Raw genomic sequence first — 1153433 nt, forward strand, 5'->3', positions numbered from 1 at the left:
TAAGGAGAAAACTGAGCGCGCGGCGGTGTGTGCCGGTCCCCTGAGGGGCTCGGGAGGCCCGCCAGGCGACGCTCTGTGAGCACGGGCGGCGGGCGCATCGGCCGGGGTGGAGGCGCACCCGGGTGGGCGGCGGCCGCGCGGGGCCCCTCACGCTGCCTGGCCTGCGCGGCGAGCCCGGAGGGCGGCGGGAGCGGCAGCCGGGGGCGTCGCCGGGACCCCGCGAAGGGCGGGGCGGGGCGAAGCAGGGGCGAGCAAAGTCCAGGCCCGGTGGCCGTAGAGCGCGGCGCCCCGCGGCTCGGACCCGGAGCGCGAGGTCCGAGGTGGACGGCCGGGCGCGCAGGGCTGCGCGGAACCCCCAGGCGGTGGGCGCGGGACTCGACAGCCGGCCTTCCCCCGGCGGCCCTGGGCCCCGCGGCCCCTGCGAGGAGGCGGCTGTCCCCCCCGAGCTGGCCGGGCGCCCCGGGACCTGAGGCTGGGCTTTCTCCGCAAGCTGCAATGGACCAAGAGGCGGGAAGGAACGGAGAGGTCCGGCGCCCCGGGAGAGCAGAGGGCGACTTGGAGCTGGGCTGCAGCAGGTACCTGATCCGCGCCACCGCTTTCCCGCTACCCTCCACTCGGCGGGGCCAGGACTCGATCTTGGAAAGGAGAAAAATCTGTTGATGCCTTTGGAGGGTCTTGTATGAGGTTCTGACCTTCCTCGGGAAATGTCATCGAGTCTCCTTTTCAAACAGGCTCGGAAAGAAGAGGCTGACTGTAAAAGGGCCCCTTCTCTTTGTGCAGGGGGCTTCGATGAATATTTGTGTTGTGTGGCATTTCTTGCCTTAGATAGCTCAAAACTTTTACAAATAACCTTCATAAACATCATCTGGTTTTCTATGTTTCTAGAGCATCAGACATCTGCTGTTGATGGGCACGCTTTTGAGCAAGGGGAGTGAAGCAAAGAACTGTCACCTCCCTCTGATAATTCCTCTTCCTCCTTGTCTTCCCCCCACCCTCCCTATCTTCCCAGCGCCAGGCAGGTTCCTTGCTAACTTCTGGGTAATGAGGTGGCGGGGGGGTGGTGGGGGGGAGGGCGACCGCGAGCAGCCTCTTTTCCTCCATAACCTTCACGTCCCAGTCAGTTTGTGTTAAAATTCAAGGGGAAAACGTCAGCATTTCCTTTGCTTGCGCGGGTTTCTTCCTGAGCTGGCTTCTTGGTTCCCAGGGGACCTCGTTAAGCGCACTTCACCGGCCTCAGTGGGGCAGAAGCCACCAGTCAACGGTGTGTTGTCGTTGTTTCCTCTTTTGCTGTGGGAACAGTGAATCATTTTCGCCTTTAGCTTCAAATAGATGATGAGGCTGTTAACGGTCTCTGAGTTCATGTCGGACCACCCAGAACTAACTGACCTGTGTTATCAAGTCAGTCACGCAGAGTCAAATTTATGTTCTGTAGTGTGCCCTCAGGCTGCCAGGGGCCTGATTGGCCAACTGGAAATATGACTATCTGATGATGTTTAAACTGAAGAATTATTTTAGTTGGTTAACTTCTGTATACGGCGATATTGCTCTATTTTTTATAACAATAGTAGTCATTCATAGAAAATAGAATTTGCTATCCAGAATTAGAAAACCAGTAGGCAGCATTATTTCTGCTAGAAAAGTATGGTTTTCATCAGCTGGCAATTTAGGCTACGATTCACTGTGCATCTATAAATAGATGGCATTTTCAGAAGAAGGCTATTTATGTATTGCACTAGCTGTACATTTGATGCATGCACAAAGGAGCTATCCTTGTGAAAGAAACAGTAGCACTCCTGAACCCAGGGAAGTGCTCAGAAGTTGGGCTCACAGGCTTGTGTTGGAAAGAAGAAAACAGTTCACAAGAGAAACAGAGAGTTGAGAATAAGTTGAGACTCTAAGATTATGAAATTAAATGCAATGAGACTCATTTTTATAAAAAACAGACCAAAACGTATACATTCACAGTAAGTTAAGCTCACTTCACCTATCTAGGGCAAACTGGGAGATAGTTATATGCTTGTTCCAATCATGATGTTATTGCCTGGGGACATTTTTACATTTAGAGGCAGATGTCCTTTGATTTTAGCAAATGTTCTAAGTAACTTAGGATCAAGTCTTATTAGTAAAACGTTATCACCTGCCTGGATATTTAAGCTAAATAAATGCACTTCGGGTAAAAAATAAAAATAAAAGCCCTGTGGTAGGAACACATTTGGTGTTTGCATGGAACAGCAACAGCAGAGAGGCCAGGGTGGCTAGCAGAGCGAGCAGGGTGGAGTGCGAAGTGTGGTCAGAGAGCACAAGAAAACAGATCACGTAGGGGCCTTGAGGCCAATGTGAGAATTTTGACTTTTACTTTCACCAAAATAGGAGTCAATGTAGGCTTTTGAGTGGAGGAATAGCATGATATGGCTTGAGTTTTTAAATGATCACTCTGGCTGCTGTGTTGAGGACAGACTAAAGTGAGCACAAGTGGAAGAGGAGAGACTAGGTGGTTCTCCTGGGCTGTTGGGATAGCAGTGCAAGTGGTGAGCAGTGGTTGAATTCTAGATGTATTTTGAATGTACAGCCAACAAGATTTACTCCCACTATTCCCTGCAATCCTTCAGAAGAGTAGCCTTTACTATTTTTAAGTTAATATATATTTTATTTTAGCAAAAGAAGGGTATAATTGTTTGGCAGACATTGTTAATACACTCATCCTCCCTGTGTGTGGGCTCCACAAGGCAGGCAACCATGTCTCATTTACCTGGGTTTCCTTGTAGTACCTTGGACAGTTACCTATGTACTTGGTGATTACCTTGCAGTGTTTGCTAAGCTGGATAATTTTGACAGTTCGTGGACATCACTGCTTTGTATTTGAAGATATTATAATAGTTGAATATAATAACTACTCATATTTATGTTTGATTGCCTGAAACATTTTATAATGGTTTTAAATTCAAACAGTTATATTCTTTTACAGCATTCAAGACAGGAAAAAAACAAAGAAAGTGAATTTGATTGGACTATTAACATTGGTAAGATGTGAAATATTAAATGTGAATAATTCTTGCCTTCATTCAACTTTGGTGTCTTGAATAAACAGCTGTAGGGCCAGTACTTTAAGATCATTGACAGGCAGTGACAGATTTTCCCTGCTGTACTTGTCCTGTCTTAGGTTAACTCATTTTAGTCAGTGGCTTGAATTCTCAAGATGGATGATAAAAGAGGTGGGGACAGGCTGCCTTTGAAACAGGAGAGAAAACTGGTTTATGGGAAAATTGAAAATAAGACATGCTTGTAGCACCATACAGACTAAACAATTTCAGGGAAGTGCATCTCTGCATTTATTCCACCAACCCCACCCCACCCCCAGCCCAAATTTAGCTTAAAATAAGCTTGCATATGAAGAAAATGATTGTTAATTACATAAATTTTAAAATAATTAAGAAATATGTGTTCATATTTGGCTTCCAAGAAAACTGATTAAATATGGAGTAACGATTAGGGATTCAGATTATGTTTAACACCAGTCTCCATGGCTTTCTGTGGTCACAAGGCAAGCCAGCATATTTTGGGAAGATATCTAATCAGTTTTTCCTTTGTAATGTGTCTCAGGGAAGTGCCTACTTTTGGTTAATATGATATGCTCCAAACTATGATAGCCATTATTCATTAACAGAGAAGTTGGTATTAAGAGGCATGTCAGTGAAATCCCCAGCTTAGTAAGGAAATTGGTGAAAAGACACCAAAATATCCTCAGTCTCCAACATTATGCACATTTCTTATTTCACCATAAAGCCCCTATTCATTCTTTTCTCCCTTATTCTTATTTTTGTGAAAGTCTCAGTAAGAGCTTTTCAAAATTTAGTGCCTTAGAAAATAATTGTGTATAAAACCTAAGTATGGTTTCAATGTACACATCCTTAATTTACCTGCTACAGAAAATAATATGCTACAAACCTTAACATAGAAACACAGGAATTTCATTTGAATTTTAAAGTTAAATTTAAATTAAATTTAAATGTAATCTTTTCAGCCTCTGTATAGATATTTTTTTGTCCTGAAAGAGGTTCAGGATAAAACTGTGCTCTAACAGGAGTTAGAAATGCCCTGTTTTTTTGAAAATTGTTGAAAACAAATCTAGGTTTATGTCGGATGTTGCTGTGAAATTCACATAATTTTATATTTAAGCTTAGAGATAATAAAATTTCATTTAAGTAATATGAAAAGCACTTAAAATGTACCTCAATTTCATGTAAGTGTTCAGTAAAGAGAACATAACATGAGGACCTGATGCTGTACTTGTAACTGTGGCTGATGGACCCATGTGCTCTCTCCCCTTTCCCTTGTGCACTTGACTTTACCTGCTTTCTTGTTCTGTTCCAAGCTCCCCCTGGCTTCTGACCCTTTGTCTCTTTCAGCCTCTGGCTTGTCCTGCGTGTTTGATGATGGAATTTGGCCTGCCCATACTGAAATTCTGGAACTCTATCTGAGAACAGTTTGCACACACACCCTTTCCCCACATGTGCAGCTGACCTCAGGCTGCCCTGGCATATTGACCCTATGTGACTCAACTTCAGCTCACAAGCACCACCCCCCCTGCCAAGTCTGACGCATCTCACCCATTCTCCCCAGACTGGTCCTTGGAAATGGGTGGAAGAAAAAGGTTAAAAGGAGAGGAGAGATGCAAGTGACAGAGGGGAAGGTACAGAATTGGGAAAATAAGAGAAGGGAGATGTAGTCTGGAAGGCAGAGGAGGAAAGAACAAATAGAGTGCCCCAGAGCGGTCAACCAAAAATGGGGAGAGAAAGTGAGAAATTGGAGAAGACTGAAGACAGTGAGGGACAAAATCTTTGGGGTATTGTAACACTGATCAGCTGGATAGTTATTCGGTGTTGCACACTTCACTGTGACAACTGCTGTCACCCCTCCAAGTGACAGTACTAAATACATTGTACTTTAATAGTACTAAATCCAAGATCCTTGATGTGACCCACCAGGGCCTTTATTCCTCTTTTTCATGTGCTCTTCCACCCTTTGTACTGTACACTTCAGAAATTCCACTGCTGGCAAGGACAGGAGTTACCTGAGCACTCTGTGCCATTGCTAGTCACCTTACTGTTCTCAGCCGAAATTGCCCCTGCTTCCTCTGTGCTCCCCAATTTGTCTTCAGCTAATTGTCCCTCATCTTTCAAGATGCTGCAATGAGCATCAGTATACACAAGCAGGACTTCCCTAAAGTTCACATTCAGGCATTCCCTTATATTTGCTGCACTTCACTGCTGAGCTGACTTTAAAAGCTAACCTAAACCTCTTACAGGGACCTCATCCTCAAAACTTGGAGGTTCTGTTTCCCCTCATCTGTAATTCTCCCTCTGAAATATGCTGAATGTTGTATTAAAGGATGTGGTGTGTGTGTGTGTGTGTGTGTGTGTGTGTGTGTGTGTGTGTGTGTGTACTTCATGTCTATGCCTAGCTATTTCTAACTCACTATCTCGGTAGCTCTGGAAGATCAAACAATATTTCTTAATGGAACCAAGCCTTTATCCCTTCTTCTTATATTGCAGTCTTTGAACTAAATAAGATACCAATTAAACAGACTCAGACTGATTTCTTCACAGGATACAAAATAAGTAGAATCATGAAGTTAATCTGTCAATGATTTGTATCAAAATTCTTCTTTAATACCCTTATTTGCAACTATTACAAAAGTACTGACCTTAAATAAAAATCCAAAGAACATAGAATTGTAAAGTATTATTTCTTTCTTTTTCTTCCCTTAGTTTCGATACTCTGACTGGCAGGATAAATTATTTATGTCCCTGGGCACGCTCATGGCCATAGCTCACGGAGCAGGTCTCCCCCTCATGATGATAGTATTTGGACAAATGACTGACAGATTTATTATAACAGCAGGAAACTTCTCCTTTCCTGGTAAGCATTTCTTTACCTTTTTTAAGATGCACAGTACAACTTTAAATGGAAGATTAGAAATTGGTTTTGCTATCTGCTATCCATTTGTTTAATGATTTAGACATCTGGGTGACTCCAGTTATCACAGAAGGTGTTATAAAATTCCCAGAAAATTCCTCCCTCATTTAAATTTCAACAAATAGGTGTATCTTGCTTGATTTTTAGTGCAGGATGAGGAAATATACAGACAGCTTTGCATCTAAATAAACTAGGGAAGTCACTCCACTTGAGGCTGGTGGGACTGTAACCACGTCTCTCTGCGTCCTGCCCCTGATCACTGGTGGGTCTCAGAACGTGGCATTTAGTGCCGCAGCACTTCCTGCTGGGCTCAGCTTGGTTCTGGCTTTCTGTTTTTTTCAGTAATAGTACTCTTTCACCGTATTGTTATTTGCTAGGTCCTATTTCACTTAACCCTCTCAAGAGCAATCCTACATCATAGGTAGTATTATCCTCTGTGACATAGGAAGAAGCTGAGGCTTGGAGAGGATAAATAACTTGTACAAAGTTACATAGCTGGTGAGTGTTAGGGCAGAGTGCAACCTAGGTCTTTCTGCCATCCACTGAGGCTCATGACCATGTACATTAATTATGCTGCCAATCTACATAATTGTACTTTCTCTTGAAAACAAAACTGTTTTGGGGGAAGTTTTAAATGGATTATCTATGTTTCATCAGTGACCAAAATTCTAATGGGAACACCATAAAGATAAAATTGGAGTAAGATAGGAGAGTTTAAACAGTCTCTAAGGAAATGAAGGGTAGGAATTTTCAATTTGTTTTCCTTTTACTTCTTAGATCTATAGATCTTTTCACATTAATATTTTATATATATATATATATATATATATATATATATATATATATATATATATATATATATATATAGCTGGATGATGCCCCTATTTAGGCACATCAATCAAAAACTGGTTTGAACTCAGGGTTAAAAAAAATTCAGATAAATGGGTGAAGTGATAAACAAAATGTGGTCTAGACATACAATGAAATATTATTCAGCCTTAAAAAGAGGGAAATTCTGACAGTGCTACAGCATGGATGAACCATGAGAACATTAGGCTACATGATAAAAGTCAGTCAGAAAAAGACAAATTGTGTACAATTCCACTTGTAAGTGGTATTTAGAGTAGTCAAATTCATAGAAACAGAAAGTAGACCATGTTGCTGGGGGCTGTTGGGATAATGAAAGGGGGAGTTGTCGTTCAATGGGCATAGAGTTTCAGTTTTGCAAGATGAAAAAGTTCTGGAGGTTGGTCGTATAACAGTGCGAATATATTTAATACTGCTGCACTGTACACTTAAAATGGTTAAGATGATAAATCTTGTTAGGTGTATTTCATCACCAAAATCTGAAAAAACAGATTGAAACAATACAACACACTTATCACAGATGAGTTAGCATTTGGTCCAATTTTACTGACCCAATTTTTTGTTTTACTAACACTAGAATAATTCCACAACTTCCTTATTTGGTGTGCTTATTTTTTTACTTGTTTTTAATTATGCAGCCAAACAGCTTTGAAGCTGGACATGGCAGGCAGGTGCCATGTGCTGTGCCCAGGGCCAAATTCAAGGTCTCTCTGGGGGAATGACACAAGCAAGCACTTATAGACCTGTGGGTGCTGGAGTGATAAACTCACCAGAGTTGCCAACTGAGTTTCAGTAGCTGCCAAATTATATGACCCTTGGTCTTCTACAGCCACGTCTGTCACTTTGCATATAGGCTGTCTTGGAAGATTTGAAATGAGATGGCCCTCAAATGTTATTAATCTCCAATGTCCACTTTTTGGTAGTTTGTCAAAGTAATATTCTCATACTTCTTTATAGGAAATGAAGTCTTCATATTTCATACTTCCTGTAAATCCAGAGAGCTCATTGATATGTTTCAAGTTGTAGAATTTAACAAAAATCATGGAGGTTGAGTGAAGATAGAGTACTCAGCTGAGCTCACTAGCTCACCTCATAGAGATGATGCTTATTTAGAGTCTGTTCTTCAGACTTGTTGGATTCTTGGACAGCTAACCTTATGTGAGCCAAGTGAGAAGGAAATGTTAGAAGAAAAAAAGGTTTGAATTACAAAAATGCCTGTCAATGACTGATTTTGCAAACAGAACCCGTCCTTGTCAACAGAATAAAGCTATCTGTGACAAGGTCGTCCCCTTCACACTGGGACGTCAGTTGTGCAGAAACTATACATAAAACATTCACATCCAAAACCTTAAGGACAGAGTCACAGGAAACAGTTTTCCACAGAGTATCAGGAACTTGGTATATTTATGCCAAGTGTATGTCACTGTAATAATCTAGGAAGTTCTGTGGAGATATCAGTATACCGTGCATGTCTTTGCATTGCCTTGTGGTTGAGAAGAAAAGCCATTTTTGAGCTCCCAGTTACCTTCATTAACTGTCCATACTGCCAAAGTTTCTTGGACAAACACCAACTCTTTGGTTCTGAATATTTCTATATGATAAGAGAAGTTCTAGGAAAAATTGAGGGAGGCAGGCATTGATTTTCTTTGAGACTCTGAAATGACAGTCAGGACTCCCTGTGTAGTCCTTAAGGTAAACAGTCATTATTTATGCCTTTCTCTGACCAGATGTATGACCTTGGGCAAGTTATATAACCTTCGCGTTCTTATTCTCCTCTTTGAAAGGTGATCATAGACTTCCTGATAGAATGAAATAAGATAATTTGTGGGACACTAGCTGTGAGAACTTGGAAATGAAGCTAACACTCTAAAATCATGTTTCTTTTTCTATAAAATGGATGGATCCTATGGAAGCTCTCTAAATTGTATAGGCAGCTTCGAGAATTCTCCATTACCTTGTTATGGAAGGCATTCAGGTGGGCTAGAGTAGGAGTTTCCCATCCTGGAACATTAGAATCAAGTAGGGGTGCTTTTTAGAAATAGGATGCTCTCGATTTGGCCAGAGGTTCTGATTTAACAGTCTTGGGTGGAGCCTGGGCATCTGTATTTTTTCAAACTCCCCACGCGGTCCTAAGAAGCAGATAACATTGAGAACCCCCAACCCTTCCAACTACTTAGAAATTGTTTTTGAGACTGAAGCATAATAGATAGCATCTGAGAAGACTTTTCCAGATCTAGAATCCCATGATTCTGCTGGGAACACATCAACACACATCTGTCTCACCTTTGTCTCCAGGCAGCAGAAACTCTTGGTTTCCCGGGCACTTTGGGGTCCTAGGGTTACTAACCCAGAACTAGATCACCACTATTGCCCTGGGTTCTGAGAAAGGAGCAGATCAAACTTGGAATGCTTATAAGATTCTTATTTCCTAGAAGGGAGAATCAACCTGAGTTATAATAACCTCACTGAGAGAATTTAAAGTTTGAAGTAGGTGTTGGAGGAGAGTAAAACTCATTTACAATTGCACCTGATCTGTAAGTTCAGGGTAAAACTAGCCCTGTACACATACATCTGGAGGTTTCCCAAGGTTATGAACAATGATTTCTATAAATACTACAGCTTTAGGATAGCTTGTGTGCCTCCAATTCCAAACACAGTTCCAATTTGGCCTATTAGAGGTGCCAAATTTAAGAACTCGGAAGGAAATGAGCACACAGGACTAAATTGATAAGAACAGAAGTAAAATAGGGTGTGACTCCTTAGGGATCTGAGAGCTGATAAAGAGCTAGATTAATAAGCAGACACACTTTACTGTGAAGGTCAATAGAAGTTACAGTCATGAGGGAAAAATTATGCCACTATCAGGGCCAATACCTAGTAATTGATCCTGATAGTAGCTTAAGTTTTAAATAAATGTCAACCTTACCTCCCTTTGGAATAAGATAAGAAGGATGCTCAGCACCCAGAAAATATGGGTTATTTACATGTGATAAAGGAACAAAGACTAGTTTCTCTCCTAGTAGCATGGTAAATGGGAGACACCTACTGTGGTATGTTTCTCAACAGTGCTGTAGTGATATTTTATCCTATCTATGTTTTGAATGCAGTAGTTATGGGCTGTTTCCTTTTTATTTTCTTCACCTTGTGTTTTAAGAAATGTGAAAATAAGTCATTACTACATGAATCAATTTGCACAGTATGGTGTTAGGAACTGTATTTTATAGTATTGGGCTTCTCATCCTACTTGCTAGCTGTATGACTTTGGGTAAGTTACTTTATCTCATCTACCCCAATTTCCTCATCTGTAAAATGGGGATTTATAAAACAGTCCTGCCTCTTAAGGTTATGCTGAAAATTGAAATAATTAATACATGCATAGTGTTCAGAATACAGCCTCACATATAGTGAATGATAGCTGTTAGTAAGATATGAAAACCAGGAAAGGCACATTGCTATTTTTATCAAATTAGCTCAAATTATTGGACAAATTAATATAGCTTTAACAATACCAGAATACCATTTTGCTGGTAAACTAGGCATTGAATGCAGGACAATAACTTAATTGCCAGTGATCCACTGATTTGTCTTTGAGCAACTCAGCTATCTTCCTTGTTTTTAATTTTTCCTCCTTTACAATGGATGTAATTTAGTCTTTCTATTATTCATGTTATAAGGAAGCATGTTAAGAGAAAACACATGTATGTAAAAGTGAAATGTACAGAAGCAAGTATCTGTACAGTGCTTTGAGCCACTAAGAAAAAAAGTACCTCTTAAATCCTGTATTTCCTATCCGGGCCACTGCTCTCTCCCTCCTCTGCCCAGGCATGCTCTGTGGCCCCTCCTGCGGTCCGCTCCTCTCTGCTGCCTAGGAAGCTGCTCGGCTAAAGGCTTGAGACCCAGGGTTGGGGAGAAGTTGGGAGGGTGTATCTTCCCCCTGTGGACCCTAGCTGTCCTGCACCTGAAACCTTGGGCTCTTTACTTGGGGAAAGTGAGAAGAGTGCACTACAGAGTGAAAAGAGAAAAATTATAAAACTTGCCAATGCCTGTATTTCAACCTTTACAAAATGTCTTATGTTTGTTTTGTTTTGTTTTTATTTAGCGAATTTTTCATTATCAATGTTAAATCCAGGCAGAATTCTGGAAGAAGAAATGACTAGGTAATTGGCTAATATAAAGAAATAAATATACATATATATATATATTTCTGGTGTATTTAAAAAAATGTTTTATTTGAAAACAATTTCAAATTTATAGGGAATTATAAGAATATACAAAGAGTGCCTTATATTCTTTACCTTTTATACTCTGTAACCTATTGTTATCATTCATACCTCCGACCCCCACCACAACCCCCCATTTAAAGTAACATACATCATGGTCATGTACTCATAAATACTTAGGTGTGGTTCCTAAGAATAGCATATTCAATTTGTAACCTCAGGACATTTATCGCCTTCAGTAAATTTAATATTGAACACAGTATTTTGTGTGAATATTAAAATACATTACAAATACTAAATATTAAACGCAGCACTTTGAATCTACCATCTCTATTCTACTTTTGTCAGTTGATCCAATAATGTCATTTACAACATCTTTTTCCCTTTCCTTCAGCCTTCTTAATAGAAATCTCAAAAGCCTGTAATATAATATTTGTATGTTTACTTATTAGTGTTGGTGATTTAAATGAAAATGATCTGTGTGTGGTAGCAGGTATCTATCTGAAACAGTTTGTAAAATTATGTTAAAAATATATCTGAAAATACTGAAGTTGAATTTATTATTTTTAAAGGTACTAACCTTCCTCTAATTTAGTTAAGACTTCATTCCAAATTACTTTGAATTCATGACAGTTGAGCATACTATTTAAAATTTTCTTTTCAAATTCTGCCAAATAGTTTCTTTTCATTCTTTGTCTAAACAATATGAGCAAACTTATACTAAGAACCATTTCACATGCTCAGGCTGTTTATATCTATATTTGTAATATGTGAATAACAGTGAGCTTTATCAGCACAGTAAGAAATGTAAGTCTAGAAAGTTAATTATGAAAGAATCAAATTGTATCTATACATTGTTGATTATCAATTTTTAAATGATTCATTAACACCTTTATTTTTTGTAGTTAACCACAAAAAATTATCTGTTTTCTTTGGCTGATAATTCAAGTAAATAGGTTGGCCATAATCCTCTTATAATTTAAGGAAAGAAAAAATTTTTTAATTAATGTTTGTTATAACGTCCTAACAGTCTTTGTGATTAGTTCAGTAAACTATTAATACCCAGTTCTGAAAATTTCTCCTGAAAGAGATGAATAAAAGACAGTATTTAAAATAAACTTTCTAATTATCTTTCAGATATGCATACTATTACTCAGGATTAGGTGCTGGAGTTCTCATTGCTGCCTACATACAAGTTTCATTTTGGACTTTGGCAGCCGGCCGACAGATTAGAAAAATTAGGCAAGAGTTTTTTCATGCTATTCTACGACAAGAAATAGGCTGGTTTGACATCAATGACACCACCGAACTAAATACACGGCTAACAGAGTAAGTGTATTGTAAATGTCACATTTTCATAAAAAAGTTAACTACTAACCATGTGAAAATTTTTCATGGGAAGATTTTAAATGAAAAAAATCAATTTGATATGTATTGGGAATAGGTCATCTGACAGCCATTTCTAGCATTTACAGCCTGTGCCATGATGTATTTTCCTTATCTGTTAGTTTTCTCCTCAGTTACATAGTAGATTTATTTGAAGACTGAGCTCACATCTTTTATTTGTTTAAGACAAACCAATATATTATATTTGTGGTAAAGGTCTGTCGCAGGTCCTGACACATGTTGTACACTCAGTTAAGATTGTTGAATGAATGAGTAAATGTGTGAATGAATTCACAAAGAGACTTGTCTCAGTAATTGTTGACTCTTCACTTATTCAGCAAATATTTGAGGGCCTTTTATGTGCTGAGAGCCCTTCTATGTATCTGTGATATAGCAGTGAACATGACAAAGATCTCTGTCCTCTCATTGCTTCCATTCCAGCATGGAGAGATAGATGATAAACGTTTTCTTATTGGAGGTCCTGGCAAGATAGTAGTGAGTAAATGAAGTAAAAAAAGAAGGAAGGTTAAGGCATTTAGAACCTGGTTGGCCTTGGTGAGGACTTCAGCTTTCACTCTGAGTGACATGGGCAGCCACTGGAAGTTTCTGATCTGAGGAGTAACACATCCAGACTTCCATTTTGAAAGGATGACGCTGGCTGCTGTGTTGAGAATGAAGTGGGCTGGGAATAGAGCCAAGAGCAGAAGCCAGGAGCCCTTCCCCATTACTGTTGCAATCAATGTCCCTTCTAACTCCTGCTTAAAACGTATGGACTCATGTTCAAAATGTTAATGATGCTCTAACAGGATTAACTAATTTAATAGTGTGACTAATGACATTGACTTCTTAGAGCGTGAACGAATCCAGAATCACTCCCTTTGTGCAGTCTTTAGGTAGGGAAAAATGTCATTCAAGAGACTAAGACTCTGCCAGAGGCTTATAGGAGTATGAACAAGTTTTAGCTGTCTGTGTGTTTGTCAGATGTCTATTTCACCTTGCCAACTGAAGACCTCCTGCCTGTAACCACTTAGGTGTCATCTTTTTTAGTGACATCTCCAAAATCAGTGAAGGAATTGGTGACAAGGTTGGAATGTTCTTTCAAGCAGTAGCCACGTTTTTTGCAGGATTCATAGTGGGGTTCATCAGAGGATGGAAGCTCACCCTTGTGATAATGGCGATCAGCCCTATCCTGGGACTCTCTGCAGCTGTTTGGGCCAAGGTATGTGACACTTGGGCATTTTGGTGTGTGTTACCCCCACACATACAGAGTTACTTTTAATATGCAGGATTCTGGTACTTGTAGTTGTGCTGATCTGTGGTAAATATCAGTTGAAACCACATTTAGAAGCATGTTGTTAATATGGTGCTTTAATAAGAAGACTATTTTTAATGTGATACAAAATGTCACAGTTATTACTTCCATTACAGGTTGTTTTGCACTGCTGTTTCTTTGGGTTAATCTTCTGGTGTAGTAGTTTAAATAACATATATGGTTGTGTCCTTATTTAAGGAAACACAATTTTAAAACACAAAATTCCTCTAATGTCTTGCAGGAATATAAAAAGTTTAAATAAAGTTTGGGTTTGTTCTATTTATTTTGAATTGTTACCTGTGACAGTTAAGTGGCACTCTGCCAATTTTGTCTTGTAATAAAATACACATAACCTGTTCAACTTTAGCCAACACTGCAGGGTTGAGAAATTGTACTAGATACTTTTGCTCATTCTGGGGTTAATGATTTACCTAGTAACCTATTTGTATCTCTTTTGTTTCAATGCTTCCCTTACCTTTCTCTTAAACATCTTGTTTAGCCATCTCACTATTCAGTAAAAGGCCCATGACCAGATCTGGAAGTATTGTTTTCACAGTAATTCAAAATTGTGATACGATAAAGGAAAGGGTGGTGAATCCTTTCAAAGCAGTAAGGTTTTGTTTTAGTTTAATTTGTAATTAACAGAGAAACAGTGTTTGTGGAACTTGTCATTATTCCCTAAAAATGCTATTCAGAGAATTGTGTGCGGATTTCCTTTTCCTGACTACTCCTGGGGTGCATTATCACCAGGGTGGATCAGATGTAGCCTTTGAGGGGGCGCAAGGAGCCATTGGATGTGGTGCACTGAATGTTGCCTGCGTCATGACTTCAGTGTTTGGTAAAGGATAGGGTTTGGGAAGAAAAAGCAAGTTAAAGTTGAACAGACTGCCTTAAACTTTTCTCTCCATACAAAAGTCATGATGTTTGTCTTCTGTCCAGATACTCTCGGCATTTAGTGACAAAGAACTAGCTGCATATGCGAAAGCAGGTGCTGTGGCAGAAGAGGCTCTGGGAGCCATCAGGACGGTGATAGCTTTTGGTGGCCAGAACAAAGAGCTGGAAAGGTCAGGAAGGTTCTTTGTCCACCAGTTCAAAGAACCCACTCTTACATTTTGTTGCTCGTTCTTTTGTTGATAAGTGTTACTACTCTCCCCTTTCTTGATATTAACCCTTCCCCCCCACAAAATAGAGGCACTCTTTACTGATGTGTTTAATGTCAGACTCTGAAGCAGGGTTCTTAGCCTTTTATGTTCCATGTACTCCTTTGGCAGTCTGATGAAGCTATAGACTTCCTTCTTAGAATAATGCTTTTAAATGCATAAGACAAAATATATAGGATTACAAAGGAAGACAATTATATTGATGTAGAGTTATCAAAATATTTTTTAATTGTGATATAGTGAATATGTACTTCTATTATTAACGTAGTAAATAATAAGAGCAAACTATGGCTCTAATAACTACTGTAATTCTCAAGGAAGGATGCGAGTAAAAGATATTTCAAGGTTTTTGTATAAAATGTAACAGGATATGAAAATGACCTGGGATTTATATTGGCAACAATGTCACAGTTACTGCTAATGCTACAGTGGTTTGTTACCTGCATAGATAATTAAAGGAAATGCTAAATTTCAGTGATAGGATAGTGAAGATAAATATATAAGTTTTCCCCATTCAAGCTCCTTGACCATGAACCTCTTGTCTAGTCCCTGCTCTAAAGGACCTTGATGTGCAAAAGCCTAAATGCCAGAACTAAGCCCTCTGATAAAGGCTACTCTGCTTTTGTTAAGTGTTCCCAACCAGCTTTCTTTAAATAATATCATTCCCTAGTACAGTTGCAATATAATTTTATGTAAAGTATTTTCTTCTGCCATTCTATGGGACTCCTGATACCCCAGCTCTTTGAAAGAGATTCTCTGGAAATTGTCCAGCATTAGAAGCAGAGTTTCCCTGATACCTACCCTCCATTTCATTTTCTATTTTTCTATTTCCTAACCCTCTTCAAAACCACCATGTTGCTGGTTATCTAACCTCTTCCTTTTTCTCTCTCACCGCTGCTTCCTGTACACAATAGTCCACACAGACCACACTAGCCCTCAGTCGGACCTCAGGATGTGGGTGTAATCAGTATCGCTCCATTAGCTGCTGTAAACAAGCCGCCTAAGTGAAGGTAATTACAGCATGTCCACCACTGTCACCAGAGCCTTGGGTCACACTGGGGCCAACGTAGCCTCCACGCACAGGCCTGGAGCCCAGCCACACAGGACTAACCACTGTCCTGGATATGGCATGCTGGCTGCCTCCCAGGCGTTTGGCTCTGCTAAATGAATGCAGTGCTCAACCCTGAGGAAAGTTCACTGACCAGCTGGGTGCTTTAGGTAATTAAAAAGACAAACTTCTTGGTGGCAGCATACATTTTTAAGAACGAATAAATTTTGAACATCTCACTTGGTTAAACTAAAAAAATATGATGCTGTTTCTTTTTGTGTTAGAAACAGAAACACCCTATTTTATATGATATTTTCCCCCAAGTCTCATTGTGTACCCATTGGATTTTTTTCTGATTTTAGGCAGCCAAAATGTAATTGTATACACTCTCTGTGTCTAGGATGGAAAGCTAGATTTAATTTAAGTTGATGTGAAAAACATTGTAATTTAACTGTACCATTCTGGAAACTTGTACCTTTGTATCAAAATCCTAGGAACCAGTAATATGAATTTTAATTACTCTTCAAAAATATGATAATAATAGAATGAACAATATTCAGGAAGAGGTTAAATTCTAAAACAATGGTAGTAATAGGAATTATCAGGTTTTGCCAACTAGGTGCCAGCACTGTACTAACTCCTTTCTATAATTATCTGTCCACCTCACAATTATCTTGCAAGGTAGGCTTTATACCTCCATTTTTCATCTGCAACTTTATACCTTCAGTTTCAGATAAAACAATCTAGAAAAAGTTGAGTAAGAACCTGCATCCCATAAATAGTGGCCATTTTATAACCTTGTATTCTGGTCTGACAATTGAACATCAGCCTGATCAGAAAACAAAAACAAAGGCCTAAGTTAAAAACAAAAATATATAAAATTCCTGTCAATCACCAGAGGCAACATAGGAGGGATTTTCTGTTCTCTAGAGAAGAGAGACTGAGCTGTGTTAAGAATCTGACTATTTTAAGAGTCCTGAATCGAATTTACGTTTGGTTCCATTCTGGGTTGGCTTAGGTTTCTCTCATGGATTTCTCTCCTACCTTCACCTTGATTTACGGTGATGGTGAAGCTCTTCCATATCCTGGGGTGAGAGTTCTGAAACAGCTATGGGAACAGAGGGGAGAAGGAAGACAGGGCCAGGCCGGGAAAGACAAGGCTAGGTTAGGTTCTAGTCCTGGTTGATCTTAAATTGGGGGGTTAGTTCCCAGGAAGCTGAGTCTCACCAGGGGTTTCTTACTTAAATGGTTTTGTTCCCTAAACCTCTAACTACACAGGGGGTGAATATAGCCCAGAGTAGGGGTTGTTTTCTTATTATGTTTTTCCCTCATTTTCTGGTAGGTATCAGAAACATCTAGAAAAAGCCAAAAAGATTGGAATTAAAAAGGCTATTTCAGCCAACATTTCCATGGGCATTGCCTTCCTCTTAATATATGCATCATATGCGCTGGCCTTCTGGTATGGATCCACTCTAGTTATTTCAAAAGAATACACTATTGGAAATGCAATGACAGTGAGTAGTTTTTTTAGTATTTATTAAGAATCTAAAAATACTATTTATCAATCTACCTTTTCTTTTCTTCCATGTGGCTCCTTGTCAAAGGTTAGCAATGATTATAGGCTTCTTTCTTTAATGAGTCTTTGCTTGGTGCTCTGGGCAGAGCTGGCCTTCTGGAAAACAAGGTGTAATTACAAGTAGAGGCATGAAAATAGCATTTGATTAGACCAGTTGAGAAATATACATAATATCTGAAAGGAAGAAAAAAGTGAATGAATTTATGAATGAACAAATATGGGTTGGAACCATCCTCATTCTGTTTTTCAGTTTTGATATATAAAAAGGTGAACATTGTATTATCAGTCACAGTGTGAGAGAATGTTAAGTTTACATATTATAACACCAGCTATTCCAAAATACAAGATGAAAAGTTATTTACATTTGTTTTGTTTTTCCCTTCATTTTGTGATTCTAAAAATTATATATATACTAATTATACAAAAGATTAGAATAAAAAATTTAAATATTAGAAATTATTTAGAATTACTTACAATTTAATAATCCAAGTACACTTAAAAACTTTCACTGTAGATCTTCCAGATCATTTTCTATGTATTTGCATGTCTTTTTTCTTTCAAAACTGGAATTTTATTGTGCATACCATTTTGTAACTTTTTCTATAAATAGCAGTATTCTGTGACAGTAACAATCAGAACATTCAAATAGCATCTTTTATAACCTGCACTTCCATATCTTTCTAAACAGAGGATACAGAACACAGTTTGGCCCTTTGATGATGACTCATGTCCATTATGAAAATTAATCCTTTCAAATATTTCCTAGAGTGGCATCTTCAAATCCCATTGAGATCTTGAGGCCTGTTTGGATGGACAACCTTTTGTAATTGTGGAGCCTATTTTTTCTTGTTTTGGTTTCCTCTCTGGGGGCCAGTCTCTCTGGAAGCCTTCCACCTTGTTCATGTCCTCATTTGATGAATTTTATGAAGAGGGGGGATGGAATCCTGACTTGCCGTTCACCTTTTGTGACAAGTGTGTCCTCTGCAGGGCTGGAGAGGCATAGCCAGGTGGCAGGGAGCCCAGCAAAGCCCTCTGGGTAAAGGGCATGACCTCCAGTGCATTGGCTTTATAACGTCTACTTTGGTATAGAGACATTTTCTCTTTCTTACTGGCCCTTCTGTGTATTGCAGGTAGTGAATAGATATCTAGGGGGTATTTGAGTTCTGGGTATGTGAAGTGTTATTGTTATTGTCCTCTGAGGAAAGTCCAATTACATGTACAAGTTTCACCATGCCCAGAGGTAAAGGAGTAATTTCTCTTCATTTACATTTTCCTTAGTTAAATTATGCTAATAATCTGGATTCCCAAATCTATATTATTGGTTTTTCTATGTCTATTTATTTTCTCAGTGAAAAATATGTGAAGGGAAATGTGTTTTGTGTGCTATTGTACACAATAATTGTGTGGAGGAGTGAGTAATCAGTGCACCTAGGTGTGATATAGTGTTTTATAATGTGTGAATAGTTAATTTCTATGTTAAAAATCTTACTAAAATATATATTCAAAATGGTCCATTTTAAGGAAAATTCCATTGGAGCCAAAATCAACCATGTTTCATTTTCAGCATTCTGTGTAATTCAATGCAGAGTTAGAAAAAATCTTATGGGACTGAATTATAATATTGGTGGAAATGTTTCCCTCTGGTGGCATTAGCTTCAGAGTCAAAGAAAGAGGTTTGAAAATCTTTCTGACTCTCTGAGTTCAGGAGAAGAGCAACAGATAGTTTGGCAAACTAAACTAAAAAATTATATTTTATATATTTGAGGCTTAAGAAATCCATTCATGCACTGAAGCACTATATTAACCTTGTAAAGTTTGCTCTTTCGCTACAAGGAATTTTAAAAGGATAAATGTAAACTCAATCCTTTGTGTAGTGTGTGTATCAAATGCGTATTTGAGAGAAAAATGGATACCAACGTGGGGCTTATAACTTTTCCTCGTGTTCTTCTGCTCAGGTCTTTTTTTCAATCCTGATTGGAGCTTTCAGTGTTGGACAGGCTGCTCCATGTATTGATGCTTTTGCCAATGCAAGAGGAGCAGCGTATGTGATCTTTGACATTATTGATAACGTGAGTTATTTATCACTTGAATGTAGAAAATCCTTTGAGGCTTGGATAGTTAAATGTGGCCTTAGGTTAAATATCATGTGAAAGTCAGTTATGGAGATCAACAACCTCTTCTTAGTAATGAATGAAACAAAATGCCTCATTAATATTTCTAAAAGCTGATCTTTAAACCTTGTAACACTGATCTCCTTCTGGAAAAGTAAATGCACTAGTGTCTTGTTACTAGAGTTCAGAGCAAAGAAATTTGTCTATTTGATTTTCCTCCTTTTCTGTTTTCATTCTCTACCAGACTGAGAATATTATGGTTTGTATACAGGATGAGTGGGTAGAAATATTTTGGTGGGACCAAAATCAACATGTTTTCCCATGGGCTGCCCCGTTCAAAAAAGAATGATCATCACATGTTCAACATGCTTTTGCATAAACTATACTGAGTAAGTTGCACTAACTGCAGTGAAATGAAAACAATAGTTTTGACATATTAAAGTATATCCCTGCATTTACACACCTAAAATGCAAAGTAGGTCATTGAAAGTTGATTGTTTAATCTAAGCAATTTCTCCTGTTTCATTGATCTAAATCATGGGAATATTGCTCAGCTTCTGAGCATTTTGGAAGTTTACTTGTTCCTAAATAACTTGGCTCCAATCAGTTGTTCAGTTGGTCTTTTCAACCCAATTCATTGCATTTACTCTTTAGGAATAAGCTAATTTTCATTAAATGCTGAAATACCTGGTGATATCAATTGTAGTTTGTTTTTGTTATCATAGTTGTATAATCATACAGATCCACCCACATAGAAAATGTATGAGGATATGCAATAAACTTAAAGTGAAATACTGTGTGCAATGAAATGAATGTTATGGATGTTTCAGGAAAAGCCTGATTTCTGAGAAGGAATATTTCCCAAGCAACACACATGCACACAGTCTTCACCTTGGGCTCTGTCTCATGTGAGGGAGATTGGGCCATTCCAGGTCCTACTTTTGGAATTCGCTGAATCCTACTCCTTTAAAATGCAATTGTTTGTCCTATGGTGGAATAGTCATTGAATTTTGTTTTATTTAGAATCCTAAAATTGACAGTTTTTCAGAAAGAGGACACAAACCACACAACATCAAAGGGAATTTGGAGTTCAATGATGTTCATTTTTCTTACCCAGCTCGAGCTAATGTCAAGGTATTGTAAAGAATATGTATAGGAATTCCCAACTCAGATTGTTTGTTTAATCATCTTAAATAATTTGAAGTCTCTATTTTTTTATATTTATGTACTTTTCCCATTTGGGTTATATTCCCTTAATACTTTTTTCAAGTTTAAAATGGAATCAAATTCCTCCATTACTATCATTTTGTTAAGATATGTGTTCTTTCTCTCTCTTTTCCCTTAAGATCCTGAAGGGCCTCAGCCTGAAGGTTCAGAGTGGGCAGACGGTGGCCCTAGTTGGGAGCAGCGGCTGTGGGAAAAGCACAACCATCCAGCTAATGCAGAGGCTCTATGACCCTGATGAGGGTATGGTAAGTGGGAAGAACCAAGTTCTTCAGAGTGGGAAGCTACCAATTAACCCTTTGAAACTGTTTTTTTAGTAACAAATTTGCCTGTGAATCCAGTTTTCATAAAGGACTTCTGGAATTGCAGTGCATCTGGATAATGCATTCAACCCCCGCGGCTGGTTTAACAAAAGGATTCAAAGATGATGAAAGCCAAAGTAGCTAGACAACACTCTCTTCTGTTCCAACTAAGCTTTTCATGACCACTAAATCACTGGGAAACAGTCATCCAAACCACCGAGGGGATTATTTTCAATGAGCTATTGGGTTTGGTCAAAAATATTCTCTATAGCAGTTGTGGACAACCTGATGATCAAGGTCACAAGAAATATTAGGGTAATAATTAAACTAATCCAACAGTTGGGTCTTCAAAAATAATCTTTGAATCTTTTTATTTATTTTAAATTTTTTATGTTTTAATTGAACTATCATTGATATACAATGTTATATTGGTTTCAGATGTACAACGTAGGGTTTCAAAAATTATATAGATTACTAAATGCTCATCACAGTGTGGCTGCCATCTGTCAACATACAAAGATATTACAATATTATTGACTTTATTTCCTATGCTATATTTTCATCCCCATGAGTAATTTATTTTATAATTAGATGTTTGTGCCTCTTAATCCTATTCACCTATTTTGCCCATCCGCCCACCTGCCTCCCCTATGGTAGCCATCAGTCAGTTCTCTGCTTATGAGCTTATTTCTGTTTTGTTTGTTCATTCATTTGGTTTATTTTTTAGAGTTAACATATAAGTGAAATCATATGGTATTTGTCTTATTTCACTTGGCATAATACCTTCTAGGTCCACCCATGTGGTTGCAAATGGCAAGATTTCATTCTTTTTTATGGCTGAGTAATATTCCATTGTGTATATGTCCCCTCACATCTTTATATGTTCATCTGTCAATGGACACTTTGATTGCTTCAATATCTTGGCTATGTAAATAATGCTGCGATAAACATAGGAGTGCATATCTTTTTGAATTAGTGATTTTGCTTTGAGCATATTCCCAGAAGTGGAACTGCTGTATCATATGGTAATTCTATTTTCATTTTTTTGAGAAACCTCCATTCTGCTTTCCATAGTGGCTGCACCAATTCGCAACCCCACCAGCAGTGAGCAAGGGTCCGGTTTTCTCCATGTCCTCTCCAGCACACATGTCTTGTCTTGTTGATGGCAGCCCTCTGATGGTGTGAGGTGTGGTTTCATTGTGGTTCTTAGCTGCATTTCCCTGATGATTAGTGATCATGTGAAAGACAACTGAGTTTTCTTAAGTGTTGGAATATCTGAAGGGAAATTGATGTAGCCTCTTAAACTTCTGGAGACATGGGAGACAGTAATACCTAGGGTGTATTTTTTGCCTTTACAAAATTTTGTTATAAATTCAAACTTACAGGAAAGTTTTGAGCAATGAGCTCACATATACCCTTTACCCAGATTTACCAATTGATTATATCTTGAACCACTTGATTTATTGTTTTCACTTTCTCTTTCTGCATGCATGTGTATATAACACACACACACACACATTTTTCCCTGAATCTTTGAGAGTAAGTTCAGGACATGATGCCCCTTGAACTCTACATACATGAGTATGTATTTTCTAATAAGAAGGACAATCTCTTATATAACCACAAAACATTTATCAAAATTAGTAAATTTAACATTAATACTAATTCACATTTATATTCAAATTTCCTTAGTTATATGAATTTTAGGGCATTGAGTTTACCTGAAATTAAAATATACTTCAGAAATTAAAAAACTGAAAATTAGAAGTTATAAAGAAAAACAAAAGACATAAGGCATTGAGATAAAACAGATTGCAGAAATGAATACAAAGTTTTCTAGGATACGTGCATTATTAATTTATCTAATTTAATGAAATTAATAAACATTCTTGGAAAAATCTAATATTACTACGGAGGAACATAGGCCCATCCTCATTTACTAAAGCAAACTCTAGGTTGGTTCTAGTGTAGACATTTTTCTTTATTTAAAAAAAAACTTAGTAAAATACTAACAATTGAGGAAAAGCATTTGAAAATACCTTATTCTATATATTATTATATACATAATTTTTTACAAAATACACATGCAAGCAGGGGAAAAGTCTTCAGAAATTCTATAACTCAGAGATATTCACTGTTCATATGTTTAAAAAAATTTTTTTTAAGGTATTATTGATATGCCCTCTAATGAAGGTTTCACATGAAAAAGCAATGTGGTTACTACTACCATTTACCCATATTATCAAGTCCCCCCCAATACCCAATAGCAGTCACTGTCCCTCAGTGTAGTAAGATGCTGCAGAGTCAGTACTTCTCTTCTCTGTGCTACACTGTCTTCCCCATGATCTCCCCCATACCATGTGTACCAATCATAATACCCCTTAATTCCCTTCTCTCTCCCTCCCCACCCACCCTCCCCCACCTCTCCCCTTTGGTAACTGCTAGACCCATTTTGGAGTCTGTGAGTGTGTTGCTGTTTTGGTCCTTCAGTTTTGCTTTGCTGTTATACTCCACAAATGAGGGAAATCATTTGGTACTTGTCTTTCTCCACCTAGCTTATTTCACTGAGCATAATACCATCTAGCTCCATCCATGCCATTGCAAATGGTAGGATTTATTTCCTTCTCATGGATGATAAGTATTGTGTATATGTACCACATCTTCTTTATCCATTCATCTACTGATGGATACTTAGGTTGCTTCCATATTTTGGCTATTGTAAATAGTGCTGCAATAAACATAGGGGTACATGTCTTTTTAAATCAGGGATCTTGCTTTCTTTGGGTAAATTCCCAGGAGTGGAATTCCCATGTCAAATGGTATTTCTATTTTTAGTTTTTTGAGGAACCTCCATATTGCTTTCCACAATGGATGAACTAACTTACATTCCCACCAGCAGTGTAGGGGGGTTCCCCTTTCTCTGCATCCTTACCAGCATTTGTTGTTCTTAGTCTTTTTGACACTGGCCATCCTAACTGGTGTGAGGTGATATCTCATTGTGGTTTTTATTTGCATTTTCCTCATAATTAGTGATGTGGAGCATCTTTTCATGTGCCTGTTGGCCATCTGAATTTCTTCTTTACAGTAATGTCTGTTCATATCCTCCACCCATTTTTTAATCAGGTTATTTGCTTTTTGGTTGTTGAGGCATCTAAGTTCTTTATATATTTTGGAGGTTAACCCCTTGTCAGATATGTCATTTACAAATATATTCTCCCACACTGTAGGATGCCTTTTTTTGTTGCTGATGGTGTCCTTTGCTGTGCAGAAGCTTTTTAGTTTGATGTAATCCCATTTGTTCATTTTTGCTTTTGTTTCCCTTGCTCAAGGAGATGCATTCAGGAAAAAGTTGATCATGTTTATATTCAGGAGATTTTTTTCCTATGTTGTCTTCTAAGAGTTTTATGGTTTCATGACTTATATTCATGTCTGAGATCCATTTCAACTTCACTTTTGTGTATGGGGTTAGACAATAATCCAGTTTCATTCTCTTGCATTTTGCTGTCCAGTTTTGCCAACACCAGTTGTTGAAGAATCCATGGCTCTTTTATCATGTATTAATTGACCATATATGGTTGGGTTTATATCTGGGCTCTCTAGTCGGTTCCATTGGTCTATGGGTCTGTTCTTGTGCCAATACCAAATTGTCTTGATTACTATGGCTTTGTAGTAGAGCTTGAAGTCAGGGAGTGTAATTTCCCCCCACTTTATTCTTCCTTCTCAGGATTTGTTTGGCTATACAGGGTCTTTTGTGCTTCCATATGAATTTTAGAACTATTTGCTCTAGTTCGTTGAAGAGTGTTGTTAGTATTTGATAGGGACTGCATTGAATCTGTAGATTGCTTTAGGCAGGATGGCCATTTTAACAATATTAATTCTTCTTATCCATGTGCATGGATGTGTTTCCATTTATTGGTGTCTACTTTAATTTCTCTCATGAGTGTCTTGTAGTTTTCAGAGTATAGGCCTTTCACTTCCTTGGTTAGGTTTATTCCTAGTTATTTTATTCTTTTTGATGCAATTGTGAATGAAATTGTTTTCCTGATTTCTCTCTCTGCTAGTTCATTAGTGTATAGAAATGCCACAGATCTCTGTGTATTAATTTTGTATCCTGCAAGTTTGCTGAATTCAGATATTAGATCTAATAGTTTTGGAGTGGATTCTCTAGGGTTTTTTATGTACAATATCATGTCATCTGCAAACAGTGGCAGTTTGACTTCTTCCTTACCAATCTGGAGGCCTTTTTTTCTTTGTTTTGTCTGATTGCTGTGGTGAGGACCTCCAGAACTATGTTAAATAAAAGTGGAGAGCGTGGGCATCCTTGTCTTGTTCCCGATCTTAAAGGAAAGGCTTTCAGCTTCTTGATGTTAAGTATAATGTTGGCTATGGGTTTGTCATGTGTGACCTTTATTATGTTGAGGTACTTTCCCTCTATACCCATTTTGTTGAGAGTTTTTACCACGAATGGATGTTGAATTTTGTTGAGTGCGTTTTCAGTGTCTATGGAGATGATCTTGTGGTTATTGTCCTTCTTTTTGTTGATGTGGGGGGTGATGTTGATGAATTTTTTAATGTTGTACCATCCTTGCATCCCTGGCATAAACCCTACTTGATCATGATGGATGATCTTTTTGATGTATTTTTGAATTCATTTTGCTAATATTTTGTTGAGTATTTTTGCATCCTTGTTCATTAGGGATATTGGTCTGTAATTTTCTTTTTTTGTGGTGTCATTGCCTGGTTTTGGTATTAGAGTGATGCTGGCCTCATAGAATGAGTTTGGAAGTATTCCTTATTCTTCTACATTTTGGAAAACTTTAAGGAGGATGGGTATTAGGTCTTCACTAAATGTTTGATAAAATTCAGCATTGAAGCCATCTGGCCTATAGCTTTGTTCTTAGGTAGTTTTTTAATTACCAATTCAATTTCATTGCTGGAAATTGGTCAGTTCAGATTTTCTGTTTCTTTCTGGGTCAGACTTGGAAGGTTTTGTTTTTCCAGAAAGTTGTCCATTTCTTCTAGGTTATCCAGTTTGTTAGCATATAATTTTTCATAGTATTCTCTAATAATTCTTTGTATTTCTATTGTGTCCATATTGATTTTTCCTTTCTCATTTCTGGTTCTGTTTATGTGTGTAGACTCTCTTTTTCTCTTTATAAGTCTGGCTAGTAGTTTATCCATTTTTGTTTACTTTCTCAGAGAACCAGCTCCTGCTTTCATTGATTCTTTCTATTGTTTTATTCTTCTCAATTTTATTTATTTCTGCTCTAAAGTTTATTATGTCCTTCCTTCTACTGACTTTGGGCCTCATATGTTCTCCTTTTTCTAGTTTCATTTATTGTGATTTTTAGACTGTTCATATGGGATTGTTCTTCTTTCCTGAGGTAGGCCTGTATTGCAATATACTTTCCTCTTAGCACAGCCTTGGCTGCATCCACAGATTTTGTGGTGTTAAATTATTGTTGTCATTTGTCTCCATATATTGCTTGATCTCTGTTTTTATTTGGTCATTGACCCATTGGTTATTTAGGAGCATGTTGTGAAGCCTTCATGTGTTTGTGGGCTTTTTCATTTTTTTGTGTAATTTATTTCTAGTTTCATACCTTTGTGGTGGTCTGAGAACCTGGTTAGTACAATTTCAGTGTTTCTGATTTACTGTGGTTCTTTTTGTGGCCTAGTATATGATCTATTCTCAAAAATCTTCTGTGTGCACTTGAGAAGAATGTGTATTCCACTGCTTTTGGGTGTAGAGTTCTATAGATGTCTGTTTGGTCCATCTGTTCTAATGTGTTGTTCAATGTCTGTCTCCTTACTTATTTTCTGTTTGGTTGATCTGTCCTTTGGAGTGAGCGGAGTGTTGAAATATGTTAGAATGAATGCATTGTATTATATTTCCCCTTTTAATTCTGTTAGTATTTGTTTCACATATGTAGGTGCTCCTGTGTTGGGTGCATAGATATTTATAATGATTATATCCTCTTGTTGGACTGACCCCTTTATCATTATGTAATGTCCTTCTTTGTCTCTTGTGACTTTCTTTGTTTTGAAGTCTATTTTGTCTGATACAAGTAGTGCAACTCCTGCTTTTACTTCCTATTAGTTACATGAAATGTCTTTTTCTATCCTTTAACTTTTATTCTGTGTATGTCTTTGGGGTTGAAGTGAGTCTCTTGTAGGCAGCTTATAGATGGTTTTATTTTGTTATCCATTCAGTGACTCATTGTCTTTTGATTGGTGCATTCAGACTATTTACATTTAGGGTGGTTATTGATTGGTATGTACTTAATGCCATTGCAGGCTTTAGATTCTTGGTTACCAAAGGTTCAAGGGTAACTTCCTTACTATCTAAGAGTCTAACTTAACTCACTTGGCATGTTATTATAAACACAATCTAAAGGTTGTCTTTTTTTTTTCTCCTTCTTTTTCTTCCTCCTCCATTCTTTATATATTAGGTATCATATTCTGTACTCCTTGTCTATCCCTTGACTGACTTTGGGTGCATTTGATTTAATTTTGGATTTGCTTAATAATTAACTGTTCTACTTTTTTTTACTGTGGTTTTATTACCTCTGGCAAATAAAACAGCTACTTAGCCTTAGGAACACTTCTATCTATAGCAGTCCCTCCCAAATACACTGTAGAGACAGTTTGTGGGAGATAAATTCTCTCATCTTTTGCTTATCTGGAAATTGTTTAATCCCTCCTTCAAATTTAAATGATAGTCTTGCTGGATAGAATATTCTTGATTTGAAGCCCTTTTACATCATTGCATTAAGTATATTATGCCACTCCCTTCTGGCCTGTAAGGTTTCCACTGAGAAGTCTGATGATAGCCTGATGTGTTTTCCTTTGAATGTGATCTTTTTTCTCTCTCTGGCTGCTTTTAATGGTCTGCCCTTATCCTTTATCTTTACCATTTTAATTATTGTATGTCTTGCTGTTGTCTTCACTGGGTCCCTTGTGTTGGGAGATCTGTGCACCTCTATGGCCTGTGAGACTATCTCCTTCTCCAGATTGGGGAAGTTTTCAGCAATTACCTCCTCCAAGACACTTTCTATCCCCTTTTTTCTCTCTTCTTTCTCTGATACCCCTATAATATGAATATTGTTCCATTTGAATTGGTCACACAGTTCTCAATATTCTTTCATTCCTAGAGATCCTATTTTCTCTCTGTGCCTCAGCTTCTTTGTATTCTTCTCTAATTTCTTTATAATTTATCATCTCCTCCACCATATCTAATCTGCTTTTAAAACCTTCCATTGTATTCTGTAATGATTGGATTTCTGACTGGAATTCCTCCCTGAGTTCTTGAATATTTTTCTGTACCTCCATGAGCATGTTTATGATTTTTATTTTGAAATCTCTTTCAGGAAGATTGACAAGGTATGTTTCACTTGATCCTTTCTCAGGTGTTTGAAGGATTTTTGTTTGAACCAGGTTCTTTAACATTTCATGGTTGCATGTGGCACCCTAGTGCCCAGAAGCTCTACTTTCTGGAGCTGCTTGGCCCCTGGAGTAATGTCAGGGGTCGCAGGGGATTGGTGCTGGTACCTGGGGGATGAAGGAGCTGTTTCCTGCTTCCCAGCTCTATGCCTGTCTCCACTGCCAGAACCAGTAGGTCGAACACACAGGTGTAAGCCTTTATGCTTTGCATTTGTAGCTGCTGTAGGTGGGGCTTCCCTTTGGCTGGCCTGATGCCAGGGCAGGGTTTGCTGGTTTGTGAGCCAGGTACGGGCTGGCTAGAAGGAAGGTGCAGCAGGTTGCATATCATGGTGGGGGGCCTTTGAACTGCATAGCCAGCCAAGGGGATGGAGCGCCAGAAGATCCAGAAAGTTCCCAACCTGCTAGGCAGAGTGCGCCCAGAGAATTTTGTCTACCTGACCTTTCTCCTGAGCATTAAGCTCTGTGCAATCCTTGCCCCTTTAGCAGCCCTGTTGCTGTTAGGAAGTCTCTCAGACTGCCCACCTTTCTTTTGTCCCGGAGCAGCCAGTTTTGGGTCCCTGTTTTCCACAAGCAGCTGGAATTCCAATCTCTCCAGGTATTCTGCCTGCCTTAGCTTTCCAACCTCACTAATCAAGAGAGCACCATGCAATGTAGGTTCATGCTCCCAGAGCGGATCTCCAGGGCTAGGTGTTCAGCTGTTCCAGGCCTCTACTCCCACTCCTTCCCCGCTCCATTTCTCTTCCTCCCGCTGGTGAGCTAGGGTGGGGAAAGGGCTTGGATCCCACTGGATCACAGCTTTGGTATGTTACCCTGTTCCGTGAAGTCTGCTCTTTTCTCCAGGTGTATGCAGTCTGGTGCAGCCTTCTTTCCTGTTGCTCTTTCAGGATTAGTTGTATTAATTATATTTTCATATTATATGTGGTTTTAGGAGGAAGCCTCTGTTTCATCTCTCATGCTGCCATCTTTAATCCAATCTCACTGTTCATATTTAACAGTTTTGGTGCTACTGAAATAATAGGAGAAATACCCAATGATATAGTAGATTAATTCAATTTTCCTTAAACTTTTCTCCAGCAAAACTCAGTAGAACTATCAAATGGAAAGCAATGAATTGGAACAAATTATTTATGATATATATGAGAAAACTATTATATTTAATGTTTGAAAAATTAATGTGAATCTATAATAGGAAATGAACATGTAAATCTTTCCAGATTAAATATAGATTGATTAAAAATTTCAAGGAATGTTCAATCTCACTTATAAATATATACAAATTAAAGCAGATACAAGCTAGCAACTCTATTAGTTAAAAATCTGATAAAACCCAGAGCTAGTAAATTACAATGCAGCAGATATATTTACTTATTCCTGTTGACATTGTAAATTACTAAAATCTTTTTAGATGGTTGTTTATTCAACCTTTATTCAGCAAGTAATAAATGTGCAATATACACTTGCCATTATAGAGGTAAGCAATCATTATCAGAAAAGAAAAAATAAATCATACCGTTCAGCCTGGCAGTTCTCTACTTTTACAGTGATTGTCTTTCAATGTTCCTTGAAAGAAACCAAATGTCCAGTAAGTGGAAAATGCTAACATAAATTATAGTACGTTACATATAGTGAAAATCATAATGCCATCAAAATAATATGTAGACTAGGTAGGTAAGTGGGCATTTTCTTCAACTGTAACAATAGTAAACAAAAATAGTAGTGTGCCAAGACTGTATAACCCAATATTGCTACGGAGAACAACCCATCCATGAAAAAATGTAAGGTAATAAATATGAAAAGAGAGCATATATTTTTAATTATTATTCTTGCACACTGTTATTTCCAATTCTCATTTCTAACCAGTAAAATAAGTTTAATTTCACTAAGCCTTTGTAAAAAAAGGTTTTGATGCTTTAGATTTCAGGTGGTTTAAAATATTTCATGGAACAGTTTTTTTTCTTTCAGATTAACATTGATGGGCAGGATATTAGAACCTTTAATGTCCGGTATCTGAGGGAAATCATTGGAGTGGTGAGCCAGGAGCCAGTGCTATTTTCTACCACAATTGGTGAAAATATTCGTTATGGACGTAGTAATGTAACCATGGATGAGATGAAGAAAGCTGTCAAAGAAGCCAATGCCTATGAGTTTATCATGAAATTACCTCAGGTAAAAGCTCTATCAGTGTAGTTGTCCTCAAAATTAGAATTTCATATCATGCCATGGAGTTCTTTTTTCAAAGGTTAAGCTAATAATGTTTGAAATGAAGCATTGTCCAACTTTTCCAGGTAAGTCTCTTGAATGATTCAGTGGGAGGTTTAAGGAGTATAGCCTGGTGCATGAATCATAAAATTTTATACACGGTATGTGTTGGCAGTTTTTTTAGAATTCAGTACTCACATATTTCATCATTTATGACCTATGGCAATAGTCAAAATGAAGCTCCATGTTGTCTTCATGAATTTCTAGACTCCATAGGTTTTCTTATTTAAAATACCTCAAGACCTCCTCCACATTTTCTGTTGTAGAAATTTGACACCCTGGTGGGAGAGAGGGGGGCCCAGCTGAGTGGGGGACAGAAACAAAGAATCGCCATCGCTCGGGCCCTGGTTCGCAACCCCAAGATCCTCCTGCTGGATGAGGCCACATCAGCCTTGGACACTGAAAGTGAGGCTGAGGTACAAGCAGCTCTGGATAAGGTCAGTAGGCCCTAAACACCTGCAAGACCACCAAGAAGCTTCACTGAAAATTCCTGCTACTGCTTTTCAAGTCTACAATGAAAAAACATAAACATAACAGCAAATGGAGCTTTCTCATGGGGCTTCACTGATTCCTCCTTTCTCAGGTTGGATTGCAGAGAGAGGTGGCTGGCCCGTCACCTGGCATGCTGTGAGATGCAATGAGCCCAAATCCAAGGCTATGCAATGAGCCACCTGGCTTTATTTATTTCTTGCACATAGGCTATTGTTTTGATCAAAAGGGGCTGTGTTAAAAGGTACAAAGAAAAATCTGCTTACTTAGATACTGGTCCCCTGTATCTAAGCAGTTCAAAATAGTTGCCTTTTGGGCAGTAAGTAACATCGTCTTTATCTGTTCATGAAGGTAACTGGATGCTCTTCTGGAAATAAAAATTCAACTTGTGTGTTTATCTAAAAATAAACATATAATAAGCAATATGTTTTAAATGCTGAGCTCATGTGCCTTGCTCAGATGTTTCTAAATCTCTTACTATCATCTTGCTAAGCTGAAGCTTCACAGGAGGAACCTTATCTTAGGACACCGTCAGGATGAGTGCTAATGTTATCTGTGCAAACAACACAATATAAAAACCAGAATCAGATGACACCATATAAGTGAGTTTCAAACACATAAATATCATAAATATATTTGATTTGATAAACTTTAGTAATAAAATGTGCAAGCTACTTAACAGATTCTATCTAAACTACCTCTCAGTTTTAGAGATGAGCTGTATGAAACTTATTTTCTCAGGAAAATTTATCCCTGAATCCTGAGTAAATACAACTGGCTTATGTGCTATAAACTATAGTTAATTAATGGTTCCTTCATCAGACTAATAACTTAATGATTCATAAGATGATGATAATTGTTCCTCACAAATTCTTACACTGGATTATATTGCTTTCATGTACATTGTCTCAATATTAAGGAACCAAAAATACTACACAGGAAACTGTTATCTGGTTAGTTAATTAGAAGTGACTTGAAGTAAGAAAGATATCATTTAGAAAACACACACATAAATTAATTTTAATTTGAAACATATAAGTGGGCATTTATATGACTTTTTACTTTTTTTAGTAAAATAGACTTTTTACTTTTTAGTAAAATCAAGTAAGATAAGAAAGATTCATGGGGGGAAAAAGTCCCATTTAGCCCTAAGGCCCCCACCCAATGTTTTCTAGGGTACAGAAATTAAATATATTAGCCTATGCCATGCTAAAAGAACAGAATTATTAGAAATATTGTTGTTTTTTGTGATATTGATCTCAGAGAAACTATAGTCTTGGAAGTTTTAATTCATATTCAGACAAGTTACTTCGCTCAATTTTAGCAATTAGTGTTCTTTAGGATTTTGGCCCACTCATGAGTTGATAATGTTTTATGTATTGACTTTAAAAATAACTGATGAATTACTCATAATTTTCTTAAATCCTCAAGAAAAGTCATTAGTAGCTTGGAATAAGGTTAAGAGCACAGGCTTTGGTGCTAGACAGGCTGAGGTTGGAATCCTGGCTCTATCCCTTTCCAGCTGTGTGACCTTGGGCAAATGAATGAACCTCCCTAAGCCTGAGATACACAGGCATAATTGGGGAGTGGGGGATAAATAATGTCATAAGATGATTGAAAAAATTAAATGAGACACTGCCTGGAAGGTTATTAGCACATACATTGTACATAGGAAACACTTGAGTATGTTATCTGCTGCTATTTTTATGGTGACTACTAATGATAGTCATGACTGTTAATTTTATTGATTGCTGAATTAGTTACCTTTTGCTGCATAACAATTTATCCCAAATTCAGACTTAAAACAATAATTATGTGGAGTAGATGGGTAAATTTTATGCTATTTTCCCCTGAGCATTTAATGAAAATACTGGAGGGATGACTTTGCAAAAATGGGTGAGATGGCCTCACTCATGCTCTGGCTGTTGGCTGATCATCTCATGAGCTCTTCATACTTACAGTTGCACAACAGGCTTAACTGGCTTCCGTACACAGAAGTTTCAGGCCATTGTACCCCAAGGCTGGAGCTCTAAGACCTGTAGGGACATAGACTCCGGAATTCACACAATGTCACTTTTACCACAAAGCTAACCCAGATTGAAGGAGTGAGGAAATAGAACGTGCATTTTCATGGATGAGCTGTAAAAATTCTGTGACCATATTTAATCTTCCACAGCACACCCTCTGCCACACCTATTTACATTTCTCCTATGTGAAAAATAAATTCATCTCTTCCTAAGACTCTCAATATTTTCATACAGTTATGACATCAGGCCCAAAGTCCAGTATCTAATGATCTACATGTGGTTCATATACAGATGAGGTTCTTCATGTTAAACTCATCTTGATCCAGAGACCTATGAGCTAAAGAGACAAATTCACTCCCACACATACATGCAACATGTAATGGTGATACAGGAATAGTATAAGCATAATAGATACTACTGTTCAAAAAAGAGAACAGGAAGTACATAGCAGCTACTGATCCATGGCAATTCTGAAATGCAGTCTGGTGCAGGTTGCCAGTTACCCTGTTGCTCCAGGGAAAAGAAATGATCCTTGATTAAGACCCAATTCTGCCCCGTGCTAGTAAATTCCCTAGTCCATTGATTTGGGGCTCCACCCACTGGCTATTGGATCCTCTCTCTGAGAGGTGCTTCCTTTTCAATAACAGATGGCCAGTACCTGCAGCTGAGTAGCTTTCTTAACAGGCATTCCCCCATAGAAACTGGGGACATTTTTTGGATGACCCTGGATGACATTTTGAATTTTCTCAATCTCCATTGTTTTTTTATTAAGATATCATTGATATACACTCCTATGAAGGTTTGACATTAAAAAGATTGTGGTTACTACATTCACCCATACTATCAAGTCCCCCCAAACCCCATTGCAGTCACTGTCCATCAGTGTAGTAAGATGCCACAGAGTCACTACTTGTCTTCTCTGCGTTAAACTGTTTTCCCTGTGACCCCACACACATACCGTGTGTACCAATCATAATATACCTAAACCCCTTCTCCCTCCCTCCCCATGTACCCTCCCCCACCTCTCCCATTTGGTAACCCCTAGTCCCTCCTAGGAGTCTGAGTCTGCTGCTGTTTTGTTTCAACACTTTTGCTTTGTTATTATACCCCGCAAATGAGGGAAATCATTTGGTACTTGTCTTTCTCTGCCTGGCTTATTCACTGAGCATAATACCTTCTAGCTCCATCCATGCTATTGCAAATGGTAGGATCTGTTTCCTTCTCATGGCAGATAAGTATTCCATTCTGTATATGTACCACATCTTTTTTATCTATTCGTCTACTGATGGACACTTAGGTTGCTTCCATATCTTGGCTATTGTAAATAGTACTGTGATAAACATAGGGGTGCGTATGTCTTTTTGAATTTGAGATCTTGCTTTCTTTGGATAAATTCCTAGGAGTGGAATTCCCATGTCAAATGGTATTTCTATTTTTAGTTTTTTGAGGAACCTCCGTATTGATTTCCACAATGGTTGAACTAATTTACATTTGCACCATCAGTGTAGGAAAGTTCCCCTTTCTCTGCATCCTCTCCAGCATTTCTTGTTCCTAGTCTTTTCGATGTTGGACATCCTGACTGGTGTGAGGTGATATCTCATTGTGGTTTTAATTGGCATTACCCTGACAATTAAAAGTGTGGAGCATCTTTTCATTTGCCTGTTGGCCATGTGAATTTCTTCTTTGGAGAAGTGTCTGTTCATATCCTCTGCCCATTTTTTAAATTGGGTTATTTGCTTTTTGGTTGTTGAGGCATGTGAGTTCTTTATACATTTTGGATGTTAACCCCTTGTCAGATATGTCATTTATAAATATATTCTCCCATACTGTAGGATGCCTTTTTTTGTTGTTGATGGTGTCCTTTGCTGTACAGAAGGTTTTTAGTTTGATGTAATCCCATTTGTTCATTTTTGCTCTTGTTTCCCTTGCCTGAAGAGATGTGTTCAGGAAAAAGTTGCTCATGTTTATGTTCAAGAGATTTTTGCCTATGTTTTCTTCTAAGAGTTTTATGGTTTCATGGCTAACATTCAGGTCTTTGATCCATTTTGAGTTTACTTCTGTGTATGGAGCTGTACAATAATCCAGTTTCATTCTCTTACATTTTGCTGTCTAGTTTTGCCAACACCAGTTGTTGAAGAGGCTGTAATTTCCCCATTTTATATCCATGGCTCCTTTATCATATATGAATTGACCATATATAGTTGGGTTTATATCTGGGCTCTCTAGTCAGTTCCATTTGACTGTGGGTCTGTTCTTGGGCTGGTATCAAATTGTCTTGATTACTGTGGCTTTGTAGTAGAGCTTGAAGTTGGGGAGTGTAATGCCCCCAGCTTTATTCTTCTTTCTCAGGATTGCTTTGGCTATTTGGGGTCTTTTGTGCTTCCATATTAATTTTAGAACTATTTGCTTTAGTTTGTTGAAGAGTGCTGTTGGTATTTTGATAGGGATTGCATTGAATCTGTAGATTGCTTTAGGCAGGAAGGCCATTTTGACTATATTAATTCTTCCTATCCATGAGCACGGGATGTATTTCCATTTATTGGTATCTTCCTTAATTTCTCTCATGAGTGTCTTGTAGTTTTCAGGGTAAAAGTTTTTTACTTCTTTGGTTAGGTTTATTCCCAGATATTTTATTCTTTTTGATGCAATTGTGAATGGAATTGTTTTCCTGATTTTCTCTTTCTGCTAGTTCATTGTTAGTGTATAGGAATGCAACAGATTTCTGTGTATTAATTTTGTATCCTGCAAGCTTGCTGAATTCAGATTTTATACCTAGTCATTTTGGAGTGGATTCTTTAGAGTTTTTATGTACAATATCATGTCATCTGAAAACAGGGACAGTTTAACTTCTTCCTTGCCAATCTGGATGCCTTTTATTTCTTTGTGTTGTCTGATTACCGTGGTTGTGACCTCCAGAACTATGTTGAATAAAAGTAGAGAGAGTGGGCATCCTTGTCTTGTTCTTGATCTTAAAGGAAAAAGCTTTCAGCTTCTCGCTGTTAAGTATGATGTTGACTGTGGGTTTGTCATATATGGCCTTTATTATGTTGAGGTACTTGCCCTCTATACCCATTTTGTTGAGAGTTTTTATCATGAATGGATGTTGAATTTTGTTGAATGCTTTTTCTGTATCAATGGAGATGATCATGTGGTTTTTGTCCTTCTTTTTGTTGATGTGGCAGATGATGTTGATGAATTTTTGAATATTATACCATCCTTGCATCCCTGGAATAAATCCTACTTGATTTTTTTTATGCATTTTTAAATTCAGTTTGTTGAGTACTTTTGCATCTTTGTTCATCAGGGATATTGATCTGTAATTTTCTTTTTTTGTGGTGTCTTTGCCTGCTTTTTGTATTAGGGTGATGCTGGCCTCATGGAATGAGTTTGGAAGTATTCCCTTGTCTTTTAATTTTTGGAAAACTTTAAGGAGAATGGGTTTTAGGTTTGATATCAAATGTTTGATAAAATTCAGCAGTGATGCCATCTGGTCCATGGGTTTTGTTCTTAGGTAGTTTTTTTATTACCATTTCAATTTCATTAATGGTAGTTGGTTTGTTCAGATTTTCTCTTTCTACCTGGGTCATCCTTGGAAGGTTGTATTTTTATAGAAGGTTGTCCATTTCTTTTAGGTTATCCAGTTTGTTAGCATATAATTTTTCATAGTATTCTCCAGTAATTCTTTGTATTTCTGTGGTGTCTGTAGTGATTTTCCTTTCTTATTTCTGATTTTGTTTATGTGTGTAGACTCTTTTTTTTCTTGGTAATTCTGGCTAGGAGTTTATCTATTTTGTTTATTTTCTCAAAGAACCAGCTCCTGCTTTCATTGATCCTTTCTACTGTTTTGTTCTCTATTTTATTCATTTCTGCTCTAATCTTTATTATGTCCCTCCTTCTACTGACTTTGGGCCTCATTTCTTTTTCTTTTTCTAGTTTTGTTAATTGTGACTTTAGACTGTTCACATGGGATTGTTCTTTCCTGAGGTAAGCCTTTATTGTAATATATTCCCTTTTAGCATGGCCTTAGCTGCATCCCATAGGTTTTGTGGTGTTGAGTTATTGTCATTTGTCTCCATATAATGTTTGATCTCTGCTTTTATTTGGTCATTGATCCATTGATTATTTAGGTGCTTGTTGTTAAGCCTCCATGTGTTTGTGGGCTTTTTGTTTCCTTTGCATAATTTTTTTTAATGTGCAATAATTTAATTACAAAGTAGCACATAGATCACATAGGAAGTAATGAAACTATATATGATAACTAAAACTATGACAGCTTATATCTGAGAAAGAGTAAGTGCCAGTAATTAACATAGGCAATAACAATATGTGTATAGAGCTCTAAAATTCACAAAGCCATTCACACACCTTATCTCCTTTTATCCTCTAGTATCCATACCTGTTATTTCCCACATTTTACAGGCAAAAAAAATGAGCATTGGATAGGTTAAAAGGACTTGGTCAAAAGTCACACTTAGTTAGCCAAAAGAGGAGCTGACCAAGATCCAAAGTTTAATCCTATGTTCTTCCAGAGATACCACAGAGCTGTGGGTCTAGGAGAGCAAGGATGATGGTGGTGGTTGGCTTAACCTCTGGCACTGCAACAGACTTGAGGTTCTTATGGTTAAATCCACCTTGTTTAAACCCCATTGTCCATCCTGCTCAGAGCTGGAGGCCTGCCTGTAGGTGTCTAAATTCTCAGAGGCAAACCCTTGGCTGTAAGCATCTCTTCTCCAAATTTCCTCACATGCAAGGAGCCTGTTTTTCTCCTTGACTCACACATGTATTATTCTTTCATGCCTCAGGACCTTTCCTTTGCATAATTTATTTCTAGTTTCATACCTTTTTTGTCTGAGAAGCTGTTTGGTATAATTTCATGATTTCAATGATTTTGAATTTACTTAGGCTCTTTTTGTGGCCTAGTATATGATCTATTTTTGAAAATGTTCCATGTGGTTGAGAAGAATGTGTATCCTGCTGCTTTTGGGTGGAGTGTTCTGTAGATGTCTGTTAGGTCCATCTGTTCTAATGTGTTGTTCAGTGCATCTGTCTCCTTACTTATCTCCTTTCTCATTGATCTGTCCTTTGGAATGAGTGATGTGTTGAAGTCTCCTTGAATGAATGCATTGCATTTCATTTCCCCCTTTAAGTCTGTTAGTATTTGTTTCACATATGTAGGTTCTGCTTTGTTGGGTGCATAGGTATTTACAATGGTTATAGCCTCTTGCTGGACTGAGCCCTTTATCATTATGTAATGTGCTTCTTTATCTCTTGTTACTTTCTTTGTTTTGAAGTCTGTTTTGTTTGATTCAAGTACTGCAACACCTGCTTTTTTTCTCCCTGTTGTTTGCATGAAATATCTTTTCTCTGTCCCTTCACTTTTAGTCTGTGTATGTCTTTGGGTTTGACATGAGTCTCTTATAGGCAGCATATAGATGGGTCTTGTTTTTTTCTTTCCATTCAGTGACTCTATGTCTTTCAATTGGTGCATTCAGATCATTTACATTTAGAGTGATTATTGATAGGTATGTACTTATTGAAATTGGAGGTTTTAGATTCATGGTTACCAAAGGTTCAAGGGTAACTTCCTTACTATCTAACAGCCTAACTTAGCTCACTTAGTATGTTATTACAAATACAACCTAAAGGTTCTTTTTTCTTTTTTCCTCTTTTTCTTCCTCCTCCATTTTTTATACATTAGGTATCATATTCTGCACTTTGTCTATCCCTTGACTGACTTTGGGGATTTGATTTTGCATCTGCTTATTAATTAACTGTTCTGCTTTCTTTACTGTGTTTTTATTTCCTCTGGTGACAGCTATTTCACCTTTGGAACACTTCCATCTATAGCGGTCCCTCAAAAATAGACTGTAGAGATGGTTTGTGGGAGGTAAATTCTCTCAGCTTTTGCTTATCTGGAAATTGTTTAATCCCCCCTTCAAATTTAAATAATAAACTTGCTGGGTAGAGTTTTCTTGGTTCCAGGCCCTCCTGCCTCATTGCATTAAATGTATCATGCCACTCCCTTCTGGCCTGTAAGGTTTCTGTTGAGAAGTCTGATGATAGCCTGATGGGTTTTTGTTTGTATGTGGTCTTTTTTCTCTCTCTAGCTGCTTTTAGTAGTCTGTCCTTATCCTTGATCTTTGCCATTTTAATTATTATATGTCTTTCTGTTGTCTTCCTTGTGTCCCTTGTGTTTCGAGATCTGAATACCTCCATGGCCTGAGAGACTATCTTCTTCCCCAGATTGGGGACATTTTCAACAATTACCTCCTCAAAGACACTTTCTATCCCTTTTTCTCTCTCTCCTTCTTCTGGTGCCCCTATAATACAAATATTGTTCCGTTTGGATTGTTCACACATTTCTCTCAGTATTCTTTCATTCTTAGAGATCCTTTTTTCTCTCTGTGTCTCAGCTTCTTTGTATTCCTGTTATCTAATTTCTATTTCATTTACTGTCTCCTCTACTTCATCTAATCTGCTTTTAAATCCTTCCATTGTGTGTTTCATTTCAAACACTGAATTCTTCAACATTTGTAACTCATTCCTGAATTCCTCCCTGAGTTCTTGAGTGTTTTTCTGTAGTTCCATGAAGATGTTTATGATTTTTATTTTGAAATCTCTTTCAGGAGAATTGATGAGTTCAGTTTCACTTGGTTCTCTTTCTAGTGTTTGTGGGTTTTGCATTTGAACTAGATTCCTTTGACATTTCTTATTTGTAGGTGGCATCCTCTAGTGCCCAGAAGCTCTACTCTCTAGGGATGTTCAGCCCCTGGAGTGATGGTGGGTGTTGCAGGGGAGCAGCGCTGGTGCCTGAGAGGAGGAAACATGTCTTTTCTGCTTCCCGGCTGCAGTGCCTGCCTCTCCACTGCCAGGGCCAGTAGTCAGAGCATGCAGGGAGAAGCCTCTTTGCACTTGTTGTTGCCTAGGTAGGGCTGCCCTCTGGCTGGCCTGGTGCAATGGCAGGGGCTGCCAGTTTGCAAGCTGGTGCCAGCCGGGAGGAAGGTGCAGTATGCTGCGCATCACATTGGGGTCCTTGAAGCTGTGTAGCCAGCCAGGGGGATAAAGTTCCTGAAAGTTCCCAACCTGCTGGGCACAGTGTGTGTGCCCAGACAATTTTGTCCACCTGTCCTTTCTCCTGAGCAGCAAGCTCTATCCGATCATTGACCCTTTAGCAACCCTCTCACTGTTAGAAGTCTCTCAGACTGCCTGCCTTTCTTTTGCCCTAGAGCAGCTGGTTTGGGATATGTGTTTTCCACAAGCAGCTGGAATTTCAGTCTCTCCAAGTATTCTGCCTGTCTTAATTTTCCAACCCTACTAATCTCCAGAGCACAATGTAATATAGGTTTGTGCTCCTAGAGCAGATTTCCAGATCTGGGTGTTCAGCAGTCCTATGCCTCCACCCCCTCCCTACTTCATTTCTCTTCTTTCCTCCAGTGAGCTGGGTTGGGAGAAGGGCTTGGGTCCCTCCAGATAATGGCTTTGGTACTTTACCCTTTTCCTTGAGGTCTGCTGTTTTCCCCAGGTGTAGGCAGTCTGCTGCAGCCTTCTTTCCTGTTGCTCTTTCAGGATTAGATGTATTTGCTATACTTCCTTATTTTATTTGGTTTTGGAAGGAGGTTTCTTTCTCACCTCTCACACCACCATCTTTTTCTTCTCAATCTCTTTTGGTGCAAGCTTGTGGACTTTTATAAAGACTTTATGAGTTTGCTCAGAATCTGACTGTGGTTCACTCAAGCTCCAACTACTCTATAATTTTTATATTCTCAGTTAACTTATTCAAGCTGCCTTTGTAACTTTTTCAATGCAAACCTCTCCATTCTTTGGGCTGCCTATGAAGCTGCCATGAGAAAATCCTTATTTAAGAATTATAGGAGCCCTTTTTAAAAAAGATCTTAGTCCCAGAGAACATGTCACATGTTTTAGGCTTTTCTTACAGCAGCATCCCAATCTGATTACTAATTTCCATATCAGTCGCTTTAAGCCAAAACTTACTGGGTTGGCTGCTTTTTCCTGGTCTCACTCAGGCAGCTACTTCCAGCTCAGGGTCAGCGGGGCTGGAACATCCAAGATGGCCTCACTCATGTGCCTGGAGTTGGTGATGGCTATTGCCCGAGGCAGCTTGGTTTCTTCTTCATGAGGCTTCTCATCCTCCATTAGTCTAGATGAACTTCCTTTCACTGTGATTTTGAGGTAGCATTCGACGATGGAAAATGCATAGCTGGAAGGCCCCTTGAAGACTAGGCTCCGGAAATTGCACAGACATCAATTCTTCCATATTCTTTTGGTCAAAACAAGTAAGTCACAAGGTCCCCAATTTGAGGAGGTGGAGAAATAGACTCCGTCTCTGAATGGGAGTAGATGTAAAGAGTTTGTGACCATGTTTTATCTACCATAGTTGTTATGAATCATTTATAATGTACCTAATTGAGCTCCATAATTTCCAAGATAACTAAAGTGATATTTTGCAGACAGTAAACCACATCATTAAAAGGGAAATCATCCCTTACTGCATGACCTTCAATATTATTCAGCTGATTGGCCATTCTTAATTTTGAACCAACTTTCTCTTAACAATGACAAGTTGAATTTTGCAGTTTATTATCTTTCCTTTGAGGAGCATAAGGATATACCACCATTATATCTATTGTTATTGCTCCCTGATTAGCTATCCTGGAAGAATAATATTTTCCTTTTGTGAATCCTTAATACAATTATCAGTGCCTCTTGTGTGGCACCAACTTATTGCAGTTAGCTATTTATTTATATATCTTCCCTCTCATAGAAAGAATAAATCCTCTAAGAGGCATAATTAATAAATGCTTCATGTTCATATTTCTTTAACACTTAGTCCAGTGCCTTGCACAAAGTAGAGCCTAAATAAATATTTATTGAATTGAGTACCGTGGTCCAGTTCATGAAGATAATACATGTCTACATTAAAAAATTTTTTTAATGACCATATCAGCTTTTGACACAATAGATAGCAACTATTTGTCAAAATAAATAGTAGGTTTTCGAGTATAGGATATTAAGGAAGAATACAAGAGCAGATTGGATATTTTAATTTTTTAAGGGAAATCAGTAATCACAAAGTTTCATACCCACATGCACTCTCGTATTCATACTGTTGCCGTACTGGAGGGGCAAATGAAGAACCAAAAGATAGTCTCCATGGTGATGTATGAAATGATTCCAAAAGGCTTTATTATATGTTTTTTTCCCCCAGAAGTTCCAGAAATACTAAAGGATTAGATTTCCCTTTGTTTGGGCCTTTCATTCCTGCACATCCAAAATTAGAAAAAGGTCCATATTTCTTAATAGTGTCCTATAATATAGGATATTTATTTGCCAGTGTCTTGTCATCACTAGCGATCTGAGAGCTTTGAAAAATATCTTTGTTGTCAAATTTTTCCTCTGGCCAAAACTTTCTTGTCAATGGTGGCAGTTGTTAACTTTTAAATTCACACATATGTTCTTTATTTCTCCCACACACCAATTATTCACTCAGAAGTCTGATTGAATTTCTTTGTCTTTTTATATTGACATAGTATCAACTGATTATTATAATGATAATACAGTCACTGTCAGCAAATGACTCATCACTATTACTATCCTAAATATAATTAGATAAATCAAATTATTTTTTATATGCCTTATTATACATGGACCAAGTTATGCAACTTCCACATCAGTTACTATTTATGAATGCTTCTTTGGGACCTGTATACTAAAAATCAAAGAACAGTCTCAAATGTTGTCCAATAGAGCTAATCTCTAATCTCCCTCTCTTTTACGGTTTAGCCCCTTCATATTTATTCAAACACAATGTTGTTATCTGGCAATTTAGTGCAAGGACTGAAGTAGAAAGACCACGCTGTTTTTTCCTAGTTGGCTACACAGTCAGTTCAATACCATTTATGTATAATCCATCTTTTCCCTACTGATGGACAAGGCCGTATTTGTCATATACTAGTTCTTCAATGTTTTATGTCTATTTCTGGACTCTATTTTGCTCTGTTGATGAAATTGCATATTCATGTGATATCTTCCTTTATATTTTACTGTTTTAATTGCTATAGCTTTTTATGTTTCAGTATCGGCTGGAGATAGTCACCTCTCATTAACTTTCCTAGAATTTAAGAAAAGGCTGCTCTTTTTAAAAAAAGATGAGATATAATTCATGTACCATAAAGTTCACCTTTTCAAAATGTACAGTTCATTGGTTTTTAGTATATTCACAAGATTTTGCAAAAATCACCACTATCTAATTGCAGATACTTTTCGTCATCTCAAAAGGAAGCCTTGTATCCATTAGCAGGCACCTTGGAAACCACTAATCTACTTTCTGTTTCTATGGATTTGCCTATTCTAGACATTTCATATACATGGAATCATACAATACATAGTCTTTAGTGACTGGCTTCTTTCATTTAACAAGTTTTCCAGATTCATTCATATTAAAATATGCATAAGAATGCCATTCCTTTTTATGGCCCACTAATATTTCATTGTATGGATATACCACCTTTTGTTTATCCTTCGATCAACTAATGAACATTTGGATTGTTTCTACTTTTTGGCTATTATGTATCTAGTCTCTCATTTTAACTCTAGTTTTTAACCTCTTAGGTGGATTAGGCTACACTCTAATAACCATCCTGGTGATGTGGTTTTATTGCCTTGGAGTAGAAGTGGTCGTAAGAAGGTATTAGCCTATAAAGCTAATGAGAATCAAAAAGAGTAACCATTATTTATGACATAGCATGAATAATTTCATGAGCATTTTCCACAGTTTAGATGCCCTACCAAGCCAACATATAAATTCATTGAACTTCTCACAGGGGTGATTTGTAGATTTTAGCATGCATAAAAATCACTGGGGGTGCTTATTAAAAATCAAAGCTATTGCCCTCCTCCCAGAGATTGTGATTCAGATGGTCTCTGACTGTCCTGATCTTGAGGTACATTATTACCTAAACCGACTGAATGCAGTCCATCTGAATTACAGTTAAAATTAGGTTCTTCAAAAGAAACCCTATGGAAGTGTTCTGGAAAAGGCTGCATTGCCAAGTTTTCTGCTCAAGTCTCTGGCATACCACACAGCTCAGAACTCAGGCTCTTCAGGCAAATATGAAAACCCTTGAGAAGTCAAGCTGTTTCTTGTTTTTGTTGAGTAAACACTGACTCTAATGTAGTCTTCCAGAGTTACCCATTCTATATTGAGTGGGTTGGCTTCCTGTCTGGTCCAGATCTCAAGTCTCACTTTAATCTTTCACAAATGGGTGGCCTTTGTGCCCTAATCACACAGGGACAGTAAGCTAGTCTCTCATCAACCAACTGCAAACACATCTAACCAAGAACTTAATCATGCATGTTAATTCACAGTGCATTGACCATAGTAACCCTGCTGCATCACATGTGTGTCCTTTCCCCATTCAGGCCAGGGAAGGCCGGACCACCATCGTGATAGCACACCGGCTGTCCACCGTCCGAAATGCAGATGTCATTGCCGGGTTGGAGGATGGAGTCATTGTGGAGCAAGGAAGCCACCAGGAACTGATGAAGAAGGAAGGGGTGTACTTCAAGCTTGTTAACATGCAGGTATCTGCTCCCCAGGCATTTTTTCTGCTTCTTGATATAGTATTCTTTACATTATCAAAATATCACACAGCTAATGCTATACTGAGAATTAAGAAACTTCAGGAAGTTGCCTAAAAGCCTGATCTGAAACTTTAATTCAGAATCAGTGAAAGAACCCTGAAAGAGAGAAAGCTGAGGGAGGAGCAGAATGCCAAAAATATTTTGAATTTGTTTCTTAGGACAGAGATTCTTAATTGCCTAGGGAGTGTGTTCAAACTAAGAGGTCCTTTCCACCACGAGACGGGATGATCAGAGTGGTGGAAAGACTAAGAGGGAAATGCCCAGCATCTGTAGCACTTCAGGGAAGTTCTGTGAAAACTACTGACACTAGTTCCTAAAACTGGTGATAGTGATAATAATTAGCTTGTCTTATTATTGAACAAGACATCAAACTTACTTGAACACTTTTGCAAAATAAATGATGTAAAAATATTTTCTTCTACAAATATTCTCGTCTTTATAATATATACATTTGATTTGATGTAATGAGTATGTACATACATATTTTTGGGGTTTTTTTCTTAACATTCAGGTATATATTGTCCAGATACTATCATTTTAGAGGGTACTCACTCAGCAGTCAGTTATGTTACTGTGTAATAAATTGTTTAGTCATTTCTCTAAAGCTGGATACTTGGTTTGTTTCCAGTATTTCTCTATTGTAAATGGTGTCCCTTGGGAACACATGTGAGTCAAAACAAAGTTCAAGTCAAAAATTCATCTTCTTTTCCCACAAGTAACTCAGTTTCCACATTTGAAATACTAAACCTACCATTCAAGCTTTCTCTAAGGTCTATAAATAAGCATGTGAATATATGGAAAAGCCACTTTAAGGGTGAATTTTATGGGATGTGAATTAAGTCTCAATAAAGCTTTTACATAATTTTAAAAGAGAAGCACGTGACACAAAATAGATGCATAATAAATGACAGTTATTGAATTAATGACGTCTCCAAAGTGAAAATATCAAATGAAATGATAGGAAGTTTTATAACTCTTGCTTCAATAGAGAATGTTCTCCAGCAGGAGGGAATTAATCATAGTGTCTGTTAGCCATCACAGGGTCTCAACTAAAAATATATATATAATCTTCCTGCAATTCAATTTTCATTTTCATTTCGTTCATGATTACTAAGGCTGTGCAGTTTTGCCTGTGACGACATGCTAGGTCTCCAAAGGATAACCCCTTTCCCCCTCTGGCCTATTTCTCTGACCCTGAAAGAATGACCTTTCACTCACTCCCATTAGGACTTAGGCTGGGAGACCGCCAAGCATATAAGGAGAGCTCTGACCTTTCTATATCATCTTCTCTAACCTTTCTTTCCTACAATTAAAGTACAATTAAAGACTGAGCAGCAACCTGGTGTGATAGAAAAGGCCTGTTGGCAACCAAGTACGGCTTTGGGCAAGTCATTTAACCAGACTGGGTTTGGTGCCCTCACCTGGTAAATGAGCGGGTCCTGCACTACAATGACCACTGCTGTTCCTTCCTCTCCGGCATTCTATGATTCTTAGACCCCGAAATTCTCCACCTTGATACCCCTACCTCTGCCACTGCCAATTAGGGTTTTGCCTTGCCATTTACTCATTGGTCTGTTGGAGAGATGGAGGAAAGTCTAATTGCCTCCCTTGGGGAGAAACCAGCTTTTCCTCATTTGTAGCTTTATAAAGGAGCCCTTGATGCTGTTTCCATTCCTTATTCCCATTTGCTGATGACATGACTTGTTCTCTGGATTCTTGTATCATGAGGAAAGTCCTGCATACCTGCTGGATGATGAAAAATTTGCCCTTTAATTTCTACAGATTTCACATGCAAAACTTTCATATTGTTCAAATTGAATTTAACCTCTCTGTCCTCTGTAACCTTCTTTATTTCCATGTGTTAATGCTCTCCTTTACAGTTTTCCACCTAACCTGGACTGAGAAGCTGTTATGGAATCTGAAGGACTTGACACATGTAATACTCAAAGTGGCTTTATAGTTCTAAACCTGGAGGTTATATCTAGCTGGACACACACACACCCAATTTAATGTTTTCTTCTTTCAGACATCAGGAAATCTGATCCAATCAGAAGGATTTGGAATTGAACCAAATGACGAAAATGCTGCCAAGGGTATGGCCCCAAATGGCTGGAAATCTCAGATATTTAGGAATTCTTCTCAGAAAAGCCTTAGGAATTCACGAAAGTATCAGAATGGCCTTGATGTGGAAATCAGTGAACTTGTAAGTTGTTTTTTACTTAAATCCTTTACTGTATAGTTTTTCTTTTCAGATTCCTAGTCTTGCAAGTATATTATAGGCCCACTTGATTAGTACTGTGAACCATATTCTTCTTACTCTTCTTGATCAAAGGAAATTTCAAATTCTAAATGTATTTGACAATGAAGTAAAATCAATTCCAATTAAAAATGGATTTCCAATGGAAAAAAATAGATTAAAAAATGTAATATTTGTGCTTAGATGCTCAAAATTATAATTAGATACTCCATTTGTCTTTGAGAGTCAGAGATAAATAAGGCTAGTCTAAAGTAAAAGGCCCTGATATTTGCATACTCTATCGGATTGGAGTACATTTGATTGCCTGTACTAGGAAACCCAGAAAAACAGCAGTTTAGACAGAATATGTGTTTTTATTTCTCTTTCACATTAAAAAAAGTTTTAGATGCAAGAAACCCAGGGCTAGAATGGTAGCTCTGGATTCAGGCTCCTGTCATCTTTATCATCACTATCCTGGCATGTGGCATCTGTCCTCAACAATCTAAAATGGCTCCTGAGGGTCCAGCCTTCACACCCATGTTTCAAGCAGCCAGAAGAAACAGAGTGATTTCCCAGAATTCCCAAACAATACTTTTACTTATATATCCTTGGCCATCGTTTAATCACATGGTCATATTTAGCTACAAGGGAGGGTAGAAAATTGAACTTCTTTCTGTGTGCATTGCCACTTTGAGTTAGATTGGGATTCTCTTACTAAGAAAAAGGGGAGAATGGCCAGAAATTGCATAGTGGTACATTCTTGAACATTTCTTACCTGAAGACTTGGGATATTATTAATTCAAGTTAACAGAAACTTTTATAATAGAGAGGGAATCCATTTCAAGAAGAGACATTTTCTTATTTCAAGAAATATGTTTTGAGAATCCATTTTGATGTTATTGATAAAGGCTGAATTTATTTTGACTCTTGTGTTGGCCTCAAGAAGCTAATCCTGCAGAGAGTTCATTGCATCTGTTTCTCTCTTCCCACAATATCATTTACTGCAGAAATTACAGGGGCTCTCTTAGAGGTCTGGATTTGGTATATTAATGGAAAAAAGAGTAACAATTGTACTATTGTGCAGCTGCGTTATGATGTGTAATATAAACAGTCTCTCCCTTTTTGGCTATGAAAGTATCCACTTTTCATTTCTTTATCTTGAGATTTATGCTGCTAAGTCTTTAGAGCCTCGTATTTTAGAGGAGCACTTTTTTCTTGAAGCCACACACAGAGGAGAGGGGCACACTCAACAAGACTGTCAGGGTACCATCACATAAGGAGAGGGGGCAAGGAAGTCTGACTGCGGGGACCTGGGAAGACTTGTTTGTTGTGTTAAAGAACTGCCCAAGGAAAAGACACACTTATCAGACTGGAAATCAGGACATCAAGACAGTGTTAACTGGGGAGGAAAAAAAAAAACCTAAAAATACAGAGAAAATGAGTGATTTGAAAGAAAAGAGTGGAGTAGAACCTACTACTACGTTCCCTATTTCATGGTGACTCAAACATGACCTTTTAAAACAACCATAAGGCTTTCAGATTCCACAGGCACCTTTTGTGACTAGCTAAATTGTTACACTGCCACTATAGTCAGAATATTCTCCTTTATGTGATCTGAATCCTTCATGCTTATCAGACATTGAGTTCACCATTTGCTGAGAATCTGATATGTGCCAGGCATTGGGCTAGTTTCTAGGGATGTAAAGACATAGTCTTCACCTTTAAAAAATTCCCATATTAGGAAAGGAGAAATGTAGACACACAGGGAAGAAAAAAAATCACAAAACAAGGTAAGCTATGAAATAAGAGACATCTGCACAGGCAATAGTGGTAAAGGAAAAAAGCCATAATTAATTTGGTTTATGAGCTGGGAACGTGTGGCAGAAAAGGCAGCGCTGGGCAGAGTGCTGGGCGAGGAGGCCAGGCCCATGTTCTCCAGTGAATAACGGTGTCCTACATTGTAAGGACTGTCACCCATCGGTTCACAGGTGTTGTCTCATTTGATCCCAACATGCCTGAGCTGAGTTGGGACTTGAACTCTAGGGCATTTTGTGCCCACATCCTGCCTCTGCTCGCCCTGCCGAGGCTGCAGTAGAGATGGAAAGATTGCTTCTTGGGTGAACTTGTACTCAGCCTATGCTGCGTAGCCAATGGCACTGTTAATATTTGTAAATATACTGTCCTACTCCCTCGTAGTCTGCTGTGGACTGCTCATTCTCTGTCCCTCGTCTGCACGTTCCTCGAGGGCAACGTCATGCCTCTTCTATGTCTGCAAACTCTGGTAACTGTTGTGTCATCACCAGTTTGTCCTGATCATGTTTTGTTCTAGGATGAAAATGTGCCGTCGGTGTCTTTTCTGAAGGTCCTGAAACTGAATAAAGCAGAATGGCCCTACTTTGTGGTGGGGACAATGTGTGCCGTTGCCAATGGGGCACTTCAGCCGACATTTTCAGTCTTATTCTCAGAGATGATACAAGTAAGTTTGAAAACATCACTGAACAGCTTGAGTTAAACCAGTTCATCACTAATTCAGTTCTCATGCCACCCTTACCACTGGGTCCCTTCTGGAGTAAAGCAGCCTCAAATTAAACCAAGCCAGTTTTAAGTTCTCCTTTGAGGAAAACAGTGAGACAAAAGAAAAAGTAGCCTTCGAACCATTCCAAGTTAAGACATAAATGAAGTTATAAACTGTAAAAGGATGGAAGGAGGCATTCTAATTAGCTCTTTTCATATGGGTGAAACTGGTGTCAGGCAATGACCCCCATCCTGCTTATAGAGATGCACGTCTCACAGGATGGCTGGGGCGCCAGAGAGAGTTTAGGAGGCTAGGTTGTGGGCAGACCAGCCTCACCACTTAACAGCTGTGCACACTTGGGCCAGATGCTTTCCCTTGCTGTGCCTCCATTTCTTCATCTATAAAATATACCTGCCTTATTCAGTGACTGAAGATGAAAAGAGGTTGTATAGATAACTACATGGAAAGCATTTAAGAGTGTCTGCCTCCCAGTAAGTATTCAAAAAGTGATAGCCACTACATCATTGTTACAGCGATCCTTCCAAGGCTTGGGGAGACTGAGATTAAGACAGGAAACATACTGTCTAATTGTTGAAGTCACTGAGGTATATTTACAGGAAGTTACCAGAACTAGCTAAGGCTCCTTAAAACCCAACATTCATATTGTATAATCTTAGTCAACCCTTCACATTATTGGACAGTCTTCTTTGCTAGAGATGAATTATTCTCCATCATGCTGAGAATTTATTATGCTTGTGATGTAAGACATTGGTCTACAATTAGGACTACAGGCCAAAAGAAAAAAACACAAATAAATTACAAAGGACTCTCCCAATGTTTTTAAATTAAAAAATAAGGAAATCTCTGGCTCTCTTGCAATTCAAGAGCTGTGTGGACTGTATTTATGTTTGGGAGCATCTCCTTTGCACCAAATGCTGCTCTGCTGCTGAGGGGGATACAGCAGGAAACAAAGTAAACCAGGTCCTACCCTCAAACAGTTTACTTCCTGTTGGGACAGACACACCATACACAAGCAAACAAAGTGTATACAATGTGTCGGGGAGAGCAAGTGTTTTGAAGGCAGTATTGGGCTATAGAGGGGTTGGAGATGGGGGTGCTGTTTCATGTTGATGGTGAGGGGAGGCCTTTCCTGGAAGCTGCCCTGCAGATTGAGGGGTGGGGGGCTGGCCCTGGGGAAGGGGGAGTTCCAGCAGCACAGAGGAAGAGGAACAGACACAGAAATGTGCGACCACCCACAATCCACAGGCAGGGTCTCAGTCCCCGTGAGTAACCTCGTATCCTCAACTTCATGGGGACAGGAAGTAGAACAGTGGGTCACGGAGGGCAGGGGGAGCAAGTGATGGGGAGTTACTGTACAACGGCTGCAGAACGTCAGCTTGGGAAGATGAAAAAGTTGTGGACATGGATGGTGGTAATGGTCACACTCCATGAATGTGCTTAATGCCATGAACTGTACCCTTGGTGAGGTGAAAGTCGTTTTACAGTATGTATATCTTACCCACAATAAGAAAACCCCACATATTTGAAGCCTAGTTTTTAAAAATGTGATATTCAAGCCACTATTTATGGAAAGAATGAACAGAATCATGTAATCCAAGTGGGTAATTTAAATGTTCTTTTGCAGATTTTCGGACCAGGGGACGATGAAGTGAAGCAGCAGAAGTGCAACATGTTCTCATTGCTGTTTTTAGGTCTGGGAATTATTTCTTTTTTTACTTTCTTCCTTCAGGTAGGTCCCTTTGGTTCTCTCATTGCATCTATTTCCAATTAGAGAATATAAATGAATAATCATTAATTAGGTTTTATTGAATATTAGTATAGGTTGGTTAATTGTTAATCAAAACCCAACGAAGCTTCCAAATCTCAGGCTGAAATGAATTGCAAACACAATTGGCCCAAGGCTTTTTCAGAGGTGGAATCCTTAGCAGGAGGAATTGTGATTTCTCTGTGGGTTAAACTGTGTTACATTACAGCTTTGCTTTCAGTAAACATTCCTTCCCAAGGAAAAAAATAACTGAATTCACAGGAGAATGTAAGTGCCAGTTAAACTCAACTACTTCTAAATTGGAAAATACCAGTACAATAGTATTCTACTCTGTTGTTGTCACTCTTTATACAATATCAAATAACTTCTCTGATCATCATTTTCCCCCATAACTAACTGCTGAGCTCTTTGAAAGAACATGCATTATATTGAATTTATTTATTGTAGAGCTGGCCAAAATGAACTAGTAAACCTTGCTTTGTTCTGCTTGACTTATACTAAAGCTAGACTTATACTAAATTTATTTTGTCTCTTTAACTCAGCACCACACAGGCTTTTTAGTACAATCCTTTTTTTATTTATTTTATTTATTTTTATTTTTGCTATCATTAATCCACAATTACATGAAGAACACTATGTTTACCAGGCTCTCCCCCTCACCAAGTCCCCCACACATACCCCACTACAGTCACTGTCCATCAGTGTAGTAATATGCTGTATAATCACCACCTGTCTTCTGTGTGTTGTACAGCCCTCCCCATACCCCCCCACAACACTATACATGCTAATCGTAAGGCCCCCTTTCTTTTTCCCCACCCTTATCCCTCTCTTCCCACCCATCCTCCTCAGTCCCTTTCCCTTTGGTAACTGTTAGTCCATTCTTGGGTTCTGTGATTCTGCTGCCGTTTTGTTCCTTCAGTTTTTTCTTTGTTCTTATACTCCACATATGAGTGAAATCATCTGGTACTTGTCTTTCTCTGCCTGGCTTATTTCACTGAGCGTAATAACCTCTAGCTCCATCCATGTTGCTACAAATGGTAGGATTTGTTTTCTTCTTATGGCTGAATAATATTCCATTGTGTATATGTACCACATCTTCTTTATCCATTCATCTACTTATGGACACTTACGTTGCTTCCATTTCTTGGCTATTGTAAATAGTGCTGCGATAAACATAGGGTTTAGTACAATCCTTTAAGTCAGCACAATGAGGTTTCCCAGAATGCTTCTCTTTTTATCATTGTTGAACAAACAGTTCAAAAGTAAGCAAGCTGTAATTTAGAAATCATTGCCTTGCTAGTAGCAGCCCAGCGATCTGATCTGTCTCCAAGTCCTGGCGTGTTAGGGAGTGGGCTTGCTTATATAAATGTGTTTTAGAGGCTGCATGGACAGCGGGCTGGTGCAGAGAACTGTGGTGCCATCGTGGACCTGAGCTATCTGCTGCAGAGGAAGGAGGGGCCCACAGCAGTCTATTCCTGGGCACCTGGGGCACCTTCACCCCTTTGCATCTCCATCCTCCTGGCTCAATGAAGACATCTGACATGTCACTCTTGGGGAGCACCTGACATGCCCGGCACTCAGCCTGCCTGCAGGCACTCACCCTCCCCAGATGTCCCAGAAGGAAACCCAGCTGGGGACAACTGTTACTAAATATTACTAAAAAGAGGGAAACTGTCTGGCAATGATGCTTGAGGAGAAAAAGTAGCCTAATCGTTGCTCAGTCTGAGAGCAGGTGGCACTGGGACAGGGAACCAACAAGCTCATTCAGAGCTTGATACTATACACATCCTCTCTTCCTCTACACTACATGACCCAAAATGTATTCCTGCAGAGGTATATACAAGGAATGTAAAAATCAATGTGAGTATCCCCACTTGTGTCAGAATACTAGTGATGACCAAAAAGGACAACAGCTTTCTTTCTCAACCAGGGCTTCACTTTTGGGAAAGCTGGAGAAATCCTCACCACAAGGCTTCGGTCCATGGCTTTCAAAGCAATGCTAAGACAGGTGCGTGTTTGCACTACAGAGTGCCTTCCGTTCCACCTTCTCTCATGGTGAGCTTCTCCCTGTTCTGGCTGGTGCGCTGCCAGGCCCTCGCCCCGACCCCACCCCTCGACCAGTTCATGGGATTCTGGTCTGGGCCCTGCAAATTGTCCAGGTCCTTTGATATCCAAAGACCCTTTAGGGATTTTTACAGGAATAGGCTTGATAGCTTTGTGGCTTATTTTGCATCTCTATCCACGTGGATATAATCATTTCAAGGAACTGTATCTCTTCTCTGGATTCAACATAGGTTCTGGTGAGTCACTTGAGATTCCAGGATGCCTTTAAACAAAGGAAAAGGTGGTTGATGGTATCCATGTACCACAATTGACCATACTAACTGTAGGTTTTACCAAATGTTGGTAATTGAGTTTTATTTGTCTTATTTGAGCTCTGTTTTCACATTAATTCACTCACTCATTACTCACCATATATCAGAAAATATGCTGGTAGCTGGGACTACCTATTATCGGCCCTCTTGGGAAGTTCACTCTAGTACAAGACATGTGGAAAAGTATGTACACATGAATTCTGTATTTTTATAGAGCAGGCTTAAGAGAGGGCCAGAATATCATTTATCCAACTGGCAGACATTGATTACATGCCTGTTCACATAGGAGCTCATTGAGCAAGGCTAAAGTTACAATTTTTCCAATTCTTTTAAACTATTCTGTGTAGGGAAAATTATTTTATATGAAACTAAAAGATGCTATAGATGAGTAGCTTATAATTAAAATCATATCTAAGATAGACTATTTTCATCCTTGTTTAAAAAAAAGCAAAACCAAGGTGAGAAAGCAGGGCAGAAGTTCTCAGGCCCCGCATTCACCAGAAGAGCACATCAGCTCGGCTTCGCTGGCCTGTATGGGAGACCCCGCCGGATCAGGGAGGCGGTGCCCACAGGGCAAGCTATGAGCTTTGGGTGGTGGGCTGTGCCCAGGCAACCACAGCCTCAGGCAAAGCTGGCAGGGGGCACAGCGGGCAGGAAGCCCAGGTGCCGGCTGGATGCACCCTCCCGGCCCCCATCAGTGGTGCGCCTGTCACAGCCCAGCAGCCTGGGTGCCCGAGTCCCCTGAAGGCCCTGAGGGCATGTGCTCAGGGGCAGGGCCCAGGCTCCCATGTGCACAAGTTAAGTGTGGATATTTTGGAGGTTCCATTGGACTTTGTTTGCTTGTTTTAGTTTTGAACTAATTTAAAGGTGTATCTTGTGCCATAGGACATGAGCTGGTTTGATGATTATAAAAACAATACTGGTGCACTTTCTACAAGACTTGCAACTGATGCCTCCCAAGTACAAGGGGTATGTAGGCTGCGCTTGCCTGTTACTGTTCTTTAACATGGTTTTGAATAAACGTACAGCATGGCTGCCTGTTAAGCTGCTTTTGGCTGGAAATAATAGATGCTCGACACAAACTGGCCGAAATACTAAAGAGGAAGGCTAGACTTCAGGGTCCCTCTGTGTGGCTCTGAGTGGCTTTCAGTCCTCAGCGGGGACTGCAATATAAGGCTCATTCCCTCGTGGCCACCAAACTATAAGATTCTTCATTTCCCATCCAGTGGACGAGAGTGCACACCTGTGTCTCAACCAGCAAACACCGTTCCCTTAAGTCTGATTTAGACTAACAGGGGTCAGAGGCCCAGCCCTGAACAAATAACTCTCTGGGGATAGCCTCTCTCCCTGGCAGAGGTCCCGCTCCTGGAGCTGAGGTCCCGCTCCTGGAAGTGAGGTTACCCGGAAGCCCGCTGCTTCCACACAATGCGGAGGGTGGTGAGAGTCAACGGTAGTGACCACACAATGGCCCCGTTCTTCTGAGTGTCCGAACAGTAATTCATCCTTATGTCTGTTCCCATCTCTTAGCATGTGTACACCTTGTAGCAGGTGCTCTCTGGGAGAGTGTAATTTCCCTCTTACACATTTGAAGCAAATGGTCCTTAAAAATGACCAGAGTACCTTGGGGTTAATTTCTTCTTTACATGTTGCCTCATGAAAAAGTGTATCCGCCCTACACCTGTCCCAGTGCAGAGCAGCTCATTACTTGGTCCTGTGAGGCTGAGTTCCTATGGGCAGGAGAGGAACAGGTAATGAAAGGCATGAACAAAGAAACCCCTGCAGAGCATCAGGAGCTAGTTTATTGTAATGAAAGGGGCGACTGTTTGCACAGGCCTCAAAACCTCACATCATTCTGACTAGGACGCCTAAGGCTGCAGCTCATGGCTTTGCAACTCAAAACACAGTTGCCTCTCTTCTTTTGCTCTTCCAGGCCACTGGGACAAGGTTGGCTTTAATTGCCCAGAATACAGCTAACCTTGGAACGGGTATTATCATATCATTTGTCTACGGTTGGCAGCTAACTCTTTTGCTATTATCGGTTGTTCCAATTATTGCTGTATCAGGAATTGTTGAAATGAAACTGTTGGCTGGAAATGCCAAAAGAGATAAGAAAGAACTGGAAACTGCTGGAAAGGTAGGTCAAATAAGGCTTCAGTTAGTTTAAGTATTGTTTTTATACATGTATTTTATTTATTACAACATGCATGTTTAATAACTGTACTCACTACAACTAATAATTATCAACACTGTGCATGAATATTATACTTTACTGTAATAATTCCTATAATGTGAAATGGGAAAATTACTGTAAAACATACATCCAGTAAAAAGCACTTAATGCGTGGTTAGTATAACATCCAAATTCCCAAAGTTCATTTCACCTTTTCCTTAATGACCCAATGCCATTGTTAAGACAAAGGTCACCCCTGTTTTATAGATGAGGAGTTCTTAGGACAGAGAATATAAGTGAATTGTTCAAGACAGGACTATTCTGGCACAAAGACAAGTTCTTTCTTCCTGGCTGTGATTTCTGAAATTAAGGTGTGAAGACACCAGGTGGCAGTAATGCTTCTATTTGTGGTTCTGGCTGTACTAGAAATTGGCCAAACATTGACTTGGCCTTACTATGCGCCAATTATTGTGCTAAGTATTTACATACACCAACTCATTACATCCTCACAATAATCCTCTGAGGCAGGTACTAATGTTATCCCAGTTTCACAAATGAGAAAACTGAGAATTAGACAAAATTAACTCATGACTTGGATTCAAGTGCAGGTTTAATTTCAAAGCTCTTTACTATACACCCCTTTTATATGTATTTAAATGTGTCTAAATCTCCATAAAACATTTTATATAAGTATTAGCTTTTATTGACACCTCAAGAGGTGAGGCAGATAATGAATATAAATTGTGATACAGTTTCTACAGCACCACACTTTACAAAGCCCCTTCACAAACACTGCTGCAGCTGGCCTCCCTGCGTGAGGTGGGGCCGATCATATCTCCACCTCACAGGATGAAAGCATTCAGGGGCTGAGTGACTTGCTCAGATATATAGCAAGGAGGGGATGAGATCAGAATTACAAAGTATGTTTCCACTGAACCAATTATGTCCAATGAAGAAAGGCTTTCACCACCTCTCTTAGCCCACATTAGCTACAGTTGGATGCAGTGCTAGGCTTCTCTCCGGTTTCCATCAGAGTGGTTCCTTCTCCCGGTCACCCTGCAGCCTCTCCAGGACTCAGATCTGTAGAACAGTTCATGGCTCTGGGATCTGAGAAGCCCTAGGTGTCCAGTTTGTGAAGATCCTCTTAGCTGCTTGGCTGTGAATACACCTGGGCATCGTTTCCTTGAATTCTTTTTTCACAACTAACTGCTGAGAAAATATACCCTGTAGATTTGATTTCCCTTCTCCTCTGAACCCTGCTTCTTTCCACATTTCAGAAGGGAAAATTGTCAAGATAGAATGAAGATAAAATTTTCTTAGACTAACTAACATGAAAAAAAAATCTTGAATCCAATTAAAAGAAGACATCTTGAACCCAGTTAAGAGTCTTAACTCCATTAAAAATGCCTAATAACACTGGAAGTTGTCAGAACTTAGGCAGGAATAGGGCAACCGGAATTGGCAAATAAACACAACACCTTGGTTATTAGTCTTGGCTTGGTACTCACAGTGGAGATACTGGAGAATTCCAACTTTTCTAAACATCACTTTCCACATATATGAAGTGAGAAATTGTACCAGATAATGTGAATATGTCCCATGTTCCCTACAGCTGATACTCTCATACTGGGGATTAAAGAGTGAAGAACTCAGATAAGTCAGAAATTATTTTTAATAGCTACTTTAACCTAATGACTTTTTTTTTAAATAGAAGAGATTGGACATTTTAAATGTTAATTATCAGCAATTCAATAATAACTTTGATTAACACAGAATGATGGTTAGATAGAAGGTTCTGGAACCCCCCCCAAACCACTGTTTTTTCAAAAAGAAAGGGTCTCATTGACATGGGTGCAGATTACAGTACAGCAGGATTTGGGGTCTGTTACCATTTTCATTTTCCAAAAAGAGCTTGGTAATAAAGAGGTTGATTGCTTGGTCAGGAAGCAGGTAGAGGGGGGCTGCATCTAACCCTCCTGACTCAGGCCCTAACTACTGAGAGTAGAGGCCTGCAGAACCTGGATTCACTCTCAAAGCAGTTAATCCATACCCAGAAAACCAAGAGCTGAGTGTAGAGGCATTACAAGTAGTTTCTCCTTGTGTAAATCATAAAGCTGGGGAAGCAGAACAGCATCATGAGTTAACAATATGGACTTGGCATCACATGGCCTGATAAGGAATCCTTGCACACATACCAATTTCAGAGCTGTAGGAGTGTCATTTAACTTTTCTGTGCCTCAATTCCCTCATCTTTGGAAACAGGAGCAATACTGACCTCACAGGATTGTTGTGAGGCTAAGTGAGATCATGTCAGTTAAATGAGGTCCTACGTGACACATACGAAAAGCTCAGTATGTATCTTCTATTCTGGCTATTATTACTGTTAGATTTCTCATCTGTAATATAGATATATGGCTAATCAGCCTAAAATATCAACTATCTTGCTTTCATCTGGTTATAGAAGATGAAAACTAGAGAAAAGTCTTAAAGCTGATAAAAGAAAAACAACTAAAATCGTATGTTCTTTAATCGTTTCGACGACTCACTTGCAGAATTTTGGCTTAGACTAAATAGCTACGTCACAGACAATTAACATTAGTCGATTGTTAATAGTCAAAATGTAGGTTTTTACATTTCTTATACAAATAATAAATTGGGTTTCCCAAGAGCTGGGGACACCAAGGACTGCACTGTTCACCAGAGTGGCCAACACAACCAACCTGTGCAGGATTCAGCAGAATCACTGTTTTGGGAATAGCTCAAACTTTATTTTCTTTGGATTGTGTAGATTGAACCAAAGCTAAGACTTGTTATTTGGTTAATTAAGGTATTCTATTTAATCTGTGGGTGAGGACCAGATCCAAACTACCCTGAAATTGGTGGCTTGGCTGTAAGAGTCACAAAACTGCTCTGGCCGGTTTGGGTGAAAAGGGATTTGAGGCACAGACACACAAGGAGGGGGGGGACACATGGTTTAGGTTACTGGAACGTCACCTGGAGTTTCTCTCTTAAAGTACAAGCTCTGTTGTTACTGAGTCTCTCTACACATTTGTTCCCTTCCTCAACTGCTGTATATTCAGACTAGCTTCCTACACATACCCGGTGGGGCCACCATTTGGGGGCCTGTGAGTCCATCTATTCCAAACAGTTGCCTCCAAGTCCAGGGAACTGAATTTGACTGGCCTAGATCTATCAGCTGTTTTTCCCCTTCATCAGGATAAAGACAAAGTTATGTTATTTATAAAGGAAGTACATGTCTTCTCAATTGTGGGTGAATAGTTTCTGTAAGTAGAAATATGCTCTTGGAGGAAATGGTACTTCCAATGGGTCTTAGAAATCATATACCAATTCAATTCTCTCTTCTAGGACCTTGCCCTCTGAAGAAGGCAAGCCACAAAGGGGTGTGACTAAAACCAGTCAAGGAACCGCCTGGAGGCAGGGCTGAGAACAGAGACAGGCTGCAGGTGCCCAGCCTGGTTGGTCTTGCCGTAGGCTGGTCAGTCCCCCTGGGCCTACCAAGACTTGCCCATCATACTTGACACAACCAGAAGTGCTCTAAAGATTGCTGGTTTCACCATAGAGCTCATCTCCAGGACATATTTATTATGCCTTGGCTTTCAAAATTGAAGGAATTAAAACCCCATCAATATAATCCCTCCGGATTCTTCTGACAGAGCCCTAAAGTTCATATTTTCATTATTTCAGAAGTAACAGCCCCACTTCTAATCAAGATGTGTTCTACATTACAGATTGCAACAGAGGCCATAGAAAATATTAGGACAGTTGTGTCCTTGACCCAGGAAAGAAGATTTGAATCGATGTATGCAGAAAAATTGTATGGAGCTTACAGGTAATGACCACGTGATTGTAACTAAGAACACAGTGCTTTCCTGAGGCTGAATTAATTGTCCCCAAAAGATAATATAAATTCTGCTCCAAATAGTGATATGACTATACAGGGAAGATACTTTCTCAATAATTATCTCACTAAAAATAGTTTTCTGATGTGACTGGCCCATAGGATCAGATTTTTACATTTCTTATAAAAATAATAAATTGGGTTTCCCAAGATAACGAGGACTGCACTGTTCACCAGTGCGGCCAACACAACCAACCTTTGGGGGATTCTGCAGAATCACTGTTTCAGGAATAGCTCAAACTTTATTTTCTTCGGATTGTGTAGACTGAACCAAAGCTAAGACTTGTTATTTGGTTTATTAAGGTATTCTATTTAATCTGTGGGTGAGGACCAGACCCAAACTACTCTGAAAACAAAGACACATAGCCTCTATCATTGGCTTATATTTGAGCAGCTCAAGAAATTCCAGTACCTCTACTCGTTGTTTGTTTTCAGCCAGGGCCTGTTTTCATAAATGAGTATATTTTAACACAAAATTGAATACAACTTAAACTTTGTAGATGAGAAGAATAGTTAGAACATTTAAAATCTGAAAGGGGATAGTTGAAATCTCAATTTATTCCATCTTCTTAGTTACGTATACTTCATATAGCTATATTTTTCTGTCCATTTGATATCTGATATATAAATGAATGGATAAATGAATGCCATTACCTATGTATGAACTTATGGTTTATTTTGATCCTCAAGATAATTAAGGAATAAAAAGCTGAAGCTAATTTTTAATTTTATTATAATTTAAAAATTCAGTAGCATTGTAAATTGTTCAGTAATAACACCCTGCTCATAGCACCTAAGTTACACCATCCAAATCGGTAATACTTTGAATTTTCCCTCTTGCAAATATCTGCCTTCTAATCTATGAGTAACTATTTGTTTTGGTGAAGGATTTGGAATAATAAAGTATAATAAAGTAGCTATACTAATAAGCATGAGATTTAATTAGAAATGGTGCAAAACAAATTGTAGTTGGTGCAAAACAAATTGTAGTGGGGCTGATGGGATCTAGCTGAGAGAACTTCTGGTGTATTTCTGTATAAACCTCAATGACCCTGGCTTTCTGAATTTGGAACATGAATTTTGACAGACGAGACTATAACCAGTCACAGAAGCCAAGATACCATAACAGAAATCACAGTCTGACAATTCCTAACTTTGACATCCTTGATATTTTTGAACCAACCATCATGTTTACATCAAAGGAGTTTAATATCTGAGTCATCAGATTTTAACGTGTAATATTCACAGCATCTATTACTTGAGCAACCACCATGAAGTAGGTACTGTGTTAGGCATTTGTATTATTTAATTCTCAAAACAATTCTGCATCATATTGGTTATCCCCATTGTATACTTGGAAAACTGATGTGTAGAGAGGTTAAGTCACTTACTCAAGCTAACATACAACACATAAGAATTTAAACCCAGCTCCTCTAGACTTAGAGGCTGGGCTCTTTTGACAACATATTGCTAACTAAGAGAGGCTGAAGACATGGTATATTAGTAAATATACTAATCTGCTTTTCAGGAATTCTGTGCGGAAGGCACACGTCTATGGAATTACTTTTAGTATTTCACAAGCATTTATGTATTTTTCCTATGCTGCTTGTTTTCGATTTGGTGCCTATCTCATTGTGAATGGACATATGCGATTCAGAGATGTTATTCTGTAAGTATCTTTAACAACACTGAGATTATTCTTTAATAGGGTTTCAATAGTTCTATGTTGGCAGTAGGAAAAAACTCTCTTGTTCTAAGATGAGGTCAGAGTTGAACCACCAGAGAAATCTGATCTTGTCAATACTCCAAGTGCAGCTGAATCATCTGAGTACACGAAAATTAACCAAGCTCATGAAAATTATCATAAACCAGAATTTTATTAATACTGCAGTCAGAACAGCAAATTTTCTCATTGAAGAATGCAGGCAAAAATGAATCATAGTTAGAAAGTTGCTTGTGATCATGGACTCAAAACAGTTTGCTATTTATCTGCAACAAAAGATGGCCTTGGCAATGGGATGGGAATGCTTGACTGAGGTCTGGCAAAGGGTCTCTTCTAACCAGGCCTGGAATGACCCTGCCAACATTTGCCCCTTAGCCTCTCCTTTGTTCTTGGTTTCCAAGGCTAAGTAATGGTCTTTCTAATTGATGCATTCCTCTTTTCAAAATATACTAAGTATATTCAATTAGGTTGGGTCTAGTCTTGCCAAAGGGAAGCTATTCTTTTTAAAATCACTTGGCATATTTCTGCTCTGATCGGAGGGTTTTTTAAAAATTGAGGTACATACAATAAAATGCACAAATTTTATCGTACAGCTTGAATTTTGACATATGTATACACTCATATAGCCACCACCCAGAAGGGGTCATTCTAATTTTTTCTGCACCTATTTTTACCCATTCCCCTCAACCTCCTTTACCTATGACAACCACCAGTCTGTTCTCTGTATGAGTCTATCTTTGTTTTTGTTTTCCACATATAAGTGGATTCATATGGTATCTTTCTCTGACTTACATTACTTAGTATAACACCCTCAAGGGCCATTCATATTGTCACAAATGGCAGGATTTCATTCTTTTGTATTGCCAAGCAGTAGTCCATTGTATAAATGTACCACATCTTCTTTATCGATTCATCTATTGTTGAACATAGGTTGTTTCCATATCTTGGCTATTGCAAGTAATGCTGCGATAAACAGAGCATGTATGTTCTTGAATTAGTGATTTTGTTTTCTTTGGGCAGATTCTCAGAAGTAGAATTGTTGGATCATATGGTATTTCTAGCTTTAGTTGAGAAGTTCTTCTACTCCCCTATTTCTAGGTGTCAGAAGTAAATAGCTTTCTGGAAATATAGATCTCAGAATCTTTAGCCCTTCCTAAAAGTTGTTCTAATCTATATCCATTCTTTGAAGAGCATATGATTGGAAAACTGACCTTTAGCTTAGGACAACTGTTTTTTTCAGGGTAGTGTCAGTAGTTATTTTAATTGTAAGAGAAAGTGATGTCTAATAAAAGCTTGTTTTTCCTAATTAAAAATATCTGTAACTACAGTGGTAACGATTGTTTGTGGGGGAGTACAGAAGAAACTACAAACTGGAAGTTGGGTCACAGGTTCAAAAGGAAACATTACTCCTTCACTGGTACTGATCCAGCCCAGTAAGCACTCCATGTGCTTCAGTTCCCTCAACTCTGAAAGGAGTTTAGTTATTAAATTACTTGATCGCAAACCAGATGCAGTGACAAGCCACTTCCTGAAAGAGAAGAACTTCAGAAAGTTACATTAACTCTAGAAAATGAGAGGCTCCTAGTGAAGCCAGGAGGCAGTGGAGAGAAAGGAACCCTTCAGGCAGTGGATCTTGCCTCTCCTCTAGGTTCCTTTGTTAGTGGAATTTTACGATAATGTGTGTGGTAGTTGGGGAATGACTAGTGGAATAAAAAATCAGTACTGGTAAACAGTGTCTTTGGACTTTCAAGCATGATGGAGCTAATTTTATAAGCTATTTTTGGAATTGTGCTTCTGCCCAGGGTGTTTTCAGCAATTGTGTTTGGCGCTGTGGCTCTGGGACATGCCAGCTCCTTTGCTCCGGACTATGCTAAAGCTAAGCTGTCTGCAGCCCACTTATTCATGCTGTTTGAAAGACAACCTCTGATTGACAGCTACAGTGAAGAAGGCCTGAGGCCTGTGAGTTCTCTGCTCCTAATGAGTGCTCGGTTAATTTTCTCCTAAAGGTTTGCTGTCTGCTAGATTATAACTATAGGATAAATTTGTAGTGATCACACATTTATTTAGCTTACTCTGTGATATTTACAGGGCTAATATTTTGCCAACTTCCCTGGCATTTTAAAAATTCCATAGGGGGTTTCCAGGATTCTGAAATTTAGCACATCAAAAGTAAAAAATCAAAAACAAAAAACAAAAAAAAGCTCCCAACAAATCCAAATGTACTAGAACTGAGTAATTTACATGAAATATGTCATTTCTGCATGAAAGTATATGCATAAAATTCCATATGTAAATGCGATTAGCAATTTGGCTTTAATCACATTTTACAACTCATAAGGCCCCTTTATTCAGAGCAAAAGTAATAATCCTATACTATCTCCGATGATTACTCAGGCTTAGGTCTTAGGGTTTTTTTGTGTTCTATGCGCAACACAAGCTGCTGCACATTTTCACAGTGAGGGTGGAGATGGGAACTTGCACAACCTTCCTGGTACTTTACCAGGTATTTGATGTGAGAAAGTGGCTGTGCCCAGTGAGAGAGGCTGCCGGGGCTTCAGAGCACAGCTGTCCCTGAGAGTTCAGGTGCAACTGCTCTCAATCTCCAAGCCTTTGAGCCTTAGGACACTGGCAAGGTTTCAGCCTCTGAATTATTAGTTGGGAAAGCTAAATATTTGTCTTAAGTGAGCCAGAAATCAAGTTTAGAAGACAAGTCTTTGTAATATGACTCCCTCTATAGCCTGTACCCGTGTTTCACGTCACAGCTGGCAACCAGTACTAACTGGTTTCAGCACTTGTATTGTTTATGTTCCTTTCCTAGGGTCTTTGGTAAAGTTTCTTTGAAATAATACTTTTTATTCCAGTAATTATCAGACCATTCAAAAGAATTTTAACTTTTTTAGGATAAGTTTGAAGGAAATGTGAAATTTAATGAAGTCGTGTTCAACTATCCCAGCCGGCCAAATGTGCCTGTGCTCCAGGGGCTGAGCCTGGAGGTGAAGAAGGGCCAGACGCTGGCCCTGGTGGGCAGCAGCGGCTGTGGGAAGAGCACGATGGTCCAGCTCCTTGCGCGGTTCTACGACCCCTTGGCAGGAGCAGTGGTGAGCACATTTTCTTAAAATAATAGTTTGATTTAGACTTTAAGTGGCTAACCCAGTATTCCTGTAATGGAAAAAACTGGGACAAGACATGTAATCCTATTTGATACAATGACTACATTCTACAGACCCCAAACTGGCACCCATAGTCAGACTAATATATGGGGACAGTAAGGCAGAAACGTCTGGAGTTCCGTGTAGCTCAGAAAGTACTGAGTATCAAGTTAACCTCCGCTTTGGGTCTTTTGAGCCAGCCTAATCCTCCTGACAAACACGTCCAGGTTTATATACACCACAGACTCCAGTTAGAGCTCTAAATAGAATCCCAGGGTGGGCCAGTACCCATGTATTCCCTCCCACCTACTCCAGCTTCACGTCATCTTTGTAACCCTGAAGTCTAGGCCTTTGACCCTCACCTTGACCCTTTCATACTCGGCTTTCATCACTGATTTTCTGGTGTCTGGCCTCTGACTCCCTTCCATGAGTGAAACTTGGCTTACTGATAATGCCTCCATCTCCCATTACCTTGGGATGGTGGCGCACTGACCCAGCCCTGGAAGTCCATCCCCATTTAGACAGTTGCCAAGGTGTTAAACCTTGTTGCTTCTTTTTGGGAAATAGTATGCTTCCACTGTTACAATTACCCTGTGGGTATGAATTCAGGCAAACCGTCTCGACAGCTCTCCATACATATGCTGTGCCAACACTAGGGGCGTAATTCCTTTATTAAGAAGTCGAAACTATTTGGGCTTGTGTCTGTGACCTTTGCCTTGTGGGAAGCTGCATTCTCAGAGATGACATCACATGGCTCTTCTAGAAGCATTATGCCACCTGCCCACAGCGAACAAAAAAGAAAAACACTACCAACAAAACCATTCTCCCAAAGACACTGCCGTTTGAGCTTGTTCAACTGAACTCTTGTCCTTAGTGCTGTCAAAAGAAATGGGAGAAGTTTAAGGCTGATAGTTCTCAGAGAAAAGAGAGGTAGAGGTAGGACAGGAAGTAGCCAACTTTCAGAATCCGGGGCCATACTACTGATGTTATTTTTTTTTTCCTTTTATGCCTGAGGATGGGGATAAAACAGAAAGTTGGAATCATTCAGGGGACAGCACATCAGAGTACAATCCCTAATTACAGACTTAAAGGCAGGATGGTATACTTGCCTGGAGGAGGGCAGATAAGGACAAAGAGAAGAATGTGGCAAGACAGGGCCAAAGGTGCTAACATTTTGCCAGTTAGCCCAAGAAAGGGGTGACCACATCACCACAAACACCATCGTTGTTGGCTAGACTGGCCCCCAGTAGTATAAGTACCTGACTATTTCATAAACTGCTGATGCCCACACACAACAGTCCTCTATATGGTTTATCTAGTAACTTACTATTTAGTTTTTTGGTTTTGAGTTTTCTTTTTTCTTTGTAAGCTGCTCTTACAGTTTGTGAACTTTGGTTTTCAGGTCCTAGATGGTCAAGAAGCAAAGAAACTCAATGTGCAGTGGCTCCGAGCGCACCTGGGCATTGTGTCCCAGGAGCCCATCCTCTTTGACTGCAGCATCGCTGAGAACATCGCCTATGGAGACAATAGCCGGGTCGTGTCACAAGAAGAGATCGTGTGTGCAGCCAAAGCAGCCAATATCCACCTTTTCATTGAGACCTTACCCCATGTAAGTTAACTGGTAACTTCTTAGGATGACTGTAGCCAAACTGCGGTGAAATCAATATGGGTTTGAAATATATCTAAGGTAAGGAGTTCAATGACAATTTTCTTCAGCAACTGGTAAATGGGAGTGATCCTGGAAAGATGACTTGAGATACCAAAAAGTGATAGCAGGGGATCGTTCATCTGGTGGTAATCATCAGTCATCCAAGATTCAATTGAAGCAGAGCTTAACTATTTTTACTGTTATATTCTGCTATAATTAGAATCACACTCACTCATAAAATTTAAAACCCTCCATGTTGGTTAGCCTTCATCAACCCTTAACATAGTCATTGACTTTAATCAGCAATGGATTTGAATGAACAGAAAAACTTTAAAGCTTCAGCTTTTACCTGACATTTCACTTTATTTAGAACATTAATTTACATGATGTACATTACTGAATAAGCTGTGCAAACTGAACCAACTCAATCTATACCTTTATTCACTCTATGCTTTTTCATCCTAGAATGTTCTCTCAAAATCCAGCTTCCCAACTTCTGTACAAAAGTATCTTTCCTTTGTGGAGATAAGATGGGGGAGAAGGAGAAGGGGAGAAAAAGAGTTTCTATTTTCTTCTGGTCTTTCATAGCATGTTGCAAATACTACTACTAATTTGGTATTTGCTTGACCTTATATTGAATGCCAGTAAATATTTAAGTGAATGAATGAGTTTTAAAGAACTAGGCTCCATGGGAGGGGTCATATATTTCAAATTTAAAGAATTTTTTAACATTAGAATTTAACCTTTTTAGGACTCTAGTGATATCAGATTAATTGGCAGTATGATAATGGTAGGAATTTGAGAATTTACTCAAATTTCTGTTGCAGAGTACCATTGAGAACTAAAGTCACTGGTTTTCTAGTTTGATTTTGAAAATGAACATTGTTAAATAGGAAAAATATTAAATAGATAACTATGTAGTTGTTACAGAAATTTTTATTGATTCTAAATATTTTTGCCTTGTAAGTACAACTGTCAAATGTTAAAAGTTTATTCAATATACCACTAGTAATTTTTCTGGGTTAGAGCTCTATTAATTTTATTAATGGCTAACTTGCAGAAATATGAAACAAGAGTGGGAGATAAGGGGACTCAGCTCTCAGGAGGTCAAAAACAGAGGATTGCGATTGCTCGAGCCCTCCTCAGACAGCCTCAGATCCTACTGCTGGATGAAGCTACGTCTGCTCTGGACACAGAAAGTGAAAAGGTAGGACCTCTCATCTCATGTCCACACAATTTGTATAATAAAAGTTTCTTGTCCATGAAAAAAATTAAGCAAAGAGGAAAAGAAAAGTTAACAGAAACTTAGTAGTTAACTATTTTGAGAAAGAATATTTTCCTATCTTACTCCTTCCAGTATTTTCCATATTTTCTAAATGATCTTTACATTATCTTTACAAACACAAAGTAGTCAAAAGAAAACTGCATAAATAATTTTCAGCAAATTAACTTTAATAGTGAAAAACTAGATAAAATACTCAATACAAGGGAACTAGTTAAGTGAAACATACTGTGACTAGTTAGAAAATTGAAGTACTTATGAAGATTTACAGTGTGGGAATCCAATTTTTGGCAATAAAACATGTTGCTTTTTTTTATAATCTCACTTATGCTTAGCTCTAACACATGTCCAAAGATCTTTTTAACCATAAAATTCCACTTTTTAATTGAATTATAGTCAATATCATGTTGATTTCAGGTGTACCACAGTGATTCAGCAATTGTATACATTATAAAATGTTCATAATAAGTGTAGTTACCATCTGTCACAATAAGTGTAGTTACCAGTTATTACAAGATATTACAATATTTCTATTATTTTTGTAATTGTTATAATTTAAAAACATAATTACATATAGATTATGTCAATTATGTACATTCAGATGCATAAAACCATGTGTAAAGTTTTAAATTCTCCTTCAATGTTAAAATTTACTTACAGTATTTTTAAGTTAAGGCTTCTGTTCTGATTTATGATTAGATTGTCCAAGAAGCCCTGGACAAAGCCAGAGAAGGCCGCACCTGCATAGTGATCGCTCACCGCCTGTCCACCATCCAGAACGCAGACTTAATAGTGGTGTTTCAGAATGGCAAAGTCAAGGAGCATGGCACACATCAACAGCTGCTGGCACAGAAAGGCATCTATTTTTCCATGGTCAGTGTCCAGGCTGGGACACAGAACTTATGAACTCTTGCTATAGTGTATCTTAAAAATAAATTCAAATCATCTTATAAGTTTTTCTGATTTGTGAAAGAAGTTTCTAGTTTGCCATCATAAAATATAGGTATGTCTTATTCCAGATCAATTCAGCACTTCCAATTTGGTGTTTGATATGACACTTGAAATTTAGGAGTCACAAGTCACACCTGTCCTGAAGTATGAAAACAGCAACCTAACAATTCCTGAGTTACCAGAAACATGCAGAGAAAGAAGGGGAAAATTCAGGTACATAAAGCTGTAGAATTAACAGATGTCACAGGCTTAGGAAAAACGCTTATCATCCTGAATAACTGGGTAGATGACAGGGTGGTTTGGGAACAATTTCAGAAGAACAAAGGAAAAATACATCTTTCAATAGCCCTTCCCCTCTCCTTTGGTAAGTTTCCAAATTATTCTACTGGGGAATGAGGTGTTTCTAAAAGAATACATTCCCGGCTTATCACCCAAGTCCAAGAGAAAATGAAATTACCCTCAACAAGCTAACTTTGCAGGCACACATTTGTTCTATGAAGCAAGAAAGAGGCATAATACTGAGTATTTTAAAAAATGTTTAAAACTCATTATTCCTTAGTGTAATTGGAAACATTAGAAAAATCAATAATGCTGAGTTTCTATAGCAACTGAATTACTTTTTACCAATATTTCTAATTTTCCCAGAATATTAATCCACTTCTCCCATAAGAAGGAAATACACTTAGAGAACAAAAGAAATTTTCTAGACAACTCTTAGAAGCTACTAATCACACTGAAAGTTTTCCGTTTGTTTTCTCCATAATTTACTCCAGCACTATCAATACTCTTGGTTGTAACAAGTTGTTTAGGTCAGTAAATGATCCAAACTAAGTTCTTCTATCTGTAATAAAAAAGATCATATCAAATAATTTTTCAAATGTGACCATGTGTACCAGTGGATTAAATTTCAGATCAACCCACAGAAGAGTGGAACAAGGGGTAATTACCTCAGTGACTCAAAGTGAGCAGAATTCTACCTACTCTTCTTGTGTATTTCCAAACTTGCCTGCTAAGGATCATGCAGCATCTGCCCCTAGAAATTCTAACTCAGTAGGTCTGGGTTGAGGACTGGTTGAGGCTCTATAAAAAACATTCCTGGTGATTATTAACTTCAGACAGGTTAGGGAAACATATTAAAGAATGAGTAAGAAGAGATTCTCTGCAAGAGGTATCAGTTTCTAAAATACCAAAGTCCTTAGACATTATTTAAAAACAACCAACCAAATGATTCTAAATGCCATGGCAATCTAGTCTATAAAATTGTACTAGTTGAGGGAAAAAGGTACATAGTTCAGATTTCACCTTCCTATTCTATAGCAACTGCTAAGGATGTATCAAGTGCCATGGAAGCCAACTCATTATTTTCACAAAGAAATAATGATAATAAATCAGTCTTATCAAATTTAGAATATGTGAACAGGTTAAAAAAAGATGCATAACCAGTACACCAAATTAACTGTAATCTTTCATGGTATATTGCTATAACAATGGCCCTCGATAAATCATGCCCTCTATTATGCCCATTTACATTTACAAAATGACTGTGCTGTTCTTATCAAGAGATGAGACTTTTCCCCGACTCCTTAAATCTAAACTGCCCTTGTAACTTGTTTTAACCAATAAAATTCAAAAGTGACATCATGTGACTTTAGAGCCTAAGCCTCAAGAGGCCTTGCAATCTCCACCTTTCCCTTTTGGAACACTCCAAGTTTGGAAGTCCAGCTAGAATGCTGAATGACCAGAGACCACAGGGAGAGACAGCGTCCCAGCCACCAAGGCCCCAGGCAGTGGGCGAGATCACGTCAGACTTTCCAGCCTCAGTCAAACAGCCTGGTGATCTGCATAAACAAAGACCAGCAGAAGAGCCACCCAGCTGTGCACAGTCAACCGAAACAATCATGAGAACTAATAAATTGTTTTATGGCTGTAAGTTTTGAGTGGTTTTGACAAAATATACAACTAAGATCAGAAATTATAAGCTCAAACAGGAAAGAATCACTTATTCAAACACAAAACAAGAAACTAGCATTTTGAGAGTTTTATTTTCTGGGAGTAGAAAGTATAAAATTTAACAGTGGAAAGAAAACCAAGCTGTAAAATCCTGAGAATTTCATTCAACATTTAATCCTTTTAAAGTCACTAACTCTCACAACTAATTTGAAATATAAGTACTTTAACTTTTTATTCACAAAACTAATTATGCTATAATAAATTTTGTTAGGGTTTTGTGTGTCAGAAGGTGTAAACCTCCCTTCCACAACTTTATTCTACTATTCAGCAGAGACCCTCTATTAAAAAAAAATCATTCAGTTGTAGTGGTCTTTCCCATCAAACATATAGGCTTATATGCTTGTAGTGAGTGTGGAAGTCTTTGATTTTAGGAAAATTACCGTCTAATCATATATTTCATATCCTTTGGCAACTAGGAAAGCTTAAAGTGCTTGAAAGACAAATTCTACAATGATGTTCAAAGGCAGGATTTATAACCTATTCAGGGACCAACAAAAATATATAAAAGAGTAAGATTTGCATTGTTACAATTTGTAGATTTGCATTGTTGAGGCTTATCTTAAACTTTGCATAGTTTGACCGATATTCACTATATCATAATTTGCATTGCTGCTGCATCAGAGGAAACTTAAAAATAATATCTCTACCTCTGTCAGAGTAAATTTAGAAAGCATGATTGTACTCATTTCTACACTTACCAAGTTTCCTTCAAGTCAACATTCCCTCCTATCTCAAATCACCAACCCACTCCCAGCACCCACCTTAATGACATATTTTGGTAAGTGCTTAATAACAAGTTTAGTCTCTAAAGATGAGCAGTGTTCATCAGTTGCATCATATCATGGAAAGCACTAAAAATCAGCTGAACTAGCTTTTCTGCATCAGTGTCTGGACATGATTTCCAGGCTGTACAGGCCACAACAAACCTGTGAAGCACAAATAATAAACGGTTAGGTAATATGTAAAATTCACAACATAAAAAGGCTCCAAATGGTGATGAATACAGCCCCTACCTTTATTTCATATGGCTGTTCATATATGAAATGTGAGTCCTTGCTGAATCAGGTAAATGTAACCTGACACAACTGAAGGTAAAGCCGTATTTATACATAATACTAAGAATACCTACTTTACTATGTGAGAAGAGACTAAGGACGAAAGGCAACAAAAAATTACTGAGAGCCAAGAATGCTCTGGAGGAAGGCCTTATACTCTGTTAGACAAACTGAGCCGCTGGCTTCCTGAAAAAGACTTTCCTAATGTCCCTTAAGTGGAATTAGCTGGAACATGAATTTGTGTCACTGTTTGCAATGAAAATTGAACTATTTTTAAAGAATAATACAGTATTTGATAGAGTAAAAAGAAAAATGAAGGGTAAGATGAGAGAAATGGAGCAGGGAGAGGAGAGAAAAGCTGTTTCTAGAAAAGCCAGAGAGAAACTCTCTTGGGACCATGCCATGCCTTCCACCTCCTTCTAGATCCTCCTGATGAACAAATCCCCCATCTGGCAGATGATAAAAGTGGCCCCAGGAAGCTGAAGAAAACAGGACAAACTTGGCTTTTGGTAGACTCAGAGCAGAAACAGGGCTACTAACTCTCTTGGCACTAGCCTTCCTCCCCTTTTCAGACACTCAATTTTTATAGCAAAACATGCATTAGCTCAAATTCCAATAAAAATATTGAACAATGTAAACCTTGCAGACAACCATACAATTTTTATATCATTAAAAAAGACAGGAAATCAAAACCTCAACGTGTACTTTAGATTAAGCAGAATGAAAAACATGCTCTGGCCCTATTTTTAGTGGTGAAACCAATGTTTGCATGGATTACATTTGTTGAAAGATAAACAGGAACTTACAGAGAGTCTTACTTTGTTTTCACCTAGTGATTCATGATTACTAGTCATTTTCTAATTTCCATTTAGCAATATCTAATTATTTCTTTGCAAAGATTAATGATTCCTATAAAAGTATTAACATATTTAAAGGTTCAGTTATCTTTCTAAATTATAGAAAGAACCTTTCCTATCTGCACAATTCACAAAGAATGTACAGATGCCAATGAAAAAGAGAAAATATTTTGCTTCATAAGAATTCAAGTTATTTTCATCTATCAAATTATTAATGAATAATTTATAATGCCTAAAGTTGGTAATGATGTGATTAAATATGGAAGGATATATAACAGTATACACTGTTTCATCATTTGTAATGATGAAAAACTGGAAATAGGGAAGTGGTTAAATTATGGGAATTTGTAAGACTAGACATTATTCAACAATTAAAAATATCTTGAAGCATATTTAATGGCAGTGGAAATAATGGCTTGAAAAAGAATGAAATTCACAAAAAAGATACTAAAATATTTATAATATAATCTACATTTGTAGAAATTCTACATATAATCTATATACATTATAGATTAAAAACAGTAAGTCTTGTGTCTTATAATGGAAATATAAATAACTTGTTCTTACATTTTTTCCATATTTAAAAAAATTTTTATAATGAGCATGTAGAACAGTTAAAATAAAATGCTATTTCAAAAATGAACCAATTTCTTTTTTAAGTCACACAATTTCTAAGTTTAACAATGAAAAAAATCTCTTCTGTATAATTTCCATGTATTTCATTTGAAAAGTATTTTAAGTATATTCATAGTAATAACACACGAATAACCACAAGCCCTGATTTCTTTTCTGAGTTCCACACTCAGACCTCCAACCTACCACTGACATATGCCCTTGTGGACAAGTACGGAAACATATGAACTCCAACTGACCAGTCCAACCAAATCGGTTTCTCCAGGAGCATTTACTTTAAAGCCTCCAGGTGACTCTAATGTATACTCAGGGTTGTGAACACGGTCCTGCAGCTCCTCTCTACCTCTCTTAAACCTCCTCTTCCACCACCTTCCGACTCAACTGATGATTTATCCATACTGCCTTTTTTGTTTCTTATAATGTTAAGCTCTTTCTTAACCCAGGACCTGTATATTTAGGTTCAACAACAAAGTCATTGTAAAAACATTTACTGAGAGAGGATTAAAGATAGCAGTGTGAGAGGTGAGACAAAGGCTTCCTCCTAAAACCGCATATAATATGAAAATATAATTAATACAACTAATCCTGAGAGAGCAACAGGAAAGAGGACTGCACCAGACTGCATACAACTGGAGAAAAGAGCAGACCCCAAGGAACAGGGTAATGTACCAAACCTGTGTCCTGGCGGAACCCAAGCCCTTCCCCCACCCCAGCTAACCAGCGGGAAGAAGAGAAATGGAGCAGGGAGGGAGTGGATGCCTGGGACTGCTGAGTATCTAACTCCAGAAATCTGCTCTGGGAGCACCAACCTACATTTCATGGTGCTTTCATGATTCTCTCATGATTATGGGGTTGGAAAGCTAAGACGGGCAGAATTCCTGGAGAGACTGAGATTCCAGCCACTTGTGGAAAGCAGGATCCATATCCAGCTGCTCTGGGACAAAAGCTTATACCTGTGTGCTCGGCCCACTGGTTCAGGCAGGGGAGACAGGCACAGCAGCCAGGAGACAGGGAACAGCTCTTTCCTCCCCCCACGCACCAATCCCACTTCCCTGTGACCCCCGACATTGCTTCAGGGGCTGAGCAGCTCCAGAGAGTAGAGCTTCTGGACACTAGAGGGCATCATACACAAATATGAAACACCAAAGGAACCTTGTCCAGAGTAAAATTAATATAACCCCTGAGAAAGATGACATGGACCTCATGACTCTTCCTGAAAGGGAGTTCAAAATAAAAATCATTAACATGCTAATTGAGGTACAGAAAGATATTCAAGAACTCAGGAATGAATTCCAGTCAGAGATCCAGTCGTTGAAGAACACAATGGAGGGTTATTAAAAGCAGAATGGATACAGTGGAGGAAACAATAAATGAAATAGAAGCTGGAGAAGAGGAATATAAAGAAGCTGAGGCACAGAGAGAAAAAAGGATCTCTAAGAATAAAAGAATATTGAGAGAACTATGTGACCAATTCAAACGGAACAATATTCACATTACAGGGATACCAGAAGAAGAGAGAGAGAAAGGGATAGAAAGTGTCTTTGAGGAGGTAATTGCTGAAAACTTTCCCAATCTGGGGAAGGAGATAGTCTCTCAGGCCATGGAGATCCACAGATCACCCAACACAAGGGACCCAAGGAAGACAACACCAAGACATATAGTAATTAAAATGGCAAAGATCAAGGATAAGGACAGACTGTTAAAAGCAGCCAGAGAGAGAAATAAGATCACATACAAAGGAAAGCCCATCAGGCTGACATCAGACTTCTCAGCAGAAACCTTACAGACCAGAAGGGAGTGGCATGACGTATTTAAGACAATGAAGCAGAAGGGCCTGGAACCAAGATTACTTTATCCGGCAAGATTATCATTTAAATTTGAACGAGGGATTAAACAATTTCCAGATAAGCAAGAGCTGAGAGAATTGATCTCCCACAAACCATCTCTACAGTCTATTTTGGAGGGACTGCCATAGATGGAAGTGTTCCTAAGGTGTAATAGCTGTCACCAGAGGTAATAAAACCACTAACTATCCCCAAAGTCAATCAAGGGATAGATAAACAGTACAGAATATGATACCTAATATATAAAGAATGGAGGAGGAAGAAAAAGGAGGAGAAAAATGAACCCTTAGATTGTGTTTGTAATAGCATATGAAATGAGTTAAGTTAGACAATTAGATAGTAAGGAAGTTAACCTTGAACCTTTGGTAACCACGAATCTAAAGTCTGCAATGGCAATAAGTACATACCTATCAATAATCACCCTAAATGTAAATGGACTGAATGCACCAATCAAAAGACATAGAATCACTGAATGGATAAAAAAACAAGACCCATCTGTATGCTACCTACAAGAGACTCACTTTAAACCCAAAGACATACACAGACTAAAAGTGAAGGGATGGAAAAAGATATTTCATGCAATTAATAGGGAGAAAATAGCAGGAATTACAGTACTTGTATCAGACAAAATAGACTTCAAAACAAAGAAAGTCACAAGAGACAAAGAAGGACATTACATAATGATAAAGGGGTCAACCCAACAAGAAGATATAACCATTATAAATATCTATGCTCCCAACACAGGAGCACCTACATATGTGAAACAAATACCAGCAGAATTAAAGGGGGAAATAGAAGGCAATGCATTCATTCTAGGAGACTTCAACACTCCACTCACTCTGAAGGACAGATCAACCAGACAGATAATAAGAAAGGACATAGAGGCACTGAACAACACATTATAATAGATGGACCTAATAGACATCTACAGAACTCTACACCCAAAAGCAGCAGAATACACATTCTTCTCAAGTGCACATGAAGCATTTTTATGAATAGATCATATACTAGGCCACAAAAAGAGCCTCAGTAAATTAAAAAACATTGAAATTGTACCAACCAGTTTCTCAGACCACAAAGGTATGAAACTAGAAATAAATTACACAAAGAAAATGAAAAATCCCACAAACACATGGAGGCTACACAACAATATGCTCCTAAATAACCAATGGATCAATGACCAAAGAAAAAGAGAGATCAAGCAACATGGAGACGGCACTGCAAAATCTGTGGGATGCAGCCAAGGCCGTGCTAAGAGGAAAGTATATTGCAATACAGGCCTATCTCAGGAAAGCAGAACAATCCCATATGAGTAGTCTAAACTCACAATTAATGAAACTAGAAAAAGAAGAACAAATGAGGCCCAAAGTCAGTAGAAGGAGGGACATAATAAAGATTAGAGCACAAACAAATAAAATCGAGAAGAATAAAACAATGGAAAGAATCAATGAAAGCAGGAGCTGGTTCTTTGAGAAAATAAACAAAATAGATAAACCCCGAGCCAGACTTATCAAGAAAAAAAGAGAGTCTACACATATAAACAGAATCAGAAATGAGAAAGAAAAAATCCCTATGGATACCACAGAAATACAAAGAATTATTAGAGAATACTATGAAAAATTATATGCTAACAAACTGGATAACCTAGAAGAAGTGGAAAACTTTCTAGAAAAATACAACCTTCCAAGGCTGACCAAGGAAGAAATAGAAAATCTGAACAAACCAATTACCAGCAACAAAATTGAGCTGGTAATCAAAAAACTACCTAAGAACAAAATCCCTGGACAAGATGGCTTCACTGCTGAATTTTATCAAACATTTAGTGAAGACCTAATACCCATCCTCCTTAAAGTTTTCCAAGAGTAGAAGAGGGAATACTTCCAAACTCATTCTATGAGGCCAGCATCACTCTAATACCAAAACCAGGCAAAGAAAGCACAAAAAAAGAAAATTACAGACCAATATCCTTTATGAACATAGATGCAAAAATACTCAACAAAATATTAGCAAACCGAATTCAAAATTACATCAAAAAGATCATCCATCATAATCAAGTGGGATTCATCCCAGGGATGCAAGGATGGTACAATATTCAAAAATTCATCAACATCACCCACCACATCAACAAAAAAAAGGACAAAAACCACATGATCATCTGCATAGATGCTGAAAAGCATTTGACAAAATTCAACATCCATTCATGATAAAAATTCTCAACAAAATGGGTAGAGAGGGCAAGGACCTCAACATAATAAAGGCCATATATGACAAACCCACAGTCAACATCATACTTAACAGTGAGAAGCTGAAAGCTTTTCCTTTAAGATCGGGAACAAGACAAGGATGCCCACTTTCCCCACTTCTATTCAACATACGACTGGAGGTCCTAGCCACAGCAATCAGACAACACAAAGAAATAAAAGGCATCCAGACTGGCAAGGAAGAAGTTAAACTGTCCCTGTTTTCAGATGACATGATATTGCACACAAAAAACCCTAAAGAATCCACTCCAATACTACGAGATCTAACATCTGAATTCAGCAAAGTTCCAGGATATAAAATTAATATACAGAAATCTGCAGCCTTCCTATACACTAACAATGAAGTAGCAGAGAGAGAAATGAGGAAAACAATTCCATTCACAGTTGCATCAGAAAGAATAAAATACCTAGGAATAAACCTAACCAAGGAAGTGAAAGACCTATACCCTGAAAACTATAAGACACTCTTAAGAGAAATTAAAGAAGATACCAATAAATGGAAACACATTCCATGCTCATGGATAGGAAGAATTAATATTGTCAAAATGGGCATCCTGCGTAAAGCAATCTATAGATTCAATGCAATTCCTTTCAAAATACCAACAGCATTCTAAAATCATTCTAAAATTCATATGGAACCACAAAAGACCTCGAATAGCCAAAGCAATCCTGAGAAGGAAGAGTAAATCTGGAGGCATTACGCTCCCCAACTTAAAGCTCTACTACAAAGCCACAGTAATCAAGACAATTTGGTACTGGCACAAGAAGAGATCCACAGACCAATCGAACAGACTAGAGAGCTCTGATATAAACCCACATATATGGTAAATTAATATAGAATAAAGGAGCCATGGACATACAATGAGGAAATGACAGCCTCTTCAACAGCTGGTATTGGCAAAACTGGACAGCTACATGCCACATAATGAAATTGGATTATTGTTTAATCCCATAGATAAAAGTCAACTCGAAATGGATTAAATACTTGAATGTCAGTCATGAAATCATAAAACCCTTAGAAGACAACATAGGCAAACATGTTGAATATAAGCATGAGCAACTTCTTCTTGAACGCATCTCCTTGAGCAAGGGAAACAAAAGCAAAAATGAACAAATAGGACTACATCAAACTAAAAAGTTTCTGTATGGCAAAGGACACCATCAACAGAACAAAAAGGCATCCTACAATATGGGAGAATATATTTGTAAATGACATATTCAACAAGGGGTTAACACCCAAAATGTATAAAGAACTTACATGCCTCAACACCCAAAAGCAAATAACCTGATTAAAAAAATGGGCAGAGGATATGAAGAGACAGTTCTCCAAAGAAGAAATTCAGATGGCCAACAGACACATGAAAAGATGTTCCACATTACTAATCATCAGCAAAATGCAAATTAAAACCACAATGAGATAGCACCTCACACCAGTAAGGATGGCCAGCATCGAAAAGACTAAGAACAAGTGCTGGTGAGGATGCGGAGAAAGGGGAACCCTCCTACATTGCTGGGGGAATGTAAGCTAGTTCAACCATTGTGGAAAGTTCCTCAAAAAACTAAAAATAGAAATACCATTTGACTCAGTAATCCCACTCCTTGGAATTTACCCAAAGAATACAACTTCTCAGATTCAAAAAAACATATGCACCCCTATGTTTATAGCAGCACTTTTTACAATAGCCAAGATACGGAAGCAACCTAAGTGTCCGTCAGTAGATGAATGGATAAAGAAGATGTGGTACATATACACAATGGAATACTATTCAGCCATAAGAAAGAAACAAATCCTACCATTTGCAACAACATGGATGGAGGTGGAGGACATTATGCTCAGTGAAATAAGCCAGGCGGAGAAAGACAAATGCCAAATGATTTCCCTCATTCGTGGAGTATAACAATGAAGCAAAACTGAAGGAACAAAATAGCAGCAGATTCAGAGACTCCAAGAATGAACTAGTGGTTACCAAAGGGGAGGAGTATGGGAGGGTGGGTGGGGAAGGAGGGAGATGGGGATGGAGGGGTATCATGTTTAGTACACATGGTGTGGGGGACCCCGGGGAGAACAGTATAGCAGAGAAGGCACATAGTGGATCTGTGGCATCATGCTGCACTAATAGACAGTGACTGTATTCAGGTATGGGTGGGATCTTGATAATATGGGTAAATATAGTAACCACATTGTTTTTTCATGTGAAACCTTCATAAGAGTGTATATCAATAATACCTTAATAAATAAAAGACAAAGACATAAAAAAAACCATTTACTGAATGTAACATATTTATGAGGCATTGTTAAAGAGCTGGGGATACAACAACGAACAAATCAAAGACCCTGTTCTTTATCCTAGGAAGAGAGGATAGATCACATACAAATAACTGTACATATTGGATGGCTCTAAATACTATAAAGAAAATGCAGCAGGTGTACAGGGAGAAAGAGAAAGTGTTCTTTTATACAGAGAAGGCCTCTGGATGAGAACAAATATTGTCTGAGAAAGGGGAGTGATCCTTACATATGCTTCAAGGAAGAGAACACTAGGCAGAGGAGATCATAACTGTGAATGCCATGAGGCAGGAGCTTGCTCCATGTGTTCACAGTACAAGAAAGCCCGTGTGGCTGGAGTCGAGAGAAATAGCAGCAGAGTTGTAGGAAATAAGGTCAGAGAGGTAACTGAGTGGTAGACCACATAGGGTGTCACAGGACAACTTTGGATTTTACTGGGAGTGAAATGAGAAGCCTGTGGAGGATTCTGAGTAGAAGAATGACAGGACTTATGTTACATTATTAAAGCGGTCATCAGGACTGCTGTGTAGAGAATGGTCTCCAGGGAAGGAAAGAGAAAAGCTCGGTACCTGTTTCAACAACCTAATGAGAAAAGACGGTGTCTCAGTTTGGTATAGCACTGGACAGTCAGCAGTGATCCGACTGCAGACGGCTGCTTCCTTGGCTATTCAGATGGTTAATTCCCTCTCATCCTGAACACCTGAGCTGCGCAGTCACTCCGCGGGGGCCTTCCCTGGTCACCTATATAAAGCAGTGCCCCATCCTCCCACTAGTTTGTCTCTATTCCCACATCAGCTTGCTTACTTCCTCCAAGCATTCATCACTATTTGAAGTTACTGTTTGCTTTAGTCTCTCTTTCCCAAGCAGAAAATAAAATCTGTAAGTGGGGGAATCTTGTCTGTCTTGTGTCCCTTGCACCTAAAACAACCCCTGGCACACTCTAAGTTCTCACTAAATACTTCCTGAATGAGTAAATCAGAGTTCTGCCCCAGGATCATTAAAAATACATTTTATAAAGTTAGAGAGCTGAGGTATTCCTGGCATGAACTCTTACAATTGCATGTGATACAGGATCCACTACTTGTCAGGAAGTATGTTAAAATGCTTACTTAGTCTCTGTGTGATATGATTTTAAACTTCTGACCCTTTATCATGAAAAACGATAATGAGATCCCTTTTTAACCTTTGTTTTTCAACCTTTAATTTTCATATTAGTGTATACAAACTGAATACTATGGAAATACAGAATCTAAGGACTCAGATGTCAATAAACATAAGACCACTGGTATAAGAGACTATGTACAAATCACACTCAAAATGGAGGCAGATGATAAAATTTTGAAAAATTAACACTGACTGCAAACTTTTTTAAAAAGCAGAAATACAGCTCTCTTTTGCGTTCCAGGTTTTAATATCTCACTGTTTCTTTAAATTAGACCTCATGCAACTGAAATGAAATGTATCTGAATTGGTAAAAAAAAAAAGTTCTTTTTTTGAATATAAATTAATTTAGTCTTTTATCTTGGCCTCATTAGTATGTTCTATGACTATTAACTGCCATGTACTTACAGGGAGTCAAATTTTATCTGAACTTAACCATAAAATATCTTGGGTAGAACAAACATGTTACTGTGTATGCTGATTTTTGAGGATGATGATGATATGATCAGGGAGTCAAACTTAAATGATGCTCTGCACAAAATGCCTAAAGGACTGATTTGATAAGAGTCCCAAAAGTGAGATAGAGAAACAAAATACACATTAAATGTCCAAGTGGAAAAAACAATTACCTATGGGTAGCAAGTGACAGACAGTGGCACAATCAGAATCAGTGTAAGAAAGACATTCAAACAACCGGTGAGAGCTTTCTTACTCTACAGCACAGTGAGAACAAATAGAGCAGCCTCACCTGTCATCTCGGATATGGTAGAAAAACCCATAGCCATTGTGCACCATGGGGACCACCGCACCCTGGATTCTTGAATAGCCAACCAGACTTGTGGAGAGAACAAAGTTTCCACCTCCTCCACTGTGTGGCATAAAGAAAGGATATTTTACTAGTCTTACAGAAGCTTATGTTGCTTCTGAAGAGCTTTTAACATTGAGGAAAAAGAAAATGATTGATAAAGTTATAGAACACTACATTATATTACCTTTTGGAGAAAAGTGGGTCTGTAAAGAGCTCGGGAACAGGGAGACCTTCCTCTTTTGCTATGAGTAAAAGACCTAAAAGATGACGGTCAAATCCTGCAATGAAACCCCAAATCTAAAGTTAGAAAATAACTGTTAATATGAAAGTTTTTTTTAAAGTCCAAAAAATACCAAGGTAAGTACCTTTGCCAGTTGAACAATCTTTCATCATTTTATCATGTTTTGCAAAAGCTTGTAACATCTTTTGCTGCTGCTCAAGATGCTGTATTAAAAATCAAGAGACACTTCAGTAACAACTGCATTAGAAACCAAACAAATAAAAAAAAACCCTGAGCTCAATGTAATTAAGATTTATGTAATTTGGGAAAAAAAGATTTCTAAGAAGAATTAAGACAGATGTTTCTATGTCTTCTCCTTACTTCTTACTGCCTCTTTCCCATTTGCCTTATATCTTGATTCTTTCTTTCCTGGAACAGGAAAATAGTAATTTGTGGGCATTGCTGAGGTGATATCAACAAGTGTAAAGACAGAAGCAACTGGAATTTCAAAACTAAGGCATAATTGTACAAAAATGATGATGAAGCAGTTCTATGAAATTATAATAAATTCACATATACATAACGATGTCTACCAAAACTAAGGAAACAAATACACACACAGTACCAAAATAGTGGTGGGAAGGACTATCCTGTTGTCTAAATGCTTCAAAAAAAAAAGCTTCAAAAAAAACATAAAATTATTCTAATTCTAATATATGAACACACGATTTGTGATATCAAAAATATTTGACCCAATCAACAAAAGCCTCCTTTTAGCAGAATTTTGGGGAAGTCTGCACTTCACTGGTATTACTCTAAAGGTAGATCAAAAGTAGTAAAATATTCATGGTTTTAAAAATACTTTGCCTAGAAAGTGACACAAATGGGCTTCTTCTCAGGACTTCCCCATTTCTTATTCTTTCCAGGTATATACTTCACTGGTAAATGAACAAATGCTTTGAAAACTTAGAAAAAAATAGCTGAGAGTATTTTTCTGACCCAAGGGAACTGAGGTAAAGACAAGAGCCAAGGTTCCTTTAGAACATGTAAACAAATCCTGTAAATTTTTCTGTCCAAATACTTACGCTGTTACGAGGATCCTGCATGGACTGGCACCATCTGGTTGCCTCTACTGTACATGATCGCATAGTCTCTGTACGGCCATGATAAAAATATCTTGTCATAGCTGTTTCATAGCAGCAACCAGGGCTACAGGAAAAAATGAAGATAAGAGAATGTAGCATAAGAAAGAAAATGCTCTATTGTTACTACAACGAGAGTATACCCAATTAAGCTGACTGGTCAGAGATTAGGCTCTACAATACAGACTACAGTTGAGATTTTCAATAACAAAGAGACCATTCTCACTTTCAAAGAGCAAAAATTATTCTGGTTCACAGGGCCTGGTGATTGGTCATTACTAGTGATTGGTCTCTTCAAACTTTCTACTTTTTCCTGGTTTACTCTAGGGAACTTCCTAAATAATACTTTTACTTAATTCTGTAGTCAATCATGGTCTATATGAAGAAACTAAAGGCTAAGGACTCTATATTACAATCTATCATTGTATAACAAATTACCCTAAAACTTAGTGGTGCTTCAAAGGCTTGGCTGTATCAGGTTATATACACTGGAATCTGTGGTAGGTATCCTCTAAGAGGCTCCCCAGTGATCCCTGCCTCCTGCCAGTTATGCCCTGGAATAACTGCTCACACCGAGTATGGGAGGGACCTCATGACTTGCTTCCAATGAAAAGAGGAGAAAGTAATGGTGTCACTACCAAAATTAGATGATAAAAAGGCTTTGTCTTGCTCTCTTTGTTACGCTGAGGGAAGTCAGCTACCATCTGGAAGCTGCCTTTTATAAAGGCCCAGGAAGGAAGAAACTGAGGGAGGCTTCTGGACAACTTAGAAGGAACTGAACAACTGGCTGAGGAGGACATCCTCTTGGAGGAGTGCCTTTAAATGAGAACACACCCTGACGTCCTGATGACAACCTCACCTCAAGAGAGACATGAAGTTGGAGGCACCCCATTAAGCTGTATTTGGATACCTGACAAACAGAAAATGTGAGATTATATATGTTTTTTGTTTTGAGCCACTAAATTTTGGGTAATTTGTTATACAATGATAGATTGTAATATAGAGTCCTTAGCTTTTAGTTTCTTCATATAGACCATGCTTGACTACAGAATTAAGTAAAAGTATAATTTAAGAAGTTCCCTAGAGTAAACCAGGAAAAAGTAGAAAGTTTGAAGGGACCAATCACTAGTAATGACATTGAAATGGGAATCAAAAATTCACAACAAACAAAATTCCAATACCAGATGGCTTCATGCATGAATTTTACCAAACATTTAAAGAAGAGTTAATAGCTTTCCCACTCAAACTTTTCCAAAAACATGAAGAGAAAGGAAAGCTTGCAAATTTATTTTACAAGGTTAGCATCACCCTGGTACTAAAACCAGACAAGGGCACTAAAGAAAAAGAAAATTACAGATCAATATTCCTGATGAACATACATTCAAAAATCCTCAGCAAAAGATTAGCAAATAGAATTCAAAAGTACAAAGGATCATTCATCATGACCAAGTGGTATTTATTCCAGGGATGCAAGGATAGTTCAATATCCATAAATTAATCAATGTGATACACCACATAAAAGGAAGGATAAAAACCATATAATCCTTACAATAGTTGATGAAAAAGCAGCTGACAAAATCCAACATCCATTTATGATAAAAACTCTTAACAAAGTGAAAACAGAGGGAATGTACCTCAACATAATAAAGGCCGTATTATAACAACAGTTAATATCATACTCAATGGTGAAAAGCTAGAAGCTTTTCTTTTAAGATCAGGAACGAGACAAGATCAGGAACGAGACAAGGATGCCCACTCCCATCACTTTCAATCAATATAGTATTTGAAGTCCTAGCACAGCAATCAGACAAGAAAGAGATACAAAATGCATCCAAATTGGTTAGGAAGAAGTAAAACTGTAACTATTTGCAGATGACTTGATACTACATACAGAAGACCCTAAACAACTCCACCAAGGAACTATTAAAACTAATAAATGAATTCAGTAAAGTAACAGGATACAAAATCAATGTATAGAAATCTACTACATTTCTATACATCAATAATGTACTACCAGAAAAGAAAAACTGAGAAAACAATCCCATTTATAGTTGTATCAAAGAGAATAAAATACCTAGGAATAAATCTAACCAAGGAGGTAAAAGACCTGTACTCTGTAAACTATAAAATATTGTTGAAAGAAACTGAAGATGACACAAATAAATGGAAAGTTATTCCATGCTCATGGATAGGAAGAATTAGTATTATAAAATGGCCATATTGCCCAAAGCAATCTACAGATTCAGTGCAATCACTATCAAAATTCCAATGGCATTTTTCATTACATCAGAGCAAATAATTCTAAAATTTGTATGAAACCACAAAAAATTCTGAATAGCCACAGCAATTGTGAGAAAGAAGAAAGCTAGAGGCATCATGCTCCTCAATTTCAAACTGTACTACTAAGCTACAGTAATCAAAACAGTATGGTACTTACATAAAAACAGACACATATATCAATGGAACAGAACAGAGAGCCCAGAAATAAACCCACACCTATATGGTCAATTAATATATGACAAAGGAGGCAAGAATATACAGTGGAGAAAAGAGAGTCTCTTTAAAAAATGATGTTGGGAGAACTGGACAGCTATGTGCAAAAGAATGAAAGTGGATCACTCTCTTACACCATACACAAAAATAAATTCAAATGGATTAAAGACCTAAATATAAGAACTGAAACCATCAAACTCCTAAAAGAAACATATGCAGTGTTCACTGAAATGAATGGATAATAAAGATGTGGTATGTGTTTATGTATATGCATACATACACACACACACACACTTGAATATTATTCAGCCATAAAAAAGAATGAAATCTTGACATTTGGGACAACATGGTATTATGCTAAGTGAAATAAGTCAGTCAGAGAAAGAGAAATACCATATGATTTCACATATACACGGAATGTGAAAAATAAAACAAACAAGCAAAACATAAACAGACTCACAAACATAGAGAACTGACAGTTGGTTACCATGGGAGTGGGAACAGGTGGAGTAGATGAAGGGAATAAAGAGGTACAAACGTCAAATTATGAAGTAATTTAGTCACAGGGATGCAAGTATAGCATAAGGAAGACAGCTCATAATATTGTAATATCTTTGTATGGTGACCAATGTAACTACACTTACCATGGTGATCATTTAATAATGTTTATATCATGAATCACTAAGTTCATCTCAAACAAAAATAATATTGTATATAAACTATATTCCAATAAAAAACATGATTAAAAAAGATGCTGCTACCCTACAACCTCTAATGAAATAAAAGATCTTGGTAATGGTCATGAATGGCTACTAAAACTGTTAGGTAGAAAAATCAGAAAGGAAACTTTATAATGGATGTTGGCTAACAAATGAACCCACTCTCAAGCTGAACAGGATGAAATGGAAAACAAGGAACATTAACTATTTGACTTACCAGTGTAAAAAATAATAAAAATTACTGATTCTTATTCTCAAGTCTCTAGATCTAACTCCCAGTTTAATAGGAGATGTGGAAGACAGAGCAACATGTTTAAATGGTATTTTTCTTTGAATTAAAAGACTAATGCACAAAAAGTAACAAATTTATGTTAATAGGCACACAATGTATAAAGATGTAATCTGTGATAGTAACAAAATAAAGAAGGTGGTACAGAGATATTTAGAAGCAATACCTGTATATTGAGACTAGGTTGGTATTGTTCAAAATAGGTTGTTATAAATTTAAGATGTTAATTGTAAAAAAAAAAAAAAAGGCTAAAAAATGTAGAGAAAAATAAAGAAGGGAGTCAAAGTATCCTACAAAATTTCAACTAAATACAAAAAAGACAGTAGCAGAGGAGTTGAAGAACAAAAGCCATATAAGACCTACAGAAAACATAGCTAAATGGCAGAAGTAAATACCTCTTATCAGTAATTGTTTCAAATGTAAAGAGACTAAACTTTCCAATCAAAGGCAGACATTGGCAGAATGGGATAAAAAACAGTCTATCTGCTGTCTACAAGAAATTCACTTTAGATACAAAAATATTAAGTAAAAAATAAAAGGATGAGAAAAGATATTAACCAGAAGTTAATAGTAACCAAGAGTTGAAGTGACCATATTATAAAAATCATTTTAAATAAAAAAGGTTAAAAGAGGAAAACAGAATATTATATACTGATAAAAGGTTTAATTAATTCATTACGAAGATATATAACAATTATAAAAATATATGCACTGTGACATAATGAGTCATAAGAAATACATATTTGGTCATTCATATGACCAAATATATATTTCCCAGGTATATTTGGTCTTCATCCACAGTTTCTGAAAACACTGCAGAGTCTTAAAAGGTGAAATAGGTGTTTTGTCACGTTAATGAATGACTTTTGGATGTCTACCCAAGGGCAGAAGACAGAGGCTGAAATCAGCCAATGGCTAATAATTTAGTCAATTGTGACTATGCAATGAAGCCCTCACAAGAACCCCTGAGAAGGGCTTATTGCTCCCTGCTGTTGGATCCTGCTCCTCAGTCAGAGAGAGCTTCTGTGCTTGGAGAACCGGACCACCTCCACATGCCACCCAGCCAGGCCCCAAGCTCCACAGGGATAGAAGCTCCTTCATTGGGACCCTGCCCTATGTCTCTCTTCATTTGGCTGTTAACTTGTATTCTTTACAGTATCCTTTATTAAACTGGTAAATGTAAATGTTTTCCTGAGTTCTGTGAGCCATTCTAGCAAGTTAATCAAACCTAAGGGTGAGGTTGTGGGAACCTCCAATCTGTAGACGGTAGGTCAGAAGCACAGGGAACGGCCTGGGGCTTGCGACTAGCGTCAGCAGCGGGGATTGCAGGGCAGTCTTGCAGGATGGAGCCCTTAACCTGGGGAATCTGGTGCTGTCTCCAGGCAGGGAGCATAAGAATTGAGCTCTCCAACAACCAGCTGGTGTTCGAGAAACCCCCTCCTACATACTTACACATTGGATTTGGGTCTGGGAACCTGAATGAAGCTATACTACTATTACTTCTGTGTATAATATTGTTACTGTTACATATATATATGTAGGAAAAGAACACCCCCGTGTATGCACTAAACCACACAGCTCTAAAATATATAAAGCAAATATTGACAGAATTGAAGAAAAAATTAAAACATAAAAGAATGTAAATTCTTCTCAAGTGTACATACAACATTCTCCAGGATAGACCACATATATGCCATAAAAGAAATACCAATAAATTTTAAAAGATTGAAATCATACAAAATATCTTCTTCACTGACAACAGAATGAAGCTAGAAATCAGTAACAGAAGAAAACTGAAAAATTCATAATGTAGCTGACTGTTGAAAAACATGGGTTTGAACTGTGCAGGTCCACTTACACATGTATTTTTTTCAATATATATATTAGACAAGTTTTTAGAGATTTGTGTTGTGACAATCTGAAAAAATGATTTCTTTTCTCTAGTGTACTTTACTGTGGGAATACAGTATATAATACATATAGCAGAAATGTGTTAATTGTTGATGTTATCAGTCAGGTTCTAATCTTAGTAGGCTACTAGTAGTTAAGTTTTTGGAGAGTCAGAAGTTATATGTGGGTTTTGCCTGCACAAAGGGTTGGGGCACCAACCAACACCAACCAACACCTACGTTATAGAAGAAGAATCTCAAATCAATAAACTAACACACACCTTAAGGAACTAAAGAAAAAAACAACAAACTAGACTCAAAACTATCCAAGGAAGAAAATAATTAAGATTAGAGGTAAACAAAATACAAAAATTAAAAACAGAGTTAACCAAACTAAAACGTTTGAAACGATCAACAAAACTGACAAACCTTTAGCTACACGAACTAAGAAAAAAAGGGAGAAGACTCAAATTTACTAAAATTAACTATTAAAGATAGGACATTACAGCCAACTTTATAGAAATAAAAAGGATTGTAAAAGAATATCGTAAGAAACCTTATGTAAGATGGATAAGCTAGATGAAATGTATGCATTCTGAGACACATACAAACTACTAAATCTGACTCAAGAAAAAAAATCTGACTGAACCTATAACAAGAAATCAATCAATAATCAAAAACCTTCCAACAAACAAAAGTCCTCAGATAATTTTATTGACAAATTCTAACACTTAAAGAATTAAGACAAATCCTTCTCAAACTCTTCCAAAAAACTGAAGAGGAGGGAATACTTCCTAACTCATAACAAAACTAGCACTACACTGATACCAAAACCAGACAAAGACACTGTAAGACACTACAGACCAACATCCTTTATGAACACAGATGCAAAAATCCTCATATACTAGCAAATTGAATTTAGCAGCATATTAAACGGATGATACACTATGACCAGTGGGACTTATCCCAGGAATGCAAAGGTGATTCAACACAGGAAAATCAATGTAATATATCATATTAATAGAATGAAGGGAAAGTCCTACATGCGAATCTCAGTTGATACAGAAAAAGCATTTAACAAAATCAATTGCTCTTCCATTTACACTCAGTAAACTAGGAATAGAAGGGAACTTCCTCAAAATGATAAAGGGCACTTACAAAAACACACAGCTAACATCATACCCAATGGTGAAGGACTTAAAACTTTCTACTTCAGATGAGCAGGAAGATAAGGAAGCCTGCTTTTGCCAATTCTATATAACATAATATTGGTTGTTCCAGCCAAAGGAAAATAAGTAAAAGTCATCCAAACTGGAAAGGAAAAAGGAAACTTATCTCTATTCACAGATGACCTAATGTTATATTTAGAAAACCCAAAAGAATTCACAAAAAACTGTTAGAACTCATTCAGCAGTTTCAAGATACAAAATTATACAGAAAAATCAGTTGCATTTCTATAATTCAATGTAATCTGTATCAAAATCCCAATAGTGTTTCTGCAAACCTATCTTAAAATTCATATGGAATTTCAAGGGACCCAGAATAGCCAAAACAATCTTGAAAAGGAGAACAAAGGTGAAGGACTCAAATGCTTGCAGATTATTTTTTTATTGAAGTGTCATTGATATACAATCTTATGATGGTGTCACATAAACACAGTGTTTTCAACATTCACCCATATTGTCAAGTCCTCACCCCCTCTACTGTGGTTACTGTCTATCAGGCACGCTTGCAGATTTTTAAACTTACTACTACTACAAAGCTACAATAATTAAAATAATATGGTACTAACACAAGAAGAGACATATAAACCAATGGGATAGAACTGACACCCCCAAAATAAACCCTCACATCTATAGTCAACTTATTTTGGACAAGAATGTCAAGACCATCCTATGGGGAAAGAATGGTTCTCTTCAACAAATATGCTGAGAAAAACTAGTTACCCACATGCAAAAGAATGATGTTGGACCGTTACCATACACCATACAGAAATATTAACTCAGAACATATCAAACACCTAAAGTAAGAGCTAAAACTATACAACTCCCAGAAGAAAATACAGGGGAAAACCTTCATGACACTGTATTTAGCAATGACTTTTTGGATATGACACCAATAACAAAGGCAATGAATTAAAAAAACTGTACTTCAAAATTAAAAACCATGCATCAAAGGATGCTATCAAGAGAGCGAAAAACCCACAGAATGGGAGAAAATATTTGCAAATCACATATCTGATATTCAGAATATATAAAGAATTCAGACAAAATGAAACCCAATTACCAAATGCACAAAGGACTTGAACAGACATTTTGCCAAAGAAGATAAACAAATGGCGGATAGACACATGAAAAGATATATAACTTCCTTTGCCATTAGGGAAATGTAAATAAAAAACAAAATGAGATACCACCTCACAGCTACCAACTACTGTGGGTAGGTATAATTTTTTTTAAATGGAGAAAATAAGTATTGGCAAATTCAAAGAGAAAGACAATAGAATAGAGGCTACCAGAGGCTGGGGCAGGAGGAGGAAATGGATTAATAATGGGTTTTGCTTAATGGATAGAGTTTCTGTTTGTGGTGATGAAAAAATTCTGGAAACAGACAGTGATGATTGTTGTGCAATACTGTTAAAAGTAATTAATGCCACTGGACTGTACACTTAAAAACTGTTAAAATGTCAGGCTTTATTTTGCATATATTTTACCACAATAAGAAAAGATAGTCAACTGCTTACGGCAGAATGGTAGCAGTATATTTTGAAACTGGTAACGTAAGTAGAAGTATAATTCATGACAACAAGAACACAAAGAAGAGAAGCAAAAGAAAAGTATTGTTTTAAGGTTCTTATACTTGAAGTAGGAAATATTATTTGAAGCTAGACTGCAGTAAGTTAAAGATGTACTTTGTAAACCACAGTGCAACTACTTAAAAAAAATAACAGCTGACAATGGAGATAAGTGGAGAATTTTAAAAAAACACTAAATTAAAAAAAATAAGGAACAAAATCAAATGAGATAAAAAAATGAACAGCAAGATGGTAGATTTAAGCACAAACTTATTGATAATTATATTTATTGAAAGTGATCTAAATATCCCATTTAAAGACAGATATTCTCTGAATACAAAACAAACAACATCAGAAAGCTTCCACTACTACTTAAGAAGGAAGTCACAACATACCATCTCTCCTATCCTAAAAAGGAGTAAAAAAAAAAAACAGATTATCTACAAAATCTTATCTTTCCATGAAACCATCAGGAAACTGAGGCTACAAGAAAACCATGTGACCTAAACTCCCACAATTGACAAAACCCTTTTTAGAAGAGAACAGACACTTCAAAAGTACCAAGGTCATTGAAAACAAATAAAGACTGTGAAAGTGCTACAGCTCAAAACAAATACACTGTTGATAAAAGTACAAATTAGGACACGGTGCTAACTGGGAAAGTCAGAAAAAAACAATGGGGAGTTAGGACAAAGTACCTGTGGTAAAGATAGACCCCTTGGACCTCAAGAGTCTGATAATGAAAAATGAATGGTCCTCACCGTCCGTGAAGTCTGTAATAGGCCAGCTGAAGTGCAAGCTGAATAAAGGTATCAGGGTGAAGCATCAACTTCTTGGTTAGCTTTTTGCCAAAAGATGTAAAGGCATATGCTACAATTTGCAGATCAGATGCCTAATAAAAAGAATGAAATGCAAACAACGAAAAATCATGTCAGGTGAATACTCCCAAGATAACCAAATTATCATACTCATTAAAGCAATCATTATATATACTTAAAAGTATTAAAGCTATAACTTAAAAACATTTTATGTTGTCATGCTTAGATGATAGCCCAATTTTTATATTTGGTAGTTTAAAGAGAAAGTATTACTAAGGGAAAAGTAAAAAATCTACCTGCTTGAGATACTGTGCTTTAGCTTGGCTGATGTCATTCAATATTTTCTCATCCACAGTGAAAACAAGCTCCTCTGGAAGTGGTATATCCCGTACTTTTTCTGAACCCTGAAAGTAGGAAATACTTCAAAATACCATATCAATAAATATATGAGGAGAAAAATGATGAAATATTTGTTCTAACATACCTTCCATCTTCCTTCATTCTCAAAAACCTTCTCATCAACATAATAGCTGACATTCACCATAACCATTGCATCATAAGGAGCATGCTACAAGGAAAAAACGCATTTTTTGAATACTTTATGTGAACCTAAAAATATGACCCAATACATTATTTTCACTTTCCCTGCATTCTTAACACATAATAAGGAATTTTCAAATGCCTACATGATGACAAAGATTTGAATATCCTACAGTATAGTAAGTAGCTGCTCTATTTTATTTTCTGAGAAAGCACAAATATTCAAAGTTTGGAAGCACTTAATTAGGGATTTTGAGGTAATGGAGAGTGGTGTAAACATGAACAATCTAGAGAAAATAACTGCTATTCGTATAGAAATAAAAGCAGGTCTACGTAGGCAATGCTAACATGCTCTGAACTTGTAAAGGCAACGTGGAAAAGGCAGATGGGGATGGCAGACTATCGGAAGGCTAAACTGAGGATGGGTATGAATTCCCTTAGGAGAAAACATAGGCCACTAGGCATTAGAAAACACAACATTTTGTATTTATGTCCACAAGAGTGTTCAGAAGTGGTAGAAATAATTCTCAGTGTTTAAGGAATGTGGGAAAGCTGTGCTGACTTAAGGGGTATTACAGGTTTGACAGCAATATTTAGAGAAAGGAATTGCAACTAGTGAACTTTTCCATCATTTATCGTGGAGGACAAATGTTTTGCCTTATTTTCTCCATGTTCCTTTGATGACAAATTACATCGGATGTTTTTTCCTCTGTGATACTGCTACCACTTTATGTTGAACATAGTTACCATAATTTATGAACTCAGTGTAACACTGTTAGCCTTGGAGAGAAAGAAGGGAGGCTTTATGATGTGGACCTGCCACTTGGGCCCAGTTTCTGTGGGAGTAACTAAGTGTTGTAAGTATCCCCATAACATCACACAGCTCTGGCTGCCCTGTATGACGGCCCTGGGGAACCTGGAAGCACAGTATATGCACTGTTACCAAGTAGCAGCCACAACATCAGGTAAGGAGGCTCTTGGAGGCGGGGGTGGTCAGTACAAGATGCACGAGCAACGCCATCCCACTTGTCAGCAACAGCTTGCACAGTAAAACTCACAAGTCAATGACAAACCCCTTTTCTAACAGCATCTCAAAACTGTGCAGTGCATTATGGCTTTACAAAGAATTTTCACAGATGACACATACACTGTTTCACATAAAACAACAGTATTAATTTCTCACTTTTTTAAATTAAGGTATCATTTATATATAATCTTACGAAGAAGGTTTCACATGAGCAACATTCTGGTTACAACATTCACCCATATTATCAAGTCCCCTCACCCCAACACCCCATTGCAGTCATTGGCCATCAGCATACTAAGATGCTATAGAGTCACTACTTGTCCTCTCCATGCTTTATGGGCCTTCCCCGTGACCTACTTATACTGTGATTGCTGATTTTAAAGTGCCCTTTAACCCCTTCTCCCTCCCTCCCCACCCACCCTCCCCAACCTCTTACCTTTGGTAACTGCTAGTGCCTTCTTGGAGTCTGTGAGTTTCCTGCTGTTTTTTACCTTCAGTTTTGCTTTGTTGTTATACTCCACAAATGAGTGAAATCATTTGGTACTTGTTTTTCTCTGCCTGAATTATTTCACTCAGAATAATACCTTCTATCTCTACCCATGATGTTACAAATGATAGAATTTGTTTTCATTTTTTGGCTGAAAAATATTCCATTGTGAATATGTACCACTTCTTCTTTATCCATTCATCTACTGATGGACACTTAGGTTGCTTCTACATTTTAGCTATTGTAAATAATACTGCAATAAACACAGGGATGCATATGTTTTTTTTGAATCAGGGATCTTGTTTTCTTCAGGTAAATTCCTAGGAGTAGAATTGCTCAGTCAAATGGTATTTATTTCCATTTTTAGTTTTTTAAGGAACGTCCATATTGATTTCCACAATGGTTGAACTAATTTACATTCACACCAGCAGTGTAGGAGGGTTCCCCTTTCTCCACCTCCTCATTAGCATTTGTTGTTCCTAGTCTTTTGGATGTTGGCCATCAACCTGTGTGAAGTGGTAACTCATTGTGATTTTAATTTACATTTCCCTGATAATTAGAGATGTGGAGCATCTTTTCATGTGTCTGTTGGCCATGTGAATTTCTTCTTTGGAGAAGTGTCTGTTCACACCCTCCACCCATTTTTTAATCAGGTTATTTGCTTTTTGGGTGTTAAGGCATGCGAACTCTTTATATACTTTGGATGTTAACGCCTTATCAGATATGTGATTTATGAATATATTCTTCCATACTGTAGGATGCCTTTTTGTTCTGCTGATGGTATCCTTTTCTGTACAGAAGCTATTTAGTTTGATGTAGTCCCATTTTCTCATTTTTGCTAATTCCCTTGCCTGAGGAAATGTGTTCAGGAAAAACTTTCTCATGTTTATACTAAAGAGATTTTGCTGGTTTTCTTCCAATAGTTTTATGGTTTCATGACTTGCGTTCAGGTCTTTTCATCCATTTCAAGTTTACTTTTGTGTATGGAGTTAGCCAATAAGCCAATTTTATTCTCTTGCATGTAGCTGTCCAGTTCTGCCAACAACAGTTGTTGAAGAGGCTGTCATTGCCTCATTGTATATCCATGGCTCCTTTATCGTACATTAATTGGCCATATATGTGTGAGTTTATATCTAGGCTCTCTATTCTGTTTCTCTAATCTATGGTTCTGTTCTTGTGCCAGTACCAAATTCTTTTGATTACTGTGGCTTTGTAGTAGAGCTTGAAGTTGGGGAGCATAATCCTCCCAGCTTTATTCTTCATTCTCAGGATGTCTTTGCTATTCAGGATCTTCTGTGGATCCGTACGAATTTTAGAACTGTTTGTTCTAGTTCACTGAAGAATGCTGTTGGTATTTTCATAGGCATTGCATTGAATCTGTAGATTGCTTTAGGCAATTTTGACATTGGCAAATTAGGCAGTGGGCAGTAGCCATTTTGACAATATTAATTCTTCCTACTCATGAGCACAGGATGTATTTCCATTTATTGTTGTCTTTTAATTTCTCTTATGAATGTCTTGTAGTTTTCAGAGTATAGGTCTTTTACTAATTTATGTTAATTTTGAGAAATTTTATTCTTTTTGATGTAATTGTAAATGGAATTATTTTCTGATATCTCTTTCTGCTAGTTCATCATTAGTATATTGGAATGCCACACATTTCTGCATATTAATTTTGTACCCTGCAACTTTGCTGAATTCAGTTATTAGTTCTAGTAGTTTTAGAATGGATTCTTTATGGAGTTTTTTATGTACAATATCATGTCATGTGCAAACAGGGACATTTTAGTTCTTCCTTATCAATCTAGATGGCTTTTATTTCTTTGTGTTGTCTGATTGCCATGGCTAGGAACTCCAGTACTATGTTGAATAAAAGTGGGGAAAGTGGGCATCCTTGTCTTGTTCCCGATCTTAGAGGAAAAGCTTTAAGCTTTTCACTGTTAAGTATGATGTTGGCTGTGGGTTTGTCTTATATAGCCTTTATTATGTTGAGCTACTAGCCCTCCATACCCATTTTGTTGAGAGTTTTTATCATGAATGGATGTTGAATTCTGTCGAATGCTTTTTCAGCATCTATGGAGATGATCATGTGGTTTTTGTCCTTCTTTTTGTTGATGTGGTGGATGATGTTGATGGATTTTTGAATATTGTATCATCCTTGCATCCCTGGAATAAATCCTACTCAATCATGATGGACGATCTTTTTGATGTATTTTTAAATTTGTTTTGCTAGTATTTGTTGAGTATTTTTGCATCTATGTTCATCAAGGATATTGATCTGTAATTCTCTTTTTTTGTGGTGTCTTTGTTTTGGTATTAGAGTGATGCTGGCCTCATAGAATGAGTTTGAAGGTATTCCCTCTTCTACTTTTTTGGAAAACTTTAAGGAGGATAGTTATTAGGTCTTCTGGTCTAGGGGTTCTGTTCTGAGGTAATTTTCTGATTACCAATTCAATGTCATTGCTGATAATTGGTCTATTCAGATTTTTTGTTCCTTCCTGGATCAGCCTTGGAAGGTTGTATTTTTCTAGAAAGTTGTCCATTTCTTCTAGGTTATTCAATTAGTTAGTATATAATTTTTCATAATATTCTCTAAAAATACTTTGTATATCTTTGATGTCCATAGTGATTTTTCCTTTCTCATTTCTGATTCTGTTAATGTGTGTAGACTCTCTTTTTTTCTTGACAAGTCTGGCTAGGGGTTTATCTATTTTTTTTTCTCAAAGAACCAGTTCCTGGTTTTATTGATTCTTCCTATTGTTTTATTCTCCTCAATTTTATTTATGTCTGTTCTGATCTTTATTATGTCCCTCATTCTACTGACATGGGTCTCCTTTATTCTTCTTTTTCCATTAATTGTGAGTTTAGACTGTTCATTTGGCATTTTTCTTCTTTCTCGAGATAAGCCTGTATTACAATATTCTTCCCTCTTAGAACTGCCTTCACTGCATCTCACAGGTTTTGGGGTGTTGAGTTGTTGTTTTCATTTGTTTCCATATATTGCTTGATCTATTTGGTCATTGATTCATTGATTATTTTGGAGTATGTTAAGCCTCTATGTGTTTGTGGGCATTTTTGTTTTCTTTACATTTTTTATTTCTAGTTTCATACCTTTGTGGTCTGAGAAGCTGGTTGGCACAATTTCAGTACTTCTGAATTTACTGAGGCTGTTTTTGTGGTCTTCTATATGATCTATTATGGAAAGTGTTCCAGGTACACTTGAGAAGAATGTGTATCCTGCTGCTTTTGGGTGGAGTGTCCTACAGATATGTGTTAGGTCCATCCGTTCTAATGTGTTTTCAAGTGCCTCTGTCTCCTTACTTATTTCCTTTCTGGTTGATCTATCCTTTGGAGTGAGAGGTGTGTTGAAGTCTCCTAAAATGAATGCATTGCATTCTATTTCCCCCTTTAATTCTGTTAGTATTTATTTCACATATGTAGGTGCTCCTCTGTTGGGTGCATATTATAATGGTTATATCCTCTCATTGGACTGATCCCTTTATCATTATGTAATGTCCTTCTTTGTCTCTTGTTACTTCCTTTGTTTTGAAGTCTATTTTGTTTGATACAAGTACTGCAACTCCTGCTTTTTTCTCCCTATTAGCTGCATTTCCATCCCTTCACTTTTAGTGTGTGTATGTGTTTGGGTTTGAAGTGAGTCTCTTGTAGGCAGCATACAGATGGGTCTTTTTTTTTTTATCCATTCAGTAACTCTATGTCCTTTGATTGGTGCATATCATCTTTTTACATTTATGGTACTATCCATTATCAATATGTTTTTATTGCCATTTCAGCCTTTAGATTCTGAAGCCTTTAGTGGTTACTGAAGGTTCAAGGGCAGCTTCGTTACTATCTAACAGTCTGAATAACTCAGTATACCATGTCAAACAAATCTAAAGGTTTTTTTGTTTCCTCTCCATTCTTCTTCCCCCTTCACTCTTTATATATTAGTTGTCATAGTCTGTACTCTTTGTGAATCTCTTGACTGACTTTGTGGGTAATTGATTTAATTTTGCATTTGCTAGTAATTAATTGGTCTACTTCCTTTACTGTGGCTTTATTTTCTCTTGTGACAGCCACTTAGTCTTAGGAGCACTTCCATCTAGAGTAGTACCTTTAACACACACTGTAGAGATGGTCTGTGGGAGGCAAATTCCCTCAACTTTTGATTATCTGGAAATTGTTTAATCCCTGCTTCAAATTTAAATGATAATCTTTCTGGGTAGAGTATTCATGGTTCGAGGCCCTTCTGCTTCAGTGTATTAAATATATCATGGCACTCCCTTCTAGCCTGTTAGGTTTTAGCTGAGAAGTCTGATGATAGCGTGATGAGTTTTCCTTTGTATGTGATCTTTTTTCTCTCTCTGACTGCTTTAAATACTCTGTCCTTGTCCTTGATATTGCCATTTTAATTATTATATGTCTTGATGTTGTCTTCTTAGGGTCCCTTGTGTTGGTAGATCTCTGCACTTGCATTACCTGAGAGACTATTTCCTTCCCCAGGTTGGGGAAGTTTTCAGTAATTATATCCTCAAAGAGACTTTCTATTGCCTTTTCTCTCTTCTCCTCATGCCATTATGAAGCAAATATTTTTCCATTTGGATTGGTCACACAGTTCTCTTATTATTCTTTCAGTCCTAGAGATCCTTTTTATTCTCTGTGCCTCAGCTTCTTTGTTTTCCTATTGTCTAATTTCTATTTCATTTACCGTCTCCTCTACCTCATCTAATCTACTTTTAAATCCCTCCATTGTATGTTTCATTTCAGATACTGTATTATTCAAATTTCTATCTCTTTCTTGTACTCCTACCTGAGATTGTGACTATTTTTCTATAGCTCTGTAAGCATGTTTATGATTTTTATTTTGAAATCTTTTTCAAGAAGATTGGTGATTTCAGTTTAACTGATCCCTCTTTCTGGCATTTTTTTCTTGTAATTTTGTTTGGACTGAATTCCTTTTCTGTTTCATATTTCTAGTGGTGACTATGGAATAAGAACTTTGTGTGGGCAACAGCCTCTAGTACCCAGAAAATCTAGTTTCTGGGGCTGCCCAGCTCCTTGAGTGATGGCACAGGTTGCAGGCACACAGCACCGGCACCTGCTGGGAGGAAAAAGCTCTTTTCCATTTCCCAGCCACAATACCTGCTTCCACTACCAAGGTCAGTGGGCCAAGCACACAGGGAGGAGCCTCTGCATTACAACCCTGTATCTGGTGTAGGCAGGGCTGCTGCCCTCAGTCTGGCCTGGTGCAATGGTGGGGGCAGGTGCGCAGACAAGTGCCTGCCAGGTGGAAGGTGCAGCAGGCTGCGTACTGCAGTGGTGGGCCTCTGTGCTGCCTTGCCAGCCAGGGGGATTGACTGTCTGAGGTTCCTGGAAGTTCCCAACCTGCTGGGTTGAGTATGTCAGGATGATTTTGTCCAACTGTCCTTTCTCCTGAGTAGCAAACTCTGTGCAATCCTTGCCCCTTTAGCAGCCCTCTCACTATAGTGATGTCTTTCAAATTACCCACCTGTCTTCTGTCCCAAAGCACCCAGCTGAGGGTACCTGTTCTCCACAAGTGGCTGGAAAATCAGTCTTTCCAAGTATTCTGCCTGTCTTTACTGTTTGCTTCTTTTTTTTTTTTTGAGAGGGCATCTCTCATATTTATTGATCAAATGGTTGTTAACAAAAATAAAATTCTGTATAGGGAACTCATTGCTCAATGTACAATCATTAATCCACCCCAACCCTAATTCTCATCAGTCTCCAATCTTCTGAAGCATAATGAACAAGTTCTTACATGGTGAACAAGTTCTTACATAGTGAACAGTACAAGGGAAGTCATCACAGAAACTTTCAGTTTTGATCACACATTATGAACTATAAACAATCAGGTCAACTATGAATATTCGTTAGATTTTCATACTTGATTTATATGTGAATCCCACATTTCTCCCTTATTATTATTATTATTATTATCATTATTTTTAATAAAATGCTGAAGTCATAGGTAGATGCAAGATAAAGGTAGAAAACATAGTTTAGTGCTGTAAGAGAGCAAATTTAGATGATCAGGTGTGTGCCTGTAGACTAAGTGTTAATCCAAGCTAGATAAGGGCAATAAAACATCCACGGATGCAGAAGATTTCTCTCAAAACAGTGGGGGGTGAGGATCTAAGCCTCACCTCTGTTGATTCCCAATTTCTCACCTGATGGGCCCCCCTGCGACTGTGCCTGTCTTAGGTTGTTCCTCCCTTGAGGAATCTTACCCATCTCTGGCTAACCAGTTATCTTCCGGGGCCATACAGGGAAATGTAAAGTTGGTAAGTGAGAGAGAAGCAATATTGTTTGAAAAGGTTAGCTTTTTACTTCTTTGCAGATTTATGCCCTGTGGCTTTTATGCCCAGTATTTGTCTTGAGATATCTTTACCACTTGGAAGAATTATGATACTCGGTAAATTCGATATGAGGAATGAATTCTATTTAAGGGTTGTATTTAGGAAGGAAGAAGAAAAGCTATACGAGTAGCAGACGGAAGAAAACTTGGGAAGATTGATTATTTCTTTGACATATCTTCTTGTAGAGTAACTTAAGCATGTATAGGTTTTAAACTACTAATTAAATTGTGTACACACATTAACATAATAGGAATACAGTTACATAACCAAAGCACACCTATAATTACCAGCCATCTCCAGTGAAGCCAAGAAAACCAGTTAGGCACCCTAGGCATTTGTGAAAACTTATCTATGATATGGTGGATATTGTTCAACTGAACTTGAATGCTCTGAGAGAAATCAGACAAATTAAAACAACCCATTCCTGGGGACTGTTCACATCCCATATGTTCTTTTAACAGTAGATAGTCTGTACCCATAAGATTTTGGAGTGCTACAACTTGCACTTCTCCTAATTCTTGGTTGAGTTCCAACAGTATAGATCCAGTCAAATTTGTTGTTTTACTGTATGCACAGGCCAGCTTAGATAACTCCTTCTTCATTCCAATGGCAAGTCCAGAAACAGGTGGGATGAATGCAGCTACAACTGCAGCATTGCCTGGATCTTTGTTGAGGTTTTTTTGATGATCATCTTCTGGTATGACTCTTCCAGAGAGTGCTGATGATGGAAGTTCTTCTTCATATCGTATCTTAGTTCATTTTCTGGGTATCCAAATTAGGCTTTGATCCTCTGTATAAACACAAACAGACCCTTTATACCATTGTGTAGAACTCACTGGAGGTCACCACACAGGAACTGCCTTTTTTTTTTTTAAGAGAAAGGAATATTATCAGAAAAATGTACCTCCATAGCAGATCATCTGACGCCCTTTAAGTGATCAAAATAAGGATATTTAAAGCATGCATTAATCGTTGATTTACAGTTAGTTTTATCCTATCAGGGAGTAATCCCCCTTCTCTTTCTATCTTTCTTTTTTTTGTTATCTTTAATCTACACTTACATGAAGGATATTATGTTTACTAGGCTCTCCCTTATACCAGTTCCCCCTTATAAACCACTTTACAGTCACTGTCCATCAGCATAGCAAAATGTTGTAGAATCACTACTTGTCTTCTGTGTTGTACAGCCCTCCCCTTTCTCCCACCCCCCCATGCATGCTATTCTTAATACCCCCTTTCTTCTTCCCCCCCTTATCCCTCCCTACCCACCCATCCTCCCCAGTCCCTTTCCCTTTGGTACCTGTTAGTCCATTCTTGGGTTCTGTGATTCCGCTGCTGTTTTGTTTCTTCGGTTTTTCCTTTGTTCTTATACTCCACAGATGAGTGAAATCATTTGGTATTTCTCTGTCTCTGCTTGGCTTATTTCACTGAGCATAATACCCTCAAGCTCCATCCATGTTGCTGCAAATGGTAGGATTTGCCCTCTTTTTATGGCTGAGTAGTATTCCATTGTGTATAGGTACCACATCTTCTTTATCTATTCATCTATCGAAGGACATTTAGGTTGCTTCCAATTCTTGGCTATTGTAAATAGTGCTGCGATAAACATGGGGGTGCATCTATCTTTCTCAAATTTGATTGCTGCGTTCTTAGGGTAAATTCCTAGGAGTGGAATTCCTGGGTCAAATGGTAAGTCTGTTTTGAGCATTTTGAGGAACCTCCATACTGCTTTCCACAATGGTTGAACTAATTTACATTCCCACCAGCAGTGTAGGAGGGTTCCCCTTTCTCCACAGCCTCGCCAACATTTGTTGTTGTTTGTCTTTTGGATGGCAGCCATCCTTACTGGTGTGAGGTGATACCTCATTGTAGTTTTAATTTGCATTTCTCTGATAATTAGCGATGTAGAGCATCTTTTCATGTGTCTATTGGCCATCTGTATTTCTTTTTTGGAGAACTGTCTGTTCAGTTCCTCTGCCCATTTTTTAATTGGATTATTTGTTTTTTGTTTGTTGAGGTGTGTGAGCTCGTTATATATTTTGGACATCAAGCCTTTATCAGATCTGTCATTTACAAATATATTCTCCCATACTGTAGGGTTCCTTTTTGTTCTATTGATGGTGTCTTTTGCTGTACAGAAGCTTTTCAGCTTAATATAGTCCCACTTGTTCATTTTTTGCTGTTGTTTTCCTTGCCCAGGGAGATATGTTCAAGAAGAGGTCACTCATGTTTATGTCTAAAAGGTTTTTGCCTATGTTTTTTTCTAAGAGTTTTATAGTTTCATGACGTACATTCAGGTCTTTGATCCACTTTGAATTTACTTTTGAGTATGGGGTTAGACAATGGTCCAGTTTCATTCTCCTACATGCAGCTGTCCAGTTTTACCAGCACCATCTGTTGAAGACACTGTCATTTCGCCATTGTATGTCCATGGCTCCTTTATCAAATATTAATTGACCATATCTGTTTGGGTTAATGTCTGGAGTCTCTAATCTGTTCCACAGGTCTGTGACTCTGTTCTTGTGCCAGTACCATATTGTCTTGATTACTATAGCTTTGTAGTAGAGCTTGAAGTTGAGGAGTGAGATACCCCCCCCCCCCACTTTATTCTTCTTTCTCAGGATTGCGTTGGCTATTCAGGGTCTTTGGTGTTTCCACATTAATTTTTGAATTATTTGTTCCAGTTCATTGAAGAATATTGCTGGTAATTTGATAGGGATTGCATCAAATCTGTATATTGCTGTGGGCAGGATGGCCATTTTGACGATATTAATTCTTCCTAGCCATGAGCATGGGATGAGTTTCCATTTGTTAGTGTCCCCTTTAATTTCTCTTAAGAGTGACTTGTAGTTTTCAGGGTACCGGTCTTTCACTTCTTTGGTTAGGTTTATTCCTAGGTATTTTATTCTTTTTGATGCAACTGTGAATGGAATTATTTTCCTGATTTCTCTTTCTATTAATTCATTGTTAGTGTATAGGAAAGCTACAGATTTCTGTGTGTTAATTTTGTATCCTGCAACTTTGCTGTATTCCAATATCAGTTCTAGTAGATTTGGAGTGGAGTCTTTAGGGTTTCTTATGTACAATATCATGTCATCTGCAAATAGTGACAGTTTAACTTCTTCTTTACCAATCTGGATTCCTTGTATTTCTTTGTTTTGTCTGATTGCCGTGGCTAGGACCTCCAGTACTATGTTAAATAACAGTGGGGAGAGTGGGCATCCCTGTCTAGTTCCCGATCTCAGAGGAAAAGCTTTCAGCTTCTCACTGTTCAGTATAATGTTGGCTGTGGATTTATCATATATGGCCTTTGTTATGTTGAGGTACTTGCCCTCTATTCCCATTTTGCTGAGAGTTTTTATCATGAATGGATGTTGAATTTTGTCAAATGCTTCTTCAGCATCTATGGAGATGATCATGTGGTTTTTGTCTTTCTTTTTGTTGATGTGGTGGATGATGTTGATGGATTTTCAAATGTTGTGCCATCCTTGCAACCCTGGGATGAATCCCACTTGGTCATGGTGTATGATCCTTTTGATATATTTTTGAATCCAGTTTGCTAATATTTTGTTGAGTATTTTTGCATCTACATTCATCAGTCTGTAGTTTTCTTTTTTGGTGGGGTCTTTGCCTGGTTTTGGTATTAGGGTGATGTTGGCTTCATAGAATGAGTTTGGGAGTATTCCCTCCTCTTCTATTTTTTGGAAAACTTTAAGGAGAATGGGTATTATGTCTTCTCTGTGTGTCTCATAAAATTCAGAGGTAAATCCGTCTGGCCCAGGGGTCTTGTTCCTGGGTAGTTTTTTGATTACCATTTCAATTTCTTTGCTTGTAATTGGTTTGTTTAACTTTTGTGTTTCTTCCTTGGCCAGTCTTGGAAGGTTGTATTTTTCTAGGAAGTTGTCCATTTCTGCTAGGTTCTGCAGCTTGCTGGCATACACGTTTTCATAGCAGTCTTTAATAATTTTTTGTATTTCTGCGGAGTCCGTTGTGATTTTTCCATTCTCATTTCTGATTCTGTTGATTTGTGTTGATTCTCTTTTTCTCTTAATAAGTTTGGCTAGAGGCTTATCTATTTTGTTTATTTTCTCAAAGAACCAGCTCTTGGTTTCGTTGATTTTTGCTATTGTTTTATTCTTCTCAATTTGTTTATTTCTTCTCTGATCTTTATTATGTCTCTCCTTCTGCTGACGTTAGGCCTCGTTTGTTCTTCTTTTTCCAGTTTCGATAATTGTGGTGTTCGATTATTCATTTGGGATTGTTCTTCCTTCTTCATGTGTGCCTGGATTGCTATATACTTTCCTCTTTAGACTGCTTTCGCTGCATCCCTCAGAAGTTGGGGCTTTTTGTTGTTGTTGTCCTTGATCTCTATTTTGATTTGTTCGTTGATCCATTGATTATTTAGAAGCATGTTGTTAAGCCCCCAATGTGTTTGTGAGCCTTTTTGTTTTCTTTGTAGAATTTATTTCTAGTTTTATACCTTTGTGGTCTGAAAAATTGGTTGATAGAATTTCAATATTTTGGAATTTACTGAGGCTCTTTTTGTGGGCTAGTATGTGGTCTATTCTGGAGAATGTTCCATGTGCACTTGAGAAGAATGTATATCCTGTTGCCTTTGGATGTAGAGTTCTATAGATGTCTATAAGGTCCATCTGTTCTAGTGTGTTGTTCAGTGCCTCGGTGTCCTTACTTATTTTCTTCCCTGTGGATCTTTCCTTTGGGGTGAGTGGTGTGTTGAAGTCTCCTAAAATGAATGCATTGCAGTCTATTTCCCCCTTTAGCTCTGTATTTGTTTCACATATGCTGGTGCTCCTGTGTTGGGTGCATATATATTTAGAATGGTTATGTCCTCTTGTTGGACTGAGCCCTTTATCATTATGTAATGTCCTTCTTTATCTCTTGTTACTTTCTTTGTTTTGAAGTCTATTTTGTCTGATATTAGTAGTGCAACCCCTGCTCTCTTCTTGCTGTTGTTTGCCTGAAATATGTTTTTCCATCCCTTGACTTTTAGTCTGTGCATGTCTTTGGGTTTGAGGTGAGTTTCTTGTAAGCAGCATATAGAAGGGTCTTGCTTTTTTTATCCATTCTGTTACTCTGTGTGTTTTGATTGGTGCATTAAGTCCATTTATATTTAGGGTGACTATTGAGAGATATGTACTTATTGCCATTGCAGGCTTTAAATTTGTGGTTACCAAAGGTTCAAGGTTAGCCTCTTTAGTATCTTACTGCCTAACTTAGCTCACTTATTGAGCTGTTATATACACTGTCTGGAAATTCATTTCTTCTGCCCCTTCTTATTCCTCCTCCTCCTTTCTTCATATGTTGGGTGTTTTGTTCTGTGCTCTTTTTAGGAGTGCTCCCATCTAGAGCAGTCCCTGTAAGATGCCCTGTAGAGGTGGTTTGTGGGAAGCAAATTCCCTCAGCTTTTGCTTGTCTGGGAGTTGTTTAATCCGCCATGATATTTAAATGATAGTCGTGCTGGATACAGTATCCTTGGTTCAAGGTCCTTCTGTTTCATTGTATTAAATATATCATGCCATTCTCTTCTGGCCTGTAGGGTTTGTGTTGAGAAGTCTGATGATAGCCTGACAGGTTTTCCTTTATAGGTGACCTTTTTCTCTCTAGCTGCCTTTAAAACTCTTTCCTTGTCCTTGATCCATTTTAATTATTATGTGTCTTAGTGTTGTCCTCCTTGGATCTTTTCTGTTGGGGGTTCTGTGTATTTCCGTGGTCTGTTTGATGATTTCCTCCCCCAGTTTGGGGAAGTTTTCAGCAATTATTTCTTCAAAGAGACTTTCTATCCATTTTCCTCTCTCTTCTTCTTCTGGTACCCCTATAATACAGATATTGTTCCTTTCAGATTGGTCACACAGTTCTCTTAGTATTGTTTCGTTCCTGAAGATCCTTTTATCTCTCTCTATGTCAGCTTCTATACGTTCCTGTTCTCTGGTTTCTATTCCTTCAATGGCCTCTTGCATCTTATCCATTCTGCTTATAAATCCTTCCAGCGTTTGTTTCACTTCTGTAATCTTCCTGCATCTGTGATCTCCCTCCGGACTTCATCCCATTGCTCTTGCTTTTTCTCTGCATCTCTGTCAGCATGTTCATGATTTTATTTTGCATTTTTTCAGGATTGGTTAGGTCTGTCTCCTTCTCAGGTGTTGTCTCTGTGATCTTTGTCTGCCTGTAGTTTTTGCCTTTTCATGGTGACAGAGATAGTTTGCAGAGCTGGTACGAGTGACGGCTGGAAGAGCTTTCCTTCTTGTTGGTTTGTGGCCTTCCTCTCCTGGGAGAACAGCGACCTCTAGTGGCTTGTTATGGGCAGCTGCCTGCAGACAGGGTCATGCAGACAGGGCTTCTGCTTCCTGCCCGGCTGCTATGGAGTTTATCTCCGCTGTTGCTGTGGGCATAGCCTGCTTTGGGCTGCTGCTCCAAAATGGTGGAGCCCCATTGGAGCAGGAGCGGCTGGGAGGCTATTTATCTCCATAAGGGGCCTCCGTGCTCCCTGCTTCCCAGGGGGATAGAGTGCCCAGAGATCCCCAGATTCCCTGTCTCTGGACTAAGTGTACCACCCTGCCCCTTTAAGACTTCCAAAGTGTACTCGCCAAACCAAAACAACAACAACAACAACAAAATTAAATAGATAATTAAAAAAAGATAAACACATGATTTTCTTTGTCCTCAGGCGCCAGCTTCAGGCACCTGCTCACCAGTCTTGCTGCCTTGTTTCCCTAGTATTGGGGTCCCTGTCCCTTTAAGACTTCCAAAAAGCACTCGCCAAAAAAAAAAGAGGAAGAAAAATGACCGCTTCCGTTTCTTTGTTCTCCAGGGTTGGCCTCAGGCACCTGCTCACCGGTCCTGCTGCCCTGTTTCCCTAGTATCTAGCACCCCACACATGCACTGTGTCTGCGCTCTCGTCTGGATGGGTGCGGCTGGGTATTCAGCAGTCCTGGGCTCCCTCTCCTTCCCCATTCCAACTCCTCTCCTCCCACCGGGAGTTGGGGGGAGGGGCACTCAGGTCCCGCTGGGCCGGGGCTTGTATCTTACCCCCTTTGCGAGGCACTGGGTTCTCGCAGGTGTGGATGTGGTCTGGATGTTGTCCTGTGTCCTCTGGTCTCTATTTTAGGAAGAGTTGTCTTTGTTATATTTTCATAGATATATGTGGTTTGGGGAGGAGATTTCTGCTGCTCTACTCTTGCAGCCATCTTGTCTCCTGTCTTTGCTTTTTAACCCCTGGAGATCATGCTCCTGAAGCAGATCTCCAGGGGTTGGTGTTTAGCAATCCTGGGTTTCTACTGCCTCCCCACTCCATTTCTCTTCCTCCTGTCTGTGAGCTGTTGCTGGGGGAAGGCTTGGGTACCACCAGATTGTGGCTTTGCTACTTTACCCTCTTCTGTGAGGTCTTCTCTTTCCCAAGATGTAAGCAGTCTTTTTTGGTCTTCAGGTTGCTCTTTCAGGATTGGTTGTATTTGCTGTATTTTCATGTTACATGCGGTTTTGGGAGGAGGTTTCTGCCACACTTCTCATGCCACGATATTTTTCTCCTAATCTTTCACTCCTTTATTGTAATCAGTAAGACAGAGCAAGACTGAAAGATTTAAGTCTCTTTGACTTATAATTCTACCTACAAATATCCTGGTAGAAAGCTAATACTCAATTTCATTGAAAAAAAGTTAGGAAATATGGAAAATTCAGATGTTTTCCTGGTGAGATGTTCACAAAATTTTACTTTTCTTTTTGAATTTATATGGAGGCAATATATGTAACATACTGTTTTAGAAGGTGGATTTTGGTTCCAAGTCCCAAGCTCTACCACTTCCCAACTGTGCAACTGTGACAAAGTTAGTAAATTCTTTAAAGTACCTCATCTCTTGGGATAATTCCTATTCTTATACAACTGCTGTGCAAAATGATTTTAACAATGCTTTTAAAGCACTTACTACAGAACTTGGCTCATAGCAATAATAAGTAACTGCTATTATTATTAACTAATGTTTATTAAGGCTTCCTATATGCCCTTCACAAAGCCGCATGATATAGCCTATATAGAGAAGACAAAATAGTTGACCCCAGGATTTTAAATCCCAATAGGGAAATGTGATTAATTAGTATATTCACAAAAGTACATATCCAAGCAACAATGAAGAAAGCAGTAATGTGGCTTTCGATTAAGAACAGCTTTACTTTACACTATATATACTTACTAACAATGTTTTACATAGGTTAAGTTGCATTTATGTAATAATCTTACATTAAACAGGAAATCTACATGGAATCTTAACAGCAGATTATCAGGTGGAAATAATCAGATCAATTCTGTAAATATGTAGTGTTAATGCATACACATGAAACATGTCCATACACTTAGTACAGGAAAGCATCTCAGTTGTGCTGAGCTGCATGCCCATTATGGAACCAATATTCTTTATTCAGAAATAGAAAAAATTATTAAAGTTATTTTCATCCTGAATTTATATGAACAGCAGGATGTTGGTGCTATTAGTAAAAATTAAAGTGCAAGTTTTTTGTGGAGGTTGGGAGTGAGGGAGGAAAGCAAGATGTGTTCTTGATGAGAGCAATTTATGTAACAAAATAACATCCAGCTTGAACAATTTAAAATATGGTGAAACAAACTCTCATAATGAGAAAATAGATTAGAAACTAGAAAAGTGTAACTGAGAGCTGCCTATATAAAATGGCCAATGAAACTATTAAACCAGGAAAGAGAGCAGGCACAGGGGAAAAGAGTGTGACTAACATTAAGGTTTGTTTTAGAATCAATAGATAGGAAAACAGTGTTGAGAGATGGAGGCAGAGTCAGAATATATATGAAGAAGACAGTAAGCAGTCCCAGCAGACAGGCCAAAGACAAATGGAGGGATGAAGCCAGGAGGCAGTTAGCTACTTTACAAAGGATAGTTTCAGGGAACAGTAAGGGTATAAACCAGACTGAAGAGGTCGAGAACAATCAAACAAGGAGTTGAAGAGAAAACTTAGGCAATTAATGAGAAATATTTTGTCAACAGTAGACTCCAAGAAGAGGAAAGACAATGCATCTTTAAAATGACTCAGGGCAACATTTCACTCTGATGAGCTACTATAAAGACAACTAGTTTTATTACCTATTCATCAAGCACTCTACCTTCTGGGATAAAGCTACTCTCTTTTCCTTCAGGAAAACACCACACGTAAGACCACCTGATTTCCTGGAACGGGTACAGTTCACACAGGCCAATCATAACCAATGACCATTATTTCCAAGACTTTTGATGGAATTACTGAAGAAAAACAAGCTGGCTATTTCCATGGGGAGCACTAATCTATTAAGAATGCTATGAAACCATAACATTGGGTATACAACAATCACATGGAGTAGTCTACCTAAAAATGAAGCCAAACACAGGAAAAGCAAAAAATGGAGAGAGGAATTCCTAATGAAAGCTTTGGAAACTGAAGTCAGCCTTACCCAAATTTAGCTATACCACTATGCTAACAAGTATCTTTAGCTAATGCCAGTTTGATTGAGGTCACTAATACCTAAAAGTGAATAAACATTAATCAATCCAACTATTGAACACAGATCAATGTAACAGGTCTTCTTAGTATTTTAGTTACTGATGCTTTGGAAGGCCACCAAACACAAACAAAAGTCTACCTCATACCACTTTATACCAAATTTTGTACTGTATGAAGGTGTTACAGTGAGATTATAAGTGCTTATTGCAACATGATTTAGGCCATTTAAAAATTTTTTTGGTTCACAGACTTCCTGAACGTCCATCATAAAATGGCAAAGCAGAGCTAATAAAGACAACCATGGGGGAAGAGAAGAAAAACAAGTTTTCTTTTTTAATGAAGGTAAAAAATGGTATTAAGTACCACACATTTTTATGTCCACAGTGTAAATTAATAATGTTTCAAAGATCATGTGTCATTTTTAGGAACAGTCAAAAAATTACTACGTAGACCTAGAAATATATTCACATACATTTCTCAGAGTATACATAATGCTATATAATATATCTTTTAAAATAGGATGTAATTCTCAAACAGGTAACAAACAGTGGATTTTAAAGAGCTTATATTACAGAAAAATATATACAAGTTCTACTTTTCAGATACACATCAAACTGTTAGCCTTACTACAGACGAAAATAACTTGTCCTTGAGCTTTCAAAACTAAACAGTTTACTCTAATGTCATAAAACTGAAAAAATGTTTACTTATACTACCATAGCACAAGAATTGTAGTTTATTGCCATTAAATTAACCTAAAAAATTAAAAGGAAAAAATTTCAGTAGTTCACTTACATCACAATTACAGCCAAATACTCCATTAGAAAAGCAAATCAAGTTATAGGATTTGTCACCCCAGCGTACTGTTGGATCTCCAGTAAGGACCATTACAGTTACCTAAAATAAATGTAATATTTCCAAATTAAAAAGACCTTAACATTGGTTTGTAAGTATTTATATCTTAAATATATATATATAAAAGTAAAAATTGGTAATAAGTACCATACATTTTAATATCCATAGTGTAAATTAATAATGTTTCAAAAATTACATGTCATTTTAGAAAGTTACAAAGTCATTTGGTAAATCTAGAAATATATCTGTGTATAGAACATATGCATAATACATTCTATATATATGTACATATGTATGTGTGTGTGTGTATATATATATATATATATATATATATATATAATTTTTCATCTTCAGGTAAACCAAATTTAATAAAATGATAGTAGTTACATTCAAGAGATTCAAGAGATGATTATAATTCTAGCCCTAACTTTAGATATTTCTCAAAATCTCAAGAAATCCTACCAGAAAAAAGACAACTAGTACAATATTCATGGATGTTCAGAGGACACACAATTGAAAGGACAATGCTTTTGCAACTTGAATAGTGTAAAAGGCCTTGATAAGTTCAGTCATTAAAGTCTAGTTATATGCGGAGGCACAGAGAAGTCGTTTTCCCAGGGCTTTCAAGTCAGTAAGTGGCGGGGCCCAGAGGGAGCCTGGCGGTCTGGCCCCTGAGCCAGCAGCACGTTCAGCCACCATCCATGTGTTATGAGCAGAGGGAAAGGTTTCGACCTGGAAGGAGAAGGCAGGTCCATTCTCCACCCGCTTCATCCACTTTTGCGTTGTTTGGGTTTGTTACAATGAGCATGTAATTGAAAAATAAAAATTTTATAAAAGCGCTCAAAAAAAAAAAATCTAGTTATATGGAAAATATTTTAAGAATTCATATCCAAGTAAGCATGTTTCTCAAATAGTAGGTTCTGGCCCATTAGTGAGTCATGAAATCAACTTAGTGCAACACAGTAAACATTATTTACTTTTAAAAAGATACAATAAAAGAGAACAGAAGTATCAGAGTACATCACAGATAGCAAAAGTAATTACTATTTTGTGAAACTTCTATTATATGTGTGTACATGCACACATGTGTGTACAATGGGCTGTAAAGTAAATGTATGCCTAGCTATAGAGTGCAGTAAAAAAAAGTTTAAGCAACAATGATTAAAATGTATTTTTCCTAAAGTTTGATGATTCTCCTATTAAAAAAAAACACTTCTAAACATTTCTAATTACAAGGTTTTTTAGTGCTGTTATTATTTTATTACTACTATTTAACATTGATGAATGCATTATGAAATAACTATTTTCAAAAGACTATGAGACTTCTACAAATATGACTACTATCTTTTATTATTTCCTAGGAAATGATATTATCCCAGTGGCGGGGTTGGGGGGTTGGAGTAAAAAGTAAGGCCACATTTACCCTTAAATCAGTAAAGTCAGTGTATTCTAAAAACAAATGATAAATTACTTATAAGAGTGATAAAATTCTTAGGACAGATCTCACCAACTAAAGCACACTGGTATGGGTTACAGGTAGGTTCTCATGTCATCTTTGACATGAGAAGCTCATTTAGGGCAGTGTCCTATGCCAATTTTCTGTATATGCAAATAATTGAAAAGGTTGGGAAACAAATGTGATTTGCAAACAATAGTCATACTTCTTTAAACAACATACAAGATATTTCTAAACAGAACTAACAATGTGGCAAGAATTTACAAAGCCTTACAGATTTATGTGTAGGCTTGAATTTGGTACATGTATATATTATAGCTAAGAAAATCTTTCAAGAGCCTGCATATAACAAACTTCCCATATTCAATATACACAAAAGTCCTCCAGAAAAATTTGTGGGAAGAAATACGGAACAAGATAGTTAAGTACCTGAGAATAATCTTCTGGTGTTACATGTGGACTGCCATCCTCTAAGGAATATACCAGTAAACTGCTCTGAATTTTTTCTAACATAGTCAAGTTCTCTGAGTCAAGACTAATCAAATATTCTCGTGCCTGCAGCAAAAGAAGATAATGATTAAATACTACAAATTAAATATAATATATCCAGAAAAATCTCAAAATAGCTTGTAGGGAAAAAGGTTCATTAAGAAAGATCAAATTATGGTTTTCTCTCACTATCTGAAAGTAAAGTATTCTATAATCTTTCAAAAGCCAAAATGGCATTAAAGTGAAAAAGGAATCACCATTAATTTATATGGAAAATTTTGTAGTACTCCCAGACCCCCCAAAAAAATCTCTCTTCATTCTTTCCTGATGCCTTAGGACACATCTTGCTAATGGTTGCATAAAATAAATCAAGATAAACACAGATGCTCACATAAATGATTCAAAACTATGGCAGCTTGATGTTGGAGCATTGAGCATAGTTTCCAGGGAAGGAGGTTGGTGGAGCTCCTCTCCCTGCTCGGGGTGCACACTGCCTCTATAGTGACTTGCTGCAAAATGCTGAATGCGCTATTTTCACTTCTTGCCTTTTTTTGTGTAAGCGAAAAATCCTCTTTGGATTTCTTTCAGGGAAAACAGATACGAATGTAGGCCTTTTTGTAAAAGTGAGATGGCAAAACGTGAACTTCTGAAAAGTGGGGTGTACCAATATAGTTAATACTATACAGCATATTTGAAAGTTGCTAAGAGTAGATCTTAAAAGTTCTCATCACAAGAAAAAAAAATCTTGTAACTACGTACGGTGACAGATATTAACCACTTATTGTGGTGATATATGTGGTGACCATTTCACAATATATACAAATATTGAATCATGTACATCTGAGAATAATATGATATTATATGTCAGTTATACCTCAGTAAAGAAAAAAAAAAAGAAGCATTAATTATAACCTTAGCCCATTGAGTTCGCTCCTCACTAGTTAATGCTGGTACCCCAGGCCCATCAGGTTCACTATGGCACTTCCTGTGGATGTATGTCAATTGCCTTAAGGAAAATTAAAGAAAGAGGAATTAGAAAGAGCACAGGCAAGATCAACAGCTACTTTGGCCTTTAACAGGTCATAATGTTTATTGGTATTTAAATGTTCTGATAAAGGGATTACAATCTCAACAGTAATGGATCTCCTATACTGCATCTTTTTTTATTTTTTTATTTTTTTATTTTTGCTATCATTAATCTACAATTACATGAAGAACACTATGTTTACCAGGCTCCCTCCCTCACCAAGTCCCACACACCACCCCCACTACAGTCACTGTCCATCAGCATAGCAAGATACTGCATCTTTTTTAAAAAAGTGACTATGTGGCCTATTAACACCAAAAGTATATTTGATCATAAATCAGTAAATTTGGTGTTTGGATAATATAATTTATACTTTTAAAATGAATATACTTTCAGGGTCCATGTAAATACCTCTTACATAGAGAACCTGAAAAACTATTCTGTTAAATAATCTCACAAATATCATGTACATCTTTATGTTACTAAAAAACTATGGCATACAAATTTAACAGAGGACTTACTTAGTATTTGTGTGTAACACCAAAACAGAAGTACTATGTAGTCAGTTTTAAATGTTTTCACAAGTGCTGTTAATTGTAACCATTATATCTTAAAGACTATTAGCTAAGGATAAATTATTTCTTCCCACAGCATTCTACAGCCCCAGTCTTATGAGTTTCATGTATCTTAAAATATATGGTAGGTAAATAACAGGGTTATTCCATAAAAAATTAATTTTCATCATTCCGTAAAGAAATTTTCATCAGTCAAAAATCCAGAGGTTTAGTTTCAGCCCTACTTCCTCATGGCACATGCTAAGAAATTACCTCAATATAAAAGCTTCCAAAAGTTTCTCAGAAAGTGAACTAATATAGCTTAATAATGGCCAAAAAGCACCTCTAGTAGCCATCCTTTACTTGTGGCTTTATCATTTAAAACTGGGGGAAAAAATACAATTATTGATTTGCATAATTTCCTCTGTTTCTTAATTATTTCTCTAACCCTGATGAAGAAGTAAGTTCCTTGCCACAAATTCTCTCCCTCTTTTGAACACTGATGGTGTCCTGGGGAGCAGAAGAGGGCTGCTTCACCAAATAATCTGTCTCTATGGTGGGAACAACTTGCCTTGCCTCTTCCTGTGTGGCTTTGCCAATTCTGATTTTGCTTCAATTACAAATAATAAAACCTACCTCACTGTTTTTCTCCATAGGGTACTGGATGCTGCCCTTCCCTTACCACCTCAAAGCACCAGTTCTGACTATGAAACTTGTTCCTGCTCCCTCATATGGCCGTTTTCATAATTAGTAGGAAATGACCACCTCATAAAAGGAGGTCATTATCAGAAATTACCAGGGAAATGTGTTAAACCTGAAATGACATTTTAAGTTTGATAATAAGAGGTCAGATAATAATTGCCCAAAACTCAACAATAAGAAGTACACACTACTCAAAGCAATCTACAGATTCAATGCAATCTCCCAAATTCAAATGGCATTTATTTCACAGAAATACAAAAAAAAAAAACCTAAAATTCATATGGACCCTCAAAAAAACTCCAAATAGCCAAAGCAATTTGGAGCAAGAGGAATGAAACTGGAGGCATCACAGTTCCTGGTTTCAGAATTTGTTACAAAGCTACAGAATTCAAAACAGTATGGTTATTTGCATAAAAACATATATTTTATACACACACACACACACACACACACACACACACACACACACACACACACAATGGAACAGAATAGAGAGCCCAGAAATAAATCCACCAATATACAGCTCAACTGAAACTGCCAAGAGTGCCAAGGGTGCCAAGAATACAAATGGGAAATGGATAGTCTCTTAAATAAATGGTGTTGGGAATGGGAAAAGTCTCTTAAATAAATGGTGTTGGGAAAAGGTGGTTGCCACACAAGAAAGAATAAAACTGAAGCTTTATTTTATGCTATACATAAAAACCAACTCAAAATAAACAAAGGCTTAGATGTAAGACCGTATTTCTAATCCAGTGATTATCCTGAAACTGCATTTCTGAAAGTTACCAGTAATGTTCCATAAAACAAATCTAGTAGTTTTTATCTTCATCCTATTTTCCTCATCATAGTGTTTAACACCCAGGAGTGAATCTTTAATTATCTTGTCTTGGCTTTTGTAGCACTGTTCCTTGGTGATCTCCCTACCTCACTGACTGCTCAGTCTTCATCGACTGTTCTCCTTCTACTGCCAAATGTGCATTTCCCCAAATTTCTATGACTGGCCTCCTCCAACCTCTTCTACAAGTTTCTCCATTGGTAATTTCATTCACTTCTTTAATACCTTCAACTATCACCTTTACATAAGAGGCAACCAAATCTCTAACTTCACCCCATTTTCTAAATTTCTGGTACCAAATTTCCAAATGCTTGCTGGATAGCTCTACATCAATTTCTGCCAACATTTCAAACTAGATGTACATTTAAAAATTATCTCCCTGTTCCCTTTACACCAAGAAAAAACATATATATCTTTGAAGAAATATATATCTGGAATGAAGAAGTAAAGAAGTCTTATAATTCAATAATAAAAAGACAACCCAATGAAAAATTGACAAAGGACTTAACAGACATTTATCCAACGATGACATATAAATGGCTAATAAGCATATCAAAAGAGTCAACATCATTGTCATTATGGAAATACAAATATAAACCACAATGAGATACCACTTCACACTCACTAGGACAGCTACAAGCAAAAAGACAGACCATAACAAGTATTGTTGAGGATGTGGAGAAATGGAGCCCTCATATACTACTCATGTGAATGCAAAATGGTGCAGTCACTTTGGAAAATAGTCTGGCAATTCCTCAAATGGTTAAACATAGAGTTCTGACCCAGCAATTCCACTCCTAGGAGAAATGAAAATATATGTCCATACAAAAAGCTGTACACAGATGTTCATGGCAGCATTATTCACAGCAGTCAAAAAGTAGAAACAATGCAAAATCAACTGATGAATGATTAAATAAAATAATTAAATAAAATGTATATCACAGAATATTATTCAGCCACAAAAAGGAAGAAATGCATGCCACAACATGGATGGCCCTTGAAAACATGCTAAGTGAAAGAAACCAGACACAAAAGGTCATACATTATAATATTCCATTTATATGCAATGTCCAGCAGAGGCAAGTCTACAGAGATAGAAAGTCAACTGGTGGTTGCTTAGGGCTGATGGGGTGGGAGTGTTTGGGAGATAGGGTAAGTGTCTGCCAATGGATGAGGGAAGAGTTGGGGAGCAATGGAGAGTTACTAGTTATTCAGGGTTATTGGTAACAAAAATGTTCCAAAATTGATCATGGAGAGGGTTACACGATTCTGTGAATATTCTAAAAAAATGCAACATTGTAAACTTTAAATGGGTGAAAAGTATGCTTTGTGATATCTCAATAAAGCTGTTATAAAAAACAAGAAAAAAAGAATTGAAATGATTCCTTCTCTGCTGTTACCTCCTCCTGTTATGATACCATCTGCCTACTCAACTAAGCTGAAAAACTTCAGTCATATTTAATACCTTCCCATTTTCTAAATAGTCACCAATTCTTATTAATTTTATCTCCAAAGTATTTTCTGCATCTGTCCCTTCTTTTAAAGTCCCAATCTCTTACTTCTTTCCTGGATTACTGCAGATTTTACCACATTCCTTTTGAGAACCCACTAAGAACTCCAACTCACTAAGATTCCGAATTTTATCACTCTTATACCTATGAGTCTTACATTTCTAGATAAAATTTCCTAATGCACAGAACTGACCTGATCACTTGTTCATACACACATGCTCTTTTGTAGTAAGCAAAGGGAAATAAAAAAAAAAAAGACCTGATTACTATTCTCTCAGAGCTCTATCTGCATATGAAAACAGAAATAAGTTATTTCAATACAACCTTATAATCAATGTAATAAAGACAAATACAAGGCACACAAAGAGACTAATGAAGGCTAACTAACTCTTTGGGGCTTAGGGAGAGGAAAGGGAATAGGAAATTAGGAAACAGTTGACCTTGTGGGGACACATGAACAGACATAAAAAGCACAAGTAAGAATGTTTACTCTAAAGGTGGAAAAGGCGGGAGAGAACATTCCAAAGAGAAAACATGAGTAAATGCAAAAAGCACAGGTAATCTGATGCGTTACAAGAATTGCAAGCAGAGAAACAGGTAGGCGTACAGGATGCACAAGAGGGAAGAGCAGGACACAAAGCTAAAGAGGTAAGCAAAGGTCAGATCTAGAACACTGCTGAGAAACTGGGACTTTATTCTAGACCACAAGGAACCATGTAAGAATGTTAAGCCAAGGTGAAATCCAATCAGACTTGAATTTTAATGCTGTAAGACTGATGACTATATAAAATATATGGAGACAAGAAAACCACCATGGAGGCTGAATTAATAGAGAATTAAATATCTGAAGAAAATTTTGATATTTTTTAAAAAGAAACCAGAAAATCATACTTTTATGTGAATTTTCCCAATTTTGAAATAGTGATTTAAATTCTGTTATCCAAGTAAAACAAGGCATAGGCTGAATTTGGCCCATAGGTCAAATGTATGCAATTTCTGGAAGAGTGGCTTTGAATAATCCTGATCTAGAATTGTATGTCAAATTTGTATCCAACATATTAAAAAATATAACTGAAACATACAGAAATATTATCAAAGATACACATGCAAAATACCTAAAAGAAAAGATGTCTTTATTCTTTTATCAAAGATGATACATTTGCCTGCATCAAAATTAATGATGTGTGCATAATTACCAAAAAAAATGTAACTGTAAGAAAATGTTTGCAACACACATAATCAATGAAGAATTAGTGTCCAGACATACACATAACTGCTACAAATCAGTGAGAATTTTAAAAATAGCCAATAAAAAAATAGAGAAACTCAAAGAAGTAAAAGTACAAATGGTGAATATTTAACCTCCCTAATGAGAAATGTGCCAATTCAAGCAACAATGATCATTTTTTACCTCTCAGCTCATTATATGTTTTAAGTTTAATTATATCATGTCAGCAATTATGTGGAGAAGTGGATATCCTCTTGAAATACTGGCAGGGAACATAATGCCCCTCTGGATGACTATTTGACTTAAATATTTTAAATGTACGTATCTTATGATCCAGAAATTTCACTTCTAATATCAAACTATTAATACATTCTCCCAAATACACAAATAGTCATCCTTCAAAATGTTCATTATTTGTTATGGCAGCAAGTGGAAACTACCTTATGTACTATAGGAGGAATGATCCAACTATAGTATGTCCATTTGATGAAATTCTATGCAAGAGTTAAAAGAATAAGGTAGATGTATATTTTCCCATATAAAAATATCACTTTGTTATTGACTAAAAAAAGTGAACTGAAGAAAAATACCTAACATATCTTCCTCACGCCACATGGAAAAACCAATTTCTAGGCAGACTGTTAATGTAAATGTGAAAGACAAAACAATACAAGTCTAGAATACAATGAAGGAAAATATCCTCTTGACACTGGGTGAGGGAAAATTTTTTTAAAACAGGACAAAAAAATTATAATCTATATGGTAAAGGATTGATAAATTGAACTATATTCAAATTAAGAACATATCAATCTAAAAGACACCTTTAATAGAAAGAAAAGGCAGTTATATAAACATCTACTTTGTAGATTTCAACAAAAAACCAATGAGAAGCTCATGTCCAGAATAAAGAACTCCTACACTACCCATACACTAATGGAAGTGCTTATTAGCACAACTATTTGAGAAAATTGACATCATCTACTGAAGCTGAATGAATACTACTCTATGATTCAGCAACTCCTTTCATGCATGAGCAGATAGAAATGCATGCACATGTAATCAAAAAACTTGTACAAGAATTTTCACAGCAGCACTTTTTGTACTAATAAAAACTATAAGCAACCTAAACGATTGTCCTTAGGAAGGAGGGAAAGCATAGTAACTGGGAAGTGGTACCAGGGGGGTTTCTGGAGTACTAGAAATGTTTTATGTCTTAACCTAGGTGATAGTCACATGACAGCTGTATACTTCTGTGTATACTTTTATATGTTTGCAACACTTACTAAAAAAGTATTAAAATATATATTGATATATACAACTCAACATTTATAAGACAATCTAGACAATTTGAATGATTATACATTAATTATATTAAAGAAGTCTTAATTTTTTAGAAGAAGCATATTCATTAGGTGAGACAGTATAGTACATGTATGTTTTAAAGAGTCCTATTTAATACATACTATGTACACATATATTCTTTTTTAAACTCTGTATGTGCATCTAAATTCACTGCAATAGATCTGCAAGGATAGAATACACCAAATTAATAACAATGATTAATTTTGGGGTAAGTAAAGTGATTGGTAATATTGTAATGTTTTCCTTTTCTCCAAGTAGAATATTTTTAGATACATCTAGTAAAATAAAAAATCTTAATTAAAAATAATTTTTAAAAAATCAGCATATATAAAATTCTTATTTTTAAGTTAACTGGCATCACTTTATAAAAAGACAATTATGACATGCATTTAACTCAAGCAAATGCTTAAGACCTAACAAGACTCAAGAAAGCAGTTTGAAAACCTGAGAATCTCTGGTGGGGTGATCAAACATCCTTCGTGTAATACATCAAAGACAAAAACTCGGCCTCGACACAGCACTGCCACGTGACTTGGGGAATGCCCCTCACTCTCTGGAATAAGAAAACACAAGACTCAAACATTGTTAAACAAGATAAACAAGAGTAAAATAAAGCTGGATATTTACATCCAACAGGAAAAAAATTTTTCTTCTAATATTTTTTCTATCATATTCATCAAATAAGTCACATGAACAAAAACACTTTAATAAGGTGATAGAATTTCAGGTATTATAAATACATGCTCTTGAAACCTGCTGCCATGAAACACCAATTAGTCCATGGGAGTTTCAAATACTTGTACACCTTGTGACTCATTTAAGTCCCAAACTGCTGCAGGGATTTCTAGTTTTATTTATGGATAGGAATGGGAAGGGAAAAAGGTAGCAGAGGAACCCTGAAGGAAAGCTATCTGAATTAATAAGTTTCTCTCTGGTATTATTGTCATGCTGACTATCCATCAGATAATTTAACTGCAGTAATATCCAGCTCTGATTTCTCAATAAAATCGTTTTCTAGAATAAGGGCGTTATATGCCTGAGTGGCAATGAGGAAGAATTTTGCCCAATCTGTAGTTTTACTTAAGGCTCTGATAATACCTGGTAAACCACGGATCACTGATTCTATGATTCCTTTGGCACACCTTAACTCCCCAAGAACTATTTGTTTGTTGTAAACTTCAGACTATTCTGATTTAACCAAATTTTTCAAGTACTAGTCCCTTTGACAAGGGTCTTCTTCTATGATCTCTGCTCCTTCTAAGAAATGAAAAAAAGAAAAAGAGGTAGAAGTTAAAGAAGACATATACTGCTAATGGAAGGAAATTTACTGGTTGATATTATGCACGAAGAACTGTGCTAAATGCTTTATGCACATTATCTCATGAAATCTATTCATTGACTCTGATGAGGGACCTTTTTCTGACAGCTCTACTACTGTCTTCTCATACCGTATGTCATCAAGTCCTAGGAGGTGCAGTATGTACTTCCCTTGTCCCTTATGGTTACTTCCAAGCCATTCTTCTCTCTTCCCCTTTAAAAACCTCTACATCCTTTAATATTTGCCACCACTACCTTAATTTCTGTCATCTACTGACCACACCATACTCAAAATTTAGGGCTGAAAAGAAAAAAGGAAAAGGAGCATACTGCCAAATTAATGAACAAATGTTGGAAGGATGGTGACCTGACAGGAAGGTGCTGTCTCAGGATGGGCATTAAGAGGAGTGACTGGAGCAGAGACCTAAATGAAGGAGTCAACCATGGAAGTATCTGCAAAAGAGTTCTAGGCAGAGGAAACAGCAAGGACAAAAATGAGCTGGTTTGCTTAAAGGAAAACAGGTCAGTACAGCTGCAGCAAAAAGAGAAAAGGTAAGAATGGCAGATAGGGTTGAGGCCAGATCCTGGTCTCAGGAAGGGCTTTGAATCTGAAGTATGATAGGAAGGGAACCAATGGAAGGTTTTAGGCAGGAGAGCAATAACGCAATCCAATTAGTACTTTACAAAGGTCACTCCAGCTACTAGATGAAGAAGAGATTATAAGAGAAAAAGAATATACAGCAAAATCAGTCAGGAGACAAATGAAGTGGGTCCCGTGAGAACTACCTAAGTGAAAGGGGATGGTGGCTTCCACAGCAGTATGACACTTGAAGGAGACAAGAGGTTGTATTTTCCCATTTTAAAATGGGAGAGATTACAGATTGGAACAATCCAGTAAAAAGGGAAAACTGATAATGCAGCAGAGAGAGAGAGGAAAATCCAGAAGCAAGGTCCTTGATTAGGAAAGAGGAGGTGGGGCCCAGTGCACCATATAGAAAGGGTGTCCTCAGGAGTCATAAGTTCATCCACTTTTAAAAAGGGAAGGCAAAGTATATGAGTGTGCAATAGTATATTGCAGAGGGGTTGCAGGATGGACAAACATTTGCATGAATATATTTTCTATGACTGTTGTAACAATCACCACCAAATTTAATTTAGTGGCAAATTACCACTAACAACACAGATTTATCTCATAGGTCTAGGGACCAGAAGCCTAAAATGTGTCTCACTGTGCTAAACGGAAGGTGTAAGCAGGTCTGTGTTCCTTCTGCAGGCTCCAGGGAAGAACCATTTCCTCCACTTTTCCAGCTTTTAGAGGCTGCCTGCACTCCTGTTCTCACGTTTCCCTTCCTCCATCTTCAAAGCTATCAGGGGTGTACAAGGCCCATGCTGCCATCTCTTTGGTTCCCTTTTGCCTCTTTCTTCCACTTGTAAGAACTCTTGTGACTACTTTGGGCCCAGACGAATAAACCAGGATAATCTCCCCATCTCAAGATCAGTTGGTCAGCAGTCCTAATTTCACCACAACCTTAATTCCCCTTTACCATGTGACCTACCTCATCAACAGGTTCCAAGGGTTAGGAAGTGGACATCTCTGGGGGGCCATTATTCTGCCTACCAGATAGGCCAGTAAATTTGGTGATGGAAAGACTACTTTACACTTATTAACAGAAAAGGATTATTAACTGAGAATAAGGAAGGAGAAAGTATGAAAATCTCTGAAAGTGAGGGAATAACCTGACAAAAGGTTTTGGCAAAGTAGTGCTATGGCTGATTTGAGGTTTAACTGAGAAGTGAGGTTTTGTGGTTTTCCTTGACCAAGGAAATTGCTAAGGTAGGCATCTTTGATATGTAGAAGTAAGACAGAAGACTGAAATGTAAGCAATGTTAAGGTGGGAATGGGGTGGGGAGGGTATGCACAGGTGGGAAACGATTTGCACATATGTGCCAAGGAGTGATCACAGTGAAGAACCACAGGCAGAAGTGAAGACTGGGGGCAGGGAGGGGGGAACGCAACTGTGAGGACCTGTAGGGTAATCAAACTGTAGATCACAACGTGGTCCAAGAGACAGCTGACGTAGACTCCTAGAGGAGTTGTGAAGAGAAGGTGGAGATCGGATTGAGATGCTCATGATTACATTAGAAGTGAGAACATTTTTTGTACTAACAAGGTCTAGGGCATTACCAAGGGAGTGGATGGCTGCTTGAAAAGCAGTGGAGGCACAGATTCCTAGAGGAAGAAAGTGAAGGAAAGGAAACGCCTTGGATCATTAACTGGAAGCTAAAGTAACCAAGAATGTGGATGAGGCAGTAATGTATCATAGGACAGTGACACTGGTGCTAAAGCAATCAGTGAACGACAATGCCACTGCAACAACAACGAGTAGTAGTGATACAGCCTGATCGCACTTTTTTCCCCCAAGCTCCAATTGTAAGGAAGAAGGGAACATGGAAAGGGCAATGGGAAGTAAAGCTGATACCACCATTTCCTACATGCCCTCTCATAACAAAGAACAGTACAAGAAAAAATATTCACTTGAGACTTTTATAGGGAAAGTGATAAGCTCAAAGAATAACCCAGTTTCAGTAACTATACATTTCAGAAGGAAACAGGAGCTTTCAGAGAAAAGGTTGAGGACGATGCATTTGCCACCCTGAGATCCAGAAAGTACAGGAAAGGGGTTTAGAGAGGGATGGAGGGTGGGGAACTTGGATCAAATTAGGCTTGAACAAATCCATGAATCCAGATGACAAGACATGACACGGGAAGCCTGAACTTCTTGGGAAAAATAAGGTAAACAGGATAGAAGGCCTGACTGAAACAGTCTTAATGGTCTCTTAAGTGTTAAGTAACAAAAACTGGTCATAAGTGTTGCCAACTTATTGAGATTAGCCTCTAAGCCACAGCAGCTTACATGCTGCCCTCACCCCCCACCTCACCCCAAACATGTAATTTCTTTAATTTTCTCCTTATCCAGCATAGAGTTCATGGCTCAACATTACAATTTCTCCCTTGCAAAAACCCTTAAATCCATGACTCCCTCTTCCTCTATACCTACCCCTGAGTGTTGGTGAAGAAAACAAAAAAGCACACCATTTAGTCTAACTTTAAATTCACAAAAACACATCTCAAATGGACACTCCATACTGTTTAGCTACATCTCCAAAGCATGTTGGCTTTTCCCACGTTCCAAAATGACTATTTCCAACCTTCTCCTTTCCCCTCATGCCTTCCACCCTAGCTGATCACCTCTGTCGTTATTTCACCAAGGAAACCACAGGCGACACAGAGGGCCTACTCATCTTCCTCCAACAATATTGGATAATCTGTCAGCATCTAGATGCACACTTGCCACAGTCCCTCACCCTCCCTCCTGTCAAAGACCAAACCCTCCACCACTTCTGCTCTTGTCTCTCTCAGCCTTACCTTCCTCATGACTTCATCCTCTTATCCTTTCCCCTGTGAGATTACTTTTTCTTCTATGTCATTCCTATAACATCACCCATTAAAAAAATGAAAACAAAAAATCTCCCACTGCACATCAACACTTTTTCTGCAGCATTATTTCCAAACGTTGTGACCACGTCTTCAGTTTGCTTTCATTTCCAGCTGAGCTCCCTTCGCCAACTTCTACTGAGACTATTTTGGTCAAGGGCAGCTTCTGTCCACATCATGTTGACAAATTCAAAGGTGACAATTTTTTAACTCATTTGACTTCTCAGGAGCAATAAATGAAACACTTCCTTCCATTGGCCTCTGGGAGACTACTGTCTTTGTTTCTGCCTACCTTAGTCTCTTGTTGGCTCTTCCACCAATACCGTGTTTGATTGTGTTTGATTGTGATAAGAATCAGTACTGGATCCCCTGGTCATCTTCACCTACACATGTTCTAAAGTAATTCTAACTACCCTATGATTTTAAAATCAATTTCTATGCCTGCTGCTGATGACTCCTAAATCTGTATCTGCAGTATGAATTCTCCCTAGAACTGCAAACTTTGTATCCAACTGCCTACTTACATTTCCACTTAAATGTCTAAAAGGCATCTTAAACTCAACATATTCTAAAGGACTTTCTGTTTTCCTCCCAATTTTTCCCACCTCATGAACCAACACACCTATCTACCCTGTTTGTTACTCAAGCCAATTATCTCGATGTCATCTGATTCCTCTTACATCTCACAACCAAGCTATGAATAATTCTGCTAACCCCAAATCCAAAATATATCCAGACTCTAATAACTTTTCACCACCTCCATACTGCCACCCTAGTACAAGTCATCATTATGGCTCACTTGGACTACTGAAACAACTTTCCAACTGATCTCTCTGCTTTTACACTTGTCTCTTTACTAAAAAATCTATTCTTCAGGCAGCAAGTAGAATAATCTTCTCAAAACATAAGCCTGATCACATCACTCTTTTTCAAAATCTACTGTGTAGATACAGTATCTACATATTCACATTTTAAATAAAAGCCAAAAACCTTGGTTGGCTTACAAAACATTGTGTTCTAGCTTCCAGTCCCCTTTCCAATCTGCCCCTCTGCCTCCTGTCTACTCTGCGCCATCCACGAAGTGTCCTTCAAATCTGCCAAGTTTATTCATGCTCAGAGAAATTCCCCTCTACCCCAGAACACAAAACCAAAAACAAACAAAATACAACCCAACAAACTGAAATAAACAAAATAAAAAAACAGAAAAACTGTGCTGTATCACCTTATCATCAGATCCTCACAGAGGCCTTCTCTGACTACCTAAAACAGCCACTCAGTTACTCATGTTATTTGAATTCTCTGTATAGTATTTGTCACTGGCTACCTTACCTAGGAGCACCCCTACAAACTGAGAAAGAATGAATTCAAAACCAGGTCTACTGATATTAGTTCTTAACTGAGAATGCATATTGTCTCTCTTTCCTACTGCTATTCTCATACCAATTTTCTCCTGTTCACCTTCTCCATTCATATTTAGGCATGAAACTTCATGAATAAATAACCCTGGTTCTTTAATTCTTTCTTTTAATTCTTTCACTTAGAACATCAAGGTAAATGTGTGTGAGCTTGAAGACATTAAATATCTCAAGCCCCTAAAGAGGTTTACAAAGAGGAATTGTGTTCTACATGAAACTTAACTCATATCCCTCACACTACAAGCAAAATTGGCTATAGAAATTTTGTCTTTAAATAAATTTTATGTAAGAAAAATATTCATTAATAATTATGTTCTGCAGTAATTCTAAACTATGTTATTAAATTTATAAAATAAAAAAATTCCTTAAGTAACAGGAAACCAGCAGTTCCTATAAAAGTATTTTCCATTTCAAGATATGCTAGGATGCAAAGCAGAAATTGCCATTAAACTGACAGTAAAAACAAAAACTTTGTTGAGTCAATCTGAACTCATATGCCTTCAAGAAACCTAACACCAGGCTATCACCTAAGGGGAACATATATTTGCAGGCGGCATACTCACAAAGAGAAATGGGCATGATGAGCAGAAAGAAGCAAATACTCAAAAGAGAATTCAGATTAAGAAGGAATGAGGTTAGAAAGACAAGAGTCCAGATCATATGCTGATTTCCTAAAATTCTGATTTATAATTCTACTCTTTAAAATTTAAACTCTCAAACAATGCAACCTAAGTATCAGGTTTGTACAGAATCATATAAAACAGTTTAGAAAATCCATTCCTGTAGATTATTTCCAACTAGTCAAAATGACTAAAAGGTTCTCAGGAAGCCTTTGATTAGTTAAAATCCAATAAGAAATATTCTTCAAAATATTTGTTCCCCAGTGCCATAGTGGAAACTATAGCAAAACTACCCAAATCCCAACAGCTATACCAAAAAAAGTACTGGTGTTTTGTACTTACCAGTCCTAAAATAACTCATAACTGAATCCCTAGTGATTCCTGGAACCTTGCAAGTGGAAAATAGCATTCGGAATTGATTCATATCTAGAGGAGTGTTTCCAACTTTATGAACAGGCACTTTTTCTCTATTAAAAAAGAAAAAGCATTTTGATCAAGAAATCATTGTTAAACTTATAAACCAAATAGTCACAACAGTAGTATTCATCTCCAAATAAGTAAATTAAGCTTCTGAACATTTACTTTAAGTAAATATGTTACTAAATTCACATAACTATCCTTACCTTCTTAACAGCTGCCAGTAGTTCAAATTATGCCAAAGACTTATACTTCCTCTTTCCAACTGAGTGCCTTCTTTTGGAGGCCAGTAGTGTTCAAAATGCGATGCAGGACCCGCAAAGTTCACATTCAATTGTGATGGTATACGAACATCCAGGTAGGCAACATTCAGCCACCACTCCTCCAGCTAAAAGAAATTAAGAACAACAGCCTAATGCTATTGATAATACTTAAATATGTAACTACTGAGGAGAAAAAAAAGCAGCTACATTTGTTCTTCTTAATTACTCTTCAACACTTTAAAACACATTTTTTTGTTTTAAATCATCATAGATATTGAAAAATGTTATTGTGATCATTTTTTTCTTTTGGAACTATAGAATCTTAAATACTATTCAGTTTAACTAAATTATCAAAAACCAGAAACAAGAAAGCACTGAAAAGGCACTTTCTGACAGACCACATTGAAGTCACAAAGACCTAATGAAGTACTTAGATGTTTTCTCAGAGTACCCAGGGTACTACAGATACTCAACAAATTTCTAATTAAAAAAATTAATAAGGTACTTAACAATTTTCCTTTTCCAAGTAAATACTGAAACACTAAATCAAAATTTTTTAACTTTTCAGAAGGCTTAAAGCTAATTCAGATTTTTCACAGACATGGCTTTCTATATGTTCCTCTTTCACAATATGCAATTGAATTTCATGCATAAGCAGATCTCATTAATAACCTGGAGTTATTTTTGAGGAAATTGATATTATAAACAATAATCAGTCATTCAAAAAAAGACATAAGTGAAAAGGATATGAAGAGAACAACTTCACCTTTACCTAATTTAACTGAGATCACTCAAGGTTGAAGATTGAAAATAAAAGAAGCTGGAAGTATAAAGTTTTATTGTTCCATCACAGGTACCAATGGATGAAGAAAAGATGACTTGCTTTTTATTTATTTATTTATTTTTATTTTTATTTTTATTTTTATTTTTATTTTTATTTTTATTTTTATTTTTTTTGAGAGGGCATCTCTCATATTTATTGATCAAATGGTTGTTAACAACAATAAAATTCAGTATAGGGGGGTCAACGCTCAATGTACAATCGTTAATCCATCTCAAGCCTAATTCTCGTCAGTCTCCAATCTTCTGAAGCATAACGAACAAGTTCTTACATGGTGAACGAATTCTTACATAGTGAATAAATTCTTACATGGTGAACAGTACAAGGGCATTCATCACAGAAACTTTCGGTTTTGATCATGCATTATGACCTATAAACAATCAGGTCAAATATGAATATTCGTTTGATTTTTGTACTTGATTTATATGTTGATCCCACATTTCTCCTATTATTATTATTATTTTTATTTTTAATAAAATGCTGAAGTGGTAGGTAGATGCAAGATAAAGGTAGAAAACATAGTTCAGTGCTGTAAGAAGGCAAATGTAGATGATCAGATGATCAGGTGTGTGCCTATGGACTAAGTATTAATCCAGGATAGACAAGGGCAGCAAGACATCCACGGATGCAGAAGATTTCTCTCCAAGCAGGGGGGGTGAGGTTCTGAGCCTCACCTCTGTTGATCCCCAAATTCTCACCTGATGGCCCCCCTGCGACTGTGCCTGTCTTAGGTTGTTCCTCCCTTGAGGAATCTTACCCAAGATGACTTGCTTTTTACTTCTAAAACTAAGAGATAGTTACAATCACTATTTCTAGACTAAGGCAATGTTTTTTTAATATGAGAAAACAGCCTCTGGTTCATCCTACAGAAGTAGAGTAGTTAGGCTGAAGAAGTCAAAGAAGATTCCTTGTGGAAAATTGAGACCCTAGGTAATTATTATACCAAGGTCTCCTCAATCTATCTAACCAAAATATAGGATACTCATAACCATTTTTAACACCAATTTTGTAATTGCTCTTTTTCTCCTGTGCACTGATTAAATATTTCTATGCCACTTATGTGACATGTCTATTTTGGTATTTCAGGTTTTCTTTAGGCTATGATTACCTGGACAAAATATTCTCTCAAGCATGTTCTACAGACCACCTGCATCAGAACCACATGGAGCAGCTGTTAAAATAAGGATTTCTGGGCCCCCATTCCAGAGATGCTAAATCAGAATCACTGGTTGCAGGAAATCTGCACTGTAATAAGTTTCCTATATGATGAGAGGAACATACACCCCACATACACCCCTCAAAACACTTAAGAGTTAAGCAAGTCATTCGTTCTTTGGAATGATGATAATGATAACAATGACTGCAAAGATTTTTACAGTAATTATTTTAAAATGAAAGCTATGTACGTTTTTATTTTTCATTCTCTAACCATCAATTTCTAGTTATAAATGCAATAAGATAAATACCCAATTTCTTTTTCCTTTTGCTCTTTCAAGTAATTTCTGGTGCAATGTTTTTCCAATACCACTTTGAAATTTTTGGGCAATTTCTTCAGTTTTCTTGTATTCTTCTTCATTTGCAAATGGCTTTACTGTAAAGAGAAATATGCATAAAGCATCACATTACCTACTACACACTCACCTCTATTATTACTTACACAAATCTTGAGAATCAGTTATATAATTATATATTATCATAGCAGTCCAATAAATTATAAGAGTTTACAACATCAAAATTGCTGAAAAGCAACAATGCAAAATACTGTAAAAAATAAAACAGGAACTACTATGTAATCTGGTAACTGTTTTCTGAAAAATTACTTTAAAATCATTCTGGATGATAATAATTAAAATGACAAAGATTGGACTATCATCTAGCTATTAGTCCAATAAGAAAGTCAATCCTGTTCAGCCACAAATAAGAGAAAATAAATCTTTCCCCAGTGTTTAAGCAGAGCCTTGAACATGTTATATACATAAATGCAGTATGTGTGTAAATTTAAGTGTAAAGCCAGCCTGGAGAAGTTTAAGGTCCTTGTGGCCAATAATGGTTTCCCTCCAAAAAACAAAGGTATAGGGGTCCTAGCACACAAAACCAACTGTACTAAAAATTAAGTTATAGGCTATAGATGAAAGTAAATTAGTAACCAAGGGACATCAGTATCTTCTTTTTGGTTTTTTGACCTCTTCAAAGTCTTAAAGTCAATTTAAGTAACCGTATTCAGAATAATCAAAAACAGTGACTAATCAGTGAACTTTTTTAAAAAGGAACTAGAATTCCAAGATTAAAATGAAAGAGAAAAAAGGAGAAAAGGAAGAAATGTTACCATTGTATCAAAAACCTTATGATTAAGCCAAGTGAACTAATGTTTGTCTCCATTCCTTCCAGAAATATGCTAAGATGACACTAAGGTAAAAATTAGGCATAAATCCATAAGGAAAAAGAAAATAGAAAAAAAGAGAGGACAGAAGGCAAGTTACACTAACATTTGGAAATTAGAAAGCACATGGAACAATGGTGACTGACTTTGTAAAATGAAGGAAATTAATATATAAAGCCTGGAGAGTAGAAGGCAGTCAGAGACAGCAGAGTCAGGTGCAAACCAAGAAGGAAGCCAACTCCTACAATCCTGGAAAAGTTCAGGAATTCCAGACACATGGGCTTCCAAAGGCAAAGGGCAGAGTAAGGCTCTGAACAAGAAAACTGCTCAGAAGTCTTTAGGAGCAGAAGTCAACCATGCCTTACACACCTGGAGATCTCCTCCACTCTAGAAAGCCAGGCAACTCCTTCCAGTGCCAGTAGAAATGTGGAGATCTGCTCTCAAGAGAAGCTGACCCAGAGAAGCGGAGCACATGGATTGTGTTCCATACTGAAAAGCGAGGGAATATAATGGAAGAAATTGCACCAGAAATTACTTGAAAGGGCAAAAGGAAAACGCCTGAAACAATAGGTCCTCCAGACCGTTTCCCTACTCAGTTCCCAGAGCACTAGAGGTGAGCTTGTGCCTTCTAAACAAGAAGATCCTTTTATGGGGAAACTGATCAATACAAGAGAGAGGAGTATAGGAATTTGGATATACTCTAAGAGAACTGCTACATCTCTACCCTGTTAACCTATACCGCTCAGTATAAGGCCCACTAGTCACCAAGCCCTAACTATGCACACAGAGCTCCCAGGCAGCTTGTTACAGTCTGACTCTTAAATAACTAAGGACTGTCAGATATTTGAGGAAAGCCTATCACGCAACAGTCAGAGAGCAGAACAAACAAAAATGGCTTTACAAAAAAGGATCAGTGAACAAAACTGGACAGCTACATGTAAGAGAATGAAACTGGATTACTGTCTAACTCCATACACAAAAGTAAACTCGAAATGGATCAAAGACCTGAATATAAGTCATGAAACCATAAAGCTCTTAAAGAAAACACAGGCAAAACTCTTGAATATAAACATAAACAACTTCTTCATGAACATTATCTCCACAGGCAAGGGAAACAAAAGCAAAAATGAACAAGTGGGACTATATCAAATTAAAGAGCTTCTGTACAGTTAATGACACCATCAGTAGAACAAAAAGGCATCCTACAGTATGGGAGAATATATTCATAAATAACATATCTGATAAGGGGTTGACATCCAAAATATACAAAGAGCTCACGCACCTCAATAAACAAAAAGCAAATAACCCAATTAAAAAATGGGCAGAGGATATGAACAGACATTTCTCCAAAGAAGAAATTCAGATGACCAACAGGCACTTGAAAAGATGCTCCACATCGTTAATCATGAGAGAAATGCAAATTAAAACCACAATGAGATATCACCTCACACCAGTTAGGACAGCCACCATCCAAAAGACAAACAACAAATGTTGGCGAGGATGTGGAGAAAGGGGAACCCTCCTACACTGCTGGTGCAAATGTAAATTAGTTGAACCATTGTGTAAAGCAGTATGGAGGTTCCTCAAAAAAACAAAAATAAAAATACCATTTAACCCAGGAACTCCACTCCTAGGAATTTACCCTAAAAATGCAGGAACCCATTTACCCATTTTGAAAAAGACATATGCATGCCTATGTTTATTGCAGTACTATTTGCAATAGCCAAGAAATGGAAGCAACCTAAGTGTCCATCAGTAGATGAATGGATAAAGAATATGTGGTACATATACACAATGGAATATTATTCAGCCATAAGAAGAAAACAAATCCTACCATTTGCAACAACATGGATGGAGCTAGAGGATTATGCTCAGAGAAGTAAACCAGGCGGAGAAAGACAAGTATGTTCTTATACTCAACTGTGGAGTATAAGAACAAAGCAAAACTGAAGGAACAAACAGCAGCAGACTCACAGAACCCAAGATGAACTAACACTTACCAAAGGGAAAGGGACTGGGGAGGATGGGTGGAAAGGGAGGAATAAGGGGTATAAGGGGCATTACGATTAGCACACATAATGTAGAGGGGGCACAGGGAAGGCAGTATAGCACAGAGAAGAAAAGTAGTGATTCTATAGCATCTTACTATGCTGATGGACAGTGATTGTAATGGGGTATGTGGTGGGGACTTGATAAGGGGGGAATCTAGTAACCACAATGTTGCTCATGTAAGCCTAAATAAATAAATAAATAAATAAAAAGGATCAGTGATATCAAACAGTAAATGGACCAAAAACCATTTTTTTAACTGAACAGTTATCCCAGGAGGACCCAGACCCAAGAAACAGGAGCTGCAAAGAGAGCAAAGATGGGAAGAGAAAACTATTAAAGACACAATATTTTTAAATGTTTCTAGAACTAAAAAAGATGACTTCTTAAACTAAAAGAACCCGAGTATTCAGAGAAATAAATGAAAAAACCTACACACTAAGGGACATCGCTGACAAATTCAAAATGTTAAGGATAAAGAAAACCGTTTCCAGGTGCATCCAGAGTCAAAAACAACAGGTCACAAATAAAGGATCAAACATTCGAATGGCTTGCTTCTTAAGATGAACAGTACCTTCAAAACTCAAGAAAATAATTTCCAACCCAGAATCCTATACTCAGCCAAACAATCAAGAATGAGGGCAGACTAAATACATGTTTAGTACTTACATCCTTTTCCATCCAGATACCCTTTCTCGAGTAGCTTCTGAAGATATACTTCACCAAAACAAGAGAAGAGGAAGAGGAAGAAGAGGAAGGCAGAATCCAGGAAATCCAACCCAGAGGAAACTGCTGGGATGATGGCTGAAGGAAAGCTCCAGGATAACAGCTGTCCAGCCAGCTCCAGAAAAGTGAACACCGACTGGAGCAAGAGGGTAGAGGTCCCAGGAGGGGTGCCCAAAAAAGAAATAGAACTGAGAGGAGATTTTATGCATTTACATGTATTCAGGGATCTTCAGTGTAGTGAAGTGTTTGGGAGTGCATTAGTTATGCACGCAAAGCAAACTGAGCCAATGAAAAGTGAGAAAAACAAAACAAAATGCAGCAAAAAGGTAATAATCAAAGTACACTGAAGGGTTGCATTAACTATAAACCCTCAATGGTCAATGAAATTAATTCAGGTAAAACCCTGAATTAAATCAGGTGAATACTAATTTAATCACAAATGGTGACTGTGTACAACTAGATTAAGAGAATGAAAGAGAAAATGAGGATATGTTGAACTGCATGTATCTTGGGGCAGGGAGGTTAGAGGGTTTAAGAGAGCTAAATCCACATCTTTTTAGGAACTAATTATGATATCTACAATGATAAAAACCCAAGAAATGGTAGTATGAGCATGTTAGTTTAAATTTGGAGATAAACAACAGAAGAAACAGATAAAATATTTGAAAATGTTTGCCTTAGGAAGTAGGATTAGAAGGGGGGCGAATGAAGCAGAGGACTACTAAATTTTATTGTAAGCCTAATAGTACTATCTGGCTTTTCAAACTGTTGAAAAGTTAACATGAGAAAGACAGAAAGTTTTAGACATTTTAAGGGTACTTTAATTATCACAAGCCTAGAGTAAAAAGCAATTAGGCCCTCATTAACTTGAAACAATTTCATAGTTTTCTAAGTTGTCAATGATATTAACATATACTAAAAGATTACAAACATACCTGACTCAAGGTATTTTTTTAATGATTCTTCAAGTGAAGGAACAGGCAGTGATGGAAGTGAATCCTGGTACTGGAATGTTCGTTCTTCATTTGATTTAGACAATTGATTTTCCATGATTCAATCACACTAGGAAATCTCAAGAGAAAAAACCCCTTACAACTTCAATCTCATAAATACTCTTATGCATGCTAGTTCCAATTCACTAAAGCAATATTCAGGGACATTATATCCAAGACTTAATCCTATACTTTAAGGAATTCATAATCTTGTCAGAGAGAGAAAACCAATTTAAAAAAATGAATGTAGACTCTAAGTGCTAGAAGTCATGGAGCAGAGTGATCATTGGGATCAGTATAATTAACATTTACTGAGCACCTACTATTTGCAAAATACTGCAGTAGGTATTATAGAAAAAGTGTTATCTCCCTAATCTTCATGTTATTTCTGAAAGGTGGCATGTTCACTGATGTTTCACATATGGGGAAACTAAAACTCAGAGGAATTTAGTAACTTGCCTTAGGTCAAACCAACAACTCAAACCCAGATCTGTTTGACCACAATCTCCCTACACAAAGGCTACAAGATAGTAGGTTAGGGAACCTGAGGTAGGTCCAGTGGTGTGAGGCCTACACAGAATGGTATCGAGTATCCCAAAGCAATCTTGAACATTTCCCACAAATATATTAGAGAATTACCCAGAAAAATCAAGCCCAAAATATGAGGTATACAAGTGTTAAATGATAAATGAGATTTTCAAAGATGCCTTTAAAAATTAAATGTTAAAACAGCAATTGAGAAATCAAGGAATATTAATATTGAATAAGAAATTGCTGTCCTTTCAAACACTACTTCTTAAAACTAATAGCAAAGCCAAATTATTTGACTCAGAGAAGGTTGCAGAATAAAACATTACCAAAAACAAGGGTACGGCAGATCGCTTGGAGCCAATATAATTTTTTCCCTTCTTTCTTAACAGAATCCTAAGTTTTAACTGGGTGTAAAGCCACATAGCTATATCTTTCCTACTCCCCCTTGGAGCTCAGTATAGCTTTATGATATGTCACCTCCAGGTGACGCCCCTATAAAGGACTCTACGTACTCTCCCTGTGCTTTCTCTCCTTCCCACTGTGCCAACTGTTAACATCACCTTGGCCCCATTTATATAGAACAAGTATTGAAGTTGTCAGAATCTTCCCACTAGTCCTAGCTTCCTTCTAGATGTAGGAAAAAAAAAAAACTTTTATGTTATGCATGCTCTTCTATTTCGTCTTTCTTAGGGTAGAAAAGCTTAACCTGCACCACTAAAATAAAGAGATAATTCAAAAACAAAGTACAGAATGATCTTAATTACTCAGCTTTCTCCTACCTAATACTTTCGGCATTTTTCTCTGACCATCCATAAACATGGCTTTAGACCTAATGGAAATGTAGATCTGAGTCCAAATACTAACTCCACCACTTACTAGCTATGTAGACCTAGGCAACTAACATTAACTGAATTTCCTTACATATAAAGATAATAATCATATAACCAGAGAGTTTTTAGGATTATTGTTTTAATGCCCGCAAAAGCACATCATAAAAATAAAGTACTCTAATGAGACAACCGTAGTATGTTTGGCAGAATTCTAGAAATGGCCCTTATGATTCCACCCCCTTGATTCCCCAGAAAGTGTGAATATAAGATTATCATTTCCATGACTGTGACGGTATTACCTTACACAACACAATTGACCTTAAAATAGGGAGATTACGTAGGTGTGCCTGATCTACTCACTTGATCTAATCACTAACCTGTAGGAGCAGAAAGCTCTCTCCATTCGGCAGAAAATGAGTCAGAGAGATTAGAGACACGAAAAGGACGGGAGGTGCTCTCTGGCTTTGAAGATACAGGGGGGTCTTAATGGAAGTAAGAGAGACCCTGGCTGACAGCCCGAAAAGACATGGGGATGTAGATCCTACAACTGCACTAAAATGAATTCTGCCAACAACCTCAATGAGCCTGGAGGTGGATTCATCCCCAGAGCCTCCAGAAACCCTTATTTCAGCTTTATGACCCTAAGCAGACTACCTAGCTAAACCTATCTAGACTTCAGAACTGTAGAAGCTGTGAGATAATAAATTTGTATTGTTTAAACTGTTAAGTTTGTGTATACCTCCCTGCCATTTAAGAGTCTAGGAAACGGATACCAAGACTATCAATTCCATACCCACTGCAGTCTTACCTCACCAAGAGGCACACATTAAAAATATGAATTACCAGATTCTTTCATGAAGGATGTTTTGAATTCTCAACCTCAAAGATTAAATAATTCCAAAAGAACTTTCATATGCATTATGAATATGATGACGCTGGCTTTAATGACAGTGGACTTACTGAGGGGAGTAAGATGTAAACTCAGTGGAAAAGAATTAGGAACAGTAAGATTTAAAAAACAAATTTGTTTTCTCATACCAGTACACACGATGAATTGTTTAGTTCTGCCAGGAGCCTATTGCAACAATTCTGGTTTGAGGTCACAGGGGTTTGGACTAGGCTGATGACGGTGGAAGGGAGAAACACGCTGAACAATTTGCAGGGGGAAAACAAGCAACAGAAACTGTTAAAAGGAGGTGGCAGACAGACAATCTTGGGTTGTGAGGCCCCAGGACTCAAACTTTTGGGAATCACAGCAGACTAGAAAAAGTCCATCTGCTAGAGAGCTGCATTAACAATTCCTATGGGATTGACCAGGTTTACGACAACCGCACTCCCATCACACACGTCCATGGGATACAAGTACATGTCTGCGCACGGGTACATGGCGCCGGCGTCCTGTCACAGGGCGACCAGTTCAAAACTCGGCTCCAGAAACTAGAGGAGCGGAGGGCGACGAGAGCCTGGAGCCTCCTCCCACCTCCAACCCAAGGGCTTCTCCAGACACTCAAGAGGCACCAAGCGAGGGAAATCCAAGCAAGCCCCACGACGGACCAGCCCAGCGGCCCCACCTCGGGGGTACCTCTCCGACCCAGGCAGACCAGATGCCAGGCGACACGACACCTCCGCCGAGTCCGGCGCCTCCGCCGTTCTGGTCTCTTTAACTCCGTTCTGCACGACTTAACTTTGCCCCGCGCCAGAAGGGTTCGGGGAGGGAGGCAGCGCTGTCCGGAGGGCCTGCGGGTCCTTCGCCTAATGCCCCGCAACCCACAGCTGCGGCGCCCGCCCACCGCAGGCCGCGGAAGAGAGGGAATTAGACGTAAGGCCGCGAGGGTCCCGCCCCGTGGCCACTGGGGAACGGGGATTGGTGGAAAGCTGCGAGGGCGCGTTCTGGAAGTCTGGGCCGGGCCTGCGCTCTAGGGAGACCCGACCGCCCCTCCCCCGGGAGGCTGCCGGCCTGGGAGAGGCTTGCCTGACGCCCGATGAACGGTCCGCACTTTGGCGGGTAGCAGTTAGCAGCTTGCTGCGGGTGGAGCACAAAAGTTCTGGCCCGGGACTGCGCAAGGTCTCCGGGCCTGGCGTACCTAATCATCCGGGTCGCTTGCGGGAACGGATGGCTCAGACCCATTTTCACCCAACTCGTGCAGATGTCTGCGCAGTTTCCCTTCCACTTATGGCTCCACTTGTGGTTTACCAGTCGCTGCTACCCTTCCCCGTGCGACGCTTTTTTCAGTCTCCAAGCAAAAATTTATACCAGCGCCATAAAAAAGAATCTTAGCGTTCACCGAGTGCCCTGGCAAGAAAACAGTCGCCGTACAGATCCCTACTTGAACTCTTCTGTCGCTTCATCCATTAAGGCTGAAGTTAGCCCCCGATAGATATGCTGCAGGACTCTGCACCATCCCCGGCCTCCCTCTCCTTCTACAGGAGTCCTTGAAGCCCTCAGGGATGCTCGCGCTGCAAGCTTGTGATTGATCTGGCGTCTTTTATTGTCCCGCCAAGAAATAGGGTTTTTAACCACAGCGGAGTTGGACACCTTATAGAAGATCATGATGTAATTAACTTAGTTTCACAGGATAACCCATTTTACATATACCTCTTGAAATAAACTATTTGTATTTCGTTTTAAGTAACACTTTGATTTCTGAGGATGAAAAGGCCAAGTTTGCAGTGCTTATAAACTAGATATCAAATATCAGGAACTGGATTCCAGATTAACGTGTCATTACAAGTCCCAATCCTTCATCTGTCTTACCTAACAGCTTTATGAGTAAAATCTGGCCTGAACGGGAACCAAGGCTTGGTGTTTCATGTCTTCTACAGAAATACTGGCGTGTTTCATTACAGTGCAGCTCCAGACTTGCTCGAGTGTTGCATAATATATAGCAGATACATCTTTCTAATAAAAGTTCTAATTTTGAAACATCAGGCCAAAATGTTTTCAGATAAGGGGTTGTAAACTTTTAGTAGTGAATGTGTGATATAGAACATTTCTTTCATAGCATATGTTAAAACTGGCTTACAAGATAGTATTCCTGAACAGAATAATAAAAAGCTACTCAAAAGCCTTCATTGTACTTTTCTCTCCTTTCTAGTGAATTTCAGCACCTCTTTAAAAATTTATGTGTGTTTTATGCCTATTGGTGGCATTTTTCATGTGTCTGTCGGCCATCTGGAAACTTTGGAAAATGTCTTTGGAAAAATGTCTATTCAGTACCTCTGCCCATTTTTAAATCAGATTATTTGTTTGGTGTTGAGTTGTATAAGTTCTTTATGTATTTTGAGTATCAACACCTTATTGGATATATCATTTGTAAATTTATTTTCCATCCAATATGGGTTTTTTAAAGCCTTTTCATTTTGTTGATGGTTTTCTTTGCTGTGGAGAAGCTTTTTAGTTTGATGTAGTCCCACTTGTTTATTTTTATTTTTCTCTTGCCTAGGAAGAGATCCAGAAAAAAAATTGCTAAGACTAATGTCCCACTGTGTTTTTTACACTGTCTTGACTGCTGACTGCTGAAGTTTTTTAGTTTTGAAATCTGGAAGTCTAAGTCTACCATCTTCTACTTTTTCAAGCTTGTTTTAGTTATTTTGGATATACTGCATTTCCAAGTAGTAGGTGTTGAGTCTATTCTCCTCAGTTCTTGTCCTCGCCCCAACAAAGAACTGAAAGGTAGAGACGCAGTACCAAAGCAGAATGAAAGTTTTATTTGAATACCATCACAGGAGGAGCAGGTCAGAGTCAAGGTAGACAAAGGCAAGAAAGGGAAGCTAATTGAACTCCTGCTCTGCATTGGGCAAATTCATTGCCAACACTTAAAGCTAGGGTCACCTGGCGTCCAGTGTCCGCTTGAATCTGCGCAGTGTGGGAACTAAGCCCTTACCACCCCAAGATTTGCAGAACCACAGAGCACTGGATGGAGTGAGATTATGTTCTGAGAACTTTCCGAAGCAAAGAAAGATGTTCAGGCAGGCTACTAAAGAGCACGATTGTACAGCACAGTCCTGTCTTGGTCACCCAGGCTAGGGGAACTTGCAAGCCCAAATCAGAGCTCTCAATAGTCCCTCCCTGTTTTCCTGGAGTAGAACAGAGAGAGTAACAGACTGAAAGAAAGATGAGTGTGGGCAACCTCAGAAAGGAGGCACACATACAGGCTTAGGGTCTGGGGTTTTTATGATGCTTTTTGGGTAGGAGTCAGCATAAAGCATGATATATACAGGTGATTTATAATTCCTTTGAAATTTTGTCTAAAGAATAGGGTTATTTAGGTGACATATCAGTGGGCTAATCAGCCAGCCATATGTTGCTAGGCAAATGTGTTGGTTCAGATCTCGGCATTCTTTATCCACATAAGTTTTTTACACTTTGTGGAGGTCTATCTCCTGTCCTGGTTATAAAATCACTTAATTAAGGGTCTGGATGAAAAGGAAGAACAGAATACAAATTAAGTTAAAGAATGAGCTGGGCCTTTTTGCAGGCTAAGTAGATTTTACAGTGGCAATGACCCTTGTCCTATTTCCCTGCTCTATGGGGTAGGGCAGAGAAGTCCTTGATTGCCTTTTCTCTGTGTCGGGAATATCTGGATATTCCAAGTCACTCTTGGCCTTTGAAACTTCAACTAATTGACTCATTAAGTCTATGAGTCTTTTCTGGCTCTCTGCTTTTATCTGGTTAACTCTTTGAGTCCCTCTTAGTGGGCCTTACTGGCTTTATTCTCTCTCCACCCTGCTCCTGTCTATTTTTCTGCCTAACATAGGGCATAACAGTTTTACAATTAGCTACAGATACCAGAGTATAGTGTTTCATTTAGGACATAAATACTGACTTTTCATATGCATCATGCTTCTGAGAAACCAATCTAATCTAGTTAGTGAACTGGAAATATCAATGTTTTTCTTTCTCCTGTATCATGTAGCTACATCTTCATTTACAGTTATGAGGAAAGAACGATTCACAAATATAAAGTTCAACATGAATATTTATAATAACACTAGCTTTATAGTCTATATAGTGCAAAATATTCATGTTGATGGGTATCTGGGGACCTTTCCAATATATAGCATCCAAGAAAATTAGAGATTATATATATATATAGCCTCAAAAAGAAATCAGTTTCATTCAGTTTAAATAACTATAGCTTGCAAAGAAAAGGCTATGGTCAGCCCTTCAGTGAAACATCAGTGGGCTAATCAGAAGGCCATATGTTCCTAAGCAAATTATATTATCAAGAATCTAACTTCGAAAAGCAACTGAGAAAATGGTCACCCTGGAATTATGGGTAATTTACCTGATTATGTTTCATCATACTGAATCTGACCTTTTTAAATTTGGGGAATAGTTATCAATATTAGTGGTATTTTTATAATTAACAATATGAAATTTACTGTTAATATAAAATGTTCAGTCTATCAGCATTAAGTGCTTAGAGAAAAATGTTACATTTGAGAGTGACTTGTAATTTGTTAACCTTGAATTACACTGAATATTTTGTCTTTTTAAAACTTGCATTCCATATTAGTTTATGTCTCATATTCAGATACATGCCCTACAATGTACTTTGCCTATTAAAAAATACATGTGTATTTTCTTTGATGTATATTGAAAGTGTTGCATTATTAAAATGCTTCTGGTTACTTAACCATCATAATGCCTTTTTTTTCTATCATTAAATTAGCAGAAAGGATATCATAAATTAAACAGAGTAAACTCCTTTATAAGTTTATACAGAAGGGAAGGTGCCATGCTATTCTGTGTTATTTCGTCATGGCACCCTTAACAATTCGCAACTCCTCTGAGCTTCAGTGTTTTGTTTTACTTGTGTGTTTTTTGACGGTAATGTTTGTGACTAAAACCCTAACACTTAAAATTACCAAGTACCTTCTGAAGTTCCTGCGTTAAGAGTTCTTATTATCTGCCATGACATAGAATATAAGAATGCAAGGAGATGAAGTCACTCTTTATCAACACATTCTTATGATTGTGGAACTTAAAAAAATGGGAAGCACAAATAATCAGAATTTACCTTTAGTATATACCAAGATAATTGATATGTATAAAAATTTGAAATGTTTCATAATCTGAAGTACCCTCTATAATGTCAAGGAGATACGAAATGATGTTACTCATAATCTTAGAGTCAAACGTCACTTCTTGTGGTTTTATTCATGACAGTCTTTGTATTATAAAGCAGGGGCACACAAAGGATGATCTGATGTTTGTGCTGCCCTCCATCATGTAAAGAAGCTGAAGGGGGATTTCCATTTCTGCTCCAAAGACCTCACTTGCCTTTTATTCCCTGTAATAGCATCCTTTTTTCACCATGTCAAGTTCGTCTACATATACAAACACGACTTGTAATACATGCTGTGCAAATATAATCTCAGTTGTAGTGAAGTTAGACATAAATTCCTCTCCTTATTCTCCTTCCAGTGACTGTTTACTTTTCTAAGGCAGCTATGCTTTTTAAAAAGGTAGTTTCATTTTGTTATAGAGCCAGGTGGAACCATCTGTTCCTTGTTGAAACTGCATGCGAACAGCCACTGAGTCCCTCTCTCCAGACAGTCCCTGCCTAGCTTTTCTTTAGTTCTATACATTCAGTATCTTTAAAATGTCCTATCTCAACTAACATATATGTGCTTTCCTTTAACTTGTCGCTTTCTCTGAATTCACAGAACCTCTAAAAACATCTCTTGTTCCTTGTTATTGTTGTTGTTTCTTCTTTTTTGTTAGGTTCATCTTTGGGCACATCAACTCATAGGAGCCTAGAGCTCAGAGGACACAGGAGTTGCATCCTGACTCCTCTAACTTGACTCAAAAACTGTTAACCTTGAATGGCCTTGAAACATTCAGTGGATACATTCAGTAAATATTTGGGTATACAGATTTGGAGCTCAAGAGAAAGTTTATATGAGGCTGCAAAGAAAATACTGTTATTCTATCAAATTTCAGGGAATCAAGAGTAGTGAGCTTAGAGAGGAGCACCTCTAGCTCTGGTAAGGGGGGAAGACAATGGGCTTTCATTCTGAAAGTGGTAATGATAGTGTGGCAAGTGTGTAGAGGACAGTGAGGAGGCCAGCTGAGAAGTTCATACTGGGCATGGAGAGATGAGAGAGAGAGGTGGTGCTAGTTGATGAAGCTCCTTCAATGCCACACAGAAAAAACACAAAAATTTAAAGCTAGAAATACAACGGTAGAGAAAATGTAAGTTCCATGGCCAGTAATCTCACCTGACCTTGCTCTGCTGGCCTACTGAGCATGTGATATGCTCGCAGGCACAGGTTTGTACGTCTGTGGGCAATGAGTAGTTACTACATAAAGAGCTTTGCCCAGGTCTCTGTAGCTGCAAGATGGCAGAGAGGTCCGGAGGCAGAGACCAGGTTGCTACATGCAGATTTCTCTGAGGTGGGCAGGATTCTAGCGCTGGACCTGCCACCACGAGAATAAAACTGGGTATAAACCCTCTTACCCCAAGAACATTCCATTGTTATTTTTCGGTCTCATCAAATCCAGAATGAACTTTTCCCAGGACTGAAATCCTCAGGCAAGACAATTTTCCCTTTTTTTTTTTTTTTTGAGAGGGCATCTCTCATATTTATTGATCAAATGGTTGTTAACAACAATAAAATTCAGTATAGGGGGGTCAATGCTCAATGTACAATCATTAATCCATCTCAAGCCTAATTCTCGTCAGTCTCCAATCTTCTGAAGCATAACGAACAAGTTCTTACATGGTGAACGAATTCTTACAGAGTGAATAAATTCTTACATGGTGAACAGTACAAGGGCATTCATCACAGAAACTTTCGGTTTTGATCATGCAATATGACCTATAAACCATCAGGTCAAATATGAATATTCATTTGATTTTTGTACTTGATTTATATGTTGATCCCACATTTCTCCTATTATTATTATTATTTTTATTTTTAATAAAATGCTGAAGTGGTAGGTAGATGCAAGATAAAGGTAGAAAACATAGTTTAGTGCTGTAAGAAGGCAAATGTAGATGATCAGATGATCAGGTGTGTGCCTATGGACTAAGAATTAATCCAGGCTAGACAAGGGCAGCAAGACATCCACGGATGCAGAAGATTTCTCTCCAAGCAGGGGGGGTGAGGTTCTGAGCCTCACCTCTGTTGATCCCCAAATTCTCACCTGATGGCCCCCCTGCGACTGTGCCTGTCTTAGGTTGTTCCTCCCTTGAGGAATCTTACCCGTCTCTGGCTAACCAGTCATCTTCCGGGGCCATACAGGGAAATGTAAAGTTGGTAAGTGAGAGAGAAGCCATATTGTTTGCAAAGGTTAGCTTTTTACTTCTTTGCAGATTTATGCCCTGTGGCTTCTATGCCCAGCACTTGTCTCGAGGTATCTTTACCACCTGGAGGAATTATGATACTCGGTAAATTCGATATGAGGCACGAATTCTATTTAAGGTTTGTAATTAGGAAGGAAGAAGAAAAGCTATAGATGTAGCATATGAAGGAAACTTGGGAGGATTGATTATTTCTTTGACATATCTTCTTGTATAGTACCTTAAGTATGTATAGGTTTTAAACTACTAACTAATTTGCACACACATATTAACATAATAGGAATACGGTGACATAAACAAAGCAAATCTATAATTACCAGCCATCTCCAGTGAAGCCAAGAAAACCATTTAGGCACCCTAGGCATTTGTGAAAATTTATCTATGATATGATGGATATTTTCCAACTGTACTTGAACCATCAGACAAATTAAAGCAGCCCATTTCTGGGATCTGTTCACATCCCATATGTTCTTTTAACCATAGATAGTCTATAGTCATGAGATTTTGGGGTGCTACAACTTGCACCCCTCCCAACTCCTGGTTGAGTTCCAACAGTACAGATCCAGTCAAATTCGTTGTCTCACTGTATGCACATGCCAGCCTAGACATCTCCCTCCTCCTTCTTATGGCAAGTCCAGGAGACGGTGGGCTGGATGCAGCCACAACCGCAGCATCGTCCGGATCCCTGTGGAGGCTTTTTGATGATCATCCCCCGGCACGAGTCCTCCAGAGAGTGCTGATGCCGGAAGCTCCTCCTCATATCGTATCTTAGTTCATTTTCTGGGTATCCAAGCTAGGCCTTGATCTTCTGCGTAGAAACAATCAGACCCTTTGCCCACACTTTGACATGCCCTCTATACCACTGTGCAGAACTCATTGGAGGTCAGCACACAGTAACTGCTTTTTTTTTTTTTTTTTTAATTAAGAGAAAGGAATATTATCAGAAAAGAGTACCTCCATAGCTGATCATCTGACACCCTTTAAGTGATCAACATTAAGGATATTTAAAGCATGCGTTGATCTTTGATTTACCAATAGTTTTATCCTGTTAAGGAGTAATCCCCCTTTTCTTTCTTTCTTTCTTTTTTTTTTTTTAATTTTTAATCTACACTTACCTGAAGAATACTATGTTTACTATGCTCTCCCCTATATCAGGTCCCCCCTAACAACCACATTACGGTTACTGTCCATCAGCTTAGCAAAATGTGGTAGAGTCACTACTTGTCCTCTCTGTGTTGTGCAGCCCACCCTCCCCTTTCTCCCTCCCCCCAATGCATGCTAATCTTAATACCCCCCTTCTTCTTCCGCCCCCCTTATCCCTCCCTGCCCACCCATCCTCCCCAGTTCCTTTCCCTTTGGTACCTGTTAGTCCATTTTTGGGTTCTGTAATTCTGCTGCTGTTTTGTTCCTTCAGTTTTTCCTTTGTTCCTATACTCCTCAGATGAGTGAAATCATTTGGTATTTCTCTTTCTCCGCTTGGCTTATTTCACTGAGCATAATACTCTCCAGCTCCATCCATGTTGCTGCAAATGGTTGGATTTTTCTACTTCTTATGGCTGAGTAGTATTCCATTGTGTATATGTACCACATCTTCTTTATCCATTCATCTACAGATGGACATTTAGGTTGCTTCCAATTCTTGGCTATTGTAAATAGTGCTGCGATAAACATAGGAGTGCATCTGTCTTTCTCAAACTTGATTGCTGCGTTCTTAGGGTAAATTCCTAGGAGTGGAATTCCTGGGTCAAATGGTAGGTCTGTTTTGAGCATTTTGATGCACCTCCATACTGCTTTCCACAATGGTTGAACTAATTTACATTCCCACCAGCAGTGTAGGAGGGTTCCCCTTTCTCCACAGCCTCGCCAACATTTGTTGTTGTTTGTCTTTTGGATGGCAGCTATCCTTACTGGTGTGAGGTGATACCTCCTTGTAGTTTTAATTTGCATTTCTCTGATAATTAGCGATGTGGAGCATCTTTTCATGTGTCTCTTGGCCATCTGTATTTCTTTTTTGGAGAACTGTCTGTTCAGTTCCTCTGCCCATTTTTTAATTGGGTTATTTGTTTTTTGTTTGTTGAGGCGTGTGAGCTCTTTATATATTCTGGACGTCAAGCCTTTATCAGATCTGTCATTTTCAAATATATTCTCCCATACTGTAGGGTTCCTTTTTGTTCTATTGATGGTATCTTTCGCTGTACTTCTGAAGCTTTTCAGCTTAATGTAGTCCCACTTGCTCATTTTTGCTGTTGTTTTCCTTGCCCTGGGAGATATGTTCAAGAAGAGATCACTCATGTTTATGTCTAAGAGGTTTTTGCCTATGTTTTTTTCCAAGAGTTTAATGGTTTCGTGACTTACATTCAGGTCTTTGATCCATTTTGAGTTTACCTTTGTATATGGGGTTAGACAATGGTCCAGTTTCATTCTCCTACATGTAGCTGTCCAGTTTTGCCAGCACCATCTGTTGAAGAGACTGTCATTTTGCCATTGTATGTCCATGGCTCCTTTATCAAATATTAATTGACCATATATGTTTGGGTTAATTTCTGGGGTCTCTAATCTGTTCCACTGGTCTGTGGCTCTGTTCTTGTGCCAGTACCAAATTGTCTTGATTACTATGGCTTTGTAGTAGAGCTTGAAGTTGGGGAGTGAGATCCCCCCTACTTTATTCTTCTTTTTCAGGATTGCTTTGGCTATTCGGGGTCTTTGGTGTTTCCATATGAATTTTTGAATTATTTGTTCCAATTCATTGAAGAATGTTGCTGGTAATTTGAGAGGGATTGCATCAAATTTGTATATTGCTTTCGGCAGGATGGCCATTTTGACGATATTAATTCTTCCTAGCCATGAGCATGGGATGAGTTTCCATTTATTAGTGTCCCCTTTAATTTCTCTTAAGAGTGACTTGTAGTTTTCAGAGTATAAGTCTTTCACTTCCTTGGTTAGGTTTATTCCTAGGTATTTTATTCTTTTTGATGCAATGGTGAATGGAATTGTTTTCCTGATTTCTCTTTCTATTGATTCGTTGTTAGTGTATAGGAAAGCTACAGATTTCTGTGTGTTGATTTTGTATCCTGCAACTTTGCTGTATTCCAATATCAGTTCTAGTAGTTTTGGAGTGGAGTCTTTAGGGTTTTTTATGTACAGTATCATATCATCTGCAAATAGTGACAGTTTAACTTCTTCTTTACCAATCTGGATTCCTTGTATTTCTTTGTTTTGTCTGATTGCCGTGGCTAGGACCTCCAGTACTATGTTAAATAACAGTGGGGAGAGTGGGCATCCCTGTCTGGTTCCCGATCTCAGTGGAAATGCTTTCAGCTTCTCGCTGTTCAGTATAATGCTGGCTGTGGGTTTATCATATATGGCCTTTATTATGTTGAGGTACTTGCCCTCTATTCCCATTTTGCTGAGAGTTTTTATCATGAATGGATGTTGAATTTTGTCAAATGCTTTTTCAGCATCTATGGAGATGATCATGTGGTTTTTGTCTTTCTTTTTGTTGATGTGGTGGATGATGTTGATGGATTTTCGAATGTTGTACCATCCTTGCATCCCTGGGATGAACCCCACTTGGTCATGGTGTATGATCCTTTTGATATACTGTTGAATTCTGTTTGCTAATATTTTATTGAGTATTTTTGCATCTACGTTCATCAGGGATATTGGTCTGTAATTTTCTTTTTTGGTGGGGTCTTTGCCTGGTTTTGGTATTAGGGTGATGTTGGCTTCATAGAATGAGTTTGGGAGTATTCCCTCTTCTTCTATTTTGTGGAACACTTTAAGGAGAATGGGTATTATGTCTTCTCTGTGTGTCTGATAAAATTCCGAGGTAAATCCGTCCGGCCCCGGGGTTTTGTTCTTGGGTAGTTTTTTGATTACTGTTTCAATTTCTTTGCTTGTAATTGGTTTGTTTAACTTTTGTGTTTCTTCCTTGGTCAGTCTTGGGAGGTTGTATTTTTCTAGGAAGTTGTCCATTTCTTCTAGGTTTTCCAGCTTGTTGGCATATAGGTTTTCATAGTAGTCTTTAATAATTCTTTGTATTTCTGTGGAGTCTGTCGTGATTTTTCCATTCTCATTTCTGATTATGTTGATTTGTGTTGACTCTCTTTTTCTCTTAATAAGTTGGGCTAGAGGCTTATGTATTTTGTTTATTTTCTCAAAGAACCAGCTCTTGGTTTCGTTGATTTTTGCTATTGTTTTATTCTTCTCAATTTTGTTTATTTCTTCTCTGATCTTTATTATGTCCCTCCTTCTGCTGACTTTAGGCCTCATTTGTTCTTCTTTTTCCAGTTTTAATAATTGTGATGTTAGACTATTCATTTGGGATTGTTCTTCCTTCTTCAAGTGTGCCTGGATTGCTATATACTTTCCTCTTAAGACTGCTTTCGCTTCATCCCACAGAAGTTGGGGCTTAGTGTTGTTGTTGTCATTTGTTTCTATATATTCCTTGATCTCTATTTTGATTTGTTCATTGATCCATTGATTATTTAGTAGCATGTTGTTAAGCCTCCATGTGTTTGTGAGCCTTTTTGTTTTCTTTGTAGAATTTATTTCTACTTTCATACCTTTGTGGTCTGAAAAATTGGTTGGTAGAATTTCAATATTGTGGAATTTACTGAGGCTCTTTTTGTGAGCTAGTATGTGGTCTATTCTGGAGAATGTTCCATGTGCACTTGAGAAGAATGTATATCCTGTTGCTTTTGGATGTAAAGTTCTATAGATGTCTATTAGGTCCATCTGTTCTAGTGTGTTGTTCAGTGCCTGTGTGTCTTTACTTATTTTCTGCCCGGTGGATCTATCCTTTGGGGTGAGTGGTGTGTTGAAGTCTCCTACAATGAATGCATTGCAGTCTATTTCCCTCTTTAGTTCTGTTAGTATTTCCTTCACATATGCTGGTGCTCCTGTATTGGGTGCATATATATTTAGAATGGTTATATCCTCTTGTTGGACTAAGCCCTTTATCATTATGTAGTGGCCTTCTTTATCTCTTGTTACTTTCTTTGTTTTGAAGTCTATTTTGTCTGATATTAGTACTGCAACCCCTGCTTTCTTCTCACTGTTGTTTGCCTGAAATATGTTTTTCCATCCCTTGACTTTTAGTCTATGCTTATCTTTGGGTTTAAGGTGAGTTTCTTGTAAGCAGCATATAGATGGGTCTTGGTTTTTTATCCATTCTATTACTCTATGTCTTTTGATTGGTGCATTAAGTCCATTTACATTTAGGGTGCCTATTGAGAGATATGTACTTATTGCCATTGCAGGCTTTAGATTCGTGGTTACCAAAGGTTCAAGGTTAGCTTCTTTAGTATCTTACTGCCTAACTTAGCTCGCTTATTGAGCTGTTATATACACTGTCTGGAGAGTCTTTTCTTCTCTCCCTTCTTATTCCTCCTCCTCCATTCTTCATATGTTGTGTGTTTTGTTCTGTGCTCTTTTTAGGGGTGCTCCCATCTAGAGCAGTCCCTGTAGGATGCCCTGTAGAGGTGGTTTGTGGGAAGCAAATTCCCTCAGCTTTTGCTTGTCTGGGAATTGTTTGATCCCACCATCATATTTAAATGATAGTCGTGCTTGATACAGTATCCTTGGTTCAAGGCCCTTCTGTTTCATTGCATTAAGTATATCATGGCATTCTCTTCTGGCCTATAGGGTTTCTGTTGAGAAGTCTGATGTTAGCCTGATTGGTTTTCCTTTATAGGTGACCTTTTTCTCTCTAGCTGCCTTTAAAACTCTTTCCTTGTCCTTGATCCTTGCCATTTTAATTATTATGTGTCTTGGTGTTGTCCTCCTTGGATCCTTTCTGTTGGGGGTTCTGTATAATTCCATGGTCTGTTCGATTATTTCCTCCCCCAGTTTGGGGAAGTTTTCAGCAATTATTTCTTCAAAGACACTTTCTATCCCTTTTCCTCTTTCTTCCTCTTCTGGTATCCCTATAATACGAATGTTTTTCCTTTTGTATTGGTCACATATTTCTCTTAGTGTTGTTTCATTCCTGGAGATCCTTTTATCTCTCTCTATGTCAGCTTCTATACGTTCCTGTTCTCTGGCTTCTATTCCTTCAATGGCCTCTTGCATCTTATCCATTCTGCTTATAAATCCTTCCAGGGATTGTTTCACTTCTGTGATCTCTTTCCTGACATCTGTGATCTCCTTCCGGACTTCATCCCACTGCTCTTGCATTTTTCTCTGCATCTCATCCCACTGCTCTTGCATTTTTCTCTGCATCTCATCCCATTGCTCTTGCATTTTTTTCTGCATCTCTGTCAGCATGTTCATGATTTTTATTTTGAATTCTTTTTCAGGAGGACTAGTTAGGTCTGTCTCCTTCTCAGGTGTTGTCTCTGTGATCTTTGTCTGCCTGTAGTTTTGCCTTTTCATGGTGATAGAGATAGTCTGCAGAGCTGGTACAAGTGACCGCTGGAAGAGCTTCCCTTCTTGTTGGTTTGTAGCCTTTTCCTGGGAGAATAGCGACCTCTAGTGGCTTGTGCTGGGCAGCTGTGCGCAGACAGGGCTTCTGCTTCCTGCCCAGTTGCTTTGGGGTTTATCTCCACTGTTGCTGTGGGCTTGGCCTGGCTGGGGCTGTTCCTCCAAAATGGTGGAGCCCCGTTGGAGGGGGAGCAGCCAGGAGACTATTTATCTCCGTAAGGGGCCTCTGTGCTCCCTGCTGCCCAGGGGGTTAGAGTGCCCAGAGATCCCCAGATTCCCTGCTTCTGGTCTAAGTGACCTGTCCTGCCCCTTTAAGATTTCCAAAAAGCACTCTCCAAACCAAAACAACAACAGCAACAATGAGAGAGGGAACAGAAAGAAAGAGAAAAAAAAAAGGAAAAAAAAGGAAAAAACAAGCGATTTTTTTTTTTTTTTTTGTCCTCAGGTGCCGGTCCCAGGCACCCGCTCACTGGTCCTGCTGCCCTATCTCCCTAGCACCAGGGTCCCTGTCCTTTCAAGGCTTCCAAAAAGCACCCACCCACCGGTCCCGCAGGGAAGGAACGCTCAATATTCTTGGTCCTCAGGCACTGGTCCCACGCACCCGCTCACCAGTCCCGCCGCCCTGCCTCCCTAGCACCGGGGTCCCTGTCCCTTCAAGGCTTCCAAAAAGCACTCGGCAAAAAGAGAGAAAAAAAAGGGGAAAAACGCGCGATTTCTTCCGTCCTCAGGTGCTGGTCTCAGGCACCCACCCACCGGTCCCACAGGGAAAAATGCGGGATATTCTTTGTCCTCAGGTGCCGGTCCCAGGCACCCGCTCACCAGTCCCGCCGCCCTGCCTCCCTAGCACCGGGGTCCCTGTCCCTTTTAGGCTTCCAAAAAGCACTCGCAGAAAAGAGAAAAGAAAAAGGGGAAAAACGCGCGATTTCCTCTGTCCTCAGGCACCGGTGTCAGGCACCCGCCCCCAGGTCTCGCAGGGAGAAACGCGGGATATTCTTTGTCCTCCGGCGCCGTTCCCAGGCACCTCCTCACCGGTCCCGCCACCCTGCCTCCCCAGCAACGGGGGCCCCTCCCTCTAAGGCTTTCAAAAAGCGCTCGCCAAAAAAAAAAAAAAAAAACTGCTCCGGTTTCTCTCCACCCTCCGGGAGCCGGGGGGAGGGGCGCTCGGGTCCCGCCGGGCTGGGGCCTGTATCTTACCCCCTTCACAAGGCGCTGGGTTCTTGCAGGTGTGGATGTGGTCTGGATGTTGTCCTGTGTCCTGTGGTCTCTATTTTAGGAAGATTTTTCTTTGTTATATTTTCATAGCTCTATGTGTTTTTGGGAGGAGATTTCCACTGCTCTACTCACGCCGCCATCTTGGCTCCCGCCTCGACAATTTTCCCTTTTATAAATAAGAGACAGACACCACCAAGGATTTAATATCCCCCCAACTGCCACTAGTCTGGAATGCAGGTTTCCTTACTCTGGGATCTTCCTGCTATACCACATTGTCTCTTACGATTTCTCTTGAGCTGTTAGGAGAATCAAAGAAGAGTTCAATTTTCAAGAAAGAATTCATTATTGAAAGGAAAAAAAGAGCTTGCTGGTTGGCAAGCATTTCCAGGGACCTTCTGCATTATTGTTATTGTCCCTGCATTGCAAAAGGCAAGATAGGAATACAAAAGTCCCTGTTTATCTAGGGAATGTTATGAATATTCCACTTGTTATATCTGTACCCTTTGAACTGTCTCACCTGGCTAGGAAGACAGCTTGTTTCCATTCCTTGATTACTTCAAATTCATCAGTCAGGCAAATTAGCTGTTAGATAATATCTATTAGATATTAGATAATGATGTGAGCATCCTTCATGGAGTTGCTTATGTCAGGTCTCCAACATGGGGTTGCTTCTGTTAGGCTTGCTTGCTTTGGCACCGACAGCCTCTGTAAACATATCCCACCCCAAAAGGCGTGCCAGTGAACGCCCAAACCAGATAACTCCTTATGTCAGGTGTGCTGGTGAACGCCTGAGCTGGAAAACACCACATGCAGATTGTCCCTCTTATCTTCTGCCCCCAAATGGATGGACTGGACTATATGAGGAATGGGACTCAGAGCCCCTGTGGCAAGCTGTCCCAGAGGTTCTGGGTTGCCTGTGCTGCTGCTCCATCGCGGATAGAACTCCACAGGAACTGTCTCCCCTGCATGGTTCCCCCTTGGGGCAGACGAGAGGCTGATTGGGACAGTCTGGACCCGAACCATCTGTCGTAACCAGTATGAGATAGATGTATTGATCCGTGATAAGTGTGATTTTTAGATATGTTTAATCCCCCCTTTGAGTGTTGTGTGAAAGGAAATTGCAAAATAAACCGTGTGATTCATGTATCCATAAGGACGTTAAGTTCATTACTCCATCGCCCTGCGGATCCATACTTCCTGACCAGCTCACGTCAGATAATAATATGGAATTACTTAAAAATAAACTAAGGGTTTTCTTAGGAGCAATGTCTACAATATATTTAATAAAGGATTCCCTTAAGTAGCAATCCTTACAGTGTATGAAACTTGTGGTTCCCTCTCATCACTACTTTTCAGGAAAATGTAAGGCACCAGGAGATGCTTTTTCCCAAATTTTGGAGCGTGAGTTTTATGCGTGAGTTCAAAATACTATTAATTTAATGCTAATGTTTATTACTTCATACAAAGTATTTTTAAGGAAACATTCCATTTTCTCAGGCACTAAAAGAAGACAGTAAAGGCTCTTCCTTCAAAATAGCTTTTCTCCTGAGAAATAGAAACTTAACCACTTGATGAAGTTTTTATGACAAAACTTCAAGTGACCTCTTAAATCAATAAAAATAAAATAGTTTTGAAACACTCAGATTAAAATATTTTAATATCTTTTGTCTTGCCAATGAGTTTCAGCCCTAGTAAGTTCAGTATGGATTCAATGAGACCAAAGAATGACAATGGAACGTTCTTGCAGTGGTAGGTTACTCACTGCAATCCTGTCCACTCAGAGCAAGTCTGCATGCAGCAAGCTGGTCTCTGCCCTGGGCCTCTCTGCCCCCGCAGCTCTCTCAGTCTCTGTTCTCAGCACTGCCACCACTCCAGCCTCTGCTCTCCTGCAGCCATGCAGCAGCCCTGCCACCATGTCACTCAGAACACTGGGCAGAGCTCTTTATAGAGTCAAGAGCAATGCATTGCCCACAGGTGCAGTGAGCTAGCTGACCAGGGCCAGGTGAGAATCCTGGCCATAGGAACCTTCACTTTATCCACACTTTTTAAAAGCTTAATGGTACCCCGCCATATTCGTGTTTACACAGTAGTGTAGCAACTTTTATTCAACATCATATCCCTGCTTTACTGAGGTACATACATTTCCTATGAAGTACTGAGGATCCCTGAGGAGCTTCCTATTTCTTCTAGGTTCTAAGACTTGCCTTGGTACACAAAACCATTCAGACTTCAGGGCTATCATTTTTCCAAGCAGAATTCTGCAGAGGGACTATAATATTCTGGAACTTTTGTAAATAGATCCCAGATTAGCCTTCGAGAGCCTTGAGAGCCCATAGCAGGGCCACGGTGATTCCCACCCTGTAGGATGAGGCAGGCTAGGACAGAGGGAGCACTCATGGGATGGTGCCCCTGCTGCTAAGATGTGTTCTTGAGTTAATCATGCAAGTCCTAAAAGGCCTGAGCATTTTGGGAAGCAAAGTGGTTGCCCTCTGAGGGCCTTCTTACTCTGTAATTCTCTGAAACTCCTAATGAGCTTTTTACAAGGTATCCCAAAGCAGCAGACATGCTACCATGTCTCTTGCTGGGCAGAAATCTCACGCAGAAGTGGAGTAGTCATGGCGTGTGTGCTTTACAGTCCACCACAGGAAACTTGTAAGATTCCTTAGAAAACAAAATGGGTTCCCCCATCTCTTGTGGCTGCTCTCTAGTCTTTCTTCGACACAAATCCGTGTAGGAAACCTTTCTTCGTGTTCCCCCGCTCGTCCTCTTCTCACCTCTTTACCAGCAGCCAGGCTAACTGCACAGTTTGTTTCCTCGCAGATCTTTTCCACCGCCCATCCTTTATGTAATCATTGTGAACCTTCCCCAGTGGCAATTGCTCCCTGAGTCCCTGTGAACTGACATGGGTTAACTGGGACAGTTAACGTGACCTGGCAATTTCATACACTTGTTAGCACGGGCTGCCCATTATTGTAGCTTTCTTGTTAGCATTGCAAGTGTTTTGGACTCTGCCTTATGTGTATATGGTTCACTTCCTTTTCTTTTTGTTTCACAGAGGCTGATACAAGTATAGACTGAGCACTGCTCCTTGCCCAGAATTATGTTAAATACAGATACTAATCAAGTCAGTTCTGTATTTTTCAGTTTTCTGTTTCATGATTATGACAGCTCACAGAAGGTGGGAGTTGGAAAGCACTCTGTTGAATTTTATAGTAAAGTTTGTATGTATATTCTGAAACACAATCATAGGCTGATAAGTGTGTAATGTCTACAGAAAGTGCATTTGACATTCTATGGGTACAAATACAAGTGCTGGGTTTGATTCTTTTCTGGACTTAATGCTACATCCCTTGCATTAATGTTTACTTTTAAATAAAAATCCATCATAGGGCACAGGTCATTTTATTAGACATATTTTGCATGTCTTAAAGTGCCAAGCCAAAGTGGGTGCTGCTTGAATTTTTATGTGTGAAAAAAGTTTCTGAATAATAGTTATTATCTCTGGGTTCTAAGAATATAGATTATTTTTATTCCTTTGCACTCTTCTGCATTTTTCAAAAGGTCAACATAATTTTATACAGACATGCATGTATATATAGTTATATATGTATACATGTGGATATAACTATCTATCTATATATCTATATATGTGTATCTATATATCCACATGGGATGTCAGAGTATCATACAGTTCTGTGTCTTATCTTCAGAAAGATTATGTCCCATTATCCTTATAAGAGATCAAGCATCATCAGAAGCCCAGAAATATTAAATGACTTATCTAGAATTATTACAAATAGGAAGTGATGGAGAGGGTCCAGATTTTTCCAGCTACTAATTTTGTATTTTTCCTGCTAAAATGAGCATGGCAGGTGGAAATGGGGAACCACCATTTCCTCCAGCTTTATACATATGTACTACCTACTTTATATTAAATGTCTGGTATTCCAGAACTTAAAGTGTTCAATCAATCCGGGTTTGTGTGTATGTGTGTGTGTGTCTACTGCCCTTAATCAACTGAAAAATTTGTCTTTTTTTGGTATATCTAACAGGGCTTTACAGAGTAAAATACATATGTTAGACTCTTGATAATAATATTTTAAAGAAAATATAACAACATTAATAGTTGCTGTGTGAGGTTGTGGATTAATGTTTTCCTTCTCATTTACATTTTCCTGTTTTTCTTATTTTCTATAAGGACTACCTATAGTTTACCATTACTCAAAACTGACTTCTTTATAAAAGGGAGATTGATATTCCTGAGTTCATGTTCTATTGTCAAATAGGGAAGAAGGTATATTTCATTCAATAAGGACAAATATATCCTCATGGTAAATATTTAACATTATAATGTATTGCTTTTACAAAAGTGATTTTTATCACAGACTCCTTTAATAATCTGTTGAAAGTTATGAAACCTCCCCTCAGGGAAATACAAATACAAATATAGAAACAAGATATTATAAACATCGTCTGGAGGTTTACAAATCCCCTGACATTCTCAGTACTGCTTAAAGCATGGGCTACAGTTTTTGTCAGATCACCTGGGATGCTTGTATGAAATGCAGATTCCCAAGCCTTGCACCAGACTTACTGAGTTAGAGGGAACAGTGGGGCCAAGGAATCTGCCTCTTTCACAATACAGTCCTTCCCCACCCTCCAGGGAAGTATGAGAATCTCAAGGCCTACTGTATATAGGTCTCATGTTAAGAATCCTAAGTAAGAATAGCAAAAATCAAAATGATCGAGGATATGTAGTGCCAGGCTTGAAATGAGGAATCTGCGGAGGAGTTCACCAAGTAGAGAAAAGGAGAAGAGGGCATCCAGCCAAGAAAAGGGCAGAGTTGCATGGATGGAAGAATGAGCACAGTAGACATTTATACTAGTAACAAGTCTGGCTGAGAACTCAAAATAAATAAATAAAGGCAGTTCAAAGGGCTCATATTAAATCACAAGCAAGGCTATAGGATTGGCATGTTGAAGTTACAAAGTAAAAATAGTGATGCCAGACTCAGGCTTGCATAGTTTGGGAAAAATAATTGATGCTGTAAGTAGCCTTGGTGACATATACTTATGTTTCTCATTGTGGTAGTGGAGGGTAACCTCATGAACAGATATGAAAATAATATTTATCTCAAGAAAAGATAGTCGCTCATGGGTACTACAAAAACTATTTTGGTATTATAAAGTGTTAGGAATTTAAGGGACATTATTAATTATCTCTTCCAACTCTCTTGTTGAAAAAAAAGCTTTAAATTTTGTCAAATATTTGCTTATTCATTATCATTTCAGGTAATACTGCTATGGGATAATGTAATAGCTTAATAAAAAGCACACTTCCTTTTTTTAATGGTTGAAACGACAACCATTAAAAAAAAAAGAGTAGTGGTGTCATTTGCCTTCAAGCTACACACTGGCAGAGTTGCGTTTGGAAACATTTCTATATCCAGACTACTTGAATTACACAATGCCTAACCCAAGTAGGCAACAGTTCGGTATTTATGCTGTCAGCAGCCTTAGCCCAAATAGCATGCTCTCTGAGGCATAAACAGTGAGAGTTAGAGTTTGAGAGCAAAAACAACAACCTGGAGCCTTGGACCTGGCACCAGCATCAGTTGATCAACATGGCAAAGAAACAGACTGCAAGAAGAGAGAGGTAGGCTGCAACAAGTTTGGAAACCCTGAAATCTGAGTAGCTGCTGGAGGGAGAGGGAGTTTTATTCTGCCAGAGCACAGGCGCTTTCAGAAAATGTGAAAACAGTGGGTTGGGTATTTGTGGTCAATGAAAAACCTAAGCTTTGGAAATTACATTCCACTACTAGGAATGCTAGCAGTCCTAGATAAATGTCCACAAACCAATAAGCAAGTGAAAGTCTGTGTCCTGGTTAAATACCCTAATAATTTGCTACATTCAGTTTTTCTTATTTGTTCATCCATCCATCTATTCAACAGTGTTTACTGTTAGTCACAGTACTAAAACAGGAAATAGAAGATAAGATTAAAATGCTCTCAAGCCTTATGGAGCTTACAGTCTAGATGAGACAATCATCAAGCAACTAAAATAAATAAATGATTGATTAAAATTTTTATTAAGTGAAACAAAACACTAGTTTGGTTTTGTAAGAATGGAAGTAGGTTAGCATAAGCATAGCCATCTTAAGGGCCTAGAAGCCATTTTCTGAGTGTGTGTGACTTAGAAAGAAAAACTGGAACTGGGTAAGGCTTTGAAAAACAAGTTAATCAATCATGAGCACCAGAATCAGGAAGCGGTGACCCTTGGTCAGCTAGCCTTGGTCAGTTAATCCTACATACCAAGCTTATTGTGCGGAACCGCCCCGACAATTGAGGAGTGGTCTTATCTTGCTCCTGCCTAACCCCAGGATGTATATCTTGCAAGAATAATGTATAGCTGTGGAAAATTACTATGAGTTAAGTGCTTTGAAAATGCTATATAAACCCTTGGCTTTGAGTGCTCGGGGTCCTTGTTGAAACCTGCTGTGCCAGGCAGACACTTGGACCCCAGCTAGCTGGAATAATAAACCTCTTGCTTGTTGCATTGATCTGCCGTGGCCTTCGTCTCCTCACTGAGGGGGAGGTGCAGACCGGAATAAGGCCATTGGGTCTTACATTTGGGGGCTCGTCTGGGATCGCATGCCCCCCCCCCTCCCGGAGGAACGACAAGCCAAGGATCAGAGGCTTGCCCTGGCCAGGTAATACTGTGTTTGTATCCGTGTGTCTCTTGTCAAACCTGTAAGAACGTTCTGTGTTTAATCAGAAAGTGCCTTGCAGGATGATGAGCACACCCAGTGTTTTTGTTTGCAAACAAACCTGAAACCTGTATAAAGCCTGTAGGAGCTCCAACCTGTATCTGGGTCGGCATTGACTTAGGCGGACGCGCTGGCAGGTCACCGGCCAAGGGTCTTGGGAGACGTCCCTTGCCCCCATCTGGAGGACGAGGTCCTCATCTGTGAGGAAAGTCGGCTGCCGCTGCAGTCCAACAGGCCCTCAACTCAGTGTCAGTTTTGCCTCCGCGGCTGCAGTAGATTCTTTTCTGTAGGCGCCTGTTTGTTAGCTATTGTGTTTATCCTAGTTTTGTTACTGACAGAAGAAATGGGACAGACACAGACGACTCCTTTAGACTTGACTTTAAGACACTGGGAGGACATAAAGAGTAGAGCAAATAATATGTCTGTTCTTGTTAAAAAGGATAAATGGAATACTCTGGCCTCAGCCAATTGGCTGGCCTTTCAGGTTGGCTGGCCTCCCGGGGGATCTTTCTCTCTACCCCTTATACAGGCAGTCAAGAAGAAAGTTTTTGATACCGGATTCTGTGCACGCCAAGACCAGACTCCTTATATTCTTGTTTGGGAAAGCTTAGTCACAGAACCCCCCTCTTGGGTTCAGCCCTTCTTACCCCACCCATCTTCACAGGTTTTTTAGCTCCACAAAGACCCAAAAGAACCTAAGAAAGTTCTGCCTTCACCCCCCGATGCAGATCTCCTCCTCCTCGATTCTCCCCCTCCATACCCTCCTACTGCTCCCCCACAACCTGCTGCCCCCCGGTCCCTATTCCTTCCCCCCCCTCTCCCGTTCCTCCTGTCCCTCCCATTCCCATCATTCCCCCACCTCCTCCAACCCCTCAGGCCAGCAGAGGGCAGAATGTTGGCCCAGCCGGAGGGCCAAGGAGCTGCTGGGCCCCCTCACCAGGAGCCGCTGTGACACTTCCCCTTCGAGCCCTCGGCCCACCCTCTGAGGATGGCCAGAAACTCCTACAGTATTGGCCTTTTTCTTCCTCAGACCTATACAACTGGAAGGCCCAAAATCCCCCTTTTTCAGAAAATCCCAGAGGGTTGATCAATCTGATTGAATCTTTACTTTTCACCCATCAGCCCACTTGGGATGACTGCAACCAGTTGTTACAGGTCCTGTTTACCACGGAAGAAAAAGACCGGATCCTCCTAGAGGCCCGGAAGAATGTACCAGGGGCCGATGGGTGACCCACTCAGAACCCAGCCATTATCGAGGAGGGGTTCCCCCTAACCAGACCTGATTGAGACTTCAACACCCCGGAAGGTAAGGAGAACCTGAAAGTCTTCTGCCAGGCTCTGATGGCAGGTCTCAGGGGAGCGGCAAGGCACCCCACCAATTTGGCTAAGGTAAGGGGAGTCCTTCAAGGACCCAATGAATCCCCCTCAGCATTTGTAGAAAGACTCATAGAGGCTTTTCGGCAGTACACTCCATATAATCCAGTCAGTGAGGAACATAAAGCCACAGTTATTGTAGCTTTTATAGATCAATCTAGTAGAGACATTAGGAGGAAATTGCAGAGGCTAGAAGGACTGCAGGACAAAACCCTGCGAGACATAGTACAGGTGACAGAGAAAGTGTATCATAATAGAGAGACTGAAGAGGAAAAACAAGGTAGGAAGCTGCAAGAGACTAAGGAAAGAGAGCTGAGGAAAGAAAGACGGCAAGAACGCAACCTCCATAAAATCCTCACCACTGTTGTGAGAGAGACCAGAGAACCTAAGCCAGGGCCAGGCGGCAGGAGACAACAGCTAGATAAAGATCAGTGCACGTACTGTAAAGAGAAGGGACATTGGGCCAGAGAATGCCCAAACAAGAGAAAGAAACCTCAGCAGTGGGAAAAACCGTTGCCTACCCTAAAATTCTGACCATGCACGAAGGCAGTGATTAGGGGGGACGGGGTTCGAAGCCCCTTCCCGAACCTAGGGTAACCCTAACTGTGGAGGGGAAACCTACTCAATTCTTAGTAGACACCAGGGCATCGCACTCAGTATTGCAACAAGCTGATGGATGGCTCTCAAATCAGAAATCATGGGTCCAGGGAGCCACGGGAAATAAATTGTACTCTTGGACCACTGCACGGATGGTAGACCTGGGAACAGGATTAGTGTCTCACACTTTCCTCGTGATCTCGGATTGCCCATATCCTTTATTGGGAAGAGACTTGCTCACAAAAATGAAAGCCCAGATCCATTTCCTGCCAGAGGGGCCACAGCTTAAAAGGCCCTCAGAGGACCCCATCCAGATACTGACTGTGATGTTAGAAGATGAGTATAGACTCTTTGAATTCAAAAAAGAGAACCCAGGCTCGGGAGATCTCAACCTGTGGCTAAGAAAGTTCCCTCAGGCATGGGCAGAGATGGCAGGAATCGGGAAGGCTAAACATAGGCTGCCCGTCTATGTCGAACTAAAACCACAAGCCACCCCTGTAGCCGTTCGCCAGTACCCTATGCCGAGAGAAGCCATAGAGGGAATCCGGCCCCATATCACCTGATTCCTCCAGTTGGGGATATTGTGCAGATGTCAATCTGCCTGGAACACCCCCCCTTCTTCCTGTCAGGAAGCCAGGCACAAATGAATACCGTCCAGTCCAAGACCTGCGAGAAGTTAACAAGCAGGTAATGGACATTCATCCCACGGTTCCTAATCCTTATAATCTTTTAAGTTCCTTGCCACCTCTCCGAGGCTGGTATACTGTTTTAGATTTAAAAGATGCCTTCTTCTGCCTCCAACTTGCACCGAAGAGTCAAGAGCTTTTCGCCTTTGAATGGAGAGACCCAGACGGAGGAGTGACAGGGCAACTCATGTGGACCCAGCTCCTGCAAGGATTAAAAAATTCCCCCACCCTCTTCGATGAACCAAGACCTGGCGCTATATCAAGAAGCTAACCCCCAGGTAACCTTGCTGCAATATGTTGATGATCTTCTGCTTGCAGCCGAAATGAGAGAAGATAGCCTGAAAGGGACAGAGAAACTTCTGGCAGAATTAGGAACTCTAGGATATCGGGCATCAGCCAAGAAAGCACAAATCTGCAAATGACAGGTAAGCTACCTGGGCTATGTGTTACGAGAAGGGAAGAGGTGGCTGTCAGACGCAAGGAAAGAGACTGTTCTCCATATCCCCCCGCCTGAGACTCCTAAGCAAGTCAGAGAATTCCTGGGGGCTGCAAGATTTTGCAGGCTATGGATCCCCGGGTTTGCAGAGATGGCAGCCCCCCCTTTACCCTCTCACCAAAGCTGGATCGTTCTCTTGGGGAGAGGAAGAACAGAAGGCATTTGATACCATTAAGCTGGCATTGATGTCCGCCCCAGCTCTGGGACTCCCCGGTGTGACAAAACCCTTCCACCTGTTCGTGGCAGAGAACGGGGGATAGCCAAAGGGGTGCTAACTCAGAAGCTCAGACCGTGGAAACGACCCAGAGCATACCTGTCTAAAAAACTAGATCCAGTAGCCGCCGGCTGGTCTGCATGCTTGAAAATAATCGTGGCAGCAGCAGTACTAGTCAAAGATGCGGACAAATTGACCCTAGGGCAAAATCTAACCATGACTGCTCTGCACGTGCTAGAAAGCATAATCCAGCAGCCCCTGCATCAGTGGCTTACAAATGCTCGGATAACTCACTACCAAGCCCTGTTGCTCAACTCCGACCGGGTGACATTCTCTCCGCCGACCAGTCTCAATCCGGCCACTTTGCTGCCAGACCCCCAGTGCATGACTGTCAGCAAGTATTAGCCAAAGCCCATGGGTGGCGTAAAGACTTGACTGACCTGCCTTTACCAGACACTGAAGCCACCTGGTTCACAGATGGAGGCAGCTACCTAGACCAAGGAAAGCGTAAGGCAGGAGTGGCTGTAGTAGATGGAGAAAAAAATAGTGTGGGCTCAGACCCTCCCCAAGGGAACCTCAGCACAGAAAGCTGAGCTCATTGCTCTTACGAGAGCGCTAGAACTGGGGTCCGGAAAGAAAATTAACATCTATACAGATAGCAGGTATGCTTTTGCGATGGCACATGTGCATGGAGCCATTTACCAACAAAGAGGACTCCTCACCTCCAAAGGAAGAGAAATAAAAAACAAGCCAGAAATCATGGCTCTTAGAAGCTCTGCACAAACCAGCCAAAGTAAGTATAATTCATTGCCCCGCTCACCAACACAGGAAGTCCTACATCACCGTAGGCAATAATATGGCTGATCAAGCTGCCCGAGAAGTGGCTGCAAAGACTGTAGAAATCTTCCTCTCTGAAACCCAGCCTGAGCCAAGCCTGCCACCCTACAAATATAGCCCAGCAGATTTAGAACTAATCTCCAAAGACCGTACTCACTATTTTGATGAACAGAAAAGAGCTTGGTGCACCCAAGATAGAAAAATAATCTTGCCCCAAGCAACTGCCAAAGCCATAATCAAACAGATGCACCAGTGGACACACTTAGGAGCGCACAAACTTACTCAGACTGTTTTAAACTCTGGGTGGTATGTGCCTAACCTGCAGCAGATAGCTGAATCTGTAGTTAAGCCGTGCGTTCCTTATCAAGAAACAAACACACCTGGGAAGAAGAAATGAACTAGAAAACAGGCAAGGGGGAACCGGCCTGGACAGTTTTGGGAAATAGACTTTACTGAAATTAAACCAGGGAAGTATAAATTTAAGTATCTCCTAGTGTTTGTAGATACCTTTTCAGGATGGGTCGAAGCCTTTCCAACAAGGCAGGAAACAGCTGCAGTAGTAATAAAGAAAATATTAGAAGAAATATTTCCTTGGTTCGGGATACCTAAGGTAATAGGATCTGACAACGGACCCGCTTTCATCGCCCGGGTAAGTCAGGGAGTTGCTAAGTATTTGGGGACCGATTGGAAATTACATTGCATGTACAGACCCCAGAGTTCAGGGCAAGTAGAAAGGATGAATCGAAACCTAAAAGAGACCTTAACTAAATTGACCATAGAGACTGGCTCAAACTGGGTGGTGCTCCTTCCCCTGGCTTTGTTCTGAGCTCTGAACACCCCTACTCATCTCAATCTAAGTCCCTTTGAAATCTTGTATGGCTCCCCCACCCCGCTTACTTGCCTGCATGACCCCCTCCCCATTACCCAGACTGACAACCGTGATTTATATAATAGGTTGAAAGCTCTCCAGGCAGTCCAAAGAGAAGTGTGGACCCAACTAAAAGCAGTCTATGAGCCCGGCACTCCAGAAGCAGCCCACCCGTTCCAAGTTGGAGACTTTGTGTTTGTAAGGCAGCACCAAGCACAGACCCTCGAGCCACGGTGGAAAGGACCCTACTTAGTGTTGCTGACCACCCCAACAGCAGTCGACAGGATTGCCGCCTGGATTCGCGCATCTCATGTGAAACCTGTTATCTCAGCCAAGACAGCTAATAACCATCTCGCGTGGAGAGCCCAGTCTACTGAGAATCCTCTCTGGCTTAAAATCACCAGAAGACCCCTAAAGTGACCAGATGCATGTCTGGAGACACCAGCGCCATTCAGCTGACCCATGCACCATTCCCAAAAACTCTATTCCAAGATGACCATGTCAGCTGGACAAAGACAATTCACAAAAGCTAAGACTGTGCCGCTCATATTATATATATTGTGCCTTTCCCCTATTGCACTCAGCGACCCTAACCCCCATGTCCCCTATCAGCTCACCTGGGAAATAGAGAACTGGGAGACTCATGAAATATACAATCGCACTTCCCACACAACCCCCTTAGGCACGTGGTTCCCTAACCTGTACTTTAACCTAGATAGAGTAGCAGACTTAGAAAAGAGAGGCGGAAAGGGCAGGAGTCAGCATTCAGGCCCCCCTCTTCCCTGCGCCCCTCAGTTCTGTCCGGATGGAATGGGAGGGGGAGACTGGCGAGAAAAGCAGCACCGAGTCTCTGTGAGTCAAAATGGGTTTCATGCGTGCCCAGGGTTTTGAACAGGGCCAGAGAAGCAGCAGTGTGGAGGGGCCGAGTCCTGATACTGTGCACGCTGGAGTTGTGTTACCACCAATGATGGGGTGTGGAAGTGGCAAGTAACTCCCCAGCTCATCACTCTCTCATTTGTTAAACCGTGCACCCGAACTAGGTACAGCCCAGACTGTAATCTGCTCAGGCTCCAGTTCACAGAACAAGGGAAAAAAGACACCCAATGGCAGACAGGGTTAACCTGGGGCCTATATCTTTATCAGACCCCTCCTTTTGGAACCCTTATCCGAGTCAAATTAAAAGTTGAGCCAATAGTCGAGATAGCCTTAGGTCCAAATAAATTATTGAAACCCAAAGCACCCAAAACCCCTAGACAGCCCCTCAAAGTGACACAGCCCCCTAAGTCCCTTCCCCAGAGCCTGAGCCCAGTTTGGACACCAGCCCCCGCTGTGGAAAGCCAGCCATCCCGGCTTCTTAGTCTAATCAGAGGTGCTTTCCAAGTTGTCAACAATTCCTGTCCTGAGCTAACTCGCTCCTGCTGGTTATGCTATGATGTTGCTCCCCCTTACTATGAAGGTATAGCATTTGTTAATGCTCTCAACCAGTCTTCTGACCCCTCCCAGTGTAGATGGCAGCAGAAAGGACCAAGACTCACTTTATCCTCTGTAAGTGGGCAAGGAACCTGCATTGGGAAAGTTCCTAAAACTTACACCTCCCTCTGCAACAAGACAGAAGTAATAAGCACCACCCCAACTTATTATATTCCCCCATCTAATGGGTGGTGGGCCTGCCAAACTGGAGTCACTCCATGTGTTCATTCCCAGAAGTTAAGCGAAACGTCTGACTTTTGTGTTCTAGTACAATTAATACCCCGCCTTATTTACCATCCTTATGACCAAGTCCTGTCCCAACTAAGCCAGTCTTCGCCCCGAGTCAAACGAGAATCCGTGAGTCTGACTATCTCCCTCTTACTAGGCCTTGGCCTAGGAGCAGCGGAGGCAGCCACAGGAGCATCCTCATTAGTTCTCCTGAACCAGCATTACCACAGTCTCAGAGAAGCCATAGATGCAAACTTAGAAGAAATAGAGAAATCCATATCCACCCTGCAAGACTCTTTAACTTCTTTATCAGAAGTAGTCTTACAAAATAGAAGAGGGTTAGACATGTTATTCCTCCAACAAGGCAGACTGTGCGCTGCCCTTAAAGAACAATGTTGCTTCTACGTAGATCATTCAGGAGTAGTAAAAGACTCCATGGCCGAAGTTAGAGAAGGGTTAGCTAAAAGGAAAAGAGAAAGAGAACAAAACCAAGGGTGGTTTGAGTACTGGTTCAACTCCTCGCCATGGTTCACTACCCTCATCTCTACTCTAGTAGGGCCACTAATAATCTTAATATTAATTCTAACTTTTGGCCCCTGCATCCTAAACCACCTAGTTACCTTTATCAAAGAACGCATTAGCACTGTGCAAATCATGGTGTTGAGACAGAACTATCAGAGTGTTGACCAAACACATGACCCCTAGTTTCATGATTGAAATCGATACAAGAAGAAGAGGCGTGTGTAAGAATGGAAATAGGTTAGCATAAGTGTAGCCATCTTAAGGGCATAGAAGCCATTTTCTGAGTGTGTGTGACTTAGAAAGAAAAACTGGAACTGGGTAAGGCTTTGAAAAACAAGTTAATCAATCATGAGCACCAGAATCAGGCAGTGGTGACCCTTGGTCAGCTAGCCTTGGTCAGTTAATCCTACATACCAAGCTTATCCTGTGGAACCGCCCTGACAATTGAGGAGTGGTCTTCTCTTGCTTCTGCCTAACCCCAGGATGTATGTCTTGCAAGAATAATGTATAGCTGTGGGAAATTACTATGAGTTAAGTGCTTTGAAAATGCTATATAAACCCTTGGCTTTGAGTGCTCGGGGTCCTTGTTGAAACCCGCTGTGCCGGGCAGACACTTGGACCCCAGCTAGCTGGAATAATAAATCTCTTGCTTGTTGCATTGATCTGCCGTGGCCTTCATCTCCTCACTGAGGGAGAAGCGCAGACCGGAATAAGGCCATTGGGTCTTACAGTTTATATTTTAATTTATACTTGGTGGTAAAAGAAGACTCTCTGAAGAGAGTACATTAAGCTTAGATCCAAATGATGAGTAAGTTACTACATATAACTTAGTAACTAGGTTGTTACTAGGTGAAGATAGAAGAGCCTTTTAGATAGAAGATCATGCTCAAAGACTCAGAGGGAACCAAGAGATGATCCATGGGACTGCAGGTCCAAGAACCAGAGAAAGTGGGTCAAGAGAAAACACGTAGCTCTGATCAGAATTTAAACATTCCAAAGCAGCATGAGGAACTTAGTCCCAGGGACTGCTTTAAATAGCCAGTCAGACCATGTGAGTGTGCTTTTGGAAGAGGGATACTTCCAATTGCCAGAGGGAAGTGCTTTCAGGGACAGACTGTCCATACTGTTTCACAGCAACTGTCCTAGAAGATTTTCAGCCAGCAAGTCACAGAGGAAAACTTGTCTTGGTTAGGCAAGTACACTAAATTCCTCTAAGCATTCAATATGTTCCAGCAGGGCAGAGTATAAAAAGGTAAGATTTTATTTAGACCTTTATTTCCAAAAGTCTGAAATTTTTGAGAAAAGGATATGTCACAGTATTTTGAGTTGGTTTTGGTATCCTATGTCTTCTACACATCATAATTCCCTGTGTCAGTGGTATATGAGACCAATTCTAACAAAGGCTGTGTCTTGCCTGAGGGTTTCAGCCCCAGGCAAGTTCACTCTGGATCCGGTGAGACAGAATAATGACAATGGAATCTTGAGGGTAAAAGGGGGCTTATATTAAGATTTATTCAAATGGCAGCAGGTAAACTGCTAAATCCCATCCACCTCTGGCTCAGCCTCTGCCCCAGGCTCTGTCTCCTCTCTAGGCTCTGCCCTCGCCTCCAGCCCCTGCTCTCCCCTCTCCTGCTCTCTTGCTCTCTTCTCTATGCTCCTTGCTCCAGGCAGAACTCCTTTTATAGCAACACAGACAATAATGGCTTATTCCCAACAGGTGTACACGTATGAGCCTGCACAGTAGGCTGAGTATTACATCCTTGCATGTACACAGTGAGTAGATTAGGATCAGGTGAGGAACTTCCATTCTCCCTACACCAGAAGCAATCTTGAGTGAGAAAAAGAATATTACTTCTCCTAACATTCATTCTCCTCTTCCTCCTGAACCTACCATCACTGTGACCTACTTACTTTCAATTCTTGAGTGTTTACACTTTTAGCTATATGTGATGTACTTTACATATATAAAGCTCACTCATCCTTTATATTCATTAACATTTTAATGAAGACCTTTAGTACACTGCACTGCCATTCTGGCTTTATGGTGTATAACTACAGTGAATGGAAAGAACAAAGAGGAGAGAAGATGAAAGAATGCAAGTTTCTGATATGTTTAAGTCTGTGAAGAACAGCCTTCTACGTTGCAAGATGAACAGATTCAAGTCTGAAATGAGTGACAGTGTGGCCAATTGCCTTAGGGAATGTCCTTGAGAATTAAATGGCAGAATACATATTTAAAGTAGTCTAGTTAGGGCAATCTTAAAGGTTACTTTGAAAAACAAACTCAGAAAGATCCTTCAGCTACCCAAGAAAAAGAAATGGTGGAAAAAGGCTGATTATATTAATACTTAACTAAAGCCCTTAAGGATACAAATGAAGCAAATAAGTTAACATTCCCTGGCTGCCTGTACTAGAGTGTAGGTCATGCTCAATCATGATCGTCTGTTTTTTTGTTATAGAATTATTGATATACACTCTTATGAAGGTTTCACATGAAAAAACAATGTGTTATTACATTCAACCATATTATCAAGTGCCCCCCATACTCCATTGCAGTCACTGCCCATCAGTGTAGTAAGATGCCACAGAGTCACTACTTCTCTTCTCTGTGCTACACTGTCTTTCCCATGATCCCCACCACACCATGCATGCCAATCATAATACCCCTCAATCCCCTTCTCCCTCCCTCTCCACCCACCCTTCCCAACCCCTCCCCTTTCATAACTTCTAGTCCCTTCTTGAAGTCTGTGAGTCTGTTGCTGTTTTATTTTGTTGGGGGATCATTGTGTATTTTCCTCGGTCCTGGTTCCCACCACAACAAAGAATTGAAGGGCAGAGACACAGTAGTGAAGCAGAGTAAAACTTTTATTTAAAGTTACTTAAAGAGAGAAAAAAATACAGGCCACCTCCACAAGGAAAGGTGCCCTGAGAGGTTTGGAAAGAGAAAGTTTAAGATTAAAAGGTTACACACTTACAAAGTGTGGGTGACCTCAGAGAGGGGAGTGCCCCGAAAAATTAGGGGTTCCCCATTTAAGGATTCTTCAGGAATGTTGAGACAGACACAGTGGGTGTAGTCAGAGTAGGGTGAGGGCTTCCAGAAAAAGCAAGGCAGGATATTTACAGTCAGAGCAATGTAACAATGTGCAAAGAAGTCCCTATCGAAGCTCTGTGCTAAGCATTATGCAAAGTCAAGGTCACACTAATTCTCTAGGGTAAAGATACCAGACTAGGAATATAGACATCTTCAGAGAGATCAGTCAAAGCTCAAAAGGCCAGGAGCAACTTGGCCTGGAATGTTTGAGTGTTCTGCAAATAAAGACAGGTATCTCAGCATAGCCCGTGACAGCCCGTGACTTCACTGTAAACAGCCCTAGCAAATAGACAACAACCCAGCCCACTTTAGGGGCAGGGAAGGTGGTACAACTCCACACCCTAAGCCCTCAGTTCCCAAAAATCCTCAACAGCCTATAAATCCCCTAGACAATGCACCACCCTGGGCTCTTTTGTCCACTCCTGGCATGAACCAGGAGCTCTGTTCTTTCACTGTATCTCTAAATAAAAGCCTCTCCCTGGCTCTCTTACCTTGGGTGTTTGCTAAGTTCATTCTTCGACTCTGCAAACAAGAAGCCTGACATCAATGTGACTAAGGCCTTGGGGTTCAGACCTGTTAAGTGGTCTTTGAATACTTAGAATTAACTTAACACAAGGAACTTCTGGCTCTGATTTCTCTAGAGCCTTGGTCCTGGAGCATGTGAAACAAGGCTGTCTGCCTAGCACCCAAGGTGGGCTGAGTTATTCTCTGTTTCCTAAAGAGTAAGTTAAGAATCTTACATTTTTAACTTCCTGGATATTAAAATACAATCTTTAAAATGGAATTCTTCCTGCCTTTTACTATGTTGTTTACACTGGGGCCGGCATGCTAGATTTGTTGCTAGGTTACAAACTACTTGATTAGGGCCAGGAGAAAAAACAGCATATAGGTAAAGTTAAAAAATAAACTGGGTATGCATGATTAACACAATAAAGACATGAGCTATGCTGAGGAACCATCCTTTATCTGAGGAATATTCAAACATTCCCGGCCAAATTGCTCCTGGCTTTTTGAGCTTTAATTGATTAACTTTGGGATTTTTAGTGGATTTAATGGCCTTTCTCTCTTTCCACCCTGCTCAAATCTATTTTCCTGCCAAACAGTTCCTTCAGTTTTGCTCATTGTTATACTCCACAAATGAGGGAAATCATTTGGTACTTGTCTTTCTCTGCCTGACTAATTTCACTGAGTATAATATCCTCTAGCTCCATCCATGTTGTTGCAAATGGTAGGATTTGTTTCTATCTTAAGGGTGAATAGTATTCCATTGTGTATTTGTGCCACATCTTCTTTACCCATTCATCTACTGATGGACACTTAGGTTGCTCCCATATCTTGGCTATTGTAAATAGGGCTGCAAAAAACATAGGGATGCATACGTCTTTTTGAATCTGAGAAATTACATTCTTTGGGTAAATTCCTAGGAGTGGAATTCCTGGGTCAAATGGTATTTCTATTTTTAGTTTTTTGACGAACCTCGATCTTGCTTTCGACAATGGTTGAACTAGTTTACATTTCCACCAGCAGTGTAGAAGGGTTTCCCTTTCCCTGCATCCTCACCAGCATTTGTTGTTCTTAGTCTTTTTGATACTGGCCATCCTAACTGGTGTAAGGTGATAGCTCATTGTGGGTTTTATTTGCATTTCCCTGATAATTAGCCATGTGGAGCATCTTTTCATGTGCCTGTTGGCCATCTGAATTTCTTCTTTGGAGAATTATCTGTTCATACCCTGTGCCCATTTTTAAATCAGGTTATTTGCTTTTTGGTTGTTGAGTTATGTGAGTCTTTATATATTTTGGATGTTGAGCCCTTGTTGGATATGTCATTTACAAATATATTCTCCCATACTGTAGGATGCTTTTTTGTTCTGTTGATTTGGTTCCTTTGCTGTACAGAAGCTTTTTAGTTTGATATACTACCATGTGTTCATTTTTATTTTGTTTCCCTTGCTCGAGGAGATGTGTTCAGGAAAAAGTTGCTCATGTTTATATTCAAGAGATTTTTGTCTATGTTGTCATCTACGAGTTTTATGGTTTCATGATTTCATTCAGGCCTTTGATCCATTTTGAGTTTACTTTTCTGTATGTAACTGCATGTAACTGACCAGTTTTGCCAACACCAGAAGTTGAAGAGGTTGTCATTTCCCCATTGTATGCCCATGGCTCCTTTATTGTATATTAATTAACCATGTATGGTTGGGTTTACATCTGGGCTCTCTAGTCTGTTGCATTGGTCTATGGGTTTGTTCTTGTTCCAGTACCAAATTGTCTTGATTACTGTGGCTTTGTAGTAGAGCTTGAAGTTGGGGAGTGCAATCCTCCCAGCTTTATTCTTCCTTCTCAGGATTTCTTTGGCTATTCAAGATCTTTGTGGTTCCATATGAATTTTAGAACTATTTGCTCTAGTTTGCTGAAGAATGCTGTTGGTATTTTGATAGGGATTGCACTGAATTTGTAGATTGCTTTTGGCAGGATGGCCATTTTGACAATATTAATCCTTCCTATCCATGAGCACATGATGCCTTTCCTTTTATGGGCATCTTCTTAAAATTCTCTTATGAGTGTCTTGTAGTTTTCAGGGTATAGGTCTTTCACTTCCTTGGTTAGGTTTATTACTAGGTATTTTATTCTTTTTGATGCAATTGTGAATGGAATTGTTTTCCTGATTTCTCTTTCTCCTAGTTCATAATTAGTATATAGGAATGCAACAGATTTCTGTGTACTAATTTTATATCCTGCAACTTTGCTGAATTCAGATATTAGATCTAGTACTTTTGGAGTGGATTCTTTAGGGTTTTTTATGTACAATATTGTGTTTTCTGCAAACATGGACAGTTTAATTTCTTCCATGCCAATCTGGATGCCTTTTATTTCTCTGTGTTTTTTTATTGCCATGGCTAGGACCTCCAGAACTATGTTGAATAAAACTGGGGAGAGTGGGCATGCTTCTTTTGTTCCCAATCTTAAAGGAAAGGTTTTCAGCTTCTTGCTGTTAAGTATGATGCTGGTTCTGGGTTTGTCATATATGGCCTTTATTATGTTGAGGTACTTGCCCTGTATACCCATTTTGTTGAGAGTTTTTATCATGAATGGATATTGAATTCTGTTGAATGCTTTTTCAGTGCCTATGGAGATGATCATGTGGTTTTTTTCCTTCTTTTTGTTGATGTGGAAGATGATGTTAATGGATTTTTGAATGTTGTACCATCCTTGTATCTCTGGCATAAATTATACTTGATCATGATGGATGATCTTTTTGATGTATTTTTGAATTCAGTTTGCTAATATTTTGTTGAGTATTTTTGCATCTATGTTCATCAGGGATATTGGTCTGTAATTTTCTTTTTTTGTGTTGTCTTTGTCTGGTTTTGGTATTAGAGTGAAGCTGGCCTAATGGAATGAGTATGGAAGTATTCCCTCCTCTTCTACTGCTTGGAAAACTTTAAGAAGAAATTTCATTGCTAGTAATTGATCTGTTCAGATTTTCCATTTATTTCTGGGTCAGCCTTGGAAGGTTTTATTTTTCTAGAAACTTGTCCATTTCTTCTAGGTTATCCAGTTTGTTGGCATATAATTTTTCATAGTATTCTCTAATAATTTTTGTATTTCTGTGGTGTCCATAGTGGTTTTTCCTTTCTCATTTTTTATTCTGTTTATATATGTATATTGTCTTTTTTTCTTGACAAGTCTGGCTAGGGTTTATTTATTTTGTTTATTTTCTTGAAGAATCAGCTCCTGCTTTCATTGATTCTTTCTATTGTTTCATTCTCAATTTTATTAATTTATGCTCTAATCTTTATTATTTCCCTCCTTCTACTGACTTTGGGCCTCGTTTGTTCTTCCTTTTCTAGTTTCATTAATTGTGAGTTTCAACTGTTCATATGGGATTGTTGTTCTTTCCTGAGGTAGCCCTGTATTGCAATATACTTCCATCTCTGCATGGCCTTCAATATATTCCACAGATTTTGCAGTATTGAATTATTGTTGTCATTTGTCTCCATATATTGCTTGATCTGTGTTTTATTTGGTCATTGATCCATTGGATATTTAGAAGCATGTTGTTAAGCCTCCATGTGTTTGTGGGCTTTTTTGTTTTCTTTACATACTTTATTTCTAGTTTTATACCTTTGTGGTCTGAGAAGCTGGTTGGTACAATTTCAATCTTTTTTAATTTACTGAAGCTCTTTTGGTGGACTAGTATATGATCTATTCTTGAAAATGTTCCATGTACGCTTGGGAAGAATATGTATCCTGTTGATTTTGGATGGGGTGCTCCTTAGATATCTGTTAGGTTCATCTGTTCTAGTGTGTGGTTCAGCACCTTTGTGTTCTTACTTATTTTCTGTCTGGTTGATCCATCCTTTGGAGTGAGTGGTGTGTTGAAGTCTCTAAAATGAATGTTTTTCATTTTATTTCCCCCTTTAATTCTGTTAGTATTTGTTTCACATATGTAGGTGCTCCTGTGTTGGGTGCATAGATATTTATATTGGTTAAATCCTCTTATTGGATTGAACCCTTTATCATTATGTAATGCCCTTCTTTGTCTCTTGACTTTCTTTGTTTTGAAGTCTATTTTGTCTGATACAAGTACTGCAATTCCTGCTTTTTTCTCCCTATTAGTTGCATGAAATATCTTTTTCCATCCCTTCACTTTTAGTCTGTGTATGTCTTTGGGTTTGAAGTGAGTCTCTTATAGGCAGCATATAGATAGATCTTGTTTTTTTTTTATCCATTCAGTGACTCTATGTCTTTTGATTGGTGCATTCTACACATTTCCATTTAGGGTGATTATAGATATGTATGTATGTATTGCTATTGCAGGCTTTAGATTCATGGTTAGCAAAGGTTCAAGGGTAACTTCCTTACTATCTTAGAGTCTAACTTAACTCACTTAACATGCTATTACAAACATAATCTAAAGGTTCTTTTCTTTTTCTCCTTTTTCTTCCTCCTCCATTCTTTATATATTAGGTATCATATTCTGTACTCCTTGTCTACCCCTTGACTGACTTTGGGTGCATTTTATTTAATTTTGGATTTGCTTAATAATTATCTGTTCTACTTTCTTTTCTTTTTTCTAGCTGTTTCATTTATTTATTTGTTTGTTTGTTTTTGCTATCATTATGTTCTACTTTCTTTACTGTGGTTTTATTACCTCTAGTAAATAAAACAGCTATTTAGCCTTAGGAACACTTCCATCTATGGCAGTCCCTCCTAAATACACTGTAGAGATGGTTTGTGGGAGATAAATTCTCTCAGCTTTTGATTATCTGGAAATTGTTTAATCCCTCCTTCAAATTTAAATGATAATCTTGCTGGATAGAGTATTCTTGATTCATGGCCCTTTTACATCATTGCATTAAGTATATCATGCCACTCCCTTCTGGCCTGTAAGGTTTCCGCTGAGAAGTCTGATGATATCCTGATGGGTTTTCCTTTGAATGTGATCTTTTTTCTCTCTCTGGCTGCTTTTAATGGTCTGTCCTTATCTTTGATCTTTACCATTTTAATTATTGTATGTCTTGCTGTTGTCTTCCTTGGGTCCCTTGTGTGGGGAAATCTATGCACCTCCAAGACCTGAAAGACTGTCTCCTTCCCCAGATTTGGGAAGTTTTCAGCAATTACCTCCTCCAAGACACTTTCTATCCCTTTTTCTCTCTCTTATTTTTCTGGTACCCCTATAATACAAATATTGTTCCATTTGGATTGGTCACACAGTTTTCTCAATATTTTTTCATTCTTAGAGATCTTTTTTTCTTTCTGTGCCTCACCTTCTTTGTATTCCTCTTCTCTAATTTCTATTTCATTTATTGTGTCCTCCACCATATCCAACCTGCTTTTAAAACCCTCCATTGTGTTCCTTAAAGATTGGATCTCTGTCCAAAGTTCGTTTGTGAGTTCTTGAATATTTATCTGTACCTCCAGGGGCATGTTTATGATTTTTATTTTGAAATCTCTTACAGGAAGATTGAGTTCAGCCTCACCTGCCCTTTTTCTGGTGTTTGGGATTTTTGTTTGAATCACATTCCTTTGATGTTTTATATTTGTATGTGGCATCTTTTAGTGCCCAGAAGCTCCACTCTCTGGAGCTGCTCAGCCCCTAGAGTGATGTCAGAGGTTGCAGGGGATTGGTGTTGGTGCCTGGTGGGAAGAAAGAGCTGTTTCCTGCTTCCCAGCTGCTATGTCTGTCTCCATTGCCAGAACCAGTGAGCTGAACACACAGGTGTAAAAGCCTCCATGCTTTGCATTTCTAGCTGCTGTAGGAAGGGCTTCCCTCTGGCTGGCCTGATGCCAGGGCTGCAGTTGCTGGTTTGTGGGCCAGGTGGGGACTTGCAGGGAAGAAGGCGCAGCAGGCTGTGTATCACAGTGGGGGACCTTGGAGCTTCATGGCCAGCCAGGAGGATGGAGCGCTTGAAGATCCTGAAAGTTCCCAACCTGCTGGGCAGAGTGCACCTAGACAATTTTGTCTACCTGTCCTTTCTCCTGAGCATTAAGCTATGTTCAATCCTTGCTCCTTTTGCAGCCTTCTCACTGGAAGGAAGTCTCCCAGCCTATCCACCAAGAGAAGCTGGATATGGATCCCTGTTTTTCATAAGCAGCTGGACTCTCAGTCTCTCCAGGTATTCTGCCTGTCTTTGCTTTCCAGAGCACCATGCAATGTAGGTTCATGCTCCCAGAGCAGAACTCCAGGGCTAGGTGTTGAGCAGTCCCAGGCTTCCACTCCCTCCCCACTCTGTTCCTCTTCCTCCCACCAGTGAGCTGGGGTGGGGAAGGGCTTGGGTCCTGCTGGGTCACAGCTTTGGTACTTTACCCTGTTCTGTGAGGTCTGTTTTTTTCTCCAGGTGTCTGCAGTCTGGTGCAGCCTTCTTTCCTATTGCTCTTTCAGGATTAGTTTATTAATTATATTTTCATATTACATATGGTTTTAGGAGGAGGTACTCTCACCTCTCATGCTGCTGTTTTTAATCTCTTACTAGTCAATCATGATCATCTTTAAAGATTGTTTATCTCCATTTTCATCTCAGTTCTAATTTTGTAACCTCCATTTTATTACTTTTATTACTCATTTCTTGAGTTGTAAATTGCTTAAGGCTGTTTTTGAAAAGAGATATAGTAGATATAAATTTAAGTTAAAATATGCAAATGTCTGAACCATCGGTTGTATAAAATCTAAAACTCTAACGAGAAATAGATTTTAAATGCAAATTATAAATGCAAACATTACCTTATAGGTCAGTTTGAAAATCATCCCTCTCATATTCATTTGCTTTCTTTATTCTGCTATCTTAATCTCTTTCCAACTAATTATAAGAATTGATTAACACATCTCCCATATGATTCTGATGGAATGCATGATCATTTATCCAGTCCTGCCTTAGGCAGTTCAGGCTGCAGTTTTGTTGAGTACCTACCTGCCTTGAGTCAGGCATTGCCAGTGGCAAGTGTGAGGGTTACCAAGATAAAAAAAAAGAAAGCCCATCACTCTGATCCAGTTTGTGCATCCATTAAATTCACACATCTATCTTCACTATGATCCATCATTAGCCCTATTTCTGTTTTGTTCACATCATAGGTTTTATCCAATTTTCTGTGAAAGCTTTCCTAATTTCTATGCTGAACACACAAAAGAAAATACATACTAACAAACTGAATAGAAATCTAGAAAGTACCCTGGTGGTGGTGTAGAAGATAGCACATGCTCTAAGCCTTAGAGGGAAAAAAGAAGGAAGAGCAGAAATGAAGAGGACCAGCTATCAATTTGTAATGCTTGGATTTTAGTCACAATGTATTACCTGACTTACATATTGCTGGTTTAGTTTGCTAATACATTATTTAGGATTTCTCCATTCATGTTTATTAATACATTGTCCCCAAACTTAATTTCCACTAATATCTTTGTGGGATTTGTTATTAACGTTTTGCTCATCTCATAACATGAGACAGACAATGTTTCTTCTTTTAATATTCTCTGTAAAAGTTTGAGTGAAATTGATATTATTTGTTCCTTGGATTTTTGCTAGAATTCACTAGAGAAGCCCTCTGGGCTTGAGGTTGTTTTTTTAATGTATTATTGCTTTAGAGGCTAAGTTATTGGTTTATATAAATTTAAAATAGAATTAAACTTTTATTGTTATGTTGTGAACTTTTAAAAAAAATCTTAGTTTGAAATAATTTATTTGAAGTTTCAAAAGTAGTATAGAGAGGTCTCATATCCTCTTCCCCTAGATTCCCCATTTAATTACATTTAACATAAACATAGTACATGTAAACACCAGGAAATTGACATTAGAATAACATGTGTATATAATTCTGTGTTTTATCACATTTGTACATTTGTATAACCACAGCTGTAATAAAGATACAGAATTATTCCATCACCACAGAGAATGCTCTGGACTACACTTTTATAAGTACACCCTCTCCTTCCCCTACCCTATCATCCCTAACCACTGGCAACTACTAATCTGTTTTCTATCTCTTTAACTTAGTCATTTCAAGAATGTTATATAAATGGAATCATATATTGTGTGACCTTTTGAGATTGCTTTACTTCAAGATACTGTTGATAACCATCCAAGTTGTTATGTAGGAAAAGTTCTTTCTTTTTTATTGCTGAGTAGTATTTCAATGTTTAGATATACCAATTTGTTTAAACCATTCACCTACTGAGAAATATTGGTTGTTTAAATTTAAGAATATTACAAATAAAACTGCTATGAACTTTCATATGCAGGTTTTGTGGGAACATAAATTTTCATTTCTCTGGGTTAAATGTCCAGGGGAACAATTGTTAGGTCATATGTTAAGTACTGCCAGGAATCTGCCAAACTATTTTCTTGGTGGCCACACCATCTTACATTATCATCAGCAATGTATGAGAAATTCAGTTTCTCCACTACTTCACCAGTACTTGGTATTATTGATTTTAATATTTTGGCTGTTCTAATAGGTGTGTATTAATATCTCATTATAGTTGTGATTCACAATTCCTCAATGGTTTAGAGATGTTGAACATATTTTTCAAGTGTTTATTTGCTATATACATATCCCCTTCGGTGAAATAGCTCTTCATGTACTTTGCTCATTTTCTAATTGTATTGCTTGGGTTTTCTTAACTGCTGAGTTTTTAGGGTTCTTTACATATTCTAAATACAGCTCATTGTCAGATATGTGATTTACTTTTTTATTTTTTACCCAGTCTATACTTTCTTTTCATTCTCTTAACAGAGTTTTATCTCAGAGCAAAAGTTTTAAATTTTGATCAAGTTCAATTTATCAAAATTTCCTTTTTTGAATCAAATTTTGGTGTGGTGTCCAGTCTAAACACTCTTCACTAAGTCTTAGGTCCTAAGGATTTTCTTCTTTTTTTACTAAAAGTTTTAATTTTATATTTTACATTTAAACATATCATTTATAATGAGTTACTTTTTTAATAAGGTGTGAGGTTTGGTTGATTTCTTTTTTTGGCTCATAGATACACAATTGCCTCAGCAAAATATATACATGTATATATTTTTATATTTTAAATGCACATTTTTTTTTCTGGATATTGAACCTTTATCAGATATATGATTTGCAAATATTTTCTCCTATTCTGTAGGATGTCTTTTCACTCTGTTTTATACTATCCTTTGATGCATGAAAATGTTTTATTTTGAAGAAGTCCAATTTACCTATTTTTAATCTTGTTGCTTGTGTTTTTGGTGTCATACCTAACAATCTATAGCCAAAGCCAAGTCATGAAAATTTAACCTTATTTTTCTTCTATGTGTTTGATGGTGTTAGCTATTATATTTAGGTTGTTGATCCATTTCTTCTTGGAGTAAAATAATATAACACATTTATCATTTTAACCATTTCAGAGTGTACAGTTCCATGGCATTAAGTATATTCACATTGTTGTTCAATCATCACCACCATCCATTTACAGAACATTTTTACCTCTCTAAACTGAAACTCCCCATTCCACCCTCCCTCAACCCCTGGCAACTACTGTTTTACTTTCTGTCTCTAAGAAGTTGACTATTCTGGGTACTTTTTATAGGTAGAATCATGAAATATGTGTCTTTTTGCGCCTGGCTTATTTAACTTAGCATAATGTCCTCAAGGCTCATCTGGATGTAGCATGTGCATAATTTTCTTCTTTTAAGGCTGAATAATATTCCATTGCATGCATATACCAGTCCATTGATAGACTCGGGGTTCTACCTTTTGACTATTGTAAATAATGCTGCTATGAACATGTTGTACGAATATCTTTTTCTTATTGCCTGTGCTTTTGGTGTCATATCCAAGAAATCACTGTCAAATCCAATGGCATAAAGATATCCCTTATGTTTCCGTCTAAGTGTTTTATAGTTTTAGCACTTACACTTAAGGTTTTTTTGATACATTTTGAGTTAATATTTGTATATGTTGTAAGGTAAAGGTCCCACTTCATTCTTTTGCATGTGGTTAGACAGTTTTCCCTGCACAATTTGAAAAGACTGTCTTTTCTACACTGAGTGAAATTGGCACCCTTGTGAAAAATCATTTGACCATATATTTGAACATTTATTTCTGGGATCTCCATTCTATTTCATTGGTCTATATGTATATCTTTATGCCAGTACCACAGTGTTTTCATTTCTGAAGCTTTGCAATAAGTTTTGAAAATTAAACTGAATCCTCCAAATTTAGTTTTCTGTTTCAAAACTGTTTTGGCTATCCAGGGTCCCTTGAGATTCCTTTTGAATTTGAGGATGGGTTTTTCTTTATCTGCAAAAATGTTGTTGGTATTTTGACAGGGATTGCTCTAAATCTGTAAATCACTCTGGGTAGTTTTGACATCTTTACAATATTAAGCCTTCTAATCCATGAACATGGAGTGCCTTCCTATTTATTTATGTTTTCTTTAAATTCTACCAGCAACGTTTTATGATTTCTTTGCACAAGTCCTTTGCCTGCTTGGCAAAGTTTGTTCTGAAGTGTCTTATTTTTTATTTTTTGATGGAAGTAATTTCTTAATTTCATTTTAGAATTGTTCATTGTTAGTTTGTAGAAATGCAACTGATTTTTGTGTGTTGACTTTATATTTTGCAACTCTTCTAAATTCTTTTGTTCTAACAATTTTTCTTCATATAAGATCATGTCATCTACAAACAAATAATTTTCCTTCTTCCTTTCCAATTTGGATATCTTTTATTTCTTTTTCTTGCCTAATTACTCTGGTTAGAATGTCCCACATCATGTTGAATAGACATGGTGAAATCAGGCACCCTTGTCTTTTTCCTGATTTTTGTGGAATGGTCTACTAAAAATTTATATTTCTTTATTAATATTCTCATTTTATTCATCTATTTTCTTTATTTTCTTTAGTTCCTTATCCATATTTTATTTTACCTCTTTGTGCATATTTATCAATTTTTTAAAGGTTCTCATCTAGGAAATCCACAGTCTGGGCTTCCTCAGAGATATTTCTGTCAATTAATTTTTTTTCCTTTGAATGGGACATATATTCAATTTTTTAAATATACCTTAGGATTTTTTGTTATTGTTTTGAATGTTGAAGACAAGATATTTGAATATGGTAATAACCCTGGAAATAAGATTCTCCCTTTTCCCAGGGTTTTCTGTTTTGTTAAAAAATTGAAGTCTGTAGTAGTCCTTTTATCTAGTGCCTTTTCCCAGCATCACACCCCCTACCCTGAGACTGGCTTCATTGTCATACGTGGTTACTCATGTCTCTGTATCTTAGTTTGTGTTCAGCTAGTGTTTTGAGAGATTTCCTTAATTGCTAGGGGTTCTAGGTAAATTCCTAATTAGGTGAAACAGACAAGTATCTTGCCTTAATCCCACACACAGTTTAGAACAGAACAGTACATTAATTGTTGCGTAAGGTCTGCTCTGCTTCTTCAGCACCAGCGACCAAGGTCTCACTGTGGGAATAGGGACTGCTCTCTTCAAGACGACCACTGGGTTGCTGAGGTGCTGGGACAGGGGCAAGTGAAATTACCACAGAGCTTTCCTACTCTTTTAAGTTGACTGTTTGCCTGATTGATGTAAACTTCTATTTTCTAGGATTCTAACAAGGTTGGCTATGATGGTTTCTGCTTGTTTTTCAACAGCATATAAGAACTTAGAGCTGCCTATTCTGCCATTTTGATGTCATTCCCTAAATGGACCTTTTCTCTCTCTCTAGTAATGCTTTTTGCCTTAAGGTATATTTATCTGATATTATAACTACACCAACTAATTATATTTTTGAAGTCCTCGTTTTCCTATTTTGTTTTTATATGTAAATTTCTATTTGTATCCTCTTTGAGCTTCATTCTTGAATCAAGATCACTGTATTTCCATATTTCTGAAAAATTATCGGCTTTTACCTTGTCAATGTTATTTCTTTCCTCTTCTCTCTCCTCTTCATCTGAATTACAACTATGTTAGACCTTCTTTCTCTATTTTCTGTTTCTTAATTTTTCTTCTTTGTTTTCCAATCTTTTCTTTCTAAGTCACATTCTGGATAATTTCTTCTGCTCTTTTGGTTCACTAATTCTCTTAGAGTCCTATATACTGTTTGTATCTATTGAATTTTTCATTGATATTATTATAGTTATTTTTAGAATTTCATTTGTTCCTTTTTCAGTTAATTTAGGTCATTTCTTATATTTGCCTATTTCCTATAGATAAGTACAGATGTTTTAATTTTTTAAAAACAACATAAACATTGTTTTCCTAATTTCTGTATTTGAAGTTATATTTATTTTCTTATAGAGTGAATTACCAACTTATTTACTTTTTTATGAGCCACTCAGTTACTTTTAGGAAAAACCTGAGATCTTGAATGAAGGTGACTTCCTCCATCCAAAAGTTACCTGCCTTCTTTCTGTTGCCTTAGATCTCTGCTAACTTGAGACCACTTTAAACTCAATTCACAGCTTCAAGCTTTTGGATGACACAATTGAAGAAAACTTGGGTTGCAAGTCTATGAAGGACTGGCTTAATTATGCACTTATTTTTTTTATTTAAAATGTAGCCTTTTAAGGTGCCAGTTTAATGTGATGAAGATATCTTTAGATTTTGCACCTTGGGCAGGATCAGGCTTTGATTGCTCCCTCCCTTGTTGAGCAATGCTTTAAATCAAGATCAAATTCTATGGGTAGGTATTTCTCTATTTTTAAGGACATTTTTTTCTATATTGCACATGGTATTTTTAATTTTCAGCAGGAGTGTTGGTCTGAATAATCTAGCCTGTCATTAGAATGATTGCATAATTTTTCATTTTTTTATGAAAATAAAACTAAACATAGTTCAGGTTGTCAAATTCCTAAGTGAGTGAAGTTTTGGAAACTTGGGTTTATTCTTAATATTTAAACTTTTTATAATTCTTTTTTTAAAGAAGCAGAAGATGAGGGATTATTTTTCAGAGTCTAGATGAGCACAAGACTCAAAAATGCTCTGTAACATATAAAATAGTTAACAAATGTAAACTAGCACAATTTTAACAATTTTGTTTCTGTACCCTTACCTGCCCCCAGCTCCGTTATTACTCTCTTGGACTCACTCCTCTCACCATTCCTGGAATCTGATGCTCCTGAGGATCCTACTTACTAGTAGTATTACTATGTAATTAACTCAGGAAGACTAAAAACAGTTAAGAACAACAACTAAAAAATGTAGACCTCTCAAAAGGAATTTGTATTAAAAGAAGACTCCTGGGAACAATTATATCTAAAACAATACTTATTCTTTGTTGCAGCCCAACCTGACCAAGTTAGTTACCATGAGATAGGTACTTCTTGAAAACTCTGCTTTCACCTTCCTGCCCATCTTTCCTAAAAGCTTCTGTAGAATCTGTGTTGGTAATTTGAAGGTCAACCTCTATGGGAATTCATGTTAGCTGCAGTTGATTTGCCAATGCAATTTATTTGCTGATCCCAAATTATTGTATAAAAATCAAAGTTACTTACTTGCATTTAGTTCCAGCTCATACAGTTCACATCAATGTCAGAAGCTATCAAATATCAAAGCTCAAAAACACAGAAATTCCAGAGGCAAAATTGTGCAATGGAACAGGAACTTTTGTTTTATTTTCCAAATCTTTTGCCAAGAAAGTAACAAATTAACACAGAAGGTCATTAACACTGAAAAGAATAAATGTGCACTTTGATTCTACCAATGCTGCAATATGTCTAAGTAAGTTGGGATACAAATCTCACCATATGTGTATTAATTTGTTAGGATTTCCATAACAAAATACCACAGACTGGGTGGCTTAAAGAATAGAAATTAATTTTCTCACAGTTCTAGAAGTTGGAAGTCCAGATCAAGGTATCAGCAGGTTTGATTTCTCCTGAGGCCTCTTTCCTTGACTTACAAATGACCACTTCTTGCTGTGTCCTCACAATGCCATTTCTCTGTGCACACCCATCTCTGATTTCTCTGTATATACCTTAATCTCTTCTTATAAGGACACCAGTCAGATTGGACTAGAGTCCATCCTGACAGCCTCATATTAACTTAATTACCTCTTTAAGTATTTTACCCCTAAACATAGTAACATCTGCGGTACTGATCTTAGTACTTGAACATGTGAATTTGGGGAAATTACAAGTCACTACATAACAATGTATTTTCAAAGATCTACAATTCCATTAAATTATTGCTAGAATAGTTGCTGGTATGGGTGAGGAAGAAGAAAGGATTCGAGTTCTTTTTTAAAAACTTTAGGTTTGGCAATGGATTATTTGATGTGACACCAAGAAAGCAAGTAATGTAATTTAAAAAACAGATACATTGGCCTTCATCAAAATTAAAACCTTTTGTGCAATAAAAATAAAGTGAGCTTGGAAATGAAGGTTCACAGTAAAAAAAAATACTATCATGAAAATATCTATAAAGCCTACACAATGGGATAAAAATATTTGCACATTGTATATCTTATAACAGTCTGGTATCCAGAATATATAAAGAATTCTTACAAATCAACGACAATAAGACCAACAACCTGATTAAAAAATGGGCAGTGGACTTGAAAAGACGTTTCTCCAAAGAAGTTATACAAGTATCCAACAAGAGCATAAAAAGATGTTCAAAATCAAGATAACCTTTTCAACAAATGGTGATGGAGCAATTGGACGTCCACAGACAACAACAACAAAAATGAACCCTGACATAATTCCCATACCTTATACAAAATTACCTCAAAATGCATCATGGACCTAAATGTAAAATATAAAATTCTTTTTTTTTATTAAGAGAAGAAAATCTTCAGGGCATGTTACTGGGTAAAAAGTTCCTAGCCTGGTCACAAACCCATGATCCTTAAAAGAAAAAATTGAACTTGCAATGAGTCAAGATTTTAAAACTTTGTTCTGCAAACGACTCTGGTAAGAGGATTAAAAGACAAATTAACACTAGGTGAAAATATTTGGAAACCTCATATTAATCAGGGAACTCACATCTAAAATACATAAAGGATTCTCAAAATTCAACAGTAAAGAACAATCCAATTAGAAGAACAAAAGACATGAATAGATATTTCACTGAAGAGGATGTACAGATCCTTTAAATAAGCACATGAAAAGATGTTAAATTTCATTAGCCACTAGTGAAACGCAAATTAAACCACTATGAGGTACCACTATACACCTCTCAGAACTGCTAACATAAAAATAGTACCAAATGCTGACGAGGTTGCAAAGAGCTGGATCACTATAGATTGCTGGTGGGAATATAAAATGGCATAGCCATCATGCAGAACAGTCTGGCAGTTTGTTTAAAGGCTGAACACGAGACTTCCATACAACCCAGCAATTATACTCCTGGGCATTTATTCTAGAGAAATAAAAAACTTATGTCTCCATGAAAACCTGTACATACATGTTTATTCATAATAGCCAAAAGCAGAAACAACCCAGATATCCTTTAGTGAGTGAATAAACTCTGGTGTATGTGGTAATAGTTGGCAACAAAAAGGAATGAACTATATATATCTATGCAACAGCCTGGGAGGTGCTGATTGTGAAAAACCCAATCTCCAAAAGGGCAGCTGGATGTTCCTATTTATGTAACATTCTAGGAATGTCAAAATGACAGAAACAGAACAGATTAATAGCTGCCAGGGATTAAGATAGGGGTGGGGTGAAGGAACTGGGTGTGGCTATACAAATAGGTAACCTGAGAGATCTCTGAGGTGATGGGAATGTTTTGTATCTTGACTGTTTCATTGTCAATATCCTGGTTGTAATATTGTATGATAATTTTTTGCAAGATGTTACTATTAGAGAAAACAGGATAAGTATAACTAGGATTATATTTGGTATTATTTCTTACAAGTAGATATGAATCTACATCTGAAAATAAAAAGTTTAATAAAAAAACCTTAATTGGGGAGGAAGTCTTTGAGTCATAATTCATAATTTCAGTCTGATAGATTGAAGTAATCCTAGAAAAATTATGGAGTTTGATAAATGTGTTATTTTTTGTTCCTTAACCTGAATTGTTATTTGTAATCTTTACTGGTAAACAGAATTCATTCAACATCTTTGTAAATTGGTGAGACATAATATGACTCACTTGCCTAATATCTTGTGCATAGTGTATCCCACATTACAGGGCTCTGCAATAAATACTGATAGAATCCGGACCTGAGTACCACCTTTCGAATAAGACCACTCACCATCTAAGAGAGACCTAGGTGTCATCTTACCTAGGCTACAAGGATTCTCCAGAGGACATGTCAGCAAACCACAAGCTCACTTTTTCCCCTGACCACTCCCCTCAAAGAGCCCGCCAAAGCCCTGGCCATAAAAAGCCTGTTGACCTGTTAGAGACCCTTGTTTCCTTTGTTCTGCTGGCCAGGACAGAGGGGTCCCTCTCAGGTTTACCAATAAACATGCTTAGACTGTTGAATTTGCATCACCTCTTTTTCTTTCATCTATCCCCTTCTCTTTCATCTATTCCCTCTACCCCTTTCAAATATCAAAATTCTTTTTTTTTTGTCAGTATTCTGGGTTTTTTAAATTTTATTTTGGTATCATTAATCTACAATTACATGAAGGACATTATGTTTACTAGGTTCCCCCCTTCACCAAGTCCCCCCCCACCTACCCTTTCACAGTCACTGTCCAACAATGTAGTAAGATGCTATAAAATCACTACTTATCTTCTCTGTGTTGCACAGCCCTCCCTGTGCCCCCCCAACACTATACATGTTAATCGTAATGCCCTTTTTTCTTTTTTCCCATCCTCATGCCTCCCTTCCCACCTGTCCTCCCCAGTCCCTTTCCTTTTGGTAACTGTTGGTCCATTCTTGGGTTCTGAGATTCTGCTGCTGTTTTGTTCCTTCAGTTTTCCTTTGTTTTTATACTCCACAGATGAGTGAAATCATTTGGTACTTGTATTTCTCTGCCTGGCTTATTTCACTGAGCATAATACCCTCTAGCTCCATCCATGTTGTTGTGAATGGTAGGATCTGTTTTTTTCTTATAGCTGAGTAATATTCCATTGTGTATATGTACCACCTTTCTTTATCCATTCATCTACTGATGGACATTAAGGTTGCTTCCATATCTTAGCTATTGTAAATAGTGCAGCAATAAACATAGGGGTGCATCTGTCTTTTTCAAACTGGAGTGCTGGATTCTTAGGGTAAATTCCTAGAAGTGGAATTCCTGGATCAAATGGTATTTCTATTTTGAGCATTTTGAGGAACCTCCATACTGCTTTCCACAATGGTTGAACTAATTTACATTCCCACAAGCAGTGTAGGAGGGTTTCCCTTTCTCCACAACCTCGCCAACATTTGTTGTTGTTTGTCTTTTGGATGGTAGCCATCCTTACTGCTGTGAGATGATATCTCATTGTGGTTTTAATTGGCATTTCTCTGATGACAAGCGATGTGGAGCATCTTTTCATGTGTCTGTTGGCCATCTGAACTTCTTCTTTAGAGAACTGTTTATTCAGCTCCTCTGCCCACTTTTTAATTGGATTATTTGCTTTTTGTTTGTTGAGGTGTGTGAGCTCTTTATATATTTTGGATGTCAACCCTCTATTGGATCTGTCATTTATGAATATATTCTCCCATACTGTAGGATGCCTTTATGTTCTATTGATGGTGTCCTTTGCTGTACAGAAGCTTTTCAGCTTGATATAGTCCCACTTGTTCATTTTTGCTTTTGTTTCCCTTGCCCGGGGAGATATATTCAAGAAGAGGTCACTGATGTTTATGTCTAAGAGATTTTTGCCTATGTTTTTTTCTAAGAATTTTATGGTTTCATGACTTACATTCAAGTCTTTGATCGATTTCGAATTTACTTTTGTGTATGGGGTTAGACAGTGATCCAGTTTCATTCTCTTACATGTAGCTGTCCAGTTTTGCCAGCACCATCTGTTGAAGAGAGTGTCATTTCCCCGTTGTATGTCTATGGCACCTTTATTGAATATTACTTGACCATATGTGTTTGGGTTAATGTTTGGAGTCTCTATTCTGTTCCATTGGTCTGTGGCTCTGTTCTTGTGCCAGTACCAAATTGTCTTGATTACTGTAGCTTTGTAGTAGAGCTTCAGTTTGGGGAGTGAGATCCCCCCCACTTTATTCTTCCTTCTCAGGATTGCTTTAGCTATTCGGGGTCTTTGGTGTTTCCATATGAATTTTTGAACTATTTGTTACAGTTCATTGAAGAATGTTGTTGGTAATTTGATAGGGATTGCATCAAATCTGTATATTGCTTTGGGCAGGACGGCCATTTTGACGATATTAATTTTTTCTAGCCAAGAGCATGGGATGAGTTTCCATTTGCTAGTGTCCTCTTTAATTTCTCTTCAGAGTGTCTTATAGTTTTCAGGGTATAGGTCTTTCACTTCCTTGGTTAGGTTTATTCCTAGGTATTTTATTCTCTTTGATGCAATTGAGAATGGAACTGTTTTACTGATTTCTCTTTCTATCAGTTCATTGTTAATGTGTAGGAAAGTCACAGATTTCTGTGTGTTAATTTTGTATCCTGCAACTTTGCTGTATTCTTATATCAGTTCTAGTAGTTTTGGGGTGGAGTCTTTAGGGTTTTTTATGTACAGTATCATGTCATCTGCAAATAGTGACAGTTTGACTTCTTCCTTACCAATTGAGATCCCTTGTATTTCTTTGTTTTGTCTAATTGCCATGGCTAGGACCTCCAGTACTATGTTAAGTAACAGTGGGGAGAGTGGGCATCCCTGTCTTGCTCCCGATCTCAGAGGAAAAGCTTTCAGCTCTCGCTGTTCAGTATGATGTTGGCTGTGGGTTTATCATATATGGCCTTTATTATGTTGAGGTACTTGCCCTCTATACCCATTTTGTTGAGAGTTTTTATCATGAATGGATGTTGAATTTTGTTGAATGCTTCTTCAGCATCTATGGAGATGATCATGTGGTTTTTGTCTTTCTTTTTGTTGATATGGTGGATGATGTTGATGGATTTTCGAATGTTGTACCATCCTTGCATCCCTGGGATGAATCCCACTTGGTCATGGTATATGATCCTTTTGATGTATTTTTGAATTTGGTTTGCTAATATTTTGTTGAGTATTTTTGCATCTATGTTCATCAGGGATATTGGTCTGTAGTTTTCTTTTTTGGTGGGGTCTTTGCCTGATTTTTGTATTAGAGTGATGTTGGCTTCATAGAATGAGTTTGGGAGTATTCCCTTCTCTTATATTTTTTGGAAAACTTTAAGGAAAATAGGTATTATGTCTTCTCTGTATGTCTGATAAAATTCCGAGGTAAATCCATCTGGCCTGGGGGTTTTTTTCTTTGGTAGTTTTTTGATTACTGCTTCAATTTTGTTGCTGGTAATTGGTCTGTTTAGATTTTCTGTTTCTTTCTGGGTCAGTCTTGAAGGTTGTATTTTTCTAGGAAGTTGTCCATTTCTCCTAGGTTTCCCAGCTTGTTAGCATATAGGTTTTCATAGTACCCTCTAATAATTCTTTGTATTTCTGTGGGGTCCGTCATGATTTTTCCTTTCTCATTTCTGATTCTGTTGATCTGTGTTGACTCTCTTTTCCTCTTAATAATTCTGGCTAGAGGCTTATCTATTTTGTTTATTTTCTCAAAGAACCAGCTCTTGGTTTCACTGATTTTTGCTATTGTTTTATTCTTCTCAATTTTATTTATTTCTTCTCTGATCTTTATTATGTCCCTCCTCTGCTGACCTTAGGCCTCTTTTGTTCCTTTTTTTCCAATTTCAGTAATTGTGACATTAGACCATCTATTTGGGATTGTTCCCCCTTCTTTAAATATGCCTGGATTGCTATATACTTTCCTCTTAAGACTGCTTTTGCTGTATCCCACAGTAGTTGGGGCTTTGTGTTGTTGTTGTCATTTGTTTCCATATAGTGCTGGATCTCCATTTTAATTTGGTCATTGATCCATTGATTATTTAGGAGCATGTTGTTAAGCCTCTATGTGTTTGTGAGCCTTTTTGCTTTCTTTGTACAATTTATTTCTAGTTTTATGCCTTTGTGGTCTGAAAAGTTGTTTAGTAGGATTTCAATCTTTTTGAATTTACTGAGGCTCTTTTTGTGGCCTAGTATGTGGTCTATTCTGGAGAATGTTCCATGTGTACTTGAGAAGAATGTGTATCCTGTTGCTTTTGAATGTATAGTTCTATAGATGTCTATTAGGTCCATCTGTTCTAGTGTGTTGTTCAGTGCCTCTGTGTCCTTACTTATTTTCTGTCTGGTGAATCTGTCCTTTGGAGTGTGTGGTGTGTTGAAGTCTCCCAAAATGAATGCATTGCATTCTATTTCCTCCTTTAATTCTGTTAGTATTTGTTTCACAAATCTTGGTGCTCCTGTATTGGTGCATGTATATTTATAATGGTTATATCCTCTTGTTGGACTGAGCCCTTTATCATTATGTAATGTCCTTCTTTATCTTTTGTTACTTTCTTTATTTTGAAGTCTATTTTGTCTGATACTAGTATTGCAACACCTGCTTTTTTCTCTCTGTTGTTTGCATGAAATATCTTTTTCCATCCCTTGACTTTTAGTCTGTGCATGTCTTTGGGTTTGAGGTGAGTCTCTTGTGAGCAGCATATGGATGGGTCTTGCTTTTTTATCCATTCTATTACTCTGTGTCTTTTGATTAGTGCATTCAGTCCATTTACATTTAGGGTGATTATTGAAAGATATGTACTTATTGCCATTGAAGGCTTTAAGTTTGTGGTTACCAAAGGTTCAATGTTAGCTTCTTTACTACCTTACTGTCTAACTTAAGTCGCTTATTGAGCTATTATAAACACGGTCTGATGATTCTTTATTTCTCTCCCTTCTTATTCCTCCTCCTCCATTTTTCATATGTTGGGTGTTTTCTTCTGTGCTCTTTTTAGGATGCTCCCATCTAGAGCAGTCCCTGTAAGATGCCCTGTAGAGTTGGTTTGTGGGAGGTAAATTCCGTCAACTTTTGCTTGTCTGGGAATTGTTTAATCCCTCCTTCATATGTAAATGATAATCGTGCTGGATACAATATTCTTGGTTTGAGGCCCTTCTGTTTCATTGCATTAAATATATCATGCCATTCTCTTCTGGCCTGTAAGGTTTCTGTTGAGAAGTCTGATGATAGCCTGATGGGTTTTCCTTTGTAGGTGACCTTTTTTTCTCTCTGGCTGCCTTTAATACTCTGTCCTTGTCTTTGATCTTTGCCATTTTAATTATTATGTGTCTTGGTGTTGCCCTCCTTGGATCCCTTGTCATGGGAGTTCTGTGTGCCTCTGTGGTCTGTGATGCCATTTCCTCCCCTAGTTTGGGGAAGTTTTCAGCAATTATTTCTTCAAAGACCTTTTCTATCCCTTTCTCTCTCTCTTCTTCTTCTGGTACCCCTATAATGCGGATATTGTTGATTGTTCACACAGTTCTCTTAATATTCTTTCATTCCTGGAGATCCTTTTATCTCTCTCTGCCTCAGCTTCTCTGCATTCCTGTTCTCTGTTTTCTAGTCCATTAATTGTGTCTTGCGTCTTGTCCATTCTGCTTTGAAGTCCTTCCAGTGATTGTTTTATTTCTGTATTCTCCCTCCTTAGTTCTTGCATATTTCTCTGCAAGTCCATCAGCATGGTTATGACTTTTGTTTTAAATTCTTTTTCAGGAAGATTGGTTAAATCTATCTCCTCAGGTTCCTTCTCAGGGGAAGATGTAGAAGATGTCGAAGCTGTCTGTGTTAGTCTTGTCTGGATGAAATTTTTTTTGCCTTTTCATGTTGATAGATGCTGTGGAATGCTATTGACTCATCTGTCAGCTGGGAGAGCCAAGACTCTTTTCACTTGCTCCTGGCCTTTCTTTACTGGGACAACTGCGACCCCTAGTGGCTTGTTTTGGGCAATTGCATGTAGACTGGGTCTCTGTATCTTGCCCGGCCAGTATAGAGGAAGCTCCCTTGCTGTGGGCATGGCCAGCCTCAGGCTGCTGCTCTGCTACGGCAGGGCCCCGGAGGCGTAATTGTCATGGGGCTGTTTGGCTGTTTACCACTGTGAAGGGTCTCAGAGCTGTTGCCCAAGGGGTTAGTGCACCCAGAGTTCCCTGGGATTTCCAGCTGCTGAGCTGTGACCCGGGATGCTTCCGTCCAGCTGTGGGGTCCCTGTCCCTTTAAGACTTTCAAAAAGCACTCACTTTTCTTTGTCCCAGGGGCGCCGGCTGCGGGGACCAGCTCACAGGTCTTACTGTCCTGTTTCCCTAGTTTCCATCACCCCATGCACACACTGTGTGTCTGCTCTCTGGGGCAGATGGCTAGGGCTGGGTGTTTAGCAGTCCTGGGCTACCTCTCCCTCCCCGCTCCAACTCCTCTCCTCCCACTGGGGGCTGGGGTGAGGGGCGCTCAGGTCCCACTGGGCAGGGGCTTGTATCTTACCCCTTTCACCAGGTGCTGGGCTCTCGCAGGTGTGGATGTAGTCTGGCTGTTGTCCTGTGTCTTCTGGTCTCCCCTTTAGGGATAGTTGTATTTGTTGTATTTTCAAAAATACATGTTTTTGGGAGGAGATTCCCACTGTCCTAGTCATGCCACCATCTTGGCTCTGCCCCCACAAAATTCTTTGATACAACTGGCCTTACACCTTTTAACCAAACATTTCTTTTTCAGTTCAGAGAAGTCCAATCTGAGGTTGTTTGAGCAACTGTGTCCAGGCCTGGGTTTAGGAGGTTCTGTCCTTATCATTAACCACCTTGGCTAGATCTAGGATTTTAGGGAACCTAGAGCTTAGGGTTCGTAAGGGAGCTCAGAGACCTCTCAGTTATACTGAGTCTTGATTAACCTCAAAACTGCCTCAATTTTCTTTTAAATTTCCTTTCATCATATCATTATCAAACTTTAATCATGAAAATGTTCTCATTGTATTTATAAAAATATAAAGTATTATTAGATTCCATACTTTAAAATTTTTTCTTCCTGTAGAAACAGGGAAACTTGTCAATACTTACTTTCACATGCCTGCAAACGTTATAAACTTTTTTTTTAGAATTCCAAGTAGTAAATTCACTTTAATCCCATTTACTTTATTTTAACTAGCTGAAATGAATGTGGTGGATCTAAGGCCTTATTTTTTATTGCTTAAATCCAACCTTTCTGCCACTCTACCATAAGAAAGGGTGGCTTTCTATGCACACATTTATGCAATTCTATAAAATTTACTCAAAAATCTTAGAAAACTGCACAGTTAAAAAATGTGTCAGCACAGTGCAAATACCATTTTCATCCACAATAAATGTTTGTAGATTCCATAATAAGAAGCGTATGCATGACATGTCTAAAATAATGTAGTTATTTCATAGGTATTAATTTAGGCAGACATTTTGAGGCAGTTTATGAGGCATCTGGAGGAGGACTTAAGGGAGCATGTCTCACCAGGTTCAGACTCTAGGAGAAGCCTTGAAAATAGATCCAGCTTATCCCAACAAGTTTTCAAAAACATCCTGCTAGATTACTACAAAATATTAAATGATAAAGTCCAGGTATATATTTTTGTGTTATGATTCAACTTACATAGAGTAGGGGAAAGGCAAAGAAATCATGGGATGAAAACATACTGAAATGTTAGTGGTGGCTGATCTCAGATGGTAGACTCAGGAAGATTTTGTTTCTTTGCTTTTACTTCTTTAAATTTTTCAGACTTTCTATTAGGGGTGGTTCTTTCATCTTAAGAAAAGAATAGGGGAAAAATCCCTGAGGAATAAAACATTTTCTTAGCATTCATGACTGTCTTAATCCCTTCTTTCCTCATGAAAACCAAGAAGTTGGTTGGGATAGAGTTAATTCCAACTCGAGGGTTGGAATTATTTTAATTTCCAAGTAATACCACCCCACCTTTTCAAATCACCAAAGTCTCACTAAAATGACAAAGCCACCAAAAGAACTGATAATCTACTGCAGAACCTCAGCATATTATGTCCTTGGCTTTGAAAAGGTTTGCAGCTCTGTCTAGGAGTAAGATGACAAATTTGCAGAGACAAAAACCAACTTGATAACCAGGGGGAACCCTGAATCTAAATAGTCCCATTTAGGTCAACCTCTCAAAACCTGCCTCCCCCATCTTTTGACCACAGTTATTGCCCATAACACTTCCTATCTGTTACTTATTTTCTTACATAGATTCGTCACTACCCACTTCAATTTTTATCCATTTCCAGGCCTCCTCCCACTGATTCTCTCCTTAAAATTTCTTATTATGTTGTCAAGACACAAATTAATCCAAGAAATATCCTTAGAAATACAGCATTTTCCTAACATGCTGCTGCCTCTTCCCTGTAACTGAAGATCTGAAGTTTGTCTCTTGATGAAGGTCTCTTTCCTGAATATCAGGAGGAATCCACTCTTTCTCCCACCAACCCCTGCACCCTCATCCCTAGACTAGGAAACAGGGTTAGTATAATTTGGGCTGTGTTTTGGCCCCTGTAAATCTATTGTTCTACAACCTTACTTTAAATTTTCTCTCATTCATTTTTTTCTTTTTCTTTTTAAATTGAAAAATAGTTGATATACAATATTATATTGGTTTCAGGTGTACAACATAATGATATGACAGTAATCCACATTGTTAAATGCTCACCCTAATAAGTGTAATTACCATATCAATATACAAAGATATTGCAATATTACTGACTATATTCCCTATGCTATATTTTCATCACCATTACTAATTAATAATTAGAATTATTCCCGTCACCTATTTCATGCCCTGCCCCACCCTGTGCCACAATGGTAACCACCAGTCTCTTCTATGTGTCTGAGTCTATTTCTGTTTTATTTATTTGTTTTGGTTTCTAGATTCCACATGTAAGGGAAATCATAATATTTGTCTTTCTCTGCCTGGCTTACTTCACTTCACACAATACCCTTTAGGTCAATCCATGTTGGGGGTGGGGAGGTTTGAATAATACCTCACTTTATATATGTACCACCTCTTTTTTATCCATTCATCTATTGATGGACATTTAAATTGCTACCACATCTTGGCTATTGTAAATAATATAGCAATAAACATAGGGATGTATATTTCTCAATTCAGTAGTTTTGTTTTCTTCAAGTGAATTACCTGAAGTAGAATTACTGGGTGTGGGGAAAATGGAATTCCTTTGGCCAGGATGCTCACCTGACCCTGACCTACTTGCCCACTTGGCACACACTATGTTGTTGCATGGCTCCTCACATTGCACGTGCATCATGTGTTCATGCGTGTCTATTGAGCATGTGCAGGCTTAGGTCGCTACTGGCAGGAGGTCGCGATTGTCTATGTTCCTGTATAAGGAGCGCCGCCCAGTGCTCTATGCGGATTGTGGGTTACAGGCTTGCTGCATGCAGATGCAGTGGGTGTAATCTTAGTGCTTGACTAGCCACTGCAGAGTAAAAGCTGGGTATAAATCCTATAGCCTTGTCATTTTTTGGTTTCACCAAATCCAGTATGAACCTGCCAGGAGCTGAGCCCCTGCACTACACTGGGTCATGAGGTATTTCTATTTTTAGTTTTTTAAAAAACCTCCATACTGCTTTCCACAGTGGCTGCACCAATTTACATCCAACCAACAGTGTACAGGGTTTCCTTTACTCCACATCCTCACCAACACTGGTTGTTTTCCCATTCTTGAATAGTACCCATTCTGACTGGTGTGAGGTGATATCTCACATGGTTTTGATTTGCATTTCCCTGATGATTAATGATGTTGAGCATCTTTTCATGTACCTATTGGTCATCTGTATGCAATCTTTGGGAAATGTCTATTCACATCCTCTGCCCATTTTTAAATTGTGTTGTATTTTTTTGTGTTGAGTTGTATCAGTTCTTTATGTGCTTTGGATATTAGCCCCTTGATTTGACATATCATTTGCAAATATATTCTCCCATAAAGTGGGTTGCCTTTTCCTTTTATTGATGGTTTCCTTTGCTGTGCAGAGCAGAAGATTTTTAGTTTGACATAGTCCACTTGTTTATTTTTGCTTTTGTTCCCTTGCCTGGGGAGACATATTCAGGAAACAATTACTAATGCTGATGTTCAAGAACTTACTACCTTTGTTTTCTTCTAGGAGTTTTATGGTTTCAGATCTTTACATTTAGGTCTTTAATCCATTTCAAACTTATTTTTGTGTATAGTGTAACAGAGTGATCCAGTTCCATTCTCTTACATGTAGCTGTCCAGTTCTCCCAACACCAATTTTTGAAGAGACTGTCTTTTCCTCACTGTATATTCTTGCCTCTTTTGTCTTGTTAATTTACCATACATGTGCGGGGTTTTTTCTGGGCTGTATATTCTGTTCCATTCATCTATATATTTGTTTTTAAGTCAATAACATGCTGCTTTGATTACTATAGCTTTGTAGTATAGTTTGAAATCAGACAGCATGATACCTCCAATTTTGTTCTACTTTCTCAAGATTGCTTAGGTGAAATTTTAGAATTGTGTTTTTCTAGCTCTGTGAAAAATATGATTGGGATTTTGATAAGGATTGAATTAAATCTAAATATTGCCTTGGCCATCATGACCATTTTAACAATATTAATTCTTCCAAACCATGAGCATGGAATATCTTTCCATTTCTTTGGGTCTTCTTCAATTCTTCCATCAATGTTTTATTGTGTTCAGAGTATAGGCCCTTCACTTCCTTGGTTAAATGTATTCCTAGGTATTTTATTGTTTTCTGATGAAGTTGTAAATGGGATTGTTTTTTTAATTTCTCCTTCTGCTAATTAATTATTAATATGTAGAAATGCAACAGATTTCTGTATATTGATTTTATTGAATTCTGTTTTTGAATTCATTTATCAGTCCTAACAGCTTTTTAGTGGAGTCTAGGATTTTCTACATATAGTATCACGTCTGGAAATAGTTATAGTTTTACTTCTTTCTTAACAGCTTGGATGCCTTTTATCTCTTTTTCTTGTCTACTTGCTATGGCTAGGTCTACCAATGCTATGTGGAATGGAAGTGGTGAGAGTGGGCATCCTTGTCTTATTCCTGATCTTAGAAGAAAAGCTTTTAGCTTTTCACCATTGAGATGATGTTAGCTGTGCGTTTGTCATATATGGCCTTTATTGTATTGAGATATGTGCTCTCTATTCCTACTTTTATCATGAATGGATGTTGTATTTTGTCAAATGCTTTCTCAGCAACTATTGAAATGATCATATGGTTTTTTTCCTTCCTCTTGCTAAGGTGGTATATCACATTGATTTATGTATATTGAACTATTCTTATAGATCCCTGGACTAAATCCCACTTGGTCATGGTGAATGATCCTTTTGATGTATTTATGAATTTGGCTTGCTGATATTTTATTGAGGACTTTTGCATTTATGTTCATCAGGGATATTGATCTGTAATTTTCTGTTTTTGTAGTGTCTTTGGTTGTAGTATTAGGGTGATGCTGGACTCATAGAATGAGTTTGGAAGCATTCCTCCCTCTTCTATTTTTTGGAATACTTTAAGAAGGACTGATATTAGCTTTTCTTTAAATGTTTGGTAGAATTCACCCATGAAGCCATCTAATCCTGGACTTTTGTTTTTTGGGAGTTTTTTTATTACCAGTTTAATTTCATTACTAGTCACTGGTCAGTTCGGATTTTCTATTTCTTTCTAGGTTAGTTTTGGAAGACTTTATGCTTCTAGAAATTTATCCATTTCCTCAAGGTTGTCCAATTTATTGGCATATAATTTTTCATAGAATTGTATAATCCTGTGAATTTCTCTGGTGTCAGTTATAACTTCTCTTTTGTTTCTTATTTTATTTGAGTCCTCTTTCTTTTTTGATAAGTCTGGCTAAAGGCTTGTCAATTTTGTTTATCTTTTCAATGAAACAGCTCTTAGTTTTATTGATTCTTTCCAATTGTTTTCTTAATCTCTATTTTATTTCTGCTCTGATCTTTATTATGTCCTTCCTTTTACTAAATTTGGATTTTGTATTTCTTTTTCTTGTTCATTTAGTTGTAAGATTAGATGGTTTATTAGTGATTATTCTTGTTTCTTGAAGTAGGCCTGTATCACTATGACCTAGCAACCTATATACATATATAATAGTCTATATGAGGTAGATGGTCACTTAAGTTTGAACACAATCCATATTTTATGTATATGATATCATAATTTACATTCTTTGATTTTGTGTATCCCTTCATTAAATTTTGTGTATAATTGGTTTTACTACTTTTGTGCTTTAAACTTTATACTTGCTGTGTAAAGTGATCGGTTTGTTACCTTTACTGCAGGTTTTTTTTCTTTTCTCTTTTATTTTTCATTTTTATTTTGATATCGTTAATGTACAATTACAATTACTTGAACAACATTATGGTTACTAGATTCCCCCCATTATCAAGTCTCCACCACATACCCTGTTACACTCACTGTCCATCAGCACAATAAGATGCTATAGAATCACTACTTGTCTTCTCTGTGCTATACTGCCATCCCTGTGCCACCTCACATTATGTGTGCTAATTGAAATGCCTCTTATACCCCTTTTCCCTCCCTTCTCTTTCCCACTCATCCTCCCCAGTCCCTTTCCCTTTGGTAACTTAGTCCATTCTTGGGTTCTGTGAGTCTGCTGCTGTTTTATTCCTTCAGTTTTTGCTTTGTTCTTATACTCTACAGATGAGTGGAATCATTTGGTACTTGTCTTTCTCCACCTGGCTTATTTCAGTGAGCATAATACCCTCTAGCTCCAACCATGTTGTTGCTTCTTATGGCTTTGATTTCTTCCTATGGCTGAACAATATTCCATTGTGTATATATACCACATCTTCTTTATCCATTTATCTACTGATGGACACTTAGGTTGCTTCCATTTCTTGGCTATTGTAAATAATGCTCGATAAACATAGGGGTGCATATGTCTTTTTCAAACTGGGCTCCTGCATTCTTAGGGTAAATTCCTAAGAGTGGAATTCCTGGGTCAAATGGTACTTCTATTTTGAGTTTTTTGAGGAACCTCCATATTGCTTTCCACAATGGTTCAACTAGTTTACATTCCCACCAGCAGTGTAGGAGAGTTCCCCTTTCTCCACATCCTTGCCTAGGATGTGGAGAAATAGCTCTAAAATTCATATGGAACCACCAAAGACCCTGAATAGCTAAAGCAATCCTGAGAAGGAAGAATAAAGCAGGAGGGATCTTGTTTCCCAACTTCAAGCTCTACTACAAAGCCATAGTAATCAAGATAATTTGGCACTGGCACAAGAACAGACCCATATACTAGTGGAACAGAGTAGAGTCCAGATATTAACCCAAACATATATGGTCAATTAATATATGATGAAGGAGTCATGGATATGCAATGGGAAAATGACAGCCTCTTCAACAGCTGGTGTTGGCAAAACTGGACAGCTACATGAAAGAGAATAAAACTAGATTACTGTCTAACTCCATGCACAAACGTACACTCAAATGGATCAAAGACCTGAATGTAAGTCATGAAACCATAAAACTCTTAGAAGAAAATATAGGCAAAACTCTCTTGAATATAAACATGAGAAAATTCTTCATGAACATATATCCACAGGCAAAGGAAACAAAAGCAAAAATGAACACGTGGGACTGTATCAAACTAAAAAGCTTCTCTACAGCAAAGGATACCATCAGTAGAACCAAAAGGTATCCTACAGTATGGGAGAATATATTCATAAATGACTTATCTGATAAGGGGTTGACATCCAAAATATACAAAGAGTTCATGCACCTCAACAATCAAAAAGCAAATAACTCAATTAAAAAATGGGCAGAGGATATGAACAGACACTTCTCCAAAGAAGATATTCAGATGGCCAACAGGCAGATGAAAAGATGCTCCACATCGCTAGTCATCAGAGAAATGCAAATTCAAACCACAATGAGATATCACCTCACACCAGTTTGGATGGCCAACATCCAAAAGACAAACAGCAACAAATGTTGGCAAGGATGTGGAGAAAGGGGAACTCTCCTACACTGCTGGTGGGAATGTAAACTAGTTGAACCATTGTGGAAAGCAATATGGAGGTTCCTCAAAAAACTCAAAATAGAAGTACCATTTGACCCAGGAATTCCACTCTTAGGAATTTACCCTAAGAATGCAGGAGCCCAGTTTGAAAAAGACATATGCACCCCTATGTTTATCACAGCATTATTTACAATAGCCAAGAAATGGAAGCAACCTAAGTGTCCATCAGTAGATAAATGGATAAAGAAGATGTGGTATATATACACAATTGTTGCTCTTCAGCAACAAGAAGGTGGGGGTACAAGCAGGACCAGCCTGTTATCCCTGGGGCTGAGCAAGAGGGCAAGTGTTGGTGGCTTGGACACCCTCCCCTGAGATCTGGGGTAAAACAAAACCACACCAAGCCGGAAGATGTGTCAGCCTCAAGGGCGCAGCAAAACTCAGCTTTATTCCATCAGAGGCTTAGTTATATAGGGGAAGATAAGGAAGTAGCAAAAGCCAATGGGAATTGATTATCTCATCTGTCACTAGGGTCTTAGGCAGGTTTCGGGTTAGGTGGGGAGGCGGAGTTAGGGCCAAGAGCACATGCGTGGGACTCAGTTGGGCCACGAATGCGGAAGTAATGAGGGAGGGTGGAATCCTCCAGTCTGCGGTTGTCACAGGCCTAAAAGAGGCAAAAGGTCCCAACACACAATGGAATATTATTCAGCCATAAGAAGAAAACAAAGCCATAAGAAGCAACAACATGGTTGGAGCTAGAGGGTGTTATGCTCAGTGAAATAAGCCAGGTGGAGAAAGACAAGTACCAAATGATTTCACTCATCTGTAGAGTATAAGAACAAAGCAAAAACTGAAGGAATAAAACGGCAGCAGACTCACAGAACCCAAGAATGGACTAAGTTACCAAAGGGAAAGGGACTGGGGAGGATGAGTGGGAAAGAGAAGGGAGGGAAAAGGGGTATAAGAGGCATTTCAATTAGCACACATAATGTGAGGTGACACAGGGATGGCAGTATAGCACAGAGAAGACAAGTAGTGATTCTATAGCATCTTACTGTGCTGATGGACTGTGAGTATAATGGGGTATGTGGTGGGGACTTGATAATGGGGTGAATCTAGTAACCACAATGTTGTTCATGTAAGTGTATATTAATTATATCAAATAAATAAATAAATAATAAATTTTAAAAAATGTGTGCTAAAAAAATCTGCTGATAGTCTTATGGAGTTTCCCTTTTAGGTAACTATCTGCCTTTTCTTGCTGCTTTTAAGATTCTCTTTTTATCTTTAATCTTTGTGTCTTGGTGTGGACCTCCTTGGGTTACAAACTCTTTTGTTAGGAATCTATGCACTTCCAGGAACTATATATCTATTTCCTTCCCCAGGCTGCAGAAGTTTTCAGCTTCTATTTCTCTAAATAGGCTTTCTGCTTCTGGGACCCCTATTCTTTTGGGACCCCTATTATGTGAGTGCTGTTTAGTTTGAAGTTATTATAATGACCTCTTAGCATCTTCTTATTTTTTTAAATTGTTTTTTGTCTCTGTTGTTCAGCTTTGTTACTTTCCACTACTTTGTCTTCAAGAACACTGGTCTATTCTGCATCTTCTAATTTGCTGTTATTTCCCTCTATTGTATTTTTTATTTCACTTATTATATTCTTCAGCTCCAACTAGTTCTTTTTTATATATTCTATCTTTTTGTTGATGTCCTCCCTGAGTTCATTTGTTCTTCACCTCAGTCCTGCTGTCATCTTCATGACCATCTCTTTGAATTATCAGGTAGACTGCTTATCTCCACTTCATTTAGCAACTTTTGTGGTGTTTTGTTCTTTTGTTTGGAACATATTTCTCTGCGTCCTCATTTTTTCTGGTTTTCTGTTTGTTTTTATATGTTAAGTAGATCAGCTATGTCTACTGTTTGTTAAAAGAAAACAGCCACTACATAGAGGTTATGTAAGAGGCATCCTGTGGTGCCCAGAAGTACAAAACCCTCAGCTCACCAAAGCCAGGTGCTGCAGGGATGTCCCCTGTATAGGCCATGCACATCCTCCTGTTGTGGTTGAGCCACAGCTGCTGTTGATAGGCTGTGGGTTAGGCCTGCCCTCAGCCTGGCTGCCAGCAAAGGCCACTGCTGCTCTGCTTTAGTATATAACCTGCTGGTGCAGCTTAACAACTGGGCTACTCTGCTGCCAGTGTACAATAGGTGGGGCTAGTGATGCTGGGGTTCTTGATAGTGGAGTCGAAGAATGAGCTTTGCAAACACTCAAGGTAGGAGGAGCAAGTGAGAGGCTTTTATTTAGAGATAAAGCAAGAGGACAGAGCTCCTGGCTCAGGCCAGGAGGGACAAGAGAGTCCTGTTGTGCTATCTAGGGGTTTTATAGGCATTTGAAAGACAGAGGGCTAGGAATGCACACCTGCTAAGTGGTCCCAAAATGTTTATATTTGAAGAGACATTAAGTTTTTTATTATCTTCTGGTTATTTACAAGAAATTTACTGCTCTGATTTCCTCTGTGGATAGCAGCTTCCCGTTCTGGGAGCATATCACTCAAGACTGCCTGCTTTGCTCCCAAGGTGGGCTGAGTTATTATCTGCTTGTTAAAAAGTATGTTAAGAAATTTACTTTTTAATTAATTGGGTTTTAAAATGCAATCTTATTTTCAAGATGGAATCCTTCTTGTTTTTACTATGTTGTTTTGGGCTTGCTTGTTAAATTACCAAGGTTGCAAATCACTTGATTAGGGCTGGGAGGAAGCAAAAAAATAAGCTGGGCCCCCCAGCAGGCCAAAGCAGATCCCACAATGGATTTTCTTGCTTTGTTTTTTCTGAAGGCCCTCGCCCTACTCTGTCTAAACCCATGGTCCCTGTCTCACTAGCATGCAGCTGGGCTGCTGGCAATAGACAATGTGACCATCGCTGGGCTGGATGTGTAAGGGGTGGGCCAGTCTTTGGGGAATGCTGGTGCTGAGAAAGCAGGGTAGACGGAGAGTTTCAGAGCTAGCTCCTGCAAGCATCTGGCCATGTAGACTGAGTAAGGGCTGGAAGAGTGGCATCCACCAGCCTTTTCTCCCTCAGAGAGAGCTCCCTCAGACCCTCCACCCCCAGCACACAATCCAAAGTTAATAAATCTCCTTTCAAACTATTGAGTCTATGTTGAGTTTCAAAGCAATCAACATGGCACACAAGTCCTCTGTGAGAAGAGGCTCTGCTTTTCAGCTCTCCCCGGCATTCAGTGTTGTTGATTTTTAAAGCCCAGTACTATGGGGATTCATCTTCCTGGGACAGAGTCTGCATGGCCAAGTGTGCCAGTTTACAGGCATTTATCTCCTCCCTTTCCCATTCCTCACTCCCTCCCACTTGTGGGCTAGGATTGAAAAGGCCTTGGTCACAGATCTGTCCCTTTATCCTTTTCAATGTGGCCTTCTCTTTTTCATTAGGTGTATAAGCTCTATTTGCCAGTTTTCAGGTCAATTTTGGACTTACTGTGTTAGATGCAGTTGCTTCCTTGGCATGTGCACAGGAGGGGTCATCACGGTGACCTCCTACTCTGCCATCTTCCCCAAACCCCATTCTCTCCTTCAGTGAGGTTCATAATTCCTCACTTCTACTTTAAGGATGTCCAATTCAGGAATTCACACACTAGTTCACAGTCCAGTATTCACCACCTTGATGTAGTCCTTTAAAAATTTTAAACCAAGAAGGTAAATTTTATGGTATGTGTATTTAATAACTTAGAAAAAAATATTTGTCATCTTAGACCAAAAAAAAGGCAAAGCTATAAAACAATTCATTGTACTTATTTGGGTTCTTAGAGATCGCAATCTGGGAACATAGATTCAGGAGGAAACCCGAATATATGCTTCAAAGAGGAGAAAGGGCTTAGGGTTTTTAAAGGCAAAAGAAGGGGAACTCTAACAGGACTTAGATGAACTGTTTTGAAAGAATTACAATTGGCTAAGGTTCTTGTAACCTAGCTGTAGCTTATTTGCTAAACCTATTCACTAGGCAAAAAGTCCACTTTGTTACAAGCAGCAGATGTTTGTATGGTATGTTTATGGTTTGGCAGAATGGAAAATACAATATTCCTCTGAAAGCAGTTGCAGAGAAGAGGAGGTGCATAGACTTTATTTCCTTAATGGTCCTTGACCCTATTTTAGTTTGCTATCACTGTCAGTGTTTCAAATCCATTTTATCCACATTCACGTCATAAATTCCCTGTCACTACCTCCTATGCTCTTCCACTGAACCTTCTTAATGATTTTATAAAAGACACCCTGCTGACTTCTACTGCCCTCAGTTCGTTTCTAGCTCCCAACAAAAATGGAGACCATAAAGTCATGAATTCCCTCAACTTCTTTTCTCTGTACCTCTGGACCTGCCATGTGTTTACTAAATCTACATTGTGCCTTTCTGTTGCAGAGGGAAAAAAGTATCCTTACCAGTTTTTGCCTGTGTTATTAATGTTCTTATCTTCCATCCTGTAATGGGCCTTACTCGTTGCTTATCTTCTTATTCTCTTTTATCCTTAATCTCTATCCTTCCCCACTAGATTCTTTGCTTCATTTATATAAACTGCTCTTTTCCTGCACATACTGAAACAAAAACCAAAAACTTTCCATTGATGATGCATCCCTCTTGGGTGATTTATCTTTCCACTTGTAAATTTATAGACTACCTTCATTTCTTTCCTACTCACCTCCCATGTGTGCCATTGTTTCTGCAACTATCTACGCAACTGCAACTAGTGTCCTCCATTCCTAATTGCCAAGGCCAGGGGAAGTGAATGACCTCTTTCCCTTCCCCATCTTCACCTATACCTCTGAAGTATATGAGACTGTTCACTATCTGCCCCCCAATCTTTCTGCCTCCACTTCTATGATGCCGCTTTCTCCCATGCTTTTCTTCTCCCTCTGAAATTCTCACTTAAGTGCAATTTTGGTGGACTCTTGACTCTTCTCTTTCCATCTTCACAGCCAACTTCCCATAAATTTCTCTTTCAACATCTGTAATGTCTCTTGAATCTATCCATTCCTCTGCATCCACTGCTATGAACTTGGTGCAAGCTCTTCACCTGTTCCACAGCCCTTCCTCATGCCTCCCCTACACCACCACGTCTGCCCAGCCCTCCACACCATTGCCAGGCCTGTCTGAAACCCAAATCTGGTCAAAGCACTCCCCTGGGAAAGGAGATGAGTGGTTCTCCAGTGGACCCAAAATAATTTTCAGGTTTTATAGTGGTTCTTAGCACATAGGCTTACTCTCCCTACTTCCAAATAGGATACTGAGCAGAAACAGCCCCCACATGCCTCGCTGCCTCTCTTCCTTTCTTTTCTAATTAATCAGATGTGCCATGACCTGAAAGGGATCTCTTTTCTAAAACCATACACCAGTTTCCAAAGCGCCCCACCCCTGGGATAGGCTCTCTGTCCTTAGTGGGGCCCAGGATGAAGATAGTCGTCTTATTTGGGTTTTTATTTAGTGAACAAAGCAAGAACAATTTACTTTTGAGCAAGTTCTGCAGCTATTGTATTTTTTTGGCAAGTAAAGTAGAAGATGAAACTGTGCTCTGTCTTGTCAAGGACTTCAGAAGGAGCCTACCTAAATCTGAGCTGAATCAGGAAATAAATTGCAAACATTGTATTAAAAGCACAAAAAGAATACCATTAGTCACCCTCTTATATAAAAAGTTGGAAACTTAGTCCTAAGAGGGCCATGGAAAGGGTAGTTGTCTTGCCAATGGGTTTCAGCCCCTGGCAAGTTTGCTGTGGATTCAGTGTGACCAAAGAAATTGACAGCAGAACGATCTTTGGAGTGAAAGGGTTATACCCAACCTTATTTCCAGGTGGCGTCAATCACTAAAATCCCATTCACTCAGAGCAAGTCTGCATGCAGCAAGCTGATCTCTGCCTCTGGGCCTCTCTGCCTCTTAGCAGCCATCTCAGTCTCTGTCCTCGGCGCTGCCACCACTCTAGCTTCTGCTCTGCTCTCCTGCAGTCTTGCAGCTGTGCCATCATGTCGCACAGAGCACTGGGTGGAGCTCTTTATATAGAGTCAATAGCAATGCATTGCCCACACATGTGTAGTGAGCTAGCTGACCAGGGCCAGGTGAGAATCCTGGCTACAGGAACCTTCATTTTATCCACAGTAGTTTTCAAAGATAATTAATGTTATTAACATAAACGACCTCACATTTGTGTATTTTGAACAATGTTTTGAGAAGAACTTTTTCAGTTTATGTACATTTGCTGTTGTTTTTTCATTTTAAAAATATCAGGGAACCCATATCAGAAAATGCTGGTCTCAACCCTTGCTACTCAAAGTGTGGTCCAGAAACTAGTGTCACTAGTGTCCCTGGTGCCACTTGGAAGCTTGTTGGACTCTCAGGCCCCTCCCCAGAACTATGGAGGCAGAATCTGCAATGTCACAGAATCTGCAATGATTTCTATGCAATATTCCAAACTGGTAAGTGGTAACAGCAGCTGTTGGGGGGGTGGGGCTTGTTCCCTGAGGGTGTGTGTGTGTGTGTGTGTGACAGTGTTGGGTGAAGCCTAAAGTGATCCTCAGGTTGGAGGGTTTGGCCTGCAAGAAGTGATTGGGTGGGCAAGGCCAGAAAATATATATATTTGTCATTTTAGTGATAGTATGAGTGGGACGAAGCTGGCAATTTGCCGTAAACTTTTCTTAAACTCAGTCTGTTATCCAGTATACAACAACCTCCTGGAAGTATTTCAACCCTAAACTTTATGCATTTTCAGAAACCAGATTGCTAAGTGATAGTTCGATATTTAAAAGAGCCTCTAAACAAAACAATGGTACTGAACTGTGGAAATTGAGGGACCTTTTACATAAATCCCTGTTCTCTTCTGTGAACCAGAGATGACAGTACTTACTTGGTGGATTGTAGTGATATACACGGTGTGTTTTCTGAGCCATTAGAATGATTATTAGAATCAGTGTTCATTTCACACCAACACAAATGCAGCAGTAGCCCCAGTGACTATCTCCACACTAAACCAGTGAGAGGACACCTTCCTGACAATCTTCACCTGGCTATTGAAAGCAGCAGGCTTGCCTCAGAACTGGAAGTTCTGGATTGTGCCTCAAAGCTTATTTGTGACCGTACACAATGAGGGGAGGTAAAAGTGAATGACCACGGGAGAACAAGCATTTGTTAGAAGGACAGTTGACCACAGTCTTACTGGGAATAATGACAAGGGAGGTTGGAAATTCTCACAATTCTCATCACTCAGTGGACCCACGACCAAACCAAGCCAGTGATGACACCAGAGTGTCTTCAAAGTGTCCTGCCTTCAAATAGGGTATCTAAAAAGAAAGTTTAGAGCAGGGTCCAGCCCAGCCCCATTTGTCTCATAATAAGTTTATACAGCTCAAGGTCTGGCTCCTCATTTCCCCACCCACTGATTTCCATACTTTCTCAATTACTTTGCCCTGCATAACAAAGCATACCTGATGCTAAGGGATTTAGTATAACAGCAGGTTATTATTTCTCACTCTCCTGTGGTTTGACGGGGCTTTGCTAGGCCTGTGTTTTTAGGAATAGAGCTGACAGGTTACTTTCACTCCTCTTTCCTAGTGCTTGTCAGCCGTTCCAATTTTAGTAGCAACGGTAATATCGCCAACATAAGGCTCTGCTCCTGTAAGTGATTTTACCGAAGAGCCATGAGGGACTAGAGCAAAATTCAATTTAGGGGAATCTTAAGATGTCAATTATAACTGTTTCCACATTATATATTTTTTAAGACATTTAAGCCCTTGTGTGGACACAACCCAATTCCCTGTCTTGGTGCCCAGTCACTTCAGAAAGAGAGAAGAAAGAGTCTCTTCAGCGCTGCACAGTACAAATCTCACCCCATCCTTGTGGAAAACCCCTTAACAAAGCTAAAGTTCAGGTCTACATCTTTTCCCCAAGAGCATCTTGAAGACCACGATTTGCCATAGATCAAGTCCCCAAATCTTCACGCAGAGTGAGAAGCGGAGCTTTGTCAGATTGGCCCCGTGTGGTCTTGACGCTCCATGTCTTCCGTTCTCCTTTGGGAATTCTCCAGGGGTGTGAGATAAGGATGCACCTCTTATTTCTTCCTCCAGGCTCGTGAAGGTTCTCTTGCCCCACTCCCACATGAGCTCCGTTCAAGGGTAAACAAGCAGAAACAATGGCGTCTAAACCCACGTGAAGAATGTGAACAGGTGCTTGAAGTGCAATCTCATGAGAAGGCTCCGTTCACTGTGACCATTTGTCCCCCAAGGGAAGAAAATACTCTGAGGCAAAATGTACCCCAAGCCTGGACAGTAGTGAAATACTCCTTTTGAGCCCGTTTCCTGTCCACCTGCTGCACTGTTGCCCTCACCACATCGGACCACCCAGCAAAGGTGGCTTGTCACACAGTATGGCTCCAAGTGTCCAAAACAGTCCTTTTGAGGCTAAGCATGGCTTTACTTTCTTAACATCTTGGCATGTATTTATTGAGACTAGCTTTCCTACAATGGCTTTATCCTGAAAGAAAGAAAAACATGAATTGAATTGTTCCCTCACTTTCAGGAATGCTCCTAGCATATGCAAATCATGTACTGAGAATCTTAAAATACCTGGCTACAAAAGAAATTAATTTTAAAATACTTCAGAAAGTCAAAAGTAATCTAAGAACCTGTAACTCTCCTCCGGATAATGACTTGCTGAAAATATGCACTTGGGCACAGCCTCGTAACTGATTATTTTGGTTGTAGATTTGAAGAAATGGATTCAAGGAGAGCAGTTCTGATCCTCCTACGAGCGCTGGCTGTGGTGGAGCGACACCTTCTGGCACATATGGAGTACTGCATGCTCGCTGGCCCCGCTTTAAGGAAGTCTTCTCTGGGGTTAGCCTTAAAACAGAGAGCGCTCCATCAACTCAACTGACCAAGTTCAGCCTCGTAAATGGGATCAAATGTCGTGTCACAGCATGTAGAGAGAATGAGCAAAGAGTTCATTTCCGCAGCTCTCTTCCTTCCACAAGGGAGAACTGGAGAAGTTATGTTTACCCACTGGCACCCAGTTTTCAATTTATATTTGAAAAATAACTAGCCGTGTCCTCTTATCTCACCTGGCAATCTAGAGCAAACTCCCTCAATCGTAAAAATTTTGTTTTGCTGTCCTGTGATTCATGTGCAAATGCTCATCACTCTCCAATTTCTGGATTCCTTTGGAAGTATGTAGCATCTTGAAATTTAGTGCGCTTCTCACCATACCCTCTTCTCACCATACCATGTGCACACGATACACATTCATAAATATATACACACACAAAACAATACCAGGGCTGTTGCTTTCAACAAAGTATCGTTTCAAAAACTGTAAGTTGGCCATGTATTGATGACTGCAGAAGCTGGGTAATGGATACATGGGTCTTTATTATGTTATTTTACTTTTGAATATATTTGGAAATTTCAGCAATAAAAATACTTTTTCAACTATTTTTTTAAAGGAAAGAAATTGGAAAGAAAATTTCTTTCCCCAAAAGGATCACAGATCCCAAGCAAGTTGGAAACCTAGCACAACAAATTCCATTACATTTTAAGGCTTGAGAATAATGCTCTTTGCATGGATGCTCTGTCCCCTGGGTCTGCTGGGGTGGCAGCGGTTCTGGAGCAAAGAAAGTGGCCCTGCCCTCTGAGGCTAGAGGAGCTGCCCCTGCAGGGATGTTCCTCTCTTTTCTTGAGTAAGAGTAGCAAATGTTCACAGCCCAAATGGCTCTGTTGTCCTGTGTCCTGCCTGTAGAATCCCAGAAATCCAACCGCTTTCCTTCACTTCTTCCCATCTTTGTGTTCTTCATTCAGGCTCACAGTGTTCCTGCAGAGATGGCTGACTGGATTTGCAAGTCACATGTTCTCTTCAGCACACTCGTGGTGTTTTCTCCCAAGTGTGCTTTCCCATTTGTTTGCAGCCCTGACAGGCTGAGAATCCTCTAGGAAGGGTACTCTATCCTTTGGTGCTATTCCTGTAGGACTCTGGCAAAGGTGTAATTAAGCAAGCACTTTGGCTTTTTCCTGTGGTGTAAATCCCTTTGGAGACATCACTAACCTTTTAAAGAAAGGAATTACACACCCTTATAGGAGAGTCTTGATGGGATGGAAGGAATCAGGGAAGGAGAGTCCTGAGTCACCCATTTTGTCTCTGGCTTCAATAGAGACAGAACACTATCCGGCTCAGTGGACTGTTTAATCAGTGGTGAGACATACAGCCAGTGATGACCAGTGGGGAGCTGGGAGCAGAGGGAAAACTGTCAGGTCCTGCAGTACGCTCAGTCTAAGACAGGCTAAATAACACTAAGACTCTGCTTACATTAGGGAGGCTGGGAAAGGAGTGGACCTCTGAGCTCCAAGGGAAGTCTGCCATGTAATAAATTCCCACCATTTCCTGGAGCCTTTATTTTGTAAATGGGTGAGGGATGGCTCTCTAAATAGGAGCTACTTTTCTTTTCTACTAATACAAGAAAATAAGGCTTCTTCTGAATATTTCTTGGAATCCCCTAAAATTAGAAAATAGTTGCAGGGGGAAAAAAGTCACTGACCTTTGGTAAAAGGTGTTGGGGTTCATCTTTGAGAAAGGACTCATCAACTTAGTACCATAGTCATGAAAGAATAACAGCCAAAAAAAAAAAAAATAGGAGTGAAAACTGTTTCTGGCACTACAGTCTTGCTTTCAAAGTGATGTTCAGTTCATAGTTGTTGGTTCCAAATGGGGAACTTAGGACAAGACCATACATTATGGCAGTTCTGGGTAATGGACAGAGAGCAATGTAGGATATATATTAGATTGAACATCTTGAAAATGTTGTCAGTAGAAGCATTATGGCTTCAACAGTTCTCTTAATACAGCCTCTGAAATCAGATGTTCTACTTCCAAATCATATCTCACACAACTGCAAAGTCTGACTGCTGAAAAGTCCTTAGCAAGTGCTTCTTGTCTCCCTATTTTACAAACAGGGAAACAGACTCAGCCAAGAGTACCTCTAATGAGTGGCTGACTATAATCAGTGCCTCTAGAGCTGAGGTTTCTAAATGTCATTGCATCAGGATCACCTGCAGGGCTTGTTAAAACAGATCACTGGGCCTCACCTCCGGAGTTTCTGGGGCAGGGCATTTTCATCCCAGGCAGTGCTAATACTGCAGGTCTGGGAGGCCCCAGTCTGAGAAGCACTGGACAAGAAATAAGAAGGAAAAGAACGTGGAAATGCAAAGAGACTAAAACTTTAGATTTTTTTATTGTGTTGATGGTCTCTTTGGGATATGGGACAGAAAATAACATAGGTTAATAGAGGCTTATTGTAAGAGTATAGAATATTGTATGAACTTAAGATATCATGAAGTTTTAGTGTGGGGGAAATGGAAGTTCCTATGGCCAGGATCCTCACTTGACCCTAACCTGCTTGATGATGTAATTGGCCTACTGCTAATCTAATGCTTCCACACCCACTGGCAATGAGCTGTTATTAACTGAGTCACTATATAAAGAGCTCCACCCAGTGCTCTGGGCAGAGGCAGAGATGGAGGAGATTACAGACCTGCACACTGTTGAATGCAGATGTGATTCTAGCAGTGAGAATAAAGAGGATATAAACCCTTTTACCCCAAGAATGTTCCATTGTCATTTCTTGGTCTCACCAAATCCATAGGGAACTTGCCCAGGGCTGAAACCCTCAGGCAAGACATATGGGTAGGCATTTTTAAGATGTAGAGGATATCAACACAAAGCCAGACCACACTAGAAAAACAGGTACTGCCACTGGGCCAGGCTTCAAGGTGATCAGAATATAGTTTAGAATTGAAAAGGCATTCAGAATCCAGTGCATAACCTGGTCAGCACCTTGCCCCCAGAAGCTGAAGAAAATTTATTTGCTCTAAGGAAATGTAAACTTTGACTGCATAATGGAATTGATAAGGAAGATTTACAAGGACAGGAACCTAGTGGGTGACTCCACTCTGTCTTGCCCCCCACCAACACAAACAACACTACAAGAACAATAATTTATGAGGTGGCTCCCCTCCATCTCACCCCCCTCCTCAACACACACACAAAAAAAACACTCCCTTGGTTTCCCGCTCTGCCAGGCACTGGTTCCCAAGTTTCACTCCCTAAACTCCCTCCCCCTTGCCTGCTCACTTGCTGTGCACATAGGAATGTTACAGATAAGGAAGCAGAAACATATATATTGCTCCCTTTGCCTTTGTTCAGGGCTCAGACTTTTTGGGAGATTACTCCCCTCTGAGCCCACTGGTGTGAAATAAAGCCTCAACACTCCAAGACCTCCGAGTGCCGCTTGGTTTTTCCGTTGGTGATCCAGTCCAGGCTTCTTTTCAGTATTTTCTGTAGCATTTGGTTCCCTGACTGGGAAACCCAACTGCATTGGCCCTTTGTTGCCACTGGTTTGGGGCAATGGCAGGGCAGTGATGGAACAGGAGGTTGCAACAGAGAAGGCGCGCCCTGCCTGACCCCTCGGCAGTCCCGTCCCCCCCACCCCACCCCACCCCACCCCACCCCACCCCTGTCGCCGTGGGCCAGCCCTGCTCAAAGAGGCTTGGCAGATGAGGACCTGGTTCCGAGGTCGAATCCAGTAAGGGCCCAGGGCACATGACCCAGCCAGTCCCACCCATTTGGGTGGAAGGGGAGCCTGATCACCTCCTGGAGACTTCTTAGAAGTCTCACAGGTAGACATTCCCAGGGGGGGGAATGTTTAAACTCCGGTCTGAGTGTGTGTGTGTAGGTAAGTGTGCAGGGCGGCTGAAGCCTTTCAGCCTGCACTGAATCTGTGATTCCACGGCCTGAGCTATGGAATCTGAGTGGGCCCTCATCCGCATTCATGGTCAGCTGTCATGACATATCAGTAATTCAGCTTTGGCTGACCTGGCCCGGGACTTATACAGGTGCACCTTAGCCAAGGCTGGCCAAAGTCTTCACGAGGAGCGTGAATGGACAGGCATCTGGCTGGTCTCCTCTCTAGAGGAGGCCCCGCTCCCTTGTCTGTTGTCACAGCACTGTCCGCAGACATGTCATGGGGTCAGGGCACAGTAAACCCACAGTCGTTGACACTATGATCACGAAATTCAGGAAGGAATTTTCAGAAAACTACAGAGTAAAATTAACTCCTGGCAGATTGAAAACCCTGTGTGAATCTGTATTGCCCACTTTAGTGTAGGGTGGCCTCCAGAAGGAACCCTAGATGTCCAACAATCTGCTGAGCCTGATGGGTCATCCCTAGAGATGCAGGTCATCCTAATCAGTTCCCATACTTTAACTCCTGGTTAGAAGTTGCCCAGACTCTTCCCCCTTGGGTGTGATTAGCTTGCAACAAGCAGGGACAAAGTAGGGTCTTAGTTGCCTCAACAAAGAGACCTGCAAAGAATCAACAGACTGAGCCTCCACAAATTTTTACTAGTGACCCAGAGGAAGAGCTAATATTGCCCCCACCTTATGTGCCTCCAAGGCCATCAGCACCAAGCTCCCCTGGTCCCTGATACCTGGCCACCGTCAGCCTCCCTGCCAACTCCAGAATCAGTGAACCCACTCTCCCCCGGACCAGCAGCCAGACTGCACCCTCAGCCGGAAGCAGGCGCCCTTCAGATGCCAGTGCAAGAGATGCGGGAGCCTGAAAGACATAATAAGTATGGGGCCATCCAGCCCAGCCAGTCCATGTTTTACTATCAGCCCTTCTCCACAACTGACACCCCATCAGAAAAGCCACAAGCCCTGGTTGATCTTATATAATCCCTCTTCCAAATCCATCAGCCAAACTAAAAAAACTGCGAATAGCTTCTCTACACCCTGCTCATAATAGAAGAGAGGAGGCAGTTGGGGTGCACAGGCTGAAATTGCTGTCCCTGAGGAGCACCCCAAGAGGGACTTCACCACCCCTGAGGGACAGCACCAGATCCACCAATATCAGGACGCCCTCCTCCAAGGGATCAAAGCTGGGTCCAAAAAGCCTATGAACATGACTAAAGTTTTTTCAGTCACTCAACAACCAGGAGAGTTTCCTGCAGACTATTATGAAAGACTGTGAAACTTACCACATCTATACCCCTTTTGACCCTGAGTCACCAGGGAGCCAGCAGATGGTAAACACCTCATTCCTAGCCCAAGCTGCCCCAGACATCAGAGGAAAGCTCCAAAAGCTTGAGGGCTTTTCTGGGATGAATATCACTCAGCTGATTGAAATTGCCAGTGAAAAGTATATCTAAACAGAGAAGTTCAGGCCGACAGAGAGGCAGAAAGAAAAATAAGGAAAAAGGCCAGTCTCCTGGCAGCTGCCCTGAAAGAGAGAGAAGGGCAGAAGGCAGAGAGAAGCCAGCCACCAAGAGGGGGGAAGCCCAGGACTCCCCTAGCCAGGGACCAGTGTGCTTACAGTGTGCTAAAGAGAAGGGGCATTAGAAGAATGAATGCCCCAACCGAGGCAAAGCCCTGAGGCCCAGTCGCTGCCGGGAAGAACCCCAGGGGGAAACGCTCATTGGCTTGGCAGGAACGGACTCAGATTGACAAGGACTGGGCTCTCTTGCACTCGGCCCCCATGAGCCCACGGTCAGAATGAAAGTGGGGGGGGGGTTGCCGAAACATGACTTTTATAGTTAACACAGAGGCAGAACACTCTGTGGTCACTCTCCCTGTAGGCCCCTTTGGTGAAAAAGACTGCAACTATTCTCGGAGCCACAAAGACAGCGGCAGTATCCCCTCTCACAAGAGGCAAGAGGAGATATCCAGGAACACCTGATCAGACGCAGAGAGGCAAGCATTCTAATCGAGTGTCAGTCACCCTAGAACACCCCGCTTGTGCCAGTCAAAAAGCCAGGAGGAGAGTACCAGCCTGTTCAAGACCTGTGAGCTATTAATAGAGTGACTGTTTCTTTACACCCGGTGGTCCCATACCTGTACACCATCCTCAGCCAGACCCCAAAGTCTGCCAAATAGTTCACTCTCACAAACATAAAAGATGCCTTTCTCCACCTGTGGCTGGCCCCACAAAGCCAGTTCTTATTTGCCTTTGAAGGGACTGAACTAGATACAGGGCAGCAGATGCAGTTAACATGGACACGGCTTCCACAAGAGTTCAAGAACTCACCCACTCTCTTTGGAGAGGCATTGGCTGCAGACCTTGCCAGCTTTCTGAGAGATGCCACATGCTGCGCCCCCTGCAGTACGTAGATGACCTCCTCTTTGCCAGTGACTCCCAGGAAAATTGTACAAAAGGCACAAAGGCCCTCCTACAACTCCTGTCAGACTCAAGATACGGAGCCTCATAAAAAAAAAAGGCACAAATCTGCCAACAGCAAGTCTGGTACTTAGGCTTCCTCCTCACCCAGGGAGAAAGGGCACTAAGGCCAGAGAGGAAAAAGGTCGTTAACTCCTTGCCCCAGCCCAGGATGATGGGGGGCATGTGAGAATTCCTAGGGGCCTCCGGGTTCTGCAAAAATCTAGATTCCTGGATTCTCACCAATGGCAAGGCCCCTCTGCAACCTCCTGGGGGTCCAGGCTGAAAGCCCCTGTCTGGAGAAAAGAGGCAAGAGCCACCTTCCTGGAAATAAAAACTGCTTCAGAACAGACACCAGCCCTAGGCCTGCCAGATATAAAAAGGCCCTTTAATCTCTTCGTACATAAAAAAGGTAGCAATTCTGCATTGCAAAGAACATCAACAGGAAAACAACCCTATAGCACAGGGGAATCCGATGGCAGATGAAGCTGCAAAAGCAGCAGCCAGTAAGGAGGTAGGGAGAGCTCCTTCCCTCACTGTGGCCCTAACACCCCCGGTAGAGGCCCCTCCACCCAGGTACACTGAAAAGGAGAAAGATTGAGCCATAACTGAAGAAGCCACTTTAACTGAAAATGGATGGTGGATGCTGCAAGACAAACGTATCTTTGTCCCAACTGCAACTGGGAGGCAACTAGTCAGCAAGTACCATGAGCTCACCCACCTGGGAAAAACTGCACTGGAAGCCCTCCTCAAAGAGCAATACTACATCAGCCAGTTGCCAGCACTATGCCAAGCAGTGAGTAGACAGTGTGTAACTAGTGCCAGAAATAATGCTTGATCTGCACCTCGACTCCCAGCTGGTGTCCAAAGAATGAGAGTTGCACCCTTTGAAGACCTTGAGATAGACTTCACGGTTGTCCAGCCAAGCAGGGACTCGGATACCTCCTAGTAATAGTGTGTACATACTCTGACTGGGTCGAAGCCTTCCCAACCAGAACAGAACAGAGCCAGGAGGTAGCCCAAGTCCTCCTGGGAGAAATTGTGCCCTGGTTTGAACTACTGTCAAATCCACAATCCACAGTGACAACGGACCTGCCTTTGTAGCAGATGTAGTGCAGATGTTAACTAAATCTCTCAATATTACCTGGAAACTTCACACTGCGTATAGGCCACAGAGTTCAGGGAAAGTAGAGTGAATGAATCCACCCTCAAAAGAACCCTAGCCAAGTTTTGCCAAGAAACTGGCCTCCTGTGGCCAGATTCACTGCCCCTGGCTCTCCTGCATGCTCGCTGCACACCTGGAACTCAAGGTTTTTTTCCCTTTTGAATTAGTATATAGACACCCTCCCCCATGTCTAGGAAGCCTCCCAGGGAACCTACATCAAATAGGAGATAAGGGAGCAAGACAACAGCTCCAAGCCTTGGGAGCCACCCTAAATAAACGACAATACACCATAGAGCCCATATCTCTGTAAGAACCCCAGTGCATTCCTTCCAGGCTGAGGACTTGTCTGGGTTAAAGATTAGAAAAAAGATCCCCTCAAACCTCAGTGGACTGGCCCCCACATTGCTGTTCTAACTACTCCTACTGCCCTCAAAGTTGCAGGCATCACTCCAGGGGTCCGTCATTCCAGAGTGAAAAGGGCCCCGTCATCCTGACAAGGAAGCACATCAGTGGGAGGCCCAGCCAGACCTTCAGATCCTCTCCACCTCAGCATCCAACGATCGCCCTCTGACTGATAGACACCTGTGTGCCATGGATCCTGGCTCTTGTTGTAGTGGTGTCTTTTATTCTGGGCATTGGATACTGTGCTGTTGCACCCCCGGACTGGACTATTCCTCAAAAAAAGTTGACCTTTCTGTTGTCTATTGGGTAATCGTTAAACTGTTTTAGTGTGCTTACCTGTCTCTCCTAGCTGCTGGACTCAAGTCTCAGCCTGCATTTCCAGCAGTTTTGCTGTGCTTACCTGTCTCTTCTAGCTGGACTCAAGTCTCAGCCTGCATTTCCAAAGTACCTCTCTGTAATGTTTAATTGTACAAAAGTTATAAAGTGGATAGTGGGCCTAGAGAAAGCTACCTCCGTTTCCCCAGTGAGGTTTCCTAGGCAGAACAGGCTGCCCCTTTACTGATCCCTGCTCTAGTCAGGCTCAGTGGAGCCGGATCAGCTGCAGTAGGCACAGCAGCTCTAATAAAAGGAGACTTAGGGCTCGCTGCCCTAACAGAGGAAGTTGATCAAGATTTAGAGCAGCTTGAAACCACCATGATTCAGCTGCAAGATCAGATTGATTCCCTGGCTGAGGTGGTATTGCAAAATTGTAGAGGACTGGACCTTCTGTTCATGTCCCAGGGAGGCTTCTGTGCAGCCCTTAAAGAAGATTGTTGTTTTTATGCAAATAAGTCTGGCATAGTTAGGAGCTATCTAGACAAAGTGAAAGAAAACATCCAGCATAAGAATTAAATGTTAGAAAATAAAATGTCTTAGTTCCAGGAATAGTTTGAATAGAATCCATAGCTAACAGCTCTTCTAACTGGCCTTGCTGGGCCAGCGATTCTGCTGTTCCTTAAACTATTAATGAGAACCTGTATATTTAACTGGTTCATTAACTGTATCGAAGAACGCATTTCCTCCATACAGCTCATATATATACAGAGCCACTATGACCCTATCATAAGCCAGGGAGATGACACCCCCTAAAATGAAGTGCTTGAAGGAGCATCAGAGGGGGAAATGATAGGGAAGATTTATAAGGACAGCAACCTAGTGGGTGACTCCACTCTGTCTTGCACCCCTCTCCTCAACACAAACACTACAAGGACAGTAATTTACGAGGTGGCCCTCCACCTCGCCCTCCTCCTCAACACAAACAAAAAAAACACTCCCTTGGTTTCCCACTCTGCTGAGCACTGGTTCCCAAGTTTCACTCCCTAAACTCCCTCCCCCTTGCCTGCTCACTTGCTGTGCACATAGGAATGTTACGGATAAGGAAGCAGAAACATATATATTGCTCCCTTTGCCTTTGTTCAGGGCTCAGACTTTTTGGGAGATTACTCCCCTCTGAGCCCACTGATGTGAAATAAAGCCTCAACACTCCAAGACCTCCAAGTGCCGCTTGGTTTTTCCGTCGGTGATCCAGTCCAGGCTTCTTTTCAGTATTTTCCATAACAGAATGAGCTGGGAGGCTTTAAAAAAGAAACAAATGAAAACAAAACAAACCTCAAGTCTGGATCTTATTGCCAGGTTGCAAATAATTAACTTGTATGAACTGGACACTGGTTATTTCTGAAAGTTCCACAGGTGAAAAAAAGACAATGTCTAATTAGTCTACTTACTTTTTATCCCTACTGGACAAAACTCACACATTAGGCCAGCCCATAGGTCACTTCTTGACCTGCTGCCTGAGACAGCTCCGCCAGGTGTGCTGATGACTGTGGGTCACAAAGGGCAAAGTCACCGAGAAACATAATCCCTTGGAAAAAGCCAGTAGGTGTGGGAGGGCCAGATTTAGCAAATAAAAATACAGGATGCCCAGCTACATTTGAATTTCAAACAAGTGATGAATAATTTAAAAAATATGAGCATACCCCATGCAGTATTTGAGACATACTTATACTAAAAAAGCACTTGGACTCAAATACTGCATGAGATAGAAGTATACAAAAAAAATTATTCATTCTCTGAAATTCAAACTTAACAGAGCATCCAATATTTTATCTGGCAACCCTAAATAGGTACGAATACCTTTGGTAGCTATGGCTTGGCCTAGCTATCAGCATCCAATGATACGCTGGTAAGTTTTTAACATCCAGCTCTCTGGGAAAACAAACAAAACACTTGAAAACATTGATTCTGAGTGTTTGCTAATTTGCAAGATGTAAATACTCCCACCGCAGCTGATTTTAATGGTCAAGGTGATGTCTCCATATGCAAAGTTGGGAAGAGATGTACAGTGTGGTACATCATCATATAGTACACAATACAACACACACAATACAACAAATGGCCTAAAGAGTACATAATAAAAGGCACTAAAATGATTCAGTAGTGATGAATTTTTAGTATTTAGTTATCTTTGTTTTAAATATAATTTAATTATAAGCTTTTAATTTTTAAAAGTGACTGGATTTAATAACTGGCTCAGGGAGTTCTTGAAGACTTAACATTTCCCTCTTGCAAGCTGGTAGGAGCTGACTCTAGTTCACCACTAAGAGTATAAGCATATTTCAGGAAGAAAAAAGTTTGCTAAACTTAAAACATTGCCTCAGAAGGCAAGGACAATTAGGGTGGATTAAAAGAGCAGTATCCTGTGTCCTTTGTAGTATTTTATGTCCTTTTCAGAACGGTCATAAATTTGGGGTGGAAAATATTCATATTAATACAGAATCCCTAAAACAATAACAAAAGGATTTCAGCATACTTTAAGCTCATAAGGATTTAAAATAAAAATGTTCTATTCTAAAGTGATTTTGCAGAAATGATTCACAGTTGAATAAGTACATTATATTCTGATATACCATAATAAACTTTCTGTGTTTTCTATCAGTAATGATTGTTTTTATTATGGAGTGTTGGGCATCCTAAACATAATTGGTACTGCCATGGATTTTCCAGAACTACTAAAATATTTTGCCACAAAAAAGTGATACAGGTTATGTAGTTTATTGTTCTGCAATTTAGATGTGTATTTTAAACAGATTTAGATGAATTATACAGCTCAAAGTGTAGCACCTGTCACGCCCACTAGAGGGTGAAGAGGGAAAGGGCCAGGCGTTCCCATCACAGTGAAGACTGTCCTTGAGGCATTTGGAACACAACTTAGTGCTAGACAAAAAATGACCAATTTTGAAGTGCCCAATATTTATTTATTATTTTTATGTAAATTTTTCTTCTATTGAGGTACATATAGTAAAATGCACAAATCTTAGTGTACAGCTCAATGAATTCTGACATGTGCATACACTCATGTAATATCACCAGATTAAGATATCTAACATTCTCACAAATTTCTTTCCCTCTTCACATATTTCACCCATCCCCACCACCCCCATCCCCTATGGCAAGCATCAGTCTGTTGTCTGTGTTTATGTCTATTTCTGTTTTGTTTGTTCATTTGTTTTATTTTTTAGATTCCACATACAAGTGAAATCACACAGTATTTGTCTTTCTCTGTCTGACAGTTTCACTTAGCCTAATGCCTTCTAGGTCCATCCATATTGTCACAAATAGCAAGATTTTGTTCTTTTGCATAGCTGAGTAATGTTCCATTGTATGTATATCACATCTCCTTCATCTATTCATCTATGAATGGACACTTACCATATCTTGGGTATTGTAAGTAATGGTGCAATAAATATAAGGATTGGTGTATGTTTTTGAATGAGTGATTTTATTTTTTCGTGTAATTCTCAAGTGGAATTACAGTATTTCTCTTTTTAGTGTTTTGAGAAACCTTCATACTGTTTTCCATAGGGGCTGCCCCAAATTACATTCCCACTAACAGTGTATATCAGGTCCCTTTTCTCCACCTCCTTTCCAACACGTACGTCTTGTCTTGCTGATATTAGTTCAAAGTGCCAGATATTTAGCACCAAGATTTGCAATTTTGGGAAGCATGATGATTTCTAACTGACCATAAACTTTTTCCTTCGTCCTTTTTAGTACTTCTTTCTGTCTTTCTATATTTTTGAAATATAGGAAATGAGTAGGGGAATCAACACCTCAGCTCACGTAATTGTTTGAGCTGACATTGGTGTCACTAAAGGAAACATACAAAGTTAAAATATATCTAGGTCTTTGTCAGTCAAATTTTCTGAAGTTCAAGGGGAACTTCTGTGTGCTGCAAGGCTTATTTAGAGTTGCTTCTATTAAACTAATACTCAATTTATTAATATCACAAATTTTTTCTTAAGATATTGAGTTCAATTTAGGGAGCTTGAGTTTCCATTAATAAATAAAACAATTTTGCATATTTTCAGAAAAATCAAGTGTTCTTTAATTAATGTTCCCCTAACAGCTTAAACTTCCCCAAACAAATAACCTATTTATAAACTTACTTAATTATATTACCTTAAACCAGTGGTTCTTCATTTCCTGGAGAGTTTATTAAAACACAAATTGCTGGCCCCATCCCATAGTTTTTGATATAGAAGACTTAGGGTGGGGCCCAATATCATGCAAATTTAGTGCATTTCCAAATGGTGCCACTGCTTACCTGGGACCACACTTTGAGAACCACTGCTTTTATCCTTTAATGCAATTAGCACAAATGTAAAGTATTTGATTTTCTTGAATGCTTCAAACATCTAATGAGGCAACCAAACAGGACACATAAGCAAGATCTTTCTTAGTATTTAAATTGTAAATCAAGTTCTCTTAAACATTCAAATTCTGTTTACAAACTTAATCAAATTCTTCTACACATGCTAAATCAAAATAGTATAATGTCAATTACACATTTCATGTAAAAATTGCATGGCTAACATATCAGGTTCTCTAATAAATTAGGTTTACAAAGGCCTTAAATACCAAGATAGGCAGGGTTTATCTCAGTGAGTACAAAATCAGTAAGCATAGTTATCATCTCTGATGGCCTGAGATTACTAGATTCAAGGTTTTGGACCATGACACAGTTCTTTCTGTGAAAGGAAGACTCAGAAACAAAAACATTAAGAAAAGAAAATGGGTTTTACTTGCACTCTTTTGTGAAGGAGTCAGATTTTAAAAGAATTGGCTCACCAAATTTAAAAAGTACAATATATTAAGATAAAAGGTATGAAGATTGGACTGTTCATTTCTGTAAACCAGGATTCCCCCTTCTTCCCCACCCCCAGTCACGTGATTGCTGTATCTGCAAAAGTGATCACCATCTATACATGTCAGCTACGTAAATTTCAGGGTCAAATCTGGTTTTGTCAAATCTAGAATCAGTTTCACATAAAGCTAGAGAGAACATCTTTTTAAAAATTACACTTTAAGATAGCATTTTATATTAGATTACATTTTAGAATTTTTTTTTTTCTAACTGTGGTATATAATGCAGGGGCAGGACAAGAAGCCAGTTGGTTTTCCTCGCTTGTTGATTAGTAACTGGATACCAGGTTGAACTGACCTGAGCTATACCTGGACCTGCCAGGCCCTTTTGTATTGTTGGAAATGGCCAACAAGGTAAATGAGGGACCCCCAACCCACATTTCAGCTGGGACTTAGTTATGCAACTACGTGGTGTGATGGATTCCCTGAGCATCTTTCAGTTTTAGTCATACTAAGAGTTTATCCTACTTTTTTTCTTCTTTTATCTTCTGATTTTGATAGATTCTGTACCCTCATTTTTTTCAGATTACTGCCTATTTCCTTCACCAAGGATTCAACTAGTCTCTTTACTGCCTGATTGGTTCTTTTCTGGCTCAGATCATTTATTGGTGGTCTTTAATAGGCAGAATCCATAATCAAAACTCCATAGCTTTACTGAAAAACTAAACCGTAAAGAAAGTGGTTCAACATAGCTACAGCAAAATAATAATGTTACTTTACCTCTTTGAAAAAAATTACATCATTTGTAACTTAAGAAGTAGTTTTAATGAATCTATATAAAAACATAAGATTAAAGTTTAAAATTTATAACTTAAGAAGTAGTCTTAATAAATGTATATAAAAATTTAAGATTAAAGTTTGAAAGTATTTCAGAAGCCTTAGATGGCAATCTGGAGTTTACGTGGCATTTTTCTTGGAAGCTTTTTATATTCTAGGAGAGTCATATTGAAAAGATTACAAGGATTACAACAGCCTTTCCAGATCTACTAGAAAAACTTGCCCAACAGTGAAGAAGGTAACTGTGATGCTGTTGTTTTGATGGTAAAGATAAAAGTGCTCTTGCTCAGCTATTAATAAGCAAAGAGAAAGGAAAACTAGAAAAGAAGTCTATTAAAACACAAATCTCCTTGTATAAAAACGAGCAGGTGCTGAAGATAAACTTGCTAGTCAAACTGATGTTGTATTTCTTCTGAAGCAATGGCTGGCTATATTAAAAAAGAAAAAGAAAACATTTGCAATAACACTAAACTCACCAGGCTTAAACTGTGAATGAAATGCACTTCATGAAACGAGGAAACAAGATACTGTTTTTTAGATGATTTACAACATAATTAACCATCGGTACTTTTCTGGGGAACTTAGAACAGAAGCAAATGCAAAGTAATTTTTCTGTTGCTGACTAAAATTAAAGAAATCAGATTGTTCGTGTCGTCTGAGAGAAAATCCCTATGTTAGGACACCAACAAATAATGATTCAAAGCCTTTGGGGCTCAAGTTCCCATAAATGTAAACACCTTTCTTTGCAAGGGCATCACCAGCAGTTACATGAATGTATGGTCTCATGAACTAACTTGGCAAGAAATAATGTGTCCCACTTACCTACACTGGGGTTGTTCCCCAGAAATGAGATGGTCTAAGCAGCTACATTCCTGAAACTGTGGAGTTGCAGGATGGATTTCAAGGAAAGATTCTCTGGCTTAAAACTTGAGGAAAATGAGTAAAGAGCTAAAAACAGAAGCTATTAAACTGTAAAGCCAAATAGGAATCTGTTGAGGAAAGAAATCAATGGTAAATATCTCTGAAATCAGTTCTCTTCATGTTCAAAAGTACCTATGTTTGTGAATTACTATTTTCCATTTTAAATAAATCTGACTTTTCCTGCCAATTAAAGAATCCATGGCAAAAGTCTGTAATAAGCATAAAATCTGAGACTGATAGCTGGGAAAAGAAGGAAAGGAACCAGGACTCCAGTTCTAAATTAAAGAAATAGTGAATTATGAGTCAGTTTAATAACTAAGATACTTTCACTTTTCACAATCACATTTAAAATATCTTCAACATAATACATGCATGGCCCATCACATCTGTACATATGTAAGCACACGTCCTGTGTGTTTGTGCTTATCGTTCCTGCTGCTCTTTTCAGTCTCTGCTTTTCCTCCTTCCTACCCTCAAAATCAATAAGCCCAACTCATTTGATTTAGAAGCACACTTGTAAAGCAAAAATGTCCTTATCCAGGAACTGGGTAACAGTCAGACTTGGGAGGATGGAGGAGTGAAAGGAGAGAAGAGGACGAGGAAGAAGAGGGGAGGGTGGAAACAGAGTCCCAGGAAGGGAGGGAAGTAGGTGGATTCGCCCATGTGCCAGGGCACCATGTGGAAGGGACTCTGGGCTGCAACCAGAGACAACCGCCGGCAGCCAGCCCACGGGACCCACCATCTGCCCAGGGTCCCTGCAATGGACTGAATGTTGTGTCCCCCACAAACTCGTAAATTGCAATCCTAATCCCCCATGTGATGGTGTTCGGAGGTGATTAGGTCCTGAAGATGGAGCCCTTATGAATGGGATTAGTGCCCTTATAAAAGGGACCCCAGATTGTTCTTCCGCCCTCTTACTGCCACGTGAGGACACAGAGAAGGCAGCTGTCTGCAACCTGGAAGAGGGCCTTCAACAGAACCCAACTGTGGTGGCACCCTATCTAGAATTTCCATCTTCCAAAACATGGGCAATAAAATTCTGTGGTTTATAAGCCACCCAGTCTATAGTGCAGATTTTTTTGGTGATGTTCATGTTAATATTTACTACCATTCATGGGTATTATGTGCCTGACACAGTGCTAAGCACATTACATACATGTGATTATGTACATTTTATGTGAACCTTTACTTCAAGGCTCTTTTTTATGTCCATTTTACAGATGATGAAAAGTAAGAAACTTGACCAAGGATCCAAAGCTGTAAGTGGTAAAACCAGGCTGTAACACTGGCTCAGAAGCCCCTTTCCCCCACATGGCTGGACACTAGGATTTGATCTGTGTAGGGTAAGCCCAGTGGATCCTGAGTCTACCTTAGAACTGCACCTTTACTCATCTTCTCTAAGAAGAGATATTTCCATGCTTTCCAAGTGGAACTTGCCCACTGAGTTCTTGACTGCATTTCTTACCACTTCCACTGGAATCTTTGTACATCAATTACATTCTGATTTCCTCTATTTTGTCATTCTCTCTTCACAGATTCCTTCCTCTTCAACTACACACACACTTAAATTTCTCCTGTCCTACAAAAACAAACATGCCACCCTCTTCCCTCTCTGCTCCACCTCCTTCATGGCCCAATTCTGCCCTTAGATTAACTCCCTCTGTAACCTGGCTTTCCCACTGCCCCATCCCGACCACCCTTTTAAATTACTTGGGCAAGAATGTAGTCTGATTCCTCTCTATTTAGTAAGCGCCCTGCACCCAACAATAACAGCAACAACTACAATGATAAACTAAGACTTATTAGACTCCAGGTGAGGTACAAGACACAGGAATTACCATTTTACAGGTCTTTGAGAAATCCTTCCCACGTTATTAGCTCTGTGCCTCTCTCCCGATGCTCAGTATCTGACAGTTTGTCCAGTGCGATTTTGCCAACTGATATGAAACTTTCTTCTGCCTCCAGGAGGTCGTCCAATAGGTGGAACAAAATGTTTTCTGGAATATATCTCTGCCACACTATAGAGACTGTATGTGCCAGCTTGCACTAGGTGACTGCAAATACCCTACTGCCTAATTGCTTCCTGAGTATTGCAAATCCCTGAATGGATATAGAAAGGACCCCATGTATCTTATACATTCATGCAAGAAATATTTATTGGGGAACATGAGTTAAGCATTATAATAGACATTTAGGAACACAAAGGTGAATAAGACAGGCACATTGCAAGGAGGGATTTTAAACAAAAGAAGATTGGTGGAGATGGCAGTAGGAAAAGTGCAAAAAGGACAGAGGGCTGCCTCCAAAAGCATTATGGAGCCAAGGTGAGCCCGTTTGCCTGCCCCTCAGAAAACCAAAAACGTAAAGACACTGTCTGTAGCAGCAAGAGGATTTTATCTTATGACAGCCAGGAAGCAGAAGCTCAGATCTGCCTGCCTCCGCGTTGTGTAAGGGGAGCTTTTACCGGCCAGGGTGCGTGTCTACTCTTCAAGGCAAGGAGTGCTTGGAGCGGCGGGGCTGTGCGTGTCAGTGCGCGGGCGCCTCACGGGATCACGCTTGTTCACACGCACGTTCAAAAAGTGGCGGCCAAGCTCCTCCGTGGGTGGGGATCTCAGCCTGCTAAGGAAGCAAAGGTTATGCCAGGGCTTTTAGGGTTAGTTCTGCATTTGCCCTGGAAACTAACTGGTTGCAGCCAGCCGTTCCCTGCGAGCCCCCTGTTTTCAGCAAGGCCCTGGCGGCTCCAGATACGCGGCCGCACAAACAGCTCGAGGAAGAAACGTGGTGTACGGCGCGCATTTGGTGGCGGTTCCAGTAGCAGTGCCGGCACATGGCCAAACTTGGTTTTTTGAAGTGGAGAGCAAGACAGTAGAGAATGAAAGACATTCCCTCTGTGAAAGCAGACTGGTTCGCCCAGCTCCTGAAGCGTGCAGCAGGCTGCGCTGCGGGTGTGCTTTGGTCGGGTTCCTGTAAACTTAGGAGGCTTCCTCCATGTTCAGGACATGGGCCTGCTTGTTGGTGAGGGGAAAAAAGGAAACTCCAGGTATTTAATAACAAACGGCTCGCTTTTCCATTCCCCTCTAACTTAGACCACTCTTTAGCCACCAGTCACAATGTTGAAAACCCTTCTACTCTCAGTCCACATAGAAACCTAAATATGTGAAAATTAAAATTACTGTTTTACCAAGAACTGGTAGTTATTGTCCTTACTCTGTCCCAGGTAAATATGCTCTCCACGGACCCAGTCAGAAGGTATTAATATCTCCATTTACAGAGAGGAAACAGAAGCTCAGCTAGACATAGTCACGTATTCCATCAGTGCTGGGGCCGCCAACTGAAACTCAGTGACTCGATCACTGCATGTCTGTCGGCTGCAAAACTCAGGCTCCTGAGCACTCCAGCACACTGCCTCCCTCGTTCTGGACTTCACTGAGCAGGAAGACAGAGACAGATGGTAACTAGGCTCAGGGGGGTGGTCATTTTATCATGTGTATAAATACGGAATCACTGTGCCGTACCCCTGAAAGTAATGTAACATACATGTCAATTTTACTTCAAATAAAGAGAGAGAAAGAGAGAAAGCAAGCAAGACAGACAAAAGCATGAACTCCTCCGTAGGAACTTTTCAGTGTCTCTTCCCCCTCCTAGCTCAGAGGAAGAAGCGTTTCTTCTGCTTTACCCTCCCCTGTCCTAGGATTCCACTGCGGTTCACTGGAACCCTTTCCCTCCCTTCTAGGTCTGAATCACCAGCTTCCCGCTGGGGATTTCCTATTGGCCCTACCTTGCAACCAGCTCTTGAAGCCATCACTTCTTCATGCCCACTGCCCATCCCAAAGTTAGGCGTGAAGTCTTCAAATTAATGGCCTCCTAACCGGTTTCCTTTTTCCAGTGTTTTTTCTCCAGGCTAAACTATACTTCACACAGGTTAGTTGCCATAAAGCATTATTTTGTGTTGACTCTGTTCAAAAACCTTCAAGTCATCCTAGGACTTTCAGCTGGGATGACAAACATGTGTCACAGAGAGCCCTTCCATGCCCACTGCCATCCCTCCCTCTTGCCTGAGCACACAGCGCTCACAGGCCACAGCGCTCTTCTCTTGTACCTGGACATCCTGGCTAGTCAGGTGCACAGGTGACACTCTTCTTGCATTGTGACCCAAAGCCCTGAGGGTAAATTGCACTGTGGGGTCAGAGTCCTTCCCCATAATGGTGTCATTCTTGGAGTGAAATCTCAGCAAGTACCTGCATGAACCCTCTGTTCTAGTCTAACTGCTTTTTTCACTGTCCCAAGGACACGCCTGGCACTTTCCCACCTTGGCTTTCGCTCTTCACTCGTGCTGTTTTCCCCAATTCATTTCCCACACCCTTTACTCTATCTTCCAAGCCCTCCTCCCCGCCAGGTCCATCTCAGATTCTAACTCCTACGCAAATTCCTCTAGATTGCCTCACCTGTACATGCCACCTGGCCCCTTTAAACCATTTGCCATCATCTGGCCTATCTCCGCCTGACAGTGACCACTTACAAGTCTTACTATGTCTCTGGTCCCATCCCTTTCTCTCCTATACCCTATAGCTATAGGAGGATGTTAGAAAAATGATCTTGTGTTCTTGACTTCCCAGGTAAAGAAACAGAAGTGCAGAGAGATGAAGGGATTTACCCAAGGTGGCATTGTGAATTAGAGCGGACCTGGATATAGAAGGCCAATTCCCTGCTGCCCATTGGGCATTATTCTCCCCACAATCTTCTACCTCCCTCCCCAACTAAAGGCTCAGGTCCTTGCAGAAAAAGAATGTATTTTGTACTTTGCGCACATCCCTGTCCCTCCCTCCCCCACACACATACCTTTCTTGTGCCTAGCACACAGTGGTTGTTTATAAATATTTGTCGATGATGAAACGGTAGTCCCGTTTAGAACTAAAGTATTTATGTAGTCTTAAATATGAAAACAGTTTTTTCTCTGAGAAAGGGAACATTTCAATAACCACCAGAGAGAAGCAGTAATAAAAAAGAAATGCATAATTATCCAATTCTCACAAGCACAAAGGAAGGATACTGCTTCCCTTTGCCCAAGGCTGTTTTGAGATAGTAGAAAGTAGATGAATCTGATGTCTTTCCCTTTCTGACTGCCAGATAATTCTATTCAAAAACTCAAGAGTATCAGGTGACCGTGATACTCAACTGACAGGTACTGCAACCAGTTGTGTGTCAGACTTGTGCTCAGCCAGAGTGGAAGAGTCAAAAGTGATCATCTCACAGGTTAAGGGGGGATAGTCACATGCAAAAGTAACTATGTATCAAGACATATTCTCAAGGTGCTGTCCTGGAGGGTGAAACATGAATGGCCAGTAAGCACTTGAAAAACTATTCTATCTCACTAGTAATCGAAGACAGGAGAATTTGCATAATAATAAATATATTCATCCCTGTTAAATTGGCAAGGATCTTTGTTTTACATAATAACATCTAGTATTGACTAGAGTTTGAGGGAATGGGTCTCCAACACTGGTGATAGAATTTCCTTTCAGGTGGATAATTTAGCAAAATTCTTAAAAACCTAAAAATGTTTTGTTTCCACAGGTAGACTTAATAAAGTCTGTTTTCCAAAGATTTTGCAACAAAGATATTCACTACATCAGTATTTTTACTTGCAATAGTGAAAGACTGGACACAATCTAACTAATGATAATAGCTAATGTTTAATGGATAATTTATTATGTCCTAGACATTTGTCTGAGCACTTATATAGGCTAATTCATTCAGACCTCACAAACAACTCCAAGGGGGAGGAGGTACTATTATTATCATCATCCCCAATTTATAGATAAAGGATTAAGGCACAGAAAAGTTAAACAACCCAGTCATACACGCAGCACATGGGAGAGGCAGGATTAGGTCCCGGCAGTGTAGCTATACAGTCCACGCTCTAGCCGGTTCACTCCAATACCTCCCCAACCTAACAGCAATAACAGAAAAATAGCTAAAATCACTAATGCTCAATGTGAGTGTGTGTGTGTGTGTGCAGAGAGAGAGAAGAAAAAGGAGACAGCAGAGGAAAGGAGGACAGACAGAGGGCAGGTGGGCAGGCAGGTGGGCAGAAGGGAATAAATGTGTGTATGGATGCAGGACAGTTGTGTCATGACAGTGTCCCCAAAATTACTAAGGGCCTCTTTTACTGGTGGGAATGTTCTCTACTCCCTGGGAGTGAACAGAAGGGGAGGAAAGGGAGAGAACCACTGGATTGCATGAATTGTAGCAGATTAGTACAAGTACTATGCAATCATTAAAAATTACCATGTATAACTATATTGAATCCTCTTCTAGGTCAGTGTCTTTCAAACTCTTTGACATGACCTGTATTAAGAAATAAACATTTTGCCTCACAACCATGTCCATTTATAACAAGTTGAGGGTAAGCAGGCTTCTACCAGTACAGCCATGCTAGTTGTTTATGGTAATGTCTTTCCCTATGTCATGCAAGTTCTTACATTTTTTTGAATATTATATACATTGTCCTACACACACACACACACCCCTGAAGTGAAAGTTTCAGGAAGCAGTAAACAAACACAATGGCACAAACAAGCATGATGCACTTTTATATTTTCTGTTCTGTTCCATTCCATTCTCAAAACTGGTTGTCAGACTGTAGTAGATTTCATCATCCTGTGTTAATGTACCCATACTGGAAAATAATTCTAGAAGAAAAATCACAGCACTTATAATAATACCTAAACCTCCCACAAGAGGGCACCACAATTCTAGCCAGACATTTTATACCAAGGCTCTCCCCTGGGGAGAAGGGAAGAGCAGGGTGGTGCCTTTTGCCGGACACAGATGGTTGGACGTGGAGGCGGCCCCTGGCCCAGGGACAGCAGATCCCTTGACCATTACAACCTATCTACAGGCGTGACACAAAAGCCCCACTCATACTGAGACTATCAGGGTTCCTCAGTCTCAGTCTTCTGGATCTGAAATGCAAACTGCAGAGATTGAAGTGGTTGGCAGAGTAAGGCTAAAGGTGAAAATCCATGAGATAAAGACTCGCAGGGTAATAATGGTTCACTATGAGCCAAAGGTTTCAATACATTGAACTAATAAGGAAGAAGAAATTTAAAACAGAAGACATAAGGAGCTAAAATAGATACATAGGGCAGGCCAGCCTGTGGTAAGAAGAGGGGAGCAGCAGGCGAGGCTGAGGGCAGGCCCGTCAATGGCGGGACCCCCACTCCTGCTGCCAGCGTCCCTGGAGCCTCGGTAAGACCTGGTCCCGCGGATTCCCTCTCTAGGGGTCTCACAGAGACCCGCACTCTTCAGTGAACTTCCTCCTTTTGCTGACCTAGCCCCTAAATCTCTGCTGTGTATTCCTACAAAGGAGTCTAAATGAAAAAAACAGAAAAGAAATATGTTTCCAGAATACTAAGTTTAAAAAAAGGATGTACTTATAGCATTTCTTTATAAGGTCATCTTTTTCTAAACTGTATAATATAAAATCTGAAAGGATATATACATCAAGATATTCCCAGTGGTTATACCTGAATGATAATATTATGAACATACTTTTCTTTTTGTTTTGAACAAATATTTTTTTCTAAAATAAACATATCCTAGTTGTTTAAAGTGCAATGTTCTTTGAAAAGAAAGAATTTTAAAAACCAAGATATTTTTAAAGATAATGGCGCAAGGTTGTTGAATGCCTTCAGAAGGATGATGTGGTTTAGGTGGGGCCCTAGGGGCTTGCAAAGCACAAGTGTCCTGGGAACTTTCCCCAAAAGGGCCACCCCAAGTGAAAGCCAAGAAGCTACTGCCTCCAGGAACTCCTGTGAAAACGGTGGAGGCTGACTGCAGCTGAGGCCGAGAGCACTCTGAGATCACAAAGGACACAACATTTTGGATGTATTTGGAGATTTTCTTTAAGGTTTCTCAAATTTACACACTATTTGTTAGATATTTTAAAAGATGTAATGTGTATGTGAATTATACAGCATAAGACTGAAACAACAAAGATGTTTCTTTTACCCAACTTAAGAAATAGAACATGAGTAATACCTTCAAGACCCTCATAGCCCTCTCTGAACCCTTCAAACTCCCTCTCTCCAAAAGTAATGACTCTTCTGAATTTGGTATTTAACATTTCCCTCGTGGCTTCATTCCAAATGTATATACATCCTTAATAATGGTAATAGCTAACATCGTTTGGGTGCTTGTTCTTTGTAAGACTATTCTAAATTCTTTACATATTTTAACCCTAATCCTCACAACAACCATAAAAAGTAAATATCCCCATTCAGCAGATGAGCAACCTGAGGCACAGAGAGGTTAAGTGAATTGCTCAGTCACCCAACTAGAAGGTAGCCGACCCTGGTTTCAAATCCAGACAATCCACTCTAGCATCTGTACCCTACTTACTCTATCTACTCATAACAATATATTTTTATTCTACTTGTTTTTGAATCACATACAAATAGAATCCTACTGTCTTAGCTTTGTTTGCCCAGAAGCCCCCTCTGAGATAAGGACTCTAATGCAACTAGTTTATTTGGGAGATGAGCCACTGTTTTAGATAGAGTTCTTCAGAGAAACAGAACCAATAGGATGTACAGATAGCTATATAAGACATGACATATTTATTATAGGAATTGGCTCACACGGTTGTGCAGGCTTATAAATCCTGTCATCTGCTGTCTGCAAGCTGGAGAACCAGGAACGCTAGCGGTAAAATTCAGTCCAGGTCAGAGTCTGAAGGCCTGAGAGCCAGCAGTGCCAGGATGTCAGAGCAGGAGAAGACAGGTGTCCTCTCAGGCAGAGAGGGGCAGTCGCGGTTTCTCCCCCTTTTTGTTCTATTCAGGTCCTCAATGACTTGGATGGCATCCACATGTGATGGTGAGGACATTCTTCTTTGCTCAGTCCACCCATACAAATGCTAATGTCTTCCAGACACACCCTCAAAAACACACCCAGCAATATTTTATGAGCAATCTAGGCAGCTTTGAGCTCAGTTACGCTGACACATAATTTTAAAAAAAATTTTATTTAGGTGTTATTGATATACACTCTTATGAAGGTTTCACTTGAAAAAACAATGTGGTCCTCTCCCGCCGCCGCGCGCTGCAACGCTGCTCTACCCCGTGGGCCGTCCCGGCCAGGGGCTTGCAGCAGTCCTGGGGCTGGCGCGCGGCGCCTGGACTCTGAATGCGTGGGGGCCTGGCCAGGCTTCAGCCGCCTTGTCCGTGGGAGCCCAGAAGGCCCCGAAGCGGCCCCAGTCCACGTTCTCTGGCCAGGAAATGGGCAGATTGACTTGAGAGCGTTTGAGTTTTCGGCCATCGGCAGTATGCCACGGAGTTTTTAATACAAGCGGGGATTTCTTTCTTGGAAAGGGAAGGCTCTCAAGTGCATTTGCGCCTAACCTGTCACAGTGACGTCAACGTAGAAGTAAAATGCCATTTAAGGTTTAAGTCTTGGTAACTGTTTCAAGGCAGAACTTGGCCGAAATCGAATGAGCATCACTAACTGAAGGTGAAAGGTGGATATCTGAAGCAGACTGCTGCTTGCCAAATATTACCTGGGAACACAAAAATGACCTAAGGATGTCCTTGGTGAGGAATTTGAAAAATTCATCTTTGCAAGGGTTGCTTGGATTATTTAAAATACCCAGGAGCCTGAAGGGTGCTAAGATTCTGGACAGTCTGTAAACGTGCATTTAAAACTGTGGGGCCATAAATAAATATTTTGATGTGCAAAAAAAAAAAAAAAAACAATGTGGTTACTACATTTACCCATATTATCAAGTGCCCCCCCATGACCCAATGCAGTCACTTTCTATCAGTGCAACAAGATGCCACAGATTCACTATTTGCCTTCTCTGTGCTACACTGTTTTCCCCATGATCCCCCACACCATGTGTACTAAACATAGTACCCCTCCATCCTCTTCTCCCCTCCCCCCCACCCTCCCACACCCCTCCCCTTTGGTAACCACTAGTTCATTCTTGGAGTCTCTGAGTCTGCTGCCATTTTGTTCCTTCATTTTTGCCTCATTGTTATACTCCACAAATGAGGGAAATCATTTGGTGCGTGTCTTTCTCCGCCTGGCTTGTTTCACTGAGGATAATGTCCTCCAGCTCCATCCATGTTGTTGCAAATGGTAGGATTTGTTTTCTTCTTATGACTGAATGATATTCCATTGTGTGTATGTACCACCTCTTCTTTACCCATTCATCTACAGATGGACACTTACGTTGCTTCCATAGCTTGGCTATTGTAAATAGTGCTGCAGTAAACATAGGGGTGCATGATGTCTTTTTGAATCTGAGAAGTTGTATTCTTTGGGTAAATTCCAAGGAGTGGGATTCCCGGGTCAAATGGTATTTCTACTTTTAGTTTTTTGAGGAACCTCCCTATTGCTTTCCACAATGGTTGAACTAGCTTACATTCCCACCAGCAGTGTAGGAGGGTTCCCCTTTCTCCACATCCTCACCAGCATTTATTGTTCTTAGTCTTTTCAATGCTGGCCATCCTTACTGGTGTGAGGTGATATCTCACTGTGGTTTTAATCTGCATTTTGCTGATGATTAATGATGTGGAGCATCTTTTCATGTGTCTGTTGGCCATCTGAATTTCTTCTTTGGAGAACTGTCTCTTCATATCCTCTGCCCATTTGTTAATTGGGTCATTTCCTTTTTGGGTGTTGAGGCGTGTAAGTTTTTTATATATTTTGGATGTTAACCCCTTGTTGGATATGTCATTTACAAATATATTCTCCCATACTGTAGGATGCCTTTTTGTTCTGTTGATGGTGTCCTTTGCCGTACAGAAACTTTTTAGTTTGATGTAGTCCCATGAGTTCATTTTTGCTTTTAGTTTCCCTTGCTTGAGGAGATGCGTTCAGGAAGAATTTGCTCATGTTTATTTTCAGGAGATTTTTGCCTATGTTATCTTCTAAGAGTTTTATGGTTTCATGACTTACATTCAGGTCTTTGATCCATTTCGAGTTTACTTTTGTGTATGGGGTTAGACAGTGATCCAGTTTCATTCTCTTGCATGTAGGTGAGCTGACACATAAATTTAACCATCACAGCTGCAAAAACCAGGTAAGGGAGTGGAGAACTGAAACCTGGAAGGAAAAGCAGCTAACAAAGGAGTTAGCACTGTGGGCAGCAGTATCTTAATTACACTGAGGGGCCAGAGTAGAATGGACACTTTAGAACTCATACCACCAAAGGGGTGAGGAGCCAGAGTATTTATATAGCAACTCCTGCTGCCCTTTGGTTGAGGGCTGGCTCCTAGAGGGCGTTAATCCCCAGGCACTAATTTATAAACATATAGTTATAAATAAATATATATATATTAATTTTAAAGTCATGTGGGTTCAAGTCAATATTGGTTTCTATCATTGTAATTTAAATTGTCTAAGAAGAAAGACTAAAGTTGTGACCATAAATAAAATCGTTTTGCTCACATAATTTGTAGGATGGTTAATTTTTTATTTATTTTTTATTTTTTTGGTATCATTAATCTATAATTACATGAGGAACATTTTGTTTACTAGACTCTCCCCATCACCAAGTCCCCCCCACAAACCCCATTATAGTCACTGTCCATCAGCATAGTAAGATGCTGTAAAATCACTACTTGTCTTCTCTGTGTTGCACAGCCCTCCCCGTGCCCCCCCATTATACATGCTAATCATAATGCCCCCTTTCTTTCCCCCCCTTATCCCTCCCTTCCCACCCATCCTCCCCAGTCACTTTCCCTTTGTTAACTTTTAGTCCATTCTTGGGTTCTGTGATTCTGCTGCTGTTTTGCTCCTTCAGTTTTTTCTTTGTTCTTATACTCCACATATGAGTGAAGTCATTTGGTACTTGTCTTTCTCGGCCTGGCTTATTTCACTGAGCATTATACCCTCTAGCTCCATCCATGTTGTTGCTTCTTATGGCTGAATAATATTCCATTGTGTATATGTACCACCTCTTCTTTATCCATTCATCTACTGAAATGGAAGCAACTTAGGTTGCTTCCATTTCTTGGCTATTGTAAATAGTGTTGTGATAAACATAGGGGTGCATATGTCTTTTTCAAACTGGGCTGCTGCATTCTTAGGGTAAATTCCTAGAAGTGGAATTCCTGGGTCAAATGGTATTTCTATTTTGAGCTTTTTGAGGAACCTCCTTACTGCTTTCCACAATGGTTGAACTAATTTACATTCCCACCAGTAGTGTAGGAGGGTTCCCCTTTCTCCACAACCTCCCCAACATTTGTTGTTGTTTGTCTTTGGATAGTGGCGATCCTTACTGGTGTGAGGTGATATCTCATTGTGGTTTTAATTTGCATTTCTCTGATGACTAGTGATGTGGAGCATCTTTTCGTGTGTCTGTTGGCCATATGATGGTTAATTTTATGTGTGTCACTTTGACTGGTACATAGGGTGCCTAGCTATTTCACTAAACATTATTTCTGGATGTGTCTGTGAAGGTACTTCCAGGTGAAATTGGTCTTGAGTTGGTTGACTCAGTAAAGTAGTTTGCCCTCTCCATTGTGGTTGGGCAATATCCAATCTGTTGAGGGCCTGATAGAACAAAATGGTGGAGGAAACAAGATTTTGGCCCTTTCTGCCAGATTACTTGAGCTGAGACATCAATATTCTTTAATGCTTGGCAATTCTGGTGCTCAGACCTTTGCATCTGGACTACAGTTTACATCATCAGCAACCCTGCTTCTCAGTTGTTCAGACTCAGACTGAATTACACCACCAGCTTTACTGGACCTCCAGCCTGTCGATGAGAGACTGTGGGACTCCTCAACCTCCATAATAGCATGAGCTCATTCTTTATAATGAATCTTCCTCCCTCCCTCTCTCCCTTCCTTCCTTCTTATCTAGTGAACCCTGGCTAAGTACAACTCGCCAACAGGTTCTAAGGTCAGTTACAAAAGAAGACTTTCAAAAATGTGAGTGAAGGCAGAAGCTTGAGTTAAGTGTAGTTCTAAGGATGTCACTGTAGGGTGACACTGAAGTTCTGTGTGTCTATTAAAAATCTAGTGTCCTTTTATAAATAGGTGTCCTTCTATACAGGTGATAGATTTCCTTCTCTCTACTCTCACTTAATGGTTTTCTTAGGACCCTTTTCACATTGGAACAAGTAGTTCTTCTAAGGGACTTATCACAGGAAGAGGCTTTGTCAACATTAATAAATTCTTGCGACATGTCTAGTGAAGGAGGAAGCAGTTTCCAGTAGAAGTTCCCAGTATTGGTTTCCTAGGGCTGCCAGAGCAAATTACCACAAACTGGGTGGCTTAAAACAACAGAAGTTTTTTTCCTCACAGTTCCAGAGGCCAGAAATGCAAAATTAATGTGTCCGCAGCGTTGTTTCCTTCTGGAGGCTCTAAGGGAGAATCCATTCCATGTCTTTCTCCTAGCTTCTGGTAGCTTCCAGCAACCCTTGGCATTCCTTGGCTGCATGAATCCGATCTCTGCCTCTGTCTTTACATGACCTTCTTCTCTGTGTGTTTCTACCTGGCCTTCTCTTCTAAGAGCCCTTGTCATTGGATTTAGGGCCACTCTAATCAAGGATGATCACATTTTGAGATTCTTACTGTTGCCAGGCAGCTGCATCTGGGGAGGTCTCTCCCTGTGCACTAGGTGAAACCTCATCCTGGACAGGGGAGGATTCTTGACTCTGAGAAAGAATTCTCAACCAGGTTGAACAAGTGTAGGTAAGGAAGGAATTCATTAAAGCAAGAATAGAAGCGAGTGTCAGCAGACGTGTAGGCAGCAGAGAGCAAGGGAGAACAGAGGGAAGAAAGGGAAGTTCATTGAATAGGGTAAGTCCCTTGTCAACTCCTGAAGCCACAATCACCTGGCATCCAGTGTCCACTTGAATCTGCATGGTGTGGGAACTATATCCCTACCACCCCAGGATTTGGGGGAGCCGCGGAGCACTGGATGGAGTGTGAGATGGAGAACTTCCACTTCCCTACTTGGCTGAAATAAAACAGGGAGAGAAAAAAGAATTGTGTTAAGACTAGAAAACTGAATGAAATAGCAAAGGGATAAAGACATTCACCACCAGTGGTGGAAGCTGGGGAGTTCTTATCTTTATCATGGAGAAGAGTTCAGACACGAGTGCAATCAGCTTATGCAACAGGAAAGTTTTTTTTGATATATGGCAGTCACACTCAGGTGACCTCAGAGAGGAGATGTGCTTAAGGGTTTGGGGTTTTATAGGGCCCTTTGGGTAGGAGTCAGGATAAGGCATGGTGTGTACAGATGATTCATAATTCCTTTGAAGTCTTAAGAGTGAGGTTATTTAGGTGACTGTGGTGATCTGGAGCTGCATGTTCTTTATCCACATGAGTTCACTTACACTTGGAAGGTCTATCTCTTGTCCTGATTACGAAGTTACTTAATTGCTTAAGGGGCTTGAAGAAGAGGAAGAACAGCATATAGATTAGGTTAAAGAATGAACTGGGCCTTTTTCATAGGCTAAATAGATTTTACAATGGCATGACCCTTGTCCCATTTCCCTGCTTAATCTCATTGCCTTAATTACATATGCAAAGATCCTTTATCCAAATTAGGTCACTGTCACAGGTTTTGGGTAAACATATCTTCCAGGAGTCCACAATTTAACGTGCAGTTTAACCCACGGGAAGTAAAAGAAGACATTGTTGGCAGGAGAAGCTAATTACATTAGATATTCAGAGGTCCTGCTCATATTCAGAGGTCTTAATAGATGGAGTGGAAAAACACTATATCAAGTGTTAGAGATGAGGTTTCTTTCTTTATGTATTCTGGGAGTTAATACCTTTTCTCCCTAAATAGAGGCTCAGTAACAGATGTCTGCTCTCACCATAGGGATTATCAAGGAACCCAGCCAAGAAGAGGTGGTGCTAATATTTTCACTGGAGAGAACATACATGACTTTCTAAGAAGGAAAATTAATGTGTGCTGTTGGATGGGAGGTTGCAAAAGAATTTCTTTATCATGGTTATTTATTTTTTCTTCTCTATCTTAATGTCTTTGTTGAAATAAAAAAAAGCTTCCCCAAAATTATTCCTTGGAAAATAAACCTATTTGATAATGTTCTATTTGTTTATTTATTTATTTATTATTTTTTTATTTTTTGAGAGGGCATCTCTCATATTTATTGATCAAATGGTTGTTAACAACAATAAAATTCTGTATAGGGGACTCAATGCACAATCATTAATCAACCCCAAGCCTAATTCTCAACAGTCTCCAATCTTCTGAAGCATAACGAACAAGTTCTTAAATGGTGAACAAATTCTTACATAGTGAGTAAGTTCTTACATGGTGAACAGTGCAAGGGCAGTCATCACAGAAACTTTCGGTTTTGATCACGCATTATGAACTATAAACAATCAGGTCGAATATGAATATTCGTTTGATTTTTATACTTGATTTATATGTGAATCCCACATTTCTCCCTTATTATTATTATTATTATTATTATTATTATTATTTTTAATAAAATGCTGAAGTGGTAGGTAGATGTAAGATAAAGGTAGAAAACAGTTTAGTACTGTAAGAGGGCAAATGTAGATGATTTCAGGTGTGTGCCTATAGACTAAGTATTAATCCAAGCTAGACAAGGGCAACAAAACATCCACGGATGCAGAAGATTTCTCTCAAAACAGAGGGGGTGAGGTTCTAAGCCTCACCTCTGTTGATCCCCAATTTCTCACCTGATGGCCCCCCTGCAACTGTGCCTGTCTTAGGTTGTCCTCCCTTGAGGAATCTTACCCGTCTCTGGCTAACCAGTCATCTTCCGGGGCCATACAGGGAAATGTAAAGTTGGTAAGTGAGAGAGAAGCAATATTGTTTGAAAAGGTTAGCTTTTTACTTCTTTGCAGATTTATGCCCTGTGGCTTCTATGCCCAGCATTTGTCTTGAGGTATCTTTACCACTTGGAAGAATTATGATACTCGGTAATTTCGATATGAGCTACTAAAGGGTTGTAATTAGGAAGGAAGAAGAAAAGCTATAGAAGTAGCAGATGGAAGAAAACATGGGAAGATTATTTCTTTGACATATCTTCTTGTAGAGTAATATAAGCATGTATAGGTTTTAAACTACTAATTAAATTGTGTACACACATTAACATAATAGGAATACAGCTACATAACCAAAGCAGACCTACAATTACCAGCCATCTCCAGTGAAACTAAAAAAACCAGTTAGGCACCCTAGGCATTTGTGAAAACTTATCAATGATATGATGGATATCGTCTAACTGAATTTGAATAGTTTGAGAAAAATCAGACACATTAAAACAACACATTCCTGGGAATGTTCTATTTATTTTATTTAAAAAGTAAGAATGACAAAATGTTAAGTAGATCATTCTGGCATTTTTTTTTCTTTTTTTTACCTTTTCTGTATTTTTATAATTAAAAAGTTAATTTGATAAATATCCCATAATTAGCACTAATTAGTGTAGTTTAGTTAAAAGTATTAATGCTGATTTCTTGGGTTTGAGAGATGTACCATAGCTGTATAACATGTAGCACTGGGGAAAGCTGAGTGATGCATATGTACTCCTGGAACACTCTATACTTTTCTACAATTTCTCTGTAAACCTAAAAGTGTTTCAAAATTTAAAAAAAAATTAAAAATAAGTCCTTTAATTCCTCTCAGAGTTCACTGGCATTTTAAGTTTGGCAGGGTAGAATATAATCTTTTGGTTTACAGAGGAGGGAGTGAGGGTCTAAGATGAGTTTCCTAAACTCAGAGCAGACCAGAGACTCCCAATCACTGAGCTGGTTCTTTCATACTTGCTAATTTGCAGGTGAGTATATAGAAATCTCATTCTCTGATGCCCCAAAATTTTATCAGCTCAAGTCCAGCAATCCTATCTATTCATGGCAGTGCATTCTCAGACTGATGTGTGCAATCTGTTGCACTGCCTAAGTTCCTTATATTTTGAATCAATTTTCCCATCATATGACTGACTGTTCAAACCATGTCCACCTGGAAAAAGGCCCCCAGCAGTTCCTTCTATCTGGCCCCGTGTTGTAGGAAGGCACATTCTCTGTTGCTTTTCTTTGGTCCTGCAGCCTTTCTTCCACCTTGACTTCCTTTTCCTCTTCTAAGCTTTTTTCTTGAGTTTGCTGAGTGAAGCTGTGAGGTTCACAGTATGAGCAGAATTTGGAAGATGTGTGCTTCTCCCTGCCCTGCCCTTTAGGGGATGTCCCAGCTCAGCACAACAGGCACAAAGTACCTGGTGTGTTCTCTCATCCTTGAGCTTTGGGAACAAGGAGAAGCACATGTCTTTGAAATTCTTCTCTGTGACCCTCCATCAGCCCAGGTACTTGATATAATTCTGTATGCCAGTAAAGGCTGCCTGTGGATAATTATTTCATTGCTTTTGTAACCTACCCCACGGCTGGCAACTAGATTCTGATTTTTTCCTTCAACTCAGTTCTCACTTCCTGGACTAACTTTAAACACCGCTTTCTCCTCTTGACCACGTGACCTGTAGTTCCGCCTTCCTGTAGTTTTGTCGGTTTCTGAAAACTATTGCCTTTGGCTATTGAAGGATCTTTTGATTCCTGTGTGCTACTGAACTTTTATTAAGGGGGGAAAAAAAAGAAAAGAAAAGCAGTACAGAAACACAATTCCATTATTGCCAGTTTTCCTGCCTGCTGCAAAGGCATGAGGCTTTAGAACTACAAAAAGAGTGAATGATTAATTAAAAGAAACCCTATTTAAATATTTTTCATGTTCCTTTCTAGTCTTGGTTCACAGGCATAGATACCTTTCACAATCAGACTATAAATATTCTACTTTACATTTAGTTTTTTGCTTTAACATTAAATCATGTGCACTTTTTCATTTTGCTGTGGTCTTCATTATGTTTATTTTAGCAGATGCATAATATGCATAATTTACAGTGTTAATTATACATCAGGTATTTAAAATACATTATTTTACTTAATTCCCACAAAGTCCTGCAGGGCAAGTATCATTTTGCTCATTGCACAAATTTAAAAACTGAGGCTTAGAGGCATTAAAAACTTGGTCAAATTCATGCACCTAGGGAGGGGGAAAGCCAGGAATCAAACCAAGATCTGTGGATTCTGATGTCCATGCTATTGGCCTGTCAGATAGTAGAGTGAGGATCCGCAGAGGAACTCCTGACCCAGATACTTAGCCCAATATTCTGTCGGTTAACCAGAAGTTCTCTGACTGCACATCAGGATCATCTGGAGAGCTTTAAAAAATACTGCCTGAGTTTCGTTTAAGGAATTCTGATGTAATTGGCCTGAGGTGTGGCTCCAGGCATCAGGGTATCCAGCCAGAATTGAGAGCCACTGCTCTCTATGATAACTTTATTATAGAGATAACAAAAAGAGGAGAAACAGTTAAATCATACCAGAGATGAATATGAGAGCTATTGAACTTAAAATATGGCTTCATAAAGAGGGTATTACGATTAGCGTGTATAATGTGGGGTGGAGGAATGGGGAGGGCTGTGCAACACAGAGAAGACAAGTAGTGATTCTACAACATCTTACTAAGCTGATGGACAGTGACTGTAATGGGGTTTGTGGGGGGACTTGGTGAAGGGGGGACCCTAGTAAACATAATGTTCTTCATGTAATTGTAGATTAATGATAACAACAAAAAAAAGAAAATAGGAACGATTTTACCAAAAATCTTATGTCTCTTGCCAAATTGTGGGTCTGTCCACATAAGTTTGGGAGTTGCTGGCGCAGAGATATAAATTGAATCCATGGATGTAGGTTGTTGTGCCCAAAGTCGCGAATCCCAGAAGACCACCAAGGAGCCAAAACCGATGCAAAAGCAAAGAGCCTTTATTCGAGCTAGCTCGAGCTCAATCCCTCATCTACACCAATGCAGTGGCAAGATGCCAGAGAAAAAGAGCGTGTTTTCCCCAGAACAAAGGTTTTATGGGTTTCCAGGGCGGTTTGGGGGGGGTGATGGCCGTGGCCCTGGCTGACTGGCTGGGCCTGGGGGTAGTTGGAGGGTGATGAGTCGTGGCTTTGGTCATTTGGCAGGATCCAGGGGTGGTGGGTGTTCTTGCTGACTGGAGGGGAGAGAGGGACTAAGCTCCGATTGGGTGAAATAGGATCCAGGTCCTGATTGGCTGAAATAGAATCTGCGAGCTTGCCCTTTCATAGGTGAGGTGGCTCTTGCAAAATGTGTAGTGAGAAGAGAAAAAGGCTAAGAGCGGAGCCTTGGGGCATAATTTTTGATAGTTGTGCGGAGGAAGAGCAGAAGAGCAGTACTAAAGGCTATTTCCAGGGTTTTTAAATGCTAAGTGCTGCTGAGAGGCTGTGTAGGAGAAGCCTGACAAGTGTCTAGTGAATTCAGAAAGAAGTCCTCATGGGAACCTCCAAGAGAAAATAACAGTAGTGCAATGCAGTGCACCAGATTTCAGCAACCACGGCAGACCACAGAGGGAAGGAAGTGGATACCATCTGCATGGGCCTTTTTACTGAGATTTTGGCTATAAAAATCTGTCAATGTATTTTCAGCTGTAAGCATGGGAATACCCAAATTCAAGTGACTTACACAATAGAGACCCTCCCATTTAACACACACATGCACATTCAACAAATAACAAGAAGCCCAGAGATGTGTGATTCACAGGTTTAGACTCAGGTTGGCTTCCCTGGGATACACTTGGTTGCCCTTCATGGTGATAGTTGGTAGAAGCATCTGCAAGTATTTTGTTCTCACCTGACAACATCTAAGCAACAGGTCTCCTCCTATGCTTCTGTCCTTTTACTAGGGAGGAAGCCTGTGTGAAGGCCTCCTGCAGTCTTGCCCTAATGACTCACTCCCCAGCTACAAGGGGGTCTCAGCCAGTGAACATCTTGTGTTTTTCCTTTTATACTGGGAGGTAGGCTCTGCTTTCTAGGACTAACGGGAAGGAGAAAGATGGCTGTACAGACAACCAAGACTTCTACAGAGGGTATGGAGAAAGAGAGTGTGGTAGCCAGAGGTAGACGTGGGTTGAATTCATGTAAGTTTTTTGCTTATTTGTTGTAATGTGGCTGAAACTGTGCATGTTCAAGTGCTTATCATAGAAAAAATACAATCATAATAGTGAGACCCCTGTGATTGTGAGATGCAATGGGATGTAACACAGGAGAATGGACAGGCATTTCTCCATTTTAATTGGAGGCAAGGCCGAATGGAAGAGGGTGGGTGTAGGTGAACGTGTCCATTTGCTGGCAAGTGGAGGGAATCCCGTCTGACGGCTTTGGTTTCTTCCCTGTGAAGGAGGCAGCTGAGTCATCTGCTGGGGCTGAGAAACAACAGCAAGTGGGAGAGAGCTGCCCAGGCAACATGGGCGTTCCAGATGGTTTTGAGGGTGCAGTTGAGGTTGGTTGCTCTGAATTTAATGTTACTCTCATTTGGGGCATTTTTAGCTTATTTTCCTCCAGCTGCACTAGACACTTGCACACAGGTGTTAAGAAGGCAGGAGGATTAATATCTCAGGGGACTTTCTGTACAGATGTAATTTAAAAAAATGGAACAAGGGAACTGAAGAAACTATCAAAAGAGCAACTGCAGTGATAGAACACAGAATCTAAGTCGGCGAAAAGTGAAAAGGGAGCAGATCCACTGGGAGAAAGTCAGACACCAAAGTATCAGAGACACTAATGGTCAAAGATTGACAGGAGTGAAGGAGTGAGTGAACTGGAAGAACCAGAAGATAAGGCTTACTAAATGGTCTGTCTGGTGCGATGTTGGGTGTTGACAAAGTCCAGAATGTTGCGTTGGAAGGAGTGGCTGAAGCACAATGAAGACTGGGAAACAAGATGCTGGGATTGGTGGGTCTTGTATATGGCCTGAGGCTGAGTTGGAAAACTAAAGGAGCGTAGAAGTGCTTTTCAAACTTCAATGTGCATATGGATCCTCTGCAGATTATGATTCAGTAGATCTAGGTGAGGACTGAAGCTCATTTCTGACACTCAGGGCTGTCAGATTGGTGGTGTTGGGGCCACACCATGAGCTGCCACACACTGGGTAACGCTCTCCTGGCACATGCTCCTCTGTATTTAAATAATCCTCTGGCCCACTCTGCTGAAGCACGTGGGCCTTAGAGGATGTATGTGCTACCTGGGCCTTAGAGGATGTATGTGCTACCTGGTCCCACCTGTTGGCTGGTTGGGGGTGGAGGATCTGATGCAACTAGAAACCAATCTGTATCTGGACTCAGCTGATCAAAATTTCTGGTGAGAATCTGAACTAGGAAAATAGAGACTGTATCTCCAAACCAGTGGTGGGCAAAAACCCAATCAGATCCATTTTCACTGAGTTTAGCACTGAAACAAGCTAAAGCCATATGCAAGGTGACATTTTTGGGAGTACTAATCATGAGGAAGCTGGCTTTTAGGATAAAAGGATGGCTCAGAGGCACAGAAAGTTGATGAGAGAAGAGAATAAGCAGCTCTGGAGTGATAGGGTTATTACCTGGGGCTCAAGCCTCCTCCTCAAATCAACCTACTCAGATATCTGGCCTCTCTGGGGTCTTTAGGAGGCTCTTGGAGGCTTTCCCTGCCTCCTGAAGCTAGTGGGGGCCCTGTGGTGTATCCCCATAGTTGCCCCTACTGTCCAGATCATAGCACTCATCACCATTTGTGACAAACACCATTTGTTTTTTAAAATTATTTTTTACTGTTATTTTTATTGAATATACAATAAAATGCACAAATCCTAGTGTATGGTGTGATGAATTTTGATGTGTATAAACTGATTGAACCATCACCCCGATCAAGATATCAAACATTCTATTTTTTTTCCTTATACCTATTTCACTCCTGCAACCTCCCCCATGGCAGCTACCAGTCTGTTCTGTGTTTGAGTATTTCTGTTTTGTTCATTTGCTTTGTTATTTAGATCCCCATATAAGTAGTAAAATCATATGGTATTTGTCTTCCTTCTCTGACTTATTTCATTTAGCATGATACCCTCTGGGTCCATCCATGTTGTCTCAAATGGCAAGATTTCATTCTTTTTTATGTCTGAGTAATATTCCATTGTGTATATGTACCACTTCTTTACCCATTCATCTATTGATGGACACTTAGATTGCTTCCCTATTTTGGCTACTGTAAATAGTGCAGCAGTAAACATAGGGAGTGTGTATCTCTTTGCATTAGTGATTTTGTCTTCTTCTGGTAAACTCCCTGAAGAAAATTGTTGGGTCATATGGTATTTCTATTTTAAGTTTTTTGAGAAACTTCCCTACTGCTTTCCATAGTGGCCGTACCAGTTTACAACCCAACCAGCATGTAGGAGGGTCCCCTTTTCTCCACATCCTCACCAACATTTGTTATTTCTTGTCTTGTTGATATTAGTCAATTTGACTGGCTAAACACCATTAGGATAATTACTTGCCAGATGTCATATGTTCTCTATGAAATATTTCTTTTTAAAGCCACTTAAGTTAGGTATTCTAGTTCTATTTGTTTTTATTATCTTTACTTTTTACATAAGGAAAGGAGCTAAAGAGAGGGTCGATAACTTGCTCAAGATAATGTAGCTTGCAGGTGGTGGCATTAGGGTTTGAGGGCAGATGTGATCACCTTCGAAGGTTGTGTGCTGTTAGCCACTGTATCTGCCTGTCTCTTAATCACTGTACCACCCTGTCTGGTGGTTGCCTTGTATACAGCTGGTTCTCAAAAGTATTTGTTCAATGAATGTGGCCAAATGTGAGTGAATAAAGTTATCTGTTGGGCTAGTTAATCTTCTAATAGAAGTGGATGCAGGGTTGTGTAGCATTGTTATAACAAAAAGTCCTGAACAAAGAGGAGATCGTCTAGAAAATATGTAACTGGTAGATCAGATATGCACCATATATGATTTAACTTAGTGTTGCAAATTCCAAATTTATAGTTACGTGGTTCTTACTCCACTTCTTGTCTTAATCCCTTGTCCTAAACTGTTGAGGGACCACTTGGAATCTTTGCTTGGACTCTAAGTGTGGCTATAACATCCCAACACGGGATCTCACTTCACAGAAACGTTGTCAGAGCTGTCTTCAGTCTAGGAGTTATAGTGTCCAGGAAACCTAGCGTGGTTGCGTTTGTTTCCTAATACATATAAAGCACCCCAAATACAGAGTGACGCTACGTTACCTATGAGACTTGTCTACTTCCAGTTCTCTGTGTTCTAAAACCCGGAGAAGCATGGAGCGTTCTTCGGGGCCGCTAACAAGCTTAGTCAGCACCACCACTAGTAGGACGAGTGGACAAGTCAAAGAAGTATTTTAGTACGTATCTCCTCTCGACTGCTTCTGCAAACGACATAGGATCCCCATTACAGGAGAAAACAAGACAAACACAGAAACAACCTTAACCAAATTTATCAGTGACCCCACCGTTCAGTCTTACTTGTGCAAAGACTGGGTGCTTAAGGTGGGCCAATTGTTTTTAAGATGCTTCTTTCCAAAGGCAAAGCTGTCTTCAGAAAAAGTTTTTTGACCATGTGGATCGCGCAGACGCTAATTTCAAGAAGCTGAGGATGTGCAGCCAGGGATTGGTTGTCCTACAGACATAAACTGGCGTAGAGAAATAAAGCTCCGCAACCAATGCAGCGCCTGGGCACGCGGGATTGGTGGCCTCGGCCGTGACGTAACCCGGGCGGGCGGAGTCGGTTTGCGACGGTGGCCTTGGGTCCGGGCCGACAGAAGAGCGAGGGGACCGGCCGCCTGCTCTTCGCCACCCGGGAAGGTTTCCTCCGGACGTGAATCGCCCGCGTCTCCGAGCCTCCGCACGGGATCCGACACCGGCAGCCCCACTCGCGGCAGGACTCCCCGGCGTGCTGGCGGCTGAGGACGCCGAGGTTTGGCCTGCGGACGCGAGGCGGGTGCGGGGCGCGGGGAGCCGGGCGGGCGCCCAATCTGTGCAGCCCAGGCGGGATCCTCTTCCGCTCACTCTGCCCCGGCGGCTGCTGCGGGCGCGACTTCCGCGGAGAGCGCGAGGAAAGCCGCGAAGCGCACGCCGGGCCGCGGTAGATGCAACAAATGGGGGGAGCCAAGTTGCTTGGCGCGGCCTGAGGACCCCGTGCTGCGGGAGGGCTCCGCGGGGCGCGCGGCTGTGCTCGGGCGTCGCTTATCCCGCTGCTCGGAAGTTGGCGGGTGGAGAGGTGGAGAAGGCTTGCACACCTGCTGGTAATATATTCAAATGTTAAAAAGTTGCCCCGCACCCCCCACCGCCCCGAGCGTGAGGGTTTCTGTGCTCACCGGAAAATTTAGAGAGCCTGGAGAATTACTGCGCAGGAAACGGGGCGGCGAGGTCTGGGAGCGACTGTCGCCCGGGGACGCTGTGGCGCGGGGCGGACGGCGGAGCGCTGAGATTTGGGGAAGCAGGGGCCGCCCAGGCGGCGGCGTCCCGCCGAAAGTCGGCCACGCGGTGTTTGTTTCCTTTCACTTATGCGGCAGCTGCTCAGGATGCGGAGGGGAGCGCGGCCGGGCCGCCGCGGCCTCGTCCCCCGGGCCTGAGCGCGCCCGCACCGCCGGAGGTCCCGGATCCCCGGCCTGCGGCCATGAGTGCTTTGTGAGTCGACGGCTTGGGAGTCGGGGCCGAGACCGCGGGAGGTAATGCTGGCTCCGTTTTGAGTGGCCTGGGGAGAGTGAAGAAACCCCAAGATGGAGGACTTTTCTACCAGGACCTACGGCACCGGGGGCCTGGACAACAGACCTCTGTTCGGGGAGACGTCGGCCAAGGTGAGTGCGCACGGGACTCTGGACCTGGGGTGTGTGGCTGTGTGTCTGTCTGCCCTGTGACCCAGAGTCCTGGCCCGCCCTTCTGCAGCATCTAAGGCACTTGGAGGAAGAAAAGGTGGTTCTTTAACCCCGCTTCCCGCTCAAGACGTTTGCCCTGATCTTCGGCTCCTTTTTGGGCCAGGGTTGCCGGAAAGCCTTTAAGAGTAGGGGTAGAAAAAAATTCTGAAAGTTCTTTGCTGCTGAGGGCCCTTTAGGGGAGTGGGGAAGCGCTTTCTGGAGGGTGTGTTTGCACACCTGCCTGTCCAGCTGAAGTGCTAACCTTCAAGAGGCTTCAGATGTACCGCTACAGCTTCGGAAAAAAGCCGAAGGAGGAAGGTGCTACTGATTGGTGTTTATTTAGAGCCGTTAAGGGTTTTCTGCTGAGGCAGCCAAGCAGAGAAACGGGTGTGAAATTGTGGGCTGCTTTGCTGGCGTTCTGTTCCAGGAAGCCACCAAAGGGTCTCTGGAGCCGGGCAAGCTATGGTACATTATTTTAGGCTTTTTAAAAGTATAGTGTCTTTTACAATCTTAATCATGTGATGTCCTGGGCCAGTAACTGAAGAGAGCTCTTCCTATCCTCAGCATTAGCTTTGAGTCTGATCTTTAATCTTGTTGGGCAAGATTTGTCTGGTTCCCCCCACCCCCCGACCTAGAAAGTGGCATTGGAGGTCTTTGACCCCTGACAAAATGCTTTCAGCTTCTTCACTCAGAATCTGGTAGCCTTGGGCTTTCAGATGTGAATGCCCCTAAAGTGGGGTTTGATAAGTAAAGAATTTGGGGCCTGGAGAGTGGAAACAGCTAGCTGCTTGAGGGATTGGACCCAGAGCATCTGGCTGTTCAGCTGTCCCATGAGCTAAGTTCAGTGTCTCCCATGTGCCCTAGTCCACTGGTTAGGGTTCTGGGTGATGCAGAATTCTGACTTCCTTTAACTCCATCTACCTCCCCACCACACACACCTTCCCAATAGCTCCTGAATACTGAGGTGTATGACTTGGTAGTGGACTTGTTGATTTATATAGGTAATTAAAAATATTTATGTTTTCTGACTGGCTTGGGCCTAAATAGTCAATGATTGTAGGTTGCCTGTTGCCTATGATCCATTTGAAACTGATCTAAGAACTTTTTATTACGAATATGTTTCTATTGATTGCATACTTAGTTCAAGAGTATATAGTCTGGGCATTACTTAGGCTACTTCAGGCACTGTAACTGAGATTCAGCTACTCAGAAAAAAAAAGATAATTCCACATCTCAAAAATACTCCATTTGATTCCCTGTGTGAGGCTGATAGAATGGTTGGACATAGAGAAATTGTACAGAACCGAGAAGAGAGGCCTCTGGTCTGAGGATGAGAGAAAGCATCATGTTTCTTACAAATCGGGATGCCAGATCTAAAGGAGGCATCTGTTTGATGACAGCACATGAGTTTCTTTGAGGACCTGAAGTAGGTAAGGCACAGGAACGGGGCCTCATCAGTGGCTAGGACACGTTGTGGAGGAGCCATCCCCAACAGAGCACAGGCACTGCCAGAGCAAGGGTTCCTGGGGGACCTGAGAGACCCAGCTTGCTCTCTCAGATGCCAGGAAACTGGACACAACAGTCACTTTACAGCCAAACCTTACTATTAATGAACTTCCACTTCTGAGGAGAAAAATCCAGATAGTGGAAAACTCACTTCCTGTCATAGTCTTACAGGTCATCTGAGCTTTCAGTAATCTTATTTGCTTTATCACACTTACAATAGTCTTTCAGTTTTTTAATCTAGAAAGGACCAGAGCTTTAGGTAAAGTGCCTAACGTCAAGGCAAAAATGACTGAAGCCCGTGGGGGTGGGTGGGTTCTGTTTCTCAGAGCCACGCGGTAGCTAGTCACTCAGCTTTACCTTGTTTGCTCAGCAGGTTCCTTTGTAAGATGGTTACTCCTGCTGTACAACTGAGGAAGCTGAACAGGAAAGCGGGCTACTTGTTTTGTCACACAACTAGCTTTCTGGTAACGTTTCACCAGCTTTCATGAATTGACTAGGATAGTAAGTAAGTAAATTTACAGTCTGCTACCTACTTCTAAAAGCACCGGAGGCGTTGTCATACCTATTGCCCCTTCACAGGAAATAGGTGAGGTGGTTTGCCCCAAATCATGGAGTGAGTGAAAGATACTGTGATCCACTAGGACAGTAAATACGTAACTCAGTGGCCCTGAGAGCATCCTTCTGGGCTGTGCCTGAGGGACTTCTGTCTTCATCTGTACTGGGTGCTCATTTTGATCTCAGTTACCAAACTCCAAACTTAATCTTTAGCATGATATTTAGGATATTTAAGAGAGCGAGCCATGGAGCAAAAGACAGTGAAACAGTTCTCTGTCGTTACAGAAGTACCTAAGGGATAACAGACAAAAAAGGAAAGATGTTCATCCTTTGTGAGAAAGTATTCCTCACTCCTTGATATCTGTGGACATAATATTGTTAGGTGGGCTAGCTTATGAATTCTGGTCAGGATGCCCAGGTGCTTTCTCGTCTGTTTTTATCCATTTCCAAGTTTTGGGATGTCGTATGTACATCTCTTTCAGGTGAAAAATGCACAGATGCCAAGACAATATGATATAGCTGAGGTTTCTAAGCCTGTGCTATAGTTCAGCACTATCCAATCGAAATATAACATGAGCCACACACATGCTTTTCCATGTCCTAGTAGCTGTATTAAAGGCAGGTAAAATTCATTTTATTGAACTCCATACATCCGAAATACTATTATTTCAATATATAATCAATATAAAAAGTAAAGATTTTTTTACATTCCTTTTCTAGTGCATTTTTCACTTAGAGCCCATCTAAGTTTGGGCTAACCGCACTACAGGTGCTCTGTAGCCATGTGGAGCTAGTTTACCATATTGGATGGTGCAGTGCTAAAGCAGGTGAATAGTTGTGGTGGTTCCGTAGTCATGTTTAGGAAACATTCCTCTATACTATAACTTTTCAGAACCTTTAATGTGCTTGTTTCTTTTGGGCCCTTAGTTGGAAAGAGTGTGTAAGAAGTACTTCTGAAGGATTTTGGTGGCACAGCCTTTCGGCAAGGGCCCAGTGCCATACCCAGTTCTTGCCTCCCCCACAGGATCCTTCGTGGGACAAGCTTAGGAAGCTCCCTCCTCTGCTCCCTGTTCCCCTCCAATTCCCTCCCTTTGTGTGAACTAGAACCTGGACATAGTCACCCCCCTAACTCTTCTTTAGGACAAGACACATTTGGGGCTGTCTGTCTATGTAATGGAAGGGCAGTAAGCTTATCCTGTAGGGCTTGTGAGTCAGGCTTGATTTGGTTTGCTTGTTGGCTGATTTACCACCTGAAATCAGTTTCGGTCTGTCTAGATTAGTGAACCTGGTAGGAGAGGGAGGGGATGGTTCCATCTGGGGGAGAAAGCAAACCAGTGTCCCACAGCTCATGCACGCGGGAGGAGGAGGCATGCTGCACTTGACTGAAAGGGGGGTAAACTGGTTTCTAAACCAGCCTTTTATACTGATTTTTCACTGATGACAAAATAAGCGATTCATCCTTTAAGAAGGATGGTGACAGTTCTTGCCCCTTTTATATCAATTGGATGTGATGTAGGAGTGGCTTTGGGGAAGGGTGCGTACACTGAGCTCAGATAATATGGGGGGGAACCACTGTGTAGAGGGTAAGTTAATGGGCCCCGAAGCTTAGATCTTTTGTTCTAAAATCTAAAGGTTCGTGTACTAAAGCATTTTTATTGCATCCTTCCTTTCCCTGTAAACAAAGCAAATAAAAGCAGTGAAACATAAGGTTTTCTAATGACCCATAGTCCAAGCAGTTCAAATTTGGAGCATTTGGCTTCTGCAAATAACAGCATAAGATTAGAGTGCTTCCTCTTCCCTGAGTTGAGGGTTAGGGGTGAGCGGGTTCCTGACTGATTAAGAACAAAGCTGTGGCTAGACTTACTAGGCCTGCCACCCCTCCCTCCGCCTAGAGCCCCAGAGGCTGTCTTCTTGACAGAGCTTCTAGGTGATCCTCTGACCACAGCTGCTGGCTCCCTGAAAGAGAGCTCATCTCCCAGCGGACTGCATCCATTGTCCCCTTGCCCGTCATGCAGCTTGCCAGACCACTTTAAGTTGCCGTTTCTTATGCTGGAGAAACTGTTTAGGATGATGGATACCATGGTCTTTTCTTTTTCCTACTGTAGTAAGTTTTCATCCCCCACTCCCAGGCCAGGCGACTGGGGGTCCCTGGGGTTTGGGACAGGCATTTGTAGTTTGGAAGGCTCCTCAGAGGATGCTGGTGCAGATGGAGGGCTGGCATCCCTGGTCACGCAAGCTCTGTGGAAGCCCATTCCAGGCTGGCGCCTCTTGGTGGACCACTTCCCTGCAGCTGCCACCCGGCTTGTGGCAGATCCCATTCTTTCAGTGGTGCCCACTCTTCTCCAGCTGCCTGGGTCCTGTGCAGTCTAATCCCCTGCCTTACAACCCAGCCTGCAGCCATGATTCTCCCCTGTGAGCCTGGTGGTCAGAGATGCCCACTGGCACTTACTCCTTGGGCTGTGAGGGATTTGTATAGATCTTACCTCCCCCACCAGAGTATAAGCCCTTGAGGATCAGGACCAGTCCCAGTATTTCTCCAGCCTTCTAGCACTAGGCAGTGTCTTCCCCAGGTTTGAGTGAGAAGTTAGCATCACCAAATAGTAAACTCTCTTCTTGGGGCATCCTGGACCAAGAGTAAAAGGTGAGGGCTGGTGTTCAGAAACCTGAAATGCAGGATTTCGAAGCAGGAAATGGTGTTGCAGGTGCTCATGCTCTCTCCTCTCCTTGCTGAGCTTCAGTAAAGAGGCCATAGTAAATGTAATACAATATTGAATAAAAAGTTAAACTGAGGTCTGTCTTCTCAGATGAGTTTTGCTCTCTGTAGACATTTTTTTTTGCTGGTCTCTGGTAATAGGCTGGTTCTATTCAATTGAGTTATTTTTTTCTTACTGTCAGTCGACAGGCCATGTTAATTAACTATAGTGATATTTTCTGATCTGACACAGGGACACGTGGACTGACGAACTTGAGTGTCCCTGTGGGAATGAGGAATGCATTTGAAATTGGAGCTGCCCTAGAAATTGGGGTCAGGGCATGGTGCCCACTCAGTTCCCACTCTTCTCTAAGGACCTAATCTCTCATTGGAAAGACACCCCATTAGATGTGGTAGAAATAGTGCTAATACCATATTAGCAATCATTTACCGAATTTCTGCTAAATGTTACTCTGTTCTAGGGGCTTTTACATGTACTGTCTCTGAATTCTTACTGCAACCCTGCGTATTTGATCATTGTATAAATATGAAAACTTAGGCTTAAAAATTGAGTGACTTCCAAGGCCACAGGCAGGGAGAATAAATCTAAATCAGATGTCCGGCTCCTAACTTCATGGTCTATGCATTATGCCTTCTGTTGAAGGCCAGAGCACATAAAAATCAGGCACTAGCTGTGGGTACCAACCAACCCTAGGGATCATTTTGCCCTTAAACATGTGGACTAGGTTTGTTTTCTGTTTTTACTGTGATCTGATTTCCATAGTGGTGCTTCAGTGAAAATAATGTATTTCAAGTGCATGAACCTATGAGGAGAAACTGGTAGAAGATTCACAACTGAAAGATGCTTTGAAATGTGAATCTGTGAAATAAGAACTTTAAAAAATGTCTATATATTTTCTCTAGATAGAAATGAGGGAAAAGTTGGTGTTCAGATTTTCATGTAGCAGTGGCAATCCTGAGGAGTTTGAAGAGTGTAAAGTGGGGGGTGAGGGGGTTGCATTCTCCAGAATCCTTTCTTATCTTCTGCTCCAAGCACCGTTCAGAGTCCGGTGTTTCTTTAGAAAGTAGCAGAACTGTTGGACCTGTGATCAGAGTTCAGTTTTCCTAGAGTTACCTAGTGAGGCAAGGTGTCTCCTAGCTTTTCACCCGGTGGAAGCTGTCTCTATGCCTCTGGCAGCAGCATGAGGGGAAGCTCCTCCTTAGAGCCCTGCAGCTCTGGAGGAACTAGTTAGACCCCATCAGGTCTTGATCCAACAGGATGCAAACCTCTTCCTGCAATTCATGTCCTCTCAGAATGTTTATTCCTAGAGGGCTGCCCCTTAGGCCTCTGGGCCATTTCCAGAGCTTTCCAGACAAGAAGTTTTCCACTGTGATTTGGAAGAAGAAAAGGGAAAATCATTCCTAAGAATTGCCTTTTATTTATGGTGTGGGAAACCTTAAGTTTGATAAGTACAAAACTTTGGATGAAGAATTGTGGGATGTGGCTCAAGGGTCTGAATCACTCAGTCCTGATTAACAATGGCAGGAAGTGGTGCCCTTTGGATGTGCTGAACAGATTGTCTTTCTCCTCTGTTCCTCACAAGAGAAGATAATTGCTGTCTTCAGTGATCTGGAGACTGTGGGCTTGGAAGGGTAAGTACTGAATTTAAAAATGGGATAGTGCTTTTTAATGAAAGGATGAGCAGAGTGCAAGGGACCATGGAGGAAGGGAATAATTCTACGGGAGACATCAGATCAGAGGGCTTTGAGTCTTAGACTAGAAGCAGAAGTTAAGATTTTTGACAGATGACTGGGAATCCCAAGCAGGGGGTCCAGCTTGTGTCAAAGGGATTGAAGCAGGAAAGTACAGGAAATGGTGAGAGAAATGTGAGCATTCCCTTGGGACTGGACTCTAGAACTTGGGAGGAAGGGTCAGTGGAAGGGCGGTGCTGGTGAAGAGCCTTGAATGCTATGCATTCAAGGAGTATGATTTTCTTCTGGAGGCTGTGGGTTGAGTGTGTATGTTTGTATTCTTCAACACATCCCAGGAAATGTGCTATGTGCCAGATGGTGTATCGTTTCTCATGGAGCATATATATGTACTTCAGGGAAGATAGAAGGGCATTAAACAAATCCTTGTTCTTCCCTCTCCCTTCCTTGTTAAGCTTCAGTCATCCTGGCCTTTTTTCTTCCAGTTCACAAGCCCACTCCTGCCGGGCCTTTGCACTTACTGCACTGGCTTGTTTGCAATACCAGATCCTTGCACGTTTCATTCCTTTTTTATATAAAGGCCCCTGCTCAAATGTCACATTCTCAGAAAGGATTCCTTAACTTCCTTTCTATAAATAGCCCTCTATCACCACCCTGGTCACTCTTCATTTACCCTGTTTTATTTTCTTCCTAATACTTAGCATGTACAGTGGCAAATGAATGCTTATTAACATTTAAGTGGGAAGCAGGGTGAATGGAAGATTCCTCTGATGTTGGAGAGAATTGAGATTTTGGGGCCAGACCAGAGATGGACTCCATGAGAGAGAGATTCAACACAGAGATGAGGACAGAGATAATCAAGCCAGGAATTAGGTGCGGGATTGGCAGAGAAGCAAGTCAACTTCCGGACCTTTCCAGGTGGGAAGGAATGGAAGTAGGGGAAAGAGGGGCTTTTCTCTTCTTCTTGGCATCTATATTTCAAAGGAGGTCAGTTGACTTACTGGTTTCAAGAGTGGAATTGGGGAGCTGAGTTGACATGGAACTTGAGATCACTTTCTGGAGAGACACACAAATAGTCACCCAAAGTAAAAGGCCATGGAAATACAGTGAAGACCCAGGGGAAACATGAATTTGTAGCACTCAGTTTATTCCTCCAACTAATATTTGATTATTTGGTATATTCTGGGCACTGTGGTTGGCAGAGGGAAATGTCCAGTGCCACCACCCACTGTACAGTGGCATCTGTGTACAATCGGAGGAGGATTCCTTCTCTCTGGGCAGTGGCAGCTCCCATACTACATGACATGGCTTTGTTTGGATTGGTCTCCTGCCTCTAGGTGGGTGCAGGCCTGTGCCAAAGTGCAGCATGGAAAGTGCCGTGGAGAGCTGGTTTCAGGCCGCCTGTGCAGTGGCCTAGAATCTGACAGTGAGCAAGGAAGACATAGTCTTTAGCCTCCCAGACCTCATGGTATAGAGGAGATGGGTGAGGAAATTGGCAGTTTGTTGGTGGGGAGTGGGGCAGGCTTAGTGCTGGAGCTTAGAGGCTGTTTGGGGGTGTCTCGGGACTGGGTTTTCAAAGCATCAGGAGCAGATGAACACATCCACCAGGGGTATTTGGTGCATTGCTGACACTGCCGGCACTGAGGTCAAAGATTGGCAGGGAGGCCCTCAAGGGGGAGCTTTGGTGCAGCAGGTGGGCAGTGACCTAGTCAGTGGATGTAGGGGGAGAGCAGATTCGGGGACAGTGAGGAGAGGGTTGGAGGAAGAAGTACCTGGCAAAGCAGGTGCTGCAGTAAGTGAAGTGCCTGAGAAGAGGAAGGAAGCAGCTGGTGGGAGACTGCTGGGGACATACATTCTAAAACTAGAGGATGTCTTTGTCCGATCAGGCATAACAAAATACCACAGCCTGGGCGATTATAAACGATAGACTTTTTTAAAAAATTAAGGTATCATTGATACACATTCTTATGAAGTTTTCACAAGAAAAACAATGTGGTTGCTACATTCACCCATATTATTGAGTCCCCCCCTTCCAATACCCCATTGCAGTCCCTGTCTATCAGTGTAGTAAGATGCCACAGAGTCACTACTTGAAAGATAGATGTTTCTTTCTCACGGGTGTGGACGCTGGAAGTCCATGATCAGGATGCCAGCATGGTTGGGTAAGGGTTGGGTAACCTCTTTCAGGCTGTAGACTTGGACTTATATCCTCACATATTGGAAAGGCTGAGGGGGCTTGCTTTGGCCCCTTCTCTGAAACACTGATCCTCTTCCTGTGGGCCTCCCAAAGGCCTCGCCTCCTAATACTGTCACATAGGGCATAGGATTTCAGCCTGAGTGTTCAGGACAACACAAACATGCAGACCAGAGCAGAGACTATACTGAGGGCCTTCTCAGTGTGGCCTGGGGAGCAGGGAATGCCCTGTCCCCTGACTCCCAGCCCAGTGAACCTGAGAGGAATAGGTGTGTGGCGTGGACTCTAGTGGGGATAGCGTTCAGACACAGAGGCAGCAAGGGATCCCCTCGGGCCTGGGGGAGCTCAGCGCAATCCAGGGAGCACTGGCCCATGTGGAGCGGCTGAACAGGACTTGGCAGCTGTAGATGTGCAGACTGACCTGGAGTGCTTCCTGGGGGGACGGATGAGGGTCAGTGGGGCTACCTGCGACAATGTCGGAGGACTACTATGGAGTTGCAGAGAAAGTCAGAAGTAACACCAAAAATGGAATTCTCAGTCTTACCCCAACCCCTTCTCCACTGTCTCCCTCCAGAGTGTGGCACGGAGTATCCTCATAGCAGCATGCATCCAGGTTTCCCTTTTCTGCAAGGCACGTTTTCTGTTCTGCTTTGCTTCTCCTCAGGAGTGCCAAGGCACCGCTGATGAGTTCCTCAGCAGAAGTTGCCGTCCTGCCTCTGAAACCAGTGCTTGTTTCTGCTCGAGCAGAACATAAGTAACTGGGCTTGTACTCAAGAGCAGGGAAAGCTGCACACTGGAGAGGCCCATGGTTTACGGCTGTTCTTTCCATGGAATCAGTAAAGCCTAGCCTGGGAGTCTTTTGGGTGTTGGCCTTGTGGCTGGCAAAACATGACTTTTGGGCACGTGGCTGTGCTGTTGTACACCCATCCTGGAGCAGGGAGGCCACCCGCTGTGCTGACTGGAGGCTGGAGATTTCTGACAAGCCAGGCCCTAGGTGACCGATGAGCGTAGCCTCTACTGGTGAGAGGCCCTCTGAAGAAAAGGCTGTCGGCCACTTCTATGATTCTCATGTGACCAAGACTGACAGAGCGCCACAGTGCGCTAGGCTCTAGGGAAGGAAAACAGGTAGGCTCTCTTGCCCACCACTAGCTAATTAACTGCTGGTCCTACTGAGGAGACAGGCGGTAGTTTTTTATTTGATGCAGTCAGCATAAAGTCTGGGTGATGTGACCTGTAAGCCCTGAAACAGGAACATCTCACATGTCCCCAGAGGGGGTGCTTACGGATGGTGTCCAGAAGGAATTTCCACAAGTTAAACTCTGAAGGATGAGCAGTCAGGCTGGGATGCTGGCCTGTCAGCCCTCCTGCCTCATACCCCGCGTCTCACTCCTTTGGGGCCATTGTGCTTTCAGCTCTTCTGTGGGTCAGTATAAGAAACGACTGTGTATGAAGTAGCTAGTTGCATTCTCTGTATTTGCACAGACTCATGCAATGAACTGTCCTTAGACCCAGGAGAAGTTTGCCTCTTGAAATAATCCAGTGTGCTTGCTTTTATTAGCAAGAACTTAAAAACCCTGTTGTACATTCCTCTTGGCTGCCAGGAGTCGTAATGTGCACATGTGAGCTTAAATCAGGAAGCTTTCTTTACTCAGTTTTTCATGTAAAGCCTTTTACTCGTTACCATTCCCCAAACCCTTTATTAACCTTGTCTTGCTCTTTTTATTTACTGTAGTAGCACAAGCCTTTAAATCCAGTAGCACAAAACATAAATTTCTGGAGAAAGGGCAGGTTGAACATCATTTTATTTGTTAGCATTCCTAACTGTCTAGAGCCAGGATGCTTCCAGGTTGCCCGCTTTTGATTATTTGGCATGCCACTTTCCTCTCAGAGCCATCCTTTAACACCTGAGTATTTGAAATCAGTTTGGGACCTGTTTTACATCAAGATGTTAATAATGACTGACCAGACCAAACAAGGTCAGGGCTCCTCTGTGTTTTGACTGCTAGGGAGTAGGCCTACTCTGGCCCAAGTGCAGTCTGAGGCTGATATTCTAGAACCATAAATTGTTAAAACAGGAAGGGACCAGATAACCATTTAGCCCAGGTCTTCTAATTTGATGACCCAAATGGGTTCAGGGATCCTTTTAAAGTCATGTAGTCAGTGAGTGGCAGAACTGAGATGAGAACCTTGGTCTCTTAACTAATTTTAGGGTCCATTTATATTAATCTAATGCTTCTCAGACCTTTTAACTGCTTGCTAGGCTTGCATTTTGCAAAGAGCATTGGATAGGAGACTTCCGCCGGTACCTGGCTGTGTGACTTTGGGGAAGTCAGTCTCGTTGAAACTAGTTAGGCGTGGATAAATGGAGGTGCTGTGTTCCTTTCTTGGTTCACAGGGTTACCTTCTGTCTCAGGTACAAACCATCTTTTTCTCCTTCCCCATTTCAAAGGAAGAGGAGACATGAGACTCCTTTGGATTCAGGCTCATCCCCGTCTTTTTCCTCTCAGCTGTCAGCTATCCCCACTTCCCTGATTGCTTTTTCGTAACAGCAGTGCTTTTGTTCTCCCTGGGGTCCCTGTGCAAGCTCCTTCTTCATAAAGCACCTTCTCTTTGCCTCTTGTTCATCTGATAGTCCTCTTTCAGGTCTGACTTTCTCTGATAGTCTCTCCCGGGCTGCCCAAGGTACCTCCTTCCTTTCTCCCTAGTGCTCTCTTGAGCTCTGAATGTGTAAACTTCTGGAGGGTAAAGAGTTTTATTCATTGTTGTATTTGCATCTGGAATATAGTAATTTTTTTCAGTTTTATTGAGGTACAGTTGAGATGATGTTTCAATGAATGAAGTAATGTATGCAGAATTCCTCTCTAAACTGGGCAAATTTATGTGCTTATATGTATATGTAAGGGTGTGTGTATGTTTATTTATGTATGTATGAGTTAAGACTATCTTTCAACCTTTTGCAGAGTATTGTCTTTGGAAAGGATTTCCTATTCCCTAGCCTGTCCTCTCCGTGGGTCAGGATCAAGGCTGATTATGATCTGTCAAGCTTCCTTGGAGAGTGAAAACAAGCAGCAGTACAGGTTTTAAACTCTGGGAAGGGAGAACAGTTTTGGTGGAAATAGGGTAATAATAAATTGGAGAGACAGAGCTAGTTTCTGTGAGAAATTATCTGAATTAAGAGAGACTAGCTAGAGAAGTAGAAATAACCTGAGTTTGTTCATTCCATCAACAGCTAAGTTTGAATGCACTGTTTCGTCACTTGTAAAATAGTCATACCATTTCATCCCAGGATTTTTTAACAGAATGTATCAGCTCTTGGCATAGTTACTGTCCCATCACCAATTTCCCCCCTGCTTTGATCCTGGGTTGGCAACTTCATGTGGTTTGGCTATTAGTGATTCTTCTTGACTGCCTCTCACCTGAACCTTTCCACTAGCAGTTGTGAGGTGCCGACCTCCGTAAACTTTTGTTGCAAATCCCGGGAGCTCATAAAGAGATGGGAGCAGACATTCCTGACTTCTCAGAATCCACCGGAGGAGCTTAGTTGAGCCTTTTTCATAAGACAAAGACAGTGAGGCACACACATCTGTCTTGTATGGCAGTAGTCATCAGTGATTTGCCCCTGGGTCTCCTCCCTAACAGATGGTTGTCATTTCAGACTCCCTTGGTGTGCAGTGTAGGCTGCCCTAGCTTCAGCTGTTGAGACCTGTTCTGTTCTGAGTCCTTCTAGTTCAGTGAAGGTGTACCTGGAGTTCAGTTTCCTTTGTCTCATGTGACATTTCAATTGCCATGGACTCCATCTGGAGAGTGGTTTGTCCCTGGTTAGATCAGGCACACCCAATAGAATACATTATGCAGCTTTCACTCTTCCCTCCCACCTTTGCCTGACTCTTTGGATTCTTGCCTCTAAATGCTGGCAACTTGGAAATGAGTGTCCAGTTGCAGCTCTGCGCTGGTTCGTGTGATCTTCCCATCTCTGAGCTTTTTATTGGCTGGTCACATCCCACATCTGGCAGTTGTGTATGCAGATGTTACCAGTCTTTAAGATTATTGAGTCATCAGTTAGCTTTGATTCCTCAGAAATAAAGCTATTGGTATTCTTATTGGCCTTAAGTGTTTCTTAATCAGGTCTTTAACCATTATTACCTTATTCTGTAAGCTCTGAAAATAACTTTTTAAGTCACTGAAGCTTTATCGAACCAATGACCTTGGTTTAGGAATCCCATTTCAGAGTTTCTTCTAACTGCCTATATGACTTCAAACACTGAATTCAACCATACTCTCAGGACCTAAATTTACTTTAACCTGTAAAATTAGGATTGGCTAAGAAGTTTTTCAAACCTGACTGTGGAGTTGGATGGGGTCAGGACAAGAATGACAAGCTCAGTGAGTAGGACCCAGGCTCCTCATTCAGGTGACTGTACTTTTATTTACTGAAGAGTTGTACTATTAAATAAGTTGTAAAAAGAATGGACTAGATGGTCTGAGACTGTCTTCAGGCTTGGCATTCCGTGATCCCTTCCAGCGTTAGCATCCACTTTAGATTACATTCAACAAGAACACCTCATGATGGCACTTGGCATCCTCTAGCTTGGTGTCTGGTCATCCCAGTGTTCCTGTCTCTTTGCTTCCACCCATGTAGTTCCCAGCAGCACATGGGTTATTTGTAAGCCTCCTTTCTCCCAATAAGTCCTTCTGAGTCTTCAGAAACACCAGTGTAAGTGTCCTGTTTCTTCAAGAAACATCTGGCAAGTTGTCCCGTCTTCCCAAAGTGGCTCAGAACACTTTGCCTTTGCAGTTGTGTATGTATGTGTAAGGCTCAGAGAGAAGCTTGGTTTCTTCTTGCTAAATCAGCCCAATGCCTGGCATTGTATTTTTCTGAAAGTGCCATGGATAGATCATATGGCTCAAAAACTCTTTTCTCTTTCAGGATCGAATCATCAATTTAGTTGTTGGCAGCTTAACATCCTTACTGATTCTAGTAAGTACCTTTTTTGTTTTGTATCTCACCTAGGCTCTTCACCAGTTTTGAAAACTTTAGTGATTCAATTCACTCTCCAAAAAACCCAGACAAACCCCACTTAAAAAGGGGTCAGTACCTGAGGATGTCAAGTATTCCAGTCATAGTTAATGCTTTGATTTTATGACCACTTAAAACTGCAGTTCGTGCCTGGACTAGCTCACCTGATGTTCACCCTCACCTCCCAGCTGAATATGTGAAGTAGTAGTACAAGTCAAATGACTTGGTTCATTATCTGTAGAGATTTCAGCCAGGTGAGTCTTAGAATCACTCCTAAGGCCTGACATAATTTCTCTTCACACAGGTAACGCTGATCAGTGCTTTTGTTTTCCCTCAACTACCTCCAAAACCACTGAATATATTTTTTGCTGTCTGCATTTCTTTGAGTAGTATTACTGCCTGCATACTTGTGAGTACTCTTTAGGACTTAAATTGAGTATCCTTGAGGGATGAAGGTTGCAGTGTTTAGAACAAGTTGTCAGCCCTGGGTCTCTATGAAAGGGTATCTCTAATTATACCTTTCTTCCCCCCAAAAGACGTCAGAATTCTCATTATTGTTAGTGTTTTGAATCTGAGTCTGCTTTTCTTCTAAATCTCAAAGTTGTAACCCTAAAGGTAAACTGCTCCCTTGATAACCAGAAAGAAAAGAACAAAAAATAGAAGACTTGGGTGGCCAAAGATTTGATGTAATTTACTTAGTTCATCTTCCTTTAAGACCTACATCCAGGGCCCATTAGGCTTTGGGAAATGCCATTACTGCTCTTACGGGAAGACATACAGCATGCTGGATTTATTTATTTTAATCACAGAATTAGTCTAGTTTAAAGCTACAGTTGTATTCTTGTCACAGGAACATTCAATTTTACTATAAAAGAAGCCTGTTAGGTAATGAAATAAAGGTGGTGGATCCTCAGTTGGGTGTTTACCAATTATTCAGTCAGTCATTATTAGTTGGCTGTTTCATTTCCTTTGAGAGGCAGAATCACAACTAAAACTGTAAAAATCATAATAGTAATGTGCTTATCTGAACTAAAATTAAACCAGGGGACATCTCGAAGTTTTGAATTCACTGCTTCTGCTCTCTGACCTGAGGGAACACTGGCTCGACCCCCTTTGGGAGCTTTTGGAGCAGGGCTGCCAGAGGAGCTCTCCTCCTACCCACAGCTGGAAGCCAGAGGCAGCTAACACTCATCTAGTCTGTAAGCCAGATGTATGCATAGTGAGCCTTACTTTGTATTGGCAGTCTGAATCAGTCATACAAATTTAAGAGTAATCCTTCCTTCTAATATCTAAAAGTTATATCTTTTATTGGATGGCTTGCCAAATGATTGGTGGACTCTATTGGTTTGAACATAGAACAAAGTTAACTGAGAAATATAACTTCAATGTGGAAAATGAGTTGGTACTACTTGAATCATAACTAAGAATTAAACACTTCTTAGGGGAAAAGGTATATACACATCAAATCGTTCATAGTGGAGAAAGAATTAGTTGTATTTAAAATTTTTAATACTCAGCCCAGTGGTAATTACTTAAGACTTTTAATTCTTCTTCTTTTAGATCTACTGGTATCGACAAGGAGACTTAGAACCGAAATTTAGAAATCTAATTTACTATATCTTATTTTCTATCATCATGTTATGTATATGTGCAAACCTGTACTTCCATGATGTGGGAAAGTGAGGCTGCCAAGGAGAAATCCTTACCAGGTCTTTTCAAAGCTGTATGTATTAGGACTGTGAAGAGAAGCTGGATAAGGGCTGGTGAAGAATTCCTGCAGACATCTGGTACATGATTTTCATGTTAACTGTAAATCTAAATCCCCTCTTGTGGGGTAAACATATAATAAACGACCTTGCTTATTCTTTAAGGAGCTGATGTTATACTTCAACATTCCAACCCTTAAAGCTCAAACAGCACAAGTAATATTCACTTTGGAAAATAAAAATTTTTATAATGTATGCATGGCGAAAGGCTATGTACCAAACAATCTTGCATTTTAAGACAAATATTCTTTTATTTCTGTTAAACTGAATATATAATTGTTCCCTAGGCAACCAACTTTTGCTTATAAGTACAATGTAATTTCACATTAACAAAACACAGATGGTGAAAAGACAACTTTGATTGTAAAGATCTAATTACAATAATAAATAAAATAATTTATACAAGTTTTTTTTTTGTGACTTTTCTATAGGGGCTATTTTCATTAAAGCCCTAGAGGCTAGTTTTGGCTTAACCTTCTCTAATATAGGAATGACTCTTGATTTGTTTCCTTCCATTACAGAAGCAAATCTTTTAACTGCCTGAGAGGGAAAAGTTGTATCACACCCCATCAGCTAATGCTCTAAGTGAACAGCAAATTCTGATAACCTCCTCAACTACTTTCTGGGTATTTCATATAGCAAAACAAAACATGTAAGAAATGGTCATGTTATAGGATAGGCAACTTTACTGCCTTTCCTATTTAGTTCTATTTTACTTCAAAGTGCTAAACTTTGTAAACTGTTGACAGTGGGTTCTGAGGGGGGAGAAAACTCAGCTTCTGGTGAGTTTTGTTACAACTCTCATCCACGATCCCTTTAAAAGTAATTTAAAAAAAACTGTAGTGAATTTTAACCTTTTTAATGCTTTCCTCTTTACCCAGCCTCAGTCAGCTCCCACTGTCAGCAATGGGTAAACCAAGAAATAACTGCTATATAGTCACCACCTACGTCTCTACTTGTATCCTGGTCAAGTCTCAAACTAACAATATTTAATTCTGTTGAAGAAAAGGTCACTGGTAAAGTCTAGACCGTGTTGATATGACCTCTGTAAATAAAAGCAGGCCTACGTGAGACTGGATAGGGGGTGGCCATGCCTGATCTTTAGAGATGACTATCACTGCTTTTAAAATAGTAAACTTCGGCAATTTTAAAGTGAATGAAACTCCCTGCTGACAAGTAACACTAGTCACAGGAATCTTGGCAGTCAAGATCCCCACACTCCCCTTAACTACACACTGTGTAAGACCAGACCTCAGATGATGTATATATATATATATACACACACACATATAAAAGAGGTAAAAAGTCATAGCAGCAACAGTGTATGTGGCTTAAGCACTGTAGCTATTTAAAAGCTAGAGGAATGGTAAAATTAAGCCTGTTGGGGGTTGCTCCCATTTCTTTGGAGATGTTATAATGAACAGTGTGGCTTCTTTGCCTGAACCACCTGTTTCTAAGAAATTACCTAATGACAATGTACCAAATCCTCAACATCCTTTGAGTCTTCTGAAACAGGACTGCCCAATGATGATCCAATAATATTTGATTCTTCTTGATGATGTTGGAGTATGGGATCTGCAATGAGTTTGAATTTCAAGTCAATTTTAAATATATATATAAATGTATATATTCTCTAATCCATGTCAAGAATTTAGACTAAGTATTCTACCAAAGTATAAATTCTAACATGACTAAAATTTTTCCTGTTGGATCAACAAAGAGTAAAACAACTGAATTAAATAGCTGCCTGATTATTCCCTTAAGACTGACCAGGCACGTGATGGAGTAGTTGTATTACAGTACCTGTTAGAGTTGTCAGAGGCAAGGTATCTATAACGTCAGATGCCTGGATAAAGCCATGTGGTGAAGGAACAATAAGTATTGTTTCATCATCAATTGTCGTTTGATCAACTTGTTCTTCTATGGTAGGTGACTCTAAATCCTAAATAATTTAAAAAATGAGATTCTGACTCATATTCCTTCTTAGTTTTAAGATCCCGAATATATTTAGGTTTGGAAAGACTTAACTTTCAAACATTATTCCATGTAAAAACTAGAATATAAAGAAATGAAAGGTCTTAAAATGGACAAAAGTAATTACCTCATACTCTACTAAGTATTAACGAAAAGCCCTAAAGAACAAATTCAGTTATAGGTCCCCTGAATATAGAAGAAACCATGTGGTTACACTGGGAGTTAAGGTTCCTAAGCTGAATCACAAGCTTCTATTATTAACCATCCTCAGGAAAATGCTTCCATCTTTTTGAGGTAGAGAGGGAAAGGCTTTCGTGAGCAACTGGGAGGAGAGCAACACTGCTGGTTCACTGGTACTTATGAGGCCACAGGCAGGGGTTCGCACTTTGTGTGTATGTGAAGAAAAATGATACCAGAGGTCATCCCCCGTAAGTTATTTCTAGATTCTTTGTAAACTGCAGGTTTGAGACTCAAGGCCCACAACCCAGAGGCTGTTCTGTGAATGAACTTACCTCAGTGACATATACACGGGCTAAAGGAGAAGGTGACTCCTCCTCTTGTTTAAGGTTGGTGTCAGAGATTTCTTCACTTCTGACCATAACACTATTCATCAGTTTTGTGCTATTTTGGTCACTGAATTTGGATACATGAGCATCATTAAATGATGGCTCTACAGTCATCTTGGGCTGATGAATTTCATCTGGGAAAGTGTCTGCTTCTAGGGCATCTGGAGGCTCAGGAAAGTCAGAAGAATGAATATCACTATCTATTGTCAGTTCTGCTTGGGATATGGAAGAAGTGATATCCTCTGTGGCAACAGTCTGAATGATGACTCTTGGTGTGTGACACTGCACTGTGACGTTGTCACTTGTGTTCAACAAATGTTCTGGCTATAAAATGTTAAAGAAAACGATCAATAGCAAAAGGGAAAAGTACCTACCAGACTTGAGTTCTAAGCACCAAATGACATAGGTGGTATCCTACCATCCCTTCCCATATGTCTCACCTCTGGAATGGCAGTATTCTTACCACTATTTTTCAAGAAGCCTGCTCTTTACCCACGGGGCCTTTGCTCTCTTAATATCAGGCCATCTCATGTTAGGAGACACGGGATGAGGGATAAACCCCAGTGAAGACAGAGGGTGGTGTAAAATACTGCTCCTGGGACATTGGTGGGAAAAATTGTGTAAATGAATGGATTGTATTATTTTGGCTCTTGTATTTTCTATCAACTAATCCTGGTCCCTAACAGGTACTCAAATACTTGAACTGAGCTTAAACAAAATCATTTTTTTTGTTGTAGAGATATTGTTACTGAAGGCAAGTGGGTTCTCCCATAGCAGTAAAAACTAGAAGACATCCTGTCATCTCTGACACTTAATGGTTAGCCAATCTTCTCTACAAAAACTGGAAAAATCAAGTAAGGTAACATACAGATAAAGCATGAACAATGATCTGTTCAGGAGAAGCAGGAGCAGCAGCTGTCAGGGTTACTGTGGGACTAGCAGTCAGAGTTAGGGGAAGGCCTTGGCTTGAGCTTGTCTGAAGTAGGTAGGTGCCTGGCGTGCCAGTGGGTTGTAAATGGAAAGACTAAAGGAAAAAGAAAAATAAGATCAACACAGGTACAACAGACTACTAAGTACACTCACTAGTACTCATTAAGTCTAGCTTTACATCCAAAACAGGGGACTTTATAATTTATTAGCACAAATGTCCTTATCAATTGTGAAGGTGCAAACAAGTAATAAAATGAAGGGTATAACATTCTTGACTAAGGTATTACTCCACCTGGGGTTTAACAAGAGAGACAAGGCCTCTATCCTGCTCTTTACTCCCCACTACCGTGGTCTGGTCTCAGCTCTTTATTTTAGGCACCAAGACATGGACGCCTAAGTCACTGCCCCCAGTGCAGTAACAGGCACACCCAGTCTTCCCCTTTACTCTTCCATGTGGCACACACAAACTGGCATTCTCCCAGTTAAAAAAATAACACAAAAACCTCACATTTTTGAAAAGGCACTACAGCAGTGTTTACTTACTTAAACTGATTTTTTCCTAGTATAATTTAAAGTAATTTTTTATATCAAGAGCAAAAATACAGAAGTACAGTGTTCTGGGAAAAAGAAAAAATATTTATCTTATGTGGTTTTTTAAAGAAAGTATAGCTATTCAACACCAATATACTTTTAATAGCCATAAGGTTCTAAATAATTGATTTTGATTTATCCTAACACCCTAAAGGAAAAAATTATTTGTACTTATAAAAGAGCTGGAGGTTGAAGTCACATGGCCTGTTCTTTAGTCTGATGTGGTCTTAATGTACGTCAGCTACAACAGTGCTCCTAGGTACTGAATCACTGAATCTATGTTTCCTTATTGTTAAATGGGGATAGTAACTACCTCTCATGGGAAGGGTTGTGAAGACTGACACAGTGGGTACTCAATTTCTTTCCTCCCTCTCTAAAAGTGAAGCTGATTGTAATTCAACCACTGTGGAAAGCAATATGGAGGTTCCTCAAAGAGCTCAAAATAGAAATACCATTTGACCCAGGAATTCCACTTCTAGGAATTTACCCTAAGAATACAGCAGCCCAGTTTGAAAAACACAGATGCACCCCTATGTTTATCGCAGCACTATTTACAATAGCCAAGACATGGAAGCAGCCTAAGTGTCCATCAGTAGATGAATGGATAAAGAGGATGTGGTACATATACACAATGGAGTATTATTCAGCCATAAGAAGAAAACAAATCCTACCATTTGCAACAACATGGATGGAGCTAGAGGGCGTTATGCTCAGTGAAATAAGCCAGGTGGAGAAAGAAATACCAAATGATTTCACTCATAGGTGGAGTATAAGAACAAACAAAAACTGAAGGAACAGAACAGCAGGAGAATCACAGAACCCAAGAATGGACTAACAGTTACCAAAGGGAAAGGGACTGGAGAGGATGGGTGGGAAGGGAGGGATAAGGGCGGAGAAAAAGAAAGGGGGCATTACGATTAGCATGTATAATGTGTGCGTGGGTGCCCGGGGAGGACTGTGCAGCACAGAGAAGACAAGTGATTCTGTGTCATCTTGCTGTGCTGATGGACGGTAACTGTAGGTTTGTGGGGGGGACTTGGTGAGGGGAGGAGCCTGGTAGACTTAGTGTTCTTCATGCAATTGTAGATTAATGATACCAAGAAAAAAAAGAAAAAAAAGTGAAGCTGATTGTTTCCTAAAAGTTGTACTTATTAATCACATATGGCAGGCAGTGGCAGTAAATACTTTATATATACATATGTTATATGTATGTACTTAGTAAATATTTAAATACATTAATGCTCATAATTTTTTGAAGTTCAGGCACTATTATCCTTTTTTATTTACCCTTAATAAATTACAACAGAAGTCTCTAAATAATGTGACCTCAAAAGTAAAAACCTGAACACATATCCCAAATATATGTGCATATATTGTTAATTTGGCCACAGCGAGGGAAGAGGCTAGGGGAAAAAAGGTTCTGTTTTCCACCTGTGAAAAATAGTTTCTTTAAACATCTCTATTTTGGAGACCACTAGACCAGGAAACAGGCTTAGGTTAAGTAAGCTGCTAGTAAAGGTTCCAAAGTTCTTCCAAAAGAACCTTTTGCTATGTTGCCTATCACTGTGAGATCTGGCTGTGGAGAGGGATTATAATAAATTCTTGCATTCATACCCTTATGTTCTTCCCAGCACATAAATAATTTAAATAAAATCTCTATCTTCTCTCCCAAGAAATGAGCTAATTCTGGGTTGACTTATTTTAGAAGGCAGGGCAAGAACTGGGACTTGTGAAGAAAAATTTCCATCACCCTCCAACAGAAACCCCATTCCAATCATGCCCCATTTCTCCCCAGAACCTCTCAGAATACATAGCTATGAATGTACTTCATGTTTTCTATGTTTGCCTATCTTGGACAGTTCATATAAATGGGAGTCACAAAATACTACATGGCACTTTATGTCTAGTTCCTTTACTCAGCATCTTTCAAGGGTCATCCTGTTGTAACAGTATCAGTACTTCACTCCTTTTTACTGCTGGATCATTGTATGGCTATAGCACATTTTAGCCGTTTATCAGTGGATGGACAAATTTGGGTTGTTTCCATTTATTATGAATGTGGACGTTCACATACAAGTTTACACTGTGGAAAGGTTTTGATTTCTCTTAGGTGTGCCTGGGATTAGTTTTGGTAGGTCATACAGTAACAACATATTTAACTTTTTCAGGGACTGCACGATTCTTTTCCAAGGTAGCTATCACCATTGAGGATTGGGACTTTTAAATTGCCTCCCCAAGGGCTAGTGCAGTGTTTATACAATCAATATTATTGAACAATTCATTCCACAACCTTTTTCTCAAATCAATGTGAACTTTTTGGTTACTTTTTTTATGACTCAATACAAATCCAAAGCGTGTACCCTACTCATTAACACTGCCCTTTTCATATATAAAAAGAGCATACTACCGGTTTATATACATATGAAGAAAAAGACTAATTATAAAACTGAAAGTATGATTTATGTCATCTTCCAACCATCTAGCCTCAAAATCATGGACATAGTTGCAGTTAGTGCCAATCATGTTAACTTTTACAGTTCATTTACTTGTATGTAACATTTCTAAAACTGATATGCATAAACACGGCCAACATCTACTTTGTGAAGTATTACTCACTGGAAGAATCTCAAATGTCTGTAGTGTTCCACTGTTTAGTGTTATTGTTTCCGGGTCAACAGTAGCAGCAGGGGAGTCTGTCGAAGCTGTTGTAAGAAGGACAACACTAAGTAAAAAAATTTGTCAATTTAAATTTCCCTAGTGTACTCAGTTATTATGATGGCAATCTCATATTGGGTTATTCGTCTGGAGACCTTAAGTCATTTAAATTTCATATGAGAGACAAGAAATCTAATGGATTTATCTGGGATGGCACACAGATGAGGGCTTAGCCAACTATGGCCCACACAGCCAAACCCAACTGACTACCAGTTTTTATGAAGTATAGGAACATAGCTCTTTAATTTATTTTATCTTCTGTGGTTACTACAAGGGCAGAGTTCAGTAGCTGTGACAGAGACAATATTTGCTAAGCCCTAGTATAGATCACAAAATATTTCCGATGTTAGGAAGAGAAATTAGTGTATGTCTCCTTTTCCTAAGCTGCAAAAAGAGATAGGAAATTAGTAAAAAAAATTTCCTGGACATTCTGGTAAGCAACACAGATACCTGGAATAGCAGTCCCAAAATACTAGGCTTTACTTCTGGCAACATCATTTCCTAACAGTGTGAACCTGGGCAAATTATTTCACTTTAACCCAAACTAATGTTCAGAGACTATCTGCCTGCCTACCTCATATAATTGTGAGGATCAAAAACATGAAGTATAACACAGTATTAATTCAGAAGACCATGTTTAGGAGACTGAACAGCACCATCATAGATGTGATATTATAACCCTAACCCACTCTTTATAATATCACATTCTAATACATGAGATAGCATAATCTATAGATGTGTCAACTGAGGTTCAGAGTTGATCTGTCACTGCTCAAGTTTATAAAGAACTAAGACTAACTAGAAAAAAATACGATCTCTCTTGGTGCTTTCAGTTGCACATATGGGTAAATCCATGTGAAAAACAAATTGGAATTGACTTTCAGTATTTAGTCTTTATTGTTAGTTTATAACGCTTCTCAGTTGGAAAGCCATGTGACATGTTTACCAAAAGAAACACACCTCATTCATATTTCCATGTGATAAAGGATTCTTAAGATTATACCTAGAATAAGCGATTTCAGACAAATCTAAATCAAGGTAAGCAAGCTATGGCTGGGGACAAATGTGGTTCAAGACCAAAATGGTTTTTATTTATTTTAAAGGATTGTTTAGAAACCAAACAAAATTCCACAGAGACCTATGTGGCCTCCAAAACCTAACATATTCGCATTTACTGTTCTGGACCTAAAGTTTGCTGATCCCTAATCCCTAACCTAAAGGCAGAAACCATCATTGAGAGTTTAGTCTGAATTCCAAGAATGGGATGCTGTAAATTATTCTAAATAGTTTAAAAAACCCATGCTATGAATATTAAAAGTCCACTTATAAAATGTTTGCTATTTTTTTCAAGTATCATTAATCCAACAGTCAAAGAAAAATTTTAACATACCCCATGCACTATCAATTTGTAACAGTAGCTCTCAAATTTATGGTGGGCTAGTAATTTCAATTGCTTTGCAATTCTCAAGACTAAAAGAAAGCAAGCAGGGCCAAAGATAAGAAATTCCTCATCCTTTATCATAATGGTAGAAAGCTAAAGCAAATAACCAAATTGAAATGAGCACTTTAAGAATGAAACAGGCATGATTACTTTAAGTATCTCTAAGGTAGTTTTGATAGTTTCGACAGTCATTGTGTACTTAGATATACACTGCTAATTAACATCAATAGGGTGCCTGGTGATTCTCAAATAGGATCAGACGGTACATTTGAAAATTTGTAGGGTATTTCTTTTTATCATAATGATTGAAAGCACTACTGGCATTTTGTTGTCAAGGTTGGGGACACTGAACATCCTGCAATGTACAAGACAGTCCTACCAACAAAGAACTATCTTACTCAAAATGCCAATAATCTCCTGGTTGACAATAACATGCAGTGACTGCTTTACTCCTGGCAATGACCTTTCCATAGGCAAACAGAACATAGGAAAAAAGGTGAGATAAAAAGTGAATAATAATAATATTCTGAGAATTTTATTTTCATCCCTTTCTGTCACTCTATAATGTAAAGAAAGGTAGAAAGACCAACTTGGCTTAGATCTTAGGACATAAATTTCCCGTCCCTTTAACAATTGCTGTGTTATCATCTCACTGAGCACAAAAAAATGTCAGAGGCAAAGGAAAAAAGAGTAAACAAAACAGTTCCTATAGGAAACTGGCTCTGCAGTCCCTGAAGAAAATCTTCTACCTCACCAAAACCCTTTTCTACGTACCACCTCCAATTCATTCTCAATTTGTCTTCTGGTGAAATACTACAAATGATGGATGCATCACCTTATGAATTCTATTTCCTTACTCAGTTGATTGTATTTTAGGTAATTTTCTATTACTCATTCTTTGGAGCATCTAGAAAGTAAAATGATTTAAAATGGTTTAAAATGACTGGGAAGTTCGTCATCAGACCTTCTTGTCCCCATATCCATCCTCCGTGCAAATATTAATTGAGCTAATAAACATAAAATGCCTTTAGATCTTAATTTGTCAATGTGGGTAAATTTCTGTCAATATTCTAGAATACTGTAAGTTTGTCAGAGCAGTTAACCAAATCACCTAGGTCAAATTGCAAGGAGTCCTGACATTCAGAGACTTACCGACATGGGTGATCTGGACTGGAATCTGCAATGCTGTCATTGGGCTTGGAGAGATGGGTGTATTGTCTTCCAAGTGAGCGACTCGGATCTGAACATGCTGTACACTGGAATTGGTACTGTTTGGAACTCCAGATGCTGATTTATTCTCCAAAAACACTGGGTTGTTTTTTTGATTCTCATGTAACTGTTTAAGACCTTTTATTAAGACTGAAGGGAGATGGGTAGACAAAAAGAACATTGATTCTCCGACAGACCACCATCTAAGCAGTAAGGCAGGTGGGGGGTAAGGAGGGAAAGTATTTGGAATAAATAACTGCATACTCAATGTGAGATCTTAACCAAATTAACAATAAAAATATTTAAAACTATAACCTGTCTGGAAAATTTTAGAAATGCTATCCATCACAACAGTTAAAATTCCTAACAATGTTCTTACAATCTAAGGTACATTAAAAAAATAGCCACAACATGAAATTAAGACATTTCTATGACCTAGGGCTTCTTGATAACATTATTATTATTTAGGAATAATATTGATAATGTTGAAGAGCTTATTTTCATTTTTAAATGGTATACTTTTCTCCCTAAGGACTCAAGGGCACTTGAATGTTTCTGCCATTGCAAGAGAATAATCAGTTGCTTGTCAGTGTAATCCAGAGCAGCTGATCTTTTCCAAAAGTAATATGGAACCACCTTGAGTTCTAGAACAGTAAAGCTGACTCGACTTGCCCTGTTCTTCTACTCATGATAAACCACATTACGTCCTATCAGTGCTCTCAGGTGATGCCACCATCTGGCTGGGTTCATGTTACATTAGTATTCACTCTTCTCATTTTAACATAGATTTATAAACTTATAATTGGGCATTTAATTTTAAAAAAGTCCTACTCCTTAGGCCAAGTTCATCAGCATTAATTTTCCTTTGGGAAAATGGAAGTTGGAGCTCTATACTAAGAGGAATAAATTTTATTAGTGCCTGAGTGCAAAGCAGGCAATCAAGTGACAAGTATACTATGCCCCACTTTTTGAGCAAATAAGATCTTTAGATTTACATAACAAATAAAATTGAAATATATAGAGCCTTGGTATTACAAAATAAGAACCATTCTTCATAGTTTGTGTGAGAATAAGAATGTATATATTTTCATCTTTAGGTGCTTTCAGAATTAGAAATCACATCAACTCTTCAAGGAAAACAAAGACATCTACTCAAAGAAATAAGTGGAGGTTTAAGTGCAAATCTATGGGTCATATCCCTTCAGTGGAGGCCAATAACTTCTAACCTCTAACTCTTGAGGAGTATATGGTTAAGACAAGGGAAGGACTTAAGCAAATAATACATTACCAGGAAATGAAACATCTTTATGGTTTGCAATTTGCCTTTTGATGGTCCACCATTTACTTCGAAGCCATTGTGGTGAACGGACACTGCTCCATCCCTCTGCCAACAGATCCCAGTTTATGTCATTTTCATCAGCTACATCAAGTTCTGCTATTCTACAGATTACAAAATAAACCTGTTAGATATTATTTTCCTTTAAGAACCCTCCTCCGACTACAAGTGATGGCACCAGCAATAAAGGGAATGGCAGTTATGTCACTGAGATGCTACTGGTAGGTTGCATGGAAAAGGATCCTGGGAGTGCAGACCTGCTACCAGAACTAAACTATGAAATATCACCAGCAACAGCCTTTGGTTAATGGTATAACCAATGGTCAGAATCAGAAATGGTCAGAACCAGATGAAGCACTGTGAAAGAAAGGGAGTAGCTAAAGGTTAGAACAGGTTAAGAACAAGTTTAGCTATACAGTGTTCTGTACTGTTTTATATTGTTATAGTCATTCATTTTTTGGATCTGAGCTTTACCATTTGTAAGACAAAAATGTTTAGAAATGAGTAATTTCTAAAGACTAGTTGAAAAAAAGTGTATTAAAAAAAACCCAAAGCAAAAATGAAAAGACAAAAATAATACAGCAGCAACCAAAAAATCAAACAAAACAATAACACAACTAAATTTGGGATTTTAAGGGCCTATTTGTTTTCTGGCTTTAACGTCATGATGATTTTGATTTTCAGTAGGGAGTAGCCACAAAGACAGCTCCTATTACCTTAGTGTCTCAAACATTTTCTCGCTGGTATTTTTGCCCATTTGAATCAGTCTTAACAGTTACATCAACTAATTTAAAAAATAAGTGTGGAATTAGTATCTTAATCTATTTGTGGATATGTATGAAATGTAAGTATCTGATTAGGCCCAGTTTGTGGGTAACTAGTCTGGGCCTCTTCTCGGTAATGTTATTACAGTAATTGAAGATTGAAGGGCATGGAGACTGAACAGCCCTCTGACCTGCAATGTAGTGCCCCTAGGCTACTGCAGTGAGGCACATGCGTGGGACAGTGGAGAGCTGCACTGCCGCTGCATGTGCCGTACCTGTTCTGTGGACATACAGAGGACTTCAGTCTCCACGACTTCAATCTGGTGCTTTACACGAGCACTAAATCCACTAAAAAGGAACAAACACAAAACAAATAGAAAGAGCTCAATATGAAATATTTAGTATCTTAAATATGATCTCTACAGAAAGGATGTGTTTCAAACATTAGGTATCTATGGAAACCAAAAAAGGAAGTCCATTAAGATACCCATAGCCTTTAAGCAACTTTTTTCATTAAATAATTTATGACACAAACCTAAGGATGAGGTTGATTTCATCTTCCTTGGTCCACTCAGTACCTCCACTCTGTTTCCAGTTCAGGTAGTTGAGCCATTTAGAACGACACTGCTTTTCTGAGCGGGTACCCACTCGTTCTGCCACAGCTGCCCAAGATACACCCTGTGTGACTATGTCACCTGGCTCAGTGCTCGTCAATTCATGAACCACCTCTGCAAGTCTTTTTTCTTCTTCTTCTGTCCACTTCCCTGAAAGAAAGAAATTCAACTATGACTGCAACCTTTGCCCTTTTCTGCAAATCAGATTCCACCCTGTATTTCCAAGGACTGATGGGAAATTCTCAAATAAAAGTATTTCCAAACAATCTTCAGGTGGGAAACTGCACACACCTACTAAGACAGTTGCATTTCACTAGCCCAGTAAGGCTCTTAATACAAAAGAAAAAACAGAATCCTAACAGAAAACACTGATTGACACTTTAAGGGAAGAAAAACCACCCGCAACGAGAAGGAATTATGTATTGTCAAGTTACACTAAGTCCTAAGTGTGAAGAGTTTCCTCGATGGCTTGACAGATACAGAAACTCACTTTTTTCTTAGTCTCACCTAAGATACCCGGCTCTGCACAAGTGGAGTACGTTCAATAGACTATTACTTATAGGAATGAAGGACAAGTGGAGTAACACCTATGGCCTCCCACCCATTTTAGTAAAGCAAAAACTAGGATTATACAATCCACTTTCCTTAGTATCCCAACTCTAAGCTACTGTGATGAAATGTAAGTATGAGACTGCTATTCATGAATATTTTTATTTCAGGTTTTCCTGAATCCATAAACCCACTAATAACATCAACTGTTCCTCTTGGTCTTTTCTTAAGGAGCTTGGGCAGAAAAACAGAAAGAAAAGAGAACTTTTACCTCTATTTGTTTCCACTTTGTCACTAGTAGTAACACATCTAGAAAATATCAAAAAGGCTATATATGCTTGCTTCAGGGATTTATTCAACAAGTATTTATTGAATACCTATTATATTCTAGGCATAGTTCTGTGTATCATGGATCTGAGACAAAGTCCTGCTCTCCAAGCATGGTAAGAAAGGAAGGGAAAACTCAGATTGTACTGTCTCATGGGGTGGTACAGAAGAGGTAACTCCCCATAAGAGACATGAAGTCAATGGGAAAGGAAGTAGGCAAATCAATTTCTCAGGCTGGCAATCAGGGAATGGCAGTTTTTCTAAATTAAGCTAACAAACAAAAGGGGTTCTGTACTCACAGTGTCTCACATGAACCTCTGGGGTCCCATTCTCAATCTAAAGCTCCATCCTTGTTTCATTCATTAAGCTATCATTTACCACAGAATGATAAATGGTGGAATTTATGTTCTCAGTGCCTTGCAGGTTATAGTGCTGGCTGAGTGGTTAAACAGGAAACATTTCTGATTCCACCTTAGCAGGGTAGGGGGTGAGGACAGCAAGTATACTCTCTAGAAGCTCAAGCAATTACTCAAAAGCTATTTTTGTTATTAAAGGACTAAGCATACATTGTGGACCCTTCAGAGAACATTAGGGCTAAAAGGGAACTGAATTCACCAATTCTAACATCTTCATTTTAGAGGAAACTGAAGCTCAAAAAGGTGAGAATTAGAGGCAAAGCCTAACTGTTATTGGTCACAAAGGTTAGGTTTAACAGTATCATCAGTACATCTCTGTACATTAAGAGTTAAACAAGCATTTGTGGTCTGCCCTGGGGACTGAAACACCATTCACAAGTTTTTCCTATGGAAAAATATCCTTCAAGTTTGAAATAAGCAAAATATGCACAACCTTTGGAATACAGCTTCTTCTTAGGCTGGGACCTGCCTGGAACTGAAGTTTTTTATAAACATGAGCTGATAAGCTGTTATTTACATAAGCTTAACAGTTATATAGGTTTAAAGTTATTTCCTGTATATATGCCTTAAAAACACTTTCTCAACTGGAGCAGTTTTGAATTGCTACAAAATGCAAACATTCTAGACCTAAAACATTTTAAACTGAGATGCTGTGTCCCTGTGGACCGTGTCACCTTACACAGAAGCACAAAAATAAAGAATTAGATGGGTCCATTAAAGCTTGAAGAAAACGGAAGACTAGGAAATAAAATCTGAACCAAAGTAAAGGACAAATTTCTCTCCAGAACAGAAGAGAAAGCAATGTCTGAAGGGGCAGGAAGCTCAAATGGTGACAAAAAAAAACACCAGCAGTAGCATGCACAGTACCTGTGTTGCAAGTATCCTTCATCAGTCGGCACCGATCTTTGACGGAAGATGCACTTCTTCCTAGCGCCGCCCCTATTGTTGCCCAGTCATTGCCATGCTTTATCCGGAGCCTAAAACAAGAGTCTGCCAATCAGCATTTGGTTCAACTGTTTTCTCCCTTTTAATTTCATCATTTATTCTTCATTCTTCTTCTTCCCATTTGACTGGTTTGGAAGTTGTGAGCAGCAATACTTTGAGAGCCAAAGTTTGAAAGTGTGGCCTTTTTTTGGGGTCCACAGTTGTCTGTGGGTGAAAAAAAAACAGGCAGCAATTGCCTTTTTCCTGGGTCAGAGAAGAAATAAGTAACTTGGATATGTGTTGAAAAAAGACCAAATTTCCCCTCAGGTTATTGACATAATCTCCCAGGCAATCCCCAGATTTTTCCCTTTTGAGTACTCTTAACAAGTTCTTCTAAGATATTTGAAAAAGTTTTACAAGTCCTTATGAACAGGATCAACCTTCGATTTTTTACATGATCCATACAATCCATTAACCCATACGTTATGGCCTGAACTCAGTGATGCAAAATTATGTTTCCCGTGAAATATCCTCTGTAAGGCTGAGTCAGCCTAGACATTAAGTGAAACCAAACATTTGCCAAGTCATCATTCTAAACTAATCCATACAGCACAACCCTGGTTTTCATCCTGGCATTTAAGTCCCCCAAATGTGGTCTTCAGGTCACCAAGAATGGCTATCCTGACCTCTTCTGTAACCCCTATTAGTGGTCTAAGGATGCATTTCATTTGATAACTGACAATAGGAGCCTAAATTTATGGGCATGGCTACTCTGTACAGGTATGGATCTGGTAAGTTCTTTTTATGGTTAATCATCGGTAACAGCAGGATTAAATCATAACAGCCTACCAAAGATCTCTTAATGTTTTCAAAGTAAAACTTTTAAAAACACAAGACATTAAAAAAATTAAAACCCAATTATCAGAATTAATGGAAAAAATATGTTAACTTACTCCTTGAGCTTTTCAATTTCTTCTGGTGTATATCTAGAAATTTAAAGAAATTTTAAAAGACCAATTAAAACAAAGAATGCTAAAAATCTTAATAAAAATCAAATTGTCCCTTAGGGAGCCAAAAGTGAAGTCACTTACATAGTGGTATTTTTAATGTAATCAATTTCAAAGTAGATTAATACAATTAAAATTAATGCTATTTATTTTCTTTAAAAAGTATTTTTAGCTATAATAAAAGTGAGCATTGTACAATTTTCTTTAGGAAAATCCAACATTTAAAACATATTTGCTCCTATGCTGCCTAACTCTTCCTTTCTTTTAAAGTTAGGTTCAAGTACTGTATCATAGCTATTCTGGAAGACATATGGATGATATTATAAACCAGAACTAAAAAGAAAATCTATGGTAAATTCTGATAATGCACTGAAAATTTAAAACTTTCTCCATTCTACTCATGCATGGATATCTGACATACTCTTGTTCCAGTATAAAGGCTCTTTTTTCTAGTGGGCAAGTACTCAATACAGCCAAGGCAATGTTCTTTTTAAAAGCAGTATCTAGTAAGCCATACTACTACCACCTAATATTCCAAAAGAGAAATAAAAAATATCAGTAACATTGCATAATCATTGCATTGACAATATACCTTCCTATAAATGCTACCTGTAACAGAAATCCATGCACTGTATCCAGAAATTCAGTTATTTTCTATTCTGGATTAAAAAAAAAAAATAGCCTAGGAAATGCTATACTATAAAAATGAGTAAGAAAAATGTTACCAATGAATCTATAGTGTTCTTTCCATACTTCCTAATCTTTAACCACTGTCATATTTTTTATGTTACTTTACTACAAAGCAGATTTTGATGTGTAAAGATAGCCAAATCTTAAATCTAACCTATAAAAGGTGACTTAGATTCTAATTTCTAATAGAGGTCTTACAATGAGATTTCACCATATTTACAACATGGACCTGGAGAAAAAATATTAACAGTAATAGTTGTCTCCAATTAAATCTTTGATCATAAACGATTTAAAAAAATGATAATTCCTTAAATATTTCCCCTAATTACATGAAAACATGCAGCATTACAAGTTTTCATACTTTCCCACGTGGTTTCTGTCATCATACATGCGAAGCACTCTTCTATAAACTGCAAACAAAGGCCGGTTCAGACCCCATGCTATAGTCCTGTAGAAATCTTTTCTTTCGTCTTTTGACATCTCAAAGATGATTTCTGTAGCATCTTTTATTCCGCGTGCCTAAATGGGTTACATTTCTTTGATTTAGGGATTTTTGATAAAATGCATATGGATAAACTGCTTTTTAAAAGTTGTTTATGTTTAAGATAATAGCATTTTAAAATAATGTAGTTAATTCATTAACAAGTCAAATGTAAACCTTAAAAAGTTTCAAGAGATGATACTTAAGTGTTCCAAAAGTAACTGCAGTGAATTCAATAAAGTCAAGTTCTATCAACCCCTTTTAAAATTATAAAAACTTAAAATCTAAAGAAAGCAAAGGAAGAAAATTTTAACAAAATTAATGGAATCAGGTAATAAAGAATAAAAAGGATAAGCAATGCTAAAAACTGGTTCTTTGAAAAGATCAATTAAGCTTAATAAAATATGAAAAGATAAATTCAAGGCAAAACTAAAAAGACAAAATAATACTGGAAGCAAAAATGACTAAAAAGACAAAAAAATACTGGAAGCCTAAGTAAAGATGTTACAGAGATTACATAGTTAACACTACAAAAATTTTATGGCATTAAATTTGACAACTTACATAAAATGCATTAATTCCTAGAAAAAGCCAACTTACCAAAACTGACTAAGGAAGAAACAGAAAATCTAATAAGTAATAAGCACAGATTATCAAGAAAATTCAATCAATTATTAATACTTTTCCCACAATGAAAACACCAGGCCCAGATGACTTTAAAGGTAAATCCTACCAATCAAGAGACACATTAATTCTGATTTTAAACTATTCCAGAGTAAAAAGAAAAGGGGACACTTCCTTATTTATTTTATTAAACAAGCACCTATAAGGCTAGTGTAACTTCAATAGCCAAACCAGACAAGGCCTTTCAGAAAAGAATTTTTAGGCCAAGCTCATTCATTAACATAGATCTCCCAAATCCTTAAAATATTTTAGCACACTGAACCCAACTTGATATAAAAAGGTTAATAATCAATGCAAAAAGTTATCTTATTTCAGGAATATAAATTTGTATTAATTTCAGAAAAAATTATTAGTGTAATTAATCCTATGAGATTAATGGAAAAAAGTATAAAATCTCAGTAGATGTGGAAAAAACACTGATAAAATTTAACATTCATATATGATAACACAGCAAGTTAGGATTGCTGATAATCCGATAAAAGAAAAATATATGAAAAATAAAGATTTGGGAAAGAATCATTTACAGATTTTATATATACAGAAACCCAAAAATCTATGAAAAAAATTAATTGATTTAAAAGAGTATCAAGGCTGCTGGTTGCAAAATCAATATATAAAGTCATTTGCATTTTTATACAAAGCTCATAAATTCTTTAGAAGTTCTCATTTACAATGGTATCAAAATGAAAAGCATTAAGACTCAATCTTAGGCAAGTCACAGAAGTCCTTTATGGAGGAAAACACAGAAGTATCAAAGGACATTAACGATGAACTAACTAAAATGGAGAGCTATACAATGATCATCAATAGGGAGGCAGAGTATTGTAAAGATGTTAATTCCCCTCAAATACATGCAAAGTTTCAATGCAGTCCCGATAAAAATTCCAACAGTTTTCCATTCTCTTCAAAGGAAGAGCAGAGGGCCAAGAACCACCAAGATATTCAAGAAACTTGCCCCATCAGATACTGGGACTTCTGCAAACAATGTTGTACTAGTATAGGTATCAACAAACAGAACCTGTGAACAAATTAGAAAACCTAGGAACAAATCTTTCGAAGTTTGATTCAGGACAGAATAGACACTACTGGAAAAAGACTGATGCTTCTATAATGGTGCTGGGACAAACTGTGATCCATACAAAACAAAAACCCCAACACTGAAACCCTATCTCACACTTGCAGGAAAAAAATCAGCATTAAAGATAAAACTAGAAAACTTTTATGCCAGTGTATGAGAGTATCTTTATGCCCTTGAGGCAGAGGAAGATTTCTTAAGCGTGCAAAACATAAAAGCAAAATGGTGATAATTTCCATATTGAAATTAAGATTCTTTTTCATTAAATGACAGCTAGAGAGAAGGAAAAGACTGGCCATTAACTTGGGACGAGACATCTGTAACACAAATAACCAAAAGACCGTTAGTATCCAGCATACATTAAGAATGTTTAGAATATGAAAAAGATAAATAACTCCACAGAAAAACTGATAATAGACACAAACAGGGATTTCAAAGATGCAGCACAAATGGCGAATAAGCATATAAAAATATGTCATAAGAAATACAAATTAAAGCCAAAATAGCATTCATACCTACCATTTTTGTACAAACTAATAGCAAAAAACTACAAATAACAAGAATGAACATGAACTGTGGAATGGGTAACTTACAGTACATATATTTGAACAATGAAATACAGCTAAACAAATCAACAGGGGATGGGTTCAAAATCATTACTGAACAAAAGCAGCCAGTTTCAGAATACCCAGGGAATTAATTTATACAAATTTGAAAAACAGGTAAAATTACACTGATATGCATTTTAAACTCTCTTTTGAATGTGTGGAACCTCATAGTAAAAAGTTGGTTAATTTCAGAATCTTCTCTAAAATTATTTTATGCAGTTTCAACTCAGCAAATGATTGAACGTAAATATTTACAAGCACGGATAAGCAAGACACTGTGTTGCAGGATGACCATAAAGTGAAATGAAAAGATAATTTTGCTCTTTTGCTTGTGGCAGTAACTTTCATTTATCCTTTTACACAACATATGGAATACGTGAAGTCTAATTAACTGTTTTAAAATGGCTCCACAATGTTCTTAGAAGAGCACTACATAATAAAAACCATGGTCAAAAATCGAAATAAAATGAGTTATCTTTTTCTAAGATCAGTGCATCTTTTTGGACATTTCTTACTTCTGCAATCCTATCATCATTCTCTCAATTATCCAAAAAAAAAGCTCTTATGTTATTCCAACTAATTTTCCTTCTTCCCCAATATCCAATCACCAGGCTCCTTTAGAGACTACTTGCTATCTGCCCTCTCCCTGTCAATTCTATTTCTAACCACTGTAGTTTACAGAATCCTTACTACTCTCAGCCGGTCAACTGAAATGGTCATCTAAAAAGCCTCAAATTTCAGTTACATTTCTGCCCTTCAATAAGTTGGAAGAGCTCTTGGAGATCATCTAATCCCCTAACAAGAAACCAGTGTCTTAATTCCCAAAGCTCAGGATTCTTACCATTCACTACTGTGTTATCTAAACCTGTAGCATTTTCTCAGTTTTAACTAAAGTGTATGTGGACCAGTGGACAATTTAATACACTTCTGGATACATCTTCACTGGTCACTGTATTTTTGTTTCTCTTAAAACAATTAGCTTCATGGGAAGGATCTTTATTTGTTAACAAACTTTTTTACTCTTAGAATTTACAAAGCTTATCTTGGGAAGAGTGCAGCTTAAAAGTAAGCTTAAGAATGTGGACATTCTAGGCAGCAATGTATTTAAAATAGTGAAAAATCATAAACAATCAAATATTGAACAACAGGAGAATGGTAAATAAATACTGTATACCTCACATTCCCAAACAATGCTAATGGTCTGTATTTCAAACATGCACTATTTGAATCTAACCCATTTACAAGGATGGTCAGCCAATTTGTAAAGATTTCCTTGAGAAGAACAGAAGAGCAAAGATCTACCCTACTGATCTCTTACTTAATTAACAGTTCTTCCTCATTTCCTATAGGAAAGAGTTCTAATTCTCTGGCCTGGACTTCAAAGCCAAGTCTCCAGAGGTAATTATCTCAGTTCAAGGGGATTAATTTAATGTGATCTGAGTCTGATCTCTAATTCCTTGGCGCTCAGCATTTACTTAAAGCTGTTCCCTCCAGCACTATTCTAGCTTAAGTTTTGACCCCCTTTGAAAATATCAAATCCTTGCTCTTCCAAATACTTCCCTAACTGCCCTAACCATGAGAATACACTCTTCCTTCTCTGCCATCTTTTGCAGACGTCACTACATGTATCATTCACTTGGTACAAAGCCTTGTCTCATTCTTTACCTGTTTTCAGCATTCCCAAATGGACTGCTGACTTCAAAAGCAAACACCATGTGTTAAGGCAATTTATATCTCCAGTGCCTCAAAAATATTGTGTTCAACAGACATTTAATGAAGAGGATGACTAAGCTAACAGGATATAAGCCTGATATGAAAAGGAACTAAATTTTTCATTTTTCTTTTAAAAGGGAAGGACTAGTATGATGTCATAAATTCATTCAAAGAGGAAGATGCACCTCTTACGCTTTAGACAATGTAAACTTAATTTCTAACTTATAGGCTGCTTGAAAAGACAGGGCTTTAAGATTCTGTCTGAGAGGCTACTAAGATTTTGTCTAAACTTTAGGGTATTAACTGAAGAACCGGATTTTTAAACTGAGAATTCAAAATCTGTTTAAAAATACACTGTAACTATATATGTTAGAATTATTAAGCTACAATCTATTAGCTAATCATGCCTTACAAACATTACTGAAAAGCTCCTAATAAATATACACAATATGCTGCTTTATTTTTGTAATTAGCAATGTAAAAAAGTAATGCAACAAAAAAATATGCTGAGGGATACCTTCAGATAGCGTTCAATATTGTTCATCAAAATATCAATTTCTTCCTTGGACCACATCCCCTGCTTCCATTTATGTCCTTTAAAAGAAAACAAGTAACGTTACAGAAAATGTTATTCTTTGAGAGGAATAAAATACAAAAGATTTGCTTTATGATTAAATAATCTGTGGGAATAAAATGTAGCAAGTTTCTCATTCATCTGAAATCTGAAAGATGCCTAGATAAAGTTGCTTTTGTAATGTCTGGTTTTTAAGAAAGAATATATTTGACCCTACTAAATAAAGACAAAAAAAATTACCTCCTCTCAGTACATCTTTTATCCTTTCAGCAGTATGGGACTGCTAAAAAGACATAAGAACTATAAAAGCCAAATCATGCTCAAAACTTCTTGAAAAACTTCTCCCATGAAAAATAGATTTTATGGGTAAAAGGACATGCACAAAGATTCTAGGACAAGGTAAATGAAACACTGGATATCATTCCTAATAAGTTTTACTATACACTGGGTGAAAACAAACAATATACTTACTTTTGCTTCATTTTCTTACTTCAGAGCAGCATATACACAACCACTTTCTTCTAGGATTTTCCTAGCAATCCTTATGGGCATGGCAGCATTATGAACACTATGTTACTTTAAGCCTCTAAACTGTTTATCAAACTCAAGTTAGTAGATCTATAAAAGGTTTAACTTCCTACTCCCATAAGCAATAACTATAATGTCTCTTAAGTATCACCACTGTGCATTTATCATCTACTTCGTATCAGAGAAATAATGATTACTGAAAAATAAATGTTGGTTTCATGATCCCATTCAGAGCCAAGTTTAATTCACTTAGAAAAGTTCAATTACTGTAACTACTCCATCATAATTATGAAGGTCCAACTCAGAATCCTACTACAACCTCTTTTTTACCCTGATTTTTTCCCCACTGGACATTAAACTTCACAGTGCATATTTACCTTTGTTAGTCAGAGAATCCTTATCTTCTTTAGTTGTAAACCACGCTTGGCTAACTGCTGAAACTTCCTCATTACCCAACGGAGATATTTCATCTAGTTGTTCATTCTGTAGAATCTTGAAAAGATAAAAGTAAAAACAAAAAGTAGCACCTTGACTTAGTATCCAACCTAACTCATATCCATTTGTAATGTGTAATGCTAAGCATTATAAAATGCTAATAAAACTTTAATAATATGGAATTCATTTAATGTTAGATATAGTAAAAGTATATTCAAGTTATAGAGATAAATACTTTCTTGCTCTTTTTATTATGGCAATATGAAAACAAAATTAGCTGCATTAATGAATTATGACTTTCATTTTAGCAAGTAACCAAACTAGTAGCCTGGATTTTATAGAATACTGGCTAAGATTCCACTCAGTATTTTAAATCAATATAGGATATCTGAAGCTATTTGTATTTTTATATATGAAAAATGAGTTCAGACATAAAATAAAAAAATGGAAATGCAAGGGTTGAGGGCTATGGTTAATGTCCTCACAGGTAGTGTACTGCTTAATTATGTAGTCATTTCTAATGTACTCTACTCTCCTGCTAAATTTCAAGGATTAACAAGATAAATCAAAAGATATTACTGTGAAAACATGGTCCTCTTGTTATTCAATGACAATTTTGTTTTAATCAATCTTTAAAGTTGATTCTTATCCTCATTAATGCACATTCTTCTCAAAGAACTTTACCTTTTCTTCATTACTACAGCTAGAGCACTCTTTATTGAGAAATGTAGTCGAAAAATAACAGCTTTATTGAGATATATTTCACACACCATAAAATTCACCCTTTACCAAATACAATTCAGTGATTTTTGGTACATTTAGGCAATTATCACCAGGTACATTTTCAATCATAGACATAACTAATCTAGCAAATACTATAGGAAAAAAGCCACTTTTAAGAGAGTTGACCCTGGGCTAAAGACAGCTACAGTGTATGTGAGAAAGATCTGGCAGAAGTGCTACCATGTCAGGCATGAGCCTACCATAAGCAAATCAGGATAAGGGGAGAGTCACATACTAGTGTCCCTCAATCCAACCTATGGATTTGATCAACCTATTAAACTATGCCATCGGCTGGAGGTTAAGTCTTAATTACTGGACTATTTCTTCAATAAGCAGAAACTGAATTTCTAATTTCAAGAGGAACTGAAACCCACCTCATTTGCAAAGAGAAAAGCTGTCAGTGAACCACCAAAGAACAATGAGAAAAGGCACACCTGTACTGTCACCTACTTTATTTTTATATCTGGTGGTGATGAGTATATTTATGAAAGTGTTTTTTTAAATTCATGGGCATAAAGCTAGAAATCACTAGAACAAGAATGAAAAGTTTTATAACCCATATTTATGTGTCATATATTTTAGATACAGAGGGCTATCAGAAATCCTTGATATGTAAAATAACCACTTGTAAGAAATGTATTAAATGTTCTCCTGAGATGATCATCTCTTATATTAATCAGTTGGTTAAAAGAATAAAACCACAATTTCCTATCAGTCTAAATATATAACAAAGCCCATTCTATGAACCTCAGGAATAAACCTTTCATGCTGATCAACTGCTATCTCTGGACAAACACTTAACATGCCTTATGGCTCAAATTTTCCTGATAAGGAATTACAATTATTACTTAAGTCATATAAACATGTAAATAAACCACCAAATGAAGCAAGTAACTACAAAATTTTAGCAGTAATATTCAACATTGCCAGTAACAAATGAGTTAAATGAGTATAGCAGGAGACGTAGATGCCTTAAAGAGTGTCTGTTTGTATTAGTATATAGATATTAATGTTTTACAGTATTTTACTCCCATTTTTCACTATTATATAAATAAATTTTTGAAATTACTCAGGCTTTATTTAGTATGCTTTTGCTTTTTAAATGAAGCTTTTGTGAACTGGTTGTGGGGTTTCATGTCTATGATATATATAGACTACGAAATCTAAGAATAAATATTTCACCCATTGACTACCTCTTGAAACCATAAAGTATTGTATATATTGAGAAATATTTTAGTGTCTAATTATTTTACCAGCTAGTCCCATCACTGGAATGAGAGTACTATGTGAAATAGCTACACCTGGTTTGATGCAAAAGGACACAGCAAAGAGCAAACTATTTCTGAATGTTTAAATATGCTGACTTTCACTCACAACCTAATGATAAATCTTATCAACAAACATTAGAAATCATTAAAAGTTTTTCATTTACTAAAGTAGTAAGAACAAACCAAGAGGTTAATGTTAATTTTAAGTCATTAACTGTTCAGAAACAACTCAAACAAAACAATCCTGCAACTGTCTAACAATGCCATTGCTCAGTCTTATAATTAACTAGGTTGTAACCGAATCACACATGTGTGTACAGTTATTTTTACTGTGCTGAAAATGGAATGGAAATGAGACTCTTAGAGAGTCTTTGAATCTGAAATGGATCTGAAAAGCCCCATTCTGAAGAAAAGATGTGCTCCACTGCTTCAGAGGACTTGCCAAAAATTCCTGTCCAAATGACCCACTGAAACCCGAGGGTAGATTATAAGAATTCCAGCCTCGCTCAAAGCTGTTTGAAGCACATCAGACTCACTCTTCTGGAAATCCTGTCATTCTGGAACCACTATGAAGTTCCGTATTGCAAAAGGTTCACAGTGCACCTACCTGAGATGTCCTTACTCCCTGATGTTACCTATTATATGTCTTAACTGAAGAAGGGTCATTGTGATGTTTCACGTAAGAAAAATAACGGTGTAATGTCTTTACTGTCTAACTTCAGAATATTTCATTAAAAGAACAGATGAAGAAAAGAACACAGTAAAAATAAAGGTGCAATCAGCCAGAGATAAACTTTTAAGTAGAACAGATTTAAGTTTTAGGTTGTACAAGAAAGCAAAAAACTGTGATAATTTTTGGAAGAAATAACTCTTCAGTGAGACAATTACAGAGGTAAACCTAAGAGGAAAAGAATAAGCGTTGATTACTATCCAACCTAGTTCTACAGGCACCAAAAACAACTACCATCACTACAAATGTTTTAATTGTCATTACTATTTGAAATGACTAGTTCCCATTCACATTAGAACACAGAACACATGCAGTCTTTCTAAATCAATCCCAGTAAAAGTTATCTTAAAAAGCTTTACATTCCAACCTATATCTTAAATAACAGATAAGATAAAATTTATAGTTATTTAACAGATTGTGAGATCATTCCATGGAGACAGAATGTACATCATCATCTGTTTCAATAGGTGTGAACTACTCTACAGGGGATGAATTTTAAAATTCTTTATTTTCTTTCTTTCTTCATTTCTTAATTCTGAGACTCCTGTATGTGGGGACTGGAAACATGAATGAACTATTAAGTCTTACCTGAATTTTGTGGTTGCTACTTTGTCAGACTAATATGTTCTCATCATTTTATTACTTTAGGTGTTATGTTAAGGATAATCCTCTTGCACCAGTGAAAAGACTCACTATACCTGGATCTGTGTCACAGTTCCCTCAGTAATCTCATCATCTGCTACCTCGGTGGTTGCAGTCATGGTCACTTCGAAGCTCTGATCATTTTCTGAAACTTCAAGAAAAAGAACAGTTCAACCCCAGAATAATAATGGCAGGTTTTAATTATTTTTTAAAAACTCACAGAAAAAATACATGACCATCTAATTTCCTACCACACTCCTTTCCATTTATCACCATATACATGGATTTATTTGCTTAACAAATATTTATTGTGCCTCTAATACATACTAGGTATTGCTCTGGGTGATGGGGAGATAGCCGTGAGCAAAAGAAACAAAAATTCTGCCTCCATGGTGCTTATATTTTAGTAAGGAAGACACAAAATTATGTTGGATGGTGATAAATAGGATGAAGAAAAAATAAAGCAGTAAAGTGTTGGGAGTGGTTGAAAGTGTTTGAAATTTTAGTTAGGAGGCCAGGAAAAGTAACCAAGGCTTGGAGCAAAGTGAGGAGAGGCGTACTTATGCAGGCACCTTGAGGAAGAGCGTTTCAGGCAGAAGGAAAGCCAATGCCAAGGCTCTGAGATGGGGGCATGCCTGGACTGTTCACAGCAATAGCAAGGAAGACAATGTGGCCAGGACACACTGAACAAGAACAGAGAGATACTGTGTGGGGATTTGTGAATACTGTAAAGACTTGGGCTTTAACTCACAGACAGGAAACCACTGAAGATTTAGCATAGAGGGAATGATATCTGAGCTTTATTTTAACAGGATCACTCTGGCTGCTACGGGGAAAATATCCAGAGGGGCAGCAAGGGCTGCAATGATATCAGTTAAGAAGCTAATTGCATAATCTAGATAAGAGAGGTCAGTGGTTTGGATCAGGGTGAAGGCAAGTGAGGGTGATGAGTAGTTCAAATTATGGATATATTCTGATGGTACAGCCAATAGGATTTTTGCAGGTAAACCAAATATGAAAGAAATTAAAAAGCCAGGGATGATATTAAAGATTGTTTTAATCTGAGCTACTGAAAGAATGTACCTGCCACTAATGAGATTGGGAAGATTGTCGAAGTAGCAAATATAAGAATTTAGGAAGTTTCATCAGAGTTTTAAAAATATTACTTTGAGATACCTATGAAAAACATCTACGGTAAAGAGAAGTCTGGACTAGAATAAATCTGGGAGTTATTACCAGAGATAGGATTTAAAACCATGAATTCTAGGGAGTAAAAATCAAACAGAAGCAGTTTAAGACTTGAATCCTGAGCACTCCAATTTTCAGAGGCTGGGAGATATGGACAAGTCAGTGTGAGAGTCTGAGAAGGAATGGACAGAAAGGTAAATAAAACTAGAGGAATGTGTTTCCTAAAAGCCAAATGACAAAATATCCCAGAGAGGGGACAGTGATAAATTGCCAAAAACTATGGACAGCTCAAGTAAGACAAAGGTAAAAAAACAAAAAAATCTTTATCAGTAAGAAGGTCTCTGGAGACCTGGGAAAATAATTTTGGTGAGTGATAGAAAGCCTGACTGGAGCAGGTTTAAGGAATAATGGAAGAAGAAATGGAAGACAAGTACAGGCAATTTTAATGTATTCTGCTCTAAAGGAAGGGAGAGAAATTGGGTGGGAGCCCAAAGTGGCTAGTGGGACTTTTCATTTTAAAGAAGTTTTAACACTGATGGAAATGATCCAGTAGAGAATGAAAAACTTTTGATTCAGTGGGGAAAGGAAAGAGTTGCTGCAACAACATTCCTAAGTAGGCAAAAGGAATGGGATTTAGTCAGTGCAAGGGCTGGCATTACTTAGGAGAAAAGATGGAATATATGGACATAGATACATGTGAGCAGGTAGCTGTGGTAGCAGAAACTTGTAGAAATTATTTTATAGCTACTTTAATTTTTTCAGTAAAGTAGGAAGCAAGTCTATCAATGTAGATAAAAAAGGTGAAGGAAATATTTAGACGTTCTGGTATGTATGAAATAGGCACCTCAGAATGGGAGACAGGATGTTAGATTATGGTGTGACTGTTAGGTAACATTATGAACCCACTTCAAGTTCATGATCATGGATTTAAATTAAAGTGAGACCAGTCAGCGTTTTCTCTGATCCCTCTCACTTAGCTGTTACCAGTATTAATAGGCAGGGTGGTGGTTTTGTCAAAGAACAATGAAGTGAGGAAAAGAAAAAAGGATTTGAGGGTAAATGCAAGACAGCCATTATAAACGATGAACCATGAAACTGAAACTGGGTAAGGAGGAAACAAAGGATACAAGTGGAGAAAAAACAATGAAAAAGTGAAAAAAATCAATGGGTCCATGTGGGGCAGGAAGGACTATCAGAGGAATTAAACTAGAAAGACAGAAGGTAGTGGTAGGAAAACAAAGTCTGAAGTAGATCACAAATGGGCTCCAGTTAATAGGTAATAGTAAGGTAATAGCAAATGGGGTAACGTGAGTAATGATGAGGCAGTGCGGAGAACAAAACGAGTAAGAGGCTAAGGCATTGCTACAATCACTTAAATGAATAATCACCAGGAGCTACTATGAATGGGGAATGGAGAATATGTGGTGGCATTCCATTGTAAAAGGAAAAAGAAGTGCTCAGTAAGTACTCTAGACTGATTAACAGGAGAGTTAAGAGGACTTTCAAGGCTCAGACAAATTTTTATCAGTTTTATAAAGCATGTAAAGATGATCTGAATATTAAAATTAAAGTTGAATCTTTAAAAATATTCACCTCCACAAGTCCAGGAAGTAATGACTTGCCTATTAAATTGGTCCCAGATGATTGTGATGGATACAGGACTTCATGAATTTATGTGACTTTAAAATGTAGCAATTTTCCTGAGAAAGTTGATTTTATCAAAATTCTTTTATAAATCCAGGAAATATGTAAATACTTCAAGTCCACTTTTTACCAATTCAGCCTTATTACAAGTATTAGGTTCCAGAATATCTTTCATATGTCATGATTCTGTGACCCAGTATCAAGCAGCTCATGTGATTTTATGTCAGCATATCCACATTATCTTAACCACATTGGGTGTGAAGGATTCAGTCTAACACCATAAAACAGAACCAACTTATTATCGTGATCAAGGAACTCTAACCAAATGAATTAAACCAGTCTGCATTTATGTCAAATAATCCCTCAAAAGTTCTGACTTAAATATTTTTTTAAATTTTATATCCTAGGGATGTATGTACAGCTTGGTGACTACATTTGAAAGCTGTTAAGAGAGTAGGTCTTAAAAGTTCTTACCACAAGAAAAAACAATTGTATCTGTGGGTGGTGATAATTTTGCACTATATACATATACTGAATCACAAGTCAATTATATCTGAATTTTAAAAATTCTAGTTTAGAAGTTGTCCATATAGGATTACATCTGTATACATAGGCCAATCAAGTTTTAAAATTGAAATACAACATGATAGTCAAATTAGGAAGGAGTTTTAAAAAATTGTATGTATTATGTTTAGGAGGAAAGATCACTTAATTAGAAATATATTACATTTGTATGCCACAACTGGAGGCATTATTAGCATTAACATTGTCTTTCAATAAATTTTTACAGTAAACCAAAAAAAAAAAAAAAAGCTGCTTTTCTGCTCAATTTAATAAGCAATTAACTCTAAATTCAGAGTAAGCATCCACTTGTGAAGACACGATTTTCCATGATGGAAACCTAGTCTTGGTTTTCTTCCCCTTGGATGAAGACGTGATTTTGTTTGATGCTGAGTACAAAACCAAAGTTCTCAGATATGGCTAGCCTCTCCTTTGTGTAGAGTGCCACTAAGAGCCTTGTGCTCCAACCCCACTTATCATGGACTAAGACATGTACGCCAGCTTTGTGGGGCCATCACATTTCAACAAGATTCCAGATCCTTTGCCAAACAAATCAGAAACAGAACCTAATGCTACAGTTGGTGTGTTGTAGTCTTTCACCAACAGGATTCAGCCCCAAATACTATACCACCTTAGAATCTAGTTTATTCTAAATGACCCTGGAATATAAACATGTTAAGAACTTTCTTAGTGAAAATAAACTAGTCAGGTTTCCATCTAACTTCCATTTAGCCACTTACCACATGAAGAGTCAGTGAAGCACTGGGCTTAAAAGTATGAACTACAAGAACCAGAAAGCCTGGGTATAACCTTAGACAAATTATTATACCTATCTGTGCCTTAGTTACCTCATTTATGAAAGAGGGAAAATAATAATTCCTACTTTAGGTATGCTTTTTCAATAAGGGTGAATATGCTGCCTGGTGGCAGGTGAAAAAATCATATTCTCTTATTTAACAAAAAAAGAATATACAAACATTGGAAAAAACCAATCTAGCTGTAGTATTAAAATTTTATGGGAGAAAAGCACAATCAGGAGAAAAATGTCAAAAAAGGATCCTAGTTTGGAGGGGGCCATTAAAAAAAAGGTTCAAAAGATTAAAACAGGCATACATGAAAATCATCTGGAGCCATGCCTAGCACATAAATAAGCACTCATTTAATGTTAAAAGAGAGATTTTTTTGACTAAATGAAGAGAGAAAGAATGGGTCCAAGTCTACCTTGAAATGCCAATTCAATCTCTCACAGGCAAAAATCTGATTTCAAAAGGGAATTCTATGTTCGTAATACACAGTGACTTACGTGGAAGTGCAACAACTGATATGCAAGGAGTAGAATCATCAGTACTCTGATCATCCTCAGAAGACAGACAAAGCCTTTTATGTGGAGGTTCGGTACTATCTTCTGAGTCTATTTCATCAGCTTCTAATGAAAACAAAACAAAACAAATCTCAAAATCTTCAAACCAGTGAGGAAAAAACAAAATTTCAAAACAATTATTAAACAATTTTCTTACCAATCTGCTCAGTTAACTAACCAAGTTGTACAAGGAGAACTCAAAACATTGCCTTCTCTGTGCCTAGTCAAGTACCTCAGAGCTCCTATTCTTGGGACAAGGAACCATGACCAAAGGCGTCACTTTTAAGCCATCACACTTTTGTCCCATCAGCAACCTAGCTTTCCCAATATTTCACATGTAAAGACTACGGCTGGTTATTTAATTCACTCACAAATATTTACTGAATACCTACTATGTGTGAAGAAGTGGGAACAAAACAATGAGAGACATCCTGACTGTCAAGGAGCTCACAGTGTAGTAGAGGAGATGACTAAACTAACAATTTCAAAATAGTGTAAGAGTTATGAAAGTAGAATAAAGAGGCTATTATACAAACAGAGAGGAGAGGCATTAAATTTAGAATGGAGGTGAAGGAAGGTTTCCTGGGGAAGAAGTCTTGAATTTGAGTAAGAAAAAGCAGCCAGGGGAAAATGATTAATTACTGGCAGTACAAGTAATATGTACCATGACACCGAGGTATGAAAATTTAAGTATTAAGAAAATAAAAATAATTGTGAACTGCTGGAACACAGATACATGAATTCAGGCAGGGAGTGAGGCTGGAAGGAAAACTGAGATGATGGGAGGCCTATGTGAATTAAAGAACCTGAATTATATTCTAAATCCAAGGGGAAGCTTTAAAAAAAAAACTACACTACTGAGTATCATAACCAATGTCATCAGCAGTTTGAAACATGAATTAAGAGGTGGGAAATTGGCTAAAAGGCTACTGGAGCAACTCAGATGAGAAATGAGAATCTGAACTAAGAAAGAGGGACTTGAGACAGAAATGGAACAGATTCAAGAAACAGAACACTATCAGGAAGTCTTCATGATGGAATGAATGTGGGAGATGAGAAGATTTATTCCTTCTCACTTATGATCTGGGATATTAAGTCATGAAATTGAGAAAGGAAAAAAGAGAATTAGGTTTGAAAATTCTGTTAAAGAACTCACTTTGGAAAAGGTGAAATTTAAGATGCCTACGAGAAACAGAATTCAGAATAAATACAGAAGTTTGAATCCTTTTAACGGGTAGGTGGTAGTTAAAACCACAAATCTGGATGAAATAACCAAGGGATTAAGCATTAAATGAAAAGAAAAGATAGAGTGTAGGTTGAACAAAGAGAACTTAGAAGCAAAATAATAAATGTTAAATAAGAAACAGAGAAGTAACAATGCTATTACAAGCCTCAGGGCTGTTGAATCTTATCACATTAAATCTTAAATAGTCATGTAAAATTCTCTAACAGAGAGATTCTAGCGAAAAAAAAGTTCATCTCTTTGCCCCAGCAAGACTACTTCTACCTTTTCTAATACAGTATATACACTGCTGGCACCAAATGGCTTCAAATAGGAAGTGTATTATAGTTAACCCATTACCATCTTTGGAGGCTCAGCAGATTCTACGTAAAAAATAGCTACAAGGTGTCATACAATTTAAAACTTATGGTAAATTGAGAAATATACAAAAGCATATTTATAAGTAAAGAAATAAAAATATAATTAATTCTACCGTCCTAGCCTAAACTGTCTATCTGGGTATCTGGGTAATAGAGATCAAAAGTGACATGAAATCCAGAAATTCAACAAGATTTATAACTATGTTAGCAAGTTCTCCTACCATTCTGAGGGCAATGAAGAATGAGGTTCCCGTCTGTGTCCCGAGTCAAAGTCACAGAGTTTATAGTTTCTACTGTTACAGTGTCAGAATCCTCTTCAGCTGTGCTCATACTCAAATCTACACAAGAACAGATTTCAGATTAGGATTGAAAAAATTTCCAAATATGAAAATGAAGTAGGCCCCTGACCTCACCCTCCCCCCACAGTTTTTATCTGCTAGTTTCTTTTGTGAAATTGCAATGACAGTTCAGACTTGAAAATTTGTTTCTCAGAAGTTTATATCCATTACTTAGATAGAACTAGATATAATAATTGCAAGAATTTGACTTCTATGATTCATTAAAAACCTATGGCACTTATTTTGTAAAAAGAGTTTTTACCACATCCAATGAAAGAGAATCTGTTCCAAGTTTTCTGTCATATCAGCAAACTCGCACCACTTTTTAGTTATTTTTTTTTATTGGCAACTTTGTGATATACTCAAATAGGTGTTTAACTTTTGATTCTTTAGCCAAAGACTCATCAAAACGTTTATTTTAATTGAAGAATTACTTCTCCAAAACACTTTTTATAGTATTTAAGCTATATTATTATCTGAAACATAGGAAGACTAATTCTTTTTGCTGTTTTACTTAACATATGAAACAATTGCATATATCCATCAAAGACCAAATTGCTTTCTAATTGATATGGTGCTAGGCCTTCTTTTGATAAAGAGAAATGTTTTTGTTTAAAGGGCCTTTACTTTCCATTTTACACATACATTATTTTCTTCCTGTATAGACAGAATGATCAGACTTGGAACATAATATTTCATGATTGATAGGGGAAATGTATGGAATTATAATCAATGGCCTGGTTGAAGCCTCAGTTTTATTTTATAAATGTTCAATGAAGTCCTTGCCTCAGTACTCAATTTTGGTCTTGTCCATATAATTTTTACCAACTAAATTAACACAGAAGACATAATAAGCCTTAATGTATATTCATCTCTTAATACTTCCTTGGCTTCCATCCACAAAATATTACTCTGTTCATATATACCATTTATGTAAATTTTTCCTTGGCAGGAAAACTTAAGATTAAAACATGGTGAAAATCCAGTGATTCATTAATTTCACTATATAAACTTTTTATATATACAAACATTAAACAAATGTTTTTATAAACATTTACTTTTACAAATGTTCTAAAATCTTCACTATTTTACAATGGTAACGATGCCATTCCCAAATTAGATGGAAATCATGAACTAGTTATGACTAAAATTTGCAAATCACAAGGTGAATTCCTTGGAACAAAGGTAGGCTTACCTAGAAAATAGATGAATCAGGTATAGCCCTTCCCACAGAACCAAGTCTCCTTCCCTTAGCCACCAGCATCACTTTCATGTTATCCAGACTGCTTTTTCCCCATGTCCCCAACTCCACAACACTCTGAAAAAGTAACAGCATTACACGATAAGGTTTTAATAGGAATGAACAGTTGTGCACTAGCAGTATGCTGATTATACTCTAGCCTCAAGCCACTAGAAGAGAAATAACAAAACCAGAATTCTTTAAGAAACCTTTTGAGAATCAGCCTGTAGAAGTACTCCCCAATGAAGGGCAGAAATGATGAGGCACTATATCTACTAAGTTTACAGGCAGTTAGTTTCTCAACTGAAGTTGTCCATCACTGGGAAGTCAAACATCAGTAAGTTCAGCGTAGACCTAGGTACATGTAACATGATCCAGGGTGTACATTAACCAATATAGTACCATAAACATTACCAGTAACTACATAATTTAACACCTCTCTTTACATATAATACCATATTTCATCTTAAAGCATTAAAAATTATGTGTCTTTGCTACAGCATCTTACTACACTGATGGACAGTGACTGTAATGGGGTGTGGGGGGGGGACTTAGTGAAGAGGGGAGCCTAGTAAACATAATGTTCTTCATGTAACTGTAGATTAATGATAAACAAACAAACAAAAATTATGTCTTTGAACAATCCTGCCTAGTGATCTGTGGAAAAACATCCTAAACCATCAGGCCAGAAAAGGTAAATTACGAGCAAGCTTTTGAATGTAACATGAAATGTAGAAAATCTGAAAGTTTTTAAAGGTTTCTTTCAATAATCTTCTCATCTCCACCCCAAAGGGGCAACCAAAGAATTAAAAAAGCACAATAGGATTTGAGATGCAAGGGGATGTTTCTGCAAAAACTAAGGATTAAAATTCCAATTTTTGCAGTATTCTAATTAGAACTTCTCTTCAGTGGTGGTATTTGAGAACTGCTATACATAAATAAGTCTGAAGTGGAAAAGTTACAGATCCTGCTAGAGAAACCATAGTCAGCTAATAAAATTCATGGTGTTCTCATTTCCTAATCCATTACATTTTTTTAAAAAGAAGCTAGTTAATAATACCTACTGCAGAAGATGCAGAATAAAATGTCAAAAAGACAAAATCAGAGTTCACTCTTTGATGGGTATGTATGCATGAGACTAGTGTATAAGCAATTTTATATCCTGCTTTTTAGAATTCATTCATATTGAAAAGTATGCAGGAAACCAAGAAAGGTATTTATCTATCTATCTATCTATCTATCTATCTATCTATCTATCTATCTATCTATCTAATCTATCTACTTTTTTATTTTGTTGTCATTAATCTACAATTACATGAAGAATATTATGTTTACTAGGGTCCCCCCTTCACCAAATCCCCCCCACAAACCCCATTACAGTACTGTCCATCAGCGTAGTAAGATGCTGTAGAATCACTACTTGTCTTCTCTGTGTTGCACAGCCCTCCCCATGCCCCCCCCATTATACATGCTAATCGTAATGCCCCCTTTCTTTTTCCCCACCCTTATCCCTCCCTTCCCTCCCTTTCTCCCCAGTCCCTTTCCCTTTGGTAACTGTTGGTCCATTCTTCCATTCTGTTATTCTGTGTCTTTTGATTGGTGCATTCAGTCCATTTACATTTAGGGTGATTATTGAAAGATATGTACTTATTGCCATTGCAGGCTTTAGATTCGTGGTTACCAAAGATTCAAGGTTAGCTTCTTTAATCTTACTAACTTGACTCACTTATTGAGCTATTTTAAACACTGTCTGGTCATTCATTATTTTTCTCCCTTCTTATTCCTCCTCCTCTGTTCTTTATATGTTGGTTGTTTTATTCTGTGCTCGTGTGCTTCCTGTAACTGCTTTTGTGGGTAGTTGATTTAATTTTTTGCCTTTAGTTAGTATTTGGTTGGTCTGCTTTCTTTGCTGTGGTTTTAATTTCTCTGGTGACATCTATTTAGTCTTAGAAGTGCTCCCATCTAGAGCAGTCCCTCTAAAATACCCTGTAGAGGTGGTTTGTGGGAGGCAAATTCCCTCAACTTTTGCTTGTCTGGGAATTGTTTAATCCCTCCTTCATATTTAAATGATAGTCGTGCTGGATACAGTATTCTTGGTTCAAGGCCCTTCTCTTTCATTGCATTAAATATATCATGCCATTCTCTTCTGGCCTGTAAGGTTTCTGTTGAGAAGTCTGATGATAGCCTGATGGGTTTTCCTTTGTAGGTGACCTTTTTCCTCTCTCTAGCTGCCCTTTAAAATTCTGTCCTTGTCCTTGATCTTTGCCATGTTAATTATTATGTGTCTTGGTGTTGTCCTCCTTGGGTCCTTTCTGTTGGGAGTTCTGAGTACTTCCATGGTCTGATCGATTATTTCCTCCCACAGTTTGGGGAAGTTTTCAGCAATTATTTCTTCAAATACACTTTCTATCCCTTTCTCTCTCTCTTCTTCTTCTGGTACCCCTATAATGCAGATATTGTTCCTTTTGGATTGGTCACACAGTTCTCTTAATATTGTTTCATTCCTGGAGATCCTTTTCTCTCTCTCTGCATCAGCTTCTATATGTTCCTGTTCTTTGGTTTCTATTCCATCAATGGCCTCTTGCATCTTATCCATTCTGTTTATAAATCCTTCCAGAGATTGTTTCATTTCTGTAATCTCCCTCCGGACGTCTGTAATCTCCCTCCGGACTTCATCCCTTAGCTCTTGCATATTTCTCTGCAGCTCCATCAGCATGGTTTTGGGCTTTATTTTTAATTCTTTTTCAGGAAGACTGGTTAGGTCTATCTCCTTCTCAGGGTTTGCCTCTGTGATCTTGGTCTGTTATCAATTTCTTCTGCCTTTTCATGGCGTTAGATATATTTGTGGGGAGCTGGCGTGTGTGTTGGGTAAGAGAAAGTCCCTTCTTGCCAGTTTATGGCCTTCCTCTCCTGGGAGAACAGCGGCCTCTAGCGGCTTGTGCTGGGCAGCTGTGTGCAGACGGGGCTTGATCTTGCTCAGCCGTGATGGAGTTTATTTAGCTCTGCAGTTCTATGGGTGTGGCCTGCCTCAGGCTGCTGCTCCAATATGGCAGAGCTACGTCAGAGGGGGAACAGAAGGGAGGCTGTTTATTGCGGTGAGGGGCCTCCGAGCTGCGCTGCGGGGGTTCGGGCACCCAGAGTTCCCCGGGATTTGCAGCTGCTGGGCTAAGTGTCCCAGGGTGCTTTCGTCCAGCTGTGAGGTCCCTGTCCCTTTAAGACTTTCAAAAAGCACTCACTTTTTTTTGTCCTGGGTGTGCCAGCTGCGGGGACCTGCTCACAGGTCTTACTGTATGTTCCCCTAGTATCCAGCACCCCACGCACACACCGTGTGTCTGCGCCCTGGTGCAGATGGCTAGGGCTGGGTGTTTAGCAGTCCTGGGCTCCGTCTCCCTCCCCACTCCGACTCCTCTCCTCCTGCCGGGAGCTGGGGTGAGGGGCGCTCGGGTCCTGTGGGGCCAGGGCTTGTATCTTACCCCTTGGGGAGGCACTGGGTTCTCGTGGGTGTGGATGTAGTCTGGCTGTTGTCCTGTGTCTTCTGGTCTCTCTTTTAGGATTAGTTGTATTCGTTGTATTTTCAAAAATATTTATGGTTTTGGGAGATTTCCACTGCTCTACTCACGCCGCCATCTCGGTTCTCTCTGAAAGGTATTTAACTGAGGTTTTCTGTATCACAACTTGCAATGAATAAAAAAATGACACTTAACAATTAACCTATCAGTGGACACTTAGTTGTTCGCAACTTTTCATTTTCTTAAAACATACAGAAAAAGATATTTATAATTCTTTCTTCAAATAATATTAGTGAAAATTATTAGATCAGATAAGACAAAATGTAAAACTCTTAAATCTTATGGCAATCTTATGTTCTAGAAAGGTTGTACAAATTTATATCCTAACCACTGAGGTAAAAACTGTCTTGGTAATCTTGCCAATACTTTTATTGAATGAGAAGCCACAAATGAAAAAAAAACAACACAGCTGCTCATCTGATAGGTGGAAAATTATTACCTGTTTAGCATTTTAATGAATGTCAATCTCAGGACCCAAATTAACCTAAAATTTTGGGAAAAAGAAAAGACCAAAGGTGGATTTGAGAAGATATGGTGAGATTAGGAAAAACGGTCTGAAATAGCTAGATGAAGTACTTGATTCTTGACAACCTAGATTGGTCAAAGGTTATCCCATGCAGTGTACTAGCTTTAAATCAGGAATCTTGGTTCATTTTTTTAAAGTTTTATGCTCCTTTGCAGATCAACAAGCATATTTGTTCAACCAACAAATGTGTATCACATGCCTACCATGTGCCAGGCATTCTCTAGGCACTGGGGATAGAGTGGCATTTTTTACCCTGTCTCCTTAGACATGCTCTCAACTCATTTCCCAGGAGTTTCCCCCTATGACCTTCATAGAGCCATAAGATCAGTGTATTTATTAATATTTAAGAAACTTAAATGGTTTCATTTTTAATAGGTAAGACATTTACATGGTTCAGAATTCAAAAGGTAAAGGTGGTTATACAGTGAGATCTACTTCCCAGTCTCTCTCCCTGAAGGAAAAGAATGTTACTACTTTTTCGTGTTTCCTTCCAGTTATTTTATGCATATATGTCAATATATTCCCTTCTGCTACATTCTTTCTACAGAAATAGTATTACACCACAAACACCAAACTTTGCCGTAATGGCTACTTTATACAGCCTCAATAGCAAGATGAGGAGACACCACTTCCACATACACCACTGCAAGCTAACCACTTGATTAAATAGCAAAGTCTCTAAAGGTAAGACCTGATTTGGCCTGTTGGAGGGTGGAAAAAAAAGGCAGCTAGTAGAGCAGACTTCCCACCTAGAGAGCAACAACTGAATTTAAGGTTATTTATAAAGACAGGGACAGATCTCACAAGGCCTTACAAAGCCTTGGAGGGTTTTAAGTTGGGGAATATAATTTACATATTTAAAAGATCACTCAAGACTGCAGTTTAGAAAATGAGTGAGAGACTAATTTATGAGGACAAACTGTTGTTGAAAAGATGACTGTAATAAGTAGAATCAAAGAAGACTGGACAGAGGATTTACTTTGGAGGCAGTGTTGACAGGATGTGCTGAATGACTGGAGATTTAACAAAGGGGAGTTATCTCAAGATTCCTAGCCTTTGGCTTGAATAGCTGATTGAATCTGGGGACACTTAACTCTACTAATACTTTTATTACTGTTAGCATTAAATTAAAGATGTAAGGCACTCAAATGAAGATGTCAAGCCAGCAGTTTAAAGCTGGAATATGCATGGATGAGACCTGTGAATTTGAGCTAGTGATGTGCAAACTGTTTTACAAGATCACCTGGAGAGGCTAGAGACCACCACCTCGATTACAGGTCTATGGCACTAACAGCCAAAAGTCAAGCAATACATAATGCAGCAAAGGAGACTGAGAAGGACCACCCAGTGATGTAGGAGGAAACTAACAGGTATTAACTAAGAAAGACAAGAGAGTTTTTCATGGATCATTAAGTAGCTGTGTTAAACAGTGCTGAGAGGATGAGATGATGAAGTGACTATTTAATCTGGCAATCCACAGAACATTGGTGGCCTTAAGAAAGAATTCCAGGAGAGTAGTAGGGGCAGAAGCCCTACTGAATGCACAGAGAATCAGAAGTAGGGAAGCCAAGACAAACAGGTTTTTTTATAAAGTTTAGCTTTCAAGGTAATGAGGAAATATTAGATACTGCAGCACTGTGAAGCCAGCTATTACTAAGACACATCTGTACTGATATGGCAGAGTATAAGAAATGTTGAATCATCAGCATTTACAAAGCTAAGTATTTTAGTGTGGTATATCCTAATTCATTATACATGTACACTATGCTTAACCAGTTCACATTTGGTTCATGAGATACATATATCAGGAAACCTCCAATTCTACCATCAACTTTCTCGTCCTCTTTGGGGCATATAAATGCATACCACCGGCCTATTTATATTTTCTTTCCCCGTAATGGTTTTACCATATACACTATTTTTACACTAACTAGAAATGAGAAGATACAAGAAGATAAATTTTAACAGCCATTTCAACTGGTGAAATGGGATTTTGGCACGTTTCCATCATTTGGTGTCTATCTTAAAGAGCAAAAATACCCTAATAAAATCAAGAAAATACCACCTGAAATGTGGTACAAACCATGTATAATGTTCAATATAATACTTATTCACATTTAAACGAGGTTTTTATTTATAGCTCCCAATGACAGTATGACACTAATGTACCACAAAAACTACTCCTCTGTTATTTAACATACTTTAATTAAAGAAATGAGTCCTTCACCCTACTCCATTCCAGTATTACTGCAAAATTTTTGTTCAATGGATCTTACTCTAGACTGGTATTTCCATTAATTTCCTCTACATAACTGTCCCGACTTTCTGGGCAATTAAATGTCAAGTATCTTCCCAAAACTAGAACCAAGGAAAGTGGCATTTCTTCCTAGTTTTGGAAATAGTTTTTTGATAAATTTTATCAGTTCCCAAGCACAGTACTAGTAAGGGTAGATTCTATTAGTTAAGATCATGAGAAAGCACAGGAGCTAACAGTTGCTGAACCCAGATGCCTGGAGTTGATTCTACATTGAAAGATGGGATGAGACTACATGGTATGGAAAACAGTATTACTCACATTCTTTTTTTACCATGACCTTCCAAACAGTCACATATATTTTACAACTTTTTTTGCACTTACATAATTAGGAGCATCTTCCTAACATTACTATTCTTCTGCAGCATTTTTAATGGAAACACAGTATCTAAATCAATCTAACCATGAACCAATTACTGAATTTTTTTTTGAGGCCATGCTACTATAAAGGACGGCCTCCATATTTGACTACCCCCATACCTACATTACATGTAAGTAAAGCTCTAAAAAATGCTTACAAGAGGATTTGCTTAGTAATGTATAATTGAAAGATGTTTTTAAGATTTTTATTTTGGAAAGAATGATAACTCTTTGCTAAATATAAAGTCTTCATGGAAGAGAATAGGTGAAGGAATTCATCAGAAAACAGACAAAGCCAGAGAATATTGATTTTATTTATGGTAAGAATGGGGACACTTCACACTTGAGATTGAGTGCTTTGTACTATGGTCTAATGGCTCCTGGGGATTATTAGCTCTTCTGTATACTTTGTGGAAAAGTTTGAGTGAATTAAGGTAACTAATGTTCATTATGGCTTGGTTTTAAGACAGTAAAATATGACTATATGCCATAAAATGTCAATAAATATGTTCATGAAGTTTATTTTAACACACTTTAATTGCCTGAGATGCTAATTCAATTACCAACTATTGAGAACATTATCATTAGAGTAAGGAGATAAACTTGGTAGTAAATACAGGTACAGCATTTCATACCTGGTTTGGCAATAAAATAGTATTGCTTATTAAAAAGATTGTTTTTCTTCAGCCAGTGCATAATCTAAGAGCTTATAATGTATATTGGGCTACATCTTAAGATTTCATCCATTCAAAATGGAACACTATGCAAGGCACCATTAGAAAATCTTTAAGGGAAATAGATCAAATTATTCTAATCCTTATTTACACTTAAATTGATTTTTGAAGCACACTTCCTCAAAAGTTACTAATAATGTACAAAACCAAAATGACAGCTTAAAAAAAAAGGGAGTAAACATTAAAAAAGAAAATTAAATCATTTATAATGAGCTCTCCAGTGTGCTTATCCCTGACAACTTCTTGTTACTCAGTAATGGAATGGGGTACCTTTCCACAAGGCTGAAACACAATAAAAAGTTTCCTTTTTTTATTCATATTATCATTTACCTTTATGTAATCAAAGCAAAAACAAAATACCTATTTGTGATTACACGAATTCTCTTTGCAAATGGGAAAAAAAGGGGGGACAAATGCTAAGAAAACAAATGCCACATACATCTGTACTTTATACATTTAACACTCCCAGCAACAGGTTCACTTTCTCAGGTCATTTTACGTCATTTGGGAATAGAAAAGGCTTTGGTACTGAAATCATGAAGTATTTAGAAGTACCAATTCCTAGGGAATCCTTTTCTATGGAAAACAAAGTGCTAAAAATAATGGTGGTAAGAGAAAACTATTAAAAAAGAAAACTCCATTCTGAGAAGACAGGTAACACCTCAGTGTTAAACAGGCAGATATTATATATATTTAAAAAGTGGTACCCTTCCTAAACAATGGGTGTTCTAAAGTTTTCATGTCTTTGCAATAGATATAAATAATACAAATGATCTAGGACCTCAATACCTGCAAAACCACTTCGCAACCCCCTCAATATTTTAACCTCTGTGTGCAAGGTTGTCAATCCCTAGAGACACTTGTTTCATATTACCTTATTTATCCTCACAGGTGCTAAATTAAGCCAACATAATGAAGCAAAACAAAAGCAACTGTTTAAATAATGGTATATTATTCTCAGGACATACAAATTTACAACAACAACAATAAAAATTAGTCTGTAGATGCTGGAGAGATAAATGAACAGAAAGACAAGCACTATGTGGGGAAAATAAGGGCTAGCTTTGTTTGCATTTCAGTACGAACTAGTAACACATCCAACTAACCTTATAATTAACTTAGCTCTCCTGATGCCTGCGAGACAAAGGACATAACCTTTCTCTATGCTCTTTAAAAAAAACAAAACAAAACTAGTAAAAAGAGAACTTAAAAAAGAGGCTATCTACTTTCTTTTGATTCTCTACGAATAACCATTCCCCAGCCATGCTCTGCTTTCGAAGCTCAAATTCTAACTCCAAAATTTTTTATTGCTTTCCCTCAAAATTCTTGTAAAACCTGAACACTCAGAGAAACCTGTTTATGTAACTGCTCAAAGTATGCACTTAAAAGTTCTAAGTAAGGATGTATTAGCCCAGTAACTGTTGATGAAGACAGGGCAATAGCATTTTGGCTCCACCATCTAGCTCAACTGAATCAATTAGAGATTCACGCAGAATATGCAGGTTCTAGATCAGTCTCAAATAATGCTTATTTTGGAGTGAGCCTATCAACTAAAATAGTAAAAAAAAAAAAATTCACTTGTTCGTGGCATGCAAAAGCAGTTAGTATATGGGAACTGAAATAATGAGATAAAATTGTCAGAAAACATGAAATGTATTTTTCTTCATAACAAGTAATGTTTTCCAGAGGTTCAACCTGTTTTCTGACCCGTGTGAATGAAGAAAAAAACTACTCACACCAAATGTTACTCAGAGAGCCTGACAATTTTTGAAACATGAAGGAATGAATTTTCAATCTTTTCCCTAAATCTTAAATTTTGAAATCCTACCCTAATAAATGAAATCTTATCAATACTACAGCACGATAGTAAAAAGCTAAGTTTTTTGGTGTATCACCACCACAGTCCAGAAACGTTCAAATGCTGATAAATAACTTGAATTACTACTAATAAAAAAAAATGCATCAATACTCAAAATGTTATTTGAAGCAGATTTAAAACTAACTCAATCTGAAGTAATGGAAATATATGAAAATCCCTAACTGAAAAAGAAATAATTTTCTATTTGTAAAACTATAACACAATGGGAAGAATATTTTCTTGCACTGGAGCTTGAAAGCTATAAATGGCTAATTGTCTTTCATGAATTAAAAATAAAGGTATAATTAGTGAATGGTAAAATTTCAAAATATTATTCTAGGCATAAAACACTGCATATCAGAAAGTAATCCAACAGATGATGCATTTCTGTCGATGTCACAAGGAGCCTCGCCTGTCAGAAATGAGGCACACGATTAATCAAGTTATGAGAAAAGCAACCACACTGTACTTGAATTTCCAGACCCAATGCGGGAAAGGGAAAGGAGCCCTGACTTACACTTCATGGAATTATCACCCTCTCCTTATCTACACTCAGTATTACTACAAAAACATGTGCTGTATCATTCAACTGCATAGAACTGCACTTGGCCCCTTCTCTCAAACCGACGCCGGAGATTGGGTTAAAACACCCTAGGTCTCTGAAGAGACTATCAAAAACAGTCTATTCAGGAGAACAAATAAGATTAAAAATTTAAAAAACTTCTTCGAAACTCGGCAAAATACATGACAATTCCTATGCTGCAGACTTGCCTTACTGTCCTCTGCGCGGCTCGGCCTCTTTCCCCGCACTCCAGCCCGGTCCCTCCACTATGAGGCTCAGGCTGACAAGAGTTTGGCCAGCAACCCCGACTCCCTCTGCCTGACCCAGGAGAGCTGAGCAAGTGAACCCGAAAAGCTGGGAGGAGAGTTTAAGACGCAAACAGGGTGAAAGAAAAAAGGCGGGGGCGAGAAAAGCCCCAACTCTCTCAATCCTACCCAAACCCGCCTCTCCTACAGTAGGCCACATGGTAAACCGAAAATGTAACAAAGAAACAAAAACGGAACACCACGAGAAAACAAATAGAGGTTCCTTAATCTCTGCATTCCCGGGCCCAATTCTCTAGCGAAGCTACCGGCCCACCCCACCCCCAGGGGTCCTGGCGCCATTTAGCTCCTCCGAAGCCGCCGCCATTTTCCGCCCCCGCCGGATCGCCGCTGTGCCTCAGTCGCTGCCCGTTAGCCTACTCTGCAGCTTAAACCACCGCCGGAGGCCCGGCCCCGAGAGGGAGGCCTGGCCTGAGCGTGCGGGGACGGCGGCTTCAGCGTCACCAAGGCCCAGCTCCGACCCCGCCCGCGGAGCCCAGGCGCCGGCTGCTTGCGCCGGCTGGCGGGAGCAGGTTGGCAGTAAGGGGGCCGGACAGGCTCCACTGGGCGGAGCGGTCCTGGCGGCGGTTGGGACCTGAAGGTTCCATAGCACTTACTTCCTGTTTTGGGTCCGGGCACTTTGGAAGAACCAGGATGGAGGCTCCAAAAAATACCAGGATGGAGGAAGCAGCCACGGGCAAGAGTGGCTGCAGCTGGAGTGAGCGAGTGCGAAGAGCCACCGGAAACGGAGCTACGGCCGCGCCCCGCCCCCAGCCCCCGCACATCCCCCTCCCGCTCGCCTCTCCCTCGGGAAGCCCTGTGCGCGGGCTGTGGCGTCACTTCCGGCTAAGTCGGAGTGTGTAAAAGGTCTCGGGTTTTTGGAGCATCGTTTCCAGTCTATGTGGCGGTTTTGTGGTCTTTCCTTCTGCTAGGAAACTTCGGTCCCGAGCAACCCTTTGCTGATGCTATAAAGGAGGACCTTCTTTCTTTGGTATAGCTTGGTCCCTCTAGCTCCGGGGACAGTTGGACCCCGCGGAACGAGTTTCATAATAATTCGGGCCTGGGAGGCGGGTGTGGATGCACGAGAGACTGAAATTTTGTGTCCGCCCCTTCACATTTGGCCTCGCTTGCAGCAGGCGCTCAAAGTGAGGTGTGATGCGGTTCTTGGTGAAATGTATCTTTTGTGAGTGTAGGAAGATGCGTCTTTGTAGTAGTGCACAGTCAGTCTTAAAGCACTGCTTTTCCACGCTGGCTGCCCTTCAGTTACCTGGGGCGCTTTTAGAGAAGATTGATAACATGTAGGTGCCTGCCATTGTATATTTATCAAAAGCCATAGACTGTATACCCCACTGATAGTGAGCCCTAATGTAAAACAATGGACTTACAGTGTTAATGACATGTCAAATTTTGTGTCATAATTTGTAACCAGCGTACTACTCTTGGGGATATTGATGATTGGGTGAGGCTATGCATGTGTGGGGCAGGAGGTATAGGGGAAATCTGTATCTTTCCCTCAGTTTTACTGTGAATCTTAAATTGCAGTCCCTAGCCTTCCCCCAAATGAAGTCTAGTTTTAAAAAGAAAGAAAGGGCTAAAATAATCCTTTGGATGTGGATAACATGAGCTAACATTTTTCGAGCACTTATGTGTCAATTCAATACTTTACATATATTACACTCATTTGCTGTTCACAAATGCCAAAAGATCAGTACTGTTAGTACAGATGAATCCCATTTTAGATAACCAAAAAGAAGTGGAATATGTCCAAGGGCACACAGTACATAAGTGGTAGGGTGACAATTGAAGCCTCAGCTCCAGAGCCTATACTTTGAACTATCCTTCTGCAGCTCATAAAATAAGTTTCGGTAACAGTCATTTTATAATGAAAACATGATTACAATCAGTTTCCAAATTCTACTGAACTGCAAGATGGACATTGCCAATTTCCAAAAATAAATGCCAGAATTGGCATTTTATTGTGTCTAACTTTATTACCAACTTGTGCTACTCTCTGCATCTTGCTGCATCTTTCAATTTTTAAATAAGAACATAAGTGATATGTAAGCAAAGCCATGAGTCAGGACTAGTGTGGTATAGATGTTAGAGTCAGACCTGAGTGTGAATTTTGGCTTTACTGTTCAGTAGTGGGTATGGTATCACACCTCTCTGAGCTTCATTTGCCTTTAAAAAATTGAAATAATGAAATCTATCTTCCAGAATAATGTAGACAACATGCTTTGCATAGAGCCTGACATATGCAGTGAGTACTTAAAATGTAAACTAATAAACCCCTGAACCAGAAAAGCAAGCTACTCAAAGAGCAGTTCTATGAAATAATTACATATGTAAAATTGTTTACATCTATGAGGAAGTGGTTCCTAATTAGCCACATTTTTCAAAAAACAATCATACAGGCTTCTTTCTCACTAAGGCATAAGAGAGTGATATCTAAATTATAGTCTGGCTGGCCATTCTCTTCTGCAAAATCTTGCTGTAATTCCCTAAAAACGTCAAGTGAATCCTTATAGTTAATTCTCCCTTTCTGGGTGAGTTTCTTTCGTAACAACCTTTCCCAAGGTCCATTGGCATTTACTTGGGGAGGACAAGTCCATTACAATATTAATTTAGTACAGTGAATTCAATATCCACTTATGATAACTCTCAACAAAGTTGGCATACAGGCAACTACCTCAATATAATAAGGGCCAAAAAATGGCAAGCCTGCATCTAACATTATGGTGAATGGTGATGCTCTAAGATCAGAAACAAGACAAGAATGTCTATTCTCACCATTTAACATAATATTGAAAGTCCTAGCCAGAGAAATTAGGCAAGAAAACTGAAAGACATCCAAATAGGGAAGGGAAATGCACGATATTTTCAATATTATCCTAGGATTTGCCTAATTAGGAATTAAATATGTTGTAGAAAAATTATGAGAAATAATTCTGTCCCAAATAGAAGTTGTTATGTTGTAAAAGTATTTACAGCACAGTAGTGGTATTAGCTGTATCTGCTGGTTATGATTAACTTCATTGAACTCCAGATTTTGTATAATACTTTCACAAACCTCATCAGTGATAGAATACAGATGGAATTGCCTTTCTTTTATGAAAGAATGGTATATTAAAGCAAAAGTGTTTCAAGTACTGAGAGATAGGCTCGTATTTCATAATTTTTTCATGTCCTAAATGGTACAATTAAGAAAAAAGATGTTTGCAAGGGCTTTTGTTCAAAGTAAATGAAAAATATAATTACTGAGTATTCCATTTTCTTCCTACACAGTGTCTGAGTCCTATTAATATGCTGATGGGTATACACTGGAAGGCCTTCCAAAAATTCCGAAGAGCTGATGGAGATTTCCTATGCTAATAGAGGAATGTACAAACTGTCTCTAGGTAGGCCCCCACATCAGGCTTTTCCAAGCCCTCTTATGTTTCAGACTACTCCTCTAGGCTTTTCTCTGGGGTGTATGGTACTCCATCTATAACGTTGTTCCTGCCCTCTGTTTGGGTCAGTATCTCATCTCCACATTACTTTAATCTTTCAACCTGGTCACTACTTCTCCATCCCCTCTTCACTTCTTTTTCTTGTGCAATAGATTTTTAATGAGACCTATTAATGGAACATTAACAAAAATTGGTTTCTCTTCCAGTTAGGGAATAGAGAACTAAGATTCAGATACTCAGAGCAAGAGAGGATAAGTTTTCATTCTGCCCTTGAAATTTCTGTGTAAAACAAAACAATTAAGTTACTTTAGTAAAATTGGGAGAATGGATGAACCTAGATTCAAAGACCTGTACCTTTATAATCTGGTGCAGAAAGGAAAGGGATGAGGTATTAGTAAATGAATAAATAATTGCCAGTTTTTATAAGTTCTAAGAAGGACACAAATTGAGTGCTCTGAAAATGAACTTAACACAGGGAGTTCAAAGCAGGGCTTTCTGAGAAGATACCTGAGCAGAGACTGGAAAGCAGAGAAAAAATCACTCTATAGGGGGTGAAGGATAGGAGGATATTTATCCAGCTAATGTGGGAAAGAGTGTGTTTGTAGAAAGCAACTGGTTTACATAATATTAATGAAATGGTCAGAGCACAGCTTTGGTAGATGGTAGGCTCAGTCTCTCTCAGACATTAATTGAGTTTAATACTACTCCTCTAAGGCTGAAGATCTACATGTCCAGAAATGGCTGGGCCATCTGCCACCTCCGTCTTGTCTTATAGCTCCTGTTTGCCAGCATATGGCACAGTACCTTAATTTAATAGACACTTAAATGTTTGTTGAGATCAAAGATAATTAAGGGTCTTAAGCCACAAGATCAGGCAACTAGTCAATTCTGTTCTTTGGCAATAGTTACTGACTACAGGAGGGCTCTGTTTCAGATAGTGTCACTACTTGGACATCTTTGGAAAAAGATAATGTTACCTTTTATTATTACTTTGGTAGAAGAAACAATGTCACATGTTTGGTGTTAACTTCAAACTTTATTGATCAAATCTTGTCCATCTAGATGCAGCATGTTAAGGCTAAAATGAAGCATTACATTTTTACCAGCAGATGTCCCTATTGTTCAGCAAGATTTTTTTTCTTTCCATAGTAGTAGCTTCAATAGTAGATGAAAATTCGATGGCTTGAATTTGTTAGTGATATGCTGTGGTAGACCAAGGACAAGCCTCAACAATAATAAAACCAAAGGGATTATGCTTTGAAATCCAAATATGAAAGGTCCTTTAGCATTTAAAGACTAGTCATTGATTTATCTCCTTTTCTTTTATTAAATGTACATCTAATTCCTTTGCACTGAATATGCAGTGACAGAAAGAAACAAGGAACCTGGGTCAACTTTATAACTTTCAGGAGTTTGCACATTTGTGATACACTTATTTCATTCACTTCATTCAGTAGACTTTCCCAAGCATGTACTTCATGCAGAACACTTTTCTAAGCATAGGGAATATGGTAGAGATCAAGAGAGACAAGGTTCCTGCCCTCTAGGAACGTATATTCCAGTGAGGGAGCTTCTTCAATGTGTCTTTGAACAAAACTTTAGGTTAAAGTACCAATTTACTGATTTATTGCAACTGCTCATAAACTTGCTCATGATAAACTTTATGAGGGATCAAGTCACTTGATATCACAGACTAATCTAAACTTCAGACATTAGGGAAGATGGACCAAGGTTCATTGGTCTTGCTTAGTCAAAGCACTTAGAACAATACTTGCAAATAGTAGGCTCTCAAAAATGTCAGATATTTGTCTTTATTATAACATCAAAGAATGAAAAGCAGAAAAAGAATTGTGTTGACTGTTAAATAGGATTTCTTAGGGCAGCAATTCTATTTCAGTGAAGAGGATTGGACTATAAAAATGTGAAGATTCATATTGAACTAACAATAGCTAACAGGTGGTCTATTTCTAGATATTTTTTTAAACTTATTTTGAACTGCCTTTCAAAATGTCAGTCTATTGTTAATAGGAGTAGAAAGGAATAAATTCTGGGTTTTTTTGTTTTTCTGAAGCTCCTTCTTAAAAATTGGTCTGCTTTCATGTTTCTGGGCAAATTGTTTTACACATCAGAGAAAGTGAAGAGGCCTCTTACATAAGGAACCCCTTTCTACTGAGGTTCACTGGATTCCCTTAATATACATGAACAAATATGTGTAAACATATGCAAACTAAGGTCTTTTTTGAACTGGAATTGCTAGTCTAAATTCAATAGAAAACACTATTTATCAAGCAAGGTATTCCTCCCAGAAAATTGCCTGAAATACCAACCCAGTCTTTTAATACCTACCTAATTAAAGAGTGTCTGTAATATATTGAACATAACCATATCAGATTAAATTTCAGAGCATACCTTTGTTATAATGACTGTATTTTAAGTGGGCCTGGTGAGAACATGTAATATTTAGTTTTACTTTAATCAAATTGGGAATAACAGGATTAGGAAATATATATATATATATACATAAAATCATATTTTATAATTACATCTTTTGCAGCAGCATTATATGCATATTAGCAAACCTAGGGGAAACCTAGGGCAAGGAAGATATGTGGCTCCAGCAGTCATAATATCACTAACGTCTTTTTTTGGGTCTTTTATGTTTCTTACCAGAAGATTACATTAATGCTAAACTGGGTCTGTGTTAGTTCAATATAGTGTAGCAAGACACAAGTCTATTATAACCATTGTCTGAAGGTAAAACTCCTTTCTCTATTTCCATTATAATGGGTAAGCTCTATTTTTGTTGAACAGGAGCCCATTTTCACATGATGCCGCGGTCTTTTCCTTTGCTCAAGAGCCATCTGCTGTGTGAAAGGGTATCTCGCGATGACCTTCCTTACCCAGGACGACTCAAGAGACATGGGCCCATGCAAGAGACTTTATTATCTGAAGGAGAGAGTGGCTGCACCAGAGGGGGGTTGGGGGAGAGAGAGAGAGAGCAGCAGAGAGAGCAGCGGGACAGAGAGCAGAGAGCAGAGAGGGAGAGCAGGGGGACAGAGAGGCAGAGACAGAGAGAGAGCAGCAGAGTGAGAGAACGACAGAGAGACAGAGACAGAGTGAGAGAGATAGAGAGGGCAGCAGAGAGAGAGCAGCAGAGTGAGAGAGACAGACAGAGAGAGAGAGAGAGCGCGACAGAGAGAGGGGGAGGGCAGCAGCGTGGTGCCTTTTATTGTGGCTGCCTTGGGGCAGGGTCGGGATGCTTAGAGATAAGGCGGGGTAAGCCCAGCAAGCCCCAGGCAAGCCCCCGCATAATTCTCACCAGCTTCTGTGCTTGGGACCATGGGGCAAATGGAGGATAAATTACTATATTCTTACATTCCTCCCTTTTCTGTTTTATAAGTGGTAGAGGATTTGGGAAGGGGTGAAAGTTAGTCTTCAGTAACTGCTTCTTGCTGATTAGGGGCAATGAAGTTCATTTTTGTATTGATGGGGGGCGGTCTTCAGATGAGCCCTTGGTCTGCAGTGGCGATGGCATTTTCCAGGTTCAATAAGGATGATTGTTTTTGGAGAGGGGTTGGTAATCCTGTAATATAAGCTGGTTAAAGGTTTGGTTAGAAATTTTTTGCATTTGGGCTGATTGCTATGTTTACATAGGGTGACTGAATAGCATTCTGGGGGGACGTATGTTTAGGCAGCAAAGCAACCTGTAGGGCAAAGGGAATCCTTGATGGTACAATCTTTTGGACAGTCTGAAAGAGAAGAAAGAGCTGGCATTGGGAAGATAGGTCTGGTGAGGGAATAAGGGTTGAGACCAGGGTTAATAATCCTGAAGCATGACGCATGGCAGTTGTAAGGGAGGTCTTAGGATTCTGTGCTGGCAGAAACTTCTTCAGTGTGGAGATGAGCAGCACAAAATGTGGAGTAAGAGGTCCCGTCAGGGTGGAGGAGTAGGAACCTGTGGGAGATTCGGTGGGAGGGGAATAACTGAGACAAACGGCTTAAGGTGGGAGTTGTGTATCTAGTGGGGAAGACCCTGGAGTTTAACTGCAGTTGGCATGGGAAGGATTACTGTGTATGATCCTTGCCATTTGGGAGTTAGGGATGGTGTCTTTGTTGTTTGGAACGGGCATGGTTTGGAGAAGTTTTTTCCTGTCTATGGTAATGGCCTTGTAGCACAGGGAGAACTGAACTCCCAGGTATGTGACCTGAGCGGCAGACAGCTGAACTTTGGAGGGAGGGTGAAACCCGATAGCTGTGTTCTGAGAGAAAGTTTAAAAGGAGAATAGTATTCTATTGTGAGGCTTGTAGGGAGGGACTGCACTGGAGGAGATCACCTACTTATTGAAGGAGGGTGGAGCTCGAGAGAGTAAGGGATTTGAGGTCTTGTGCTAGAGCCTGTCCAAAAAGGTGGGGACTATCTCTAAAGTCTTGGGGAAGGACCTAAGTGTTCTCTGAATATTAAAAATTAACTTAAAATAAGGAACTTCCTGCCTTGATTTTTCTCTGGGATACCAGCGTCTTGGTCTGGGAGCATATCAAAAGGCTGCCTGCTCAGCCCCCAAGGTGGGCTGAGGTATTGTGTATTTGCTAAAGAATCGTGCCTCTGGAACTTCCTGAGTGTTAAAATGCAATCTTATCCTTAAGATGGAATTCTTCCTGCCTTTTACTATTCCGTCTACATCTGGGTCTGCATGCTAAGTTAGTTGCTCAGTTTGCAAAATCACCTTGTCAGATCTGAAGGAGGAAAGACAGCACATAGGCCTGGGTCTTTTAGCATGCTAAAGTGAATCTTACACATGGTTATGAATGACTAGCATAATAAAACATGTGCTACTCTTCTTTGTCTGGGGAACATTAATGTCACTGAAGAATGATTCTAGAGCTCAATGTTTAACATAGAGTTTTAGTAAGGGGGTGGTTTCCTAGCATGTAGTTACATTGCTCTGATTGCAAATATCCTGCCTTGCTTTCTTCAGAGGCTCTCACTTTATTCTAAAGCCTATGGTCCCTGTCTCATTCCCCCCTCTACAGATGGAGACCTTAGCTGCTGCTAGGGAAAGGGGGCGATGACCGCTCTGGCTGCTTCATGCTGAGAGGGGGTGCAGTAAGGGGTGGAGCGCTAGGTCTCCATCAGTGGTCATTTGAGAGGGCCTTGGAAGATGGGCACTTTTATTCCAGGTTTTATCTCCATTTGCAGTTTTGTGGCTTCTAGGCAAGATAGAACAAATCATGTTATTAAGTTAAGTAGCAATATCTGGAGTTGGATTTTCCATTCTGGAAGGACAAACTTGATGAGATTAAGAATGCATGGCTGAATATGAGAACTAGAAATATTAAGAGTCTAATTGAGAATAGCCAGGTATCATGGGGAAACTAGACTGTTGGATTGAGTTTACATCTCAATGACTAGTATTAGGATTTAGTATAAAGAAGACAGCATTATTGAAACAATACTTTTCTCTAAAATCACCCTCATTTTTATTAGAAGTACCCAGATTAAGAAAATAATTAACAGTTGGCTTGATTATTTGCATAAGTGCAGCAAGAAGAGTAATTGATTATATGGGATCTTTTAAATGTGTTTTGCTGGAACTTTTTGCAAGGAATTTCAGATTGAACTTTTAAGGGCTTCTGAGGCCAGACAGCTTAGCCAGACTTACCATCAGGTTGTGCCTGCAGTACCTGTAGATTTGGATGAATTCCTCTCTTCCTGAGGTTCCTGCACCTGCCAGGAAGTGACCTTCCTTACTCACCTGGTCAGGCTGCTGGTAACTCTGTAAGCAAGGTACCAGGCCAGTTCTTCTAAGGGGCTTTGTTGGCTTTATAAAGTCAATCTTAGTTCCTTAAAGCTGTCTGTTCATATCTGAGTTTACACACGTGTCTCTCAGGTATGACGTTCCAGTCAAAGCCTTGGTAATATAACCAGTGTTTTTAATTGGTCCTCTTACAAGGAAAGCAGATTCTTATTGAACTTGTGCAAATAAACATACTGCCATGAAATATAAAAATAGTCACTGAAAGTTTTTGAATTCTGGAGGGATGAGATAGAGAGAAAGATAAAGTTTCAATTCTGCTTATAAAGGCAGTCATTTACTAAACTGTTGTCAGCTTTAGAGAAAAAGCTTAAAACACTTTATCAACAACATTTGAAACAAAAAGCCACCAAATCATCTTCCTTAGTTTACTTAATCCTATGTAACTAATACCTGTTCTGCTGAAATCTAGTTTTTTACTAGTTTAGGAGTAATAAAACAGTGAGTATAGATGACAAAAGACTTACAAATGACAGTGGTTAAAGATCTGATGAGAGCTTACTATAAGACAGTTGTCATAAGGAAATTTGGATCTTTCTGTAACACGAAACATTCAGTAACAAAGTTTAGCATCATTCCCTGTGACAGTGCCTTCTAGGCAATTAAGCAGGTAAATAAGCCAAATTAGCCAAATATTTTCTCCAATGAGAAAAAATTCCTCTGACATGTTCCAGGGGCCCTCTGGAACATATCAGAGTTAACTAGAGGTAAAAGCACCTTTTTGCATTTGATTTTGGGAAGGTGTTAAAAGTTTTAAGGCACTTGCTTAAATAGTTACTCACATTAGACAAAGCTACACTTCACTTTAAGCATTTTTCTTTGAAAGATTTAACGGAATACATCAACTTAAATGACTATAGGTAAACTTAGGCAGCTGATAACCATAAGGACATACCTATTTAGTTCAACTTAAAGTAGCATTAATGCTTAATATCTTCTATTAGAATTTTCTGGAAATTTTAGAAGGCACAATTTCTACAAGCACTTGTCTTTAAATCAATTTTTATTAATACCATTCGGAGGTAGAAAAATATTTTTCATTTACACACTTAGACACAAACATACAGATTGAGACGTAATGATACAGTGAGAGGACAGACAGAGCTCCTGGCCTGAGCCAGGAGGGGACAAGAGAGCCCGTGGTGGTGCATTGTCTAGGCGTTTTATAGGCAATTGAGGATATTTGGGATCGTGAAAAGAGCTTAGGGGTGTGGACTTTAAGGCAAGTAGTAGGTGTTTAGGATTGCAGGGGAGACAGAGAGAGAGAGCTTGGTTTGGAGGTAGGAGAAAGCCTGGATATATGGGATCTCTTTCCATTTGCCCGTACGCTCACAGAAGTTGTATAAGTCGTGGAGAATTTTAGGATCTAAAGAGCCATTTAGGGGCCATTTAGACTGATTGTCTAAGGGATATTGTGGCCAGATCTCATTACAGTAGCGAACAGGTTTGAGGTCTGGAGTGAGGTGGAGGGGCTTTAGATTATTGAGTAAGCACCCAAGCGGTGAATCTGTGGGAACGGAGGGACCAGATCCCATGGTGAGAACGAGACTGTTCAGAAGTCGCTGAGGCGTCCCTGAGCGATTGAGAAGGTCATGGAGAAGACCAGGCACAGTTAGGGGGTCGTCACCACCTCTAACTATGGGGTCGGAGGCGAAAACACCAGGGAGGCTTGGTACCTGGTACCAGGAGTTTTCGAGTCAAGTAGATACGTAGATAAAGGGAAACTGGGCCTTAGTGGATGAGGATTCTCACCATGGGGAGGCAGAGAAGGGTCGACTATGGGGATCAACCGTGACTCTGAAAGTCGTGGTTGGGGGTGCCCTTGTCCCAGAGGAGTCCTTGGGGGTGCCGGACACTCAACGGTCACTTCCCAGGTTCCAAAGGGACATTTAAGTCGACCATGAAGGGGAGACTCACCAAATCGAAGGCTGGTGTTGGGTGAGGAGACGAGTGACCAGGTAAATGGACGGTGAGCCCATGGAGGAGGATCGGGCAGCTCGGGTTCTGAGAGCAGCTCAGATTCCCGGAGGAAGAGCAAAGTCAATGGGAGAGCCTCATCCGAAGTCACGGCACCAATGAAAGGGTATCTTGCCATGACTCTCCTTACCCAGAATGACTCAGGAGACATGGGCCCATGCAAGAGACTTTATTATCTGAAGGAGAAAGTGGCTGCACCAGACGGGGGTGGGGAGAGAGAGAGAGAGAGAGAGAGAGAGAGAGAGCAGCAGAGAGAGCAGTGGGACAGAGAGCAGAGAGAGAGAGAGAGCAGGGGGACAGAGAGGCAGAGACAAAGAGAGAGAGAGAGAGCAGCAGAGACACATAGAGAGAGAGACAGAGAGAGCAGCAGAGTGAGAGAGACAGAGACAGAGTGAGAGAGACAGAGAGAGAGAGAGGGCAGCAGAGTGAGAGAGAGAATGACAGAGACAGAGTGAGAGAGAGAGAGGGCAGCAGAGAGAGCAGTAGAGTGAGAGAGACAGAGAGAGAGAGAGAGAGCGACAGAGAGACAGAGTGAGAGAGACAGAGAGAGGGGGAGGGCAGCAGCGTGGTGCCTTTTATTGTGGCAGACCCGCTGGGCCTGTTGCCTTGGGGGAGGGTTGGGATGCTTAGAGATAAGGCGGGGTAAGCCCAGCAAGCCCCAGGCAAGCCCCGGCATAATTTTCACCCGCTTCTGTGCTTGGGACCATGGGACAAATGGAGGATAAAGTACTATATTCTTACACTGTGTAATCATTGTCCACTGACAGCACTCTTGATCTTAAGCCTGTAATAACTTTTCACAAGAATCTTCTCTGAGAAGGAATCCATGCTGCTTTGTCATTGCAGAGCAACTGCCTGAAAAATACATGATACAACAATGTCTTATACATAATGTTATACATTTATAACTATGTTATTTGAAAAGGTCATAGTAAATATAGTACTTGATAAGCAGTCTGTCTCTTGCAATGGGTGAAAATGAAAATAACTGAGGCTTTTTGCGTGTAGGTCTTTTCTACCTCTCTCTATTACAAATACATTTTTGATAATGTAATACATTAAATGAAGGATTTAAAAATTAGGTTTCCCAAGGATAGGTGGCTTATAACTAATGGTAGGATGAAACAAGCAATGAGCAATGAGTTTTTCTACTATTCCCATATTTACTTGGTAGTAAAATCTGGTGTTATTAGTTGTTTTATTTTTATGAAATTTTAAATAGAGAACAAAATGGTTGATTTCACTTCTTTTATTGTTGCTTAAACAAGCAAAAGGTGAAATTCAATCCTAGTAGGATTTTTAAAGTTGTAGATCATACACTATACATTGCAAGAAATGTATTTGTTATTTCTTCAGTAACAGCTCCTCAGACCCTGATAACTGTTTGTTCTACCTTTCTCAGCAAATGACCTTTATAAAGGCTCTTAAGCATTAACTTCCTCAATATCCTCACCTCCCCGCCCCCTACTGCCATGTGCTTATCAGTGCTTATCCTAAAACATCGCTCCAGTCCTAGGATGTTCATTTCTTATTCAAGGCTAGTCCATTCTTTGTGCTTTTGATCTTATCTCTGTCGCAGGACTATTACTTATTCCCTCTTGTATGTTTTAGTTTCTGCTTCCAACATGCCGCTGAAGATCATTAATGACCTCCACATTGCTAAATCCAATGTACAATATTCTGTTATTTTTTAATTTAACTTAATTTTTCAGCAGCGTTATCTCTTGAAATGACTGCCTCTTCCTTCTTTGAGTACTTTTTTCCCCTTGATTTTGAGATACAGTACTCTGGAATTCCTCTTTCCTCTCTAAATACTTCTTTGTTGGTTGACTTTCAAATTTTGGAGTTCTCTACTGTGACCTCCTAGGACTGTATCTCTTTATCATTTTATCCTTTCTTCATAAGTGATATTATCCACTCCAATGGCTTCAGTTGCTCCCTATGCACTGATGACTCCTAAATGTTTAACTCTGCTTGTTGTGCCCAAAGTCACAAATCCCAGAAGACCACCAAGGAGCCAACACCGATGCAAAAGCAAAGAGCCTTTATTCGAGCTAGCTCGAGCTCAATCTCTCATCTACACCAACGTAGTGGCAAGATGCCAGAGAAAGAGAGCACATTTTCCCCAGAACAAAGGTTTTATGGGTTTCCAGGGTGGTTTGGGGGGGGTGATGGCCGTGGCCCTGGCTGATTGGCTGGGCCTGGGGTAGTTGGGGGGTGATGAGTTGTGGCTTTGGTCAGTTGGCAGGGTCCAGGGGTGGTGGGTGTTCTTGCTGACTGGAGGGGAGAGAGGGACTAAGCTCCGATTGGGTGAAATAGGATCCAGGTCCCGATTGGCTGAAATAGGATCCAGGAACCAATTGGCTGAAATAGAATCTGGGAGCTTGCCCTTTCATGCTAATCTATTCAAATGCCTTGTTGGATGAGGCACTTGGCTTAAATGTGAAAAGCTTGTGTTTTCCAAAGATGACTGCAACAGTATTTCCTAACTCTTCATACAGTACAGGTTTGACACTACTCCCATAAAGTGGTGGAAGGTATAACTCTTCCCATTGAAAGTGGAGGCTTTGGGGGCAATTTTAACTAATAGAGTATGCAGGAAGTGGTGCTACATGACTTCCAAAGGTAGGTCATAAAAGGCCTGTCAGCCACTCAGTAAGTACCCACTATATAAGCAGTCCAACAGCCATACTGTGAGGAAACCCCGACTAGCCTTTTTAGAAAACCCACATGGAGAGGCACTGAGACTATGTAAAAAGAGGATGATTGGAGAGCCCCTAGCTGTTCCAGCCTCCCCTCCAAAATAGTTATTTATTACTACATAACAAATTACCCCAAAAAGTAGTGGGTTAAAACAGCAAACATGTATTACCTTATAGTTTCTATGGGTCAGGAATTCAGGAGTGGCTTAGCTGAATGATTTCCTTAGGACTCTCGTGAGGTTGCAATTAAGATGCTGGCTGGGGTTGCAGTCATCTGAAGGTTTGTCTAAAACTGGATGATCTACTTCCAAGATGGCTTACTCCAGATGGCTGATGGCAAAAAGCTTTCTGTCTATCTGTTTGCTGGAGAGCTCAATTCCTCCCATATGGGCCTTCCCATCGAGCTCCTTGAGGGTCCTCAAGCACATGGCAATTGGCTTCTCTACCAGTGAGTGATCCAAGAGTAAGAGGAAGCTGCACTGCCTTTTATGACCTAGTTTCAGAGGTAACATCATGTCACTAATATTTTATTCTGTTCATTAGGAGTCACTAAAGCCAGTGCACACTCAAAGGTATAGGAATTGGGCTTCACTTTTTGAAGGGACTTGTGTTGACGCTTTCCATCCATTGCTTCAGCCGTTATCTGACTGCAATGGCATGAGAGACCTGTAGGCTGGAACTGCTTACCCCAAACTTCCCCCCAAATACTGATCCACAGCAGTATGAGCAATAGTAAAATAATTATTGTTCAAGCTACTGTGCTTTGGAGTAATTTGTTTTTCAGCATTAGCTAACCAGAACATAGGTTATTTTGGACTAAGCCCTGGAAATCCAGAAAGTACTCCTTTTTTTCTGGGATCTTCACAAACTTATCTGGGGTTTCTATTTCTTTCTGTCCCAGTGACTTAGGATTTTGACTCCAAGAAAGGAGAAGCAAATGGGGGACCCCTCCCAGGTACCTACTAGCACTTATTAGCATGTCAAAATTTTCATTTTCTTTTGGTTGGGAAAACTGCTCTTACATTATCAGCATTCTCCCTGTGCTCTGGTTCATGATATAAACTAGGCCCTTCTCTCAGTTTTTCAATGAAAGGATTTGGAATCTCCCAAACCCTTTTTGCCTCTGTAATTCCTGGCTCTTAAAGATAAAAAACTCTAGGTATAAATATTGTCTCATAAAAATTTATAAAAACCTATTAAAAAATTTAATCTACGTCTTTGTTCTAGCCTGTAAGTATGTCCTTCCTCTGAGACAGTATATAGAAAACTATCAAAGCTGCATTTATGGTAGGGAGAAGATAACAGGTGCAGGAATGTACAAGAAGGAACAGCCACCCATTAATAGCTCAAAAATATCATACTAAAGGAATAATTGACATGGCATTTATATTAAGTAGCATTTGATTTTACACAATTAATAAAAGTTTGTGCAAAGTAGGTATACATGTTATAGTTATTTTATCTTTATATAGTTATTTAGCTAATATATGGTTATATTATTCTTTTTTGTGTAGTAGACTTTGGAATTTCGGAGATATGGAATGGATATCCAGGACTGGAATTCCAATTTACAACATTATATCATAGGAAATAGAGAATATACCTGTAAAGTACCAGTTTTTAGGAGACAAGCAACTCAACAGAACACATTCTGAAGATTACAGAGATGCCTCTAGGTCCCAAAAGGCTTGAGGTGCAGTATCCACCTGAGTCTTTTCCAGCAATGGAGAGATAAGACTGGTAATAGGGCACAGAAGTGGTAGTAAGGCATAGTTCAGAGATATCGAGCCCTCTTACAGGAGATGAAGGGATTAAAAAGGTTAAGATTTTGGAAATTTTATACATTGGAAGCTGAAAAAATTTGTTACATGTTACTTTCAAAGTATTTTTAAGTTTAACTGACACAAGCACTTGCAATGCATGGTGTGTGCAGAAAAGTAATGTTGTCTGAGTGTAATAGATATTGCTGTATGTATTATATTACTCATAACATGAAATAGTCAGAAATTACCTAAATTCTATATGTCAGCAACTAGTAACATAACAGGTTATCTGAATATCTGGGCAGACAACTGAAGTGCCCATCAATAATAGCTCAAATAGGACGGAGTCATGTTCTGCATTTCCTAGTTGACCAGTCATTTTCAATTTCTGTTCTCCCACAGCTCACATAGGAGGGAAAGGGCTAACTTGGTCACCAAGGAATTTCTTCAAAGAGGGCCTTCTTGTGTTACACTTGATAAACATCAGAAAGATCACTTTCTATGAAAAATGACACATGGCGGCTCACATAGGACTTCTGGATGACTCTTAGTTTGTGTTTATTTGATTCAAATAAGCTTTTTCCATGAGAGCTTTTACTGGTGATGAGCACTATTCAACAATGAGTTATTTTGTCATGAGGCATGTTGCAGTCTGTCAGAAGTACACAGTTGTCCATCTGTTGTGTTGTTTCCATTAACATAGGGTGCATTTGAACCCTTTTGGAGACATGGAAATTGGATAGTTCATCCTGTTATCTTTACTGATGTCTCATTGTCAGTACACAAAATGTGGTTGAGAAGAAATTGAGGTGAAATTCTTAAAATCTGTGGTGGTTAGAATTAGCTTACATGTCTCTTAAGACAGTGATTCATACTTCATGTCTATTTTTAGGAGCTAAAACTAACACTGTGTGAAGCCCAGCTAAAGCACTCTCAAATTGCTAACTTTACAGTTGCTATTATAAGTAGCATAATTAAGAACTCTATGCTGATTTTTAAAAAAGAAACCATGTTTTTTCAACTATGCATAATCCTGCTCCTAGCACCCTTGTTTGTTAAAAACCTGTGGATTTTAAAAGGAGCTGTGATGGTATTCACATGTCAGGGCCTCCTATCTCCTATTTCAGGAAATCAATCTAAGATTGTTTTAAATGCCCAATATCAAAGTTCATTGTGTTCAAAGCTTTCCATAGTCTTCTGCAGGTTAAATACTATATTTTAATACGCAGGAAGTTAAAAATGTAAGATTCTTAACTTACTCTTTAGCAAACAGACAATAATTCAGCCCACCTTGAGGGCTGGGCAGGCAGTCTGATAAGCTCCCAGACCAAGACTCCGGAATCCCAGGGAGAAATCAGAGCAGGAAGTTCCTTGTGTTAAGTTAATTCTCAGTATGCAAAGACCACTTAAGAAGTCTGCACCCCCAGCCCTTAGTCACATTCCTAAAGAATCCTTAAAAAGGGGAACCCCCAACCTTTAGGGGAGCTCCTCTCTCTGAGGTTGCCCGCACTTTCTAAGTGTGTAACCTTTTAACTTTAAACGCTCTCTTTTCAGCCTTTTGGGGTGCTCCTCTGAGGCCGCCCGCACTTTCTAAGTGTGTAACGTTTTCATCTTAAACTTTCTCCAACCTTTCAGGGCTCCTCTCCTTGCTGAGGTGGCTGTACTTTTTCTCTAAGTAATTTTAAATAAAACTTCTACTCTGCTTCACTACTGTGTCTCTGCCCTTCAGTTCTTTGTTGCAGTGGGGACAAGGACTGAGGAAAATACACAACACACCCCCAACAATTATGTTCAAAGCTTTCCATAGTCTTCTGCAGGTTCTCAGGGCTTAACAGTATCGTGTCTGTCTTCCTCTAATTCTTGCACCCAGGCATATACTCAATTTTACCTTGAAGAATTGAGTCTCTTCACTACTTATCATAGGGCTTCTCATTCCAAGAATTTGGAGTCTGTATAGGAAAGTTGAAAGTTCCAGGGTGAAGTCATAGACTTCTACTATTTCCTGGCTTCTTTCTCTCCTCTCCTACTCTCTCTCTTACTACTCACTCAGGAACAAAGCCAGTTCCTCTTCTTGCCTTATAATAGCATTTTAGCAGGCTATCAATATACTTGATCTCACTTGTGGTAGAGACACTTACTGATCCCCATATTTGTTTTTACCCTCTTATGTAGTAATAGAATATTTGAATGTCAAGACTGGTAGGAAGCCAAGCCAAGAAAAGGGACAATGTTTCTTTAAGGCTTTAAGAATGCAGAAAAATACCAGGCTGCTTGATTTTAAAGCAATGTAACAATGTACCCCCCACCGGGGCCCAGTGATATGGAACAGCTAGTTAATCATAGTCATGTAGGCCCATTAGTTTACAACAGAGTATCCGTGTACCCTTTATTGAGCTAGGTTAAAACATAACTAGCATTCTGGCTGAACCTATAGTACACTAACAGCTCCCACTGCAACATTCTTGGGGGCTGATTCTCCTTTACCCTTGTTGTAGTGAATGTATAAAAGGCATGGCCCTGCTGTGCCTGGGGCCCAGCCTTTGGATAGGAATCCGCTGAGCCAGTGCTGGCTCTAATAAACTGCTTCTCACCAAACGTGTCACCAAACTACGACTCCTTGTTCATAGTTCCTGCAGTTCCTGCAACAAGACAAAAGTTACGTATAATTGTATGCCGGTTGCCACTGTGATGTAAGGAGAGCTGATGTGTACAACATCTGGGTTTCTTCCCTAAAGGAATGAGCCTGCCTTCCTTTTCACTTTTCCCTCTTTCTTCTGGATGGAATATATATGTGGTGGTAATAAGTCATCTTGAGCTATGCAGATAAGGGCAACAGGAATAGTGGAGCGACAAGATGGACTGCCGGAATGGAGTCTCTATGCCGGTCTTTGATTATGCCTTGAATTTTACATGAGAGATAGATAAACTTTTATCTAATTAATCCATTTATATGTTGGGTTTCTGTAACTGAGACCATATCCTGATCTACGCAATGCCTTTGAGGCACTCACCCTTCCCACCAAGGTGCTTTTTATTTTTTTTGGTTCATTTACTTATTTATTTATTTTTATTAAAGTGTAGTTGATATACAATATTATATTGATTGCAAGTATACAACACAGTGATTCAATAGTTATCTATGTTATTACATGATTGTCTCAACTAGTGTAGTTAACTGTCAACATAGAAAGATGTTATAGATCTATTGATATATTCTCTATGCTGTACTTTCATCCCCATGACTAATTTATATTACGATTGAGATTTTGTGACTCTTTATTCCCTTCACCTATTTCACCCACCGCTCCAGCCCCTCCCCCATGGTAACCACCAGTCACTTCCCAGATCTGTGAGTCAATTGATGTTTTGTTTGTTTTGTTTTGATTTTTAGATTCCACATGTAATTGAAATCATATGGCATTTGTCTTTCTCTTGGAGGTATTTCTTAAGAATACTATGTACTTCCTAAGAGGAACCCTGCTGAACCAAATGTTTTCCCCTTTTTATATTTACATATGAAACTTTCTATAGAAGGAGAAAATGAGTGACATTTCCCTAAGCAGAGATGTGAGAGTAAAAGTACTTAGGTGGAGGAAAATTTAATGAGGAAATATTTAGGCAAGTGCAAAGAATTTCTAGGGAATAAAAATTCTTGTAATTTGGGTGGAGTATAGGGCAATTCTGGAAAACAAAATTGGAAGTGTGACTTGGATGCAATAAGGTAATGGAGGCGGTGTATCAGTTTAGTCTTTGCAGGTTTGTGTGTAGCAAAACACCCCAATCTTTAGTGTCTTAAAACCATTGTTAGTTCACTTGGGCAATTGGGCTGGCAGCCGTTGGTCAGTTCCTCTGCCGTTTCACTGGGGTTTACTCATGCAACTGAAGTCAGTTGGAAGATCAGAGTTGGGACTAGAGGGCCTCATTCATATGTCTAGTTGAATAGACTTTCATGTCTAGTTGAATATGAAAAATGTCTAGATTGATGGCTGGTTTAGCTGGTTCTCCACATTGTCACTTCAGCTGTCTGGCTCAGGCTTGTCTGTATGGCAGCGATGTTCCAAGAGCAGCAAAGACTGCAAGCCTCAATGCTCAAGCACTTAAGTACTTAATGATTTCACATTCGGAAGTCACTGACCAAGCCTGTATAAGAGTTGGAAGAAAATACTTCACGTGTTGATAGAAAAGATTGCAGATTATCAGGGGCCAATATTTTGCAATCTTCTCTGTCCTTGGATACTAAGCTAAGAAATTTGTTCTTCTAATTGGTAAACTATTAGAAATCAATCTTAGATGTAGTCAAATACCTGTCTTAAAAAAATAGACTTTCTTTTTTTAGAGCAGCTTTGATTTATAGAAAAATGGAAAAAATGGTAGAGTCCCCAAATAGTCCACACTCAGTATCCCTTTATTAACATCTTATGTTAATATGGTATATTTGTTATAATAAGTGAGCCACTGCTGATACAGTATTATTAGCTAAGTTCCACAAACTTTATTTAGGTTTATTTTTAGTGTGTACCCAATGTCCTTTTTCTGTTCAGGTTCCCAACCAGGATACCGTATTACATTTAGTTGTCATAAGACATGACAATTTAGGATCCTCTTGGGTGTGACGTTTTCTCAGACTTTTCTTGTTTTTGATGACCTGGACTGTTTTGAGGAGTACCGGTCAGATATTTTGAAGAGTCACCCTTTACTGGAATTTGAGTTTTTCTCATGATTAGACTTGCATTATGGGTTTTTTGAGATGACAGAGGTAAATGGCCAGTTTCATCATATGAAAGGTACACACAGTCCACAAGACTTCCCAATGTTAATGTGAATCTCGATCACCTGGCTGAGGTAGTTTCTGTCAGTTTTCTTCACTGTAAAATTGCCCTCCCCACCACCCTGCTCTAGGAGGGAAGTCACTATGCTCAGCCTACACTTAAGGAGTGGGGTGTTATTCTTCCCTTCTTGAGGCTGGAGTAGTTATTTGGAATTATTCTACATGGGAGAGTTATTTCTTCTTCTCCATTTATTAATTTATTTACTTATTTATTTCTTTTAATATGAACTCTTGGGCATTTATCATATGCTTTGGGTTATAATCCAATACTACTTTTTATTTTGTTACTCAAATTGTTCCAGCTTTAGTGACTAGGAGCTATTTTAATTGGCTCCTGTGCCCCTTGACACACCTCCATCAATCATAGGCTGATGGAGCCTAGAAAGCTGGGCTGCATGAGTATAAGGAGCAGGTGGCATAAGGCATGGAAGGCAAAAGGGGAGGTTGTATGAAGACAGCTAAAGGGTGGTAAGAAGGAAGGAAAGGCTTGCCTTTTTTCATATCAATTAGGGAAAATAAGATATATTTCCTTCTAGAGATTTAAAGTCAAGTTATCAGGGAAAAGCCAAATGTTGACTATGTTGTTATAACTGAAAAAATGCTTTTAGGAAAGTTTGAAGGTACAGAGTTTTTACAGTTGAACAGGGATGCAATAGAATGTATGGAAGGAGCTAGTAAAGTGTTCAGCAGAGGTGCAGGTCTGTGGAAGAAGGAGGGAAAGGTGAAGATTTAGCTTCAAGAATCAAAAGAGCACTTACCAGATGTTAGTATGAGCCCTAGACTAGGGATTTGGTAGTTAAATAAATGAATAAATGAATAAAAATATCTGTGACAAATGGTAAATTAGTAACTAATAATTGCTTAAATAATTATTTGAAGCAAGAATGAGTGAAGAGCATACACTATTTGAACTGTCAGTACTTGGATGAGCTGTTGACAAAAATGGAAGGATACTAAATAAGAATCATGATCTCACAGAATGCATTCAGAAAGTATTGGGAACACTGGCACTTTTATTCAATGGAAAAGTCACAATGTAAATGATAGTTTTTACAATATGTGAAAAAATTATGTGTATGGACTCTACTTTCTTAGGTTGGGGAAGACATATAATGGCTCTTTCTCCCATAATATTCTACATTCTCAAAACATTTTGGTGTGGCTCTCACTTTGGGTTTTCATTTGGGGAGAAATGGAAGGTGGGAAGAATGCTCTGAAAAGCAGAGACAGAATTAAATTGGAGAAAAAGCATCCCCTCCCTTACTCCTCCTCCTCATCTCTCATCCCTCACAGCCCCTGCCTGCCACCACCAGAGAACTGGATTTGGATGACCTAAACCCAAAGAAATCAAAGAGCTCCATGTGCTTGCTTTGAGCAACACAATGAGAACAGAATCAGAAAGTGAATTTTAACTCAACTTTGAAGACAGGAATATCTAACATTTTTGAGGTTAAAAAATTGGACAATTTAAAATGACCCAAAATAATGTAACAGAATTGTCCCCTGCAGGGAAAAATCTTTATAAATCTGGGCCAGAAGCTTGCATCTGTTACTTAATGTTATCTTCTGTCATTTATTAGTTACCTGCTCTTGGGCAAGTTAGTTCACATTGCAAACTTTATTCAGAGGGTTCTGAAGACTTACATATAATCTATGTAAGGTTATTTACCTGGTTTTATTTTTTTATTCAAAATAGAATCAAGCTCAGACTTACAGAAATGTTGCAAGTACAGTATTACTAACTTTTTTCCTAGGTCATTTGATAGTAACTTGCTGACATGATGCGCTGTCACCCATGAATACTTTTGTGTGTATTTCTACAGAAACATATTCCTGTATAATCATGATCAATATAGCGCTATCAACTAATCCTCAGATCTAGTTCAAATTTTGCCAATTGTCTTAATATGTCCTCGGCAGACGTAGAATTTAGTTCAGAATCATGTGCTTCATTTAGTTGTCATCTCTTTTTAGTCTCTGACAAAATGGAAGAGTTCCTTGGTCTTTCCTTGACTTTCCTGACTTTGACATTTATGAAGATTACAGACCAGTTATTTTAGAAAATGTCCCACCATTTGTGTTTGTCTAATCTGTATCCGTGAGTAAATTTAGGTTCTGTGTCTCTGAGGAAATATTGCACACAGAATTAATGCCCAGGTTCTTCTCACTGCATCTTATCAGGTGGCACAAGATTTTGATTTAGACCATTATATTCATTTCCTGTTGCTGCCGTGACAAATTACCACATATTTAATGGATTAAGATAATAATAAATTGTGTTACACTTCTGGGTATCAGAAGCCTGACATGGCTCCACCAGGCAACATGAAGTTGTTAGGTGGGCTTTGTTCCTTCTGGAGTCTTCTAGAGGCTGCCTGCATTCTTCAGCTCATGGCTGCCTTCCATTTTCAACACCAGTAATCACATCATTCTGAACTCTGCTTTCATATCTTCCCTGATTCTTTCTCCTGCCTCTCTTTTCCAGTTTTAAGGACCCACCAGGATACTCCAGGGTACTCTCCTTATCTCAGTATCCTTAACTTCATCACACTGGCACAGTTCCCTTTCCTATCTAAGGTAACATATTCACAAGTTCTGGGAATTGGCATGTGGAGATCCGGTGTGGGTGGGACATTATTCTACCTACCACACCCATTTTTGGTAATGTTCACTGGATCACTTGATGAAGTTGCTTCCTGCCAGTTTTCTCCACTGTAAGGTTACCTTTTTTGTCACTATAATTAATAACTTTTATAGGGAAAATTCTTTGGGGCAATGTAAATGCCCCATTCCCCATGAAATTCATTCTTTGTTTCTTTTTTTTTGACTCATGGGATTTTATGGGTTACAAAATAAATTTTAAACTTGTTAATTATAAAAATTATTTATGAAATAAATAAGTAAACAAACAAACCTCTTGTCCCAGGCTCCTCTTGTACTTTCCAGCCTTACCCTTTGAATTAGTCATTTCTCCAAGAAGCTCTGGTTCCCTTTTAGTGAAGAACGGTATTTAGAAATCAAGAACTGGGCAATAGGTGTGGTCGTGACTATTGTTACATTGCTGATCCCTGGCCTTTTAGTGGACAGAAGTTATCCATGTGTCTTGCCAATGGGTTCAGCCCTGGGCAAGTTCATTGTGGATTCAATGAGACCAAGGTACAACAAGGGAACATTCTTGGGGTGGAAGGACTTAGATATCTAACTTTATTCCCATCTTGGCAGGCCAGTCGCTAGAATCCCGTCCACTCAGAGCAAGTCTGTATGCATCAAGCTGGTCTCTGCCTCTGGGCCTCTCTGCCCCTACGGCCATTTCAGTCTCTATTCACGGCACTGCCACCACTCCAGTCCCTACTCTCCTGCAGCCTTGCAGCTCGGCAGCCAGTGCACCCATGCCACTGTGTCACCAAGTACTGGGCAGAGATCTTTATATAGGTCTTATTCTCATGTCCAGGGCCTCTGTAAATACTGTGCATGTGCATGGCAACATTGTAGCAGGCACCATTCATTAAAGACAATGATATGAAAGGTGCCTGTGGAAAGTCCAGTGGGGCAGCCCTAGTTCAACTCTGACTCTTGGTTCCTGCCTGCAGCAGTTTTCTGACAGACTTAATGTTCTAGTTTGCACTATTCATGAATTGTGACTTCTGTGCACTTTTCCAGTTTCTCACTTTTCCTGGTATTTTTATCCTTACTTTCATCTTATATATGTTTTTTTACTTTATTTTGGTATCGCTAGTGTACAATTACATGAGCAACATTATGGTTACTAGGCCTCCCCATTATCAAGTCCCCACCATACCCCATTACAGTCATTGTCCATCAGCATAGTAGGATGCTATAGAATCACTACTTGTCTTCTCTGTGTTATACTGCCCCCAACCCCAATACATTATGTGTGCTAATCGTAATGCCCCCTTTTCCCCCTTATCCCTTCCCTTCCCACCCATCCTCCCCAGTCGCTTTCCGTTTGGTAACTGTTAGTCCATTCATGGGTTCTGTGAGTCTGCTGCTGTTTTGTTCCTTCAGTATTTCTTTGTTCTTATACTCCAGAGATGAGTGAAGTCATTTGGTACTTGTCTTTCTCTGCCTGGCTTATTTCACTGAGCATAATACCCTCTAGCTCCATCCATGTTGTTGCAAATGGTAGGATTTGTTTTCTTCTTATGGCTGAATAATATTCCATTGTGTATATGTACCACATCTTCTTTATCCATTTATCTACTGATGGACACTTAGGTTGTTTCCGTTTCTTGGTTATTGTAAATAGTACTGTGATAAACATAGGGGTGCATATGTCTTTTTCAAACTAGGCTCCTGCATTCTTAGGGTAAATTCCTAGATGTGGTATTTCTGGGTCAAATGGTATTTCTCTTTTGAGTTTTTTGAGGAAACTTCAAACTGCTTTCCACAATGGTTGAACTAATTTACATTCCCACCAGCAGTGTAGGAGGGTTTTCCCCTTTCTCCACATCCTAGCCAACATTTGTTGTTTGTCTTTTGGATGGTGGGGATCCTTACTGGTGTGAGGTGATATCTAATTATGGTTTTAAATTGCATTTCTCTAATGATTGGCGATGTGGAGCATCTTTTCATGTGCCTGTTGGCTATCTGAATTTCTTCTTTGGAGAAGTGTCTGTTCATATCCTGTGTCCATTCTTTAATTGGATTATTTGCTTTTTGTTTGTTGAGGTGTGTGAGCTCTTTATATATTTTGGATGTCAACCCTTTATTGGATATGTCATTTATGAATATATTCTCCCATACAGTAGGGTACCTTTTTGTTCTACTGATGGTGTCCTTTGCTGTACGGAAGCTTTTTAGCTTGTTCAATTTTGCTTTTGTTTCCCTTGCCCGGCGAGATATGGTCAAGAAGAAGCTGGTCATGTTTGTGTCTAAGAAATTTTTGCCTATTTTTTTTCCTAAGAGTTTTATGGTTTCATGACTTAGATTCAGTGTTTGATCCATTTTGAGTTTACTTTTCTGTATGGGGTTAGACAATGATACAGTTTCATTCTCTTGCATGTAGCTGTCCAGTTTTGCCAACACCAGCTGTTGAAGAGGCTATCATTTCCCTATTGTATATCCATGGCTCTTTTATCGTATATTAATTGACCATATATACTTGGATTCATCTCTGGACTCTCTATTCTGTTCCACTGGTCTATGGGTCTCTTCTTGTGCCAGTACCAAATTGTTTTGATTACTGTGTCTTCATAGTAGAGCTTGAAATTGGGAAGCAAGATCCCCCCTTCTTTATTCTTCCTTCTCATGATTGCTTTGGCTATTTGGGGTCTTTTGTGTTTCCATATGAATTTTAGAACTATTTGTTCCAGTTTGTTGAAAAATGCTGTTCGTATTTTGATAGGAATTGCATTGAATCTGTAGATTGCTTTAGGCAGGATGACCATTTTGACAATATTAATTCTTCTTAGCCAAGAGCATGGGATGAGTTTCCATTTATTAGTGTCCTCTTTAATTTCTCTCATGAGTGTCTTGTAGTTTTCTAAGTATAGGTCTTTTACTTCCTTGGTTAGGTTTATTCCTAGGAATTTTATTCTTTTCAATGCTATTGTGAATGGAATTGTTTTCCTGATTTCTCTCTCTGCTAGTTCATTGTTAGTGCATAGGAATGCAACAGATTTCTGTGTACTAATTTTGTATCTGCAACTTTGCTGAATTCAGATATTAGTTCTAATAGTTTTGGAGTGGATTCTTTAGGGTTTTTTATGTACAATATCATGTCATCTGCAAACAGTGACAGTTTGACTTCTTCCTTACCAATCTGGATGCCTTTTATTTCTTTGTGTTATCTGATTGCTGTGGCCAGGACCTCCTCCAGTACTATGCTGAATAAAAGAGGGGAGAGTGGTCATCCTTGTCTTGTTCCCGATCTTAAAGGAAAGGCTTTCAGCTTCTCGCTGTTAAGTTATAATGTTGGCTGTGGGCTTATCATATATGGCCTTTATTATGTTGAGGTACTTGCCCTCTATACCAATTTTGTTGACAGTTTTTTTTTCATGAATGGATGTTGAATTTTGTCGAATCTTTTTCACCATCTATGGAGATGATTGTGTGGTTTTTGTCCTTCTTTTTGTTGATGTGGTGGATGATGTTGATGGATTTTCGAATGTTGTAACATCCTTGCATCCCTGAGATGAATCCCCCTTGATCATGATGTATGATCCTCTTGGTGTATTTTTTAATTTGGTTTGCTAATGTTTTGTTCAGTATTTTTGCATCTATGCTCATCAGGTATATTGGTCTGTAGTTTTCTTTTCTTGTGGTGTCTTTACCTTGTTTTGATAGTAGAGTGATGCTGGCTTCATAGAATGTATTTGGAAGTATTCCCTCCTCTTCTGTTTTTTGGATAACTTTAAGGAGAATGGATATTATGTCTTCTCTAAATGTCTGATAAAAGTCAGCGGTGAATCCTTCTGGCCCAGGGGTTTTGTTCTTGGGTAGTTTTTTCATTACCAATTCAATTTTGTTGCTGGTAATTGGTCTGTTTACATTTCCTGTTTCTTCCTTGGTCAGCCTTGGAAGGCTGTATTTTTCTAGAAAGTTGTCCATTTCTTCTAGGTTATCCAGTTTGTTAGCATATAGATTTTCATAGTTCTATATGTTTTTGAGCTTCTGATGTATTGGTCTGGGAACTGACTATAGCTAAAATAGACTGGCATCACCTATCTGAGTACTAACACTTCTTGATTTCCTCCTTTCTTTTATAAATTCACTTCTGCTTAAATAAGTCTTTTTCCCAGATGACACTTGGGGACATGTGGAGGGAAGGCTAAAGAAGGAGGAATTTTTGAAATTCAAGATTACTATATGTATTACTACAAGGTGTTGAGCTCCCTTCCTTCTCAGTAAGACTTTTGATTGTTGAGAATTAAAAATTTAAAAGGGTCACAGGACAGAATAGCAAAATCTTCTTTAAAGAGGACGATTGGTTTCCCAGCAGGTGACATTGAACTGTAAACTGATTGAGTGTATTTAGTCATTAAGGAAAGAATGTCCATGTTAGTCAGATGGTATGGATGATTGGCCAGCCCTGAAATTTCAGAAAAAGAAAGATCACAGGTGCAAAGATTGACTGTGCTTAGGGACAGGAGACATTGGCTCAGATATAGCATAGAATTGACACCACTCATTCCAAGGTTATGATCACCAAGAAACCTCTTGATGATGATTTAGCTTCCCACATAGTGTTCTGTAGGTAAAGAATGTGTAGGCCAAAGCAATCAGTGGCAGTAAAGACTTTCCTTTGCAAACTAACATCCTTGAAATTGAGTTTACATGTCAGTCTTTATGAGATGGATTAGTGAGATGCTTTATGGGGTATTGATAAATAAGGTTTATGAAATTTCAGGACTGACAGCCAAGCCTATGACGAATTTACCAAGGTAATGCCAGGACCTGAATAAGTGGCCAGGCCCTCTTCCCTAGTCAGCTTTTGTCCAACCACTTCCTTGCCTGTGAGCACATTTTCTTCAGATTTCTAGTCTGCATAACTCAGATTAATCAAGTCTGTCGGTATTAATGACACACCAAAATCCATGTACTTTCACAATCTCCTACATCCCTCCATTTTAGGGTGAATGTATCAACAAGAAACAGTAGGATATTATGACCCCACATGGGAAATTGGACAAAGAATTTCCTCTCAGGTATGCTTTGAATGTTTTGTTTCTTTTTTATTTTTATTTTAATGTAATTTTATTTATTTACTTTAGGAAAAGAGTTCAGACACAAGTTTGCCTGAAATAGCTTTTTGTTTCTGTTTTCTGGAGGAAGGGACCTGGGTCTGATGATAGCACTCTCTTTTGTCTAGTGCACACACCCTAAAGTTTACTGCCCTTGAGGTTAAAAGTATTATTCTGAGCAAGGATCTCTGGCAGTTGTTATTTAGATTTGGGGGTTGCATCTTCTCTCACAAAGTTAGGTGAGAAAGTAGGAAATTTTTGTGTGTATTTACTTAATTTATGCAATGTCCCTGAGTTTTGCTAAATTTCTGATTCCATACTGATAGAAACCTATGTAATTTCCTTTTATTCCAGTCTTTTTTCATGGAACCATCTGAATCAACATGTACAACTGTTTAATCACTGTGATGTAGACTCTTACCCAATCTTCATAATCTGTCATGATCTGTACTCTTTACAGATTGTGAAAATAATTAGGTTGGCTGTGTTGCTGTACCATTCCGTAACATTTTGCGACCATAAATAAATTGTTCAGGCTTCAGTTTCCCATAATCTAAGTGCAAAATAGACTATTTGATAGATTAACTCATTGCTGATTGTATTATTATTTGGATTTTTGAATGGATCACATTCTAGCTATTATGGGAGAATACACTTATTAGGCTTACTCTCAGATACGTTAAATGAAACTCTTACACATTAACTGGAGAGAAAGAAGTCCATGTGGAATGGTTGCAAGAACAGATCTGTTTCTAATTTTGTTCATGTTGAGAAAGTTAAACTTTTCTTCTGAATAGCAAGCATTCAGTGGTAACAAATTGTCACAAATTATTTTTTTTATACTAGTATCAAGGAAGCTCACTAGGGCAGAACTGGACTAGGGCCTGCCCCCTCTCCACCGAGGCATGTGATTTTCCCTGGAAAGCTGTGTTAGCTCAGACTCCAAGATAACTGGATTCTGATTCAGAGAAAATTAGAAAAGACCAGACCATCATTCAAGTACCCAACATTAGTTGGGTAGTATTTCTAAATCCCTAGTAATTTACAAACAAATCCCTTTCAAATAAACCAGCTTCTATGAACCCCAGTGATAATCAATGTTACCATATAAATACAGTCATAAAACTAGATTTGAGCTGGTTATACATATAGATCTTGCATATTCATAACCTCAAAGTAAATTTACAAGTTAAATCCCCAAAATAAATAAAACAAATCAGGTTTAAATTAACAATACTTAATGAGAAAGATGCTATTATTCTTTTACTGAAAGTAAGATGTTTATATTTGCAACATAAATACAATACTGACCCATATAGTACAGGTTCTTTGGAATTTAGGATGTCTATCACTTGATAACTCAATTCTTCCACTACTTTTTTCTACTGGACTCATTTTGCAAACTCAGATAACATCTCTGCTGGTCTTGGTGAGCTACCTGGTGGAGTGACCCCCCCCCCCATTCCCAAGGGGTCAGAGTTCCTGGTGCTCATATCCTTCTCAGCCTAGGGTTGCTACAACTTCTCCATTCATAGTCACAATTGGTAAAAAGGAAACCAAGAGGCACCCAAGTGGATCCCCTTACTTACTTATTCCTACTTGCTGTGATTATGTTACAGAGCCCTATGTCTCCTGCTTATCATGGTCAATTACCTGTGACAAGATGATGGCCCTTTTCCATCCATGTCTTCTTGTCTTCTTGTCTCTACACACAAAGAGCTCCAAGAGCCCAGGTGGCATCTGTGGCTTTTAGTTCAGAAGGATCCTTGCTATATTGCCTCCCAAGAGTGTGATGCCTGCAGTTCCGAGAGTTGAGAAGATGGGATACATCAAAAGCCCCCAGTGGGTCATCGGGAGTGATGGAAAGCAAGGCCACTCTTGCATCCATGCTTGATTCCTAAACCCATATATTCTTACTGAGACCACAGAACCATGTAAAGGTCTCTGATTCAAAACATATGTTGGGGCCAGAAAAGCGGTACCTCTTTCTTACCGGATATTGCCTCCAAGCTTGTGTTTCAGCTGTGTCATTAGAATATCATTCCATTATTCTCTCAGACTGACAACTTCTGGGTGGTGAAATGTGAGATATGGCCAGTGTATCCCATGCTTATTAGTCCAGTCCTGTGCTTCCTTTGCTGTAAAGTGGTTTCCCTGGTCAGATGCTATGTTGTATGATATTCCATGTCTATGGATCAGGCATAGTGGTGCTGGCTGAGTCCTTAAGGCAGAAAAAGGAAATTAATACTAATTATAGGTGTTTGTTCCTATGAGAAAGAATTGCTGGCCTTCCATGGTGGATGGAGTCCAATGTAGTCAGCTTGCTACCAAGTGGCCAGTTGGTCTCCTCAAAGATTAGTGCTGTAATAGGGGTACAGCTTTGGTCTCTGTTGCTGGCAGGTAAGGTATTCAGAGGCAGCAGTGGGAGTCTATGCTATAGATACATCAGTGGCTTCAATTTCTGCTGCCTTGACTACTTCTTTGTTATACCTACTGGCCAGGACTGGAGTGGCTGCTGACAAAGCATCAGTTAATTCATTTTGTTTAAGTACTGCCTCTTCCATAGTGGATGTTCTCTGGTATGTGTTAATGTATGTTCTACAAAGAGCTTCATTCTTTGTACTCACTCTCATATGACCAGCTACACATGCTTTCTTGGCCGACTCCTGGTACAAAATACTGTGTTCTCCAGGAAGCAGATGCTAAGATGGAGTTAGGAGTTTAAAAGGTTTACTGAGAAGTAACATCTATGGGTGAAAAGTGGGAGAAGCAAGACTGGGCAGGGAGAGCCATCAGACCATGACACAGAGTTGAAGAAGTCTGTCAGTTCACTGGGTAGTCATGGAGTGTTGCCTTGTGCGGATGTGGTTAAACCTTTGCACCACTACCTTTCTCCATCATCATTGTCTTGGGGCCACCCCAAGCAGAGTAAAACTTTATCTTGAAACCCAAGATGGACCCTGATAGAGCCAACAGTCAAAGGTTGTCAGCTTGGGACATTCTTTGCCGCTGGATGATAATTTTTTGAAGAGGGTGGAGTCTTGAGCAACATTTCTCCATGTTTGTCACAACCAGGCAGTTGGATAACTGGGTCTCAGATGACTTGTCCGTACCAAGATGGACACATCTGTGATCCATCCACATAGCAAGGGCTGGTATAAGAGGACATAATCAAATCACTGTGTGTGTGTGAAATTTCCTAGGAAGAAAGTAAGAAGTGAAATGATGAGAGTATCTAGGACTGATATTGAGGTGATTCCAACATTTAATGGACAGGTAGAGGAGAACATGCCTGCAGGTAGGAGTATTACAGGAGAGTGCAGAGTCAAGAAGTTCAAGGACGAAGAATATAATTGGCCCAAATGTTGAAGGCTTTGAGAAATCAAGTAATGTATTCCAATGACTGAAAAATATCTGTTGAATTTAGTGATGTGGAGTTCATTGGTGATGATAGTGATGGGCAGAAACCAAGTTTCAGGGGTATGAGAAATATGTGTGGAAGGTGAGACAGTGGAGATAGGAAGCACAGATAAATATTTTATGAAGTATAGGTTTTAAAGATACACTTTATTGATATATTAAAAAAGTGACGTTCAAATGTGTTTATAACTCTAGATGACCAGCCAAAAGTGTGAACAGGAACAGCAATTGTACTATTACTGTTAAGGGATTGCATTTCTTTTACATTCATTCTGTATTATCTTAATTACTTTGAAAACTATCTATCCCACAACTTTACAATTTAACTCAAATATTTAACTAATGAATGTAAATCAGTTGAAAAAAGTAAATACATAAAATAGGTGGTAAAAACAAAAAAGAAAAAATTATATTTCAGCAATTTGTACATAGCAATAATTGTAGCATTATCTGTAGGTAACCTTATATTTCAGAGTAAAATAAAAATTAATTAAATGGGATCTTTCTGGAATACAGACAGATCAGTTTGTAGCTGTTTAATAGTTCAATATTAAGTGAGATAATTTATTGAAATTAGAGCATTTAGTACAATATGATAATGAGTACATTAGAAAGATTCTATCTGGGTAAGACAAATGACTAAAAATGAGTCTGAATATAAATGAAGAAGTTAATCAGTAGGGCATATTTTTGTTGGCCTTATCTTGAATCAATTTTTTTTGAAAAAGTGGTAAGGAATAATTTCTAATCCCTTAGAGTATAATATAAGGAATGATTTATCATTATAGTGATTTAGCAATATCCAGCTGCTGAAATGTCAGTCTTTAATAGAAATAATATACTTCTAGGAAAAATATTTAATAAGAATTTTGATCACCTATCATGAGAGAGACATCATTCTGGTTTTTAGGCATATAAAATAATAAAAGACAGTATGACTCCGTAAGCCATCATCATTTCCAATATAAGTTTGGATATATATTGTGATTATTCACACTTTGTTGCCACATATCATTTTAGGCCCAAGGTACTTACTGGGGACACAGGTACATTTTGCAATTTGTTTTTGAACGTTGGTGGAAACGTTCTTACCTGACACAGCTGGGCCTGGTAGTTGATTGGCTAATCAACAATGTGGCTAAAACATAGAATCTTTTCTTTTTTTCAGAGAAACTGTAAAAATTAATATATTAAGTATGTAATTCAAACTTAAAACATAAAAATGTATACTAATTTGCCAAACTTTTGGAATAGAGTCATGGCATTTTTTGTACTTGGTCTCCTGATTGGAGTTTTATATTCTCTTTCATGTACATAATAAATACTATAATAGTCATCACTTACGTCTCTCAGGTTTGTTTCCTTAAAACAGGATGGAAAGTTTAAAATACTTGTAAGATGAACTGCGAGAAAGCTCATGTTTTAAAGATTTTTTTGTCACCCATCTTTTGGAGTTCCTGGCTAACACCTATTCAAAGATAATAATTTCTTAGAGATTCACCTTTACTGAGTCACTAAAGTGAATGAGACAGTGTGATTCTATTACTTAGCATTTCTAAAACATTTAACGTAGATTTTATTGAAGCAACTTTGCTTTTTCATTTATATTTCATTGATTTTTGTGATATTTATTTGAATTACATATTTACAATAATAAGCTCAACTGGAATAAACAGGTTTAAGCAAACCTAATGACTTGATGACAACACAATTCAGCTGATGGGAATGGAAGCGTGTGAGCATAAAGGAGAAGAGCATAGGGGAGTGTGATGGGGGCATTAGTAAGTAGGTCTCATATAAGAAACGAACAACATTAGTTTTCCAGAAGGGCAGTTATGTAGATGGTGGTTGAAAGATTACAAGTGTCCATTGGGTTGATCCATCATATAGCTGTGGGACTGTGATCCTGAGACTTTGTTACCTAATGTTTTCAATGGAAAGTTGAGTGGGGATTCCAGGCATGGTTTTATCAGGGCTTTTCATTCAACAGTGACTCTCTTGACTTTTCCTTGCTCCATGTCTTGGCTTGATCCTCAGGCTGACTTCCCTTATTATAGAAAAAGACCTACAGTTCTAGGCCTCATATCTACATATCCCACTGATAGAAGGATCAAGAGTATCTCTTCAAGTAGTTTCAGTAGGGGAGCAAGGAGGCTCTCTTCCCCAAAAGCAAACATCTCTCATTTCATTGGTCTGAATTGGATCATGTGCCCTTCCCTGCATTAATCACTGTGACTAGGTGATGGGGTGTACTGTTTAGCATAAACAAATCAGTGCCATGAAACACATGGAATGAATGGGAGAGGGAGAATATTGGAATGAAAATTGTTGTACTATAAGAGGAAGAAAAGAGAAAATGTCCAATATAGGATACAAATCCATAAGTTCTGTAACATGTTGATTAACTTAAATCAGTTATCCTTGAAATCACAGGCATTATTTTTTAACTTAATTAATTTTAATTTAATTTTTAAAAATAAGTTATTTTTCAAAGTAGTGGAAACTTATCTAAGAAAGCTTTCCTTTTATTATTGTTACTGATATGAAGTAACATTTGTTGTGTAGTGGAGATAAATATGTACATTGCATTGAATAGTGGGAATTATTTCATTTAGTGTCTCAGAGATGAGTATCTTAGCCAGCTTAGTGACTAAGAACATAGGCCCCCAAGATTCTTTCTGGATTCATATCCAGAAACAGCTGTTAACATGCACTACCTCTCTGGCTGCTCTTAATGAATGTTAGTTATTATTGTCAGGGTCTGATCAGAGTGGGTTGCACTCATACCATTTCACTACCTAGAAGCTTCTGAAGCTCTGGAATCAAACTTTATACTATATTTTTGAAAGATGCTTGTATAACTTGAAAATCCATACTGTTAATTTATCCAGGGGATAAATTCAGCAGTTATTTTTCTTTCTCACTATATAAACATAAGAAGATAGGAACTATGTAACTATATAAAAAACATAGTATTGGGCAGAGAAGAATAGCTACTATGTGATTCCATTTAGATATAGTACAGGCAGAACCAGTTTATGATATCAGAAGACAAGGTTTTGATTAATCTTAGAGGACAGGGGTTAAATGACTGGAAGGGGCATGAGGGGAGACTTCTGGGCTGGTGGTCATGTTATGTATCTTGATTTGGATGCTAGTTACAAAATATGTTCACTTAATGAAATTTATTTAGTCCCTCTTCTTTCTTTCTTTGTTATACTTAACGAAGTTAGAAGTGACTTTCTTTGGATTAAGAAATATAGACCTTTGATTTTCATTCAGTGTACAGATTATACAAAGACAAGCCAATAAAAACCTCTTCCTCTATGGGAAATATGACCTTACAAGGACGGTTTCTCTAATGATTCCTTGGTATGAAGAGCTGACCACTGAGATGGGTAATACATAGAAGAGACACACCTGGGTGAGTAGAGACTGAAATACCAAACACTCGTCTTTTGAGAGCCAATCTTATTAGAACATTTTTAATGGGTTGTGTTGGTCCTAATGGATGACAGTTGTCAGAATGTCCTCAAAGTCCTCCAAAGAGTTGCTAAGCATTAGGGAGAAAGGAAATGGCCTAATAACTGAAGCCTGGAGATTCATGAATGTAGAGCTGGGTACATCACACATTTGTTGGAAAACATTTACATGTTCTTCAGGGCCATGCTGACTTTTGCCAATCTGTATATCCCGTGCTCCTGAACACAGTGGCTTGTTTTGGACATGGGTGTATAACTGGATAAGAAAAACGATGTTTGAGGTGATGTTTGCTGAGCGATCTTGTTAAAAGAAAGAAAAAGAAAAATTCAGTTGTAGAAAATGGCAGAGACATCTCTTTTGTCCTAGATATTTAGGTAGATATAACATGTAAACTTAACCAAGTTCACTGCAGCCAGCAGGGAAACCTTAAACTTTCCCAGGAAGGACAGTATATAGACCTTGAGGATAAAGCCTGTATTACACAAGGCAGAGGGAAGAGATGGAGGGAAACTGACTCTTTCATGACATAAATTCCTTTATTGTTAAAGCTAATTTGAGTTGTTTTTTCTCTCACATATAATGATTGCTATTGGAATCAAAGATCTAATTATTTTTGAGACAGCAATGTAATATAATTTTACCTAGTTTTATGTGTACATGAATGTTGGCATGGGAAGGAGCCATATAAAATGATTGGTCCAAGTTCCTTAACCCTTAGGAATAGTACCACTCTCATCTCTACTTAACTTCTACCTCTTCCTCCCATTCCCTGAGATTATTGTATCCTCATATCTAATTTATTCTTATATGGGATCTACTATACTTCCTTCATCCAGGGATCAAGGCAAAAATGTGCTCAATTAAATGTTTGTTGAATAATGATTATTTATTTTAATGTAGACCTTATATATTTTTTGTAATTACCAGAAGAGATGACATCTTGTAATTACTTCCTAAGTATATGTAACTTGGAAATCTATCATCTCTAGATTCTAAGTATATCAACAGAGACCATGAGAGATGATTTCTGCTGAGCAGTGTGGAAGTCATTAACAGTTTGGCTTGTCTCCATTTTTATTTCTATTTCTAGTATCTTCATGTTTTCCAGAATAGCTATGAAATCATGTAATTAGCCTCCAAATCAGCAATGCTGACACAGCCATTGGCATTAAGAATGGTACAGAAAAACTGATCAACTTATTTTAAAGAAAACAAATCTGAAAGATGTCTACTTCCAAACACCAAGGATAATGTTATCTATTAATACTATGTTTCTGTCATTACAACTTGAAATGGCTACTGAAAATTCTCTCCATGTTACCTCCAAGATGCCTCAGATGCAATAAACACCTCATTGGTCTAGTTTTCTGCACATATACCATGGTGTGCCCATCACTAGGCCAAAGTAGCTAGATCCGGAGGGGTCAGGAAAAGTTTAAAAACATAATCTATTTAAAGAGGAAAAATAATCAATTGTCAAGTAGATGGTATATGGCAATAGAGGGATGCCATACAAGAAATTTTATAATAAGAGAAATGGGATTTTTCTTTGATATTTATTCCATAAAATCAATATACAGTTGTTGGGGCAGACATAGAAAGTATAAGTCAGGAAGGCAAAAAGACTCACAAATAAAGGTAAGGTATTTGGTGACCTAATTGGTGATGTGTGTGTATACATTTGTGAATATTTGAATATATAAAGTACATCAATCCGATTTACTCATTTGAAAATGCAAATAATAATCGTACTTATCCCACAGTGGCATTGTGAAGATTAAATAGAATGAAGCTTGTAAAACATTTAGCACAGGGCCTGCTGCTTAAGAGCTTGGAGGGAATGGAGAAGGAAGGAGCAGGCACAAGAGAACACAATACTATTATCCATATGCCTTCTTTTCTGTACAGTCTGAGGTCTCCCCAGAATATGCTCTAAGTGTTTTATATGTTTTAACTCCCACAATCATCGCAACAGGTATTTTGAAGTACCTTTAAGGTACTTAAAGTATTTTTTATCTTAAGGTATTTTTATCTCCATTCTCAAATTAAAAATCTGGCACTGAAAAGTTACTTAAGTGTAATGTTGCCAGGATTACAAAGTTGGCAAGTGGACACTTGCTGGAGCCAGGATGGAGCCTCAGTCTGTGCTGTGGCGTCTGTGGAGTGTGAGAGAACCCAGAGCCCTCTTCAAGGTTCTACAGGTCCCTACTTTTTGCCCAGAATCTTTCTTATCTAAAATTAATCATCTCATGGTTCTTGTTTTGTAAAATTGCTTACATAATCAAATTAGTTTGCATAATTACAGATTTACAGGAGAACTTTACATTTTAATCTTTCCACTTGCTTTCAGGCATTTGGTGATTGCAGTTTCTTTTAAAAGCTGTTTAGATTTTCTTGGTTCTTTGTATGCCTAGTAATTTTGGTTTTTATCCTGAACATTTTGAATAAAAATCCTCTGGAATTATTGATTTTTATTGTTGTTTTAGCAGGCAGTTAGCTTGGTTAATGCAGACTCTATATCTTGACTGTCTCCTGTGGACAGTGGTTCAGTTTTTAAAGTCTTTACAGATATTTGATGTGTCCTACTGGGTGCCAGTCTGGGACCTGGGTGTGTGTGTGAGTCTATATTGTAGTTCATTTCTACAGCCTTCACTATACTGTTTTGTTTCTCTTTTGTTTACTTTGGAGAAGACTGGAATAAAGAAAAAGAAAGAAAGAGAAAAACCCAACAGGTTTCTATCACACTCTCAGGCATGTTGCGACCCTGTACTCTGATCAGAAAGAAAGTATTTCTCTGGAGTTTTTCATGTGCATATCCGCTGCACAGTTCCTGGATTTGGGCTGCCCTTAAGTCTAACCTGGGAAACTCAGGTTGTTCTTTGAGGTTTGGTTTCCTTCTCCAATATACCTGCTCTTATTTATTTTCAGAGTTCTCAGCTATTGCTCTGTGTATAGTCTTGCAGGAGTTTTAATTTTAATCCCTGGGAGAGTTAGGGTATAGTGGGCTTACACCATCTTAAATAGCATCAGAAACTTGTATCTTAAATTGAGATAGTGCATCTTGTGTGATCAGATAAATTCAATATGTACTGTGATATAAAGAACCTTAATCCACTAGAGTTACTTATTCACTTATTAATTTATTCAATAAATACTTGAATGCCTACTATGTTCTGTACCCTGAAAAATGTGTTGGAACACATACATAAATAAGACATGATTTCTAGCTAAGTTTCTCATAGTCTGGCACAGAAGACTGATAAACCAATAATTGCAGTACAGAATGAAGTGCTATAGTGGAACTTGTTTTTTTTTTTAAGAGAAAGGGAACTTTCTCTATCAAAGGCTAAGCTCTTTGGAATAGATCTTTCACTGGCCTTTTGTTTCCTTTGATAGCTTCGCATTTTCCTTTCTGCCCTTTTAATGTAGTCTAGACCAGTTGGTTTCAAGGTAGAACTAAATGTTTTTATTTCACACAGGAATTTCAAGGCCTATATTTTAAGCAAAATTAAAAGTAAATTCTTACTTAACTAGGTTACTTGAGAGGGATTTAGAACCTGGAAACATCTTTTCAAATCTCCTCGGCCATCATTATCTCTTGGTCTCAAGATCTTATCTCTGTCTAAGGACCAGTCTTCTGAGATGCACACTTCAAATATTTGTTCTTTTAACCATTGAGCTGATGCTAAGCTATAGCTGTGAGTTCTATTTTATCTTCTTTTTAGGACTCCAAAATATCCCTTGTTTTAGTTATCTATCACTGCTTAACAGACTGTCCCCAAAACTTAGTAGCTTAAAATTCCAAGCATTTATTATGTCACATTTTCATGAGTCAGATGCTAGATGTCTTGGTTCTAAGTCTCTCAAGAGGTTGCAGTTAAGCTGTCAGATTGGGCTGCAGTCTCATCTGAGGCTTGACCAGGTGAGAATATACTGCCAAGTTCATGTTGGCAGGACTCAGTTCATCTTGGGATGTTGAATGGAGGGTTTTTGTTCTTTGCTGGCTGTTGGTCAGTTTCTTGCTGTCTGTCTCCAGTTCCTTGCTATGCATGTCCAGTTGTCTGCTCTTAACATTATAGCTGAGTTCCCTCAGAGTGAGTGTGTGAGAGAATAAGAGAGAGCATCCAAGACAGAAACCATCGTCTTTATGTAACTTTACCTCAGATAACCCATCACTTAACCTATACTCTGTTTGTTAGAGGCAAGCCATTAATCGAGCTCACGTTCTAGGGGAAGGGATTACAAAACCTTGCCTGCCTGTATCAGCGTGTTTCTTATTTGCTGTAAACAGGACTTATCTGTCCTAAGTCATGGACAGTTATAGCCTTTTTGCTGGCTCCAAGCATCTAAAATTCCATAGATATTCAACTCTGTCCTTTTAATTTTGTTTATTCATCTTAGCTTTGAAATACTTTGGTTCTAATAGGCTGAATTCAATCAAACTAGATTCCCCCTTTAAAATGCCCTGCAGGTATTCATAATGCATAAGTATATGTTAATAAAAATAACTATCTTCCTAAAGAAATCTCTACTGTCTTTCAAAAAGTATATAAAATATTTTAGACTCCATATTTACATTTGATTAAAACACACTGTCTGCCTCTTATTTGGCTATTGCTTCTTGTTTCCCAATTACTTTTGGAGAAGGAGGACATTTTGTCATAGCGGAAAATCTTTTATAACTCAAGGTTACTTTGGTTATAATTTTTCAGGACAAGGAGAATTCTATAAATTCAAGATTATATTATTATTTATGTATTAATGCATAACTAAAGTTGTGCCCATCAAAATCAGAGTATGGGCATTGTCACCATGGAAAATATATATATTCTCTTTCTATTATGTAATCTATAGCAATAAGACTAATCTCTAATAGAACAGAATTAATAATCCTAATGTTTTAGCATAGTTTGAATTAAAATGGGACTGCCCCTTATAATCTTCTTATTAAATTTGGTTCACTTTAGCTTTTAGTTAGGTTAAGAATATCTCATATCCTGAAAGTGTATTATTTTTCTTTTTCATATGATGTAATTTTAAATTTTTCCCCAATTTTTGAAAGTTTTTGGTTTAACAAGACTAAATTTGGAGTATCCTCTTTCATCTGTTCAGGCAATAATCTACTTGTTGCTAAAGGTAATTGAACATTATTGACCATATTATTATCACACTGCTACAGGAGCACATGGTATTTATGTTGGGAGCCATGTGCAATAAGAGCATGAACATTTTGTGCTGAGGGGTTGAAGAGTCCAGAGATACATGCTAAAGACAAGAAAATTGAAATATAATCACTGTACATAATTCAGCAGTGCAAAAATCATTCTTACTTAAATCCTAAAATGAGATGTACACTTTATTATCCTTTGTCAAAAATTTTATTCATTGAGCAAAGTGTATTGAGTGGCTCTGTGTGCCAGTTCTGAGCTGAGAGCTGTCACATCCTTCAGAGCTCATAGAATGATACAGAAAATGATACAGAAAATTGAAGTAAGTGCTAGAAACTGCCATCTCCTTTTTAAAAAATGAGCTTTTTAAGAAAAATATTTTATTATGAATATATTACACATAATAAACTTTTGACCATAAAACATTCCCTACCCTTCAGTTGATGAAGAAAATAATGAGTATATAAATGGTTTAACTATGCAGCAATCCTTCAAAATCCTCTAACCAAAGGCTATTAACCAGTCACTTTAATCCTTTCAAAGCATTATGTGCAACTCTTAGCACTCTGAACCTCCCAGATCAAAGACCTTGAGTAGTTAGTTCTGTGTTCACAGAATATACCAAAAGTATGAAGGCGTGTGGCACCCCCCAAGACTTTTCCAGCCATTTTGTTACTTTACAGCCTTGACTTTCATAATGAATAGTTGTAATGCTGTATTTCAAGGAAACCATTCTCCTGCCCTGTTCTATTTGTCTTCATGCCTTTTGATGTGCTAGTCCCTTCACCTGGTTCTTTAACTGATTTTTAACTAGGGGCAACTTTGCCTTTTCCTTCCTCCCTCTACCAGGGACATTTGGCAATGTCTTTGGTTGTTACAACTGGAGGGTGCTACTGGCATCTGGTGAGTAGAGGCCAGGGATGATGTTAAACATCACACAATCCATGGGACAGCATTCCCTACCCCCTCCTCATCTACCTCTTCACCCCCTCCAGCCATGGCAAGGAATTCTCTATTCCAAAACATCCCTAAAATGAAGGTTAAGAAACCCGACCTAGACAGTCCTTTGCATTGCTCTTTGTTCAAATTCTAACCATTCTTTGTGTCCTATTTTAATGATTGCCTCCTCCATGAAAGCTGTTTTCAATTCTTCCATCCAAATAATCACTCTTCTGACTTTAAATGTTCTTCGGCAAAGTACTTTTAGTGTTTCACACTTTTACTTATTGATTTATTTAAGACAATTTTAAGAGCAATTTTATATTCACAGAAAAATTAAAAGGAAAGTAAAGAGATTTTGTATATGCCCTCTACCCCCATATATGAATAATTTTTCCCATTATCAACATCCTTCAGAGTGGTACATTTGTTATAAGTGATGAACCTCCACTGACACATAATAACTATCCAGTCTGTAGTTTACATTATGGTTCATTCTTGGTGTTGTACATTCCATGGTTTTGGACAAATGTATAGTGACATCCATCCATCATTATCATACAGAGTATTTTCACTGCCTTAAAAATCTCTCTGTCCCCCTCCGCCCCCTTTAACTCCTGATATTTAAGTGATTCTTTTATTGTCTCCCCAGTTTAGCTTCTTCCAGAATAGCTTAAATTTGGAGTTATACAGCTATAAGTAAGTAACCTTTTCAAGTTGGCTTCTCTTGCTTAGTAATATGCATTTAAGGTCTCTCTATGTCTTTCATGACTTGATAACTCATTTCTTTTTAGCACTAAATATTCCATTCTCTGCATGTACCACAGTTTGTTTACCCATCTACCTACTGAAGGACATTATGGTTGCTTCCAAACTTTGGCAATTATGAATAAAACTGCTGTAAATGTTCATTTGCAGGTTTTTATGTGGACTTGTTTCAACTTCTTTGGGTAAAAAACAAGGAGTACAATTGCTGGTAATATGGAAAGAGTATTTCTAGTTTTTGCCATCTTGTTATACCCATTTCTTTTTTTTTTTTCTGTGTACTAAGCACATTAAAAAAATTTTTTTTATTAAGGCATTATTGATATACACACTTATGAAGGTTTTGCATGAAAAAACAATGTGGTTACTACATTTACCCATGTTATCAAGTCCCCACCCACACCCCAATGCAGTCACTATCCATCAGTGGAGTAAGATGCCACAGATTCACTATTTGCCTTGTCTGTGCTACATTGTTCTCCTTGTGATCCCCCAAACCATGGGTACTAAACATAATGCCCCTCAATCCCCTTCTCTCTCCTTCCCCACCCACCCTCCCACACCCCTCCCCTTTGGTAACAACTAGTCCCTTCTGGGAGTCTATGAGTCTGCTGCTATTTTGTTCCTTCAGTTTTACTTCATTGCTATACTCCAAAAATGAAGGAAATCATTTGGCACTTGTCTTTCTCTGCCTAGATTATTTCACTGAGCATAATATCCTCCAGCTCCATCCATGTTGCTGCAAATTGTAGGATTTGTTTCTGTCTTATGGCTGAATAGTATTCCACTGTGTATATGTACCACCTCTTCTTTATCCATTCATCTGCTGATGGATATTTAGGTTGTTTCCATATCTTGGCTATTGTAAAAAGTGCTGCGATAAACATAGGAATGCATATGTCTTTTTGAATCAAAGAAGTTGTATTCTTTGGGTAAATTCCAAGGAGTGGGATTCCCAGGTCAAATTGTATATCTATTTTTAGTTTTTTGAGGAACCTCCATATTGCTTTCCACAATGGTTGAACTAGCTTACATTCCCACAAGGAGTGTAGGCGGGTTCACCCATCTCAGCATCCTTGCCAGCACTTGTTATTCTTAGTCTTTTCGATGCTGGCCATTCTTACTGGTGTGAGGTGATATCTCATTGTGGTTTTAATTTGCATTTCCTTGATAATTAGTGATGTGGAGCATCTTTTCATGTGTCTGTTGGCCATCTGAATTTCTTCTTTGGAGTACTCTCTCTTCATATCCTCTGCCCATTTGTTAATTGGGTTATTTCCTTTTTGTGTGTTGAGGCATGTAAGTTCTTTATATATTTTGGATGTTAACCCTTTGTCAGATATGTCATTTAAAAATATATTCTTCCATACTGTAGGATGCCTTTTTGTTCTGTTGATGATGTCCTTTGTGGTACAGAAACTTTTTAGTTTGATGTAGTCCCATGAGTTCATTTTTGCTTTTGTTTCCCTTTCTCAAGGAGATGCACTCAGGAACAAGTTGCTCATGCTTATATTCAGGAGATTTTTGCCTATGTTGTCTTTTAAGAGTTTTATGGTTTCATGACTTACATTCAGGTCTTTAATCCATTTTGAGTTTACTTTTGTGCATGGGGTTAAACAATAGTCCAGTTTCATTCTCTTGCATGTAGCTGTCCATTTTGCCAACATCAACAATTGAAGAGGCTGTCATTTCCCCATTGCATGTCCATGGCTCCTTTTTTATATGTTAATTGACCATATATGGTTGGGTTTATATCAGGGCTCTCTAGTCTGTTCCATTGGTCTATGGGTCTGTTCTTGTGCCAGTACCAAATTGTCGTAATTGCTGTGGCTTTGTAGTAGAACTTGAAGTTGGGGAGCATAATCCCCCCAGCTGTATTCTTCCTTATCAGGATTGCTTTGGCTATTTGGGGTCTTTTGTAGTTCCATATGAATATTAGAATGATATTCTCTAGTTTGCTAAAGAATGCTATTGGGGCGGAGCCAGGATGGCGGCGTGAGTAGAGCAGTGGAAATCTCCTCCCAAAAACACATAGAGCTATGAAAATATAACAAAGAAAAATCTTCCTAAAATAGAGACCACAGGACACAGGACAACATCCAGACCACATCCACACCTGCAAGAACCCAGCGCCTTGCGAAGGGGCTAAGATACAAGCCCCGGCCTGGCGGGAAACGAGCCCCCCTCCCCCCAGCTCCCGGTGGGTGGAAAGAAACTGGAGCGGTTTTTTTTTTGGCGAATGCTTTTTGGAAGCCTTAAAGGGATGGGCCCCCGTTGCTAGGGAGGCAAGGCGGCAGGACTGGTGAGCGGGTGCTTGGGACCGGCGCCTGAGGACAAAGAATATCCCATGTTTTTCCCTGCGGGAACGGTGGGCGGGTGCCTGAGACCGGCACTTGAGGACAGAGGAAATCGTGCGTTTTTCCCCTTTTTTTTTTCTCTTTTTTGCGAGTGCTTTTTGGGAGCCTAAAAGGGACAGGGACCCCGGTGCTAGGGAGGCAGGGTGGCGGGACTGGTGAGTGGGTGCCTGGGACCGGCACCTGAGGACAAAGAATATCCCGCGTTTTTCCCTGTGGGACCGGTGGGTGGGTGCCTGAAAACCGGAACCTGAGGACGGAGGAAATCGCGCGTTTTTCCCCTTTTTTTCTCTCTTTTAGGCGAGTGCTTTTTGGAAGCCTTAAAGGGACAGGGACCCCGGTGCTAGGGAGGCAGGGCGGCGGGACTGGTGAGCGGGTGCCTGGGACCAGTGCCTGAGGACAAAGAATATCGAGCATTCTTTCCCTGCGGGACCAGTGGGTGGGTGCTTTTTGGAAGTCTTGAAAGGACAGGGACCCTGATGCTAGGGAGACAGGGCAGCAGGACCAGTGAGTGGGTGCCTGGGACCGGCACCTGAGGACAAAAAAAAAAAGAATCGCGTGTTTTTTCCTTTTTTTTTTTCTTTCTGTCCCCTCTCTCATTGTTGCTGTTGTTGTTTTGGTTTGGAGAGTACTTTTTGGAAGTCTTAAAGGGGCAGGACAGGTCACTTAGACCAGAGGCAGGGAATCTGGGGATCTCTGCACACTCCAACCCCCTGGTCAGCAGGGAGCACAGAGGCCCCTTACAGAGATAAATAGCCTCCCGGCTGCTCCCCCTCCAATGGGGCTCCACCATTTTGGAGGAACAGCCCCAACCAGGCCAAGCCCACAGCAACAGCAGAGATAAACCGCATAGCAACTGGGCAGGAAGCAGAGCCCTGTATGAGCACAGCTGCCCAGCACAAGCCACTAGAGGTCGCTATTCTCCCAGGGGAAGGCCACAAACCAACAAGAAGGGAAGCTCTTCCAGTGGTCACTTGTACCAGCTCTGCAAACTATCTCTATCACCATGAAAAGGCAAAATTACAGGCAGACAAAGATCACAGAGACAACACCTGAGAGGGAGACAGACCTAACTAGTCCTCCTGAAAAAGAATTCAAAATAAAAATCATGAACATGCTGACAGAGATGCAGAGAAAAATGCAAGAGCAATGGGATGAGATGCAGAGAAAAATGCAAGAGCAGTGGGATGAAGTCTGGAAGGAGATCACAGATGTCAGGAAGGAGATCACAGAAGTGAAACAATCCCTGGAAGGATTTATAAGCAGAATGGATAAGATGCAAGAGGCCATTGAAGGAATAGAAGCCAGAGAAGAGGAACGTATAGAAGCTGACATAGAGAGAGATAAAAGGATCTCCAGGAATGAAACAACACTAAGAGAAATATGTGACCAAGCCAAAAGGAATAACATTCGTATTATAGGGATACCAGAAGAGGAAGAAAGAGGAAAAGGGATAGAAAGTATCTTTGAAGAAATAATTGCTGGAAACTTCCCCAAACAGGGGGAGGAAATAATCAAACAGACCATGGAATTACACAGAACTCCCAACAGAAAGGATCCAAGGAGGACAACACCAAGACACATAGTAATTAAAATGGCAAGGATCAAGGACAAGGAAAGAGTTTTAAAGGCAGCTAGAGAGAAAAAGGTCACCTATGAAGGAAAACCCATCAGGGTAACATCAGACTTCTCAACAGAAACCCTACAGGCCAGAAGAGAATGGCATGATATACTTAATGCAATGAAACAAAAGGGCCTTGAACCAAGGATACTGTATCAAGCACGACTATCATTTAAATATGATGGCGGGATTAAACAATGGACCCAGACAAGCAAAAGCTGAGGGAATTTGCTTCCCACAAACCACCTCTACAGGGCATCCTACAGGGACTGCTCTAGATGGGAGCACCCCTAAAAAGAGCACAGAACAAAACACACAACATATGAAGAATGGAGGAGGAGGAATAAGAAGGGAGAGAAGAAAAGAATCTCCAGACAGTGTATATAACAGCTCAATAAGTGAGCTAAGTTAGGCAGTAAGATACTAAAGAAGCTAACCTTGAACCTTTGGTAACCACGAATCTAAAGCCTGCAATGGCAATAAGTACATATCTCTCAATAGTCACCCTAAATGTAAATGGACTTAATGCACCAATCAAAAGACATAGAGTAATAGAATGGATAAAAAAGCAAGACCCATCTATATGCTGCTTACAAGAAACTCACCTTAAACCCAAAGATAAGCATAGACTAAAAGTCAAGGGATGGAAAAACATATTTCAGGCAAACAACAGTGAGAAGAAAGCAGGGGTTGCAGTACTAATATCAGACAAAATAGACTTCAAAACAAAGAAAGTAACAAGAGATAAAGAAGGATACTACATAATGATAAAGGGCTCAGTCCAACAAGAGGATATAACCATTCTAAATATATATGCACCCAATACAGGAGCACCAGCATATGTGAAGCAAATACTAACAGAACTAAAGAGGGAAATAGACTGCAATGCATTCATTGTAGGAGACTTCAACACACCACTCACCCCAAAGGATAGATCCACCGGGCAGAAAATAAGTAAAGACACACAGGCACTGAACAACACACTAGAACAGATGGACCTAATAGACATCTATAGAACTCTACATCCAAAAGCAACAGGATATACATTCTTCTCAAGTGCACATGGAACATTCTCCAGAATAGACCACATACTAGCTCACAAAAAGAGCCTCAGTAAGTTCCAAAATATTGAAAATGTACCAACCAATTTTTCAGACCACAAAGGTATGAAAGTAGAAATAAATTCTACAAAGAAAACAAAAAGGCTCACAAACACATGGAGGCTTAACAACATGCTACTAAATAATCAATGGATCAATGAACAAATCAAAATAGAGATCAAGGAATATATAGAAACAAATGACAACAACAACACTAAGCCCCAACTTCTGTGAGATGCAGCGAAAGCAGTCTTAAGAGGAAAGTATATAGCAATCCAGGCACACTTGAAGAAGGAAGAACAATCCCAAATGAATAGTCTTAACATCACAATTATTAAAACTGGAAAAAGAATAACAAATGAGGCCTAAAGTCATCAGAAGGAGGGACATAATAAAGATCAGAGAAGAAATAAACAAAATTGAGAAGAATAAAACAATAGCAAAAATCAACGAAACCAAGAGCTGGTTCTTTGAGAAAATAAACAAAATAGATAAGCCTCTAGCCCAACTTATTAAGAGTAAAAGAGAGTCAACACAAATCAACATAATCAGAAATGAGAATGGAAAAATCACGACAGACTCCACAGAAATACAAAGAATTATTAAAGACTACTATGAAAACCTATATGCCAACAAGCTGGAAAACCTAGAAGAAATGGACAACTTCCTAGAAAAATACAACCTCCCAAGACTGACCAAGGAAGAAACACAAAAGTTAAATAAACCAATTACGAGCAAAGAAATTGAAACAGTAATCAAAAAACTACCCAAGAACAAAACCCCGGGGCCGGACGGATTTTACCTCGGAATTTTATCAGACACACAGAGAAGACATAATACCCATTCTCCTTAAAGTGTTCCACAAAATAGAAGAAGAGGGAATACTCCCAAACTCATTCTATGAGGCCAACATCACCCTAATACCAAAACCAGGCAAAGACGCCACCAAAAAAGAAAATTACAGACCAATATCCCTGATGAATGTAGATGCAAAAATACTCAATAAAATATTAGCAAACAGAATTCAACAGTATATCAAAAGGATCATACACCATGACCAAGTGGGGTTCATCCCAGGGATGCAAGGATGGTACAACATTCGAAAATCCATCAACATCATCCACCACATCAACAAAAAGAAAGACAAAAAGCACATGATCATCTCCATAGATGCTGAAAAAGCATTTGACAAAATTCAACATCCATTCATGATAAAAACTCTCAGCAAAATGGGAATAGAGGGCAACTACCTCAACATAATAAAGGTCATATATGATAAACCCACAGCCAGCATTATACTGAACAGCAAGAAGCTGAAAGCATTTCCTCTGAGATCGGGAACCAGACAGGGATGCCCACTCTCCCCACTGTTATTTGACATAGTACTGGAGATCCTAGCCACGGCAATCAGACAAAACAAAGAAATACAAGGAATCCAGATTGGTAAAGAAGAAGTTAAACTGTCACTATTTGCAGATGATATGATACTGTATATAAAAACCCTAAAGACTCCACTCCAAAACTACTAGAACTGATATCGGAATACAGCAAAGTTACAGGATACGAAATTAACACACAGAAATCTGTAGCTTTCCTATACACTAACAACGAATCAATAGAAAGAGAAATCAGGAAAACAATTCCATTCACCATTGCATCAAAAAGAATAAAATACCTAGGAATAAACCTAACCAAAGAAGTGAAAGACTTATACTCTGAAAACTACAAGTCACTCTTAAGAGAAATTAAAGGGGACACTAATAAATGGAAACTCATCCCATGCTCATGGCTAGGAAGAATTAATATCGTCAAAATGGCCATCCTGCCCACAGCAATATACAGATTTGATGCAATCCCTCTCAAATTACCAGCAACATTCTTCAATGAATTGGAACAAATAATTCAAACATTCATATGGAAACACCAAAGACCCTGAATAGCCAAAGCAATCCTGAAAAAGAAGAATAAAGTAGGGGGGATCTCACTCCCCAACTTCAAGCTCTACTACAAAGCCATAGTAATCAAGACAATTTGATACTGGCACAAGAACAGAGCCACAGACCAGTGGAACAGATTAGAGACCCCAGAAATTAACCCAAACATATCTGGTCAATTAATATTTGATAAAGGAGCCATGGACATACAATGGCAAAATGACAGTCTCTTCAACAGATGGTGCTGGCAAAACTGGACAGCTACATGTAGGAGAATGAAACTGGACCATTGTCTAACCCCATATACAAAGGTAAACTCAAAATGGATCAAAGACCTGAATGTAAGTCATGAAACCATTAAACTCTTGGAAGAAAAACATAGGCAAAAACCTCTTAGACATAAACATGAGTGACCTCTTCTTGAACATATCTCCCTGGGCAAGGGAAACAACAGCAAAAATGAGCAAGTGGGACTACATTAAGCTGAAAAGCTTCTGTGCAGCGAAAGACACCATCAATAGAACAAAAAGAAACCCTACAGTATGGGAGAATATATTTGAAAATGACAGATCCGATAAAGGCTTGACGTCCAGAATAAAAAAAGAGCTCACATGCCTCAACAAACAAAAAACAAATAACCCAATTAAAAAATGGGCAGTGGAACTGAACAGACATGTCTCCAAAAAAGGAAATACAGATGGCCAAGAGACACATGAAAAGATGCTCCACATCGCTAATTATCAGAGAAATGCAAATTAAAACTACAAGGAGGTATCACCTCACACCAGTAAGGATAGCTGCCATCCAAAAGACAAACAACAAATGTTGGCGAGGCTGTGGAGAAAGGGGAACCCTCCTACACTGCTGGTGGGAATGTAAATTAGTTCAACCATTGTGGAAAGCAGTATGGAGGTTCCTCAAAATGCTCAAAACAGACCTACCATTTGACCCAGGAATTCCACTCCTAGGAATTTACCCTAAGAACGCAGCAATCAAGTTTGAGAAAGATAGATGCACCGCTATGTTTATCGCAGCACTATTTACAATAGCCAAGAATTGGAAGCAACCTAAATGTCCATCGGTAGATGAATGGATAAAAAAGATGTGGTACATATACACAATGGAATACTACTCAGCCATAAGAAGTAGAAAAATCCAGCCATTTGAAGCAACATGGATGGAGCTGGAGAGTATTATGCTCAGTGAAATAAGCCAAGCGGAGAAAGAGAAATACCAAATGATTTCACTCATCTGAGGAGTATAGGAACAAAGGAAAAACTGAAGGAACAAAACAGCAGCGGAATTACAGAACCCAAAAATGGACTAACAGGTACCAAAGGGAAAGGAACTGGGGAGGATGGGTTGGCAGGGAGGGATGGGGGGGAAGAAGAATGGGGGTAGTAAGATTAGCATGCATTGGGGGGGAGGGAGCAAGGGGAGGGTGGGCTGCACAACACAGAGAGGACAAGTAGTGACTCTACAACATTTTGCTAAGCTGATGGACAGTAACCGTAATGTGGTTGTTAGGGGGGACCTGATATAGGGGAGAGCATAGTAAACATAGTATTCTTCATGTAAGTGTAGATTAAAAATTAAAAAAAAAAAAAAAAGAAAGAAAAAAAGAAAAGGGGGATTACTCCTTGACAGGATAAAACTATTGGTAAATCAAAGATCAGTGCATGCTTTAAATATCCTTAATGTTGATCACGTAAAGGGTGTCAGATGATCAGCTATGGAGGTACTCTTTTCTGATAATATTCCTTTCTCTTAATTAAAAAAAACAAAAAAAGCAGTTACTGTGTGCTGACCTCCAATGAGTTCTGCACAGTGGTATAGAGGGCATGTCAAAGTGTGGGCAAAGGGTCTGTTTGTTTCTATGCAGAGGATCAAGGCCTAGCTTGGATACCCAGAAAATGAACTAAGATACGATATGAGGAGGAGCTTCCGGCATCAGCACTCTCTGGAGGACTTGTGCCGGGGGATGATCATCAAAAAGCCTCCACAGGTATCCGGACGATGCTGCGGTTGTGGCTTCATCCAGCCCACTGTCTCCTGGATTTGCCATAGGAATGAAGAGGGAGATGTCTAGGATGGCATGTACATACAGTGAGACAACGAATTTGACCGGATCTGTACTGTTGGAACTCAACCAGGAGTTGGGAGGGGTGCAAGTTGTAGCACTCCAAAATCTCATGACTATAGACTATCTATGGTTAGAAGAACATATGGGATGTGAACAGGTCCCAGAAATGGGCTGCTTTAATTTGTCTGATGTTTCAAGTGCAGTTGGACAATATCCATCATATCATAGATAAATTTTCACAAATGCCTAGGGTGCCTAAATGGTTTTCTTGGCTTCACTGGAGATGGATGGTAATTATAGATTTGCTTTGTTTATGTCACCGTATTCCTATCATGTTAATATGTGTGTGCAAATTAGTTAGTAGTTTAAAACCTATACATACCTAAGGTACTATACAAGAAGATATGTCAAAGAAATAATCAATCCTCCCATGTTTCCTTCATATGCTACATCTATAGCTTTTCTTCTTCCTTCCTAATTACAACCCTTAAATAGAATTCGTGCCTCATATCGAATTTACCGAGTATCATAATTCCTCCAGGTGGTAAAGATACCTCGAGACAAGTGCTGGGCATAGAAGCCACAGGGCATAAATCTACAAAGAAGTAAAAAGCTAACCTTTGCAAACAATATGGCTTCTCTCTCACTTACCAACTTTACATTTTCCTGTGTGGCCCCGGAAGATGACTGGTTAGCCAGAGACGGGTAAGATTCCTCAAGGGAGGAACAACCTAAGACAGGCAGAGTCGCAGGGGGGCCATCAGGTGAGAATTTGGGGATCAACAGAGGTGAGGCTCAGAACCTCACCCCCCTGCTTTGAGAGAAATCTTCTGCATCCGTGGATGTCTTGGTGCCCTTGTCTAGCCTGGATTAATACTTAGTCCATAGGCACACACCTGATCATCTGATCATCTACATTTGCCCTCTTACAGCACTAAACTATGTTTTCTACCTTTATCTTGCATCTACCTACCACTTCAGCATTTTATTAAAAATAAAAATAATAATAATAATAGGAGAAATGTGGGATCAACATATAAATCAAGTACAAAAATCAAACGAATATTCATATTTGACCTGATTGTTTATAGTTCATAATGCGTGATCAAAACGAAAGTTTCTGTGATGACTGCCCTTGCACTGTTCACCATGTAAGAACTTATTCACTATGTAAGAAATTGTTCACCATGTAAGAACTTGTTCGTTATGCTTCAGAAGATTGGAGACTGATGAGAATTAGGCTTGAGATGGATTAATGATTGTACATTGAGCGTTGACCCCCCTATACTGAATTTTATTGTTGTTAACAACCATTTGATCAATAAATATGAGAGATGCCCTCTCAAAAAAAAAAAAAAAAAAAAGAATGCTGTTGGTATTTTGATAGGGATTGCATTGAATCTGTAGATTGCTTTAGGTGGGATGGCCATTTTGACAATATTAATTCTTCCTATCCATGAGCATGGGATGTGTTTCCATTTGTTGGTATCTTCTTTAATTTCCCTCATGAGTGTCTTGTAGTTTTCAGAGTGTAAGTCTTTCACTTCTTTGATTAGGTTTATTCCTAGGTATTTTATTCTTTTTGATGCAACTGTGAATGAATTGTTTTCCTGGTTTCTCTCTCTGCTATTACATTGTTAGTGTATAGGAATGACACAGATTTCTGAGTATTAACTTTGTATCCTGCAGCTTTGCTGAATTCAGATATTAGATCTAGTAGTTTTGAAGTTCATTCTTTAGGGTTTTTTATGTACAATATCATGTGCTCTGAAAACAGGGACAGTTTAACTTCTTCCTTGCCTATCTGGATGCCTTTTGTTTCTTTATGTTGTCTGTTTGCATGTCTAGGACCTCCAGTACTATGTTGAATAGAAGTGGGGAAAGTGGGCATCCTTGTCTTGTTCCTGATCTTAAAGGAAAAGCTTTCAACTTCTCATGGTTAAGTATAATGTTGGCTGTGGCTTTGTCATATATGGCTTTTAATATGTTGAGGTACTTGCCCTCTCTGCCCATTTTGTTGAGAGTTTTTATCATGAATGGATGTTGAATTTTGTCAAATGCTTTTTCAGCATCTATGGAGATGATCATGTAGTTTTTGTCCTTTTTGTTGATGTGGTGGATGATGTTGATGAATTTTTAAATGTTGTAACATACCTGCATCCGTGGAATAAATCCTACTTGATCATGATGAATGATCTTTTTGATGTGTTTTTGAATTCAGTTTGCTAATATTTTGTCGAGTATTTTTGCATGTATGTTTATCAGGGATATTGGTCTGTAATTTTCTTTGTTTGTGGTAACTTTGCCTGGTTTTGGTATTAGAGTGATGCTAACTTCATAGAATGAGTTTGGAAGTATTCCCTCCTTTTGTACTCTTTGGAAAACTTTAAGGAGAACGGTTATTAGGTCTTCACTAAATGATTGACAGAACTCAGTGGTGAAGCTATTTGGTCCAGGTATTTTGTTTTTAGGTAGGTTTTTGATTAGCAGTTCAATTTTGTTGCTGGTAATTGGTCTGTTCAGATTTTCTGATTCTTTCTGGGTTAGCCTTGGAAGGTTGTATTTTCCTAGAAAGTTGTCCACTTCTAGGTTAACCAGTTTGTTAGCATATAATTTTTCATAGTATTCTCTAATAATTCTTTGTATTTCTGTGGTGTCTGTAGTGATTTTTCGTTCCACATTTCTGTATCTGTTTATGTGTGTAGACTCTCTTTTTCTTGATAAATCTGGCTAGGGGTTTATCTATTTTGTTTATTTTCTCAAAGAACCAGCTCTTGGTTTCATTGATTCTTTCTATTGTTTTATTCTTCTCTATTTTATTTATTTCTGCTCTAATCCTTATTATGTCCCTCTTTCTACTGACTTCGGGCCTCAGCTGTTCTTCTTTTTCTAGTTTCATTAATTGTGAGTTTAGACTGCTCATATGGGATTGTTCTTTCCTGAGGTAGGCCTGTATTGCAGTATACTTTCCTCTTAGCATGGCCTTCGCTGCATCCCACAGATTTGCAGTGTTGAATTATTGTTGTCATTTGTCTCCATATATTGTTTGATCTCTGTTTTTATTTGTTCATTGATCCATTGATTATTTAGGAGCATATTGTGAAGCCTCCATATGTTTGTAGCATTTTTCATTTTCTTTGCATAATTTATTTCTAGTTTCATACCTTTGTGGTCTAAGAAACTGGTTGGTACAATTTCAATCTTTTTGAATTTACCAAGGTTCTTTTTGTGGCCTAGTATATGATCTATTCTTGAAAATGTTCCATGTGCACTTGAGAAGAATGTGTATTCTGTTGCTTTTGGGTGTAGAGTTCTGTAGATGTCTGTTAGGTCCATCTGTTCTAATGTGTTGTTCAGTACCTCTGTGTCCTTACTTATTTTCTGTCTGGTTGATCTGTCCTTCAGAGTGAGTGAAGTGTTGAAGTCTCTTAGAATGAATGCATTGCATTCTATTTCCCCTTTTAATTCTGTTAGTATTTGTTTCACATATGTAGGTGCTGCTGTGTTGTGCATGCATGTATTTGTAATGGTTATATCTTCTTCTTGGTTTGACCCTTTTATCGTTATGTTATGTCCTTCTTTGTCTCTTGTGACTTTCTTTGTTTTGAAGTCTATTTTGTCTGATACAATTACTGCAACTCCTGCTTTTTTCTCCCCATTTGTTGCATGAAATATCTTTTTCCATCCCTTCACTTTTATTCTGTGTATGTCTTTGGGTTTAAAGTGAGTCTGTTGTAGGCAGCATACAGATGGGTCTTGTTTTTTTTATCCATTCAGTGACTCTGTGTCTTTTTATTGGTACATTCAGTTCATTAAATTTAGGGTGATTATCGATAGGTATGTACTTATTGCCATTGCAGGCTTTAGATTCGTGGTTACCAAAGGTTCAAGGTTAGCTTCCTTACTATCTTAGAATCTAACTTAACTCACTTAGTATGTTATTACAAACACAATCTGAAGGTTTTTCTTTTTTATCTTCCTTTTCTTCCTCCTCCATTCTTTATATATTAGGTATCATATTCTGTACTTTTTGTCCCTTGATTGACTTTGGGGATAGTTAATTTAATTGTGCATTTGCTTAGTAATTAGCTGTTTTTTTACCTCTGGTGGTTTTATTACCTCTGGTGGTTTTATTTTTTTTGTGGTTTTATTTTTTTTCTTTACTGTGGTTTTATTACCTCTGGTGACAGGTGTTAAACCTTAGGAACAATTCAATCTATAGTAGTCCCTCCAAAAAAACACTGTAGACATGGTTTGTGGGAGGTAAATTCTCTCAGCTTTTGCTTATCTGGAAATTGTTTAATCCCTCCTTCAAATTTAAATGATAATCTTGCTGGATAAAGTAACCTTGGTTCAAGGCCCTTCTGCTTCATTGCATTAAATACATCATGCCACTCCCTTCTGGCTTATAAGGTTTCTGCTGAGAAGTCTGATGATAGCCTGATGGCCTTTCCTTTTCATGTGATCTTATTTCTCTGTCTGGCTGCTTTTAATAGTCTGTCCCTATCCTTGATCTTTGCCATTTTAATTACTATATGTCTTGGTGTTGTCTTCCTTGGGTCCCTTGTGTTGTGAGATCTGTGGATCTCCATGGCCTGAGAGACTATCTCCTTGTCTAGATTGGGGAAGTTTTCAGCAATTAACATCATCAAAGACACTTTCTATCCCTTTTTCTCTCTTTCTTCTCCTGGTACCCCTATAATGCGAATATTTTCCATTTGGATTTGTCACACAGTTCTCTCAATATTCTTTAATTCTTAGCGATCCTTTTTTCTCTCTGTCCCTCAGCTTCTTTGTATTCCTCCTCTCTAGTTTGTATTTCGTTCATCGTCTCCTACACCATATCTAATTTGCTTTTAATACCCTCCATTGTGCTCTTCAATGATTGGATCTCCGAGGAGAATTCTTTCCTCAGTTCTTGAATATTTTTCCGTACCTACATGAGCATGTTAATGATTTTTTTTGAACTCCCTTTCAGGAAGATTCATGAGTTCAATGTCATTTAAATCTTTCTCGGAAGTTGTATTAATAATTTTACTTTAACCAGGTTCCTTTTGCATTTCATATTTGTATATGGTGCCCTCTGGTGCCCAGAAGATCTTCTCTCTGGAGCTTCTCAGCCCCTGAAGCAATGTTGGGGGTCGCAGGGGAGTGGTATTGCTGCCTGGGGGGAGGAAATAGCTGTTTCCTGCTTCCTGGTTTTTATGCCTGTCTCCACTGCCTGAACCAGTAGGCTGAACACACAGGTATACGCCTCTATGCTTTGCATTTGTAGACAGATCTTCCCTCTTGCTGGCCTAATGCCAGACTAGGGTTTGCTGGTTTGCGAACCAGGTGGGGGGCTGGCTGGAAGAAATGCTCAGTAGGCTGCGTATCACAGAGGAGGTCCTTGGAGCTGTGTAGGCAGCCAGGGAGCTGGAATACCTGAAGATCATGAAAGCTCCCAACCTGCTTGGCACAGTGCACCGAGACAATTTTGTCTCCTTTCTCCTGAGCAGTAAGCTCTTTGCAATCCTTGCCCCTTTAGCAGCCCTCTTGCTGTTAGGAAGTCTCTCAGACTGCTCACCTTTCTTATGTCCCAGAGCAGTCGGATATGGATCCCTGCTTTCCACAAGCAGCTGGAATCTCAGTCTCTCCAGGAATTCTGCCTGTCTTAGCTTTCCAACCCCCTAATCATGAGAATACCATGCAAGCACCATTAAATGTAGGTTTGTGCTCCCAGAGCAGATCTCTGGAGTTAGGTATTCAGTAGTCCCAGCCCTCCACTCCCTCCCCACTTAAGTTTCTCTTCCTCCCACTGGTGAGGTGGGGTGGGGGAAGGGCTTGGGTATCGCTGGGCCACAGCTTTGTTACATTAACCTGTTCCGTGAAGTCTGCTCTTTTCTCCAGGTGTATGCAGCCTGATGCAGTCCTCTTTCCTGTTGCTTTTTCAGGATTAGTTGTATTAATTGTATTTTCATATTATGTGCAGTTTTAGGAGGAAGCCTCTGTCTCACCTCTCACACTGCCATCTTTAATCCCTTCTCTATGCCCACTTCTATTCTCTCTATCCTCTAAAGCTCAACTTGCATTATTACATCTATAGGAAGTCTGTCAGGTATTTTCTGCTCTTGGAATTCTTTCATTCCTTTAAAAGTATTTTGTAGAGGTAGTATGAGGTGGAGCAATGATTCTCCAACTTAAGCAGGCATCAGAATTCTGTTGAGAAGGGCTTGTTAAAACCCATATTCCTGGGCCCCATTCTCAGACTTTTCCATTCTGTAGGTCTAGGTGGCACCCAAGAATCTGCATTTCTAACACATTCCTAGGTAATGCCGATGCTACTTGTTGTGGGTCTACACTTTGAGAACCACTGCTATGGAAGCATGGGAGACCATCGTTGGAGCCAGACAGATCTAGACTTGTATCCCAGTTCTCTATGTCCACACTCTGTGATGCTGAACTAGTTGTTTTACCTCTCTAAAACTCAGTTTCCTCCTCTTTAAAGAGGGAGCAATAATAATAACTACCTCATAGTTTCATTTATTAGGATTTAACAAAATAACTCATGCAAATGTTATAAAAATCTGGATTTCTTTGGTATTATTTTTGTTACTGATGGTTAATGCTAAAATACAACAATTATTATTTTTGTTTTTGGAAAACAAAAAGTTTGAAGAGATTTTCAACATTCATAGGCTAAAACCGCAAAGAATAGCCAATGCTTCCAAGACCAACATGTGAGCAAGTACATGGAGAAATGGAGCAACTGCTTCTCATGCAATGGCTGTAATGACCCACTTTTGTGTGCATATTACTTCATCTTTAACAAGAGAAACAGAGTATGTTGATATGTTACTACCTGAAACAGAGCATCCCATCTGGGCAGTTTCATCCAACCTTGTCAAAGGTTTAGCTCTTCCTAGTGTTCAGTTTACCATGTCTGCTTTTAGCATTGATAAGAATGTCTAGTCCAATCTGCTGTGGTCAAAGTGGCAGGGTTGTTTGCACTTGATATATAGGGTGTAACTCATAATAGAGGTACTAGGGAGCTACTTTTCTAACAAGAGCATGATGGAAGTGGCAAATAGGATGATCCTGATAGGTATTTTCATCCGTAATTCTTGGCTTGACTTGGCTCTACGCTCTTCCTCTAAGTTGAAGGGGCAGTGGTTGTAAAGGGAGCTCTTTCTATCTATGGCAAAGGTATAAAAGAACAAGCAGAATCAGGTAAGGTGTTTTGAGGCCTAGGCATGGAACTAGCAATTGTCAACTTTTCCCCTTCTTTTGGCCAAAGCAAGTTACATAAGGTGGGGAAAGGTAGTCTGTCTGCCCTGTGCTGCCATTAATGCAATTACTTTACCAAAAAAAAAAAAAAAATTAACAAAACAAATGAGGACTCTACATGGAGATAATTATAACATTTTCAACATAAAATCAAGGTTTGAACAAATTGAGAGGCATACCGTATTCCTGGATGAGAAGATTTAATTGTAAATGTTAGTTATTCTCAAATGTATACATTTCATAAATTCCAATTAGAATAAGAACTTGAACTTGTTTTGTGGAACTGGACACAAAAACTTTATAGTTCATTTGGGAGAAGAAACGGTCATAAAAATAGCCAAGAAATGCATCTAAAAGAATAGTGAAGGAGACTTTCCAGGTGTGAGAACATAATATAAAACCACTAAAACCCAAGTAAGATGGAACTGGCAGAGGAGTAGACCATTGTTCATCCAGACACCAGGAAACATTTAAATTTAACATATGACAGATGTTTTATCTCATGGAGAAAAGATTTATTTAACATTGGTGCTGGCACAAGTGATTATCTATCTATAAGAAAATACAAATGGATTCCTACATTCCATATATACAAAAGTAAATTCCATTGAAAGACTTGAATATATAAATAAAAAGTTAAGAATTTTAGAAAAATATCTAGGTGACATCATATATGATTTAGAGAGAGAGAAAGACCTCAATAAAAGAAAAGAATCCCAGAAGCTATGTTAAAATTTTGATATATCTGATAATATAACTATAAAAATGTTATATGCAAAATAAACTATAAGCAATGCCTGCAAACAATCATTTACAACAAAAATTTACAAAGCAGATGATAGATTTAGCAAGGATTAATACATATAACATACAGAGAGCTCTTACACATTGAAAAAAAAGACAAAAAGCTCAAGAAAAAACCAAAGGATATGAATATGCAGTTCAGAAGAGCAAATCCAAAGAGCCCATAAATACATTAAATCTAATACACCAGTACTCATTAAAATGCAAACTAAATTAACATTGACATATTGCATTATACCTTCCAGACTGACAAATACTTAAAAAATAAAACTTAGAAAAGGTCTAACAGCCATTGCAGGCAGGGATACAGGAGCCAAAAGTACAATCATCATGCTGGTAGAAGTGAATTTTCATAGTCCATTTCTTTGGAATTTTCAAAGATCAGTAGGAGAATTATTAGGGAGAAAGCATTTTTCTTTTTACTATAGCTCCAGACTCACTGTAAGTGATATTATTATATGTAGGTGCCAAATTTGTGTTTTTCTTTCCATTTATGTAACTCTCTCACTCTTTTCTCAAAGTTCAGGATCTCTGGGTGATGTTATTCCTCTCCATCAGATCTTCTTGTGTTTCCCCAGGGTCAAGTGACATGTAAACTAAAATACAAGTTATTGGTTCTCAACACAATCATATGCAGTGATTAAGAAATTGCAGGAAAAAATGCAATATAAGCTTCTGGAAAGAGGCAGAGTAAAACATCTCTTTGTTACTGGTGTCCAGTGAATATCAAACCCTGATGGGTGGGGGTGGCAAGGATTCTCTGTTGTGTCAAGGAAGTTGCTGCCAATTTAGCAGACCATGTTTCTGTTTTCTGGGAAGACTCTCTGTCCTTCCATTCCATAGCCTCTGGTACTTTCTGGGGGTGGGAGTAGGGAATCCTCCTTGCCCATTATATTTCATGATCACAGCTGAAGTCAACCGCCCAGTTTTAACAGATCAGTTCAAATTGGTGTGAGTTCAGGGGTCTGAGGATGGCTTTAGGGCAGATTGATGGGACCATCAATTCCATATGAGGATTGGGGTAAGGGAATGGGGGTCGGGACATGGATAAGGAAGAAGGGGGAGGACTCAGAAGGGCAAGATAGTTATCTGCTGGCTCCTTTTTGTGTCTGATCTCTTAGAAGATATACACTTCTCCAAACATATGAGCTGCGTTTATCTGGCCCTTCCATTGGGGGACCCAGATCTTATGTAGCTCATCTGAGCTGAGGTGGTAGGAAGAGCCAGAGCCTTAGTGGGTCCCTTCAGGTCTAGGTGGGACACGGGAACTGCAGTGGTTCCATTATGGGGAACCTGGCAGTAGCCATGCCAGCATCTGGCCCTTTCTGGGGAAGCTGAGTCAGGCAATGGTATTGAGAGATGCTGCCAATGGCATGGATAAGTCTGGAAGCATGTACATCACTGTTCCTGTTGGGGAAGCTCAGTGAGGGTGGAACAGATCTGGTACCATCAACAGCCCTTCACTGAGAAGGCTGGGACTCATACAGTTCCCATCCATCTCATACATATGCAAATTTAAAAACTGGCCGTAAAAAGAGGTTGTAATTGTAGGGCACATGATATTTAATATTTATGCACTTTTTAATTATTTATGCAGGATCTTACATTTTATCTGTTAATTTTAATTTTGTTAATTTAAGAGTTGGTGAGATGGATAATAGGAAAGAAGAGGGAAGGGTGAGGGGCAAACCATTTTTTATTAGGGTTTGCATAGCCAGGAATTGTGCTAGATTATGCAAGTATCTTAAATTGGTGGTTCTCATCCTTGGGTATGTATCAGAAGCACCTGGAAACTTTGTATAAAATGCAGATGTTCAGGTCTTATCCTACTTCAGTGAGCCTCTGTATCTTTTATTAACTTTCTGGGTGGTTCCAGTATTTACCCGTTTGAGTCCTTGCACTAACTCATTAGATATCATTTCATTATGGAAACCCAGCCTAGGGTTCAGGGAGGTTAAATAATTGGTTCAGTTTGGGCTGGAAGAGAGGGAGGAACTTAAAAACCTGAATTGGTGGGGAGGTTAGAAGCTTGGAGGTCTTAGTTAATATAAAGTTTTTGCCTAGGCTGGTGAAGATTGATGACATAAAGGTATGCTTAGGAAAAAGTATTGCACATTAAACCAAGAAATAACAAATATTCTCAGTGGTAATTTGTCACCTTACATTCTTAGTTCTTTTTTTTCATTAAAAATTTCAAATATTTTATGCACATGCTAATAAACGATCAAGAAAAGGTGTCTCCCTCAGTATTAGGAGTTTCTGATGCCTCCTGGGGACTGCTGGGGGAAGTGTTTAATCACTTTTTAAGATATGTCAGTCATTTTGGGTCACAGCCCCCCCACCCCAACCTCAGTTTCACTGCATATAGAAAAAGAAAAGTAAACTCCTTCAATCTAAAAGATTCTACATGATCTGGCCCTGACTGATGCTTCAACTTTTTGTACCATCCTCTTCAGTCGTAGATCATCTCCCTGGCTTTGTTCTGTCTGAGGGTCTTGAATTGAGTAGTTTCACTACCTGAAAGTCTCCCCAGTCTAGTCTGGCTTAGGTCTTACCTCAGCCTATCTTATGCAGTTTGTCCATTAGTCTGTGTTATTTTCTTTAGAGTGTTGATCACTAACTGAATGTATCTTATTTATCTGTTTACTTGTTTACTGTCTTTCTCCTCCATTTACAAGTAATTGAATAAGGGATAAGGACTTTGTCTTGTTCCTCTATGTTTCTATAATATCTAGAAAAGAATAGTGCCTAGCATATTACATATTTTTGAATGAATGAATATATCTTCCTGAGGACACACATACACACACACACATACACACATGCTCTATGAAATTTGCACTGGTGGGATTGTGCTATCCTTTTTAAAAAAATTAATTATGTCTTGGAGATTTTCCCAGAAAAATAGACACAGTTCTAAGTAGTCCTGTTTTTTATTGGCTTAAGCATTTTCAGGATATAAAATTCAGTTAAAAGTAAAAAGTACAGGGCAGAATATACTATTTTTGTGGATGTACTGTGATTCATTTATCTTGTCCCCCATTGTTGGATATTTTATTTGATTCCAGTAATTTGCCATTTCAAAAATGCAGCAATGAGTATAATCATACTAGTATGATCTTAGAGCACTTTTGTTTCTGTGTCACTTTAAAATTTTTACTATTTCAGATGCATACATATTTGAACCACATTTTACCAGAATCACCATATTATATGACTGCTATTATTGGTAGGGAGATATTATTAATTAACATTAATACCTGAGAATTTTCAAAGATCAGTAGGAGAATTATTAGGGAGAAAGCATTTTTCTTTTTACTATAGCTCCAGACTCACTGTAAGTGATATTATTATATGTAGGTGCCAAATTTTAAGTGGATTTCCTGGAAAAGAAAGAAGTATTTTTTTATTATTCTGACTTTTGAAATAAAATCAAGAATTGCTTAACTTCTTGAGTGTAAAATTCAGTAGGGCCCTTACCTGCTGATCCATGAAGAATATCAAAAGGCTGGCTAATGAATATGGATTGATACTTTTCTAATTGGTTCTAGTAAGTGGGTAGTCTTTGGGGTGGGGTGGAGGGGACAGGACCTGTCCCTTTCTATGCTCCACCAGTCTTGTTAATCTAGAGCTATCAGTTCATGAGCTACAGAGGCAGCCTTGGTGGAGAAAGGAGTTTTAAAGGGCTGGTTTGAGAATGGTGCAAGGAAGTAAAGAGAGGCATTTCCTCCAGCTGAGCTTTGTGGGTAAGAATAAGAGGCACTTTTATAGACTGAGTGGTCCAGACTCAATTCTTGCCTCACCTTAGGGCTGCTTTGCTGAATTACAATTCATTTCAACAGGAGGAGAGGTAAAGGGGAAGGGGAGGTGGCCTTTATCAGATCCACATATCCTAGATCAGTGTATCTAAAAGGATTACCTTTGTACCTCTGTGTACATCTGGACAAATCCATCTTAGCAGTATTTATTTTAAAAGCATTCCTGCAAGCCTAAGCAGGGCCTCCTATCTCCTGCAACAGTAATCTATATCTTGTCATGTACCCCCGCTGGGGGTTACAGTAGTGAGAAGCCATGACCAGCTCCCTAAGACCTGGCAGGACATGCCTTGTGTTGGTGGCAATTCCAGGTCTATTTATACACCCAACCCCAAGAAGAAAGAAGGCCAACAGATCATGGGTGTGTACTTCATGCACTTTAAATGCACAGTGAATTCTCACATTTGTAAGTGTAGCCAAATGAATATTGTGAGCCTTAGCAAGCTGGCTAGCGATTTTTCTTTTCATGGGGAGAAGACAGGGGTTGGCATAAGGTGGGTGGAGTGACAGTTTCCTCTTCTACAACTGATTAAGTTTAAACATATGTTTTCCAGGTAGAAATGTTAGAACTCGGTTTGAGCAACAGAAGTCTGAAGGGAGGAGCTAATTTGAACCTATGTGGGTCTGTGTGTTCTTCCCCTTTTGGCTTTCTGTATTGCTTTTATGTAATTTTGATTATTATTATATTTTTTTACTATCTTGAGAACACCACATACAGATATAAGTAACATCCCTAGTGATATGATGTCAGGAGTTTACTGACCTATCTTGGGCCTTTTTCCAGGACTAGTGGCTAGGATTCCTAGTGGCTGAGATTCTAGAACACTTCAGAAAGAAGACAAAGTCACTGGCTGAGACCTTGCACTCCCCAACCAGGACAAACTCAGAATTACAAATAAAAACCACATTGTGAGATATCCCAGTGTTTAGTATGGGAGGTTTTAATAGTAATTAAATGTAGTATTAAACTTTGAGGGTGTAATGAAATGTTGACAGGTTCTTCACTTATATATGAACCTTTGTAAGAAAGTTCCCCTTTGAACTGTCTTGAACATCTCATTACATATTTCCATGATGCCAGTAGGCTGGATTGCATAATAGTCTCAGATCTTCTACCTGCTAGATTCTCATCTATTTTCATGCTGAATTCCAGAAGACTCTCAAAGGACCTGATACATAGGGGAAAAGGGCTGGTTCTGCTAGTAGTAACTGTAGGCATTTGTTCATTTCTATTTGGGAAAATTACCGATATTTGACCAAGATATTTGTTGTAATTTTTAAAAAATGGCACTTACTCATTAAAAGATAATGTGTTTTCCCTTCAAGTAGGAAGAATGGATATACTTTTTCCTAAAGGAACCTACTATTACTGTTAATGATTTACAGGTACCTGATTACTTTGCTTGCTGTTAATGTGGCAGTGGTGGGGTCTGAAGGTCCCACACCATACTCCCATACTAATAGACATATTCCTCCTAATAACAACTGAAGAATTCTTTGTAAATGTAATTTTATTAGTAGTTGAAGCATAATTAAAGTTCTGCGGTGAATTATTTTATTTTGTATAAGTTTCCATTTTAATGTATCAAGGTTTTTGTTTTTTTTTTTAAGCCTGGTACACATGTACTTTCTTATTGAGTAGATTCCACTTTGGAAATGGAGAGCTACATCTCTTTTTTCCCTGAAGGAAGGGAGTAAATAGATAAAAATTACAGGAAATAGGAGTAGATGAGTTATATGACTCTTTTTGTAAGTAACAAGGAAAGCCTAGAGAATATAGTCTAAGAATGGATGTAATACGCCAGTAAAGAGACTATTTCTTGAGTCTGGTTGCAGATATTCCATCAGAAATAATATAATGAGCATAGATGGGCACAGAACATGGTAGACAGATGTCTTCTCAATAGGAATAAAATTTTATATCAAAGACATATTTTCGTGCTTAATTGTCAATTCCATGCTTTATTTCAAGCTACTAAGTGACTCTAAAATTGTATTTGATGAAAATGTTTAAAAGACAAACTGCATCTCTGGAAGGTTAGAGTCAAAGAGTATGTCAAGCACTGAGAAATCACTGCAGATAGTGGTAAAATGGTCTACGTCTATGTCACAGCATTCTTATGCTTTGGCTAGAACCAGACTGAAAGATGGTGGTATAATGGAAGACTTTAATTTCCTCATTGTAAAACAGGGATGATACCTGCCTTATAATATTGTGGTAAGAATAACATTAAATGAGAAAGTAACTAAATGAAGATATATATGAAAGTCCTTGGCATAATCTTAGCATTAAGGGAGTATTCAATAAATACTAGTTGAGTTAGAATTTGATTTATCTTCTGGAGCCCTGTAGACTAAAATCGTATAGGGCTAATATTATATATACTTTGCTTATATTTGACCAAGCATTTTCTTCTCTATCAAATATCTTCAATTACTTGAGTTATTTTATGATATCGTGATTTCTTATGTCATAATGTCCACTTCCCCTTCCCTCCTGGTCACTCTCTTCTCAACATAGTCCACATTTTCAGCATCCCCCTTAAAAGATGGGATGCTGAACTCTGGCAGGCATTCCCAAAGTCACCTAATCAGTATCTATAATGTTATACATCAGTTACAGTGGTTCTCAAATCTGAATGCCTTTTAGAGTCACTTGAGAAGTTCATAAAAAATACTGATGTTACCCCTAGTGTTTCTGTTTTAAAAGAGCCTGGGTGAGAACTGAGTACTGACTCTTTTAAAAGCTAATCAAATGATTCTGGTATACACAGGTCCATAAGTTCCTTGGGAACAGATTGCAGTTCCTGTTTGAAATGCTTGGAGTCAGAAGTATTTCAGAATCAGATTCTTATTTCCTCCCACTTTCTGGAAAGGCAAAATGGTGCACATGCCATTAATATGAAATATGCTTGGTGGGTCTGGAGCTTCACTTTGCCGGAATGTCCATAAATATTTTGTCAGTGACATACATAAACATTCACATTAATTGGAGACAATGAAGACCACAAATAGCTTCATGTTAGCTGAGATCCAGTTTTGCAGTCAAATGAATTTTGGCCTGAAATTTCAGAAGAAAATCACAGTTTTCAGAACTTCCAAATTGTGGAGAAGGGATTGTGGACCAGTCTTTAGTGGTATATTCTCAGTACTTAGCCAGGTGCACTGCTGAAACCTATGAACTTAACACATATTTGTTGAATGAATGAATGAGATACACTATTTTATGTAGTATCTATGGAGGTATTGGTATGTTTTCTGAAGTTGATTCTCCTCCAATAAATAGTGCCTTTGGACCTTAACACTGGAAATAAGTTAATTTGAAAGATACTGAAGGAGAATAAAAGCTACTTTCTTCTGTTATTTTGTCATCTCAGGATTTCTACACTGAAAATAAGTACATATCAAATTACTGAAAACAAATGGACAGCTTTCTTACATGGGATTTAAGCAAGTGAACCAATAAATGTCTTTTGACTCCTTCTTGTATGCAAGGAGTAACTTTTTGGGTTCTGGGACCTGATTCCAATGTGTGGGAGGGGGACTTCCCATACATGACACGAGGCAATTCTCAAACACCAGCTGGGTGTCCAAGAATTCAATTCTGATGCTGTCTGACTGGAGACAGCACCAGATTCCCCAGGGTAAAGGCTCTGTCCTCCAAAACTGCCTCCACCACCTCGTCCACATGCTAGTCACAAGCCCCAGGCAGTAACCTGTGCTTCTGACCAACTGGCTACAGACAGGAGGTTTCCATGACTGCCCCCTTACGTTGGATTAATTTGCTAGAGCAGCTCATAGAACTCAGGAAAACACTTATGTTGACCAGTTTAATAAAGGATATTGTAAAGGATACAAGTTAACAGCCAGATGAAGAAATACATAGAACAAAGTCCCAAGTAAAGGAGCTTCTATCCTGTGTAACTTGAAGTGTTCTGGTTCCCCAAGCATAGAAGGTCTTTCCAACAGAGAAGCAGGATTCAAAAGAGAGAGATATGTTCTTCTGATGGATTTTTGTGAGGGCTTCATTGCATAGTCGTGATTGACTAAATCATTGGCCACTGGCTGACTGAACCTCCAGACCTGACCCTTGGTGGGGTCCAAAAGTCTTTCATTACCATGAAAAGTCACCCATATCACCCAAGTCTTCCCAAATATACCTGGGAAGTATGTATTTGGTCATCTGAATAACCAAATATGTATTTCTTGTGACTCATTATAGCACAAAGGCATTATAACATATTCTGTACCAATTGAGAAAAGGTTTAGAGCACAGCTGGAAAAATCTAAATTTCACTGAAAATCATAATGATAAAATATAAAGAAGAATATTCTGCTTTGAATAACCAACACTGTAAGTCCAAAGTTTAATAGATATTAAGTAAGACAGAATTGCAGGAGTTTACACACATAAACAATTAAATTGTATGAATCAGCAAGCAGAAAAAAAATAAATCTCCAGATCTGTTTGTTTGCAAAGTAGAAAATCTCTGAAGAAATAAGACATTTAGTGCAGACTGGGGCACTCTCAGCCATTTAAGAGGAGGTATTTAAGAGGCATTAAGATGGTGGTATTTACTGAGTAGTCCTCTGAAACATTTTTACCAAGAGGAATCCCTTTTCTAACTTAGGTATTGTATTAATCAGGGTTCATCATAGAAACAGAACCAATAGGATATGTGTGTGTGTGTGTGTGTGTGTGTGTGTAATCTATCCTTTAGTAGTACATATGCATAACAATAGTATATAAAATATATGTCTGTCTATCTATAAGAGATTTATCGTAAGGATTTGGCTCATGAGATTAATATGGCTGACATGGCCAGTACCTGTAGAATGGGCTGGCAGGCTTGAGATGCAGGGAAGTGGATGGTGCAGATGAGGACCAAATGCATATTTGCTTGGAAAGTTGGCCATTTTGTTGTATTCAGACCTTCAATTGATTGGGCGAGGCCCATCCACATCACTCTGGAGGGCAATCTACTTTACTCAGAGTTCACTGATTTACAGTTAATCACATAAAAAAAAACTCTCCAAGTTTTAAAATTAACCCTTGCAGCTGTTAATTCAAAACAACTTTCCCCACCCCATCTCAATATTTGGCTTTAGTTGATTATAGTTAAATTTTTTTTCAGATTCCCAAATACATATTGCTTAATTTCATAGATTTGTTTTTTCAGATCTGCAAAGATCTAATAAGCTGCCAGGTGATGCCAATGTTGCTGATTTGAGGACCACACTTTGAGTACCAAGGGTCACTGTTTTATGCTCCTACCTTCAGTAGGAAAGAGTGTAAAGCAGAGACAAAGGAACTTTTTTCCTATCTTTTGAGTTTCAAACATTTACAGGGAAGAACTTAGTAATAAATTTAACGATTGGAGAGAAGTTATGATGCAAGGAAAATACCTCTTGGACTGGATCGCAAAGAATATCAAAAGAGGAATCCAGGAGAGCTTTGATGTGCTGTGTCCCCAAGAAAACCCCTTCAGTTTTAAATCCCTCCCTTAGGAGAACCAAGGCTCCAATGTGCAGAATTTGTGGTGAATTAAATCATCATGTGGGAGAGGTGCAGATTTAGAATGGAAATTAAGCAGTGTGGGGATAATGGGATTTCCCATGGCCAGGATCCTCACCTGACCCTAAACTACTTGTTGATATAATTGGCCTATTGCTAGGCTACTGCTTCCACACCTGTTGGCAATTAGCCATTATTGATTGAGTCACTATATAAAGAGCTCCACCCAGTGCTCTGGGCAGAGGCAGAGATGAGGTGGATTATGAGCTTGCAGACTGCTGGATGCAGACATGATTCTAGTGCTCAACGTACCACTGGTAATGCTTTTGATTGCACTGGCTAGCTTACTGGAAGAAAATGACAAATTCAGGCCTTTCATTTCTTAACTAAAGACACTGTTGGAGAATCAGAGAGTTTCTGTAGCAGCCGTAGAAGAATTTATTTTCTGTAGCCACTGAGCTGACTTGCCTGCAGATCTGTTCATAATTTAATTGTGAGAGTTGCAAAATTACAGTACAACATGGATTTATAACCAGTCAATCTTTACTTGAAAGTTAGGACATTGATTGGTAAGGAGTGGGACCTGAAATGGGGTATCTGTGTGAATGCAGGCAAAGCTGAGAGTCTCGAATTCTTGAGTTTTTCTGAGCCTCCGTTGCCAGCAAAATCAGCTCCTTCTGCCATATCTGAGAATAGCTGTCTCTTACTCCACAGTCCTGTAATAACCTCACCAAAGGAAACTGCCTTAAAAAGGTAAGCCTAGGTTTTTCAAGACCCACCAGCACCATCTCTGATGGCCTCTGTAACTCGAGTCAGAACAAGTGCAAGGTACGACTCAGGAGGGTATGACTATGCTAAAAAAAATTGCAAAGTGTTGCAATTATATATTGGTAGAAACTTAGCGAATGTATGTGGGCATGGATTTTCTGGTTGCTAGATTAATATAGATGGAATATAACATTAGATTAAGCTAAATGTATTCATATGAGTGCATAGAGTCTGGATTGAATGTATTAGCTCCAGCAGGTGGAAATAGCTATGCCAGTTTGCTTGGTTGATTGACTGAAATTTGGACTCAATGATTGTCTACATTCAATAAGGCTTAGTTGCCAGAATTTACAGGCATAATGTTGAGGAAGAAATTTGGAGATTGTATGCAGTCTCACATTGCCCCGCCCCCTCTTCTATAGTACCAGAGAGGGCCCAGTGATTAATGCCTTCACCAGGACATTGAAAAATACATTGGTGAGGTGCTCCAGCATCCATAAAAATAGCCGTGTGACTGTGTTGGCTGTTTTCTGGAGGCTAGGGGTGAATGGAATTTAAATGCTTCGATTCACTTTACAAAGGAAGGCACTGAGGCTCTCCAAAGTTAAGTTTGTTGAGAGGAAAGGTAGAGCCAGAACCCATGTCTCCTGACTTCCAATCTGAGACTTCTTCATTAAACCATCACATTGTTCTGGTGTGTACTTCAAGACTCAAGGCCACTTTGATTTTACATGTTCATATTCATGTCTACTTACTTTCTCTCATGTATAGACTCATGCATAGAAAATAATGAGACAATCCCTTAATATGCAAAAATAAAAATTGCAGTCCATTCCCATTACTGCTGCATGCATGTGTATGCTGTTTTCAAACTACAAGGGGCAGAGCTGAGTAGTTGTGACAGAGATCTTAGGACCTGCAAAGCCTAAAATGTCTCCTGTTTGGGTCTTTGTCAAAAAGTTTACCTACCCCTGCTGTAAAAATTAAAATATTGCAGATAAAGCTTAAGTTCCTGTGATTACCCTTCTTTTTATCCATATAGATTCAGTAATATTGTGTTTTCATGTTTGTAAATTATTTGCAGATTTTAACAGTTTATGATTTCTCTGGTTGCTAGAAAAGAGGGGACAAAAATCCCAGGACACAGAGCAGAGTGACTGTCTCCTGAAGAAGGTGGGCTACTTGGTCTCCCTTTTCACAGGCATATATATATTTTTTCTTTTATTATTTTGTATTTTCAAAAATTTGTCTCTTTTTTCTATATGCTAGAGTAAAAGCATGTTTTTTTTTGTTTTTTGTTTTGTTTTCTTTTGTTTTTTTGGTATCATTAATCTACAATTACATGAGGAACATTATGATTACTAGACTCACTCCTTCACCAAGTCCCCCCAACAAACCCCATTACAATCACTGTCCATCAGCGTAGTAAGATGCTGTAGAATCACTACTTGTCTTCTCTGTGTTGCACATCCCTCCCCATGCCCCCCCACATAATACATGCTAATTGTAATGTCCCCTTTCTTTTTCCCCCCGTTATCCATCCCTTCCCACCCATCCTCCCCAGTCCCTTTTCCTTTGGTAACTGTTAGTCCATTCTTGGGTTCTGTGAGTCTGCTGCTGTTTTGTTCCTTCAGTTTTTCTTTGTTCTTATACTCCACATATGAGTGAAATCATTTGGTACTTGTATTTCTTCACCTGGCCTATTGCACTGAGCATAATACCCTCTAGCTCCATCCATGTTGCAAATGGTAGGATTTGTTTTCCTTCTTATGGCTGAATAATATTCCATTGTGTATATGTACCACCTCTTCTTTATCCATTCATCTATTGATGGGCACTTAGATTGCTTCCATTTCTTGGCTATTGTAAATAGTGCTGTGATAAACATAAGGGTGCATCTGTCTTTTTCAAACTGGGCTGCTGCATTATTAGGGTAAATTCCTAGAAGTGGAATTCCTGGGTCAAATGGTATTTCTATTTTGAGCTTTTTGAGAAACCTCCATATTGCTTTCTACAATGGTTGAATTAATTTACATTCCCACCAGCAGTGTAAGAGGGTTCCCCTTTATCCACAAATTTGCCAACATTTGTTGTTGTTGTCTTTTGGATGGTGGCGATCCTGACTGGTGTGAGGTGATCTCATTGTGGTTTTAATTTGCATTTCTCTGATAACTAGTGATGTGGAGCATCTTTTCATGTGTCTGTTGGCCATTTAAATTTCTTCTTTGAAGAACTGTCTGTTTAGCTCCTCTGCCCATTTTTTAATGGAATTATTTGCTTTTTGTTTGTTGAGGTGTGTGAGCTCTTTATATATTTTGGATGTCAACCCTCTATTGGATCTGTCATTTATGAATATATTCTCCCATACTGTAGGATGCCTTTTTGTTCCGTTGATGGTGTCCTTTGCTGTACAGAAGCTTTTCAGCTTGATATAGTCCCACTTCTTCATTTTTGCTTTTGTTTCCCTTGCCCAGGGAGATATGTTCATGAAGAAGTCGCTCATGTTAATGTCCTAGAGATTTTTGCCTGTGCTTTTTTCTAGGAGTTTTATGGTTTCATGACTTACATTCAGGTCTTTGATCCATTTTGAATTTACTTTTGTGTATGGGGTTAGACAGTGATCCAGTTTCATTCTCTTACATGTAGCTGTCCAATTTTGCCAGCACCATCTGTTGAAGAGACTGTCATTTCCCCATTGTATGTCCATGACTCCTTTATCATATATTAATTGACCATATGTGTTTGGGTTAATGTCTGGAATCTCTTCTGATACACCGGTCTGTGGGTCTGTTCTTGTGCCAGTACCAAATTGTCTTGATTACTCTGGCTTTGTAGTAGAGCTTGAAGTTGGGGAGTGAGATCCCCCCTACTTTATTCTTCTTTCTCAGGATTGCTTTGGCTGTTCGGGGTCTTTGGTGGTTCCATATGAATTTTTGAACTATTTGTTCCAGTTCGTTGAAGAATGCTATTGGTAATTTGATAGGGGTTGCATCGAATCTTTATATTGCTTTGGGCAGGATGACCATTTTGACGATATTAATTCTTCCTAGCCAGGAGCATGGGATGAGTTTCCATTTGTTAGTGACCTCTTTAATTTCTCTTAAGAGTGTCTTGTAGTTTTCAGGGTATAGGTCTTTCACTTCCTTGGTTAGGTTTATTCCTAGGTATTTTATTCTTTTTGATGCTATTGTGAATGGAATTGTTTTCCTGATTTCTCTTTCTATTAGTTCATTGTTAGTGTATAGGAAAGCTACAGATTTCTGTGTTAATTTTGTATCCTGCAACTTTGCTGAATTCCAATATTAGATCTAGTAGTTTTGCAGTGGAATCTTTAGGGTTTTTTATGTACAATATCATGTCATCTGCAAATAGTGACAGTTTGACTTCTTCTTTACCAATCTGGATTCCTTGTGTTTTTTTGTTTTGTCTGATTGCCGTGGCTAGGACCTCCAGTACTATATTGAATAACAGTGGGGAGAGTGGGCATCCCTATCTTGTTCCTGATCTCAGAGGAAAAGCTTTCAGCCTCTCGCTGTTCAGTATAATGTTATTTGTGGATTTATCATATATGGCCTTTATTATGTTGAGGTACTTGCCCTCTATGCCCATTTTGTTGAGAGTTTTTATCACGATTGGATGTTGAATTTTGTCGAATGCTTTTTCAGCATCTATGGAGATGATCATGTGGTTTTTGTCTTTCTTTTTGTTGAGGTGGTGGATGATGTTGATGGATTTTCGAATGTTGTACCATTCTTGCATCCCTGGGATGAATCCCACTTGGTCATGGTGTATGATCCTCTTGATGTATTTTTGAATTTGGTTTACTAATATTTTGCTGAGTATTTTTGCATGTACGTTCATCAGGGATATTCTTCTGTAATTTTCTTTTTTGGTGGCGTCTTTGCCTGCTTTTGGTATTACAGTGATGTTGGCTGCATAGAATGAGTTTAGGAGTATTCCCTCCTCTTCTATTTTTTGGAAAACTTTAAGGAGAATGGGTATTATATCTTCTATGTATGTCTGATGAAATTCCGAGGTAAATCCATCTGGTCGAGGGGTTTTGTTCTTGCATAGTTTTTTGATTACCACTTCAATTTTGTTGCTGGTAATTGGTCTGTTTAGATTTTCTGTTTCTTCCTTGGTCAATCTTGGAAGGTTGTATTTTTCTAGGAAGTTGTCCATTTCTTCTAGGTTTTCCAGCTTGATAGCATATAGGTTTTCATAGTATTCTGTAATAATTCTTTGTATTTCTGTGGGGTCCATCGTGATTTTTCCTTTCTTGTTTCTGATTATGTTGATGTGTGTTGATTCTCTTTTTCTCTTAGTAAGTCTGGCTAGAGGCTTATCTATTTTGTTTATTTTCTCAAAGAACCAGCTCTTGGTTTCATTGATTTTTTCTGTTGTTTTATTCTTAATTTTATTTATTTCTTCTCTGATCTTTATTATGTCCCTCCTTCTGCTGACACGAGGCCTCATTTGCTCTTCTTTTTCCAATTTCTGTAATTGTGACATTAGACTATTCATTTGTGATTGTTCTTCTTTCTTTAAATATGCCTGGATTACTATATACTTTCCTCTTAGAACTGCTTTCACTGTGTCCCACAGAAGTTGGGGCTTTGTGTTGTTGTTGTCATTTGTTTCCATATATTGCTTGATCCCTATTTTAATTTGGTCATTGATCCATTGATTATTTAGGAGCATGTTGTTAAGCCTCCATGTGTTTGTGAGCCTTTTTCTTTGTAGAATTTATTTCTAGTTTTATACCTTTGTGATCTGACAAGTTGGTTGGTAGTATTTCAATCTTTTTGAATTTACTGAGGCTCTTTTTGTGGCCTAGTGTGTGGTCTATTCTGGAGAATGTTCCATGTGCACTTGAGAAGAATGTGTATCTTGTTGCTTTTGGATGTAGAGTTCTATAGATGTCTATTAGGTCCATCTGTTCTAGTGTGCTGTTCAGTGCCTCTGTGTCCTTACTTATTTTCTGTCTGATGTATCTATCCTTTGGAGTGAGTGGTGTGTTGAAGTCTCCTAAAATGAATGCTTTGAATTCTATTTCCTCCTTTAATTCTGTTAGTATTTGTTTCACATATGCTGGTCCTCCTCTAGGGTGCCTATATATTTATAATGGTTATATCCTCTTGTTGGATTGAGCCCTTTATCATTATATAATGCCCTTCTTTATCTCTTACTTTATTTGTTTTGAAGTCTATTTTGTCTGATACTAGTACTGCAACACCTGCTTTTTTCTCCCTGTTGTTTGCATGAAATATCTTTTTCCATCCCTTGACTTTTAGTGTGTGCATGTCTTTGGATATGAGGTGAGTCTCTTGTAAGCAGTATATAGATGGGTCTTGCTTTTTATCCATTGTATTACTCTGTGTCTTTTGATTGGTGCATTAAGTCCATTTACATTTAGGGTGATTATTGAAAGATAGGTACTTACTGCCATTGCAGGCTTTAGATTTGTGGTTACCAAAGGTACAAGGTTAGCTTCTTTACTGTCTTACTGTCTAACTTAACTTGCTTATTGAGCTATTATAAACACTGTCTGATGATTCTTTATTTCTCTCCCTTCTTATTCCTCCTCCTCCATTCTTTATATGTTGGGTGTTTTATTCTGTGCTCTTTTGTGTTTGCTTTGGCTGCTTTTCTGGGTAGTTGATTTTATTTTTTTCCTTTAGTTAGTACTTGGTTGATCTGCTTTCCTTGCTGTGATTTTATTTTCTCTGGTGATTTCTATTTAGCCTTAGGAGTGCTTCCATCTAGAGAAGTCCCTCTACAATACCCTGTGGAGGTGGTTTTTGGAAGGCAAATTCTCTCAACTTTTGCTTGTCTGGGAATTGTTTAATCCCTCCTTCATATTTAAATGATAATCGTGCTGGATACAGTATATTTGGTTCAAGGCCCTTCTGTTTCATTGCATTAAAACTATCATGCCATTCTCTTCTGGCCTGTAAGGCTTCTGTTGAGAAGTCTGATGATAGCCTGATCGGTTTTCCTTTATAGGTGACCTTTTTCCTCTCTCTCTAGCTGCCTTTAAAACTCTGTCCTTGTCCTTGATCTTTGCCATTTTAATTATTATGTGTCTTGGTGTTGTCCTCCTTGGGTTCCTTCTGTTGGGAGTTCTGTGTGCTTCCATGGTCTGAGCAACTATTTCCTCCCCAGTTTGGGGTAGTTTTTAGCAATTATTTCTTCAAATACACTTTCTATCCCTTTTTCTCTCTCTTCTTCTTCTGGTACCCTCATAATGTGGATATTGTTCCGTTTGGATTGGTCACCCAGTTCTCTTACTATTGTTTTGTTTCTGGAGATCCTTTTATCTCTCTGCATCAGCTTCTCTGCATTCCTGTTCTGTGGTTTCTATTCCATTAAAGGCCTCTTGCATATCATCCAGTCTGCTCTTAAGTCCTTTCAGAGATTGTTTTATTTCTGTATTCTCCCTCCTACCTTGACCTTTAATTCTTTCATATTTCTCTGCAGCTCCATCAGCATGGTTATGACCTTTATTTTGAGTTCTTTTTCAGGAAGATTGGTTAGTTGTATCTCCCCAAGCTCCTTCTCAGGGGTTTTCTCTGTTAGTCTGGTCTGGATCAAAGTCTTCTGCCTTCTTATGGCGATAGAGGTAGTTGTGGGGAGTTGGCGCATGTCAGCTGGGAGAACATCTCTTTTTACTGGTGTGTGTCCTTCCTCTCCTGGAGAACAGTGTTCCCTAGCGGCTTGTGCTGGGCAGCTGCGCACAGACAGGGTCTCTGAGTCTGGCCCAGATGGCTGCTGTGGGCGTGGATGGCCTCAGGCTACTCCTCTGCTATGGTGGTGCCATGCCGGAGGGGGAACAGGCGGGCAGGATGCTATTTATCGCCATGTGAGGCCTCAGAGCTGCAAGGAAATGACAAAGCAGGACTATAATGTGATGGAATGCAGCAAAGGCTCTACCAATCCTATGGAGAAACTTAGATCAATTTTGGAAGATTGCATTTTTCCAGGAAGTTGTATAGTTCTTTTAGGTTATCCAATTTATTGGCATATAATTTTTCATAGTATTCTCTGATAATTCTTTGTATTTATGTGGTGTCTTTAGTGATTTTTCTTTTCTCATTTCTGATTCTGTTTATGTGTATAGACTCTCTTTTTTTCTTGATAAGGCTGGCTAGGGGTTTATCTGTTTTGTTTATTTTCTCAAAGAACTAGCTCCTATGGAGAAACATGGAAGCCAAATGAACCATAACATTGTCCTGAATTAAGACAAGGGTGCTGGTTATGTATAACAATGTCATTGACCAGTCACTGGATGACAGGTGCTCCCCTACTCCACAAAGGGGCATTCCCTGGGCAATACACCTTTATTCAGCTGAGAGAAGTTTCCTGAGAAATATTTAGCTGTGAACTGTCAGACATCAACATTCCCACCAGCTAGGAAAATGAATGCCTTAGTCTTGAAGGAGGAGGGAGCTGGGGGCCATCCCACAGCATTCACTGTCCTGGGGAGGCATGACATTAGCCTTCCCTGACTCCCAGTTTGCCTTCTTGGTACCTTATCTATCTGGGTAATTCTAATCGGTTTCAATTCCCTATTCTGTATAGGCATTTCACCCTGTGAGGAAAGAAAGGTAATAGTTATAAGATAAATTCTAGTGTAAGATAAATTTTAACTGAAATAAGCAGGCAACGAGAGGCAACAAAGGGCCAGGCAGTTTATTTGAGCACAATTCCTGGGTGATGTTCCTCGGTCTGAAACACAGGCCGGGGAAGTCACACCTGGTCAGGGAGGTAGGGGCTTATAAGGGATTAGGAGGGGGAGGAGTGGGCAAGCTATCCTAGGGGGTATGGAGAGGTATGATTGGCTAAAGGTGACATAATAGACAACTAGAAACTTTTTGCCTTCCAAGAGGGAGAAGGCTGACATCCGGGTCTTAGTTGGCACATCAGAAGGGTGGAATTCAGGAAGAGCTGTCCCCTTTCCATATAAGGCACGGACCTTGGAGTCTGGTCTGTTCTCCTTTTATGGTTTCTCTCTGTTCTGTTTGTATGTCCTTGTTTTTCCGTCCTCCAGCCTAACAATAGTCATTTGATGTTATTTCCCTATTTCCTTGCTATTTCTCTCACCTATACTGTCTTTGAACAGTAAGGTAGGGGTTCTCTGTCCCCCTACTCTCTGGAGTGTACTTCTATGTCATGTTGTCAAGAACAGTGAATGGTCTGAGATTTTCTCCCTGTTGAATCTAACAAATTAGCTCATCATAGTTTCATGGATGCTGGCAGAAAGCTTGACACTCCTGAGTCAGAGACTAAGGGCTTCCTTACTCATGGCACATTAGGGAGCATGAGCTTCATGTTAGTGTCCATTCTTCTCTTCCCCTAAATCCATGGTCACAATTTGATGGTCCTAGATGGGTGCTATACATACTGTGGGTTTATGTCATAGCTGAGGAACTCCAAGCTTAGAAAACCCCAAACCTGTACAAACTTTGAACCAGAGGGAGACATCATTTTCATTTTACTAGACAGTAAACAGATCTACCCTGTGCTCCACAGAGATATGCTATCTCTATCATTTGAGACTGTTCTCTATATGACATCTTAGAAAAGAGTGTCCAGAATAAAAGACTGCTAGTTTTACTGCTTACAAGATGTGAAGAAACATGAAAGATTCATGGAGAATTGTCTCCCAACACACACATCCTTAACCCATAAGCATTAAGTCTCACAGCTCAGCCTTAACATTAGAAGGGGTATTCTGCATTACAACAGAGGCTATGGTGTGAGTGTTTTAGGCTTGGCTATTATTTTAAGAGCTTTGGAATGACTAGGAACTAGGGATTATTAACAATAAAAAATACTGGTTTTATATCTCCCAAATTATCTATTGATTTTACATTCTTACCTCTTTCCTATTTAAAGCTTGGGGAGATCACAACTACACAATGTTTGTATTACACAAGTATGGTCTTGACTAGGACAATCACAATTTAAGGACTGCATTTACCTGAATCATTAAGGTACTTTTAGGAATATTTCACAGCTTTGTTTTGTCTTTTATTTTGACATGTAAACTGTCAGGTAGTAAGGTAGTTCATGCCATTAGTCAAGAATAATTAACATTAGCCACTGTAATGAACAACTCCCAAGTTTCAGTGGCTTGAGTCAAGAAGTCTTATTTCTTCTTCATGTCACAGACCAAAGCAGGTCAGCTGGTTCTCCCAGGGGTTCTCTCCCCCTGTATGGAAGCAGGGGCCCAGGTTCCTTCCATCTGGTGGTTCTACTTTCCATATTCCTTTAATGCATGCCTTCCATTTGGCTGGCTGACCAGCAAAGAGTGTTGAGGACCACCTGGGATGTTTTAGGAGTCAGCCCAAAAAGTGAGGTATATTACCATTCATACTGCATTAGCCAAAACTACTTAGGCCTGACCTAGAAGTAAAAGGTGGGGAAATGTGACCTTCCTGTTGTCTCTGTTATATTCTTTAATAAGAAACTGTCAGTTAACAATACCTATTGATGGTTGGCTTGGTGTATATCACTGTATCAGACATTGTGAAAGTAGAAAAAGTCAAAAGTTCCTATGCATAGATGTAGAGAATGCATTAAGGCAAGAAGTCTTTTTGACTCATTCAGTTTAAGTATATCATCTAGTAATAGGTTGAGTCCAAAGCTCCACTGTGACTTTAGTTTTTTAGAAATTAAGGGCATATTTAACCCTTAGAAATGATGTATACATTATGGTGTATCAGATAACATGTTTTTTGGTTCAAATTTTAGGTGCCCAGATCCCTGGGTACTGGTACTGATTACAGTCCTCTGTGTGTGACAGTGAAAGGTGGTGGAGCTAAGCAGTGGAGAAATTAATATATTGGGAGTCAGGTAATTCTTTGCATAAACATAGAAAGAGATATTGCATGTTAAGCAGTTAATGGCAACCTGAAGGAAGAGGGGAATGGAATGTGGAATCTGGGTTATGAGAAAACTACACAAAAGAACCAGAAACAAAAGACAAGTGATAGGACATGATTGTCATCAAATTGGCAAGGGCTGTTATATAAAATAAGGGGGTGGGGATGATGCACTAATGTGATTACTGTATAGGTAGTGATGTGAATAGATAGAGAAATGCCGAAGTCCAGCTCCTGTGAGTCCAGGAGTCCCTGAAGGATGAACGGCATTGGCGACTGAATGAGTAAGTGAGGACACAGGCACTAGCAAAAGCTGAGCCTGGCCATTAATGAAAAGTAGCAGCTTGATTATATACTCTTTGATTACATAAAGTAAAGTACAGATATTAATAATTTAATTGATACATAGCATGGTTACATGAGTTTGGAGAATGAGATTAAGTCATTTGGCAGATCTTAGCAGTTAACTTGTTTCTAAGTAAGCTTTGTTCTTAGTTATTGTGGCCAAAAATCTTACAAAGGTTAGGTAGGTGCCAGACTCTTGGTTTCTTAACATATGACTATCTAAAGTTCACTATTCTATTATTTTTATGTAGGGCCCTCATTCTTTCATAGTTACACTCCCATTCTTCATCTCCGGTAGGAAAGAAAGAGGCTCTCTCTAAAAGGACACGATGACTTTTTGGCAGGCAGGGACAAATTTTATGAACTGTGCCTCAGACCCATTTCAGTAAGACTTACAATGGAGATTTTTCTGATCTGGAGTTAAGTAATGCCCTGTTCTTATTTGTTTTATAGTTTACCAGATTGTTCTTTGGCAGGCTAGCCAAAGAATATCATTTGTTCTATGTACCCACCTGTTGCCATTAATCATTGAATATGTCATTTGGAAGCCACATAGGGGCAGGGGAGGGAACCTCGACCCAGGTAAATTTTCCGTATCTTTTTTCCCATAAACTTGGGTCCAGTACTCATGGGGTCTCACTTTCCCATCATCGGGGGTAATCACAAGGGCAGTAGTGGTTTTTTCCAATTTCCTTTAGGGCCAGTACCCAAAATTTTCAGGGAGAATTGGATATGGCCTTTTCCCTGAAGGGGCAGCTTGAATTGAAACCGAGATAAGCAAATTTATTAGGAGGGACATTTTGAGCGGGAGGGATATCGGGGTGGCTCCTCTGGGAAGGCCACTGTGCAGTCCCTTCCATCCGACTGCCTGGACTGTGTCATCAGGCTGGCGGTTCGGACCGGCTCCCGACAAAGAAAAGAAAACGTAAGTTAGAAAAGACCTCCTTTTTGTTGCGTCAGACATAAATATATTTTCAATGTACTTGGTGACCTCTTAATTATGGAACGCAAGCCATTAAGCAGCTGCTTGCCTTCTGAGGTCTGATCTCCTACTCTCTTCTTATTTTTAAATAATTCAGATGATCCAGTAGCACAATGATGATAATAGGGAACTGGGATTTGTTGAATGCCTGTTATATGTTGGGGCCCACACAGGCACATTTAAAAAAATGTTTACTATTTTAATCCTCATAAGGTTGCTCTGAGGCAGGCTTGATTATCTCTATTTTAGCAGAAAAGAAAACTGAAGCCCCGTGAAGCATGGCTTGATGAAGGACCACTTGACTAGTTGTGAACCTGGGACTAGTAACCAAGTCTTTGGTCATGGTTTGTTGCTTTATATTGTAGTGGTGACATGAATAACTCATTATTGTATTCTCTGGTTGGTATTATGAGCATTAAAAAAAATCATGTACGGTACAGTAAAAGATTGCTTACCTGAACTCTAAAAAATAGAAAAATCAAATATTAGAATGTTGAAATGAATTTATTTTAGCATCACAGAAAAAATATGTGTACCTCTCTCACTTTCTGTTCATGCTCTTACTCTCTTTCTCTTCCTTCCGAACTTATAGCTCATCAATTTCTGGAAAAGGATTGTTGGAAGCTCTTTGGCTGATTCCCAGGAAAGTAATGTAATAAAATTATTTTCAAATTTCTAGCTAAATAGATCTCTTCCTTCCAGTTGTTAAGAACCAACAATATTAATAAATGAAAAAAAAATCCAGGTAGGTAGTACATGCTTTTATGCTTCTTTATATGAGTGGAATCATATTACATGCATTTCTATAGCCTGCATTTAAAAAAAAATTATGCTCTTGGGATTCATCCTGTTGCTTGTGTAGCTGTAGTCCTTTCATTTTTAATGTTGTATGTGAAATTCCATTGTATGTATATACCACAGTTTGCTTATTCTTTGTATTGTTAACAGACATTTAGGTTGTTTCCAGGTATTTGCTGTAACAAATACATGCTGGTATGAACAGGCTTTTACAAGTATCCTGGTGCACATATGCAAGTGTTTCTGTAGGGATTTAGTTGCTGGGTCACAGAGTAAATGCATCAACTTTATTAGATAATTCATAGTGGGTTTTTTTGTGATTTAAAAGAATTACCATTTATTTAGCAATAACTGATTTGCAATTTGGACTGGGATTAGCTGAGCAGTTCTGAGCTCATTCATGTTTATCTGTGGGGGGCTGAGAGCTGGCTTGTCTAGGATGGCATGTTAGGTGGTTCACCTCTGCTTCTGTGGTCTTTTGTCCTCTGGTAGTCCAGCTTGTTCATATGGCAGCTGGGTAGGTTTCAATGCTTTGTGAAGCTTCATTGTAGAGGCTAAAATGTTGGTTTTCTAGACTCAGTAATATTAAATTGCTTATTGGATTCAGTGGCTTCTTGCATCAGCTCCTGCAACTGTCCTATTTGTTCATTACTAAGGTCATTAAGTTTTTCTTCTGGAAGGGCAGTTCCAAAACATGCTTTTTCAGTTGAATTTTGTCTGTTTTCATTAACCTGTTGCCATAGCACTGCTGCATACACCTCCCACTTCTACAAGAAATGATGGGACTCGTCAGAACCAACGGTCTTCTCTCTCCTAAATTCACCCTTAACATACTGGTTGACAAGGGCTTTGAGGTCTGGGGGCAGAGCCTGGTGCCACAGCAGAATGTGCAGATACACGGCCAGGACATGTGCGAACATGTGCTGGTCATGGAGCATTTGGTGATGTCCGCACCACCGCGGACAGTGCCTGCAGCCACAGTGTTTTTCCAGAGTGAGGGCTATACCGGTTTATACTCCCAACAGCTATGTAAAAGTTTTATTTGTTCCACAGCCACATTTTACACTTGGTATTGTCACTTTTTAACTTTTGCCAATCTAGCAGCTCAGTGTAGCTTTAACTTATATACCCCTGTAATGAGATTAAACATTATTTCTTATTTTTTGGTCACTCATGTTTCCTCTTCCATTACTTTCTGCAACTTCTGCCCACTTTCCATTCGGTTATTTTGTCCTTTCATCATTTTTCAGACAAGTTTTTGTTTTATTTTGTTTTGTTTTACATATCTTCTGGTTCTAATCATCTGACAGTAATTTGTGATGCAAATCTTTCAGTTTATGATTAATCTTTCTGATTTTTTAAATGGATTTTTTTGGGTAAACACAACTATTAAATATTAATGTAGTCAAATTTATCATCTTACATAGTTTGTATTTATTGCATCTTAATGAACCTTTTCTACCTTGAGGTTGTAAAGATAGCCTCTTACATCCTCTTCAGAAATATTTCATTTTTCAATACGCTATTTTCTTAGTATATATGGCATGCTTTAGGAATATAATTTAAGTTTTTCCATGTGGTTAGACAGTTAGAATCCATACATTTTCTATGACTTGTATAACCAAAAGCCATTTTTGATCATATTCAACAATATTTTATTAGATATTTCTGAAAACTGTTTTTGGTGAAAGGAAAGTGTGGTTAAGATGGATTAATCTAGACCTGGTGAGCAGGAAGCAGTAAGGGTATAAAAGAGAACTTTGGGGCAGGGAGACCAGTTAAGAGTTTATCACAAGTTCAAGAAAATGAAGTTCTGAATCATGACAGTAACATGCCAGAGGAAAGAACAACAATGTGAGAAAACTTGCAGAGGAAGTACTGAGTTTATCTGGCAAGTAATTGAATATGGAAAGCAAACTGAATTAAATGATAAATATGACAAATTTTGAGCTTGGATGACTCTAGGAAAAACAAGATAATTTCAATGTTAAATTTATTAAAATTGATGTGGCTACATGACAGGTGGAGATTTAGGAAGCATTTGTATATAGTTGATATATTAAATCTGTTGGAGGGATGTTTTAAATAAACTTTGTTGGTTTCTGCATTCTTATTGTTTCATAGGAATTCTTCATATATTCTAGATATGAATCCTTTTCCCAGGAATATCTTTTTTTTTTCTGGTTTGTGTCTTTCTGTTTGTTTTCAATCTTTTTATGTTGTTTTTTGAGGAACAGAAATTCTTTTTTTATGTACTAAATTCTATTAATCATTTCCTTTATGCTTACACTTTTTATTTAAGACTATTTCTGTGCAGCGACATCATGAAAATGTTTTCCTATAATGTATTCTAATTATAGTTTTAATAGTCATTTATTGATACATAATCCAACTGAAATTAAGTATTATTGTATCCAGGGAAGGATATAATACCATTTTTTCCCTGTATGGATTCTCAATTTTCCCAGTACCATACTGAAAAGTCCATTTATCTCTCACAAATTTTAAATATCATATTTGTTATATATCAAGCGGTAGATGTGAGTCTATTTCTAATTTCTTATTTTATTTTATTATTCTAATTGTCAATTTGAATCAGTACCACCTAATGTTAATTTCTATAATTTCATTAAAAATTGTGATATCTAGTAGGGCAAGTTCTCCAAACTTTTTTTTTTCCTTCAGTATAATACCATCTTGACAATTTTTTTAACACTTGAAATTTAATATAAATTTTAGATTCAGTGTGTTAATTCACACACACACACACACACACAGATTGGATTCTTATTGCCACTGTATTGAATTTATAATAATAATTACAAGCCACCATCTTTATGATATTTGTCTTTTTAGTTTATGAACATGGTATATCTCTTGATTTATTTAGGTCATCTTTAATGTATTTCAGTATAGTTTTATATTTTTGTCCATGATGGTTTTGCATATTTATTTTTTCTTTCATTAAAATATCATTGATATACAATCTTATGTTGGTTTCAAATGAACAACACGGTGGTTCAACAGTTACCCATATTATTAAATTCTCATCCCCTCTAGCATGATTACTTCAATATAAGCTGAGCATGGGGACAGTAGAAAAGTGTTACAGAATCATTGATTATATTCTCCATGTTGTACTACTGTCCCCATGATCAGTTTATATTGTGATTGTGAATCATTGTGCCCCTTTATCCCCCTCATCCTCCCCTACAACCTGCCCCAACCCCTCCCCCTTGATAACTGCTCGTCATTTCTCAGTGTCCATGAGTCTGCTGCTGTTTTGTTCCTTCTGTTTTGCACTGTTTTTATATTCCTCAAATAAGTGAAATTATATGGTATTTGTCTTTCTCTGCCTGGCTTATTTCACTGAGCATAATACCCTCTAGGTCTATCCATGTTGTTGCAAATGGTATGCTTTCTTTTCTTTTTATAGCTGAATGGTATTCCATTGTGTTTATGTACCACATCTTCTTTATCCATTCATCTGTTGATGGACACTTACGTTGCTTCCATATCTTGGTTATGGCAAACAGGGTGGCCATAAACATAAGGGTGCATTTATCTTTTTGAGTCTCAGGGATTTTGTTTTCTTCAGGTAAATTCCTAGGAGTGGAATTACTGGATCAAATGGTATTCCTGTCTTTAGTTTCTTTGAGGAACCTCCATATTGCTTTCCACAACAGTTATACCAATTTATATTCCCACCAACTGTGTAGGAGGGTTCCTATTTCTCCACATTCTCACCAGCATTTGTTATCTTTTGTGTTTTGGATAGTGGCCATTCTAACTGGTGTGAGGTTATCTCTTATCGTAGTTTTAATTGGTTTTGCATATTTTGTATTACCTTTATTTCTGGGTATTTCATAAATTTTTGTTTTAGTTTTAGAAAATTTATTTTCTAAGTCTGTATTGTTGGTATATAAAACGCAATAGATTTTTATTCGGCAAATTTGCTCTTCCCTTATTCTATAGATTATAGCTTCTGCTGGATTTTTACTACATTTAGATTGGCATGGAAAGGATGGGAAGGAACCTTTATAAATAATAGATAGTATAACTATGAGATCATAGACTAGAAATCATTTATTCACTCTCTCATACATATTTATTGGGCACTTTGTTACATGAGATGCTGTGTTACACTGAAGAAGATACCAGTATGTATATTGAAATGTCCCTAGATTTTCAAAAATCATTCATATGATTTATAGATGTAAGTGATAAGTTAAATAAAGATGATATACACTAAATACTCATACACAATTGGGGAACTAAAGCAAATCATTGTAAAGAAAGTGATATTTTGTCTCAATGTGTAGGTTAGAAAGAGGGAGATGAGTGGAAGTTCTTTCCATGTAGTAGGACCAGAGAGCACAACAAAGGTAGAAGTGAAAAAAAGCATGGAATGGCCTTAGATAACTTTATGTCTGACTGGATTTTGAGTGGTTTTAAGGAGATGGCTAAAGGTAAGAATGAAAAGTCTGGCTGAGCCCAGAGCATGAAGGGCCATGAATTCTAGGCCAAGCAATTTAAACTTAAATTAGTAGATCACTAATAGATACACAAACCACTCAGTTTTATATAGTCTAAAGTGTGTCATTTATGGGAGGCTGATAGTAGTATCAAGACTTAGTTCAACTCACAATTATAAACAGGTAGATGAGAATGGGATGAGGTATGGGAGTGTGAAACAAGTAAAATATCAGTGTATTATTCAGGGTGTCTGATATGAACTATCTCCATTTCTGATGATGGCTTGATGTTGTTTACATAATTACATTCTTCTATTACTTAGAAAAAATTTATTTATTTTCTGAATAGCTTTGAAGTCATATTTTGGTATTTCCTTTCTGAGTAAGAATCAACTCTCAAGCATAACCCTGAGGGCATAATATCTAGGAATTAGTTTTCTCCCTCATTTTAAAGGAAAAAAATTGGGCTGCTTCTCACTCAGATAGTTTTGGTCATTTGATCTTATTTTTTAGGTTATGATATTGGTTTAACAGGCTTTCTCTATAAATTGCTTAGGTCACCTTATTTTGTTAATAAGAAAAAATTATTAAATATCAATCATGATTTGTGGTATCAAAATTCAAGGTCTATTTTATAAATGCTAAGGATCAGAAAATTATTATAGGAACACTAATAGACATACTACAAATGGCTAATGCAATTTTTATTGCTGAACTGAGATGAAAAATGAAAAAGTGTGTCTTTCTCCACTCTAGTACTGAAACCTCATTAGGATTTGGCTAGTACGTGGGGAAGTGACATAGAGAGGTTTTCTCAGACAAAATACATTAACATTACAAATGAAACTGGGTCCAAATCTATCTCAAGGAGCATTTTCTCTCAGAGGTATAGTAAGAATTACATTAGCAGTGCAGGTAGGTATTAAGCACTCTTGAATAATTCTGTGTTTTAGAAAAGGAAAGTGACCTTTTGTATCTCTCAGAGGGGTTATGGCTGTACAGATATATTTAAAAATAAAACTAACTGGGACAAAACACCAGGTATACAAAAATATGTGGGAAAATTTCATATTCAGTTAAAAATATAAAGTATCTTAAACAAAGCATTTCATAATATTCAACGTTGTCTGACCTTTATTGTGCTCTAGTCAAGTAACTTATCTTCTGTTTTAGGTTGTAGATGGGAAATGGAGGACAGAATAATATTGTTGAAAATTCTCAATTTTGTACTGCTCTGAAATATGGTCAGCATTTGCAACCTAGACTCCTTAATAATTAGGGTAACTATTGTTTTTCTTCAATTATCAGAGTTACATATTTTTCATACTTTGACATATTTGAAACCAGGGTGTTTCCTAAGAGCAATGTCAAAAGGAAGATGCCCCAATTCCTGTTTCTCAGTGGTCGTTATCTTTGTGATAATACAGTCATACATGGTAGCATTCAGCTGCTTGAATTAACTTAAGTTTGAATCTCTAATGTTGCTTTCAATGTTTTAAAAAGAGATAACTCTGTAATACAGAACTGAGAGGAAACATTATTTTATAAAGAAAGACTATTAAATGCTAAGCAATGAAATCAATGGTAGTAGAAAACTGCCAAATCTATTGAATATATTATGGCATTCCTAAGCCAGGAAAGATTATATGATAGATTCTTGGTCTTAAAGGATTATTACTCAGGTACCAGCATCTATCCAACAAAAGCTTCTGGATGACTCTCAAGAGAAGGTAATTCACTTACAGTGATGTGTAATTCAATTAAGGGAAAAGTGAAACTATCAGCTTAACCAAATAGGAAACTCGAACAAAACCCTAGAATTATACTGTTAATCTTAAGAATGCCCAAGAGGTCAAAATCACAAGCATAGATTATGAAAAGCAAATGTCACACTGCCTGACCCAAAACAACTCAGAAGACTGAGTGAGAAGACACTAATTTCCTTTTGATGCAGAAAGTGCTATCCCCAATTACTTGAATAAAAATATAGTATTATGAGGGTGAAAGCAACTTAAAATATATCTAATTTTGTTTTGTCTCTGAAGATGTAATAAATACTTAGAGAAGCAGAAATGGTAATCACTAAGAACCAAGATGGATTTACTGCCTCTGAATTACATTAGTATGAATTATGAACTCATAATTCAAAACACTATGAATTACACTAATAATCTCACACTAATATGGTATTCTTTTTGACAGGGTTGCCAAGTTTGAACTGGAAGGCCCAATATATTAATCCAGGAGGACACAACAAACTCATTTTATTCTTGTGGACAAAATGGAGACACATGGACTACATTAGGTAATGTAGTAGAGGTTGAATGACTTGAGTTGATGTGGTCTGATGAGTGATTGATGGCATCTGGAGAGAAGTTACTAGTGGCTTGCGGGTGACTAATAGCTCTTCCTTTATGCAGTGAAATTTGTTGGTAACTTGAACACATGGAAACTTTTCTTATAAGACCTGAAGTTGTAAAAAAAAAAAGCAAGGATAAAAATACTTTAATCAAATTAGTATCTCTAAAAAATTTGTTGGGGAGTAATGGACTGAATCCAGTAAGATTAATTTTATAAGGGATAAGTATAAAATTTCCGAGTGTGAGTATATAAAGTGAACTTGTTCTGATGAGCTAGCTCTTTTTTTTTTTTTTTCAAACTTTACTGATCATATTTTATTTCCTCAGCCGGCATATTGATTGCACTGGTGTTTTTTACATTTGATGTCTCACCCAGAAATTTTTTTTTTTTTTTTGAGAGGGCATCTCTCATATTTATTGATCAAATGGTTGTTAACAACAATAAAATTCTGTATAGGGGGGTCAATGCTCAATGCACAATCATTAATCTATCTCAAGCCTAGTTCTCGTCAGTCTCCAATCTTCTGAAGTATAACAAATAAGTTCTTACATGGTGAACAAATTCTTACATAGTGAATAAGTTCTTACATGGTGAACAGTACAAGGGCAGTCATCACAGAAACTTTCGGTTCTGATCATGCATTATGAACTATAAACAATCAGGTCAAATATGAATATTCGTTTGATTTTTATACTTGATTCATATGTGGATCCCACATTTCTCCCTTTATTATTATTATTTTTATTTTTAATAAACTGCTGAAGTGGTAGGTAGATGCAAGATAAAGGTAGAAAACATAGTTTAGTGTTGTAAGAGAGCAATTGTAGATGATCAGGTGTGTGCCTGTAGATTATGTGCTAATCCGAGCTAGACAAGGGCAATAAAACATCCATGGATGCAGAAGCTTTCTCTCAACACAGCGGGTGTGAGGTTCTAAGCTTCACCACTGTTGTTCCCCAATTTCTCACCTGATGGCCCCCCTGCGACTGTGCCTGTCTTAGGTTGTTCCTCCCTTGAGGAATCTTACCCGTCTCTGGTTAACCAGTCGTCTTCCGGGGCCATACAGGGAAATGTAAAGTTGGTAAGTGACAGAGAAGCCATATTGTTTGAAAAGGTTGGAGCTAGCTCTTAATTTCTAACCACTTTCTTATACCACTTTAAGTCTCAGTTTCCCTGCGTGTAAAATGGGAATAATACTACTAGCTACTTAACAGTTTGAGGTAAGGGCTCAGTGCAGTGCTGGCACATGGTAGGTTCTCAATAGGTGTCAGCTACTACTTTTTTAGGAATCCTGGGATAGAATCCAAATTCTGACACTTATGGATTATTTGACCTTGGGTAAGGTGGCCTCATTTTCCTTATTTTAAATTGCAAAAAGAGAACTATAACCACTCTACAATAGGGAAATTATACTTCTTCTACTCTATTAGACAGTAGAGTAGAAGTAGAAGTATAAATCTGTGCTAATACATCAGGTTAAATGTATACTTTCAAGAGAATTATTGGAAAATGGAGGCGATCAAATCATGTGAAAAATGATGGTGGAAAATGGGGACATTTATCCTGGAGAAGAGAAGATTATGATAGGAGGGAGCTATCTGAAGGGTCATCACTGGAAGAGGAATGAGGCTTGTTCTGTTTGGGCTGCCGAGTTAGAAATAATTCTGACAATAAGATAGATTTTTTGGTCCCTTGAAGGAAAACTTTCCTACTGTGAGAGCTGTCTCAAGGTAGGATAGCTGCCTGAGAAGGTAGTGATTTTGCAACCATTCAAGTTTTGTTTTGTTTTTCAAGTCTGAAAAGTCATTTAAGGGAGAGTTGCAGAGAGGATTCAGAGATTTGAGATGGGATTTGGCTCAGCGATCTTTAAAGGCCAACCATTTTCTGACGGTCTGTGGTTCTGCAACTGTTGATTTCTTCACAGTGTTTAACTCTTAAAACCTTTTTAAAAACCTGCATTCAGTCACCTAGTCTCTTCTTTTAAAAGACTGTTTGACTGAAGCATTTCACACTAAGTAAGAATTGCACATCCTTGACATTTAAGGGCTAAAATTTATTTCCTTCACTGCTCTTATCTGAGGTATCTGGGTAAATGGATTTCCAGAACTGTGCATGCCAATCATACTTGAATTCCTTTTAAAACATCGATGTTGATAAAATGGTTAAGAAATTGTCAGTCACAGGATTCCTGATGGCTCAGCTTTCATAGCCAGCAGTGTTTCTGTCCTACAAAATGTTAATATTAGTTAATAGACATGCAAGTATATGGTTCACAAACAAGCTTTGAACAAGGTCTTATAGGAAATCATTGTATTGACATTTACTGTTTTCTTCAGCATAATATATTCTGCTTCCAAGTGGTTTAAATTTTTTATTTTTTAGTTCATATGTCCTGGCCTTAGAATTATGTGTTGAAAAATTCAAGGACCACCTCTCTGCTTTTCCATTTATTAACAAATAAATGATGAGTGGCTCTGAAGTTCCCTTGGAGAAGGGAACTCCTCCAGTGAGTGCAACCTGATGGTGAGCTTGCCTAGAAGGTACCATGATGTCAGAGCTACACCAGTTCATGGGTAGTAGCTGGAGGTTTGGCCCTATGGTGAAGGAGTTGGAGGAAACAGAATTGCAGTTTTACTGGTAAGGAGGATTGGGGAAAAATTATGTGAATGAATCTCTTGACAAGAGCCCAACATATGGGAATATTAATATACCATGTGAATTTTCACCAATGTACAATAACTAGGTGAACCAGATGACTCACTCTGTTGATGTCATTTTCTTTACCCAGTGACTTTACTATATCAAAAATGCTAAAAAAAATGATCTAGCATAGTAGCAATGAAGATTGCACATCCCTTAATAAAAAATAGATTTTCTCTCCCCCAGGCTGAGCTGGCTGTGCTACTGTGGCTGAATGCCCAATCTGCCAGCAGCACAGAGGAATAATGAACTCTCAATATTGGATGATAGAATGAGGAGAACAGCCTACTGTTGGTTGTTTATTGGGTCCCTTCCATTAGGAAGTAAACGGTAGTTTGTCCTCACTGAAATAAGTACTTACTCTGGGTACGGTTTGTTTTCCTGAGCCACCATGCTGCTCCTGCTGACTTCATTTACATTGTGCCGTACACCATCATGTTTTCTCACACAATATTGCTTTTCATCAAGAAACTCATTTCAAGTCAAAATAATTAAGGCCAGTGCTCTTGGGGTCACTGGTTCTTGAGGTTCAAACCTTTCACGCAGAAGCACTTGGTTTATGGCATAGCAGAGTGACCTAAGGAACCGATTTACTGTGTCAGCTGGGAAACACCTTTTGACATTAGGGTGCTGTCCTTCAGGATAAAATATTTTCTTTGAACTAGTGACTAACATGTGATTCTGTTTCTCCCAGAGCCAGGACACATGGTCCAGAAACCAAGGAGTGAAATGGGTATGGTATGTCTCATTATTACACTGAGTGACCAAAACTCAAAATTTTCCTTCCCAGGTTCGTTATTTTAGACTCTGCTGGCTTGAATGTCTTAGTATTCAATGGAGAAATATTACACAAGGGGAGAGAATTGAACGGAGTTGAGGTGTTGAGACTGCCATTGGACTTTTGGGCTCCTCCTGCCAATGGACCAAGAGGAAAATGAAAAAAAAGAAAAGTTTATTGTGATGATGGTTTCCTATAATTTTCTATGGTGGACCTCAGGGATTCTTCTAGAGTGCCTCCTAGTATTGTAATATCCAGTGGTAAAATTAATGGGAGACTATAGCAACCCCACATACAGTTGGGACTGCCAGGGCTTAGAGCTCTCAGGAAGCATTGCCTGAGCACAAAGGGAACCTGGAGGAAGTTCCGATGCCAACGGGATCTCAGGAGCACTTGCAGAAAGGAAAATTGTTGTTTCTGCTCATGTTTTCTTCCTTGTTCTTCTGTATATATTATAATATATTGTTTTTCTTCTTGTTTCCCTAGTTTTAAAAAAATTAATAAATATTTTATGTTTACAAAACCTATATTGTCTACTTTAGTAGCTGATAATGTTATATTCATTGGATTACACTACTTTTATAAAAATTTAATTTTTAAATTAATGTACAGTAACACGGACTTTTTTGTGTAGGGTTTTATGTTTTTTAATGCATATGTAGACTTGTGTGACCACCATCCCAATCAAGATAAAAAACAATTTCAAAACCTCCTTAGTGTTATCCTTTTGTAATAACACTTCTCTGTACCATCACCCCTAACTGTTGACAGCCCTCTGATTTTATTTCTATCATGATAGTTTTGTCTTTTTGAGAATGTCATATAAATGGAGCCATACAGTATGTCACATACACAGCCACTTTTGAGACTGGCTGCTTTCCCTTAGCATAATGCCTATGAGATTCATCCAAGTTATGATGTGTGTCAATAGTTCATTCCTTTTTATTGCTGAATAATAATCCTCTAGTTTTTAATATGTGGTAGATTGGTGGTAGCTAACTTTATAATTTGTCTGATAAATATCAGTATATCAAGATGAGATTGCCACTGTGGCTAGAAGACAAATGGACATCACCCATAGGTGGAAGTTTAATGCAAGAATAAGAGCATTTATGGATGTTCAGTAGCTGAAGGTAGACTTCTGCCAAAATTGCAGTTTTACCCACTTATACCCAATCTGTCCCAATTTTAGCACAACTTCCTAAATCAAAGAGGTGAGACAGCTAGCTTTTTAAAACATTCCCATGTAACCAGATTCCACACTGAAACTAGGTTTTGCCAAAAAAATGTATTCACATGAAACTTGGAAGGATAAGTGGTCAACATGAGGTGGTAGCTGTATGAGTGTAAATTAAATCTTCTGGTGACCTGGCAAAGAGCATTTGGTTCTTCTGCTCTACTAGGCACAGAAGTTTGAGTGTTTAGTCCTCAGCATTGTGTGCTGAGTAATAATGTGAAGGTTTCAGTGGAGTTTCCACTACAGTAATCTTGTAGGGTGGCAGGCTATCACTCCTAGCTCTGTTTCACCAGGCTGCATAGATTCAGACTGTGTTCACTGGCCCTCCCAGAAATTCTGTAAAGCTCCCAATACCATGCAATAAAGTCCTTTTTCCTTTATCTGGATAAAGTGGATGCTATTATCTGTAACTACTCCTTTGTTTTTCAAATTGAGAATTTGGACATTTCCCCTCAACTTCAACTTTGGAGAAATTTTAGAAACAATTCAGTTAGTTGCTATGTGTCTGAAATATTTCATATTGACAATAACAAACTAATTGCTCTCATTTGTGGTAACCACATAATGCATTTATTCATACAACTCATATTTGTTGAGTGCCTTTGCATTAGCTCTGGAAATACAGTAAAAAAGCAAAATCAAAACCTTGGGTTTTCATGGAGCTTCCATATAAAGGAAGCCTTTTTCAATGAGCTTCCTTGCTGACAAGCAGACAGCAAGTAAAACAGGCAACATGCAAGGTGAGGATAGTGCTGGGAAGAAAAGCAGAGCTTGGAGGGAGATAGGAGTGTCAGGGATTTTAGAAAGGGTAGCCAGGAAGGTCCTTACAGGGAAAAGGACATTTGAGGAAAGACCTGAAGAAGGAGGAGCATTCTGGGCAGACGGAACAACAAATACAAAATCCCTGAGGTAGAAGTACATCTGGTAGGTTGAAGGAACAGCAAGGAGGTCAGTACAGCTGGCATGCAGGGAGTGGGGTGTCTCTGAGATCATAAAGTCAAGTGCAAACAAAGGTACAGCTTATGCTAAAGATTGATATACCAAGTAATTTAAAAAAATGTGTGTGTATGTGTATGTAGATACATGTATATGCATTTGTATTTTTTTCTAATTATCAATAATGCAAATACAAAAAACAAAAATTCTCAGAGAAAACTCTACTAATCTCTTAAGAATACATTGGAGGTGTCCCTCTGCCCCATGGGGTTTTTGAACGTAAGTGGAGAAATACTGGTATAAATAACAAGAAGAAAACATTTATAAGCATGGTGATGTCTTAAGTACATTAACTCATTATGTATATTAAACCATTGCACATCGACCTTACAAGGTCAGGTACTTTAAACTCTCATTTACCAATGAAAGAACTGAAGTCAAAGGAGAGTAGGTAAGTTCCCAAGATCACATAGCCAGTAAGTCATGGAGTTTCAATTTAACGCACAGTTTGTCTGACACTCTTCTTAAATATTTCCACAACCTCTCATAGTAGGCTCACCTCTATGTCCAAGTGAAAAAATGTTCTCCTTTTACTAAAAATAGTTTTGTTTTGCTCCTTGAAGGAAATGGAGAGCAAAGGAGCTATATCCTACTAGTGAAGGAAAAGCTTTCTGGATTAGAGACGAAGTCAAGATACCTTGATTTAGCTTTTCCTCATATGACATATTCTCTATCTTTTGAATCATTTTTTTCATTCCTTTTAGAATCCTCTCCTTTTACCCTCCCCACCACTTGCCTATTCTTCTTCCCCTAAGAGTTATTTAAAATATGGTGACCAAATTCATGTGTAAAATGTAGAATAAGCTGGAAGAATAGTTTAGGTATCACTCTCCTTTTTACTATACCCCAGCTTTCTTGTTTCAAAACTTGAACTAATATATCTTTTCTGTAAAAAGATTGGAAATGTGGAAAAGTATAAAAAAATAGAAAAAAATCACCCTCATCATATTATCCAGAAAACACCATTTTTAATCACTTGGTCTATCCTTTCAGTCTTTTGAATATGGATTTCTAAAAACAAAAGATCATATTCTGTGAAATGATTTCAAGTTTTAAATATTTCAAAAATATGGAAAAATTGAGAGGGTTATAAAACTAACCTCCTTAGTTGGGGAGCCCTAGAATTGGACTGCTGGTGTTTGAAACCCCACACTGCATCTTGCTGAGCAACTTGTACCTTTATTTCCTCATCTGTAAAATGGGCATCATGAGTAACTACCATGTAGGGTTAAATGAGCAGTGCTGGTACCTATTTATTCAATGCTCAGTGTTAACTATTATAATAATTGCCTCCAACACTGACAATAAAACAGTGTTACATTTTGTCATATTTCCTTGAGATACTTCTTTCCTCCCTCCCTCCTTCCCTTTCATTCTTCTTTCTTTTCAGAAATAAAGTATGAAATGCAAATGAAGTCCATTTTACATGCCTTGCCAATCCCATCCCCCTTCTTCTTCCCTAGGCAGTCATTATCCTGAAATTGGTTCATATCTTTCTGTCCATATTTTATACATTTACTTTTTATACTTTTACTATACTGAATGTGTCTATTGTGTCTAAATTTTCTATGATGATTTTTCCCATTTAACCAAAGCATTTTTCATAAAAGCTTCTCCCTCTGTCAGACACTTTCAAGTAAAAGAATTCTTTGTGTTGGAATAACAAACTATTGAATATCATTGTTTACTTAACTGTTTTCCTAGTATTAGATACTTAAGTTTCATTTACTTATTTTAGAAATGACACTAGTGAACATTTTTGTTTTCATCTTTGATGATTTCTTGAGATGGATAGATAAGCATCAAAGAACACAAACATTTACAGTAATTCATAATGATTATAAAAGTAATATATAATAAAAAATAATATATAATAATTATGGAAAAATGGAAAATATGTTTGTAAAAATGGAAATGAGAAACACCTGTATGCCACTATTAAAAGATTATCACTGCCAACAAATTTCCTTCTAGTCACTGCCTTCCCATAAAACACACTCCTCCTTTCCACATACTCTGTACTTGGGAATATACTGTTTATTAAGGTTTGTTTCCATTTTTTTTGCAAAACATAATTTTCAGTATCTATATAATCCTAACAAGTGAAGTAGCATGATTCATTGAACCATTCTCCTATTTGGGGCACTTAGGTTATTTAATTTTGATTGTATTAGACAGTAGTAAGTATTCTTGAACAGAATTTGTGCTCCTTACTTATCAGTATCTGAAATTAGAGTGCTGGAAGTAAAAATTACTGGACTAAGGCATAAACATATTAAAGGCATGGAATACATGTCAAGTTGCTCTTCAGAAATACATATTCTCCTGGGTGTATAATCTATGACATATATTCGCCAAACTATTATTTCTTTGCTAATTAGATACAGAAAATACTTGCCATTAACTTTTCATTTTGACTGTTTAAAATAGATTTTTAAAACATTTACTACTTTAATTCATTCAGATTTTATTTTAAAAAGACAGCTTTAAAAATATTGGTTATTGTACTACAACCTGCTTTAAGTTAAAAAAGAAAAAAACTGTTTAGCATCACTTGAATATAGCTATGGCTTTTGTTGATGAAAAAAGTTTGGCTCAATTTTCAGGTACACACTGCATAAAATAAAGTAGAAAATTGATGACCATCTGGTGACTTTAAGCTATTTAAACCTTCATAACTGAATGTCCAGTCCCACCCCCAAGTTCCATTAGCAATTTTCTATTATTTTTTATTAAAGTGACTTTTAAGAGTAAAGTTACTGATTGGATAATCATAAGTAATTTGAATAATCTGCTGTTAGATTCTAAAATAGCAGGTACAAAAGAACCGTAGAGTTTTCTTGGACTTCTCCTTTCTCTGTCAGCCTGTATGCTGGTTTTAATTATCTAAGGTCAACATCTTTTCTATAGGTAAGACTCCTATGAGAAAATTATTTATTGATAGTGGCAAATTGTCCCACTTGAGAAAATCTGTATTTGTTATTTGACCCAGGTACATTGACTGGGATGACCTTTGATTTTTACAACAAATTGTCAACATGCTCAGATAATATAAATATAAATACAAGTTGATTCATAAATTCTAGATGGACTAAAGAATAAGAATATCTATAAAGATAAAAATAATAACAAAATAAGAAAATACAGGTATCTACATGATCTTGCAGAGGTATACTGGTGTCTCTAAGTATAAAACAAAGGAAGATATCACAGAAGAAGAATTTGCTATGCTAAAGTACATTAAAGTGACAGTCTTCTGCAAAAAAGGCCACCCAAAACCTTTGGTGCAAACTGAGAAAAGTATTTGTGACATATATAGTAAACAAACATGCAATATACTCAAGACTTATAACGTGTGCTTACAAATCAATAAAAAAGATGGAACTTCAATAGAAAACTAGCTTGAATGCCAGTGGAAAATTCACACACAGAAGAAGGAAATGTGTAAATAGTAATTATATATGAAAAATTACTGTCACCAATTATAAAAATGCATTTAAAAATACTGTTCGGATAGTATTTTTCTTGTGTATTAAAATGGTAAATATTTAATACATTTTTCTCGTACTAAAATGTCATTTAATCTATTACAGTCTGGAATGGTGTGTCATACTCATAAACTGCTTCAAACAATTGATGTAAAATTTTTGGAAGGAACTTGTACACTATTCAAAAACTTTAAAGATACACATAGCATGTGATCCAATGATTTCAATTCTAGAAAGGCATTATAGAAAATTAAAAGATGCATGCACAGATTAGGTATCAAGAACAGTAATTCTAGAATTACTTATAATATGAAATACTTGAGAAACAAGGCCTAATACGCAACAGCATATAATGTATCTTCAAAGAGTAGATATTATAAGACTATTAAAGCTGTGTTGTCATACTTTAATGACTTGAGAAAATATTCTGTTAAGAAAAAAATGAAAGCAGTTTACAGATTATAATTCCAGTTTTGCAGTATACACACAGCTAAAAGACCGTGAAGGAAATTCTTCAAGATACTAACGCCATTAATAGTGTGATCTCTGGGTAGTGGGATCTCTACATTCTTCTGGATTCTCCAGTATTTTCCAAAATGTTTGCAATAAACATGAATATTGTTATAATCAGAACACACACACACACACACACGAGAAAGAAAGAATAAAAGTTACACATTCCATGTGGAAATGTTTATTAAAAAGATATTAGAGACACAGCCATAAATTCTGGTCAACTTATATGAGTCTGCCAGGTTGATTTCTTCAAGTACTCAATTACCAATAATTAGGGTGCGCCTTTTGAAAAACAGTATAACTCACCCAATTCACAGAATTTTAGACTAATTTGAGACCAGATCCTTGGGATTCCCAACACTGATGAAGGCATCATGTCCACCTTGTCCACCAGTGGGTGCCCACCACCCAGTTCAGAATATTTTGAAGAAAGAAAAAATGAAGACCACCCTAGTAAATTGTACATTTGGAAAAACTGCTTCCTGCAGAAACAAAAGGGCTTACTTGCCCAGGGTTACACATGTCATCCCCGTGAAATGACACCAATGGCACGAGTATTTATGGCAGCTGCTACTAACCACACAAATCTCATCTACTGCTTGCCAGGTGCCCTTCTAAGTGCTTCATATGTATCAACTTAATCCTAATAACAACCCCATAGAATAGGTATTGTTATTTTCATTAAACAAGTGAGCAATGGAGTTACAAACTGCATCTGTATTTCATTCCCCTTTCCTCCCCATTCTATGCAAACCCTAATCACCTAAAAATTTCATGGATTTTTAGGCTTGGATCCTGACAAAGGGGTGTGCCTAGGGCGCAAGTGTGTGTTTGTGTGTGTGTGTGTGTGTGTGTGAGTGATGCGGGAAGTAGGGAGATTTTAAAGACCCGCCGCCGGAAAGCAATGTCCTAACGTCCTGCATTTTACTCCGGCTTCACGCCTGGAGCGCCCCTCCTGGGGGGCCGGGGACAGCGGGGTTAGGAGAGACCACGCGGCCACGCGGCCACCCTGCCTCTTTGGGGCCGGCAGGGCCGAGCCGCAGCCCCCGCCCGCGCCACCTGCTCGCCGGCCCCCGCGTCCCGCCCCCGCGCCGCGCCCGCGCCCGCCGTCCCTCCCTCCGGCGTGACGGGAGCCCCGGCACCGCCTGCCCGGGAGGGGAGCGCGGCCGAGCTGTCAGCGGGCGGACCGGCCGGGGGCGAGCGCGCGGCCAGCCGAGCGCGCAGCCCTGCCAGCCCGGAGCGGGAGCGCGCCCACGCGGGGAGGCCGCCTGCCTGCCGCCGGCCGACCGCAGCGGGAAGGAGATGCTGCTCCTCGGCCCGGGGCTAGCACGCGGGCGGGGCCGGGGGCGGCCGACGGGCGCTCCCCGCTGCGGGCTCCCGCCGTGCTGGAGCCCCGCCTGGATTTGCTGCTGGGCGCTCGCCGGCTGCCAGGCGGCCTGGGCTGGGGACCTGCCCTCCTCCGGCCGTCCGCTGCCTCCTTGCCGGGAGGTGAGCCGCACCTGGCCCTTTAACTGGAGTTGGCGGGGACTTGGGGGGTCGGGGGCAGCGGAAGATGAAGGCGAGGGTGGTGCCTGTTGATCGCTCTCTGCCGTCGCCTTTTGCCTCCCTTGGAGGACAGGGGCTTACGTTTGTTTCCAGGGATGAAGTTGCCGGCCCGGAGAAGCTGGCCAAGAGAGGGTGTGCGGTGATGCTTTTCTGTTCGCGCTCCTGTGTTTGGAGGGCTCTGAAGGACTTTGCGGCGCCCGCTCTGGAGTGCCGAGCTTGAGGACCTGGGGCCCAGGGAGAGATTTCAGCACGGGGAGAGAGTGGTGAGCCCCGTCAGTGGGATTCGGAGACCCACCGCTTCACAGCTTTTCCAGAGAGCCGTATACTGACTGCCACAGGAGGGTCCCTCCTCCGGTTTTCTCCTCTTCCCTGTCTCTACAAATCCCCGCTTCCTCCTGCCCAGCCCTCAGCTGCCTGAGAGGGCCCTGGGGATTCGCTAAGCCAGCGTGTGGTTCACTTGGCATCTTCTGCCAAAATATGGATATGAATTAGGAAGAAAAAGAGTGTGTGTACTTAGGGAAGAGGCGAGTTGGTGATCTAGAAAATTAGAAAAGACAGAATGAATATGCTGCTTTTGGGAGGCGTTCATCACCTGGCTGAAGCATTGCAACTGTATATTTTATAGTTTGAGATTATCATTGATTTATAGTCAAGAATGATAAATATGGGTGATAGGATTTTTCTTCTGCTTTTAAGGGGAACTGGATTTAGTGCGCCAAAAATAATAGGGGGTGTCGTTGGTACTTGTATTTGGTATTTCTCTTTCCTTTTGGTGTTCCAGAGAGTGCATCCTCTTAATGATAATCAATGAGGGGAAGGAAGAAACATTTCTGACCTACTTTGAGCGATTATGTTGGGCAGGATATGAGGAGTGGATATTGTTTTTAGGAAGATTGCTAGGAATCAGGGTGTTGGGTCATTATAATTTATGTAGCAAAAATAGCCAGTAGCCCCTTTGGGAAGAAAGGCCAAACTGCATTCCTTTGTGTATGATGCTGTAACTTTTGAATTTTATGCAAGCTTGAGAGTTATAGAGTATCTGCGTTCTGGCATCATCCATCAGCCTTGGATTTTCATCTTCCTTTCCCATGGTTCAAGTCCTGGAACAGAAATGAGAAACAATCAGATCAAAGGCATGTTTTGGAGGAGCACACCGTAATGTTGTAATTGGGGAAATCAGAGCAGGCGCTCACAAACAGCTGTGTTTAATTTCAGGGCTTATTAATATAATTAGTTTAATCTGTATTCTCCATCGTTCCCTCTCACCTGGGAATAATCTATTCTTCCAGGTTTGCACAGAAAGTTGCTTTTTGGACATCCTCAGATTGAACAGTTATGACAGGACAAACTTAAGGCCTTGCCTCCAAGCCCGGGCTCAAATACGCAGACCACATTTCTTTTCCAAAGGGAAAAGTCTTAAACTTCTTACAACATTCATTCTTAGTACTGAAGAATCTACCTGAAACTGGTGAAACTCAGGGCCAGTGGGGGTGATGTTTTTTGGTCACTACAGCTAGACTGATCTTTAAGATGAGCATATGTACTACACATGTATATTGCTAAAAAGAACAAAGTAAAAGTCTGCAATCTGAGAAATACTGAAATGAGAGGTAGAGAGATAGTGGAAAGGTTCAGGAAGCCTGTGTTCAATTAATCGAGCTCCTTGTTGCCCTGACTTTAGAAAGTGCAAGTGACTCAATCCCTCAAGGTCTCAAATTTGACTTTTCCCTCCGAACATGGGAATACATAAAGTACATCTGAGGATTCTACTGAACCTGCGTGTGGCTAGCCATATTTTTAGAAATGGTAATGTGCTGATCCATTTATACTCTTCCTGATGACTGACAAACATGTAAGATGATTGACTGGGGGTTAGGTGTTCCTTTGGAAATGGGAGAGGCCACGTGGCCTCTCTTGGGGTGAATCTGCTTCTTTTGCATTTGGTCTAGCCAGCTGAAAAAATTTATAGAACTGGCACTGTTTCTCTCTGATACTGTTTTTAAAAGGAAAGCAAAGGGGGCAGGCATTTTTCAGGCTTTGAGGGTAAGGGGCTGCTTATGCTGCGGGATGGGAGGCATCCTCTGAGATACAGCTGTGAAAATGGAGGCCAAATTCATGTGAACAGAGACACAAAGACATAAGGTAACTATTTTGTGTGCACTCTTGCCCATTGATCCCTTCCACCCTTTTGTAACAGAAAAGGAGGTAAATGCCACACACAAAGGACAGAACTATGTGGTAGGGAGGAGAGAGAGTGGTTACACTCTGAGGGTCTGAGGCTGAAAACTAAGACAGATTCTTAATAAAATGAGAGAATGTTGAAGAGTATGGAAAAATCTGCAGATAATTCTTGACCTCATTTTCCCTCAGGAATTTGAGTTCCACCCTCATTTATCAGTATTTTTGTAAAAGTAGTTCTGTTTAAATAAGTTATGTAGACTCTGATTTTCCTTGCCTGGTTGTTAGAGGAAAGCAGTGCAAGGAAAAGGATGAGAAGCACAGAAAATTGGCCTGGGAGTAATCTAGTTATGATTGCCTGAGTTCAGAAAAAAGGCCCTTTAGCAAGACAACTGGGTTCTTGGTAAACTTTCCCATAGATTTTTGCAGAGGATTGGACTCCAGGGTGAAACTCATAAGATACAGTTTCCTTTGTCAGAGTCTTGGATTTTAGAGCTGAAAGGGGAGAAAAATGATTGCTTTGGAATGCTCAGCTGGTGATCAAACCAGTGGGTTGGAAGCCTAAGCACAAATAGGCCAGAGCTGGGGAGACAGAAATAAAAGTAAAGTCAGTGTGCCGGCAGATGAAGGACAGCAACAGCATGTGACTCTGGTAAATGGTGTTTAAAGAAAAAAAATATGAGGACTGGATATCACAAACTACAGAACTAATATTCCTCAGGCTTTGGTATGGGGAAACCTTTAAAGGATAACAAACCTCTGGGTTTTTTGACATCTGTCTTTCAGTTATAAAATGATAGTAATAAAAACTGTCCTGCCTATCTTTATTGTGAGGATGAGATTAATATAGGTTAACGGGGGGGGGGGGGGGGGGGGGGGGAGTGGGGGCGGGTGGCGGGTAGATCCTTATATAAATGTGCGAGTTATTGCTAGATTAGTAGATCTAGACCCTGATATTTCAGGAAGGGTCTGCAGTGCATCTTCAGAGGTTCAGAGGATAAGCTTATCCAAGAATTGAATGCAATGGAATTTTTGACTCATTGCAAATAGGACTTAATGGGGTTGCCAGAGGTAAAAAAAGATAAAGGCCAACAGATGATTCAGAGATAAAGCAAGGTATTAGAAGAGTGCATGAGAGTGAAAGGAACAGAATTAAGTGGATTATGTATGCATTATTTAAATTAGTCAAATTAAATCACAAAATAGCTTGATTCTTAGTTCACTGCTCTAAAATCCTACATAATACAATTGTAGTGGTCTCTCTGAATCTTGATTGGATGATGACTTTTTTTCCAATGGCTTTTATTCCACAAACATTTATTGAGCTTATACTATGTGCCAGGCATAGTGTCAGATGATTGTACAAGTTACAAATCAGTGAAATCACAAATCTAATAAAGAGCATTTCACTGGGTAAGGGTGACACAGATTTGTAAACAAACAGCTGCAATGAGCTGACTTGGTGCCGTGAGAGAGGAAAGGGGAAGTCATATCTCGAAAAGGCCCTGTAGAGGAGGTGAGTGAGATTTAAAAGATGAGTAGGAATTTGCCAAGCAGACAAGGGTCAGAGGCGAGTGTGGGCTAATTTGGGGGACAGATATTTCTGGGGTAGCACACAGATTGAAAAAGGGAGAAACACAAAACAGCATTAGGTTATAACGGGAAGAGCTTAAGGAGTGATGGATGAGTCTGAGAGGCAGGCAGCAGGAGCTTGATCAGAGGGGTCCTTATGTTGTGCTAAGAAGCTGGTCTTCATTTGGTAGGTGATGGGGAGCAATAGAAGAATTTGAAAGTCAGGAGTAATAAAATATGCGTTGGTTTGGCAACAATATGGAGGCCACATTGGAGGAGTGGGAGATAGAAAGGGTGAGACCTGCTAGAGCAAGTGCAGTAATCCAGGTAGAGGGCGCCAGACCTCAGTCAAGGAGGAGTAATGAAGGTGGAAAACACGTGTGAAGTTGGAAGGCAGACTTGACAGTTAGTGGATATGGCAAGTGAGGGAATGAAAGGTTCTGAAGTGATTAAAAGGTAGTGCCTCAGACCTCCATGAAGAGGGATGTGAGGAAGATCAGGCACTTGGTTCTGGAGAGGTGACTTTAAGGGGTTGACCTGTAGGTAGTTAGGTATCAGGCTGTGTTGCTCAGGGGTATGGACTGGCTGGTGTGGAGATAGGGGAATCGTATGAACGAAAGGCAAGGTTGAAACACTTGAATTGGTGACATTACCCAGTAAGAACAAAGATGAAAGAAAGGACTTGGGTTTTATCAACATTAAAGGTGCCAGAAATGGAGGAATTCACAAAGTAGGCATGTAAGTAACGGCACGTGTAAGGGAAATGTGACAGAACAGTTATGAGGAAAGGGAGCAAAGCCTTTGGAGAAGAAAGGAATAGTTGTGGTGTCAATTGCCCAAAGAAAAACATAAGTAAGATGAGGACTGAAAAGAGAAGGTTGAACTTGACAGTTAGGTCACTGGTGCTCAGTGCCAGAATGTGGGAATGGATTGAGTATTAACTGGGAGTGAGACAGTGATAGAATAGAATTTTATTGAATAGGCTGTCTAGTTTGGTAAATTGGGTCTTCAAAGTCCACATAAATCAGAAGAATTGTAAACAGCCTTATCTTCTGTTTCAGACTTTGATGGGAACAGTTGAGGAATATCCTTTCTGCAGGAGCTCTCTGAAGGTCGGTCATGAGCTATGGGTGAGGGTGTCAGAAATTCCAAAATCACACTGTCGCTGAAAGAATTAGGACTCAGCCACTGTTTTCATGCAGTTAACATAATTGATCTTGCCTGTTATGTTAGCAGAGGTGAATTTTCCATTTCAAGTTCTTATGCTCAGAACTATTTCTCATGTTTTAGGCAAATGTGAACAAGCATTCACACCATCAATATTTACAATGTAAAACCAAGAGTTGACAGTTCTGTGAAGTGTCATATTTTAGCACAAGGAATGAAAATAGCAGAGCATAGTAGAGAGTGGCACGTTTTCCTATGATAGTGAATTCTTCAGCAGTGTCTTGGATCTTAAAATAATTCTTTATTGTCAGAAATCACAGTCAAACTTATGTTGCCTCTCCCTTCCCCCTGAAGAAACCATGGATAAGTCTCATCCCTTTTTGCCTTTCTTAATCCATATGTAATATTTCAACATTAAACACATATTTATTGTGTACTTATGTACAAAGTACTAGTAGTAAAATGATGAACAAAACATATGGCCCCCGCTTTATAATCTTGTGGGGGCAGAATCAAAGCACACCCATCCATCATGTAATCACATTTACCATAAATGCTATAGTGGAAAATTCCTGTTTTCACTGGGAGTGTATAGCTATTGTATAGCTATTCTAGTCCGGGTTGGGGAGGTGACTGGGGAAAACGAGACGTGTCTGTCAGCTAAGGCCCAAAAGATCGGTGGGAGTTTGCTGGATGAAGGTTGTGGGTGGTGATAGAACATCTCAGAGGAAGCCTCTTGGCCTCGGTTAATTCCTTGTATCTTCCTTTAACCTTTCTGGACTATTAAAGATGAAGGGCCTTTTCTCTTCTCTTTGAATTCTAGTCACAGCCCATTGCTTACTCTCAGGCACACATATGTTGTTCTACAAGTGTTTTGCACACACAGGATGACCCTGTATGGAAGAGTGAGCTGTGCCCTGTAGAAGGGCCCCCAGCTATGGGGGCAAGTAAGAGCCAGACTCCATCCAGTGTGCAGTTTGATAGGCCTGTGTCTATCCAGATGAAGGAATACCTTTTTCTAGCCCATATGCCCCAAGGGGGCACCATTTTCTGTGTTACACACAGCTGCCATATGCTTTACCAGAGGCTCTGAACACACCCTAAGTATACATCATGCACACTATGGGAAGGAATTTCATCATCTTATTTAGCAAACAGTGATTCAGTATCTTTCTGTTAAGGAACTTTAGGGATTTGGGAAATATGTAATACACAGGCCTTCTTCTCTTGAAGCACTAATCACTGCTTTGATAATATAATAGAGTGGAGACTTCCACTTTTTCAATTATAAAAAGGAATTGATCTTTATGGTGCATTTAATCCTGTACAATTGACATCTTCTCTCAGTTGTATCAGATTTAAGACTCTAAAATAAAAATCCAGTGATCAGAATATATTGAAGTTTGCTCTCAACTTAGTTTACAACTCTGGAGTTCAGGATAGTACTTAGTACTTATTCAGAGCTTCACTCTTCTCTGTCACTTGTTCTCAAGTGTGATCCTAGGACTAGCAGTGTCAGAACTACCTAGAAACTTGTTAGAAATGCAAGTTCTTGGGCCCTGCACACAACCTACTAAATCTGAGTTGAGGCCCAGAAATCTGTGTTATAACCATCTCTCCAGGGGATTATGATGGTTACTGAAGTTGGAGAACCACTGTTCTGGGTATAAAGTGAGGAATACAGTTTAGTTGCTTGTTTCATGGATAAAATTTTTCAACTGCAACCCTAGCTTCCTCTTTCTGTAGGGCATCTTAGAAAATCCTAAAATAATCATCAGTGGAGCATGAGCTCCTCCTATTACCATGAAGTGTATCAGCAAGCATTTCTCAATTACTTTCCATATGCCAGGTACTAGGCAAGATGCTGCCATAATACAGGAAGCAATGTACATGGTGATTTAATTTGACAAAGAAGGCAAGAAGATGCAATGGGGAAAAGACAATCTCTTCAATAAATGGTGTTGGGAAAACGACAGCTACATGCAAAAGAATGAAACTGAATCACTGTCATATACCATACACAAAAATAAACTAAAAAATGGATTAAAGATTACACAAAAATCAATTCCAGGTAGATGGTAAAAAGCTAAGACAATAAAGCTTTGTTTTGTTCCTGATCTCAGAAGGCCAACTTAACAACAACAACAAAAAAATGGATTAAGGATCTAAATATAAGACCTGAAACCACAAAACTACTAGAAGAAAACATAGGCAGTAAACTCTTCAATGTTGGGATTAGTAATTTTTTTCTGGATGATTCCTGGACTAGGGAAACAGAGGCAAATATGAACAAGTGGCGCTACATCAGACTAAAAGAATTTGCACAGCAAAGGAAACTATCAGCAAAATGAAAAGGAAACCTACTGAATGGAAGAAGATATTTGCATGATATATCCAATAATGGACTAATATCCAAAATACATAAAGAACTCATATAATTCAACACACACACACAAATAATCCAATTAAAAATGGGCAGAGGAGCTGAATAGATGTTTTTCCAAAGAAGACAAAGAGGTGCTCAGCATCACCTATCATTGGGGAAATGCAAATCTAAACCACATTATACCTTGCACCATTCAGAATGGCTAATACCAAAATATAAGAAATAATAGGTGTTGGCAAGGATGTTGAGAACAGGGAACCCTTGTACAGTGTTTGTGGGAGTGTAAATTGGTGCAGCCAATACAGGAAACAGTTTGGAGGTTTCTCAATAAACTAGAACTACTATATGACCCTGTAATTCCACTTTTGGGAACTTCCTGAGGGAAACAAAATTATTAATTCAAAAAGATATATGTACTTCTATGTTTTTTGTAATATTACTTATAATAGCCAAGATATGGAAGCAGCCTAAGTCTCCAACAGTAGATGAATATATAAAGAAGATGTGGAACATATACATAATGGAATATTACTCAGCCACAAAAAGGAATGAAATCCTGCCATTTGCACCAACATGGATGACCTTGAGGATATTAAGCTAAGTAAAATAAGTCAGACTGAGAAAGACAAATACCATATGATTTCACTTTCTGTGCAATCTAAAAAGAAATGAACAAAGAAATAGACTCAAACACAGAACAGGCTGGTCGTTGCCATAGGGAGGAGCCTGGGAAATGGGCAAAATAGGTGAAGGGGATAAAGATGTACAATTATAAAGTAAATTAGTCATGGGGATGAAAACACAGCATAGAGAATATTGTCAATAATGTCTTTGTAGGTTGACAGATGGCAACTACACTTACAGTGAGCATATCGTAATGCATGTAATTGTCAAGTCACTGTTGTACACCTGAAACCAATATAGTAACTATACTTCCATAAAAAATAAAAATAGGGGAAAAACATACTTAAAAAAAGGAAAACATTTATACTTTATTCTGAAATAAAATACTTGAAACTCAAAAAAACATATAGAAAAGAGAATATTGTCTTCCTTCTCTAGCAGTTTATAATCTGGTAGAAGCAGCAAACATGGAGATTAATAAGTGCTTCTCCCTGAGAATAGAAACATAAGAATAGAAAAACATGGTAGTTTTAAGAGATGGTCAGTCATCTTGATAAATGTTGTCCAGTGTTTGCTGCCTATGGGGACAGGAGTATTGTTTATGTGTTGCTTGGGCTTCAAAGCGTCTTCTTGTTAGAGTAGAAGTATCAAAGGTCATCAAAGAACTTAACTCAAATCTGAGCCCTGTCATCAGGTTTTGTAACTGAGCAAATCAACTTTTGTGAGTCTTTCTTTGTCTGTAAATGGAAATAGTAACTCCTGTCTTATCCTTAGTAGAGTTCAGTGAGGATCAAGCTAATGCATTTGGAAATGACTTGTAAATTTTAATGCAGTGCCAGATATTAGTTATTATTCTTGTGTAAGTTAGAAGTATTTCCAAGAAATGGATTGAAGTGTGAAAGAACTGGAATATGGGTTGGAAATTTGTTTACTGACAAAAGTATTTTACGGGAATACTTTTTTTTTTTCTAATTATGGAAGTTGTGCATTGTGAATATTTTAGAAAATCAAGTAGAGAAGAAAATGTTGGCTCTAGTTCTTCCACTTAGGGATATCCAGTATAACATTTTAGTACATTTCTTTCCTACAAATTTCCTTTTTGAAGACTCCAGTGAGCTTATGTTGCATGTAGAAGTTGTATCTTTTCCTCTCTTGCTTCCTCTCTTGTAAGCATTTTCCAATAACACTGATACTTCCTTATAAATGTTCTTGTACTATTTATAAGGTATTTTAATATGTAGCATATTGCAAAATACAGCACATTTGAATGTCTGCCATTGTTTACTTATGAGCTGTTTACCATTTCACTGAAAGTGCTCTTTTGTAGGCGAACAATTACCTCCTCATTGTTAAATCCAGCTGTCATTCCTTATCTTTACCTGCCTTATTAAGAAACATTGAACCAACCACTTGATTCTGGTCACTGAAACTTGTACTTGGCTTCAAGCATACCATGCTCGCATAGTTTTTCTCTTACTCCACTGTGATGCTTCTCAGTCTTTACTGGTCTCTCCTCATCTCCCTGGCTTCTTTACATTGGGTCATTCCTGGCCTTAATCCTTGGCCCTCCTATCTTTTCTGTGATGTTATCCAGTCACTTGACTTTAAATACCGTGTACATATGGACAGCTCTCAAATTTACATCTCTTCGTGGACCATCTCTGCACCCCAACAAACACAGCCTTGATATCTCCACTCATAGGTACCTCAAACCTGAAATGTCTGAAACTGAGCACCTGGCATTGCCCCAAACCTATTCCTTCCCTCTGTCCTTTAATGGTAATTCTTCTCTTCCAGTTGCTCAGGCCTAAAACTCTTGAGTTTGCACTGACCTCTTTTTTCCCCACATCCTGTGTCCAGTCTATCAGCAGACCCTCTTGTCTCTGCTTCAAAATAGTTAGAGTCCATACTTCTCACCACTTGGCCTCTACCTTCTGGGTCCCCCCATCGTATCTTGCCTGATTACTGCTCCAACTTCCCATCTTGATCTACTTTAGTTTGATCTCGGCAGAGCAGTCCAGAGATCACATCAAAACATAAGCCAAAAACTTACTCTTCTGCCCAGAGCAGAACCTAAGGCTTCATTCTGAACCAAAGCTCTGATGGTGGTTTACTGGGTCTAACAAGATCCAGCCTCCACGAGGCCTCTGTCATCTCTTCTGACTGCTCTCTGCTGCAGCTTCCCCAGTCTTCTTGCTCTTTCTACAAAGTGTTATGTGAGCTCATTTTTCAGGGCCTCTTTTTGCACTGGCTCTTTTCTCTGCTTGGAACTCTTTCCTCAGATATTTGCTTGGCTTTCTCCCTCATGTCCTTTAGGTTTTTACCAAATTGCCCTCTTCTCAGTAAGGTCTTCCCTGGTCACCTACTTAAAATTGCAACCTCCTCTTCTTTATCCCAGCTTTATGCTTTAATTTTTTCTAAAGTGCTTAACATCCATTATAATATATACTTTAATTATATATTTTGTTTTTATGATCCCTCCCAATAAACTGTAAGCTCCATATAGACAAGGCAATATATATGTATTTTAAAAATAAACTCCTATATCCCTAGACCTCCAACAGTGCCTGACACATAGTAAGTGCTTAATAAATGCTTGTTGAGTGAATGAGTAAATTTAATTTTGGGCACTTAAGTTTTTAATTATTTATAATACAAAAATGGTATAATAACACAAAACATTGTCTGAATTTCTGATTATTGAAGAGTGACTACTTGCAGCAGAAATCTTAAGCCAAAGGATATAAACTAAATTCTGGCCCAACACTGAAAATTTTTATTTATTAATCATTGATAATTTGATCATTGAAAATGCTATCTCACTGTTGTAATTTATGTTTCTTTATTCACTACTGAGGGTCAATGTTTTCATGTCACTTAGCTTTTTGTATTTCACTTTTTGTGTACTTTTCTGTGTCTTCATTTACTGTTTTTCTTATGAAGATGAGCTCTTCATGTAGTAAGGATAACATACATACTTTGAAAATATATTTCTCTATATCATTTTCCTGTCTGCCTGTTTTGAAATAATATAATGCCCAGAGAGAGCAATTAATTATTTAGACCACAAATATGTATATGGAATTACTTCCTTTAACATATCAAATAGGAACAGATTTTAATTTTTACAAAACTGATCTTTTGGTGCATGTTACCTTATTAGGTTCCTACAATGTATGAAGTCTTTCATGGGTCTGATGACAAAAATTCTGAACCAACTGTGATCAAGAATTCTAGGGCTTGGATTGACAGTCTTTGTTCTAACTGTTCTTGAAATTTCAAGAAAGCCGCCTTCATTCTCTGCTAACAGGCATACCTGGGAGATAGTGTGGGTTCAGCTCCCAACCAACACAGTAAAGTGAATATTACAATAAAACAAGTCAAGTGAATATTTTGGTTTCCCAGTTCATATAAAAGTTATATTTACACTATACTGTATTGTGCTAAATGTGCAAAAGCATTATGTCTAAAAAAGTATATCCTTTAATTAAAAGATACTTTGTTGCTAAAAAATGCTAACCATCATCAGAGCTTTCAGTGAATTGGAATCACCATTCACAGATCACCATAACAACTATAATAATAATGAAAAAGTTTGAATTATTGGGAGAATTATTGAAATGTGACAGAGACATGAAGTCAGCAAATTCTGCATGTGCCAGTAAACTTGCTTGATGCCAGGTGGCTACAAAACAATTTGTAAAGAATGAAGTATCTGTCAAGTGCAATAAGGTGAAGTGTAATAAAGTAACGTATGCCTGTACTTTTTTTTCAGTAGCCATTCATGTTTTTATTTGTTCATCTAGCATTTAATGGGTTTATATTTCTGTCATAGGAAATGTCATAGGAAGCTTAATGCATAAGTCTGTGACTATAGTACAGATAGGTTAAGTGTTATGATGGAGTTATGCACATGGTTATACAGAAGCACAGAGAAATGGCAACCAAATCAGACTAGGGAGCTCTGGCTCCCAGGGGAAGTGTAGTTTGAGCTGAAAGATTTCTAGAAGTGCTTATAGGATGTGCAGAAGCCAGCATGTTGCAGTGAAGAAAATAGTGTAATAGCACAGAGGAAATAAATCATTGAACTATTTCAAGGGCAAGAGTGAAGGTATGTGGGTAGGAGTGGTAGGAGATGACTAGATTATAAAGAAGGAAGAGACTGAGAGTCTTGCGAGGAAAGCTATGGGGAGCCATTGACATGAGATTGGAGAGAAGATGTGAATGGAGGAAGACAGAAGAGGGATCCTCCTGGAGGCAGGCAGATCAGAAGACTCTTGCCTTTCCCATGGGGAAAAAAAAGTGCTAAGCAACTGACAGTGAGAATAGAGGTGGAAGGAGGAGCTGGAGATGTATTTGACAGCTGAGTGATAAATTTCAGGCTACCCTGACTTTCAGGTTTTCCACCTTGAGCTTTTGGGTAGGTGCTGGGCCTCACTGAGGCGGAGCTCTTAGGATGAGGAGGCCAGGCAGCTGGAAGAAAGAGGATGAGTTCATTATTGGCGTCCTGAGTTCCAAGCGCCCAAGGGACATACAGACAGGGTTCTCCCAGAGACAGCTGGATGTACAGGGGTGCAACCAAAAGACAGCAAGGGAGCTGCAGGAACATGGATGGTAATTGAAGCCATTGGTGTTGATTAGGTCACCCAGGCTCTGCGCACGTAAGTGCAGTTCATTGAGGAGTTCATGGAAATGCCAGCATTTAAGAAGTTCAGTAGAGCAAGAAGTGGAGAAGCCACAGCCAGTAGAAAGTGACAGCACAGAAAGCTGTTACATATCCAGTAAATCTGGAGTATGCAGACATGCTGATTCTTGATGTTCAATAAGGCATTTGAAATATATTCTTAGGGACAAGATGGAGAAGTAAATGCTGAATGATGGTGTAAGTAGGCCGTTTCTTGGCTATTAGAACAAATGTACCCTCAGGTTAGTAATTTAAGGAGCTGATGCTAAGCTGGAGGAAGGTCTCCAATGTTGTACAGTAGTCTCCTTTTACCTGCAGGGGACATGTTCCAAGACTCCTGGGGCATGTCCAAAACTTCAGAGTACCGAACCTTATATATACTATATTTTTTCCTGTACATACATAACTATGATAAAGTTTATTTATAAATTAGACACAGTAAGAGATTAATGACAATAACTAATAATAAAAGGAAATAATTATAACAATATTCTGTAATGAAAGTTATGCGAATATCTTTCTCCCTCAAAATATCTTATTGTACTTAACCTTCTTGTGATGATGTTCAATGATAAACTGCCTGTATGGTGAGATGAAGCGAGGAGAATGTCATAGGCATGTGACGTAGTGTTAGGCTGCTGTCAAACTTTTGATGATATATCAGAAGGAGCATCATGGTTTCTGGACTGAAGTTGACTGTGGAAAGTGAAATTGTGGAGAAGGAGGTGACTACTTTACCTTTGGACTTAGTATCTAATCACTGTCCTGTTACTGTTTTACTATTGTAATCAGTGTTTTGGTTTTGAGAAGGTTTAACCAAATATTGTAAAATGAAAAAACTGGGGAAGATGCCTAATGAGTTGGAAAGAATAATTGGAATTCATGATTACCTGAAAGTCTAAAATAATGGGCAATTCAAATGTTTAAGCACAGGATGAGGAGATCTTGCTTAAAAGTACTTTTGAAGCTACTGATGTCATGTGGCTGCAAAAGGCAATGATGGGGGGGTGAATGGTCATAGGCTTTATTAATACGAGCAGTGTTCTTGGCTCAGAGAAGGCAGACATTCAATTTAGGTTAGTAATTCAACTTAGGTACAATATTTGAAGAAGTTTAGTGATATAGCAAGATGTTGGCCTGAGGTGCAAAGTAAGAAGATGAAGTATTTAGAAAGTATGTCCAAATACTTCAGGACTGAACCAAGGGACTGAGGACAGTTAGCTTGGAGAAGACTTAAAAGGGGGCTCACAATGGTGGGTTTTCAATACATTAAATGCACACTCATATATAAGAGGCTTTGGTATAATGCTCATTTAGGGGGCAAGATTAGGATTGGTGGGTAGTAGGAGAATGTAGATTTAGTTCATTCAAGAAGGTGTTTTGTATCTGTAGAGCCATAAGCTGCTGCTTTTTTCTCTGAAAGTTTCCAAATTCCTGTATTCCTGTTTTGGACAGACTGATGGCTGGGGGTCACATCTGTAGGAGTGATGTGTTCTAGTTTAGCGTGCTGTGCCTATGTTGCTATGGTAGATTTAAGGGGCAGTTCAATGCTCAAGATTATAAACATTCCTCCCATAACAGGTAAGAAGATAATTTTTTTTTCTTGGTGCTTTAGTCCTAGGACACATTCTTTATCATACTTAGCACTGTCTTCTAAGATTGCTACAGTATAAACATAAAACAATGCCCTTTGGTATTTAATGTAATATAAGATTGAGAGTGGAAAGAATTGACAATCTGAAATGAAGTTTAACACCAAATTCTATTTGATAATACTTGGGCATATCAATAACACATACTAGGAAATAACTTGAACCAAAATAACAGTAGATGCTTAAATATATCTGAGCTTGATATGCTAGGGAAGTGCTTCCCTATCTAAAGAACAAATAAATATTAACATCATTTGCTGTAACTTTTTTATGGTTTCATTTTTTATATTTGACCTTTTTAAAATTAAATGCAATATATGTACATTCTAGAAAAATGAAGTAATAAAAACACTCATAATGCCACCAAATAAGCAAGCCAGTCTTAACATCTTAACATTCATTATAGGAATGATAAATAAAAAGAACAATAGCCAGGTACAATTTTAAGGCATTTCATTTATTAACTCATTCAGTCATCCTCCAAATTCTAATGAGCCCAGTCCTTACACTTGCAGCCTGGTTAAATTACTACTTCTGAGACTCGCCTCCTGCCCCAGTGCCCTCACTCCTAACCATGTGGCTGTATTGCCTCACATGTATGAAATGTCTTTGCAAATATTTCATTATGAATACACACATGTACTTACCAAATGGGAATATTCTGCACATACAGTTTGGGATTCTTCTTCTATTTCCATTTAACAATATGCTGTGAACTTATTCCCACATTTTGACTCATGTACAGTTTATTTAGTGCTTGATGGAAGGTAAGCCTCTGGCTTTATTTTCTGCATGGCCAGTTTTTACAAGTATTTTGAACAATCTGTAATTCATCCTTTCTCCATTGGTGTGTTTTTTCTACCATCTATTGTGTGAGTGTATGTATATATTCTTTATAATCTGTTTTATGTATATTATATGGTATTTTATACACATACATTTATTTGATTTCTTTGGGGCTACTTTCTGCACCATTGATGTTTTTGTACCAAGATTGCACAAACTTTTAGAATATGATTTGATACAATACTGCTTGCTTTTCTTTCATTCAAAGATGTGTCAGCTGTTCTCATTCCATTTAGTTTTCCAGTTCAACTTCAGAATAATTCTGAAAAGTTAAAGAAAGATCTCATTGGAATTTTCTCTTGGATTGTGTTAAATCTCTTCATTTATTTGGAAAAATTTGTCATCTTTGCAATATTATCTTCACTTTGAAGTCATAGTCTACACTGGTGTTTGAAGCATTCTGTAGTTCTCATGAGCACAGTGTTCATATTCTGAAGTATTTTTTCTTACTATTTTCTGTGGCAGTTTTCCCCTACCATTTTATCTTTTAATTGATTTTTTTTCCTGATATGTTGAAAAGCCATTGGTTTTTGGAAATTAATGGTATGTATAGTCTCTTCCAGAGTGGTCTTGTTAATTCTAATATTTTGCCTGTTAATTTTTTCTGATGTTTTTGATAACAAGTGCCATTTATTAATTAAATGTGTGAAACACTTTACTTATATTGACAGTAATCCTCACAGCAATTCATACCTCTGCTTTTAGAGATGAGGAAACAGAAGTTCAAAGGCAATTAGTAATTAGGAAAAGATGACAAAGCTAGCTAGTCATAAGGCTGGAATATACTGTCTATAGAGACTTCACTTTCCACTGCCCCTCACTGCCTCCCCCTCTGCCTATACATATGCTCATCTATACTTAAGGCTCTTGACAACTGCTTCTAAGAGGCTGTGTACTGAATCTTACTAAGTACACCAAACAGCTTTTTGTAATTTTTTTCTCCTTTTGTCAGTCTTTTTTAGACTATTGCTTTTTCTCCAGGTAGTAATCCTTTTTTCACGCATTTGAGATATCATCTCCTCCAAGGCAGATGTTAGCATTGCACATGATTTAACCCGCAGAGCCCGTGTACTGTTGGGTTTTACCTCCACGCAGGTGGGCAGGTGGCCATGGCCACTGGACTCCTCTTTTGAGGGTGAGGTGTCTGTGTAGAGTACTTCGGGCAGATTCTCGCTGGGCAGACATTTTTCTTATGCTGTGCTGGTTAATGCAGGGCATCTCATTCTGTCTCTACTAGATTCTAGTTCAGGAGAATTGTTTTCAGAATTTTAAAGAAACAGCTCTCTGTGTTTCTTCCCCAGTAAGCATCACTGGGCAGGCACTGGACCTTCGCATGTTCTCCTCCACCTTTACCTGTTTAGTTCTGGGAATAAAGGATGGAGACAAGAGCTAAGCGAGAATCAGGGTATGAATCTGATGACATCTTAAACCAGAATCCTGTAAAACTTCAAAAATAAAAGGCCAAGCTCTGTTGTTGACAGAAAGTATGTATTAAAGACAATTCAGAATAAAAACCGATGGACTATAGTTCTGAAATTTTACCACAACTACTTAAATGATTTTGTTCTCTTATCCCTCTTTCTTTAAAGACTTATGTCATAGGTGGATGTGCCAGGCATTGTTCTAAGTGTTGTAGACATATTAGCCCATTCAAAAAAATCATTTGTTGTTAGGCCACTCATTCCTATGTAAATGATACTACTTTAAAGATAGATATTTAATGGGAAGGTTCAATAATCGCCTCAATCTTTTTTTAAAACTTTATTTGAAGATCATGAAGTACACTAAAATATATATATATTTAAAGTATACAATCTGGTCAGTTTTGACATATGTATACACTCATTAAACAATCACTATAATCAAAATAGTCATTTCCAGTACCACCAGGACTTCTTGCTTCTCTTTTGTAATCCAGCCCTTCCTCCACCCTTCCTCAGGCAGCCATTGATCTGCTTTCTGTCACTACAGGTCATTTTCTAGAATTTTATGTAAGGGGAATCACATAGCATCAAATGACGTGTATCTATTTTCTTTTGGCCTGGCATTTCTCACTTAGCATAATGATTTCGAGATTGACTCACATTGTGATGTATTCTGTAGTTTGTTCTGTCTTGTTGCTGAGTAGAATTCCATTGTAAGGCTCTACCTCATATGCCTATCTGTTTTTAACATGCTATACTTCTAGTCATAGTAGTTGATTTTCTTAAGCTCTAGTATGATAATGTAATCTATGAATATCAAGAACTCATTAGCGAGTACTCCAAACGGGTTGTTTATGAAATTCAGCAGCAGTAGCCTAAAACTGTAAATGTAAGCACTAAAGGACTCTTGGCATTCTGAGATAATCTGGGAGGTAATTTATTTAGTGCTATTTCAGGTAAATCTTGAGTTTTGAGAGCTAATCATTCAGTCAGTCAGTTACATATGCCTCTTGGAATTGCTTCCACTTGCTCACCTGTCTGCCTATAGATCACTTCATTATCCATGAATGTCCCTCAGAGTGCCTGTGAGAGAGGTGGGCCCCCACCACCCCCGTTCAGAGGCTAAAATGAGGACGTTTTCAGTTCATGGTGATGAGCATTTGTGTACTCGTTGGATAATGAGAACAGCCTTTGTGTTCATTTGGAAGGACAGTTAAATATATTCATTATTTAATGAAATTATATTTCTATAAACAAATCCAGCAAGATAGCTAGGTTTAGTTGTATTTTCCTTTCTTTCTCCCTCCCTCCCTCCCGCCCTTCCTTCCTTACTCTAGAAAGACTAAAGGTACTGATAGGAACTATGATTGTGAGACAGGCTAATATGTCCTATTTAGGATTATTAGGATCATTTCTTCTGTAGCAATAGATGATAACTTTGACAAGACAGGAGAATGAATGTGACACACTTGACCTAAAGTGGAGACTTCTGCATTCTCTGTGATGGACGTAGATAAAGGCCGACTAGCTCTTAACCTGACTTTCTTTTCAGCTATGACTTTTTTTATGGACTTCTCTTCAAAAGCAGACCTTTTATTTCTTCAGTTTTCTACTCCCTTTTCAACTCAGTGTAATCTGGCTTTTATCCCAATAATTTTCCTAAATCTCTTGTTATGGGTAGTAATCACTTCCTAATTACTAGGGGTTTCCTTAGTGCTCATCCTATTCTCTTGCTCTGTAGCATTTAACCCTATTCGCAGGTTGCTCCTCTGGTACTTTTTGAGACACTGAAATCTTGTTATCACTCAAGCTTACATCCTTTAGCCACTCTCCTGTTACTTCTTTGTAAATGTTGGTTTTCCTAGGTTTTTGCTTTTGGTCTTCTCTTGGCATTATACATGCTCTCTCTGAATCTTAGCCATATTTTCCTTTATTAATTCTTACTTTTCTGTAAATAGAAATAATGCATACTTATAAACAGTTTGACTAATTTGAACAAGCAAAAAGATGAAAATCAGCCTGCATTCCTGGAAGAGGAAGAATCACTTTTAACATTTTTTCATTCAATTACTTGTCTTACCTTTGTTTAAATGACTCTTAAATACAACCTCCAATGCTTGATTTTCATTCAAGTTCCAAGAGCACATTTACAACTCCTTTAAGGACACCTATCGTAGGTTGTTGTAGACTACTTCAAATTATATGTTCCGAATCAAATTCATTATTTTCCCCTCCACTTCTAATTAGTTTTTCTTCTTTCATTTTTGATTGGTTAATAGTGTTGACTTGATTTCATTAGACGTCTTCCTCCTCTAAACTCTACCTCCAGTCAATCATAAAATAACTCACTTTAACACAGTATATAATGTTCTTTATCATGTGGTCTCAGGTGGCCTTGTTAGCTTTCTCTTCATGCTCTTTACTCTCTTCTATTTCACCCCTCTTCCTTACTCAGCAATCTAACCACAGTTCTCGATGTAAAGATTTGCGTGCACTTCCATCCTTACATGCTCTGCTCATAGCCACATCTAAAGCCATTTCTTCTCTCTCCTAGGTGCAGCTCATGTCTAATTATCATTCAGGACCTATACTAAATGTCCTTACTTGTGGCTGAGATACTCCCTGCCCAGGCAGAATGAATCTGGGACATACCACTTCCTACATTTACTTTGATGTGTCTGACTAGAGAATCAACCCAATGATAGGGCTCATTACTATTATTTTTAAATGTGTGAAGAGCTATCTTTAAAGCATGGACTTCACGTGTGCTTTAGACAGCAGACTTGGGACCAGTGAGTGAACAAGATCTTTCCTCAGATTAAGGAAGACTTGTAACCTTTAAAGATGTGCAGCAATGGAAAAGTCTTGCTTTATAAACTAGTTAGCTATTCATCAATAGAGTATATAAGCAAAGACTAAATGAACATTTCTCATGGATATATTCATTTAAACACCTTATTAATTACTTTGCTAACTGCTCTGCTGAAGGTACAAAGAGAAAAAGTCCTTTACTTTAAGGAGCTTATAGTCTAATATTTCTGCACACTCAAATCACAGACCAATGATTTATTTCCAATTTAGATATCTCTAAGGACAGGGTTCTGAAAACAGATTTCATGGTTAATCACTTGTCTATTGGTTATTTTTCAAAGTGTCATTTATTTAACACCTACTCTATGGCAGGTCATGTGATGTTCATTTATTCTTTCAATAAAGATTTATTCAGCTCCCTCTTTTGTGTTTGTCCCTGGTCTATGTACCAGGAATACATCATTGAACAAAACCAGAGTGCTCTTACAGAGTTTATAGAATGGTAGGATATTGACATTACACAAATACATGACAGGTGATGATAAGTCTAAGAAGACACACAAGGTTAGAAGGTATCTAAGGAGTCAGGAAAGGGCTTTCCATGCTGTGGCATTTGAGCAGTGCCTGAATGGAGAGAGAGATCATGCCTATGTAGACATATGGGGAAAGGGCTTCCAGGCACAGGGAATAGCAAGTGCTAAGGCCTTGAGATGAGCATACGCTTAGCATGTTCAAAGAAGAGGGACCCACTGTAACTGCAGCAGAGTAAGTAAAGGGGACATGACAGGAGATGGGAACACAGAGGTCACAGGTGGATGGGGTGATCACATGGTATTTTGCAGGGTATATTAAATACATTTATTCTGAACGAGATGAAAGCCATGGTGAGTTTTGAGTACAGACATAGTGTGATGTATATGTAAAAAGATCAGTCTGGATGCTGGGACTTGGGTGCAAAGAGACGAGTTAGGTTATTACAATAAACTAGGTGAGGGCTTATGGTGGCTTAGCTGAAGGTTTCAGGGATGGAGTGGTGAGAAGCAGTTGGATTCTGTATATATTTTGTATGTCAAATATACTTTTACATATTTAGAGAGAGACATAGGCTATACTAAGATTCCCAGGGACTGACTAGAGAAAGAAGAGGCCAAGACCAAGTGCTGGGGCACACCAGGAGATTTAGGAGAGCTCAGAGGTGGAGGACAGAGTCCCGGAGGCCAAATGAAGAAAGTTGAAGGAGAAGAGAGTGATGGGCCGAAGCACATGTTGTTAGATTTGGTGGGAGAGGTATTGAGAATTGATGCTTGGATTTTGTGGGGTGGAGGTCACCACTGACCTTGGAAAAGGCAGTTTTGTTTGAGTGGTAGAGGCAAAACCTGATTGGAATGGGTTCAGGAGAGAAAGAGAAGGAAGGAGGCAGACACAATGAAAACAGGCAGTCTTCCCAGGAGCTCTGCCAGCGAGGGGAGAAGTGGCAGTAGCTGGAGGGGGAAGTGCAAATCGTTGGCAAGAGAAATGATGAAATGACAGTTCTTTCAGGTTCCTTCCAAGGGCAAGATTTTCTTGTACAATCAGTGGCTCTGGTTTTATTTTTTATTTATAATACCTTGCTTAAGAATTTAAGATGAGGCACACCTGTAGTTTTCTATCCTGTTTAATCTGAGATACTGGTCATCAACTCAGCCATTTTGTTTCTACCATATGGCTGTTCCTCCTCTGTAGTTTGGGGATTTTTTGGTAGACATTTTCTCAGGCTGCCATTACAAAGTGAACTGGGTGGCTTAAAGAACAGACATTTATCAATGATACTTTAATTTAAAAAATGCCTGACATTTTTTGTAAGAAAGATCTCTTCCATAGCCATCTTCTCTCCATGTGTTCACATATTTTCCTTCTATACCTATCTCTGTGCCCAAATTTTCCCTTTTTATTAGGATACAATCATAGTGGATTTGAGTCCACTCTAATATTAGGCTTCATTTTAACTTGATCACTTCTGATAATTGTTATCACCAAATAGGTCACATTCTGAGGTATTATGGGTTAGAACTTGAATGAATGGATTTGGGGTCGGGGGTGGTGGTGGTGGTGGTGCAACATAATGCCTTTAGTTTCTCATAGGCTCATTTCTGATGTTCCAATAACATTTACATTTTTTTCCTGCTGTGTGGTATTTAGGCATAGTTACTGGCTACTTAATCTAATCATCTTGGTGACATTAGGTGTCACTTTAGAGGATTTTGGCCTGGATTTCCTGATGTAAAAATGAGTACTTGCTGAGTTGGACCTCCAGTGAACTGCCTTTTTGAAATAAAGAATGAGTTAGAAAGGTGGTTTCTTAATACTTCATGTGAACATGATGTCGTAATTTTCTTAAGTTTATATTTAAATAGTGGAACAAGACAGCTAGTAAATGTAAATCTGTCTACCTTGAGAAGAAGAGGTAAATCAAAGTGCCTTCTCCAGGAAGATGTCAACCTTAAATATATGTATCATCTCCCTGGTCTTATCAAGATGGCAGCCCAGCCTAGTCTAAAAAAAGCCTAGCATCCAAGTTCATAATACATAATCTTATCACAGAGATAAATTAAGTTGTTTATGATAAGAGGTTTTGTGGTTGCACTGAGAAAAAAATTACAGAAATTGGCTCATATTTGTTTGCCTTTGTGTATGATCCAAGGAAATGTTCCCAGCAAATTTCTGGCCAACTTGTTTTTTCTGAAGAGTTGCTTCTTTTCCACCATCAGGTTTTAGTTGGAATATAGGCTGTTAAGATGTGTCCTCCTAAGATTGTTTGTGACAGTAATGGATTTTCTTTGGAAACTCTTAAAATACAGAATGTAACTAATGATTGTAGTTGTCAACAGATTAGCTCTAACTTCTTAGGTCAACAAGGGAGAAATGTAAATATAATTGTGAAATACCATATATTTTTGGTGGGCTTATTACTCACAGTATCAAGGCAGAATATAACATTTTAAAATGAAGAAAACACCTGTGGTGAAAATTAGTGTTAAATAAAATACTTACTTGGTTATTTTTCAGGTCACTTTTTGGTTTGCAAACCTCACCTTTGGCAGTGCCCTAAAATACCACTGACTTGATCTCTTGGAGGCAGCCTTGATTTTTTTTTTTAACTTTGTATACTTGGTTTAAATAATTTTAAAAAATCTCATACTATTTAACTATAAACACAAAAAAAAAACTGAATAAAAAAGTCTGTTCTTCTTTAGTGCAAAATAGCAGCAAAGATATCCTCAGTGGGTTTTCTATAGATTAAGCCTGGCAGTAGTTCAGATACTAACCATATTAAAGCAGACAATTTGCTACGATGGATTCTTGTCCTGGCTGCATAGTCTACCTCATTAATGACCGCAGCTCAATGAAATCTGAATTCAGTATTCTTCTGCGATCATGGAATGAAAACCATTCCAATTTCTTCCTTTACTTTCTTGTGTTCAGTGACTCTGGACAGGCATCTTTTTCTTAGTGCTTTCCCAATGACTGCACACTGCTGAAATACAAAGAGCATATGGAAGCAGATATACGCGTAGGTCTTGTTTTTCATGTTTTGGTGGACTGGTTTATTTAAGCAAATACAACAGGAGAACATGTTTGTTTAAAGTTTCTCTTTCTACCAGCTGCTCTATTTTCTCTTTCCTAGGCTGGCCTGCCAGAAATATATACCTTTATTCCCATACTATTAGACAAAAATTTCCAGTTGACATTTTAGCAAAATGAATTAATTAGCTCTTTGAAAAATATATGTCCAGCATGCATATTTTAAGACTATTGAGGACTTTGGAAGAATTGTACTCAAATCTGATTTTGTTTGAAATGAAATGTTTTTAACGTATTAAAGTTATTTAATGGTAGAGACTTAATATTTCTTAAATATTCCTTACAGAATTGACCTTAGTTTACAAAAGCTTAAAAAGCACACAGTCTAATTTTAATTATTCAGGAGAAAAACTTTATTTTTGTTGTAATTTTTTTTGGGAAATGAATTGATAGATGTTCAGTTGGATACGTATCCACCAGAGTAGGGTGGGGTGCATGTTCGTCAGGGAGTCAAGAGACCCAGGTACTGGACTATTCTTGTTGATAGTTGGTGTGTTACCTTTGGTAACTTGCTTTCTTTTGGACTTGATCTTAACTGGAAAAGAAAGAGATTGGTTTAGATAATCTGTAAAGTTTCTTCCAAGCTCAACATATTTTGGCTTCTAGTTTTATGTTTTTAGGTAATGTCTTTGGTTCTTATTGAATATTTTTGACTGAATGTGGAATTTTTATGTCTAGTATGGTCATACTGGGCAGAGATATGCATCTTGATAGTTTCCGGAAAATAAGCATTCTCTACAAAAGAAGGCTTGGTGAATCTGGTCTGTGCTACTTTTGTTTGACTTGACACAGTCAAGTGTTTGCATTTTTTAATAGCTGATGACTGGTTCTGTAATTTCACTTAGTTATCTAAGTTGACTGACTTTAGACATTTAACGTGAGATATTTAATATTTCTGAAGACAAGTATTTGGGGACTTTGAAGGTCTCAGCCCTCTAGAATTCTGTCTTAGGTTGTAAGATGGTCTAAAATAAGGAGATCTCAGTCTTAGTGGTAAATTATATTCATGACAGCCTAGGATTTTTTCTCTGGAAAAGACTTACAGGTTAGTGGCATGAGGCAGGCCTAGGTAAAACCTAACTTTTCGTTTGAGTCCTTAGTTTATTCACTAACCTATAGCCTCACTTTTTTTTTTTCTTCCTCATTTTAAAATTATTGTGTCCCACAGGGATGTTTTATAAGAAGAATTATTCCTGAATAGAGATATACCGTGCCCTTAAAAAAGCTCAATATTGTAATAACATTTGTGCTCTCCAAATTGTACATTTAAAAGAATCCTTCAAAATACAAACAGTTTTCCTCCCTTGGTCATATGTGTCTGTTGGAGGGGCAGAGCAGGGAATAAAATGACCCTCAGCTTCATAAGAATAGAATGTGTTCTGAGACCAGCTCAAATTCTGAAAAAGAAGTGTGGTAAGAGGGAGGTAATCCTATAATCTACAAATGGGAGTTTAAACTGTCAAAGGTTTTGTAGAAATGTTGGGCTATATTTGTTAAGAGCTTTAAAATGTTCTTACTAAATATTCTATATCTACTTCTATAATTACCTTAATTGGTTAACTTAACAATAATTTATGTATAAGAGGGCTTATCTTCATGTTATTCATAAACAGCCCAAAATTCTAATAGATGACTGGTTAAATTGTTTTCTATATTAAATGGAACACTATGGTACCATTAAGTGTGATGACATAGCAGTCATCACAAATAAATATGTAAATATTTGTTTACATATTAATGTGCAATATGTTAAGCAGATTTTAAAGCATACTATGAAACTTTGGTGTAGATATACAGATATGTGTATTTATTTGGAAAAATGGCAGGATTATGGATGGTCTACTTCACCCCTACTTTCCACACCTACATTGTTTCTTATTTTTCTACAAAGACCTTGAATTCTTTGAGAGTTGAAATCCTTGAGAGCATAGGATTCTGCAGCCAATCTGACTGGGTTTAAATCCCAATTCTATCATTTAGCTGTGTAGTGTCAACCAAGTCACTTTGTTTATGTCTTTCTCATCTGTAAAATAGAGATGATAATAAACAACAATGGTAATAATACCTACCTCATAGAATTACTGTGAGGATTCAATATGCTTAATTTATGTGAACTCTTTAGAACAATTCACAGTAAGCACCATATTGATGGTAGCTATTACTAACTGTGTAATATCAGTGGAGAGTGAGAAGACAGAAAGACACACACAAACACCTAAAACTGGTCTTGTATAGTATCAAACAATTGAAACAATTTGGTAAACTTTGAAAAGGAATATGATGATTAGATATTTACATTTTTTAATTTTAAAAAATAAGTATTGAGATGAATATCACATAACATAAAAACCATTTTAAAGTGAACTTCTTGTCCACTGCTTTGATGACACACACAGCAACTGTCTGTCTCATGTCATGGCCCAGAGGAGGATAGTCAGAGAAGCTTTCAACATGGACTTGCTGGGAGCCATATACATAATGCCAGTGTCACCAGATGTCAAGAATTTGGGGACATCTTTGAGCTTCTTCCCCAGAATGATGATCTCGAGCCCAGCAATCTTGTAAGCAACGTGAGCTGTGTGACTACCCAGCATAGGTGCACATCCAACGTTAATTTGGCCTGGATGGTTCACGATAATCACCTGAGCTGTGAAGCCAGCTGCTGTCATTGGTGGGTTATTTTTCTTGTCACCAACCATTTTGCCATGACAAACATCTTTGACAAACTTGTTCTTCGTGGGGACATTGAAGCCCACATCGTCCCCAGCAAGAGCTTCACGTCATGGTGCATTTCAGTAGATTTCAGTTGTAACACTGACTGGAGCAGAGGTGACCACCATGCCAGGTTTGGGAACACTAGTCTCCACTTGGCCCACAGGAACTGTACTTACACCACCAATTGTGTAGACAACCTGGAGGGGCAGGCACAGGGCTCGTCTGTTGGATGTTGGTGGCAAGATGAAGCTCCAGGCAGCGTGGTTCCACTGGCATGTTAGCCCTTGGTCCCAGCCTGCTACCATCATTTTAGTCAGAAATGGATACAAATGCTGCTGTGTTGGGGCTGTGGGCCAGTTTTCTTAATATAGGTACTGACTCGTTTACCGTCATCCTTGTATTTCTTCTGGCTGTAGGGTGGCTCAGTGGAATCCATTTTAATACCAATGATTAGTTGTTTCACTTCCTGTGTGTAAGCCAGTAGGGCATGCCCACGGGTCTGTCCATTCTTGGAAATGCCTGCTTCACATTCAGCGCCAGCAGCAGCAATCAGGACAGCACAGTCAGCCCGAGATGTGCCTGTAATTGTGTTTTTGACAAAGTCTCTGTGTTCTGGGATGTCAATGGTGGTCACAAAATACTTGCTGGTCTTGAATTTCCACAGGGAGATATCAGTGGTGACAGCATGATCACGGTCAGCTTTCAGTTTATCCAAGACCCAGCCATGCCTGAAGGGACACTTTCCCATCTCAATAGCCACCTCACACTTTTTGGTGGTTCTTTTGTCACTCCCACCACATTTGTAGGTCAGATGGCCAGTTGTGGTGGACTTCACCTAATCTATGTGTCCAATGATGGCAACATTGATCTAAGTCTTTTCCTTTCGCATTTTGGCTTATATTTAGTGGTTTTTCATGATGCCTATGTTGTGGCAGCAAACCTGTTGTGAGAAAGATATATTCTGTTTTATGGCAATATTTACCACCTACCATTTTTGAATGTTTTCTGATGTTTATAAGTATTCTGGTTTTTAATGATTTTTATATGGTTTTAATAAACAGAATTCATTTTTTATTTGTTATTATTAAGGTATACAATCTTATGAAGGTTTTTACAACATTCACCCTTATTATCAAGTCTCCCTCCCACACCCCATCGCAGTCACTGTCCATCAGCATAGTAAGATGCTACAGAGTCACTACTTGTCTTCTCCTACTGTACTGTCTTCTACTGTACTGTTTTCCCTGTGATACACCCCCTACATTATGTGTGCCAATCATAATGGCCGTCAGTCCCCCTCTCCCTCCCTCTCCATTCATCCTCCCCAACCCCTCCCCTTTGGTAACCGCTAGTCCCTTTGTGGAGTCTGTGAGTCTGCTGCTGTTTTTTCCTTCAGTTTTGCTTCATTGTTTTACTCCACAGATGAATGAAATCATTTGGTACTTGTCCTTCTCCACCTGGCTTATTTCACTGAGCATAATACCCTCTAGCTCCATCCATGTTGTTGCAAATGGCAGAAATTGTTTTCATTTTATGGCTGAATAATATTCCATTGTGTATATGTACCACATCTTCTTTATCCATTCATCTACTTATGGACACTTAGGTTGCTTCCATTTCTTGGCTATTGTAAATAGTGCTGCGATAAACAGAGGAGTGCATATGACTTTTTGAATCTGAGCAGTTGTATTCTTTGGGTAAATTCCAAGGAGTGGTATTCCCGGGTCAAATGGCATTTCTATTTTTAGTTTTTTGAGGAACCTCCATATTACTTTCCACAATGGTTGAAATAGCTTAATTATTTTCAAGGATAAAGTCCTAGGAATAGAACTGTTTTATCAAAGAGCATATACTTTTAAGGCTTTTGATGACCACTACCAAATTTCCCTCCAGAAATGTCATGCTGCTTTACATTCCTCTCAGCAATATTTGAGTGTCTGTTTCCTCTTTTATTTTGCTTGTGTTCTTTTATTCATAATTGTTGTCATTTTAACAAAATAGTATCTACTTACATTGAATTTTTAATTTCTATTCTTAGAGAATGTTTTACCATATGTTTATTGTTTTATTCCCTTTGTGAATGCTGACTTCATGACCTTTAGTGAGTTTCATCTTTTTCTTAATAGCTAGAGCTAAAAATATATATAATGAAGATGTAAATCTTGACCATCTGTTACTAGTAATTTTTCCCAATTTGTTGTCTTCTTGTTTTGTCTATGGTATTTTGTCAAAGGGGACATCTAAGTCTTTATATAGTGAAATCTAGCATTCTTTGCTTTTTTCCAGTTCTGCCTTTGCTACATGTTTTTTTAAGTCTTCCTTAGGTGATTGGTGTATGTTTTTGATAATGAGCAAAATCTTATACTGTCTTGTGTGAACATGGTTTAAAACTTACATTTGTTTACAAATGCTGTTCTTCTCTGTATTTATTTGATATATAAGAACTTTGTCTAATGACTTAGAATAAACTTCAATTAACTGAGAGCTTCTTGAACTGCCAGCCTAGGATCTTTTGTGTTATACCTTAAAACAGACACAGATTGTTAGAAAACAATGGCGCATCTGGGATTTACTCAGGCAACCTGTTCCCACAGTGTGTGCTTGAGTCAGAACACATTCATTTTAGTCTTCTGTCTGTATTTTCTCTGTCCAGAGCCTTACAACTTGCACTGGCTTTTGAGGCACTCAGATCTTCATTCATAAGAGAAAAACTGAATATTGTTCATCATATGCCATTTACCTGTATGGGAACCTGAACTAGTTCATTTTGAGGGGAAGTTGTTTTTACTGTTTGAAAATAATTTAACTAGAATACCTCATTTCTTAGGCATTCCAATTCATTTGTCTTCATTATACATGGGTAAAATATTCTTACATCTGAGGGAAACACATTATATGTAAGCATCCAGAATTTTTTGTTGAATTAAATGGAAGTGACTTTTCTGGTGGAATGAAGTGGAACATCTGTTTATTTCAGGCTGAGGATGTTAATGAGAAATCAAGTCTTTATTCGCTTGTTTTGGTATTTTACTTCTACATGTTTATTGTAAAGGAAATTAGGAAATATAAGCAAGTCGAAAATGCTAAGAGAATTACTGTTAATACCTTTTTATATATCCATTCATTCATATCCCTTTCATATATATAGTCATTCATGTATTTTATAAAAAATCGAATGTTGTTATATCATAAGTATCTTCCCATGTCAGGGGTAGATGTGTATCATTTGAAACAAGGGCACAGAATTCCACTGTGTAAGTATATCAAAATATATTTCAGCTATTCCTGTTGTTGATCATTAGAATGTTTTCGACTTCTTGCTGTTATAGATACGTGAAAAATACTGTTATAGCTATACTTTTACCATATCTAGGTATTTATCCTTAGATACTTCCTTAGGATAAATTCCCCAACATGGAATGTATCTAGTTTCTGAATCTTAGAGTTTTTTTTTTTTTTTGGAGAAATGAGTCTGTCAGGAGGAATGTCTAGATTGAATGTCTTTTCAAATTTGATACATGAATTCAAACAAATTCTTTTCAGTGTAAAGGCATTGTTGATCTTTATTTCTCTCTCTGTGGCAATTCATCTTACACTCTAATATATTTTTCCAGTTGTGGAAAACAAATGTAAAAGGGTCTGTTGAATAGGAATTTGAAAAGATTTGCTTCTTATTTTTATTCTTGTTGGGAAGTTGATTTTTTTTTTTTTGCTTACTTTTTGGAATAGAATAGGTTTCCATTCTTCTGAGCATACTTGATTTGTCTCTTTTGACATTTTGAAAAGTTTTTACTGTTGGCATTCTTGTTTACTGATCATTACCCCCCTGTTCTCAACTTCTACCTTCTCCTTTACAATGGACATTAAGAGCCTACCTTGTCACTGGGCGAGAATATGGGGATAGACAGAAGATAGATCCAGTGCTTTAGGACCGTCATATAACATAGTGTGGCAAATACTCCAACAGGGTCAGTTCTCCTGTAATGGACTAGAGCAATTGAAACATTAACTGTACATTGTTTGAACATCGCTCTGTTTCCTATGATTTCTAACTTTGTGGGTTCTCTTGCTTGCAAGTCTTAAAGCTTTCTAACCTAGAACTTTATAATTTTTTTAGTGATGAAGAATCTTATTCTGAAAACAAGGATGTATAGTTTGGGACTAACATATGACTATATACTTAAAAACGAAAACAGAAAACGGTTACATTGTCAGCAAAGTCTTTGAGAAATCATGAGTGTCTCTCTCCCTTTTGAAGGTTAAGAATTTTCTCCCTATTTGCTTTCTTGTATTTACATTTGTGTGTCTTAGGCTTCAGTGTTACAGTGAGTTGTTAAGCCCAGAGAAGGGAACATCACTAATTTAGGAAACATTTGAGAGTGTGAAGGAAATCACACCTTCAGAGAGAGATTTGTTGCCCAGAAAAAGAAATTGCTGCTTTATTTCTAGCACTTTAATTAAGACTCTGGCCAACGCAGACTTGTTGGCTGACAAATACCCCACTTTAAGAAAACTGGTATAAAGAGTTCAATTTGAAAAATAAAATATAGAGATATTCATTTTCATTAGGAAAAGATTTTTTCATTTTTGAAGAATTTGAGACAGAAGGCCTTTCAAAACAGTTTCTTTAGTTTTTGTTAGAGAGGAATTGTTGAAACATTTTTTGGCAGAGAATATTTTTGGCAAAGTTCTGAGACTGAAATTCGTGTCACAGGACTTCTAAAGCAGATAACCTACTTATGTTCAGTGACCCTTAGATGTAGTGTGGCAGTTCATGACTGATTTGACAGCTTTATTTGTGGTCTCAGATTTTGATAGAGAGTGTTGATAAAGATTGTTTTGATGAAAGATTAAAGTCAAAAAGGCATTTTTTTTGCATATATTGCAAAAATATTTACAGAAATATAAAAACAGAGTTTATAATATACTACATGATTATTTCCTGGTAAAAGCAATCTTGTCATTCAGTTAACATGCAGGAACACACTCACTAGTATGGTGTTAATTTGTAGTCATTGCAGTTAACTTTATTTCCCTGTAATGCACCACTTGTTTTTCCTTTTTAACAGTTTTATTGAAGCCTAATTGATATACAGAAAATTGCACATATTTAACGTATACAATTTGATGAGTTTGAACATATGAATACATTTGTTGAATCAACACTATGATGGAGATAATAAACATATCCATCACTTCCAAAAGTTTCCTTGCATAGCAGTTACTTTCTGAAGGGAATCAAAAAATGGTAACTTATATGCAGTTTTAGTGTTTCCTTATGTAAATACAGTTTTGTATTACCTCTGGGTAAGAGAAAGTTTGCTAATTTCTTATATTAAAAGGTTGATTTGTATAAATCAATTTTAAGTTTTAAAGCCTACATTTTATGTTTTAAATATTTGCTTCACTTCATCCAGCAAAATGCTTTTTAAGTGATTTCTTTTACCTTTGCATTATTTGGGCATCTCATTATTGTGATTGTATTTTTAAATAGAGTAGGTACAGTGTGACACTGGGGTGTTTGGAATTTCGGAAATAAACCTGTGGTCAACCATCACCTTTAGCTTCTTACTATAGCTACTTTTTAACTATAATACTAGTTAATTACTAGATAATTATCTGGAAATGTCCTTTATTTAAGCCCTGAAGCTTTTGCCATTTACAGTTAATTCTTGTTATTGGCAGTAGTTTGCTCTGTGCTGTGCTACAAAGACTGAATTAGGAAATCCTGAAGCTTTGCTCCTAGTGGAAGGAAGAACCTCTGGTCACATTTTCATCAACCGATCAAAACATAACCTTGTTTGCGTTTATTTCTGTCTAAAGACTTCTTATTTAATGTATATTGTTAACTCATTAATGTAAAAGTCATGGCCAGTAACACTATAGTCACACCTGAAGGAAGCTTGTGTGATCCATGCGTTTTCTCCATAAGGCACATCATAACCTCCCAGGAACACCAGACAGCCCTTCACTCTGCGTGGGGACGATTTTAAAGGGTGAAATCACCTGTAGAAAGCATAAAAAGGAAGACAACTTGGCACAAAATAGACTGCAAAAAGGACACTTATTTACAGTGTGCTTTGCCTCAGATTTGTTGCTGTGTTGTGCTTGTCCACGACAGACGGTGAGAGCACCAGGAGTATCGATTTTGGGGTTACAAATAAATTTTTGCAAGTGGCAGAATTTGCAAATATGAAATGTGTGAATAATGAGAATTAACTATAGCTGTTTTTGGTGGGAACATTTCTAAAATGAAATGGAACTGAACATAGCTTAAATGTATGTTGATGCTGCAGGCTCATCGTTTTGAAGATGCTTTTATGAAGATAATCCAATGTGAAACTAGAGTGTGTCCTTGTTGCGTCTACACCAGTGTCCCCAGTAGCTCACCTTTATCTTCATTACCACTGCCCTTTCTCTGCTCCATCCCAGTTGGTACTTTTCAATGTGGCAACTTTTTCCAGTGTGGCACTCCTCCTTCCCTTTCTTGCTGCCTGAATCCACGTCTCCTATAACTGAGGAAAACCTTGGAGATTTTAGGAGAAAGCAGAAAACCATGCTCATTGAATGATTTAGAGTAGTTCTTAGATACTTAGTGTGAGAGTGAGGGAGGGATTTTAGTGCATTACCTTTGTGACAGCTATTTCCCTTCTGACTCAGAGGCTTTTGTTTGGTTAACATTTTGTTTTCTGTGATGTGGGAGATGGTTTAGAAGGGCAGAGTTGCTGTTAGCAGATCAGTGTCTCGAGCTTCACTCTTTTCTTTTGGGATTGTATATCAACTGCGACAGAAAGCAGAGTCTTATTGGCAGTTTTTGCAAGCATTCCAGTTTATAGGTACATTTTCTTAATCTTGTAAGATTGGATGCTGAGGTCTGGAAACACAAGCTCAATATATTAGAGTCCTAGCAGAGCTGTTGAGGAAGTATGACATACTTCTCTGTGCTGTTTGGTGGCATCATTCCCACATATGCATAATTTTGTGCTTTACTACCTTCCTTCTCAGGCCAGCTTAAAATATTTTTTGTGTGTGTGTGATCAATTTTCTAGATTTCCTAGTCATTAAATTTCTTGGATATTAGTCTAGTGACCTGTACCTCGGTCTATTCAGCAGGGGCAGCCTGTGTGAACTTTCTTCTCTTCTGTGAGTCATTGTAGATGTAAATCTGCCTTCTGCCAGAGGACCCATTCCCAACATGACTTTTGTTAGGCTCTATGCACTCTAGCTGGAGTGTTTTTTTCCAATCCCTGCCTACATTGTATTTTTGTTGCAGTTCAATGTTTGTTCAGAGTGTTATACATATTCTAAATGCAAAAATGATCACTAGTTCAGGGCAGACATAATGGAATTGAATAAAAACCTAATGATTGCACACAGAAAGTATAGATCTATCCTGCTTAATACTGTAGCAACTAGACCCGTGAAGCTATTGGTCACTTGAAATGTGGCTAGTCCAAACTGACTTGTGCTGTAAGTGTAAAATACACACTGGAGTTAGATGATTTAGTACATCTAAAAGAATGTCGTTTCCCATTAATATTTTTATATGACTCTATGTTTAAATGATAAATGCTAGGTTAAAATACATTATGGCTGATTTAACCTGTTATTTTTCCTTTTTTAAAGTGGCTACTAGAAAACTTACTACATATGTGAGTTGCATTTGTAGTTATATTTCCAGGGGATAGTATATAATAGACAACTGATATAGATGTTACTATGTTATATGTTTAAAATGTATAGACCCTGTGTCTTATTTCCTTCTCTGACATTTCCTCACATCTTTTGAATATACCTGTAATGTTGTCCTATTGGGTAGAAGGAAATATAATTTGTTTATGTGATGATCAGTTCCCTAGTGACCCACCAATCCCACTTCTCATTATGGGCAGTTGTTATGAACTTCTGCAAAAGCTCCCAAGATACCAAATTAGTAAAAGCTGGGTAATATGAGACCACATTTTTTATGTGATGAAGTTAAGCCATTTGGAAATTTTGTGAACTCATCAAAACTGAAAAAATGTTTTGAGAATTTGCTAAAAGGAATTTGAAGTAAGTATCAGCTACCTTGGCTCAAGTATGAGTTCTTTTGGAATTTTGTTACTGTCAGTCAGTGAAAACTGAATATTAACAAGAGGGGTCCGCAGTATTGTGAGTTTTAAAAAGCTGTATGCTATTTTCAAGTATACAGAGGTGGATTCAGTTTAGGCAATGTTCTGTCCTTAATTGTTTTGCTTGATATGGCATCAAGCACATTGTTTATTTGCAAATTTGTTTTGTGGCAATATTTTAAAATTTCTAAAGCCTTTATTATAAAAGTAGTATTTTACTCATATAAATTTGGACAATGCAAACTTACATATATCTAATTTTAATATGATGTCTGTCACAATTGAATCTATATCCAATACACTATATATACTATATGAATAAATAGCCTTTTAACAGACAATGATTCCACATGGATAAGGCCCTTTCCGCAGCAATGGAAATCGATCTCTAATATTTGCTGGTGAATTCAATGTTTGGTACCATGTAATGGATGAAAAAAATGTTTGTAATTAAAAAAAAGGTTCATCCACTTACTTCTGATTGTAGAGGGAACATGATATAGTCTGGCTCAGAGACAGTGTTGATATAGTGATAATTACAGCTCTCTGTGAGTTTTTCCTCAAAGAACTACTCTTAGTTTTATCATTTCTTCTGAACATTTTGCTAAGGGTGTCTTCTTTGGATTTCCATTTGTTTCTTGAGATTGGTTTTAAATTTGGCTAATTATATTAGGCAAAAAAGTGACTTGGTATAAAATAATTGATAGTTTAATTTCTTCATCCAAGTGATCAGCTCAGATGCTTGTATGTGCTGTTTTCCCTATGCCAGGTCAGTGTTTGAAATGTCACCAGGTTAGACTCAGGAAGACTCAACAAGTTAGATTCAGCACTGAGGTCTAAGTCAGTCAGTCCTTATGGGTATGTGGCAAACACAGCTATGTGTGTTGTTTTGGTCAAAGAAAGGGGAAACTTAAAAAAGTTTTGTTTTGCCAGTTTTCTTTCTTTGATTTAACAACCTGACTTTATTAGTGTTCCCTCTCTGCCACTGCTGCTTAACTTTGACTCAGGAATATCTATCCTCCCAATTTTTTTAGGCAATTACATCTGTTGAGTTAGTTTAGGTTAATTCCCTCCATTAATAAAATATTGTAGTTCTAGACCAGAAGATACTGTTGAAGATGAATGGTTTCTGAGTCCTGCCATCCTACCCATTGCTTTATGTTTAAGAATAATAGCTACTACTGAATACATTTTGGGGATCACAGCTAATCTGTATTGTGCCTTTGTGTGAATTAGAGAAGAGGAGGGGGTGGTGCCTTCTGTGTGAGCATAGCTTTCACCAGGGCACATGACTTCCTTCAGTGCAGTGAGGGCTGGAAAGTGAAAAACAGAATGGTTGTACGGGTACAGGATGTTGTCAGCGTATGAAGATGTTTCCCTGGTGATCACATGGCTTCCTGGAAGCTGTGGCTGGGTTCTGCTGCCCAGCGTCGTGAGAGAGGATCAGACTGCTTATCGCTAGCCTGGGGAAAGGTCAGAATTCAAAATTCAAAGTATGGTTTCTACCGATGACTGCATATTGCTTCCACACCATCATAAAGTCAAAAAATCTTATGTCTAACCGTTGTAAGTCAGAGACCATCTGTAGTTGCAGAATGATGATATGTAAGAAATATTAAATGTAAATTTCACTGTGAAGTTTGACAGTAGACACAGGCACAAATTTACTTCTGAATCTGGAAAAAAACATTTAGAGAAATGAAGTATTTTGAATTTGGGTATTTTCTCTCTTTAAAAATGAATTTACCTGGAAAGAAACTTCACAGGCAGTGTTTATATGGAGTTTTTGTACACTGGGATTTTAAAGGGTGTGCTTTAAAGCTTTCCTTGGTTTATTGTAGAGAAATAGAAGAGCTAATAAATCTGTACAGAATCCCTTCATTCTAGTATGGAGTGTTCACAGGCTATTTTTGAGATAAACTTTTAAAACACTTTGCAAGGGTATCTCATGCTTATTAGCTTGCTTGGCCATTGGTGGTCACCTTGAGCCTTTTTTATGGTGAGGGTGAGAAGACCAGAGAAGGGGATTAGGAGGAATACCTGTCTTTTCTATCTTCTCCTGGTGCAGACTCTTATTCCTGCTTTCCTGAGCAGTTAGATTAGCCTCTTGCCTGACTTTTTACATGAAATAGCCATTCCTTCACCATCCTTCCTTATCCCAAAGCACTGGAGCACTCCATTGACTGAAAATTAAATTCATACACCTCTGGCATTCAAAGCCCTTACATGGTCTATCCTTAAACTCCTTCTAGTCTTTTCTCCTACTGTTCCTTCTCATACTCTGTATTCCCAAGTCATACTCTCCTCCCAGTTCCTACAATAAATCCAAAGTTTGCTTCTCAGGGCATTTCTCCATAATGTTCCCTCTGTGTGGAGTTTCCTACTTCTCTTCTGTCGAAATCCTGCCCATAGATTAAGTTTACATCCTTCATGAAGCTATCCTGGGATCTCCCAGGCAGAGGTCAGTGCTACCTGTTAAACTTGTATTTTGTTGTAGTAGTGATCACAGTTCATCTCATGTGCTGATTACTTGAATTTATGTCTAACCTATCCTATAATGAAGGTAAATGCTCATGTCTTATAGTCTCTTTTTTTACCCAGAAATGTTTAACAAAAATTAGGATGCAAGTAATTTTTGATTCATGAATCAGCGAGTTCAGATTTGTTCTCCTTCCTCCTAAGTACCCTAATTTCAGTGTGCCACCACTTGTTTATTGTTTATTTTCCATTTGTTAAGTAGCTTTTTTATGGCTTACTCATGTTTCTCTGACTCCCTTTTTAGTAATCTTACCAGAAAGTTGTGCAATAATAATACAAGGAACTCCTGTATACCCTTTATCTAGACTCACTTATTTTTTTAAATTAAGGTATCATTGATATACCATCTTTTTTTTGTGTGTGGGTATGTTCCAAGAAAGCTTTATTCATGGACATTGAAATTTAAATTTTGTGTAGTTTTCATGTATCATGACATATTCTGTTTTTTTTTTCATTTTTATTTCCCAACTATTTAAAGATGTAAAAAGTATTCTTAGTTCATGAGTGGTACAAAAAGAGGGGTAGGCTGGATTGGTCTACACAATGTTCACCAACCCCTAGTCCAGTTTATAGATCTTTGCCTTGTGGTAAGAGCACCTCTGTTCTCTCTCATCCGTTCTTGGAGGCTGGGGTTCTGCTTCCACCCGACCTGCTGGGGTAAGTTCAACTGGACTGAGAAGGTAAGGAAAGTCCCAGCAAAGACAGTAACCATGAAATTGCACTTTATAGGAGAATAATTTTTTCCTGTTGTCATGAATAGCAAAGAAGATATTTTGTGGTACACAAAGCTAGAAATGATCTTTTTTTCTTCTTTTACCATCTTAATGATTTTTAGGTATACGTTTAAGTAGTATTAAGTATATTTACATCGTTGTACAGGAATTGATGACATATAATCTTAGGAAGGTTTCACGTGAGCAACAGTGTGGTTTCAACATTCACCCATATTATCAAATCCCCCCCACCCCATTACAGTCACTGTCCATCAGCGTAGTAAGATGCTGTAGAACCACTACTTACCTTCTCTGTGCTATACTGCCTTCCCTGTGACCTACCTGTATTGTGTGTAGACTCACTTATCTTTTATATTTTCCTCCAAGGATTGCTTTATTTAGTGTGTGTGTGAGTGTGTGTGTTTGATCCCTTTAAGAGTAATTTGGAGAGATTGTCCCTTTCCAGAGACCAAGATCATTCTCTGACACAACCATAGTATAGTGATCAAAATCAGGATATATTGCATTGCTACTTTACTCCTATCTAATCTCTGGTTCACATTTAAATTTCATTAGTTGTTCCAATAGTGACCTTTATGGCTGTTTTTTTTCTCCAGTCCAATACACAGTCTAGTATCCCACCTTGCATTTTGTTGTCATGTTTCTTTAATCTGGAAGAGTTCCTCAGTCTTATGTTGATTTTGACATTGCTGAAGAGTTATTTTGTAGCATGTCCCTTAAATTTGGTTTGTGGGTTCATGATTAAATTGAACTTTTAAGTTTTTGACCCTAATAACACATGCAGTATCATGTCTTTCCCAGTATATCATATCATAGATGATAATCAGTTTGTCTAGTATTGATGATAACTTTTTGTTTTCATTTTGTTAAGTCTGCCAGGACCTTCCCTATAAAATTACTCTTCCCTTTTGTAATCAATCAGTAATTTGTGGGTGATACATTCAGACTATATAAGTATCCTGGTCCCCACCAAACTTTTGCCCACTAGTCTTAGCAACAGTAATGGTTTTCCAACATCAATATTCCTCCTGTGCTTCTTAGTTGACCTTCTATTGAAAAGTCCTTTCCTTTCTTATTTTTATATGTTTATCAATATGAACTGACAGATTCTTATTTTAGTCAATCTTTTTGATTATTTTATTTGATGCACAAACTGGCCCAGATTTTAGCCAATCAAATCCCCTTCAGTCTAGCTTCTGTGTCACTTTTACCTATTTCATTTGTATTTTGAACATTTCCTTTTTTCTAGCATAGGATGTTCTGGGCTCATTATATACTTTTTTTTTTTTTTTTGCTTCAGCCCTTGAAAGGAGCCCTTATTCCTTTAATGGAGAATGGTATTTAGAAACAGATCTGTGAGCCAAAAATGTTTTTTTACTGGATATCATTGTTTTCAGATCTTAGTAGACAGAACTAGAAAATGTGTGCTTGTGTGTGTGTGTGTGAGTATGCAAAGATGTACATAATATATCTTTAGTCTGTATCTATCTGTTCATATGAAAAACTACCCGTTTATACTGGTAACTTGAATTCAAATCAAACAACACAGGGACATTCATGTCTTTCTCCTTTCTGTATGCAACTCCTTTTTCCAATAGCGAGAAACCTGGTTTCAATTATACTTAACGCATATACACATTTTCTCAAGTCTAGGATACATAGAAAGTAGTTTAAGAATTACTAACCTCTGCCACTACAAAAGCAAATCTACTAAGGAGACATTAACATTTATTTACTTTTCGTTAACATTTTGTTTACATGCAATCAAGTGCACAAATCCTAAGTGTACCATTTGAGTTTTGACAAATCACATGTCTGTATGTCACATATCTCTGTCAAGACAGCGGATATTTCCATCACTGAAAAAGCTTTTGTGTATTCCTTCCCAGTAAATCCTCTCTTCAGTCCTGCTGCCAAGAGGCAACAACTTTTCTGGCTCTAAATCATAGTTCGTTTTGCCATTTCTAGGACATTATGTAAATGGAGTTATATATTCCATATTTTTTATGTGTGTGTCTGGCTTCTTTCACTGAGCCTAGTGTTTCTGAGATTCATCCACATTGTTCTGTATATCAGTAGTTCATTTCTTTTTTATTGCTGGGCAGTATTCCCTTGTGGAACTGTACCACATTTTGTTTACCCTTCCTTCTTTTGATGGACAGTTGGATTGGTTACAGGTTTTAGCTGTTATGAATAATATAAGTGGCTATGAACATTTTTTGTATAAGTTTTCTTTGTGATCAATCTGTTTTTATATTTTCTGGGGAAAATCTTAAGAGTAGAATGGTTGGATCATTGGGTAGGTTTTTATTTAGCTTGATAAGAAAGTGCCAAGGATTTGTTCCAAAGTGGTTGTACTATTTTTCACTTCCATTTGCAAAATATGAGTGTTCGGTTGCTTCCCATCCTAGGCAACATTCTGAGTTTTCACTCTACCTAATTGTGGCTGTGTTAGCAGATGTGTAGGAGTACCTTATTGTAATTTTAATTTGCATTTCCCTGGTGGCCAATGATGAAAGCACATTTTTACATGTGTTTTGGTCATTTGTATATCTTTCTTTGTGTAGTTGCTGTTGAAGTCTTGTCCTGATTTTAAATTTGGTAGTTTTCTTTTCTTTATTGATGTGTTGTGGCTCTTTGTATATTCTGAGTGCAAATTCTTTGCCAGAGGTATGTCTTCACAGTATTTTCTCACAGTTTATGACTTGCCTACTCTTTTTCCTAATGTTGTCTTTTGTCAAGCAGGGATTTTACATTTCAATAAAGCCTTCTTCTGTAATTGCTGCATTCTGTATCCTGCCAAAGAAATCTTTACCCCTTGTCATGAAGATATTCTCTTCTTTACTTCTAAAAGTTTTATAGTTTTGACTTTAACATTTAAGTAAGTCTATGATCCATCTTGAGTTAATTGTGTGTATAGGTATGACAATAGGGGTTGAGGTTTATTTATTTTTCCATATGGATATTTTGTTGTTCCAGCACCATTTGTTGGAAGGACTTTTTTTCCCCCCATTGAATTACTTTGTTCCTATTTTGGAAAATCATTTGCCCATGTAAGTGTGAGTTCTCCGAATAATTTTAATTACACACATGGCTTTGATTTTCATTGAACTGTAACTTTATATTTTAAGCAGCATTCATAAAAATTTTCACTCAGCTTTTATACCTAGGGAGACTTTGTTATACTTTGATCATCCTCTTCATCAAATGACAGAATAAGTTGGTGTGTGTTTTACCCTAGGGTGAAATCCATCACCAGGGTCTAGCATAGTACGATTTATTTCTCTCAACTTTGTCCTTTTGCCAGTATAGTAGGCTTCCTGGGTAGTTTCTTTCTCACCCTATTTAGGAAGTAGAAACTTTCATAATGTAGTAAATCAGTCTTATATTTTTATTAAACCATTATGTGCCACGATGTTTATAGTAAATAAATAAAGGCCTTTCTTTTTTTCTCTGTTTTGTTCATGTATTCAGTGTATATATATTGGGCTTCTATTATAAGCTGCCTCGCTGTGGGCTATAGGATGAATGGCAGTTGCTTTTTTGTGATCACATTTCATAAATCTTTGCTAATATTTGAGAGCACAGACAGGGCTGAAATTTGCCATAATGGGAACCTACACTCAATCCATAAAGTATGCACACATGTGATGTACGTTCCCTCTACTCCTTAGAAGAATTAGGAAGCTGCCTTGGAGATCTCATTCCTAGTAGCTCTGGGCTATTGCAAAGAGGAATCATAGCTCTCTTTACTGCTTAATATTTAGGATTCAGTTTCTCTACAGGAGCAGTCTTCTTCTGTAATCTAATATTTATCCTTTAGAGAAAAATACTTAGAATTGTTTCATTTTTCTCTGTGTTTAGACCTTTCATGCATAACAGTTTTAGGGCTTCCTCTCCCATTAATGTGTCCTGTGGCTTTCCTGCTAAGAATGTGGTATCTGTAATTAGGCGTGCAGCCAGCGATGTGCTTCCAGTAGCCATCAGCATGTGACCTTGATAGTTTGTGTTGGAAAAAAATGTGTTGGGTGACTGTTCTTATCTCTAATCCACTGCAGCTGAGCAAGAATAATGGCAGATGACAGTGCAGGCAGGCCCAAGGCTCCCGGGAAGAGTTGCTTTCTGCAGCATTTTGTGTACACTTGGATGTCAAAGACACTTAGAGTTTGTGGTGGGAGCACCACATGGCTGGCAAGGTAGCAGCATTATGTTTGAAATGTGGGCATGTATTGAATTTGTATTAGCTTCTTTTGTAAGGCAAAGTGCAAGTACATAATGAAATAAGTAACGTGTGTAGAAACATTGATTTTTGCTTCATGGCAGGGCACAGAAGCTAGGTCTGTTCTCTGCTCTGGTGTTCAAAAGGGGCTGATCTTCAGCCTGCAGCTCTGTTGCATTTATTTTGGAAACAAGCACATTCTTCCTTTGTTGTCGCCTCCCATCCAGGAAAGAGGGGCATCTGTTGTCATATCCATTATTTTATCTGTGAGAAACAGTTTTACTTAATTATCTTCCCTGCTGCTGGAGGCCTGGCTTGGCTCTCTCTCTTTTGAAAGGATAATAGGACTCAGGGCTGTTAATACGTTTTAATTAGTGAGCTCATGGCACAGCCAGTGCCTCACACTTAGTTCTTCAGATGGCTTTGTAGATAACACCCTCTACAGCAAAATGAGAAGCCTAGGAGCCTGCACGCTTCCCTAGAGTCAACTTCAATTCTCACAGTAGCTGAGTACAGTGCATATTTTCTCCACCCCATCACTGCTGTCTGACCCTGCCAAAGTGGCAGAGACCACTTTTCAGGTTACTTCATGTGGTTGCATTGTGTTGTATCTTTCCCAGCTTTGGGGAGAAGCCAGCCCTTCCCTCCAGCCCAGCACAGCTGCCCTCAGAGAGAACACTTTATTTCATGCTTTATTTCATTCTCCATCTCCTTCATCTTAAAACAAGGCACTTGAACCACTGTGAGATTTCAGGCACATTTGAGCTCTACATTTAGACTCTTCAGTGAATGTTGAGGCCCTGGAGATACATAAGCAGTAAAACGAGAAATCCAGGCCCCATGGAAAGGCCCCTTGGCTGGTACCATGCCTGTGACCTTAGGAAATGGGTGGGTTCAACCAATCCCATTGCTTTTGGAAAAATGCAGGGCAGAGACTTCATCCAACTTCTCCTTTATCCTTCTTTGAAAATAAACAGGGTGCTATTTGTCTCTCAGCATATTAACATGTGATTTTAGAACTTTATAGTTTTCACAATGCTTTCCTTAGTCGGTGCCACACTGTGCAAGTTTCTGGGCAGATGGTATTATTCTCTTTTGAGGAACATAAATCCTGAGAGGTTAGGGGACTGCTGGTACGTGCTGAGGCCGGAGATGAGAACCTGAGTTTATATTGCCTGATATTAAGGGTATCACAGGGTGATGTGTAACAACACTAAGCATTGCCCCTCACCATTCCTCTTTGCGCTGGAGATAGCTCACAGTTTAGAGCATAAGGAAATGCATCCCTTGTATTTTGATCAGAGAAATGCCCAGTGTTGGCAGGGCTTGCTAAGAGAGGGCAGACCCATAGAGCTTCCGTTACTCCCTATTCACCTGTCCAGTAAGAATAACATGTACCTGGGAGATCAAGGTTGTGATATGGTCATTGCCTCGGTCCTTCGTTTGGGAGGGGCATTCCTCATGTTTCTCCTCTCTCAAACCAAGCCTCCAAAGCCAGGGAGAATTGTCTGGTCCAGCATGTAGCACAGGGAAGTGTTGAAGGAGTGTGTTCATTTCTCACCTGGAGTTCCTGTTGGCTGGCAACTCAAAGTGTCATGAGATACAGGGGAGTAGAGAGCTGAGGGATAGGGCAGGTTGGTATGGGGAGAGTGGAGATCTAGCCCTACATGCCACAGCTTCACAGCATCCCCCGAGTCTGGCGGGTAGGACAGTTAGAGTTCTTGAGGACCTCAATGTTACAGATGCAGCAGGTGGTTGAGAAGGAGGCATTGCTGGCCTTGCTTAGCAGTTGTACCCCAGCTATGTGAGGATGTACATGCCTGAGGAGAGTGTGTTCTGCTTACCACTGGGAGAATTCAGAGGATACGCAAACATTCCTGTTCTAGCATCTTGTGTGCTGGCAGCATGCTCTGCCTACACCAAGAATGGGTGGTAGAAGGCTTCAGTATTTAGCACTCTGGTGGTGGCTTTTTATTTGTCTTTGGCATCATATCAACAAGTTGAGTGGCCAGCAGAATGGGGACTGCTGCTGCGTAAGCAAATCCCGCCTTCTTGCTTCCTCCTTGCTGTTCTCAATACAGCCAGTGTATGCAGCAGGGAGGAAAGAGACCAGGCTGCCTCCTCCCCATTTCAGGCAGTAACTGGTCACTGTGACAAATACAATCTGTGTTGGTAGATCTGGGTGTCCTGGCTTTGACCGGCATTGGACTAATTTTTAAAGTAGAAGCGACTGGGAACATTATTGCTTTGGACTCATATATCTCTAGTTGGCAAGTGTTTTTGAACCAGCGCAGCTGGGTGGAATCCTTGACTTTGGGACTGGTAACATTTAATGAAAAAATTAAAGCATGGTGTTGAGAAAATTCAGCTGAATCTGATAAGATGAGATCAGCATTGACTTGTAGCTCTGGTGGATCACAGTTTACACCATCAGGTTCAGATGCACTTAGAAAATAAAGCTGCTTCATTTCTCGTAACGAGTTCCCTCAATTTGTCTAACACCACATCTACCCCTTCTGGGACTTTGGCTTTACTGAGGGGGCCTTAGGCACACCCGTCTCACCATTGCTTTCACACCCTCCTTTTCTCCTCACTGTAATTTGGAAGCCTGAAGTAGTGGGCTTTCTTCTCCCAGTTAGACCAAGGCTGCCTTTATGTAATTTCCTTGCAGAATGATTTCCAGGGAGCCTAATTTATGGAGGAAAATAGTAAACAATACACTGTTATCTCTGTTATATTGTATTTTATTTAATCCTCCCACAGTTCTGAGCTATAGTATGTCTCTTCATAAATGAAGACTCTTTTCTGGATGAAGCTCAGAGAAGTCAAGGCGCTGCCCTGTGTCACCCAGCTGGTGTGAGACAGACTGAGATGGAAACGCCTCTCTCCCTCATGCTGTCTCCAACTCTCCTCTCTGGACCATGTGCTGCAGTTGTCCTAGGTCACACTCTCTACAGGGCACACTAACCTTGCCAGAAATTCAGCAGCGCAGCTCCTTTTGGATATGGGTCGGTGCGTGACATTTTGTTCTCTTGATTGAAAATGTTGAAATGATGGTACTTTTCCTACATTTTTAATTAGCCAAGCTGAAGCTTGTGATGTGAAGCCAATGAGGTGGGGTTCATTTCCTGTTGTATCTGCTGCACAATACATGGAATGTGGTTGGCATTTGCTTAGGGTAATAGCAAAGGCAGAATACCCAGCAAGTCAGGGACACTGCAGGGCTGGGTCGGCTGCTGAGACTGGGCCAGTGGATGAGTCCAGGCTGCTCTTCTCCTCTAGAATCCTTCAGGCATCTCTGGAGTGAATTATATTTACAGGACAGGTGCTCACTGGGAATGGGGTTCAGGAGTGTTCTCTTTCCTGCCTTAGAATGCCACCCTTCACTCTGCGGTTTGGGGGAAAGAAGGGCTTTTTCTATGAAGCCTGCGATTACCCAGTATATGGAGCTTTCTCCTCACAGCCTCCTTTACAGATGGCTCCCTTTCTCCCTTTTTTAAAAACAAAGTTTCCTAAGAGGGAGGCCAGCCTTGGTTGATAAGTATTAACCAGGACAGGTTCACAAAGGGTAAAGTGATAGCTTGCACGCATGGTCATCAAATGTCACATTTAGCTTAAGTTAGTTTACACAGCATTTTGCCTTGCATATGGACAGTAATGTGTTTCTCTGTGAGGTTACTCTGGCTCTCTTGGATGTGTTTTTCAGTCAAATTTAGAAAGTTCCATATGGCACTGTTTTTACTCTGGCATCATCTTTACTAGGTGTTGACCTTTAGACCTGAAATTGGTCTGTTTGGAAAACAAGTGAAATATGAATGAGAATCACATCCTGTGCATGGATCTTTGTTATGAAAATGCAAAGAGCTTATCCTTAGTGTTTTAGGTGATAAAATGATTCTAAGCCACAGGAGTTCACATGGAGGAATAGAATCTGTCCAGTATAATTCAGATTTGGTCTCACCAGAGGTAAAATGTGGTGCTAAAACTGTACAGGGTTGCTGTCACAGGCAGCTTCTCAGTGCCCCCTTTCCCCTGCTTCAGTAGGTGTTGTAGATAAAGCTGGGTTTGCTGTCTCCAGAAGCTGGTACATGATGCTAATGAATAAAGACCCAGAATACATGACTATGGGAACTGACCTACTTTTCTACTTCAAGGTATAATTTCAATACATTTGTATTCTTTATTTTGCATTTTATATACTCAATTGATTTTTATAGTTGAATAATCAAGATACTAATTGATAGAATATATCATTAAAATTAGTCAAAAGCTGCCCTAGAGAATTTACCAATGAGAATATACATTTTTTTCATTTTAACTCTTTCCTTTCTAGGGTTTTTGTTAAGATGGTTTCTTTATTCCTGTAGCAGAGAAAAGCCCATGACATAGTGATGAAAACAAGCTCCAGATACCAGAAAATCAAAATACTAAATACTCTGCATAAATTGAGTAGGATTACATGCTTGGGGGTCTTAAGTGGCCATGCTGAGGACCGCCAAGGAGAAGCTGCTGGTGCCAAAGAGGGGGGTTCTGTCGGTGGTTTTTTCCTTGGCTGATACTGACTGGGTAATTTATTAGGCATCTCTTTTTACATCCCTGCCATTCCTGAAAAGTATGGATAATATCAGTCAGGAAGAGAGGGAGTGGAAATGAAACAAATGTGCTACTTTTTCATTGTTGTAACTTCACTAATATGTAAATAGACCTAAGAAAAAAATTTTTTTAAACCTTGAAAGCTCCAGAACTTGGCGGTTAAGCACCACCACTCTCTATTAACTCTTCCTTTCCTACTCTACTTTTCATCAAACATCTATACTTTGATGTTCCTGTTGATTATGAGACATTATAATTGCCTTGGGCTCTTTGAAAAAATCGAACTATGGAATCCTAAAAGATTTGGTACAATTAATTTTTTATATATATATTTACATTTGGTTTATGAAAAATTAATGACCTCATAAATCAGAATTGCCATATACTATAAATGAATATAGTTTCTATTGCCCTGAATAGAAGCCTAGAAAGGAGACAAGATGTGGGGGGGTGCTCTCAGTGAAGGTGTGTGAATTTGTCTTCCAGGGGACATTTGGTAATATCTGAAGACATTTTTCATTCTAGTGACTCAAGGGAGGCTTTGCTACTGGCATTTGGTAGACAGAGGTCAGGGATGCTGCTAGACACCCTGCATCACATGGGGCAGCCAGCCCCCTCTAACACAGAAAGATCCATCTGGCCCAAAATGCCAGAAATGTCACCTGTTGGGAAATCCTGGAACTAGATCCAGAGATAGGAAGCCCTGGATTTGAATTCTGCCTCCACCACTCGGTAGCCATCAAACACTAGGCAAAAGGGCTTGACTTCTGGGCCTCAATTTCTTCTTTGCAGAAATACAGGTAATGCTTCATCACCTGCCAGTTTTTTAGCTTTGCAGAGCAGATCACTATTAATTAATGGATATTAAGATCCTTTATAAACTAAAGGAAGGCTATCTAGAAATTGTGTGATAACAGAATAAAACAAATTTGATTTTATATTGTCATTGTTTAATCAGAATGCTTTCTTGATGAATTCAGAATTTTCTGAGTAATGATCTCTTGAAGGGTAGGGTTTGTAGTTACTTTTTTCTTATATCCTCAAGTAAAAATGTCAACTATATAAAGGAACAGTACGTTTTATGTACATGCATATTGTAGACCCTCCATTAATGAAAATCTCACCCTTAATTTGTTCACCCTCGTGTAGTGCTGTGTGATTGTCAGCTCCTGCATAGTGGGTCTAGCTGTTCGCTGACTTGCTTTATGATATGTCAGTCACATACCATCTGTTTCCTATATAAACACATACTAAAGGCTTCCTCTTAAACAGTGATTCTATACCCAAACTAATTGATTTAAGTTAGGGTTTCCAGAGTAAATCACTTTGTGGTATAATTGGCTAGAGGAACACCTGTTTGAGCATTACTCCTATGACCTGTGGGCATTTGGATCCATATGTGACCTAGAACAGACCCAGAGAGATCCTTCGTCAAGTGACCGTGGTAGGAAGGAGCACTCTTGATAGTACTTTCTCCAAATCAAGGACTGTGATCAGTTTCGGAGAGGATCTCCATTTCTTGACTTGATATGAAATGGAAGCCCTTCAGCTTCATGGGCTGTGAAGTAAGGGCGGTGGTGTGACTCCATGTCCTCTCATTGCAGTTGAACTACTTCTGCCTAAGGTTTCCAAATGTATGAAGAAATGGGTAGATAAATAAGGTTGGAGTTGTAAATATTGAACATTAAAATCATTCCTGGAACCATTTAAGTCTGGTAGTCGTTTGTGAGAAACAGGGAGAGTTCTTTGGGAATAAAGGATATGCAGAGGGGGAAGCTGGCAGCTTCTGATCTTGTCTTTCTCAGTTGAAATCGGATTTAGTGCTAATCCGAGAAGTCCCTGAAGAGCAAGTCCCCTGAGAATTATAGTGGCGTCTCTTTGTGATGAATATCTGCTTTCACTGAAATGTATATATGAATACCTCCCATTCAGGTAGGCAGGATATTATTTAAATGTATTTAGGTTACTTGACGGCTTCTTTCATTAGATAATATCTTTTCAAAAATTTTGTCCAGTACCCTCCCCTCCAGACACTTTATTCTAAACCCTTAAACACCCATATAAAGTATGAAGCATACAGAAAAATAGAACTTTTCCCCTCCTCCTTACTGATTTAACTATAGGGATTGATAGATAGCTACTTGGAAAAATTAGTGACAGGCTCATAGAGAGAAATTTGTAAAGTATATAAATGGATTTTAAAAGCTTTATAAAAACAAGTGCTGAATATAGCTAAACTTGTGACTTTGACTATTAATAGTTAATATATTTAGAATTGAAATTTTTTTGGGAGATGGTCAGTTAAAACTTCTGGCTTAATGTGCTACTTTTAGGGTCTTGTTTGTGCTATATTCAGAGTGTATCTGGGAGAAAGTAGCTACGTGTGATGGTTAATTTTGTATAACCTGACTGGGCCGTAAGTGGCCAGATTTTCAGTAAAACATTCTAGGTTTATTTCCAGATGAGATTAACATTTGAATTGGTAGACTGAGTAAAGCAGATTTTCCTCACTCATTTCCTCATCTCATTCCTCACTCATTAGGCTCAGTGAAATAAGCCGGGCAGAGAAAGAAAAGTGTCAAATGATTTCCCTCACTGTGGAGTATAACAACAAAGCAAAAACTGAAGGAACAAAACAGCAGCAGACTCACAGAACCCAAGAATGGACCAACAGTTACCAAGGGAAAGGGACTGGGCAGGACAGGTGGGAAGTAAGGGGTAAGGGGGAAAATGGGGCATTATGATTAGCACACATAATGTGGTGATCAGATGTGATGAGACCAGAAGATCTGCCTGGAATGGAAAGCCTGACCCTCCTGAAAGAGGGAACTCCTCCTCCCTGACTGCCTTGATCTGGGTCATTGTTTTTTTCCTCAACTCAAACTGAAATGAGCCATCTGGTCTCAAACTGAAATGAGCCTTTTCTGGTCTCAGACCTGCTGGCCTTCTGACTGGAGCTACACTATTAGCTGCCCTGATCCTTAGGCCTTCAAACTCAGACTGAAAATAAACCATCAATACTTCTGGGTCTCCAGCTTGCCAGCTGCAGATCTTGGTATTTGTTGGCCTCCATGACTGTGTGAACCAATACCTTAAAATCTATCTCTATCTGTCTGTCTATCTGTCTACCTATCTAACCTATCCTACCTGCCTATTTATTTATCTGCCTACCTTTTCATCTACCTCCCTACCTATGTTTTCTGCTGGTTCTGTTTTTCTGGGGAGCCCTGACTAATATCATTAGTGTTTGCCAGGGGATGGGAAGAGGGATGAATGGGGAGTAACCACTAAAGGGCATAGGGTTTGGGGTTTCATTTTTTGGATGATGAAAATGTTCTCTAATTCGATAGTGATGACAGTTGCACAACCTTGTGAATATACTAGAAGCTAGTTACTTGTTCACTTAAAATTGGCAAGTTTCATGGCATATGAATTATACGTTGATGAAAAAAGGTCAGATCTGGAATCCACTAACCCAGGCCATATCACTTTCTTCTCTTGCCTGGAGAACTGCACCAGCCCCTTACCTGCTGCTCTACATCCACTTACATCCTCTGTGCAGCAACCAGTGAGATTTTTTAAGAAATCAAAATTATTTGAAATTATCCTCCTCCTTCAAACTCTTTAATGGCTTCCCATGGCACTGAGGATAAAACCCAAGCTTTACTTCATGGTCTGCAAGTCTCTGAACCTCTCATCGTGTTCTCCTGGTTCCCCCAGACTGTGGTCAGATTCACCTTCTTTGTGGTCCTCAAATAAGCCACCTCTGTTTTTCCTCTGGGCTTTTGTAGCTGTGGATCCATGAGCTGGGAATGTTCTTCATGCTCCTGCTCTCTGGCCAGCATCTGCTGCTGGTGGCCCACTCCTGTTCCCCATGACTGGCTCCATCTCATCCTTTGGGTCATATCATAAATGCAACCTTCCATGAGCACCCTCTGTGAAGTAGGGCACCCTATTTATTTCCCATGTGTATTATAACCCTAATAATCTGTTATTTTAGTTGTTGGATTTTTTTGTCTTTTAACTACAGCATGTTTCCCAAAGGTGAGGTCTGTCTTATTTTCCTTCATTTTCCTCAGGGTTAGCTTAGTGGTTTCATTGTGGATAAGGGTTTTGCTCTGGGGGCCGGATGGCCTGGTTTCCCTACACTATCATTGCGGTACTTGTATTTCTTCTTCTGTAAGTGGGGAATGTATCTGAGGAAATTATTGTGAAAATTAAATTAGGGAATTCACGTGAAGCATTTGGCATCATGCTTAGCATATAAATACTGAGTAAATTTTAAGTACTAATATAATACATCCTTAATAATTATTCAAAAAATGAATAAATCCACAAAAGTAAACTGCAGGAATAAAAAAGAAAGATTCCTCTTCTGTCTTTCAGGTTTATTTGCTAGTTGCATTCTTCTTCCTGAATCTTATTTATTTTCCACTCTTCCTCTTACCCCGATCCCCAGCTCCCTGAAGAAATTCACTTTTTATTTTTATTATAATCCTTCAAAGAGGGAAAGAAACCACAAAAGGGTCATAGGCAGCCTGACCTCACATTAGTAGCATTGGGATGGAGCAGAGTGGGTTGTGGCAGACCCCCTTGGGTCTACATCCATTTTGCTTGCTTTTCTCTTTCAACTTTCTATCTCAGTTTTGTTTATGAGTCTACCACATGCTTCTGGGAAAATGACTCTATATACAGCTCCAGGAATACCTTCTGTTAGTCTAAACTAGGAGCCAGCAAACTATGTAAAACCAAATCCAGACCTCCACCAGTCTTTGTAAAGGTGGTTGGAATATGGCAGCTCTTACATATTGTCTATTCCTGCTGCAGTGGCAGAACTAAGTAATTTGCTGGCAAACTGTCTAACCCAATCATGGAGCTCTTTTCCTTACTAGTCACTAAAGGTGAGCATGCGATCCTGTCCTGGCCGATGAAAAGTGAGGGAAAGTTTTCTTAATCATAGGAAAAAAAATTGAAAGAGCTGATTCTTTATTCCTTTTTTGTTGTGTGAAGGTGATAACTAGAGTTACTACAGTCATCTTGTGGCCACTTTTAGGATGAAACCATCCCTGATAGAAAGGAAAAATAGAAACTGAGTCCTTGAAGACATCCACCCGTCTGTTAGCCACTGAGTTAGTCAGTTTTGAAAAGTCTCCAGCCTTGGTAGCATCATGTTATAGGACAAAATTCAGTTTGAGAGGGCATTTTCTGTTACATGCAGCCTAAGGTATTCTAATGGATGTTAGTATTTAGTATGTTGGAATGAATAAATGAATGAATGAGGTGTGGGGCAGGAAGTATAGTCCTGTCTCTTTTACTTTGGTCATGGGGGAGCTGACTAATGGGCTGAGTGCTAAATATGTCTATGAAACTCAGATTTCTTTTTAGTACTCGCTGAAAGTCAGCTTTTTCTTACCCTCCATCCAGTTCCTGAGACATCAATCATTATTTTACTTTATTTTTTCTCTATTGGCAATGAAATGGCCTTGTATCCCCCTGACCACCCCAGTTCAGTGACTGGGGAAATTCCTTAGAAATGGCTTTCTTGTTGTAAGGTATTAGGAAGCTCTAAAAGAAAAATCCATCATATTTTTTACAAGGATTATTTAACCAGTCCAACATTTAATAAGTATATGTGTTAGTGGCACTATTCCTCAGGGATGTGCATTTTATTCATGCCTTGCCTCATCATTTAAGCATCTAGGATGATTGATGAGGATCTTAAACAAATTTGATAGCTTTTATCTTGGAATTTCTAAACACCTGATAAATGACTTTGCTGTACTCATTCTTAAACCTCTTAATTCAAGAGACTGTTTTATGCTTATCTTTGCAACTCTCTGTGTAAAAAAAGGAAAGTCTGATGTGTTTATTTTTCATTTCCCAAGTTGGTATCTCATTTTTAGGGTTATTCTCCTACTCTTCCCTCTGTGTGTAGATTAAAGGGGTATGATTGATAATTATCAAAGTTATCAATATTCACAGAACATCTGTGCTACTTCAGACTCAGAAGACACAAAGAGCTATAAAACTTAATTCCTGCTCCCACAGAGATGAAAGTTTGGACAGGAATACAAAACTTGTAATAAGAAATGAAACCTGTGGAATCATATTAATGGTACAGGTTAAAAAGCTAACGGAGATCAAAGGGAGACTTTGATTAGGACAGGTTGCATTGAGGAGATGTGTTATAAGTTTGTAGGAAGAAAAGAATTTAGCTGAATGGAGTGAGTGAGTGTGTGTGTGTGTGTGTAAAGGGAGTTGTTTATAATTGAAAGGACAGATGAGCACATGTTGCTGTTAGAGGTTAGTAATTAGACCAGTCTGGATGGAATGTTGAGACAGTGTAAAAGTTGGATTTTGATAAGGCTTTGAGGGCTAGATTATGGAGGACTTGCTATCATGAGTGAGTGGTTTGGACTCTATTACAATCTTAAATCCATGATTGCTTTTGTAAACAATCATGATTTGTAAAAGAAAATGAGAAGCAATAGTATAATTTTAATTTAACATAAAAATACTGTTATTAAAATGAGAGATTTATTATTTTTAGTGACTATCTGTCCTTAAAATATTTGTAAGATTTCTTTCCTTTTAATTACCAAGATAGATGATTTTTTCCCCTTCTTTTGAAGTTCTACACTTAGTAGTTGGGGTATTGTATTGAAACAACTCATCATCTCTTGAATGTCTCCATTTGCTCTAGAAGGCAGGGCCGTGTCTCATTCACTGCTTAATTAATTCCCGTGCTTATTGCATGGTAGGGGGCTACTGTGTGGTAGTTGAAGTGAACCCAGTTCTGAGTTCTAGTCACTTAATATCGTCTTTACTTCATTGAGAACATTATTTTTATTTATATATTGGGAAAAGCACATGGAGCAGTTCTTTCCCAGTATTTATTTTCCCATCTTCCTTAGTGACAGGAACCTGGGGAGCATGCTTAGGTAAAAGACCCTTTCTTAGGCTTCTTTGCCGCTTGTGGCTCCGGACCAAGTCTTGGTAAATGAGGAAGATATACACAAATATGCAGATGGGGTTTCCTGGAAGGCTGTTTAAATGGGAGAGGATTCAACATTCTTTCCTCTTTCTCTTCAGTTCTTTTTTTGTCATGCTGACTGTCATATGAATGCAATGGCAGAACTCCAGTAGCCATGCTGGATCAGGAGGCCATGTTGAGGATGGAAGTTAAGAGGAATGATGCAGGAAGATAGGACCCGCATGACTTTGTGGAACCTCTGAACTGCCTCTGAACTGCTTGTTTCTTGCTTGGTTTTACCTAAGAGAACAAAGCCTGGCATAACAGAACTGCAGCATATTTTCCCACTGTCAATAATTCTGTAATCAGGAATATCACGTGTTTTGAAAGCAGAAGACTGTAAATTTTTCTCGCCAATTACATGTATGATGGTAATCACTAGAAATAAGGAAGTCTAGAGGTGAGGACCTCTTTTCCTGGAAAGAGAGGTTGTGTGAGGTGTTAGACAAAGCATCACACTGGGAGGACAGGGCCTTGGAGTGTTTGCCCTGCTTCTGTCACTGACCAGCTGCTCAGCAATATACTTATTTAATAGCATCTCTTGTTTTTTTAACTATAAAATGAATCATCATCATCATTCTCCCAATCACCTGATATACTCATTTGCCAAGTATTTGCTCTTTGCCAGCTACGTGCAGATGCTTTGCTCATCCTTGGGACTTCAGGAGCACTTAATCTGTATCTAATCTGTAGCGCTCACTGCCTTTTATTGTGATACATGGCAGAGCTAACTATGATACATTAATAAATCTGTGATTACGTAACTTGAAAGATTAATAAACAGGACTGGTGAGGTTATTTACAGCTAAGATGTGTAAATTCCACTTTTTTTTAAATGGCAAATATTTCTTAAAAATGAAAAGAACATTGTTTCCTTCAACAGATAAGGTTTCTAATCTTTGTAGCTGTAAGATGTTGTATGTATAGTTAAGGGATGTATTCCAAGGAGACACACACAGTCCTTGTAGTTAGCAGTTGGGGAGCTTATTCTCTGCAAACACTGAAAAAAGGAATATTTTTTTGATGAGGATGGTCTTTAAATTGAAATAAGACCATTAACCCACCTAACTAGTTCTATAACTTTGTTGTTTCTTCATGTGCTCCATTTGTTCTTGGAAAACACTATTTAACCTCTTTTTTATCTCCCTGAGAAGAGTGACTACTCAACACTTTGAATTCTTATGGAACTAAGATTTTCAAGATTATTTCTTGGGGTAGCATCTTTAAAAATACTATTTTGACCTGCAGTTTCTCTTTTAGTTTTACCTGAGGCTGAATCTGAATCAAAGTTATGGGGCCATATAATTTTTTTCTACAATAATAAGAATGTACTATTTCCTTTATATTTCAAATTTCTAAATTTCTGTTCCTTGGGATCTCTGTTTAAAGAGCAGAGCTCAGGGCATTTCACTTGAAACTCGAGGCAAAGAAGCAGGGTGCAAAAAAAGAGCATAAAAAATGGTGATCAGAACTGCCACAAAAAGTGTGGGCTAAAAATGAAAATCAACTCTGCCTCATGAATTTCTTTCTAGTCACTTCTGCCTAAGTAATAGTAAGTAGCATTGGCAATGACACAGCAGTTTTCTCTTTTCTTTAAATAGAAAGGGCAAAAATATGTGCAAACATTACCTGTAAAATGGGCTGGCTATTCTAGTGTGCTTGTTTACAGTTACAGTTGTTCAGTATACTTTAAAATAAACTAGCAGTCCCTGGCCCACTGAGCTTCCCCATGCTCACTAGCTGCCTGCCTGTCTTCTAATTATAAGCCAAGATAGTCAAAAGCCAAGGTGTGAGAATCTCCCTTCTCTAAATGAGCACATCTTTTGTATGTGTGTATTTTACTGTCTTCATTATAGCCAAACAAAAAGATACTTGTAGCCCAGAACATATAGCCGGCATAATTTAAAAGGGAAACAAAGCCAACATTGATTATAATTGCATATTTAAAAAGATCTACAATCTGTTGGTTCACTAATTGTGAAACTCTCAAAAAAATAAGTGATTGGTTATCCCTCATGTGTTCATTTTATTTTAGTAGCATGAGAACATTTCTATACTTCTGATGGGCTTTTGCAATTTTAATTTATAGTTATTTATGGTGTTATAACACTCTGCACTAAGTTGGGTATATTTCTACTTAAATTGCTAGTAGGCCTGAGAGAAGAGTAAGTTTAACCCACCAAGGCTTTAGTTTTGTTTTCTTAAAACTTCGGAGAGAATTTTATTTTTTGATAAGTGGGATATATTTTGGTTCCTTGTTTCATGCAACATGTATAGTGCAAAGCAATTGAATGCAGTTTCAGGGTGCATGATAGGCTTTACAAGGTTTATAAAGATAAAGATGGCATTATCTTTTCCCATGGATTGCTTAGATTCTCTAGAGGAAGGGAGCCATGCACATATAGATACATAACAAGAATTTGTTGTTACATTTTGAGTCAGACATGCTTTTTTGAAAACTGGATTTAAGCTGTTTTGTAGTAATGGTGACAATACTTCCATAGTAGTTACTATGATTCAGATACTGTCCTAAGAACTTTCATATATTAACTCTTAATTAGCACAACAGTTCTGTGAAGAAGATCCTTTATTACCCCTACCTTACAGGAGACAAAAAAGCTAAACTACCTGCCTGTGAATCAGACCACGTCTAGGTTCTGAGTCCTGTGCTTTTTCTTGGCTATGTAATTCTGCCTCTTGGTTGAAAGATAAATTACCGTAGCCAAGAAATCGTTGTAAATATATGGTTTCTTTCAACAATGACTTTAAAATACAGTGTGAAGGCAGTTAAAACAAGCATTTAAGCAGAAACATTTTAATAAAAATATTAAGGAAAAACTTCACTTTTAAATTTAATTTTCGAGAGGGTGATGGTTTCCACAGTATCATTTGTGAATCAAATACGTAACAGTAAGTGTAAATACAGGCCGTTATTGAAAGATTGTGAAGCTTCATTAAACCAGTATGTAGTTCTATGATGTGATACCAGAGAAGAATTCTGAATACCCCTTTGAATTATGATGATGAGATTTGGGCTCTCCAAAAATGGAGCTCTGGAGCACAGCCACAACCCCAAGGGGAATTAACCTCATGGCTCGGCTCCCCGAGGTGCGCAGACTGGCCTGTGGCAGAGTGCAGCTCTCTGGCATTAGGAGCAAGAGACCAACTCTTCGAGTTCTGAAGATAGTTCTGGAAATTATGAGGGAACCTTGGTTGTCTTTTTCATATTATCTTGCCTGTAGAGAGGGAGACGGATTAAATGACGTTTCAGGATACCTTCTAGCCATACGTTCCTGTAGGGGACTGACCTACAGGATGTGAACATTGCCTCGACCTAGATTTTTCACTTATCATTAGCAAGGACTTCAATAGACCTGATTGTATTCAGAAGGAGTTGTGGACACAGGCTAATTTTTCTGCTTTCAGATTGAAACAGCTACTGGTTAACCCTACCTTATTGCTTAATTTAAGCATGTGGCTGGTTAACTATGATCACAATTGATTTAGATTCCTTTTTATCAAAAAGAAGTTGTCGGAGTTCCTTTTGCTCTTTTGACCAGGTCACATAATTTTGGGCTTACTATATATTAGCAAGTGATGTGAAAGTATAGTGCGTGGAGGGAATGTGAGGAACTCGACTGCTATGTGATGTAACTGGGGAGCTGCACTGGTCCTTCAGAGAATAGTTACTATGGTTTCAAGTAGGAACATTTGATGAGTTGCTCTTTATTAATGTGTAGAATTTGGATCCAGTACAAGATCCATTTTCTAATTATTAAGTTCTATGACATTATGTTACTCTTAGAAAAAATGGATTTAGTCTAATGGCAGCATTTCCCTTTTAAAACTGTTAAGTCTAATCTAGATCAGATGAGTGGGACAGTCCCGCACACTATAGATAGTCTCTCCCTGATAACTGAAAACATTGATTGATAAATAAAATAGCTTTGGACATTAAACTTGTGTCTGAAAGGGAAGAAATTATAAAAAAAAGTTTGAACGTAACTTGCATCACTCTGGACTCCCACCATCTAATTCTTTAAAAGTTAATTCTGCTCACGAGCCTCCATGTTAGCTGCAGCTCGTGACCATTTATGGTATTAACACCCTGATGGCCTTACCCATGGAGACATTAAGGCTTGTCAGTTGAGATTCATCAGCTGGCAAAGCAATAAATTCTTCCTTTTCTATTAAGCTAGTCAATACATATTTATTGAGTCTATGATTTTTCTGGAACTATACTGGGCTCTGCAAGCATGTTCAGCTTATGCACCGCCTCCCATCTGTTCCCTCGTCTTGCTGACTAGCCAGAGGCAGCATCTGCTGCTCTCAGGTTGTGGCTAGTTGCTGCGGGAGCCCATCCTTCATGGTGTCGAAGGAAGAACCCAGCCTGCGCCCATGCCATGTGCTTTTTGCCTCAAGACCTAAGGCTTCCCAGTTGCCTCTGAAACACAGTGGAACATGTTCAGCACTTACATATGTGCAACCTGCAAGCTGAGGGGAGTTAACATCCCATGTGGCGAGACTTTGACCAATGAGAGAAGGTAGTCAGTGGCTAATTTCTCTTTTCATCCTACTTCTGGGACTGGCTGTTTAGAGATTCAGTCGCTCGTGCAGAAGACATTCTGCAACTCTGAGCAGTTTATGAGGATACTGCGGCCATATCGGTTATGGCCATGTTCTCTGGTTTTCTTTCTTTCTGTCCTGTCTTGCTCCTGCTTCCCTGGAATTGCACCTCTCAGTACAGTGTTGTCATTTAAGCTTTTCCCTCAACATGTTTTTGGGGGACTCTGGGTCATTCTGCTCTGAAAGAGATACTGTTCGGTTCGGTGACATGGTAAATCACAAGGATACAATGTGATGAGTGCAGGAATTGTGTACAAAAGCCTCGAGTATAAGTGAGGAATAATTCAATCTAGCTGGTAATGGATGGGTGGGTGAGGGAAGGATTTCCAGAAAAAGGTGCTTCCTGAGTTGAGGAATGCACAGTGTGACTTAGGGGTCCTCTAGGTGCCCAAAGCACAGAAGGATGCTCTAGGTGAAGGGACTTCTGTAAGAGGCCTTAGACAACTAGGGGCACTTGTTACGGCCTGAGCAAAGGGCTTATGGCAGCAGGTGGGAGATATAGCTGGAAGGCAGACAGGGCCAGATCAGAAATGGTCTTGAGTATCCTATTTGAAAGATCAGCTTAGAGGATTCACGGGGGGTAGAAGCCAGATAATAGTGAGTTGAGGGGTAAATGAGAGGCAGTAATGGGAGATGGTGAGTATAGACTGCTCTTTCAGGAAGCGTGGCTGGAAAGAAATGGAACAGAGCCGAGGAGGACATGGGACATATGAGTCAGAGTCCTGGCAGGAAACAGCTCACACATAATGTTCAACGGAACAGAACAATAAACTTTTTATGGCGGTGTGGACCAATTTTAAAGGGACCAACAATGGAGGCACCAGGAACTAGCAGCTAGCTAGTTCCAAGCTAATAGCACCAAGATCAGGAAGCTCTTGGGAATCAAAGGCCTGAAGAGCAAGCAGGAGGAATGATGTTTTGGGAGCTCAGTGGCTGTGAAAGGAGAAGGGAGGTAAATACTTCCCTTCAATTTCCCAGCCCTCCCATTGGATGAACATAAGCAGAATCCAGAGGACAGGGGCTTGAGTGATAAAAGTCTAGAGAGGTCAGCCTCTCCAGGCCGAACTTGGGACAAATAAGGTAGAGAATAGGTCTGAGGAGCAAATGATGAATCACCAACACAGACAGTCAGTGGAGACTTATTTTTTAATAATGGGAGAAACATGAATAATGTATATGTTGAGGGGAGAGCCAGGAGAGACACAGGTAGAATAATTAATGGACCAAGTTTGAGGCGAGGATGAGACTTGAGCAGTCACAGATACTTGTTCTGTAAGACAGGAAGGATGCTCTGTTACATGAGACCCACCGGAGAGAGGAGAGCAGGGAGGTGAGGTTGTGCGTGGACAGGCACTCACACAGGGAGGGAGAAAAGTTGCAGAAATTCAAGCCTGGAGAACTTTTATTTTCTTCTTGAGGTAGGATGCAAGGTTTCATCTATTGAGAATGAAGGGACTGGGCTTTAGTGTATGGCTTGAAAAAATTAGTGTTAATTTTAGAATTGTCTTGAGTAGAATGGGAAAGTGAGCTGAGTAGGAAAGAAGTGCAGAAAGACTGCTGTGAGGGGCGAGGATGCAACTGAGATGGAGGCACTGAGTACTAAAGCAAGTGATAAAAAAGGAAATGTCCATGATGCATATTAATAAGTAAATCGCTAATGTTAGTCGCTGTGATATAATGAAGACAGAATTTTACTTGTGCTATTTTTTAACTCCTAGATATGCCTTTCACATGCTGCTGGATCTCAGGAATCTTGAGTCACAATACCCTATTTCTGCAATTCTGAAGCTCCATTTATTGTAAAACCCACTGGAGTTGTATTAGCTTTTTTGAAGCATGAGGGAAATCTCCATTGTGTTAAATATACAATAATTTTTTTCCACCCAAGAATAGTATAACTGTATTCACCTAATTATAATTCATTCTTCTTTAGTGTCTGTCAAAGACTGAGTCTGTGCCTACACCTGAAATATTTAGATTCTTCTGAATTCAATCAGCTATTCCTAAGATTGGGTGGCATGTGTCTTTTTCTGAACCTGTGCTCAGGATCCTGGTCTGTACTGACTTGATCTCATATAACCTTTGTCTTGCCTCCCACTATGCTGGTCTCTGCCTAATTTTCCTTTTATTAATCTATCCTCTCTACATTCTGGTTTTACTTATCACTGACATTTTTCTCTTTTGTTGGCTTGTACTCTGCCTCAACACGGGTTAGACATCTGCCAATATACACAACTGACCCTTGAACAATGTGGGGGTTAGGGGTGCTGACTGCCTGCACAGTCAGAAATCAGCACATAACTTTGAGTCCCCAACACTTAAGTACTAGTAGCCTGCTGTTGACCAGAAGCCTTGCTGAAAACATGAAGTCAATTAAACATGTATCCTAATAGTATGCTAGAGAAAAGAAAATGTTTTTCAAATTGTTGCAAATCTCCAAAAATTTTTCCAATATAATTTATTGAAAAAAATCCACCTGTAAGTGGACCCTCACAGTTCAAACCTGTATGAAGGGCAAACCATATAGTTAATTAGTTCTTAGAGTGTCATATACTTAAGTTTGGACTATGGTCTCATGTTTCCTATTTCTGTTTTTTTCCCCTAAACTTGTATTTCCTAATATAAATGATTTGAGCTTTGTTTTATAAATATCTCTAAAATCTTTTTTTCTGTTACTTACACTCTCATGGTTTTGTCATGTGTAATTAAATACTGTGTCTTCAGAGTTATTCAGAAGTGTTTGGCAGATAACATCTGTGGCAGTCCTTGAAGATGCATGAAGTGGTTCTTCTCTAGCTTTAAAATTTCTGTGGTCTGTTCTTAGGGAATCAGCAGCTTCTACCCCCTCTGGTTGCTTTCCTTTTGTGAGAGAGGGGCTCTTTTGTACACCCTCACTGGTTTCTATGCTGCATCATTGTAGTTTTTTTTTCTGGATATTTTAATCAATGAATAAAGATAAATTCAACTCTTGGGATACAAATAACTGAAGTGATAATTAAATGAATGGATAGTTGACCTATTGTTAAGTTTGCACAGAGCTGTGACAGTTACATTGTTGTGCATAGCTAGTGACAAGTTTCTCTTGATATGGATTTCAGAAATCTTCAAATGTCCGTCTTAAAATTGAGGATATGTGGTAACAAATCAGAAATATATGTGAAACACCTTTGTAAACTGCAGGGAGCTAAAGAGGATACAGTCCTTATTTTCTAATGCTTACTAGTGTATGTGGCCTTAAATATAATAATTCAGTCAGAGTCTTGGCACACAGACCTAAATATTACTATATCTTGTGTATGAATGGTCATCTCAAATTTATATAGTGATTCAGTTAATTTACTTATTCCTATAGTCCTACAAGATAAGGAGAGAAGATATTTCAATTTTATTACAGATAGACAAGAAAATTGAGACTAGGAGATAAGATGTGGCTTTCCTCAGGGAAAATGGAAGAATGGGACTAGAATCAAGTTCACTCAGTCATCTTCTTAGACTATGAATAACCTGTCTAACTAACATTTCTGAGCTTTGTCATAGAGGAGGATATGAGAAAGCACTGAGAAAAGATTTATTTTCCCCACAAATGAAAGATGCCCATAAATATTGGGGGAAAGAATAAGACAAATAAGTTTTATAATTTTCAGCCAGTGTGTCTTCTATTTTTTTGTCTTAATTCATCCCTATGTGTGGTGAAGTACATTATATTTTCATGAAGACAAAAATTCGTTTCTTGTATGAAGTGACTATGTTGCATATTGCTCATAAACTATGAATCACGAGAAACCTGTATAAAGGAAGCCATCCTTGTCTGCATTTCCCAGTTTTTCTAGAGTGTTTATTACTCACATAATAAACATTGATAATATAAGTGGTATCTGAGTTTTTAAAATAAATATGCTTAGAAATGTGACTGGCATCCTAATATCCAAATCTTCATCTGGTTGTTGAGACTTATAGCAGATCTTAATCATCTTGGTGTGTTTCCATATTTTCTAGGCTTTCTACACTGAAAAAGTATTGCTGTGTGATCAGAAAACAGAACATTATATAGAATTTTTAAACTAACATAAAAGGAAAATCAACCAGGCTGTAATTAGAAGGTGTGTGGTAGAAATGTATTTTGGAGCAAGTAACTTGTGAAGAATTATTATTATTTAAATTTTTTATTAAGGTATTATTGATAGACACTCTTATGAAGGTTTCACATGAAAAAACAATGTGGTTACTACATTTACCCATATTATCAAGTCAGACCCATATCCCAATGCAGTTACTGTCCATCAGTGTAGTAAGATGCCACAGATTCACTGTTTGACTTCTATGTGATACACTGTTTTCCCTGTGACCCCCCATACCATGTGTACTAAACATAATATCCCTCCATTCCCTTCTCCCTCCCTCCCCACCAACCCTCCTTTGGTAACCACTAGTCCCTTCTTGGAGTCTGTGAGTCTGCTATTTTGTTCTTTCAGTTTTGCTTCATTGTTATACTCCACAAATGAGGGAAATCATTTGGCATTTGTCTTTCTCCACCTGGCTTATTTCACTGAGCATAATATCCTCCAGCTCCATCCATGTAGTTGCAAATGGTAGGATTTGTTTCTTTCTTAGGGCCGAATAGTATTCCATTGTGTATATGTACCACCTCTTTCTCCATTCATTTACTGATGGACACTTAGGTTTCTTCCATATCTTGGCTACTGTAAATAGTGCTGCAATAAACACAGGGGTGCATGTCTTTTTGAGTCTGAGAAGTTGTATTCTTTGGGTAAATTTCAAGGAGTGGGATTCCCGGGTCAAATGGTATTTCTATTTTTAGTTTTTTGAGGAACCTCCATATTACTTTCCACAATGGTTGAAATAGCTTACATTCCCACCAGCAGTGTAGTAGGAGGTTTCCCCTTTCTCCGTACCCTCACCAGCATTTGTAGTTCTTAGTCTTTTTGTTGCTGACCCTCCCTACTGGTGTGAGGTGATACCTCATTGTGGTTTTAATTTGCATTTCCCTGTTGATTAGTGATGTGGAGCATCTTTTCATGTGTCTGTTGGCCATCTGAATTTCTTCCTGGGAGAACTGTCTCTTCATATACTCTGCCCATTTGTTAATTGGATTATTTGCTTTTTGGGTGTTGAGGTATGTAAGTTCTTTATATATTTTGGATGTTAACCCCTTCTTGGATATGTCATTTACAGATATATTCTCCCATACTGTAGGATGCCTTTTTGTTCTGTTGATGATGTCCTTTGCCATTTGGAAACTTTTTAGTTTGATGTAGTCCCATGTGTTCATTTTTCCTTTGTTTCCCTTGCTCAAGAAGATGCCTTCAGAAAGAAGTTGCTCATGCTTATATTCAGATGTTTGCCTGTGTTGTCTTCTAAGAGTTTATGGTTTCATGACTTCCATTCAGGTCTTTGATCCATTTTGAGTTTACTTTTGTGTATGGAGTTAAACAATAATCCAGTTTTATTCTCTTGCATGTAGCTGTCCAGTTTTGCCAACACCAGCTGTTGAAGAGGCTGTCATTTCCCCATTGTATGTCCAAGGCTCCTTTATCATATATTAATTGACCATATATGGTTGGGTTTATATCAGGGCTTTCTAGTCTGTTCCATTGGTCTATGGGTCTGTTCTTGTACCAGTACCAAATTGTCTTGATTACTGTGGCTTTGTAGTAGAGCTTGAAGTTGGAGAGCGTAATTCCCCCAACTTTATTCTTCCTTCTCAGAATTGCTTTGGCTATTCAGGGTCTTTTATAGTTCCATATGAATTTTAGGATGATTTTCTCTAGTTTGTTGAAGAATGCTGTTGGTATTTTGATAGGAATCCTATTGAATCAATAGATTGCTTTAGGCAGGATGGCCATTCTGACAATATTAATTCTTCCTATCCATGAGCATAGGGTGTGTTTCCGTTTATTGGTATCTTCTTTAATTTCTCTCATGAGTGTCTTGTAGTTTTCCAAGTATAGGTCTTTCACTTCCTTGGTTAGGTTTATTCCTAGGAATTTTATTCTTTTTGATGCTGTTGTGAATGGAATTGTTTCCTGTATTTCTCTCTCTGCTAGTTCATTGTTAGTGTATAGGAATGCCACAGATTGCTGTGTATTAATTTTGTATCCTGCAACTTTGCTGAATTCCGATATTAGTTCTAGTAGTTTTGGAGTGGATTCTTTAGGGTTTTTTGTGTGCAATATCATGTCATCTGCAAATAGGGACAGTTTAACTTCTTCCTTGCCAATCTGGATGCCTTTTATATCTTTGTGTTGTCTGATTGCTGTGGCTAGGATCTCTGGTACTATGTTGAATAGAAGTGGGGAGTGTGGGCATCCTTGTCTTGTTTCTGATCTTAAAGGAAAAGCTTTCAGCTTCTTGCTCTCAAGGATGATGTTGGCTGTTGGTTTGTCATATATGGCCTTTATTATGTTGAGGTACTTGCCCTCTATACCCATTTTGTTGAGAGTTTTTATCATGAATGGATGTTGAATTTTGTCAATTGTTTTTTCAGCATCTATGGAGATGATCATATGGTTTTTGTCCTTTTTGTTCATGTGGTGGATGTTGTTGGTGGATTTTCAAATGTTGTACCATCCTTGCATCTCTGGAATAAATCCTTCTTGATCATGATGGGTGATCTTTTTGATGTGTTTTTTAATTCAGTTTGCTAATATTTTGTTGATTATTTTCACATCTGTATTAATCAGGGATATTGGTCTGTAATTTTCTTTTTTAGTGGAATCTGCCTGGTTTTGGTATTAGAGTGATGCTGGCCTTATAGAATGAGTTTGGAAGTATTTCCTCTTCTTCTACTCTTTGGAAAACTTTCAGGAGAATGGGTATTAAGTCTTCACTAAATGTTTGATAAAATTCAGTGGTGAGGCCATCTGGTCTAGGGGTTTTGTTCTTAGGTAGTTTTTTGATTACCAATTCAATTTCATTGCTGGTAATTGGTCTGTTCAGATTTTATGTTTCTTTCTGGGTCAGCCTTGGAAGTTTGTATTTTTCTAGAAAGTTTTCCACTTCTAGGTTATTCAGTTTGTTAGCATATAATTTTAGTATTCTCTAATAATTCTATGTATTTCTGTGGTGTCCTTCGTGACTTTTTCTTTCTGATTTCTGATTCTCTTTATATGTGTAGACTCTCCTCTCTTTTTTTCTTGGTAAGTCTGGCTAGACGTTTTTCTATTTTGTTTGTTTTCTCGAAGAACTAACTCTTGCTTGCATTGATTCTTTCTGTTGTTTTATTCTTCTCGATTTTATTTATTTATGCTGTGATCTTTATTATGTCCCTCTTTCTACTGACTTTGGGCCTCATTTGTTCTCCTTTTTCTAGTTTCATTAATTGTGAGCTTAGAGTGTTCATATGGGTTGTTCTTTTTTCCAGAGTTAAGCCTGTATTGCAGTATACTTTCCTTTTAGCACAGCCTTTGTTGCATCCCACAGATTTTGTGGTGTTGAATTATTGTTGTCATTTGTCTCCATATATTGCTTGATCTCTGTTTTTCTTTGGTCATTGATCCATTATTTATTTAGGAGCATGTTGTGAAGCCTCCATATGTTTGTGGAATTTTTCATTTTCTTTGCATAATTTATTTCTCGTTTCATACCTTTGTGGTCTGAGAAGCTGGTTGGTACAATTTCAGTCTTTGAATTTACTGAAGTTCTTTTTGTGGCCTAGTATATGATCTATTCTTGAAAATATTCCATGTGCACTTGAGAAGGATGTGTATTCTGCTGCTTTTGGATGTAGAGTTCTGTAGATGTCTGTCAGGTCCATCTGTTCTAATATGTTGTTCAGTGCCTCTGTCTCCTTACTTATTTTCTGTCTGGTTGATCTGTCCTTCAGAGTGAGTGGATTGTTGAAGTCTCCTAGAATGAATGCCTTGCATTCCATTTCTACTTTTAATTCTGTTAGTATTTGTTCTACATATGTAGGTGCTCCTGTGTTGAGAGCATAGATATTTTTAATGGTTATATCCTCTTGTTGGATGGACCCCTTTAGCATTATGTAATGTCCTTCTTTGTTGTGACTTTCTTTGTTTTGAAGTCTATTTGGTCTGATAAAAGTACTGCAACTCCTTCTTTTTTCTCCCCATTCATTGCATAAAATATCTTTTTCCATCCCTTCACTTTTATTCTGTGTATGTCTTTGGGTTTAAAGTGAGTCTCTTGTAGCAGCATATAGTTGGGTCTTTTTTTTTTATCCATCCAGTGACTCTATGTCTTTTGATTTGTGCATTCAGTCCATTTACGTTTAGAGTGATTATTGATAGGTATGGACTTATTGCCATTGCAGGCTTTAGATTTGTGCTTACCAAACGTTCAAGGTTAACTCCCTTCTATCTAAGAGTCTAACTTAACTCACTTAATATGCTGTTACAAACACAATCTAAAGGTTCTTTTTTTCTCTTCCTTTTTCTTCCTCCTCCATTCTTTATGTACTAGGTATCATATTCCGTACTGTTTGTCTGTCCCTTGATTGACTTTGGGGATAGTTGATTTAATTTTGCATTTGCTTAGTAATTAACTGTTGTACTTTCTTTACTGTGGTTTTATTACCTCTGGTGACAGCTATTAAACCTTAGGAACACTTCCATCTATAGTTGTGCCTCCAAAATAGACTGTAGAGATAGATGGTTTGTGGGAGGTAAATTCTCTCAGCTTTTGTTTATCTGGAAATTGTTTAATCCCTTCATCAAATTTAAATGATAATCTTTCTGGATAAAGTATTCTTGGTTTGAAGCACTTCTTCTTCAGTGTATTAAATATATCATGCCACTCCCTTCTCGCCTGTAACGTTTTTGCTGAGAAGTCTGATGATAGCCTGATGGGCTTTCCTTTGTATGTGATCTTATTTCTCTTTCTGGCTGCTTTTAATAGTCTGTCCTTACCCTTGATCTTTGCCACTTTAATTGTTATATGTCTCAGTGTTGTCTTCCTTGGTCCCTTGTTTTGGGAGATCTGTGCACGTCCATGGCCTGAGAGACTATCTCCTTCCCCAGATTGGGGAAGTTTTCAGCAATTACCTCCTCAAAAACGCTTTCTATTCCTTTCTCTCTCTCTTCTTCTTTTGGTACTCCTATAATGCAAATATTGTTCCATTTGGATTGGTCACACAGTTCCCTCAATATTCTTTCCTTCTTAAAGATCCTTTTTTCTCTCTGTGCCTCAACTTCTTTGTGTTCTTCTTCTCCAGTTTCCATTTCATTTATCGTCTCCTCTACCGTGTCTTATCTGCTTTTAATACCCCCTATTGTGTTCTTCAATGATTGGATCTCCTACTGGAATTCATTCCTGAGTTCTTGAATAGTTTTCTGTACCTCCATGACTCATGAGGTCAACTTCATTTGAATCTTTCTCAGGTGTTGTATTCATAATTTTACTTTGAACCAGGTTTCTTTGGCATTTCATATTTGTATATGGTGCCCTCTAGTGCCCAGAGGCTCTACTCTCTGGAGCTGCTCAGCCCCTGAAGTAATGTCAGGGGTTGCAGGGGAGCAGTATTGGTACCTGGGGGGTGGAAAGAGCTGTTTCTTCCTACCCAGCTGCTATGACTACCTCCACTGCAAGAACCAGTGTTCTCAGTACACAGGTATAAGCCTCTATGCTTTGCATTTGTAGTTGCTGTAGATGGGTCTTCTCTCTGGCTGGCCTAATGCCAGCGTAGGGCAGGGTAGCTGGTTTGTGAGCCAACTGGGGCTGGCCAGGAAAAAGGCGCAGTATGCTGCATATCACAGAGGGGGGTCATTCAAGCCATGTAGCCAGCCAGGGAGCTGGAGCGCCTGAAGATTGAGTAAGTTCCCAACCTGCTGGGGAGAGTGTACCTGGACAATTTTGTCTACCTGTCCTTTCTCCTGAGCAGTAAGCTCTGTGCAATCCTTGTCCCTTTAGGAGCCCTCTTGCTGTTAGGAATTCTCTCAGAGTGCCCACCTTTCTTTTGTCCCAGCACAGCTGGATATGGATCCCTGCTTTCCACAAGTGGCTGGAATCTCAGTCTCTCCAGGTACTCTGCCTGTCTTAGCTTTCCAACACCCTAATCATGAGAGCACCACGAAAGCACCATGAAATGTAGGTTTGTGCTCCCAGAGCAGATCTCTGGAGTTAGGTCCCAGGCCTCCACTCCCTCCCTGCTCTGTTTCTCTTCCTCTCACTGGTGAGTTGGGGTGGGGGAAGGGCTTGGGTCCCACTGGGCCACCTCTTTGGTACATTACCCTGTTCCATGATGTTTATTCTTTTCTCCAGTTGTTTGCAGTTTGGCACAGCCCTCTTTCCTGTTGCTTTTTCAGGATTAGTCATAATAATTATATTTTCATATTATATCTGGTTTTAGGAGGAAGCCTCTATCTTACCTCTTTTGCCACCCTCTTTAATTGAAGAATTACTTTTAAATTCATTTTGAGGTCATTGTTTCCTGAGGACACGAAGTGATGAGATGGTCTTGAGAGTGAAGGGAGATATGGGGAGGGCTCAGATATAGGGAATTATTATTGGCCAAATTCTGCTTTTTGAGAAGTTCAGAGAAAGGTAGTAAGGTGTCAATTTTTATTGTGATCACTGCTGGTAAGATTAATCATTAGCTGTCAGGATCTAACAAGGGAGCTCTAATGGTCAGAAGGGCAATCTTTGGAGTTAGGGGAACTTAGTTCTAATTCTAGCTTTGCTATGCATCAGCTGTATGACATTGTTGTGGGATTACTTAAATCTTTGCCAGTTACCTTATCTATAAAAACTGTACTTCATAAGGTGGTGGACAGCACTGAGGTATCTGTAGAGAGCTTAGTATAATGTGTGGCATATGTAATCAGTAGTGGTTGGTAACTCATCACCAACACCACCACCATCTACCTGATCTGGGAGTTGAGAAATATATGAATGTGAGTTGGTTTTGTAGAACTACCCAATATTTCAAGTACCTGTCAACCCAACTCAGATCAGATTATGTTTAAAATGGTATTTTTTAGATGTATTTCTGAGGAAGCCCAAAGAATTGGTTGAAATATGACAGTTCTGGGGACCCCAGGCTCTTGAGCATTTTACCTTATGGGGGAGGCTTATAGTTGATTCTTGAAATTCTTTGTTTGCTAAGTCTAATATTTATGCATTTTGAGGTTTGTCATATGTTGACTTTCTTTCTCTTGAGTATGGGTCAGATTTTCCTGGTTCTTTGTATATTAAGTAATTTTTTATTGTATTCTGTATATTTAAAATACTATGTTGTCAAGATCATAGTTACAGAAACCAGACTGTTGATTGCCAGGGGTGGGAGGTGGAGGTTGGGTGGGTGAAATGAGTGAAGAGGGTCAAAGGTTATAAAATAAATAAGTCATGGTAATGTAGTGTAAAGCATGGTGATGATAGTTAATAATATTGTGTTGCATATTTGAAATTTTCTAAGAGAGTAAATCTTCAAAGTTCTCATCATGAGAAAAAATTGGTAATCCTGAAGTGATGAGAGAGAGAAGGGACAAAAAGAGCCACAAGGATTTTCTGGAAACTCTGCACAGCAGGAATCCTTGCTTCAGTTCCTTTATCCAGAGAGACAGGTTTTCTGTTGGTTATTAGGGGCTTGGGTTACTGTAATGACATCAGTTCAGTTCTACAACTGGCCCTGGCCTTGGGACAGAGCTGGAAGAGAAAAAAAGAGGAAAAAAAAGGAAGCCCATGGTGTCTCCCTCTCGCAACCAGTATCCAGCCAGCAGGGATCCCTTTTTTTGGTCTTCTGGCCAGAAGATGGGTCTCTTGGAGTTTTTGCAGTCTGCACCTACAGGACAGTTCCCTGAGTTAGCCCACCTTCAAAGCCAGGAGATAAGGAAATAAAAAGCCCAGCAAGCTCACTACCATTGTGCTAGCTGTGATTCAGGTTTGGACTTTCTTACTCAATCCACTTCCTGTTGTTTTTTGTTGCAGAGTTTTGCTTTTTGTATTGTGTGCAGTATGGGAAAGAGAAGCTGTAGTGGGCTTTCTGCATCTTGGCTGGCACCAGTGAGTAGTTTAACATGTCCACATCAGGGCCTGGTGTCCTGTGACTGGCTGCCCAGTCAGACTGCATGGAATCTTAGACTAGTTCCCCAAAAGGTAATGAGGGCAAGGGGCATGCTGTTACCTGAAGACATGGGAAAACGATGTCAGCCAGATGACAACAGGTGTCTACACTTTTTGCTTCAAAAGAAAGCCTTTTAGTAGATATTTTGTTTGTTTTCTAGGAGTGTAGTTATGATAATAGGTGTTACTAGGAATATACTGTGTAAAAAATTCTGTTAATTTGAGAGATTCCTATAGGGTCAGTTGAGTGCCAAAGAACTTAAATAACTTAGCACACAAAATTTACAAGCAGAAACATGTTTTAGAGGTCAAAATTTTCAGAACCACTTAGCACCTATGCTATTTCTGTAGACACTTTTTACAAGTAAATCTCAATTTCAAGTGACAGCTCAGTTATTAGCTTTTGAATATAATTGTATTTTTATAAATCTTTTCTGACTGAACTCTGCCAGTGGCTTAGCTGGATCGAATGTGGAGCTTGCCTTTTCCTGAGTTAAATTATGAAGTCAGCAAAGTATGTTGTCAGACTGTCCACCTCCTGGTTCTCTTTTCTCCCATTCTGCTATTCCCACTTTTGTTTGTCCACTTTGTAGCAGATCCCTTTTGCATCTGCCTGCCTGTACAGTGCTTACACTCCGGGGCCTCTCTCCCATGTTACCTTCTACAGAACTTACCTGACCTACATCTTGTTACCTTTGCCCCTTTTAAAACCTTGCTTGGTGATTGGCACCCATCAGGGAACCTGATCTAGACTGAGGGGCTAATCAGTGATAGCAGAATAATCCTTGAGTGCATAATTTGAATTTTTGCTTGTCCTACTAGGTACCTTATTCTAAAGAGAAATATGAACATTTTTTTAATGTCTTAGCAAAGTAACTCTCTGACCTTAGGGAAAGTAACATATTTCAACTGTAGAAAAAGTAAAAAACAGGGAATCACAAATGAGAAAATAAAAATCAGTATGTTCAACACTCAGTGCACTATTGCTAGTCTTTTGGTTTACCTACTTAGAGACATTTTCCCATGTGTTTGTTACATACCCAAACCCACACACTCTCAAAGGATTAAGACATACTTTTAAAACCTTGGTATTATACTTAAATATGTCATAATTTTTTGTCATTAAATATGGCATCATTTTAGAATGGACTGTATCAAATCCCATCAGGAGTACACAATGGTTTATTCAGCAGATCTACTGTTGCCCATTTAGACTGTTTTCACATTTTTACTGTTTTAAAGAATGCTATGATGCAAACCTATTATGTTTTCCTTGGGTTACATGCCTAGAGGTGGAAATGAAATTGATATGTCACAGGGTATATTTAATGCAGTTCTGAAACTTTGATGCCATTTCTCTCAGTGCTTTCTCAACAGTAAGGACTTGCTCAAGTGTTGCAGAGGCAAAGGTGCCTTTTCAGTTTCATCCTGATTCATAGGGAAAAATTTATAGTTTATACTACAGGTAAGCTTACAACTCTATGTAATTAAACATAGCAAATGGCTTTCCAAGGACATGGTTTTTCCTGCTGTGGAAAATTGGACTTTTACATATGATTGTACAGTTTCCATTTGGCTTAAGTGAACAAGTGGGAGGAGGACCAGAGAGGCCATCAGCAGCAGAGACCAGGGTCAGGGCCTGAAGATACAGCAACGCCCGGACAAAGTACAGCAAGAAAGAGATTTATCTCTTTCTAAGAATTTCCTGGGAGGGAAGGAGAACTGGCCTACCTCTTAAAGGTTCTGGGGTAGAAGTAATTCTTTTTTTCTTTTTTCCCACTTGCTTATCCTCCTCCTGCTTTGCAGACTGTGGGCCCAGGAGATGTACCCATCTGGATGTCATGTCCCTACTTCCCTGCCCTTTTATACTGTATGCTGGGAAACATGACTCTGAGATTACATGCTGAAAAGGCCCAGGTCTGCTTCCAGGGCCCTCATGGGCTTGTGGGCTTCCTTGGGCCCTCACCCCTGTGGGAGACAGTGGGCTTTCTCAGGCCTGTGCCCCTCTGGTAGATGGTGGGCTTCCCCAGGCCCATGCTCCTGTGGTAGACTGTGGGAGGGGTGCAGACAGACCTTGGGTGTGCAGCTGGGGTCACCACTTGGATGTTAGGGGCTATTTAAGGTGTGGGGTGGGTACAGTGGAGGAGGTGGCACCTCAGTTTATACTCTTGTCCTTGATCCTACAAATATTAGGGGTAGCCTGAAAGAGAACCTGCCACAGTGCCTTGTTATCACACAGACTTCCTTATGCAATTTTATGGTCTGGGTAGAGAGAGCCTGCCAGGCAGAGAAAAAGGCACGTGCTAGGGCCGAGAGGCAAGGAAGAGTACAGCATCTTTTATTCCTTTCTTACAATATTTCATACATGAAGGCTGAAAAATAAAACTTGGAGAAGCAAATAGAGAATGAACCTAAAAAGGCCTTTTATGCTGTGCTAAGATTGTGCACTTTATCCTCAGTCTCCTTGGAAGTTGTAGCAGGGTTTTGAGTGAGAATGGCATAATTAGACGTGGCTGCACAGTGTCATGGATGTGGGCAGAAGAGGATGCTGGGCAGGCTGTTGGTGGTAGACATCCAGGTGGCAGAGACTGGTGACTGAAACAGGGCAGTGGCCTCGAGGATGGAGAGAAGACCCTTGCCTGCTCTGTGGGGCCATGCTGTGGACCAATACAAGTCAGATAATGTTATGGAAATTATTTTGGAAAGCTAATAGAGTTCTGTGAATATTGTTAGTATTATTTTTAATGAAAAGTATGATTGTACTGAGGATAAATGTTACATGCCAGTTAATCTCAATTCTAGGATATGCAGATGTGAAAATCAGCTGAAATGGTCCTGAAGGGAGGTGTGACATCCCCTGAGGGCTCCTTTGGAGATCAGGTGGGTGGCTCTGCTAGTCTTTGGAGGTGGTGGTTCAAGTGGAAAGGACAGTGGTGTTGCAATTCGCTGGGCTTGGATTTCAGTGCCAACAGGCTGTGTCTCGAGGGCTCTCATCACTTGGTATGTACCTATTCACATACCCCTGTTTTCAGTAAGACACCTTTCCTTCCATTTGCTGTGCTTGGTGTCCCTGTATCTGATACGTCCTTAGTTAAGTTTTTTTTTTGGAGGATATAATTCTCGTCTCCTATCACAGTGTGGAAGAGAATCAGAGGGGGTCTTCATTCTTAGACAGATTTTCAACCAGTCTTTCTGTTTGTGGATTGTGTTTGCTTTCTAAAATATTTGGTGCCTCTAATTCTGAGAGTTTCTGCCAGTCAAATCAGCTTTCTTCTTGTTATCACCTGCCAATGTGCCCTTGGCTTTCAGATTTTCATGCTTTGATGAGTTGGTAAAGCTCACCTTCTATTTTCCATCTTTCAAAAAACCTGGTGACACCTGTATCACTGGTCATTTTCACTTCTAGTCTCTTAATTTTTGTCATCTTGTAGTATTTTTATTCCTTCATTCTCTGGTCCTTTTAGAAACTCCACTCTTCCAGGTTTGTGGGGAGCAGAGAGAAGCATATTTAGCTCAGCAAGAGTAAATGCAATTAGATAATAAAGTAATGATTGCATCTTTCTAAAGACTTGCTTTTTTAAGGCCATCCATTTGACTCAGTATAGTCTATGAGAGTTTTAAAGTTGATATTTCTAATATTGATATTACAGATTGTCTACAGATTTCTTGAAAAAAAAATTGGTTTTCTTCATTGGCAAACTTGATTGAGAACATTCTTTTTTCGAAACTTTCCCTGACAGTGCATGTCATTGCAGGAGGCAGTTGGTTTCCCTTTATCAAGAACAGTGAAACTATGCGATTTTAGACTATATTACCTTAAGAATAGCTTTTTCATTCAAAGATAAAGAGGAACCTGAGGCTCAGAGAGTTGAGTTGCTCAGGATGTTGAATTTAGCATGGACAGGGGTGGACTGGGATGTGGGTCTGTCATTCCCAGTTCCTTGCCTACCCCTTTACAAGGGTGGACAGAGGGCCACAGGGAGAGAATGGTCGAAGCTGGGTCCTTCCAAGAAGCGCTGCACGCTTGGCTTCATGCTGAAGTGTGAGCCCGTGAGAGCAGGGATCCCACTAGTTTGTTGGCTGTGGCATTCCTCGCATTTTCTGGTGTACAGGGGAGGTGCTCAGTGAACATACATTGAATTCCTAACAGAATTGAGTACCTATAAGGCCTTGTATATAAAGACAGACATTGAAATCAGGTTTAAACATGAACTTTTAAAAATAATTTCTGAAAAGCAGCAGTGTCTGCAAATGCAGAGAAAAAGATGTGTCATAAATAGATCAGATGCATACTACTTGACTTCGTTTTAGGTTCCCATGGTAACTCCATGTTCATTTTATAAAGGAAAAGTCTGAATATAAATATTTCTGCACAGTGCTACCGTGCTCATGTACTTGCTAACGTAGGCTATGGACATTTTCACTGTAAGTTGCCTGTGTGGCTGCATTAAGTCTTCTCATGCTTTGACCTTCCCATGCAGTAGGCTGAGTACGCCCACTCATTGCACTCGGAACTGAAATATCTGTGCTGTGCACTGTCGCAATGCTCCCTGCCTCTTCCCTTTGGACTGTCTTACTCTGTCAAATAAGGGTGCCGAGCACTTTGCGAAGCACTTAAATTCAAGGGCCTTTCTCCCAGGGGAGCTGCAGTCTCAACAAATACAAGGCTATGCTGTTCTCAACATTTCACATAAATATACTCAGAGCGAAGGAACTTTATATGAAGAAAATGAATTACACTTGCTTCTTTTTTTGTCTCTGTCCTTGGTGTGTATTTTCTTGGTATCAGCACCTTTTCTTTTGGGAGGCCAGAGGCCTCCTGCTGCCTCTAAGGCTTTTGATTCTGCACTACAGCTTGTGGCCATTTACTGGGTCTTTATAACATAGTCAACTCCTCACTGACTACAGAGGATGGGCAGGAGCACAAGGGAGCTGATTTTCTCATTGGTGGGTCACCGACATGAACCAAAGGCAGACACTAGGGTGTTTTGTTGTTTGTTTGTTCTTTCATTATTCACTTACTCATTCATCTTCTCCTCCAGCCCAGGCTAATGGATTTCACTGCCTATCTTTAGGAATATTAACTTCAGGCTTGATCTCATTGTTTATCAAACCCTGACAAGTAGTTATTTATGAAAGAAAGGTAAACACTAGAATAATTACAAACCCTGCCAATCCTTTGGGGCTTTCTCCTCAAAGCCTTTTGATGTGGTTCCAGCTCATAGAGATTTCTTCTGACTCTGAAATCATCATGTAATGAGGTCACATCATGCATGTTCTTTCTACCTGATTTTTCTAGAAAACATGCCCCTAAAACACAAGCCATTTGAAGGAACAGGTATCTGACAGAGGGCTTAAGGAAAAGTTGGCTTGAAGAGTTTATTGAGAAGGGGTACAGCAGTATATTTTAAGTGGGGGAGAGAGAGAGCATGTGAGTGTGATGTACTGTAATTTATATTGAGGGATAGTCTTCCCTTAAGTGTTTGGTAATAGCAGGAATAATTAATGGCTCTGTGACTTTTTGGGTTGTTCGCTGGCTTCCACATATTTACAATGTAAGAGTTTCAGGGAATCTGATCATTTAGTTATTTGGGGGCAGTGTCCCCATGCCCCGGCATTCTGGGGCTTACAAGTCTATCTGAATGACTGCCATCATTGAGCCGGGGAGGGCCGTACACTTCCTCTCGTTTATAACTTGGAGAGTGCAGCTTGTGAGCTGATGTTCTGTGGTTTTTAGCATGTACTCTGACACATGTCAGCATGTTTGGTGATAAACTGTCAGGAGCCCTGAAATGAAGGAAAGATTGTGAAACATGTTGAAATAGGCAGAAAAGATTACTAGGCATCCTGTTTGGTGCACTTTTCTGAATGTTTGATTTCTACAAGGGCCCATGCCTTTCTTTGTCTTAGAACTCTTCTATAATGCTGTGAGTTATAGGAAGCTGATAGTAATATAAATGATTCTAGTCCATAGAAATGAACATGCATTTTATCCTTTGGATTGCAATTATTGCTCTCTAGATATTTAGCAGTTCTACATCTTAGTTTACTTATTTCACTTTCCTGACTATTCTTTGAATTCTCCTTTGAATTAATGATAACATCTTATGACTGACTTGCTAATTAATGACTTAAATAAAATCCTTAATGTAAATTAATTTTATATGTGTATGAGAAAAAAATTTACCTTTTTAATTGCTCCTTAACACCCAGAAAATTCTCATTTCCAAGGGATTAATTTAAATGCTCAATATTCACTTGATTCTGTGGCTAGAGTTTTGGGTGTTACCTATAAATCTGAAAACTTATATGCTGTAGTTTTCTTTATTTAGAACCTTGAATAACAGAATATTTGAGGGTCATATATTGTTAGTAATTTTGCTGCATCACACTATTTCTTCTGTCTTTGCGATGGATTCAAGGGTTGCCTCCAGAAATTGATTTTTTTTTAGATTTATTTTTTACCAGCTTAGATGAAATAGTCTGTTAAATAATTTAAAATAAAAGTCATCTGGCTTGAGCTACAGTGTAAATCCTTGACCCCAAATATTGCCCTCTCTATGAAATAGGTTTGCATTTCAGTATATTTAAATAATAAAAAAACAACTAAAGCTTGCTGCTGGAATACTAAGAATATTGTAACTTAACTGTAGCTGTGGCCCTTTAGAGTCCAAGGTAATCTAGAGGAGGGAGATAGGATAAAGAATCTTAGGCAAATTAATAGGCTTATGGTATACACCATTACCGCTGGAAAATACAAATACCTTTTCCATGTTCTTAGTGATGTTCTCATCACATAAGTGGCAACCTGAATTACACAGAGGCAGTGGTGGGAGAGAGTTTTCTTCAGAGTTTGCTTCATTTGAAATTCATGCCAGACTTTTCAGCATCATTAGTTTGCCAGGATGATAACAAATTACCTAAATTTTACATATGAGGGCCAGGATCTTTTCAGTGGTATATGGAAATAGGAAAGACTTCCTAATACAAATAACTGGAAACAAGACAATTGAGAAAGCCATTTTGCAAGTGCATGGCTGCTCAGGGCTGTTCTACAGCAGGGGATTGTGGTAGGCTGAATAATACCCCCTCAGATCCAAGTTCTAATCCATGGAACCTGTGACTATTACCGTTTGTGACAGAAAGGGCTTTGAAGATGTGAATAAGAATCTCGAGATAGAAAGTTATCTGGGTGGGCCCTAAGTGCAATCACAAGAGGAGGAGGAAGAAGGCAGAAGGTAGAAGAGGCAAGGAAGGGATTCTCCGTTAGAGTTTCCAGGAGGAGCATGACCTGGCTATACCTTAGTGATACTGACTTTGGGCCTGGCCTCCAAAACTGTAAACAATACATTTCTGTTGCTTTAAACAGCGAAGTTTGTGGTGATTTTTGTTACAGCAGCTGGGAAACTATTACAGATTTTCCTGCTGGAAGTGGGAAGCGGCTGTAACAAATACCTAAAAATGTGAAAGTGGCTTTAGAAGTGGGGAATGAACAGAAGCTGAAAACATTTTAAGTACATAATAGAAAAAGCCTAGATTGCCTAGAAAAGACTTTTGGATGTTAAAGACTCTGCCAGTGATGCCTTAGGAAGAAGTGAGGAGCAGAGAGAAAAAGCCTTAACAGATGACTCTTGAACAATATGGGTTTGGCTGTGTGAGTCCACTTATACTCAGATTTGTTTTCCAGTAAATATACTGATATGTTTTTTTGAGATTTGTGACAATTTGAAAAAATATTTCCTTTCACTAGCTTACTAAGAGTACAGAATAAAATATATACAAAGTATGTGTTAATTGACTATTTATTTATCAGTAAGGCTTCCAGTCTACAGTAGACTATTAGTAGTGAAGTTTTTGAGGAGTCAGTAATGATATGTGGATTTTCAACTGCTTGGGTTCTCCAAACCCACTTATTGTTCAAGGGTCAACTGCATTGTCTTAGAGAATACACAAATTGGCATAAGCAAAATGTTGGTAGAAATATCGAAGGTGCTATTGGTTAGGGCTGAGAAGAAAATGTTATTGGAAGAGTATGTCATTGGAAATTGGAGGAAAGGAAATCTTTGTTGTGTAGTGGCATAAAGCTTAGCAGAATTTTGTCCTGTGGTTGTGTAGAAGACAACAGTTGTAACTGATGAACTTGGACATTTACGGAAGAGATTTCTGAGCCAGGTGTTGAAGGTACGGCCTGGTTCCTTCTTGCTGCTTATAATAAAATGTGAGAGGAAAGAGATGAACTAAAGGAAGGATTGTTAAACAAAACACAATCCAGACTTGATGATTTGGGAAATTCTCATCCTATTCAGATTACAAAAGCTGCTAAAATTAGTAGGTTCAACGTTAGGAAAGTATGCTGTGGAGAGAAGGCCAGGAGCATAGCTGGACTTCTGCTAATGCTGAACAAATTAGGTGTGTGACTCATAGATCTCCTTAACCATCTCAGCAGAAGCCAGGAATAGACATGTGATTATCCAGAAAAGATCTACAGAGGATCCTGCATCTAAGGGCATGAATCCTGTGACATGCATAGGAGACCCACGAGGCTTTTGATAATACCAGCAGAAATACTCCCAGCTTGAACTGAAAGGGACACAGATGGATGAAATGGAAAAAGCCTGCTGTATTCCCAAAATTTTACAGGAAAAATAAAAGCCTAATAAGATGACACAGCTGAAAACATGTTCTGCTTTTCAAAAAAAAAGTAAGAATGACTTAGAGTAGAGCCTTGGGTTCAGAAGTTGGAACCACAGACTACAGATGAATATTCCCAGGCCTAGACACCTAATGGAATTTGCCTTGATGAATTTTGTAATTTTAGAGGTTGTTGACTTCATCCTCCTTCCCTCCCTCCCTGTCTTCCTCTTTCCCATTTTATTCCTTTTTTGCATGGGAATGTCTGTAACTGTTATTAATGTCCAAAACCATTGTATTTTGGAAGGAGGTAACACAGGTGCACAGATGGAGATTAATTTGCCCCAGTATTGATCTTAACCAGAGTCTCCCCCATACCTGATTTAGATGATTAGGTTTGGGGCTTTTGAACTGATGAGATGTAGATGAGGTTTTTGGATTTTGAGTTGTTGCTGTAATGGTTTGAGACATTAGGGAATGTTGGGATATGTTGAGTGTATTTTACCTGTTGTGAAACCATGAATCTTTGGGGCCAGAGGGTGGACTGTGGTAGGCTGAATAATGTCCTTTTCTCCAAAATGATATCCATGTCCTCATCCCTGGAACCTATGAATTGTTCTCTTTTATGGAAAAAAGGACTTTGAAGATGTGACTAAGTTAAGGATCTTCAGATGGGGAACATATTTTTTATTATCTAAGTGGGCCCTAAAGCAGTCTCAAATGTCCTTCTAGGAATGAGGCAGAGGGAGATGAGATAGAAGAGGAGAAGGTTGTGTGGCCACAGAGGCAGAAATTGGCGTGATGCATCCAGAAGCCAAGGAATGCCAGCAGATGCCAGAAACTGCAAGAGGCAGGAAGTGGATTCTCCCCTAGAGCCTCTGGAGGGCGCACAGCATGGCTAACACTTTGATTTTTGTCCAGTGAGACTGATTTTGGAGTTCTTTCTTCTAGAGCTGTGAAGGGATACATTTCTGCTGTCTTAAGTGGCTAAGTGTATGATAATTTGTTGCAGCAGCCATAGAAAACGAATGCAGGAATAGAAGGGTATCAATTGGTTTCTGTTTATCTGTGCACTCTTGAACTGTATTTGAAAATGAGACAGTCTTATGATTACTGTTTGACGTCTGTAACCATCAAGCTTTTATATTAGAAACTTTTACCACTCCTATTTTAAAACAGTAACCTCCTATTTTAAGCACAACACCATTATATAAACTGAAAACACTGGTAAATAAACAGAAGGCTTGACTTCTGCTCTCAGCTATGCTAGCGACTAGCTGGGTATTTCTGGATGAACACTTACCCAAGCTGAGTTTCATTTGAACAATGGGAATGTTAACTATCCTGCCTAAACCACATAATCATTATGAGTACTTAATATAAATACATGTGGAAAATACCACATAAATAATGCTGATGTAACTTCTATAGGGTTCAACTATTATTTTCCCTCTAGCTATATCAAAGTTATGATGAGCAACTTTGCATATAAATCATTAACTAATTAAACATTTTGCCCCTCAGTTTAGCTGCTAGAAGTGGGATTTGGGGTTCAAAATTTTGAACATTCTAAAGCTCTTGATACATATTGTCACACTTTTTTCTGGAAAGCCATACCACTTTACTCTCTCAGTGAAAGCATACCCATGCTCAATTTTTTTGCACTGTTGCCTTAGAAAGTTTTTAAAAAGTATTTTAAATGTTTTGCCAACTTGATGAAAATAATAATTTGTATTTCTTTGTCAAATTTAACTTTTTTTTGGTATATTCCTTGGCTATTTGTATCATTCTTTAATGAATTGCTTGTGTTCTTTGACCATATTTCTAATTATTTGTTTGCTTCCTTACTGATTTTTAGAAACCCAGTATTCTTAATTAACATTTGTTGTGTATTGTTTCTTCTTTGTTGTTTCATTGTTTATCTTTGACTTTAATTCATGTGGACTTCTGATGACCTTGTGTTTAACATTTGTGTGTCATCAAATTCATGGACTTTTATTATCTTCCTCGCTCCCTCCCTCCTATTGTTTCTTGCCTCCTTCCTCCCATCTTTTCCTCTGGAAAGCGTCTCCCATTTGGCCGCTTCTGTTAATTTTTTTCGGTATATAGATTTGCCCTTGGTTGCAATACATACTTCAAATCCAGACTCTTGTTAAATAAATTAATCTCAAATTATGTCTTGTCAAGGACATAATTTGACTTTTGCAAAAATTTGAGTGGAGATATAATATTCAGAGATAACTGTCTGAATAATATACTGAATTTTATTTTGGGGGAAGAATCTAAATGTAGCATCAAGATCTGTCCTTCCAGCTTGATAATTTCACCTTCTCTAATTTATGATCCCTTCTCATTTTACCTTAAGTATATGCAGAAATTGAAGGAGGAGAAACAGACACAGTCAATTTGCACCTTATCTTATCACTACTAGCTCCTTTCTTTATATTGTCTTCTCTACTGCATTGTCCTTAATCAGAATAATAATTCTACCATGAATCAAATGCTAACTTAGCATAGCCTTTACATGTCTAACAATTTTTATATATGTCACCTCAATTAATTTCCACAACAGGCATATAAAATGGGAAATATTCTAATTTCACTAATGAATGAATACTTCTAGAGGTAAGGTGGCTTCCCCAGTATCACATGGATTGTATGTGGAGGAATGGATCATGATTTCAAACCCAAGGCCTTTATGATTTCAGAACCAATTTTTACCTGGTATTCTTTCCATGTGTGTACACACAAACATTCATACACACATATACAAAAATACCTTCCTACTTCCCACACTGATTTCCCAAAGATGACGTGACTTGATATTTCTGTTTCTCTTGTCATTGATGCAGTAAGGGAGGCAAAAAAGAGTGGATGAAGCAGAATGGCAACATCCAAGATACTGAACTAAATAAGCAGGATACTGGACTGAAAATACTTTGGGGAAGATTTCAAACTTCTCTTATTCATTTTAATGCTCCAATGATATTCTACCATTGTTCCTCTCACTTTAAGCATCTCACATGTGTAGTGTGCTCTGACCAAGGGAGGTCACTGTAAAAATTTCAAAGCAACCAAAGGCCAGAGACAAGTTGGCCAGTCTTAATTTGGCAGTTGTAATAAATGTCTATTTTATAGCCTGTGATTGATGGCAGCCTGCTGTGATGGGTGTGTACTGAGCCCAGAAGAGCTGCTTAAAAAACTGCTAATCCTTTACTACTATTTGGATGATTAATAATGGCACTCCTGTTAAATTTTAAATGGGAATAGTTCTCATAATTCTTTTTTGAACTAGAGACAATGACAGCATTCAGTTTCCTAGTGTTATTTTGCTGTTATATCTATCAATTATTTGGAGCTTAAAAGTCTGCAAAAAAAAGGTCAGTGGTCACAGCTTGAAAACATTGACTATCTTGCCCCGCATCTTGTCTCCAGTGCCTACTCAGTGCATGCCATGATACATTTCTGATCAAAACACTGCTGGTGTGAATGGAATAGGTAAGAGTGAGAGTCAGCCAGAGAGTACAGTTTGGAATCTGTCTTGTAGGCAGGTTTGGGGGTGATTGAGAAAGCACAGGAGTCTTATTAAAATCAGCTCTAACAAAGGCTTGTTTTTGTGATTGTTTGCAGAATGATTACCACTTTGAATATACAGAATGTGATAGCAGTGGCTCCAGGTGGAGAGTTGCCATTCCGAATTCTGCTGTGGACTGCTCTGGCCTGCCTGACCCAGTGAGAGGCAAAGAATGCAGTATGTTTTGACTTTTTGACTATTTGTTTTCCTGATTAAACTATAACCCCTTGACTTTAGCCTAAGTAGTTAATTCTAATGAACATAAGAGACACTTGAAAAATAGCATAGAGCACTGGTATCTAGCAGAGCATGCTTTCTAACACTCAGTGCCCTTATGACTGAAGCCTGTAATGAGACACTGGCAATATTAAAGGATATTATTTCTATTTATCTATTTAGAAAAAATTTGGTGCACTGTCTTAGTTGAAGCTCTAGAGGATAGAGTGGCAGAATTTCTCTTTAATAGATTTCTTTTTCTTTAAAGTTTAAAAAAGTTTTCAAAAATATTGACAAAATACACATAACATAAAATTTGTCATCTTAACCATTTTTAAGTGTACAGTTCAGTTGTATTAAGTACATTCATATTGTTGTGCTGTCATTACCAAGATCCTTCTACAGAACTCTTTCATCTACCAATAGGTTTCTTTTTATAGCCATAGAAATAATGTAATTTGCCTTTTTAGTTTAACGTACAGAGAGACTGTAGGGTTGATGAATATCATATTCAACAGCTTGTCTTTTAGCAATTAAGCAGGCTTGAAGTGTGACCTTATGAATTAACAGAGATATATGTCATTAATTTATTTTCATCTATAAACTCCACTTTTTAAAAATTCTTTAGTTTGGTTGAGTTATAGGTTCCTGTAGTGAAGCAGTCTAGAGGTAGACCAGAGCTCAAAGCTGGAAGTAAGACAGAGAGGTTATTGTGGTTTTCCTTCACTATTCTACATGGTGTTCCTAAAAGATTAGGTCTTCTGCTTCCAAATTGGAAGGCAGGTAGACAATTGAATTATTAAATGATAGTTAACTCCTTCCTGTTCATGGAGGGACCATGTCTCTGCTACTGGCTTGAGGAGTGCTGGCATAGGTGGTGGATTTGCTCTGGAAAGGGAGATGGGGAGACAGCAAATGTCGTGTGAAGAAAATTAGGGAAGAAAACCATTGTTTCCTGGTGAATGATATTGAAGGAATATGGAGAGGGCCTGAGAACCCCCGTAGCCAGGTGAGGTCTTCAGTCTAGCCTGAGCTTTATGAGGAAAGTGGGGTCAGTATAGAAGATGATACTGGGGTAGGGTGGGGCAGCCACCTGTGCAAAGGGAGGATCAGCTCTCTGTGAGGCAGGACTGTAGTTAGAAGGGAAAGAGCCTGAATAAAACCTGTGGAATTAGCTCATTGTAAAATTGCTTCCATCATCTTCCTAGAAAATCTGTATATTGTTCATCTATATTTATTTTTTACTTTTGGGCTAATGCCTTGTTTTTCTTGTTAACAACCCTACTGAGGTTACCTACGTAACCATTTTGAATAATACTCTATATCTAGCTGGGTGATGTTCTGGTGCTGGCTAGCACTGGCTTTGAGAGCTGATGGTTAGACGTGGGCCATAGAGGAGTATTTTACATCAAGGAAATTGGTGAACACTATAAATCAGGCACTTTCCTTCCTTCTGGGAATGGGTTAACATTTAAAAGCACATCACTGATTAAATTTATTGGCCAAAAGTTAAAAAATCTGTTACAGAACTAATACCTAAATAGGAATAATTTTTATTTGAATGTTGTAAGGGACTTTTTTTTTGCACATTGTTTATTGTAATCTTCCACAGAGAATGTTATGAATCTGATGCTCCAGCTAGAACTTTTCTGAAAAATATGACTAGCAATCACATTGCTATTAGTTATTACTTTAAAAGGATGCTATTTACTTTGAAAATGATAATACTTAAGTGATGATTGGGACATTTTTTATATTGGCATATTTTCTGAAACCTGAATTGTAGTAATTTCTGCATGATACAATTAATTACGTCTGCTCTGGAAGCTGCTTGGCCTCTGGTAGGTGACTTTTTCTTTGTATGGTAAAGGCAAGTTATTTAAAAACTCACAATAAACTTAATATATCTAAGTAACTTAGAAGCTTAATTCATAACCTTAAACATGGTACTTACCATGTTACTAGTCATTAAAGCACTGTTGAAGGCAGTTATGGTAATGACTGAACATTTCTTCAGTGGCTGAGACTTCCTATTGCTAATAATAGCTACCGTTTCTCAGGGACTAATTAGATGCTAAGCATTGTGCATAGAGCTTCATATTATTCTCCCATTATACCCATACAACCATTGTCTTAGCTACTATCAGCATTTCCATTTTATTGATGAGAAAACTCAGTTAAGGAAGTGAAGGGCCTTAAGCACCGGTCACAGAGTCCGGATGTGGCAGATCTGTGATCACACACAAGCATGTCTAATTCTCGTGAGGAAAATCAGACAGGCTTGTGCAATTTTCTGAGGAAAACTATTGGTGGCTATCTTCAAGCGGAGATTTTAGAAACCCTTGTGCTTTGAGGATAAGAGAATAGAAATGATGTGGTTCCAGAATGGCATGCTTTTGCAAGCTGTGCCTGTGTGATGCCAAGACCTTGGAGGGCGGGCTATGCCCACAGATGCTAGACTGCAGCTATGCCATAATGTTCTGGCCCAGCAGTTGGGTCATAGAGAAAAGGAAAATAAACAAGCAGAATGTGGTGACTTCAAGTAAGTGAAGGTTATTTAGGGCAATAATATTGTGGAACATAATTTCCCCATATCCTAATGTTTCAAAGTGAAGTCAAACCCAGAATTTGGCCTCAGTTGAAATGGCTATAGATTCTTCAAACTATAATTGGGTAGATCTTCCTCATTTTCTAAAAGAAGCAGTAAAAGCTTTTCCTTAGGAAAGGACTTAGAAGAATGTGCTGGTAGCAGTTGTAAATTTTTTTGGTAACTCATGGGCAATCTCTATGATATATTTTTATTAAAAAATTTTTATAGAATCTAGCTTTACAGCTCATCTAAGTGAAATTAATGAGAATTCAAGGATTAGTTTTTGTTGTCCTAGAACCCTGGGGTGTATGTGAGCTCAAAGTTAAAAGGCTTGGGAGACGAGATGGAGAGGCCTCTGGTTATTCGCCAACACTGTCCTGTTGTCCTCCTGTCCCCTGTGGAAAGCTCCTCAGTTTCTTAGGTGTTTGGCTCTGGGAAGGCCAGAGATGACCTCACACCTCTCCTTTTGTCTGCTAATTCTAGGCTTAGCTGCAGGGGATTCTGCTACTTTCCGCAAGCTCTGGTGCCAAGAATCTTATGTGTGTGTGTGTGTTACCCACCATTTGAGGTTGGCATCACTCAGGCACAGCTTGCAAGGAGCATGCCAATTGTGAACCACAACATTCCTTGTTTTCTCCCAGAACAAGGGGCTGTAATCCTTGTCCTAAGTCCATCCCTCCCTGACTGGCAGGTCACTTCTCTCTTGGAGCAGAGTTATTTATTTATTTATTTGTGTATGTATGTATGTATGCATGCATGTATTTATTTATTCATTCATCTATCTCTCTATCTATCTATCTATCTATCTATCTATCTATCTATCTATCTATCTATCTATCTATCTATCTATATATCTATTTATTAAGGTATGAATGATATATACTCTTATGAAAGTTTCACATGAAAAAAACAATGTGGTTACTACATTTGCCCATATTATCAAGTCCCCACCCACACCCCAATGCAGTCACTGTCCATCAGTGCAGCAAGATGCCACATATTCACTAAGTGCCTTCTCTTTGCTATACTGTTCTCCACGTGAACCCCCACACCATTTGTACTAAACATGATACCCCTCCATCTCTTTCTCCCTCCCTCCCCACCCACCTTTCCAACACCCCTCCCTTTGGTAACCACTAGTTCATTCTTGGAGTCTGTGAGTCTGCTGCCATTTGGTTCTTTCAGTTTTGCTTCATTGTTATACTCCACAAATGAGGGAAATGATTTGGTGCTTTTCTTTCTCTGCCTGGCTTATTTCACTGAGCATACTGTCCTTCAGCTCCATCCATGTTGTTGCAAATGGTAGGATTTGTTTCTTTCTTATGGCTGAATAGTATTCCATTGTGTGTATGTGCCACATCATCTTTATCCATTCATCTACTGATGGACACTTAGGTTGCTTCCATAGCTTGGCTATTGTAAAAAGTGCTGCAATAAACATAGAGGTGCATATGTGTTTTTGAATCTGAGAAGTTGTATTCTTTGGGTAAATTCCAAGCAGTGGGATTCCTGGGTCAAATGGTATTTCTATTTTTAGTCTTTTGAGGAACCTCCATATTGCTTTCCACAATGGTTGAAATAGCTTACATTCCCACCAGCAGTGTAGGAGGGTTCCCCTTTCTCCACATCCTCACCAGCATTTGTTGTTCTTAGTCTTTTTGATGCTGACCATCCCTACTGGTGTGAGGTGATATCTCATTGTGGTTTTAATTTGCATTTCCCTGATGATTAGTGATGTGGAGCATCTTTTCATGTGTCTGTTGGCCATCTGAATTTCTTCTTTGGAGAACTATCTCTTCATATCCTCTGTGCATTTTCTAATAGGGTTATTTGCTTTTTGGGTGTTGAGGTGTGTAAGTTCTTTATATATTTTGGATGTTAACCCCTTGTCAGATATGTCATTTACAAATATATTCTCCCATACTGTAGGATGCCTTTTTGTTCTGTTGATGGTGTCCTTTGCAGTTCAGAAACATTTTAGTTTGATGTAGTCCCATGAGTTCATTTTTGCTTTGTTTCCCTTTCTCAAGGAGGTGTGTTCAGGAAGAAGTTGCTCATGCTTATATTCAGGAGATGTTTGCCTATGTTGTCTTCTAAGAATTTTATGGTTTCATGACTTACATTCAAGTCTTTAATCCATTTGGAGTTTACTTTTGTGTATAGGGTTAAATAATAATCCAGTTTCATTCTCTTGCATGTAGCTGTCCAGTTTTGCCAACAACAGTTGTTAAAGAGGCTGTCATTTCCCCATTGTATGTCCAAGGCTCCTTTATCATATATTAATTGACCATATATGGTTGGGTTTATATCAGAGCTCTCTAGTCTGTTCCATTTGTCTATGGGTCTGTTCTTGTGTCAGTCCGAAATTCTCTTGATTACTGTGGCTTTGTAGTAGAGCTTGAAGTTGGGGAGTGTAATCCCTCAAGCTTTATTCTTCCTTCTCAGGATTGCTTTGGCTATTCAAGGTCTTTTGTGGTTCCATATGAATTTTAGGATGATTTTCTCTAGTTTGTTGAAGAATGCTTTTGGTATTTTGATAGGAACTGCATTAAACCTATAGATTGCTTTAGGCAGGATGGCCATTTTAACAATATTAATTCTACCTATCCATGAGCATGGGATGTGTTTCCATTTACTGGTATCTTCTTTAATTTCTATCATGAGTGTTTTATAGTTTTCAGAGTATAGGTCTTTCACTTTCTTGGTTGGGTTTATTCCTGGGTATTTTATTCTTTTTGAAGCAATTGTGAATGGAATTGTGTTCCTGATTTCTCTCTCTGCTAGTTCATTGTTAGTGTATAGGAATGCCACAGATTTCTGTGTATTAATTTTGTATCCTGCAACTTTGCTGACTTCAGATATTAGATCTAGTAGTTTTGGGGTGGATTCTTTAGGGTTTTTATGTACAATATCATGTCATCTGCAAACAGGGACAGATTAACTTCTTCATTGCCAATCTGGATGCCTTTTATTTCTTTGTGTTTTCTGATTGCCATGGCTAAGACCTCCAGTCATATGTTGAATAGAAGTGGGGAAAGTGGGCATCCTTGTCTTGTTCCCAATCTTAAAGGAAAAGCTTTCAGCTTCTCACTGTTAAGTATGATGTTGGCTGTGGGTTTGTCATATATGGCCTTTATTATGTTGAGGTATTTGCCCTCTATACCCATTTTGTTGAGAGTTTTTATCATGAATGGATGTGGAATTTTGTCAAATGGTTTTTCAGCATCCATGGAAATGATCATGTGGTTTTTGTCCTTCTTTTTGTTGATGTGCTGGGTGATGTTGATGGATTTTCGAATGTTGTACCATCCTTGCATCCCTGGAGTAAATCCTACTTGATCATGATGGATGATCTTTTGATGTATTTTTGAATTCATTTTGCTAATATTTTGTTGAGTATTTTTGCATGTATTCATCACAGATATTGGTCTGTAATTTCCTTCCTTTGTGGTGTCTTTGCCTGGTTTTGGTTGGTATTATAGTGATGCTCACCTCATAGGATGAGTTTGGAAGTATTCCTTCTTCTACTGTTTGGAAATGTTTAAGGAGGATGATTATTAGGTCTTCATTAAATGTTTGATAAAATTCAGTGGTGAAGCCATCTGGTCCAGGATTTTGTTCTTAGGTAGGTTTTTGATTACCAGTTCAATTTTGTTGCTGGTACTTGGTCTGCTCAGATTTTCTGTTTCTTTCTGGGTCAGCCTTGGAAGGTTGTGTTTTTCTAGAAAGTTTTCCATTTCTTCCAGGTCATCTAGTTTGTTAGCATATAATTTTTCATAGTATTCTCTAATAATTCTTTGTATTTCTGTGCTGTCCATAGTCTTTTTTCCTTCCTCATTTCTGATTCTGTTTGTGTGTGTCAACTCTATTTTTTTCTTGATAAATCTGGCTAGGGGTTTATCTATTTTGTTTGTTTTCTTGAAGAACCAGCTCTTGCTTTCCATTGATTCTTTCTGTTGTCTTATTCTTCTCAATTTTATTTGTTTCTGCTCTAATCTTTATTATGTCCCTCCTTCTAATGACTTTGGGCCTCATTTGTTCTTCTTTTTCTAGTTTCATTAATTGTGAGTTTAGACTGCTTATATGGGATTGTTTGTCTTTCCTGAGGTTGGCCTGTATTGCAATATACTTCCCTCTCATCACGGCCTTCGCTGCATCCCACAGAATTTTCGGTGTTGAATTATTGTTGTCATTTGTCTCCGTATATTGCTTGGTATCTGTTTTTATTTGGTCATTGATCCATAGGTTATTTTGGAGCATGTTGTGAAGTGTATGTGTGTTTGTGGGATTTTTCATTTTCTTTGCATAATTTATTTCTAGTTTCATAACTTTGTAGTGTGAGAAAGTAGACCACAAAGCTATGTTTGGTTGGTTCAATTTCAATATTTTTTAATTTACTGAGGCTCTTTTTGTGGCCTAGTATATGATCTATTCTTGAAAATGTTCCATGTACACTTGAGAAGAATGTGTATTCTTCTGCTTTTGGGTGTAGAGTTCTGTAGATGTCTGTCAGGTCCATCTGTTCTAATGTGTTGTTCAGTGCCTCTGTCTCCTTACTTATTTTCTGTCTGGTTGATCTGTCCTTCAGAGTGAGTGGAGTGTTGAAGTCTCCTAGAATGAATGCCTTGCATTCTATTTCTACTTTTAATTCTCTTAGTATTTGTTCTACATATGTAGGTGCTCCTGTGTTGAGAGCATAGATATTTTTAATGGTTATATCCTCTTGTTGGATGGACCCCTTTAGCATTATGTAATGTCCTTCTTTGTCTCTTATGATTTTCTTTGTTTTGAAGTCTATTTTGTCTGATACAAATACTGCAAGTCCTGCTTTTTTCTCTCTATTAGTTGCATGAAATATCTTTTTCCATCCTTCACTTTTTAGTTTGTGTAGGTCTTTGGGTTTAAAGTGAGTCTCTTGTAGGCAGCATAGAGATGGGTCTTGTTTTTTTATCCGTTCAGTGACTCTATGTCTTTTGATTGGTGCATTCAGATCATTTACATTTAGGGTAAATATCGATAGGTATGTACTTATTGCCATTGCAGGCTTCAGATTCGTGGTTACCAAACGTTCAAGGTTAGCTTCCTTACTCTCTAAGAGTCTAATTTAACTCACTTAATATGCTATTACAAAGACAATAGAAGGTTCTTTTCTTTTTCTCCTCCTTTTTCTTCCTCCTCCATTCTTCATATATTAGGTATCATATTCTGTACTGTTTGTGTATTCCTTGATTGACTTTGGGGATAGTTGTTTTAATTTTGCCTTTGCTTAGTTATTAGCTGTTCTATTTTCTTTACTGTGGTTTTGTTACCTCTGGTGACAGCTATTAAACTTTAGGAACACTTCCATCTATAGCAGTCCCTCCCAAATAGACTGCAGAGATGGTTTGTGGGAGGTAAATTCTCTTAGCTTTTGCTTATCTGGAAATTGTTTAATCTCTCCTTAAAATTTAAATGATAATCTTGCCAGATAAAGTAATCTTGGTTCCAGGCCCTTCTGCTTCATTCCATTAAATACATTATGCCACTCCCTTCTGGCCTGTAAGGTTTCTGCTGAGAAGTCTGATGTTAGCCTGATTGGATTTCCTTTGTATGTGATCTTATTTCTCTCTCTGGCTGCTTTTAATAGTCTGTCCCTATCCTTGAGCTTTGCCATTTTAATTACTATATGTTTTGGTGTTGTCTTCCTTGAGTCCCTTGTGTTGGGAGATCTGTGGATCTCCATGGCCTGAGAGATTATCTCCTTCCTCAGATTGGGGAAGTTTTCAGCAATTACCTCCTCAAAGACAATGTCTATCCCTTCCTCTCTCTCTTCTTCTTCTGGTATCCCTATAGTGCGAATATTGTTCCATTTGGATTGGTCACACAGTTCTCTCAATATTCTTTCATTCTTAGAGATCCTTTTTTCTCTCTGTGCCTCAGCTTCTTTGTATTCCTTTTCTCTAGTTTCTGTTTCATTTATCATCTCTTCCACCATATCCAGTCTGCTTTTAAGACCTTCCATTGTGCTCTTCAATGACTGGATCTCTGACTGGAATTCATTCCTGAGTTCTTGAATATCTTTCCATACCTCTGTGAGCATGTTAATGATTTTTATTTTGAACTCCCTTTCAGGAAGATTTGTGAGGTCCATGTCATCTTTCTCAGGAGTTATATTAATTTTACTCTGAATCAGGTTCCTTTGGCATTTCATATTTGTATATGGCACTCTCTAGTGTCCAGAAGCTCTGATCTCTGGAGCTGCTCAGCCCCTGAAGCAATGTCGGAGGTTGCAGGGAGTCTATTGGTGACTGGGGGAAGGAGAGAGCTGTTTCCTGCTTCCTGGACTTTATGCCTGTCTTCACTGCCTGAACCAGTGGGCTGAGCACACAGGTATAAGCCTCTATGCTTTGTGCTTATAGTTGCTGTAGAAAGATCTTCCCTCTGGCTGGCCTGACACCAGGGTAGGGTTTGCCGGTTTGCCAGGTGGGGCTGGCTCGGAGAAAGGCGCAATAGGCTGCCTATCATGGAGGGGGTACTTGGAACTGTGTAGCCAGCTAGGGAGCTTGAGTGTCTATAGATCGTGAATGCTCCCAACCTGCTGGGCAGAGTGCACCCACACAATTTTGTCTACCTGTCCTTTCTCCTGAGCAGTAAGCTCTGTGCAATCCTTGCCACTTTAGCAGCCCTCTTGCTAAGGGCCTCCTTGTTAGGAAGTCTTTCAGACTGCCTGCCCTATTTTTGCCCCAGAGCACCTGGATATGGATCCCTGCTTTCCACAAGCAGCTGGAATCTCAGTCTCTCTCGTAATTCTGCCTGTCTTAGGTTTTCAATCCCCTAATCTTGAGAGTATCATGAAAGCACCGTGAAATGTAGGTTTGGGTTCCCAGAGAAGATCTCTGGAGTTAGGTATTCAGCAGTCCCAGGCCTCCACTCCCTCCCCACTTCATTTCTCTTCCTCCTGGTGGTGAGCTGGGGTGGGGGAAGGACTTGGGTCCTGCCGGGCCACAGCTTCTGTATGTTACCCTGTTCCATGAGGCCTGCTCTTTTCTCCAGGTGTATGCAGTCTGGTGCAGTCCTCTTTCCTGTTACTCTCTCAGAGTTGTATTAATTATATTTTTGTATTATATGCGGTTTTAGGAGGAAGCCTCTGTCTCACCTCTCATGCCGCTATCTTTAATCCTCTTGAAGCAGAGTTTATAATATCTTTCCGCGACCCTTTGGGATCCCCTTGACCTTCTTAGACCATCATAAACAAGTTGGTTTGGAATGGTTCCTGGTTGGGGGTACTTTCTCTCCCTTACATGCTCCCTTTTTGTCTCTCTCTCTCTGTCTTACTGCAGAAACAGCCCTTTTATTTCAAACCAAACCTTTGAAATAAAAGCTTGATTACTGGGAGGGTGAAGAGAGTTCCTTTACTTGTTTCCTTGCATATTTTCAGGCAAGTGTAGAGCAGTGAGGGGGAAATAAACATAACTATATTTCTCCTCCTTATGAGAGTATATTCTATTGCTTACTCCCATCAAATATTAGTCCATGACTTCAGGTACAACCTTAGCACGTCATTTTTTAACTGAGGATGACTATTTGAGATATCTGTAATTCCATGTGATATGCGGGCATCAAATCAATCATGGTCTTTGGGTATTGTTTAATCCTGCACTTCAGTACTTCTATAAACTCTAATATTTGGTTTTCTTGGGTTAAAAAGTGCTATGTTCAGATTAGGGAAAAAAACCCTTGAATACAATTTTTTTCCCTTTTTCTCAGATCTATACTGTCATATATTTATAAGGAAAACAAAGTGTGACCATTTGAGTCAACAGCTTTCAATTCTAGTTTATACATAAAAGAGGATGAAAGAGTCACATGGAAAGAGTTGATTTTAGTTTTCTGAGTGAGATATTTACAAATCCATTTCTTGGCATCATAACTCTTTCAAGTGTAGGCTTTTCCCCAGCATTCAATCCATAGTCTGTTTCTGTTGTGTTAAGACTTGTTACCTGTAGGGCAGCAAGTGCAATTGGGCGTATTGAGTACTAAATGGCACTGCAATGCAATCGCATGTCACGTCAGGTTGTTCCATGGAACGTTAATCCCAAGAAATAATTCGTGTAAGCAAAAAAGTGTGTCAGAGTTTTCTGTGGTGAATACTGCTAAATTTGGAAAATGGTGAATGTTGTATCCCCTTCATGGAGGGATGCACTGTACATTTCTATATTAAAGCCTCTTGAGAAAAGTAATCAACATTTATAGAACATTTTCTATGTGTTCAGAGCATCCTGTTTTACTCAGAGTTACCTGAGTATATTTGATTAAAGGACTCTTTGTCTAGTGCATAGCTGGAACCCTCAGGCTAATTTCTGCATATATTATTTTTGGGAAACACAGATGTAAACACACATAGTTGACTAATTTAGTAAATTTTTGTGTGGTTTTACTTACACTGTGATATAACTAATTTCATATCACTTATTTGCTCTATAAGGTTCAGCTGCAGCTGTTGAAGACCTCCCACAGTTGGCAGTCAGGTGTGATACAGACCTGATAGTAAATCCCAGCTATGCAACGACTTGTAGGTCTTGTGGAAAATACTTAGTCCACAGCTCTTTATTGAGCTGTAATTCATTCAATGAACAAACTTTTGTTATTTCCTATAATTTTCAAAATAGAGATCCAAAAATAAATGAAATAAAACTTCCTGTTTTCCAGGACCTTTCATTCTAATAAGGGAGCAGATGGGTAAATAAAGTACTTATAGTATAGGGGTGAATGGCATGATAGATATCAGTTCTTAAGGTGGTCTTGCCAAGGAGAGAGGGATGCCTTCTGCTTAGAGGGAATCAAAAGGACTCACACTGAAGCAGAAGTTAAGTTGGAAGGTCAGACTCATCAGTCACCAGCTGAATAACCCTGGAAATTATCTGAGCCCTGGAAGGCTCATGAAAAATTATGTCCTGATTTAGGGTTGAGACAGGGATTAAACACCATACTGAATGGGCCGTACATGTTAATTCTGAGACTCTCTGAGGTGAACCCTGAAGGAAGAAGTTCTTGAATTCAGTGATGCAGAGTGGCATTTGGGGCACAGGAAACATGGGCAGAGGTGCCCACTGGGGCAGCACGGGGTTTCCCTGGGCCCTCAGTGGGATCTGCCATGGCTCTCAGGGATGATGTGAGAGGGGACAGAGATTCAGACAAACCTCACAGGCTCCTGTGTGTCATACCAAGGACTCTGACCTGGAGACAGCCATTCACAGGTGTTTGCAGGGGTGGTGGGTTAAATGAGGTGATAAATATAACTTACAGTGCTGGAAATCATAATTACTACAACTTAAAAGTAATAATGTACATTATTATAGCCAATCTTTATTTATTATATGCTAGGCACAATTGTGAATGCTTTACATGTGTTCACTCAAGTTCATTTAGTTGTCACAACAACCTTTTGAAATAGGTACTTGTAGTACCTCATTGGTCAAAGGCATAATCAGGACTGGAAACCAGGAAGTCTGGCTCCTGGGTCCATGATCTTCATGCCTATGCATACTGTGTCTTTGGGATACACTACAGTGTGAGCTGAACGAGTGTTAGTGCCTTTCTTGAGGCCTCTGTGCTCTCTTAACATTTACCCCTTGACTGTAATGCAAATTAATATCCTATAGCTAAACAGATTTTTAAGAAAAAGCACCTAAAGTCTCAGCTATATTGCTTTATGGGTCATTTTAGTTGATTAATGATCTCTTTGTTGATTTCATTCTTGTTAGTATATATTTCTCTGAAAGGTAAGAGAATAACATTCAGAACTGAGGCCAAGTTTGTAGTTATATTGTCATATACAACAAGAAACTGGTTAGGGTTTTTTTTTTTTATGTGGTTAGGGTATTTTTGGTGCTTGATACAGTATACTTTGATTTTTCAACACTTATTAGAAAAAATTTGGTCCTTTTTTCAACTCTGGAAATTCTTGATTTAGAATAGAGTCCTTTTTTATTCCTCCCAAGAAAAGGGGAGCTGTAATCCTCTCATGGCTCCTAAGAATGCTTTGGAACATGGGGATGTTTGTTGACTGAATAACTTTAAAGTCCTCATTATGCATTATGTAAATTACTGACTTCAGTGTTTCATTTCTATGTGTGAAACCCAGAGATCTGATCAGATTTGTAAAAATTTATTCTGTATTTAAAAGGACAGAAACATTCTATCCTCAATAAGCTTCTTTTGGAATGCTGATGAATCAAGTTGCCGGTAGGAGGGAAAAGTGTCACAATGAAATAGGCCCACAACTGTCAGGTGAAAGGCATGAATGAATGAGACTGCTAAAAGAACAGCTCCACATCTGGCTTTCCACCAGCTGTGGCATTTGATGGGTGCTATGTTTGAAGCTGCTGCTCTGAAAACGGTGTTTTATAAGGAGATGAGAGAACCTCAGCCCTCAAAACTGCAGAATCAAGGGCAGCAAGATTATTAGGAGGTAAAGGGTGACAGACACTTTCTAAGGAAGAGGAAAAGTTCAGAATGATAAAAATCAAAGAGTTAGGACATAATTGGAAGTGGGGAAAACTGATTTCACAGATGCATTGTTCTGCCCCCTTTGGTGACCTCATCAAATACTCTGAACATTTTCCTTACCCTGACCTTCACTGTTGTATTTTTTTCTATAAACCTGTGTCATCCTGTGCCCAATGGACTGGAATTGGTCTTTTTCCTTATCAAACACTGAAGTCAAGAAGCCACAATAATATACATTTGTATTTTTTTAAAAGATGAAATCTACTTTAGTTAGTTTCCTCTTACAGAGTTTGGAAATTTTCATCCAGACTCCACTAATTCAGTGGAGATTATTATTTTACATGGATCAGTTTTCCAGCCAGGAGTTGGCAGGTTTTTTTTGGGGGTGGGGGTGGGGGTGGAAATCGTCTGGCTGATCAGTTTTCTCAAAGCAGCACAGTGAGAGTCATACAGTCCTACCTGATAGGGCTATGTGAGAACCATTCATTGGAAAGGATGTTAGAGGTGAGAATTAGTTTTCAGAGATGTAGAGAATGCTTTCATGGAATATTCTTTTCAGAGAACAGTGAATTGGAGAACATTAGTGAGAGCTTGTTGGTATTAATGTACTTTTTCCTATGTCTCCTGTCTCACTTTCATTTTTGTAAAACAGGATGTGCAAATTATATTTTCTTCTGTCTTTGTCAAAGCATTTCACAAATAGGAATGTAAAAATTATATCGTTGTGATCTACAACTTCATCTGCAAGTCTTAATAAAAAGTTAAAGATTGTTATTGATAGGATCAGGCTTTAAGAACTTGGTTCTAGTAATTTTATAGTGCCACTTCAGAGTTTACGCAGCAGCTGATATGTTATGTTAGTTCGCATGCCTAAGCATCAGAGCTGGAACCAGGACTTACATTTTTTGATGTCTCTAGGGCAACTTCTTTTTTAGTGCTCTTCTCTTTCACTTCAAATGAGGATAGTGTATTCTTCTGCGCTTAACTGTAATAAAATCTTCTGGCTGCATGGTGCTGTGGGGAGTCTGTTAAATACAGAGTTGTGGAATCATGGAAGCCTAGTAGATAGGGAATCTGTCTGGAGTGACTGCAGAAAAATTGAACGAAGTTGCTCAAGGTCACCCATCTGAGGAAACTTGGGATCTGTATTGGGAGAATTTATGCCCGAAAATCTCAAAAGTTCCTTGTGTTTGTTCTGATAGTTTTCAGTGTCATCACATGCCACAGTTATTCATTCTATCATCAAATCATGCCTCTGATGCCAGAACTAGTGCATTATGTAAATTACAGTGGAGTACTCTTCTCAAGGCTCATGAATATTTACTCCTCACAGGAACACTGCAGTGTCTGCCACTATTAGAATTTGGACAGCATTTACCTTCTATTATCTTCTTACTGCTTCCATTGAACATGGCAGTTAATGTCCTCACAACCTGCCTTGTGTATTTTGATGAGAAAAACACCCTCATATGATAAATAAGATCTCAGTTAGAGAGAACAAGGATTCCCTTCAGCCAATGGGAAAAAAATGCCCTAATGTGAATAAGAACATCAGCAAGAAATGGCCTGTTTTAATGCACTGTGTTGGAGTCTTCCTGTTTCACTTTTATCTTTGTAAGATGAGAGATAAAGGTTATTTTTGTTCTCTAAATATCACAAATAAGAATTTAAAAAGATAGTGCTCAAGTGTCCTCATTGCTAGTGTGGACGGAAGAAGAATTGAGATTTGCTGGATTTGGTGTGATGTTGTTTCTCTTAGATGCCATTTCCTACTTTCTTTTGTTTTCCATGAGAAGTAAAATAATAAACCTGGCAAGCAGTTGAGATTTTGACTATTTGATAATGATGGTTGGCTATATGACTGATGAAGGTAAAATTGATCATTTTTCAGGCCCACAAACTATGCATTATTTTGTTTTACTCTTAATGACAGTGAATAATACTAATAGTTGTAAGATTATTTTTCTTGTATCATCAATAATAGCAGGTCTCTAGGTTTGAACTTTATTTTTCTTATTCAAGTGAAACTAAACAGTTGAAGAAAAATAGAAGTATATGCTTCTCTTAATTCTGAAATTGCTTTAATTAATCATTTTCTCATAAACGTATGTATTTTTTTCTTTTGGCTATTAACTAAAAGATAAGAGATTTTACAGTGAATTTAGCTCAGTGAAATGTAAATTCCATCTGTTTTGAGGAAGATAAGCCTAGACTGGACTAGAAGTTCTATGAGAGTAGGGACCATTTCCATCTTATTCACCAAAATATCCTTTTATCTAGTGTTTGCCTACCAAATACTAGGTAATCAAGAAATAATTGTTGAATAAATTAATGTAGTGTGATTCCCAGATACTTACCTTTAATGAGATTGCATAGGCTAATTCATCAACATTTCATTAAGCAAGTAAATCAAAAATCCTTTCATTACTACTTATTATTGCTGTTTACTGTTTAGAAAACAAGTTTAATAAATAACTTAAAATTAAATAGAATAATGGATGGATTATGAATAAATGTAACTGATGGCTGTTATCATTCAAAGCAGGAGGTCTCTGGAGGGAGAAAAAGGAAACTAAGATATCCTTGTGGTGAAAAGATTAAAATAGATGTTCTTTATTGTTAAGCATAAATCATAAATGATAATCAACATACAATGATTCAATTCAGTTACCATTATTTATTACATTGTTCTGGGTGGTTCCATGGTCATAGTAATGCTTTGAATTTTCATGTTACTTTTTACTGTCAGGGTGGCTTGGAAATCACAGGCAGTCTTATGAGGGAGGCAGGAAGGTAGTTCTGTCATTGGAATGTGAATGAGTGGAGGCACACAGAGTTAAGTAAATTGCTCCAGACATTTGATAGCTGGTGACAGATGAATATAAATGCTTTTTTCCATATGTGATTCTTCATACCTGCGTATTTCAACCTTCACAGATTCATAGAAACAGAAAGAAATGTCAGAAAAGAAGAGGCATAAAGCCGAGAAAAAGAACACTGAGTCTAGTACATGACTTCTTGGTTACAGTTTCGAATTCAAGAGGTTGGGTTTTAATATCACTCTCTTGCTGGGTGCTTAGGTCATATATGAAATCCTGAACTGAACCCACTGTGAAGTAGTGTGTGTGGTCTTATGCAAATGTAAGGTCTTTTTGATCTCATATGAGAGCTTTGGAGTTTGCTTATCTTTCACTCAGTTACTCTAAGATTTCGAGGTTGTGGAGGAAAACTAGTGTTTATCTTAGAAATGACTAATTGTGCAAATGGACTATAGTCAATTCACATTTACAGTGGTTACAACAGCTTTTTACAATAACTGCCTATCATCCTGTTGTTGTTGAAAGGGTCCAATATTGTACTCTAAACAAATTTGAACAGGAAGAGTATAGTCCCTAAGATTATAAAACCCTTACAATCCAACTAAAAACCAAAGACCAAGAAAGCTTGTTGAAGTAGACAGTGGCTATGGCTCAGATATACAATACCAGAAAAGGAAAAGCTAGTCCTTAGTGGTGATTGCCAAAAGAGGTCGGCAGCACGTGTTGACATAATCTCATGGAGTAAATTGTGTTTAATGGGAACATGTGGTTCTTCTCTTCCTTTGACATGTCCTTGTAGAGCTGGTTTCCAGAATGGAAAAAAGATTGAGGAGTAGCAAATGATTTAAATACAAAAAGGTTTAGAGTCTTTAGCTCTCCTGTATTATTAAAGGCCCTGTACCCATTTGAATAACTTTGACTGGGTAATTATTCTGAAGAGATGGAAAAGCATCAATCCAGTGGCAGAACTCTTACTGTCCCAGACTTCTGAGTTATATTAAAAATAATTATAGCTAACATATATTGAATGCTTTGTACCAGGCACACTACTAAATAAATGCTTTATATGGAATAGCTCATTTATTCCACAGCAACTTTATGAAATAGGTGTCACTACTATCTTCCTTGTACAGATGAGGACATTGAGACTAGTGGAAGTTAGTAACTTGCTAAAATATTTCATGAATGTGTGTGTTTTAGGTATAAGAAATTAAAAGTTCTATAAGAAATCTGAGGGTGGGGAATGGTTATTACTTTATAATGTACAATAATGAATATTGATTGTTTAACAGTTCAAGACAGGAAGTGAATGATGTAAAATATAATGATGAATTCATTTGGAATTGCTTGTCCTTTTTGCATTGATCGTAATAAGAATCTCTTGAAATGAATTTTCTCAGGCCACCAGCTTGGAATCAGACAGACCTAAATGTAAATATCAGCTTCGCCAGTTGTTGGCTGGATACCTTTCTAATTGGGCTATTTAAATGTACTGTGCCACAGTTTCCTTATCTGGTAAATGGGCATAATAACTTCCCCCTTCACAGGTCTATTAAAAATGTATCAATCCTCATTATTCATTGATTCCGTATTTAAAAATTCACCTACTTTATAAAATTTACTTGTAACCCCCAAATCAATACGCATAAAACTTTCAGTCATTTGCAGATGTGCAGAGCCGTAAAAATTTGAGTCCCCTGACCACAAGGTCCCAGCTGAGGTCGAACAAGCTGAGACTCTGCCTTCTTCATTTTTCATAAAGTCAACAAGTGGCCTTTCACAGTCTATTGAATGCAATGTTTTTGGCATTTTTGTGCTTTTCATTGATGATTTTACAGTTGAAAATGGCCCCCACATGTAGTGCTGAAGTGCTGGCTCATGATCCTAAGTAAAAGAAGGCTGTGATGTGCCTTTTGGAGAAAATACATGTGTTAAATAAGCTTAGTTCAAGCATGAGTTGTAGTGCTGTTGGCTGTAACTCCAGTGTTAATAAGTCAACAATATGTATAGTAAATAAAATGTCTTCAATTGAAACACGCATGTAAAACAAGGTTATATATTGATCTGTTGACAAAGATATTGTCACCAGAGGCTCACAGAAGCCTAACCTTGTAGTTTCCCTCAGAGCAATGAATTGTTTAGTATTTGCTAATTTAGTGTTCATGAGTATATGACTACTGTGAATAATAGAACTGAGTGTAAAATCGGTATTCAGTACATTCACTTTCAACTTTATTTCTTAGTTTTCCTTCTAGTCTTAGATAAGGATATACCTCTGAAAGAGTTGGGAATATTCTTAATGATTTTGACAGCTTGGTAAACACTCTTTTGAAATAACCTAACACACTCTACTTCTTTTTAACTTCTAGAGTCCTTTATAACAACTTACCATAAAGTGTTACTTATTATTAACTAAGTTAGAAGTTCAGTTTTGGGCACTAGACTAAATTGCCTTCGAAGAAAACTTTATTTAATCTGAAATTCAATATTTTCAGTTTAGCAGATAGAATCTCTGTGGCATCTACTCAGTTCGTCATTGTGGTGTGAGAGCAGCGGTAAGAGAATAGATGAATGAATGGCTGTGACAGTGTTTCAATAGGTCTTTATTTACAAAAACAAGCAGCAGGCCAGATTTGGCCTGTCAGCTATAGTTCAGTTTAATGTTGGCTCTTAGTTTGTGATATTAGTTATAAGTCTACTAGAAGACCTATACTATAGAAAGTAAAATAAATTTTTCATAACAGTGCTGGTAGTGATAATAATAACTGATAGTGAACTTTTATTAAATGCTAGGCACTGTGCTAACCACTTTGTAGTGTATTTTATTTTCTCAGTATAGTCCTATAAGGCAGTACTGAGATTATTATCTCATTTTTCAGAGATAGAAACTGAGACCCTGAGAGGTGAAGTAATTCATTCAAGGTCCAGAATTAGGAAGTGGTACAACCTGGTCATGATAGTTGATCTTGTAGCCAGCATTTAATATTTGCCTTACCCTCTTCCTGTTTTCTGATGTGTTGCTAATTTGGAGATGTTGATTGAGAGAAGTCCATTGCACAACATCTTAAGCTTTTCTGAAAACATCACATTTAGTAAGTGGATAAGTAAGTAGATGAGTGTGGGTTTTAGTTCTAATTCTTCAGTGTTTCAAAATTAGCTTGTTTTATTTCCTGCTGGGTTTCCAAATGTATTCTAAAAGGAGAATCTACCTTGAAGATTTGTTTTCCTTCATCGGATAATTTGGAGCTTTTATTTTGTTCTTGTTTCTTTAGTTATCCTGATTAAAGGATTAGAAAGCCCTTTGCTGTGTTTGAATCACTAATACCATCCTCAGCATAGAGCTGCACACTTGGGGGACATAGATTTGCATTTTGTTGAATGAATAATAACAGCAGAACCACCTCCTTTTTTGTAACTGTGTTGTTAGCTTTTCTTAACATTGCTCATGCCTGTGTCTCTGGTTACAGTTCACAAATTAGCACAGAATTTGACAATAGTAATAAGATGTAGGTAGTGGCAATGACTAGGTTGGAGTTGTGAATATTGAACAAGTGGGCTCATGGTTTCAGAGTGGGGATGATTGTTTAGTTACAGCCTGTGAAACACTACCCCCTCACTCCCTCCTCGTTACCTGTGGCGGTATGGTTAATTCTCTCTCCCTGCATCAACCTTTTATTTGGACTTAGTATTTGCCACATAGGATTAGGAATCCAAAAATAATGATCCTTGTTTTGTGGAAGCTCAGAGTTTTACATAAGCTGATAAGTGGTCCATACACATACACATACACACTATATATATATGTAAGTACTTTAATGGAGGTGTTATGAGAAGAGTATTGTAGGAGCACAAAGGGAGGCGTGACTGACTGCCAGGTGGGGCAGGGGAGCTTGTTATGAAAACGGTCATTTTTGAGTTAGGAACAAGAGTTTTCCAGGTGGAGCAGGTGGGTTGGTCAACATCTCTGGAGAAAGAAGACCACTGCAGCAAGAAAGAGGATGAAGGATTTTGGGAATGATACAAATTTTGTTGTGGTTGGAAGAGGATGGGGCAAGGAATGAACCTGGTAAAATTGGTTGGGGTCAGATGGTAAAGTGCATGAAGTGATAAGGGAGACTTTGGAGAGCTTTAATTAGGGTGTGACATGATTAGAGCTTTATAAAAATGATTCTGGTGATATGGAAGGGGAGGAATTGATGTGGGCATGCAGTGACTAATGGCTTATACATCCTTCTGCTTCCAGCTTTCTCCTGTGCTTCTGGAGAGTATCTAGAAATGAAGAACCAGGTATGCAGCAAGTGCAGTGAAGGCACCTACTCCTTGGGCAGTGGCATCAAATTTGATGAATGGGATGAATTGCCTTCTGGATTTTCCAACGTTGCGACATTCATGGACACTGTGGTTGGCCCTTCTGACAGCCGGCCGGATGGCTGTAACAAGTAAGAATCCAAAGGAGTCTTTGGATCTTGACTGAATACTTGAGAAGGGCATAGCTGTCCTTTTTCTGAAAGAAGTTGAAGATAATCTTGGTACTAGTTGGAATTATAGATATGTGAATTGCAAAGAGTCATATTTTTTTAGATAGTCGTTATGAATAATGTAGCTCAATATTTATGAAGTTTAAATAATTGCTCTTGGGCTATAATAGATACCATATGCAAAATGCAATAAAGCTATTAGAAAAACAATTTAATTTTCTGATATTTTTAACTATATTCAAGCCAGTGGTGTTTCTATAAACTCTAATTTTCAATGAAAAATTTCAGATTGTTTTTCTTTTCCTCTTAAAGGAAGAATATGTAACCTTCATTTAGACAACAGTTAATTATTTCCTGAAGGAGAGAGTGGGTTAAACTGTTAAAGTGGGAAGCTCCTTTGCTTAATTTCCACCTTCTTTAGAGTGGATTATTAGCTTCACCTATAGCAACAATGGAGGAATATTAAATTATTTTGAAAAATACCAATATTAAATTATGTTTGGGCTGTAACCCTTTCTGTTCTCTTGTATTCACTATGTATCATTTCCTTTCATATGGCTATGTTTAGGAGAATTAAATTTAAGGCCTCTGGATACCTTATGACAAGAATGGCTTCTTAGGAACTTGAAAGTTTTACCTTGAGCTAAGGATGCTGGGGAATTATTCAGCTGTGCAAAAAAGATGTGTTCTCCCATGTCCCTGGCTTCTTTCCTACCTTGTCTTAATCTTTCTTGCTTTCTAGCTAGCTTGTTCTCTGCCAAGTGATATTTTTATTTGCCTGACAATAGCATTTCATTATATAGAGTTGTGGCATTAGATATCATTAACAGGAGTATATCTCTGAATGTATATGTATGTATGTTCACACACACATGCACATATACATGTGTGTGTACCTATACACACACACACACATATATATATATACATATTTAAATTAAATTTTATATTTTTAAATAAAGGAGTTCCTTAGAGGAAGATCTAGTAGGATGTTATGGTAGCTCAGATCTTTGTTTTGGTGGGCAGAAGATATTGACATAGCTTCTTTTACTACTTTGAATAGTTTATTCATTAAAGAAATTGATAAGCATACATTTTTCAGCATCTGCCTTCTCATAATTATCTCACTGTAAATTTTAGTCTGATATTTATGTGACTTTCTCCCTTCCTCTCACCCTCCCTTCCTCTTTTCTTTCCTTTCCTTCATCCATCCAATCTTGCATTCTTTTCACTTCTTTTTAATTAGTTGGTCATATAGAAGATAAATGTTGAACTTTATAAGAAATTGTCGAAGAGTTTTCCAAAGTGGTTGTATCACTGTAGACTTTGTTAGTACATTTGAGTTATATATTCACAACATTTATATTGTCAAGTCTTGTTTTATTTTGGCCATCCTAGTGTGTGTGCATGTGAAATAATATCTCCTTGTGGTTTTAATTTGCATTTTCCTCTGTAATAATGCTGAGCACTTTTCATATGTTCGTTATCCATGTGTTTTTTTTTTGTGAGATGTCAAAATGTTTTACCATTTTCTACTTTTTCCTGGTCACTTTATTATTGAACTGTAGGAGTTCTTCGAGTATTTTGGATATGAGCTCTTGTCATGTATGTATTTATATAGTATTTACTTATAATGTGCACATACGCACATAGGCATATGCTTACATGTGTGTAGCATTTCCCTATGGCTTTTACCTTTTTCCTTTCATACCTGTGTCCTTTGAGAAACAAAAGCTTAACATTTGAAAAAGTACAGTTTATCAAATTTTTTATTATGGTTAGTGTTTTTTATATCTTCAGATATCTTTCTTAATTCTTGGTTGCCAATGCTAGAAATCAGGACATGCATTCTTATAGTATAATTTAAATTATTGTACTTTCATATAATATGTAAAACTACAATAATATAGTTACATTTACACCCTTACATTTGTGCTAAGGTCATAAAATATATTTAGAAACATTGTAAATCCTATAATACAACAAAATATGTTCTAAATAATCAGTTGTTTTTTAAAGAACTTAAGTAATGAAAAAATATAGCTTTAGATGTTTATCTACATATTTACTACTATTAATGCTCTTCCTTTGTATAGATCTGAATTTTTATCTGGTATTATTTTTTCAGCCTATAAAATTTCCTTTCTCATTTCTTACAATGCAGGTCTGCTGTATAGTTTCTCTCAGCTTTTGTTCTTATTTTTAGCCTCCATTTTGAAGAATATTTTGATGAACATAGGTCTCTGGACTTTAACTTTTCTCTTTCTATACTTTAAACATATTTTTCCATTACTATCTGAACTCTCCCTTGTTTCTGATGAAAAGTTAGCTATATTTTTATGATTAATTCCCTTCTATGTAAATATGTCTTTATTTCTCTGAGTACTTACAAAATATTCTCTATATCTTTGCTATTTAGCACTTTGACTATGATATGCCTGGCATTGGTTTTCTTTTTCTTTACTCTATTCCCTGAGGTTAATGTCACCTAATTTGTGAATTACTTTATCCATTATTTCACTAATAATGTTTTTCGTGCCCCTTTGCCTCCCTCATTTCCTTCTATGACTCCAATTACATGTATTTTAGACCACTTCATATTTTCCAAAGTCATTGACTTTTTTCAGTTTTTAATCTCATACTTCAGATCACATAATTTCTATTGCTCTATCATTAACTACATCTTTTGCAGTCTCAAATTGTTCTTAAGCCTAACTGTTGAATTTAAAATTTCACACATTACAATTTTCAGTTCTAAAATTTCCTTTTATATTATTCCCTTAAAATGCTGGAGATTCCCCATCCCTTCACTCAATGTATTTATCTTTTATATAACATTGCTGTTTATATTTGTAAGAGCTATTTAATCTTGTCTGTTTCTTTTACTTTTTTCTCAATTAAGAGTCACATTTTCCCACTTTGCATATCTAGTAAATTTTTATTGTATGTTGGGCATTGTGAATGTTAAGATGTAATGAGTGGGGATTATTCTTTTCTTCATTTAAAGGGTGTTGAATTTTGTTCTGGTAGGAATTTTATTGACAGGTATTTACTAGAAGAGCACCTTGGTCTCATCAGGCCTGGTTTTATTGCAGTTTAGAGTTACTCTGTATTGCTTTCACGTAGAGTTCTAGGTCTTGACCTTTACTCCAGAGCAGGAGTTGGCAAAATTTGGCCTGTGGGCCCTCCTCCAGTTTTTTCTTTGTTTTCCTTTTTTGGAGGAAAATAGTTTATTTAAACACACAGAAAAGATACTTCTGTAGTCAGACTTTTCTGAAAACGTAAAATGCAGGTTCAGAACATAGAGTTACAATGAGAATTCAAGTACTGATTTAATAGTTGCCCAACATTGAGTATCTGGAATTCTTTAAAATTTTTTTTATTAAGGTATCATTGATATACACTCTTATGAGGGTTTCACATGAAAAACATTGTGGTTACTACATTCACCCCTATTATCAAGTCCCCCCCATACCCCATTGAAGTTACTATCCATCAGTGTAGTGAGATGCCACAGAGTCACTACTTGTCTTTTCTGTGCTACGCTGCCTTCCCTGTGACCCGCCTGACACCATGTGTACCAATCATAATACTTATCAATCCCCTTCTCTCTCCCTCCCCACCCACTGTTATATACTTAAAACCATATAATATTGTGTATCAACTATATTTCAATAAAAAAGTATAGAAGGTGAAAAGGAGAAAATGAAAAAGTAAAAAAAAAAAAAAGACTTGGAATTATACCAGTTGCTTTCTCATTTATAGGTAAGAAAATCAATGGCAGGTTAAATGGTAAGAGAGGAATGAGGCAAATACATGCACAAGCTTTATTCTTTTTTATAACTTTTTATTAAGGTATTACTGATACACACTGTCATGAAGGATTCACATGAAAAAACAATGTGTTTACTACATTTACCCATATTATCTGGTCCCCACCCATATCTCATTGCAGTAACAGTCCATCAGTGTAGTAAAATGCCACAGATTCACTATATGCCTTTTCTGTGCTGCACTGTTTTTCCTGTGACCCCACACACCATGCATACTAAACATAAAATCCCTGAATCCCCATCTCCCTCCCTCCCACACTTCTCCCCTTTGGTAATCACTAGTCCCTTCTTGGAGTCTGTGAGTCTGTTGCTGTTTTGTTCTTTCAGTTTTTCCTTTGTTCGTATACTCCACAGATGAGTGAAATCATTTGGTACTTGCCTTTTTCTGCCTGGCCTGTTTCATTCAGCATAATACCCTCTAGCTCCATCCATGTTGTTGCAAATGATAGGATTTGTTTTCTTCTCATGGCTGAATAGAATTCCATTGTGTATGTGTACCGCTTCTTTATCCATTCATCTACTGATGGACACTTAGGTTGCTTCCATATCTTGGCTAAAGTAAATAGTGCTGCGATAAACATAGGGGTAAATATGTTGCATATGTCTTGTTGAATCAGGGATCTACTTTTCTTCGGGGAAATTCCTAGTCAAATGGTATTTCTATTTTCAGTTTTTTGTGGAGCCTCCATATTGCTTTTCACAATGGTTGAAACAATTTACTTTCCGACCAACACAGTAGGAGGGTTCCCCTTTCTCTGCATCCTTGCCAGCATTTGTTGTTCCTAGTCTTATCCATGTTGGCCATCCTAACTGGTGTGAGGTGATACCTCATCGTGGTTTTATTTTGCATTTCCCTGATAATTAGTGATGTGGAGCATCTTTTCATGTGCCTGTTGGTCATCTGAATTTCTTCTTTGGAGAAGTATCTGTAAATATCCTCTGCCCCCTTTTTTAATGGAGTTACTTGCTTTTTGGGTGTTGAGGTGTGTGAGTTCTTTATGTATTTTGGATGTTAACCCCTTGTCGGATAAGTGATTTAAAAATATAGTCTCCCATACTGTATGATGCCTTTTGTTCTACTGATTGTATCCTTTCCTGTACAGAAGCTTTTTAGTTTGATGTAGTCCCATTTGTTCATTTTTGCTTTTGTTTCCCTGTCTCAAGGAGATGCGTTTAGGAAAAAGTCGCTCATGTTTATATTCAAGAGATTTTTGCATATGTTTTCTTCTATGAGTTTTATGGTTTCATGACTTACATTCAGCTCTTTGATCCATTTCAAGTTTACTTTTGTGTATGGTGTTAGACAATAATCCAGTTTCATTCTCTTTCATGTAGCTGTCCAGTTTTGCCAACACCAATTGAAGAGGCTGTCATTTCCCCATTGAATATCCATGGCTCCTTTATCATATTAATTGACCATATATGCTTGGGTTTACATCTGGGCTCTCTAGTCTGTTCCATTGGTCTATGGGTCCATTCTTGTGCCAGTATCAAATTTTCTTGATTACTGTGGCTTTGTAGTAAAGCTTGAAATCGGGGATTGTAATACATACCCCAGCTTTATTCTTCCTTTTCAGGATCGCTTTGGCTATTCAAGGTCTTTTGTGGTTCCATGTGAATTTTAGAACTACTTCCTGTAGTTCATTGAAGAATGCTGTTGGTATTTTGATAAGGGTTGAATTGAATCTATAGATTGCTTTAGGAAGATGGCCATTTTGAAATATTAATTCTTCCTATCCATGAGCATGGGATGTATTTCCGTTTACTGATATCTTCTTGTCTGGTTTTGGTATTAGAGTGATGCTGGTCTCAGAATGAGTTTGGAAGTATTCCCTTCTCTCCTGCTTTTTGGAAAATTTAAAGGAGGACGGGTATTAGGTCTTCACTAAATGTCTGATAAAATTCAGCGGTGTAGCTATCTGGTCTGGCGGTTTTGTTCTTAGGTAGGTCTTTGATTACTGATTCAATTTCGTTGCTGGTTATGGGTCTGTTCAGATTTTCTGTTTCTTCCTGGGACAGTCTTGGAAGGTTGGATTTTTCTAGAAAGTTGTCCATTTGTTCTAGGTTATCCCGTTTGTTAGCATAAAATTTTTCATAGTATTTTTAAATAATTCTTTGTATTTCTATGGTGTCTATAGTGATTTTTCCTTTCTCATTTCTGATTCTGTTTATGTGTGTAGAACCTCCTACTGACTTTTGGCCTCATTTGTTCTTCTTTACTAGTTTCAGTAATTGTGAGTTTAGACTGTTCATATGGGATTGTTCTTCTTTCCTGAGGTAGGCCTGTATTGCAGTATACTTCCCTCTTAGCATGGCCTTTGCTGCATCCCACAGATTTTGCGGTGTTGAGTTATTTTTGTAATTTATTTCCTTATATTGCTTGATCTCTGTTTTTATTTGGTCATTGAGCCATTGATTATTTAGGAGCATGCTGTTAAGCCTCCACATGTTTGTGGTATTTTTTGTTTTCTTTGCATAGCTTATTTCTAGTTTCATACCTTTGTGATCTGAGAAGCTGGTTTGTACAATCTCAATATTTTTGTATTTACTGAGGCTCTTTTTGTGGTCTAGTATATCATCTATACTTGAAAATGTTCCACGTGTACTTTGAGAAGAATGTGTATCCTGCTGTTTTTGTGTGGAGTGTTCTGTAGATGCCTGTTAGGTCCATCTGTTCTAATGTGTTGTTCAGTGCCTCTGTGTCCTTACTTATTTTCTGTCCTTTGGAGTGAGTGGTGTGTTGAAGTCTCCTAAAATGAATGCATTGCATTCTATTTCCCCTTTTAATTCTGTTAGTATTTGTTTCACATATGTAGGTGCTCCTGTGTTGGGCGCATAGATATTTATAATGGTGATATCCTCTTGTTAGATGGACCCCTTTATCATTATGTAATGTCCTTCTTTGTCTCTTATGACTTACTTTGTTTTGAAGTCTAGTTTGTCTGATACAAGTACTGCAACTCCTGCTTTTTTTCTTCCTATTAGTTGCATGAAATATCTTTTTTCCATCCCTTCAATTTTAGTCTGTGTATATTTTTGGTTTTGAAGTGAGTCTCTTATAGGCAGCATATAGATGGATCTTATTTTTTTTATCCATTCAGTGACTCTGTGTCTTTTGATTGGTGCATTCAGACCATTTACATTTAGGGTGATTATCGATAGGTATGTATGTATTGTCATTGCAGGCTTTAGATTCATGGTTACCAAAGGTTCAGGGATAACTTCCTTACTGTCTAAGAGTCTAACTTAACTTACTTAATATGCTATTACAAACACAATCTAAAAGTTCTTTTTTTTCCTCCTTTTTCTTCCTCCTCCATTCTTTATATATTAGGTATCATATTCTGTATTCTTTGTGTATTCCTTGACTGACTTTGGGGAAGTTGATTTGATTTTGCATTTGCTTAGTAATTAATTGTTCTACTTTCTTTACTGTGGTTTTATTACCTCTGGTGACAGCTACTTAGCCTTAGGAACACTTCCATCTATAGCAGTTGCCTCCAAAATACACTGCAGAGACAGTTTGTTGGAGGTAAGTTCTGTCAGCTTTTGCTTATCTGAAAACTGTTTAACCCCTCCTTCAAATTTAAATGATAATCTTTCCAGGGAGAGTATTCTTAGTTTGCTGCCCTTCTGCTTCATTGCATTAAATATATCATGCAACTCCCTTCTGGCCTGTAAGGTTTTTGTTGAGAAGTCTGTTGATAATTTGATGGGTTTTCTTTTGTATGTGATCTTTTTTCTCTCTCTGGCTGCTTTTAATATTCCATCCTTATCCTTGAGCTCTGCCATTTTAATTATTATATGTCTTGGTGTTGTCTTCCTTGGGTCCCTTGTGTTGGAAGATCTTTGCACCTTCATGGCCTGGGAGACTATCTCCTCCCCCAGATTGGGTAAGTTTTCAGCAATTACCTCCTCAAAGACACTTTCTATCCCTTTTCACTGTGTCTTCTTCTTCTGGTACCCTTATAATGTGAATATTGTCCCATTTGGGTTGTTCACACAGTTCTCTCAATATTCTTTTATTCCTAGAGATCCTTTTTTCTCTCTGTGCCTCAACTTCTTTGTATTCATCTTCTTTAATTTCTATTCCATTTACCGTGTCCTCTATTTCATGTAATCTGCTTTTAAATCCCTCCATTGTATGTTTCACTTCAGATACAGTATTTCTTAATGATTGAATCTCCCTCTTGAATTCTTCCCTGAGTTCTTGAATAGTTTTCTGTACCTCCATGAACATTTTTATGATTTTGTTTTGAAATCTCTTCCAGGAAGATAGGTGAGTTCATTTTCACCTGGCCCTCTTTCTGGTGTTGTGGGATTTTGATTTGAACCAGGTTCCTTTGATGTTTCATATTTGTAGGTGGCACCCTCTAGTGCCCAGAAGCTTTACTCTCTGGAGCTGCTCAGCCCCTGAAGCGATGGTGTGAGTTGTATGCGAATGTCGCTGGTGGCTGTGGGGAGGAAAGAGTTCTTTCCTGTTTCCTGGCTGCAGTGCCTGTTTCCCCTGCCAGGGCACAGGGAGAAGCCTCTATGCTTTGCATTTGTAGATGCCATAGGCGGAGCTGCCCTCTGGCTGGCCAGCGTAATGGCAGGGGTAGCCAGTGTGTAAGCTGGTTCTAGCCGGGAGGAAGGTGCAGCAGGCTGCGTATTATGGTAGGAAGCTTGTAGCTGCATAGCCAGCCAGGGGGATGGAGTGCCTGAAGCTCCTGAAAGTTCTCAACCTGTTAGGCAGAGGGCACCTGCACAATTTTGTCCACCTGTCCTTTCTCCTGAGCAGCAAGATCTGTGCAATCCTTTCCCCTTTCACAGCTCTTTCCTTGTCAGAAAGTCTCTCAGACTGCTTGCCTTTCTTTTGTCCCAGAGCAGCCAGTTGTGGATATGTGTTTTCCACAAGTGGCTGGAATCTCAGTCTCTCCAAGTATTCCCCCTGTTTTAGCTTTCCAACCCCACTAATCTCAAAAGCACCATGTAATGAAGGTTCGTGCTCCCACAGCAGATCTCCATGCTGGGTGTTCAGCAGGCCTAGGCCTCCACCGCCTCCTTGCTCCGTTTCTCTTCCTCCTTCTGGTAAGCTGGGAAGAGGAAAGGGCTTGGGTCCCTCCAGATCATGGCTTTGGTACTTTAGTCTTTTCATTAAGGTCTGCTGTTTTCCCCAGGTGTAGGCAGTCTGCCACAGCCTTCTTTCTTGTTGCTCTTTCAGAATTAGATATATTTAGTATATTTTAATATTATATATGGTTTTGGGAGGAAGTTTCTGTCTCACCTCTCATGCCACCATCTTTAATCCCCCCAAGAGTGTCTCCTCCTGTTTTTGTAAATAAAGTTATATTGGAAGATAGCTGTACTCATTTATTTAAACATTGTCGTGGCTCCTTTTAAGCTACAGTGGTGGAGAGACCATATTGTTCCAAAGCCAGAAATATGTATTCTCTGGCCCTTTGTGAAAAAGCTTGCTGTTACCTGCTCTAGGAGATGTCCATTTTTCCTAAGTTTGGCAATTCCAGAATCTCAGATGAATTTCCAGGATTGTTATCAAGTTTTCTCCTTTCTGGCTAGCAGGAGTTCCAGGACTCCTATTTAAGTTATCTCTGTGATTATGTCTCAGCTTTGCAATGTCTGTGCTCTGCTAGGCCTATACACTTCAACCTCAAGCCTGATACCTACAGAAAAACTCCATAGGGACCTCTAGGGCCACTGTTTTCTCTGTTTCTCAGGCTTGTAAATTCCATGTGTTCCAGCTGGCCCAGTACTCATCTCTGTTCCTTAGCAAAGTGACACCAATGTGCTATGCTTGGGTACTTGCTCTCTTCCAGTTCTGAGGTCTGGCAAGTATCCCGAAAAATGAAGTTAAGGCCAGTTAGGGCTTTACCTCATGCATTTTCCTCCTGTCATGAATCTCAGTCCTGCACTGACTGAAAAGGGCTCATGTATTTTGTTTTGTTAATATATTATTAAAAAGAAAAGGCAAATCCAGTACCCCAACTAGTGATGTTATGATGTGGAACTCTCATTCTTTCACTCAGATTCTTTTTCTGTGAGAAAAAAAAGAATTTGTCAAAATCTTACTCTTATTATCCAGATAAAAAGTTGACTCTGAAGAGAAGGAATTTAAGTTGTGCTATCATACAATTTGGTGAGAATTTTTTTTTACTGAATACCTCACATGTAACTCATTATTGGTTAATCTAAGAATTAGTGTATGGTTAGATTTATAACCAAAATTTTGTTCACCAGTGTGTTTTCTCAATTTTTCATTTTGTTTTTAGATAAAAATTAGAACCAAACTTTTACTTGTACTATATGCTATGAACTGTGAGCTATATTTTATTTAGGTTCACTTTGATGGCTTTTTCTAGGAATATTTCTTCTCTTATATCAAGGAACCTCATCATCCCCCTGCCAGGTGCATGTGTTAATAATTAAAACTTTAGACATTGTTAGAGAGAATCATTCCACCTAAGACTCCTGGAATTAGTAGTGGTTGTCTACTAATCACTAACTTAGTGATCAAATTTTTATGTGAAAAATAGCAGCTTCATAGCAAATTGATTACATAAGCTTACCAAGATTTAGGAAATCATGTCCCCATAAGAAATGAACCTTTTCCCAGTAATGGTATTGGCTATTGAGTTCTAGAAAAGCTTTAAACTTCTCTGCTATCCTTTGCTGATGGAAGTACTTTTGAATCTGAGTTATATAACTTGTGAACAGGAGAGATTTCTGAATGCTCATATAAAATGTCTCTTGGGTTTGTTTCCACAGCTCTTCTTGGGTCCCTCGTGGAAATTACATAGAGTCAAATCGTGATGACTGCACCGTGTCTTTGATCTATGCTGTGCACCTTAAGAAGTCGGGTTATGTCTTCTTTGAGTACCAGTATGTCGACAACAACATCTTCTTTGAGTTCTTTGTAAGGCCCTTTATATTCTATAATTTACATTTTAAGGGACTTACTTATAAAATTTCTCATGATCAGTTGTTCTCCATTCCATTCCATTGTATGCCTCCTCAGTTTTTACTGTTAACTGAACCTTTTGGTATTAAAAAAATACAAATTTTTTCTGTAACATTTCCTGGTTAATATGGTTTCTTTACCTCTAAGATCTTACCTTGTAGGGTAGTACTGGACTTGTTTGACTTTTGAATATGATTATTTGGTGACCATTTGGTTTAGGCTTTGTACATGACAATTATGTTTCCCAAGATTCATTTTAATTGTTTTTCTATAGTTATAAATGATATTTTGTTAAAAATATATTTTCACCAATTTTGGTTTATTTATTTATTTATTTATTTATTTATTTATTTATTTATTTATTTTTTTGAGAGGGCATCTCTCATATTTATTGATCAAATGGTTGTTAACAACAATAAAATTCAGTATAGGGGGGTCAACGCTCAATGTACAATCATTAATCCATCTCAAGCCTAATTCTCGTCAGTCTCCAATCTTCTGAAGCATAACGAACAAGTTCTTACATGGTGAACGAATTCTTACATAGTGAATAAATTCTTACATGGTGAACAGTACAAGGGCATTCATCACAGAAACTTTCGGTTTTGATCATGCATTATGACCTATAAACAATCAGGTCAAATATGAATATTCGTTTGATTTTTGTACTTGATTTATATGTTGATCCCACATTTCTCCTATTATTATTATTATTTTTATTTTTAATAAAATGCTGAAGTGGTAGGTAGATGCAAGATAAAGGTAGAAAACATAGTTTAGTGCTGTAAGAGGGCAAATGTAGATGATCAGATGATCAGGTGTGTGCCTATGGACTAAGTATTAATCCAGGCTAGACAAGGGCAGCAAGACATCCACGGATGCAGAAGATTTCTCTCAAAGCAGGGGGGGTGAGGTTCTGAGCCTCACCTCTGTTGATCCCCAAATTCTCACCTGATGGCCCCCCTGCGACTGTGCCTGTCTTAGGTTGTTCCTCCCTTGAGGAATCTTACCCGTCTCTGGCTAACCAGTCATCTTCCGGGGCCATACAGGAAAATGTAAAGTTGGTAAGTGAGAGAGAAGCCATACAGTTTGCAAAGGTTAGCTTTTTACTTCTTTGCAGATTTATGCCCTGTGGCTTCTATGCCCAGCACTTGTCTCGAGGTATCTTTACCACCTGGAGGAATTATGATACTCGGTAAATTCGATATGAGGCACGAATTCTATTTAAGGGTTGTAATTAGGAAGGAAGAAGAAAAGCTATAGATGTAGCATATGAAGGAAACATGGGAGGATTGATTATTTCTTTGACATATCTTCTTGTATAGTACCTTAAGTATGTATAGGTTTTAAACTACTAACTAATTTGCACACACATATTAACATAATAGGAATACGGTGACATAAACAAAGCAAATCTATAATTACCATCCATCTCCAGTGAAGCCAAGAAAACCATTTAGGCACCCTAGGCATTTGTGAAAATTTATCTATGATATGATGGATATTGTCCAACTGTACTTGAACCATCAGACAAATTAAAGCAGCCCATTTCTGGGGTCTGTTCACATCCCATATGTTCTTTTAACCATAGATAGTCTATAGTCATGAGATTTTGGAGTGCTACAACTTGCACCCCTCCCAACTCCTGGTTGAGTTCCAACAGTACAGATCCGGTCAAATTCGTTGTCTCACTGTATACACATGCCAGCCTAGACATCTCCCTCCTCATTCCTATGGCAAGTCCGGGAGACGGTGGGCTGGATGAAGCCACAGCTGCAGCATCGTCCGGATACCTGTGGAGGCTTTTTGATGATCATCCCCCGGCACAAGTCCTCCAGAGAGTGCTGATGCCGGAAGCTCCTCCTCATATCGTATCTTAGTTCATTTTCTGGGTATCCAAGCTAGGCCTTGATCTTCTGCATAGAAACAAACAGACCCTTTGCCCACACTTTGACATGCCCTCTATACCACTGTGCAGAACTCACTGGAGGTCAGCACACAGTAACTGCTTTTTTTTTTTTTTTTTTCAATTAAGAGAAAGGAATATTATCAGAAAAGAGTACCTCCATAGCTGATCATCTGACACCCTTTAAGTGATCAACATTAAGGATATTTAAAGCATGTGTTGATCTTTGATTTACCAATAGTTTTATCCTGTCAAGGAGTAATCCCCCTTTTCTTTCTTTCTTTCTTTCTTTTTTTTTTTTTTTAAAATTTTTAATCTACACTTACATGAAGAATACTATGTTTACTATGCTCTCCCCTATATCAGGTGCCCCCTAACAACCACATTACGGTTACTGTCCATCAGCTTAGCAAAATGTTGTAGAGTCACTACTTGTCCTCTCTGTGTTGTGCAGCCCACCCTCCCCTTTCTCCCTCCCCCCCCATGCATGCTAATCTTACTACCCCCATTCTTCTTCCCCCCCCATCCCTCCCTGCCCACCCATCCTCCCCAGTTCCTTTCCCTTTGGTACCTGTTAGTCCATTTTTGGGTTCTGTAATTCCGCTGCTGTTTTGTTCCTTCAGTTTTTCCTTTGTTCCTATACTCCTCAGATGAGTGAAATCATTTGGTATTTCTCTTTCTCCGCTTGGCTTATTTCACTGAGCATAATACTCTCCAGCTCCATCCATGTTGCTTCAAATGGTTGGATTTTTCCACTTCTTATGGCTGAGTAGTATTCCATTGTGTATATGTACCACATCTTCTTTATCCATTCATCTACCGATGGACATTTAGGTTGCTTCCAATTCTTGGCTATTGTAAATAGTGCTGCGATAAACATAGGGGTGCATCTGTCTTTCTCAAACTTGATTGCTGCGTTCTTAGGGTAAATTCCTAGGAGTGGAATTCCTGGGTCAAATGGTAGGTCTGTTTTGAGCATTTTGATGAACCTCCATACTGCTTTCCACAATGGTTGAACTAATTTACATTCCCATCAGCAGTGTAGGAGGGTTCCCCTTTCTCCACAGCCTCGCCAACATTTGTTGTTGTTTGTCTTTTGGATGGCAGCTATCCTTACTGGTGTGAGGTGATACCTCATTGTAGTTTTAATTTGCATTTCTCTGATAATTAGCGATGTGGAGCATCTTTTCATGTGTCTCTTGGCCATCTGTATTTCTTTTTTGGAGAACTGTCTGTTCAGTTCCTCTGCCCATTTTTTAATTGAGTTATTTGTTTTTTGTTTGTTGAGGCGTGTGAGCTCTTTATATATTCTGGACGTCAAGCCTTTATCGGATCTGTCATTTTCAAATATATTCTCCCATACTGTAGGGTTCCTTTTTGTTCTATTGATGGTGTCTTTCGCTGTACAGAAGCTTTTCAGCTTAATGTAGTCCCACTTGCTCATTTTTGCTGTTGTTTTCCTTGCCCGGGGAGATATGTTCAAGAAGAGGTCACTCATGTTTATGTCTAAGAGGTTTTTGCCTATGTTTTTTTCCAAGAGTTTAATGGTTTCATGACTTACATTCAGGTCTTTGATCCATTTTGAGTTTACCTTTGTATATGGGGTTAGACAATGGTCCAGTTTCATTCTCCTACATGTAGCTGTCCAGTTTTGCCAGCACCATCTGTTGAAGAGACTGTCATTTTGCCATTGTATGTCCATGGCTCCTTTATCAAATATTAATTGACCATATATGTTTGGGTTAATTTCTGGGGTCTCTAATCTGTTCCACTGGTCTGTGGCTCTGTTCTTGTGCCAGTACCAAATTGTCTTGATTACTATGGCTTTGTAGTAGAGCTTGAAGTTGGGGAGTGAGATCCCCCCTACTTTATTCTTCTTTTTCAGGATTGCTTTGGCTATTCAGGGTCTTTGGTGTTTCCATATGAATTTTTGAATTATTTGTTCCAATTCATTGAAGAATGTTGCTGGTAATTTGAGAGGGATTGCATCAAATCTGTATATTGCTTTGGGCAGGATGGCCATTTTGACGATATTAATTCTTCCTAGCCATGAGCATGGGATGAGTTTCCATTTATTAGTGTCCCCTTTAATTTCTCTTAAGAGTGACTTGTAGTTTTCAGAGTATAAGTCTTTCACTTCTTTGGTTAGGTTTATTCCTAGGTATTTTATTCTTTTTGATGCAATGGTGAATGGAATTGTTTTCCTGATTTCTCTTTCTATTGATTCGTTGTTAGTGTATAGGAAAGCTACAGATTTCTGTGTGTTAATTTTGTATCCTGCAACTTTGCTGTATTCCGATATCAGTTCTAGTAGTTTTGGAGTGGAGTCTTTAGGGTTTTTTATGTACAGTATCATATCATCTGCAAATAGTCAGAGTTTAACTTCTTCTTTACCAATCTGGATTCCTTGTATTTCTTTGTTTTGTCTGATTGCCGTGGCTAGGATCTCCAGTACTATGTCAAATAACAGTGGGGAGAGTGGGCATCCCTGTCTGGTTCCCGATCTCAGAGGAAATGCTTTCAGCTTCTTGCTGTTCAGTATAATGCTGGCTGTGGGTTTATCATATATGGCCTTTATTATGTTGAGGTAGTTGCCCTCTATTCCCATTTTGCTGAGAGTTTTTATCATGAATGGATGTTGAATTTTGTCAAATGCTTTTTCAGCATCTATGGAGATGATCATGTGGTTTTTGTCTTTCTTTTTGTTGATGTGGTGGATGATGTTGATGGATTTTCGAATGTTGTACCATCCTTGCATCCCTGGGATGAACCCCACTTGGTCATGGTGTATGATCCTTTTGATATACTGTTGAATTCTGTTTGCTAATATTTTATTGAGTATTTTTGCATCTACATTCATCAGGGATATTGGTCTGTAATTTTCTTTTTTGGTGGCGTCTTTGCCTGGTTTTGGTATTAGGGTGATGTTGGCCTCATAGAATGAGTTTGGGAGTATTCCCTCTTCTTCTATTTTGTGGAACACTTTAAGGAGAATGGGTATTATGTCTTCTCTGTGTGTCTGATAAAATTCCGAGGTAAAATCCGTCCGGCCCCGGGGTTTTGTTCTTTGGTAGTTTTTTGATTACTGTTTCAATTTCTTTGCTCGTAATTGGTTTGTTTAACTTTTGTGTTTCTTCCTTGGTCAGTCTTGGGAGGTTGTATTTTTCTAGGAAGTTGTCCATTTCTTCTAGGTTTTCCAGCTTGTTGGCATATAGGTTTTCATAGTAGTCTTTAATAATTCTTTGTATTTCTGTGGAGTCTGTCGTGATTTTTCCATTCTCATTTCTGATTATGTTGATTTGTGTTGACTCTCTTTTTCTCTTAATAAGTTGGGCTAGAGGCTTATCTATTTTGTTTATTTTCTCGAAGAACCAGCTCTTGGTTTCGTTGATTTTTGCTATTGTTTTATTCTTCTCAATTTTGTTTATTTCTTCTCTGATCTTTATTATGTCCCTCCTTCTGCTGACTTTAGGCCTCATTTGTTCTTCTTTTTCCAGTTTTAATAATTGTGATGTTAGACTATTCATTTGGGATTGTTCTTCCTTCTTCAAGTGTGCCTGGATTGCTATATACTTTCCTCTTAAGACTGCTTTCGCTGCATCCCACAGAAGTTGGGGCTTAGTGTTGTTGTTGTCATTTGTTTCTATATATTCCTTGATCTCTATTTTGATTTGTTCATTGATCCATTGATTATTTAGTAGCATGTTGTTAAGCCTCCATGTGTTTGTGAGCCTTTTTGTTTTCTTTGTAGAATTTATTTCTACTTTCATACCTTTGTGGTCTGAAAAATTGGTTGGTAGAATTTCAATATTTTGGAATTTACTGAGGCTCTTTTTGTGAGCTAGTATGTGGTCTATTCTGGAGAATGTTCCATGTGCACTTGAGAAGAATGTATATCCTGTTGCTTTTGGATGTAGAGTTCTATAGATGTCTATTAGGTCCATCTGTTCTAGTGTGTTGTTCAGTGCCTGTGTGTCTTTACTTATTTTCTGCCCGGTGGATCTATCCTTTGGGGTGAGTGGTGTGTTGAAGTCTCCTACAATGAATGCATTGCAGTCTATTTCCCTCTTTAGTTCTGTTAGTATTTGCTTCACATATGCTGGTGCTCCTGTATTGGGTGCATATATATTTAGAATGGTTATATCCTCTTGTTGGACTGAGCCCTTTATCATTATGTAGTATCCTTCTTTATCTCTTGTTACTTTCTTTGTTTTGAAGTCTATTTTGTCTGATATTAGTACTGCAACCCCTGCTTTCTTCTCACTGTTGTTTGCCTGAAATATGTTTTTCCATCCCTTGACTTTTAGTCTATGCTTATCTTTGGGTTTAAGGTGAGTTTCTTGTAAGCAGCATATAGATGGGTCTTGCTTTTTTATCCATTCTATTACTCTATGTCTTTTGATTGGTGCATTAAGTCCATTTACATTTAGGGTGACTATTGAGAGATATGTACTTATTGCCATTGCAGGCTTTAGATTCGTGGTTACCAAAGGTTCAAGGTTAGCTTCTTTAGTATCTTACTGCCTAACTTAGCTCGCTTATTGAGCTGTTATATACACTGTCTGGAGATTCTTTTCTTCTCTCCCTTCTTATTCCTCCTCCTCCATTCTTCATATGTTGTGTGTTTTGTTCTGTGCTCTTTTTAGGGGTGCTCCCATCTAGAGCAGTCCCTGTAGGATGCCCTGTAGAGGTGGTTTGTGGGAAGCAAATTCCCTCAGCTTTTGCTTGTCTGGGAATTGTTTAATCCCGCCATCATATTTAAATGATAGTCGTGCTGGATACAGTATCCTTGGTTCAAGGCCCTTCTGTTTCATTGCATTAAGTATATCATGCCATTCTCTTCTGGCCTGTAGGGTTTCTGTCGAGAAGTCTGATGTTAGCCTGATGGGTTTTCCTTTATAGGTGACCTTTTTCTCTCTAGCTGCCTTTAAAACTCTTTCCTTGTCCTTGATCCTTGCCATTTTAATTACTATGTGTCTTGGTGTTGTCCTCCTTGGATCCTTTCTGTTGGGAGTTCTGTGTAATTCCATGGTCTGTTCGATTATTTCCTCCCCCAGTTTGGGGAAGTTTTCAGCAATTATTTCTTCAAAGAGACTTTCTATCCCTTTTCCTCTTTCTTCCTCTTCTGGTATCCCTATAATACGAATGTTATTCCTTTTGGCTTGGTCACATATTTCTCTTAGTGTTGTTTCATTCCTGGAGATCCTTTTATCTCTCTCTATGTCAGCTTCTATACGTTCCTGTTCTCTGGCTTCTATTCCTTCAATGGCCTCTTGCATCTTATCCATTCTGCTTATAAATCCTTCCAGGGATTGTTTCACTTCTGTGATCTCCTTCCTGACATCTGTGATCTCCTTCCGGACTTCATCCCACTGCTCTTGCATTTTTCTCTGCATCTCATCCCACTGCTCTTGCATTTTTCTCTGCATCTCATCCCATTGCTCTTGCATTTTTCTCTGCATCTCTGTCAGCATGTTCATGATTTTTATTTTGAATTCTTTTTCAGGAGGACTAGTTTCAGGGAGAGGTCTGTCTCCCTCTCAGGTGTTGTCTCTGTGATCTTTGTCTGCCTGTAGTTTTGCCTTTTCATGGTGATAGAGATAGTTTGCAGAGCTGGTACAAGTGACCGCTGGAAGAGCTTCCCTTCTTGTTGGTTTGTGGCCTTCTCCTGGGAGAATAGCGACCTCTAGTGGCTTGTGCTGGGCAGCTGTGCACAGACAGGGCTTCTGCTTCCTGCCCAGTTGCTATGGGGTTTATCTCTGCTGTTGCTGTGGGCTTGGCCTGGCTGGGGCTGTTCCTCCAAAATGGTGGAGCCCCATTGGAGGGGGAGCGGCCGGTAGGCTATTTATCTCCGTAAGGGGCCTCTTTGCTCCCTGCTGCCCAGGGGGTTGGAGTGCCCAGAGATCCCCAGATTCCCTGCCTCTGGTCTAAGTGACCTGTCCTGCCCCTTTAAGACTTCCAAAAAGCACTCTCCAAACCGAAACAACAACAGCAACAATGAGAGAGGGAACAGAAAGAAAAAAAAAAGGAAAAAGCACACGATTCTTTTTTCTTTTTTTGTCCTCAGGTGCCGGTCCCAGGCACCCGCTCACTGGTCCTGCTGCCCTGTCTCCCTAGCACCAGGGTCCCTGTCCTTTAAAGGCTTCCAAAAAGCACCCACCCACTGGTCCCGCAGGGAAAGAACCCTTGATATTCTTTGTCCTCAGGCGCTGGTCCCAGGCACCCGCTCACCAGTCCCGCCCTCCTGCCTCCCTAGCGCCGGGGTCCCTGTCCCTTTAAGGCTTGCAAAAAGCACTCGCCAGAAAGAGAGAAAAAAAGGGGAAAAATGCGCGATTTCCTCCTTCCTCAGGTGCCGGTCTCAGGCACCTGCCCACCGGTCCCACAGGGAAACACGCGGGATATTCTTTGTCCTCAGGTGCCGGTCCCAGGCACCCGCTCACCATTCCCGCCACCCTGCCTCCCCAGCACCGGGGTCCCTGTCCCTTTTAGGCTTCCAAAAAGCACTCGCAAAAAGAGAAAAGAAAAAGGGGAAAAACGCACGATTTCCTCTGTCCTCAAGTGCCGGTCTCAGGCACCCGCCCACCGGTCCTGCAGGGAGAAATGTGGGATATTCTTTGTCCTCAGGCGCCGGTCCCAAGCACCCGCCCACCAGTCCCGCCGCCCTGCCTCCCTAGCACCAGGGTCCCTGTCCCTTTAAGGCTTCCTAAAAGCGCTCGCCAAAAAGAGAAAAAAAAAGGGGAAAAACGCGCGATTTCCTCCGTCCTCAGTCGCTGGTCTCAGGCACCTGCCCGCCGGTCCCGCAGGGAGAAACGCAGGATATTCTTTGTCCTCAGGCGCTGGTCCCAGGCACCTGCTCATCGGTCCTGCCATCCTGCCTCCCTAGCAACGGGGGCCCTTCCCTTTAAGGCTTCCAAAAAGCACTCGCCAAAAAAAAACCGCTCCGGTTTCTTTCCACCCGCTGGGAGCCCGGGGGAGGGTCGCTCGGGTCCCGCCGGGCCGGGGCTTGTATCTTACCCCTTTCACAAGGCGCTGGGTTCTTGCAGGTGTGGATGTGGTCTGGATGTTGTCCTGTGTCCTGTGGTCTCTATTTTAGGAAGATTTTTCTTTGTTATATTTTCATAGCTCTATGTGTTTTTGGGAGGAGATTTCCACTGCTCTACTCACGCCGACATCCTGGCTCCACCTCACCAATTTTGGTTTTAATTTAAGTTTTTCTTCTCTGAAATGTCAAATATTTAAATTATTTAATTGTATTCATGGGCAATATTTCAGAAGTAGAAGTGGCTATTTATTTCTGATTCTTGTTTTGAACAATCTATAGGAATCAATGGATGAGATAGTTGATGTCCCTGGTAAGAAATGAAATAAATTACAGATACAGGATAAAATAATAGGTTGACTGAATAGGCTATTACGAAAATTATTTACCTATTTTATATAAACTCTATCTAATCTAGCAAGTATTTGTTGTGGCAGCGACTCAAATGCTTGAGGAAATATTTTCTGATGGACTTCTTATTCCTAAAGAGGTATGTGTTGTGAAAGGAACTGGGAAAATATCTTGTAAAATGGTTTTGTGGTCCAGATTTCAGGAACAAATGTACTAATAATTCTAAAACAAATTTATATTGCTCTTGAGAATGGACATTTCTAAATCAAGAGTTTGGTAGGAAGAGATATTTTTCATAAAAGTCTGAGCCTTAGATATGAAGCCATGAGATTCTGGCTCAGGTCTCAGCCCTGCAATTGCTAGTTGTGTGTTATTGAGCAATGAAGCTAACTTTCCTGCTCTCAGCATTCCCTTTTGTAAAGTGGCTTACATGACAAGACCTTTTAAGGTGCCTCCTAGCTCTTATATCCTTTGATGAGTTTAAGACATTAAGCAACATTCAAAAGATTTGCTTTTTAAGCTATCTTTTGTTTGCAAAACACTTCTAAGAGTGAATAATTTCCTATACTATGGGATATATTTGCAATGTTACTACAACTAAATGAAGTAAAGAAGCAAGATAACTATACAACTGTTAGAATAAGCATTAGTTTTATGCTGTCCAGTAAGTTCTTTTGAGAGTTGTTGATAAAGGTACTCTTAAGGCAGGAAGTTTCATTACTTCCTTTCAGTGATGCCTGTGCTCTTCTGGTTATAGACTGAGAAGGGGTGGCAGGCTTATGTTCCTTCTTTCATTGATGATTCAGCGTCATAGGCTGCAGTTTATTGACTCAGAGGGTAGTGCTGCATGGTCATCACACCAGTGTTAATGGAAAGGGTATGTTTGAAGACTGAAAGATGCAGTTGTACCTGTGGACATTATATAATTTAAAACAATTAAGTATGTAATTTTAGAACTATGTGGAAATTTTCATTCAGCTTTCCACCCCCAACTCCCTTTTTAAAAAAACAATGAACCTGGATCCCAGAGAGAATAAGTTACAGGTTACATAACAATAACAGGTTATATAATAATAATTGTAATATATAATAAGTGATAACATATATATAAAATAAGTAAAGGTTATACCTTTATTACTTCAGAATGAATCACAGAACTCATGTCTCCAGAATGCCACAATAACATATGAAGTCTGATCAGTTGGGAAAAAGCTTTCAGCTTATCCAAACCTTGACTACTGAAGGTATATTCAGGGTCCATATCTATTTAAAAATGGCCCAATGTTTGCATTAAAATAGTCATTATGCTTTATAGTATAGATCTGACACTATAATTCAATGAAAGCAAATATCCTTGGTAGCTGATATTCTCTGGTGTTTGGATATTAAAAGGATCTATTTTCGAGTTAGTCTTTAGGAAATGTCTCTTGAGAACATTTTAATATTGTTTTTAAACTGGTCATGAGGCTGAATGAAGCGGCACAGATTAAGAGAAGAAACGAGTAGCTATGTTGGCAGAAGTGTGGGGATGAACTCTTATTTTAACCCTATTCATTTGCTGACTGTTGTGCAATATGAAAGATCGCCTAACCTTTGGATGTCTATGAATTCTTCATAGTCTGGAAATGTAGTGTCCCAACCTGTAGGTGTTTTGGAAGAATTGTCTGAAAAGCACGAAGTATTTGGTGCTGAAGATATTTGAACTGGCATGGCATATGATTAACATTTACTCTGAAAATTTCAGAACTTTGACTTTGGCTGTAGCCACTTACCTATACTTTTGGATTAAGTTCTGGGGAATTGAAAACAAAGCAGATTTCATTTATTTATTAATTAAAAATTTTGCTGCCCCAAATATTGTAAAAATAAACTTTATTTTTATGCTAGTAGGCCTACATGGTGAACAGGCTTTCAAAACATTTTGGTAAATTGGTCTGATTTTTGCAATGACTTTTCTCCTTTATGTGCATTTTCAGTGTTAACTGCTGTCTCCCCTTCTTACTCCCTTCTCTCCCACTCCTCTTCACTCCTTCCCCCTCCCTCCTCCCTCCTTCTCCTCTTTTCTCCTCCTACCCCCTCCGTACTTGCCTTTTTGTTACAATAATGAAGATGGTTTATTTAGAACCACTCCTATGCAATTGTCTCTCGGGCTACAAAACCCTGCATGTACTTCCTTGTTGAGAATTACTCATGGCCATTGTGTAGTATGTATTGAAAGAAGCTTTTGCTGCCTGTCTTATTCTGAGTAATGAACTAATTAAAGCCATTATTTAAGAAGCTTTACTGGGATCTTTGTCTTTAATCCACAGATTCAAAATGATCAGTGCCAGGAGATGGACACCACCGCAGACAAGTGGGTGAAACTCACAGACAATGGAGAATGGGGTTCGCATTCTGTAAGGCTCTCTTTGTTCTCTTCCTCCCCCACCCACACAATTCTTCTCCTTCTTTTTCCCAATCTGTTTTTAAAAGTTTATTTTAAGAAAATCAAATTGTTTGTTAACTTACGCAATTTCTAGTTAGAGCAGAAACTGCTGCTGCGTTTCATGAATGCAGGTTCATTCTAGGTATTTTTTCCCTACATTTCTCTTTCTCCTTCTGTTCCTTTCCCTTGTCTTTCTCATCATGTTACAGCTTTCCTCATTTTCAAAAGGGCATTAAAAAGAAACAGGACTATTCAAAAGTAATACACAAAACCTCCAAGTAAGTAAGTTTACAGATGTGCCTGTCATGTGGGAGAGAGTCAGTGGTTCTTGGCATTGGAAGGATCCTTGAGTTCTTTTCATCCACTTGTTCTGTACTCTTCCAACAAGTGATTTTCCAGCTTGTCTTTTTGGTCTCTGTACTGATTCCATCATAAAATTCAGCCAAGTTTGATGTCTGTACTAGCTTCCTATCTATTTGCTACCCATGGTTCAGAGTTCTGCCCTCTCTGGTTGCATGAAGTAAAGGAACTATCCACTTTTCCACAGGACAGCTCTAATGCTTGAAGGCAATTATCAGGTAAATCTGTGAATCTGTTCCCATTTGAGGCACTGTCCCTATGCAGTGAGACATGGATTTAAAACCTAACCCTGGCTTGTAGTAGTTGTGCTTCTTTAGGCAGTTGATTTGATCTCTTTGAGTCTGATTTTTCATGTGAAAAATGGGAGCAATCGTGCCAGATTAATGAGATGATACATGGGAAGGGCCTAGCGCGGTGCCTGCAATGTAGATTGTGCTGTTTCAGTAAGCGACCATCCATCCTTCCTTTTGTGTGGTAGTAGGTGCCTTGTCTTTGAGTGATTAACACAATGTACCCTTTCAGAGTACTTTTTTGATCTGTATGCCTGGAAGTGATATTAGTACTGCTTAAGATCCATTCACCTAAGCATGTATTCAGTTGGGCTTTGAAAATGCAAGTAACCCTCAGTGAAAAATATCCTTTCCTCACTTATAAAAACTTAATACAAGGGGGAAGCACTTAATGCACTATTTTTCTGAATCTCTGGCAAGATGAAGTAGTTGGATATGTTTTAATGTTTATACAGCTTGCATTTGGCCAGCCAGGGACTACATACAATAAGGGTGGCAAATGAGAAAGCAAGGAACCCTTAAAATTAGTTTGTTTGACTGAATTCACATGCACTATAAAAGGAAAGTAGTTTGATTTACAAATATCAAATACCAGTGGCAAAATAAGCACACATTAGATGCAGTACCATTTTAATTCTAGACTCATGGAGCTCAGTCATATTATTCTGTAAGAATATCCTATTTTTCTCCTGTTGATGTTGCAGTGATATTGTCAAGTAATTTTAAAAGGACACAAACTAATTCTGTTGCCTTTTTGTTTTCAGTGCCCAAAGATCTACTTAAGAATAGTGGTAGGCAATTAATATATAATTGTACTGAGTGCCTTTCACTCTCAGAAAGGAGTCCCTTTTAAATGTAACCCAAGACTTCATGCAAATGGTTTGGAAACCATTTTATCTTTTTGGCTCAGACTTAAAGAATTTTATTTTTCTTATCTATTAGTATATTTTTTGGGTTGGCAACTATGTTTTTTAGAAAATGTGACTATAGGAGAGGTTGGGTCTGAATTAACAGGTTCAAATTAATGGTGTTCGAAGGATTAGCTTTTAGGAATGGTTGAAGTAGCATGGTTTATCTGACTTTGGTGTCTTGTGTTTCTCTTTACAGGTAATGTTGAAATCAGGCACAAACATTCTATACTGGAGAACTACAGGCATCCTTATGGGTTCTAAGGCAGTCAAGCCAGTCTTGGTAAAAAATATCACAATTGAAGGTACTATAGAGCAGTCTATTTTAGCAGTCACATCACCTTTTATACTTACTTAAAGTTTGATTATGTTGTTGGCATGGCAGACTCATGGTTTATGCAACAGGAATTAATATGATGGGCATTATACAGGTCTAGAGGCCCTGGTTTTATTTCTAGCAAATTGTTTGTTTTGTTGCACCCTTTAAAATGAATTACCTAATTTTTGTGAAGAAGTAAACATGATGACAGTTTTAGTTGTCTCCAAATAAAATTAAAGAATCTTTGTTAATAAGAGCCAATTTTTCACTCATGTTAACAAGAGCCTACATTGATGAGAAATGTCTGTTACTCCAGGCATTGAGCTTACTCAGGCTACAGCTATATCCATAAAAACAATACCTGTCTGCCAAACCTCATGTCTCTCTGAGCCAGCTGGGCCTATTCTGGTCCAGGAGAGCAACCAGTAAGCCTTGGCATGGCTCATTCTCAGTGAGGGCTACTTTTAATTAAAGCAGTGATTCTCCTTTATTAATGGCTTATATTTTAATATGTTCTGTTTGTACTTGCTCCTGTGATGCTAACTCATTAGTCAGAGGGACATCTGCTGGCAAAGGCTGGAATTACACACCAGAAGTGAGGTCGGGCCATTCCTAGGCGTCTGCTAGTTCTTGCCTGGGACTTGATCAGTGGAGAAAAAGGGAGCAGGTAGCCACAGATCATAAGGATAAATAAACTCAGTTTATACATTTACTATACCTCTATCAGATCTCACTCTCTTGTTTAAGTCTTTGCTGTACTTACTATGTTTTAATGTAGTATCTTTCCCAGTTTCTTACACACAGTAAATATTCCCTTGGTGTTAAATTAATGGGATAAAGGATTTAGGCTGAGCTTACTTTTGTATCTTCCCTGTCACTTCTGGTGGAAGCAGCAAGAAGAGTGGATTTTCTTGCTTCTATTGGCCTCCCCCTCCCATACTCTGTTTTCCTTACCACACAGGGGTGGCATATACATCAGAATGCTTTCCATGCAAGCCGGGCACCTTCAGCAACAAGCCAGGTTCATTCAACTGTCAAATTTGTCCCAGAAACACCTTTTCTGAGAAAGGAGCTAAAGAATGCATAAACTGTGATGAGAACTCCCAATTTTCAGGTAGGATCGGTCTTTGCCAATTTATGCTCTTTGTTCTTATTTTTCTGAATTTATGTTTGTCAAGAGAGCATAGTAACAAGCCAGAAGTCACATGTAAAATATGAGGGGAACAGTGGGCAGAAACCAAAGTGAATTGATATTGAATGGATATAATATGACTTGCTGATACTGCTTTCTGCAGGACTTTCCCCCTTTACCTGTGATTGTTTCTATTCCACACCCACAGGTAATTTCTTTGGATATGTTTATACTAATCTAAAAAAATTTCATATTCTACATTTAGATGATTTGTTGGCATAGAGATATTCTTAGAAACTTTTAATTTGTTCCATATTTACAATGTTCAGTGATAATATAACTGTCCTTGTGGATAAACTATGATATGCACCTTGTGTATTATAGAAACGTTTATAGCTTTGGGGAAAATAAAAATGCAGGCTTTTATTTTCTGTAGGCCTAGCTGTTCTACCTGAATTTCTCTAGTAAGGTTATTTATACTTTTTAGTTGTCTGCTTTTTTTTTGTTTTGTTTTGATTTTTGCCTCACCTTAGAGTCACAGTGTAAACAATTCATTTCTGAAGTGCATTTTTATGTTGCAGAGGAAGGATCGGGCAAATGTATGGAGCGACCTCCCTGTACCACAAAAGACTATTTCCAGATCCACACTCCGTGTGATGAAGAAGGAAAGGTATAAGCTCTGTTCAGTCAACTCCATCCCTTTTTTATCCAATTTGAGCAAACTCTAATTTGTTCATGAGAAACTTAAATGAGCTGATTTATAACACATGTATTTAAGAAGTATAGAGAAAATACAGAAATTTACATTCTGAAGTCTACCTTCCTGGGTTTGCTTTTTCACACCTATTACTTATAAGTGCTGTGGGTAACTTATTTGCTCTTAGTCTCAGTTTTTTCACCTGTAAAATGGGACAAATATTAGTATCTACTTCAAAAGGCTGCTATGAGAATACGTGTGATACTCAATTTAAGGTTCCTTAGCACAGTGCCTGGCACATAATGAGTGCTCAATAAATTACGGCTATTTTTAACAGTTATATTTTTTCAGAAGTAATAAAATCAGGAGGAGCGCAGCCTTAAAATCTTTACTGTGACTCACATGATGGAAATAACCTGTAATTTGTCTTTTTTTATTTATTTTATTTCTAATTGTTTGGTTACTCAATAGATTTGGTTAATAAGTGCCCTGTAGCCATAGGCAAATTCAGTTATGGTAAATTACTGTGTAAATGCATTTAGAAAACAAAGTAATTACCATTTACACAACATTTAGCCAGAGGAAGAATGCACACACAAACTCTGTAGTTGACATGCCATTCTCTTAAAGAGCCTATAGTAGCCTATGTCAGACTGAGAAACTAAGATTAAAAAATTATTTACATCTTTGAAATAATGACATTTAATTTCTGTCTTAGTTTGGATGATACACGTAGATGTCAGTATTTCTTTATTAATTTTGTATCCTTAGGTTCTGATCTATAATTTTTATAGATTTATTTGATTTATTATTTATGGTTTGTGTAATTTATGTGATTATTAATCTTACCCTTAGTCCTAAGTTTACTTTTTTAACGAACTTACTTTTGAAAGCTTAAGACCAAGTACATTCTAGTATTTATAATAGAGCAAGTCCTTTCTAACTCAGAATAATTTAAGGGAAGGATAGTTTAAATCAGTGGAAAATTTCAGTGATTAGGAGTATCCCTATTACTTTTAATAAGAATAGTAATTCAAAGTAACAGCTTTTAGGTGACAGGAATTAAGCATACAGTCTTGATGGCCCTACCATAATTACCAAGTAAGGGCTATTTCTATTTAGAAAATATATGTAGAGAGTCAGTAATATGGGTTGAAAGTAATTTAGAATAATTTTTTTATAGCTAAACTTTCCTTAGCTAATTTACCTTATTAATAAATAAGGCAAATTAAACTTAGTTTGTTCTATGTGATAATTATTAATTCTGCATACCAAGGCTTAAATGAATGAGATTAATATACAAATGGATCTTGTCTTTGTGATAATGGAAGTATTCAAAAGTCACATATTTATTATATCAACAAATAGTTTATTATGTCAGTGAATTCTGTGATAAAATCTAGTTAACCTGAATCTGAGGTAAGTAAAGCCATATATTAAATGTAGAATACATAGAATACACACACACATACATGTGTGTGTGTACATGCACCCACAGGCATGTTGTGTAAATACATACACACACATATTTTTCTGCTCAGTCTGGGTGAACTCTGAACATGTTCTTGGTACAGAACAAAACAATGTACTAGCACTCCATAAACTCAGTGATTCTTTAAAAAATGATTAAAGACTTATTTCAAGATAATGTTTCTACCTACAGAAGTAAACAAAAGACAATGGGACTAAATAACAGATACAGTGAAGATGTATAGATTACACATGTGAAATTAAATTTTTCCCTATTTTTGTTTATTCCAACATTTTCATTTTGTTTTGGTTTCATCTTTTTAAAAGGTATTTTTTTAATTTTATTTGCTTATTTTTTCAAGGTATCATTGATATACACTCTTATGAAGGTTTTATATGAAAAACAATGTGGTTACTACATTCACCCATATTATCGAGTCTCCTCTGCACCCCATTGGGTATCTTTAAAAGTCACTGTCCATCTTTAAAAGGTATTTTATTCTTGCTTTGAATAGCTGGGTGATTGGTTGGTAGTTTAATGATGTTTCCCAGGTAGTCCAATGGCTGTGTTTTGGACCTTTTGTCCTGTCATACTCTTGTTTTGACTGAAATTAACACAACTGTTGTATGAAGAAAGACAGAATTTATTCAAAGTCTAACCAAGGATCATAGCCTGGGAGGACAGTCAGTCAGAGTTCTGATCCGACTGCTCCAAAACCCCTTTTCTGGATACAGTTTATATACCTTTTTAAACAGGGGATACTGCAGGACAAGAGGTTACATTAATCATGTATCAAAGTGGTGTGTCAAGGATACATCTTGGTTAGCATCTTAAAGGAACATACTGTGCACATTCCGACGCTATGGGTATGACAGGAGGTGAGGATCAGGACTGCTAATCATTCTCCTAAAGAATTCTACCAAGGACATGAGAACTGGACACCCATCCATGTGATTTTCTTGGAGCACTCCAGGCTGTTTCTCTTTTCTGCCATGGGTAAGGCGCTATGGCAGTCTTGTTGACACAGGTGAGAATGGCTGATGGCATCTTCACAGCATAGCATGAGTTAATCTGGCTGATGTAAGACCTCTTCAGCTGGCATAGCTCTCCTTTCTGGGGGGACCTCCACGGGGAACCATAAGAATTTTATTTCACTTTTTTTTCCCCACGTATTTGGAAAGGCCCATTAGGGAAATGGCTGTTGGGGTATACAGGCTTTGAACATTGTAATTTATATAACACAGGAATGTTCAAAGTTTCTGTGTCATTTTGAAGCTTATTTAATTGCTTCCTGCCTATAGGGGATGTTTTTCAGGAAAATTTTAATTGATAACTGGAGCCATTCTAATCCTGCTTAAGAGATTCTCATTAACATCATGAAAAATATGGAATGCCTACTCATTCATTCATTTATTTAGTGAATCTTTACTGGGCACTGGTTGTATACAGAGTGCTGGGTGATGTGAGTAGAGCCAAGGATAGTCTGAGGAAGGTGATAATTGTCTCCATAGATTGTAGAGCAGGGATTGTCAAACTTCAGTGTGCATCGCATTCACCTGGAGGTTGTCCCTGATATTCTTGGATCTCGGTCAGGCCCTGAGAATTTACATTTCTAACAAGTTCCCAGGTAATTTCCACAATTCCCTGGTAATTCTGATATTGCTGGTCCAGGATCTCAGCAATTTGAGAACCACTGTCCAGACTTAGAAGAAGAGACAGTCTGTTAAAGAAAATGAATTATTATTTACAATTGGGGTTAGGGCTTCAGCATTGAAGCCTGTTTTATGGGGATCTGACACAAAGCTGTATAAAACCTAGGCAACAGCATGCAGGAGAATGTTTCTGGAAGAGCGAGTCAGAGGCTGGGAGGGATCCTGGTGTGTCTGAAGAATTAAAGGGATTTGAGTGTGACTATAATGTGGGGGTTTGGGTGGGGAGTCACATTAGATGCAACTAATGACCAAGGCTACTGTTGGAATAGGCATAGTTTCATAGTAGTGAGTTAACTGGTAATTTTTATGTATGTTTTGTTTTCAAAAGGTTGCTTGGAACCCAGTTTTTACATATATTGAGGTATACCCATTAGCTCCATACAAATACATGCACAGATTCAGTGCTTGAGATTGGATCTCAAAAGAATGTTGACCTGTTATAGTGGACAGGAATTCATCAAGAGAAGATGTCTTTTAATGTTAGTAACATCAGCAAATTTCTCTGTAAAATAGGAAATTTGATCAAGGTGAACTTTATTCCAAAAAATAAAAAAAGAGGAGCAGTTTTCAAACTATGGAGGCATTAGCCCTCAGCTATGAACCAAAGTATGCTAGGAGGAAACAAAGAGAGGGGTCATTTTTTACAGTTAAATTTCCTGCCCAAGTCCCCACTCAGGTCCATTTATGCAAAGAAAGATGCACATTTGTTTAGTTCTGATTAGGTAATACAAGTCACAACTGATCACTTAAGTTCCCGGCTGTTATCTGTTTAGTAGAAACACAACAGGAACTGGTTCTGCTTTAGAGAGTAGACTTCAGTTTGTGGTTAACTGAGGGCACAGGATTCATATGTGGTCTCCTGTTAATACATGGCCATCAGTGGCCTCAGTTAGCCTGATGGAATCCATCTTGTTTTCTGGTATAGCTGGATTTTGGGAGAGACAGAACTCATTGGTTTTGTTTTATTTTCATAGTAAGATATTTGATAAACCTTTCCATGACCTCCCTGTAGATAAGATGGAGAATTGTGGACAAATGATATAGTTAACTAGGCACATGGCTAATTGAAGAACTATATGTGAAACATTTGATTGAATAAATGGATTATCAAATGGAATGTAGTTCCTAATAACTAGGAGTGTAGTTGGTATCATGTATTTGTTGTAGGAATATAAATTAAAAAATATATATGCATTTCTAACTCATACCAAGAAGAATATGAGTTCAAATGATTTTTTTCAACATGTTATTCAAAAATCCTTAACTTGCATGAAGATGTTAGGAATAAGTATATCAAATTGTAAATCAGTAAAACTGGGAAGAATGATAAAATTAAGATTCAGAAAGACTCCAGTGTGCTTGAGCAATGAGCTCAAGCTAATAAAATCAAATTTTATTTGTGTCAAAGGAAGTCTCAGAAATAAATATATTTAGAAAGGAGAAAGCATTAACTTGCTAAAAGGGTTTCCTAGAAGACCTGGCTCACCAAATAAAAATGCAACAGACATTTAAAGAGAAAAAAAATTAAGGGTACTTAGTTTTTAATTAAGGTGTTCATGGTTGAAAAGTCACTCACTTGTTTATCATATCAATAAAGTTTGTCTCATACCTGTTTGCAAAACTCAGGGGAACACATTGTTTGTTAGAGAGTCAGAAACTTAAAGAAAAAGCTTAAGGTTTTATATATTTTGGGGATGAGAACTAGACAGAATAACTTTTTTTTGGTTTGTTTTATCTCAGGGTAAAATGTCCCCCCCACACCCCCAACTGATTGTGGGATGTGATACACGTTTCCTTTTAATGGTGACAAAACAAGGTGTCAGTTTTGCTTCTGGATGTGGGAATTATCATAAAATTCATTTAATTTAAAAAATACTTTTCAGAATTGGAATTGGCAAGGGCAGGGCAGGCATCTTTTGACTCATGTGACTGGAAAGTCAATATAGAGCAAACAATTTTAGCAAGACACTCCCCTGCCCTTCCCATTGATATCCTTGGCTCCATTTGATTTCATTCTCAGACAGGCTTTTCCCTGTGGTACCTGATACCCACTGGCATCTCTACCCAAGCCACTGTTCTCACAGCTTTTGCTCACAGGAACACAGACCACAGTTACACTAAACACTCTGATTGGTTCATGATCTCATATCAGACGAGCCATTCTGTCTAGTAGCATGGAAAACTCTTGTTAGGCAGCTTAGTTTGCCTGCTGAACTATGTGGTTGGGGAAGTCAGACCTTAGAACTTCCTGTTCCTTTCAGTATCACATGAGTTGGATCCTAAAGAGAAAAAATGGTATCTGTTGCCACAATAAAAAGAGAGGGATTCTGCGCAGGTTCACAGACCCATCCACTCTCACATGACATAAATAGATCTGGCAAGATTGTCTTGATATACAGGCAGTCCTCACAGAACTTTGTACATACCTCTTGATACTTACATAGTAATCATAGAAGGTTTGCTAGTGTTTTGGTATCCAGTCACTTCATTTCAAATACTTAAAGATGACCATTTGTTACATCAGACTCTCATCTTCCTAAAGACAGAAACACATTCTTAATCATTAAAAAAAGATCTCTAAGCCTGGTAGAGAACCTGGAACACAGGAGGTAGTGAAACATTGTTTGAATGAATTAACAAATGAGAGAATTAGTAACTGAATGAATGATTAACGCATTTAGAGTGCTGTGTTTTGTGCTTGAGGGCTTGAGGAAATTTTGACAAAATAGACAGTATGTAGAGAAGAGAGGCCAGGATATTAAACTATTTCATATGAAGTATGGTTGAAATTGCTTGGAATATTTTTTCAGGTAGGAAGAAAGAACATGGAGGAATCACAGTAATCTTTCTGATGTTTTTCCTACTTGCCCCAAAGAGATCTGATATTTTTCCTTTGAATACTCATGACATTTCATGTTTCTCTTGCAAATGGTGATGATGACACTGATGGTAATAGTAATGATAGCACTGATAGCAGAAGCAGCTATCATTTACATAGTTGTGTGCATATTTGCTGTGTGTGTGTGTGTGTGTTCAAATACTGCCTCTAATTCTTTTTTTCAACAGCTGTGCAATTTAAACATGATTATACCCAGGTTGCCAGAGAGGAAACTGAGACTTAGTGAGATTAAGTGATTTCCCTAGGGTCATAGTCAAATTGAGTAAATCTTAAGGCTGGAATTCTAACCCAAATCTGTTTTCAAATGTGATGCTTTTATATCCTTTTCATGTATTTCCTTTTTCATATTACAACAGTTTGTGAACCTGTCCAGTCCCTGTTAACTACAATCTCCTTCAGAAGTTTGTCTTAGTAAAATTTAAATTTCCCTAGGGCTTCCCTGTACGTACAATAGGTACTTAATAAGAATTTCCTAAGTAGTAAGTTTAAACATTTGAAGGGAAGTCTTAGAAAAGAAAAATTAGAGTTTTCTGGTTTATTCCATAGGCATAACTCAGGCTAATCAGGCAAACTTACAGAAGGTAAGTTCCAGGGGTACATAATGATGGTCTAACAAGCTGATCTGCCCAATTTTGGGACAGCATATTGTCAAGTAGGAAACTTTGTGCCAAGGCAAGAAGCATGCCTGGAAGGGAAGGATGTCTTCAGAGGGAGCCTTTTTGAGAGGAGACATTCGACTGTGTAACTTAGTCATCTCTTAGTCTAGGGAATTCCTGGATCATCGACTGCTTGCTAGTGTTTTGCTATCTGATTGTCTAGTCCTTTCTATACCCTTTAGTGAACTTTGATATTAAAAATTATTCCTGATGCTCACTGTTGATAAGATCATACTTCTGAATTTTAAAGCAAGAGTAAGATGTAGGGGACATTAAAAAATGGGGTATGAAAGGATACAGGTTTTCAGTCTGCCTTTCTTTCTAAGTGGTTTGAGCAGGTCAGATGTACTTGGAGCCCATGTTTCTTAATTAGGATGATGGGAAAACACTACAGCATTTCTCAGTGATTTAGGTGTTCTAAATTGTTTAAAATAAAAATTTTATAATAGACTTCTTGAAGATACTTTTTAAAAAACAGCTCTACTGAGATATAATTCTCATATAATACAGTGCATCCATTTAAAGTGTCAGTTTAGTGTTTCCACCCCAATCTAATTTTTAGAACATGTACTTGCCTAAAGCCCTGACTAGAACCCCCAGTACAATGCTAAATCCCTATGGTGTCTTCTACATAAGGAAAGAGAGAAGGACACAGGCTTTTCAAAAAGCATCTAGAAAGGGGCAAGGAGGTAACCACAAGGGAAAACAGAAAATAGCAGAGGCATCAGAGAAAAGGAATCCAAGTGAATGCTGATATGTAAGTGGGTGGACTGAAGACATGAATGTTCCTCTGAAAGAAGGGACAAATACAACTTGGCTAAATGGTGTTGGTAATTCTGAGAGAAACAAATGATGAATGCCCAGTGGCTTACAGCTGGAAAGGATCAAGGTTTGGGAAAGGCAGGGAGGCAAGCAATAGTCTGCCTGGTTGGGAACATCTGAGCTAGAACAGTATGGAACACAAGGCAGCTAGGTTGGAGTAGCAGTTGGGACCCTTTTCAAGCACATGTAAATTAGCTCTGATGAATTCAACCAGTGTGCAAAGCCTTACTTCATTTGTGCAGGGACATTTGCAGGGAGAACACTAGCAACCATGGACAAATCCAGTCCCAAAATTTGTCTAAATTTTAGTCCTCTCAGTCTTGTATTTTATTTTATTTTATTGAGAGGACATCTCTCATATTCATTGATCAAATGGTTCTTACCAACAATAAAATTCTGTATAGGGAACTCAAAGCACAGTCATTAATCAACCCCAAGCCTATATCTCAACAGTCTCCAATCTTCTGAAGCATCACAAACAAGTTCTTACATGGTGAACAAGATCTTACATAGTGAATAAGTTCTTACATGGTGAACAGTGCAAGGGCAGTCATATCACAGAAACTTTTGGTATTGATCATGCATTATGACCTATAAACAATCAGGTCAAATATGAATATTCGTTTGATTTTTGTACTTAATTTATATGTGAGTCCCACATTTCTCCTTTATTATTATTATTATTATTTTTTTTTTTTTTAAATAAAATGCTGAAGTGGTAGGTAGATGCAAGATAAAGGTAGAAAATATAATTGAGTGCTGTAAGAGGGCAAATGTAGATGATCAGGTCTGTGCCTATAGACTAAGTATTAATCCAAGCTAGACAAGGGCAACAAAACATCCACGGATGCAGAAGATTTCTCTCAAAACAGGGGGGGGGTGAGGTTCTAAGCCTCCCCTCTGTTGGTTCCCAATTTCTCTCCTGATGGCCCCCCTGCGACTGTGCCTGTTTTAGGTTGTTCTTTTAGGAATCTTACCCGTCTCTGGCTAACCAGTCATCTTCCGGGGCCATACAGGGAAATGTGAAGTTGGTAAGTGAGAGAGAAGCCATATTCTTTGAAAAGGTTAGCTTTTTACTTTGCAGATTTATGCCCTGTGGCTTCTATGCCCAGCATTTGTCTTGAGGTATCTTTATCACTTGGAAGAATTGTGATACTCGGTAATTTCTGATATGAGGCACTAATTCTTCTAAAGAGTTGTAATTAGGAAGGAAGAAGAAAAGCTATAGAAGTAGCAGACAGAAGAAAACATGGGAAGATTGATTATTTCTTTGACATATCTTTTTGTAGAGTAACATAAGCATGTATAGGTTTTAAACTACTAATTAAATTGCGCACATACATTAACATAATAGGAATACAGCTACATAACAAAAGCAGACCTATAATTACCAGCCATATCCAGTGAATCTTGTATTTTATTTTGATATGAGAAGCAGCTTTCCATTGCTATCTCCATGTGTTTCTTAAAAGCGTATTTAATTCATGCTTAGTATAAATATATTTGAACACTATAGCTCTTCTGTAAACCTAAGGGCACCCTGGTAAGTTTTGCTCTATTAGGGTTTGGGTTTTATAAAACATTTCTTAATTTTATCTAAACTTGCCAAAGAATGAACTGACTGTTGGTTTTTCACTTGCACTATAAGCCATCTGGTGCTAAGTATCACTAATATTAATTATTGTCTTTCCCCAGTCAGCCAGACTTGAAAACATCTGTCCACATTAGGAAGAGAGGCACAGAATCAATCTGCCATGTGAAACAAGAGGCTTTGTAAATTAAACTTTTACTATAGAGCATTTGAAATTTGACTTCTTAGTGTTTAAACTTAGTGCACATTCTCTAATTCACCATTATTTACTGTGCTTGGATTGAAAATCATGTGGTTAGCTGACTTGTCAAAAATATATTTCCCTATTTTGTTTTTTTACCCTTACCAGACTGACTTTCTTGACTAGTGCTACTTTACTGTTTTCTTAGCTCTGTATGACTTTTGAGCTAGTGGTTTAACAGCTCCTATCCAGAGCTTCCTCATTTACAAACGTGAGGATAATGATCCTGGCTTCTCCAAGTGTTGGAGGTCACATGAGCCTCCAGGATCAGTCCCCAGGGCTCAGCCTCAGCACTGCCCCACCTCCCAGCGGTAACCAACAATTCCCATCACACCGAACTCAGTAGCTCACACCTAACTCAGTGCAACTTCAATTGATTTCAAAATAAAGCAGCAAATTTGTGAGTTGACTAAGATTCGAAATTTGTTTTTTATACTTGTTAAGCCAGAATTTTACAAAGACAAACCCTCAAGTACAATGATGTATCATTGGCTTAGATTCTCTAAATTTATATTGCCTTTCTCAGGGGACTTGAGAACCCCTTAGAGATATAGGATCTAGTTTATGTTTCAGTTCTTTAGGAAGCTCCAGCAGGAGCAGCCGTCCTTTCACAGATGGTAAGAGAGAGGCAGATGGGTGAAGTGGCTGGTTAACTGTATCATGACGTAGGCCATAAAATGAATGTGGAAAGAGTTGTAAAAGGAAAAAAAATGTTATTTTTAATTCTGTTGAATGTCTACCTTTCAAAGCATCTTCTTAAGCATCCTTCTTCAGATAAGGTAATTTACTTCCCATAAGAGAATACACTGAGAATGAAATTGAGTGACCTAGAGGGTTTACTATACATAACTTTCCATTAACTGAAAAAAGCTATAGAGAATTGCCTTTAATTTTGGTTTTGCAGCTTCAGTATTAGCCTTATTATTGCAGAAGTTGGTTTGAAGGAGAAAGAATACCCTCAGGAGATTATATGTCTAATGAAGGAAACCTTAGTCTTTTCTTGAAAACTGTATTTAGTTATGAAGTTATTTATATTTCCCTTTGCATTTAGAATTCTTTTTTCCCCACTGAACATATCACATTTGTTTGTGAAATGGCTAACTCATTTCATGTTTCTAATTTCAAAATGAGAATAATTTTATAATCACAAGTTACTGGGTTTGTCTGAGTCATAGCTATTTTGTTGAATTTTGCTTTGTGTGGAGGTGTATGCACAAGTAAGAAAGATGAAAAAATCAAGTTTAAAAGACTTCTCTCCTTGAGTGTAGAGGCTGTCTTAGTCCTGATGTTAGGAGCGAATGCAACAGGGTCTAAATTATAGAAATATAGTCACAGCTCTTGAAGTCCAACATCAGGTTATTTGAAAAGACTCAGAGCAAATACCAGTATTTATGTTATAAAAGGATTGAAATGTGAAGATTTTTAAAAATATTCTTTTTTAAAAATAAGTCTTTTCTTTTGTGATCATGATGTCCAAAGCATGCTGATGTGTGCAGTGGGTGAGGGAAAGGAAGAGAGTAGTGTAGGTCTCAGAATGAAAAAGATTGCCTCTGCATAGAAACTGTTATGGAATAAAGTGAATAAGTGGCTGGAAGAATAAGGGCTATAATCATGTTATCTATATTTTAAAGAGGAATTTCGCGATGAGGAACTTGTTGTGTTTGAGATAAGGCTGCCTGTAGGTTAGGGTAAAAACATTTGGAAGTGAAGAATATTTCCTCACCAGTTTTTTTCTGTCTCATTTTGATACTAATGTTTTAGATTCTCTTTAGCTGGTCTCTCTGTTCTTGCACTACTTGGACTTTTCCTAGGTTGTCAGTTTAACATTATTGTAATAGGAAGTAAAGCAAATAAAGCTTGTTATATAACGTGCAAGCTTGTTTTGCAGACACAGATAATGTACAAGTGGATAGAGCCCAAAATCTGCCGGGAGGATCTTACAGATGCTATTAGGTTGCCCCCTTCTGGAGAGAAGAAGGATTGTCCACCTTGCAACCCTGGATTTTATAATAACGGATCGTCTTCTTGCCATCCCTGCCCTCCTGGAATGTTTTCAGATGGAACAAAGGGTAGGATATCAACTGGTCCAAAAATTAAACCTTTAGCAAAATAATATTGTTGGACTTTGTGATCATGTTTAAAATGATATTTCTTATGGAACAATTCTTTATAAACACACTTTTCTTATAGAGACTAAAGAGTTGAGAAGTAGAGTAATGGAATCGTGAGGCTGCAATGACTTATCATAGGGATAGCTTTCTCATGGTATTTTGTTTAACACCTCCTAATGAGATGACTTGCTGCCTTTGGATAGTGATAAGAATATTCCACCATAATAAGTGATTAAGGATAAGCACTCCTTTTCCAGTGTGTGTGTGCACATATATTAATACAAGCTTAGAATATAACATATTTCAGCTGTGGAATAGTGAGTCACAGTCTGTGCTACAATAATGGCAAGAACTGTTCTTTTTGATCAAAGGGCATTAAAATTGTCCCTAAATAAATTGTTTCAAAGTGTACAGTTGGGAAAATTTTACTTGATTATAGCCATGCCATGTATTTAATATCCAGAGCCTTTGAGAGAGAGCATATAAAAGGACTTGAGAGTCAAACTGACTTGGGTTTGAATCCTCATCCTGCAGGCTACCAATGTATGATATATTAAAATTGCTTAAACATTTTGAACCTCAGTGTCCTCATCTGTAAAATTACGGGTAATAATATCTAGCTCAGTCATCATTGAACAGGTTATGTAAAAATGTCTCCTGTAGTACTTTGGTACCAGGAAATGTTTGCTTAATGAACATTTTCTCTCCCTTCTCTTACTGATATGATAATGCAAAATGCTTGGGTAAATTAAAGAATGGTTGAAAAAAGACCCTTCAATTTCAATGTTGCAAATGTTTAAATCAGGCTTATTTATAAACTGAACTCTTTCCAAACCCCTCAATTCCCAGTATCATTTTTCAATGTAGCCAATATTTTGAATTTCAAGTAATCAGTCCATAATCAAATGGCATGATATTCTGTTAATTTTAATAACTGATAGAAATGGTGAAATATTTTCTTATTCAAGAATTGGAGGGAGTTTGATTCTAAATCACATCTAAAAGAACTTGTTTTAGAATTACTCTTGGCTTGTGGGGTGTAATTCAGTATTAGCAGTTACTCGAGAAATAACGGGAAAATAATTTTAAAAGATTTTTATATTTGTTCTTTTCCTTTTCCATGTTAGTCAGGCATATGTGCACATATTATATCCAGAATTATTGTTCTTTCCAGATTGCTTCGAAAAGATTTCTTAAGGGAGTTGGTGGCCCAGTATCTCTCCTTCCCACTTCCCTCTCTGCTAACTAAAGTTTGGTAGTGCTTGGTTTTTATAGTTAAAGAGGAAGAGGAATTTGTATGGATGCAGTTTAATTGCAATTGTTCACCCATTGTGTCCTGTAGAATGTAGGCCGTGTCCAGCAGGAATGGAGCCTGCACTTGGGTTTGAATATAAATGGTGGAATGTCCTTCCTGGCAACATGAAAACTTCCTGCTTCAATGTTGGGAATTCAAAGTGTGATGGAATGAATGGTGAGTTCAAAATCAGCCTTCAAATACATTTTGGCAATACAGACTCTTGGGCTCAGCTCTCTAAAACATACTAAATATGGGTATAAGGAACTTCAATCTTGTCATTTGATCAGGCCTGTCTTCTAGCCTTTACATCAAATAATAAATGCAGTGTCATAGCCAGATGACTTTCCTATAAGAGTATAAATGATTTTGCATGTTTTTGGAGTCAGATTTGAAGTAGATGTTGAGGATCATCATTTTTGGCTATAAATACCAGAATATATCACCAAGGGAAGGAATGAAATCTATGTTGTTTGCCATTTTGAAGGATAGTATGACAGCATTTCTGCCCAGATTGACTTAGTCTGGCTCAGCACTTAGCCATAGTATGAGGTTAAATCATCTCCTCCTACCAGGCCTGTGAAATCTATGACCATGTTTACAAAATTTATATGACCCCCACTTACAGAAAACTAGGAAATAGATGGCAAAGTTCTATATGATGGTTGCTGAATTTTGTTTTAACATTTTAAGTGCTTGGGGATCCTAACATTTAGTTGTTCTGCAATATTTGTTGGTTGAATGAATGACAGTATCTATGTATGCATTTTTTAACTTGATGCTAGGAGTAGGTGTTATAAAAACTAGGGTTTTATACCAAAGTGCATCCTTTACTCTTATCAGCTCACTTTTTCTCCATGTTATATTTGATATTGTAAAAAAAAACCTTGCTCTTTATTTGCATCTGCTTTAAATCAGTACTTATCCAAAATGAACAGACTTCAGATGTAGGAAGTGAGTTGTAAACATGAGTACAGAGGTTGACAAATAGTAGGTCCTTGAATAATGTTGGTTAAGCAGATGAATAAAGAAGAGAAAGACAAAGCCTTAATATATAGTGAACATCATGAAATACTAATCTTTATTGACCAATAATCCCACTTCAAGGAAGTTTTCCTAAGGGAGAAGAAGAAAAAATACAATTATTATTATCTGACCATGAGGGTTTGTGTTCCTAAAAGATCCTGTGACTGAATTCCTAGTTGAGAAACTTAACACCTATTCGAAAAATTAGTTCGGGGAGGCAAAGCATTGAATGACTCTCTAAAAGCATCAGTACATTTGTGTGTATGTGTGTGTGTGTGTGTGTGTTTGTGTGTTCACTTAGTAGGAAAGATTATCTGGAACTTTTGACTTTTTAGAGGACTTACTCTTAGTCTAACTCATGATAATACTTCATTTACTTGCTTCTTTAACTGGAGGCTAAAATTTAAATTTTTGCTAATTTTCAGAAGTGCTCAATTTTTAAGTGCACATCTGTGCAGTACTTGTATGTGACACTGGAATAACAAATAGGAATATGAAAAATGCAAAGATAAAAGGTGCTGTATATTTTTGTGATTAGGTGGTTCAGTAACCAAACTTGAGAGGAGTACCACACAAAAGAATGGGGTCAAAGCAAGAAATCCAGGTGCAGCCTGTCTCATGAGGTAGTTTCTCAGCTATAAAGTTCAGGGGATGTTCTTTGGCCAGCTTGGCTTTGTAACTTGCAGTGCTTTGAGATTCATGTATTCTCAGCCAGAATTATGCACAGTTGCAGAACAGATGTTTAGAAGTAAATCTATATGTGCTGGAATTTTTCATAAGAGGAATTCAAAGTTTGGTGAAAGGCTACTGTTATTCATGAAGATGTCCATTGAGCATTATCTATAATTATAAAAATTAAATAGTCTAAATATTCAACAATAGAATAATGCTTAAGAAAGTTATGCTATACTTGTCATATAAAATGTTATGCAAGCATTAAAAATGGCAGCCATATGGAAAATAATGTTCCAAGACTTCTGAATGTTCCTATTCTCCAACCCATAAATTGTACTTCTGGGAATTTATACTAAGTAAACAATGTGATGTGAAGAAAGATATTATATGCAAGTATGTTGACTCTAACATTTAGGAGGAGAAAAACTAAATTTTCACCAATAGGATAAGATTAAATTAAATCATAATGTAACCATGCAATGTATGTTAAATAATTAAAATTAGATAGAGAAATAATTTTTAATGGGGAAACATTTTCAATATAAAGATTATTAGAAAAATAAGAAGATAATGCTAAATGAAAAAAATCCAAAAACAAAGTAGAGTATACACTGAAATCTAAGGTATAGTAAAAAGAAGTGTACACTAGAAAAAGATTGAAAAGAAATACACCAAAATGTTAAGAAGCTATCACTTGGGAGTGGAAGGTTTCTGGGAAGTATGTATTACTTCACTGTTCTCATTTAGTTTACTATATTTATTAAATATTCTTCCTGGACATTGCTTTCAAAATCAGCATGACAGCACAAATACTGGTTTAGAAATATATTTATTTGACCTAATGATTCTTTCACTGGGATACTTTTCTAGGAAAATACAGAAAACCTTACTCAAAATAAGTTCATTATAGTGTCACTCATATTAGCTAAAAGGCAAATCAATTCAAATAGTTAAATGGGAGACAAGTTCTGTAATGTGAGTGGTTTGGTACATTATGGAAATTAATTATATCTATCAACATAGTAAACTTAATTCAGCATTATGTTGGTGAAGCATTTGTACACAAAAATGCTTATGTAATAATGTTAATTTATAATACCATAATACGAAATGTTACTAACACTAAAATATCAGTGATATCAAATACATATGCATCAAGAAATAGTGAAAGACCTCAAAATGTTAGTAGTGTTTTTTTTTCTGGGTGATGAGATTATAAGTAATTTTAGTCATCTTTAACTTTTTCTGTGGTTTTCAGAATATTATAGTGAATATGATTTCTGAAAACATAAATGATAATATATGGGAGACACTTTCTCCTTTCCTCATTTCAGCCTGGGGTGTGTTGATTGTTTCTGGCAGAGGACAGACCTTCCCTCCGCCGGGTGAGGCTGTATCACTCCACATTATTGACAACTGCTAGCATATTCTCCCTCATTTTCTGTTGACTCCTCAATGAGGTAGACCCTCTCTTGTCTTTCTGTGCTTAATACACATCATGATTCTTGGCACTCACTGAATGCCATTTGAGTGAATAAAGAAGTGAGTGAACGCAGTACAAGAATTAAATTTGGAAGCACCAATACTGTAAACTAAGAAAGAACTCTGGTTCCCAAATCTTCACTGAGTAATTTGAAGTTTCTATTTTCCACTGGTTACCTGAAGACTAAAATTTTCCATCTTAATGTATTAGAACAGATAAAAACTTTCTTTTTCTTTTTAAAATCATACCTCATTGAGAAAGCTGCTCTTAGTTTTCCCATTAAATAACTTTCAGGTAAAAATATACATTACTTGATTCTTCCTGGGTAATCATGTGAAATGTCTTTATTGGCATCTAAGACTCCATGCAGTTTGCAACTGCATTTTAAAAATAGGCAATTCTTTTGGAGTATTTCTAGCTTTGAACATAATCATGAATAGTCCTTTTTTTTTTCTTTAACTTTATTTAAAAAGACTGTTGAAAATCATTAATGGAATTTTTACCAATGAAGATGACTTTTCTCATTTGCAGGTTGGGAGGTGGCTGGAGATCATATCCAGAGTGGGGCTGGAGGTTCTGATAATGATTACCTGATCTTAAACTTACATATCCCTGGATTTAAGTAAGGAAAACCAATTCTGATTCCCTTCTGTAAAAATCCTCATGCCTGTTTCCCTATAGAAATAGATGAAGTAGGACTGCATTTATAAAATACAGTAATATACTTAGCACATAACAAACTGTCATAGGATAATGTATTACATTTAAAATATCTATAATGTATTACATTTAAAAATCAGTGATTGAGAAGCTATAACTATTAGTTGAATATTACTTAGATGAAGCTGAAGGCTTTTAATGGTGTTTTTTCCAAATATAATAAATGTTTCTTGGATGCCTAATGATGAGGCCTTTGTCCAAGTTGTTTGCAGGAATATCTTTTGGTGTATGTATTTATTTTTCTCTCAGTTCTATGTGTAAAGCAGTATGTTACAAGTTGTTTAATCTCATTTTGCTTTAGTTTCCCATATTGAAATTTCCCAGTAGGAGTCTTTTTCTTGCTTTAGGATAGTTTGTAGCATTTACAACCAGGTGAGTCAAGCAGACTCCACTTTGGAACAAAGGGTATGGTGGTGCAGAGTTGGAGTGAGGAAGGAGCTGTGCTGGGGGTAGGGAGGGTAAATAGATGGCGGAGAGAAGAGTGTGGCTTTCAGCCTAATGGAAAAAGTGACTTAATTTTGTTATAGACTCTGTTTAGAACAGACTATAAATATTGTAATTTTAAATTCTCAAATAGACCACCAACATCTATGACTGGAGCCATGGGTTCTGAACTGGGAAGAATAACGTTTGTCTTTGAAACCCTCTGTTCAGCTGATTGTGTTCTGTATTTCATGGTGGTAAGTGAAAAAGTGGCTTTCAAAGGTGGATTTCTAAGCTTAGCATTCTCTTCAAGTGTGGATTTATTTATGCAAGTTGAGATAAGAATGTCACTTTTATTTTTCTTAGGGCCTTCCAAAAACATTAAAAAATGTCTAAAGGAGTTTCTAAGAATTGTGCAATGAAGCCCACAAAGAAACCATTCATTTTTTGTCAGGAGGGCTGAGTGAGGGGGCCTGGGCAACCCACTGAAGTTAGGAATATTGACCTGGTAGAAAATTCCTTCAAAAAATATGCCACCAGAAAATGAAAATTCTTGTCTAGTAACCATCTACAAGTCTAACCATCAGGAAGGGAAAATAATTATTAATAAGTGAGGGCAGGAAATAATGCAGGTGTGGAACATTGGGCAGGAAGGAAACTATTCCTTGTTAAATTTAATAAATGTGGACAAATGACTTTACTAAGTACATGTCAAAATTTTACCCCCTTTTCCTAGTTGTCCTATATATCTCATATCTTGGCTTGAGAAAAGTAGCAACACAGAATTCACGAAGAACTCATGTAGGTATTAGAAAGTCACTGACTGAAATTTTAGTATCATAATTAAGTTTTTCCATCCAAAGATCATTTAGAAGGTGGTTAGCAGTCCATTAACAATTTCCTCTATGGTATACAAAATATATAGAGATTTGAATATTTATTTGTGATTACTAATAGCTTAAATGAAAGCCGACTATTTTGTTCTGAAAGAAAAAAAGACTTTGTGATAGTAAGAGAAGATCATGAGTAATCTTCAACACATCCATCTGTAAGACCACAAATAACCAATAAGTCTTCAATTTTTCCAGCTCTGCCTCCTTATTTCTTTAATCTGTAGTTTCTCTTCATACTCAGGGCATCGCGGAAATTTAGACTCCTAATACCTCAACAACAGTCTCCTGTCAATTCTTCTCTTATACAGCAGAGGCATCCACAGCAAATGTGCCCATTAGCCTCGATGCTCTTAATGTCTGTGGTGGTGGTTCTTAAAGTGTGGTCTCTGGACCATCATCACCAGCATCACCTGGGAGCTTATAACAAATACCAGCTTCTGAGCCTTATCCTAGTCTTAATGAGGGATTCTGGTGAGGGTGCCTAGCAATCTGTATTTTAGAAAACTTGAAGGTAGTTCTGATACACACCAAAGTTCAAAAGCCAATAGCCTATGAACACATTTAAAATTCTTTAAAAGCCATCTCTATGGCTTTTTGTACTGTTTGTCTGCCTCCGTTATCAGACCTACTGTTACTACTGACCCCTATTTGACACCTTGGATTTAATGGAACACCTTCTATTTTTCATTTCTTGTGCCTTGATACTCTAAGCTAGAATGGCACCCTCTTCCTTTTGCTCTTTTGTCTGGTGAACTCCTATTCAAACTTCAGGGGCACCTCAAACTTCACCTCTTCCAGGAAGCTTTCTCTCATTCCTGTAAGTAAAGTTAAACAGTCCTTCCAGCATGCTCCTAAAACCCTTTGAGAAAACCCAGTTTGGCTTATTTATTTTTTAAGTGTGTTTTTAAAAATTGAAGTATACACAGTGATTCAACAGTTACACACCTTATTGAATCCTCACTTCACTGGAACAGTTGCTAGTGTAACGAGTACTACTTACAGAACCGTTGACTATATTCGCCATGTTGCATTTCCATTCCAGTTTTAATTATGTGAATGTATTCCTGTTTATTTTTGGTCTCTTAATTGACCAAGCACTCCTAAAGGGATCACAGGTGTACTTATTTTAGTAAATCAATCAGAGTTTTTAGCTCATAGCAGATTCTGTGAGTTTTTTTCCCCTCTGTGATTTGGTCTCCCCATAGGATTTTTTTAGCTATCAATAAAATAGCATATAACAATGTTTTAAAAATCAGTAATGTTTTACAAGTATAAGATGGCATTGTTTGCAGCAATGCAATGAATTTCACTTATTATTGGAACGCATATCCAGAAGGATGGTGTTTAACAAAGTATGATCTGTATATATATATATATTTTTCCCTTCCCTCCCCCGTATGATCTGTATATTATGATTTCCTTTTCGGAAGCGCCATGTATGATGATTTGGTCATTTGGTAATGTGGGGAATTCTGTGATGTATGACAAGCATATTCTGTTATTCTTATTTGTGGTGTAAACTCAAGATGCACCTCTTTATAACATATCTGATTACTTTATAACATGGTTGACTCATATGTTTATATCACAGAAAGAAAGAGATGTGCCTTGAATTTATGCCACTGTATTATCAACACCCCAGATAACTAACAGAAGCCTATCCAAATTCCTAAGTCCTCTAGTAGGATTTCTGCAGGGAAGACTAATTAGAACATTCAAGGAGCCTTGGTTTTCATTTCAAATAAATTGAATGTTTAATGCATTATTTGGTTGACTTATATTTGTTTTCTGACCATTTCTAACCATGTTAATGACATTGGTTGGGATGTAAAACATTTGTAAAATATTCTGAATTATTTTTTAAGTGTGTTTTTAAAAATTGAAGTATACACAGTGATTCAACAGTTACATACCTTATTGAATCCTCTAGGCTTAGCTAAGAAAGGCAGAAATAAAAAATTGTCCCAATTAATCATTTTGGAATTCAAATATACACAGGAGAATATTTCATAAACATAAAATACCATTCTCGTTAATCTGCCTTGGGTAAGCCTGAAAGTTGCAAGTACAATTCAGGGGAATTTAGAATTTCTGTGCAAGAGATGCCTGTTGGAATCTCTAAGAAAAAAGGGTAAAAATGGAAAAGGCCTTTCCATTCTAGGGGCATCCTAGAAGTTTATGGTGACAAGTTTGAGGAATTATGTTTCCCGTTCTAAAATGTATTTCCTAAATGACAATCAGACACATACACACATCTCCAAAATCCTATGCTTTGAGACATCTTTCAGGTTATATTGACAATGTGGTTGGTATGTTGTGGTTACTAAACCAGTGAATGCTTGTGTATATTTTTTTCTACTGTATTTTAGGATATCAATAGAAAAAGTACCAATGTGGTGGAATCATGGGGTGGAACCAAAGAAAAACAAGCTTACACCCATGTTATCTTCAAGAATGCAACATTTACATTTACATGGGCATTCCAGAGAACTAATCAAGGTCAAGATGTAAGTTCCAAGCATGTTTGTGTTTTGTTTTTTGTTTTTCTTTTTTTTTTAACAGATGATTTCTCTAATAGAGATTCATACGAAGTGATCACTCAAATCTTCTGGAGGAAAAATCTTAGCTTTTCATTGATGTGTCATCATTTGGCTGTGGAGTGGATTGGTATAAAAATGGTATTTTTTTCAGTTTGTTTTTTTGAGAATAAGAATGTATGAAATGGAATAACTATATATCTTTGAATTGTTTTACATTCTGACCAAATAGATTGCTGAAACCTTAAGAGAAAAAAAAAATCTAATTTTGTAGTTATTAAAAAACTTACTTTCAAAGCTTTCTGAGACTGTGAGAGGGCTGGTGACTTTCTTCCTGTTCGTCTGAATGATCTGACATTTATCCAGGAGCCATTACCTGGTGTTCATTTATTATTTCATTACAGTGATGTCTCCTTTTACATCATGTGTGTATGCACACACAGTGGGCTAACACACAGAATTAGTTCTCTTTTATTTTCCCTGATAGAACTTAATCCTTCCGTACGTAAATTCCATTGTTTGTTTCAATAGTAGCAGGACTGTGATTTGTGAGGCTGTCCATAGATGTGATCTTCCCAAGGTGAGAACAAAGTAAAGCACCTTTTCAGAAGCTGCCTTAAAGATGCAGTGGCAAACAGAGAGGATTTTCTCTTTTCTCTTCAGGCTTTCTGTGGGGAACGATTCTCCAGATTTTACTTGTCTGTGGCGGTTCTTTATGAGTGTTCCGGTCCCCATGATGAGGAGCATGACCCCGCTGTGGAATGCTTCCTCACCTTCCTTTCATCTTTGCCCCAATCAAAAAACATTAAGTAGTCAGGGGAATGGTGCTCCACACTAATAGAGTGATGCCTTCTGCTTGATGGAAGCTAGACCTTTATTAAGTCGGTGCCGCAAGAAAGAAAAGTATAGTAAGACCTAGGTTTTTGCTGTTATGCATCCTTCAGTAGAAATCAGAATACCTCTCTAGGACTTTCCTGAGAGAGGGAGAGAAAGACACAGGAGCAGTGTGATTTCATCAGTACTATATACAGTGTTCAGGTGAGGAGCAGAATCTTCATCTTCCAAGACTTTCTAATCCTTAGTCCAAGTCTTTTCCATGCTGCTACACTGCAAATATTCTGTTGTATCATTACATTTGGGCTTATACATAAATAAACAATATTGGGAGCATTAAACCCTACCTTTTCTTCAGATGTAAAGTTGATAAGTATGTGTGAGTTTGTACCAATTATGCCATATCTCATGGTGCTTGTGGCAAAACTCCTGGAAGTCTACTACTGTGGAAATTAGCTTCTAATGCTAAGATTTAAGATAAAGAACCAAAAGAGAATAATATTAATCCATTGTCAATTACAAACTATTAGGCTGGAACACTCTGCTTAGTTTGGTGATGCCAACATAAAACTCTCTGGTTGTACAACTAAGTCCCAAGGCAGAAGTCATTCCTTTCTGCTCTCTTTTTAGAACAGACGGTTCATCAATGACATGGTGAAGATTTATTCCATCATTGCCACTAACGCAGTGGATGGGGTGGCGTCCTCATGCCGTGCCTGCGCCCTCGGGTCTGAGCAGGCGGGCTCATCGTGTGTCCCCTGCCCCCCAGGCCACTACATCGAGAAGGAAACCAGCCAGTGCAGGGAGTGTCCGCCTGACACCTACCTGTCCGTACGCCAGGTCTATGGCGAGGAGGCTTGCATTCCCTGTGGGCCTGGCAGCAGAAGTGCTCAGGTGAGTGTTTCTTACCCCAGCAAAGCACATTTTACTAGAGAAACTCAGCAGTTGCCTTTAAGGTTTCTCCAGGAGCTACACTGTTGTTAGTTATATTTACAAATGGCTTTTTCATTCCCTTGTTTTCTCTCCTCTTACATTTATTGAGCATTAATATGTGCCATGAAAGTGCTGGTTTCTAGGGACATAAAATATTTAGAAAAGCACTGAAATAAGAATGCTTCCCAAAAATATGAAAACTGATGTGCTGTGTGTTCTGTGAAGATAGAGGAGGTAAACTACCTTTGGCAATAGGCACATATGGAGAGCAGCAAATTAATCTTATAACATTTTAAGAGCAAAGATTAATGTTATAGGTGAAGGAGAATGTTTTATTGACTATTTAAACTGGCATAACAGGGAGTTTTTACTATTTACTATAATACCTTTCTCCAAGAAACTAACCTTAGAATAACTTCATTCTTTAAAAAAATGTTGAATGTTTTGAATTTTGCTTAGGAAAATCTAGTTAGCAGTTAGAAATTCTGTGTATTAATATGGTAACACATAGCTAAGTCAAAGTTGGTGAAATAGTTTTAAAACCTCTAACTTTTTTTGAAACATTTTTGATAGCAGCCAGTATGTTCCTTCCTTCTTTTGTGTTTTTCATTTCTTAATCTTTAATCAAAGGACCACTCAGTTTGCTACAGTGACTGCTTTTTCCACCATGAAAAAGAAAATCAGAGTTTGCATTATGACTTCAGCAACCTCAGCAGTGTGGGCTCGTTAATGAATGGCCCCAGCTTTACCTCCAAAGGAACAAAATACTTCCATTTCTTCAATATTAGTTTATGTGGGCACGAGGTGAGTTTTGGCTGTCAAGGTGAAATGGAAATATAGTTCACCTCTGATTGAGTTGATATTTTCTCTGTTGATGGCCCGATAAAATCACTGTGGAAAATAACAAGCAAATGTCAGAGACTGAGTTTTGATTGTTTAAATCCTTTGTTGCCTCCTAACATGTTGGCAGCTCTCTCTACCGGGGGGGTTGGGGGGGCAACCTTGTCTGGTTCTCAGTCCATCAAAGCACTTAGTTAAGCCTCAAAGCTTGGAGCTGTCATTTTTGTAAAGGCGGGCCAGGCATGTCAATGCCACCTAATTTTTAGGCAGGCAGTTACGGTTTGAGAAGGTTCTACTGTTGTTTATATTGCCAACGTAAAAGAAAAAAGGCTACCAAGAGGAAGTTTGTCCAGAAACAAAAAGGAAGTAAGCAGGGAACAGATGTTATTTGATCAGGTAGCCTCTGCTGAAAAATTATCGGATCTTATTTTCTGTGGTAAGAAGCAGAATTTTAATCAATACTGGTAATGGGGAGAGTTATAGGACTCTATGTCTGATATTTTTATAGGCATATGAGTTTGGGATTGGGGAAATATCTGTGTATATGGACCATTAGCAAAGGTAAAATATAATGAGGCATTTCCTCCATGTTTTGTTCCATATTCACTCCTGTATCTCTGATGGTCTTCATTAGGAGATGCTGTGTCAGACTTTGTGCAAGGGGATAAAGATCTGATGACCACAAAAGTGTTCAAACCAAAAGGTCTATAAATTTAACACGGTAGGACATTGTTCCTGTCCTGATTTTACCTAGGGTGATCCTAAAGCACTCACTAGATTGGTAGTCTCTCAGTTGACTCAGTAAAGAAATATCTATTGAATACCTGTTATGTTAAATACCATGTCAATTATGTTAAATACTCTGAATAAGATTAATTCCATTTTATATCACACTTCTCATTCATGTTCCTGTGTCTCTTTCCTTCCATCTTCTTTCCTTTGCTCATCTGTCTTCTTTCTCTTTCTCTCCTTTTTATTCTTGTCCTTTTCCTTTCACTGTGTTTTCCTCTTTCTTTCTTTAATAGTTTCTGATCTTTTCCATTATTTCCCTCATCCTGGCTTCAACAGTTTAAGCTTAGTAAAAATATGTGGCACCTGTATTGTGAGAAGGTTTGGTGGAGGGGAAAAATTTTATAGGTTTGCTAGTTATGTTAAGAAAGAGAAATCTGAGGTCTTTTCTTTATGTCCATCATGCACACTCTAGATCAAAGGCCAATAAGTAGGCACTTCTTCATAGAAATTATTGAGCTAGCTACAGTCCTTTGCAGTGGGGCTATAGTCTATTTAAACAGCCTTTCAATTTTTATAAATTTTATCTTCTAGTTATCCTCCAAATGATCAAGAAAGTGAACCCTGTATTCCCTTCAACTGACCATGTAGGTGAACAGATACGCATCACTGAATCTAAGAGTGGGTGAATAAGGATCCTTGAAGTGATGAACTGTTTAGAAGTTATATGGTTTTCTAGGATTTTGCTACAATGTGGCTTTCAGGCTTTCTTATTCTGCCTTCACGTTACCTTTGTGCCACACACAGGCCTATAAGAAGAGGGAAGAGCAAATCTTTCACCAGCAGTGTTCTGGGCTCTCTGTATGCATTATATTGTGAACTGAAGGGCACATAGATGAGTTTTATTTCCTCAAGTTAGATGGCTTTCATCCAGCCCAAATGATGCTTATAGTTAGAAGAGCAGTGCAGTCTTGAATTACTACATTCATTATAACTTCAGTGACTCTCAATCCTGGTTGAACATTGGAATTGCCTCAGAGCTTTTAAAAAAATTCTGGTGCCTGGGCTCCACACCAGATCAATTAGAGCAGAATCTCTGTGGTGAGGAGTGAGCCACTGCTCCATTGAAGTCACTGGCTCTTGGAGATGCAGTGCAGAGGCTGACTCTTCAATAAAACCTCTTTATGACTTTGTTTTCCTAGGGGAAGAAGATGGCTCTCTGTACCAACAATATAACAGATTTTACAGTAAAGGAAATGGTGGCAGGGTCAGATGATTACACGAATTTGGTAGGAGCATATGTATGCCAGTCAACTATTATTCCTTCTGAAAGTAAGGGTTTCCGAGCAGCCTTATCATCACAATCCATCATTCTGGCAGATACATTTTTAGGTAAGCTTCATTTGGTTCCTCTATGCATGCTTGCATTTATTCAGATTTGGTACTAATGACTTGTCCTTGCACCTGGTGTTTGCCATAGGTGATTAAGGCCCACAGGTAATTTAAAATGATCATTTTGTCACATGGTTAAAAAGGCCCTGTAAGTGAGGTCTATTGATCAGTCTCAGCAAGTACAAGAATCTTCTGAATTTATGTATTAACTCATATGTGATAAGATGTTTTCTGAGAGTCTGTGCCTTTCATCAGAGTCTCTAGGATTTTAAGAGGTGAAGTGATTTTAAAAACCAAAACTGTAAACAAAAGGAGAACAGTGAAGGGTCCCCACCAGTAAGATGGCAAACTTTCAGCTTCTCTTCGGGGTCCTCAGTTCCTGCCGGCGCCACCTGAAGCCCGATCACCTCTCGCCCCCCTCCCAATCCCAGCACCTAGCCAACAGCCACCAGCCCCGTAGAAGTGACACCTCAATCAATTCATGCCCCTTCCTATATAACCCAGCACCTTTCCCTAATAAAACGGAACTCTCCAGTGAATTGCTGCTATGTGTCGCTCCTTTCCTTTCATTGGTGCCGAAACCCGGGAGACGGGACACCCCAACTGGGCCCCGTCTTCCCCCGACACCAGCAGCAGCTTGCCCTCGTCCTCTTTTTCCGGCGCTGGCTCATCACACACACCACTCCTCTCTGGCCTTTAGGTAAGTTTTCCCCCCGGAGTGGGCCACTCTTCCCCGAGCTATCGCAGTGCCATTGACCGTGATCGTCCGGCAAGGCCCTGACGCTCGGGGATGAGGAGGGAACGCTCCCCGCCTCAGGCCTTCACGGCTGCGGCGGACCCTCAGGCCCCTCCTCCGACAGTCAAACGCATTCACCATCCCTTCCATCAGTGCTGAAAGTTTTTAAGCAAAATTTCCCCGGGGTGGGCCACTCTTCCCCGAGCTATCGCAGTGCCATTGACTGTGATCGTCCAGCAAGGCCCTGATGCTCGGGGATGAGGAGGGAACTCTCCCCGCCTCAGGCCTTCACGGCTGCGGCGGACCCTCAGGCCCCTCCCCAAACAGCCATAAATCCCCGCCTCAAGCCTTTACGGCTGCGGCGGACGCTCAAACCCCTCCTCCGGCAGTCATAAATCCCCGCCTCAGGCCTTCACGGCTGCGGCTGACTCTCAGGCACCCCCCTCCAACAGCCATAAACGAGGTGACTCCTTTGTGGATGAGAACGCTCCCTTTTCCCCCACTCCTCCTTCTACTCCGTCTGCCGAAAACGCCTAGTGCTAGGTACCTCGTGACTCCGGCACTCTGCCTTCTTAGGGAAGTCTGGGTGACGACCCACACTTCCCAAGAAATTCCGACTCGTATACGAGTTTCCGCAGACCACCAAGGATCATCGGGGACGCCCTTTGTCTCCTTGTGGTCTGCTTCCAGTCCGAGGATCTCCGTTCGTCTTCCCGTTTGTCTCCTTCTCTGTCCTTTAGCCATGGGAGCCTCCTCATCCCTCCCTGAAAGTTCACCTCTTGAATGCCTGCTTAAGCATCTGGCTACCCTCTCCCTGACGCCTGATATAAAACCAAAACTTCTCCGTAAATATTGCTCCCAAGATTGGCCGACATACCCTCCTAGACAATAACAAGCAATGGCCCGCAGGGGGATCTCTTGATCCTAACATCACTCGCGATCTTTTTAACTACTCCCAGCGCCTGAAAAAATGGAAGGAGATTCCCTATATCGAAGCTTTCTGCCTCCTCCTCTCCCCGCCCCCTCCCAAGTTCTCCTAGCCTGCAAGCCGCGCCCCCGCAGAAGCCTCCTGTTCACTCCCTTCCCCTTCTTCTCCTACAACAGCCCTTCTCCCTTCCTCCCCAACCATCTCCTCCCCCATCTCACCTCCTCCACCTTCATTCCCTGCAGATTAAGCCTGAGCCTTTCAGCCCCCCTTTAACTAGGTCCCAGGGGCCTCCTCCGTCTTTGCCCTCATCACCTGTTTCTCCCCTGTTAGGGACCGCCTTTGTCTTCTCACATGTTTGTAGGGAGAATAGGAAAGCACCTTCCCCCATGTCTGAACGCAGCATGGGAAAGCACAAGCTAGAGAACAACCGGTGCAGTCCTTAGAAGTTATCTGTCCACAAAAACATATCTTGCCAAGACTCCTCACTCTGAAAATAGGGAGACCTTGAAGATGTGTAGAAACACCGCCCCTGCTTCTAGCTATGCCCTTCCCCCACTTGCCGATGTGGCAGGAATAGAAAACAACGCATTCCATAAGCAATTAACTGGAGCCCTGCTGTAGCTCAGTTAGTAGAGCATGGGACTCAACCTCAGAGTCATGAGTTCAAGCCCAACTAAAGCAGCAGAGGCAAGCAGCTGGGCTGCTAGCTGGCGACATGTGGGTCCGATTCTATCTTTCTTTATTTTCTTTGCCCCCCTTCTGCACTTCAGGACCTGCTCGACTAGGCACGGCTAGACCGCGTCACTCCCCCACAGACTGAGCCAGAACCCTTCAGTCCCCCTCAGACTCAGTCCCGAGAGCCTCCCAAAATTATCGCCCCCCTCCGGGAGGTAGCAGGATCCGAAGGCATCGTGCGCGTTCACGTCTCTTTCTCCTTAAGAGATTTAACCTAACTAGAGAAATGCCTAAGTTCCTTTTCCACTGATCCCATGACATACATCAGGGAGTTTCAATAGACCCTCCAGTCTTACAGCCTCACACATCATGACATTTTCATGCTCTTGGCCAATACTCTCCTCCCTGAAAAGCATAGACGAGTTTAGGACTTCGCCCAAATGCAGGCTACTGAAACCCACAGGACTGACCCCACCTATTCCCTTGGCCCCACTGCTGTCCCTGAACAAGACCCACACTGAAATTATAACACCACCATGAGTCTCCGCTCTCAAGATATTTTTGCCTCCTGCTTAATAGCAGGTCTGAAAAAGGGCAGCTTGTAAAGTAGTCAATTTTCAAAAGCTCCAAGACATAATTCAAAAGAGAGATGAAATCCCCTCCGAGTTCTTAGACAGACTCACTCAAGCCCTATTACAGTATACCAGCCTGGACCCAGAAATACCTGAAGGAAGACATGTCCTTATGACACACTTCCTAGCTCAAGGCTACCCCGACATTAAAGCTAAACTCAAAAAGTTAGAACAGGGCCCCGCTACCCCACAGACTGAGATCCTAACAGTGGCCTTTAAAGTCTTCCATAAGCGGGAGGAGGAGAAAGAGTGCCGTAAACAAAAGGCTGATCAGGCCAATTTCCAGATGTTGGCCCAGCTGATAAAACCACAACCTGGGCGCCCCTCTACAAACAAGCCCCCCCAAGAGCTTGTTTCAAGTGCAGAAAAGAGGGACTTGTTTCAAGTGCAGAAAAGAGGGACATTGGTCAAGGGCGTGCCCCTCCCCCAGATCTCCTACCACCCCATGCCCCAGATGCCACAAAAAGGGCCACTGGGGGTCTGATTGCCCAACCACCCGAAGGGGAGGCTGGACGAACAACCCCCATCCTAAGCCCGCCGTAGTGGGGCTGGCAGAAGAAGATTGATGGGGCCCGGGGGCTTCTCGCCCGACCATTTCCATCACCAAACAGGAGCCCAGGGTTACTTTAACAGTAGACGGTCACCCCATCTCCTTACTCCTAGATACAGGAGCCACCTTCTCAGTCTTGTGAGAATACCGGGGCCCTACCACACCAGCCATTACTCCTATAGTCAGAGTAGGAGGTAAACAGATTTTCCCATTAAACCCCCCACCCACCCTTTTATGCACAATCCAAGACAATCCCATACCTTTCTCCCACTCCTTCCTGGTTATGCCCCAGTGTCCCATCCCTTTACTAGGACGAGACATCCTTTCCCTCCTCCACGTTTCCATAACTATATCCACTCCCACAGCCCCCAGTACTCCCTTTCTGATGGCCCTCATAGCCGACGACCCCCCTCTACCCAATGAAAGCTCTGGTTCTGCCCTCATACACCCTGTAAATCCCAAAGTTTGGGACATTACAAGCCCCTCCGTGGCCCTATGTCCCCCTGCCTCTATCAAATTATGTGACCCCTCTCAGTATATCTGTCAGGCCCAATACCCCCTAACCACTTCAGCCCTCATAGGCCTCCAACCCATCATTCAAGCAGACCCACTCACTCCCCATTTAATATCCCCATATTAGCTGTTAAAAAAACCAACGGATCTTGCCGCCTTGTCCAAGACCTTCGCCTCATCAACATAGCCATTGTCCCTATCCATCCCTTAGTTCCAAATCCATACAGCCTCAGCATCCCACTTCTCAGTCCTAGATCTCAAGGACCCATTTTTCTATCCCTCTAGACCCCTGCTCCCAAGATTTTTTCATCTTCACCTGGACGGACCCATACACAAGACATTCTGAACAACTCACCTGGACAGTTTTGCCACAAAGCTTCCGAGATAGTCCCCATATTTTTAGACAGGTCCTAGCTCAAGACCTCAAACAGTTTCATCATGATCACTCCAAGTCCACCTTATTATAATACATGGACAATCTTCTACTCTGCAGTCTCTCGTGAGAACAGTCTCAACTTGACACGGCCTCCCTACTTAACCTTCTAGCATCCAGAAGTTACCGAGTATCCCCCGTCAAAGCTCAAATCTCTTCCCCTCCTGTCACTTACCTCAGATTCCTTCTATCTCAACAAAGAAAGTCCATTACCTTAGACAGAAAATGGCTCCTCTCTGACCTGCCCATTCCCAAAACCAAGACAGAAATCCTTTCCTTTCTAGGCTTGGCTGGGTATTTTAGAGCGTGGATCCCTAACTTCTCCCTGCTCCCTGTTGGCAAAACCCCTATACGACCTCAGCAAGAGCCCCCCCTAAAAAACCATTATCCTCCTCACCCCAACACTCCTTCATTAAGCTCTGTCAAGCCCTTGTGGAAGCCCCAGCTCTCCATCTTCCTGATTTGTCGAAGCCCTTCTCATTATACATTCATGAGAGGTCCAGTCAAGCTCTAAGAGTCCTAGGCCAATATTATGGCCCATCCTTTGCCCCAGTAGCTTATCTCTCCAAGCAATTAGACCCCACAGTTCGGGGATGGGCCCCCTGCCTATGGGCATTAGCCGCTGGGCAGCTCTTGCAGAAGGCAGCTCATAAACTGACATTCAGGGCGCCCCTTACCATTCTGTCCCCACATCACCTAAAAGATCTCTTAACCTACAAAAGTTTATAAACTCTCCCTCCCTCCAGACTCCTGACCTTATTGTCCTCTTTCCTCCAAAATCCCATTCACCCCCTTTGCCATCCATACCCAAATCATGACTTTTTCCTCCTTTACTGCTCTCTCGCTTTTTTTCCTCATTCCTATTGTCTTCCCCACCACCCCAGCCTCCTTTGTATGGCGATTCAAAGTCAGACAGACTTACACACAGCATCAAACAAAAGTTACTGCCCTCATTGCCACACCAGACTGCCCTCTGAAAAGCTGCTCTGAGCCTTTACTCCTCCAACCGTTTCATGAAATATCCCAATGGCTCATTCTCCTTATCAATCCCAGATCCCTGGGACTCTCGATGGGCTGCCAGAGTCACAGCCTCAGTTTACTACGGGGGGTCCTCGACCCCCCACAGTACCCTTCATATCTCTCGAAAGTATGTTCCCTCTCATTCCCAGATCTCTCAAGTTGCATCAGATAGCAGACATTCCAAAAAAGTCATTATCCAAACTCTTAATAGTGCCTCTTCATCTTCTTATCCCCACCCCTCTTCCCATTTCTCCTACTCTTCATTACAGCTCATTCAGGACACCACCATCTTTCTCAACCACACCCTTAACACAGCCAATTGTTTCTTGTGCGCATCACTACAGCGCCCACTGCTGGCCGCCGTGCCCCTTAATATTTCCAACTACTCCTTCCATGCAGAAAGACAACCCCTCTGCCCCCTGGCAGACATACCCCTATGTGAACCAGAATATGCAGATAATCTCACCATCCACCACTGTGTAGGCCCAACTCCACCCCCTTCCAGCGCACTTCACTGCCTCTCTATCTACACCCCTACCTCCGGCTCTAAGACTTTTATGCAACCGGGACACTTCTTTTAGTGTAATGGCAGTGTTTTCAACTCACTGCCTCTCAACTCTGATACACCCTGCATTCTCGTCACCCTAATCCCACAGTTAACACTTTACAGCATGGCAGAATTCCTTGAGCTCCAACCTCCCTTGCCCTCACGCACAAAAAGAGCTGCTTTCCTTCCCATCATGGTCAGTAGCTCTTTGATCACCTCAGCCATTGGGGCAGGGTTTTTGGGAGAAGCCTTGGGTCACTCTCTATAGGCAGTTAGAGATCTCAACGCCAAACTTGAGGGAGCCCTGACATCCACTGCCGATTCTCTAGCCTCTCTCCAAAGACAGGTTACTTCGCTAGCTAGTCACCCTTCAAAACCGGCGGGCCCTAGATCTGCTTACAGCCGAGAAGGGCGGCACCTGCGTCTTCCTCTGGGAAGAGTGCTGCTATTACATCAACAAATCTGGCATTGTAGAAACTGACATCACCAAACTCACCGACCTTGCCTCCAGTCTCCACTCTGCTTCCAGTTCCAACCCATTCTCGTCAATACTAACAAACCTCCTCCTCACCTGGCTCTGGCCCATTGCAGGCCCCACAATAATCATTCTTCTCGCCTGTCTCTTCTTACCCTGTATAATAAAGTTCATCAAATCCCAAGTCGGAAAAATCTCTAATCAAGCTTTCAACCAGCTTTTACTCAGGAACTACCAGCTTCTGGCCACAGAAGATCCCTCACCCTCACGTGACCTCCTTACCACACGCTGAGATGGACCCTTCTCTCCACTGGAAACTGTTCCTGGAAACAATAGCCACAGACGCCTGGCTCCTGACACCCATATCCTCTTGGCCAACCTATGGTTACAGGGAACCTTCATTGATTTCCAAACCTGAAGAAGTCCACATCTACTCGTCCTTACTGCGGGGAGTCCTATCAACCCTTTCCTCCCAATCCTCAAGCCCTCACTCCCTTCTCCGCCCCTGTTCAGCAGGAAGCAGCCAGAGAGAAAGCAACGTCCACAAACTCATAGAGGAGAAAGGGGGGAATGAAGGGTCCCCACCAGTAAGATGGCAAACTTTCAGCTTCTCTTCGGGGTCCTCAGTTCCCGCCGGCGCCACCTGAAGCCCAATCACCTCTCGTCCCCCTCCCAATCCCAGCACCTAGCCAACAGCCACCAGCCCCGTAGAAGTGACACCTCAATCAATTCATGCCCCTTCCTATATAACCCAGCACCTTTCCCTAATAAAACGGAACTCTCCGGTGAATTGCTGCTATGTGTTGCTCCTTTCCTTTCAAACAGCAAACACAGTACAAACCTAAATCATAATATCTGCCACCAGCTTTCATCATCTTTTCTCACATGAGAAGGAAGCTGGTGGTAAGCAGCAAAGGTGAATGTGCTGCACTTTATTCTCCTGCCCTTTCTGTCTCTGTGGTCTGGAAGGTATAGGAAAGTTTTAAGAATAATTCAGGTCCCTATTTAGTGAATTTTGGGGATCAAGTTCATTAGAACCTCTGGGATGGGGGTTAGGAATCTAACAAGATATAGAGCACTCTAACAATTAATGAGCTTCTTAGGCGATTCTAATGTGTAGCCAGATTTGAGAACCATTGCTAGTGACTCCAGAGGAATTTTGCTTTAATTTTCAGCATCAAGGTCAGTTATGAGCATGTGCTCAGCATCAGAACTCCATGTCCGAAGTAAAGGTTGCTTTTATTGCTTATATTTTGGCTCTGATATCATTTGGCTACAAGAAATGGGAAAAAGTCCTTACTTTTAGATTAAACAAATTTTGGAATTTTTCTTTCTGGAATTTATTAGGGAACAAAAGTTTTCATTTTGTCAAGTATGTCCATACTATACTGAATATGAGTGAAAAGCCACATTAGCAAAATAGCAGAGCTGATTTGACAAAACTCATCAGGAGCTGAAAGTTTTAATATTAGATTGTTAAAGTGTTAGAAATAGAAGAGGCTTTAGAGATCATCTGAATCATTGCATGCCTTTTACAGATTTAGAACATAGGACTTAGGGAAGTGAAGTGACAAGCAAAATTACAAAGCTAGGGAGGAAAATCTTTTCTTTTTTATTTGGGAGACTTTGGGGAGGTTCCTATTCTTACCATGAATGCGTTAATTTAATACAATATTTCTGGTAAAATGATAGCATGAAAGTAAAGCTATTTTCTATTCAGATGTACAGAGACTAAATAAACCTAGTTTTCCTATAATACTGAATAGTTTCTTTTTTATTGTCATCCAGGAGTAACAGTTGAAACCACACTGCAAAATATTAATATAAAAGAAGATACGTTCCCAGTTCCAGCCAGCCCAATACCAGATGTGCATTTCTTTTATAAGTAAGTGAAGATGCTGCCTCCCTTGACTATTTTTTAAATTAAAATGTCACTTCAGGGTATCTAGCTTATGCTTAATAAATAATTGATTCTTAAAGAGTAAAAAGTAGAAAACATGGAATATTTTGAAAGCATTATATAATTTCTCATACATATTTAATATTATAACTTACAAGAAAAGTCAATTGCCTTTAAAATTAGGCAATAAAGAGACTCTATTTCATTGTCAACACAATAATTATTTGTAATTCACACATCAAAACATCAAGCTAAGTGGATATGACCCTCAAGTCCCTTAAATTTTTTTTAGTATAATTTTGATTATAATTACATTAGCTCTAATAAACACCTTAATGATAACTTATCATTTTGATGCTGGGGTTCTTGTTTGCAGAGCCGAAGAATGAGCTTCACAAACAGTCAAGGTAGGAGAGCAAGGTACAGGCTTTTATTAGAGATAAAGTAAAAGAACAGAGCTCCCAGCTCGTGCCAGGAGGGGACAAGAGAGCCCATAGTGGTGCGTTGACTAGGGGGTTTTATAGGCAGTTGAGGAGAATGTGAAAAAACTTAGGGGTGGGGGCTTGTTAAGTAGTCCCTGAATATTAAAAATTAACTTAGCTGTAAGGAATTTCCTGCCTTGATTTCTCTCTGGGACACTGGCACCTTGGTCTGGGAGCACATCAAAAAGCTGCCTGCCCAGCCCCCAAGGTGGGCTGAGGCATTGCCTACTTGCTAAAGAAGCTTGCCTCTTGAACTTCCTGGGTGTTAAAATGCAATCTTATCTTTAAGATGGAATTCTTCCTGCCTTTTACTATGCCATTTACAGCTGGGTCTGCATGCTAAGTTAGTTGCTCAGTTTGCAAAATCACCTTGTCAGATCTGAAAGAGGAAAGACAGCACATAGGCCTGGGCTTTTTAGTATGCTAAGGTGAATCTTACACATGGTTACAAATGATTAGCATAATAAAACATGTGCTACTCTTCTTTATCTGGGGAACATTAACTGATCTCACTGAAGAATGATTCTAGAGCTCAATGTTTAACACAGAGTTTTAGTAGGGGGGTTTCCTTGCATGTAGTTACATTGCTCTGACTACAAATATCTTGCCCTGCCCCCTCCGGAGGCCTTCACCCTACTCTGACTACATCCATGGTCCCTGTCTCAATTTCACCTAGAAAAAGTTAGTTTTTCATAGGCAGTAAAAATAAATGGAACTCAGTTTGTATAAAATTCTAAATTAGGAAACTTTGATACATTTTTCTTTTTAATTTCTTCATAGAGCACAGGAACAGTTATACACAGGATATTTTTATCTTTGTAATCTATGTCATATCTGTTTTGTAAAATGACATTTCCCTTACAATAGATCTTCTACAACCACGACATCCTGTGTTAATGGCCGATCAACTGCTGTGACAATGAGGTGTAATCCTGCTAAACCAGGAGCCGGAGCAATTTCAGTCCCCAGGTATTCTCATTTCTATATGATGTTCTAAATTTGTATTTATTATGAGGAAACAAAACTCTGCTGAGTCTTACTATTTTAAAGCGTATTCTCTATGGATGTAAAGCAGAAAGAAAACAGAAGAATATGTAGACATTTGCTGTGCTGAGGACCTATTAAGAGAAATAGACCCTTGCTGATCGCAGTGCTTCCCAGTCTCCTCAGTGACATAGGCTCATTCTGTTCGTTTGTCTCATTCTCTTGAAATTATTTAGGTAATATATAATTATAATGTTCATGTCCTTGTATTTATTCTTACTATTTAGTTTCAGTTTGCTTGAGAGCTGGCTTAGCAACTTTCCTGGTTATAGTTCTTCATCAACAACGAACCTCTCTGGGTGATCTAGATGAAGAAATCTAACCTCCGAGTCACAGGTTCTTTCTCTGGAGGGCATTGGAGACCAGGGTACATCACTTGTATGATCCATTTCCAACTCTAGTTTTCTGATTAATGGTGGTAGAACCACCAAGGTAGGGACTGGTCTATTAGAATACATAGCACAGTTTGTTTAGCTATTGGCATTGAGGGAACAGCTCTCAACGGTCTCTATCTAATTAATACAGTCCACAGTGAGTGGGAGCAAGAGAAGATAAGAAATTTTATGGACTTAGAAGATCTGTCAAAGCATTAACAAAATGCTTTCATGGCATGAGTAACACTTGAATGCTGATGTTTATTTTTCAAAGTAATTTGCTGTTCCATGTATAGATTACTTCTAATCTTTTTAAGGTTAAGGTACCTTTGGATCACAGTTTGATTTGCAGATTTTCCCCCTTCAAGCTAGCAAAACTGTATATTTTTAAAAAAGAAAATGATTGCTTTATCTTTTTTTTTTAAGTTTTGTTATAATCCTTGAGGTATTTCAAGCTCTCTCCTGCTTATGTCACATCAGGATTGGAAATCAGTGGTCCATGCAATGCTTCATCTACCTGGGCATCTTAAAAATTATTATGGTGGTAACACAGTATTGTGAGCTTATTGTGGGGCATAAAGGCACCCGCTTGCATTCACCTCTTACCAACTGTGTTTCTCTAGTTCTCCTAGATCGATGAGTTAATTTTTCTTTTCACCTTTTTAAAGTGAGAGAAGAATGTGGTGAGAGGAGTACATAATAAAAGGTGATAGACATCCAGTGAAAGAAACAGAGGGAGCCCATTGCTACAGGCCATCATGTGGGGGAGGACGTCTGTGCCAGCATCCTCGAGCCAAAGCAGCACACCCCCTGTCTTCAGGAGCAGGCGTGCTCAGAGATGTTTCCTAGTGCCCAGGGCTGCACCATATCGCTTTCAGTTCAGATGTTTGTTCTATTTACTGTAGCACTCCTGAGGTCCCTTTTGGGATCTAGCAACTAACCCCCCTGGTCTGGTCTCTAAGAGGCTACCTAGATGGCTTCCAAAGCCATCTCTAAGTCTCTGATTCAAGGTTAGATCTGTCAGTTAGAAAACATGTCACTCTAACCCTTCTAAAGTGGGTTCTGATGTTTTAATGTAATCGTAATAATAAAAAAAAAACTTGTGATATTAAATGATGGCATTTAAAAAATGATTTTCTCCTTGTAAGGAGAGGAAAAGTAAGTTTCTCCATTGACTTCTAGGAGTTTTTCTACTGCAGGAATGTTAACTGTCTTTGCCTGGGTTCCTCAAGGCCTCTTGAAGCAGAATACCTTGGGGTGTTTATTTTAAAATCTATTTCTTTACCTTCCCTAAAACCTAAAGAATTTCTGAGTGTTGAGCACAGGAAAACACAAGGCAATTCTGATGCATGTTAAAATCTGAGAACCATTACATTTTGGAGATATGGCTGGTTCTTTTTTTCTGAGACAGATTCTCAAACTCTGTTCTGCATTTTACTTTTCTGAGAAACAAAATTAGAATGTCTTGGTCTCTATGGTAGAGTTTTTCCCCCATACTTTGATACAACTTTATTTGTAATTATGCACACCGAAGTTTGAGGACCACATTCTAGGAAACTGCTTGAACCTCACACCGAAATACACACTGACCTTTAATTCTTCCTTCAGTCAGTTTCCCATGAGGGCACAAGGGGGAGCTCTGGGATCAGAACAGGGGAAACAGCAGCTTGTTCTAAAATAATTAGACTTCTTTTAGCTGTAGGGCTGAATAAAGATTTCCTACTAACAGCAAAGAAATGTGAATAGAACCGGGTTTCTCAGGCTACTTGAAGAGGACTTACTTTGCACTATTTTGAGCTTTAAGATCTCCAGGGAAGAGGAAGGTGCTAACCAGGCACTTGCCTTGAAAAAGTCTTACATGCTGACCAAGAAGTCTCAGAAGGCAGATGTGGCAGTTCAGAAGGGATGCTAGTACCCCCAGGACTTTTCCTCTCTTGGCCAGGAATGTGGGCAGATTAGGCAAAGGCAACATTAGCAGTAGTAATGTTGGTTGGGCCTCTGTATCTTGGTACCTGGAAAAATGCCCTAAGAACCCCAGCCCTGGGGAAGTGTGAATGTCTTAACAGGAAGTGGATTCTGGGCAGGAAAAAAAGGAGACTTGCGTGTTCTCTGTATATCTCCTATGAAATTTAGTGGGGGCAGCAAATTATCTGGGCTGCCTACTAATCTGCAATTGGAAACTCCAACCTGTCTGTTTTGTCTAGCAAATACATTTGTTTTCTAATTCCACGAAGTGTCTGGAGGATGTGAGACAATTCAGATAAACACGTAACAGTATGATGTCTACAGCAGACGAAATCTGAGAACTGGAGTGGACTTTGGAGATTGTCTAGCGTGGTTTGTACCTTAGTTAGAGAATCACTTGCTAATTTGACAGATTGCTACTATCCCCAAATAGATGCCCTGGCAGCCTCTGTCCAAAAGGCTTCCCAAACCTTCAATCGTGATCCTAGGTGGTTAGAGGAATTGAAGGTTCTCCTTTCATTAGGAAAAATTTAGACCTAAGATTTGTGTCCAAAGCACTTTTTCAAAAACATGAGAAATTTCTGTTAGTGAAAAGGTTATAAAAAAACTTATTAGGAAATGGGCAAAGGGAATCACTTTACCGTAAGAGACATCTAGCACCTTAGAGATCCTTGGGTCAGACCCATTTACTTTACACAGTAGGAAACATTGAGGGCACAGTCTGGATAGCTGTGGAGTGGTACAGTCAAGACGGAAAGATTTCCTAGCTGTATCTCTTGTTCTATTCTGACCATCACGTTTTCACTTTGCCATTTTCCTCCTCAAATTCCTTATGGGTAAAGATTTGCAAAAAAGTGCTTTAGGCAAATAACACATTTATCTGGGGGATAACTCAACTGATGTGCAAGTTTTTGTTACCTTCCTTTAAGTGAGTCATCTCCTCTCAAACAAGTTGTCTTTGTTAATGTTATGAGTTGGAGGAAAATCCTCCTCCTCCCCCATTCTCTCTCATCTTAGAACTATATTTCACTGCTTTGGTAGTTTATAAATTGGTCTAAACCTCTTTTGCCAAAACCTTTTTCAAAATCCAAATTTATATTCTTTGTTAAGTATAGCCTCTGCTTAGGGACCGAGCAGGGCAAGTGGGTAGCAAAGAGCTGAGAGGAGCAGGGTTTCTGCCGGTTTTTAAATTAGTTTTTCAGTGTACCCTCTGAGAATATTGTATCTCACAAAAGGGATGCTTCAGAGTTCTGGCCTGATCATGTTCAGAGGTCAACATGCCAGGGGTTTATCCCACAAGCTTTGATTGAGAGTCTCTCTATATGGAAGGCATTAGATCTATTGGACATTAGTGTAGAGTTTTCCTTGCTCTTTGGGAAAAGATTGTTAAAGCAAAAAGGTCCATCCATTTTAAGTTGTTTAGAGCCAGAGAATGATGATTGGTTAAATGAGTTCCTTGTTTTCTTCTCCACACTGTTTTTGGACAGATAATAGATACCTAAATCTGTATAGGTTAAGTTTAAAAAGGCAATAGAATTCAAAAGATTGTTCCTAGGACAGTGAAAAGTAAGGAGTCATATAAAAACACTATGAGCATAAGTGAAAACTAAAACCTGTCATGATCAAGAAATGGAAAAATTCTAATGCCTAAGTGTTAAAATTGTACAATTAAACACTAATGCATAATTCTAAGACTCACAAAACAGTCATGAAGTTTAAGGACCCATTTTGAAATAAGATGATAAAACTTTGACAAATTTTTTTTGTTATTGACAAAGATGCTGAGTCTGTATAAAAAAGAAACTAGGGGGTGTCAGTCAATGTCTTTTGTTCAGGTCTTGATCAGAAGCTGGCTTTTGGTAATTAGCCCAGGGGAGAATCTTTAGAAAGAGAGGTTTTTTGCAGGTAACTGGCTGAATTTTTTGTATCCCTGCTTCCAAGAGCTGTGGGTCAAAATATCTTATATTCAAATTTAGCCATAAGTGATTTGTGCTCTTCAGCCTCAGGAAAAACAAAATTGGAGCAAGATGCAAAGGCATTTTATGGAGCCCAAAAGAAAGGATTGTTTGTTTGGACCTTGTTGGCATCCTCAGCAGAGGAAGGGTGGGGCTCCTTAGAGGCCAGAGCTGAGGGGAGTCACCCGTAGCAGGTCAGAGAGCATTGCTGTGTGTGGATAAAATGAGAGTTCCTGTGGCCAGGATTCTCACCTGGCCATGGTTGACTAGCTCACTGCACACCTGTGGGCACTACATGGCTGTTGACTCTATAAAAAGAGCTCTGCCCAGTGCTCTGGGCACAACATGGTGGCAGGGCTTCAAGGCTACAGGAAAGCAGAGCAGAGGCTGGAGTGGTGGCAGTGCCGAGGACAGAGGCCCAGAGGATGGCTGTTCTGGACGACTGTGCAGAGAGGCCTGGGGGATGGCTGTGCAGACAGAGGGGCCCAGAGGCAGAGCCTGGCTTGCTGCATGCAGACTCGTTCTGAGTGAACGGGATTCTAGTGACTGACCTGCCACCTAGAAATAAAGTTGGGTATAACCCTTTCACCCAAAAGAGCATTCTGCTGTCAATTTCTTTGGTCACACTGAATCCATAGCGAACTTGCCCAGGGCTGAAACCCATTGGCAAGACACTGTGCCAAAGAATACCAGTCTGCATACCCTCAGGCCAGGGCCCCAGAAACCCACAAAAGGCCCATGTGAAAGAAGTTCAGCAACAGTAGTACCCTAACACCAAATGAGAAGTCTTCTAGGTACCCCAAACTGTGGCTTTTCTTCCCCCAGTCTCCCGAGACTAACTCCAGAAGGGTCAGAAATGTACTAAAAATGTACATGAATTTGTTTGAAATCTGGATTTTGAGTGAAGTTAAGCAAAACAATTTTACACTCCTTTATCAACTACCCAAATGATTAATACTAGGCTGAGTATATGGTCAGAATCGTTCATAAGAAAAGCTTTTTCTCCATGCATTCATAATATGAACTGAGGGCATCTTGCTTTTGGTAAGATGATCCATTTAAATGAGGATGCTAATAACTTAGAGCTCAGTCCAAGTATGCCCTCAGAAAATGTAGTCCATTTTAGAATCCAACACACAACTTCCTTCAAAAAAGGATTCATCTAAATTCGTACACATTGCCAGTGTTCTCCTGCAAGCCCAGAAGTGAAGTAAGGACCCTGGAAAATCTGTTCCTCACTTACTAATACACCAAATCAAGGTTCACCTGGGTGTCCTTTGCATCCATGGTTGTTTCTGTACCTGGAATTCACAACACAGCTGGTCTTCCTGTAGAGCTTGGAATGCCCCAGGCACCCATGACCAGGGGCTGTCTCTTTAGACATTTACTCACTGGTTTCTGTGGTGATTTTATGGACCAACAGTTATAGAAGAAATCCTTTGTTCTTCTTTACAAAGCTGTCAGGAGGAGACAGAGATAGTGGTGATACAGGTCATTAAAAGGAAAAGTATTTCACATGTTTATCAAAAAAACATTTTTCTTACTATTTGCTTTTTTGTTCTTCCTTAGCAGGATAAGGTATTTTTTTTCTTGCATGTTTTTCCTATTTTCTTTTTACATATAAGCACTACTGAAATTATTGCTGCTTTATACATCCTTGTCATTTCACGGGGAAAGCCTGATTCAAACTGAAAATTATATTTATAACAAAGAATCAAATTTAGATGTTCCACATTTTAAATTATTCATTGGGATAAGAGAATTAGAGAATTGATTCTAAACTAAACTACTTTTAATCCAAGAGTATCTTTAAAAAGTGAAAGAAAGGCACTAAACCACTGCAGGATTTGACACCTAATGGCTGCTTTATGAATTATATCAATGTCTTGGTTCCCTCCCCTTCCCCCGTCTGTAGTTCTACCTTCTTCGGAAAGTGATATGCTTTATTAACAGTCTTATATTTTGTAGTGCTTTAAATGTTCCCAAATTGTTCTCATTTTATCCTTTACAACCAGCCTGTGAAGGCAGGAAAGCAAACATTCTGCTTTTGACAAATTACCGAAATGAGACAGTGTGTGTATGTGTGTGTGTTGGGAGGGGAGTGGGGGGATGGAGAGACTGAGTCACTTGTGGAAAAACACACAATCATTTGCAAGTCCAGTTAGGATTGTACCCCAAGTCTTCTCCCCACAGCTCTTTGCAGCTTTGATTAATTTTCTCCTATTCTTTTTCATTTGTTGAGTTCTTTCTTCCCAAACTTTAGCAGATTTACTCTTTTATTTTCCCAAGATAAACTGTCCTCTTCCCCCCTCTGCTCTGAAACATCTCTGTGTTGGAAAGATGGAATAGAAAATAATTGGGGGAGGAGAGATTTGAGCAGGAAAGAATACTGGTAATTTTTGCTAAGTGAGTAGAAAAGTGTAATTATCTTTAAAGTTGCAAACCATTGTCTGCAAACAATTATGTTCTTGAAGAATTTTTCTAATTGATTATTTTCAAAAGAGCAATTTTGAGTTGCTTTCACTGATCTGGAATATGGGAAGTAGGGGTAATTTTTTAAGAGGCATGGTTTTCATCTATTGTACTTACTTAAAAAATATCTCTTTGTTTTTTGGTCTAAATATCCTCATTATTCCCTTTTACAAACAGAGAAGTTAAGGCAGATAAGAGTTAAGCCATTTTTTCAGAGCTACTGTTCACTGTTGTTCTTTGCTCTGACAGTACTGGGCTCTGAAGCATGTTATAAAGAACTTTGCTTTTATTTACATCCACCCATATTTACTGAGTCTAAAACACACAGACACACTGGAAAGAACAGCATGGAAAAATGTAAATTTTTAGGCACACATATTTTTTTTCTAGGGCACCTTAGAATATATTAACTAAGAGTATGAAATTTTACTTGCCAAAGTTGTAGTTTGGGACTGTGTATTACCATAAAGGCATTTGAAGTTGAAATTTAAAATGGAGTGTTCTTGGATTCTCCCTATTGTGTGTCCATCTCTTTGCTATTAGATGTTTACGACATGGGTACTTGGCACCTGCTAAGGTCTGCAGGAGGTTTTCAGGGCGATATCCTATATTTACAAAGTTTAACTTAAGGCAAGTGTAGTAGACAAATGAAGGGAGGAATGTTCCCCTAGGACATAACATCATTGCCACTAGAACCTTTCCAAAGAACTTGTTGTTTTGGTCAGTAAGGATTCTGGACACAGTAACAGCAGTTGAATTTTTGAGCCCTGCTGTTCATCTGTCACTAAAATGAAAGAGGCAAATTGACATCATAGGCCCACCCACGGGAAAGCACAGAGTTGTGGAAAGTCTCCATTCAGGCTCTGCCTGGTGGTTTGGAGGAATGCACCTGTGTGTAAGCTGGGCCATCACCTCCCATTGGAGGAGGTAACCATCCCTCAAAAGAAGAGTCCGCAGCCCAAGGAGGCCCAGGATTGCAAATCATTTGTGTCCCTGAGCTGTGCATTGACCTGATGGTTGTTTTGTTGGTTTCTTCACTTCCAACAATTTTGTTCTCCTGTCTCACCCTCCCACCACCCCCAAGACCTTGCTCCTGTTCCTTGTTCCATTCTGTAAAGCACCTCACCTAAACGCATTTATTCTAAACAGAAATCACACCTCTCTTCACCACCTCACCTGCCTGAATGCCCAGCACCCACTCACTGCTTTGCTCTTAAAACTCTTGTGACAATTTCCTTCCAATTCATCTACCATTTCATCCCTTTGACAGACATTGCCTTGCTTTCTTCCCTTCTCTTCTGGTTAATTTCTCCTGAACCCCCTTTCCAGCCCTAAGCAACCTCTAACCTACTTTCTCTATCTATACAGTTTCCTTTTCTGGACTTTAATATAAATTGCATCATTTAATATATAGGATTTTTGATTGGCTTCTTTTACTGGCATAATATTTTTGAGGTTCTTGCAAGTTGGGGCATGTATCAGTACTTCATATCTTTTTATGGCTGAGTAATATTTCATTGCATGGCCAAACTACATTTTGTTTATCCATTCTTCTGTTGATGGACATTTGAGTCATTTCTACCTCTTGGCTGTTAGGAATAATGCTGCTATGAACATTCATGTGTAAGTTTTTGTATGGACAACTGTTTTCATTTATCTTGGGTATCTACCTAGGAGTAGAATTATTGGATTACATGGTAACACTGTTTAATGGTCTGAGAAACTTCCAGATTCTTCCATAGCTGCTGCACCTTTTTACATTCCTTCAACAATGTGTGAGGGTTCCAATTTTTCCTCATCCTGTCAAGTCTTGTTATTATCTGTATTTTTGATTCTAGCCATCCTAGTGCATGTGAAGTTCATAGTTTTTTCTACTTAAGATTTTTTTTTCATGTGTGTTTTCTCAGCATCCACACATTGCTTCCCAATATTCAGTAGGCACACAGATGCTGATTGGACTGGATTGAATGTGTTATAAAAGCTGTTGTTTTTGCTTTTCATTTTCAGCAAGTGCCCAGCAGGCACCTGTGATGGATGTACATTCTATTTCCTGTGGGAGAGTGCTGAAGCTTGCCCTCTGTGCACACAGCATGACTTACACGAGATTGAGGGAGCCTGTAAGAGAGGATTTCAGGTAAAGCACAAATCTGTATAGCAGGACTGTGTCACTGAAGATATATTGGTTTGTGTGGCATCATTTGCATCACAGAAACGCAGGTTCAGAATCATGGTTAAAGCTTATAGTTGACTTAATGTAATATTAGTAAGCATTTAAAATCAAGTTTGGTAGCTGAACACCCATATGCTGGGGTAGCTGAAGGTGTACACTGGCACTGGGAAAAATGAATTATGGCAAGGGAGTGGGAGACTGGATACCTAGATTGTAAAGAAATGATATCAGTAAACCAAGATATGATTTTTATAAGTTACAGGCATATTAAGATGGAGATGGTATAACTGGGTCATCACAAGAAGCACATCTAAAAAGTAAAGCATATGTGTGTGTGTGTGTGTGTATGCATGCATGTGTATATATGTAATCAAGACCTAGTTTATATTTTCTCTGCAGAATCATTTGTTTAAGTAAAATTGGAATTCTAGTCTATATATATTTTGTTTCCTTTTTATATTTAATACATTTCCTTTGTCACTTAACTTTTTTTGAAAACATGGATTTTAGTTGTTGAAAACGTTCTATTATATATATAATTTGGGATTCAATAATCCCCCTGCTGTTGGGCATTTGAGAAAAAAATCACAAACAACCTTTTTGTAAATAACTGTAATGAACATTCTTGTTGGAAATTGATTTCCTTAGAATTTTAGAAAGAGATTAATTGAATTAAAGGAGATAGGCATTTTTAATGTTCTCATTACATATTACTAAATTGCTTTGGTTGTATTTTGTGCTTCTACAAGTAGCGTTTGGAAATGCCTACTTCACTGTGCCAGCTTTGAGTAGTAGGGTAAGAAAAACACAAACTTTTCCTCCATCTAGAGATGACTTACCACTTCACCCTCTCCAAATTTCACTGACGTGAAAATAAAGAAGCGCAGATGAGAAGAAATCAATGCCAGTGGTGGGAACCCCACTGAAGAGTGGGCATCAGAGGATTAGAGATTCCAATGAAATTTCTGAAAGCCAGAAGGTCGATGGGCTAGAACTGATCTTCAGTTTGGTGTGGAGTGGGGAACTCATCAGGGTGCTCACTGGGGAAGAAATCATGATGCCCCTGCCTGATCCCAAGAGTTCAGTGCATTTGGGAGCAGTGGTGTTTGCCTCCAGGGGAAAAGAAATGAACATCTGGATTGGTATTTTTCAACTTTAATGAGAGCAAACCTGTAGTAAGAAATTCATTGTACATAAAACCTAGTACAGAACTATGAAAACCTATATGCTAACAAGCTGGGAAACCTAGGAGAAATGGACAACTTCCTAGAAAAATACAACCTTCCAAGACTGACCCAGAAAGAAACAGAAAATCTAAACAGACCAATTACCAGCAACGAAATTGAAGCGGTAATCAAAAACTACCAAAGAACAAAACCCCCGGGCCAGATGGATTTACCTCAGAATTTTATCAGACATACAGGGAAAACATAATACCCATTCTCCTTAAAGTTTTCCAAAAAATAGAAGAGTAGGGGATACTCCCAAACTCATTCTATGAAGCTAACATCACCCTAATACCAAAACCAGGCAAAGACCCCACCAAAAAAGAAAACTACAAACCAATATCCCTGATGAATGTAGATGCAAAAATACTCAACAAAATATTAGCAAACCGAATTCAAAAATACATCAAAAGGATCGTACACCATGACCAAGTGGGATTCATCCCAGGGATGCAAGGATGGCACAACATTTGAAAGTCCATCAGCATCATCCACCACATCAACAAAAAGAAAGACAAAAACCACATGATCATCTCCATAGATGCTGAAAAAGCATTTGACAAAGTTCAACATCCATTCATGATAAAAACTCTCAGCAAAATGGGAATAGAGGGCAAGTACCTCAACATAATAAAGGCCAACTATGAAAAACCCACAGCCAACATCATATTGAACAGTGAGAAGCTGAAAGCTTTTCCTCTGAGATTGGGAACTAGACAGGGATGCCCACTCTACCCACTGTTATTTAACATAGTACTGGAGGTCCTAGCCACGGCAATCAGACAAAACAAAAAAATACAAGGAATCCAGATTGGTAAAGAAGAAGTTAACCTGTCACTATTTGCAGATGACATGATACTGTACATAAAAAACACTAAAGACTCCACCCCAAAACTACTAGAACTGATATCGGAATACAGCAAAGTTGCAGGATACAAAATCAACACACAGAAATCTGTGGCTTTCCTATACACTAACAATGAACCAACAGAAAGAGAAATCAGGAAAACAACTTCATTCAAAATTGCATCAAAAAAAAAAAATACCTAGGAATAAACCTAACCAAAGAAGTGAAAGACTTATACTCTGAAAACTACAAGTCACTCTTAAGAGAAATTAAAGGGGACACTAACAGATGGAAATGCATCCCATGCTCGTGGCTAGGAAGAATTAATATCGTCAAAATGGCCATCCTGCCCAAAGCAATATACAGATTTGATGCAATCCCTATGAAACTACCAGCAACATTCTTCAATGAACTGGAACAAATAATTCAAAAATTCATATGGAAACACCAAAGACCCTGAATAGCCAAAGCAATCCTGAGAAAGAAGAATAAAGTAGGGGGGATCTCACTCCCCAACTTCAAGCTCTATTATAAAGCCATAGTAATCAAGACAATTTGGTACTGGCACAAGAACAGAGCCACAGACCAATGGAACAGACTAGAGAATCCAGACATTAACCCAGACATATATGGTCAATTAATATTTGATAAAGGAGCCATGGACATACAATGGCGAAATGACAGTCTCTTCAACAGATGGTGCTGGCAAAACTGGACAGCTACATGTAGGAGAATGAAACTGGACCATTGTCTAACCCCATATACAATAGTAAATTCAAAATGGATCAAAGACCTGAATGTAAGTCATGAAACCATTAAACTCTTGGAAAAAAACATAGGCAAAAACCTCTTAGACATAAACATGAGTGACCTCTTCTTGAACATATCTCCCCGGGCAAGGAAAACAACAGCAAAAATGAACAATTGGGACTATATTAAGCTGAAAAGCTTCTGTACAGCAAAAGACACCATCAATAGAACAAAAAGGAACCCTACAGTATGGGAGACTATATTTGAAAATGACGCATCCGATAAAGGCTTGACGTCCAGAATATATAAAGAGCTCACATGCCTCAACAAACAAAAAACAAATAACCCAATTAAAAAATGGGCAGAGGAACTGAACAGACAGTTCTCCAAAAAAGAAATACAGATGGCCAACAGACACATGAAAAGATGCTCCACATCGCTAATTATCAGAGAAATGCAAATTAAAACTACAGTGAGGTATCACCTCACACCAGTAAGAATGGCTGCCATCCAAAAGACAAACAACAACAAATGTTGGCGAGGCTGTGGAGAAAGGGGAACCCTCCTACACTGCTGGTGGGAATGTAAATTAGTTCAACCATTGTGGAAAGCAGTATGGAGGTACATCAAAATGCTCAAAATAGACTTACCATTTGACCCAGGAATTGCACTCCTAGGAATTTACCCTAAGAATGCAGCAATCAAGTATGAGAAAGACCAATGCACCCCTATGTTTATCACAGCACTATTTACAATAGCCAAGAATTGGAAGCAACCTAAATGTCCTTCGATAGATGAATAAAGAAGATGTGGTACCTATACACAATGGAATACTACTCAGCCATAAGAAGAGGGCAAATCCTACCATTTGCAGCAACATGGATGGAGCTGGAGGGTATTATGCTCAGTGAAAGAAGCCAAGCGGTGAAAGAGAAATACCAAATGATTTCACTCATCTGTGGAGTATAAGAACAAAGGAAAAACTGAAGGAACAAAATAGCAGCAGAATCACAGAACTCAAGAATGGACTAACAGGTACCAAAGGGAAAGGGACTAGAGAGGATGGGTGGGTAGGGAGGGATAAGGGAGGGGGAGAAAAAGGGGGGTATCAAGATTAGCATGCATGGGGGGGGAGAGAGAAAGGGGAGGGCTGTACAACACAGAGAAGACAAGTAGTGATTCTACAACATTTTGCTACACTGATGGACAGTGACTGTAAAGGGGTATATAGGGGGGACCTGGTATAGGGGAGAGCCTAGTAAACAAAATATACATCATGTAAGTGTAGATTAATGATAAAAAAAAAAAAGCAGTTCCTGTGTGGTGACCTCCAATGAGTTCTACACAATGATATAAAGGGCATATAAAAGTGTAGGCATAGGGTCTGTTTGTGTTTATACAGAGGATCAAAGCCTAATTTGGCTATCTCGAAAATGAACTAAGATACGATATGAAAAAAAACTTCCAATATCAGCACTCTCGGGAAGACTCATACCAGAAGATGATCATCAAAAAACCCCAACAAAGATCCATGCACTGCTACAGGTGTAGATGCACTCATCCCACCAGTTCCTGGACTTGCCATGGGAATGAAGAAGGAGATATCTAAGCTGGCCTGTGCATACAGCAAAACAGCAAATTTGACTGGATCTAAACTGTTGGAACTCAACCATGAATTAGGAAAAGTGCAAATTTTAGCGCTCCAAAATCTTACAACTACAGACTATTTACTGTTAAAAGAACATATGGCATGTGAACAGTCCCCAGGAATGGGTTGTTTTAATTTGTCTGATTTCTCTCAGACTGTTCAAGTTCAGTTGGACAATATTCACCATATTATAGATAAGTTTTCACATATGCCTAAGGTGCCTAACTGGTTTTCTTGGTTTCACTGGAGATGGCTGGTAATTACAGGTATGCTTTGGTTACCTAAGTATACTTCTATTATTTTAATGTGTGTGTGCAATTTAATTAGTAGTTTAAAAGCTATACATGCTGAAGTTACTCTACAAGAAGGTATGTCAAAGAAATAATCTTCCCAGGTTTTCTTCCACCTGCTACTTCTATAGGTTCTCTTCTTCCTTCCTAATTATAACCCTTAAGTAGAATTCGTGCCTCATATCGAATTTACCGAGTATCGTAATTCTTCCAAGTGGTAAAGACACCTCAAGACAAATGCTGGGCATAGAAACCACAGGGTATAAAATATGCAAAGAAGTAAAAAGCTAACCTTTTCAAACAATAAGGCTTCTCTCTCACTTACCAACTTTACATTTCCCTGTATGGCCCCGGAAGATGACTGGTTAGCCAGAGATGGGTAAGATTCCTCAAGGGAGGAACAACCTAAGACAGGCACAGTCGCAGGGGGGCCATCAGGTGAGAAAATGGGGATCAACAGAGGTGAGGCTTAGAACCTGCCCCCCCTGCTCTGAGAGAAATCTTCTGCATACGTGGATGTTTTATTGCCCTTGTCTAGCTGGAGTAACACATAGTCTACAGGCACACACCTGATCATCTACATTTGCTCTCTTACAACACTAAACTATGTTTTCTACCTTTGTCTTGTATCTACCTACCACTTCAGCATTTTATTAAAAATAATAATAATAGAGAAATGTGGTATCCACATATAAATCAAGTATAAAAATCAAATGAATATTCATATTTGAACTGACTGTTTATAGTTCATAATGCATGATCAAAACCAAAAGCCGCTGTAATGACTGTCCTTGTAATGTTCACCATGTAACTTATTCACTATGTAAGACTTTGTTCTCCATGTAAGAACTTGTTCGTTATGCTTCAGAAGATTGGAGACTGATGAAAATTAGGCTTGGGGTGGATTAATGATTGTGCATTGAGCATTGACCCCCATATACAGAATTTTATTGTGGTTAACAACCATTTGATGAATAAATATGAGAGATCTCCTCACAAAAAAAACAAAACAAACAAATGAAAAACCTAGTACAGACACAAAACTCAGATACATGATTTGTGTAAAAATGAAGTTGTTTCATGGAATAAGACTCATTTACAAATTTTATGGTAAAGTCTCAGAATAAAGTTCATATGAAATATATTTTCATTAAATAATTTAATGCAAGATAGGAAAAGTCCTCAAGTAGACAACCCTAAAACAAAAATTAGGAATGTTTTATTTCACTCATCGAGTGTTTTATTTCATTTCACTTAGCTGTAGGCAGGTCATGCCAGTGCAGAGCACAGAATACTGCCCCTGCATCTAGAAGACTGTTGAGCCAGTTCCTTTTTAACATTTTCAAGTGGGTCAAAGATGAAAATTCCAGGTTCACAAAAAATGGTTTCCTTTTAATTCTCATAATGATGGCACACTTTTTATGCTTCACAATGGGTATTCTTTATATTTTCTCTAAAGTCGTAGTAAGCATATTATCATAATCATGTTTTTAGAGTAAATGAAAAACTAATCTTAGTTTTTCCCTTCTTTGGCCATCGAGGTTAATTCAAGCGTTTTGAAAAGCTAAATGATCTTTTATCCAAATATTCTTTAATATTTCTCTTCTGGAAGATTACAAGTTTAAAATAGTGAGGTTACAACAGTTTCTCTAATGTCATTCAAAGTGTCTTTATTGAAAAAGTTTTGTTTAATATGTTCCAAGAATTCTAGGACCAGATTGTTGCAAGGTGATTCTTTTAAACTATTTGTGTTTGCCTTAAAAATAATGTCTTTGGGGACACTTTGATGTATTTGACATGTTGAAATACGTAATTTCCCCCATGGTTTCAAATTTAATTTGAGAACTACCAAATTTAGTTAAATATGCCCTGCTGTTATTCCTAGATGTCAATTTAAAAAATATTTGCCAAATGAGATTGAGCTTCAATTTAAAAGATATGGATGCTAGTCTAAAGCCCATACCCCTTGCTTAGTGTATTCCATTGCAGTAGCAAACAAATGGGTATCATGCAGTAAGTGGGTATGTTTACCTCCCACCCCTGAATAATGTATTTCAAAAGGAGGTCCATGTAATACAAAGGACAACTTTCACTGTGTTTTCCATTACAGCAACCCTCCCCTTATCCATGGGGATGTGTTCCAAGACCCCCAGGGGATACCTGAGATTGCAGAGTATTGAACCCTATGTATACTATGCCTTTCCTTCTACATACGTACCTATGATAAAGTTTAATTTATAAGTTAGAACCAGTAAGATAATAACATATAATAGGATAATTATAATAACTTGTTGTAATAAAATTATGTGAATGAGGTCTTTCTCTCAACATATCTCATTGTACTGTATTTACCCTTCTTCTTGTGATAATGTGAGATGATAACATGTCTACATGATGAGAAGTGAGGGGAATGAAGTAGGCACTGTGACATGGTATTAGGCCATTGATGACTTTCTGATCCTACATCAGAAGGAAGATCATCTGCTTATGGACTGTGGGTAACTAAAACTGTGGAAAACAAAATTGTGGATATGGTGGGGGACTATCTTATGACCATGAACAAGGGTGGGTATTCTTGGATGCCAAAATCTTCATGAGAGTAAAAAGCAGCCATTGCAAAAACATTGCTATGGGTATCTTTTAGTTTTTTTTTTACAAAATAATTCCACTGTGTTTCTGTACTATTTCCTGCTCTATCCTTTATAACTTTTCATTAAGTATTGACTGAGAGTACACTTCCCCAATTCTGTAAATATATGTAATCCAGATGTGAAGTTTAAATTTACAAACAAGTTATCCATATATAGCTGACATAAACTGTAAAAGAATTGTATAACTTGTGATACAAATGCTCTTATCAAATTGGATCTCAAAAATGTTATACCAGATTTGAAGGATGTAGTAAGCATTATTTCTAAATGCCATATCTTAGTTGAGATTTGAAGAAATACTGTTATCACTTAGAAGAATGTTTTAAAACTTATCAAATTTATCTCTACATGCTGAAATAATAATTTTTTTGGGCTCAGTGTCAGCCATTTTCTTGTTTGCCAATGATCTGTGACTGAATGAAGGGATAAGGCATTCTAATTAACAGTTATAGAATGACTAAGAAATTTTACCAACAGCTTGACCTTTTTTATTTAAAAGTTTGAGGAGTTTATTGAAAAGGTAAGCCTTCTGGGTTTACAAGTATCTTTTTAATTTGAAGTTTTAACACTTTGTTTATAAGACTGTAGTTAGACATTAGAGCTGGACATTTTCATTGGGTGTTGCATGTTTGATAAAACCATATAAACTCTTGCACAGTCTTTGTCTTGTTAGAATGCATTTCAAATTAAGTCAACATTGACTGATTAGAGTTAACATTTTTCTTTGTTGTCATTATTTACAGTTAGAGGTGCATCATTTAAACTTGAATATGCCTCTTTATTTCTTACCTCAGCATTCTTATAAAAATGTGTCTCATTTTAAAAGTAATTTATTCACATTAAATTGAATGAAAATGTCATCAGTTGTCATGCACTAAAATCTAAAAAAGAAATGCTGAAAGTTCTATCTAAAACTTGGTTGAAATTTTTCCCCAAAGTAAATATGATTCTTTTATACAGCAATCACTTCATGACTAACTGCAAAAATGTGTGGTCTGTGTGCATGTGTGTGTGTGTGTGTGTGTGTGTGTGTGTGTACACAATAAAATTAAACATTATGGTGTTATCCTTCTGTTAGGGTGTTGACAAAGTGACCATCATACACAAGAAAACTTAGTGAGACACAATGAGCAAAACATGGGATGCCCCATGTTTACTAATGCCAGTGGATATAATCATTATATGTATTGCCCCTGGTCACTGTGTATGATGAAATATATAGGGAACTGTGCATTGTACTCTCATTTTTGTTTCTGATTTGTCTTATTTGGTACATTTATTTTAAAGTATTGCTGGTTGATATCCAGTATATTGGTTTTATTATTCACTACTTAGTTGCAACTTGCAGTTTGAAAACAATTGTCCAAACAAAATTGAGTCATCTGCTTTGGGAGAATGAGAGTAGGTACCTCCTGTGGGTAGTGATGACCCAGAATAGTGCCCTCCTTGCTTTGACATGGGTAGGACAGGTACAGTCCGTGTGCCAACACCCACAGCACTCAACAGAGCCTGCTGTGCTTGGGGCACCTGCAAGACCTTGGTCCAGGGTTTGCTCCTGTGCTCAGGGAAGAGGCTTGCTTGGGGGAAATGGACGTGATTAGTAGGCGAAACCCATTCCAAAGAACTATATTAACAACCCAAGATTTTATTTAAAAATCTGATTAAGAAGTCAGGTGTCATCAGAAATGACAGGAAAATAGCCCAAATGATGTGCCCAGATGGAGTCATTTTTATTCAACCACCTCAGCGCATAGCAAGCCGTCTGGTCTGAAAATCCATGTTTTTACTTGGTTTGTTGTGTTTTCATTCACTATTTCCTTATCCACTCTCTTTTATATCTCTTTTCTCTCTTTCTGGAGCTTCTATTGGACGAATGCCATATATGTCTCTATGACTGTGAGTAAAGTGTTAGCCAAACCCTTCTCCTTCTGAATCTCATTTCTCATGTCATCTGTGTGCTTTTTTAAAGGAAACCTTGTATGTGTGGAATGAACCTAAATGGTGCATTAAAGGAGTTTCTTTGCCTGAGAAAAAGTTGTCAACCTGCGAAACGGTTGACTTTTGGCTGAAAGTGGGAGCAGGTGTAGGAGCTTTCACAGCTGTTTTGCTGGTGGCTCTAACTTGCTACTTCTGGAAAAAGAATCAGAAGTAAGTAATCTCATTGGAATGATCATATATGAACTGAAAGATCTATTTTGTTGTGAAAAACTTAAACTTAATTATTACTATACCCAGTAGTTTCTTTCAAAGACAACAGAAATTTATCCCAGTGAAGGAGTTATAGGAAAGGCCTTTAAGGAAGCAAGTGGAAATGATTATTATTCTGATAAAGAGAGATTATAGGATATTAAATATTATTGAATTAGATTCATTTATTATAAAACAAAGAAAAATGGGAGGGTCTAGTTACCCAGCTAGATGAAAGCAGAGCTCAGGTTGGAAGACAGGTTTTCTCTCTGTGTCTGTTTTCCTTTCATGACAACACAGTGTCTTCTTGTCCCCCTTTTTCAATTTTTTTTGTGGGCAGATATTTGTGATGAATCAGACTAAGTATATAGGCTAATATTACCTCTATTTGTTCCAGGACTGTAAGAATCTGGAGTTGGATATTGAGTCGAACTCCTGATTGTATAGATCTGTTATCTGATTTGACTCTCTTAAAATGATTTACGTGTCAGTGGGGCTGTGAAAGTTCTATGTTGTAATATCTCAGGACAATTGTAATACGTGGGGTGGTGAATAGAAAGGAATGAGTGATTTATAGAAGAAGTAAAGACCGTATCAGTCACCAATATGGTATTCTCATCCTTCTAAACTAAACTTTGAGAAACCATACAGCAAATTAGCTTAAAATATGTATAAATTAAGAAAATACATTTAGACCTCTAGATTTTTCTTTGTTTTTCAGAAGTTCTTCAAAATTGGACAGTTGAGTCAATATGAAGTAAATGAAAGAGTTAAGTGTATTGCACTGATTCTCTGAAATCCTGGAAATGATCTGTGTGTAGATGGTAGATAAATGAGAACACATGGTGGTATACCCATAGGTGGGGAAATTGTGTCGGTAGAACAACTACACTGTAAGACAATTTAGCAATGGTATGTGGCTACCTAAAATAAGTATTAATTTATATTAAACAGCCACTTTATTTATCTATCTATTTATTTACCACTACTTAGACTGGAGTACAAATATTCCAAATTAGTAATGACGACTAACTCAAAAGAGTGTGAACTCCCAGCTGCAGACAGTTGTGCTATCATGGAAGGAGAAGATAATGAAGAGGAAGTTGTATATTCCAATAAACAGTCACTACTGAGAAAACTCAAATCCTTGGCAACAAAGGTGAGAGCTGAATTTTAACCTGATATTACTGTGCATTTATAAATTAGGGGCCGTATTAACCTAATAGTAGCATTCACGCAAGCCCTGTCATCCAGCATGCCTATATCTCTGTGGGTACGTATTCAACAAAATGCTCTTAGAAGTACGCAGGGATATAAAACATAGAAGAATATTTACTACAACATTGATTTTGCTGGTTAACAAAGTAGAAACAACCTTATACACCATGAATAAGGAGTTAGATAAGAAGTGTCCATATATCAAAGCCATGGAATCCAGAGCAACTTTGCAGCTGTTGAAAATGGAGATATCTATGTCAATAAGTCCAAGATAAAGTGAAAACATGTAGGCTATCACATTTCTATTAAATATACACTTACGTTAGCATTTATATAGCAAACTATTAACAGTAGTCATTTTTTTGGGAGTCTTGAATTAATGGGAGCCTTTAGTCTTTGAAGTAATATCTCTTTGGAGTATTTGAATTTTCATAGATAATGTATCATTTTATACTATTAAAAATTTGGCATTAATAAAAGATCTCATATTCATTTATACTTTCTTGGTTTTTGTTTTATCACAAGATTGATTTACATGGAAGAGATAATAGTTATATTTCTGTTGAGGCATTAAAGCTACCAGCAGGTGCCATCACGTTTATTGGCTTTAAAGTGACTATGGTACCCAGATAACATTAAGACTTAAATATGATTTGTAAACACATTGTAGTGACATTCTTCACCATTGACTTAAAGTTTGAGAAATTACCAGTTTACTCACTCAGTATTAAAAATAGAATGAAACAGAAGAAAGTATGTCTCAATTTTCAGCAGGAAGGACAAGTGGCAAAAGATTGCATTTATTGAGGGTGTTTTAGTAACCATTTCCTTTTACTCTCCTAATTTGAGCACATAAGATCATTTAAAAATAAAATAAGTAAGCTGAGTTCCCCTTCTACTAATACTTAACTTTTTCAGTATGATAGTTCAGGCAGGGTGCTGTTGCTGGGGATAACCAATGTACGGTGCTTGTCAAGAACTGAGCTTTTAGTGAACCTGCAAGCTAATGAGTGAGCCACACTTTCACGAGCACTGAGAAGGCAGGAGGCTCCTGGTCAGAGACAAAGGACCATTTAGCACTCGCAGCAGAAGCATTAGGCAGAGTATCAGTATTTATGCCAGTTCCCAAAGCCCCACTTCCCACAGGGCTATGTGAACAGGAACAGATGAGACTTGTACACTCAGTGGATGGCATTACAGGAAAGGAACCTGAAGCTTTGGGGACCTGAATCTTTCAGGATAGGAAGAAAGCATGCCTATTCTGTGCTCCAATGGGAGGTACTGTCGTCATTGTGCTAGACAGGTGGTGTGTGTATTCACTGCTCCAGAGGGAGACACTATTTCCAGGACTGTAAGCAGGCCTGCACTTTGCTCTGGAAGGAGACTGTATCTTCCAAGGCTGCTGTCTATACAAAGTTCCTTGAAAAGGTAGTCTAGAACAAAGGTCTCAATCATAAAATGTACAGAAATGCAAAAAAACCATGGAGAATTGTCTCCCAATAATATCTGAACCTTGTTTCTACACTAGCCTGGCCCCTGGTGAATTTTCCCATTAATGTGCCCCTCTACCCACCACTCTGATTAATCTAACTGACTGAGGCTGGCATCAGATCTGGTCAATTAGCTGCATATGGTATTTAAATAAAGCTGCTACCTAGAGGACACCACAAACAGCAAGATGAGACCAACCTGCATTATTAACCAACCATACCCCAGGGTCCCAGACCCAGCTAGCTGAATAAATCCCATAAACCATCAGGCTCCACTTTTGAAAGATAGGTGGCTTTGTCTTTAGTCCTTGTATTGATCTTTCCATGGGCACTGAGGTCTTTCCTCCATAAGATTCAGGTGGAAAAGGTTCATTTTCAAAAATTTACAAAGATCCAGTACATCTTTCACTTTTGTCTACATGGGCCATGGTAGGGGAACTTGGTGGGCAGTGCACCCACCTACATGGTCATTGTCTTTTTGATGTACGATAGTGACCGTCCGGATCCAGCAGAATGTATTAGTGATTGCACAGACCTTGTCTTGACCCTCAAGGAGGAAGCATAGAGCAGTCATATCATCTGTAACTCTGTATGGACAGTGAGTTGATGGTGACTTGAATGTCTTCAAAGGCTGATGTGATATCATTCATTACTTCAGCTAAAGTCAGAGACAAATTTCATATCACCTTTCCTAATTAAATAACTACCCAGAGGGTAAATGTGAAACACAAGTCAGTTACACGAACTGTTGTATGTTATCTGAACCTCCAGAAACGTCCTCTGAGTAACCAGTGGTAGTCTCATTTTGAAAAGATGCTTACAGTTGTCTAAAAGCTACATGATCTATTGGGGACCTTTCCATAAACAGTTGAACTGTGATCACTTCTGACCACTCACAGAGTGCAAGTGAAAGCTACTATGTTTTTAGGAGAGAAGCTTATGCCTGTACTTCTACACAAGAAGTACAGTCCTTAAGGTACTTATGGTGCCTCTGGAAAGAAAGTATCATTTACAATTGTTGGGGGCACCAAGTGGGTCCTACGTTAGACAGCATGTGTTGATGGTGCCTGTAACCTCCTTATTGGCTAGTAAACCTTAGTGTTCCCAACTCACCTCAAATAATTCTGTCTTTTCTTGGTCTTTGGGGAGACTGCTTGAGGGTAATTATTCTAACTTTTTCTGTTTGTCCATACCTCAAACTGGTTGGTACTTGTTCACTCCATGGAATGATTGATTAAAGGCAATAGAAATGGAGGTGTTGATTGTTGTTATTTGGGGGCAAATGCTAGGGCCATTTCCTGTTTCTGATAGATTTCTCAGTAAGTTTAAGGGGAATGGCAACCAATTTGTGGTTAGAACATCTAGTGGGTATAGTAGACCCCATAGTAAGTTAAAGTTAAGGCATTTGTTTGAGAGAGAAACCCCAAAGCATTTCCCTTCACAGGAAGGTGATATGGTGGCTCTGATGAATGAATGAGCATTAATGTGCCTCCGTCCTTTGTACCTCTCTGGGTCTAAGGTTTCTCTTCCCCAGGTACCTCTTTATCAGACTGCATTATTGATCTCCTTCCACTACTACAAAATCAGTTTGTCCCATTTCAGTAGCTCAAACTTCACCTTATTTCTACTCACCTCCTACTGGCACCTCACTTATGCTCCAGAACATTCAGGTACAAGAGGGACAAGGGCATTTAAAAAAACTTTCGGAGACTCAGTATGTCTTTCACCTTTGTGCATGTGGTGATCTTGATGAGCTGTGTGGTCAACCAAGTGGTTATTCTTTTTATATAGAAAGAAACAAACACTATAGGTGGCTAAACCAGAATTGTATTTGAATCTCCTAGGCTTTTTTCTGTCATAGCTACCACCAACAATCCTGTGGGTTGCTTTTGGGGTAAATAAAGACACACTTTTTTTTTTTGGTATCATTAATATACACTTACATGAGCAACACTGTGGTTACTAGATTCCCCACATTATCAAGTCTCCACCACATACCCCATTACAGTCACTGTCCACCAGCATAGTAAGATGCTATAGAATCACTACTTGTCTTCTTTGTGTTATACTGCCTTCGCTGTGCCCCCTCCTACATTATGTGTGCTAATCATAATGCCTCTTTTCCTCCTTTCCCCTTCTTCCCACCAATCCTCCCCAGTCTCTTTCCCTTTGGTAACTGTTAGTCCATTCTTGGGTTCTGTGAGTTTGCTGCTGTTTTGTTCCTTCAGTTTTTGCTTTGTTCTTATACTCCACAGATGAGTGAAATCATCTGATACTTGTCTTTCTCTGCCTGGCTTATCTCACTGAGCATAATACACTCTAGCTCCATCTGTGTTGTTGCAAATGGTAGGATTTTTTTTCTTCCTATGGCTGAATAATATTCCATAGTGTATATGTACCACATCTTCTTTATCCATTCATCTACTGATGAACACATAAGTTGCTTCCATTTCTTGGCTATTGTAAATAGTGCTGTGATAAACATAGGGGTGCATATGTCTTTTTCAAACTGGGCTGCTGCATTCTTAGGGTAAATTCCTAGGAGTGGAATTCCTGGGTCAAATGATATTTCTATTCTTAGTTTTTTGAGGAACCTTCGTACTGCTTTCCACAGTGGTTGAACTAGTTTACATTCCCACCAGCAGTGTAGGAGGGCTCCCCTTTTTCCACATCCTTGACAACATTTGCTGTGGTTTGTCTTTTGGATGGTAGCCATCCTAACTGGTGTGAGGTGATATCTCATTGTGGTTTTAATTTGCATTTCTTTGATGATTAGTGATGTGGAGCATCTGTTCATGTGCCTGTTGGCCATCTGAATTTCTTCTTTAGGGAAGTGTCTGTTCAGATACTCTACCCATTTTTTAATTGGATTATTTGCTTTTTGTTTGTTGAGGTGAGTGAGCTCTTTGTGTATTTTGGATGTCAGTCCCTTATCGGACATGTCACTTATGAATTTATTCCCCCATACCGTAGGATGCCTTTTTGTTCTACTGATGGTATCCTTTGCTGTAGAGAAGCTTTTTAGTTTGATATAGTTCCACGTGTTCATTTTTGCTTTTGTTTCCCTTGCCTATGGAGATATGTTCATGAAGAAGTTGTTCATGTTTATATTCAAGAGAGTTTTGCCTATGTTTTCTCCTAAGAGTTTTACAGTTTCATGTCTTACATTCAGGTCTTTGGATACACCTTTTTGAGTCAAGCTTTGAGGAGGTCATTCCAGTGCTCAGTAATATCTATCAACAGTAGGAAGTGTGGACAGTCCATTGAATGCCTCTACTTGTAGCCCATTTTCAGATAGCTTGTGTGATACAAAGGACACTATTAGGCTGGAAATATCCATGAAGCCCCAGACATCAAATAATGTTTTTTTAAGAGCCACATTGGCATGGCTGGAGTTAGCTGATCCTAGCTAACTTAACTGATGAGACTGGAGCAGAACAGATTGGCCTGAATCTTAAGTCTGGCATGCTGTAGTGACCTCTGCATCAAAAAAATAGTCTTGTGCTTTGTGCCCTGTCTGTGATGGCAGATTCGCTGCCCTATTGGGCAGGATGATGGATCTGTGCAGCATCTGTGGGAGCCTGTCAGGTACGGTCTCTAGCAGGCGCTTAATTCTGTTTGGTCCTTCCTATGTGGTTCTTACTGTGGGTCTTCACCAGTGACCCACATGATTTGATCAGCAGCTAAGATTTGTTTCCAGAGTTTGTCACCCCAAAAAGGGGAAACTTTACTGTGCCAGTTTGTATTTTTCAAAAGGGAGACCAAGCAGTTTATTGACTCTTGGCAATAGCTCAAGAGGAAAAAATATAATAAGGTTTATTAAGAGAGAAGTATCACCCACAACTATGAGAATGACTGTGTTCTGCCCACTGAGCCCAGCAATCCCGTTGGTTTTCAATTATACATACCTGGTGCTGAGGTTGGACTAGCTGCAGCTCATGGACACCATTGGGTTTCAGCTCAATCAGACCATTATCCGTGAGCCAGGTTCATCAGTGAACCAGGCCCAGGCATGTAGCAGAACTTCAATGAACCAAGGGCCCCATGGAGCCAGTGGCTTCATTTTGGGCTCTGGAGTAGGTGAAATAGTTTCCCGTATAGGGCATGCTGTCATATTTTCATGTGAGGCCAATACTTCTTGGTCCAGACCAGCTATATTCTCGAGTATCAGTTATATTTGACAAGTGAGCCTTACTAGGCCCTTTCTACCTTGTTGAACCACTGTAAATGTGACTATCAGGCAAGAGTCACAAGGTGTGCATTTAGTTTTGAAAAGAGCTTAGTAACAAGCTAGTAGCTGCTTCTCAAAAGCTATACGTGGTGGCCACATCATCGAGGTGATGAGTCTAAAGCCTGTAAGGGTGCCTGAGGGGGAAGGATGCTTCCTGCTACTGGAAACTCTAATTGGTGAAGGTATTAATCACAGAGAATTATATGACAGAGTGGCCATTAACATTGTGAGGCCACAAAGGTGGAGAGCATGACTCAACTTGCAGGACAGTTTATAACATAGCCTGTGAGTTTGAGCCGAATTCAAAAGACACTACTTTGTGTGTTAGCTGATATAGAAGAGCAAAGTAGAACACCCAAGTGGGGCCATACTATGTTCAAAAACAAAGAGTCCAGGAGGCTGTTTTTCCTCGACTGGCAGATAGATTTAGCACTGCATATCTGCCCCCATGGTCTCAAGAAACTTTACTTAATTAGCAGGTCCTTGAATTTTGTGGGGCTTTATCAGCCACCTCTGCTGGTAGAAGTGTGATAACACAGTCGAGAATGCAGAGACTAAGGCTTCTGACATGATACCAACAGAACACCATTCATATGATGACGACTTTGGGCATCAGAAGGTAGAGGAACTGTGTGCAGTCCTGACTCTCACATTTGTTGCATGTGGCAGAGGAGTTGGGAACTCTTGGAGTATTCCACGAGCCCTTCTCTATGTGAGACTGCTCTTAATCAGGGGATGTACCTTTAATTCCCACTATATATTCAGATGTAGACTAGGCAACAGCAGCATGGGATGGGCATGTAGATCCCCTCACACAGGGTCACAGCATCTTCTCTTCCCCACTGTGAAACTTGCTCAAACCCCATTAACTGAATTTGAATGTCCCTCTCTTCCCAGGCTCGCACAGGATGGTGACTCTGGTGCCTGACAGTTGTAAGGTTTGCACCCCTCCCCTCGCTGAGACTCCCTAGCAGACGCACATGATTATCTATGGCTTTCAGCCTGTCTTGGTAACAGGAAGACTTTGGTCCCACCCATAGTCATATTTCTCCTTAAGGCAGTTAAGGTCGGGGTAATTAGGGAGGGGAGGGGTTATGGGTGCAGAATCTCTGTGCTGGCAAGTAAGGCTTCCCATTTGCTTTTGTCTCTGAGCGGCATGGCAGTTGCTCAACAAAATGTCCAACGTTTTTGGTTTACCCAAAGCTCCATGTTGAACAGCAAGGTTATCCTTAGGAATGTCATCTGTTTCAGTTTTGGGGAACCCTTGACTCAGAAGTCACAGCCAGATTATGTCTGAAACTGTAGATCTTATGTCCTTTTGTTGATTTGCCTGGGCTCATATATTAGAGCCATTTTTTTTTAAAGGACTCTACCTTATTTATTGCTCCATTGTCATAACATGTAAGTTAATTTCTGGTGTTAAAATAAAGAATAGGGGAAATTTCTAGGATGGGGCTGATCATAATAATATATCAAGATTTCTATAGGTCATTTTCTTGTTCTCCAGTGACTTCCATCCACCTTATAAACCCAGTCTGGGTCATTCAGAGCCCAAATACTAGTTAGTGATTTACTAAGTTTTCCTATGGGAATTAGTGTCAGGGAAATCTCCCAGAGTGCCCAAGCCCTGTTATCACAGTCAGGACCCACTATAAGATCTGAGACCTTTTACTGTTATCTTTGAATGGATCTATAGTTGACATGGTGGCGTGTGAGAGGCACTGTGCCCTAGAATGGTCCAGCTATTGCTATTCTTATGTAACAACCACTGAGTCCTGCTACTACATCTCCAAAGTGATTCAGCCAGCCAAAATTCTATCAGTTCACCTAGTTCCCGTAAGTGGCTTCCATTTTTTCTCCAATGGTCATTGTAGGTGCCTGTCTCTGTAACATTTGTCTGAAAGGGAGTGAGGCCTTATTTTCCTGTCCAGAAGCATTTTAGTGCTAGTTGTTACTGTGAGGCATATCTGCGGCTTATGGTCTGATCTGATGAGGCTCTCCTCCTGTCTGGAGGCACCAGGCAGTTAATAGCACTCAGGCCAGTATTCTGGCAGCTGGACTGTGAACTCTTTGAACTCACTTCCCAGTACTCAGCCTGAAATCACTTCCCAGTTCTTTTGCATTTCCAGGTAGTGAAGTGGAGAATCATTTTATTGCCTTGTTAACCATGTAATTTGGACAACATGTTTTGCTACTAATTCTCATGGACTTTCCTCAAACCTTGTTAACCAGTGTGTTAAGCTCTCATTCTTCTTCTTTCAGAAAGACACCTCTCTGTCAATTTCCCATCCTCATGAGCAAAGTGAACTATGAAGATAGTGAAATTGCACAGTACTTGTTAGCCAACAAATTAGTCTGCCATAGTTTCATGGATACTTTGGAAGGCATGAGTCTCCAAACATAGTTTATTACAGCAATAGCAGTAGCCAAAATGACAGTGTTTGCTTTGGTCCTTGAGTCCCACTTCTCACAGAGTGAAGTGGACTAGATGACCTGTGTATACACAGTAGGCTTAGTTATAGAAAAGGAACCCTTAGTGTAGGGAACCTTAATCTTTTATAAGAGGCAATAAGCATGTCTGCCATTTATTCTATGGAGAGAGACACTATCTCTAGCTTTCAGGACTGTTAACCAAACTTTTCTTTTGTTCTGGAAGGAGACCTTATATATACCATCCAAGGCTTTTTGTAATATGAACATCTTTGAGAAAATTACCTAAACAAAGGACAATCAATTTCTTCCTCATTGTAGAAACATAAGACCCTCAGAGAATCATCTTCCAGTGTCAGTTAATTTATATTTCTCTTGACTGATTTGATCTTGTGATTCTCAACTTGAAAAGGCATTGTCCTAAATTGAAGGAAGTGTTTGGGTGCCAGGAAAGACATTTTTGAAGAGAAATTAACCTCTAAGCTGAATCTAAAAGAATAAGTAGGAATTACAAGTATTTCATAAATTTTTAAGTGTTTCCTAACATTATAGTACCTCTTCTGTTGTTATTTTGTAGCTGGAGTGTTGAGAGCTTGGAAAGGTTCTTGAAAAGAATCACAGGAAACTAGATGAGGACAGAATTTTCCTTCCAGGGAAGTTTCAGTGGACCACATTTTGTTTTTAATAGCGATTTTACTTGACAGAATAGTTTTGAAAAATTAAGTGAAGATTTGAAATAGTACATAAAAGTTGAAAGAATTGTACAGTGGTATAGCCATACCTACAACCTAAATTTTACTATATTTTCTGTATTGCAAAGCTCTCTAAATCTTTTCCCTATATTCATTTATCAATGTATCTTTTTTTGACACATTTCAAAGTAATTGCAGACTTTAATACATTTCACCCCTAAGCACTTCAGGATACAAATAACTGATGAGTGAATTCAGTATCTTCAGGTTTTTTTTTTTTTGAGAGGGCATCTCTCATATTTATTGATCAAATGGTTGTTAACAACAATAAAATTCTGTATAGGGGACTCAATGCTCAATGTACAATCATTAATCCACCCCAAGCCTAATTCTTGTCAGTCTCCAATCTTCTGAAGCATAACGAACAAGTTCTTACATGGTGAACAAGTTCTTACATAGTGAATAAGTTCTTACATGGTGAACAGTACAAGGGCAGTCATCACAGAAACTTTCAGTTTTGATCACACATTATGAACTATAAACAATCAGGTCAAATATGAATATTCGTTTGATTTTTATACTTGATTTATATGTGAATCCCACATTTCTCCCTTATTATTATTATTATTATTATTTTTAATAAAGTGCTGAAGTGGTAGGTAGATGCAAGATAAAGGTAGAAAACATAGTTTAGTGCTGTAAGACAGCAAATTTAGATGATCAGGTGTGTGCCTGTAGACTAAGTGTTAATCTAAGCTAGACAAGGGCAAAGAAACATCCACAGATGCCGAAGATTTCTCTCAAAACAGGGGGGGGTGAGGTTCTAAGCCTCACCTCTGTTGATCCCCAATTTCTCACCTGATGGCCCCCCTGCGACTGTGCCTGTCTTGGGTTGTTCCTCCCTTGAGGAATCTTACCCGTCTCTGGCTAACCAGTCATCTTCTGGGGCCATACAGGGAAATGTAAAGTTGGTAAGTGAGAGAGAGGCCATGTTGTTTGAAAAGGTTAGCTTTTTACTTCTTATCAGATTTATGCACTATGGCTTTTATGCCCAGTATTTGTCTTGAGGTATCTTTACCACTTGGAAGAATTATGATACTCGGTAAATTCAATATGAGGCACTAATTCTATTTAAGCGTTGTAATTAGGAAGGAAGAAGAAAAGCTATAGGAGTAGCATACGGAAGATAACATGGGAAGATTATTTCTTTGACATGTCTTCTTGTAGAGTAATTTAAGCATGTATAGGTTTTAAACTACTAATCAAATTGCATACACACATTAACATAATAGGAATACAGTTACATAACCAAAGCAGACCTATAATTACCAGCCATCTCCAGTGAAACCAAGAAAACCAGTTAGGCACCCTAGGCATTTGTGAAAACTTATCAATGATATGGTGGATATTGTCCAACTGAACTTGAACAATCTGAGAGAAATCAGACAAATTAAAACAACCCATTCCTGGGGACTGTTCACATCCCATATGTTCTTTTAACAGTAAATAGTCTGTAGTCGTAAGATTTTGGAGCGCTACAACTTGCACTTCTCCTAATTCTTGGTTGAGTTCCAACAGTATAGATCCAGTCAAATTTGTTGTTTTACTGCATGCACAGGCCAGCTTAGGTATCTCCTTCTCCATTCCAATGGCAAGCCCAGGAACCGGTGGAATGAATGCAGCTACAACTGCAGCATCGCCTGGATCTTTGTTGAGGTTATTTTGATGATCATCTTCTGGTATGACTCTTGCAGAGAGTGCTGATGTTAGAAGTTCTTCTTCATATTGTATCTTAGTTCATTTTCTGGGTATCCAAATTAGATTTTGATCCTCTGTATAAACACAAACAGACCCTTTGCCCACACTTCGATATGCCCTTTATACCATTGTGTAGAACTCATTGGAGGTCACCACACAGGAACTGCTTTTTTTTTTTTTTTAAGAGAAAGGAATATTATCAGAAAAATGTACCTCTGTAGCTGATCATCTAACACCCTTTAAGTGATCAAAATTAAGGTTATTTAAAGCATGCATTAATCATTGATTTACAGTTAGTTTTATCCTATCAGGGAGTAATCCCCCTTTTCTTTCTTTCTTTTTTTTTATAATTAATCTACACTTACATGAAGAATATTATGTTTACTAGGCTCTCCCCTATACCAGGTCCCCCCTATAAACCACTTTACAGTCACTGTCCATCAGCATAGCAAAATGTTGTAGAATCACTATTTGTCTTCTTTGTGTGTACAGCCCTCCCCTTTCTCTCTCCCCCCCATGCATGCTAATCTTAACACCCCCTTCTTCTTCCCCCACCCTTATCCCTCCCTACCCACCCATCCTCCCCACCCACCCATCCTCCCCAGTCCCTTTCCCTTTGGTACCTGTGAGTCCTTTCTTGGGTTCTGTGATTCTGCTGCTGTTTTGTTTCTTCAGTTTTTCCTTTGTTCTTATACAGATGAGTGAAATCATTTGGTTTTTCTCTTTCTCCACTTGGCTTATTTCACTGAGCATAATACCCTCCAGCTCCATCCATGTTGCTGCAAATGGTAGAATTTGCCCTCTTCTTATGGCTGAGTAGTATTCCATTGTGTATAGGTACCACATCTTCTTTATTCATCTATCGAAGGACATTTAGGTTGCTTCCAATTCTTGGCTATTGTAAATAGTGCTGCGATAAACATAGGGGTGCATTGGTCTTTCTCATACTTGATTACTGCATTCTTAGGGTAAATTCCTAGAAGTGGAATTCCTGGGTCAAATGGTATTTCTATTTTGAGCATTTTGATGTACCTCCATACTGCTTTCCACAATGGTTGAACTAATTTACATTCCCACCAGCAGTGTAGGAGGGTTCCCCTTTCTCCACAGCCTTGCCAACATTTGTTGTTGTTTGTCTTTTGGATGGCAGCCATCTTTACTGGTGTGAGGTGATACATCATTGTAGTTTTAATTTGCATTTCTCTGATAATTAGTGATATGGAGCATCTTTTCATGTGTCTGTTGGCCATCTGTATTTCTTTTTTGGAGACCTGTCTGTTCAGTTCCTCTGCCCATTTTCTAATTGGATTATTTGTTTTTTGTTTGTTGAGGCATGTGAGCTCTTTATATATTCTGGACGTCAAGCCTTTATCGGATGCGTCATTTTCAAATATATTCTCCCATACTGTAGGGTTCCTTTTTGTTCTATTATGGTGTCTTTTGCTGTACAGAAGCTTTTCAGCTTAATATAGTCCCACTTGTTCATTTTTGCTGTTGTTTTCCTTGCCCGGGGAGATATGTTCAAGAAGAGGTCACTCATGTTTATGTCTAAAAGGTTTTTACCTATGCTTTTTTCTAAGAGTTTAATGGTTTCATGACTTACATTCAGGTCTTTGATCCATTTTGAATTTACTTTTGTGTATGGGGTTAGACAAAGGTCCAGTTTCATTCTCTTACATGTAGCTGTCCAGTTTTGCCAGCACCATCTGTTGAAGAGACTGCCATTTTGCCATTGTATGTCCATGGCTCCTTTATCAAATATTAATTGACCATATATGTCTGGGTTAATGTCTGGAGTCTCTAATCTGTTCCATTGGTCTGTGGCTCCGTTCTTGTGCCAGTACCAAATTGTCTTGATTACTATGGCTTTATAGTAGAGCTTGAAGTTGGGGAGTGAGATCCCCCCTACTTTATTCTTCTTTCTCAGGATTGCTTTGGCTATTCGGGGTCTTTGGTGTTTCCATATGAATTTTTGAATTATTTGTTCCAGTTCATTGAAGAATGTTGCTGGTAATTTGATAGGGATTGCATCAAATCTGTATATTGCTTTGGGCAGGATGGCCATTTTGACGATATTAATTCTTCCTAGCCATGAGCATGGGATGAGTTTCCATTTGTTAGTGTCCCCTTTAATTTCTCTTAAGAGTGTCTTGTAGTTTTCAGGGTATAGGTCTTTCACTTCTTTGGTTAGGTTTATTCCTAGGTATTTTATTCTTTTTGATGCAATTGTGAATGGAATTGTTTTCCTGATTTCTCTTTCTATTGGTTCATTGTTAGTGTATAGGAAAGGTACAGATTTCTGTGTGTTAATTTTGTATCCTGCAACTTTGCTGTATTCCGATATCAGTTCTAATAGTTTTGGAGTGGAGTCTTTAGGGTTTTTTATGCACAATATCATATCATCTGCAAATAGCGACAGGTTAACTTCTTCTTTACCCATCTGGATTCCTTGTATTTCTTTGTTTTGCCTGATTGCCATGGCTAGGACCTCCAATACTATGTTAAATAACAGTGATGAGAGTGGGCATCCCTGTCTAGTTTCCGATCTCAGAGGAAAAGCTTTCAGCTTCTCGCCGTTCAGCATAATGTTGGCTGTGGGTTTTTCATAGATGGCCTTTATTATGTTAAGGTACTTGTCCTCTATTCCCATTTTGCTGAGAGTTTTTATCATGAATGGATGTTGAACTTTGTCAAATGCTTTTTCAGCATCTATGGAGATGATCATGTGGTTTTTGTCTTTCTTTTTGTTGATGTGGTGGATGATGTTGATGGATTTTGGAATGTTGTACCATCCTTGCATCCCTGGGATGAATCCCACTTGGTCATGGTGTATGATCCTTTTGATATGCTGTTGAATTCTGTTTGCTAATATTTTATTGAGTATTTTTGCATCTACATTAATCAGGGATATTGGTCTGTAATTTTCTTTTTTGGTGGGGTCTTTGCCTGGTTTTGGTATTAGGGTGATGTTGGCTTCATAGAATGAGTTTGGGAGTTTTCCCTCCTCTTGTATATTTTGGAAAACTTTAAGGAGAATGGGTATTATGTCTTCTCTGTGTGTCTGATAAAATTCCGAGATAAATCTGTCTGGGCCGCGGGTTTTGTTCTTGGGTAGTTTTTTGATTACCGTTTCAATTTCTTTGTTCATAATTGCTTTATTTAACTTTTGTGTTTCTTCCTTGGTCAGTCTTGGAAGGTTGTATTTTTCTAGGAAGTTGTTCATTTCTTCTAGGTTTTCCAGCTTGTTGGCATATAGGTTTTCATAGTAGTCTTTAATAATTCTTTGTATTTCTGTGGAGTCTGTCGTGATTTTTCCATTCTCATTTCTGATTATGTTGATTTGTGTTGACTCTCTTTTTCTCTTAGTAAGTTTGGCTAGAGGCTTATCTATTTTGTTTATTTTCTCAAAGACCCAGCTCTTGGTTTCATTGATTTTTGCTATTGTTTTATTCTTCTCAATTTTGTTTATTTCTTCTCTGATCTTTGTTATGTCCCTCCTTCTGCTGACTTTAGGCCTCATTTGTTCTTCTTTTTCCAGTTTCGATAATTGTGATGTTAGACTATTCATTTGGGATTGTTCTTCCTTCTTCAAGTGTGCTTGGATTGCTATATACTTTCCTCTTAAGACTGCTTTCGCTGCATCCCACAGAAGTTTGGGCTTTGTGTTGTTGTCGTTTGTTTCTATATACTCCTTGATCTCTATTTTGATTTGTTCATTGATCCATTGATTATTTAGAAGCATGTTGTTAAGCCTCCATGTGTTTGTGAGCTTTTTTGTTTTCTTTGTAGAATTAATTTCTAGTTTTATACCTTTGTGGTCTGAAAAATTGGTTGGTAGATTTTCAATATTTTGGAATTTACTGAGGCTCTTTTTGTGAGCTAGTATGTGGTCTATTCTGGAGAATGTTCCATGTGCACTTGAGAAGAATGTATATCCTGTTGCTTTTGGATGTAGAGTTCTATAGATGTCTATTAGGTCCATTTCTTCTAGTGTGTTGTTCAGTGCCTCTGTGTCCTTACTTATTTTCTGCCCGGTGGATCTATTCTTTGGGGTAAGTGGTGTGTTGAAGTCTCCTAAAATGAATGCATTGCAGCCTATTTCCCCCTTTAGTTCTGTTAGTATTTGTTTCACATATGCTGGTGCTCCTGTGTTGGGTGCATATATATTTAGAATGGTTATATCCTCTTGTTGTACTGAGCCCTTTATCATTATGTAGTGTCCTTCTTTATCTCTTGTTCCTTTCTTTGTTTTGAAGTCTATTTTGTCTGATATTAGTACCGCAACCCCTGCTTTCTTCTCACTGTTGTTTGCCTGAAATATGTTTTTCCATCCCTTGACTTTTAGTCTGTGTATGTCTTTGGGTTTGAGGTGACTTTCTTGTAAGCAGCATATAAATGGTCTTGATTTTTTATCCAGGCTATTACTCTGTGTCTTTTGATTGGTGCATTAAGTCCATTTATATTTAGGGTGACTATTGAGAGATATGTACTTATTGCCATTGCAGGCTTTAAATTCGTGGTTACCAAAGGTTCAAGGTTAGCCTCTTTAGTATCTTACTCCCTAACTTAGCTCGCTTATTGAGCTGTTATATACACTGTCTAGAGATTCTTTTCTTCTCTCCCTTCTTATTCCTCCTCCTCCATTCTTCATATGTTGTGTGTTTTGTTCTATGCTCTTTTTAGGGGTGCTCCCATCTAGAGCAGTCCCTGTAGGATGCCCTGTAGAGGTGGTTTGTGGGAAGCAAATTCCCTCAGCTTTTGCTTGTCTGGGAATTGTTTAATCCCACCATCATATTTAAATGATAGTCGTGCTGGATACAGTATCCTTGGTTCAAGGCCCTTCTGTTTCATTGCATTAAGTATATCATGCCATTCTCTTCTGGCCTGTAGGGTTTCTGTCGAGAATTCTGAAGTTAGCCTGATGCGTTTTCCTTTATAGGTGACCTTTTTCTCTCTAGCTGCCTTTAAAACTCTTTCCTTGTCCTTGATCCTTGCCATTTTAATTATTATGTGTCTTGGTGTTGTCCTCCTTGGATCCTTTCTGTTGGGGGTTCTGTGTATTTCCGTGGTCTGTTCAATTATTTCCTCCCCCAGTTTGGGGAAGTTTTCAGCAATTATTTCTTCAAAGACACTTTCTGTGCCTTTTCCTCTTTTTTCTTCTTCTGGTACCCCTATAATACAGATACTGTTTGTTTTGGATTGATCACACGGTTCTCTTAGTATTGTTTCCTTCCTGGAGATCCTTTTATCTCTCTCTATGTCAGCTTCTATACGTACCTGTTCTCTGGTTTCTATTCCTTCAATGGCCTCTTGCATCTTAACCATTCTGCTTATAAATCCTTCCAGGGTTTGTTTCACTTCTGTGATCTCCTTCCTGACATCTGTGATCTCCCTCCGGACTTCATCCCATTGCTCTTGCATTTTTCTCTGCATCTCCGTCAGCATGTTCATGATTTTTATTTTGAATTCTTTTTCAGGAAGACTGTTTAGGTCTGTCTCCTTCTCAGGTGTTGACTCTGTGATCTTTGTCTGCCTGTAGTTTTGCCTTTTCATGGTGATAGAGATAGTTTGCAGAGCTGGTACGAGTGACGGCTGGAAGAGCTTTCCTTCTTGTTGGTTTGTGGCCTTCCTCTCCTGGGAGAACAGCAACCTCTAGTGGCTTGTTATGGGCAGCTGTGTGCAGACAGGGTCACGCAGACAGGGCTTCTGCTTCCTGCCTGGCTGCTATGCAGTTTATCTCCGCTGTTGCTGTGGACGTGGCCTGCTTTGGGCTGCTGCTCCAAAATGGTGGAGCCCCGTTGGAGCGGGAGCGGCTGGGAGGCTATTTATCTCCGTAAGATGCCTCCGTGCTCCCTGCTGCCCAGGGGGATAGAGTGCCCAGAGATCCCCAGATTCCCTGCCTCTGGACTAAGTGTCCCGCCCTGCCCCTTTAAGACTTCCAAAAAGCACTTGCCAAACCAAAACAACAACGACAACAAAATTTAAATAAATAATTTAAAAAAAAGAAAAACGCATGATTTTCTTTGTCCTCAGGCACCGGCTTCAGGCACCTGCTCACCAGTCTTGCTGCCCTGTTTCCCTAGTATCCAGGACCCCATGCATGCACTGTGTCTGCGCTCTTGTGCGGATGGCTGGGGCTGGGTGTTCAGCAGTCCTGGGCTCCCTCTCCTTCCCCGCTCCGACTCCTCCCCTCCCCCTTGGAGCTGGGGGGGAGGTGCACTTGGTTCCCACGGAGCCGGGGCTTGTATCTTAGGGCCGGGGCTTGTATCTTACCCCCTTTACGAGGCGCTGGGTTCTCGCAGGTGTGGATGTGGTCTGGATGTTGTCCTGTGTCCTCTGGTCTCTATTTTAGGAAGAGTTGTCTTTGTTATATTTTCATAGATATATGCGTTTTTGGGAGGAGATTTGCGCTGCTCTACTCATGCTGCCATGTTGAATCCGCCTCTTCAGGTTTTTTTTAAAGGTGAAAAGTTAACATAGAGTGAAATGCAGATGTCATGACTACAATTTGATGAATTTTGAGAAATGGATATATCTGTGTAACCCTAAATCCTATCAAGATACAGAACATTAGCCTCCCAAGTGAAAGTAGACTCATGTCCTTTTGCATATAATCAATCCCTATCCTTATCATCAAAGGAAACTACCGGAATGATCTTCTTCAAAATAGATTTATTTTGTGTATTTTAAAGCTTCATAAAATTGTAATTAACAGTATACAGTATTTGTGTAAATTTTCTTTCACTCGGAAAGACATGTTTGAGATTCATCCACTATATGTGAATCAGTAGTAGATTCATTTCGATTCAGGAGTTTTGTATTGTGTGGAAATGTCAAAATTTTGTTTATCTGTTTTCCTGTTGATGGATACTTGTGCTATTTCCAGTGTTTAGTTATGAATAAAGCTGCTGTATCATTGTACAAGTTATATCATGTGTCCCACTTAAAACAATTTATTATGTATGGTTTCATGGGGCAAAAATGTTTATAAGTTTCTTACCTGCTGTTGTCATGTAAGGTTCACTTTATCTTTTGTATCCTTATTCATGTTTTAAGAGCCATACCTTAGTTGGTATTTCTATACCAAGGCAATGGACTGGTTGGGTTTTATTTATAGATTTACTTTTCTTAATGGTTAACAAAATCTTCAGTTGAACTTTTTCATTTTTTTCAATTTATTCATGCCATAGTCATTTATGGGACCCTGTGTGTTATACACTTTGTCAGGTTTTGGTGATATGTCAGCTAGGCAATTTATTATCCTGGGAGTGATCTTTTTTAGTGGCGGAGGACACAGGCATGTCCTATATACACACCTACAATCACCAGGGTGACAAGAACACTGAGTAGGGTTTCTTAGAGCACAGAGAAGGCAGTGCAGTAAAGTGGGTAGTGACAAGGGAAAGAGAAGCTTCTAGGAGAAGTTGGCTTTTGAGCAGAAAATTTAGAGCTTAAGATCATTTGGAATGGCATGTTTACTTAATTCATGAGTAAACTGAGACCTAGAGAGGTTCACTTATTTGTCCAAGAGGGGGTTAAATAAGAATTAGAAACCACATCTCCTGAGTTCCAATCTAGTGTTTTCTCTTCTACAATGTGGTGCTTCAGTGTATTTTTATAACCATTGATTGACAGCCTACCATGTGCTAGGCCTTGGGTCATGTTTTGGGAATAAAAAATGAACAAAATACAACTCCTGTCATCAGTAAGTCTCAATCACTTAGTGGTGCTAACTACACACACACATACACACACACACACACACACACACACACACACACAACTACATACATATATATTCCATCATATCAACGATAAGACTAAAATCGAAATCCTATGGAAAAAGAAGGCATGGCAGCTAAAGCCCTGTGAAGCTAACAGACTTCATAAAGGTTTTCAGTGCTTTACTTTAAATATTGACCTTGCTAATAACCAACAGGTCTCTACCTCCCCTCCCTCCAGGAATGTGTTGAATCAAAGGAAAGGTCACAAAAACCTCAGATTTCCTTTCTGTTTCATGGCTGATACCGTAAAGCTCCTTCCTGTAATACACTGTGAGCTCCTTGAGGGCGGACACTTTGTATCCCTAAAGTCAAGTCATGTTCCTGCAACACAGTAGTGCTTAATAAATATTTGAAGTATCAATGGTTATTCAAAAAAAAAAAAAAGACTGGCAAGCATGAGATTTCAGGCAAGCTTGTACAGAGCCGGTGAGTTACAGCACAGAGATCTGCAGGCTGCTCTCCCAGGGCCTTGTCATCCCAGCAAAGGCAGGGAACATGATGTTGGTGTGGTGATTTTCCCCTTGTAATCCTGTCCCTGAAGCCCTAAAGCTTGTTTGAAGTCTTGGACTTCTTCACCCAAATGAGAGAAAACACAAAAGCAATCTTACTATCCCTGACAGAAGCTCCATGTCTACTTGCTATTATTTTTTCCTTTTACATCTCTGGACACACATCCATTTACACCTAGGACTGGTCTGCATTGTATTTCCTTTATTTTAAAAATAATCCTAGTTCTCTTCATCTTTATTCTCTTCATGAGCATGGTCCTTGCACCCTGTTCCAGCAGCTTTCAGAAAGCTTTTTCTAACTTTAACGATGAAAAAACATTGGGAGGAATCACTCACTTCTCTTTTTCCCCATTAAAGAATTTATTTTGATAGGCTGCATTTTGAATGTATTATATGACAAAGACCAGCAACAATATATTTGAGTTAAAATTTTGATTTGTTATCTAAGATGACTTGTTTTTAATATCTTAAATAGGCATGTACCCAAATGGTTTACCTAAAACATATCAATGAACCAAAGTGGTCTTAGGTCTTACTGGTGTTCTCTTTATTTATTTCTGCTTTCCTTTTTCTTATTATTTAGCCTGTGTTATCTTGAGAATACTTAAGTTTCTGTCAGTTCTATTTTGTCCACAATTCATATGGCAAGGTCTATTTCAGCACCCAGGTCAGATGTCCCCTTAGAAGGGTGTCAGTGATTTCCTCCCAAGAATCACAGCTGCATCTTTTGGTATCTATAGCAATCGTGTTTGCTTCCATTTTGGGTTGTCTGTCTTATCTCCTGGGCATCAAATACATCCTTCAGGGAAGGCATGCTCTCTGTTTTATATCTGCCACCTCTTTTAAAAGTAAATTCCTAACTACCAGTGGCAGGTACATAGATTAAAATGATTTCCAGAACTTTCCTTCTGGACACATAAGATCCTTAAATTGTATTGGAATTTTAGTGAGTTGATTTTGTTTTAATGTTTCTTTCTTTATAGGAAAAAGAAGACCATTTTGAATCTGTTCAGCTGAAATCCTCAAGATCTCCAAATATATGAAAAGAAAACGCTGTAGCCTTCAGACTAATGAACAAGGAAATCTGCTTTCTAGTTTTACAGGGCAATAGTTTAGATCTTGTCCTTGTACCTGGTACATTGGTGGTCTCACTGAGGAGGGCCATGCCTGTTGAAAAGGGATGGGGGTTGAAATGTTTGATTGCCTTACCACATGGTCTGATATCTTGCCAAAAACAGGAAAGCAAATGGTTTGGGTCTCAACTGAAGATGAAGTTCAACTCAGGAAGAGATTTTATCTGTATATAACTGAAAAAAACCCAGGTTGAGCCCACCAGTGCACTGTTGATGCATGCCATACAATTAATGGGTAACTTTTATTCTTTGTAACTTCTACATAACAAGTGTGCTCTGGAGGGCAGATGTGAGCATACGCATTGTGATCCCATTTATGTCTTTTCTTTGTTTATATTTGGGGGAAATTTTTTAAGGTATAGTTATTTTTCCCATTATTTATTTTCCTGAAAAACCTGAAAACATCTTTTCTATTAAAAATGGTGAACAAAGAAAGAAAATAAATTTTTCATTTTTCCATAGGGTATCTTTCTTGACTTCAGAAGCCTAAGTAAGCAATACTTTTTTAGGAGAGTCAGCATGTGCTTGGGTTATCTAAACTACTATTTGCCTTTGAAATTCCATCCTTTTTAGAACTGGTAAGAAGGGCTTGACTGAAATTGTTGAATGAATCATTTAAAAAAAAAGGCAAAGAGAAGCATTGGCTTTCCATTAATACAAATAAGCTGACACAGTCATAGAAGTCAAGTAAGTTAAAACAGTTTACGTAATGCTCAAAGTGGAATTAAAAATGAGTGTAAAATCTTCTTTTTCAAATCACTTGCAAAACCATGGAGAAGGTGGGATGGCTTATGTATAAGTACAGGCAACTAATACAGAGGTATTGGGGTAATTTCATGTTCTCCAGATAATGGCAGGGGACACTTGCCCTATGTCAAGCATCAGAGGTTATCTGTTGTTTTTGTTTTTTTCCTGCTAAGACATTGAGGTTTATGACTTCCGTGGAAGTTTTTCATTTCAAGTCAATAAGGCAGGAATTCAATTTTAGAAAATTGCATATAAATTGTATTCATAATAAGAATGTGGTTTGTACCACAAGCAGTTATGAAATAATTGTTGTTCTTATTCAAAGGTGATCCAGATAATTATGTTATTTCCAATGATGGGCAGGTTACCAGTATTAGCATGACTTGCATATTACTTGTTGAAAGAAATTTGAATGAAGTTGGATTTAACCAATGTTGTGTAAACCTTAATTGTTTTATATCTGGGGAAGAGGGGAGTTTCCTGGCCATTGATGATCTAAGGTGCTCTGGTTTGCTTCTAATAAACAGTAATCTTTACAGATCTTAATACAGATTTTTAAATAAGACTGGTGACTGGCTGAGAGAGGCAGGGTATATGGGCAGGGTTTGTTGAATATTTTGCCTCAAGTCTTTAAATGAGGTAAAACTTGTAACTTTTGATTCAGCAGGTGATGTCTTTATTTTTGTGGAAAATGGGAGAAAAATAAATAATTGCATCTGTTTGACTGGTGGGTAAAACACTGGATCACTTTGTTGTTGAATGACTGTTTTGTGTACATCTCTGCTGTTGGATTTACGCATATAGATGAGGTTATCATTGTTTTATTGTTTGCTGTGAAGTTCAGGGAGGGTGTCATTTAGGATAAACCTTTTTGATGTTTAATTTCTTAAATCTTATTAGAAAGGGGAAATTATTCTGGCTTTGCCCATGTTATCCTGGTAACCATGCTGAGTAGCCTTTCCCCATCTTGATAAAAATGTAAACAGAAGAATGAAAGTACATTTGAAACGCACCCTTTCAGAGGAACCCTGGCAAAGTTGTACAGACTGGGCGAGTCAGAATGTCTCCACAGAGTCACCTGTGACCTCTCCCTTCATCTTCAGCCGCACTCGACATGTATGTCACAAGCTGTAGAGGTGATTGGGATTTGCTCCCAGGTAGCATCCTTCTCCTCCTGTCACTGGACTAAAACCTCTGACGTATCAAAAATGTCTGATATTTTAATGAGCTCTGAAAATACAGTTGGTAACTGAAGAACTTATTTATTTCATTTCTAATCTTAGATATTAAACAGATTTTGTCAGCTCAGTCCCATCTTTGGAAAGGAGCTACCTATTTCCTTTAGATCCCAGGGGTTGGTCATTTTACTCTAAGCACTGAAGAAGTGTGACAGAAAAAATATTAGAAGGAAAATATTCAGACCAATCCTGGCTATAAAACTTATTTTAGTTTGTCTTGCCTCTTTGCACAGCTCAGTGGAATATTGGAAGGCATGCACAAATTGATCATGTTTCTATGACTTTTAATTGCTATTTATTGTTCCTTTGCCTCCCTGAGTAGTACAACAAGTTGTTTTTCTAAAAGGCACAGTTTTTAAGCCTTAAATACTTCATTAAGTCAACTGTCACCTATAATATCTCCTAGCACTCTGTCAAAACATATTTGAATCAGTTTTCCACTGGATGAAATAATGACTTCTATGGATAAATTAAGTCATGCCATTTAACAATGTTGAGCAATTTAGTGTATGTGTCCACTGGATTTAAAAGTTTGAATTTGGTTCATATTGACTATTCTCCTCTTTGGTTACTAGTAGTCAAGTCCTTTCCAGGATTAAAAACATTTCATAGTATTTTTGAATAGACTTTTGTCATTATTTTCTTTCCAAGGGAAACAGTGGTTTAAACGGTTATGTGGAAGAATTGCTTGGCTGCAGTAATTTGCCAACTGGGAGCTCCAGGTTCCCAGGCGATGGGTCATGATTGACTGTGGTTCAAGACCAATCTGGTCAGCTGTCATTTGACATCTGTCAGTAGAGCTATTTCCTATGGTCAATGGTCATTCCTAATGGGAGGCTAATGTACAGATCATATCTCTCTTCCTTGTGAAAGTAAATTTCCCAGGATTTGGGATGGGAAGATGACTTATTGACAAATTTAAAGTTAGTGAATTTCACACATTTATCTTTTTACACAAAAGATAGGAGTATATCTTCTTCAGAGGACTTAAAATATCCCCACGTCTGAGGGCTCTCTTGTCCCTCTTGGCCTGAGCCAGGAGCTCTGTCCTCTCGCTTTCTCTCTAAATAAAAGCCTCTGCCATGCTCTCCTTAAAAAAAATCCCCACGTCTATTTTATAGTAACCATGAATATTATCTCAGGTTTACAGGTCCAACCCTTAAATTAAGTTTGACTTAAAAAGAAGGTCCCAAGGGTAATAAACTTAAAAAAAAAATCCCTACACCTGACCCATTCTTTGGACACTAAAATGGAGTTCACCTTCCTAGTAACTGGCCAGAGATCATACTCTTGCTGGATTTTATTTCTTTCAGTTTCACATCTTCAGATGAGTTCATTTCAGGACCATACATGAAGGAAGTAAAACTTTAAGATGGGGACAAAAATTAACTGATACTACTATTATAATTGATAGTACTATTACAGTTGACATTAACTGATAGTATTATTAATGCAATTGACTAGATGAGATGCCAGCAAACTTTTTCTGTAAAGGGACAGATAGTAAATATTTTCAGCTTTGCAGGACATGTGGTCTCTGTGGCAACTTCTCAACTCTGCTGTTGTATCATGAAAGCAGCCACAGACATTAAGTAAGCAAATGGGTATGACTACATTCCAGTAAATCTATGTACACTGAAATTTGAGTTTCATTTAAATTTCCCTTGTCATGAAATATTATTCTTTTGATTTTTTCCCCAGTTATTTAAAAATGTAGATGTATTCTTAGCTCACAGGCCTTATAAAAACAGCTGCTAAGTTAGGATTTGACTAGAGAGCTATGGTTGCTGACCAGTGGCTTCAATCACTGCGACCCACAAGCAAAACTATTCACAAGAATCTGCACACAGATTCTTTGCCCATTAGGAACTTACCAGCTTAAAAGTTTCTCAGATCTTTAAAGATCCTCAAGAAGAAAATAACTCATTATTCTCCCTTTATGACTTAATTACTAACCCAAAACAAAGCCAGATACTTTCTGAGTTCCTCTTGTAGTTCTGGGACTCAGTTATGGATATTGATTAGGAAGTGATAAATCTAAAGCAAGTAAATTGGTTCAAAGTAAACTAGGAAGATTGATTTAACAGCCTTTTTACATTGAGGTTTCTATAACATTTATTGCTAAAGTAACTGAATTTGGAGATAATACTCAGTTTTATATACAGATCCATTTAAAGTAATGATATGGAAGTAGGAGATACTGATGACTGAAAGTAGCTTTAGCATATATCCTCAAGTCCCGGCAACTGAAGAGGGTCCTCTGGTCCATTTGCATGTATTCAGGCAGTGCACAACTCAATCCACACACATTTACCAAACCCTATTTTAAGACTTAGTGAACTGCAAATGACATTTAGGATTCCTTTAATGATTGGTGGTTCAAGAAACAGACCTCCACTTTCCTTGAACAAAATGTCCCAGTAAGGCTTTCAGTTTGCTGGAATTTTCCTCATTAATGACTTGTGGAAGAAGAGCTCTGTCTAAAATAGCTTGTGGATATTGGTAAACTTGGTTTGGAGAGGGGTAATATTTCCTTTATGTCAGATGGTGGGCTTCAGATCACCATTGGTTGGGTTAAAGAAATGAGTTAAGCTAGTGGGAATTATGCAAATCGAAACTTTCTGTTGCAGAACAAGAGTGATTATTGCTTGGCTTTGGGCCTTTGTTATTAGAGCTGTAACAGTTATAAGCTGCACCAATGACCCATCTTCCTGGCACCTCACTTTTCTTGGCTTCTTCATGCCCACAGCTCCTTGCTGAAGGGGGGCCTGGAGCTATGATGGTGGATGAGTAAAACAGGGGGCTAGAGGAGAGGAAGTGTGGGGCTGAGAACTGTAGATGTACGCCTGCTGAATTCACTCCTTCCTCAGCCACTCTCTTACTCTGCTCTCTATGTGGTCTGCAAACCAGCTTGCCTCATATCGTGAAAATGGGACTTTTTTATTTTACCATTATAAACCTGAGTGAGCCAGAGAATCTATTAATATTTAAACTAGAGAGGACACAGAGAATTTCAGAAACTGTAAACACTCTGAAAATGAATGATAATCAACCATATCGTTAGGTCCTGATATTTTTTTATGAGTGGGATGTATCAGTCTGCTGGAGTTCTCTAAATTCAAGATGTTTTTGCACAGATGGATCAGCTCAACCAGTTTTATATTCTGGATGAAATGTTATTACTAGAGTAAAAACAAAAACAACAAAAATCAATCCAAAACCTATTTGTTTGAGACTGCTTATGTAAAAAAGATTTAATAGCTTTTATTTTCGATATCTGTGTATTGAGTAGGTATTTTTACTTAAAAAAAAAATTATTTCTAGGGATCCCATGTTAGGTGATGCACTTATGAATACGAAACAAGGCTTGCAGCAGAGCAGAACATAAGAGTGGTCAGCTTGCGCACCTCCTGCATACAGGCAGGGCGGGAAATGTAGCAACCGTAAATTGAAAGCCAGCTCTTGAAAACAGTTTTCTCAAGATTCTCCCACAGCCCAATTGTCTTGTTTAAAAAGATCCATGATCAATTTGACTGTTTTAGGCATCGGCTGAGTTTCTGAACCACCCATGTGATATTGCCTTCCTCAGACTGTCACATTCCATCAATGGGCTGAGTATTTTCTCTCCTCTCCACCTGACCTCAGCCTTTATCTTGAGCAGATGCTTATTCTGAGCGCACTTACCTAGCATCCTTCCAGTTTCAGTCACAGGGGAAGGCCTTTTTGCCATCTAGCTCTGCTGAAACTGCCCCGCCCACACCCCCACATCCAGGTTATTTGAGGGTTATTTGCACTGTTGTCTTGAGCATCTGGTGAGGTTTGGATGGGTCGATTAGGTTGCTGATTTAAATGCCTCTAGAAGGAAGAAGAGAACATCTGATTCCTCACTTTATTTCCTTCAAGGCCAGTCCTGTTGGCTTTTGTGCACCTGTTCATTGTATTTCTGGAGATTTTAAAAATAGAATCAGTACGTCTTGATTAACCAGCCCCGGGTTATTCATCCTGTGAGTCTCTCAGATCCTTGATTCTCTTCCTTCTTCTCCCTCTCTTGGTCACATTTCCCTTAGTAGGAGAGTTTCCAGTCTTTCGGCTTCTTAAAAGCAGCATCTATATTTTATTCATTTTTCTCTCTGTTATGGGTGAAGAGTGGCTTCCCGAAATATAGGCCTACATCCTGGGAACTGAAAATGTTACCTTATTTGGAAAAGGGGCCTTTGCAGATGTAATTAAGGATCTTGAGATGAGATCCTCCTGGATTTTCTCAGTGGGCCCTAAACCCAGTGAGAAGTAGTGTCTTTGGAAGACACACAGAGAGCAGACAGACACACAGGAGAAGGCGATGAGAAGATGGAGGCAGAGACTCGAGTACTGGCCACAGACAAAGGGAGAGACGACCTCTGGAGGCTAGAAGAGGCAAGGAATGGATTCCCATAGAGCTTGTGGGGGCGCAGCCCTGCCAACATTTTGATATCTGACTTCTGACCTCCAGAACTGTGAGAGAATAAGTATCTGCTGTTTTAAGTTACCCACTTTGTGGTAAGTTGTTAGCCATGGGAAACTAATATATTCTCTCTCCGTGGCACCTGGCACAGGCCCTGGCAGATAGTTGGGTTCTTAGTAAATTTTCCTACATTAGTAAATAATTTGTGCCTAATGGGTTTTCAAGGAGAAATATGACTGTATTGGTAAGAATAAGACAGTTTTCTCTTATCCATGCTTTCCTATTCACTTTTATTTAGATTAGTGAAATACTGAAGTTTAGTGACAAACTTGCCTGCCTGTTTCATTACTGGGACTTTGGAAAAGCACTGGGAAATAAGCTATCTTGCGTTTTTATTGCCCCATTCAGTTATGAATGGTGAGTGTGATTTTTCAGGGGAATGACAAGATGCTCTCCCAGTCTCCTTCATATTATTAAGGTTGGTTTGGAAATGACAGCCATCAACCTTCCCTGACAGGCTGCCGTCTCTGCATCCAGAATGTAGGCATTTTCTGCTTCTTGCCTCAGAGCCCTATTTGGGCAATTTCTGGGTTGCTGTGCAGATGTGGCTTAAAGAAACCACTGTATGTATTGTTATCTGGCCACTGAAATGCCTGATGTTTGTGGTATTGTCAAAGCAAATCCTGACCATCCTGGTCCAGGAAGAAGCCTGGATCTGCTCATAACTCTAACAGGGTAATAACTTGGGATCCAAGTGTATATAGATGTGAAAAAAGCACAATTAGACAATTTCTTCCAACATTAAAAGTAGAAATGATCTGAAGTCAACATGTTCAAATTACCTGGAAGGAATAAAAAAGAATAAGCCATTATCCACAATACTGGTAAACCTTGAAGGTTTTATTTTCAATTATCTTTACATTAATACAGGAGATTTTTATTTTGTGCTGAGAAAAACAATCTGTTACACATAATGTAACTTTAATATACAACATAGAAATGCATTCTAAATTAGTTACAATAAGGACCTACAAAAAACTTCATAGGAAAAAAAGTTACCTAATATTGCCACCGTATTTTTTTAGACTGACCCTGTCAGACCCTGTCACCAATGCTCAGCTCTGTAAACAATGGTTATTTCCATATTCTGGGGAATTGTTAATAATAAGGGCACTAACATCAGCCTAAAAAGTTCTAGCACATCACTATATACTGTACAGTCCTCAAAAATAATTTATTGTACTGTTTCTAAAAAAAGGTACTAGGGTTGTTCTTTTGTTCTGTTTCCGTATTCTGGAGCTGCACATGAGCACTTTTGTCTAACAGTCTAAAAACACAAGAACTGAACTGCAATCCACAATCACAGAGATGAGGTGGTGGAGTCAAGGACTTCCCGCCCATTGCACACCGTCGGGACATACGTGCTTACAGAGGCTGGAAAACAAAGGGGGACAGGAAATGCGGTGTCAGTCAGGTGGGCCACATGGGGGATGGGTGGGTGATCCCCGGACTGGTTCAACTGAAGTTAAATACTCCTTGTAACGTGGCTTTGGGAAATGTGAAAAAAGTTAGTGCCATAGTAGGTCAACTTTCTAAATATGTTCTGACCCCAAATTAGTTGTCTCCTGGCACATACCTCCACTAATATCAAGCAGAGGTATGACATTAAGCATAACCCCTGTTGAAAGAAGTCACTTGTGGATTTAAAATTAGCTTTGGTAAGCTATAAACTGGTTAAAATACAATATGCAAAACGGAAAGCTCACTGCAATTTCCTTAAACACTTCAATTAATTGCTATTTTCCATACCTTAATTAATTTTATCTTCTCTGGGCAGGGATGACTCTTACATATATAGCCTCATGAATCATCTGTGAACTCCACTGCCTTCTAGAGAATGGTTTGACAAATTTTCATTGTTCAAGTGGGTAATCTCAGTGAACACTCTAGGGAGGGTCGGTGTACTAACAACTTCAATTTCATAACAGTTCTCAGAAAGGAAGCCATTCCAAAGGGCTAAGGCTCTTGTTAATGACAACCATGGCAGGGTAGGAGCATCATACAGGTAGGTACGTATATTCATTCTTTTCAGGGCACTTAGTTTTTCCTAGATACAATTTATAGCTTTTAACTTGTTTTAAGGGTATTCTTTTTAAAATCTGAGAACAGCTGTTATATCTATTTCACTGTTAATGCTTTTTCTTTTGACTGAATGAGGACAAAAGCAAGGAGCCGGTTTTCCATGGCATGAAACTATGTAGCCAAGAGAACCAGCTAGAGATTGGTTATGTTACCTTTTAGAGCTGTTCACATCCTGTCCCATGGCCTGTCCATCTGGACATACTCTGCCCAGAAGGAAATGACCCTCTTGGCTACCAAACCAGAGCCCAGGTCATGCTGACCAGTCTTTAAGGGCATATCTTAGTTTTTAATCAGATGAACTAACTTCATGCTAAAGTGTTTATGCCTCATTGTGGGAACATTCTTGCCCCATAAAATTGCATGTTTCGCAGGAATTTCTTTCCATATGAAGGAGAAACTAATTATGAAATTTGAGATTACATGGCACTCAGTGTGGGAGCATTCACCATATTTGGGGCTCTGAAGTCTTTCAACAGGCCCACGACTAGGGAAACTACAGCCTCTCAGTTTTGCACTGATTGCTTGGGTAGGTGGTGAGGAAAGCTGTAAAGTCAGATGTTGCTGCCTAAGGGTTCAGTAGAGTTATGTGACATGCCAACTCTTGGAGATTTTTTTCCTTTTAACATTGTTTCTATGAGGTTTAATTTTCTTTATAATATCAGAGCACTATAAAAAGTCCATTATCTTTGGGGGCAGAGACAACATAATCCACATTTTCTGAAACTTCTACAGTGAGGACATTTTAACACACTGGGTAGGTAAATACTTGATGGAAAGTGATAGTGATAATGATTCCAAGTGTGAGGGCTCTACTTCGTTCTCTGTAAAATTTCTTTATACACTTGATCCAGTTCTAGCTTTACCAAAGCTGGGTAAGACAAGAGAAAGAAAAAGTTTAGTAAAGTAAAGTTCAAACCACGGTTCCCAGGCGATTTCATGTTTTCTTTTGCAGCATCCTCGTAAAAACCATCAACTTGACATCTCCATGTACATGTTTAATAGACATTTCCAAATCAAGTGGCCAAAAATAACTCCTGATTTCCTAACCTGTCCCCCACTTAGTCTTCCTTTCCTCAGTGAATGTTCTCACCAGCCAGCCAAGTACCAAAAACCCAAAGTCTAAGGCTGACGCTTCCTTCCTTTTTTGTCCCTCCTCCCATGTTGAACCCATCATCAGGTCCAACCAACTCTGTGTCCACATCTGCATAGTTCTATCTCTGTACCCACCACCCTGAGCCAGACCACCATCATCTTCCTCTTGGCCACTGCCATCGCTACACCACTGGTCACTCTCTTTGCTTCCATGCAATACGTTCTCTGTACCAGTGAGTAATTTTAAATACAAGTCACCTACCTACATGCCTCCAGTGGCATCCCTTCATGTTCTTCTGACGCAGGTTAAAACCCAGGGCGACACAGACCACGGCCTATCTTTCTACATGCACCTAATTCCATGTTTCCCCCCAACTTTTTTTTTTTTTTTTGCTTTTGTCCTCAAACACAGCATCTCTGTTTCTCAACCTCAGACTTTTGCAGTAGTTGGTGCCTCTGCCAGGAATCTTCTTCCTTCTCAATCACAATGGCTTCTGCATCTGAAATGTTACCTCCTGAAAAAGGCTGTCATCAGGCCACCTAACTTAAGTAGCCAACCTATTACTCTGTGTCACGTTACTGAATTTTAAAACTAATTTTTTTTCTTGCTTTTTTTTCTTTCCTGGTTAATGTCCTATGTCGCATTCTCTTGACCAGAAAATATGCAAGGGCTCTGCTTATCTTTTTCATTATTTTATCCCTATTGCTGGTCATGGAATAGACTCTCTATAAATATTTACCGAATGATTGTATAAACAGTTGCATTTCAAACATGGGAACCAATGGAAGTTTCAAGAAGGAAATAACCTTTTACCCTGAAGAAATGCCCAGTAGATGGGAGGTCTGTAGGAAGCCTTGTTTTGGGACAGGTAGGCATTTCTGCTTCTCAGGCCCCATGTGGCACTGACCATTAACTCCCTTGCAAAGAGCACTGGCTCAGGTCCTGAGCATTCCATAGTGGACATGCTGTCTTTGACATTTCAACTAATCTCTTCATCTTTTCCAGGATCAAGTTTGATTATTTCTGTGCGGGCTTTTCATTTTCAGAGACTGCAGAGGAGGGATGAGTCAAGGCGGTAAGTCCAGGAGAACCAGCAGCTGGTATGCTAACACCCTTCTCTGTCTACTTTGGACTAGTCTAATCCCCTTTCTACCTGCATTTTCAAAAATTGTAGCAGAAACCTACTCTGATATTCCCCATACTATTGTGGAACTTGATAGAATGCTTTGCTTCAGTGTGATCTTATGCTCTGCTGGCTCACTGAATTCTAATTTCTTAAAAATTGAGTGAATTTTGACTATATGGGTAAGAAGTACAGGCGATGCAAAGGCAGCTTTGTGGGAAAACCTCAAGTTAGAGTTTCAAGTAATCTACTATATAGCACATGGATATCATTATGGGAGTTTGCAGAACTGACCTGCATCACAAGGACATTAAAGGGAACACCCTATGTTACAAGGTTGAAATTCTCTAAGGGGAAGACAATACACATTCAAGGTCTTCTTACAAATTCAGTAACAACAGCAAAAACACCCAAGAGACTTGTTCTGCAGCCATTCTTTTCCCCAACCACTTTTTAGTGTATTGAAGGGAACTGTCGCTTATTTTTCGGCTTCTTTTTTACTTTTCATCTGTAGCTTTTCCTACTGGATTTTATTATGTAAAAAATACCCTCATTTTTGTACATGCTGCTGAATAGAGTAGAGAAAATTACTGTTTTATGAGTTGACTATCTCAATTACTTTGCCTTTCATAAATATTTTACATATGCCTCCCATACTGGCCCATCTGTTATTCCCCAAGGTAGTAAAATACGTGGAAGAGCAAAGTACTATCATTTTTATGTGTGTTTGTGATGAGCTTCTGCTATTATTCTAATGAAATTCTCATGAGATTTCTAATGGCATAAGTTTAGCCCATTTTCTTAAGTACTGTTAAGCAGATTTCTATAATCATCTTTTCTGCCGGAAATAAGAGGCATGCTGGCTTATTTTTGGCTTTCCTGGGAGAAGAAGTGAGTAGCAGCTGTTAGTTCCTCTGGGCTAAGGTGCTACTTCATCACTATTCAATGTGAAAACTGGATATAGCAGAAAAAGACCCAATAAGTTCCACCATTGATCACAGAAGGGCAATTCACACCCATCAAAAGGCATATTTTGCTTCACAGACTTGTTGAAGCATTAGAGATCAATGCAGCCAGTGGTAGCTTTGTCTCACACTGGGAAATCCATTTCTCTTCTACCAGCAATGCACAGGCTGACCAGGCATTAGAGAAAATGAGCCTATTTTTTCAGGTAACTGGGTCCTCAGTCAATGCTAAATATATTCATTTAATAGATTCTTACAGATGCCAAGTCTGTTAGTCAATTTAGTGGCTGAGACTTAGTTCTTGAGAATCAGTGTTACTATCACTGTGTAATATATCAGACTCAGAAAAATAAAACAAACATTTAAATAGAACAGACATTCCAGTTTGTTCCCATCTGTTCCATTTCCTTGCTCCTGGTAACCACATTATTTTCCCCAGCATGTCTGCTTGTTTAGCTATTTTAATGCTATGGACATGGAGTCCAATTTCCACCAGCTGTTTGTCACCTTGTTCTTCTGCTTTATTATTGAACCTGTTTTCTTACTCATCACCTTAATTTCACTGTGCCAGGCCCATTGGTCCCATTCCAGAAGATGTTCATCTGCTGATTAATATATGTTATTAATTAGCATGTATTATCATCTGTGCATATGATGTCACTACAAGCTAAGAGTGTGGTTTTCACAGTGAAAACAGAGAATCCATTGTTAAGAAATGAGGGCTAGATTCTCAGGACCTAACAGTCTTCAGCTGCTAAGATTTAAACTGATTTAAGAGGAAATTATATTCATTATGATGTGGGATAAAAATCCACAGATCCAAGCTTCAATTTCCAAATGGGAAGTTAGAACTTGTGGATGCAAAGACTTCTTCATTGAGTGAGTCATTTCTTGTGAGCCAAGATTCATGGAAAGAGAAAATATGGCATGTACCTTTTTAGAACCCATGATACAACTTAACTACCTTAGCAATAGAAATTCTACATGTTCTTCAACTAAATACCTCAGTCCACTGTTGCCATGTCGTAATGTCATGTTTTCTTTCCAATCATGTCCTTTATTCTCTACTCCCTCAAGAAGTACAAAAATGGATGCCCATTAATTTGTAAATGAAAGGACCCCATCATTTTTTGCACTATTCTACCTATTTTGCATTCTTCTTGCCTCCTCTTGGTTGCCCAACATCTCTGGTTATTTCTCTTTTCCATCCAAATGTGTTTTCAGGCCAGGATCTGAAATGCATTCATCCTGAGGTTCAAACAGTGAACAGAAGCCGTGTGTCTTGGGATCAAAGTATGAAGCCCAAAGTACTGAACTCTTATAAAATGATGTCAGCTATTATTCCCCCTTTTTCAGTGGAGCTAATCTTGCTAGCTTCACCTTCAAATTACATATAGCTTCTGAAACTTTATTATCCTCCACTGCTACCACCCTGATTTAAGCCACTAACATCTGACTATGCAATAGCTTCCTAATGGTGCTCCTGCCTGCTCACTGTCTTCTGTTCTGCCCACACAGCCAAAAGGATGAAAATGATGCTTTAAAGTCGGGCCATGCCACACCTCTGATGAAACCCTTCAAGTGGTTTCCCAGTAAAAGTCCTTGCAATAACCTCCAAAGTCCTACACACTCTGTTGCCTCTCTGTCCTCATCTCTTAGTTTCATCCTTATGAATTTCCTTCCAGCCACGCTGGCCTCTGATATTCTTCCAGCTTTGGACCTTTGCTTTTATGATCCCTCTGCCTGGAGTGTCTTCCCCCAGGTACAGACATAGGTCCCTTTCATTTCCTTCATGCTCTGCTCAAACTTGCCCTTCTCAGAAAGGTCTTCCCTGGCCACTCTATAAAGCTCTCTATCCCCTGTATGCTTTGCCTGTGGATGCCCCATATTACCTTCTCCACATCACTTATCGATACCTGGCATATGTTGTACACTGGTTTGGCTGGCTGTCCTCCCTCTTGCTTGAGTGTACAGTCTGCCTGTTTTGTTCATTACCACATCTCCAGGGCCTGGAGCTGAGCCTGGGCCCAACAGCTTCTTCAGTAGGTGACTGGATTATCCGTCCAGTTGGCCACATTTATTTGTTGAGGGGTCTCTGTCCCAAAGCCTCTGAAATTACTCCAGATAGGGAAGACATCTTTTTAAAATTTCTCACATAAGTAGGCATTTTCCTGCTATCAGCACACAGAGATCTCCACTAAGGGCTGTTGTTAGAGAATTTCACTTAAACGAGATGAAGAAGTAGGAGGCAAAAACAGTGTAGAGTAAGTTAATGTTAGACTCTTTGCTTGCTTTAAGATATTGATCATCTGAATTCAATGTGTGTGCAGTATTTGATTATATACATATTCCTTTTTTAATTAACATATCTACATAGTTCTGAGTATAGTACCATGTTTCCAAAGGCGTTAATAAATTTGGGATTACAAGGAAATGCACACGACTATCTGGGTACATACAGATATTTCTCATACAATATGAACTGTAGCTTAGGAACTCTCTTTGAGCTATTTAGTTTACATTCTATTCAAATATACAGGGCAGAAGTGTAACTACACAATGTTATTTAATTCAAGAAAGTGATACTTATTTTTAAAGAATTATTTAAGTGAGAGAAATGATATCTTTGACATAAACATTTAGGCAGCCACCATTTGCAGTATTCTTTTATTTTCTGAGATGTTTTGTGAGCACCCCCTCTGGAATACCATGTCTCCTCTGCATGCAGCTATGGTGTGGGGATCACCAGGGTCTCAGACGTGATTTATGCCACTGAACAACCTGGTCTGGACTTTTGAGAGGAATATGAGTCTGCACCCACCCATGTTGGTAGGAGAAGATGCCGTTATGTATGTAGCTGAAGGGAAAGCTTTGAACTTGAAAAATATGGAATTTTCAGGTGCTTAGATTCTCATTGTCAGAATAGTCTCTCAGATGAATTTTGTAACCGAGATGAGAGAGAACATCCAGAGAGGCCACAGGAGGCACACCGCAGATTTGGAGTTTTATCTATGACTTCAGTTATCCAATTCCTTAAAGTATCTCATAGGTAGGGCCCTGGTTTTCTCATCTAGGAACGTGTTTATTAGAATAAATGATCCTTAGCCCTTCCAGCTCTGGTCTGTGGGGTCACTGTTACTAAAGAAGGTGCGCTAAATTTGCTTGGCAAAACTTAGTGAAATATTAAAGGTGAAGAGAAAATGACTTAAGAGTTACAAAAGAACAGTTATGAGAAACATACAGTGGAAATGTTAAACAGAAGAAAGGAGAGGTGTTCATCAATACAACATGTAGCGTTACATCTTACAGCTGGAGACTCTCCATTCTCCCATTCCCAGCAAAGGAGGCAGAGAAAGGGAATAGAATGGTTTTCAGGAATGCTGTGGACTTTCCTTCCCAAAGGGAAACTGGACTGACATCTCTCTTAATTTGGATGCACTAGGTGTATCCTGCCTAGAAGAAGATGGCTCAGTTTGGTGACTACTCTAGGTTCCTCCCGAACTGGCCAGTGAGGATTAATGTTTATAATATTCTTATAACTGTGGCGAAGACTGTTGGTTCTGTCTGTGTTGCCAAATAACTTGCAAATTTGCTTGGCCAGGCTAGTGTCGTCATGGGACTCCCTGAACTGTGAAGCACAGGCATATTATACTGTTTTTCCGGGCTTGCACTGTAGAGAAGAAACTTGGGCCTTACATGCCATTATTTTTCTTTTATAAACTCATATTCAGGCTTGAACAATGGATTGCCCCCTACTAATGGGGGTATCTTCAAAGGCTCGGCCATTGATAAATGCAAAGTCTAGTCCTCATGTGTCTGCTTCCTGTTGCTGTAGCTCTGTGGAAAACTGCACGATGTCTCTAAAAGACTGTTTACTTGATCCTTTTTGCTACTGCTTTATTTTTAAAATGTGTAAATGCTTTGTAATAAAGAATACTTCTGTTAATTGAGCAGTTCACACATTACCACCTAGACAAGTGACTTTTGGAATAATGCTTTAGCGGAGGAAATCAATCTCCATATGCCTATGGCTCCTCAGGGACCCAAAAACAAGCGTCATTAGTTGGCAGAAGCCTCTTGACTGATCTTAATGCTAATGACATACATTCATCTGAATGATCACCTTGAGCAAGAGAAACACACATCCCCACAGGACCAAGTCTGGATACATACAGCTCTGAAGACTACTGGGCACACCCCACTTCTCACCTCTTGCTCCCCAGTCTGTGCTGATGTAAACCTACATTAGTGTCAACAACATTCTGACCTGCATGGGCCCCAGAGGATTTTATGCTGTGCAAATCCAGCTAGTCTCCTTCAAAATTATGCAGTTCTACTTACATTCACAGCATATGTTCTTGACTGCCTGTTTTGGGAACTCGCTGTGAGAAGCCCCTTTGCTTCTAAAGCTGACAAAATAAAGAATGACCTCTTTTCTTTCTCATCCAAATACAAAGAATGTTTGCTCGTGGGTGGGTGTGGGAGTAGCATTATAAGTATGAGTTTAGGATTTAAAGGTTGCTGAGTTATACTGCTATTGGAAAGAGCATTCCCAGGTTCAATTAGTGTTTTCTGAGTGTCCAGGTGCTTCAATGCCAGAAATGACTTCTCTGGAGGTTTCCAGAAGCAGCTGGGGAAATAACTGCTTGGGGATGTGGCTGTTCGCATCACAAGGCACAGGATGGGAGTTTAGAATACCTATTCCTCTTTGAACCCAGTGCCTACTTCCTCTCTGTAGGTCATCTAAGAGGACCTCCCTGCTCTCCACTGACACCAGTGGATGACACAGACGGGATGGATTAGGCCAATGCCCTCAGAATGTTTTCCTTGGACCACTTCTATTGAACCAGCTGGGGTATCTGTTACAAACTAGATTTATTCTGTCCCAGACCACATGAATCAAAATATCTATGGGTGTTTATTTCAAAGAGGTTATTTTTTTTTGTATGCAAATATTGGGAACCTTTGGCCTATGGGTACAACTTAATGGAAAAAGTTGATGTTTCCTTTTTGTTTTTATTATTTTCATCTTACTGGCTCCCATAGTGTATAGTTAATCAGATACAACTAAAATTGTTCTCTTTTGTACCTAGCAGAAGAAGGTAAACATTTTTCAGATGATTAGTTTTCCAGGAATGAACCATGTTCAGCAGCCCTGCTTCTGGGTTTGGTCATGCTCTTCCATCTTTTTGGAGCAACTGTTCCACTTTTAAAATCCAATACTATCAACCATCTTGGCTGCTGTCAGGGGGTTCACTGAGGCTCTAAAGTAATATGGCATTTCTGTTACTCTTGCCAGAGAATTAATTGGGAATTAATTTGGCTCTGTACCTTCCAGTCTAGGTGACTTATTGGCATTGCACAGGATTAAGTGTGTAAAGCTGCTATAATCCCTGAGAAGAGTGTAGTACTGGATTAATTTAGGATTTGGACAGTGTGGCATAATAAAATTGATGACCATTTCTTTGAGAGTTTGGGTCTATGCTCCTCCCCTTGAATCTGGGCAGGCTCTGTCATGCTCTCTAGGATCCCACAGAGCGAAGTGACCCACCCAAGTGCCAACATAAGAGTGAAACCATTGTGACCCTCCAGATCAGTGTCAGCTGATACCACAGAAGGACCTCAGTGAAGGGTATAGAGCAGATAACTGCTTAGCCACACTGCCTGAATTCCTGACCCACCAACTCATGAGAGTTTGTTGTGTTTGTGTGTTTATGTAGGGTAACCCTGTTGCTGTAAGAGCTTACTCTCATCCATACATGGGGTTTTTGTTTTTACCTCTGGAGGGAGTAAGTCAGAAAACCAGGTAACAATAATCCAATAAAATAAAATGCGTGCATAATACTTATCAGAAGAGCGTAAATTATGTACAACCTAAGTAAGTCATATGCTTTTCCTAATGAGCTCTGAGTAGTTTAAGGATTTTTCTTGATTTAAAAAACTAATGTACTTCCCAGTACTTAGGAGGGAAGAGGATATAAATTGAGCTGAATATATAATGGAGGAAACAGGCACTGAGATATTAAACCAGTTGTCTTAATGTTCACCATAGTCGCAGTAACATATTAATACACAGAACTAGATTCCATAGATGAGTGTCTTTCAAACTTCTTTGATTGTAGTTCACAGTAAGAAATGTTTTACCTGAACCTGGTACACATAAGTAAATTCTGGAGCAAAGTTTATGAAATACTATTTATCCTTTTCACATATATTATACTCTAATATATATATTTTTAAATGCAGTCAAACATACTAACTAATTTCATGACCTATTAATGGATTACACTATGTAAAAGACTGCCCTAGACACTGAGTTTTATGGGACCAGGGATTCTCTCCTATTCACCACTTGTGTACACTGTGCTTAGAAATTTCTGTTGTGTAAAAGGTACTCAAGCATTTAATGAATGAATGAATGTTGTGACAATAGTTCCAATTTATTACAATGAGAAGGATATTAACCACAAATCAGGATTTGGACAGTGTGGCATAATATTGACGACCAGTTCTTTGAGAGTTCGGGTCTATGCCCCTCCCCTTGAATCTCGGCAGGCTCTGTCATGCTCTTTAGGATCCCACTGGGATCATGTAGTAGGAAATGCAGTATCAAGTCTTAAATCCTTGTACATCTTTGAGAAGTTAACTTCTATTCTCTATATTCTCAGCTGTAAAATGGAGCTTGTGATGCCCAGTATTCATGGGATAAAATAAGCCAAAAAATATAAAAGTGTTTTGAATAAAAGATACAGAATTGCAAACAAAAGATCAATATATTTGTTTCTTATGCACTTTGAAATGCCTAGAGATAATCACATAAATACTTCACTTTGTTACTTTAATACCACTTCATTAATTTGGATTAATTAGGGGAAATTGCTGAAAAATGAGGTGTAAATTTAGACCTTTTTAAAGAAAAATAATTTAAAATTTCTTTGAGTAACAAAATTTTTATAAAATGTTGGGCTTGGTAGACACCTACCTTGAAGTATTAATTGGGCCACTAGTAGATTTAGCATATCGAGTGACAGCTAAAGCAGGTCCACTGTAGCCAAAGTACATTATTTTTGTGTAAATGGATTTTTCTGAAATTCTGAAGAGAGACTTGATTGGATAAAGTGCCCTTGTTATCCCTTCAGGAATTTATTAATTCCTAGTATATATATTAGAAAATGCCACCATTTCTAAATTATTGAGGTTGGGATGTATGGGATTTTGGACAATGACTCTGGAAGACTTAAGGACTTTGCAAAATTGTTTGAGTACAACCAAGAGTTCTGTCTGAGCTATCAACAAGACTATTTTGTGATAGTCTAGGGTAACCTTCCTTTTGTCCTCCCTTTAAAAATTGCCAAGTACCTAGCATTATGGGAACTTTCCTGACCTGCATTCTGGGTGAAGGAGCAGAAAGTACAGTAGTTTGATGCACTGGCTTTGAAATCAGAGAAACTGACTCTAAATTCTAGACCTGCTACTTTCAATATCTGTGGCCCTAACACTTTTAATAAAACCCTGACCCTGGGTAGGTTTCTTAATTTAAGAGAGTTGTTAGTGTTAAATAAGATATACAGCACACACACACATGTATAAGGTATTTAGCACAATGTCCAGCACATAGAAAACACTCAGTAAATGATAGTTCCTGTTAGCTGTGATTGTTTTTATTAGTGATTGCCAGTGTTTTCTTGTCTTGATTAGCTAGCTATTAGAGTTGGACTCTAGAAAAAGAGATTTGTTTACTCAAGAAATAAATAGGTTTCTCTAAGATAAAAGGAAAAATTATTTCACAACTTTTACCATGTGCTGGTACTCAACCATGTGACACCCGGAAATTTGGCTGAAAAGTTCTCCACCGAAAAGTGGTATAAACGAACAGTATGTCACTGAACATGGGCTATCAGCCATCAATCTTCCCTTTGTTTGCTAGGGGACGGCAGTCCTGTTCAACTTTATACTTTGTTGGAGAAACTGGGGTACCAATGTGATTGCTCACTCTGTGGTGCTGCGGTATTTTGAAATATCCTTTCTAACTGACTTGATGCAAAAGTGTGAAGTGGTCATTTGTCTCTGCCACTCCAGTCCTCTCCCCACCCAATGTGTGGCTCTACTCCCTCCTCCCCACTTCATCCTTTTGACAGTGAACACCTACTTCATACAGCACATTAACTGAAAATGGCTTAAAAGGTTGTCACCTTAGGAACATCTGTGCTTTAGAGGACCTAAGAATTAAAGGAATGATTCTTTAAGGATAGTGTTTCAGGTATTTGCAGGCCAGTAGGAGAGAGAATTTTGAACTGGGGAGTCATTCAGGTAACATTCAGTTCACACTGCCTTCTCAGCTGGTTCTCAGCTGAAAAACAGTATGTCATTGAAGTAGGAAGAAGATCTATTCCAGCACTTTCCAAGGTGTAGTCCATGGGATATTAATTGGTTTAACGGTGCTCAAATGCTTTTATGAAACTCTGTAAATAACAAAACTTAAAACAGTTGCTTGCTATGGGGATTCTGAAAACCTTTAACACACTCGTGTTAAAAGAGGTGCTGTGAATTTCCAAGAAGGCGTTTAGGATGTAGCATTTTCCAACTTACTCCATTATTTTCCCCTTTTAATTTTTCATGAAGTACTTCATCATCTATGTGACACAGAACATACTTTACAGAGTACCCATGTGGCTCAACCCTTTAGATAGATAAGTAAACTAAGGCAATGAAGAACAAAGTGATATACTCAGGATTACCGATTGAACTGATTGCAGATTCAGGATTGGAAACTAGATTCTCTGACTTCACAACATGGTCAAAAGTCCTATTTGCAGTTGCAGATATTAATATCTGTCTTCTCTGCTAGACCATAGTACTGCCAAAACATAAACTTTGACACTTCTACTCGGCACTGTATCCCTGGCACCTAAACAGTACCTGGCACACCATGGTTAAACCAGTACTTATTAGACCTGATTTCAGTTGTTCATGGGGATGGACTTGGCATGTTTGTTCCTGTCTATGTTCATTGCTTACCTTCCCAGCCCACTCCCTGTGTTGGGTGTGATGGAGTCAGTACCAAGTTCCATACTTACACTGAGAATATGTGGTCCCAGTTCCACTGACACTGAACCTATTGAGGTGCAGTCTGTGCGTGACCACATTCTTCTGAGGTTGGAACAGGACGATGTGCACCTTGGGCGCAAACAAACAGCCCAGGACCACGAAGCCGCTCAGACTAACGGAGATGCACATGGTTGTCGTCTGCACCTACAAGGAAGGTGGAAGAGGTAAGTGTCCTTCTAGAAATTCGACCAGGTGCCAATTAAAGAGAGCACTGAAAAAAGACCAAGCTCAGAAACCCTAATCACTTGCAGTCCTTTTCTTATTATAGCTGAACCAATAAGATAATTATATTGGATCTCTGAGTTTGGAATATTCATGGAGACATTGCTTAGGATTTGTAAGCAAATACTACTTATGTTGGGTACTTCTGAATGTTGACAAGACTTCACATGGATTTTCTTCTTTGTATTTGTAGAAAGGTATTTCTGCAGAACCACTTAAGAAAGAATCTTAAATAATAAAATATCAATATTCAATGATGAAGTGACCAGATTGCTAATGGTTTCAGTCAATCAACTTGGGCTGTTTAAGGTTTACTATATTATGAACAAATTTGGGTTTTTTACATTTTCTCATCTCTTTCTTGCTGGGAGCTCTGCCTATCACTTATTGGTTTCCCTACTCAAACTGGCGGACACTATCAATTTTGTTCTGGGATACTTTTTAAATTATTTCATTGGCATCTTCCTGGAGTTTTGACATGTCAGGTACTCATTCTTCAATGTTTTTGTTATCAAGGCTTCCATATAACCATGCTTGACAGATAATTTTCAGTTTCCCTCTTTGCTTCTCATGAAAGTATAGCTCAGAACTAGGTTTTATCATCTCTCCATTCTCTTGCCCTCACTCATCGTCTTCTCTGATCTCATCATTTGTTCAGGCTTTAGCTGCCATAGATTTTCTAGAAAATCCCACATTAGATTCTACATGTTTTATCCCTTTCAGTACTGAAGAATGGAAATTAATTATTTCTCTATCAGTTTCTGCTCAGAGTAGTTATGTTAAGTCCTAGAGTAACTTAGGTTTCTTTTTCCTTTTTCCCCAGGCAGTGCTATCACCAGACTTTCTCATGCCTTAATGGGATCAACCGTCTCCTCTAATCAAGGAAAGCTGAAGACTAAACAATTAACTGGAGAAGCCACATAACTTTAGAAGACTTCCCTTTTGATTAAAAAAACTCAGGTTGCACTTGTAGCATCATTTTCACGCCCTGGTTTTACTTTAAATGCTGAAAGCATAATCCATCCTCACTATTTTAAAGCTCTGTGTCTCTTACCCACTCCAGTGCTCTCCAGCTTGGCGTCAAAGCACAGGCTCCTTTCACTTTTGTTAGCCCCTCAGAGGAGTCTACTACCTAATCCCATGATGTAAAAGCCTTGATAAATCCTAACTGTATTATTTATAGCAAGACCAGCTTACAGGAGGTTTGTTTTTTACTTACGTGCATAAGATAGCATTAGAACTGTACTCCTCCTGCCTCAGTTCTGACTGTAGCATCACTGTGATACCTATCAGTGTCAGACAAGTTCAAATGTGCAAGTTTTCAAGGAAACGTTTCCTAAAATAGTCTGCAACTTTGAAATTCCTCACACACTTTTAAGACACCAAAAGGAGAGGAGAAGGGAGGTGATGATATCTTGGAAGGAGGTGTGAGTTCTATATGCTTGGTCTCTTAGGGAGGGTTGTGCCATGTCCTCATTAGCAGCCTAGAGAGGAGTGCTGCAGTGTGGCTAGTCAGGGTAGGTTTGAGGTTCCTCTGCAGGAAGAGGATGCCCTGATTTGGGGCTGATTCCTGTCTCAGAAATCTAGAAGGTGAGAAAAGGCTGATTATTTCTGTCACACAGCACAGAGACTTGATACTGTCTTGAGATAGTCCTTTCAGAATGTATCCAAGCAAAGGATATGTGAGTGGTGTGCAAGGGCAAGATGGGCCACACTATCAAGGGCCTTTCTGGGTAGTCTTGGGCCCACATGGAGGATGCTGGAGACTTTCACAGAAGGAGGCGGGAGGGGTATAGCTAGATATTTCCTGAGACTGAGTGTGGGGCCACAGGAGACGGCTCAGAATAGAGAACTTGCCAGCCATCTTGCTCAAGGACCTGCAGGAGAAAAGGATCAGCAGGAAACTTCTGAAAATCACATGAAAACACCCTTTGACCATATTCCAAGCATCCCAAGGATGTGTCTTTAACCACTGTGGACTTTGAGATCATACAGCCATCCAGTTATACAAGAAGTGTCCTCCATATTCCTTATTAGTCTTTAACCAGGGCTTAAGAGGGAAACAGCAACTGGGGGAGTGGAGAGTGAGAACAAGGAGAAAGGGGACACCAACCACAGCAGGCTCTCAGCCCCATGCAGACCAGCCCGCAGGAAAAAATGAGATGTAATGTTAAGTCAAGATTTGGTTTTGCTAATTACATAGGACTAGACATTTTAATTTCCAATTAGAGACTGTTTGCATAGGAAATGATTGTAGGACCATATGTAACCTATGAGTACACAAATTCATAGCCCTATCAAGGTCGTGGGTGTTTTTCTTCATTGCTCTACCCCCAGATTCGGAATGGTGCCTCCCATATGGTAACACTCAGGATTTGAATGTATCCGCTGGAATTCTCTCCTGGGGTGGGAGGGGGATGACTCCTGTCACTAAATACTAAAGGCGCCACAGGAAACAGAGCTAAAGTCACATTTTGGTCATAATTTATGCCACATATTATTGCCAATATTACCTGTTTTAAATTTGACACCTTTTCATTTTTAAAAAGCCTGAGTATTAGCCTTGTAGTTTCAGTTGCCCAGTCTGTACTCATCTGTAATTCCTTGATCTGCTTCTTTGTACACCACCAGGCCATGCTGCTCTGTTTTCATCTTCCTCAAACTCTTAGCAACACTTGACTTGGTTAACCGGCTCCTTTGTTTTGGCTTCCTGACCACATGCTTCCCTCGCTGCCAGTCCCTTGTCTCAGTCTTTGTTGATTCTTTTCTAACCGAACTTTCAGAGCTGGACTGTCCCAGACCTCAGGTTTGTACTCTCTTCTCTTCGTCGTCTCATCAGGTTCTGTGGCTTAAGAACCTCCTATGTTGATGATGTTCGAATATTTGTTACTAGTTCTAATCTTATCTCCTGGTCTTCCAGATTTTATATTCAACTGCCATTTTGTGTATCATTTTAGATATGGAATAAGTACTTCAGATTCCTCAAGTGTCTCCATTTGAGTGACACCAAGTGCCATCCAACTGCACAAGTCAGAGAAACCTGAGCGTCATCCTTGGCTTTTGCCATTTCTCTTATACCCACATCCAAGCCAACAGCAAGTTCTGTTGTTCTTTCAGAAGGTAGTTAGTTCTCTGTGGTCTCTTGTGCTTTATATGCTTTTCAAGCACAGGTTCTGGCTGCTTTTGTTCTGGAATTTCAAGTATGTTTGCATTACAAAGAGCCTTAGAAGATAGAGATAGTGCCTACCTGTGGAGCACAGGGCCAGAATATCACCCACTATAAAAAATTCAGGCCCCCTAATCTCACAGACTAGATGGTGGTCACCTGGTTCACTTTGCAGAGCCGGTGAGAAGGGGAGCTCCGGGAAGCAGAGCCAATGCTGACATTCTGGCTACTGCTATTGCTTTGAGTCATAAAGTTCTTTCTGTCAGGTCACAGGGCTGTGGCATGCCAATATGTTACTTTGTAAATATAAAGTCTCGGACTCGGTACTCTTTGATGGTTTGGGTAATGGGATTGTATTGGCTTTCTGAAGAGGAAGTATGAAGGTCTTATGAATCAGCTAACAGGAGTTGAGAGAAAGGCCATGGGAATGAGTAGCACACATGTTGACCAAATTGTATGGCCAACTGAGCAATAAATAGTGCCCCACTCCTCTGCCTATTATTGAGAAGGACTTGGGTAGAGGGTCACATGCTGTGTGACAGGAAGCAGGCTCCAAAGTGGATTCAGAGAGAGCTCCAGAACTGGTGCTGTGATTGTTGCTCTCTCTTCTTGTGGGGAGGGGTTGGATTTCCTCCCCAGTCTGATTCAGATCCTAGGTGGGCAGAAAGTTCCACTCCCTTTCATATAAAAATTGTGGAGATAGGAACCTATACTGAACATGAAAAGAGGGACCTTCAGAGAAGGCAGAAACCGAGTGAATCATCTGAACTTTGTGTGATTCTCTTGGGAGATGAGGGGGCAGGGTGTACGAGGCTTGGGAAGGAAGAACAGCTACAGCCGGAGCCTCCCAAGCTCATCTACCACAGTACACACTCTCACACTAACTTAGGTCCGTTCCAAGATGACAAAGTTCTCAGTTTTTTGCAGCAGAATCTCCTTTGAAAAAGGAACTTTGGTCCACCCTGTGAGATTTCCCTGACACAGAAAAATGCTCTGGGAAACCACAGATGGGACACTGACTAGTATTTGAGTTCCCACTGACCTGGGTTGGGTTTAAAATGCTGACAAAGGGGCTGCATTAAAGAATGAGAAGGTGATGCAAAGAAATCTAGATAAACTCTTGCATTAGCTGCAGCCCTGGAAAACTTCATTAGCCCTTGTGCTAAAACCAGGCAAGACCCTAAGAGAGGTTATCATGATGAGACAGCAAATGCCCTGGATTAAGATGAACTCTATAAAAAATGTTGCTGCTGTGTGAGTCAAGGCCGGGTTAGCAGAGGTGCACATACCACGTGCCCCAAGCAGAACACTACCTGGCTCTGGCTTCTGAATCAAGAGGTCCCAAAGTTGAAATGAATAGTGACAGTAATGATGATCTTGCCATCATCCAACACAGGGTTTTGGGGACTCAGAAACATTGGACCTTCATTTGGTTGAGCCATGAGTGGGCTGCTGTGCACTTAAAAGTGAAAGCAAATGTACCTCAGTTATGGGCCCGGGGCTGTTCTCTCCCTCCATGCTGCCTGATTCCTCCCTTACTCTCCACCCTGATTTTATTTGCTTTAAGGACAAAGGTGCTTACAGATAGCACTAAGGTCTTGTCATCCCCAAGGGTGGCTGAAACCCATGCACGAGACCCAGTATGCTGGGAAACTGGGGAGGGAAGAACTCAAATTTTTATGCTCTGATGGTTACAGACGAGCAACTCACCATCTTACCCAGACTTGTTAGAGGAAAAGCTGAGCTAGAAGTAGAATGAGGCATGTGACACTTGATTTAGATGCAGTTTTAGGGGATGATAAAAGTTCAGTCATCAAGACAAATGATATTTTTGCAGCATTAAAAAAAATAGAAATGAATGCTACGATCCTGTGATGAACACAGTACCAACATTTTAAATGAAGCTAGGATCAGTAATAGTGCTGTCCTGTGCTGTATTCAATCTTAAAGAAAAATCAGTAATACTACTTCTTTCCTGATTACTGCTTTTGCAGAGGTCACCTAGATCATGTGGCATTGCTTAGTGAAAGTGGGAACTTGGGGAAGCAACATAAATGCTGACATTCTAGTTACAGGATGGCTCTAAGTAACAAAATGTTTTATCTCGGAATCAGGAGTCTCAGGTCTTCTGCCAGGTTCCCTGAAACTGTGGGAGGCTAATTTGTTAGACTGCAAGGTGGGGAAAACCCCTTCACAGCTCCTGACAGGTTCTATTTCCATTGTAAACATCCTCCCATCAGCTTTTGCCACCATAGGCTGTGACTGGGACACCTACCTCAGCCCCCTAACCCGTCTCCCCACTCCTGCCTTTGTCTTTCTGTCCATATAGTTATTGTGTTGTTATCAGCTTGATCTTTTTCCCCCTAAAATGTGAGATCATTAAACTCCCTGCTTAAAAAACCTTTCAATGGTTTCTCTTTCCATGTAGAATAAAATCTAAACTTTTTGCTATGGCCATAAAGTCCTATGTAATCTAGCTTCCTTGCCTACCTCTCATATAGAATCACCTTTCCATCTATTCATTAAACTGTAGCCATAGATCCCTTTTTTCCTAAGGCATTTTTTGCCGAGACATGTTTGTACTTGCTGTTTCTTCTGTTAAGCATGAAGAAATCCCATGGCTGGCTCCTTCCCCTCCTTCAGTGATTAGGAAATGCATTAGTAGGAGTGGCAGTTTTTGAAAAAATTTGAGATTTGATATATTTTTTTCAATCTTCAAAATAGTTAACATAAGAAAACTGAATTTTCTTTCTAAGTATTTGAACCTTGTCAAAATTCTAGAGTCTCTGCCCACCCTCGGGAAAGTGCTTCACTTGCCCCAACCCAAATAATAATCCAGCATTTTGGCCCTCAGTGTACAGTCCTTTGTCTAGCAGCACCTCCATCATTTGAGAGCTTGCTAGAAACCCAGAATCGTGGGTTCCATCCCTTCTTACTGTAAATGCATGAATTACCCTGTGTTTTCATTTGCTCATTATGTACTCTCCATCTCTACCTTCCTCTCACTCCCCACTAGACTGTAAGTTAGAAAAGAGGAGAGACTTGTCTGTGCGGATTGCTGTGTCACCACGGCCCATAATAAGTGCTTAAATACTTTTGGAAGACACTAGCAAACAAAACCCTCTGTATTTACTATTGATTAATTCCTTTATGGATAACTTCCCACCCAAACATGGCCTAGTTTTTATTTACACTATTTAAACAAAGTATTGGATCCCTGATGACTCAGTGTTTGATTCTTTTACTATTTGGGATGGTTTCGTTGTGATACAGAAGAAAATGGCCTGGATATTTCTCAAAGATCCTTGGAATTTTTGTATTGTTACCCAAGTTCTTGCTCTGTCTTGGATGGTTGTAAAAGCTTCAATCAATTCTGTTTGTTCTAGGCTCTACTCTTTCAAATCCATCCTCCATATTAAGGGTAGATGTCTGTGTGTGTTAACATGAAAGGCATGATTTGGATCTGAAAAACCTGTCCTACTATTTCTTAACTGTGCTACCTAGGAAGTTAATTATCCTTTAAGTCTGTTTACTCACCTATCCAGAGGATAATGAAATTTGCTTTCCAGGGTGCTAATGAAGATACAGGACCTCAGGTAGGCAAAGCATCCCACAGAGTGAGGTCAGAGTTGGTCAGGAAGTGACAGTTCCTTCCTTTCCCTCTTACCTTTTCGTCATGACACTATTTTCCCTAAGCAAACAACCAGCCAAAAGAAAAGAAAAATTTAGAAATCACAGCACCTCAAAGACCTTAAACATTATTGAAATGAATTCTTCTGCCTGGTGAAACTGGAGCAAGTTGCCAATCCCCATTAATTTCTCAGTAGACTCCTCCTCAGCCACCTTCCACTTGACTAAGATGATATTACTTCATTCTGTCTTGCTTCAAGAATATTCTCTATATGCCCTGTACTCTCTAACTACCACAATTCCACTTTCCCAAGGGACAGAGAGAAATCCCTCCACTTCAAGGAGTATTACTGCAAAGACCAAGCTCTTACTGATCCAATTCTTCTTTAAAACCTGCAGGCATTTAAGAATTTGTAATCACCAGTTTAGTGATAAAGTATGCTGTGTTAATCTTGAGTTCTTTCATGCTTGGTATTTTTTCCCCAGCTGGGATATAAGCTTTTTGAAGACTGGAATAGTGCTCTATATTTATACTCACCATGGGTGGCAAAATACTGATTCATAAACCTTGTGGGCTGTTCCATGCCCAAATTACTTTTAGCTGCCTTTCAATGACTGGGGGCTTTCTTAATGCTGTTAATTCTTTCTGAGCCACATGGCTTTCCTCTGGGAAATTTTAAATTTCAGTCTTGTTTTGGGATTTCTAGATGATTTTTCCATTCTCAAATGCTTATAGGTCCAAGATGCATAAGTGAGGGGATCCAGGTTTAAGGACCCAGGGGTTGGTGGCTGCTGTGGGTAGCAGGAGTGGGTGCTCTGTCTAGAGGAATAAACACTACTCAGGTCCAGCTCGCTGTTGGGTCTACGTGTTTAGCTTTGTTAAGAGAAGCCAAAAATCTGGATACTTCTGTAAAATTTCTCAATTTTCTAATTTTGACAAGTATTTCAAAGAGTTTCAAAACAAGGCCAAACTAAAGACATCTGTGGAGCAAGAAGAGCATGCAATTCATTAGCAGTGGTTTTCAATCTTGACAGCAAATTAGTCACTTGGGGAGCTTTGAAAACTCTTGAAGTTCAGGCCACACCCAGGCCAATGAAATCAGGACATCTGGGTCTGTGCCCAAGGTATCCATAGTTTTTTCAAAGCTACCCAGTTGGTTCAACGTGCAAACTTGAAAACCACTGTGTTGGAGGCTCCAGTCTACCTTCTCATTTCTTTTGTCAATTTAGGATTGGCATTACTGTAAGGAGTGAGGCCCTCAGCTGACCTTAGTGTGATCAGATGTCTTACTTAGCATGAAACTCACTCAACTCCACACTTCTGCCCCACTTGCCTTATGATTTTCTGCCATGAGGTGAAACTTCAGCTTATCTTCAGCTAGTTCCATCTAGTCAGTTGATCTATGTTGTGATCATGTTAAAGGAAAAAAGGTCATTTTTTGTGTTTTAGAAATAAATGCTAATTTATTCAATAAAATTAAATTTTTATAATGCTATTTGTTTATTCTCAGTAGCATTTTCTGCTTTATATTTTTACTAGCCTTTTTTGTGAATGAATAGTTTCAAGTCATATCCAGGGTGAAATAATTAACACTGTAACTATTTTGCAGTCCCAATACCCCAAATCCTATCTGCAATGGATGGTTTCCTAAGAACTTACAAAAAGCCCTTATAGATCTATAGGAGTGGCTGTGTACATAAAGACAAAAGATAGAATTGGGGGCATTAAAATACACTAAGTATAATTCTCCACTTTAATGCCCATATCATAAAGGTTCAAACTCCCCTGTTGTTCATATACTCTGACCTTTGATTTTGCTGATTCAGTTCTGATGTTTCATCTTCTGACAGATTTTCAAATGTTTTTATAGGTAGTCTTAGAAAGCCTGACCATTACCCCAACATAGAAATGTGCTCTTTATTTTTCTTGCTCTTCCTTTAATGTGGTTCATGGTTTCAGTACCATATGTCTACAGGAACTAAAGTTGTAGAAAAAGTAGATAACAAATTGACATTGTAGTTAGATCTGTTGAAGAGAAGTAGTGATTCAATAAGAATGACTCAAATAATGAAGCTTGAATGAAAGTTTTTAGATCTTTAAACTGATCCTGGCTTAATGTTGCAAGTCTATTTTGATTTACAGATCTGTTGTTGGCGGCCAGGTCTCCTTGTGTCTGATTTGAAGTATTCTCATTAGATCTTAGTGGTTTGAGTCTTGTCAGTCACTTGCTAAATTTAAGGTTTTAGCGGTATGTGTATGTGTATGTATGTATGTATTAATTTTTCTCTTTCTGGATTATAAAATACTTAAATGACCACGTCACTTACATTATCTTCCTCTCTGTATCAAGCACAAGTAGGCACTAATTAATTTTGCATATGGTAGGCCCTAATTACTTGCTTTCCAGGGTGCTAATGAAGATACAGGACCTCAGGTAGGCAAAGCATCCCACAGAGTGAGGTTAGAGTTGGTCAAAGTAGGCACTTTTCACACAGTAGGCTTTTAAAACATACTGAATAAGTTTCCATATATACCTATATACCTACCTAATTGCTGAGATACAATAAAAGGACTCTATTTTAAATCTTACATAACAAAACATTGGCAGGATAAAAGAAGGAACAGAAGAAACCATTCAAAGACTTACTCTGTAGTCACTTGATGTCACATAAAATATAGGGAGGAAGGCCAACCAGATGATGCATGTGGTGTACATGGTAAAACCAATGAACTTGGCCTCGTTGAAATTTTCTGGGCACTTCCGCGTTTTGAAGGCATACACAGTGCATAAGATCACCAGGACCACATCATAAGTAAGTGAGATCAACATACTGGAATCTCTGACATTGCATTTTAAGATGACTGTTTCCCGCTTCTCTGGAAGGGTGTACCGCCTGGTGCCTGGAGCCTCCAGGATGAGCCACACAGACACCACCACAATTTGCACCAGTATCAGACCCAGGCAGATGAAAACCTGAGAACTTGGGCTGATGAATTTTGGCCTCTGAGCGCCATTCTTTACCCCATCAAAGATGCGGGCAATGCAGTTTGTCTTGGTCAGCAGGGCTGAATAACAGATGGCAAAAGAGGTCCCCAGCCCCAGGCGGCGCAGTGCACAGATGACTGGTGATGGCTTGGCAATGAAGAAGAATGTCATGCAATACGAGAGGCCAACCCCAAACAACAAGATGTAGCAGAGCTCCCGGCCTGATGCTTTGACTAAGGGTGTGTTGTTGTGCTTGATGAAAACAGTCACGACCATGCACGTGCACATAAACCCCAGACAGGCGATGGTGACTGGACCAATAGCCCAGGCATCCCCCCACTTGATGTAGTCCTCCGGCAGGTTAAAGCAGGCAGACAGGTCTGCAGTGGGCCACTGCCCGAGGCCACAGTCCATACAGGTAAACTCATCAGCCAGGTATTCATGGGCCTCGCAGGGGATGCAGATCCAGCAGCAGACGTCCCCTGGTTGCATGTTCTTCATTTCATTGGGGGCACAGGGGTCACTGCACTGGGAAGTAGGGATTGAGTTCTGGGACCAGTGGATGGAGTCAACATCTAGGGATAAGGTTTCTGCCCAGTGACCAACCTTCAGGTAGGAATACTTGCCACCCAGGTCCTGAAAATTGAACACGTTGTATCGTCCCATTCCATCTCCAAAAGTGTCAAACTTGACAGTGCTATCTGCGTCTTTATTTGGGTTGAATGGAGCTATGACATGTAAAGTGAAAGACAAAAAAGAGCAGTGTTGAGGTGTCTTACTGTATGATTATTCAAGTACTTTACGTCATACTCTTACCAAAACTGAAATAACAGAATAAGGATTCTAAGGCTGAACTTACTTGCCCATTACCATTTAATTTACATACTAAAAGCTAACAGAGTATTCAACTATTCATAAATTCACTCACTCAGCATTCCTCACAGTCTCCTATGTGCCAAGTGCTAATAATAATTATGAGCACCTGCCTTCAAAGGAGTTTATTCTGTAATAGGAACTGGCAAACACAGTCATATTCTATGTGGTGTGTAAATATTCATTTCTTGAAAGATATCACAACAGGATTTGGGCAAAACTTTATCTCTCATCCTTATTACATATATGTTTATGTACAGACACCAAGATATTAAATATTTTCATGAAAATATAAAACTAATAGGCATTTTTCTCCATCAAAATGAACACATTTCTCATTATAAAAGGATGGGATGTTTCTTTTTAAACAGTTCAGGTGAATCAGAAGGAAAAAAAATAGAATCTCACCCATAATAATTCAACCCTGGGATTTTCATGTTTTGGAATATATTCATTCTGACAACATATATGCATGCATGTATATTGTAGCATGCTCCTATCCACATAAACACATATGACCTGGCTATCTTGCAAGCACCAAGAGCATTTAGAATCTAGGCAACTATGCTTTACAATTTGTTCTGAACTGTACAGGGTCAGTAGCCCTCAGCCAAATGACCTGTCCTCAGCCCAGTCCCTTTCTTATAGTCCTCTGTGAGTCTTTAATTACATCTTTAAATACTTCACTATTTTACAGCTATTCTTGAATATAAAGTTTCTTAAAAGTAATATATTTGATAGATGATAAAACTGATTGTTTTGTATGTTTTGAACTGGGAAGGATTATTGATAAGATTGTTGGCACAGGAACTAATAATATAAGCACTAAAGATGTGAAGTATTCATTTTACAGATCATTTCCAGAAATCCCCTAATATCAACTGATTCACAGGGTAGGGAGGGGGCTGGTTGCCTAGTTGAGATAACAAAATTAACAACACATCTGCAGTTCTTACAATTGATGTAAAATGTGTTAAATAGTCAACATTTTACTTATTTGTAACATATGGGAGCAGTCCCAAAATTTTTTAATGATGTTTTCCTAAATGTAGAATAAAGAAGCTTAGTTTGAGGTCACAAAAAAATTCTGATACTGATTCCTACTCCTGAAAATACTCAGTAATGATTTTTCAATTACCATGTATTTTTCTTAATTGTTTGAAAATGCTGAGCATTAAAGCATTTTTTCAAAGATCACAAATAAGGACTTTAGTTCTGGCTTTTCCATTATGTTGCCACTATTTTTCACGAGGCTATTTTAAAACAGAGGGGCAGAATATATTTGGAATTTTTTTTCCTCCCTATCATTTTATTTTGAAAAATTTCAAAACTACAGAAATGATGGAAGAAAAGTATAATGGATATCATAGTATTGAAATTATAGAGAAATAGTTTTTTGTCACATTTGCTTTATCAATTTTTTTTGCTATAATATTGGCTATTAAATAGTATAAAATATGAGGTACTAGTATATATATATATATAGAGCAGGAGTTGGTGAACTCTGGCCACTGGCCTAAATTCTGCCTGTTACCTATTTTGTAAATAAGGTTTTATAGGAACACAAGAATGCTCATTTATTAACATGTGTAACTGCTTTCCCACTACAACAGTAGAGATGAGTGGTTGCACTAAAGATTGTATGGGCCCAAAATATTTACTATTAAGATACATTCCATAAAAACCACATAAATGTTTATTCAACTAAAGTTTTCACATTCCTTATATAGAGCAAAAGAAATACACAGCAATTTGGAGCATACAATTTGGTATTGAATTTAAATATTTGCATATTTATTACCCAGAAATCACATTCTTACACATGTATACTACAGAAAATCTTGTATATATGTGCCAAAAACATGTAGATGAGTGTTATTAGGGTTGTTTATAATGGAAATACAAGTGGAAGCAACTCCAATTTCCAATATTACTAAAAAATTATTTTGTGGATTATTCACAATATCATACTGTTGTGAAATGAAACTAATAACAGCTATGGGAAAGAAGATGGGTCTATTTAGAAACAATATTGTGTGAAAAGACTATGATTCTACTTTTATAATGTTCCAAAACGAGTAAACCTAAACATATCATTTGGTGTTACCTATAGGAGTGATAAGCTTTTTAAAAAATGCATATGACTGATAATGACAAAATTCAGGGAAATGCATATCAGGTGAGGTGGAGGTATGCAGACGGATGGATAGGGAAGAGTACAAAGGTGGATACCAATTTGTTATATTTTGTTTCTTGTTTGGACCGAATGTTTTTCATGCATGATTATTTTGTTGTGCTTCATAAATTGCACTGAGTTAGTATATTTTTGTATGATTTAGCATTTTATAACAAAAATATTTAAAAATTAAAATTTGAGGATATACTCTTCCAAACACAAAATGTGTTAACTAATCTTGTCGTTCTAGGGAACTCAGGCTGCAAGTATTTATTTCTCCTGATTACAGCATTTAGGGGCTGGGAATATAGTTACAATCAATTGCTTCTGAATTAGCAAGAGATTTGCGAAGATATATTAGAAAAGATAAACCCCACTCCAACTAAATGACATCAAAAACAAATGAAAAACCTCAGAGTAAACTTAACAGAATATGTGAAAGACCTATATGTACACTAATGAAAGACACAACAGAATGATAGAATGAATGCAGAGACATACCAAGTTTTTGGAGAGAAAGACATAATATTCCATTCTCTCTCAGTTGATTTTAATAATAACAATAAAAATTAATACATTTCAATAAAAATACCAACTAAAAAATTAACAAGTTGATCCCAAAGTTCCTATGGAAAAATAAATCAGTAAGAATAGCCAAGAAAAAGAAGAGCAATGAGAGGACACTAGCATTAGCAGATATTAATACATATATAAAGTCTCAATTATTAAACTAGTGTAATACTGACTTAGGAATATATGGAAGAACCAATGGATTAGAATGTGACATCCATAAATAGATCCAAACATGTGATACAATTTTGTGTATGATAAAGGTGGTATTTCAAACAAGACATTCAATAAATGATGTTAGGCAACTAATCAACTGGAAAAAAATAAACTAGATCTTAATTTTGTAACATATCCAAATTCTAAAAGGACAAAATGTATATATGAAAAATAAAATGATTCAATTCTAGAAATTTAAAAAAATGGTTAATTATTTTAACACTGGATTTGGGGGAGTCCTTTTTAACTAGTACTGAAATTGTAGAAACCATAAAATGTTAAACCTAACTATATGAAATTAAATTCTGAATAACAGTGAACATAAATAGCATAGGGGCACAAATGACAAGACAGGAAATAATAGTCACAAACAGATATTACAGACTATGGGCTAATTTCTAATATGTAAGACATTCTTACATAGGGAAAATTATCAAATATGAACAGGAGTTTCACCAAAATAGAAGGGAAAATGGTCGTTAAACACATGAAAATATGTTCAATTTCAGTCAAAATGAAGAAAAATTAAAATTGTTATTGATAGAATAGTGATCTCTTAAAGACATCCCCTAGAAGCTGGAAAAAGCAAAAAATTTATTCTAACCTAATGCCTTCAGAGAGGAATGCTGCACTGTCAACACTTTAATTTTTAGCTTAGTGTAATCTATTTTGGATCCATTTTGGATCTAACATCCAAAACTGTCACATCTATGTTGCTTTGAGTTACTAAACTTGTGGTAATTTGTTACAGAGGCGATAGACAATGAATACACAAAGTAAAACTACTTGCATTTATACATATACTCTGTTAACCAGTCTCTAGTGAAGCAAGAACTCCCTTACCCTGCTAGCGTGGAGATAAACTGGTACAACTCCAACAGAGGGCAGCTTGACATAAATTTTCAAAATTACAAGTGCATGTAACTTTTGACTTGGCAACTCCAATTTGTGGAATGTATCCTACAGACATATTTGTATATGTGTGAAATGATTCCTTATGATGTTTACTGCAGTATTGTTTATAATAGAAAAAAATTAGAAATCAATAATGAATGAGATGGAATACTATATGGCTATGAAAAGAAATGAAGCATTCTATGTATCACATATTATGGAGATGCAAAAATTGTCAAAATCCATTTGTTAAGTGTGAGAAAAACAAGGTGTAATACAGTATAAGTAATACAAAATAAATAACAGTTAATATGTTTTTATGTAAATGGTGAAAATAGAAGACAATTCTTTTTTTTTTACTGTGCTTAAAGGAACTCTAGATGGATACCCAAGAATAATCGTTACCAAATGGCAAGAGATGGGAAATGAACAGATGCATGACAAAGATGGGAGGGAAATTTTTACTGAATTCTTTTATATATATATATATATATTTTGCATTTTGAAGCAGGCAAATATATTACCTATTCAGAATATAATAAAAAGGAACACATCAATTTACAGTCAAGGATCATATATATATAAATTATAACCTGAAACAGAAACTTAGAGTAAATAGAGATAGAGCTCTAAAATAACATGTTCAGGGAGATGAGAGATGTTTCATCTATGACATAGGTATGGTCTGTTCTTAAAAAGGAAGCATTCACAGAACAAGAATGAGTGTTTGAAAATGAAATACCAGAGATAGAAATTCAATGCAAAGATGGAAAGATGTATTTGAGAAGACTCTCAAAGTTTGACAAAAATGCTGAGAAGGAAAGTAGAGAATAAAATAGGAAAATTAGGACCATTCTGTGGAATTTTAATATCCAATCCATAGGGGTTCCAGAAAGAGAGAAAGAAAATGTAGAGAGGATGTTATCCGAAGAGCCAAGGTGCATAACTGGAGAATGGACTTGGCCTGATACAGGCTGAAGCAAGGGACTAGTGTTCTTGATTAAAGCTGAAGCAAGGGACTAGTGTTCTTGATTAAAGCTTGTCAAATTCATGTAAAAATCATTTATGTATAATATTTTGGTAAAAATACAGAAATTAGAAAGTTGAAAAAAGTATAAAGAATAATTGAGCAAGGCCAGGCAGAACAGCTTGCAAAGTAAATATGGAAACAATAGGCTGCAAGTATTAGAGCATGTGCTTTTGGTGGAATTTTGTGTTTTCTCATAAGTTTACCTTTTACTCGATTTGTTTTGGTAAGTGTGTAACAAAGTATGGTCTGTTGTCAAAGTCAGGTAAATACACAAGACATAATAAAGTACTTTGAATAAATGCATTATCAATTCTAAACAAAAATCCATTGTCCATGAAAGTGCCCTGATCTTTAGTTTGAAATAAAGGTTGCTGTGTCTACACTAGAATGTAAGAGAATGAAGGGAGAACCTACAGGAAAAAGCCATGTCTGTCAAATGTTTCACAGTAAGAATCATCCTAGCTCTGAATGGTTATTCCTGGTTAGGAACCATTATTCCAAACACAGCCGGCCTGGGTGGGGAGGAGGCAGGTAGGAAAACCAAGGGCTCTCTCAGGTCCTGCAGGAGGGATTTCAGGCAACGCAGCAGCTTGAAGCCTTTGGGTGTTGGTCCTAATGTCCTCCTGCAGTACTCAGTTGCCTTTAAGTTAAATGACCCACCTGGGCAACAGTTAAAGTCCAGTGAACCGGAATCATGGTTCTCTGGAGAGGAGCTCTATCATTCTTCAGAGCGGTGAAACTCGGCAGGGGGATTTCTGTTTCTCAAGTTGAATCTCACCAAGGGAGCTGCATCATTTGAAATGGGAAAATAAATCACTCTTTCTTGGTGCAACAGCATGAAAAACCCCAAATTAAAGGGGGGAAAAAGAACTAGAACAAATGGCAGAATTTTTTTTCCACAAAGACTTACAACCTTCTCAAAAATCCAGTGTCAGTCCCTTCAGTACTCTGGTTCCCCAAATCAGATTCTAAGTTTTCAGAAGGAGCCTGACATGGCCTCAAGTCAGGAGAATGACATCTCAGTTCAGCTCATTATCCAATTAGCTCTGACCCCAGTTTTGAATGGATTTATTTGAGAAGTTTAATACCAAGGTGGCCAACCCTCCTAGGGCCCATTTGGTAGAGATGAGGCAAGTCTATGCCTTAAAAATATTATGGGTCAATGGCAGGAGAAAATTAAATTGGTTCTTTATTTTTTTTCTCTCAGACAGAAGTCCAATTAAGGTAAGACAATAATGTGGTTCTTAACAGGCTTTCAGTAATGGGAATATTACTGCCACGGCCTGGATTCACATTTATAAAGGCTAAAGAAGACTGCAAAGGCTACTCGCAGAGACGTGGCTCCAATTTTATGACATTTTACAACCAGGCCCTCACTGAGGTTTCTGTGAGTGAATTTGATGAATTAGAATAAAAACAAAAATGAGAAGATGGAAAATGGCATCTCCCTGGAAAGACCTGTTAGAGGTCAAGAGGTAAAGAAATCAAATCCTTTGGCCAGAGGGGACAGAATCTTTTACAGTTATTGTGCAGCAGAAAGACAAGAAAGTATGAGTGAATCCTTGGCTATCCGCAGTTTATTTACCTACTGATTAGGAACAAGATTACTGATGCATTTCTCATGGTGTTTTATCAACAGAGCATAGCTGCTGGGGCAAAGCACCTCCTAGATGTCTTAGGTGCTCAGCCTCACATAAGAAAAATTCTGGGTGAGTACTTAATGGTGCACAGTGAAAGGGCTGTTTGAGAAAAGCTGTTGAAAGAGTCTTGCTTTTTGGGGGTGTTAGGACTTTTGAAAAGGAAGAGTAAGGAAGTTCTAAAAAGTTAGCCTGGCTAATGCTTCATTATATATTTTCCTATCTAGATTCTACATATTCTTGCTGATATTTTCAGGATCCAAGGCAGCTCAGAATGGAACAATCTACTCTTAGACTAAGAATGAAGAACGGGGAGAAATTAGCAGTGAGTAAATGTTAGTGAGACTCCAATCTCCTCCACCTCTAATTCATGGGTCAGGCTCAGGGCCTGCCTTTGCTTATTTTAGTTATTTTAGCTGGAAGTCTCATGATGGCCACTGAGTTTTTGGTCAAGAATCCTCTTTATTGTAAGCAAATGCTATTACCCCATCTATTTCTACTCTCTTTTTCCCAACTCCTGCCCCCCGCCCCCATTACATAATCTACTGCTTTTCTTATATGCTCTATGATCAATGAGTTTAGATTTTAAAAAAACCTTTTAATTGAACTACATGTACAGAACAAGTGTAAAAGTAAGTGAATTATCATATGGTGTACACAAACATGTAATATTATGGCTGCTAAGAAATAGAGCTTTACCTTGTTCCTGTTCTATCACTTTACCCTTCCTTCTCCCCAAGGTAACTGCCATCAGACCTTTTAGTACCACGAACTAGTTTTGCCAGATATTAAACTTTATACTAATGTAATCACAAAGTGCCTATTGTTTTATATATGACATGTTTGCTCAAAATTACATTTGGTGAAATGTGGTGATGAGAAGCCATGATTGATTCATTTATGTTGATTATTTATGTTGTATGTATTTTATTATATGGATGTGCCAGTTTATTTAGCCATGCTCCTGTTGATGTACATTTCTTCTTTTCCCTTTCATTAGGTCTTTAGCTTATGTGACTAATGTATCTTCGGTTGGGTTATCCCAGAAGCAAACCCCAAGACCTGATTTGAGTTCATATTGTTGATTTGGGAGTTTACAGGGGAATGAAGTAAGACATAGGCAGGAAGGAATCCAATACAGACTGCATCAGTGAGTGCCGGTGGGTCTCATTCTCACTGGGGTCCTGTGGGAGACAGCACAGGATGGGAGCTGCACATAAATACCCCAGCATAGTCACTTAGTCACTAGCGTAGAGGGGACAACTCTTTGTCACTAGTTAATGGCTGCTTCAGGGGAGAAAACTTCATGACACTTTTGGCATGCTCCAAGTACAGACAGAGCTTGCTCCTGTGACCATGGAAAGCTCCCCTGTAGAGTTGCAGATGCTTGTATTAAGAAACCACTAGCGTGTATAGGAAGAGTAAGTGCTAAGGGGACATAGCTGAGGCTATGACCATTCCCTACATGTTTGCATCTGTGCTGTGTCGGTGTGTGTGTCTGTACAAGCACACATATTGTATGCACAGCTAACCCTTGGAAAACATGGGCTTGAACTGGGCAGGTCCACTCATACAGAGATTTTTTTTTTCAATAAATATATTGGAAAGTTTTTCAAAGATTTGCCATAATTTGATAAAACATTTTCATTTCTCCAGTATACTGTATTGTAAGAACACAGTATAAAATAAATATAGCATACAAAATGTGTTAATCAATTGTTTGTGTTATTGGTAAGGCTTCCAGTCAGTAGTAGGTGAGTAGTAGTTAAGTTTTCTGGGAGTCAAAGGTTATATATGGACTTTCGACTATGCAGAGGGTCAGTTTCCCTAACCCCTGCATTGTTCAGGGGTCAACTGTATATGTATACAGTAGTGAAGTATGTGTGTACAAGGGTCTATATGTATGTCTATGTTTACAGTAGTGGGATGGCTATGCATATGAGTTCCAGTTGCTCCACTTTCTTAATGCTGCTGCCTTTGAATTTTAGCTCTTCTGGTGGAAATGTAATCAGATCTTGAATATTGTGCCATTGGCTCAACTCCTCCTCTGTGCTGAAAGAGTGTCATGTACATTTAACTTTAAGGAAATTGACTACAGCATCTTGGACAAGTATCTATTATGTGTCCATCTCTTCCCTAGATCCCAAGCCTCTCTAGGCCAAGGACAATGCCTCATTCATCTCTGTACGTTTTTCAGCCCAGGCAATACTGGTCACATAGTGGGCATTCACTCATCGTTTCTTAAACTGACAATTATGTTTATTAGACTGAATAGCATCATCTCAGGCACTTAAAAAACATGCCAGTGACTGAGCCATTCAACATCAGACTTAGGAGATGGGCCTTTGCACTTGAATTTTAACATTTTGCTATATTACTATTCAGCCAAGGTTAAAAACCACTGGTGTAGTCCAGTGGTTCCCAGCCAGGGTGATTCTGACCCTGCGAAAGCATTCGTCTGGAGACATTTCTGCTGGTCATGACTCAGGGCAGGGCTCCTACTGGCTTCTAGTGGGTTGAGGCCCAAGGCACTCCTGGCTACCCTACAGTCCACACCCTTACAGCAAACAATTACCCAGCCTCAAGTGTCAATAGTGCCAAGACTGAAAAACCCTAGTCTAGGATATTAAATGTTTGGATTTCTAGAGATTTTTTAAAAATAGTCTCAAATGTGTCTATAAATTGAAAACCCCCATGCCAGATACATTCCTTATGGTATTATCATACCGAGGTTATTATCACCTAGGTTTTTCTCCGTAGAACTGTTTGCAGCTTATGCGCTCCCTTCTCAATGTCCTCTCCCAAAGTCCTCTCATTTTCATACTCAACAGCTTTGCTGAACCCTGTTCTCACTTTACTCCCACCACTACCACAACCCCTTTTCATACAGATCTCCATGGTTTTCCTTTAATCCCCTTGTAAAAAACTAGACAGCTCAATGGTTGTGTCCCTGCTGTCAGTCATTTCCAGGGAAGAAGCCATTTCTTGTGTGTAGCACGAGCAGGTGTCACATACCCGTTCAGAGCAGACTCACAGCGAGAGTAGCCAGAGCTAAGTGGGGTCTTTTGGGGGACTTCTTTCCTCTTTTAATGATGTTCCCAGCACAAACCGGAGCACCCAAGAACACTATGACTTTGTAACACTCATCAAAGGGTTTCTAGTTTGTGAAGAGAAATCATGAATTCTGAGGATAAATTTAATCTGCCTTCGTGATCTTTAATATGATTATTATCGAGAAGTAGAGCATAGATTTAAAAAAAATCAGTAAAAAGGCTTTCCCCAAGACAAAGTTAGATGGCTTTTTTTGAAAGAAGGCATCTATTTCCCATTGTTCTGTCTTTAAATCCCTTCTCCACCTGCTGTGCTACAGATCTAAATGGTGCGGGAGAGTGAAATGTGATATGGACAGAAGGTGAAAATGGCTGAGAAAATCCCAGAAAGGTTCTAGTAAGTCAGCAGTACAAACTATAAAAAAAAAAAAAAAAGGCAACGCATTGGAAAAATGGCTGCAGAACTAATATTCTGAAGAATGTAATCACGGTACTAAGAATATTTAGTAAAATGAATCTTCCATTTTTAAGTAAACAATATACTGCTCTCTATAAAAAGCAGAACAGCAGTAAATTCATCTTTCCAGGATGGGCCCAGGGAAGATAAGCACAGCAGCTTAGCATGCAATAACTGAAAGCTAATTAATTTCTATTCTCTTGCCTTATGCATGCGTGGACGTGCATTTGACTCTCTGTGTAGTATCATGTGAAGAGAATACAAGGGAAAATAAATGACTTCTCCCAGCCTGCAGGTCTATTGTTAGGTTGTCTTGTTCTGCCTAAGCCACTGTAGCATCACCTGGGCATCTGTCTCACACAGAGGGGCTGCATTATTGAACCATACAATTTTAAGTGACCTTGTCAGGTCATTAAGCACTTCCACACGTTGTTAAAAAATTCCAAACCCACATCTTCCTGAAAGGGTTTCTGTTTCACTGGAAATAATTAAGGTGACAAAATTGAAAGTAATAGCTTGAAAATGTTCTCAGTTTGTGCCATAATTTCTATTTTGAATTATTCTAAAAATAAGGGTCATAAGGGTATCATAAATTGGTTTATTTTGTTCTTTTTTAGAAAATATTCCAGAAATTGATCAACCTCAGAAATCATTTTAGCTCACAGGAGTCTTACTTCCACTTTTCATCCAATTATGTTAAAATGATAAGTTAGATAAAATTAACTTGGTGACAGATAAACATATCCCTTAAGCATAGTATTTATGTTCTATATAATTATATATTACATATAATAATGGGTATTTATATCTAATGTATATAAATATGTATAGATAAAGAATTGTTATGCTTAAGAAATATGTTAGGTTTCTATCACATCTAGTTAATTCTATCTATTATAAAATCATATACATAATTTTCTTGCTTAATTTCCCACATTTCCCATCTGATATTTGTACTGAAAAACCAGGAGACAGGGCATTATTAATATGCAGGCCTTTAGTAAAACTCATCTTTGAAATCATTGGAGAAAATGATGGTACTTTTCACATCAGCATCCAAGCAGATGTGTAATTATGAAGTAGCCAGAAGTGCCTTGGGGGGCAGGGGGAGAGTCTTCTACATCCTTTTTCTCTTCCCTTTTCTTCCTTAGCATATCTCCTTGTTCCCATGTAACCCTAAGCAAAACCAATTCCACTGAAGTCAAGTCCTATTTTCTGTTTGTGTAGCCCTTTCAGGGATATTCATGTGGAAAGATGTCATAGTCAGAGGACAATGTGAAAGACCATCATGGACACATTACTGATGATGGCATCTGGTATCTCAGTGGAGAAAGAATTTTGGGCAGAGGGTTTGGCCAGCTTTCCTAAAATCATATCCTTTGGGGAAAAGGGGATGCTTTTGTTCTCAGATCACATTTTAGCCTCAGCCCAAAGAAAAGGGAATTTCTGCTCCTGTATTACTTTTCCACGGAGGAGAAGCTGCAGATCTCACTGGTGGAGTCTGATACTCAGGGGCTGGCTTTCCCTAATGGCAGCATCGCAGAGGCTACCTGAGCTGGGGCACTCTCTACATGCCAGACATCACTCGGTGCTGTTCATATTGGGCACATTACAATTAGAACCAGAATTAGGATAAAAGCAGCAATTAATATTTACTTTTGGGGCAAAGATGGATCAGCCAGTTCACCACTCCCCTCCCATCTTCTCAGTTTCCTCTTTTTCATGTAAAAATCATGTAGAAATATTCTACAACCCTTGTTCTAGTTAAGGGGATTAAACCTCTCTGGTTTTCTACACTGTCCTGCCTTTCCCCCCCTTCTACCAGTGCATATGCTCTGTACCTCCAATTTGAAAGAAAACAAGTGTTAGAAATTTGAATGCTGCCTTTAAATCATCATTCAAATAATTGAGATTAATTTTCCTCTTTTTGTTGCTCTCTACCCTTTTCTTTAAGATAGGTGATAAGCTAAAACCAACAGGGAAAGTAGGTGGTTAGCTCTATGGGGTTTTTTAGGGCTGTAGGGTGGGATTTAATGATGTCTGGCATATAGGGAGGCGCCTCCCAACACATCAGCTGATAGGCTGGTAAGATCTTATAGACATATAAGGTAATAGTATATTATTACATGGTGCCAGACACATGGTCATAACCCTCAGAAGCAACCTGATACATTTGGGGCTAACACTTCAAAGCTTTCATCTGAAAACTGAAAAAGGCTTGGAAGTGAAGTAGATTGCCTGTTCCTATTAAGGTACTCAATGGATATCACCTGCTGAATTTAGTTAGAAAAATCCAATGGAAGGTATTCATTTCTCTAACATACTTAAAAATAATGACTTAGGGACAAGGTGACACTCCCTCACCTCTGCACGCAAACACCGTGGTTGAGATCCCCGTGGAAGTCAGAGGCAGCACTCTGTCATGCTGTGAACACAGGTCTCGTCTATTCCACTCCTGACAGACCACACTCAGAGCTAGTTCTAGGCAAAATCGTTACATGTTTGAGTTGTGACTACCAGTCCTCTTTTCCACAGCGTTCACACCCTTTCCATATCACATGAGCCAGATGTCTTTCCTCACCAAAACTTGCCAACAGTAAAGGGTGTGATAATTGGCTACAGGGAGTGGACTATGAATTTAAATCACTGTGAGAGTACCCTCACAGGTTCATCTGGCAGCTTGTTTGCAATCATGTAGAAATATTCTACAACCCTTGTTCTAGTTAATGGGATTAAATATGGTCATCTGGAAACAGGTAATTTCTGGAAGGGTGGAAAGAATATATTCAAGGGCAACGGGGACTCTCTCATTTCCAGGCTCACCTAGAATTTATTTGGCAGATTTCATGCTTACATATCCAACCTTCTAGTCTCATTTCATTTTGATTTCGGAGTACTTTCTGTGGAGTGTGTACTGTGAAGGGCTTTTGCTTTGGTTTTTTACTGTTTTCACTGTAGTAAGTGCTTTCCACTTACAGAACTAATGACAGACAACTTTGGAAGGAGGTGGAGATGGTCTGTGATTCAGGCATTCATGGGTTAGAACATTATATATTTGGATCAAATGGCCCTGAGTAATTGCACGGCAAAAACTGCAGTGGTGAGGCGACTCCAATTCTTTGGCTGTTGATCAGAGCTGTTGTGAGGTGTTTGTGTCCCTTGGCCTGCTGGGCAGCTTGGCATTAGCTTCAGCTCAGCTTTCCTATCTCTGATTGTTGCTGCTACAGTGGTCGGTTTGCAATTCTTTTCTTCAACCAGTTCCAAAATTGTCCTTGGCTTTAGGGTATATGATTGTCCTTGAATGCACTATGTAGTAACTCATTTGAGCACAAGCAATAAGCAGTAAAATTTTGAAGGTAACAGTTGGAGTGAATGTAAAACCCTTTTTTCAAAGCTTCTCTTGATAACACATGATTTAAGAAGGAAGAAGTTTGCAAAAACTTTGTTGCAGGAATAAAGGGGAAAGGTGAAAAACTGACTTTCTTCCCTGAGACTTACTGCTTCCCACACATGCATAAAGACATACAAACAATGACAGCTATTACTTTCTCTTTCATTCTCCTCCTATGAATTCAGCAAATGACACCAAGCATCTCTGGCTGTGATAATTGCTATGTAAAGTGAAGTGTTTTTTCTGGTGGAGTAGTTGGAGCTGTTCGGACAGGCTTGCCAAGGACACATCTTGTAAGAGAATACATCTTACAGCGAGGAACATGTTTCATGTGGTGGCTGGGGAATATCCCAAGGCTTCTTTGCCCAGTTCCCATCAGAGTTCTCATCAGGGAGATACAGATTTGGTGACCAGAACAGGAGTTTATGTTCAACAGTATACCTCTGCACACTCAGGAAGTTGGCCCACATCATGAAGATTGCTGGATAAGACATTTCTCTTCTGTTGCTAATTGTTGTATTTAGTTTCTGGAATTTTAGGTGCTTTTGGGAAGTCACTAAGGCTGTAGGCATCTGCTGGACACTCAGGCATCTGGCATACATGCACCTTCTTTTATTGAATAATAAATACACTTGCTCCAGTGCTTTGGTTACCTCCTCAACATTTTCTTATACATAAGGAAGGAATCATAAACTACATTTATGATTATTGCTCCATATGCATCTATTTGAACAGTGTTATATATCCACTCTTGTGTCTTACATACATCATCTCATTTAATTTAACCCAATAAAGTGGTTCCTTACTGATATTTGAAAGAAGAAAGAACTGAGCATGAAAAAGAGTCGTGTGTCTAGTAAGTGAAAGTCTCAGAGCCAAACCCAGGTCTGTGTGACTCTAGCACTTGCATTTTTAACTATGGTCAGTCTACCCTAACTCTGATTCTTGGATCTCCAAGTCTAATTTACATATCTGTTCATGGTGCTTCCATAAGCACCAAGTGAGCTCATCTACCACAGTTACTCTCACATACTGATTTAGTTGTCTTGAAGGCAGGAACCATGCCTTAATATTTAGCACAATAAGGGGCATATAGTAAGCATTTCAATAAATGCTCATTGAGTGAATGATTAGGAATGACATGCAGTGCTGTCACTGCAAAATATATGAACATCTTTACAGAACAATTTGAGGATTTCTATAAATTTGGGAAGAAATTTGGGAAGAAATTAACTTTTCTGCTGTCACCATGGAAAGCAGTGATCCAGACTAGCAGGAATACTCTGGTCTGCAATATGAGATAATGCCTAAGGGGAAGGCCTCGGGTCTGTGTGTGTGCATGTGCGTGTGCATGTGTAGTGTGCATGGTCTAGGTCAGCAGGCCCAAATTCCCTTTCTGGCTCTGGCTGCACACCAGAGAGTTTCTTTTAGGGTTAAATGTCTTCTAGATAGATTTAGTGTTAGTGCTTTGAACATCTCATTTATTGATAACTTTTGAGACCACATTTGTGAGTTTTAATTGTAAGCCATTTAAAAAGCTGCATCTTTTAAATTAGGGTGAAGGGGGAGGTTGAGGAATTTTGGAAGGCCTTAGATTCTCTCCATTCTCCTGGATTCACACATATTAATTCTTTTACTTTGAATAGCAGCTCAGAAAGACTACATTTATGTACTTCCAGAAGGAGATTTTTTAGCCTAGTAAATGGTTTCCTGGACTTCAGCTGGGAGCCCCCGTTCTCTCTACCCCACCACAATCCATTTTCTATACTGCAGCAGGAATAATCTTCCTAAAACCACATTTGCTAGGTCACCTCTTGATCAAAACCTTTCCATAGGCTTTTGTGTTCATGAAAAATAGTTCAAACTCTTCCTGTTCAAACATCAGTAGGAGACTTGATGCTTTTGACAATGTGATCCTTTTGCCTCTCTAATAAATGCCTCCTTCTCCCCGGCACTTGCCCCTCCGACTCCTGTTCCCAGACCATCCTTCTCAAGTTCTGTATTCCACAAGTAATAAACAACTTCCCATTCCCTGAAAGTTCCATGTTTTTTGCCTCTGTTCCTTGGCATATGTAATTCCCTTTGCCTAGGTCCCTCTTTATCAATTCTTATTTATGTCTCAAGAGTGCATTATTTTCTTGCCAACCCCCTAAACTTAGACTAAGTGACACTCCTTTGAATCCCTGTGGTATTCAGTTCTAACTCCATTCATTCATGTATGCATCTAGCACCTCGCAGACGCCAAGGCTAAAGCTCAGCTTGACCATGATCTTTGCCTCCATGGAGATTATCCTGGAGGCCTGCAAACAAACAAACAGATAAATAATAGAACTTTAAGTTGTGCTAAGTAAATGCTATGACAAAAACGAACACTCAGTGGTCTAAAGAATGATGAGTCATGGGGGTTGGGAGGATTCCTCAGATTGGGTGACCAAGGATGCCTTCTTTAGGAAAGTGATATTTGAATTGAGCTTAAAGATAAGAAGGAGCCAGCCATTCAAGGCTCTGGAGGAAGAATATTCTAGGTTGAAAGAGCATGAAAATAGAGTTTCTAAGGTCAGAACATGATTGAAATGTTTGATGGAGTAAATGAAAGTCAATTTGGTTCATGCATGGAGAGCAAGGGGAAAGTAGTACAAGATTACAAGATATGAAGGTGGAGTGGCAGACAGGGGACTGGATCCTATAGGGTCTTATGGACTCCAGTAGCATGTTTAGAATTTATTCTGTCATCGATGGAAAGTGTTCAGAGGATATGATGATTATTTTTACACTTTAACAGTCCACTGATAGGTTATTATATGGAGAATGAACTTTTAAGAACATAAGAATGGAGATAAGGAAAATCATTAAAGATGGTGTTTCGGAGACTGAAGCAAGAGATGAAGATTGATGACTTGGAAGAGGTATACAGACGGTAAGAAGTAGTCATTTTTAGGATATTAGCTTCTGAAGTGGTGCTCATGAACTGAACATTTTTGACTGACTACAGATCTTCCCCAATCTGCAATGGGGTTATATCCTGATAAAACCCATCAAGAGCTGAAACTGTCATGCTGAAAATGCATTTACTACTCTAACTTACCGAACATCATAGCAGCTTAGCCTAGTCAACCTTAAACATACTCAGAACACTGATATTAGTCTATAGTTGGGCAGAATCATCTAACACAAAGCTTTTATAATAAAATGCTGAATGGCTCATATAATTTATTGACTACTGTACTGAAACTGAAGAACAGAATGGCTGCAAACGCTGGGTTGAGAATGGTTGTCAATGCACCGGTTGATTACCTGTGTGATGGCATGGCTGGCTAGGAGCTGCAGTTTGCTGCCCTACCGATCACAAGAGAGTATTGTACTGAATATCACTAGTCCAGAAAAAGATCGTAGAAAATCTGAAGTACGTTTTCTACTGAATGCTTATTTTCACACCATCATAAAGTTGAAAAATTGTTAAGTCAAACCAACATAAATTGGGGACTGTCTGTATAGATTTTCATTTAAATAGATTGAAGATGGTGCCATTAACTGAGAACAATAGGTAGACAAGTGGTTGGAGGTTTTGGGAGGGTGAGGTGGGACGAAGAGGTGAAAATAAATGGTTTTGAATTGGATATGGTTAACTGGAGATGTTTTGTAGATACCCAAGATGAGGTGTCAAGAAAGTCAATAAATGTACAAATCTAGATACCAGCAGAGAGGTCAGGGATGGAAAAAAGACACTTGTGATTTATCATTACAAGGACCATGTTCAACGTTAGGGACTTGATGTGGTAACTAGACAGAGAGGATTCGTAGGGTAAGCCTTGGGGTGTCCCAATATTCAGGCTTGGACACAGGATAAGGAGAGGCAGACCAAGGACACTGAGAAGGAAGAGCCAATGAGGAAGGAGAAAGACAGAGGGTGTGGAGTCATGGAAGTCATAGAAGGATTGTGAAAAGTGTTGTGAAAAAGGCTAGATGCCACAGAAGCCTGGAGAAGGAACAGAAAAAGAAAATGAATGGTCAGCTGTGTCCAAACTGGGTTAGATTTATCACACCACAGTGTAATTACCTTGTTGTTCATGTGCATTTTCCAATAGATCCTAACTTCTGTGAGACAGATACTTTTTTGCTCCAGAGTGTGTACACAGGGCCTTACACACAGTAGATACTTAATGTGTATTTACTGAATAGATAAGTGAAACAAAAGCCTAACAAGGTGATAGCTAAACTCTGACAAGGCTCAGACGGTCTGGGAACTAGTTGCTGTTCCTCGCACTGGCCTTCAGCCTAAGTTGCACTTTTTAATTTTCTTAGTAGTTAAATAAAAAACGATCAAAAGCAGGCCTCAAAAAGCTCATATTCATTAAAAGGTGATGGACAGTATGACAGTATAGGAGTGAACTGGGAAAAATGGCTGAGTTATATTTTGAGTTAATTTTATATTCATAAATAAGATTGGAATTGTAGCTCTGCTTTGATTCACCTCACTGAAAGTGAACAGGGAGAACTGAGTATTTCCCCACAGGAAATCTGAAACTAAATATAGTAGAGATGGTAATGGTGTTTTTGCTTCACTTTCAATAATATATCATTTTATAATTTAATACCAATCTTAAGGAGATACATTAGAAGGGACACATAAAGCATTTAGGGTTCCCTGGAGAAAGGTATTCATAATTTTTAAATTATTGTGGTAATTATTGGATAATGAGGAAGCTTAAAGCTACATCTGATCTACACCTTGACAAGCTTCATTTCTTCTGTGCTCTACCTACATTCCTATATTGGAGAAAAGAATAAGATTTGTTTTTCATTTTGTTTTACTGTTATCATACCAGCTGTTTTTTTTTTCTCTGAAACCTTCTTCATCCTATTTCTAAATATTAGAGTAACTCAGGGTTTAGTTCTGTGCCTTTTTTTTATTTCCTCTCTCCATCTTTTCCCTAAATGATTCTGTCTACTTGCTGTCAGTTTAAATATGCCAAGGATTCCCAAATCTAGCTCTAATTCAGAAATAGTCTCTGAAATACAGATGCTTAAATCCTACTGCTTACCAAGTTGGATACCCTTGAAGGTAGGAATCGATGTCCATTTTGACATCAGTGTGTCAAAAAGTGCTTGACACTCAGTAAGCTTCCAGAAATGTTTGTTGTAAAACAGTATTAACAATGTGATGGGGCAGCACTATACTTTCCTTGGTGTGCCCAATTAATTATTGAAAGCTTCCACCTTTGCTGAAATACTCACCTGCCAAATCCTGCCCCTCATTCAGGGCTCAGTTTGAACACTGCCTTCTCTGTGACAGAGTATACCTTCTCAGCTAGTAGAGAGTCATCCCTTCTAGATACTTATGAAATTTTACCTGACTTTTTTTTAAATTGAGGTATAACTGACATAAGGTCATATAAGTTTCAGGTGTACAATGCAATGATTTGTTATTGGAGTATACTGCAAAATGATCACCGCAGGAAGTCCAGTCAACCTCCACATCTGACCTTTCTGAGGGTGTTTAGCCATGGATGAATTAATGCATGAATAATAGAATTGAGGAATCTCTATGATGAACATATTTGTGATGAACACCCAGGTCTTTCTCCTCACTGCCTCCATCTGGAGTCTTTTCACTACACTGGGTCATAGCAACCTTTCATTTTTGCTCTTCTCTAACATGAGTTGGCCGTAGGTACAGACTGAGAGGACTGGGAGGGGTTTTCTGTATGACTGAGGAGGTATGATCTTCTGTGAGTCGGGACATTTCATCCTGCCTGGCCTGGCACAGTCTGAGTTGGTGTGTGTTGTGCTGAAGTACTTATTTAGTCTCCCTTTCACTCTCAGAAGTGTCTGTGCCAAACAATGCAGTCTCTATTCACCCAGCTTGTAAGGGTGTAGAAAAGCACAGCCTTTGACAAATTGCACAGTGCTTTGTGTAAAGAAAAAATGGGCCCTTGAAGGTAGGAATCGATGTCCATTTTGACATCAGTGTGTCAAAAAGTGCTTGACACTCAGTAAGCTTCCAGAAATGTTTGTTGTAAAACAGTATTAACAATGTGATGGGGCACATCACATTATGGAAATGTGTATCATGTAGATAATTTCCCCAAAATCTGCATTTGCATCTGATAGTGGAAATTTGACCACCCTTATTTCCTTTCACAAAAAGGTGGGAGGGTGTTTATTTTCTTAGTTCCAATCTTGCTTATCACAATCTGTCATGTTACATTTCGATAGGGAACATAACTCAAAATCAAACTTACCAACCAAAGGTTATCTCTTACAGGGTGTTTAAAAGATCATCAAAGCAGGCCACTGGCATCTGGATATAGCATAGAGATGCGTCATAGATCAACTTCTATACACATCTCTGCTGTCTGGTTGATCTTGTACTCATGAAGCTACTAAAGCATTTTCCTAACGTGAAGGCAAACTCCTAAAAGTATATACACGTTTTGTCCAGCAGATGGTGCATTTGCAGCAAATTGTTCTTTTTTCCATCCTCCCCCACCCCGAAGAATTAACCACCGGTTTCTGCCAGAACCTGCCATATTCAAGGTGACATATGATGCTGTTAAAATAAAATATAAAGGTTAGAGAAAGATCAGTAATAAGTCCTAAACTGAACAGAGATTTCAAGAAACCACCTTTAAAAGAGTCTGGAAATTAATAGTCTGTAATATGATGAAAGACCCCAGCTGACATCAAAGGAACCTCTTGCCTTCTTTTTAAAGAATTCTGTTTAATGCATAATTCACTGAGCCCATGAAACATTCTGGGAAACTTCTGGATGGGATATCAGCCTTTTAATTCAAAATTATGCACTCCGGGAAATGGCGGGCGCTGAAGGAGGCAAGCCTGCGAGGTAATTTGTGCTAGCGATCAAATTGCAATTACTAGGGAGATTAAAACAGGACTTTAAACAGCCTGACTCCACCCTCAGGGCTCCTTGTTGTTTGGTAAACATCGCAAGGGAGCCTGTAATTAAAAATTCCAGCCCTCTTCAGCTTTGCTGGGGTGACACCATGAAATCCCAAGGAAAAGGGAAGGAAGCTTCGTTTCAAGTAGTCTTAGAAAGGTAGCTTTCTAGCTTTGAGTGGGTGTATTTTTTCTGGTATTTTCCAACCCATTCTCCACTGGTTGTTTTTTGAAGTGTGTATTTCTCTTGTTTTTTAAGAGTCACTTGAAAGCTTTTCAAATCTGGAGACCAAATATAAAGGGAGTGAAGACAGCCATATGATTTATGATTTGAGGTGCTGACTCCGAGGCATAGTAGGCTTTATATCAAGTGTTACTGTGTACATCTTATAAAATTTTTTTACATTTTTTAATTTTATTAAGGTATCATTGATACATAATCTCATGCTCAGGTTTCACATGAGCAACATTGTTGTTACTAGATTCCCCCCTATTATCAAGTCCCCACCACATACCCCATTATAGTCTCTGTCCATCACCATAGTAAGATGCTATAGAGTCACTAGTTGTCTTCTCTGTGCTATACTGCCTTCCTCGTGACCCTTCTGTATTATGTGTGTGCACATCTTTTGATTATGCTTAGATGGTTTATAGTCTACGTTCCTCTCATGAGCTTTAAAAGGCCATCAGGTCTGGATTTTGGGTGGGGGAGCCCACGGGAGAGGGCTAGGCAAAACGATTTAGTAAAGAAGATTATCTTAGCCTTTCTCCTCCCTGTGGGGTGGAAATTCCTCCAGACCCCACAGCCATGTGCATTCCTCCAGGATCTTGCTTTCAGTAACTCTTGCTCAACTAGGGTTCTAACTGTTACAAATGTCATGTCTCTGGGAGGTCTTGAACTGCCAAGGCATTTTCCTCAATAGGGGAATGAAGGTCACATGATGCTATGTAGGAGAGGTAGCCAGAGTCCTGGCCACTGTGACATGCCCATAAGCATTCTGCCCAGCACTTGAAACTTTAACAGGGACCAAGGTGGGGTCTGGTTAACAACACATTTGTGTAGCATTATACACTTGCAGCGCTTAAGTAACACTTGATTAATGTTTGATTCAGCCAAGCCAATATATATACACTGACCCCATATGAATGGTCATTCTAATGTTAGCAATGCTTTAAAAACGAAGTCAACTAAAAATTCACCTAGTGTTACCTGAACTCTGAGGTAAATAACTGATTCAATGATGAGGCTATAGGCCTCACTTTAGAGACATTTAACTCTGTTTTCCTTGTAGGAACTTGATTCTAAGCTGATAAGGTATTTTGGATGATGCCTACGATGTGTCATTTCTAAAGACCCAGGAAGTTGGAAAAGTGTTTCCAGAGACTCTCAAAAACATGACTAATTAGTGAGTTAGGCTCTTAGAGACAGGAACTGCAGCAAACGTGATATGGACCTTTTATGTAGTTAATTTGCTTTAATGGGAGAATTGTGCACATTTAGCAGATGAGTATAGATTTTATTACTTGAAGCACAATGCAATTTATTTTTATGTTGTACTTTTAAATTAGGGAAAAAGAAGGGAAAATAATCTTGGAACTCTGAAATAACTCAAGGAGTTCTGATAATAATGAGGGGCACTGTAATTAGGCTGCATTCTCTCAACCAAATTACATCTCCAAAGGAAAATAAAGATGGAAGTATAGTGCCCTCCAAATAGACCAATTCATTCAAGATAAGGGGTATGATACTCAGTTTAGCTGTTCATTATACAGAGCAAACTTGCTTTCTATGTATAAGTAAATTAGGCTCCAAAAAGCTTTTCATAAATTCTTTTGGTCCTAAATCCACTGTGACTGAGGAAAGTTGATGTCTACAATCCCATAATTTCCACTGAATATATGAAGTGGTAAAATGGGCATATTATTCATTTCCCAAACAGACCAATTTTTACCTATCAAAAATCTGCTGGGATGGGATTACAGTTGATGTTCCCTGCAAATTCTGTGAGGAAGTTGTCAGTTATGTTCTCCTTCACAACTTTGATGTTCACTTTGATCTTGTTTATTAAGAGTCAACTGGGCTTTGAAGCCATTGAACCATCTGTGGCTTGGAACAAAGGTTTCAACAGTAATGCTTTATAGTGAGTCAGTTTTAAGTTCTTCATTGTAATTCTATTGTCTTTTTGAATTAACACAAAGTTAATGGGCATTAGAGGTAAATACCAATTCTGGAGCCACACAATCCAAAGTTTACCACCTTTTCTGAGTAGCTTCTCATCTGCAAGTGCATAGGCTTGTCCCAGGTTTTGAAACACTTTGTCATTGAGAATCAGCTGAATTCTAATGGTTAATCTCATATGTACATTGTACAATTGGTCACTTTTCTCAACACTTAAGAAAAATTATCTCACACCTCTTTTCTCTTATAATCATATATAATCTTCTTATTAGCACTCCTAACATTCTCATTACTTTTTACTTTTCAAAATGGGATAAATAGTTTTCATAATAACAGTTCAAATCTAGAGACTACAATGGTTGTGGACATGACGACCACATGCAACTGCTCATATCCTCATTTGGATGGGGTAGAGTGGGTAGAACTTTTGTTCTACATCAAAGCTTTGCTAATCTGAATAAAAATGGATAAATTTAAAATCTGTAGAGGAAATCCTACTATATAACTTCTATTATATATATATATAAATGATTGCATATCAATAAATAATGATGTATCTATTATATAAACTTTGTGTTACATAGATAGAAATCTGCCTCTGGTTTCCTAATCCATGAAATGAGCACAATGGACTGAGGAGGGGGAGGAGGAAGGGACCAGGGTGTCGGATGGATGTCAGAATTCCCAGCACTTTCTCAATTCAAAGTGACTTCACTTTTATCTGTTTTTAATATTGTATTTCTTAGTAAATAATGTTTAAGAAATAATTATGTTAATTTTTTAAAAACCTCAACAACTTTGACTAAGTGATCTTGAAGTTTCTACCTATTTTTCCAAAGGATCCACTCATGAGGGGCTCTTTGGAAACTTCTCATCTTCTTGTGTCCGATGGATGTGAGGGAGCGTCCAGGACATGGGTTAGGGCTTGGGGGATATTTGCCACGGAGACATCAGGTAGGTAGGAGAGGGTCATTCAAACTGGGAATCTCTACTCATCTATCTTAATGGTCCCCAGCTGGAGACTGAGGACATTGCAGGCAGGGAAAATCTTAAACTGAGGACACAAAAAAGCTTTGGTTCATGGAGTAGCATAATTGCTTTTAATGGTTCTTTTAGGTTGAGCTAAAAATGGTGTAAAGTTCAAAAGTTGATTATAACAGCAATCTGAAAAAAAATTGACAAGACATAAAGCTATGTTTTTCTCCAGTCTTTCAGCATATTTTCTATTGCCCTTTATTGTGAACTTTTACTCAAATGCTTATGAAGCAAATGGATGGCACCTCGTGTGCTATAAACAAAAATTTAGAGTTGAAATGAGTTGCTGTCAGTTCCCTCCCTCCTTCCCTATGTCTTATTTACCTGATGTTTCCTTTATCGTGAAATTCACACGAAAATAGGTGTTCTGGACAATTTTGTAACGAGCTCCAAACAAACAGGAGAAATGACACACTGGCCAGTGTCAATGAAAGAGCTGCCCCAGGACAAGAAACAGTATTGACTCGATGAAATTTTGATGAAGTAGGGAAAATGATCCATTGTCTTAGTGGGACTGAAAGATGAAGCAAAGATACTACTTTGTGGTGATTTTGTGAATAACAGGAATTTATGCCAATGGATATATTTATATGTGATGTGTGTGTTGTGTTGTGTTATGTGTGTAACAAATGAGTATTTTAATTAGGATTTTCTAAAAAAAAAAGTTTTTTTTAAGAAAGATTCTGTTATTTGATAGATGACACAGCTGCGACCCAGAGAGCTTGGAGAACTTGCTCAAGGCCCCAGGACTAGATAATGTCAACTTGGGGCAGACCTTTCATCTCCTGATACTCTGTTCTGTGTATTTCATTTATATCATGATACTTGGTTACATGCAAATTACAACCTTCAATTAGAGTTACTTTCAGTGACAAAGTCATTAAGCTAAGATTGGCTTTAGAAAAGAAGACATTGCCAAATTTACAGAGGGAATATTTTCAGTCGATGTAGTATGTGAGGTGGCTTCCAATTGGAGGGACCAAGCAAAACTACCTTGTCACTGAGTGAAACAGAACCAGAACATGAAATCCCTGAATGTACAGAATACATTAACATTATTTTTCTTCATAATGGAAGAGTAACTCTTCACAAACTTCTGGAAGAATGCCAGTTTTTCATTTCAATTGTATATATATATATATGTTATGTATATATATATGACATAGACATATATGTGAATGACCCACATTAATTTTGAAAAGAAAGTTTGTGCTTGCTAGGTTCCCAAATGTTAATAATGACCACAATCATATAATGGGTTTCAATATTTTCTTTCTTAAGAGTCACTGAGCAGAAGTTTCTAGCATCTTGACCTTTTGACAAGGAGTGAGACTGAGTGAACTGCTACAGGCTGGAATCTATGCAGTTTTCCCCAAAATAAAAAATCCCAAGTCATCACAAACTGAAGAGCAAGAGATCCCACCCTCAGCTGAGAAGACACTGACTTAGTAAGACAGCTTTAAAGAGTCTTACATATTAAACTTAGGCAAATATTCGTCCAATTTTAAAATGATTTATTTTTTAAACTCCTCTTGAGAGGTCTTCCTTGAGTCACTCCTGCCCTTTCTCACTCCCCAGTTGGAATCTGCATTACCTTCAACTGTTTACTAAACACAAGTTTGTTTGCAAATGATATGAAAATCAAATGATATACTGTATGTTCAAGTATATTTTTAGAATGTAAAAATACCATAAAGCACTTTAAGAAGTAAATGTGATTTTGTTTCCTAACACCTGTTGCAGACCTTACTGCATCCTGCTTCATGTTATATTTCAAGACATATGCTTGCCTTTCTCAGATTAGCAGTTGTTTGAGGGTAGTGAACACACCTTTTCCTTTGTCCCCTTTGCAGTGTCTTGACATAAGGAAGATGCTTTATTGACCTAATGCTATGATCAGTGAAACACGTAACATTTTATGATGGTCCTATTATTAATAACAAATATTACGAGCTTAGTCGTAGGCCACCTTGCTATCACTCTTATGTACAGGAAGTGCAAGAGGCCAGAAGAGCCTGAGGATTTAAGCCACAGAATTAGATGAGGTGCTTTGTGCTGCAGGGAAGACACGTTTACAGAGAGAAGAATATTGTCACCATGACATTCAGGTCTCAGTAAACATCACACTCTGATTGTTTTTTCTTTTCACTATAGATGATCAACAATGGTTTGGTAGGAAGTTTGGATGGAAAATATACAAATTTCTAAAAAAACACAGTTATTTTGGTAAATATTGTTGTCCAGTCTTGAGTCTGGAGTATAAAAATTACAACTTAATCTGAAAAGTAAATACATTTGTGCTTATTTGGTAAGGTACACTAGAGTGAATTGATTCTGGTTCTAGTTGGGTACCTTGGAGATTTTAACAGAAAGCTTACTCTTTGGAAATTAAAATGTCTTAGAATCCTCAGTATTTATAGGAGATATGTATTAGGATGTCAACATCAACAGGCCTTTTTAGGTTTATTTATTAACTTTTGTGACATGTAATCATAATTTTAAAATGTGCCCTATTCTAAACCTTCAATATTGTTCCTGTCACTTTTTTCTTAGGCTTCCTAATGGTTTGTATTTAATTCTGAGGAAAAGCTCAAATCCTTACAAGGTCCTCTAGGGCTTGGAGCCTCCAGCCCCTCTGACCTCACCTCCTCTGTCCTCTCCAGGCTCACTCCTTCCAGCCACACTGGCCTCGTTGCTTCCCACAGTGAGCAGGTTCTGTGCTCAGAGCCTCAGGCATTCCCAGGTATTCTCACCCAGGCATTCCCTTCCTGGGAATGCTCTCCCCCACATTTCCACATGCTTGCTCCCTTACCTCCTTCAGGGCTCTGCTCCTTGAGCCAATGCTCCCTTTCTCACTCCCCAGTTGGAATTTGCATTACTTCCAACTATGCTTAATAAGCACAGTTTGTTTGCAAATGATACAAAAGTCAAATGAGATGGATGACTGAATTTCAACTGTAGACTCCACCAAAAAGGAGTGGAAAGGTAGGATACCAATCTGTTTTTTTTTTTTTTTACTTCTGCTTTCTTACAGTGTCAAATTGTCACTGAAATTTCCCCTGACCAATCTATATACAGCAATAACACCCTGCCCCTGATGGACACACGTATCTGGGACTCCCTAGTCCACTTGCCCTGCTTTAGTTTTCTCCATGGCATGTATACCATGTGAATTGCTACGTATTTGCTAGCTTATTAGAGGGACATAAACTCTACTTGGGGTAGGGACTTTGCTAGCCGTCACTTCTTAATTCCTAGGCCCTAGAGCTGGGACTGATGTAGAGAAAGCCTGCAATAAATGCTGAAGGTCTACATGAAATGTACTTGGTTCTTCAAAGTCCACATCTAATCCCATTTCTTTCAGGAAGTCTTCCCAGTGTGAGTGGAATGTGGCTGACCATCCTTTTTAACTTCAAGCAGAAAGGTTCATCCTGCCAGAGACAGGAACACCTTTCTCACGTGAAAGGTAAGGAGAAAAACACCATATCTGCTGGTTGTATTTGGCTCTCAACATATCTGTCGTGTTTCTAAAATATTAGCAGATGAGTCCTGGAGTGGCTATGTGATTTGCCCCAAGTCACAGAGCCATGTGGTGGTCAATCTAGATTGGAATATGCACTCTGCTGATCCAGTGTCTCTTGCTCTCATTAGTGCCAATATTCTCTCAAGACTCTCCAATAAACATAGCCAGGCTGGTTTGCCTCCAGCCACATTTTTCTGCTTTGTTAGACAGGAGTCATTAGACTGCCTGTTACCTTGCAAGTTGAGGGGACACGTCACTGGATAATGATCAAAGGCCTTGAATGAGAACTGGATAATGACCAAAGGGCATAATCCAGGAGGGGTTCTTTTTCTTTGACCTTAGGTGAGTGAGTTCACCTCTCCCATTTTCTATTTTCTCATCTGTAAAATGATAAATAACAACATCTACTCAACATAGCTCACAGGGTTGTGGTAAAGATCTAATTATAGTGTGTTTAAAAGTATTTTGAAAGTGATAAAGTGCTAAGTGGCATATATCTCACAACCATTAGGATTTTAGGATTCTGGATTTGTGGCAATGTCTTCATTTTAGGTTCTTGACCAAGTGGATGCTCATGGTGGAGGACACAGGGGACAAGAAAATAAACTCCTTGCCTCACTGTGGCCTGAGATACAGTAAAAAGGCATAAGGCTGCACACTCACAGAGTTACATTAATTAGTTCAATCCCTGGTATAGTAGTTTGGGTTACCAAGTTTAAACTGTAGATTCCAGCAAAAAGGAGTGGAAGGCTAGGATATAAACCTCTTGTTTTCTTACTTCTGTTTTAAAATTAATTGATCTTACTTTATTTCTAAGTGTCTTTCAGTATCCTAAATATTGCTACACTGTTTTAAATAAAATTATGATACAATGCTCCAAAGAAAGGTAAAACAAAGTATACTTTCCTTTTCCACACTGTTTAGCTACTAGGTTCAAAATTCAGTAGCAAAAGAGGCTTGCAAGACAGAAGGCAGAAAAAGAACTTAATAAATTTCCAGACTGAGAAGGAGGAATTAAATGGAGAAGGGATTATCCACAGGATAAATTTGCAGGGAGAATTTAGGCAGACAAAGGCAGTGAAGGAACCATCTCTGGAAGCCGGCACTTTTGCTTTCCTTTTAGAAACATTTTACTTCTATTTTTTCTGTTTGAAATATTTCTGGAGGTGACACAGAGCTCTTAATGAATAAAAATGAGAGGATATAAATAACTACAGTATTTGAAGGCTTGCTTTTTGATGATTGAGAAATGATAATTTTTCTTTGTTTTCTACTTCGATTAAAATTGAGATAATCAAGGTTTAAGGCTTTGTTACACTATAAACATTTTAGGGACAGAAAAGATTTAAGTACCCTTGTAAGCTGGTATGATTACTGGTAGTTGGATAGCCTGTAAACCAAACTTAGTAACAGAAAAGCCCTAAAAACTTCTTTTAAAAAATGCCAATCATATTTTAAATTTTTTTAGAAAGAATATTTGATTTATAATGTGCTATAAAATAAACTAATACCACCCCTGAACAGCATGAATACAATGAGAAAAACTTCCAAATACACAGAACAGACAAACCTACAAAACTACAACCGATCCTTGAACAACATGGGTTAGAGGAGCCAACCCCTCATGCAGCTGAAAATCTGCATGTAGCTTTTGTCTCCCCAAAAACTTAATTATGAATAGCCTACTGTTGAACTGGATGCCTTACTCATACATAGTCAATTAACACATATTTTGTGTTATATGTATTATATACTACATTCTTACAATAAAATAAGCTAGAGAAAAGAAAATGTTTTTTCAAATTGTTGCAAATCTTCACAAAATTTTCCAATGTGTTTATTGAAAAAGATCTGCATAGAAGTGAACCCACGCAGTTCAACCCTGTGTTGTTCAAGTCAACTCTATTAATGGTTTTTGGAATGAAATTCTGGGAGATCATAAGACCAGCACTTTTCCCCTTTCTTTTATCAATTTACTTTTAATTAAGTATGGAGGTTTGTAATTAGAATGAGAGAATGCGGTGAGAGGGAGAAAAATGCAGTCTTAAATAGCATTTAAGACACAGTGACCTACAGCCTGATTACTTCTTATTTACCATTTACTATTGATTCTCAGAAATAAAAGTATGATATTGTGAATACTGATCTATGGCAATTTGATGCTTTCAGGGGAGAGAGTGAAGTGTATAATTGGAGGCCTTTGATATGAGTCATTCTTTATTGAAGACACCATTATGGCAATTTATGAAAGAGTTAAATTCCTTTTTAGATAATGAACATTTTGGGGCACTTGTTTATTATTACCACAACTTCACATAGTAAACTTAACCAAATGGCAATGTGACTGCACTCTTTTCCTAGGTGCAAACTTATTTTTTTCTCTTTAGGAAGCAGTAGTGGAAAATAATTTGTGATTAGGAAACATCTTGGGTTGGCTTTGGGGGGTATGTAGCTTGGCAATTTAAGAAAGTCATTTAACTCTTTTGAGCCTCAATTAAACCTATAAAATAGGGGGAGTAATATCTACTTACATGACAGGATTTCTGTGAGAATTAGTGTTGAATAAATATATAAAATGGCTATTGTCAGTCAGGTAGGAATCAATAAATACTAGTTTATTTTTCTTCTCTTTTTTCCCTTCTTTAGAGTATAACTTTATTGTTTTTAGTTAAAATTCAGTGTGAAGATGATAGGTCAGTGAACATAACGTGATTTTTGGAAAAATTTATACATTTTATATAAGGGAACTGAAAATGTGCATTTTAGATTTAATCTAAAAATCAGATTGATACTTTAATGTTTCAACCTAATTTTAGTTTCTGAACAAGCTCTGCATTTTAATACAGGTCAAACAAAAATGAAACATTAGAAAAGTTATAAACATGCTTGTGTGGAATGACCTCTTCACCCAGAAAATCTTTTCTCCTACTTTACTTCTAATAAAATCTTAGTCATATCTGGTGTTACATCTCTTAGGAAGTGTTTTCTGACCCCCACTCACTGTTGAGTTTTCCTTTTACATGCACACTATGCTACCTGTCCCTTAGGATGCCAAAGATGAACTGCTGTCTTGTGTAGAAGTTATATTCTCTTTATTGTTTTCACTATGTTGAAGCTACTTGATGGCAGAAAGAACTTACTTACTCATTTTTTTATCTTACCCGATACTAATTCACAATGAATAATAAAGATCCTCTGGAAAGTTTCATATTATTTGTAAATATCCATTATATCATCATGTGCTGTCTTCTTTGTGTGCACATGTCACCACTGTCCACATATCTCCTTCATAAAGTATTTTTTTTCTCTAGCAGCACTAGGTTCACAACAACCAGCACTAATTTATAACTAGGCTTATAACAGATAGAATTTCCAATTCTGTCTTTGCTTTACCTTGAAGAACAAACTATGTAAGAAGTTTGCTATGGTAAAACATGAAACATGTATCTAAGTCAACTGACTTAATACAGGGATAGGATGTGCAGACTTGTCTCAAAAAAGAATCTAAGTAACCTGGTCTAATGGCTCTCAAACTATTCTTCTGAACTTGGGTTCTATACATGATGAACTAATTCTACAGTTAAAATAGAAATAATGAACTTTTCTGAATTGGCTAATTAAAGGAATACATTGAATTGCCTTAACTTTAAGTTTTTATACTACATTTTAAAAACTTCTGTTGATTTCCTGCTTATCTGCTAAAAAGAGTGAATGACTGGACAAGTAGTAAGTTAATATTAATGGCTACTAGGAGACAAACATTAATAAAGCAATCACACTATCCTCATCACGATTCTTGGTTATAAAAATGAAACTGGAGGGTAGTCTTCAAAGATGGAGGCATAAGAGCCTTCTGAACTGCCTTCCTCCCACGGGCACACCGAATGAACAGCTCCACATAGAGCAATTCCCTCTGAAAGAAATCCAGAAACCACTTGAGTGACTTTTACATTGGGCAACCAAGAAAATACCCACATCAAACACGTTGGAAACTCTTGCCATAAATCCCACCCCCAACAGAGCACTATACAATCAGGAGTGAACCCCTATTTCCCGCAGCTTCTCTCAGAGGAGTAAAGGGTTTGGACCCAACATCTAGCATCTCAAATTTTAAGACTTCTACCTGAAAGAAGTATCCCAAAACAGGTCTGAAAGCCAACAGGGCTTATATCCATGAAACCCAAAAGACTTTACCAAAGAAACAAGCAGTTATTAATGTTTGAGAGCACTCACTGCAGTTTTCACCCCAGAGTTCAGAGCAAAGGGAGCAGACAAAAAATGCCCAACCCCCTATTTCTCCCTGGAAGGGGTCTAACTACATGCAGTAAGTAAATAAAATTAGAAATGAAAGAGGAAACATTACAAATGATACCACAAACATCAAAGGCTCATAAGAGACTATTATGAACAATTACATGCCAACAAATTGGACAACCTAGAAGAAATAGATAAAAGCCACCACTGGATGGCTTCAATGGCAATTTTACCAAACATTTAAAAAAGAATTAATACCAATTCTTCTCAAATACTTCCAAAAATTAGAAGAAAAGGGAACATTTCCAAACCAATTTTATGAGGCCAGCATTACCTTGATATCAAAACTAGACAAGGACCCTATAAGAAAAGAAAATTGCAGGCCAGTATCCCCAATGAACATAGGTGCAAAATTCTTCAAAAGAGTTAGCGAGAGGGCGGAGCCAGGATGGCAGCGTGAGTAGAGCAGTGGAAATCTCCTCCCAAAAACACATAGAGCTATGAAAATATACCAAAGAAAAATCTTCCTAAAATAGAGACCACAGGACACAGGACAACATCCAGACCACATCCACACCTGCAAGAACCCAGCGCCTTGCGAAGGGGGTAAGCCCGGCGGGACCCGAGCGCCCCTCCCCCCGGCTCCCGGCGGGTGGAAAGAAACCGGTGCGGTTTTTTTTTTGGCGAGTGCTTTTTGGAAGCCTTAAAGGGACGGGCCCCCGTTGCTAGGGAGGCAGGGTGGCGGGACCGGTGAGCAGGTGCCTGGGACCGGCGCCTGAGGACAAAGAATATCCCGCATTTCTCCCTGCGGGACCGGCGGGCGGGTGCCTGAGACCGGCACCTGAGGACGGAGGAAATCGTTTTTCCCCTTTTTTTTCCCCTTTTTTTTTCTCTTTTTGGCGAGCGCTTTTTGGAAGCCTTAAAGGGACAGGGACCCCGGTGCTAGGGAGGCAGGGTGGCGGGACTGGTGAGCGGGTGCCTGGGACTGGCACCTGAGGACAAAGAATATCCCACGTTTTTCCCTGCGGGACCGGGGGGCAGGTGCCTGAGACTGGCACTTGAGAAAGGAGGAAATCGCGCATTTTTCCCCTTTTTTTCTCTCTTTTTGGCGAGTGCTTTTTGGAAGCCTTAAAGGGACAGGGACCCCGGTGCTAGGGAGGCAGGGCGGCGGGACGGGTGAGCGGGTGCCTGGGACCAGTGCCTGAGGACAAAGAATATCGAGCGTTCCTTCCCTGCGGGACCGGTGGGTGGGTGCTTTTTGGAAACCTTGAAAGGACAGGGACCCTGGTGCTAGGGAGACAGGGCAGCAGGACCAGTGAGCGGGTGCCTGGGACCGGCACCTGAGGACAAAAAAAAAAAAAAAAAAAAAATCGCGTGTTTTTTCCTTTTTTTTTCCTTTCTGTTCCCTCTCTCATTGTTGCTGTTGTTGTTTCGGTTTGGAGAGTGCTTTTTGGAAGTCTTAAAGGGGCAGGACAGGTCACTTAGACCAGAGGCAGGGAATCTGGGGATCTCTGGGCACTCCAAACCCCTGGGCAGCAGGGAGCACAGAGGCCCCTTACGGAGATAAATAGCCTACCGGCCGCTCCCCCTCCAATGGGGCTCCACCATTTTGGAGGAACAGCTCCAGCCAGGCCAAGCCCACAGCAACAGCGGAGATAAACCCCAAAGCAACTGGGCAGGAAGCAGAAGCCCTGTCTGCGCACAGCTGCCCAGCACAAGCCACTAGAGGTCGCTATTCTCCCAGGAGAAGGCCACAAACCAACAAGAAGGAAAGCTCTTCCAGCGGTCACTTGTACCAGCTCTGCAAACTATCTCTATCACCATGAAAAGGCAAAACTACAGGCAGACAAAGATCACAGAGACAACACCTGAGAGGGAGACAGACCTCTCCCTGAAACTAGTCCTCCTGAAAAAGAATTCAAAATAAAAATCATGAACATGCTGACAGAGATGCAGAGAAAAATGCAAGAGCAATGGGATGAGATGCAGAGAAAAATGCAAGAGCAGTGGGATGAGATGCAGAGAAAAATGCAAGAGCAGTGGGATGAAGTCCGGAAGGAGATCACAGATGTCAGGAAGGAGATCACAGAAGTGAAACAATCCCTGGAAGGATTTATAAGCAGAATGGATAAGATGCAAGAGGCCATTGAAGGAATAGAAGCCAGAGAACAGGAACGTATAGAAGCTGACATAGAGAGAGATAAAAGGATCTCCAGGAATGAAACAACACTAAGAGAAATATGTGACCAAGACAAAAGGAATAATAATCGTATTATAGGGATACCAGAAGAGGAAGAAAGAGGAAAAGGGATAGAAAGTCTCTTTGAAGAAATAATTGCTGAAAACTTCCCCGAACTGGGGGAGGAAATAATCGAACAGACCATGGAATTACACAGAACTCCCAACAGAAAGGATCCAAGGAGGACAACACCAAGACACATAGTAATTAAAATGGCAAGGATCAAGGACAAGGAAAGAGTTTTAAAGGCAGCTAGAGAGAAAAAGGTCACCTATAAAGGAAAATCCATCAGGCTAACATCAGACTTCTCAACAGAAACCCTACAGGCCAGAAGAGAATGGCATGATATACTTAATGCAATGAAACAGAAGGGCCTTGAACCAAGGATACTGTATCCAGCACGACTATCATTTAAATATGATGGCGGGATTAAACAATTCCCAGACAAGCAAAAGCTGAGGGAATTTGCTTCCCACAAACCACCTCTACAGGGCATCCTACAGGGACTGCTCTAGATGGGAGCACCCCTAAAAAGAGCACAGAACAAAACACACAACATATGAAGAATGGAGGAGGAGGAATAAGAAGGGAGAGAAGAAAAGAATCTCCAGACAGTGTATATAACAGCTCAATAAGCGAGCTAAGTTAGGGAGTAAGATACTAAAGAAGCTAACCTTGAACCTTTGGTAACCACGAATCTAAAGCCTGCAATGGCAATAAGTACATATCTCTCAATAGTCACCCTAAATGTAAATGGACTTAATGCACCAATCAAAAGACATAGAGTAATAGAATGGATAAAAAAGCAAGACCCATCTATATGTTGCTTACAAGAAACTCACCTTAAACCCAAAGAGAAGCATAGACTAAAAGTCAAGGGATGGAAAAACATATTTCAGGCAAACAACAGTGAGAAGAAAGCAGGGGTTGCAGTACTAATATCAGACAAAATAGACTTCAAAACAAAGAAAGTAACAAGAGATAAAGAAGGATACTACATAATGATAAAGGGCTCAGTCCAACAAGAGGATATAACCATTCTAAATATATATGCACCCAATACCAGCATATGTGAAGCAAATACTAACAGAACTAAAGAGGGAAATAGACTGCAATGCATTCATTGTAGGAGACTTCAACACACCACTCCCACTCACCCCAAAGGATAGATCCACCAGGCAGAAAATAAGTAAAGACACACAGGCACTGAACAACACACTAGAACAGATGGACCTAATAGACATCTATAGAACTCTACATCCAAAAGCAACAGGATATACATTCTTCTCAAGTGCACATGGAACATTCTCCAGAATAGACCACATACTAGCTCACAAAAAGAGCCTCAGTAAATTCCAAAATATTGAAATTCTACCAACCAATTTTTCAGACCACAAAGGTATGAAAGTAGAAATAAATTCTACAAAGAAAACAAAAAGGCTCACAAACACATGGAGGCTTAACAACATGCTACTAAATAATCAATGGATCAATGAACAAATCAAAATAGAGATCAAGGAATATATAGAAACAAATGACAACAACAACACTAAGCCCCAACTTCTGTGGGATGCAGCGAAAGCAGTCTTAAGAGGAAAGTATATAGCAATCCAGGCACACTTGAAGAAGGAAGAACAATCCCAAATGAATAGTCTAACATCACAATTATTAAAACTGGAAAAAGAAGAACAAATGAGGCCTAAAGTCAGCAGAAGGAGGGACATAATAAAGATCAGAGAAGAAATAAACAAAATTGAGAAGAATAAAACAATAGCAAAAGTCAACGAAACCAAGAGCTGGTTCTTTGAGAAAATAAACAAAATAGATAAGCCTCTAGCCCAACTTATTAAGAGAAAAAGAGAGTCAACACAAATCAACATAATCAGAAATGAGAATGGAAAAATCACGACAGACTCCACAGAAATACAAAGAATTATTAAAGACTACTATGAAAACCTATATGCCAACAAGCTGGAAAACCTAGAAGAAATGGACAACTTCCTAGAAAAATACAACCTCCCAAGACTGACCAAGGAAGAAACACAAAAGTTAAAAAGAGTTAGCAAACCAAATTCAGTAGTACATTGAAAGGATCATATACCAAGATCAAGAAGGATTTATTCCTAGGATCCAAGGATGGCTCAACATCCGTGAATCCATCAATATGACATACCACATAAACGAAAGGAAGGATAAAAATCATACAATCATCTCAATACATGCCAAAAAAGCATTTGACAAAATTTAACATCTTTTCATAATAAAAACTCTCAACAAACTAGGTAAATAGTGGCCATATATGACAAGCTCACAGCTAACATCATACTCAATGGTGAAAGCTTTTACTCTAAGATCAGGAAAAAGACAAGGATTCCCACTCTTGTCACTTTTATTCAACATAGTACTGGAAGTCCTAGCCAGAGTAATTAGGCATGAAAAAGAAATAAAAGGCATCTAAGTTGGAAAGAAGTAAAACTGTCTCTATTTACAGATGCCATGATATTACATATAGAAAACCCTAAAGAATCCACCAAAAACCTATTAAAGCTAGTCAGCAAATTCAGTAAAGTTATAGAAAACAAAATCAATATACAAAAATATTTGTGTTTCTATATATTAATAATGATCTATTAGAAATAGAAATCAAGGAAACAATCCCACTTATAATAGCATAAAAAAGAATACCTAGGAATAAGTTTAACTGATGAGGTGAAAGATTTATACACTAAACACTATAAGACACAAAAGAAATTGAAGAAGATACAAATAAATGGAAAGATGTTCTATGCTCATGGATTGGGAGAATTACTACTGTTAAAATTTCCATAGTATCCAAAATGATCTACTTACTCAATGAAATCCCTGTCAAAATTCCAAATAGAAATGAAAAATAGAAAAAAATCCTAAAATTTGTATAGCACCACAAAAGACTGAATAGCTAAAGCAGTACTGAAGATGAAGAATGAAGTTGGGGGCTTCATATTCCCTGGTTTCAAACTATATCACAAAGCTATAGTAATTAAAATAGTATGGTATGGCATAAAAATAGATACATAGATCAATGAAACAGAATAGAGAAGCCAAGTATAAATCCACACATTATATATGGTCAATTAATTTATGACAAAGGAGCCAAGAATATACAATGGGGGAAAGGATAGTTTCTTTGATAAATGGAGCTGGAAAAAGTGGTCAGTCATGTGCAAAAGAATGAAACTCTATCCTTATCTTACACTGTACACAAAAACAGCTCAAAATGTATTAAAGACTTGAATGTAAGATGTGACACCATAAAACTTTAAGTAGAAAATAGGGGTTAAGCTCCCTGACCTTAGTCTTGGCAAAGATGTTTGGATTTGGCACCAAATGGAAAGGCAATAAAAAACAAAAATAAATAAGAAGGACTACAGGAAACTAAAAAGTTTCTGTACAGCAAAGGAAACTATCAACAAAATGAAAAGGTAACCTATGGAATGGGAGAAAATATTTGCAACCATCTATTTGATAAGGGGTTAATTCTAAAATACAAAAGATGAGAAAGAAACATAATGAATGGGAGAATACATTTGCAAATGAAATATCTGATAAGGGGTTAATATCTAAAATATAGATAGAACTCATACAACTCAATACCAAAAAAAACCTCCAAATAATCTGATTAAAAATTGGGCAGAGGCTTGAACGGACATTTTTCCAAGGAAGACATACAGATGGCAAACAGATACATGAAAAGATGCTCAACATCAGAAATCATTAGGTGAATGAAAATCAAAAGCATAATGAAGTATCATCTCACAACAGTCAGAATGGCTTTTATCAAAAAGACAAGAAATAGCAAGTGTTGACAAGGATGTGAAGAAAAAGGGACCCTGTGCACTGTCAGTAGGAATGTAAATTGGTGTACTCATTATAAAAAACAGTATGGAGGTTTCTCAAAAAACTAATGTTAGAACTACCAGATTATCCAGCAATCCTACTTCTGGGGATATTCAAAAGAAATGAAAACAGGATATTGAAAAGATACCTACATTCCCATGTTCACTGAACCATTATTCACAGTAGCCAAGACATGGAAACAACCTAATTGTCCATCAAGAGGTGGATAAAGAAGGTGTGGTACATATGTACTTATTTACAATGGAATATTATTCAACTATGAGAAAGAAGGAAATCCTGTCTTTTGTGACAACATGAACGGACCTTGGGGGCATTAGGCTAAAGGAATTAAGACATAGAAAGACAAATACTGTATGTTATCTTTGATATGTGGAATCTAAAAAAGCTAAACTCATAGATACAGACTAGAATGGTACTTACCAGGCCCTGCGGGGCAGGGGATATGAGACGTTGGTCAAAGATTACAAACTTCTAGTTATAAGATGAATAATATCTGGGGATCTAATGTATGGCATGGTGATTATAGTTAGTAATACTGTAAAGTAGTTAAGTACTACTTTTTAATTAAGTAATACTTGAAAGTAGTTAAAGTAGATTTTAAATGTTCATACCACAAAAAAGTAATGGTAATTATGTGATGAGATGGAGGTGTTAGCCCAAGTGGTAGTTACCATTTTGCAATATATAACTTTATCAAATCAACAGTGTATACCTTATACTTACACAATGTTATGTATCAATTATATCTCAATAAAGCTGGAAAAAAATTTTTTAATAAAAAAATGAGGAAAAATATTAATGGCCAGTCTTAGAACATTTACTTATTCTTGGGTCAGTGGCTAATTATACTTTGTCCAGCAGCTCAGTTTTGTATTTGAGACATTATTTTGCAAATTTAATATATGGTCGACTCTGTGCTAAGTGAAATTGTTTATAGTTTTATGATGGAATTAAATCTTTGAATATTCTGAAATGCTATTTACTACTGCAACTTCTAGGGACTCTACCACTTTATCAAATTCTAATTTTTCATAGACAATGGAATGAACCCATTAACTATCATAGTTTTGGAAAGAACCAGACACAAATGGAGTGTCTAGGGATTTGGAGAAAACATGTGAAGGGTTACTATGCAGTCTTTCCCAGTGATGTCACATATAGTGACTAAAGATATTGTGGATACTTGTTAAATGTTTAAATTAAGAGGGAGGGGAGAATAGTGACCGGTGGCTGATTTCTTTGGCCATCCTCCTCAATGCCTGCTCCTGAGGACATTTGTAATCTTTAGAAGCTGTGCTCACTGCTCAGGCATTTTGAGAATCTGCAAGGTTCCTAGGAAGGTTTATCAAACCCTGCTCTGGGAAGGATCTCCCATAATCTGCTTGCTTAGACAACAATCTCATCTTTTAAAATTTGTTACCGAACAGTCTTCTGTGTCAGTTTATGATTGCTATCCTGGTCAGGAATTTTTTTCTGAATCCACTGAAAATACTTACTTTCTCTATTTTGGCTTTCCAGTGTCCAGTTGAAGATGACTAGTAGCACAAAGGTATATGGAAGTAGAAAAACATTGTTTCCAATCACTAGTGATTAGAAACCTTAAGAAGACTAGGTTATTGTGAGATAATACTAGGTATCCCAAAGGTCAGGAATGAAGGATTAACTTATTTTTAAACTATATATTAGTTACAATTGTAAAAAATACTCAGAATATTTTCTTCAATCTCCAGACACCTTTGTAAATGATGTTCCTGTAAATATCCCAAGGTGTCCAAAAAGCCTGAAAAAGTGTAGGCAGTAGCATATTTACTGTGCTTTTTTTCTGATAGGCAAGGTGGTAGAATGCATCTCTTTCATACTTCACTGAGGATGATTACTTTTTTAGAGAGGATAACTCTTCCAATGAGTGAAGATAAATCAAGGATCATAAAATAATAGAAATAACAATAACAACCATACGATAATAATTACAGTAAGTAGCAACCACAGCAGAAAGCTCAGGCCAAAGTGGAAAATTAGGTTTTCTACAAGCTCCTGTTCTCCACTGTGTGACCTTAAAATGAGAATAATTTCTCAAGCTTTTAAGACACACAAAGCACAGATGCACAGTGCATAAACAAATAAGTAACCACATTAGTGGTGTCCTTTGGGGGCTTAAATCTTATTCTTGTGACCCCAGGAAGTTGACCATAGAGAAAAAGGAAGAAAGAAGGACAGGATATTTATCTCTACGTTTTGGAAATGCTTTTGATCAGCAGAGCTGGAACAAGTTTCTGCACTTTTGTGGGAAATACAAATGTTCCAGGGGAGGAAGGAAGATCAAGAGAAGTTTGCTCTTTCAGGGACTTCAAAGCCCATTCATCTAAAGATGTGGCCATTACCATTTTGGCTTCCTCGCTGTGCCTTGGATGGCCCTTTACTTTTCAAGAGGAGATCTTTGCTGGGTTGCAGCCAGCTCAAACATATTCCTTAGAGTGCAGTGTCCCAGAAAACATACCCTTCCTGGCCTTTGCTCTGTGCTTCCAGTCCCAACTGGGAGCAATCTTTGCAGCTCCTGGGAGAGTCAGACGCAGAGGTGAGTGGGACAGTGAGGATGGACTACCGTTTTCTTCCTCTGCCCTGCTTCCAGGGGTGGAGGATTGTAAACAGAAGAACAAGCCTGGGCCATCTCCACAGGGCTCCAGGCCTCTGATCTCAGTAGGTTAGTCTGTCTCTTTGGTGGCACCAGGAGATGAGTATGCCAAAAAAGAAAAAATGAGGCAGAGAAAAAAGAAAATCAACCAACCATACGAATAAACACCAACAAATCCCTGTTAAGGCCTTTGTGCTACTATCCAGCGCTACCATGACCGCCATCCCAGCAGCAGCAGGGAGACGTCCTCATCACTTGCAGGTCGAGTTCTGGGAGTAAGGTCTGTTAAGTGAGTGTAGATTCTGGGGGCAAGTATCTTCTGGGGATAATTTTCCAATCTCAAACAAAAACTGAAACCAAAGGAGAACACACAACCTAGGGCAAGACCCTAACATTGCAGCCCCATAATCTTGCTTCTACTGATGCTGGCAGAAGCTCCTTGAAACAGGGCCTCCATCTATCATGCTTGCTGTTCAGGGTCCCCTAGTCCTAATGTAAAGTCCAGACATACCTGTAGAATGAATGACCAAAGCAGGATCTTGATGGTTTGCTCTGTCACCTATTTACCGTGTGACCTTGGATAAACTGCCTATTGAGTCAAGCTATCAATTTCTCCATTCTCAAACGTTTGAGCTCACCCCCTGCGAATCACAGGGAAATGTTAGGGATGTTCTTCCCAAGACAGTGCCTACTTGGCCCTGCATGAGTCTTGGAGCACCTCTGGCAGTATGCTCAGTAAGTGGGGGCTCTTTCTTTTTTCTTTTGAATTGCGTGTACTCTGGTTACCACGTCACCCTGACAGTTGAGTTCCCTTTTATGTGCTTCAGTAAGTGAATATAATAATGCTGACATCCTGAATTTCCACCTTTGTGAAGTGAGGAGTAGGGGCAAATTCATCTTTGAGGAAAGCTTTTTGTAATTCTATGATTTTATACTATTCCACTTTCTGGAACTGGTCTCAGAATAAAAAGGGAGAGAGATTGCATTGTATTGTGAACACAGAAAATGACAGTTAGATTGCATTTCTTTAAATGTTTCACTGCCCTCTGTCTTATGTTTTTAACTGTCTTGAGTAGTTTAAGCTTTCTTTTTACATGGTAAGCACATGGAATTTTATTCAGAGTAATTTTGAAAAGTCACGTAAATATTTATTTTAGAATTCTGGGAGTCATGTAAATATTTATTTTAGAATTCTGGATGATGTGGCTCTTTCAGATGGAAAAATTTTACTAACAAAATAATGCTCTGCAACTTTAAAAAATTGGAATCTATAGCTCAGCTTTCAAAGTTTGGGTGTTTTAGAACCACCTTAGTTTCAACTAATTGAGAAAGTGGCTCTGGAACATTTAAGACATATTTCTAACCTACTGATTGACTGTCTTCCATTCCTTCAATAACCATGCCATTAATACTCAGTATGTGTCAGAAACTCTATTAGGTGTTTGGGATCAAAGTCCTCAACTTCCCAGGGTTCTTGTGTCCATACAAAAGCAGCAGTGGATCTGGTGACCTGGATTTTAGTCTTGGTCCCTGGCTCTAACTGGATTATGACCTTGGGCAAATCACCCCCCATTTTGGGGCTTCATCTATAAGAAAGTGATGGATAAGAGATCCAGTGCTAATGATACTTGGTTTTAGATTTATCTCACATACAATAATAGAACATAACTAAAGGACAGTGCTTGGGTAAAAAAGTTTGAATAGGAAGAGATTTTGCAGAACGATACTTTGTTGAAGATTCTTCTAAACAGTGAGCTCTCTTGGCATAGGATTTAACCACTACTTCTATAGACTCCTCTCATATTCAAACTTCATATTCAGAAGCCAGTCTAGACTTGTATACCTTTCATTCTTGAAATTCATTTGTTAATGGACAAAATATACACATTAAATTGTCACAAAAAGGATCATATTATAAATCTATTGATTGTTTTTCTCATTCTTTATTCCTTCACTAAACATTTATATACACCCCCTCCGTACCAGATGCTGTGCTGAGTACTGGAAATCAGAGATGTCACATGCTCTTGGCCTTGAAAATGCTCACAGTTTACTAATGGAGATAGAGAATGAAATACGAGTTTGGATATTCATGATCCACAAATGTTGGCAGAGCACCTAGTGTGCTTGGGCTGCATCGGTGAACAAAATTGATAGTGATTTCTATTTTCAGGGAGCTTATATTTGAGTGTGCAGTTTAAACATTAAAAAATAAGCATTAAAACAATGAATGATGTGATATGAGAAAAAGAGAAAAAAATCATGGTATAAAAAAAGTAGAGCAGGTTAAAGGGACATGGGGGCACCTGTGGTGGGGGCTGGGAGCAGTGCACTGCAATTGTATAAAGGAGAACCAGGCCATTTTTACTGAGTAACTAGCATTTAAGTAATGGCTTGGAGGACGTAAGGGAATTAATGTGCCATAGGGGTGTCTTGTGGAAGGGCATTACGGGCAGAAAGGACTGGCATTGAAAATGCCCTGAGTCTGGAAACAAGGGTGGCTGGAGTGGAGTGAGAAAGAGAGAGTAACAGATGATGACAGAAGGGCTGTGAGGCATGGGGAGGAGGCAAATCGGGGAGGGCCCTGTAGGACATTGTAAGGATTTGACTTTAATTGTGAGTGAAATGGGAACTCTCTCAGAGGTTGTGAGCAGAGGAGTGACTTGTCCTGACCTGCATTTTAAAAGGACATCGTGGCTGTCTACAGAGAATGGGTTGTGGAGGCTGGGTAGGAGGTGGGCAAGAGTAAATCAGGAGGCTATTGCAGAAATGTAGGCTAGAGATGGTGGTTGGGCCAGGGTGGTAGCAGTAAGTGAAGGTGTTAGATACGGCAGATGGGGGCAGCATGAGGGTATTCCAGGTGGAGGAAATAGTGCATGTACATTTCATGTCCAAAGGGTACAAAGGCAAAAATAAAGGCATGACATAATTGCAAAATAGCAAGTATTTTTAATGGAAGGAAGGGCAATTGTAAGGTGTATGGCAGGAAAGAAGTCTATAGAGGTAATTAGTGGTTAAATCCTATGCCAAGGGAACTCAGAGCTCACTATTTAGAAAAATTTCAACATAGTATCATTCCGCAAAATCTCCTCATATTCAAACTGGGTTAACTTCAAGGACTCATGTTGGCCAGTTCTGGAACTAGTTAGCAGGACTGTACCAAGGAACCAAGGAATATTTTAGTTTCTGTGGTTCAAATTCTCAGAAGGCTTAGTTCCTCAACCTGTAGAGCTCTTAGGGAACTGGCTACAATTATCCTTTGTCAGGAGAATCTTGGAGTAAATGCAATGAGTATAAGCAGATGGCCAGAAGTGGAGTTCTTCAACCCAACTGAGCAAAGATTGTTTTGTGTTGGCTAAGTGTTTACTATTGTGATTAGTCCATTCAAGTTAAAGAAACAGAGATACTACATCAGAAAAAAATGTAAAACAAATCTGCTTTTCAATAGCTAACTAGATTAGCCTGACTTTTTAAATGTACATATTTAGCTTATTTAGCATCTATCCTCTCCCAGTAAGGCATTTTCTTGTCTAGTTCTCACTGCTAAGCATATTTACCTGGTAGCTGATCTAAATTCTCACTCTTTTCAGAGATGGGGAATGACTGGTAACGTCAACCAAACTGGGAAGGCGAAAATAGCACTTTGTAGCCAAGTCTGCACAATGAAATTGTGGAATCAAAGCCAGTATTTGAACAAGGAAGACAAAAAGAAGATAATTTGTGTTAGTTATCCAAATAACAGCCTTATTTCTTCACTTCTCTTTGCCATTTAAGACTCAGTTAGTGAAATGAAGGGAAATATTTTGGTTACGTAAAACACCTTGCAAGGGCTCTCTGAAATCTAAGTGTTCCCTTTATATTAGTGGTTAATGAGTGGAAATATTTGTATATTTGCATGCTGAGGAGTAAGGAATGAACCAAAATAACAAAATACTAATATGTGGTGAATTAAGAGAAAGCATAAGGGGGACGATGCTTATCTTATTCATTAAAAAGTAGCTGGGAGTTCATTTATATTTAGAGTAAAGATACTTTTTTTTGCTGACTCTATAGTTCAATCTTATTTTCTGGAGACGTCATTGGGAACTGACATGGCAATTTCAAGGTCAATGCTGATTTGCTATTATTTATATATATTTTTTGTTATTTTTGCATGGAATACACATGTAGGAATACAGGGCACAGAAAAGGTTGCATCTTTACCACTGATAGTAGTCATTCTAATGGTAAGAGAGGGTATCCACCAGGTGACAAGGAAGGAATACTGACATAACTGACTTCCACTACTTTTGGTTGCCTCTAGGAGAATAAAGAAAAAATGTGCAAAAATGCAGGTTGGTGATTTTTGTGCTTATTTTCAAGGCTGGTTTAGGGGCAGAATTCTGAAACAGGAGCCAATGGTCATGGGGTCCTTTTTCAATACTACCAGTGATTTTTAAGGCCATTTTGACTTCTGACTGATCATCTGTAAGGGAGATGTGAGAACTGTCACTTGCTCCAATGATAGTATGATTTGAACATACAAACTTCCATGTCTGGGATGATAAATCAATTGAAACAGGCTATGCAGACTAGAATGATGCCTTAGTGGCATGAAAGATTAATACTGCTATAATTATTAATAGTAATTTAGGCAAAAAAAAGGCTCTTTTATCACTGTAAAGTTTTGGCATCAAAATATTTTGTACCCAATATTCTTTATTGCTTACTACATTGTAATTTGAGATAAAGGTAAATTCTCCAGGACCAGTACCTAATTCCCTATCACTTGTACCACCTTAGTACAGAGTGCAAACCTAAAGATTTTGTTTTTTATATGTTAGTAATGCATTGAATACAATGCTACATTTAGAAATATTTAGTCCATATTTAGAAACAAATGAAAAGACAAAGTCACAGTGAATACACCTTTGCATGTTCCCTAGTGTCAGACAACTTTCATCAGTCTTTCAATTTCTTTATGCTCAGGCTCCCAGAGAAAGTTTCATTGCATAACGTAATATAAGAAAATCTACCACTCCTAATGCCACAATAGAAATGTTTCTATACAGTGGAAAATATTAACTCAAATGCCTGAAAATCACCATGGTCTGACTATCTTTCCTTTTTTCCTTCTAATTAGCCTCTGGGAAAACAGTGACTTTTTTCTTTCACCCACTGTAAAAGTTATGAGATTCTTTTGCTCAAATTACCCACAAGAAAAGCTTAGAAGTTCATGTTCCTTAGAGAGTTGCCAGCTCTGCTAAAGAAGATTAAATGCCCATATCACACGTATCATATCCCACAGCTAACAACAAGAAAGAGAGCAAATGTAGCATAGCCCACACGTAGGCAGCTACTGCAGATCAGCCCAACCTAGGGGGTTTTTCAATTTCATGTAGTATACAAGCTAACATATCCACTCAAAAATAAGGAAGACCATCAAAGGGTCATCATATTGCCTCTTGGAATATTTGTTGAGCAGTCTGAACCCATTGTGTGGATCTGAAACAAAGATTCCTGGGTGGAGGGCAGAGGAATTTGATTCCTGTTTGATTTCACCTATCTGCACCGTGTAAAATGATTAAAGGCTCTGTGCTTACCTGTGAAGTTGATTTTCAGCAAATAATCCTTGTACAGCTTCTTCCCATCCAGGATCTTCATAGCATCGCAAAGCTTGGTGGTGTTGGGACAGAGGGTGCGCTGCATTTTGTGCAAGGCATGGGCCATGGCGTACACCGCGTTCACCACAAACATGATCTTGGATTCTTGTTCGTAGTTGCTGCTGTCGATGGCCAGGTGCTTGTCGCAAGCACGCCTGTGGTTCCGCTTGTTTTGGAGGCTGCACTGGAACTTCTGCTCCCAGAAGTCCTGGAACCAGGGGTTGCGGTGGTTATTGGAGGGGTTGAGGCTCTGGAAGTAGTGGTCAAATTGGCGGACGGGTTGCGAGGCCAGCTCCAGTGTGATGGCGCCGTCGGCCACGTGCTCGCTGCCCTTGGCGATGCTCTCTTGCGCGCCCCAGCCGTCGCTGGCCACCCAGGTGAAGGAGGCGTTGGCGCGGCTGGCTGCGCTGATGAGCTCGCGCGAGTCGTCCCCACGCATGAAGAGCACCACCACGCGCGCGTTGGGCTTCTGCAGCAGCTCGCGGATCACGCTGTCGTAGGATTTGCGGATGTTGGAGCGACCCACCTTCTCAGCCGTGGCGATGCAGATGTTGCGCAGGCGCGCTTCCTGCTCGAAGGCCTCGATCCCTGTCTCCCCATAGTCTCCCTCGGATGCCACAGTGGACACGTAGGTCCAGTTGAAGAACCGCAAGATCTCGGCCATGGCTTTGGCCTGGTAGAAGTCGGGGGGCACCGTCCTGGCAAAGTAATCATAGCGTGACTTGTCGCTGAGTTTGGCGCTGGTGGATGCGTAGCTTATCTGAGGGATCTGGAAGAGCCTTAGCAGGTTTGCCACCTGGGGACGGAGGAAGGTTAGTACCTGCTTTAGAAACCTGGAGGTAAATGGGCACGAAAAATGAGTAATACCAGACCAATTGCCCAGCTCCCTTTCCACCTCTAGATGGCTACACTTTTCTTGGCACTTTGCCAGAGGTTCCCCCGGGTACTGTATTTTGGGTATCACGGAGCAGGTTCGAAGCAGGCAGTTATATTTTGGGAAAGGACGTGGTAGAGGAATGAGAAGGGGCACTCCTTTCCCTCCCCCAGACTGTATGACAGACCCTGGACTAGGATCAGTCCTCTTCAGGTGTCTGCAGGGTGCTTGTTTGAAGTTTCAGGGGTCCTGGATTTTAGATATCTTGGCTGCAATTTTACGGAAAGAGCCTGGGTGTTGTCTAATTCTCACTTCCCCCTCTTTTGCTAAAAATGGCAGTCTCTGAACGAGTTTAATTTGGGAACTGTATGCCACATGGACAGTCCAAATTAGACATTTATTATCTAGGTTAAGCCAAAAAAAAAATCAACTCTTATTTGTTCACCCCAAATTTTAGGCATATACTTTTCTAAACTTCTGAAACTTGACCAACATATTCGTTGCCTTCTTTTTCTTTTAAAAACTTTGTTTCTGCTTGGACTGTGTGAACGGAGGCATACAAAAGCTATTCTGACAGTATTTCTGATTGCGAGAAACGTGTCTACTACTTCAATATGTTAAAACTTATTCTCATAATGAATTTAAATTTCTTATGATTCACCTGCCAGTAATAGTTTACTGTTTTTATTTATTGCAGAATAAAAAAGGAATGTGGTACTAGCTTATCAAGGAGCATTTATGCATAAAGTATTTGCACAAATATATTTATTTGACAACACCCAGGCTCTTTCTGTAAAATTGCAGCCAAGATATCTAAAAACACATATACATATGTTATATGTGTACCTAATGAGTTTGTTTTATTTTTCCTGGCTACCTTACATACTCTGAACACATCTATCTCTACACTGACTTTAGTTAAGTTACATAATATACTAAGTGGGCTTTAATCAGGAACCCTATTGAATACTCCAATATACTCTATAAGTATTTTGAAATTTTTCTTCTGGAAATTGTGTTTTCAGGTTTATATTTGACTTGTAGGAAGCACAGCTTGAAACAGGCAGCTGTTAGCAAAGAGCACAAGTCACATAAAACAACTGACATCTGAGTCCTGATTAATCATCATTTCATTTGGAAAAAGGAGCCAACAGCCAAGTTCACACACAGCAACACAGCATGTTCTTGGAGATCTGGCCTGCTATTAAAACCAGCACTTGATATAGCCTAGTTATCAAAAAAATGTTTTCTGTATCTTTTCTAATCCTGGTACCTCTCACTTAACTACAAATAGAACAGCTAGAAAATCTGGTACTTAGCATGCAATATAATGCAAATTCAGGACCCAAATCTTTCTTGCATTTGTTGAAGATTTTTTTAAAAAAATTCTAGTATATGGGTGGATTTTGGGGATTAGAGGTGAATGGATGGTGGCAGGATAAAGACTAGTATGCCATTTATTTCTTCTTTTCTCAGGACCAGGAGATTCTGGACAAAATGGCTTCTACTGATTGATCTGAAGACAGGAGTATTACTTGTTTATCCAGACCAGTTGAGTTCACAATAAGCTGGTTCTTCTAAATTGAGTACCCAGCTTCTTTTGGATTCATGTACCACTGTGGTAGATTGGTGATAAGAGAGAAGCCCTGTCTGTGCGTGGGCTTGACTTGATTATGGGGTTGCTGGGTAGCACTGGAGAGGCCATCTCTTCCGGATGCTACAGTTTTCTCATCTGCAAGTTATATTCATCGGTTCCTCAACCCCTCAGAGAATGAAAGGGCCTGAAGAATGCCCAGAGCTATTATTTTCTGGCAGCTAGGAACCACAGTGAAAGGATACTATCTGCTGAAACTTTCTTCTCCCAAAGGCCTGTGAATAATGAGAAGCTGCTTAAGAAAAGAGTTCTTGTCTTTTGACTGATAGGATCCTGTGGCTTTATGTCTGCCTCTCCAGGAAGTCTGAAGACAATTTACAAACAAGGCAGGCTGTACAAGAGAATGAACTAGGCATAGAATAATGGCTGTATGGAAAAGATCCCCAGCACTGGGGAGGGACGCAGCGAGCTGTGGCATGTTTGGGAAGGTAATAGGCTGGGATATATAACTGCAGCTATTGCCATTCATGTGTGACTGAATCTGAAGTGTGATGCACAGACAGGCTTACAGGTAGGAAGGATGGGAGCAGAGGACAGAAGCGGTGGTGTGGTATAATGGATGTGGTATAATGGTTTAGTAGGAGACTTTTTTTTAACATAAAACTTAAATCTAGGGTTGGGAGATATGCAGGTAATTGCCAGCTAGATTTTTCTCATCTCCTTTGTCTAAAAACTGGGCATCTGAAACATTCCTGCCTTGCTTTACTGGCCATGTGGTTTCTGAGAAAGCATGAAGGAATATGGGGAATGCCTCCTCTGGATGCCATTTTAAAAATAATGGAAGAACCATTTTAGGATGGAGAAGTCATGTGAAATATTGAAAGGAGGTTACTCAGTTATATTCTTAGTAGGGGTGGAGGAAGGTAAAACAGGATCTAGTTAAACATGCTTTAGAAAAAAGTGATTTAAAAGTAGAGATATGCTTCTCATGGACAGAGACTCTAAAAAGTTTACATAGCTTAAGAGAGATAGCAGGACTTTAATAATTCAGACAGTGTAGAACAGTTTCTACAAGACAGAAAAGACAAGGTACCCAAGAGCCCAGTGTGCTGCTGGGCTGCGCTGGGGCATGTGAATATTAGAAGAACTAGTGACAAGGCGTGGGTGCTGTAGGCGAGTCCTTCGGTGTCCCATGGGCAGCATGAAAGCATGGCAGGGACCTGTGACAATCAGGGAGGCTGACACACAGAGTGTGAACATGGAGCAAAGGGACATTTGTTGTCATTGGTATTGTTTTGTGTTTGGATTATTTGCGGGACAAGATGTGGCAGGAAAAGAGAACGACTGGATGGGGAAGTTGGTTCTAGATGGGAAAAGAAAGACATTGCCCATTGCTTCTGGCTTCCTCATCCTCCTCAGTGAGAGTACTTCCCAACCTGGAAGTGGTAAGATAGTAATACAAAAAGTTGTATCACACCAAGTAGGGGAGAAGTCTGCAAGAGAAGCCCATGAACATAGCAGTTGAGTTTGTCTCCAGTTCTGAGTTCTGGAAGAAATGGCAGGTTAAATTATGGTATCCCTTCAATAATCTTTGAGAAATCATCAATGAGAGAAATGTCAGAGGGTGAAAAGGGAGGAGGAAGGACAAAGTTGGGAAATATAAATCATGAATAAGTATAAGTCAATAAGCATGATATATTTGGTAACTTTCTGGAATAGAGTTTTCTGTAGAGATCATGTAAGCACTTAGAAATGAACAAGGCAATTAGTAGGAACAGCACAGATACTCTAAGAATGAATTTCACTAGAGGACATCTCTTTAACGTTAGTTGAAGCATTAGGGGACCAAGGCTTCAACAAGGCACCGGTGACATTACTTGGACTCTTGTGGAAAAGGGAAAGTAGCAGGAATTGGATGAGAAAGTTAAGTATATTCAAAGAGAATGGCTTGGAAGAAAGTCTGCATGAAGTGGTCAAGTAAGATTAAACTTTTATCAGTGATTTTGGAAAGAAATGTAAATAAGCTAAATGATTGCACTTTAGAGCTGGAAGAAACCATGAAAATAATCTAAGCCTTTTGCTTTAAAGGTGAGAAAATCAAAGCTTACAGGGTGAAGTGATTTTCCAAAATTTACCCAACCAATAGGCAGAAAAGCTAAGATTCTTCCCCAGTCTCTTAATTTTTCCAAAGGACTAGACTCCCTCTTTGACAATAAAGTGGTATTACACAGGGAGAGATGTAAATTTTTTTAACTAAAATTACAAGTGAAGAAATAAGAGGAAAACCAGGAAAAATGAGGTTACAGATGCAAAACTGAATGTTACAGTTCAGTTGCAGACATCCAAGGGTGGCTGACATCAGAGAGGGATTAAGTGAGTGTTTATTCTCTTTAGGTTCCAATTCAGAATTCCTCAAAAGCAAGCAGGGAAGGATCTCATAATCTCCTGTGCTCTGAGGTACTGTCTTCAGACTTCCCTACTTTTAATAGTCCTCGTGCTTCATTCCAGCTACTGTTCTAACTGTTGTAAATGTATTGTCTCCTTTACTCCTCATAACAACCTTATGATATAGATCCTACCATCATCCCATCTGACAGGTTGATGAACTGAGGCACAGTGCCTGGGTATCTTGCTGAAGAGCCCATAAGTGGTAGAGAAAGGATTTGATTCCAGGTATTTTGGCACTATGTTCAACTTCCCAGATTCACTCAATCTGATCTGTAATCCAAGCTCTTAACCTCTGCCCTGTCCTCTCACTACAATATAACAATGATATATTTCAAGTCACAACATGTTTGTCTTTTTTTATTTCTGAGGGTATAAACTCCTTGTTTTGAGGACTATGAGCAATCATTCCTTGTTGTCAAATGTATACTTTTTTAGTTTTCAGTCTATATTTTGCACTGACAGTCTATAGTGATAACAACAGTTGTCTAAGAATCTACTGGGAAATTTCAGCTGGGAGGTTGACAGCTTCAGGCTGTAAGTATGATCAGGTTTGGCTTTATGATTTGTGTGAGAAACACAATGACCTTATGGCAGAGCCTGTTACTTCCTAGGGCCTGAGACACTGCATGCTAGTTTAGCAGAATCCCTTCCCACATCTAGCATATACTATAGTTTTATATTCAAAGTTCAAACATCTTCAGTATCCATTTTCTAGGCTTGAATTTATACAGGACTAGCTTTTGCCATGTTTTCATTGTAAGGTATCAAGTCATAAATGTATTGACTTTTTTTGTCTTGAGGAGAAATGCTTAGGATGTTTGGCTGACTCATGCTTTCCAGCGGTTGATATGGTCTAAAACAAGTACTTTTGTCTTTTCCCCCATTTTGTAGTGTAAACTGGAGTTACTTAGGGTGGGCTTCACCTGCAATCATTTTCCAACAAACCAATGTTAACAGGTCGTTGAACATCTGCCACCATTTACCCACTATTTTCCTCTCCAAATGAGCTCAGTGCTGTGTGGTTTCCCCAATTTGCTATGTTCTCAAATCAACATGCCTTTGTTGAGGAAAAACATGCACGTGTTGTTCCTTCTGAGCTATGTGCATTTGGAAATGAACGTTTGAAAAAATAACTCACTGCTGCTGTCTCAGGAATCAGGAGACTTACAGTGACCTTGATCTCTTGTCTGCTCAGCTAATCCATTCATGGGCTTCTTCTCTGAGAAAGCGTCAGGACACCTCACTTGAGGCAGAGTTGTGTGCCCGGTCTCTGAGACCCTTTCACTCCTTTGTGTATTTCCCTCATGGCACTGATCAAAGGACATGTGATTTCTAGGTTATTCACTAATTCCTCTACTGGAATGAGAGCTCTTAAGGACAGGGAATGTGCATTGTTAATTTCTTTTTCCTCAATGCCTTACAGGGTATAAAGATGCTCCATAATATTTATCAAATAAAGTGAATGAATTGATAGTTTGCTGCTCTGTCATGTCATCTTTTACAATTATAAGAATAGGTTTCTGTGGAGAAAAAATAGCTGGTCACCAGCAGGCAGTGTAAAGCTACAATTTGTTGTGGAATGTGGATCCTTTACTAATCATATTCAATTTTCCACCAAAATGAGATGGCACATAAGGCAAGGTATCGGCTTAGACTTTTAGGAATCTGAAGCAAAAGCTTAAAACAAATTTGGGTGTTTTCCATTAAAACAGATTGCTCCAAATGATCTCTGTGTAACTAACTAGGAGAATACAAAAGAGAGTCACTATTATATCAACTGGATCTGGCCACAGCCTCAATTCCCTGTAGGCTAGAAAACTGTCTTTTTATTCTAAGGAAAACAAACTAAGGGACTTACCCATGAAGCCTTACTCCTCAAACAACATATACCTAAAATAAGAGTCGTATAAATTAGGCTAATGCAGACTTTACCAAACAAACTGATGCCGAAGTCTGCTGGTAAGGCAAGGTCTTTCTGGAGATAAATGCGTTATGTACAAGATACATAGCAGCCAAATACTCAGAGCTCACATCAGTTGCTTACTTCTTTCTCGGGAATGTCTGAAACGTTATCTTTCTTGTAAGAGCTGAGTGGAAGTGACACTACTGTAGGCATCAAACAATCCTTATTCACTGTTAAGGACCAATTTATTTGGCAGTTTTACTTCTCCAGACTATTTTAGCAAGTCACGAGGACTCCTCTTTTTAGGATGCCAGGTGTCATGTTTCCTTTCAATGATACTCTGATCGTGGGTGCAAAGGTGTATGAACTATGGGATGGAGCTCAGGCAGGCCATTCTTTGATGTTGTGAAAGGAGGGGCTATGAATTAGAAACGTGAGAGTCACCCGTGAACCCCCACGTCAGTCCTGGCATCACTCTTCCCATGCAGGAAACCCAGGATGTACTCATTTCAGACATGGGCTTGGGCCTTCTGTGATGACACAATGCCAGTTTTGTTTCCTGTTTTTTTTTTCCAACAGAAAACAGGAAGGAGAATGTAAGTTTAGAGTCTAGTAGTAATAAGTTGCCCACTGAAGTGACCATCCATCATGAGGATTCTTTTCAGAACTTTCATTTTTATTGGCTCCTGAGACTGCTTGTACATTAAAGGGAACAACAATAACTTATTTTCATGTGGACCTATGCTTAGCTACAAACCAAAGTTCCAGATGACAAAGAGGCATCAAATGCTTACTTTCAAGGAAAGTGCTATCTGCATAGCTGAGCTATGTGCGTTTGGAAATGAACGTTTGAAAAAATAACTCACTGCTGCTGTCTCAGGAATCAGGAGACTTGATAATAACCTCCATGGGCTTGCCTTTGCATTTTGTGCCATTCACATTTCTTTTTGGGGCTGTATTCCAAGAATAAGCCTACACCTTTAATTGTTTTATCACACATGTAGTGCTGAATGCTTTCTTTCATTCTTTTAATTAAATGATTATATATCAGCCTGGAAGAGAACCACTGAGTGCTGCCTTCAGGCCATCTGCTACCTCATAACACAGGTTATTATATCAAGCAAGTTCTAGAAGTTGTGATGGTAAGAGACCTCAGTGACCCCCCTATTTAGATTGTTCAAGTTGCACTACTAGCCATACAAAATCCCAGATTGGCTTGTATTTTAAACTGGAACTGGAGGTGGTATATAGTTGAGAAACTGCCTGAGGAATTCAAGCTGTTCATAACACATGAGTTGTCTGCCCCTAAAGGATGCCAATCATATTGTTATTGTGGAAAAGATTAGTCACTTTCTTTTTGGACCACACTACCTGCAGTACATCTGGGAATGTTTTGCATGAAAACAGTTGACTGGAGACCATGTCTGAAGGCCAGAGATTGATCTGGATTTAGGAAATCATACAACAGAGTGTAGCAAATGCCAATTTATTCAGTATAATCTGCAAAGGTCACCAACTCTTAGATGCCATGGGCCTAAAAAACACTCCAGTCAAGGATTCATATTGCCATTCCCATTCAACAGCATGGCTCAGTCCTGATGATTTTTCATGGGCATTCTAGACAAAGGATTCCTTAATCATGGCAGAAACTTATAAAGTGTCTCAAAGCACTCCGATTTCTATCTCAGCTTCTGAAACCACTGTACTCCACACCTGTGGTTTGCGATCCAGATAGCTAGACACTTTCATTTTCTTCATTTGCACCTGAGGGATTTATGAACAAGAGGGTCATCCATGATATGTGGGCTACATAGCATACCTTAAGTCACACTGTTTTGGGAGACTGGCTTTATAAAAATGTCAAGTTTCTCATTATAACAGTGCCACTCTGCATTCAACGAATGTCCGTCTTGCTCCCTTACTACAAGGCACTATCTCAGGAATAACTGTTTCCACCCAGACTTAGCAGGTACTTAGAAGGGGAATAAGAAGTTATTTTGCCTACTGAATCAGTCTGCCTCTACTTTTTGCTTCCTTTATCCTCCATGAATTAATCTTCAAGAGAAATCATGGAACTGAATTGTACTGGGTTCTAGTCACTAAGAGTGGGATCAAAAGATCTACATAATATTTGGTCCAGAGTGCATTCGTGTTTGCCAGCAACACCTGTAAAAGCATGATTCCCAGGCTGACCTGACATCAACAGACCATTAGAATCACACCCTTTAGTAGCCTTGATATTGATTTTTGACAGTGCCTCTTGAGGATTTAACAGAGGCACAGTTGAACTAAACCATATTTTTCTGTGGCCCCTGAAGCCACCTGTATAACAATATAAGATATATATATATATATATATATATATATATATATATATATATATATCCTTATCAATAGAAAAGACATTCTTATCCTTGTTGGTTGTTAACCAGAGGCCAAAAGCAGAGCAGGCCAGGGGGGAGCTGAGGGCTGTAGCCTAATTTTAAAAAATCATCATTATTTACTTCTGAGGTCCTGTGGCAGTAGTAAAGGGCAGAGGGTTATATACCATATTATTTGTTGCAAATAAAATTGTATTATTCATGGTTCCCTATTAACTATTCATTACTTCAGCAGAGCTGTCAGATACAAAGGCAAACAGAGTAGTGGTTCAGTGCCCAGGGCTGGAATCATAAGGGCCAGCCGACATTGGGCTCCCAGCTCCTTCTCTCGCTAGCTGTGTGATTTCAGGCAAACTATTAACTCCTCAAACTTTAGTTTCCTCATCTGTAGAAAGGAAAAAATAGTAGTCCTTGGTTTATGAAGTTATGTAGGTATGAAATGGTAACATGTAAAGTGCTTAACTCATTGGCTGACACATAGTGAATGCTCAAAAAGTGAAAGATAATGAATGTCTAATCCAGCAATCATTCATTCAGCAAACTTCAATCAATGCCAGTTCTACAAGGTACTAATCTAAAATTTAGGTTTTGCTAAGATGAGCAATGTAACCCCACTATTTTCCAGGAAGTTGTAGTCTGGTGGGAGATAAACATATGTTTATTCAATATATAAATATTTGAGATGTATATACAAAAACACAGGTGAAGGAGCAATTAACTAAACTCAGGGGAGTCCTAGCAGGCTCCCACATGTAGGTAACACTTAGGCTTGATCTTGAAGAATAAGGGAAACTTTGCCAGGCAGAGAAAGGTAAAAGGAAGTTCTTAGGCAGAAAGAAGAACACAGAAATGGGAAAGTACACATGTGCTTTAATAGTATCACATAGTATTACCAGGGTACCCATTGCCTTGTGGGGATGAATAGAGGGTAAGGAAGAATAGAGGGACTGTGGCCAGACTGCTAAGCATTTATTATGCTATGCTAAAGAGTTTGAACCTTTTTCCTTAAGAGAGAAAAAGCCATTGAAATTTTTACTTAAGGGAATAGCATGACCAAAATTATGTTTTAAAAGGACTACAGTGGATGATACCCAAGTTGAAAGGGAAGAGTCACGAAAGGATAATCAAATGACAAAACACTCATTCTGACTTAGGCTGTGAGTTCTTGAAGGTCAAGGGACAGTGTAATCCCAGTAACAATGAAAAAGTTAATATTAGAAATATCAAGATTAGAGGTTTAAAGAAAAATTTAAGTCCACTTAAACTACTTGGTTGGTAATAATAACTCAAGTGCTTGTGTCTTAATTCAAGGTCACCTTGAATCCTTGGAAGGAAGCAGGTTCTAAGTATTCATTGCTGAAGATGATAGAAAGTCTGAAGAACTTGAGTTTCTTGGAAGCATCTCAGAAAAGATAACATAAAGACTTTATTTAACATAGAAATAAAAACTGAGCATCAAATAGCCATTGGTAACAGCTGAAATTTGCTGGATGGCACCAACATGTATTTATTGTGGCATTTCTTTAAATCTGGTATAAATGATACTCCTTTTAAATACTGTGACAGAGATAGTATGTGTTTAATGCATATGTGAGGTTTTTATTTTGATGGAAAGTTACTTTTTTATAGAAAAATTCTGAGCAAACAGTACATTATGTGTTCAGTCACATCTGTTTTCCACATTGGGAGAGCTTAATTGCTTAGTTTGTATTCTATGAAGCCTCATTGTTAACCTAATGGCAGCTACCCAGATTGGAGGTGCAGTGCCTGGGAGGGACTGACTAGTCCGTGGGATGCAGACTCTGCAAATCCAACCCACTGAGTGATGGCTGAGGTCTTAGGCTGCTTTGCCATTGTGACCACTTGGCAAGGAAAACTGGTCTATATTTGGAATACAATTTTTGAAGGTGTTGCTTTTATCATATTGTCCCCTGTGTTGCGGTTCCCTCTGTGGGAATGTAAAGTCAAATAGCTGGCAAGAATCAAGACGTGGTACTAGGAACAGAGGGATTTCTGTAATATACCAGGTGGTGATGTAAAAAATAGCGACACTACAATTTTAGTGTTGTAAGTCCTACTGATATACTGCCTGGAGTATCAACAATTGCTTAGAGTTTAACTGCAGGTGCTTCTGGAATACTGTTGTTAACTTTCCGAAGTCCACTAAGTAGAAAAATACTCTGTAAGTTTTCAATTGCTTTTTTCATAGGCCAGTAAAAGCACTTCTGCTACATTAAATCAATGGGCTTTCATTATTTTAAATTGCTAAGTGTTGGCTCTTTCCATATTGAAATACTGAGCCTTGTATCTGTTAATCCATTAAAAGGGCACATATTTATGGTAATTTGGAAAGAGACTTTTGTGCTGTTAAAGCAGAATCATATCTTAGGTTTAATAGAAGTGTTAGGAGTCTATTTTAATTCATTTGCATATTAATCTATAATCATAGATTAATAATCTAATCTATCATAGATAAATAGTATAATCTCTAATCATAAAACATTTGCTGATATCTCAGGAATATCTATACTCTTTGCTTTTCATCCCATGACCTCCACCATCGACATGTGACCACAACAGAAGCTGATTCTCAGCCACGGGCCCTTTATTGTCCTGTGGTCCTGATGGTAACCTCTTGTTTTGCACAAGAGTAGTTTCCAAATAACACATGACAGTAAAGGAATTAATTAAGGAATAAATAATTAACTCAAAGCAAAGGAAAAAAAACAGTGCATTTTAGATAATTACCTCTGTTGAGAACTTTCTATAATGAAGCTATGTTAACAAAACCAGTTTTAAATTGCTATGGCTATTGCCTGCCTCCCTGTGATAAAGTCCATGAACAGCATCACCCAATTTTGGGGGAAGCAAGGAAGGGAGGTTTGAAAACAATCAACTTTGTGAGATTGCTTTAGAATAAAAAGTCTGAGAAGGAAATAAATAAAAAGATTCTATCTGAGATAGCTTTAGAGCTGGGTTTTTCTGAAGCATAGGTCATGTGAGGGGGTGGCAAGCTATCTGGATTCTAATGTTGACTCCACTTCTTGTAAAGTGGCAAACTTGAGCTTATTACTTGACCTTTGTGAGCCTTGATTCCTCTTGGAACTGTTCCTCTTGGACTGGAGATGTTAAAAGAAAGAAAAAGCTAACATAATAGTATCTGCTAATATCTAAAAGGTTGAATGCTTATTATGGGTGAACCACTGTTTTTACTGTTTTTCATGTATTTTCTCACTTAATTCCCACAATAATCTAGTAAGAAAGGTACAATTCGTATCTCATCTAGACATGAGAAAAGAGGCAATGAAGGGTTAAATAAACTTAGTCAGTCTGTGCCCAAAGTTTTCATCACTAAGCTGAAATTTTTCAAGAAAGGCACGTGAAAAATGCACGGTTGTAACATGTCTCTGCTCAGATCATAGTATCTACAATGTTAAACTCGCTAAATGTAACTACCGTTGTTACTTTTCTAGTGACAGAGATACTAAAGATAGGTTAGTGAATTGATTTTTTCTTAAGGACGGGATGCTTTTCTTAAGGACAGGATAATGTTTCTTTCTTTGTTGGCTACAAGCACAGTATCTGGTGCTGTGGGCACTCTGCATATTCTTTATGTGCAGAGGCTGCATGGAGCTAGCTGAGAGTGAGGACAGGCTCTGACCTTAGCTGGAATGGCCCTGAGTGCCCGACCTGCTGCGTTGAATAGTCATCTCTGGAATACCCAGTCTAAAGACAAATGAAGTGGAAGCCTTAGTGCTGCTCTCAAATCAAAGCATCTTTTGTGACATGCGTGTAGGCAGTGGAGGGGGGCAGGGGGACTGTTGTCCCACAGGCTCACTTTGCTGCATTGTCTGTCTTTTGCATCAAACCCAGTTTCTCCATGGCAGGGAAATGCTTAATTTTTAATCTGGGACCATCTAGACTCATTCAGGTTAGGTGGATCATGGTTTGATCCCAGTCCAAGATTTGTTTAGTGCTTTTCAGCCTTCTGGATATGTATTAAGTTTTCATCTTGTTCATCATCTCAGTTCATTCAAAAAACATTTACTCTCAACTTGGTAGAGACATTTTTCTAGGTGCCCTTGATACAAAGACAAAAAAGTGTGGTTCCTAAACTCTAGGAGCAGGTAGTGTGATGGAAAAAAAGGTATGAGAGGAAAAATTATATTTAATAAGATAGTAGTGGAGGTGTGTGCTTACACAGAGGAAGCTTAAGAAGCGTTTCTCAAAGGGGATAAGGCTTGAGTTGAGGACTGAAGGCGAGTAGAACTTGGCAAAGGCCTGGACAGCAAGAGGATGTTACATTCCAGGTGGAGCAAATGCTTTGTCCTGCCTTGTAGGAAAGAATGTGCAGACACCATCTAGTAGACTATGAGAAAGCAACTTTCCAGGGAGACCTCAAAGGCAGGTTTTCTGCTTGCCCTGATCCTAAAGTCTTTCTCCTGTTCAAATCCATTCCTTTCTGCTCATTCTGTTATTCTAATTGTCTAGTTGACACTAAGATCCTCTACTTGTACCTGTTTTATGTGTGGATTTGATATTCACTAGTTTACTTATACATGCCTCATAGGCTCATAACATATATCCCATTTTTAAATTTTATACTCTCTCTGCTCTATATTACCCAAGCTCTACACAAGTGTTTTTTGCTATACTTAGAATATATATGCTTTAAAAATGCTTATTTGCTGAAGAAAATGATTTTTGAGTGCCCTAGTTGTAGTATGTAGGCAAATGAGATGCTTGATTCACCAAATTCACAAAAATACTACCATAATCAAATGAAATAACAATTGACTTGTCTTCTTATAGTGATCTTGAGGGAGAAGAGCCTAGTATTTATTTTGCTTCATGTTTTAGATTCTACTTCCATGGTAATCACTCATATCCTAATAGTACTTTGCTTGTGCAACATAGCATTATAAAATTAAGACATGCCCCTAAATGCCATACAACTCAATGCTAATATGTGGCTTCAATCTCCTCAAAAACAGTCCAGTTTTGCTTGAATAGCTCCAGTGACAGAGAACACATTTCTTTATACCTCCTGCTTCCAGACTCTGTTGCATTTCCAAGAACTCTTCCTTCTGTTGGCCCTAAATACACCTTGCTCTAGATCAGTGATTATTATCAGTGGGGAAGAGGGATAATTTTGTCATTTGGCATAATGTGGAATCTCTTTTGAATGTCATAACTTGAGATACGGTGGCACCTAAGCCAGTGAGTGGGGACCAGTGATGCTCCTAAACATCCCACAAAGGGCAGTGCAGCCCCACCCCGCAAAGAATTCTCCAGCCCAATAGTGCCACCACTGAAGAAGTTTGCTCTAGTGTCAACTGATTTATGGACAGAAAAATTATAAATGTTTCCATTCAGTGATCTCTGGTACTTGGAGACAGCTAACCACAGGAAGGCTTTTGTACTCCCAAGTCCTTCAACTATCTTTCTGATCCTCCTAAAAGACCAGGATTTCATGCAGGACTCATCCCCAAAGTATTTGAATTTCAAGAAAGAATGAATCATTGAGGGAGAGTGATGTTTAGTGCAAATTGATCAGTAGTGGTCCACTTCTGCACTGTGGAATGGGGTAGAGGAGGAATAATAGAGTGTCCTCTTTATGTGATCTAATCTTTTCTTTTTCTAGGTAAGCCTATGAAACTTACTGCAAGGGAATCATTTTTAAGGGTTTATCTTCTTGGAGACATGATGTGAGCAATGCATGGCATGTCCAAATCCAGCTGTGATTAAACAATATTATAACATGCATTTCCCCGGGCTACACAGTTCCTGGGTGTGGATATTGCTAAAAATTCTGTAAAAGGGTCTGACTGTCCCAGGCATGGGAAAGAGGTAGTGAAATCCTCTTCAGACTGTCTTCTGCCCCTTCCATGTGCTCAGCTTTTAGATGTCATCTAACCCCAAACTCTGATTGTTGCTGAGGTCACTTAAATACTCAGGGACACAACAATAAGGAGGTCAACCTTGACCTGTTTTAGCTAAAATGTGCTCCAGGTAGTCAAGAAGATGGAAAAAATGATACATCCTCTGCAAAGAGCAAGGAACGTTTTGAAACATTTCTAGTGACATTTTTTGACTGGATAATTTAGGAATCTATAGTCTATTTGAGAAGCACAAGTATAAACACTACTTCAAAATAAGTACTATGTAGATAACTGCTTAGCTGAAGGAAACTATTCTGATTCTCTTCTCGAATAAAACACTATTTTCTCCAAAGTGGGTGGATCTTAGGCTAATAGAGAAGAGCAGAATACAGTCTTAAAAATGCTTTGGAAAGAAACTTTTTCACTGGTGGGGGGTGAAAAGATCCCATGTATATTTGCTAATAAAGAAGGATATTGATGCTAGCTTTCATTGATTGCCAAATTAAGAAATAATACCACTGCTTCCTAAAAGGTACCACCACAGAGTGTTTGCCTTACTTAATTATCAAGGTCTTCATTGAAGGCTGATATGGCTTAACCCAGTAAATTAAGAATTCCCCCTTTCACACAGTTTTCCCTACCTGCAGACAATGCCTGGAATTTGAACTAACGCAGCAGGGCATCTCCCCTGCAGACTTCCAGAAGTCATCTTCCTCGGGGGAGGGTAGTGAGAGAAGAGGAAGCTGGGGAGAAAACATCTCCCAGAACAATCCCACTGATAGGGCAATCCGGCCCAAATGGGGAGATTGTAACATCGAAACTGACCCAGCCACAAAAGGGAAGAGCACAGATATTATCATTCTTTAAAATTCTCTCTCTCAACAGGTAATTGTGTGATTGAAAACTCTTGTGCTTTGGTTTAGACTGGATGCTACAATTGCATGATCAGAATTTTAGAAATTGTAGGTGGATTTGTACTAGTACCTTTCTTCTACAGCTTCACTCTTTTTTTCCCCCTGCTCAATTTGAGCAAAAGTCACTTTCCCTTAAGTATTCAGGCAGTCAGAAGTAGTTACAAATGGATGGCAGTGTTGAGCATTGTGTATGCATCTTTGCAGCTTCCAGCTACATGCTGTCACCACTGTTCCCAGACACTGGGGTGTGTCATCGGAATCAGTCCCTGAGCAGAAGTAGACAAGTGTGAGAGGTGCGCCAAGAACTCCTCTCTCCTGAAATGCTTCCCTTATTAGTGTACATGAATGCCTTAAATTCACCATTATGAATTTATTGCTTTGGATTACCATTGGCTATTTTTTATCCAAATTAAAATATTTGTTTCAAAAGAATAACACACTTGAATTCATAGCTATATCAGACCCCCTAAGACCTCTTTTCATTCGTGCTGCCTAGCTCAAAGCAAGGTGCTGTTGGGAAGGGCTTCCTGGAAGGCTGTCTGGAGATGAGTGTGTGTACAATGTGTGCACTGGCTCCACCTCCCAGTTCACCGTGGCTGGAACCAGGGTGTGGCCCGATCAGAGCCTGAGTCAGGACCCCTCGTGGGGAGCAAAGCTCTCTCCCTCCCTTCCTCTCTGGCTCACTCCTTAGTCCTGTCAAGGTGGTTGCCCTCTTGCACACAGACATTTGCCAGAACTTTCTGATCAGCCTCAGCTCCAGCATCTCATTCACGTTATGGCTCAATTAGCGTTTCTTCAATGCAACTTTCACTCCGTCATCCTGAAAACCTCGTAAAGGTCATTTCCTACCTTGTGAGCCACATGAACATATTCTGAATTGTAGTCACTGTTATTTCACAGTAGTGTCATACTCATACCACAGATTTTAAACATCTTGAGGTCAAGGCCATGTTCTCTATTACCTTCTGGTCTTTCTAACCCTGTCAGAGCACAGAACCCATCAAAAGACCTCTGCACAGATCGACTTGCTGATGAAGCATGTGCAGGGCCAGCAATAACATCATGGGACTATTTTGGCCACTGGGAAGGCCATGGAGTTGGCTTTAGATGTGACTCTTCTGCTGACTTTTCTTATAATTTTAGGGACATAACAGTCCTCATTTATTATATCTGTTAGTGTTTTGGTGAGGCATTTCCCTTAGGTTCTTTTTTATCCTCTCAACAGCTTTTTGAGGTAGAAGCTATTTTCCTTACTTTACAGGTAAACTCGTAAGTGCTGGAGTTGGAATTCAAACCCAATGTGCCCTTTTCATTATTGCCTGATAGTCTGGGTTTCTTTGTTTGTACTATGGAGACAAAAACCATATCTGTATTTGTGACTTTATGGTGATATTGACCAGAATAATGAAATATTAAGCCAGGTTCTTCAATGATTAAGAAGTGGGGTCTTTCCTTGTAAACATGTGCAGGCTTTAATAGCCCACATTTTTTTTTCCTAAAACAATTTAACTCTCTTAAGGCTACATAGGTAGTAAAAGAGTAAAATTAGATTTAAAAAATCTATTTGCTTGGACTAGTTTGGTAATTACTTTGGATAAATAGATATGTACACATCTGCTATAGGGTGGTAATTACTGCACTGGGAGAAACTAAGGTCAGAAAGGCATACATGTGATCCCTTACTAATAGTAGTGTGCAGTATAATATAGATATTTATAAAGTGATTGGCATTCATCTGGTAAAATTATTGTTGGAGGCTGAAAGATATATATTTTGAATTCTCTCTTCTCAAGCAGCAAATTTCTATTTTATTCTTTTCTACCAGGAGAGGTAGAATTTGTCTCATCTGATAGAAATAGTAGAGAAATTAATATATATTTTGAGATGTGCTGTATTTTCTATCCATCTAATGGAGTCAAAGGGTGTTTATGAAAACCAATTATCCTAATTACTCATAATATGAGGGTGTGCTCTGAAGAAGGAAAGAAATTTGAAATAGCTCATTTAGACAGCAAAGACTCATGTATGGAATTTTAAATGGCACAAATCAGGGATATAGAAATAAGGTTATTCCAATGCAATAGAGCCAACTTAAATGGTTTGTGACGTATAAAGACATGAGTATAATATGACTTCCTTTAGTGACCGGGGCTTTGATTAAAGTAATTTGGAGGGAGGCAAAGTATATGACTCTTAAAATCATAGACTTTCATTATTGTGACACAAGTACTTTCACCAGAAAAAAAGTACTGAACTTTAAGTAACATGTAGAAATCACAGGGGACAGTCGAAAGAACACAGAAGTATAAAAGATCTGAGTTCTGGTTCTTGAGCCACCTACCAATGTGAGTTTTCATGGAACCAGTCTTTCTGGGGCATGAGAAAATGAGAAGTTTGAGCTATGATTTTTCAGCTCTTTTCCATCTCTAAAATTCTGTGACCCTGAGCATTGCAAGTGAGTATTGCAGCACCTTGAACAGTATGTTCCTTCTTGCCCTAACTAAATTATGAGAGCCAGTGATGAGCTCTTTATTCAGTTTACGTTGCATGTTAAATTGTTCCTTTTTTTTTTGGTAGTAATTTTCTTGCTTCTCTGTGTACATTTTCAGGTTTATACCATCAGAAATTGTTTTTAACTTATCTCTGTACAAAATGATGCTTTAGTAAAAATAAGTGTGAAAAAAATAGAATTCTTTGCTATTGTACCATCTTCAGGTTGATTGTATTGATGGCTTCAAACCATCACCCACCTTATACCCACATCCTTTGTGATATAACTTGGTAGCATATGTCCTGTGGGCAGGACATATATCACTGCTCCTTGACTCTGAGCTAAACAGTGTGAGTCACAGTTTGGCTAACGGAGTGTCAGCAGATGTGATGGAAGCTGAAGCTTGGAAGGGGTCTTTGCAAATAGATTTACATTTCCTTGCTCCTCTGCCACTACTGAGAACATACCTGGGCAAGCCCACTGATTCCAGGTGGAGGATAAGGGACGGCTTGGAGAAGAGCCACCCCCCAAAGCTGTTCTAGCCTCAGTCAACTCAATCCAGATCTGTGAACTATAACTAACTGTTGTTTTTAGTTACTGAATTTCAGGATAGTGCGTTATTCAGTAGCGGTAGCTACCTGATACACTTCTAAACAATTTTAGTTGCTAGAAATATGGTCTGTCTGCAAGCCTACCTATATTATCAAAGATGCATGGAAATCATCAATTACATTGTTTATGTCACCCAGTGATGAAATTATTAAAATAGTCTCCTTTTGTTCTCCTAAGATGTAAAATCAAAGAGATACAGCATCTTGGCGATAGCCCTGACTAGTCTTACCTGTATGGAAACACTGCTGTACGAGCCGCCAATGACCCCTGCAATGAGCAGTGGGATATTTTCTTGAATGGCATAGGATCCATCAGGACACATATACTCAGCTTCATCCACTTTTGTCAGAGATGCCCTGACAAATTCCAGTGATTGCTCTAAAGCATAGGTATCCCTTGAGCATGTATCCAAAATGTGAACACCCAGCTTGACTCCTGGTAGCAGGTAATTGTCTTTGTTGATTTCATCAACAGCAAACAACATGGCTTCCAGGCGTTGGACCCCTCGGTCTTCATTGATTCGCCCACATTCTTCAGTTCCAGTGCCTTTTTCATTAATTGGAAATAGGCCCCCTAAAACAAGGTCACCTTCTATTTTAATTTCCCTCCGTAGAAAGTTATGGTCCCCTAAGGAGAGTAAAAATCCCTTTGAAAACAAAGCTAAGGTAAGAACTTGGAGTCTTGTCAACATCTTCGTGAGTCCTGTTTCTGTACCTCCGGGAGACATCAGTGGGTGGAGCCAATGCTGCCTGCTAGTCCTCCTCTCTCATTTCCACATGGGGTCTGTGGCCTGTCCTTCAAATAAGGGAGGAACAGACTAGCAGAGCCTGTCACCAAATTCCTGGAGAGATAAAAATTATATGAACAAAAACGGTGAAGAAAGCAACAGTGATCACATTGATGGCCCCCACTCTGACCTTTGATGACATAGTGACTCAAATTACCATTTACTAACCACAGAGGGCGCCACTGCACCCGGCACTCTCCCGCAGTTCCTCTCACCCAGTTCTCACTACACGCTGTGACATACAGCTCAGGTGTTCTGTCTTCCAGAAATGGATACAGAGGACTAAAGAGGTAAAGTGACCTGACACAGTGTATTAGAATGGAGGTAATGTTTAGACCTCGGGCTTTCTAATGCCAAGTTTGGTACTCTCTGGGCAAGTCATTGACTGCTCTCTGTAGGGCAGCAACTTGGATATGAGTCATTCCCTCTCTTTCAGCAACATTTGAACACCATCCCCTTTTCCTTCACTCTTCCCTTTCCATTTGGAAACAAACAAAACACAATTGTTAGCAGCATCAGTGTTTCTGCATCCCTGCCCCCACACCCCTGTCCTCCCTTCGCAGGGGAGCTCTTCAAAAGAATTGTCTGCAGCACTGTCCCCACTTCCTCTCATTCCGGGTACCCTCAGCATACTGCAGTCCAGGTTCTGCCTCTATTGCCCTAATAAAGTGGCTCTGGAAGAAGCTAGTACTCAACCGATAGCTTCTAAATCCAATAGACCCAATGTGGTTCTCATTTACTTGACCTTAAGTGAAATCTTGGCTGTTTTCTACCTGCTCCAGTGTCCTGGGTTTCTGTTCTCACACTTCATTTCTGACTGCATCTCAAATTCCATGGTTGAACACCATCCCCCGCCCTCCTATTCCTGGGTAAGCTCATCTATTTTCAGTTTAAGCTACCACTTAAATGACTCCTGAGTTGATTGCTATACAGCTCCATGTACATATCCCTCTCACATCTCAAGGTCTCCATGTAATAACTCTCCCTGAGCTCTCTGAATGGATCTTCTCTGGACCCAGGCTTTCAATCCAGAGAGCTGCAAGCTAAAGAAAGCCCTTCTCATTTCACCCCTTCCACCCTTTTCCAGTTAGCCACTAAGTCCCGTCAAGTCTACCTGCGTAACATCTCCCCAGACCATCTCCTTTCTTCCTTCCCCACTGTGCCAGGCACTTTTTGGCTCTAGAGAACCTTAGCAGTAGATTCCTATAGAACTGTTGCCAGTCCCAAAAGCACCTTTTTGTGAATTAGGCAAAGATAACCTTCGTCAAGTACACAATTTTCTAATTTATTATTGCATTACCTGTACAATATAATTATGAGGAAAGTGCAGTTAGAGATGGCTGCCTTGTCCAGCCCATGTTAGGTAAGTCCTGACAAGGCCCTCCCATTTAGAGATGTGTAGTGAGCACAGATGTGGAGGTTTGCACAGTAGATAATGATTTAGGACAGCTCCATAAATTTGGCTTTTTTTTTTATATCGTACAGTAGTGCATATGCATCTTGTATGAATCAGGCAAAGCCCTGTGGGGATCATGTTTTTGACCGGCTGGGTCTTCTCAGGGAGCTTTCCAAAATCCTGGTGTAGAGTGACCCAGTTCGCATGCACACAGCCCAGTGGGCCTATGTTGTCCTCCTTGACACCTGCTCTCTAGAACTGGAGCCAACACTGGTTTGCTCTGCATACTCACTCTGCTTGCTCCCTCCCCTCCCCCTAGATGAGGTAAGGTGATTTTCAGAGTCTGGTGACAGAAGTGATAGTGGGGACTTCTGGAACATTCTCCTAACAGTTGCATGCCCCTGTGTATGTGGTTGAGTGTGCCTTTCTGCTCTCCTACTTTTGCGTGTGATTGTGTATTGGTGGGATTTTGTGAAGGAGGACACTCCTGGCTGCTCCCTGGCTCAGGATGACTGAAAGCCACACCACCTGCGTGCTTCCAGATGTGTTAGCAAATGCTAACAGTCAGAATGGTGTCCCACTGGAGGAGGTGCTCTGTCTAATGCATGACCTTAATTACTGTTCAGAGTGGCTCATCTGCTGTTAATCTGTACCCACTCCCCCTTGCCCATTGGTTGAAGAATCGACTTGCTCATGTTCCATGATCTTGTTCTTGGCTAGCTCTCAGCCTTATGTTCACCATGCACATCAGCTTCACCCCACCTCTGCCTTCAAATCTTATGCTTCAGCCATATTGAACTATGGTGACTTCATAGGACACCGAGGGTGTTGGTGACCCCTGGCTTCTGCTCCTATTGTTGTTCCCTCTGCTGGGAATGCACTTATATACCCAGTTACCTAGTAAACACACACTTATCACTTAAGACTCAACAGTCACTACCTTGAAAGGCCAAGACTTTCTTCCTATCTTCCTTCTCCAAATTGTTTACCTCCTGCTTTATAGTCCTGCTGTAGGTAATTCAAGAGACATAATTATATATTATAACTCATATTTCTTTCCTTGTCTGCTCATCAGGAATAAACGAAATGGCACAACATTGAGGATTTTTAAGGTATAAAGAAAAAAACAAAACAAAACAAAAAAATCGAGACAGGAACTAGTCCAGTGTTTACCTCCACATTTTTGACATTTCTCCCTTCTCATGATATCAGTGCCCTTTAAAACCCAGCTTTCCACAGGCTTTCTGTGCCTTTCACATGGAGCAAGTGAGGGGTTGTTTTCCTGAGACACCCAAATCATCAGGATTTTGTTTTGTTTAGTTAGGTGTGAACCTCAGTGATGACGGCAGCAGTCATTAGAATGTGCAGTGTTACTCTCTGGGACATCTGCCACAGGACCCCAGGACATCGTATAATAATAATTTTATAAAAAGTTGATATTGTAGTAGAATTTCTTTCTGTTTCGTATCAGTTTTTGGTCTCTGTTTGATCTTCATGTGCAATTCCCTTTGAATCAAAACTGCCATGCAAGGCAAAAGATATTGCTATCATTATCATTAATGATAAAGGAGCAGGAATTGCTCTATAGAAGAATTGTTTTATGTGTTCTAATAAAAGAGAATAGTTAACTAAAAGAAGATCATCAACACCATCTTGCCTTGTGTTTATGAACAAATGTAGGTACCTCTGGAATATGAAGAAAGTTTGACTACTCAAAGAGGAAAGATGACCTTACAGTTTGTGGAAAGCTCAATTCTCTCTTAAGAAAATGCTCCTAGCCAAAGGAGACTTCAAATGAAGTATCACATTACCCTGAATGTAATAGTAGATATCGGTCTACCTGTTTCACAAGCTGATGGGCATGGTGAACATAAGGCTGAGAGCTAGCCAAGAACAAGATCATGGAGCATGAGGAAGTCGATTCTTCAACCAATGCGCAAGGGGGAGTGGGTACAGATTAACAGCAGATGGGCCACTCTGAACAGCAATTAAGGTCATGCATTAGACAGAGCACCTCCTCCAGTGGGACACCATTCTGACTGTTAGCATTTGCTAACATATCTGCTCACATTATCTTTATGTATCCAGGGCCTGGCATAGTGTCTGCAATTCATAAGATATTCAATAAATATTTCTTGAAGAAATACATATATCTTGAGGTGACATCTGGTGACAGAAGTGATAGTGGGAACTCCTGGAACATTCTCCTAAGAGTTGCATGATGATTATGTTTGCAAATGACTCTTTACTATTTTATTTGTGGTATAGGAATTGGGAATTAAAGTAGAGAAATCAGTTGCTTTCTTTCATTACCTACCTAATCATCCCAAATGCTCTCATCCTGTGATGCTCTTTGATGAGAGGACTGCCAACTGGTAGAACTACAGAAATTACTTTGAACATTATTTGGAGAAAATGCTGCCTTTGTATTCAGAAGCTGTGGCTAAGGAGGGTCCCAGGAGAGAGGGGTGACCTCAAGTTGACCTACATTTACTTACTTTTTTGGTCAGGAGAATACTAAATTAGGGCATACATATTAATTATACCATTTCAAGTTTCAGAGATGAATTCAGTCATCAAATATTTATTGAACATCTATATGTGTGGTAGTCCAGGAATAGAAACCTAGGATAAAAACTTTAATTGTAAACAAATGCTCTTTATGCCCCCTGTCAAATAACATTTTAAATGCCTAGATATTTTTATATGGAGAGTGATGGAAGAGTACTTATCTCTGTTGCTACCAACGATCTCTATCATTTGTGAAACTCTTATGAATAAGTTTACCTGGGTTTCCTTTCACACAATAGTTGTTATTGAGTGCTGGACTCAAAAAATCAATCCATTACATATTACATATACTATATACCTTAAAAATTAAATGTATCTAAAAACAAGTTGATTGACAGTGTCATATGAAATATTTTTCCTGTAGGCCCTCTGACAGGGCATCTTTAAGTAAAATGTAATGTCTTGGAGAATTACAAATTAAAACTGAATTAGAGTAATGTTTGAGTACACTATCTTCATATTTTCTTATTTACATTTTCTTTAAAGCAGAATTTATAGTTATTTAGACTGTAGGGCCATTCATAATTTAAAAACACTTAGCATTATTTAAAACGAAGCCTTCAGAAACTGAAAGAACAGAAAACTAAAATTAAACATTGAGAAATAGACAAACACACTCAATTCAATGCAACTGTTTATCTCCACGCAACAGCTTATCGGATTGTGGGAAAGGGCACCAACCTCTTCTTTTCAGATTTTATAAATCAGCCAGCGGCACATGTCCCAGATAAGCAGGCTCCCCACTGCAGCCACATTCATATGCAGTTCTGCAGTGGAAACCCTCCATTCTGGGATGATGAGTGGTGTGTCGGCTCTAAACCAGCATGTGCAACCCTCTCCATAGGCAACCCAGTGTTTTAGTAATCGGTGCATTCATAGAATCTCAGAGATTCGCTGTGAGTGTAATTCCTGGAATATGTGGCCAGGAAGCATTTCTGTACTCTGCATATGCTATGTTGTATTTTCTTTCCTCTCTTGACTTTGCCCAGGGACGTGGTGTCAGGAATGAAATCCAGTTTGACTCAATGATTAATTTACCCAGGGTGATAGAATGCCAGGAACCACGCTCTCTTTCCTAGAAAGAAACCTTTAAGTGGCTGGAGGGCTTCTGAGAATGCTCAGAGTTCACACACCCAACTTATCTGGAGACAAGTTAGGGTTAGGGCTGGCATATGCAATTTGACTCTAAATTTGATTGTACATTTTTCAGCTGCCAGAATTATAGACAACAAAAGGCATGGCTTTTGTTCTTAGAGTGCCATTGTCAGTTGGGTAAACAGCGGCAGTAGCTATACTGCCGTTTTTAATAGCAGGATGTAGCCATTGTGCAATTCCTATACTCATGCCACAGAACAAAGGTATTTTATTCCAGAAACGTTTAAGAAACTATTATGAGCACTGACTACTTAAAACCTATTTTAGCAGCTCTAGCTTAACATTTCTACTCTTCGTAGTCTCCCACCTTACTCCAGCTGTAAAGGGGTCTCTCCATTTGCTGAATTCCCAGGTAGTTTATGCTATGTTTATCATGATGATCACATTTTGTGTTGTATTCAATTGTATAGTGTTTAAAAAATTGAAATTAAATAGTAGAAAATTATTCTTTCTCCCCCATTTGATTGTAAGCTATTGGATATGAAGGATGATGGCTTAGACATTGTTGTATTTTCCACAGTGCCTCACATACAATTGTCAAATGTTGCTTAAATGACAAATTCCAAGTAGCATGTGTGTTTTTGAGAGATTGGTCAGGAGGCTGGAAAAATAATTTCTGAATTCCATTCAGAGAATGAAGACCATTTTTTTCAAAATGATGTTAGAGTAGGTCAAAATTCAACCCTGGACTAAAGAAATTAAGCCCAAATAGCTCTGGTTCTTCCTTTGACTTTAAATGGATGATTTTTAAGGAAATAAAAAATAAAGCTGGAAAAGTCGAGAGCACTTGGAGAAATTAGAAAGATTAGGACACCCCTGGTTGGTCTGACGGAGATCAGGAGTAATGGAAAGCTATACACTGAATAACAGGTTACCTTCCTGGAAAGCACGAATGGCAGGGCTGGAGAGAGGCAGCCATGCCTATGAATTCAGACTGAAGTTAGAGAGAGTTCTGCTTTCTCTCAAATTTCTCTAGTTTGGGGAAGTTGGACAGCCCACAATGTACATAAAATTTCTAATAGCCCAAAAATTAGGTCGAGTAGTGGGGATGAGTTGGCCAGCCCCATTCCTACAAGCTTGTTTTATTCACAGAGAAGATAAAAGAAGGCCAGGACCCTAGGGGAGGGGTCCTAAAGAGGGCAACATGGCCAATCGGGGTGACAGAGCCAGAAAGAGATGCTGGTGATGCCAGAAGGAGAAATGCCCACCTCACGACCTGGCCTTGGAAACCTACCCCCCACAACACACAAAACCGTATCTCCTTCCTTTATTTTCTGAATTTAGTGGGAAGTGTTCTTATGAGACAGGCAATCAGATTTACAATTGCCCTAAACTTTGGTCCTTAGGGTAATTGCTGGTAATTTACTTCCAATCAATAATATTAACGTGGTTGGGTCATTCAATATAGAATATATGAAAGATTTATTCACTTCCCTTCAAAAGTAAATCTGTATTTTTCTAAATGCTAAAGTGCACAGTATTTTCCTGTGTGTGTGTGTGTGTGTGCGCTGCTGTTTCAATTGCTATTTCAACCTCAAGTTTCCTAACCTCATTACAAAACCTCAGAGCCTCCCCAAACTCCCTGCCGTCTACCTTTGTCCTTCCCCTCTCAGAAGCTGCCAAGTCTGATAGAACCTGCAGGTTTATCAGCATGCACAGGGAGTACAGAAACTGGGCTTGTCAGAAGCTTTCCCTCTCGCTCTAAACAAAGCAGTGTAGTGGAAGGAATGGAAGGATACCTTCATAGGAGAGCATTTCTACCTGTTCACAATATGATTCATCAAGTGGCTATTATTAACAGTGTCCTGTGTATATAGCCCTTTCTCATGAATAATGTTAAAGTATTTTTACACAATGAATTAACTCTGCTTCGTAGTGAGAAAGAATTACATTATCTAGTGCTGAGTGGAGACAGAGAAAGTTATGCAAACTGTACAAAGTAGTAGTGAGAAGTAAATATAGAATTAGGATTTTGGAAGACTTTTATCATCGTTGTCTAATCAGGTGTTACAAAAGAGAAAACATATCATACATGTTTCCACAAAAATATCACCTTCTCTCAAGTTTTCCTCCAGGACATAATTGGCAAGTTGTTTGAAAGCTGTCATCTTTGTCTAATGTGAAATGAAGTCTTTAGGATATCTGTAGCCAGCTTCTGCTTCTGGCCATGTTATAGTAATTGGCATTGACTGGCCCTTCTGCTGAAAATAGCTGTAAAACTGGATGCGGCATGTAAGGTAAATGCTCTGATATTTGAGAGAAAGGAATACGTGACGGAAGAAGCCCACGATCACCCTATGGATTCCCCAGCACTTGGCATGCGGACGCTTTTCCACCATGGGGAAATCTTGTGGACCTCAGGAGATTAGAGTTCTTGGCTTCTGAAGTGATTACAATTTGTGGGGCAGAGAGCTGCATGGAGATGGTGAGCATAAGATCTGGGTGGCACAAGAGAAGCCTGGCTGTACACAGAGTGAGACTCATGGAGGCCGGCCAGAGATCCCCTGCCTGCAGAAGGGAGAAGAGATACATGTCAATATCAGGAAGTCATGCTCCCCAGAGATACTGGAGTTCCAACCCAGATGGAGTGGAGAGACATTATTGTACTTTCTATTACATTTCTGGAAAGGCTTCTCTCTATGAATGGGGGCCAAGCTCTGGAAGGAGGGGCATGCCATAGAACTATATCCAAAACAGTCTTGCCCCAATAAAGAAGAAAACTAAGCCGAATAAAACTAAAATGATGCACCAGCTACTTAACTTTTCTGCTAAGAGACATCTTAAAACTCTTAAAGGAAGATGACATAATTGAGACTGTTTGCAATATAATCACACAATAGCCAGTATACAATTAAAAAAATTGGCATGTAAGAAAACAGGAAAATGTGACCCAGAGTAAAGATAGGAAGCATGTATTAGACACAGGTGCTGAAATGATCCACATTTTGAAATTAGCAGGCAAGAACTTAGAAAAACTATGACACATGTGTCCAAAGACATGAATGAAGAGATGAGGAACCTCAGCACAGGATGGAAACACTGAAAATTCTAGAACTCAAAAGTACAACATCTAAAACTTCACTTTTTGGCAGATTGGAGGAGCAAAATACTAACATTAAAGATAAGTGAAAAAAATTATCCGATCTAACCAGAGAGTAAAAACATTGAAAAAATAATTGCCCAGAGTTTCAGTGCTCAAGTGGATAATACTAAGTCTAACACATGTGTGATTTGAGTTTCAGGAGAGAAGAAAGAATGGAAGAAAAACTATACTTGAGGAAACAATGGCTAAAGATTCCCCAAAGTTGATAATAGATATAAGATGACAAAACCAGTAAGTTCAGCAAGCCCTAAACGGGATAAATAAAAATAAAAATAAATATAGGCAAATCATAGTCAAACTGATAAAGCCAAAGATAAAGGGAACCTTCTGAAAACGAAGTAAAATAGCACACACGGGCAGGGCAACAGTGTGAATGAAGGCTCAGAAAACTGATCAAGGACCCCCAAATTCTCTTTCTGGCTAAAATATACTTCAAGGATTGAAGGTGAGAAAAAGAATGAAGGTAAAATAAAGATATTTTGAAGGTAACTGAAAATCAGAGATTTCATCACCGAAGCAGACTTAGACTGTGAGAAATGCTGAAGGAATTACTTCAAAGTAAGAGGAAATGATGGAAAATCAAATCTATAGAAAGAATGAAGAGCTCCAGAAGTGGTAAGTGTGTGCATTAATATAGAAGAACGTCTGTAAGTCTCGCTATTAGGTATTGTTAGGATGAGTTCATAGAAACTATGTTTAACACAAATAAAAAATGGTAATAAAAGATGTGTACCACTACATGTTGCCTATTTCATAGTTTGAGTTACTTCTTTCTATGCATAGATGTTTGCATTTAGCCTAGATCCTGTTAGCTGGAAACCTTTTTGCAGCTTCTATACAGTCCTACTGCTAAACAGTTTCAAAGTTCAAAGGCTACACTTCTGAAAGTAAGATAGGTAATAGCCAGTAGCACATGTTTCTTTATTATATAGCTGCTAATAGACACCATCAAGGCTGAGGCCCAGCTGTTACACACTGGTACAGTTGTACTAGTTAAGATACTGAAATACTTCCATCCAGTTGGTGAAACGGTCAATTCCAAGCCCTTTGAATGTTCCTTCACTCCCCTGGCTGCTGTGACTGCTCTGCTGGCAGCTCTGTTGGCACATCTCTACCACCCTAATTTCCTCATGACCCAACAAGACAAGTGTTAAATTCTGGCAAATTAGGGTCTTTAGGTTTCATCTCTAAAGGTGTGGTTACTGTTCATTTCCATAGCTTGATACTACTTGTTAAACCTTTTGAATATCACCCCTAAATTGACTTGCTGAATAAGAAGTTGGAAATTTGGGGAAAGTTTCGGTTTTATGCAAAATTCTCATCAGCTACAATATTTTCCCCTGTGGTTTGACTGATTAGCATCTGTTTCCAATTTTCTGGAAAAGGTATCACAATTTTCCTTAGAGAACCAACACCTGTGTATGTAAGGTGAGTTGAATCCATTCCTGGCTTGATAGATGGCATGTCACATGTATGACTGACCAAAGTATGAATTTTCACCGGCCACAGCAGTTGGTTCTGGGATGAGACATCAGCAGCCCGGGTTAACTGATAACATATTTTTAGAATCACCAGAAGAAAAGCATCCTCTTTCTGTTGGAATGACTTAGAGGAATGGATGTAAGCCCAGAGCTGCTGGCAGCCATCTTACCACCATGAGGCAAGAGCCTTTCTGAGATGCAGAGCCAAGAGATAAAGAAATAGTGAGACCTGACAGTATTATATGTACTATTTAATCCACTAAGATTTCCCAGACATGTGAGATAATAAATTCCTCTTATTGCTTAAGTCAGTTTGAAATCTGTTTTGTCACTTGTCACTAAATGATTCCTGAAATAGAACCTCTCTTCTTTTCTCATCCCCTCTCCATTAAAGATACTAAAATTAATTGAGCACCTCCCCTGTGCCAGAAACTATGATTAATGTTCTATGTCGCCTATTTTATTTAATCCTGCAACTTTCCTTCGACCCAGTTATGCCCTTCCACAGATGCCTGATGCTATACTGAAGCTCGCAGATCACCCTGGCTTCATTGTGATTCTCACTGTGTTACCCTGTTTATAATGGGTTTTCCTAGAAAGGCAACAGCTACTCCAAACATACCTTCTCTCATACTCTTACCAGCATTCTCATTTTCTTAATTCTCTTCTTATCAAAAATAAAGTCATTTGATATATTAAGTCATTAGTTTTTAACACATTAATGCAAATTAATTCGCTACTCATTTAGAGATGGCCAAATTTTTAATGAGCCAAAGCATTGGCTTAAAAAAACAGAAACAGTTTAAATTGCAGATTTTAGATACATCAGTGTACAAATAATTATCAGGGCCTAAGTAACATTTTTCTTTATAGCACATATGAACTCCATTCTCAAATAGAAACAGTTTGTGCATATCTGACACTGTGTGATTTGAGGTTTAGAGTAATCCTTACCTCGTCAAATAGGTAATTAAATGACATTGACGTGTTACCTCCAGCATGCCGGTGCTCTTCCGGTCAGTGACGTGACTTTAAAATTTTCTTTTCAGCTCTGCTTTATTGAAAAATTTTGAGGAAAGCTATTGGTATGTTTTAGTTAGCTGATGTGAGCTCTCAAGACCCACTTATACTTATTTCTTTCAAGGGTCTGTGTTTAGTAATATAATCTTGATACCTCATATTGTCCATGGTAGGAGTATTCACATTGCAGAAAGCAGCAAACATTAATAATCAGTCCCCTCTCACCAGTCCCAAAGATCTGGGTGTTAAACATTTATCAGCATGCCACTGGTGGTAAATTTAGCAATGTAGTCTTTAAATCCATTCCTAGAGAATCAGATCAGAAGAGCTTGGGGAAATGATATAGCATAATGCCTTAAGTCAGGGCTTTTCTAACTGCTGATCACAAGCCACTCACATGTCATGGAACACATCAGTGAAACAATGAGCATTTTAAAAGGAAATAGAAGAGTTTAAAATATAATAGAAAATATGAAAACACTGATCTAAGGCACCTAGTAGGCTGAATATTATCTTCTAAAACTTTCTATGGTGTGTATGAGTGTATGTTTTGGGTTACAAGGTATAATAATTTCTTGCTGGGTCACGGTCAAAAAAGGTGTGAAAGCACTGATTTACACTGTGGGCTCTGCAGTCAAACAAATGTTTGAACTGACCTTATAATGTCTGTGCATGGCTACCTTTCTGTTCCTCATTTTACATGTGTGTAAAATGAACACAGTAAGAGTACCTGTCTCATGGGGTTGTTCTTAGGATTAAATGAAATAATATAAAACATTAGCTCTATAACTGTTAGCTACTAAGAAAATTCTGGTAGCAATGACAGTTTGTCAATGGCTCCAGTCCAACTGGAGGGTATTCTGGATGCTCCTCACAGCCACCTACAGTTTTTCTAAAGCCAGTGTTGTTCCAGGACTGGGTGATTTTAACTATCTAGTCTTTATTTCCTCATTTAGTGAACAGAACCTGGGGCTAATCCTCAAGCATCCACCTTTCTCCTGGCTGATGTTTAGGAGCAACACAATCTTAGGGGAATTGCTAGCTGTCTGAATAATGTAAGGTGGGACCTAACCTCCAAGCTGTCCAGTAAATTCTGGTTTGTTTAGTATCTGTGGGTGCTAAAGACCATAAAATGCCAGGAGAAGATAGAAAGTGATCACCTAAGGAAAAGATGCAAGTTGCTCACAGCAAATTGATTTATTCCCTTTTCCAGGAAAGCATGCTTTCATCCCTGCTGCCCTGCTCGTCTCCTGTCATGCCACGTTTTATTGGGAGGAAGCATCTTGTTCTGAGTCATTATGGACTGGGACATTAACCAGTAAATATGCCAGGAGAAGAGTATTTACTAAGGTTCTCCCAGCCAAAGTGTCTTAATTTTCATTATCCCAAGGCACTAGGGGCCTTGGTGATGGAGGCTTGGGCCCCTGTGGCTGTAACAGTGGCAGGCCTTCGAATTCCATGGGAACCACCGCACCTGTGCTGAGCCCAGGCTGCCTGCTGCTCTTACCCCATCCCTGCGTGCGTTTCAGGGAGAACCGATCCCTTTGCCCTGATGCACATCCAAGTGTGGGTGCTCTGAACAGACAGCTGGAAGGTGAGGCATAGATTTTCAACAAGCAGGACTAACATGCCTCTCGTATAGCTTGAACTTTTAAACTGGTTCTGACTTCATTTGCATCTTAAAAAGACCGAGTATAACACAAAGCCCTCATGTGGCACAGCCTCAAGTGTGCCTTCCTTTCCTGGTGTTGCCCCTGAGTTGTCAGCATGAAATTACAGCCCTCCCAGGTTACACAAAGGCCTATGACTCCAGCAGTAAAGGGAGGGTCACAAAAGAGTGCATACTGTATGAATCTGTTTCTACAACAGCCGAAGCAGGTGGAAGAAATCACAGTGTTGGAAGTCAGGACGGGTTTTACTCTTGGGGATGTGGGAAGTGAGTGACTGGAAGGAAGCACAGGTATGCTTTTTGAGTGCTGGTAACTTTCTGCTATCGATCTGGAGGCTTGTTTCCTGGGGGTTTTTCATTTTGAGAAGATTCATCAAGCTGCACAATTATGATAAAGGCATTTTTCTGTATGTATATTACACATCAATGAAAATTTAAAATTTTCAACAACCTAGCAAAGCAAGGCTAAAGTGAAAAAGAATGGCTAGGGTGGCTGTATATTTTAAAAAATGGTTTTATACAACAAATTGGCCACAGGGGTATTGACATAAGCTTGCAGCTGTGGGCTTATTGAAGACACTAACGCTGTTGACAGAATCCTTTAATGTCTGGTGAGAGGCCCTGGTGTAAAAATGATGTGGCTTACCTCAGCGGGAGTGAGCGCCGGCCATGCAGAGGCCTCCTTCCTGTTAGAGTAGGAAGCCAGCCACTTTGTTCTCCTTCCTGTATCTAAGCAGAAATCGGCTCTGAGGGTAATTGACAAATACACCAGTCACATGCACTCTGACAATTGGTAGCTGTGACACAGCTCAGCCTGGCTGGGGACAGAGGTCAGGAGGGGGCTCTGGTCAGAGGGGCAAAACCACAGCCCACTCTGAATGGGGCAACTGCTGCTTTCACAGCGTGAGTCCTGAAGAGTGAATGGAATTAATCCTTGACTGTATTAAGTCCTAGTGTTCGGGAAATTCTCTTCAATAATTTCTTAAGATCACTTACTGTATCTGTTATGTGTCAGGCACTCTGGTAGGTCCGAAGGATACAAGGAGGAGTGGGAAGTATTCCTGCTGACACAGAAGTACAGTGTCTTGGGACTGTGATAACCACCAAAAGCTAAATGTGAAATGAGACCCAAATATACTGTGGCAGAACACTCCGGTGTGTGTACCCGGATGAGGACCAGCAGGCGCTTCCCTCATTGCTCTAACTGCTCTGCTCTACAACCTGGGGCAGGTGACCACTTCAGGGCAGAGGGGCCAAACCATCAGGGTGCGGTCCACGGGCTGCGCATATGTTATTGCCCTTCCCAGGTGTGGGTGCGGCTGACCCCTGAGGGGGACTGGTCTGCCCTGTGTGATGCCTGGTGCCACTCACACAGAAGGGAAACTGATGTCCACAGAGGTCAACTCAAGTGTCCCAACATCAAACTGTCAGTAGGCTGTAGTTCTGAGACTATATCCCAGGCGTCTGCTTCTATTGTCTTCCTTATGCTCCATTTTTCTGGTTATAGTGGACTCCTACCTGTAAAACGGTTACAAATAATTGTATAGAAAGTTTATTTTAATTATCCTTCCTGTCCTGGTCTTTTAGGTACACATAAGTGGGTGACTCTTTATTCAAGCTTCCATCAAATCCTGGTTGCAGTTTTGATCACTGTTAACTCCAATTTTGGCTTGCTTTTCTCTGTTGCTACTGTTAGACAACATCAGTCTTCTGCTGATCTTTCTGATGCTTGCAGCCTTTCCCTTTTGGATTTCAAACGCCTTTCTTCTCTGCATTCAGTCTAGTCAAGGTGCTGCCCTACACTTGTATTCTTTACTAGTTCTTCCCTTGAACAGATTCAAATATCACTGTTGCTCTGAATTTAGTCTTAACATCACTGATTTCTATCACTTTACCCATTCACTTCTCTTTTACAAGCCCATATTTAGCTCCTAAGAAACACAAAGATGTCATTTTATGCACAAAGATGCTTTTCATTTTTGACTCAGCATAACGTTCTAAATCTGTACAAACTAACTCAGTTGTTTAACTCACAGGACTAGTAACATCAACATCTTTTAATTTGTCCAAGTTGCATTATGCTAGAGAAAATCTGTGTTACATGTTTGGCCACAATCTGTATTCTGAAAGCAGGCATTGGTCATAAAATAAACTGGTGCATAGTACCTGGCAAACTTTGCACAAACTAGTTCTAATAGTTAAACTTGTGAGTATCAGCAGATCTGGGTAGGTTAGTTATGGTCTTACCTCATGGTAGATAATGAGCTACCAGGAGATACATAGCAGGACTGCAAAAAGTATTTGTTCAGACTAAATAAATGAATATTTTCACCTTTGTTTCATACTATAATACATCTTTTTTTTCCCCACTAGATCCTTCATTCCTGAATGGGAAAAGTAATGATCACTTTTTTGAATTCATACTCATTTACACCTCCCAAGATTTCTGTTGTACGTAGATGAGTACAACTGACTTGGGGCAAGCTTAAGTACCACTTGGTCAGGACGCCTCGGTTACAGAGTAGAGGGACGGCTCTGCCTGATTCCCAGTCCTTTGGCCTGCCGTTGGTAACTCCCTGCCTTTGAGAACCATGTCCTACTGTGCCAGGGGATTCGGAAAGGCAGGTAAAGAGCGTGAGTTGTAAAGTACCTGCACTGGCTCGTCTTTCGGGTGCTTCTCTTTGCTTGGACACATTTTTTTCCTTGAGCACATTTGCTTTACTTACATTCCTAGAGTATTATTGCCTCAAAAATATCTTATCTCAAGTCTGTTCGCATTCAAATTCAGTGTCAGGAGGCCCTTTCTTCTAGGCCATGGCACTTGGAAACAATCCTAACTAGGGAGGGGACCGTTGAGCATGAATTTGTTTCTACACTGGCATCCATTATTCTTCTCATCAGGGCCATCTTTGGAGTAAACTCTATCCACTGTCCAGCTGTTTCTTCAACTTGTGGCTTAGTACAAGATATTTACACCTCACTGATTAGCATACATAGGGAGTAATAAATTTGGGGAATTTCAAAAGCCCTGACCTGCAATTCCTGTGAAATTGTTGGCAAAATTATCCCAGCAGTATTGGTGATGAACCAGCCTAGTGTCCTCCTCCATAGCCTAGCAGAGACCCATTTCACAGTGGGAGGGCTGTCACGTTACAGGATCTGTGGGGGGACACACAGATGTTGCCCAAAGGGTGGCGTTTCACACAACACCCTGAGGAAAATGGAATGCCCTGGGGAAAGCAGATTTTGCTTAAAAACATGATTTCTTCATTACATAGAAAGCTGGTAGTGGTAGTAAGAATGAGAAAATGAGCTCTGATGTTTTTGATGAGAAAAACATCACTGTATATTTTAGTTAAAAGTGCACAAAGTGTGAACACATGGATTTCCTTAAATATTGCTGATGTTGCATGGACTTTACATGAAATCCCTTGCTAGAATGTTGGCATTTGAGTGTGTTCATTGATGTTTGTGCGTTGATGGAGAGAAGTTCTTAAACATTTGCCCTCTGATCTCTCCTGGAAGGCCCTGTTAGAGCTGTGGAGGCTTGCGGTGTGGGTTGGCAGGAGGAGTGACACTGTCTCCACCGTGGGTGAGCCCAGAGGAGAAGGCTGGGGCTCCTCGGGGGGTTTTGGCTAATGTCGTGACAAGCAGGACCAACACGACAGCAGCCCAGCTCTCTCGCCAAGTGCACAAGGTACCTCTTCGGGTACTAGTTGCACTCTTCCTTTCTCCAGACAGCACTGTCCTCTGCATCACAATTCTGTGTCCTTTTAAAAAAAAAGTCTGAGTATTTGTAGGTTATAAAACGTTTTAGTAGGAAAGCCTTAGAAGTCATCCAGCCTGATCCTTGAGCCTCTCAATTTTCCTATAAAGAATCTGAGTCGCATGGGATAAAGGGATCCCTATTTTAGGGTCTTGCTTTAAAACTTAGTTAAGAACTCTTGCGTTGGATGAAATCTCCTCTGCATGCGGTGCCTATCTGGGGACATCAGTGGATGGAGCACACTGTGCCGGCGTCTTCAAGTATATATCATTCTAGATAGAGACCTGTTACTTTCCCCCAGGTGATTTGGACTTCCTGCTGGCATTTTTCTCCATTAGATAATACTGTCCCTTCCTGAGGGACATCTACTTAAAGAAAAAGTGAGGGGGTACTGGCGTGGGTGAGGCAAGGCAGAAAAAGAGGTGTTCTATCATTTAGTCCCAGGGATTGATGTGGCCCGTGGTGGGGGATAAAGTGTGTTTTGGCCGCATGCTGCTGCTCTGAGCAATGGTGAAAAAGTGAAAGGTTAAGACAAACGCATAAAGCAAAATAATAGGTGTCTTCTGCTCGGTGAGGGAAAAACAGATGTTCTTGAGGAAGGCAACTGCTTCATTCTACTGAGCTTTTGAAAAGGAGTTAACCACAAGGTGAGAGAAGAAACAGCAGTGGTGAGGCTGGCACTACAGAACACTAACTGTTCCCTCGCCCTTTAGCTCCAGGCAGGCTGGCTGGTTAGTGGGCTGTGAAATCACAATTCACAGAGCAAGGGTTTTGTAAGTGAGCCTAGGCTGCTTCCAATTGCATCCTGCCATCAGTTGCTTCTAGAACGACCACAGTGCACAGCTCCATGGTTATGGACTGTGATATGGTCTTGGAGAAGTCATTAATAAAACCAGTTGATTATAGCTACACTTATTTGTGTTGGTATTTTAGGTCTTAAACATTTAAGGTGTTTACCAGTATGTGAAGCAGAAGCAGGAAATGGGCAGAGTTGAAATGCAACCAGAGCTGATGGTACCAAGATTTTCCAACAGAGCCTTCTTGAGGTTTTTACTTATCTATTTGTGTACTTCTGCTGAGGTTATAGTTGGGCTCTGATGAATGTGGTTTAGGCTAAAACTCTTCAGTACCTGATGTGTACACAAATGAGTGGGAGCTTACAGAACACACGTAACCTATAAGGAGGAAGTAGGCATTGATTTATGTAGAAAACCGAAGATTTGAAATATCACCATTGCCCATGGCAAAGCCTTTTTATGAAATAAAATGGGCTCGTGGAAAATATGGTCTAAAATACAAAAAAGTAAATGTCCTGTCGGTTTTCTCTTAAAATAATGGTTTACTATTCAAATCCTTTTTTACCCCTAAGATATTAGAAGGTCCATTATCACTTCTGTTTTGATTCATGTTAGCAAGGATTTAGAAGCAATAATGGAGAACATATTTTTTGGCTAAAACATTGTTTTCTTGCATATAACTTGATGAGGCTGATATGGCAGCTAACTTTTGACCACATGGCTTAAGGGTGCCCTGCTTAAATTTTTCTCAGGATAATTGGATGTGTAATAGAATCATGGACACTTAGCATGTGGACACAAACTTATAAAATGTCTCGTCCAGCTCCTCTGAGGGCCTGGAGCAGTGAGCGGCCTTGTCCACATTATTAAATCACTTGAAATCAGAGCCAAACTAGATCTAAGTTTACGACTCCAGAGTCCTCTTTGGGCAAGTTGTCTGCATCGGTCTTTGCTCCGCACTGTCCTTGGCATCAGTACAGAGCTGACATTAGACTCTGAAGCCACTTTGAGACACGTGGCTCCTTTCAATTATTGTCAGGCCAAAGTTGGGTTTGCCAACCTATTATTCAAAGAGCTGTTTCCAAATAGTCTGCTTTAACCAAGAATCACTCTTAAGTACCACTGGATGTCTGTCCAATATTCCTTTTGAGTAAAGTGATATAAGCGCTGTGAAATCAGCTTTCCTAATTTTGGCTTTAGCAAATGTGTCAGGCTAGGAATTTCCCCTGGCTTAGGATGTGAAACAAAGGCGATGAAGGCCCTGGCTGGGTTCTGATCAATTATACAGCCTTGGAAAGTCTGAGCTGTATGTAGCTTTCCAATCTGGAGAACAAAAGGCTTGAGGTGAATGAATCTAATGTATTCTCTAACTTGCACACATTTTGTTCCATTTTAAGCTCAGTGTTGGCAAATATTTCTGGAGTTCTAGCAGTCTACCTATTTAACTTTACAACATCTTTCTCCTCTCAAATCCAGCATAGATTTCTATTGCAGTCATTCAAAAAATATCTATTTCTACACATGGCTAACCTCTACTACTCATACATTTGGTTTGGTTCCTCAGTGATAGGGATACATTAGGCCCATTCAGCTCTTCTTTCTCACTTGTCTGCCTCCCTCCCTGCACCGCGCACCCAGCCCCCCAAGGATGGAAGCAAACAAATTAATCATAAAAATGACTAGAGAACAGGATGAGGAAAACATTAGAAAAGTATACTCAGGAACTTAGTACTAATGAAAGATACTTAATGTTGGATAACTACCTATAAGAAGCTTTGTATTTTGGCAACACAGAAAGAAAAAGAAGGGAGGAAAAAAAAGGAAAAGGAAAAATAATTATTGAGCATTTGAAGTATGAAACTAACAATCATTAGTTCTAATTTGGCCTTCTCCATCATTCATTCATTTAAACCATTATTAATCAGTGTGGTTACATACCCAGCATTAAATGTTCAGATGTGAATGGGACAGATATTGTCTCTGTCCTCAGTGAGCTCACTTCATCAGGTAGGTATTTAACCTTTAACTTTACACAAAAGAAATTCCTGTGCTTCTGTAAAGCTAGAGATTTCTTTTAGAAATTCTGGAAATGTGGCCCTTTTAAAAAAAATTCCTCCTCACATGAATGTTTAAAAAATGAGTATGTATACATTTTATCATAATGATGATAGAGTATATTTTGTCCAAAAAACTCTTGCTCCAAAGTTCCAATCTGTTAGTCTCCTAAGCTCTCCGTGAGCAGCTCTGCAGGAAGGCATTCATGTCATGTTGGAAGTGGAGGCATTGCAAGGCCAAGTGATTTCTCCAAGGTCATAGAGTGAAGTGGCAATAAGCCCTGGACCCAAGGTGACTGCAGGTGTCTGGGGAAGATTCTGGTTTATATTGTTCTCACCTTCCTTGCTGTTCAGTCAGATTTTCTGGTATCCAGGTTTTCAGGTTTAGAGGGGGGTGTTCTAAACTTAGGCCTGCTTCTCCAATGAGAGAGGCCTCTCTCTCTATGCCAGGGCCGGTGCCCCCTGGAACTCCAGCAGCACTTCTGTGAATAATTAGATAAAGCATACCTCCCACTGCCCTCGGGGCCTCTGGTCCCACCTGCCAAGTCAAATACACTTTGTCTCAGTCAAGCGTTGCTGCCCCTCTGCTATGGCCAAATGCCCAGTCATTTTATTGCTGTTTAACAAAGCCAACTGGAGAAGAAAATGACCCAAATGCCAGCACTGGGAGAGTTACGATATCACAGGGAAATTTCCACAAGGTACAATATGCAAATGAGAAAGCCTGGCTTTCCTTCTCATCATAAATCAGCTACTTATCACTCTGGGTCATGAAATGCCAAGACAGCCAAATTCGGCCACAGCAAAAAAGGTAACAACAGAGCAGTTGGCTGGCAGTCCAAGGGCCTGGACATGAGAATAAGCAGAGCCCATTTCTGCTTCTTCTGGTCACCGTTGTGTGCGTTTCTAGAGTGCTTTGCTTCTATCTGTTGTAGGGCGCATCCTGCTCTGTGTGCTAGAGGCTATACCTCTGCATGCATTTGGGTCTCCATGCTTGAGTTCCTATATGTTCCTTCGTGCCATATTCAGCTCCTTATTCATCTGTTCCTGCACCAGAATGTGGACATACACATAGTAGGAGCCTGACTGCTACCCCTGAGGTTGCAGTGCTCATTCACACCCTCATGGTTGCAGCTGTGGAACCAGGAGGTTGGAAGCTTCCCTGACACCCTCTGCAAGAGGTCTGTTGGGGAATCTTTGCTACTCCTGCTTCTGAGCCTTATGGTCCTGTGGGCAGTACTTCCTCTGGGTGGGGCTTACAGTGGGAAGTTCTTCATGATCTCCACTGCAGAGTAGAATCAACACCATAGCCATCTATGATTTAGAAGTTGCAGACTTCTCTAATATGGCATTGGCACCAGTCTCAGCAACAAACACCCTCTGAGTTGGTGTGTGTGTGTGTGTGTGTGAACTGTTCTATGGTGAGGCATAGAGGGGCAGTGCCAGTAACAAGAGGCGGGGGTCTTTTCACAGTGGGCTTGTAGGGAATAGTTAGATTGGGGCATTTACATTGCGAAGTTGCTTTAGGATCTTAAACTCTGTGTCTCAGTACTCTCATCTGTGAGATGATGCTAAATAACACCTACCTTGCAATGCTGTCTGTGAACTTAAAAGAGACACTCAATGGATGTGCTCTGTAAATTATAAAAATCCTACCAGTGGAATATCTCATCATTGTGTCACATTGCTCCCATCTTAAGGATTTACACATGAAAGAGGCACTGAGCACTCTCATCTAGCCCATGGAGATCATGGTCCCCAGCCTCTCAATGGGCCTGCAGCCCTCCTGCTAGATTTATCCTTATGCCCACAAGTTTCTTATTATAATATAAATTCCATTGGCAATATAGTAATATCAAAAAAATTTTTCGATCAATAGAGGGCATTTTGGATGCCTCAGGGTGAATAGTTGCTATAGAAGTTCTAAAAACAAGCGCTGCCACACTTCTAATTTGTCTCTGTTCACAGCGATTGGGTGGGCTTAGGGTTGCAGATTAAATCTCAGAAGGACAATGTATGCAGCTTCAAGGGTAAGACATATGATAAAAGAACACTGTTTTTGATAGAAAGGGAATAATGAAAGACCATAAAATCTCTACAAATTCTCCCCACTTTACTGTGGTTTTCTTTTGGTTCTTAGAGAATATGCTTTCTGGAGTCATTCAGGTACATCTCTGTGTGTGGCCCTGGAGATGTATTATAGAGAGTAGTACCATGGGGTAGAGCTCAGCCTTCCCGGTTTCCCTCAAAAAGTTCTTATTCTAAGCCCAAAGTGGAGAGTTTTGTTTCTTTCTGTCCAACTCTTTCTGTTGCTACCATTTTCCATTACCTACATTAAAACATATGTTGAGAGGGTCTACTACATTGTTTATCTTTTTGCATAAAATATATAATGTTACATAATTTTCATCTTCAAAATGATGAGCCATGTAGCATGACAGTGAGAAAACCCTTCCTTTGTAGTCAGACTTGGGTTTTAATCATGGCTCTATGAATTATGAGCTATTTGACTTTGGGCTAATTATTTAACATTTCTGAACTTGTCTCTTCATCTATAAAGTGGGGGTAATAATACTGACTTCTGACTGTTTGAGATTATCTTCACATAAGATAATATGTGAAAAATGCCTGGCATATGGTAGATAAGCCCACAGTGTTCCCTTTGTCTTCCCTGCAAAATTCACAGCTGTAGAAATGGTGAGAGGTCAAAGAAGAAATAGAGATCTCCAAGCCTATAAAACACTTTCCCTAAAGTGCTTGTACAAAGCTCACCTTCATTTACAGTATACATCTCTTATTGGGGTGGAATTCATTAATCCTTTGATCAAAGAAACCTTAGCTTGATACCCATCAATGTCTCAAATTCCTATTTATGAATGTTTAAACTCTTCTGTTTGATTTTCAAGTTCTTTTATGACTTTAGACTGTACCTATCCAGCCTGATTTCTTATTCCCTTCCACTGCTCTCCCTCATATGTTTTCTATTTTATTCATTGGTATGGCAGACTTATATTTTCCAAAAATATTTGTGACTCCAGAATCCTGGTACTCTCTCCCCAAAAGGCAGTCTATTTTCCCTCCCCTTGAGCCTGGACAGTACACTGTGACATCCTCATGAAGAGAATGAAGCAGAAGTGCCAGCTGCCGGTACAAAACAATAGGTTCCCTGCTTTCTCTTTCTAGGGATGCTCACCTTTGGAGCCCAGACACCTTGCTGTGAAGAAGCTAAGCAGCCACATGGAGAGGCCTTGTGGAAGAGCTCTAGCTGGTAGTACTTAGCTGAGGTCCCAGGAAACATCCAGTATCAACCACCAGACATTTGTGAACAAGCCTTCAGATGTCTCCAGCGCCCAGTCTTGAGCGGCCCCAGATTGATGAGTGCAGGAGAGATGAATTGTCTTCACCAAGCTCTGCCTAAATTCTAGATCTGTTAGAAAAATGTTATCATGTTCAACCATAAATTTTGGGGTGGTTTGTTACTCAGTAATAGATAACCAGAACTGGAGAGTACTGCTTCCCATTTACATTTAAAAGCTTTTTGGGGTAAAATCCTTATCTTCTTTCTTCTCTGCTGGGAAGACACTGCAATGCTGGGCACACAACATATAAGACAAAAATGGCCTGTAGCAATCATCTGATTCAGTGATTTACAAACCATTCCAGAGCTGGATTTTTTTAAAATAGATATCCTGGACCGTAATTCTTGTGACCTAATGAAGATATGGAGTGGTACCTAGAAATATAGTTAAAAAGGCTTCTGATGAGTAATAAATATTTGGAAACCACAGATACTCTTCTAACCTTAAAGATGCAGAAATAGATTCGGAGGCAGGAATGAACTTGTTTCAGGTAGCAAAGCAAAGAGCAGAGCTGATACTGGAACTCAGACCGGCTCATCTTCTAAAATACCTTTCTTCATAACTCAACAGATCTGACTAGGGATATTAATTTACCTCCTGCACCACCTGCTCTTCAGAGTAACTCTAAGGTACATTTATCTCTGCCCCCTAGCATTATTTTTTTCAAGTGAATGAAGTGTTGCCATGCTTTCACAAGGTCTATGTGGGAAGGGGTCTGGAAAACACTGTGGGAGGCGGGTAATGGTGGGATAGAGATGACTGTGTTCTCTTTGCCCGACTGCCAAGGTCAGTCCACACATATACATATGTTTCTTCCTTCATCTACCTGCAGAGGTTGAATTAGATATGAACTGTACAGCTGATCTGTACATCTCCAGCTGACATGTTCACAATGTGCTAAAGAACAGAGCGCCACGGAGAAAAATGGGTGAGGTGAAAATCATTTCCATTGCTCCAGGAGGAAGATGATGGATCAATCTAGGCGGGCTCGGGATGAATGAAGTCAATGAGTTGGAAGTCCTTGCAAAGGACTGCTTTCTGCCTTTCCAAGTCTTCAGCCAGTTATACGACTGATTTTTGAAATGACCCAATAAGTTCTGCGTGTCTTGCTTCACCAAAATCACCTCTCAGCCTGCCTCTGCCACAATTTTATTAGGTAGAAAGGTAGAGAGGAGCAGCTGGAAAAGGGAAGGAGATAAGGTTCAAAGAAAAAGCTGCCCAAACCTTGCCCAGGTCGGGGTCCTAGGTGGAGACAACAAAGGCTTTGCAGGGAAGTAACTTCCTCCCCAACCACATCCCAATGGAGGGAACTAAGATCTGCCCAAACCACGCCTCTGCCTGGGGAAAGGACGTGTGCTCCCTGAGAGGGGTGACTATGTAGAAAGACCTGTAAATCGAATAGCCCCACCTTGTAAGTCAAGAGAGGTGCCTCCAGGCCACAAAGCAATATACAGGCTTCCCGACTAACAGACTGAGGCCTTTGTCTACCTAGGCTCCCGCCAGCTCCTCCCTGGGAGTGTATTCAAATTCAGCTTTCCCTCTGCCTGCTGTTGTGTCTCTACCTCAGTTCTTTGTTGCAGCGTGATGGACAGGGGAGAACAAACCTACCACTAAAAATTTGACTTTTAAATCTTGCATTATTGCTTGAAATTTCCTTATGGACTTACTTTTTTAAAAAATTCAGTTTTTGGGTAACAAGCTTTCCATGAAAACTTGATTTTGAATAGAAGAGAGAGTCATCTTTTTATTCTGGTTAGGTCTTATTTTATGTTTTTCACTGACAACAAAGCCTGCTGTCTGAAAAATTTTCTTTTATCACAAATTTCTGCCTTTTAAATGAGTGTATACACATGTGAAAATTCATCAAGCTGTAAAAAAAATTTATTAAAAAAACAATGCTTTAACATGGTAAAAAAAATTACTTACCAAAGAAAATAAAACTTTTTTTTTGCTTTTTGAATGGACTTGGTTGCCATTTTTGAGTGCAGAGAGTATTGCTGTGGGATATTTTATCTCATCTTCTGCTTCCCAGTCTCAGTTTTCCAGGTTAAGAGAGCATGTGTTACTATAAGAATGAGTTACTCTAAATGCAGGTAACATTTACTTTTTCCTTCTCACAATCGAAGCTGGATTGATGGAATAAATAGTCATTACATCTCATTAACTACATCTTCTGTTACTCCACAATTGGGAGAAATGGAAGATTTCTTTTTTTCCCCCCAGTTTGTAGAGTTTCTCATTTATATTTGGTTTGATATTCCTCCCAGTTTATATCTGGTTGCTTTGTCTCCTGATAGATTAATTCGCTCATTTACATTTGGTTTGCTTACATTTGTGGCATATTTTTTGTTTTGTTTGTTTTGTTTTTAATGTTAATTTGAGCTTTTAATAATAATAGCCAATATTTTTGAATGCTTACAATTGAGTCAGGCACATTTTATTAACCCAAGCACTGTGTTGTTTAATCCTCACAATGTCCTAGTGAACCAGAAAATACTATTATTATTCCCATTTTAGAGGTGAGGAAACTGAAGAAACAGATGAGAATGTGTAAGTTGCCAAAGATCACAACACTAGTAGAAAGACCTTAACCATTTACTGTTGTGCCCTATGTGATAAGTTAATTTTTCCTGTCTTCTGCCTGTACTTTCGGCTTGGATTTTACTCTCTAGTTAAGGTTCAAAAGGTGCATCCAAGTTGTCCTAATTCAATAGATGTCAGACATGACCAGAATCACCTGGAGGGCTTGTTAAACCATAAACTGCCACACTCCACCCACAGAGTTTCTACGTGGAAGACTGGGTGGGGCTCCAGAGTTTGCGTTTTCAGCAAGTTGCCGGCTGATGTGGGTGCTGCTGGTCTGGGACAGCCCTTTGAGGATTGCAGGTTTAGTTCATTCTCTTCAGGTAAAGTTAAAACCCTTCTGATCTAATTCCATCTGAATTGGCAAGTTAATATGTAATCAATCAACTAAAGAATTATTTTTTCTTCTAGAAACAGAAATCATGCATGATTTATGATTTTTTCTTTAGCTTTCTAAAGACTGCTGTGGTGTTAGCTTCAGACTAAAGCTATTTTCTCACGTGGAAGCGACCCTTTTGCTGAGGGAGCCACAGGTAGCCTGCGCCCAGAGACCCAGAAGTACCGTTTGTTTTCATGTCCGCAGTTGGGCACCACAATCAGCAGCCTATCATGTCGAGGAAAGCATTTAATCCTAACGGTTCAAGAACTACTGGCTTGGCTGTTTTGCAGCTCTTTCATTATGGGACCTTCCTTGTGGCAAACCTGTGTTGATAGCCTGGGTGTGATTTCGATAGTAGGTGATAATTTACCAAAGCCTTTCTATTCTTTGTTTTCAGTTAATGATTGTCTGATTGTCAGCAGTTAGTGTTTATCAGTGCCAGCTGTGCTTGTTTGCCGGCCTGCTGGTGGGATCTTGAATTGATGTCAGTTAAATGGTTTATTATGTGGAGTGCTCAGGAAAGTGTGGGGGACCGGGGAGACCGGAGTGTCCTAGGAGTTCTGACCACATGGTGTGGGTGCGAAGAGCAACACTCGTATAGGAGGTAGACAAGGACACCAAAGGGCACTGAGAGTGAAAAGGCCTGGGTGTCCCGGAGGAACATTACTGCCCTTCATCTACAACCACCCTCTGACCAATGCAGAGTCAAGAAGTGGTGGTATGATTTAAACTGTTGGTACATTTTGTAACTGAGGAAGTAACGGTATTCTAGGCTACTGCTAGTACCATGGATCATGTAATTATAAGCTATTTGAGTTGGCAAGTTCAAAAACCTTCCAGTGCACCCCACTGCCCACTAGTAGCATCAGGAAACTAGATTCAGAATAAAAATGACTTGTGTGTCTATGCTTATAAAGTATGTGACCTTGGGCAAGTCATTTTAACTTCTCAGAATATCATTTTTCTCATCCATAAAATGAGAACAACATCTTCAAAGTTGTGAAGATGAAATAAAGTGAGATAATGTATTAAAGAACAGAGTGGTTTTGTATTTGATACTCAAAATGAATTCAGCTTTGTAGCTCATATCCTAAAAGCGACCTCTGCCCCACTCAGACTGGTTTTCTCACAGTGCCATGAACATGCCACTCTGTTCTCCTTGACTTTGCTCAAAAGCATCCATGCTTTATTTTTTTTATTTTTTTTATTTACTGGGCCCAAACGTGTGGATTTGGCATCTCCTGGTATAGCTCCACTTTCTGTTCTTTCTCAGAGCAGAGGAGTCAGCTGAGGGGTGGGGACTGACTGCACATAGACAGTCCAGTATAAAATCACTCAGTCACTAGTTTCTCACTCTCTCTCTCTACCCTCTGTGTTGGGCACTGAGCATCCCCGAGAAATAAGGGCTCCTTCCTGCCCTTAGCTCCCAGCCATTCAACCAGGATGCTAACTGCACTGCCACACTGCTGCCTACAGAATGGTCCCAGCAGAACGAAACTTCTAAATCTGGGAAATGCTCTCATGTCAAGTCTGACAAAGGAACATCTAAATGGTGGGGAAAATGTGCACACCTGATACCATATAGAACTAAGTGGGGCATGCTGAAATCATAATGAGAGTATTTATCCTTCTAGTCTGCCAGTTTATAGATTGACAGATCAGCCAATGCTGAGTTTCATTATAGATTTGCTATTATATTTCACCTTCTTTTTATTCTATAGCTGCTTTAAAGATTGTATTTTCTATTATGGCCTGCCCTGCAGAGGCTGTTTGGACCCTTATTACTTACTAGCAAAGCTGCCCCTCTGTAAATTGCAGATCTGTGTCCCAAATGGATGTGTCATAAAGAATATTTTTATTAGATTTCTCTCAGTTACTGGTTTGAATATAGACAAAGTAACCCCTGGGGCTCATACTGAGGAAGCAGTTATTTACCATGCTTAATAACTGTAACAAATCAAGCCCTTCATTATGCTACAGTGCCTGGCATTGTGTTACATACACACCCATTTATTGTTAGCAGTAAATTTATGTGGTAGGTATTATTAATCCTGTTTTACAAGTGAAGTAGCCAGTGTTCAGAGATGTTCCGGAAATACTGGAGGAGCACAGATTGGAATTTCAGACTTCAGTTCTTAGCCCAGTTTTGTATCCTGTTGTGTCCTTGGGTAAGTGGAGCAAGCTTGAAAATCCTCCATAAAATTCACCCTCGAAGTGTGGCTTTGAGAGTTAGCTATGATAATGTTCGTGGAGTGCTCAGCACTGGCTCAATTCTTAGAAAGCACATATTAAACATTTGCTCTCACCAATAAAAGGTACAGGCAAGATTCACACATGGAGCGTTCCATTTCCTAAGTCTATCCTCTTGAGCCCAAGGCTATGTTTGTTGCCATTTTCATGCTGAATTAAAATCTTATACAGCAGGTGAGTTTTGCTATTTATGAAGGGATCACAGCAAGTTTTATTTCTGAAGTGGAATTGGATGGTTTCTACTCTTTATGGGCCTAGGAATAGTGTTTAGGACTTCTGTCACAATAATAAAAAGAAGTACTATTTTTTCTGATGAGTCTATCTGGAGGATTTCATTAAATATGGATTCAATTTTAAAGAAACACACATATGAAAATTTGTGTTCACAAAAGAAAACAATAGGGTAAAAGAAAGTTGTGTGAGTTAGTCACCAAATCTAGTTTGTCTTCTTGAGTTTACAGCATATCCCAGACTCCTGGGACTGAATTCAGCCAATGGAAGATGAGTGGAATATGGCTTATGTAAACCTCCCAATAAGGTAGTCTCCATGCTTTTTCCTTCCTGGCTGAACGGAAGGCAGACATGGGGACCTTGGAAGCCACCTGCAGAAGATGGCAGAGCCATATATGAAATATACCTGGGTCTCTTTGGATCATGTCTTGGGGATATCCACCTGTGCATCAAAATACCCAAGTGGCATTTACTTGAGCAAAACATAACTTTCTTTTGTGTTGGGGACATTATCCCTTTGGGATTTGTTTGTTACGTCAAATTAATAAAGAAAAGTTTCACAAACTTTGGCAAGTAGGCCAGTCAGATTGACTTGTAGCTGAAGAACTCCTTGCGTTCTTCCCCTCTTTGCTCAGTTAAGGTTCCCCACCTGTCTGCAGGAAGAATGAGCCCGCACATGGCCCTGGAGATCACCTTGAATGTCTTCCTCTTCTGCCTACTTGCCGGCCCATGAGGATTTTTGCACACCTCCCATAAGGATTGGCACGTATCCATTAACTTTTCTCCCCCAGCCTTCTGCTTTCAGTACCACGTAAGTACTCTTCTGTATTGTATAGCATATATCACTTAGTACAAGTCAGACTGAATTTGAAATTTAATTCAGCTCATAGTTGCTTCAAACATAGGCAGAAAAGTAGGCTGGCAAGACCTGAGGGTTAGTTCCACTTCCACTGCTTAGTGATCATGTAGCCTTGGGCAAGCCTATCTTTCTCTTAAACTCAGTTTCCTTGTCTGTAAAATGCAATTAATTCCTGTGCTGCTTCTCTCCCTGAGATGCCTTAAGATGGACATGTGGTTTACGAGAGTGTTTTTAAGGAATTAGAACATGTTCTGCAGGACACTGTAACTATTATTTATATAAAATAATAATGTACACATTGGAGTTTTTATAGTAAAATGGTAATGTTTAGTCCCACTACGAAAGATTTCTTTTTATTTGTGAAAGGCAGTGTGGAGTATTAAAATAAACTGATAGACAGCTTTATTCGAATCTCATATTCCATAGCTTACCAGTTGTATAAACTACTAATTCATTGCATGAAAACTTCTACGAGTTGGTTTTATCGGCTGTTAAGTTGTGGATAATAATGCCTATTTTGTGGAGTGTTATGAGACCAAATGAGTACTTGTAAATTAGGCACTGAAAAATATAAAAATTAATATATTTGAAAGATTTGCTACAGGCCAGATCTTCCCAGCATTAGTGACTGTTTACATGCATATTAGCAAATATTTAACAATGGTGATAAGGGAGCAAACTTAATATTGAAAAATTAGAAGTCACAATCTGTTGGAGGTCATTTGAAGCATCTTAGAAAGTATAAGGCCAACCAGTAGGGTATTTTTTTGGCTGACTTATAATTTCTAATTATATGTGGTGTCTGTAAGAGGAATGTTTTGCATAGTGTTTACTTGTGCTGAGGAGTGCAGCGATTCACAAGCAGGAGTATCTGGTATTAAGTGGGGACTGAAGCCTACAGAGGCAGGGTCACATCAGGGGACCTTGTCATCACCCAGCTCTTCCAGCCACTCTTTCCCGTTCCAGCTACTTCAGTGCTGCTCTTCAAATTCCTGTGGTCTCTTGCCGATTAAGCTTGACTATCACATGAAAGCTTTCATCCAACTACATAGGCAAATAAAGACTATCCTCCCTGCTTCATTTACTGCCTCCCCTCCAAGCGTTTCAACAAAATGTGTGAGATCATTACTGATAGTAATAATGATAAACCTCACACACTTTAAATCTGAGAAAAGCTTTTACAGTATTCACGTATCATTCTCCACTAAGTATGATGGAAGAAAATAAATTGGAGTGTGTGTATCAAATAAGGAGTTGTGGCTCCAGCTGAGCCAGTGTATGTGTTGATGGGGGAATTAGAAGGGAGGAGGAGGTAGAAAGCAAGGAGATAGCTGAGGGTGTGGAAATTCCGATACACATGATCTGTGAGGGAAAGATCGAGGAGAAAAGGGAAAACTATGATGAGAATTTTACCAGCTATCCCAAACTAGTAGGGAAGGGAAATACACCTGTCTGTGTGTGTTTGTCTGTGAAGGACATTTGTGTGTTATCCAAGGGCTTTGTTCTGGAATGAAGCTGCCTGCTGATTTCCTGTGTGACATTCAGGGAATATGAGGTTCTTTCTTTTTACAAGTAAATATTTGAATTACCTAACCCTAAAATGTCTGTGAAGAGATTTATGGTTTATGACTAATTCTGTGTTATTGATGGGCAAGACATAGGAGAGAGAAATGGAATCCAGAAGTAATCTGCACAATTCATTTTAATCCACAGTTTCAAATGACAGAATTGCTAACAAGTAGCAGAACTGATGGATTTAGTGTTGCCTCCGACCTGCCTGGCACTTCTCCCGGAGAAGGAACTAATGCAAGACTGAAATGGCGCAAATCAGTGAGCAATAGGGATGACAGAGGGATCAAAGGCCTTAGAAATTTGCATGCTGCGTAATTAACACTGAACTGATTTTTTAACCTATCGTTTTATCATTCCTGCACAATCAGTAATTAGAGGTAGAGGAAAATGCCCCTCACTATCTCAGGACTATCCGTGGCACCATTCGTCCTAACAGCTATTGTCTGGAGTCTCCAATCTTACATTCTTTTTCCTACTTTCTTCAGCTACTTTCCTAAATAAATATTTTTGCCACAGCAAAACTGGAACACTATCTCCATGCTGCATCTTTGCTTCATTAGAAATCCCTTTCTCTTTCCCTGTTTTTGTAAGTCCTTCTAGTTTTTAAATACCCAAGTCAAATCATCTTTTCCATGAAGCCCTTTTACAATCCATGTTTGTCTACTCCTAAATTTTGGATGTTGACCCATCCCTTCTGTTTCAGATGCTCAGCAACTGCAGGCTGAGTCCTTTCTGGTCCTTCCAGGAAGTAAGAATGACAAGAGCCTCATTTCCACAATTTTTGGAATTCAAGCTCAGTCTTTTTTCCATAGACTGGGGAGCTAGTGTGCTGGGGAGTAGTCTTCTAATTCCCAGCCTTTTCTGTCTCCCCACTGCACCTTCCCCCTTGGAGTCTCTGTTTATATACTCTTTTGCCTCTGTTGTGTGGCCTACCATTTCAGTTTCCTTCTGAGTTTGAATCCCAGTGCTATTGTTGAGGTCCATAGAACTTACCTAGATCACGTTAGCACTCTGCTTTTGCAGAGTGTGGCACTAGATATTACTTTGGTTATTTCTCTATTCTGCGAAATGAATGTTCACCTGGGATGATCTTCCATCTTTTTTCCACTCAATTAAGTGGCCCTTAATTCCTAGTCACCACCTGCCATGCCATCTACTCCTCTGGCTACCTGTGTGACCATTCAAAAGTTATTTCATCTTTTAAAGCCTTACTTTGTTCATGTAGAAATTGGCATAGTAATACCCACTTCATAGGAATGTTGTGAGGATGCACACCTGTGTTAATCTTTGGGATGTTGCCTGCCACATAGTAACACTCAAAAAATTCGCTCTTACTATTGTTTGTGTTCTTAATATCAATAAAATACCATATCTGTTGAGCTGTGGTCTAAAATCTTCTGCTTAAATTGCACTTGAACTTGCCATGCTCTTTGGACATTAGCTGCCTCTGTACCCAGGATCATTTCCCCAGACTTCATTTCAATCGGCCTTAGATTTTTCCTCTCCTCCAGAGTGGATCTGCCTCATACTTAAGAGTGCTTGAGTCCTGACATTATAGGACTTTGTACACATGGCCTTAAAATTTAATTACTCATTTTTTTTTCTTCTCTGCTAACTTGTAGGCTCTTAATGGCCAGCAATCTCATCAATTACCTTCTGTGTCTCTTAATATATCTTATATGTGGAAGACCCTCAATTATGTATATTTTTAATAATTGAAAGATTGTCCATTCAGAAAATGATGCACATCTTATAATTTAACCCTTCAACACTTCAAGTCAATGTAACTATTGGAAACAAGGATTTTTATTTCCAATTCCATGTTTATTGAGTTTTATAAGTTGCCAATCCTTAGTGTGTTAGAAAAATGCAGTTAAACTAAATTCAACAATACATAATGATTACTTACTATAGGCTAGTCATTGTTGCAGACTTTGGTGATAATGAATAAAAAACAGACTGAGTCATTGCCCTTGGCCATATAAGAAAGAATAAACATATGGATTCAAATTCTTAGATGTATCCATTCAAGGTCATTTAATAGCTATTTGAATACCTATTATGTTCCTAACTGAAGACTGGAATTGAAGACTAATTCCTGGAACATGACACAGAAATTCACCACCAAGGTATTCACATTTAGTGTACATGCTATTATTATCCCTTAAGGTTTTCAGACTTATTTTCTACACATTCAAAAATCCTATGAGATAGGCATAGCAAACCCAATTAAACCATATTTTCAGATGAGGAAATTAAGAATTAGAGACATAACTGACTTGTCAAAGATCATAAAATGAGTAAGTACCATGGTTAGATCTAAAAGGCAGATCTCTACATCAAACAATCAGTATATTAGTTTAAACCATATAAAACTGGTATTTTTGCTTATCAAATCTGATTGAATATTGTTAGTTATATATATTTGTAATATAAACAGGGTCTATGTAGCTTCAGAGAGACATGGAAAAAACGATGGAGAAAGTAGAATTTAATGTAGACATTGGAAAATTGATACAATATTATTGGAAGAAGGTAATCAAATAAGTAAAGGTGAACAAGAGGTTAGGTGAAACTCTCAAACTTTATCTGTGGGAACTTTGAGTGGACCATTTTGCTAGATTGGGGATCTAGCAAAAATGTGGGTTTTAGGTTTTGGAGAGTCTTGAAAAAATAAATCTAGCAAGAGCTTGCATGGTGTTTGGTAGCTTCTGGAGAGACTTTCTTACCTTACATTGGAATAACAATATGGAAGCCATGAGCCAGGAAGGATGTGGGGGAATGCACACCTGTGTGAGCATGCATACGCAAGGATGCATCAGATGGAGCAGTATGGAGAGACCCTGGAGTGGGAGCTTGTTAGAAATCAAGTTCAGAAGTTCAAGGGTGATGTAATGTTGGTAGCAGTCCTGGCAACTGGAAGGACAGGATCTGATTGTGGGTCATTTCATGAGAAGAATGAAAAGGACATGGTAATTGATTTTGCATAGTGAGAGAGAAAAATCAAAGATGACTGTTAGGATTCAAACCCAGGGGACTAAAATAGATGAAGTCACAAACAAAGTGGAAAGTTAGGAGGAGGAGATTGTTTGGGGGAGGAAAGGTGATATGAGTTAAATTTTGGAGTTTCAGCAGCCAATATTTAATGAGACGTATCCAGTAGGCAGCTAGAAATATGGGTACTAGTTCTGGAGAAGCTGGGAACGGAGTCACACTTGTCGAGGTAATGACCAAAACCATGGTATTAAATGAGCTCACTGAGAAAGATGACATTGTAAAGGATGGCAGTCAAGGATAGGAACTTAGGAATGCCTGGGTTTGAAGGAATGTGTAGAAAGCACAGCTAGGCTAGGAGACAAAGCAGAAATACTCAGAAAAGTGTCGTCATAGGAGTAAGTTTATCAAGATCTGGTGACAACTGACCCTATCAAATCATTGCAGCAGTTTCAGTGAAGATGAGGGCAGAGAAAAGGCCACTTTGTGAATATTTGCCAAGAAGGATGCCATAAATGACCCTTAGAGGATTTTTCTTTTCTATGTAGTAGTTCCAGGGGAAGACAGACGCTAAGGTGTAAAGAATAACTGATGAAAAAATCAAAGCAAGGTGTGTGGCCCATTGTTTTTGAAGGTCTGACACTGTTGGAAGAAAGTTGATTTGACCATACTGGGTGTTGAATTATTTTGAAAGCTATTTTTGGAGTGTTTCTAAATATATATCTACATATCTATATATCAATATATATCTTTGGAGATTCAGGGAAGATTCAAGGTTCTGTCCTTTCTGTTAAATTTGGCAGAAATTAGATGGCGGTTTCTAAAGTTATTAAGGGGAAAGATATAGATAGTGTGATTTCAAAAAGAAACTTTTCCTAATGAAAGTGCACAAAGTAAATGAAATCAAGTAACAAATGTAATGCTAGAAAAATTAGCTCCTAGGAGATAGGAATACTGAGCCATTGCTTTCTGGTGAAGCCCATCACACTTTTTAATAACTTTCCACTATTGCAACCAGTTATACTATTTTTTTAAATAGTGATTTAGATATGCAGGATTATTGAAAGAATGCAGTTGGTCTTACATGATCAAAATGATGAGACAGATTTTTTCTCATGTGGCTTGTGGAATTCTTTCTGCTGCTCTACAGTAACATATACAAATAACTTGCTCAGATTCTGTTAGAAAAGTTTTTTGCATGTATTTTATTCACACATACACACACATCTATATATATCACAATTTCTCTTTAAATTACAACCAAGATATGAGCCATGAGTGAATTGCTCCATTGCTAATGAAAAAACATAAAGTTAACAATCTAGAAATCTTAGCTTTTTTTCCATGTCAGAAAAGAGTATGTTTGTGATCAGAAGTATAAAGCAGCATTTTGTTCAAAACAATTTTTCTGCCATTAGTAGGATAGGCTCACTTCTGTGCTGGACAGTGTGTAGCACAAGTATACTCTCTAGAAATACACAGATGAATCTAGAGTAGAAATAATACTATTGGCACATTATATGCCAGACACTATTCTAAGAATGTTAGATAGATGAACTCACTACATCCTTCTGACATCCTCATGCAGTAAACCCTACCACCATCATTTTATAGATGAAGAAACTGAGGTACAGAGATGGAAAGAGATGATGTTGCTAGAAGTCAGTAGAGCTGGGATTTGAATCCAGGCAGTCTGGTTTAGGAATAGAAGCTCTTAACCATTACGTCATGCTACGTGTAAAGGCCATTGGCATTCTTCAACTAAAAAATCTGCGTTGAAATGATCTCACGGCAGGAAGCTAACCAGAAGTTATTTTGGGTGACAGCATTTGTATTCACTCCAGGAAGGCGGACTCAGAGCAGATAAGAGTGCTACTTTCTTTGGGGATAAATTGACTGTAGCAACTATAAATGCCTTATCTTGGAAGGTATTTCTTTTTTTAGTACTAGGAAAAGATTAACAAAAACTCCTCTGGAAATGAAGAAAACGAGTTTCCTTGGACCCTAGATATCAGCACAAATCCTGTAATAATTGCATATTGCCACCCCTGCGTTTCACTGTGGGAAGCTTGGACTTAACTGCAGTTACCTTACTAGCTTCATCCTGATCATTAGCTAAATGGTAAAGTCCCAACAAAACAGGACAGATGTGTACATGCATGTCCTGCTCTGCATGTGGCAAATGAAGGACAGTAAACATACAGGGAGAGTCACATCTGAGTACTCAAGTGACAGGACGAGTGGAAGCCTGCTGAGAGGAGGAAGAAGCTGATGGGAAGGGCTGGTCAGCCTAGTTGTAGGGAAGAGTGCACGGGCCAGATTTGTGGGAATATTTCAAATCTGTTAACTGATCTGCTTAGTTTAATTCATTGATTTACTCAACAGCCTCACTGCCTGGGGAAGAAGCGAATGAGTCTCAGAATGCTACCATTTCACAAATTCTCCAGATGATCAAACTTGTTCAGACTTTCTGGCAGTAGATTGAAAACTGATGGGCCAAAACTATGAATATAGCCCAGATATATTTGACTTTCACTAATGTTCTTATTCGTACTCCATGGGAACTGCCTCTCTGCCACATATACTCCCTCCTCGATCGTTTGTGTGGTTTGCAGGAGGCAGGGGGACTGCTAATGCTCCTGCTTGTTATATTTTCTTGTTCTTAATTCTGGGTTCCTAGAGGACAGAATCTAGGTCCTTTGCGTATGCCATTGGCTAAGCAATAGGGGTGACAGGTGTGGAGTAGGGTCTTGGGAGGAACATGGTAATAAAAAGTAGTTAGGAAGTGCATGGAGAAAAAATGGTCTTTTTTGAGCCAATATAAATTGTCTCCAGGACATAATATATGATTTTATATGAGACATTACACATTATCATTCTAAATATTACACTCATGGGTTGGCAACTTGTTCTACAAAGAGCCAGAGGGAATATATCCTAGGTTTTGCTGGTCATGTGGTTTCTGTTCCAACTATTGAACTCTGCAGTGGTAGTGTGAAACAGACATCGGTACTGCAGAAACAAATGGGGGTAGCTGTCCCAATAAAACTTTACGTACAGAACCAGACAGTGGGCCAGGCCAAATCTGGCTTAGACTGGTAGAGCCCTGGTTTAGTTCATACACACTTACATTCATATATATGTACATATGGGGACTGAAAAACAGTTTCTCACTGTTTTTTTTTCTTAAAATGTTTCTTACTTTGATCAGACTTCTGATCTGACTTCAGATTCTCATTTGTATATTAAACATCTGTTTGGTTAGTGCTAAAGGTGTCAAGCATTGTTCTAAACATACAAGGGTAAAGAGAAAAGGGTAGTTTCTTCGCTCAATAACCTCACTGGCTGATGAAGAAGATAGGTAAATACAGGTAAATACAAATGCAATATAATGTGTGCTTTATATATAATTTGCTGAGGGAAGCACAGAGAACGAGTTACTAGTCCTTCTTTTGAGAAAGGAATGCCTGGAAGAAATCTTAAGCAATTGGTGAGATTTAAGAGTTAGTCAGAGAAAGAAGGGGCTGGAACATATGAGAATGGGGCTGAGTGGTGCTGGAAGAGGAGTTACAGTGAGGGACCAGACCTTAACAGGCTTGGCGTGTCTTCCCAGAGAGAGAATCTTACTTGGTTAAAATAATGTGTCTTCCATGAAAATCTTCTACAAATTCCCTGTGAATCTATTTATAACCTTCTTGTGCTATATCACCTTCTGCCTTGTGTTATACTTATTTTGCACTTGTCTCCCCCATGCTTGTTTTGTTTAATTTTCCTAGAAAATAGGACTCTTATACAAATTTGTATTTCTCCTAATCCACAGGTTGTATGTTTGGTTGGGTCTTGAGACTGTGTTATTGCTTAAATTTAATTCCCACTCAAGTCTTTGTCTCCCCTTACTCTGTCTGACCAAGACTCTGAGAGGGACACTTTGCTGTCCATTTCAGTTTTGTTTCTTATTCCCAGTACTCAGATCTGGCCCCTGACACATAGGTAGGACTCTAGAAAGTGAATATTGACTGACTTCATTAAGAAGAGTGATATAAGAAAATGACTACATCAAATGCAGTAGATTCCCTAGTTAGGTGCAAAGAGAATGTAAACAGTTAACTAGAGCAGGAACTCTGGCTTTAAAATTTGATTTTAAAAGAGATCTTAGTGCTTTCGTTTTCAATTATGTGCTTGAAAAGTAACTTACTTGAGATGAGGAAAGAGAGTACAAAGTGGTACTTTGGAATTATGTTCTATATTGTTCTGGGTAGCTTCAGTAGGTTGTTAAATGTCCAACTGGGGGCAATATGGAGGAAAGAGTTAGTGATGGAGAACTAGGTTCAGAAAAATCTGAAGGGGAAAGGAAGTTGTGAGAACATGAGTGGAATTTGTATGACCCTATTGGGCATCAACTCCAAACTATACACTGCAATGTAATTCTGATCTAGAAATTGGAGGATAAGCAGAGAAGGGCTCTTGCCAGGAATGAGTTTGGGTGTGATCTCCCCACCCAGAGATTTGGCACTGCCTCTAGCTCATGAGGAAGACCAGTCTTTTATTTTGGAAAATCTCTGCATTACCAGAAAGGTCTCTTGGCTAGAGGAAAAGATCACTGTCCATACTTTGGGGAAAGGTCTTCTCTACATATTTCTAGTCATGCTCATGAGCTAGCAACAGCCAGAGAAGATTTTAGACTAAAAGGTAGACATAGACACAACTGGTAGAAAATTAAACAATGACTTTTGGAGGTGCAAGGACTGAGTTTTTGCCAGCCAAGGTAGAGTTGCAGATGTCACAAAAGTATAATTATTTGATAGGTTTCCAACCCACAAGGAGGAAAGAAATAATTGTTGTTGGCCTCCTGTGGTGGACTATATTTCTCAAAGATGGCTGTCCTGCATGTTCTTGTACACTGATACTTTGCTACTGTCCCATTGAAGGAGTCTGGTTCCCCCACCCTTGACTCCAGGAGGGCTTGCTGTAGTAGTAGAATGGGTGGAGGTGATGCTGTATGACCTTTGAGGTTAGCTCATGAAAGGAGAAGCAGCTGCTCCCCGGCTCACTGTTAAAAATCATGTTTGGAGTCCTGAAGTACCAGGTCTAATATCTGACTACCCTGGGGGCTGCCATGTTCTTTCCAAATTCATGACCCACAGAATCCATGGCAGAGTATGATGGTTGTTGTTTTATGCCACTAAATTTTGGGTGATTTATTATGCAGCAATAGTAACTAGAACACCTACCATACGTCAGACACCGTGCTTAGGTTTTTATGTATCTTATTTCACTCAATCTTCAAATCAATCCTTAAAGATTAGTCTTGAGACCTCACTTTTCTACATAAGAAAATATCAAAGTGGGGAGAAGTTAAGAAATGTACCCAAAGTTATAGCTATTAAGTGGAAGAACCAGGATCCACAAGGTCTAGCCAACATCAATGCCTATAACCTTCAGTGCTACTAAGAAGTGTTTCCAGTCCAATGCTAAGAATCACCTGGTAAATGCTGATGTCCAGGCTCAATCTTAATTTTATAGAATTACTTTAAACAAATATCTCAGGATTTTTTTTTTTTCATCAGTGGGGAAGTTTGATGACATGATCATATGCCACCACAAGAGCTGAACTGAATTCTCTAATACTGCAGCCCTTTAGTGACACCACTACGGGAGAGAACAGCAGTGTTTGGCAGGGAAATGGCACTCATTGACTGAGTGCTATAATATTGAATTGGCCTTTGCAAAGGATCTAACACTGGCCACTCAAGAGTGTGTTCCATGAATCAGCAGCGGAGACAGTAACTAGGACCTTGCTAGAAACACAGACTCTTAGGCCCCCTCTGGGGCCTATTGAGTCAGCATCTTCATTTTTAGCAATATCCCAGGTGTTTCAAATGTACAGTAGAAGTTGAGGAACACTGATTCAACTGATTCTGGTATTCATTTAAGAAAACTTCCCAGTGATGGGATAGTTGGGCTGTTTGCACTGAATTCTCCAATGTGTTACTGTGAGAAAACTTAAAGAACTCCCAGGAAAATGGGTCTACAATGCAGAGATTGTGTCTTTGAGGAAGTTTTCTTGGAAGCTATAGAAATAGACAATATGAGCTCTGAAACCTTGTGGTTCTCTTCTGTGCTAACGAAAGGTAATTCTGCCATGAGTACCTTGCCTGGCAAATTATTTCCTCACTCTTTCCCAGATATTCCTACCTAGTGAGCAGTCTGTCAGAAAGAGAACAGTTTTATACATGACGGATTTGTAAAAGGAATCAACAACTGTTCTGCTAATTTGTTTTCAAGCAGGGTCAGAAGCATCTATTTAATCTATTTATCTACATATCGTCTTTATGCAGTTGGTTTATATGCATACGGCCCAGCCATTCCTGTGAAATGGTGACTAAAGCACTCTTCAAGGAAGTCTAGAAAAACTCCATTTTCTCACAGATTTACCTCTTTTATAATTAATGAGCCTGCAGTATACTAATCTATAATTGTAAACACATGTGATTTCGAATCCATTTGTTACCACACACACTGCCTTTGACACGAGAACTTGCATTATGCATCAGCAAGGAGGGTTCAACAAATGAGGACGGCTCAGTATAATCTCTGCCTCCCTAAGTTCCAATGAATGTAAGCATGCAGCTGGGGAATAGCGTGCACACTACATGTGAGGGGAGAAAAATCCTCAGAATTTTGTTTAATTAAATGGCATTTTGTGATCACCCTTGATGTCCAAAGCATCACCTTCACCATCTTTAAAAGAACTGCCCTTGTGGCCCCTGGCCTCTGGATGGTATCGCAACCTACACGATAAGTTGTTTTTTTTTTTAAGTCCTTTTGTAAAAAGTCTTTTAGTGAATGACAATTTCCTGCTCTATTTTGGTAATAAGATCCTATGGGTAGAAATTTTTCTTAGTATCAGTTAAATTCCCTTTTACAGTCAGTTCCAAGGAAGGAATGAGTACTTAGGCCCATGTTTTTTCTGCTTTTGCCTTTTCTTAAAGGTGTTATTTTCTGTCCTTTTAATTATCATTACAGCTGTCATCTGAACCATATTCCTCATGTTTTATTATCTATCTAGCTATCTATTTATTTATTTATTTATAATAAATGTAGAGCTCAGGAGGACATGTTATATTGCATAGGGTTCTGCCTGTATTGAGAATAATGGGATGATTACCTGTTTGGGATTCATTCAACGAATACGATTTCTATATTGTCTGTGAATTTTTATTGCTTTTTAAGGAAATAACTTGGACCAGGTACATAATCAAATTTCTAGTGTGGATAGTATTGATTGTTATTTATTTGGGGCCAGTAGGATTGTACTAATAAAGGTCAACTCTCGGGAGCTTTTTTACATGGGCGAATAGCAATATAGTAGAAATATATTAAATTAAGACCAGAAATCCTGACTGTCTAATTAATGAGATCTGTGCCCTTAGAATGAGCACATAAAGACTACCAAAAAATTCCTAATGCATGCAGCATCAACAATGGTGCAACATGAGCCTCCTGCTGTGTGTAACCCACTACTGGGGCATTGCACTTGTGAGCCATTTCACTAGTATCATGGACTAACTAGAGGCTTCCTAAAGGCCAGCATCCTAGCCATCCCTGTAGTCACACATACAGTCCCTGACCTGTATCAGGTGCTCAGTAGTGCATTTGAGAAAAAAGGAATGGATCTAATAACTAGATAAGTCTGGCAACTGGAATGCATGAGCTCATGCAAAGGCTGCATGATGAATAAAGGCTCTAAAAGACAGAATGTGTACATCATAAAGAGAAATCATTCACAAATTTGCTAGATCTCTGAAATCATTTTTAAAAATTAGAACTTTCTGAGGACAACCCAGGAGAATAATAAATCAAAACTAGTGGTGGGGAGGGGGCAGGGAAAAGGGACTATGAATTTGTATTTTTTACAAGCATCTCTGAGGATTCTTATGACGAAATGGGTGTAGGGTACACTGAGGATTCTGCCCAAACTCAAAGGTCCCATCCACCTTTCAGTTTCTCTGTTCTAAGACACCTTTTTCACTAGGGGCCTAGTTCTCCACAAGGAGAGATGTTGACTTGTTGAACTTAAGTTCCCACCAGTTTGAGTCACCCAGAAGTCCATGCTTCCTCTGGTATCTTTAATGCCTCTCTGCGGTGGTCCTCCCCAAGGTGCTCAGTGCCCTCGTACTTCCTAACGTGGCAGCTTAGGACTTTCTCTGTGATATCGACCAGATGGGTCTTCTCTTCCTATAGAGTGCCTCCCAACACTGGTCCAGCCTTTCTCTTTCAATTCAAAATGCATCTGTTTCAGGCATCAGCTCCTTGACAAGGTTGCGAGTGCTCTTTAATAGACATTTTAAGAAGATAGGTCCTTACAAAGATGGCTGGAACAAACATCTATTGGCAGACATTTAACCTCTTCTGTTGGCTGGTAGATATTTATGGTTCCTCTCAGATCTTATGGTACAGCACAGTATTTTTCTCAAATCCAAGTATATATATGTATTTTTTTCATGCCTTATTTTAGGTTTAATCCCATGGCCTAAATTTAAGATCTGAATTACCAAGTTGGAATTTCAGAATAGCAGTGAAATTATTGAAATATCTATGAAATAAAAAGCTATTCTTTATAAAGGGGAATGCATGTTATGTAGATGTATATAGATATGATTTGATCAGATTCCTTATTTATGCCAGGGAAGGGCAGAAATTTGCAGGTTTTTAGGGGTCAAATGAATGACTTCTAGATTTTTCCCTTATGTGGTATTTCATCCAAGAGGCCATGAGGAAGAAATTAAAAACTCATCAGCAAACCAGCGTGAAGGCTGAGATGCTGTAAGCCTGTTAAGTACTATGCTCCTGTATAACCCCTTTTGAACTCTTCTGTTGGGTAGATTAATTTGCTACCTATTTGGTCCTGAGTGATAGGGATTCTTGGGAGGACAGCTGTCTGTATAGGCAGCGAGCATGAATGTGAGTGCATAAGCCAGGTGCATGTCAGTAACCCGGACAGCTGATATGGGAGACATTCATTTCCCATTGGGGCCTGAGACAAGCAAAGACTTGACCTAAACTACCTAATCAGTCCCCTCTCTGTTCCTACACCTTTGCTTCTCTCTCTCATAGCACACAGGCTTGTTTATTGTTGTCTGATTCTACCACAAGGTAAATGCTGAAAGGCAGAATTTTGCTGACTTACATGTCCCCAGTATTTAAAACAGTGCTTGCCACATGGTACTCAATATTTGTTGAGTGAAAGAGTGAGTGAGTGAATACTTCCACACAAATCCTACTTGCGGACATGATATTTCAGGCATTAAACATTTGTGACATACACTGTGATGTGCTGTGTTAGTTCACACTTGATTTGCAGCTATGCTTTGCTCTTTGTGGCTCTCTCTGGAAAAATACAGATTGAGAAGGGGATAGGTAGTTCACAAGGAGTGGCTGGGCTCTGTCATACACATCTAAGGGCATGGCCAAAACATGCAGACTTTACTCTTATTTCTTGGTAGTGTATATCTGTGTTATGTGTGTGTGTGTATGTGTGTATATGTGTGTGTGCACATGTGCATTTTACATTTTCAGATTTCAAATTCACTCATCTACTCCCATGACTTGACTTGTTATCTCTGTTCCAACTTCTCCTCATCTTCAGATGCCTAAAGCTGTTATAACCAATGGCACCATAAGAATGTTTGCTTTACAACTCCACTGTCCAATGGCACCCTCATTTTGGAGTCTCACTCCCACCTCAGATACAACATGCTCAGTATGATACTTTTGATACTGCCCCCTTCCCGATGAATGCAGAAACATTTTTGATCCCGCCTTGCCAGCCAGTCAGTGCCATTCAGAGCCCCAAAGCAGTGGTGGCTCAGTCCTGGACTCATTTAGGAGACACAAGAAGGCCTTTGTTTTCCTGTCAACACAATAATCCTGACAAAGCAAAGAAGTTGAGAATTCTAAGGTTACTTCACTAATTATTCTAAATTCGTGTATTTAATATAGGATGCCAAGGCCTTGAGGGGTTAAATGAGTTGCCCTTGGCTACAAAATAATTAATAGCATTTATGTTCCTGGCACCCAGGTATCCTGATTTCTAGTTCTATGCTCTTTTCTCTACACCGTCGCTCCCACTATGCAGACTTGCCTTTACAGCAATGGGTGTTTGCTGTGTGAGAATATCAGAACAAATGATCCCAGCACTAGTATGGTTGGAAATAATACCCCTGTCCTCTCTAGCAAAATCAGCAATTAGTCTCAAGTATTTGGAAACAAAGCTACATCTAGTAGAAATCCTGTTTGAGACCTACCAAGGAGATATGGGAGTGTCCTTTCAGTAATCCTTATCTTATGATCTCTCTCTCTCTCACACACACACACACACCTCATGTATTATTCTTACTCAAATGGTCAGATTGTAATAAATCAGAGAACAAACAGTGCCTTGTTTATTTTTTAGTATTTATTTAATTGACTAGGTCTTTACATTCAAATTTTGGGGAGTGGTTAGTTAAGATAAATCTTATAACATGTGGATGCATGATGTAGAATTCATGCATGGATAAGAATGCTTGCTTTACAACTCCAAGATAAATGCCAGACTGAAAAAATGACTTCAGGTCAGGTAGGCAGAAGAATGTAAATGGTAGTAGATTTACATTTCCATTTTTATTTTTTAAAAAATTCTTGCTAATAAGGCATATATGAAATCTAAAATATCACACTCAGCAACGAAGACATTAATTTTGCTTATACAACACTATTCACACTTGTAGGATTTCTGACAGTTTCAGGAACCCATGAGAATTAAGAGGTCTCTAGGAAATGAATGCACATCAATAAAATACCCTTAGTGAGGCTTTTTTTTCTTTTTTAAAAAGCTGATTCCATATTTTCTACTTACAGTCAGTAGACAGTAAAGTGTGGTATGTGCGATGTTTTACAATGACTTTTGATGTTTTCTTCCTGTTCTAAATATTCCCTTTGTGCTTTTGAAATAAAAAAATGTGCTGCAGAGTTTTACTTCTTCTTTAGTATTTCAAAAACCCTTTCCTCAGCGCTCATCTCCTCACACACAGACTTCAGTGAGCCTTAGCAAACCCTGACCTCCATGTCTCCAAGTAATGTGATGCATTTCCCCCTACTGCTGTTGGCTTCTAGAAGGTGAGGCATTTAAAAATGGCTAACCATACCCCAGTATCCTCATCAATTGGGAGAGGAATTGATGCCCTTTTTTAGTGTTCATATTATTTTAAATGAACAATAAAAGCTTCAAATATGTGATAATATATAAATTTATAAATTTTAGATTTTTATTAGTATAGACATCTAAAATTTAGATCAGCTCAGGCAAAGGTTCTTCCTTCATAAGGAGAGATTGTTGAATAAAAGTGGACAGAAGAATGAAACAAGATCAAATGATAGCCGCTTGCTGATTATTATTCTGCTGTCTGTCTGTATCTATCAGCTTGTAGGTAGTAAATGCCATTATGAATTTAAATAAAAGTCACTGCTCACCCATACTTGAAAAGAAGTAAGAGGAAACAATTTGGTATATTTCATTGTGGGGACATGGCATTTGAAAGCAATTAAGTTCATTTCTTTGACAATAACATCTCTTTTTGACCTAAACTGAAATGAATTCTGTCCTGTGGTGGGTAACAAGGACTTCGTGGGGTGGTAGCACAGCCCAACAATAAAATAGCCAGACTTAAAACTAAGCAAGTGGTGCACTTCATACTAAGGCCAGCAGCTGAGCTTCATTTTGCACTTACTATGTATTTGAACATGTACTGACTAACTTAATTTTCATTATCCTCTCTGACATCTGTACTACCTATTATGCTCCATTTTACAGACAAGGAGCCTAGGCAAGAAATAACATATAACTAGCCCAAATACACACAGTTTTATAAGTGGGGGAGCCAGAATTTGAACTCAGGTAGCCCAGCCTCAGAATTCTGTTCTGATGTCTACCTACACTTGAAAAGTCAATGTTCGATCTATAAATTGAGAATAACCATTGATCTTTTCAACACTGGTGGAGATACTAAAGGTGAAACTAAACACTTCATTTTTCTTGGCAGGGATAGCTCAAACTCTCTCAACATGGAAATTGGAGATTGTTTTTCCTAATTGCTTTATGCAAATTATAAGTCTAACATTAGGCAAATGAACAAGGAGAAACTATTTTTGCATACAATCTAGAATAGTGGCTAACTGGGTCACAGCACAGAGTGCTTGGCTTCCAGGAGCTCATTGGACTCACACACACATGCAGCTGCTCACGCACATGCTCCCTCCTGCCTGACACTGGATGCCTCTTATTACCTGTGGACAAGGATATTGGGAAAATCTTGGACTCTACAGTCAGACAAAACGGGGTTTGAATCTCAACTTTCTCATTTACTAGGTGTTTGATGTGGACAAATTCCTTAGCATTTCTCAGTCTGAGTTTTCTCACAAGGATATCGAAACCAAAGGTTGCTTTGCTGGTTACATGAAATAATGCATATAATGTACTCAGGAATGTCAAGTACTTAGTAAATATTCTTTTTTTCTATTTCTCTTCTCTTTCCCCCCTCCCTCTTTCCCTTCTCATTCTTATGCCCACCATTCAACTGATATTTTCTTCACATTATATGCTTGCAGCCCTGGACCTCTTTTGATTATCCCAACACCCATCTTGACTGTAACGGAGTTTTTTATATGACTGTAAATATATTTGAGTGCCTCTATCTCCACTTATACAGCTGTCAAAGAGTATTGGTATTTCTCATTTGCATGCAAAGACAGTGTGCTAACAGTTGATCCAGAGCTTTGAAGATGAAAATTGCCATATAACTGCTTGCCACTCTAATTTATTAATCTGTGCTTTGAATGAATTCTTGTTAAAGATGAAACCACTGTTGCTTTCATATATTTTTCTCTTTTCTTTATAATCTCCCTGGCTTTCCCATTGTCATATTCCATCTCACCCCTACTCTTTAGGCCTTTCATATTTAAATGCCACTGCAAGGTGACAAATCCAAATTTTTGCTTTGTGTTCTAAACTATGTGCACTGGCCTTTTAGAGTGAGCTGGCATTTTGGAATTAGGCTCAAGAGTGTATTAGAATTGCTTTTAATAATCACGAGTGAAGGCAGATTTGGTTTTGGAGGCCACCCGTGTGAATTCTCATCTAGGGAGGCCACTGTTTAGATCTCAAACCATTCATTCATTCATTTTATATGCAATACTTAAATATCTGTTTTGTGTCAGGTTCTGTGTTAGGTGCTAAGGATATATGACATGTATACAGATCTGAAAGGATCCTATAGCCTGCAAGAGGAGGCCTTGTAGTGATACGGTAAGAGTGCCTACTCATAATGGCAGACAGCTTACTTATGAAGCCTCATTTAGTCTCAGAAATATCAGATATGGAAACAGAGGTTGAGAGAGATTACATAATGTGCCTATGATCTGAGTCAGTAAGTGGTACAGAAGGACGCAAATCCAAATCTGTCTGATGTTAAAGTGCTTTCCACTATTCTCCACTATTTCCTAACAGATTATTTTGATATTATGTGTAAGTGCAACCAAGGTAACTAAGAGACAATAACTGGTGTTGGCAACTTTAACAACAGCTGTTTCCCAACTACATTTGGCTTTACTGTGCCCCTTGTCCACTGCCTCGTGTGTGTGATTTGCAAACAGGATGACCCCTGCTGGGGGGTAGACAGGCTCGAGCCCCTCTGCTCTGATCAGCTACTTCTGACCAGTATGCTCATCAGGGGCCCAGCAGAGGGAACCACACTAAAGGCAATATTCTAAATCAAGAAAAAGTTGTAGGAATGGGGCAGGGAGTGGGGAATTTTTATCCAAAAATTGTGTCTGTGACAATCAAGTATAAAATGATAGTTTAGAATCCTTTCACGGTGAAACTTCAGCTTAAATAGGACTCCACTTTTAAAATGTTCACTTCTCCAAAGACAGAACAATGTTCTGTATTATTAAGCTCATTGCCTGCAATGTGGTTGTGACTCAAAACATATTTGTTCAGTAGAAAATGAATGAATGTCTGCTGCAGCAAAAGTATATTCCAGAATCATGACTGTGTGCAGTGTGCTCGCTCATTCTGTATTGTTTGGGAATTTTGGGGCACATTGAAAATAGCTGTGTAGACAGTAAGGTGAGGCTCTGTAAATTTTTGAAATGATGCAATGATTGTAAACTTACATAAATGTATTTGATTTAGTAGGTTAATTACTTAGCAGCATTGTTTAGTAGTGAGAAGGATGTGCTCTGGGCTTAGCTTTTATGGGTCCAAGTCCTGGCTCAATCTTTTATTAACTGGGCAACTTTGAGCAAGTTACTTAACCTCTCTAAGTCTCTTTTCTCATCTTATAAGAGGGAAATAATAGTCCTGTGTTCCTCATGTGGCCATATGAGAGAACACATACACACTAAAAGGTTAATTGTCATCATCATTATTATTACTATTTGAGCTGGTTGGTTAAGTGGTGACTAAGGCAAGGTTTCCACAGCACAAGGCTTATAAAGAAAGTTCAGGAAAAATGTGTAGTCATATCAGATAAGAAACTGGGTCAGACCTGGTCCTCTGAGAGGCAGAGGCCAAAATGGGGTTAAATGTACAAGAATTTTATTAGGAGAAATACCCATGTGAGAAAAATGGGGAGATAGCTAGACAAAGCTGGAAGATTCATCAGGCTGATAACAGTCTGAGCTGCAGGAAGGAGAGGGGGAAAGAATGTTGCATAGATGTGCCCTTGACTCTTACGTGACGCAAGAAGGCTTAGCAAGGCTGCCCCAGCGCCCTTGAGTCAAAGCTGACTGTCAGAGGAGTCCCACGTCTCCCAGGAATGGATCTGCCTTTGTATTCCCATCACATTCAGTTACGAGCTGCTAGACCCCCTTTCTCTTTACCTCATTTGGCACAAAATAAATTCTGTATCATATTTGAGTTACTTGTGCCTGGGAAATTGATTTTAACCATCTTTGCATCTCCCACAACTTCCAGCAAAGTACTTCTATGTACATAGAAGATATCTAGATATTAAATAAATGAATTAATTTCTGTGCCAACAATGAGAATGGGCCTCATGGACTTCCAAATACAGATTGTAATTGGCTGAGCTCCCTGCTGTGGGGTTCTAAACTCTAGGCTGCAATTGTACTGAGGTCATGCTTCCCAGAGCTCCTTACTAGCCTATAACTGGGGAATTCAGAGGAAATAAATTTATTATTTATTATATAACATTATATAAAATATAATATTACTTACATTTTTAATAGGTTATATTTGCATAATTTGAATTGCCAGGATAGTAAAAGAAAACAAAAGCTGCATTGGCAGCCTGCTCTCATTATGAAGAAATGTTCTCTCAGTTATCGTATGACTGTGGGCACAAGGCTTTACTCAAAATTGGTTTTGAGATGGAAGAAAGTGCTCATTTAAATTGCAGGGTAAAATGAAATGCTAGTTCCATTTTTAATAGCAAGATACACTCTAATGGTTCTGCAAATCGGTTATTCCCATTGTGTGTCCATGCAGTTAACCCTACTGGGGACAAGTGCTGTTTTCCTAAAGCCATCCAAAGATAATTCACACTTCTTGCAAGTTTCCCTCCCCCCAGTTGTCTCCTATCTCCACCAAGTCTTAGAGTATCCTTTTTAATATCCTTTCTGATAATCTTTCAGTTATAGACGCTTATGGTAAAATCCAGATATGTAAACTAATTAAAAAAAATCTCAGCATTCCTTGATCTGTGGAACTTATTTTACTTTGGTTATCTATTAATATGATGTCACTTCCAGGTCTAAAGTGACCCCTCAGGAAAACAGATGACTTGCTCAGTGGGCAGGTCTGGGCTGGTTCCAGCATTTGGAATGTCCTTCTCTTGAGAGGAATGGAAGGAGAAGGACTCCATTTGCCCCATTGGTGAAGGTTCCAGGAGTTGGGGCTGATGGAATGGGTGTTTCTCACCTCTTACTGCAAGAATGTGGAAATTGCAAGGCTGCATAAAGCCGACCAGCAAATTGGAAGCTTGGTCAGGTGTGCCAGAGAGGGCTGCTCACATGCGTCACCAGCCTGAGGGCCCCAAATGGTCTCTCACGGGATCGGTGAGTGGGTGGTCTGAAAGAGGGGTACTGCGAAGCAGTGGTTCTGAGGAGTGGGTAGCGTGGGTGTCTGGGGCAAGCTGTGGAGCAGTGTGGCTGGGTTGGGTGGTGGGGGACTCACTGCAGTCACAGGGACTGGAAGGAAGGCAGAGAATTGGAGTAGCTGAGAAACTTTCAAATGCAAAGGACAGCACGGACTAGGACTCCAGGTCTGGAACTGGAAGTGCAGGACCAAGCTCGGGACTCTGTTAACTGCACTGAAGCCACAGCATACACGAAACCTAAGCATGAGATTGTTTGCCTATAAGTGAACGATGAAACCTTGACTGTATCACTTAGTAGTTCAGGCACTGAAGCAAAATGTTTGTGAGACTTTCATAATACTGTTTTTTGCAAAACTTTAAAAGAAGGCTAAAAATTCAGACATTTTCTTCAATGGTAGTGAGAGAAAGGGAGAAAGAGAGAGAGAGAGAGAGAGAGAGAGAGAGAGAGAGAGAGAGAGAGAGAGAGAGAGAGATTGAGATTGAGATTTGAGCTACTTAGCTAATTGTCAGGTACTTTCTTATTCTTTGCTTATATACAAAGCCTTAAGCCAAGGTGATCAATATTTTAAACTCTATAAACGTATGCTCAGCCTAGATTCTGGCCAGCTTCAGTTATGTTCTGAAGAGGAGACCTCCCTAATGATGCAAAATGAGGAGTTACACCCTCATTACCTTGAAACTGATTTGCTTCTGGATGAATTTCTTTAGCTCTATTCTTCCAGTAATGGACTGGGCAAGTTCTTGCATCGTACCAAGGGGAAATGTGTTTAAATCCAGCTCTGGGTTGGATTAGCTGATGTGGCGTCTGATCCTCTGCCAGATGTCTGTCCCCAGCTGGCAAAGCTCTCCGCCTCCTTTTCAGAGCTTGCCAATGCCAAGCTTCCTGCCAGCAGGAGCTGAGCTCCCCTCAGTGGAGGGCAATATGCCCTCCATCAGCATTTAGATTCTTGTGTGAAGACATTCATGGACAAAACTCCCTGCTGCTTCTCATATGCCAGTCTGTTTTTGGAATTTCCCAGACATCTCCTGAAATGATAGACTTCTGTGTGTGGCCACTGCAGGGTGGAGGGCTTGCGGGTCTGCTGATACAGGCCGGAGAGGCTGACGGGTGTGGAGCCTGAATGTTTACAGACCTTGTTCCCAGAGATCTTCAAGTGTCAAGACAGGGCTTATGGTTCTTGACATGTGGCCCAGGGGATTTCATGAGAAAAAGGATGAATATTTTCCTTTCTTGGAAGCCACGTAGTGCCATGGTTAAGGGCATAGGTGCTTGAGCCAGAGATCCTGGGTTAGAATCCCAGCTCTATCAGCTGCTAGCACTGGGGTAGATTCACTGGGTGATGTTGGACTAATTACATAACCTACAGGTACTTCACTCTTATCGTTTGTATAGAAGAAGAAACAATAGTACCTATTTCATAGGGTTTTTGTGAAAATTAAATGAGCAACTCTTTGTAAAGGGCTCGCAGCAGTGCCTAGCACACCCTAAATCTGATAAAATTGTTGATTAAATTAACCAAGTTCATATCCCTCAGGTTATTGAATGAAAACAAATACTAATTATTAGAGATAATGAAAGTATTCTGTTTGAATACTAGAAAGTAATAACTATAGTTACTGCTCATTATCTACAGTTATCCCTGCTTGCCATCGTCTAAATAGTATGCCAACCATTTTACATAATAATGATGAAAAGGTGCCTAGCACTTGCATGTTGCAGGCACAATTCCAAGCTACTTCAGCTAGTTTACTCCTTGGTTCCTCACAACAACCTAGAGGGGAGTACATACATGCCATTATTATTATCATCCCCATTGCATTTATGGGAAAACTGAGGCAAGATGTTAGATAGCCTACCCAAGATCCTATTGCCAAGAGCAGAACAAAATTTTGAATCCAGGCAGAATGGTTCCAGAGTCTGTGTTCTTAACCATAGTACAAACTGCCTTTCATGGAACCCCTCCTTAATTTATCATAGCAATCTTATGAGGAATTATAAGTTATACCCTCCCTTTATAGAGGCTAAAACTAACGCTTAGAGAGGTTAAACAAGTTGCCTAAATTCACACTGCAAGTAAGTGGAGGAATACTTACATTCAAGACAATTTGCTAAACATGCAGAATAAAATAAAGATAAATTATGGAAATCTGACAAGTCTGAATGTACAGATGGGGGAGAAGTAGAAGGGAGGGGAAAACAGAACAACATATTTGTTATCAGTGGTGCTCTAGAAAATTCAAGACATAGAACATGTACCATATGCTTAAGGACTTTCTAGAGAAGTGTATTTTTAAAAACTCATCAAGAAATTATATCTGTTTTTAGCTACTCTTGCTAAGGCGAAATTCTTTTCAGTGTCTGTTTTTAATCTCCTAAGTGGTTGTTATAGGTCTAATTCTGTCTTCTAGGGAAGTGTATTTCCTCAAAGAACATTTTAAAATGCAGCGAAGTTGTGTTCGATGTTATAATGTTCAGTGAACAAATCTGAGTACAAAGTTGTATGACAACTTCTAGGTAAAAATATTCAGCCATATGGACAAATCCCTGGAAGGGAATACAAAGTAATGAAAGAACTTGTCCTATAAAGGTGGTGAAACTGTGATTTACAAAATGTTTTTCTTTTAATATTGCTATTATTTGATAATTTAAGAAGATAATTGTAAAAGTCAGCCCATATTGCCAATATTGACTGATGGTAACTGTCCCCACTTCAAGAGCATATGCCCAGAGTACTAGGGTAACCAGAATCTGCCCCCTCATTTCACGGTACACTTGATGAGCAGGTCCATACGCCCCCAGGTGAGCCTTGCTCTCCTTTGGTTCTTCGTTTTCGTTAGTGTCATGAACTTGATTTGCAGAATCTTCTGTTTGAGCATTTGCACTTAGAATACAGTCCTCCATAAAACCCTTCTTGGAACCGAACATTCTTGAAGTTATCACCCCTCTTCTGAACTCTTACTGTCTGTAATGGCCATTCAACACATGTGACCTGTGATGTGTCCATCTTCCTTACCTTTGACATCGTGGTCTGTGTTACACTCTTCCTTGCATCTTGCTTGATAGCTTACAAATTGCAGAGGAAATTTTATATGTAATTTTGTTGATGGAGATAACAAGGAGTTATGAAAAAGAAGGGTCTTTTTTCCCCTTACTTTAAACTTCAACGAATATTTCTAGCCCTACATTGTACCTTTATCTTGAAAGAATGTTCTAAAATATAAGGATGTCAGATGAAAATGGTCTAACCTTTTGATGAATTCACTGTAAATGATGTTTCTTAGTAATTTTCACTTTATTCTTAGAATTAGAAATATAATGCTTAAAATTTTTGTTCAAATAGTCCATAGATCTGTAAAAGTGAAGTTTAAGTTTTATCAACTGGGTGATTACTTTCAGATGAGCTGAAGGCTGACAGCATTTATGGTATTTTGCCACTTCTGTGTTTGCTTTAGTCTTTTATAGACTCACCTTGCAGTTTTATATTCTAACTTCATCAGCACAATTTTGCCTTATGGTCTTTAAGAATCGTATAGAAATTCATGGGGGTTTATAGACAAATTTGCCTGAAGAATAGAGATGAGACCTATCAGATATCATTTATGTTTTGGATGCTTGGTGATACAAGATTATTGGGCAGCCACAAGAATAAAAATTAGAAACTTGACAAAATAATTCCTATTTCATTTTTTACCTTTTTCTTATGTTTTCAACATTTTGTCTAAACAAGTACTTCTCAAAATGACAAGTGCAAAACAAAGGGAAAACTTTGATGTTCTTTTATTGCCAGATTTGATAGTATAAGTATATGTGCATGGGTCAACATGGGTTTTTTTTTTTCCTTAAGCTTCTAGAGCTCTGCTTGCTCACATCTCAGTGCATGATGACTTGGATCATGCTGCCAGTTCAGCCTTGGCTTCCTCTTTCAACAAAATGACTTTCAAATTACTTGTCCATTGTGAAGAATTTGTCTTGAAGGTGGGAAACCGAGATGGCTCTCTCCATTCTCCAGTGAAGGAACCTATATGTTGTTGCCAATTGACTAACACTTCACTTCTCTGAGATGTAATGAAAGCCATTTTTTGAGTTTCACTTTAATGGGAAAATAAATGGTCCAAAGATTGAAAAATAAATGACACTGAAAGAAGAAGGAAGGCAATTTAAAAGAAAGAAGAAAGAAAGAAGGAATGAAGAGAGCAATTGCTGGGAATATTTAATTGGAATAGTTTATGACATCATTGATATTATAACATTGTCCACCAGACACCATATGCATGTCAAAATATAATCTGTTATATTTAAGCTCCCTTATTAAATCTTTTTGATTTCTGAAAAATGCTGCATATATAGAAATAAGGAGGGTGGAACTGTACATGATTAGGAAGTAGATGCCTATATTCACTTAGCCTAACAGTATATTCAAACCATTCTCAAGATTTAAAGGAATTAGTTCAGTGAACATTGGTTGGCTTGCCCTTAGTTCCTAGACGTTTGCACACTTGAGATTTCTCTAAATCCCAAACCTTTGAGAATATAGAGAAAAGGAAACTGTATTAATGAATGTTTGACACAGTCTGAACTGAATGAGGAAAGGTAATCTCTAAAGAAATTTCAAAGAAACAGGAGAAAAGAATGTTTATTTCCATGTAAATGTATTCAAAAGTCTAGGCTTTTCAGTCTTCCAAGGTGTAAGAATTAATTATCAGCTTTCAAAAGCAAAATTTGTTCATGGTAAGAGTTATAGCTATGATAATCCTTTAGGTGGAAAATTCATGAAATTAATACTGAGTTGATTAAAATTGAGTAAATCACCATTCTTTACTGTATTGCAAACTACCAAATGTTTGATGTTCCCCTTTGGAGGCATGTCTGTGAATAGTATTAAAGGTTGCTGTTTAATATGTTCTGGTATAGTAAAAATACATCAGAAAGGATGATTTCTTGTAACCCAAATGTTCTGAATCTTTAAAGAACTATTGTGATATGGACCAAAAGCAGTATTGGTATCATGGATAATTATAAATGTGTTCTTAGAAATTAATTATAAAACTGCTCTAGTCAACCCAAAAAAGACCTAATCAAAACTGAAGAATAATTTATTCCACTTTTTTTCTCTACAACTGTAAAAAAAAAGTTTAGCTTTAAAATATGTTTTGATAACTAAGAAGAAATGAGAAAAACACTTGTACTTTTTATTAATAGGCTATATGAAAATATTTTGTTGTACTAAATTTTGTTGTATTTAAATAAGGCTCCCTGTGAAATATGGACAGGGTCTGAATTGATAGAGTAAGACAATACATAATATCTGTAATCTTTACCTGAGTTGGAGAGATGACTTAGGATCAAAAGGAAGGGCAAAAATAATGGAATAAAACTTTTTAAATAAGAGCAAATCAGGTAAATTTTAGTGCTTGTTTTTTTTTTTTTGGGGGGGGTTGCATTTTGTAAAGGTCTCAAAGCTTCAGTTTATTTTAAAGGCCTTTGAACATACATGTTTTGTGCCTTCTAGGGCAGGTTAAGACTAGAAAGGACCGTATTAAAAGGCATTAACACATTTTACTTTTTCTATTCCATTTTCTGCTTCAGTTAAAGGGATCAATGGTGAAGCGGTGTGTTTCTGTGGAAAACATTCAATGGAACTGTGATTTTTTGACTATGCCATCAACTTTCCATGTGTTTTCTGATGAATCATTCCACTTGGCTGAATTCAAGTTTAGTCAAAGATGAATTGGATTGAATGAATGAATGTCCTTTCCTAGAGAACAAAGTGGAAATTTCCCTCATGTTCTTTTGGCAGTTGAAATACAGGATACAGGCATTACATAGGCTGCAAATGACATTTCACTCCTGGCAGCAAAGGTGTGAAACAGGTGGAAGGTCTTGCCTTTCTTAATTGTGGCTTTTATTAAACCATCATTTTATCTCCAAGGGGCAAGTGGCTCCCTGTTCCAAATGAAAGTTACAGTTTGAAGTAAGACAACTCACATACTTTATGTGTGAGAAGAGACCAGAAATTTTGGAAAAGGCATATGAAAAAAGTGGGAAGAAGTGAGACATTTGGAAATAATCTTTGTAGGCTGATTATTTAGCCAAGCTGAGCAAATTTCAGCTAACTGCCTAAACTTGGATCTCCCCAGTGGCAGGACCTTTCCCAGTTACACATCCATGTAGATTTAGGGCCAAGGTCTTCCTTGATTACTGACATATTCTTCTGTTTTGTTTCGATGACCTTTGGATGCAAGCTTCTTCTAGGACTCTTCGTCACATTTGTCTCTCCTCTGTGTATTCAGTCTCTTTGCTTCATTATCTAGGACTGAATTTCAAGATCATTCTCTCAGAGAAACTCCAAATATGTTGAAACCCCATGAAACTGTCACACTGCAACTTAATACAGGGCAGATAATCCCACCTCTTTGAGGGAGTGGAATATTAAGAGACATTGGTGAGTAGGGTATTGTGAAGTAATCCTTAACAAACAAAAGCTTTGCCCATCTCTAGGTGGAATTTTCGGGGAATGACTTGAGGATTTGTGCTTTGACATAGAGTTAGAGCTGATAATTTAAAAAACTAAATTAAATTTTACAAAATCATTGACATAGGAAAGGCTCAGATTCCAGAGATACCTTTTTAAGACATACAGCTGGGAAAGATGAAAAACATATTTTGTCTCATTGTCAAGGTCTTCAGTGGGAAAAACCACAGGTAGTCATTAGATGTGTCCCCAAAACATGAAAACAAGTTCGTCTCTGAGATTGTTTGTTCAGCTCAAGAAAGTTTATACAGCTTGTGGGAAATCATTTCCTAGGAGAGTGTTCTCTTTTATGTTTGTTGTGCCTGATTTTTCTTTCCTCCTGAAGAGTAACTCTAATGTCCCAACTGTCAGTTACTTTTTGACACAATAGACTCACTGTTGAACCTGGCATTGTATCACTTTCCTTGGTTTAGGGAATTGTGTTCAGGTGCTAGAATTGTTACTCAAGTGTTACCTGGTACTGAAGTGTCTCCCAGGGCCAAATGCTATGTTAAAAAAAAGAGAAACAAAAATTCAAAAAAGAAAGTGGGTAAGATGAAGATAAAGAGTATTCTGTTTATTCTTGCCAAGAATATCAGCAAAAGGAGAATGATAATTGAATCCTTCAGGGAGTCTAAAGCTGAGCTTCAGCTCAGGGTTCAGAATCTCATTGGAATATGAATCCTATATCTTTAAGGACTGTGGTGGAATCTTAGATTTTCAACAATGTGATAACCCTGTGTTCTCTGTTTCTGAATAGGCCTTGAGAGCTTGCTTGTTGGGGGGCATCTAGCAGGGATATGTGGCTACTTATAAAAGTCTGACTTACGGACAGTCCTGTTCCACCTGGGTACATTGTGCTGTGTCCCCAGAAGGGTATACACAACAGGGTGCAGCAGGAGAGGAAGCAGTGGGCCTCGCCAGCCAGTTAGATGAGCTGTAGCTGTCCCAGGAAGGAGTGAAGATAATTTAGAAATTTGTCTCCTTTTCCTTTTCTGTTATATGGCCTCACACTTACTTGCACTCCAGTAGGGTATCTTCTACGTTTTTAGAATAAAGACTGTAAGAATGACTTTTCTAGAAAACGTAGGTCTAGTCCTGGCTCTGCCAAGTGCTTCCTACCTGCATGACCTTGGGCGAGGTCCCGCCCTCTCTGCTCCTCAGTGTCCTCCTCTGTGTACCAAAGTGAGGCCTGATGCCATCATGCTTACCTCACCGTATCATTGTGCAGGGCCCATGTGACGATCATATGGATAGGAAAGTCTGTACAACTATGCGATGTGTCAACTCTGTATAAAATGCATAATTCTTTTTAATTCAGCAAAGCCCACTCTGCCTCAGCTTCAGCCAATATGCCCTCAAAATAAATGACCATTCTTAAAAATTGTGTAATATTTATAGATGTATAGATTTTTGTTTCCCCTAAAAGTTTTCCTTTTGAGCCCAAGATTTTGAAGGTCAGTTAATAAATTGGAGTAGTTATGGTTGGCTGTCTTTCCCAGTTTGAATAAATAGGATTTAGTAAACAGTGCAAGAAGATAAAGTAGCTGGGCAGGTTATGGGTGATTCAAGATGAATTATGTTTTCTTTGTTTTTAAATTAAATTGAATCTCATGTAGAAAAGAAAGGAGACACAGTCTGAGCAATGGCATGCAATAAAACTAAACTTAAATTGCCTTGACATCTAGGACCACCAGAGAGATTTCCTCAACTTTTTTTCATTATCAGAATCTACCAGTTGGAATTTGTCTTATTTTATCCAAATGAATTTAGCTTCAAATTTTAATCTCTGGATTCTATGCTCAGAGGCTCTTAAACTCATTCTCATGAATCGCTTCTAAATTATAGCAATTTCTTTTACCCAATAGATTAGCAAATTGTTTTTTGGGTTGTTATAAGTTCTAGTTACTATTTGTGTATCATATACAGTAACAAGAATATAGTGAAATACATTTAAATTGGACATGTTTAACTGATTATATTTAGTTTCTTACTAGTTATCAGTTTCTTGTGATGAAAAACAATTTTACTGAAAACCTGTGTTTTCCATTTTAATTCTGGGTAACAATGTAATTATGGTGTGAATAGTAGTAAAACCTTCCTAATTTGGATTGTGTCTGGGAGTATGCAAATGCCAAAGTGTAGGACATTTAAGTTTAAACGCAGTTCTTTGCATTTATGACTAACCTCAGTTATTCTCAAGTTCTCAAGTTGAAATCATATATTCTAAATTAGTAGAGGATAAGTGGTACTGTTATTAATGTAAATCAAGTGCTTTTGAGTTGATATATCTCAGAACATTTGTGTTTATTTTTTTCTAGCCACCAAGAAGGACATAAGAGAGCAGAAACAATAATTTCCCTTGAGTGACCGCAGTTGTACTGCATTATTACAGAATGTCCAGGACTCGCTGGATGACATCAAGAAAATGATCCCAGTATTGGACTGTGCTCTACTTTCTAGCTTCCTTCACTGTGTTCTGTGTCAAGATATTGGGACATAAATAAGATAACTGTCTGGCTTCACTGAATAGTGTGAGGCAATTTTTGCTCAGGCTGAGAAAGGTAGAAATCACTTTCCAAGGCAGTTTCAGGGTTGTTAATTAAAACACAGTGCAAATTAGAGTGAAAAATTAAAGTTGCGGTTCGTAGTTGGGGACCAACAGGAGGCTTCTCCTGAGAATTTGAAAATAAGATTGTGGGCTCTAGTTTCACTTCACACTTGAAGATCAGAACAGAAATCTCCCACATTAACCACTTCAGCAGAAAGAGGTTCTACAGAGCAGCTGGAAAACTTCCTTTTAATGAATTCCTTTTAGTTTGAACTCTTTTAGTTTTGATTTCATCCTGCTCAGATTATTTTCTGATTATGAATTGTCTTCCTGATCAGGTCTCTCCAAAGGCAGCATCTGGGCAGGTTATGTAGAATTAGGTACTCATGTACTCCTGTCTCCAAGATCATTGTTTCTTCATGCATGTTAGTAAAATAGCCTTCTGACTTTTAGACATCAGTTTCATGAACTTGGTTAAAGAAAATCCCACTTAGAGATGGACCTGCTCTCAATGTGTGGGAAATATCCTGGGGCACTGCTGGTCTCAGGACTGTGATAAATTCACCAAGATCATAAACAGCACACTGGGAAACCTGCGCTCCTAATCACCCATCAAACAGAGATCTTTGCAGAATTGGACATTCATTGAGGCCTCTAAAAATAAAAAATTAACATTGAATGAGGTCAAGGTTTTCTTGCGTCTAAACAGGGATGTTGTTAATAATATGTTTTTTTTTCCTCCCCCCTTACTTCTTGGGAAATGCTAGTTCTCATGACATAAGTTTTTTCTCTACATTGTAATTTTTTCTTGGCCAAATTCCTCCATAACTATTTTGTTAAATTTTGGCTGAACTGGACCTCATACTGAAATCTGTTGTCTTGTCTACTTCAGCATGGGATAGACTGTAAAATTTACTTTCCTATGAAAATATAACTTTTTTTGAAGGAAGTAAGACATGTTCAAAATTTGGAAAACAAAGGAAAATAAAAGAAGAAAATACAAACGCTCTGTAAATACCACCACCTGTAGGTACTCTGTGCTTTTTAATAAACTCATTTGTTTCTCAGGACCAATTTTAAATTTGACCCCTGTTGAGGTGTTCTGTCATTCACTGGGGACACAATGATGTTAAGGAGGGAGATGGTGTTTTAGGAATAGCCATTAAGAGTCCTAGATGTTATTACACCACTAGAACAAACAGTCCAATGAACCGTTCAGAGTCAGGTTCAGGCTGGACCTGTGATGCCCACATATAGGTTGATAACTGGAGACTTAAGATGAAATAGGTATTGTCTCTAATTATCCTACATAAGCTGGTAGGTTGTAGTTTCCACTGATCAACTGAATTGAGAGAAAATTCCATTTATTTTTTTAAGGTAGTTGATGTAATTTGAGTGAATTTTCCTTCTGAATCTCAGTCTCTCCTAATTAATAAGCAGGTCACAACCTAATTAATAAGGGTCACTTTCCTGAAGCAGTCTAATGGCATTTCCCCCCTGTATTTCTCTTTTACGGTCAAACTTTGACTTACGACTTTGAAATCTCAGGTTTTGTGTATGTGATTTAAGATCTTCAGAGGCTTGTAAAGAATTCATTAGTGTACCCTCTCTGGGTAATAGCCTCAACACATTTACATAACTGAACAGTTTCCTAGTAAAGAAACATACCTATAGGGGGACTGAGTTTTCTGAACGTCATATGCATGGAATACAAAATGAATCTCTCTGACCCTGTGGAGATGAGGAAACCATAAACACGGCCACTGTGTTCCTGCTGTGGAGATGTGTTCCCAACGGCCTTTTGAGTTTGAGTGGGAACCACTCTTGTTCTTTGTCTTAATCAGGTATTAATTAACACTTCAGCAAGCATTCACCATTTTTTCTAGCTTTTGAATTAAAAAATTGTACTTGAAAATGTGCATTTGTGCTTTAGGGCTCCAGGTATTTTAAAATTAAAGAAAAAAATCAACTCCTCGTATGTTTCAGGCAAGGAGCTACCGTGCCAAGTCAAAGAGCTGTGTGGAAGAGGAGGGGGCTTACTTTTAGTTTTCTTTGACAGGTGGTTTGAGGGATACTTTGCTCTGAAACTGCCAACAGTAGATTTTGGGGTAGGCCCAATGGTTCTTTGTCATAGATATATGTTCATACTTGGTTCAGGGAGGAGGGGCCAGGGAAGCGTTGCTAAATCTCTTAGTTCAGTTGTTTCTTCCAAGTCATCAAAATACTTGCTATTATAGGAAATGGATGGAGTACAAGAAATTATAGCTAACATGTCTGTTTTAGGTTAATTCTCTGCCTCTGAATAGACATATTCTTAGCTCAGACTCCTTTTTTCCATTTCATATTAAAATATTGGTCAAGTTACTGAAACCCTCTGAGCCTCAGTTTCTTAATCTGTGAAATGAGGATAATGACATAAGCCTACAGAATTGTGAGGATTAGTGAGAGACATGAAGTGGTCAGCAAAGTTTGTCCCTTGCTTTTCTGTCCCCAGACATTTTCTAAACCAGAGATAAAAGCTAGTGTTTTATAAGGGTTTTGTAATTCCATGGAGGGAGTTATTGCCTCTTAGGGCTGAATAAATATCATGTACTACATTAGGTATAGTCTGTGAAAGCAAGCTTGCACAGGGATTTCAATTTTGCAGTAGGAAATTTGTTTCAAATTAAATAATACTTATTAACTCTAAATTGTGAACTTAAACATCAGCAATAGTTATGAAGTTAATGTAAACATTTCTTAAATTATCTCACTTTTAAGATTAATTCTGGACTCAAATTTTAGGATGATTGATCATATGGGAAAAAAGAGAGAAAAAGAACCCTCTTCTTTTTCATCTCAAGAATGAGCATCAGCTTTCCAGCCTCTGACAAATCAGGTCTAAACTCCTCTTGGGGGTTAAGCTTCTCTGTAAACTGACCTTGACTTATTTTCCTGTCCTTTCCCAATTCAGCTGTATTGCTTGAGTTGGACTGGTCTTTCTGTTGGTTCTGTCTACAAGCCATGTCTATTTTTATCTTCTGATTTTTTTCTTTTTTGGCTTACTCTTAATCCTACACTATGAATGTCTTAGTTTTTCCTGTTTATGATGTTCTCAACTTTCAAAGCCCCTGTATGAGGGCAGACCATTACATTTATTTGGATTTAGAGTTTAAAATTTTCCTCTCCCTTTCCCTCTCAACTCATTTCTCTCCTCTTGTTGCTTCCTTTTCTTTCTCTGTGTATACATTTCCTTAAGAATAGCTTGATTGTTTAGACATGATTATAGTCAAAGTCTTGTTCCTTAAAAACCTCCCTTGGAAGAAATCTAAGAAACAGGCACCTTGTTTCTGTGTTCCCTCTATGTGATGGGGATCCAAGAGTAAGAGAGAAGATGGAACAGAGGCAGGACATCAAGAACAGCACAGTGGTTAAGGTGATGGGCTTTGGCACCATGAAGTCCCGGGCTGGAATCCTGGTCTTAGTTTTCATATCAGTAAAATGGGTTTAATGGAAGCTACCTCATAACGTAGTGTGGGTAAGATGTCTAACTCAGTGATGTTTGTGGTGGTGGTGATTGTTATTAATGTATGCTTGCTGAAAGCAAGGGATGCACTTCGACTTTATGAAAGAGCTGGGCCATCAACAGTATGGAAATGAATCAATGGCATATGGCTTTCCAATTGCCACTGTAACAGATCACCACAAATGTGGTGGCTTAAAATCCTCATGCAGTCCTGGAGGTCAGGAGTCTGAAATGCATGTGAGGGCCTCAAGTCTAGGTGTCAGCAGGGCTGTGTTCTTTTCTGGAAGCTCTAGGGGAAAATCCATTTCTTGTCTCTTTCAGCTTCTAGAGGCTTCTAGAATTCCTTAGGTTGTGGCTATATCACTCCAGTCTTTATTACAGTTGTCACATTTCTTTCTCCTCTCTGACCCTGTGGGGTCCCTTGAAATTGCATTGGACCCACCTGAATGATTCAGGCTTATCCCCCCCATCACAGATTGTTAATTACACCTGCAAAGTCCCTTTTTCCCGTGTACAATGTTTACGGGTTCTGGGGGTCAGGATGTGGGCACCTCTGGGGGTGGCCAGGGATTATTGTTTACCTCAGGCAGACTGAGCGCCTTGGTGCAAAGTAAGCTAGAGAGGCCAGCAGGTAACCTGCGTGTTAAACAGAGAACAGCAAGTGCTCACAGGAAGGATTGGTTGGTCAGCTTTGACTAACAGCAGAGTAAACTGTTCCAACAGGTCTATTTGTTTTTCTAAGTGGAAATTAATGAAATATGTATTTCTCTAGGCAAAAACATCTTTGTGTTAAAAGCTTTATTTATTATGGGTGTTATCACTTTTCTCTTAGGAGCTCCATGATTGATTTCTACTACTTGAAAAGGACCATGGTTCTCTCAGTGGCACCTGCCTTAGATTCTGATGTGTGTGCTCTGGGGGAAGAAGCCTGTCTTGTTTGAATGTCTAATAACACTGACAGATCACCTATATCATTACTACCATTTTTCTGTTTTGAAAACTAAAGTTTAGAAGCCTTAAGTAACTTGCTTACAATATCATAGCAAGGAAATTGTGGTTCATGATTTTCAGCCATGTCATAGCTGATGCTAAAGCTCAGCTTTCTCTCCTTTAATAAATTGCCTCTATAGAGTGAATGACCAAATTCATCTCTGAAGTTGCTTAATCAGTAATAATAGGGCTAGTATCTATGTCTCTTTGTCCCATGCCCTATATCGAGACCCTTCTCTAGATCATTTCTATTTTATTTGTTCTATAAAATCAGAATTTTATTATATTTAATATAGTTCCACCTAGTAGTATACCTCATTTTATTGTTTTTAATTATAATTTACCTATGCAACTTGAGGGCTGGGTGTGGGTCTCCTGGTGTCTGTCCTTTTGTACCCCTTTCAGAATTTAGCATGTTGTTACCATATTAAACATAAAAAATATACTCAGAACTGAATGAACAGACTGGAGAGATCTTAATTCCAGGCCTTATGTAATTTTAATTCTCAGAATTGAAACAAAATCTGCTCATGCAACTATAAAATCAGATATTCTCTTTATAATGAACACCTTTCCAAAATCTTTTATCTATTTATAGGAGAAAGGAAATGGATCATTTCCCATGACAACTTCTCTATTTTTAATCCACCACCAAGCTCATTGTCTTTCTTGTCTACAGCTCAGTGAACTTCAGTTGGGGGAAAAAAGGGATAAATAAATCAGCAAGGTAATTGAAGTCCATTTGTGGGCTCTTTTATTTTAGGATATTTGTCCAGGAATCAAGCAAATGAATACTTTTAAGGACTTGATAAGCATTGGTATGAACCACTATTGCAAATGCTCTCTGATTGCAGTAATTAACTTTGTAGTCATGAAAGGGAGCCCTTGATCTTCCTTCATTACCCAACACAAGTGCTCTGAAAAGAATTAACATGAATGTGGCCTGTGAACAAACACAACATGTGAGGAAGTGAAGATTCTAGTTATCTCCCCTGCAACCCATAGGTGGCCAGTCATTGTGTAGTTCACCAAACTAGCACTGACTGGGGATTGGCAGTTTTCCTCAGGAAAACAGCAGAACCTGAAGAGTGACCTAACTTTCACAGCCAAATAAGAAAGTCACTTTGTTAACAAAATAGATATTTAAAAATAAATGAACCATGCATCAGTAGTTAATACTTTCTATGTAATTCCCTTAGTACATGTGCTGTCATTTTCTGTCTTTTTCAACAGCTAAGAGAAGGCAAACTTAGGCTCACATTTGTTCCTCATGATTTTTGAGTTGGTTTAAAAACAAAAAATTTATGCAGAGGGACTGATTTTCAAGGAAGAGTCTGTACTTTATGAAAGAGAATTCTTTGGTTAGTTTTTGTTAGAGATAAATCCCCTTTTTATTCTCATTTTCAAAACCGTATTCATCTAGGCGAGGGAAATAACTAATGTCAATCCAGATCGAGACTTGACTTCTCTCCTCCACAGGCCCTGTTGGCTTAGCAACCTTTATTATCATGGAGTTGCCTTCTGTAAGTGAGTGTGAATGAAAACCTCTGGAATTTGCAGTGTGGAAGTCATAATGCACTTGATACAGAGCTACCTACCGGAAACGGTGGGCTCGTTGTGAAAGGGAAATCATCTTTCATGTCTGATGTAATGTCTTGACCATAAGCAGTGCAGATATTAAATGACATGCTCTTCAAGTGCAAAGCTCCACTGTGGTTGAAAGACCCAGAGGTCACAGTTATTACTTGGTAGCCCTGCCAGGTCCAGCAGGATATTCCATGGAGAGCAGGTGCTCAAAAAGTATTCATTGGGATCTTGTCATGTTTTTCTAAGAGCTGATGGCCATTTTTCCTGACTCTAATCACTTTGGTGGCTACAATTCTTCCCTGCTGCTTTTAATCACCCTGCTTCACTGAGTTCTCCTTCTGAATCCTGGCCCATGTGTCTGTGTTTCTGCCACCTGCAGGTGGACCACCTCATATTAAAGCATCCCTGTTTGAGTACCTACCTCCCATTGTGTGTGTGGAGGATGATAACAGGGAGCAGCAAAGCTCAGTATAAAGTGCATGGACTTCAAACTGGTGCATGTCCTAATTTCAGGCTCTGCCACTTCTGTGTAACTTTCACCTCATGGACCGGTGGTCTCCTTATTTCAAAATAGGTATCATGTTACTCACCTCAAAGGGTTTTGATGGATTAAGTGAGATAACATAGTTAAAGTCCTTGGTACAGTGCCTCGCAATAAGCATACTCTCAGTGAATTAAAGTGGTCTGTCCCCCAAATTATCCTTAATCCATGCCCACTCTTCTGTGATAACCATCACCAACTGATACATAGGCAGCCCTTTCTGAGGACAAAGGCCCGCCTGTCTGGGTTTTTTCATAATACCAGCCTCTGAGGGCTACCTTGATTCTTTTGCCATTTCATGGTGCATCTCTTTGGTCTCCAGGTGCTAGCTCAGGGTGCTCTCCAAAGAATGAGAAGTCTTTCCATGTCCTGGTCCTGTGTATAATAGCTGCTTTACTATTAGTCTCTGGAATCACTTTGTCTCTTATGAAATAAGAAAAAATGATTTAGGAAAACAACATTTTCCCTTTGAGACAATGCTATTTAGTGTTTATGTGTACTTTTGTCATTAATCTAAAAAATATTTATTGAGTGCCTGTTAGGCACTTAAAAGTATCAGAGATACCTGGAATATATAGTACACAAAAATTCCTTAATATTCTAATCAGAAAGGAAATTGTGAGTGGGTACTCACACAAAGAAATATTATTACATCATATCATATCATGGTAAGCACTATGAAGAAAAACTACAAAGTTATGTGAGAGATGTGGCAGGCGTGTGTATGTGTGTGTGTGTGGGCATCTGCGCAGAGACTTGAAAGATGTGAAGGCACAAGCCACTGGAAATATGGTCTAAGCAGCAAACAGAGGAGAATAAGAGCAGAGGGTCTGAGGAAGGCCTGTTTGAAGAATAGTAAAATCAGTGTGGCAGGATCATGATAGAGGTGAGTAGAAAGAGATGCTGTCAAAATGATAGTTAAGGGCCAGATTATATAGACTGTGCAGTCCATGATAGGAAATTTGTATTGTATTCTAAGGAGAAAAGTTTTTAAAAGGAGACAGGTAGAACCTGATTTATGCTTGAGAAAAATTTTCATGCACTTGGAAACAAGGCCAATGGATGGGTATGTGCGCTTTCATTATTAAGTGGGAGATACGTCCAATAGGCCCTTTCTAGGATTATTTCATTCTCTGAGGGAGCATACTTAGACAATCTCTTTGCTTTTGTTTAGGACCTAGACTCCATGAAATTATGTGTTAACTTGTAGATTTTTGCCCATTAGGCATGCAAATAATTTCCTACTGGTAGAAAAGAACTCCAAAGGCTACAGTTTCATTGCCTGTAGGACATTAACCAGTTTGTTTCTAAATCAGTAAACTTATTTCAGTTGCCTTCCCCATATACCATAGTTCTCTAATTATATTCTGAACCAGCTTTGAAATCCTTCTGGTTCTTTCAATGATTGGTAAAAATCTTTGATGTGTTCATATTCTACATATGTATGAAAGTTAGGGTTCTAGCTTTTAGAAAATTATATACTTTGACATGCTAATAAAGCCCACTTCGGCTGTGGAGTTTTTGGAGAACGGAATGTGTGACAGTTTAGGAGTAAATTATCAAGAGTGGGAGCAGGAAGACAAAAGAAGAGGATGGGGAACTAGGCAACTGGCATGGTCATGGTGGCCTGGGTAGGTTGCAGTGGTGGAGATGTGGATTCTACACTTGATTTGAAGGTAGACACAAGCCATACTGATGAATGGATATGAGGTGTGAGATAGAGGGAGGAATCTACAATTATTATTTGGGCGACTGGGAAATGGTGGTTGAAGAAGAGCAGAATTTTTGGAGAAAATTGAGATCCCATCTTGGATATGTTAATTTGAGACAGTCTATACATCTTTGGCCAATTTCCTTATAGTAACTATGTTATCTATATTTTCATAATAATCAGGAAAATGTTAGTTTTAACAAATGAACAAATAATCATAATTACATATATGTCCTTTATAAACAGATACACTTAGAAACATAGATATTCATCTGACACTTAAATGTGCATGTAAGTATATACACATACACACACAAACACATGATATTTGCTAATTTCCCACAGAATTGGTAAAAAAATAGTCCTATTCTCCTAAATTATAAAGTTCAGTTTCAACCAGTACTACAAATTATTTCATGAACTAAAACCCCTTCTGACTTTAAGAATCTTTTACTCTATAATGTTTCAACTCATTACTCAACTGCTGAAAAATTGCTTTAAGGGAAAACTATACCAATTCTTTAATCTTACTGTTATGAGGTAACAATTTCTGTCCAATTTCAATTGAGTTACATATTTATCTAATGAGATAAACAATAGTGTTGAAAACTAAAAGCACCTAAGATATACAGATTAATATTATATGTTACTTTCTGGAGAAAACTTAGTTTAAAATTGTTCTGAACCTTCTCAGTGAGATCCACACCCACCACCCTATTTACATTGCAACCCACCCTTGCCCAGCCTTAGGGATACATATTCCTTTCCTCTGACCTTTTCATTTTTGTTTCCATGGTGCTTATCACCTTATTTTAACTTTGCTTTGTTAGGTATTATATTTATTATTTGTCTTCCTCCCGTTAGAATGTAAGCACCCTGAATGTAGAGATCTTTGTCTCCTTTATTTACTGAAGGATGTTTAGTGCCTTCAACACACAGGAAGAGCTCACTCATTTGATGAATATATGAATGAATGAATGAGTCTCCCTGCAACTGGGAAGATGCTTTATGATCTCCATCAGTGGAACATAAAAAAAGACAATTCAATTTGGCTATGTATGATTTAGAATAATGATTCACGTAATAGATTCATCTCATTTTTTTCTCAGACCAATGTGGAAATTATATTTAGTGTCCTAAATATATAAAGTCCAAAGTCTAATCAGCCCCAATTACATAAAGAGCCTGTGTCTTATGTAATTTTTTTCTGGAGAAAGTGGTTTAATAGCTGTTTTCCTCTATCTCTGTCTGTAAAATGGGATTAGTAATAATAATACCTATATTCATAGGGTAGTTGTAAGAATTAAATGAATATATGAAAGACTGGAACTGTATTCTGGCACATAGTAAACACTGAGTTAATATAATAGTTATTTGAATCAGTCATTTATTATATCAGGAGCTATAAATAACTGCTATTTAAATTCATGGAAATCACACATTAAGAGACTTGGCAAAATGAGTATAAAAACAAACAAAAAACTCTCATAATAAACCCCCTGTGTGAAACACGAGTTGAAATGTACATATAATCCTGGGAAATGATAGGAAATTTTGTATTTAAGAAAAGCAATTTACACATTAGAACGCTTTTTGAGTTAGTATTTCACTTTCTTCCCTCTAGCTGATCAGTTTTTGAGAATAAAGGTTTTTTAAAAGAATTTGTCCTCTTTTTGATGTTCATTACTTTCCCAACTTCTGTTTCAGAGCTCTCAGATGGGAGAGGAAATGAAAATGCTAACATCCTTTAAGTTTTAAGGACAAGAAAAGACAGTAATCATTTTACAACATGGGAATACTACAGATGAGAATACTGTCAGTTCAAAACTGCCTTACCTGGGAAGTTTCATTTTTATAATAACTTCAAAACGTTACAGTTTTCAGGGAGGCCATTTCCCCCTTTTGTCCATGAGGAATGAAGAAAATCCACATTCAAATATATGCTGACATGCAAACAAGGTATATTTACTACAAGATTCAGTCCTTTTGCATTGGCGTATATTTCCCACATCCTTTATGCAATCAAATAAAAGTGGTGCATATACATTAGGTACGCCCGGATGGCCTTGTCTCCATCCTTCCCCTTCATGTTTAATCTTGTCTCTGGAGTCAAGGTGGAGTCTACTCCTGGAGGAGGTCTAACATCCTTTCCTGTTCTTTGAAAACTTGAGATACCCAACCAAAGGCTATGTTTCACATCAGGCAAATCCTACATCTAAGGGACAGAATGGGGCCAAGTCTTCTGAAATCCCCCAGATGATTTATCATCTTACACATGCACATTAGCCTTTAAACTTCCTTCTCCATCCCCCTTGTTCTTAAATTTAACATTTATCACTAAAATTTTAAGCTCACCGTATCCAGCCTAGGGCTTTGAATTCCATTCTGGCCTTCTCATCCCAGGAAGGGGTGCCATTTTCTACCTAGATGCTTAAGGCAGAGAGGTATGGATGGGTTCATGTTTGTTTTCTTTCTTTTACTCCCAGTTTGTAACATATCAGCAAGGTTGACTGAGTCCACCCATAAAATCTAAATTTTGAATCTGTCTACTTAGTTTAATTTTCATGGTGATGACTCCCTCCAGTCAGCCCCTCTCCTCAGTGTGCCCGTAGGCTGATGTTCAGTTCCCTGGCACTCAGATTTCTTCCCTGACTCAGCCTAGTCCTGATCCCTCTACTTGGGACACTGTCCACTCCTTGTATTCTAATGTCAGCACCTCAGTGACGGCCCCTGTGACCCATCTATCTAAAACAGGTCCCTTGCCTGTTGTTCGTTTGTGTCTCAAAATTTGTTTATCCATCACTGTGCTTTCATAGGTTTTTTAAATTTTATTTACTAACAAAGCCTTTCTGGCTCATAATTTTATCCCCAGCACTTAGCTTAGTCCTAAAACATGGAAGACACTTGAGGATAATTGCTGAGTGGATGGATGATGAATTTACAAGACGTAGTCTGTCAGATATAAAAAAAACATATAAGCAAAAATATAAGGGCTTTTATTTAAAAAATTAATAAGGCAGTGATAGGCTTTTTCAGGAAAGCTAAATAAGCTTAAGCTTCAAATTTCCTAATTTCTTTGTAAGGCCTCATCCATCAGAAGACTTCCATGTAGATGAATTCTCACTGCTATTTAAAAATCAAGATCTTTCTTCTAGTGTCAGGAGTTTTAGCTATTCACTGATTGTTTCTGACTGGTATCTTATATCTTTTTCATTTCTATTTGTACAATACAACATTTATCAGAAACTTTTTCTCTAAATAAGTACAAATATTAATATTATGCTTCCCTCGCCAGAGTTATTTTCGTCCCAAACTTTCAAAGTCAAAGTTATGTGGCAATCAACTATTTTCTTGAGGGGAAAAAAATAATAACTTACTGCTTTTTCCATTATAAATGTATCTTTAGGCTTTTACTATTTGTGATTAACTTTTCTGTTTCATTTCATTAGTGTACTCAGTCTTTCAGTAGGATAATACTTGTTTGAAATGGGACTAATTTCAGAAGAAATGAAGTAGTCTCTGTTTATTAGTCCCCCCTCGCCCTCTTCCCTTTTTAATCTCAGAATGTTACCAGTTGTAATTTTCTATATAGTGTACCTAAAATGTACTCTTGCTGAGATGAGGAAAATAGAGATGACTCAGAATTATTTCCTAAGAATACATGGCTTTGAATAAATATATAAACAAAATTCATTGATCAAGACTGTATCTTGGGACATTGGAGCCTTGGAAGGACTTACTTATAACTTTGTTTTATTCCTTAATACTTTGTAAACATAAGAGATGAAATCCTCATAAAAAAATCTCAGTTTTTTTCTCCGTAAAAATGGAAGAAAGATCTTTAAAAAGAAAATTACAACATATATATATTAAAGAGTACTCTATAGTTGGATTCCACAAGCCAAATTGAGTCAAGGTAGTTCATAATGTCATTTTAAACTTCTGTATACCTGATTATTATGTCTGCTTTTTAAAAATTACTGGAATAAGTGAGTTAAAGTTTCCCCTTTATATTATTTATTTCTGTCAGCTCTTGCCTTATATTGATATATATTCAGTTTTATAACTCCATGGACTTGACTTTTCACTGCTTTGAAATGTGCATTTTTATATCATAATTCTACTTAAAATCTAATTTTTCCAATATTAATATAGCCATATAAATTTTCTTTCAGTTAATATTTACATGGTAGATCTAGTTTCATCATTGTATTTCAAACTATATGTGTCCATATGTTTAAAGTATTTTTGCAAATAGGGTATGTCTGCATTTTATCTAGTGTGACAAATTTTGTATTTTAATTGGAGAGTTGAGTCAATATACATTAAATATAATCAGGAATTTAGCTCCTTTAAGTGTACTCTTTTGCTGTCTATATTATTTATCCTATCGGTTGTTTATTCTTTTGGCTTTCTTTGTATTCATCCATTCATCATTATCTATTCCATTTTAAAATTCTTTTATGATTTTAACTCTTACCTTCTTTTATTACTTTTAGTGATTACATTATTAGTTATAATATACTTCTGCTTCCTGAACATGCAAACACAGTCATTTAATTCACTTTTCCCCCTCAACCTTTTGTGCTGATCTTACCATTTATTTCACTTGCATGGACGTCTACATATTTATTTCTATACATTATAGATTTCACAAGACATTATATATTTTTGTTTAATACTTAATATGCACTTATTTTTACCCATAAGTAATCCTTTCTTTTGCACTGTTTCCTGAAATTATGTTTCTATGAGATCATTTGCCTTTAGCCTGAGGAAGTCCCTTTAGTATTTTTGCCTACAGAAAAACCTGGTATTATTTTTCTAAAAATATCTCCATTTTGTCTTCATTTTTTCAGATATGTTTTTGAGGTGTACAGAATTCTAGGTTAGTAGTATTTTTTTCTTCCAACACTTTAAATATGTCTGTCCATTGTCTCCTTGTTTGAATATGTTTCTTTTGCAGTCAGCTGTAGGTCTTATTTTTTGTTTTTTACTGAAGATAGTATGTACATTAACCCCTCTCTAGGTGCATTTCAGATGTTTTCTTTGCTTTGGTTTTGGAAAGAGTTACTATAATGTTCCTAAGTGTGGCTTTATTCACATTTACCCGACTTAGTGTTTGTACAGTTTTTTGAATCTTAAATATAAGCAAATAGACATTTTTTATTAATTTTGGAAAGTTCCTGGCCAGAACTTTTAAAAAATTTATGCTTTACTATTTTGTCTCCTCCTTTATGTACTCTGATTACATGTATGTTAGAATTTGCATTGAATCATGTATTTCTCTTATGATTTTTTTCCTACATTTTTCATCATTTTTTTCTTTTACGGGCATTAATTTGGGCATTTTTTATTGTCATGTCTTTAGTTCACTAAATTATCTACTCTGCTATTTTTTACTCTTTTACTGAAGCCATCTATTAAATTCTTAATTTCAAATTTTATATTTTCAGTTGTAGAATGGCTATTTTAAAATCTCTATCATGTAACTTTAGTATCAGAAACAGCTGGACATCTGTTTTTATTCCTTGCATTTCTTTTAGTTTCTGGTACTTTGTTTTTAGCAAGCTCTGCATGTTTTGAAAGAACACTGAACGTTATATAGTCGACCCTTGAAAAACATGGGGGTTAGGGATACCAACCCTTCATGCAACTGAAAATCTGCATATAACTTTTGACTTCCCAAAAACTTAAATACTAGTAGCCTACTGTTGACTGGAAGCTTTACCAATAACATAAAGTCGATTAACACATACTTTGTATGTTATACCTATTATATATATGCATTATTACAATAAAGTAAGAGAAAATAATATGTTTTTTCAAATTGTTGCCAATCTGCAAATATTTTTCCAGTATATTTACTGAAAATAATCCATGTATAAGTGGATCCATGCAATTCAAACCCATGTTGTTCAAGGATCAACTGTATATATCAAGTTTTCTTGGTCAGTCAGATAAAGCGACAGTGGGTTATCTTGATTTCTTAAAGGGCTGTCTTTGTAATGGACGGAATCTATCTTACTGGCCCTTACTCTTAGGTGGGACTTTAAGGGCTCTCAACTCAAAGCTTGAGGTATTAACCAAGCCCTTCTAATTTGGAGGGGTTTGAGCACACTAATCTGTTTTCCTAGCGTGAGACACTTCTGGGATATCTGCTCCACTCTTTAGCTCCCAGTTGTTGCTTGTGTTGTGTCTTAGAGTTCCTCCTTGTGTACCGCTTAAGACAAATTTGGGATCAAATTCTGGAGCTTCCCCTGCCGGGCTCCCTGCTTTGTTGTGTTTTGCCCCTTCATTTCTAGCTTCTCTGGCAGCTCTGAACTCTGACATTTGTCTCTTCAGTGAAGCAAACCCCTTCTTCCAGATTCTGCCCTATCCTGTCATGCCAATGCAAACCAGAGAGAGTCCAGAGAGAAAAACCCACTGGAATTATTGCTCTTCCTTTAAGGGTTGTAGCTTCTTAATTCCCTCTAGTTGTTCTTCAGGGACTTCAAATAGTTGTTTTTCACATTTGTACAGAATTTTAATTGTTTATAGTATGAATATTAGTCTGACATAACTAATTCTATCTTGTTCACTACTGAAACTGAGGGTTATTGTTTTTAGGCTATATAGCAAGCGTTCATTAATTGCCATGTATGGTGTCCAGAGAATTTAAGTGTATTATCTCATTTAATTCTCATAGTAGTCTTTGAAGTAGTTATTCTTACTTTATTGACCAGCTGAGGCTTAGGATAATTAACTAGCCCAGATTACACTGTAAATTGTATATGTGGATCTGTCTGATGTAAACAGGTGAAGGGAAGAGAAGAGGGGGGAAGGGAGGTGGGGAAGAGGCCCCACAGATGTTTCAGGCCCTTGTAAAGAACACCAGGGCTTGCTTTACTGTCTTTGTGACTGATAATGCCTTACCTCTGCAACTTAGTTCACTTTTGGTTGACTGTGTTCTGTAATCTTTACTGGTTATGTGAAACAACAGCTGGAAAACAGGGAAAACTTGTTTATCATGTTTTCAAAGCTTTATTTAAAAATGCTTTGAGTAAACAGTGTATGTCATACCCACTGTCTTTGCTGCTTCAACTGGTACTAGAAGAAATCTTCAGATAATTCAATAAATCTTAAGCCACGTTCTGTTTTGTTTACTGCAGTTTATTAATTGAGGCTAGAAGATATTCTGCAAGTATAAGCAACTCGAGGTGTTTTAAATAATGAGGAATTGAACATAATTATAACTTTGAAAATAAAAGAAAACTCTTAAGTACTAAAATCTGAATAAACGTATAGGAAATAAGTGGTAACATCTATGCTGTGCTAATCTAGTGCCAGGTACTGTAAACATTTCACTCATTTAATCTTCATACCACCTCTCTGATGCAGATTATCTTGTTATTGCCATTAACAGATGAGGAAGTTGAGATATAAAGGAGTCTAATAAACTGTCCAATATCACAAAAATAGGAAGTGGCAGAGGTGGGATTTAAAACCTGCCTGTCAGAATTCTTAACTCTATTGTACAGAAATATAAATTTTCAGCAAAATTTCAACTTGAATTATTGAAGAATAGGATATTATTAATAATTTATTCTCTAATTAGGTTAAGCACCATTACCATATTTTTTACTTTAATACTAGTTAGAAATTTTGCTAAAAGAAATCTGTCCACAACATATTTATCAGGTACTGCTAAGGAGAAAGAGTGGTAGCTGAAGGCAAATTTTTTAGGGGTTTTAAACAAAATTTTGAGAGAAATTATAGATGTGGGAGAAATACTAGCTGTTATAAGTTATGAACAGTTCAAGAATTAAAAAAGAATCAAAAGTATTATAAGAAATATAGTCTGACATGTGATCATTAGCTAACTTATTCTGTAAGCATTTATTACATTCTATGCATTAAAAGAAAACTGTTACTGAATATTACCATGTGCCGGGTTACCATGTAGAATACTAGGTAATTTTAGAAACATTATCATATTTAACATTCATAATAACCCTCTGTGGAATATATTAAATCCCATTTTCAAGTGGGGAAACTGTGGCTAGGTGGGCATTAATAATTTCTGCATTTTCGGAAAATAATGGCCATGCAAATGGCAGACATGGACTTTGAGCCCAGGACTGAATGACTCTATAAGCAAGGCTACAGTGTTGTGGGTACTGATCCTGGCATTGGGGAGGGGGGATTGCTTTCCCAGGTAGGGGTAAGATATGGACCACAAAGAGCTTTATGATATGGTAGAAAAGATAAGAAAACAACACATATAAATATAAGAGCAAAGAGATTGTGGCATATACTATATGTGAGATGTAATATATAGGTCTTCAAAGGAGGGAGAGATTATTTCCAATGATGATAATTAAATTTCTGAAAAAAAGTGGCTAAGGTCTGAAGGTTTATAAGCCATAAACCATGGTGATGGGTTCACATGACAGCCGCTGCAGTATCATTTCTGTGTTTGAAGCAGGAATGGCTACTTCCTCCTCTGAGCTCCTAAGTATTTACCTGAAGCTTTTTGAAATTGAAATATAGTTGATATACAATATTATATTAGATTCAGGTGTATGACACAGTGATTTGACAATTGTGTACATTACTAAACACTCGCTACCATCTGTCACCATACCAAGATATTACAATAGTATTGGCTATATTCCCTATGCTGTACTTTGATCCCTATAACTAATTTATTTTATAATTTGAAGCTTTGGCCTCTTTATCTCCTTCACTTATTTCACCCATCCTGCCACCCCCCTCCCCTATGGTAACCAACAGTCTGCTGTGTTTGAGTCTATTCTATATTGTTTGTGTTTTTTTAGATTTCATATATAACTGAAATCACATGATATTTGTCTTCCTCTGACTTATTTCACTTAGCGTAAGACCCTCTAGGTCCATACATGTCACAAATGGCAAGATTTCATTTTTTATGGCTGAGTAATATTCCATTGTATATATGAACCACATCTTTCTTATCCATTCATCTATTGATGGACACTTTGGTTGCCTCCACATCTTGGCTATTGTAAATAATGTGGCAATAAACATAGGGGTGCGTGTATCTTTTTACATTAGTGATTCTGTTTCCTCCAGGTAAAAATCCCAGAAGTGGAATTGCTGGGTCTTAAGGTATTTTTATTTTTAGCTTTTTGAAAAACCTCTCTGCTGCTTTCCGTAGTGGCTGCACCAGTTCACATTTCCACCAACAGTGTAGGAGGGTTCTTTTTTCTCCACATCTTCACCAACACTACACTTGTTATTTTCTTTTTTTTTTTTTTTTGTTATCAGCCATTCTGACTTGTGTGAGGTGGTATTTCATTGTGGTTTTGATTTGTATTTCTCTCATGATGAGTGATGTTGAACATCTTTTCATGTGTCTGTGGGCCTATCTGAGCCTTTTTTTAAAAGTACTTATCACTTTCTATCTCATATTATGATTAAATATGCACATACTTTTTCTACGGCCTCCTTCAAGGCAGAGACTCTCATCGCTCAGGTGGGTCCCCACAGGTTTTAGCATGATGCCTGTGACATCAGCAGGTGCTTTTCAAAACCCCTTCTTCCTTGCTGTCATTGACATCATACTTTCCTGGCTGTTTTCCTGTCTTTTTGGGCTGTCCTCAGACTCCTTAGGCAAGAAAGTCATGCCTTCAGTGCTCCATCTCCTGTTATCTCCCTCTCACAAGGAACCTGGAGTCTTCACTCAATCTCACACCAGTGATACCTCTCAAAATTTCAGGCTTTGATTCAGTTGGTGTAACTGCTTGGCATATATTTCCATCTGTGCATCGCTCAGGCTCTCTGATGTCAGTGACTCAAACTGAACTCACTGTCTTCCCCTGCCCCGATCTCCAGCTCATTCTACACATTCCATCTCAGTGAATGCTGCGGTACAACCCTCCGGGCACTCCTATCACTTGGCCCCTTCCTCTCCTCCTGTCCCTGCTTACCTCTGTGTACTCAGTCATCAAGTTCCTTCACAGTTGAGGAGATATTTCTTTAATCTCTTTGCTCCTGTAAATCTTATGGCCATTGTCTGAATTCAAACCCATAATTTCTCATCTAGATTATTTCAGAGCCTCACGACATCAGGTTAGCTCTCTTGTGATTAATTTTTCTTAGCTGCTGCCTGGGATGTTTTTCAGAAGGCAGATCTGAAAATGCCCATCCCCCTTAAAACTATGGCTCTTCAGTGCCTGTAGGGTAAGAATTAAACCCTTCAGCATAGCAAATACGGACAAATGGCTTTTCTCTACTTTATCCCTTGCTTGACTCTGCTTTAAACCTAAGCCCTATCCATGTTGAATTGCCCTTCTCTGCTCTTTGGTACACTAGCTCCCCCTTCTACCTGGAATATTGATTTTCCTCCTCTGTTTGGCCAACTCAGCCCTCAAAAATGAATATGATAGTTACATTCTCCAGAAAGCCTTCATGACAATTCCCCTACTCTTGATCAGGTGTCCCTACTATGTCATCGCTTTTATCACACTGAAGCCTAACTTTCTTCTGAACTATGCTCTTTCCCTCACATTCTGTGAGTATTTTGAGAGAAGGAAACTTGCTTTCTCTGTAGCATGATGACAGGCTCATTCTCTGTCACATGGCAAGAGCTCAATAAACAGTTGCTGAATGAATGAATAAAGAATGCTTGACAATTGACTAAAAATATAGTTGGAGAATAGAGAATTCACCCCTTTTAATGTGAACAGTGAACTTGGTTCAGTTTTGGGGCACACTGCATGATTTTCTACTTCATGGCAATATGCCTTCAATTTCCTAATCTTCATCACTGCTCTAGCAGAATTCTCCGAAAACAAAAACCAATGTAAGTATAAACTAAAATGCAATACAAAACCAAGGATATTAAGCAGAACTACCCTTTAGTAGGCATTAACCTGAATCCAGTGGCCATTACTTTCTTTGTAATTTATTTTATCTTATTGGGAACATCATCTTGCAACCCTCAACAAGCTATGTCTTATTTAATATTACGATGGCATTCACTTAAAATAGAAATGCTATTGTATATGATTATGTCATGCATTAAATTTTAATTCTATTGTATTTTTGCTTTGCTGAGACACCAGATACTGATAAAGATGACACAGTACAGGTATACAAGATATCCAAGATATCTGTATCTCATCATATCTATACATACATGTGCATATCTATAAATACCTCATTTACCAGTATTGGAAGTCACAAAGAAGGAAAAATGTAACAGAACCAAAATATAATGCATATGTATGTAGGGATATAGATCTATACATATGTGTACGTTTATCTGTTGGCATTGTATTCTCTGCTCTGCAGATGTACTAGTTAAGTGTGAAAATTATTTACTCAGAGTGGTTATTAAAAAATCCCATGTTAGGATTAATAAACTAACCACTGAAACTATGAACTCATCGGTGTAGGGTGTAAATGTGAGGCACTGTCATGATCTATATAGCTCACTTTGTCAGTATGTGTGATTCTTCACTTCCGATGCAGGCATGTGAATATTACACACCACCCACTTGCCACAAAAACTCTTTTTCTCAGGACTACAACCAAGATTATGCTTTTAAATGGGTTATTTATTCTTTGAAATGCAGGGCTGATTCTACATTTGGTTCACCTTTGTCAATGTTTTCATGCTTATTGAAGTCAAGGGGCTGAAATACAAGAGTATGAAAACCAGATAGGGCTCAAGCCAGGAAAACCCCGAGATAAGATGTTACCCCGGCATTCAAATGCACACCAAAGAATGTATAATATTTCTTCACATGTGAGGCATATGTGAGGTGTTGTGTCATTGCTCTATTCATTCATGCTTGCCAGCTGCTATTGGCATGAATTCCCTTCCTCCCTCTACCCCTCAGCCACAAAAACTTCTTTAAATTAAAAATGGAGCCATTAATAAATAATGTACACACACTAAAAATAGAGCTTATTCATTTCTAATTGATGCTAGGCCACATTAATGTCTTATTCTTTTTATTTGATTCCATTAAGGTAACAGTATGGAAAATATCCAGTGAAAACAGAAATGTAAAAGAGATATAGTATCTTTTAATCTCAGATACTGATGGGATAATAGATTTAATCTGCATGGTCCATCTTCTTAGTTAGTGTGGAGATCCCCCCTGATAGGGTGAATTGTGGGTCCCATAACTTCTGCTAAAAGGCTTTCTGTAATGAGGAGTTTGCATTGCCAATTTTGCTACAGCTTTGTTGGAAGATACTGTGAGGAGAAAACCGACCTGTGTATTGTGTGGGTGTGTTATTCCTGCTATACAAATGCTATGATAATTGTACTGCCTGGAGATAGAGTTGCATGTTGAACCTGTGTTGTGGATTGGGCCAGAGAGTAGAAGGCGAGAGTCTAGGTAGAGAGGAGAGAGTGTTTAGTTTCTTTAGATCTGGATAATAAGGGGAATAGTATATTAGTGCCTACTACATAAAGGCAGGCCTGGACTTAAAAATTGTTAGAATTCAAAGTGAGAGCCCTGAAAATTGTGTTTGCCCTGATTGGCTAATGTCTAGCTAATTCCTGAGAGCATGTGGAATGGGAGAGGGCTGGGAGCCCTGAGAACAGGCCAGCTGCATGGGCCCAGAACCTTAGGCTTCTTATTTACACAGTTGTTAGAGTCTCTGTGCTCATTCTTCCTCTGCAATCATTTAGTATTTAATTAAAGTCTTGTTGAAAGATTTCATCTCTCTAAAGTACATGTAGAGTACTAAGGAAAAAGGATTTTTCTCAGTACTGTGTAGTAAAGTGGTATGCATTAAATTGGGAAGAAACCACCCCAAGCTCACAAATGGAGGCAGCTGGAAACAAGTAGTAAAGAATTTTGTGGGAAAGTGGAACTTATGGGGATATGGCGGTCTGCTCTGTTGTTTCACTATCCATAAATTCATCCACTTAGGACTAAATCTTGGAGGTTTGTATTTCATATTATTAAAGTAGGTCACATTGTCCCAAGATTGTTTTTTACAACTTCCCCATATGTTTTGTTCATTAATAGTAATTCATCCTTCTGGACACATTCTGAATAAAGCTAATAGAAAATACACATGATGAGTCTCAAATATGTATGTCAATTATGATTTCTTCCTAAGTCTTTTCTTCCAAAATGACCATGGTTTCTTCAGCAATCCACAGGCTTTGTGGTTCCCAGGTGCTCTGTCATCATGATTACTCATTTCTAGAATGCCATATGCCTTTCAAAATGTAGCAAACAGAACTGCTCAAAATATTAGCTCAGCAGTGGGACATTGCAGGGCATGGTGGTACCCTGCTTTCCTTGTTCCCACACTCAATTTCCATTAGTGAGGCCCAATTTTTGAAAAATGTTGATTAAAAAATATATTGTGATCATCATACTCTGTGAGCAAAGAGAAAGAAACCAACATTTCCACTGAATATGTTTTGTTTTAAATGTATGACTTTGAGTAAATGAACTCAAGATAAATGTGTACCAGTTGGCCTGTTCCAGCCACCAAAATAGTTTGATTCCTATTTTTAGGTAATATTGTCTTTCTTAGCAAAAAAAGTCAGTTGAATAATTAGATATGAACTGCTCTGGGCAGATTTTATGAGGAATGAGGCAGTAAAGTATGAGCCACAGGAAAGACAACTGAGGGAGAAGATCCAGTTTGTACCGGGCGCTTCTGGAGGGGAGGGAGAGGGAGGGGCAGGAACGGAGAGCGGGCAGCTGGAGCCGCACCATTCCTTCCCTCCGTTTTCTTCCTAGACTGTTGTAAACAATGACATATCTCTCTTTTTAAAAACATTGGCTGTTCTGTAAGTCCAGTATAGTTGCCCATGTGGGCGACGTAGGATTTGGCTGAGTGTCTGTCTCTTTCCCACCTTCCCCAGTTCCTCTGGATAGCTCAGTGTGATCATCCAACACTGGGATCATGTTTCTGGGGATACTCAACTTGCAGATAACTAAATGTCTTAGGCCTTTTTCATGGCAAATACTAGCAAAGAAGTTCCTTCATTCTGTATTCTTCAAACCTATTTTTTTTGAAGGCACAGTGCTATATGTTTAATCAAAAGGTTTATGTGTATGCTTGTTTATACTGTAAGCTATGTTAATAATAGCTTACCACAATCTTTTAGAATCCAAATTAGTTAATTTATTGAAGCGTATCTCCTTCCACAAACTGATAACATCTGTAGATATTGTACTCTCATCTCATCTATGTGTTTACAGCTAAGAGAGTAGAGTCCCATAGCAAATCACTACAGAGAGTGAGTGTATCAAGGGTTATAAAGCTTAAATCAACATGATGTGGGCCATTTATCCAGCCATTAATATGTACTTAGAGCCTATTATTCTCTAGTCTACACTGTTCTATCTTGCCTATGGTGATAATAAAAGACTTCCAAATGCCACATGAAATAAAAAAACTATTGTTTATCATGGAATTTCAGAATTAGAAAAGAATTTAGCAATCATGTACCATATTCTCACCTTGGACAAAATATTGATCTACTAACTACATTTTACATTTTAACTATATTTGCCTTATACTCCAAATATTCTGACTTGAGAGCTCCATATAACCATCTAATGGATCAAAAGCTCCTTAAAGGTCTATTCTGGAAACATGTTGAGATCGCTACATAAAGTTTTCATAACACATCTTTGTAGGTCTTTGTTGGAAAAGTGGATAAGTACTTGTCCATTTCCAGATTTTTCTCACCTCTCCTAATTGCTATGATTTCTCAGAGATGATGTTCAAACTGTCACTATTTTGTCCTTCCAAACAGTAAAGTTCCTTGAGCTTAGAGTGTGAAATCATTTAACCTAGGGTCTTCCTTAAAATATTCTCAGCTGTCCTGGATTCCCCCTTCAGTCCTGTGCTGTCCTTCCAATGTGATGATTTGCTGTGACAGAGAGAGAAAAGCAAAGTTTAACATGGTCTTCTCTGCTTGGTGGAATGGGGATAGCCCATTCTTCTTGTTGGAAGGATAACTTTAAAAATTCTTTTCATCTTCCTTAACATTATTCATAAGCTGGAGTTATTGCTTCCGCTCTCCTGATACTTCTCTTAAAGGTTTGTGCCATTCATTCCTTTGTATTCTATTGGCAGTTGTGTGCTCCTTCTGCCTTTTGTACATGGCTTCTAGCCTGCTTCTTTTCCTGCTTATAAAAGAATTTTTATAGAAGAAAACTTGAAAACCAGAGACCAGTAAAGAATAAAATAAAAAATAAAAATCAACTGAAATTTCACCATTTAGTAATAATTATTATTCATATTTTAACATACATCATTATGTGTATATATTTTTTAGTTAGAACCATATTCATAGTCATATTCATATTTTTATCCTGCTTTCTTAATTAATAAGAATATTTCAGTAGCATGCAGTATTTATATACAACATAATTTTAACTTTTTCAAAATGTTTTATTATATATATTAGAATATACTTAGCAGTCTCCTTTTTTGGGAAATGTAGATTTCTAATATATTTTGCTCTTAAAAATAAAATTGTGTTGAAAAAAACCGAAGATGGCGGCGTGAGTAGAGCAGTGGAAATCTCCTCCCAAAAACACATAGAGCTATGAAAATATAACAAAGAAAAATCTTCCTAAAATAGAGACCACAGGACACAGGACAACATCCAGACCACATCCACACCTGCAAGAACCCAGCGCCTTGTGAAGGGGGTAAGATACAAGCCCCAGCCCGGCGGGACCCGAGCGCCCCTCCCCCCGGCTCCCGGCGGGTGGAGAGAAACCGGAGCAGTTTTTTTTTTTGGCGAGCGCTTTTTGGAAGCCTTAGAGGGACGGGCCCCCGTTGCTGGGGAGGCAGGGTGGCGGGACCGGTGAGGAGGTGCCTGGGAACGGCGCCGGAGGACAAAGAATATCCCGCGTTTCTCCCTGCGAGACCTGGGGGCGGGTGCCTGAGACTGGTGCCTGAGGACGGAGGAGGTCGCGCGTTTTTCCCCTTTTTTTTTTTTCTCTTTTTGGCAAGCGCTTTTTGGAAGCCTTGAAGGGACGGGGACCCCAGTGCTAGGGAGGCACGGTGGCGGGACTGGTGAGCGGGTGGCTGGGACCGGCGCCTGAGGACAAAGAATATCCCCCGTTTTTCCCTGCGGGACCGGTGGGCGGGTGCCTGAGACCGGCACTTGAGGACAGAGGAAATCGCGCGTTTTTCCCCTTTTTTTTTTCTCTTTTCTGCGAGTGCTTTTTGGAAGCCTAAAAGGGACAGGGACCCCGGTGCTAGGGAGGCAGGGCGGCGGGACTGGTGAGCGGGTGCCTGGGACCGGCACCTGAGGACAAAGAATATCCCGCATTTTTCCCTGTGGGACCGGTGGGTGGGTGCCTGAGACCAGCACCTGAGGACGGAAGAAATCGCATGTTTTTCCCCTTTTTTTTTCTCTCTTTTTGCCAAGTGCTTTTTGGAAGCCTTGAAGGGACAGGGACCCCGGTGCTAGGGAGGCAGGGCGGCGGGACTGGTGAGCGGGTGCGTGGGACCAGTGCCTGAGGACCAAGAATATTGAGCGTTCCTTCCCTGCGGGACCGGTGGGTGGGTGCTTTTTGGAAGCCTTGAAAGGACAGGGACCCTGGTGCTAGGGAGACAGGGCAGCAGGACCAGTGCGCGGGTGCCTGGGACCGGCACCTGAGGAAAAAAAAAAAAAATCGCGTGTTTTTTCTTTTTTTTTTCCTTTCTGTTCCCTCTCTCATTGTTGCTGTTGTTGTTTTGGTTTGGAGAGTGCTTTTTGGAAATCTTAAAGGGGCAGGACAGGTCACTTAGACCAGAAGCAGGGAATCTGGGGATCTCTGGGCACTCTAACCCCCTGGGCAGCAGGGAGCACAGAGGCCCCTTACGGAGATAAATAGTCTCCTGGCTGCTCCCCCTCTAACGGGGCTCCACCATTTTGGAGGAACAGCCCCAGCCAGGCCAAGCCCACAGCAACAGTGGAGATAAACCCCAAAGCAACTGGGCAGGAAGCAGAAGTCCTGTCTGCGCACAGCTGCCCAGCACAAGCCACTAGAGGTCGCTATTCTCCCAGGAAAAGGCTACAAACCAACAAGAAGGGAAGCTCTTCCAGCGGTCACTTGTACCAGCTCTGCAGACTATCTCTATCACCATGAAAAGGCAAAACTACAGGCAGACAAAGATCACAGAGACAACACCTGAGAAGGAGACAGACCTAACTAGTCCTCCTGAAAAAGAATTCAAAATAAAAATCATGAACATGCTGACAGAGATGCAGAAAAAAATGCAAGAGCAATGGGATGAGATGCAGAGAAAAATGCAAGAGCAGTGGGATGAGATGCAGAGAAAAATGCAAGAGCAGTGGGATGAAGTCCGGAAGGAGATCACAGATGTCAGGAAAGAGATCACAGAAGTGAAACAATCCCTGGAAGGATTTATAAGCAGAATGGATAAGATGCAAGAGGCCATTGAAGGAATAGAAGCCAGAGAACAGGAACGTATAGAAGCTGACATAGAGAGAGATAAAAGGATCTCCAGGAATGAAACAACACTAAGAGAAATATGTGACCAATACAAAAGGAAAAACATTCGTATTATAGGGATACCAGAAGAGGAAGAAAGAGGAAAAGGGATAGAAAGTGTCTTTGAAGAAATAATTGCTGAAAACTTCCCCAAACTGGGGGAGGAAATAATCGAACAGACCATGGAATTATACAGAACCCCCAACAGAAAGGATCCAAGGAGGACAACACCAAGACACATAATAATTAAAATGGCAAGGATCAAGGACAAGGAAAGAGTTTTAAAGGCAGCTAGAGAGAAAAAGGTCACCTATAAAGGAAAACCAATCAGGCTAACATCAGACTTCTCAACAGAAACCCTACAGGCCAGAAGAGAATGGCATGATATACTTAATGCAATGAAACAGAAGGGCCTTGAACCAAGGATACTGTATCCAGCACGACTATCATTTAAATATGATGGTGGGATCAAACAATTCCCAGACAAGCAAAAGCTGAGGGAATTTGCTTCCCACAAACCACCTCTACAGGGCATCCTACAGGGACTGCTCTAGATGGGAGCACCCCTAAAAAGAGCACAGAACAAAACACACAACATATGAAGAAGGGAGGAGGAGGAATAAGAAGGGAGAGAAGAAAAGACTCTCCAGACAGTGTATATAACAGCTCAATAAGCGAGCTAAGTTAGGCAGTAAGATACTAAAGAAGCTAACCTTGAACCTTTGGTAACCACGAATCTAAAGCCTGCAATGGCAATAAGTACATATCTTTCAATAGTCACCCTAAATGTAAATGGACTTAATGCACCAATCAAAAGACATAGAGTAATAGAATGGATAAAAAAGCAAGACCCATCTATATGCTGCTTACAAGAAACTCACCTTAAACCCAAAGATAAGCATAGACTAAAAGTCAAGGGATGGAAAAACATATTTCAGGCAAACAACAGTGAGAAGAAAGCAGGGGTTGCAGTACTAATATCAGACAAAATAGACTTCAAAACAAAGAAAGTAACAAGAGATAAAGAAGGCCACTACATAATGATAAAGGGCTTAGTCCAACAAGAGGATATAACCATTCTAAATATATATGCACCCAATACAGGAGCACCAGCATATGTGAAGCAAATACTAACAGAACTAAAGAGGGAAATAGACTGCAATGCATTCATTGTAGGAGACTTCAACACACCACTCACCCCAAAGGATAGATCCACCGGGCAGAAAATAAGTAAAGACACACAGGCACTGAACAACACACTAGAACAGATGGACCTAATAGACATCTATAGAACTTTACATCCAAAAGCAACAGGATATACATTCTTCTCAAGTGCACATGGAACATTCTCCAGAATAGACCACATACTAGCTCACAAAAAGAGCCTCAGTAAATTCCACAATATTGAAATTCTACCAACCAATTTTTCAGACCACAAAGGTATGAAAGTAGAAATAAATTCTACAAAGAAAACAAAAAGGCTCACAAACACATGGAGGCTTAACAACATGCTACTAAATAATCAATGGATCAATGAACAAATCAAAATAGAGATCAAGGAATATATAGAAACAAATGACAACAACAACACTAAGCCCCAACTTCTGTGGGATGCAGCGAAAGCAGTCTTAAGAGGAAAGTATATAGCAATCCAGGCACACTTGAAGAAGGAAGAACAATCCCAAATGAATAGTCTAACATCACAATTATTAAAACTGGAAAAAGAAGAACAAATGAGGCCTAAAGTCAGCAGAAGGAGGGACATAATAAAGATCAGAGAAGAAATAAACAAAATTGAGAAGAATAAAACAATAGCAAAAATCAACGAAACCAAGAGCTGGTTCTTTGAGAAAATAAACAAAATAGATAAGCCTCTAGCCCAACTTATTAAGAGAAAAAGAGAGTCAACACAAATCAACATAATCAGAAATGAGAATGGAAAAATCACGACAGACTCCACAGAAATACAAAGAATTATTAAAGACTACTATGAAAACCTATATGCCAACAAGCTGGAAAACCTAGAAGAAATGGACAACTTCCTAGAAAAATACAACCTCCCAAGACTGACCAAGGAAGAAACACAAAAGTTAAACAAACCAATTACAAGCAAAGAAATTGAAACAGTAATCAAAAAACTACCCAAGAACAAAACCCCGGGGCCGGACGGATTTACCTCGGAATTTTATCAGACACACAGAGAAGACATAATACCCATTCTCCTTAAAGTGTTCCACAAAATAGAAGAAGAGGGAATACTCCCAAACTCATTCTATGAAGCCAACATCACCCTAATACCAAAACCAGGCAAAGACCCCACCAAAACAGAAAACTACAGACCAATATCCCTGATGAACGTAGATGCAAAAATACTCAATAAAATATTAGCAAACAGAATTCAACAGTATATCAAAAGGATCATACACCATGACCAAGTGGGGTTCATCCCAGGGATGCAAGGATGGTACAACATTCGAAAATCCATCAACATCATCCACCACATCAACAAAAAGAAAGACAAAAACCACATGATCATCTCCATAGATGCTGAAAAAGCATTTGACAAAATTCAACATCCATTCATGATAAAAACTCTCAGCAAAATGGGAATAGAGGGCAAGTACCTCAACATAATAAAGGCCATATATGATAAACCCACAGCCAGCATTATACTGAACAGCGAGAAGCTGAAAGCATTTCCACTGAGATCGGGAACCAGACAGGGATGCCCACTCTCCCCACTGTTATTTAACATAGTACTGGAGGTCCTAGCCACGGCAATCAGACAAAACAAAGAAATACAAGGAATCCAGATTGGTAAAGAAGAAGTTAAACTGTCACTATTTGCAGATGATATGATACTGTACATAAAAAACCCTAAAGACTCCACTCCAAAACTACTAGAACTGATATCGGAATACAGCAAAGTTGCAGGATACAAAATCAACACACAGAAATCTGTAGCTTTCCTATACACTAACAACGAATCAATAGAAAGAGAAATCAGGAAAACAATTCCATTCACTATTGCATCAAAAAGAATAAAATACCTAGGAATAAACCTAACCAAGGAAGTGAAAGACTTATACTCTGAAAACTACAAGTCACTCTTAAGAGAAATTAAAGGGGACACTAATAAATGGAAACTCATCCCATGCTCATGGCTAGGAAGAATTAATATCGTCAAAATGGCCATCCTGCCGAAAGCAATATACAGATTTGATGCAATCCCTCTCAAATTACCAGCAACATTCTTCAATGAATTGGAACAAATAATTCAAAAATTCATATGGAAACACCAAAGACCCCGAATAGCCAAAGCAATCCTGAAAAAGAAGAATAAAGTAGGGGGGATCTCACTCCCCAACTTCAAGCTCTACTTGAGCTTGAAGCTCTACTTCAAGCTCTACCAAATCAAGACAATTTGGTACTGGCACAAGAACAGAGCCACAGACCAGTGGAACAGATTAGAGACCCCAGAAATTAACCCAAACATATATGGTCAATTAATATTTGATAAAGGAGCCATGGACATACAATGGCAAAATGACAGTCTCTTCAACAGATGGTGCTGGCAAAACTGGACAGCTACATGTAGGAGAATGAAACTGGACCATTGTCTAACCCCATATACAAAGGTAAACTCAAAATGGATCAAAGACCTGAATGTAAGTCACGAAACCATTAAACTCTTGGAAAAAAACATAGGCAAAAACCTCTTAGACATAAACATGAGTGATCTCTTCTTGAACATATCTCCCCGGGCAAGGAAAACAACAGCAAAAATGAGCAAGTGGCACTACATTAAGCTGAAAAGCTTCTGTACAGCGAAAGACACCATCAATAGAACAAAAAGGAACCCTACAGTATGGGAGAATATATTTGAAAATGACAGATCTGATAAAGGCTTGACGTCCAGAATATATAAAGAGCTCACACGCCTCAACAAACAAAAAACAAATAACCCAATTAAAAAATGGGCAGAGGAACTGAACAGACAGTTCTCCAAAAAAGAAATACAGATGGCCAAGAGACACATGAAAAGATGCTCCACATCGCTAATTATCAGAGAAATGCAAATTAAAACTACAATGAGGTATCACTTCACACCAGTAAGGATAGCTGCCATCCAAAAGACAAACAACAACAAATGTTGGCGAGGCTGTGGAGAAAGGGGAACCCTCCTACACTGCTGGTGGGAATGTAAATTAGTTCAACCATTGTGGAAAGCAGTATGGAGGTGCATCAAAATGCTCAAAACAGACCTACCATTTGACCCAGGAATTCCACTCCTAGGAATTTACCCTAAGAACGCAGCAATCAAGTTTGAGAAAGACAGATGCACTCCTATGTTTATCGCAGCACTATTTACAATAGCCAAGAATTGGAAGCAACCTAAATGTCCATCTGTAGATGAATGGATAAAGAAGATGTGGTACATATACACAATGGAATACTACTCAGCCATAAGAAGTGGAAAAATCCAACCATTTGCAGCAACATGGATGGAGCTGGAGAGTATTATGCTCAGTGAAATAAGCCAAGCGGAGAAAGAGAAATACCAAATGATTTCACTCATCTGAGGAGTATAGGAACAAAGGAAAAACTGAAGGAACAAACAGCAGCAGAATTACAGAACCCAAAAATGGACTAACAGGTACCAAAGGGAAAGGAACTGGGGAGGATGGGTGGGCAGGGAGGGATAAGGGGGGGGAAGAAGAAGGGGGGTATTAAGATTAGCATGCATGGGGGGGAGGGAGAAAGGGGAGGGTGGGCTGCACAACACAGAGAGGACAAGTAGTGACTCTACAACATTTTGCTAAGCTGATGGACAGTAACCGTAATGTGGTTGTTAGGGGGGACCTGATATAGGGGAGAGCATAGTAAACATAGTATTCTTCAGGTAAGTGTAGATTAAAAATTTAAAAAAAAAAAAAGAAAGAAAGAAAGAAAAGGGGGATTACTCCTTAACAGGATAAAACTATTGGTAAATCAAAGATCAACGCATGCTTTAAATATCCTTAATGTTGATCACTTAAAGGGTGTCAGATGATCAGCTATGGAGGTACTCTTTTCTGATAATATTCCTTTCTCTTAATTAAAAAAAAAAAAAAAAAAGCAGTTACTGTGTGCTGACCTCCAATGAGTTCTGCACAGTGGTATAGAGGGCATGTCAAAGTGTGGGCAAAGGGTCTGTTTGTTTCTACGCAGAAAATCAAGGCCTAGCTTGGATACCCAGAAAATGAACTAAGATACGATATGAGGAGGAGCTTCCGGCATCAGCACTCTCTGGAGGACTCGTGCCGGGGGATGATCATCAAAAAGCCTCCACAGGGATCCGGACGATGCTGCGGTTGTGGCTGCATCCAGCCCACCATCTCCTGGACTTGCCATAAGAAGGAGGAGGGAGATGTCTAGGCTGGCATGTGCATACAGTGAGACAACGAATTTGACTGGATCTGTACTGTTGGAACTCAACCAGGAGTTGGGAGGGGTGCAAGTTGTAGCACCCCAAAAATCTCATGACTATAGACTATCTATGGTTAAAAGAACATATGGGATGTGAACAGATCCCAGAAATGGGCTGCTTTAATTTGTCTGATGGTTCAAGTACAGTTGGAAAATATCCATCATATCATAGATAAATTTTCACAAATGCCTAGGGTGCCTAAATGGTTTTCTTGGCTTCACTGGAGATGGCTGGTAATTATAGATTTGCTTTGTTTATGTCACCGTATTCCTATTATGTCAATATGTGTGTGCAAATTAGTTAGTAGTTTAAAACCTATACATACTTAAGGTACTATACAAGAAGATATGTCAAAGAAATAATCAATCCTCCCAAGTTTCCTTCATATGCTACATCTATAGCTTTTCTTCTTCCTTCCTAATTACAAACTTTAAATAGAATTCGTGCCTCATATCGAATTTACCGAGTATCATAATTCCTCCAGGTGGTAAAGATACCTCGAGACAAGTGCTGGGCATAGAAGCCACAGGGCATAAATCTGCAAAGAAGTAAAAAGCTAACCTTTGCAAACAATATGGCTTCTCTCTCACTTACCAACTTTACATTTCCCTGTATGGCCCCGGAAGATGACTGGTTAGCCAGAGACGGGTAAGATTCCTCAAGGGAGGAACAACCTAAGACAGGCACAGTCGCAGGGGGGCCATCAGGTGAGAATTTGGGGATCAACAGAGGTGAGGCTCAGAACCTCACCCCCCCTGCTTGGAGAGAAATCTTCTGCATCCGTGGATGTCTTGCTGCCCTTGTCTAGCCTGGATTAATACTTAGTCCATAGGCACACACCTGATCATCTGATCATCTACATTTGCCTTCTTACAGCACTAAACTATGTTTTCTACCTTTATCTTGCATCTACCTACCACTTCAGCATTTTATTAAAAATAAAAATAATAATAATAATAGGAGAAATGTGGGATCAACATATAAATCAAGTACAAAAATCAAATGAATATTCATATTTGACCTGATGGTTTATAGGTCATATTGCATGATCAAAACCGAAAGTTTCTGTGATGACTGCCCTTGTACTGTTCACCATGTAAGAATTTATTCACTCTGTAAGAATTCGTTCACCATGTAAGAACTTGTTCGTTATGCTTCAGAAGATTGGAGACTGACGAGAATTAGGCTTGAGATGGATTAATGATTGTACATTGAGCATTGACCCCCCTATACTGAATTTTATTGTTGTTAACAACCATTTGATCAATAAATATGAGAGATGCCCTCTCAAAAAAAAAAAAAAAAAAAAAACTGGAGAGAGTTAGAGAGAAAATTGGAGAAGAACTGTATAGTGTAGGTATAGAATTTTGGGAGGTGGGAGAGATTTTGCTGTAAAAGGGAGCAGAGAAATGGGATGGTAGCTGAACTAGGTTGTGGGGTCAAGAGAGAAAATCTTTCCAAAATCTTCCTTGAATATTCTGGACAATGTTTCTCTCTCTTAACAACTGGCGCAACATAGATGCTCAGTAAATATCTATTGTGAGAGTAAATGGATACATTGTGACATAAATACCTGTGATATGCTCTGTTGTACTATTCTGACATTGTTTCTTGGATATTTTTCTTGTTTAATCAATGCTTTTCTGAGACTCACTAATCTGACATCCTGTATGAACAAAGTGGGTGCAAAGTAGGAACTAAGTGGGTGCTAAGACTCACGTAATGTATAATGGGCACGATCCTTTGAGCCAGTCCTGAAAACAAAAGGAAGATTGATTTGTTTGCCTGCCTGTCTTTTTACTTTGTCTGAGATTCCACATGGCCAAGGGCCATAACTTGTTGGTTTCTGTATCTTCAGTGTACAAACAGTACCTGGAATATAGAGGTATTTAAAAAATGACTATTAGAAAACAAGAATTATGAAAAGCAAGTAGTACAAAGGTCTGTGTTGATAATAATCTTATGAAAGCAAACAAATGCTATAACGAACAGCTCCTTGAACTATCAGGAATTTACTGTTAATAATAATATGGCAGAAACAGAATCTTTGAAGAAAAGCCATTCATGAAGCTTGAGTAGGTCTTATAGACTTGAACTGGTTCATAAACATTAAAAACAAGAAAAAGTGATTGTAAAAAAAAAAATAAATAAATAAAATTGTGTTGAATATTCTTATGCTTTAAAAATCTCACAAAATCAGACAGTTCCCTACCCTGTGACAATAATTTATTTCAGTGACTCTTATTTTTTCTTAGGTGAATATTTAAAATTATACAGTCATAATTTAATTTTAGAGTTTCTCATCCCTTGTGAGACATTTTTTTTTCATCTAAGAGGAAGTGCTATTTCTCTGAAATTTTGGAAGTACTCTTTCCTAGATTAGAGCTTATTTATCTAGATAGATGATATATTTATCTCCTCCAAAGCCACCCATCAGTTTTCTGGTCAGTTCTTCCTTCTCATCTAGACTTAAAATTACAGAATAGTGAAGTGTTAGAGTTGATAAATTTTGTTTTATGGTGCCCTTGTTTTCAGATGAATGTATGATTTTTTTGTGGTCTTCTAACAGAGCAAATTAAAAGCAGACATGATTTGTGCTGGTTTGGTGACAAAACATGTTTGACCTCAGCAGAAGGCTGATGGGGCAAGAAAGACACCAGGGACTAGAAAGTGTGGTTTGGTCAAGCGAGGAGAATAGAGTCCCCAGAAAACGCTAAGGAGAGTAATGCTATGATTATGACTGGTTTCAGTTTTGAGCAGGTCATGGGCTCAAAGCTAGAAACCTAGGGTTCCAGGAATACTCCTCCCAGAGATAGAATTTTATTTTACAAGGTATCAAGTGCCAAATGGATTAGTGCTTAAACTAGGAACCTTGTCCCAATCAGGGCCTTTAGCAGTAATCAGAGATTAAGTGGAAGTCAAGTCATATAAATGGGAAATTGCAGACTGGGTGAGGTAGACTCAGAGATGCAAGCAGATACCTAGGGCTCCCAGCCGTTACATCAACACTGGGCGTAGGGCTGCTGGTGAGTTTGAATTCAATATATGTGATCTGTCCCAAACAAGATTAATTTAAGGACTGTACAAGGCTGAAAATGCAGGTTGAAGGTTTTCATGCCTATCAGTTTCAAGACTAAACTGGAGAAAAGGCAGGAGTAATGAAAATCAAAGTATGGCTCTATTATTCTGATTTTGACCAAAGAGATTTCCAGCAGAGGAAAAGATGGCCGGATTTTATCTTTGTCATTACTTTACCTCACCTCTGTACAAGGAACTTTAGAAAAGCTTTGTTCATACATATCATCTAAATACGTGGCCTACATTATTGCCCAATGCCCAGTAGCATCTGCCTGTTTTGTTCTACACTTACCCAAGTAAATTTTGCTATCTTCCACTGTTATGTCTGTGATTTTAAGTAATTGTCTGTATCTTGTGAAAATAGAAGTTAGTATCTAACCCATTGTAACTTTTTCTAACAAGGTGTATCTTTATTTTACACATTTTCATCATTAGTTACCCCACTGAAATTAGAAAATACCTATGAGATTGTATCTGTCACAAAACAAAATTTACTATGTTTATTTGATTTATTCTCTCTTTTGAGGATGTATTTTTTACACAGCCTGTTTTTTATAGAGATTTACTTTGTATTCCTCCTGATATTCATTTTTCTGTTATTACCTATGTTGGTTCTTTGGTGTTTGGTTGTATACTTTTATTGGGATATTTTTCTCCTCTTTAGATTCTAATCTAAAATCTTCTTGATTGGATCTGCAATTCTTCTAACAGACATTTTATTTTTCCAGGTCCTTGTGAGATGTACTTCATCCCTTGCCAGAAGCTACATCAGATACTTTGGTAATCTTTGCTGAATTTCTTGGCTTGGAATCATATAAACATATTGATGAAATTCATGTAGCTTCTGCTGAGAGCTTTAGCTTAAAAAAAAAGCCTGAGGCATAAGAGTTTATTTGTATTTTTTTCCTAACGGGACAGCTCAGTGCCTAATGCAGTTTCTCCCTGCTTTTGATATTTGAGACCTTATTTATTGTTGCTTCTGCTCCTTGTATTTTTTCCCATGATTGAAATAATTAATAGAATGAAGATAGTTTTAAATTGAAGAGAATTTAAATCTCATTATTTAAAAAAGTCTATATTGCTTCTTTATTCCTTTAGTATATTTCAGAGGAAAATACTCTGACACATCTATATATCTGTGGGAGAATTTAATGGAAATTCTATACATCCTTTAGCAAGAATAATCTTGGTTTCCTCATGTTTTCGTTAGATTTATGTCTCTACTCAGAAAATGGGGAAACTACTTGACTAGAAATCAGTATAATCATTATTCTTTTTAGAGTAAAATTTTTTGGGCCAATGGCTTTGGAACATTGATTACAATATTCCATCTTCATTCCTAACTTGAATTCAAGCCCTCTAGGATATGTTAAGCCCAATTCTGGCTGTTATTAGTACTGCTTTTCTAGAGCCCCTGGGCGGTATTAGCTCTCACTGCACTTGGATTTGGTTTTCTGGTTCTCAGCCTAGAATTACTTGAGTTTTACCTTCTGGTTGTCTTGAGGCTGCTAAGTCAGACACAGAACATTCTGGAATCAGGTATGTGGTGTTTTCCTTAAAGACTTATAACTAAGCATGGCTTTACCACTTCTGGTCTACTATGGAGTATGGTTTAGTTCTATAAATTCTGCTTGAAGAACTTAGTATCTTTCCAGAAAAGACTATAGATAACCTATTGAGCAGATATCGGACTACCTTGATTGTAATTGTGGTTCTCCAAGAAGCATTGAGGATGAAGTATGTCATCAAAACAGAGATGCACACTGAGATTTTAGGAAATATTATAGTAGCTAATATTATGCTAGTTCATATAAAGATACAAGATAAGCAATATGTTGCCCTAAGTGAGCTTACAATCTATTCATATTCACACTAGTTTCTGGGCAATGGTATGGGAGTCCCATTACTAAGAAGGCTCCCTAAAGTAGGTGATGCATGAATTCGGTCTTAAAATAAATGACAATAGTCAGTCACAGGTGGCAGGAAATTCTATGCAGCAAGTGTAGCTTGAGAAAAAGTCCTGGGGTCAAGAAACAACACAGTGTATAGGAAGTAAGAAGCAATTTTATGTTTTTAGAAAATGCTCTATGGAAAAAATTGATGAAAACTGAAGTTGCAGATGTACTCAGGGTTTGAATCACTGAGAATCTTGTAAGCTATGTAAAGAAACTTTGATGTGTGGGTGATGGGAGCCATCTTTTATATTGTCAGTAGGTGAAGTGATGTTGACAGATTTATAGCTTTAGCTGATTTTCCGAAGATTGTGAGGATATTGGCTATAGTGGTTTTTAAAATGTATTTGCAAATTCTTTGGTACTCTTTCTTTCAAAAGTTAGAATCCAATTACCCTCCCCTTGAATGTGGGCTAGACTTAATGTCTCACTTTTAGCAAATAGAATAAAGTAGAAATAATGGCATGCCGCTTCAGAGACTAGGTCAGAAGAGTCAAGACAGCTGCTTCTTAGCTCTCTTTCTTGGATCATTGGCTCTTGGGGAGAGAGCTGCCCTGCTGTGAAGACACTCAGAAAGCCTTGCGGAGAGGCCCATGTGGCAAGGAATTCAGGCTTTCTGTCGGCAGCTATGTGAGGAAACCATTTTGGAACTAGATCTTCCAGGCCTGGTTACACCTGCAGATGATTGTAGAGATAGTCAACAGCTTGACTGCAACCTCTGGAGAGACCCTGAGCCAGAACCACTCTGTGGAGCTTCTCCTGAATTCCTCTCCTTCAGAGAGCTGTAAGATAATAAGAGTTTGTTTTGCTAAGAGGCTGTATCTTGGTGTAACTTGTTATGCAGTATCAGATTGTTAATATACTGTCTTTTGAGGGGAGCAGGGCTTCATTCAATGCAGGCAGACAAGTTAGGAGGCTGTTGTAGTTGACCAGTTTAGAAATAATAAGTCTAGTTTAGGGGAGGTACATATGGGTAGGAGGGAATAGATATAAAAATATTAGGTGTTAAAAATCCCTTGCACTTGAAGATGATGAAGTGTGCAAACAGTGGGAAGAGGCAAGGTTGATTCACACATTTTTGGCTTAGGTGACTGGTGGATGGTGGTGCAGAGACACAGAGAAGGAACATATTTTTGGAAAGATAAAAGATTCACTTTTGGACACTGAAATCTAAGTATCTGTGAGACATGTATGTGGAATGTCCAGAATAGATCTATCAATGAGAGATAAGGAGTTAGGAATCGTCAGCATAGTAGAGGTAGTTGAAATGAGAAACATGAATATGATCATTCAAAAAAAGGTGTGTAGAATGAGAAAAGTGGCCATCTGAGGAAGCAATCTGGAAGCAGTTGGCTTATAAAGGACATTGTGGGAAGGTATAAAGAAAGCAGAAGAGGTGGTCGGAGAAACTGGAAAAGGTGATGTTTTAGTTTGAGACATTAGATAGAAAACCTCATTCTCTGACAGTGGGGAGAAGAATGTAAGAATGGGTGTGCATTTTAGGTAGGTTCTGAAATAGGTGGACTATTGAGAGGAATCATTCTTGATGGTGGGGGTTTTCCAGATCTCCTGCTACATGTATGGTGATAACAGTTGAGTAGGAAGGACAAGCTCAAGAGCTGTAGGGAGAAAATAAAAAACAAGGTGAGCAAGGACAATTAATGCATAGGTTGTGCTGAGTACTCAGCTGAACTTTAGAAACTGTGTCTTTGAAGTGACACCAGTAGAGAAATATGACAATATATACAACTGGGGATCCTTCTGTTTCACTTTGGCTGGAGCCCCAAAGCTGATAACAATACCATGGGCAACAACTAAGTTATGCAAAACATGCTGAAAGATTGTGAAATTGGTTTTGTAACCCTTAATTCATCACCTTTTATGAATGTAATAGAGAAGTCAATATTGATCTAAGAGATGTTGAAGCAAAGGTACCCCTTAGAGAGGGTTGTTGGTTTTCCATATGTTCACCACTCTAAGCACACCCATAGAGAGAAGTAGGTGCTTCTTCACATTTTAAGCCAAATGAGAGTAAGGCATTTGAGACCTGTAAAGCTTGACCTGAGTCCCCTAGAGTTTAGGGGATATAGATAAAAGTTCAGGGCCTTGTTGCAGCTGGCAGAACAGTAAGACAATGGGATGCCTTGGGAGCTGGTTGTGTTTCCACTATTGATAGGGTATGGTTCTGTTTCCCATTTACCAGGTGTGTTCCTCAACAAGGGAGCCAGCCCATGCTCTCCTTAAAAGGAAGCCTGTCTACATCTAAGAAGCTGCAGGTGTCCCCAGTGAGAAGTCAGGCGGGTACAAGTTAGCAAGAGATCAGTCTTCCCTGGAAAGTGCCCAGGTGTGCCTAAGTCACCTTTGTGTGTATGTTATGCACAAAAGAAACTGATGCCAAATAACAAATGTGCCTGCCAAGGTAGACTTTTATTGCTCATTTATCTTTCTTCCCTATATTCCCTACCTCAGCCCATTTGTGGAGGGGCCAAGGCAGCATCTATGGAATAGGAGAGAAAACAAAGTAGGAAAAGAAAAGGTGTGAACTGCAATTCCTCCTCCAGTGCAGGCCTCCTAGGTGTCAACAGTCTTGAGCTAGAGGGTGGGAGAAGTTTTATATTTGACTAATTGACTTGCGACTGGACTGGACAGAATGCTCTTTAAAATGCACTTGATATCTTATTATCTAAGATTGATTATAAAATCTATGTAACCCGGATAAGAATTTATCCAGGGGTAGGAAAAAGCAAACAAAATGACAACAATAATGATGACAATCAGCTTCTATTTAAATCAAACTTTGGTAATAAAAAATAGTGTTGGCTGGCTGATTATTTTCCAGTGGTCCTACATTGCCAGGACATCAACTGGAGCCTTTTTTTGTAGTGAGATGAGTAAATAGATGAGGATATAAGAGAGGGGAGGATTCAGTTATGAGAATGGTGATGATTAACCTTAAAATTCAGATTGAGTAAAGAAGGGAACTAGGTAGGGAGAAGGCAGGGCTGATAAACTGGCAGCAGTGGATTGAGGGTTGGGATTTTCAGGAAGTTGCTAAGTGAGAGAAGCAAAACATACCCTACAACATGCCTCTTGGGCATACTGAGTATTTTGAGTTCGTTATTTTTAAGAAATAGCAAGACACAAAAGAAGCTCTGAAACCTGAGTAGAAATTACCCTTTTGAAAGGGACATTAATGTTTATGTAATTTGCACCATTTGCAGGGGTATCTCCCTCTCTGTGCCAGGAAGAAAAAGATAATTAAATATCTAGAAACTCTTATCAATGGACAAGGCAAGGGACTTAAATGTGCATAACAACCATACCCTTGTTTACTAAGATATACTGGCAACCTCCCATCTGTAACTGGCCTCCAAATCCCAAAAACATCTTTTATCATCTGTAACTGGAGATGGTATTTAAGGGAATGGTTTGGGCCATTTCAGGGAGTTGCTCGGTTTTCCTAGGGCTTTACCATGCATAGAGGAAATACACATGTTGTTAAACTTCTACTTGTTTTTCTCCTGTTTAATCTGTCTTTTTATTATGGGGGGTGGTCTTAGCCAAAAATCTACAAGGGGAGAAGAAAAATTATTTTTCCTCCTTTACAATAAGCAATTGACATGGGAACCAGAAAGTGATAAAGTTGAAAGAATTGAACATTGTAGTCAGACACCTCTAGATTAAAGTACTTTTCCAGTGTTGACACATCCTAAGTGTTCTCAAACAGCCTGAATAATTCAGTTAATTTCAGCAGATATTACCGAGTATGTGGTAAGCTGGAGTCTATTCTCAAATGACTTGTGAGAGCATAGAGGGGAGCAAGAAGGAAACTCTGAATTTTACTATAAAAAATTATTATGGACATAGAATTGAGTAAAACAACATGATCGAGAGGTATGTAATAATAATTATGCACTGTGTGCTAGATAGTGTGCTAATTTCAGGTGGTAAAAAGATGCAAGAGAAGAGCTATTTACCCTGGAGTACTAGAAATCTGGTGACAGAATCAGATTACATGATTACAAAACAGTGAAGTAAATGCAACTAAAAATGGTTGCAGAAATGTGGAAGGGAGCATGTAGGAAGCTGAGGGAGTAAAAAAATAAACTTACATGGATTGAGTGACATGGGATCTAAATCTTAAAGGATGAGTGGTTCTTATATCTTTTGCTTGTTTTTTGTCAAGGAAAAAAAAAAGGAAAGATTTCATATTTCAGTCAGAGTTTGAACATATTTCATGAAGGCTGCATTTGACATAAACCTTGAAGGATGAGTAGGAGGTTTCAGAGTGAAACTCCTCTGGGAAGTAATGGGAAGGTTGATACTTTGTCCTGAACGTACTACAAGCAATGTCTAGAGGTCAGGGAAACACAGGCTATCTTCTGAGAATGGAGAGCTGTCCAGCACTTCAGGAAATTAGGTGAGCCTGGAAATATGTTAGGACCACCCAGTGACGGAGCTTGAAAGCCTGACAAATTCAGTAGGAAATTGGGAGCCACTTGAAATTTTAAGAAGGGGAAAAGCCATACTTGTAATGGAAACTTAGGAAGACGTATTTGAAAGATGGATGTAGGATGATTAGGGTGGGAAAATCTGAAGGGAATCGGGCAAGTTAGAGGCTGTAGTGATTTGCTACTTAGGAGGAAATAAAATCCTGAAGCAGGATAGTGAATGAAGAGGTGAAAAAGAGGAGCAGATTCAAGAGGTCATTTGGAAGTGGAACCAACTGGATTTCAACTCAAGATGCAGGGACAGAAATCATTCTGGGTTTCCATGGCCATATAACTGGACATTAAGAGTCTTAATTCTGAGGAGAAGTTGGATGTGGACATAGGAGAATTTTATTAAAAGACATAGGAAAGTCATGAGCAGAGCTGGTTGATGAGGTAGGATATGTTGAATTTGAGGGACTAGCTGTATATCCTGAAGGTCACTTGACAGACATTTGGAAATGTGAATCTGAAGTTTGGGAGAAAGATTAAAGGTAGAGTGCCAGAGTTAACTGCTTAGAAGTTGATAGCCACACTAATAGATAAGATTTCTTTTGCCTGAGTGAGTTTATTAGAAGTTCTTTACCCTATTTGAGGTATGAAATCTTCAGAGAATATGATGAAAGCACTACATCTCCTTGCCAGAAAAATGTGCAAACCTCTTGATACAAAATTTTGTAGACCTTAGTTTAAGATTTCTTAGTATCAAAAGAGAGCTGAGGAAAGAAATTTTTTAAATACTTAAGTGAAGGGGACCAGATAAGGAAACAATGACATAGCAATAAAAAACAAACCAGGGCGGTGAGGGTATTTTTAAAGATGCTTTAAAGTAGTCACTGCTGTAGTGTTTCAAGAGTCTTAATTCTGAGGAGAAGTTGGATGTGGTGCTTGTTGGAACAGGAGTTCAATTGTTGATCTGGAACTAGGAAGAAATCATTCAATATAGTAGTGGGGACAGAAGCCAAATTGCAGTTAAAAAGTAAATGGACTGTGACACTAAGTGGAGATAATAAATGGAGAGACTAAGTATACTCTGTTTTTATATTAAGTGTGATCATAAAGGTAAAATAAGAGCAGTGACTTGAAGGAATATACAATTTTAGGAAAAACCATCAATATAATTTTTAAATATTGGACATGTTTTTACAGAAGAGAAGGAATCAATCATGGTGGAAAAGATACAAGAAAGAATGGATAGTCATTAGGAAATGTCAATGATTGCTATTTAAATTTTTTCCTTTGCAATGTTACTACTAGCTATGGTTATATTTTTGAAAGATGAATTAATGATCACACCACACTGCTGACAGTAACTCATGGCAAAGTCTTACAAATCTACTCATGGGGCACAAAGCACTGAAAAACACAATTGTGTGGAGAAGAGTAGCTAAGTGTGAAGGATTGCTCACTCTAGATCTGGCAGACGTGTTACTGCAAAGGGACATGTAATTGTGGACAGTGCTGAGAGGAGGCACTCTCAGCGGTGGGAGCCACCCTTTGAGTCTCAGTGTTCTCGGTTGTCAATACTTCCCTGGTTTGTAATGTCACATTTCTCAACCTTGACTGTCCATTGGAATCATGCAGGGAGGCTTAAAAAGTACTGATGCCTGGGTCCCAAACCCCAGTGATGCTGATATAATTGGTCTGGGGTGGGGTGTGAGCACCAAGAGTTTTAAAGGTGATGCTAATGTGCAGCTGTCACAAAAAACCACAACTTTGGTACATTCAGTTTGGACATCAGTTTCTCTGCTGGTGACAACATCTTCCATCTAGGTATTTCCCAGAAGTTGCTTGACAAAAGTAAGGATGCTAGCCAAAGTCTTGAGAGCTTAAGAAGACTATGGAGAAATACTCATTCCCTTGGGGTAGTAAGGCTGGAGCTTTTCCCGAATGTCTCCTTTTATCCAGTTTAACCAAGACTTTGCTCCTGCAGTTGTGAGGAAGCAAGAACTAGCAGTCACCTATTACCAGGATATTTGTGAAATTCATGTTAAGGAAAATCTAAAGGAAAAGAGAAGACTCCCAGATGTCCTTTCCTGAAATCACCCCTGATGCTTACCCAGGCTATAGAAAAGCTACAGCTGTTTACTCTGGGTACAGAGACTATGTGTTTGAAGTAGGTAGGAGTAAATCTCTTCTTCAGTGACAATTCTTCTCCCAGGGAAATAGGAGTCATCCACACAGAACTATTTTCAGGATACATTTTCAGGGTAGGTCTACACTGGGCTAGTTATTCACTTCTCTCTCCTCTCCTCCCAGATTCACTGTTCTCTAAGGAAGAGGTCATTTGCAAGTGTGAGAATTGCCCAAGGATTATATGAAGTTGTGGCGAGAAAGTGAATGCCTCATTAGCATGTGAGAGAAAAGCCCACACAACACCATCAAAGGGTGTTAAACCCATCCAATGGGGTGGAAAGGGATGGTTGGAATTAATTTAAATCACTTTAAAGCCAACATGAATGAAAGGAGGTTTAGTTCCCTAGTAGTTAAAACTTAGCCAGCCTGAGAGTGAAGGTGTGCACCTTTTCTTGAGACTGCAAGCTTGCTGATTATCCAAATTGCTTCATAACTGATGGCCTATATAATAAAAACAAAATTAAAAATATTTTGACATTTCAGCTGTTCTTTGGACATCCCAGAAGAATCCCAAGGAAGTAACAGTAGGGAAAAACTCACCAGGAGAAAATCTGAAGCAGCTTATTATAATATTTTGCTCTTACTAGCATGGTGGGCAATTGAAATAACCAAGATATATGAAAACAATTTAACAGCAATATGACAGGCAGGCCTGAATTAAGAATCTAATGAAGTCACTTGCTTTTTATTCGTATCCATAAACTAGATAAAAGTTTCCCACCGAACAAGGCCAGCTTTGGAGGACTGGGCAGGGAAGGACATTGGGGGTGGGGATGGGTAGGGGAGTAGGAATGAAAATAAGCAGGAGAAAGAAAGGCTCTGATTAGCTAACTAAAATTTCCTTTCAAGTCACCAGTTTGGCCCCCTCCACCGTCTGCTTAAAGAGCCTGTTGTTTATTGACTGGGTGAAGGGAAGGCTTGGTGGGTAATTGTTACAGCTTGCAATCGAAAAGAAATGTCAGTTGGTATTAAGGGACTTCATGCCTTTCTGCTTCAGCTTGCATCTGTCAGGAGCAGAGCCCTTGAAACTGAAAGTTTCTTCAAAATTTCCTGGTGGTTTGGGCCTATGCAGAGGTGACTTAAGATACAAAAGACTGGGGCCAAAGTATGTGGGTAATAGGAAGCCCATTGCTTGAGCATCCTTGGCTTAGCCTCTGCTATTGTCCTGCTCCAGGGAGCATCTTCTGAGAGTAGAACAAAGCAGTGAACCTCTCCTGGCCCCCAAAGTGGCTGAATTGTTATGCTGCTGCTATATTGACAAATGGGTCACATAGAGGGAGAACATAATGGGATAAAGCTCTACTAAGTGGTGAGCAGAATAACCTTCTTCTCCTTGATGAGGTCAGAAACATGCAGGTAGCACAGCAAGCTAAGGAAAATACTAAAGGATAAATTGGGGTTCTTACTGTGATGTGCACTGGTATTTCTTCACTAAAAGCCAGGCAGTTATTATTTGATATCAAACATCTCAAGCCATGGGTATTTTCCCTGTCTCTACTTTAGGGACCTAGTTGAATTGTCTACTCTTCTATGCCCTTCTGTAACAATCTGGGCCAGTCAGGCAACTCTACTATTCAGGTCAAATGTGAAAGTATTGCTTTGTTAGTTACCTGGTGTAAGTAGAACATCAGTCATTTTACAAAACAGTTTTGAGGGATTTTGACATTTGCAATAGAGAAGATCCCCAAGTCTTTGATTTGATAAATTGCTTCCTGCTGCCTCCTTCCTGGCAGAGGTACTAAGCTTGAAAATGAGATCAAACTTCCGGAAAGAAATATGCTTTATATAAATGTTCCTACTCATATTATTTCATAATCTCCTATGACAACCTTAGCGTCAAAGATTTATTCTTGGTAGTTAAGTTATATAAAAAAATATCTGATGTGAATTTTGGTTAAAAATTCACTAAGTTGAGAGCTTGCCAGGAACAGGTATCCAAATGGGATAAACGGAAGTAATGAGAATAGGTAAGAACATGATCATCAGGAGGCTGTGTGTCTGAATAAGTTTCTTAATTTGCCCTGATAAAATGTCATTAAGCTCATCAATGCCTCAATCTACTTTTCAAGTGAGATATCCTTCATAAACAAGCTGCTTTTCTCATGAAAAAATAAATAGCTGGTCTGGTTAGAAAACGGAGTTTCAAATCTTGAAGGACTATCTAGGGAATGTGAATAAGAAAAAAAGAAAAAATTAGCCCGAAAGATCCAGTTCTGTCCTCCACAGAGGAATGTTCATTTCTAAATATAAAACCCCTCATTTAGCATTGCTCAGGTGTTAGATGAAAAAAAAAAAACTAAAATATATTACACGTCTAAGTTCTAAAGACTTTGTGTTTATTTACATAAAACAAGAGTTTATTTTTAATTTATTATAAATAAATAAAGTAATTTATTTTAATTTTATAAAGCTGTAAAAGGTGGTATTTTGGAGTCATGTTTTTGGCTGTAAAGAAGTAGTGTGATTTCTTGAAGCATTTTTCCAATTGCTTCTATGAATAAGACCTTTTCTGGAGTTAACATAGAGAAAAGGAAAGCTAATCAGATCATTTGTGCTGGGAGATGTAGGATTCTTTCTCTACATAAAATGGGTTATTAATTCCCAAAATTTTATCTTAGGTCCCTCTGTCTATTAAGTGAAGCTTAAAATCTCTAAGGGATTTTTTTTGACTCTGAATATCTCATGCTTTTGTTAAAATACATTTTAACTTGCTCCTGTAATTAGCAGTAAGTTCTTATTTCTAACTTCAAGGCTCTCAGAAAGTAAAGATTGTAATATAATTTAGATAAAAATGATTAGAGGGTAAGAGTCTCCACAAAATGTGAATGATGGAAAATATGTCTAACAACCCACATTACTGTGTAGTCCTCAAACTTGTTCTTCCTAAGATTTTTGCCAAATATAAGTAAACGTCTGACACTTTCAGTTAACATTTAAAAATACGCATTAGTTTCATAATCACTGCAGTGCAGAAGTTATTAAAGCTACAGCAGTTCAGCATGAAAGAAGCCAGGAAATAGTCTACATTATTTTGCTTCCTTCACCAAATGATAATTTATATGAAATCTTCACTTTCTTAATTTTAGATCACATATAAACTCTTCATAAACATGACAAATATAGCATATGGTTTATAGTGAAGACTATAAAATTCCTAGTGGCATCTATAAAGAAAATTCCAAAAAAAAAGTAGAAATCATTTAATTAGTGAGCATATTTTAATTAATATTCATACTGGATTGTAAAAAAAGAATTGATAGTGGGGTATTTTCTGGTAGTGGGGTTTATTCACTATTAAAATGAGGAATAAGACATTTTTGACTGTGGATTGATTGTAGGTACAGGTTTGTTTCAGCTATAATTCAGATTCAGCTAACATTTAATGAGAACATATTAAGTATCAGACCAAATTATATTTATATTTGTTGCGTTCTTTGATCTAAACAACAGTGTGAAGTAGATAGTATATTGTGGTTTGTAGAAATTTAATATACCTTTCAGGATGGTGCAGCCTATAAGTGATAGGATCTGTGTTCAGAGCATGTCCTCCCTACACCAAGCATGGTGCTCATCTTCATCACTGCATTTTCTCTCTCCAATATATTGTCTGGTAAAAGCGGAAGAAAACAGAACTAAAGAATAGATTTCCTCATGTATCAGGTAATAGTTTAACTAATGAAAAATGTGTCTTTTTAAGCAGGCTTTCACAGCTACCACATCAACAGTGATACTGAGAATAAAACTCTTCTATTTTAGGACCTGCAGTAGACTTACTTTGGAGTCTTAACTATCTTTCCCAGAGAGTTGAGGGAGAGAAACAAGAAAGCTCTTCTTCATAAAACTTTAAAAGTAGTCTCTCTATTGGAGTTAGAATGGTGCTGGCCAGGTCCCCAAGGTTAATGCTGTTGCTGCCTCTCAGTCCTACAGTTTCAGTTAAGAGTGAAATAAATGAACGATTTGTGTGGCTTTGGTTTGTAGCACACATGTGTCAGGAGGAGGTATGTCATTGGATTTTGTACTTGTGCTGGTTGGTCACCATCTGTGGGCTTCTCAGCCAATTGCACCTTTCATCAGCTTGCACCATAGTTGTGCAGCCTGTCCTGAGTAGAGATGATGTTGTCATCCCTTTTGGATAAGCCTAGTGTAGCTTCTGAATGCATTATTTGTTCCAAAACCTCTAAGACACAATAGATATTCATCAACAATGGCTTGTTTTTTAATGTCAAGAACAATTGAGATAAACAATGTCTAGAATCTAATCTCTGCTTCTAATGCATAAACAATTTTGAGCCTTCTGTAAAAGGAACGCTCTGTTAATGTCATAGCAAGCACTTGATAAATGCTTATTAATTGATTGTTTGATTGATTCACTCTGAATGTCCCGAGCAACTGCATAAACTCCAAGATGAAATTTCATATCTATAACTCATATAACATCAAATCCTTTCAGTTTTTAACTCCTAAAAGTTTTCTTTACATCATCCACTTATTATTTCAACATCTACCTACTTTGCCCCAACTACCATCTTCTGTGTTCTGCACAGTTATGGAAGTTCCATCACTGGTCTACCTGTATCCATTCTGACCCCTCAACCCTCATCCATTCTCCATATTCCAGTGAGGGTTTTTTTTTAAATAAAAGAATGTGTGACCCCACTCCTACTTTAATTACTTGAATAATTTCCTATTGTTCTTAGGATGAGGACAACCCTCAACATACACAGTGCTGCTCACTGATCTCAATAGTCCAGTGACAATGACCTTCAGTTCCTCATAGATGCCATATTCTCTCCTTTCACAAGATCTGTTCTTCTGCTCAGCTCACTGAATACAACTTGATTTCCTCCATTTTCACTAACTAATTCTCCAGTTGTCATTTTTTCATGGAACCCTGACTCCTGTGATAGCATACCCTCTTATTGTATCTTCCCACAGCATTGTACATCTCTTAACTTTCACATGCAGTAGAGTTGGTATTTCATATTTCTTTGAGAAAATTGATTAATCTCTCTCTCCACCATTAAATAATAGGCTCCACATGGTCAGGAACTTTACTAGCTTACCATTACTCTAAGCCTAAAATATTACAAAGTTTTTAAGAAGGTCTATAAGCCTTTTGATCTGTCCTAAGACTGTTTCAGTCTCATCTCCAAGGAATTATGTCATATAATTCAGTCAAATTTAAGAAACATTTATAGGTTGTCTCTTGACTGATGTTCCATTCCATTCCATCCCACCACCCACCATTCTATTTCCTTGTCCAGCATAATGGCAAAACTACACAAATGAGAAGTAATAACTATTTCCTCAAATCCAATTTTGGACTGAGACCCCTCCAAACGTTTTTCTAGTTCCCTACTCCATAGTAACTTCCAGTGGCTTTTAAGAGTCTAAATGTATTTATCTCTTTAGCTTTTGAGATCAAGATGCTAAAGCATTGATCCCCTATGTTTTCTGAGCTAACTTGCCCTCTCAACAGCACACTGCCTTCTTCTAGGAAAACTTGCTTCTTTTTGTTTTCATGATCACTGTTTTCTCTTGGCTTGCCTCTTACCTCAATGACCACTACTTCTTTGTATATTTTCACTGCTCCTTCTTTGGGTCTGATCTATAAATAGTAGTATTCTAGGGCTTGGTCTAAGATCCTCTATTCTTTCCTATTTACATTTATGCCCCAAGGGATCTCATTGGTAAAAGGGTCTCTGCAATTAGTTAATAAGGAGCTTATAAATACATTTTGAATTTCTAGTTAGAGGTCACTGAAAATTTGCAAGAAAATGCTGTTTAATTTTTATTAATTGTCTTAAATGTTTCTTTATGCTAGTCCAAAACTTGAGGCAGTTTTTGAATTTAATGTGCTGCTTTAACTTATCAGAGCAAAAACTGCAACAGAAATGAGAAACTTTAGCAAGAAGTCTGATGGATAAATTTAGTTTAGAAACAAAATGTTTGGTGGCTCTTGTGGGTACTAAGAGTTAGGGGTGCTGATACTGAAGTATAAAGGCAAGACTACATTAAAATAATTTAACAGAATGTATAGGGAATTACTGAACAAGGTCATGTCTTATATGAAGTTCTTATGTTCAAAAACTCATCTTTAAGATAAAAGTTACTCAGAAAACGTTCTTTCACAGAAAATATCATAAAAATAGTTGGATACATGAGAGAAATACTTGAGCCAAAGACTGACATACTGAGACTCCTTTAAAGACATAGATCTGAGGTATACATGAAATCAAATATTAAAGTAATTATTTTATCATTAGCATTTATTAATTTCCTCTTGATAATGCAAAGGCTAACACTACAGAAATATATTAAAACTTTATCACAGAACTATAGCATTATGCCCTGTCAGTCAACATAAGCAGCTCATTGTAACTCAACAAATATTTATTGAGGGCTCATTGTGACCAAGGTCCTAATTTCTCCATTATTTCATTTATTCATTCCACAACCATTCACTTTTTTTTAAGTCATTATTATAGATGCCAGTGATATGGAAATGACTGGGACATGGCTTTCCCTATAAGAAATATATAGAGATTAATAAGACACCATTCTTACTTTCAAGCAGAGGTAATGAAAGTACTGAGAGATAATTTTTGATTCTGGCAATGAGGTGTTTTAAAGGGAGTGATTTTGGATTTTGAAAGTATATGAAAAAAGAGTTTATCATTTCATTTGGAGAAAAATGCTGCACATTCAAAGTAAATTTCATTAAAATATTTACAGTTATTATGAAACATAGTTTATAAGATAGGCAGTTAGCATCCTTGTAAGTAAAATTATGTACAAGTAATTATACCATTCATTATAAGATTGACTATGAATTTAAGGACGACTTTGGAAAAAATATATAAAATGTGCCCATAAATTGAATTATATCTCAATTACAGAAACTTTAAACTGTGAAAGGAAAGTGTCTATATGCTTTAATTTACTAGTTTGTGGTTGCTAGTTTCGGTTGACTTATTGGTTGGTTTAATGATTTTTTTATGTCATTTAAAAAAATCTTGCAATTAATTTCAGAGCAACATTAGCAGTAAAAATGCTTTTTATACTGTAAAGTTCAAATTGGCCCCAAGTATGTTTTCCAGTGCCATTTGACTCAGATTACTTAAAAAAAAATTGTTAAAGAATAGTTTGCCTCCATAATTACATCAAATTCCCTCTAACCTCAGGAAAAGATATTAGAAAATATGGTTCCTTGAGTCTACATTCCATTTACCTCTTGAATTTTTAAAAGTCCAGAGCACATGGTCATTAATAAGTGAGACACTACCCATGTGATTTATTTTCCTTAAGTTCCACACAATAGGACCATGAGCTATTTGAGGTCAAATCTACAGATTTCCAGCCCCTACTACATACAGAAAGTGCTTAGTCCAAGTTTCTGGAAGAAATAGATGGAAGTACCAAATACATCGAGTTAAGTAAATGGGCGTGTTTTTACATGCATTAAGACCTTGAGGACTGAACCCCAGAACACATTCCTCAATAGCTACCCTTATAATTTACATTGCAACACAATTTTCTTTTTAAAAGCATTAAGCAAATCTTGTTGTTAAAAAAAAAAGGAAAGGTACTTTGTTTGTGGTGATTCTTAAACCTCTGATGCTAATCTGAACCCCTTAAGAGTAACTCACTTTTGCCTGAAATACTGAATGAAGGGTAAGGATGCCACTTAAATATTTTTTTAAAATCTTAAAATGTAGAGTTTTGAAATTAGAAATAAAGATGTTTGAGGGCAGGGGGCCATTTTGTTTTGTTTCATTTTGTGTTTTGGTTTGCAGTGCCTAACTTAGTAGAAATTAAACATTGTGTGGTTAATTAGCAACTATTGAATGGATGAATAAAAATATCATGTTTAACAGAAGGAAGCTATAAAATCGGCATCAAAAGGTCAATTGCTAACCAGCTAACTGAAATGATACATAGAAGCATGGAAATACCCAACTATAATAAGAATCCTAATGCTTAAAATTTTACTGTCAAAATTAATAGTGTTGCTGTTTATCAGCAAATGCTCACACTTCCTCTTTGCTAGAACTCTATGGGCTAGTTGATATACCAAATATATATTTGGTTTTCACTAACTGCTTTGATAAAGCAGTTAATGAAGCCATGTACACCACAAGCCTTATGTATCTTCACTGATGAGCAAGTTTGGAGTTTTTACTGAGACTGCTTATGTTACCAGAGCATTTTCTTAGGGACTATTTAAAACTGAATTATCAAAGTAAACACTTGCAAACATTCTATTTTCTTTTTTCCTTCTGCCAATGGACTCTTTTATTCACCTTTTCCTCTTTGTTTGTTTTGGGAATTAGGGTTTTCCAATGAGCCTCTGCAGTGTTAACACCTATCTCTAGATACTGAGTGTACATTGCAAACAAGCAAAAATTCCCAGCCTGTCAGAGATCTTCTCCTAGGATACAAGGAAAAGCAAAGTTCAGCTAAACAGCACAATTAATTCACAATCACTTCTGAATGGAGAGAAAAGGTTGTGCTAAGCTGTTCTGTTCTCCTCCTAGGGATTTAAGGTTTACAAGAAGCAAAATTACTATTCTTTCAAAGTTGTCTCTCTTGATTTGTATTCTAATAATTATCTTCTCAGGACCTCTTCCTTCTTAACTTGTAAACTCAGCTTAATAATTCACTTCAAGGGTTAGATACATGTAAATACACCTACTGTGAGAGCTGGAGGGACAGGAAAAGGAATAAAGTAGGACAATTTTCTTTCCTGGCCACTGGTTTCACCAATGTATCAATGATATTTGTTTTATACAAAGGAATTTGAGAATTTTTTTCCCCAGAAAATAAGGGAAATGATTTTTATTTTTGCTTTAAATTCTTTTTTGATATAAAGATTAAAAACATTTCTAGCCTGCCTTTTTAAGCACTGGACAAATTGTGGGGATTAAAAGAACAAACTCTTTGTCAAGAATAAGGCCTTAGACATGATTTTTGTTTTTAGTTGCAGCTGAATCTCAAGCTACTGGAATTAGGAGGCTTTGGGTGAAAATAAGAAACAGTTAAATATATTCTGCTTAATAACACTACCAAATTAAGTCAATATTTGACTATACTACTGGTTTCTATTTTCAACAAAGAGCTAGAATATCACTAGGTTTTGAATTGTTTTCATTTTCAAATTAAAGAATATAAGGTAGTTATTCTGATTTTTTTTTGCATATTATGCTTTCTGGTTTGGGGATAATTTCACCAGAAAGGCAATAGAATCAACCTGTCAAGTTCATGAGATAATACTGCTGGGTCCAAATTCTAGCCATACCCTTACTATATAAATTTGTTAGTGCCTCAGTTTCCCCTTCTAAAAATGGGAATCATAATAGTACCTTAGGGCCATTGTGAGGACTAAGTTTAATATAGGCAAAGCAAATAAGCAGTACCTAGATTATCGTAAGTACTGCTAATAGCAGTAACTTTCTCATTCTCCTAAGAATGCTGTAGAGAACCTGTGTGAACCACATTTATTTTCTTTTGAGAAGTATTGTGACAGAGGTTGCATTAAATGGAACACCTTGAGGTGTTGCTATTCCCTGGAGCTGGTGGGAATTAGTATTATGAAATGAGATTTATGAGTCTGAAAATGTCTGAAATGTGTTTCCATTTATGAGCACTCTGTGGACAAGGAAATCTGCCTGGAAGCTGACTTTCTTGGGAAGTTTACTCAACTCTCAGTTTTTATGGTTAATTTCCTCTATTTCCTTGTTACTTATATTGCACTGTTTAAGATGAGTGAAGAAGAAATGTTTGCAGAATGAGGACAGGTTGAGGAATAAGGAAACATATCAATAGCATTGTTATTAATGATTTGCTATTTAGGCAGCAATCGAAATGTAAATTTGTAAGTAGGACCCAGTAGTTTTTGAGTTTAATAGAATAATGATTTGAACTTGGGATGCTGAATTCTGTCTTCTGTATTGACAAAGTTTTCTTATAGGAACTATATGACTAAAAGGAATCTTAAAGATCAATAGACAATTTCAAAGATGACAGAAAAGAGCTCCAGAGTGATTTAATTACTCACTGCTCCATTTATTTATTTGATCTCTTATTTATTGATCTGTGTGTGACTCACTGCCCTGGGTAACAGATACAGCTGTGAACACGCAGGCTCTGTCTTTTTAGCATTCACTGACTATGGTGGGGAGATAGACAATTATAGTAAGTGTGATGCAGAAACATATAAGGAGCGTGGGAAGTGTGCAGGAGCAAGAAATAACCTATCAGTGGAGATGGGAATGGTAGAGCATTCTAACTGAGTGGGCTAGGGCTCTGGGAGGTTGACCAGCCTGTGGGAAGGCCTGGGGTAAGAGAGGGCAAGGTGTGCAAGCTGTTCAGTTTGACTGGAGGAAGTGGAAGAAGTGTGAGTTGAAAGGGATGAATCACAAAGCTGGAGACATATGCAGATCACAGTGGGGCACGTAAAGCATGCTTTGATTATCCCAAGAGCAGTGGGACATCTTTGGAGAATTTTAGCAGAGAGTAAGTGCTCAGATTTATATTAATATAATTCTGGTGGATGGATTGACAGGTAAGACATGCACCAAGGAGACCAGTGGCTGGCTCTTGCAGAGGCCTGGTGAGAGACCATGGTGGCTTAATCTACCATCTGTGGATAAATGCTCTCAGACCATAACCATGTAGAAAATATTGACTTTTTTTCTAATATTTTTTTCTTTTTTATTAAAGTATCATTGATATACAATCTTATGATGGTTTCACATTAATAACACTGTGGTCTCAACATTCACCCATATTATCAAGTCCTCATTGTCTGTCGGCATAGTAAGATACTATGGAGTCATTACTTGTCTTCTCTGTGCTGTACTGCCTTCCCTGTGAACTGCCTATGTTGTGAGTGTTAATTATAGTGCCCCTTGATCCCCTTCTCTCTCCCTCCCACCCCTCCCCTTTGGTAACCGCTAGTCCTTTCTTAGAGTCTGTGAGTCTGCTGCGGTTTTGTTCCTTCAGTTTTACTTCATTGTTATACTTCACAAATGAATAAAATCATTTGGTACTTGTCTTTCTCTGCCTGGCTTATTTCACTGAACATAATACTCTCTAGCTCCATCCATGTTGTTGCAAATGGTAGGATTTGTTTTCTTTTTATGGCTGAGTAATATTTCATTGTGTATATGTACCACATCTTCTTCATTCATCTACTGATGGACATCTAAGTCTAATTTTCAAATGGTGTTACTTTGATGATTACATTTTCTTTTGACCAAAGTTCCTAAAAAAAGCTTTTTAAAAAACTTTGCTTTTCCTTTATTAAACTAGGGATTTGCTATAGCATGCCTTTTTCTATTGTAGAAGGAAAATGATTAGTTTAATTGTTTGGACTGGTATTTTTCACCCAATAGTTAATTCATACCTACTAGGGATTATTCATCTTTGTGTCTGTTGGGTTCATTTGTGTTTTCTATTCCCATTGCCATTGCCCTAGTTTAGGCCATCATTACCTTTTACCTGAAATGTTGCCATATAAGCCAACCCATCTCCTGACTCCTAAACCTTTATTTCCTCTGATTTATCTTCACATCATGCTTTTAGATTCCCCAGCTCAAATGTTTTCAGAGGTTTCCCTCTGCCTGCAGGAGGAGTGTTAGCTATTATCCTATCTGCCTTTAGAGTTTTGCCTTCTACCCTGACCCCATATGCCCTACCCTTAAACTAATCCATGTATACATTGCCCCTAAATATATCTCACATTCTACTGTTATACCTTTGCATAGGTATAGAATTATTCTCTCCACTTTCTGAATCTTTACTATTTTTAAAGGTCCAGGAGAGAAGCAACATTTTTACCTGACACGTTCTACAGTTATGCCAAGCAGAAATTGTATTAACCACTTAGGGGTCTCACAGGTGAGCTCCTGAATTTTGCTGTTACTATACTTACATGTGCATGTATCTAATTTCTGCTATAAAATTATAAATTCTTAGGGAGACTGTGACTTTTTCTTCTCTGTATCTTCCTCAGTACCTTGTCCAATATCTCGAAAGTGTGGATATTCCATAAGGACTTACTTAATTTAGTGTCACTTTTCATGCCATATTTAACATTTTTTATATGGCATTATTTTGTTTGATGTCTTTAGGAAAATGGTATAGTTTATGGATTAAAATTAAGATTGTAGCAAAAATTTTAATTTTTAAAATGAAACATATGAAGGGGAGAAATTAATGTTAATATTTTAGCACAGAAGATACCCAGTAAATAAATAAAAAATTTAAAATAGGATTCCTTCATTTACTAAATATGTGTTAAATATTATATGTTGCGTTCATTATTTTAGACTGCTGAAAAAGACAGACAAGATCTTGGTCTTTTTGGAGCTAATTCTAGGTAGGGAGATGGATGAATGTTCCAACCACATCTTAAATTATTTCATGCACACAGATTTCTGTAAGTTTTTATACAGGTAGCTCCATAAAAATTACATTTTTATGGGTTACAAAAAGTTATAATCTGTTTTACTTGGACTATATTACTGTACTTATGAATCTAAAAAAAGCTCTACAAGCATGTATGGTATTATTGGTACCAAGGCACCATGCTAAATCCAAGTATTCCCAGCTACATTGGAAAGAGCAGATATCTAAGCAAGCAAACCCACTACATCACAGTATCCAAAAATATGTTCACAAGGGAGAGCGTATCAGAAATGCTTATGTATGCCAAAGCACATAGCATCGCAACACAGGCTGGGGCTGACTTCAGGCTAGGCAATGGGAAGAGAGAAAGGCCAGAGGCTTAGATGCTTTGTCAGTGGAGCAGTAAAGCAACGGTGCTGCTGGGGCAGTTCTGACACTCAGTGTTTGATCTAAGCTGAATGAGAACAAAAATCCTCCCAATTTTCTTGGTGGCTATTCTGCACTGCTAACGTATCAGTGACTGGTCACTCAATAGGCCCTCACTAAATATCTGGTAAATAAACGTAAATGCAGAGGGAGAGACTGGAGGAGATAAACTGTTATGAGGATAGCCTGGGCTGAGGTTTGGGCAGTAGTAGGACAGAAAGGAAAACACTGTACCAAATGAGTTATGAAGGAGGAATCAATAAAGGACTAAACAGAAGGAAATGTCATAGGCAATTCCAAGATTTTGAACTACTTTTGGGGGAAATGATGGTGCCCCTCCTAGAATCTGGAAGTCAGAGGGAAGGAGCTGGTTTGGGCTTTTGGCTTTGCTACAGGGAGCTGTGGCGTCAGTGGGAGAGTCCAGTGGGGTGCCATTACCTGGCGTAGCACCGCAACCACCATAGAAGGTAAGGAAACCAGGCTCTGCCAGGGACACGGTGTAGTTTTCAGCAACTTATCATTGTTGTGCCTGAGTTTTAGAAATTGTTTTCTAATGTTTGGGAGAGTGGGGGCAGGGGAGGTCTATTTTGTATTTCTTTTCTCTTCATGAAATTGGTTATTAAATGAGCAGTGCAAGTGAGCACAAAGAGGTTGCACAGACCCCCTAGGAAGTAAAGTTGGTGGTCCATCCTGAGCCTTCCCACCCCCAGCTGCCTGTCCCTCATTGCCTCTTCAGCTTTCTTCCCATGTGGCTCTGAACGCTGCTCAGGAAACTATCTTTGGCAGTTTGTGAGGATTGCCAGCTTCAGCTAAGCAACCATTCATTTGAACGAAGTAGAAGCCGAGTGGAGAATGTATAAGAAGTTGCCAAATGAGGTTTTTCTTTTTCTCCTACTCTGCATATCCGGAGGGCAACGGGGAGAACTGTGACAAAATAATGTTTACCCACATCCCCTAGCTCATAAGGATGTAGTTGCAAAGATAATTCGGGTTTTAAGTGTGCTGTTATTCAAAGCTAGAAGCATTTCTATTCTTAGAAATAAAAATGTTTTCATTGATGATACTTTTCAAATACCAATAACTTCCTTTTCCAACATCTCGATATTGCAATTATAAAATGTAGGATACAAGAAAAGAGACTGAGAAAGCTCCCTAATAAGAATATCCAACAGATATATGTTTTATGTGTTTGTATATTTTAGAGGACTTTACTGTAGGTGATAGAAGAAAAATGCCTTTGCAATGAAAGCAATATGAGGTTTCCAGAAAAATGAATCTATTGATACAACTCATGGAGAGTGTGCTTTACTAGTTGAGTTTAATTAATTAATTAATGCTCAGGTTTGCAGAATTTATTTTAGACAACTGGTTGATTACAGTGGACTAATTAGAGCCATGTTGACCTTGGACTTCCCAGCCTCCAGAAAGCTAAGAAATAAATGTCTGCTGTTTAAGCCACCTATTCTGTAGTACTTTGTTACAGCAGCCTGAGCAGACTAAGATAGTAGGGTTTCTCAAACTTGAGTGTGCATAAAATAATCTACAAGTGTATTTTATACACATACTCTAAACCCCAACCTAAAGGAAATTTGACTGGGATGCATCTGTCCCAGTATTCTTCATTTTAAGTAAAGTTCAAAGTGATTCTGATGCAAGCTTTTCTGGGCAATGATAAAAGACTCTTTATAGCAGAGGTAAGAAGACCGACGGCCGATGTGCAACAGCTGGGACGGTGGGAAGGGAAAGGAGAGGCAAAAGGCTCTGACTTCGCTCTTCAGCTTCCTCATTGTTTCCTACTTCATATGTTTCAGCCTTTTCCATCTTTGGTAATTTAAAATTACCAAATTCCGTACCTACATCATACAGCAACAAACACAAATTTAGGATTTTAGAAGGAAAGAAAGTGGGGAGGTTGGGCACTCTGTAACACCTCAATCTTTTCCTACCACAACTCTATTTGTTCAATAACTAAAGGGAAGGGCTCTTTCCTCTCAAATTTCTCTATCATGCTTATTCAGGAAATCATAACCAAAGAAAGGATTTTCTTAAGCAAATTGTGAAGTAGGCAAAAATTGTGATTGCTCACTCTGCCACTCTTTCCAAAACAGAGAAAGTTAGCCTGAACCTATGAGGCCATGTGTGAACGGTTAGTATACTAGGTGGATCTAGAAATGTGTGGTCTTCTCTACTTGGATGAAATACTTCAGTTTAAAATTCAGAGATTTTAGAAACCAAGGCAGGTGGTGGAGGCAGTTTTTTTTGGAGGGAGTGGGGCTTTAGCATTCAAGATATTTTTGCCAAGAGCAGGCCTTGAGTAAGGTCTATGGAGGACGTGTGTTAGGAATCTAAGTTCCATGTCTTGGCTTCTTATTAATTTTGAATTGAGGTATGGTCTGGTCACCAATATGTCTGGACTAGACAGAAATCACTGTGATCAATACATCAGCATGGAGAGGGTCTTTGCTTTTTTAGGAAAAATAAGAGGCTTCAAAATAGAAACAGTTAATTATATTCTCCAGATCTCATTTTCTTCTTGAGGCAAATACAAATTCCAACTTTTTCTGACCTTGTAGTGCCATCTCCCAAATCGGACATATTTTTGTGAAAGCAGTTTCCATTATACTATATTCACCAACACATGGTGCATTGAAGCTGTTAAGCAAAATACAAAATATTACTAATAATCTATCTGCTGTGTATTATTAAACAATCCACCAGATGGACAGATCTGTGTTACCCATTCATTTTTTTATGTTCGTAAAATATTCAAACACAAAACACAAATCAGAGAAAGACTTTCAAGTAAAGACTCATATTTCAGCTCTTTGGTTGTCTGAAATGAAATATAAATTTAGGCAAGCAAGACAGCAGGTTTCCTACCTGTAGCAAAGCAATCAGGTCAGAGAATTGCTCATGGGTTTTTCTAGAGACTGAGTCTTTGGAATTACCAGCCGGTTATTTGCTTCTCTTGTTCTTAGTGTGTTTAAAAGTTGAATCCCTTGACCCCATCCATTTCAACTTGTGTATGTTATGAATAAATGCCTAAATGTGTAAAAAGCTTCCTACATAAAGATGAATGACTACTTTAGCAGGGTAAAGAAATTTAAAAAGTTTAATAGTCTAGAAAACATTTTTACCAGCTAATTTTCCTGGTGGGAAAATAGGTTGTAAAGAGGAGAGAAACATCAGCATTGTAGGCATACGAAATGGAATTGCTGTTCACCTCTGTGCTGTCTAGCTGTGAGACTGTATTCTTGCCACTGGATTTAGTTGTAAGATTGGGATGTTCATTGAAATTAGGCTCCAGGAAATAAATTGAGATCACATTTTCACACTCAGTGTTATTTCTCAGCTTGTTAATAAAGCTACCAACTTCATAAGACTTTCCTAATTCTCCTTTTTCCCCTTAGTTGTAGTTAAGTGTAGATACTTTTCTGGTTTATTTCTTTCATTTGCATTTCTTTGCCCCTCAGCAGACACTGTCTATGTGGGGGTGGGGAAAAGCCGAGCCTGGGGAACTCTATTCTGTATTCCATTGTAGAACTGCTTCTTAACCAAGGGAGGTCCCTCTACTTGGAGCTCAGATAGTATTTAAACGAATAGTTGAATGAATTGAAGCCCAGCGTGAAAATAAATTGGGAGGCAATGTAGCTTAGCCATAAGCACCGCAGGACTTGATGTAAGAGTAAGTTTTGAATTCTAGCTCTTGCCTGTTAGCTACCTGAACTGGGGGAAATTACCTTTATCACTTTGGGCCTCCCTTCCCTCTCCTGTACAATAGGGACCATAGTACCTACATCATAGGATTCTTGTGAGTTACTCAGTCCAATAATCTATGTCATGTTTTAGCAGACTTCTCAACACATGGTTATTGCTCAATAATTATTATCAATTATTAAGACATATCATTAGTGTTGTCACTTCACAACATCTAGCACAGTGTCCTTAGAGAGTGTCAGAATATCTGTATTTGAAATTTTAAATCTAAATACATCTTTTAAATGAAGGAACAGACTTTTTTTTGGTTGATAATTCTGGGAACCTCTTCTCTAGAGTTTCAAGTTTGATTTTTGGAATATCTTTAACTTCATACATGTATACGTTTAACATTTCTGTGTCTTCCCATTGCATGTCCTGAATCTTATTTTGATTATAATAGGTGCTTGATAAATATTTATTGACTAGTTGCTTCCCTCATTAGATACTTCTTCCTTGTGATGGTAACCCTTTTTTTTAGAGGAGTCTCTTCAAACTGTTATGCTTTTACTACTCTGTTGTCACATATATAGATTGTAATTTTTTTTAAACTATGAATATAGGATGGTTTTAAAATTTTCTACTTGTCTGGTGCATACCTATACTCACTCAACTGAATTTACTCAAATGTGTGTGTGTGTGTGTCTGTGTGTGTGTAGTGGTGCACAGGAAATAACAGTGAAGTAAATTCTGATGAGGAATTAAAAATGAGAGCTACCTGGGACTTTCTGCAGAGATTTCATCTCTATATATAGTTTTATTTTCAAGCATGATGTTCTAGTCTATGCTTATAGAAATTATATCTGAATGTTTTATTTCTTTGTCCAGTTCTTAAAGTACTGTGTACAATTTCCATTCCATAAAAAGATTATCATTTGGTGAAGAAATATTATATTCTGTGTAGACACAGACTTCTTAGAATGCCGTTTTCCCAGGGAGAAGTTACAAGTCTATTAATGGCCTACTTTTCCTATACCAAGAAAATTGATTTCCCCTTTGTTTCTAAGGAAAATCATTTTAAGGGTACTCACCATGTGATAAATGGCACTGTAAAAACACTTTGGGGCTTCAGGAGGGAGAATATGGATTTTAAAGTTATTTATTCTGCACAGTCTAATTTTATTCCCTGAAAGATATATTCAGGTTTGGAATGCCACTTCTCCTTACTATTACTTAGACTTAATCTGCATGAATGTTACTGGGTACAATCTAATTAATGCCCACCAAGCAGTAAAGAGGACAGCATTAAATTATGTTTTTAGCTGCTGATTCACTTTACTCTTACTCCTGTATTTTCTGGACTTGCCAAGTGTAACCCTAGGAACTTACTTCCTGATTTCTATCAGTTACTCCTCTACTGTCTAGCAGAGATTGCATTTCAGTGCCTTGGATTTGGTGAAACAATTGAGTGGGATGGTGAGTCTACCAAGATATCTTGGAACCAGATTTTAAGTGAACAAAGTGAAAACCTGTTTCTCTCTTTTAGTTATTTCAGGCTTTTCTATTTTTAAAGTAACCTTCACATATGGTACCTCCATGCAAATCTCAATATATTCCATACTGTTATATGCATGATTTGAGCTTGCTTTTCAGAGTATAGCGATGAATTCAACCTTAATTCTACTGGCTTTTCAGATTGCTTTAGTATGAAAGGGGCTACTGTATTTTAACAGGATTCCCTATATGGTGTTAATGTACACATCTAAACTACATATGCTGTGGTATTCCCGACACATTTTATTAATTATGGAAATCATTTTCATTTCAAAAGTGGAATTTACATGACAACAGCTTCTGGGGCTCAATCGAGCATCAGACCAGCATGTCACAGAATTCCTTTGTAGTGTGGGTGTTGACAGGATTCTGCTGACATCAAATTTGCAGTGAAAATGTCTCATAAATGTGCATTCACATAGAACATTACTTACAGGGGATCATCTTAATATTCATATAGGTCATTGATGTCAGAGATGGAAAATTTCCTCACACTTCCATTAGTAAAATAAATTATTAGGGATATATAATCATATACATACATAAATGACCTGAAAGACGTGTCTTAAGTATTTAGGAAAGCTGTCCAGATACAGAATTGTCACCTTTGTCTTATCTCCTAAAACTGTATAAAGCTTTTGTATTCTGTAAGTCCTGTATAAATGTTCGATGAGGACTCTAAATCAGGTAAGAGAATGGACTGGTCCAGGGGGATTATAACAGGGGGTAAGTTAACAGGATAAAATAGAACCAGGGGAAAATTAGGCTGAATATCACAACAAAGTTCTTAATAGGGAGATCTATTAGACTGTGAAATAGTCTTTCAAAGGCTCTAGAAGAAGCCATTACTTGAGCCATTTAAAATAAGACTGGACCGAAATACTCCAAAACACAGTATGCTATGGGGACCAAACCTACATTAGAAGTAGAAGGAGGGGGATGACCTAATAGTTTTTAGTGTCTCTGTGATTACTATGATTGTACTCATTTTATGTGTTCAGTCTTGGTGGATAATCTTCTACAATTTTATGCTGCTTCTTGGGAGCAATTTCAACAAATTCATCTGATGCAGAATTGGATGCATTTAGCAGAACAAGAGATGAAAATGCACAATAGACTCAGTGTAAAATAGCAAAACAAGACAACTATGGATAAACACTACTCCTTTTTTGGGGAGTAACCCCTGGAGAAACTGATTCTCATCCTGGAACTCTGGCCTTATTCCATTGTGCATAAGTATATCCTGTCCTCCTAGTTTTCCATGGAAATTAGGTATTAATTTTCATTTCCTTTGTTTAATGATATCTTGGGATGATGTTGAGGGGAGGACAACAGATTGAAACATTTCATCTCCATGCCAATGGGCTATATTTTGGCAGGAGGTAGCTAGGTTCCTGGGAAAAAAATCATGTGCTGCTTGTGACTGATATCTATTAGAGTCATGGAAGAGAAAGAGAAAATGGTTTAATTTGAAAAAGAGTTTGACATGAACTACGAAAGAGGAAAAGGTACCCAGGGAAATTACAAAAAATAAGACCATCCTCAATCTTGTGTGATTCTGGTGATCACCTGTCATGAAGTAGAGAAGTGAGGCGGGTAACCTTTTGATAATTATCCTAGTTCTTTCAATAGTAAAAATATTAAATTTAATTCAAAATAAATACCATTCAATTTTCTGCTGCCTTTACATTTGTTCAACTTGCCCATTTTATTTTCAGTGACATAAAATCAGAGATGAACTTATCATTTTAATGTTTAGTAATTGTGGGGTAAATCATCTGATTTACACTCATATTTTTCCATGTATACACCACAACTTTTAAAAAAACACCATCAAACACAAATAAGTGGGTCATAGGATATGTTTCAATTATTTATACTATTTTCTGTTTATGTGGCTTTCCATACAATTCTCTACTTGGTGATTACATATTCCTAAAGTGTGAAAAATACCATTCAATTTAAATAGAGAGGTACCTCTCTCCTCCAAGTACCCAAATTTAACCTATTTCTTGTGTTGCTATAATTTTCTAAGATTTAGGTTTTAGATTTCACTGGTAGGTATCTAATTTATCGTAAAGAGGTTTTATACCTAGATTTTTTTTGGGGGGGTGAGAGAACTTAAGAATTCTAAAAGATATTCTTACCATTTGTCCTTTTGAGCCCAATGAATATAGATATTCTGGAATTTTCATTGTTTTATTTGTGAAAATACAAGTTTCAAGACTTCTCATTTTCCATCCTGAGCACCTGTTTTACTCCAAACATAAATCAAGACAGCCTCAGGGCATGTCTATTAGCATACCCAGGTTCTCCTGCTGTGTGATCAGAACCTGAAAGGAAGGACAGCTAAAACCTACAGGTGTGAGAAATCCTTGTAAAGATAGACACTGCCATTATGAGAGGAAAAATATATATCACTTCATTAAGGTGTGGTGTGTAATAGCTTCCAAAATCTATTCAAAATCTATTGTGCTTTTTGGAGAAAAAAAGGTGTGTAGCACTACAGAATCATTAACTAATAAATAGAGTGTCCTAAGCATCTTTGGTAATTCACGGGAGTTTAATGTAATAGGAATCTAGGCGTTTTTAGTCATGCCTATAATAAAATATACTTACACAATTTGAGTTCATGTCCCCCTCAGGTAGAAGCTTTAAAATATGTGATTAGATAAACCAAAGCTGACTTAGATTTAGGTAAATGATTGTTTCTCTCCAAACCAATGCTTTTTTCTCAAGGAAGCATAATATAGCTCTACTGAAGAGTTCTAAGAGTTGGTGGCCCAAATAAATTTAAGCAGAGAAACTCAAAGAATGAGCTGAAATCCTTAACTCAAATCATATTTAACCTCAACTTTGCATTTACCAATTTTTAAGTATCAGTATATATATCTCAAATATGTCACTATTCAAATAACAAATATTTTATCAGCAAATGAGCTAAGCACTTGACCGCGGATCATTAGATGTGTAAGGTTTCATGATTTGCTATCAAAATTTGCCATGCTTTAAAATTCTTAAAAGGCAAGGGCATATCTCCCCAAGGTATCTGCCTGAAAGTGTTGTACCTTAGAGAATATCTTCTAAGAACTAGGGAACTAGGGAAGGAACTAGAAGGAAATTTAAATGAAGTCCTTAAGAAACAAGCTTATTGGATATATTGCCTAGTCTATTTCTGGATCGCGAATCTCCCGCCCTCTCTGAGTTACCTCACTGTCAGATAAGAGAATGGAACAGGGTCGATGAAGAGATACTCTCTCAGTCTGGCTTTTCGCTCAAGCCAAAAGGAGCAAAAGGCGTCGAATTAGGGCTCCTTTCCAAGAGTACTTGTAGGAAAGCGGACCTTTGGCCGCCTCTGGCTGCAGAGCGTATCCAGCTGCAGCACGGACCAGGTGCCCACCTCGTCTGGCAACCTCCACGCCCACATGCCACTGCTAGTTAGGCAGCCAGTCATCGCTAGGGCTCCTGTGCACAAAGCCTAAGGAGCCCCGGGATAGAAGCGAATCCTGAGCCTAGAGAGGCATGGAGGTGGTTGGTTCACGAGACTGTTCTCTCTGGGGGTCTGCGAGCACTAGTTAGTCCCTCCATATCTCGCACCCTGGCCGCACATCTGTGCCCTGAAATCGGCCGCTCTCCCGGAGATTCAGACGTGAGCGCACATACAAACTCTAATCCACGCACACCCACCGCGCCTCTGCCCCCCACCCTCCCTACCCCCGCAGAACTGCTCCGCGTTCTGCCTCAACTTTCCCGGCTGCACCTGCTCCACGCGGCACCCGAGCCGTAGGCGCCCCCCGGAGGGACATGTCCCCCTCTGGGCCCCTTACCTCGCACCAACTCCTGGCAGGGACTGGAGCTGACTGTGGTGGCAGCCGCTGTGGCTGAGCCGGCACCCGGGCTCTGGCTCATTGTTGGTCCTCCTCATCCGACACAAAAGAGGTGGCTTGCTGGCTTTGTCCTTTCCAAATCCGAGGGAGAACTTATTTTGCCCCCGAAATGGCCAACTTGTGCGCGCCGCTTCCTGTCACAGTGCCCTCTACCCCCGCCCCATCCCTGCTGCACGCTGGACCACTGCCCGGTGGCAGAGCATCCAGGCCTCCGAGTCAGTGGGGAGTGGGAAAGGGGAGGCTGGGAGGAGAATGAGGGAGGAGGTTGGGAGAAGGGGGGACCCAGTGGCCTTCGGCGGAGGGGAGGGGAGCAGTTCCCTCTGAGTCCCTCTTATTTTCTGTGCAGACCCGCTTCCCGGGCACCGAAGCAACTTTCCTTCACCTTGGCCAGGCTGAAACCGTCGCATCTAACTGGGACTCTCAGCAGAGGCACGGACCTTCTGGCATTCTCTCCTTCTCCTTTTCTCTTTCTCCTTTCCTGCGTCTCTCGTTCGCCTTTTCCCTTTCGCCCTCCCCCTTCCTCCCTCCGTATATAGGGGTGTATCTGCAGAGTCTTCAGTGAGCCAGGGTACCTAGACGAGAGGATTATTAAACGGAAAGCCAGGGCGGTTTTGCTGGCTGCTTTGCCTCACTCTGAGATAATTAGGCAGTGCATGCAAAGGTTGGTGGATTTCAGAGGGGTGGGGTGAAGGGGCGTGGGGCAGCAGGGAGATCCGCGGCTCCAACTTGGACGCTTTGCTAGAGCTCTTGCGTGCGGGAGAGCAGGGGCTCACAGTCAGCCCTGGGAGAACTCTCCTGCGATCTCCGTGCAGCGGCCTGACCGCTGGCTGGAGAAGGGGAGAGCTCAAGCTGGAGGGAAGGAGTGAGCCTGGAGGCCGGTGTGCAGCTCTGCCCCACTCGCCGCTCAACTGCACATTGTGAGCCCCTGGAGAGGGCTTGGGCAGAACAATCTCTGGGTCACGCTGGAGGGAGACGCTCCTGTTTCCTAGCAACCCTCATCAATCTTCTCGGGATTGCTCCCTCTGAAGGAATTCGATTGGACAGCCCCTGGAGGGAAGTCACACCCCTTCAAGAATGCTGGGCTACTGCTTGTTCGCATTCTCCCAAATTTCTCGGGTGGAATAAGATTAGAGGGGAGCGCTGAATTATCTTCCTTCTTATGCTCATATGCTAGCACACCGCCTCCTTGCAGCAACCCCCTTCCACCCCCACCTTGGTCTTATAGTCCTACTTGTAATTAGCAGACACAGCGAACATTCTCTCCAGAACCTCTTCTTTCTTCTTAAAATTAAATAAACAAAAAACCTTAAATCGGTGACGTAGGCACAAAAGAGAAAAAAGCACATGGAAATAGCTTTAATAGGCTCTGAGCTACAGATAAAATCCTATAGGTAAATTCTGGGTATTTTTTTTTCTGTTTAGAAATGTGTTTAATTTCAGAATCAACATTTCACTGTCATTTAATTTTTCCACTTTGATATACTAACTTTCTTTTAACCAAGGGCTAAGTTATATGTAGCCAGAGACAATTAAACTTAACGTTTTAATGCTACATTCATTCTTTAATATTTAATGCTAGGCTGTTTAACAACTGCCTTTTGTAATCTAGCCAGAACATTTAAACTACAGAAGTAATTTTATCACCGACTCTTTTAGAGAGCCAACAATACTTAGAAGCCATGTGCACTTATATATTCCATTGTGAATGTCACTAAAACCAGAATGTGTTGAAAATTAAAATGTTATTAAATGGTGAAACTCTAAAAATTATCAAAGTTCCCCTTCCAACACCATTGTTCCTGGAATGCAATAACAGTGCCCAGATAAAAGCAAAATCACTCTTTCTTTGTACCTCATGACTATTATCTAACATGCACTGCACACAAACACATTGAACTTCACTAAGCCTTTTTGCAATGGCTGTCCCATAGACAAGGGTACATCAAGGAGCAGTGACACAACAATGGAGAAGATAAAGATCTATAAACTGCACCACAGGCGTGAAGCCATGTTGACAGCTTTTGGTTTCTTTCAAAATGCTACAGAAGATATCTGCTTGCCTTTCGAAGACTTTATTGGAATCAGGTGACATTGGGAGAAGTAGAAGAGATCTATGTTTTTATCTCATTAAAAAAAGAAAAACAGCTGTGTTTTCCTAAAAGCAATCACTGATGTACAGGCTGAACTGCAGTGCCATAGCCTGTATCTAGATCATTTAATGCACTGAGGTGGTGATGATTAGAGCCTGAAATACTGAAGCAAATTATCAATCTGTTACCAAAGCTAGCCTTATGGGACACTTTCCCTTTTTCCCCTGTCACGGACATGCAAAGAAATGATGATTGTAAGGGCTTTTCAGCCTGGTGGAAGCAAATTACATGAATTTGATTCCTTAACTGCTATCATTTTGGAGCTGTGTGACCTTGGACAAATTTCTTAACCTCACTGTATCTTGGTTTAATCATTTATAAAATGGGAATAATAATTCCTCATCCCTCAGAGTTATTTTGAGGATTTATAAGTATCTTGTAAGCAGTATGCCAGGATTGATTATGACTATTAGTCTCTAGTTTATAGTGAAGCAATGGTATGTTAATTGTTGAGCCATGTGTATTATTTCATTGAAGACAGTCTTGTACTTTCATTCTCCTTTTTAAGTTAACTTAAATTCATCCATGACTGAGAAAAAGGCTTTAACTTAAAATGCTTATTTGTTGGTGTGTGTGTGTGTGTGTGTGTGTGTGTGCACATACATGTTTTCAAGTTTTGTTTAAAAAAAGCCTTAGGGGTAGGACGAAATAACAATCTCTTGTTAAGTGGCATTTCGATTAGGAAATGACATCTCTCTTTCTCCCCTGCCTCCCCCAAGAATTCTGGGCTCCATTTCTAACCAATTCTAGTCCTTTTTAAGTATCTCTGATGTAGCGTGTTGGTCTTTAACAAAACTTTTCAAGTCAAACACATGTGTTTGAACATCAGAGTATGTTTTCTGCTTCATATTTTAGTTTGATTAATTTTTACTGATCTGTGTATATTTATTTGAATGATTAATCATGAAATTTCTTCTTAGAACCCTTTTCTATGAATGACTTGACTTCTGCTCTAATGCCATTTTAATATGACCCATAAAGCATACCGTCCTTTATTTAGAAATAACATTGAGAGTTGATATGCTATCATCATTAATTACAAATAAATGCCTTCTATGTCCCCATACCAGAGTTTATTCTCACTAGCCTTCCGTTTGGAGTAAATCTCCATCAGCTATATCCAGAAATCCAGTTAATTACTAGTTTCTAAGACCAGTCAGCACTGTGCAATATTTTGATCATACACAGGGTGATTGACCAGGTGTTCAGTTTGTCTGGGACAGTTTTGGTTTACATATGTTACCTGAGTGTATTCATAGTGCCCACTTTATTTTTCAAAAGTGTTAGGTTTGGGCATTAAATTAAATAAATGGCCACTTGTACCCTCTTATCATTTGGATGGTATCTCTTGCCTCAGCCTTCCCTTATTCTACCTGTCATGTGACTGTTAAATTACTCCGTGTAACTCTACTTCTAGGATAGAAAGGATCAGTTCTACAGTCCTAATACAGAAGTGTCTGTAAATATGTAGTATACATTTTAAAATATTAAAATTTATATTAATTTGCTTATAAATGTCCCATATTTATTTTCAACTTCTTTTAAAATATGTTTTCCCTTGGATCATCTGTAAATTCTGATTCTAAATACCATTACACAAGATAAAAATATTTTAGTCTTAAGTTTGACTGAAGCTACCAGGCAAGAGTTGCCCTCCTCCCTGGGCTGGATTTGAGTGGAGCATCTTAAAACCGCATGCATAAGAGTCAGAGTTCAACCAGCTGAGAAAGGTGGGAAATTAGAGCTTAGAGAGGGTTTGGTATGCTCTAAATATGCCAGCAGAGGATGGGAGGGTATGTGCTTTCGTCTCACTTCATGTCTCATGAGGGGTGCTGCTACTAGGGTGGGGAGACTGCTGCTAGTTCCCCCGGCGTTGGGGTGATGTAATAGACTGTCTTTTAATTCACCGAAAAATATAAAATGCAAGAGGTCATGTGTAGATCTGTCTCCCAGAGGGCTGGCAGAAAAGAAGGCTGGACTTGGTGGATAACTGCGCCCTCACGTATGACAGGTGAAAGAGGTTGGTGTTCTATGCACTGTATGCGGGGAGAGTGAGTGAAGAGCAGGAGATGAATTTTCTGAGGCGCTAACCAGAAGGACTGGGTGGAGGGACTTTGGGTCCCCAGCAGACAGTCTGCCGAGGGCCCAGGGCTGCAGTGACGTGACTGCGCAGTTTGCACTCTGCCCCGAGGTGCCGAGCAGAAGCGTGTGAAGGAGAAGTTTGCCCAGCATTTAGGTGCAGGGCTGCATCCACAAGGTGGGAGGGTGCCTTTTTGTAATTCATCATTCCGGAAGGGTCTAGGAAAAGCCTAAAGGTGAAGTGCAGATCACCGGGGGCCTCAGGCAGGGTAATAAGTGCCCAGTCACAAAATCCTCTCCAGAATCAGGTCAGATTCTGCAATGAGAGTCCTCAGACTCGAGGGTCTTCAAAGAACTGATTAAATCGGGATTAGGAAATTCAGCTTTGAACACCTGCTAAACCCAGACAAAGCAGTGCCAGATCAGTAATGATCAAATAGGACTTTTCTAATTCCTTCATACCTTCTACCTGTGACCTCTTCAACTCTGAGAGATCAAAAGCTCCATCTCCTGCTTGAGGTGAAGGAGGAGGAAGAGGAAGAAAAGCTGCTGGCTGAGTAGAGAGAAGATCCTGCCAGGTCCCACTGCGGGCCCCCTCCTGCTGCTCTTCTCAGATGGGGGCAGGAAGAAGCTGTAACTCAGAAGGACTTTGGCATTTTGATTATTACTCTTCATTGGACCTAACTCCACCCGAGTCTGGGTTTGTTTGTTTCATATTAAATTTAAAAAAGGAATTTTTATGGGGGAATAATCTGAAAATCAAGACACCAGCCTGGGATTATATCCAAGCGGATAGAGAAGAACAAGTCCCATAGGGAAGATATGCAGGATCAATGGTGAGAGCAGAATCATTTTGTTTTTGTGTTGTTTTATGGAGCCTCACTTATTAGGTATAGGAATGTTCTGATCAGTATTTTGAATCCTTTTGCATTTTTTTTCTGATTCTCATAAAGGAAAAAGAATAGCCCGTGTATATTTACTATTATTTGTTTTTGTACTGCATATTGTATAATTAACAGCTGAATTAAGGTTGGTTCTAAACTTGAATAATCAAATATTATAATGCCTATGGCCCTCAAATATTTTCTTTGGAATATTTAAATTTTCAATCATTAAATAAATGATAATGAAAATAAGTATTAATAAAATTAGCAGATTCTTCAAAAATGCTTATCACAAGAAATTGAAATTCTTTTTTATCTGTCTTTCCCATTAGACTGGGAATTTCATGAGGGCAGGCACTATGGCTTAATGTTTGCTTTTATACCCTGGGCCTTAAGGAAATGATGTGTGTGTGTGAGGAGAAGACTTGGTCAGACTTTTGTGAGTGAATGAATCTTTAAAGATTAAAAGACCATATTGACATCTGTTTTTATAGTTGTGTAACCTGAGTTCTGGATGTGGCATGTGTTCCCAAATTTCTGTATAGGAGGAGTTCAGAATTGTTAATCTGATTCATTAATTGTTGACCTGCTTTACCCACTTCATGAGGAGAGTGGGTGTTAGTGCTATCTCTTATCTGTCTCAAGTGCCTAAAACTGCCTGACATGGTGTTGAGCTCAATGGGCATGTGATGAAGGCAAGAGTAAATGGTTGGAAGACCTTCCTAGTGGTCTTGTCTCAATTCTGCATTTTTATAATGAGCAAACTGTTTTTAGTTTCAGGTCTTTTTTAAGTAGCTTTTTTTTGAAGGGGTGGGGATAATAGGATCTGCTGAAGGTTGTGAGTGTTAAAGAGAGTTAAAGCCTCTTGGCACAACCACTGCTTGGAGAATCTAACCTATACAGATAAGCCGTAGCAGAATCACTGCTGTCAGTCTGGACTTGTGACTCCAATCTAAATAAATGGGGCAGACCACAGACACTAAAGGAGTTCAGAAGAAGAAAAGCATTTCAACTAGGTTTGCCTTTCCACCTATAAATTAGTTCTAGAGGTGTGGGCAAAGGTTTATATTGTACATTCTTATTATTACATCTGTTATTCATTTTGGTCTTACGTTGATTATTTCCTTCCTGAAAATTCCGATCTGTTTTTCATACCTGAAAGTGAGGATATACTAATTGGGTCATCATCCCTAAGCCAGCCATTCAGTTCAGAGAAAGGTCCAATTATGTATGTATGTATGTATGTATGTATGTATTCAAGTGTCATTCATTGGAAACTTTCATGGGCAAACACTATACGAAATACCTAGGATACTAAGGAAATAGGATGGGGACCTTGAAGATTTCCCCACTGATAATGGTCTGCACAAATGTCAACAAATCATTAAAAATACAGTGTGATGGAATATATAAGAGAGGTCCTTTAGGAAGAAGAGTGACCTAGCGGAAGTGACCACTATATATACAACTCAAGATAAAAATCCTGAGCTCATATGGCCGTTCTTATGACCAAGGTAAGACCCTCCGTAACACAAGAGCTCCGCCTTAAGACTAAACTTTGAAATGCACATGTGTGAGAAAGGGGAGAGCATTATCAGTTAGAAATGCTTTTTTTTTGGCTGCAAATGACACATAAAGCAACTAACAATGGCTTAAACAGTGATTTTCTGTTTTTTTATTTTCACATATAAGGACTATGGAAATGGGCAACTTTGGTATTGCTTCCTTGACTCAGTGTTGTCCGAGCCAGCATCTCTGTCTTTTCTGTCATGTTGCAGTATTGCTGCTCCACCTCCAGTCATCACATCATTTACTCAGGAGGTAGGAATATGCAGGACCAGCAGGGTAAGCTATATTTGGTGTATGTATTAAGAATGTACAATCTTGCTCAAAATCACAAATTATATTGTCATTTATGTCTAACCAGCCAGACTTGTTCATATGCCTGCCCTGGCCACAAATTATGTTGGAAAACGGTGTAATTAGGTTTTCCAGCTTTTTCTGTGTAAGGCATCAAGAAAGACACTAAATGAGGTTGGCGGTTGGGTCAGCCAGCCAACAGTGTCTGACACAGGCAGTAATCTCACTGCTTCCCTCTTAAAACTTTTCTGTACTGCATGTAGCGTTCCAGCCCATAATTTAACTTTTGACTCCAAATGATATGAATAGATTTTCTATGGAAGGGAAAATGTTTATTGTTGCCTGTTGAGAGCACTCACTCCTTGGTCTTTTACATGCTGTGGCCAAGTGACCCTTCCCGGCCAAGGTCAACTGTAGAACCTGTTCTTAATTACATAAATACCTGGTTCATTCTTTTTCAAAAAGCAACATATAGCATTTAAGATTCTTAGGGCCTAAAGTATGTGTCCTTTTGAAGAAAAATCTAAATTACAGTGCAAACTACTTGTACTGATAGACATATGTATAAATTCCAAACACAGTTATGCTATTAGAACAGTTACGTAGGATGTTCAGTAAATATTAAATGTATTTTAAGCACATGAAAAAAATAAGTGTTAACTTCTGAAGCATGAATGTTGCACACTGAGATACCCTCTAATGGTTCTGTTCTGAGGATTCATTCCTATTCCGTGCCAGGCAGTGTGCTCTGTGCTGGGTATGCAAGATGGATTAGTTCAATATAGTTCTTGGTGTTGTGGAGCACATAGCCAGAAAATATTTTCAATCAATATGGAACTTTATTTTAGGAATGTTCCAACCAATAGCCCTTATGGCTGTGGGGGATGTCACAAGCTCTCATACTGTATTTCAGGTTATTTTACTCTAATTCACAATATTCTGTCTTTTAAGTATATTTTATCTTGCTACTTTGGAAATATTCTTTTCATTAAAAACAAAAGCAAGCAAACAAAACACTTTCTTACTCTAGAACATTTCCTCCTTTATTCTTTGATATGTTTGAACAATATTTAGTAAGTTCTCCAGGTTCATAAACAAATCCATTTCTTAGTATGAAAGGCAGTGTACCTACTAGGGAAAACTTTTCCATAAGGAAAACCAAGGTCCTGAACAATAAGGAGATTTTTTTTTTGTCTGATCCAGTGTGTGTGACACCTTAAGAGAGAAAAGAATGGAGATACCACAGAAACATAAATGTTGGATGTGAAGATTTGCCCATTTCTAGGTCAGAATTTAATAAAATTAATTGAAGATGTCAGAAAAGCTTATTTCTCAGGCAAAACATGTTTTGATTAAAGTATCCTATCAATTGAGTTAAAACCTTAATTAAGCAATTGCTTCTGTTTTCTGGTTTGGGAGATTCAGTCACTGAGGGAATGATACTTCAATAAGATGTGGCGTCAACTTAGTCATTGTCTATCAGTGTGAAAATAACACATGCGGCTCAAATCAGAATATCTCAGACTAAACAGAAGGGTTGGCTTAAAGTTCTGGGAGAAGTGTTCGTTAAAATTAAGTGTTACTGGGTCTCAAATCTTTGCTTTGATGATTCATTACTTTTCCTAAGTCATAATTAGTTTGATTCTGAAAGTTGTAGAATAAACGTGTGAAGGATTAGTATATAATGAGAGGTGGTTGTTGTTTACTTATGGTTTGCAGGGAAGAAAGTGCAAACCCTTCTTTTGTCTTAAGTGAATTAGTTTTCTTCCTTAGTTTATTCTTCCAATAATACAGCTGCTCTTGTCCATCCTGACACCTGTCCATCCTTACTCTAAGGGTATGATTTCCTAAACTGATGTTTGAGGAACATACAGATCAGAGAATTACTGAATAAAAACTATGAAAGGGTCACTGAGAAGTCAGCTAATCCAGTAATTCTCAAATGTTTTTTCTGCCCAAAACCCATGTCAGATGATGGTCTAGCTGGGTGTCATTCTCATAGGCGTTTCTAAAGTTATTCTGAATTTTGTTGTCAGCTGTAGCTTAATTCCTTTTTCTCCTGCCGAAGGAGGATGTTGGAATGCAGGTGAATGAGAGTGACAGCATTCTAGGGGCACCCTTGAATCCATGCTAGTTTACATAGAAACTAGAACATTATTTACCTTATTAACATTGTTCCTTTGAATAGCACTTTTGGGTTTTCAAAATGCTTTCACTTCTGGACTTTACTGCAATTCTTAGAATTAAAAATGTGCTATTTTCATACTTTCTAGATCAGGAATCTAAGGCTAAGAAAACTTAAGTGACTTTTTCAGGTTGTGTCACAAATAAGCAGTAAAGTCAGAACACAAGGCTAATTGATTTTTCACCCATTGTGTATTCCAATGCCCTTCCCTGCCTCTCACCACTCCTTATTCACTATATGTACCCATTATTTCTACTGTACCCGTCCCCACCACAAACCCCTCCATGCTTCAGGGAATTCTCTATTTAGGTTGTTTTTATAGCCTAACCTTAGTCCACCTCAAGATTCTGCTGAGTTTATCTTTCCCACAGATCTTTAAGCTTCAGCAGCTTTGCAAGGTATAAAAAAGTGTTATTAAATAAACCCACCCCTACTAAGGGCTTAACCAAAAATGATTACCTCTCCCAGGTTAAGTGTAAGCTTTAAGGAGTGATACCATTGCTCAGAGTGTCAGTTACCTTGGAAATTGATAGGATTTTAATCCACTGTGAATGTAATGATTAGGATGGTGGTGATAGATCTTTACATAATCTGAAATTAAATAAGCCCAAATTGGAGATCTTTTTAGTTAATAACCATGATATCCTTCTGCCCCCGTGAGCCAACTAACTTCATAGTTAACTATGAGGAAAAGAACTATGTCTATTTGTTCAGTGTTCTTTGCCTGGACTCTAGTGCAGTGTCTGGTACATAGCTGTTGAATGAACGAACTTCAGTAATATTGCCTGCAAACTGCTTGATTATAACCATAGAAAGATGGTGAGGTACATATAAAAGTTGAAATTGTGATAATATATATAAAACTGTGTGATTTTTAGAGATGAGGCTAACTAGGTATATCTGCCAGGTGTGACTAAATTATGCAATGGTATAAACAATCTCAAAATCCTATTGGCTTAAAATGTCATCATACTTCATGCTGTTTGAGGGTTGGCTAGGAGCTCTGCTTTCTGTTGTCCTTACTCTGGAACCCATGGAGTGGCCATTATATGGAATGTTGCTAATTGTGACAAAGGGCAAGAAAAATCTGGAGGGTCTCCTATCAATATTTTAAGTGCTCTGTTCAGGAAGAGACATGCATAAATTCAATTTCAGCTCATTGGGCAGAACTATCCCAGCAACCAGAAGGGGGACAGAGATGTATATCTACTCTGTGTCCAGAAGGCAGAGGACCTGAATAACCTATTGAACATCATTACTACAGTGGTAAAGCAATAGTCACCTTGTGTGGGAGCTGTACCTGTACTGTGTATTCTCCCATTGTAAAAAATATGAATTTCTATTTTTTGACCATTTTCTATGGGTCAGGCACTGTGCTGGTGGTTTACATACAGTGCCTCATAATTCATACAATGACCTAAGAGGGAGGAATTATTACTTTGTAGAGAAGAAGAAACTGAAGTGAACTGAGGTTAGTTTGCCCACTTATTAAGTCGTGAGATTAATATTGGAACTCACGTGTATTTTGACCCCAAATATGATGCCGTTAATGACCATGTGATGTTGCCTGTATATACTACCTCTGAGTCCTTCTGGCTCCATCATTCAGTTATTAAATTGCTTTTGGTGGTCATTTTTTCCAGGCTCCTGAATGTCCCTTTATCCATGATGTGAGGCAAGCATGCTTTTAGTCAATACAAAGCAGAAAAAGAGCAATCTGTTCTTGCTTTGGAGACTAAGGATATAATATCTCTGGTTTAAAAGGAAAGTTACCATGAGACCATTCAGATAAACATCAAGACAGATTAAACTTATTAGGCCAAATATGAAATTGTGTTGTTCTGGTAAAGTCAAGTTATGGATCCTATTCCCATTGATTGTATACAGTGCTGTTTCAGTGTTTGAAAATTGCAAAATGTAGTTTCAAAATGTTTACTATGCTTTAATTATTCTCTTAAAATTCCAATTTCCATTACAGTAATATGATTTTGAATCCTTAGAAATAAATATTAACTTTACACTTAGAATTTTTTTCTTTAGAACTTGTAGGAGGATAGGCTTTTCCCACATTAAAGGTTTTAAAGATTATTTTTGCATTATTTGTTGTACTATTGCAAATTCTTTGAATAGAACATTAATTTTTGGTTGCGTGCAGGATATCTTTTCCCCTTATTTAATATTCCCAAATACTCAAGAATTAGGATAGCACTGCCCGGCCTCTCTGACCTCTCTCACTGCTCCGGGCAGAGGAGCCAATCACACACTAACATACAGAGGAAAATGAAAGGGCTTATACAGCTTAGCTGCATCCCTTTACTTACTTTGCGTGGATCCACCTATTTGTAGAGATACTGTTTCCTATTTCTTCAATTCTAAGACACATTTTTTAAATACCTTAGCATTTCTGAATAAATATATATCTCACGATAAATGGTAAGTTCTAGTTTAAATGACAGGGTTCATTTCTTTCTTAGTGGTGCATAAAATAATGGCATGTCTTACAAGCCCGGTATTTTTTATTAGATGAAATACAGTATTCTTCTTTTCTCCCTAATATGTGACAGATGGCCTGACTGTGGGGTGTAGTGTTAGGAATGTGTTGTGGTTACATATTTAAGCTATTACCCCTACAGTCTCCTGAGTATTGAAGAGGACATCACCATCCACCTGACTTTTTGATCAGCTCTCAGTTGATTCTGAACTTCAATAGGGGGAGAAGACTATTACATATTAAATCTGCAAACCCCCGAATAGCTTGACCCTGGACTGGAGACCTTGACAATATGTAAAGAGTAGAAGGTGGGAAGAAAGAAAATTGTGGAAATAGAGGGAGCTTGTGAAAGTAAGACCCTAAATGATTCAAGAGGTTGCCTTTGAGTGGTTTAGCAAGCATGAGTAAAGGTGAGAGTCATGGTTTTCTGACTTTGTAGGTGGTAACTCTATAGCATGCCATATGGCTGCTTTTTACAATTTTATTACTGGCTCTTAACTCATGCACCCTGGGTGGGTGGCATTAGGCCTCAGGCTTTAGTAAATTGGCCAGGTGGGATTTTAAATTTGATGGGTCGCTGAAGCATATAATAACTTTGTCCTAAGAAAGTGACAGTTTTTATTCAGGCAAGACCACAAGCACCTGTGTCTTAGACAAACTCTCATTGTACAGGTGACCTCAGCATTCCTGGATATAGATGCCTTTAGGTGGGACTGCAAATGGCAAGACCTTGGAATCTGTAGCCATAGCTCGGCCTGGTATTTCAGGTGAAACTGAGTTGAGGTCAGTCCTTTTCAACCTTGGAAGGAGTAATGATACTTGTTGTTTTTAAGCTGCAAGGCAGCTGAGTTCAGTGTGTTCTATAGAACACTAGGAAGGTTCTAGCTTTGTGCTGTTTGTGCCAGGCAGTGCTAGACCAGCTGACCCACATTCTGTTCATCTTTATGTCATGTCACCTGCCTTCAAGGCCAAGAAAGGGAAGTGTGAAAGGAATAAACTATGTGGTCTCAAGTTGGCTTGAGATTTCTTAACTGAATAAACTTTTACTATGAATCCTGATTTCACAGACCCAAAATTGGGTTTTCCCAGAGGAATGGGGTAGACTTTTTATTTATTATTATTAAGGTATTATTGATATACACTCTTATGAAGGTTTCACATGAAAAAACAATGTGGTTACTACATTTACCCATATTATCAAGTCCCCACTCAATACCCCATTGCACTCATCGTCCATCAGTGTAGTAAGATGCCACAGATTCACTATGTGCCTTATCTGTGCTACACTGTCTTCCCCATGATCCATCACACCATGTGTACTAAACAGAATACCCCTCAATCCCCTTCTCCTTCCCTCCCCACCCACCTTCTCACAACCCTCCCCTTTGGTAACCTCTAGTACCTTCTTGGAGGCTGTGAGTCTGCTGCAGTTTTGGTCCTTCAGTTTTCCTTCATTGCTATACTTCACAAATGAGGGAAATCATTTGGCACTTGTCTTTCTCCACCTAGCTTATTTCACTGAGCATAATATCCTCCAGCTCCATGCATGTTGTTGCAAATGGTAGGATTTGTTTCTTTCTTATGGCTGAATACTATTCTATTGTGCATATGTACCACCTCTTCTTTATCAATTCATCTACTGATGGACACTTAGGTTACTTTCATATCTTGGCTATTGTAAATAGTGCTGTGATAAACATAGGGGTGCATATGTCTTTTTGAATCTGAGAAGTTGTATTCTTTGGGTAAATTCCAAGGAGTGGGATTCACAGGTCAAATGGTATTTCTATTTTTAGTTTTTTGAGGAACCTCTATATTGCTTTCCACAATGGTTGAACTAGCTTACATTCCCACCAGCAGTGTAGGAGGGTTCCCCTTTCTCTGCATCCTTGCCAGCATTTTTTGTTCTTAGTCTTTTTGATGGTGGTCATCCTTACTGGTGTGAAGTGATATCTCATTGTGGTTTTAATTTGCATTTCCCTGATGATTAGTGATGTGGAGCATCTTTTCATGTGTCTGTTGGCCATCTGAATTTCTTCATTGGAGAATTGTCTCTTCATATCCTCCATCCATTTTTTAATCTGGTTATTTGCTTTTTGGGTGTTGAGGTGTGTGAGTTCTTTATATATTTTGGATATTAACACCTTGTTGGATATGTCATTTGCAAATATATTCTTCCATACTGTAGGATGCCTTTTTGTTCTGTTGATGGTATCCTTTGCCATATAAAACCTTTTTAGTTTGATGTAGTCCCATGTTTTCATTGTTGCTTTTGTTTCCCTTGCTTGGGGAGATATGTTCAGGAAGAAGTTGCACATGTTTATATTGAGAAGATTTTTGCCTATGCCGTCTTTAAAGAATTTTATGGTTTTATGACTTACATTCAGGTCTTTGATCCATTTTGAGTTTACTTTTGTGTATGGGGTTAGACAATAATCCAGTTTCATTCTCTTGCATGTAGCTGTCCAGTTTTGCCAACACCAGTTGTTGAAGAGGCAGTCATTTCCCCATTATATGTCCAAGGCTCCTTTATCATATATTAATTGACCATATATGGTTGGGTTTATATCAGGGCTCTCTAGTCTGTTCCATTTGTCTATGGGTCTGTTCTTGTGTCAGTCCGAAATTCTCTTGATTACTGTGGCTTTGTAGTAGAGCTTGAAGTTGGGGAGCATAACCCCCCCCCCCCAGCTTTATTCTTCCTTCTCAGGATTGCTTTGGCTATTTGGAGTCTTTTGTGGTTCCATATGAATTTTAGAACCATTTGCTCAAGTTCATTGAAGGATGCTCTTGGTATTTTGATAGAAATTGCATTGAATCTGTAGATTGTTTCAGGCAGGATGGCTATTTTGACAAAATTAATTCTTTCTATGAGCATGGGATGTATTTCCATTTATTGGTATCTTCTTTAATTTCTCTAATGAGTGTCTTGTAGTTTTCAGGGTATACGTCTTTTACTTCCTTGGTTAGGTTTATTCTTAGGTATTTTATTCTTTTTGATGTAATTGTGAATGGAATTGTTTTCCTGATTTCTCTTTCTGCTAGTTCATCATTAGTGTATAGGAATGCAACAGATTACTGTGTATTAATTTTGTATCCTGCCACTTTGCTGAATTCAGATATTAGATCTAGTAGTTTTGGAGTGGATTCTTTAGGGTTTCTTATGTAGAATATCATGTCATCTGCAAACAGGCACACTTTAACTACTTCCTTGCCAATCTGGATGCCTTTTATTTCTTTGTGTTGTTTGATTGCCATGGCTAGGACCTCCAGTACTATGTTGAATAGAAGTGGGGAGAGTGGGCATCCTTGTCTTGTTCCCGAATTTAAAGGAAAACTTTCAGCTACTTGCTGTTAAGTATAATGTTGACTGTGGGTTTGTCATATATGGCCTTTATTATGTTGAGGTACTTGCCCTCTATACCCATTTTGTTGAGAGTTTTTATCATGAATGGATGTTGAATTTTGTCAAATGCCTTTTCAGCATCTATGGAGATGATCATGTGGTTTTTGTCCTTTTTTTTTGGTTGATGTAGTGGATGATGTTGATGGATTTTCAAATGTTGTACCATCCTTGCATCCCTGGGATGAATCCTACTTGTTTGTGATGGATGATCTTTTTGATATATTTTTGAATTTGGTTTGCTAATATTTTGTTGAGAATTTTTGCATCTATGTTCATCAGGGATATTGGTCTGTAATTTTCCTTTTTTGTGGTGTTTTTGCCTGGTTTTGATATTAGAGTGATGCTGGCCTCATAGAATTAGTTTGGAAGTACTCCCTCTTCTTCTACTCTTTGGAAAACTTTAAGGAGGATGGTAATTAGATCTTCACTAAGTGTTTGATAAAATTCAGCAGTGAGTTCATCTGGTCCAGGCGTTTTGTTTTTAGGTAGTCTTTTGATTACCAATTCAATTTCGTTGCTGGTAATTGGTCTGTTTAGATTTTCTGTTTCTTTCTGGGTCCATCCTGAAAGGTTGTATTTTTATAGAAAGTTGTCCATTTCTTCTAGGGTATCCAGTTTGTTAGCATATAATTTTTCATATTATTCTCTAATAATTCTTTGTATTTCTGTGGTGTCCATAGTGATTTTTCCTTTCTCATTTCTGATTCTGTTTATGTGTGTAGACTCTCCTTTTTCTTGATAAGTCTGGCTCAGGGTTTATCTATTTTGTTTATTTTCTTGAAGATGCAGCTCTTGCTTTCACTGATTTTTTCTATTGTTTTATTCTTCTTGATTTTATTTATTACTGCTCTAATCTTCATTATGTCCCTCTTTCTACTGACTTTGGGCCTCATCAGTTTTTCTTTTTCTAGTTTTGTTAATTGTGTGTATAGGCTCTTCTTTCCTGAGGTAGGCCTGTATTGCAATATACTTTCCTCTTAGCATGGCCTTCCCTGAGTCCCATAGATTTTGCAGTGTTGAATTATTGTTGTCATTTGTCTCCATATATTGCTTGATCTCTTTTTTTATTTGGTGATTGATCCATTGGTTATTTAGGAGCATGTTGTGAGGCCTATATATGCTTGTGGGATTTTTCATTTTCTTTGCGTAATTTGTTTCTCATCTCTCATTTCATAGAAACTAGTTGGTAAAATTTCAATCTTTTTGAATTTGCCAAGGCTCTTTTTGTGGCCTAGTATATGATCTATTCTTGAAAATGTTCCATGTGCACTTGAGAAGAATATGTATTCTGCTGCTTTTGAGTGTAGAGTTCTGTAGATGTTTGTTAGGTCCATCTATTCTAGTGTGTTGTTTGGTGCCTCTGTGTCCTTACTTATTTTCTGTCTGGTTGATCTTTCCTTTGGAGTCAGGGGAGTGTTGAAGTCTCCTAAAATGTATGCATTGCATTCTATTTCTCCTTTTAATTCTGTTAGTATTTGTTTCACATATTTAGGTGCTCCTGTGTTGGGTGCATAGATATTTATAATGGTTATATCTTCTTGTTTGATTGACCCCTTTATCATTATGTAATGTCCTTCTTTGTCACTGTGACATTCTTTGTTTTGAAGTCTATTTTGTCTGATACAAGTACTGCAACTCCTGCTATTTTCTCCCTATTAATTGCATGAAATATCTTTTTCTATCCCTTCACTTTTTTTAGTCTGTGTATGTCTTTGTATTTAAAGTGAGTCTCTTATAGGCAGCATTAGATGAGTCTTGTTTTTTTATCCATTCAGTGACTCTATGTCTTTTGATTGGTGCATTCAGACCATTTACATTTAGGGTAAATATCAATAGGTATGTACTTATTGCCATTGTAGGCCTTAAATTCATGGTTATCAAAGGTTCAAGGTTAACTCCCTTACAATCTAAGAGTCTAACTTAACTCACTTAGTATGCTATTACAAACAAAATCTAAATGTTATTTTTTTCTCCTTCTTTTTCTTCCTCCTCCATTCTTTATATATTAGGTATCATCTTCTTTAGTCTTTGTCTATCCCTTGATTGACTTTGGGGATAGTTGATTTAATTTTCCATTTGCTTAGTAATTAACTGTTCTACTTTCTTTGCTGTGGTTTTATTACCTCTGATGTCACCTATTAAACCTTAGGAACACTTCCATCTATAGCCGTCCCTCCAAAATACACTGTAGAGATGGTTTGTGGGAGGTAAATTCTCTCAGCTTTTGCTTATCTGAAAATTGTTTAATCCCTCCTTCAATTTTAAATGATAATCTTGTTGGATAAAGTAATCTTGGTTCCAGGCCCTTTTGTTTCATTGCCTTAAATGCATCATCCCACTCCCTTCTGGCCTGTAAGGTTTCTGCTGAGAAGTCTGATGTTAGCCTGATGGGCTTTCCTTTGTATGTGATCTTATTTCTCTCTCTGGCTGCTTTTAATAGTCTGTCCTTATCCTTGATCTTTGCCATTGTAATTATTATACGTCTTGGTGTTGTTGTCCTTGGGTCCATTGTGTTGGGAGATCTGTGCACCTCCATGGCCTGAGAGACTATCTCCTTCCCCAGGTTCAGGAAGTTTTCATCAATAAGCTCCTCAAAGACACTTTCTATCCCTTTTTGCTTTCTCTTCTTCTTCTGGTACCCCTGTAATATGAATATTGTTACATTTGGATTGGTCTCACAGTTCTCTCAATATTCTTTCATTCTTAGAGATCCTTTTCTCTCTCTGTGCCTCAGCTTCTTTGTATTCCTCTTCTCTAATTTCTATTTCATTTATTGTCTCCTCCACCATATCTAATCTGCTTTTAAAACCTTCCATTTTATGTTTCATTTATGATACTGTGTTTCATAATGACTGGGTCTCCAATCAGAATTAATTCCTGAATTCCTTTTCTGTACCTCCATGAACATGTGTATGATTTTTATTTTGAAATTTCTTTCAGGAAGATTCATGAAGTCAATTTCATTTGACTCTTTCTCTGGTGTATGTATGATTTTGCTTTCAACCAGGTTCTTTGACATTTCATATTTATATGTGGCACCCTCTAGTTCCCAGAAGCTCTACTCTCTGGAGCTGCTCAGCCCCTGGAGCAATGGTGGAGGTTGCAGGGGAGTGGTGTTGGTGCCTGGGGGGAGGAAAGACCTGTTTCCTGCTGTTCAGCTACTATGCCTGTCTCCACTGCTAGAACCAGGGGGCCTAGCACACAGGTATAAGCTTCTATGCTTGGCGTTTGTAGCTGCTGTAGGCGGTGCTTCCCTCTGCCTGACCTAACATCAGAGCAGGGTTTGCCAGTTTGTGAGCCAGGTACGGGCTGGCAGGGAGGAAGGCACAGCAGCTGCCTATCACAGAGGGGGACATTGGGGCTGCATAGCCAGCCAGGGGACTAGAGCATCTGAAGATTGTGAAAGTTCCTTACCTCCTGGGCAGAGTGCACCCAGACAATTTCATCTACATGTCCTTTCTCCTGAGCAGTGAGCTCTGTGCATTCCTTGCCCCTTTAGCAGCCCTCTCACTGTTAGGAAGTCTCTCAGACTTCCCATCTTTCTTTTTGTCCCAGAGCAGCCAGATATGGATCCCTGTTTTCCACAAGTGGCTGGAATCTCAGTCTCTCCAGGTATTCTACCTGTTTTAGCTTTACAACCCCCCTAATCAACAGAGCACCATGCAGTGTAGGTTTGTGCTCCCAGAGAAGATCTCCAGGGCTAGGTGTTCAGCAGTCCCAGGCATCCACTCCCTCCCCACTCTGTTTCTCTTCCTCCCACCTGAGAGCTGGGGTGGGGAAGGGCTTGAGTGCCACTGGGCCATGGCTTTGGTATGTTACCCTGTTCGTTGAGGTCTATTCTTTTCCTCAGGTGTGTGCCATCTGGCACAGCCCTCTTTCCTGTTGCTCTTTCAGGATTAGTTTTAATTATATTTTTGTATATTATATGCAGTTTTAGGAGGAGGCCTCTGTCTCACCTCTCATGACACCATCTTTAATCCTCTTCAATGTCAGAATTGAGGTGGGTAGATTTTTAAGAATGAGTAACTAAAAGGGGACAGAAGCCCTTTTTATAAACAGAATGTGTTATCTTCTTTGCATAAGGTAAAGATGTATGTCAAAGTTAAGCTGTTGCAAAGCCATGGAAGACAATTAAAAGGAGTTATACCTTTTAACTCTAGAAATCAGTTTTTTCAGGCAATCAAAAATCAGTGGGAATGATTACTTAAAAACATGAAAAAAGGAAAGACTGACTTACTAAGCTGGAGAAAGAGAGTTGCTTATTAGAAATGATATTTTAGTTGAAAAACTTAGATATGAAGGGGAAAATGAAATCTCAAAGGCCAAGAGAGTCTGATTAAAAAGGGAAAAATGAGTTGTATCTAGGCCTAATTTCTCTAAAATAGATTAAGTAAATATACCTGGAAGATTAGGAAAACATCATTTTGTTACATGGAAATTTGGACACATTTAAGAGAAGAAAATTAGGAAGATTAGTGCAAAACAGTCCAATTATTAGTAGGTGAGTCACCTCAAGGGGGCACTGGATATTCCCTTTGTCTTGAGGAAGGATGTTGGAGAAACGTCCTGTGTTCATATTCCATAGGAAGGCACAACAAGGATGTGACAGAAAAATTGATTGGGGCTTTATCTCTATGTCAGTTTAAAAGGAAATGTTCTAAGGGTTGGGATACCCAACAAAAGATGAGAAAATGAGCAAAATGCTTTGGGCAGACCCAAACTTGCTGGTTTCTCTCTCTCTCACCACGGGAAATTCCAGAAGAGAAAATCTAGAGATTTATCTTAGAGAAATAAGCTTCTTGAATAGGAAAATGCAAGGAAAGCAAATGGAGAGAAATCACTCAGACTCAGGAAGCACTACTAGCACCTTAAGTAGAGAAAGAAAGAAACCAATTTAAGTAATAATTAAATGATTACCAGTACTCCTTGAAACAGCCATCACCAGAAATAAGGGGAATTCTGATCAGAATCTAACAGGAGTGAATAGCAAGCAGGATCAGAGAGCAGGATAGGGGTGCATTTATCTTTTTGTGTTAGTGTTTTCATTTTCTTTGGATGACTACCCAGAAGTGAAATTAGTAGATCATATGATATTTCTATTTTGAATAAGGGAAGTCACAGACTGTCACCCAAGAGGGGCCTGAGACTCATGAGACACAAGGACACACGAGACAACGGAATGTTGTATTCAGATGGGAGCATGGATCAGAAAAAGGATATTAAGTAATATCTGAAGGCATCTGAATAAAGCATGAACTTCAGATGATGTACTAACATTGGTTAATTATTTGTGACAAATGCACCATACTTAATGGCAAATAATAATAGGGGAAATTGGATGTGAGTATATGGAAACTACACTATCTTTGCCAATTTTCTTGAAATTTAAATCCTTTCTAGGATAAAAAAACTTATTTTTGAAAACTGAACTGTTAAAATATCAAATGAGTCTTTGGGTAATTACAGAAGGAAATGCAGGAATGACAGTATATTTTTCCTTAATTATTGAGGTAGAATTAACAAATAAAACTGTATTAATTTCAGGTGTGCAACATAATGATTTTATATTTGTATATGCTGCAAAATGATCATTAGAGTAAATCTGATTACCATCTGTTACCATATATATTGTACTCCACTTTTTGTGTGTGTGATGAGAACATTTTAAGATTTACTTTTTTAGCAACTTTCAAATATGCAGTGCAGTATTATTAACTATAGTAACCATGCTTCACATTACATCCCCATGGCATCTTTATTTTGTAACTGAAAGTTTGTACCTTTGACCTTCTTTACGAGCTTATTGATTTGTTTTGTTGTTGAGATTCCACATGTAAGTGAGATCATATAGTATTTGTCTTTCTCTGATTATTTTACTTAAGAAGTATAATACTCTCAATATCCACCCATGTGTTAGAAATGGCAAGAGTTCATTGTTTTTTATGGCTGAATAGTATTCCATTGTGTATATATAACACATCTTTATCCATTTATCCATTGATAGACACCTAGGTTGTTTCCATATCTTGGCTATTGTAAATACTGCTGCAATTAACATAGGATAGGGGTGCGTATATCTTTTTGTGTTAGTGTTTTTATTTTCTTTGGATGACTACCCAGAAGTGAAATTACTAGATAATATGGTATTTCTATTTTGAACTTTCTGAGAAACCTCCATACTGTTTTCTGTAGTAGCTGCACAAATTTACATTCCCACCAACAATGTACAGGGGCCCCTTTCTCTTCACATCCTTGCCAATACTTGCTATTCATTATCTTTTTGATTCTAGCCATTTTAACATATGTGAGGTAAATGACAGTGTTTTGGGAAGCATAACTGGTTCTCACTTGGCTGAGAAAAGCAGAGCTTGAGTATCAATGGCAAGCTTAATACAAAAATCCACTGATGGTAACTATTAATCTGAATCAACTGTGGGAAAGAAGAACCCTTGCCAAGAAGGCAGATTTAATACCCACATACTCTATAAGAGGCAGAAGAAGTAGCTAATGAGTTATAAGAATGAAAATATCTATTACAAGTCATTATGGAGGTTATGTCATTAAACAGTACTAATACTTCAACACTGGTGTGTGAGAAACATAAGCTCAAAGGAGAAGTGAAAACTAAAATGGTTTGAATATACTGAATGGGAAAGAAAGGCACCTAAAATGACTGAGCCTACCAATATTGCAATTTCCCAAACACTGCAAAAACAAACTGAAAAAGCAATTATGGATGTGGATGGTATAATTGGGTAATTTTCTGCTCTGATAAATTTATTGCTATCATTAATAAATTGAGTTTAATCTCACAGGTTGTGGCTTTTGGGCATCTCTCCTAGACTGACTGGCATTGTTGGCCAGGCTGACACCAAGATTCTGTCCATCCACCTTGTCTTAGAGACCATTGAGGCTCTACCGTGACATTTGGCATTATTGGGTGCTGAATTTGGAAGCATAACTTTGCCTGTGATAACTTTCAGGAGCTGAGTAATGCTTTTTCCCCTATTTTTCATGGATATGGGGCAAAACTGCGATAATCTTGCATATCCTATGAACTTTCAAGACCCTTTAAAAAAGTGTATCTCATGCAACATTTAGTAATAAATGTGTTCAGTCTTTGGTCTCCAAAAGAATTACCAAGGCTGGAGCTGCTGAAGGTTGCTTCCCCTAAGAATCAAGAATTTACTATATTAAGACTAACTGCAATAAGAAATGGAGAAGTATTAATTTTAGACTACTAGTTTCTTAGGGATTTTAACTCATAAGAGCAATAGGATTTAATTTCATTTGACAGTGAATTACAAGAGGATCTCTATTTTTCACTGTAGTTTTTCCTAAGAATTTTAATGAGGGTTATATTTACATTGGGATGTGTCTTTATTTTATAGTTGCAAAATCTTAATGTTGACATGTAATCATATGTCCTGTGATGGAAAGCACTGAATATTGTGATTGGACATAATTTAGAGTGGGCAATAGAAAAGTGTACCAACTTTCATCATAAGTTAGCAGTGTAGCTTGAGATTAATTTAATTAATGCATAAGACACATTTAAAATCTAAAATCTATCATCTCCCTTTATTGTACAGAAAAAAATATATTATGAACGGAGGTGGATACTTTACCTGAACACTCAAAATCATCATTGGAAAAGCACTTTAAATTCTATAAACCAATTTCATGCACTCTACCAGTTGATTGATTCCTCTACCTGTCCATTCCTCCGCCCATCCATCTTTTACTTGCCTTGAACACATACCTATACTTCCCAAGCAAATGAAAATCTTTACTTAAAAGTTGATTGGCAATAAGCAAGCAATATTTTAATGAGTAAAAAAATGAGTAGGTGCTGTGATAAAAATGTAAATGATCACCTCTTTTTAGAAAAACACTTTAGTGTAATTTATAAGGTTAACACCATTTTACATTTATACTATATAGTAAAGCTATAAGAAGGTGAGAATCTGCTGTCCAAAATTAGGTGACTTTTTAGAAGATCACACTGCTAGTATATAGTAGACCATGGAACTCAGCCTGCTTTTTCTCTCCTATATGAGGGCCCTTTGCCTTACACATCACTATATCTATGGAAAGTATGATTCTAGTTTCTTTCTTTCTCTTTTTTTAAAGTATCTGTGAGGATATAAATCCAAGGGAAAACACATTTTGGCTGGTAGTAATTTACATTCCTTAAGGTGCCCAGTAGTGACATAATTGATTTTGTTACCATTGATTAAAAGCCACATTAAGTTTAAAACTGTCAGCTGAGCCTAGAGATAACATTTTTATAATGACTTTTAATAAACATGGAAGAAGTGATTTCATTGCATTCATAAATTTGATTAATGATATTTTCCCAGGACCAAAATAAATGAGCTGTTCATTTGCATGCTTAATTATTGTATTACAGGTAGATTCTCCTGTAATACATATTTGGGACAGGAGAGGAGTACTCCAGAGATAGGCCTACTAAACAACTCTAAAAATTGACACTATTAGTGACATTAGAAATCTCAAAATGGTCATGTTTTCATTGACCAAAAAAGATTGGAGATTCTCAAGATGGCAGCATGAGTAGGGTGGCAGAAATCTCCTCCCAAAACCATATATGTTTTGAAGATACAGTGAATATAACTATTCCTAAAAGAGTGACTGGAAGATACAGTACATGAGCCAGGCTACATCTGTGAGAGCCCATTTTACAGAAAAGGGTAAGATACAAAACTGTGACCTGGCAGGACCCAAGCACTCCCCTGATCCCAGCTCACTGGTGGGAGGAAGGGAATCAGAGTGGGAAGGGAGTGGTAGCACAGGACTGCTAAATAACTAGCCCTGGTGGTCTGCCTCAGGAGCACAGACACACATTGCATGGTGCACTGGATATTGGAGGAGCAGAAAAGCAAGGTCCAAGATTGAGACTGTAAACATTTCCCATAACCGGCTGCCCTGGGACAAAAGAAAAGCGGGTGCTTTAAAAGTCTTAAAGGGACAAGGGTTTAATAGGTGGACAAAATCATCCTGGCACACTCAACCCAGCAGGCTGGGAATTTTAAGGAACTTCAGCAGCCCTAACCCATGTGACAAAGCAGCTCCAAAGCCCCTCATGGTGTTAAGCAGCCTGTCATCCCTTCCCCCAGGCTAGCACTGCAAGCTAACCACTGACCTGCCATTGCTGTAGAACAGCTGGGGAACAGCACTGCCTACAGCAACCACACAGCTTAGCACAGAGGCTTCTCCCTGCATGTGACTAACCGACCCAGACCCAGGGCCTGCTCCCTGCACATGGTTGACTGGCATAGACAGCAGCGGAGGCCACCACAGAGTCCAGGAGGCACAAAGGGGCTTTGTTCTCACAGAAGAACACACACCACATGATCACCCCACCCACTGCAGCTTAGGGGATTAATGCAGAGGCTGCTCCCTGTTTGCGGTTAACTGGCACAGACAGCAGACACAGGCAAGGTGACCAGCAAGCAGGAAGGGACTTTATTCTCCCAGCTGACACACGTCCATGTGCTAGGGACCACTCCCATCACCATGAAAAGGCAAAAGAATCTTGTTCAGTCCAAAATCCCTCAAACACAAGGGAGAAGCCTTGGTGAGATTGAAATCACCAATCTTCCTGAAAAAGAATTCAAAATAAAAGTCATAAGCATGCTGATGGAGCTACAGAAAAATATTCAAGAGCTAAGGGATGAACTCAAGAGGGAGATAACAGAAATGAAACAAACAATGGAAGGATTTAAGAGCAGAGTGGATGAGGTGCAAGAGACTATTAATGGAATAGCAATCAGAGAACAGGAATACAGAGAAGCTGAGGCAGAGAGAGATAAAAGGTCTCTAGGAATGAAAGAATATTAACAGAACTGTGTGACCTATCCAAATGGAACAATATTCACATTATGGGGGTACCAGAAGAAGAAGAAGAGAGAAAAAGGAATAGAAAGTGGCTTAGAAGAAATAATTGCTGAAAACGTCCCCAATCTGGGGAAGGAAATAGTCTCTCAGGCTATGTAAGTCCACAGATCTCCCAACACAAGTGACCTAAAGAGGACAACACCAAGACACAAAATAATTAAAATTGCAAAGATCAAAGACAAGGACAGAGTATTAAAAGCAGGCAGATAGAGAAAAAAGATCACTTACAAAGGAAAACCCATCAGGCTATCATGAGACTTCTCAGCAGAAACCTTACAGGCCAGAAGGGAGTTGCATGATATATATACTAAATGCAATGAAACAGAAGGGCCTTGGAACAAGAATACCCTATCCAACAAGATTTTCATTTAAATTAAAAGGAGGGATTAAACAATTCCCAGATAAGTGAAAGTTGAGGAAATTTACCTCCCACAAACCATCTCTACAATGTATTTTAAAGGGCCTGCTCTAGATGGAGGTATGCCTAAGGCTAAATAGATGTCGCCAGAGAAAATAAAATCACAGCAAAGAAGGTAGACCAACTAAATACTAACTAAAAGCAAAATAAAATCAGCTATCCACAAAATCCATCAAGGGAAACACAAAGAGTACAGAATAAAACACCCAACAGATAAAGAGTGGAGGAGAAAGAAAAAAAAGGGAGGGAAATAAAGAATCATCAGACTGTGTTTACAATAGCATAATAAGGGAGTTAAGTTAGATGGTTAGATAGTAAAGAAGCTGCCTTTGAACCTTTGGTAACCATGAATCCAAGGTCTACAATGGCAATAAGTACATATCTATTGATGGACCTAAATGTAAATGTACTGAGTGTACCAATCAAAAGGCACAGAGTAATAGAATGGATAAAAAAGCAAGACCCATCTATATGCTGCCTTCAAGAGATTCACTTCATACCCACAGACATACACAGACTAAAAGTGAAGGAATGGAAAAAGATATTTCATGCAAACAATAGGGAGAGAAAAGCAGGTGTTGCAGTACTTCTATTAGACAAAATAGAGTTCAAAACAAAGAAAGTCAAAAGAGACAAAGAAGGACATTACATAATGATAAAGCAGTTAGTCCAACAAGAGGATATAACCATTAGAAATATCTATGCACCCAACACAGGAGCACCTACATATGTGAAACAAATACTAACAGAATTAAAGGGGGAAATAGAATGCAATGCATTTTTTAGGAGACTTCACGCTACTCGCTCCAAAGGAAAGATCAACCAGACAGAAAATAAGTAAGGACACAGAGGCACAGAACAACACATTAGAATGGATAGACCTAACAGACATCTACAGAACTTTACATCCAAAAGCAGCAGAATGCACATTCTTCTCAAATGCACACAGAACATTTTCCAGAATAGACCACATGCTAGGCCACAAAAAGATCCTTAATAAAGTCAAAAAGATTGAAATTGTACCAACTAACTTCTCATATCACAAAGGTCTAAAATGAGAAATAAATTGTCCAAAAAAACAAAAAGCCTCACAAACACATAGAGGCTTAACAACATACTCCTAAATTATCAATGGATCAATCACCAAATTAAAGTAGAAATCAAGCAATATGTGGAGACAAATGAAAACAACAGCACAACACCCCAACTTCTGTGGGACACAGAGAAGGCAGTTCTAAGAGGAAAGTATATAGCAATCCAGGCCTATCTAAAGAAGGAAGAACAATCCCAAATGAATAAGTCACAATTATTGAAACTGGAGAAAGAAGAACAAATGAGGCCCAATGTCAGCAGAAGGAGGGGCATAATAAAGATGAGAGAAGAAAAAAATAAAATTGAGAAGAACAAAACAAGAGAAAAAAATCAATGAAATCAAGAGCTGGTTCTTTGAGAAAAATAAACAAAATAAAGAATAAAATACCTAGGAATAAACCTAACCAAGGAAGTGAAATACCTATACCCTGAAAACTACAAGACACTCCTAAGTGAAATCAAAGAGGACACAAATAAATGGAAATTCATCCCATGCTCTTGGGTAGGAAGTATTAATATTGTCAAAATGGCCATCCTTCCTAAAGCAATCTACAGATTCACTGTGATTCCTATCAAAGAACCAATAGCATTCTCAACACACTGGAACAGATAGTTCAAAAATTCATATGGAACCGCAAAAGACCCCAAATAGTCAAAGCAATCCTGAGAAGGAAGAATAAAGCAGAGGAATCTCATTTCCCAACCTCAAGCTCTACTGCAAAGCCACAGTAATCAATACAATTTGGTACTGGCACAAGAACAGACCCATAGACTAGTGGAACAGAATAGAGAGTCCAAATATAAACCCAAGCATACATGGTCAATTAATATACAATAAAGGAGCCATGGATATACAATGGGGGAAATGACAGCCTCTTCAACAGCTGGTGTTGGCAAAACTAGACAGCTGCATGTAAGAGAATGAAACTGGATTACTGTCTAACTCCATACACAAAAGTAAACTCAAAATGGGTCAAAGAACTGAATGTAAGTCATGAAACCATAAAACTCTTAGAAGAAAACATAGGCAAAACTCTCTTGAATGTAAACATGAACAACTTCTTCATGAACATACCTCCATGGACAAGGGAAACAAAAGCAAAAATGAACAAGTGGGACTGTATGAAACTAAAAAGCTTATGTATAGAAAGGACACCATGAACAGAGCAAAAAGGAATCCTACAGTTTGGGAGAATATATTCCTAAATGACATATCTGATAAAGGGTTGACATCCAAAATATACAAAGGGCTCATGCCCCTCAACAAACAAAAAGCAAATAACCAGATTAAAAAATGGGCAGAGTGTCTGAACAGATACTTCTCCAAAGAAGAAATTCACATGGCTAACAGGCACATGAAAAGATGCTCCACATCACTAATTATCAGGGAAATGCAAATTAAAACCACAATAAGATATCACCTCACACCAGTTACGATGGCCAACATAGAAAAGACTGGGAACAACAAATGCTGGTGAGGATGTGGAGAAAGGAGAACCCTCCTATGCTGCTGGTGGGAATGCAAACTAGTTCAACCATTGTGGAAAGCAGTATGGAGGTTCCTCAAAAAACTAAAAATAGAAATACCATTTGACCCAGGAATTCCACTCCTAGGAATTTACCCTAATATAATGCAGGATCCCATTTTCAAAAGGACATATGCACCCCTATGTTTATCGCAGCACTATTTACAACAGCCAAGAAATGGAAGCAACCTAAGTATCCATCAGTAGATGAATGGATAAAGAAGACATGGTACATATACACAATAGAATATTATTCAGCCATAAGAAGAAAACAAATCCTATCATTTGCAACAACATGGATGGAGCTGGAGGATATTATGGTCAGTGAAATAAGCCAGGCAGAGACAGACAAGTACCAAATTATTTCACTCATTTGTGGAGCATAAGAACAAAGCAAAAACTGAAGGAACAAAACAGCAGCAGACTCACAGAACCCAAGAATGGACTAACAGTTACCTAAGGTAAAGGGACTGGGGTGGGTGGGTGGGTAGGGAGGTAGAAGGGGAATAAGGGGCATTACAATTAGCACACATAACATGGGGTGGGGGCACAGGGAAGGCAGTATAACACAGAGAAGACAAGTAGTGACTCTATAGCATCTTACTACACTGATGGACAGTGACCGTAATGGGGTATGTGGGTGGGACTTGATAATGGGGGGTATCTAGTAACCACAATGTTGCTCATGTAAGTATATATTAATGATACCAAAATAAAAATAAAAAATAAATAGGAATATTTTGATTTGGTCAGGTTTTTACTCTGGTGAAAATATGTATATGATCTCTTTTTGTCTAGAAAGAATTTTTCTTACCTAATATTTCTGAACTCTTGACATGCCCCTTCCAATACTTTTTCTCCTTGAGTCTTCCACATCTCTATAAAAGGCAACTGTGTTCTTTCAGTTTTTATGCAGTTTTTTTTACATGTTTTCATATAATGTTAACTGAATGGCCCAGGTGATTACAATCTTGTTTTGCTCATAAATTCCCAATGTTTCTCCTTTCATTGAAGTGAAACCCAAAGTGTAACTATGGCTTGCAAGACCCTGTATGATCTGTAGAGTCACACTCCTCCCCAGCAACAGCTCTGTGAGCCCATCATGCATACTCTATCCTCAGGGTCTTTCACCTGTTACTCTCTTTCTCCCTAGATTCTACTTGACCAACTACTTCTTTTAACCTTTACAACAAAGTCTTTGGACACACTATGTAAAATGGCAAAACACATCGTCTCTTACCCTGCTTTTTTTTCTTCTTTAGTATTTCTAGTTATCTAGCATACATATAGTAACTTGAGAAAAACTAGACAGTGCATGTTAATTTCATCTCTGAAGCAAGGCTGATTTTCATGGATTTTTTACAAAATTGATCAGATTATACTGACAGTTTATCAGATACAATGCTTCTACTATGGCAGGGCCTGGGAGAAGCTGTTCTTACGAGATTTAACTGTTTGGGGCTTTGAAGTTTGATGAGGCCTCTATCCCATAATAGGTAGGAAAACCCTTTTAAAAATGTGATCAGCTCATCAATGTGGACTGGATTCTGTGGGTCGGACAGGACAGAGAGCAGCCTCAGGACTGTTTACTCTCCTTGACTCCGTGATTCTTTGTGCATAAGTGCTTGTGATTTCCTGGAATTCCAAACTGTAGTTTGGCTCGTACAGTCCTGCTCAGAACTCATTCTGAGCCTGCTTCTGAATGTTATTGAGGATGTATGTGCTTTATTATCATATCACCCCTTTCTCCCATAAAATATTTATGAAAAACAAAATATTGCATACAAATGGCTAAAACATCTACTGACAGAAAAATCTACAGTAAAAACAGTTATCTGAGCACCCATGCTGATCAGAGAGGCAACCTCTTTTAATTGTTCCCTTGTTTTGGGGTTCCCTAGTATTTCAACAGTACATTCATACTATTTCCTGATTTATCAGTTCTGGGCATCATTAACTCTCTTCTATAATTTTCTACCTTCTGACTCCCCAGTGTAGTTATATCATCATTTTCTAGCTTCTTTTTTGATGAAATTTTAAAATATATAATATATAGAGTACCTGTCATTTAGAGGGAAATTCTTTCATCTGTGAGCAGCAGCTCTTAGCTCTGTACTTTTTATAAGACTTAGTGCTCCTGTTATTTTGACTGCCGAATTTTCCCATTCCTATCTCCCAATGTGTGGCAGTCAGTCATATATTTACTTTTATGTTATTAAAGTTTGATAAGTTTCAGATTCTTTTTATTGTTTAACCATGGTATTTTGTCTATAGGTTAATTTCTTGAATTTGACAACTAATAAAAAGTTTGCATATGGTCATGCAAATAATGTTCAGTGAAGAGAACATTAATTGGCTAGACTTCTGTTCTCTTGAGTTCCCTATGTCTAATATTAAATTCAAATGTATTCTTCATTTTTGAATTCTACCAGTTGCTGAAAAACATGCCACATTTTAGTTCTCATGATATTCTGAAAGCAATCTTCTTATACAGTCTTTATCTCCTGGAGTTCCTGATTACATGCTTTTTTTCTTGTTAGGAAAGAAAACATGTCTGCATTACTGTTGCCTTGTTATCTTTCAGTTTGTTAATCATTTTGCCTATGTATTGGAGTGCATTCTATTTTTCTTAAAGCGCACTTAATCTAATTTGCAACCATTAACTTTTATTTGGCTTCTATACAGCTTCTTGTTCCTAGAGTTTCTAATTGCTTTTCATTTACTTTGTGTCTTTTGTATCATTTCCTGTTCAAATTCTTAATCATAATATTGATTCTATACAATTACCCCTCATCCAAACTTTTTTTGTTAAGATCTGTCCCTTTAGTGTTCTCCCTGCTCTCTTAGACCTTACATTTGTTTGGACAATGGAGACAAATAAGAAAGAGGCATTTTTTCAGTTTAATATGTGGATTCAACTTAGTATTAGGGAGAGGAATATGTAGGAAGTAGGAAGTCCTAGCCACCATTTTATCAGAGGATGATGCATTTCTCAAGGGCCAAGTTAGAACTCTGTCATTTATTTGTTTATGAAAATCAATATTTAAAATGGTATTTTTATTCTTTAGTACTCATAAAATACGCTATATGTATTAAATTTGGCACTAAATGGGCTTTAGTGGCCTGCCTAGAACTAAATCTAGCATTGCTTTAAGTGAAGAAAACAATGTATTCCAATTTCCAAGCAATAAGATTTGCAATGAACTTTTAGAATAAAACCTATTTGTCACAACCCATTGGTTAAGTTGGCTATTTACTACATTACAAAGTTATTCTGAATGAAAACTGATTTCTCTAACAGCCCATCTAGGCAAGAATCAAAGGTTTCTTTTATTTCCTATTGGGTGTTTCAGTATTTAAGACTCATTATTAATTTATAAGAGTTATATAACATTGTCAGACTGTAAAGCATTTGAAATGTTGGCTATTTAGATATAACATAAGGAATCTGTTGTGTCCTTTAATTGACCTACCTGCATAAGAAAAAGGCCAGCCTGACCATTTTTGGTAAAGATTCATGGAACCACTTTTTATAGTTCCTTCTGTTTTGGTCTGTTACATATCAAATGGAGATAAAGTTAAAAAAAAAAATCTTAATGTTGTCATTAATTCAAGTTCAAGAGTCCCTGGAAAGAAATACAATGATACCCTAGAGGCAGTCAGATTTCTGAGCATTAAATTTGATACTTGGCTGTTTTAGATGTTTTGTTTATTTCAGATTTGACTCACACAGAGAATCTATATGTATATATATCAGGGTCTAATATAAACATGTATATGTATCTATTTTTGTACAAAAATAGGATGCTAATATACACATTGTTCGGTCTCTTTTTCTTAGTTGATGTATAGTAAACATCTCATATAAGTACCTATGGACCTTCCTTTAGTTTTTAACAGATTTATTGAGGTATAATTGACTTATAAAAAATTGCACATATCTAAGGTATACAATTTTGCCAGCTGTGACATGTGTATTTCCAGGAAACCATCAATACAGTCAAGAAGCTGAACATATCATCACCAAAAAAATTCCTCATTTCATTTTGTGATCCTTCTCTCCTACACTGCTTCACTGTCAACATGCTCAGGCAACCAACCACTGAATTGCTTTGTTCACTGTAGATTCATTTACATTTTCTAGAAGTTTATGTAAATGGAATAATGCAGTACAAACTCTTTTTGTCTGGCTTTTTCACTCATAATAATTTTAATCCTCTTAAATGCTGATGTGTGTAATCAATGGGGCATTCCTTTTTACTGATAACTAGTATTCCATTGTATGGATATGTCACAATTTCTTAGTCTATTCACTTTATGATAGACACTTGGATTATTTCCAGATTTTGACTGTTACTGATAAAGTAGCTATGAACATTTGATTCAAGTCTTTATGTGAACATTTGCTATTTTTCTCTCCTCTTGGGTAAGCACCTAGGAATGGAATATCTGGGTCATATGGTAGATGAATTTATGCTTTTAAGAAGTTGCCAAAGAATTTTCTAAAATAGTTATCAGTGTATGGAAGTTCACAGTTTCCTCACATCCTTGACAGCTCCTGATAAAATCAGTATTTTCAATGTTAGCCATTCTAATAGGTATGTGTGATTTGGGGTTTAGTTGAATTTCCCTAATTACTAACCATCTTAAGCACTCTTTTCACATGCTCACTTGCTTCTATGTATTTTCTTTGACAAAAATTATGTTCAGATCCCCCGAATCAGTTGCTACTTTCTACAAAAAATGCTTGCTGGAGCTTGAATGTGATAGTGCTCATATATAGGGTAATTTAGAGAGAGGAGACATTAAAATATTTGAACTTCTAATGTATGAACACACTATATCTCTTCATTTGTTGGTTTTCTTTAATTTCTCTTAATAGTATTTTGTAGTTTTCAGTTTATGAGACTTTCCATTTCTTTCCAGATTTATCTCTAAGCATTTCATATTTTTTATGCAGTTATCTTACAGATTTTTAATTAGAATTCTAATTTTTCATGGTTAGTATAGAAATACACTTTATTTTTGTGTAATGATTCTTTTAAGTTCATATGTTTGTTCTGATAGCTTTTTTGTAGATTTCATAGGGTTTTCCACAGAGGTGATGAGAGCATTTGCTAATAGGGACAGTATTACTTCTTATTTACCAAAGTGTATACTTTTGATTATTGTTTCTTATTTTATTGCCCTGTTCAGCTTCCTTGTCCAGTTCATAATCTTAGAAGGAAATTTTTATCCTTTACCAGTAGTATATTGTAAGCAATAGTTTTTGTAGATGCATTTATGAGGTTGGGAAGGTTCCTTCTACTCCTTGTTCACAGAAAGTTGTATCAGCATTGTTGGGCTTTGTCAAAGCTGTTTTTCATTTACTGAGAACATTACATGGATTTTTTTTGAAGTCTGTTAATATGGTGAATAACATTGATTTTCAAATGTTAAACCAACCTTTTACTCCTGGGATATATAGCACTTAGTGACGGTTTATTATCGTTTTATTATCTGATTTGATTTGTTAAAATTTTGTTGAGATATTTTACATTGATGTTCATGAGAGATATTGGCATGAAATGTTGTTTTGTGGTAGCTTTGGATTTGTAATGAGAATAATACTGGGTCATAGGATGAGTGGGAAATTATTTCTTCCTCTTCAATTGTCGATTTTAAGGTTGGTATTAATTTCCCATAAATTTTTGCCAATAGTCACCAGGGAACTGCTCTGAGTTTCAGGTTTCTTTTGAAAGATTTTTAACTACAGAGTCAAATATTTGTATTGGTACAGGATTTTTAAGTTACCTATGTGTTCTTGACTGGCCTTTGGAAATTTGAGTCTTTAAAGGAATTTGTCCATTTCTTAAAAGTTGTCAAACTTATTGACTAAGTTATCTATAATACTTTCTGATTGCCTTGAAATATCTGTAAAATTTTAAGTGACATCATTGCTCTCATTCCTGTCTTTAGTTATTTATGTTTTCTTTCTTTTCACAGTTTGACTAGAGATTTATTAATATTGTAAGCATTCTCAAATAACCAGCTTTTGACTTAATTGACTTTTTATATTGTTTTCCTGTTTTCAATTTTGTTTATTTCCACTGTGATCTTTATTTTTACTTTCTTCTGCATGATTTAGGGGCTCGTTTGATTTGCTTTTTCCAGTTTCTTAAGGTAGAAAATGAGGCTGCTGAGTTGAGCCCTTTATTATATTTTTTGTGTTTATTGATACACTTTTCTTTCTAATTTCTCTTTAGCAACATAGTCTAATTTTGATAGTTTTTTTTCATTTTCATTTAGTTCAAAATACTCTCTAGTTGTCCTTTCCCTTATTTGACTCATGGGTTATTTAGAAATCTGTCCCCAGTGCCCAAATATTTGGAGATTTTCCAGAGTTCTTTCTGTTATTGATTTGTAATTTAATTCCTATGTGGTTAGAGAACATTACATAATTTGTATCCTTTCAAATTTATTGAGACTTGTTTTATAGTCCAGAATATATTGATACATACTTTATGTCTTTGAAAAAGATTATGTACTTCAATATTATTTGGGAAAGTATTCTACAAATGTTAATTGGGTCAAATTAGTTAAAATGATGTTCATGTTTTCTGTATCCTTACTGATTTTTTGTCTACTTTTTTCATAGGTTTTTGAGAGAGATGTGTTGAAGTCTCCTATGTGCTTCATATATTTTAAAGCTCTGTTACTAAGTAAATATTTAGACTTTTTATGTCCTCTTGGTGAGTCAGTGCTTTTATCATTATAAAACAGTCATCTTAAATAAATGACTATTTATAATTATATAAGTATGACATTTACTTATGTACTGTTAGTACTCTTCATTAGCCAGGTTTTAAACTCCAGTATAATTGTGTTTTATTTTATGTTTTTGCTTAAAAACTTAAGGTTGACCTCTTTGGGTCTTGCTTATTTTAAGCTTTGTTATCTGGGACCATAGCAACTTTTAGTCTAGAACTAATTTTTCCACACCTCAGAAATGGAACACCTCTTTTTAGTACTACATGCTCCACACATCATGAGACTTTCCACTCTGGCTGTTGGAAAGAGGCATTATTCCCAGCCCTGTGGGAGGTCCCAGCACTGTTTGTTATAATCCTTTCAGTTGATTCACTACTCTTTCCTGCAGGCTTGGGGAGCTTCCTCACACTCATGCATGGATCGGACTACTTGAGGGATCCTCTGCACATCTTTGGGGTTCTCCTGTGTAGCAATCTCCTCTCCATCATTCTGATCTGCAAACTCTAAGTTCTGTCTCACATGAGGGGCCCTGCCAGGCCCTGCCTGTCTTTTCTCTCCCTGAGTAGCTGCATGCAAACTTACTCCTGGCAGTAAACTGGAGCAGCCATAAAGTTCATCTCATTGCCTCCATTGCCTACTGTCCGATGCTTAAAAGGCTTTGTTTCATGCATTTGGCCTTGACTTTTTTTGTCTGTTTTGGATAGGGTAGATTGGGTCACAGCTATTCCATCTTTGGCTGGGAACAAAGGTCTACCTTATTTTATTAATGGCTACAAATATTTTCTTGTATTGCTTGTATCAAAATGTGTTTAGAGACTGATGGAAGGACATTAAGATTATTTCTAGTGTCTTAAAATGATAAACAAGATGAAAATAAAAAATTGTTATGCACATATTTTAAAACTTGATAGAATGATAATTTCTCATACTTTTTTAGCTGATTAAAAACAAACAGTAACATATTTTTGACCATGGTTAGCTTTAAAAGCTCCAAGTCTGACCTACAAAAATTAAAAAACATTTCAGGAGTCAGTAGGAGCAGTGGGCAACCTTTCCACAATCCTACTCCCCAATTTTCAGAAAAATTGCAAGGAGTAGTAGATGGTAAGGATGATTTTACTCTCTGCATGTTGAAGTTGGAGGAGACTGTAACAAAAAGATGAAGGGTGTAAATATTATTATTTGCTAGTTGGTTTTCAACATCCCATTCATTCAACAAATATTTTATTGAGTTCCAGCTATTTGAACATACTGACACATCCAATAGTACCTATTGAACAAAAATATATAATGTGGACAATTTATTGATTACAATCTTCATCACATTTTATAGTTTTCATTATCTGGAGATCTCATAAATTTTTGTTTTAAATTATTTTCTTTTAAACAAATGAAAGATTTATCTTAACCTACATAAACACATTGAACAACTTACCATTTCCCTACTGAATTAGTTTTGTTCGTAAGTATAGTAATTACCTGAAACAATAAATACTCCTTCCGTAGTGACATGGGAATTTAATCTAAATAACTCAATTTAATGAGTTTGGAGAAGTAGGTTTTCTTTGCCTTTTTTCTTTAATATTTCTGGTCATCAGGAAGTCTCCTAGGAGACATTGTGTAGATAAACATCATGTTTGTGGTCCTGATATTTTTCATAAAAACATTTAAAGTAGAAATAAATCTCTCTTCTATGGTTACAACATCCACATTAGATAATAATTTCAAATGCAAACTATTCAGATTATTCAGAGTTCTTATATCTATATTTATTGCTTCAAAGGCATATTTTCTTACTAGAAATATTGGTAAAGTAGCCCTCCCAAAATGGGACAATTTCTTCCATATAAAATCTTCATCATCAGTATTTCTTTTATTGAAAAATATTGAAACCAAGTGCTAAAACAATTTTTGTTTAAAGACATCATACTATTTAATGACTATGTACTTCTTTCCCTAGAAGAACACTTCAATATTTAAAAAATAGAAATTAGATAAGGGCAACACTGCTATGAATCACACTTAATGGAAGACAAATATTTCACAGTTGTGAATTCTTAATTAATAAATAAGAGGATTTTGTAAATAGGCTTATTTTCTTTGTGTTCTAGGCAAAAGCACCAATTCTGGTCTGTGTGATTCAAAGCAAAATATCTGGCAAGCTTGGGACTAGGAGTAGCTCAGGGTTTTGGGGGACCTCATTAGGTGAGGGCCTCTTAAAATCAATTCGGTGAGAGGCTCTTAAGAAAAATAATATAAAATTAGAAACACAAAATTTATTATAAAAGGGGTATTTGTTTAGAATGTGAAAAATATCATAAAATGTTACAAATTTTAAAAACTTACGATAACAGTAAGTATTAAGAACATGAAATCCATAAATTAATACATGTTTTTAACAACAGCTTGACATACCTCTGTTATCCTATTTCCTTTCCATTTTGGCTGCATGCTTGTTTAGTGACTCCTTTTTTTCCCATATGGCTATTGAGTTGTACCAGCACCATTGCTGCAAGATATTTTTCTTTTCTTCTTGAATTTCTCTTGAGGTCTTGTCAAAAAACACTTGACTATATATGTGGCGTATATTTTTGAAGACTGTTCTGTTCCATTGATCTATCTGTCCTCCATTCACCACTCCCACACTGCCCTGATTTTGTAGCTTTATAGAAAGTTCTAAAGTCAAAGGTTAGATCTTCTAACTTTGGTCTTCTTTTTCAATATAGTTTGAACTGTCCTTGGTACTTTGTTTTTCCAAATACATTTTAAAACTATCTTGTAAATTTCTAGGAAAAAACATGCTGCAATTTTGACTGGGATTATGTTGAATTTATAAGTTAATTTTGGGAGAATTGGTAGCCTAACAATACTTGGTCTTCTGATTTATAAAAGTAATTAATATCTCCATTTATTTAGGTATCTTCAATTGCTCTCAGCAACATTTTATAGTACTAATACAAAAGTTTTGTATTTATTTTTATTAAATTTGTCATTAAATATTTTTAATATCTTAAATGTTATTTAAAAATTTTGTTTTTTAAATTACACTGCTTATATATTACAAACATAATTGCTATATGTCTATTAATTCTTTATCCTGCAACATTATATCTAGTGGGGTTTTCTGAGCAGATTTCTTAGGATTTCCATGTATACAGTCATGTCAACTATGGATAACATTTTCCTCCATCTTTCACATCTGTTTGCTGTTTTTTATATTGCATTGGATAATAACCCTAATGCCATGTTCAATAGATATGGCTAGATCAGATATCTTTCCCTTTTATGTCATCCCAGAAGGAAAATATTGAATATTAGACTGTTAAATATATGATGTTGTAAATTTTTATTTTGTGTCCCTTATCAGAATTGAAGACATTTTCTTCTGTTCCCTACTTAGCTGAAGTATTTTTATCAGAATTGTTTTTGTTTTTGTCAAATGCCATTTCTCCATTTACTAAAATGGTCATGTGCTTTTTTTTTCTTTTTTTTCTTTAACCATAAAGTAGCAAATCATAGTGATAGATTACCATGTATTAAACCACCCTTGAATTCCTGGGATATACATAACTGGATCACATACAATATGTATTACTGGATTTGATTTACAAATATTCTAAAAGTATTTATTTAATGTATTTGCTTAAAGGAGATTTTTGTAAATTAATTTTCTTCTAATGTTCTTGTCTGATTGAGATAATGAGTAATAAGAGCCTTATAAAAGGAATAGATGAGTTGGTAACTGTTCATTCCTCCTCTATTTTCTGAAAGATTTTGTGTAGAATTGGAATTAGTTTTTATTTAAACATTCCTGAGATTTACTGGATATGCCATCTGGGCCTAAAGTTTTTTTGTTTGTCTAGTTTGGTTTGGGATTTTTGGTGGGAAGTTGTTAAATTACCAATTTGTTTTCTTTAATTGGTTAGAGGACTATTTAGAGTTTCTATTTCTCTTGTCAGTTTTAGTAATTTGTGTCTTTCAATGAATTTTTCCATTTAATATAAGTTGTTGAATTTATTGGCACAAAGTTGCTCATGATATTCCATTATAATACTTTCCCTATAAGTAACAATCTAGCAAATCATCCCTTTACATAATTGTGTTGATATTGTTCTTTGCTTTTTTTTCTTGAACATTCATTCTAGGGAATTACTAATTTCATGAATCATTTTTCAAAATACTAACTCCAATTTTGTTGATTTTCTCTATCATTTTTCTATTTGTTTCTATTTTAATTTTTATTATTCCTTTATTTTATTTCTTCTAATTGCTTTAGGTTCTATTTTTACTTTTTTCTACATTTCAAACTTACAAGTCATTGTTTTACACTTTAAAAATATTCTAATATAGCATTTAAAAGTGTACATTTCCTAAGAGAAGATTCTGAGAAAATGGTGGAATTTGCTTGAGGTAACTATTTTAGAACTCTGGAGTCTAAGAAAATTTTGTAACTTGCAGAGGAAGGTTTGGATAATAAAGTATGGTTAATTTTGGTCAGTTTCAACTCTTACCACAGTAGCAGCCTCCCACCTGTCACCCCCAGGTGTATGGGCAGGCAGCTCTACATATATTCCTGAAACAGTTTGCACACAGCTTGCAGGAGCCAGATTGAGCAAAAAAAGACCCTGTGCTCCAAATATTGGGTATATGATTGCTGCTTCTGATCAGAGAGGTGCAGGCAAAGAGGTGGACAATCATTGTTACTGCATTTCTCTCCACTAGTGCAAGCCTCTCCCTCTCTGGTTGAAGTGATTTCTAGGGAACTTAAAGCTCCAGTGCCCCATTCCTCCTTCATTTTTTTCTTTTATGCCTTTGGGAGCCATACATTAAAGACTAGGACATTCAAAAGCAACTGAATAAATGAGGAAAATAGGAAGTGACTATACATGCCCATAGGAAGGTGCAGGCTCAAGAAAGACCTAAGAAGACCTTAGTTTTATACCACATGCAGCTGTCATCACAGAGAAAGCCTACAATAATAATAAATAAATAAACAGAAACAATATAAACAAAACAGCAAGTCATAGGGAAGGGGATAATTTAATTTTTAGAGTTGGCAAATTATTAGATTCAAGTGTTCAGTTTTTAACAAAAATAATTCCAAAGCATATAAATAAACTGGAAAGTATGATGCATTCAAATGAAAGACAAAAAATCAACAGGTGTTACTAAAAAAGACCTGATGGCAGATCTACTAGACAAAGATTTTAAAACAGCTGTCTTAAAGATTCTCAAAGATCTAAAGAATGATGTGGAGAAAGTCATGAAGAGTATGTGTGAACAAAATAGAAATATCAATAGGGAGATAGAAAACCTATGAAGAAACCAAGAAGAATTCTGGATTTGTAAAGTACAATAATTGACATGAAAAACTCATTAGGGGGATTTGATGGTAAATTTGAGCAGACAGAAGAAAGAATCAGTGAATGTGAAGCTAGGACAATAGACATTATTGAGTCTGATGAACAGTAAGAAAAAAGACTGAAGAAAAATGAACAGACCTTGACACCTGTGGGATACCAACAAACAAGTCAACACAGGCACTATGGGAATTTCAAAAAAAAAAAAAAAAGAGAGAGAAAATGACAGAGAGAACATATGAAGAAATATTGTCTACAAACTTGCCAAATTTGATGAAATACATGAAATAAACATCCAAGAAGTTCAAAAAACCTCAAGACGAATTCAAAGAGGCATACATGGAAGCACATTGTACTTGAACTTTTGACAGATAAAGACAAAAAGAATCTTGTAAGTACCAGTGGAGAAGCAACTCTTACATACAAGGGGTCTTCAATATGATTATCAGCAGATTTATGATTAAAAAAAACTTTAGAAACCAGAGGCAGATATAGTCAAAGTTCTAAAAGGAAAAAACTGTTGACCAATAAAAAGACAGAGATTGTTAATGGAGGAAAAAAAAGAAACCCCTTGATCCAACTACATAGTGTCTATGAGAGACTCACTGTATATCCAAATATACAAATAGATTGAAGATGAAAGTATGGGAGAAGATATTCAATGCAAATAGTAAACATAAGAGAATGGGGGGACTTGCTAACAACAGAAAAAAATATTACAAAAGACAAAGAATGACATTATATATTAATAATAGATTTAATACATCCAAAAGATACAACAATGATAAACACAAAACCTACCAACTCTAAGTCACAAAGAAATAGAAAATCTTATTAGACCAATAAGTAAGGAGATTGAATCAGTAATCAAAAGTCTCTAATAAAGAAAATGCTTGGACATGATGGCTTCACTGGTGAATTCTATAAAATATTAAAAGAGGAAATAACACCAATCCTTCTGACTTTCAAAGAGTTGAAGAGGAGATAACATTTCCTACCTCATTCTATGAGGCCAGCATTATCCTGATATCAAAGCCAGACAAGGACACTACCAAACAAAATAAGATACTAGACACCAGTCTCTCCATGAACATTGATCCTCAACAAAATACTAGCAAACCAAATTCAGTAGCATATTAAAGGATTATATGACAAGAGGGACTTATTCCTGAAATGTAAGAATGATTCACTAAATGAAAATTGATAAATGTAATACACCACACAAAATCAAGGAAAAAAAGCCTACGCAATAATTTCAACTGATGCAAAAAGCATTTGACAAAATTCAATATTCTTGCATTTGACCAACACTAAAACAAATGAGGAAATAGAAGGACACTACCTCAACATAATAATATCTGTATCATCAGTAGACATCAAACTCAATATTGAAACCCTGAGAACTTTCCCACTAAGATCAGGAACAAGGCAAGGATGTTTCCCTTTGCAACTTCTATTCAACATAGCACTGCAACTTCTGGCTAGAGCAATTAGGCAAGAAAAAGAAATAAAATAAAAGATATCCAAATAACTGAAAGCAGGGTCTCAAAGTGATATTTGTACTCTCATATTCATAGCAACATTATTCACAATAGCTAAAACATGGAAGCAACCCAAGTGTCCATTGACAGATGAATTGATAACTAAAATTTGTTTTATGCATGCTATGGAATATTACCCAACCTTAAAGAAGAAGGAAATACTGATGTATGCTACAACATGGATGAACCTTGAAGACATCTTAAGTGGAACAGGCCAGTCACAAAAAGACAAATACTGTATGACTTGCACTTATATGAGATACTTAAGAGTTTCAGAAAATAGATTGGTGGTTGCCAGAGGCTGGGGCCAGGAGAATAGAGAGTTATTGTTTAATGAGGACAGACTTTCAGTTTTACAAGATGAAATGTGTAATGGAGATGGATGGTGGTGATGGTTGCACAACACTGAGAATATATTTAATACCATGGAACTGTACATTTAAAGTTGTCAAGATGGTAAATTTTATACATATTTTACAACTTTAAAAATAGGAAAATACTACTCCTTTTCTTTAAGGATCAATTAGCTGCATTTCAGAAAATTTGCTTTGCTGTACTTTTATTATCATCCAAGTAGATATACTTCCTAATTTTCTGGTAATATTCATCTTCAAAGTATTTTTGGCTGACATGAGTATAGCTATACCAGTTTCATGTGCTTTAGGTTCATTGAATTTCATATGTTTAAAGCTGGCATGGTTAGTCTTCTAAAAATTTCTTTAATTTTTAAACTTTAACACTTTTATGTTTAAAGTATATCTATTTCTTATAAATAACCATAGTTGAGACCTGTTTTAAATCTAGCTTCTAGTGTATGTTTAGTGTGTAAAATTTAATCTAATTGTCAATGTGCATGAATTTCATATTTTGTATTTGATTTCTTTATCTTTTCACTGTCCCCCAGTTCTTTTCTTTTTGTCTTTTCTTTGGGAGTATATAAGTATATATTTAATATTCCATTTTTTCTCATCTTATGACATTTTAGTTGTTCTTTGTATTCTGGGGGGCTGTTTCTTTAGATAACAAAATATGCACATATAATTTATTACACTGTAAACATTTTATTATTTCATGAAGAATTTGAAAAATTTGTAACTGTATTTTTGTCATATATTTTCTAAATATTATGTAAAATCCATTTTTGTTATTTTTACTTTAAATGGCCAATTATCTTTAAAGAGGCAACAAAATATATAAGTATAGGAATAATAACTTAATGCTCTCTAATATTTACTGACCAATTTTCTTTTTTCTGGTGTTCTTTATTTCACCTTTTAAAACCCAGTTTCTATGTGATTTCATTTCTCTTTAGTCTATAGAAAATCTCTTAGAGTTTCTTGTAGTGGAAATTAATTATTTCAGGCTTTTACTCTCTGAAAATGACTTCATGAGATGTAATATTTATCAGTGAAATTGGAAAAATAAAGAAAAATCTAGTGTTTGTAGACTTGTTGGAAAACGGTCCTCTCATACTGTTATAAGAAATAGAAAATGATAGAGTTATACAAGATTCTTTTGGCAATCAAATCCCTAAAAGGTTTTGTTCTTTGACTTAAATATTAAAATTCTTCAAATTAAAAGAAAATTCATATGTGTATAAAGGTATATCTCCAAGGGTGCATACTACAGCTTTATTTTCATTAGCAAAAAAGATGGAACTGACTTCATAGTTACTTCAGTAAATGATGATACATCCATCTGAAAAAATTCCTACTTACTAATATTTATGTTAGAGAAAACATTGCTAGAATTGGGGAAATGCTAATTAATGTATAAAATAACTTTCAAAATACATATGCTTTTACCTGCATAGAAAAAAAAGTAATATAAATCAAATTTTAGCAGTAGTGTTTTTTTTCCTTGCTGCTGTTTTTGTGTTTGCCACTTTTCTGCCCTGACTATGTAATTAGTCTGAGGTCCTATAATATTTATTCAAGTACAAATTACCAAAGACAGAAAATATTATGCATATGTAAAATGGAAAACAACTAAGAAAGGACTCTTATTGACCTTTGGAGTCTAGACGATTCTCTAGGAAATACAGATATTTTTTTTTGCCTAAAGGACCAACTATGAAACCATTTAATTTGTGTTTCATATCTCCTCTTTTCCCTGTCTAATGAGCTGTGGTAAAGGGATCAAAGTAAAGTTGAGGAAGAGGTAAAAGCTACACCATGCTATCCTGAATTTATAAAAGCCAGTTATAAGTGGAAGTGTTGTTAAATTTTATAGGACTAATGAAAAGCCTGTTTATATCTTTGTAAATTTTCAAATGTTTTGAAGGTAGTGTTTTCTGGAATGTGTTCTGGTTCTGTTTATTAGAGAACTGGAAGTTGTTAGCCTGATGACCCGAAATAAGTTATTTTGGCCTGAGGCTGGTTGACCTGTCAGGCAAATGGTAATCAATAAAAGAAGGGTGTGCTCCCCACAATATTTCTGTTTTTTATGTATGCACGCATGTATTACCTTAAGAAGGATAGGCTGTTGTGCATTTAGGGTCATATAGTACTATGACAAATTAGAAATCCTCTGACAATGGGTTAATTACCAATTCATTCTCCTGATGAAATGAAGAGTACAGAGGACTTACATTTGAAAGAGAATTGTTAAGAATGCTTATTTTACCTTAATAAATTTTAATATTTGGGAATAATGTTAAGATGTTATTTAGCATTTGTGGCGGTGGGTGGAAAGAGGTATGATCCAATTACTACTTATTTAATATTCTGTTTCTAGTAGGAACAGATTAGAAGCATTTATTTCAGATTTGGAAAGGAATTCACAAGGAAACTTGAATATGATGAGTGTATGAAAATATAAATTTTATATTCTCCCACTCAACATTTTATTGTGAAATATATGTATTTCTTCTTCTACCCATTTTATTGTGACCATTACCAAAGGCAGTATTTTTCAAAAACAGTATTTTCAATGGATGTATAGAATTGTCCTAAAGGAAAAACCCCTTCTTTCTCCATTCACCAGTAAGTGCTGCTGAAATATCCATTCCACATATCACAACAGTTTATCATAAAATGACATAAGAAATAATTTTATGAAACTCCCAAAATAACAGTGATAGCACCAGGAGATTACATACAGAGAGTAATTTCTCTTTCATTTATGATTAGATGTGCTTTTCCTAAGCAATTTATTATTTTTACCTTGGGAATACTATGTCATATAAATGACTGTATTTGAAATCTTCTGCTAAAAGGCTTGAATAAAGTTGCAACCTAATTCCAGGATTCTATATAACTTCATTTAATTTTCCTATACCTCAACTTCATTTGCTGCAAATTTATTTTAGCTTGTCATATATGTGCAGGCTTATGAGATAGGCTAAGTTTGTTGGAAAAAATTAGTATATAAACAAATGAACAGCAATAATACAAATAACCACAAGGAAATGACCTGGTTCTTCTAAATATCAGTTTCCTGATCTGAAAAATGTGGGTAATTATTTACATCTTTTGGGGTAGAGTCATGTGGTTTAAATGAGACAGTTTAAATGAAAGACTATTAAAGGGTCAGAGAGTAGTGTTCAAAAGCTGTCTTCCTTCCTTCCTTTCTTTAAAGAGAGAGCTAGTACAAGAATTCCATTTTCAGTTAACTGATGCACTTGTTGCTCAGGGGAACCATTCTGAAACCATCCCAAATAGAAGTCAACCTATCTAATAATGCCAATATCTTGGTATTTTAAGTTGAGCAACTTCAAATGTAAAAATCACTTTTAAAAGCTAATGAAATAAAATAATTTTGTTTCTAGTTTTCAAATGATTTTCTTGGAACATGTGTGCAGTTATGTAATTTCTTAATCTCTTGGCATTGGGATTAATGAGGGAAGTAGGCTACGTCATAGGGATATCTCACAAGATGATTTTATTTTTCATTGCTTAAAAAACTTCCATAAAGTTCACAAATAATCTGGGTTTGCAACTTACATGTTTTGACTGAAAAACTTATTATGAGTAAAAGATAACAAAGATGAGCAAAATGTCTCACCTGGGGAAGATAAGGTTTAATATTAAATACATATCTCAAAGAAAAACCAACTAATTGAGCTAATAGTATTTGGATAATCTACCCTTTCCTGCTCCTTTTCACAGTCCTAGTATAAAATGAACAGTGAGATACAATATGTGATTGGGAAGGAGTAGAGGCATAAAAGATCTGAGTTTCTGTTATAGGGTTTTCTTGCTGTGATAGCCCTATACCATTCTTTTTTGATAACCACCTGATACCCCAGTCTCTTCTTTCAGGTCCTTTTTGGGCAAGAACTCTCAGAGGAGGTCCTTTGTCTAAGAAGAGTCATTAACACGATGTCCTACTGAAAGCCACACATGTTCAAAGAGGAGGAACCTTCTATCCTGGGACAAGAGACCTAAACTCAGAAGGAGGAGGTGAGGAATTTGTTATTTCTACCTTTTTTTGGTTAAAACACACACTCACACACACACACACACACACACACACACACACACACACACACACACACACACACACACACACACACACGTCCTGTTCAAGAATAAATAAAAAAGGAAGAAAACTCTACCTTTTTTTGGTTAAAACACACACACACACACACACAAACACACACACACACACACACGTCCTGTTCAAGAATAAATAAAAAAGGAAGAAAACTGCCTGAATAAATTGAAAAACAAATGGAAATTTTAAATGTTACCTGAATTTATTAGTCTTTGCGTTTACTTCTAGCACAGGTCGTTTTTAATTCTCAAGTTGAGAGAATGAGAGACAGAAAGTTTTAAAAAGAAAGAAATTTTTCATTGCTTAGAAAATAAATGAGACACCATAAAAATTATTGTAATAACTGTCATCCTTTAAAACATGAATCTTTATTAAGAATGTTAAATTTGTGCCTTGAAATAGAGCTGTAATTATGATCTAAGTTTGATGAACTCTTGAAAGTAACCTGGCAGTTATGCTTGATTACTGCATTTTCTCTGTTAGTTTATTATAAGTAACCACAATATACAAGCACATCTTGACAATTTTTGTTTTCCTAAAATATTACCTACTTGCAATTTTTAAAAAGAAATATGACCAAAATGAAATTTCCTTTATCACACAAATTTTTAGTTTATAAATTGGGACCTGAGATAGTTTGGGTGCTTTTTCAGACTTCTGCATTATTACTATTAGCACATTAGTAATAGGTAATAAAATATTATCTTTGTGAAAGTTACCAATATTTATAAAAGATGATTGCATGTTACTGAGCCTGTAGCAGGAGTCCATATTTTCTCAGACTACTGAATGTACTATGTAAATATTTTTTAGCAAATTATACTTAGTTGGTTTTTATCAGTCAACAATCAGTAAGTATTTAGCATATACTTTCCATGAGGTCAGGGCAATGCTAGACTAGAACATATATGTACAGGACATGGTTTCACTATTAAGATATTTATGCTCAAAGAAACAGTAATTGCACTTAGGAAATGATGGTGAACAGTAAGTACTGGTTTCTGAATACACATACAGCAATGTGGTATCTATTTCAAGTGTTCTAAGTATTCAGACAAAGAAGATGGATCTCTTCTAACCCAGCCACTGGTCACCCAGGCTGATGGTCGAGCAGATGGGTCATAACAAATTCACCATTACAAACAACCCAGTGAATACTTCCTGAGACAGGTGAAAGCTGGTTTTAATTGAGATATGAAACCACATTCCTCCAAAAGATCTCATTCTTCTCACCTTTACTTTACAGTTGTGAAACTATAAAAAACTGCTGGTAATATTTGCTGTGTATACCCCTGTCTAGACTCAGTCCAAGGCAATTTCCTTGTTTTGCTTTTCTCTTGGATTCTGTGCTACTGGAGAACAAGACCCAAATTTTACTCTATGAATTGCTCTAAAGCTCTATGCCTAGGGAATGGGCAACTAATAAGTATCTGGTGCTGATATACATAGGCCACTTAAAGATTAGTCAAAAGGTATTATGTAAGACTTTTCTATTGAATAGAACTTATAGTTGATAACAAATATGAGCAGACCACTTGAGCAGGACATCTTTGACATGGGGTTTTACCTGGATCTCAGGAGATTTAACCAATTATTTAATGGGAAAAAAACTGATTAGTGACCAAATTTATTTGTACCAAGTAATCCTTATTCACTTTACTTTTATTTAAGTATTGTTGATATACAATATTATATTGGTTTCAGGTATACAATGTGATGGTTCAACAGTCACATACGTTATTAAACCCTCACCCAAACTAGTGTAGTTCCTATCTGTCAACACAGGAAGATGTTACAGAATCATTGGCTATTTTCTCCATGCTTTACTACGATCCCTGTGATCAGCTTATCTTATGAATGAGATTTTTGTGCCCATTTATCCCCCTATCACTCCTCCCTGCCCACCCTAACCTCTCCCCTGTGGTAAACACCAGTCATTTCTTAGTGTCTATGAGTCTACTGATGTTTTGTTTTTAGATTCCACAAATAAGTGAAGTCAAATGGTCTTTGTCTTTCCCCACCTGTTTATTTCATTTAGCATCACAGTGACCATTTTATTAGCATAGAGTATTCTTGAAACCAAGTATGGATTATTTATAATGAAGAGGAACACTTTGGCAGGTACTGCTGAATGTACTGAAATATTTTAAATTCTGAAGCTTGTTATAGATATTGTAGTTTTCAGTCTTATATGAACATTTTAATCTTAAATTTTAGTATTCTACATGTACACAGGTCATTATTCATCTACAAAGCAATAGTGAGTGCAAAAGCCAAAGTTTATATGGTGATGTTTAAAGATATCATTAGTATTTTTGCTATTATTATCCTGATTGAATTTTTGTTCACTAGCAACATATATGTCATTGTCTTGTACTCTAACTTATTAGTAGGGGGGTATGTGTTAGATTAGACTTACTTTGGTTAAGATAGTCTAACTTTTTTTTTAAACAAAAACTTGTCATAGACACATGACCAGTAAATATGTCACATACATCTTAATGAATTGCTTTCGGTTGCTGTGATTAAGTTGACGCTATGGTTGCAAACAAAGTAAATCATAACACGTTATGACCTCAATCTAATGCTGTTTTCTAGGTGCATGTTCTTGCATGGTCAGGAATAGATGTTAAATTGATCCTCAGGCTGGAATTTCTCAATGTACATCTCAGTGTATGTATACAAACATATGGCACGCACATCCACCAGGCTGAGGCTGTGGATCAGGGAGGAAGAAATTTTCCAAATTATCAGATTCATTTTATTTGTCCCAGGTTATAACTCTGCCCCTATGCACATTCATTGCTTGAAATGATCATAAATGTAATTATAACTGAAACTGAAATAGAAATTTGAATATCCTAGAAGATTAATATGTAAGGAAATGTAGGTAGCATTGACTTAATGGATGAGAATTTATAACATTTTGTAAACTTCAAAAGATTTTATGTTAGCTTCTTTAAGGCACAAAATAGTTTTATTGATTGGCCATGGCTTTTGATTTTTATATGAACAAGGATAAACAGTTTTAAGGACTTACTGAAGGCAATATAGCTAATTTTTATTGGAGCTAGCACTAAAACCCTTCCTCTGGCTTTCTACTGCTTTGTCTCTCACAGTGTCTTAATAGTCATCAAGTACACTAGCCAGTTGAATATTTTCAGTTTAGTAATTTGTAAAAATTCTGTTTTAAGGCTGAGTTGCAAGTGGACAAGAGCTAGTTTCATTATAGTTCTTTATAAGGTGACTTAGCTACAGTTTTTCTTAATTGTTTCAAACAGTAACTGTTCACCTGTGGTGGAAGAATATAGCAATACTAGATAAAATAAAACTGGTAAATTCCAGGTGTCCGATAAAATTCTAGAAATATCGCTTACGTGACAAATCTATGACAAGGTAATATGAAAGTGAAAAGAGAACCTCGTTCTAAAAATTATTATTAAAATACTACATCATGGTTATTTTATGACATGGGTTATCTATTTTTCAGTGAAACCTTAGATGAAAGTTTCCTGTGAGTTCCTTGAGGTTAAAGGGATTAGAGTTAGATAATATTACTAATAGTATTTATATATTTACAGCTGATTAACAGCAGTGATGATCAATGACAGTTTGGGTGGAAACTTACAGAGGTATATGAAGAATTGCACTACTTTGTTTCCCTGTTAAAAATTGTTCCACTTTGGATGACCTCTCTTGATACTATTTTAATGTCTAAACAAAAGGCCATGGAGGCAAAATACACACACACACACACACACACACACACACACACTCCACTATTACCACCACCACCACCAAAAGAATACTCGTATGACTTCTGAGGCCCTTGGTTTCTGGACATGAAATCTAATGAGATTTATCACCAAACAAGATACTAGGACACCTAGTTATAAATATTTTATAAAAATCAATAAACTCTCCAAGGAAGAAAAGCAAAGAACTTTTCTTGTACTTTAATGAAACAGCTGGCAACATTTAAGTATCCTTAACACAAAATTGATCTTCTCTAACTGTTCCATACTTTAGAAATATTTAATCATATCCATTTCATGATTTCAGTAGAATATAATGTTAATTAAGCCATACTCCGAGGACAGTTGTATGAATCTTGAAAGACACCCATCCATTGCTGTTTATAATGTGAAAAGGTGAGCTCACTTCTCTAGCTGATCTATCCCAGAAGACATTAACTAATGCGAAGTATAAAATGCTGAGCCCAGGCCCTGGATTTTATTAGCTGAGGAGATATTTGCAAAAAATCTTTTGTCTTGATATTCTTAGTTTTCTATATTTTCAGGACAAATGTAATATTTGAAATACATGAAGGAAAATACCCAGAAATGAGTAAAATAGCATTTATTATTCTTAGATAATTGCAGCCCATGACGTTCCTCCCAGAGGTTTATTTATTCTGGATGCAACACCTTTGCAGAAGGGACCATCTTGTGTAGTACACAAGATAGAGATGCACACAAGATAAATATATGATAAATTGTTTTATAATGTCTTGGTAAGATAAACAACCTGAAGAATTGTGTGAAATAAATCTGCTGTGCACTTTTTAATTCCTAAATGAAAACAAGGGGTAATGATTATTTGCTTAGGAAATTGAAAGAGAAAACCCACAAGTACATTTAATATCAATTTATTTCATGTTTTCTTTGGAATATATAAAAGTAAGATAAAGAAAAAATATCTACTAATTCATCCACCCATGTTGCCCCTATAGTAGGAACTGGTCTTACAACCCCTGACTATTATTGCCTCTGGGATGTTAGTAGAAGATAAGATGATCAGAAACAGAATCTTCAAGGACAATTAGTCCAAGTTGGAGCACAACCAGTAACAGCACCGTTTACCTCCATTGGAAGTTTAAACTCTTTGCTAAACTACAGATTCATTAAACAAGAATACCTCTTCCACAAGTGGGCAAAAAGACATTTAACCAGCAGTTCCATGTGGAATATAGACAGTTCTCCCAGTTTTAGATGAGAGGGCATTTCCACTTCCCTCTGTTCTGATTCTCTACTTGCTAAGCCACTTTCTTAATAATTTGGCAATATTATGTAGAAATTATTAAATACTTATAAGTAATTTGTTTTTTTCAGACACCTTGATATTGGAAATGTTGTACTCTAAAATCAGAAGTTAGCATGCTACAGCCTACGGGCCAGATCTGGCCCACCACCTGTTTTTGTAAGATCCATGAGCTGAAAACAGTTTTTATAATTTTAAATGGTTGAAAGAAATCCAAAGTATGACAGTATTTTGTGACTCAAGAAAATTTTGTGAAATTTAAAATTTAGTAAATATATAAAATGTTTTGGTACACAGTCACGCCATTCATTTACTTAATGTTTTTGTGGCTTTCATGCTTTAAGGGTGTATTGGAATAGTTGCAAGAGAGACTATTATCTGCATGGCCCTAAGTATTTACTAAAATGGTTGCTCTCTAGTCCTTTACTAAAACATTTGCTGATCCCTGCTCTGGATTGTGCAATTAATTATTTCCATCTCTTGGAAAAGGGGTTGAAAATTAATGTAACATCTTTAATAATTGCTGAAGGACTACGTGGTGATTATAAACTGACCTAGAATAAGTAGAGGGGCAGTATTCTCCTTGGTCTAAGATTATTTTTAGCTTCATTGTGATCTAATTAAATGCTACCAGAGGCACAAAATTCCAATTATAACATAAGTTAGTCACTGGGATGAAAGTACAGCACAGGGAATATAGTCAATAATATTGTTATTAATATAGTCAATAATATTGTCAATCTAGTCAATAATGTCTTCATCTGTTAGATGGTAACTACATTTATGGTGAGTATTTAATAATCTAGGTTATTGTCAATCACGGTGTCATACACTGAAACCAATATAATATGTATATCAATTGTACCTTAATACAAACTTTTTAATTTAAAAAATTAAGAAATTAAATACTGCTGTTGGTAAAATTGCAACATTTCCACAATCTCTCACCTGGCCTTAGTGTATTTCCGTATCAATAGGTGTTTCCAAGGGGTGGAGAGTAGTTTATTTTCGTATCAATAGGTAATTACAAGGGGGAGCAAGGGCTTACTTATCTGGATGGGTGAGGTCGGGTGGGGTTCCTTTGTGCACCCTGATCACAAGAGACAGGGTGAGCAGAAGAGGATGCCTGCTTGTAAGCAATAATCGGGTTTCTCCCACTTTATTTCTCCCTTTGACTGATTTTGGTTCAAAGGTATTTTGCCCCGGGCTGGGGAAATATTGCCCCCACTCCACCCCTGGAGTTACACCTACCTTGGGAAACTGTTTTATCCCCTCAAAAAGTTACAACATCTGAAAATTTTGAACTCCAATATTTATGGTTATGACTTTAAAATAGTAAGTTTTCTAAAAAAGCAAGTAAAACATCACACACATCCTTCATACATCCTATTTACAAAATTTTATATCTAGTGAATATAAATACAGGCTTTAGTTCCTAAGACTTGTCCTTTCATCATTCCCAGTAAAGAATTAACAGCCGGGCCATGCTGAAAAAATTCCCTGCTATATCAGAAGCCTGGGCCGGAAACTTTAAACCGGTAGCCTTGGGTCAAATTCAACCCACAGATGTTTATGTTGTTATGTTATGTATATGTGGTTTATGTTGTCTTTGAAAAATTTGGAACGCCAACATATACAAAATGGGAGATTTCACTTAAAAATTTGGCTTTTGAAGTTTTAAACAGTTCTGTCATGCATTCCCACATGGAATCACAAGCTACAGCTGAGTAGCAGCTGGCCTTTTCATAGAAGCCACTTCTCCCCAATTAACCACAGTCCTCAGCTGTGTGGCTTCACTCATATTCATTGCCTGCCTAGTCCAGGAACTTCAGAGTTCCGCAGCCTTGCACTGGGACTTTTGAAACAACCAGCTCCATGAGGAATGGAATGGAGGCCTTTGTCAGAGCTGGAGAGAGCATTTCTCTGGCAGACACAAAGAGAATATTCTAGGGGATCTCAGAAAAGGACAAGAGTTTAGGTGAGATATGAGGTGGCCAATAATTCAGGTTAGTGGAAATATCACTGACGTGGGAAGAGAAGACTTTTTCTAATAACAAATAGAATAATGATTATTAAAATTGTTATTGCATTGTTAATATATGGATATATGGATGTGAGTTATGGTCCTGCAGTCTAATACTGACTGAAAAAGTTGCATTAGTGACTTTATATGAAAATGAATGGCTTTACTTGGTGTGATTTCATGAAGCACAATTAGAATGTATAGCAAGAAATTACAGCAAACACATTTTATATGAGTCAGCATTTCAAAGACAGACTGGCTGACACAGGTTACAATGAGTTGCCTATTGCTGCAGGTGTTAGCAATAGGATGTATGAAGTATTGGTAGGTATTTTTGCTTAGAAAATTTAGTTAACACTAGAGTTACTGAATTAAATAGTGTTTGTTTTTCTAATTCAGAGAAGCTACCATTTCCTGTTCAGTTACATGATTAATCAGTTAATGGTGAAATATACATGTACATAAATACGTGTATATAGATGTATATAATCTACTATATTAGGTTGATACTATGTAAAATATAACAATATTATATATTATATATAATAGGTAACAATATACAGAGGAGGATCTTAGATATCATGTGCAAAATAACTCCCTTGTTTATACTTGAGGAAGATAAGTCTAGAGGCTCTTCAGATGAACTTGGTATGTCACTCTCAGGCATAGTGTCTAGAACTTGAGGCTTTTAAATCCCAGGTTAATGTTTTCCTGTCCCTCCTTTTTCTTCTATGTCATATTTAATACCTTCTAAATAACTAAAAGCATTTTATTCAATTAGCCTATTGTCTTTTCAATGGGTTTCAGCCCCAGGCAAGTTCACTATGGATTCAGTGTGACCAAAGAAATTGACAGCAAAACGTTCTTGGGGTGAAAGGGTTATACCCAACTTTATTTCTAGGTGGCAGGTCAGTCACTAAAATCCCATTCACTCAGAGCAAGTCTGCAGGCAGCAAGCTGGTCTCTGCCTCTGGGCCCCTCTGCTGGCACAGACGTTTCCTTTGGGTCTCTCCGTCTGTACAGCCATCTCACACAGCCATCCTCTGGGCCTCTGTCCTTGGTGCTGCCACCACTCTAGCTTCTGCTCTGCTCTCCTGCAGCTTTGCCGCCCTGCCACCGTGTTGCTCAGAGCACTGGGCAGAGCTCTTTATATAGAGTCAAATTGCCCACAGGTGTGCAGTGAGCTAGTCAACCAGGGCCAGGTGAGAAGCCTGGCCACAGGAACTCTCATTTTATCCACACTATCATTTAACATACTTTTTAAATTGAAAATAAGACCAATTATAACTCATTAGTCACTAATTATATTCCCTACTTGGTAAATGACATTGTACTACTTTTAAATAAAAGCAGCAAGACAGAAAATAGTACCTGTCCCCTAGATATAATGAGCATTCTCTTTTGATGTAATCAAGTGCAGCCAAAAAAAATGAAGAAAAAACATGTGAAATCAAAGTCAAGATTTCAGAATATATAGAAATTAACAGAAATAGAAAGACTATGAATTAGAGCCTATGCAATACAACTGAAGTTGTAAGCAATATAATATAGCCATGCAGTAGAATCAAAGGAAATTGTGTTGTCTTATAAACTTAAAAGTGAAAATCAGTGTATTAAATGTTGAATTAAATGACTATGTAAAGAACAATGTAAGTTAAAGAAAACTTAAAATAGGAAGTAGAATTCATAAAATAAAAATTTATAAATTGAAAAAATAGAAAAATAGTATAAGAAAATATTTGAATGGCGATTGTCAGTAATAAATCTCATATACCTCATTAAACTGAGTGTCTATTATGTTTTATACCTTAAACACTCAAATTTGTGTTACTGAACATTCATATTATTTGAACTTTTATTATGGTGAGAAGAATGACATTGTAGATAGACAAGTTCCTATCCACACATCATGAATACTTTTGTTGTATATAGAATTGTTCTCCAACATCTATACAATTTAGAACTTTAATTTTTAAATCAAACACATTTTGTTTGTTTACTTATTTTTAAATTTATACCTCAAATAAGTTTCTCTTTTAACTCTAAAAGAGTTAAACTCTAAAACTCTAAATAGTCTTTTAGAAGATCATTTCTATCATTTGAAGCTAGAGGGCAAGACTCTGGATTTCTCCTTCAGAATCATTCATGGAATTAAGTTATCTGTACTCAAAGGTACTTTGCATACACTTACAGTATTCTTCACACCATGGAGTTTTATTTTTGAGTACTTACTTTGTTTCTGTCATATCAGTGTCATTCATTCGTATTCCTTGTCTTTGAACTCTTATTGTTCTTTCATGGTGTTAACTGTGTATGAATGTTTAAAAAACAAGAAAAGACCCAAATGAACTAATTCTCAGTTTCCCAAAGAAGAGAATTCCATCAACATGGTTATGTAATGGTGGGTTATTTACCAAAACATAACTATACAACATTTAAAGAGTCTGAATAGTTATGATGTTTTATAATTGTTACCAAGATTTTTCAATATTTGCTCTGTTTTATCTGTTACAAATGTAACAATAGAAGCTGAGTACTTACTTTGTAGCAAGCACTGTGCCAAGTGATTCATATTAAATATCTGACAATCTTCAGGACAATTTTTTAACATCCCTTTTATAGATGAGTAAACTGAGATACAGGTGGATAAGCTCCTTGCTAAATATCACTCATCTACTCAGTGGTAGAACCAGAGTTCAAACAGAGGCCTTCTGATTTGTAATTATTATGCTTAATCACTCTTTTTTACCTCCTGTAAGTAGAGCTTCTCTAAAACATTTTAAAGTGTTTTTCCCTGAACTTATACCTTTTCTCTTAAAACAATATTTAATTGATATTTTCTCCAAAGACATAATGTTATCTCTTTTGTATCATGTTATCACTTGAATAATTGTCCAAAGAGAAAGATTTGGTTTCGTTGACCCTTTGTTAAATCTGGAACGGCTTTTATCTTGTGTTACTGCATAAAAAGGCCACTTGACAACACCCAGCATTCCCCTCATCTCTTCAGGCTTGGTAGCATACATTCATAAAGCAGCAAAAGTACTTTTTAAGAAGTGCTCATGATCTATTATTAGACTTCTCTTTCTTTCCCAGAGTATTTCCCTTTTATGACCTTGACTTTTATCTGAAGGAGTTTTTAGTATCTGTAATTTTAGTGTGTACTTACATAAGTCCATTTTAAGAAAATATGTTCACAATTGCTTTGGTGTCTGAATCTTTGTATTTTTTTTCTGGCAGTTTACTGTGATCATTCTTTTCCTTCACTTTTGCTTTATTTTTTTCAAATAAAAACTTGCAGCCCTTTCTTTCCTCAGAGTTTCTTACATTCTCCTGTTTTTATGCTACTTCTTGTTTGATTGCCCCAGATCTTTCCTTGTTCTGAAATGTTCTCCCCATTCCCTATGTTACTATTTTTATAGTTAGGCTGTCTAATGTTCCATTTTCCTCTTTTTCCTCTCTCCATTCACTTCTTCATTTTCTATTGCTGTTGCATGCTTGCTTTGCATATTACATCTCAGTTTGTGTCTTGCTTCTCTTACCACTAAGGCATCATCCATCTATCTTTTTGGGTGAGTCAGGAAAACTAAGGGAATTAAAAAAGCAAGAACAAAGCTTTGTCTCAGCAATTTCTTTTTTCTCAACTCTTACTATGTTCTTCTGTGTTTTTAATGATCATGCCTAATTGTGTCAGATAATAAATAGCTTGGATTTATACACAGTGGCAAATTACCAACAAATTTAATCAAGCATGCACATCTGTGTGCCTTAGAAAGAAAAAAGAAAGTAGAACTATACTTCCTGAAGAAAGTCTTTCTCTTTTTCTGTTTCCTCATAAGGATACTATGGCAAAACTTCCTTTATCTTGAAATAATATTTTTTGTTCTTTGCTTTCTTCATCTTCTAGTATTATTCCTAATATTGTAAGTCATTTTAGTGAATTCATTCTTGGTTGCTAAATAATATTCTTTGTTCTTTGCTTTCTTCATCTTCTAGGATTATTCCTAAGATTGTAACTCATTCTAGTGAATTCATTCTTGGCTGCTAACAGATCAAATTCTGTTATAGCAAAATCCTCTGGGATTTTGCTGTTTTCAACATTATTCAAAAATAAATTGGCTATAAATTGAGACTGGCAAACACTTGTATTATTGCCATTTTCATTCTGAAAGTATGTGGAAGAGAACTGGATGTCCTTCACCAATTTGAAGCTTTTCCAGGGTAGTTTAAATGCTGTGAAAGAATAAAGCACAGGTTCTAAATTCTTGTCGCCATCAGCAGTCTTCGCTACATGGTCCCCAGGTTCCTTATTAACATTTGTATCTCATATGTCTTCTGTGTTCCCTCTGTATGTACCACATGTGCTTATATATATATATATATATATATATATATATATATATATATATATATATATATATATAAGTCCCAGAGTGAAAAATGTCACCCTCTTTGGAAAGGTGATAGGAATGGAAGGGCAGGATGAACTTTGCTCCTGTAGTGCTTGAAAGTGGGAAGAAATAATAATACTTACTATAACAGCAGTACTAACAATGATAAAAGCTGATATCTATTGAATGCCTATTTTACTCTGTTTTTATTAAGGACCAATTAGTAATGCTCAATAATAATAATAATGGTAACAATGAACATATTTTGAATATCTACTATTAACCAGGTTTTGTGATATGTTCTTTATATGCATTGTCTTTCTTAATCTTTATAAACATTCTATGGGATTTTTATATAAATTGGTACAGGTAGGTAACTTGCCTAAGGTCACAAAGCTGGTAAATATTTGAGATAAATTTTACACCCATGCCTGTCTGACTGCAGAGACTCAATTTCTCTGTTCTCCAGTATTGTTCAGTACCTACTGTTGAGTTTTGAATGTCAAGCATTCTATCTTTCTTCCCTTGCTAAAACTGTGGGGTATTGGTAATCCCAATTTTGTCACACATTTTAATTATTAAGGCAAAATTTTGGAAATATATGAGAAAGAAAAATTGCAAGATATGAGCAAACTGTACCAATTCCTCCTCATTCTTCCTATCCAGTCTCCTCAATAACATATGTACACAAATCAAGCAGAAGAAACAGCTCCTGTTTGTTTGAAACTTAATGTATGACACTTTTACTTAGATAAAAAGATTTGTATTCTAGGAGTTTAGATGCTGTAAATTCTATCATCTGATTACATTTTAACTTACCATAATGTGTCATCTAAGAAAGCAATAGCTATACTATTGTTTGTGGGAAATAACAAGTTAGAGAATTATACAGAAGCAATGTAATACCCCCTTAGAGCATGAAGAAAACAAATAAATCAGGAATGGATAATCAATTTACTATACCATGAAGCCCTAATGTTGTTCTAATAAATAAAAATTCTTTTCTATTACTTCTCATGCTGTAAGTACAATGACACACTTACTTGGTCTGCTTTTGTATTCCTTCTAAAGTGGCCTTGCCATTAGAACTTTCATAAAATCATAACAGTTTTAAGTTCATTTTCATAAAAATAAACTTCATCACTTCATGTTGCTTCAACCCACCAAGCAGTAAATGGAGAAAAAGGCCACAAACTTTTAATTCAAAATAATGTAACATTAGCATGTTCTGCACCAAAGAATATATAGGTAAAATGCATGAAATTAATCATGTTTAAATAACAAAACAAAACTTTGCAAGAACTGATTTTATTTCTTATTGGTTACCGAGATACAAGGACATTATTTAAAATAGCCTCAGTCATGCTATTATTAGCATGTAATTACTTTAGATAGGTTATCAAACAGATGAGAAAGAAGCACTCTTTAAATGCTTCAGTTCAGGACATATGACATTCCTTGGAGAAGTTCAGGCAGTTCAGAAATAAGTTCATGCCTCTGTCTTAGGCCATAAAGCATAGAGAAAAAAACACACTTTTGCATTGAAATGTTCATTATATTGAAAGTTCACCTGCTTGAGGGGTATGTTGCTTTCACAGAGGACGTGGAGGAAGAGTAGAAGAAAATATATCTGGATGTTTGCTGATTTTCAAAGGTTATCTGTTTCTAAGCAATGTCACTGTTGTCACCTAGAAATTCATGTTCTGGTGGATTTTGTGGCATAGGCTTTGCTGTAGAAACAAGTGTCACTGCATGTGGTTTATTACCTAATAAACCTTTTTTTTTCAGATTTGTGAATTTCCCCTAAAAGCTTGACATGGAGGGATTGAGTTTAAATTGCTCTTATTGTCAATTCATGCAAACCAACTTTTATGTAAAGAAGAAATATATGCAATATGTAGTCACATTGAGAAATTTACCCTAAAGTTCACCTAGTTTAGCCTTTCCAAAATAAGCACAAAAGTATTACGAGGTTCCTCTTTGGTAACACACACACACTTCATAGTCTGTGTTTAGAAAAATTATTGTATAGTCACCTAAATACCTGAAACTGCTGTTATTTCAATAAGTAGCATATAGTGTTGAATAAATAAAATGAAAAAACTTCAAAGGCACAGAGGCTTGTGTCTCACATATAGAGAAGTATTACATTAATGTTCTGTCAAATACTAACAATAATGATGATGATTACTTCAAATTGTAACTGATTACTTCAAATACATATGACATATTTGTGCATATATTTTATGATATACTTAATTGAAAGGCATTAATTATTCTTCCAAGGGACTAACATTGTTCATTTGTTTAAATTATTTAACTTTAAGCATCTTCTCTCTAAATTGTTCTCAGTGTGCTTAAATAGAACTTTGGGGGAAACCGAGACACACATTCCAGGGGGGGAAAATGTCTGACTTCAGAGAAAGAACATTAGACTATCTTGTATCTAAAAAACAAACAACAAAAAAAAACCCCAGTTTTTTGTTCATAGCAAAATGAAGTGGAAGGCATAGAGATTTCCTACATATCCCCTATTCCAACACATGCATAGCCTCCCCCATTATCAACATCCTCCACAAGTTTACATTAGGAGTCACTTTTGGTGTTCATTCTGTGTATTTAGACAAATATATAATGATACGTGTCCAACATTACAGTCCCATACAGAGTAGTTTCACTGCTCTAAATATCATCTGTGTTCTATTTCTCTCTCCCTCCCCACAACCTTTGGCAATCACTGATCTTTTACTCTTCCCTTGCTTTGTCTTTTTCAGCATTTAATATAGTTGGAATCATATAGTACACAGTCTCTTCACATTGGCTTCTCTCATCCAGTGAAATGCATTTGATTTCTTTTCTTGGCTTGATAGTTCATTTCTTTTTAGCACTGAATCATATTCATAGTCTGATTTCTTTATTCACCTACTGAAAGACATCTTGGTTGCTTCCAAGTGTGGGCAGTTATGAAGGAAGCTGCTCTAATATCTGTGTGTGGGTTTAAATGTGGATATTAAGTTTTCATCTGCATTGAGTAAATACCAGCAGGGTGACCGCTGCATTGTGTAGTAAGAATATGTTTAGTTTTGTAAGAAACTGCCAAACTGCCTTCCAAAGTGGCTGTACCATTTTGTATTCCTACCAACGATGAATGAATGTTCTTGTTTCACTTCCTTGTCAGCATTTGCTGTTGTCAGCATTCTGAATTTTGGCCATTTTAATAGGTGTAGAGTGGTCTCTCATTGTTTTAATTTGTGTTTCCCTGATGGCATATCTTGTGGAACATCTTACATATTTATTTGCCATCATAATCTTCTTGGTGAGATGTCTCTTAAGGTTTTCGGCCTGTTTTTGAATCAGATTGTTTGTTATTGTTGAGTTTTAAGAGTTCTTTATATATTTTGGATAATCATCTTTTGTCAGATATGTCTTATGCAAGTATTTTCTCATAGTCTGTTGCCTGCCTTTTTATTCTTTTGATGGTATCTAATAGATACTGAAATATTTTGCCTTTAGTTATTAAATCCCCCAAAGTCATAGCTTCTCTAGTCATTTCTTGGCTACAGCTTGAATTTCTTGAGAAGTTTTTATTTCTTCTCACTGGCACAAATATTTTTTGGAAAAAAATATGATTTTCTGTTTTAATTCTTGGGTATGTTGAGAGGCAAGGGAGGGAGGAAAACAGAAGAGAAAAAATATGATACTGATTTAGGAAAAAGACCAGGAAACACATAAAAATGTTAATAGTATTCTGAATTCAATTATGGGTGACTTAAAATTTCCCATTTTCATTTTCTGTATTTTTAAAATTTCTTCAGTAACTATAGCTTTTCATAGAGAAAAATTACTTTAATGAAAGCATTCTGAAAAAAGTTAAGACAGGCTTAAAGCATCTTTTATCTGGAGATCATGGAGAAAACACTATATATCACTTTATCTAGTAGAAATATAATGTGAGCAAACATGTAATTTAAAATTGCCAACATCCATGTTACAAAGGTAAAGAGAAATAGGTGAAATTGTTTTTAAAAATATAACTTATTTAAGTGAATATTCCAAAATTTTATAAATTTAATATTTAATATATAATCAATGTAAATTTATTAGTAGGATTTTTATGTCTCTTATTTATTTGGTAATAAGTCTTTGAAATTCAGAGTGTTTTTTACACTTACAGTACATCTCTATTTGGACCATACCATTGACATTGGAAATATATGATCTATATTTAGAAAATTTAAATTTGTAAAACTAAATTCACCTACCCAAATATAAAGCAGATTAAAAAAATTTCAGAGAAGTGAATCAAGTACCAAAAAATTTTTCTTCAATATTCACATCTACATTGACAATACATATTCATTGCTTTAGAAATGATTTGACTCTGAAGAAAAACATCACTATCAAAGTCCATCTTTTTAAATTAAGAAAATTTACTAATTTTCTCACTCAATGTATTAACTTTAAAAAATTATTAAATAAATTAAAAAGAAAATCTAAATTTATCAGTCAAAAAACCATTCATCAATTTTTTCTTATTTTAACAACCAATTTTACGTAGTGCTGTCAATTACAATGAAAATTTTCAACATATTGATTCATGTTAGAAAAATATGTTAAGATATTGTTATTTGTTTCTATGATGAGAAATTTCAATTTCAACATATATTTATGTAATTTTACAGCTAGTCATAATACAGTTTTTTCTTTCCTTAGAACTTCAGGTCTAGCTAATTCATGTACAGTGTGATATCAGTGAGAAAAGTAAATTGCACTGCCATTTTATTTTTTTGCATTATTAATGGTAAGCTTTCTATTGTTTCAAAAAAATCTTGGAGTTGATAGAACAGAAAATCTTTGTAATCTTTTTCTGAATTTAACCAATTAAATCTGGCACAAAAACAAAAATTAAATTCATTATATTCTATAAATTTTCATACTTCTGCACAATGGCAAGGGTTCATGACATCTGTACACACAGGTACACACATGTGTGTTTACCCAGAAGTTATAATTAATGAATCTATTTTAGAAATTGAGCACAAATATTTTCAATATGCATCATGCCATGGCATAAAGCAATATAGGAAACATCAGTTTGTTATCTTAAAATTCTAATAAATCTAGATTTTGACCTAATGTCAAATTAATTACATCGGATATACTTCATTCACATTGTTGGGATCTCTGAGGGAGAAGAGAGAGAAAGAGAGAAAGGAGCAGAAAATATTAGAAGAAATAATAGCTAAAAATTTACCTAATCTGGAGAAGGAAACAGATATTCAGGTCCAGGAAGCAAAGAGAGCCTCAAACAAGATGAGCCCAAAGATGTCTACACCAAAACACATAATAAATAAATGTTAGAGATCAAAGGCAAAGAGAGAATCTTAGAAGCAGCAAGAGAAAAGCAGTGAGGTATATATAAGAGAAACTGCAAAAAACTGATATTTCAGCAGTAACTCTACAGGCCAAAATGGAGTAGCATGATATATTCAGAGTGCAAAATGTAAAAAACCTATAGCCAAGAATATTTTACCTGGCAAGGTTATCATTCAAAATTGGAGAGATAAACACTTTTCCAGACAAACAAAAGTTAAAGGAGTTCATCACCTGTATACCAGCCTGACAAAAGCTGTTAAAGGGACTCTTTAAGTGGAAAAGATAAAGGCAATAACTAGAAGTAAGAAAAGTATGAAAGGAAAAAAAATTTCACTAGTAAAAGTAAACATAGTAGAGGTAGTAGATCAAACACTTAAAAGCTAGTATGAAGATTATAGACAAAAGTGGCAAATCAATTATATCTATAAACTAGTTAGGGGAATCACAAAATAAAAAAGATTCAAAGTATGGTATTATATAAATAAAATTTGAAGGAAGAGGAATAAAAATGTAGTGTTTTTTACATGTGTTTAAACCTAAGCAATTATCAACTTAATATATCCTGCTACTTACTTAGGATGTCATATATGAATCTTATGATTACCACAAACAAAAGTCATATAATACACAAATAGAAAGGAATCTAGGTGAAACACAAAAGAAAATAACCAACTGCAAAAGAAGAAAAGGTAAAACTAGCAAACAACCAGAAAACAATTAATAAAATGGCAATGAGTATATACCTATAAATAATTATTCTACATGTAAATGATCTAAATGCTCAAAGACATAGTTGATTGGATGGATAACAAAAACAGTACTCATCTATATGCTGCTTACAAGAGACTCACTTTAGTCCTAAAGACACATACAGGCTGAAATTGAAGTGATGGGAAAATAAATGCCATGCAAATGAAAGTGAAAAAAAACAAAAGCTGGGGTAGCAATACATAGCCAAAATAGACTAAAACAAAGAGTGTAGCAAGAGACAAGGAAGGGCATTACATAATGATAAAGGGATCAATCTACTAAGAGGGTATAATAATTCTAAATATCTATGTATCTAACATATATGCATCTAAATATATAAAGCAAATATTAACAAATACAAAGGGAGAAATTGACAGTAAGATGATAATTATAGCAGACTTTAATATCCTACTTAAATCAATGGATTGATCATCCAGAAAAATCAATGAAGAAACAATGTCTTTGAAATACACATTAGACCAGATGGACTTTAATGTATACAGATCATTACATCCTAAAATAGCAGAATACACATTCTTTTCAAGTGCACATGGAACATTCTCTAGTTTAAATCATGTTAGGACACAAAACAAGTATCAGTAAATTTAAGAAGATGGAAATCATATCAAGCATCTTTTCAAGCATCTTTTCTTATCACTACATTATGGAACTAGAAATCAATTACAAGAAAAACACTGGAGAAAGCACAAACACATGGAGGTAAACATGTTACTAAACAAGCAATACATCAATTGAGAAATCAAAGAGGAAAATAAAATACCTGGAAACTGATGAAAATAGAAACACAACAGTTCAAAATCTTTGGGACATGGCAAAACAGTTCTAAAAGAGTAAGTTTATAACAATGCAGGCCTACCTCAAGAAACAAAAACAATCTCAAGTAAACAATATAGCCTTACACCTAAAGGGACTAGAAAAAAAGGAACAAAGCCCCAAGTTTGTAGAAGATCAGAGTGGAAATAAATAGAGACTAAAACAATTACAGTGAGCACTGGTCTTTGAAGAGATAACCAAAACTGATAAACCATTAATCAGACTATTCAAGAAGAAAAGAGAGAGGACTCAAGCAAATAAAATCAGAAATGAAAGAAAAGTTACAACCAACACCACAGACATGAAAAGGATTATAAGAAATTACTATGAAAAAATACATGTCAACAAATTGCACAACCTAGAGGAAAGGGATAAATTTCTAGAAACAAGAACTTTTCTGGGTTTGAAGTAGGAAGAACTAGAATGTCTGAACAAACCAATTACTAATAAAATTAAGTCAGTAATCAAAAACTCTCCACAAACAGATATCTAGGACAAGGTGGCTTCACAGAATTCTACCAAACTTTTAAAGCAGAGTTAATAACTGTCTTTCTCAACCTATTCCAAAAAATAGAAGAGGGAGGATTGCCTTCAAATTAATTCTTTGAGGCAAGAATTATTAACCCGATATCAAAACCAAAGAAAAAAAAGAGAATGAGAGAACAGTATCTGTGAGGAATACAGATGCAAAACTTCCTAACAAATTATTAGCAGAGAGAATTAAAAAATACATTAAAAGGATCACTTTCCGCAACCAAGTGGGATTTATTTAAGGGATGTAAGGATGGTTTAATAGCCATAAATTAATCAATGTGATATGCCACATTAACAAAAGCAAGGAAAAAAATCACAATTTTTTCAATAATTGCTAAAAAAGAATTTGATAAAATTTAACATCCATTCATGATAAAAATCTCCCAACACAGTGGGTATGGAGGGAACATACCTCAACATAATAAAAGTCATATATAACAAACCCACAGGTAACATTGTACTTAAAGGTGAGAAACTGAAAGCTTTTCCTCTAATATTGGGAATAAGACAAAGATACTTATTCTCACCACATTTATTCAACTCCTAATCATGGAACTCCTAGCCATAACAATCAGACAAGAGAGAGAAATAAAAGACATCCAAATTGGTAAGGAAGAACTAAAGTTGTCGCTGTTTGCAGATGTCATGATATTGTATATAGAAAACCCTAATGACCACTAAAAACTATTAGAGCTAATAAATGAATTCAATAAAGTTGCAGGATACAAAATCAGTATATACAAATGTGTTACATTTGTATGTACTAGTGAATTAGCAGAAAGAGAAATCAAGAAAACAATCACATTGGTAATTGCATCAAAAAGAATAAAATACCTAGGAATAACTGTAACAAAGGAGGAGGTGAAAGACCAGTATTCTGAAAACTGTAAGTATATTAGTGAAAAAGTATTAGTGGCACAAATAAATGAAAAGTTATCCAATGCTCATGGATTGTAATAATTAATAAAATGTCCATACTACTCAAAGCAGTCTACAGATTTAATGCAATTCCTATCAAAATACCAATGGCATTTTTCACAGAACTAGAACAAATAATCCTAAAATTTGCACGGAACCACAAAAGACTCTGAATAGCCAAAGTGATCTTGAGAAGGAATAAATCTGGAGGTATAATGCTTCTTGATTTCAAGCTATATTACAAAGCAATAGTAATCAAAATAGTATGTGTTGGGCATAAAACAGACACATAGATTAAGGAACCAGAGTAGAAGGCCCAGAAATAAACCCACACACATATATGGTCAATTAATTAGAAAAAGGAGCCAAGAATATACAATGGGAAGAGGACAGTTTCTTCAATAAATGGTGTTGGGAAAATTGGACAGGTACATTCTAAAGAATGAAACTTACATCATACACACAAATAAAGTCAAAGTTGATTAAAGATCTGAATGTAAGATCTGAAACCATAAAATCCCTGAAAGAAAACAGGCAGTAAACTCTTGGATATTGGTCTTACAATTTTTTTTCTGGATATGTCTCCCCAGGTAAGAGAAGCAAAACCAAAGAGAATCAAATGGGACTGCATCAAATGAAAAACCTTCTCAACAGTGAAGAAAAACAAAAAGACAAATTACTGAATGGGAGAATATATTGCAAATGTTGTATCTGGTAAGGGGTTCATATCCAAAAGATATAAAGAACTCATGTAACTCAGTACCAAAAACCCCTAAATAATCCCATTAAAAAAATGAGGAGAGGGCCTGACTAGGCATTATTCCAAAGAAGATCTATAGATGTTCAACAGACTCATGAAAAGATGCTCAACATCACTAGTCACCAAGGAAATGCAAATCACAACCACATGGAGGTATCACCTCACACCAGTCAGAATAGCTCATATCAAAAAGACAAGAAATAGCTAGTGTTGGCAACAATGTGGAGAAAAGGGAACCCTCATGTACTGTTGATGTGAATATAAATTGCTGCAGTCACTATGGAAAGGAATACAGAGGTTTCTTAAAAAAACAAAAAATATAAATATCACATGGCCCAGTAATTCCACTTTCGGGTAATTACCCAAAGAAAACAAAAATACAAATTAAAAAAAGATATATACATCCTTAGATTTATTGAAGCATTGTTTATAATAACCAAGGTATGGAAGTAACCTTAGTGTCTGTCAATAGATGAATGTATAAAGAAGATATATTTATCTTCTTCCAGTCTCTTCTTTACTCTTTTTGTCATAGTATCAGTCTCTAGATCTTCACTTTATTCTTCATCAATAATAAGCCTATGTTTTAAAAAGACATTCATAATTATTTTTACTATAAAATAATTTAATTACATTCTAATTAAATTGTAATAAATACTTCAATTTAATTATCAAAGTTCATAAAAGTATCACTTTAATTCATGCTGACTGCACACAATTTTCAAATAAACACAAAAAAATCAGTGTGTTATATTGCTGCATAGATAAGTATTCTATGAACTGAATCAGTGATGTATTTATGTTTAATAAATGAAACAATATACTTTCCTAACATATGAACTACAGTACTACTTTATTCTTTGCAAAGGTTAAAGTGAAATATGCTTATACAAAAATAGTTTTTAGTTTTTAAATTTAAATTATATTAATTAAAATGATATAAATAAATATTCATTTTCTCAATTGTACTAGCTACACATAGGAAATACCCAATGAATTTTATACGTGTTTAAATTATAATAATTATTACTATTAAAACTTTCCCTTAATAACCAAAGGCAATAGTCAAAATGCCTTTTTTTAGTGCAATTACTTCTAATATTTTACTCCATTTCTCTTCTGCTCCTATTTTTCTGGAAATAAAAAACAAACAGGTTCTAATTGTGCTTTAAATAAAATTACATGGTTCTGAGTAATGAATTAAGGATTACTTTCTTTTTTTTTTTTTTGAGAGGGCATCTCTCATATTTATTGATCAAATGGTTGTTAACAACAATAAAATTCTGTATAGAGGGGTCAATGCTCAATGCACAATCATTAATCCATCTCAAGCCTAGTTCTCGTCAGTCTCCAATCTTCTCAAGCATAACGAACAAGTTCTTAGATGGTGAACGAATTCTTACATAGTGAATAAGTTTTTACATGGTGAACAGTACAAGGGCATTCATCACAGAAACTTTTGGTTTTGATCACGCATTATGAACTATAAACAATCAGGTCAAATATGAATATTTGTTTGATTTTTATACTTGATTTATATGTGGATCCCACATTTCTCCCTTTATTATTATTATTATTTTTATTTTTAATAAACTGCTGAAGTGGTAGGTAGATGCAAGATGTAGAAAACATAGTTTAGTGTTGTAAGAGAGCAATTGTAGATGATCAGGTGTGTGCCTGTAGACTATGTGCTAATCCGAGCTAGACAAGGGCAATTAAACATCCATGGATGCAGAAGCTTTCTCTCAAAACGGGGGTGGGGGGGCGGTGAGGTTCTAAGCTTCACCACTGTTGTTCCCCAATTTCTCACCTGATGGCCCCCCTGTGACTGTGACTGTCTTAGGTTGTTCCTCCCTTGAGGAATCTTACCCGTCTCTGGCTAACCAGTCATCTTCTGGGGCCATACAGGGAAAGGTAAAGTTGGTAAGTGAGAGAGAAGCCATATTGTTTGAAAAGGTTAGCTTTTTACTTCTTTGCAGATTTATGCCCTGTGGCTTCTATGCCCAGCACTTGTCTCGAGGTATCTTTATCACCTGGAGGAATTATGATACTCGGTAAATTCGATATGAGGCACGAATTCTATTTAAGGGTTGTAATTAGGAAGGAAGAAGAAAACCTATAGAGGTAGCATATGGAAGAAAACATGGGAGGATTGATTATTTCTTTGACATATCTTCTTGTAGAGTACCTTAAGTATGTATAGGTTTTAAACTACTAACTAACTTGCGCTCACATATTAACATAATAGGAATACGGTGACATAAACAAAGCAAATCTATAATTACCATCCATCTCCAGTGAAGCCAAGAAAACCATTTAGGCACCCTAGGCATTTGTGAAAATTTGTCTATGATATGACGGATATTGTCCAACTGTACTTGAGCAGTCTGAGAGAAATCAGACAAATTAAAGCAGCCCATTTCTGGGATGTGTTCACATCCCATATGTTCTTTTAACCGTAGATAGTCTATAGTCATAAGATTTTGGAGTGCTACAACTTGCACCCCTCCCAACTCCTGGTTGAGTTCCAACAGTACAGATCCGGTCAAATTCGTTGTCTCACTGTATGCACATGCCAGCCTAGACATCTCCCTCCTCATTCCAATGGCCAGTCCAGGAAACGGTGGGGTGGACGCAGCCACAACTGCAGCATCGCCCGGATCCCTGTGGAGGCTTTTTGATGATCATCCCCTGGCACGAGTCCTCCAGAGAGTGGTGATGCCGGAAGCTCCTCCTCATATCGTATCTTAGTTCATTTTCTGGGTAGCCAAGCTAGGCCTTGATCTTCTGCATAGAAACAAACAGACCCTTTGCCCACACTTTGACATGCCCTCTATACCACTGTGTAGAACTCACTGGAGGTCAGCACACAGGAACTGCTTTATTTTTTATTTTTTATTTTTATTAAGAGAAAGGAATATTATCAGAAAAGAGTACCTCCATAGCTGATCATCTGACACCCTTTAAGTGATCAATATTAAGGATATTTGAAGCATGTGTTGATCTTTGATTTACCAATTGTTTTATCCTATCAAGGAGTAATCCCCCTTTTCTTTCTTTCTTTCTTTTTTTTTTCTTTTTTTAAAAATCTTTAATCTACACTTACATGAAGAATACTATGTTTACTATGCTCTCCCCTATATCAGGTCCCCCCTAAAAACCACATTACGATCACTGTCCATCAGCATAGCAAAATGTAGAATCACTACTTGTCCTCTCTGTGTTGTAGAGCCCTCCCTCCCCTTTCTCCCCCCCATGCATGCTAATCTTAATACCCCCCTTATCCCCCACTGCCCACCCATCCTCCCCAGTTCCTTTCCCTTTGGTACCTGTTAGTCCATTTTTGGGTTCTGTAATTCCACTGCTGTTTTGTTACTTCAGTTTTTCCTTTGTTCTTATACTCCTCAGATGAGTGAAATCATTTGGTATTTCTCTTTCTCCACTTGGCTTATTTCACTGAGCATAATACCCTCTAGCTCCATCCATGTTGCTGCAAATGGTAGGATTTTCCCTCTTCTTATGGCTGAGTAGTATTCCATTGTGTATATGTACCACATCTTCTTTATCCATTCATCTATCGATGGACATTTAGGTTGCTTCCAATTCTTGGCTATTGTAAATAGTGCTGCGATAAACATAGGGGTGCATCTGTCTTTCTCAAACTTGATTGCTGCATTCTTAGGGTAAATTCCTAGGAGTGGAATTCTTGGGTCAAATGCTAGATCTGTTTTGAGCATTTTGATGAACCTCCATACTGCTTTCCACAATGGTTGAACTAATTTACATTCCCACCAGCAGTGTAGGAGGGTTTCCCTTTCTCCACACCCTCACCAACATTTGTTGTTGTTTGTCTTTTGGATGGCAGCTATCCTTACTGGTGTGAGGTGATACCTCATTGTAGTTTTAATTTGCATTTCTCTGATAATTAGCGATGTGGAGCATCTTTTCCTGTGTCTGTTGGCCATCTGCATTTCTTTTTTAGAGAACTGTCTGTTTAGTTCCTCTGCCCATATTTTAATTGGGTTATTTGTTTTTTGTTTGTTGAGGCGTGTGAGCTCTTTATAGATTCTGGATGTCAAGCCTTTATCGGATCTGTCATTTTCAAATATATTCTCCCATACTGTAGGGTTCCTTTTTGTTCTATTGATGGCGTCTTTTGCTGTACAGAAGCTTTTCAGCTTAATGTAGTCCCACTTGATCATTTTTGCTGTTGTTTTCCTTGCTCGGGGAGATATGTTCAAGAAGAGGTCACTCATGTTTATGTCTAAGAGGTTTTTGTCTATGTTTTTTCCCAAGAGTTTAATGGTTTCATGACTTACATTCAGGTCTTTGATCCATTTTGAGTTTACCTTTGTATATGGGGTTAGACAAAGGTCCAGTTTCATTCTCCTACATGTAGCTGTCCAGTTTTGCCAGCACCATCTGTTGAAGAGACTGTCATTTTGCCATTGTATGTCCATGGCTCCTTTATCAAATATTAATTGACCATATATGTTTGAGTTAATTTCTGGAGTCTCTAATCTGTTCCACTGGTCTGTGGCTCTGTTCTTGTGCCAGTACCAAATTGTCTTGATCACTATGGCTTTGTAGTAGAGCCTGAAGTTGGGGAGTGAGATCCCCCCTACTTTATTCTTCTTTTTCAGGATTGCTTTGGCTTTTCGGGGTCTTTGGTGTTTCCATATGAATTTTTGAATTATTTGTTCCAATTCATTGAAGAATGTTGCTGGTAATTTGATAGGGATTGCATCAAATCTGTATATTGCTTTGGGCAGGATGGCCATTTTGATGATATTAATTCTTCCTAGCCATGAGCAGGGGATGAGTTTCCATTTGTTAGTGTCCCCTTGAATTTCTCTTAAGAGTGACTTGTAGTTTTCAGAGAATAAGTCTTTCACTTCTTTGGTTAGGTTTATTCCTAGGTATTTTATTCTTTTTGATGCAGTTGTGAATGGAATTGTTTTCCTGATTTCTCTTTCTGTTGGTTCATTGTTAGTGTATAGGAAAGCTACAGATTTCTGTGTGTTAATTTTGTATCCTGCAACTTTGCTGTATTCCAATATCAGTTCTAGTAGTTTTGAAGTGGAGTCTTTAGGGTTTTTTATGTACAGTATCATATCATCTGCAAATAGTGACAGTTTAACTTCTTCTTTACCAATCTGGATTCCTTATATTTCTTTGTTTTGTCTGATTGCCATGGCTAGGACCTCCAGTACTATGTTAAATAACAGTGGGGAGAGTGGGCATCCCTGTCTGGTTCCTGATCTCAGAGGAAATGCTTTCAGCTTCTCACTGCTCAGTATAATGCTGGCTGTTGGTTTATCATATATGGCCTTTATTATGTTGAGGTACTTGCCCTCTATCCCCATTTTGCTGAGAGTTTTTATCATGAATGGATGTTGAATTTTGTCAAATGCTTTTTCAGCATCTATGGAGATGATCATGTGGTTTTTGTCTTTATTTTTGTTGATGTGGTGGATGATGTTGATGGATTTTCGAATGTTGTACCATCCTTGCATGCCTGGGATGAATCCCACTTGGTCATGGTGTATGATCCTCTTGATGTATTTTTGAATTTGGTTTCCTGATATTTTGTTGAGTATTTTCACATCTACGTTCATCAGGGATATTGCTCTATAGTTTTCTTTTTTGGTGGGGTCTTTGCCTGGTTTTGCTATTAGGGTGATGTTGGCTTCATAGAATGAGTTTGGAAGTATTCCCTCCTCTTCTATTTTTTGGAAAACTTTAAGGAGAATGGGTATTACGTCTTCTCTGTGTGTCTGATAAAATTCCGAGGTAAATCTGTCCAGCCCCGGGGTTTTGTTCTTGGCTAGTTTTTTGATTACCATTTTAATTTCTTTGCTCGTAATTTGTTTGTTTAACTTTTGTGTTTCTTCCTTGGTCAGTCTTTGGAGGTTGTATTTTTCTAGGAAGTCGTGCATTTCTTCTAGGTTTTCCAGCTTGTTGGCATATAGGTTTTCATAGTAGTGTTTAATAATTCTTTGTATTTCTGTGGGGTCTGTCATGATTTTTCCATTCTCATTTCTGATTAGGTTAATTTGTGTTGATTCTCTTTTTCTCTTAATAAGTTTGGCTAGAGGCTTATCTATTTTGTTTATTTTCTCAAAGAACCGGCTCTTGGTTTCGTTGATTTTTGCTATTGTTTTATTCTTCTCAATTTTGTTTATTTCTTCTCTGATCTTTATTATGTCACTCCTTCTGCTGACTTTAGGCCTCATTTATTCTTCTTTTTCCAGTTTCCATAATTGTGATGTTAGACTATTCATTTGGGATTATTCTTCCTTCTTCAGGTGTGCCTGGATCACTATATACTTTCCTCTTAAGACTGCTTTGGCTGCATCCCACAGAAGTTGGGGCTTTGTGTTGTTGTTGTCATTTGTTTCTATATATTCCTTGTTCTCTATTTTGATTTGTTCATTGATCCATTGATTATTTAGAAGCATGTTGTTAAGCCTCCATGTGTTTGTGAGCCTTTTTGTTTTCTTTGTAGAATTTATTTCTAGTTTTATACCTTTGTGGTCTGAAAAATTGGTTGGTAGAATTTTAATATTTTGGAATTTACTGATGCTCTTTTTGTGGGCTAGTATGTGATCTATTCTGGAGAGTGTTCCATGTGCACTTGACAAGAATGTATATCCTGTTGCTTTTGGATGTAGAGTTCTATAGATGTCTATTAGGTCCATCTGTTCTAGTGTGTTGTTCAGTGCCTCTGTGCCCTTACTTATTTTCTCCCCAGTGGATCTATCCTTTGGGTTGAGTGGTGTGTTGAAGTCTCCTAAAATGAATGCATTGCAGTCTATTTCCCTCTTTAGTTCTGTTAGTATTTGTTTCACATATGCTGGTGCTCCTGTGTTGGGAGCATATATATTTAGAATGGTTATATCCTCTTGTTGGTCTGAGCCCTTTATCATTATGCAGTGTTCTTTTTATCTCTTGTTACTTTCTTTGTTTTGAAGTCTATTTTGTCTGATATTAGTACTGCAACCCCTGCTTTCTTCTCACTGTTGTTTGCCTGAAATATGTTTTTCCATCCTTTGACTTTTAGTCTGTGCTTCTCTTTGGGTTTGAGGTGAGTTTCTTGTAAGCAGCATATAGATGGGTCTTGCTTTTTTATCCATTCTATTACTCTGTGTTTTTTGATTGGTGCATTAAGTCCATTTACATTTAGGGTGAATATTGAGAGATATGTACTTATTGCCATTGCAGGCTTTAGATTCATGGTCACCAAAGGTTCAAGGTTACCTTCTTTAGTATCTTATGCCTAACTTAGCTCACTTATTGAGCTGTTATATACACTGTCTGGAGATTCTTTTCTTCTCTCCCTTCTTATTCCTCCTCCTCCATTCTTCATATGTTGTGTATTTTGTTCTGTGCTCTTTTTAGGAGTACTCCCATCTAGAGGAGTCCCTGTAAGATGCCCTGTAGAGGTGGTTTGTGGGAAGCAAATTCCCTCAGCTTTTGTGTGTCTGGGAATTGTTTAATCCCGCCATCATATTTAAATGATAGTCATGCTGGATATAGTATCCTTGATTCAAGGCCTTTCTGTTTCATTGCATTAAATATATCATGCCATTCTCTTCTGACCTGTAGGGTTTCTGTCGAGAAGTCTGATGTTAGCCTGATGGGTTTTCCTTTATAGGTGACCTTTTTCTCTCTAGCTGCCTTTAAAACTCTTTCCTTGTCCTTGATCCTTGCCATTTTAATTATTATGTGTCTTGGTGTTGTCCTCCTTGGATCCTTTCTGTTGAGTGTTCTGTGTATTTCCATGGTCTGATGATTTCCTCCCCCAGTTTGGGGAAGTTTTCAGCAATTATTTCTTCAAAGAGACTTTCTATCCCTTTTCCTCTTTCTTCTTCTTCCGGTTCCACTATAATACGAATATTATTCCTTTTGGATTGGTCACATAGTTCTCTTAGTGTTGTTTCTTTCCTGGAGATCCTTTTATCTCTCTCTATGTCAGCTTCTATATGTTCCTTTTCTCTTGTTTCTATTCCTTCAATGGCCTCTTGCATCTTATCCATTCTGCTTATAAATCCTTCCAGGGTTTGTTTCACTTCTGTGAGCTCCTTCCTGACATCTGTGATCTCCCTCCAGACTTCATCCCATTGCTCTTGCATTTTTCTCTGCATCTCTGTCAGCATGTTCATGATTTTTATTTTGAATTCTTTTTCAGGAGGACTGGTTAGGTCTGTCTCCTTCTCAGGTGTTGTCTCTATGATCTTTGTCTGCCTGTAGTTTTGCCTTTTCATGGCGATGGAGATAGTTTGCAGAGCTGGTACGAGTGACAGCTGGAAGAGCTTTCCTTCTTGTTGGTTTGTGGCCTTCCTCTCCTGGGAGAATAGCGACCTCTAGTGGCTTATGCTTGGCAGCTGTGTGCAGACAGGGCTTCTCCTACCTGCCCGGTTGCTATGGAGTTTATCTCTGCTGTTGCTGTGGGCGTGGCCTGGCTGAGTCAGCTCCTCCAATATGGTGGAGCCCCATTGGAGGGGTGCAGCCAGGAGGCTATTCCTCTGTGCTCCCTGTTGCCCAGGGGGTTAGAGTGCCCAGAGATCTCCAGATTCCCTGCCTCTGGGCTACGTGTCCTGTCCTGCCCCTTTAAGACTTCCAAAAAGCACTCTCCAAACCAAAACATCAACAGCAAGAACGAAAGAGGAAAAAAAAAGGAATAAATGCGTGATTTTCTTTGTCCTCAGGCGCCAGTCTCAGGCACCCGCTCACTGATTTTTCTTCCCTGTTTCCCTGGTATTGTGGTCCCTGTCCCTTTAAGGCTTCCAAAAAGCACTCACCAAAAAAAAAAAAAAAAAAAAGGGAAAAACGCATGATTTTCTTTGTCCTCAGGCGCCCGTCTCAGGTACCCACTCACCAGTCTTACTGCCCTGTTTCCCTGGTATTGGGGTCCCTGTCCCTTTAAGGCTTCCAAAAAGCACTTGCCAAAAAAAAAAAAAAAAAAACCGCTCCGGTTTCTTTCCACCCGCTGGTAGCCGGGGGTAGGGGCGCTCGGGTCCCATCAGGCCGGGACTTGTATCTTACCCCCTTCGCGAGGCGCTGGGTTCTCACAGTTGTGGATGTGGTCTGGATGTTTTCCTGTGTCCTCTGGTCTCTATTTTAGGAAGAGTTGTCTTTATTATATTTTCATAATTCTATGTGGTTTTGGGAGGAGAGTTCCGCTGCTCTACTCACGCTGCCATCCTCAGGATTTCTTTCATAATCAAAGAATATGCGTTTAGAAATATTTGGCTTATTCAGTATTAAATGGCTTTTAGATATCTGAGGTCCTTGAAAAGTGGATTTCAGTTAGATAAAACAATATTCTAATACTCAAGCATAGTTACAAAATTATATATTTCATATTTAGGAATAGTCATAGGTTTATCATATATAGAATAAACTTCAACCAGGATGTTTAAAAGATAAGGAATTGGTAAATAAATATTAATGCATAATGTTAAGACATTGGAGTACTAGGTGATCCTTAATATATTTTAGATTTATGTTTGTTGGCAGAAAATGTGCTTGATGTAGTATATGATGAATGAAACAGATTAAAAATCACATGTACAGTATGATCTAATTTGTAGCATAGATATATTGTGTGTAGAAAAATCTGAAAGACTATATATCAAAGTGTCAGCAGTACTTATTTCTGGATGGTGGGATTGAGAGTGATTTTTCTCATTTCCAATTTTTATGCAATGGCCATATATTATTTGCATAATAAAATAATACATTAGTAAAGGGGGTATTTAAAGAAATTTTTTTGCAAATTCTATTTGTCTTTCCTTGTCTTCTAATGTTTTCTTTAGAATTAGGTCTTTTTTTCCTGAAATGAACTAGTAATAGTTTGAGAATAATAATTTAATTTTCAGGAGAAGACTTTCTTATGAGACTTGAAAATTGCCAGGACAATAATCTGAGTTTGGTTAGGCAGTTTAGATGTGAAACATAGCTTATCTTTAAAACATGAAAAGGTGTCACCACTTGTGTGCTGCTTTCACTTTACTATGATTTTTGATTAAATACACAATTCAGTGTTTTGTGATTGATACTGTCAAATTTACTCTTGCATGGATAAAATACACAGTTTGAAAAAATTCCTGAGAACTTGAAAACTCAGAGAAATGCTTTAAAAATTTCTAACAATTCTTTATTTAAATATGAGAGACCACTAACTGCTCATATAATGGTTCTTTGAAGGTTCTCTGCTCCCCAGATGTTTTTGGTGAAGCCTTAAATTGAACAGAGCATTTTATTCCAACCTGATTTAAAGCTTGATAGTTTCCAATTAAATGTAGAATAAGCACAAATGCCTGGTCATAGACCTTTTCTGGTTTTAACCATTGGAGGGATAGAGGGAGGCAAGAATATAAGCAAGATTCAGGCATAGAAACAGGCTAACATTGGGAAATGGGAGGATGTAAAGCAAAACTCTACTTCATGGTTTTTCCTGGGTTCCCCCAATGTCTGTTTAAGTTTGGTACAAAAAGAAGTTTGGAAGAAATTTGCATTGTTTTTTTCATTACCTTGTTTCAGCACAAAGTTTAGCAAGCCGTCAAACTTCCACTTTCCTGCAAATAACACAAAACATTCACGATAGGTCACTGGGGATTGGCTGTAGGTCAGTGTGGTGGAGCACAGTGTGGATAAGCACAGGGAGATCTGCTCTATAGCTTTAGGCCCTATTCCATATAGATGGTTCTGTGTTACCTATTGAATCAGTTTTTGTGGAGTCCTGCCTATTTGTGATTTCAGAATAATAAAGATCCTATCTGATGTGGGATAGAAAGGTATATCCCGAAGTTACAAGATTTGGATGTGGTGGGATGCTGACTAATTGTTCACTTGGTAAACGGAATATATTCAAACCCCTGCTTAAGATTTCACAGGCAACTTTCTAGCACATAGCAGAGTTCACAAACACACAATTGGTTGTAGATTATTAAATTGAGAAATACTTATTGGAAACATAGCCTGAATACTTATATGCTTGTGGCTGGATTTACCCATAGAAGTATAATAAAAATTGTAGGAAACATCTTTTGATTTTGCCTATCACCCTTTAATCTTATTTTGGTTAATAGCACCCCACCTTTCTTTTAGGAATTTCCCCTCCTCCATCCCATTGGTCATGATGGACTTGTTAATTACATGCACTGCATTTTCCCATGTCCCCCAACCACTGGTGCTAATGACCCAAGAACCCATATGAGATCATAGAGTCCCAGGATTTTGAGTCTTTACAAGGCTGGAACTGAGTCATTCTGACTGCAGGGCCTCAAAGATATTTCCTTTGACATTTGATTTTTCCCTGGATACTTTTCCTCAAAGCTATTTCTGAGAGAAGTCTCCAGAAGGGTTCTGATTCCTGTCCTCATCAAGGCCTGTTTGTTCAGGTGGTTTCTTATTTTGTGGGCTACATATTTTTAGCTATGATTCTAGTAAACAAAAAAATTGTGTTAGCCAGGATTGTTTTCTAATTTAAACTTGACTGCTGAATTGACCTGGAGCATTGGCATCATCTCAACCCCATCCCTGATAAGAGGGAGCCTGGGATCCTGGCTGGGATCTTCTGTGTCTAACTTCAGGTTAGGCAGAGTGTGAGAGTGAGTGAATTTTATGAAAGGCAGCAGTGCGTGGTTTTGAGGCTAAGTTGTGAGACATCCTTCCCTGAAAAGCCTACCATCCAAGACCAGGCCAGCCCTTCAGCAGAAGCGTCAATGCAAAGGGCGAAAGACAATGCCTATGCAGGATGGGCAAAGGAGAGAAGTGGAAGTATGGAGCCCAGCAGGAAGAAGACAGCAAGAGAGAGATGTATCTTTATTGAAGACATTTTCTGGGTGTTGGCATCTCGCCCAAGATATATTTATAGTTGAGGTATGGCTTCTCTCTGGTCAAGGGAATTGCTATATTGGCCTAACTGATTCTGTTTAGATAGTATCTTTCACTTAAGTAGCATTGTACCACTGAATTTCTCAAATGATTTACTCTCCTACTTGCCTTTCCTTGGGCTATTTTTCTGTATGAATTTCTCTTCTCAGTTTGCCCTGTGAGATACCCATCCTTTGAGATTTATTTCCTCTGAGGAGTCTATTTTGATTCATAAATCAGATATAAGCTTTGTTTATTCATTACATTGCAAAATCACTTCTGAGCATTATTTTATAGTGTGGATTAGCTGAAGTGGAGCTGATGGTGGTGAGTGTGTTTTAGGCAAGTGAAACAAAGATGTACAAAAAGCTGGGCTGAGGGAGTTCCTGGCAAATTTAGAAACCCAATATGCTTATTAATTACTTTTTATTGGAAGTTAATTGGGGAAGTGGTGGGGTGAGATTGCTGAGAAGTGACCAGTAAGGTTGACATGGGTCAGATGGTACTGCTTTTATATGTCTGTTGAGGAAAAATGAATCATGGAGGGGCTTATAAATAAATATATTACATCGTTGGCCTAATCACACAACCAGAAGAATCAGCATTCAAACTTAGTTTGCATCTTACTTCAAATCTCCAGCTCTTTGTCTCTAGTCTATTCTGCATATTGAAATAATTCCTGCACTGGAATGTGCAAGAAACATATAGCCTGGATTATAGCACTGTTCACATAAAACAGCTCAAGGTGCAGTTGAGAGAAAGATGTGATTTTAAGGGCAAAAAGTATACCTAAAGAAGGAAAACTCTTTAGAAATACTATTTGATGAAACTTTAATAAAATAACAATTTTGAGCACTTTACAGACTGAGAATATTCTGTACTTTGTGTTAAAATTCCAAATATGAAAAGGTGACTGCTCTTAGAGAGATATGCACAGTGCTGGATAATAAGGAAAACAAAAGATCAGCAGATCAGGAAGGGTCAGGATACACACAGTTCTTTATAAACAGAACTGATTCTAAAGGTTTTCATAAGAAAATGTTTATCTAGCAAACCTATAATACAATTCAGATCTGCTCTTAGAAAAGTCTGGAAATTTTCAGACACAAATAATGATTTACTAGTGAAAGATTAGAAGTTAAAATAGGAACTACAGGTGTGCTTTTGGAGAAGCAAATTGAATCATGCTTAAGTTAATTATTTAGTATAATATGTATGATTCCTAAACTTCTGTGCAAGTCATAATTTTAGATTCTTAATCTCATAATTATTGAGGGCTAAGTTACCCTCTCAGAAAGTATAAGTAATATATAAATAACCTAGATGAAACTCAACTGAGAGATGCTTTCAAAATTTGTGTGAAATACCTATACAATACTCTGTATAATCTTAGCTCCTTTTCCTCTAACCTGAAATGATCAGAAAAGGTCAGGAATAATGATAGTATTTCCAAAATTTGGTGATTCATCAGAATCACATGAATGAATCCTTGAATGAATCTTGCTGTCCTCCACAGCATAAATGAAACAATCTCCATGACCCATCTTGAAAATTTGTATTTTTTTATTCATCCTTATGCAGGTGTTTCTGATGATAAAACTGCCTCCCCAAAACATGTATGTACCCTCTCTTTGGTATTGACAACTATGCAGGAAATAAAGGAGGGTGAGTTAAGAGTTCCAGCGAACAGTTCTGCTATTACTATGTGCGCATCCTCCATATAAACTAGCAGGTTATTTATTTCACAAATCAATTGATCTTTTACCTAAGATTCAACAGTTAATTTTACAATGAGCACAAAGTTAAGTTATCTCTGAAATTATTCTTTCTGGGCCCCAGATTTCTTATGTGCTTTGGTCTGCCAAAATCCTTGATGATTTCCAAACATCCTTCCTAGAGCAGATGACTTTGAGGCATAAGTGTTACATAGTAAGGTCCTTTGGAATAAGATGTATATCTAAATAAATTAGCTTTGCAAACCTCTTAATAATGCACAACATTGTACATCTTTCCAGAGTTCAGTGGGTATTAGAAAAATTTAAAGATGAGAAGGGGTGGTTTTGTGCTTAGGAGGAGAGTGGCCAATCATAGAGGCGTGACTTAAGGAGTTTAGGCAAACATTTCCCCTCCAGTTCGAATATGATTGCTCTCTGGTAGCTAAAGCCTAGTCCACTGATCCTTTTCAACATGCAAATAAATCTCTTTTTAGGTGGTTGCTCCTCTGGGAGAATAAAGAATACCCAGACTTTCAGTGTATGGAGAGTACCTGTGCAAGTGTGTGTGTGTGTGTGTGTGTGTGTGTGTGTGTGTGTAAGAGAGAGAAAGTGAGGAGGGAAGGGGTGGCTGGTGAAGAAGAATAAGACAGAACAAGAAGGCTGAGACCCATTGTTCCCTGATTCTTTTGCCATATTTCCTCTTGACAATGCTTAAACATGAAGGTTAAGCTATGGACGCAGGTCTAAGGGCTTGTTTCTGCCTTCTCAAAAATTATAGCTTTCAACCCCTCTTTCTACTCTTCAGTCAATGGTTTTAAACTTTGCTCTTCAGGGACTATAAAGAATAGTCATTCAGTCAAGGACTGTTTATTTAGTGCCCTCCAGGGTGCCTAGAGCTGAACCAGAGAAAATTAATAGCATTAAACCCTTAAGCTTTGATGCTTGTTCTGCAATACAGAGCTGCTTAACACATATGCCCAAAGGGATATTTATACTTCTTTTTAATGTGTATTAAGAGAAGAAAAAAATATTTGCCCTGCTTATTAACACCTCTTTAATGTCTAGTGCACCCTTTTGAAGTCAGATTTATTAAGGTATATTTACACATTGTAAAATTCACCCTTTGTTAAGTATTGAGTTCCTACTGTTTGCCTATCCCATAATACCATATAAATGAATCCTGTGGCTTTTTGAGACTATCGTCTTCCATGTGGTGTAACACACTTGGGATTAAGCCCCCTTAATGTGAATCAGAAGTTCGTTTTTTAACGTTGCTGAATAATACTTCACTGTATGGATGTATTTCATAGTTTACCTGACACCAATAGTGTATCTATTCAGCACTCAAGGAAAACTAGACTTTTTTCCAGTTTTTGGTGATTATGAATAAGCCCATTTCGGGCATTTTAACTTTCTTTAATAAGTTTTTGCATTGTATATCTTTCCATTTTTTTACTTTTATTCCATCTATTTCTTTATATTTAATGTAAGTTTCTTGTAGGCAGCATAGAGCTGGATCTACTTTTTAAGTCTAACTAATAATCAGTTTCTTTTAACTGGCATTTCTAGGCCATTTTCATTTAACACAATTATTTATATATTTGTGTTTAAATTGGCCATCTTGCTAATTGTTTTTTATATATTTATGTACATTTTATAATTATTTTCTTCTCTGCCATGTTCACATTAATTATATATTTTTTTGTGATAGCACTTTTCTCCACTATTGCTTTAATAGTTACACCTCTTTTTTAGTTTTTGTATTCTCTACAATATGTATCTGTGACTTACCACAATCTACCTCCAAAAATATTATAACATTCACACAGAGTATAGGAACACCATAACAATATATTCCCATTTCTTCCAGTTTACCATTTGTGCTATTGTTGTCATACTTTATACACCCAAATATTTTATAAAGTCATAATGCATTGTTATATAGTTTGGCTTTAGACAATTATCTTTTAAAGGAATTAAGAAAACATCTGTTTTATATACTCCCTTTAATAAATCCTTTCCAGTGTTCTACTTTCTTTTGTGTAGCTCTAAATTTCCATTTTTTACTGGAAGTATTTCCTTTGACAGCTCTTGTAGTGAGTGTTTACTAGTAGTGAATTATTTCTGCTCTGATTTATTTGAAAAATGTGTTTATTTCACAGTCATTTTTCATCTCTTCACCAAGGAGTCTGATTATTTTTCATTCATTGGGAAATGATAATTGAATATTTACTATGCACCAGGCCCTATTATTTTATATATATTATATATATAAACTGTACATGTAGTTTGTAAAATGTATACAAATATATATACTATCTATGTATAGTCATATATATGCACACACTGATAAAGAAGACAAGTGAATGATAGATATAAGTAGAGAAACAATGCAATGACATGTGATAAGTTCTGTGATAGGCTTAAGTATTCAGTATTACGGTGTAAGAGGAAATATACCTAACTCAGGCTTGATATGGGAAAAGGAATTTTTCTTGAGAAAGTAACATATTGGTTGGGACCTATAGGCTAAACCCTAAGTGCAGTTAACAGAGACACAATCAATAGTAAGAGATACTAAAATGCTGTTTTTATAATTAGTAAAAAAAAATTAATGTGTGCTATTTTTCAGGGAACCAGGGTTAGAATTCCTTAATGAAACCAGACATTTTTTAACTGACTGGATTTTTGGTTATTTTACTATGTATTGCAGTAGAGTTATAGCATCTACTTTCATATTTCATTTTAAGCAAACAAACAAGTATTCACTTTCTAAAATGAGTACTTACTTTTAAAATGGATTGGCCTTTTAAATAGTTTACTGTCAACCAATCATTCTCAACCGTGAAGTCATCAAGAGCATATTTATTACATAGATTTTGTGTGTTTTTTTATTTTCTTTATAAATGTTAGACAATGCAACACTGTTTGCTCATTCCTCTTTACTAAAGAAACTGAGGTTACTTTCTCTTCTCTTTACCCTAAATGTCACCTACAAATTTGACAACTGTCGAAGCTTTGTGAGATTCTAACAAGAACAATTGATAACCTGATAAACAGTGCCATAAATTCATTAAAATTTGAACTAGCTATACTAACTACTTTCACTTAGGGTGTGGCAGAAGGAGATGGAGCAGGAGAGGTACTCATGTTTTTCCCCCAGTACCAGTCCCTTCTCACTCTAAAATATTAGATTTTGTATTTTCTAATTTAGAGTGATGTCAAGTAGGAAAAGTAGATGCAAACATCCAGGTGCCGCAGAGTTCTGTTTTGCTATTCTTTCCTTGAGCAACATGGGGTCATTTAGGCTTAGAAAATGTATGCCATTTGTTTAAAAATATATTAGTAAAAGCAGAATTGGAACTTGAGGTCATATCTGAATCCAAGTCCTATATTCTTATCATTAATAAATAAATTTAACTCACTGGATAAATGTATACTTATTTTGCACCTACAGTGTCTAACACAGTGACAAACTTGGTACATAAAGATAAATAAGATGTGTTTCCTATAGCTACTTAAAGAAGGCCACTGGATAAATTGATAGTCCAAGAAAGTTTTAAGGTCCATGATATAAATATTGGCTGCCTAGTGAGTGTCCAAAGGATGGAGTAATCTATCCTCCCAAGGGTAAGTAGGCTCAGAAGAGACCTCATGGTGGATGTGATGTCTAGTCTGAGTCCTGGAATATGAACTTGTATTCAACAGCCCAAAACCAGGTGATAGGGATGCAAAAGGTTATTTCAAGGAAAATGTGCAGCTTGAGCAAAGGCACAGAGGTGAGATTTTCTCCAATGGACACCTTACAACAGGTTAATTCATTAGAATAGCTTCGTTGCCCTGGGGAAATGGGACAGGCAGAGCTGTTTTTGATGCTTTGTAGAGCACAGCTTGGTGAAAGCAGAACTGGTGACACAGTGGGGTAATGTCTCTCTGACATTGTACATAAAAGAGGGACATTTCATTGAACAGAATAATTTTTGGTTATTATAATTATATAATTTATATAATTTTGGGCCAAAGCTTCGAGAGTAGATTTTCTTATGAATTTTGTAAAAAACTGAAAATGCTACTTTGGCCAGGGAAAATATAATTCCAGTTTGCCTGGAATTTGTAGGCTCTGTAAGGCCATTTAGAGCCAAATGTTAAGTCTTTAATGTATCACAGTAAGAAAGGTTATCCATAAAGCAGATGGCTTGCAATTTCTAAATAAAAGAAGGACTCACAAAGTTAAAAGCTTGATGAGGAGGAGCAAAACAATCTGCAAGATTTAAGCAGCTAAATGAGTTAAAAGAAGAATGAAATGAAATCGGTCAATTGCTTAGCATAGTGGTTCTCAAAGTTGGCTGCACATTAGAATCACCTGAGGAGCTGTTAAAAGACCCAAATATCCAGGTTGCACCCCATACCAATTATCAGAAAATCTGTGGGTGCTAGCCAAATACCAATAATTTTTAAAGATCCTTAGGTCATTATTATGTGCAGAAGCATTTGGAAACCAGTTGCCTAGACCAACATCTACTTCACTTTATTTCCTTAGGATAGCTATGTGTAGCAAAACTTTGTAGTCAGGAAAGAAATAGTGAGAAAGCCGTTTTTCTTTTAAAAGCTGTTCAAACCAGGAACTAGAATGTCTAATTGAATTTTAGAAGTATACAGATAATTTTTAAGTTGCTTTTTTTTCTTATACTGGCAAATTCTTGAGCTATCTTGTCTATCATCATATACATTAGAATAAGAGATGACTGATAATTCATTATTATGTGCTGAAAATCAGAAATGACAGTAATGCATACAAAGTACTATTCACTTGGCATCTTTCCCAGATCACCTAAGCCACAAGAAAATATTATTGTAAATTCCCACTTTGTTCTGTAGATTGGTTAGGACAATGACCTTACCATTCTTTTTATGAAAGACAACAGTGAGGTGCAAGGAACTGAAGTTGAATATCTAGGTTTATTGATTTTCATGCCCAGATTGCATCTAGTGTCCCTGCACTGCCTGAGAGACCAAGCCAAAACCAAATGCTCACATGATTAAAATTGGATGTCAAAAATGCTATTTTTAGGATGAAAAGTGACAAGCTGAAAATTTTGCTTTGAAATCAATATATTTACCCCAAAGGCATCATATATCCAATGAAACAATTAAAGTAAGATTTGTGAGGAGGCAATGCTTAATATATGGTCTAAGGAAGAAAAATGATTATTCCTGAGGATAATTCTATGTATATTGTCTTAGTCAGTTTGGGCTGCTATAGTAAAGTAACAAAGAAGTGACTTATAAATAACATAAATTTATTTCGCACAGTTCTGAAGCTGGGAAGCCTGAGATCAGGATGCTAGCTTAGTAGGGTTCTGGTAAGAGCCCTTCTCTGGGTTGCAGACTGCTGAATTCTAATGTATCTTCACATGATAGAAAGAATCATTCTTTCTATCTAGCTCTCTGTCCTCTTTTTACAAGGATACTAATCTTGTTCATGAGTGTTCAACCCTCATGATTTAATTACCACATTTAAAAGATTAACGTTGGAGGTTAGATTTCAAATATGAATTTGGGGTGGGCACATATATTCAATTCATAATATATATTAAAACACATACAAACCAAGAAATATTTATAGCACATCTACAATATCCTTAACATTCACCAGGCATCATGGTACAAATAAACAGAAGATAGTTTCTTGTATAAGAAGATTGTAACATATTGGTATGCCTAAGATAGCACTTGCCATAAAATTAGCATATGTAGTAATATAGCCTATAATTGTTTGGTGAAGCTACAGTGAGAAACTTACTCTTGTCCCATAATAGTGTGAGAGTAGTCACTTCTCTTTTGTACCTTCCCTTTCAATATTATAGAAAAATATATTAAACTCATAACTGAGAAGATATACATCAAAAAAGTGTAAGAGGAGATTGATATGAGGAGCTTTAAGAAAATTTGGCAGTGTCTGAATGAGAAGGAAGACTCTAGGGGAAAACAGAACACCTGAAACAAAGGACCAGTAAAGTACCAGATACAAAATCGATCTGGCTTCCTTTACATTAACATTTCATGAATAGGGAAATAAAAAACTTTGCAAGTTGTAACATCTCTTTAATTAATAAATTCCTCCATCAGTTCCTCCACCAGACTGTTTGTTATTGATAGAGACAATGTTTTATTAATCTTTGATTCCTTTGTACAAGTACAGTGTTCTGCATATAACAAGAATTTTATAGTTGTAGAACTTACCTTAAATTAAGATGAAAGACACAGCTCACATGAAACTTAATCATGAAAACTGAAAATTTCCTCAAAGATCAGAAACAAGACAAAGGTACCACTTTCACCACTTCCATTAAACATAGAACTGGAAATCCTAGTCAGATCAGATAGGCAAGGAAATGAATCTATTGTGGAAAGGAAGAAGTGAACTGTCCCTCTGCAGATGACATGAGTGTATATATATATATATATATATATATATATATATATATGAGTATGTATCTATATATATGACATGAGTATATATATGTTTACTCATTATATATACATACATACACACACATCTTAAAGACTCCACCAAAATACTGTTAGAACTAATCAACAAATTCAGTAAAGTTATAGGATACAAAAATCACACAAAAAATGGTTGGTATTTCTATACACAAACAATGAACTTTGAAAAGAAAATTAGAATACTATCTTATTTACAATATCCTAAAAAAGAGTAAAATAGGAATAAACTTAAGCAAGGAAATGACAGACCTGTACATAAAACTACAAAGCAATGATAAAAGAAATTAACACACAAATGAAAAGGCATCCTATGTTCATGGATTGGAAGGCTAATAATTGTTGAAATGTCCATACTTCCCCAAATGATCTCAGATTCAATGCTATCCCCATCAAAACCCCAATGGCATTTTTTTTTTTACTTAAGAAGAAAAAAAATCATCTGGAAACACAAAGGACCCAGGCAAAGTGATCTTGAGGAAGAAAAAAGCTATAGGCATCGTATTTCTTGATTTCAAAGTATATAACAAAGCTACAATAATTAAAGTAGTGTGGTACTGACATAAAAACAGGCATATAGACCAGTGGAGCACAGTAAAAATAAATTAATGCATATACAGTCACCTGATTTTTGACAAGGTACCTAGAATACACAATGGAGAAAGAAGGTTAGTCTTTTCAAGAAATGGTTTTGGAAAACTGGATATCCACATGCAAAAGAATGAAACTGGACTCTTATATTACACCATATATAAAAGTCAACCTCAAATGGATTAAAGACTTCAACGTAAGACCTTAAGCTGTAAAACTACTAGAAGAAAACATATGGAAATAGCTCCTTGACATTGGCATTGGCAGTGAGTTTTCTGGATATGATACCAAGAGCATAGATAAAAAAAAAAAAACAAAAATAGACAAATGTGACTACATCAAACTAAAAAACTGTACAGCAAAGGAAATCAACAGATTGAAATGAGAACTTATTAAATGGGAAAAATACTTGCATACCATATATATGATTTGTGTTAATATATAAAATGTATATTTAAAAACTAAAATTAAATAGAAAAAAACCCAAACAATCCTGTTCAAAAATGGGCAAAGGTCTTGAAAAGACATTTTTCTAAAGAAGACACCTAGTCACCAGATATATGAAAAGTGCTCAACATCACTAATTACCAGAGAAATGTAAATCAAAACTCCAATGAGATATCACCGCACAACTGTTATGAGGCTATTATCCAAAAGACAAGATGTAATGTGTTGGCAAGAGTGTGGAAAAACTGGAACCCTTATACGCTATTAGTAGGAATGTAAAATGGTGTAGGCGGTATGGAAAACAGTGTGGATGTTCCTCAAAACTTAAAATTAAAATTACCTTTTGATCCAGCAACTTCCCTTCTGCTATATAACCAAAAGAGATGAAATCAGAATCTCAAAGAGAGATATCTGCACTCCTTTCTTCATTGCAGCATTGTTCACAAGGACCAAAATGTAGAAATTACCCAAATGTCCACCAACAGATGAATGAATAAAGAAAATGTGGCATATACATAAAATAGAATATTATTCAGTCTTCTAAGAGGGAAATCCTATCATTTGCAACAATATGGGTGAACCTGGAGGACATCATGCTATGCAAAATAAGCCAGTCACAGATGGAGAAATATTACATCATCCTGTTTATGTAAAATACCTTAAATAGTCCAAACTCACAGAGACAGAGAACAGGATGATGGTTGCCAGGGGCTGGGGGTAGTGGAAATGGGGCATTGCTGTTGAATGGATAACAAGTTTCAGTTATGCAAGATGAACAAGTCTAGAGATCTGCTGTACATGTAGTTAACAATAGGACATTAGGATATATGCCCTTAAACATCTTTTAAGAGGGTAGATTTTATGTTCTCATGTAGTTGTCATTTATTTATCTCCTCTTATGTATGTGGATGTATATGAATTATGACTGTTGGTCTTATATTCACATGTTTCCAAATTGTGCTTTTTTTTGTTCTAATGAGTTGTAGGAGCTTTTTAATATACTCTGAATAGAAGTTTTTGTTAGATGTATGTACCAAGAATACTGGGAATTATCCAGACTATGGATTGTTTCTATTTTTATTTTTCATTTAAATGGTGGCTTTTAAATATCTCATGGTTTTACTTTTGATGAAGTATTATTTCTCAATATTTTAATGTTAATGCTTTTTTCTGTTTTAAGAAGTCATTGTCTAATCAAAGTTTTTCTTCTATTTTTGGAGGACTGAGATCAATTTCAACTTAATTTTTGTATAAAGAATACAGTAGGGTTAAGGTCCCTCTTTTACCTGTATGAATATATAATTTTCCAGCAGAGTTTGTTGAAAAGAATATTCATTCTCCATTGATTTACCTTGCAACCTTTGTTGAAAATCAATTTATTATGTATGCAGTTCAATTTTTGAACTTTCTTCTCTGTTCCATTAATCTCCCTAACTGTCCTCACACTTGCTTCATTATTATACCTAGGTTATTTCCATTGGTATTTACCATGAAAACAGAAATGTATTCCATTATTCTCCACTCCAAGGTTATTTACATCACAGTTCCATAAATTTAAAAACCAGCTTGTCAAATCCTCAGAAAAACATGCTAGGAATTTGATTAGGATTATATTGAGCCCACATACCAATTAAGGGAGAATCTATATCTTAATATTATCAAGTTTTCTAATATACTTTATGGATACTATTGTAAAGTGCATTTTTTATTTCCCAACAGTTCATTGTTAGTATATTGAAGTGCATTTAACTTTTGGATACTGCTTTTGTATCTTGAAACCTTGTAAGAATCACCTAACTGGTTGTAGTAGCTTTTTGTAGATGCCTTAGGATTTTCTATATACATGATGAAAACTGTGAGTGAAGAGATTTTATGTCTTTCTTTCAATCTTCATGTGTTTTTTTTCTTTTTATTGCCTTAGTTCACTGTCTAAACTTCCATTTTATTACATAATAGAAGTGTTGACAGTGAATATCCTTTACTTTTTCCTGATCTTAAGGGAAAAACATTTAGTTTTTCACCATTAATTTTTTAAATGTATATGCTTTATCAGGTTGAGAAAGTTTCATTATATTCCTAGTATCTACTTTCTTTTTATTATGTTCTAGGGACTACAAAGTTTCTTTCTATTCCTAGTATCTATTCCTTGAAAAAAAGTATCAATAGTTTGCTTTCTTATAATATCTTTGTATATTTTTTATTTTAGGGTAATGCTGGCCTCACAGAATGAATTGTGAAGTTTTTTTCTGCTCTAATATTTTCTGAAACATTTTTGTATTATGTCTTAAACGTTTGATAGAGTTCCCAGTGAATCCTATGGATACTGCTATAGTTAAATTCTGCAAATGTTGATATGTTGTGTTTTCATGATCATTTACTTCAGTACATCCATGAATTTTCTTCTGTGACTTTTTAGACTCAGTGACATTATTTGATAGTGTTTGACTCCATTTCCAGATATGTGAGGGTTTTCCGTATTTGTTAGTGATTTCCACTTCAACTGTTGAAAGATTTAATTCATTTTCAATTTATTAAGACATTTTAAGGCCCAAGAAATGGTTTATCTCCATGACCATTCTATCTAAGCTTGAAAAGTATGTGTATTGCGCTATGGTTTGGTGGAGTGTTCTGTCAAAGTCAATGGGATCAAGTTGGTTGACAGTTTTTCGCAGGTCTTGTATATCATTACCAATTTTATGTCTACATGTCTTGTCAGTTACTGAGTGGAGCACTGACATCTCCAACTTGTAATTTTTTATTTGTCTACTTCCTTTTCATTTTTTCAGTTATTGCTTCATACATTTTGAATATCTTTATTAGTGGCATATGAATATAGAATTTTTTTGTGTCATTTTGAACAACTGACCCTTTTTCATTATAAAATATCTATCTCTGGTGATATTCTAATTCCTGTGTACTTTTCTGATATTACCATAGTCATTCCAGCTTTCTTATGATTAAGGTTTGTGTGGCATGTCTCTCCATTCTTTCATTTTTAACCTTTGATTCTATGTTTAAAATGGGTTTCTTATAGGCAAGATATAGAATATTGATTTTTTAATCCAGTCTGATAATTTCTACATTAATTGGAATGTAGACCATTCAGTGTGATAAGGGTTATGTTTATGTCTGTGATTTTGCAAGTTGTTTTCCATTTGTCTAATCTGTTCTTTATTCCTTGTCTATTTTCCTTTCCTGCTTTGTTCTAAATGGTATTTCTTAGAATTTCAGTTTATTTGCAGAATTAATTGTATCTCTCTCTTTACAAAATATTTCAGTGGTTAAAGGGAAAGGGACTGGGGACAATGGGTGGGAAGGGAGGGGTTAGGGCGGGGAAAAAGAAAGACAGCATTACGATTAGCATGTATAGTGCGTGGGGGGCGTGGGGAGGGCTGCGCAACACAGAGAAGACAAGTAGTGATTTTACAGCATCTTACTACGCAGATGGACAGTGACTGTAATGGGGTTTGTGGGGGGGACTTGGTGAAGGGGGAACCTAGTAAACATAATGTTCTTTCTGTAATTGTAGATTAATGATACCAAAATAAAAAAAATTGAGCCGAAAAAAATATTTCAGTGGTTGTATTAGGGCTTGCAGTATGAATGTGTAACTTACTACACTCTTCTTTTGTATAGTGTTACACCACTTTACATGTAGTGTGAGAAACTTACCATAGTATAGTCTAATTTTCCATCTTGTCTTTGAGCTATTGCTTTCATAGTTTTCTTTCTCTGTAAGTTATAAATTCCACAATACATTGTAAATATTTTGCCATAGCCAAAAAACTACAGAATTTAAAAGAAACTTGAAAATGAGGATTTTTCCTTTTTATAGTCACATGCATTGTTATCATTCTGTTACTTTTCATTCCTTTGTAGGGATCCAAGTGTCCATCTGGCATTTGCTTTTCTATTCACAGAAAACTTTCTTCAATGTCTGTTTCCCCCCTCACTATTGATCCCTTTTCCACTCATTTCCAGACTGTCACTGAGTGTGAAGTAATTTGAATTATTTGGTAGATGAAATTATGTAGGATGTATTAACAAGTATCTGTAACAATTTAATAGTAGCTTACTAGTATCCTAAATGCCAAAGCCTTTTTTATATGAATTTAGATTTATAACTCGAAGGACAAGTTATGTTTTGTTGTCTGTGTGAGTTAGATATCCACTTATTATGTGGTCTAAAATATGACATGAAAGCTTTCTGGGAAAAATATAAAACCTTTATTGAACTAACTTGAAGATTGTTGAAAAGATTTAAAGAAGACTGTAAAAAAAATCTCTGAGATACACATACTGAAGGGTGATGTTTCTTCCTTTTAGATATCTAGTAATACTCTAGTCATTTGTCTTGATGAAAATTTGGGTTTGCCTGGTAAGGATGACAGTTCGTGAATTAACGTCAGTACTGTTTCTTCTTTTCCTATTTGGTATTGTATGTGTCCCTTTGGTTTCCACTTAGGAATAATCATTACAGAGGCTCAGTTCTCAATAGGAACATATTGAAATGAAATTGCTTCATATTGCACTGCTCTCAGGAAATAGAAATAATCATTCTAGATTAATATGGGTGACTTTATGGTGAGAGAAAATATAAGGACTATAAACCTAATATAGTACATACAAATTTAATGACAGTTGAAAAAATATGTTTGAGAATTTCTCAGCTGGTCTTTAAACAATCTGTTTATGTTATTTGTTAAGTAATATGTAACAATTAAGAAAAAGGAAGGAAAATATGCTAGGCATTTTATGTTATTTTAGTATTTTCTCTTAACTGCATTTTAATAAATAGAAGTATATTTAGAGACATGTAGACTGAAGGTAAAGAAGCCAAATAATTTGCCTAATAAATGGAGAAACAAGTATTCAAATTCAGCTCTTCCCTTTCCACTTATACCACCTACCACCCAATAATAAAAATGATTAACATTGAATTTTTTTGTTGAATTTTATTTATTTTTTCTGCTTTTCTCTTTGTCTGTCTGTCTTTGTTTCTTTCTTTCCATGTACTTAGAATGATGGTTGATAAATAGTATCAATGATTGATCAGGTCTAAAACCTTGGAATTTTCCTTTCCTCTGCTCCGTTTTACTAACCCCCCAGCCATCTGGTTAGGAAATCCTGTTGGCTCTTATTTTAAAGTATCTTTATGTTATTACCATTTCCTGTTACTCAGGTAGTTCTGCTGTCTGAGCCACCGTCAGTCCTTCCCTAGGTTACTGCAGTAGCCTCTCAGTAGTAGTTCCTGCTTTTGCATCCTACTTTCGAGATAGTAACTTGAAAACTTAAGAGGGATCAAGTCAATCCTATGGGCTCCTGTTGTTTCAGAGTACATGCCACGTTCCTTACAGTGGCCCCTAAAGCCCTACGTGATCTGACTCACCTCTTCAGCCTCATCTGCCAATTCTTCTTGTTTATCCTCATTTTTACTGTCTCCAGGCTAAAGGATCTTTATTTTCCTGTAACATGTTAGCATTCTTCCTACCTTAGGTCTCTGTGCTGGCTTCCTATGTTCTTCCCCAGCTCTGTAGGGGTTAGTACCTCACCCCACTTAAGATTAACTTAAATGTCTTTTGTCAACCAGGTCTACTCTGACCACTTGTATTTAAAATTGCAGTCCATATTCCCAATCTTCCCTCTCCTTTGTTTCATTTCCATAGTACGTATTACTTTCTAACATACTGTATAATTTAAACTTTCATGCTCTTATCTATCTCCCTGCACCTCCTGATGACAGAATATAACCAAAGGAGACAGATCATGTTTCAATCACTTATCTCTCCAGTATCCAAGAATACAGTATATATTCAAGTAATGAATGGGTAAATAAGTGCTGTAACAGCAGGAGTTGTGCAAGTGGGGAATTGTTGCAAAGAGGAGTGTGGGATGTTAGCTGGAAGTAGGGAAGAGTGGGAAGATCTAGGTTTTTTATTTCCTTTTTTACTGAAGAATAATGACATACAGTATTGTATTAGTTTCAGGTGTACAGCATAGTGATTTGATACTTACATACATTATGAAACAATCACCATGATAAGTCTAGTTTTGCCACCATACAGAGTTGTTATAATATTATTGGCAATATTCCCTATGCTAGGGAAGACCTATGTTTGTTTTGAATCCTGAAATGGGTGGCATAGGTCCAGAACTTACCTCCTAATGTAGATCAGAAGTGATGTAACTGAGCTGCTGAATGGCCTAGGTTCCTGCAGGTCCATGAAATAGTAATGATTTGGAGAGCTATCTTCTTTTTTAGATGATCAGTTAAAAAGTAAGTCTAAAAGAAGTACTAAATTCTTCCTGGCCTTTGTTGAACCAGAAGAAGGAAGGAGTGAAAAACTGTTTAGCCTAGATTATGGCTATAGCATACCTTATTTCTTAGAAACTTTACTGTTTTTAAAAAGGGGGAGAAGCTTCCTTTATAGGATGCAGGAAGTGGTTTGTTATTTTAGTATTTCTGAGTAATGTTTGTAGGAACACAGGCACTCCTCTCACAACTCAACAGATCTTGTAGGGGAAGAAAAACCACGTACAAATAAAAACAATTTATTCTTCACTATCACAAGATGTAGTTTTAGAGGATCATCTGGGTCAAGAGGTCAAGAATGTGTTCCTGGAGGCAAACTGATATTACTTTATGTTCCTGGGCAATGGCTATTCAACTAAGCAAAATTGTCAGTTAGAAAAACCAGGGATACATTTCATTTTCTAATTCAAAATATGCCCTTTTTGAAAAGAAATGTTTAGTGAAAATATATTAAATTGGGTTGGCTAAAAATTGCCATCTCAAAACATGGCCCTTAATATCATTTGTTAGTCTTGTAGAGATTGGTACTAAATTTATCATCAACACTGAAAAAATTAAAGGCTCTCTTTACAATTAAAATACTCTCAGAAAAATCTAGTGCAATATCATTCAAATTGCATTTATAGTTATCTTTATTAAACAGCATTTAAAAAGTGATGAAACACTGACCTCATTTACTATGTATAGCAGCAACATTTAGATACCTACGATTCTAATAATTTACATCTTGAATTTGCATATATTTAAAGAAATAAATTTTTGAACTTACAAATGGAAAATGTTTTCTGCTTTATCTTGACCTCTGATTTTTCTACAAACTAAGACAGCTCATAGGTGAAATATCCCCATCATTCCATCTTAACTTTATGAATTTCTAAGACGTATATTTATAAATTCTGTGTATTTCAATTTGTTTTGATTAAGTATATGCACAGATTTTCCAATTTCCAGATCTTGAACTTTATATGCATTTGTTCCTAAAGTTTATCTGAAAATTCTCTGTAAAACAACTATGTCCTAAATAATTTTTCTCCTATTTCACAGAAGATAAGCATGTCCTTCATCTACCCCACATCCTGCTAATGGACCTTGTCTTTTCACCTTCTTAATGGAGTCTTTTAATAAACAAAAAACTTAATTTTAATAAAGTCCAATTCATTTTTTCCCTTTATTGTTAGTATTCTTTGGTATCTGATTAAAGAAATACTTGCATTAAACAATATAAAGGTGTTATAGAGAATATTTATTATTTTGCCTTTCACATTAGGTCCACCCTGACTAGTTTTTATGGATGATATGAGAAAGAAACCAAGATTTATTTATGTATTTTTTGATCTATCCGTTGCTCCACGTATCATTTATTGAAAGTACTATCCTTCGCCAAGTGAATTATACTAGTTCTTCTCTGTAACTCATGATTGTATATGTAAGTATATCGCTGACTTCCTATTTCACACCAATACTGGAAAAATACTGAATAATTTTAAAGTAGGTGTATTCAGATGTATATTATTTAACTTTATTTTGTTTATACCCCAGAAATCATTTTATAATTTTATTTTCTTATATTCAGTCAAAGTAAACTCACTGATAACAGTTTTAAGATGTATTTTTTTGCTTACCTCAGTTTTGATTTTGAATTAGTTAAAAATAAACGAAAATGACTTTTTTAAGGAAAGTAAAGTTTATCAACAGATTTGGATATACCTCCAGAATATTTAAATTTAAAATAATATTCTGAATTTTAATGTAGATATTTTCAATGTTTTATTATTGTTTCAATAACTCTGATGTTATGGGAAAAACTATTAAAGAAGTACATAAAAACAAATATATGAAGCTCACATTTTTCTTTTCTCAGGCTCCAGTATGGTTTGGCACAGTATTTTTTAAATCTTTATTGAACCTTTTGTATTATGTTCATCATAGATTTTTTATCTTATGGTTTTTCAAAATGTTGTATTAAAATACTATTTATCTTGATGTTGGGTTTTTTGGTACTTCCAATTTTGTATCTGAGGCAAAGCCTAGCTTTAACATTATAGTTTTCATTTCTAGAAGCTTAGTTTGAGTCTTATTTTTATCTTCCATGTTGCTGAGACTTTTTACATAAACTTATTTTAGAATAGTTTTAGATTTACAAAAAGGCTGTTGTGGATAAAATGAGAGTTCCTGTAGTCAGGATTCTCACCTGGCCCTGGTTGACTAGCTCACTGCACATCGGTGGGCAGTACATGGTTGTTGACTCTATATAAAGAGCTGCTCCCAGTGCTCTGCACGTGACATGGTGGCATGGCTGCAAGATGGCAGGAGAGCAGAACAGAGGCCCAGACATTTTTTGAGTATTGGTCAGACTGTCCTTAATTGGTGTTTGCCTGATGTTTTTCTTAAGGTTTGACTGGGAGTTTCTGGAAGGAGGGCCACATAGGGAAAGTGCCCTTTTCATCATATTGTATATTATTAACCTGTTAAATCACTGTTGTCCTTAACCTCAATCAGCTGGCTGAGATATGGTTACCAAGGTTTCTTCCATGAAGAGTTACTCTTTTTTTCCCCTCCTTTTCCCACTGTTCTCTTTGGAAGGAAATCACTCTATGCAGCCCACCCTTAAGGAGTGGGGAAATTTATGTGTATATACTAACTCATGTATAGACACACACTTACAAGTATTTCTACATGTATCAAACTGTATCTCTACTAAGCTGACCGAGAGTTACTAGTGAGTTGTCTAACTCGAATCATTTACCAAATGGCTCACTCTAGCCTTCTCTCTCTTTGCTTATCTATAAATTGACACACCAATGGTGAGAAATCTGGCTCCCATCCACCTCCGTTCAGATACCTAGTTGTACAGCTCCAGCATACATGTGCAGGGATTTCAAGATTGTTAACCTGTACTCACACTACAAAAAAAATCTATGAGCTGGAGTGGAGGGCTTATGTACGGTTTCCTTTAGCTTTCATCTTACAGTCTCAGCTCATTTTCAAAGTGACTTTGGTTGAGAATCTTTTTTCCCTCTGCCCTTTCAGTTAGGTTATTTTGTACCTTTGGAATAAAATTAGATTGTGTTGTCACAGTCTGAATAATTTTCTAGGACCTCTTAACCTCCTAAGTGTATTTTAAATTTCTTCATACATTAAATTTCAGTCTTTTGGTTGTGACTTTTTATGGATTTTGACAAATGGATGGTATCATGTATTCACCCTTACCGTATCACACAGAGTAGTTTCACCATCCCCCAAATGTCCCTGTCCTCCACAGCTTCGTCCTTCTCTCCATCTCCCTGAACACCTGCAACCACTGATCGTGTTGCTATCTTTCTAGTTATGCCTTTTCCAGAATGTCACAATTGGAGTCATGCAGTATGCAACATCTGTAGCCTGTCTGAGTCTGGTTCTGATTTGTCTCTTCAGAATATATTTTGCCCTTGAAAATATTTTATTGAATTTTTTATTGAAAATTTTTTATTGAAAACCAGGCATGTCTTACTGGGTAATAAGAACTAAGGTAAGTAGGGTTTTAGTTTAAGGATTTATGTTAATATGGCTAGGAGTAGGGCTGTTATTAATATTTGTTGTAGCTAAAAGTTCCAGAGGCCTCAATTTTTGTGGAGTCCTTTCTTTTGCCTCTCCCCTTGTCTTTGGGCTTCCTTAGGCATGCCTCATCAAGGAGAGTCTGAGTCTGGCAGGTTGATCAGCTGCAAGCCACTGTTACCATACCGCAGCCCTGCTGATGTGGGGGTAAGGTGTGGGGTGGGGGAGAACCAGTGTATAAGCTTCCATTAAGTCTCAGTCTTCTGATGGACCTATGTCCTGGACTTGTGATCTCCACGATTATTTCTTCCGTGACATAGCTTTTTTCTCTCATTACCCCCTACTCCCTTCCTTGGCTTCAGTGTTCTCGATCTATACCCTTGAAGCTCTGATCCGTATTATGTTTCCCAGCTACCCCTTAGAGGGAACAGGAAGGTTGGAGAGGGATGGGCTGGGGAAAAATTCCCTTTCCCTTTGTCCTCCAGGCATAATATTTTTGAACTGTACTCTGGCAAAATTCTTACTCTTGGAGAGAAGGTCTTTGTTATGGAAGACTCTGCATGTATTTCACAGTGTTTTTTTCCTCACAATCCCCACCAGAGTGATAACTAATGTCTCTATAATAAACAGAACATTTAATTAAGAACTTCATTGCTATAAAACTGTTTGCAAACCTGGAAGGCATAGCCCTTGGCTACAAATCAAAAGTATGTTCTAAGGAAATAAAGAGAAAGGATTGTTTTTATAGAAAGTTTCTGCCCAGGTTCCCACTCAGGTTGGTTATGTATATAAGGATGTAGACATGGTAAGACTAGATTTGTTGGTTGATCCAAACTGTGGTGGATTGGTTGATTCCCAGCCATCATCTGTTTTGACAGCAGTAGAAGGACCATATCAGGGATTGGAGAATAGACTTCGTTCTGTAGTTCTTTCAAGGAGACAGAAGATGTATGTATGTATCCTGATTCCACTTTGTTCTGGGACTCAGTTAGCCTGATAGACTCCATCTTGTTTCCTTGGTATAGCTGGATTCTGGGGGAGGCAGAACCCACTTGGTTTTATTTTCACAGGAGCCACAAGGAGATCTCTCTAATCTTCACAAAGAGATATGGTGAGGTTCCTAGAGAGACAGTCCACAAAACATGTGTGGTTTTTGGGTCTTTTACTTATTCTCATTCAGCTTCTAGAAATTCATCAGATCACAATTTTTCTTTTTTTTTTTAACTTTAAAAAAAATTTTTTTTATTGAAGGGTAGTTGACACACACTATTACATTAGTTTTAGGTGTACAACACAGTGATTCAACATTTATATACATGATAATTCTAGTTACCAGCTATCACCATACAAAGTTGTTACAATATTTTGACTATATTCCTTATGCTATACATTATATACCGGTTACTTATTTATTTTACAATTGGAAGTCTGTACTTTTTTTTTTTTTGTTTGTTTTTTGAGAGGGCATCTCTCATATTTATTGATCAAATGGTTGTTAACAACAATAAAATTCTGTATAGGGGAGTCAATGCTCAATGCACAATCATTAATCCACCCCAAGCCTAATTTTCGTCAGTCTCCAATCTTCTGAAGCATAACGAACAAGTTCTTACATGGAGAACAGATTTTTACATAGTGAATAAGTTACATGGTGAACAGTACAAGGGAAGTCATCACAGAAACTTTCGATTTTGATCATCAGATCACAATTTAAGTGTTCCTACATGTTTATAGTTCTAGCAGCTGTCATTCCATCTAGGTAGATCTCAGGTGTTGTGTCTCTGAATGTACCTGGTTCTCCAGATTTCAGAGTAGTGGTTATTTTTTGACCTCAGTTCTCTGATGTGTATAAGACAAGTCATTAATTTTTAATTTTTCTCCTTTTTATTGTTTTAAGGACAGAAGTCAACTTCTAAGCTTTTTTACATATTGGATCTGAAATCAGAAGTCCCCCTCAATTTACAGTTTTGAACTTATGGAATATATTTAACTGCTCTTATGTTCTTGTCTGCTAATTCTAGTATCTGTGTCCCTTTTAGGTTGGTGTCAGTTGGTTAATTTTTCTCCTCATTATGGGATATATTTTCTTGCTTACTTGCTAGCTTCATTATTATTTTTTTTTTTGGAGGCCAGACATTGTGAATACTACCAATTTGTTAGTTGGATAATTTTGTAGTCCTATAACTATTCTTGAATTTTACTTGGGGGTGCAGCTAAGTTACTTAGAAATAGTTTGATGCCTTTGGGTCTTGCTTTTTGTATTTTATCAGCATCTATTATAGATCTACTCATTACTCACTACTGAAGCAAGATACTTAAGTATATTCTCCCAGTGCCCTTTAAATCTTGAGGTTTTCTAATTTGGCTGGTGGGATTATTTCTGGATTTGTGTCAGTGTATGCGTGTTTCCTTGAATCCTCTCCTGTGATTATTTCCCGATTTATCTAGTGTTTTTACACATGTACTGATCCTTTAATGATCCCTAGGATCTCTGTGCAGTATTCTCCTCTCTGTTTCTCTTTCCTGAGAACTAATTGCCTTGGTCTGCTTGGACTCTCAACCCTTTTCTCAAATCAGGGAGTCTGCTAAACTCCTCCTGGGCTTCTTTTTCTTGTGCAACATCCTGGACACTCTGTCAAGGCAGTAGGTGGGGTAATCATAGGACTAAACTCATTTGTTCCCCATCTCAAAGGGACCCCTGTCTTTTATTCCCTAATGGCCAATGTCTTGAAAACCATTATTTCACTTACTTTGTCCAGCTTTCTTCATTGAAGGGGAATAATTCTGATCCCTGTTAATCTAACTTGGCCAAGAGAGATGTTCACAAGTGGCTACTAAGCACTTGAACAGTGGCTAGTGCAAACTGAATTGTGCTTTTTGTATAAAACACACAGCTGATTTTGAAGTCTTAGTACTGACAAATAATATAAAATATATAATTGATATTTTTATAGTGATTACATTTTGAAATAGTGGTTTTGGACATTGGGTTAAATAATATATATTATTAAAATTCATTTAACCTGTTTCTGCTTTTTAAAAATGTTTTGGTACATAATTAAAAATTATATATTCCCATTATATTTCTATCGGAGAGTACTGATTTAGAAATGCCACAGAACATCATGTTCATTCACCATAAATTAATAACATCATATTAGTAGTACTGTGGGAGCAGGAAGTAGAAAGCACTTTGGATGTTGTATTAAAATACATATGCTCCAAAATGTGAGATATACCATATTAAAGCTTAGGGGCTTAGGGGCCTGTTACAATGCTAAAGTCTTTAGAGGTCCAATGTTCTATGCATGCTCATATCTCATGATAGAATTCTATGAACAGAATTCATAGGTGAAAAATACCTGGGCCTGGTTCATAGATGGGTTAGCTTGATAGGTTTGTATGAGCTAAAGAGAGACTGCTGCTGCACTGCAGCATTTAATGTGCAGCCCTTAAGACAGTGTTGAAGGGACATCCTTCTTCTGGGGATATGTTTAAGCGATACACTTTGTCTTTTACTTGATGTGGAGAAAGAATTAGTCTGACCTAAGAGTGTATTTGGAATTCTTGGCTCTCAAAAATAGCATGGCTAGTCAGTCAAGAGGCTGAAGGAAAAACAGTGGGATATTTGAGATGAAGAGTTTTATGGAAAGATAGGTTTACAGGAGTAGGTTCAAAGCTTGCTCATCTTTATATCCACAGTAATGCACATGGTACAGTATTCACTACAAAGGTCACTTTGAACAACTACTGAATCTGATGATTTATCTGGCCCTGTGCTTGTATGCACCAATGATTGTGTTATAGGACCACGAATGGAATGCTTACAGTTGCAGAGTGGAGACTGTGCTTAAGCCTCAAAGCGGGAGTTCCCTATCACAAGCTGATCTAGCCTTTGTTGCAGCTGAATGTTTAACCTTTTAGCAGCAGAGACCTGCGGTGAGCCATTTAGAAGACTAGGCATCCAACCCTCTGTGATGAGTGGAGTCAATTGGACTCTTTCTACCTTAGTGGGGGGAAATATTTGCCCTGTGACTGACATGTACTCTGGTGTGGGCTAGCTTTGCTTGCCCTCAGTACTTCAACTAGCCCCCGTACCTGAGAGCTCAAACATTCAGAATGTTTATTTTATCATTATGGGTCCCCACATGGCATTGCTTAGGAGCAAATGACTCACTTTGTGATGAAGATCTGACCATGGGCTCGTGAATAAATCCATACAACTCAGAAGCTAAAAATTTGCTGAAACTTGAAATGGCCTCATAAAGGTATAAAGGAGGATCCAGTTTAGGCATGTACTTTGAAAAAACAGCCAAATATAGTGCTTTGCCTCTAATAGGTAGAAGATATGGTTCCAGGTACCAAGTCACTCATAGGGACTCATTTAGAAAATTTGTATTTTACAGCCTTGAAAATTTAAGTTCAATATGACAAGAAGTCTTGATTCTCAGGAAATGGATGATTTTGCCAGCAGATATAATAGTTACAGGTGTACCTTCAGGTGAACCCAGGTAAAAAAATGAGACAAAAAGGCCATTCTATAATACTAATGGTTGCAATTCAAAATTAAAATAAAAAGCATACACTTAAAAATGTAGTATAAATATTCACAAAATATTATCTATTGGAAGATGTAATTTATAAAACTGACTCCAGAAGAGATAGAAAATATGGACTTATTATCATAGAAAAAACGTATTTTAATTTTTGTATAAAAAATCTGATTTGGCTTTCTCTGATGGGTTTAAAAATGAATAACAGCTTTGCCATTTAGTTTATATGGAAGACATTTTCCAAAAACTCAGTCAGTTAATGTTATATCTCTGATTTGATGATAATATATTTAAATGGTATAAAATGACTTTTAAAAATAAAAACTGTTGTATTTGTAAAGGAGCAATGAGTGATACCATACTTTGATTTTCCTAATCCTTTCTGAGTATATCAGGTTAAATTAGATGCCTCTAAAGGAATGTATACAAGTAAGATTAATAGTCATTTGATAATCCCTACTGTGACATACTCCTCAGAAATGGAGATAGCAATTTCCCCCAACCAAATTGCACTCCATCAGTGTAGTAAGATGTCATAGTCATTACTTGTCTTCTCTGTGCTCTACCACCTCGCCTGTGACACCTCTACATTTGTGCTTTTGTGCTAATCATAATGCTCCTTAATCCCCTTTTCCCTCCTTCCCCAAACACCCTCACCACACCCTTCCTTTTGTTAACTGCTAGTCCCTTCTTGGAGTCTGTGAGTCTGCTGCTGTTTTGCTTTGTTGTTATACTCCACAGATGAGTGGAATCATTTGGTACTTGTGTGTCTCCACCTGGCTTATTTCACTGAGCATAATACCCTCTAGCTCCATCCATGTTGTTGCAAATGGTAGGATTTGTTTTCTTCTTATGGCTGAATGATATTCCATTGTGTATATGTACCACCTCTTCTTTATCCATTTGTCTACTGATGGACAGTTAGGTTGCTTCCATATCTTGGCTATTGTAAATAGTGCTGCAATAAATATAGGAGTGCATATGTCTTTTTAAATCAGAGATTTTATTTTCTTCAGGTAAATTCCTAGGAGTGGTACTCCTGGGTCAAATGGTATTTTTACTTTTAGTTTTTTGAGGAACCTCCATATCACTTTCCACAATGCTTGAACTAATTTACAATCCCACCAACAGTGTAGGAGGGTTCCCCTTTCTCCACATCTTTGCCAGCATTTATTGTTCCTTGTCTTTTGGATGTTGGCCATCCTAACTGGTGTGAGGTGATATCTCATTGTGGTTTTAATTTGCATTTCCCTGATGATTAGTGATGTGGAGCATTTTTCCATGTGCCTGTTGGCCATCTGAATTTCTTCTTTGTAAAATATATGTTCAGATCCTCTGTCCATTTTTTAATTGGGTTATTTGCTTTTTAGATGTTGAGGAATATGAGTTTTTTATATATTTTGGATAAGTCTTCTATGAATATATACTTCCAAATTGTAGGATGCCTTTTTGTTCTGCTGATGGTGTCCTGTGCTGTTCAGAAGCTTTTTAATGTGATGTAGTCCCATTTGTTCATTTTTGCTTTGGTTTCCTTTACCTGAGGCAATGTGTTCAAGAAAACATTGCTCATGTTTATATTCAAGAGATTTTTGCCAATGTTTTCTTCCAAGAGTTTTATGGTTTCATGACTTATGTTCAGGTCTTTTATCCATTTCGAGTTTGCTTTTGTGTAGGGAGTTAGACAATAATCCAGTTTCATTTTCTTACATGTAGCTGTCTAGTTTTGCCAACACTTGTGCTGAAGAGTCTGTCTTTTCCCCATTATATATCCCCGGCTTGTTTTTCTTATATTTATTGGCCATATATGTGTGGGTTTATATCTGGACTCTCTATTCTGTTCCATTGATCTATGGGTCTGTTCTTGTGCTAGTACCAAATTGTCTTGATTACTGTGGCTTTGTAGTTAGGGAGTGTAATCCCCCTAGCTTTATTCTTCCTTCTCAGGATTCCTTTGCCTATTTGGGGTCTAGTGTGGTTCTATATAAATTTTAGAACTATTTGTTCTACTTTGATAGGGATTGCATTGAATCTATAGATTGCTTTAGGCAGAATAGCCATTTTGACAATATTAATTCTTCCTATCCATGAGCAAAGGATATATTTCCATTTATTGGTGTCTTCTTTAATTTCTCTCATGATTGTCTTGTAGTTTTCAGGGTGTAGGTTTTTCACCTCCTTGGTTAGGTTTATTCCTAGGTATTTTATTCTTTTAGATGCAATTGCAAATGGAGTTGTTTTCCTGATTTCTCTAACTGCTAGTTCATCATTGGTATACAGGAATGCAATAGATTTCTGTGTATTAATTTTATATCCTGCAACTTTGCTGAATTCGTTTATTAGTTCTAGTAGTTTTGGAGTGAATGCTTTAGGGTTTTTTAATGTACGATATCATATCATCTGAAACAGTGACAGTTTAACTTCTTCCTTACCAATCTGCATGCTTTTTATTTCTTTGTGTTGTCTGATTGCTGTGGCTAGGGCCTCCAGAACTATGTTGAATAAAAGTGGGGAGAGTGGGCATCCTTGTCTTGTTCCTGATCTTAGAAGTAAAGTTTTCAGGTTTTTGCTGTTACATATGATGTTGGCTGTGGGTTTGTCATATAGGTCCTTTATTATGTTGAGATACTTTCTATAACCATTTTGTTGAGAGTTTTTATTATGAATGAATGTTGAATTTTGTCAAATGTTTTTTCAGCATCTGTTGAGGTGATCGTGTGGTTTTCATCCTTCTTTTTGTTGATGTGGTGGATGATGTTGATGGATTTGAGAATATTGTACCATACTTGCATCCCTGGAATAAATCCTACTTGATCATGATGTATTTTTGAATTTGGTTTGCTAATATTTTGTTGAGGATTTTGCATCTATGTTCATCAGGGATATTGGTCTGTAATTTTCTTTTTTTGTGGTGTCTTTCCTGGTTTTGATATTAGAGTGAAGCTTCACAGAATGAGTTTGGAAGTATTCCCTCCTCTTCAAAAGTTTGGAAAACTTTAAGGAAGATGGGTAATATGTCTTCTCTAAATGTTTGATACAATTCAGTGGTGAAACCATTTGGTCTAGATGTTTTGTTCTTAGGTAGATTCTTGATTACCAATTCAATTTCATTGCTGCCAATTGGTTTGCTCATATTTTCTGTTTCTTCTTGGGTCAGTCTTGGAAAGTTGTATTTTTCTAGAAAGTTGTCCATTTCTTCTAGGTTATCCAATTTGTTAGCATCTAATTTTTCATGGTATTCTCTAATAATATTTTTTTATTTCCATGGTATCCATGATGATTTTTCCTTTCTCATGTTTGTTTCTGTTTATGTGTATAGACTCTTTGTCTTGATAAGTATGGCTAGGGGTTTATCTATTTTGTTTATTTTCTCAAAGAACCAGCTCCTGCTTTCATTGATTCTTTCTATTGTTTATTCTTCTCAATTTTATTTATTTCTTCTCTGATCCTTATTATGTTCCACCTTCTACTGCCTTTGGGCCTCATTTGTTTCTTTTCTAATTTCATTAACTGTAAGTTTAGACTGTTCATTTGGGGTTGTTCTTTCTTGAAGTAAGCATGTACTGCAATATACTTTCCTCTTTGAATTGCCTTCACTGCATCCCACAGGTTTTGGGGTATTGAGTTGTTGTTTTCATTTGTCTCCATATAGTGCTTGATCTCTGTTTTAATTTGGTCATTGATCCATTGATTGTTAAGGCTCTATGTGTTTGTGGGCTTTTTTGTTTTCTTTGCATAATTTATTTCTAGTTTCATACCTTTGTGGTCTGAGAAGCTGATTGGCACAATTTCAATCTTTCTGAGTTTACTGAGGCTCTTTTTGTATCCTAGTATGTGATCTATTCTGGAAAACATTCCATGTATGCTTGAGAAGAATGTATATCCTGCTGCTTTTGGGTAGAGTGTTCTGTAAATGTGTGTTAGGTCCATCTGTTCTAATGTGTTGTTCAGTGCCTCTGTCTCCATATTTATTTTATTTTCTGTCTTGTTGATCTGTCTTTCAGAGTGAGTGGTGTGTTGAAGTCCTCTAAAATGATTGCATTGCATTCTATTTCCCCTTTTAATTCTGTTAGTATTTGTTTCACATATTTAGATGCTTCTGTGTTGTGTGCATAGATATTTATAATGGTTATATCCTCTTGTTGGACTGTCCCCTTTATTGTTATATAATGTTATTGTCTTTTGTTACTTTCTTTGTTTTGAAATCTAGTTTGTCTGATATAAGTTCTGCAACTCCTGCTTTTTTCTCCCTATTAGTTGCATGAGACATCTTTTTCCATTCCTTCACTTTTAGTCTGTGTATGTCTTTGGGTTTGAAGTGAGTCCCCTGTAGGCAGCATATACATGGGTCTTTTTTTTTTATCCCCTCTGTAACACTATGTCTTTTGATTGGTGCATTCAGTCCATTTACATTTTTGGTGATGATCAATAAATATGTACTTATTGCCATTACAGGATTTAGATTTATAGTTACCAAAGGTTCAAGGGAAACTTCCTTACTATCTAAAAGTCTGGTTTAAGTTGCTTATTATACTATTTCAAACACAATCTAAAGGTTCTTTATTTTCTCTCCTTCTTTTTACTCCTCCACTCTTTGTATATTAGGTGTTATATTCTGTACTCTTTGTGTATCCTTTGACTAATTTTGAAAGTAGTTGATTTAATTTTGTATTTGCTTAATAATTAATTGGTCTATTTTCTTTACTGTGGCTTTATTTTCTCTGATCACAGCTTTTTAGTAATAGGAAAACTCCCATCTAGAGCAGTCCCTCTAAAATACACTGTAGAGATGGTTTGTGGGATGTAAGTTCTCTCAACTTTTGTTTATTTGGAAATTGTTTGAGTCCTGCTTCAAATTTAAATGATAATCTTGCCCAGTTAAGTATTATTTGTTGGAGGCCCATCTGTTTCATTACATTAAATGTATCATGCCACTCCCTTTTGGCCTATAAGGTTTCTGCTGAGAAGTCTCTTGATAGTCTGATGGGCTTCCTTTCTTTTAATTTATTTTAATTTTTTAATTTTTTAATTTTTTTTTTGAGAGGGCATCTCTCATATTTATTAATCATATGGTTGTTAACAACAATAAAATTCTGTGTAGGGGTCTCAATGCACAATCATTAATCAACCCCAAGCCTAATTCTTAACAGTGTCCAATCTTCTGAAGCATAATGAACAAATTTTTACATGGTGAACAAGTTCTTACATAGTGAGTAAGTTCTTAAATGGTGAACGGTGCAAGGGCAGTCTTATCACAGAAACTTTAGGTTTTGATGAGGCATCATGAACTATAAACAATCAGGTCAAATATGATTATTCATTTGATTTTTATACGTGATTTATATGTGAATCCCACATTTCTCCATTATTATTATTATTATTATTATTATTATTAATTATTATTATTATTTTAATAAAATGCTGAAGTGGTAGTTAGATGCAAGATAAAGGTAGAAAACATAGTTTAGTGCTGTAACAGGGCAAATGCAGATGATCAGGTGTGTGCCTATAGACTAAGTATTAATCTGAGCTAGACAAGGGCAATAAAACATCTACAGATGCAGAAGATTTCTCTCAAAACAGGGGGGTGAGGTTCTAAGCCTCACCTCTGTTGATCCCCAATTTCTCACCTGATGACCCCCCCGTGACTGTGCCTGTCTGAGGTTGTTCCTTCCTTGAGGAATCTTACCTGTCTCTGGCTAACCAGTCATCTTCCGGGGCCAGGGAAATGTAAAGTTGGTAAGTGAGAGAGAAGTAATATTCTTTGAAAAGGTTAGCTTTTTACTTTTTTGCAGATTTATGCCCTGTGGCTTCTATGTGATGGGCTTCCTTTTATACATTGTCTTTTTTCTCTCTCTGGCTACTTTTAATAATCTCTCCTTGTCCTCGATCTTTGCTATTTTAATTATTATGTGTCTTGGTGTTGTCTTCCTAGGGTGTGTTGTGTTGGGAGATCTCTGCACTTCTATGACCCAAAAGACTGTTTCCTTCCCCAGATTTGGGAAGTTTTCAGCAATTATTTTTTCAACAGGACTTTCTATCCCTTTTTCTCTCTTCTTCTTCTGGTAGTCCTATAATGCAAATATTGTTCCATTTGGATATGTTGCACAGTTCTCTTATTATTCTTTTATTCCTAGAGAGCCTTTTTTCTCTCTGCCTCAGCTTCTTTGTTTTCCTGTTCTCTAATTTCTATTTCATTTATCATCTCCTCTACCTCATCTAATCTACTTTTAAGATTCCTCCATTGTATGTTTCATTTCAGATACTGTATTTTTCAATGTTTCCACTTTTTCTTGAAGTCTTCCCTGAGATCTTGAATATTTTATGTATTCTCCATGAATATATTTATATTTTTATTTTGAAATCTTTATTAAAAAGTTTGGTGATTTTGGTTTCACTTAGTTCTCTTTCTGGCATCCTTTCCTGAATTTTTGTTTGGACAAAATTTTTTTGCTGCTTCATTGTTTTAGTGATGCCTGTGGAAGAATACCTTTGTGTAGGTAGTGCCCTCTAGTGCCCAGAAGCTCTACTCTCTGTAGCTGCTGAGCACCTGGAGCAATGGTGGGGTCACAGGTGACTGGCACCTGTACCTGCTGGGAGGAAAGAGCTCTTTCCTGTTTCCTGGCTCTTGTGTCTGCCTCCACTGCCAGGTCCAATGGGCCAAGCACACAGGGAGGGGCCTCTGCTATCCACTGTTGCTGCCATAGGCAGGACCATCCCCTGGGTTGTCTGGCACAATGGCGGGGCCAGCAGGTGTTTTGGACTGGTGCCTGCCAGGAGAAAGGACTGTCAGGCTGTGTATTGCAGTGGAGGGCCTTGGGGCTGTGTTGCTAGCTAGGGGGATGGAGCATCTGAAACTCCTGAAAGTTCCCAACATGCTGAGCTGAGTGTGCCAGGATCATTTTGTGCACCTGCCCTTTCTCCTCAGCAGTGAGCTCTGTGTATTCTTTAACCCTTTAGTGTCCCTGTCCCTGTTGGTAAGTCTTTCAAACTGCCAGCTTTTCTTTTGTCCTGGGTGGCTGTTTGTGGGTACCTGTTCTCCACAGGCTGGAATCTCAGTGTCTCTGAGTATTCTGCCTGTCTTTGCTCTCCAACCCCACTAATCTCCAGATACCATGCAATGTGGGTTTGTGCTCCTGGAGCAGATCTCCAGGGCTGGGTGTTCAGCAGTCCTGTGCTTCTACTCCCTCCCTGCTACATTTTTCTTCCTCCCACCTGTGAACTGGGGCAGGGGAGGACTTGGGTCCCACCAGATCATGGCTTTGCTACTTTACCCTTTTCTATGAGGTTTTCTCTTTTCCCCAGATACAGGCAGTGTGTTCTGCTGTCTTTGGGTTGCTCTTTCAAGTTTAGTTGTATTTGCTGTATTTTCATGTTATATGTGGTTTTGGGATGAGGTTTCTGCCTCACTTCTCACATCACCATCTTTTCCTGTCTCCAACCCACATGAATTTTAATGTACATCCATATCAATAAAGGCAGACTTCTTACTAATTATGTCATGAGCTAGCTGTTTTCTGGGATTTCTATGTTGGCATAATGAGATTTTTCTGAGGTTGAGTTTAAAAGAGATGTTGAAATGGACAATAAAGCTAAAGAAGAATTCAGAATCTATAGAAAGAATATGGTATTTTTATTTAGTCTGAAGGCAATAAAACTTGTTCTCGGCTCCTCATGTTTCTAAAAGGAAGGATAAGATATTTTCTTTTTATGCCTCAAGACAAATAAGTATGAGAAAAAGAATTTCAGTTTCTTGTAGTTCCTTCTCTTACTGTTTCCTAGGGATGGGGGGTAATATTTTTGGCTGATGTGTTGGGGGAAGGAATTAAAATGCTTAGGGTGGCCACCTCTAGTCATCTTTATATTCATTTGTCTATTGAAAGCATTTTCTGGTCATGTCTCTGCCTCGTGATAAAGTGTATTCCTCTATAGTGTGATCTGTGTTGTCTCTCTTAACTGATGCCAGGAAATGAGTGTGTGAATTGAGTGTGAAGCATTAGTAAGTCTGTTGCAATCTCCACATATCCCTGCCATTTTCATCTCCATCTGACTTCTGCATTTATCTTTGTTTCTGAACTTGGAAGAGAAATGAGGTGTTACTCACTGACCCCAAATCTAGTGTGGAGCATGCTTCACTATCCCATTGAGTATATTGTTTTCTACACCAAGTAAGTGAAACTTTTAACTTATATTCCATATAATAGAGTCCAGGTCACCGTTCTAATGTGATTTGGGGTTTGATTTGATGTTTGTTCCCTACTGAAAGGATCAGTTGATTTCAGTGTATTTGGAGAAGTTTGGCCTAATCTATAAATCAATGTCTTATGCAACGGGAGTAAAAACAGGGGAAAATCCTCATTGCTAATGGAAAAATACTGCAATGACTCACTCATATTGGGTCAATGGTGTTATATTTCAGAATCAAGACTGTGCATTGCTATGGTATTTGTAGACCTACCTCACGGCAGAAAAAATGGATGCATTGCTTTCTTAAGATTTCTTATAGCCCCCAATCTAAGAGAGAATGACATTCATGTTCATTTCTTATTCAAATAATTGACTGAATGAGATTGAATTTTCTTGTCTTCACAGCTTATGACTGGGATTTCAGGTCACAAAATGACAAGCCTCATAACAGATTATTAAATATTAATTGTGCAGGTTCAGTCATCTGAAGTATATACTCTGGCCCAATAGCTAACTTTATTTTCAGGGTAAATTAAATAATCACTTTTGTAGTTATGATTTTGACATTTACATTTCTCTGGTACAGATTTCTCTTTCAAGCAATTTACAGAGAGAAGATCTTATATTCTGCATGGCTTCAACTCAAGTAGTGTGCAATGCATTATAATTATCTCCTACATTAAGGTATGTTCCAGAGTGTGTTAGAAAGATGATAGTGTCATAGAAGTGGTAAGTGTGAGATTGATCTTACACAATGGTTATTACTATCCTTACAAAGTGCTGTAGATATAGAGAATATGCTGACTCCTGGATTCAAGAACTGGGGATACATCAATTCCAATATTAATTGAAAGGAAAAAGATTCAATCCAAGTTTCTTATGATACTAGAGTGATAATCTAAATTATGATCTTTATAAACATAAAATATCTGAATTCTAGACATTTCCATTTATTTCTAGAGCAATAGGTGTGTGGAGCTTAAGACTTATTTTAATAGGACTTAAAGATCTTACAAAGAAGTAATTCTGAAGGAATAGACATGAAGCCCACAAACTTGATCTTAGCACTGCTCTTTAGAATTAGAGGAGAGGGATGGTGAAGTATATTGCATGATATATATCATTCAGATCACTGTTAAAACCATTCCAATGAACTAAAATCTGAACCCACAGAGAAGACACAGTAAATATATAAAAAAAGCAGCATATAATTTCTGAAGGAGAGGAAGTCAAAGTCAATACTGTCTTACAATTATTGCTTAAGATTTCAGCCTATTTATGGATGGTGAGAAAAGGGGATGAAAATTAAAAGGTGATTCTTCATTTAAGGTTATTACTAAAACCCAGAATGAATGCTAATTGCTTAAGCTTAAGGCTGAAGCAAAATATTCAGACTGGGTTTTAGTGATATTGAAATGTACTATAAATAGCAGTAGTAGTTGTAATAATAGTAGTAATAGGTTAACAGCACTAACCCTTTTGCGACACTTTCCATAAACAATATATAGCTCTAAGCTTTTAGGTAAGACATATTTTCATGTACAAGCACCAGAGAGAGAGAGAGAGTGTTGGTGGACTTAAAGAGAAACTGCTGCCCCTGGGTCACCTTATAGGCACTTAAACCTCAACAGGAGATATGGATTCAATAAAAGGAAAATTATGGAATCATAGAATAGAAGATAGAACTATGTGCATGAGCATGTATGAAACAAAACCTGAAGACTTTATGTTGTGATCCCAAAGAGGGGACCAGAGATTCTGTCAGGGTACGTGACCACTTTTCACCCTGAGACTGGCAAGACTCAGCGATAAATGTTCTGTGAAGAAAAATTTAGAAGAGTCTTCTGAGCCAGGAACTAACACTGCATTTCTCTTGTCTGAAATGTTCACTGCTCCACCCTTGACTTAGATCTGAAAATGTTACAGTGGAGACTTAGGAGGCCATTTAGGTTTCTACAGCCTTGTAGTTCCCTGGCTCTCTATGTCTCCTCTTAGTAAAAGCAGTCCTCATTGTTATGATAAGACATAAAGTAGTTTATATATTCTCATTTACATTAAATATTCATTAAAGGGTGTCATATCTGTCCTGCTAATTATCTTTTTAGCATCTCATCCTGGTCAGCTGTTTAGGAAGATGTCTGCTATCATTTTTATGCTTAGATTCTACCAAAGTATTATTCCACTGTACTGCATAGTTTATATATGAGATAAAACATCTGAAACTTAAGCTCCAATTTAGTATAATTTGATGCACTATTTTCTGGTAATAGTGTAATGATACATAAACAGGAACTTAATTTATATATTTATTATGTATAATAGTGTATAATCAGATGGCTGAGTGAAATACACAGAAGAACTGAATTCAACATGATGAAGTAAGCACTAGAAAATTTCCTAATTCTGTGGAAACTTTTATCAAACTTGCATAAGAAGAAAGACAATAGATGCAAATATTTTTAGAATTATCATTCTGAGACTTACAGAAGCTTTCTTATATAATAACTCCAGTGCTAGACTTGGCCAAATAACTCATTTGCCTCTTAGATTAAGAAAATGATTCTTACAAAAGTATAGTGGAATGATGGATGGGGATAGCGAATTATATTGGATAGAAAGTGAATTAACCACAATAAAATTATAGTCTCACATTAAGATACATCTTTAATGAATGTTCAGTTTACCAAATCATAATGTTAATAACCTTCTTAATCAGAGGATAGTTAAGCCTATAATGAGCACTATGTTTCCTATCACCCTTGCAAAGAAAAGTTATTATTTCTTAGGGGATTTGAACATTCCAATAGTATTTTCTGCCTATGCTGAAAGACTCCTCAGGAAATGGCACTCAGCTAATGACACTTGTTTGTTGTGTAATTGGCTGAATTGTTGGACAGGTTGATTTGCTTTGTTCATTTGTGAACTTGCCCCAGCCACAGGCTTCATGCTTAACCCTCAGAGTCTTTGCCCTTATTGCTTTGTCTCTTCCAGATGCTCCTCCCTTAAATCTTCAAAAGGTTGACTCGATGTCCTTATTCATGTCTCACCTCAAATGTCAGCTTCTCTGTAAGGCCTCCACCAACTCATCCATCTAAAGTAACAGTTCTAGTTACTCTGTTACATTATACTGTCTTGGTCTACTCCATTTTATTAACTACTACTTATTTATTCAGCAAATATTTTCTGAGTCCCTATAGTGGGTCAGGTGCTTTTGAAAGGTCTGAGGATAATGCAGCAATGAAAAGGGATGACTTCTTGCTTTCCTAAAATTTACATTCTAAAGTCCTTTTTATATTATTTTACTGTTTAATATCTTTTCCACAAGGATATGAGCTCCATGAGAGCAGGGACCTTGTCTTTCTTGTTCTCCATTATACAGCCACTTTCTAGTACTGTGTCAATTAATAGGTGCCCAATATATTGTGGAGTGAATGAAATCAATTCTTAAGAGTATTTAAAACTTTGAATATTCCTTTATTTCACTGATTGATTCTTCTACTTCACTTTAATGATTTAAAGTATTAGAATCTAATGCTTTCTATCCTTTTATAAAAATACTGACTGAGGAATGTATAAGTACTGTGAGAGTGGATTATTCCTTAGTATATCTGTATGTAGCCCTTATTGTTTAAGCTTATCCAGAATTAGTTTTGATTCTTCTCAAACTTGTTAATGGCCAGTATATTAGACTTCTGTCGATGTATAACAAATCACCATAAACTTAATGATTTAAAACCATACACATTTATTATCTTATAGCTCTGATGGGTCAGAAGCCTGGGTACTGCTTAGCCTGGTCACCTCTTTCAGGAGCTCTCATGAGGCTGCAATTAAGATGTTAGTCAGGGTTACAGTCTCATGTGAAGGCTCTGCTGGGGAAGGATGTGCTTCCAATCTCATGTGCATTTTGGACGAACTTACTTGAGAGTTGTTGAAATGAGGGCCTCAGTTCCTAGGAGGGTTGGAGTCCATGCTTAATTCATTGACTGTTGGCTTCTCCAACATGGCAGCTTGCTTCATCAGAGCATGTAAGCCAAGAAGGCAATAGAGTTTAAGAGTAAGACAGAAGTCACAATTTTATGTAGATTAATCACAAAAGTTACATCTCATTCCCCTTGCCATCTTATATTGTTAGAAGCAAGTCACTACATAGCCCACACTCAAGAGGAAGGAATTACACAACACTCTGAATATCAGGAGATGGACATCTTTGAGGGCATCAGAGTGACTGCCTGCCACAATTATACACATGTTATTTTAATCATTTGGTTTAATTACTAATGAAAACAGGTGATATATAAGAGGGAAAATAGAATTGTTGGCCTAAAAACTATTTTATGCTTGTAAAGACATGATAAAGTCAATTTGTAAAATAAAATGTTTTTGAATGTGTGGTCTAGAACATTGTAAAAAACAGTAATCTCCAATTTTGTATATGTTTTTTTTTTAACAAGCATTTGATTTCTTATCCTATTTTAGAAATGGAAATTCAAACTATAAATTATAACTGATCCATCATGGATATTTCTTATGCAACAGAAACAATGTAGAAATTTCATGAACCATATTAAAAAATGTTGTGCCATTGTATTAAAGATATGGGTAGCTCACAATGTTTCTAACAAATTGACTTGATATATATGTTGGAAAAAGATCATGGGATCCACATATTGAACACCAACTGGGAGAAATTACCTGCCACCGTGCATGCTGCTTGGAGACTTGCACAAAAGTTAAAGCCACTTATCATTAGGGAAAATTGGATTATGGAGCAACTCTACAAAACTGGGGAAACAGGTCTAAATGAGCATATGTCACATTTACTTACAAAAATAATGGCATAAAAATCAGAGTATGCATCATTTAGAATTAGAAATTCAAAGAAGAAATCATGGCAACCACCTGCAGCAATGCAGCTTTTATCCAAACTGGCTACTTTTTAAATCAGCAAATCCTAGAGCTTCAAAAACATAAATCTTTTTTCTTTATCAGTTAAGTGCAGCTCACAAAAATCGGTATGGATGAATGGTGATTATTCAAAGAAATAATGAAAAAATGTTATGTGAAAAGTCAAGTCCTGTTTAGGTAACAGACTTCCACAACTCAATGTGAAAAACTTTCAAGGCATCATATACCCTTGGTACTTTTCTCTTTAGTGGGACTCTCTTGGTTCAGCCGATACCTTAAAGAATTCTAGGATATTTTTCAAAGATGATGTAGGCAAAGTTTTTCTAGTTTGGAAAAAAGACACAAAACTATGTCTTATGGAATTATTAGCTTTCATTAAACAGACTTTTACAATGTGTCATCAGTATGAATATAAATTCTTACATCAGCATTTGATAAATACAGGTGAAAAATATCATCTGAGAGTTATAGCACTATAATAAACCTCAAACAACTGAAAATAATTAAGACTGTAAAGTATTAGCTGATTTTGGGCCAAAGACTGCCAAGATTTACTAGAAGACAATGAATAACAAAGAGTTTGTGGTAAATGTTCTGGCAAGTTAAGTTACTGAAAATGCAGAATTCCTACATGTATTGAGAGAAAAAAATAAAGATAAATATGAATAAATTATAAAACTGAATTCAGAACAAAAACTGCGCATAACTCAAAAAAGTCATAGATATAATTACATGTTATATTGACCTACAGCTCAATGATCCAACAATATTTTGATAAAATGTTGGAGGGAACCTCCTAGATGTATCCCTTTTCCTAAACAAGATAAAATAGTATAATTAAATAAATCTTAAATTAAAATAATATACCAGAAATTGTTTTTTAAAGGTACCGTTTTAACCAACACTTTCCATTATCTGAGCAAGTACTAGTCCATAAAGGACTAGACATGAGAACTTCTGCTGATATAGGTTATAGTCAAACCGAAAGGCTGGCTCAGCTTGAGGCTTAATGACATTTATGCAAACAATGCCCCTGTGTTTATCCTACTGATGGTGTTTAGCTGAATGAAATTCAAGGAAATGACACTTTTAATAGGGATATGAATCTCAGACTTGTCTCCTTAATAGTGGCTAGCTAAAAAACAGCAATATTTAAGTAACCCGTATTCTGCCTTTGCTCTACTGTGAAGTGGCCGCAACCACTCAGCAAAAATGGAAAAATTGATCAGCAATGGGTTGTAATTTAAGTTGGTCCTCACTGAGGGAAGCTCAGAGCTCTGGATCTATGGCTGGGGGACAGAAGCTATCAGTCCTCTAGAGGATGTGCCTTGTGGCTGGTGGGACCTGATATCGTTTCAGCCAATTTGCTCCATAATGAACACCTGGCTGAAAGTGAAATGACGGCAGTGGAGGCTTCGGAGCTGCTGAACACTGTTGCCAGCGAGAGCCTGGTAGTGACATCGCTGACAAACCCCAACTCCGGTGGTACTGCGGCAGTGTAAAGCTGATTGCCTTTCTATATTTAGTGGTCAGTTCTCCTGGATATATGGAGAGCTTTTTGCTTCAAAATAAACAGTGCTTCCATTTGCCAATGCTGTTTTTCCCCCCACCCTGATCATTTTTGGTTAAAGACATTAAATATTTATTGAAGTTACACATAACTGGGAATTATTAGTGATTGACCACAGCTATCACCCATAAAATATTCATTATGTATCTTTAAATTATTGATTGACATTACAAATGTAGAGGCGTCAAAACAGAATGTAAGTTTAGCATATTTTTCTAGTGACAAGGATTAACTAGAAATTCCTCATGTATGTTCTTTTTTCTTATTATTGGAAGCAGACAATATTATTAACTATATATTTTTCATTTCTCTTGATGATGTCTTGCCAGATATCAAGAATCCCCTATGTGATGGGTAGGTGAAATACTGCTAATTATAACAGATAATAAAAATAATGGCTAACATTTGTGTGGCACTTACCATGAGCCAGGCATTATTTTAGCACTGTGTGTTAATTCATATACTCCTTATGACACCAAGAAGTAGATACTATTATCTCCTCTTTAGAAATGGGAAAGTCGAGACAGAGTTAAGTCATTTATCCGAGAATGCAAAGTTTGAAGGTGACAGGGCTGGAATTTGAACTCAGGCAATCTAGCTTCACAGCCTACGCATTTAAACACTGCTCACATCAGTAGGTATTGGAGAGCAAACACTTCTATAAAGCTGGTCTTTCTTGGAGCTGATCCACAGGATTATGAATCATGGAAAAGGAGGTTGACATTGTGATTTTCTAGGTAGAGATGTGACAGGAGCATATGAACTATTTCTGTGTTCATAACTTTGGTTCACGAGTTTGTGGTGTGGCAGAGTGGAAGTTGGAAAGAATGTGATCAAGTCATTTAAAAAATTTGAGTAGACAAAGAAGGTAAATTTGGGAATAGTCACACTTGGCCAAAGTTTTCGCTGGGATAGGCATGATCCTGAATGGACGCTCTGACGGAGTAAAGGTCTGACACTTAACTACCAATAATGCCATTGAGAAAGCAGATGAGAAGGCATTAGGAGCACCAGTTAGACGTCATAGAAAGCTATCCGTCTTCAGATTTTATAAGATCATGTGGCTTCAACTGCCAATTTATGTAATATTAGGAACCATGAGTGAAATTCCAGTCAAGATTTCCCTCCAATTCCTGGCCCTTATATCCAGCTACCTAATGGGTATCTGTGATAGTGGGAAGGAACTCCGCTGATAAATGAGATGACGTATTTCAATTTCTACTTTAGTTTATAAGTCTTTAATTGACTCTATAAATTAAGCTTGTGTTTCCCTTTCAATGCACATATTCTTACAAGCATTTCATAATTTTGTGTAATTATCTGTTCTCTCTAAATATTTTGCTTTCTTTAAAATGCTTTCTAACTCTGCTTAGTGTATTAATTACCAATGGATTGATAGAATTGCTTTTTATTGACAAGCAAAACTTATTGCCTAAGCTATTTACTTTAGGCTTGTGAAATTAAATAAAAATTACTATCCATGTCTGAACAACAAAAAGGTGAGATGCAGCCTGGAATATCCTTGATGCCTCTACCTCCTTCACCAACAACGTTAACTCTCATTCAGTACCTCTGTCAATTCTGACCTTTCTCTAGAAGTTTGCCACCATCATTCTTTGCACAGATGATTGCTGCTCTCCCAATATATAGTTCTGCCTCTTCTTTTGCTACCATTTAAGCCCTGTTTTTCCCAGTCAGCAGACTGATGATATACACCAATCTTTATTAGTACATTACAGGCTCAGAACAGAGTCACTTCTCCTGAGGATGACTCATACAGCACTTCGACCTTGCTCTGGTCCGGTGACGACTTATCTGTCACCTTTTGCATCATGATCCTCCCTTTCTGAAAGCCATCCTCCCTCCTTTTTTCACTATGTGTGCATACTCAATAGTGTATTGAAAATTTTGTTGCAAAAATTATGTGTTATGGTGAAACTGGTGACTTTGTGTTATCTGTGGGGGTCTAGGATACATTTCCTGTGAAAACTCCTCTTCTGGTAAGTCCATATCTGAAATACTCTAGTTTTCACATTTCCTGTGAAAACTCCTCTTCTGGTAAGTCCATATCTGAAATACTCTAGTTTTTGGTGCCAAATTTCAAGGAATAGATCAAGTCAGAAACATGGAATACAAAAAAGTCTAGAAAAGACAGTCTGGCTGTGCTCACGGTAGCTCTCATCCAGTAGTTGAAGGACCATTTTGAAGATGAACTCTTTGGCCAAATTTGTATAGTTTTTCTTTTTTCCAGTAACTTGGGAAAAGTCATTAAAAATAATGCAAATTTAGAAAAACATTTTGACTAAACAGGAGGCCTTGTGAGGAAGTGTATAAGTGGAGACTCTTACATAAGAGAGGGGGTGGGAATAAAACAACCCCCACACCTCCTCTCAGTTTGACGATTCTTTTTAGTATCTAATTCATTTTTCACCTTAAAACAGTGTTATTTGACTGCCTCGGGGCATTAATCACAGCCTCCATTCCAAAACCATCAGTAATCAGTTAAAAATGAGTATGTGTCCACCTACATTTTTGGGAAGCAGTGCCCGTAGACCTCCATTTCCTACTGTCTGTGTGTTCAGAGCGATCTCATAAACCTTGTGATCTTTCCCCTGCCATCGTTTGGCTAATAGCATATATAAAAGGTGGTTAATTGGGAAAGTGGAGATAATGTGTCTGTAAAGTCTAGTATTCCCCACTGAATGTTTCATTGGTTTTTAAATATTGATCCTTAAGATTCAAGTTCAGCATGTTTAAGTAAGTCTGTTTTATTTGTTTGGTCTTAGGTTGTTAGCTTAAGTTTTCCCCATTTTAAATTATTTTAGCTTTAGTTTACATATTTAGTGGCACATAACTTTGATACTACCATATTTTAATGAATAGCTAGTTCCTTTTTGAAATAAGAATTTTAGAAAATAGGAAACAACACCAAAGTAATTTAAAAATCACTCTTAATTCTTCCACTCAGAACTATTAACAGTCATTAATTTTGGTATATTTATTTCCAGTCTGTTTTCTTAGGCATATATGTATATTTTTAAATAGCTGCAATCTCACCTTATTTATAAGTTTGTATCCCACTGTTTTTACTTAACATTATATGCACTATTACATGACATTAAAAAGACATCCTAAATATGTTTTTATTAATCTATGATTATTAAAGACAGGATTTCTGAGAAAATTCAATTTTTAAAATTTATATAAAATACCTTTTATCCAGAAGAATGGATGGAAATAGCTGTCCAGTAACTACTCTTCTAACTATGGGATAAACATAATTAGAGAAAGAGAAATATAGGGGAGAAAGCAGATGTCAACTCTGAACTATGAAGGATGTCTATTAATTTTTCCTACTTAATTTACACTGATTTTAGCTGTCTCTTGTCTTCAAAACTCCTTTGTCATTAACCTACAGCTCTTTCTCAAAGTTCAAATCACTTAACCCATTTTTGTTCTAAATGATGCTTATATTTCAAATTAATAAGCAGCATTTTACTTAATGATGAGGTCCTAAATTAAGGATAATTATGGGAAAACAACAAATCTTTTCTGTTACTCTACAAAAATAGAGAAATCACCAGAGATTAAAAAATTGCTTCATTCTTGTCTGGCTCTGAAACAAGAGATGCACACTTTATTTCATCTATGTTAGCAACTTAGCAAGTTGTAGGCACTTTCAGTGATATTTAGTAAAATGCCAAAATTAAAGTTTTCTTTTTGTTGTTCACATACTATTAAAAATGAAAGAAGGGCATAGAAGAAAAAGAGACAGAAAGTATTAGAAAATGGCTGGATAAAATGAAAAGTTGGCATGTGGATGTTTGCTGTATCTCTGGAACATATTTGCCTTCCTGAGTTCTGCATATGTGTGAATCCAACTAAGATGCATAAGCCAAATCAACTAAGATAATTTCTCCTAAGGTAAAAATAGGCAAAATCATTCCTTGTTCGTTTAAAAATTCATCAACTAGAAAAGTATGGGTAAGATATGTAGTTGTTTTTATTTAAAAAATAACATACAGTGTATTTTTAGAAAACATAGCTAATGTAAAATGTTTTTAGAAATCATTTTGACTTATAAAGCCAATTTGGAAGTAATTGGGCTTTGTAATTAATGCAATTGTCAGTGCGGGCATACTTAGAAGGTACAGAAAATAACATCACCTTCACTCATCATCCAGGAGTAAGCAATGTTACATTGTGTTTTATACTTTCTCTTTTCCCCATATGTATTTCTATACATTTTCCCCAATAAAACTGAGATTCTATTGTACATATATTTCAACTTGAATTTTGCACATTACATATTTGGAGTATATTCTAATGGTTTTATGATTAAATAGTCTTCTGTGTTACTTCAAGTATAATCTTGATTTGATATATTAAAACCAATTTATACCAGCCCAGAAATTATCTATATTTTAATTTTGATTGAAGTTTCATGTTATGACTCTAAGTTTTAAAGTATATCAGACAATATATTTTTAAAAAGCCCATTTAACGTGTTTAAGATAGCTAACAGCAAGTCAAGGGTTATCTTCAGCTCCTTTTCTCACGAATTATTTAATAGAGGGATAATTTGGACATGACAAAGTTGGACTTGGGTTGCAGCATCCATCTAGTCATTCATGCCTAATTGGTATGAATAGTGAAACATTCATAACTTTGTGCTTTATTGCTAGTGGTAAAAACAAGCAAATGAACAAACAAATCCCAACATATGCACACACATACATAGATGATGTGCACACACTCAATACCAATGAAAAGGTGTGAGTCACACAGCTGGATTTTTTTATTCACTGAAATTATTCATGTGATAAGCCAATCTAAAAACAATATGGCCTGCACATCTGGAACTGATGTCTTTTTCCTGTATTCCAAAACAATCATTTGAAAATCCATATTTTTGTATCTTGCACAATAAGGTCTTCATCTATTTCAAATTTGTGAACAACAGAGGTAATGTCAAGTACCTAAATACTTTTTTGGTTAAAATTTGGTTCTATCGACTAGCTATTTTAAATTGGAATGATTTGAACTAAATCCACTCTTAAATCAAGACAATAAAAATGTTCGAAGCTAATTCTGAATCCATTTTGAGAAATGCTGGTAAATCCCTCTATAATTAACTTACATAAAGCAAGTTCAGAATGAAATTAGCTTTCTGGCTTCTCTACCACTGCCAAGAAAAATAGCCCCAAACAGATTAACCAAATGCTGTTTGCCCATATTTTATATTAAGCCTTCTACCTAACATAATTTCCACATGTTTTATTTAGTCAATCTTGATTATTTGTGTTCATAAGGAATCATTTTGGGTTGTTTATTAAAAATTCAGATTCCTGGTCTCCAAACTAAACATTCCTAGGGATGGAGTCAAGGTATCTAATCTTTTAAGCAAACTTATTTGTCTATTCTAGTGTAAATGATAATGCATGACACTAGAATGTTCGTCTCACTGTCCTTAATCTCAGATGTTTGGGGAAGATGATGCTATGAAGTATACTTCACAGGTTTCCAGGGGAAAGTTGATTGGATGTTACTTTTTCCCCTACAGGTTCAGTGCTATTCTTAAGGAGTAAGCCATCCACCTGTAACCTGGGATTTTTAGGGCAATTCAAACTTTTCCTTTCTTCCCAAGCACTTACATTTCTTCCCTTGGTTGATATGCTTTATATCCCAAAAGTAAAGCCTCTCATGTGTATTAGACCCAAGGCTTAAATTAGAAATACCCAAGAGAAAAGTGCACCTATTTAAATTCACACTTAGGTGTATATGAATGGAATCTTTTCTGGAAAAAAGTGCAGTGGGAAAAGGGAAATAAGGGTGCTGACAAGGGACATTGATGTGTCGGGCTCTGCAGACACAGGAAAAAACTTGGCTCAGCAAGCCAAGCCCAGCAACATTGAAGAAACCACGGCAGCTAATGGATTTGCTCTCTTTATTGTTTAGTGTTCTCTACCTATCTACGAGTCCCTGAGGTCAGTGTCTCTCTTACACTTCATTGAAATTTTCTGAACCTTGTTTGTGTTTGACACCTAAAAGAAGACAGCTACCTGGTTCTAAGTGATAAAGCCTCTGGATCACTTTAAACTTCTTTCTCTCCCTCTTACTCCATCTTTAGTCAGACACTGTGTCCTGTTGTTTCTGCTTAGCGATTTCATTGTTGACATCCCACTGTCATTCCCTGGCTCAGCTGCCAGGTTTCCCTGGGCATTTATTCTTTTTAAATTTGTCTTCCATATAAAAAGCAAAGTTACTTTCATTGCCCACAATAGCGTTCTCTGAATTGCGTTCCTGAGGCTACGCATGTCCAGAAAATGGGACTCCATTTGAACTTGCCTATTCAAATAAGAATGAAAGCTAATTTCTTTTCTTTGTGAAGCCTTAGAGCCCTTTTGTGCAGTGCACTCCTGTACCATTCAGCATTTTCCAAACTTATTTTACCAGTGGTCCATTTTTGTGGAGCATTTCTTGGCCTTTAAGAAGAACTATACATTTTTTACTGGCGCACACACCCTTTCAATGTCTTGAAAATATGTATATGCAGGTAATACTGCATATGTATTTGTGTTCTTTTTCATCACTCTCTCCCATACATTCTACAAACAGCAGTACTGATATTTAATTTCTAAGACAGGTTATACTTACGTGTTTATCCATGCTTTTGCAGAGTCTGATAGCTCTGCCTGGAATAGCACCTGCCTTTAGCTATCATTCCAGCTCCCATCCATCATTCTTTCATGTCCTCATGTTTTTACATCTTTGGAGAAGTCTACATTTATTATCTGAGCCATATTATCTTCCCCTTTTCACACACTATCCTTGTACCACTGATAGATCTCCACTAAAACATACAACACAGCCTTTTTGAAAAAAAAAAAAGGATACTTGTACCTTTTTTGGAGTAAGCTTCCTAAAGCCAGGAGCTATTCATCTTCACTTCCCAAGCAATTGGGTCCTCAGCATATACACGATTAATGAATAAATGCACAAATAAATTTTCAGTTCAACTGATATTTGCTTACTGGCCAGAAATTCTGACAAAAGTGGTTTGTCTTTATACAATCTCCAAATTCCACTTTCCTCCAAATCAGTATGATTAAAGCCTAGTAGATTTGATTCCAACTTATTCACATTATCCTTTCAAATATCCACTGTGTCACCACTGTTGTCTTCTGCACAGTCTTGCAGTGCTCACTGTGTTTCTCCTGGACATAGATATTATTGGAAGAATATATATTTTGAGAACAGCTGAGTTATTTTTTTAGAGGACCCTGGGATGGAACATGTGATTAACAAGAAGCTTTCTTGTCTTTTTTAAGGTTCGGTTTCTTTTATGCTTCAGAAGATTGGAGACTGTTGAGAATTAGGCGTGGGGTTGATTAATGATGGTGCATTGAGTCCCCTATACAGAATTTTATTGTTGTTAACAACCATTTGATCAATAAATATGAGAGATGCCTTCTCAAAAAAAAATCTATCACAGAGAACCCTAAATCTCTTTATTGTATTCTTTTTTAACAAACATATATGATATATATATACTATTTACCAGATTCTAAGCAATTTAGAGATACTAACTCATAAAATCCTTGCAAAAACTCTGTCAGGCACATGCCCTCGTTGTCCATATTTCACAGATGAGGGAACACAGCAGGAGAGGTGACGTGAATTTCCAGGTGGTGCTATGAAGAAGTAAAAATGGAGTTTAATTGCAAGCAGGCTGGCTCCCAAGGTAGGCACTTCAGCACCCAGCCATGCTACCTCTCGTTGTGTTTTGTTTGCAGTATTTTTCAACTTTGTGCTAAAGAATCATCGAGCACTTCTTCAGAGCTCATATTATGATTGAAATTGCTTTAATGCTCTGTGAAAAAGATTTTTATATTTCTTCAGTTTAGCTAGTTGGTAAAATGGATACAAATCCAGATAGGATTCATGTTTCCCAATGCAATGTCAAGAAAGTAAACAGATTTTAAAATAAGGGTGAGCATGTCAAGGCAGTTACAAAATATTTCTTTAAAAATTTTTTAAGAAGTATAACTGGTTGAGTTATATTAGTAGGTTTTTCTCTGAGACTCTGTGATCTTAAAAGAAATTAAGCCAATGCCAGACACTCTAATGTGAGGAAGATGGACCTGTCTGTTAGCTACAGACTATTTATATGCCAATAAATCTTTTTAATGGTAAAATAATCAAGGCAATGTAACTTTAAAAAATATAGGATGCAAGGTGGTGAGGAAGAATGTCAGAAAATAAAACCATAGGAGGAGAGAGAATTATAAGTCAGAAAAGGGTTGGGCTCCATCTGTTCATCCATCTACTGTCTATAATGTATACAGTGTAAGAGCAAATAGGAGTACATAAATATTTCTTGAAAGAATGCTTAAAGACAGGAGAAAATGAGATAAAGGGATGTAAAACAGGAGAGAAGAACTGAAATGGAGAAGGTAAATGTAGGATGATTACGAAGGCAGCTATAAACACAGAACACTAAGTAATAATCAGGGGTTTCACATTTTCATCTCATTTCATTACTACCCCAGCCTATGGGGTAGATGCTATTATCACCATGTTGTTACTCACAAGAGTCAGGGCAGTATCTCACACTCAGATGCCGGGCCTCAGCGTTAGTGCTCTTAACCACTATGCCCTAGCACCTCCGAGAAGGACCCCCAGGGGCAACCACACGAGCGTGGAAATAATGGCGTCTTTCTTGTATTCCATTATTATACAAGTTACAGATTACTCCAAACTAGCAGCGTAAAGCATCAAACGAAATTATTTTACAGATTCTGTGAATTAGGAATCTAGGTGTGGCGGAGCTAGGCGCTTCCGGTTCAGGGGTCATTGAAGTTGTCGTCAGTCATCCAGGACTGACGCCTTCCAGTGCCGCCTGTGGCTGTGGAATCCTCTTCCCCAGCTCGCCCAGCTACCGCCGGCCTCCCTCAGAGGGTCATTTCCCAGCTCCCTCGTGCATGATCTGGTGGCCTTCATCTCCCTGCTCACCAGGTGGGCCTCTCCCTAGGCTGCCTGAGCTTCTCCAGGACAGGGCAGCAGGTGTCTCAAACGAGAGATGGAGCTGCAGTGAGCCTGGGATAAAAGGCACAGGCTTTTTGGGACCTGTTCTTGGAGGGAACCATTTCATTCTGCATATTTTGCTTATTATAGGGAATTGATAGGCCCAGCCCTCAGTCAAGGTGAGGGGATTGCACAGGGGTGAAAATAACCAGGAAGCAGGAATCACTGGGGCTGTTTTAGAGTTTGCCTGTAAAATTGTGATAGGTTTGTTAGATATGGTTCATTTTACCTGAATCATGTTTCTGATATCTTCAGGATTCTAGTATATGATACTTGGAGTTAGTGTTTGTAAAATCTAACTTAATTAATTTGAAAACTAGACCATCAGAGAAGTATTCAGTATAGTTTTCTCTGTGGTGTCTTTTTAAAGTTTTGTCATTTTGTCACAGTGAAATAATGCAAGAATATGTCAGGTATCTCAAGATTAAAAATAGACATGAAGAGTATAAAAAGCTGGATGTACTAGTCCATGAAGTTGACAGGTTTAAAAAAACAAAAGATTTTGTCTGTCATTTGGTTCGTACAAAGAGGCATCTTACACCAAATAATTTACTGTATCATTTTTGTAGAGGAAACAGCATAAAATCAAAGCTGGAAACATAGTCAGATTTCATGGTGGCTTGTGAAGAAAATGGAATGGAATGGAATGAAATAATTATTTCCTTTTGACAGATACAATGATGATATCTAATAAATATTCATGTAGGATGAGTTATATAGTTTGGAATTTGGGCAAAGTGTTGTGAATACCATCCATCTCAGGGGATAGAGAGGCAGTAATTTTTTAGCCCCTTCTGTGTGTAAGGCGATGTGGGCATGTAAATGCGATCCCTGAGGTCTCAGGGCAGCAATTCCTTTATTTGTGTAGTAATTCGTCAAGACTCTAGTGGACAGCTTATACCTGCACAGTGCTCCTGCTGGAATAATAGTATGGCAGACTAAAGGAGCCAGCAGTCTGATTCCTGCTTTCCAAGATCTCATGCTCTTGGATTTAGTTCTGAGTTAATCTTTGTATATTTTATAGCTCAACTATAGCACTTTGCTCCTTATAGAAATTTAGTAGACCCATGCTGAATTATCTATCAAGCTTCTTTCAATTCATCAATGTGGGACACTCAAGCCACTTTATACCTCCCTTCTCCTGGAGGATGCCTACTCATTTTCAGTTCTTGGTGTAGAAATCATTTCCTCTGGGAATTCTTCTCTGACCACTTCAGGGTGGGTTTCTTGCTCTTCCTTTGTACTCTCCTAGCATACGGACTATTCTTATTGTATCATTTAATGCCCATTTTTCTTTGTAAACCCATGGGTCCCATTCAGACATCCACTGGCATGAGATAAGAAGGCACGCTCATCTTGTCATTGCATCCCCATCTGGTCAACAATATTTATTTAGTGTCTATTATATGTCATACACATGCCTAGCTATTGGGAAAAGACTTTGCTTTCCTGGCCTTACGTCCAATGGAATGGGACAAACAGATAAATGTGTTCTAACTTGGGAGCCCTAAGTGCTGTGAAGACAAATAAGGATGGGTAAGGGGACACAGGGATGGTTAAGAGAAGGTAGGGCCCATTTAGACCAGGGGTCAACAAGGCCTCTGTGAAGTGATGATGTCTGAGCTGAGAACTGAAGGGATGGAGGGAGGAAGCCACAGGGGCACCATGTTTTGGAGGAGGGACTACAGAGCCCTGAGCTGGGAGTGCATTTCATACACTGAAGAAGGAACGAGGAGGCCTGTGTGCCTGAGCAAAGAGGTTGTGGCAGGTGGGGCAGAGGGTGTTCAGGTGTGAGGTCGGACGATTTCCAGGGGTTTGGGTTACAGAGCGCTTGGCAGGCAGCTGGCAGACATGATTGGTGTTTACTGAGCATACATTGAGTATTGCTAGACTTAGGTTGGGAGTGTAAGAGCAGTATTGTCTAACGATGTATTATTTGTATCATTACCATTAAAGTACTTTGAGTAGCGGTTGGAAAACTGCACGTTAGAATCACTTAGGGATCTTTTAGAAAGGCCGACTCTAGATCCCCTGGTAGAAACATGACATCAGAGTCTAGGAGTGGCATCAGTAATTTGGTGAGTTCAGACAAGTATGAGAATTATTAACTAAGATCAGTAGTTCTCACAGTGTGCCGACCAACGAGGAGCATTAGAGATAACCAGAAATCAGAAATCCATCTTATACCTACTGAATCAGAAACCTTGGAAGTGACACTAAGGAATCTGTATTTTAAAAAGTCCTCCAGATGCTTCAGATGTGTGCTAAACCTGGAGGACCACAGTCGTAGAGGGCCACATGTGGGCAAAACAGATGATACATTTTGTGAGTTTAATTGTAGAAAGCCGTGTTTCTATAGGTGTGCACCAGCAAGAAAGCCTAAAGTTTTACCATTTGAGAATTATTTCCATGGATTAAACTTTCTCTCAGTTTTTAAATAAAACATTTCTCTGTGTAAAATATCAAGCCATTGTTACTTTGTCTCTCTTTAATGTAAATGAGCTTATTAGAATGATTTAACTGACAGAATGAGCCATTTTGAATAAAAAAAATGGCTGGTTAGTAAAGGTTTCTAGGAAAGTATGGAGATGGAGTGATGGCACAATTTTTCTGCAGTCTCAAAAATATGACTAGTAATCATTAATAATAATGCAGAAAGTATTAAATAAATTTTAAAATCGTCTAATTTTCTGATATTTTTCTCAGGGATATTTTGAAATATGTGTATTTCTCTTTTAGTTATTTGTCCACCAGATTATATATTACCTGTCTGCAAGTGTTCATTTAGACACTTACAAATTTATAACAATTTAAGAATTTGTCCAGATGTCTTTTTTTGTTTGTTTGTTTTTTTAAGCAATCAGACTCGCTGCTTATTAGGTTTCTATGTGGTATCACTCAAGGGATTTTCATATGGAAAATCTTATCATCATTCATCCTCCTAGAGAAAGTTACATTGTCTTTCACAAAATTTCAATATTAATATGTACATTGGAATATCTTTTTTCCTTTTCCCTTATCTGAAAATAATAGTGAATGAGAGAAAGTGAATTATATAGCTCAGGGCCACTGCTGAAAGGCTGAGTTTGAACAACATGCTAATTTTAGTTTTAATGTTCTTATCAATCCAGCCGGTTCATTTAGATTGAAGAATGTAGCATGAAAGCCTTTTGTGGTCCTGCTATACAAGTTTTCTCTTATATAGAAAAATCAGCTTTTTCCTAAAGGCTTAACCAGAGGCAATACCTGATATTGTCTGCAAAGTGCAAGCAATATGTCTTTGAAGCACTTGAATAATATTAGTATCTTGGCTGAGAACAGAACAAAATATAATCTGTAAAAATAAGGATAATGCAATTTTAAAAGAGAACCTTCACATGCCAGCGAATTTCATTCAGCTCGGTGACAAAGGACTCCATATATAAGTAGCTCTTGAGGTAGAGAAACATAAATGCAGAAAGTAGGTTCATACCACCAGGTTTGTGCCCTCAGAGGTTCCTGGCGTATTTCACTGATCAATGCATTGCTGAGATAGTTGCATCAAAAGTTGTCTGCAGGATTTTTAAATGAACAGTTTCCCTCTGTTTCTTTTGACCAATAATATGCTTTCTTAATTTTCCTCTTATAATTTTTTTCAAGATAAATCCACACCCGTGCTGGGGAGGTGAGTGTAATCTTTGTAATGTCATATGCCCTCCTGGGAATCCTTCTTCTGACAAAACAATGTTTCCTTAAATGTCAGATTCCTCTCATCATTATTTTTGCATGGGAAACCAACTTTACCAAAACTGGAAAGTCTTTTCTTTTCGTCCCATATTTCTTTTCAACCCACCAAAAGTGTCATTTGATGTAGCACTAACCTAGTTTTATGTTTTAAATCTGAGTTCTCCACTGATAAGTAGCATAAAACTGTCAAATGTATTTTCTCCTTAGCATATTTGAATGCTCTGTTATTATATATTATCGCTTCTTGACATTTATTAGAACCCATCCGTGGCCCAGGACTCTTTATTACTGGATCACAACGGACAAGTGCAAATGTATTCATTTGTTACTAACACTCTCAAAAGCTTATGCAAGCTACCTTCAGACCAATGTAAAAGTAAATTTCTTATGTAATAAAAAGGAAAATCCTTTTAAAACTGATTGAGACTAAGGAGTTAATGAAATAGTGAAACAACTGTATTACTTCCTAATTCCAGACTATGTATGTGTGCTCTCTATGAAAGATCAGACCACACATTCTCACACTTACAGAAGGCACAGATTATACATATGAGACACCTACATGTAGACAAACATTTGAATGTCTAAAATATTACCTTGGAACAGAGATTATTTAACCCTCAAAGAAATGTTTTTTATTTCATTATATCAGCTATTTAATAAAGATAGTGGCAAATGGACAAAAAGCTTTAATCTGAGAACAGGTATTTCAATACATGTGTAGTTTAGTTTCCTATGTCAAAGTTAAAATACTGCATCAGGAAAGATACAATTTCACACACACACACACACACACACACACACACACACACACACACACACCCTTGTTTTATATCCACCACATCTTTAGTAATAGAAGCACCTGGAATTTTGGCAATTTCAAGAAGTGCTGTATTTACTTCTGCTATGACTGAGTATTTGTGTCCCCCCCAAATTCATATTGAAGTCCTAACTCCCAAGGTGGTGGTATTAGAAAATTAAGCCTTTGAGAGGTGATCAGTGCCCTATGAAAGGTCCAAGAGAGGTCCCTCACTGCTTAAGCCATGTGAGGTTACAATAAGGAAACTGCCATTAAACATCTGAAAATTAGAAATTGTGGTTTCAACTTTTGAGTCATTGAAAATAGAACCTATCTAGACAAACTCAGAGATGGGAGAAAAATCATAAATATCTTCTTTTGGAACTTGGCTTCATTGTTAGGCTTATGGAGATGATCAAACAAACCTGAGTTGGGGTCAGAGCTCTACAACCTACCTAATTACCATGTGAATTTAAGCAGGTTGCTTTGTCTCAACTTCACATACTTCTGTAAGATACCCACAGGCTGTGAGGGAAAAAGGAATGAAACAATACACAGAAAGTGTTTACCAAAGGTTAAGTTAAAGGTTCTGGATTACTTTATTTAAAATGGTAAAATAGTAATCCCTTCACCTCTCCCAGTACTCTTGACCCCCTTTACCTTGCTCTTCTTTTTCTTTTTTTTAATATAGAACTTTATTTTGTTTCAATATACAATGGCATTTCTTTTCATGTTTACTGCATTGTTTGTTGTGTATCTCCTGGCTGATGTAAGCTTCACAAGAGAAGAAACCCTTGTTCATTTTGTTCTCTGTGTATTCCAACTCTCTAGGACAATGCCTGATGCCTCATAAACACAAATGGATGTATTCAATGTACATAATGAACTCCAGCTAGTAATTAAGGAATTCTACTCTCTTGGATTCTCTCTCTCTCCTATCAGAGAGGGTGCAACTCCCTGGACAATAGAAAGAGAGCAAGGAGAAAAATCCAAACCAATAGCAGTCAGGCTCGCTGTACATGAGGGTCGCCTAGAGAATTTTTCAAAAATCCATATTCTCAGGCTGTGGCCCTCATCAAGAGAACCAGAACTGGTAGGGATGGGAATCAGGCATCAGGATTTAAATTTTTCTCTATGTTTCAATGTGTAGACAAGCTTGAGAACACTAATCTAAGCCATGGGATACTACAATTGCTACAATTCCCAACCAAAGTGTGCTCTGCAATGAGGACCATAACTCCATCTTCCTTGCAGCAAAGAGTGAACAGATGATGGTAAGACAATGTAAGCATGCAGCTCATTGACATTTTGGTAATACTTTTAGCATATTATCAGTAGAAACAATAAATACATTCAGGACCCAGAAGCTGAGAGCATGCAAACTTAATTTTAATCTTTATTTTAAATTGAGGCAAAAGTGGTATATGACATTATTTTAATTTCAAGTGCACAACATAATATTTGATCTTTGTTTACTCTACAAAGTGATCACCACAAAAAGTCTAGCTATCATCCACCACCATACAATTAACTCCCTTTATGCATTATCCACACTCTAAATCCCTCTAATAATCACTGATCACTTCTCTGGATGTATGAGTTTTGTTACATTTTGTTTCTTGATTTGTTTTGCTCTTCATATTCCACATGTAAGTAAAGTTACACACTATTTGTCTTTCTCTTTCTGACTTATTTTACTTAGCATAATACCATCAGGATCCATCTGTCACAAATGACAGGCTTTCCTTTGTTTATGGCTGAGTAGTATTCCAGTGTGTGTGTGTGTGTGTATCTCACATTTTCTTTATACATTCACTTATTGATTGACATTTAGTTTATTTCCTTTTTTTGGCTATTGTAGTAATGCTGCAATGAATATCTGGGGCATATATCTTTTTGAATTAGTGTTTTCATTTTCTTTGGATAAATTCCTAGAAGTGGGATAGCTGGATCATATAGCAGTTCTATCTTTAATTTTTTGAGGGACATCCATACTACTTTCTCCAGTGGCTGTACCAGTTTACATTCCCACTTGGAGCATATAGATTTCCCTTTCTCTACATCTTCTCCATCACTTGTTATTTCTTATATTTTTATCATTTTTAATCCTTTTTCATTCAAATTCTTTCCTGTTATTATCCAACACCTCCTTAAGAGACATGTTTGCTAGATTTCTTTTCAGATCTTGCCCTAAATAAGACTTCACTTCTCTAATTCAAATGACTACTTGCTTCATCTGCATGTGATTTAGCTCATTGCATGGCTCTTGTGGATAGTGTGCTGCCTCATTGCTATAGGACAGCCAGCAGTGGTACTTGTTCACCTTTGTTGAAACCCTAATTCTCCTGGGGCAGCTGCTTACTTGTTGGTTATTCTCACTCACACAGTTCACAGAATGTGAACTATCCTCTGCAGGGTGGTTAGCTTTCTTCCTTGTTTTGTGTGTTTTGCCACAAAGATTAAGTGAATGGTACATTGGTTCACCAACTTATTAAATTTCTATCAAACAATATAAAAATTCAATTTCTTTTGAATATTTTTCACACAAAAATTTTAATATAATATTTACTTCACCACCAGTACTACTACAATTATTCATAAAGGGAAATGTAATTTGCTGAAGATCTTGGACTCAGTGGCAGGATTAAGCTAGCCCATGAGCATTTTGGTGAAATATGAAAAAATAATTACTTAATTCCACATCCATATTAATAACATAAAAATTTAGTGTTGAGATTTTATCTGGTTCCTATCCCTTCATCATCATATCTCCAGAACTGAGTATAGCAAAGACTGACTAACTTCGCACCAAACCAGATTCCTTTTCTTCCTGAGCCTATAGATTACATTACCCAAATACACTTGCAGTTAGGCCCACATGACTGAGTTCTAACCAATGGAATGTGAGAAGTCACACACACACACACACACACACACACACACACACACACACACACACACACACACACACTCCATTTATAGGCTTGGCATATAAAACTGCCAACACACAATTCACTCTCTTTTCACATTTGTTGGCCAAACGCAGAGGACTCTGAAGCTCTAGAAGAGAGAGGAGCCACAGATGAAAGGTTCCAGGGCATGCCCACTTGGAAGGCTGACTACTAATCCAGAAATATCTATTTTGGACTTGCTGAGAGCAAGTAATATGCTTCTGTTACATAAAGCCACTGAGATTTGGAGGTTTATTTGTTACAGTCACTCACTGAAAAATTTCCCTCTTTACAAAAATAGATTTTATCTCAAATAATAATAATGTATTTTAAGAATCAACAATAGAGCTTATGATAAAAGTGACCCCTTTCCTAGACTGATTTTTACACTATTATCTGACCTTCTACTGTTCTTTCTTTCTTTTCCTACTGTTCTCTGTGGAGACAACCTCCAAGGTAATCCATGGCTGGCTGCTCATCCCTATTTTGGAAACATCTTTGACATACAGGAACTATAGAGTCATTTTCCTACAAATGCTTCACAAAACTATTGAATCTAGCCAAACCACTCACCTAAGATTTACTCACACATTTTGAACTGCCTGTAGATAACACCCACTTATATATTACTTGGTTATAGTGTATGTTTCCTTTGAACTGTGTTTATAACTCACTCCCAGTATTTCCCCATCCACTCCCCTTTTTATACCTCAGATTTACTTAATGACATTTTCTTTCTATAGTTTCATTGCACTAAAAATTTGGAATCAAATTTAACTCATATCTTCTTTATCAAATATCCAGTTTATCATCAATATATCATCAGAGTATTGCAATTCTTCACGTGAACTACGTTTCAGATTTACCCTTGACTTTCAACCCTACTGCTACCACCTCAATGAAAGCTCCCATCACTGTACAGATGGACACATACAGTAATTTCTTAGCTTGCTAACTGTAGTCTTTCTCCCCCAATTTATTACTAGATTGGTATGCCATTGACTTTGTTGCCTACTCTATTCAAGAACTCTCTTACTAATTAGCTCTAGAGCAGTGTTAGAATTTAACTGCCTGAAATAATTGTTACCAAGCTTTATAATAAAAAGTATTCTGTTTAGGTTGCTTAGTCATTGCATTTGCCTTTTTCCCCTTTTCTCTCTTCTACGTCTGTACAGATTTTATTTTATTAATAGGGGCCCGCATTTTACACACTGTTCTAGGCTTTAGCTCATGGTCCAATTTCTTTTGGTACTTTTTTCAAGTGTTCAGTATTTACTGTGAATAAATCTTGGTATTTGCTCCATCTAGATAGCTCTCTTAGGGCAGGAGTTCAGTGTACTTCTCCCATTATAGAAAGTATCTGCATGCACATACATCATAGCAGCTACAATACTGAAACCCTAACTCCTTTAACATCTTTCCTTCCTCAGAAGCTTTTGTTAAATTCTCAAGATTTTTATTCATTTTTTTCTAGACAACCCTGAATTATCATGCTTTGTATCTAAGGTGTTTCTTAACTTTGAGATAATCAAATTATTTTTTCTATGGTGTATACAATTAAAGTGTTCAAAATTAGACTGATTACACTTTCTTTCCACCAGTACCTTTCATAGATTACATACACCAAACTATATAATTTTCCCCCCTACATCTCCAGATTGTAAATACTCTCTACTCTTATCCCTGATGAGGGATCTATGAGGAACCTAGATTTGTCCTCCAGATTTCTGGTTATAACTTTGAAGAAGTCTTTTTGAGGAAACTCAAAACAATGGTACTTGGAAACCTCAGTCTCTGAAATTAAAGCAAATGTGAATTTATCTCCTTGGAAGCTTTCAGAAGTAAAATAAATGTATTTCCTAATGCATCTCCAAAACTGTATGGGGCAAAAACATTGGTTTATTTGGAATCGCTCATTCAGTTTAAAAGCTGTATTAAGCTAACTCTTTCTAGATGACACTTGACAGAGTTACCATAGCTCAGAGCTTAAAGTAATCGAATCAAAATACTTATTTGCAAAGCACCCTTCTTGATAAGCATATTCTTCTCTTTGGCTTTGCAAATCCCATATTACAAAAATCTTTGTAGTTTGGGAAGTTTATTTTAAAGGTTCCGTAATTAAAGGCAAGAACTTAGCTGAGGCTCAATTGTAGGTAAGGAGAAATAAGGCTGCTCTTTGGTACAATATCAATTCATACATGTTGACGAAAAAGTACAATTAATAAACTAAAGAAATAATTTTCAAATAATTTAGTTTCATCAGACAGTAGTACTGAGGCAAGATCCTGGGTTGATCCTTGCAAGGGACTAGTGAGCTATACAAGTCAGGGATGATGCACCAACTCCAGTTTATTCATCAAAATCTTTTTGCAAATAAGGAGACACTGACTGGAGTTGAAAGGAATATTTAGCATGTTCAAATTCATCACAGAGACTGGGAAAACAAAGTGCATTCAGTATTAAGTACAGTGCCTGCCACTTAGGAGGCCCTCAATATGCTCTCTTGAATGTGAATTCTTTTTTTAAATTGAAGAATAGTTTACATACCATATTATCCTAGTTCCAGGTGCACAACATAGCAATTCAACAATTACATGCATCACAAAATGCTCACTGTGGTAAGTATAGGTCTCGTTGTCACCATAATTAGTTATCATAAAATTATTGACTAGAGTTCCTATGCTTTACTTTTTATCCCCATGTCTTGTTTGTTTTATAATTATAAGCTTGTATCTGTTGATTCTCTTCACCTATTTTGTCCATCCCTCTACTCCTTTCCTCACTAGAGAATCTCAGTTGCTTAGTCACCTCAAATTTAAAAATTGCTCAATATAGGAAATAGTATCTGAATAAAACCTTTAGTAGTGGATTAAAACAAGTTGTTTTAGCAGATTTAAAGTAGGTGCCGAGAATCACATCAAATAAATGGGTAGGCATACTTTTTTTAAGTTGAGCTTCCTCTTATATTATTTTATGATTTGCTTGCCTATTCTTTCATCATAATGGGTGCTAAAATAATAATGTTGTGTCAGACTGAGTGCTGGACAAAGAAATAGTTATCTGAGCCTCAGGATTGGAGCACTGCCTTACAGCGAAATAGAAACTTCAGACTGAGGTCACTGCAGAGCTTATTTGATAGGAACTACACCCCAGGGACCCTGGAGGGATTTGCTGGGCTCTTTATTATTGAGCAGTTGAGAGAAATAATGAGAAGATAAAAGGGAAATAAACTAAAAGCAAGACATTAATAAAGAGACAAAAAAATAATTTACGGAAGGGGAAGTGGAAATGCAGTTTGAGAGGCCTTGCGAATTTGGCATTTCTCTTTAATTGGTGTGAAACTTCCATACAATATGTACCATTGAGTTTGCCTTCCTGTGGCACGGGTTTGCTCTATATTGGTCAGGGTTAACTCCAGAGCACATATCAACTGTATCTGAACAACACCTTTGTTTTCTATGGAGTCTAAGAAAGAATATTCAAAGAAAAGCTATCTAAAACATGAAAAGTTACACTAGATTAAAAAGACATGTATTATTTTGTTCTTCAGTGTGTATAAATTTTTTGATTTATTGATTACAACTGACCTTCAATTTCACTTTTCCAGGACAAGAACCTTTGCCCATTGAAGGCAGAGTTCTGCATTTCACTTCGATAAATATTGAGCAATGCACTTACTAGAATCTGTGAGGACTAAAATGATACGCGAGACACAAACTCTGTCCTCTCAGAGCTTACAAGTTAGTGGAGGCTGAGCATCACTCCTCATATTGAATAATATATACAGTAAGTGTCACAAAGGAGATAGAACAAAGTTGCCTGGGTGGGAGAGACTGCATTCAGCTGATCGGAGGTCAGGCAGGGCTTGAAGGGAGCAGCAGCTTGCAAATATGTCCTGAGAGTGTTTGACAAGTCAGAACTCTGGGGAGAGAAGCATTGAAGGTTCAGGCAAAAGTGTCTTAGTAAATACAAAGCATATTTAAGACATTGTAAGTGATTCTGTTTTGGAGGGTAGGCTGAAATACAGTGCAGAGTTTCATGTTTATTTTGAAAATATGAAGAAATCCATTTTTAGACTTTCCTTTTTTTACCTTTAATTTTTAAGTAATTATGGACTCAGGAAGTACATAGTACAGAGTCTCATGTACCCATCACTCAGCTTCCCTCAGTGGTGACATCTTATTTGGATGTCATCTGATATGAAAACCAGGAAATTAACTTTGGTATATTTCTGTTAGCTGGACTGCAGACCTTATTCAGTTTTCACTATTTAAAAAAAAAATCTGAATTCATTTGCGTGTATGTGTGTGTATGTAATGTTTTTACTTCTTAATCAGGAGAATAGTTTAATTGTAGTTGGTTTTTAAGTAGATTATCTGGCACACAGGCAAGATTGGAAGAGGGAGACCACATCAAGGATTACTACACTAATACAGAAGAGGAATAATCGGACCTTGCAATAGCTAATGCCCAGCACAGTGCTGGATACAGGACAACCGCTTAGTGTGTGACTCAGGATTTATATCCTCAGACTGCATTTTTTCAACTGTAAACAGAAATGCGATCCGTTTTCATTTGACAGCGTGTGCGCAGGAGTCAGAAGAGGGGTGACACATTATCAGGACCCCGTGAGGCTCTGACTCCATATGGAACAGTACGGACTGCAGAAGCCCCACATTAGGAGATGAGAAAAACAGGACGATTCGTGTGTGGCATGAGGTAAATAGTGCAGGTCCGAAAAAGATCAGATCAAGAATCCCAGGTGATAAATAAGCAATTAGAGGGACATTGAAAACCGGTGCCTCTCACATCAGCTTGCTAATAGCTAGTTGTAATTTTAAAATAAAAAATATGCTTTTAAAATTCAAGACCTTTTTAAAATCCAATATCCTGAAAGTTCAGAAATGGTTTCTTACTGTCTTCTAAATTGAAATAAATGTTAAGAAAAATTTCCAATACTGCATTTCTCCTCTTTTACTCAATATAAGAACTGGATAATGTTATTTCCCTTATGCCTCAAAATCTCCTATGAATATTTCAATATTTGCTGGGTAGACAAACTGGGAGTTTCAGAACTTAAATATGTCATTTGCTGGCAGAGGGATTATGAGCAAGTTATTTAAACATTTATCTAAAAGTTGTTGACCTTGTCAGTAATATAAAAATGTTGGAGTCAAACTTTCTGTTCTAACACTTTCAAAAACCTTCATGTATTAATTGCCATATTCCTTTTTATCCCTGTTCAACTTTTGTTCAGAATTTAGTATGGTGACTGGTGCCAGGCACCCAGTAAATATTTAGTACATGAATGAATTATTTTTGAATGAATTATTTGTAGATTCTTAAGTACAAAAAAGCTTCTCTCAAAAATTTTAAGTAGTTTTTAGATCTTAATAGAGCAAAATTGCTTAAGGAAGAAATCTTTGCCACTTTGCCTTTTTGTCCTTTTTAAATCTGTTTAAAATATGAAAGTCACTTCATCTCTTTTGGACTCAATGTCTGTGTTCTTCTCTGCAAATATGAGAACTGAGCTTTTACAATTACTTGTATTTCTAAAACAAATGGCATTAATTAGGGGGAAAATTAAGCACATATTATGTCTCAGTATTCCATATTAAATTCCGCTTAATTCCTTAACTTCTTGAGTAAGTTGCAAATGTATTTTAGTAAAATTTACAAAATAACACATTTAAATGAAATTTGTGCATTTAATCATAATACTTTTATAATAAGTGTAAATTATAATGAACTAAAAATAAGAGGGTAACATTTAGTGAGTCTTTAAGTTTCAAGCAGTGAGGTATCATTATTTTACACAAGAAATCCAAGGCCATAGAAACTAGGTGAACTGTCCAAGGTCACACATACAATAAAAGGTGCAGTCAGGATTTTAGCATAGGTGGCTGGGCTCCAGAGCTGTGTAGTTAACTACCCTTCTACATTGCATGTCACGGTGTGCCACTTCCAAGATGGGAAACATGCCCTAAACAGTATTCTTTGAGTTAGGCAGCAGGTCAGTGTTTGAAAATTTTCTTGGTAACCTTAAACAATAGCTTGAACTCTGAATTTTTACAGACAATCTCTGATTACTGACCCTTGAACCTGTGCTGAACTGTAAATCCACTTAGCATATGGGAACAATCCGACCATGGAAATATGGAAAATTCAACAACCAGAAATAACCATTTACCTTAGTTCATCTGAAGGGAGAATCTTTCATAAGTAGTCAGCTTGCTCCTTTACCATCAAAACTGTTTATTCAGTTTCTCTGATTATTTTCTGAATTATCCCTCATCTGAAACATGAGAATATAGCTGGCAAATTATTTTAATTATTCATCATGAGTCTCTTTTCAATAGATACAAAATTTTCCAAGCGCTATAATTTCCTCATTTACTTGCTACTCAAAAAGTTAGATTTCTGCTGAGAAGTTCAAGGAAAATAGTTGACTATATATTTGTTAGTCCTATGGGAAATATGCACGTGATTTTCATGATTTTTCATGTATAGCTGCTCATCACAATTACATATATAAAGCACAGTGATTCAATTCAATTTATGCAGCCATTAAGTCATTATATAATTTTGTGTAAACAAACCAGTCCTCAAATATTAGCACAAAAAACCCCAAATCTTTTCATCTATTTAATGAAACAGTTCTATTTTGGGATGTTTCTGTTCTCAAAGAATAATGAAATTATACATTTACTGTTTATTAATATGTGTTGTAATGCAATACTGAATAGATTGTCCTGAATTTGGATTTTAAGCTCTTGACATGTAGTGAATTCAACAGATAGTTTAATAGTAAAACAAAAAATATTTTTAACAAGCATCTAAGAAAATAAAGTAAGTGTCATTACACTCATTTTCCTCCTTAAAACACTAGAATCCAAAAACCTTACAAAGAAAAATAATTCCTTGGGTCCCTATTAGATGTTACTCCAAAAAGTTTGAGAGTTTCGTTAAGTAAACTGGAACAGATTCCTCTCTTACAGGCCTTCTTACTGTTTTTAACCTCTAAGCTATTTAATTATATGCTTTCCAAATCTAACTGGACCCTTATTGAACATTTCATGGGAATAATGTTTCATGGAAACCTGTCAATATTTAGATCAATAGTTCTTAAACAAAGCTGGACATTGGAATCACTTAGCGAGTTTGTGAAGAATATTCACACCAAGAGCAATCAGCTGGAGTTTTGGAGGGTGGAAGCCTGCAGAAAGCAGGTAATAGACTCTCAAGGATATTATGTCCCAATTCCTGGAACCTGTGATTTTGTTATGCAGCAAAGCACAATTAAGGTAACAAATGGGATCAACTGTTAACCAACTGACCTTAAAACAGATTATTTTGGAATATCCAGGTGGGTCTAATGGAATCACAGGGGTCTTTAAATTGTGGTGGAGAGAAGGCAGTAGGTGAGCAGTGTCAGAATGGAGCTATGTGAGAAGGACGTGGTCAGCTGTGTCAGGCTTTGCAGGGGGAAAAAAGGAGCCCCTGGTCAAGGAATCCAGGCAGCCTTCAAAAGCCAGAAAAGGCAAGAAGATGAATTTTCCCTTAGAGCCTCTACAAAGAACTCCAGGTCCTACTGACATCTTTATGTTCATCCAGTGAGACCCATTTGGACTTCTCACCTCCAGATATGAAAGTGAGTACATTTGCATAGTTTTGAGCTACTTAGTTTGTGGTAATTTGTTATAGCAGCAATGGGAACTAAATGCAGAGGCCCATGCATTGGTAATTTTTAAGAGCTACCGGCTAGTCCTATTGTGCAGCCAGGTTGAGCGCCACTGATTGAGAGGAACTGCTCACTGGAATTACTTAGGAAGCTTTTTACTAAGCATTAATATCTGGCACCCGTTGCCAGGGATACAAATTCACATTCGCAATATTAACTTATTTGATCACCATAAAAATTTCATAAGATAGGAATCTTACTATCAGAAGCACAGGTATTTTTGAGTAAGTTGTCTCATGTTACCCAGCTCCTAAGTGGTAGGCTTCAAACCCATGCAGGCTGGAGCCTGTAACCACCATCGTGTGAACTGAAACTCTTGTGTAGAGCCTGGTCACCCTATTTTAAACATCATCGTTAGAATTATTGGCTATTTTTTTAGTTCTCTTTTCACAGAAAAAGCCAGAAGTTAGAAATGAAAAACACTCAGAATAAAGGCAATGATGGGTGTAAATCTGATTGCAAACTGATGGTGAGGTGGTGAGGGCTAAGAGGAAAGCCTATACAACCCTTCATGTTTAAAAATGATGGGCATCTGAGGGGTCCTTGGTGTATAAATGTTACTGGATACAGCAATGTGTAGTGTTATGGAGAGCATTACTCAATTAGAGTAGAATTCATCTTAATCTAATTTATCAAGAAAGTCACTTTGTTCTGTATACCTCATTTATGAGGTGTGTATTTATAATTTCAGTATAGTAACAAATGTTAGTACTGATAAAGATAAGCATTAATTGACTAAACATTTAATGGGCAGGCCATGAGTATTAAGAACAATTCAGTAAGATGTGTTATAGTATATATATATATGTACCATATGGAAAACCTGCCAGTTTGGTATTACATTTAAAAAAAAACAATGGCCATTCAAAATCAACTGAAATGTCAACATACTGTGACATTTTGGTGACATACTTAGGAGAAGCACAAAGACACCAAAACAAAGCTATAAAATTCAGTAGAGGATTTATTTATAAAGCATTCAGGTTTTAAAAGTTAGGAAGACAAGATAAATAGCAAAACCAATTCCCTTGTGTGAAGGTACTTGCCATTTCTGTTCATCCTCATTTAAGACCATAATCCTATTATATGTTATATCTTTCAAATATTCAACCTTCTATTCCTCTTGAGTGTTGTAAAGAAAAGAGCACTGAACTAGAGACAAAACACTAGCTACCTGTGTGACACTGAGTATAAACCATAAAGCCACAGCAATGTCTCCTTAGGTGTCACAAGAATATTGCACCTGATTTTTCTATCTCAAAGGATTGTTAAAAATCAAACGCAAATGCATGGGAAAGTGCTTTGAAAATAGTAAAACACCATATAAATAATTATTCCACACAAAAAGCTACAGTCTGGACTGCATAAGTTACCTATCTCTGCATAATAAAGTACCCAAAAACTAAGTAGCTTAAAACAAAACATACCTTGTAGTATCTCAGGTCAGAAATCTGCACGTGGCTTAATTAAATCCTCTGCTTCAGGGTCTCTCACAGGCTGCGCTCAAACTGTCTAATATGGCTATACTCATCTAAAGGTAAATAGGGGAAGAGTTTGCTTCCAAGGTCACTCATACTGTGGCCAGGATTCTCTTCCTCACAGCTTATTGAACGGAGGGCTGCATTTTCTCACTATGTGTGGGCTGGAGGCTCCCCTCAATTCCTCGGCCCATGGGCTTTCCCAGTATGGTGTCATACTTCATCAAAGACTGCAAGCCAAGAAAGCGATGGAAAGAGTACAGCAAGATAGAAGTTAAAGTCATTTGGAACTGCGGAAATGACAAACCATCACTTTTGCCTCATTCTATGCATTAGAAGCGAGTTATGAGGTCCATTTCACACTGAAGGGGATGTGAGAACATGATGGGATGGAAAGCAGGAAGTGGGGGGTCACTGAAGGTCATCTTGAAAGTTGCCTCTCATAGGGACCAACCTTCCTTCCCTCATCCTGGGCTAGGCTCTCTGAGTTATCCTGAGTCTTTCTTTAAAACTTTCCTCAAACTGAGCTCAACCTTTGAGGCTCATGGTTTAAAATCAAATGAAAATGCATGGGAAAGTGCTTTGAAAATAGTAAAGCACCATATAAATAATTATTCCACGCAAAAAGCTACATTCATGGAATCAGTATGATCTGTCTTTTTAAGAATTCCCTGAAACTCTTCAGTTAGGTGGGATCTTCCCAATGTCTAAATTCCCAAAGCATTTGGCAGACATCTCCCATTGACCTCACATACCATCTCCTGTTTTTACAAATAGTAGTCATAGCTTTTAGATGTAACCATTTATAATAGCCCTCAAGGCAGGAATTGGGTCTTATACCTCTCTTTTCCCAGGAAGTGAAGGACAAAAACTAAAATGACTATTCTATATGTATGGATTGAAACTGAGGCAGTTTTTTTTAATGCAAAGATTAAAATCAGCTCTATTTTTATCTCCTTTCTACTGAAGCCACCAAGAATCTGTCAATAATATCAGTTCGAAATTAAGACTATTTCAGGGATTCCTGCCAGCTTTTTTTGTTCTTCAAAGGACATTTGAGTTCTGCTCTTCTAATGGCTTGATTCACTGAGAGCGTGAACTGGCAGAAAATAATGGAACCATCTGACCTAAACAGTAAGGTCCCAGATTTTCTGGCGCCTATGTGTAGTGAGTGCATACTTTTGCTCCAAGAGGTTTTTCTTGGCTGAACACTTCCAGTTATTAGGTTCTAGAGCAGGCTTAATTTTAAGGCAAATTTCACTTGAGTATGAAGTTTTAATGAGAACTCTTTTATTTACATTAACTTATTAAAAAAATGTATTATATATGGGTGACTATTTTTTAGCCATACTCCGCTTGTGTGTAAATAGGCCTTATACTGCAAAGAAATCATTTATATAATAGCCTGTATAAAAGAGTATCTGGGGATCTATAAACTTATATTGTTATTGTAGAGTCTGAGCCAAGATTTCTACTCTTGGGGTATTTTCATGATGTGTGACCCAACATTCATAATTATGAAGATTAATTAATTTCAGTCCAAAAGATTTCAAAAGTGTCATTGGCCTTTACTGAAGAAGCTGTGTATGGCTTGATAACCTGGTGAAAGTGGCCCTCAGGGGTTTTGGTTTAGGCTCAGTCCACTTTCAGTTCTCTTTATTAAACCTGATCCAAACAAGGCATGAGGAGGGCATCTTTCAGGGCTGCTCACTGTTAAGTTCTCTACGGATTCTACCCACACCCTGCACTTTCTATTTATCACTACCATTTAGTCTGGGGAGAATTTGAGGTCTGGACTGAATTTGGCATGCCCTTGAGGCAGTTCCCCATCAACAGTCCCTGTGTAGGAATGGCTGATGTTCAAAGTCCCATTTTTGGCTGAGCAATGGGACATAATCCATTTGTTTAGTGGTCCGTGTTCTCCAAAGCATCATGGGGTATGATTCAGTGTGTTGAGTGCCAAGTCAGAGAAAGTAGTTCTTTCCTGTGATATTTCACTGCATTTTATATCTTAATGTGTAAGAGAAGAATTGTGAACTGATGGGAAATAAAACTGTCAAAACCTTGGGAGATAGGGTTTTAGTCCAGTCCACACTGACAGCTTTCATTATATCATTAAGTTATTCTTTCATTCATGACAAAAAAAGATATTTGAGCACTATTATGAATTGAATGCTGTTTTGGCAATGAGATCAAACCACAAACCAAAAGAGCCCCGGCTCTCATGGATCTTGAATTCAGTTGGGAAGTGGATAATGAACAGATAATCAAGTAGACCTATGTTATGCCAGATGGTGATGAGGGCTATGGAAAGAAAATGAAGCTTATAAAGCAACCGAGAGAAACAGTTGGAGGTGGGAGTGTGCGTTCCCATAGCTGGAGCAGCGTGTGAGCCCTGACCTGGAGAAATGGAGAGAGTGAGCTTATCTATTTGGGAAGTGAGAAGTTCTGAAAGGAGCAGGGAGGACATGGACACCAAGGTGTGAGACTTCTGTGTATTTAAAGAACACATCAAGGCAGGTGGAGTGAAGATGTGGGGAGAAGAGTAAGAAATGAAATCACAGAGGTAGGGTTTGGGGGTGGATCATATTGGAAGGCCTTTGACTAGATTCCAAGTGAGACAGTCATTAGAGGGTTTTAAACAAAGAGGCCATTTGTGATATTCTCAAAGGATCCTTCTGCCTGCCCTATGGAGAAAGACCTCTGGAGAATAGGGGTGAGGGAAAACAAGAGCCTCTAGTGATAATACAGGTGCAGTCCTAGTGACCAAAGTAGCCATGGAGAAGGAAGAGCCTGATGACTGACTGACTTCATGGTGTAAACCAGTAGGATTGCTGGATTAGACCCTGAGTGTTAGAGAAAGCAAACTATTAAGGAAGACTCCAGTGACACCACTGGGAGGAAGAAGTTGGTGTGAATGATCAGACTGCAGAGACAAAACGGGGTGGGGGGCAGTATGGGGGCTTAGTTTTACACATTTTAATTATGAGATATATTATTAACTGAAGATGGTAAGTTCATAATTGATTATGAGTCTAAGAATATGAATTTCGGACTGAAGGAAATAAACATGGTCATCCCCGGCATTTAGCTAATATGGAGAGTTAAGGGACTAGTTGAAATCGTCTAAGAAGCAAGTATATGAATGAGAAAGATATTGAAGGACTAAGCTCTGGAGCATGCTAACATTTAGAGATAAGGTAGTTATGGAGGGCTCCATGAAATACAGGAAATGAGACAGTGTGTAAAGATTTTGAAAGATTTATTGAAACTCTAATACTGTGATTCAGTGATGAGTAAAATAGTTTCTGCCCTTGAGGATTTCACAGTTTACTGGTGCTTTAATGTTATTTATAGGGAATTACATAGAATGTGCTCTAGGCTCAGGGAAGACAAAGCTACTCTCTCTGTCCTTGGATATCACAAATGCTTCAGAAAAGACCCTTCTTTGAGGTGGTAGGGAAACATGAGATTGAGATTTCCCATGCAGATCTGGGAGTGAAGGGCACTTCAGGTGCAAGGAGAGGTCTATAGGAAGGGGCTGAATTGGAACAGGAACATGTGGGCAAGAGGGCAAGGAGGCCATATAGTCAGCGGAGTGCACACAGGCCTTGGAGGCACAGGGCTTTGACCACCTGCCACCTAAGGGGCTCTGTCATCTGGGGCAACTTCCTTACCTTCTGTGACCCTGCAGGTCCTTATTTATATCATGGTGAAAACATCTTCTTCCATGATTCTTGTGAAGATGAGGAATATCTCCAGTACCTGCCAAGATTACAGTATAGTAGCTGCACAGTACAGAGTCATTTTGCTTAAACTTTATTAATTGCATCTTCCATGGTCCAGAATAATCATATGAAGAGCCAATGTATTTATTTATCATCACTTGGGAGAATTTGAACAACTTAAAACAGGAGTGTTATGCCCAGACTCTTACTACATAAAAAATACCTATCACAATTGCAAAGGAAGAATTGGAAGGGGAAGAAAGAAGTGAGGAGACGACAGGAGGAAGTGAGATAGTCAAGGCATAGCCAAGGAAAGGAAGGAACAATGCAAAAGGGAAAAGAAGAAAAAAGTGTATTTCTCTGTTCATTATGTGCCATCCATTATGCTAAGTACCTTACTATACACTAGCCAGTAATTCTCACAATACCATGAAAGAGGTTTTATTATAACCATTTTACACCTAAGGAAACGGATTCTCAAGCTGAGTAATTTGGCCCAAGTTTTCCCAGGTAGTAAGTCAGGTAGATGCTGGAGTGCAGGATGCCTGAGGAAAGCTGGGGCCCACAACAGGCTTGTCGGACTCTCGGTACTGGGCTGGAAAATGCGGTGGCTGTTTGTTGTCAGTGAGGGCCAAATGGGGGCTGGCAGAGCAGGTTTGTAGAAAAGGGGATGCATTTGGTAGAGACCCTAATCACTTCAGCTGAGGCATTGGCAGGGTAAATGTTTTCTACCTGCCAATGTGTGATGTGCGATGATTCATTAACTGAAGAAATATGGGGCAAACAGTGAGGCAGGTGGCAAACATGATAAACATTAAACTACCCTTGATGGCTCGAGCTGACTTATTTACATTGCTTGGATCAACGAAACTTTTTGCCTATTTGCTTTATAAAATCTTGTCTCTGGAGTTCCTGGAATTTTAAGACCATAAAATAGAGAATGTTTTTCTGTTCAATTTACTAAAAACCAAAAGGACTCAAAGCCCCTGGAGTTTTTCAGACTTTGAATCTCTCAGCATTAGTTTTTAAAAGTGAGTCCCCTGTCGCCAATCCCCTCAGCACACACAGAAATAGAAGCTGTACCCAAGGGTAGTTCTCTCCTGGAAAAGAGGGCACAGGAATTTAAATTCTGGGGATTAGGAGGATGCAAGGAAAGATAAGGCTTTAGCAATAAAGTGATTAAAATAAAAAGGCAATTTAAAGTTTCTGATCGTTGAAGCTGTAAATTTTGATACAAAGCTTACATTTTAATGTTTGAACCTCTCCCCTGGGTTCCAGACCTAAACAGCTTTCTACTGGGGACCTCTGTGTGAGTGGGCCCCAGGACACTTGATGTCTCAGAGCAGTAGACTCAACATGTCCACAATTGAACTCACTGTGTTCTTTGAAATGTCTCTTTCTCTCTCTTTTCTAATAAAAAAAGCCAAGTCCCAGTGAAAGGCAGAAACATCAAGGCAGTTAAAACACAATTGTTCCTTGACTCCACTTCCTTTAATTTCTTCATTCTCCACATCCAACCAGTGAGCAAGTCCAGGTTCCTGTTTTCCTAGAGCATGCTCAGGAAAACTTGAGGGCCTAGTTTATCCAGACTAGGATGAACCTGTCTCCACCCCCACTTCAGAGTTCTTATCATATGAAGTGTCCATGGTGTGTGTGTGTCTGTCTGTTGGACCCATTGTCTTGCCAGTGGGTTTCAGCCTCGGACAAGTTCACTATTGATTCAATCATGACCAAAGAAATGACAGTAGAACGTTTTTGGGGTGAAAGGGTTATACCCAACTTTATTTCCACCATGGCAGGTCACTCACTAAAATCCCATTCACTCAGAGTGAGTCGGCATGCAGCAAGCTGGTCTCTGCCTCTGGGCCTCTCTGCACAGGTCTCCTGAAAATCCACTTTGTTCTTTACAGGAGCTTCTCTATGGAAAGAAATTGAAGTGATCTTTAAAGTTAATTAGGAAAAAAAATTAAAGAAGGCTTTTATGGTGCTTTCATAATTTTTATAGGCTATATAGGGTTTCTGAGATTAAGTGACTTATAGGCACAGTTGCAGAAAAGTATTGTATTTGGCTTTTAGTGTTTGATTTATTACTAACAGTACTATTTGATATAGATACACCAGAGTAGCCAGAAGAATATTTTGAAGATTGGAGCTCTCTTTGCTCCAAAGGAAGTAAATGGCATTTTGGAATATTAGAGAAAAATTTCCATATATGTGAGGGGAAAATCAGGCTGATACCTAATGCATTTGTTTTTCTGTGTAGAAGGTGTAAAGTTGTGGTCCATTAAGCAAATTGGTTTGATGTTGAGAGGAGGAGAAAAAGGAGATGCCTTTGTGTTTTGAGGTTTAGAAAGAAAAATAGCCTGTCTCAAACAGTTGGAAGTCCTGAGACGGGAATACCTGCAATAGGAGTGGAACCTTCTGAAACTGAGAAGTGGTTCTTTTATCACTGAAGCATCCCTAGAGTGGTGGTCTTGAGGGTGATGGCTGTGTGGGTCCCTGAGGAGACTGTGTGCTGAGAATCTTACTTCAGGGGACTTTGTAAAGGTCCTGTGTCTTGAGGGCCTTTGGAAGGGTCCCCTGGCAGGATCCGGAACTGATGGGAGGAAGGCAGACTGGTTATCTTCCAATCATCTCTCAGGCCTGAGCAAGGGCTACTGGCTCTCATGACAGCATGGAGGAGCATCGGATTGGGGGGTGGGGCATGAGGGAGACATGGCTTCATTTGACTGAATTCTGTAAACTTCCATGTTCTTGTCTGAACAATAGTGGGAAGATGAGATTTGAAAGTGGACTGATGTTGGCTTTGTCAACAATGATGACTGGCAGTTAGAATCCAGTTTTGACTTGATTGAAGATAATAAAGAAATATGAGGTATCTGGCACTCTGAATGTTGTGGAGACATTCATACTTATTACACAGAAATAGTGATGAATAGTTCAGCTGACATCTGATGTCTAGAAGGATAACTCATTTTAAATGTTGATGGAGTATTTAAAAACATGAGCTCTTGAGATTGTGGAAGCACTAATTTGTTTTATAGCCTGAAGAATAGTGAATTCAAGCATTTGGTGCTGGAAAACAACCCTGGATATTGTCCAGGCACCATACTGAATTATTTCCAATTTTTCTTTACTTGTGAACTTTCATAAATAAGTATCTTCAATGCAGATGAATTGATTTTCTTATGTTCATGGCTGGAAATTCCAAGTGTTATTTCTTAAGATATTCTCTTTCCAGAGGGAATTACAATAGAAAATAAATGACTTACTTTCCCTCATCCTGGAAATGAGGATCTTTTTCAATTCAGTCATGGAAATACACATCAAATGATAGACTTAGCACTGAGATCTAATGTAAAGAGCATGGGATTGGAATTTATAGTATCTGGTTTTGTAAACCAAGCCCCACCATTTACCAGATGAATGTCCATCAGAGAGTAATTTAACTTCATTTCCTATGTTTATGTTGTTATAACAGTGCTGCCTATCTTTCAATGATAAGACAAGATAATATTTGGGAAAGCTTTGTAACTATCTAGGGCTCTGTTATCCTGTGCAAGACTTTCTGCTCAATTTTCAAAGTATTAGGCAGAAAGACATAAGCAGGTAGAGAGAGAATAAAGCCAGTAAACACCACTAAAAGGGACCCAAAGAATTAAACAGATAAAACCAGAGAGCCAGAAAGGACTCACAGAGTTAATTAATTAGCTGAAGGCTCAAAGGCCAGGAGTGACTTGGAAGGTTCAGAATTCTCCAGATGAAAACGATTCCCCAGAAAAAGAAAAGTATCAGAGCGCAGCCCATGTCTTCATTGTACCAATTAGATCATGCCATTGTAAAATCTACTTAGCCTGCGATAAAGGCCCAGCTTATTCTTTAACTTAATCTATATGCTGCCCTTCCTCTTCTTCCAACCCCTTAATCAATTAAGTAGCTTTATATCCAGGACAGGAGATAGACATCCAAAGTGTAAATAAACCTATGTGAATAAAGAACGCTGAGATCCGGACCAATATAGTCACCTAAATAACCCTATTCTTAAGACAGAATTTCAAGAAACTATCAGTCACTTGTATACATCATGCCTTATGCTGACTCTTCCCAAAAGGCCCTATAAAACCCCAAACCCTAAACCCTTAAGGGCATCTCCTCTCTGAGGTTGCCCACACTCCCCTTTCTTCAACTGTGCACCTTTTGCCTTAAAAAAGACTTCTTACTGCTCAACTTACTATGTTTTGTCTCTGCACTCTTCCAGCAGTAAGTGTCTTTGTTACCTACCTATTTCATTCTGTTCTTCAGACTTAAGCATAAGTCTTCACTCTGTCACTGTTTTACTCCAGATAAGCAGTGATTTGGGCTTGTAAGTTCCCATCACCTGGGTGACCCAGTAGGCCTGCAGCTGTATGATCATGTTCTTTAGTAGCCTGCCTGAGAATCTCCCTTCTTTGCTTTGGGACATTCCCAGAACATAATCTCAGTCCATCCAGTGCTCTGCAGTTCCCCCAAATCCTGGGATGGTAGGGGCTCGGATACCAAGTGACCCTGGCTTTTGGAGCTGGCAAAGGATTTGCCCCATGTCGAGCAGGGGTTCAGTGAGCTCTCCTTTCCTTTGTTCTTCCCTGCTCTCTGCTGCCTGCAAGGCAGCTGCCATTCCCCGCTATTCCTGCTTTAATGAATTCCTTCCATTCTGATTTCTCTGCCACTCTGAACCAAGTTCTTTCCCAACAAAAGTATATAATTTTGTTTCTTCAGTCTACAAAACGAGTCAAAATTATCACCACTACTAGTGCCCCCAAATACTGTTCCTTCAAACAGAAGAAAGTTTCAAATTCAAAGAAGTGTATTTATGAATGAACAATGTATTCAGGAGATAAAGTCCATTAAAAAGAAATGTTCTTAAGCTTAACTCATTGTATATGGGATCTATAATAATAATCTAGGAAAAATAAAGGCTGTAAATGGAGATACTAAAAGGGAAACAACTTGTTTAAACTCATAAAGATCACAAAGACATAATAGAACTCATAAAGATCACAAAGACATAATAGAACTGGTAATACTGTGACTTTCATTAGGTTAGGGATCTTGTTCACATTTTTTCAAAATAGCATTTGATAAAACTTACTAAATAAACCCTCAATTATCAACTTATTTTTATGAACCAGCTTTTCAAACATTACTTTCAGCATGATTCAGCATTACCTGGAGGGGCTGTTAAAATGTAGATTTCTGGGTCCCACTCCCAGGATTCTTGATTGGGTTAAGTCTGAGGAGGTCTGGTAATCTGCATTTCTAATGAGCTCCCAGGTCCTGGTGACAGTGCTGTTCTGAGGACCACATTTTGAGAACCAATTCTCAAATACCAGTCTTTAAATACTCACTGGTCTAAAATGAAATGTATAGGAATCTCCTGGAAAACTTTTAAAATAGATTCCAGGCCTTACTTTCAGAGATTCTATTTCTGTAGGTCTCAGCTGGGACCAAGGCATCCGGGTATTTTAAAAGCTCCCAGAACGTATTAGTAATCCAGGCTGGTGCACTGCTTCTCTACATAGAGCTGAAGTATTGTTGGGTTTGTACAATGCTACTTAGGCTTTTCTTAGGTTTGAAAATTCAGAATAAATCTAGCAATGAAAGTAATAAAACATTTGATATAAAGGGAGAGAGAGCAATAAATATAGCTAGTTTCTATTTAGGGAAATAGAGGCTTATTTAATTTCAATTAAATTCAAGGCAACTTTTCATTTATATTTAATATAAATGCTCTTTCAAAGGATAATGATGATGTTTTGGATTTTATGTCCTTAGAAGCATGTGGAAGCCAATATGCTAAGATTATAAATATGTGTGTGTGTGTGTATGTATATATATGTATGATGATAAATGTAGTACTTTAATAATTCATATAATAATTCATATGACCTGTTATCTCTTAAAGCTTATTAAACAAAATGATTACAGAAGGTATTTTGTTTATTCTGAATTTATCAAAGTTGTATGCCAAATAGTCATCTAAGACATGAGAAATGGGGCAGGTGAAGTTCCACACAAAAACATTTTGATGATGGATTGTACTCGGTTACCTGCTAAAGAGCACCACACTTAATCATCTATCATGGCTCTTTAAGCCTATGCTGTTTACACTTCTCCATATCAAATGTTCCATCTACATGCAAATGTGATTTTATTTCCTAACCAATAGTTTTGCAAACTGCACACCACAACTTCAAGCTTCGAACTTTATCTTCTATAGTATATCTTGGGGCAATAAATACTCTAAACCAGGATTTAGCTGTAAACTCAGCAGATAATGAAAAATCTAAACTGACTCTTTCATAACTATGTCAATTATGTAGTATGGAAATGAGCAAATGTTTTCGGTCAATTCAGCAAGTACATGTGGCTTGAAGATAGGCCAGGATGAACTAAATTACATAAAAGATGATATTTTTACATAATTACTTTTTGAACCACCATGAAATTTATATTGCACATTTGAGATTAAAGGTTTTGCACAAATTGAAGACTAATCCAGGGAAATTTATTTTCCAAATATATACACCTTCTAATCTCAGTTCTCATTTCATCCATTCATGCAGGGTGAAACTTGAAATAATGTTTACAATTTCTTTAACAAACGTAAAAAGTTTCAGCACTGAAGAATCCATTCCTTCTAAGGCCAACAATCCAAATTACCCATATATTTGATATGAATGTACTTAAATCATGTGAAACACTGAGAAATCTGGTTCGTGATGCATTAGCAGACCATGCCTATTGAAAATAGTTTTCCAATGAATGTTTTGCTTCATTTTCTATATAACAATAATTGTGCTAAATTAGGATTAAACATCCCTTCCAAAGGGTCACATACATCAATACATACATCATGTGCTTATGGGCCAGAGGCACAATGGGTACCCAGGCAATCCAAAGGTGTGAAGGTAAATACTTGTATTCAAAGAATTTACCTTCTAGAAGGTAAAACAAGTATGCAAAAGGACAATCAGAATGAGATCAGTTATAAGGCAAAGTGCCACGGGGCATATTGACTAGGAGTCAGTGCAGGCTTCATGGGGACACAATTGTCAAGTTAAAAGGTATAGGAGTATTCAGTGCAGCCAAGATAAGTGAGGGAATTATGTACACAGAGAAGCTCTCAAAGAGAATATGGTGCATCTGGGTAAGAGCAAATTCTTTATGGGGGGATATGTTTGAGGATGAGTTGGACAGTAGGCAGAGAGAATCAGATCACCAAGGGCCTCACCTGCCTTTTATATTAAATATAGGATGATTTGTGTTTCTTAAAACGTGGATAATTTCTTTATGTACGTGGTAGAAAGTAATTTGCCAAGCTCTTGCTGGTCATTCCCGGCATCACTGTTTTCTGTGCAGATGTAGACACAGCACACACCAGCTGTAAACGGGGCCAGGTCACGTGTAAGAAAGCAGCCACCAGGTGGCAGAACTGGACTGCACTACAGTCTGGCCAGGGCCAAAAAGCTGATCTCTGGAACCTTCATCCCACTCTTCTTCATTGAAAGCCAGGTTGACTCCATACTAATGCTAGGAGTCTAGGTTTGTCCAGAAGCTTTGTTGGAAATGGAACAGCACATTTTAAGGAATTCTTGTGAATGCAGACAACCTGCGCCCTCCTTTTTCTTTTGCTATACCAGTGGACATCAGTTACTCTATGAATGGAGCATGGAAATATATCTTTAGTCATTTCTTTGACTGAAAACATAATCAAGGCTCATACATCAACAGACACCATATTTCACATATAATTAGCTCATAACTAAACTTAGCAGTGTGTAAAAATAAAATGTCAATCTCATTTCTTTTCCATAAAATTTTCCTGCTGCGACGTAGAATGAATCCTTCACCATATGGCCCATCAATGCATCAGAAAACATGGGGTCTATGATATTTTGTTAGCAAACTCATGTAATTGATATATTTCTCTGAGCTACCAGCTGGATTTTTACTGTGTGTTTTTGATTATACTATCAATAGATATATTTAACTGCTTTTTTGTTGTTTTTCCTATTTTCAAGAATGTACAAAGTTCAAGAATTCTATAGTAATTTTAGATTTGCCAATTAAGAATGGGAGTGTTGAGAACAGGTTGATAATTCTCTTCAAAATAATGTAAACATATGTCCAAATTTAAGCAGCATGTATAGGCAATGATTAGTCATGGATAGTATGCTTGTTTGGTTTCTTTGGGTTAATGGCACATTGGTTAACTTCATTCATTATATCTGCTAGTCAAATTGCTTATTTGGTTAATTATTCCATAAGCATGTTTCGTTGGTGACAAAATTATGATTTTAGCCTAGTTTTATGTTAATTGATCAATGTGCAGATAATTGACATCCTGAAGAGGTAATTAATATCCTGCTGCTGCAGGTAATATTCAATATAGTTTTGTATCTAAGCTATAAGACTTCATTATAGTCATTTCCACATTGGAAGAGGATTAGGGAATGAGCTTATTTTGCACATGTGTACAAGCATACAGGTATGAGATTTTTCCCATGTTACTTTAGTGAAAAATATACACATATTAATATTTTAAATTTAGCTTTTTTTAACCATAAGTTCTATTAAATCTGTACTCTAATTATATGTTTATATATGCAGAGACTTTTAGCACTCTCCAAAGTCAGTTAATTTGTAGTATTTGAGATATGTGCACACCTTACCTATTTATGTGTAATAATTCCAGTATCTTCATGATCAACCAGCAATGAACAATGTGAACTTTAAAATTGGGCATTACTAAAAAGGACTAGAATGCATCATTAAAATCTAAAACTGTCTATATTATAACATTATTATGTTGCCTACTATAGTAAGTTCCTATTTTTCAGGGTATCATTATGTCTTGTGGGAAATACATAATTATATAAAGTTTAGGTTTTTCTCCCTTTAAGGGAGAACTACTGAAGGTAAAATTGTAGAGTTTTAGGTCAGCAGATTGTCCTATCATAATCTTGGCCTTCTTTCATTTTTTCTTTTTCCTTCTTTTAATTTTTCAGCTTTACACTATTAAGAAAAAATCTGGACTTGAATAGGAAAATTGGGGATCCTAAGATTTTTTTCCCCATCTATCAAGAATAGATATACTATGCTGAAACATAATAAATTATTAACAAGCAAACTAGGTATATATAACTTATTTTAATTAATGCTATGTGAAAAACAGTCTTAAGGCCATGGAACAATACAACTTTCTAAATTCAGTCTCTTTAGGTTAGAATTTTTGTCATCTGAATAAAAGTAAAGTTTCCATGATTTGAGTAATAATGTCTTACTAGTTGAATGTGAAATTTCCTTTTCACCTCATTTATCATATATTATGTAACTTAATTTAACCTTTGGTTATATTAGGGAAGATAGAAACATATATCTGTCATCCATCTGCCTTTAAAGTGAAACACAAAACAAAGTCTCTTGTATTGGCCCTGTTTCTAATTTTTCCACATTGCTTTAGGAACAAGAAAGCTACATACTACATGTTTCTGCAGCCTACAATGCAACTTAACTGTAGATAATATTAAGTTGCTCTGATGATACAATTCTAAAATGGAAACTTTTGAATTTTCTCTTGGGTAAATAATTCTGTATGTAGCAATCTCTATGAGCACATCCCAGTTTCTTATCTTTCTACCTATAGACAAGGTCATGTATAATGTATTTGGTGAGAGCTTCATCCTACTTTCAAATGCTTCTAGTATGTAAATCTTGTTTTTTCCCACTCCCACCCACAATACATGCCATATTTCTCAGCCACTGTTCACTGTCACTGCAGTCAAAATAATAAATTTAGGCTTACAGGGTACAACCAGCATGTGGCATACGTAGAAAAGAATTTTATAAATATTACTGCTCTAATGGGTCTTGCAGAACCATCTATATGTAGATGTCCTGTGCATGCATATATGTTTTTGGAAAGAAATATTCTTAAAACTTGTCATCATAGGAAATACCTATTATACACACATATAGAAGGAAAAATGTCATGAAACTCAACCACCCAGCTTAAAAAAATTATGAACCTGGACCTCACCTCTAAGACCCAGATCATTTTGAAACAAATCTGAGAAATCTTACCTTTTTTTCTGTAAATACTTTGGTACATATACCTAAATGGTGTTTCTAAGTAGCTATGATATGAATGACACACCAAGAAGTTGATGGGTTACTTAATATTATCAAATCTATAGATACTGCTCAGAATTTTCTGTTTCATAAATGCTCTTTTACATTTGATTTGTTCAAGTGAAGTATCAAATAAAGTGATATATTCAATCACTTAAATTTCTTCAGTAGGTTTTAATCCCATTGAATAATCCCGTAAATGTGTCTTACAGAGTTTCTCACAGTCTGTATTTTACTAATTACATTCCTCCTGTGTCATTTAACATGCTGCACTGTCCTAGTATTTCTTGTAAATTGGTAAATAGAGCCAAGAGCTTGATCCGATTTGGGTGTATTTTTGGCAAATATACTTCATATGTTATATCTTTATTAAAAGCGTATCTTCCCTAACTATACCACTTTGTACATTATGAACAGTCATTAATGATCATGGCTTAGATCCATTATTTCCTTTGAGGTTATTAAATGTAGTTATTTTAATTCTATAATTCCTTTTTATTAGCAAGAATACCTCTACAAAGGAGAAACTTCATATTTCATCAATATGTGGTTACTCTAAAGAAGGGATAAATGCTTGATAGCTTCCTTTTATTGACTAGTTTTAAAAATAGCATCTGTCAATAGCGGCCACTCCTCCAGTGGTTTTGAGTTTGCATTTAAACATACTTGCTGTGTTTCGGTCCATAGTAGTTTTTATCTGTAACGATCCTCAATTATTCTTACTCTTGTGTAACGGGAACTGGTTATGTTTGCTCCTGGCTTGAGCCATTTGACATAACTCTAGTAGTCTTTGCAAATGTCTCATTTTCTGTTATGACAAAAGTTTCCAGGGAAATCTTGCCCATTTCCTGCCTTAGACCTAGAATCAGTCTTGCCCCAAGAAGACCAATTGCTTTTAGTAGGAAATAGTATTTAGAGATTATTAAAGATCTCAATCTGGAAATGAGGGGTTATCATTACTATAGGTCATTGCTTGTAGGTTTTTTCAGTGAACAGATCTTGGTTTTGGTAAATAGTATAAACTTGTGACTTTAAGTCTTTATAAAATAAACTAAATTCCATTTCAATTAGGTCTACAGGGTTTTTTATTTAACCTCATCAACCTCATGTATCCAACTCCAATTCATAAAAACCTGGATTTTAAAGAGACCAACATAATTATTCAATTTCTTTATCCCACAATACACATGATGCAATAGTATAAAAATAAAAAATGCTAACACAGCCACTAAACATATAGTTAGTGAAAACAGTTTAAGAATTTTTAAAACCCCGTTCTCCTTTTTTGCCTTAGTGCATGTCTCACTTGGGATGCATGAAATTAGTTATAAAGTAACTTGCATGGTTAGGTTTATGCATTTCATTGGAAAACCAAGCTTTTGTTTTCACTTTTAAATTTATCTCTGGTTTTGCAATTATGTAAAATATTTAGAATTAAGATATTCTACATTAAATTTTATAAAACAAGATATATTTAGAGAAGTCTGCCTTCTGTCACTATCTGCTGTACCAAATTCCTTCTCTTATTTTTAATTAAAAAAATGGTTTAGCCTTCAATTATAGTTACATGCATATACATTTGTATCCTACTTTTTTAGATAGCCAGTCTTCTTCATCTTTTAAAATATGAAAACACATTTTGGAGATCAATCATAAAGCAGATAGTGTATTCAACCTGTCCCCTATTGCTGGGCATCTGCTGTGTGAAGAGCCTTATACATATGCCTCTTTAAATTTTTTGTGTACTTTGAGGTTGGTCACTAAGTAGAATTGCTGGGCCAAAGAATGAATGCTTACATAATTCTTCAGATGTTGCCTTGTCAAATTCCTTATTATCTTGGCATCCCTATTAGCAATACCTGAGAATAAGTATTTTACCTAAACTTGCTAACAAAGTATAGTGTCAAGTCTTGATATTTTCTAATCTGTAGGTGAGAAATGGAGACTAGATTACAATTTAATTTGCATTTAGTTAGAATAAACCAGCTTGAACAACTCCTCATATGGTTAAGGGACATTTATATTTTTGTGAACTACCCATTTAAAAAAATTTTTTTAAATTAAGGTATTATTGATATATAATCTTATGAAGTTTCACACAAGCAACATTGTAGTTTCAACATTCAGCTATATTATCAAGTCTCCACCCACACCCCATTACAATCACTATCAATGTAGTAAGATGCTATAGAGTCACTGCTTCTCTTCTCTGTGCTGTTCTGTCTTCCCTGTGACTGACCTATATTATGTGTACTAATTATAATGCCCCTTAATCCCCTTCTCTCTCCCTCCCCACCCACCCTCCCCAACCACTTACCTTTGGTAACTGCTAGTCCTTTGGAGTCTGTGAGTCTGCTGCTGTTTTGTTCTTTCAGTTTTGCTTTGTTGTTATACCCCACAGACAAGGGAAATCATTTGGTACTTGTGTTTGTCCACTTGGCTTATTTCACTGAGCATAATACCCTCTAGCTCCATGCATGTTGTTGCAATGGTAGGATTTGTTTTCTTCTTATGGCTGAATAATATTCCATTGTGTATATGTACCACCTCTTCTTTATCCATTCATCTACTGAAGGACACTTAGGTTGCTTCCATATCTTGGCTATTGTAAATAGTGCTGTGATTAACATATCAGTGCGTAAGTCTTTTTGAAGTGGGGATTTCATTTTCTTCAGATAAATTCTTAGGAATGGAATTCCTGGGTCAAATGGTATTTCTAGTTTTAGTTTTTTGAGGAACCTCCATATTGCGTTCCACTATGATTGAACTAGTTTACATTCCCACCAGCAGTGTAGGACAGTTCCTTTTCTCTGCATCCTCACCAGCATTTGCTGTTCTTAGTATTTTTGATATTTACCATCCTAACTGGTATGAGGTGATATCTCATTGTGTTTTTAATTTGCATTTCCCTGATAATTAGTGATGTGAATCATCTTTTCATGTGCCTGTTGGCCCTTTGAATTTCTTCTTTGGATAAGTGTCTATTCATATCCTTCACCCATTTTTTAATCAGGTTATTTGTTTTTTGGGTTTTGAGGTATGTGAGTTCTTTATATATTTTGGATGTTAACTCCTTGTTGGATATGTCATTTAGAAATATATTCTCCCATACTGTAGGATGCCTTTTTGTTCTGCTGATGGTGTCCTTTGCTGTACAGAAGCTTTTTAGTTTGATGTAGTCCCATTTGTTCATTTTTGCTTCCCTTGCCTGAGGAGATGCATTCAGAAAAAAGTTGCTCATGTTTATATTCAAGAGATTTTTGCCTATGTTTTCTTTTATGAGCTTTATGGTTTCATGACTTACATTCAGGTCTTTGATCCATTTTGAGTTTACTTTAGTGTATGGGGTTAGACAATAATCCAGTTTCATTCTCTTACATGTAGCTGTCCAGTTTTGCCAACACCAGCTGTTGAAGAGGCTGTCATTTCCCCATTGTATATCCATGGCTCCTTTATCACATTTTAGTTGGCCATATATGTGTGAGTTTATATCTGGGCGCTCTATTCTGTTCCATTGATCAGTGGGTCTGTTTTTGTGCCAGTACCAAACTGTTTTGATTACTGCGACTTTGTAGTAGAGCTTGAAGTTGTGTAGTATGGTTCCCCCAGCTTTAATCTTCCTTCCCTGATTGCTTTGGCTATTCAGGGTCTTTAGTGGCTCCATATGAATTTAAGAACTATTTGTTCTAGTTTGTTGAAGAATGCTGAACTACCCATTTTTATACCTTGCCTGTTTTTCTTTTGTATTTTTAGAAGCTTATATATTTTGGTAGCATTAGTATTTTCACTGTAAGTTCAACATATCTTATTATTATTTTATAATGGTGTTTTAGTTCATATATCACTAAGGGAGTTTGGACAATGAAACATTTTTATTTTTATATAGTCTGTCAAATTTACCCATGTTTTTCCTTTGCATCTAAACTTGATCCATCATTAGGGAAGTTTTTCCAGCAATAAAGTTACAGAGGAACTTACCCATAGTTTTTTCTAATGTTTACATGATTTCCCTATTTAGTATCTAAATTCTTATCTCTTGGGAATTTATCCATGTGAATGGTATAAGGAATGGGTATTTTCATAACTACAATGTTAATTACACTCTGTGTACTAAATTTACAGACAAAATTGGGTGAGTTCCCAAGACTTTTTCAGCTTTATTGCAGTATATTTGACAATAAGATAATTAAAATATACAGTGAAATACACATACATTTGAAAAAATTCTACCCATTGACTTGATACTTCCATTATCTCATGTATTTACTCTGTGTGCATATATATTTATGTATTAATATCATACAGTTTTAGCTATAGTGGATTTATAATGTTTATTAGTATCTGGTGGAGCTATTTCCCTTTGATTGTTTTATTGATGGTGGGGTAGGTGGAGAATCAGGTTTTCCTGGGTACTCTTGCCTGATGGTAATTCACAGACCATCTAGAAAACCTAATTTCTGAATACTTGTTGTTATTGTGATTGTGAATTAACTCAGGGAGAACAGGTATCTTCATGTTGAATCTCCTATCCAAGGTCATGTTACGTTTTAAATATATTTTCTTAATTTTTGGTTTTATTTCAGGTAGGCACATATTCAAATTTTTAATATTCTTCACCCCTGTTAAGTATATTCCACTCCAAATCCTATTTACTCTTGACTTACAATAAAATCCTTTAATGTAAATGCCTATAGTTCAAGGTGTTAAACTCTAGTAGTTTCTTTTTTGCCTTTCTAAACTTGTGTGATTGAAGAAATGAATTTGTCTTACCAGTTCTCTCCTATAGGCCTTTTCATTTATAGGCAAATCTTTTATACATGAAGATTCAAGATCTGGATTTCAGAACTGGGTAATAGAAGTAGAGGGGTGAATGTCATTAAGGAAGCTACTTAACCTCCATTCTCTGGTGTATGCATTTGTCAAAACTATGAACTGCATACTTAAAATGAGGCATTTTACAGTAACTCAACTCTACCTCACTAAAACAGCTATTGAAAAGATTTGCCTCCCTTTTCCTAGTTGTAAAAAGAGTTTTTGTGGAAGGGTTACATGTGTCATTTAGAAATAAGTTCAATGGCATATAGGGTTCAATTTGTGTTTGGTTTTTCACATAATAAAAAGTTCAAATATAGAAAATACAGAGTTGGCTTGGTAATTCAAGGAGCAGTCAGAGCTTGTTCCATCTAGGTTTCTGCTCTCTCAGTCTTTGAGATTGTTTTTTTATGCTGTTGTTTTATGTTTATAACCTGTGGTTGCAAGCTAGCTCTCTCTGAATTTAGGAAAGAAAAGGGGAAGAACATAGCATAAAAATCACCTCCAAAACTGCATCAGTCTCTTACAAAGATTTTCCCGTAAGCTCTGCCCAGCCCTTTCTGCTTGTATCACACTGACCACAGCTGTGCCATGTGGCCTCTCCTCGTGGCAAGAGAGGTTGGAGAATGAAGTGTGATTATTGTATTTATTTGTTGGATTTTCAGCTGAAAGCAATGCCTTACCAAGCAAAATTATGATTCTGTTAATAGAGCAGAAGGGGAAAGATGGATCTAATAGTTTGCCACAGTCCTGTTAATAACTAACTGTCCTACTATAGATAACAAAATAAAAATAAATTATGTATTCATTTTCCTCTCATCCCAATATTCTTTACTGTTATCAAAGGTCTTCCCTATGAATAACCCAAAATTTTTTAATGCATTAAATTTCTAGACTGTTAAAGTAACTTTCAGATGATAAGCATTTTTAAATGTCAGAAGTATAAGGAAAGAGTAGGAGAGGGGACGGGAGTGCTGTGCATGCAAATGAAGGAAAAATAAAGCAGCAAGCAATGTTCCAATATCAAATAGGGCAGGTGACATTTCTGTCCTTTAATCACAAATACTGCTAAGTTTGCTTTTTAAAAAAGGAACCAGATTATGTAAATACTTGTTTAAAAGCATAGGAAAAACTACTTTTGAATTACTCCAGTGAACTACAAGTAAAGATGTGCTTTTTGATAACTGCTCTAGTCAGGTGGAGTTGAGTTACTCTAAAACACCTCATTTCAAATATGCAGTTCAGTTTTGACAAATGTATACACCTGTTTAACTACCTCTCTCAGGATACGGATCAATTGCAATATCCCCAAAAGCTTCCCCACTTCCCTTTGCAGTCTGCCTCTCCCAACCCAGGAAATAACTGACCTGCTTTCTGTCACTACAGATGTTTGTATTTTCTAGAATTTCATACAAAAGGGATAATATGGTATATACTCCTCTGTGTTGGCTTCTTTAACTGAACTCAATGTTTTGAGATGTCTCCACGTAGTTGTTACATCAGTAGTCTAATCATTTTATATCACCTAGTGTCCACTGTGCAAAATACTCATTTGGTCTTATCCATTCCTGTATTGATGGACATTTGGATTATCTTCAGTTTTGAGCTATGATGATTAAGTTGCTATGTCCACACAGAGACACACATGTGAATGTTCATGTTTTCATTCTCAGCTAAATATCTGTGAGAGTGATTGTTAGGTCATAATGTAATCGTGCATTTCAATTTCTGAGGCTGCCAAGTTCTCTTCTTAAGTGGCAGGATGAATTTACATTCCCACCAGCAGTGGGTCAGAGGTCTAGCTATACTACATTCTCACTGGTACATAGTATTGTCAGTCTTAAATTTGAGCTATCTGATGTTTACTGGAATGTTCTTAGTTAAACACCAAACTCACAGCTCCTTCCTGCAGCCGTCTTTCATGAGTAGATTTCTCTGGTTTCTGCCTAATTTCCCACCATGCTTCAGGAGCTCTTCGCCTTACATGAATAATTTAGCTGTCAGCTAGAGATTTGGGCAGAGTTTATACTTCGATTTTGGGTCTCATTCCTTCAGTTTTCTTGCTGCCTGGATTTCTTTAAATTTCCAGCTGTGCTGCCAGCAGTGAACTCTGTTCTCTGGTACCTTGAATTGATCAGGCTGAGGTTTTCCATACCACCGTTACCTACCCCTCTAGCTATAGTGGTTGAAGACCCCCTTTTGTTCTTGTCTTTGTGTAGTGGCTTGATCTTTTTATGCATTTACCTGCTCTTCTTTGAAACTATGTCATTTTTCTCCATTCCAGTTGCAGTTTGTAAGTTCTGCCCTTGTTTTTGTAAAAATTTTAAAACTATTTTCTAATTACTTTAAATATATATTGGGTACACATTCCCAGGAAAGTCTCCATAATTGGGTTTAAAGCCAGTGTTTGGAAGCCTGTTAATGGATAATTAATGTACTGAAATAAAGTACTCATTTAAAAGTTATATCTAAGTTCTGGGGTCCACAAAATTTAGAATGGAATCACAAAGAGAAGAATTTCTTTACTTTCTTGGGTCAGTTGTGGTCCAAAGCAGAAGTTAAAATTTAGGCAAAACTAAACAGTGGTGCTTCTCTATTTCTGTTTTTTTCTATGTCCTTATGTATCCAGTGGATGCTATTCTGTCACTGTCTCCTCAGTGCAGCACATATTGTTTCTGACCAGCCTTCTTGAATTTTTCTTGCTTACAGGTTTCTACCTCCATCCTGCTTTGGTGAGAATGACAGTTCTCCAAAGCAGTTCATCTGTGTTACATGTTTAGGCGGCAAGTTTCTTCACATTCCCAGAGGCATTTTCATTTTTGGATGTAGATATTCAATATCACAAATTTCTAATTATGAACACTGAGATGATACAATACAGTGTACTGTTAAATTGAAATGGGAAGACATATTTGGGGCAGAGGGCAAATGTGTAGGCAGTCCCTGAATGTTGGTCTTTGCTGATGCTCAGTTCTCCTGGGATGTTTCTGATTGTTTTACCTGTTCTTTTTTTCATTTTTAAATCTAGAGAGTTAAGTTTTATGTGGTTGGTTTGTATGTCTGATTCAAGTAGTGACTGGAGGTTTGTGGGCAGTGGGTAGCAGTTGGAGAAGCAGTAGTGAGAGACTTTTATTGCAGTAGATGAACATGTCTCTGGAACTTTCCTATATTCTAGTTGGCTTTTCTCTACTTTCCATACCTCTCTTTCCAGGCTTTCAGTGGGTGAGTCTTTCTTCATTGAATACAACAGTATCACTAACCATACTTCTACTTAATCATGTCTCAACATTTCTGGAGAAAGTATCCCTTTCAAAGTTTTGTCCTTTAACCTTTATTGTCACCAGTGCATTGTGCAGTAAAATCACTGTAAAACAGGGCTGCACACTCAACCATGCCCTTCCTCGGTCTCTAATAATTCCTAACTTTTGCCTTAATCACTTTTGCTTTTGAGACAGCTTCTAGATTATTGTATTTTATGTTGTCACCCAACATTTTTAATCCATTTAGCAACTTTTTTTTTAAGTTTGATTTTTCTCTTCTAAGGTCTCATGGAATTTTGCCCTATTTGGTTCTGAGAAATTGTTATGAATTCTTATACTGCCCTTGATGGTGTACCCTACTCTTTTCCCTATTCGTCTACTTTTTGCAGTTGGTTAACCCCACTTACTAGAAGCATTACATCCCTTATCATCCAAGGGTCAGATGGAACATCAAACACATGGCTCTCTTACTAGACTCGCAGGAAACCTGAAGAAAATGACAATCCTTCTTGCTGCATATGACACAACACAATACATCACATGTTTCTGAAGCACTAAGTGAATTGAATTACAATTTCACATATAATAACAGAATGTGCCAGGAATTCTTTTATACACTTACCATGCATTGCTCATCACATCATATGACTAATGAGATGGGGACTGTAATTATTTCCTTTTTGTATGACAGAAACCTAAGCAAGAAAAGCTAAGGGAGTTAATGTCATCCACAAAATGAGTTAACAGAGTGAGAGTCAAACTTAGGGAAGTTTGGCTTTGGAACTGGACCCTTCACTCTTACACTATGTATGTGAAGCTGACTGCTCTAGACAACTGCCCAGTGAGGGGCTGGTTTTAATCCTGTTTGAAGACTACATAGAGGAAGTAGTTAAAAGTGAAGTTCATACTCCCTGTCACATGACTAAAGCAGTTCAAACAACCCTAGAATGTGATGCATTAATACTTTTGGAAAAGCCTGTTATTGACAAGAATTCATGTTGCTTCTGTCTCTCTCTAATATCCTATAGGAGACAAAAGAGACAATAACAATCAAATTGAGGTTATCTCAATTTAAGTGTTAGAAGCAACATCATTTGAAGAGGACAGAAAGAAAATTAGAAACATGACAAATGCACATATTAAGAACTGAACCAAATTTCTACAGCCAACAGTGTTCTCCAAAATGTTACTGCAACTGCTTTAAAGCCTGCCAGTAACAATTACTGCAAAAAAAAAAACCAAAACTGTATAGCACAATTTTTAGTTGTCTGTTTGGACTAAGGAATATTTGACTGAGAGCCATGACCTGCTGAATGAAGCAAGTAGAGCATTCAGCCCCAATGTCCCTTTTCCAGAAAATCGATGCTTAGCCCAGAAATTTTAACTTAGGAAATCCTTCATTAGTTAGGGGTGCTTTCTCCTGTGTAAATACGTGCACTCCTTGGAGGGAAAGCATATCAAGTCTCACTCATTATTCTGGCTCTGGTAGATCTAGTTACTCCAGTTGCTGGCCCACTGAGAGTGTGTCTAGATAAGGAGGCAGCAGGAGAGGCAGTGCATTAAGGACACAGGTTTTAAGGTCAGGGAAAACAGGACTTGAGTCCAGATCTATCACTTACAGTTGGGTAGCAATTAATAAATTATGAAACCTCAGTTCTCTTCTCCATGAAATAAGTATAATGATACTTAGAAATTTATTGGGATGATTATATAAGATAGCATGCATAAAACATCCAGTGTACAGTATCTACTAAAATGTTTCCTTTTCTCCTAATGCTTCTCTGGAAGATGTGTGTACAGGGTGAGCAGTCAGGCCACCTCTGATTCCGGAGGGTTGAGTTGAAGAGAAAGGAAGAGAGAGAATGAGGAAAAAAAAAAGTTTGGGAGGAGGTCATAGGTACCAAAGAAAGAAGTTCAAGTATTTTGAGCTTCTGTTAGGGACTAGACCTGACTTAATCTGTGTGTATATGCCTGTGTCTTTTTTTTTTCCTTTGTACAACTCTATTTGAACATAATACATTATGGAGTCAGGATCTCCATTAAAAAATTCTCAAAAGTCCAATTCCTTATCTGCTACACTGTAATGCATTGTTATTATAGAAAGCAAAGCTAAATCTCATTCATGAAGGTAGGTTTTCATGACTGGCTACTTTAGACAAAATACTGGGATGTAAAGAGAAAGGAAAAAGTTTTTGGTGGTGGTGGTAAACCACTTATTGAAGTAACAATATGCTTGGCAAAATTTAGTGGCATTTTGTTTCAAGCTCTATGTACATTGTAATTGTAATTTTTATTTACAGTGAAATTCTTAGATTTATAATTTTTTACAACAGACCTGTATATTTCAGAGAGCAAAACAAATGAAAACCCAAATCATACCTAGCATTTTTTTCTATGCTTAACTTTGGAGAAAGGACAGTAAAAATTCACACATTGTAAGTATATAAAATGGTCCTTAAAGGCTTCCTGGCCACTGTGTTTCATACTTAGTCCTTCCAGTTTTTCTTGTATATTCCTTTCTCTTCCACAAATAAGGAGAATCAGTCAAGTTATGGTCAAAATTCCTCAATGGTATTCATTACTACTAACATGTTGCAGAGACTTGAGCTAGCAGGAGTGGAAGTGCTAGAATCAACCCACAGATTAGGAGAACCAAGATGATGGGACAGATAAGATCAAGGCTTCTATGAACTCATCCTCACAAAGGCAGCAGTCACTCCCACCTCTGCTTTGTGAAGGTTCGAGAACAGCTGCCTCCATTTCTCCCTTCCCTTCCCTCTGTGATTCTGTCATTTCTTCTTTCTCCTAGGAAGGTGAGCAATTACATAGGATACCCAGGTCTTCCCAGAAGCATGCCTAAAGGTAAAACTTCTGACTATATTTGGGAATTTTATTTATTTATTTATTTATTTATTTATTTATTTATTTATTTATTTATTTGGAGAGCAAGGTACAGGCTTTTATTTAGAAATAAAGTGAGAGAATAGAGCTCCTGGCTCATGCCAGGAGGGGACAATAGAGCCCTATATTTGGGAATTTAAAAGTTAAATTGGCATAAATGATAACCCAGATACTATTTTTTTCATTTTTTACTTTAATATATTTATGTCAATGTACTTATTATTTCAACTGAATATTTGACAAAAATGAGAGTCATTTCTGATGTTAAGTCTCATTTAAACTGAAGGAAGCCCCTAAGGTAAGTTTTATTCAGAAACCAGTAGTACAGATTTGGGGACTTTCACATCACGGGTTCCTGAGATCAAGGGGAGATTTTATCAATTACTAATATTTCCCTTCCCTTACATGCTCTTCCAGGTCAGTGCTGTTGGGAAGATACTTGCCATAGTGATTTTGCTCTAACATCTTAATATAGCTATTGGAGAAAATAACTTCCTAAATGGTGCCAGTTCTAAAAAACAGCTCTTTCCCACACCCACAAATACACATCAGAAACAGGCATCATGCGCCTTGCTCCCCAGAGAGATGGGTCAGCTCAAAGGCATTGAAGATTGAACACAGAACAGATGTCTTACTGGGATGATAAAGTAATTTGTGTATTTTTTTTCTTATATTGACTTAAATGTGTTTTTCTATAGGGGGGGGAGATAAAATGTTTTCCAGTGCAGCTGAAACGCAGTAATAGTGTATGAAAATTAACCAACTGTTATTACTTATTCAGGACCAATGTGAGCATCTTTGTGGGGCAGCCCTTGCTCTAGAGGCTGGGGGAAGGGCTGAGTAAAGCAGATGGTATCTCTGTCCCGTTAGTTTAACTATAAGGGGAGAGAAGAAGAGTAACCAAGTTGACAAAATGTAGAAAATATCATTTCAGATAAAGGGGAAAAAACTAAAAAACAAAACAGTGTAAAGGATGAAATAACCTCCAGGGAGACGGTAGGTAGTTAGAAAAGGCTCTCTGAGAAGTTAAACACTGAGAAGCCACATAAATGGAAAGTATCATAAAGAATTGTATTTATACAAAACAGTGTAATATTGTGTTTATATAAATTATTTAAGCAATTATTTTGACTTGATATTGATCGATGAATGTAGTAAGTTGTTTTTGCCCATTTTAATGAATAAGGCATTTGCTTCCAATCTCTAAATTCCTAAGTAGCTGTTGTGTATGGTACGTTTGGCCTTCCTCTGTGCAGCCGTCTGATTTTCCTCAACACCAGGTATAAATGGTTATGAAATGTTTCTTCAGATGCCAACTTTCAACCTTCCAGGGTATCTACATATGGTTATATCTTAATTGACCAGAGAAATATAAAAGCAAGCTAGAGACTTAAAATAATTTTTCTATAACCTCATCAATTAGATTCTGCAATTAAGATGATGATTTGACCAGCAGTACTTCTTATATCAGGTGGTAACTTTTTTCCACCATTTTGTACTCTTCTTTGTTTTTCTTGATTCATTGTCCATAAAAAGGCTCTTCGATCTTCAACAAGTTCTCCTTAGTTAACCTAACTATTAAAATGCTCATCTTACTATAGCTATGTGGTCTCTACCTGTGTTAATTATTGTATGAATTAGGTTATAATTTTCACAAACTGTAAAAGACCTTGTATGTATGGCATGGCAGAAGATATTTACAATGAAAACTTAGCACAGCATTGTGATAAAAGACGATGAACTGGAACTTTCTCATTCAAGTTAAATTCCTTTGAGACTCATTAGTATCAAGTGTAATGGTGTATTTTCTCAGTGTGGACACTAGCTCACCATTCCAGATGGAGGCTACTGATGAATTTCCCTCTGGCCACTAGGGAGGCATGTGTATGTGTTCCTCTCTCTGCCACTTAGTAATGGGTCAGAGAGTTCCTGCATGTCCAAAGCTTTTTAGTCTGTTTCTGGGGCTCAGTAACAAGAATAAACTAAGCAATAAAGCATGAATAAAGGAAAAATCAGGCTTCTAAAGGGCTACAACAACTAGATGTGAAACATTAGAAGCAATGCCTTTTGCAATGTATGAAGTGTCTTAGTGTTAATCAGAGCATAAAAAAATTTTTTTTTTTTTTTTACCCCCCTAACTGGAAGAACCTGTATATTTTCTGATATAAATCAGTGATTTAGAAGGGAAAGAAGGTGCTGTAAGAATGTTTAGCCACCTGATTTTGGAAATTCTTTTAACATCACATGGATTTTTGACATTGTAAGCTACATATGCATGTAGTTCTTGATGACATTTTAATAAGTGTTGCTAAAGAATTATATAGCTATTCATATACATTTTTATTATATATCTGATAAAACAGTCAAAATTGTGCAGAAAAATTCAGTGCAAGTATTTCCAGGATAAATTGTAACACCAACCCTAAGTATGTGTAAGAAAGCATGGTCCAGTCTAAAAGTCTAAGGTAAAAGATACTCTGACGAAACAGTTTTAAATATTTCTTAGGCAAAAGAAACCTACAGAATTTCTAGAAAGGCTTAGCTTTTAGAAATAATATTCACCCAAAGCAATATATTATAGTTAGCATTTAATTTTATTTTTCTGTATTTGTACATAGATTCGTAATTTATACACAGAGAACAACTTTTGCAAACATTTGCTTTATAACATGTAACTAATCTTCAAAATATCCAATTAGGGATGAGAATCCTGATTTTGTTACGTCAGCTGAACAAAGGGAAAATTTATTTTAAAGGAATTAGGTGACTCTAGTAAGGAAAGATCATTCTACACCCTCAGATCAGGCTGTTTTCAGCAAAAAATAAAAAATAGAAAAATGATTTCCTTCTTTCTCTGTCCCTTCTGTCAGTTTCTTTCAAGGATTTATTGCAGCTCGCTCTTTATGTTCATATTTGCATGGTTTATACACTGTCCAGCTCTTTACATCATTCAAACATGGTTTTGTATATCATTCGTTCTTTTCAAAGACAAATTCATTCTATGTTGTCAAGTGGTTTTGTCAAGGATATTTGGTGAAATCATATTAAAAATACTGGTTTGAAAAATAGGTTGGAACATGATAAATGCAACTCTGTGCTTTATTCCTCTGGGAAGAATTTGATAGTTTCTTGGTCTTGTTTTCTTTGGAAATCAATGTATGCAATTTATAAAAGGTCAACTGTGACCTTTCATCTCCTATCACAAAAATATTTCCAAATCTGTGGATATTTCTATTTTATAATGCTACTCTGTTTAAAGTCAACATGACTAAACCTAAATTCTATACTCTCCTTCTGCCCACAGGCAAAACATCTGTTTCTCAATTATTCCATTTCTATCGACTCCTGTGTCTCAGATCCCAACTGCATTTTTTTCCTAGCATTTTTAATAGTCCTTCCTTTTAAGGATTCCACACTTCATTAATTTTCATGACCTATTAGGTGTCAGGTCTATTTGTATTCCTCTGACCATCCTTTTTCTTCTATGATGTATGTAAACTGGATAGGGTCTGAGAGGGTTCATTTATATCTGCTTATTGCTTTTGGTTACCTCCAGAGTTGTGACTTTGGCTCACAGGGATGAGAAGAGTTAGCCAGCCAATTGTCTAAAGCAAAGCCACATTGACAAACAAAAACATACGGAAAGTACCAGAGGTCTTATAGAATGTGGTGATGTCTGAAGAAGTTTGGTAAATTGGAAGATGAATGTGGGGGTGTATCTCTGGGTAAAAATGGAAAGCTAGGTCAAAGTCTATTCATGAAGATATCAAATGCCATACTGAAGGTTTGGACTTGGTTCAGAATGCTTGGGGTACCATTGGTAGATTCTAAGCAGTAAAATGATATAGTCACATTTGAATTTTAGAAAGACCATGCTGGTGAAAATTTAGAGAATAAAGTGAAATCATGCAGGATTGGAAGTAGAGACAATTTGGAGAGTTGTTTTTTAGAGCATAGGAGATTAATGATAAAGATCTAAACCAGAACTCTGGCAGTTAGGTGAAGGGAGTAGATTCAATCGCTATTTGTCAAGTTTTGTCAATTCTGCAACTAGATATAAAGTTGGATTGAGACAGCAGTTCAGGAAGGCTCTTACAGCTGAGTAATACTGGGGTAAGGGAAAATAGATAACATTTAAAAGATGATGAATTTAGTTTTGGTTCATTATCAATTGCCTAAATGCCACCAAGGTGAAATTGTCCAGGGGCATAGAAATGCATATAGTGCATATAGAAGATATGTAGAAAATGCATGTAGTGATTAGGTGATTCTTCCTGATGTGAGGAAAATCGAAGTTTTCAACCAGGATTCCTGCCTGGCCTTGATAGTTCCCATTGTATATACACACAAGAGCCTGTTTACACATAGATGGAATGTTTACCTGTGACAAAGCCACCAGTCAGTCACTGGAGTTCTGGCCCTAGGGAGGGGTGGAGAGGCTGTCCTCTCCTGAGTTCTTGTATGTAACTGGGCAGATGCCCGCCAGTCACCAGGGACCCTCCCCGGGCAAGGTTGGGGGAAGCTGAGGTGCTCAGCGGCCAGAGAGACAGAGCTTGGAAGCCAAGTAGGAGCGGGAGTGGGCTGGAGGGCAGCCAGGCAGGGAGAGAGAGAGAGCAGAGCAGCCAGAGTTTGGAGTGAGGAGAGACTGAGCCATGAGAATAAAACCTTTCATCCCCAACCTCTCACCTTTGTTTTTCTTCAGTTTCATCAGATTCATAAGGAACTTGCCCCAGGCAGGGAGCCCCCTCCTCCCAGAGCTACACTGGTAGAGATGAAGATTTTTGGGGTGGGGTGGGGAGGGAGAATGGTTAGTATACAGGCAGCAGCTAAAGCTGTGATTATAGAGCCAGAGAATAGGAATTGAGAAAACAAGATTGCTCTGCCAGTCAGGGTAGATGTAGTTATGCTATAGCAACAATTTTCTCAAACCTCAATGATTCATAGTACAAAGATTTCCTTCTTTCTCTAGCTACAAGTCTATTGTGCATGGGCTTTGACTCTGTTAGCTCTGGGACACAACCTTCCTGTACAGCTTCTACATGAAACATCATTTATCACTATGCAGATGGAAAAGAGAATGTGATGAAGCATGAATGGACTTTTATGGTTTCTGCCTGTAACACATAAAACTCTGCTCATATTTCCGTGGTCAGAGCAAGTTGTAAGTCCTGCCTTCTTGAGGGGTGGGGAAGTATAATCCTCCTCCACCAAAGCAGGCATTTGGTAAATAAAAATGAAATCCACCAGGAGTGCTGAGTCAGGAAGAGGATATAGGCATTTAAGCTGCTTTTGGAGAAAGGAGTACCTTTTAAGACAGCTGGAGTCAAGTGGCCAAAAATGTCAGTAGGAAGCACAGATGAAATATTTGTCCTGAAATAAAGAAGAGATTTTGAGTCTAAATTCATTAATGATTTTTTGAAATTTACATACCAGGGATATATTTGCTTTTCATAATCGTTTATAAGTGGAGGTATCTGGGGGCGACATTTGTTATTATCTTAAACATTTCTTGCAGAAGAATTACCCTATAAGTGCATTGACAGAGGCAAATGTGAAGGAAGGTACAATAAGAATGCATTAACACAGGGTTTGGGTACATTCTCATATGGGCAGAAATACTTTCCACATTTCTCTTCATAGTTAAAACATGTTTTCCTAGAAAACCTAAGATTAGTTTAAAATCTCTCATCTTCCATGCTTGTTCAAGGCCTTGGAACTGATGTTTCTATTTGCCCCTTCCATTTCAGGCAAAATGGAAGCTCCCACAGATGGAATTAATTTTTTGTACGTTTTTTTTTTGTATGAAATATGTTCATTTCTTTAGCATATGAATAAAGTACTAGTCATTTTTCTATTGTGAAGAACTGGGCAAACTTCCAGAACTGAGACCTGAATTTTCTGTTAGTAAAGGAACAGGGAAACATTAGGAAGTGGAGCTGGTTCTTTTTATTCTGAAATTAAATGTGGAATTAAGAATCAAGATTTTAGACTTTAGTTAACCCAAGTTCTCCAAAACATTAATTGACCTTTGGTAACTCCATTCAGTCTTAATAAAGTAACTCATAAAGTAAACTATTTGTGCATCAAAAAATAAAAATATTGAGTCTCTATGGGAATCAACTGAATAAAAGATACAGGGGCCCAAAAAGGCACACTTTCCAACAAATGGTGTTGGGAAAACTGTACAGCTATGTATAAGAGAATGAAACTGATTATTGTCTTACACCATACACAAAAGTAAAAGCAATGAATTAAAGACCTAAGTTCCATACATGAAACCATAAAACTCCTAGAAGAAAACAGGCAAAAATCTCTTGAACATAAGTGTGAGTAATTTTTTTCTGGATGTGTTTCCTAGGTGAGGGAAACACAAGCAGAAATAAACAAGTGGGACTACATCAAACTAAAAAGCTACTGAACAGCAAAAGAAACTATCAACAAAACAAAAAGACAATCTATGGTATGGGAGAATACATTCACAAATGATCGAATGATATATCCAATAAGGGGCTAACATCAAAATACATGAAGAAGTCATATGATTCTACACCAAAAATACCAAATACCCCAATTAAAAAATGGGCAAAGAATTTTTCCTGAATAGGGATTTTTCCAAAGACAACATTCAGATGGCCAACAGGCACATGAAAAGATGCTCCACATTGCTAAATATCAGGGAAATGCCAATCAAAATTGCAATGAGAAATCACCTCACACCGGTCAGAGTGGCCACTATCCAAAAGACAAGAAATAACAAGTGTTGGTGAAGATGTGGAGAAAAGGGAGCCTTCCTACACTGTTGGTGGGAATGTAAGTTGATACAGCCACTGTGGAAAGCTGTATGGAGGTTACTTAAAAAATTAGAAATGCCATATGACCCAATAATTCTAATTCTAGGGATTTACTTGGTTGGAAAAGATACATGCACATCTATGTTTATTGTATCAAGATTTACAATAACTGAAGTATGGAAGTAGCCAAAGTGCCCATGAACACATGAATGGGTAAAGAAGATGTGGTACATGTATGCAATGGAATATCATTCAGCCATGAAAAAGAAAGAACTCCTACCATTTGCAACAACATGGACAGACCTAGAGGGTATTATGCTAAGTGAAGTAAGCCAGAAAGAGAAAGAAATATGATTTCACATGCATGTGGAATTGAAAAACAAAGCAAAATGAATAAAACCAACTCATAAACACCAAGAAGTAACTCGTGGTTACCATGGGGAAGGGGTTGGGGTGGGTGTATGAAATAGGTGAAGGGGGTAAAGAGGCACAAAGTCTCAATCATAATATAAATTAGTCATGTATATATAATAATATATACAACATAATAAACTTGGGGAAAACATGTTATTAAATCATATAATTAATAATATAATCTTGTTAGTGTTATCAGGAAGGAGAAGTATGATTTGACCTAGTCTGGTTTCTTTGAGGAAGTATTCTAGAAGAGATGGGGATGAATAAGCAGGATAGGATCAATGTATGGGTTAGGGATCTTTCTAGAGAGAGACTAGCAACTGTAGAAGTGAAGAAAGCACAGTTGACGAGAATTTGAAAAAGTCCCATCTATGAGAAAAGTGTGAGGAAGATGTTCACTGGATTGAGTTGTACTTGATCTATAGCTCTTGGAGAGCCTGGGAGTTCATGGTAATGATTTTGGATTTCATTCCAAGGATCAACCATGAAACTTCTCTTTTTTTAATATAACAGAGAAGACCTATTCACATTTGTGTTTCAAATAAGATTGTTCTGGTGACTGTGGGAAGAATGCATTAGTGAGGGGCAGGAATGGCCTTGGTATAATTTACTACAGTTCAAATAAGGGATCATGGTGCCTGGGGATGAAAATGGAAAGATAGGGATGGAATCCAGTGATATCTTGAAAACAAAGTCCAGTGGGATCCATGATTAATTAGACAGATGTGGAAAGTGAAGTTCTAAGAGGGATGAATCTAAGAAGGATGGCTATTTATATGCAAAGGCATTGCTAATACAGGCATTGGTTTTTGAATGAATTCAAGTATTGTTCAGCTCAGAAAAGAAATCTAGAGACTGTGTGACTTATTTTGCACCAGGATCAAATTTTGTGTGTTCTAGGAAAAATCAATATTTAATATGAAAGTCTATGCTATAATATCAAGTTACCCATTCTTGGCCTGTCTTAATACAGAAGACAATTTTGAGGGAATATTCAAACTGGCCCAGTTGGCTTTTGGGAACAGACTCTTCAATATTAAGCAGTTTGCTACCAAGCACCTCTAAGTTTCTCCATGGCAAGGTATGGAAGACAGTGTTGGTGATAGATAGTAATGAGTCCTTACTCTATGTCAGGCACTATGTATATTAATTCATTTGTCTCCCAACAATAGGTATTATTATTACCATTATCTTACAGATAAGAAAAGCGAGGCATATAATTCTTTCATACTTGCCCAAGTGTACATGGCTAGTAAATGAAAGAACCAAGATTTGAATACAAATAGTATAGCTGTACAGTATGAACTCTTACACATCTCACTATGCACTGTACTGTAGTGAATTCTAATGTGCAGAGGCTAAAAGAATTTGACTGGAAAAAAGTAAAGGTCAAAGAATGGGTTTGTGATTTGGGGACAAACTGCTTTCACAAGAATCTGGTAGCTGCCTCAAAAAATAAAGTCTAGGTTTATTATTAAGGCCCTGAGTTTGTTGTTGCCCTGAGTGGCCCTGAGTGAGAGGTTGTTGAGGATTGTTCTCCATGAGTCCTGCAGAATCAAATCCTTTAGGAGTCTCAAATTATTCAGAATTCTCAGCAGGTAAAAGTCAGAAAAATGTGGGAAAAAATACATAACAAAACCTGAGATGACAATGAGTTTGTGGTGGATTCCAAATATAACTACAAATGACTTAACGATATATAATGATCAAATTCACTTTAGGAGAATTACATTTATACTGTTTACATATGCTTTCCCTCTAGTTTCTTCAATTAAACCTCATGTCATCTGTTGAGATGCAATGGAAAATGAGGTCATCACTAATTTATAAAGGCGGTAACCAGAGCAAGCAAAGGAGAGGAGATCTGCTTGCTTAGTGATCTGAATGAAGCCTGGTTCAATTCTTTAATCCCATGCAACCATACCAGGGTTTTAAATTCCTAGCTGATCATACTGATTCTCGAGTAAAAGACACTTCCCACTGTCATGCACTGTAAGGAAGCTATTAGAGTGCTCAGTTTGGTGTTAACTGGTAGCTTTCTCTTTTAAATGCTTCAGGCGTCTTCATTTATCGCTTTACTAGCTCTACTCAATCTGCCGTAGATTCCAGGGACTGTTGGACAGTGACTTCTGAGTGAATTGACACTCTGAACTTTGTGAAATGCACAGCCTAAGTACTGGGGACTATGTATTTTGAATTACGATGCTTCAGTACCAGTTTTAATATGAGAATTATATGAAAGTGAGATTATTTAACTTGAATTTGTAATAAGAGCAAAAGTGTAACATTTTTCTTCCAACCAGCCTTATCTTGTTGAAAGATCCTGTAGTACCTAAATAATCTACCAAAGTTATAATGAAATTTATGTGGGTATATTACTCTGTGAGCCTTGTAAATCCTTTAATTTTCAATGAATTCCATAATGTAGTTAGTGTGCTTGATCCTGTTTGGGAAATAGATTTGCCTTTCTGCTGATGTGAATCTATTGCCTTTCTGCTGATGTAGATCTATTGCTATAACATTTTAAATTCAATCAATTCAAATCCAATCACTCATTGATTTCCTATTGAGAGCTTTCTATGAGATTTGCATAGTGCTGCATTTGGGGTCCTAAAAGAAATATTACATCTACAGGCAGAAAAAGAGGAAGAGAAGAAGGAAAGATAAAAAAATTAATAAAAAAAATAGATGTTAAGTGGTATACTTCCTTGGATACCATGTTACAAGTTATAAATTTGTTTTTCTAAAAGCTTAAAGAATGTTTCCTCTTTTCAATCGTGCATATATTGAACGTAGACTTTATCTTAAGGCCAATATAATACAATTAACCTACTGTGCAGTAAAGTTATTTTTATGTCTTTTTTAAAAATGGCATAGCAATTACAACTGAGGTGGGAATAATACATGGCATATTGGGGAAAAAGTGAGAGATGAATTCTCTAATTAAACTGACATTAGGATTTGCTGACCATTAGAATTGAGGGACATTAAGGATGGGAAGAAAGGTGAGTTAGGGGGACAGAGATTGATTCAAGATATTGACATTGTAATGTACCATTTGCAGTGAAAAGGGTATCTTGCCCTAATACATCTTGCTCATATAGCACATAATGATGAGTCAAGATTAACACCTTGGATTTTGTGACTATGATTTCTTATCCATAGACTTCAATAGATATAGAGATTGATTTGTTTTGTTACCCATTTCCAGTTTTTCCCATTACGATAAAATATGTGGCTTAGGAGCTGGCCAGAACACTGCCTCTTTGCTCTGCAAGCAATCCCTTTTTAAATAGGGGGAAAAATGGAAGGGGAAACAAAGCTAGTACCTGAGATCTACGAATTTCCCTGGTGCTACACAACTTCAAGAAAGAAAAATAAGAGGCTTGGGAAACAAAGACCGATTTAACAAGAAAAGTTTTACCTGGCAGGACTGTTTGTCTCACCTATATAATGTCCTAGTTAGAAGTTTTATTTTTTAACATCCTATTTATTTCAGCAGTACTGATAACCTGAATGGATTTGAAAAGTGAGCAGACTTTTCAGAAAGTTCCAAAAGTACATAAAGCTTTAATGATGTGTTAAAAATTCAGAGACTTTATAATTCACAAAAGCCTTTTTCACAGTTAGAGAAGGAAAAGGGCCTTACTGCCTATACATTTGTTAAAATTGTAAGAAAACCTGTACATTAATCTTTGGAGTAATTTAGAGGAAAAAGGAAACTGCTATTTATAGTGATGCAATTATAGACCAAGAGATGACATGTGGGACTTGTCTAAAAGGTGTGTGGTTTTGTTTTAAATTGAATAGTTTTATGGTTATTTTCCCTTTGTTACACTCAGATCTACTGAGAAGTCAGACTGTTCTATTTATGGTGAGGTGGAAGGGCAATGGGGTAATTTCATTCAGAGCTGGATATTTGCTCCTGATAAAATGGTTATTTTTAGCACATAAAAATATACCCTAAAAATTGGATGCCAGATTGTATGAACTCTGCTTCTAGTATTTGAAAAGGATATAAGAATAAGCAGGAATGAAAAAATAAAGTCTTACGATTTTGGTCTAAAGTGGCCTGAAAAATAAAGGGTAGAGGATTTGAAGGTAAGGAGGAGAGCAATACAAACCCTATTGTAGTTTGGGTTTCTCTGTAACTAGATGCTAAAATGGAGATTCTCAAGCAAGTGGTTTGCTAAGAATTCCTCTCAAGGGAGTGAGGGAGGCAGGTTCGGGCACGGGGAGAATTGCAGCTGTGATACAATTGCAGCAGAGGCTTCGTCTGGCACATCTGGATCTGAGATGGCCCTGCAGGGGTCTCCCAAACTGAGGTGAGGTGGTCAGGACATTTAATGCAGGCTGTCTTGTGGAAGAGGGTGTAACCTTGTGTGAGGAAGCCACCTTCCTCAGAGGGTGAGTCAGCTGTAAGCGTTCCACGTGCTGTAGTCTCTCCAGCTGGGGAATGAGAACTTGCACCTCAGCTCTGGCTGAGTTCCATCCTATAAGTGTTTACTTTCTGTGAGAATAAGACATGTAGAATTGAAGACCCTATAATTTCAGGAACTGGAAGCACTAATTTCCCCAGTGAAACCAGGACTCTCAGAAACCATGGTTTCTTCTGCATTCACCTTCTTGGTTCTGTATATTCAACCTGTAAAAGAAACATAACTGTCAGTTGGGGTATATTCTGAGCCTGGGAGGATGATGCCTCATAGAAAGATTATCATTTCTAAGCAGTCCATTTAATTGTTTTGTCATGCCAGCAGCTTCTGTATGGCATGGCATATCAGAACCACTCTACCCACGTCGATGTTCCCACTGCCACATTTCCTGACTTATATTGTCTTATATGCCTGCCACATAATGTTATATGGAATCTCATGTCAGGAGATCAAACATTCTATTAACCTTCAGAGAGTAGTGCTTTGTGAACACCGTGTGTAGGAGAAGCAACTATTAATGGGACGGGGACACACACACACACACACACACACTTCAATCAAGAGGAGTAACTGTCTCTTCCATGACGGAAAGCATGCAGTGTAATCAACTTGCCTCCTGTTCCTGGTTGGTCTCCTGAATGGATGCTGCCCTATTGTAATGCTGCACGAGCTGGCTTGAACTGTCCCTCCAGAGGTGATTGCGTGCATTTCTTCACACCTCTGCAGCAACGTCTAGTTGGGAACCTGAAATTTACCATGCTGGGAACATTATATATACCACAGAAATAAGGGCTCTTTTTCTTGGATAACCAGTTGTTATACATTTACTAGCACCTCACTGTATCTGGGGACCTGAGATTGTAGTCTCTATCGCTGAAATGTAGACATCTGGTACTGGTAGTAGCTAAACCAGCCTCACTGAATGGGAGCCCGTGCTAATGGGTCCATGTATAGCCTCCATCCCTTCCGCCAAGTCTTCTCTGTTCAGGAGTCCAGAGCACTGGAATAGCCAGTGCCAGAGGCTGGTTGATGAAATGGCTGCATCATTCTGTCTGGATTATTAGTGTCATTTTTTTTGATGGATGCTCTTGGGTAGCATTAACATATAATACAAAGAAATTTCCATAGAGCTATTTACATATAATTTCCCCAGACCTCCTAGTGTTTCAGTTTTTGCTTTCTATGTTCATGACCCAATAGCCAAATCATGCACTGCTGTAAATATGCTCGATGGTAATCATTCTTATTTCAGGCTATTTTTCCTGCACAAAGCAGATGGACCACACTGTCTGAAGCTCTGACCATTGTTAGGATTTCCCCTGCAACTGACTTTCACCACCGCCCCTGGGTGAAGATCACCTGCACAAGAAGTTAGCTTTTATCTCAAATTCATATACTGAGCTGGTGCATCCATGATCCAAGGTTGGCCTTTGTTTCCTTCATCATCTGGTCTTAAGGAGTCCTCCTCTGTCATACAGTCATAGTTTTGAGCTGAGAGAGAAAGGCCAAAATCGGTTTGTGAACAGACCCTCTGCCTTCTGAACTGGCTCATGCCTGAAACCACACATTCCATTTCCACCTTACAAGGGGTTGTTGTTGAGTCTACTTTACAATAGGATGCAGTGCAACTTCTTATGGGGCATTCTGGCTGCATGGACTCTTGACATACCTCTACCAAGGCTGAGAAGACAATACTGTTGTTTTTCAAATAATGGTTAACTCTCTGTTGCAAATGGCATGGTTTTGATTGAAAAGCCTAGGAGTCTGTTATAATTTTCTATGTTGCATATTTTTCTACCATATCTCCCTCTAAAACTATAGGGTCTGCTGGATCATATGGCAAGGATGCTTTCACTGAAAGCTGGGCTTGTGGTCAAGCTCTATTCTTTTCTTAGCCCCACTCAAAGCTGGCAGCATTTTGTGTAATTCAGTAAATATATTGGAGCAGTAGTCCCAAGTCTGCATTCTAGTGCATCTGTATCTTGAAGAGTCCAGCCAGGTCTTGTGGTGGTTTCTTAGAAATAAGAGATGTGATGCAATACTTAGTCCTTTACAAAGGACATGTCCTGGCATGCCCCAGGCCCTAGGACATCTAACAACTTTACTCATGTAAATCCTCTAGAGTACATGTACCTTCTGAAGGCTTGAAACATATTTAGCACTGAAGTATTTAGTGCTTTAATTAACATGTTGTCATTTCATTTGATTCACAAGGTTAAACTAGTAATTTGGTTTGATTAACGTGTTTTCATCAATGTGTGGACTAATGTAATATTCTGAAGACTAATGCCATTCTGAAGACTACCTAAATGTTGTAGTTTATTTCAGATGGCATTATAACAGTACAAGAGAGTAAACCCAGCCTTGAAGAAAGACTGAAATGTATATGGTAGTCATTCCCATATGAATGTGAACTGCTTGATATGTATGGGGGGAAAAAATGATTTCTTCAAATTAATGGTAGTTTATCTCAGGCTCATCGGTCTTCTCTAGAAAACATAGCACGTCAGGACCAGAAGCTGCACATGGGTCTGCTAACTGGTTGAATTGGCAGTAGTCTGTTGTTATCCTTCAGGGTATATATCTGTTTTGCATGAGGGCCAGCATGGAAGGTAAATGGGGATATAATGGTGATCCTCAACCCTTTATCTTTTAAATATTTAGGTAATTCTTCTTGAGATATAATTATTGAACTTAATATCTTGCCTGTGGGTGGGGTTAGGTTCAGAGGCTTCCACATGGCTTTGCCCACTATGGTAGCTCTTGCCTCACGAAACATGTAACCAGTCTGGGAATTCTGACAAGTGTACTATGTACCCATTCTAATTATGCATTCAGGGACTACAGAAATTACCATACAGTAGACTAGTTTACCCAGTAGATACACTGAAGCCAGACCTAGGCCAGGACACAGATTACTGCTTGGATTCCACATTCCCTCATGTTAATTGGTAGGGAGTAGATGTGTAGATACTTCAGTTTTCTGGGTAACAATATCAAATCAGACGCTGTGCCTGAGTCAAATTCTTCCTATTCCCCTTTCCTCAGTGTAAAGTTAATTTAGTAAATGGCCATAGATCTCTTTGATAGAGTACTGGAAGAAATTTTACCACATATCCTCTCTGTAGAAGACAGAGTACTTCCTCCTGGGGACATGGCCTGTCCTTTAATCTAGGGGTTCTAGATCTGAAATTTGGCTCAGGTTTGGGTACTCTGCAAGGAATTGTGAGTGTAACTAGGACAGCAACCCTGAATATCCTGATCATCCAACCCTGACTTTTGCTTGTGTTGATTTAATGAGCAGTACCCTCGCTTTTCCCTAGGGACACTGGGAAAATGGTTCTATTAACCATTTCCAAGGTTCTCTATGAGGCAGACACTCTTGCTGCCAGTCCAGCCTTGCTGCTCATTAGGATAATTGCCCCAACTTTGTCTTGAATGTTTAAATAACACCATATGGCCTCTATAATTTTGGGATTATATCATCCCTATTGCTATCAGGGAAACCATTTCAGTAACAGCATTTCCTACTGTTATCCTGCCCTACAGAGAACAGACACCACTGAGTTTCTTAATGATGCTGGTGCCCTTCTCAATAACAAATTTCTTAGCACTTTGCTAAATAGAGGGTTACTAGGTCTTCTCTGTGGAACATAGTTATTGATGGGTTTTATGATTTTTCTGACTTTACATAGCATAGTATACCTACTCTAGTATGTATGCTTCTTGGAGCCTTCTGTGAACTTTTCTTGTACTGTCTTCCACAGCATTTCTGTCTTTTTTTTTTTTTTTTTTTTACCTCAGTGTGGGCCACTGCTTTTTTGTATGATTCTAAGAGCCATCCTAATAGAACATTAGCACTTGACTCTTAGGGTCTGTACTAGGATTTTAAATAAGGAATCATGGACAGTGCCCTCATATCCATAAATTCTACCTTTATTTTCAAGCAAGTGGAAGGAACACCAGCCATTAACAAAGAGTGGTGAGTCACCTTCACAGAACTTAAGTGTTCTGGAACATATGGGGATTTAATATATTATTTTAATCTTAGAGATTTACTCCTTCCCAATAATGAGTCTAATCATGGCATAGTAGACTTAGTGGAGTTAATAATTCCACCCTCTTGGAAGTTTTTCTATTCTTTTAAGTCCTGGGTGTGATCCTCAGGTTTTAATACCTCCATTTTGCAGGCAGAAAATATAATTCTGTTTTTATTTTACAAGGCAAGTCTTCTGACTTTCATACTTAGCCTTGAATTAGTAATTAATCATCCCCACCATTCTTCTTATATTTTTCTCTCTAATGCATCAATAGCACCCAGCAAGAGCCATTTGGTTCTGTAGTCATTAAAACTGCTACTTCCCTGAAGCTCTCAAATGTCTGAGACAGCACACTAACCAGAACATTCCCTTGTACTGATATCCTGTCCCAGTTCACCAGTGGAGAAAGCCACATGCTAGGACCTATCTTTGCTTCATCTAATATCAGTGCTGGACAGTATCTAGAAAATGGACATATGGTTCCAAAATCTCATTTTAGTGCCTCTATCCCAGCACTAAATTCCAAAGGTCATTTTCCCCAAGAAATAGACTCCAAGATAGACATTTACATACTGTAACAATTCCAGAAGGAGAGTAAGGGAAATGGATGTGGGCAGAATGAGAAGCTGAATAATGATGTAGTATCAGCAGAGGCCAAGTGGAGCTCTGAGGCTCAAGTCCTTCAGAGATACTCAAATTTGTGGCAAGGAGGTTGGATTTCTGCACTCCCCCATCAACATTATTATTGGATGTTGGCTGTCCCTGGAGAGAGTATGTAAGCTTGACTGAGGCATCTCTTGCAGAGAGATACTCATTTGTGAACAGCAGAAGGCAGAAGTCCTTGCAATTGGGGCATGAATGTGTTAGCCCTAAAGGGAAGAACTGTGTAGCATACCACAGTACCTGTCAGAAAAATCCATTGATACTGAGATTTTTGTAAAATTGGTAACATTTTATGTTTTCCAAATCATAAATTAGGGCAAATAATCTAATATTGAGCCTTGAAAAATGTCATGACTAAAATTTGCAATTGGCATTATATTTCTGTGCATTGAAATTTTTTAAAGGAAAATATCCATGGAAGTCATTCTTACATATATATTCAACCTCTCATGAGGTTTTATGAAATGTTGAGGTACCAACATTTTATATACACAAAAATAAAAAGAAAGGAATTACTAATACTGACTAGTCATCTTTTTGGTAATTTAAACATTAGTGAGAAAATATCTATTAATGTTGTTTAAAAGTATTAATGACAAAGTAACCAGTATGAACCAGATAGGTGAGTATTTTAAAATATCAGATTAGTACCTTTTACATATATAATTGATTCAATGTTTTACAGTTTTAAATAGAGGTGTCCTTCACCATTTGGAGAACCCAGTAATAAAATAAAGTGCCATGATAGCCCAAATATTTCAATGAATAGTTGATAATTAAATGCTAAATGTGATACTGGAATTATAACATTTGTTAAAAATCAAACTTTAACAAAATTAAGTAAACTCAAATGGATATCTTTTTGAAATATATACACCAAACTTTCAATGTCTAACAATAGCTCTTTATGACATGTCTCATCTTTTTGATGTTGATTGAACATCATTAATTTGTTCTGCCAAATCACATTGTTATCAAACATAACACATGCCATTGAGAATTGTCAATTTCCAACAGTAAATACAGGTCAACTTTTATGCTTTCAGCAGATATGGTTGTCTTCTAGGGTCACTGCTGTGGGCACTACTCTTGCATAAATTCATGGGCACTCAGGAGTAAGTTAGTTTTTGTATTAAGAGAATCTGGAACAAGTTTTTGTTGTTGGTTATGAAAAAAAGGTCACATTTTTCAATGGAAAATTCCAATGTTAAAAAAATCTATTTAGAATCTTGTAGCACATGATGTATTAATGGTCACACTAAGGTACACACTGACAATACCTATATCTCACCTAAGATTCTTAATAGAAAAGTAAAAGCACAATTTATATCACTCTCTTATGAGAAATATCAGTCTTGAAATTATTTTCATGAAATTGCCTTTACTTATTCCTCTATTCAGTCTTTATAGAGCCTTCATTTCAAACCCTCCATGATGTTGACTTCATCTGACTTTCCAAATGTAGTAGCTTAATAAACTCTATTTTCCCACCACAGAGTTTTCACTTAAGTTTTGTGACACTGAGTATTGTCTACTGGACATTAACTAAGCTGATGGATTTAGATGTGGGTGGCACTGTGTTATATCTGAAATGTCATGACCTCTATATTCTCATACTGTAGGGGTTCTGCTGCTAGTTCACATTCAGTGTGGAAGTTATTCTTCCTAACGAAAGAAGTAGGATATAAAACTTTTTTATTTCCATCTCTACTATGTGGGCAGAACCCAGAAACAGATGGCTAGAGAACACAATGTCCTAAGATTAGAAAAGAAAAATTCAGGTCCCCCCAAATAGAAAGAAGTCAGTCTACAGTACCAAGTAATTCAGGCCAGATAGTTTGTAAAGCATAACAGAGAGGAAGAAAACTAGCTTAAAAATCACTTTGATTAAAAAAAAATCTAAGGTGATCTCAAAGCAGAGACTAAAGAAATTCTGCAATGCAAGGATGCAAACACTTAGCCTAGAGTGGTCTAGCACTAGGACAATGTGAGGTAGAGATCACTGAGCCCAGAGTGGAGGCTGTTCTCTTAGAACAATGTTAATAATCATTAACAAGGCTTCCATCAGTTTCTGATCAACTGGGAACTGGAAATGTACACTTTATGCTTACTGCATAATGTATGAAATTATGTTTTTGTGAACTTTATATAATTCAGTTGTTATACACGTATGTATAACATACTTAAAGTAGGAATTCACTTGTTAAGAAATATATTTCTTATCTATAAAAAAAAAAGTGCTGAGGTGAAGTCGGAGATTAGAAAGGCTTTGCTGACAATTTCAAGTATCCAGAGAATATGAAGCTAGGTCAGTAGTAGCTATTGCACCATGCTGTCTTAACCATTTTCATTTTGACCTGCCTAGAACTGATTTGAATGTGCTCCCTGCTTTCCTCTTCATAACTCTGCTCTGGATATGCCATTGTCTGGAACAATCTTTCTGCAATTTGTACAAGTCACTGTCTTGTTTCTTTCTAATACATAGCTCAGATGATATCTATTCATTGGAATACCTCTTACTTGGTTAGGAGTCAACTGATAAGAATCACAGAGAAATAAGGGACTGTAGATATAAGTAAAGACTATTAAAAAAAATTAACAGGAAGTACAGCAATACCAAAGTTTGTGAGGTTGTAATGCATATGAATCCGGGAGGGAGGAAAAGGAGTTAGAGGGGAGTTCCCTTTTCTGCAGGAGATGACACCTGATGTGTCTTCAGAGATGATAATTAGTTGGAGAGGGTGGGAAAATTTAAAAAGAATAAAGAAGTATGAGAAAAGGCAGAGTAATTGGAAGTGTCCTGATGTTTCTTAAGGACTGCAATCAGTCAGTGTGAGCAAAAGCAGTAAGTCAAGAAATGGTAAGAGCTTAAACTGGAGAGGTAGACGAGATTGACTGCATGTAAATCCTGAGTAGTACTATGGAATTTGAATTCTAACTTGTAAGTGATTGGAATTCACCAAAGTGTGTAAGCAAGAGGATGGCAAGTTTGAGCTCCCAAGAACAATCACTCTTGTAGATAAAGTAGAGGAAAGAAGAAAAATGACCGTACGTTGCACAGCAGAAAATCCGTGGGAGCCAGTCCAGTCCCTGCCTGTGAGGTGTGACAGACTGAGGAGAGAAAGGTTATGGGAGAGGCTGATGAGTTCAGGCTGAACATGTTGAATTTGAATTGTCTTGTGCTACAAAAAGATGGAAAACTCAAGCAAGTAGTTAGACACAGACTTATGGAATTTAAGAGGAAACATTTGCTGGAAGACATTATTTTGGAGTTATCAACCTATAGATAGAAGTTTAAATAATGAAAATCAATAAGATCACCCAGGCAGAATAAAAAGAATAAAATCTTAAAACAAAGGTAGAAGAAGCTCTTAATCTTACTTAAAAATATGTACATTCAAGTCTACCAAGAGCATTTCATGAGGGAGAATAACCTGCCACAGAAAACGTGAATCATATCAAAGTGAGATTCAAAGAGTCATAGATTTCACACTGCCAAAATCGAGGTCTCTCTAATGTGTAAGTACATACTAGAATCACAAAGTAGTGCAAGTAAAATTATTTTTCATTAGAATTATTTCTTAGATTCTTTATCTTGCCTTTTATTTCTTAGTGTAGAGCAAATCAAACCTCAGACATAAAGGACAAATCCAAAATTTTAACCCTGGTTCTAAATTCAGAGCTGTTAATTCTTATTTCAAACTACATGACATTTTGTTCTTTTTAATTCACAATAGTTATTTGGATGACCTTGAAAAAATACTAAGTAATTTTCCTTACAGTTTTTCTTAAATGTAAATGAGAATTGGAATCACAAGGGTCATATTTGTTAAAAAATAGCAGCATGATGGGAAGATGGGTTTTTAAAAAATTTGTCTAAATACCGTGGAGAGAGAAGTTCTTTATATGCAGATAGTAAGATGCTTACTATTTAACTGTTTGATTTCATCCATATTTTATTAAAGTTTGAAGGAATCATGGAGTTGAATGAACATATGGATTGGAAAAGATAAAAGATAGTTCCTACCCTCAAGCTTTATATATTTACCAAAGTGAGTGATATATTAAGGTAGTGCTGTGTGTGTGTGTGTTCAATTTAGCTTTCAGTTTCTTAGTGATCATTTGCTCGTTTATTTAAGAACTTCATATTGGGCACATAAAAATATCATACATGGTAGTAAGGTAGATTGAAATCAAATTCTGTTTTTTTTTTTTTTACCTGGTTCAAAGTAAAATGTCTTTAGTACCTTTATTTTATATAAATATATTTTCTCAAATTTAATTGAGAGACTATTAACTATTTAAAGCAAATAAAATAACAATGAATTATAGGGCTTATATGTAGCAGTAAGTATATGATAGCAACAGAAAGAGTAGGAGAGAATAATGGGATTTAACTGATAATAAGATTCTTTTACTCTTTGTGAAGTAATATAATGTTATTTGAAGGTAGACTGTGATAATTTAAAATTGCATATTGTAACCTCCACAGCAACTACTTATATAATATAAAAATGAATAGCTAAAAATTACAGAGAAAAGAGAATATTAAAAGATGGAATTTACCCAAAAGAAAGAAGAAAAAGAGGAAAATAGAGCAAAAAACAAGAGGAACAGACATCAAACAAAAATAGAAATGGGAGACTAAAACTGAATCATTTTTATAATTACATTGAAGGTAAATTAACTAAGCCATCTAATTAAAAGGCAGATAGTAGACTTACAGGGGGAAAACCTAATAACTATATGCTTTTTACACACACACACAGGCTTGATTATAAAGAAAAAACATGCTGATATGTGTAGTGCTTGTATGGCATATATTGTCTAAGAAAGCTGATGTGAGAATATTAATAATGAAAAAAGTAGAATTAAAGAAAATAGTACTACTGTAGATAAGAAGGAATATTTCATAATGTAAAATCTACATAACAATCCTAAATGTTAACAGGCCTAACAGAGTTTCAAACATTGAAGTAGATTGACATGGACATTCCCCAAGAATTTAATAAATACAAAAAATTTAAAATAATACAGAAAATATTGTCTAACCACAACAGCATCAAATTATAGTTCAATAAAAAAATAAGTATCTAGAAAATCCCCAATTTGTATTTTAAATGACACATTTATCTAGGCTAACTCATAGATCAAAGAAGACATGATGAGGAAAATTAGAAAATATCCTGGACTGAATAATAATAAAAATAGAATATATCAAAATATGTGAGATGTACCTAATGCAGTGCTTACAGGGAAGTTTAGGGTACCAGATGATTATTTGAAAAGGATACAGTTCTAAAATCAATAATCCAAGGCAGGAATCAATAAACTATGGTCATGGACAAAATTCAGTTTGCTGTCTGTTTTTATAAACACAGTTCTATTGGAATACAGGCACACCCATTCATTTACATTTTATCTCTGGCTACCTTTCCAAAACAATGGAAAAATTGGGTAATTCCAACAGAGACCTCACAGCCCATGAAGTATATATACCCTAGTAAGGTTTCACTTTAATAAATGAGAAAAACAAAAAAGTAAGCAGAAGGGAGGAAATCATGAAGAGCAAAAGTTAACAAAGGTAGAAAACAGGAAAACAATAGAAAAAGTCACAAGTTGGTTCTTTAAGAAAAAAACAGTAGAATTGGTAAGTCCCTATCAAGACTGAAAGAAAAGAGGAGAAAATATAAATTGTCAAGAAGAATGAAGAGTAATATCATTAAAAATCACACATTAAAAGAATGGTCAAGGGAGTATTTTGATTATGTCAAATACAAAAATTAAAAAAAAACAGATTTCTTGAAAAAACAAATTATGAAAACTGACATAAGAAGGAAAAATAAATAAATATCCTCAAATATATTAAATAAATTGAGTTCACAGTAAAAAAAAAACTCCCCATAAAAGGAGTGTTCAGGTCTAGATGGTACAAAACTTGTGAAGCAGAAATTATATCAATTCTATACAATACTTTCAGAAAATAGAAAATGAGACACTTCCCAGCTCATTTTAGGAGGCCCACATAACCCTGATATTGACACTTGACAAGAAAATCAAAGACCAAAATATTTCATGAAGGGATCCTTATGAAAATCTTAGCAAAAAGAATTCAGTAATATATTTTTTTAAATGAATACATCATGACCAGGTAGGATTTATAATAGGAATATAAGATTGATTTAACATTCAAAAAATCAATTAATGTAATATATCACATTAGTGAAAGAAAAGAGAATAATAATATAATCATCCCAAAAGATGCAAAAATTTGATACCTTTTTATAATTTTTTTTCATTTTTATTTACTTATTTATTTTTTTGTGAGGGCATCTCTCCTATTTTTTTTTGATCAAATGGTTGTTAACAACAATAAAATTCTGTATAGGGGACTCAATGCTCAATGTATAATCATTAATCCACCTCAAGCCTAATTTTCATCAGTTTCCAATCTTCTGAATCATAACGAACAAGTTCTTATATGGAGAACAAATTCTTACATAGTGAATAAGTTACATGGTGAATAGTACAAGGGCAGTCATGACAGAAACTTTTGGTTTTGATCATGCATTATGAACTATAAACAGTTCAAGTATGAATATTCATTTGATTTTTATACTTGATTTATATGTGGATACCACATTTCTCTCTTTATTATTATTATTTTTAATAAAATGCTGAAGTGGTAGAAGCAAGATAAAGGTAGAAAACACAGTTTAGTGTTGTAAGAGAGCAAATGTAGATGATCAGGTGCATGCCTGTAAACTATGTGTTAATCTAAGCTAGACAAGGACAATAAAACATCCACGGATGCAGCAGATTTCTCTCAGAATGGTTGGGGGGAGGTTCTAGGCCTCACCTCTGTTGATCCCCAATTCCTCACCTGATAGCTCCCCTGCGACTGTGCCTGTCTTAGGTTGTTCCAGCCTTGAGGAATCTTATCTGTCTCTGGCTAACCAGTCATCTTCCGGGACCATACAGGGAAATGTAAAGTTGGTAAGTGAGAGAGAAGCCTTATTGTTTGAAAAGGTTAGTTTTTTACTTCTTTGCATATTTATGCCCTGTGGATTCTATGCCCAGCATTTGTCTTGAGGTATCTTTACCACTTGGAAGAACTGTGATACATGGTAAATTCAGTATGAGGCACAAATTCTATTTATGGGTTGTAATTAGGAAGGAAGAAGAAAAGCTATAGAAGTAGCAGGCAGAAGAAAACATGGGAAGATTGATTATTTCTTTGACATATCTTCTTGTATAGTAACTTCAGCATGTATAGGTTTTAAACTACTAATTAAATTGCACACACACATTAACATAATAGGAATACAGTTACATAACCAAAGCATACTTATAATTACCAGCCATCTCCAGTGAAACCAAGAAAACCAGTTAGGCACCTTAAGCATTTGTGAAAACTTATCTATGATATGGTGGATATTGTCCAACTGAACTTGAATAGTCTGAGAGAAATCAGACAAAACAACCCATTCCTGTAGACTTTTCACATCCCATATGTTCTTTTAACAGTAAATAGTCTGTTGTTGTAAGATTTTAAAGTGCTACAATTTTCACTTCTAATTCTTGGTTGAGTTCCAACAGTGCAGATCCAGTCAAATTTGTTGTTTTACTGTATGCACAGGCCAGCTTAGATATCTCCTTCTTCATTCCCATGGCAAGTCCAGGAACCGGTGGGATGAGTGCATCTACACCTGTAGCAGTGTGTGAATCTTTGTTGGGGTTTTTTGATGATCATCTTCTGGCATGAGTCTTCCAGAAAGAGCTGATGTTGGAAGTTCTTTTTCTTATCATATCTTAGTTCATTTTCGGGGTAGCCAAATTAGGCTTTGATCCTCTGTATAAGCACAAACAAACCCTTTGCCTACCCTTTTATATGCCCTTTATACCATTGTGTAGAATTCATTGGATGTCACCACATAGGAACTGCTTTTTTTTTTGTTATCATTAATCTACACTTACATGATGTATATTATGTTTACTAGGCTCTCCCCTAAACCAGGTCCTCCCTATAAACCCCTTTACAGTCACTGTCCATCAGCATAGCAAAGTGTTGTAGAGTCACTGCTTGTCTTCTCTGTGTTGTACAGCCCTCCCCTTTCTCCCACCCCCCATGCATGCTAATCTTAATGCCCCCTTTCTTCTCGCCCCCCTTATCCCTCCCTACCCACCCATCCTCCCCAGTCCCTTTACCTTTGGTACCTGTTAGTCCATTCTTGAGTTCTGTGATTCTACTGCTGTTTTGTTCCTTCAGTTTTTCCTTTGTCTTATACTCCACAGATGAGTGAAATCAGTTGGTATTTCTCTTTCTCTGCTTGGCTTATTTCACTGAGCATAATACCCTCTAGCTCCATCCATGTTGCTGCAAATGGTAGGATTTTCCCTCTTCTTATGGCTGAGTAGTATTCCATTGTGTATATGTACCACATCTTCTTTATCCATTCATCTATCGATGGACATTTAGGTTGCTTCCAATTCTTGGCTATTGTAAATAGTGCAGCGATAAACATAGGGGTGAATCTGTCTTTCTCCAACTTGATTGCTACATTCTTAGGGTAAATTCCTAGGAGTGGAATTCCTGGGTCAAATGGTAAGTCTGTTTAGAGCATTTTGATGTACCTCCATACTGCTTTCCACAATGGTTGAACTAATTTACATTCCCACCAGCAGTGTAGGAGGGTTCCCCTTTCTCCACAGCTTCACCAACATTTGATGCTGTTTGTCTTTTGGATGCCAGCTATCCTTACTGGTGTGAGGTGATACCTCCTCGTAGTTTTAATTTGCATTTCTTTGATAATTAGCGATGTGGAGCATCTTTTCATGTGTCTGTTGGCCATCTGTACTTCTTTTTTAGAGAACTGTCTGTTCAGTTCCTCTGCCCATTTTTTAATTGGGTTACTTTTTTTTTTTGTTTGTTGAGGCATGTGAGCTCTTTATATATTCTGGACGTCAAGCCTTTATCGGATCTGTCATTTTCAAATATATTCTCCCATACTGTAGGGTTCCTCTTTGTTCTATTGATGGTGTCTTTTGCTGTACAGAAGCTTTTCAGGTTAATATAGTCCTACTTGCTCATTTTTGCTCTTGTTTTCCGTGCCCGGGGAGATATATTCAAGAAGAGGTCACTCATGTTTGTGTCTAAGAGGTTTTTGCCTATGTTTTTTTCCAAGAGTTTAATGGTTTCATGACTTACATTCAGGTCTTTGATCCATTTTGAGTTTACTTTTGTATATGGGGTTAGACAATGGTCTAGTTTCATTCTTCTACATGTAGCTGTCCAGTTTTGCCAGCACCATCTGTTGAAGAGACTGTCATTTCACCATTGTATGCCCATGGCTCTTTTATCAAATATTAATTGACCATATATGTATGGGTTAATGTCTGGATTCTCTAGTCTGTTCCTTTGGTCTGTGGCTCTGTTCTTGTGCCAGTACCAGATTGTCTTGATTACTATGGCTTTATAGTAGAGCTTGAAGTTGGGGAGTGAGATCCCTCCTACTTTATTCTTCTTTCTCAGGATTGCTTTGGCTATTCGGGGTCTTTGGTGTTTCCATATGAATTTTTGAATTATTTGTTTCAGTTCATTGAAGAATGTTGCTGGTAGTTTGATATGGATTGCATCAAATCTGTATATTGCTTTGGGCAGGATGGCCATTTTGACGATACTAATTCTTCCTAGCCACGAGCATGGGATGAATTTACATCTGTTAGTGTCCCCTTTAATTTCTCTTAAGAGTGACCTGTAGTTTTCAGAGTATAAGTCTTTCACTTTGTTTAGGTTTATTCTTAGGTATTTTTTTTTTTTTTTGATGCAATTGTGAATGGAGTTGTTCTCCTGATTTCTCTTTCTGTTGATTCATTGTTAGTGTATAGGAAAGCCACAGATTTCTGTGTGTTGATTTTGTATCCTGCAACTTTGCTGTATTCTGATATCAGTTCTAATAGTTTTGGGGTGGAGTCTTTAGGGTTTTTTATGTACAGTATCATGTCATCTGCAAATAGTGACAGTTTAACTTCTTCTTTACCAATCTGGATTTCTTATATTTCTTTGTTTTGTCTGATTGCCATGGCTAGGACCTCCAGTACTATGTTAAATAACAGTGGGGAGAGTGGACATCCCTGTCTAGTTCCCAATCTCAGAGGAAAAGCTTTCAGCTTCTCGCTGTTCAATATAATGTTGGCTGTGGGTTTATCATAGATGGCCTTTATTATGTTGAGGTACTTGCCGTCTATTCCCATTTTGCTGGGAGTTTTTATCATGAATGGATGTTGAACTTTGTCAAATGCTTTTTCAGCATCTATGGAGATGATCATGTGGTTTTTGTCTTTCTTTTTGTTGATGTGATGGATGATGTTGATGGACTTTTGAATGTTGTACCATCCTTGCATCCCTGGGATGAATCCACTTGGTGATGCTGTACGATCCTTTTGATGTATTTTTGAATTCGGTTTTCTAGTATTTTGTTGAGTATTTTTGCATTTACGTTCATCAGGGATATTGGTCTGTAGTTTTCTTTTATGGTGGGGTCTTTGCCTAGTTTTTGTATTAGGGTGATGTTAGCTTCATAGAATAAGTTTAGGAGTATCCCCTACTCTTCTATTTTTTGGAAAACTTTAAGGAGAATGGGTGTTATGTTTCCCTGTTTGTCTGATAAAATTCTGATGTGAATCCATCTGGCCCAGGGGTTTTGTTCTTTGGTAGTTTTTTGGTTAGCGCTTCAATTTCATTGCTGCTAATTGGTCTGTTTAGGGTTTCTGTTTCTTTCTGGGTCAGTCTTGGAAGGTTGTATTTTTCTAGGAAGTTGTCCATTTCTCCTAGGTTTCCAAGCTTGTTAGCATATAGGTTTTCATAGTACTCACTAATAGTTCTTTATATTTCTGTGGGGTCCGTCGTGATTTTTCCTTTCTGATTTCTGATACTGTTGATTTGTGTTGACTCTCTTTTCCTCTTAATCAGTCTGGCTAGAGGCTTATCTATTTTGTTTATTTTCTCAAAGAACCAGCTCTTGGTTTCATTGATTTTTGCTATTGTTTTATTCTTCTCAATTTTATTTATTTCTTCTCTGATCTTTATTATGTTCCTCCATCTGCTGACTTTAGGCCTCATTTGTTATTCTTTTTCTAATTTCGATAATTGTGATGTTAGACCATTTATTTGGGATTGTTCTTCCTTTTTTGTATATGCCTGGATTGCTATATACTTTCCTCTTAAGACTGTTTTTGCTGTGTCCCACAGTAGTTGGGGCTTAGTGTTGTTGTTGTCGTTTGTTTCCATATTTTGCTGGATCTCCATTTTGATTTGGTCATTGATCCATTGATTATTTAGGAGCGTGTTGTTAAGCCTCCAAGTGTTGGTGGGCCTTTTTGCTTTCTTTGTACAGTTTATTTCTAGTTTTATGCCTTTGTGGTCTGAAAAGTTGGTTGGTAGGATTTAAATCTTTTGGAATTTACTGAGGCTCTTTTCATGGCCTAGTATGTGGTCTATTCTGGAGAATGTTCCATGTGCACTTGAGAAGAATGTGTATCTTGTTGCTTTTGGATGCAGAGTTCTGTAGATGTCTATTAGGTCCATCTGTTCTAGTGTGTTGTTCAGTGCCTGTGTGTCCTTACTTATTTTCTGCCATGTGGATCTATCCTTTGGGGTGAGTGGTGTGTTGACGTCTCCTAAAATAAATGCATAGCAGTCTATTTCCCTCTTTAGTTCTGTTAGTATTTGTTTCACATATGCTGGTGCTCCTGTATTGGGTGCATATATATTTAGATTAGTTACATACTCTTGCGGACTGAGCCCTTTATCATTATGTAGTGTCCTTCTTTATCTCTTGTTACTTTCTTTGTTTTGTAGTCTATTTTGTCTGATATTAGTACTGCAACCCCTGCTTTCTTCTCACTGTTCTTTGCCTGAAATATGTTATTCCATCCCTTGACTTTTAGTCTGTGCATGTCTTTGGGTTTGAGATGAGTTTCTTGTAAGCAGCATATAGATGGGTCTTGCTTTTTTATCCATTCTATTACTCTGTGTCTTTTGATTGGTGCATTAAGTCCATTTACATTTAGGGTGACTATTGAGAGATATGTACTTATTGCCATTGCAGGCTTTAGATTCGTTGTTACCAAAGGTTCAAGGTTAGCCTCTTTAGTATCTTACTGCCTAACTTAGCTCGCTTATTGAGCTGTTATATACACTGTCTGGAGATTCTTTTCTTCTCTCCCTTCTTATTCCTCCTCCTCCATTCTTCATATGTTGGGTGTTTTGTTCTGTGCTCTTTTTAGGAGTGCTCCCATCTAGAGCAGTCCCTTTAAGATGCCCTGTAGAGGTGTTTTGTGGGAAGCAAATTCCCTCAGCTTTTGCTTGTCTGGCAATTGTTTAATCCCTCCATCATATTTAAATGATATTCGTGCTGGATACAGTATCCTTGGTTCAAGGCCCTTCTGTTTCATTGCATTAAATATATCATGCCATTCTCTTCTGGCCTGTAGGGTTTCTGTCGAGAAGTCTGATGTTAGCCTGATTGGTTTTCCTTTATAGGTGACCTTTTTCTCTCTAGCTGCCTTTAAAACTCTTTCCTTGTCCTTGATCCTTGCCATTTTAATTATTATGTGTCTTGGTGTTGTCCTCTTTGGATCCTTTCTGTTGGGGGTTCTGTGTATTTCCGTGGTCTGTTCGATTATTTCCTCCCCTGGTTTGGGGAAGTTTTCAGCAATTATTTCTTCAAAGAGTCTTTCTATCCCTTTTCCTCTCTCTTCTTCTTCTGGTACCCCTATAATACAGATATTATTCCTTTTGGATTAGTCACATAATTCTCTTAGTATTGTTTTGTTCCTGGAGATCCTTTTATCTCTCTCTATGTCAGCTTCTATACATTCCCGTTCTCTGGTTTCTATTCCTTTAATGGTCTCTTGCATCTTATCCATTCTGCCTATAAATCCTTCCAGGGTTTGTTTCACTTCTGTGATCTCCTTCCTGACATCTGTGATCTCCCTCCAGACTTTATCCCATTGCTCTTGCATTTTTCTCTGCATCTCATCCCATTGCTCTTGCATTTTTCTCTGCATCTCTGTCAGCATGTTCATGATTTTTATTTTGAAATCTTTTTCAGGAAGACTGGTTAGGTCTGTCTCCTTCTCAGGTGTTGTCTCAGTGATCTTTGTCTGCCTGTAGTTTTGCCTTTTCATGGTGATAGAGATAGTTTGCAGAGCTGGTACGAGTGACAGCTGGAAGAGCTTTCCTTCTTCTTGGTCTGTGGCCTTCCTCTCCTGGGAGAATAGCGACCTCTAGTGGCTTGTACTGTGCAGCTGTGCGCAGACAGGGCTTCTGATTCCTGCCTGGTTGCTATGGAGTTTATCTCTGCTGGTGCAGTGGGTGTGGCCTGGCTGGGGCTGCTCCTCCAAAATGGTGGAGCCCCGTTGGAGGGGGAGCGGCTGGGAGGCTATTTATCTCTGTAAGGGGCCTCTGTGCTCCCTGCTGCCCAGGGGGTTAGAGTGCCCAGAGATCCCCAGATTCCCTACCTCTGGGCTACGTTTCCTGTCCTGCCCCTTTAAGACTTCCAAAAAGCACTCTCCAAACCAAAACAACAACAGCAACAATGAAAGAAAAAAAAATTAAATAAATAATTTAAAAAAACAAAAGAAAAATGCACAATTTTCTTTTTCCTCAGGTGCCGGTCTCAGGCACCCGCTCACCGGTCTTGCTGCCCTGTTTCCCTAATATTGGGGTCCCTGTCCCTTTAAGGCTTCCAAAAAGCACTCATGGGGCGGGGGAGGGAGGGGGGGGAACCGCTCCTGTTTCTTCATTCTCCGGCATCAGCCTCAGGCACCCGCTCACTGGTCCTGCCACCCTGTTTCCCTAGTATCCAGGACCCTGTGCATGCACTGTGTCTGCACTGTGTCTGCGCTCTGGTCCGGATTCCTGGGGCTGAGTGTTCAGCAGTCCTGGGCTCCCTAGCCCTCCTTGCTGACTCCTCTCCACCCCCCAGGAGCTGGGGGGAGGGGCCCTCAGATCCCGCCGGGCCGGGGCTTGTTTCTTACCCCCTTTGCAAGGTGCTGTGTTCTGGCAGGTGTGGATGTGGTCTGGGTGTTGTCCTGTGTTCTCTGGTCTCTATTTTAGGAAGACTTGTCTTTGTTATATTTTCATAGATAAATGTGGTTTTGGGAGGAGATTTCTGCTGCTCTACTCATGCCGCCATCTTCTTTCCAATTGAAATCAAATTCTTTGATATGTATTATTAAAAGAATTTACCAACTATTTAAACACACAAATACTAACTATAGTTAAGGCAATCAACATGCTCTATTAATTCAGACCTAAATACAATCTAATAGCCTGATCTGAACATCAGAAAAGATACTACTTGAAATACAGTATTCAAACAACTGCTAAATTGACAGCACCAATGTGTTCTGTATTGTTCATTCAAGATCTGAGGTTTTAGGGTGTTTTTTGGGCCAATGTATTAGTAAAACAGCAAGCAAAAAATATTCACATAGCACAAACAGGAAGTTACTGGAACAGAGAGAGTCAGGAGAAGGACCAACTCTGGCATTTGAACTTTTGGGAAAGAACTATTGGTGGGTGGTTATAAATGACAAGACTCACAGTAGAGCTGGTAGTTCTATCTCCATTAGCTGAAGGGCTGTGTTGTTCAGAAGAAGTGAAGCCTTTTCTTTATTATCCTGGAATTTAGCTCCACTGGTTTAGAGCAATTGAAAGCCCTGAAGTCAAATAAAGGGCCGGTTTGACTCCAACACTGAAATGGATTCAGATTAGCTTTCCTGGAATATATTTAGGTGCTATCACCTTTTCCTTGTACCTTTTGCTATATACCTACACTTCTGAGCATTTTCTATAGATTCACTTCTGAGATTTTTGTCTCTATAAGTCCACCTTCATTTCTTTAACCATTTTCCCTTTCCCTCCTTTTAGGGGTCTTTGTGGTCAGATTTCCTTTCAGGCCTCCATGGCCCTGGATTCTGTTCCCTTTGTTGTTTGATCACAGTCAGTAGACAGAGAGGTCTTTTAGGTTCCTATAGAGAGGACTTTGTGGCCACTAGAGATATATTTTACCTTTCTCTATGCCAGATACATATCTCATGTCACCTTAAGGGAAACTCCAAGATTGAATTTATGTTCTTAAAGCAGTTAATAAAAATCTGAGAATGTTACCTCAAATTTTGGCCTAATAATAGTAGCCTTCAGTAAAACTATAATTGAAATCAGAAAGTATCAATCTCAATGGCACTTGATAGAAATGCCTATGGGCTTCAATAAAAAATTCTGGTTTAGTTATTAATTACTGTTTAGATAAGAAAGAATATTGGTGTCTATAAAACTACTCTAAAATTTAAGTTAAATCAGCACTTATTTTGGAAGAAATTACTAAGTTGACTTTTGTTAAAGTATATTTAACAGGGCAAAGAGTTTTGCTATAGTATTGAAGTGTTTGTTACAATAGTTTGAATGACTTTTGATTTGTAACCCTAAATAAATATTAGGAGGAACTCCTTTGTTGGAATTTTGATTTTAACTAATTAGGTTCTTATGCCAAAATTATAAACATTTTTGTCATGATAAGCTTATTTTATGCACCAAACTTAATGAACTATTTATGATATCATTAGCTAGCTCTAATGAACCCAAATATATAAAATACTCAGTGATTCTCTTAAAAGACTGAAAAAAATTATAACTTGTAATTGTACAAGTAAAAATTAGTTTTCAAGATTCCAACAGATTTACTTTAAAATCAAGGGGGAATTTCAACTTTCCCCAAAAGGGGTTTTTCCTTTGTTTTTGGCAACAATGCAAATTTTTACTTGTACAGCAAAATAAAATATCAGTGATTATTTTACATAGGCATTATTTACTTCATTCTCTTAAGGTAAAGAAGATAACAATGGTTATGACTTTCTCCTGTTAATCACATGGCTGTGTCATAAGATAGGTGTGAGGAACCTTTTTATATTGTCTCAAAATATATATAGATGAAATTCTAGGTCTAAAAAAAATGTAACTTCAATTTGTGTCTGTGAGATGAGCAGGTCTTCACATGCACAACTTTCTAAGACTTATAAAAACTTGACAAAGTAGAATATATGTGCAAAAGGCATGAAGTTTCAGGTTAGTAAAACTTAGCAAACTATAAAAAGAATGAAAGTGTGAAAAATATAACAGCAGTAATAAAATGTACCTCAGGGGATAATACCACCACAGCACTATTTCTTGAACATTTGGATAAAGTAATTGAGGAAGTGTTTACTAACTGAGAAGGAGTTTAATGCCAACCAGTGTGGGGAGTAATACTGGTTGCCTTCTAGAATTTTCATTTACTGAATTACTTTCGATTAGTACTATGTTAGTTATACTGGATATCATTATTTTAGATAATAATACATGTTTCTGACAACCAGGGTTTTGCCAAGCACTTGGAGGAACACAAAATAAACTGTTACACTAAGAAACCGAGAGTTCAAAGTTGTGTCACCCAGACTATTATGAAAGGTAATATCATCTTGTCAATGAAAACAAAAGTTCTATGATTTCTGGATAAATACCTTGTTACCTAAATATCTTGAAGATTTCTTGAGACTCTGATTCCCTTTGAATTATCCTATTACAGAAACTAAAATAACTTGTTCAGAAAAACTGTTTTTCCTCTTCTGTGCAAAGGGTCATTTCATTTCACTTTCAGTAAAGAGAATACATTGACATAGGGTTACCTGTGTCATCAGCTGTGATATCTGTATTCTGTTGGACGGTGGACAGTTATAAAGGTGTAAAAGGAAGGACACAAAAGTTCCTTTTTACATTTAGCTGTCTGTGAGTTTTTTAGGCAGCTGGCATGACAATCTAAAATAAATTTCTTCTTTTTTAACATTTGGGCTTGGATTTTATTTCTCCTCATGGTTTAAATGAATGTGCCTTGCTCAAACTCCACGACCCATTTTTAGATCGTCATTGTGAAAAATTCTTCCATCATGTGAGTCGTTATTTCCCTTGACACATTCATAATCATATAATTTATGTTCAGACTTCCATCTGTAAAATACCTCATTTATTTAGTAGCATAAAACATTTCAAAGCCTTATATATATGTACTAATCATGAAGATGGCTCAGAAATTCCTGAATGATCTGTCTGCAGAATCAAGCTATGTTCCTTTTCAATATTACAGTCTAATTGTTTAGTATTTCAATTATGCCTCTCTATATTAATATCCCTCAAGAAACTGTATAATTATATATCAGCTAAATCATTGCAAAAATGTGTGATGTTGGGTAATATAAAAGTATACTTCTAAAACAATATGATGCATCCTCAAGAAAGCATTTTTGCCTATCATTCAGCTGTAATTTTGCCCAGTTAAAAGTCCAAAGGTTTTATAACTTTAATGCCAAATACTAGCATAAAGCTAGATAATTCAAGGACTTAAGTATTTAGCATTTCTGAATCTTGAAATGACTTGAACTACTTAGATTTTAACTTTTATCTAAATTTGAATATAAGTTTATAACTTTACGTAAAAAACCATGATGTAAAATGGCATTTTATTACAAGTTAAAGGTATGTGGTATATTGAGGAATCATCATGGAATTAAACTGAGTAATAGGGCTGTTTTTCTAGGACCTAAATAGTTTTGCTATGTATACTGCTTAAATTCATTAGAAAATGGATAATTACCCAAAGATTATTTGACTTGTATTGGTCTTGATATTTATTTATTTATTTAGTTTATTATTATTATTATTATTATTATTATTATTATTATTATTTTTTTAATTTTTATTTTTAGGAGAGCAAGGTACAGGCTTTTATTTAGAAATAAAGTGAGAGGAAAGAGATCCTGGCTCACGCCCGGAGGGGCCAAGAGAGCCCTGGTCTTGATTTTTAGATACAAACCTTTAGTCTCTTTGGAAGTAAATGAAATTATAAGTGCTTCTTACTATATGAAGTGAAAAAACAGTCTTCTCTGTTGAATTTGAAGGCTTACTAAGTTTAGAAACTCCAGCATAATGTCCTATAATGTTATTGTATAAATATTGTTGCACTGTCTTAATACTGGAGAGAAAGACTTTTTGTGGTTGATAAGAGCAGAAATGGTGCAGAAGAAAGGCAAGTAAATAGTCCTCTATTGTGAGGAGTTTACTTTTTTCCTCCAGGGAATCATCTGATCAGTCCACTGTACTACATATACTGATGAATAAAGAGCTTCACATCAAAATTAAATAAGCTAATTACTGTAGAATATTCCTGACAGAGTGCATCAGTCAATCCCAGCCACAGGCACATATTTCACATCCCAAATACTTAGTTCCTGATCTTGATGATGTTCTACATGGTCCTCTGTGGCAGATAATAATTGAAGGGCCATGTTTTTAACAGCATCTTCTTTCTCTTTATTGCTATCTTGTCTGTCCCCTCATTTTCTCCTCTCCCATTCAACTTAGACTGAAAGACATTCATTGTTCCTAAGTGGTCTATTATGAATTCATTATCTTTAATTTCATAAAGATCAATAAGAGCAATCTGCATATTTTTCCTCTAATGAATTAAAGTTTCTCTTAGGCTTCAAGGAGAAGACATATTTTATCACAACAGGAGTGACAGTGTTTCAATGAATACTGTTTATCATCTATTTCTGTTATTTCAATAAACTGTTCAGTTAAGAAGCACCTGCCATTCTATGCCTTCCTCACAGCAGGAATTTGCTTTTATTGAATCCATGTTTAACGACTTTGATCACTGTTTTTCACATTAACTCGGAATGACTGAGGAATGACCTGTACATAGCTTAGAAATTGAACTAGTCAAGTCCCTAGAGACAAAAGGGGGCCCAAACTTTTAAGTTTTAAACCATATTTTAGGGCTTGTATTTAGAATTTAGAAAGTACTCATTATTATTCAGAGATTGTTTTGATTACTAAGTGTGGATGGAAAATTGCATGATTTTGAGAAAGGTTCACTATAAAATTTGCCATTATTCTTGGTGATAATTTAAATCTTTAGAACAGAGGTTTTCTTTTATTCTGAAATTATACTAGGGCTTGTCTAATCCTAAGATCTTCATATAATATTAGAACAAGTTTTACATAATTTCTACCATCCCTACAAAACTATAAATTTTAATAGAAGATTTCAAACAGCATTCAAAGATAGTATCATGATTCTCCTTTCTTGAGGAGAAATATGTATTTTAGGATATGCATGCACACAAGCAGCACCACCCCACCTGCCACCCCCCCAACTCCTTACCAACTAGGTGTAAAACCAGGAAATGAGCTCAAGATTTCATATTGGGTGCCTTACTTATATGTTTATGCTCTGGGCCATTATCATAATTCTCGGCCTCATTCCATTTTCTTAGTCCTAAAGAGGATTGGAGACCAGGAAAAAGAAATAAGAAAGACTGATTGCCATAGATTTTGTTTTTAATTTTAAACTCCAAGTTCACACTCTCCTTTGAGTCTCCTCCACCAGTGGGTTCTTTCTCAGTTGCTTGGGAACGTTGAAATGCTAGGTCTAGAAAATGCTTTACAATGTGCTAAAATAGACATAGGGACAAACTGTAGGGACTTGATGAGAGAGAAATAAATTCTTCCCTTTTAAGCAAATGTGCTTGGGATTGAGAGTTTAAGGCTAATCTGTGAAAACATCATTCAACCACACTGATTCCTAACAGAATGACAAATGTAGATGAAAGGAAAATGTAAGGCTGGAGATGTGAAATTCAGAATGCCAATTTTTTTCACAGATTTTGAGACTATCAGCTTGTCAAAGTAGTTTTTATACAAAAAAGTAAAGATTAAACAACTTAAACATCCGTAAAATTACCTTAAGATCTATATAATGTTGCATTTATTTATATAATTTAGGGCCAATTTTGAATGGTGCAAGACACAAAGTGCTTTACAAAATAAATTTTCCTCTCATCCATTTTATTTATTGACTTCTATAGTTGTGGAAGTATTTTTCTGATGATTTCTTGATAAAATAGAAAAGAAACTTCAATTAGGAAAAAATTAATCATTTCTTTAATATCAAGAAGAAACTTTTGCCAAACATAAATGTTTTATAGGCTTTGGTATACAGGCTGTTCTAGATTACTCTGCAAGTACCCCATGAAAACAAATAAGCTTTTTCTCAATTATTAGTTTACTTACCTAGTTATGTCCCAAATATAACTTCTCATACATTTAAGACTGAGGAGATCAGGCTAGAAGTCAGGAGAATTATGTCAACATGTTTGCTACTAAAGATACAATAATAGCTTTGAAGAATTATGTGCCATGCCCTCCTGGGCAAGCAGATGTTTTTGAGCTATACGCCAAGATTGTGGTATTGCAAATTAAAAAAACTAACAGAGAATAAACACCAGTGGTTTTTGTCTCCCCAAAGTAACCACGACCAAATATAAATTTCCAACCTTATAAGCAGGTTCATATAGTCTGTTGGCAATGGACTGAAAAAACAGAAACAAAACAAAAACACCCATTGCAGGTTGAACTGTAATCCTGTGTCTGCAAAAATAGCTGTATGGACTTCTGAAAAAGATACAAATGTGTGAACTGTGCTGGCCATGCACTGAAAGACTGTATGGCAATCTTGCTAGTAGAATCTCAGTGAACTAAACCAGGGACTGTATTTCATAGTGTTAAATGGCCTGGGCCTCAAAGCCAGTTGGACCTAAGACCAGCAGCTCACTGCATAACTCACTGGCTGGGACCGTGGCAGTGTCGCACCTACCTCAGTGAGTCGTTAGGGGCATCACATGACATCATGTGTATTTGGGGTTTTGTAAGGAGCCTGAGCCCTAGTTAGAGCTCAGTGCCTATGATGCTGATGAAAATGTTTACCTCATGGAGAAGTGGGATATAGTTCCCTCCCCTTGAATCTGGGCTGGGCTGCCAGTGACGTTTGGATAAATAGAAATGGCCAAAGTGATACTGTTTGTCTTAGTCTATTTGGGCTGCCACATAAAAATACCATAGAGCTGTGTAGCTTGTAAACAATGAACATATATTGCTCACAGTTTTGGAGGCTGGGAAGTTCACTATCAGGGTGAGAGCAGAGTCGGGTTTTGGTGAGAGCCCACTTCCTGGTTCATGGATTTCTGCCTTCTTACTGTGTCCTCACCTGGCAGAAGGTGCCAGGATGCTCTCTACGGTCTCTTTAATAAGGGCACTAATCCCATTCGTAAAGGCTCTGTCCTCATGATTTAATCATCTCCCAAAGACCCTACCTCCAAGTGCAATCAACAGGAATTCTGGGGGAACACAAACATTCAATCTCTAGCACTAAGGTAGTTCCATGCCTAGCTCTTCAGAGGACTAGCAGCTTTTGCCTTAATGTCTAGGAATCCTGACCTACCAAAACAAATTCAAGTACCTTCCAGAGGTGGAGGTCATATGGAGGGGCAATAGAGAGCTAGGCCTGTGAGTGAAGAGGTCACATTGTTCCTATGTCTCAGTTGAATCTTCAGATAACTCCAGCCCCAATTTTTATTTCACACTGGCGTTGGAGACCCCTCCCTCCCAAAGACAACCATCCAACTAAGTCCAGTTGATCCACAGAACCATCAGAAATACTCTTGTGTGTGAAGCCATTACATTTATTGGACTGGCGGCTGTAACACTTAGAAGCAAGTATGAAACCAATAAATAATTAGAACAATATGTTACTATTATTACCATGGGAGAATGAGAAAAAATAATTCAAATATCATTCACTCATTTTATATACATACATACTTTTGCATACCATGCCAACCATTATTGTGCTATTCCAGGGCTTTAGCAATGAATAAATCAAATTGCTGCCCTCACAAAGGTTATAGTCTAGTTGGGGTCAGAACAACACAGGAGTTCTCTAGTATTGAGTGTTCAGTGGTAGGAAGACTTCTTTTGACTATGATAACAAGGGTTTATTCTTGGACAGAGACTCGGTAGAATGTGAAACATGGATCAGATAATCCATGAATGCTAAAAGCTGTTCAGCTATAAACGAAAAAAAGGGGGCAGGGAATAAAGCTTATCATGATATCCTGTGGAGATATCTTTTATTTTCAATCATATTTATGTACAAAAGATTTATCATTAATATGCATTTTCAGTAAGTGCATTCAGTACTTTTAAAGTGATATGAAAAGTACAATTTTAATAGTTGGAGTCAAAGTTCCTCTCAGTGGAGGAACTGACTGTGCACTTTAAGTTAGTAGGGGGTGAGCTCCTCGAGAAGCAAACTGGGAACATGTAGGAAAGCTATCAAAACACTAGGAGATGAACATAAATTCAGTGGTGGAGAAAATAGGCAGGAAAAATGAAGAGAGATAAGAGAGAAAGGCTAAGCAATGGGGTAAGGGGCTGGACCCTGAGGAAAAGGCTGCCCAGTAACAAATATCCAACTCCGGACAGCTAAGGGAAGCATAGGAACAGGGGTATGTATTTTTATGTTTTAAGTTCTTCCATCTCTGCAATATACATCTCCTTTGCTTATATAATTTTTGTTTTGTTTGTAGAAATCAAGGGTAAGGATTTGTTTGGTATAGGGACCAGCATGTAGAAGAGAGAAATGAATGGCAGCAGATGGTGAGATGCAGGGGAACTGGAGAGCTCACTGGGGCAGAAACTAGGAGGCAGTATGCTCCTAGTTCCATGGATCCATGGATGTATGCTCTAGGGAGTTTGCTGAAAATTTAGATAGTACTGGATTTCACAAAACATGAAGACAGAAGACTGAGGTAATTTTATCCAACTATCCAAAAGCAGGATGTCATTAACTGATATCTGGGGCATGTCATGTATGAGAGGACATAGAGGGTGGGCCGTATGACAAATAATCCTGCAGAGAAAAGTTTGGTGGTGGAGGTGGGAGCAGTGTGTAGGAAACTATTTTTCAACACCATTTAGGCACTAAGCACTGTGCTAGATGTTTTGGCTAAACTCAGTAGATTTTAGCAATGACTATGTTATTATAATCTCCAAGTGATACATAGGAGCTGAAAAGAGACTGTAGCATAGCTAGTAAGTAATACAAATTGCATTATTTGCCTTGAAAAGTTATGTTCTGTACCTCACTCTGTGCTCACAAATATCTGAAGTAAGAATGTGAATGCAATTCCGAGATGTCCCTCAATGCAGACTCTCATGTAATCGTAGGAAACTACCCTCAAATAGATTCTTTCATCAGAAGTAATATCAAATAACAAATAGTGATATTATTAGTATTTTTAATGGCAATTTCTGTGGTGATTCTAAGTAAATGGGGCTTATTGCCCGGCTGGAAGTCCTTCTCCTTGAGTTCTTCCCTTTAATGCCCTTGTGGGAAGCTTTAGAGACTCTCTTGAATGAAATAACACAGTGAATGTCATTTATCATTAGTTTATTATTTTCTTCTAGTAGTCACGCCTCCCCAGGAATATTATTCTTCTTTTCTCTCTCACCAGGACATCAGGTGACAGTGTCCTCAGCATAACATCTTACCAAAGCCTGTTCTAAGGCAGGCAGGTCAATGTCTGACTGTACAACTTCAGGCACCCTCCCAGGGCAGCCCTAGGAGATTGTGGATAATCAGGGCTGGTTTTGGTGCACATTACCTCCAATTTAGAATCTCCAAAAACAACTAAGTAGAAGTTAAAGTTTGAGCAATAGAATAAGAGAAAGGAGAGAATATTCATAAAAAAGCATCTGCTGCAAAAATGTTGAAATAGAGGTTAGCTTTTTCCCTGTTGATATTCTGTTTGTTTTCATTGTAAATTCTAGAAGTATTCTCAGAAAGGCTTCTATGACACAGTATAAAAATGAACAATAGACAACATTATAGGAAATGGAGTGTGTGTTCCTCTGAGCATCTGGCACAGGCATCTGCTGGAGATGGGACATCAGCTCATTGTTCTTTTCCTATGTGGAAGGTCTAATTAAGTAGCAGACAACCTTAGAAGCCCTAGAGTGTAGTTCAAATCAGTATCCAAAGGTTTATATGTGCTCACAAACCTCTTAGATCAGTAATGCTGAAGTGTGAATCTCAGCAAAAGTGGATCAGAATTTCCTGACTCGAATATGCAGAAGTTGAAAGAACTTTTATGAGGCACTATGTCTAGTTTCAAGGCATGACAGAGAATGACTAAGCTAGAAGGAACATCAATAAGTTAAGTTCCCAGCTAAGGCTGCCATTTAAGTACATTTAAAATAGCTCAGAGAGCTGTTTGAATAATCTAAATAATCCCCAGTGAGTGAGATTTTGCATTAATAAATAATTTTCTTTCTGATCCCCAGTGAGTGAAATGTTTGCATTAATTGCTTACAATCTTTAGAATCAGGGAATTATTGTCTATTCAGTAAACGCCCTTCCTATGGGTCTTCCATCCTCTCTCCTTCCTTTTCTCCTGACTCCTCTCCTCCCTCCCTCCTCCATCCTTTCCTCCGATACTGAATTGCTGCTCATAGTCAAATGTGTATTTGACTCCATATATTGAGTTGTCCTTTAACAGTCCTCCTTCAACTAGCTCATCCCAAGTCTAAGGAATTTATTGTTAGATGTTTTGCTCATAAGGCCAGTTTTCCTAATCTGTTTGTTCTTTTTTGGTGTGGGAGACCCTCCTCTAGTTTTTCTCATCCTACTTATCAACAAGATACAAGCCATATTAGATCTAGAAGAGGTTCTCTTCATGTCCACCAAATGAAATCTCTCATGTGCTCTCTTTTTTAACCAGTCTGTCATACTCTTAGAAATTGGATTTAAAGTTATTTTGATTTTAAATTAATCAAAATATCACATTGATAAATGGGAACTTATTTTCCCTACAAACAGATATTATTGAGAAGAAAATAAAACATTTTCTGTAATTTTTTATTTTAAAAACTGAACTTTGAACTAAAAATGGAAGAGATAAAGGAAAATGATGAGTAAATTTGAAACCATGGACCTACTTGGCTTCAGGTCTGTAAATGAGCAATGGTGTCTGGGAATTTGCCTCATGGGAGTGATTGGAACCAGAAATCCAACACTAGGTGAAGAATTAAGCCTGAGTCACCTTATGAAACCAGTGCCTGAGGTAAAACCACAACCCTCCTCAGTAAGAAGAAGGAAAGTTGACATCTGTAAACTGCCGAGACTTAATTTTATACAGAAGTGTGGACAAAGCGAGGTTTAGGGTCCAGGTATGCTACTGCTAAGTTTGGGTCTGCTCCTGTATGTGCAATACAATCACACTTTGTAAAAAGTCACTCTAAATCCCTATTTTCAGAATAGTTTCTTAATTGAGAATCTGGGAAAACTGAGTAATTTTAAAATTACTAGACAAGGATATACAGGAAGGCAGAGGGTAGGGCAAGAAAGAAGGGAGAAAAAACTCTTTGTTTTTTGAGTAAATTGGTTTGAGAACCAGAATTCCAAAACTCATGAACACAAAGGATCTAATGAAGTTTGCCTAGGTAACTAAAATTGACAAATTAACATAGTTAATAGCCATTACATGTGAAGAAAAGCATAGTAAGTAGAGCAAAATCAACAGCCTGAAGATAAATTTATTCTAAATGAAGTTGAGTTTATAAAACAGTCTGTTGAGGTTGTTCAAATCATAAATCACATCTATAAAATGTGAAGCAAAATAGAAATGAAGTAAGAAAGGTAAGAGAAAAAAATGTGCATCTCAGAAATAAACCAATATATCCATTAAAATAAAAAATTCAGCAGGCAGGAGCAGCTCTAGATTGGGCATAAAGTGGGAAATAGTTAAGTGGAATATGTTACTAATGAATTCATATCACTGATGGATAAATAAACAAATAGTAAATGAGAAGCACGGGGAACATATCAAGATTCTAAGAGATCCAAAAATAGAAACTGAGAAAAGGAAAAAACGGCAATATTGTAGAGATAATTTCTTCAGTATTTGAGAATTTTCAAATACTGAAGAAAATGTTAGCTCTTCAATTTGACCTTATCTCCTAGAATTCTGGATAAGTAAAAATTAAAAACACAAACGTAGATCATCTAGACATGCCATAGTCAAACTTCAGACTATCATGATTAAACAGAACATTTCCAAAGCTGCCAGGTGATTGACAAAATAATGAGAATTAAAGACAACAAACTCTTCAACAGATGCTAGAATGCAATATAATAATATTCTTAAAGTTTTGAGGAATAACCACCACCTTAGAAATATGTGTCCAGCTAATTATCATTCAAGAGGAAGAGTAACTTAAAGATATACTGATAAATGTATAAACTGTGATATTTTAATATATACCTTGGGGAAGGATTGAGGAAACATCATCACAATGTGTGCCTGTGGTTTTGCAGGATCCCGTTTTGGGGGAGGAAACAAGGTTTCAGGTATGAAAGGGTTCCAGTTCAAACAAAGGGTTCCAGGAGTAAAACCTGACTCAGGTCGGTAAATGGGACAAGGTATCAAGACATTGTTTTGGAGTCAGCCTTCCAGTCATTCTTGTACAGGCTGAGAAGTACTCTTTCTGGAGGCACAGACATTTTGCTCCTTGGATTTTTATGGTTCTGTTAGCCCATCCAGGAACTTTCTAGATGCCAGGCCTCTGGGGCTCTAACTGCACACACCCTCGTCAGTCAGTACGCTACTTGCTTACAGGATTCAAACTCAGCTCCTTGGCTCCTACTGTCATGGCGTCTGTGACCCTGGCTTCATGAGCAATTCAAGCTCTGTAAAGGCCTCTCTACCCTCAGCTCTCCACTGCAGACAAGAACTACCAGTTACCTCTTCAGTGGATTCCTTTTAGCCCTAAATCTTTCTATTGAAGAAGATCATCTGATGGGTGTTCCAAGTGTATACATTATATTTATTTAAGAAGGTCTACTTACCTAAACCTTTAAATTTTCTCTTCCACCATCTGTCACAGCAATTTAACTTGGCTTAATATAGGCCTTCCCTTCACTTTTTCTGTTATGGGGAACCATCAACTCCTGAAGTCTTTGCTTGTTTAAAATCCTGTATGTTAGGAGAGTGTTTCCAATCTATAAACTCTTCCCTGTCCACTTTTTTGTGCTGGACCCCTTCAACAAACACTCTTAGACTCTATACCCCTGCACATTCCTCCAGTTGCCACAGGTATGTGCTGACCAGGTTTTTGGAATTCCTTCCAGATATATGGCCTTTCTTCCATAATAAGCCTGGTATGTTCCCAACTAGTCTATGCCATAACATACCCTAGCTATGTGCCTACTAAGTCGGGAAGGGAGATGGGGCAGGTTCTGGAGAGGAAACTGTTCCCTTGATGCAGAGAGGTCTCTGCACTATCCCCAGCAGGAGGGAAGTGCTAGCTCTCAGTGGAGGTCAGCCACTTCTGTAGGCTCAGACAGCTCAGAGGAATCTGGAGTACCTCAAATCTTAGAGGATTTCTTCCAGATGTCCCATTCTATATGTCAGCTGCCTAGGTTTTTCCAATCAGGATGCTGACCTTGACTTACAAGATTGGTCTGGCTAGAACATTTAGCCTTCTGAAGCTCAGCAGCTCAGGCTATTATATCCTGGGCTTGGTCTTCTGCTCAAGATACAAAATTTTGCCTGTATTTCTGATGTAAGGGATGAAGTCTTTGTATGCTACCGAAGAGGCCCTCTGGCTTTTATACTTGGTTTTAAGATGCTTGATAACTGCCTTCAGCCTTTCATTGTCTTTCCAGCATCAGTGCAGTTCAGCAATGACTAGCCCAAACTATTGTGCTCACAATTATTCCCTCCATGGGTGTCAAATGCCTGGTACACTGTACTAGCTGAGCATTCCCTCGCCTAGTGTACTAGCCCAATTCACCAGCAGTAGAAGTTTAACAAGTAGAATGCCAGGGGCCGTTTGTGTTTGACCAATGATTAGGGTGTGTGTTTGGGGTTCATCCAGGCAGGGTGTGATCCAACTTCAAAGTATCAAATTATTATTTACTGTTTAGACCATCCTTAGACTTTGGCATCAAAACACTTAGTTCTTGAAAAGGGTGTCCTCTAGCATAGGCATGTTGTAGGATTCTTTTATATTTAGATTTGTTTGCCTCTGAGTGTTGGCTCTTGGTGGCCACTAAAATAGGTCCTCAGCCTGGAAATTCTGAAGGAAGGAGTGGTAGCATCTGCATGGCAGCCTTAGAAACCTAGGACCTCTGCAGTACCTGCCCTCCTGCTGAGGTTCTCAGAGGACAGCCAGGCCTGAAAGAGGTGTTTATTTTTCATTTGTTTCCACACCCTATCTGCTTCCTATGCCAAAGCATATACAGAATTACAATCATTTTATGGTCCAAAATTTGAAGTGGTATGGTTGAGAAAGCCCTGAAGATAGCTAGTAGAGACATTCAATGTCCTAATTGAAATGAAAAAAGAGATGTTGCAAGTATATTGAGTGTTTTGGCTGAACATGACTTGGATTGCAGGTGATCTTTGCTACAGCCAACAGAAGGCCTTTAAAATGGGTTCTGGAGTTTTATTTTCTACATCTTGCATGTGGATAATTAACTCACAGTTTGCTAACTGAGACAATACTAGTCGGTGTCATGTGTAACATTCTGATGTTTTAAGGGAATCTTGGGTTTCTTTTAGCCATTGAAAAATAGGATACTAAAGGCAAAAGTTCTCCAGAAAGTGTATTTTTAGACTGACAAATTATTATAGCATCTGTAGGAGAAATAAGCCTATGAAAAGCTTTCCAAAGTTCTTCAAATCAGTTTTTTCTTTTATTTCTCTAGTCTTGACATGCTTGAAAGCATTACTTTTATTTTAATAATGGCAATAGTAATAACTTATTGGACATGTACCATGACCCATGCATTAGTTGGAACATGATATATATTATCTCATTTAATCTTGTTTTGCACCAGAGGAAATGGGCTTATATGATTTGAGTATTTGGCCTATACATTCAGGTGGGAGAGGGCAGTGCTGGGTGGTGAACCCAGATCAGTAGGCTATAAATCCAGTGATCTTAACCACTAGGCTAAAATATTCCACGTAGACTCTGCTGCCTGTTTATATTCTCAGTTCCTAGCAACAGTATCTGACACTTAGAGGATATTTAATAATGTAGAAAATAAATGTTCAAGGAATTGTATGGAATCACATGGGGAATGGCCATTACATATAATTGCATGAAAAGAATTACATGGTTACCCTGAGCGTATTTTAAATAACTCTTCCTCCATTTACCTATCAACCTGTTTTTTTGAAGTGTTTTGCTTTTCTAATTTTTATTGAGTTATAATTGATATGCAATACATTGAATATATTAAATTTTGACATATGTGTAGACCCATGAAACTATGGTCATATCAAGAAGTGAATGTATCTATCATCTGGCAGGTTTTTCTGGACCAATTTGTTATCTCTCTATCCCACCCCTCCCAACCACAGGCAGCCAATGATCTGCTCTCTGTTATTATAGATTCACTTGCATATCAAAGACTTCATTTAAATTATAAAACCTGTATTCTTTTTCTGATTCTTGTAATAATTTGTAGATGCATCCATGTATCCATGTTGCTGAGTATATCAACAATTCTTATTGCTGAGTAGTATTCCATTGTACGGATAGACCACAGTTTACTAATGTACTGCTGATGGACATGTGGGCTGTTTTTGGTCTTGGCTACTATGAACATCATTATACACATGTTTGTTCAGATGCTTTCTTTTTCTCTCAAGTATATCCCTCTAGGTGGAAGGGCTGGATTTGTATGATAAGTATATATTTAACTTTTAAGGAAAGTGCCAGATTGTTTTCTACAATGGTTGTGTCATTTGTATTTCCATGAAACATGTTGAGAGTTCCTGTTCCTCTAAATCCTCAACAATGCTGGATAGTCAGATTTTACATTTTAAACATTCTCATAGAAACTCATAGTGTTACTTCAAGTGGTTTTAACTTACATTTCCTAATGAATTATGTCGGCCACCTTTTCCTGAGCTTATTTACTATATACCTTTATATTTTTAGTGAAGTCTATTTTCAAATGTCCATTTTAAAAACTGGTTATGTTTCTTGTTACTGAATTTTAAGAGTTCTTCATGCATTCTGAATACAAGTCCTTCATCCAATATATACTTCTCAAGTATTTTCTCCCAGTATGTGGCTTGTCCTTTTAATCTTTCAAAGTTCATAAGTTTTTAATTTTGATGAAGTTCCATTTATCAATTTGTCTTTCTGTGGAATGTGCTTTTTTATGTCATGGGTAAGAAATTTTTTCCTAACCTAAGGAAGTAAATATTTTATCTTCTATGAGTTTTATAGTGTTAGATTTTACTTTTATGCCTATGAAATAATTTGAGTTAATTTTTGAATAAGGTAATAAAATTCATTTACATATATATGGATATCCAATTGTTTTGGCATAATTTATTGAAAAACTGCTTCTTTGTCACTAAATTGCCATTGTTCCTTGGTTGTAAGTCAGTTGTCCCTAGATGAGGGTCTATTTCTGGGTTCTTTATTCTGTTCTTTTGACCTATTTGTCTGTATTTATGTCAATACACTGCTGTAATTCTACATACATAGTATCATTCCTCTAAATTTGCTCTTCAATTTAAAAGTTGTTTATGCTACTCCAGGTTTATTGTGCTTTTATACCACTGTATTTTTCTACAAAAACATCTGCTGCAATTTTGACTAGTATTTTATTGGGTCTTAGAACAATTTGGGAAAATTGACATCTTAATGATATTGAATGTTCTGAACCATGAAAATATGGTTGATCTCTCCATTTATTTAGGTCTTTAATTTCTCTCAGCAATATTTTGTAGTTTTCAGGTGAGGTTTCCCATATTCATTCAGGTTAATCCATAAGTATTTCATATAACCTGATACTATTGTAAATGAGATTTTTATCTTCAGCTTCTGATTGTTGCTAGTGTATAGAACTCAAGTGATTTATGAATATGATACTATATTTTGCAACCTTACTTAGCATACTTATTAGAGATAGTTACTTTCTACATGTATAATTACATCTCTCTGGGTTTTGACAAATGCACATATCATATATCCATCATTATGTATCATAAAGAATACATTACAGTATCATTAAGAATACTTTCACTGCCCCAAAATTCTGTGTTGTATCTATTCATGTCTGCTCTTCTCTCTCTAAGCCTCTGGCAACCACTGATCTTTTTACTGTTTCTTTAGTTTTGCTTTCTCCAGAATGTCATATAGTTCAAATTAATTATACTGTAAGTGGCCTTTTTGGACTGGCTTCATCTAGCTGAATGCATTTTATGTTCCTCCATATATTTTCATGGCTTGATAGCTCATTTCTTTTTATCGTTGAATTACATTCTGTTGTTTGCACTATAGTGCACTACAGTTTATCTGTTTACGTATGGAAGGACATCTTGCTTGCTTCCAAGTTTTGACAATTAAAAATAAAGCTGCTATAAATATTCATGTGCAGGTTTTTTGTATGGATGTCAGTTTTCTACTTATCTGGATAAATACTTAAGAGGGTGGTTATTGGATTGTATGATAAGACTATGTTTTGCTCTTTAAGACTCTGTTAAATTGTCTTTCAAAATGGCTGTACTATTTTTCATTCCCACCAGCAAAATGATTAGAGTTCCTTTGCTCCATATCCTAGCTAACATATTGTCAGTTTTTTGGATTTTAACCATTCTAATATGTCACCTCATTATTGTTTTAGTTTGAAATTCCCTAATGATATGTGGTGTTGAACATCTTATATGTTCATTTGCCATCTATGTATCTGCTTTGGTGAAGTATATGTTCAGATCTTTTGCACTGTTTGAAATTGAGATGTTTGTTTTCTTATTGTTGAGTTTTAAGAGTTCTTTGCATATTTTGGATGCATCACTTATCAGATACTTGTTTTGTAAACATTTTCTTTTAGTCTGTGGTTGTCTTTTTATTCTCTTTACGGTGTCTTTCATAGTGCAGAGGGTTTTAATATTAATGAAGTCCAAACTGTCAATTTTTTACTTCATGGATCATACTTGGTTATTGTATATAAAAACATCACTAAACCCAAGGTTACTTAGATTTTCTTCTAAATGTTATCTTCTAGAAGTTTTATAGTTTTACATTTATGTCTGTGATCTATTTTGAGCTACTTTGAGTAGTAGTAGGTCTGTGTCCTATTCATTTTTTACATGTGGATGTCCAATTGTAGCAGTTTTGTCAAAAAAGACTATCCTTTTTTTCCATTGAGTCAACTTTGCTCTTTTGTTATAACTAATGGAGTTTTAAATCTGAATCTAGGTTGAATTGTAAGTGCAATTTGGTTGCTACAATTATTCACTCACTTATTTAGCCCTTCAATACATATTTATTGAGTTTCTACTACAAACTAAGCCCTTTCCTCGATCTTGGTGATACAGCAATGAGTAATGCATCATCACTAAATAATACATTTTGGTTATCATTTAGATTACATAGTGGCAAAACATGCCGGCTTTGGCCAAAATAATGTACTTGGTTATTTATATTAACAACTAATTTAGAGCTTTTTGGCTTTCATCCAGATGAATTATTCTGTGGTCCATTCCTAAAGGGTCTCTATCTTCAGCATGTGCTAAATAATAAGTAAACTTGTGAAGTGTAAGGTGGTAATTTAAGTTGTCATCAATGAACATTTATACTGGAAATGGCCATTTGTATTTACTTGAATATTTACATTTTAATTGGAGTAATTTTAAAGAAGGGATATTTCTAGGCTTAAAGAAATGTTATAATAGACTTCAAGATATTTGTGCAGGGAGATAACTGGGGAGAATGTGATTGAGGGGAGGGGATGATGCTATTCTGGTGCAAGTTTAGACCAACCTTTCCCATAAATGACATATTCCTGAGTGTATTACAATGACTACAATCTATTCATAGTGTAACAGACACTTAGGTTCCAGGAGTGATATACAAGAATACAGAACAAGGCTAGAATCATTTTTTATTTTTTATTTTTTTTAAGGTATCACTGATATACACTCTTATGAAGGTTTCACATGAAAAACATAGTGGTTACTCCATTCACCTGTATATCAAGTCCCTCCCATACCCCATTGCAGTCACTGTCCATCAGCATAGTAAGATAAGCTGCTACAGAGTCACCACTTCTCTTCTCTGTCAAGGCTAGTAGTTTTAAACCATCATAGTCTCAAACATTTTATTGGCTTATGGCATTTAGTATGTTATGGAAGTTGGTCCAGTGTAGGGAGGAACCTGCAAGAGAAAAACTTCCAGAGATATTTTTGAGGTTACCAAGTTATGAAAACTTGTCTAACTTTTCCCCAATTCCACTTACCTTCCATTGTCTTAGGCAAGTGGAGAGGTCGTTGATGCAATATTATAGTACTTAAGATATTCAGCCTAGTGGTTTACACAAAAAGATACCTATTCTTTACATGTCATGTGGCTGGTTCTTTCCAGAGGAAGTTCTTGAGATATTAGGAATAAGATAATCATTTGATAAAAGAAACAAGAAGAAGCCACTACTCAAATGAAATAAAGTGAAGCAAAGCAAAACAAACGTATGTTTATGCCCAAAGACGCTGAAAGAAAGTGGGAGGTGAACCAGGTATTCCCATTTCTGTGGGCACACATACCTGATTTTATTTAACAAAAAACCTCTTAGAGGTTTAAATATCACATATCAATATAGTTATTGTTTTTTTTAATTACCTTTAGGAACTTGATTCTCCCTCTTAATTTGTGGGATGGTATACAACCATTTATTGTATTTTAATTATGTCTTAATCATAGAAAGCTAATGCTTTATAAAGCTTATTCTGTGCCAGATAATGTTTCAAGTATTTTAAGGTGTATCAACTTAGTTAGTTAAAAATAATCTCATGAAGTAAGCACTAGTATTATCCCTGTTTAAAATTGAGGAAACAAAGGCAAACAGAGACTCATGTCGTTTTCAATTAACCAGCAGTGCCACAATTCAGATCCAGGCATGATGGCTTGAATCTGAACAGCCTATGAGCATTTATTTCTGCTTACTAGATGGAACATGTTTGGGTATTACCAGCCCAAGTGTGAGTAATAAAACACTGAATACTGACTAACATGGGGGCTTCAGTTTAATGCACTATTATCTAGTCAGATTCTCACCAACTACGCATTTTTCTTTAAGGTTCTTAAGGATGACGTGTGTATGTACTAAACTAAGACGAGGCTGTACTTCGTGGAGTATGCAATGGTTTTCATGGTCTACAGAGAAGTCCAGTCGTTCCCCGATTCCTAGTTCTTCCTCAGTCAGCCTTTCTTGTTTTCTACAGATCCTTTCCTTACCTCCCAAATTGGAGGATATATTTTCACCAGTATAACAACTGGAAAGTTTAAAAACTACCATTTAATTAATAATATTTTTACTTAGAATATATATGTGTGTGTGTATATATATATATATATATTAGATACCTTCAATGGACTATAAATTGCATTGAATTTGACTGTCAAATGTCAGGAAGATTAATATAAGAATCAGAGATTTGAGTATATACTCAGATAAATATGGGGACTTTTATCAAAGCTTTTGAATAAAAATGTAATGACTAGCTAATAAAGTAAATGATCTCTGCCATGTAAATGCATTGCTTGAGCACAGTTTAAGAATATGGTATTAAATGAAAAAAAGAAAGACTTGTGAAGTCAGCTACTACATTTTCAAGGTTTCCTTTAAACTTCACATGAAATAACCTGACTGAATTAATTTTCTTCAGAAATCTTATGTACCCCAAGGTTATCTGCAAATAATAGTTAATATGTAGAAAAATTATTCCCCTTTAAGTTCAGCAAATATTCAGAAGAATCATCTGCAGAGTCTTGGAAAGGTGGCCCACCCTACAGATCTACACGTTCGTCTGGCTGCACCACTCACAGCTTCAATGAGCATTTCATTCCGTATCACTGACATGCAACGGATTTCCTCTGAGGTTGTAGGATACCATTAGGCTTTCATCAAAAGGAGCCTGATCTTCTGCCCAGCCCTCCACATACTGCTTCTACCCTGTATGCTGCTGCTTACACAGGAATTAGCATTGACTGAAGAGATATTTTGCCAAGGGAGCATTTCTAACTCATACCCAGAGCAGGGGGAAATGCTGGCAATTTTATTTCATGAGCCAGTTAAAATCAGAAGAAATATCTATATGAATTGCTATATTTTAGGCATAAAATAGTAATCTGGAGCCAGGCAACATTTACTTGGCACTCCAGCTGGAGACGGGCAACTCTGAGGCTCTGCCAGGCTCCGTCACCCATATCAATCCTGCCCTTTCTTCTTGAGGGGTCCTGCTGCCACTGAGCAGTTTTACATTCCTGCTGACTCTCTAACCTGGGACTCAGGGAGTCCACGTACAGCTGCTCAGTTGCCCTGGGGCTGTGTTATGTGGCCACCTTTCCATGCTCTTCTGTGTTCATGTCTTGCCCCTTTCTGTGCTGCACACTAGCAGGTACATGCTAGTATGTCTTCATGATCCTGAATCTCTCAGAGTTACTTATGAAAAGGATATGGTACATTTTTCTTTCTTGCAGCCCTACTTCTAAAAGGAAAGATGGTGAACCTAAACCCAACAGGCTTTATGGCATAAGTCTTACCATGCTTTTAATTTTTTCAGCTTCATATATTTTTGTTAAAAGCTTCTTTCACTTTAGTGAGACACGATTCATTGAGATTATTCCCTGGATGTCATCACTGTTCCTGAGGTTGCTGTCTCTGATGACTGATATTGGCAACCAGGATTTGCAGTTCATGATAATTATCCATTGTGGCATTGCGCTGAGTGATGTGACTACGTGTGCAACTTCAGTGGGCTGTGACTGGGAATGACAGCAGGTGTTCTTTAACTCTGCCCATGGACTGCTGTACTTTGTATGGAGATAGTGCTCGTTTACTTTTCAATGTTGAAATTATTGCGACAATGTTTTCTAAGTTCAGATAAAAAAAAAAGAATATCAGACCGATTACACCACCAATGGCAGTGTGATGAAGGCACCCCTTAGAAACAAAGCTAGAAACTGTGTTATCATAAGGACAGATGGGAGGACATACAGAACTGGGCTGGGGAGACAGCACAAGAACAGAATGTTAGTGACTGGGCTGGTGCAGCAGGAGAGGTGAAAGCACATATGGAAATGGAACCTCACAAGTCTTGGATGAGACTGGCAAATATACCTACATAAATAAAAAATTTTGTCTTCCAAAAGACACCATTGCTCAGTTGGAAGCAGCGGCTGCTGAACTAGCTTGGGAACACTCCACTAAAGAACATGCATAACCATGTTGCTCCCCTGCTTACTCTTTGAAATCAATGCAGTTACATTTCCTCATTAAGAACTTAAAAGTAAAATGCTGTGTGGGAGAACAAGAGGGAAATTTTTTATCATAGATAGCTTGTCCCTCAAATATAAAGTTAATTCTGTCAGATCTTACTAGCTGGTTTCCTTTTTGACACTGGGGATATTAGGACCATGTTTTTATGTGTGTGAATGTTTGTGAAATTTGAAATATTTTTCTCTGAATTGAAGGATTAAACCCATTCACATTTATTTATTTTATGATTGGTTTAGTTTCAACTGCATCATAGTTTATAATTATGTGCCTTTTGTTATATCTGCTATGTTTATAGGATATGTATTCTTTGCTCTTTTATAAAAATCTGGTTATTTAGTAAGGTTGAATGCTTCATTCTAGGAGTTACCTTGGAACTTATTATCTCCTTTAATGACTTTAGTTCCCTGTTTTCTTATTTGACCTTCTACTATCTGTTTTATCAGTATTTTGGGGGCGTGGCATCCTTTAATACCTATCTATTGTCCATACAGCAATAGGCTTTTCAAGTTTTTCTCTTTTTCTTTTCCTTCTCTTCCCAATCTTTAGTTGCATTATTTCTGTTACAGGAATGTATAACATGAAGGTGGTCAAAGGCACAAACTTCTTTACAAATCAGTAAGTTCTGGTATGTTGTGCACAGCATGATGACTATAGCTAATAATACTGTGATGTACAGTTGAAAGTCACTTGGAGTAAATCTTAAAAGTTCTTATCACAGTGAAAGACATTTGTAACTATATGGTGACAAATGTTAACTAGATTTATTGTGGTGATCATTTCACAATTCAACACATAGACATTGAATCATGTTATATAGCTGATTAATGTTATAAGTCAATTATGTCCTATTATATATTATTATAATATGGTCTTCCCCTCATCTCTACTTTTATGGATATATTCATATATTTTTTTAAATGCTTACCGTATACATTGTTTTGAAATGTCACAGTCATAATCTGTTTAGATGAAGCTCATGCTTTTTAAAAATCCATTTTGATTTTTAGTTTTTAATTGCAGATCCAAAATGGCTTTTCATATCTTCAAATGTTTGTTTCAATATTTTAGACTTTTTGGTTTATAGTTTTCTTTGTGATGAGAGGGAAGATGTTGCATTCAAATGGTTTACTGATTATTCTGCACTAGATCCTGTGGACATTTCTTGTTTTCATCTTGAATGAGTTTTAGGTACTTTATATGACTTTTATTTAATGGCACCATTTTCTGTTGGTCTAGCAAAGAACCAGTAACTTAACATCTTTTGTTTGTCTGGCTTTTGCAGTGGAGGAGAGGTTGGGTATCTGTTTTGCAGAACCCTAAGTTTTTTACTTTGTTTTTTCACTTTTACATCCTAGTTGCCAGAGCAATTTACCTCCCCAGAAATTATATGTTTATAACAGTATTTATTTTTTTTAATCATGCTTCTCCCACCACCCTCCAACACAAATGTTGGATGAGACAAGGAAATACATCTAAAATAAATCAAAGTATTTTGTCTCCGGACAAGACATCACTGCTTAGTTGGCAACAGTAGCCACTGGCTTGGGAATGCCCCACTTATGAACATGCACTATCATATCATTCCCTTCATAATTCATGGAACTCAGTAAAGTTACATTTCCTGATTAAATAATTCACCTCTTTCAACTAGATGCTTGAAATGGAGCTTGCTTCTTTCAATCCTGCACGTGTCTCTTTATGGCATTAGGTGCTTTGAGAGCATGGACTTTGAAATCCCTTTCCTGCAGTTGCTGTGTTATTTGCTTTTTGTTTTTTCACCCTAGTATCTTCAAATTTAGTGTAGATTTCATCTTTCCTGTGGTTTCTTTAAGTTATCCTTGCGCTCCTTAGCTAGTGCCCCTCCTCTGTATCTGCTAGTTTTTTTCTGCCTTTGCTTGTCACAGAGTCTGAGACGCACAGGGCTGGGTGGGGGCATACGGGCCTGCAGCGCTGATACTCCTGTGCGTTTCCTCTTTTTATTCACAGCGATTTTGCATTCTGTCTTCAAGTAATGATGATGGTGAAATTTTGCATAGACTTTTCATAGGTGAACAGGCCAATCAGTCCTGTCCTGTGGGAAAAGATTCAGGGCGATATTTTTCCCACACAGTCTCTGTTGTCTGTAGCTGCCCCAGAACTTTTTCATCTGAGTTTGTAATTTCCGTGGAAGTACAGATCCCTCAAAGATTTAGTAAGCACCTACACATGTTCTGCCAGTTCAATATTGTTTTTTGGTCCCCTTGTCCTTGCTTCAGACCAGAAGCAGGCCTAAAAGCGTGGATGCAAAGGCCTCTCTCAACTTGGTTTTGTGATCTCTGATCCGTTTCATATGAGTGAGAAACTTTTCTAGCTCTTTGTTGTTCAAAGTTATTTAAAACTTAATTTCTTTTGTTGGGGGGTTCTGAAAAATCCAGGCTATCTAGTTCATCAAATTTCTGATACTCTTTTTAGTTATACTTGCTGAATAACCCATTTTGTTTGCTTATTTAACTCTTTTCTTACTATACATTGTTCTACTAAGCTGTATTAGCAAGAACACACTAGTGCTGGGATTTTAGTCATTTTTGCTAGGTCTCCTAACTCACTAGGCACCTGGTTGGCCTCTCATATCATGGCAGCAACAGTTTGGCTAAATATTTTGCTACTGTGAAACATTGATTACAACATTTCCAGGGTTCATTATCAATTTCCTTGTCCTGCTATAAGCCATTGTTAAGTAAATTAATCTCTGTGAGCCAAATCTGGCCTTTGACATGTTTTTATAAATAAAGCGGTCTGGAACACAGCCATGTTTATATATTGTCTATCGCTGAGTACCGGATTGTTGAGTAGTTACAACAGAAACTATATAGTCCTCGAAGCCTAAAATATCTATAAGGTGGTCCTTTGCTGAATAAGTTAGCTGAGCTGGCCATTGCATGTATGTTTTTCTTTCTATAGAGGAACAAAATATCACTTCAAAGTACAAATAAACACCACTTCAAAGTATCGATTTCTAGATTATTTGGCATGAACAACACATTCTACTATAATTGATGAATTATCAAATGTTTGCATGTAGTCACAAAAGTATATTTTTTCACTAATGTGGAGTCAATGCTAGCTAGTTAGATTCCTGGGTAGTTCTTATCCAAATGATGACTGTGGAGTCCAAACTTCTTTGATCATCGACATTTTGGGTCTTTCCACTATCACCCACGCAGGGTAGAGGAGCTAACAGGTGATTACTCATCCTGGCATGGAAAATCTGCTCACTTCTTTTTTTCATATTTTATTGGTCAGCATAGTCACATGACCAGCACTATAAGAGAGGCTGGGAAGTGAATGCACAGGTGTAATGATTCTTTATGGGCAGATACCCCAGGATGGTTTCCCTTACCTCTCTGCTTTCAGTTCTCAGTTTGTTTATGGCCACAGAGGAGTTCCTGTACTTTATGTTAAGATCAACCTTGCCTTTAAATGTTGATCTATTTGGTAGTTTTAAAATATATCCACAAATTCTTTGGTAATCTTTCTTTTAAGGTGGAGCTTAATTACCATCTACTTGATTGTGGGCTGTATGTATCATTCTAGGTATCTCCAATATTTGGACAGTGTCTGATATGTAACAGATGTTTCTTGTTGAATAAAAAACAGAATTTTGCATAATTAGAAAAACATACTGCCACAGAAATAAATTAACACTGTACTGAAAGTGATCTTCAAATAGTTGCAGATGCAGAACTAGAAAATTCTGCAAATAGTAATACATGACCAGAAACAAAGAAAATACAAAAATTTATAATGTACAGAACAAGATAGTCTTGGAAAGGACAAGCAGATTAGATGAACCTAAACAAAGAGGCATCTGTAAGCAAGAGGAAAAAAAATATGGTTTCTCATTAATGCTGAATAAAGAATATCACCAGACCCCTAGAGAGAAAAGAAATATCGACATCAGAGTGCATTCATAATTTGTTGCATATATTAATATTTAATTTAATTGTTTTCTTTATAAAACTCCCAGTTGAAAAACACAAGTGTTTTTCATGTTAGCTTGTGTTTAGCATAAAGCAAAATTCAGTAATGTGGGTAAGGTGGTGTGTAATTGAGATCAGAGCCATTTTATATAAAGTGATAAGGTTTCTCTAATAACAGCACTTTTGAGTTGAGTTTAACAGAAAGTGAGGGACTGAGTCTTTTGGGTACCTGGAAAGACTGTACCTGGCAAAGGGAAGAATAAAAACAAGGGACCTGAGATTGGCACATATTTGTCATGTATGAGGAACATATGCCAGGTATCCAGAGTAATGGATGGAGTAACCAAGGAGAGATTGATAATAAATTTAATCAGAAGGATGGAAAGGGTTATCCCTTGTAATCCATGGTAAAAAATCTTGTTTAATTCTCAGTGAGATAGGAAATAAAGAAAACAATCACAGGGTTTTAAGCAAAGCAGGGAAAGTATTTGGCTTATATTTTTAAAACACAGTTGAGCAGTTCTGTGAAGACTAGAGGAGGGCACTAGGATGTTACTGCAACAGTCCACGTAAGAGGTGATAGTGTCTTTAAGGAGATAGTAATGGAGCAGGAAAGAAATTGTCAGATTCCTTTGCGTTGCCTTATAATTAAATTGCATACAATAATATCGTATCTTATTCTAAAAGAGTTAATAGGAAATCCTGTAGTACTTATTGATTGTCAGCTCCACAAGAGAACACATGCCAGCACTTCAAATATGGTCTGTAATGTATGAAGTTCAGTAAATATGTATAGAGTGAATGGATGAATAAATGCCTAAAAGAATAGGGGAATACCACATATTTTATCCTTGTTGTGCTCAGTTCTATTATGGTTATATTTTAAGATAGCTCTAAGTAAAATTACTAAAATATATCTACCTGCAACTCCCAATTCTGGATAAAGAATGCTGTGCTTACCATGGTCCTCATGTTACAGGTTACAAGGCACTTTGATAAGGAAGTAAGCTGCATAAGCCTTACTGAACTTTATATATGCATTTGTTTACTATCTCACTAGATCTTAAAAGCAAAATAATGTTTTATCTCCTGAGGGATCCAGTTGCAAGGACACTGTAATATCATATAAGTCACTTGCAGGCTTCCCCTTTTTGCATTGGCTCATAGAAAACTCACAGCCAATATCTGGAATTATTCTAGAAACAAGACAGAGTATAAATCAATAAAAAAAAAAACCCTATTAATAATTAGGACTACTCATTTTAAAAGACTAACCTTTAGTAATAAGAGTAAGCCCTATTTAAATGCAATTATGTTCCATAAAAATTTACATTCCTCTTCGCTACTGTAGCAGCTCTAATCCTGGAAAAAGGCTTACTTTTTGGATCTTTTAAATTAATTAATTTACTTAATGGTTGTCACTGCTGATGGTCCTCAGTATTTGAAAAGAGATTATACTTTGCATTGATTACACACAACTCTTAAATGTTTTAAAATCTTTTTATATGAGGAGTGAGAGAGGAAAAGATGGTTGTGTGAGTAGGGTGGCAGAAATCTCCTCCCAACACCATATATATTTTGAAAATACAGCAAATACAACTATTCCTAAAAGAGTGACCAGAAGATACTGTACACTAGCCAGGCTACATCTGCAAGAACCCAACATCTCATGGAAAAGGGTAAGATACAAATCCGTGACCCGGTGGGACCTGAGCACTTCCCTCACCCCAGCTTTTCCTCAGGAGGAAAAGAATCCGAGTGGGGAGGGAGTGGAAGCACAGGACTGCTAAATAACCAGCCCTAATAATATGCCCTTGGAGCACAGACACACATTGCATGGTGCTCTGATATTAAAGGAGCAGAAAAGCAAAATCCGAGACTAAGACAGTGAACAGGGTCCTGCAGCTAGCTGCCCTGGGACAAAAGAAAAGAAGGCACTTTAAAAGTCTTAAAGGGACAAGGGTTTAACAGGTGGACAAAATCATCCTGGCACACTCAACCCAGCAGGCTGGGAACTTTAAGGAACTTCAGGAGCCCTAAACCTCTGATTGGCAACACAGCACCAAGACCCCTCATAGTGATAAGCAGCCTGCTATTCCTTCCTCCCTGCCGTCACCTGCAAGCAAACTGGCTGACCCACCATTGCTGCAGACCAACTGGAGAGCAGCCCTGCCTACAGCAACCACACAGCTTAACACAGAGGCTTCTCCCTGTGCCCAGCTAACTGGCCCAGACCCAGAGGCTGCTCCATGTGTGTGGTTGACTGGCACAGACAGAGGAGATGAGCGCAAAGACTGGGAGGCACGAAGGGGCTTTGTTCTCGTGGCAGAACATGTGGTGTTCACCTGCAACCCCCACAGCAGCTCAGGGGATTGACCCAGAGGCTGCTCCCTGCACACAGGAGACTGGCACAGACAACAGAGATGGGCACGGAGACCAGGAGGAGGCATGAAGGGGCTCTGTGCTCATGGCAGAACATGCACTGCTGGCCCTCAAACCCCACCACTGCCCTAGACCATCTTAAAGGCTGCCCCTCCCATGGAAGCTTAGGGGATTAACCCTGAGTCTGCTCCCTGCATACAGTTGACTGGCACGGATAGAGGAGATGGGCGAGGAGACTGGGAGGCAAGAAGGAGACTTGTCCTTTCAGCAGACACATGTGCTGCTAGAGTACAACCACAGCCAATGCCCTAAGCCATCCTGAGGGATATCCTTTCCATGGCAGACTAGGGGATTAACCCAAAGGCTGTTCCCTGTGTGTGGTAAACTGGTACAGACAGCAGAGATAGGCAAGGCAATAGGTAAGCAGGAAGGGACTTCCTGACACACATACCACACACACACCACTCACGGGTGACCACTCCCATCACCATGAAAAGGCAGAAGAACCTTGTTCAGTCCAAAATCCCTCAAACACCAGAGAGAGGGCTTGGTGAGACTGAAATCACCAATCTTCCTGAAAAAGAATTCAAAATAAAAGTCATAAGCATGCTGATGAAGCTACAGAGAAATATTCAGGAGCTAAGGGATGAATTCAGGAGGGTGATAACAGAAATGAAACAAACAATGGAAGGATTTAAGAGCAGACTGGACAAGGTGGAAGAGACTGTTAATGGAATAGAAATCAGAGAACAGGAATACAGAGAGGCTGAGGCAGAGAGAGATAAAAAGATCTCTAGGAATGAAAGAATATTAAGAGAACTGTGAGACCAATCCAAATGGAACAGTATTCACATTACAGGGGTACCAGAAGAAGAAGAGAAAGGAAAAGGGATATAAAGTGTCTTGGAAGAAATAATTGCTGAAAATTTCTCCAATCTGGGGAAGGAAATAGTCTCTCGGGCCATTGACGCCCACAGATCTCCCAACACAAGGGACCCAAGGAGGACAACACCAAGACATATAATAATTAAAATGGCAAAGATTAAAGACAAGGCAGCCAGAGAGAGAAAACAGACCACTTACAAAGGAAAGCCCATCAGGCTATTATCAGACTTCTCAATAGAAACCTTACAGGCCAGAAGGGAGTGGCATGACATATTCAATGCAATGAAACAGGCGGGCCTCAAACCAAGAATACTTTATCCAGCATGATTATCATTTAAATTTGAAGGAGGGATTAAACAATTCCCAGATAAGCAAAAGTTGAGGTAATTTACCTCCAACAAACTATCTCTACAGTGTGCATTAAAGAGACTGCTCTAGATGGAAGTATGCCTAAGGCTAAATAGCTATCACCAGAGAATAAAACCACAGCAAAAGAAGTAGACCAATTAAATACTAACTAAATGCAAAATAAAATCAGCTACCCACAAAATCAAGAGAAACACAAAGAGTACAAAATAAAACACCTAACATATAAAGAGTGGAGGAGGAAGAAGAAGGGAGAGAAATAAAGAATCATCAGACTGTATTTATAATAGCATAATAAGTGAGTTAAGTTAGACAGTTAGATAGTAAAGAAGCTGACCTTGAACCTTTGATAACCATGAACCCGAAGCCTGTAATGGCAATAAGTACATATCTATTGATAATCACCCTAAATGCAAATGGTCTGAATGCACCAATCAAAAGACACAGAGTACTAGAATGGAAAAAAAGCAAGACCCATCTATATGCTGCCTACAAGAGACTCACTTCAAACCCAAAGACATACCCAGACTAAAAATGAAGGGATGGAAAAAGATATTTCATGCGAACAATAAGGAGAAAAAACAGGTGTTGCAGTACTTATATTAGACAAAATAGACTTCAAAACTAAGAAAGTAACATGAGATAAAGAAGGATATTACATAATGATAAAGGGGTCAGTCTAACAAGAAGATATAACCATTATAAATATCTATGCAACCAACACAGGAGCACCTACATATGTGAAACAAATATTAAATGAATTAAAGGAGGAAATAGAATACAATGCATTCATTTTAGGAGACTTCAACACACCACTCACTCTGAAGGACAGATCAATGAGGCAGAAAATAAGTAAGGACACAGAGGCACTGAACAACACATTACAGATGGACCTAACAGACATCTACAGAACTCTACTCCCAAAAGCAGCAGAATACATATTCTTCTCAAGTGCACATGGAACATTTTCAAGAATAGATTATATACTAGGCCACAAAAAGACCCTTGGTAAATTCAAAAAGATTGAAATTATACCAGTCAGTTTCTTAGAACACAAAGGTATGAAACTAGAAATAAATTGCGCAAAGAAAATGAATAATCCAACAAACACAGTCCTGAATAACCAATGGTTCAATGACCCAATAAAAAGAGATCAAGCAACATATGGAGACAAATGACAACAATAATTCAACACTGCAAAATCTGTGGGATGCAGTGAATGCTGTGCTAAGGGGGAAGTATATTGCAGTACAGGCCTACCTCAGGTAAGAAGAATAAACCCATATGAACAGTCTAAACTCACAATTAATGAAACTAGAAAAAAGAAGAACAAATGAGGCCCAAAGTCAGTAGAAGGAGGGGTATAATAAAGATAAAAGCATAAATAAATGAAATCAAGAAGAATAAAACAATAGAATCAATGAAAGTAGGAGCTAGTTCTTTGAGAAAATAAACAAAATAGAAAAACCCCTGGACAGACTTAAGAAGACAAAAAGACAGTCTACTCACATAAACAGAATCAGAAATGAGAAAGGAAAAATCACTACGGACACCACAGAAATACAAATATCTATTAGGGAATACTATGAAAAACTATATGCTAAAAAACTGGATAACCTAGAAGAAATGGACAACTTTCTAGAAAAATACAGCCTTCCAAGACTGACCCAGGAAGAAACCGAAAATGAAAACAGAGCAATTATCGGCAATGAAATTGAATTGGTATTCAAAAAATTACTCAAGAACAACCCCCTGGACCAGATGGACTCACTTCTGAATATTATCAAACATTTAGAGAAGACATAATACTCATTCTGCTTAAAGTTTTCCATAAAATAGAAGTGCAGGGAATACTTCCAAACTCATTCTATGAAGCCAGCACCACTCTAATACCAAAACCAGGCAAAGACACCAACAAAAAAGAAAACTACAGACCAACACCCATGATGAATATAGATGCAAAAGTACTCAACAAAATATTAGTAAACTGAATTAAAAAATACCTCAAAAAGGTCTTCCATTATAATCAAGGGGGGTTCATCCCAGGGATGCAAGGATGGTACAACATTCAAAAATCTATCAACATCATCTACCACATCAACAAAAAGAGGCCCCAAACCACATGATCATCTCCATAGATGCTGAAAAAGCAACATCCATTCATGATGAAAACTCTCAATAAAATGGGTATAGAGGGCAAGTACCTCAACATAATAAAGGCGATAAATGACAAACCCACAGCCAACATCATACTTACAGGTGAGAAACTGAAAGCTTCTCCTCTAAGATCAGGAACAAGACAAGGATGCCCACCCTCTCTGCTTTTATTCAACATAGTATTGGAGGTCCTAGCCATGGCATTCCAACAAAACAAAGAAATACAGGAATTCAGATTGGTAAGGAAGAACTCAAACTGTCACTGTTTGCAGATGACATGATATTGTCCATAACAAACCCTAAAGAATCCACCCCAAAACTACTAGAACGAATACCTGAATTCAGCAAAGTTGCAGGATACAAAATTAATGCACAGAAATCTGTTGCATTTCTATACACTAACGATGAATTAGCAGAAAGAGAAATCAGAAAAACAATTCCATTCACAATTGCATCAAAAAGAATAAAGTACCTAGGAATAAACCTAACCAAGAAAGTGAAGGACCTATACCTTGAAAACTACAAGACACTCTTAAGAGAAATTAAAGAGGACACTAATAAATGGTAATTCATCCCATGCTCTTGGCTAGGAAGAATTAATATTGTCAAAACGGCCATCCTGCCTAAAGCAATCTTCAGATTCAATACAGTCCATATCAAAATACCAACAGCATTCTTCAACAAACTGGAACAAATAGTTCTAAAATTCATATGGATCCATAAAAGACTCTGAATAGCCAAAGCAATCCTGAGAAGGAAGAATAAAGCAGGGGGCATCTCGCTTCCCAACATCAAGCTCTACTACAAAGCCCCAGTAATTAAGACAATTTGGTACTGGCACAAGAACAGACCCATAGACCAGTGGAACAGAATAGAGAGTCCATATATTAAACTAAGCATATATGGTCAATTAATATACGATAAAGGAACCATGGACATACAATGGGGAAATGACAGCCTCTTCAACAACTGGTGCTGGCAAAACTGAACAGCTACTTACAAGAGAATGAAATTGGATTACTGTCTAACTCCATGCACAAAAGTAAAAACAAAATGGATCAAACACCTGAATCTAAGTCATGAAACCATAAAACTCTTAGAAGAAAACATAGGCAAAACTCTCTTGAATATAAACATGAGCAACTTCTTCATGAACATATCTCCATGGGCAAGGGAAACAAAAGCAAAAATGAGTAAGTGGGACTATATCAAATAAAAAAGCTTCTGTACAGCACAGGACACCATCAGTAGAACAAAAAGGCATCCTACAGTATGGGAGAATATATTCATAAATCATATATCCAAAAAGGGGTTGGCATCCAAAATATATGCAGAGCTCAAGCACCTCAACAAACAAAAAACAGATAACTCAATTAAAAAATGGGCACAGGATCTGAACAGACACTTCTCCAAAGAAGAAATTCAGATAGCCAACAGACACATGAAAAGATGCTCCACATCACTAGTCATCAGAGAAATGCAAATTGAAACCAAAATGAGATATCACCTCTCACCAATAAGGATGGCTACTGTCCAAAAGACGAACAACAACAAACGTTGACGAAGTTGTGGAGAAAGGGGAACCCTCCTACACTGCTGGTTGGAATGTAAATTAGTTCAACCATTGTGGAAGCAATATGGAGGTTCCTCAAAATGCTCAAAATAGACTTACCATTTGACCCAGGAATTCCACTTCTAGGAATTTACCCTAGGGATGCAGCACTCCAGTTTGAAAAAGACAGATGCACCCCTATGTTTATCGCAGCACTATTTACAATAGCCAAGAAACGGAAGCAACCTAAGTGTCCATCAGTATATGAATGGATAAAGAAGATGTGGTACATACACAATGGAATATTATTCAGCCATAAGAAGAAAACAAATCCTACCATTTGCAACAACATGGATGGAGCTAGAGAGTATTATGCTCAGTGAAATAAGCCAAGCAGATAAAGACAAATACCAAATGATTTCACTCATCTGTGGAGTATAAGAACGAAAGAAAAACTGAAGGAACAAAACAGCAGTAGAATCACAGAACCCAAGAATGGACTAACAGTTACCAAAGGGAAAGAGACTGGGGAGAATGGGAGGGTAGGGAGGGATAAGGGCGGGGAAGAAGAAAGGGGGTATTATGATTAGCATGTGTAATGTGGGGGCTGTGGGAAAGGGGAGGGCTGTGCAACACAGAGAAGACAGTAGTGATTCTACAACATCTTACTATGCTGATGGACAGTGACTGTAATGGGGTTTGTGGAATGAACTTAGGGTAGGGGAGAGCCTAGTAAACATAATGTTCTTCATCTAATTGTATATTAATGATAACAAAATAAAAAAAATTCAAAAGAAAAAAAAATGCATGAATGTTTATAGCTACTTTGATAGTGGGAAACTGGGAACATTGCAAATGTCCTTCAATGTTTGAATGGTTAAACAAACTGTGTTTACTACTAAGAGATAAAAAGGAACAAATTATTGATAGATGTTACAAGCTGGATAAATCTCCAGAGAATGGTGCCAAGGGAAGATTATGCCAATCTCAAAAGGTTACAGACAGTATGATTTCACTCATATAATGTCCCTGAAATGACAAAGTCGTTGAAATGTAGAACATATTACTGGTTGCCAGAGGGTGAGGAGGGGCTGAGGTAGAAGGGAAGTGTATGTGACTATAAAAGACAACAGAGAAGATCTTTGTGGTGATGGAAATGTTCTTTATCTTGACTATCAATGCCAGTATCCTGGTTGTGACAGTGTCAGATATAAGGAATAAAACTGATGACGTAGATGAGGAGAGGGACAACATAGCTTAAGAAAGAACCTGAGACTTATACATTAAATTCAGAAATAAGGAAGAATGGACTGTGCAAGAAAGAATCTAAGATATATTAAGAGTTTTAGTTAAAGCTCAAATCCCTATTGTCCAGGTAAGTGAACCCTCAAATATAGATGTGAAATCTTAATAAGTAAATACATGCACGTGAAATAAACGAGTGACATGCCATATAAGGTCTGTGTTTTTTGCTACTCAACATGTGTTCCATAGACCTGCAGGTTTGGCATTTCAAGGTATCCTCTTGAGAGTGAAGAATCTCAGACCTCACCTCACATTTAACGATTCATGTACACAAAGTCTTAGAAGCACTTGTCTAATCAATTCTTTTGTGGGGAGATCTGGAGGGTCTATGTGCTGAACAAAAATGATGTCAAGATGAGGAAGAATATGAATAAAGCATTGAAAGCTCGCCTGTTAGAGAGGCTTCCTTCTCTTCTGTTTAAGTCAATTTAGATAATATCATGTGATGGCAAATCCACATTTTCTACTCTTCTGTTATTCATTATCACGTTAAACGTGGGGTTCTCTCAGCAGGCAATTAAAACAAGCTGCCAGCATCTATCAGGCTGTCAGCATTCACCATCATTAGAGAATGATCCATATTGGAATATATTCTGAATATTTTGAATATCAAGGAAAAGGAAAGATATGAATATTCCAGCAAAAAAAAGCATTTTATTTAAAAGAGAGAAAAGAAGACCATCTTCAGTCTTCTCCAAAAAAATTATTGATTAAGGCAATTATAAGAGATAGAGTAGGCCCTGGCTCATCATCGGGATGCCAAATATATTTCTCCCTGCCCCAACATGTTGCAGAAGCTCTATGTCCTGCTGCTCGGGGTCAATTACTCCTGTCTAAATGGTTTCTCTTTTCCTTGATTTGTTTTGCATGAGGAGATCAAAGTGACCAGGCAGAAACAAAGTTTAAAATTTAATATAACATTTACAAAAGCTCTGGTGGAAGTGATTTTCTTTCTGGGAACAAGAAATAGCACAGATTCTTGAAGTGAGACCTAGGGAATGCTTATGAGCAGGCCACTTTGGTCTTCAGCATGGACTCCATTAGGAGCACCATATAGGTGGAGAGATGGTGTTTGACTTGGAGTATAGGTTGCATTCTGGAGGACGGTGAACTGTGGAGGAAAGTGAAGATCATAAGCAACATATCTAACTTGTTCTTTCAGCTGCATCTTCTAAAAGGCAGTTATATCATTCTATCAAGCCAGCAACTTCTGAGTGATACAATATGTGATAGCACAGTGTGTCCCATGATCTGCTGTACCTCTTTTACTATAAATTGGGTGCCTTATATTTGATTTATGCAGAAACCAGGTTTGTGGACAAGTCGATTTGTATAAGAGTATTGGCCAAGGGGCTCTATATGCAGGCATGTTGAACCCATTCCCAGAATACTGATCCAAGAACCACTGCCCTTATCACTACAGAACAGGTCCCATGTAATCAATAGCCACCCTTAAAGGATGGTACCACATTATAGGGGCTCTCTACCTGGCAAGTTTAGCTTTTATCAGTAGCAGCAGCTAGATCTGCTATGGCAGATAGGAACCCATTCTGTCCCTTATTGGCTACATCTTAAGTAACTACAGTATTATATCAAACCCAAGGAACTGACATTGGTATAAGGTGTCTGTAGATTTATGTAACTTTATCACATATTTAGATCCATGCAACCACCACTACATTCAAGATACAAAATTATTCTATTACCACTATAATCTCCCTTATGCTACCTCTTCGTAGCTACACACACCTCCTTCTACCTACTATTCCTAACTCTCACAGTCACTAATGTTTTCCATCTCTATACTGTTGTCATTCTGAGATTATTATATAAATAGAATCATAGAGCATGTGACCTTTTGATTCAGTGTTTATAAGATATAGCCAATAAAGGATGTTGGTGAATGTTACATAGGACCTTCTTATACTATCGTAACTTGCTGCTACTCCAAATTATTTGAAATTAAAAAAAAATAATGATAAAACATGTATAATCAAGTTTTGATAATGAGAATATTTTATTTTTGAAAAACGTAAGCTTACTGTTTGAAGCTTGTGGGTAAAATCGCAATACTTCCAGAATCTCTCGCCTGGCTTTAGTGCATCTCCATATCAACAGGTGTTTCCAAGGGGTGGAGAGAAGTAGTCCATCTCCGTATCAGTAGGTGATTACATGGGGGAAGCCAGGGCTTATCTGGACCTGAGAGGCTGGGGGGAGGCTTCGCTCTCTTCTGTTACAGCAGGAGAGAGAGAGAGAGAGACATGGGACTAGTGCTTGTAAGCAATAAATGGGTTTTAAGCTTTATTTCTTCCTTTGACTGATTTCAGTTTCAGCTAGGTATTTTACCCTAGGATTTCCCCTCCCCAGAGTTACAAGCTGTTTTCCATTATAATTTTAAATGAATAGGAATCTTGTCAGCTATATTTGGAAATAGAGATTGAATAGAATTTGTAGAAACTTAAGTTATAATAAAAGAATAAGTGGAAAGAATTTAAGAATTTTTTTTCTTAATTGATTTCCAAAAACTGGTAGATAAGAGTGATTAACTAACAACTAGAGTTGGGCTATAGATTAAAAATGTTAAAAATGTTCCATGTTTGGTTCTAAGTAACAAAAATAAGTATGTTTAGGCTCTTTCTGAATTTTTCTATATTACAGTCTACATTGGTAAAATGCATTCAGTAAGTATAGCATATAACATTTAAGTTACAGAAAACACAGATTCATTTAAAAAATGATGACTTGCCAAATAATTCTTTTCAATTACTTTGATAAATATTTTAATAACATAGGTACTTGTGATCTCCTGTGGTGAGTGTTTTTCAGCAAAAAAGTCAGAGGACTTGGGCACCCAGCTGAACTAGTGTTTCAAAAACAAACTAAAAACAAACACAAAAATGCATAGCTATGTATTGAATAATTTATTTTTACATTTATTTTGTTGGAATTTTCAGATTTTTTCCCAAAGTTTATTTGTTCTGATGTCTTTTTCAGCCCTTGTACATTTTGTGCAAACAATGGCAAATGGCCAAGCAGTGTTGTTCTTTGAAGAAAACTTACAGAGACATGAAGAGCAGCAGGTGTAAAGGTGCCCTGTTGCCTACCACATTATGAGGCAGTGTTCAGAAATTTGGGCTTTGTGGGAGGATCCCTCATATTTGGATTCTGGTTCTTTTAATCTGCACCATAATGAAGGCTTCAAAATATTATTTAAAATCTTAGAACTTCTGATATTTGCTCTGCATTCTAATGGGTCATATTGCTCATCTTCTTTGGTTACCATTTATTATTTTCCTGGTATGATTTGTCTTTTGCTGCTAGTTTTGTTTCCTACCTATTTATTTAGATAACAGCAACAAAAAAACCTGACATGAAGGCTCATGTTTACAATTTGGAATAAAAGTCCTTTGTTTTTTTTTGGTAGATAGATATATGACACAGCTTTCAAATGCTATCTGAGAGAAAAAGAATTAGACATTTAGGTCAATTTTATATTGAAGTAATAATTACTTGGCAGCAACAAAGAGATTACCATTATGTTAAGTGTTCCTTATAACCTATTTAAAATAATCCGTAGAGTATCTGAGGTAGATATTACTAGCACTTGATTATACACATAAACAGAGACTGAGAGAAGATAAATAATTTTTAAATGTCTTTCACATAAGACAAAAAGCAGCCTTCTTTTTTAGTTTTCTTGATTCCTAAAAAAGTATTTGATTGCATGTTTATACAAACTTCTAATTTCTGTATTATGCACAGCATAATTACACAAACGCAATGAGACTGATTTATGACTGCAGTTTATGGAAATCAGACTAATTATATTTAAACCACCAGCTGGAGAAGACTGAAAAGAAATACACTTCTTTGTTTTTTGACATGCTTAGTCACAAAAGTATTTGATAGAAAAATATATCTATATCTGTATATTTCTACAGCTATATTTATTGGCAAATTGCTAAGAATTTCTGTGGAGTCTAGAATTAGTCATGTATTTGTTTTCAAGAAAACTTGTAGACTACTCTTATTTAGAACTGGTCTATTAAAGAATCATCAATAGATATCACCTTTCAGCTTTTAGACTGTATTTATAACAATTGCTTTGGTATCACATTCAAAGATCTCCTTGAGTTCCTTTTGTGTTTCTTCTCTGACTCTCATCAGTCTTGCTTTAATTTTTCTACACTAGAGCTGTTTGACCTATTTTGTTTTAGCTTTATCTCAAACTTGAATCTTACTAAATTCAATTATGCCTTCTCTTTGGTGAGGAATGATAACTAATGAAAGTGGTTTAAAAGAGCTAAAATGAAGTGGAGACTTTTTCAACATTAAGTGCTATTATTAACATTTGATAAGAAATAGAGATGTAACAGAAAAAAAATCTTTTGGCAAAGTGATAAAAATGTCAAAATAGAGGGTCTGAAATTTTGTTTATACAGAATGAAACATATAAATGACTTAAGTTGAGCATATACAACTCTCATTTCAAATTTGATTGAATGTCTGGGAGAAAAAGTGTTTAGAAGAAAAAACCAGTAAAGATTGATAAAATAAGTAGCGATTATTAAGAAGTAGGACAACAAAGTTATTCCTCTGTATTTTAAAGTAATTTGTCTGTATTTTATTTTTAAGTATAGTTGATATATGATATTATATTGGTTTCAGGTGTACAACGTAGTGATTTGACAGTTATCTACGTTATGAAATGCCCACCCTGATCAGTGTAGTTGCTATACATCAACATACAAAGATGTTACAATATTACTGACTATATTCCTTATGCTGTACTTTCATGCCTGTGGCTAATTTATGTTATAATTGGAATTTTGTGCCTCTGTATCCCCTTTACCTATTTCATCCAACCCCTCACACATCATTCCCCATGGCAACCACCAGTCTCTTCTCTGTGTCTATGAGTCTATTTCAGTTCTGTTCATTTGTTTTGTTTTTTAGATTCTACATATAAGTGAAACCATATGGTATTTGTCTTTCTCTACCTGGCTTTTTTCACTGAGCATAATACCCTCTAGGTCCATGCATGCTGTCAAAAATGTCAGGATAGCTTTCTTTATTATGGCTAAATAATATTCCATTGTATATATGTATCATTTCATCTTTATCCATTCACCTATTGATAACACTGGTTGTTTCCATATCTTGGCTATTGTAATAATGTGGCAATAAACATAGGTATGCATCTGTCATTTTGAATCAGAGATTTTGTTTTCTTCAGGTAAATCCTAGAAGTGGAATTACTGGGTCATATGGTATTTCTATTTTTTCTCTTTAAGGAGCCTCCATACTGCTTTACAGTGGCTGTACCAATTTACATTCCCACCAGCAGTGTTGGAGGGTTCCCTTTTCTTCCCTTTTGTCCACACTCATCTATTTCTTTCCCCTGACTGGGGAAGTTTTCACCTATTATTTCTTCACCTAGGCTTTCTGCCCCCTTTTCTCTCTCTCTTCCTCCTGGGACCCCTATTACACAAATGTTGTCTCATTTGAAGTTGTCACAGCAATCTCAGCATCTTCTCATTTTTAGAGATTATTCTTTCTGTTGTTCATCTTGGTTGCTTCCCACTGTTCTGTCTTCCAGATTGCTGATCCACTTTTCTGCATCCTCTTATCTGCTGTTCATTGCCTCTATTGTATTTTTCATTTCAATTATTGTTTAGCTCTGACTAGCTGTCTTTTATTTTATAATTTTCTATCTCTTTGTTGAAGTCCTTCCCTGAATTCCTCTATCATTTCCCCCCTCCAGTGAGCATCTTTATGACCATTACTTTGAATTCTTTATCAGATAGATTCCTTACTTATCTCCATTTCATTTGGAAGTGGTTTTTTTTGGTATTTTTTGTTGTTCTTTAATTTGGAACATAGTCCTCTGCCTCATTTTGTCTGGTTCTCTGTGTTTGTTTCTATGTATTAGATAGGTGAGCCATGTCTTCTAGTCTTGAAAGTAATGTCTTTTTGTAATAGGCATCCTATGGTACCCAGAAACACAACGCCCCCGCCCCTGCTCATCAGGGACGGATGCTCCAGGGGTATCCCTTGTGTGGGCTGTGCACACCCTCCTGCTGTGGCTAAGCCATGACAGCTGTTGGTAGGTTGTGGGTTAGGCCAACCCTCAACTTGGCTGCCAGTAATAGCCAATTGCAACTACTCTGCCTTACTGTGCAATGCTTGTGCAACTTAACACCTGGAGCACTCCACTGCTGATACATTGTGAGCAAGGCCTGCACTCAGCCTGGCTGCCAGCAGTTGCCATGTGACTTCTGCTGGGCTGGGCATGCTGGGTGGAGCAACTGTGCAGGAGAATGCTAGCGTGGAGCAAGTGGGATGGAAAGAACTGGCTCCCGCAAGCATTGCCAGCTAAGCTGATGAAGGGCTAAAAAAGGGTTATCTGCCAGCCCTTTCTCCCCCAGAGTGCTCCTTCAGACCCCACCCCTCCAGTACATTTCCCACAGTTAATAACCTCCTTTCAAACTGTTGCTTCTGTGTTGGGCCTCAAAGTGTTTGACACAGCACGCTGGTCCTCCACTAGCAGAGGCTTAGCCTCTCACAGCCTTCCAGTTTTCCCTGGCATCTAGCCCTGTTGATTTTCAAAGACCAATTATATGGGGATCTACCCTCCCAGGAAGATCCCTAGGGCCAGGTGTGCAGGGTGCCTGGGCATTTATCTCCTCCCCACTTCCTTCATCACTCCCTCCTGCTCGTGGGTTGGCACAGGGAAGGGCTTGGATCCTGTTTGATCATATTTCTAACCCTTCACCTTTCTCAAAGCAGTCCTCTCTTTTTCACTCTGTGTATAAGGTCTGTTCCGCTGGTCCTCTGGTCATTTTCAGAGTTAGTTGTATTAGATGTAGTTGTTTCCTTGGCATGTACCTGGGAAGAGGCTACTATAGTGACCTCCTATTCCATGATGTTCCCATAATCCTCTATTTTTTAAAGTACAGTATTTTTTATTTAAAATTCCTCTGTATTCTTTAAAAAGACTTTGGCCCCATTACAAAATGGGAAAAATGCATTTGGTGTCATATAAGCCTTTGAGATACCTCCTGTTTCTAAAAGAGGAGGCTGAGAATCAAAGAACAGAGCATAACTTTAGCAAATTTACTGTGATTAGTGGACAAAAATTGGTGAGCAACACCCACTCGCAGTGAGAGTGTCTGATTTATTACCCACACATTAGGTTGCTTTTCAAAAGAATTACACCCAGGAAATAAGGATGATTTGGAAATAGGCTGGTCTTAAAATCCCAGTTTCAAAGCATCTTAAAACTTCTTTAAAGTTATTTGCCAGTAGACACCATCTAAAAGCAAATGTAAATCCTATTTCTATAGGCTAACATTACCTCAGCTTTCAAATCATTTTGAAATTTTTATAAACAATGTCCAGAAGTCAATCAAAAATATTTGGATAAGCTAAATATATGATGGCATATCCATAAAATTAAGTATTACTAAAAAATAAAAAATGATACATGGATAAATTTCACAGGCAGAATATTGGAATAAAAAAACACAAAAGAGTATGTATGTATTTCTGTGTATGAAGTTAAAAATAGCAAACTAAGTGGTGGTGAAATAGGACAGAATAGTGGCAATACTGTAATGAGGTTATCAGCCACTAGAGAGATTAATGTTTAAAGTTCTCTCTACTATCTTGGCTAAGGTAAAATACTGATTTGATTAAGTCAAGGTAGATTTAGTTCTAATTTTCTAAAGTGCCACTAAAAGAATAGTTCAAAGAATGCTAGTGGGGAGAGCAATGACACAAAAATGACCGAAGAGATAGTAATAATTATAAGATAAATTTGATATATAGAAAGCAAAAGAATTGATTTAAACTCAGGTAATAGTAGTTATATTTAACTGAAAAAATGCTCCATTTTTCAACCTGAAAACCAAAAGTTTTTTAGACAAAAAGAATTACAACTTAAATAAAGATACAGGAAATGTGAAAGTAAAAGATTTGAATATAGACATATTATATTAATATTAACCCCTTTAAATCACTATGAAAGAGATACACCCACTTTTCTGATTAACTCCCAGGAAAATGTAACAATTCTAAATGACTACCCTGAATAGCAGAGTCTCAAAAGATAATAAAACATTTAATAGAATTAAAACAAGAAAATGACAGATCCAAAATCATAGAGATGTTACCATACCTTTTAAATAAATGTTAGAAGAAGTCAAAAAACAAGGATGCATATATGAACTTTGAAAATAATGTATAAATTTAGTCTAATTGATATATACAGAACAGGCTCTCAACTCCACCTGCTCCTGCCAAAGTGCAAAACAGTCATTCTTTTTAAGTGCCTATAGCATAATTAAACAACATGCTAGGTCAAAAAGATAATTCCCCCCAAATTTCAAAGAGTTATACAGATTATACAGATAACCATACAGATTATATCTCCAGTCATACTAAATTTAAGGTAGAAATCAGAAATAAAAGTTAACTAAAATACGTATTTGGAAATTAAACAATATGCTCCTATATAATCGATGTATGGAAGAAATTTTAAGGGCAAAGGTAGCAAATACAATCTTGAAAGAGAAGAATAAAACAGAAGGATTTATTCTAATGGATGTCAAAAATTATCTTGGTGCCACAGGAACACTGCAGTATGTAAAGGGGTCATTGCAGAGAGATGGGGAAAGGGCAGTTTAAAAAGTTGTGCAATATCAATTGGATATCTATATGGGGAAAAAATTAAAGTTGTTCCCTTTCTGTTCCCCATACTCAAAAATTCAGGGGAATTATCTGAGTATGAAAGATACTACATATATTTATATATACTTATAAATAGTAGTCTTTAGAACACAAAGGAGAATAACTTCATGAACTTTGTACAAGGAAAAATTTCTTAAACCTGGAATAAATAGTTCTAGCTATAAAGAAAAAGATTGATAAGGTATAAGTAAAGCACTACTGTTTTATTAAAATGTTTTTAAGGTGAAAAATGTAAGACATACAGAGGGAGAAGAGAGTACCACCATTTATAAGCTGCAAACTTGTATGCAGCACAGATAAATCATATAAATTAGTTAAGAAATACATAATCACTACACACATGCCAGAAAATATATAAAACATTTTTATAACTCCAAATGTATGGAAATAATAGTATTATTCATAATAGCATTTTGGAAACATATCAAATGTTCAACAGCAAATTGACAAATATATTGTGCCATAACTGTATAAATACAATGCAGCAATTTAAAAGCAACATTAAACAGTTATACCCCAAAATAGGAATAAACATCTCAGGTATACTTTTGAGAAACAGATCACAGACACAAAAGAATTTGTGCTGTATGATTTTTATTTAAAAAGCTTAAAAACTAGAAAAGCAAATCTAGATTATTAAAATTCAGGACAGTAGTTATTCTGGAGAAGAGGAGGTTACAGGGGTAAAGAAAAAGAGGAGCTTTTCTGGAACTGGCAAAGTTCTAGTATGCCCCAATCACATTATGGTAATTAGTTGTGTTGTACACTTGTGATGTGTACAACTTTCTGTATTTGTCTTACATATCAATATGAACATGTTAAAAATAAAGCTTTACTTCTTATAAAGAATACAAATACTAAAATGTAAAACATAAAATTATCAAGTACACTCATAGATAAGGCAACACAGACTAAATGTTTCAGGTCATATTTTTTTTTCACCTCTTATTTTGAAAATGAATATCTGGTAACACTCTATCTGCTAGAATATTGGGTAGCAGTCCATTAAGGCATTATTAGAATACGCCTTTGTGCAATTTGTTTGGAAAATCATTTAGTAACAGCAAATTAAAAATGCATATATGTTTGATCAGAATTTGCCCCTCTAGGAATGTTTTCTATGGATATACTCACTTCTAAAGAATGTATATGCACATTACACCATTGTTTTAAAATAGATGTCTGAAATCAACTAAAATAACTTCAAAGATAAGAAGTTAAAGGCATTATGGTTAAATGCCTAGATATTTAACCTAGGCATCTTGCTAAGAGCCACACAAATAAGTCAAGCAGATGCTTATAGACACAGTTCAAAGCTATGCCAACTTGATGCTGTGAAGTTCTCGGGGCAGGAGTTTGTGGGATTAGTCCTGAGCACTGTGTGTACTGCCTCTAAAATGGCTCCCGGCAAAACCAATGCTGAAGGCTATTTTCCCTTATCGCCTTTTCTCCTAAAAGTGAAAATCCTCTCTGGATTTCTTTTGGTTAGCAAAAACAGGGACTAATATAGGCATTCCATAAAAGTGAGGTGGCATGATGCAAACTTTCAGAAAGTAGGGGAGACCTGCATTAACACTGAGTTTAGACTCCCATGTACAAGCACATACGTGTGTACCTTAGAGACACTTATGCATATACATATAGAGTGTGGGTGGAGGGTAGAGAAGGGACAACTCAGAGGGTAAAGGTAGAGTGGAGGGGAACGAGAAAGATGGGAAGGGGGAGGCAGGGAAAAAGGGTATTTTAAGAAAAGGATAAAAATGGTTGCCTCTGAGGTGGATGACTGTAGTTTTATGGAAAGGAAGAAGACCCCTGTTAATTTTTATTATTTTTACTCTTAACCATTTTATCATGTTCACTCTTAATACATATGAATATTGTACCTGCTTAATATCACTATTTTTACATTTAAAAATTAATTTCTAAAGTACTCTAGCTTCCCCAGTCCTATACAGTTTTTGAGATGCCTTAATAAAAATTTTCTAAAAGATATGTTTGTACTTGACCATTGTTTCCTCTGAGTTCTTGACTCATAAAAATACAAATAAAAAACAAAGTATTAGAATGTATATTATGAATAATCTCAACTACAGTTCTGCAGGAAAAAAGAATAAGATGAAATATATTTCAATATTAGTGGTGGTTATATTTTTATTATAGAAGATTTATACTTTTAATGTTTTTCATATTACATAAAACAAAGCTGTATAATTTTTATATTTTACAAAACACAGCACTCAATTTCTACAAAGATAGGGGAAATAAAATTATTTCCCTTATTTTTAGAACTTTAATTGTCATATGTAGATTAAGGCCTATGTATAGGAAATTCCTTGACCATCAGATAAACAAAATGAGTAAAATACTGATCAATTTTGAACTCAGTTGCATCTTTTGTCTAATAGATCATATTCAAGATGATAATCTAACATTTAGCTGGAGTTTTATTGACTTTAAATTTTAAAGTGTTTGACTTGGTAGAATAAACTATGTATTTTCTGGAGTATTTTTTGTCATTGCTATTGGTATTTTCAGTGATAGGGTTTAGAAAGACCCAGCAAATTTAAGATCTGTAATAAAGTGAAAACAATGCTCTTTTCCTGAACATTTAGCGTGTTGCTGTATTCTCTCCTAACAGTCTCTGGGAATAAGTCAGTGATTTTAGTTATTTGGTATTAGCACAGAAATTGGGATATCTATATATCTCCACTGTTATACGTCATATATATGTAACAAAAGCCTGAGGGAAAGGCTGCCTGCCACTTGGGTTCAGCACTGTCATTCATCTACACAAGCCCCTGGAGTGTCTCAGCTTTCTTTGTTCCCCAAAAGGCTTACTGGAACGACCACACACACTGTGTCAAACTACAGGCAACTCCTTTATCAGCACAACCCGGTGAATCTGCCATTGAACTGCATAGACCTAAGGAGTGATAAGCATTAATAATATCCTGTTTCCTTTTATCCCTTCTGCCTTTCAGCCTTATTGCCAGATTCTTCATCTAAACTTCTGTTTTACAGTTCAGACAAATGCAGTTCTCCTTGCCTTCAAAAGTGGTGCTTAACCTAGCTTGTATAGATGTGTAAGATTTTTTTCTAACTACTTATTTTCTAAAATAATGCCATCTTGTAAATGACCTTGGGTTTTACTTGGAAAATTCTAGTATCATGGATCACAACACATCCGAAATGGAACACATACCAAAAGGCTCCTATAACTTCACAAATTGCTGAATAGATTTGTAAGGTGTGCATTCTAAGTCATTGTTAAATGTGGCTCTTTAGTGTGAAGCACACAGACACACAGACACCATTCATACATAGACTTTAGGGATGTCAAGTGCAAAGTGAATTAGGAATTGCCTGAATTGCCTGTGGATAGTGGTTAAAGGTAGAAACAGATGAGAAATATGTCTTTTAAGGATTTTTTGATTTGTTACATGAGAATTCCAAAAGTGTAACACTTTTTATTCTCATCAGTATTTTTATATTTTAGGTATCTTAAATATAACACCCACACATGTATACACACACATAGATGTATATAAGCCAAAAAATGGAAACTATTATTTGTTATATAATTAAAAACCAAATGAGATATACAAGTTTATTTTCATATACATGAAATAATAAAGGCTTGGTTTCACAGAATGTGAGTTTTTTTCTTTTTGTTTTTTAGTTTAAATTGTTGTTAAGATATATATATATATATATATATATACTTTCTCACTCTAAGATATTTTCATGTCAAATATGAAAGAATTATGCATAATTATGAACCTAGATTAATTATATTAACCATTATGTCACAGTGATAAGATGTAGATTAGTCGTAAACCAGAAGACCATCTAGGGAATCTATCATTCCCAAATTATTTAAAGCTTTCATTGAATTCAGACTAAGGATTAAATAAAAAAGACATTAAACATTTCTGTTTCTCAAACACAAACACACACACATATATAAAAGAGGTAAAATTTAAATAAGAAAACAAATACCAGTGTAAACAGGCTTTGAAAAATTAGCCAATTTTGTCTGTTCTGTGTCTTTATGGATTTGCTTTCTCAGCATATGTCTAGGAAGGTATGTCCTTTGAAACTGTCTTGGCCTTGTGTATGTATGTTTTATAAGCAACCCTAACAATAAAATTATTTCATAGAATAATTTTCATCCACTAGAAGTGTTTAGTTTGATGAATTTTAATAATTACACAAAAGGACAAGTCTCTTTTGTGCTTGTCCTGGACCCCACAATATCCTTGATCTGAAACATATCCTTGACACATTTGTATCACTTTCCTTGAAGACCAGCCAAACAAGACTCCAAAATAGATCATTGCTAAAATATTGCTTCCTGGCTTCTAAAAAAAGTGTAAGACTACATTTTTTTAAAGATTGAGTTATAATTGACATATAACATTATATTAGTTTTGGGTATGCAACATAATGATTTGTTGTTTGTATATATTGTGAAATTATTACCACCGTAAGTCTGGTTAACATCTAAGATCACACTTTCTAAAGGTATCAGTGAATTTTATAAAGAACTATCAGTTCATGGTCTACAACTTCATCAACACCATTAGCATGTTTCTTGACCATTTATTAGCTATAGATCATACTGATGTCCTCCCTTCTGGCTACAGGGCTTTACTTCTCTCCAAGGTCAACATAATCCCTCACTTGAAGCAAATTTTCTTGCTTCCTAGTTCACTGAGAAAAACGGGAAAACTACCATTTCTCTGAAATACCCACCCTTCTTACAAATGTATATACATCCATATTGGTCTTTGTGTATTTTTATTGAAGATAGTTGACATGCAATATTATATTAGTGATCTGACAATTACATACATTATGAAATCCTCACCCTGATCAGTGTAGTCACATCTGTCATAATACAAAGTCATTACAGTACAACTGACTACATTCCCTATGCTGTACTATTCATCCATGTGACTTATTTTTTAGTTGGAAGTTTGTACCTCTTTATCTTCTTCACATATTTTCCCCTGTCTTCCCACCCCATTCCCTTCTAGCAACCACCATTTTGTTCTCTGTATATGTGGAATCTAAAAAAACAAAACAAACAATAGAAACAGAACCATATCTGTCTTAATTTCTTTTTTTTTCTAGTCTGGATGAGGGAGCATTGCTTTGCCCTAATGGAAATCACCCCAGTTTAGCTTTCAGTGTAATCCCATCCCATCAGTCTTTCTCTTTTGCATTCTTACTGGGTCTCTTGTATTTTCTATATTAAAATATTTTCCCTTTAGCCCTTCTTGCTTCTCTTCTCATGCAATCTCCTTCATTCAGTTCAAACCTTACAAAAATGTAGCATACCCTTATTGTCTGTTTCCTTCTTTCCTCCCATTAAGTATGGCCACTTTATTCAAACTGCTCTTGAGAAGGTCATCAATGGCCTCCTGTTGTTTTCATTCCTACCTTACTGACCTCTCTGGGAACATTCAACAAAGTTAATCATTCCCAAATGGATAGTGTCTAGTTCTTTGTATTAATTTAAAGAAAATGAATAAATTGTATGTAAATTTTCATAGAATAATTTTCATCCACTAGAAGTGTTTAGTTTGATGAATTTTAATAATTACATACATTGAGCCATCACAATGAAGGTGTAGAATAATATCATCACTTTCTAAAGTTTCAGCCCCTCTTGTAACCCATGCTTGTATCTTCCTGACCATGATCCCAGTCAGCTACTGATCTAACTTCTGTCACTGCAGTTTTACCTTTTCTAGAATTTTGTATGAATGAGACCAAACTCTATGAAGTCTTTTGTATTGATTCTTTTTACATAGTGTGATGTTTTTGAGATTCACCATGTGGTAGATATATTTTTTCCTTTTCATTGATGAGTAGAACTCCGTAATATGGATGCCAAAATTTGTTTATCCATTCATCTCTTTGTTTCCAGTTTATTGACTACTGTGAATAATGCTGCTATGAATATTCCCCCACAAGTCTTTGTGTAAACATGTTTTCATTTCTCTTGGGTAACTAGAAGTGGGATTACTGGATTATATGTATGCTTTTGAGAGCTCCATTTGTTCTACATCAGAATTTCTCAATAGCAGCCTGACTGACATTTTGAACTAAATTATTCTTCATGTTGGGGGATTTCCCTGTGCATGTTCAATAGCATCTCTGGCCTCTCCTTACATTCAGGTAGCATACCTCTTCCATTCCCAAGTTGTGATAACTAAAACTGTCTCCAGATGTTGCCAAATGTTCTGGGGACAAAAATCACCTTTAGTTGGGAACCACTGCTTTACATTCTCATGAACACTTGGAATTGTCAGCTATTGAGCTTTTTCATTTTAGTGTGTGTGTATTTCACGATGGCAGCATTTTGCATTCCCCTAATGCCTTATGTGGCAATAAACAGGGGTCACCAAAGTGAGGACAATCAAAAGTTGCTTATTCAGGCCTCGTTATAGCAAGGGAATAGGCCTGCCATTACTGGCATTACTGGCATTTGGCAGCAATTCAAGGGCAGGCGGGGAGTGTAAACGCTTCATAGTGAAAAATAGGGAAGGCTTCAAGTATTTCCCGATTGGAGGTTAGCATGGAGAAGCTGGTGGTGGGCTATTTGGTAGGGCATTCTATGTGATTGGTTAGAAGGCCATATTTGGCTTTCTCTGGTTGGATCTGAGTTGAAAATAATAATAGGCAAAAATTAGGGAAACTGGCAGTTATTGATTAAATCCTGGCTATTTAGGGTGATTGATACAGAGATTGTGATTTGCTTCCTGGACTGGTTCCTGCAGTGAGTCAGAGTTCTATTTTATTTCTGGTTTGGTGCATATCTGTTTGTATATTCAGTCTCTCAATAGTGATGATGAGCATCTCTTTTCGTGTTTTATTAGTTATTCATATGTCATTTTATTCTTTTTTTTTGTGAAATAACTATTAAAAAATTTTGCCCATGGATTTGAAGGAGGTTATTTATCTTCTCATAGTTCATTTATAAGAGTTCATAATATACTCTGGATAAAAGTCACTTATAAAATGTATCTTGCAAATGTTTTCCGTGGCTTGCCTTTTTAAAAAAATACTATCTTTTGAGAGCAGATAATTTTAATTTTGTATTACAAAATTATGTATTACAATTTTTAAAATTTACTTTATAGTTCTTGCATTTTTCCTCATTTAAGAAATATTTGCCTAACAGCTGTCACAAAATTTCCTCCTAATATTTATTTCAAATTTTAATAGAATTTACTCTTACATTCATTTCTTTGATCCATTTAAAGTTAATTTTTCATATGGTGTGAGGTTAGAATCAAGTTACATTTTTTTTCTACCTATAGCATTATTTATTGAAAAGGCTATCATTACCCCACTGAATTGCCATGGCATCTTTGTTAAAAATTGATTAAGCACGTGTGAGTTTATTTCTGAGCTCGCCAGTCTGTCTTCATCTATCTATCCTTATATCAATACCACACTGTCTTGATTGTTATAGCTCTACAGGTAGAAACTTGAAATCCAGGAGTTTAAGCATCAAATGAAATACAGAGTGTAGGAGAAAGAGAATGTGAATTGAAGCATCTGACTCTTGTGCAGTTCTGAGGAAAATCTGCAAAGCTTTTGTGAGGTCTTTGAGTCACAGTAACTCGTAAGAACATTCTGGGTCTACCAGGAATGGTCTGGCCTTAGTTTCTCGACATGGTTTATCATTGGCTGTGAATATCCTATAGGGTGCATGGCCTTGGTACAAATACAGTCATGGATTTCAGAGCACTATGATATGACCTTAGATCAATTGTGGTCCATAACTTTGGGTCTGAGACAAAATTTCTGGAACATTAATTATCTGTCTTCTGCAGCTAGAAAAAAGTCCTCAAATAGATAGAAATATAGATACTCACTGTAAACTGCCTTTGTTTTTTATTTTTAATATTTTTATTAAAGTATCATTGATATACAATCATATGAAGGTTTCATATGAATAACACTGTGGTTTCAACATTCATCTGTATTACCAAGTCCTCACCCCCTAATTGCAGTCACAGTATATCAGTGTAGTAAGATACTAGGGTCATTACTTGTTTATCCGTGCTATATTGCCTTCCCCATGACCTACCTATAGTGTGACTGCTAATTATAATGCCCCTTAATCCCATTCTCTCTCCCTCCCAACCTGCTCTCTCCCCAAATCCTTCCCATTGGTAACCACTAGTCCCTTCATGGAGTCTGTGAGTCTGCTGCTCTTTTGTTCCTTCAGTTTTGCTTTGCTGTTATACTCCACAAATGAGGGAAATGATTTGGTACTTCTCTTTCTCTGTGTGGCTTATTTCACTGAGCATAATATCCTCTAGCTCCATCCATGTTGTTGCAAATGATAGGATTTTTTTCTTCTTATGACTGAGTAATATTCCACTGTGCATATGTACCACCTCTTTTTTTTATTATTAAGGTATGATTGATATACAATCTTATGCTCAGGTTTCACATTAACAATATTGTGGTTACTACATTCTCCCCTATTATCAAGTCCCCATCACATACCTGATAACAGTCACTGTCCATCAGCATAGTAAAAAGTTATAGAGTCATTACTTGTCTTCTCTGTGCTATGCTACCTTCCCCATGCTCCTCGTATCTTATATGTGCTAATTATAATACCCCTTGATCCCCTAATTCCTCCCTTCCCACCTACTCTGCCCAACCCCTTTCCTTTTTGTAACCACTAGTCCATTCTTGGGTTCTGTGAGTCTGCTGCTATTTTGTTCCTTCAGTTTTTGCTTTGTTGTTATATTCCACAAATGACTGAAATCATTTGGTACTTGTCTTTCTCTGTCTGGCTTAGTTCACTGAACATAATACCCTCTAGCTCCATCTATGTTGTTGCAAATGATAGGATTTGTTTTATTCTTATGGCTGAATAATATTCCATTATGTATATGTATGACCTCTTACTTGTCCATTAATTTCCTGATGGACACTTAGGTTGCTTCCATATGTTGGCTATTGTAAACAGTGCTGCAATAAACATAGGATGCATATATCTTTTTGAATCAGGGATCTTGTTTTCTTCAGATAAATTCCTCGGAGTGTAATTCCCAGGTCAAATGGTATTTCTATTTTTAGTTTTTTGAGGAACCTCCATATTGCTTCCCACAATGGTTGAACTAGTTTACATTCCCACCAACAGTGTAGGAGGATTTCCCCTTCTCCACATCCTCGCCAGCATTTGTTGTTTCTTGTCTTGTGAATGTTGGCCATCCCAACTGGTGTGAGGTGATATCTCATTGTGTGTTTAATTTTCATTTCCCAGATGATGATTAGTGATGTGGAGCATCTTTTCATGTTTTTGTTGACCATTCTAATTTCTTCTTTGGAGAAGTGTCTGTTCAGATTCACTGTTCATTTTTTAATCAGGTTATTTGTTTCCTGAATGTTGAGGCATGTGGGTTCTTTATATGTTTTGGATGTTAACCCCTTATCAGATAAGTCACTTACAAATACATTCTCCCATATTGTAGGGTGCTTTTTTGTTTTGCCGGTAGTCCTTTGCTGTACAGAAGCTTTTTAGCTTGAGGTAGTCTCATTTGTTCCTTTTTTGCTTTGTTTTCCCTTGCCCAGGGTGGTGTGTTCATGAAAAGTTGCTCATGTTTATATTCAAGAGATTTTTGCCTAGGTTTTCTTCTATGAGTTTTATGGTTTCATGACTTAAATTCAGGTCTTTGATCCATTTCAAGTTTACTTTTGTGTATGGAGTTAGACAATAATCCAGTTTCATTCTTTTACATGTAGCTGTTCAGTTTTGCCAACACCAGTTGTTGAAGAGGCTGTCTTTGTCCCACTGTATAGCCATAGCTACTTTATCATATATGAATTGGCCATATATGTGTGGGTTTATATCTGGGCTCTCTATTCTGTTCTTGATCTATGGGTCTGTTCTACCAGTACCAAATTGTCTGTGGCTTTGTAGTAGAGTTTGAAGTTAGGGAGCATAATCCCCCCAGCTTTGGTCTTACTTCTCAGAATTGCTTTAACTATTCGAGATCTTTTGTGATTCCATATGAATTTTAGAACATTTATTTTAGTTTGTTGAAGAATGCTGTTGGTATTTTGATATGAATTGCATTGAATTTGTAGATTGCTTTAGGCAGGATGGCCATGTTGACAATATTAATTCTTCCCATCCATGAGCACAGGAGATATTTCCATTTATTGGTGTCATCTTTAATTTAATTAGTTTAATATCATTCCCTCCTCTTCTACTTTTTGGAAAACTTTAAGAATAATGGGTATTAGGTCTTCTTTAAATGTTTGATAAAATTCAGCCATGAACCATCTGCAGCAGGAGTTTTGTTCTTAGGTAGTTTTTGATTACCAATTTGATTTTGTTGCTGCAATTGGTTTGTTCAGACTTTCTGTTTCTTCTTGGGTCAGTCTTGGAAGGTTGTATTTTTCTAGAAAGTTGTTCATTTCTTCTAGGTTACCCAATTTGTTGGAATATAATTTTCCATAGTATTCTCTACTAATTTGTATTTCCATGGTGTCTGTATGTCTGTAGTGATTTTCCCTTTTTCATTTCTGATTCTGTTTATGTGTCTAGACTCTTTTTTTCTTGAGAAGTCTGGCTAGTGATTTATCTATTTTGTTTATTTTCTCAAAGAACCAGCTCCTGGTTTTGTTGATCCTATTGTTTTAATCTTCTCAATTTTATTTATTTCTGCTCTGATTTTTATTATGTCTCTTGTTTTACTGACTTCCGGCCTCATTTCTTCTTCTTTTTCTGGTTTCATTAATTGTACATATAAACTGTTCATTAGAAATTGTTCTTATTTCTTGAGGTAAGCCTGTATTGATATATACTTTCCTCTTAGAACTGCCTTTGCTGTATCCCACAGGTTTTGGGTTGTTGAGCTGTTGATTTATTTGTCTCCATATATTGCTTGATTTCTATTTTAATTTGTTCATTGATCCATTGATTATTTAGGAGTATGTTGTTAAGCCTCCATGTGTTTGTGGACTTTTTTATTTTCTTAACATAATTTATTTCTAGTTTAATACCTTTGTGGTCTGAGAAGCTAGTTGGCACAATTTCAACCTTTGTAAATTTACTAAAGCTCTTTTTGTGGCCTAGTATGTGATCTATTCTGAAATACATTCCATGTGCACTTCAGAAGAATGTGTATCCTGGTCCTTTTGAGTGGAGTGTTCTGTAGACATCTATTAGGTCCATCTGTTCCAGTGCATTGTTCAGTGCCTCTGTCTCCTTACTTACATTCTGTCTGGTTGATCTGTCTTTCAGTGTGAGTGGTGTGTTGAAGCGTCCTAAGATGAATGGGTTGCATTCTGTTTCCCCTTTAGTTCTGTTAGCATTTGTTTCACATATGTAGGTGCTCCTATGTTGGGTGCATAGATATTTATAATTGCTGAACTGACCCCTTTATGTAATGTCCTTCTTTGTCTCTTGTTATTTTCTTTGTTTTGAAGTCTATTTTGTCTGATACAAGTATTGCAACACCTGTTTTTTTTCTCCCTATTGTTTGCATGAAGTATCTTTTTCCATCCCTTTACTTTTAGTCTGTGTATGTCCTTGGGTTGGAAGTGAGTCTCTTGTAGGCAGCATATAGATGAGTCTTGCTTTTTTATCCATTCTATTACTCTGTGTCTTTTGATTATCAATAGATATGTACTTATTGCCATTGCATGCTTTAGATTTGTGGTTACCAAAGGTTCAAGGGCAGCTTCCTTACTATTTAACAGTCTGACTTAACTTGCTTATTATGCTATTTCAAACACAATCTAAACGTCCTTTTTTCCCCTCTCTTTTCTTCTTCTCCTTCTTCTTCCTCCACGACTCTTTATATATTAGGTGTCCTATTCTGTACTCTTTGTGTATCCTTTGACTAACTTTGTGATCAGTTGAGTTTATTTTGTATTTTTCTAGTAATTAATTGGTCTCCTACCTTTACTGTGGTTATATTTTCTCTTGTGACAGCTATCTAGCCTTAGGAGCACTTCCATCTAGAGAAGTTTCTTTAAAATATCTTGTAGAGATGGTTTGTTGATGGTGATTCCCTCAACTTTGCTTATCTGGAAATTATTTAATCCCTACTTCAAATTTAAATGATAATCTTGCTGGATAGAGTATTCTTGGTTCAAGGCCCTTCTGTTTCATTGCACTAAATATATCATGCCACTCCCTTCTGGCCTGTAAGGTTTCTGTTGGGAAGTTTGATGATAGCCTGATGGGTTTTCCTTTCTATGTGATCTTTTTTCTCTCTCTTGCTAATTGTAATACTCTGTCCTTGTCCTTGATCTTTGACATTTTAATTATTATATGTCTTGGTGTTGTCTTCCTTGGGTCCTTTGTATTGGGAGATCTCTGTACCTCCATGACCCAAGTGACTATTTCCTTCCCCATACTGAGGGTGTTTTTAGCAATTACTTCCTCAAAGAGGCTGTCTATCCATTTTTCTCTCTCTTCTTCTGGTACCCCTATAATGTGAATATTGTTCTATTTGGATTGGTTGCACAGCTATCTCATTATTCTTTCATTCCTAGAGATCCTTTTTGCTCTCTGTGCTCAGCTTCTTTGTTTTCTTTGTCTCTAATTTCTATTTCATTTACCATCTCTTCTACCTCATCTAATCTGCTTTTTAGTCCCTCCACTGTATGTTTCATTTCAAATACTGTATTTTTCAAAATTTCTATGTCCTGTTGAAGTCCTCTGTGAGATCTTAAATATTTTGCTGTAGCTACATGAGCATGTTTATGACTTTTATTTTGAAAATTTATTAAGAAGATTCATGATTTCAGTTTCACTGTACCCTGTTTCTAGCTTTGTTTTCTTATAATTTTATTTGGACCAAATTCCTTTGATGCTTCATTTTTTTAGTGTTTCCTATGGAATAATAACTTTGTGTAGGTAGCACCCTCTAGTGCCCAGAAGCTCTACTCTCGGAAGCTGCCATGCACCTGCAGCAATGGCAGGGGTCTCAGGCAAGTGGAACTGGTGCCTGACCAGGGAAAGAACTCAGCTGGGAGGGTTTCCTGCCTTCCTGGCTGTAATGCCTGCCACTGCTGTCAGGTCCAGTGGGCCGTGCATGCAAGATGGAGCCTCTGTGTTATGCCCCTGTAGCTGCCATAAGCAGAACCTCCCTCCAGCTGGCCCTGCATGATGACAGGTGAGTGCAACTGGCACCTGCTGGGAGGAAGGAGTGACACATTGCATACTACAGTTGTGGGCCTCATGGCTTTTTTGCAGCCAGTGTCAAGGAGCATCTGAAGCTCCAGAGAGTTCCCAACCTGCTGGGCTGAACATTCCAGAAAGGTTCTGTCTACCTGCCTTTTCTCCTGAGCAGCGTGCTCTGTGTTATCTTTGCCCCTTTAGCACCCCTGTTGCTACTGGTAAGTCCTTTAAACTGCTTGCTTTTCTTTTGTCCACGCTGGCTGGTTGTGAGTACTTGTTTTCCTCAAGCAGCTGGAATCTCAGTATCTCTGAGTAGTCTCCCATCTTTGCTTTCCAACTCCACTAATCTCCAGGGCACCATGTAATGTGGGTTTGTGCTCCAGGAGCAGATCTCCATGGCTGAGTGTTCAGCAGTCCTTAGTGCTATGCTTCTACTCCCTCCCTGCTCTGTTTCTCTTCCCCCTGCCTGTGGGCTGGGGTGGTGGGATGGCTTGGGTCCCACCAGATTGTGGCTTTGCTATTTTACCCTTTTTTTCTGAGGTCTTCTCTTTTTCCCTAGATGTAGGCAGTCTGTTGTATTTGCTGTATTTTCATGTTTTATGTCATTTGGGAGGAGGTTTCTACCTCACTTCTTATGCTACCATCTTTCTCCCCCCTTGTCTTGATGTTTAAAGATTAATAGTCTTAATTATGTAGGTGGGACACCCAGATCTTCTTTTACTTGGAGTCAAATATGGACCATGTTAAATGTCTGAAACTATCTTATTCAACAAAGAGGGAGGACTCTCAAAACAACTTAAGGTTTTCCACAATAGTATGTAATTTGCTCACTGACTATGATCTCTAAGAGATGAATGCTCTTTTACTGACATACTGCAGAATACACTATGGAGAGGAGCATTAGCATCCTTGAGAATTGTTCTTGTTGCTGGTCTCTGTAGTCAGGGTATACTAATGGAAGATTCTGCAGTTTCAATGTCTTGCTAGCTTCAGTGGTAAAGGAAAATCCCATAGTTGTAGAGTCAAGAAGTTGCATTTATCTATTAGGTGCAGATTGGGCTCCTATTGCCATCAAGGCCAGAGTGATAATTAGAATGATCTGGCCATCAGAATAACTGACAGCTGATAAATGATCATGGAATCCCTACAACATATGTATGTAAATTATTTTCGTATACAGAATGCTGACATAAGCTACAAAAATAGAAAGCCACAATTTCTCATCCAATTGCCAGATTGATTCCATTCACAGACACAAAACCCCTTGTATGAATGGGAAGGTGTGTACTCTTGACAAAGATTACCTTAAATTAGTAATAGCAATATTCTTTGAAGAATTTGAATAATAATCCTTTGGTCAATCATCATTACTGTTTGTAAGGGAAAGCAGAAAACCTAGAATCCCAGAGGAGAAGCATCAAGGGAACAGTAATTGCTGGAGAGATTTAGAAAGTCTCCATGGTTCACTACTCATAATCATGGCCACAGCCACCATATGATTAGTGAAACATTATCCAAATCTGCTTGTGGAAGTCCCTGTGAAGTTCTTATCTACTCATTTTTCTTTCTTTCTGACTGAATATTTGGAAGAAATATAGTCAGTCACTTTGACAGAATTTATATCTTGAATTCCTAAAGCTGTTAAAGTAGGATGGGTCAAATTCCCTTGGAGTTCCCTTCTCCTACCAAAAGAGGAAATGAAAGCTCTAAGGGCTCAGGTGGAGTAGGATGTATAGAAGTGACTATGGATGTTGTGGTGCCACCAACAGCATGATGGCTAGACTAGTCCTGTGACAGTCTTGGGCTCTTTTCTCGACTAATTTTAAAAAAAATGTGTTTAACTTCTAATGAGACAGGTCCTCCAACTTTCCCATAGCTTCTAGAAGGATACCAATATCATTCCAATTATTAATTTTCTTCTTAAATTGCAACCAAGAATTCAGACCTGAATGTATCTTATTAATTACTCATTACTAATAATTGTAGTATCTAAATAGATCTCAAATCTGTTCCTGCTCCCTCATATCTAATATCTCTTTCTTTAGGATTTTATAATCTTTCTTTGCACCATTGCAATAGACTCCTAAGTGATCTTTCAATGCCTGTGACTCCAGAATACATCTTTGATGGTGCTGTCACAGTGACCTATCAAAATGGAAAAATGATTATATAGTTTCATTAAAAATATTCTAAATAGATTACTTTGTTTAGATTAGTGTTTTGAAGAACACTAGCCTTAATATAAGAAACTGAGCATGTTTTATAGAATAACCTTTTGAATATAATCCTATCTCATATAATTACTTATTAAATTCCTTAAGAAAAGCAACCCAGTTAATGAAGTCTTTAAGGCTATTTACCTAAAGATTATTTTTATGCAATACCTTTATCAGCCCATGGAACTAGTATTGACATACATTTTTAGAAATATTGGCTTACATAATAAAGCTTAAGTTTCTTCATGGGCGGGTTATAGCTTTCATGTCCTAGTACCTCCCTTTATTTCCAGCTTTATTTTATTCCATTTACCAGTGTTTATTTAGTCTTAGGGAATTTAACCTAATATTAAGATATGCGTCCATTTATTTATTCGTTCATTTACATGCATAATTTATTGACCTTACAATTCTGGTGGGAAAGTCATAATCACAATTTTAGAGGCATGATTTTGAAAGTTACCTGTATTAAATAACAGGCAAATTTATTATCTCACTAACAAGAAGTTCTAGGGATCCATGAATTGTTAATAAAATTACTTTTGTGGTTTAGTGGTTTTCTCTTGTTTTGCTTTACTATTCTAAGGGTGTTTGCATGGTCATCAGATTTTCTTTCCTCACACTTGCAAAAAGGTCACTACAATTGCAGATATCACATCCAGACAGTATTGAAAAGTAGAAGAGATCATCGCTTTGTGAATGCTACTTTTAAGAGTGAGGAATTCTGCAGTTGTAGGTTAGAAATCTCATTTCTTACTGGCATTAAATCCCAAATCTTATTGGCAAGAATTGGAAAATGTTGCTTCCCTCACACTGAATACTAACAAGAGGAAGAGGGTTATATGTCTGGGGGAAAAGTGGTACGTGAACAAAATTTTATCCCAGCTGACATTGGAACACTCAGGGAGACAATGGACTATGCTTGCTGTGCACTGCCCATTCATCCCATACATTTGGCAAGTCTGATGTTTTTAGGTTCCCCACACACTACTTTCTGTTTTTTATCATTTCACCTTCAGATATGTTGTATATCTATCAGAAATGCATAACCCCCTTCTCCTTTCTACATGTGGTTAACTCTGATTTGTCCCTTAAAAGATAATTCAGAAGTCAATTCCTCCTAGGGCTTTATTGACTATCATGTAGATATCCATAATCCACTTTACATATTTCTGTCATTAAAATTTCTATAATATTTCATTATCAGTTTCTGGTTATATGTCATACTTTATCACTAGAACTGTAAGAATGAATATATGTACATGTCGGTATATATATTTATAAATGATATTTAGATGATTTAATGATAGAAAATAACATTTACACCACACAAGTTATATTTTGACTAAGGAAAAACAAATTTAAAGATTCATCAGAACACACTAAGATCATACTAACACTGATAGGATGGGGATTTCTCAGTTCCTGCCATTGATGGAGACATGCAAGATTAGCTTCAGTGACTTAATTTTAAGTTGGCTTTGGTCATTTTGAGATAAATCAACCTTTAATTTATAATAACTTCGGGGTATGTGCTTACATAGCCTTTTAAACAAAAGTTTTGTCTTTGTAGTTCTTTTATTTTTTTCCTTTTTAAAATTGTTTTTGAGTGTAAAAACAAACAATATATGAAAGTAAATTTTTAAAGATGTCACACAATGAGGGACAATTTTAATGAACAATTTGATTACATTCTTCTAGACTCTTACTTGTAGTAGTTTTTTCATTGCAAATTATTTTTTAATAAAATTTCCAAGGATAGTTTCAGATGAACAGAAAAGTTGCAAAAGTAAGAAATCTCATATGCTCCACACCCTTTCTCTGTTAAGATCTTACATTAGTATGATGTATTTGACACAACTAATGGACCAGTACTGATACATCATTACCTAAATCCATAACTTATCTGGATTTCTTAGTTTTTAACATAACATGCTAATTTAAGGAGTACTAGGCAGATATTTTATAGAATTTCCCTTAATAGGAACTATCTGTTATTTTTATCATGCTTAGAATGGGAGTATGGGTTTTTAGAAGGAAGAACATAGAGATAATATGTAGTTTTCATCACATCATAAGAGGATACATGTTACCAACACCTTTTATCACCATGGATGTTAGCTTGATCATGTAGTTGAACTAATGTATGTCAAGTTTCTGCAAAGTATATGTATGCTTTCTGCCTATCAATATTGTACTATTTGAAATCAATATTTCCAATTTGGGTCATCAAAGTTACTCTATTTTGTTACTAAATTTTCATCTTTGACCATTGAGAGCTTTATCAGTTGACCCCTATGTCTCTTTGATATATTTCAATTGGTTTTGTTTTTAAAGTACTTTCTTAGTTTCTGACCATAAAGGTGTTTAAGGCTCAGCTCGTATATTCCCTGTGTTAGTGCTAGGGTCAGGCCTTTTTCCACGGAGGCCAGGTTCCTTTTTTTTAGAAAATGGCATTAAAGACCTAAATTGGAACATGGCATTTGCTTGGTGCTCTGGGGAGTTGTTGCTTCTGTACCCTTTGCTGACAGAACAAAGAAATGTATGTGTGTATACTAAAAAGTATATACAAACTTATCTATATTTCCTTTTCTCAAATTTTATTGAGATAAAACTGACATATAACATCGTATGTAAGTTTAAGATGCATAATGTAATCATATTGCAAAATGATAACCACAGTAGGGTCAGTTAACCATTCCATTAACTCACACAATTTACATTTCTTTTTTGTGGTGAGAATATTGAGGATCTACTTTCTTAGCAATGCTCACATACATAATACAGTACTGCTTACTATCATCACCGTGCTATACATTAGTTCCAAGGAACTTATTCATCTTATTTTGTACACCTTGACCAATTTCTCCCCATTTCCCCCAACACCTAGCCTATGGTAACCACTGTTCTGATCTCTGTTGTTGTCACAAATGACAGGATTTCCTCTCTGTGGCTTAATAATAATAAAATATCCATACAGCATATTTTCTTTATCTGTCAATGAAAACTCATCAATGGAACAGGTTTTTTTCATGTCTTGACTATTGTGAATAATGTTTTAATGAACTGGGTATGCAGATCTCTTTTTGAGATACTAATTTCATTTCCTTATGAAATATACCCAGAAGTGGAGTTGCTGGATTGTTATGGTAGTTAGATTTTTTATTTTTGAAGGTACCTCCATACTATTTTCCATAGTGGCTGTACCAATTTGTATTCTAACAAGACACCGAGTTCCCTTTTCTCAACATCCTTGCCAACACTTATTAACTACTGTCTTTTTTGACGAAAGCCATTCTAATAGGTGTGAGGTGACAGCTCATTGTGGTTTTTATTTACACTTCCCTGATAATGTGAACATCATTTCTGTATTTGTTAGACATTTGTATGTCTTCTTTGTAAACATGTCTATTCAAGTCCTCTGCCTACTTTTTAATCAGATCTCTTTTTTGGTATTGACTTTTATAAGTTCCTTATATATTTTGCATATTAACCTTTTAACCAATAAATGGTTGACAAGTATTTTCTTCCATTCTGTAGGTTGCCTTTTCATTTTATTATTTCTTTTGCTGTACGGAGACTTTATAGTTTCATGTAGTCCCACTTGTTTATTTTTGCTTTTGGTCTCATATCCAAAAATATCATTGTCAAGATCAATGTCAAAAAGCTTTTCCTTACATTTCTTCTAGGAGCACATAATTTTAGGTTTTAGACTTAAATTTTGAATCCATTTGAGTGGCATAAGAGGGGTCCAATTCCGTTCCTTAACATGTGATTATCTAATTTTTCCAGCAGCATTTATAGGAGACTATCCTTGCCCCATTGAATATTCTTAGCTCCCTTCTCAAATATTAGTCAATTGTATAGGTGAAAATATTATTTCTGGGCTCTCATTTCTGTTCCATTTTTCTGTCTGTTTATATGCCAGTGCCATGTTTTGATTAGTATAGATTTGTAATATAGGTTGAAATCAGGGAGTGTGGTGCCTCCAGCTATTTGGGGTTATTCTGGTTCCATAAAATTTTTTTCTATTTATATCAAAAATGCCATTACGTTTTTGATAGGAATGGTATAAAATTTATAAATGGCTTTGGGTTGTGTGGAATTTTAACAATATTATTTTTTCCTATCCAGGATCATGGTATATCTTTCCATTTATTTGTCTTTTCTCTTTCTTTCTCCCAAAAAGTCATCTAATCTTTAGTGTGCAGAAGCTTTTTATTTTTCAGATATTTTGTTAATATATAGAAATGCAACTAATTTCTGTATGTTAATTTTATATCTTGCAACTTCACCGAATTTATTGACTAGTTCTAATAATTTTAGATGGTGTCTTTAGGATTTTCTTCATTATATATAGAAATAGTTTTGTATATATATCCAGATATACAAATGTCTATACATAAATAATATAAATATAATATTGTGCCATCTACAAACAGAGAAAATTTTACTTCTACCTTTTTGGTGCCTTTTATTTCTTTTACTTGCCTGAAAGGTCTTGCTAGGATTTCTAATACTATGTTGACTAGGAGTGGTGAGAGTTGGCAACCTTTTCTTGTTTCATAGAGGAAAGACTCTCACAGTTTTCTATGTTGAGTACATGTTAACTGTGTAATTGTCTTATATGGCCTTTATTATGGTAAGTTCCTTCTATTTGTTTTGTATTTTTATATGAAAAGATGTTGAGTTTTGTCAGATGGCTTATCACATTTGTTGATTTGCATGTGTTGAATCATCCTTGCATCCCAGGGATAAATCCCACTGTATTGTGGGGTATGATCCTTTTAATGTGCTATTAAATATACTTGATTGTATTTTGTAAATGCTTTTTGTACCTATATTCAACTGGGATATTGATCTACAGTTTTCTTGTAATGTCCTTATTTGGCTTTGGTATCAGAGAATGCTAGCTTCATAAAATGAGTGCTCCTTCCTCCTCAATTCTTGAAAGAATTAGAAGGGTTGACAGTAATTCTTTAACTGTTAGGCAGAATTCACCAGTGAAACTTTCTGGTGCTGGGATTTTCTTTGTTAGGAGGTTTTAGATACTGATTCAGTCTCTTTACTTGTTATTGGTCAGTTCAGATTTTCTATTTTTTAATGATTCATTCCTAGGAATTTATCCATTTTTTCTAATTGTTGGCCGATGATTTTCATGGTAGTCTCTTATCCTTTGCATTTGTGTGGTAACAGTTGTAATATCTCATCTTTCACTTCTGATTTCACTTATTTGAATCTTCTATATTATAGTTAGTCTAGCTAAAGGTTTGTCAATTTTTTCATCTTTTCAAAAAAACCAACTCTGTTCATTGATATCCTATTGTTTTTCTGTACATTATGGCACTTACTTCTGCTCATATGCATTCTACTTTACAAAGCCAGGCCTGTTTGTGACAGTCTATTCTGCTTTCACCATGGTGTTGGTAAATGCTCAAGTGTGTGGTTTCTCCCAGGTTTCTCCCTGAACCTCCCTGTAGAGGTTCAGGCTCCTTTATGCACAAGTTCCCTAGCTGTTTGCAAAAGCTCACCTTGGTTGCCCTCAGGTGTGTACACAGGGAGTCAGCCACACTGTGGGGGTGAGTCACACCACCAGGACATTTGGGGCATCTGCAGTCTAGGTGTGTGTGGCTCACTGAGGACTTTCTGATTATCTGTGACATGGTTAGTAGAATCTGATCCCTTTCACACATTCATGCAGTTCTGGCCCTCACTGACACAGTGCTGTTTGAAATGTATTCTTTTTTATTTTTTTTGTCTAACAGTTAGAACTTCTTCACTGATTCCTATAATTGTTTCTGTGTTTATCCATCTGTGTCTTTTCTAAGCTAAACATGAATTCACGCTGATGTCTCCAACTCTATCACATCTAGCCCTTCCCTCTTTGCCTATTTCTAACCTCCCACTCCAACAGTGGGAACCAACTGCTACCATCCTTTATTCATTTATGCAATAGTTCAATTCTACTATACAAATACATACATATTTTTATGGTACTCAGTACTATCGATTCTGTAATCAACTTTACCATGTAATATGCAGTTTCTCTTGCCTATAGTCTTAGAGTCTCTACTTATTCCCAAAGTTCCTTAGATGAGCACCTTTTACCTTCACGTTTCAGTGAGGTTACAATACAATACAATACAATACAATACAGTCTGCATTATATCCTTGAAACCCCAAACATCCAATTGATTATTTTTTAAATTGCTTATATTGAGGTTTGCTCTTTGTGCTATAAAGTCAGAAGAGTTTTGACAAATTCATTTTGTCACCTCTCCACCACTACTATATCACGTAGAATTGGTTTATCCCCTAAAAATTCCTCTCTGTCTCATGTATTCAATTTTCCTCTCTTGCCTAGAATCCACGGTAACGACTTATCTGCTTTCTGCCTTGTAGTCTTATATTATTTATATGATATTCTGTACAAAACGAATATGTAGCATTTTCAGGCTGGTTATTTTCACTTAGCAATGAGGGATTAGGGAGAGTTTCACCATGATTTGTATTCCTTTCCTCCTGATAGACGCATGAGGATATTTTTCTCAAATCCTCTCTGCAGAAACCAAGTGGGGCTCCTGGAAGGAAAGCCTCCAGGTATGGTGGCCCTGAGGAGTTTCTCACACTTGGCCTCTAGTCATTTCTCAGATTTTCCAGTGAAGTAGGTGTTACCACTTACAGCTTTAGATGCTGCTGTTCCTGTCTCTCCAGATTTGGGGATGGCTGTTTATCCAGACTTCTAATAAGGGAAGTATGGCAACTTCTGAGATATTTACATGCCAGACTTAGAACCCAAAGTCTAGCTGTTTTTGTTTCATAATTAACTAAAAATTATTCCAATGTACTAATTACAAATGGCATTATATTGCATGAAAGAAAATCATTGAATATCATGTTATTTACACAGTAAACTTGTAGGATTATGAATTTCCAAATATTGTGTCTGTGTTGAAAACGGAATAGTCAAAGATTTGAAAAAAAATAAATTTCAACATGTCAGTTTACAAATAATCTAAATTGTACTCACACTTTTCTCAGCAATTTTAATGTCAGAGACTAAGATTCATTTATTTTCAACTGTCTCAAAGATTAACATTTCATATCTTCTTAATACCATGATTTCTGAACCTATTTCTTCTCTAATCTTAGAATTCTAGGGACCTCACTCTTCTGCACTTAGGCACCATTAATATTTTTTTTCCTCTTCTAAGGTGGCCAACTGATGCATGTCTGTCTAATTTTTGATTCCCTTCTCTTCAGATCTCTTATTCCAGATTCCAATTGGATTCTGAGGCCAAAACTATTCTGTTCATACAACATTTTCATATTAGTTACCTGCTATGTAATGGAGTCTCAGGAATTTCTGTTAAAGTAATACACAAAACAATTGTCAATCCCTCTGTGCACCTCAGTTTGTTATGTGCTTTTCTTTCATTTCCATGTGTTAAATTGACCTCTGGTTCCTTTTATCTTCCTTTACCCACAGACTGGTACCCACACCTCTAAACATCTATTCTGCCTTTAGAATAGATAACATACGTAATTTAGGAATATTTCATGAAATTATACTGTGTGAATAAATAAATCTACATAGATTAGAAAAGACAAGCTCCTAATCTATTCCTTCTGAGAGGAGGCTAGATATACATATAATTTACCTAACTTCTGGAATCTATTCCTTCTCACGCATAATATCTTCGATAATGTTTTTTCTTTACATACTATGTAAAGAAATAAAATGAATAATTGCCTGAATTTGCCTTGATGTAGTAAATGCTGATTTGCTGTTAATATGAAAAAGCTATTTCAATACTTCAGAAAAGTTATAACAGCTAGATAATAGTTTTAAATTTAAAATCCATTCAATACTATTTTGTAGGAATTGTAGAACAAGAAAATCTCATGGAACAAAATGGGGAAGGAAAAAGAGTAAATAAAAGTAAGGAAAAAAGATTGTCACATAAACATTCCATATACCATTTACAGGGATTTTAAAACTTGAATTTCTGGTCCATAATAGTTTTATAAATCCAGTATAGAAACATAACTTGATGCAACAGAAGGCAGTAATAGGATGAGTAGAAGTTGCTCAGATCAATGAAATATTCCACAAGGTTCAAGAGAGAGTGTGTATTCATCACTGACGGACATTTTATGTTTGTTCTTTAGGTCCAAAGCAAAAAAGCAACATTTATCATTGAAAAGTAATTTCAGCTAAAAAGGTACTAATATATTCTTAGAGAGATTGTGGGCTAGATACCAAGTATGTCAGCTCTTAGAGGGATAATAATGAACCTTTCCTAAAGAGAAAGCATAGCTAACAATACCCAGAAATCCTGAAAATGGTTGTTTTTCTTTTCTTGCTAATCCCTTATCATAGAGGACTACTAGTTTTCATATCATACTTACTCAGACTTGAATATTGTCTTAGTACTTTATTGTCCTAGTATTTCATTGTTTTTAGTGTTGAAGGCATAGTTACCTAATGTTTTATCAAATATGTTCCCCAAAGCACTGATTTGTCAACTAAAGAATCTAGGAATCTAATCGGAATCCAATCAAAATCCTTGCAGATGTCATTTCATAAACAGTAAAAATATTGATGTGATTTTATGACAACTTTTAGAAGGGATGTTGGATGAGAAATTAAGGGAGAAATAGAAAAAATGGCAAATTGACTAGAGAAATATTAGGTGAAGGAGAATAGAGAAAATGTTGAACACAGTGAAGAATTAAAGGAATGTGTTCTTGAATAATGTGCTATTTAAAATTACATAGAAAGTTTATATTGGGTTAAAGGGAAAGACTTTATTTTTTGTTTTGTTTTTAATTTTTAAAAATTTTGGTGTCATTAATATACAAGTACATGAGCAACATTGTGGTTATGACATTCCCCCATTATCAAGTCCCCACCACATACCCAATTACAGTACTGTCCATCGGTGTGTAAGATGCAATAGAGTCACTACTTGTCTTCTCTGTGCTATAATGCCTTTCCTGTGCCCTCACACACATTATGTGTGCTAATTGTAGTGCCCCTTTCCCCCCCTTATCCCTTCCTTCCCACTAATCCTCTCCAGTCCCTTTCCCTTTGGTAACTGTTAGTCCATTCTTGGGTTCGGTGAGTCTGCTGTTGTTTTGTTCCTTCAGTTTTTCTTTGTTCTTATACTCCACATATGAGTGAAATCATTTGGTACTTGTCTTTCTCCACCTGGCTTATTTCACTGAGCATAATACCCTCTAGTTCTATCCATGTTGTTGCAAATGGAGGATTTGTTTTCTTCATATGGCTGAATAATATTCCATTGTGTGTATGTACCACATCTTCTTTATCCATTCATCTACTGATGGTGGGAGAGACTTCTTTTATTATTAAAGTAAAGAGAGATGAGATTCTGGTAAAAAAGAAAGGACTTCTTCAAATAATGGAGTAACAGGGAACAGATTGATATTCTGTTTAAAACAATGAATTTCAAGAAAGTGGAAATCATGCAATGCAGAAAAAGAATCCCTGAGGGGTGGGAAGCAAACTAAGTGAGCCCTACAGTTACCTCGAGCTTACTACTGAGGGAGGTTCTAGGCCTTACAGCAGGAAGTGTAACCCAGGCAGAGAGTGTGGACTCCCTGAGTGAAGCAGATGGAGCTCAGAGTCTATGCAGATAAAGGTAAAAAGTACACAGAACAATTTCAGAGAGGGGAGAACTCAGGTTATCTTCAGAGAACTGCCCTTGAACAATTGGTTCAATACTGATTCGCATACACAAGTGAGGAAATTGTATAAGGCTTGGAAAAGAATCAACTAAAATGATAAGAGAAACAATATGCAATGCTCACACAGGACTGTGTTATTGCCAGAGTGAAAAACCTAGTAATTCTTAAGCAACTGGATGGAGAACCATGAAGGTCCTTGACTTAGTAGTTGGTATAATTACCTTAGACTAATTATTCTGATCATGCATAACAAATCTCAAAAGCCAGACTCAATCAAGATGTTTCCATGTAACATAAATATGTCTGAGCATAAAGCTCTACATGCAGAATGAGGAAAAGAAATTAAAAAAAAAACCTCACTCGGTAGGGACACAGACACAGAGACTACTATTATAGCTATAGTTTATATGTTCAAAAAGCTAAAGGAAAGGTTAAACATGTTAGAGACAAGGAAGGTATGAACAAGAACCAACTTAACTTCAAGTAAAATTATGTCCAGCAAAAATAAATATATTAGATATAATGAGTTACTATAGATACTGCAGGGGGAAAAAGACTTATAAACTAGAATACTTAATAAGAGTTATTAAAACACAAAGCACCAGAGTAAAAACAGAATACATGTATCATTAGATCCCCTGAAAGAGGGAGCAGGAGAGGGGAAAATATTTGACATTTCCAAGTTTGATATAAAGTTTATATCCAGAGATTCAAGATGCTAAATGTATAAAAACCCTAAAAACACGAAGAAAATGACATAAAGGATATCTTAATTATATGGTTCACAATTAGTTATAAAATATTTTCCATCCTATGGAAAAATACACATATGTGCAGAGAAAATAAGAATGACAGATTTTTCATCAGATCAAGAGAGAAGACAGTCCACCAATATCTTGAATGTATTGAAATAAAATCACCAACCAGGAATTTTATAAAAAGAAAAAAGTGCCTTACCAAAATAATGGGGAAATACATTTTTTCAGACGAATAAAACCTGAGAGGATTCATTACCAGGAGATCTGAACTATAAGAACAGTTAAAAGAAGTCCTTCAGATGAAAGAAAAACTGAATATGGATCTACACAAAGCAATGAAGAGTACTAGGCCTTGTAAATATGTGGATAAATAACACTTTTTTCCATGTCATTTAAAATGTATTTAAAGATTGCTCTTTAAATAGAAAATTATAGTGATACACTGAGATGTTAGTAATTAATATATGCAGAAACTAAATGTATGACAATATCACAAAACCCTGGGAATAACATAAGTAAGTACACTATGGTAATTTTTTTACTTAAAACCCTAAAGTTACCACTAAAATAGCATCAATAAAACAGTTAAAGTAGATCATTAAAATATATACTTGATCCAAATAAAGGGGAAAAAGAGGAAAAAGTAGCAAAGAACAAATGGGACCAATTGAAAATGAGGTTAATCATACCATTTTGCTATTGAAGAATAATTGCATTACATGCAATGGTCTAAACACCACCATTAAAAGGAATACATTTTTAGATAGCATAATAAGAACTATACACTGCATACAAGAAAATGGTTAAAAGGATAGTAAGATATATACTATATTAACACTAATCAAACTAAATTAGTAACAGTAAAAGTATAGGTTTCATAGCAAAAACAAACTTTTTGCAGGGATTAAGAAGATAATTTTGTAATGTTAAATTGGCTAATTAAGACATTAATGTGCACTTGATAAACTGCTTAAAAAGTAACTCAAAACCTAGTTCTTTTAGAAGATCAATAAAATTGATAAAACTTTACATTGTTCAGGACAAAAATCACAAATGACTAATATCAGGAATGAGACATCACACTACAGAATCTGTAATTACTTAAAGGAAAATCAGAATATTATGAACAACCTTATGAGAATATAGTCAAAAGCTTAGCTGAAATGGACAGTTTCTGTGAAAGACAGAATAGCAAAGTTCATTAAATAAATAACATGTACAAGATCTTTGAAAAATAAACTATCAAAGCTACATATTTCTCAAGGAGGAATAGATAACTTGAATAGCCCTATACTTTTGAAACTGTAATTTCTTAAAAACTTTCAACAAATTAAACCCTGGAGCCAAATGGTTTCACTGATGGATTACCCTAACATTTGAATAAATAATGCTGTATCTATAGACACTTCTTCAGAAAACTGAAAAAAAAAGTGTTTCCAAACTCATTTCATGAGACTAGCAATGTAGTGTTTTCAATAGTAAAGAATGATAATCTAAGAATATAAAATATCAAGACAATATTCATGAATATAGATACAAAAATTCTAAATGAAAATTGGCATAGCTCTTTCAACAATGTAATTATTAAAAGGCTAATACATCATGGCCACATGGGGTTATCCCATAACAAAACTAGTTTAATTTTCAAATGTCAATGAATGTAATCTAAAATATAAATACACTAAGAAAGGAAAAATTCAATTATCATCTCAACTGACACAGGATTATTGTTTGACATATCCAAAATATGTTTTGGATAGTAGGAAAGAAGGGAATTTCCTAAACTTGATAGAGAACATTAAAAAAAACCCTAAAGCTTATAACATTCTAATGGCAAAAAAAAAAAAAACCCAAACATAAACAAAAAATGCTCTCACCAAAAAACTCAGTAAACAGATAAGAGTGCTTTCACACTTTTATTGAACATCATATAGAAGGTCTAGACAGTGAAATAATCTTTATTTGAAGATGACATGATCATCTATGCAACAGCAATGGAAAATGAAATTCTAAAATACCACTTAAAACCCTAAAATTGTGAATTCACTACCTGTAAAGTGGTATGGGATTATTTGAAAGTGGTCTTGTATTCATTAGAAACATATTGTAAATGCTGGGGCAATCTCTAAAAAAACTGAAAAAAATAAATAGCCATAACTGATAAGAAAGAACTCTACATAGAATCATATAAAAATGCTCAAGTACAACCTGACAAGGGTATTATAAGAAAGAAACTTGCAGGCCAATATCTCTGATGAACATATATCCAAAAATCCTCATAATATTAGTAAACTGAATTCAACAAAAGGATCACACAACACAATCCAGTTGGATTTATTCCAGGGAGGCAAGGATAGTTCAATGCCTGCAAATCAATCAGTGTGCTACACAACATCAACAAAATGAAGGAGTCAAATAATATGATCATCTCAACAGATACAGAAAAGGCATGTGAAAATATCCAACATCCATTTATGACAAAAAACTGTCAACAAGGTGGGTATGGAGGGAATGTGTCTCAACCTAATAAAGGCTTATACAAGAAGCCCACAGTTAACATTATATTCAGCAATGAAAAGTTGAAAGCATTTCCTTTATGATCATGAACAGGACAAAGATGCCCACTCTCACCACTGTTACTCAACATAGTAGTTCTATCCAGAGAAACTAAGCAAGAAAAATAAAAAGCTTTACTTCTTCCTTTTTGATTTGTATAATATCTCTATTTGCAGGTAACATTTTATATAGAAAACTGAAGACTCTACCAAAAAATTATTAGAATAAATGAATTCGTTTAAGTTACAGGATATGAAATCAATATACAAAAGTGTTGTATTTATATATGCTGATAAAAATCTATAGAATAATTAAGAAAACAGTGCCCTTTAAAATAATAAAAATTTAGGAATAAATTAACCAAGGAGGTGAAAAACCTGTACACTGAAATCTTTGAAACTGATGAAAGAATTGAAGACACAAAGGCGAAACCTTAATGACCTTGGATATGATGATGACGTTTTAGATACAACGCAAAGTCACCAGCTATGAAATAAATAATAGATAATCTAGATTGCATTAAAGTTAAAAACTTGTGCTCTGTGAAAGACAATGTGTCAAGAATAAGAAGACATGCCATAGACTGGGAGAAAACATTTGCAAAAGGCACATCTGATAAAGGACTGTTATCTAAAATAAAGAATATTTAAACCTCAACAATAAGAAAAACAAACATCCTAATGAAAAAGTTGGGTCAAAGATCTTGACAGACACTTCACCAAAGAAGGTATATAGATGGGAAATAAGCACATCAAAAGATGCTCCATATCTTATGTCATAAAAATGCAAATATAAACATCACTGTGATACATGTATACACATGTAAGAATGGCCAAAATCTAGAACATAACACCAAGTGCTCATGAGAATGTGGAGCAACAGAAACTCTCACTCATTGCTGATGGGAATGCAAAATAATACACCTACTTTGTAAGACAGTTTCTTAAAAACAAAGCATACTCTTACCATATCCAGAAATCATGCTTCTTAGTATTTACCCAAAGGAGTTGCGTACTTATGTCCACAAAAAAATAACCTGTACCTGTATATTTTTAGCAGCCTCATTTATAATTGCCAAAACTTGGAAGAAACAAAGATCTACTTCAATAAGTGAACGGATAAACAGTGGTACATCAAGACATTGGAATATTATTCAGTGCTAAACAAAAATGAGCTATCAAGCCATAAAAAGGCATGGAATAACCTTAAATACAGATTATTAAGTGAAAGAAACATATAAAAAAGCTACATATTGTTTGGTTGCAAGTATATGACATTCTGGAATGTCAAAACTTTGGAGACTATAAAAGCATCAGTGGTTGCCTTCAAGGCAGAGGGAATGATGAATAGGGGATTTTTATGGCATCTCTGTATGATGCTATAATGGTAAATACATGTATTATACATTTGTCCAAACAAAGAGAATGTACACCACCAAGAGTTAACCTCAAGGTAAACTATAGATCTGGAGATAATGATATATCACTGTAGGTTCATCAATATTTCAAAGTACCTTGGTACAGAATCCTGACAATAGGGGAGGCTCTGTATAAGTGGGGAAAGCAAGAATTAGGAAATCTCTGTATCCTCTGTTTTCTATGAATAATACTGCCTTAAAAAATGAAGTAGTAAAAAAATATCAGAGCACCAGGAAAGATAGAGTTGTCACTTCCGTCCTTCCCAGTGGAAACTGGGAAAACAGAGGAGGTGCTGGTGCTGGAATCAACCATTCTATTCAGTATCAGGACATTTAAGAATGGAAAAGGCTGTTGTCACTGAAATTTACATAGAGACAAAGTTAGCGATTGCCAAAATACAACTGAAAGTTTTTAAGAAAGTAAATAATGAAATGCATTTACACAATAATTATTTATAGAATTGTTGCCTGTTATATTTTTATGCATTGTACTATTAATAAACAATGAAATCAAAGAAATTCCATGACCAATGTTTAAGGACTTATTGTAATAATCTATAATGATTCCTAACGTGTTAACATTCAAATAGATGAATATTGAATTCGAGCATTAGAATATAACTTAACTGAAGAGAGACTTAGTCATTTAATTTTATACTTTTAAAAAATGTTCAGAAAACACACAAAGTCCAAGAAAACAATAAGACGATATGAGTCTTTATCAACAATTACTTTGCAAATGGACTAAATTCTCCAAAGGTATACAGTGGCTAAATGGGTTAAAAAGGAAACAGAACAAAAAAACAAGAACCAACAATATGCTGCCTACAAGTGACTTATATCAGCTTGAAGGCTACACATAGCCTCAAAGTAAAGACAGGAGAAAGATGCTGTATGCAAATTGAAACCAAAAGAAAGCAGGGGTAGCTATTCTGTATGAGGAAAATAGACTAAATTCAAAATTTTAAGAAAAAACAAAGGTTACTTTTCAACAAAGGGATCAATTCATCCATAAGATGTAGCAATCACAAATAGTCACCCAATAGTGGAGCATGTAAATATACTAAGCAAATACATCAGAAGGAAGAAACATAATAATATAATAGTAAAGGGCTTGAATACCCCACTTTCAACAATGGATATATCATCTAGACAGAAAACAGTAAGGAAACACTGGACTGGAACAGTTCACCAAATGGACCTAATAGTCATATACAGAAAATTCCACCAAACAATAGCAGAATATATACTCTTTTCAAGCATGCACAGAACATTCTCCAGGATATATCAAAGCTTAAGCTACAAAATAAGTCTTAGTAAGTATAAGACAGAGAGTTGAGATCAAACAAAGTATTTTTTGTGACCACAATGGTATGATACTAGAGACCATTAACAGGAAGAAAACAGAAAAATTCACAAATTTTGGGGAATTAGTATGCTCCTGAACAAGCAATGGGTCAAAAATATAAATTAAAAAAAATCTTGAAATAAATGAAAATGAGAATGTAATACATCAAAGCTAATGTGATGCTGCAAAAATAATTCTAACAGGGAAGATAATGCCCACCTTACAAAAGAAAAAAAGATATCAAATGAATTACCTAAATTTAACTTAAAGGAACAAGAAAAATCTAAGACTAATGTTAGTAAAAGGACATAACAAAAATCAGAGCAGAAATAAATGAAATAGAGACTAAAAAGATAATAGAAAAGATAGTTGAAACCAAAAGTTCTTTTAAAAGATAAAAAAAATTAACTTACCTAAACTAAGCAGCTAAAGAAAAAAGAGAACCCTCAGATTATAAAAGAGACATTACAACTAATAACAGAAACATAAGAACTTTATACTACTAAAACAATTATAGCCCGACAAATTGCATAACCTAAAAAGAAATGGATAAATTCCTAGAAACATACCACCTACCAGGACTGTATCATGTGGGAACAGATAAATAACAAGGGAAGAGATTGAAACTCTAATAAAAATCTTTCCAATATAGAAAACTCCAGAACAAGTTTCACTGGTGAATTCTATCAAACATTAAAAAAATTAATGCCAATCCTTTTCAAACACTTTTTAAAATTTCAGAGGAGAGAACACTCTCAAATTCATTATCCTGATACCAAAGCCAGATTAAGATACTATAGGAAAAGAAAACAGTAGGCCAATATTCCTATACATAAATATAGATGCAAAATTCTCAACAAAATACTAGCAAACTAAATTCAACAGCATATTAAGAGAATCACACACCACGACCAAGTAGGATGCAAAGGTGGATCAACACATGCAAATCATCAAATATAACCCCGTATTAATAAAGTGAGGGGAGGAGAGGAGCCAAGATGGCGGTGTGAGTAGAGCAGCAGAAATTTCCTCCCAAAATCATATATATGTCTGAAAATACAACAAATACAACTATTCCTAAAAGAGAGACCAGAAGACACAGGACAACAGCCAGACTACATCCACACCTGCGAGAACCCAGCGCCTCACAAAGGGGGTAAGATACAAGCTGCAGCCTGGCGGGACCCAAGCACCCCACACCCCAGCTACTGGCTGGAGGAGAGGAGTCGGAGCAGAGAGGGAGAGGGAGCCCAGGACTGCTAAATAGCCAGCCCTAGCCATCCGCACTGGAGTGCAGACACACAGTGCATGGGGTGCTGGATACTAGGGAGACGGGACAGTAAAGCCTGTGAGTGGGTCCCTGCAGCCAGCACCCCTGGGACAAAAGAAAAGCAAGTGCTCTTTGAATGTCTTAAAGGGACAGGGACCCCACAGCTAGACTTAAGAGTCCCAGTGAATACAGCCCAGCAATTGGGAATCCCAGGGAACTCCAGGCATCCTAACCCCCCTGGGCAGCAGTGCAGTTTGGAGGCCCCTCATGGTGATAAATAGCTTTCTGCCTGTTCCCCCTCTGGTATGGCCCCTCAATAGCAGAGCAGCAGCCTGAGGCCAGCCATACCCACAGCAGCCACGCAAAGCTTCCCGCACAGTGGCCCGGGCAAGAATCAGATACCCCATCTGTGTGCAGCTGCCCAGCACAAGCCACTAGGGGTCGCCGTTCTCACAGGAGAGAAGGCCACAAACTAGCAAGAAGGGACATTCTCCCAGCTGACATTTACCTATCGCCGTGAAAAGGCAGAAGAAGTTGATTGATCCAGACCACACTAACAGAGACAAGCCCTGAGAAGAGCTTGGGGAGATAGACCTAACCAATCTTCCTGAAAAAGAATTCAAAATAAAGGTCATAACCATGCTGATAGAGCTGCAGAAAAATATGCAAGAGCTAACCGACAAAGTAGGGTCAGAGACTACAGAAATAAAACAATCTCTGGAAGGACTTAAAAACAGAATGGATGAGACGCAAGAGGCCATTAATGGAATAGAAAACAGAGAAGCTGATGCAGAGAGAGATAAAAGGATCTCCAGAAATGAAACAATATTAAGAGAACTGTGTGACCAATCCAAAAGGAACAATATCCACATTATAGGGGTACCAGAAGAAGAAGAAGAGAAAAAAAGGGATAGAAAGTGTATTTAAAGAAATAATTGCTGAAAACTTCCCCAAACTGGGGGAGGAAATAGTTGCTCAGACCACAGATGCACACAGAATCCCAACTGAAAGGACCCAAGGAGGACAACACCAAGACACATAATAAAATGGCAAAGATCAAGGACAAGGAAAGAGTTTTAAAGGCAGCTAGAGAGAAAAAGGTCACCTATAAAGGAAAACCCATCAGGCTATCATCAGACTTCTCAACAGAAACCTTACAGGCCAGAAGAGAATGGCATGATATATTTAATGCAATGAAACAGAAGGGCCTTGAACCAAGAATATTGTATCCAGCACGATTATCATTTAAATATGAAGGAGGGATTAAGCAATTACCAGACAAACAAAAGTTGAGGGAATCTGCCTCCCACAAATGTATTTTTGAGAGACTGCTGTAAATGGGACCACTCCTAAGGCTAAATAGATGTCACCAGAGAAAATAAAATCACAGCAAGGAAAGCAGACCAACCAAATACTAACTAAAGGCAAAAAATAAAATCAACTACCCACAAAAAAGGAAACACAAAAGAGCACAGAATAAAACACCCAACAAATAAAGAATGGAGGAGGAGGAATAAGAAGGGAGAGAAATAAAGAAACACCAGACAGTGTTTATAATAGCTCAATAAGTGAGTTAAGTTAGACAGTAAGATAGTAAATAAGCTAACCTTGAACATTTAGTAACCATGAATCTAAAGCCTGCAATGGCAATAAGTACATACCTTTCAATAATCACCCTAAATGTAAATGAACTGAATGCACCAATCAAAAGACACAGAGTAATGGATAAAAAAGCAAGACCCATCTATATGCTGCTTACAAGATACTCACCTCAAACCCAAAGACATGCACAGACTAAAAGTCAAGGGATGGAAAAAGATATTTGATGCAAACAACAGGGAGAAAAAATCAGGTGTTGTAGTATTAGTATCAGACAAAATAGACTTCAAAACAAAGAAAGTAACAAGAGATAAAGAAGGACATTACATAATGATAAAGGGGTCAGTCCAACAAGAGGATATAACCATTATAAACATATGTATGCACCCAATACATATGTATGGCACCAACGTATAAAACAAATACTAACAGAATTAAAGAAGGAAACAGAATGCAATGTATTCATTTTAGCAGACTTCAGCACACCACTCACTCCAAAGGACAGATCCACCAGACAGAAAATAACTAAGGACACAGAGGCACTGAACAACACACTAGAACAGATGGACCTAATAGACATCTACAGAACTCTACATCCAAAAGCAACAGGATACACATTCTTCTCAAGTGCACATGGAACATTCTCCAGAATAGACCACATACTAGGCCACAAAAAGAGCCTCAGTAAATTCCAAATGATTGAAATTCTACCAACCAACTTTTCAGACCACAAAGGTATAAAACTAGAAATAAATTGTACAAAGAAAACAAACATATGGAGGCTTAGCAACGTTAATCAATGGCTCAACAACCAAATTAAAATAGAGATCAAGCAATATATGGAAACAAATGACAACAACACAAAGACCCAACCTTTGTGGGATGCAGTGAAAGCCGTCTTAAGAGGAAAGCATATAGCAATCCAGGCATATTTAAAGAAGGAAGAACAAACCCAAATGAATAGTCTAAAGTCAAAATTATCAAAATTGGAAACATAAGCGACTTCTTTATGAACATATCTCCCTGGGCAATGGAAACAAAAGCAAAAATGAACTAGTGGGACTATATCAAGCTGAAAGCATCTGTACAGCAAAGGACACCATCAATAGATCAAAAAGACCTCCTACAGTATGGGAAAATATATTCATAAATGACAGATCTGATAAAGGGTTGACATCCAAAATATATAAAGAGCTCACATACCTCAGCAAACAAAAAGCAAATAATCCAATAAAAAAATAGGCAGAGGAGCTGAACAGACAGTTTTCCAAAGAAGATGGCCAACAGACCATCTGGAAAAGATGCTCCACATCACTTGTCATCTGAGAAATGCAAATTAAAACTACAATGAGATATCACCTCACACCAGTAAGGATGGCTACCATCCAAAAGACAAACAAAAATAAATGTTGCCGAGGTTGTGGAGAAAGGGGAACCCTCCTACACTGCTAGTGGGAATGTAAATTAGTTCAACCACTATGGAAAGCAATATGGAGGTTCCTCAAAAAGCTCAAAATAGACATACCATTTGACCCAGGAATTCCACTTCTAGGAATTTGCTCTAAGAATGCAGCAGCCCAGTTTGAAAAAGACAGATGCACCCCTATGTTTATCACAGCACTATTTACAATAGCCAAGAAATGCAAGCTACATAAGTGTCCATCAGCAGATGAATGGATAAAGAAGATGTGGTACATATACACAATGGAATATTATTCAGCCATAAGAAGAAAACAAATCCTACCATTTGAAATAACATGGATGGAGTTGGAGGGTATTATGCTCAGTGAAATAAGCCAGGTGGAGAAAGACAAGTACCAAATGATTTCCCTCATATGTGGAGTATAAGAGCAAAGAAAAACTGAAGGAAAAACAGCATCAGAATCACAGAACCCAAGAATGGACTAACAGTTACCAAAGGGAATGGGGAGGATGGGTGGGAAAGGAGGGATAAGCGTGGGGAAAAGGAAAGGGGGCATTACGATTCGCATGTATAATGTGTGAGGGGGCACGGGGAGGACTGTGCAACACAGAGAAGACAAGTAGTGATTCTACAGCATCTTACTATGCTGATGGACAGTGACTGTAATGGAGTTTGTGGGGAGGTCTTGGTGAAGGGGTGAGTCTAGTAAACATAATGTTCTTCATGTAATTGTATATTAATTATACCAATAAATAAATAAATAAATAGATAAATAGATAAATGAAGTGAGGGATAAAAACCATATGATCTCAATAGATGCAGAAAATCATTTGGCAAACTTCAACATAGTTTCATAATAATAACACTGTATAGAAGGAATATACCTCAGTATAATAAAGATCATATATGAAAAACACAGCAAACATACTCAATGGTGTAAGACTGAAAACTTTCCTACTAAGATCAGAAATAAGACCAGCTTTCCCATTCTATACTACTGTTGAACATAGTACTGAGCAATTAAGCAAGAAAAAGAAAAGGTACCCAAATTGGAAAGGAAGAAGTAAAATTGTCTCTGTTTTCAGATGATCTTATATAAAGAAAATCCTAAAGATGATCAAAAAACTACTAGAACCAATCAACAAGTTAACAAAGTTCCAGACAAAATCAACATAAAAAATTAGTTGTGTTTCTATATGCTACTTTTTCAGATAATTTGTTTTTAAAGAACACAATTCCATTTACAGTAGAGAAAGACCGAGGAGTGAAAGGTCTGTACATTATTCCATTTGTCACAACATGAATGGACTTTGACATTACACTAAGGAAGATAAATCAGAGAAAGACAAATATTACATGAAGTCACTCATATATGGAATCTAAAAAAGTCAAACATGTACAAACAGAGTGAAATGGTGGTTGTCAGGATGGGAGTGGGTTGGGGGATAAAGCAGATGTTGTTTAAGGATACAAACTTAAAATGATAATAAAAAGGCCCTAGAGATCTTTCATTAAACATATTACATATATATAACAATATTGTATATAATTATCAAACTTGTTATGAGACCAGAACTTATTATTTCAACTACTAAAATGAAACAATAATCATGTAACATGGTAGAGGTGATAATTATTGTTACAATGGCAATCATAAAAATAGATGAATTTATCAAGTTAACACATTGTGTACCTTAAATTACATAGTGCTATATGCCAAATGTATTTCAATAAAAAAAGGAAATTACAAGACAGTCATCAAAAAACTAGAGGAGAAATAAATGAAAAGATATCCTGTGTTCTTGGATTAGAAGAATCATCCATATTACCCAAAACCACATATAGATTCAGTGCAAATACTATTAAAATTCCAAGGATATTTTTCATAGTAAGAGAAGAAACCTAAAATCTGTATGGAACAACACAAGGCTGAATAGATAAAACAATGTTGAAAATAACACAGCTGGAGGCAATGCTTCCTGATTTCAATCTATATTGTAGAGCTATAGTAGTCAAAACAATAGGGTAATGGCATAAATATAGACACACTGATAAATGGAACAGAACCCAGAGCCCAGAAATAAGCCCTAATATTTGACAAAGGAACCAAGAAGATCCAAAGGGAGAAAGATTGTTTCTTCAGTAAATATTGTGGAAAACCTGGATAATAACAGGCAGAAGAATGAAATTGGACTCAACTTACACCACTCTCAAAAATTAACTTGATATATATTAAACTATTACATGTAAAACCCCAAACTGTAAAACTACTAGAAGAAAATGGGGAAAGCTTCTTTGCATGGGTCTTGACAATGGATTTTTTGGATATGGCACCAAAAGTACTAGCAAGAGAAGCAAAAATGAACAATATTACAGTATAAAGTTTCTGCAAAGGAAATGAAACAATGAACAAAGTAAAAAGACAACCTATAGAATGGGAGAATATATTTGCAAATCATCTATTGGATAAGGGGTTAGTGCCCCCAAAATCCAAAGAACATGTATAATTCTAGAGAAGAAGAATGGGCAGAGGACTTGAGTAGACATTTTCCATAAACATACAAATGGCCAACATGTACATGAAGAGGTGCTTGACATCACTAATCATCAGAGAAATGCAAGTAAAATACCATTAGACATTAATTCACACCTGTTGGAATGGGTATTATCAAAAAGCAAGAGACAAATGTTGGTTAGACTATGGAGAAAAGGGAAGCCTTGTATACTACTTGGGAATGTAAATTAATATGGCCACCATGGAAAACAGTATGGAGTTAGCTCAGAAAATAAAAATACTACCATATGATACAGCAAATGCATTTGTAGGAATATACCTGGAAGAAATGAAAACGTCCTCATGAGGTACCTGCACCCCCATGAAAACTGAAACATTATTAACAATGGCTAAGACTGGAATCTACCTAAATATACTTCAACAAATGAATGGATAAGAAATGTGGGATATATACACAATGGAATATTATTCAGGCATAAGAAAGAAGGAAATCCTGCCTTTTGCAACAACATGGATGGACCTTGAAGGCATTATACTAAATGTAAGAAGTCAGATACAGAAAGACAAATCTATTGTGTTCTTATTTATGTGCAGACTCTAAACAAAGGTGCTCTCATAGACACAGAGAGTAGAATGGTGGTTGCCAGGGGGTGGAGTTAGGGATCGGGGAAATGGAAAAAATTTGGTCAAGTGAACAAACTCCCAGCTATAAGATCAATAAGTTCTAGGGATCTAATGTATAGCACTGTGACAATTAATGTTGTATTATGCACTTGACAGTTTTTAAGAGAGTGAATCTTAAATGTTGTCACCCCACTGTCCAATGGTATGTGAGAGTATGGAGATATTAACTATCATTATTGTGGTTATCATTTTGAAATATATGCATGTATCAAATCATTACATTATACACCTGAAACTTACGTATCTTATATGGTAATACTCTCTCATTGAATCTGGAGAACAATGAACCTCAAAGACTTAAGAAAAAATGAGTATAATTAAATCTAAAAAAATTATTTTGACCAAGGCAGGATAAAGATGAACTATTGAACAATGAAAAATACTCAAGTAAATGCTTATATCCTGCTGTACATTGTATCAACTCATTTATATGAGAAAAATGTATTTAGGTAAACTTAGTCATACCTTAATGCTTAGTTAGGTATCACTGGGAATGAATATATCAAACTTTCCAAAGGAAATTCTCAATTATTTCATTTGAGCATATTGCTAATTTGAATAAAAGTGGGATTCTTTACTAAGGAAAACTAAGGCAATTAGTGATAACCTCAGAACCATTCCTCTCTTTAATTAATAAAACATTTTGAAAATTTAAATTTTTATCAAAGGACACTTTGGAATTTTATGATATTAAATAATTTTATTCCTCAATAAAACATTTTCTGCATTTGCCCATTTATGTCAAAAAACTATAAAAAATAACCCTATAAATCTCAAGTGATTAAACATATATTATTCCTTGAGTGTATGTTTTAATGGAATGTACAAGTCCTCTCTTCTGTGTGAAATAATTTTATAAGGAAATATTCAGCTAGTACTGTAATGTCATTGCTAATGTACTTTTGTATTTTCTGTAATGATTCCTTGTTGAGCACAATACCAGTGTAATTATATATATCTAAGCTGAACTAGAGTGCACTCATTATTTTTTCTGAAAATTACACTGGGATTAATCATTCAATAAGCCCATAATTTCTTGCTCAATATAATATTAGATGTGCTGAGTAACTTAATTTAAATGAATTTGTGGATGATAGCAATGAGGAGACCATTGGTAATATATACACATCATTAAAAAATCCTACAGGTAAATTTTAGGCAAGAATTGTTTTGGAAAATTTTACTATTTATCAGAATTATATTTATAATATGATTTTAAAAAGTTAAAGTAGCTACATCTCTGGGAGAGAAAAAAATTGTGATTTATACTTATATCCTTAATGTTATTTTACAACTGGTCGTGTAAGGAAAATTACAATAATTGTCATTTCTTTTACAAGGATGTTAGTGATACAATATTGTTAGAGATATGTAATGATAATTGATATTTAGTAATGAAGACACTTTCCAAAAGGGTTTTACTGTTTGTAGCTTTTTCTCATAAGATGATATAAACAATCTCTGCCTCATAAATATTAAAGGAAAATCTAATTTTAAGCTTATACAACATTCTCTTGAACATTGGTTGAAACATGTTTCAATTTTTAAATCTTTGATTTTTTTTCTTATTTTTAGTATGTTCACATATCTTTGTTTCTAACATAAAATTGAATGAGAATTTATTATTTCATGATCATTATATCCACAACAATCTAAAGACATCATGAATGACACCGATAAAAATCTGTATATTTCCAAGTGAAGTATAACGTGTTCTTATTAAATATTTGCTGAATGAATAGAACATATTTTTTTAAAAGGGAAAGGGATAGAAGAGCAAATTTGGGTCTCAAAAACCACTCATTTTCTCAAATCTAATTCTTGACTCATATATAACACATTCAAAAATTCTGAAAGAAATTACTCTCAGCTATTTTAATTATTCAGGTCTGTGACTATTCCTAGCCTGGTAACAGTAATTAAAAACGAATTCCTCTCTATCGAAGTTATAATTAATAATATACAAATTGCTTTAAAATAATGTTGGATTTTATAGTCTGCCAGGATATTGAGCATTACTCACAAATTTGAACATGCAATATTCTTTGGTTTTGAGACATGCTTTTGACTTAACTCAAAAATTACACAAAGAATTTTTGTTTTGAGCAGGTGTTATTATATACAAATTAGAAGTATGCCCTGAGCAATGGAAAAATGCACAGAAAGCTTTTGGATGCTTTGTATAAAAATATTTCAGGAAAAAATTCGAAATTCCATGGGTATATCGCATCTCTGGTCGCCATGGGGAAGAGTATTTTCCAATTGCTCTAGGTAGGGAAAGAAAGCCCCTAACAAAGAGTGACCAGACAGCTAGGCAGAAAAAGGGTTAATGGGGAATTTAGAGCAAAAGTTAACTTTTCCTACTGAGTTTTGCAGATCAAGTTGTTTTGGGAAGAGGGGACATTGAAAGGCCATAACAGTTGCTATTTGCAAGAATCCTTCACTGCTGCCTGGAAGCCCCCTTCCTGCTGCCAAGGACTGAGCATTTTGGCCAATTGCTACTCCTCTTTTTACACCAATTGGAAGTGTACTGAGTTTTCACCATATTTGAATACGAGGATCATAGTGAGACCTGATTTGTGCTTATCAAAGAGCTGCCCTGTGCTTAAGTCAGGGAGACGCTGCTTTGGGAGCTATCCCCAGTGTTGTTACTTGCCACAAGCAATAAAATTTCCTCTTTTACAGTCTGGCTTGTTTGAGTTTTATGAGCTGGTAACAAAGACACGAACCACTTGCGTTTGGTTACAAAAGTTCTTTCAAAGTTAAAATACCACCATTCAAACACATGAATACAAATATGACAATTCTCTCATTCAGATTGTTTTTAATGAATTAAGAGAAAATACATAATACCTGTATTATGTATTATTATGTAATATATATAATGTAATATGTATATGTATGCTTTTCACTCAAGTGATATAAGCCACCAACAAGATCCATTCGTCATCATCTGAGGACTTGGTACAAAAGGGTTTTCTCTTGATAAGGCAGTGGTAAAGATGAAAAACCTCCATTTAAAATATGTTATTTTTCTGCTTCTGGGATCAAAAATACATCAGTAAAGCTTTTGTATATCTACTGTATTTTAACTTTCAGATTTTAAAAATGTAGGTAAAGAGAAGCAAAGAAAACAATTATTTCAAAGTGCCCCCAACAAAGAAATGTAAATAAATTTGACTCTTTTTAGGTTATTTAGATTATTAAAAAAAAACAAAAAACTCTTTTTGTCATGGTAACCCAGATACACACACCAAAAAAAAAACCAAGAAGATATGTGCTTTTTATCACTGATGAAATTAACCCCTGTTCATTTTCTTTTTCTCTTCCTCTTTCCCTTTCCTCCAATCATTATATCTATTTCTTTAAGAAAACCAAATTCTGATAGAAAAAAATGGACAAATAAACATGAATACAGTTAACAGAAAAAAATAGGGCTAACTGTCTTTAAATTTAGGAAAAATGCTCACACTTATTCCTAGTAAAAGAATCTCAAATTAAAATCCACATTAAAATTTTTCTCACCTTTCAGATGATGTAAAATCCAAAATAATTGACAACACCCCCTATTGGCCTTGCAAGTTTTGCAGGAGAGTTAGTGGAAATTCATTATCAGTGTTTACTGATATATGGGCAAAATGGCACACAACTTACTGGGGGAAACTGACAACAACACAAGACACTAGACAGATTTTTCACTTTGACTTAACAAATCCACTCCTTGGGATTCAACCTAAATATAGTCCTCTGCAATTAAGAGGGGAAAAAGATGCCAATGTTAAGCATTTTAGCAAATGTAGTACAAACTTAAAACAGTACACATGTTCAAATTATGGAACTATTTAAATTTTCAAAAAAATAGTACATCTACACAATGGAGTACCATACAGCTATAAAAAAACAGTGAAGGTGATTTATGTGGACTTTTAGGGGTACACATATTGTTAAAAGAGCAAACACAGATAGCGGTATATGGCATACTACCTTTTGTGTAAGAAATTAGGAAAAAAGATACATGCACATATGCAAACACACACATGTATCTACACACACCTTCAGATGTTGATTTTAATTACCAAAGAAATATTGAAAGAAAGCTAAAATAAAAATTATCTGTATAAGGAAGGGTGAATAAAATATAGGGTATAGGGTCAAAATGAAAAATTTTCTAAGTATATTCTTATATAGTTTTGAATTTTTAGGACCAAGTAAATATTTTGAAAATTCAAAAACTTTATAAGAAAGCTAAATCTAAAATTGAACACAACTGAAACAACCGAACAATTATTTTTCCCAACACTATGTCAAATTGTTACACAACCAGATAGACTGCAGAACAGAATCACCTAATGCTATATCCTTAATGGGACTTAGAAGAGAACTGCAGAAAAATCTGAGGCTATTCAGTAATGTTATTAACAGTAGTATTACTGTGTGTTAATTGAATCTTATTACATAAATATTTTAACTTAAAATAGGCATATGGTTTCGTCCACTAAAAATGCCAAGAAGCAATGAGATCCAGAAGTAACATGCTTTATACCAAATTCTAATGGATTTGAAGTACCATTCTCCACTGAAAGAATTCCCTGTAAAAATGCATGATTTGTGTGTAGTGTGGATAATGTAGAACACTAAAGAAGTTATGTCTAAATGACATAGAAGAAAACTTGAAAGGGTTTCTGCTGTTCACAATTTAAGCATCAACTTGTATCAGAAGATATTGCAATTTGTTTTAATACCTATCTGTCTGGCTGTATATTAGCACTGTGTGTGTGTGTGTGTGTGTGTAATACAATGCAAAAAAATTGAGAGAAAAGGATTCATTTGCCACTACTGATACAGGCATTACTCTTGCTATTACTCTTAGGATTAGTAGTTAAATGAAAATTAAGCATTTAACATGCTTTTATAGGAGTAATGTATAACAGTAAATCATGGCAAGTACTTCCATACAGAAAAACAATATTAATAAATAATAAAGATGTTTGAATTAGAAAATTATCATTTTGCCATCCTCAGTAAAATAATTGATTTGTTCAAGGATTACTGATGAATGTTAAAATAATTAGTATCATCCTATGAATGAAAGACCATATTTTTAAAACAGAATATTGTGACCATGGCATTAACCCAGAAATCAAATATAGAACCAAAAGTATAGATAAACCTGATAACATAGAAATATACCAGAAAGATTCACCAATGGCAGATTTTTGAAAATAAATAAATGTAAATTTATCCTGAATCTAATCAAACCTCCAGATCTAATTTCTATTTTAATACTGATGTAGAAAGTAGAAAACAAAACCTTAAATTACACACAAGAAAGCAATAAGATAAATTTACATTGTGGGACATTCTATAAAATACTTGGCTTGATGTCAACCAAAATGCAGTTATGAAAATAGTTTGGAAGCATTTCTAGATTAACAGACTAAAAAGACATAATGACAAAATTTAAGGAATAGTTCTTGATAGGAATGATTAGTGAGATATGTCCTTATTTTCATGGCATATACTCTGCAACACTTAGATGTAAACTGTCATAATGACTTCAGATTATTTTGAAATTACATTTATGCATATGTAAAACTCATATAAATAGAAACATAAATATGATACATATATATATACATTTGTGTGTATGTTTGTGTGTGTATGTACAGAGACAGGAAACAAAACAAAATACTGATTATTAATCTAGGTGTAAGTTGTGATAGTCATTGTATTATTCATGTTGCTTATGTTATTGGACATTTGTATAGAAAACATTTTAAAATGATAGAACAAACTGTTCTCCAAGTCTACTTCTTAGAAGCACTTAAATATACTATATGTTGACCAAACATGTTAAATAATTCAATATAACTCGGTTTGACATTAATTTTATGTGCAGAATCTCAATAGGTAGAATGTGCTATTCAATTTGAGAAGCTAAATAATTCCTTATAAAATAAATTATTGTGCTTGAATGAAAAGTGCTTAAGAAATGATTATGTTGGAAACAATGTCCATTTTATATAGTTCCTTTGAGATAGTTATTTACTATGAATTACATTTGAGAATCGTAAACTAGGAAAACCTGGAATTGGAGACTAAATTTCCTCTAGAATAATGACTATTTTCTCTAGTAGACTATCTGCTGAATTAGGCTTGAGAAATAACTGTACTAGATACTTTTCAGGTCAGGGAGTATATGGTAGTCAAACTTTGAATTTACATTTCATATATCCCTTATAATTTAGATACAGTTTTGATATTCTCAAGTTCCCAGAATATAAAAAGTTAGTTGATTAGAACCAAGAAAGTGGGAAGGAGATATGGATGGATAAGAGATAGCCTTAGAAATTATAAATATACATCCATTGGTAATAGTGGCATTTTGCAAATAAAAAGTAAATAAAATAACTAATTAGACATCAGTCTAAGGTCATATAATGTAGAGGTAAATGGTCCCATATACATAAAAGGCCCCAAGAATATACCTTTACCTAAAAACTAATAAACAGAACTATAATAAATGCTGAAAACACATATGCTAAGCATGAACATTAAGTATGGAACACTAGTGGGAGGGCTTGGGAAGAACAAATATATTCCAGAAATAATTTTAGAAATAATATGCCACATGTTACAACCTGTGAAATTAGATAAATGTAGGAAAATCAAAGAACACAAAAGTATCCAAATAAATCAATAACTGTAATACCCTTAAATATTTGATAGACATGCTACATGTCATTGTACTAAGGGCATGGCATGAAATGACTATTTTTGTTCCTTCCTACGTTGCTTGTATTACCACGAATTATGCCAAATTGCCTTTATGAGTGAATAGATTCATGACATCTGAAAGTTAGCACCTGAATGTTCACTTATTCTATTTCCTGACAAAATCACTTAACTTTTCTCTATTTTTAAAGACACTCTTTAAAATGAAGATCATTATTTAAATTTTTTTGTATCTTTTTTACAAATTAGTATCCAAATTTAAAATCACTCTAAAAAAGTGATTCCATATAACATAGAAAAATATTGCTGGGGCATATTAAAAAAGTACAAATAGAAGTATTCCTGGATAATACAAACCAGATTAATGCTAGATTTTATGTCTACTTTTATATATTTAATTTTTCTACATAAAAATACCTCTGTGGCTTTTAAAAATACTACTAAAGACATGAGGAAGTTGTGTGATTTTAACACCTTTAAAAAAAGGTGATTGTAATATATGCCTCTAATACTAATATTAATGTTATGAAAATTCACTTTTGTTTCCAATTAAATAAAAGTAATTGCATTTAAAAACGTGTTTTCTAGCATCTCCTGATGTAGTCTCCCTCATTCTCTCCTATTCAGAAAATTTATTAAAAATATCCCAAACTAAGATTTCCAGAGAGCCACTGGTAGACATGTCCAGATAATCATGAGACAGAAATATAAATGGCTAATGCGTACTGGAAACATTTTTCCTTAAAATCACGAAAAACCCACAAAATATTAATACTCTTGCATTTCTGCTAATAAAAGTAGAAAAGGTTTTAAAGAAAGCACTTCATTTTGGTAAAGATACAGTAAAATAGGCCTTTCTATAATCAGGTGGAAAAGAAAAATGATGCAACATTTCTGAAGGGTGATATGTAAAGTGAAAATGTTTGCATTCACTAACCTGTCATTTTAGTTCTAGAATATTTGTCTAAGAAAAATAAATTAAGGATATTATCATTTTTTTAACAGGTGGAAATTGAACTCAAGGTTTCTCATGGGAATAAATGTAGAAATTGAAAAATGTCAAGAAATAAGTAATTGGATATATTTTGGAACATCCTAGTATAAAAATTTATTCAGTTAATAGATAAGCAGTAGAAGCATCTTTGCTGATAGAGCAAATGAAGATGGCTAAGAAAAGTGATTCCATATGCATAGAAATACATTACTGTGGCATATTTAAAAAGTACAAATAGAAGAAATATAGCTGGATAACACAAACCAGATTAATGCTAGATTTTATGTCTACTTTTATATATTTAATTTTTCTACATAAAATACCTCTGTGGCTTTTAAAAATACTACTAAAGACATGAGGAAGTTGTGTGATTTTAACAGACATATCCAGGACATTCCATACAAAAGCAGCAGAATATACATTCTCAAGTGCATATGAAAATACTACAGGATAGATAATATGACAGGTCATACAAAATATCTCAGCAAATTTAAGAAGATTGAAATCATACCAAGTATCTTTTCAAACTTAATAGGATAAAACTAGAAATCAGTAATAGAAGAAATGTAGAAAATTAAAAAAATATGTGGAAATTAACACACTTCTGAATAGCCAATGAAGCAAAGAAGAAATCAAAATGGAAATGTACTGAAACTAACAAAATACCTAACCTATGGATGCTGCAAAAGTACACTTAACTGTACATCTCAAGGAGCTAGAAAAAGAGCAACAACCCAAGCCAAAGTTAGTGAATAAGGAAATAACAAAGATCACAGGAGAGTAAATGAAACGGACAAACAACAAGTAACATAGATCAGAGAAGAAATAAATGAAACAATAAAAAAGATCAATGAAGCTAAGATTTTTTATAAGATAAAATCAACTAGCTTTTAGCTAGTGTAACAAGAAAAAGAGGAAGAAGACTCAAATAAATACAATCAGAAATGAAAAGGAGACATTACCATGCAAACACAAAGGACCATAAGAGACTACTATGAAAATTAAAGGCCAATAAATTGTATAACCTAGAATGGGATAATTTCCTAGAAATATATAATATAAGAAGACTGAATCATGAAGAAATAGAAAATTTGAACGGACCAATATCAGGTGAGGAGATTACAACAGTAATAGAAAAACCTCCTAACAAAGAACTTTCCAGAACCAGATGGCTTCACTGGTGAATTCTACTAAATGTTTGGAGAAGAACTAATACTAATCCTACTCAAACTCTTTCTAATAATGGAAGAGGAGGGAATACTCCCAGGCTCATTTTATGAGGCCAGTGTTACCCTGATATCAAAGACAGATAAGGACATTACAAGAAAACTATAGGTTAATATCCTGAAGAATTAGATGCAAACATCCACAACAAAATATTGGCAACAGCACAATGAAAGATAATTCTTCATGCAGGCATGTTTTATCCCTAGGTTCCAAGGATGGTTCAACATATGCAAATCATTAATTGTGATACACCACATTAACAGAATGAAAGCTAAAACTCATATGACCATCCCAATAAATGTGGGAAAAGCATTTAACAAAATACTGCATCCTCCCATGACGACATGAAACAATTGAGTATAGAAGGAACATACCTCAACATAATATAGGCTATGTAGGACAAACCCACAAGCCAACATAATACCTAATGGTGAAGATTTGAAAACTTTTTCTCTTAGATCAGGAACAAGACAAGGGTGCCCACTCTCACCTTTCCTGTCCAAACTAGTACTAAGAATCTTAGAACAATCAGGCAAAAAAACCCAAAAAATTAAATGCATCCTTTTCAGAAAGGAAGATGTAAAATTGGTTTTTCTTAATTTTTTTGGCAGATGATATGACCTCATAAAAATATTAAAGAATCCACAAAAATGTTAAAACTAATCAAGTTCAGTAAAGTTTCAAGATACAAATTCATTATTTAAAAGTCAGTTTTATTTAAATATACTAAGAATAAAATATCTGAAAAATGGCATCAAAATTAGTTAGGAATAAATTTAAAGAGGTGAAAAATCTTTACTCTGACAATTTAAGACTGAAGAAAGAAGCTAAGGAAGGCACATATGGAAAGATATCTCAGTTTGTAGATCAAAATGATATTATTAAAATGTCTGTAATACCCAAACCCATCTACAGATTTGATGCAATCCCTATCAAAATTCCAAAGCATTATTAATAGAAATAGAGAAACAATCCTATAATTATATGAAAGTACAAAAGACCCTAAATAGCTAAAGCAGTTCTGAGAAAGAACAAAGCTGGAGGCATCACATTTCCTGATTTCAAACTATACCACAAAGCTATTGTAATCAAAGCAGAATGGTACTGGCCTAAAAATAGACACATAGACAAATGGAACAGAATTGACAGCACAGAAATAAACCCCTGTATATGTAGTCAGCTAATATTTTACAAGTAAACCAAGAATACTCAAAAAGAAAAGGATAGCTTTTTAATAAATAGTGTTGGGGAAAACTAGGTAACCACAAGAAGAACAATCCAGTCAGACTCTTATCTTACACCATTCACAAAAAATTAACTCAAGATTCATTAGACAGATGTAAGACCTGAAAACATAAAACCCCAGAAGAAAACAAGATGCTCACTGACATAGATCTTGCCAATGACTTTTTGGATATGACATCAAAAGCATAATGACAACAAGGGCAAAATTTTAGTGGGACTACATCAAATTAAAAGCTTCAGCACAGCAAAAGAAAAAAATGAAAACCTACCAAATGGGAGAAAATATTTGCAAATCATGTCTCTGATAAAGGGTTAAGTTCCAAAATATATAAAGTGCTCATACAACTCAATAAGAAAACAATTTGATTAAAAAATGGGCAGAGAACCTAAACAGACCTTTTTCCAAAGAAGACACACAAATGGCAAATTGTATTACTCCTCAGTATTACTAATCATCATGGAAATAACAATGAGATATCACCTCACACCTGTTAAAATGGTTATCTGCAAAACGATAAGGGATAACAATGGTTAGTGAGGCTGTAGAGTAAGGGAACTCATGTGCACTGCTTCTGGGAATGTAAATTGGTACAGCTAGTATGAAAAACAGTTGAGAGGTACCCCCCCTCCAAATTAAAAATACAGCTATTATATGATCAAGCAATGCCATCTCTGAGTATATGTCCAAAGGATTAAAGTAAGGATTTTGAAGAGAGATCTGCATTCCCATTTTTAATGCAGCATTATTTACAAAATATGAAAACAACCTTAGTATCTATCAACCAATGAATGGATAAAGATATGCTATGTGTATGTAGTGTGTGTGTGTGTGCATGTGCATGTGCATGTAATGAAATATTATTAAGTCATGAGAAAGAAGGCAATTCTGTCATTTCCAGTGCATAAATGGACGTCAAGGGCATTATGCTAAGTGAAATAATCAGACAGAAAAAGACAAATTCTATATGATCTCGCATGTAGAATGTAAAAAAGCCAAATTCATAGAAACAGAGAACACAATGGTGGTTTCCAAAGGCTGTGGAGTTTGCAAGAAATGGGTAGATGTTAGTCAAACAGTTCAAACTACCAGTTATAAGATGAATAAGGTCTGGAGAACTAATATAAAGCATGGTAATATTTGTTAATAATATTGTATTTCATACTTGAAAGTTGTTAAGAGAGTAGACCTTAAATGTTCCCATCACAAAAATGAAATGATAATTACGTGATGTGATGGAGATGTTAGCTGATGCTATGGTGGTAATCATTTTGCAATACATTAGTATCCTAAATGAATGCATTGCACACCTTGAGCTTATACAATGCTGTAGGCCGACTCTATCTCAATAAAGGTGGAAATAATAAATAAGTACAAAAATAGGTATCCCACTCAATAAAAGTAATTAATGGAATAGCCCAAATAATTGAATATTGCTCTTACTTTTTCTGTGAGAAACTTGATAAATCATTTAATGTCTATCTGCCTTCTCATCCAGGACTTTAAGAATACTAGCAGATCGTGTTTAACTATAATATAATACTAAGTAGGGATGAAACATTGTTGAAAACAGGAATTCACATTACCCCTTTTTACTTCCATTTTCTTTGATGTCAATGAATCAATGAGAATATAAACCACATTAGACTGAGTTGTTTCAGTTAATAAATGACACTTAAAAAATTAATTCTGAACTGACTTGAATACAGATACATGTACACATACATACATTTCCTTCTATGAACAGACCCAGCTATCTAAGAATTTTTGGACACTGGAAATTTGGATTTCATAGGATAAACAAGATATAGCCTATTTAAACTTCTTTGAGAAATACGTAATGACTCCTTAATCACTTGAAACCAATTCAAAACTGTAGTTTTTAAAGGAGTTGGGGTTGGATGTTAATTTGTCATCATTCACCAAGTCGGAAAATCTCTTTCCAGGTGAAAGATTCAACTTTAACGCTATGCCACTTTAGGAATCTACTTTGCTTGGAAGTTACTGAGCCTTGCAATTCTTTTATGACTAGTAGTTTCACAGGCAGTTCATCCAAAGCATGAGCAATATTATACTATGTATAGAACTACTGAGAAAGAAATAGAAATTGGACTATGAAGAAAGTTAATATATTCCTAAGTAATGAAAGCTTATAAAAACAAATGAAACTTTATTTGCAAAATATTAGCAACTCTGCCCAGAGTTCTTTTAAGCTTTCTTGAACAAAAATTTTTGTCCATAGTAATAAAATTTTGACAAGCTATTTGTTGAATTAAAGGATTTACATCTTTTCTGCTGCATAAAAATATACCCACACAATAATAAAATTGTATGTATAAGGTTTTTCTATTTATGTCCAGCATTCATATTAAATATTCATTAACACATATTAAGCAATTACTATGGCCTATATATTAATTGCAACTGTATTTAGTAGCATATAATTTTAAAACTACTGTCAGGGTCAATTGATCTTAAGTGCTTCCCGTGCTTCTTATCACTTTACATAGTCATTAATTTTCTTTCTTTCCTAAAATGCATAATACACCTAATCTCTTTAATCAATTTTCCCATACACAATAGATTCATTAGATTATGATTTCTTTCAAAATCTTTTGCAATTTGGTATCTTCCTTTTTCATATAACAAAACTACTTACTTTCATGTGACGTACTTCTGGGAATATTCAGTTGTTCTGGGAAAATACTAATTTTTTCCTTTTGGGTTTCTCAACATCTCTAGACACAGGCAGTTAATTTCTTCCTCTAAAACTATTTTTATCTTTAGCTCTGTGCATCTGAGGTTCCTAATTTTCTTTCCTCTTTGTGCTGCTCATTTCTCTTTGGTTCAATCCTGTTCTTTTCCAGACCATTGATCTTGGTAGTACTCCAGGGTTTTGTCCTAAAACATCTGCTAATCTCTTGCTACACAAACGATTTGGGAGAAATTATCCAGTTGAAACTTGAAACCTTCCAAATGTGTATCTTCAGACTTAACCACTGATACTTAAATGTCATTCTTAACTCTCCAGGTATCTTCAGGGTATGCTTATTTGCATATTTTTATGATCCTTGAAACTAAACTCATTACCTTACTCCAAGGGCAGTCCTGAGCAACAATTATACTTCCCATCCATTTCCCATTCCAGTATATATGTTTCTTGCTTCTAATTACCCTGCAGGTTTCTTCTTTATAATCCCGTATTTAATTTTAAACATTCCCCCCATTCTACTAATGCTATATTACAGAATGCATTTTACATATATTGTGCCTTTTCCCATTATATACATTTACCACTCAATTTTTTACTATATTCTACTTTTTTGTCATTACCTTTAGTGACTCTTAAGTATACCTGTGCATGAGAATAATATGGGGAATTTTTTATTTTTAAAAGAAGTTTTATTGCAGTTGTATTGCTAATATATAGCCACTTGACTATAGAGGTTAGTGAATATTTACAAAAGAATTGAACCATGTAACCATTATCTAGTTGAAAATATGCATGTCCACCACTACAGAATGCTCCCTTATGCTACCTCTTAGCTGATAAGCATTAGAAATATTAAAGCTTCAGTCCCATTACTAGAAATTTTAACTTAATTGAGGTGGGTCCTGAATACTGACATGTATTTTTCCACACGAGGATATTTAATATCTTTAACATGCAAAGGAAGAGAAGTATGCGGTATACACATTGATAGGAGGTTGTCTGGAGCACATGTGAATTAACTTGAGAGAGAAGAAAGCTCTCAGAACATTTTGAAGACAAGGATGGAAGCAAAATATAGTTTGAGGGGAGAGCACTGGCATTTCATGCTAGATTATGTAAAACAACACTATTACTTACTGAAAATATTTTTGGTAAATCTTTCAAGAATAATTTAGATTAAAACAGAGAGAAAAATATGCCTGTAGATATAATGAGATCTCTTTAGGAGATTATTAAAACATGCTTTCCATGCCTGTGGTGTTGCTTCTCTGGAGAATTTATACCTAGCTGTAGTAGACAATCAACCATTAGAATAACTGCCACATAACAGGCATCTGATAAATACTTTTTAACAAATATAGTGGCAAGGTCAGCTTAAATTTAATGTGACTACTGATATATTAAATAAATTACCACCCTTATTTCTCATTTGTATTGTATTTATATTATATATATTACATACATTTACATTTTCTGTTCTTTGGTTCTTTGATGAGCTACTACTATTTTGTCCATTTTCCTGCTCTACTAATTTATTAGTAAGGTATCTGTCACTATCCTTTTAGCAGTTTTTCTACTGACTAAAACATGCATGTAATATGAAATAATACTTTTGCATTTCCTAAAGAAACTGCAACACTCCCTGCAGAAAGTATAAATGCTTTCCTCCTTCCTTTTTTTGGACATTGTTCTTTTGAAATTGTTGTATTGTTGTATGCATGCCACATACAGTAATTTCCAGTATGTTTGAAACCCCACAAGCTTATTATCATCCTGTATATAATTGTATTCATCTAGATTTCACCACTGTTGCTCTATATGCTTTCCTGAATTTTCAAGCTTCCATCTAAAGTCACTTTTCTTTTGCTGAATGAACACCCTTAATTATTATCTTGAATGCAGTTATGCTGATGACAAATTCTTTAATTTTTTCATTATATGCAATTTTTTATCTTTATTTTGGAAGGATATTTTTGCTACATATATAATTAAAGGTTGGCATAAAATACCATCCAATTATCTTCTACCTTCCAATTTAAGTTGGGAAGTTAGTACCAGTTTTATTACTCCACTTTTTTAATGTATCTTTTTGTCTTTGGTTTTCAGCAGTGTCCTATGATGGACCTAGATAGAGTTTTCTTCTTGTGTATGTTCATTGGTATTTATGAAACTTAGATTTGTGAGTTGATATCTTTTATCAAATTTAGAAAATTCTAAGTCATTATGTCTTTAAATACTCCTTCTGTCTCAGCATCTTTCCTCTGCTTCTGGTCCTCTAATCACACACGAATTAAACTTTTCACTGTTAAGTGTATGTTATTTACTTTTGTTTCATCTCTTTATGTTTTTATCTCTGTGTGCTTCAGTTTGTATTTGTTTGATCTTTCAGTTCAGTAACACTTTCCTCCGGTGTCTAATCTGCTTTTAAATCCATATATTATGTTCTTAATTTGTTTTCATTTTAGTTCTAGACTATAAATTCCATTCCATTGTTTTCACATCATCCATTCTATCCTATAATTTCCCATCATGTAATTTAATTTCCTATACATGTTATTTTAAGCATCTATTTGTTAAGTCAATGCCCATAAAGTCTGTGTGTTTATTTCATTTGATGCTTTTTTTTTCTCCCTCTTGGTTTTGGTCAATTACTGTCTCTTTTTCATGACTTTAAGGAAAGTAAATATTAAATATGTGTTTAAAAACTTACTGACATGGTTTGAGGATGCTATCTTCTTTCAGAGAGGATTAACTTTTCCTCTTCTGGGCAATGAGGACCAAACTAAATTATTTTAATCCAGTCATGGATTGAGGGGGTCCAAAACGGGCCTCAATCAAGACTTCTTTATTCCTGGTTTACTCTTACTGCTAGGCGCCGTCCTTTGGGAGTCTACCCTGAGAGGATTCTGAATGCCCTGAACAGCAATTTTTGTTTTCTAGGTCTGAAAGACTACCAGCTGTTCTGTCTAGCTTTTCAGATGCCTCCCTCTAATTCAGCAAATGCTCTACAGCAGTGATTTTCAAATGGGGCAATTTTGTAACATCCTCTCCCCGCAACCAGTAATATTTGGCAATGTCCAGAGATATTTTTGGTTGTCACATTATCTCATGTTGCTGCTTGCATCTAGTGGATGGAGACTAAAGATGCTGCTAAACTCCTTGTAATGTACAAAACTATTCTCCATAACAAATAATTATTTGATATAAACTGTCTATAGAGCTATAGTTAAGCCACTAGTCTTCCTAGAAGAATTGCAGCTTTGCATGTAGTACTCACAGTTTTGGGTCATTTCTGCTTGAAGGGATCATAGTTCTTCATGTCTTTCCTACTTCAATACTTGCAAGAAATTAGTTTTGTTTTTCTATTTCAGTCATGTGATTTTTAAGTTTTTGGGGGAAGAGTTACTCTCTAACTGATCTACTATGGCTGGGAGAAAAACATCACAAATTTAATAATAATTTTGTATCCAGACTTATTAGATATTAAAGAATATTTCACATGAGAAAGAGTCTATGGTGCTAGAGCTTATAGTGCTGATCAAGATAACTTTGGATTGTACAATGAGGAAAAATATCCACAGTGATCAAGAGGGTGGTGTCTAGTTTTAGCAAAATGATTCAAATGAGAGATAACTTTGAAGGCAAAGAAAATGTTTTATGCTCCCCAAATAATATTTCAGTTTTAGATGCAACTTCACAATATTGTTTGATATTAAAATTTTTTTAATGATTAAAGTGTCCAGCTTATAAACTGTAAATTATCCCTCAATAATGGTGGATACCAGTTTAAAGCCTATCAGGGAACGTTTAAGTGTTGAAACACAAGAAGTTCAGTTTAGTTTTGTTAGCCCTCAATTTTAATTTTACTAATTTTGCATTCCTTTCAAAAGAACACCATCAGAATTTAGACTCTCAGGGGTAGTACCACGATAACTTAGTTTACTGGTATCTCACATAGAGATTCATCGTTCCAAGAAAGGTTATCAGTACAAATCTCACTTCTCCCATGATTTTTTTTTCTTCTGATTTTCATGATTACACACTAGGATTTGACAGCCCAGGAACAGAAAAGACCCACAAGTGTTGGGGTGCATATGAATCCAGTCTTAGGCATCTTGAAGTAGATATGGTAAATGTCAGAAATAGCTGAGGCATCTTGACAGTCATTGACAGAGGTAACACTAAAAACATGATTAGTGTAGGTATGGACCCAGGTTGTCAAGAAAATGTTTCAGAAACCAATTTATAGTGAGAAAAATAAAAAATTAAGCTCAAATTATCTATGGTAAAGTTTATCCAATAAAAATGGCAGTTTGAATCAAATAGAAGATCCTATTACAAATATTTGCCATTTCCTTAATTTTTTGTAAATAATGAAAAAACATAATAGTTACTATTAACCTTATGTTAATATTAATACAGTGGCTGATGGTATACAATAAAATAGGGTAACAGTTTTCCTTTTAATGTTCTCTCATCTTTGGTAAATGATGGTGAATTTGAGATCTAAGATAAGACTTTCTATAGACTACAAAATACTGCATTTCTTTTGGTATGAAATAGAAATGCTTGAATTGGTTTTTCTTTAAATAATTTTTGGAAGGTTAATAGGAAAGCTGATACTGTAAGCATAGATGAAAGTTTTATTTAGAAATTTATAATCAACATTGAGAGAAGTCATTCAAACTAATGGGTCCAAAATAGGGAATTCCTAGCAACCAATGATTAAAAATAGGAAACAAAATCTGGATCTTGATCAATTCTCAATTCTTGTGTCATATAACACAGGGTTGGACTATTTATTGCTCTGTATTGTTTGCTCCTTTTAAAAATATTTTTCTGATAGTGTCCTTTTAACCCTTTAATGGCCCATATAATTTCCACTTAGTTGGCTGGTTATGTAAAATTAGGCATATTGACCTAATAGACTACTATTCAACATTAAATACAATGTTTTGCAAGATATTTAACTACATTACATAATTTGAATTACATATTTTTAAATGAAAATGTTGTTTACCAAACAGGAAATATAAGTATGGCAACCACAGCTGAGATCTATGTGGGCATATGTTACATGCATTGCACTACCTGCTTTACATCCATTTATTTATTAGATGTGTATTTATAAATTTCTCCACCAACATTTTTATAGGGACTATTTAAGTGATACTGCAGATGACTTTTAATCTCTTAACAGTTTTCTTTTTAAAAAATTTCTCCAAGATTAGCATTGCCTTTAAAATGAAAAGAATTGGTTGGGAATGGGTGAGGAATATAACTAATGTAATGTTATTAGAAATGCTGGTTTAATATAACTATTAAAATGTATTTGGAAGGAAGTTTAAAACAACGGATAAACTTCTCTCTTTTGCCTTCATTCACATATGTATATGTATGTGTGTGTACATACATATACATGTCTCCTATTTATATAGCTAACCAAGTGTAAGAAACAAACCTATAGGCTGGACTATTTGTTAATGATAAACTAAATTTTTGAAACAAGAAAAAAAAGCCCTTTATCTAATATGACACTTGGCATCAAAATCTGTCACTGAAAGATCCTCTCATTCTTTTTGTCAGTCAGCCTTTCCTTCAGTGATTTAGTGATAGGTCTGGCTCAACTATTGTGAATTTCTTTTTTCATGCCCCTTGTAGTTACTTTTACCCAGTCAAATGAAGTGAAATGCTCTATATTAAGCAAAAAAAATAAAAAATTAATCTAAAAGAGATATCAAGTGTTTTCTATATATCTGAAAATAATTCAGGCATAAAGAACCTTTCTAAATTAAATAAAGTACCTGTGATGATGGGAAGCCTCAATAAGAGCAAGAAATTTATTGAGTCAGGCCTTGGGTTCAGTGCTTGTAATACAAAGACAACTGGAGTGGACTGTGCTTTCTGACATTCATTTATCTGGAGGTTTTTGTTTGCATAAAGCCAGCCCTGTACAAATAGATGTCAGGTGGTCGTCTTCTGTCCTCTCCCAGATTGCTAAAGTATCAGCTGTGTTCACTTCTGCTTGAGGTCTGCCTATCCGCTCTGACTTTGGACACTTAGCTTGCTCTGTGTGCATCTGTTTGTGTACCACATAACCATAGCTATTAGCAGAAAGTGGATTTTTAGAATTCTATTCTTTGCACAGCTCCAACGTGCGATGGCAATGTTTCTGGTGTGTACTGCTACCAGTGAGTGAGCACTTTCTCAAAATTTAATTGCGAAGGTAAAGGATTAAAAAAACCACTTACTGTAGAATGAAAAAACTAAGTGGTGTGAAAGTGTCAGATTTCTTTAAGCTACCCATGACAGCTGGCTACCTGGGATGTAGATAGAACCCATGCAGATATACCTACATCAGGCACACTTAACTGCCTGACTTCATGACAATGAAGCACAATGGAATTCTTGCCTAATCTTTTCCTACTATTGCTTTTGTGTAATATTTCAGTTGGGTAACAACAGATAAATATTTTCCATTTGAATACCTGACTGCTAAATTTATATATCTTTTTAATGAGCGAGAGAGATTTCTAGGCCTACTTTGTTCAGCAAGGATATTTCCCACTTGTTTTCCCTTTATGAATAGGAAGACCCCATTGTTGGGGAAAATGGATGTTAATTAATCATAGTCTACCATGCTTTTTACCGTGTAGTTCAATTTTATTTGAAAAGTGTAATTAGGGTCGAGGTATGGGAAGAGTGAACATTGAAAACACAGCTATTATTTATGACAATACTGAATTCTTATGCAAACCTTTGGAAGGTTTTCGTCTGTTTTCTGCTGTAACATTTTATGGTTGATTAAAGCTGCCAGAACTACATTCAAATTAAATGCTGTGGGAGGTCATTCAGCAATGGAGAAGTATGTGCAGTCAGCCAGCACCTAGCCCTGCTGCAGAAGGCATGGGGGCTCATTATTTCAGCCTTTACTGAGGCTCGGCAATGTTTTATTTTTATCTATCAATATTCAATAAGTATATGTATACATTTGGATTTAATAATGTAAATATCATATTAGAGCCTTAATTTAAATTTTAATTGGTAGACAAAGAATCCAGGATAAAATGGAATTCATTCTTTCTACTAATTCTTAAATTATGAAAATTAAACAATATAACATAAACATTGAGGATAAACAGTTCCCATACAATGAATGCCACTAATGTTCCTATATCATTACAAACATAATTATAATTATTAATAAATGTATATATTTTCTCTTAAAAACTAAATGAGCCTCCATTGTTTCCCATGGCGTCTTTTTTCGAGGTTTTGGCTGCACTAAAATCTTCACAAATTCAAAGGGTTGTCATATAATAAGAATTGTTCTTATAATATATGGAACCTAGGATTTAAATCAGCACACTGCTGTGTAGTAGATGCTCAGTATGTTTGTTTGAAACCAGGTATGTTAACGCTACAGAACAATAGATTTTACACGTATAACGCAAGAAAATAGGACTATCTAAAGACGAGAAATATTGCCCCCAAGGAACAGAGTATCTATTGGGAAATTTTTCGGTCAGTTACAGTTTAATGCCTTTATCAAATTTCAAATGCATTGTTTATAAATATGACTTCAAAAATCTGCTCCATTACTGAGAATTTTTAAACACACACATACAAATGTTAAAAAATTTATTTATGAAGTTATCTGAATTTATCATATCAATTTACTTTTTTCCCCTGGCATTCTTAAAGGTCAATCAGAATACATTTCTTCTCTATCTATCTATCTATCTTACTTTTCTTTTTGTGTGTTTACCAATATCAATAAATACCTGTGCTTCCTTAAAAAATCCATGGGATGTTTAAACATATGCTTACCATAACACTTCAAGGCTTTCTCTGGTATTGTCTATGCACAATTTTCAAATTCCTAGAATGGCTGTTGGTTTTTGTTATAATTTCAGGCTTAGATTTTTAGAGTTTATATTAGTGTCTAAAATATGAATAATTGGTATGTGGCTTCTTTCAAACTTGTAGGTTGACCTTATACCCTTATAACCTGCTTTCATGTTCTGAGATCGGTGTTGGTCATACAAGATTCCTTATATCTGCTTCCTAGTGCCCTTTTGGATATATCCAGAGACTACCTCTGAAAACTGCTGCTTTGATGGCACTCTGCAGACATTTCTCCTGTAACTAGTTACTCTAAGTCACATTACGAGTAAAGAATTATTTATCTATTCATGTCCACTAAAAATGAAGTGATAAAATTAGGAAAATCACCTCTTTGTAATTCTTCCTATAATTGGAATTAGTCAAGGATTTTTAGAAAAACATGGGGGACACAATATTTGCACAACGCCAAAGTAAAACATGATAGATTGCTTACATTTTGCTAAGGGAGAATATTATCTTTAGAATGGAGGGAGCCAGCAATGACTACCTCAGTCTTCACACCCTCACGGAGAGAGCACCTGTCATCACTCCCCATTTGATACAATAAGGATGTAAGAATATCTAAGATTTATTCTAACCAAAAAATGTTTAGCTTAAATCTAATGAAAACTCCAAAAATATCTCCACGTTTAAGGAAATAAAAGTGATGAAGTAAGGTGAAGGACACCATGGGGGATCAATTTGCTAAATCCAAAGTGTGGGACATTGTAAAAGATAATAGCCTTGTGTATTTAAAAAAAAAAAAGTGTCAGGATAAGCTCCTAATAAAAGCCCCTTCCACTGATAAAAGTAAATAAAATATCAAAATTAATTACCTAAAGTTTCTAGTGACTGAACAAAGATACACAGATTTTGGAGGGGAGTTAAAACTTGGAAAATGGACCAGCTTGTGGTGAATTAGTCACTTGTGAGGATTTAAACTGAAGGTAAAACATGATTCATGATGGTGTGGGATGGCAGAAGCTATAACGGAAATCCACTATGCTTCTGGCAATAAGAATTAGAGAAGTTTATGGTGGCCACAGCTACATCCAAGTGAGGACGTTGGATATCCTGGAAGTGGGAAAGCCCAAGGAAGGGAAACCCATGCTCTGCGTTTAATGACTACCAAAGTCTCTTGCTTTCTGACCCACGTACATGTGGGGCATTCTTAAGAAGTGCACTTAGAGGCAAATGAATCGAGATTTAAGCTGCTGCCCAGAAGACAGAAGTTAGAGGCTAACCAATGTAGACTATAAGAAAGTCTCCACAATACAAAATTTACAACATCCAGGAAAATTCTAAATTACTGACACAAGAATACCAAGGAACATATGAGTGTATGTGCTTTGTAAAGTTAATACATATTGTAATTCCCAGAGCAACAATTGAAAAAAAAAAGGAAAAGCTGTATAGTAAAAATCTGAGATAAATCAAACAGATTCTAAAATGATTTAAGGAATCCAAAAGAAGGAAAGAAAGAGGAACCAAGAAATAATAACAACAGAGGGAAAAGCCAGAAGATAAATAATAACATGTTAGATCTAAATCTAATGTTTTTAATAATTGTACAAAAAGCTAATTGACTAAATACAAAGAAGGCAGAGAATATAAGAATGAAGAAAGTGGGGCTCAATTACATGCTATCTGGAAGTAAGAAAGACACAGGGAGGTTCAAAATTAATGGAAGAAAAAGGCACATAATGTATAAACAGTAAGCTTGAAAAGTCTAGTGTGTTATATTAATATCAGATGAAATACACCTTAAGACAGAGTATTCATAGAGATAAAACTATTCATTTCATAATGATAAAATAATTCATAAGGAAGACATGACAATCTATCATGTGTATGTGGCTAATAAAAGCACCTCAAGATACATGAGGCGAAAGTCGATAGAAGGAAAAGGAAATACGTAAATTTCCACAACTACAGTAGGGTATACTTAATACATTTATCTCATCAATTCGTGGAAAAGTATAAAAAATTAGTAAAAGTATAGGTGATTAAAAAAAGTATCACCCATATTGATCTGATTAGTATTTATAAATCACTATGGATAACAACTGTATGATTTTCAAATGCACATAGAATATTTGTCAAGCTAGGCAATATTCTGGACCAGAAAAACAAGACCCAAGAAATTTAAAAGGATTTAAATCATATATATTGTATGACCATAACAAAATTAAATTACAAATTAAAACACCATAAGATACCACCCAAGAAAACCATAAGGATTTTAAAATTAAACAAGAAAATTTTAAACAGCTCATTAATAGAAGGAGAAATCACGGAGAAATGAGAAAATAATTTCAAACTGAATGATGAGAAACTATATCAAAATTTTTTGGGAGGTAACAAAATGCTTAGAGAGAGCTGTGTAATTTTAAGGATTACATGAAAAAGTCCTAAGGAAATTAAATCATTGATGTGTCCACCTAAAGGACCTAGAAAAGAGAAGAACAAAACGAATTCACTTCAAGAAAAAGGAGGAAAATAATGGTGTTAGGAGTGGGAATTTGGTGAAATAGAACAAAGAAAAGATAGAAAACTAATAAAGCTGTGAGCATGTTTAAAACATCAATGAATTTGATAACACTCTAGGCAGGGTGAACAAGAGAAAAAAAAGTACAAATTACTAATATCAGAAATTAAAGAAGTTTAGCACTACAGATTCTATAACCATTAAAAAATGTAATGTTATAAACAATTTTGTGCCAACAAATAGAGTAACAGTAATAAAAGGAAAAACTTCATTGAAAGTCTACAACTTAACAAAATTGACACAATTAAATGAAAAGTATAACCTAGCTTTATGTCTATTTAAAATTTTGAATTTTAAAGAAGCACTTTCCTAGAAACAAACAGTAGGACTAGATAGTTTCACTGATTAATTCTATGAAACATTCAAGAAAGAAATAATGTCAATCTCCTAAAAACTCTTTTGAATGAGGCCAGGATTATCTGGATACCAAACTTGAAAAAGATATTACAGAACAGTAAAATGATGGGTCAAGATGACTTAAGATAGATCCCTCAAATACTAATAAGAAATATTAAAAAATCAATCCAACATATAAGAAGCATATAACAAATATAACAATTAATTTTACCATAGTATGAAACATAAAAGATTTAAGAAATAATCTAATAAAAGTGCAAAACTTTAAAATCAAACTGGTTATCACTTCTGAGTAAAATTACATGAAAACTGAAAACACCAGGTTCATGAGTTAGTAGACTTATTATTTTAAGCCATCAGTCTGCATCAAACCTACCTGTACATACAATAGAATACCAAAAAAAAAATCCCAGCATTCTTTTTAAGGACATCAATAAATTGTTTCTAATGTTTTTTGAAAACTCACAGAAACAAACTTACATTAAAAGAAGAGGAAACTGAAAGGATATATAAAATTTGATTTTAAGATTATAAACTGCTAGTTTTGGATAGTTTCTTATAAAGTTAGGCACACACCCCAACCATATGCCTCAATCATTCCACTCCAAAGTATTTACCTAGGAAAAATAAAAACATGTGCACAAAAATATTTGTTTGTGAGTATTTATACCAGCTTTTTTTTACAGTAGCCCCAATGAGAACTAACCTAAATTCTCATCAAAAGGAAAATGAACTAAAAAAAAGAAAAATGGTGCATTCAATTAAATACTACCCAGCAATGAAAAAGTAACAAACCTCAATATATGTACCATCACAGATACAACTCTAACTCATTATTTTTAAGAGAGCAAAATATAAAGTATACTTATATGATTCCATTTACATGAAATTTGAGAGAATGCAAACTGATCTACAGTAACAGCAAGCAGACCAGCGGTGGTCTGGACTGGGAAACAGAGGGAGGGACATACTGATGAATGATGAGAGTAAGTATTTGAGGATGGTGGAAGTAGTACTCTCTATCTTGATTGTGGCTTTCTTTCCACATATTTATTTGTCCAAATACAATGATGTGTACACTTAAAACAGATGTAGTTTATTGTACTTGACTTAAAATACAATTAGCTTAATTTTAAAAATGTTGAGGCATATTTCATTTCATTTTGGTCAAAGCAATGTTTTGTTGTATTTTCCAAAATCTGAATTAATATAAAACCCTGATGATTTTTTTCTTTTTTACATTTTGCACAAGATACGTGTTTAACTCCTTGTTGAGAATATATGAATGAAGAGCTGTAGTTACTTTGTTTTCTTAACCAATCCTGTTGAAGTCAATGCTTTGCGTGTTGTAACTATGGTAAGATGGAGACTCCTTAAAGATGCTTGCTTTTAAATCACCTGCAGTATTTAAATGTTTCAGTACTGTTGGGAGGATGACCTGATCAAGTATATGTGTTTTGTTTAAGTATTAAATTGTTGTTTGCAAACTTTCTACAAAAACTCACAAATTTTATTTTTATGAAAAAGTCAATGTCATGGAAAAATAAGTAAGTGGGAGCAGGGACTGTTCTATGTTAAAGAGACTAAGGAGATATAACAACCAAATATAAAAACTAATGCTTTCTTGGAACATGTAGGGCAAATGGGTATATATTATAATGTTATAATTTGTTATTAAATAGTTCAGGAGGGAGAAGGAGAGACATATTGGAACATTTTTGCTATAATTAAATTTTGTAAATGGTGTGTTTACAGTTTTTTCCACTTCTATATATTTGAACATTTGCATAATAAAACCACAGAAAAATAGAAATTCTCTTTTCACTATGCAAATAAATAAAAGATGATAAACTAAAGAACTAGATTCACCAAGTCAAAAGTTGACTTTCAATTAAAACTGTCTTTTCACTGACTAGATTAAATTTTTCTAGAACCAATAATCATTGTTTTCAGTAGTTTAGTCAGCTATAAGAGAGACATGAAAAAAGTTGTTGAAATGCCATGGTTCATACAGTATGAGTTTGCTACTAAAAACCATCAAATAATATATTTTCATGTGGATAAAATTTCAAAATTTTAAAACAGTATCAAGAGAAACAAAACTATATTATCTTTTCACAAATTTACTCAGCTATAAAGATCACAAACTGAGATGCCTATAAATCTTTCATGAAGATATTTTGAGAATTTTATTTGCAAATCACTGTTTTTTTCTCAATTTTCAATTTTTTTTTTGGATAATTATTTTGTATTGAGGGGTAGTTGACACACAGTATTACATTAGTTTCAGGTGTACAACACAGTGATTCAACATTTATATACATGACAATTCTAGCTACCAGCTATCACCATACAAAGTTGTTACAATATTTTGACTATATTCCTTATGCTATACATTACACCCCGGTTACTTATTTATTTTACAATTGGAAGTCTGTACTTTTTTCTTTTTTACTGAGAGGGCATCTCTCATATTTATTGATCAAATGGTTGTTAACAACAATAAAATTCTGTATAGGGGAGTCAATGCTCAATGAACAATCATTAATCCACCCCAAGCCTAATTTTCGTCAGTCTCCAATCTCCTGAAGCATAATGAACAAGTTCTTACATGGAGAGCAAATTTTACATAGTGAATAAGTAACATGGTGAACAGTACAAGGGCAGTGATTACAGAAACTTTCAGTTTTGATCACGCATTATGAACTATAAACAATCAGTTCAAATATGAATATTCGTTTGATTTTTATACTTGATTTATATGTGGATCCCACATTTCTCTCTTTATTATTATTATTTTTAATAAAATGCTGCAGTGGTAGGTAGATGCAAGATAATGGTAGAAAACATAGTTTAGTGTTGTAAGAGAGCAAATTTAGATGATCAGGTGTGTGCCTGTAGACTAGGTGTTAATCCAAGCTAGACAAGGGCAATAAAACATCCACGGATGCAGAAAATTTCTCTCAGAACAAGGGGGGTGAGGTTCTAAGCATCACCTCTGTTGATCCCCAATTTCTTACCTGATGGTCCCCCTGCAACTGTGCCTGTCTTAGGTTGTTCCTCCCTTGAGGAACCTTACCCGTCTCTGGCTAAACAGTCATCTTCCGGGCCCATACAGGGAAATGTAAAGTTGGTAAGTGAGAGAGAAGCCATATTGTTTGAAAAGGTTAGCTTTTTACTTCTTTGCAGATTTATGACCTGTGGCTTCTATGCCCAGCATTTGTCTTGAGGTATCTTTACCACTTGGAGGAATTATGATACTCGGTAAATTCGATATGAGGCACGAATTCTCTATAAGGGTTGTAATTAGGAAGGAAGAAGAAAAGCTATAGAAGTAGCAGGCGGAAGAAAACATGGGAAGATTGATTATTTCTTTGACATATCTTCTTGTAGAGTAACTTCAGCATGTATAGGTTGTAACCTACTAATTAAATTGTGCACACACATTAACATAATAGGAGTACAGTTAAATAACCAAAGCAGACCTATAAGTACCAGCCATCTTGGGTGAAATCAAGAAAACCAGTTAGGCACCTTAGGCATTTGTGAAAACTTGTCTATGATATGGTGGGTATTGTCCAACTGTACTTGAACAGTCTGAGAGAAATCAGACAAATTAAAACAACCCATTCCTGGGGACTGTTCACATCCCATATGTTCTTTTAACAGTAGATAGTCTGTAGTCGTAAGATTTTGGAGCGCTACAATTTGCACTTCTCCTAATTCTTGGTTGATTTCCAAAAGTATAGATCCAGTCAAATTTGTTGTTTTACTGTATGCACAGGCCAGCTTAGATATCTCCTTCTTCATTCCCATGGCAAGTCCAGGAACCGGTGGGATGGATGCAGCTACAGCTGTAGCAGCGCCTGGATCTTTGTTGAGAATTTTGGATGATCATCTTCTGGTATGAGTCTTCCAGAGAGTGCTGATGTTGGAAGTTCTTTTTCATATTGTATCTTAGTTCATTTTCTGGGTAGCCAAATTAGGCTTTGATCCTCTGTATAAACACAAACAGACCCTTTGCCTACACTTTGATATGCCCTTTATACCGTTGTGTAGAACTCATTGGAGGTCACCACACAGGAACTGCTTTTTTTATTTATTTTTTAAGAGAAAGGAGTATTATCAGAAAAATGTACCTCCATAGCTGATCATCTGACACCCTTTAAGTGATCAAAATTAAGGATATTTAAAGCATGCATTAATTGTTGATTTACAGTTAGTTTTATCCTATCAGGGAGTAATCCCCCTTTTCTTTCTTTCTTTTTTTTTGTTATCATTAATCTACACTTACATGACAAATATTATGTTTACTAGGCTCTCCCCTATACCAGGTCATCCCTATAAACCCCTTTACAGTCACTGTCCATCAGCATAGCAAAATGTTGTAGAATCACTACTTGTCTTCTCTGTGTTGTACAGCCCTCCCCTTTCTCCCACCCCCCATGCATGCTAATCTTAATGCCCCCTTTCTTCTCGCCCCCCTTATCCCTCCCTGCCCACCCATCCTCCCCAGTCCCTTTCCCTTTGGTACCTGTTAGTCCATTCTTGGGTTCTGTGATTCCACTGCTGTTTTGTTCCTTCAGTTTTTCCTTTTTTCTTATACTACACAGATGAGTGAAATCATTTGGTATTTCTCTTTCTCCACTTGGGTTATTTCACTGAGCATAATACCCTAGAGCTCCATCCACGTTGCTGCAAATGGTAGGATTTGCCCTCTTCTTATGGCTGAGTAGTATTTCATTGTGTATATGTACCACATCTTCTTTATCCATTCATCTACCAATGGACACTTAGGTTGCTTCCAATTTTTGGCTATTGTAAATAGTGCTGTGATAAGCATAGGGGTGCATCTGTCTTTCTCAAACTTGATTGCTGCATTCTTAGGGTAAATTTCTAGGAGTGGAATTTCTGGGTCAAATGGTAAGTCTGTTTTGAGCATTTTGATGAACCTCCATACTGCTTTCCACAATGGTTGAACTAATTTACATTCCCACCAGCAGTGTAGGAGGGTTCCCTTTCTCCACAGCCTTGCCAACATTTGTTGTTGTTTGTCTTTTGGATGGCAGCCTTCCTTACTGGTGTGAGGTGATACCTCATTGTAGTTTTAATTTGAATTTCTCTGATAATTAGCGATGTGGAGCATCTTTTCATGTGTCTGTTGGCCATCTTTATTTCTTTTTTGGAGAACTGTCTGTTCAGTTCCTCTGCCCATTTTTTAATTGGGTTATTTGTTTTTTTTGTTGAGGCATGTGAGCTCTTTATATATTCTGGACGTCAAACCTTTATCGGATCTGTCATTTTCAAATATATTCTCCCATACTGTAGGGTTCCTTTTGTTCTATTGTGGTGTCTTTTGCTGTACAGAAGCTTTTCAGCTTAATATTGTCCCACTTGTTCATTTTTGCTGTTGTTTTCCTTCCCCGGGGAGATATGTTCAAGAAGAGGTCACTCATGTTTATGTCTAAGAGGTTTTTGCCTATGTTTTTTTCCAAAAGTTTAATGGTTACATGACTTACATTCAGGTCTTTGATCCATTTTGAGTTTACTTTTGTATATGGGGTTAGACAATAGTCCTGTTTCTTTCTCCTACATGTAGCTGTCCAGTTTTGCCAGCACCATCTGTTGAAGAGACTGTCATTTTGCCGTTGGCCATGTCCATGGCTCCTTTATCAAATATTAATTGACCATATATGTCTGGGTTAATGTCTGGATTCTCTACTCTGTTCCATTGGTCTGTGGCTCTGTTCTTGTGCCAGTACCAAATTGTCTTGATTTCTATGGCTTTATAGTAGAGCGTGAAGTTGGGGAGTGAGATTCCCCCTACTTTATTCTTCTTTTTCAGGATCGCTTTGGCTATTCGGGGTCTTTGGTGTTTCCATATGAATTTTTGAATTATTTGCTCCAGTTCATTGAAGAATGTTGCTGGTAATTTGAGAGGGATTGCATCAAATCTGTATATTGCTTTGGGCAGGATGGTCATTTTGACGATATTAATTCTTCCTAGCCATGAGCATGGGATGATTTTCCATTTGTTAGTGTCCCCTTTAATTTCTCTTAAGAGTGACTTGTAGTTTTCAGAGAATAAGTCTTTCACTTCTTTGGTTAGGTTTATTCCTAGGTATTTTATTCTTTTTGATGCAATTGTGAATGGAGTTGTTTTCCTGATTTCTCTTTCTGTTGGTTCATTGTTAGTGTATAGGAAAGACACAGATTTCTTTGTGTTAATTTTGTATCCTGCAACTTTACTGTATTCCGATAGCAGTTCTAATAGTTTTGGGGTGGAGTCTTTAGGTTTTTTTATGTACAGTATCATGTCATCGGCAAATAGTGACAGTTTAACTTCTTCTTTACCAATCTGGATTTCTTGTATTTTTTGGTTTTGTCTGATTGCCATGGCTAGGATCTCCAGTACTATGTTAAATAACAGTGAGGAGAGTGGATATCCTTGTCTAGTTCCCGATCTCAGAGGAAAAGCTTTCAGCTTCTTGCTGTTAGATATAATGTTGGCTGTGGGTTTATCATATATGGCCTTTATTATGTTGAGTTACTTGCCCTCTATTCCCGTTTTGCTGAGAGTTTTTATCATGAATGGATGTTGAACTTTGTCAAATGCTTTTTCAGCATCTATGGAGATGATCATGTGGTTTTTGTCTTTCTTTTTGTTGATGTGGTGGATGATGTTGATGGACTTTCGAATGTTGTACCATCCTTGCATCCCTGGGATGAATCCCACTTGGTCATGGTGTATGATCCTTTTGATATATTTTTAAATTCGGTTTGCTAGTATTTTGTTGAGTATTTTTGCATCTACGTTCATCAGGGATATTGGTCTGTAGTTTTCTTTTTTGGTGGGGTCTTTGCCTGGTTTTGGTATTAGGGTGATGTTTGCTTCATAGAATGAGTTTGGGAGTATCGCCTTCTCTTCTATTTTTTGTAAAACTTTAAGGAGAATGGGTATTATTCTTCCCTGTATGTCTGATAAAATTTCGAGGTGTATCCATCTGGCCCAGGTGTTTTGTTCTTTGGTAGTTTTTTGATTACCGCTTCAATTTCGTTGCTGGTAATTGGTCTGCGTAGATTTTCTGTTTCTTTCCGGGTCAGTCTTGGAGGGTTGTATTTTTTAGGAAGTTGTCCATTTCTCCTAGGTTTCCCAGCTTTTTGGCATATAGGTTTTCATAGTACTCTCTAATAATTCTTTGTATTTCTGTGGAGTCCGTCATGATTTTTCCTTTCTTGTTTCTCATTCTGTTGACTTATGTTGACTCTCTTTTCCTCTTTATAAGTCTAGCTAGAGGCTTATCTATTTTGTTTATTTCCTCAAAGAACCAGCTCTTGGTTTCATTGATTTTTGCTATTGTTTTTTTCTTCTCAATTTTATTTATTTCTTCTCTGATCTTTATTATGTCCTTCCTTCTGTTGACCTTAGGCCTCATTTGTTCTTCTTTTTCCTATTTCTATAATTGTGACATTAGACCATTCATTTGGGATTGTTCTTCCTTTTTTAAATATGCCTGGATTGCTATATACTTTCCTCTTAAGACAGCTTTTGCTGTGTCCCACAGCAGTTGGAGCTTTGTGTTGTTGTTGTTTGTTTCCATATAATGCTGGATCCCCATTTTGGTTTGGTCATTGATCCATTGACTATCTAGGAGCGTGTTGTTAAGCCTCCTTGTGTTTGTGAGCCTTTTTGCTTTCTTTGTACAGTTTATTTCTAGTTTTATGCCTTTGTGGTCTGAAAAGTTGGTTGGTAGGATTTCAATCTTTTGGAATTTACTGTGGCTCTTTTTGTGGCCTAGTATGTGGTCTATTCTGGAGAATGTTCCATGTGCACTTGAGAAGAATCCTCTTGCTTTTGGATGTAGAGTTCTGTAGATGTGTATTAGGTCCATCTGTTCTAGTGTGTTGTTCAGTGCCTCTGTGTCCTTACTTATTTTTTGTCTGTTGGATCTGTCCTTTGGAGTGAGTGGTGTGTTGAAGTCTCCTAGAATGAATGCATTGCATTCTATTTCTTCCTTTAGTTCTGTTAGTATTTGTTTCAGATATGTTGGTGCTCCTGTATTGGGTGCATATATATATGTTTATAATGGTTATATGCTCTTGTTGGACTGAGTCCTTTATCATTATGTAATATCCTTCTTTGTCTTTTGTTACTTTCTTTATTTTGAAGTCTGTTTTGTCTGATACCAGAATTGCAACACCTGCATTCTTCTCTGTTGTTTGCATGAAATATCTTTTTCCATCCCTTGACTTTAAGTCTGTGCATGTCTTTGGGTTTGAGGTGAGTCTCTTGTAAGCAGCATATGGATGGATCTTGCTTTTTTATCCATTCTATTACTCTGTGTCTTGTGATTCGTGCATTCAGTCCATTTACATTTAGGGTGATTACTGAAAGGTATGTACTTATTGCCATTGCAAGTTTTAAGTTTGTGGTTACCAAAGGTTCAGGGTTAGCTTCTTTACTATCTTACTGTCTAACTTAACTCACTTGTTGAGCTATTATAAACATGGTCTGATGATTCTTTATTTCTCTCCCTTCTTATTCCTCCTCCTCCCTTCTTCATATGTTGGGTGTTTTGTTCTGTGTTCTTTTTAGGAGTGCTCCCATCTAGAGCAGTCCCTGTAGGATGCCCTGTAGAGGTGATTTGTGGCTGGAAAATTCCCTCAACTTTTGCTTGTCTGGGAATTGTTTAATCCCTCCGTCATATTTAAATGATAATCGTGCTGGATACAGTACTTTTGGTTTGAGGCCCTTCTGTTTCATTGCATTAAGTATATCATGCCATTCTCTTCTGGCCTGTAGGGTTTCTGTTGAGAAGTCTGATGATAGCCTGATTGGTTTTCCTTTGTAGGTAACCTTTTTTTTCTCTCTGGCTGCCTTCAATACTTTGTCCTTGTCTTTGATCTTTGCCATTTTAATTATTATGTGTCTTGGTGTTGCCCTCCTTGGATCCCTTGTCATGGGAGTTCTGTGTACCTCTGTGGTCTGAGAGGCCATTTCTTCCCCTTGTTTGGGGAAGTTTTCAGCAATTATTTCTTCAAAGACACTTTCTATCCCCTTTTCTCTCTCTTCTTTTTCTGGTACCCCTATAATGCTGATATTGTTCCATTTCGATTGGTCACTCAACTTTCTTAGAATTCTTTCATTCCTGGAGATCCTTTTATCTCTCTCTGCATCAGCTTCTCTGCATTCCTGTTCTCTGTTTTCTAGTCCATTAATGGTCTCTTGCATCTCATGCATTCTGTTTTGAAGTCCTTCCAGAGCTTCTTTTATTTCTGTATTCTCCTTCCTTAGTTCTTGCATATTTCTCTGCAAGTCCATCAGGATGGTTATGGCTTTTGTTTTGAGTTCTTTTTCAGGAAGACTGTTTAAATCTATCTCCCCAGGTTCCTTCTCAGTGGAAGATGTAGCAGATGCTGAAGCTGTCTGGGTTAGTCTTGTCTGGATCATATTTTTTTGCCTTTTCATGTTGATAGGTGCTATTGACTGTCAGCTGGGAGGGCCAAGCATTTCACTTGCTACTGGCCTTTCTTTACTGGGACAACTGCGACCCCTAGTGGCTTGTGTTGTGTAATTGCGTGTAGACTGGGTCTTTGTGTCTTGCCTGGCCAGTGTTGAGGAAGCTCCCTTTCTGAGGGTGTATCCTGCCTTAGGCTGCTTCTCTGCTTTCGCAGTGCCCCGGAGGGGTAATGGATGGAGGGCTGTTTGGCTGTTTACCTCTGTGAGGGGTCTCAGAGCTGTTGCCCAGGGGGTTAGTGTGCCCAGTTTACCCTGTAATTTCCATCCATTGGGCTGTGACCTGTGTTGTTTCTATACAGCTGTTGCATCCCTGTCCCTTTAAGACTTTCAAAAAGCACTCGCTTTTCTTTGTCACAGGGGCATCAGCTTCAGAAACTGCTCAGAGGTCTTGCTGCCCTGTTTCCCTAGTTTCCAGCCCTCCATGCATGCACTGTGTCTGCACTCTGGTGCGGGTGGCTGGGGCTGGGTGTTTAGCAGTCCTGGGCTCCCTCTTCTGCTGGGAGCTGGGGGGAGGCGTTCTCCAGTTCCGCCGGGCCAGGGCTTTTATCTTACCCCTTTCACCAGGTGCTGGGCTCTCGCACATGTGGATGTAGTCTGGCTGTTGTCCTGTGTCTTCTGGTCTCTCTTTTAGGATTAGTTTTATTTGTTGTATTTTCAAAAATGTATATGTTTTTGGGAGGAGATTCCCACTGTCCTACTCATGCTGCCATGTTGGCTCTGCCCTCCCAAATCACTTATTTTTATAAAAGGCAAAATTGGGAACAATGCTGACAAACACTAACCCCAAAATATCTAAAAAACAGTGTCATGTTGTATAACTGCTTGGTTTCAAACAAGTTTTCAAAAGTCAGGGGGTTAAAAATAAAATTGTTACAATGGTATTCTCAAAATATTTTTTAAATGGCCCTGACAATCTTTCCTATTCTCTACTTTTACCATCAAGAAGTGGGTGGGTGGGGGGGTCTGTGTTCCCTCCCTTTGAATCTGGGCAGGCTTGTGACTCCTGAAGACATATGGCTATGTGACCTCTGAGACTGGGTCAAAAAAAGTCCAAACAGTTTCTGTCTGGTTTTCTTGAAACTTTTACTGTTTGAAACCAGTCACTGCTCCAAAAGGAAGCCCAAGCAGAGGCCCACTTGGAAAGGAATAGAGTACCTGAAGCACTACCCTCACTGAACTGCTAGCTGAGAGCCAACACCATCTTGGCAGCTATGGGTGTGAGTCATCTGAGGAGGAACTCCTCCAGTCCCTTGCTGAACCACCTGGTGCTGCTGAGATAATCTGTACACCTTGACCTGATGAAAATGCAGAATTGTGAGCAAAATAAGTGAATATTGTTGTTTTTAGCTTCCAAGTTTCCAGATGGTTTATTATGCAGCAATAGATAATGGATCTGTCAACAAAAACTTAATCACATATTAAGTGGAACAAAAAAATGCCTTCATGAATACCACTGTTCCTGTATACGTCTTCTTATACACTGCCATAAATAATGCCATTTTCTCTTCATGGCAGATGTCATAAGAGTTGGCAATATCTATACTCATGATATGTACATTCACATGGGGTAATTCTTAGAAAGCCTTCTGTCAAAAGTTCATGAAATCATGTAGTTACAAACTGAAACAGTGCCGAGTCATTTGCCCATAAATGGTCAAAGGAGACCATTCTTATGATTCTCACAGCAGCTCTTTACAAATTCAAATTAGGTGAAGTATAGGATAGCTCATCCTGAACTCCAAGGAACTACACAAATAAATTTTCTGTTAAAATTAAGATTACTGAAATGTTGCTCTATTAATCTTAGTTTTTACTCTGCCCTTTAAGAGTCCAGGATGAGAGAATTGGTTTGAAGAGTCTAAGTGAATTAGGTCTAGACTAAGGCAGAGTCTTGGGTTGTTTACAGGAAGCTGCAAAAGATTTTGCTTTTTCATTTTAAGGGAAATTACTTTTTTGAAACCTTTATATGCTACCTTGGCTATATTCTGAGAATAAAAAGCTTCGGGTTCAAAAAGTACTCTGATTTTGCTGTGCTCAGTTTAATCTGCCTTTAAAAATTCCAAACAACTTTCTTCTTGTGTCTTAAAAACATTCACAATCATGGAATAACATTTTTATATATTTCAGTAATACTTTTCTTTCAGTTTATTTCATTTCCCAACAGAGAGTTGTAAAGAGCTAGCCTCTATTTAGTAACACTTGCTTCTAAAAATACATCTTATCTTTTGGAAAAAAAGACTAGTTCATAAATTTTCCAAATGGAAAGGAAAAAAAGAACATTGAGAACATAATGATTATAAATATTTAAATATTTTAAAAGTCACCTGATCGCTACCCTAGTCAGGTGATTTTTCTTCCTGCTGGGAATGTGCAGGATTTTTTTTTATTATGTATGCATGTATTTTATTTATTTATTTAGCATATTTCAGGAATGTTGGCTACAGAATACATGGCTATTTTAAATAGGCAGTTCCAGTCTTTTCTGGGATGATGTTAAACAGCAGATTTATCAGAAATGGCCATACTCCAGATAACAATGAGTATTTGCAAAAAGATAGAACATGCAAATTTGGAGTCTGCTCAGTTTTTCAAATGGGTATCTGAAGGGCATTTGTTATTTTGGTAAGCTAAAATCCTCGAGATATTAGTAAGCTCAAGTTGATAATCTTTTCCATTTGGTAGGAGCTGAACAACCCTTTCACTCATTCCTTGCCCTCATATACTCATTAATTCAAGCACACTATTTCACTCTTTCAGTCTTTTCCCTGTGCCAGTCCTGAATGAGGGGCTGAGGTTACAGGGACACTGTGACTAGACTCTGCCGCAGGAGCTCATGGTACTGAGGGCAGACGGATGTGATACCAGGAGGTGTTTGACCACTTGTTTTCCTTCCCCGGGCTGCAGTGCAGGGTCCGCAGGCCTTTCTTTCATTAACTAACTGGCTATCCTTCCTCCAAAATGTGTTGGTCTCGGTCTAGAGATTTAACACTACAGGGTTCTCATCTCATGACTTCCTAAATTTCTCTTTAAACAATCATAAGACTTTGAAAACTTTAATGAAACACAATTCTGAGTCTTTGGATGTATGAAGTACTCAATCTTTGTTATTAGTCATGCAGGTTTATAAATAGCTTTGCCTTATTAATGAGATTTTCTAAACCTAGCAAATTTCTTTCATTATTTACTCCTTTCTACTATATATCTATCTATCCAGCTATCTACAAAATGTGTTTGTATGTTTATTTTTCTCATAGTTAAATATTTTAAGTGCAAGTACTTTTTTGTGGGAGTGGGGGGGGAGTCCTGTGTTTAACTTCAGTCAGACACAGGAAATTTCAACTTACACCTTCACTTCAGAGGGAACCTTCTACAATCTTGAGATAATTATTTTAATCTTATATATTGCCTTTGGTCCTAAACAAAATCTTCTTGGGAAAGTTAGCAGTGTTACATGTAAAATATATGGACCATTAATTGACAATATTTTAGTTGCATATGGAAATGAACCCACAATAACAGCCTATGATTCACACAACTGGGAAACCCAGGGATAGGACTGCTTTCAAATGAGACTTGACTCAGGATCTAAATTAGGTTCTCTCTTCTGTGTACTAACTTGGGATGGGAGTAGGATTTGGTGATTATTTTATATTAATCATTGCCTACTTCTGGAGCTGAGTAGACTTATCCCCTCCAAAACTATAAGGATCAAGACAGGCAGTTCTCTTCTGTCAGGAAAAGTGTGATTATTGCATATTGGCAGGCAAAAAGGTCATCTCACAATTTTGTTCCAGTTTGGCATTTTCTCTACTTGTTTTTCTTGTAAACTAGTGAAATAACAGAAACTAGTCAAATTAACAGAACAACTAATTGAACACTAAATGTAGATGCGTATAACTCCTAAAACAGTCATCTTTGTTTCTAGAAACATGTAATCTATAATATGTGCATAAATTCATGAGTGGAAATCATGATTGCTAACACACAACCTCTTTTTAATTGGTCAAGCCTTAGGTCACTTCACAGGATGGACTGGTACTGAATGCAGTAAAAATATTCATTTAGAAAAGGACATCAAAAATAATCTTTCAATTGGTTTAAATAGAAATAAACTAAGACCTTTTCATAGGTTTCTTTTTTTTTTTAAGAGGGCGGTACAACAGAGCATCTCGACTAATGTAAGAAAATTGCAAATCAATTGTCCTCCAGCACATGTATGAATCAACTGATGCTCTTTCTATCAGAGAAGATTCCATCAGAGAAAACAATCTTTCCCTTCTATCTTGTCTCATTTCAAAAGCCCAAGAACATTTGTCTAGGTTAGGACTCTTATTTCTAGAAAAGATAGACCTTATGACTCTTTTCAATCAGTACTTGAATTGCATTTTCCAGGATCCCTTAAGAGCATGCATCTTTAATGTTCTCTTAATTTGTCAAGCTCTTGAATCTCGTGAATATTGAAAGTTACCAGAGAGTCTGCCAAACCTAGAGACATAACTAAGTCAGAGAGTACATTTCTGAGATCCAATTCCAAGATCCAAAAAGTATTTTACCTCCATCAAATTGTTTTGGATCTTTTCATATATTCAACAAGTGTTTATTAAGTACCTTGAGGAACTGTTTCTCTATTAGGTGCTTGAGATATGGAAGTCTGTTTTAAAAGAGCTTAAGTGCTATATAAAGACAGATAATAATGAACAAGAAATTTCAGAAAAATACAAACATTGTACAGAAAGTAAATTAGGGTGACACTACAGAGAGTAGCTGGGTAGAAAATACTAATTTAGAATAGGTGTTCATGAAATGCTTCTCCTAGCATGTGACATCTGAATCAGGAGTGAATGATGTAAAGTAGCCAATCATGTACAATCTGGGAATTAAATATCCCAGGATATATTTCACAATAAATAAATATCATGTTTTGGAATTTGGCAATGTAAAATACAGCCTAGACTTCTATTCATGCATCAACAATGTTTATACAAAAATGTTTAGGTAAATAAATCTTCCAATTCCAGCATTCTTTAAAATATGGAATTATAATAAAATGACTTAAATAAAGACCAGTGTGTAATACCTGATACTGTTTACAATAAAAAATAGAGGGTTAGTTCTTAATACTTGTTATATAAACATACACATATTGTTTCAAACTATGTCTAGGTTTCTGATAAGATTAAGCTGATATGTCTCAGTCAGTGTTCTCTTACTAAAAAGAAACTTCTCTTTTAAATGCCTGTACCAATTTGACTGCTTTTTCTACTTCAGATACTCTGAAAAAGCCTTAGCTGTCTTAATAACTTTCAGAGAATGTTGAGATATATATTTTAGACTGGTTTAAAAGCAATACATTTCCTTTTTAACTTACTCTGCCAGTATTATTTTCACTAAGTCTGATTCTCTGTGTAATGGAAGAGATGACTTGGCTGATAAGTTTAAGACAGAACAAGGCTGTCTGAAATTCCAATGGCAAAGTCAAGATAATCTTCATCAATCTACTCAAAGTGAATTTCTAGAACATTAAGAGATATGCTAGCATTTGTCTTTGTGGTGTTATGTCTGGGCAATCAATGATTCAATTATATTTTCTTAATATGCTAAAATCTCCAATAAGCCAAATTACCAAATTGAAAGAAGTCATAGGAATAGCATACTTCAAAAAGCAAATAGATGCAGTCACATACAAACATGGAAAATTATTTTTCTAACAGCATGTTAGAAAAGTTTTATATTAGACCATAAAGCTAATAGAAAATGTAAATTAGGAGATGTAACTGCTTCTGATTGACTTTTCATATCTTTTGGTTTTCAAAATATCTTGATTAGCCCCATTTTATAGAAGAAACTGAGATTCAGAGTTTACAGAATATCACTGGGTAGGCTGAATAATCTTTGGATAGATTTAACAATATTCAGGTCCTAATCCCTATGAGTAGCTATAAAAGGCCAGGAAACAAGATTACCCCCTGTAAAGTCCAGAGGAGCACAGTCCTGCTGACAGCTTGATTTTCGCCCAGTGAAACTGAATCTGATTTCAGACTTCTGGTCTATAAAAGACTGTTGTGTTGTTCTAAGCCATCAAGTTTATGGTAATTTGCTAGAGTAGCCATGGGACACTAATACAGTCATAAAGTTAAACACCTTGAATCTCAGATTGGAATGAATCAGTCCATTTTTTAATATACTGTAACCTTGTTATGTTGCTTTACAGAAGAGACTGTTTAGTAGCAAATTTATAGCAACTGACTAGGTAAATTGTTCATTTGAATTTATAATTTCATGACAGTGTCTTAATTTATAGATCTGGTAAACACATCTACTTTAAAATACTGGCTTCTTCATCTGAAATTGGATCAGTTATAAAGTGTTTTGAAAGATGAAACATAAGCCTTGGCAAATTATTTACACTAGATATTTCTTCAGATAAATTTCCTTTAGGGGAAACTTAGAGAATATATACTCTTTAATTTGTTAGATAGTCATAATTTATATTCAATTTATAGAAATTATATAGAATTTCTATTATATATTATGATTTACATTACATATTCCATTTATATATAATATTATATCATATTCAAGTTCTCTTAGATAAATCAACATTCTGCAATGAAATAAGATGTTTAGTGGCATAATCATTCCACCAATAATCAATGCTATGTTGAATTTTTGGTAGATGAGGAGTTGTGCAGAGTGGCATCTTTTGTTTACTACTCTGGAAAATACTAGAAAGATAGGAAGAGAGGGGGTTCAAAGGCAAAGCTTAAGGAATAAAGGGCACATCACTAATAAATTGTATTAAGCAATTTATCAAGTCACTGATTGCTTTTTTGGAGCTGAGTCAAAAATTGAAAAATCTCTTTTGGGGTAATGTCATTGCTTCTGGAAGAGGGAATGACAAAAAACACAGGATCTCACCCAGGAAAAGATCTACTTATTAGTCAGATTTCAGAAAAGGAAGAATAAAATAGGATTAAAAGCCAAGGACATTGGGTATTTGGGTGGGAGGACAGATAGGATGAGAGCTTGGAATAAAAGACACAGAGCTGAGGAAAAGCAATGAGGAGTTTGAAACCAAGAGCTCATTAAGGGCAAAGACTGTATCTATCATTAAAAAAAAAAAAATTCAGCACCTGCCAAGGACATGTGAAAGTAAAGTTTTAGGCTAAATAGTCAGAACTGAAACAGCATTGTTTGAATGAGCAGCAGTAGTAAGGTTGAGCACAAGAATTCAAGGTGGTTAAATTCTTTCTGCTTCAGGTCAAGTTTGATCCCAGAAATTGAGGTCAAACTGAGCCTGAGGTGGTACTCAAGAGCACCATTCTAATGTGAAAAGCAACTTGCAATTCCAAAGGTTAGGAATTCTGGCTGGGTCAGAAGTGCTATGTTTTTCATTGCACCAAGAAATGGTAAAGGACTTAAAAATTTATTGAATACATGGAGAGTTTACTTTTATAAGTCAAACTATAAACTACCACATAAAACAAAAAGTCTTAATACTTCTTCAGAACTTATAAAGCAAGAACCTTGATATGTGTTATCAACTGTCAGAAAGCCTCTCGGTAGGAATGCACTTAACAAAGGGAAGTGGCATGAGGTAAGGTTGAAGAGAGGCAAGGGCCAAATCTTTTAGGGCTCCGTTGGTCATGGGAAAAGTATGGACACTATTCTAACTGCAAATGGAAGCCACTGGATAACTTTGGGTAGCAGAAGTATATTACATGACCACATTCCTAAAGATCAGTTTGATTATCCCGTGGAAGATGAATTAGAGAGGGCAAGAGTGAAAGAGAAACCTTTTAGGAGGACATTGCAGTATTCCACATGGAAAATGATGATGACTAACATAATAGAAGTGCAGTTAAAGAGAAAATTTTATAATGTATTTTTAAGTTGAGGCGCGAGAATTTGTCACTGAGAAGTGACATATATGTTTGTATGAATATGCTTGACAATGAGAGGGAAGAATTCAGATTAAAATAATCAGGTGGCATGTCTAGGAATTCACTGATGTGAGAAAGTGTGTGGAAAAATGGGATTTTCACTGAATTCAGTGGAAAAACAGGAAGGAGAATCAAGAACATGTTTTGTTAAATTTGTCATGCAGAGGAGACATTTCAGTGGAAACAGCAAGTAATCAGGGAGATGTATAGGCTATACATTTCACTGTATAAGGCTAGTTAAGTGAGGTACTTATTTGAGAATTGCCATCTTATATGTGGTATATATACAAAGCCATGTGAATTTGTAAGGTCACCTTATGAAAGAGGATATAGCAGGAAGAAAAGAAAACACACCAATAAAACCTAAAGAAGCCCCCTGAGAAGAAGACAGCAAATGAAACCCGAGAAAGAATGACAAATAAAATAGGAAAAAAACACAAGAAGAGTGAAACATCATGGAAGGCGAGGGAAGAGGTATTTTAAGAATTCAGTGGTCAGTGTAGAAAACAATGAGAGGATGTCTGTGGTGAGGACAGGAAAACATCTCCTGGAACTGACCAAAGGAAGGTTGTTAGTTATGTGGACAAGTGAAACTTGAATGGACTATGGTGCTCACAACTATTCTGAAGTATAATCTGAGACTGATTATAACCACACTAGTGGGGGGGGGTGAGGATTTAATAACACCGGTAACTGTTAAGCCACTGTGTTGCATACTTGAAACCAATATAAGATTGTTTACCAACAATACTTCAATAAAAATAAATATAAAAAAACAGTGAATGTGAAGTACTGGAATAATACATATACAATATTGTTGAGAAATTTTCCTTAGAATGGGAATACAGAAATTGAATGGTTGCTGGAAATATATGCATCTGTTAAGAGAGAATACATTTTCAAGATGGTCAATATTATAACATGCTTATATATTGATGAAACAAATTGGTAAAGAGGGAGATACTGATGGTGCAGGAAAAAGAAGGTATACTTACAAGAGGTAAGACTTGGAGAAGGCAAAAGTAGCACAGTCCTTTGTGGGGAGCATATGTGGGAGAGCTGCCCTTCAGAAAAAGCAACATTTCCTCTACTACCACAGGAGATAAGACAGCAGAATCTAAGCAAACACAAGTATATTTTACATGGGATGGT

General features: G+C 37.9%; 6 protein-coding genes, 3 long non-coding RNA genes and 2 pseudogenes across 34 annotated transcripts; 6 read left to right on the forward strand and 5 right to left on the reverse strand.

Moving 5' to 3' along the window:
• The first annotated feature begins 254 nt into the window (after positions 1-254).
• On the forward strand, positions 255-68817 carry ABCB4 (ATP binding cassette subfamily B member 4). 6 transcript variants are annotated; one of them, XM_017679780.3, is made up of 27 exons: positions 258-575; positions 2966-3020; positions 5769-5919; positions 10943-11000; positions 12201-12392; positions 13497-13668; positions 14701-14825; positions 17312-17483; positions 19501-19614; positions 20680-20790; positions 21003-21128; positions 30588-30791; positions 31151-31321; positions 44840-45001; positions 47088-47264; positions 49627-49773; positions 51458-51562; positions 53529-53606; positions 54859-54942; positions 55904-56107; positions 59893-59993; positions 61591-61731; positions 63588-63744; positions 64686-64883; positions 66337-66543; positions 67643-67789; positions 68564-68817. In XM_017679780.3, the coding sequence occupies exons 1-27, from the start codon at positions 496-498 to the stop codon at positions 68768-68770; spliced, it is 3846 nt and encodes a 1281-aa protein (XP_017535269.1). In that variant the 5' UTR covers positions 258-495; the 3' UTR covers positions 68771-68817. The 6 variants fall into 6 exon arrangements, with proteins under 6 accessions (XP_036846632.1, XP_017535269.1, XP_017535438.1 ...); XM_036990737.2 differs by lacking the exon at positions 61591-61731 and having other exon boundaries at positions 255-575; XM_017679863.3 differs by lacking the exon at positions 2966-3020 and having other exon boundaries at positions 445-575.
• Positions 68818-70838: 2021 nt separating this feature from the next.
• Positions 70839-139126, reverse strand: CROT (carnitine O-octanoyltransferase). 8 transcript variants are annotated; one of them, XM_017680340.3, is made up of 18 exons: positions 137521-139121; positions 136977-137085; positions 134521-134656; positions 129897-130021; positions 127533-127714; positions 127252-127376; positions 120506-120614; positions 113755-113848; positions 112783-112908; positions 110838-110939; positions 92580-92663; positions 92392-92499; positions 92039-92169; positions 83037-83160; positions 82097-82175; positions 81916-82009; positions 81672-81791; positions 70839-71751 (listed from the first exon to the last, which is right to left on the reverse strand). In XM_017680340.3, exons 3-18 carry the CDS (start codon positions 134633-134635, stop codon positions 71631-71633), a joined length of 1839 nt encoding a protein of 612 aa, XP_017535829.1. In that variant the 5' UTR covers positions 134636-134656; positions 136977-137085; positions 137521-139121; the 3' UTR covers positions 70839-71630. The 8 variants fall into 8 exon arrangements, 7 of the variants coding, with proteins under 7 accessions (XP_017535829.1, XP_017535764.1, XP_036846636.1 ...); XM_017680275.3 differs by having other exon boundaries at positions 137510-139121; XM_036990741.2 differs by lacking the exon at positions 136977-137085 and having other exon boundaries at positions 134521-134647; positions 137521-139122.
• Positions 139127-157410: 18284 nt separating this feature from the next.
• On the forward strand, positions 157411-166573 carry LOC140849924 (uncharacterized). Its single transcript, XR_012132329.1, has 3 exons — positions 157411-157541; positions 159775-159958; positions 163811-166573. It is a non-coding gene; the product is annotated as an uncharacterized lncRNA (long non-coding RNA).
• A 317-nt stretch (positions 166574-166890) lies between these two features.
• LOC118966982 (uncharacterized) lies at positions 166891-205894 on the forward strand. Of its 2 annotated transcripts, none has more exons than XR_012132330.1 (3): positions 166891-167136; positions 175559-175655; positions 205713-205894. It is a non-coding gene; the product is annotated as an uncharacterized lncRNA (long non-coding RNA). The 2 variants fall into 2 exon arrangements; XR_005053735.2 differs by lacking the exon at positions 205713-205894 and adding an exon at positions 185615-185905.
• Positions 205895-246589: 40695 nt separating this feature from the next.
• Positions 246590-399203, forward strand: TMEM243 (transmembrane protein 243). Of its 7 annotated transcripts, XM_036990651.2 has the most exons (6): positions 246590-247012; positions 247611-247895; positions 249832-249922; positions 261537-261587; positions 261931-262035; positions 263187-263797. In XM_036990651.2, exons 3-6 carry the CDS (start codon positions 249845-249847, stop codon positions 263307-263309), a joined length of 357 nt encoding a protein of 118 aa, XP_036846546.1. In that variant the 5' UTR covers positions 246590-247012; positions 247611-247895; positions 249832-249844; the 3' UTR covers positions 263310-263797. The 7 variants fall into 7 exon arrangements, 2 of the variants coding, with proteins under 2 accessions (XP_036846546.1, XP_036846544.1); XM_036990649.2 differs by lacking the exon at positions 249832-249922 and having other exon boundaries at positions 246640-247012; XR_012132334.1 differs by lacking the exons at positions 246590-247012; positions 263187-263797 and adding an exon at positions 254310-254358 and having other exon boundaries at positions 247019-247895; positions 261931-262017.
• Positions 263624-307899, reverse strand: DMTF1 (cyclin D binding myb like transcription factor 1). 2 transcript variants are annotated; one of them, XM_073238894.1, is made up of 18 exons: positions 307742-307899; positions 296855-296977; positions 295543-295659; positions 293663-293785; positions 289023-289117; positions 285486-285600; positions 284524-284600; positions 279807-279964; positions 278702-278734; positions 277692-277801; positions 275454-275682; positions 274107-274258; positions 272762-272968; positions 270070-270155; positions 266801-266956; positions 265879-266256; positions 265196-265334; positions 263624-264967 (listed from the first exon to the last, which is right to left on the reverse strand). In XM_073238894.1, the coding sequence occupies exons 3-18, from the start codon at positions 295649-295651 to the stop codon at positions 264858-264860; spliced, it is 2277 nt and encodes a 758-aa protein (XP_073094995.1). In that variant the 5' UTR covers positions 295652-295659; positions 296855-296977; positions 307742-307899; the 3' UTR covers positions 263624-264857. The 2 variants fall into 2 exon arrangements, with proteins under 2 accessions (XP_073094995.1, XP_073094996.1); XM_073238895.1 differs by lacking the exon at positions 265879-266256.
• On the reverse strand, positions 388930-389344 carry LOC108385465 (succinate dehydrogenase assembly factor 3, mitochondrial pseudogene; annotated as a pseudogene).
• A 6767-nt stretch (positions 399204-405970) lies between the features above and the next one.
• ELAPOR2 (endosome-lysosome associated apoptosis and autophagy regulator family member 2) lies at positions 405971-612685 on the forward strand. 4 transcript variants are annotated; one of them, XM_073238896.1, is made up of 22 exons: positions 405975-406445; positions 488337-488457; positions 508637-508832; positions 519470-519617; positions 531268-531354; positions 533141-533246; positions 534222-534374; positions 534974-535062; positions 546358-546550; positions 547935-548063; positions 551602-551692; positions 552368-552470; positions 555476-555613; positions 557108-557371; positions 558041-558214; positions 560182-560371; positions 568669-568765; positions 570130-570231; positions 579080-579206; positions 588624-588802; positions 589835-590000; positions 609937-612685. In XM_073238896.1, the coding sequence occupies exons 1-22, from the start codon at positions 406260-406262 to the stop codon at positions 609994-609996; spliced, it is 3099 nt and encodes a 1032-aa protein (XP_073094997.1). In that variant the 5' UTR covers positions 405975-406259; the 3' UTR covers positions 609997-612685. The 4 variants fall into 4 exon arrangements, with proteins under 4 accessions (XP_073095000.1, XP_073094997.1, XP_073094998.1 ...); XM_073238897.1 differs by having other exon boundaries at positions 406068-406445; positions 546370-546550; XM_073238898.1 differs by lacking the exon at positions 405975-406445 and adding an exon at positions 441641-441766.
• On the reverse strand, positions 431501-433071 carry LOC108385466 (elongation factor 1-alpha 1 pseudogene; annotated as a pseudogene).
• Positions 612686-613795: 1110 nt separating the features above from the next.
• GRM3 (glutamate metabotropic receptor 3) lies at positions 613796-831706 on the reverse strand. 2 transcript variants are annotated; one of them, XM_017669587.3, is made up of 6 exons: positions 830731-831706; positions 706869-707480; positions 687481-688336; positions 640610-641676; positions 630913-631087; positions 613798-617946 (listed from the first exon to the last, which is right to left on the reverse strand). In XM_017669587.3, exons 2-6 carry the CDS (start codon positions 707364-707366, stop codon positions 617873-617875), a joined length of 2670 nt encoding a protein of 889 aa, XP_017525076.1. In that variant the 5' UTR covers positions 707367-707480; positions 830731-831706; the 3' UTR covers positions 613798-617872. The 2 variants fall into 2 exon arrangements, with proteins under 2 accessions (XP_073095001.1, XP_017525076.1); XM_073238900.1 differs by lacking the exon at positions 706869-707480 and having other exon boundaries at positions 613796-617946.
• Positions 732598-801028, forward strand: LOC108402827 (uncharacterized). 2 transcript variants are annotated; one of them, XR_001854550.3, is made up of 3 exons: positions 732598-732703; positions 735900-736051; positions 800967-801028. It is a non-coding gene; the product is annotated as an uncharacterized lncRNA (long non-coding RNA). The 2 variants fall into 2 exon arrangements; XR_005056844.2 differs by lacking the exon at positions 800967-801028 and adding an exon at positions 765659-766040.
• Positions 831707-1153433: the final 321727 nt, after the last annotated feature.

Source organism: Manis javanica, chromosome 6 (assembly GCF_040802235.1).
Source record: "Manis javanica isolate MJ-LG chromosome 6, MJ_LKY, whole genome shotgun sequence".
NCBI classification, from domain to species: domain Eukaryota; kingdom Metazoa; phylum Chordata; class Mammalia; order Pholidota; family Manidae; genus Manis; species Manis javanica.

What these genes read in the sequence shown, in the direction of transcription:
- DMTF1 (XM_073238894.1), bottom strand. Translation starts at nt 295,651, where the DNA reads ATGAGCACAGCTGAAGAGGATTCTGACACTGTAACAGTAGAAACTATA. An exon ending in GACAGAAACCACGTGGGAAA is followed by an intron (nt 278,735 to 279,806) that starts GTATGAAAACTT and finishes TTAAATTTCTAG; the next exon opens with ATATACACCAGAAGAAATTG. An exon ending in AGTCCAGATCACCCATGTCG is followed by an intron (nt 270,156 to 272,761) that starts GTAAGTCTCTGA and finishes TTCTTACAACAG; the next exon opens with CTTCGACAGACTCCCCTGCT.
- ABCB4 (XM_017679780.3), top strand. Translation starts at nt 496, where the DNA reads ATGGACCAAGAGGCGGGAAGGAACGGAGAGGTCCGGCGCCCCGGGAGA. An exon ending in CTAAATACACGGCTAACAGA is followed by an intron (nt 12,393 to 13,496) that starts GTAAGTGTATTG and finishes CATCTTTTTTAG; the next exon opens with TGACATCTCCAAAATCAGTG. An exon ending in AACTGGAAACTGCTGGAAAG is followed by an intron (nt 56,108 to 59,892) that starts GTAGGTCAAATA and finishes TCTACATTACAG; the next exon opens with ATTGCAACAGAGGCCATAGA.
- ELAPOR2 (XM_073238896.1), top strand. Translation starts at nt 406,260, where the DNA reads ATGCTGCTCCTCGGCCCGGGGCTAGCACGCGGGCGGGGCCGGGGGCGG. An exon ending in CGCTGCCTCCTTGCCGGGAG is followed by an intron (nt 406,446 to 488,336) that starts GTGAGCCGCACC and finishes GATTGTTTGCAG; the next exon opens with AATGATTACCACTTTGAATA. An exon ending in TCTGGCAGATACATTTTTAG is followed by an intron (nt 560,372 to 568,668) that starts GTAAGCTTCATT and finishes ATTGTCATCCAG; the next exon opens with GAGTAACAGTTGAAACCACA.
- GRM3 (XM_017669587.3), bottom strand. Translation starts at nt 707,366, where the DNA reads ATGTCTCCCGGAGGTACAGAAACAGGACTCACGAAGATGTTGACAAGA. An exon ending in GCTGAAAATCAACTTCACAG is followed by an intron (nt 641,677 to 687,480) that starts GTAAGCACAGAG and finishes TACATGTCATAG; the next exon opens with CTCCATTCAACCCAAATAAA. An exon ending in TGGGACCACATATTCTCAGT is followed by an intron (nt 617,947 to 630,912) that starts GTAAGTATGGAA and finishes TTTGTTTTCCAG; the next exon opens with CCTCTGTAAGCACGTATGTC.
- TMEM243 (XM_036990651.2), top strand. Translation starts at nt 249,845, where the DNA reads ATGGTTACTCCTGCTGTACAACTGAGGAAGCTGAACAGGAAAGCGGGC. An exon ending in GTCACACAACTAGCTTTCTG is followed by an intron (nt 249,923 to 261,536) that starts GTAACGTTTCAC and finishes TTTCTCTTTCAG; the next exon opens with GATCGAATCATCAATTTAGT. An exon ending in TAACATCCTTACTGATTCTA is followed by an intron (nt 261,588 to 261,930) that starts GTAAGTACCTTT and finishes CTCTTCACACAG; the next exon opens with GTAACGCTGATCAGTGCTTT.
- CROT (XM_036990741.2), bottom strand. Translation starts at nt 134,635, where the DNA reads ATGGAAAATCAATTGTCTAAATCAAATGAAGAACGAACATTCCAGTAC. An exon ending in TACTGGCAGCTGTTAAGAAG is followed by an intron (nt 127,377 to 127,532) that starts GTAAGGATAGTT and finishes CTTTTTTAATAG; the next exon opens with AGAAAAAGTGCCTGTTCATA. An exon ending in GACCCACTTTTCTCCAAAAG is followed by an intron (nt 81,792 to 81,915) that starts GTAATATAATGT and finishes TATGCCACACAG; the next exon opens with TGGAGGAGGTGGAAACTTTG.